Genomic DNA, 1,153,433 nt, shown 5'->3' on the forward strand with positions numbered 1-1,153,433 from the left:
TTTGTTTAGACGCCAACAGACTGAAATGGAGGCCATGAGGGAGGCTAAGTAGCTATGAGCCATCAGCACAATCAAAGTTGGCTAGGGGTTCAGGTGAAGGCTAGGAATGGTCGACTGTGACTGTGCATCAACAACTAGACAGAGCGCAAGGGGTTGACTGGAGCATTTCCTCCTGTAAGGCATAGGTCTCACACCAGGTGAAGTGAGTAATGTAGAAAGTGATGGAAGACGTAGGAAAGCTTGGACTTCACTTGCAAGTTGGCGCTGCACGTAACAAAAGACAAGCAGAAGTGTAGTGAAGCTCATTCACTATTATCTTTCCCCTGTCAGCAAATTATTTGGGGTCCATGGATTCCCCAAACCACCATGCACTGCCTTGGTCCCCGATGTCGACCTCTGAACTCGTCCCATCGTGTCTGTTTCCATACACGTTGGGAGAGAGGAAACTGATGTCAATACACAAGAATGTGTAATCCCATTCCTCGCGGCCTCACGTCCTCTGTGAGAAAACAATATTGTCCGTGAGGTCACAGCTTAGGAATCCCAGAGGCTAAGGCGGTGAAAATTATGACATATTTTAATTAAATCTTTCACTTTGCGAATTGGCAGTTGGAAATCCCATGTTATGGCTTTTTATCTCTCTCTCTCCCCCCCAATCTCCCAGTTGGTTTTTATCTGTTATTTCTCTTTTTTTTCCTTTTTGTTTTCATTCTGTGGAAGCCTTTGAGGTGTCAGTTTAACAACTTAAGCTCTTTCGCTTCACGTCACAGCCTGACGAAGCCTACGTTTGAAATGCAAGGCAATCAAAATAAAAGCACAATTACCAATCAAGTGATCAAAACAGAACGGCTTAAGTAGACTTTGAAGTATTAATCCAAAGAAGTGAGTGAAAAATTCCCAGAGAGTGATGTGGGCTGGCTAAATACATGCTGCTGTGGAGTAGAGCACTATGACCACACAGGTGTGAAATACAACCAACTCTGTTCTCTGCTTCACCATGAGAGCAACCAAAGTCTGGTCTGACTGGGTCTTTTTCGTGGACAACTCACAAGTGTGGCAACACATAAGCACGCGCATGTCCATAAGCTGAGCCCAGGAGCACTATGTAAAAAGATGTGTCAGGGTCACGGTTGGTTTCCATGAGACCAAGGCCTCCAGGCAGCAGTGTATGTATAAGCTAGTGAGGGAGTAGGTGTGTAAGTGAGTGAACAGCTGAGTGACATTGAGACAGTGAGAGGGAAACAGTGAGAGAAGGCAGTGCCCTCACAGGCCAGTAGATGTCCCTCCATGTTTATAGAGGGAGAGGTGGATTAGTTACCTGACCACTGAGTACAGACTACTCTGTTCTTCGTCTCGTGCATCTGCTCAGATCTGTCTGTTTATCACCTCCTCACAGGTAATACAGTACACACACATACACACACACACACACTCATGTGCTCACGCTTATCTACTTTGATATAAACGAATGGAACACATATCAACATGTGTGTTGCATATTGTTTAAATTCAACACTACCAGCGTGACATTAACATCAAAATATTTTAAAATCCATTTTAGCAGTCATGGCAGGAGAATATAAAACACTCCGTAAGACAAAAAGCTGTTTCATCCATGTCCACAGACTTCTAAACTAAATGGCCTCCAGGTCTTCACACCGATATTAAAAAGTGAAACGATGATTAAAAAGAGGCCCAGTCACGTCACTGGGCTAGCATAAGGGAGCCACATGAGGTTTAAAATGGGCAGATAGCCTGTGGCCTCTGACTGATAAGTGTGTGATGGTCCATTCCATTCTACAGGCCTCTTGGGACTCAGAGGCACTCCCACAAAGCAAACACTAAACACTAAGTCATATGCACATACATACAAAGCACAAAACACCTACATACACCATTGGAAAAACACTCATAAACATGCTCACATATATGCTATATAGAAAGGTGCACACACACACGCACCCTGCCACACTTGAGCAGCCACAGTCCTCGGTTCATAATTCTTCACATACTTGTTGAAACCGTACAGCTTCGGTGCCGTGACCAGCTGGTCCATTCAAGCATGTTAGTCATCTATGTTTCCAACCGCTGAAATTTTTACTGTGTTTCACAGACTTCATTGAATTTCAGACAGTAGGAAAACTAATCGTCAAATCCTGACTGAAAGGTTGCTTTGGTTAGTGACACACAAGTATCCCGCACCGTCTACCTATTAGTGCTATTCATTAATGAGACATTGGCGCTTACCTAACAGAGACAGAATCAAACAAACAACATGCAACTACAGTGAATCATGGCCACATAAACACATTAAAAGGCCTTTTCCACTTAATTGGCAAAAAAAAACACCTTCGCATAGGGGGGAAATTTATATTCAAGTGTAAACAAGAGTTAAAAAAGAAACACATGCACACACATGCATGGAGGGCATTGGAGCAAGATTATACAGCAAAGACTCAGCACAAGCAGCCTATGGGAAATCAAATCAATGTGATGAAGGGCTATGTACGATACTGGGATCATGTTCCAGCAATCATGTGACAATGATTGTTTCCTACAAACTACAGCCCACTAAAAATAAATATGCATGTAAGCCAAGTCAGTCACTATAAACGTCAACATACATGAATGTTGTAGAACTCAGAACCTATCAATAGTAAAGTCTGTCTTTACTGGTTAAGAAAAATACATTATATTTTCTTATTACAAATAATAAATCATTTGAGCTGCGACTCTGTTACTATTATTAAAATAATTGCATTTTACTCCTTAAATCTGAAATGAATACACTAAAACAATATGTTCCTGCAGAAGCCCAAACACCTCCCAACAAACACACACACACCGACTACAGTACATACACACACAACTGCCCGCCCCCCGCCCCTCCAGCTTCTTCACTCTGTCGATTACTTCCAGCATAACAAGATCTGGGGGCGCTCAGGTTCCAAGAGCTGGTCCCCTCTTGTATATTTTTGTGATGGGATACTAATTCATTCTCAGAGGCTCCGCATAGCAGTAGCATGACACCGACTCTTACATCTGGCATTGGACACTGAACTGGAAGCTGCGCCAACTTGCAGTAAAAGTTCCAGGCCAACAGGCAGGGAGCGAGTTAGAGGGAGCGAGTTAGAGGGAGTGAGCGAATGGGCTGTATTGTGTTGGGCTGCCTGCTTCCCCTCTGCCTACCACTTCCCCTGCACCATAATTTGCTCCTGGTGCTACAGAGGCTGATTTAGCCCAGTGGGATCTGGGACTTGATCCTGTTCTATTTGGCTCAGATGAAGATGAGCAGTTGGGGAGAGATGAGATGGGTGTTTTGGGAATGAGGTGGGGATTTTTTAGGGGGGTGGCTGCAGCTATTAAAAGTATATAGTCTGTGTGTGTGTGTGTGTGTGTGTGTGTGTGTGTGTGTGTGTGTGTGGTATGTAACTAAAAAAAAGTGGCTGCATGTGTGTGTTTTGTTCAGCTCCTGGACATGGGGAGTGTGATTTCATATGGTGCTTCAATCTGAAAGACAGAGATGGGCCTGTGTTTGATTCATCCTCGTGTCTTCCCTTCATCCTCCTCTCTCCTGCCTCTATCCACATGGAGGGGATCAGGCCTGACGACAACGGCCTGTGTTGAGTTACACGCTCCAGCTTTTGTTTGTGGAAAAAGCAGGAGGAGTGCACACCATGGTCAAAGTGATGTTAAATGTCCCGTTTAGGAACAACAGCAGCATATGGACAGACATAGCCCCTGAACGGAGCAAGGCAACATGCAGAGCGTCATGAGACGAAAACACTGTCTAAGGAAAAGCTTCAAAGCTTTCTGCATGGTCTGATGGCTCATTAACCACTTCAGAGCTTTCAACCACATTTTGTCTGAGAAATATGGCTGCTACAGGAATTATACTGACACACATTTTACATCACTGTGAGGCCTCAATATATCATTTCTAAATTAATTTGGATAGAAGAAAAAAATGAAATTTAGCTTTTTTAGTTGTATACTTATTTTGCCTGCTATATGATTAGAAATATAAAGTAGCTGCAGCACAAGAAAAAAAAAAGGGCCTTCAGCCATAAAAAGAGGACGACTTATTCTAAGTGAACAAATACATGAAGAGCAAAAATTACAATTTTTTAAAGAAAAAAAGCAACCCAGCATGTTTGGGTTTTTTTTGGGGATAAATCTAAAAAACAAAAAATGACCAAAAATCAAATAGTCAGAGACAGAATTGTCACTGCCCTCTCTGAGAGACCTCACTCACCAGGTAAAATTGCCCCAACCTCCCTGACAAGAACACTGCCCTCTTCTCCTTCGCCCTCTTTGTGTCCTCCAATTTCCCCGTAGTAGAGGGCGATAATGAGCTCTAAAATGCGGATAAACATGGGCAGCTGCTGATCAGTGATCGACAACTTCAGGCTCTCCACCATGGTCTGGATCTGAGGAAACATAGAGAATACAAGCATATGAGATGGTTTCAATTATGATTCTGGTGGACTCCTGCTTAATGTGGAGAAAAAAAAGAGAAGTGCTGCCCCTGTAACAACTGACATGGATTCCCCCCTGCCAAACTGGTGGATGCTGAGATTTACAAGTGGAAGACAAATTTCTTCTCCTGATAAATATGATTACCTATAGCTATAAATGATGGTCTGAATGATTTGAATACTGTATAGTATAAATACTGTATATAACAAGAAAGAAGAAGATATATCCCATAAAATAAAAACTGGATTAAAGAAATCAGATCCAAATGAAAACTGTGTTTATAGTATTTATCTACAGGAGATACAAAGCTTTTCATTGAGGCAGAGGGGTTATTATATATTTTGTATTTAAATAACAGAAGACACTGGAGTACAATAATGGGTGGCCTTAGCAATGCTATTGTGCAACATGCTGTAACAGATACATCTACTGTAACGAGGCAAAACCTGTTTGTGATTCCTACCTTGGGTTTCAGAGGTTAATTAAAATGCATCCGTAAAATAATTTACATTACTGTTTCCATCAGAAATAGTTTAAATCCGACTTCATAAACTAATCTCTCCCACATGAACAACCAATACAGCCACACACATAAACACACCAGTAGTCCAAAATCTGTTGCTTCCTGACATGAGATAGTTAACTAGACTCTAAAGTTGCTTCTTCCAAACTACCAGAACTAAATAAAGTACCTTTTTTTCAGATAGGCATACCAAAAATGATCTGAAATTAATGTCAAATCTTCTTAGGAACAACTTCAGTGAGAAACCAAATACTGTTGGTACTGAAGTCACACATCATATTCGTTGTATCATTATCCTGCATTTTAGTCCGGAAAGTAAAATCTTGCAAAAACAAACAGCTGTCTTCCATATATATCCAGAACAATGGACTGAAATTAGTCACTATCCTGCCATTGACTTGAGAACAGCTATCCTAACATAAGTACGTCACATGTTCCTCTAACAACTGTAAGCCGCTATGAAAAATTTAAGCTTCTCATTTGGATGATACCAAAAGGGCATCAGATCTACCCATATAAAGCCCTTTCTAAGTATTGAGCTGGGGAAGGACAATGACTGTTATGAAGTTATTGGTACAATTTGGAGCTGCTCACTTTGATGACAGATGGGATCTTGGAATTGATGTTGTCATAGGTAAAATGGAGACGTGTTCTGAAGGAGCATTTGTACAGCAGCGGGTCCTGGTAAAACTCGATCTTGCCACTAGCATTCCGCTTGTCCAAGCACACAGTACAGTCAGCAAAGTTGATCACTTTCCTTAGGACCAGCTCTGGAGCTACGCAGAGGAAAGAGAAAACAAATTGTATGTGGATTATTTTGCATTGAACACATAAGAGGTTGACCTACTGGTTTGACACTAATCAAACATGTTCACATAAACGTTTGCACACTGAGAAATGGAAGCCTACAGAGAGGTATCATTAAACACAAACCAATACAATCCTACAGACACTGAGTCTCACTAACAGAGAGCAGGCCCTGACAGTAAATCCTCATTATCTGTGATCCACAGAATCAGGGGAGATGATACTCAGCAGACATCACAGAGCTGTTGTGTAATGCAGCATTTACAAGAGGTACAACCAAGTGTGTGTGTGTGTGTGTGTGTGTGTGTGTGTGTGTTGGATGATCATCAGATTCTCAGTTTGTCACTGACTCACTCACTCTCCACCACCCCCCAACAGATAACTGATTACTGATTTTTTTTTTTTTTAAGTACTGATAAAAGGACTCATAATTCCCAGAATTGTTTAATTCTCAGTGCCAGTAACTACTGTCGTAACCACTGCTTGCTTTACTAGCTGGGGGGTTGTTGGGTCTCCCTCAATTAAAGAACCGGAAATTCCACAGTGATAACTAAAAATGATCGCTTCATGAATTCTCTGTTAATTTTGGTTTTGTGACTCCCTATACAGAAACACTTTTTGCTTCAAGGTTATGATGGTTGTGTAAGTTTTAAATAATTGTAATTCTTGCGCAGTAAACCAATAGTATTGCTGCAGTGAACAAATGCAGAGGGATTTTAAACATTTATTGTTTTTATGGAACATCTATAAAATTCAGGAAAACCCTAAGATGCCACGCTCCCTCTTGGCTCTGCACAACAAGTTGATTTTCAAAGGTGAGCTTAGGCACTACATACAGAACACAACAATGTGACAAACAGAGTTCCATGTAGTCTGTTGTTCTCCATGTTAAACACACCGGCCACTTTATTAGCTAGCAAGATGTACCTAATAAAGTGGCACCTGCTGCTGTAGTCCACCTGTTCCATAATCCTATATGTTGGACATTCAGAGATGCTCTTCTGCATACCTTGGTTGTAACGAATGGTTATTTGAGTTACTGCTGAACCAGTCTGGCCATTCTCTTCTGACCTCTGGCATCAACAAGGCATCAAGGCTCACTGGATATATTTTCTTCTTCGGACCATTCTCTGTAAACCCTTGAGATGGTTGTGTGTGAAAATCCCAGTAGATCCGCAGTTTGTGAAATTTCCCATTCTGATGCTCGCTATGAACTTCAGCAGGTCGTCCTGACTATGTCTACATGCCTGAATGCTTTGGGATGCTGCCATGTGATTGGCCTTAACAAGCAGTTGAACAGGTGTACATAAAGAAGTGGCTGGTGAGTGTATATTCTAGTCTATGTTCAGATCTAGTTGGAGTTGGATACTACTCTCCTAGAGACGGTTAAAAAGGAAATGTTATAGACTAGCAAGCAACTTACCAGTTCTGAGAAACATTTTGCAGCTAATAACTTCCAAAGATGATGAAAACAAGATAACTGAGATATTCCATTTTCAAAATATGCCCTTTGGCTTTACCAAAATGTTGAATGTACATTTTGTTTTTTTCAATAGGTTGTGGAATGAAATAAGATAATATAATTTATTTTTGATCTATTATTTATTTTAATGTATATATATTTACATATTATATATAATTTATTTATACATTTTTAAAAACTGAATTTTTTTTTAATTTTCAATTTGATTATTTTTACAGTGCAAGAAAATCTACTGTTTAAAAGAGAAGTTTGTTTGTTTTTTAAGTTCAATAAATGCATGATATTTCCAAAGTCAATGAGTAATCATGTTAATGTTAATGTCAATAATACTGATGTCATCATCGACCAAAATAATCGTGATTCTGTTATTTGTCATACTGAGCTGCCCTAGTTCTCAGGAATGAGCAATTCAACGTAACCTCCTTATTCTTTCCTAAATGTAATTAGTAAGTAATTACCTGTAGGAATTAACCAAAATAACACAACAAATGAACCCTGCAGCCATCAAAAGCAAGGGCCCAGAGGGATTGCACTTCCTACTGTTCTGTTTAAAAGTGGCAGGCTTATGTTTAAAATCCCCCACCACATTCATCTTTTCTTGTTTTAAATGTAAGCTCTTTTCTATATCAAAGCTGACTGTGCATTGGACCTACACATACTCCAACCGGGCTGGGGAGTCTGAATAAGAGACCATTCTGGCAGCTGTCACTGGGCATTTCCACAAAGAGCCATGTTTAAACTTGTCTGATATGTAAGTTTGACCTCAGTTTGAACTAACAAAATTAAACACTTACTGTAGTATATGGGTTCTTGTCTCAGTGGATTTACTAGTTAATCCCACTACCAAGGAATGTAAGCAGCCATTGCTCACCAGTGATGTCCATGAAGGCTCTCTCCCATATATCGTCCACAGTGTAGCACTCTGCCGAGGTAATGTTGACCGACAGCACAATGTCATCTTCCACGTACTTCAGGATCAGGTTGTTCACCACAATATTCACGTTGTTCACCACACGTCTGATCAGACTCTGCACGTAACCTACAAACACATGGGAAAACATATGAGAAACAACTTAAACTGCACAATTAATCCACATAAAAATATGCATACACAAAACATACCCTATAGACATCTCACAGGACGACATAGTAGCATAACAGCAGACATCTACTATCAGGAAACATGAACTTAGTGCTGAAACACCGTCATAGAGTCAAATCCAGAGCTGCATTCCCCAAAAGTCTAGTCTACAGCTCTACTACACAACTGACCCAAGCCATCCTCATTGGCTCGTAAATAAAAGGAGGTCCTGACATGTTATTCTTTGCCTCAAGTCTATCCATTGGACATGTTAAGTGAAAGAAGCTAAATATCCATAAGAAAACATTTTTACTCCTCACCGTGCCTGAGCAGCACTACAAATCCTGAGTGAATTTATGAATCTCTGAAGAGCTCTCCCTTCAGATGCAAAGTCCTGTTTAACCCAAAACTATGCACATGCTGCCTTAAACATATCCCTCCCCAGACCGTTAACCCACTGAGGAGCCTGCATGTTCACTTAAACATACACAAGATTCATTGGATTAGCATACACATGACTTCACACATACAAAATACAGAACTTTATACATATTTATAGAAGACAAAGTATTTGACAATGATGAGAAGAATTAAAAAAAACAACCAAATGGGCGTCCTGTGTGAAAACACTCAATACAGATTAATTTTACAGTATGTTGGCTGGACAAGTTTATGTCATCACTCACTTTCAAAGTTTTACTGCATTATGTGATATGAATAGAATGAGACAGACACTTCTGTGATGGAATATAGAAAGGTGGGGGCAGGCAGCTTTGTGGTGAAGAGGCGGAGGGATGTAGCAACCCAGAGCTAGCAGGAGAGAAAGAGCGGTCCGATAGATTGGGTTTCAGCAAAGCTGGGGGAGCCATCCTGCAGTGTTAGCAGTACCTCCTAATGGCCACAGTGACGCCCAGAAACAGAAGCTTCGCAGGAAAAACATACATGCTAAGGTCATTACTCAACGAAGTAAGAAAGAACTTAAAATATTACAGACAGGGGAGTTTCGACCATAAAATATGAAAATATACAGCAATAAATCCTCCTAACCACAGGACCAATGGCATTATTCATTCCTCCCATGTACTGTTAAACACAGTCACTACAAGTTAAAACATATAAACCTTTAATGCTTTTCCCTTATTTTCCAAACCAAATGTTTGTCTTCCTGTATCTACATGCCTGGCCCAGGGCAGAACAGAACCGATAATTAGGCAGAAGTAAATGGTTCTGTTGATGAAAATATTTATGAATTGGTTAACTGTTCTGCCACTTGTACACAGGCCCGACTATGCATTAGCATAATCCAATTGACAAAATTCTCATGAGTTAGCTGCCTGACCAAACAGAGTGGCAGGAAGAGAGGATGACATAATATAAACTCAACACATAAACGCAACGTGTGTTCGTGACATTTGTGCGTGGCCTTGCATGCATGCATGTGCTTGTCGGACTTTGAGTGTGTGCCTTGCTGCTGTCTTGCGTGCATGAATGTGGCTGTGTGTGTGCGTGTGTATGTGTGTGTGTGCCTGTGGTTCTGGGGTCAGTCAGAAAGCTGCTGTCGCACCTGCAGCCTGGGCAGTAAAACCAGCACTTTACCTCCTGCTATTTCCCTCTCTGGATCTAATTTACCCGTGTCAGAGTGTCTCTCTTGCACTCTCTTACACTTGCTATACCTCTTTTTGCCTCGCACCAAGTCCAGGGCCCCAATCCGTCTCTCTGCGAGCCATCGCACTGCACTGAACTTCTGTAAACAATTGACACAGCCAGCACCTGTGCTGCAGCCCACAGGGAAGGAGCCCACTTAAAACTGTTCAACCATAAAATGACTGGAAAAACCAGCTCCTTTATGTGATCTCAGAACAGGCCAAGTACTCTCTTCTGTGCAATACAGGAAAGAAACACTATACTGTCCGTGCTCACCATTTCTCCTGTATATGGAAAGTATTAGCAGTTATCAGCCTTGCCAGTTATTAGCCTTAGAGAGAGAGATTGACAAGTCCATCACACAGTAAATGTACTGTAAGTTGGACCTGCTGTGTTATTCTAAAAATGTAATTATTACAGTTAGCAATGTAGCCAAGAGAATATATACAGTAGCTACTGTGGGACATATAGTTCACAAAATTCTATAAATCCCAATCCCATTTAATTTTATCTTTTATATGTAAAATAAAAAATACCAGGAACATAAACATAGTGGTACAAGGATCAAACTTCCACAACAGCAGGGTCAGGGTAATAGAAATACTGCAAAGCTATGTTATTATGTTCTATTACCACTTGATCATGTTAGCCAATCTATTAGCCCTAGCCTCTTATAGTAAAATGGTAGATTCACAGAACCCAATCATACATGGTACAGCAAGTCTCTAGAACAGAAGAAAGCTCCAGCTGGAGAAAGCTCCAGCCTTTACCAGTATGGGATATTCTCTATTCTTAAGTAGCATTTTCCAGTAATACCAGAACAGCTGCTGTATTTATCTTGTGAGCAAAGGCCCCAGTACCAGGACAGCAGTAGCACTGGGCCATGGATTTATCTCAGGAGTGTGTTTGCATTTCAGTCCATGCAAATCTCAATCTCCTCCAATCACACGCATACTTACACAACCATCCATGCATGCACAATTCTTGGACACACACAAAGCAACACAAGCACACTCACTTCTGACACATAAATGTAGGTGTGCACTAAGACAACAGTACATACACATGAATATAACACACAAACACAGCACAGTAAATGCAGGAATGAACACACACACATAGGCTCACTGAACTTAGCCCATATAATAATGTGTATTCTGTACTTTTGTGGCAGGGTGGGGAAACAACAAAACCTTCCAGACAGCAATTTTTATAATAAGAAAACAAAATCAAAATTTGGTGTGAGGATTATTATAGAGCAAAATAAGAACGTTAGGACTGAAATTTGGACCTCATATATGGCAACCCACCTCAATGTATTAGTTATATCAGGAAAACATAAGAAATGATCCCCAAATGATGTAGTGCTGCCAGTGGAAAAGGTTGATATAAAAACTGGTGAATAATTACATACAAGTTAACTGGGTAGAGGACAACATAAACATTAATATGATGCTTGCAGATGCTGTGTGCACACATTTTTCAAACAAACATCAAAAATAACAAGTTAACACGTGACTGACAAGATGGAATTTGTAAGAAAACTGCAAAGTGCAAAGACTTTTCATATTAAATGCACTTGCACTTCCAAAAATGAACATTTTTGTGGCTTTTTCAGAAAGATCAGCTTTGAAACTGCAAATCCTGAGTAGAACTTTGATCTAGCCAACTCACAGGTAGCAGGCTAAAGCTAGACTCAAAGAGAGACTTGCCACTATTAAATCTCTTTGAACTCATATAAAACAAAACACATTTTCAGTGTGAATAGGGCCAAAGCAGGATTCCCCTGGAACAGAGAAATGCGGTTCTCACAAACAGTGGCCACTGGTCCCCCACAAGCAGCAGTAAACATAATCACTCACAGAATCGCCCAAGGTGGAAGCACTTGGTCTTTGGTCTTTGTGTGGCTACCAATCCCATGGCATATGAATTAACATCACTATTTTCCACCACAGGGAGAACAGGGAGGATAAATTCATTCAGTATGTGAGAGCTTAGGGCCAAATGACTGGATAATTGCTGGTGGCTGCTTTTTAGTGTCGGCCGTGTTTTGTTTTGGTTGTTTTGAAGGGGAGAGAAGCAGACGCAACACAGAGGTTTATCGACGTAGATGATGACAAAGAGGCAACACTGGCCATTGCACTGCGATGGTCCCCCTGCTAACACACACACAAATATTCTGCCGCTCTCCTGCCACCAATCTACACACCTGTTTTTATCAATTCCTTTCGAGGCAGAAGCAACAAAGTGCAACAAATCTTCAAATTTGAAGTTTTTAATTTTTCTTATACATTACAGCCACACAGTGTACACTAAGCCTGTAGGCCTACATTAAAATAGTAAAGCATTTAAAATATTTTGACAGCTGAAATGCTTCACATTAAAAATATCTGAAATTATACACAACACAACATATCGCTTGGCTTAAATGTTTTCCTGTAATATTTATGCACTGTCTTAATATCAATATGATAATAGTTACATTTGCAAAATGAGTAAAGATTAGTTTCCCTCTGGATCTCCGGCGCCATGACACTTTGAACAAGCTCTTGACAGCCTCTCTTAAATTCCAGCTGAGAGCAAATCCATTAAGGCCCATATGCGTGCTGGGTAGGAATATTTCTGCCTTTGTAATCTTTAATGCTGGTATAAAGAGACATGCTGTGGGAAATAGTGGGGCTAGTGGCATTTTTTTCAGTATATTTAAGGACACACAATATGGGGAACATCACAGGGTAATGCAGATTATCTATATTTTCTAAGGCAGAAATGGAAATGCTATACAGGACAACAACATCTGTATCCATGCCAGTGGACAATAACAAGTCTTCAATAAGGAACTCACTAGACTAATGAATGAAAGTCTACAAACTTGCGTACGTGCCCTGCCATGAAATTCTGTGCTGTGTCCACACTTTTTAAAAACATCCTTTAACTACTTATAAGACTTGTGACAGGTTTGTTTTGTATCTTATTCTTAGGAAAACATCCTCCGTCTGAGTCATAGCAGGTTAGTTTTACCTCATCTACCTTTTAACCTCTACCTTTTAATTAGGAAGGCTGGGATTACAGCATTCATCTGTTTCCTTACTGTTATTGAGGTGCTGCAACCTTTGACCTCAGAGTTGTCTCTACAGCCTGTAATGGGTTGAAACAAGGTCCACTGCTGGAGCACTATGGGGTGTGCACACAAATTAACACTACATTACACTTAAAAACATACACACAGGCACTCACTGAGACACGCACACACATGCACACACCTGGGGGATCTGTTGGAGGCAGGCCCAAAGGGAGATGCTGGGGTGTGAGGCACCCTGCTTTAACAGCTGGGGAGAGATATTATCTCATAACATCAGGGCTGGAAATGGATCCTCCCCAGACACAACCAGCCAGAAGTGAAGGTTCATACATTCATGCATACTTGGGCTTCGGGAGTGAGCCTTATGGTTGGGTGTTAGACTGTGACCTAGCTCTTAGAGCTCAAGACCCCCATCTCTGTACTTTTTTTCTTGTTCATTTTTTTCTCTCTAAAAGCCATAACTGTTCTTTACATTTTAGTATGCCCTTTGCCACCTTTTTTCTTACCAGTTTCTCTGGATATGTTTTCTATTCCCCAAGAACTTTCCATTGCTTCAATTTTTTTCACAATGTGTCTGGGAGGTTGTTTGTTGAGGAACTCAATAAGATTACTGAAGTGTTGCATCCTTATACACTTTTACACACATTTTAATGAGATTCCAATTTTCTTTGGCAGCATAAACATAACGAAAAAAGTTTTCTAATCAATAAGTTTGATGTATTATTCTTTATTTCTTAAAGACAGTTACAAATTGACAAAACAATTCATAGATATTTTTAAAAGGCCATAATCTAGCTGCAATCAAACAAGGCCGTTCTTTGTGAGGTGCAGTAAAGTGCAGGAGTAAGGCAGGTATGGAATCCATGGCCCTGTAGGAGGCATTTGGTCAAGTGGCCTTGTTGATAAGAGCCATCACTGTGTGATTTATCACAGACACATCCCCCGCACTCTCTCTATCTGATTTACACTGGTTAAAAATGCAGTGCTGTGCAGCTCATCCCAAACACAATATTTCTCACAGTGTAAACAGGTATAGCCTTCATTTGAATCTGGCACTGAGCACTGCAGGCTTTGGGCAACAATAAGTCAGTAGATTTAAGTCCAATTATTTGGACTCTTTAGCATTCTGAGAGGCTTTAAGATATAACAAAATTTCTCTGTGGTGTAATAGGTCCTAATCTCTTCCTCATTCTGTGGCCCCATCCTCCCCCACAGAGCCTGCCCTGGTGGTCATTCTCTGAACAGGGAGGTGGAATAGCCCCAATGGCCCCAAGATCATCACTCACCTGGGGGCAGGTCCGGGTCGCTGGGGGCAGCCTGCTGAAGGCGGCGGGGCTTGGCCACGGCCTTGGAGCTGTCTGAGACACTGCGACTGGTGGAGCTAGAGCCGCTCTCGTGGTCATCCTGATGAAAAAACAAACAAGAATGTCTGTGAGGATAGGTAGTGAAATAAACAGAGGATATCTAAATGCCACAGTTCTGTAGAGTTCTGTGTAGAACCCTGTGAATGCCATTTTCAAGTATAATCAGATTAAAGTCATACTTCAATTTACTTTAGTGTACAGTAGTGGTATGAGAGTACAATAGAATGTGGTGGCCCTGGTGTTCGAAAGCTAATTATTTTTCTATTACCTTGTAGAACTTAAAATATGTGCAACAGGCCAGCACACATCTTCCTAATTAATGACTAAATAATCATGTAACTCTATGGGAAACAATGTTACCAGTCTTATCTAACTGCAACCTCTATCTGGTTATTTAGGGTAATCCAGTAATTGGTGTGCATGTAAGATGAGGATCTTTTCTCCTGCATGGCTGTGTGCACAATGAACAGAGGAGCGATTAGAGGGAGCATCGACTGCCTCCCCTCAAACGAAACCTTTCCACTAAACTGCCTCCCTTCCCCATTTAACAACCATCTCCATGGGCTCTACAAACAAACTCTGGTCCTTGGATGAGGGTGAAGGTCTCTCCTCCTCAACAGCACATGTCATCTGTGCTCAGAAACCAGCAGCATGTTAAGCCCAGGAATGTATATGTGTGTGTGTGTGTGTGTGTGTGTGTGTGTGTGTGTGTGTGTGTGTGTGTGTGTGTGTGTGTGTGTGTGTGTGTGTGTGTGTGTGTGTGAGTGTGTGTGTGTGTGTGTGTGTGTGTGGGTAAAAAGCAATGACGATGAGATGGGCATCCCCTTCAGAGTTGTTGGGAGATAAACAAAATATGCCAGGATTCAATGAGCCCAGATTTATTGGTTCAGCTTGTAGAGTGCCTCTGGTCCTTTGACTAAAACACGAGGTGCAGTTATAAAATGATAAGGAAAAGAGGACAAAACAGGACTGACAGCCGAGCTATTGCTAGATCTACTGCCAGAGTGGTTACAATTGAGCTTTGTCGATTCACAAATGCACAAAAAGAGCAATATAGCAATATATTTAAAGACTTTCCTAAAGCTTAAAGCAGAAAACTAATTCTATCGTATCTAATATCATCAAGTAACAAGCCCTGGAGAAGCTCTATTAACAAGATTGACTAAAAGAGATTGACTTTGTGGACTTGTAAAATTTCTACTAGCAGATTGTCACCTTCTCCAAAGAGTCTTTGGTGATTGTGTTTCCATGTTTTAACAGAGGCTTGCTGTCTTGTTCCCAAGTTTTTGGAGGGACTGGCACGTTTACAGCGTTTGAATCAAGAATTCATTATCTGAGCTTATAGAACTAAAATGTGTCAAATCTGTTTTTGCATCCAGAGGACAAATGTTTGTCAAATTTAGAATACAGCAAGGCCCAGCACTACAGTAAGAACCTATTCAACCATAAATGTTTAAATTGGAGAGTATAGGGGATAACACAATATTACATCAGAGCACAAAAGACATACTATGACCACCATAGCTAAAGTTCTACTCTTCTATAACTACTTTGTATAATTAAACAAATACCTCATATTCATATTCACAGTAGACACAAGCCTGTAACAGATGACGGTAGGGAGAAATGAAAGACAGAAAAGAAACCACATGTATTAGAACCATTCCAGAAACAGAGAAATCAGGAAAAAATAGTGGAGAGTTGACTGGATTAACCCCCAGTATGACATTGATTTGGGGTTACTACAGCACTATAACCTTTTCACATTCAGCCCAGGCAGTAAGTGAGTTAGACAATCTGGACAAAGAAAAGGGGGCAATCTCATGTGTTAAGCATTAAAACAGGGGATCATTGTGGCAGAGTGTCTCAGGAGTCACCCCTTATCCTGACGAATGTAAACAATGGAGGTGTCAAAACCAAATATATTTGGCTACTCCATGCCCACACACTTCTTTCACAGATACTCAAATGAGCAAATGAAAAGCCACAGCCACACCTTTCATGCAAGTTGCATGCTGCACACACTGTATATACACGTAGCCCACACAATTAACACACATTCCTACTTCTGACACTAATGACAATGAACCCTTTTCTCTCTCTGTGGTTGAGTAATGAAGATTAGGTTTTAAACATACTTTGCATAATTTGAGATGTGGACACACTGAGAGAGAAGTAAGTATCCCCCAGTGCGGTAACGTAAACACGCAATTGCCAAAAGAGACGAGAGAGGCTCTGGTAGAAATATTTACACTTTACTTCAGTAAGGGCCTTTGCGGTAGAGCTGCACTATGCAAGCCGTTTTCTCCCCATCAGTGAGTGGTGGGAATTGGTAAACATAAGGGGAAGAATAATAAATACTTCATCAAGGTTCCAAAGAATAGAGATTGACAAATAATAGGATGTGAATTTTGTTGCTTATTATTCACACTTCATTTGTTAACTTGTCTTCACTTCAAACGTTGCATCTGCAATATTTAGAGATATTACAACAAAAAAGGCTGTTTTTTTAGATGAGGTAAGTTTATAATGAGGTATGCTCACATGTTGATGGTTTTGGTTTACATCACAACTTACACTTCTTGAGCGCATTACAATTAGAAACAGTCCCCCTCCCCTGTAGACTCTCATATCTATACCTAAAGGAATGCCTAGCCCCGCAGGCCAAGAGTACATTGAGTTCAACAACTCAAACCACCACTAAAGAACAAGACTGCCAAATTTGGAAGTAGCGCAATTAAGCGCTCAATGTCACCGTGGGCAGTGAGCAATTCTCCAGAGGCAAAAAATGCCTTTTCAGAGGGAAGCCCTGGGACAAATGAAGGCAGCCTCAGCTGCTGCCGGGTAAACTGATCCCTCCAATGCCACGGCAGGGCACAGGACAAGAAGGCAGAGATGGAGGGATAGAGAAGGAGGGAAAGACAGAAGGACCAGGAAAAGGGTGGGGGGGTTGCTTCCCCTGCAGGCATGTCAACTCAGCTGTTGGCCAAAGATGACGGTAGCAAAAAGGAAAAGAGAGACAAGAGACAAAGAGATAAGTGGAAAAAAAACAGAGTGAGTGAAACTGAGACAGTGAAACCAAGAGTAGTTAAAAGAGAGCAAGAGTGAGAGACAACAACACCAAAAAGAAGCAGGTCCTAGCAGTGTGAGTGACAGGCAAGGGGGACCCCCTACTCAGAGGGTAAGTGGGCACCCACAGAGGGTTAGGGCACAGGAAGGCCAGGCCTGACCTCTGTCCCCCTGCAGACGTCTGGCTCAGTCAGGGACCAGGAGGCAGTGTGTTGAGCCTGTCTGGAGGGTCAACCCTCATCTGAGCTGCTCAACACATTAGCTGAACCCTGCCACCACCTCCAGCTATTAAAAACAGCACCTCTGCAGATACTGTCACAGTTGTCCTAGTACAAACAAACAAGCTATAACTCTCAGATAGCAGAAACCAGTGAAATCTTAACTGTTGTTAGAAATGTAATTTATATGTAAACTGTGATGTGAATGCATACTAAAAATATAGTATTTTTTGGTAAGTAGACTATTTCACAGCAAGTAGAAATTTGAGATGTGATGTGATGACACCTAATAGGATATATTAACTAAAGTTGCCAATTGCATGGATATGCTTAAGCAATCTGTTTGAATTGTTTCAAACACGAGTTTAACATACACTTTAATAATACACTTTAAATAAGTTTAGCCTAACATATTCATTACTCAGTGTAAAGCATAGGGGGAAAATAGAAAAGTGGTCTTGCTGCAATTTCTTGTCATTTAAGGCTTTCACTTTGACATATGTTGGCCTAAAACTAAATTGCCATAGTTTGCTTTTATTGCCCAATACATATTTCTTAAAAATAAAATATGACATTTTCTTTTTCTTTTTTGTTTTCTCTCCACAAATTACAAAGCGATTTTTCAATTTCAGTTGAACAGTGAAAAAAAATGTTGGCAGGGATTAGCAGTTGACTACCCTGCATGCCTGTAACTGCCAGATCTTTGAAACCCAAACATTTTTAAAACTGGTCAATTTCACACAGTTTCAGCAGATTAATGTGTGCATGCAGAAGACCATTGCTGGATAAACACGCTCTTTGTTATTGTTGTTTTTCCTCTGCAGGTTGCTGGCGAACTCATGCTGACATCAAAGCAGCAGGCCTGAAGATTGGAGGCCAGGCAGTGGAGGGCGAACGCCTATGGAGTGAGAAAATAAATGAAGGAAACCCAATAGCTCCTTATCTCAGACTGACCCCCCCCACCCCCACCCCTCCTTTAAATCACTCATATACACACACAAACACAGACACACTCACTGGGTCTGACAAGTAAAGGCCCTGTCCCTCATGTCATGGCCGACAGAGCACAATCCCTGGGGAGGCTCGCGCAATCAGACCTCTTCCCTCCTTTTACAAAAACACTTTCAGACAACACATTTTGCCATATGATAATATAAATAATAGTAAACCTATCTAACATTGGTAGCCAAGGCATAGTAGGAGCACTGTACATGTAATGGGTCTATGAACGATTTTCCAGAAAAAGACTAAAAACAATCAATGCTGACGTGATACACACCCTCAGTAGAGAGCACACCGGTCTGCTCTTGAAGCAGTGCTTCTGTTCTCAATGCTACTTGATGTCCTCTCCCCTCCTCATGTCATATTGCCCTGACAACTTTTGTTCCTTTACCTGTCCCTTTTCCTTCCCATTTATCTTGTTCATTTTGCTTTTGATTATTTTTTCTTATCTACAATCTACATCCCTTAATACAGTTGCTTTTAGTTTGTTGTCGTCATCTTCTTCATCCCTTCAGCCCTCCATAAGCAGATAGTCTAAAGCTTGTTTTAATAGTGATGACCCTGGTTCTCATAGAAATGGTTTCCAGCTGGCACCAAAAGGAATAAGACGTGAAAATGGGCTCACTGTGTTTCAAACATATAGTCACAGTTTGGGATGGTTCCAGTAATGTTATATGGTATGCAGCCATTGATGACGACCCCACTAGAATGTAAGCTGAAGAGAGTGGAGCTCATCGCAGTTGACTCAAATTACCTTTTCTTTCACGTCCCTTGGCTTCGAAACACATCCATCAGCTCAACTAAAAAATTAGCTGCTAATGGCTTTTTAATGAAACTGTAAGAAATGCAGAAAGCCATTACACCATGATTAAAGACAGTGGTTTCATTTTCTCCTCAAATGGAGGTAGACTACTAGAGCAGGCTGCCAGCCTGAACTGTAAGGACAGGAACTCACACTCTCACTTTCAAAGGACTTATTTATATGCAGAAATTATTTATATTGCTATAATACTTGTAATTTATATACAAATACCAACATGCACAACTACATCAAGTATGTGCACAAAATAACATTTTTTACATGCAACACCAGGCACACAAGTGTGTGTGCATAGTCTCACATACAGCCTAAATATAAAGACCTATACTGTGAAAACACAGCAGAGCCGTGCAGCTGGAATCCATGGCAGATTGGAGGGATTAGAGCCCGAAATGAGCCCAGATGAATATCACATCGTGTGACATTCTGAATAATTATCTCAATGAAAACAGCTCATTACAAAAATGTGGTCTCTCTCTGGCTCCCCTCTTTCTCCTCTCTTCAAGTAATTAAATCCACTACTGGGAAAGAAAATCCCCAGTTTCATATACTGCACTAATGAAATATTACAGTCCTCAAATGTACACAATGTGCTTCAGTACTTAAACTGAACTGGTGAAATCCTTAGCCTTGTTCTTCTGAGCAAAGTAGAAAGGCAGCGTGAGACAGTGTATGATCAGTGTAGCACAGGAAGTGCAACTTCAGTAGTTTCTGAAAAAGCTCTGCTTACAAAATATTTGAGCCAAAGGAAAACATTACCTTCAATATTTTGGAATGTGAAGTGCTTCAATGATAAATCCAGCAGTACATGATAAAATGCAACTAAAATGATAGTCTACAACTGGTATAAGAGAGCAAAGATGACCGATTTTGAATACAGTTCTGAAATACAGCTACATTGAATGTGCTGCTGCCTAATGTCAATGTCAGCTATGGTGATTCTCATAAAAGTATTTTCCAAGCCACTTTTCTTTTGTAAGACAACACAACAAAACTATTCAGCACATATTGCATATTAAACATCTGATTAATAATCAATCATCAGATTATATGATGGGGAGACAGTCCATAAATTTATACATCTCACCCTGGCTGAAATTTTATTTATAGTCAAATCCATGATCATTTATTTGTGTTTTTTAAAACCTTGATACTTACATAATTAATACCACAAGCATTTTTCATCCCTGCAAACTGTTAGAATGAAGCACAAGGCACATTTTCCAAGCAGAGGCCTTCTTTCTATCAAACGCGTTCAGAGTTTGTTAAAGAGGGGAGAGCAGGGACATGGAAAAGACCCAAACGCCAAAAAGAGAATGCACAATTACAAAACTATTTCACTCTACAGCAGGAGGAATCACAAGACAGCGCTGGTGATGTCATGCTAGAGGTTTCTGCCAAGAGTGCCTCCAATGTACCCAAGTCAAACTGGCTATGTTTAATATCTGCCTCCACCATGCCCAGAATAACAACAAAGACAAACAGAGATCCCAGTAATAGACTAGAGCCACAGGCAGCAACAAAAAAACTTCTGACTTCTAAGCATTTCATTTGGACATCTTCGGACAGCCGTTGCATGATCTTCACCTGAGAGGATTCAACTGGCTGCAGATGTACAGATTTTTTACTAAGAGACAAGAAAGAACAAGAACCTATTGCGTTCTGTGTACTGGTTTAAACCCCAAGCTTTTTTCTTTAGTCTTATCAGCAAACCTCAAGTAATATCAGCAGAAACCAATCTTGTGTTTACGGTACAGTAGCTGTTGCTGCTCCAGTTTAAGTGTGCATAATTCTCCATTAATCTTGTAAATCTCAAAGCCAGTGTATTCATGCATTAAATCGGTTTCTTTGTTACAAAATAGCTATTTTGGTTGTTATTTCCCCACAACAGTAAGCAGGTCAGCAGTAAGACATTTCAAAGCAGAGGGAGCGCTGAGGTCAGCGCTTTTTCATCCTCGCTAACAATGTTTGTTTTCCACAATTGTTGTTCAAACAAAAGACTTTAAGTCATAGTTACTCTAATCCCAAGACTTGATTAAAAGCCAAGAACAAGGAATTCAGACAGGCTAGTGACTCGTTCTGATGTAGGTGCCGTAATGGAATTTGGAACCAAGCTGAACAGCCTAGATCACTGCTGTCTCCGCTTTCCTTTCATTGGAGCCCATTCGAATTCTGGCAGTGACCTCTTGATGTTAACATACCATGTTCCTGCTGGTGACCTGCACTTTTGTATTATTGCACCTGACATACATAACTGTTGCTTCCCTGGTGAAAAGGAGAAAAAAATAAAGGAAAGGGACAGAGAAGGAGAATCAAAGAGAGCAAAGAGTGTGAAAAAAAGAGTGCGGGAAACAATGGTTACAGCACAAAAGACAGAGGAAAAAAGAAAAATAGGAGTGAGACAACAGGAAAGTTGGGTTGGGGGGGGAGAGAGAATGGGAAAGAGAGAGAAATTGTTCCTGATTTAGATCTGAGAGGCTCTGGTCCTTCAGATGTCTCCATCAGCTAACCACAAGCCCAGGCTAAGCATGTGAGGCATGCTGCTTACGCTGGCACAACTACCCCCTAATGCTAATAACTGCAATGTGTTAGCTACAATAAAAGACGCCACTGAGACACACACACATGCGCGCACACGCACACACATACACAAAGGCATGTGCAAAAAAAAATGCACACATCTTCCTTGAGTCCACTACGACACACGGGGGAATTCCCAGACGCTTTAATATAATTTGTTAATTTCTAATCCAAATCAGTCAGTTATATATCATGTAGTTCATCTATTCAAACAAACTGTTATTTTCAGACTTGATAAATACTTGGACATTAATTAACAATCTTTATAAATGATGATGAAAATCAGCATCCTAATATATTTCTATCTTCTTTTTATTTTGGCGAGTCACAAAAAAGTAGTGGTCCTAATTAAAACATAACCTGCCATTTATCTGTCGAATACTGAACCATCCCTGGTCCAAGTTTTGCAAATTATTACATACACAATATTAAGCACATTATACAAGACATAAGCACCCCTTGAAGGATGTAAGCACCAGCCTCCAAGAACAGCGCAAGCGGTGGCTAAGGCCACTCTGACAACTTAATTGCACATGTGAGGTGCAGCTGGAAGGCACGAACTGTAGAGGCCTAAGTGTTCTTGGAGAGTATCAATGTTCTGAAACCAGCAAGATAGAATAAATCAAACAGAGAGAAATGGGAGAGGACTTTCCGTCAGTGTTGAGAAATACCAAAGCCATATTGCAGGAGGTTTGAGCATGCAAGCGGAATGCAGCAGGCCTTATGTTTGCATAGCTTTTATACACGAGGTTCCAAAGCAACTGAGGTACTGTCAACATTCATCAGTTTACTTGAGAGATGGAAAACTGTCAACCTTACTTTGGAGAAAAATCATTTCAATTTTATCCATGTAACATCTTGAAGCTGTAACAGAGTCCTTGTCCGTGGTTCTCAGGTCACTTATTGTCTTCATCAGTGTAATGAAAGAAGACGTTTTTCATTTCTTAGCTTAAATTTGGATAACAAACCAAGGAAAAAAGAGGCCTGCTCCTGGCAAAATAGCCAGTGTGCAGTCCTGTTTTAAAATTTGAAAGGTTGAAAGTAAGATTTCAAAGGTTAAACTATAGTTTGAAAAATGTAAATGGGACATGAACATAAAAAATTAAAATATCTGTATTGTTTGCGTTCTAATAGACTGTACAGAAGAAGTAGACAGAGCCACCTTCATGTCACTCATCGGTTTGAAGAGCACGGTCATCGCCATCTGTGTTTTGGAGCCTGAAGTGACCATATTTGGACAAGAGAATGATGTTAGGAAAGAGGGTGCTCAGTTATCAGCTTACACTAGCACTAGCTTGCTAGCTTGATTACCAAGGTAAATTTGTAATTCAAAATACAGCCAATTCCCTAAAGTTTCAGTAAAACCGTACGCAGAACAAGATTTTAAGGGGACCAAAATATTACTATTAACTTTCATGAACGGAAAACACAAAGTTCTAAGATATAAAGACACAGTGCCCTGGGGTAGCAACCTGTCAATCATAAGGTCGTCACAGCCAAAAGTATACCCTACTTTATTATCCATTTCACACTTAATGGGACACAATTTACAAAATACTGTATTAAAGAAGACTTGACCTAGCGATTGAGACCATCAACGTAACGTAACGTAGCGTAGCGTAGCGTAGCGTAACGTAACGTAACGTAACGTAAGAAGTAGGGTCATTTTCTCATAGACTTCTATACAATCTGGCTTCATTTTGCTGGAATGGGAGTTCCCCACAGTAAACCATAAGATATAATGTAGGTTCACGCACTTTCACATTGGCTTGACTTTTGAGACCCTAAGTTTGCCCTTTGCTTTATACTCACATCTGTGGTATAATAAATTAAATTAACTTTAATTTCTGGACACAGACGCAGAATGAATGCAGAGTATGAACCCTTTGTTACTGCTGATGCCGGTTTCAGTTGTCTTCAGTTGTTGTTTAAATTACAGATCTTTCCCCAATTAAAATCTTTTTAGAAAAACCTGGCATGCAAAACTGAAAATGAATTGTGAATATGATTTTTTTTTCTTGTATTCCTTGATATCTCTGTGATGCTGTATGTCAACCAATCACCTTCCTAATGTCTCTACTCTCTGTTCTGTTGTCAACTGGAAATTATAACTGTCAAAAAGTTTTTGTGAAAGATGAGGAGCACAAACAGGTCAATTATAGCATGATAATTCTTATCATGTTGGTCATTTTGAACAACAATTTGACATCTGGCCAATGTCAAACCAGGGCGATCACACTCCTCCAAGATCTGTTGGTTTATTATCTTTTCAGCTAACATATGCCTTCTCCAAACAATCACCCTTTCTTACCTCCCCCTCCAGTGACATGTTGTGCAATTATTCATATTACATTCTTCTATTCTTACCCACACATTAAAGGCGCCCTACCGGCCAAGATAAAAGCAAACACTACTGATTCTGACACACTCTGGGGAAAGTGGAATCTAACTCATAGACCAACTAATGAAGTAGGTATTTTAGGGTGTTATGGATATAATCTAAAATCTATAGATAGAACTTAATTTAGTTTTTTAAACACATAATTTTTTAATTTTTTCAAGATTTATGCTCTGCCAAATAGCTGACTAGTACATACTGACTAGTTCCAAATGCATGATTTTCCTGGTTAAAAGGTCCTGCATTAAATGGCGTCATCATTTCTATAATAAGAGTGAAATTATTCATAGGTCAAAGGGGTGAGGGTCTGCTAAATGGAGCACACACTCACCATGAGACATAAAACACAGACCACCCACGGTTTGTGTAACATGGAGTCACACAAGCCAACCTTTTTCCACTGAGAAATTACACACAGAGCCACTCAGTTACTGTGTTACTCCTTTTTGTCACTTTCTGTCTCACGCATAGTAAAAAAATATACATCTCTATAAATATGATTAAAGCAATTACACAAAGAGGAATATAGTGAAAAATTACTAAAATGTGGTTGTGAGTCTGTGCTGCACTCAAAAAAATAGAATGAAATAAAATAAATGAAAGCCTGTTGTGTCGCACCCACACACAACACAAACACAAGAGCTTAAACGCAATTTAAGTGGTAAATGTGTCTCTTAATTTAATGCAATCTCTTCTTACAGTGTCTGTTTAGATTTAAGACTCATAAGGCATGTGGGTTTCCTAATTGCAGCACAATATCTTCCCAGAATTTTCGTCCAAAGAAAGCACTAATAAAGCAAACATTAGCCCTAATTGCAAGGTAATCGTTTCCCAGACGGCAATATCACCAGGAGCACCCACCAAGTAATAAGGTCCATTGAGGGATTGCTGTAGTCCGGATGGCCTGAGAGCAGGGATTAAATCGTGGAGCAGCAGCATCCTGCCCAGAGTGTATTGATCACCACTTGACTCACTGGATGCAGGAAGCCGTTGGGTTTAATTTTTCCCCCGACAGCTTTCCTGTGTCTGAGGACTGTCTGAGGAGCTAAAGTAACCTCATCCCACCAGGAACCCAAAACTCAATCAAACCTCAAAGCGTAACAGCGTAATGCTGTGGGTTGTGTAGCGTTTGCTGACTCACAGGCAATGGTGGTTGGGTGCAAGGCCTTCTGCTGGAATGACACACTTGTGCATTTGTCTTCTGCAGATGCTTTAAATCAGTTTGGAATGCCAAACAGAGACCAATGCAATGGGTCACTCTATGTTTAGAAATTGAATGAGGCGAGGGAAAATATGGCATAGTGAATTACAATAAAATGGTGTGTCATTAAATTATGTTTTGTTAGAAAACATTTATTTGGCTTGAAGACATACTCCATGATTACCATACCATCTTTTTTGTTCAGTTTGAAACATGGACCTACTCGAAGATTTCAGCACCATTACAACATGTGAGCCTTCCTTAGGTTGTCACCAAGTGGGTTGGCATGAGGCTAACAACGTACAGTGCATGTGACAAAGACAGTGGGCAGCCTAATCTCTGGTCTTCTCACTTGAAATATCTCCCAATCTTGCCAACATAACACACAACTGATATTGATATTGATATTACAGTTGCCAACTAAACAAATGCATTCAACCCATCAATATAGCAATACAAGAGACAGTTGTTTGAGGGCAAATGTGTAACTTTGTCATAAAACAAACAATGGATCTGGGCTTTCAGGAAAAGTTTACATGAAGGCCTGATAAACTATAAACAATCTAGAGGTTTCATCTCTATAGCCATGGAAATGCTGCCATTTTATGACAAAATACAAACATAAACTGGGACATATACACATTGATCCTTTTATAGCTGCTCCCCAGTACATATGCTCTGATGTTCAATATACTTCTATGTCTCTATAGTTTTCTTTGTCTCTCATCAGAACACTTGCTCTGGCTTCCAACCTGCCTGAGGAATCCACAGTGTGCCAACATTACTCCATCTTTTTATTATTTACAGTCAGAGATGGGTAATGTTACTGCTACGGGGGGTTGGATTCAAGGAAAATAGATTCTCCAAAGCTCCATGTCTGCACCCTCTGTCTCCTCAGTCCTGAAGACAAGGCCCCGCTGAGCTGATGATCAGACGGATTTATGGTGCAATCTCTGTAAGCCATTTGCTCCCTGCGAGCCGGAGAATCAAAGGCAAGATTTCCGGATGGCATTGGGACAGAGATTATCCAGTTTGTGCTATCTGATTGCAAACTTCCACAGGCTGTTTTCTTTTACTTGTTTAACTTTTTCCTTTGTGTTTTCTGACTTGTGAAAGATGAGTTGCACAGTCACAAACAGACAGATCTGTCAGAGAGAAGTGTATACAATGGAGGCTGGCAGTGGAGGTATATTTGATTGCACGTTTAATGTTTTACTAGATGGCACAAAGATGAAGAAGTTTAAAGTCCTCATGTTTTTTATTATCACTTTAGAACATGTTGACACTCCATCAACGAGAACTACATATCTCAATTTTAAACCAAAACGTAAAGCATAACTACAATAGACCACTACATCAGGCTTAACACAGACGCTGGTAACAGTCCATACATCCCAGGTTTCCCATTTAGTGGCTTGTGGATTCATCCCCTAAGTGGTTAGACCACATGTTAAAGCTGTGGCATCCACAGTAAAACTCCATGACAAGGTCACAATGTTTTAAAAACATTCTGTAATTGATTTTTATATTAAGAAGGCACACATCACATCTATAGATTTCTGTTTTAAATTTGGAAGCCAAAGTATCAATCCTTTGTCTTGTAGGTGGTAGATTTAGAAATGGAATCACAACTTGGGATTTTTAAGGAGTCTTCAAAAAGGGGTTCCCTAATTCACATGTATTACCCATTATTTAGGAGCAATGAGGTCTGGTGGTGTAAAGCCCTAAAAATGGTTTGGAAGGAATCTTACAGAAGAAAGGGCCTAGTTGGACCATATGCCAAACCAACAAGTCTCAGAGGCACCTCCCCAAATCATCTTGAGGCAATGCATCAATCAGAACCTCCACATCAGTGGCAAATGCACTCAGCGGCTATAAAACTCCCAGATCAAGCAGCAAGCTGAGCCAAAACCAGAAAGGCTCTCCTCGGTAAACCCAAGCCCTTATCTTTGTCTCGTAAAAAATAAAGAGTGGCTGAAAGTGTTATGATCCACTGTAACTGCTGTCCAGCCAGTTCCTCTCCATCTTTGGTGATCACACCTCATCTTCAACATCTGGAGCAGTTTACCAGGATGTCACAATGAAAAAAAATATGCCCGTAATTTTGCAACATTGCATCAATGTTAGTTGTTAGGTCTTTCATTAAGGCCTGAGATCAATCGTGCCAATTTCTGGTACTGCTACAACTAGCTACAAATACAAGAACAAAACTTCTAAAAACAGCCACACAATAAATTCTATCTGAGGCTTTATCCGTCTCCTCATTATCGGGAGAAGCTTGGAGGCAGTGATGTCTTAAATCAAATGCTTAGTATCACATCATAGACTAGCTCCAATTCACCATATTTGAGCTGCAAACCTTAACATGACAACCACCTAATGAAAAAAAATGAAATATACCAAACACAGAAAAACTGTCCTGGATGTGAATAGTTTGGTGTGAAGCTTGTAAAAGTAAAGATTGCTGCTAACTCCTTCCATAAGATTTCCATGGGGAAAAGAAGATACTGGATGGAGACCTTATGAGTTCTATTAATAACTCCAGGTTCCATAGGGGCTCTTTATATAGAATGACAGATTTTATTGTTTTATCCTGTGCAGCTCTTGACATTTTCAGATTGCTTTTTAATTTAGAACGGGCTCAGATCAAACAGTTCATCATATTAAGTTACTCAAGAGGGGCCACATTGAGTGTGTCTTTGCACAAGAAGAAAGAAGTTAAAATTGACTACTACAAAACCCTTTCATCCCCATGACCAATCTCCTGTTACATACATTGAGCTCTTAGGCATAGACCAGGGCTTAGTCTAATTTCACATAGAGATGTCCACACTAATTATTCAAGTCGTACATGAACTACAATGATTTACATTTTTTCACTTAGAAACTGAAACTGAATAGAAAAATATATGGACAGAAAATGCTACATGTTCATTATATTTGAAAAATAAAACAAAAGTGGTAGTGATTTAAAAACAGATTAGATGTGTACCAAAGAAAGCATGTACAGTGTATAAATCATCTTCAAATAATGCACTGTGTGACTTAAGGGCACAATAAGGCACGATTAAACCTAATATATTTTGTTTGTAAATGGCCCCATGTTTGTAAAATGAATGTCAAAAACAAGTTGACAACATTTTTTTCTATTACTCTACGTTCTGCACTACAAGTCCTCATTACATCTAATTTTAAGCAATTACACTGTCAGCAGGAGCTGTAATCTCAAACTGCTGCTAAACGCCCAAATTTCCACATTTGCTGGAAACTATAATTGTAAGCTGCTCTTGGTGCTTTGCAGATGGGCCCTATTGAGCAATCTGAATATCCCTAATATTACCCAGTTCCTCTCAAGGGGAAACAGGAACATTAAAAAGGTCCAAATAATTCCGGTCAAATTACACAACCCTTAATGAACTTCAAAAGACCTACGGATGTTTTTACAGGCCAGCAGTCAGGCTTTAACAGTAATTATGAAAACAAACCATATTAATGATATCATTTATCATTTCCACACTTTGGCCACATGAGGCCCACCACAAAGTTCCTGTCTCTATTGGACAAAAGAAACACTAGTAATGTACTGAATTTAAAATGCAAGATTTTCCACGCAAATATCAAATTTTTCAGTTCTTTTTAAAGTCCTGTGGGCCATCACCCAAATTACTTGAGGGCTTCAGGGAGAACTGTCATGGCCCAGGTTTTGCATACACCTATGCCAAACTCCCTGCATTCCTGCTGCAATCTGATTAAAACTGGACCAGGGCCTGACATGCATATAAACCTTATATCTTACCTCAAGTGAAATATAATCTCTTTTCTGTGAGACTAATGTGAAAAAGTCACATTTTTTTGTCACATTTATCAATTGTTTTCACAATTATCTCTCGCCACCACAAAGATGACATGGCAAATAATGCCTTCTTGCAATGTTGAAAGTGTAATAAAGTAATAAAGAGAAAAATAAAAATAAAGTCACCAAACTACACAAATCTAAAGCAAAGTGGCTGCATAATCTTGGTTTAAGAACACAGTAGTCAGCCTCCCACTCACATAGGAGAGAAGTGTAGTGGCTCATTTAAATTCCACATGTTAGAAGGACTTCTGCTGTAAATCTGGCTTTGCTCCAAATTATGTCTCATGGGTGTACATACCACTGAATAATTTGTCCAAACGTCATTTGCAATTCCCCCAAAATCTTTTCTTGACTAAGAAGCCTGTTACAAAACATCTGTAACAAATAGTTGTTTTGAGACTACATGCATTACACCAGTACCGGTACTGGTACATGACCTTAAGCTGTGTATGAAGCATAAAAAACAAGTTGAAATTTCCATCCAACTGAAACCTGATCGCAAGAGCAGTAGCCACCTGCATGGTATGATATTTACCATTAGTTCTGGGCAGCTCAAGCTCATGTGTTACAAATCTTTTTTGCCGCAGTCTATATAATTAGCTGTAATTGACTTCCCTTGAAATGTGTTTCTTCTGGGACATCTGGCCTTGAAACTTCAACCTTCCCATAAAGGCTCAGCGCAGAGCTACACTTTCAATTTTAAAACTACATGGGTGGCAAAGGTAGGACCAGGCTCTTCTGCAAAAAAAACTCTCCAAAAAATGGCATTCATATACCACGCTTAAAAAAAATCAAAAAACATATGACTGAGCTAAATATAGTAATGCAATTATTTCTCTTTATTACTGATAATTTACAAGGTCAACATCTAACTGCCATTGCTTAAATATGCCCTGGGGAGTTTTAGTGAAAACAAAAAAGTTTCTGGTTACATGGTCTTCTCACCGAAACTCATTTTATGTATTCTTGAGGTTTAATGAACGTTCTGAATGTATTTTCCTTCCTATAGAACATTTGCAAAACAGATTTTTAAACTGCATCGTTAACATCCATGTCTACTAAGTTGCAGTATTTTTCATCTCTGCCTTTGCTGCACAAAAGACACAAAACGGAGACCCAGTCATACAAAAAAATGCTCCAAAGCACTTCACCAGGTTTAAAATCCCACAGGATACATTTAATTAGCCAACATTATTAATGAGAAGCACTCTTCACTACTTAGAAACTAAATGAAACAGAGATCGACGTCATGCTGATGATGGAGAAGGCCAAGGACTAAATAGCACTGGTCAAGTTCAGTAAAGTCACCTCTAAATTTTGAGTTCCCTGAATATTTCTGGTCAGTGGTCAATGAAGCTGTCCTACTTTTTATGAGACAGATGTGGTGAGTGAGAGTACTGTGCTTTCCTGGAGGGAAATCATGTTGGCAAAGTAGAAGCAACCATTTTAAAATGACAAAAAGATGTAGAAAACAATAGCTAATATATGTTGTATGCTGAAAACCATCTGTTTAAAAAATAAAGGCAGATGCATCTTTCATAAATTGAAAATGCATTTGCAAACAGTTAATTCTGGTAGTATGGATGACAGCACACTTTCTTCCCCAAATTCTGCTGTGTGCTGCTCATTGCAGACTATGGTTAGAGCACTAGCTAATGAGTTCTTTCACAGAAGCTTTTGAAAATGTAGATTACGATCGAAATCACTGTTTCAAAAGGCACAAACTCGTAATTAGGCCTCATTGGGGAAGTGATTTACTTGCTTCTGGTTTCTATGACTGCTTTTCTATATTTTAATGAATCAGTAATAGAGTAATTAGGCAAGGAGGCTGCTGTAAAATAGTCCATTACAAATCCTACTAACTTATAGTAGTACCAGGACTGATATTCTCACTCTGATGCTGGTATGTAGGCTAATTGCCGGTCATCATGCAAGCTCATTACAGGTGTAAACCTTTAAATCAGAGCTGTCAGGCTAAACACAATGTGTCATATTGGGCCAAATGAGCACACTGTTGGATAAGCACCAAACTAAGCTGATGTATAGGGTGGCAGGAGCTGCGACATATAACTTGTAAAGTCAGATGGATGATTGTAGTGGATCTGTGAAACAGTCATTGTGGTTTTGTTTTACTAAACGATATTTAAACATGAACAATATCTAGATTACATGTAGGTTACTGATGCAAATATGTTTATAACTGTACATAAACCATTTAACAAAAATTTTGTAGGTTGCAGTTCCTCTTTATGTGTTTTTACACCAGGTCAGGATTATAGTGTGTCGTTGTAACAGTAACCTTCACCACAGGGTGAAGCCTGCCAAGGTCAAAAAGCTCAACATGTTTTTTTTAATTCTGCATTTGTTTATCTACAACAAAGGCTATTACAAAACTTCTCGGAAACACGGAAAATTAAATGGAATGAGAAAGCCTAACTTTGGCATGAGAACGAATTTCACATAAAAAAAAATCTGTCCAGCACTGTTTTGGCCCCATAGTGAAATCTAGGTTAACATGTTTCTCATAATAAAATGACTAACCTGGGCTCCATCCCTCAGCTTGAGGATGCACTCCATGGTGTTGATGGTGATGACTACAGGCTCCGAGCCCAGCTTGGTCCAGGGTACATGAATCCGCAGCTCGTGGATGTGACCACTCATGAATGTGAAGGGCAGCTTCAACTCCTATAATTACGCAAAGACAGATGAAGATGAAAACAACAAAAAGCTCTGAAACTATAGCTAGAATAATACTGTACTATAGTATTACATCTGCAATGCAGACAACATTGTAAGGACAAGGGGTGAATTGACTGCTGAGGCTTCAAGAACATTTGGAACATTCATCCATCCATGTTCTAAACTGATATTTGAAACTAATATTTGAAGACGAGAGGATAGTAAAAACAACAGCTACATATTACATAGTGGTCACGCTTTTAACAAAATCAGTCAGATTTTCTCAGAGGCATCACTGTATCACTGTTCTGCATCTTGAACTACTCTGTGTGAGAACAAGTCCCATGAAACCAGACTGCCTACGCACAAGCTTTACATGCCTCCACTGTAAATGTAAGCCAAAAAACGAATAAGCAAACATGTTTCTGAGGAAAAGCTGTCATATCTTCTTGATAACCCCCACAATGTTCCACTAAAAATTACTCTTTAAATCAAGAAGATGATTTCTAATTGCACATTTCAAAAGCGGTACTGTCCTGTCCAAATGAAAGGCAATAAAACAAAGGAAAAGGGAGGATGATTGCCAAGGTTTTGACATGGCGTTACACATCAAGATCCTAACACAATTCCCACTGTCGGTTGGCTTAAAGCTGTTTCCAATAAGAACTTTCATCAAAATCTCTGTTGGGTTAGGTAGTGTTTTGGTCTGCTCTTCAGAAGCAGTCAGAACCCACTCAAGAGAAAAGAAAATTCTTTTAACTTGAGGCAGATTGATCTAATCCAGACATTACAAGTGTAAAAGAGAACACTGTGTCAAAATAACACTGCTGAGAAAAAATCTGAGTAAATTTAAGTAACTCCTCCAATATAACAAAATGACAGTTAAGATACTGTGCCTGGCTAATAAGCATTGCTGCTTTTTTCTGTTTCTAGTCAAGGCAATAGACCATGACTACTGTATGTACATGCATAGCTGAGATGTTGACTGAATGGGAAAAAATAGTGGGGCACATGCTCATCCTCACACATTAAAACCTTTTTACTTTATTTTATGTTCTAATGCATAAGTGCTTCTTTTGTTGAGACCAAAACATTACTCATTTTAAAATGCTAAGAGATCCTAGCCATTAACAGCTTAACAGTATCTTGTACACACCTGGATGACAGATGTTTATGAACAAAAGCAACAAATAAAAGAGATACAAACTGCAAAATGAACAGAGCTATGAGCAAACACAACCTTAATCCTGTGCGGTAACAATTGAAAAGTAAAATGTAGGACAGTGATGTGAATAATATATGCTGGGAAGAGACATTTAGTATTAGAAAGCTGATTTGAATACATAGAGATACAGATAGCAATCTAAGGACCATTGACGGTATATGGATGGATGGTGTATGGATACAAAAACACTTATAACACAAATATTTCTGCCACAAGCAGCTCTAAGTACTAGCTAAACTATAATCCATCCAAAACATTACTGAACAAAACATTTTTCCCCACCTTTATTTTAGTCTGTTGAATTAGTTACTTGCTAGTAAATGTAAGACCACGTCTCTGGTAAACACAAGATTTTAAGTGGTGCATTTGCATGATTCCTTGATGAGAAACTCAGTTCTATAGGTCTGTCAATTAAATCAATTCAGCAATTGGTCGACAAAATCAGTGTTTCAACTGAGAATATCTTTATTCGAGGACAGCCCTACTTTATATATTTAGGGGAGAGTGTCACTGAGAGCAATGCTCTCTTTTTCAGAACAACCTGATCACATTAACAACATTTGCTGCATTCGCACTAAAGCATGTGGTGTGGTAAAAACACTGGTCTTCCCATTCATTCCCAGTCACAAAAAAAACAGCGGCCTGCAACGGACAAGATCAAACAGACGTAACTTTTGAAGAACAGCAACCCAACATCACGTTGTGGTGGCCAATCACGAAACCAGTAAGTCGGTGAGAGAGGATAGGAAACATAATTACCTCTGGCTGCTGTAGAACTGGGGGCTTAAAACAACATTGGTGCAAAGTTGTTTTTTTGGTGAAAAAAACTATGACAAGAACTAAAACCCTGCCGCTAATCCTCATATTGTCTGATTTGGTGTGAATGCAGCATAACACATTCACATCTGGAATCTAGTGAGAATAACCACGCTCTGATCTGCTAGCCATTGAGCAGCTCAACTGGAGCAGTTGGGATTAAGGGCCTTGCTCAGTTGTGGTAATGAGGGAGGAGCAAGCACCACTTTTCACTTTTTCCACCTAGATTTATCTTGCCGGTTCGGCGGATTGAACCAACAACCTTTTGGTCACATGCTCAAATGCAAGGTCTGTCATCCCAATAGAGAGGAAACGAAATGAGGCATTTTTGTAGATCAGCCCGGAAGCAGCATCTCCATGGGGTCTATTGAGAATTCGCCTATGGGATTCTTGCATTGGATTTTAGATCATTGCAGAAAATAAAATAAGGGAACACACGTTTCTGATGCTTACACGTTTTGTTCAGCAGGATAATCTTCACACACTTCACCACTTTTATGATGTTTAAAGTGTTTATGCAGCGGACAGAAGTAAAAAGCTATTGTTATGCTATAGTGAACTACACCACAGTCACGTGATTTGAACGTCACAGTCGTTATGCTTCAGACGGTCATGTAAAAACTTCAAAATTCACAAGTGGGGATATTTACTAATGTTTTTTATGTCATACAACAAAACGCGAACATCTCTTCAGCTCGAGTTAACCACAGAGCTTATTTTAGGCAACTAGACAGCAACCCATTCAAAATCCTCATGGAGTTTGAGAGGATAGACCCCTGGGTGCTAAAATGCTAACTTACTTCCTGGGTAAAGAACACATTACTGTGGCATCTTATAGGTCTTGTGTTGGACTTGTGAAGAGGTTAAGAAAGCGTGAGGACACACTCAATATGGAGTACCTGTTCCAGCACATCCAGCTTCAGGTCCAGTTTACTGAGCACTACATCTCCGCCCCAGAGAGACAGCTGCAAGTCAGACGGCTTCAGATTCTTGATGTACTTGTTCACATAGCTCATCAGGAGTGGTGTGACATAGGACTCCAACATCTTGTCCCTGTCCTGAACATGCATCAAACAAAACATTATTACGTCATTTAACACTGTGTTTTTTTGTGCATTACAGAATTCCTGCATTAAATCTCCTGCTGTGTTCCAATACCCATACTTCCCGTACTTACTATACTTAGTTTGAGTATGCAGGGTGTTCCGATTCTGATCGCGGCTTAAAGAAGTGTACCTAAAGGACCCGGATGTTGCCCTCATTACGCATAACAGTGTGTTCAGACCGGACGCGTAGCGAATATTCGCGTCGCGTTACTCGCGCGAATTGATACGCGGGAGAATTTAATTTAATTCGCGTCACTCGCGCGAGTAACGCGACGCGAATTTTCGCCCAAGAGACTATTTAGCGCCAAATAATTGCCTCCATTTCATTCTGTCATCAACCATGGCTGACATTACAAGCATAGCGTCCCTGTACCTGCTCTGCCGTCGTGTCTGGGTGAGTGACATCATCCGGAGGCGCACTCAGCACGGAGAGAGGACCGCAGAGTACTTCCACCTTTTTCCTGTCCCTCCTGCCGACCCACTCCTCCTTCCTGCCTCTTTTCTCCTCTCTCTCATGTATGTATCTCGGACACTGTCGTCCAGAATCTCAACGCTGATAGGCTGTCCCGACACAGCGTCACGCGAATATTTCGCCAAAGTTGAATTTATTGAACTCACGCGAATTCGCGTTGTTTCATTCGCGCCGCGAAATTCGCGTCAATCGCGGCATTCGTGTCGCGCGAAACCCGCGATTCGCGCCGCCGGCAAAAATTCGCGTCTATTCGCGTGTTTGCATTGACTTTGTATGTAATCTTGTCGCGCGAAATATTCGCTACGCGTCCGGTCTGAACGCACCGTAACGGTCAAAACGTTGAGGGTGGAACGATGTACACTATACGCACTTAACGGCCGCCATCTTGTCTACGTAGCGGAAGAGGCGGAGCCAGCCAGAGCCGCTCAGCTCGAAAAAAATGTTTGTAATGGAAGCCGAAACAACAGCGGAGCGGTAGGTTACGTTGCTGACGACGCCGGTGCATTCTCCACATTTGCTGCGTTAATGGAGCCATATTGTAGAAGTAAAGATTAAACAACACAAAGGGTAATTTTTTCGCCGTTCAAAACGGGAAGTTTTTCGCGGGTGACGTGTCGCGAGCGTAATTTCCGGTAAGTGCACCATGATTTGGAACACTCACCTGCTGAAATCTGCATACTTAGTAAGTGCGGATAGTGTACTGCGTTTAAGTGTACTCATGGAAGTATGGGTATTGGAACACAGCACATTATAACTCATTACTATATTTATTAAATACTAGTGCTTCTGAAGCCTAGACTAAAGAATAAACATTTTCACAGTAGACATTTGTACACGTTGTAGCATTACTGATGCTACATTCCCTTCTGCAGTCCTCCTGCATCCAAATGTACCAGCTCCAACACAGCGGTTCTGTGCATGTCGGCTCACTGGCAAGGCTTATTGGGACTCTGGAATAGAGTCTTAATCAGTGATATTAAGAACACCTGTTCTTTTCCTGCTGTGACAAGTCAAAACCTCTGTTTGGAAAATGGCTGTTGTTTAAATGGTTCTTATCTGCATGCTCAAGACAAACGGTGAAATTCCTTTTGTGGACACCCTTCAAAAACAGCTGAAGACCCACTTGTTTAGCCTTCATTTTCTTTCTTTATTTTTTAAAAATATTTTATTTAATCTTGTACTCTATGTATTTTCAACTATATTTCTGCGTTTTCATGTCTGTTGTTTTTTTGCTAAATATGAAGCACTTTGTGAAGTCTGCACTTAAAAGGTGCTATACAAATAAAATAATGAAAAAGTTAATTACTATTCCTAATTGTCATAACTATTACATGTGCATTTTAAAACTACCAAATTAAGTTGGTCGTGTAGAGCTGATATTTATTTTACCCTCAACCGAGACAGAATGAGAATTCTACTCGCATAGTTCGCAGGTCAAGGTTTTCACTCACTTTTTAAAAAATAAATGTCAATGTTTCTATTTTGAAGTGGCTTAATTTTAATATACGAGTGCCTGAATTAGCCTGCGTGCTAATGTGACTTTACTTGTTATGCATTCGACTAACTTTGAGGAGAAACGCCAGCAGTAACGTATTGAGAATCTCCATTAATCAATGCATCGCAATGCCACTATACATACAATGCTGCTTAGTAAGAAAAAAAATACTGCGTAGAAAGATAGTTTAACTTACTACGGAGTAGTCAGCAAGAGAGGTTAGCTATGCTCTCCTGTCATTCTAGCTATACATAGCAGAGCAAAGAAGCTAACTGCTGAGAAGAAGTCACCCTGACTTCGTTTGGCTGGTCATAACGTGTAGCCACGGGTGAAGATAGAAAAAGCCCTGCTTACTTGACTACCGCTTTTATCCTGTAGCTATGTCTTGAATTCGACGTTTAATACAACACATTCATCCTGTTAGCTGACGTTAGCCACATCGCTCCACGGCTTCAACACAAACGTCATCAGTAAACACTAACGCGGCTTCCGTATGTCCGGTGTTGCCTTTAAGTCCATTGGAAATTTTCCCTTCGCAGTTCAGTACACAGATATCCTACAAACAAACCCAAAATAAAATATAGCGACATGACACGCTAAGAATTTGTTGTAATGCGGGACTGTTTGAAATGTGATATTCAGAGGACATGACTTCGGAGATCAGTAAAAAGGAAATCCTTTACAAAGTCAAACAAATGTGTAGTGCATATGGTTCTCTTCCTCAGTCAGTCAATGCAACACCCGGCGGTGTAGAGCAAGTTGGTGCAAAATAAATAGCAGCACATATCTGTTAGGTCAAAATAACTTTGATCAATATTTTCAATCGTTGCGGGCTTGTGGCTTGTAGTCACATCGCCGACCACTCTGTGTTTTTATCTGTGATTTACGAGGAAGATGGGAAGGCATCATTTCACGTAAAATTCGTCACATCTTTCGCACGCCTCTAGTCCTTACATGGAAGCTCGCCTTCGTTGAGAGTAGATATTAAACTTATCAATGGGCTGCCACTAAATGGTGTTAATATGTAGGAAACTTTAACTTTAAATAATTAAATTCTTTTTTTTTTTAAGAAAGGGGTATGGCCTACATTCACGTCGGTTTAATATCAAGAACACATATTATTTTCAGATAGATTGAAACGGACACCTATAGAAAATTGAAAGTGATTAAGGGTGCTGTTGCACCCTTTGTATTTGGGTGACACTGAGTTCTTGTCTGGTTCTTATAAAGTGGGGCTGATCTAATCCTAAATATGAAATTAAGGGTCATATAATATAAACATGCATCTAGAGGTTCACTTAAATGTACAAATGTGTTGTTATTTGAATAATAAATAAATATAGCCCTGCGTAAATTAAAACACAGTGGCATATTCTATGAGCAGTGAATTATGTAAGTAAATAACAATCAAAACTAAATTATGTTTGTCCTACATCGTCTTTTGTTGTTTCAGCACCATGGATAACCTTGGAATCGTAAAAACCTGGCTTATTAGATAAATAGCCTATAATATCGGAGTGAACACGGGATCAGGTTCCACTTTACATTGCAATCAAAAATGTACACACCCGCAATATCTGCAGCCAATGGCTTTTTTTTATTTATCATTGTCAAATCTGTCTCTTTTAACACTTGTTTGTTTCTGCAGTTGTCAGTTGCTGCCAGCTGTTTTAATAGCTAGACAATATTAAAATGACTAGGCCTAATTAAAGCTTAAAAGTAAGTTGCATGCAGAAAACAAATACATCTAAATTACTGTAGCCTACATATAGTTTTAAAATCTATATATTCCTGTATTAGTGTGGGTTTCTTCCACAAAACTATTAATTCCAAGGAGATGTATTTATTTAATTATTTATTTTAAGGTTTTCCCAGATTGTGCCATTAGCTGCATTGTGGTTATGAGTGTCATATGAAGATCTTGTGCAGTGAGGCTGCAGGGCTCAGAGGCCTGTCACTGCAGCCTCTCCCCTGCCATTTAGATAAAGCTTCCTGAGTACACAGTCCACACAGGACGGTCAGCGATGAAGTTCACCATGTGACTGTCCATTGCATGCGACACCTAAGCGTGCACCCACCATGACTGACATTATCCTGAAGTAAGTTCAACCCGTGATGTACTGCAAAGAGACCAAAAAATATTTTAATATTATGTAATCTATCGAAGACTGAGTGTCATTCCGTTAATTCATCAACCTACATGCTACACAATATAGTGTCACTGTGGTTATAGTCAGTTGGCCCAACCTGTTATGCGTAAACTGTGCCGTACCTTGGGATGGACTTACAATGAAGAAGCAGCTCGTTCTGTTGTTGTTCCACTTAATGTGATCCTTTTGAACAGATAACATTTGTGCAACTTTCCCTGTAGGGCAGTTTTTTCCATTAAGGCCGATACATTTGTGTTAAAAATCAATCATCAATTTCTGGCTTCCTATTGGTCAGTCATTGTGTCAATAAATTGAAATAGGCACACACAAAAACGAATTCAGTAAAGCTAAAAGACTTGTACTTGTTTAAATGTACCAAAGTTAGTTCACTTGTGGGAGGATTTTTTCTTTTTTTTAATGAAATATCTTTATTATATACACATGTATGCTACATCACATTCAGCATTACACTGTGAGCTTATATTTAAACTTCAAACTCTTTCGTTTATTGACTTTGAATAAAATTGATTAAACTGCATTATACAAATATCAAATTATTTAATCACAAGATAATAGGTTACACGTTCATTTTATCATTCATTTTCCAAAATAATGATTTGCAAATTAAAGAAAAATGCTCATGTTTTACCTTTTTATTATTATTGTTATTACTATAATCATTATTACTATTATTATTATTATTATTACGTTTACATTTCTTTTCATATTTACATCGATTGCAGGTTTTCATTTTTGGTGATTAAGCATGATTTTTTCCCTAAGCATGATGATTAAGAAGCTCAGTTATTGTTATGTAAATGCTTGAGATGTTGCTTTTCCATTAAGAAAATAATGAGGAAAAGTCCAGAGTGCGTAATAAACTGGGCCTTAGTTAATGGCCTTTCAGCAGCAACGAGCGCCGTTTAAATCATCTGTTGTTACTGTAACCACTTGTTCCACATCCTGTTTTCGAGCCCATTAAATATAAATGTTATTTTTTCAAGCAATTAATTGCACTGTCAGGTGAAAATCTGTTTTTTGTACGAGTCTTCAGCAACTAATAATGACTGATGACAGACCTGAAGGCCAAGTAACACAGAGAGGCAGAGATAGGAGGCTTTCTTTGTATTCACCGAATTATAAAAATGTTATATTATATATCGTCTTATCCTGCCACAGGGCATAACTCTGATGGTTAATATTCAAGCGCATTTTGATCCGAACAGTGGCCGATGATCAAAGGTTATTTGGATGAAATCCAAACCTTGATTTTTTTGCATGCATTTACACAAACCTATCTGACATGGTGTTTAAGCATGGCGTCCCCGTGAACCTGCTTCTTATGATATTCTGAACAATAATTATACATTTAAACAATGATCAAACTGTAGCTCAAGTAGGCCCACATTTCAATTTGCACAATGGAATTGTAGGCTTATACGTATTCACAGTTAAGTGGAACTGATAAATTGTGAATATGCTCAATAAAAACTGGTGGCACGTTAATGCAAGTTTGAGATGTTAAAAAGCTTTTAAAAATAACTCCCCAAAAATTGGTTTCATTATTATTTATTTATTTATTTTGTAGAGTAAGTGATGAATTAATCAACCTTGATCATTCCCTCCTAGAAACGAATAATAATATTAATACTATGTTGACCGTATCAGCCGCGTCTCATGTCCTTGGGTAATATTGCTTTCTTTGTGCTGCTGACTCTCTTTGCCGCTTCGCAGTTTAGTCATGATATCAGAGGTGATGTAGATAAAGACATGATATGGCTGCTAATGAGCCTAATAGATAATACTAATCAGCCTCTGTTGACTATAAATAATGAATATAATACTGAATAATTCAGCTCAATAATTCTGAGACCTGACATGTAGGTGGCTAGACACTTCTTTGTAAAAATAATTGTGTATTTACCATTTTATAAAAAAAAAAAAAAAGAGGTTGTTTGTTTTACAAAATCAACTGTCAGTCAAAAAGAAGCAGATGATTGTGCATTTGAATGGCTTTCCTGTCTGACAGACCGATATCTACTAAGTGATATCTATAAAAAGGCCACTAAGCTCTGACTGCCTGCTGGCTGTAAACATATAGACTATTAATTTGATGGCCGTGGTAAATATTGCTTTGTATCTGGCATGGGGGATCATGAAATAAAGACAGAGAAAATGCACATGTATCATGGAAGTATTTATTTCTAAAATACAATTTAACATACTTTAAACTTATGACTGTTTTTGACAACTTTATCATTTCAAGGTCAGAAAGGAAAATAAAAAATAACATTATGTACATGGTCTTGATATTTACAGGTGGTATGAACGCTGGACATGGCCACGGCTCCGCTGTTGTCCCACTTGAGATGCAACCAAATCCCACTCTATAATGTGCGTCAGTAAACGTGTCCTGGTTTGGAGATTGTCTTTGAACAAATAACAGTCGCTGACTCGTGTTCCTGCGTTTTTGTCCATTGTTATTTTGTTAGTCTGTCCAGGCTAGTAGTCCTGATGTGGGCTGTGCGTCAAACTGTGCCGTCGCAAGTCACAGTTGCGCCGAAACACCTTTCCGCAGCGGCCACAGCTGTAGGGCTTGATGTCTGTATGGGTGAGAAGGTGAGTTTTCAGGTTACTTCTTTGATTAAAGGTTCTTCCGCATGTGGGGCATTTGTGGGGAGACTCCTGTTTAGATTTAAAGCAAGCAAAGGATTATTCCCTTTAATTGTATATAAATTATAGCTTTCATTCATCTAGATAAATCCACTACTGTGTCAGTTGTAATTCAAGGATTTACACAAATTTTCACATCAATTGAATGCGCATCTCTCACTCACATTTTGTTTTAATTTGGTAAATTGGCCATTTGTTTGACTGAGAGCCCCATGCATGCAGCAGACAGTGCATTACAGGTGAATTATGATCATAACGAATCTCATAAAATCATGGTGACTGTTAATATTTCCAGCTTACCTGCATATGTAAGGTTTTATGGACGGCTAGAGTTCGAGACTGACAGAATCCCTTCCCACATTCTTGACATTTGAATGGTTTTTCCTTGGAGTGGATGTATCTGTAAAACAGAAATAACACTTAATCAAACGTCTGCTCATGCATGGATTCGCTTGTAGCTGTTACAAACCCCAGAGTCACAGGGCGAAAAACCTCTACTGTGCAACTCGTGAGCGTCCAACTTAATGCGTAAAGTGCTTTAGCGCCCTCATGGAGAAAACACTGGGAACAGCCTGTATGTTGTAGCAACATTAAAAATATATTTCTGATTGCAAGTCCTGAATAGGTTACTTTAATAAATACACATATTTTTATTTATATCACGCGTAATATCAGGGATACTGCTGAGGATGTGAGACCCCCTCCTAACCCCGTGCGTAATTTGCAAAGTATGGTAAGAGTCTTTCTTACCTGTGGTCTCTGAGATGGTCTTGCCTTCTAAAGGCTTTGTGGCAAATATCACAGGTATAGGGCCGTTCGTCTGTGTGGGTCCTCTCGTGAATGAGGAGGTTGTAGGACTTGGTGAAATGCCTGCCGCAGAACTTGCAAATAAATTCCTTTTTAGTCTTGGATGGGAGCCTGCCCCGGGTGGGCTTTCTGTCCGGGGACAGCTTGCTCAGCTCGGAGATGGTTCCCCCTAGTCCCGATGCCAGCTTCGCCAGATCCGCAGCTTTCGGCGGGTCCTCCTGAGTGGCAGCAAGGGCCAGGTTGGCGAAGTCAAACCTCGGCCTGTCCTTGTGCAGCGAGGGGATGCCGTGCGCACCGGCGGCTTGTTTTGGATGGAAGAGCTGCGCTGCGGCTGTGAAGGGTAACGCCGGGAAGGAGATCCTGGGGTCTACTAGACCCATCTCTGTGATCGTCGACCTCAGTCCTTGGATGTGTGGGTAACCAAGAGTCCAGTGGTTCATGTGCATGGTTTGCACCGCGCTGAGGCCGTACAGTCCCTGCAGCTGGTCAGCGGGGAAAGTGTTGACGGCCTGCAGGAAGGAGTAGTTTGTGAGCTGTAGGGCCGGGTGCAGGGGGATCGGAGCGTGCAGGGCTTTGCTCCCCATCTCGGCTCAGACCTCTGCACAAGACACGGTGATAACCCTGGGGGGGATACAAAACGATGAGTGTTATAAATCTCACATTCTAATACAATTATGATCATAACTTAATGGTCATGTTACAGTAAAAACACCTGTTTGACCACTTTTTACTTGAAACACACTAGAATATTTGTATACACGTTTTATTATATTCTAACATGATAGAATTTATTTAATAAAAAATAAAAAATGAATTATTTTCCCTCAGAAATCTAAAGTGGGTAATTTGTGCTCAGATTAGGGCGCACATTAATGACTAACTTTAATAACTTGCACAAAGCGATTGAGCTGACTGGTTAAATAAATAGATGCAGCAGTATTTCCAGTAAAATCCTGTTTGTCATAAGCAAAGCCACAGAGAGAACATAAACATGTATTTTACGCATTAGCAAAAGCAAAAGTTTGTCCCTCAAAAACAGAGATGCGCTACAAAGCAATTTTATAAAACAAATCAGTCATCGAAACTGTAATTAAATTAAATGGGTGTGAAAGGCTCATATGGCACCGATTAACACTGTAAATTACATATCCAGATCAGTGCGAATAAAGCACTAAATCTCATACGAGGTAATTAGAGAAGACATATTGTTGTTTTTGACGCTTGTAGTTGGTGTTTCACAATGCAAAACAAGTGCTCTCTGTGTACAATTGTAGCTGTTTTAATTTTATTTTTTTGCAAGCAGAGATCAAATATGTGCATGAGTCAGAGAAAAAAACACAGAAATGCTGCCTATTATTACCCACAAGAAAGTTGCTTTAATCTCTGCTGGAAATGCATGTGCTTTTTATTTTCATGGCAGCCAGTTAATGTCACAGCCCTAATATTTAATTTTTAGATATATTTTATTTTAATGTTTTTGAATAAGGCGTGTTTCCCTTGGGCAAGGGAACATGTAAGCAAATAACCTCTGGACATTTTAATTAACTTTAAGTTAATTAATTTAACTTTGAGTTAGAGCAGGAGCTACCTATCTCCACAACAAATAAGGTGAACTGAGTGCAGGAACATTTGGAGGCCTGGATCAGTGTTTGTGGGGATGACAGCTTATGTTTCCCACAGAAAGAAACCCGTGTAAGTTCAACACTGGCAGTGAGCCAGCGGTGCGACGGCGAGCTGACCTTTAGATCTGAACAAGAATGAAAAAATAAAATATAAAAAATATGGATTATGAGATGTTTTTGATAGCTCAGACCAAGTCATACTTTATCATAATATGTCACAAGCCTGCCGAGGCTGAAACTTTCTGGAGATTAAGACATTATTCACACTTGAGGAGGGCTTGCAGAGTAAAAGTCGTGCTCGCTTGTTTCGGTCAGGTCGTTACATTTATTTCACAGATCTTCCTGCTTGGCTTTGACACAGCCTGGATAGGGTTAAATTTAAGTTTGCACAGGTGCAACACAAGTCACCATGCAGGCACTTGTTGTTCTATGGCCATATGCACAACTTTGGTCAACCTGTTTGACTCTCAATAACCTTTGGACTTCATTTACACTTTGACAGCAGCCTTGTCGTGTTCTTGTCAGTTTCCTTTTTCTCAGAAGGTTTTAACTTTCTATAAGTTGTGACAAGTCTTTACAAACGCCGCAGCTTGTTTCGGCTATGACCAGTGACCAGTGATGTCAAAACGTGTGTGAACTATGACCTCAAGCTGATGATCATCACGAAGCAATAATCACCTCTAGAAACAACATGAAATGTAAGTTTTCATGGGAAGTTGCGCCTTTCACTAACAGTTTGATCTCTTTAGCTCAAACAGTAAAAGTCAAATATTTTCTTTTCATAAAAACTTAACATGTTAGTGAAGTGGTGTTAGTTCCCTTCCTGCAGAAGACTGACATTATACCATGCCAGACAGAATCTTACCCCAATAAATAGCTGCCAAAGGTCCTGCGTTATGTCAGTAATCCACAGTAACTAGAGAGGCGACGAGCTCCAATAAAGCGCCGCTAAAAGTTTTCCAAGTTCCAAGTCCATGAAACTTTCATGTAGCCATGCAGTCAGCTGTGATGTCTCGGACTTTTTGCAGAGCTCTGACAAAGTTGTGAAAAAGTTGTGGAAAGAGGCGAAGAAGTTTGGAGGAGACACGGCAGCTGCGTGGGAGTCCCGTCCGGAGCTGGGGCTGGAAGTGTGCGTAATGCGCACCGGTCCTACTTTTCAGGGCTCCGGGGCTCCGGAGCGCTCAGCCCGCCCTCCGACACGCCTCCACCCCCCTCCTCTATCATTAACTCCAATGTTCCTCCTCTGTTTATTTGTGTTTGGATAGCAACTAGGGCTCCAGACCATAGTAGAGAAGCGTGTTCAGCTCACATGCCTCCTCTGACACCTCTCATATACCATATAGCCAAGGCTGATACCTTCTTTTGGAGACATGACTGGAAGCGCAGGAGGAAACCCTGATCGTTTTTTCCTCCAACTCCACACTTATGCTTTTGGATACTTGAGCAGCTTACAAGATTTTTTTTTAAACTATTGACTCCATTTGCGAAAATGGAGGGCACATGCAAGAGCCACCACATTAAATGGTTTTATTTCTTTGTGGTAAGATTAAAAAAATTCTGAGGTTTGAGACAGAAAAAAACACACACCCTGAGATCAGCAGCACAAAGTCAACACTTAACGTCACTTGTATTCTTCTGACAATGAGCTGCATCTTTTTTCCCTCTGTTCAGTTTGATATTTCTCATGAAATTGTATAAAAACACTTCAATAAAATTGTTGAATTACATCATAATAAAAACCTCTGACAGGTAGTCTGGAAAGTTTCACCCGAGTTATTTACAACTAGGCTTGTTACCACACAAGTCATCCCATATGTATTCTAAAAAATAATTTCCTTATATCTGATAAATTGTTTGAAATATAAAATTCTCTGTAATATGTCGAGGGATGTGTTCAGATCAGGCTTAATGAGGAAAACTGTTTAGTTCAGAAGCAGATTCAGTGTTCTTTCATCCTTACCACTGTCCAGTCCTTTCATTGAATTTATTGGAAGTGACAGTGTATATGAGATTAATTAGGCTGCTCTGTAATTTAACGGCGGTTTGTTTCTGGCCACAGATTTAGATGCAGAGTAATTAAGACTTCTGACAGCCCGAATCTAATAAAAAATAAAGTGCGCCTGTTTCTGCACAGTGTCTTTACGCACTATCAGGCTGCACTGCGACAACTTGTTCATGGACGGAGATGTTTGATTTGAAAAAAGTAAGTCACCGAAAAGTATTGAATATTTTCCCCCCAAATTATTAATAATATTTTGTAGTTTAAACGGACGATAGAGATCTGCTTTTATTTATTTATTCATTTATTTATTTTTTGTTCTAAGGATCATTATGACCCTTAGATTTGTAAAATTATTAAATATCACTATTATTTATTTATTTTTGTTATCGCTAATCATTTTATATTTTTTTTTACCATGCATGACAAAACAACAGGAGGAAAACTTCAGTTTTTAACATAAATATGCAGTTTATAAAGTTGAGTGCAGCAGCAGGACTGACAGGTCTTTGCAGTCCAGAGTTGGTCTGCAGCGCCGCCTATTGGGACTTTGACAAAATAACACACTGTTTCCTCCTCTACTCAAGTGATTGCGGCTCTGACAGAAGTCAGTCTGTTAGAGCAACTTTATATTTTCTGTCGCCATCGCGTAAAAAACAACTTTGATTAAAAAAAAATATCTACATCACTGTGAGGAATTCATTATTTTAAAACAATAAATATTTCAGATTAAACAGGCAATTCCAGTAGCTAGAAACATATATAACAATTATAGCCTATGTTTAATTACTGCAACGGATCTTTTGAGGTTCTGATGTATTCATCCAGATATTTAGATAAGAGTTAATAATCAGTTCACCGTGAGAGATAACAGCACGTGTTCATGTCTAAGGCATTAAGTCTATCCAAGAGCTCATACAGTGTGATTGTGTGCAGAAGAGTTTCTGCACCCAACACAACATGCTTGTGGTTTTCGTTCGGTTTCATATCACACAGGCCTCTATCTTCACTGTCAAAACACTGAGCATTGCGGACAGATTAGAAGACACATAAAACCTCACATTTTTACACGATAGACAATGACATTTTCTCAACATATCCCTTTCACAAAATGTATAACAATGTAAATTGCGTTTATTTTTGGTCGTTGGAAAAAAAACCCAAATGTGTTTAGATATCTCTTGGGCTTGTATAAAATATAATAATTAAATATCAATTTAGCAGCAATTTTAAGAGTTGCCATTAATTTAAATCTTGAAAATGGGTTAAATATTTTCTGCGAGACAAACCGACTTAATGGGTCAACCGAGGTTTTATTTACTTAGGCTATTTATTTTTTAATTTGACATTAAAGTTTAAAGCTGCTCAAAAATGATATCTGTATCATCCGGAAAAAATACAACATTTTAAGTATAATTATTATATAATAATAACTCATATTTCCCAGATTCATTGATATGAAAATTATTTTATTCTTGCATCTCTACATTTTATGCTGTCGTCATAATTACTCTATTACATACTGTTCCGACAGAGAATAGTGAAAATGGTGTTTTTTTAATGAATGTCTCTTTTTGTGCTTTTATTTTGTCATAATGTTCTTGCATCTGCTATAATATCACCGTTAAATACTTAAACATAACTCATAACACGTTTATAGCGAGCTGGGAACACAGTGGAGTTTGATGTTGTTTCACTGTTCCTGACAGGAACATACACAACATTGTGTATATGGCCTGTATATTACAGTTACACCGGTCTATGCTATAGGATTACCGTATTCTTTATAGTAGGGCTAATGCCAGAGCCAGTGAGTTAGTGTCTTGCCCTTTGGCCCTGCCCTGAGTCCCTTGCAGCCGCCATCATTCTCTATGATAATCTGACTCCCACAGAGTATCAGTGTTGCAGCTCAGTGCAGCTGCCAAGCCTGTAATGGCCGACACTCCTCTTCCAATAACACTGAGTGACAGAGCAGAAGACCAGCTCAGATTATTCATAAAGAACCATAGAGCTCCCATGGATTTGCACAAAAGATTAAAAATAAAAAAGTAGAGTAGAACATTTCCTGATAATAATTTTAATACAAAAAGGGCTATTGATATATCATATGACATGCCCTTGTCTGGTGTAATGAAAGTTCTAAAATCATTTTTTTTAGATGCCATTTTTAACTAATATTGTAACAAAATCTTATTCCCAGAATGCTGATAATGAGTTAAAAAATTGTGTTTTTGTCAGAAATGAAGGCAAAATTAATAGACCTAAAGATGAAGTATTTTTTTGTGTCCCAGTTCCAAATATGTAATTATGCCGTTCTGATATAACACAGGAATATAATATTCAGCTTCTTTTATTTATCTTGTCATATGGTGTCACCTTGCTTCTCCTTACCTCTGTTATACTCACATGTAGTCCTGACAGAGAGGCTGCTCTGGAGTCGGGCTGTTTGTCTCTGTGTTGCTGTGTCTCTGTGTGTGTTAACAGACAGGATGTCAGGTCCATACTGTCAGAGCAGTGGGGGTAAACCTGTCATTCTTACCTACCTGCTGCTGTGGTTTCAAAGCCCCCACATCCCCACCTACACTCTCACTCATCCTGTCCCAGCAGCAGCTCTCAGGATGGCTGGGTTTCACTCAAAGACCACCAGAGTCATATTTTCCTCCACATCACACTCTTTTACCTGAAATTGTGTATTTCTAGAAAATGGGTTTGTGCCTCTGCAAGCTTGTTGTTGTTCGAGAGTGAAACAAGAACATATAGCGTCTCTTCTGTTTTAAATGTTTGTCATGAATTAAGTCATGTGCTGCAGCTGCGTTTTTTAACGGTTTAAATAATCACTAAGCAAATTATTCAAGTCAAGTCAAGTTTAATTATGTAGCACATTTTATATGACAGAAGTGTGGTTCAAAATAAAAAGCAGAACTAAATTAGACAAAGATACATAACAAGAGCACATACTATAAAAACATAAATATAACGTATAAAACATATAATAATGTATTACAATAAGGAGGAAATTAGTAAAAAAAAAATTGTATTGTTATTATCAAGAAAAAGATAATAATACTAATATTGATTCTAAAAAAGGTTTTACCCATTTACCACACACCTATTACAGAAAATAGGAAAACTGTACAGCAGATATCTCTGTTTGGCAGATAATAATCACCAATAAGCAGCTATAATAAAAACACAATCAGGCTGTTTATTTTGTTTTCTAAAGTTGTCTTTTTACAGCCCTAGTTTGGTTTGGGTTTATTAGCCCTTATGTGGTGGCTGCCATCCAGTTTTGACAAGTTAATTTTAAGGCCGCTTTTTCATGCTGTCTAGGAAGGAATATTCAAGTAAAAAAATGTTAATTAAAATCACAAAATGATGTGAGGTGGATTTATCAGAAACATGCCATTCATCTCTGTGATTGTGCTGATTTTATGCTCCTAAAACTTTTTATAACAACAGAAACTGTTTTTTAAAGACATATTTGACGACAATTAACTGTATTTATAATCATCTTATTTTTCAAAGTTTTGAATTTAGAAATGCCTGAAAACCATTGCTGGCAACATGATATAGAGCTGTTTTTTGTCTGAATCTGACAAAGGAATAAAAAAAGAAATACAATTCACATTAATAACATGAAAATAAAAGAAGTAACATATATTTCCACCAGTTTAAATCTGCCACATGGTCCAGTTCATTACTAAACCAGATGAAGATGACATTCTGCAGAAGCTCTCTTTCCTGGACAGTGCAGCACACACTGTAGTTCAGCTGTGACTGCCACATGCTCTGTCTGCTTGCTTTGTTGTACAAGATTGCCCCCTATTGGTTTGCACTCAAACTACTATTGCAGCATTTCATGTTGTACCACCATACACTGTATCATTTAGTGATGAGTGCATTGTTGTCAGTTTTTTGTACTATAACAAAATTTTAGAATGGGATAATAAATATCTTTTATGAGCATGAAAACAGCACACGACATAAATTCAACTTCTGGGATTGAGATAAAGACTTTTTTTTCCTATTTGTTCTGTCATATTTGGTTCTGCATCTTTTCTTGAAATACGTACCGTTTTAACATTTCAACCATAACTTTAAAAATGGAGAAAAACTAGAATACAGACTGATCAAGTGTTTTTGCGAGCAGGAACAGCGGACTGGCAGTGTGGCGGGTATATACACTGCATTCCTCTGGTCTCCTGCATAATCTCTTCTCCATCTGCTGTCCATTGCCACTCTCTTCACTGGTCTCCTGCCATCTGTTTAACAGCGCTCGGCACCTTTGCGTGACCAAATGCCTTTGCTCCCTGCAACGTCATCCACTTTGCCAGAGAGGCATAGAGAAGAAAACCGCCATGATATCATGCTCCTTCAACCAATAAAACCCATCAGTTAATGCTGCTCAAGCCCAGCACCAAATCCCATTTGTCAGCAAATAGCTTCCTCTGGTTGTCTGTGCTGGCCAGGCGCTTCTGTAGAGCCCCCTGCCATTAACATGACATCTTTACTTATTTGTTGTCTGGTCTGATGGCAAGCAGACTGAAGAAGCAGCAAAAAGAAGGAGCAAAAGAGAAGGATCTGTGTATGATCATAAATGTGCCTCAAAAAATGTCTGATCCGACATCTGATCTCTGTTGAATTATCAGCTGGTTTAACTGATTGCTTGGTAGCCAAAAAATCAACACCATGTCTGTGTTTATATAAGTCCACATTCATTAGAGTTAACCTACCATTTAACGTCATTTTGTTTTTGAAATGCGGTAAAAATCCATGGGAAACTGGGATTTTAAGATTAGATTCTGTAAATAAAGGCCTTATTCTATAATTGTTTGCTGTGTCTGTTTGGTTTGTGTGGTGGTGTGTGATGGAACCACTGCAGAGATGGAGTGATGGGAGCAGGCAAAAAAGGGTAAAGAAGTGCTGGAATGGATGGATGGAAATATTCAAGAAGACAAATGGAAAAAGGAATAGATGGAAAGTAAGAAACAAAGATAGAGCTGAGGATTAGTGCAAACCATATCGCTTCCCAGCCCCTAACAACAGTGTGCATATATGTGTGTGTAGAATCTATGTGTAAAAAGCCAGCAGGAGAGCGAGGGTAGGTGAGCAGCTACAATATAGGCAGAGAGGGTCATATCAAACTGTCTTGAGCATGTTACCCCAGCTATAAGGTCACTGCATTTCTGCATTGTTATATGCGCTCGTCATGAAAAAGGTATTTTCTCAGAGCATGTTCTGAAGCTCTTCATGGCTCAGCTGTGACAGGCGTGACCTTTTTGTTGCCGGGCGGGGATTCTCTGGATTCAGCTGCTCTGCTGGTGTAAGGGTGGTGTGGTGCTTTTTAAAAGGTGCCTTATGCCTTATTGCCCTCCACACATTGCATCATGGCTGTTTTGCCTCTTTTCTCACTGAACTCTGACAGCTCAGTTTACTGGCTTAGCTCAGTTAAAGTTGACTATGAATCCAAGATTTTTTTTGTAATGTAAAACTTTTCCTACTATTGTGGATAATAATTCAGTTTTTTTTTATTTTTTTTTATTTGGAGGCTAGGTCACACAGTTACAGCACACATTGACACTTACTAAAGATCTGGTTCATTATTGATCGTCATTACTGATCTGATGCAAGCATGTACATAGAAAGAAGTTCATACTGGAGTACGGTGGTATATTGTTTTAAAACTTAAATTAATAATTCAAAATTCACTCACTCACAAATCAATAGAATGTGAGAAGCTATTACAGTTTGCCCGTGGCCATCAAACTATTTAATGCCTCCGTCAGAGTTTCAGACACCCTGAGTCAATAGATTTATTTCACCCATCAGCAGTCATGACCACATGATTCATAACTTTATACCTTTATTTATGAGAATTATCTGGAATTTCTGTAGAAACCATGCATGAGAATTCAACTTATCACATTTGTTGTTACATAAATACATATTTGTACATATCCCTATTGAGTTCAAATTATGTGTATATTTCCATATCTCTATTTTATTTGTAAATATACTTATTCTTACTTATACTGCAGCAACTGTAACAAGCAATTTCCCAACTGGGGATCAATAAAGTATTTCTGATTCTGAAGTCACAGAAACAAAAACAAAGCAAAAAGTAACCTACCACAAGTCAGACTTTGTACGGATTAAACAGATGAGCTAAAATGTGTTCATTCGTGAGCTTTACAGGTGCTGGTGGCAGGATTTTGTTACAGATTTTCCTACAGAGTCAGGATAGCTGATTCCCTATGTTTCCAATATATACACTAAGCTAAAACACTAGCTTTAAAGCATTGAATTTTATCTACTGACATCAGGGTCGAAGCTTACTCTCAGCTTGGTATCAATCTTCTCACATAGCTCTAAGAAAGACAGTTTAACAAAGTGTTGAACTGTTGCATTGACACTGCTCTGACACAGACTCACAAAAAATGCTCAGTAGTGTCCAGTGTTCTTTTGCTGTCTGTCTCCTTTGCTGCTGTTTCAGCCTGGATTCCACTGTCTATTACTACTTGTTATTGAAGTTGTGACTTTGTGGGCCCAGAGCTGCGGGTGCAACTGTACTGCCTGCACTCCCTACTGCTGATCAGCTCCTGCTGGTGAGGTGATGGACAGTAAAACTCTCCCAGCACCTGTTTCCTGGCCATGCTCATGTGCTGTTAATAGGCTGATGAGAGACATTAACAAAGTTACTGCAGCACACTGGAAGGATAAATCAACAGAGCGCTAGAGTGTCTCATCCAGTCTGTCAGAAGTGACATTTTTAAAAGGTCCCAGTGACTGCTGCATCCGTCCTGTACCTGGAGTGAGACGGAAAAATGGAAACAGAGCGGGGATGGAGTGATGAAAGCAAGGGATGGAGAGATTTAACAGAGCTTGTGTGGAGAAAGTGAAGGAGAGTTTGAATGATGGAGAGATGAAGAAATGGAGGAATGGCCGAATGGAAGGAGGGAAGTGTATTTTGAAGAAGCAGAGGAAAGATTGAGAGATGGAAGAATGGCTTTAAAGCGCTGTTGATCCAGACTACTTGTCATGATTCTGTGTAATCAGGCCTCCTTGAAACATTTCTGTGATGTTGTTGGATGTGGAATGAATAATGCAATAGACCCAGTCATTTTCCCACATCAACAGCAACAACAATAACGTTCATCCTGTGTGATTTCATATAATTTCTTTATTCCCCAGCCTTTCTCTCCCTTTGTGATGTGCCAGACGTATGCACATTACAAAGAGAGTCAGGAAATGGCTTTCCACTTAAAAAAAAAAAAGAGAGAGCAGATCTTGACACTGTTACAAGGAGGACCTTTGGCTGTGAAGGACCTTTGGGACAGTTACTCTGCAATCTTCTCAGATTCTGGAATACTTCTATTAAATTTACCCACAAAGCATTGTATTTCTTCACTGTGTTATCATTATTCTGCCAACAAGTCACTGAGATGTTATTAGCATAAAACACTGAAAAGGTGAATGCATTTCTCCATGCTATAAATATCCCTGTTGGCTTGAATCCAACCTTGTTGCTCCTCTCGTGTTCCTCACACTCTTTGAACTAAAATAACATCATTTTTTGAATGGAGTCTTGTGTAATAGATGGATTTATGCTCCACTGTGGTTTGAATTAATAGCTTGGTTGCCTGTATGGTTGCATTTAGTGTGCAGACACACGCATGCACGCACACAAAAAACCCTTTTAGGCAATTTCATAATGACACATACACACTCAGGCTAACTCACACACACACACACACACACACACACACTAAGTAAATGTTAATGTACACAGGTGCAGTCTTTAGGGAGGTTGTTTTTTCTCTCTCATCAGTCACTCGTAATCACTTCCCTTCCAGCCCAGTAAATCACCGTCTTTTACTGATGCATTTATAGGATGCATGTTCACAACTTGTAGCCAGGGAAAAGTTTGACCACCACCAGGAATACATTATAAGCTTCTGCATCCATACAGTTGCACAGTCAATACAGTCATACAGTCGACAGGAAATATTGTTTTATAAATGTCTACTTACTTTCTGAAACGTATTTGTGCTTTTAATAGGGTTTTAAGCTGTTTACGACATATGGGTGAGAGTGGAGTTATTGGTCAAGGGGGGGCTCCTGGGCGGCTGTGGATATTGGCAGGTTGCACGGCTTCACCAAACTGGTCCTGGGGAGGTCCAAATGACCTGTTTTATACCAACACTGGTGCTTTGTCGTAAAACCAGGGGGAAGTCGAGTCACAACTCGAGTATTTGTTTGAAGCGGATGGAAAAAGTCCCCCTGTGGCAAGACCGTGTGAGTGTTGTGTGCTGCTGTGTCTGATGGGAGTGGAAATGCGTAGAAAAACAGGCTACTTTGTCTTTACATAGACTTTAGATTGGTGCCCAGGTTCTGGTAAAATACTCCTAATACCACCGAGGCAAGAAAACCACATTCCCCTCTTACTCTTTTGGATGGAAACAGTCTCCTGTCACTGGTGTTTGAATGCTGTAATTGGACGTTAAGGGGCTTGCAGAGAGAGAGGTGTGATGTAGTGTTAGAACTGCTCACAAATCACATATTTCTCACCTCTGTGGAGGTTCAAATCCTGGCTCTGGCATTCTGCAGCCCTACCACTCCTATCGCTGCTGCCTTTAAAATTCACGCAGCACTGTCCTGAATAAGACAGGTGAAGAAAAGTGTCGGCATGGAATGGCGTGTCAGTAGATTTAATATTTCCTAAAAGCCTTGAATTTTACCTGTCACCGTAACAAAAAAATGTGTCTCTGCATGTGCAGTGTGCGTCAGAGTGATGGATGGTGTAAGTGTATTCCAGGATTATGTTCATGGAAGTTAAAGGGCCCTGGGGCTGGTCTGGGAAGCACATAATCTCAGTCAAAGTGCTAGGCTGGATGAACCAAGGCTTTATTATTAAACACCTTTGAGAGGCCTAAAGCTGGTGGAGGCCTCTGCACATCCAGCACTCTCTGGCGGCTCTCATCACACGTCCTTGCCATTTGGGCATGAAATTAAAATGCTTCTCAAGAATCCATTTACTACTAAGCATGAAATAGGAGCTGCATTATTATTCATTGATACCTTTTTAAAGGATAGTCTTTTAAATATGCTGTCATGTCGTTCCCTTGTGCTATCTGTCCAGTTTTATTTTTTGTTTCTTTTCATTAGTAATTTTTTTTATCTCTGAGAAGAGAGTATTAAAGAAAGGTAATAGTTTTGGCAATATGTTTCAGATTTGACGGCGCAAGTGAGAATTGGCTATAAATGATGTGGTATTGATTTCACATGTGGAGTACGACTACCAGGACTCAAGCAGGAGAGGAAGGGGAATGCAGTCTTTGGGGTGTCCATAGAGAGCTTCTTGGAGGCTCTAGGGGCCAGGGGCCTGGCTCCACAGCTCTAGGAGCTCTTAAATATACTATAAAAGTTCCAAAACCACAATTATTCTGACTTTTCAGATTTATAAATCTTTGCTAATGCTCATGGTGGATATATTACTGGTTTAAACTTGGAAATTGATTGCTGATCCCTCTGTCACAATGCACTTGGTAATTATAAATGGGCCTATAAAGACAACAGAATTTTTATAGGATCTGGCACAGAAGATTTAAAGTACATAGGGACTTGTACAGGTCAGTTTGAAAGTAATTGAAGGTAGTGCAGGCTTAATATTAAGATATAAAAAGACAGAAAACTGGGGGAAAAAATAGAAAACTAGAAAAGTCCACTCAGTAGAGTGCAGATCTCCACCAGGTGTTTGGAATCTCCAAGCAATGCATTGGAGTCGCACAACTGAAGGGTTCTGACCGATCAGCTTCGTGTGAGGAGCTGCTCACAGCTACGTGTGTGATGACACAAAACACAATAGCATCAGTTATATCAGAATTGGAGAATATTTCTTCATTAATAGAAGAGCAGAGAACAGCACAAAGGTGTGTCACAACGCTAGACAGGTGGTTCATCCAATCACCTGCCAGGTACATTTTGAGAGCTTCTGCCCTTTTCCAAACAGTTTCCAATGATGGCTTCTCAGATGGTTCTGTGTAACAAACCACCTGGCAGTGTCAGGTTAGCAGCAGGCAGCTTTTTTTTTTTAAATAAAAAACAAAAAAAAGATTCAATAAATCCCTTGTACACTGCTTGCCCAACCCTAAAGACAGACAAAGCTAACAAGTAGCTGGTGAACATTGTGGAGCATTTTCCAGCTAAAGAGCCAGATATAGCAAATATTGGACTCAGATTCACCTGGTGGCCAGAAACCTGATTCAACTGAATGCTGATGTTGCTTTGTATCCACTGGATGTGTAAATATGCAAGTGTTTGCTAATGACTTTGCCATGTCAACTAAAAAGGTGATGATATGTTGATATACAAAGTTTTTTTTCCTGCTGCCCCACATGGCCAAAACATCCATTAGACCCATTAGTTTGTGGACTCTGGTTCTAAAGGCTTGAGTTCAGCAACCTGCACATGCACAAAATGGATCGGGAACCAGAACGACACTATGTAAAAGCTAACATCAGTGCTAGCTACCAAGGGACAATCATCATCTATAAACACTAAACAACACCAAAATATTACAGGTAACTTTGAACTGAAAACACTCTGTGAGAGGGTCAAAGTTCAAAGATGAATCAATCAATCATAAGGTAGCCATGCCCTGAAGCATACCCCCTCCAATTTTTTATTTATTTTTATTTTTTTACTAAAGGAACCATCATTTACAAATGAACATCATGTTGTATTGAAAAATACTTGAAACTGGGAACATGAAGTTATTTGTTAGGTAAAAAAGAGACAGAGCTTTTTGCAACAAAAATCGCCCCCTGCTTACCAATAGAATCCAGGTTTAAGGCACATCTGCACTGGCTTCACTTTTGAGGCCTGGAGGTTGCCACTCTGCTTGCACATTAAAAAAAACTAAGACAATTTGACAAAATTACATTTTTATCCAAGTCTTGTCTTGATCCATCAGATCAGATCAGTATGCTGCTGAGATCTAAATAACACAGGGAAAGGTTTCTTAGGCTGTGTTCTCCCCTTAGAGAAACAGAACTTGTGATGTAGGCTTTTGCTGCAGAGTAGAAGTACAGCATCTTGTAACTTTGGCGTGATCCAGCTGGCCTGGACTGGGAAGCTGGAAATGTTTACCATGGTCCACATGGTTAATTTGTGTGTTTTTATTTAGCTGTGTGTATCTGGGACTTTTGGTTGGGGAGGTGGGGGGTTGGAATAAGGGGGGGTTCAGCAACAGTCAACAGATGCTGTCAAAGTGACCGCAGGGAGGAAGCAGAGACAAATGCTCCTCATTATAGCACTGACTGCAGCCCAGTGGCCCAGTAACCAGCAGAAACCAGCTCCATGTCTATGACTGTACAGCTGGAGATCAGCTGATCCTCACTGGCTTCACTTACAGTCAAGTCTCATTCACTTCTACTTTGCTTCAGCTGAAAAGGATACATTGTGGCAGTCACTGTTGTACCAAGACAGGAGAGATACTCAAATTAAATGCATGACGCAGAAGCATTTTTCAAGGCTACCACTGTAGCAGCTGTTGACTAATGATGACCCAACCCAAAGTAAGATTCCTATTATCATGTTTAAGCAATTTTTTCTCATGCAAGGATGCATTGACGGACAGGTCAGGGACACTCCCCTGTTGGATTTTGCTTACAGTGCAACGATTTAGACCACATCCGAGGCAGATGGATTTCAGTGGAATTCTGCATTGTCTGGACACTGCCCAGTTACATTGTTCATCTGAGAAACATAAAGACACGAAGGAAAATATGAACAGATTTAATTAAATGCAACCACATGAGATGCATAACTGAGATTTTCAGGCCAATCGTGGGTTACCAGAAATTCACTCTTTTAAGATCTTTATGATCACATCATCATCAAAATTGTAATGAAATGACAAGTGTAACTGCAGGCTTAGACTCAACTGGCTTAGGTGGTCTATTTGTCAGTTCAATTAATCATTTATCTTCTGATTAAAGGATCTGATGGTTGTGAGAATTTTAAAGGGGATATAAACGACATTCAAAACAGTAATACAGCAGAGTTTTACTGTGTAAAGTTATTGTGGAGTAATTGTTGCCTGACCCGAGGATTCAGTCACGCTCCCTCTGTGTGTGTTTTAATCCAAGTTTCTCTGTTCTGTTGACCTCAAACAACAACAAATTGTTGTGGTGGCCAACCTAGCCACATCCCTGTGTGTGTCCCACCCCTGCTGCTCTTATACGGCGCTTATTGCTGATAATGTCTTCTGACAGTGTGTTGTGTAAGCGTAACGTCCACTGGTTCCTCCTTTACTTTACATGACTATCTCTGTCCCCACTTGTTTTTGCTGTTTTTAGGAATTTTAACAGTGGTCTTAGCACTGCTAGCTACCAGCAGCCAGCTGAACCAGGACCATGTTGAGAGCCATGTGCAGGTAATATGCATGCCCTGAATTCTGGTAAAACCACTTTAACCCCTATGCAACAATTATGTGTTGAATAATTACATTAAAGTGTCTATTCTTTTATGCTCTTAGGCCCTTAAAGACATAAAAACACCAATTCTTATTTCCTCTGTCTTCATGTTTCCAGCTGGTTCCTGTTTGCTGTATGATAAATTGGGTGATATTATTTTTCATTATCTCAATTATCTTTTCACTCATACTGTGAGTGGTAGAAGTTCATTCATATGCTTTGTGTTACAGCACTGAGTGAGAAAAAACACATTTTTGTCCCAGCTCCTCACTGACTGAATTAACAGCACAGTGCAGCATGTCCATTGGGGTGATTTCATTGGGCTGTGAAACCAATGTGAGCAATGTTCCTGACCCCAATCAGGAGTCAGACAGCGGTACTGGGGTCACCAGGGGTTACTCCGGGCCCCACTGGATGGACAGGCAGGGAACTGTAAACCTGGAAAACCAGGAGCCTGAGCTCCATGTGTTTACCTCGCTGCTTTTACAAGTGATGTCACCACATTGTAAAAAAATACAGTTCTCGGCGGCCTCGTCCTTTTGTTACTATTTGAGAGAATAAACATGGGTTAAGTGCATGGAGAGAGATGGAAGCGGAGGACTCTGTGGCTGCAGGGTAGGGGGAAGCGGGCTCCTGTGGTGCATGGTGCGTCCAAGCCATTGAAGTGGGCTGTGGGGATCTGTAACTGTCCAGGTGCTGTGAGCTCGGGCCCAGCCTCTGCTGGCCAAACCCTACTCACTGGTAAAGAGGGAAGTCCTGCCTATAAATATTCTGCAATTCTGCCTCTGCAACAGCAACAAAAACACCAACTGTTGATGATCCTTGTGGGCCCCTCTTTGTGTGTCTACATGCATGTGTGAATCATAGTGTGTGTTTTCTCTCTTGAAGTGAAAGATACAGTGAATCACATCCTCAACTAAAGTTCTCATTTCGTCTCCTTTGGAATTCCATAAATATTCAACTTCCACTTTATATCCCTGCTTGCTTTCTTCCTCTTTACGATTCTGACTCTCACTAGTGGTATTGCAACAGAAATTCTCTCTACATAAGTCAAAGCAGTGATGTGTGGTATAAGTGTAGCCGTATGGATAAAGGCAATGAAACAGCTTGTGTTTTATGTGAGCTCTCCTCGCTCAGACAGCTGGGTGGTTGCTGGGGCTTTGTTAACCTACAGTGCCGGGGGTCCCGGTCTGGTGTAAGTCAAGCTAAGCAATTCCAGCCCAGCTGCAAAGGCAGGAATCGGACAAAATCTTATTCAGACAGAGAACACAAAGTTACCTCAGTCACCTCAGGAGCTTTCTGTAGAGTTTGCATTTTTTCTGCTTTGAATCACAGCTTTAAAATCTTCTGTTTGTGGCTCATTTCTCTGTAGCCCTGAAACCCAATCTCTCTGTTGACTCTGATAGATGATGTCACATACACCAACAAACCTGACCACTGGAATAATGTTGCAAGCCTTTTATGCCTCTCTGGTCATTTTTCTGATGAGACCTCCGCTGTCTTGCTGCATTGCTCCATCTCTTGGTTCAAGTGTGCTTGTATGGTTCCTTGGCTTGGACTTTTATTAGCTTTTCCCGAGCCTCAAAGAACTTGGCCCGGCCTGGTTCTCCCCGGCACTTTCCCACTAATGAAGTGCACATTCTGCCGGAGCGTTTGGCCAAGCCTGGTTCCTTGGCCATCCCTTAATGGGAATTTCCCTTTCTTCCCTGCATCCTTGCCTTCCCCGCTCTCTGCCTCTGCCACTCTGGTGTGCGTGACTCATGTCCTGAACAGCCAGCCATCAGCCAGGGGATGTTTGATTCATAAACCTTCTTACACTTGTTTGCCACTGTTGCACTGGTTGGCTAACTGGCTGGCTGACTTGTTAAAGGGCTAACTTATTGAAAGACTGGGTGGCTCAAAATGGGATAAATGTTTAGAGGCAGGGACACTGAGTGACATGGAGCAGCGAGAAACAGTTTTGTATGTAAGTGTATATGTGTATGTGCAGTTAACTTACTGTGACTGTGTTTAAGTCAAGAAAACATTCATCTTCACTGACACATTCAAGATTGATGCTGAAGTTGCAGACAGGCTGCCATTGCATTTTCCAAACTAGATCTCTGAATGCTGAAAATTAAACAGGCTTTGATGGATGAGATGATTTCAAACATGACTGCATGCTTCCACATGTTTTACAACTACAAAAATTAAGTCAGCACCTGTTGCTCCACAACTGCAAGCAAATTAAACTGCACTAACTGCTTTTTTATTCCATGAGGAGCCTCTCAGCATCTAATATTTTGGAGTGTCTTAATCACTGGAAAAATAATTCTTGTATGTTTTTGTTGCACAGCTCAATGAGGATGAGATAGTCTACATCCTCAAATCAACCTTGAAGGGCCTGTGCTATCTGCATTTTATGAGGAAAATCCACCGGGAGATGAAAGCTGGGAATATACTCTGTCACAGGGAAGGTCATGCGAAACTGGCTGGTTCTGGCCTGGCTGGACATATGACGGTGAGCTTCGATTCCACTGGGCCTTCCACTCTCTAAAAGTCAACATAATAAAAATCAGGTCTCCCTTGGAGGCTATGGCATATGATAATCATTTCTGTCCACAGTGGTTACAAAGCTATTAAGTTAACCTTTCTGCTGCAAAACAAAAAGCTGGGAGCAGTAGAATTTGGAAGTGTTTATTTCCACACAGTCTTTGCTTACATTTTACGTCCAAAGAATGCTGTTGGGCAGGCAGCTCTCGCGAAACTTTTACAGCCCCTCATGAGCCTTAATCTTGTCAGAATCTAGGTCTACCGTAAGAAAGCACTCCAGAGCTGCCAGAGAGACAATATGCAGAGGATAGAAAACAAGAAGCTAGACTCTTCAGGCTGTTCTGTTAATTCCCATTATGAGCGGTCGTCATGTTTCCAACAGAAGTTTGTGGTTTGGGCACTTGCTGCTTAGGACATTTAACTTTTCCCACACTGGCGTATCTTCACTGCTCATCTTAGTCGTCTTGTCTCTCCATTACGATTGGCTAGTGTTCCTCTTAGGGGGGTCAGAGAGCAGCTCTCGGCTCCCTGTGGGTGGTTAGTTAGTGGAGATCTCTTTGTGGGCGATGAACTGTGCCGTGCCTGAGGGAAGGAGATATACAGTACTGTGTGTGAGTTTAATGAGGAAACTAGAAAAATATGCAAATGAAAAAAAACACAGAACAATCCACAGCTACACATGCATATAAAACTGTGTGTGTGTGTAACAGTCCAAGCGAAGTGCACTCAGAGCTGCAATCCTTTAAACTCCACGCTGGCTGGCTTCCACCTTCCTGAAGTGTTCTTGAGCAAGTCATTGAATCCCTACCAACTCCAGGAGTGCTGCTCTGTGGCTGATCCTGACCTCTGACCTCCCTGTGGAGGAGGCCAGAAGATATGGGAATTCCCCTTTGGGGATAGTTTAAATGTACAAATGACTATTTTTAGAGACACAAATAATGAGAAAAAAAATGACAGAGAGAGAATGTTCAGAACAATCCATCTTCATCAGCACTCCTTTCACTGAATTAAAGGACATTTTATCCTCTAAAGACCTCTAAAGATGTTTCTAACCAGAGCTGATGACCAGTGCTTGGAGGTCCATCCTCTGGTTTAGAAGTGAACAGCTGCAAACAGGCAGGGCCTGCTGCTGCTGCTGGGTGGGTGGTCCGTAGTCTATAGAGCATAAGTGCCCCATTACTTACCTGGCTGCATTGTTTTACTTTTTGGACACTTAGCCATTTTTGCTAAGCACTTGATGATTTAAAGAGATCCATAAAAACTGCAGGACCGTGACCCTCAAAAACCTGTTGGCTGGGACTGAGGTGGACTGAGACATTGGGAACAAGGTGGAGCTACAATATAGGGAGGGTTTCAATTTAGTATGGCTGGAATATATATATAGTACAATAAACCATTTTAAACCTCAGGTTTAACATATGTAACACAGCAATAATTTGAAAAAGAAAAAGAGCATGGGGTGAGAGGGAGCTTGATTTTTTTTTTTTTGGTTCAATTTACAGCCAACAAATCTGCGAAATTCATCATGCGTTTCTCCGTCAAGGCTGTGAGGGAGGAGAGAGGGGCTGGATAAAAGTGTGTAATGGTGATGCGTTTTACGGGGTCATCCTTGTTCTTGTCCAGGCTCAACTGATCTATTTGGAGACCTTCTTCTCACAGTGCCGAACCTGTTTGATCTTGTTGCCTGTTCTTTGTACTGCAAGATGTCATGCATGAGCCCAAAAAAAAACGAGCAATAGCAGTTATATGTTTTGTGTAGAGAACTGAAGGGAACCCCTCCATTAATATATCCCAAGATGGTGTGTTCTTTATGTCTTTACACCCAAATCTTCCTTGCTGGAGGGAAAAGGCCACTAAAACAGCCTTAGTTTTTATTGAAACCAGTTCATATAATCCTTTAGGAGGGTAACCATGTGGCGGGTGGAGGAGAATGCTGCTGTACAAACCATAAGTCTGCCTTACACATTCCCTCCTTTCTTGCTGAACCCACAGCGTAGCTCTATAAAACCTGCGGTAGGAAACAAAAAAAATGTTTGCGCCAGTGCTTGGTCCTTCAATAGAATATGACATTTTTTAAAAGACATAATAGTTTTATATGTGTACATTTAGGAGTGCTAAATGGTCAGTGAGGATATGACCTGTAGCTTTTATAAGACTGGTTATCCTCGAAGAATGCAACAATGAGCATGAGCAATCACATCCCCATCAGACGAGCCAGCATGGGAAAAACTGTCTCACAAAGATACCATGAATAAGTTGAAGTGATAAACAAATGACGGTGATGGAGTTTAAATGTGGCCCTTCTTCATGTGGTCTGGGCGGTTATACTTGGGGCTTACTGTTCTCTTACATCCATATGCAATCACTGAAACACTCTCAGCATGAGCTTTTTTTTATTAGATCACATAAAGTAAACAGTCCCAGTGAGTGTTTTTGATAAATGCAATTTGCTGCTATGCTCCTTTCCAGGCTGCATCTTGTGTTCAGCCTGTTGTAAGTTAATTTGCCAGATCAACTGAAAAAACAGAGAAATCTAATGGAAAACACTGCCCTGGCATCCACACTGCATACCAGTGGTTGTCTAAAGAATGGGAGCCCTTTAATGTGGTGATTGCATGGTTTCAGTTTGAAATTTAGTTTCCGTAAAAAGAACGCGCTTTTCCGTTGTGTTTTTTCCCTATTTTATCCCTATTTCCTTTCCTTTGTTGCTTACGTTATCAGCTTTGTGCTTTTTCCAAGGTACTTACACAAAATCATCACTTGTGTGATATGAACTCTTCCTCAACCTACCTTTTTTTTGTTTGTTTTACCACATTTTGATTGTTTCTTCTCAAACCTTGGACAAGAGTGAGAGTGGTAACTCTAGTGGCTGCAGCTTGTTCTCATTGCATAGTCAGACGTAATTTTTTTCCCCCCCTGCATCCATCTGCACACATGTGTATGCACTGTGTGAGACTTCATTGGGAAAGTGCGGCTATGGTACCAGAACTTCCATAAATCCAGTAAACCTCCATGAATAAAGAGAGGGGAACTTTGAGATTCTGGGCAAAAGCAAGCGGTGTTGGAAAAATCAAAGGCGTAGAGCACCTGAGGGAGGTGTACAACCAGCCATAGTTTTCATTTATGGTTAGCTACGGCTGGTTAGGAACTGGGTTTGACACTACAGCAGTGGCATGCTTCCTCTGTGTCCTTTCCCACTGTGCTGCGGGCACTTCAAGACATTGGCTTGCCCCTGCAATGAGAAGTTATGGGTTCTCTTTCAAAACCATCTTTTGTGCTCTGAACTGCTTCTCACCTTTTTAGGAAGTTTCAATTGTTTCATTCCAGAGCACACCAGAGGGCTGTGATGGCTGCAGTTTTGGCTGCTGATTTCCTGTAGGCCTCCATTTCTGGCAGAGCTTTCTCCTCCAATACAGCCAGCATCTGCTACAGAGGAAAAAACACATCGAGCACTCAGCCAAACAAGAATCTAGCCTTCACACACACACACATACACATGAAGAAAAACACATTTACAAGACCCCCAGGCAGAGCTATTCCAATACAAGAGCATCATAAAGAACAAGGAAGTTGTGTTGACCCTAAACCTGATGTCCCGCTTCCTTACAGAAAGCATAACCTGCCATGTATAATTCAAACTGAGTTTAAACATTGCTGTCTTCCTTAATATAACCATCAAGTGCCCCTAATCATCATAATACCAAAATCATAAGTTGTCACTGTGAGGTATTGTGATGGATCTACAGGATGTCCAGCTTGTTCTGCGCAAGGTGAAATGATCATGTTATTATATTTTCTTTACCTAGTATTAAGATACACATGCTGACGTTCACAGGCACACACACACACACACACACACACACACACACACACACACACAAACACACAGCACATGTGCACAAATGTTACATTTCATCATATTCACCAACCCACTCCAATCGACATGGACACAGAAAGTAGGCTCCCATATTTTCTCTGGAGCAGGTTGAGGACTTGTGGTGTGGTGTAAATGTGGGTTATTGTTATTCAAGAGTACGTGCTGGAATATTGGGCGTATCGATTGCTTTTCGCCGCAGGCCTTCTTGGCCAGGCCACAAAAGCCTCTCGCTGCATGCTGCCAGTAGGCCCATTTCTGCTACACTTATTTTTAATACAAGTATTACATGACTTTGCTCTCTCAAGGTTTCAGAAGGGAGGAAATAGCAGATTGAATGTAAACAAGATTAGCTTCCCTCTTGCGCGGCACAGCCAGCTGCTGCTTCCACGCTCGGCCGTAAATCTGTCGGGGCCGCCTGCACTGTGTGGAGCTGTGGGCTGGAAAAAGAGATATCAACCCTGATTCTGTCGCTGTCTGGCAGGAGGTTAAGATGAGCTGCACGCCCATCAATGGCAATATAAATGACATATCAGTAGTCAGCATTCTAAAACTGACTCAAGAGATTTGAGGTTGAAACATTAGTGTGTGCACCATTATTAATTGCTTTCAAACATTATTTAAGCTGCTTTCTGTGCTGGCATTGCTGCAGGCATGTGGTATTGTATCTCCTGTACCCCCTCCGTCAGGCTGTGCCTCGTCCTTCTCTTCCTTTGGTCCTGCAGTTTACCGATGCAGGCCTTGCTCCTTTCTGCTCCCTCAGCCATCAAAAACTAAATATAGCAGATTTGTTTCTCTTTCAGAATATATTCCACCTGCCAAAATACACAGGCCCTGCTTTCTTAACCTTGCGCAGTGATCTGTGTATTTGGAGTGGAAATGCAGTGAAAGGAGAAGCCGTGGCGCTCAACATGGCTGGCTTAAAGGCGAAGTAATGACACTGTCTGCTTGTGTTTTTGGAAGCTGTGAAACCACAGCAGGGAGCTCCCCATAACTGCTTCATTGTAACTCCATGCTATTACTCACATCAGAGCGATATTGATATTGATTGCTGCTGGACTGCTTACCCTCCATCCTATGCTGCACTTACATAAGCAGTCCTCGCACTGGGTCCCCGCTCATGCTGTAGTGTCTCGTCTGTGATGGAAGCTTCTGGCTTCGCTCAATTGAAGGAGAATTACAGCAAAAATATTTTCTTTTAGAAAGTTAACATCAATAACATTGAAGTGGTATAGTTCATTGAGCTCATACGCATTTACCCTCATTTTTCTTCACAACACCCCTCTATAATCCATTTATCATAATACAAACTATGAAGTCATCTCTACATATGGAAGGGTAATGGTTTATTTCATATTTTTAGATTTGTAGATATTTCGAGAGAAAAATAGGAAAATGTAAAATACCATTTGTCTTGAATACATTTGTATGAGTAAATTCTCCTTTAAATACTCACTGTTCTCGTGCCATTTCAAATGCACCAAAACTAAAAATGACCACTAAACACTGCTTTTGTGTCTTAAAGAAGCAGCATTTTACTGTTAAGAACTGCTTTTGCTCCCTTACAAGATACTCCAGCAGTGTTGAGTAATATAGTACATGACTGTAAGCAGAAATCAAATAGCATCTCTTGCTTGGAGTGCAATCAAATGAAAATGTCTAACAGAATCTGCTTGATATTCTTAAGAAATGACTGCGTTGCTCCTTTCCAGATGCAGCAATGTGTTCTGAGAACTGTAATCAGCCATCAGTGTTTGTGTTTTGTGTCTTTACAACATGCAAGCAGACTCGAGTGGGGTTCATCAATGTAGGAATGTGACTGACTTCACCAGGCTTTCACAAAAGAACACTTCATCTTCACTTCAACACTTTAATCTTACACACACAAATAATGCCATCATGGCATCTGTTGTTGATCCTTACTTATCTGCCTCATTTTGTTCGCATTATTCGCAGGAAGTATATATCACTAAACTATGGAGCAATGATAACATATTTCATCACTTGTGCTGAAATGTGCGCATATTATCATATTAAATTCATATGAGTTTTCACATTAATACATGCTGAAACCACAGTTAAGCAGTTTTAGCCTTCCTAACAACATGGCAGCATCTGTTGGTCCACCATTCTGGCCCTGCCTGAAATATATTTTGTCTGTTGCATGACCTGCTATAAAATGTTGAACATTAATGGTAACCAGAGGATGAATCCTAAAAACCTTAGCTAGTTTTGCTCTAATGATATTAGTGGCTTTCAGTAAAATGTCTTAACAACTATTGGATGGTTTGTCATTAAATTCTGTGCATACATCCATGTCCCCCACAGGTAATTACATGTTTCGATCTTTTTCATATTGTGACACCAGTTTAATTGGTCCAATACTTTGGCAAATTCCTGAAAAACGAATTACATTCCCATTAGCCTCAGCAGTACTTTATACTTGTAAGTAGCAAATGATAGCATACTAATGCATTAAAGATGGTGACCATTATAGGCTGCTAAACATTAGCATGCTAATATAGTCATCAACTATGGGTCTGATGATGATTTTGCCTCTGAGAGGAGCCGACATTTCTGGAGTTGCGATATTGCTAGACTTCCTCTTCCGTTCGCTGTCATTACAGTTCTATTGTTTAGTTAAGTTAGCTAAGCTTCTAAAAAGCTAAATCATCATCAGACTAGTATATGGGTTCTGAGATTACATTTCAACTAATGCATTCCACTTCTTTTGCTCTTCACATCGACAGTTTACTTACAGTCATCCATTTTTGTATTCATATGCAGAATCTGTTTATGGAGATTATTGTAAGTGTGTTTGTAAGCTGACATTAGCATTTAGCTCAAAGCAGCTGCGCTGTGCAAGACAGCTTTACAAAACTGCTAGCATGGCTGTAGCCTTTAAAAAATATGTCTGCATGTGTCCGTAAATTAGTCAACCTGCAGCCAATAAAGAACTTGTGAAAAGTGGTTGACAGCCATGCAGATTTATGATGCACAGCCTGCTGTTCCAGTCATGGATTAGTACTTCATTCTGTTTACACCTGAGTTGAGTTATAAGATGAATACGCAGCTTTGATTAGAGAACAAAACCAGAGTCAAATTTCTGTCAGCAAACTGTTTTTATGCCTCTGCGCTGGCTTGGACTCAAGGAAGAACTGATTAGAATGTGGTGGTCAAAGGTCAAAGGTCAAGGTCACTGTTATCTAACAAAATATGTTTTTGGACATAACTCAAGATGTCATATACCATACCTATGACAAAATAAACTTGATATCTCTTATTAAAAGTACATTACCTACCTTTTATTCCTCACTACATATATTTTATGAGTGTGGACAGACATGGATGTAAACAGCAGTGTGACTGAAAAGGCATATAGCTGTGAGGTGGTAATTCTACTATACTGCTCTACTATAAAAACCGTACATGTACTGTATATGTTGAAATTCACAAAACAACATGAGCATTTGTTACACTCACACTCAATAACAATGATGTGCGATCATGTGCCACTGAAGGCTGCAAGTGTGCTGGTTTTCATTCTGACCAGCTGATTTCAATGATTAGTTTCTCTTCTTTCCCCTTCTCTAATCAGTAAAATCAGCTGAAGCCTTTGGTTGGAATTAAAGCCCGCATGACAACCTCTATGGCACACGATTGCCTTTTCTGCTCTGTAGTTGCATGAACAAATGCTGTGTGTGTTACATAAATGTCCTTTCTTAAGGGCAGAGGCAGAAAGGCAAGCATTTAATTGACGGGGGGATAACATGACTTCAAAGTGTGCCTAATGGACTTTAATTTATATGAAAATGTTATATATTTGTAACTTAAAACCAAAGCATAAACACAATCAAAGTAAATATCCAATATTATTTATATATTGAAGACAGCCTGATTGCATTCAGTGAGAGTTCCTGTAATAAAGTTACTCACGGCAGTGGCAGTACCCAGCACCCTCCCTCCCTTCTTCCCCTCTCCATAGTGTCTCTCCCTCCAGTCACCCTCTCTCATTCCCAGGCTCTGAATGTGGGTGTCCCGCCGGGAATTCAAGTAGCACATCGGGTCGGCCACTCAATACCCCCTGTTTAAAGGGATTCATTGCAGACTAATTGGGATAACATGGCTGGAAATGTTGACCTTGGTATTTCTAAACAAGGTTTCAATTAACTTGTAATAAGGCCAAGCAGCCAGGCCCTAGACGGATCCTCCACAAGCAGAAGGAAATGCGAAACATGCCCCAGTTGATGGTTGGCTTTTCTTAACTTTGATTAATCACCCGCAGAGTAAGCAAGTGGGACTGGTAAAATAATTAGAAGGGAAAACACCCTGTTCTTGCCCGCAGTAGCATTTAGAACAAAGATCGAGTTACTGGAAGATATGTCAAAATGTCTTCTGTTCCCCCATTATATACAAATAAAGCACATTTTTGTGCTTGCATAAAAAATTTAAATAAATCTAATGAAAACCAATACCTTCTAATCCCCCCTACACGCACATTTTTTGGAACCTAGTTCACAAGACTTCAGTTTTACATTTCTCTTATTTGCATAATGAAATCATGTTCATTTGAAGTGGGGGACTAAAGAATTTGAATTGTCTTTTTATGTCCTAACTATGTTTCTCCCACTGAGGATAACCTTATTCAAACCATGATTGTGTTTCTTTGAATGTCACAATGTGGTGTTTCCCCATCTTTGTGTAATACAATCAGAGAAAATACAGCTGGTGCCCTTTGTTGTCCAAGGTGTGACTGTAATAGAGAATAGTCCAAATACGTAGAACTGCAGATATGGTTTTAATAATGACGTGTCCCTTACAATCTGCCATTAATTTTTTAAACAAAAGCCTCCTTAAACCACATGCTAAACTGGCTCTGACTTACAGAACTGATACTTTGAGGAAGTTTATTATTTCACATTATATTGTGTACAGGCTCTTAGATCTCGGTGCCAGTAGCCCTGATCCAGCAGGCCTAAAAATGGCCTGCCAGAGTTTTAGATTTGGTACAGGAACTGAACTGAGCCACCTGATGAGAGACAGAGTGGAGTTCTGGCTAAAGATGGGCCTTTTCCCCGCTGCTGAATCAGCACTTCTTCTTTGCGCATCAGGTCATTTAGAGCCACAGGACACCAGCTGACCTGCGTTGAATTATCGTTAATTCGCAAGGCAATAATGGAGCGCATTTCTGTGGGCTGCTCCACTGACAGGAAGACATGAAAACGACGGGATGAGGAGATGGACTCGGCAGATTAAACTCAATGAAAGTAGACGGGGGAATTCTCCCTCCCTTTAATGTTGCTGTGGTATCACCAGGTTGACAGTTTTGTGTGTTTGGCTTCCTCTTCTTCTTCTTCTTCTTCTTCTTCTTCTTCTTCTTCTTCTTCTTCTTCTCTCCCTGCCCCCTCCTCAACTTCCTCCCTAATTCTTCTTTCCTGCTATTTCGAATGATCATGAGTCCAAAGAATGTCTTTCTGCAAGTGTTTAACACACTGGTCTTTGAAGCATGGTCCAAGTGGCTGCTTTGTCTGTGCTTTGTTGTTCTAAATGCTAGCTGTATTAAATCACCTCCCAGTCCCCGGCCTGTGTGCTTCATCTTCTCCAAAACCTCCATCTACATTCTCAGGGAGGAAGTCCTGTTCTGCACTGCTGGGGCTGTCGAGGGACTTGGCATATTTACACAGGTTTGTAATGCACTTCTAATAGCACCGTGACACTTTAAATACTGATTTTTGTTGCTTTTGGAGCAGTTTCCCTCAGCATATATCATCACACTGGAGACAGGAGCTGACGGAAAGAGAGCGGGTTTCTTCCTTGTCACTTTCAATAACTTTTTCCTTCTTCTCTCTTGTTTAATCTAAGCCTAAACACATGTTGCCAAAAAGGAGATGAAAGAAAAGAGCTGTAGATGACTTAAGGAGAGATGCTCTTGATGCTAAATAAATTGTCAGAGAAAAAAAAATCTAACTATACATAAGCATCTAGCCTGTCCATAGTACAAAAATATATATTACATTACATTATATTATAATACATTGACATCAACAGCAACCACAACCAGTGACCGTACAGCAGAGCGGGATGCAGAATGATTTTCTGTTTATACTGCATTTTGTGCTTTAAGCAGCCTTATGGCAGACGCGATAAAGGAATTTGCATAGCTGTTTGTCTTCCGAATCGGCACATAATACCGCCAACCTGAGGGCATGATTACAAATTCACTGCCAATCTAATTCACAATCTAAAATTAAACCAGTTGTGGATATGTGATTGTGCTTATACTACTTTATAGCCCACTTCTCATCCACAATTCAGGGGGATCTTTTTTTCCTCCATTACATATAGTTGACAGCCTTAGTCAAGATTTTACACGGTCGCCCATAAAGTTGGAAAAATGTTGTTTTCAGACACAAGCCTGTTAACTGTGGTTTCATTTTCATTGTGATATGTTAGGAAGAGATTGATTTATACATTTTTGAGAAAATACACTTTATCTGTCAATAATTTATCACATTGTCACAATAATTTCATGGAAAGGTAAGGTAAAAAAAATATATTATTACTTCTTTATGGGCAGCTGTACATTAAAATATCATATTTTTAATGAATATGATAAGCTTATTACATTTTTCTTTTAAAGATTAAACCTGTAGTTACTCTTACAAAAAACATTGTGTGTAGTTGGGGCCTATAAATTGCTATCATTAAACATTTCCTCTTTAAACCTTAGGATAATTTAATTTGATGTAAAGAATAAATGAATCCAAATTGTATCCATTGTATTTTCATTGTTGTATTGTTGTGCTTTACTTCAGTAAATGATCTCAATACTTCTCCCACTACTGCATGAAACACGCCCATACTTCAGTTTAACAGCACAATTAACTTTGCATTCATGGAAAGCACAGTGGCCTGTGTTTGCTTTTTATTCCCAAACATTTGCATTTGATTCTTTTTACAGACAGTCTTATAAAAGACTGTGAAATGATGGAAGGAGTACAGAGGACGTGCAGTAAACCGAGTAGAGGAAACACACCTTTCTTTTACAGCCGGGGCATAAACAGTAGTTTATGGTTGGAGTTTTACTGTCATATTGCATAAGCAGGCAGGCCCCCTGTAGGAAAGAGTTTTGGCTGAGGTAGATGAGGCAGAGTAAAGGTGCTTAAAAGCAACAAGGATTAGTTCACTCCTAATTTTTTTTTTAATTTGACTTCATCCACATTTAGTCTACTCAACTGCTCCCGTTATTTTCAGTTTTCTTGTAGATTTTTTTCCTGGATGCAGGAATGACTGATTGCATGTATTAAGGTGCTGATTTTGGCCATTCTCTGACTACATCTGATACATTATGGATGGAAAACAAGAAAGCTACCACAGCAGGTAACTATCTAAACTTTAAAGAGAGCTCTCCTCCAACTGCCAGTGGTGTGAGGAAAGATGAGCCGCTCTTATCAGCTCTCCCAGCTCACAGCCTTCACCTCTGCCTTATACAGACTGGTATCTGCCTTTTGTCAAATAGCTACCCTAATTTTATGGCTTTACCACCCTTTGTGTACGTCTCTTCACCTGTGATAGCGTTCAAAGGTGCATCCATCCAAAGATAACAGTTTACAGTAGTTAATTGGTGATTAAACGACTAGATGTCCTTGTAAAATGTCGCTACCTGTGTTATGGTGTTTTTGACAAAAGATTTTAAAGATGTAAAGAATTTCATTGGGTTTTAAAATGAAGTGTTTGCTTTAAGGGTGTTTATTGGCAATGATACAAAAACCTGTAAAGATAGTAGGCATGACATGATATATTGGACCACTTTAAAATGCACAGCATCAAGAAAAGTGGATATTTACGTATTTAATACTCAAGTCAAATCAAGATGTTACCTCTTAATATGAATTTTAGCCAGGTTAGCTGTATTTCATATTGAATGGGCAAGTATGAGAGTGCTGTCAATCTTTAAAACTGCCCTCCACCTGAAAACAACCATATAAGTCCTTCGTACAGCTTTTTTTTTTGTACGTTTATGTTTATAATTAGGTGGTGCCCTCTGAGGGCTGCAATTAGGACAGACGCCAAGGCGGAAGAGAGAAGAGGGAATTTAAAGGACGACAAGGTCCAGTTAGGGTTGGCGGGAGGGGTGGATGGGTAGACACACACCGGACTTTACCCAGGAGACTGGTGTTCGTGCCCCCAGTGAGACAAAAAGGCACTGTTGTTATTTTAAGTAATATAAACAGTCGCTCATAAAATTGGAATAAAATATTTCCTCTTTCCATGAAATGATTGTGACAATGTGATTTATTCTTGACAGATAAAGTCTATATCTTCTCAAAACTTCATTAATCAATCTCTTCCAAACATCACAATGAAAATGAAGCCACAGTTAACAGAAGATGGTGCCTGAAAACAAAATGATTCCAACTTTATGGGCAACCGTGTATATTCAACCCTGATTGGACGTTGTTAAAAATATTAATTAAATCAGAATGCATTAAACACAAAATCAGTGTATATTTAAAACAAACAAACATATAGAATCGATAGATATATGGTCTTTGTACAGTGTTCAATTAATGTATATTTTAAAAAAGGAAACTATTGCATGGTTTTAATTCAATTTTCAAAATATGTGCCAACTTTTTTTGAATCTGCATTATATATACATTTTTCAAAGCCTAACTATGTAGTTTATTTTCCTGAGCTTAACCAAGTACAAGGTCATTCATAAAGCTGGAATAAAATATATTTTACCTCTTTCCATTAAATGATGGGTGACAATGTGATTTGTTTATTATCACAGATAAAATGCTGTGTCAAAACTTTATTAATCAATCTCTTCCAAACATATCAAATGAAAATTAAACCACAATTAATGTCTGAAAAAATAGTGTCTGAAAAACAAAATTATTCCAACTTTATGGGCGACAGTGTAGTTTGTTGCCTAAACCTAACCAAACTGCGACAACATTAACAATGTGTTTAAAATGGCCGATACATTTAGATATGAAAACATATTGATCTCCTGCTACCAGTTTGGCCGCTGATTTAGGAACTGTTGTATGGTTTGGAGGACTTGTTACAATCTTCCCATCTGAGTCTCAACCAGAAACTATTCCTATTTAAAGTATAACTTTCTGTATCAAGTTCAGGGAACCTTGACTTTCTTTAAAATGGTACACCATGACATGACAGTTATCTGCTCGTCCGGCCTAAGTTTCTTCCCTGCTGTCATTTGCAGAGCCACTCAGATTTTACACCAGGAACTGGTCTGCCAATGTGAGATTTGCAGCCACCCCAGCCTCAGCCAAAGCTCTAAACCCATGTAATTACATTTTAAGCAGCGTTGGCTGGTTGAAATACCTCGAGTAATTAGTTTTGTTTTTCCACTCTTCCTATAATCTTCTCCTTTTGTGTGAGGGTTTGGACCATGAGCTGGAGGGAGAAACAGAACAAGTCGGTAGGTAATATGGAATGAATTAAAAAAATCTGACGTAGTTGGATGTAAGAATAGAATGACCCATTCCACTCCACCCCCCATCCACCCACACACACACGCACACACATTCACACAGACCACCTGAAATGTGTTTTGGGGGTTGTTTCCTTTGATTAGGAGTGTTATGGGAGTGCTGTACAAATACAAAAGCTGTCCAGACGGTTTTATAGTGTTTATTTGTGGTACCACCTGTGTTTCCATACAGAAGAATGAGCTTGTGACGGTGATGAAGAACATAGGGTGTAAAGAAAGTACAATCTGTGCTGTGCTGCAAGTTCCACTGGCCAGTTGAGAGCCAAAAACATGCCTATAAAGTGCATCTTAATCTGTTCCTGCTTTGTACAGACCAGCAAATCCTCAACTCAGCCTGACTTTTAATTTGTTAGAAATCTCCATGGCGCAGTTGTCACTGGGCTTTCAGAAGGTCCCTTAGACACCCCCCGCCCCTGCCTGTCCTCCTCCTTGCTTCTTCCTCTCTCCTCATCTATCTCTCTCTCTCTCCTTTCTCTGTCAAATATTTATAGCTGATGGCAGATAAGATTATTTCAGCCTCGAACCTCTCAGTGCCAGCTGCTGCAGACCTTTGCTCACAATAAAGCCTAAGATGCGTTCCAGGCAGGGGGAAGATTGTTTTATTTGGAGCTCATCCTAGGTCTCTATTGATAGGAGGGCGAGGTGCAGAAAAGCAGGACACCATTTGCTTTCATGGTTCAGCGCATCATCACAGGTTCTTATCTTGAAATGTTGGGAATTTCCTTCCTTTCATACTTTTTTTTTTTTTTTTTAGCACAGATCGAGCAGTGGTGCTGGGCTTCAACCCTGATGATGTTTTCAGTGTAAAACACACATTTTTTTGTGTTCGGTCATGAGCAAGTGCTGTTAGCACTCCCTTGCTTGCCAGTTCAGGGGTCTCACATATTGTAAGCCACACACATTCAAATTTTTTCTCAACTGTCAGAGATTTTGTGAAACATATGTGTGATGATTTGCTGAGTGTATATACAAGCTGACCACATTATATTAAAGATCATTCAAAAAAAGACATGATCGTTAATTCAACTCAGATGCTTTAAAATTCTTTGCTGTTTGTTATAAATGATTGACCATAACTCTAAACATCATTAAACTGGCTGACATTTGTCTATTTTGAAGATTCATGAAACAAGAAATCTTATTCTGGGTTTCGATATGAAGCTGAATACATTTGAAGTATTTCTACTTTATACATGTACGTTTGTCAGAGTGAATCCGTGTCAGTGTCTCTTTATCTAAGGCATAAATCACCATGATGAAATGCCAGGGCTAATCCAGCTGAACACACTGCAACCTGTCATAGTTGGACCAAGAATGGCCTCCTCGCCAGTCAGCTCATGAGTGGAAAATTAATCTTGTTTAATAAAATAGAACGCCATCTGGACTTTGCAGTCAAAATTGTTACAATATGTGAAAAAGTCATCCCAAAAAAGTTTTATTAACCTCAAGTAACCCTGGAATTTCTGTGGCTGCACAAACAGTTTGGAAGCACATACTGCAGTAGATGCATAGAAAAGAAAATGATAGCAGCATTTTATCAAGATGTCTTTCAGCTGTGAGCAACTGCAGTAAAACTTGAGAAACTTAAAGAAGGCCTGTGCATCTTCACCATGCACAGCACAGTCAGCATACTAGTTTCTAATCATATCTTCAATCATATCACACATCTATTTTAGTTGTCCTCAGCCAGAGTTCATTCAGATAATAACTGTATGTATCTGCAAGTTCAGAAGCAATATGAAGCAATACATGGGTGTTGGTGTTGTCAGTCTTATCAGATTTGCAGGGCTGTATGCCCAATGAGATGGCACATGGATGAGCACAACACAGTGCATTTTGTTTTAATCAATAACTGAAAAATAAGATGGAGGGAATACACGTTGTCCCATGTTCTCAAGGTTATCTGCTACATATCAGTTTTTTTGTTGACATGTTTGAGGGAAAACAACACCAGTGGAGCCCTCTAATGGGCTAATAAGCAAAAAATGGAAAATAAATAAACATGAGGTAGTTAGTGTTATCAGAGCTACTGTCTATTGATTTCTCAGAGTGACTTTGAACCTCTTTTTCACTCTGGCTTCCTGAATAAAGAACTCTTGCTCTCTCCATATCTTCAAAATAAAGTCTTTATCTGTTTAGCTTCAGTCTATTGCTTTATCAGTGCCATTAGATTAGTCCTAATGAAAGAAGCACTGTAATATTCCCCACACACACACATACACACATATTTTTTGTCACAATGAATTACATTTAAAAAAAATCATTGTTTTAGTCTTTTGCGGTTATTCTTGAACAGTATTTTCAAAGTGTAAGAAGACTGTGTTGATTTTTGCTGTATTGTATGTATTGCTGGATTCCCTATTTAAAGACAATCTTGGAAATTTATCTCAAACCAAAAGTTTTTAATTCAGCTTAAAATATGATATAGCATCGTGGTATGAATCCACAGAAGTTGCCTGTACTTAAAGAAACACATCTTTCCGTTATTGCACTGTGTCAATATAGATAGAGCATAATGTATATGTCTACTTCCTTAAAGAGAATTGCTCTATGTGTATACTTTTATGTTGATGGAGTTTATAATGTCCAAACAACTTCTCTTCCAGACTGGAGCCATCCATTTACCTTCACTGTCTGCCGTCTGTTGACTCTTCCTTTACTTCTCCACTCTCACCAGACGTGTGTGTGTGAGAGAAAAGAGCGTTTATGTTTGCATGTGCACATCTGCTTGTCTATGTGCATGTGGCTATATGTATTTGTGTCATTCCCCTATGTGTGTGTATGACAGAGATGAATATATGCGTTATTCTTTAGATGATAGGTCGCTGATCTCCAGCAGCTCATGGCATGATATCTGCCATTATGACCTTTCAAAGAGCACTGGTGGGAACATAAAAATTAACTGATTGTCAGCAGAGCAGGTTCTTTGTGTGAGCAGATGCTTGTGATAAGATAATGATAAGGCTGCTATCTGGCTTCCACATCGATAAGTTGACCACAACATATCATAGTCACCATCTAGCATGTGTCCGCTGTAGCCCGTGGTCCGATGCTGATGACAGAACAGCTAACAGGTCCATTAGAGCAATGAGGCCTGCAGGCAAACTGAGTGGGTTCAGAATATAAAGTGCACCTGTTTAACTACTCTGGGATGTAGCTGAAGCTATATAATATTGATTGTGATGTGATAAGGACAGGTTGTTGTATCAATAAACAGTCGCTCCCTAATCCTTTGCATGTCAATAACTGTTTTAAAAAGGTGAGTAGTTCTTTTTTTTACCGTTCGCTTTTACATCCATCCGTCATATATTATTCCAAAATCAATCTTTTATATAAACTGTGCTTTCAAAATGAGACTTTGTTTACATTATGGATCTATGTAAACATATATTGCCGCTCTTTGTTGTATCGTCTCCTTATCCTTGTCCCATCTCTGCCTGTGCCATCACTGACACGAACAGTGACTGCCCAGTACAAAGGTGAGTTGTTTATTGGTGCCATTCTCCATCTTCTGGAAGCCGCAGACTGCTACATAATGAAGGCATTACATATGATTTTTTTTTTAATCTATCCGAGGGTCCTGATAGCTGGCTACCAACCTTGTTTGGAAATCTCTTATTATCTTTTGAGATAAGGAGAAGAGAGCTGTGGGGCTCAAAGGGTATTAGAAGCAGAGCTCACTGACTGTCACACAGTATTTCCCTACTTTCTTACTTACTGTGACACTTTTGTTACTGATTATTATGTGGGGGGTTTCAAAGCAGAGAATAATTTGCAGATACTATATGTTTAATCTCCTATTTGGCTTATGACGTTATTTTTTACCTTCAGGCACCTTAATGTTTGACTTTATCCTGGCAATTAGTCTATGTGATCTTGGTGCAGCAGGTGTCAGACAACATGTAACTACAGCTAGTCATGTTAGCAACTCTGTTAGGTTTGACTTATGCACTGTGGCCCTTTGAACTGGCAAACGACAGTATAGTAACATGCCCATAATGGCCGTGCTATCATGCTTATGTTTATCAGGTTTAAACGGTTATTTCTTTACAATTATATTTTAATTTATCATTGGTGTAGGCCCAAAGCACTTTTGAATTTATTCTTCAATTGTAAAATTGTGTACCTTTATATACGGCATTACATTTTTTTTATATAGTCAACTAAAATGTGAATCATAGCTTATGAAAGTCTATGGCCCAGCACCTTAACCCCTATGTTTTGCCAACTTCAAGTCTAGTTTTGAGTCTCCCTTGCTAAGCTAGCTTTTGATTCTAAATCTCTTTCTTTGATGTCCCGCCTCGCATTTGCACTTGGGTCCTCGCTACATTCTGAAAAAATCATCATATGAATCAATCATAAAAAATCATTTGAATAAATGCTCATTATGACCTGTTTGTAATGTTGGTTGGACAATTTAGACTTAGTAGGCTGTTTATCATCCCTGTACGGCTCAAAATAAGGTTTGCGGACTCCATTCCGACATTTTTTCTCCTCTTTTGCCCAACAATGGCTCTTTTGTTAATAAAGTTTGCCGACCCCTGTGGTGGGTTGTGGGAGTTATCAGGATTCAGTATTCAGTAATCACCCTTCTAGGAACCTTCATATCTGTACCAATTTTAATGGCAATTCGTCCAAAAGTTTACTAAAAAGCAAATATCTCCAACTACTGGTGGCACTTAGAGCCCCTAAGTAAGGGGCTGACCAAAGTCAGAGAACCTCATTCTCTGGGGACCATACATTTCTTAGCAAAATCCCATTGCAGTCCATCCAGTACTTTAGCTCTTAGTGCTGGACTGACCACTGCCATTCCTATATTTCCATATCTTGGTCATGGCTGAAAAAATGATTTCTTAAAGAAATCCTAAATCAATACTTGAAGGACAAACCCCCCATTCATTCATGCAGTGATTATCATTTGCAGGTGGATTTAAAGTGGGATTCCAATACTTATTTTTCATTTCAGTATTTTTATGCTGCAATTACATTTTAAGGGAGTCAGCTTCACTTGTAATAGCATGGAGCAGGCGCTTAAATCATTCAACATCATACAGTATTTTTAATAGCCCCCATTTAACTTTTTACAGGGTGAAGCTTGAGCCCGGCTCGTGCCCGCTCAGCTAACAACCTCAGTCGCTCAGTTGTTGCAGAGTGTCAGTTCACTCTGAGCCTTCGTTGAGCCTCTGTTTGTGTTCTGGCTAGACATCGTCTATAATGAGCGCTGATTAGTTAACTTGTTTAAATGCCTCTGCTATTTCAGTCTCTGCCGCTCAGCCATCCATCCATCCAGGCTCAGCCCCGCCGCCCTCACCCACCCTCTCCACATGGGTGACATTCTTCAGAGGTGTCTGAGCCAGAGTTAGAGGCTACTACTGGGCCACAGGGAGCAGCCATGGAGTTCAAGTTCAAATTCATGTAACTTGTATTTTATGCAGGAAATAAAATGTGTTTAAAGTTGCATTTGCATTTTCGTGTAAAAAAAGAAAATGTTAGTTTTACTGTCTCTTTTTATTAATACATTCAGCTTGTTTCATTAATAGCTAGTTTGTCCGTCTTCTCTTCTTGTCCTCCCACCTTCTTTCTGTCCTAACACTCTACAGATGTGAAGAGGTGGTGTCGGGGCTCTCCAGTCACTATGCCTAACCCTCCTGAAGCCACCTACACCAACTGGACCTCACCCTCAGCCTGTTATTCTTTCCACTGGGGAGGTGAATAAATGTTAGAAGGGTGGGGAGGAGGGCCTGTCTTCAGTCTGTGCCTGTGATGCTGAGTGGTGTTTATTTGTCTACTCTCACCCCTTCTTTCCCCTTCCATCCAGCGGAACCAAAAATGCTAGCATCAGAGTGACCAAAGATTGGTCTCAGGTCCTCCAGATGACAATCTATTTTTGAAATGAGTGAACTGCTGTTCACCCAGAACTTGAGAAACAGGTCATGTGGAGGCTGCCTGGACTGAAGCTGCAGTTGTGACCCTGCAGCAGACTTTTTAAACACAGTGCCAAAGTACAGATGCTTCTCTAGCTCTTGTAGGATGTGTAACAGCATCCTCAAGGTGTCCAGTATCCACTGACAAGTGCACTTAATCTGATGAATCCAATATGTGGCAATCTGAGGTCAAGTTTTCAGCATTACAAGTAGCAGAGACCCTTATCTTCTTGGTTTCTCCCCTGTCTAGTTGTAATGTCTTTTAAGTAGGGCAAGTTTCTTAACTCAGTGTGTTTATATGTGCGTGTGCACTTGTGTTTGTGCCTCCGAGTGTGTTCTCTGACACACAGTGCTCTGCTGTGACCGCTGCAGCCCTTGTGTTTGTGTGCAGAATAAATAGGCTTTTATCTGATGGATGGAGGTACGTGTTGGCTAGTGCAGCGAGGTGGAGGGGGTGCCCGCCTCCAGAGAGGCTTTAAGCAGGCCAAAGATAAAGACTCAGAAGTGATGGGCTCTCTGTGATGCCCTTTTGTGGGAGGAAATTTAATGGAAGTGGCTACATTGGTAGCAGATGGAGCAGTTTCCTGGATCCCAGTCACGGTAGAAATATTAGACTGCCCCACACACACGCACACACACTCTCAAACACGCACACACTCCACCTCTTTAAATTTGTTCACCAGATTTACAGTACGATAGAGACGGAGGGATCGAACAGGGAAGTGTTTATTTGCTTGGGACCTCAGGCACCAAGGGTTATATTTTTCCGCACTTTCTTCTGTCTTCTCCTTGTCTCCTTCTCTGTTTCGTTTACCCGTGTGTGTGTGTGTGTGTGTGTGTGTGTGTGTGTGTGTGTCTCATGCCCTCCTGTCTGCTCTATTTATCTTTTTGGCAGCCTGTTTTCAGGATTCCCACAAACCCCCTGGACACTGGAGCTGACACATTTGGTGACTTGCTAAAGAAAAGTGCTGGTAAAAAATAGATTGCTTCTTGGCTTTTTAGGCTGAAGTGTGTGTGTGTGCAGATGCTCAAGTGTGCATCTCTGTGGAGTGTGTACATATGGACGAGAGTAAGAGAGTTGTAATTTGTCATCTATGAGTGTATGTGCGTGTGTGTGTGTGTGTGTGTGTGTGTGTGTATGTGTGTATGTGTGTAGGAGGATGTGTATGGGTATGTGAGAGGGGGCTGGCTGTGTGTGGGTGGTTCAGCTGAGGGTTGAGTGGTTGAGTGAGATGACAGTAATAAATTCATTCACTTTAGGGCCTGATGATTGCATCATCAATCACCTTTATTGATGATGTGTTTGACTCTCATACCTCTGAGCCCCTGTTGTTCCTTTGCAACAACCAGACACATCCTACACAATATCGGCTAACTGAGCAGTGAACATCTGTCAACTTCTGATGTATTTGGCCACATAAGAACAACTGATACCACACTGAGATATCCATTACCCCCCCTGGGGTCCTCTCTTTCAATCTGAATTAACTCTGAGGTTTCAAGTTGAGGGGTTGATCACAACACAGCTTACCCTGCCCAACGCCAGGAGCTGAAAATAAAGTCAGTGTTGTCAGTGGAAAAAAAGTTTCAATGAACTCACATGCAAATTGGATGTGCTGAAGGCAGCAACCATGGGGTTTGTGTAAGTCACGGTAGTGATAAGCACGGTGCAGTTTCCCCCTGCTGTGATGTCTTTGTTTACACTGAGGGAACGAACAACCAAGGCAACAAAATCCAATATTTTTCTGATGAGGATGATTAAGCGGCAGAAATTATTTGTGGTGTTTTTGATAAATATGAAATAATGGAGCAAACCCAAACAAAGACTGAGCAAAGAAGCTGATTTGCTCTGACAGTTTGTATGGTGTTTTGTTGATATTTGAAGTTCTTCTTGAAGTGCCTCGGTCCGGAATGTGAATTCCACTGTGTTCAGCACAGAAATGCAATTTAGGCCCAGTTGATTTTGGCTAATTAAGCCATACTCCTGAATGTTTTGATGTAAGTCAGTGATTAGAGGGCTTTGAGAGGGTTTTGAAATAAAAGCCAAACAGTTGTGCCCCTGTTCTCTTTGTAGTTATGTGTTGACTTTGGGTTCAGCTTTAGAAAAGGTGCATTTCACAGTTTAATTGAAGAACTTACACTGAAGTTCAGCAAGTCCATCAGACACTAATGAATCTCTGTTTTTAAAATGGATTATCCTGTTGTTTGTATTATATTTTTGTGTTTCATTGCAGCCTACATTTGTCTCTCAACAGAAGTGAGTCGGTTTATTCTTCATTGGTTGGAATGATACAAGATCCTTAGTTTAAGTCACAAGCAGGGCCAGAACATTCACCACATTTTTGGGAATTAAAACAATTTTGCACTTGCTTGGATTGAAAAACACCTGCCATGTGTGTGGAAAACTTCCATCTATGGTCAAAACATGACAGTTAGAGCAGGGTCCGTGTGATATACAGCACACACTTAGGGCAATTTCTTATCACATTTTAAAGGTGGGCCTCCATTTTATTGTTTGCTGCTTTCAGGCATTTGACCTACAGACATCAGCACTTCTCTCCCACTTGTTATCTCGCTTTCTCCCTCCTGATCCCTCATTCTTCCTCACTCCCTTACCTACCATTCAGTCTTTTTCTTCTCCCTTTACCAACCCCCTCTCCCATTCCTTCTACTTCTTCAGTGTTGGGAATGCCAAATGTGTAACCCTGTTGATGACCTCTCAGAGAGGTCATAAATTTAGTGATGAAAGATAGTAGGAGCAACACAGATAGAGAAATGAAGGATGGCAGCTCGGTGATCCATCAAATCCCTGCCCTTGTAAACACTTCCAACTGCCAATACCATTAAAAACTACGTCACTGGAAAAAGTCAGGAATTTGTTTAAATGAGAGCTGACAGCTTTCTCTTTAGTGGTGCTGATTTTTATGTTGTATGGCAACTTTATATCTATGATCAAATAATAACTTTTACTGTAACCTATGAGCAGACGTAAGTATTAAAACACCTAATTAAAAGAAAGTTGTTTTGTTACCTGTTAATGACTGAAAAGGAAGGGCACCTTCAAAGCGAATAAGCTTGTTGATGTTCTCTCCACTGATCCAGACAGATCTATTGCTGATGAACTCACTGGGCCAAGAATGATGTGTGTGTGTGTGTGTGTGTGTGTGTGTGTGTGTGTGTGTGTGTGTGTGTGAGAGAGTGTGTGTGAGAGAGTGTGAAATGCTGATATCTTTAGACGGTGTGAGAGTCTGAAAATGCAGACGGGCCTGTACGTAACACAGTGGCCGGCCTGCTGCGCACCACAGTCCAACCTTTTCAGCCCCTATACATCACAACCCAGCGTGTTCCATGTTTGCTCCCAGATAATGCTATCAGAGCTGATAACTGCCCCTGACCCCCCCTCCTCACTTCGACCCCCTGGCATCCCCCACATGCCGGGCCACTGGTTTTCCAACATCAGCTGGGATTTAGTGGGGTGAAGGAAATAGAGATGCCTTTCCCCCCTATCTGATCCCCATCCAGCCCACCCTTTAACCCCCCATGTCTGCCTGAGCTGCCCAGACTGCAGCCCTGATAGACCATAACATTTAAGCTCATCACTACCACACCCCGACTCAATCAGCCACTGTCGGCCAGCGAGAATCCCCAGGACACCCTCCATTTTCCCCTCCCCCGCTCTGTCTTGTTTTGATAGGTGCTGATGTCATTCCACACATTTTTTCACAAATTAGGGGGCTGAAATTACGGGGCCGCCTTGCCTCGCTTTGCCTCGCCATGTTATGCCAGCCCGACGGGAGCTTAATCCCCAATATCAAAGTTTGGCTGTTGGCTTGAGCGTTACGGGATATGGTGGCCTCTGTCCGAACCCATCCGCCCCCCTCAGCTGGTATTTGAAGTGACAGAAAGTTGAGTCTGAGTTCCAGCAGCAATGGGAGGGTGTAGTTTGTTACAAATCACCAAATGATAGAAAAGAGGGAGGGCGAGTCGAGGGCAAGGGAGTCTCAGGGATGTCAGTTCTGGTCGGCTGCTTTTATTCTGGGGAGAAGGGTATAATGATGGAAGATAATAAGATTACCAGGGGTTAGTGGAAGCTACAGTGGTGGTGAGGGTAAAAAGGAGCGAGGATGGGTAGCAGGGGGTGGATGTATCGTCATGGGGGAAAGCCCTTGGTTGCCTGGAAACTGGTTGGAAACATTTGTAAATATAGCCATCGTACATTCTAGATCTTACTGCTGTTAGCAGCCTATTTATGTGAATGGTATTCGCTGTGGGGAGCACTTCAACCATGGTGATGCAGATTGAAGAGTCAGAGAACAGGAAAGGTTTTCTTCTGTCATTTCATTTGGACATATTCTGATTACCAGAACTTTTGACTACTTTTTTTATTTCTCAGATAAAGTTTTGGTCGACCTCTAATAAATAGAACGATTAAAAAAGAAGTTCACAGCACATATGCAGACACACTTCTCAGGAAGACCAATGACTCTGGTCCCCTGAAAGCCTGTAATTGCGGTCATCTTCGATATTGACTTTGTCATTTTTACAGCTCCTCTAGATGGTTCTCATGAGCACCCTGCCAAGAGAGCCTCATTGGAGGCAATGCAGTTAATGGTTTCAGACATTTACTTTCTGTGCCCTGCTGCAATGTCAATGCCAGAACTGCCTGTGTGTATTGTGAGCCTGGCTGTGTGTGCGTGTGTATGTTGGAAATGGCTGCCTCAGTTATTATCAGGGTAATCCTGAAATTGGAGACAGTATTAGAGTTGGGCATGTCATTCAAGGGCGGGATTCCGCCTGTGTATTGACTACCGTCGCTTCCAATTAGACAAAACATTTCCTCAAAGCCTTGCAGATTGCAGGGACTAACACACTCCTTTTTGGATGTTCACCACAGACAAACAGGCCGTTACAGCCTAAATGAGATCTCTAGGTATTTCTAAGAATACAGCTTTGTCCTCCCTAACCTCCACACCTCCTCCCTGCTCTCTGCTTTTCCCCCCTTTCTCATCCTCACCTTTGGCCCTGGCTGTTGTTTTCCCATGAATCCTTGTGTAATAGGTGTGGATATTAGCCTGGTCAGCCCAGTGTCGGGTGACAGGGTGCTCAGCTTTGGGCTGTATGAGACTGCAGGCCTGTCACTGCGGCCCCTCTAGACGCTGCTGATGGAGTCATTTGTTTTTGCACATTAATTCAATTCTGTCCCCAGACCAGGGCCGGACACCTGCTTTCCATTGCGGTGTTGCGGAGAGAAAAGGTGGGGGCAAAGGGGATGGGGTGGGTAGAGGGCTTGCTGGGCCACCTGCCGATGTTATTACAGTAGAGCGGCATCCAGACGGTCACACATATGTGCACACCCACACACACTCTTACAGCGTTGGACAGTTATTCATATTCTTGTCTTCATGTTTCCGATAAATCACACAAAACTCTTCCTCAGATGACCTTGTTGTGTGTTCATGCTGTACTTAAAAATAATTACTGTTACATAATTCATTTGAGATATTCATTCATTCATTTCTGTGTGACTTTTTTTTAAACAAGCTGCCCAAACTCACACATGTTTAGTTAACCTTTTAATTCCTCATACTGCACTGTAACTCTGTGAAGTGGATGGATTTTACTCTACGAGCGCACTGTGGCGGTCTCACTCAGCACTCTGCCAGTTGTAGAAATTCCGTCAGTGATTTCCGCTGGTGGAGGTGAGGAGAGCTCTGGCTCTAACACTGTAACAGTCAGTCTATTGTTAGATCTGCTCACCCATGTGGAGCGTGATGGGCTGCGTGGGCTGCTCCAACCTTACAGTACACTGCCCCCCTGTGCTCAACACATCCCCGTGCCAGAAAAATATGACTGAAATCAGATCCATGGTCACCTACTGTTCACTGATTCACTGACTGTCTGACAATCATCACTGCAACCTCATATTTCCCTGGAGTAACTCGCTCTCACAAACCAAACCAAGCAACAGGCGTCTAAACATAAAACACTGTGTGCTTACAAATACACACAAAAGGGCACATGCACACACAAAAAGAGAAACACACGGATGCATTAACACACACATGCACACTCTGGAGTCACACAGGAATTACACATTAGCATCTATTACGATATGGATCTGCTCATCACCAGTAACCTGCAGCTAGAAATCCAATAGCCAGTCATATGATTGAAATCTGGCAGTGCTTAGCAGCTTGCTCCCTTGCTGCCTAGTATGTGTGAGTATGTGTGCATACTTTTGCACATGTGGAGCAGTGGATATATATCTGTGTTAAATATTACTATTAAGGTCCTGCACATGAAATGTCCTCAGGCGAGGCAGAGCAAAAGGTGTGAAATAGAAAGCTGTGTTTTTAATCAGGCCCTACAGAAGTGTAAAATGAAGACATTTATGGATCAAGTTTGAGGTTAAACATCCACAGTCCACATGATGTACTGTGGGGATAAAGTATTTCCAGGTTCCTCCGCTGCATTTGCATGTGTGAGGGAAGGCACAGATTTTTGTATACCTGTTGTATATGCCTGCAATCAACAGATACTTATACAGACAAGTAAACTGTGGTAAGCCAAGAGTTTTTTTCCCCATTGCAAAATACTCCACTATGTAGAGCTATTCAGCCCAGACTTTACATTAGGGGGCCCTAGCTCTATAATCAGTAGCATCAGTGAATTGTGTAGTTTCACAGTCAAGGACACTGTAATTGAAATGCACTCTGCCTGCCTGCCTCCCCATTCACTTTGAAGCTCCCCCAGTATATACCTTTCTCCTCTGACATAAGGTAAATAGGAAACTAAAAGCTGATGTAACGTGTTGCCTCCCCTGCAATCAGCCCACTTACTACTGGGACGAACCCAATCAATGCCTGCCTGTCGGCGTGCCTGCCTGCATGCCGCCCAGATGTAGCCTCTGTCTTAAGCCCCTGCTTGTTTAAGAAAGCCCTGTCCTGGAAGTAGGTTTTGCAAACCAATGCTTCCACTGGAAATGACCAATTAGGGGGTAATATGGACCTGGTTTCTTACGTGCCAGTTTGAATCGGTGTGCTGGCGCTATAATGTGATATGATCTGAGAGATACATGGATGGAAGTGGTTTGGAGTAGCATGAAATGGTCCCCCCCCCCCCTCCCTTCCCTTCCTCCCCCTCCCACACACACCCTGTTCTCTCTCCCTCTCCACCCTCCAGGAGTAAATTGGAGTACATAATTACTGCAATACCATGTGAACCTAATTGATTACTACTCCCCCTTGGCCATTGGCAGCAGATTGTGTGTCTGAACAAATCTTTAGTGACCACACATCCAGTTTAGGCAGTGCTGATCTGCCGAGGATGTAATTTCAGTACCTCTATTTCCTTTTTTCAAGAACATTCTTCCTTTCAGTTATCTACAATGCAGCAGATGCTGCGGCCTGTTGTCCAAATAAAGTTGAAGTCAAAACGCACAAAATTTAATTTGTGCTCAATTTAAGTCCATTTTTGAAACGGGTACAACACAATCAACCCATGAAAGATTCCAAACAAAAAAGTACAGATGATTGAGTTGCATATCTAAGAGTTTCTGTAACGAATCATGTTATTTGAAATATTCATAGAGGGTTCACCATTTCTGTGCTGCTATATTGCATGTCAAGGTGTATCTGTCTTTGTTCAGTTCATATGCATGGATGTGTGCGTGTGAGGGAAGTCAAAGTGGCAAGAGAAATGTGGTTTCATCTCCTGCCACTGGTCCTCATGAACTTGTCAGGCATCTGTTCAGACAGCCGTCCGGTCAAGACACAGGGCCCCCTGCACCCGGCCTTGAGCCCAGCGCTGGGGGAATCCGGCTGGTGGCGTGGGCAATGAGGCGAATCTCCCCCCTCCATCTCTCTTACACTTACACACACAGTCATGCACGCACACTAATACATGCATGATTTTACACAGGCACAAGTCTGTGCATACTGTATATACTCTCTCTCTCTCTCTCTCTCTCTCTCTCTCTCATACACACACACACACACACACACTACACATCAGAGACCTGTAGAGTAGCCTTAGCTGTTTTAATGGGCGGATGAATGCATGGGAGGTGTAGGATTTTATCATCCTCGGAGGTATCATAATAAAGAATTTTGAGTTTTGATGGATTGCTGCAGCTTCCTGTAACCAGCGAAAGGTTTGAATCTGTAGCCTAAAACAGTGACTGTTGTTACCATGACGATGACATCATCAGGCCTGTGCTCTCATCCTTGAAGAAGCGGTAAAAAGAGCTCCACTTTGTGAATCTCATCAACCCAGCTGCATGCAGCCCGGCCAACATTACCCACTCCATCCCAGAACAGAAGGGCTTTAGCTCATAGTTTAGCTCAACTCAGCCGTTTTTTTTTAGTCAGGACTGTTCCTCCCGACTCAGCACAGCCCCGGCCAGATTATCTCAGCTCAAGTCAGCTCAGCACAAAACAAACATGATCAGTTTAACTATTTCACTCGATCAAGAATTATCTGCTCATTAAAGCAAGACTATTTTCACAAAATTTCAGTCATTCTAGACCAGCTCAACTCATTAAACTCAAATTATTCATCACATTTCCAGTAAAGTCTACAATAGAGTACTATCACAATATGTTGTCCACGATAACAATGAAATCACTACACAGCAATTCTGCAATACTTGATACCTTGCAAGATATCTGTGTAACTGAAGAAGAAAAGTAATCCTAAAAAGTAGAAAAGAAAGTAATATGTATTCAGTCACAACTAATTTAACAACTGAGATGAAACAATGTACAACGGTCAAAGAGTCTTAGCTTAGTGCCTCCGTAACACACAAACACACTGACTGCTACTTGTCCACATGTGTCATCATTCCAGTAAAACAGCCACAGGGCAGAACAGTTCTGTAGTAAAATGTTTACTGGATGGATACAACAATGCCTTGATATAAGGTTTTCAATCAGTGTAAATTAAGTTTGAACTGTAAGTTCACCCTTGCCTATTCGAGAAGCACCATAAGTACATAACAATATATTAGAAATTTAGATATTTGTCAGCAGTGTATTGATAATGTATCCTAGGAGGAAGCGATGTGATAAATTCCAGTATCGATATTTTGTCCCACCTCTAGTTTACAATCTTGAATTTGGCACGGCAAAGTCTCCTCCCCAACTTATGTTTACAAGGGTGATCCTCACAACTCGACTGCCTTTACTGCCTGCCACTCTCAAATAGAACCAGACTCCAAGCAACAGCAAATAGTGCGAGCTGTTGCACAGTCAGAGTCTTTTCACACCCTGATTGAGTTTCCATTTGAAGTCAGATCCAAGCCGCCTAATGTCCTTTAAATGTTTTTTCCTAAACACAGCAGCAGTAGTCTTCACCTCGGAGCAACTTCAAACAGCTGTCGGCAGAACCTTGTTGTTGCACGTAGTCATGAGAGTAAAAATCCCCCTTCCCAGAGAGGACATTGTGATTGATGCTTGTGGCCATGCTGTATGAGAGAAACCGAGGCAACTCTGCCTTCATTCTCAAGTTAGCACAGAAAACGTTCCTCATGTCTGACCACAGCTGTCTGGACTAGGGTAGGCTTTAAATCTGTATTATAAGAAGAAATCGTGTGAATAAATGATGGCTAGAGAGATGAAATAGACAGGAAGAGACAGACAGGAAACAAGAAAGAGAGATGCGGCATGGTTGTTGCCAAAGGGACGGAAGAATTTGCATTAAATATGAGTGACAAAAGAGAAATACAGAAGACAAAATGAATTGCTGTGAGAGGATAAGACAAACCGGTACTATTTTATATGTGAGAGGGGAAGTTGAAATCCTCATTCATATGGAGAACAGACCTGCAAAAAACACAAACAGTAAGACACATGAGAACAAACCCAGAAAGCCAGACAGTTGGATTAAACGGCACAGAGACAGAGTGGGGATGCAGTTGTTACTCAGATGAGATGGAGTTGGCGACAGTGGTTAGAGATGATGACTTAAAGGAAAATGGACCCTGTAGAACCTTAAGAGTCAGCATAGATGCACAGAGGGAATGGACATGTCATGAACTTGTTTTGGAGGGAGAGCCAGGGGTCAGGACGGGCAGACACGGTTACACGTAGAGTCATGGAAAAGTCACTGCTGCCTTTCCACGGCCCATTGGACTTATGATGAAGTGATTCTAAATAGCTGTTTTATTCCTGTGGAAGTCATCAGCTTGTTCTGGACAAATGGGCGCTTCTAGCAGCTCAGACAGAGGAGGCACAACTGGGAGGCTCGGTCATTTCTTGCTCATGGCGCAACAATGTGTGCCTGGGGTTGGTTACATGAACTCTTTACTTGCAATTTCACTCACCACCACTAGATGTGAGTGTTGCACCAGCTGTTTTCCTAATTCCCCACTTCGGCTTTCCCTCTGCCCCTGGAGTTTGAGGTAGAGTGAGTTATGTCTTTTTTAGCCTTGTTGTCCTGGTACAAGGTGAGATACAGCAGATTCTGAAGTCAGTAGTGTGATTAAAACAACCATATTGCTGGACAACAAAATACACAAGAGAGAGACAGACAGAATGGAGAGTGGATGAGAAAGCAGAAAGTGTGCTACAATTATTGAATCATCACAGGGAAACAAGAAAAGAAAGAGAGAAAAAGAGTGAGAAAGTGCAAAGGTTGGAAACTTTCCATCCGTCTTCAAATTACTATGTTACTTTCTCTCAGTTCATGTCTCTTGGCCCAAAGCGACTGGCACTGTGTTTCCTGACAGCTACGTGTTAAGAGTTTCTATTAGATGTTAAATGTGAAGTCGGGCGTATTTGTTTGCACCATGTGTAAATGACCCATTTAGGCAATCAGTGTATCCTCACAAGTATCGGATAACTGTGACAACATGATTACTTCACCCACCACCTCTCTTTTAAGAAAACAAAAGTTACCTAATTTTTCAAAAATGCCACCCACATCTGCGCTGTCAAGTACACTGGCCCACATAATAAAAATTGTATGGTTCTGAGCACAATGACTTAATTGTCCTCTTTGACTGGGGAAAAAACTAATTTTCGACGATGAGAGACAGCATGACAAGCAGTAGAAGATGTTCTTTGACATTTGAAAGAGTTGTGTGAAAGCCTGGGGTGTGTTAAGGCTTGTTAGAAAGAACTGGAAGGCTTATTTATCCAGCAGAGCTCTCTGATAAGAAGGTGCCCTCCGGACAACAGCTTTATCAGTTTGTAAGAAATGGACAGTGACAAACTGCTGGAGGTTGACAGTGTGATTGGGTTTTTTTCAGAACTGTCTTGTCTGCCACTTTTACTGGGAAACAAATCGGTTTTCTCAACTACTCGACTGTTTCCTTTTGTAGTTTCCAAAAGCACAATTGATCGTTTTTATTTTGTAGTTTTTAACTGCACAATAGCTTTTCCCCCTGGGTTGATAAACGTCTAGAGAAGCTGATTACTGCAGAGAGATTCTGTAAGTAAGATGGTTTTCTACTTGTGTGTATGCAACCATGTGAATATGGCTTTAATTAAAGTAATTTCCCTGACTCTGTAATGAAGAGAACTTCTTCAGGCAAGCTGGGCTCTGTGGCAACCACTGAGAATGCCTTCTGCAAGCTCATCATGAACCATGTGGAGGAGTATGATGCCAAGTGGAACAGAAATATTAATCATCCCAGATTCTCCCCCCATCTCATTATTTTGGCCGGTGTAATGGAATAATTTGATTACATCCTTGGAATGTATTATATGTCCAAAAGGTGCCAATGAACATTAATGACAAAGGAAGAAGATCTCAGTCTTCAGTCATGTTTAGCATCTTTATGATGCTGTAGTGGTGCTTTTAGCTAAATAATTATGCTTACAATGACAATGCTACAGCTGAGGCTGAAGTGTGATTGATTCTGCAGTATTTAAGTCATAAAATGAAGTATTAGATTGTACCAAGGTTCATGTCCCCCCATCCAGTTTGTTCAGACATTTCTCTCAAAACCACAAAGGTCAACCTCATGATGTGATTATCAGGGAATTACCATAGTCTTACATCGATACATTGCCTTGGAACCATGCATGTCTGTAGAAATATGTGCCTATCCATCTTGTAAGGAAAAATTATGTAGAATTTGTCTTTTTTGCTATCTGGTGCCCCTACAGTTACATAATGCTATTTACTTCAACATTGCTGTTGTAAATATAAAAATCTGTACAAGTCCATTTGTTATGATTCCATTACTTACAATAAAAACCAGCAAGTCGACAACTTTGTTAACACAGCCAAACATCAAGTAAGCGCAGCAACACAAGACATAGCAAGACAGCAAATATTACTCTCTAGTCCAACAGTAATAAGGCCAGCTCAGTGTCTCTCTGCAGCCTTTTATTTTTTTGCCTGGCCACTGTCTTTTTTCTCAGTTTTCTTGTCGTCTGTTACATCCTCTTCAGTCTCTTGCTTCTGCCATAATGTCAGTAGAGGTTGTGAACTGGGGTTCTTTGCCATTTCTTTGCTCTGGTTCTGGCATGACAGTGGCAATGGTCCCCACGAGCATTAACTCCCTGACTTGGGACTGAAAACCTCCTCCCTCCGGTCCAAAGCTCCGGTGCTAGTGGTGTACACACCAACACTCCGCTCATGCTTTGAGCAGTGACACTATAGACACTATAGACACTATAGCATCAGAGAAACTGATGCACACAACAAAAGGACCGAGGAAGAGCAGCCAAAAAACACCAGAGGGAAAATCTGTAGAAACTAGGCACAGGAATGACAGATGCACCGTTCTCCCTATTACAACTCAACAATGTGTAACTTCAAAATGACTCTTTAAGTTATTATGATTCATCCTTTTGGACTTATGTACAAAATTTCAGGGAAATCCATCCCATAGTTGTTGAGTTATTTTTAGTCTTGATCAAAGTGTGGGCCTGGTCAACAGATCCACTGATTTTGTCATCCCTAAAAATATTTGCAGACCTACACTGAGACATGCAGCTAGCATGGTTAAAAAAAAGGACATCATATAAAAAGTATTATACAACACAATTTAAAGTCTCCTGCATTTCATCATCAGTCCGCTTAACTAAAAATATCCCTTCAAAGATAGTATTAATCATTTATGAGTAACATCGCAGGACACGAGCATACCTGCTGTGCTCCTCAGTCACTTAAGTCAGGTACATCTGTCCAGCACATGTCAGCCTGAATCTGCATCCTTCTCTGTGTCCATCCTTGGGGAGAGGAGGGAGTCTCCGGGATCAGGGGCCCATTACATCCAGGTGAGGGACTCTCAGGCCTTCATAAGCATCCCAGGACCCGTTAAAGCCACTCAGCTCTGCACTGCGCTGACACATACTAAAGCTCTGGGGCCTCTGAATGGATTACCAGCTGGACTGTTTACGGTTATGGGTTTTTCGCACACAGGCGGCCATGAGAATGAAGATTCTGTTTTATTGCAGATAGTTTGGGTTATGCTAGAGCTGTTTAATGTGTATTGTATTTCTTTGTTTTATTTCGGGGTTTCTCTGTTTATGTTCCAACAACGTTAAGTGCATTTTGAAAGTGTGGTTTGCTTGTTGCTAGAAGAGATGGTTTATTTGCAGTGGGTAAAATTAGATTGCACCCAAGTGAGAGAGCAAGGCGACACTGTTAGCAGTCATGTTGCTGACCATGCTGCAAATACAAACAACATTCCGTTTGGGATTTTTATCACTTTGTTGATTCCCTAAATCTAATTTACAAGCAGCCCCAAGGAGATGTTATTGTGAGTGCGTGTTATACTGAATGCCTGAGTGTGAATAAGACAGCAATTTGTGGATTTTGCACCTTGCGTGTAAGTGAGTGCTTTAGGTCTGTATGTGTTTATACAGGCAGAGTGTCTTTTTTTTCCTGATTTAGATGTGCATGAATGCAGCTGTATGTTCATTTGTGCTCAGGCTGAAGTGTCATCTCCTCTGCCGTTCCTCTGCCTGCTGCGGGTCTGAGTCACCGTTTGAGGAGCTTGTGCCAAATGGCTGAGGAAATATTGGTGATGTTCCTCCCAGAGCAATTTGGTGACCTGCCGAACTAACACCTTCTGCACAGAGTTGACTTACAGCCTCTGGCAACTCCCACACCACCCCGCCACCATTACACAGCAATCAGCAGGGCCTTACTTCAAAGTCATGTTACCTCCATCAGGTTGGCATGAGCCCAGGAAAATGACTCAGGGAAACAGAGATGGGTGGAAAGATAGTTGGAGAAGAGGGAAGGACAAAAAGAAGAGGGAGAGAAGAAGAGAAGGAGTAATTTGGTGTACATTTCTGACATCGTGGAAGCACACAGAGATGTAAATATAAAAGAAATAAATGGAAAACCACCTGTTTCTCACAGAAAAACAATCACAGTCTAGCTTGATGTACCAATCTTTGAAAACTATGATTCACCAGCCGTAATGATTGACTATGAAGGGCAATGAGCTGTCAGACCTCAATAGAAAAAGTCAAAGTTAAAGATAGTAAGTAGAAATGATTTATACACATACACCTTCTCTTATCAAAGACTATGATGTCAACAAAGTGCCAAATGGGCTCAGGGAAAGTACTTTATGAGTCCTCTCCAGTGCTGATATAAAAGCCAAGGTCAGAGACATTCTGGATGAAGGATGGCCCTATATGCTGCTGTTTCTTGAAAGAAAGACAGTGAAGACTGATTTATTGCAGAGAACTAATTTTTTTCTTTGTTATTTGCAGTAATCAGGGCCAGACTATAGTACTGAGGTAGTACAGGTAGTGCAAAGGAGTAAGAGTCAGTTATCAGCATAGATCACAGGTTAACATTAGCAATAAAAAGTTTAATTAGCACATTCAATTCTTATTATTCCTGTTGTAGCCTTAATTAAATGCTGACAAAAGCACATTGTAAAAGTGTCAATGTTCTAAGATGAAAACCCCCCAAAACTTCAAATGTTCACATGGCCATAGACATGCAATTACATGTTATTCCAGGCTGCATCACAGCAAGAGGTTCGACTCCGGATTGTGGTTCTTCTGTGTGGAGTTTGCATGTTCTCCCCGTGTCAGTGTTCTCACCGGGTACTCTGGCTTTCTCCCACAGTCCAAAAACATGCAGCTTAGGTTTAATTGGTGACTCTAAATTGCCCGTAGGTGTGAATGATAGCGTGATTGTCTGTCTCTATGTCTCTGTGTGTCAGCCCTGGTTAAGTTATTCCACTCTATAGCGTACTACTTTATGATCAATTTTACTCTAATGGAGCCACAATTTACAAAATGAACATCATGCTGTATTGAAGAACAATTCAATGCAATTGAGACCATAAACTAATTCGAAAAGTGTTTACTGAGGTAATACATCAAGTGGGAAGAGTACATTTTTTCATATAGGTTTCAAAAACAATAAGACTTATGTTTGCAACCAGTAAGGCCACCTCCTGCTGGCCATTTTAAAGTATACAAGTTTAAGACACCTGCACTCTGTCTTCACTTATCAGGCCCAGAAACAATGTCCACTTCTATTATACGATCTTTGGTTGCAAATCAGCATATGTGCTGTGCCAGGACAGAGCTTGACAGGTATACACAGTAACTCCTGAGGTGTGACGTTTAGGGAACAATCATTCATGCATTATGAGTTAATAAGGAACAATAATTTATGCATTATGACTTATTAAGGAACAATAATTTGTGTATTATGACTTATTAAGGACTCCGTCTTGGGATATTTCAAGACATTTCCTCTGCAATTTGTTTTCGCGGCACAAAAGAAGCTTTGAGCTGTCAGTTATTGTGATTTGTTTTCTACCCCCAGTGTGCCTACATCTTACCTGGAAAGTCCCAAGAGACAAGCATTTGCCTTTCTTGAACCTAGATGATCATAGATATGGAATACAAGCTGAGGCTTTAGCTCTGCAGAGCCACACTTGTAGGAAAATATACAAAGCCCTCTCTGTCATGCATGCACTGGAGTATAAGCTAATTCACTTTAACAATGGCTGTTGTGGTCATGGAAGACTTTAGAAAATGTGGCATTTAAGTCAGTTTTTCTTTCTCAGTCACACAGAGTTGCTGGGTGAAAACCCTGCATGCATCAACAAAATTGTTTGTTTCCAGAAGTCGAAATAGTTTATATAATGAGGTTGGCAGGGTCTTCACAGCCCATACGAGAACAAAAAAACAGGAGTTACAAGACTTTTACCTGACAGCCTTGAACAGATATCTCTTTACCTTGTTTAGACACACAAAGACACACACTGACTGCACTATTCACTTCGATCAACAGCTTCCCTTAAGGCTCCATGGGAGGCTTTGTGGCATTTCAGACTAAAGGTTTCTAACTGGAAGAAAACAACACTCCAGACAAATCAAGTCAGGAAACATACTGGTACATATATGTAGATACAAGGGAACAAGAGGTTAGGAAGTGCAGGTCGAAGCTAAGAAATAACAGCTAACGATGATGATGAGGTTTCTACAGTAAATACAGCAGCAGTGAAACTAGCAGGCCATTTAATATCTTTCATAACTTTCAAACTCAGCTTATCTTTTTCTGTTTTTTTGTTGTTTTCAAGACAGAGCAGATCTAATGCCAAAACGACAAGCAATAGCAAACAGCAAACATTAACAGAAGTTCATTTGTGATCTTTGTGTGTCTCTCAAATATGCCTATGCTCATATTAGAATCAGTACCTAGTATTTTAAAATACTTTCGTGAAATCCCTTTTTTAACTTAAGCTCTCTTTAGCTGGTCTTTTTCTTTTGGAGGTTGAGGCTACGTTTACATGATGACGGTCTGAACAGAAGACGCAAAAGCGGCGTTGCGTCTTCACTTTTCACTTTTCACTTTTTTTATTCCGCGTTTAGACGAGCGCTTTCTGGAGGAAATCTGCGTGCATACGGTGACGCAAAAGTGTGTGGAATTGGATTGTATGCATGCCAGGCGGCATCACTTAAAGCGATAAGAGCATCTTTGGGCATGTGGAAGTTTTCACACCACGTATTTTCATCAGCTACTGCTTCCACAAAGTTCTCCACCATCGACTAGATCTCCCAGGTCCAAAGCCGTCTGGCTCGCCTCCGACCAATCGGTGCATCCAAAATGTGATAGAGGTAATTACAGATCCTTCTCTGTTCACTAATACTATCTGTACATATCCTGTACATTTGGTGGAAAGACTCCTGTAAGTTTATTAGAGCTGCCAGAGCAGCTTGAAGGTCCAACGCATGGAAATAATCCCACATGTTTGTTTATTTCCCTGTACTGGAGTATGTATGTGACGTGAGCAGATCTGAGCAGAGTTTTGCGTCTTGTCAGTGTAGACGGACACGCTACGGCGGAGCGTATTCAACTTTTCCACTTTGGAAAGTGGTTTCAGATTTTTGCGTTTTTAAGCCCCAAAAACGGCGTCACCGTCTAAACGAAAGGCACTTCCGATAAAATATTTTGTAGTTTTTACCCGTAAACGTCCTCGTGTAAACGGGGCCTGAAGCAGACTCAACTTTTAGACTACAGAGTATGTATTGGTATCATATGAAACTAGAAGATCTAAGGAATTCATTTTTAGCAAGAGGAAAAACTGACACAATTGGTGTAATATTGTGGAGGATTTTTTTTTAACCTTTTCTATGCATCAAAGTGCAGCACCAAAATTGTTGCACCACTCCAAATTTTTCTGCAATAACAAAATTGAGCATGACAATGAACTTCATAAAGCCATACCATTATGTTCTAAACCCTAACACACCTTAATACTTGTAATGAATTTATGACTTGAACAACTGGACACGCAGGTGCATCTCAAATTAGTCTTCAGATTACCAGCTTTCATATGGTGTACACCACTTCTTTGTAGCATTGACCTGCTATCTCCCCCTTAAATCCACTGCTCCCAACCCCCAATTTGGTGGACAATTGGTATAAATGACAATGTCAAGTGCTGCTCAGTAGGCCATACTATACCCTGTAATTGATTATTTTTACCAGCAGTACTTACTGTACTACTTCACCATTGGGAAGTGTGACACAATCTAAAGTATAACCATTAAGTCAAATATAAAATTGAGTAGATGAGGTTGCATGGAGAACAGAGGAGAAGTGTGGGGGTGGGAGAGGGGGCATAACCAGAGGGAGCAATGCGGGGAGGGATCAGGAGATGGGAGAAGCGTGGGAGTCAGGGAGAGAACGAGTAGTGTAACTGGAATAGATATCGAGAGAGGCATCTGAGGTGAACAATAGGAAATAAAGTAGGCCAGGGTGGTGCAGGGATTAAGGTAGAACCAGGTGAGTCACTACTTCCTTCTCTAACCTCCTCTGCTGAAACAGCTACACTGTTGCCTCTTATACAGCAACCAGCTCATTGCAGGGCAGTTTGTTTCATGCAAACAAACACAACTAGACTTTAAAATTAGGTCAAACAGTAGGTTGGCTGTGGGAGGGGAGAAGGAGACTGTACTGTATATTCCCTTGAAAATAATCTGCTCCTTGAATGATATCCAGTCATGCTCTGGGGTACTCTGAGGTCATTATATATTTGGGTAGCTGACAATAAGCCAAACAGCTATTTTTAGTGTTCATTTTTAGTGACCCCAAGCTATTAAAAATCTGAATTTTCTCTGAGGAATATTCAGTTTACTCTCATTTTTTAGATACACCTACCATGTAAGACAGGAACTTTGTACTGTAGATTTGTCATGCTGCAAATATCCCACTCTTATACTACTTGTTCTTTGGTAAATATCTAAGACTGAACACATCATAGGAAACTATACTGTATGTCCATCTTTCTGAATCACCTCTCCACTGTAGTTCTGGTTCTAAGTTAGTAAGGCTGGCAGGGTTTGACAAGATCTTCTCTGAGTTGTAATTTGCATACTTATTATCCACCTTTGAGCGATAACATGTCTGGATATTTCTTGACATTTCCCACATCTGCTGTTGAATGAGTATTTTTTATTTGCTTTCCTATTATCTATTGTGTTGTGCATAAAAATATCAACTAAGAGCTTTATTCTCAGATGGTTGAACCAGTATGTGGAACTGACAATTAACAGACATGAGGCATTTTGTCCCATTGTAATCGTTCAGTCAAACAGAAACTGAACCTCTTAACCCTGTCTGCCAGCTGTATACTTGATAAAAGCTTTTGTAAAATGTGAAGCATTTTCAGGAAAAGCAAGGAGCTGTATATAAAGTTAAACCACACAGTAGCCTCTGTCATATGTGTGCTGCTGTAGTCAAACCTGCTATCTGACCACCCTGTGCAGGGAAGCAAGAGAATAGGTATGTATTATTAATATATTATTATACAGTACATTATATTAGTTAAGGTAAGTAAACACGCTTCAGGTGTTGGAATAATGTCTCTTTATTCTTATTCATACCACTATACACTCTATGAAAAACTAACTGAAAATCAGTCTAAATCCTTTTTGGTCTTAGAAATATCCACTGTAAATTCCTTACAGTCAACAGCTGCAAGCTGAGTGATCTGGACCTGTGGGGAGTTGTTTAGACTGTTATTGTACTTAACTGTATGACTGTTTTTCCTGAGTGATATCCCTCTGAGCTGGAAGGGTGTTCACACCCTCTTCCACATTATTGTTTAGCATATGACATTAAATGTCTTCTTCTGATGACATATTTCAACCAGTGATATGCCCAGGTCCAGAATTTTTTAATAGGTGTGTACAGAGTGGAGTGGTATGAGGTATTTGCATTCATCTACACACATCAGAATACCATTAGAAATATTAAATTGCACCATTTGAAAATAGGTGCCATATATTTACACTGCTACAACCTACATAAAATTTGCATAAAATGGCCATGTCTGTTAAAACCATACTCATGGTACCCACGAAACCCATTCTTAGTTAGATATCTTGAGGGACCCCTGTAAAAATGGCTCCACCAATCTTTTGGTGGTATGTAGCCATCTACCTTACAAGCTAGCATTTCATGGCCTTAGGTTATCTGTTTTCGTTTGATAGTGGTACCTTCACCACTCCTTCTCTTTCTATTCTTACAGTACCCGACAATGTCTTATATTCTTGTCTTTGAATTAAAATATAAAGAACCACCAAACATAACACAGTGGCACCTTACAAATGTAATATAAAGCTTCCAAACCTCCGAGTCCTCGATTACAAAATTCAATATATAAGCCAAAATAAGCCTGAAGTCCCACCTCTGATTGTGCAGATAACTGACCATAGGTTAGGATAATGGGGTGGCCAAACCGATTTCAGGGGTGGACCATGCCACTCCAGGCCGCTCCCTGGACATGCACCTGAATTCAGCAGTTCCAACTTTTTGGGAAATGGTGTGTTAAATGTGACAGGTGGAGAATTCCTGCAGACTCCTACCTGTTGGACACACCCCTCTGACTCAAAGCTAGTTTAATTGGCAACCAGACACACCTGGTGTGCATTTCCTCCCAGCATAGGGAAGATCTCAGTTGAGATCTCCCTCCTGTCCTGATTGTGCTGCAGCTCACTGTTTCTGCTGAGGTGTTGTTAATTTATTCATCCTCAAGGTAACTTTTGTTAATTTTACTTTGTTTCTACTTACCTTGTTTCTTGTTCAGTTTTCTTTGAGCATTACTAACGGCTGTTCTCACACTCAAGCCTTGAGAGAAGTGCTCGTCCAGGTGTTACCTGGACGAACCACCAGGTGGTTTTGTGATGCCCAAAGGTATTTCTTTTGATTTCTCTACTTTAGTTATCATCATTTTGATTTTTTTTGACTAATTTTGTTATTTGCTTTCATTGTAGGGCTGGTCCCTGCTGTTTTGCCTTACTAGTTTTGCCTATTTTGCTTGGTTATTTTGCTTTTGTAGAATTTTGTCTTAATTGAGTTTTCTTGTTTGACAGATTTACTTGAATTGTTAAACTTAACTTAATAAACTTGTTAATCTCTTGTCCTCATAACAGCTTCCTTATTTATTAGTACCTTTTCCAATAAAGCATTCTTATGAACTTGAAATTACGTCTCCTCATATTTACTACTTGCATGCTGTTTATTAACTCAAGGGTATTTCTAAAACATTTTCCTAGGGTATTGTGCCCTATTGAGGCCCCTTATGTCACATAAAGAAAGCTGTGGAGGAGGACGGCATGTGATATACATGAGGGAATAGCTGAAGTCTAATAAGTTGTGTTTTCATTTAATCAATTTCTACTAGTAATTAGTGTATACAGTAAGAGTTGAGCAGCTGACACACATACAATCCTTGAAGGTGCCATATCATTTATCATGTGGGAGGATCTGCCAAAAATGCCCATTTAATCAGCATCTTAGTTTCAGTATAGTTCCTGAAAGGTTCCCAGAACTGTACTGGAGAAATGGAGGTTAAATTCAGATTTGATACTAATTTCATGTGTTAAATTTTCATGAAGGAATTACAATGTTTCTCTAAGTAGTGTGATACCATATACATTTTTTGTCTCTTCCTCTTGTGTTCTGAATGCTCACTGTCTCCATCATTTTGTTTTGTAGTGAGTGGGCAGAGTGCAGCAGGGAGTGTGCGTGGGTTTTGGTGGGCAGTAGCTCTGTTGATGCTACTGTATACTGTAGACAGACATAAGGCCTGATAAAATGACCTGTAGCATTGCTTTTGTTGAGCGTGTTTGCCTCATCATGATCTATTCATAACAAATGATTACTCTTAGGGGAATATTAATTATCTCAGAAGACTGCACTGTTTTGGTAATGTAATTGCATTGCATTTGGAGCACGTCTAAGTTTCACCGTTTGTAATGCTTTATATGTAATTTTATTTTAATGGGCCAAGGTTTTTGTGTGTTGCACTTGCTGTGTTTTGATGTACTTATTTACTTTCTTGGCGAGAGTTAGAAAAGGTGATTTATAACACTCTCATGCTCAATAGTAAATCTGGCCCACATCCAGGACTATTATAGGTTGGTTAGGTTCAGGCCAACCATATAAGTAATTTGTTCTTATCGTCAAGTATGACCCACAGGAGGGTTTCCAAAATTGGCACCCTCACTGGTGGCGAGAGAAGCAACAGGTCCCCAATCCTCAACTGCAAAACTACTTCCCTCAGGTTAGGTATTAGGCATTAAAAAAGTAAAATAAATGCACATTAAGAGGAAGTGAGGTAGTTTGATAGCTGACATAACTACTGGAAATTAGGTTACATTGGTGATGTAAAACATGTCGCAAGTTAGGTTATGTCTTTGCCATCCTAGGGAAAAAAATATCCCCGTTTTTAAGTGGTTGGAATTTTGCAAGTAACCTAGTCTGTCTGTCTGAAGGTAACAAAAAAATTGCAGTGACTTCCTGAAGTCTCTGTTGATTGATTTGCCATCCAACAGTGACTACAGAATCCCAGGAATTTGTCAAGTTTCCCACTGCATTCAGTTTTGACTTAAGGATAAGCTACACTAACCAGCTGCCGACTGTTGCCTTGAGTTTGTGCCTCTCCATGTGTTTGTCAGTGTGTGTATATTGTTTAAGTTTGCTGCCTGCTGGCCTTTCTAGCTCTGCTCCCCACTGAGAAAAAGGTCCATCTCTGCTCTGAAGGCCTTCAGTCATGCCCCTCAGTGTGTGTGTGTGTGTGTGTGTGTGTGTGTGTGTGTGTGTGTGTGTGTCAGTAATAAATGGACTGAAGAGAGGAGAAGGAAAGAGTTCAAGCTGTTTCATGACAATGGTGTGATAGGTCACAGCCTCACTGGTAAATGTTGAAGGGTGGTGCGGTGAAAAAAACCTCCCTTTAACCAGTGGTGAGAAAAGTAACTTGTGGGTCTGATGAAAAACCACCATATGCTGTATTTTCCCTTGGTCCTGTGTGAGGTTTATTTAACTGGCTTAACTGGTGTTGAGTTTGGTGCAGCTGCTCTCTTTACTACCTATAAAAAGAGTTTATCAAATTACATGTAAAGACTCATTTACTGAAAACATTTTCTATGCTGTTGATAAAGAATGTTTGCTTCCGAACTCTAATTTCCTGTGCTTTATGTAAACATTTAGCAAAGCAGAGACGTCACTTGCAGCAGTGAGTCATTAATCACCCACCTGATGCTATTGAAAGTATTCTTTGAAATAAATGTGAAAGACAGTTACGGATCCTTTGATGTACTCAAAGTCTCCCTGGTAACAGAGAGAAAAAGATTCATGCATTCCATGAATTATACAGTATCTATAGTTTATTTGAATGTTTTTTTGTTAGCGGACACCAATCGGGTGCCTAACTAAACATCAAAGCTAAATGATAATAATCCATCTCACACACATTTTCCCTTTCTGCTCCAGTGGAGACATGCAGGTACAGTAGAAATGCATTTAGACACACTGGGTGTTATCTGGCTTATCCCTTTTTGTCAGTGTGCACCCAAGTGTCTCTATAATATGTATATGTGCATGTGTGTTTAAATGTTATGTGTAAGAGGATGAAATATCAGTACAAGAATGAAGAAATATGTGGAAACCTTAGAGGACATGTTTCTTGCATGACAGGATGCTCATCCAGTCAATACCATTCCCAGGGTGTGCTCTCAACCTGGGTAACATTACACAGACACTTATTATGTCAACACTGACAATGTTGAACATCTCTAATAATTCATATTTAATAAGACATAAAATAAACACATAAAAGCTATTTGAGTCATCATGCCTCAAGTCGAGTGACTAGTCATTAACGTCCAAGTCTAAATCAAGTCTCAAGTCATTTATTTTCTGTCAAGTCAAATTGCAAATCATCAAAACAGTAACTCTGTTTGACTTGAGTGTGAATCCACATGCTTGACTCTGAAGAGACACTGAAAAATTACTTCATCCTGTGTCCCCATAACTGTCTGTCCCTAGAGTTGTTTTCATTGCAACCTCTTCACCAGACGAGAACACTGATGTGACATGATTCTGAAAAACAAAAGTAATGTTTTTAAATACTCCTTATGGCAAACTTTAATTAGGTCTGTGTGAATGAAATTCTTATGAGCTGCACAGCCATCCTCCACCAGACCTTTACTCCCTTACTTTCTGCTTGGCTGCATGTCCTAATGGGTTGTTAATTGGAACTATTTAATCAGTAGAAAATTCTTCCAGAGTAATACCAATTTAAAAAAAGATTCTGCTATAGATGTTTTTTGGGGACATTAATGTAATTTTTCATTGCTTTTAGTGGCCCCAACAAAATTCCAATCACCTCCATTGTATTGGAATGGAAGCAGAATACAGTAATCTGATCAAGTAAAGCCAAAACCATCTTTTATCATCTCGAAAGTGAGAGCACTGTTAAGACTACAAATATCCTACAACAATGTTTTTTTCTCAGGGTCAGTCTCCTCAACATATTTATCTCTGTTTGGTAGCCAAGCTTTCACAGTGAATATCACAAAACTGTGACTGGACACAAGCTTTGGCAGCCAAATGGAATAAATGGACAAAATTAGAGCATGTGTGACTTTTAAGTACGTGCTGTGGTTGAAAGCTGCTTGATTACTTGGCAAAAGAGGAGGAACACAGGGACATCTCAGACTGTGGATAAGTATTGGCAGGTAATTGGTTTCTTTTTAAAGGATGTCCCTATAATTCTCCTCTCGTTCTTCTCCACAACAGTTCTAGTGAGCTCAGAGGACAAGCGTCAGGGCTCTTACCCCGGATCTCTTCATTATCTTTGGTCTGTTGTCAAGCACACACTCTTGTTCCTTCGGCCCACATTGAGCCTCTCACACCTCTCACAAGCTCATTAGCTGCACTATCATCTCATCTTCAAGAGAGAGGCAAAGAGAAACATTCGAGAAGATGAGGATGAGAAGAGGGATAGATAGAGAACAGGGGAACCTGTCAGAGAAGACAAATAAGTGTGAAGATGTTTAAGAAGTGAGGGAGGTTGTGAGGATGAGAGATGGGCTGAGCCGTGCAATAATTCAAACAAAGAAATTCTGTGAAAGGAGCTATAAATGTAAGGGAATGTCAGCCATAAAAGACAGTTCGTGAGGCAGCTGACAATTGATGCTGTCATTTATTTGCCGTGCCACCCACCACCCTATTTGCTTGTGTGTTTCAAGACACCGTGGCTTTACTGTACCCCTCTGATTTACACAAGACAAGACACTGTTCACACACACTTCTCATAAACTGAATTTATTGCAACACTTTTCATGTCAAACTAATTGTGGCAAAGAGTCCATTCTCATTTGCAATCAGTGGAGAAGAAGTCCCACCAGCCCTTCTGGCTGAAAGCCTACAGTAAGGCTATGGAAGAGGATCGTTTATTACCAATTACAGCTGCTGAGAGCAGCTCACAAGTAGTGACTCCCACCTGTGAGCGCCTGAATAAAGACAGATGAATAGGAGAGGCTAAAAATCTCACAAACATTATCTGTTCATCTGACATGAAGTTAGAATTGAATGAATTAAGTGATGTGTGCAGCCGTGGCACTATTGTGTAAGAGATTTTGTATAGAAGAGCTCGTGTGGGAGGTTAAATACAAGCCGTGCTCAGATTTAACCTTGAACCAAAATAATACATCTTATGCTGGTATCTTTGTCTTTTTCAAAGTGCTGATGCATCACATACAAGAGCTGAAGTATGCTGTAATCTCAATCGAGTGCATATGCAAAATGTGTGAGAGTGGGTATGTCATTCTAGTGCATACCTCTCATATGGTTGTTTTATTGAATTAGGCCTATGACACTTGGTGGATTCTGGTCTGTAGATTCCTATACCTCTCTGTACAGCCACTCTCTGCATTCCCCTAAGAGCATCTTAACACTGTGATCTTTCTCATTCAGTGGAACACGAAGGGGAGATTGTTGCTACCTTCACATTTTTTTTTTGAGAGGTGTGAGATTGAGTTGTGGTTGACCCACGGTTCACTCAAAGGCGTTATAAAACAGTTCCGTGGGTGGACAAACAAGGCCAGGCTGCCCAAGCCCTATCACAGAGTGGTCTTATGGTATTATGGGATTTTACTTAGATAAATCTTCTTATTCCGAGCTCAGCCCCCAAGGTGTCCCCAGCCTTGGTTGGCAAGACACTTCAAATGCTCATTGTCTGCACCGGCCTGAGGGAATTAATTGGGCTTTAGCATTTTGCAAACTTTATTATCTGATGAAATTGGAGGCAATCGTGGGATTTTGATGAAATATGAAATCATCATGGATGCATTGTTGATTTGAGGTGGTTCATTATAAAGCAGAGGTATAATGTACTAGAAATGGGAATGATGATGAAATTCTTACGGCTCCCACTATTGTTTTATTCCCTCTTTTATTCAACTTTGGTACCAATTTGATTGGCCACCATGAAACTAGCATGTAACAGCCCTATCTAAGTGTCATTGTTATTTTCAGAACAAAGCAGTTGTCGTTTTCATGCCCAGTGCTCATGTTTAAATACCAAATTAACTTGCACCCATCTGTATGCCCATGTTGGACTTAAAATGAGGTGTGGTCAGGTGTATTGGTTGGGGATGAAGTTATATCTGTAGGCACTATGGGTCTGGTTATAAGATTTTTTTTCCCCACTATCGCTAAAACATGTTTTTTTTTTTTAAAGCTTCCAGCCTTTTTCAGGACACAAAAACAAATCTTCAAACTACATTCACAAAACCTCTGACTCTTCTGGCAAAATCAAACAATTGCCTCAAAGCCAGTTTATCTTCGCTCAATACTAAACACTGATTTTAGATCATACATCATATACACAGACAGTCAATATACAAACAGTAAGCATTCATTACACACAACTAAAACATATAATAGTGTTGAGCATGTACTGTATGCATAAAAACATTTTTATTATGAATACAAAAGTTTTTCTGTAGCAGTTGTCATTAAAAAACTTATTTTCACAACAGAAAACACTGTACATTGTAAGAACTGCGAATGATAAAGTAATTGTGCTGAGGCAGAATCGTTCGCCGGGTCTTTGTGCTGGTCAGGCCAGAGGACTCGGTCCACATCACAGGCAGAGATCTCCCTTGTCAGGCAGCAGGGAAGGGAAAGCCCTCTGGTCTATGTGTAGTCTTTCTCCTCTGCCTCTCAGAATCACATTTATTTTTGGAATCAAAACTCAGCTCACCTGCACCTGGCATGCACTCTGACTGATATGTTGTAGTTAATTGGTATATTCACATCATTAAAAAGAAGCATTAATAGCTCTGAGTTGGTGTGCTTACATGATGATAGCTGTGTTGTAGTTGCATTCAGCCTCTGTAGTTTGCATTTACCATTTTACCAACATAAGTGCATCACTACATGTGTTTGTGTGAGTGAAAATGGGTCTAGAGTTTTGCCAAATGAGTGGTTTAATAAATGGGTTCAGGGCGCTGAGTATTTGGTTCAGAGAATGGGGTATAAATGGGGTACAAGGGGTAAAACACATACCCCTATATCCACGGGATAGGTTATGGGAGGGTGAAATAATACATCATTAATGAGGTAAATGGTAATTAAAATGTGAACAGCAGAGCAAAGCCGCAGAACTTCTGTTTATTGCTCTGCTACAGACACTGTGCAAAATGAAAACTTAGATTAACAAAAACATTGAATTGAAAACAGAACTGAACTTAAAGTTCAGTTCTGTTTTCTCTGTTAAGTTTATAACTAAAGTTTTTAGTTGCGATGTTACTGTCCCACAACATATTGTAACGTGTTAGGGGAGAGAGTAGGGAGTGTTTCCTAGAATGCTTTGCAGCACTGTGTTTTTACATGCAAATAGTGGTTTGGAAGCAATCCAAGTGTTAATGACATGTTAGGTTTGATACAAAGGTTACATTGATGTCACTGTTATTTATTGTCATTTTTGGGATATTTCAGAGAGCACCATTAGAGGAATGAATGTTACATTTTGTGACCCTCTGACTTTCTCGCTAATATGTGGTACAAAGTCAGCTGTGTGACTATATCATAATAAAATGACATACTGTAATATGTATACTGCAGAGATATTACTGTACTGTACTCATGAGCTACTCATACATCAATACAATGCTAAACTTAAAAAGCAACACAGTCCACATGGATGAGTAAGACTTGGAATAAAATGTCCATGTTGGTCTCTAAAATGGAGAAAGTTATTAATTCAAGTGGTTGGTTCATGCAAACTCAAATTCAGATAATGTTTGCACCAATCCCTACATCCCTGTTACAAACACAGGAGTACGCAGCAGTGCTTCTCCTCAGGTTGTGGTGAATTTCCTCACAGACAAATGGGGTTGTTAATGGGACAGGCATGAGGGAATCACTGACGTTGAGAAACAGATGTAATAAAAAATAATGACCACATGAAAAATGATTAGCTCTGAAATATTTGGCTTACATTATTAGTTTGTTCCCATTGAGCTAAACTAAGAGTCTGATATGCTTACGAGATTTGCACCTTTATTCGCTTCTCTTTTTGTATTCGTAGAGATAAAGTGCAGAATAGTCACACTACTGGCAAAACCAAGGCAAAACAAAAAAGACTATATAATACTGTGTGTACCCTTTATGAACACACCAAAAGGACTGCATTCTTTTCAAATCAATTCACAGTATGTCACAATAAAATGAATTTGAACAAATACAATTTGTTTAGGATATTCATCTATCTTATTATGAATATAATAATAATAATATAGAATAAAGGTATAAGTATAAATAATATAATAAAAGTACAACATCATCATAGTTGTGTTAGTAATATATCTAATATATCTTTGATTATACCGTGAACAACAATCACTGCCTCTCTGCTTCCTAATTGTTAGGCCCACTTCCCCATCAAGAAGCTGCATAAATATCAACAAGAAATAAGGATGGACACTTTGTGAGGTAATATTAATTTATATAAGCTTACAGTACTGCTTCTACTTTCTGAGATGCTGCTCAATGTAGACACCAGTTTAATCACATAACAGTAACTCTTAACAGTTGAGTGATTTGTCAAAGTTTGACAGGAGAGAATTTTGTTGTTTCATTTAATCCTCTCTTTTGATCAGCACATTATAGAAATTACCATAATTACCTATTTTTCCACCAACTAAACAGAGCTAAAGTCTTTTCTGTCCGTAACTGTTGCAGAGACACTAATTCACACCTAATGCATGCTAATACATGTAAATTTGACCTTAATTTGTCTATATTACACCAATTAGCTTCCCTTCATTGGCCCACTATCCATGTCAGATCAGACTTTAAGCTGTCCTTGATGACTTACAATATTATAAATGGACACGCCTCTTCATGCCTATCTTATCTTCTTAAATCTTATATTCCATCCAGTGCTCTCAGCTCTCAGGAAACAGGTAAAAGCGGCATATCCTTTTTTATTATCATGCCCTATTTCCTCTTGAATAACCTTAAAGGTCAGCGTGATTTATATTTTATTTGCTCTGGAGCAAATGGCTTCTATTTGTTTCTGAACACATATATGAGGCAGAGTGACTGAAGATAACAGTTTGAAGCAGCAGTAAGAAAATGTATGCAGCAGCATGGATGTACCTATCTGCTAATGCTGAATGTTCATTAAGTTCTCATCTTTGACAGCTGCTTAAAACAGTCTTTCTGAAAACCAAACCCTATGCATTTTTAATCAGGCACAAAATGGCCATGATTTGTACAATAAAAGCGAAAATCGACATCACAGTGTCTGAACGCAACTGAGGGTTTTGTGATGCAGTTGGATTTAGTTTACGTCATTGTAAGTCGGGCTGTTAAGTGCTTTTGTGTTTACCATTTTCTGTGTGGATGAAGGAGATATATCCTCCACACAGACAGCATCCAGCTCGCTGTTCATCTATCAAAGACTATAAAGCTGTATGAGCCTCATATAGCAACAGATTTAGCTCATTAGTCAGCTGGCATTATGCTGAAACACCACTGAAAACTTTTAATGCCTTGACAGATATAAAATATAACAGCTGACCACCTCACATCGGATTGCAGCTGATTGGGTGATTTCAAATGTCTCCTGAGTAACAGAAAAAACAACAGGGTGTTTCATTAATCATTCTGCATGTCAGTACTACAGGCTGCTGGTGTTTTGAAGACATTAGCTCACTAATAAAGCCTAAGAACTATTTGAATGCCTCAGGATACAATCAGAATCAAGACATTCTATTCATCCCGTGTACTGAAAAATACTGTAGGCATTACAGTGAGCAGACTGTATGTTTAATTCTGTAAATATACAATAACTTGTCATCTCCACACTCTTAATATCAACTTAATGAGCTGTCTTGTCCACAGCCTTCTCCTGTGCCTTTCTTGAATCTCCTCACATCCTTTCCTTTGGTGTACATCCAAAGCCATCCTTCATTTGAGTGTTGAATCATACTAAATTGGAAGCCAACCAACCGAGAGTTCACCAAATGGAGATGAATGCTCCAGAAAAATGTGATTTAAATCATTTTGGATATGGTCTGCGTGCTTTTGAAGCTAGGAAAATCTCTCCTCTAACTTATGTCTCTCTCATTCTGTTTCCTCTATATTTTATATGATATATTTCATGTTGTGAGATGTACAGTACGATAGAAGATGATGGACATGATCTATATTTATTTTATATAAGAAAAGAAGAGATAAAGCTAAAAAAAAAAAAATCATCCCAGCCAGCAGCGAAGTGGGAAGCTGTTTCCTAGGGAACGTATCAGATTGTAATGACTTCTCTTCCTGCGTATTGTGGGATGGTTGGATGTGTGTCATATATGCAGCTGCACTGATGGACAGACGTGTCTCATTACTTGAAAAAGGCTCTGAATTACTATTTTAATGTGATGAATGAAGACTAAATTGAAAATTCTCTGGTGACTGCCAGAGAATAATACACCATCATCAACTGATGGATAATCCCTGATGAAGGACAGGGCTAGAAATCATTTTTGGAATAGATTTCATCATGATCTCATGTGAAATTAAATCTTCATAAGTTACCGTATGGAGTTTAAAGCTATGGTCTCTCACAGTCTTATTTCTGTGTATTAGACTACTATTTTTCCTCTGCTGAAGGCCTCAGTATCTGGGGCATTGTATAACATATGAACACCTAATTCAAGGTTGAGGCTTTTTTTAAAACCATAAAAGTCAGAGGCGGCAGTTTTGGAGATGAGATGCCATAGTAAAAGAAAGTTTTCTCATTTTATGGATAGTGGATAGCTCACCTTCATGCTGGAAGTCGTTTTTCAGACCGGCTGAGCTTTGTGAGCACAGAGGAGACCTCTACCTCGGTGTGAAAAGGATTATACACACAACAGAAGAAGAAATAAGCACAGACACAATCATCTGCACCCAAAACATCATAACTGTCATGTTTTTGGGTTCTATGTTAAGCATTTTTTAGCCAATTCTTTCGGGAATACATCCAAGGGGAGAGGCAGTTGTTTGAAGACCAAGAAAAAGACACAAACAGAGAGACAAGCATGAATTTTAGGAGATAGTCCAACAGCAGCAACAGGCTGTTAAAACAGTTAACACAGCCAGGAAATCATGCTGGTTTCTTCAAACAACCTAATCACAAGAGAAAAAATAGTGATGGCTGTGTTCCCAGTAATCCTTTGGTAAGATACACATGAACACTAATGATAATAGTGTTTTTTGATGTGACAAGAAGATTTTATGGATTTGTATGCCTAATTTGACAAAGCTCCTAAGGGACATGTTCATAGTCGACCTAAGTGGGGGTTTTTTTACACACTCTGGCTGATTTATTGACATCTTCCTGACTTACCTGTTTTGTTGGAACTCATTGGATGAGGTAAGATATTGTAATAGACCTTTTTCCACAGCAGACATTTTGACATGACATTCCAGGAAAACCAAATGTGCAGCTTACAAATATATTTTATGCATTGGTAAAGGCTGCATTCCATTTAGGTTGGCCATTTCTAAGGCTATTGTGTGTGCTGATTCAGTGGTAAATCAGTAAGACAACATGTTTTATCTGCCATGACAAGTTAAACTGACAATTGTTGAGTCATGTCATGATTAACTCATGCACATGTCAACCTAGCTCCAGAACTGCAGAACTTGCAAGCTGGTTGGTTTTGCCGTTTTGGAAATATTGTATAATGATATGGTATTCACTTTTTTGTTGTAATGAGTAATTCAATGCATTAGTTTTGCAATGCAGATAATCAATTATTTAGTCATATTTTTTAAAATAATCAAAAAAATCCCCATGGATAGTGGGCCAAAAAGTCTAAGATGAATTTGCACTTTTTCTGTTTTTTATTTTATTTTTATTGCTCCATGGAGGATAATAGCTGAGTTGCAGTGGAAGGTATCCAATCCTAACATTGTGTCACTGCTGATGTGTAGTTCAGCTTGCAAGATGGCAGAGAAAAAAACGTAACCATGCATCACTCTAGCTGCATGTATACAAGCCTGTGTTTTATTGTTGTCATAGAGGCAGCTCCACCTAATATGCCTCACAGCTCATCATCTATCAGTTTCTATTTACCCTCATGTACTTAAAATAATTCATCTTTTTTCACTGAAGTAGAATTATTAAAGAAACTACATGTTAAGAAGTTGTTATGTGCATGACCATCTTGAATCATATATTTACTTGTAATCAAACATCATCAAGCTGTCAAATTGTCAAATTCTGACACAATGAAGTGCATAAATAAAGGTATTGTATCATCAGTCATGTGTTAATCTTAGTTTGAAGCATCCAATCAAAAGGCCTTTTTCACAAAGAGAAGTTCGACATTGAAAACACAGGTGTAAAAGACAAAATGATTCCCTTCAGCTTCTTCAGCTCTAGCGTCCTTGTATTGTGCAATCAGCCTCACTGTCACACAGTAGTGGCTTACTGGGACACTTGGGTAGAAGCATCATTGGTGTTATTACCAACACCTGTGGTTTTCCTATTCAAAATGTCTGCTGTGAAAAAGGGCCAACTGAAACACTCCCCAGGCCTCTGAGTGCCTGAGGAGAGGGAGACACAGACAGAGAAAGAGAGAGAGAGAACAGAAGGCCGTCAGGAGAGCTCTGTCAGAGTCAGATAAGACGTGTGTATAATCCTTCTGCTGTTAACCCGGCAGCCAGTCTGTCTGTCTGTCCTACAGTCTAAGTACACAGAGCAGCCAGTCAGTGAGTTGACCTTCTTGTACTTTAAAATATCTGCCTCACAGTCCTCAAAACATTGATTTGAATCCAGTCCAAAGACATGCAAGTCAGGGGGATTTAACTTAGTAAATTGCCCACAGATAAGAATTTTATCAGTCCGTCTACATGAGCAACAACTCCAGGATGTTTCTTGTTCTTTCATTGAATTCGTACTGTGGTAAACTTCAGCCTGTCAAGACCCAAATAAGGGATTTGTTCTGAAAAAAGAAAATGACACAGACTTCACACCTTTTGTTTTCGTATGATAATCTAGTTAAAGAAACATTTCCTCTAACAGCAGCAGATGCCAGCCTACAGGCACACTAGCCAGATGCAGAACATGCAGGAGTGCCAGCCAGCCATACACACACACACACACACACCTACCACAGCTTCTGCCAGCCCTTCAGTGAGCCAGCAAGAGCAGGGCATGCAGCGCTGGCCGGGAAACAGCGAGGTGTACCAGTCAGAGTTAGGTCGAGCAGCGGGCACGGATGGGCAGACACAGGCAAAGACAGGTTTTAATAGCATATTGATTCCACAGACCTCATCAAGCTGCCTCTCCACCAGTGCTTGTTTTCACTCTAATTTGTTTGGAAAAAAGGGATCAGAGAGTGACTCACCCAGACAGGCAGCCTTCACCGTCTGGGAAAAGAGAGCTGCCATCATTCAGCATCATTTCCCGTTCATTGCAACCCTCCATCCAGTCATTCTCTGCTTTCCCTAAAGGCTTAAACTCATGTCAAGATCAATATTACAGAGCTCTGCAATTACTGGATTTCCATTCTGCCATTCAACGCTGTAATACAGTTGTCAAAATTTGTGATTTCACTCACCCAGTCATACATTTTCCCCATTACAAATCATTTATTTATAAGTAAATGAAGATGCATTTTCAAACAATACTGTGATGACTCTCTATTCATTTCACTATTATGTCGCTATAAAATAGCAACCCTCCAAAAACAAACGTGGTCAATAATTAGGCCAGTGTCCTTTGTGCCTGAAATTGTCCTTTCACGCTCGTATTCCCGTTATCTGCTTCTCGAACCCTCAGGGAAAGAGGTTTCTCTACCTGACAATATTAAATCTTCTCAATTATATGGTTGGGCTGCTGCCGGCTGCTAGTCTTGGAGAGAGCCTATTGTTTTGATGAAAAATGTAATCAAGATACTGTCTCTCTCTCTCAGCAGTTAGCTGTTGGCACGTCCCTTCGGAGAAACTGTGAGAACAGAGAGGTGACTGATTAACTGCCTCTCTGCTCACGCTGACTCTGAGAGCCCAGCACACACAACCATATGCACACAAATGTACTGTATGTAAAGCCCCTGAGGCAAGCATACACTCCATTTTACACATTTAAACCTATTTTGGAACAAGCCACACAGCAACAGCTCTCACTTAAGTGACAAAAGTAACATCTTGCACTGATTATTTTTTTCTCAGCCTCGCTTCCAACACCTGCAAGTTCCAGATATATCTCAGTGGCAGGTCCTCTTAAGTGGTGCAGAAGTATTTTTAGAAGTTTCATTGGAAACATTCATCATTCACATCTTGTGTCAGGTGTTCCTCAATGGTTGACTGTAGATCTCTTAGGCAGTGATTGAAAAGTGTTAGCAGTTAAACATCTGTGTTCATCTAAATAGTTGCTATATCCTTGGCATGTGCTCCTCGCATACTAGCATACTTGCAGCGATTTAGTCTACAAGGCTTGGGGTATCTGTCAGGGATATACTGTACTTGGACTGAAATTCTCAGGACTTGGAGATATATAGGGCTTTAATGTTATAAATGAGCAGACCTATTCAGAAGTAATATCATCACTTACACGATTTTGGAGCAGTGTTAAGTCTGATTATGCCAAAGATCTTCAAGACACATCATTGTTTGTATAATGCAACCATTATTTTGTTGTGTACACTTTTTTAAATTGTATTTGTTTATTTTATTTTATTTTTTTGTTTACATATATGTATGTATATATATGTGCATATGTAAGATACCCAAGTTTTTTATTTATTTAATTGAAATATAGATATATATTTTTTAATATATGATATATATATATATATATATATATATATATATATATATATATATATAAAGATCTTCAAGACACTTTAGGATGTCTTGCTGACACTCGTCTCTTCAGTCTGTGTTGAGCACATCACCACTGTATACTGAATCAAAACAAGACCAATCCAGACAGGTTGAGATAAGCTGGTACACTGAGCTAGATACTTCAATATATAATCAACAAGTACAGTGAAGTCCCATGATAATGGAGAAAATGAAATATGTGTGTGTAACTTATAATAGGAGATAAAAATAAAGCATCTTATCATCAAAATCAAAGCAAAGATTTGGAAACAGAAACAAACAGCCTCCAAGGTATACAGGCCTATACTTTCTCAAAACCCCCAAACAAATGTACACTGTCTAATCTCACATCACAGCAAGCATCAGAGCAGTTCGCTCTCTATGTCTATGACTCCATCACATCAGTGATCTGCTGACAGCGGCCACAGCAACTACGCCCTTCCACCACAGGAAAGATATGTCAATTTGGTGCATTCATTTGTACCTAGCACTAATATTTTGAGTTTTAGCTTGTACCTTTTCTGCACTACTCATTTCTTTTTTATCTCCTGTCTTCTTTCTTTCCGCCATTTTCCAAAATTACGTTTGCACAGCATAAGCTGCTCTACTCTGCCTCTGATTGGCTTTCTCTGGTTCTGACTGAGATTCTTAGCCTAATCTCACTCTTTCCGCCTGAATCTCACTAACACAACCAACTGAGCCAATCAGATTTCAACAAAAAGCAAGCTCAGTCCAAATTGGGAGGGGGCGCTTTTATCCCTAAATACTAAAAGTTTTAGATTTAGTACTCCACTCTGTCTGCAGCTGTGAGGGCCATCTAGAAACTTTATGACCACCTGATACGGTCTGCAGTAGAGCAGCCATTCTGAAGACCTCCCAACTTCCTCATGCGCAACTTAATCATGGTATCTGGGATTTGCAGAAACGTACAACATTTTATTGTGGCAACTGGGTTGCAGTTGGTGTACTAGCCCCATAGCTACATATTTAACTGTGGTACACCCTATGAGCCAGTTGTTGCCTGAGAGAAGATTATGTTTTCCACACAGATTAAAGCAAAGATAATCAAGCCTTTTAATGTTGTAAAGCAAACTGCCTAAGGAGAAGAGGCATGCCTGCCTGTTTCTGATAAGTTAGACTCTTGTATGTGCATTATGTATGGTTACAGTTCTTCTGTGAAGCACCCCAAGTGTTCTAGGTAAAGCTTGTGTTTAAACACTCACTGCAAATACTGTACCTCCCTATACAAACAACTTTGCACTCACTGGCATGGACACACATGCATGTACAGATGTGGAAAAACACAGTACCACATACATCTCTATCACCATGATTAACCTTTTATTCTTCATCCACCCAAAGTCTGTTTGAAGTCAGTTTTACAATACTGTTTGTTTACTCCATTAGGACTGATTAGAAATGTCCTTTACTCCTCTCCACCTCCTGTTCCTCCTCTCATACAAATGGCTCTTGATGGTAAGTCATGCTTCATTTCACTGACTTTGCAGTTTCTTTGGCAGCTTGGTTTTTCCATCTGTGATGGAAATGACAAATAATAATAATAATAATAATAATAATAATAATAATAATAATAATAATAATAATAATGATAATAATTATAATAATAATTAAATGTCTAAATGTTTTTTTCTATCACAAAAGAGGACATATGGCCATGCTAATGTAAAATAATCAGTAATTTGGAATGGAGGTGTACCGACAATAAATGGGTGCATCTATCTGTTTATCTCTTTAAATCCTCTTCTTACTCTACTCCTTTGGCACACAATAAGGCAGGGTTTTTGGGTTATGGAACATGGTAATCATTTTTGAAAAACATTCAACAGTGTTAGTAATGTGAGTCTTCAGGCATTGGGCAGCTGTGACTCAGTTGGTAGAGTGGTTGCCCACTGATCAGAAGGTCCCTGACCATCACAGCCTACATGTTGAAGTATCCCTGGGCATGATACTGAACCCCAACACACATGCTCCCAATGCTGTGTTGTTGAATGAATTCCTGATGGTGACAGGTGAGACCATTTAGGATAGCCTCGGCCACCAATATGAATGTATGTGTTAATGGGTGAATGAGCGCAGTCTGTAGTGTTAAAGCACTTTGAGTGGTCACAAAGACTAGAGAATTAATTTAATTTAACTCTGAACCATGAATATGCTCTAAATGTGGTTTAAATCACCTTTAATAAGTAGCTCCTGAATAATACATTTTATTATAACTATTAAAACTAACAATATGTAGAAGAATAGGGTTTATAAAGTAGTTAATGATGAGTTATTCTTTTTGTGTACCCGAAATAAAGTGATAAATCATGAGAAGTTATGATATAGTACCTCGTTATTTCACGATTGGTCTTTATTATATCCACAAATAAACATGAGACAAACAAGTCATTTTCAGCTCATATAAAATCGAACAGTTGGTGGAAAACTCTCACTTGATTTCCCCGACATAGCTTACTGTGATCCGAGTTTGTGGAAAGGTGTTAGGCAACAAGTGGCTGATCCTGGAACTTCCTGCGTGATTCATCTGTAAGCTGTGAATGGCTGAGCAGGCAGACAGCTGAGACCACCAATCAATCTCCTAAAGCCCTTTCTGTAGATATCAGAGGAGCCCATTACAGTCTGGGAGCAGACATTCATCCAGCTGCAGACAGCGTGTCGATAGCCGTGACAGAGCAGTGACAGACTGTGCCATTTTTAGGTCGATAATGCTTTAGATCTGCATGGACTCCCAGTGATCAACCGCTCCACATTTCTTTCTTAATGAGCGTGTGTGTGTGTGTGTGTGTGTCTGTCTGTCTGTCTGTCTGTCTGTCTGTTACTCTGTCTCTGAGAGTCTTTTTCTGTGGTTGTGCTGTGTGAGTCCACAAATGATATGTGTGTCCCGCTATTATAAATTCTTAATTTCATTCTGCAGCCCTCAGAGACGAGTTAATACCTTTTCTGGCCCATGACCCCATTATATACCCCAAAATATTCTCATGGCCCCAGCATTAATGTGTTGCCAAGTTGTCATGTATATTTGAATATGGCATACTTCTGTGTCCCATTTTATTTTCAAAGGCAAAGTTTCGGAAATACTGGAAAACAATATTAACAACATGTTATTATATAAGTTTTAGAAATCTGGGCCTAGGGAAAGCCATACATCCTCTGAATGCTCTAGGTCTCTAGTTTGTGGTTGTAAAGATTCATGAGGCTGTCATTATCTTAGAGGTCACAACATGTCGTTTTAAACAGTGAGGTCAAGCTTCAGAAAATAGTCTCACTACAATGAAATGCTACTATGGGGACTAACATCTTCACACATTAAAACAATTGGGATCCTTAAATCCACAGGAGTCTAAGCTTCCCAGTCATACCTAATATATGCAATACCATGACTGTTTAGGGACCCCAGTACGCACTAATATTCAAAAACAATAGGCAAAAATAACACATTTGCATGAAAAACCTGCTTGGTTTTAGCCACAAACTGCATGGGATTAGCATAAAGTTAGTTTGTCCGCGAAGGGGAGATTTGTCGGTACCAGGCGGCAACATCATGGTCTGAGTAGTGAAACAAATGCATCCTTTCAAAAGTCCAGCAGGGGTCGACACCGTCAGCTGCTAAAGAAGTCCGGTCCTGTCTATCTCAGAACCTGGTCTCACAGGAAACCGTGAAATAGCCACGGATTCGCTTAACTCAAAATCCGTGGAATAGCCACGGAATCACTCAAATTTCCGTGAAACTGACACGGATTTCGCTACAATGCAAGTTAAAATGTTTTCCTATTGGTTTGTTCCAAGTCACGTGACTTTTAAGGTCCCAGCGTTCAGAACAAAAAACATGGCGGACAGTTCTCTTTGACTTTGTTTCTGCATAAAAATGGAATTTGATCACATTTCTAGTGAGAAATATATGTTTTATTTTCTAAATATTCACTCAGTGAATGTACATAATCACTTTGTATGTTGGAATAGCCACGGGATATGACTGTCATTAACTTGCATTGTAGCGAAATCCGTGTCAGTTTCATGGAAATTTGAGTGATTCCGTGGCTATTTCACGGATTCCTGTGACACCAGGTTGCTATCTCAATACAAAATGAGACGACTTGTCACTTGATTTATTACCTCTGTAAAATTCTCATTCGCTAGTTTCAAGTCTCCTTCAATACAATATGATGTTAACTGTGTAAAAAAAAATGGTCCCATTTAGAAGAAAATAGATGATAAAGCAGGATATGATTTAGGGTGTGGCTGACAGGTCGCTAACACAGTGTTTGCAATGTTCTTGGTTCTCAGGCAGGTCCACTTCTCACTCCTCCTCAGTTCACATATCTCTTCCGGTTTCAAAATACGGTGGGGCAAAAAAGTATTGAGGCAGCCACTGATTGTGCAAGTTCTCCTACTTAGAAAGATGAGAGATGTCTGTAATTTTCATCATAGGTACACTTCAACTATGAGAGACAGAATGAGAAAAAAATCCAGGAAATCACATTGTAGGACTTTTAAAGAATTTATTTGTAAATTATGGTGGAAAAAAAGTATTTGGTCAATAACAAAAGTTCAACTCAGTACTTTGTAACACAACCTTTGTTGGCAATGACAGGGGTCAAACGTTTCCTGTGAGTCTTCACCAGGTTTGCGCACACTGTAGCTGGTATTTTGGCCCATCCCTCAGATCTCCTCTAGAGCAGTGATGTTTTGGTGCTGTCGCTGGGCAACACGGACTTTCAACTCCCTCCACAGATTTTCTATGGGGTTGAGGTCTGGAGACTGGCTAGGCCACTCCAGGACCTTGAAATGCTTTTTATGGAGCCACTCCTTCATTGCCCAAGCGGTGTGTTTGGGATCATTGTCATGCTGGAAGACCCAGCCACGTTCCATCTTCACTGCTCTCACTGATGGAAGGAGGTTTTGGCTTAAAATTTCACGATACATGGCCCCGTTCATACTTCCCTTAACACGGATCAGTCATCCTGTCCCCTTTGCAGAAAAAAACAGCCCCAAAGCATGTTTCCACCCCCATGCTTCACAGTAGGTATGGTGTTCTTGGAATGCAACTCAGCATTCTTCTTCCTCCAAACACGACGAGTTGAGTTTTTACCCAAAAGTTCTATTTTGGTTTTATCTGACCACATGATATTCTCTCAATCCTCTTCTGGATCATCCATATGCTCTCTGGCAAACTTCAGACGGGCCTGGACATGTACTGGCTTCAGCAGGGGGACACACCTGGCACTGCAGGATTTGAGTCCCTCTTTGCATAGTGTGTTACTGATGGTAGTCTTTGTTACTTTGGTCCCAGCTCTCTGCAGGTCATTCATCAGGTCCCTCCGTGTAGTTCTGGGATTTTTGCTCACTGTTCTCATGATCATTTTGACCCCACGGGATCAGTGGTCTTGTATGTCTTCCATTTTCTTACAATTGCTCCCACAGTTGATTTATTCACACCAACCTGCTAGCCTATTGTAGATTCACTCTTCCCAGCCTGCTGCAGGTCTTCAATTTTCTTCCTGGTGTCCTTCAACAGCTCTTTGGTCTTGGCCATGGTTGAGTTTGGAGTCTGACTGTTTGAGGCTCTGGACAGGTGTCTTTTATACAGATAATGAGTTCAAACATGTGCCATTAATACAGGTAACGAGTGGAGGACAGAAGAGCTTCTTAAAGAAGAAGATACAGGTCTGTGAGAGCCATAAATCTTGCTTGTTTGTGGGTGACCAAATACTTATTTTCCACCATAATTCACAAATACATTTTACCCAAAACATCACTGCTCTAGAGGAGATCTGAGGAATGGGCCAAAATACCAGCTACAGTGTGCGCAAACCTGGTGAAGACTCACAGGAAAAGTTTGACCCCTGTCATTGCCAACAAAGGTTATGTTACAAAGTACTGAGTTGAACTTTTGTTATTGACCAAATACTTTTTTTCCACCATAATTTACAAATAAATTCTTTAAAAGTCCTACAATGTGATTTCCTGGATTTTTTTCTCATTCTGTCCCTCATAGTTGAAGTGCACCTATGATGAAAATTTCAGACATCTCTCATCTTTCTAAGTAGGAAGTTAACAATGTTCAGGGACAGCAGGGTAAAAGGAGGGTATGGGACATGGATTTAAGGGTAATGGGAGATGAGACATGTGGTAAGGGGCATAGGCGAACATCAGGTTTGCACCTGGTCCCCAAGACTGGTATGATGGTTGTCCAAGATGTTCATATGTGAGCATTTCTCGAGGTCTCTGTGCTCGAGCTGACCTCCTCACAGGTTGCACTTCCTTGTCGGACAGTTCCATTGCAGATTCATCAGTGTCCTGCTCTCTTGAATCAGCCTCCTCTGCAGCGTCATCAGGTCTGAGTTCTCCTTGCACTTCCTGAGCTGGTGGTGGATCCGCTGCCAGCTGGTCTGGTGTCTGTATTGGATCTGGGACAATAACAGGATCATGTTGTTGTTGTTTTTGAGCCATATCTGTTACCTGTCTCAGTGGATGAAACTCTGGGGCTATGGGTCTGAGCTCATCTGGTGGGTTAGACTGAGGACTTGCAGATCTGACTCTCCTCCTGCTATACACTGGAATCGTTCGAAGGCAATATGTGTATTCCTCCTCTTCCTCAGAGTGTTCAGACTCCTGTTCCACTGTCTCTCTGTTGTTTCTGTAACAGTCTGTCTGTCTTTGTCTCTTTTTAGGTGCGGGCTGACTCTGTGGGACTTCTAAGGGCAAACCATTGACAGGTAGCAGAATGTTGCGATGCAACACGCGGAGAGTGCGTTCTCCTGTTTCTGGTTGAACTCTGTAAACAGGTCCGTTCCCTATTTTTTCAACCACTCGATGAACCTTTTTCTCCCAATAAGCTCTGAGTTTGCCCGGACCGGCCCTCTCCGACAGATTCTTGATAAGCACACGATCTCCGGGCTGCAGTGTAATACCTTTAACATGCTGATCATAATACTTCTTTCCTTTAGCTGAACGCTTCCCACTGTTTTCTGAAGTAATTTTGTATGCTTCCTGCATGCGTGAAGCCCATTTCTGTGCATACTCTTGCATGGACCGTGGCTCCTCTTCAGGTTTCAAGTCAAAGAGCAGATCTACAGGTAAACGTGGAGCTCTGCCATAAAGAAGAAAAAATGGTGAATAACCAGTTCCCTCATGTCTTGTACAGTTGTACGCGTGGACAATGTGAGGTAGGTGATCCTTCCACTCTGTTTTTTTCTCCTCCTGCAGAGTGCGGAGCATCTGTAGAAGTGTCCTGTTCAGGCGCTCGACAGGATTCCCCTGCAGATGGTAGGGAGTCGTTCATGAGTGTGCTATGCCTGCGAGCTGCTGGAGCCTCTGAAAGGGACTGTTTTCAAACTCCCGGCCCTGATCATGATGTAGCTTTTCAGGGTACCCGAAGCGAGGGATAAAGTCATAGAAGATTTTCTCAGCTGCTGTCCTGCCAGATTTGTTTTTTGTGGCATAAGCTTGACCAAACCGAGTAAAGTGATCTACCAGGACTAAAATGTACTCATAACCGCCTTTACTCTGTTTGAGATGTAAATAATCAATTGAGATGAGCTCAAATGGGGTACTGGTTGTTATAGAACCCATAGGTGCTCTCTCTGGGATGTTTGGCTTTTTTTGTTTAATACACTGACACTGGCGAATGACATAATCTTCTATGTCTCGTTGCATAAAAGGCCAATAAAACCTTTCTCGTGCTAAATGTATGACTTTGTCAGCGCCCACATGTCCCATATCATCATGCAGGTGTTTTAACACAGTTGCCTTCAGTTTACTGGGTAGAACCAACTGTTTCCTCTGTCCTGTCTGTCTGTACAAAATCCCTTTGTCAAGTCTGAGTCTGCTCCATTCGTGTACCAGTCTGCATGTTTCTCGTTTGACTTTCCTGGCCGATATTTGATGGTGAAATGAAAGTCGGCTAACTCACCCACCCACCGATGTCCGACTGCGTTCAACCTGGCTGAGCTCAAAACATATGTAAGGGGGTTATTGTCTGTGTAGACTGTGAAAGTGGGGGCGTAATAGAGGTAATCTCTAAATTTATCACAGATTGCCCACTTCAACGCCAGGAACTCAAGCTTGCTAGAATGGAGATGGTAATTTTTCTCAGCTGGCGTGAGTGTTCTGGAGCCATAAGCAATAACCCGGAGCTTGTTTCCCTGCTGCTGATAGAGCACAGCACCCAGACCTTCGTTCGAGGCATCTGTGTGGAGAACAAAGGGTAAGTCATAGTCTGGATAAGCCAAAATGGGTGGACTGGTTAACATATCCACTAGGCGTGACACTACAGTACTGTGATCTGGTGTCCAATACACAGGTGTTTTGGATGAGAGCTGACTACTCTTAGCAGTTTTTGACTTAACTTTAGTGGCTCTCTGACTAGGCTCACTAGGACTCTCTATAAGCTGAAACAGGGGTCTTGCTATCCTAGAAAAGTCCTGTATGAATGTTCTGTAATAGCCTAAAAAACCTAAAAGGGCTCTGACCTCTCCCACATTCTTTGGCTCTTTCTCTTTCAAATGCTGAACTGCCTCAATGTCTTTAGGGTCAATCTGAACACCTTCACGAGTCACTAGGCGTCCTAAATACCTGACCTGGCTTTTGAACAGTTCACATTTTTTTGGACGTAATTTGATACCATGCGCTCGCAGGCGACAGAACACCCGTCTCAAGTCTTCAACATGGTCATGAAAAGTCTTGGAAAAACAGAGAACGTCATCCAAATATGGAGAACAGCACTCGTCCCTTAACCCGTCAAGAACTCCCTCCATACATCTTTGAAAAGCCGCGGGGGCATTTGTTAGACCAAATGGGAGGCGGGTCCACTCATAAAGCCCCCAGGGTGTGCTAAAGGCAGTCAGGTGTCTGGAGCTCTCATCGACAAAGCCTTGATGATACGCACTACCCTGGTCGAGTATGGAGAACCACGAGTACCCCCCCAGACTGTCTAGCAGATCTTGGATGCGTGGGAGAGGGTGGCGGTCGGGGATGGTTTTCCGATTCAAGCCTCTGAAATCAATACACAAACGTAAACTCTTGTCCTTCTTCCTAACACAGACGACTGGAGATGAGTAGGAAGAAGCAGACTTTCTGATCCAGCCCTGGTCGAGCAGATTTTGGACATAGTCCTTCACCTCTTTGTACAAGGGTTTAGGAACGGAGTTGTAGGACGTTTGCACTGGCGTTTCATCCTTCAGATGGATTTTCAGTTGCAGATTTGGGATGCACCCAATGTCACAATCATCTTTGGCGAAAACATCTGACTCCTCATACAACATGTCTCTGACAATGTTTTGTTCATGTTTCTCCAGGTGCGACACATCAACAGGGGGGTGCCATCTCTGTGTTGTTGCGTCCTCTGTCTTGTTTTTCTCACTTGTTCCTCTTTGTCTGTCTGTGCTAACCTGAGCTGAGGATGTATTAACTGTGTTAGGGGACATGGGTTCTAACCCACCTGGAAAACAGTTAACTGGTTTGATTTCTGTAACGTCCTCTAATGTTCCTAAAACTGTTCTCTTAGGGAGGTAGATGTCATGCTTAGTGGGGTTTTGAACAGGTATCTTAACAATTTTTGAGGACCCACTTGGAACATCAACTAAGGCCTGAAACAAATCCAATCCCTCAGGACAGTTACTCACGAAGTTGGGTTGGAAGAGTGTAACCCCACCCCCTGGCCATTCTCTGACTCTACATCTCACCTCACCAATCTGCCCTGCAGGAATAGTGAGACCCATCTTCCCTGTTCTCACACTGCACTCAACAGCTGTCTCACCTGGGGTCAACATCTGGCAAACAGAAACTAGGGCTTCTACAGCGCTGTCATTTATGCTTAATGTTTCTTTTAATAAAGCAGAAATATCAACCTCACTTCTCTGTTCTTTGATCATCTCAACTAAAACATTGCTGCCTAAGAGAGGACAGTTGAGACAGTTTTGGCTGATTAGCATTGGCACTTGAATGGTGACGTGTCCACAGTGTTTGTTACCGATTTGGAGTTCAACCTCTGCCCATCCATCAAAGGGAACATCTGTGCCATTTGCTGCAGAAATCACCAACGGCTCATCGAGAGGGAGGGATTCAAGTGGTTGGATTTGGACATGGGGGAGTGCTTCTTCCATCCAGCCTCTCCCCACCATCGTCACTTGAGCCCCTGAGTCGAGCAACATCTGGAGAGGAACACCATTAATAGCACACGACACCATACATCGCTTTCCTATGAGCTGTGCTAAGAGTTTCTTTGTTGGTGGTTGACATTGTGTTTTTATTGTTACAGGATTGGCTGCTTTAGACATGCTGGGTTGGGCTGATTCCTTAGCTGTCACGGTCACTGGCTGCCCCTCTCCAGTGACCTCATCCCGTTTCCCGATGTCCTCCTTTGAAGACAGCCGACTGCCCGATGTCCAGCTTGGCCACATACGAAGCAGTGAGGGCAACTCATCTTGCCCTGCTGAACACAGTTGCTGCATCTGCCGCGGGCTTCAGGTGGTGGTGGCAGTGGCTGGACTGTAGCTGAGTGTGTGTTCACAGGAGTGGCAGTGTCAGCAGGCCTCACCACTTGAGCCAGTTGTTTAGTCAGGGAGGACACCTGTGCAGTCAGTTCTTTAATAGCGGCACGGTTAGCCTGTAACTCTCTACTGTCAACTCTAGTCTGTTTAGTTGAGTCACTACAGTCAATCTGAGCTGGGCTCACAGTCACTGGTCGGTTTTTAGCTACTGTGCCAAGGCGTCTCAGTCTCTCTGTCTCCTCACTGGTGGACTTGGTGATTTGGTCCAAAAGAAAGTCATCACTAACCTGCAAGTCTGTGAGAAGAGGTTTGAGATCATAACGAACATGGTTATTTTTTTCATTCAGACCTTGATACAGAGTGTGGAGAAAGGTGCCCTGAACAAGCTTTTTGTCATAGCTAAACTCTGCCCCAGTTTGTTGTGACTCAAACAAAACACGCTGCTTTAAACCCATTGTTCTGTACAGAAATTGCTGAGGGCTCTCTTTGTCCTGTTGTTTAGCATTACTTAGCTCTTGATAAAGTTCAGTGCTGCTTTTGTCCCTGATATGTGCGCGGAGAAACCGCTTTAGCTCATCAACAGTTAAATCACTTTTGTTTGTTAACATTTCCCTGAATGTACCAGGTTTTAAGATTTTCATTACAGTGCGAATTACCTCAGACTCAGTGAACCCTTCCTGTATACCATCTTCAATTTGTTTACAAAGGTTACCGTAAGACATATCTGACCCAACATCTGAGATTTGTCCACCGTGTAACTTAAATTCTCTGCGTGGGAGCAGAGCTGCAAAATCATTCACCCTCAATACCTGATCTCCCATGGTGGATGACAGACTTACTCTACCATGGGGAGAACCATCAACGCCTGCTGTGAAAGCCCTGGTGACTGTGGAAGTGTCGAAGTTCCTCACCGGCAGCCCACTGTCTCTTCCTGACGATGCTGGGCGTGTATGAATGTCTCTGTTGTGTGAGGGGCTGGTAGTGTGTGCGTCTTTGTCCAGTGGTGGAGATGAAAGGGGATGGATGTCTTTGTTCATCTGCAAAGGCTGTGTGGGAATGTTGTGGTTGTGTGTGGTGGTAGTGGATTCTGTGACTGTGTCTTGATACTCAGAATGAGGTGAAGTGGATATCTGCTCCTGGTGTGGTGATGAATCCTCCACTGGCTGTCCCGTCTCCGGCACAGTCTGGCTAGCTTCACTTCCACCCGGGTCTGTGGCCAGCAGGTCATTCAGCAGGTCATTCAGGATAAGGAGTTGAGTCATACCTTCATCTTCCATAGCACTTCATTTCTCACTCCTGAGGTAGTCCACAATCAGGTCATACAGTTCTGGTTCACTCAAGTCTTTAATGTTGCGAGTTATGCTGCCATCGTCTATTGAACTCATGATTGCCAAGAGCTGGTCTGCACTCAAATATGAAAGACTCTTCTGGATCTTGAAGATCAGCATCTGCCGTGGGGAGACAGTGGCCATTTTGGCGTTACTCTGGTGACTTCCGCTCTCTGGATGACGCTCTGGAATGCAGCAGCCTTCCCTGAAGCTTTGGGCACCGTTTCACGTCGTCGCGACACTCACTTCACCAGGCAGGAACGCTAACGCATCCCGGATGAGCCCCCAAATGTTACCGGCGCCAGAGCTAGGGGTCTCTGGTCCGGCAGCATGAGCCACTCAGGCAGCAGGCACTGAGCGGCTGAGCTACGTTGTAGCTTACAGTTACTGTGGATCCAAACAGAAACACGAGAGTTGTTAGCTCATACTACTGCTGCTCAGCAGGTTTATTCTCTGCACATGCGCAGAGCAAAGCAGATCAGAAACTATTTGCCTGGACCCACTGGTCGTTAGAGCACCATCTACTGGCGCAAAGTGGTAATGCTTTTGCAAAACTGTTCATAAAGATTCAAATAAAAGTTCAGATATTAAAATGAAAAAGAGGGGGTGTCTGTTAACTGATAACTATAACTATATGTGGCTATTCCAAACCCACTACACAGACAGTGACATCACGATGACTACGTCTACTATTTATATGCAGTCTATGCTTGGTATGCAAATAATCAATTATGATTCAGATATCTTGAGGTCAGAGGTCGGGGAACCCCTCTTACAATGGCCATGTCAGTTTTAAATTTATTAAAATCTAGCCCAACTTTGGGGAAGATAGTGTTACAGCTCAACCGGCTGCAGCCTCTAAAAGATGTAAGTCAGCTGGGCCTTTAAGAGGTCAATGTTAGTCAGGACTTCCAATAGCAACCCTTCATTTGCTTGAAATATCAAAGTGAAAAAGTGAGTAGCTTAGTCACCAATAATAAGTCTGATCATAGAAAGAACCAAAGTCAAAGACAAAGTGGTTGTCAAGTGATTTCTATAGTGCAGAGTAAGAAGTCACAGCAGTGACAACCAAACAAAACGTGTGTCACCACAGCCTGCTGTCTGTGCTGAGCATTAGTGTTGCCAGTACGAGGCCTACAAACCTCAAAGCGACCCCACTCTGCAACTTCAGAAGTCTGGGGAGACGATGATAGCATCTATTTCTGTCAGTCTCACTGATACAACTTTAGGTTGTGTTATTATCATCCATGCCACGCTTTGGTGGTTCGACTCATTGGCCTGGATCTATTCTTAACACTTTCCTTACCTCTATCTAAAGAGCATGTGGAGTAGTTTTTAATTGTCTGTATTGATTATAGAGTGTGGATATTGTTTTTGTCTTGCATGCATGAAAGGAATCCAATTATTCCCATCAGGCCTTCAGCTGAAAATTAGCATTGACAGTGTGACTCAATGTGACCCATGTTAATGACTCCATTGTCTAGAGAAACTCTGCAGGTTGTTTATTTATTCATTTAGTTTTTTGGCCAGACTGACTTGATGGATAAATGTGTTTTCTTCTCTAACAACTCCCTGCCTGAAACTTATTCGGTAACTGTGAGTACTGATATCCATAAAAATCAGAGCATTTTTCCAAATATGTGTTGGGGGAGCAAATTTTTCTCAAAGCATCTCTTTTAAGCATTCCAGGTTGGCTTTGTGTCTAATTATCATGAATCAATCTAATTTCCTTTTTAATCACTGATTGTTGACAAGTAGCCCAATGAGAACCACTCCAAATAAGGTCCCTGCTGCATTGTTCGTCTCTTTTTTAATTCTTCACAAAGTTGAAATTACTGTCGGGCATTTAAGGGTATTTTGACCACACTATGAGATACTAAGCCGTGGTATAATATCGTAGACCAACAAGGCTTTTGCCGAGAGCCTTGAAAACCTTTATGACACACGATATGTTGCTTTTTTGCACAACATTTGAATTGTGAATACCTTTATCAGTATAATCACAGTTAAAGCTTTTAGAGTTTGAGGCTTAGGTGGAAAGAGAGAATAGTTGACAGAATAATCACCTCCAGCTCAATTACCTCTCCTCTAAAGCCCTGAAGCAACATCGGAGTTGTGACAGTAAGCCCCCCTGGCTTACTGTCACAATTTAACCAAAACGTGATCTTATGATTTAGAGAAACAGTTGCACTAACTTTAACACCAATCTGAGATGCTTTAGATCACAGCCCACAACGTACAGCATAATTACCAGTACAGTATGTCAGAGTTAATGACTGATGAGGTATCCATTATGGATGACAGGGAGGCCATTATTTCCTGATTATGGACACCTTAAAAGGCATTAACCCACTTATGCCAAGGTCAATTGCCAAAGCAAAAAAATAAAATATTCATTTATATTTCCATGCTTTTTGCAATCAAAATAAAATGTTTTTCATAAGCAACATCTCTGTTTCCCTGGTAACACCTAAGGGGTTTGACTGATGCCTGAAAAAATCATTCCCATCCCATTAGGTTCTCATGCAATGAAAACACTGTTCGGTACTCCAGTAAATAGGGTGAACCTTAGATACGACTTGACAACGGGAGATATTTCCAGTCTGCTCATCTCATAGAACCCTGTGGCTCTGCTGTAAGGCCGAGAGCTAATATTATTTTTTAACTACTGAGTACCTATTCTATTATTTACTGGGTATGGTTGACCATATGAGAGATAAGTGATAATGTATACTCTAGTTATCATTTAACTATGACCAGAAAACTGAGGAAACCCCTGTGTGTTTCAGGGAAGATGGAGTGATGACTTCTGCATCTCTTAATGAATTTGATTTGACTTCTTTCAATCAACCTCATTAACATAAAGCAGGCAAACTATGTTGTTCCTTTTTTATATATTTTAGGGTATTTAAAATAGCTACGGGGCACATCTGTGAATTACATTTGGAACAAAGATCCAGGGGACAATGTATATCTCTGACCCCCAGTACCTACATGTATTATTGGCACATACTGTTGTGGTACATCGTTAGTACTAGTAGTAGCAGTAGTAGTAAAAGATTACAGCGTTATCTATTCTGTCCATTGCATAGTGTAATCTAAAGTGTTACCTAATTTATTAGCCATCATCTCATTTCTAAGGTAATTATCTAGAGCGATAGTATGGCAGGTAATTTGACAGTGATAAAGTAATGGTAAAGAGTGATGCTTGCAACCTCTAAAGTTGCCACTACCTCTACAGGTTAATCACAACTCTATTTCTGAGAGCAAATTGTTGCATTGTAACTCCATTATTCTCATTATACAGAGCAAAATTGCTTATAATAGTTCTTTGTTTTGTCATCTGAACTTCTGTCGGTATTGAAGGATAATGTTACCTGTCAGATTTTAATTGCAGTTGTTGCTCCAGTCTGCAGAATCTATTTAATTCTTAATAGTTATTTCATGCATCACAGCACAATTACTGGTAAAAACATTGCAATTCAAACTCTCTGATTTCAAAGTAATTCAATCACTTTATAATGAATAGAGAAGAGAGAGATGAGAATCACATCTTAAATTGCTAATCAAAAGCAACCCTGGCAGCCTTAAAATGGTAATGTATCCTTTTCCATAGAAGGTGAGAGAAATAGCTTTATCATTCATTAAAATAGTGATGAAGAAACAAGCATAGAAAAGGTTTGGTTTATGACTAATGCTTATAATACGGTATATATCCTTCACTGCCATGCTTTCATCTGGTTATCCCTTCAACAGTGACATGGAGTAAATAAAGCGTGTCCACCACCCAACCTCCACACCTTTACTTTTCACTAAACTGTACATATCACTACCTCCTGTATTCGTACTGAATATCATCATATTCACCCCAAACATAAAGGCTGAAGCAGGATAGCTATATATCAACATTATTCACATTATTGAAATGTGTGTAACCAATAATATATTAACAAATATTGTACCTCTACCAAAGAGACATTATGGTACAGAATTAATCAACACAATCCTTTTAAATCATTATTATTTTGAATAATGCACAAATTTCTATTTTTCAATTTTTTTATGAGACCGTAATCATTTCAGTTGCAACCTCAACAACAAAAAAAGTTGCATTCCGCCAGAAATGAGTGTGAACAGATTACTTATTTCTCAATACTCTGCCTGAAGTTGTTTCACCTCTTTACTGCCAGAAGGAGAACATAACAGAAAAAATGAAATCAGACTCCAGACTCCTCTGAAAAGGATAATTAGGTGATGGTGATGTCATGCAACATGATGTGAGTTGTTTTTAATAGAACTTCTGAAACACTGTTGGAGACTTCCTGGGTGCAAAACACCTGCAAAAGAACAGAGAATTGTAGTATGTGACAAATACTATGGTGTGTCTAGAAAATAAAGCAATGTGGTATTTTCCTTGATCTCCCAGTGCCAGTAACATATAATACAGGCATTTATGCTCATTTTATTTATTTATTTCCTGCAAGACTGGTGTGAGTGGGATTTCTGTGATTGAGGATGAAAAAGAAAAATCAACCATCACTTGGGTTAAAAAAAAAAAGCTGGAAGGTTGAGAAGAAAAGAAAGGAAAAAATATTATCCATTGAGAACAGTGTTTGAAAAGAAGATAGACAGAATAACAGTGATCGAAGAATATCTTTGCTCCCTCTCTATCAGGTCTGAGGGGGGAGATGAGTCCTTTGTCTCCACCATATCAGCAGTGACAGAAAGTCATTAACTCCACACCCACTCAGACGTCATTTTCTTTGTTGTGTTTAGAGCCCAGTAGCACCACCAGACAGAAGCAAATAGATTCATGCCTCTGGATAAAAAAATGTGATTCATGGCTGACTGATGCTTTTTTTCCTGGCATCCACAACAGAGTGTGCTTTCTGAGGAAATATCAACCATCCATCACCATCTCCACAACTGTGAGAAGCTTAATTAATGGTGACCTTAGGAGTGAATGTGTGAGAGCCCTCTCTAGCACTCAAAAAGGGTCTGTGTTTGTGTGTGTGTGTGTGTGTGTGTGTGTGTGTGTGTGTGTGTGTGGGTGTGCCTGCGTGTGTGCCTGCGTGTTTTTGTGCGTGTGTGTGTGCCTGCGTGCGTGCGTGTGTGTGTGTGTGTGTGTGTGTGTGTGTGCGTGTGTGTGTGTGCGTGTGTGTGTGTGTGTGTGTGTGTGTTTTGAGTTCTGAGAAGCGTCGGTGAAAGAGTAATGAGCTCCTCCGATGCATCAGTCCCCAGTGGCTCTAATAGATACAGGGAAATCCAATCTTTTACGCAAGGAATATCGGTGTGACATTTGTCCAGACAGCAGTCGCCACCATCAGCTTCACAGAGGCGGCATTGCTTCCACCTGTGGTCGCATGGGAGAGCATCTTGGAAGTCCCCGTTTGGGTGGGTTGCCTAAAGGACCGCAAAGGTCCTGTTGTTGTGTCTTCACTCCACTGCACTCTCCATAAGCCCTGGCAGAGCCTGGGGTATAGGTGCATATTCGGTGCATCACTGCACACAGGGATGTGACTGGAATCCAGATAGGTTGTTAGGGGAGACACCTTATCGGAAAGCAGAACACGCATATTGAGACGTGTGCACACGGACGCCACAGCCGAACAGCGGCGGCCTCTGTGGAACACAACGGAGTCTCGCTTAGGTGTGTTTGCTCAATTGAAGTTGACATGCAGCCCTGACTAATAGATTAGAAGTGTCTGGGGTGAGCAAATCTCTGTGCCTCTTTCCCTCCATTGCTCCTTTTTCTTCCTCACCAGTGATTCTATTTGATGTGACAGAGCTTGGAAGTTGGCATTTCAAACTTAGAAGGGACCATGGACAATATTTTGTAGTAAAAGAATATGTCTGCTGCTCTACTGCACATTCACAGCGACACACCAGAAAATTGTGATACTGTATGTGGCATAGGTTTATCTGGATATTATACAGACATAATGTTTCTGAACATCTAATATAAAGCCACTTTAACATCTTTTAAACTCTTACAACCTCCATAAAAGATATAATGAGCACAATAACAATACACAGCACTTTTCCACTCTCACATTAGCAGATATTTTGGCCCACAGGAAGCTACAGTATAATGATCCATAATGGGAAGCCATCCATCTGTATTCTTCAGTTGTTTTCTCAGATTCACACCCCTGTTGTCTCAGTGTGATAATGATAAACAAGAGGCAACGTTTCCCAGCTGGTCCCTCTTTCATCTCGGGTTACTGAGTTACCAATATACCCATCAAAACACTCCCAGTGAGTGAATCCTATTGAATTGAGAATGTTCACTATTGTTCATAATGTTTCCATATCGTCACCCTGTTAAAATAATTGCCTAACTCATTTTTTCAAGTTTTGCAGGAAACACAAAAAACTTCACCAAAAGTGTAACATATGACATTCATTGATCATTTCACTCAAAAAGGAAAAATACAAAATAAAAAAAAAATAAAAATAAAGAAAGAAAAATAAATGTAAAAAAAGTAATAAAAAAAAGTAAAGAAGTAAAAAAGACAGTGGTGGAAGAAGTGTTCAGATCCTTTACTTCAGTAAAAGTACTAATACCACACTGTGAAATGACTCCACTCCGCTCATTTTAACTACCTAATAAACTTTTAAGTGTTTTAATTTATAAAAATGGGTAATCATTTTAAATGTATCATGTTTTTCATTTTAAATCTTGACCTGAAAAGTAAGTAAAGCTGTCAGCTAAATGTAGAGGAATAAAAAGTACAATATATGTCTCAAAATGTAGTGGAGTAGAAGTATAAAGTTACATAAAATATACATAAAAGTACCTCAAAATTGTACTTTAAGTCCAGTACTTGAGTAAATGTACATAGTTACTTTCCACCATTGCTACCTGCCTCTTCTAACTTATACATATCAGTTAAGAGTCCTCCTTCAGACACTGTATGAGGATTAAAGGGATAGTTTGTGCATTATTATACAAAACTTGGTACAATTATTGTCAATGCCCTCCTGAGGATAACCCTTTAAGTTTTTACTGATCGGCCCAAATTGGGCCGAAAAAAAACTCTATGCGAAAAAGGGCGTGGCCCATATCACGAGATTCAGCACAACTCAGTGAACGTGTGGATATAAGGTTTTTGAATGTGCGATAAAGTATGTTGGAGTTATTAGCCAAAACGCACTTTCCTTTATTATAGCGCCACCTAGTGGTGGAAATTCAGGATGACAATAGATTATAAAATTTTTCGCCAGGTGTGACTTATATTTAAAGTTTCATGAGTTTTGGGGTATGTTCAGGCAGTGAAAAATGCGATCATTTGGGAAGAAGAAAAAAAAAAATCATTCGAAATACAATAGGGACCTCGAAGGTTGTTGCCTGCTCGGGCCCTAATAAATATCATCATTGTTATACAATGGTGTAAAGATGCTTGTTCTCTCCTGTTTCAATACATTGGGTCGGAGTTTGTATCAAATGAGGAATCCCACATGACTGATGACCTCTGAAGCTTTCCTCAGTTTAAACTTTTAAAAGTTTTTTAGGCATAATCATAAGTATGAGAACATTTCCACTTGATAATTAGTAATTTAATAAATATCATTGTCCATTCAGATCATACTGTGACTCGTGAAATATTACATAAAAATTAGCTATGATGTAAAACACATGGGCCCACAGAGGCACTGAGCCTAAACAACACCAATAAAATACATTCATTTCAACAAAATGTTTATGTATATGTGTATGTATTATATAACATATTGTACAATACATCTACATTTAATGCTGCTATTCCTGATCACAAGTATTTCAGATGAAGTAATATCACACAAGCTTTTTGAACGTTCAGTTCACAAATATGAGACAAACTATTTCATTAAGGTGTTGTGGTGCTTAAGCCCGCGTTTAATCTGAAAAAGATTAAACACAGGCCATTCCTACTATGGTGCTAACATATACATATTGCAAATATTACATTACAGCTACAGGGAACTTTCATGTTGAGTGTTGAGTGTGTTGAGTGTGTTGAGTGTGCCCATGAGCACTAGATAGCTGTTAGAAAACCTCTCTGGTTGTGGTTCTTCCATGCCTCCCTTCCCTCCATCAGTTCCATAAAACAGCCTGGGCCTCCAGCTGTGTGTCAGTGTTGGCTCCCAGGAAGCGAGTGATGCAGCGGGGCGCAGTGGGGCGTAGCTTTGCTGCCGGCCGTGGAACTATCCACCTCCTGCCAGAGCTGCAGGTCAAAGGTGGCAGAAAAGCTGGATTTAGGACTGTCGCTGCCAGAGGCCCTGCTGGAGTCTGACCTAAAGGAGGTTCTGAAGAACCTGCATGATTTCACCTGATTTCATCAGAATCTACCCCAATGGCACCATGGCAGGCATTAAAGATAACGCTTATAACGCTGTAATGCTTATATAGGTCATATTCATCAATATGAAATTGAAAGTGTTTAATGACAATTAAAAGTCCCTTGTAGTTACTTTAAAGCTGCACCTATTTATAATTGTATTTAACATTACTAGTAGTGATGAATCCACAGAGAATTATCACCTGACTACAGTTCACTTTAGGTCTCCTGAGCATTTCAGCTTCTTTCCCTTTATTGCTTTGTTTTGCAGCTCGCTACACCCTCCCGCTCTCATTAGTGTGGTTTCTGGCCACAGCAGGTGGCTGTTTTAGCAAAAAAGCTCCAAAACCCACTGTACACATACTGTCCAGCTATTCAGATATTTCTAAAAGGTGAGTGAATATTGGACTTACACACAACAGGTGGCCAGAAACACTCTCCAAATGAATGCTAATGTTGCTGTGTGTCTGCTCAGTTTAAAAATGTGCTGAAATGTTTGTCATAACATATTTACAAGGTAATAATATATACACAATGTGTTTACAGCTTGTTGCAAACAATTACTGGTAAAATTCATATTGGCTTATAATTTAGGGTTGACAATTCACTATTGCCATCTGTTGATGAACACATTTACTCAAATTAATCTGCCTCAGGAAAACAGCAATAATTGACATTTATTTATTTAATCAAATGGTCAAATTATGAGTCTTTTGTCAGAATTAGCAAGCTGTCCAATTTTTAAGTTTGTAGGGGAAACTGCTGCTGCTGTTTAACAAGAGGGGCTGTCAATCATTCACACCATCAGAGTCACACAAGTTGACCAACATTTATCTGTAGAAGGGAAAAACAGGCACCTTCACCTTTATCTAAGCACATAAACCGCCTCCACCACAAGCTAACCCGAGATTAGCTAAAATAAAATAAAAACATCGGGTCAACCTGCAGCGCCAGAATGAAGCTCAGTTTGTTTCCATAATCAGCTTCATTTAGACAGTGTAGTCCCTCTGGAGTGGCTGCAGCACTTTGCACAGTATAATTCTAACACCAGGTGGATTTCAAAGGCAATTAACCACACCAGACAAGGTACAGCACTGCAATTATAACAAATTAGGCAATTATCTCCATTCCCCAATACTATAGGGGGATGAATGTAGCCTTTAGTATTTAGCGAGTTGATGATCCAAGAAGATCGATGGAGAAAACAGGGTGAGAGTGGGAGAGAAAAAAGGAAGTGAGGCGGCAGTTCTAAGAAACAGAAATAGACTCATTATGCTATTATATTCACACCATGTCTCACAATATGTTATCACAACCCCTGCTACTTTTAGAAAAGTAGTTTTCACCCAGAGCTTCTCACATATTGTGTGTTGTGCCCTGACACAGATGCACACATGACACATTCAACCAAAAAGTGAATTTTTCTTTTCATCCAAGATTTGTATTCTTGTCTTTTCTTCTCCACTAGAATAGAATGAAAACATATTTCTTGGTGCCTTTGGCCCTGACTGACGTAAATCATTTCACTGTTTTTTTTCTTTACCTGAAGTACAAGAATTGTATTATTGCCTCTGTGTATCTTGTAGAATTTTTTCATCTCGCTCGGCAGTGTCATGAGCCTTGTGGTTGAAAGTCCTCCACCTTCACTCATATTTATTGTATTATTGCTGCAGTTCCACATTTTCATTATTATTTTTTATCAAAGTACACACCTTGAGATATCAGGGTTTTTCAAAGTATTATTGACGTCATCACAAAGGGCTCAGGTGGACTGCCACTGAGGCTCTCAGACACTTTCTGTTCAAGCTTTACAAATCAAACTGTCTGAACCGCTGTCCTTGGCACATCCTAGAGGAAATTGATTCCGGGGGGGAAGTAATGACACACACCCACACACACACACAAACACAAGCATACACACGCGGTTTATACATGCAAATACATAGCCACAAAAACATGACAAACCGCCAGATAAGTGATCTGTATGCATCTCCACTCTTTCTTTCACTTTGAAGTTTGGAAAAGACTGATTGTGTCTGTCCTCTTGACTCAACCCTGCACCACCCGACCAGGCGTAATAATGGATCCAATCTGAGACTGTCTGAATCTGTGTATCACCTGTGGGAGTAGCAGTGTGTGAGAAATGCCCAAGGTTCAATTTACTCTGAGCTGTTCCTGCTCCTTGTGTGTGCTGGCCCAGTATCTTCCCTCTCAACTGAGCTACTGGCCAGGGGTTAAAGGGTAACTACATGTCGAGATGCTGTCTCATTGTCACCCCTTATGAAGTAGCCATTGCTTCATTATGTTTCCACCAGGAGCACTGGTTAAGAAAATAAATCAGTCACGCTCCGAGTGCAGAGGAGTACATGACTTATGAGTAGAAACATCTCTTTGAGCTAAAGAGGCATTAGACCTGATTCCCCAATATCTTTTTCTAAAGCCTATTCTTGAGTAGTCTAGATCAGATTTGTGTTTGTTTGTTTTTAAATTATAATTATTTTCAGAAGTGTTCATACTTCTGTTCTTGTAATGGTGAATCCCAGTGGTCTCTTCCTGTCTGAGGGCCAGGGGCAGATTTTTTTTTTTTAACAAGGCACCAGCAGCCAATGGTGGGATATCAGACATATCATAGACAGCTCTTGGCATGTAGGGCAGCCAATATGGCATAGCATCATTTGTACGTCGCTTTAGATAAAAGCGTCTGCTAAATGACATTGTAGCATCATGTTTTCTTCACCAAAAGGGCACTGTAGAGGATCCTATTATGTTTTATCTACCATAGGGGGATCCAAGAGGGTATTATTTCATTGTTTTCTCCATTTAATGGGTCAATTAGTTCAGTGCATCTTGGCCTTTCACCAGAAGAGTGCCATAAAGGGCACTCTATCATCATTTCTCCATTGAAAGGGAACCATAAAGCACATGCAAGTTTGTCTTGATTAATGTAGGTAAACGCCGATCCAATCCAAAGATAAGAAAAGCTGAGAGAATTCTAGAATGCCCAAACAAAAGTCTACAAAGGGTGGAGCGCTGGACTCCAATTGACTCAACAAAAAAAAAACTAATTCTGAAGTGGATGTACTTCTGCAGGAGGCAGGAAGTGAAGCCAATATGAGCTGTCATATTGAATTGGCTCAGTGAGGATATAAAATAAAACACAAAAAACAGGCCTATGGGTGCCAATCTTTTCTGTATATCTTCAGCTGTACTATCTAATATAAGTGAAAAAAGGACACAGTTAAACAGTTCAACTTCAAATAACAACACTGACATCTGGTTTGAGACATCTAAAGTTCAAAGTTTTGTTTGACCCATCCACCTCCCTGCCCACTTGTCCTGACCAGACCTTCATGTTACTTACATAATGTCGCTTACTGAGGGCTTCTTACATTAACGAGGACAGGTTTACATTACAGTCAATGGAAAGTCTAGTGTGTCTCATAAACACGCCGAATGGTGCTTTGTATGTCAGTATCAGATGCCTGATGCCAAGACAAAGTGTCAGTATCTGATGAGTTGGGAGTCTCTCTCTCTTTCCAAGACCATCTTTCAGACCAGGGTGATTTTATCATCATTGAAATTGTATAAGAATCCCTGCTCTGACTGTTTGGAAAGCATGACTGTGGCTGGATAGTCATGTGAATCCTGCTTATAAGCAGCTGAGAATATCCAGGCAGAGGAAGTTAACAAAAATGATTCTCCCTTCTTTTGCAAGAATTGTTCATCTACCCCTGTGAAAGGCACTAAAACCTGAACATTCCAACAATTCCAACAAACAAAATGGTTTTTGCTGGCCTGCTGGTCTCCCACAGTTGAAGTATCAAGCTCCATTTGGTAAAGTAAGGGTTACAAAAGCCTTCCTAAATGTAAAGTTCTGTGAAATCACCCAGGCATCTTACTTGCACATACGTAGCTTTAACTCAGCTCCTCTGCTTGCACTTAGAAAGTCCTGAAATATACAGGCTCCTATAATTAAAGTGTTTTGCGCTTACTGCCGCCTCTTTGCCATCCAAACAAAACTGCCAAAGTACACCATTATTCTTCTTGGCTGTTGAACACAAAAATGCATTTCCAGCCTTTTAGGCTATTTAAACAGGACTAGGTTGTTTTTTCTATATAAATCTTGGAGTTGATTTTCATAAAAGTCATTGGTAAAAGGTAGGATAGCGCTGGCTTAGTGTTGGATTGGGCCATTTTGTCCTATCAATTAAAGTGGGAACACTATTGTGATTAAGACCCAAAAACATCTGTCTCCCTGGATGAGTCACTTAATGGTAGCAGACAGAGTGCTGCATTAAAAGAAGGAGCGGTAATGGCCCCATTTGTCTGGAATTATTGTCCTTCACAGGTTCTTTGATGATCAGGTGCCTGTGGAGGATTTCTGGTGCAGGGCCGTTGTCAGATTTACCTGCTGAAGGTTTAATGCTGTGGTTTCAGTCTGAACCAGTATTTTATAAGATATATACTGTGGACTCAATGGGGGAATTGCAAATCTATGTGCCCCCATATGTTTTTTAAAGGGCCACAAACATGCCATTCACAATGCCCCCATTGTAGATAAAATCTGATCAAGTGCTCTCTAGGGTGACCATAAATGGAGAAAACATGATAAAATGCCCACTGAAAGAAAATAAAACATGATGAAGTGCCTTCTAAGATGGACTTAAAATTAAGAAGACGAGATGCAGAGCCATGAAGGCTGATACATGCAAAGACTGTACTGGCTGTACTATTAGTGCTTGACTGCATGCAGCTGCACTTTTTATTCTTTTTGTCCCTGCCCCTTTGCCTCTGTCCACCACTGATAAGACATTTAATGATTTGATACGTTGTGATTTCAGTACATTTGAAATAACACTGCCTTACATACACTGCAAAGAAAGGTGTGTCTAAAAACAAGATAAAAACACTAAATCTGAGGGAAATGATCTTGCTGCATGGACAGATAATTTCACTTGACAAGATTTCTTAAATTAAGATAATTAAATTTAGAAATAAGCATGTTGAACACTTAAAGAAATTAACTCTTAAAAAAAGATAAATTAAAGCTACAAGCAGCAATGAACTGGCCCGAGCAGAGTGCACTGCAAATTATTAGTTTCTTACCAAGATTAAAAAAAATTAGATTTAAAAGCGTTAGATAATCTATTTTGTTTTAAGAGTTAATTTCTTATTTTAAGTGTTCAACATGCTTATTTCTAGATTTAACAATCTTAATTTAAGAAATCTTGTAGCAAGATAATTTCCCTCAGATTTAGTGTTTTTATCTTGTTTTTAGACACACCTTTTTTGCAGTGTATAAGTATTGTTGCACAAAATGAGCCAAAGAATTACTGTCTTTACTCTAGCACCTTTAAACATTTGTGGTTTTGAATGAAATATCTTGACAGCTATACCTTCAAAACTGAAGGTGAAAATGAGACCAAACTGCACCTCACGTTCAGCACTAATTAGCAAATGATTAGCATACTAGCACACTAAATGAAGACATGACACCTGGTAAACATCAGCCTCACAGAGCCATTTGCATGGCTGTAGATTATTATTATGATGAAATTGAAATCGGAGATGGCTTTTATCCTTTCATCAAAAACTCCTTGTTTTCATTGTGGTTGTAAGTAAGTACTCTATCTGAAAAAAATATAAAAACGTCCATTAGCACAAAACTTTTAAGAATAATGCAATATGCCAGTATGCCATGATTGTTCTCCACAAGCCATATTAATCCAACAGCTTTGATTTAGATGTTGTAATGGTGACGTGAAGCAATATGATCAGCTATCCTTGTTCAGCATTACCTGCATTCTGCATTTGCATCAGATCTGAAGGTGATAATTAGCTCTGCCATGATCCATGTAATGAGAGATATTTTTAGAGATATTCACAGATCAGACATGGTGGGAAGATACAGAAAGGGGGGGAGAGAGAAAGAAACAAGCACACAGAAAAGATCCAATCTTCCCACACTGTTTAAAGCAAAGGGATAGTAGCAGATGGTAATGTGCAACAACACGGAACGCCTGCTTAGTAACAGAGTTTTGTATCACCAATACAGAGCAGACAGGAGATGATGCTTGCGCTGCCAGCTTCAATAAGTTCCCCATTAGACACGCTGTGTAGTATGTTTTTGTATAGATCGTCCGCACACACACACACAAAAGCACGTACACCATTTAGTGCTTATTTCTTGTCAGCTCTGCATTAATAAGCTCAGTTTTCTTGACACATTTTCAGCCTCTCTTCGTGATCTTCCTTTCTCTTCTTTGTCCAGAATGAATGGAAAAGGAAAGAAATAAACCCTGGCCCTTTTAACTGAAAATCTTTGATCAAAAGGAACTCTTGATTTAGTGATTAATCATTAAAATGAAACACCTGATTATAACGGACACTTCTAAAAGCTTTGATGATCACATTAGAGACACATTTTTTAAAAACTCCCCAATGTGCCTGTTTCTTTCTGCATGATGAGTCACAAATTTGGGCTTTAATGATCAAAAGAAATTCTTGGACTGGATGTAAGTCTTGCTGTTTACTGGTGTAAAGGGGGACAGCAGACGTTTTGCCACGGCCTTCCTCTAATGACCTGAGCTGCCATCTGTACTCTGTAGCTGTGTGCCAGACAGGCCCTGGGCCCTCCTTACATCTATCACCACAGTCCGAGGGTAATGACACAGGCGAGCCAAAGGAGGCAGTGGAGGGGCCAGACATCTCCATCTTACTCCTCAGAAGTCACAGTGACCTATACACGCACGCACACGCACGCACACACACACACACAGCCTTGACTTTTGGACTTGGATGGCATTGACCAAATCTACTAATCATGTTTCTCTTACGCCTCCGAGTAGATCTCAGTCTTCTTCCCGTTTCTATAATTACTTTCCTCTTCCTAAGATGGAAAAGATTGACTGTTTCAGTATGCCTCTGTTGATATGTATAAATGTCACCTGCTGTCACTGTGAACTCATTTACTGATTTTTCCATGCTAGTGTGCCGCTGCTTGGGGCTTTGAATTTGCTCCTAAGGGAAAATCTTTTAAAGGTTTAGGAGTAAACAAAAGGAGCCCGGTATAATTGGCCTCTGAGGGTAAATATTATTTCAAATGAGCTCCCCAGAAATACTTTGAAACAACAACATGCAATACATGAATTTCTCATTAGTATTTTTCAAGTGAGCATGACCTTGTTGCTGAAGTGCATTAAAATTACCCCTGTGCCACTCAGTTATTCTCCAATCATCCTATGAATAAATCAAACCTCAGTGTTCTAATACTGTTATGATTTTTATATGGACACCAAAGAGCTCTTTGGTTCACAGAGAATTTGGTTGGATTTTTACACCTAATACGTGTGGTGCAAAAGTGTTGTAAATTAATAAAGGCAACATGGAACTGATTTTATTTTGCCCGTGGGAGTCCTTTGGGAGGTCCTGTACCACAGGTGACATCCACCGGGCTGCTGTCTGTGGTTTTGTATGCTCAAACTAATTAGCTGTGAGTTGCAATATGTACGATACTTCTGCCTGTCTACACATATTAATCTGGAGCCAATGAATTTCAAATTATCCCTCGACTACTGGAGCAGATCAGTTTAAAGTCACTGAAATGTGCATAAATGTATAAATTATCTGTACTTGAGAAAAACAAAACATTTAAAATGATAAACCTGCTGCAGTGCTGTTATTTTCCCCAGCCGTAACTACCTTGATGAGAAGATTCAGCTCACAATAACAATGATCATCTGTTCAGGAATCACTCTGGCTTCAAAATAAAATGCTTCTTAAATTAAAAACTGAAAATCAATGCAGCTAACCGTACAGAAATATTAGATGACAAAAGAATTGACTTTCTAGAGCCGGTGTCTACTTGTTTCAAACGGTTCTTTATCCTTTAAACTAAAATCAATTCTACTTAATGAGTGCTCTCTGTTGTATATCCTACAACTGCATCGAGTCAGAGAGATGTTTATTGTGATGCTGACCAGAAGCAGAGAGAGGAGTGCAAAAACATTGCCCTGTCCCAGTGGAATAAGAAAGTGTGTTTTTATCTTTGGACTTAATAGAAAAAGGAAATATATGCAGGATGTCTCCACCATTCATCTTCTATGTTTACTGGCTGGAGACAAGAAGACAAATTACTTTAAGATTTAAATAAAGTGTAACACTGAAAAAAGAGAAGGCCTATATCTGTATAACAGGCAGTGGTCAACACCTGACATCTTATTTAAAGTGATTATACATAATCCCAAAGGTAAATGTAAGCACTTATGATACATAATGATAGATCTATAGTCTGCTCTTGCTGCAATATAATGTTGATTGTGGCTGTTGATTAATTGTGAAATACCTGACAATGTATTGGTTAATCTATAGAATAAAAACAAACAACTGTTTATTTTTAGACTGAGATAGGGATGGCAATGCCATAAATGCCACACACAAAAACAAAGTCTTCCTAAGAGATTTATTCAATATGTCATCTCTGAATGGTTGTTGCTATGCCTGCCAAACTGTTTTAGATATTGTGTCAGTCACTACTAAAAAATCCCTCTTTCCCCTTCAGGCTTATGTGTGTTATTTCAATCAGACCCTCGCTCTGCACATGAAAAACATGAGGAAGTGTGTTGTGTACTTCTGTTTAATACAGTTTGCATTAACCACACATCTGAAGTAATCTTGTTGCAACATAACAATTACACATCAACACTCTTTCAAAAGAGGTACAGCTGGAGTTACTGTCAGACATATTTGATCACAAGTACAGCTGGAGGAGGACTACAGTGTGACACCGTCTAGGACTGCAAACAACTACAGCATTCTCTGTCATTTTACGTTTATGTGGTCATATTTGGCCCATGTGGTGAAGGGCCATTATAATGCACAGTGAAATATCACACTCAGGCTGTCCTGTACATTTGCTTACTTTCTCATTGAGACCGACACATAGATTAACACATTATTGCACTGAGCTACAGAGAGGCAAACGGTCAGACATCAGTGGAAAGAAGTGGGCTTTTGATCCAGAGCTTTCAGCACTCTGGACAGCGCCTCATGCAGCCATAGTGAATGAAAAGTGTCACCCAACCTGACCGGGCGTCCTTGATAAAACAGTTTCAGTGTATTGATTCATTTAGACTGTGTTCACTGGGTGAACTCCGGCTCATGTTTGACAAACTCGCCATGAGGGATTTGACTTTGTGTGCGTAATAGTTCCTCAGGTTGACCGAGGGCACCTCCTTTATGCCCTCGTCAAAATCACAACTCCTCATTGCGATCTCCAGCTGTTTTTGTCTTTTGTAGAAGAGAGAGAATTTATTGAAAATGAGCGTAATCGGAAGCACAACTACTAATATCCCAGCCAGGATGCAAGCCGAGGCGGTCAGCTTGCCCGCTATGGACACAGGCACCACATCTCCGTACCCGACGGTGGTCATGCTGACTGTGGCCCACCACCAGCATGCAGGGATAGTGGAGAGATCCTCGCTGTCCTCTTTCTCCACCGTGTAGGCCATGACGGAGAAAAACGACACCCCGACGGCCAGGTACAGAAGCAGCAGGCCCACTTCTTTGTAGCTGTTCCTGAGGGTGGCCCCCAGGGAGCGCAGCCCAGTGGAGTGACGGGCAAGCTTCAAGATGCGGAAAATCCTCATCAGCCTCAGCACTTGTGCAACACGCCCCAGGTTGGCCAGCGCCGGGCTGCTCTCCACCACCAGGTTTATAAGAAGTGTCAGGTAAAACGGAAGTATGGACACCAGATCGATCATATTTAACGGGTGCTCGAAGAAATGCAGAAGATCCGGCGCCACCATGAACCTGGCGACCAGCTCCAGAGTGAACCATCCGATGCCAAAGTGCTCCACAGTCTCGAAACGTGGGTCCTCCGTGGGTTGCCCCTCACTGTCTAACAGGCTGAACTCGCTCATGCTGTTCATGCACATAGTGGCGATGGAGCCGAGCACCACCAGGATGGAGAGGATGCTGAGGATGCGGCTGGCCACGGAGTAGCCGGGGTTATCCAGCATTAACCAGACGCGCCTCCGTGCGCTCCCGAGCAGCTGCTTGTCAAACTTGGTAGCATCGCTGTAAAACTCCAACAGCTCGTCAAAAGATGAAGTGGTGCTCCCTTCGTCGCTTCTGTCCTCCCAATCATCCCGGTCCTGGTCCATCTTCCTGCAGTGGTAGGCGCTGCTGCAGCAGGAGTCAATAAAGAACTCGTTGATACCCCAGTACTCGATCTCCTGGCTGAAGGAGAAGATGCACAGCTCGGCCATGACGTGCAGCCTCCCGGTGTTGTAGAAATTCAACACGTAGGGGAAGAGAGCCGGGTTCCTGTCGAAGTAAAACTCTTTCTCTGTGTCGTCGTAGTCGTCGCACAGTTCCAGTATGGACTCTTTGGACTGACAGTGGAGTAAACGCGCGAGCCTCGTCTCGGGGAACCGGGAGAGAGTATCGGACTGGAGACGCTTCTTGAAGCCGCCCACGTTGATGCGGATGGCGGCGTTGTCATCCATGTGAGCCCCGCTGCCTGGTTTCCCCAGGGCCTGACCTGTCATGTCTGGAGAGGGGTACACACAAAGAGACGCACGGCGCACAGAAAGTGGGACAGACAAAATCACTTTGAGACAAAGAGGAAGAGAGAACACAAAGAGATTCGTGCACATTTGGAATGTATCGTTATCCTTTAAATGAATGCCGTTCTTTTTAAAAGTAAAAGACAAAATATCCATTTGTTACAACCACGTGTTTTCGTTTTCTCCAAAACGAAACAAAGAAAATAACATAAGGACTGCAGCTTGTGGCTTTCCCCCCTCTTTTTTTTTTTTTTAACAAAAGCGCATGTAAGAAGAAGGAACTTACTTTAAAGCGCTGCCAGTTCACTGAACCCCCCTACGAGAAGACTCTGCATTCCAACTCCGGTGATGACATATTGCAGTTTGTGGCCAAGTTGTAGCCCTATAATAAACACAGCGACCCCTGTCCCCCTGGGTCCAGACAGGCGCGTCTCTGTCAGGTGGATTTTCTCAGCTAAAGAGGAGGAAGTCTCTTCCAAAGGGAGTCGTAGCTATGTAAAATATGATGTTGGCTCCAGACAGAAATACATTTGCGATCCCTCCTCAAATAAAGGCTTGCAGCTGGTAGTCCTTACATCCTGCATCCGCCTGGGTTTACGCCTCCTTCTCTCACAGGTATCGGCTACATTTATAACGGTGAATTGTGGGAGCCATAGGAACTGATACACGCCCTGGCAGCCGCGTTTGGTTGTGCGAGGGAATTCCTCCTCTCTCTCTCTCTCTCTCTCTCTCTCTCTCTCTCTCTCTCTCTCTCTCTCTCTCTCTCTCTCTCTCTTATCTATCTGTTGCTGCGCAGCAACATGTAGCTCTCCCTCTGCACCGCCCTCCCGAAGTGATCTCAGCATCACGGGGCGAGGCGCAGGCAGCTCCGGGAGGAGAGGGAGCCACCAATGACACGACATCAGGTGGTAATAAACTGTGATGCGTTTCAGCTGGAACTGTAACATAACGCCTCCATGCCAGAAACTTTAGTTCCATAAGCCTCATATTACTGTGTTTTACAGTTATGGGAGGTTTTGCAGACACATTTCTGTAATATCAAATAAAAAGCTACTACCAGAGACAGCTCCATCAAAAATAAATAAATAAATAGAAGAATTAAGAAGAATTATAATGCTACTCTGTTGCATGATATTCCACTAATTGATTGTGATACTTAAATAAATTGGATGAATCCCCAGTTTGGGTCAAGCTCCAAAACTTCTGGATCCTACAATACCCATGATGCAACTCAGTTATGAACTCAGAATGTCATTATGGGGTATTGTCAAAAGGACATGTATACTGTTTCTATGGAATCTGTGTGTTGAATTGTTCTAGTCGTGAATCAGAAATAAGAATAAGCTACTTAATAAAATATATAATTACAGGCTCACCAGTCATTTTTGGGTTGATACAGTTTATTACACAGATTTAGTGCTATAGTTTAACTTTTTTGACCACTCGGGATTTGATAAAAATGGTCCTCGAAAATACCAAAATATTGAAATTTACAATGGTATTTGGTAAAATTTTGACATTCATTTCAATATTTCTGCAAAATTTCCATTTTCCACTTTTCTGTTCTGGAAACTGTTGAGAAACCCCGTTTTTTATACATAGGAATGTTGTCCACCATCTGAATGCTCCAGGTCTTTAGTTTGTGGTTATTCTCACTCCAATGAAATGCTAACATGGGGACAAACATCACCACACATACTGTTTTTAATCATTTGAACTCTATGGCTAAATTCACTGGGGTGCCCTTTAATATTCCCTACACAGTATAAGTCCTTGGAGAATGCCCCACAGGTTTTATAGTGGTGTCTTTGATGCACTAGTCACCAATACTACAGTTTTTGTAAAAGATTGTTACATGTGAGGAGGACAGATGCATTCATATAAAGGTTACAATTGATTGTTGTCTCTATGGTCATTGATCACACACATTCACTGTCATGCAGAGTGGATCAATAGAGTTTTGACATTCAGCCCACGCCGATGTCTCCTCACTGGAAATACTGTTTGCTAATTCTCAGTACTGAACCAGGATGCTGTTTGATTGAAGAAAAAAAAGTATGTGCTTTCAACACTGACCACCAGCATGTCCACCATTACCTGAATCTCCTTTTATCAATTCAGAGGCGACATCATTAAACAGCCGCGGCCTTGCAGAGCAGCCTTGCTTTTATTGATTAAGCGCTGAGGGTTTGTTTTACATGTCCCGATGTGTCTAATGAAGGCGATTGTGGCTTCAGACAAAATCTGCCTTATACAAATTCTTTTGGGTGCATGCTTGTTATTGTACCATCACTTAGCTCTTTGTCAGCAGGCATTTTGCACAAAAGAAAGGTATGGTGCTGAAAAATTCTTGATTTCACCCTAAATTAATTTATAGCAAGTCTAAGCTGTTGAGACAATACATTGGGAAAAAAGACATTGGAGTCCTCTTGATTTTTGCTGTTTGAGCATTTGAAAAATACACATGTGGCCAGTTTTTAAGTAGCCATGATAAAGGTTGTCACTATCACTTCATTCTGCTGAATGGGAAGACGGATGTGAAGGCTTTAATAGCTGCAACTGCTCCCTTAGGCTGTGCCACTGTCATCATCTCTTCTTTCCAGTGTCATTTACCGGCCACCGTGTTTAAGACACCAAGCTTTAGCTGCATTTGAAAACACATTTAGGATCATTGGAAGCAATTTCCAACTTGCTGTTGTATGCAGCACTTATTTGGAAGTATAACCAGGGGCTGCAGGCAGCACAAGCACTGTTTACTCCTGAATAGGATCTTTCACATATTGTTACTCCAAGGCAGCCAGCACATTAATATTTCATCACGTTTTTTTTCTCCTAACAACATGAGTTTAACATGAGCATGTAAGCCCATGAGATTGCCTGTACAGATTGGGTCTTTACAGCCCTATTCACTCACGCCATCTCTCCTTTCTTAATGCTTTTAGGGGTTTAATGAAAACTGAAACCTATGCTCTTCAGGTTCTCCCAATATGGTATTATAGATTATGTCACAGGCCTCTACAGATCCTCTACACCGTCACACAGCAGGTTTGGAGGATTTGTGAAGCTTAACAAGAGCCTTGAAAGCACACACAACCACTCTCTGCTGATTAGAATATTGTGAAATTACAGACTTTTTCTAATTAATGCCCCTCACTTGTGGGATCCTTCTGTGGCTGTGTGGGAATGTTGTGCAGTGATTATAATCCTATTTAGTCTATCATTATCCCCGTCCAGCAGGGTATTATTGAGTGCTTGCGTATCATCTTCTGTTCACTGAGATTCCTTGATGTTTGGGATCTGTATTATTCTGATTTCTCATCGTATTTCCTTTCAGTGTGTAGGAATGTAGACAAGAAGAAGCCTTCACTGTGGCATTTTTGGATGCCGTTCAGATGTCACAGCTCTTATTAGGATTACATTATTAGATGACAGCCGGCGTTTATCCTTTACCTGCTGGGAAATGTTCATTTTCCGTGCAGGATATCTGATTTAGGTGAATATAATGGGTGTCTTCTCGCTTTGCAGCCTTCATCAGTCTTGAATGGTATCTCTGACAGCACACACACACACACCTCCTCAGATTTCATTAGCGTGGGTGAAGAAGCTTGCTGTTTGTAACAACGAATGTCATCAGGACTTTGTTCAGGCTTACTGAAGCTGTTCGTTCTAAATTATTTGGGCTTACCAGACTATCATCTGCAGATTATTCACTGTCTGCTTTTCATTGAACCGGGCAGCTTTTGATTCATTCTTCTCCCACATGGTTGAGTTTAATGTGCTGCTTTGTGGAGGAGGAACTATTCCTCATAGCTTATTCCTGAACAATTCTCCTTAGATCTGCTGTCTTATTGATAACAGACCTTGATTTTCAAAGAAGTCTTCCTGTCTCACTTTAGTATGCAGTCGCCCATAAAGTTGGAATCCTTTTGTTTTCAGACACAATCCTCTGTAAATTGTGGTTTCATTTTCATTGAGATATGTTTGGAAGAGATTGATTAATAAAGTTTTGAGAAGAGAAACACTTTATTTGTCAAGAATGGATCACATTGTCATAATCATTTCATGGAAAGAGGAAAAAATATTTTATAAAAATATTTTAACTTTATGAGCGACAGTATATAATAAGCAAAACATACTAAGTGAAAGTAGTCATTCTGCTGATACACTGTCATGCATGACATTATGATATTGTCAGTTCTGATACTTCAGTGCAAGTTTAAGTACAACCCAGATTTTTTTTAAAAAGTTGGACTGCTGTGAAAAACGTAACAAAAAGACAGAATGCAATGATTTGTAAATCCTTTGTGACATACATTCAATTAAATACAATACAAACACAAGATATCTAACACTCCAATGGGAAAACCTTTTTTGGTAAATTTATAAACACTCATTCTGAATTTGATGCATTTTGTTTTTTCTTTATAGTTTGCACAGCATCCAAATTTATTGGAATCTAGGTTGCAGCATTTTACTGCAGTAGCTGATCTGGGTGGAGGTAGTTTTAACTGTATTTTATTATATTATATTGTATTGTATTGTATTGTATTGCAATATTCCTTTTATGATATTATGCTTATGTATTTAACTCATGAAAAAACCTCTCTAAAAATATATTAAATATCATTATATAAAGAAATATAATTAATATTTTAAAAAATATTGAATTCTTTGTTCATTTATGAACCCACCTACCAAGGGAAACGTCTCTTATATGGAGCTGCAATCAACTCAGACTTTTGAAACATGACAAAGGGCACCAAGAAGCTGCTTTTTTACTGAGGGGTTACAATCCAGATAATGTTGGGATAATGTTTTAAAACTAGTAGCTGTCGCATAATCAAGTGAAGTAGAATTTAATATGTCCCTTTGCAATGTAGTGAGTTGAAGCACTGAGTGACATAAAACGTATATTCTCAAGTGAAGTACCTCATACTGTGTTTAAGAGTACTTCAATAAATATAGGTAGTTACTTTCCACCATTGCAAACAACAATATAACATTCAAAACAATGAGTCTTAACTATTTTAACTTTTTCTACTCTGGTGCAATTTGATCATCTACTAACTTAAAGGATTATGTATTTAGAAGCTTGTTGCTCACAGGAAAATATCTCCTGCATTTTAAATCACCATCATTTACATTCTGCACACTCTCGGCAGGCTTTCATTCACAACTCATATCTTTTGATTGAGACCCTTTCAGAACCCCAGTATAAATGTAATCATGAAATACTGATGTGTCTCGGCCCCAACAGCTGAACAGCTGATAAAGGAAATAAAATGCTCTTAGTATTAATGTGATATATGGCACAAAATGTCTATCTGTGACTTTTAATCATAAAAAACAAACTATTGTGTTTGCCCTCGGTATATAATTAATTTTGAACAAAGTCATTTAGATTTTGAATTGACTGATGCATAAACTGAAGCTTTGGCGCCAATATATTTGAGTTAAGTTGATCTCCAGAGATCTTTTAAGATAATTTATAGCGGGTGTGTTGAGACTGAGATGTGGAGTAAAGGTTTCACTATGAAGAACTGCTCTGAGCTCTGAGGAGACCAATCAATTACAGAGTTTTTAATCATTCTAACAGTTTTAAGCCTTCATTTTCAAATTTCATATTCCATAATCAGAACCACACGGTCAAGAGGAGACAATCAATCAGCCCATTTATCCCCCTCAAAGAGTCAAGATTACTCTTTTTCAGACTTTTTCAGTGAGTGTGTATGAGTGTGATAGAGGAAGGGGTGGATAAAGGGTGGTTGGAGAGGACAGAATGAGACAGAGACAGAGGAGAAGAGAGAAAGTAGGAAGAGGATGTGGTTATCTCTCTCTCCTTCAAAGCCTGAGGTGCAAGTGAGAGTGTGTAGGAGTTTTTTGTGTCGACTAAATCTGCTGCTCCCTATCTTTTGCTCGGCTGCCTTTATCTTTCTCTCTCCTTCCTTTGCTTTCTTTCCCACTCCCTCGCTGTCTTTATGAGTCTTACCATTTTATATCCGCTCTTTTTCCTCTCTCCTGTGCTTTTTATTCCTCACTCATATCTCCCCACTTCAATCCTCCAACATTTGAGGGCAAGGTTCAACAATTTTCTTGACCCCATCTTTGACTGAAAACAATAGGATGTCATCTGAAGCAGTGCCAGGGGACTCCATGACCGCTGGGGGAAACGCCACAGCCCTCTATCCGTGACAAAAGCTGTCAGTCAAAGCTCACTCTGAGTCTCTGCCAGCACTGACGGATGATGCAGCACTCTCCAGAGAGATTTATGGAAAAATCTGAAATCTGTTTAGTCATGTTATTCCTACACATGAAATAAAATGTGGCTTCATTTGTCGCCCCTCTTCCCCTTCATGCCACATCAAATGGACCTTGATTATTATGGCAGAGAAAGCTGGCTGACTCAGGACAGAGTGCAGACATGGAAGAAGCAGGATGAATGTAGATGTAAATTGGAGAAGCTGAGGGAAAGAGTGTCAGTACAGTAATTAAACATATAACATATTAACATTTTATTTACCTGCTAGACATAATGGCCACTAATTGGCTCTGATGTCAAGCAATGGGGTGACTTAAATGCAGAGGCAGCTCCATGACAATAATTGTTACAATAAGATATTGTGCTAAAGCAAATGGACTGCATTGTATGGCTGCTGCAATGTATTTCTGTGCTTAAGCTTCATGTCGTGTTGCTAGTGAGTTGGAAGCTCAGAGGACACAGTGAATGTGACCTTCACGTCCACTGGTTAGTGTGAACACTCAGAACTTGCTTTGATTGACTGTCCTTTACCCTCTGGGGATGAAAGGACACCTCGCATTGAGACATCGCAGACCTCTCTTTTCACCTTCGTTTAAAAAAAAAATCTGAATCAATGTTGTTCCTCAGGGTTATTCAACTGCTACACAGTCTCAACAAATCTCTATATGTAGCGACTGTTAATGTTTCTTGTTGTGAATCCGATCAAACAACCATAAAGAGATATACAATGACTACGAAAAGGATGCAAATTAACTATAATATTATATAAATGCCACAAAGAGGTTTGGGATGACCACAGGCACAAAAACGAAGAGATATTAAAAATATATATTTTTTTAAACGGATACAGAATAATCACAAATAGATGTAAAATTACCACAAATGGATACAAAACAGCCACAAAATTACCACACAGAGATACAAAATGCCCATAAAGAGACAAAAACAACCACATGCAAACAGAACATAAAAACATACAAAATGTTCACAGAAATACAGAACAACCACAAAGAGGCTCAAAACGACCACAAAGAAACACACAGCAACCATAGAGATGCATAACCACAAGGAGACATAAAACAACCACAGAGACACCAAGCATCCACAAAGACACACAAAACAACCAATAAGAGATACAAAACGACCAGAAAGACACTCAAAAAAAAACAACCACATAGAAAATGACCAAAAAGTGACATAAAGCAACTACCGAGATACAAAGCATCCACAAAGACACACAAAATAACCACAGAGATAAAACAAAGAGGCAATATATTTGAGACGATTGAATCCCTATCAGTGATTATGTATTAATGAATTTATGTAGTTACATAAAGTTTGAAGATGTATGTCTGTGGGTGTGTGGATGTCAGCAAAGGCTGTTTATATTTGAAAGAAAGCAGATTCCCATCAGCACATGATCATTTTGTTTATGTTGAGCACAACAGAACAAACAAGCATTCATCATTCATCTATTCACAGAAATGAAGCCGGATCAGAGAGATCCAGTAGAAGACCACACAACAATGTATCTCGGTTCAGCCCTTCAACAGGGCCATACCCACAGCTGGACGCATGCTGAATGGAGATCAGACACTGTCCTCCTGATGTAGCTGGCCTCGTTTGCATCATCCCTTGTTATGATGATCCATTTTCTATCATCCTTTCAGCTGCTGATGAGCTTTTCAAGAGCAATGATGAGGAGTGGATGGTAATATATTTGCAGATTCATACACAATGAAACACCTGTTGTCTGAAGGTGAGAACAACATCAGCCTAACTCAGGGATGGGCAACTGGAGGCCCGCGGGCCACATACGGCCTGCATCCTCACTTGAAGTGGCCCTCAGTACAACTACAATGCAATTTGAGCATGAAATCTTAAAAGTGCAGTGTAAAAATGCATAAAATTACTTCTTGCAATTAATGTTGGTCTGCTGTTCTTGCACTGAAAAAAAAGAAATCACAGTAAGTGGTTATTTTTTATTTGCTTCAAACCTTTTATATTCCTATTTATACTGTTATACATGTATTTGAGCACGAACTATGTTAAGTTACTGCACTGTAAACATATTTAAAATTGCAGTTTCATCATATCTGGTTAAGTGCATATCTGGTAGTGTCGATGAAAAATTGTGGCCCCCTCCAGCATTTAAGTTGCCCATCCCTGGCCTAACTACGAGTGGGACATCACATGGCTCTGTTAAATCACATGTGTCAGGAAATTGTCAGTCAGATTTCTCCGTCATCCTGATTGTGCCCAGCAGGTGGCAACATGTTTAACACCAACCATATCACTGGTACACTAACCCAAGTGTGGAAGCCAACTGGTATCAGGCAAATAAATGTTCATAACGCGCTTATGTGATTATGTGCAGTGGAGGCCTCTTTTGATTTGTTCAGTGGTGGAATGAAACTAAGTACATTTACTCAAGTACTGTACCTAATTATTAGTTATTTGTACTTGAAATGTATGTAACTTTATATACTTCAACTCCACTGCATTAAGCTGACAGCTTTGGTTACTAGTTCCTTTCATATGTTTTTCATTAAACATGTAAACATATGATCCATTTTAAAATAATAATACATTTTTAGAAATTACACCACATAACAGAAAATAAAGTAGTGAAAATTAGCCCTTCCATGACCCAACAGTAAAATGCTGCTTATATGAATACATTTAAAAATAATAATATATTTGGAATACATATATAACAATCTGACTTTGTCCATTCTTCCCAACAAATACTTTTACTTTAGATGCTTTTGCACTTTTACTTAAGGGATCTGAATACTTCTTCCACCACTGCATGTGTTGCATGAAGTGCACCTGTTCTCATATGCTGCCTTAAAGTGCACCTCGTAATGTCGTACATCAGAGAAGTCACCAATTAATACAAACAAAATGGGTTTAGTTATGTGCTGGTGCCGTTGATTGAAGAGTTTTTATACAGCAGGCTACATATACTATAGTATTTTTATAATGACACAAATTAATAAACAACTGAAATGATCATAGCCTTTAAAATATAAAACACAGTGCGTCAGATATATTTATAATTACAACTAAATTGAACATGTGAATTTTCCCGACGGTACTTGAAGTGAGCACAAACTCCTGATCCGCCTCTCAACAATGAGGAACTTTTCCTACGAGTTTCCACTACAGTGACAGAGGCGTGGGATGCAGGGGATGGGATGAGGTGAAAGAACAGCGGACAAAGATGTGAACAGAGTGGGGTTTGTGATCTAGAAAAATATTTTTTCCTTATTATTTGATAAGGAAAACATGGCGAACTCAAGTTTTCAAAATGCGACTACTCGCATGACTTCCTTTCAGCCTCACAACGGTGAGATCATGGAAAATCCACTGCGGGTGAGTTTATTTAAGTTTTAAACTGTTCGCCCAGGTAAAGGGCAAAGAGTTTATAAAGGGTTAAGCATAAATGGTGTGATATGAGACAGTTATCTTGGCTACACCAGATAGTTGATTATTTCAGATATTGTAGGAGAGGTAAATAAATAATATGCCTATAAATGTGAATTAAAAATAAAAAAAACCCAGTAAGTCTACACATTGTATTTTCCCAAATGCCACTGAACAAGGACATTATTTTTGCCCATTTCTTTAGTTCAGTTATTACTGTATGTGTGATATAAATCCTGCTGAACCCGTTTCAGCTGTTCAGCTCCACTGCAACACTCACTATCAGACTGAAGAGATAAGAGAACAGCTTGGACGTTTCTCCTTTTTTAACTTTCAGGAACTTCCCTCTCTAAATTCAGTTTGGAGCAGGAAGTTTCACATGAATGTCCAGGAGGAGATTGAGTTAGTCTAAAAAAATTCTTGGAAGTCAAAATATAACCTCAGCCTCCAAAGCTCTTTGGGTAATGAGCACTCAGTGTGGATGAGGAAGCCAAACAGTGCAGAGATCTATCGAAGTTGGCACCTGTCACAACTATTCTCTAAAGTGATCATGACAAAGTCATTGTGTTGAAAGGCTTTTTTTTTTCTTGTGAACTTTAAACTGACTCCATGCATTAAGCTGAGTATGTACACATCTGTTTGTGTATGGCAAAATACAGTCTCTCTCTTCCACTGTGTGTGTGTGTGTGTGTGTGTGTGTGTGTGTGTGTGTGTGTGTGTGTGTTTGCTAATGTCCTGTTATGTGTGTGTCCGTCCTCTGCCCTCCTACTCGTATGCAGACGCACATTCTCCTCATGCTCATCTTCCCCTGTCAGTGTGTTTCTATCTTTCTGTCATGTTTCCTCTGTGTGACATTACCAACGGGGGGGCAGAGAGAGAGAGAGAGAGAGAGAGAGAGAGAGAGAGAGAGAAACAGAGGAGGAATGAGAGGCGTAAGTAATGAGTAATGGCCCATGGGTGGGTTGTGAGAGAATAGATCTACTGTAAGAGTCCTGAGCAGCTGGCTAATGGTCCCAGCTACCCACCATCCCAGGGAACATCCCGACATCCAGTGCACAATATCTGTCTGTCTAGCTCTTCAATGGCCTCCAAGAGTTGAAAATGTTTGCGCTGATGGACTGAGAATGTTGATGTTACCAAAGTACACTAAGATCTAGAGAGATCTTGTTGCTCGGCTTATCTGTTATGGGATGGGAACTCTGAACAGAAGTGCTCCACATGTGCCCAAGAGATAACAGGCTCAAGTGAAGCTCACCAATAGTTTGAGCATCTTAAAAGCTTATTGGTTTGAGGCTGTTTTTTGGTGCAAGTGGTTCAATTTGTGAAGAATTTCCTTCAAGAAAAGTTGTTTTACTAAAGAGTACATTGCCACTTCCCAAGTTAGGTAAAGTAGGTGAACTGATGGAACTTTACCCCCCTAAGCAGCAATAATTCTGCAACAAACTTGGCTTCATCATTGTATTTTGAAGATTTGCATGAGGAAAAGCTGGATGGAAACATCAAAATTCTATAGAACTTTTGAAAATACGCATAAAAGTGTTTACACTCTCTTGAGGTGTTTTTTTGTCTTTTTCATGGTTATACACAGCAAAGGATGGCTAAAAAAAATAAAATAAATATAAGTTTGAAGTTGCTACTGTCTTAGTCTTTTGTGGTAGCACAGTCTCTTTCGATGACCCCCTGACAGTACTTATTATCAAGCCAAAATAAATGTCTTGTACACAAGATATATGAAAATGTAATCGGCATTTTGCCACATGATTGGCCCTATATATTCTTGCTCCCAGAGCAATAGATAATTTTAAAGACCCCAATACCATTATTCTTCTTAGCCCTACTACTTTTTTGGTGCTTAGAATAGGAAAATTGTGATCTTTATCATCATCATCATCATCAAGCCAGAGACCAACTGCATGTTTTGTCTTGGTAGTAGGTCAATGATCTGGCCTTGATTACACTCAGCTTTTGTTAAGTCAGCGAGTAGTCTGAGGTAAAATTTTATCAAGGAGTGTCAGTGCTGTAAGGCCAATAATCTGCATATTTTCATATACTCTAACATTAAAACTGACCTAATTAAATAAGCATCCCAACATTAAAAGTCTATATCCAGCCTTCTTTTTTCGTTCCCTTCGTTGCCCATCTTTATGTCTGAGCTGAGCCTCTGCTTCTTCTGTACCCATCACCTCTGAGCAGAAACTGACGGGCTTCATCCAGAGATCAGCCCATTCCAGGGAGGGACAGATCCCCATTGTCAGGGGACACAAAGAGCCATGCTGTCTATCTGTCTCTCTGTCTTTTGGTCCTAGTGAAGAGGAGGAGGATCAGTGCTGTCAGTCCCTGCAGCAGCTTTAATTTAGCCTCTGCTGCTTTTAGTTTAGATTCAGGCAGGGAACTCAGACTTGCTGTTGCAGATGGGTTCAAAGTTTGGTGTTCTGTTCTGATGCAGTGATTACACTTTGTGCAACTTGAAAAATTGCTTGTCACTAGAGCTGAGTGTGTGGTTATGTGTGTTTGTATTCAGGGTCTGATGCTCATTCCAGTCCTATAATACACCAAACACTATTTTCACTTGTGCTTGACTTTTGTAAAGTTTGTACCTTCAGGGTGAAAAACTTCCAGTGAGAAATTACTAGAGACTCAAGTTGACTTTATCTTTGACATTTATTTAATAGAATTTACACAATACACTGACTGCAATTTGATTTAAAAGATACAAAGGCACAGTCATTCCACCACATGGCGTGAAACAGAAAAAGTGTAGTGAATGAAATTTGACACGAGTCCTTGATTGTGTCTTGCCTTGATGAATGTGCCGATGCAGTTCCCAGAGTTTCTGCTGACTTTGGCGTTTCTTGATACTCATATTCAAACTGGCTCGACTGCTGCAGTTGGACTTCTGTTTGACTTTGTGTCATCGTCATGACTTTTAAGTGCTGACTAAAATAACACTGGTATTTTTCTTTGATCAGTTGCCTGGTTTCCCCACAATCAGTATCAATGTCACGTTAAAGCATTCAGTTCTCTTTTCGCTGTTTCTTGTTAAAACTGGCCACAACATTTATATCTAACCATGCTGTTCGGAGTTTGTGTCATTGTGCGCCGTGTTGTTTGCCAGTGAAGCTGTCAGTTCTTTAGTGTCAATTGTTCTCTGGTGACATTTTGTGCAACTGAATCCCACTTTGTTGCAAATTAATTACATTTTGACATAGCTAAAAGCAAGCCGGAGTATAATTAGCCTTCTCATGTGGCTGGCCTGGAACTACCCTACAATTAAAGAGGACTTCATCAAACACACAAACTGGAGTGGTGAAGGAAAAGTCTACCCTAAAACATTTGGATAGTTGTCCAAATACTAATACTTGAAGGAGTAAAATACACTCAAATCTAAATATCAAAGGTAAAAGTGCCCCAGTCCATTCAGAGTGGGGTTTGAAACGAATGAAACAGCTTAAATGTAGCAGAGCTCCTGAGATGCAGAACAAAAACATGAGCACTAGAAAGAGGTCATTAAGTTAGACCCAGATAGATTCTCATTTACAGTTTATTACATAGGGAATGCTGTTGCCCCTTTGTGTTGCGAACAAAATTAAAAATAAATAAAGAAGACTTTTTTTAAAGGGACTAATCAGTGTCTATAACCTAAGACCAACAATCCCATTTCATTCACAATTTTTCACCTTTGACTTCTTGTCGTTGAAGGGTCAGTGAGGGTCTATACATCATACATAAAGTCTGTACATCATAAAAATCATGAAATTGACATCAGGTTTACACAAAACCCATAATCCTTGATATTAAATGTTGAAATTTAATATATCCACAATACCAGAATATTTGTGAATGGTGTGCTACAAGTGACCCACACTTTGTTCAGCATTTGTTTTCAGACAGGATAGAAATTCCTAGCCATGTTGTCTATATCATAGTATAGTCTGTAAGAAATGTTGATGCAAATTATAGCTTTTAAAGACAATGAAACACCTTTTCTGTATGGCACATAGTCATTTCAACTGTAAGTTACACATGACTGTACTGCAAGAGATTAAACAGGATTCAACCGTCAGCCTTTAGTGTTTGTACTGTAAATTGTAGACAGCCCATGTCATATCAACACAAAAAAGAAAAATATGAGACTGTTTTACAGTGCTGCATAGCACAAAAATACAAAATATAAACATAGGAAACAGCCCTGAGGCAGAACTGTACATGCAGCACTGTACAGACAATCACTGTGCAGTCTGACTGTGCAGGATGCATTTAGAAATAGAAAGTTATATAAAAATTATGATTGGCAGATTATGACAACCAGTTCAACCATTTTACATGTAATGACTCATGCAATTAATTGGGGGGGCTAAATCTGTTCATCACAGAACAAGGATAATGCATTCTGATCAACATGACAGAAGCAATTGATAATGTAGGAACAGCAGACAATTGTACATAATCATATGCATGAACATGCCAAAGCATCTGCAATTTGCTCAAAAGAATGAGAAATTAAAAAGTGACAAGATGATATGGAACAAGGTGGTTGAACAATTTGGCAACTTTTGAGAATTTTAGTTCTGATCTTAGATATGTCCCGAAGTGACAAAGACAAAAATAGCAACTAAGACTAAAGAAACTTTACTACAGTGGAATCATAAAGTATCAAGTTTAAATGCGTACATCAAGTACAAATACCTTTAAAATAGTTTGAGTAAATGTACTTTGTTTCTTTTCACCATTTCATAGAGGGAGTGGCCTTATTTTGAAATATTTCCGGTGCAGCTTCTGTACAGTGATGCTTGATAGTAGTAAAAATGCTTTGTAAATCTCTGTAAAACATTATAGTGGTAAGAACATGAGTACAGTACAACACAGGGAGCTTTGTGGTGTGAGGCCTCTTGCTTTCCTGCGGTAAAGTGTGTAATGTTTGCTAAGTAAGCTACCAGCCAAAGGCACTCCCAGTGTACCGGCCTCGCCTGCCTCGACTGCTTTGTTTGCACTTCCTGGGACAGGAAAACTCTCTCTGTTTATCTTCCTCTCACTCTCTCTCTCTCTCTCTATCTCGCTCTCTCTCTCTCAACCTCTTGTGTGGATTTGTCTCCCTCAGTGGGTAGAGCATTAGGCTGTCGCTGTCTTGGTCACATGCTTGGTTCCTGCTGTGACCACCCGTACTGCAAATGCATGTGCTTCCTCTCTCTCTCTCTCTCTCTCTCTCTCTCTCTCTCTCTCTCTCTCTCTCTCTCTCTCTCTCTCACTAACAACAAATTAAAAAAGAACACTTTCCTGTAATTAGATTGAATACGTTCGCTGGCGAACTTAATCGTACGTGAATGAATCCAATGAAAGGTGAGATGAATCCTTCCTCACACTTCAAATTGCTACATCTCCTGTGTCGAGTCTGTGGAATAAACTATCCTCCGGCTGTACATCCACCACTTTGTAGTCTTAACACACTGTTTCCCCCTCACACACACACACACACACACACACACACAACACCTCCTTCTGCCCCCTGGCCTCTCTCAGCATTAACCAGCAGCCTCCTCGTGGGCTCGGTAACAGCAAAGCAGTCGGCCACTTATACTTTGTCCTGTAAGCCTGACAAGGTTATTGATCTTGGTTTAGTGAACAGAGCACAGCTGGCCTGATGGATGACGCCGTCTGTCTGATCATGAATTACCGCAGAATGGTACTCATCTCTTATATAGTGCAGTCAGCCCACCACACGCTCTCTCTCTCTCTGTCTGCTTCAACATTTGAGGATGGAGTCTATCATTACACACCCACACACAGCAAACACACAATTTTTACCTTGATATGATATCAGTCCCCGAGGAATCTCATCATCGAGCCGCCCATCTGCTCACCTCCTCCTCCTCCTCCTCCTCCTCCTCCTCCTCCTCCTCCTCCTCCTCCTCCTCCTCCTCCTCCTCCTCCTCCTAAAGCCTGTTTACCTTCTATACGCTGCAAGCATCACACACATTCCCACATGTATGGAAACACACACACACACACACACACACACACACACACACACACACTGGAGTCAAAATCCTGTTTACCTCTGGTGTGTTACAGGTCAGTGGACTCATCAGACTTGGTGTCAAGGTGAGCAGAGGGTGAAGAGAAGATAGAGCCAGACTGTGAAATAGAGCAGTGTATGTGGTGGTTTTGAATTTAAAATGACCCAGAAATCCATTGGGCTTAAAATCTTTATCAGGCTGGTGAGGAGATGCTGAGTTGTGTTATGCAATAAAGAGAGTACAACACAAGTGGTTTTACTTTAAAGTGGGCTGTTGGGTGGAATTATGTGGTGTGGTGATCAGATAAGTCAGAACTAATTGAAAATGGGCTGTAGGTAAGTCTTTCATCATTTCTTCACTTCTACTTTGTGCTTTGAAGTGAGGATGGGACTTTTTCTTTCTTTCCTTCAGACCACAGATGGTAGTAGACATTGGTGTGTTACACCAGTACATTGTTGCTCAAAGTGCTTCCCGCAGACTAACTGGCATCCAAACATTTTGTGTGGCCCCTGAACATGACATGAAATGTATGCATTATCTTTTAATCTTCCACTCTCCATTCTGATTTCAATAGCTTGCACTATGCTGTCTTTTTATTGTTACTGCTACTATGACTATTACCATTAGTCCTATTAGTTCTATTATTGCTATTACTACCACTGTCATTTGACTTTATCTACCAGTACCACATCTACCTTCATTAGTCACAGACTTGACTGTTGGGTCAGTGCCATTACTGTTGCCATTGTTCATCTTGTTCTTCTCCATCTCTTCTGCAAGTTTTCCTGCAGTGACATCATCAGCTTAAAATTAAGTTCAGTCCAATTATGTCCAGTACTTTGGTGTATGACCTTCAAGTCTCCTCCAGCCTTAGCTGTACTTTGTGTTTAATGCTAATTAAGAAGTGTTGGCATGATAACAGGCTTAAAACATTATCTGCTCAACATCAGCACATTAACATTGTTAGCATGTCAGGGGGGCTTTTTATTGTTCTGACATCACATTGGTCAGACACATAGATATACTGGTCAGATGGTCCAAAACTATGAAAATACACACTGGAGTCCAATTACTGCCTACATGCTAGGTTAAGAAGATCCCTTCTTCAGTTTATTGGGTCCGTTGGACCAATGGGATGTCGGGAAAAGAAAGCATGGCATCAATTTTGGCATGCTGGCAGTAGCATTTAGCTCCAAGCAGTGTGCAAAAGTACGGTCTCACAGAGCTGTGAACTCTTAGTCTTGTCCAAAGGGAAATTCATTTTTGCAGCTGATCAAGGAACAATATACATGACCAGTCAAAAGTGCGGACACACCTTCTCATACAATGTTTTTTTGTTTGTTAGTTTTCAACATTGTAGATTAATACTAAAGACATACTATGAAAGACCAGATACAGAATTAAGCAGTAAAAAAAAGAAAAAGTGGTAAACAAACCAGAATGTTTTATATTTCAGATTCTTCACAGTATCCACCTTTTGCTTGATGACAGTTTAACACACTTCTGTTATTCTCTCTCTCTGTTATTCATGAGCTGCTCACCTGGATGGTTTTCAGTTAACAGGTGTGCCTGTTTCTTGCCTTCTTAATGTGTTTAAGACCATCAAAGCAAAAGGTTAGAGGCTACTTTGAAGAATGTAAAATATAAAACATTCTGGTATGTTTGACACATTTTTGTTCACTACATAATTCCATATGTCTTCCATTATAGTTCAGATTATTTTAAATATTAATCTACAATGTTGAAAATGATAATAATAAATAAATAAAATCCATTGAATAAGAAGGTGCGTCCAATCTTCTGACTGGTAGTGTATATACAGAATAGATATCACATGTAGGCAGATAAGTTCAGTAGCTGGAGGCCTTCAAGGTCTTTAGGAAATGGAAATGTTGATTTTAGTTGATCCTGAGCTGTAAACAAGTAGACATGTGGTGTTCTTGCAGTCTCTCCAGTGAAAATAAAAGATTGTTAATATACTCAAAGAGTCATGCAAGTGCACTACACAATATTATTTTACAATGTGTAAGTCTAAAGTAAGGAAGAAGTTTGTTAAAGTCTACACCAAACTCACAGTTAGCTCCTGTGATAAAGCATGGATGGAAGCAGGCTAAGACCCTGTCAGACTGTTGTTCTCATTAAAGGAAAGGTTACGAAACTGTTTTCAGTGGAAGCTAAACATCATCATTTTGTCTGGTGTTCCTTTGAATTCTTCACTGTAGTTTCTAAGGCTGACAGAAAGAACAGAGAGATACAGCTATTTTCCTTGTTCCGAGAATGGACTTTGGTCCTCGCTTAATGACTTTAGGAGTGAGCTACAATGACAGCTCCTTCCCCTCAGTGGTGAGAAAAGATGTTTCATATTTTCGCTGAGGATGTATAATAATGTAATCTGACAGAGTGCTAGACGAGCTCTGAATCGTGTGATAGTGATCAGCTGTTGTGTTTGGAGACCACAGGAATTAATTTACACCCCATTCATTCATGCTTTTGACCACAATGATGTTACCTCATTGTCAACAATATCAGTTGAACATTATTGACAATAACCCACTGCCCATCTTATCTTGCTGAATAGCTAATCCTGAGCATTGGCTCTCTCTCTCTTCTTTTTAATTTTTTTTTCTAGTCTTGCAGCCCTCTTTCCCATCTTTTTCTTAATATGCTGTTCTCCCACCTTCTCATTTTGCAGCTCCTCCACCTTCTTTTCCTTTGTTTTAATTCCCATTACTGTATATCCCCTCTCTCCTTTCTCCCTCTACCCTCCCTCTCTTTCATAATGCTCTTTCGAGGGATACATTCTTGGATGTGCTTGGCTGCTGGTACTTCTTCTACAGTGATTGAGTTTCTTTCTTTAGGTTTTCATCATTCACATCCCACCTCCACTACACGCTTTCATTTCTTTGTAAACTTTGTCCGCCCACAGTCACCGCTATGTTTATGACCTAAAATTAAATTTCCTCTTGGCAATAATTTTCCAAGCATATTGGGGGGGAGTATATTCTTGAAACACTTAAAGCGAATGGATCCCGTTTCTTCCTTCCATCACTTAAACACCAATTATCCATTCCTGCTGAGAGTTGGCTATAAAAGATGCCCAAGATTGCCAAAGAATCTCATGATACAAGACATTTTTGGAGGGCCTCATTTCTCAAGAGTTTTAAGTGCTTTATAGCCATGCTAGTGGTGGGGCTCTAGGAGTAGCTGTGTTCATCTTCTCCGGTTCTACTGAATGTTGAGATCCATTAACTTTCCATTTAGCACCATCATCAGGTCGGGGGGAAAAAAAGAAAGAAAATGGCAAAAGTGTCCTCTTGGGGGCTCCTCTGGTAGATTAAAACATTGTTTTAATTATGTGTACATTATGATGGTGAACATCAAAAATCAAACATACAGCTTCTTAGTATATATTCTCCTTGTATTATTTATTTATAATTAATAATCAGTCTTTCTTGTATTTTATGTCTAAATATTCCACAGTAATATTAACAGTAGACATATTTTTCGTAAAATTTTTCTTTTTTTATTCATTACATTTAGTGTACATTCATTCTTCTGTTATAGAAATAAATTAACAGACATATATTAACAGACAAATCTCAAAGTCTCCACAACCCTGGTATCCTGGCAACCGCCCTGGGGGTTAAGAATCACACTTTGAAAAACAGTGCTCTAAGGAGAATAGAATACATGATAAAATGTGCTCTATGGTGTCATTAAAATTAAGTTCACATGAATGCCTTATTGACTTTATTCCTCAATTAAATTAATTTAATCCACCTTAAAAGAGGTTCACCTAAAAAACTTTATCAATTTAAGTGTGCCCTGTATTTAGTATAGTTTCACTGCTTAACCCTACCATCAGACAGCCCTCAATGATGGGGAACTGAAACTATTTTATCCATATACTTTCCTTCATTTCACCTCGCAGAACACAGGAGTTGCAGGTTTTATAGACCAGGGCAACAATATATTTAATTCATTTCCAATAGGTAATACAACAAACTGAGATTAGTAGTTTCAAATGTTGAACTTGAGATGCTTATACATGCCTTTATCTCATCCCATATCGACTACTGTAACGCACTTTTCTCCTCACTTAGTATGTTCGATTTAAACCGTCTTCAGTTAATCCAAAATGCTGCCGTAAGACTACTCACCAGGGCAAACGATCTCACATCACCCCCAAACTCAAATCTTTTCACTGGCTCACTGTTGCATACAGGATCCAGTTTAAGATTCTCACTCCTACTTACCTACAGAGCATTGCACGATCTGGCCCCGGCATATGATACTGAGCTACTTCACCCATATCCCTTTGCTTGCTCCTTCAGAGCAAACACATTAAATGTATTGTCTGTCCCACGCACCCGCCCTAAGACTCGGGATGATCAAGCCTTTGAATCCATAGCACCCAAACTTTGTAACACTCTGCCTGCACCCTTATGGTCTGCGCTGTCTGTGGATTATTTTAAATGTCAGATTATGACATATCTGTTTAGAAAGGCATTTAGTTGACTGCATCTGGTCAACTAGACGTCTAGGTTTTTATTTGTGTTTTCCTGTTGTTTTGTGTTTTTCTGTCTTTGCCTCTATGCTGTTGTATGCCCTTGTAAAGCACTTGGTGACTTTTTGCCTGTGAAATGCGCTTTATAAATAAAATGTACTTACTTACACTGACTATGCATAAGTGCCTCATCCAACGCCACTTAAACAGCATCCTATCCCTTTTATACCTGTATATAGCAGTATTTGCTTAATTGGAGGCAGATTACTGTCACTTTCACCCTTAATCATTTCTACAGTAGCGTCGTTAAGAATTAGCTGGATAGGCTGTCCTACATGCTAGATGACTCTCTGTGTGCTGGTTCTCCACTGCCCTTTTTATGGTTTCTACACCTGCCTAATTCTACCACTGCTTAGCTGTACTCTGTCTTATTGTTAATTAGCAGGTGTTATATTAAGATGGTGAATATAGTCAACATTTAACATGCCAACAATCAGCTTTTTAGTATTGTCATTGTGTGCACGTTCGCATGACATTCGCCTGAGTACAGCCTCAGAGCTACGAGCATGCTGTAGACTCTTTGTCTTGTTGACATGCAGCTTTAATCTTGCCCACATTACTCCACCCACAATGCTCCCAACATTACAGGATATATTCAATTCCCAAAGTCTGTGTCAGGGTGTTTGTGTGAGCTGTTGCGCGAGGTGTCGTATATCGTGGAAGAGTGAAGGGGTTGAGGGAGTGTTTTTGCATATGTGTGTTAAATGTCTGTGTTGTGTCTGTTGATTTTTTACTGCATGTGATGTGTTTAAGATTTGAAAGTTTGATATCATGAAGCCCCTAGAAGCCTCTGTTCCACAGGAACGCACACACATTTGCACACTTTTCAACAAAGCACCAATGGAACGAGGGACTCTGTGGTTGTCATGGAAACGACAGATGTGACAGCTGCAGGGAAGACTTGCGAGGAGTATTATAGGGTGTTTGAAGTTGTAGTGTGACAAGTAATGTCTGTTTGTTGTTTGTTCCCACAGACCTATCTCCTGGGAATCATAATTGCCATGTGTGGGAATGTCCTCATCAGCATTTCACTCAACATACAGGTAGGAATCCAGCTGTACTGCAGAAACTCCGCACACTGACAGAACTTAATGCCTGTAAACACTCGTTTTTCTTCTCTCTAAGTACCTTTGTCCTGTCAGTTTGCTCTCCCTTTAGCAGAGTCTATGTGTTCGACATGTTCACAGCAGGCACTGTGCAGCAGACAGCAGAAACGTATTTATTTATACCAAAGGAGCCTATTTGAAATAGATATAAGACAAAATAGAAGAGAATGTTCAAACATCAGAGATGCATTTCATTTTAATGTTGTTATTAGAAATACAACTGCCCAGTTAAGTTATTAAGCTATTGTGACTCGACCTGATTGTAATACTTAATATGCTCCCTGATGTCTTATCAGCACTATTCAAGTTTAACAATTGTTTTTCACATGCATACTGTTAAATAATGAATCCAACTAATTCACAGAGTAAATATAATTAATTAACTACGAGCATAAACCCGAGCCCCTACCAGACTGATATTAAATATTACCAGCCTGACATGATTATTAATATTTTTTTCAATTAAGTGATTCAGATAGTAACAAAATGTCTGTTGCTCAACTTCACTGTGGTGATTTAATACACGTGCAGAAACTAGGTTATGTGTGGCAGCTGCAAGCAGGGTGCAAGACAGATTGAGAGGGTGTGACAGCTTTAACTAAATGTGAAAAAGTGCTGGAAAAGGCCGATAACCTTTATTTATTAGTCAGTGTAAGCTTGGATAGATAGAATTGTTAATGATTATGAAGTACACATTTGCGTTTGCCTTGTACAGCTTCCCACCTCATTGACTTGCTTAATTGGTGTCGTGCCTCTTCTAAGATGAAATGCTAATAAGCAGACGGTGTCATGGTGTGTTTAGAGCTGTGTTACAGCTGTTGTAATGCTGTATTATCTCTTCAATTTCACCATTTATTTCAAGTGTTATATATTCTGCTGTGTGAGGCTCTTTTTATACACTCCATGCTGTTAAGTTTTCTGCGTGGTGTATGTTTTAGTTTGTCTTGCGCAGCTCTCCAGTTACTAAATCTGCTTAATATGACTGATGCCACCGGCTCTTGTTCCCTGCTTTCCTGACAGAAATATGCCCACGTCCGTCAGTCTCAGCGTGGCTCCAAGCCCTACTACACCTCTGTGATGTGGTGGTGTGGAGTGCTTCTCATGGGTGTCGGGGAGCTGGGGAACTTTGCTGCCTACGGCTTTGCCCCAGCATCGCTCATAGCCCCGCTGGGCTGTGTGTCTGTCATAGGTAAGTGCAACCTTTTTTTCCTTCCTCATACATTATCCATGCATGAAGGCAGGGGAAAGGTTGCATCCCCAGGGTATAACAGGAAGCGTAGCCATGTGAAGTCATAAAAAGTCCTCTTTATGCCAAATGCGTACATTATATGTAGAAAGTCTGACAGGTTTTACTTTTGTGTGTGACATTGGGGGAAAACAACAAATGTAAATGCATTACAAATAGAGACCAGGGATTATTGTACAGTATAGATACTGCATGCTTCGTCCATACGAAGTCTCAGTATGAAATATAGATACTCCAAAAAAGAACGAATAAGGGGCCTCTTGCAGTTTCAACATTTCAGTTTTACTGTAAACCCATTATTAGGAACAGATGACATGTCAACAATAATAATCCATCTCAGTGTTATTGCAGATCACGTAGTGTAGAGAATTTTTTATCTAATCAAGGAGACTTTATGACAATATGGGACTTTAAGAAGACCTAAAGATCAGGGTTGGACCAAATACTCATATGAGTAACTGGTACAGATAATGTGCTTTTTATGAATATGTGTATCACCTGAATAAGAATAGATCGGAAAGCTTCATGAATCACAGATGGGGAAACGTATTTGCCTCCAAATCAGTTAAAAAATGTGTCGCAATCTGTACTGCGATGAAGGAAAATCCAAATTGGATTGGTTACGTGTTGGATCAGAAGCCTGATGGTAAATAGATTTCTTATAATTAATCTTAATCTAGCAAGTTCTGTTGAAAGGCTGAAAATACCAACGTCTTGTTAGTTTCCACCTACTTCTGGTTCAGGCCACACCCAATTCCAATGTGAACCCAGTCCATTTTGAATACAGATACCGCTAGAAGCTAAACACCTGTCTTGTCTGTCAAGTGTCTTGTGAAATCAGACTTCTGGTTCCCTGGAATTAAGTTGGAGACAATTTATCAAAAAAGTGCATGAAGTTATGGTAGTGGTTCCCAATTTTCGGGCTTGTGACCTCTAAATCAAAGCAAGGTCTTGTGATCCATTGCCACCAGTTAAATATGTCTACCAGATCACACATATTTAATTAACCGTTCTATTTACATAGAACATACATATTTTATTAACGATTAAAAGAACATCCTTAAAGCTTCAAACACAATTGAATATTATTCTCCAGAACAAAACATGTGAGCATCAGAAACCACAGAGTTTATTTTCTGCACTGATCCAAAATCCAATGCAAAAATCCCATACAAGGATTCTCAATTGACCCCATGGAGATGCTGCTTCAGGGTTGGCCTACAAAAATAAATAATTTTGTTTCATCTATTGACTGAAGTAAATAATTGGAAATCTTGCTTGTTATAGATGATATCAGAAAATATAAGCCTTTCCTGGGTAATGGTGTAAACTTGTATAGGACAGAATGTGTTTGCATGATGTTGAGTGCAAGTATTGACAACCAAATGCTTCATACTGCAACAATGCCTTTCTATGTGTATAAATATCAGTGTATCTCCTGGTTTATAGATATGAACCAAACAGATCTTAAAGGTTATGTACACAGCATTCATTACATGAATACAGCAGTAAACAAATATTTGCTATATAGTGGTGTAATGTCTGACCAAAGAATGCAGTCACACTCCCTATGTGTGTGTTACAATCCAAGCTTCTCTGTTCTTTGTTGTGGTTGCCAGTCCGTCTGCGCATGTATGTTAATGCATGTAAGTGCTGAGTGCGGTAAAAAGGGGCGTCTGTAAGCATCCCTATGTGAAGAATTTGGTTTGAGAACGAGAGCCATGTGGAGGCGAGCCCTGCTCGGACTCTGAACCACTGATATGCACTGAATGTCCTGTACAGTGGATTTAACAGCAGCTTGTTCAAACAGCAGGACATGAAAATGAACTGCATTAATGAAGTTCTGTATTTAGAGTAGTAGAGCTATTTTCATCCTGTGTATCACGACTACACACCTACCTTCGTTGGCGAGGCTGATAGGTCTTCACCTCATTCAGTGGAGTCCCTGACAAACAGAAACTTGCTTTCAAAAAGAAACTTCCATCTGTTGCTTTCAGCCTTACACAGCAGGTCAGTGTGTAGGTGCATGTTTATTTATTTTCCAATTCCTAGTTTATATCAAGCCCTGAACCCAGGAGATGAATATATACATTTACACCCTTTCAGATTTTATGGCTGATTCAGGAAGTCCAATTACTTCTGGCATTATAAAGCCAACAGCCCACTCCAGAAATGATCATTTTTACAGCCCACAGTGTGAACTAAAGCTGTCATGAACTAAGCCGGATTCATTAGCCAATCAAAACAAAGCCTGCCCGGTTGCTACAGCTAGCAGCTGCTCAGTGCAAACACTCTAAACACAGGTTAAATATTGAACAGGTTCACTTTTCTCCTCCCGCCACCCATCACTCAGCGCGCTGGAGGTGGTGGTGAGTCATGGATATAAATGACAGCTATTACCCCGACGCTTCAAACGATTTTCCTATATTCAAAAGTGGATGAATGGTTTGAATAAAGCACTAAGTGAAACCACAAATCTTGTTAAGAAGGCTGAACCTCTTGTTCATTGTTGTACTTGCTTCAATGAGTATGTCAGTGTGTTTGTCCAGCTGACATGATGACTTTTTGAATACTTTTCATTTTGCCACTTTAAAAATGTTTAACATGCCATATTGGTATAATTTCTTTTCAGCACAACCTCACGTATATGACTGGATAATAAAAAGACACAAAATTATCGAAATATGCTCAATTAATGTTGCAAATCTGAGCACAGGTTGCAAATATAATCCCTTATATAATAGATAAGATGCTAAAAAAAAAACAAAAAAAAACAGCTGTTGTTTTTTTTTATACTACATAAACTTGACCTTATCTCTGGTTTTACTTGGTCTATCATCATCAAACAAAAACTGGCATGGAGTTCAAGCCAGTACTTTAGAGGGAAGTTGACGCCAGGGCTCCACGTGACATCATGAAGAAGTAAGTAGTTTCGTGGACTCCAGAAGATTAAAGCCACAGGTATTACCAATTACTGTGCTCATTTCCATTTTACTATCATTATGATCTCTTTAAAAACAGTAATTGCTAGACACTAGTGTTGCATTGGATTGTGCATGAATAATATGCAGTTAAATGTGTCTTGAAGGAGCATCTTAAAGAATTAATGAAGGGAGAGTTGAAGAGGTGAAACAAGGGGAAATAAGGAAGATATCTGCTGCTGTGACAGAGTCTGTCCTCCTCAGTGCTAACAAGTGGAGCTGAGGGAAAAATGTGCAGGTTGCTGACTGCCATCGTGACTCCATTCTCACCTCACGCTGACTCACACTGCACACAAATGAGAACACACACACACACATACACACACAAATGCGTATGTAATTGTAGTGATGTGTAAAAACAGCCAGGTCTAGCTGGGTTTTTTTGACCAGAGATGCTTCTTAGGCTAACACACACACCTCCTGCAGCGCTGTTGTGCTGTTTTCCAAGAGTTGTGTGGAGGCTCAGAGGGGGGGACAGACAGCAGGAGGCCTTGGGTGAGTAAACAAGAAGGAGGCAAGTGGTTGGTTGGGTGGGTAGAGGAGAGGAGAGGAGAATGGAGGTGAGCGGATAGAAAAGAACGGGAAAGGAGAGGATAGAATAAGGATATAAATGAAATAAGACAACAGATATATACGGAGTGGAAAGCGGAGGCAGAGGAGGAAAGGGACGGGATTGGGAGAGCTGTTGATGCTGCTGTCATCCGCCTGTCCCTGCATGTCATACTGGCATGCTGACACTCCATGGAGAGCAATTACTACTGTCTCCATCCACAGAACCCACTGGTCTCTATTAGGAATGACAGCATCATTCCAGATGCTGTTGTGTTGGAGCAGAGCATCGGCTCTGTTCGTCAGATACCATGTTATCACATGCAAAAGAGAGGGGAGGCTGGAATGGTGGAAATAAACAGAAACCTGATTCACACACTGCATTATCATTGCTCACAGACCAACCTGCCCAGCACTGGATCATGGACTAAAATGTGTTGTAATCACTGTGTGAAGCAGTCAGTTTTTTAATTTTGTTGGTCTGTCTCATTCTCATGATTTCTCAAAAACGCCCTAAGGAAATGATTTCAAATTAAGAGATAATTTCTTCAGATTCACGACAAACATCCACATGGACTCAGTTGTATTGTGAATACAATATCACAGAAACATCTTGAATCTCTTCACATTTGGCACAAACATTCAATTGGAATCAAGGATAAAATCATCACATTTGGGGAATTTCTTCAAATTTGGCACAAATTGGACTCGAGGATGAGCCGATTGGATTTTGAAGGTCAGAGATTAAGGTTGATGTGACCTCACATAATATGTTTTCGGCCATAACTCAAAGTCCAAAGGGTAATTATGAGAACATTTCACACAAATGTCTAAAAGGATAAAATAACAATGTGATGACATGTTATATCCAAAAGGTCAAAGGTAAACTTCACTGTGATATGTTCAGCAAAAGAGTTTCTGGACACTTTTTAATGTCATTACTCAGGAATAGAAGGGGAGAGTGTGACTATATTTCACACTGAATTGGTGAACCTATCTTGGGTGCCCACCTTGAAACTGTGGTGACTATAAAAATATTCTGTAACACCAAGTTGAAGACGTGTGTGAAGAAATGTTTTCTTTGCAGCAACATCCATGTTTGAAGCAAGTGACAGCACTTTCATGTGTAGCTCTCTCATGGCTAGTTATGAGTCTTCACTGACATGGATGTAAACTGCATTGGCTGGTTTGCTGGCTGCAAGGCAGATTTCATAATCTCTAATATTACATTTCAAAACTCCTGAACAGCATTTATATTACAACATTCGTCTATTGTTCAAGAATTTCTGAAACATGGTCCTTTGTTTTCACAGGATTAGAGAGGCATTATGCACATACAATACAGTTGTTATGTTTGAGCTTCTCTAGGAGGTGTCAGCTAAACTTTCGCTGCTTTCATCCGTTCATGTCACATCCGTGTGGTGAAAGAATGTTTGACTTGGTGTGTTTTCCCAGAGGGAGGATCCCATTACTACACATCTGAGAGAGAGGACATAGAGGAGCAGTACCGAACTGATACACACACACACACACACACACACACACACACACACACACACAAACACACACCCATAAACACACAGGAGCAGTGACAGAACTGTGTACCCCAGAGGTTACCGTATTTCTCATTTTATCAAGCCGTGTGAATCTCACTTTGTGCAGAGTTGCTATGGTTACGTGTTAGATCCAGCTGGTCCCAGAGGCAAAGAAGGAGTCCTAAATGTATATGTGAACACACTTGCAATATGAAATATTAAACAACAGACTGTTTCATCAGAATACCAGCGAGAGACTTTAGAAACTTCCAATTTGACAGTAATGTCCCCGCGGCATCATCCATGCTTTGTTTCACACATTTCCTCTGAAACACACTCTCACAATGGTTTTTTTTATATAGTTAAAGACACTGAGCATTATTGAGAAATTTTGCTTTAATTGAACTTCAGCCTTTTTTTAATTTTTTGTTTATAGTAAAGCTTTTCATGGTTTGGGTTTATTAATGTTGCCTAAAATTGACCCTCAAGTGGAAGCATTTGCTAATAAAATGTCAACTGTGCTCTACAGTCAGTGTTTAACATCCATATTGTGTCATGGCACAACACCACAGTAATCCTTGCTGACACTCTGTGTCTCTGACATATTGAGCTGTTTATGCTCTGTAGCTAATCTCCTTATGATGGTGGCAAAGCCTGTACACAAACTCAAACTGCCTGTCTGCCTGTTTTTCAGCATTTTCCACCAATTTTTCCACTCGTTTTGTCTCTGTCTGCGTGCCATCACCTGCATGCCCGTCTGGCTGCCTGGCACTGACTCATTCACTGCAGTTGCGTCCAAAATCTCGCAGCAAACACAGCTGCCACAGCTGGCTCTGCTGAAATGTTAGTGGAATACATAACAATATAATGACAGAAAAGGAAGCAAAATAAGGTACTTAATAGAGTTGTTAAGTGTTGAGGACCTCCAACATGGCAACCATATTGTGTCAAGTAAACCGACCATCTCACTGTCACTTGCATGTCTATTTGCCTCCCTGTCAGTCTGTCCACTGCCAGTTTGTCTTCTAGTTTGTTTTTCTGTCTCAGGCAGTTAGTCCGCCTGTGTGGCCATCCATCTGTGTGTCTGCCTGTTTATCGGCATGTCTGTGTGTCTGCATGCATATCTGCCTGTCTCGCTATCCGTCTCCGTGACAGCCAAATGCTGTATGTTTATTCCTCTCCCTCGGTTCGGTGCATATCCTGTGGAAACATTAAGAGGACTAATCTGAGCCTTAGCTCATGTGAGACTGATTGCTTTTCAGCCTTGCAGTTTCTGACAATGATATTGATGAATGGGTTCATGAAAAATGTGGCATGGAATAGCATCTTGTCGTAATTTGATGCCGGTGTTATGAAGCCTTAATGAGTTCCATTTATCTAAAGTAAGCTGACAGATTTATCAGGCTGATCAATATAAACACGTCGAGCAATGTGTGTGTATCTATTTATGTAGACATGCACTGTACATATAGTGTACACCTGCATGACTGATTGTTTTGTGTCTATGTGTAAGTGCATATGATGTTTGTACAAAATATATATTCAGAAATTGAGGTGATATTCTCACATTGCATGTTGCACAGTAAAATCGAATTACTTCAATCCAATAAACGCATACGTGTATACAGTCAATCTGTTTGCTATACTATTAATGTAATTGATATTTTCATCAAGTCAATATTCAGTCAAGTATGTGACATTGTTTGTTATTAAACTGACTTCTTCCCTCAAAAAGTAAATCAATTCAGAATATGAGGTGGCTGAACACCAATTATGTTTTTATTGTCAAGGGACAGGCATTGATTGTTATCTTATTATGATAAACAACAGAGAGATTTTTTTTCAATCTACAATTTCAATTATTTGGTGTCTAGACCATGTTAAATGTGTCTGATTGCGTTTTTAAAACCATACAATTCTACAATATCATTTAGCAGAAGCTTTTATCCAATTTATCAAAGATGAAGTCAAAAGACAACACATGAGTAAGTTCAATGGTTAAATTTGAGTCCATGAGGATGTAATTGCTATCAGGTAGAAAGGACAGTACAACTAGTGCTTTTTTCACTATACAGTGTGATGTAAATCTGTAGTAGAGTTCAGATCATATTGTGGTAGACTGAACAGTAACTTTGGTGTGTTTTATTAGTGGTTAAACTAACAGGATTTTTTTTTCTCTTCCCAGCGAGCGCTATCATATCTGTGGTTTTCCTCAAGGAGACAGTGCGTGCCTCTGATATTGTTGGTAAGCAAACGCCCTGTCTGAATCATGAAGAAAATTCTCTTAGATTGCTGCTATGACTTGATAGGTAACATTTAGAGTTCAGCTCTATCAAAGTGATTGTGACAGAGGGAACATCTAGTTTATCTGAGATTCAAAATCGAACATTTCATCCACTAATTAACAATTCTAATCGTTGTGTGTTCCTGCAAGTGGAAAAAAAAGGCACAATCTGTCCAACAGAACTATCCTATTATGTTGTTCTATGAAAAGCTATTGTTTGTCATAACAATTTGGAGAGTCTGCTGCTAAATGACATGGTCGTGATGGTCGTCACAATGACTGTCATCACAATTGTTAGATTGGAAATTTATATCAGCACCACACAGCCCAGCATACTGTTGGTTTCCAGGGTAAATCATCAGCATTTTTTTTTCGAGTTTTGCTATTGTCTTGTAATTGCTGAGGGACATTATCAGCCACATATTGGAGACATTTAATTGTATGAATGTTTTATTTATAACAGGGGAAATCACTCAGAGCAAGCTCTGTGTTTCAGCAGTCCCCTAATTGAAAACGGTTATACAAACCAACAACAGATGTTAGAAATGAATAACGCTAAAAAAAAAAGATGAAAACTAATGGTGACCACTATGGTAGTGTTTTAGTGACAACTGTAAGTTTGCCAAGTCCAAGAGTATTCTAAAGGTCATTTGTTGATCAAGTAAGAAACTACATGCTGACTTTTCAAGTTTAGGTTAGGTTTTCTGTTATTGTTTATGAGAAAAATAATTGCCTACTGGACAGAATGTCTGCAGAATAAAGCGCGTATACTGACATCATCAATAATAAGGTGAATTTCACTGAGATAAAGGAGCTCTACCAGGTTAAGAAATTAATTTAATGACATCATCTCAGCCAAAGCTAGCAGAAAAGCAAACTTTATTTATATATTTATATATTTTTATATATTTTATATTAAGCCATTCAATTACTAAAAGGAGGGGCAATCTTCTTCTTTTAGGTCTTCGATGAAAAATCCATTAAGATGATGATTGATCTTTGAATGATCTGTATACAGTCAAAGCCAGACCACAGTGTAAGAATCATGTGCTTAATAATGTCTATATTTCTGTATAATAAATAGCATCAGTAATGTACAGCCTTATCACTGGAGTGGCCTTGTGACTGTACAGCCTTAGACAGATCAATATACTGAGTAGGAATAGCATCATATGTCCAGGTCTCATTAATCTGGCTGCCAGCAACCTTGAGTTTTTGCTGGGAAACCAAGACAGATGAGCGGGTTTAAGTTGGAGCCTGACATATATATTGGTTGACTGATATCATCGGCCGATATTGGCAAAGGCCTGTCGGTATCGGTGTATATGCTGTCCAATCTGTGCTGTTATGAACTTTTTTAAACAATATATAACGCAGAAAATGTTGATTGGTGTGATTTAGAAATTGTGTTAGTTAGTTGAACAGTATTGATGTTTATTTAGCCATTTATTTTATTCATTTTTACTCTTTATTTTCTGTTGTCATTTATAGAAATTGCTAACAATTTAATACATTGTTTGTAGAATTTACAGTAATTCATATCGAAATTTAATATTGAATAGTTTTGAAAAGTTTTATGTTTGAGAAAGTAGCCCTCCTTGATACATTTTGCAGAGTGGTGATCAATGCACATAAAACAGGTCTATTTTCATCCATCTTTATAAATAAATTACTTTATTGGCCACCATATTGGTTATCAATGAATTTCCCCTCTATGAAATCAGTATCAGCATCAGTCCCAAAAAACCCATAGAGGGTGGGCTTTAGTTTAAATCACTTTCCTCACTTTTCCTATGCACAGCTACATATTTGCATATATTTTAGAATATTGTTCCAATAGTGCAAGATAAAATTCTGTGCAACTCGTTTTGAAATCACATGAATTACAGGCAAAACCCTTTTACTACAATCTCACCCCTCTCTACTTTCTTTCTTTCATAGGTGGCACCCTGGCAATAACAGGAACCTATGTCCTGGTGACCTTTGCCCCCCACACTTCCACACACATCACAGCCCATTTGGTCCAGTACTACATCATCAGCTGGCAATTCCTGCTTTACCTTGTATGTAACCTTTTAAACTCTCCTGCCTGAGTATGTATAAGTAGGGCTCGGCCATTTGTCTGAAAATATATCTGACATTACTGTCTTCAAGACACTGTAGCATTCTCCATTTTAAAGCAAGAGTAAAAATATTGGTATCATATGAAATAAAATGACCTAGGGCATCATGTTGTTCTAACTAGAGTGTTTGCCATACAACTAACTGCAATAGGTCAATAATTACGTCAGGTTCTGATTCTTGCATGTGGTTAAAAAGGCTTTACCATATGGTATATAGACTATTGAACTACTATAAAACATACTAGATTGTGATATGTATCATTATCAAGACATGGAATGACCTACAGGTGCATCTCAATAAATTAGAATATCATGGAAGTCAATTTCCAGTAGTTCAAGTCAAATAGCCCCTCCAAGTATTAAGTGAATATAGATGAACATACAAAAAATTGGTCTTTTGTAATATTCATTTTTTTGGAGACACTGAATTTTAGGCCTTCATTAAATGTAAGCCATAATCATTATAATTAGAAGAAATTAAATAAATTATCATCATTCACACTGTGTGTAATGGATCTATATAATGTTTTATTTGCACTTCTTGAATTGAATTACTGACATGAATAAACTTTTCTATGATATTCTAATTTATTGAGATGCACCTGTATATCAGGATAGATTTTTTTGCCCATGTCGCCCTGCCCTGTGTGTAAGCATGTTCTTGTTTCCTTGGAGCTTCTGTTTGCATCTCCAAGTGGGTTTCTATATTGTATTTTTAGCAGCACACCGCTGAATTGTCCTCAAACATGTCACTGTATACATACCAGCTCCTGTCCTGCTGTTAGTTAGCTCAGCCAAAACTTAAACCTCCCTGTGGAGAGGAGCAAGAGGAGGACTACTCTTTAGGGTTTATTCTGGTATTGAATTTGTATTATTGTTCTGTAAAAGAGTTGAGTGCAGTTGATGAATAATGTGACCTAAGACAACGATGTAATTAATCCTTGCAAGATCTCCTGTTCTTTTTCTTAGACTAATATGGATTAGCTCAGTTTTATACGGCTGCTGTGTTTCATGCAGTCTGTGCAGTGGGGAGCAAATCCATTAAAACTAACATTGTCTATGTTTTTGTACTCAGTGCTGAAAAATATTGGCCCCACCTCATGGTGTGCAAGTGCATTAACACTCATATGCTCTCCTACTCCAATTTTGCCTTAGGCAGGGATGGCATCAACATAGCTGTTACCATAGTGACGGATCTGGCACAGAGCTGAAACAAAGTGTTTTTCTCAAAACCTACTGATCACAAAAATGTAAATGTTAACACTAGTCTCTGTTGAAAACACCTCAGATGTTTTTAAAAGAAGATTTCTCAGCAGAAGGTCATATCCTTCTGCTTTTCCATTGATGCCAGGACTCCCATGAGAGAGAAGGAGCACTGTGTTTTCCACTTTTCAGGTTAAACTTCTCTTGTAGAAATACACTGCTTTGTGTAATTCAAGAGTGAGTGAAGGGAAGCGCTATTTTGTGCTAGAAAAGTGTGACAATCTGTTATTCAGTATACTGCTAGTAGAAGTCTTGAACACAATTGCTGCATTTCTGATGTTAATATATTTCTTTTTATACAGTATTTACTTCTATAAACCATCATATATACAAAAAAAATAATTTATGAACCGCATCATTATCTTGTTGAGTCAGAGAGGTGTTGATTTAACTTGCACCGCTTGAATATTATCACACCAAAATCTCTCTCCAATTCCTAATTATAACCTTTACTGTTTGTGGAACAACCGATTATCTGCACATAATCCGTCAAATCAGGCTGAGATGAACCTAAAAGGATAACAGCCAGCAGCTCATCAGGGGTGCTAGCCAGTGGTATAACAGTGAATGCGTGCCCTTGGTAGCAGTGCCATCATTATTCAGGGCACAGCATTTCTCTCAACCATATTGCACATTCCGCTTTTGAATCTAGTCCTCCATGCTGAACACACTCACCTATTGGGTGAAAAACAATAGATAAATGTTTGTGCATATTGGAAAAATATAAATGGATGGACAGATGTTTTCGAATTGAGACAGTCCTGCTGCTTCTGTCTGCAGTGATGGATGATGTGTAAAAAGGGTTTGCTGTTTTCCATTTCTGGCAATGCATTGTGAATACTCATCAGCCTGCAGAGAAACAACCTCCAACTGTACGGGGTGAGCTAGGTGGTGATTAATCAGAGCAAAATGAAATATCTATCACTGTCTGCTCATTACTTCCAGAGGTCATACTATTGTCAAATTATTTCATCTGGAAGGACTCAGATCATTAAACAGTGTTGGTGTCATTCACAGTGTGGTAGTGTGAAACTACATGTAAGGCAAATGACCCATGGCTTCCTAAATCCTGAAATAAGTCCTCTATTTAACATTTATAGAGATATGGTTGGTTTTAAGAGACATTTAAAGGTCAGCTTGCCCTTTTTTCCTCAATTCTACTTTTGTACTTTTTTCTTATTCTCCATCCATTAGAGCTGTATGGTGTTATACCAGAGGTCCTTGAACAGAAGGACAGCCTTGGGCCCTACTCATTAAAGCCTAGCAATTCATTCCATTTTTCTGCCACGGTCATTTGTTTCAATTAAAGTGTGCTGCTCTTTGCCTCCATGTAACATAGATAAGATGGTCTGGAAATTTGAGAGCAATTCTGATTTTCATTTTCTGTGTAAGTTTTAGAAAATTTAAATGACTGATTTGTCTCACTCTCATTCTCTCTTTACAGTCATTAGAGGTCATCGTCTTTTGTATCCTGCTCTATCTTTACAAGAGGAGGAATGTGAAGCACATCGTCATTGTGATGCTGCTGGTGGCCCTGCTAGGTATGAACAAATGAAAGCTGTTTGATTGAGGCTAGAGGTTATGGATTAAACCATTTTAGGTAGTCGAAGGTTGCTTTGTTGCCTGGCTACCAAAAATGGACTCATGTTGTGTTATTTCAGCTGAGAAGAGCATGGCGGGAGAAAATATTTCACTAAAACTGACTTCACACCGCTAGCACAGCCTACAAATGAGCATGCACCGATGAGGAAGTGTTTTATAAGTGTACAACTAAATGCTGAAGGGATCTGTTGCTTTTGTGTTGCTGCAGCCTCTCTGACAGTCATCTCAGTCAAAGCTGTTTCAGGGATGATCACAGAGTCAATAAAAGGCCAGCTGCAGCTCATCTACCCCATCTTCTACGTCATGCTTGTCATCATGATCGCCTCCTGTGCCTTCCAGATCAAGTTAGTCAAAATTTTCTCGATCTTCTTCTGTGTACCTTCTTTTTTTATTGCTCAAATCCGTCACGCTTGCCACAAACTGGATGTAATTTTGACTTTCCAGTTCCCAAACAAACTGAGGAAAATAATATATTGAATGTGGTGACATGTGAGGCACCTACAGTATTATGATGGATGAACAGGTCGCTATGTAGTTCCTCTATAACCAAAGTCGATATATATTCTCAGCACATCTCACACCTTCTTTTCTCCATTCTCCATAGATTTCTCAATCAGGCAATGAAAATGTTTGATGCCACAGAGGTGGTTCCTATCAACTTTGTGTTTTTCACTGCAAGTGCCATTGTTGCAGGTATGTCAACCACAAAGCTGTCACTCTCTGCTGGGAAACTCTTACCCAGTGCCTTCTGTTTTCCTATTTAAATTATAAGACAAGTTTCAGTAATGCTTCATTTTGGTGCATAATTAGCAATTAACGTATTTAAAATTTATTTGACATTACCACTAAATTGTTCCAAATTAACCTCAAAATGTATATTATTTAATAATGATAATCTGTTATTTCCCAGTAAGAATGCAAGAAATAGCTGCAAATATATAATACTTTTCCTTGGAAATAAATTTGAAGTTAACTGATAGGCATTTTTTCAAAAGCTTTATTTCCAGGTTCACCCTTTCTTTGTAATTACATGATGTTTAGCAAGTAACTTTTTTGAAATTTCTAGGAAATTACAACAAAATAGCTGCATAATTATATTCTGTTTCCCAATAAGCAGCTGATAAGTTGTTTTATATAGTTCTACCAAGATAACTGATAATAATTAGGCTCACATGCAAAGTAAAGAGGAATTATATACCTTCGCAGTTAGTCCTACATTCTTTTACATGGACGTTATTGCACAAAGTATAGCTGAAGCTGATGGGAATGTAATTAGTTATGAAGGTATTTGGTCATAAAACAGTGCATAGGAGGCATGGGTAGGTTGACATCAGGTTATTAGGGACACTAGGTAAATTCAAAACAAATAAGATTTTATATATTGGGCTTTTTAAGAACTAGCAGCCAATCACAAAACATGTTATTGCATTGTTGCTACACATGTCCGTTACATGAAACAGTCATTTTGATTGGTCAGAGATATACGATCGGTGGAGCCAAGATTATGAAAAAAAAAAAAATGAAGCCACTGGTCTTAGAACTTGCATGGTAAGCCATATGGCATGTTGAGTATTGCAGCTAAAACAATGAGGTTATAACATCCAAATGCTTGTTGGATGTTGCTTTCTATTGACTGTTTATTTTACATTATACACGATACACTTCACTTTTAATGGGAAATCTTACTTCATACATTTAGCTAAATGTAAAAAAAAATGTTTCTATGATACCAGGTGATAAATCATCATCATGAGTCATTATATTATACTCTTTTTATTTCTTTCACTTAAAAAATATTGCAGATGAGTCTATCAGCCACATACTCAAAAAGCATTGGTCCATATCACACATTTAGTAAGGTTATATTAATGATTTAACCAATGAATGACTGAAGTGATAAATGTATTTATAATTTTAAAAACAAACATATAAAATACAAATACATACATTTGTTGATCAATTAAACTAAATGACTTGGTTTCCTTTTTTAACCATAAGTGGCGGTCCCATTTTACATGAACATGATGTCGAAGTGAGGTTGGACTTCTCAATATGTTTGATGGTCTAAAATATTTTGCTTGGCAACATATGTTTTATAGAACTATAGCAGAGACCCATTACAAGTTATAAAAGTAACAGTAAAATATGTAGTCACAATTTCAGGTGGTTTTCTTGGTAATCTACCAAATTACCTTCCTATCTTCCCTATGTTATAAGATTGACTGACCAACAGACTGACACTGCTATTCCTAAAGCCACGGAGCTAAAGTTAAACCAGTTATATTTTATGATTTTCACTAATCACAGCTACAATAGAGACAGTCTTAAATTAATACCATTTTAAGTAATTAATTTAATTTTCCAACCATTAGTTTGGTCACCTGAAAATGCAAAAATGTACCTACAGGAAAGCATCAGTTCAACATATATACTCCTGATCAAAATCCTAAGACCAGAGGGAAAATTACAAGTATTCGCATTTTGCGTTGGTAAAACATGAACAAGAAAAGTGGGGATACTCACTACTGAGCCCTTTTTTGACACTTTTAGTTCTGTTCTGGGTGATTTTTTGGGCTATGGTCTATGGTCTTTAGATCAGCTGATGAACAGCCTGTTTGAGTTTAAATGCAGTTTTCAACAAATTGTCTACTCTATTTTTTGTCTGTTGCTCCTGTTTATTCTTTTTGCATTTTAAAGCTCTACTTACAACCTGGTTATGTTCCACCAGCACAAATGCGATTACTTGTAATTTTTCCCCCGGTCTTAAGATTTTGTTCAGGGATTTATGAATTTACTGTAAAATTTACAGTAATTAATGAATACTTGGGTTTTTAAATCAGCTTCTTTTTTAAGGACATCATTTTTCTCTTATAATTTGAACCAAATGACATTGTTCTTTCCAGGAAAATTCTATAAAATTATTAGAAAATTATTCCTAAATTACAGACCCATGAAATAAAGATTCATGTCGTCAGAACTAGTAACCAATAGGCTTAGATTAGACAGCGTCAGAAAGTATTGCAACACTTTTGTTGGTTATGGTCTTTTGATTTGTTGGCACCATGAAAAAAAATGTTCCAACTCAAACTCAACTTTTTCTCTTATGCGCTTCAAAACCAACTATAGTGGAAATCAATTCATGACACAACACAGTGGAACATAATACACAGTCAAGATGATGATTCACTCCTGTATATGTGTACCACTTAGGAGTCCTTGTTCAGCAAAAGCCCCACAGTATTTATAGTCAGGTCAGGCCTTTATTATCCCGTCAGTAACAGTGGTCTTTGTTCATCTGAAAATATCACAACAGAGTTCCTATAAAGAACTTTTATCTTAAGGGACACAGACAACCTAAAACACTTTTATGATTTTAAACATGTTTGACAATTGACCTTACATTACTAAATCCATTATATTGCCTGTTATTCTTGTAGTAAATAAATTCCCTGACTGCTATAGTGACATAACGTCATTTCTAGCTATTTCCAGTGAAGTGTAGTAGCAGAAAATGTTCCAGCACTCCAAAACATCAACAGTAAACATCCACTTCTGGTGTCTTAGAACAAAAGAGCAACAGCCTTTTTCCACCATTTTGCACTGATGTAATGTAATCATACAGGGAGGCATCCATCATAGAGGAGGGAGAGCCACAAGGCAGGTGGTGATTTCAGTTACTCTCACCTTTTTTGAGAATCTCCTGTGCTGATATTGCTCTCTCCTCCTACACATATAACCTACTATTGACTGCATTGAACAACAAATTGCTGATATATTATATCTGGCAGCATAAAACATCTGGGGGTGGACTTCTTTAAGATTAGTTTTGTTCCACATTGAAGACAATTGTTGTTTTGGTTGGAAGTGGTCACAGCAGTAGATGTGTGCACAGAGAAAGTGAAGATACTGTTCTTTACCAACTTTCGCCCATTGAAGCAGTCAGTGTGAGATAATTGTTTTTTATTAGAGGTTTAATCAGTGATTCATCCAGAATTGTTTGGGTTGCTACTCATCTGTGAGAACTCCACTCTTCAGTTGATAATCAAACTCTTTTCTCCCATCATCACAGTGCAATGTGTGCTCAGGATTTTCAGGGCTATGTTTCACAAACAAAACACTTGAGATGATCTACATATTGTTATTCTATGAGAAGTGAATTGCATTTTAATGTGCTTTTTCATTTTGCAGGGATAGTATTTTACCAGGAATTTGAAGGCTTGGCTTTACTAAACATTTTTATGTTTCTTTTTGGGTAAGTATTGAATAAAAAACTTTCGTATTTGTAGCTTTAACATTTTTTTATTTACTGTAACATGGTATCCGTCCTCCCTGAAACTATTTTGCAGTTGTCTTCTGTCTTTCCTCGGAGTTTTCCTGATAGCCAGAAACAGGCCAAAAATAAAGCAACAGGACCGCAATTTTATCGCAATGAATAAGATTCCAGGTAAGTTTTTGATCATCTTTTAATCAACTCTGTTCACACAATACAGCATTTTACGTGCTTTGCATGAAGTTTGGTGTATTGACTTGCCAGCAGTGCCAGTTTGAATCTGCTGGCTGTGACCCTGGATTTATCTGACTGCTAATGTCTGCAGCCCTGGCAGCAGGGTCCATCTAATGAGCTCTGCTGTCCGTGTTCACAGGGAGAAGGCACACAGACAAAGTGCAGCCCGAGGCTAAGACTCTGACATACGGATCGCTGGCAGCCAAACTCATGTGCAACAGAGCTGGCCAAACAGACGATTCATAGGACCAGCTCCATCTGTTTGGACTGTAAATTTGGTGGATTTTGTGTGTGTGTGTGTGTGTGTGTGTGTGTGTGTGTGTGTGTGTGTGTGTGTGTGTGTGTGTGTGTGTGTGTGTGTGTGTGTGTGTGTGTTTCCTCTTGGGTATTTCTATAATATCTCTATTTATAGAAAGTGGTAGGCATTATTTCCAACCAGTGCCAGCTGAGCAGCAGTATTGGTGGCCATATTGGTCTTAGATATTTTGTTGAAAATGCCAAGTATCTCTCTCAATATCCTAGAAATCTCTCGAGTGAACAGTATTTGCAGCAGGGTTGTTATGAATAACTGATGAGGAAAAATTGACCTCAAGACCACAGTGCAACATCAAATGCCCTACTAGCAACAAAGTTTAATTAAAAACAAAAAGGTCCAGGAGGTCAGTGACAAATGGCTTCCAGTGTAACATATGTATTATGTAAATCAGTTGAATAAATTGTTTTTTGTGTGATAAGTTGTCAGTAAATAAAAACCAAATCTGATGTTTCAACAGTATGGAGGTTTGTCATAAGGCAAAATAAGTGCTCTACTGCCCTCTAATGGTGGGAGAAGCTCATTGATGAGCACCGAACTTTGTCCATGTGTCTTATTGACGTGGGTTTATATGAAATGACAGAGAACTAGTTCAGTAGGAGTTATATAAACTTCCTCGTGGCTGATGAGTTAAAGTACCTTTGACTCATCAAGCAGGTTTGATTAGTGTGTGAAATACTTGATCATGCTTCACTCTGAAACCCGTTTCCAAGCGTTAATGCCAAGTCTGCCTGCCCTTCTTTACCTTGGATAAACCTCAGACTAAATCCTCAGCTGCTACCAAACTTTAGTGTTGCCAAGCAACAAAACTCTTATCTGCCACCTACACATTATGGGATGTGTGGGAAACCAGTGTTCAAGCCAGTGTAACTATAAAAAGAATGCAAGTTAAAGTATCAGTTGTTCAACGCATTTACTTATAAGGGACAGGCCTAAATGCATATTTCACTGTTGGAGGTTAAATTACTGAGTGTGCTCTAACACAGACAGAGGATGGTGACAGTAATTGCCCACAAATAAAGTTGTGTCAAGTGCAGTATGGGTATTTTATTAGCTTATGTCCAAACAAACTCTTTTTAATGCAGTGGCATTTTTAAAACAAACTGACAGTTTTCTCAAATTTTAACCCATTCATTTGACTTAAAAAAAAAAAAATTAGAATGCCACTAACAAAAATGCTCCCAGCGTCATTAGCAGTTGATAAAAGAAATCTGTTTTTAACTGATCTATTCATGGAGCATCACTCTTACTAAGGCATCGGTATGAAAACATATGAAAACACAACCAGCCATTCTCAATTGAAATAATAAGGATGCCTCTTTCCACAATAAAATACACAACTAAGTGTTCTCGTTTCAGCACCGTCAGGTAGCCTGTAGTCACATCCCATGCATGCTATTAAGTCTGCAGCCAATATAGACTATCAAGGCACAGGAATCACTCGAAGAAGCTTAATGCAACTCGTTACATATAACTTCTGGCCCTTTGACGACAGGAATCTTTCTTCATTACCCAAGAATTCAGAGCTTTTTGAAAGTTAGGCAGATGTTTCCGTCAGACTTCGATATTGATTTTAGCAAAGCGGTAGTGCAGGGATGTGGGGTTGCGCAGCAGCAGTATTCCTCTGTGTTCCGTCGGCTGGTTGGAAAGGGTGTTAAGGAGACCGGCAACACTGACGAACCCCAGAGCCTCTCCGCAGCCGACAGACAGGGAGAAGTCGCCCTGAGTGACCCAGCCTAGAGTCACCCGGGTGCAGTGAGAAGTAACACTCGGCAGAGGATCTGGCCACAGCCCAATGATGAGGTCAGAGGAGGACTGGGGGGATGATTTGGGGTCTTCAGATGTGGTGGGGTTTGGTTCAGAGGTAGAGGGAAGGTCCGATGCAGCAGCTTTCTTGAGCTCCTTCTTTCGGCGTCTGATTCTACTTTTAAAGTGGTCTCTGTGCGGGGGCTCCTGGGGGCCACTGCTGCAGGGGTTTTTGCTCAGAAGCTTCAGGTCCTCTGCAGTTGGCACACACACCATGGTATGGAGCTCTGGGTTGCCTTTGGACAGTGTTAACAGACGCACCCACACCAGACTCATCCCATGTGATGTGAGAAACAATGTCATAGCTGAATTGTCAAGAGGTGGCACCTGCCCAACACGACACGGCCTTTGACCTTTGGACGTCGTGGGTTTGCACCAAGCAGAGAGCAACCTCAGTGACTTTCTGTTCCTAGGGAGAATAAAAACACACAATATCCATTATGTCATTCATATTGAAAAGAAAAGTTGCATTGGCCCCATTAAGCACCCTGAGAGACATAAAATTTGGTTGAAGCACATTTTTAATTCCTAATGCTGAAAACAAAAAGGCAGCCAATGGACAGTGAAAATCAATCCAATTTTGTTCTCATAAAGTCAGTCATTACTCAAAGCGTGTGTGATGGTTTTATGAGGATAGATGCAACTGTTCTCGTCTACTAATCTCCGTGATGTATTGCTGCAATTTAAGGCTGGATGTACTTTTGGTATTCTCATCAGGGACATTATGATGAAAGGGAGGTAGACTGGGAAACACCATGCATCAAGCCTGTCAAAAGCTGCGCTGGGATCTCTTGATAAAAAATAGCAAAGAAGTGATGATTGGAGCCCAAACCCCCCAAAACAGTGCACATTTCTGCTCAAGGGACCTTTAAAAGTCATCTGCGTTTATATTGTTAGAAGTGTGATTTAGACGTACAGAATGTTAAAAGTCTGAGGGGAGTTTGGTGTAAAATTGCAGTTGGTGTCAATACTGACAAGTTTATCTTCACAAAAAGACGAGGGGTGGAAAAAAAGAAAATATATCTTCAGTACATATCACAAACATGAATATAAATGAAGTAAAGACTAACATTTACCTCAGCACAGTGACGCGGCTCGGAGGCTTTGTTACAGTGATATCTCCATGTGATGTCATCTCCTCCTTCATCAGTGTGTCAGCCTCTGTTGTGGTTTGGGACTGGCGGTCTCCTTTTTTCTCCTCTCCTCTTTTCCTCGTGATGAGCTCCCACTCCTCAGCCAGCTGTTGCCACGGGCAACAGAATGGAGCCAGACAGCCATGTGTAATGTAATTGGTCCTTTTGGCGGGCGGACGCCTACAGAAGAGGGCAGAAGGTCAAACCCTTGTCAAACTGTTGGGGGCAAACCTGCCAATTTATGTAACAAATCATGACTGCTGCGCGGCGGATAGTAGTGGATGAGAAGCACGTAGCCTTATTACCAGCTCGTCTGCACGGTGGGAAAGATCTGCATAATGGAAATTAACTGGGGTCAGAGCTTTAGAGTGCTTTCCTCGACCAAAACCTCTAATCCACTGACATTCTCAACACTTACTTAGGCTGTAGGCTAGTGGATATTATCTTTTCCGAGCAGAGGATTGTACAGTTGTACAGTAACAGAACACTGCAAAGCATTTTATCTTCCAACATAGTCTCATTATCACCGTACTTTATGTTTATTCAGGGGCACAGATGGGATTTTTGAACTGGGGGGGGGGGACCAAAATTAAAATAACATTATACATAAAAATAAAAAGACATAAAATCTATTCACCTACGTTTAGCCAACTTCAGATAAGAGCAAATGGTTTTTATTGTTGTCAGACTACCTACTACTGAACATTACAAAACGATTATCTGCCAAATCTGGGAAAGTCAACAGGCAACAGGTGCAGGATAGCCTACTTACATTGTTTGTTTTATGAAAAAATGCTGAGATTGTTTTTTGTTTCATCATTTTCATCTGTCGTAGTCAGTCTGACTCTAATCACCGCTACCAGTTCCTCTTTAGGACCCTGGGGAGTGAGAGCCGTACCTTATGTGCGTTCAATATACACTGAACGGTGAGTGCTCCCATCGCTTCCCAGCCTGACAAATGTACAACAAAACACATAACTGTTTATGTGAGTGGCAGATAGCATGAATTTTAAGTCGGGCTGGTGAGATTCACCCGACTTTCCGAGTTGGAGATCCGACTTTGGAGGGGTTCTGATTAAAATTTTGACTCGGAGCTTGGAAATTCTGACATTTGTGTACACATTGAATTCACCATCAGCCGTAGCACACAAACACCGGACTCTCTATATACATATATATATATATATATATGTATAGGAGACATATCCAGACATTAGCAGTAACACAATGATGTGGCTCTAGAGCTTGTAGAAAAGCAAACAGGTTCGGAGTTAGTTCGCAAGTTGAACTAACTGCGAACCACATGAGCACTGGCCAGACTCTGGCTCTGAACCTCTGTATGTGCACTGCAATGTAAATTAGAGTAACTATCGGAGCATTAATCCTCTGTTATACCGGCGATGTTTGTTGCCTTATGTAGGAACAGTAGGGGGGACGGATTGGGATCACTATAATCTGGGGGGGTCATATCCCCCCGTCCCTAGATCCATCTGCGCCCATGTGTTTATTTAACTGAAAACACTTTCCCTCAGTCTTAAGGGTAAAGGGTAATTTTAGGTTTGCCAGTGGTTGATTAAAATATATTATTGAAACACATCCATAAAGTAAAATGGACCTTTTATATTCTGGGCAAGTTCTTGAGGTTCTGTTTTCTATCACCAGACTGACATGCTAGTTACATGCCAAAACTGTATCGCAAGATACACAAGAGCTTTGGCAGCACAACACGTCCCCACTGAAAACAGAGATAATAATAATAATCACACACAGCATTACTATTTTTGGTTCCTTTCCTGCTCAGTTTTCAGCTGACCTTTTAAACCTGCCCAGGAGCTCGGCCTCCTGTTCCTCCTGGAAACGAACGCCTGCAGGGCAGTCTGGGTAATCATGAGGAAAGTGTGGGGCTCCTTTATTCTGAGAGTGTTTCAGGCTCATGTTCAGCCCTCCGATGCGGACTCCTCTGTACACCTGGCAGAGGGAGAAACGAGGTAGATATAAGTAAACAGTGGATTTCAGGGAACTTGAAAAATAAAGCAAACCTGAGGGCTTCTGGTCTGCCTTTAAATTTCAAGGTACATTTAACATTTCACAGCGCTCATCAAAACAAAGTGGAACTGCCCCAATACATGGAGGCAAACAAATAATGAAAACATCTTTCACAGAACCTTTCATATTGACATCCACAGTATTATACACTGTATGCATGCAGCCTCAAAGCAAAGCCAGTGAATACCAGGAAACGAACACATTTTGTTTTTAATGAATCCATATCACCCACTTCACCCTTACTGCCAGGAATGAAAAGAATTGTAATTCAATCTTATTAAGCCACAGTCCATGCTACCTACCAGTGGGACCCAGAAGGCCATCCCCCATCCTTTAGGGAGCAGCAGGTCCCATCCAGCACCCCAGCAGCTCATCTCATGTCCCACCTGCTTGCCAGGCTGGTGAACCAGCAGAAGAGGGACTCTGCCCTGCAGGGGAGTGGGGCTCAGCCTGGAGCCTGGCACCAGCACCTCGCTCTTCATACGGTTCAACTCCTGCAAGCAAAGCAAAGAGAACGGCAGAGGTTGGAGCAATATATCCGTTTCCAGAAATAGCAATGCTAAAAGATCGAACAAAGCAATATGAAGCAAGAGTACAATAACGCTTATTGAGAAGAAGTGTTAGGACATATTTGCTAGTTAGAAAATGATAAAGTACCTGCACTGATATCTGGTTATCAGTGACGTTGTCCCTGACAGACTGATCCCATAGGTAACTCTGACAGCATCGTTCTGGTACTCCTCGCAACATCAGCTCCCTCCTCTTCTCCTCGTCCACCTCTGAAACACACAGCACACACATGGAACGCTCCTGTATGTCCCCAAAACTAATGTCAGGAGAGAGATATGAAGCTCTCTGCATCTATCTCATTACCCAACATCCATGTCAATGACAGTTTTATGCTACATTTTCATATTATAAATTCTAGGTGTGGGAATATCGAATATCATGAGTTACCCTGTGATTACAGCTCTACTAAATTCAATACACAGGCAAAAACAAAAATAGCCTCATTTACTGTGTATCACGGTGAATACTGAACATGAGATTTCAAATTTAAACAGGGTTAAAATGCAGCTTTGTCATAGAAAGAAAATATATTAAATGTTTCATGTACAATGTAAATGTTGGATTTTGCAATTTCTTTAAATGCATGTGAAGAAGTGAGACTGACTGATTTAGACCTTCAATAAAGAAATAATTATTTAATGATAAATTTGTTGTAATGGCACAGAGGTATATGGTCAAGTTTGGCTTTTCAGTGATGGACCCACAGATAAAGAAAAGGTTTTTCAGAAAAAAAAAAACATTGAAAAAAGGTTATTCACCATATAAATAATCGCTGTGCCTGTTACAGGTTTACTGTAAAACAACCTGTTGCAGGTTTTACGAAGCATCATTAACCAGGTAACGCAGTAATCTTAGTTCTTTAATTCCATTCACACTTTGGGTAAAATCATGCAGCTGCAAAGTTATTAAGTCCCAATGTATATAAGGTGGTGAGCAGCTGTTAAAAATTGCAAATGTAAATCTTGTGAAAATTAAACTAGAGACACCTCCTGCTGTTCTCCTAATCCTAAGAAAATGTGATGAAATGTGAGGAAGAGACATATCTTATAATAGGTTTTCATCATCTCCTGATTACATGTCACAGATTAGAAGAATAATCCTAGTTATTTTAAAACAAAGCCTTATTATCCTGCCTGTTGCAGCTGCTGATCAAGCTGCTGTTAAAAAACTAATGAAGAGCCAGAAATGTTGAATGTCTATGGTTGATTTTACATGTAAAATGCAAGATTATTTAATTATTAATTATTTATAAATGCGAGACTGCAGATGTGGTTGGTCCAATGGGTCGAATACAAGATGTGTTTGGAGGCGAAGCAATGACATCCTGTTCCTCTGCACTCTGCAATGAGGGGACAAATTGCAAACGTGCAAGCCAAAAACATAAAGGCCCTGGTTGAAATCATCCCCTTTTTTTCAGTATCTCTTCATAGTATGTGAATCAGCTGTTGCCCATCACTGAGGGTGTGTTTGGAGTACAGGGTCCTGCCAGGATTCGAACCTGGAACATCTGCATGGCCAAGCAGAGGCCCCCCGGAGCACAGAACCAGATGTGTACTCACTGAAACAACCTTGTGATCAGAAACAACAAACTGATTCTATCCTCAACTATGGATATGACGTATTTAATGGTTAGGCTTTAGCTGACTTATATTACATCCATCTGCAGGTCCACTTTAGGAAATTGAGGGTGTGAAATGACCAATGACAATCTTGGGTTGTTGTGTGTAAACTATCTCCCCATACTCCTCCACTGTATGTCTGGTAGGTCAGATTTTACCTTGTGGCTGCTTTACACAGGGTAAAGCTTTAACCTTCTTTGTTGGTAAAGTCAGCCTGGGATCATCTACAGTCAGACCCAGCACTGTGCCTGGGGGGAGCTCTCCAGTTGAATAGATGCCTGGATGAATAAAAGTCATTTTTAGATGAAAATGCATGAACCAGGATGCAAGCAGCAAGTACTAGGTGATGAAAAACGACAGAATTTTGATTCACCTCCACAGTAAAATAACAACAGACCTTTCAGTATGTTAAAGACGTCAGCCTGTTGTTGATGCACATTCATCTTGCTCTCGCTTTTGCAGTGCTCAGGCCACCAGAGAGAAGAGGGCTGGGATTTAGTCATTTCCTTAAAGAAATCAAAAACTCATAAAAACACAGTTCTTCAGAGTGACATGCCAGTGTATTTCAGAGGATTTCTGCTCCTCATATTGGTAACAACATAATTCTTACATCACAGTCTGTTGCTGGTTCCATAGTTTCTGCTAGAACAGAATGGGACTGTGGTCCAATCAGGCGATAGCGCACAATCTCCATTGTGAGGTCACTGCAAAAAGTGAAAAACAAAAATGTCAAACAAAACAAGAAAAAATTTGTCAAAGCCATTGTACTCAGTTTGCATCTTTAATAAATTCCCTCCTAACTACACTAACTTTATAACTATTCCATTTGAACTGGACTTCCAAGTAACTGGGGTGGTGGGAGCTCTGGTTCCATCTCCCAGGATTTTCTTGGCAGGAGGTCCACTGGCATCCTTCAACGCTCGCTTTCTCTTGGTTCCAGTTATCTGCTTGGCCTCAGGCTTTGGTTCTGGTTCTAGGGTAGGAACAACCTCAGCAGGTGTCGCCACAGGGGCAGCTGGAGGAAGTACAGCCTCACAACACTGGCACACAGTTTGTAACTCAGGAAGAAGGTCCTGCAAGGAGCACACAGTTACTGCAGTTAATAGTTGATAGTAGTGCTGACTTTGTCTTTCCTTTCACTCATCAGATCTACGAAATTATTTCACCACAAAATTAATTTCTGTTTTTCTGTCTGAATACTTGTCATTTGCCATCATGCACTAGTTAACAATAACCCATCAACCCCTGAAACCACCTGTACCTGTTTGATTGTGGGATGAGCCCAAACCCACAGCTGCCTGTGGGTTGAGCCCGGTGTACGGGGTCTCCAGAGGAAAGTGACAGGGCCCAGGGGCTGCGAGGGGTACTGTCCTGCTCTGTACACCACCACACTGCCCTGTCTCTGCCCCGATAGACACAGTGCTGCAGCAAATGTGGGACCTGGAAACATACACCACTTGCTTGTCATTCCAATTACTTAAACTAAAGTTTTATCATTAAAATCCAATCTGAACTTTGAACTTTCCAAACTTTGATCTAATTGTTCTAATTGATTACTTTGGATCAGATAGTGTGTTTCTTAACAGTGATTACCACTCAGAATTCACAGTCTAAGGATAAATGGAGATATTAAGTCCACATTCACAGTATTTTTAGTTGTGGTAGGGTGTATTCTCACCGGCCTCCTTGCTGGTCAGCTGTGACAGAGAAGCCAACAGCTTGTCTTCCTCTCCCTGTAGCTCTATGCAGCAGTGGTAAGAAAGGTCCTGAGTTGACACAACAAAAAAGCAGTACTTCATTTACTAGCAGACGAATACCGTTAATTACCATCTTAATTTTATCACAAAAAATGAAACAACACAAACACTGATTCTGTAATGTTACCTGTAGCAGGCAGTGGCTGCTCATCGCCCTGTAACAAGGCCGGTAGCATTTGTATGTAGGTCTTTCCCCGAGGCAGTAGCCCCACTTTTTAACCATGTGGAAGCGTTTGGCATGCCAAATATGCGTTTCCAGCCACATGTTCTTCCTCTGGCGACGGTTGAACTCCAGAAGCAGATTCCCATGCCGGCGGCGGGCCTTGCGACTCTTGCTCTTTGCCTGTTCCTTCTTCTTCTTTGAGCCGGCCTGGAGGCTCTTCTCCCGCTGGAGGAGGAAGGAAGCAGAAATGGTAAATGGACTGCACTTATAAAGCGCTTTTCTACTCTTTGTGACAGACAACGCTCATTCATCCATTCTCACACTACCCTAAACCGTGCCACCAGCCTCCATCGGAAAATAAATTAATATAGCGACACAGCATAGGGAACAATTCAGGGTTCAGTATCTTGCCCAAGGATACTTGTAGGCTGCCATGGGATCCGGGTCAGGGATCCAACCACTAACTTTCCGATCAGTGGTCAACCACTCTAACAACTGAGCTACAGTCAAATGCCACTGTACTCAGAGAAGGAGAGTCTGGCTGTGGAACATGAGACATAAAATGTTAAGTCAGACCTTAAGATGTTAAAAAGAAATATTCTGGTCCTTACCATTCTATTGGCCACATCTCTCAATCTGCAAGGGAGCCGCTTGGTGTTGTGGCTCATGGCTCGTCTCCTCATGTGTTTGGGAAGGGCTCCAAACACATGGCAGCTGCCTGTTGTCTTGGTGACAGCTTTCAGCATGGTCCTCACCTCTGCTGCCCTGGCACTGGCAAAAGCCCCAGCTGTGTAGGGATGGGAGTGGACAGGAGGGAGCCACTGATTATTATGATAATAATAATAACAACAATAATCTGACTGTGACACAGCAACTGCAGTATGCTAAATTGGACTAAACTTAATGTCTACTTTAAGGATGAGAGTAAAGACAACAGGTCTGCACCACACTAAAGCAATGGATTAAAACATACAAATCTGATCATTTTACTTGTCTTTTTCTAAAGCCTGCCCAGCAGGATAACAAATGGTGAAAAATAGATCCCAATAACAATTAGAGTGTCTCATTGGACAATCCCACACGATTATGAATTGACTACACATCAATCTTTCAAAACATAACACACCTATTTACAGTATGCATTACAGTCTGACTTTGTAAAATGAGGACAATGTCTTTACCAGTGATGTACTTGGGCATATCCTTGGCGTAGCCTCCACCATCTTTTTGGTGTCCACGGACCCATCCGCTCCGATGGCGAGGGTTCTTTGATCTTTCTGTATGTGAATGGAAGTCGGATGGACCCTCATCACCATGTCCACCTTAAGGTAGATCAATATTTAGTCATTTCAGGGCCATCACTGATGAAAATGAGAACAGTCCAAGGATGGATTACCAACCAGGCAAAACAGACCACTGCCCTGAGGCCACAGACAGGGGTGCTAGTCCCTACATTTGTGAATAAAGCATGAGAAAAACAGAAATGATAAGGGTGCTAAAGTGAGTCCTGCACTGTATATTTACATATTCCTGTGGTTCTGAGCCCTATGTCAAAATCTACATTTTATACCTTGAATATTCCCCTTGTTAATGTGATTACACAATACTAGCATATTACTAAACAAATGTGTATTTAAGTGGAGTTTTTTCTAAAGCTCTCAGGCAACTGACGGACATGTACTGAACCTGGAATAGATTTTTATTACAACTTAGATGCCCACGAAATTCACCTAGAACCCCTCTAATGAGTTAATTCGACTGTTAATGTTGCATCATTAACGTCATTATTCCCTTTAGATAACCCCTGCCTCTACAAGCAGGCTTGGAGAAGTTGAAGTCAGCAAAATTGGAGCTGACAGGGAGTGTGTCCTGTATATAATAGTGAGAGATAGTAAGAATTACAGAGACAACCAGATATTCAAATGCATGATGGTGTCACACCCTGGAAGAGGCGTATAGAGAAAGAACAACAGCAGACCATTACAGATAAGAAGGGATGGCGTAGTACCGGTGACAGGAGTGTCTCCTCCGTTCTGTGTGCTGCTCTCCACATTATGGGGAGAAGATGGATACTGAACACTGGCAGGCTGGTTTCTCATCTTCTTCTCCCGCATCTTCACTTTAGCTGAAGACATTTTCTATAGAAAACAGGAGGGCAGGTTTTAGACGCCAGCTGACAGACAGGAAAGCTGACACCTCAAAAATCTACATGACTTTCCAAAAATCGCTATTGCTAACATTAGCTAGCTAGCTGGATAGTTTACTTCACGTTATATCGACGTGTTCATTTAACAGAAACATAAACACAATATATATAATTAAAGCACAGAATGGTTACATAGCATGTGGTCACCTCCAGATTCCCCAGTCTTATTGTACGTCAGAAACCTTTGTTCAAAATATAGGCGTCCTCTCCTTTTCCAGTTTGCTACCATGTGAGTTTTCCTCACGCTGTTTGACGTAATGTTTGCTTCCGGATACGTGGTGTCCATGGGATTTGTAGTGTATCGGCGCAACTAAAAGTTATACTGCCAACCAACCGCAATTTTTCTTGAAACCAATTTCTCTTTTTCATTACTTGTAATAAATTGACCACACAATATTTCAATGATATGTCTGCACTCGTACAAACATGGGAAATAAAAAGCGTTTCTGCGCGTCTAAAACGTCATTTACAGTAAGGCAGCTCTCGTTACGTCATCCAATGCTCTTGCAGACTTTCTCCTTGCTAGCAGCTCTGTGGCCACAGCACTTTACCTGGTTTCATTCTGGTTTCATTACATTCATAATAAAAATGGCTGCATTGATCAGAAGGATTATCAGCACAACAAAAGCTCCTGCTGCTATCGGCCCGTACAGGTGAGGAGAGCGTTGAAGTTGGACCGAGGTGAAGCTGGCACGCAGTAACAGTCAAAATAACATTCATAGACCACATGTTAACAGTTTTATAATCAGGGTTGACAACTGGCTGAATTGAGACTTCATCTTGTGCACATTTTATTGGTTCATGTGTGTGTATTGTATTCATATTCATGTGAACTGTAGACTGTAAGTGCAGTTAAGTACACTTTTAAATACTTGTACTTGAGTATTTCCATAATATCTTAAATGTATTAACAGCTTTAGATTATAAATACAAAATAAAACTCATATGTTTGCTGACATTATGTGTTATTATAGATCAAACTACCCAGTAGTAGACTACATAAGTAATTAAAATTAGCTCCCCCTTGATAAGCAATAACTAAAATCCAATACCTGGCCTAGGTAGCTAATAATATAGGCCTCATAATTCTAAAACAGTGAGACTTAAGTTAATTAATGGTCATACTTTTGTACTTTACTAGAGTAATTTTAATGCAGTAGTCTGTTGATTTTTTTTAGATTTCTGTCGCTCACAACTTTCTGATACTGATCATGCATCTTTATGTTATATTGCATTGTGGAGAGAAGAGAGTTGTGACTATATATTCTCCTCAACATAATCAAACAGTTGTGTTTTAGGGTGCATTGGGAATTCCACCTTGTTTTCCAGTAGTGCTTGGAGGAGGTAGGGTAATCACTCAATGAAATGTGCTTGGGAGCAAAGTGCAAGTTTTTTGGATCGCTCTTTAAACTTTGAAAACCAATGAAAGGCTTACCTATTAAGATCAACAGCCAACTCTGCTCATAATTTAGTGTTAGAAGTTTCCTCAATGCACTTCTCTTCAATAAGTTTAGTGTGACTTTGCATTCATACATTTTTGTCAATTTTACAGCTTCTGCAGCTAGACTTGCAGTTGTAAAACTACATAAACTCTGGGAGGTGATAAGAGTAAAGCAACTGAAAGGATACTTAAATAATGAAAAATATAAACTACAACACTACATACAAATACAAAGACCTTTATTAGCCCAACTGTATGCATTTTCAGTACATTTGGAAATTAACAAAATGTCTGAAATTACTTAAATTTTTCACATTTTCTGAAAGACAGCCTTTGATCCCATATAGACGATATTGTGTGTGTGTGTGTGTGTGTGTGTGTGTGTGTGTGTGTGTGTGTTTGTCACAGTCAAGCAGTGGTGGTAGATCGGACCATGTACATCTCAGGACAGCTGGGGATGGATCCTGCCAGTGGACAGTTGGTGGAAGGGGGTGTTCAGGCTCAAACCAAACAGGTGACCCATGATAACAAAAATTCAGTCTCATTTCTCAGCTTGTCTCACAAATGACCAAATCAGAATAAATGACTACATTTGGAAATTCTCCTTCCCCAGGCTCTTGTGAATATGGGTGAAATCCTTAAAGCTGCTGGCTGTGGTTATGAGAATGGTGAGAAAAACTTTACTATCTGAAAAGCATTGCATTTTTTACTTGATCACTTTAAACTTAACATTTGTTTAATCTCAGGTCTTAACATACATTTTGTCATTGCTTCCCGCAGTTGTCAAAACCACAGTGCTCCTAGCTGACATGAATGACTTTACGAATGTCAACGATGTTTACAAGCAGTGTAAGTATCATCCATTCCTGCTGAGCCATGGTGTTAAACTTGCAATACAGACTTTTCCACTGGGTGTCAGCACAATCCAGGGAACCTGCGTTAACCAGGCACACATACTTGTTATTAAAGACGTCACTTTCACTTGATTGTCTTGAAGCTTCCTAAGTAATCACTACTTTTGTGCATAATGGCTTTACTCTTTACATGATTAATTAGTTACCTTTTTTGACTGCTCATCTATATTTATATAGCCTATTCATTCACTGTAAATGCTTTAACAATAAATTAAGCAATCTTAGGCTACTACTACTACAAACCTTATTTTGAAGAAGGGGGGAAACGTAATAAAAGCAGAATGCAATGATTTGCAAAAAAAATTTGCGACCTACATTCATTTGAATACTGTACAAAGTCTAATCTAATGCTCAAACTGGGATACTTTTGTATTTTTGTAAATATATAAACTCAATCTGTATTTTATGCATTCTGTATTAAGTTGTGTTTTATATTGCGGCCGAACATTTTTTAGAATGAGGGCTGTATGTTTGTCTGGCCACATCTTAATAATAACTGTCATCCTTGAATTTACCTCTTTATATTGTTATCGACATATGCCAAGAAAGTACACTCAGAGGTATGAAACAAATGTATAGAAACAAGCTAACCGGTGCAGGGACTGCTGACGTTTGCTGAGTCACTAAGCAGAGTGAAACCTGAGCTGCTGCTGCTGCGAGTGGTTTTAGCCTTAAAGCAAATGTTAGACAGCATGCCACAGCTGATCTTCCACAGATGCCCAAAAAGACCTTTAACTGTAATTACAGAGCCTGCATGGGGACCTACAAATATTCAATATATTTCAAATCATTACTTTTGTATTATAATATTAAGCTATATATATATATATATATATATATATATTGCAATTATAATATTAAGCAATATATATATACATATTATAATATTATGCAATATATATATATATATATATATATATATATATATATATATATATATACATATATATTGCATAATATTATAATACAAAAGTAATGATTTGGATTTTCTGTTGATAAGTTTGAGTTCCAATTCCAATTGCATTATAATCTTGTAAAATATATATTAATATGAGGGTAAATTGTACTTTGTTTGCAGAGGATGATCATTAGTTAAACTGTGACTTTCTCAAGATTTTTCATTAACTCTTACCTGACTCTCAACAGCAGTGAAATTCATACTCAGATCGTTTAGTAAAGCTGAAGTACTGATACCACAATGTGAAAACACTCTGCTGAAATATTACGTATGTGTACTTAAAGTAACAATAAGAAATACTTATCCTCTGTGTTGTCCCTTTTATAAACTTTTTGATTGCATTTTCCAGCTGATCCAGTAGGACTTTTTAAGAGTTTACTTAGCTTAAGAAGTTTTTCCTAAACATTTAAAATCACCACATCTGGAGATACATGGTTTTCACAAAAATGCCATGCTGTCTGATTTTTACCAAAGGAACAAATTGTGCCTCATGTTTGGAGTCCTTGGAGTATTTTCTGTTTTATTTAACAACAAGATGTTTAAATATGTGTTTAAATGTATATATATATATGCTCTCTAGTCTTCAGCACTAACTACCCAGCCAGAGCTGCCTACCAGGTTGCTGCTCTCCCCAGAGTAAGTATTGATGCATGTTTCCATTGATTCTGTAGTAGATTAAAACAAACTGAAATCTGTCATATGTGTTGTCGGTCTGTCTTTTTGTCTAGGGTGGGCTGGTTGAGATTGAAGCAGTTGCTGTATTGGGCCCTCTAACCAATGCTTCCTAAGAAGCACATCTATCAAAAAATAAAAACTGGAAACCCATGATCACTGAAAATAAAGTATGTGCCTTTTTTGTAGTGCAGTTAAGAGCTGATAAAACAAAAATCCTAATTTCTATTGTAGATATATTTGTAGAGCATAAAAACACTTAATGTTGTCCTTAACATTTGGTGGGTCGCCCTGCAGACTGACGGCAGTGAGGATCAGTACACTTTCCCTTCTCATTAACATTGATGAGACATGTTTGGAGACAACGCTGCCTTTCAAATTCCTCTCTGCTCACATTTCACTGACAATAGCTGAAATCTATCTAATCTGGTTAGCTCTTATTGAATTACACTTCCAGCTATGTTGTCACCTGACATGCTCATAGCAGTGTATCCTCTCTCAATGTGCCAGAGGATGAATGATCAAATATGCCTGAATAATAAATGTTTTTAATTTGCTTAAATGTCAATTTGTGTCCTTGACATGAAGAATATGTAGATCGTCACTTTGTGATATGTGTCTTGTTCTTCCTCCTTAATTAGTGCTTGTATTAGTTTTTGTATAATGCATATCCCTTGAAACCTTCAGGGTTGGAAAGGATTTATACACAGACAATATGAATCATGGGTATCATCATTTGGATTGTAGTATGAAAATATTGTTGCATTTATTTGACCTGACATTTAAACCAACTGAAATAGTTCCCAGAGAAATACTAACGCAAACCTTCATTCTTACTGTACACATCCTGAAAAACATGTGTTCATTGTCAATGCTTCATCAACTCTGGAGCCAAGGTTGTATAACTGGGATATGTTACCGCATGCCGTGGTAGGCTGGGAATCCACATGGTGTTATTCCAGCTGAACAACACATCAGCTGATTAAAATGATTAGCTCCTCCCGTCTAGTTTAAAGCAATTGATTAAATCTTCATTGTTCAATTTGCCCGCAAAGGATATACAGTCATGGAAAAAATGATTAGACCAGCCTTTTCTTCAATTTCTTGTTCTTGTTCATATCTAGCCATTTTCTATGATTTTCTTGATAATAACCAAATCATTATCAAGAAAACCATGGAAAATGGCTAGATATCAGCTCTTAAATTTAACTCATTTGAGCTATTTTCTTTATCATTATATTTGTCAAAACAAATGTACCTTTAGTAGTACCAGGCATTAAAATGAACAATGAAATTTTTTTCCATGACTGTACATTTAAACAAAAGAATATATTTTCTCCAGCTTCACACACTGCATTATGTGTACGGTACAGTATGGTAATGGGCAAGTTTAAGTGAGTGAAATAGAGAAGCTGATCACGCTCTCCTAAAAATGTATTTTAAATTATGCGTGGGCGAGCCAAGGCATGTTTAGTACACATAATGAATAACTTAAATCACCAGGCACTACTTTCAAATTTTGTGAGGGGGACAGGACTGAAAAAACATCATAGTGTAATGGATAGTTAATGTAGTTGTTTACCAGTAATTGTTCCTAAATCAACCTTCCTGAAACACTTGTTTATGTCTCACTTTAAAAAGTTGGGAGACTTTATGACTAAATGTCAGTCATGTACCTTTGGATTATGTAAGTGGCCTACTGTCATTCAGCAAGTTTTATGAAATATACAAGGGTATGAGAAGCTAAAATAGTCTTTAAACAAACATTAGTGAGTAAAACTTTATTCTGTACACTAGGTTAGCAGAATCATAAACAAAGTTCAGAAAAAGAATATATTACAGAGAAAGAAACAGATGAAAAAAGACATCAGACATCAAAACAGATTTTGTTCCCACAACATTCATCACACAATTCAAATCACTTTCTATTACCTTTACACTTAACATAGAATTTAGAACTAACGATAATTTAAAAATCAAGTTCTAGGTGATCTCTTACTGTGCTACACATGTAATGCACTCAAACCAAAACCAAGGTGCATATGACATCAGTGTTGCCTTATGAGGCCTTTTAGTTTACAGTTGGAAACACCTTTATTTTCAGGAGAAGAATATGAACATCTGCCAGCTACAGTGCAGCTGCACAGAATGGCTTCATGGAACAACAGGATGACATATCAATACTTTATCATCTGCATCCTCAACCTGGCAATGATTCATTAAGTCATTATTAATCTTTGTATCTGGTCATCTGCATGCATTTTTTTCTTTAAGCAAAGCAAAAAAATCTATTTTATTCAGGATTTTTTCTTTGAAATCAATAGTGATATCAAAAAGTATTTAAGGAATTTACAGTAGTGCTTATCAGTATAACACTGTACACTCTGTTACTCAACATTTAGTACGGTCATTCCTATTAGAACATCATTAGAAAGGCTGTAATCCAATGTGTAAATACCAAACAAATGTGGAATTATGGCAGAATTTAGACTTCATAAAGCCTAAAGATCAATCTGTGAAATGTGTTTTAAATAGGTGATAACAATTAAACAGTGTAAACTTAGCAAGTGTGTTGTTCATCTGTCCAGTTTGGTGTTTTTGCATAACTTTATTCACAGTTGTGTTTGGCTTTTATTCCTCATAAGCAGCTATTTTAAATAGTCAAGGATTTACTAAGCAAGCATCCTCCCCTAGTTCATCACACTGTCACAACAAGAGTTCTCAGATTTCACAAAATATTGCACCCTCTTGTTTCATCTAACCCGTCCTATGTGTTTTTATAGCATTTCCTTGCATAGGCCTGCATGTAGAGTATGTGGCTCCAGGCACTTAAGGTCTCAATAGAAAAAAAATGTATAAAGGTTTATATTTACAAACGTAGGAAAAATGACATGTTAAGGCACCATGCACATTAATGTATCTGGTGTACAGTTTGGTCAGCGCTGATGACAATACTGAAAATTGCATTTATTGCTTTGTCTTGTTTTTTTCTTCCAGTTTCCACACAATGGTAGCTTTGGGGGTTTTCTCATTTTGGTGTACCTCTTCTCTCTGAAAGAAGAAAGGGAATAGAGTTAGACAATCCAAAAACAGACTTCCACTATTTATATTCCGTGTTTTAATTACAGTACGTTTGTCAGAGTTAGCAAACATATAAACAATATTCAACTTTTTTTTAATGTTTTTCCAAAATTCACTCTACTCTGATATGGAAGCCCATGTCTGTCATTGTGATTTTAAAAAGCCTAAAAAAAGTAATTGAGCAACTTTCTCAAAATAATGACTTAGTATTTTTAACATAATGACATTGGAGGAACTTTCTGATGGTAATAAAAACATATTTCAAAATAATGACATAGTATCTTAAAATCAATATGTAAACAGTATCTCTAACTCATTATTTTGACAAAGTTTCTAATTGTAATGACTTACGGGATGTTTTTTTTTTAAAAAGGCAAAATTTTTACCTTTTCCTTTTACTGGTGAAAATGGGTTTCCATACCATCACCAACCACCACTAAACATTTTGGGTTTTTTTGCCCCCAAAAAGTGGTTTATAGGAACTGTACATTCACAGGAGAATATTCAGTACACTGTATACTGAATTGAACCTGCATCATTGTTGTTCGATTTTAGTGTGATCTGCAAGTGTGCACTTACTGACTCAGTCTTCCTTTTTGGCTGTTACACTCTCTGTACCCTCAGAGGCAGCAGTTGGAGTCACCACTGTACACACACAATGAGAAAAATCAATGATACGATACAAGCCATATTTGGGACATTTTGAGCTTGTTAAACACATGACTTTACCATGACGAAACTAAAGACATACTGTAACAAAACACCACAGGGAGAAAAGTGAAGAGCTAACATTCACTAGTCACATCTGGTTCTGCTGGTCTGGTGTACAACTGATTTACCTGGCTTCTGAGCACACACTATACTGTATAGTAATTGGTCTGGCATGCACACAGCCCACATAGCCTCCAGAGAAAAACTCTCATAAATGTTATGTAATATGTCTTTCACACCAGACCAGTATTCTACACGTGGTGCCTGGAGGGGCGTCTCTTCCCTAAAAGTACAGCATGTTCTCTGAGAGTCAAGACTGGGGTGCAGGAGGTACTGAAAACCACAAACTCTGTTCCTTAACAAGGCAACTGACCACTAGAGCTCCTGTGCATTTAATGAGTTAACACTTTACAATTTGCACAGATTTTAACTTGTTTCAGTAGTCATTACTTTCTAAATGAAGTCAGTAATTGTAGACAGTCTGTATACGTTGGGAATTTAACAGATTGTGGCTAAGAATGTAAAAAGTGCATCTGTGCCTGTATCTGTCTTATTAGCTTCACATAAATTGACATCACTACAGCATACTCATTCAATTAAACTGATGTAATAGGGTAAAGTTTATCAGTAATCACAAACACGAGATTACTGAAAGAAATTCTGAGCCCTGAAATTATTTTTATTATTTTCAATAAAGACTGGAATGCAGTCAGACCTGCATAGAGCATTTAAATTGTCTTACGTAATTCGAAGCAGCAGGGCATGATTATTCTGTAGTCAGTTCACAATAGAGTACAATGAGTGAGAGTTGCGTGACTGGATCTCTTGTGCTGACAACATGCTCCTCTTATAATCGACACACTCAAGACAGGCCTTCATTTCTCACTCAGTGTGTGTGGCTGCTTTCTGTTTCTCACACTGTTATCTGTTCGGCTTCACGGCCCAACAATATCCTGTTCATCCTGTCAGCTCCAACCAATCACAGGAGTACAGACAAGAACCTATGTGAGGGATTGTTGATTACAAGAACGGTTGAATGGTTCACTGAGTTTGGTGTTTTCAACCATATGTGTGTTGGATACCCGCTTGGTTACCAGTGGCAGCACCTCAAAGGGGATTGCCATACGTGTAACAAAAAGATAAACTAGCTTGTTTGACTGGTGAAGGAACATTAATTGTTTACCTGGATGTAAACAAAATCTTATCTATGTGCACATTACTGACTTTTTCCATCTTTGCTCACCTCTTTCTGCTTGTATGCACATGCTTAGTGCCTAATGCATGTTTGCATTCCCTGCTATGTCAGCCAGTGGCAACGCTACACTCTTTGACCTCCACCCAAAACCTGTCAGCCCTCCAATCTGTCAGTGGTGGTGGATCATGTCTTATCAAGCAGGTTAATACATGGTTTGACGTGTTAAAGTCAAAACTATCATGACAGTTTGTCAGGAAACAAGTCTGCCTTTAATCAAGTAAATCACTGAGCCATTCATTCCCTCAAGGCATAAATAACTCTCCTAAACAATGGCAGCTATCATTAGCTCTAATCTTTTAATGATCCTTCTAGACAAAATGTGACCATGCCACATTGCAGTGTGTCAATTAGCAGGTGTAGATTGGAAATGAAAATTAGTTTTAATTAGCTAGCTATATATTCTGTTGTGGAAAGTAAAAACTAAACAGTAACTAAAAAAAGGAGGAGTTGTTTTTTCTTATTTGACTGTGCAAAGACAATCATGTAAAATTAATATCAAGATAAGATAGAGAGCGATAATGAGGTTTTAGTCAGGGATTCATACCTTCAGCTGATGCTGGGGGTGCTTCAGCTGGGGTGGGCGCAACCACAGGAGCTACTGCCTCCTGGACCGGCTGAGCAGTCTGAGGCTCAAGTTGGGCCTCAACAGTGATAACTGGAGATAAAGGAGGCATCTCTGGAATAGTTGCTGCAGCAATCTTTATATCTATAAGAGCCTGTGCTGCCTCTATGGATGCTGATGATGCTGCTGAAGCCTCACTTTGTGCTGGTGCTGCAGCCTCACTTGGTGCTAATACTGGTGCTGCAGCCTCACCAGGGGGTGCTGGTGCTGCTGCTGGTGCTGCAGCCTCACTTGGTGCTGATACTGGTGCTGCAGCCTCACTTGGTGCTGCTACTGGTGCTGCAGCCTCACTTGCTGGTGCTGCAGCCTCACTTGGTGCTGCTGGTGCTGCTGGTGCTGCTGGTGCTGCTGGTGCTGCAGCCTCACTTGGTGCTGCTGGTGCTGCTGGTTCTGCAGCCTCACTTGGTGCTGCTGGTGCTGCAGCCTCACTTGGTGCTGCTGGTGCTGCAGCCTCACTTGGTGCGGCTACTGGTGCTGCAGCCTCACTTGCTGGTGCTGCAGCCTCACTTGGTGCGGCTACTGGTGCTGCAGCCTCACTTGCTGGTGCTGCAGCCTCACTTGGTGCTGCTGGTGCTGCAGCCTCACTTGGTGCTGCTACTGGTGCTGCAGCCTCACTTGGTGCTGCTACTGGTGCTGCAGCCTCACTTGGTGCTGCTACTGGTGCTGCAGCCTCACTTGCCGGTGCTGCAGACTCACTTGGTGCTGCTACTGGTGCTACAGCCTCACTTGCTGGTGCTGCAGCTTCACTTGCTGGTGCTGCAGCTTCACTTGCTGGTGCTGCAGCCTCACTTGGTGCTGCTACTGGTGCTGCAGCCTCACTTGGTGCTGCTACTGGTGCTGCAGCCTCACTTGGTGGTGGTGCTGCAGCCTCAATTGGTGCAGCTGCTGGTACTGAGGCCTCACTTGGTGCTGTTGAGGCAGCCACTGGTGCAGCATTGTCAGTTGGAGCTTCTGCCTCCACAGAAGCAGCCACTTCAGCAGGGGCCTCAGACGCTACAGCTGCAGCCTCTTCCACAATCACTGCTGGCTCAGATACAACAGGTTCAACAGCCGGGGTGGCGACTTCAGGAGAGGCCTCAGCTGGCTCAGGATTCACCTCCTCAACAGCAGCAGGGGCCTCTGCCTGCACAGCTACAACAGATTCAACAGCAGGGGCCTCCTCTGTAGCCTCAACAGGGGCTTTGACCTCAGAAGCGGCCTCAGCTACTACAGTTTCTACAGGGGTAGCTTCCTCCACAGGGGGCAACGCCTCCACAGCAGCCTCAGGTTCAGTAACGTCTTCGGCTGTAACAGCTGCCTCTGAAGCTGGCTCTGCAGGCGCAACAGGTTCTGGCTGAGGCTCAGGAGCAGCCAGAAGATCTTCCCCAGATCCAAGATCCTCCTGGGCCTCAAGGGCTACTAACACGGCCTCCGCCTCATCATCAGCTCCCGGTTGAAGATCATCTGGTAAGGCAGTCTGCACTGGCAACTGCATCTGATCCTCGATGGTTTGTGCATCTTCTGCGATGAAACCATTTCTGACGGCTGTAAATGCAGGGATGACAAGAGAAGCTTGATTAGTAATTGGCAAGCATATAACACTCTTCATTAGTGCTTTGTGTTGCCCTGTTAATCTCTAACAGTAACTACATAACAGAAGATTCCCTTATTTGATTGCGCTTGAAACAACTTTGGGGGTCCTTGAGCTAATCTATGCATTGAATGGGTTTGTTAATAAATTACCACAATTGTCATGACAAGGTATGCATGTTCCCATTTGTCTTTTTCTTAATGTGTACTTATAAACTGATTTCAATATGATAATCTGCTAAAAATAAAAACCAATATCTTAACTTGACATGCAAGGCAGGAGATAGGAAATAAGGCAATAAGCAGCACAGACTTTCATTTCCGTAGTTGGAAATGTGATTTATTCAAGCCTGTGTTTGTTTAAAGCCAAGAGGACACGCAAGTCACTCAAAAGAAAAGAAAATACATGTGACAGCGGCTTTTTTTGCCTTTGGGGAGAAACCCAACCTTCATTCTCATTTCCTAACCCCTGCTCTTATAACTGTGTGAACAAGCCATCAGCCCGTTGGTGAAAATACATTTGGAACAATAGTGGGCTTGGATACTTAAACTCAAATGTCAGGAACTGCAACGCACATCTCACTTACAGGAACCAAACCAAAGCTTTTAAAGTGTCTTATCACAGTTTCCCTCTGCAGCATTTCACAGCGAACATCTTTACAAAAACACTGGCTGGACTTTGTTCACAAATGAGACAAACCAGATGGGTGCAGATGGTTGAATGGCTGGATAGTTTGGACGCTGCAGCTTCCTGATTTTATTTGTCTGTCAGAAGTGGTAAAAAGAGCTGAGAGTGATGGGTGGAAAGGAATGTGTCGGCCTTGCAACTCAAATGAAAATGAGTCAGTGGAAAAACAAATTACATGGGATAGTTTGTAAGTGACGTGAAATACTACTAATAATATCACATTTGAGGTAAGAGTGAAGAATTCCAAAGTAAAAGGTGTTTTAGGTACAGCCGAGCCTATATATCAGAGGGCAGATATAACACTCACAGAAATATGTGTCGATATAAAATGCAGAAAATTATGCATTAGGGAAATGGTGTTGGCCATTTATGTCATTTTTATTTATTCTTAATTGAAATGGTCAGCATATGACTGATACTAAACATAGTACTGATGTTTATTCAGCTTTTTTTATTAGTCTTTATTTTTTTCAATTTTCAATGTAATTGTATTTATAATGCATACTAATTTTTTTATATTTTTGTTAAAGTTATTTGTTTCATAAAGAAGTCTTATGAGTAACTTTGCACAGTCATATTAATACAAAATCATTGCACAATCCACATAGAATGGCCCATTTTCATTGTAGTTAAATATATATATAATCACTATATTGGTCATCATAGCAGTAATCAGTTCATTTTTCTCCTCTAAAATCAGTTATCAGTCTCAAAAATCACATATTGGTTGAGCTCTAGTTTTCATGTGTTATTTTACAACCTTTCAATCATGATAATGGCGTTTGACTAAACACACTTTCCTTTTAAAGATTTCAAACATGTTCTCCATCAGTGTTTAGCTCTGTCGTCTGCACAGCAGGTGTACTGGTGTTGAAAAGTCTGTTTGGGTCGAGACAGAGACAGCCTCTCCAGGCATGGATGACCCGCATGTCAACATGAATTAACAGCCAAAGATGACAGAGATCCCAGTCAAAACAGTGCCATGGCTGGCCAAGAGCAGAGAGGGGAGGGAGGCAGATAAACTGGGGGGCCCCGGACAGGGGATGGGACCAGTGGTGGCTTGGATGGCATACAGCTGGTTTGTTAAACAGACTGTACACTGTATGATTTAAACCTCCACCCATTCAGCCACATTTAGAGAAGCCTGCCTGGGCAAATAGTACAATAACTGGTTCTCTTGCTGGGCTGATGTAAGAGCCTGGAAAGGGTCCCGAGCTTCTCCAGGTGACCGAAGCTGGCTGGCTGGAGAGACAATGCCCTGACACAAACATCACACAGTGACATAGTGGAAGATGGAAATGCTCTACATAAATACAGAGGAAATAAGCCAGGTGTATTCAAAAACTATAAGTCACATCTTTTCCTTATTCAAATCAAAATGTTAACTTGAGCTAAAAGTAATCCCATGCAAAAAAGGAACACTTTTCAACAAGGACAGTAACTGTGCTGTAATGTGTGTGTAGGGGGGAGATGGAGTGAGAACATACTGTACATGCAGCTGTGCCAGGCATGACATAGCCATGTGCCAGTGTTGATCCCATGAATTGACAATCATGGTCTGTGTCAGGCCTCTTGGTGGGCGTGTGCACATGACTGAACATACAATCCATATACAAAGCTAAACAAACCAAGAGCCACAAAGCACAAGAGCATGTTAAGATGCAAAACTCCCAGGCAGGGGAATGTCAGAGTAGCCTGAAAGCATTTAGGTCCTTTTCAAAAGGGCATCAATCTCCTAGCACCTCCTCTTTTTCCTTTCCAAGTCGGCATCCATTGTTTGTGTGTGCTGTGAATTTCATACACAAATGATAATCTAAGTGACTCAATTTTGGGAAACTCTTTGCAAGACACTTTAGAAGCATTAAGAAGTTGCACACTATCTTTTGGATCACACCAGAAAGGGTTTTTTGTGTAGGAGGTCACAAATCAGACCACTATAGAGTGACAGAAAACAGGTTAGGTTGCAACTCTTGCCTCAGGCTGCAGATAGACTGCTAAACACTCCCAGCTGGCTTTCACATAGTGCTACTGTTGGAGTTATATGAAGTACTAGCGAAGTTCTACCTACACACCTACGTGTAAATGCCCAATTAGCTTTGTGGAATGAGGTTTAAAACTAAACATGAACATACAAGTCTGCTCCCATTTCATTAAATCAATCATGCAATGTGTTTTTTGTCAAGACACTGTCAGTGGACATCAAGCTAGAAAAAGCTTACTAAAAATAAATGCCAACCACTTTTGGGTTCTGATGGAAAAATGTATAAGCATGAATATTTCTATCAATGAGATCCTGTGGTATGCTCTGCAGCAGAGTGGAGTGAGAAAGCACACGGTGTTCCAGCAGCGGTCACACACCCCTCAGCAGGACTTCAGTGGATGAAAGCAACTCACAGCAACTACTACACATATCTTGAGTAATTGTAGCAATCATATGTCGAGCTCATCATTTAAAAAACACAGAAAGATAAGAGATTTTAGACATTTAAGTTCTACATAGATAATAAGTACTTACCCACTGTATCTCCATTGCTCTCCTCTGGCTTTGTCCCAGGTCTTTTCTCTTGGTCAACAGTCTGTGAACTGGATGAGGAGCACCCCATTTTTGAAAAAAATGGTTGAGACAAATTTAGAAAACAGCTATTGTAGCCTATTATGTAAAGCAAACACAAGTTTCACTGCTCTCTGTTAGCAAAGACAGAGACTGTGTGAGTGAAAACATGGACTGATGTAGCTCTTCAGTTCCTAAGAGTAGCTGGGCACCATTATCTCCTTCAGTCTCTGTGTTTATGCATGGTCTGCTGCGTTCTTGCCCCAGATCTTTTGCGAGAATGCAGCTAAGCAGTGCAGGCACTACTGCTCAACGCTCCCTGAATGCCGCATGCTCACAGACACACTATTCATACGGCAGGGGGAGGAAAACGTGTGAATGAAGTGTGTGTCCTCCTCTTTTGAGGAGCTTCCCCTTTGGAAGAGATACACCACCTGGTGGTTTGGGGTTGCACATGTACAAAGTATGTATTCCTTTGAAATTGTTCCATTTTGTCATGTTTGTATTCAGTTATCCTGGTAACGTATCCCTGATTTTGAAAAAAAAAAAAAACATTCGAAGATACGCAAAGTGTAAAATGTTTATTTGTTACTGTACAAAGTTATTCATTTCAGGCGAGACACTACAGGCAAAAACATATTTTAATTTTCATGTACTGGTCAATTTTGAGTCTATTGTGCCTCCATAACATGTCTTCTTTCAGACAAGTGGAAAGAAAATATCCAAAATAAATATTAAGTTGTTTATTTAACCACACTTTGTCTATTTACGCCTGAAGATTTAACACAAACAAGGCCAAATCGAAGGGCTTTTGAGAGTATATTCTGATTTATGAAATAATAAAAACAGTTTTTCAAAATTAATATATGGCAACAAAACATTCATTTTCAACCAGGTTTTATCCAATGTTGTGTTCTGTTCAGGACACACACATTTATTCTACTAATGCTTCATTTACATATTAAACATAACATTTCAAAAATGTATTATACAAAAACTGATTGTTTAATTGTAAATTATCATCTGTGGAAGTTTTGTGGTGTCTGTCGTGTCTCGCCTTAATTTAGTATTACATAACAAAGAACCTTACAGACAAAAATACATTGAGCTGTATACATAAAGTGTATAAATAGGTTCAGTAGAAAGTATTGTATTTGCATATATAAATCAGTATAGCTTGTAGCGCAGGATTAAAGGCATCCTGGGAATGCTACACTTCAGTCTGGGGGAGGGAAGGTCTCAGCCTGTCATTTGTGCACAACTTGATTTTCGAGCGTCTCCAGCTTCTTTGACATGGCTTCAAGTAGGAACGTTAAGGAAAGATGCATCAAATGAAAAGACAACCTTCATAAGTATAGTATTTAGTATGAATTATGTTCTATGAATTCAGAGCAAAGTCATTCAAACAGAGAAACTACAGTTGAAGTTAGTATTATACATTCATATTACTACCCCTGCTAGGGAGTTTTTTTTTCTTGGTCTGTCTGCATAAAATAGCATGAGAAGCAAGAATTCACCAAATTTTGGAGTGGATCAAAATCCCGGGGTGCACAAATAATCTTTCACTTTTGTTAACATTATGAGATATGGCTATACCTTACTAGCTATAATCCATAACATGTTTGTCCCCTTTTTTGTGTTCATTGTCTGGCCAGACAGGTATAAATGTTTCCCCGTTTGTATCCCTGTCAGTCATCAGTCATCTCAGTATGTTCATTCTAAGTGCCTCTAACCCCTTTATGAGTTAGAAAGAGCTGCATTATTCTGCAGTGTAAATGTGTTCATGTTTGAGGTTAATATCTAATTTCTAATGCAGGGGTCTGCAACCTTTACTAACTAAAGAGCCATTGTTGGCCAGAAAAACAGAAAAAATGTCAGAATGGAGCCACAAACCTTATTTGGGCCTTACAATGAAGATAAAACAACCTACTTAGTCTAAATTAGCCTACCAATATTTCTAATAGGTCATAGGAGTATTTATTAATACGATTTTGTCAGAATGCAGCGAGGACCCAAGTGCAAATGAGAGGTTGGACACCAAAGAAATATCTCAGGAGATTAACAATTGTAGAGTACAAATTACTTTGGGCCTTCACCTGTGATGAATGAAAATTAAAATGTAAAGAATTAATTCATTTCATTCATTTATTTGTTTCATTTCATATAATTTCTTATTCACAGCCACAGGGCGCCACTGCCCATGGCCTGAAGAGCCACATTGCCTGCCCCTGGTCTAATGCATCCAATGTGCTTGGTTAGTCATCAGAATTATAACTTTTATTCACGTTTCTAAAATCATTTAAAAAATACACATAATTTAACTGTCCAAGATCAGTTAAAACTGAGATTACAAGTTGAACATGTTGAATCTTAACTGTTAGAAAAGGATATTGTTCTGCACCAGGTTCTTCAGCTTCTCAGTGACCTGGTTCTGAAACATTATAACGTTCTCACACTGGCACATGTTTTCATCTGATGGTTTGTCTGTGGGGAAAGAATACATAAGATGAGAAGATCTTTGAGTCCTTGGGTCGGTTTTGTTTCCATATCTCCTCTCTCTCTTAACCTTTTCCTCACCCTATCTGCTCTTATCGTTCCCTGCAGCTTTCTCTTCCTGTCTCTGCCTGTAGAAAATGTAGTAGATATGTGGAGTGCACATAGTTGCAGAGCAAACATGACTGATGAGCTATGTGATATGGATAATTGCACAGGGCTGCTGTCTATAAATAGAGTTGCTCAAATCAGTGATCAGCAGCAGCAGGTGGCAGTGATGCACCATTTTAATTCAAGAAGCAGTGCCATTAGTATCTGACTTCTTAGCAAATTGCTAGTTTAGGAAGTGTAAAGTACCTTTACATATCCTGGACTTGAGTTTCTTTGTAATTTCTCCCATTTGCTCAAAATCTTCAGCGTAGTAAAGATGTTTCTCATCAGGCTCAGAAGCTATTTCTCTCAGCTCTTGTTCAATGGCTTTGCCAACGCCCAATGCATATATAGTGACTCCTGAAAATGAAAGACAACAGGATAATTACATGAAATTCCTATTAGAAACAAACTGTAGTGCATCTGAATGGCAAGGCAAGCTTTTATATACCAGAGTTCTTTGCTTTCTCCGCCCATTCGGACACATCGTCCTGTGATCTTCCATCAGTAAACACAATGCTGACACGTGGGATGTTTGACCTGGCTCCTTCTTTAGCTGAAAAGCTGAACTCAAACATGTGACGTAAGGCTGAGCCAGTCATGGAGCCTCTCCCCATGTACTGCATTCGGGACACAGCCTGCTTGATGTTCTGCGCTGTGGTGTACTGGCTCAGGGTGAACTCTGTGCGCACCTTAGTTGAGTACTGAAGAAGGCCAACATGTGTGCCTGTCCTGGAAATGTCCAGCGAGTCCACAATGCCGTTTACAAACTGCTTGACCAGTTCAAAGTTGGCAGGACCCAGACTCTTAGAGCCATCAATTACAAAAACTAGATCCATGACTCCATCACCACAGTCTGGCTCTGTCAGAATCAGGGACAAAAGTGACATAGATTTTTTTTTTATCATATGTTTGGATGTGTACAGCAGTATGTAACCAGAATTAACAGAATTGCTATGACTTATAATAGCAATAAACACATCAAAAGTATGCAGAATATCTATATCATAATGCAGATGTATAAAAAAGTGTGTATTTAAGCTTTACTATGTCTGTCTGCAAGACAGCATGCAAACAGCTTTTAAAATGTTTGTTTTCTGGACAGAGTTCAGGACAATCAGTGCTATGCGTAATGCTGCTATTCCATAGCAGTATTTACCTAAAATAAACTGCTTTTGCTTTGTGATTTATTTGCAATAGACATATCATGATGCCAATGTGTAAAAAGTGTGAATTCATGCTTTTTCAAGTCTGTCCGCAAAACGATAATCAAACAGTTTTTAAAATGCTTGTCTTCTGAATGGAATTTCAGGATGATCAGAACTATGGTTTACAGGAGATGCTCAGTGCCTGGCAGAGATCTGCAGTTTACTGAGTGCATTTTCTAGTTGCATTGGAGAGGGTCTATATCAAATAAAGCTGAGATCATACTCTTGCAGCTCTTCCCATCTTCAGCCAGCACAAATCCTTCAAAACATCTGCAGATGTAGGAGTCAGTGGTGCTGACGCACTGGTGTTCACAGCCATGGTCCACTGTCTGACACAGATCCAGACCTGTGAGGTGAATTATACACAAACAAGGATTATGATGATGATGATGATGATGATGATGATGATGATGATGATGATGATGATGATGATGTGGTATATTTAAATATGGAAATCAAAATAGTCTTTATGTACATATAATATATTGTGAAAGCCACTATGTTGTTGGAGTAATTAAATGTACAATTTGTAATCATGCAGAAATGTGTTCTTAACTTCCCGTTGTTGTTGCTTTAAATCCTTTCTCTTTATCATCAACATTATGAGCACAAAGTTAAGTTTAACAAGAATCAGGCTACAAACATGAATAAAAGACTTATAACTACATGATGGAAAACATAAACACAGAATGTCCCCTTAATTCGAGGGGAGGGGAAAGAACATTTTGAGTGAGCGCTGGGATTAACATTGACCTTATAACGGGTTCAAAATTCATCCAAAATGATGTAACAAATAAACAGGGGACAAAAAGTCACTACAGCAGTTGAAAACATGCTGTTTACTTTGCCCCACAGAAATATTATTCTGTGTTTAGTTTACTGTCAAATATGTGAGTAAGACTAAATAAAGTCTGAGAAAGTTTTCTGAAATATTAATATGAATTAAAACATATAGAAATGAGTCATATCAACACAATGGTCTATCTCTGCAGGGAATTGTCCATTTATAGAAAGAGACAGAATTAGGGAATCATGACTGAAAATCAAGTATTTAAAAATAAAATATATCAGCAAGGAAGTAAAAGACAAAACAAAACAATGGACACTTACTTTTACATGTTTTCCCATCAGGCCTGAGTGTGTAGCCTTTTCTGCATTTACACACACAGGAGTCTGCTGTGCTCATAAACTCCTGCTCACACCCATGGGTGCCATCAGCACAGTGATCGATCTCTGGGTGACATAAAGAACACAGAACAGAGATAGAAGGATGGTTAACACAATCGATAAATATCAATTCATTACTGTAGAAAATACTAATTACTATCTGTGGCCACTTAAAGAAGTAATGTAGCCTGAAATCAGTGCTAAAAAACATATATTGTTTATCGTATGTTTTATTCTGTAATATTCCTTCAAGTCTGTGTTATCCACAGATGAGTGAACCTGGACTCACTTTGACATGTTTTTCCATCAGGTCGGAGTGTAAATCCATCTCTGCATTTACACACACAGGAATCTTCTGTGTTCATAAACTCCTGTTCACAGCCGTGTTTCCCATCAGCACAATGGTCTATCTCTGCAGGAAATAGTCAATTTATCAGTACAGACAGGATTGGGGAGTAATTTCTAACAAATGAAAAAATACTCTCAACTAAACTGTCGTCCTATGGAAGTCCTGAGTAGCAAATGAGAAAAACATTCGAGTGATATAAATAGTTCTTCTCCTGTGTTTATGACTTAAGAACAGGTTTTGTCAGGATAAGTCTTTTTTTTCCATTGGCAAATTGGAAATGAAAAGCTTTACCAGGATAAATTATCAAAGTTTTCTTTCTAAAAAACAGATGGGGAAAAAGTGCACCACTTCTTAGAGGTCCAGACTATACTTCGATATTGATGTGAACTAAAATACGAATAGCAAAAAAAAAAAGAAGACAGAAAAATAAACAAAATAAAACAGCAAAATAAAATAAAACTTGTTTTGGCTGTAAAAAACGTAGATAAAGGTTAAAATGTATATATAGAAATAGTAAAAACATACATAAAAGCAACAATAAATAAACACCTGGGCAAAGCATAGCAGGGACAAAACTGTTTTTGTGTCTTTTTGTTCTACACCTAGGGATTGTAAACCTACGCCAAGAGGGGAGGAGCTGAAACTCTGTGTGCAATGGATGGGAACTGTCATTTAAAATTGAACCAGTAATGCACTGTAATTGTTTTGTGTACAAGGTCTCCACGTTGAGCTGTGGCTCACCAATCAGTCTGCTAGACCACTTTACTATTTGGTTGACTGAGTTTTTATTTTTCAATGAGAGGTTGCCGTCGGTGTGTGCATTACAGGGGCCAGTCTATACCACCCCTATGAATTTCATTGCCTTAAGTGTTATAGTGTGGCCACGGTACCAAATATGAAATTAGACTGCCACTACAGTGCCACCTAGGGGCCGATCAATAAAAACTTAAAGGGTTATCCTCAGGAGGGCCCCACTGTGCTTCTGCGCATGCACGGTTTTTCCGCTTCTGCGCATGCGCATTGTCCAGAAGCGCAGAAAAAAATAAATAAATAAATAAATAAATAAAATAAAATCAAACAAAAAAAACAACATAAAAAATAAGAAAATTAAAATAAAAAATAAAAAAAATAAAAAATAAAATAAGAAATAAATAAAATAAAAAATAAAATAAAGAAAAAAAATTAATGTAAAAAAAAAGTATAAAAAAAGTAAACAAGTAGAAAAGACAGTGGTGGAAGTGTTCAGATCCTTTACTTCAGTAAAAGTACTAATACCACACTGTGAAATGACTCCACTCCACTCATTTTAACTACCTAATAAACTTTTAAGTGGTTTAATTTATAAAAATGGGTAATCATTTTAAATGTATCATGTTTTTCATTTTAAATCTTGACCTGAAAAGTAACTAAAGCTGTCAGCTAAATGTAGAGGAATAAAAAGTACAATATATGTCTCAAAATGCAGTGGAGTAGAAGTATGAAGTTACATAAAATGTACATAAAAGTACCTCAAAATTTTACTTTAAGTCCAGTACTTGAGTAAATGTACATAGTTACTTTCCACCATTGCTACCTGCCTCTTCTAACTTATACATATCAATTAGGAGTCCTCCTTCAGACACTGTATGAGAATTAAAGGGATAGTTTGTGCATTATTATACAAAACTTGGTACAATTGTCAATGCCCTCCTGAGGATAACCCTTTAAGGTTTTATTGATCGGCCCCTAGGTGGCACTGTGGTGGCAGTCTAATTTCATATTTGGTACCGTGGCCACACTATAACACTTAAGGCAATGAAATTCATAGGGGTGGTATAGACTGGCCCCTGTAACGCACACACCCCGACGGCAGCATGCCCCAACACGCGTGTACTGCAAGGGTCCGTTCAGTACTGCTTGCAGTCCTAGTTATTATTATTATTATTATTATTATTGTTGTTGTTGTTATTATTATTATTATATATAAAAGAAGCAATGCACACTTACTCTTGCATGTTTTCCGGTCAGGCCTGAGTTTGAAGCCTTTCCTGCATTTACACACACAGGAGTCTTCTGTATTCATAAACTCCTGCTCACACCCATGGGTGCCATCAGCACAGTGATCAATCTCTGCAAGAAATAGTTTGTTTATCAGGACAGGGAGGATTAGGGTGTAATTTCTTTAAAAAAAATAAAAAAAATCTGTTGAGTTCTGCTACTCTAACTATCGAAATTTCATGGACATATTATTTAATATTTACTGGGTGCATTTACTGTATGCTCCAAATGTTCCAAATAAACGTGAAACCAATAGCTATATTCCCTACCCTGTACAAACATCTGAAGTCAGTCTATCCAAGAGGCATCAATAATATCAGGTTTCTTCTGATACACATGTAAACAATGGATAAAAAATATAATATGTCCTCTGTAGAAATCCTCCATACAAAACAGACATCTACACTAGATTTGAATGCATGCAGAATTATGCATATTTTAAATTGATTACACATTATTAAAAGTGTTTCCTGTTCGAAATGTAAAAAGATAATCTAGAATTTAGTTTATTAAAATATTAACAAGGATGTAGAAAAACACAACAGACACTTACTTTTACATGTTTTCCCATCAGGTCTGAGTTTGTAGCCTTCTCTGCATTTACACACACAGGAGTCTGCTGTGCTTAAAAACTCGTGCTCACACCCATGGGTGCCATCAGCACAGTGATCAATCTCTGGGTGACATAAAGAACACAGAACAGAAATAGAAGCATTGTTAACACAGATAACAAACGCCAATTCATCCCTTTAGAAGAGACTAATTATCTGTGGTCACTTAAGGAAGGCCTAATGTAATCTGAAATCATTTTTAGTAGATTAATTCTACTGCTGGTACTGTAGCTGTGAGTACTAGCATATATATGAATAGTTATCACAAATGTTTTCTGTATCAGGCCTTTCAAGGACAAAAAAAGAGAAAACCATAATTCATTCATAAAAATTCAAAATCCACTCTGAAAAAGACCCTGCTAAAGGTGTAGATCTGTGAAAGCAAGACAGGAAAGATCAAACTATCGTTCTTGTTTTGATTCAGTGATGCTATGACACCCTGGATACACCTCCACATTTCAGCAGCTGCTCTTATGATTGCAAAAGCACACTTCCTTTAGGAAATCTCTCACATTTTACTTTCTGTTAACATCCACCAAAGGAGCAAAAGGGACGTTTTCCAACAGTGGGTGGACCTCAGTGGTTGGAAGAATACTGGCTCTCATTTGCAATGGTGGTCAATCAAAATGACTGTATATATGCTTTTATTCACCAAACAGATTATGGTGGTGTTGAATTGTATACTTAGTATGAATGATAATTTCAGTCACAAGACTGAATGCCACTGGGTAACATTTTTGTTAAGTAAGTTAGTCCTCTGAGTCCAGTGGAAGCACTGGTTAGCCAACTAATCCTGCATAAAGAGGACTTGGATTATACTGCACAAGTTGTGTGAGAGTTTGTTAATGGATGTTTTGATATAGTTTTGCTAGTGTTAAGCAAAGCCTCAATATACTTAAATTAATCTGGAATTTACTCTGCTTTTGGATTCTACCTTCACCATGGAGGCGTGCAAGAACAGTGAATTCAAGGAATCACTGGTTGAATAATTGATATGCAAATGATCATGAATTATTCTTCTAAGGTTATTGCCACACAGTGAAATAGATTAAAATCAGGTTGGCGCAAATGTGTTCACAGCCATGGCCACAGATATCTTCAGCTACAGAGTGGCAGTGGAATTTGTAGAATTCAATTCAATGTGGGAAAACAAATTGATTGTAATTTTGCAATCCTTTTACCACGTTGTCTCTGAGAAGTGGATGAAAACAGATAACTAATTTCAAAAAGAACAAATCAGATAAGAGAAAAGGAAATTCTTCACCTTTACATGTCTTGCCATCGGGGTTTAAAGTGAAGCCTTTCCTGCACTTGCACCTGTATGATGCAGGGCTGCTCACACAGATGTGCTGGCACTGATGGTCCACCACTTCACACATCTCTGAACCTAACACACACACAAACACACACACACAGATACTCAAACAAAAGGATACAAACACACATTTGTGCATAAATGCGATTGGATTAAAAATAGATGGGATCATCACCTCCACACAGTTTGGACTGGAACACAGAGATGAGGGTTTCTATCTGGCTGAAGTTGGCCACCAGGTGCACATGCTCAGAGTGTGGTTCACTCCCTATGGCCTTCAGAGTGTTCATGTCCACCCTGCCCACTCCGATAGCAAAGATCTGGATGCCAGCCTGCCTCGCCTCAGCCGCAATCTCCTCCACCGTGTCCTGAGGCCTCCCATCAGTCACAACCATAGCGATTCGTGGGATGTGCAGGTTTGCTGGTCGTGCTCCTTCTTCCTCAGTGAAGGCTGTTTCCATGGTGTACTGTATAGCCAGACCAGTCATTGTTCCTGTGGCGAGGTGCTCCATGTTCCTCACTGCCTGCTCTACCTCCGCCTTGGTGGTGTAGGTGCTGAGGGAGAACTCGGGCTGGACCACGCTGCCATACTGTAGTAGACCAACCCGAGTGGCTTCAGAGCCGACCTCAAGGAACTGAAGCAGGTTGATGATGAACGTCTTGACCTTCTCGTAGTCGTTGGGGCGAATGCTGCGGGAGCTGTCGATGACGAAGACGAAATCCAGAGGGATTGCTTTGCAAGTGTTCTCTGTGATCAAAGACATGGAGGTGATCAGGGGAACTCACAGCTCAGTTTGGGGGCAAAATCTCAACCAGATTTTGAAAAACTGTTAAATTTTGTATCTTAGATAGAAATAGATAAAAAAAAAAAAGCAGTTTGATAAACACACATTTTGCCACCAACTGGTCACTTACCCACTGGTTTGGTTTGGACTGTAGTCTCATTTCGACCTCTGACCGCCATGGGTCTGGGACGCCGTCTGTCCAGTCGCACTGCGTTGCAGCACAACAGGCAGAAGAAGCCGAGGGCAAGGGACCTCATACTGACAAGATGCGACAACTGCATCATTTTGAGAGAGGGGAAAGCACTCCCACAATGCAGTGCAAGCAAAGAACAAGCCTGCACGGAAGAGTAAAGACAGAGACAGAGAGAGGAAGGGAGGCAATAAGGCCAGAGGAAAATTGCTCATAGAAACTGTGTTTTTTTTTCAGCATTTTTTCATCATCCATCATCCAATATTTTGTTTTTGTTTTTTGCTTTTTTATAAATATATATATATATTTGTATAATCTGATAATTTGGCAAATTGAGAAAATCCAAGTATTTTATTTCATAAATTTGGGGAATTTGGATAAAATTTAGGGGTAATTAAAGGTTAAAAAAATGTTGTTGCAAAGTTTGAAAATGTGTTTTTATCTCCATAAAAGTATTCATGACTAAATAAACAACAATCATATTAAAGTTCTGGGGGGGGAAATAATGTTAGTTATCATCTTTTAGGTAGAGATTACTCAATATTCATAAAGTCTGCTAATCTGCCTCATGAGGACTCTTGATTCACTGGAAATATGTGGCATCGTGTTTTTTTCAGTAAGACCTCCTGCACTCAAGAGGAGCATAGATTCGGGAAAAAATCACACAAAAACACACAAAATACTTCTGTTCTAAAATGTTGTGTTCATAATGAGAAGCTGATCAAGAAGATCCGTTCACAGGGATCAGAAATGCAGGAATAATGTAATGGCCATTAAAAAATGGCCACATGGTGGCGCTATACACATCAAAAAAACGAATTCTTCCTATTCCCATGGTCTATTTTTACTCCAAATTCAACTGAAATGTGTTCATTTTTTGTAAAATATATGCCTGTAACTACAACCACAATTCCAAAGTTGGGTATTTGATAATTTGATAATCCTTCCAACTGACATATGGTCAGATGAAAACTGAACAAATACGGTATGTTTTATGTTAGAACTGAAACACACCGAATTTTGAATTCGACACATTCTGTTTTTATTTACATTTCACAAAGCATTCCAACATCTTTGTATATGAGACTGAACACATAAACTCTGTGGTGTAGGAAACAAATAGTGACTCTGTGTCCATAAGGTGACAAGAACTACATTTAAGTTAATGATGAGGAGTGATATAAATAGGGAGAACTTTCACCTCCTGCATGTTTGACCTCCTCAGCTTCAGATTTCACATTGCATAGGTTTTGTAGAGCCACAGGAAAGAGCAAATTTCAAATGGCATAGTCTTGTTGTAAATAACAATAATTATGTGTCAATTTATGTCCCTATTTCATTTTGGGTTTTGTTTCATGAGTTCAGGTTTTCCCACCTGCCATCATATGAAGTAGACAAAACTCTATGAATGAGCTTTTGGATGTTTTTCTACATAGGTGGTTTAAAGTGATTTAAGAGAGCTGAAAAGTCCCACAGACTGTTTCGCTATCCGGTCCCCTGGAGAGCTATTCATTACCTGTCATATTCGGACCGGATCTGCTGTCTGAAACCTGTCTGTGATCAGTGTAGAACCAGCAAATATATCCACATTTAAAAACAGAATGAGGTTGCATTGGACATATAGGACTAAGGCAACATGTAAGATGTTATAATTTCAGGATTTCTTAATGGAGTTCTGAATGTCTATCTCAGCTCTCATCAGGGTGACGACTCAGTCTGTTGGCAGCCCAGGCAGATGAGCAGTCACACACAGACATGTATATGATAGCAGCTGACCTGAGACCTGCAGGGGTCACATATCCATGTTGCATCCCACTGAGCTGTCGACCTCTGACCTCAGGTGTTTGATGTCTCTCTGCAGCAATTATCCATCAGTATGACAAAAATTGTACTACATAAGAGTGCCATAGGCCTCCATACTGTACCAGGGTATCACCTTATCTCACTGACTCACTGTCATATGTTTCATTTAATATATCCCCCATTTGGAAAGAGCATTTTCCAAAATATTAAGTCTGGTTATAATTTATTTGTGTTACTAGTACATCCGTGCCAATAAAAACTCAGAAACATGACTCCTTTAAATCATCTTATAAATATGAATGATAAATATGATACAATGATCTCATAACTGTATGTTTGACTGAAATGGTGGAACTCCATCACAGAGCAATCCCTCTCACGTTTCCTCATGAGTTAAAGCCAAGGCTGTGTGTTTACTATAAAACACAAAAACAGTGTGTACCGAGCTGTGTTTTTTGGGACCCTGATGTCTATTGCACATTCCCTGCCTTTGATGGCTTTTCATGATGCAGGTGCTGGAAACTATGATGTTGTCCAACCATAAGTAAACACAGAATACAGGTCGCAGTGGGTGATTCCATGATTTTTTTCTTACCATGTTTTTCAAAAAAGGTTTAAGGAAAAGTGCTAGTTATTCTAAAAGAAAAGAAGAATAAAAAAGAGATAGATTCCATGTATGCAAGTAGAGTCTGGACAGCTCCAGCAACTAATGCTATCAGGAAAATACATCAAAAACTACTTACTCTGTTATCAAAAGCAGCTACTTCTCTTCAACTCCTGCAATCAAAACTTCTCAATAAAAATCCCAACTACACACGAGTCAAGAGGAGTTCCAGAAGGAGGAATCAGTCAAGAGTAGCTCCAGACAGTAAACATGCATATATCCCAGCCTTAAGTCTTTTTGTATCTGTCCAGCCACTTGTATTGCTCTGCCCCTTACTCCATCCACTCTCTCTTTCTCTGTTTACTCCCCCTTTGAGTCCAACCATGGAGACGCCTCTTATTCGGCTCAGTCACTACCTCTACCTTTGGAGATTTCTGTAAGATTAGCTCTTTTGGCAAACACTACTGTTCTAGAAACTGCTCAGAAAATACATATATGAAAGCCATACATCCTCTGAATGCTCTAAGTCTGCAGTTTGTGGTTGTAAAGTTTCACAGCAAGTTATTTTATACAGCAATGTCAAGTTTAAATTATGAAACCCTACTACAGGGACGAATATTATCACACATGAATATAATAAGGATTCCAAGACTGTTTAGGGATCCCAATATGCAGAAATATTCCAATTTGATATTTAATATATATTCATTCATTATCCTTTACTTAACTTGAGTCATGGGTTGCTGTAGCCAATCCCAGCTGACACTGGGCGGTCAGCTCAGATTATCACAGGACTGACACATACAGACATTCATGCTCTCATTCACTCCTACGGACAATTTAGTCACCAACCTAAAGTGCATCTCATACTGAGGCAGCAGCAAACTGTTTCCGCCCCAAACTGCATGGGATTATCATAAAGTGGGCATGTATGTAAAGAGGAGACTCCAGATACCAATAGAACCAATTTTCATTCAGTTATCTTGAGGCCAGAGGTCAAGGGACCCTGTTGGAAATGACCATGCCGATTTGTCCCTCAGCCTAACTTTGGAGTGTTATTTCACACCTTTCATGACATATGAGATGGTTGGTACCAATGGATTCCCTAGCTCTTTTAGTTTCATTTCAACCCAGTATCTTCCCTACAGTGTTAAAACTGAGCCCACTGCAGCCTCTGAAAGACAGAAACTCGGCAGAGCCTACCGGCATGTAAGAAAAAAGACATTTATTAAAAAAATCGGAATATAAGGCTGGACTGTCAGAGTTTGAGGGCTTTCGAACATGTCTGGAGTCTGCCCTCCAAGAGAAAATTGTCCTGCAGTCTTACACGTCATAGCAACTGTGAAATAAGTGTTTTGTAATTTAACAAGTGATGCTTGGATAAACTCTCCACATCCGTCCTTGAGCAGCAGTTTATGGAAAGGACTGGTAAGTGGAGTCATCATGATTCTGACCACTCTGGGGGTACCTGCCTGCCGCACAATGAGCACCTTTATACAGTCACCTCTTACCAACAGTTTCCAGGGGCACATCTGCCCTTAAGGGTGAGCATACAGTGTCAGCAGAAACAATCAGAAAATATTTTTATAACTAGTTTTGTACCTTGCATTGAAAATAAATCACAAACATCTGTCAGTGAAATACATTTTTAATAGACAAATAAATGTCACATCTTTATTTTTCTTACAGCAGTAGCCCTCAGGTTTGCATTTTGTGTCCTTGCAAGACATTTTGTGTCCAGGAAGCAGCTTGCCATTAACTGCATCTGGTGGAGCAGGCTTGTGTGTTTACACAGACCAGAAGCTCCCATTGGTTTAATTGAAAAAACACATTCAGGGTCCATATTTATTGAGCTCCTGAACAAAGAGGCCCAATCTAGAGTCAATGCACTGGGGGCCCTCGACAACTCATTCAAAGTGACTTCAAAGAGCAAACTGATTCCAGATCAGTCCTACTTCTGTGCTGTCAAAATAGATAAATAGCAGCCCAAGACATTTCTCATCAACCAGTAGAAACACACAATTACATTTAAAAGTTATGAAGGTCAACCAGCACAACTCCTGATTCTTATAACACAAGACAATTTTGTTTGTAGCTGAATAAAACAGTAAAAGAAGATGATATGTTTGATATACACTAGGTTGCTCTTTGATCATGTCAGAATACAGGCAGATGCATTTCTTTGGGAAAACTTCCAGTCAAGGTGACATTTCACACATGGATCTATTAAGGGCACCCCATCAGAGAGAAAGTTATGAATAAAGGCAATCCAACCCTGATCACGAGCAGACACAAGACAAACAGGAAACAAAGCGACGACAGTTCACTCATTACTGTGGGCAGTAAGATCGTCATTTTTGCATTTGTGCATAAGATATTTATGACTATCAAAGGGAGGACACATAAAATACTTTTACAGCTACACACACAGCGTAAATAGAATTAATACAAATATATAGAATCTATCAAACTTTCTAGTGCCTTATTGCACCCAGGTTCAAATGCATTGAAATGCACATCATATCTGGAATTATAGAAACAGAAACAGAAGAGCTACAGTAAGAATATAACATCATCAATAAATAACAGGAAGGGATGAGAGGTCACGGTGGTGGTAGAGATGTGTGCATGTGCATATGTGTGTGAGATGATTCTGTATGTGTCAGTGCATGCATGGGTGTGATGTAATGTTTGTGTAGCTACAATATATCCATGAATATACTGTACACTGGAGAGGCAGTGTGGTGCATAAATCTTGCTGGGGGTTTATTAACAGCAGGGTCCAGTCAGCAGGATGCTGGGAATATTTTCATGCTGTAGCGGTGGTGTACGGCGGAGGAGCCTGTTTGGGAGGGACGCTGACGCTGTCATCATACGGCGGTAGCAGCACCTGCAGATAAAAGTAGGCTTTGGTTAGAATGAGTTGTTCTTTCCCTAGACTTTGCAAAAGTGCAGGTAAAATTCAAATCAACAGTTATTTACATAACAGAATTACAGTTGACAGTAAAAACTGTACTTTTGATAAGAGAGACAATCATTTTCTAATTGATAAGTTTATGTATGATTATGTAACATGTACAATAAAATAATGTAAGAGACAATCAAACTGGTGCATAGGAAGCACTTATGAAAACAACAGAATTGATCACAAAAATTGATTATTGAGATTCATATTTAAATTGTATCTCTTTATTCATCTTTCTTACGTTCTGAAATATCTTGCCTTGATTAATTGATCAAAAGAAAAATTTTCTGTAACAATTCTGGTAATGGGTTAAAAGTTTAAGTTGCTTTTTTACAGTCATGGAAAAAATTATTAGACCACCCTTGTTTTCTTCAATTTCTTGTTCATTTTAATGTCCGGTACAACTAAAGGTATATTTGTTTGGACAATTACAATGATAACAACAAGAACAGCGCATAAGAGTTTAATTTAAGAGCTCATATCTAGCCATTTTACATGGTTTTCTTGATAATGATTTTGGTTATTATTCGCTGTTCTTGTTGTTATCATTATAATTGTCCAAACAAATGTACCTTTAGTTGTACCAGGCATTAAAATGGACAAGAAATTGAAGAAAACGATGGTCTTATATTTTTTTCCATGACTTTATAAAAAATGCTGAACATTTACTGATCACAGCTCAAATATGTGTGAATATTTATTGACTTTCTTAGTTGTCGATTTTGGGGGTTTGGACTGTTGTTCAAACAGAACTAGATATTTAAATATAGACTTGGGTGGGAATTGTGGTGGGAATAGACATTTTATGGAGTAAAAGATGAATCGATTAACTGAGAAAATAATCAGGCAGGTAAGTCAGTATTGCAAAAAAAAAAAGTAGCCTTATTATTACTAATCTCATGTTTTGTGAGTTGATACTAAAGCAAATGATCAGTAGATCAGGTGTATTTTGATTCTAAGCTGTGGCTTTCTGCAAGGTGGCAGCCACTGGAACAGCTGTTTCTAACCAAAAATAAAATATAGTACATGAAGAGTGTCCTGAATAATGTGGGTGATGAATAAGATATAGGACACTATGCCATGTGGAGAAAAAAACATGTGCAGGTGTCGTTATCCAGATTTAGTTTTAAAGCTGTACACAGACTAAGTAGAGGGGGCAGATTTGCTCATTAATCTTCTGTAATACATCCTTCACACAGAAAGTAAGGGTGTTTCTCTGTAGGTTCACACTGCAAAAAGTAGAACATTATTTGAGCAAAATGTCATTCCACAACTTGTTCTTCTTACCACTTTTCTCCAATTTGCCATGATAAACTTGTCTAATCATTCACAAGAATGCCTTTCATTCCATCAGATGTGTGACTCTCTGCTCATCTTTTTCTCAGATAATCAACCAGGAAACAAAGCTGTGACTGCGTGGACTCAGAACATGTTATGTGTGACTCACCAGTCTGGTTTTGTTGTTGACACCATGGCTAACAGAAATGTAGACTTTCTTAATGGTTCATTGGACTTCATATACAACAACACCATGTGTTCGACCTGTGTGTCCCATGTTTAAACAATGAGCCACTGAGGGTTTCTGTCCATACAAACAGTGTTTCCTTGGTGAAGGTGAACCACTCTGATCGTTTAGGGATTACATGGACATTAAGTAATCAATAACCCTTGACAGTCTCGACTAGTGACTAGATCCTCCTACATGGATCAATGCCCCCTGTAGTGGCCTGACACAACAAAGACCCAGCCTAATTGTAATATATATTGTACCAACTAAAACCTCTACTCTTGGCGAGGTGGTGTGGAGCACCCTCACAAATGTTTTTTTGCCCTACCCTGCAGTTCCAAAACAATGCTGCACCTTTATATCCATGTCTTCTAAAGATCATCCACTGGTGAGAATTATGACTTTTTTACCCAGGATATGCAGCATCATCATGTATATAGCCATTACTTAAGCCTGTTTCAAGAGATTTTCATTTTAAAACAAATCAGGTGGAAACATTAAAAAGTCAGCTAGAGACCCAGTTTTTGATCAACCGACTCGTGGAGTTTTGGAATTAGCATTAGCTTATGATAGCTAGCTTTAGCTAATAAAATTTGTGAGCAACAGTTGTCATTTCAGCCATGGTCATTGGTCATTGGGTTAGAGTTAGAAACAAGAGGCAGCCTCTAGGTCTAAAACGTGAAACCAATGGTAAATGTCATAAACCTGCATTCTTTCTAATGGTCAGCAGGGGGCGACTTCACTGGTTGAAAAAAAAAGATGCCAGATTGTACAAAAAAATCCTACTTATTTCTTGATTTATTTTTTATATACACATTTTCCTAATTAGTTTGTGGTCTCAGTTGTTAGTTTCAAGACTTCTTCAATACAGCATAATGGCCATTTTGTAAAAGTATGGTCCATATGCCACCATTATCACAGTAAAGTGCTTATGTGCTGTGTAAGGCTGGAAAAATAGAGAGGCGTAGCAGCAGCTATTTAAAGGGAGAGGGGCTTAGAAACAGTAAGGTTCAGTCATTGCCTATATCAACCTCAGTCAGAAAAAATGTTGATCATTTTGTGCTATGAGGCATTTCAATAGTTACTTATTGTGCTTCTTTATTACAAAATAAAGCACCTGACTGATTGGGTGTGAAAGACTTTTCTGTATGTGCAGGAATTCGCCTCATACGGAACACATTAGTGGACCTTTGACCTAAACACTGTTTAACTGATCTATAGCCATGCAAGCTGCTAACCAAAAGCCACAGGCCTGCCTGTGGTCTGTTGGGAGCTCTAATTGAATATGACAGGCTCTAATTGAAAAAGCATACCTGCAGAGGTGACGCTAATGTTAGGAAATAAAGGGGCAAGCTGCTGTTTTTCTGGTACTTTCAGTAATGACGTCAGAGATCTGGCTCCTGTTCCTCTCTTTACAGTTCAGGTGTTTTATCCATCAGGAGTCTCTGTTTCTTTAAAGCCAGTAACATCATATAAAGCTGTCGAGTGTGGTGGATTGTTTTAAATTGTGTGGAATGTTACACTCAGAGGAATCTTAGGCTGTACACTGAGTCACAAAAAAACCATACTGCAAGGTCAGTAATAGAGCCAGCTATTGACAGCTCCTCATGTATTCATGCTGAAAAAGTTAGTCAAAACATGTCATTAGTGTTTCTGCAGCCTACTTTTTTTTCTCCATTCTGTCAAAGTATAAGTAGGTGTGTGGGCAGCAGGGTAACAGCAGTCAGGGGGATAGGCCTGAGCAACAGGACACCGACAGGAGACCCAGAAACACCCAGACTGAGCTCACTTTCTGTACGACTACTGTGCCTCTGCCACCATTGTAATGGCTTTGCCAGCATGGAGCCTCATCTCTCTGTCCAAGTCTGTCCTTTCATCCGTGCTAGCCTGTGTAAAACTACCTGCTATGACAGCCCAGCTTTATGCTTCCTTCCTCCCACAACATGATGACTTTACAGTTGCCAGACAGGCCTGAGCAGAGGAAACCTACGCAGGCAATGAAAACGTGACTTGTGGTCTGGATGGAATAAGAAAATCATTCTTCCTCAGGAGTTGTTTAGTTGACTTTGGATGTGGAAGAAAGCAGCAAATCAAGATCAGATATGGTTTTATGTTAGATCTCCAGATGACTATACAGATATAAAGGATAGTTTAATGGACTATGAATTTGGGAACATATTGCATACATACATATTGTTTTCCACATGTAATTTTCCCTTCTACATTTCATTAATATCTGCTGACTTGTAAATCATTTGCTAGTCAGACATTTGAATCTGTTGTGGAAATATTTATCTTACAGTTAACGCTGACTAAAGTATTTGTTTAGCTGTACACTGCACATGTAGTATTATCCGTCTGTATGTAACAGCTCATTGGGAAATGTTATTAACATTCACACAGGCGGTCTGACGGGAGAGGGGAGTTGTGTTTTTCTACTGTTTTTTTTTTCTGACATTCCAGAAAACTGAACAGCTAGACTCAGCCTGTCTCAATGCTCTTCCACCTTCTGTTTAGCAGATAATTATAATTGTTTTGTTGTTTTACTGTAAAAGGCTTTAGCACAACATAACTAACAAACTATTGAGAGACAGATTATCACATTGATGGTTTTGGTTGAAACTATGAAGTCTCATGGTATAATACAGATGAGAGTGACTTACCGTGGTGTCATTGGTCGTGACATAGAGCAGGATTTCAGAAGTACCCCTGCCACTCACATATCTGTAGCAGTTCCATACACAAGCTATCAGGTAGGCCTAATATCACAGAGTAAGAGAACAAAATCATGGATTAGAAACTTGAACTGCATAACATCAATATAATCTATTATCAAGCTAAATCCGAAATACTAGTTATGGTTATTGTAAGTAATAATTTATTTGATCACAGTTGTCTTAACTGCACTAGTGCCATGGCTCTATGGATAGCAATGTTAGTCTGTCCACCACTTTGGTCAAGACTCTGATATCTTAACAGCAAAGGCGGGACCAAGTCATTGTTTGCAAGTCACAAATAAGTCTCAAGTCTTTGCCCTCAAGTCAAGTCCCAAGTCCTACAGTTTGAGTTTCGAGTCCTTTTAGCAACAGAGTAATACTATTTCCAGGGATTATGTATGCTTTTAAAATCTGTATTTATTTATCAAAACTTATTTTTGCAAGAACATTCTACAAACACATTTGAAGAAAAAACAACAACAAAAGCATACTGCTCTATAACTAATTAACGAATACTGCAATTCATTTTTAGTTGATCACTTCAGAGTTTTTATACCCGAACTAAACTATCTTTGGTTTCATTTTTGCCAACTGGCGCCGTTTTTTTGACAATTCTTCTTCATTGGTTGTCCTGCAATTTGATTGGATGGATGCTGCCTAATCAAAATAACGTGGATGGAATTTGATTGGATGTTGTGCCGACAGCAAATGTCAGAAACACAAAGCGAGAGACGCACACACTTACACAAAGAGAGATAGAGCGGTCCTTAGTAACAGACTTTTTTGGGGGGGGAAAGTAGCAAGTCTTTTCAAGTCAAAAGGCTCAAGTGAAGTCACAAGTTATTAGTCCAAGTCGAGATGCAAGTCTCTTTACATTTTGTCATGTTGAGTCAAAAGTCATCAAACTCATGACTCGAGTCTGACTCAAGTCATGTGACTTGTGACTTTTTTCCACGAAAAATCTTATTTGACCAATAGTTTGATTTATGACCAATACCCAGAAAATCAATGGCATTCCCATCAGCCACAGCAGCATTTCATGTTTTGAAATAATTAGCACTCTGACGCACTAAAATAAGATTGAGAAAGTGGCAAATATTATAATCAAACTCTCAGCTGTGACTGTGAGCTTGTTAGCGTGCTGATGTAAACATATAGTTCAAAGCATATACAAACTCACAGGGTAATGTTTTACAGGACGGTCTTGTTACTGTATATGAAACCATCAAGTTTTTGAGTAGTATTATAGTTTTAGAAAACCAGCTTTTCTCATTATTATGTAATATAATTAGGTCATCTCATCCCCAGAGAAGCTGTAACATTCCTGTCCTATATTTTCTGCACACAGACAGTCACAGATGGCACAAGTATGTTATTCAAAGAAACTCTTACTAACACTGATAACTGACATAAAAAAGAGATAATATTCCATTCGTACACACTGTTTTTAGGTTCTATCTGAGGGTTGTACATCACTTCAGAGTAGCAAAAACAAGTTCCTGTTGTTCTCTGTCATCCAAAAATCATCTGGCTCTCAGCAGGGAGCCTGCTACTGGAACTCCCCGACCAAACACAACACCATCTGCTAAATCCATCCGCTCGCACAAACCAAAGCCAGACTGAACTCCCTCTCTCTCTGAGTTCTATAATAACCCAATTAAGAACCCACTTTAATGCTCTGACAGCTGAGTTATTTTAACATCCTCCACATGAATCTGCAGAGATCCATTTGCAGCAACAGAAACCGTTCAATTTAGCTCCCAGTCCACTGCAGACGACAGTGTGATAATGATGCTGATTGTGCGAAGCAAATTAATCCATCAGTCAGAAATGTCTTCTCAACTACTGATCCAAATACAGATTTAGGTAGAAGTAAGCATTTTCTAGTCTAAAAATCCTTTATTCGAGACAGTCCAAACCACAACTGCTACTGTTAAAAAAAGCCATTTGTAATCTCAAACTTAACATTATTACACAATACAAATGTTTGCTGCAGTCAGCAGAGCTGCATCATAACCACGATAATATCTGACAGCTTTACTGGATCTCATATACTTAAACAATACAAACCCCATACAATTTTAATAGAGCCTGACCAATACACGGTTGCCAATAAAGTTGGAATAATTTTGAATTGGTATCAAAAATCCCATAATGGTCAGGCCGATAAATGAACAAGACTGAGAGTCTATAGCCATGCCCTGTGAAGTCGTACTTAGACACAGTATAGTTTTGGGCTAAACGCCAATGTCAACATGCTAACAATGGTGATGCTAACATATAAATGTTTAGGTAATCTTTATTATGTTCATAATCTTAGTTTAGAGAGTTAGGCTGATGGGAGTGCCATTAGTTTTGCAGGTATTTGGTCATTAACCAAAGTCTCAGACAAATAAAATTTTGACCTGATGATGGTGCTAAAGGAAAAGTGGTATGTATTTTTTTTTTTAAATGGAAGTTTATTATTTAGGCATTTTTCATGCTTTATGAGACAGTGACAGAGAAAATGGAAGGAGACAGAGGTCATTTGAACCGCTGCAACAAGGACTCAGCCTTAGTAGTATGCACCCTACCAGTCATCCACCAGGACGCTCCAGCTATTACATTTATTTTAAAAAGCACATGAATAAATCATTGGAATTCATGGTAATTTATCTAAAATGTGTAGAGGTTTTTGACAACATCGTAGTGATGTGAGAGGAAAAGTCAAGGGATCATCAAAGTGAGTAGGATTTATCATCTGAGAACTATGAATGTGTGCACAAACTTTTGCACAAATCCAGTAAATGTAGATTATGAGATATTTCACCAGATAAGTGAAAACTTTTACTTAATGGTACTAAGTGAAAAGTCTGGGTATCATCACAGTCATTAGGATTCATCTCCTGGGTAACCTCTGCACCAAATGGAAATCCATCCAATACAACTTAGTCGACTTAGTGATTGACGTAGTAATTTGTCACTGTGATATTAAATCTTACCAGGAATCTGGGAAAGTTTACAGCAACAAAACAAACTTCTAATACAAAAAGTATTAGAAGCTCCCATTCTACTATCAGCATCAGAAATTATTTTTATCAGCCTATATCACAGACATGTTTAACGTTTCAGGGTGCATGTGTAAATCACAACATTTATGATGACAGACTTTCATTAAGTTGCTTCAGTTTCAGAGTCATGTTATTGTGCAAGCTGGCTCACTGTCACACTATCATTGCTTACATAGAACAGAGTCATTGTAAGTGTTACTCAAGATTTGTGCTTTTTTTTAAAAACTACAATACATCTGCTGTTAAAAAGGCCTATTGAACAGCATCTGCTGTGAGATGCATGACTGTTGCCAAAATCCTCCAAACATCATTTTAAAGGACATCCAGTGGGGCTCCTAAAATAAACAAAACACTTGTGGTGTACATAAAGTTGCATCTGGACAAACAGTTGCATCATACGCCTTTTTGTTGTAAGAAAATGTGTTGTGAAGATATGTAAATTTAGGTAAGAAAACATTACCTTGAAGGCAAGAATGGAGCCGATGAAGAGCAGCACGATAAGCACCAAGCAAACATTACTGAGAGCAGCAATCTCCTCTTTGTAGGGGAAGTTATCAGGCTGCCCGGGAGTCAGAAAAACAAAAACAGCAGAGATTATTTGTGGTTGAAGGAGCATCAGAAGTCTACAGCCAGTGTCGGTTCTAGACCAATTTTACTGTGGGGGCCAAGGAGGGGCCAGTGTTTAATCAGAGGGGCACATTAGCACATTAAAAAATGGCAAAGATGATATTTAAGCATTCAAAATCTTTATTTTAGCTTATTTAAACATCTCATTTAAGTATATTTGGAAGACACAAATACATTGATTTCAATAATGAGACTCACCAACAATAACAGTTATTTTTGTATGACAATACAATATATATATATATTGATAAGTATATATAATAATTTGTATAGTAATAATTAATATAGTAATTTGCATGCCTATACACATGTTGTGCTAACATCAGCATCGTGATGCTACAGCATCTATGCAAAATCAAGAAACTCAAGGCACAACAGATTTTGATGACTTTCTTGCTAAAACTGTTATTTTGTACAAAAGTTACCTTTATTTATATTGAATATTTTGCACGTTTATATTGCTCATTCATTAAACATGTTGATTTTGTGATTGTTTATTATTTTGAATATCTTGCAATTGTTAACTGCTTCTTAATTGGTCACATTTAAATATATATTTATATATACAAAGAGTGACTAAGAGATTTGTTATTAACTCTGCAGTGTGTGTGATTTGCTGGTTTTGGGGCCACAAACAAAATCTTGTATATGTCCACCAATATCCTAGCACCAGCCTTGCTTGTAAGAGGAAAACACTTGATGATTCTTACCAGTTGTTGCAGGTAATCTTGTATCGTGTTTGGGTAAACCACAATGCTGACAGCCACCAGGGTGTTGAGAGCAAAGTCAAATAATTGGTAGCAGAAAAATGGTATGATCCAGGCAGCACGCAGCTGAAACAGAGATATGTCTTTTAGGTATTTCAGAGAACAAGCTGAGTTCTTTAACAAGCATTGTGGACATAAATCAGGGCTTGAACTCAGCTGTGGGGTGCTTATAGTGTATTAAAATAATACATTTAAAAAAAACATAATCAGTGTATAGAGGACAGTATATAACAATGCATAACAGCATTGAGCAACTAAATTGTAATGGGTCATTGTTTTACCTTGTATGCCCCGTATGTTGCCATCCCACATATTAGTATCATCAGCAGAGAGATGGCTGAGGCAATGCACATGTCTGGAGCAGAGAGAGGTGTAGTCAGTGTAAGGTCACTTTGGTTGAGGCACATTTAATTCCAATCAAATTTCTGAAAATGTTCACAACATCATGTTCAGCAGATCTACAAAAAAACGAATTCTGGATAAATGACAAGCTGCATCTGTCAACCAGATAAGGAATTAACCTCTACTCTGGCATTCAGCCTTTCCTCATATCAACACAACACAACTAATCATTCTGTTACATAACCATAGTGCAGGGCAAATCCAAAAATACAGTACATGTGGCACTAGTGGGATAAAGGGTGAGTTCAATTCAACATGTCTCCGTGACCAAATAAAATGTGTTGTGCATCTTTTATAGACTGGCAGTGAATATGTTGTAGTTCTGAGTCACAGGATGAATCACATTTGCTCATAAAAGGACTTGAAAGAGTACAGAAAGGCAACAGACCTGAATCTAATTTAGGTCAGTGTAAAAAGTGCAGAAAAATTCAGATCTTTGAATAATCACAAAACAGTTCTAAATCTAAATCTAAAATGCCATCAACTAAATAATCTGTGGCAAGCTTCAAAAGCCAATTAAAAGCTGACAGTTTTAAACCTACACTGACCGCTGCAGATGGTGGAAACAAGCTGTGAGCACAACTCTGTCATACAGTATCATCTGCTTCTACTTCCCAAACATTTTGAACAAACCATTAGCACAAAAGACAAAAGACGATAAATTATTATTGAAAAAAAACATATCTTAAATGGATACATATAATATTATGACATTGTTATTAATAAATTAACTCTATTAAAGATTAGAATAATATGGTTCAGTAAAGAATACTAACTACTACGTCATAAACACAGCTATGTAGTATTAAATTATATATAACATCTAGCTTTAAGTAATGGATATTAAATGTAAAGTTCAAATAACATCTTCTAAATGGATCTATTTGGGAATTATTACTATTAAAAATATAGAATAATATGTTAGTAAGGGTTTATTAACTACTATGTAATGAATATAGCTATAGTGTATTAAACTATGTAGGAAATCTATCTTTAAGTAATGGATATTAAACATAAAGATGTAGAATGAAATTCTAAAATAGAACAATGTAGAATTTTTAAAATATCCTGATTTTGAAGCTTTACTATCTTTTATATTCTTGGTTTTATTTTTGTTTTCCTTTGGGGTTTTTTTTTTGCTTCACTATTCCCATTGGTAACTCTTTTAGTTTGTTTTTAAATTAAGTTGTATGTACTGTATATTATATGTTGGACCCCAGGAAGAATAGCTGCAGTTGTGCTGCAGCTAATGGGCATTCAAATAAAACAAAAAACAATAAACAATTTCCTTTTAAGTGACATGGCACACTTGTTAGCAAAAAGTTGCCTATTTACACATGCAGCAGATACAGCGCAACATTAGCTTTGATTTGGAGTTATCTGGCCACTAAATCAATATTCAGCTCTGTTTTTGGTTTCCACTAACCCCTAAGGGAAATATCTGTCTCTTTAGCTGTACAATGCACTATATTCTATTTCACTGGAAACAGCTTTGTGTTGCCACCAAAAACAACATGATGAGAGAAGCTAGAGATTAGCCTATATAAAGACTGGGCTGGCTTTGTAACAAAGATAAGGAAATCTGCCTACCAACACCTCTAAAGCTCACAAATTAACACGTTAAATCTGGACACCCTGGGCAGGTCACCAGACTATCACAGGGCCGACACACAGAGACAGACAACCATTCACTCCTATAGACAATTAGGAGTCCCCAATTAAACCTAAGCTGCATGTCTTTGGACTGTGGAAGGGAGCCTGGGGAGAACCCACATGCAAACTGCAAACACCCTCTTGCTATAATTGATAGTGCTAACAACTACACCAAAAATATTGCCATTTGTGAACTTTGAAAAGAGACACACTAGCTGTCCAGTCTTTATTCTAGCTAAGCTAAACTAATCACCTCCTAACTCCTGTACTTTACCCCCACAGACTATACAGTCTATGCTTTTACACACATTCTCATCTACCTTTGCATGAAAATATTTCCCAAAATGTCAAACTATTCATTTTTAAAAAGCTCAATTTGCTCATTGTCAACAACACAATAGCAGAGTAATATTTTAACACTGTTTATTGTCTGATGGGCTTACTTTTTTCTATCTCACACAGCTTAATGTCCTGTTCTATGTTCTGTTCTTCTAAGATTTAATGCCCAGACTGTCTGCTGTGCAGGCTCGGCTGCTGCACTGAATCATGTTTGAGCCAGTGCCACAAAAATAATGACTAGTGCCTCTGTCAACCAAAGCAAAGCATCAAAGACACACTGAGTTATACGGCTGAGAACACATCAAAAAGGTCTAGCATCACTTCTCGTTGATTATCTGATTATTATTCAGCAGAACTAGCAGCATATTTCTAAACCCAGATGGAGTGGCAGAAGGCTAAAACTTTAGAAAACAACCGTCACAACAACTCGTTGTATGTCAAACCTGAACATACAACAGTGTGAAATAACTGAGCAACATTATAGTGCTCTTGCTTCTAGGAGCAGAAGTCATTTTTCAGGCTGAGTGTGTTCCTATTGCAGGGGTGGCAGCCGCCTGCAGTAATGGATCATAGGACACCCTAATCCCTTGGAACTGGGACAATACAGTCATTCCCAATCAGAGGTTACCAGCGTTGTGGCCCATCTCCAGTCAGACTGTTCCAGTGCACACCTGGTGTGTTAAGAAGGCTTTTCAAATGCTCTGCACAGATGGACATTAGGCTTGCAAGTCTGTGGCTTTGAGTGTTTAATTTAAAAAGAAGTGCTGACCATCGTCTAGACAAATGTGTGAGGTCCTTCTAATAACATAATTAATCATTCTATTAGTCAGCTGACGTATTGAGGCTGTCACCCCACAAACAAGGATTAAGTCATCTGTCACAGTCTATTTTAGGAGATTTTTGGTTTTAGGTAAAACAGAATTACTACAGTATCCAGTGGAGGTTTCTTACAGAATGTAAACAACCTATTTTACCTCAGTAACAAAAACTGTCAGCATATTGTAATACAAATTTTGTGTTAAATATTCAGCTGAGGGTACTGTGAGACTACAGATGGGAAATTTACTGTTATGTACTGGCCTTCTGGGCTACTTACTGGCATCATCCATGACATCCAGGTCATTAGCCAACTCAGCGCTGGTCAGGTGGTACTGCTCAGGATCACTGAGCGCTGTGAGCAGGATCAGTAACACCACAGCATTGATGAGCTTAGGGACAGAGGACATATGGGTAGATAAAGGCAACAATACGGACAGACAGGTGAGGGGCAGTATGGGCAGGAGACAGCTGAACAGTGCTAAAGGACAGGTGCTGAAGGTATTTTCACATGTAAAGATTTAAACACATTCATGAGCTGCAGAGTAACAACACAATCCTTAAACCCAAATAAGAAGACCTTATTCATGAGGTAATGTAGCTATGTTAAATGACCTAAAGACAGAGACAAAAAAAGCTCAAAGTCCATGTACATACGCCTTTGTATTGGTTTGGCCCACACAGCTCATTATGCAGATGACTCATACATCCCCATTGATCAGGTGAATGTAATGGAAAATTCTCTGCAGTCAATAGGCCTGACACAAAACCTGCTACCTGAAGAGGCCAAGTGCTAATTTATTCATAGGAAGCAGAGAGAGGATTTTTCCACATGTGGTGTTTGGTTCAGCTAACCCTCTCGTGCTTAGAGAAGGTATCCCAAACTGAGAATTTATTAGCACAAAAAAAGGGTACATGCTGTATATTTTCATTTAGCAAAGGAAAAGGCTATTTCTAATCAGAAAGGTTCCCAATCTTAGGTCTAATGAATGATGTAAAGGAGGATAAATCCACTGAAAACTCATTATGACTATGTTCATTTTTTTAGAACCTTCTTTTTTAGGCCTCTAGAAGTCAAGTATACCTCAATAACTGACAGCATAATAAAACTATATATTTTAAAGTTTGCTGTGATGTGTTTAGAATAATTTAATCATTATCTATCAGTAAATACATTCGGTTTAATAATAGTGGAATACAATCTAAAACCTAGCATATTTACAAAATGCTGCACAAGTGTAAATGCTTTCTGATGAGGTCATGTTTTCCCTCATGGTATGGTTGTGGATGCCTACATGGAAGCAGTGAGTGACGGACGATAGGCGGTGCTCACCATGTACCAGACCCCGAGGATGATGGTTCCTGTGCGGACATGGCAGCACAGACAGCAGCTGGTGGAGAACCAGCGGTCCCACGGGGAGATCATCATCTTGTCCACTTGTCTGCTCACAACTGCACGAGCATTCACAAAAAATGTCGGTGTTTAAAAGAGGGAGAGAGAGAGTCCCGCTGTCCTATTAACGTCCGCCGAGAGAAGGAATGACTAACACGACTACAGCCTCCGACCTGTCCGTTACTTATCTCCGTGAGCGGCTTAACGGAACGGAGCGGGAAGCGTTAAGCCGTTTCAAAATAAAACAATAATTAGTGCTGACATGTTTTAGTCTGAAGTTGGCTTTAAGAGCATATTTTAGGTTTCAAGCAAATCGCCTTTCATTCTCCAAATTATGTAATACAGTTTATAGATGCCAGCTATACAATTGTTATGAATGAACTCTTCTTAAAACCCACCTCTTCTCTTTGGCTTTTGACACCAGAGTGTTGATTTAATATTATATTATGTATACATGCATATTTTATTTTGTGCGGGCAGTGCATTTTTATTTTATTTTTTATTGACGACTTCATCTTTTTTATTGTGCTTTTATTGTTAATCTTTTTGTGCAGCACTTTGGAAACCTTGTGTTTGCTAAAATTGTGCTATATAAATAAATTGGATTGGATTGAATAAATAAAGAACAGGCATTTATAGTCTAAAAGATGCCCTGAAATACATAGAAATCACCCATCAAAGTTTCTCAGAACAGGCCACATGACATCTTGATATTGCTTGTTTTTGTCAGCCCCCCCCCCCCCCCCCAAAAAAAAAAAAAAACACATTTACATTGCTATTACATTATAGCAATGACGTTATGTAAATCCTATAGCTCTAAAGAGATCCTCAGCAATAATTTATATTAACAGTTTGATTATACGCTTTATTTTGAAGAAAACTTTGCTTCCGGTCTTATTCTAGTCAACTTGGCGCAGCTTGATAACGGCAGTCACTAGTCCCCACGATGATAAACACAGGAGCGTGTGACCGACTAGATAGGATCAAATCCGATGACGTAACCCGTAATTTCCACAAAGTTGTAGAAGCTTAACTTCATTACTTTCAATCTACAAATTGCATGTGGTTTCATGGCATTGTTTCCTCCATCTGAAGAAAAATATGAACCACTTATTTACGCATCTCCCCCAGCATTCCGATATTTAAGTCCAAATTTTAAACCCAGTTACTTTTTTCCCTTTACAATTCAATTTGGTTGGAGGGTGAGTATTTATTTTTGCAACGGTTAGCCTGCAGGTCTGTTCTGATGGCATAAGTAATTTGCATATTGTATTTTTTATTTTATTTTCTAAATGGCAGCACAGAAAGAAGAACTGATATAAAGATGCCCAAATATAGAAAAACTGGCCTTTATTTAGTCTTTTTACATATGGCTTTAGCTTTTCTTTTATTACAAACAGGTTTTACAAAAGGTTCTGAAGATGTTCGCATCAACCACAGGTGGAAAATCATGAAGAGGCTGATCACACTGCAGTGGTACATCTACGAGCAAAGGCTTCCACACGGCTCTGGCCACAAAGCAGTCACAGATAGTAAAAACAGCGAGGAAACTGTTGTCTCGAAACAGCGCAGTAAAACATCAGACAAGGGACAAATCAGATGGACTGAGTCAATTGAAATGTAGTCACAGAGAAGAAGGCAAAATTACAGAGCAGCCATGATTCCCTTTTCTGCACTCAACGAGGCTCATGTCTCACTTACGTCACAAATGTTTACACCTTGTTGAGCCGTTGACATGAATTAACATTTGATGTCTCAGCTCTTTTTGACCAACAGCGCTTACTGTACCATCATGACTCACAAATGTAGGGGCAAAAAAAAAAAAAAAGACTGCAAAAGCAAAGGCCAGTTCAACATTATGGCCCAGTGTTGAGTGACCTGAAGCATGTCAACTGTTTTCATTCTCTACACAGTAAACTCCAGTCGTTAGCCACCACAACATCAAATTTCTAAACATGATCAGTATTTTCTACGTCTAATTACTACAATACAGCTCTTTCAATCAGTTATGTGATTCAGTGGAATTAGAAGACAGAATCAAGGGTATCAAATGCATACTTAAAAATCATTAACACCGCATTACATTAGATTGCACTGCATCTAAGTTCAGTTTTCAACAATCCGTTGACTGACACTCGACGTGTATAAAAGGTGTTTCATTTTCCAGACTGGTTTTAAGGTTTAAGTCCGTCTTGAAGACCTTAGTTCAAAGTTTTTGTCACAAAAGGTGTTGTTGCATAAACAGGATATGAAGTCTTTTGCATACAGAGGTCTGCAGGGTGGACTCATGTCTCTCTCCTCGCCTTCTTCTTCTTTGCCGGCTTAGGTGCTTGGCTCTCCTCAGGTTTTTCTGTAGTGACACAAAACAGGATTAGTCACAGAATTCTAAACATGATTCACATGGTTTTATACATTTCAAGCTTTTAAAAAAAACCATGAACAGGCCCTTTCAAGCCAGTCATCTCAACTATTTGGCCCACTGCTGAGAAAGGATTTAACTGACTTTTGTTCTTGTCATTGTTCTTTTAAATTGTCAATCTAATATGATGGTGTGCAGATTGTGATGCTCAGGAAATGATGATACAGACACAAGGCCAGGACACACAGTTTCCTGCCGTTAGGAAACTTGCATAAATCTGTCTCTGGTTCAGTTTGAATAATAAACAATTCACAACAACTCCAACTCCATTCTTGTGTCTCAAGCTGCTAATCAGACTGTAAACAATAATAAGTGAACGAAACCCCAGAAATAGTGACCGTTGCCCCCCGTGGCTAAATTGCCATCAGACCAACAGCTGATGGGTTCTGGGAATGACAACACATTAAACATGGGTTATTTAGGGGTCTCATGACAATAAGCAGCATGACTTAACAGGGAGAGATCCACGTGTTAAAGAAAAGAAGTAAAAGTATTTAGGAATCTTCAAGTAAGACATTACCACTTAACCCTTATAATCCCAGATGTCCCAAATAAAACAAATAATGTACTGGTAAATAACACAGCTGATCTTTGGGTTTTGTCTGAGCAAGCACAACTTTGCATATTAGACACAAGGTTTACAGAACCCATGTGGGAAAGTCTTACTATGAGCAAGAAAGCAAGCGGACCATCCACAGAAGCAGTGGATGGACATCATAATAGATGGCTGATATGGAAAACATTCTCGGAATTCCCAGTTCAATAAAAAATGAAGGATGTAAAGACTACAGATATACATATGCAAGATTATAGAAATGTATCGTTTTTCAGTACATAATATCCCCCATTTCCTAATTATTGCATTTCCCTGGTTGGGGGCTGGGAAGAGCATTTACACACCTGCCAAATGGCAATAATATTCTTCAAGCCTCAGTCACTTCCTCCACCTCGATACATCACTAACCAACACATCACTGAGCTATCAGCAACGAGGAGAGGCCACCGTTGTAATATTTCACAAAGGTTTATATGTGCTTACTTTGTTGTGTTGAAGCAGAAAGGTTGTTCTGCTTGGCAGTGGGCTCTCCCTCAGTTGGTTTCTGTGGCACTTGTGTGACAGGGGGTTTCTGGGATATGTTGTCCTTCACTGGTTGCTCCACTCTGATCTATAAGAAAAGGGAGACATGGTTAGTTTTCATAACCTCGGGAAGAGTAGACTGAATGAAGCTGTTAAATCTGGGTTCCAACCATTTCAGACAGGGAAATAAGCCAAACACCGTCAAGGTTCATTTCATAATAATGACCTGCTCACTATACATTATCCTTCATATACAGTGCATTCAGACGCCTTCAACCTTTTCACATTTTGCTATGTTTGTTTTGCCTTATGCCAAAATTGTTTCAATATTTTTTTCCCCTCATCAATCTGCAGAAACAGTTTTTTTATTTGTTTTTATATGTTTTTGCTAATTTGTTAAAAAAGGTTTGTATCCACTCTGGTTCTTTGAAAAAATCCTTTTGTCAGTTCTTCAGCTTGTAAAAACCTAGTTTTGGGTTATTTACCTTGTTGGTAGAGCATTTCACCACACAGCCCTGACCAAAAGGTAGTGGCCATACATTAGTCCAATATATAACATATTAAATGTGTGGTATACAGTCTCTTCTATTGTCTTGAGTGGAGAATTAAAGTTGGGAAGAAATGTGTATACATATTAGGCCAATACAATAACACAATAGTACAATAACATTTTTTAACCAAATCCAGCCTTTTCGGTCTTGTAACCTGTTTTTTTCTTTTCTTCTTCTTCTATTAAATTTGTGCATCTCCATTCACGTGTGTATGCAGCAGTGTTTGAATGCATCTTGTTGTGGGTCAGTGTCAGTATTCATTTTTCAAGCTTATTTGTGTACTATAAATGTGATCTGTTTATTTCTTACTGCTGTGCCTGCAAATGTGCTTGTGTGTTGTCGGATGGGTGGGGGAACTTAATGAAAAACCTATTTACTTATGGCATAAGAGCAACTGTAAAGCAGAAAAATGCTCTTTAGATGATTTGCTCTGGCGTAAGATATTTGCACCACTGACCTCTACAGCAGCTGCTTTGGCAGGCTGGATGACAGCAGCGTTTTCCTGAACAGGTGGCTGCTTCTTCACCGAGGCTGCAGGTGAAGCCTCCTTCTCTGGCTCCTCGCCCTTCGCAGCACACAAGTCAATTCAAAGTAAACTTTAAGGTAAAATGTCAAAGACTGTAATATGAATCGACTAACCATAAGACAGAAAGAATAAACTAGCTTCTTAGTTGTCATAGGAAAAACATCTTTCAGAAAAATGGCTAAGTCTTCCATAGTTATTATTGGTATTTAGCAATTCATTATTATTGAATTATACACGTTAGATGAACCCTGTAATATAGGTATCAAAGCCAACGGTACATCATACTACAGTCTAGTCTTCATAAGATATTATACACCAAAACTTACAAAACAATTGCTTGAGTCACAGCTATTTTTAATTGCTATTATCAATAGAAATTACCTGGCCAGCCGTTCCTCCCTCCTCAGCTGCCTTCTTCTTCTTTTTCTTCTTCTTTTTAGTTTTAGCTGCTCCATCTGCAGCAGTTTCACCCTTATCCTTCTCATCTTCATCATCATCCTGAAAGACACACATTGATAAAACATGAGGTGGTGGATGTATGCACTTGCAAACCTGAAATTTAAACTGAAAATATATTTAAAAATTGGTCAAAAAATAAAAATACAACCCTTCATGAACTTCTGAACTAGAACTGCAGAAACTTCCAGTGGGATAATTGGAGAATTTATGCAGAACTTATTGTAAAGTCACACAATCTTGAGAAGTGGTCTAACCTTTGAAATTAGCTGTGTGAGTTTACCATGGGTGTGCAGAATATTCTTGACAAAGAAAGGCTGTGTGCGTACTCAGTCTCTTGTGCTGGGTCACAGTCACTTACATCTACTGATTTTACGAATTAAAGTCTATTTACATGCCTTGAGGAGTACCGCCGCATATGTGAGGTAAAAGTTGTAGAAAGCCTTTTGGGGCTCCAGAGGGAGCTGAGTAAAATCTGAGTAATTAACTCATGCAATGCCACATGAGTCAGCGCTGCTTAGGCTCAAGACTACAAGTCTGAAGAGTTTTTTTTTTTTTTTTTTTTTAAATCTGAGGGGTTACTTTACCGGACCTCTGTGGCAAGCTCCATTTCAGTTTACTCTACTCTAAATGCCCTTTTATGCATCTTATATTACTTTGTCGGTTTTCGCTTTAAGGGACAGTTTCACAGACAGCTTCATGTAGGACGTTCCTACAGGACACTGCATGCAATAAGGTCTGCTGGTAATATTTAGCAACTGTATTATTTAATTGTTGCAACTTAAACATTCTGAAACCCACAAAAAATCTATATTGAAAAAGAGCTCTACAGTTAGAAGGAAAAATATGTATGTAATGTATTTTTTTTGTTTTTGGGGTGAACTGTGCCTTTAACCTGTATAATGACTCAAAGTAAAATTCTCACAATCTGGCGTCATCTGGTGGTGGTACAAAGAACTGCACTGCCAAACAGCAATGCATGCCACTGAACTTACATTTATGTTCATTATTATTCTAACAATTTAATTGTGTTACTCATGTCAGTCATGATATAAATTACACTTTTCTTATGCTACGACATGAAAAAAGGGATGCATTGAAGAATATTTAGTCCTCAGTGGTCTTGTCCAACACAACTAAAGATCACTCCTGTGTGGGTGTACCTGGGAGAGGTTGCAGTATTCTTAAATTAAGAACAAAATCATCATATAGGCTGTGTGTACTCTATTCGATTGTATTCCACTGTGTTGAGTCACTAATATGAGCAGCAGGGCCACTGTCAGGGGACAGAACCAGGACAGCTGCCCTGGGGCCTGCACCCAAAGGAGCCATTATTACTGGGTTGTTATTTCTAAAACTTCCCTGCAACTCCCGTAACGCTTAGTTTTGTCCCAAGCCTGGGCATACTTACAGCTGCTCCGATCAGGAGATTAACCTTGGCGGGTTCAGGGAGGGTCTGCTCCAGAGCAGGAGGCGGCTCAGGAGTGGGCTCTTCATAGTTGCCCCAGACTTCAGCGGGGGCATTCCAGTCAGAGCTTGGGTCGACTGAACTACCATCTGAGAAACACAAAGACCATCGGAATATATAAAATTGGGAAATGGGATGTCATGACTACAAAGTTACATGAAGGTTAAAAAGAGCAGTTAAAGGAAACTAAATATTATCCTTACTGATTCCAGACCATTCGTCGTCCACTCTGGGCTGGCTGAGCCAGGACAGGTCCCTCACAGGCTGAGGCTCTGCAGAGACACAAGAATAACGCCAACTGCCATACACACAGGGGATGTTTTTGAAAAACTGTGCCATCTAGGGCTGTGAGCAAAATGTAACCACCACTTCTCATATCACCAGTTAATTGTAAACTTACCAGCATGGGCAACACCAAGTCCAGTTAAAGACACCAGATTTGGCTCTGCTGTGGGCAACCCCCTGTCAATCACAGTCCATGAGTCTGAAACACATACATTTCACAGAGATGTTAGGTTGTGATGTCAATATGCAGCAATAAACTTTGACTTGTCCATCAGTGGATGAGAATGAACTAACCTTATAACTCCCTGGCATTGTACACATTTGGATAATTTTACTTTAAAAACAGCTAAGTTACTCTCTAAAAACTAGATTAAAAAAAAAAGTAACCAAAGAGAAGCTTTACACTATCTTTTTTCTTTTCTTTATTCTTTGACATGAACACAAAAAAGTCAGTAGAAAAATAATCAGTAAAATTGGTTAGAAAAGCAGCTTGTTGACACATGAGGTTGTAAGTAGAGTTTGTAAAAATGTAAATAGTTCAATATGTATAGCATGTGGACCCTGATCCCTGGTAATGCTGGTAGCATTTGGGGTTACTTGGAATAATGTTGTATTAAACTGATTACATTTCTTTCAAATTTTTCAAAAATAAATTAAAATTACTTTTTCTGAGTCATGACGTTTAAAGTGTGTTGTACTGCACAAAGGGGATTTTTGACTTCTTCCTACATCTAGTCAGCCGTTTCCATAGAGGTGCAACTAATTATGTAAACCGAGGGCACAAGAGGGTTAAAGTGCATAGTTCTGCAGAGGTGGTGAGTGAATGTTCATCACCATTCAATGTGTCATATGTAAACACTTCGCAAAGTCACAAAGGAGGACTAACCATGAACAAAAAATAAATAAATAAACAATAAAAAGTAGTTTTTCTGTATGTTAACAGAGTAATGATGAATGAGAATCATGTTGCAGTCAGATCTTTTTGTATAAATTCATACCTCCCTGCTTAACTTTAGGTAGATATTTGTTGACTGGGCTCGTTTACTCTTTTGATTTGCCCACTTGTCTTCAAATTGTAGATGAAGATCATGTGATGTAGATCACAAGACATGATCGAAAGTTCAAGCCCAGCAACTAAATGAGCCTTGACGTCAGATTGTTTACTTAACTTAATCTGAGGCCAATAATGAACTTTGAGTGCATAAGATCTAATTATACTGTTTTACAATTATTTTAAAATTTAGTTTTATTCCACAGTGATCAAGAAAATGTCTTGTGAATCAGTCATATCTGCAAATCCCTGATCTATTTATTAAGAATATTAGCATCAATACCCATCCACCTTACCAATCAGTGCATTGCTATCTGATACTGCAGCCAATATAAAGATAACAGCCATTACTGGCTTTATGGAATGGCATAAAGCTTTTTTAACACATGTTGGGTTCAGCAACTGAGCAGTTAAGTGATAAAACATTTTTACCATCAATCTCTGATCTCCATAGTGATGCCGTCTCTCTACTGGTTGTCCAGGGGTCTGTCTTCGGGGCAACAGTGAGAGCAGGAACCTTCACAGGCATTTCAGTCACAGCAGCAGCCACTGCGACCACCTCACCGCTGTTGACTAAAACCAAGAGAGAAACTTGATACTCAGCCAGAACACACACAGATCAGGTTGGTGACACATCTAATATGGGAGTTGGGCCATTAAATGATGAGATATCAGTGACTCTGGGTGTCTTTTTGAACTTGAAACTGGTCAATGGGTGAAGCGTTTTCTGCTGGTATTACCTTGAGATACAACAGCATCTACCTTCTCTGCCTTCACTTTAGTGGATTCTACTGAAAGAAAAAGAAAAAAGTCAATATGTCAGGTACACGATCCATGAGACCCTAATAATAGGGGAGCACACACAGACACTTGAGCTAAAACACTTTAGGGAAAACTCACTCTGGGAGTCAATTTAATTTCCCTAAAGCCTGTATTTATAGCCCGACCTGTCAACAAGAGACCAACCAATGGTAACAACAGCCTATACAGAACAACAGACAGAAACATCTCTCGAGGTGCTCTTTGTCCAAGAAGGCCTAGAGGTTTTTTGTGTTTTGTGTTCATGCACACATGTATATATGAAAATAAAAAACAGTTGCAAACTCATTCCTTCATTCTTATTTTGTAACTTCTCAAAAGACCCAAGTCACAGCCTCAATACAAATAAACACAGTTTTCCGAGTTATGTCTTTTAAGAGCCACCTTTTTTCTTCTTCTGGGTGGCAGGTGCAGGGGCTGCAGAGGCCTTTGGCTGCTCTGGGGGAGTGTTCACAGGTGTGTCCCCTCCTCCAGGACTGGCTGAGCCATCACTTGAACTCTTGTCCTTCTTGCGTTGCTCACGCTTCTCCTTGTTACTAACCTTGGTCTCCCATGTGCCTGAAAAAGTACCATTGAGTGCAGCATAGAATTAGTTGCAAAACACTGCAAGGTCTCAGTATTGGATTAGTGTGGAAATATGGTATGGTTTAAGCAGGATAAGGGAATAATGCAAAGACTGTTCAAATACATGTTAAGGTAGGTCTCATTCTAACATGTCGAGTACAAAATAAGTTATTGTTATAGACCCATTCAAAAGGCCTTTTCAAATAAGTGACAGTATACCCAGGTATTATTTAATTATTATGTGATTCATAATATTTCACCTTCTTCTGGTTCTTTACCATCTGCAGTCACTGTCTTGGTTTCCTTTACAGCCTGTTTGGCCTTCTTCTTGGACTTCTTTAACTAAAAGAGAAATAGTAGGCATGAAGTGGAAAAGAGAGATCCGAAATCATCTAGGATTTGGAGACTGGGGTTAATGAAACTGGGGAATGGCTGGAGATACTATACAGCACATATGATTTTACTTCCAAGAACAGCAACTGGGCACGTGGCCCCATGCTGACTGAACCATGGCCAGTCGAGCTCAAGCCACAGCTATTTATAAGTGAAACTACATCCACTGTCCGTTACTCTCTAAATATGTTACATGTCCTTTTTGTGAATACTATTTCCATCTCTTAGTGAATGCCCAATTACATCTTCTGACTCCTGCACCTTTAGGACCACATTTGTGTTTCTTTGTGGTATCCAGAGGGTGGTGCTTGATGAAAGGCTGCATCTTGTGCTGTTCAAAGCCAGGAGCCATGCTCCAGGATTATGCTGTATCTGCAAGTTAAAAACTGTAACCTAACACTGACAGCTGGTCTTCTTACATCATTGCAGGGTGACAGTGGGAAGGGTGGCGTATTCTCGACTGCTTTACATAGAAGAAGACTCAAAAATAATGATGCAACTTACAAGATATGGCAGGAAATTACAATCTTAACCTAAGCACATAAATACACGGGACAATTTATGTTGTTCAGGTCACATCACCATTGTGTGATGTTTGCATGTTGGTATATGTCTTTACAGCAAATTACCTCTGCCACCTTTTCCGTCTTGACTTCTGGTGGAGGCGTCTGGTGATGTGGCACTATCTCTTCCGACACTATGGCTTCTTCCTGTGCTTCAACAGCAGCTCTTCCATTTGGCTGGGCTTTCTGGAAAGCACATGTGACGAAAACGTATAGAGGACCATGACAATTTTCATTTCTAATACATTCAAGGAATCACTATGTAAAACCATCCCATGTTAGTATAACCAAGTCCGTCACTAGCCTGATGCTAGCTCGGGTTGTGGTCATGGCATCCGACTGTCACAGAGGTGCTAGCTTGACAGCTAGCCTTGCTAACGGTACGGCTATCACGCTAAGAAGGGCTGTAGACTGGTTTCATTTATGCCACGTACCTTTTCTGCCTTCTTCTTCTTTTTCTTGGGTTCCTCTGATTTACCAGGTTTATTCACACCCCGCTTTACTTCAATGCCGTCGTCCACGGTGCTTAAAGCGGGTGGTTTCTTGAAGAGAGAGCGGCAGGCTGAGGCCCACAGAGCGACCATCAGCACCAGTCCGGTACATGCCGCTAAGAGGATCACCCATGGCGGAATAAGCTCAGGCTGCAGCCCCAAGTCCACGCCGAGCTCGGAGCGCAGCAGCCCCAGACCTTTGGTCAACAGTTCATTCAGACGATTTGTGAGCAGCTTGAGCTGCTGAGAGGCCGCGTCCTGCCACTGCTCCATTTGTATTGTTTTTCCAACAACAGACCGATTAGTCACGCTTTGCTTGCCGCTAATAGTTGCGCTAGCCTGCAGTGCTAGCTAAAAATAACGGAACGACTTCGACATGATGGAAGACCATAAATTCATCCCCTCCTCCGCCGACACATCTGCCTAGCCGGACAGCCAGCTAGCTAGCTAAATCTTATTATTAAGACTGAGGTGACAAAGTAAGTTAGCTATCTAGCCAGCAAGCTAGCTGATATCATCGTAAGATAATATGCCTCCGTTAGCTGACCAACACAATGTGACCGCGAGCAAAGCAGCAGGTTCACCTCATATGGCTCCGTTTTGACTGGAGGAGAGGCGTTGCCTTCACGGTCACTTGTAATGTGGGGTTTCATGGTTGTAAATTACATCCACGTCACTGTAACATGACTAACCTCGTGATTTTATTTAAATAAGCTTTTTGGACGTAATCTCCTACAATACGCGATTAATCGCAGGAGATTACGTCCAAAAAGCTTAGTTAAATAAAATCCTTGTTTAAGAGTCAAGGATAGCTCTGTTAATTGACAGTTCTGTTATCACATTTGGTGACGTTTTATCGACAGAGTGCCTTAAATCTATCTATAATGTAGCATAACGTTTCGAGTGCCAAATATTCAAACTTTCCCTAAACCAATTAACCGGGTTGAAGAAATTCAATTTTTTGCAAAATCATTTGAATGCAACACATACGGGCCGTGAAAGCCCTAATGGGCGGAGCTAAGATTTCTCCCATGCTGATTGGCCTAAACATACAGTTCAAAAAAAATTCCATCCCACTAAAAAAAACCTTGTCTCAAGTATTTAATCAAACCGTACCACACACCAAGTTATTTTGTAAAAACTTGCTTTGTAAGTGCTTGTTTTATTGATAGTGCAAATCTACAAAACCGTCCTTGCTCATCAAATGTAGTGTATAACAGCATTCACACAAGGTAATTTAAATACCAATAATACAGTAGCTATAACCAAATGGGCTGGGAGTGTAGATGAAATGGCACTATCCAGTGTGAAGCACGTCACCAGTAAACAGCCTCCCAACACAATAATGTAACATGAATTCCCTTCGACCCCTGCCAAAGCACTGACAAAAAAAATCCAGACTAGACAACTTATTTGCATCCAAGTTTATTTTGAAATTCCCTACTCCCCCTGTACAAGAAAAAAAAGGACTTTCCACAAAGGCAGCAGTGAACTGTCAGTGATAGTACTTTTCTAGGGAAGGAAAAAACTTATAATCACAGTGTGTCTTCTTTTCTTCTTTTAAATACTTCTACTGCTGTCATCTTTGGCTGGGTTTCGGCAGACAGCTTTCTGTCAAACCACATTCCTGGGAAGCAAAAGTTTAAGCCAATAGAGCAGGGCTGTGGGCTTTACGTTTTACAGTGCCAATGCAGGAATGTTCTGGACTGTATACCTCTTCTTCATTAACACAAAAGAAAAAAAAAAACAATAAAAATTGAAATAAAAATAACAAGCCGTTTGTGTTCACAACACAAACAAATATTACCGCCTGGGGAGATAACGACAGTATGTCGAATTTCATAAAATTGTATAGACAAAAAATAAATCTACAAAAATGGAGCTAGGTAAATATTACACAACAGTAAACATGTTTTTATTTTTTTCCTTTTTTTTAAACTTCTGTCGAACCTCTACACAAAACCAAAATTCTTGGTCTTAATGGCTAGCAGGAGTTTCTGTTTGAGTATCTGTTTTGAAGAATAGAGTGGCACGTAGAGACGTGAAATGCAGGTATTGGCTGTGGGGAGGTGCTGGTCATCTGGAGGCCGGATGGTGATGGAGGGCATCGGCTGGAAGCCCTCCTCGCTGGCTGGCAGAGAAGGGCTGGAGGTCCAGAAGTACACCTGAGGACAGGGAAAATCATTTGTCACTATGGCCATTTATTTAAGAAAAAAATCTGTAATGTGTAAGTTTGTGTACTGGGATAAGTCAGGAAAATAATGGGCAACAAGAGATGTGCTTCAAACAAATTACAACCCCGACTCGTGTTGTGAGGTAGACTAAAAAGTAAATAAATAGTATGCTATTTTGGTCATTCTTTGTGACACATGCAATGGAAAACTGTACAAAGGCTTTAGTGTTCACTAGTGTCCACAGCACCTCTGTCACTTAAACTGTCATACAAACGTATCATTTACAGGAATACTTCACCTGCAAAATAACCATTTGTCCATCCATGGTTGTTTTGTGGGTTAAGTATTCCTTTAAACAATGCTGTGGCTCTGTACAAGCCCATACTCTATCACATGCATGCAACTTCATCTTAAGGTTGCAGCCCATAGAAGCAGTTTCAGGTAATTATCTCCCAATTCTTCAGCACTCGCAGAATAAATGTATCCAATAGTTGATGCACTGAACTGCTGAAAGCCCCGGTTCAAGGATAATGATCATTTTGAGATTAGACTTACCAGATCTTGCCTTTCAGTCATGCTCATCTTCTCCACTATGGACCAAAACCAGCGTTTAAACTGTAGTAGTTTGTCTGCATTTTCCCCTGTTGGATAAAGTACAAGTCTTTGCTTACTCTGTTGCAGAAAAAATGCACAACCGGAAATCTTTCATTTCTGAATTAATGCAGTAAATAGAGATAAGAGAGGAGAATGGTCAGATGTAAATGAGCGGCAAAAAAAGATTGAGAGTAGCATACCAGATTCATCATTGAAGGAGGTGAAGCTAATGAGCATCTGGACGTTGACTTCTCCACAGCCGTTAACCAGCAGCCTGAAGTCCTCTGCAGTCAGGTCCTCCAAGGCGTTCTTAGGAAGCACATCCAACAGACCTTTCCTCATTGCCTAAGAAAGACACAGACACATTTATAACTGTGTGAGTGAAGCTGAAACACTTGGAGACATGGAGTGACACACTGAACATCTGAGTATTTACTGGCAATTAAAGGAAAGTGACTTTTCAAAGTGTTTTACTTACATGGAGAGGCTGCTCGGCCACCACCAGCATTCTGTGCTCAGCATACTTCCTCACATACTCGTACACATTGAGAGGAGTTACTGGCATGTTGACCCCACCAGACAGAAGCTCCACCTGAACAAGGAACAACATGGCATCAACACACTTCATGGCACAATCATATTCCAGTTTTTAAATTCTGCTTTTAAAATCTGAACCTCAAGCTGTACATTTATTATATCAATGTTCTGTGATGCAAATAATGTATAGAACTGAAACAGAAAAAAACAGGCTAGAGTGTGGTCAAGAAAGGTAACTGAAAAATATGCCGGTATCAGTTAGTGTATTTGAATGTTGTGGGAGTCATGGTCCAGTGCAAGCAGAATACTCAGTACGTAGATTCATGCATGTAATGTGAAACCAGAGTTCACAAGCACAAGTTCCTCCCGGAAAACTTTGGCAACATATTCTGAGGTTAACACAAGCAGATTGACGTGCGAGTCAGCTACACTATGACGAGCACAAATGAAAGGCAGAAGCTGGAAGACTCGCCTGCAGGGTTTCAAATCAGCTACAACGCAGGAGAAAGGTATAAGACGAGGACGAGGATGAACGACAACATTGAACAAACTAATTTACATCTGACAGCATCACCCAGACGTGCCGACCACTGGATCACAAATGTTTGAGTACTTTGAATGTTTAAATCTTCAACATTTTCAACACCTCACTGGAGCTGTGTCGCGTCCCAGCGTGCTTCAAGGCGGCGACCATCATCCCAACCCCTGAAGAAGGCCAAGGCCTCGGGCCTGAACCACTACAGACCCGTCGCTCTGACCTCAGTGGCCATGAAGGTGATGGAACGCCTCGTCCTGGCCCATCTAAAGTCCATCACAGATCCTGCACTGGATCCCCTGCAGTTTGCCTACAGAGCCAATAGATCCACGGAGGACGCGGTGAACTTGGCTCTGCACTACGTCCTAGAACATCTGGACACTGCAGCGAACTACGCCAGGATTCTGTTTTTGGACTTCAGCTCGGCCTTTAACACAATCCTCCCTCACACCCTGGAGCGCCAGCTATCCCTGCTGCAGGTACCGGTCCCCACTCGAATGTGGATAACCGACTTCCTCACCAACAGGTCCCAGCGAGTGAAGCTGGGGTCGTGTACATCCAGCTCCAGGTCAACCAACACGGGTTCCTCACAGGGCTGCGTCCTTTCTCCTGCCCTGTTTACACTCTACACCAACAGCTGCACCTCTCTTCACCCCTCAGTCAAGCTCCTGAAGTTTGAAGTTTGTTTATAGCCTATTGGGACCTGTTGCCTTTAGGGAATGTGTTGAGTGTTGTACAGTATAACACATAAGTGTTTGAAACGTTTATCAAAGTTGCAAGTGGACAAACATCCTAGCTCAGTCCCCAAAAAGAGAATTTTGTCTGTATTTGACACATGCACTACTGTCTACTTAAAATACATGAAACAAAGCGTATCTTCATGCATTTGGGTTTATTTCTGCTGTAAAAAAACTTGCACCTGAACCATTACTCCCACACTAGGCTATGAACCAAAATGTGCTTCCTGTGTACTTTACACCCCTATGAAATGAAGCCAATTTTTTCAGTTTGCAAATTTCTACTAAACACCATGTTGACTTCATGATGTAGCCTTGTGCTGGGCCACAGTTTGAAATTGTACTTTTTAAAAAGCATTGTTCCTACATGTAGGTTCTTGCCAGCAGCACCAACACTGTCAGGGAATTGCACATTCCTCATTTTAATGCAGAGACATGAATAACTGTAATCCTTTACCTGTCCAGCCCCTTCCTCTTTGCAGAGGTCAATGGCGAAGGCAAGGTCCATGGCAGCAAATACTGCATCTGCTTCACCAGCCTGAGAATGGCGGATCAGCTGCCGCAGGCTCTCGTACATGACCGGGTCAAAGAATGCAAAGTCATGCCAGTTCACCTGTAGTGACAAAGATTAGTACATTTAATAACTTAATTCTGAAAAGAACCAACATCATGTAGCAGGGTACAAAAATATATTATTAAGACATATTTTCTCTTACCTTCCTTCCAAGCAGCACTTTGATGACATGTCTGTTCAACGTGATTGGACAGAGTTCATTCTGAAGCAGACATAACCCCAGTATTCTGTAGAGAAGATACAACATTTAACTCTTTGTTTCATACTTTTTTTTAAAGATGTGACTCATTTCTCCTCATGTAGTTCACTTCTGAAGATTTGAATCAAATTCAACTCCCTTTATATTTGACCAATAAAGAGGACAATTCATTACCTGCCAATGTTACGGAAGCAGTTCAGCCTGGCTTCTGTGTTCTTGCCGGGCCGAGGTGAGTAGAAGCCTCTTTTGCCAGGCTGGTAGAAGAGAGGAGCGTTGTCGTCCCCATCATCTGGGTCGTCCAGCTCCATGTCCACCACACTGCGGGTTGAACCATGACGCTTACGGTTCTCCTGCTGCTACAAAAACACAGAGGAGGCTGTTTAGAATGTTTGTATTGTACAGAGATGTTCATAGAATTGTCTATAGTGTTGCAGGAATGAGTCCTGAGACCCAGAGATGAGTTAGCATTTTTACACTTCTTCCTCAAAGTTACTGAGTTTTTTGAAAGGATTTTTGGTTAGCTGCCTAGAATAACACACAGCAACTTGCTAGTGCCTAAACTTGCCAATAAGCTATTCCAAAGCCACTATGTTTGTAATTGTTGCCCCTAAGTACCAAACATTTGTTTGCCACATAGCTTATTAAGCAATAATCCAAAAAGGCAATGGAAAAATCCTATTGGCTATATGTTGAGGGAAGATTCCTGCAACACTATGGAAGAGAAATATGAGTTGACGCAACCACATCTGATTATTTCCAACAGAAGTTAAATTAATAACTACAAGTTGGGACCATACAGAGAGGAAGCAGAAATGTTAGACTTACTTGTGCTTTCTCTGGAGCCTCCAACAGACCTAGGTCCAATATACTGTCAGCACCATTTTCCCTGGAGGAGACAGAGACCGAAGATTTAAAGTTAGTCTACAAAACTTCTCAATGCAAAAAAATTCTGCACTAATTTCATTTTGATATAATTTACAGTCTACTTGTATAGCACTTTAGTGTCACACACAGTAAGAGTAGGACAGTATGATTACCTTCCATGTGCAATCAGAAGCTCCATGGCCTCCTCCACCCTGGCTCTGAGGGAATCCTCACTAGCCAGCAGCAGCAGCAGCTGGGCAGGGGACAGCTCCAGCAACATGCCTGTGATTTTACTGGCAAACGCCTGAGAAGACAAAGGCAGAGCTGGTCTAAGTATGATGAAGGAAACCATTGTTTCAGTCAGACATATAGAGATGTAGTGGATTAGTCAACAGCTCTTTCACTCGTTTGAAAACTTAAATGGTTTGATGCCAGTCAGAAAAGTTGATGTACTCTCAAGAATCTCGATTCCAATTTATTACCGGTTGCATTGCATGAACTCGTGGGTAGAGCCTTTCCCCCAGGGCTTGTCTGTGTGCAGGCAGGGGGTCAGGCTCATCACTGGGATTTCCCTCTGACGAAGGCCTGAAAGGCCTGGTGTCTATGGACAGCTGTCTCCTTGAGTCTCTGTAGAGCACAGACACACAGATGTGTCTCAGTTTCACACAGCACAAACTTTTTGTTTATTGAAAACGGGGAAATCTATGTATCAAGTAGGATTTCACCTGTCTCGGTCTCTACGCGATCCTGCTCGAAGCCCTCCACTTCTCCTCTCCCTTTCTCGGTCTCTGTTCCTCAAGCGCTGCATTAGATCTATAGAAACAAACACAAATACACATTGAATAGAACAGGTTCACCTTTGAGTGTTCATTTATTTTTAAAAAATATTTGTACTCGTAATAACTGCTTTAAGCATCACAAAAGTACCATTGAATGCAACAGTGAATGAGTTCCATAATACAGTATAGTTTCTATGTATTGTCATACTTGAATTGTAATCGTGATGACACGTACTGCTGGCCTGCATGCCCTTGCTGACACTCTGAACACAGTCCAGATTGGGCAGCTTATCGTTGGAAAGGAGGGCCAGAGCGATGGCCGTGTAGAAGCTGCGGGCCACGCCGCTGCCCTCGCCCGGCTCGTCTTTGAAGGTGACCTTCACCCGGTGTACAGCCATAGGTGTGGTTGTACAGCGCCTGCCAAAGTGTGTATTTAGCTGACGCATGGTTTGCTGTATTAGCTGGTCTCGATCACGGTCCACCTCCAAGGCCAGGTCCCGAGACTGCAGATTCCTCAGTTTCTCCATCTCTCGACGGAACTTAGATTCCTTTACCTCAAAGCCGCCTAGCTCCGTGAGGATCTGAGGTAAACAATAGACAAAATCGTTATGACCCTGCCCATGAATGTCAAAAGCAACATCACCCCAAAAAGAGGCAATATTTTTCTTATATAAGCATTGAATCAAATAAGTGTTGCTAGTCTGCAGCACTATACTTTTTCAACTGATTGTTAGCTAAAAAGTATAGTATAGTTATGAGACCAACACAAGGCAAACACAGGTGTTATTTTTTGGTGTAAGAAAGAAAATTCCACTGGGATGCACATGTTCCTCACTCTACTGGGAGTGTATGTAATGGTAAGCAGGGCAATTTGTCCACATTAACTGATACATTACTAATTAAAGCTCATTGCAATTTCTATCAATCTATTTAAGTAAAAAAAAAAGTTTAGGAATGAAAAGTATTTATATGTGTATATAAAGAGGGATAATGTACTGTAAAGATAATTGCTATAAGTATTATTTAAATACATAAATAGAAATGTACCGATCCAGGCTCCGCTCCGACATCCTCCATGAAGACACGACCAAAGAGCTCCAGTGACAGACGCCAGCGGCCCAGCAGCATGTCATGTGAGATCATCATCCCCATGAAACTACAGTGAGGTCTGGACAGACACAAGGCATTTTATTAGCATATAAAATAAACAACTAAAATATTATAGATATTTTAATCTACTATAAAATTTAAAAACAACAGGAAAACTTGCTAACAAGCTTACCTAACAAAAATGTATTGCATTGAAATGTTTAAATATATAGACTTTCTGTCTCAGTATGCCCTTTCTGCAGTAGAGCAACCAGAGCCATGTCATCGGCATATTGAAATAAACTGAGATTAGCATAGTGTTTTACCTGAATGATGGTAGTGGAGGCCCGTCACTCTCAGTGAGGCCAATCTCCGCAAGTAGGCTGCTCTTCAGCTGGGCAGCGAGGTCATGGGGTGAAGGACCTGGTTTTGAAGCCTCCATCTCCTGCTCTGCTAGTGACTGGTTCTCAGTGCTCCGCTGGCCACTTTCCATACTCATCACATTCTTCAGGTTGGCCGAGTAAGACATCTTAGTGGGCAGGATCTGTTTTAATGGGATTCAGAGTCGTTTTTTAGCAATGTGAACGGATGCCTTTCATGGTGACAGTGTGATGATGAAAGAATGGAAATGTGGAAATGGGACACAGACCACAGGCTGTGTTCCAATATCCACACTTTAAATGAACCAAAATATCCATTATTTCTTGCTGTCTATTATCCCCAGTGCTCTCAAATACCACTGGAAGTAATGAGGAGGAAATAATGATCATTTCTATTTCAAAGTTATTTCATGGTGTTTGTTATGTGTGGATATTAGAACACAGCTGCCAGCGTGTTTGTCCACTGAAGAGGGGTGGTATACCTGAGAGGGGGAGGGTAGAGAGGAGCCCATGTTTACCTCCAGGCAGTTCCTGTACGTGCTTGCCTCGGCCAGGCCTTTGGTTGCCATGTAGGAGGAAGAGTACAAGCCCTGAGAGGGACGACCGAACAGATCCTCCTTCCTGGCATTAGGCTGTTAGACAAGAATAAAGGAATCTGTTATAAACTCTCGTAAACTTGTTATTGGTGCAGTATTTAATATGTTGTGGCTTAGTTATGTAATCTTACTGCAACTGCCCTTCAATATAAAACTTTACTTGACTGAGACATAGCAGCATTAATGGTAGTAGTAGTATGAGTTAACCCAAATACAGTCTACCGTGCATTAACAACAAGTTGAGAAGACGAACACAATACATATTTTTTCACCAATAAAAAACATTTCTATTGCCAGTGTTGCCAGGGCCATTGGCTCTGTTGTGAAAGAAATCAGTAGCATTGCAGGGAAAAGCGTGTAAAGGCTTGTCCATCTGATGGAAGACACTTTCACATGGCGAAAGCAAAACAATGATAAGCAATAAACAATGACTAGGTTGAGGATGTATTTGAACCTGCAAGAAAAATGCCTCTGCAGGTGATAACTAACCACCTGCAAAATATCTAATATCCCAACACAAATTCTTTTGTATGCAAATAAGCTGGAAATTGGATAAATCCAGAAATAAAGGGTTGAAATTGATAGGCAGTTCTCTGGATTAGTTAGAGATGCTGTAGTGTAAGACAAAATATCAGGAAATTTAATGCGAGCTTGGCTTAACGAGGCATAAGACAAAAGCCTTAAGCTGAAAAGGGTCCGTCTTTTCTGGCTGTCTTTTCCAAGCATTCTTGAAAAGGCACAAAACAGAAATGTTCCTGAAAGTAATGCATTGCACAATATGTCTAAGTGGCTAAAGGGACTGAATAGCAATTCTGACCTGCAGGAGGTGGGGCTGGTCTGCCAGTGGGATGGCCTCAGCCAGGGGAACATCGAAGGGGTTGGGTGGGATGCAACCCAGGAAGGTCATGGAGTCAGAGCGCCGGAAGAAGGGGTGGTTCTGACCCGTTTCTGCTGGGACTGGGTCCTCATCCTTGTCCTGCAGAGTTGAACCTGAGGAGAAGCAGAAATAACTCTGTCAGCACACATTGGAAATGACTAATCATTAATTTGACATTTATGACTCAATGAGTCGTTACATATAAGTTATCAGGCTTACTTTGATTGGTGTCCTCATCATTCTCGTGTTCAGAATCCTCATTGTCTAAACCCAGTTCCAAAATCTCTCGATTCCTGTAAATGGGAAGTGGATTGCAAATACTGTTAAACATAGTTCCATGTGGTCAAAGAAGTGTTTGCACTCACAAATATTGTTCTTCAGCTGGCTTTGTCTAACAAGACGATAGGCAAAAATCTATGAAAACAGGGTTTTGTTCTGGTGGCTTTCATATACAATTCTATGCAGATATTTTTACAAAGTAACCACAAATTCAAGAACTGGCAGATGCAAATATATAAACTGTGGGAGGTTTCCTATTATTGGTTGTAACCAAATACAGTTATGCTGCCGCAAAACTTAAATCTTTTACATTTTGAATACAGTCAGCATTTTCACTCATTTTCTTCATCTACCTCTTTCTGTCCATTTGTGGGGTGTCCAAAGTAGTCTGCTGATTCATGGCCTTAATCCAGTAGATAAGAGCCTGGAAAACGTAGGCCACATGTTTTAGTGAGCACACGTCAAGCACAGGAAGCACATCAGAGTGCTCGTCATTGTGGGATCGCATCAGTGATAAGGCGTAGTTCAGGAAGTCACCACGCGCTGACATCATGCCTTGGCGAGCTGTCAGCAGGGTAGCTGCTCTCCTGAAAGAATACCAAGAGACATACAAACCTTACTAATGCAGAAATGCAGGAAAATGGAGTTACCAATACAATATAAAAGTGTTGAATTTTTTTTTGCATGTAGAGAACGCTGAACTTATGTAGGGACTGTAAAGACTTTGATACTGTATTCATTGTTAATTTTTTACCTGCGTCCTTCAAGGGTGCGGAGGCTGGCCTCCTCCCGGGCTGTCATACGTTCCCTGCGAGCTGAGTGCTGAGAGGCATGGAGCGGGTGACTGGGGTGACCCGGGTCTCCAGCAGATGACAGAGCTGACCCATATCGCAGCTGAGCCTCAGTGGAATCCATGATCGACACCATCCAGTTCCAGGTGGGAATCAGCTTTTCTTCAACGTAGTTCTGGTCCAACAAATGAGAAACATTTCACTCTTATTCAACTCGACAAATCAGGTTGTTATTAAAAACATTATAATGATCAGACAGTTGTTGTCTACTGCCAAACATGATGGAAACAATGTAATACAACAACTTATTTAATAGGAATGGGAATTGGCAGGGATCCACTGAAACAATATTCTGATTCAAGGTGAATCATCTATTACAATTAAATACAAGTATTTTATAGTTTGGGATTTTTTTTTTTTTTTTTTAAATCTTTTCAGAAGAATTGAACAGTATTTCTTTTAAGTGTACAGTATAAGTTAAATTAAATGAACTATATAAAACTACACTTGGCTACACTTTAATAGAGCTTAAATGTTGGGATCTAGTTAAAAGTTATCTAGGAGAAAGGAATACCTGTCAAGATGCATAAATTGGAGTTTTACACAAAATTATTGTAGTCTGTCAGTTTAATGATGGTCATGGTACAACTCTGTTTTCAAAAAAGTTGGAAGATGCATAATAACAGAAGGCAATGATAAGCAAATCCTTTGCAATCTACATTTAATCAATTACATTACAAACAAAATTCTATTACTCAAACTTTGTAACGTAATTCTAAATCTGATGCATTCCGTTTTCATTTAGGTTTTTCACAACATTAAAGGGTTGTAAATGACAAGGTTCTAATATCACCATATCATGGCTGTCATTTTTATCTAAACATATGCAACATTTGTTTAGTGATTATTTCAGAAAATCTCACTATCTTGGTGCCTTGGCAGGGTAGTGGGGTATTTTGGCCAGCACACAATGGCATTGCATCTTACCTGCAGGTTGACTGCATCCTGGTAGGTGAGCTTTACAGCAGCAGGGTACTGTGAGTAGACTAGATGGCTGTACTTGGGAATCAGACTCATGAGGTCTGAGATCTGCCTGATGACGATGCTGTAGGCTCGCGCCAGGCTGCTGGCGGATGTCAGATAGCTACTGGAGTTGCTGGCCTCCAGAGCCGCCGCTGCAGCAGCAGCACTCGAGCTAATGGCACTGGAGCGACGCAAGTTGGTTGGGTCGATATATATCAGGCCTGTGGAGCTTGCTGTGAAAAAGGACAAAGATCGTAATGGGCACGATTAATATGCACCATTTCTGTGACAGTCATATGGAATCATTAAAAACATTTTACAATTAAATTCCACAAACAGACAAGGCTCCACTGACCAGCTGGTGTCGAAGAGCTGGGGGGAGCACTTCCTGTCGCCCTCTGACTGGGGGTGTTTCTAACAGCCCACTGCATTGAGCGAGGAGCCTGAGCTGCACTGTTGGCGTGTGAAGCACTAGTTGTCCTTTCAAGTGGCTCATCCAATAGGAACGTTTCCTGGTCGACATCGTCGCTCTGACTGCTGCTGCTGTCCGAGTCACTGGAGTCATTGGATTGGGAGTCATCCTCTGAAAAGAAGGCAGGGACACTGCTGGCACCTTTAGGGAGAAGGAGGATAAGGGGTGAAGAAAAAAGAAAAAAACAACAAGATTAATGGCTTTTGTGTCCACCTCACCTCCTTTTCATCAGATTTATCCAAGCAGGAGTGCGGGTTAGTGAATCACACCACTACAAGGCCAAACAACACTAATATGACAGTGAAAACACTGAGGCTTCAACTCAAAACAACAGCTGCACTTTCTGTTGATCAATTTACGAAAAATACTTCAATTTCTGCGTTTTTTTTTAAATTATTGGAAATTTAATTTGAGAGAAAGAACAGCGATGTCTCTCTCTATATATAATATATGAATATTCTCAGTGGAAATGAAACAACACCATCATTAGTACAAAATAGACATTTTAGATGACCAAGGAGAAAAAACATCACACCATTTGGAAAAGCTACAAGTTGATTAGTTTGTTATTTGGGTGAAAGAACAACAAGACTACACTTGTGATGAGTGACAGTATTAGTTAAAATGGCAGACACAATAACAGTGAAATGTGAGAAAGGGACGAACTGAAGGAACTCTCAGCAGGAAACTGTATGCACTTGGAAAATTCACTCTTGCCCTGACATCTGTATATGCATTGAAGTAAAGAGGAGCTCATACCAAAAATAGGAAATGCCAAGGACACCCTACTGCCTGCAAATGAAATAGATGGGGTATTCAGCCAGGGACCATTTTGTCTGCTGTATCATTAGCTCTCCAAACATAAATCCCCACAATTCAAAATGCTGACTGTTAAGCACCAATGATTTAGTCTGCTGAACCACTGAAATAGTCTGCAGATCAAGGAAAAAAGTACACCACAGTGCAGCAAGACAGAAATGCAAATTCTAAGTAGTAAGCAGTTGGAGCCTTACAAAGATTTGTAGGTCAAAGGAAAGGTGACCGCATTTCCACCAAAAACTCAAAAAAAGAAAAAAGAAAAAAAAGAACAGTGCTTAGAAACTGAGGAGAAAGTTTTATGAAGGAAGTTTAAAAGAAAATCTAAAATAAAAAGATTAAAAACAGCTGTTGACCAACCTGCTTCAGAGCCAGCAGTGGCTGCTGTGACGACACTCCTGCGGCCGCTCGCATTATCCTGATTGCTGTGGTTACTTTCACTGTCGCTCTCGGTCTCAGCTGCTGCCAGCAGATCCAGCTCCATGTCGCTTCCTAAAAGCAAACACAAACAGATGCTTCACTCACTGTTGGGTGGGGTTTTACATTCAAGTAATTATTTACTAAACATTATGAACAACTCCAGTGTCACTCATTCCCTTGTGTTCCTAGAAAAAGTCAGGCGTGTCTCACCATCCTCGTCGTGCTCGTCGTGCTGCCCTTCTGCCTCAGCATTTTCCTCTCCCTGTTCCTCTTGGTCGTCGTGATGATCTTCCTCACCGGCTACTCCCTCTACAACTTCAACCTAAAAAGACAAACAAAATGCATCCTAAGAGAAAACGTTGAGGCAAGACAGAGCTATTCCCATCTGTAAAATTACACAGTCAACCAACTAATAGAAAAAAATATATTATATTATATTAACCCAAATCTCAGTGACATCTTGCAGTTTAAATAACAGTGTTGGCTCTAGGTGGCATCATAAATCTTATTAAACTAGTCACAATATATATATACATATATAGATTCCCTTGAAGGCAAAGTTCATTATGGCCTTAATGACTTTATAATGAGGCTCCCTACCTCTTCCACATCTGCTGATACGATGTCATCCTGCTCCTCATCTCTTCCTCTGACAGGCTGAGACTGGCTGCTGCGCCGAGGCTGGGGGTTCCTGATGATATAAGAGGCAGCTGTCTGGCTGGAACTGGAAAACATGAAGCACAAGACCAAAAGTCATTATATTTGGTGAATAAGAAAAATCAACCTCCTTCTGATCCTTTGGGTTTCTTTTCTCCAAGTAAAAATCGAGTGAATGACTAAATGATTTTTAAAAATTCACATCATATCTCTGCTTTGGCACAACAACATGGAGCTCTGACCCGACAAACTGATACAATACATTTCAATCTTCCACAACAGAGTGAAACCAAATGCTACCAAGGAAGTCCACATGATAGAAAAATAAAGGCACTAAAACCAACTGACCTGCTCGACTGGTCAGGTGAGGGTCTTGGAGGCAGCGGTTCAACAGAGAAGAGTTCCTCGCTTCCTTGAACAGCGTCAATACTGGTGCTGGCCAAAGTAAAAGGGGCAGTAGGTCTTGCTATACCCATTCGCACGGGAACAATTAGCGACTCTGCTACATTACACAGCTCCTCCACAGCGTAGGGCAGTAGGGCTTGGAAAACCCGTCGACATTTCCCAATGGGCTGCGGGATGAAGTTGCTATGTGACAGAAAAATTGAGAAAAAGGCAGAATCAGCATTTGTTTGCATTTAGTGTCAAACTGATGTCATTGCATGGTAGAATTAAGCCGATGTACTGATGAAAACTTAAGGCTCTGTATTCTTACTTTTTCTTCTTGGATGAAGCCATCTCCACACTGAGGATGACAAAAACTCGGGCAACAGAGCGGAGGAACCGCCTGGTGACATTGACTGCCTCCTCTCTCCGGCCAGGAGTGTACTTGTTCTGTAGCTCCTTTACCAGTGTACCAAGTAAGGTGTCTATAAACTAATACATGAGAAAAAAAAGCCGATGAGCAAAATACTTACGTGCAAGAGTGTGTTAACAACAATAAAAACGGAAGAAAATGCATTACCACTGGTAATATTTAGTTGGTATAATTTGGTGTTTTCCAAAACAAGAATTGCTCCAAAGTTGATATTGTGTGTGTAACCTGATTAAGACAGACTAAGTGGACTTACAGTGATGTCAGGAGCACATTTGACAATGAGGCAGTGGGTGAAACAGTCAAGGCGAATGGTGCCACTCTGCTGATTCAAGTAGACCTGCTCTTCAGGCAGGAGGTGGGCAATTCTGCTGCTGGCACTAAGTCTAGGAAATGAAAAAAATTATTTAAAAAGATCTCAAAATGTTTGTGTGGCATTTTCATCTTTCAACTTCATATTACCAACCAAATTTTAATGCTTGGAGTGCCGTTTTGCTGTGATACTCACGGGTCTTTATTCTCCTGAGAGCCAAACATGATCATAGACTTGAGGGCATTCCAGTCCTGCAGGACCCTCTCCAGAGCCAGCTGAGCAAAGCGAGGAGGTTCTAAATCATGGTCTGGCATATCAGAGTCTGAAAGAGTGGAAAGATTAATAAGGTTTTAATATAGCACATGCCTTGATGAAATATTGGTGTTTTAAAAAGCTCTAGCTTATACCACAATTAGTACTAAAATATGTTAGCAAAAAAGGATTGTTGGTAAATGTGTATATCTTTAGTCTGCAATGATGGTTAAAGGTAGGTAATGTTTGAAGAGGATCCTGAACCTACCTTCTGCATTTGCAGCCTTGCGGTTCCGGTCCTCTCTGATGCGTGGTGGTCTGTACTGACAGTGCTCCACACTTTGCCTGGCAACAGTCTGCACCAGGAACAGTAAAATATGCTCTCCCCTGCAGATGAAAATAAATATCAGTCAGAAATATTAACTTCATCCTCACTTGCATAATATGGATTATTACCGGTGTTAAAATAATACAGTTAAACTGATTTAGCCAGTGTTTAATGTTATCTGGCAATTATAAGAAAAGACAGAATACTACTCTAGGTGAACTGGAGGTAAAGGCCAGTACAGAGAACACAGCGTTCTTACCTGCTGTTAGGTGTTGTGACCAGGTTGGTGGTTGTGAGCAACCTGTACAGGAGATCCAGGCGGGCAGCCTTCTGGCCGGCAATCAGCGTTTTACACTTACACTTCTCCCAACAGTCACAGTATGCAGTAGGAGAGGTCCTCTTCAGCCTTGGAAAGAACAGAAGCAAATTTATAATCATGCATACGGCCTGGTGTGGAATACAGATGATGGAAAAAATGGTAAAAAAGACTGAAACCTTGAAAGTGATTTAATAGGGCCAGGCCACACTCAAAACTAGGACTTACTTGCAGTCGTGTCCTTTGTGACACACCCTTGCACATTCAGTGCAGCAGCAGAGGGATTCGAGCAAACCACAGGTCCGACACTCGAAGATATCCTATAATGCAAAGTCATTGTGACAAAAAATATAATAATCTTCAGTTGAATGTTGGAACATTTCTATGAAAGAGCTTCACAAACACTGTCTACCACATTAGTTACTGGTGCAGTGGAAAATAGGAGCACTCCCTGAAGCTATGGAAGATGGCCTAGCAAGGAGTTGGCAGTGACTCAATAAACTCTTTATTGCTCTCTTTTTTTTAGGAGCTATCAGTTACATAACTGTCTTTTAAACATTAATATTATCAAAGAAAACTCACATCCTTAATAGATACTGATGAATGCTGCTTGAGAGTGGTCTTGCACTTTTCTTTTCTGATGAGTGCTTTTCCCTCTAAATGTTAGTGTAATGATATCATCTAGGGCTGACCTGGTTAATGTGCTCAGCTCCAGTCCAAGTGAAACTGCAGGTGTCGTTGCAGCAGAGAACATAGAGGGGCGAATCATCTGGGTTGGTCCCCGAGGGGCAAATCATTTCCATGAACACAGAATCTGCATCCTCCTTCTCTGCAATGCCCGGGTCACCCACAGTGTTAGGCATTTGAGGAATAAGAGGAAAATATGAAAACAGAGGAATGGCAGTTAGAACATGTAGTCGGCTGTTATAAGCAGGGTAGCTAAATAGGTCAGGATTCACATAACTTGTGGATAACTGCCAATGTTCCAGCTGTTAGCAACCCACTTACAATTACATCAGAATCACAAAAAGACTGTCATGCAAGCTTCACTGAGTATTTGTGCATAATACTAGGCAGGCATTTAAATACAGATTTAGAATCCCAATAGTCTCCCCTCAAATGACAAACTAGTTTACATCAGAAAGCAGGAAGATGACTTATTAACTTACCCTTGGCCATTTTCTGAGATGCCTCGAGGACAGTGATGGCTGCTGGGTAGGCTCTCCCACTGACTGCCAGCATGAATGGGGTCATTCCACGGGCATCCCTGTCAAACCACAGCAACAACAGAAACATGAAGGACAGATAGATAAAAGAAAGAAAGAATAGCATATACATCTGGACAATGAAAATGCATTCATTTTGTGTATTTTAAGCATTTTATAATCATGAAGAATCATACTTGGCAGAGAGTAGCTCCCGTAGATGTGGCCTCAGGACTACACTGTCACACATCAGCTTCAGGATAAGGTGGGCATTGGCCTTCCTGTCTTTAGATTCAACCACAGATGGCTCAGTGGATGGCCCTGCTCATGTGGACAGGACAATCCATTAGATGACAGACAACACATTTGAACAGGAAGTTTTAATACATGATTTACAGTATACAGCTGATTAGGGCTGTGAAGCGTTAGAATATTTCTTGTAAATGTTCATGGGAAGTTAATTTATATCTTTCTTAATTTATTTTAGGTAAAATAGACACATAAAAGCAATACTAGATATTTTGGCATGTTCTGCTTTTACATTTACCCATTTTATTGAATTGGGACCATGCATTTCTTTTACAAGTTCTTGTTGTTCATGCTATACTAATAATTTGCACACAGCCCACTTTTTCACTTTTTTCCAATTTTCAAATAACCTTGTTCATTAGTTACCTTGCATGCTTTCCAACTCATTTCACACTGCATGTATGACAAATTAATGGCCTTATTTGACAAATTAATGGATTTAGTCTGCTAACGATATAATACAAGGTTAGCTTGTATCTGCAAATTACTTGGTACATACAGCCTGAGCAGATGGACACTATAATTCCATGTATTCCCATTTGTTCCTCTCAATTTGCATAAATTCCCATTCATTTCTAAGAAAAGCTTCCACTTAGATGATTCCCAGAAGTTTGTATCCCTAAAGCTTATTGACTAATTTACACTTGTATTACAATGACCATGCATAATACAGTACAATCAGTTAATTAGTATGAAGTATGGAGTTCCTTCTAATTCCTCCTCTATGATGAAGGTGTCATGTACCTGGTATGGTGGAGGTGCTGGGTCCCTGGCTAGTCCCAGTGGAGGCAGTGGTGAGTGAACCAACAGCTGGTGCTAGAATGAAGTCAATGTCACCATCTGATGAGAAAATACAAAAACAGTTTTGTAGATTGCAGATCAGAATCAGAAGATTCAGTCACTGAAACAAATTAATGTTAGTTAAATTCAAAAGTGCAAACAACTGATGCAGTTGTGTAAGACCGCCCGAGGTTGCACTGGTGTGTGTGGGCTGTTACAAAGCACCAGTGAGAAGATGAAATACAAATTGAGGAATTCAGTTTTAAGGCTCAAATGCCAACACACAACATGGCAGTTTAAGCTCCTTTGAGTCAGAACTGTACATCTTCGGAAATCTTCCAAACCTTCTGGTTTGATGCTTACAAGGTGCATCTCAAATGAAGAAAAGGCTACATGGTACACATTACTTGGATTGCTGGAGGATGAAGTTTTTGGCTGGAATCATGCAGCGATACCTCCACTGTCTCATTTAAATTATTTTTTTCTGCAGCTATATTGTATGTCTGAAAAGGCTCTAAAGATCAGACAAAGATAAACTTAATTATACAATCTTGTACAGATGAACTAACCCGGGTCCATGGGTGGGGGGTCAGGGACCCAACTGGGTGGGGCAATGGGTGGTGACACAGGGTCCTGGTGGTCGCTGGATGACGGGCCAGACTCGTGACGGCCGAGCCCTGCTGCTCTGAGGGACCGTCGCATCATCTCCCTCAGACGAAGCCTGGTGAAAACACACAAAATCAAACAAGGTGCTGAAATTAAAGCCAACAGTATTGCTTATGCTGCTTTCATATGACATTGGATGCAAAAAGGTTCCTTTATAGGGAGCCTTGTGTACTCGAAATGACACCGCACATGTTCTGTGTCGTACAAAAACGAATAACTTGTTATTTACCCTCTGCTGCTGGAGGAGCCAGTCCTATTCCCAGAACTGTTGCTTGAAACCACAGAGATGGCATTGGCAATTGCCTCCACGGCAGATAGACGCTCTGCAAATGTGTTTCTCTCCGACCTTTCAGCTTCTGAAATGAAACAGCACAGTCACTTAGCATGGAGAAGTGTCTTGGGGAAATAGGCAATTAAACGGATACAGAGGCTGACTCCAAACTAGAACTGCATGTTGCGAAAAAAGTAATTTCCTTCCACCTTTTTTTAATCATTTTACATTTTGTAATAAAAGAAGAAGTCAGAGAAGACTGAGAGACATTAGAAAGAAACCCAAACTGGGTTGGGGCCTCTGTGTGGGCTGCAAAATATTTTCAAACTGAAGCTAGTGAGACGCTCGTCTAATGCGCTCAGTTTGTTGACAGATGAGCTAAATTGGAGGCTGTGGTGTGGCAAATAATGGAAAAGGCCATGAAGTTAAAAAGAAACTGCAACAAAAGCACTATTTCAACAAAAATGTATTGTGCGGTTTACATTAACCATGGTTGTCAATGAAGGTGACAACACATCACCCAAAGACACCCAGTGGAAAGCCAGTTTACTACTTCTGAAAAAAAGAAAGGCCTATCTTTGACTAACTTATTTAATAAATCCCTTTTATGGTTTTATGTTGACTTCTGGCACACCTTCACGATTTTAAAGAACGGTTTGTTTTTATAGTATGTATGTATTTGGGGGCACTCGCCTGTATAACAGGGGTGAGACACAGCTCATATGATATTATATTTTAACGGATGTAAAAATGTTGGCACAAGGTAGACCACTTGCTCTGGATGGCAGGCACCCGCCAACAGTCTTTGTGGCCAGCAGTATTTATTTCTTCTCCATTGTTGTAGTTGTTCAGCACTATGTGTGTTGGTTGATTTTTGTGGGATGAGCGGTTTAATTTTAATATTAGGGTTAGAGTATTAGTACTATGATACATTACCCAATATTATTTGGGATGTTTGTTTATGGGCCCTGGTCCTGGTCGTTCTAAATACAGTATAAACAGGTGGGACTCTAAGTAGAAAAGGTTGAGAACGCCTGCTCTGAAGCACCAGTTTACCTTCCTCCTCTTTGGTCTCCTTGTTACTAACAGGGAAGCAGACAGACACAGCAGCATGGAGGATGTTGCGGTTTCCATCACATCGATGATCCAGAAGTGCTCCCAGGGCCTGACTGCCCTGATCCAACAAAAAAGCCTGCTCAAGATTCACTAGGTACTGCCGACACGCCTCATAGTCACAACGCAGCACATGCTGCATCAGCGTCTGTTTCTGAAAGACACAAAGACGATGAGTGAGTACTGATTATGATCACTCATTTAGATGTTATTGATGTTTCACTGTGACTTTGGCAGCATTGCTTTTTGGTCTTCCAGACAGATTTATGGGTATAGAAACCACAACATTAAAACTAACTGAGAACTCAGATTTAAGGGCACAAAATATCACTATACAAATCTACTTGTTAATTTCTTACATTGTATTTATAAGATCATTTTTTACCTCGACAGCCATAATAATAATAGCAGCTTTCTTTTTAATTGTTGAGTTGGAGGGGAGATTGGCCAGAGAGTGCACCCCCATTCCCAGGCTGTTGATGGGTGGCAGATCCAACCAATCAGGATCGCGAATTCCACCCATGCAGTCTTTGGCCATGGGGTAGATTGTGCCATTTCCATCTCGAAGGATGATGGGAGATTCCTGGAATACAATTTTTTAAAACATTTAAGATTTGTATATAGTGGGGCAAATGTAAAAGAACATAACTTATTTGGGAGATTATCTTACCTGTCCTGCAGTAAAGATGGCCACATTGCGCTCACTCTGGCCCAGGAAGGCCAGGTTACTGGTGGGAAAGTTATTCTCCTGTTCGGCTTTGCCTGTGGCCAAGTCAAAGATGCAGTACCTTACCCAGTTACCGGTTTTCAGCACTGCGTGGACTCCTGGAAGAAGAGATATTTAAGGATTGGAAACAAACCTCGAGAAAAATTCTAAGTACAAAACAAAAATACTGATATAGTATGCTAATTTTATACAAAAGACTCACCTTTGGAGTCAACATTTACAGCCAGAATCTCCGCCTTTTCTGGGATACAGAGCTTTTTAGGTGTGCGCTGAAAACAATCGGGAACTTTAGGAGTCCCACCAGTTTTGACCACCTGTCAGGAAGAGATTCAAGAAGACAAAAAGCGAATATGAATGTCATGAAGAGAGACACTCACACCTACAGAGATGCATTAGTGTTTAGTTAGTTAATTAGTGTCCATACCTGCAGCTCATCTATTCGGAGGAGCCTACAGTCCTGCAACAGTGATGATGGATCTGAGTCAGTGGGAGCAGCAGTGCTTTGGTTGCTCATGCTGCTGGATGTCCCTGGAAACTTCACAGCAACATACGCGCCATCCACTTTCAGCACCTAGAACATAGTATGAAGGCAACAAGGTGTCAAATTGTGACAAACCTGGGACAAATGATTGATTGATTGAAGGATCTGAAAGTCAGCAAAGATAACTTATAATTCCAAGTAAAACATTTGCATATGCAGAGCTTCTGTGTATTGCCACATTTCAGATGCACCCACCTTTCCCACCGGGACATTTTTAACGTCCTCCACAAACACCACCTCCCTGAGAGGCCACTGCTCCTCATTCACCTTCTCTTCCTCTTTGGGAGCCGGGGTAGAACGCCTTCGCTCTGCAAGTAGGAGAGCATGGTAACTTTTAGCCCCTTGATCAAAGGACATTCAAATCATTTTTTATCATTGTATTGTAAATGCATTGTTCAGACAGCTTTTTAAGAGTAAAAGTCAAGCATATTCCAATGTACCTAAACCAATGGTTTACTGAACCATCTAAATCAGCAATCATTTATATTGACACTTTGCTTCTTTTACCAGCTGTTGATGTTGTTTAACTTTGACTGTATGCTTTGATCAACATTATTAATGTCTGCTAATTTCAGACAATAAACAAATAAGTTGAGACTGTATAATCTCAAATATTAAAACATTTTTGGTTTATATGAGTGACTGTGTAGATTAAGCACTTGTTTATGTTGAAATGCAAGACATTTTCAGGGAGTATAATTCAATTCAAGTACATTAACTTTGAAATTAACAATGGCTAAACATAAGCATATTCAAACTTTTCAAACTTGATACTCCTGATTGGGACAGTAAAATATACTCCTGACCAGGTGATAAAAACTAATGTGGAAAATGAATTATCAAAACTGATAGCTAGCTGTATGGTTTATGATGAGAGGACGTAAAAGGCAACCAAATAAACCACAGCATATACTGTTGGCTGGCCATATTCCTTCACAGGAAAACAGTCAGGGAAAAGAAATTGCTGATAAAAGCCTGCGCACCATCTGTTTCAAAGTCAAAGGACTAATGAGAGCACAGAGTGAGGAAGAAATTGGTTCTGTGCCTGGAAGATAGAGAGGAAAGGCAAGACTTGAGTGTTGTTCTGAGAGCTAGAGGTTAAGAGGGAGAGACAGCAAGAGAGAAGCTGACATACTGTAGGGCAGTGAGGCACTGCTAGCAATAGAAGAGGTATCACTGCAGGTAGATGCTGGGGAGGGAGGAGGACCCATCTCAGTCTTCACCAGCTCAGGCTTGCTTTCCGTCCTATGAATTAAGACCAAGAAAGTGAGTTTACTTATGTTGCATATTACATTCTATACCCACAGGGACTGAAGTATATGCCTTTTAATTGTGGTTAAATGTGTACTAAAATTAAATTATGGAAGATTTTTCACATGCAAATGGAAAATTAAAATGAAACTGACTTGATTTCCTGGGTCTTAGTGGTCTTCTCCATGTTCTTGAGGCTCTCTGGTGAGCGCAACTGGAACCTGCAACTGTCATTCATGTTCCAGACAGACTCCAACAGAACGCCCACTTTGGGAATCCCAGCACTGACAGAAAAGGCCACTGCACCGGCATGGTAGAGGGGGTTATTCCTCAAGCACACCTAAGGAAGGAACCAGTAAATTTATTTTAAACAAACTGCAGGGCTTATATTCAGCTCATACCAGGATTCCAAGTTATAAAACACATTTAAAACGGAAGGTCAGATTATAAAAGGAACTTGGTCTACCTCTGTCATATATGATAATAACGCTCAATAATGCTCAAACAAACAACATTTTAAACAATAAAATTGCAAAGTTCTCTCTTGCCTGTGTTCCCACGGTGATGTTTGGTATCGAGGAGATGCCAGCGCTGGACTTTGGCTTTTTGTTCTTGGCTCTGGCCTTTTCAAGCATCTTCTTCCGTTGACTAAAAGGCACAACACCCCTGCAGACAGATGCAAACAGAGAAGTGTCAGAACTTCACTGACCTTTCCTGACCTATACCATTCTCACATTGAATTAACATAGAAATCAATCTGGAATCATTGTTTAATGTCACGGTTTAATAAACACAACATTCTTTGTCCATCAATAACACTTTTGTAAACGGTTTTGCATAGACACTTTAAGAGGCAATGTTACTTTTTAAAACATTATTTTTATTCAGTGTAGTTTCATGAAAAAAAAATTCTTACCACCAGTAGAGGCTATTCTCCAGCTGTGCACACGTGTAGAGAGCACAGCAGTGCAGTGACACCATACGTTCCCCCTGCAGCTCAGGGAAGGCCTGAGCACTGTGCTCCAGCTTAGAGGCAACTGTGCTCAGTGTGTCGTCCACCCAGGTTGCCACCTATACCAAACACACACAAACTTGAGTTAATGAGGATGTCTGATGAGTAAATATAGAGACATTTCTTTAGCTATCACGTGGTCAAGTTCTGTTAGCATAAACAAAGTAGAGAACACACGTTCTTATGTCAGGAGGAGCAATCATCTACCTTGTTGGTCTCTGTAGCTACGGTGGCTCTGATGCTATTGGCAGACAATAAGGTGATCTTCTCATTGGCCAGGCCCAGGAAGGATACACGTGGGTGATGAACAGAGGGATTCTGATGGAACAAATGACAGACACATTAGTGATATTACTTCAACATGTAATTAAACTATCAGTATTATCTAGCCATTAAGCATGCAACAATACCAGATAGCTGCATATTGTATTTTGCTAAAAATATGCATAGGTTGAATTCTCCACCTGTGCATTCCTGTAGGGTTCAGGTTCACTCCACTTCCATTGATACAGCTCTCCTTTGGAGCTGACAGCCACCAGCTCTGAGAACATGGCTCCAATGCTCACAAACTTCACACCATCCTGGAGGAAAAGAAATTAGACATCTCAGCTTATGTCAGGTAAAACAAGACTTAACTTGATTCTCCTATGAATCGATTTACTACTAGTGGACACCAATCAAGTTGTAGAGACACCTCAAGATGATCAAAGGAAATAGAACAGACTGAAACGCCGCTTGCAGTGTCATAGTGCAGGTTTGTATTTCTTTCTTATAATAAACTTAAATCATGAGCTCCTTTTGTGCTCCTCCTACCTTGTCAGGCCACCACTGGAGCTCCTCTCCCAAGGAGACAGGGCTCTGGACCGGGATGCTCTTCTTGTCCAAGCTGGGCTCGCCCTCACGGCTGGTGGAGCCTCGCTCTGTGTCGAACGAGGCCCCATCCAGCCACCGGCGCTCGCGTAACCTCAATACAGACTCACGCTCACGCAACAGCTCTGAGTCGCGCTCTAAGGGAAGAAGGAGAACTGGTATGCAATAAGGTCACACCAGTGGGATAGAAGTAAGCCACTCTCTGGGAAAGACCCGTCAACATAGTTTTAAGAATAGAGAGAGAAAGAGATTCTTTAGAATCACTGGAATGTAAATCAAAATTGCAGTACTGAAGATTGAGTGGGTCTAAATTATACTGGTGGGTGAGTCAGTTTGCACGCTCATATGTTAAAATGCGAGGTAGAAGGGGAAGTGGATAGGCAGAAAGAAAGAAAGCATGCATATGGGCTAAAAGTGGGCTAGGTAGGTTTTTAGAATAGACTGCCTTAAAGGGTCCCTGTTAAGACAGGTGGGCCTAGCGGGCCTTTCTCAGAGAGCTCACAGTATGTACTACAGCCATGCAGCATACAACACCAAACATTTATAGCCTGTGACACCAAACACCCATATTACAAATCAAGCTGAACAGACTGAAGAGAAAATTCTCTGAACAAACAAGCTAAAACCATTTAATTTCAAAGTCATTTGTGTCAAACCTATACCAGATTAAGTATACATTTAGCAGAGGAAAATATTTTCTCATCTTATAATTGTTTCTTCTTTACAATTTCCCCACAGTTGTCAACAGTTGAAAACTGTTTAACCTGTTAGATCATTTTTGTCTTATTCAAATCTTAAGCTAAAGGCAATAGGTTTATTCTTACAATTTTTTCTCAAGACAATAATGACAACATTGCCTTGCTTTTCCAGCTTCTGTGCTGTATAACTTGTCTTTAATAAGCTATTAAAACTCCATCCCCACAACAAAAGCCATCACCACTGTTGCCACCAAAGCCTTTCTTCCACCCTGCCTTTCCTTTACTAGTCAGAAGTGAGTTGTTGAGTTACCTCTGGAGGATCCCAGGCGAGACAGTGAGGAGCGTCTAAAAGAGGGGTAGCCAAAGTAGCTGATGTCCTCAGAGAACATAGCATCGGCATCAATAATCACACTGGGATGAGCCGAGTGAATGTCAGCATCCAACAGGGACATCAGGTCCTCTGCACAGGACAGGCAGAAAAGAATACAATGTTTAAGAAAAAAAAAAAACATGTTTTCTATATATATGACAAATAATCAAATAATAGTCTAAACCATTACAATGACCATAATGAATTCATTCGAATACTGCATTGCTCTTCCCCACAAGCTGATTTGTATTATACTATGTTGAACTGCAGCTAAGCCTGAACTCCAATCTTCAACAGTGATGTCGTGAATAGAAATCATCTCTTGTTGAAAAAAACAATAACATCACTTGTTATTGTGTTGTCCTGTCTGCTTCCATGTTTTGTTTCTTTTTTTGGACAAACCTCCAGGGAGGTAGGACTCGCTGGCTGTGTCGTCTCCATCATCTCCATCTTCATCATCCCGGCTCAGTAGGTTGTTGACGGCGAGGTTGACATCCAGGTTGGTCCTCTGGAGTTCCCTAATTATCACACTCCTGGACTTCCCCTGAAGCACTACCTGGGCCTGGGGAAGTAGAGAACACATTTATTTTTACCCTCTTGTGACTGCAGATTAGCAAGGAAATGTGCAGTGTGAACTGTACAACTCGCTGTTTTGGAAAAAAAAAAACTGTATTCATGCTGAGAAGTTTGTACCTGAGTAATAAGCTCTTCAGGGATGACTGAAGCTGGTATGACTGGCTGAGGCTGGCTACCTAGCAGGCCTGATCCACGATCCCTCCCTGTACGGATCACCCTGGTCTGGCGACGGGAGTCGCGAGCTGCTGTTGATGACCTGCCAGACGTACCTCCACTTCCGCCTCCACCTCCGCCCCCTCCTCCTCCACTGCTGCCACCTCCAGCTCCACCTCCCCCTGCTCCTCCTCCACTTCCACCTCCTCCACTGCCTCCATTCACGCCAGAGCTCCAGCGACTCCTGTTACATACAGTGCAAGGCCATGGTCAGACACAACTGCCAAAGACATCATCTGACTAACAGAGCAGACTCAAAAGCACGCACACATCTAGGTACTGAGGGATAAAGCCTTTGTGACAGCGAAGATAGGACAGTCCAGACTAAGAAAGTTTTGCAGTGTTTACAGGAAGGAAGAGATTAACTGGTGGCAATTTCTCTAATGTACTCAGGTAAAGTAATAGAAAAAGGCTTTCATATAGTATAATGGCAGTATTTTGTACAGATTTTGGATATCATTTTATTTCAGTTCATCTTTAAACTGCAAGGGTGAAAGCTTAAAGGTTATTACACAACTTCAATATCTAGATCCACAACAACTATATTTTGAGGAGGAACTCAGTCCTCCAGTGGTCAACAAAAGCACTAAGCATCTGGACATTTAGCACAGTCGATGAACATAGCCATGCTTTTCCACGCCTGCCATTTGGTGGACAGTTATATCCATTACAGTTTATAGCACCCTAAAGTTCTCTCTTCTGAATGAAGAACCCTGTGGGGAATATACCCCTAACCCGCTGCAGCATCAGTGCTGTGCTCTAAACACAGAGCTTTCACCAGACCATTTGTCTTTGTCATCCCTGCCAGAACTTACCCAAGGGTGTTGCCTGCCAGTCTGCCAAGTGTGTCAGAGCCAGACAGGAACCAGGGCGGATCACTAGTCCTGCCTGGCCTGGAGCTCCTTCCTGTCCCTGAACCACTGCTCAACTTTGAACTGGAAACAAAAGATGGGAGATCAGTTACAAACCTACAGAAGTCCCACACAGGACCAAAATACTTTCTTTTATTACCTGGGTTAACAGAAACTAAATGTACCCAAGTTTTATTAAAATATACCCCTTGGTTCAGGATTCATTTTCTTTTAATATTATACTGTAAAAACAGGAGGGGGTATTTGGAGACTAGCAAGGCAACACCCTTGGGAATCAGAATTGGCTGCAACTCGTTCCTCGTTCAAGACTTTCCTTTTTTAAAAGTTCTTGGGGTTCTGGGGCTGCAACTGCTTTCTCCTATTTCAAGATTTCTTATAATAGAATGCTTTCTGAGTTCAACCAAAAGTAGTTAACTTCAATATTCTTAAGTGATGTGTTCTAAATAGGTTTGGTATAAATTGAATAAATAGTGTTTTGCTGTGGCAAGGGAACTAAATGATGAAAATTTTGCCAATGTTTTATAGAACAGTGATATTACTGTCCAACAAAATAATATAAATCACATTTAGTACAATATGGTAATGAAGGGCAATTGATTACAGGAAAAGGGATTCAAATTATTCAGATGCAATACAGAGAAAGAGCAAATTCAGACAGTCAACAAGCAACAAGCCAACACAACCTTTGCTACTTTTGTTACAATTCAAAATCACAGAGGACATAAGACCTTATTCGGTAAGCCGACAAACTTGCCAAAATAACCTGACACTCTTTTCCATAGGCTTCCCAGCAGCCCACAGTGGCGCTGACTAAAAAAGCCATTACAGTGTGAAACCATCTCATCTTCTTTTGCAAGTCTGCGGCAGGGAACAAAACATGTGTTCTGCAGAAAAGTTTGGAGCAGGGAGCTCCTCAGCCTTTTACAGCCTGATTCACATGTAGAGTTAGCAGCTAGAGGGGCCTTGGAAGCCCTGAAATCACTGTTGGATGTTGTTCTGCTGGCAGGATATCGACAACTATCAATGAGACATTCACCAAAAATACATACTCATAGCCAACACAAAAGAGAACAGCTAGTAAAAAGGGCTTTTTTTATTAAATAGCACACACTTGCACAGACATAAAGGCAACTAGCTTTAAGAGTTACACAGTTAAACAGTTTTGGTACTGTCTTGCTGTGGTTGTTTGGTGTGAAGTTTTTAATAAAAGCAGAAGTATATTTATATTTGAAAATCAAATATGTTCCTGCTACTTTGGGAGAGAACACTTTGAAAAGCAGTGCCTAGTAAGAATCACTTAATAGACGTCATAAACACAAACAAGCACCACAACACCAAAGCATCCCCTAGTCCAACTTTCTTAGATTGGACATGTGATGCATTCATATATACAATATATTTCACTCCTGATAGACAGAAATCTTTGTAGCATAAAACCAGAGAATTATTCTGCAAGTGAAACCATGTCCAACCGCTTCTTACTCTGCCAAAAGGGGCAAGAGCCGAATTCAAATCACAGCAACCACCATCAGTAAGCCTGAGCATCTTCAGTGTGTCTTTTACTAGACATCTCCACAAGCAATCTGTTTTCAAACTCAGTGCCAAAGCTAAAACAGTTTCCAGGACAGATCCCATCATAAAGAAGATTCTCACCCATCGCTGCCATCCGGTTTGCTGAGCTCCAGGCGATCGGGCTGGACAGCAAAGCTGATTCTGCACACGCGCCCATCCTAAAAGAGATGCATTAATGATTTTTAGTGTAACACATTTGGAAAATGAAAAATCTTAAGGTACAAAAAAATCATATTGTAATTTTAAGTGCAATTTATCAAATTGGGAATTGAAAACTATATCAGGCAAAACACAAAATAACATAACAAAGCCAAACACTCAACAATATTCTGTGTTTACATTTGTCTATAGTCTATATGGTCTAGATGCAAATTATTGTGCATATCAGTTCATTTATTTAAGAGGTGCTGTATACTGGAAGATATAATTATGTTGTGTTAGAAACCAAGCCCTATGCCATTGAATAAGACATTAAGATTAACATACTGTGTGTGATGTTTGTCATAACTGCAACTGCAAAGAATGAAGGCGCTGCATTTGACTTCACACTCATCCTGAACACACTTCCACCTGCATGCCCCAGTTTGCTGACATTTCTGTCAAAGCCTGAATAAACAAACTGAGGTCAATTACTCTATGCCTCTTCAGTGTGTCTATAGTGCTGTTCAAACTGGATTATCCTAATTGGGGTTTGCCTTGGATCCAGACAAATCTGCAAGGTCATGTTTTATTTGCTCTGGCAGATATGCCTGCCCCCCTTTTGGACAGAGTTCTAGCAACCTGAGAACTGAAGGGCCAATCACAACCATTTATCTAAATTGGATCGCGTTTGAGAGCATGAAGAGAAGCTCAGTTGAGGTATTCTCAAAAAACACCAGGCTTTGAATGAACTAGACAGTATATTTTCACCAAAAGTAGTTTAATTTACTTCACTTCAAGCTTTTCTTGAGCAGAAAGATATATTTGTCAAAAGCCTAATACGTTTGTTCACACACCATCATGACACACTATCACAGCTCATCTCTGCAGGCTGTAGTCTGTTTTCATTTTCCCATCGCTCAGCGCTAGGTCACGTTTCTTCGCCTTAAATGGCTGTAGGTCTATCCAATTGCATACAGAGGCATTTTGGTCTACGCCCATTGAAAATGGAAATCAAAAACAAACTGAGATGGTCCAGGCTCTTTTGCGATTTGGTCAGGGGATGTCAGGCTAAACTAGAGGAAAATTATCTAGAGTTGTGTAGCAGGTCATCTGATAACAGTAACCGAGATTGAATTGAAATCTTCATGTTATTGGTGGACAATATATAAATATAAAACATACACTCTAAAGCCCTAAGTGTTTCATTAATGCAAATTATGTAACGTCTTGAAGCATTACCTCAAGGAGAAATCCAGCATGGTTTGGACCAACAACACACTGTTTTAGGGTAGCCTGCTCCAGCAGACTAAGGTGTGGATGACTGCAGTGGAAAAGGAAAAAAAATTAACAAAAAGATGATAAAAAAGATTCTGTTTAAAGCGATTGATCAAATTAAACAAAGCAACATACAGTTACAATGTTGGCAAAAACTTACCTGTTATAGCTGTATTTGTTGAGTTTCTCTGAGACTTCTCGGAGCCTGTCAAGAAGGTAAAGACTATATTAATGCAAGTAAGACCCGGTGTCCCTTAGGAGGAATTTACATCGTTGAGTCTAAGTGGTTAGATCTTGCCTATCACTTCATGTATTTTTTCTTTGCTCATTAATGCCCCCCTATTTTGGCTCTTTGCAGCCATTTAAAAAAATAGCAAAAACTAAATTATTGACCAAAATACACAATCGCTTGGCTGTTGCAGACCAAACGGACTGAAATAATGCAGAGGAGATTGACAGGCGGAAATACAGAACATGTCAGTTTCTTCACCTGCTTGCTTTTTGTGGCTGAAAATAGAACTTTCTGCCTTAATTCTATTTTCCCCCATTGTAGCAATCCATAGACAGAACATAAACAACAGACGTGAAGGGACAGTTAACAAAAAAAAGAACTAGAGACAGAGCTGCAAAGCGAACAGGTGTTTCCTTGCTTCCCCCTGCTGATTTTGATGGAGAATCGTTCATAAATTCAAAATATATTTAGCGCTCTGCTCGCGCTATTCAACCAGACATTCAGCACCCCTTAATGGAATGATCCTTTGTTTCTGAATCACATTTTCCCACCTAGTCGACTATTCAGGGTCAAAAAACAATTACTGCAGTTTAAAAGGTACAGTTGGATTTGCCTGTTGTGATTTGAAACATTCAAACTTGCTCCCTTCTCCCTGGATCAACAACATCAGCCAACGAGTTTAGCGATCTTCAGTCCAGCTAGCTAATAGACATAGCATTTGTGTCCAGACAGGAAAATTTAGTGGCGCTTCCCAAGCTTCCAAAGGCACCGATTACAGTGTCAACCAGGTCATGACCAGAAATGTCCTGAACAGAAGTCCTACAGGAATCTTACTCATTCTGCCTTTAATGTGTGCAATTCAGAAATGCAACACTGGAGTCGAAGGTGCAGGAGTAAAAATGTATCCTCATCTGAGGGGATAACCTGAATTGTCTGAAGCATCTGAGGGAAAACTCGTCTCTTTCTGCCTTAAAGAGTGCCCAGGTCAGGCCCTCAGTCATTTGGACACAAAGGTACTTGAAGTTGTCCACCAGTTGTCTCAACATATAGTTCTGCAAAGTGTTTCTTCCAAATGTGGTCAATGCACACAGATATAGAGGTAGGGCACCTGTTGTGATACATTACCTATAACAAATTAAAAAGAAAGGATGTCAACAATTGCCAGCTGGCATTTAAGGATGGAAGGCAAGAAGAAAATAACTCATCCTCAGTGCTAAATGTAAATGCAGTGCAGTCCTGGCTTATGTATACAATGTAAACACATTTTACATGTTAATACCATATATAAACCTCAAATTACTATTGTAAATCCTGCTCACGAATGTTTGCACAAAACATAGACAAGCTATGAAAAATGTTGTCCACGTAGGCATACAACTCAAGCAGAATATCAATGTAAATGTGCCGTGCTTGTTCAATTTCCATTGTCCATTTATTTCCCCTGCTTGATGAAACATCCCCTTACACTGACAAACATAAAACAGTCTACAACTTCTAGACATTATACGAGATACAAATGATAAAGGTACAAAATCTCTTCACAATACAGAAGCACATTACAAGCCAATGGAGCAGTCCAAACACTACAGGAAGGTCAGAGAAAATTACTCACACAGCATTTAGGTCAGTCATTCACTAACATACCCATCAAAAAATGGTACCACTCTAGCACAGACAAAGTATAATAAAACATATTAACCATCTCACGACAGGGGAGTCACATTTGACATTCCACTGTGCTAAACTAATGGGTCTACAGAAGACCTCCGTTAGGTCAAGCAAATCACTGGTATTTGGGTGAGGTACTCTGACCGGATGTTCATGCCAGGCAAGAGCATCAAATGAGCCAAGCTGGACCAAGCCTTTTTTACTTCAGATAGAGGCGCTTATCTGCTTTGACAACTGCAAGTTCCTTCATGGGGAAGAGAGAGGAGGGGGCCTCCCAGCAACACATGGTGACTGCAGCATGCAATGGCATGCATGCCTGGGGATGAAACAGCCATGACCTCTTTAAGGGACCAATGGTCCATACCACCAAGATGTCTGAGTGGCTTTCTCAATAGGCAGCATAACCAGCAGAATAACTAAGCTGTCTTGCCAGTCAGACCAAAGCTGGTCCCCAGAGTCAGATAGCCCAGCCAACAAAAAGTGTTTAAGTACTCAGAGCCTATATCAAGTTTTTAATCTCAAGGTCATTCTAAAAAAAAAAAAAACCCAACCTCTTTGTCTTTAAGTAGAACAGCTCATTAATCAGTTCAATCTCAATGGATGATATAAATAGTTTATCATAAATCACATGTTCTGCCATAATACAGGTGGCACACTATTTCATGGACCAACTGCTAATGTCTAATGATGTCTTCAGTTTCGAAATATCCTAAAACAAGCCTAATTAAGCGCAGTGTGATGCCTGTCAGCAGCATGTAACTTCTAATAATGTGTTCAATTGAATAAAGTGTCCGACAATGCTCTATGTATTTGGTAACAGTAGATGATGACGCGAACATTGAATAATACAGCGCCGATCATACACACTTTATAAGCCTTGGCTTGTCCCCTCACTAAAGTAGATAACAAGATTAATGTGAATGCAGTACTGCTTACTGCAAATGAGACCCTAATCCGACGATGTTAGCATGTAAATTGTATCATTAGGCTTTCAAAAATACCCTGACACAAAAGACACTGGAACACAAATATTTGGCTTTGTCAAGAGCGTGGTAGCGAATTAGCTGGCTAGCATTAGCAGCTAGCTATCAGTTAGCTGACGTTAGCTACTTCATTGATCATGATTACCAACGAGACGCCCACAAAACAAACACTGACACATGTCAAAAGATTGTTTCTATGATTTAAAAACGAAAACTCGTATCTTTTCAACAGCGTTGCGTTTTACGACCCTTATTTCCCTCTCTTTTCCCCATCCCCCAACCCGCATTGTCTATCTCAACTTTGACTGTGAGCCAATCCTACCAGAGAATCAAGGAAACAGCCAGTTAGCGGGCTAGCACTAGCTAGCACTAGCTAGCACTGGACCCACTGTTTAGGTAGTAGCAGGCTAACGAGGATTGTTCAAGATGCCGGGCCTTGTTTCAACCCTGGGGGGTCATTTAAATAATTTAAACCCAACTTAACACGCATGACAATGTCAACGTCGTTCGTAAATACAATCTCGAATACTATATACCATACCCCGCACATAAATATTGATTTAAATTCTTATTTTCCACGGGCCGCAACAAAATACCTGTCATTGAGCTGATCCTCAGTCCCGGGCAACGGGTGAACCACGAAGTGTATAGATGTCATGGGGTCAATCCAAAATCACACAGAGACGTGTGAAAGATGTGGAAAATGTTTTTCTTTCGATTACTGTATATATATGGATTCATAGGAATCGTTTAATGGCGAAAAACCTCGAGTTTAGATCCCAGCCTCCTCACCCACATGCCGCCATCTTAACTCTACCAAGCTTCTTGTCTGTGTGTTGATTAGTGCACATGCAACCACTCCGCTGGTTGGAGCCCGAGCACAAACAGGAAATGTGTTAAATAAGACGGGATTGGCCCCAAGAAGAAAGGCAACACTACTCGAAGCATAAATACTACACTTTCACACGCTAATGTCTTTGTCCTCACACAGTTCAGCCAATGTATCTGACTTTATTTTTAAATTGTAAAATACCTGCAGTCATTTTCAGGTCCATTACTGTATCTGGCTTAATAACAAAACAAAGAAAGGGTTAAGTGTTGCTATGGTAGCCTATTCTACAAGCGAAAGCAATACAGAAAGCTAACACAATGGGATATCAAATACTGGATTGATCCTTTAGGGTTCTCAGGACTAAAGAAAAACGAGACAAAAACGCGCTTTTTTGCAGTAGCATTATGTTATTGTGTTATATTATAGTGTTTTACCATCATGGAGGAACCATCAGGTTCTCTATATGACATAATCAGTGATGTAATACATATCACTATATTACTACAGATCTAAATTCTGTAATTATTAAATAACTACTTTTAATCCATTTTAGAATTTAAAATAAAAAAAAAGTGATGAAGAGCATGATGATGGCTTTTGCTCAAAGAAGTATACAGTAAACACCTTTCTGATCAACCAAGGCCTAATATGATGTCACTAATTCTTAAGAGAATAAAGTGGTTATACTTGGCATACTGTCAGTATTACTCAGGGAATGGGAAAATTCATGTGGGACCTTCAATTTAATGTTGCTATTCTTGCACTGAAATCACATTTAAAACTGAACCAACTCTATAAAAGGGAGAGAACCGTAAGACTCTTCACCCTGAGCACCATTCCTTTTAAAACTTTGTTCGTGTTTAATAATCCCACATTGTTGAAGCTCTATAATGTCCAGGGAAAGCTGTGTTGCAAGCATGTTCCCCTAGTTCAGAAAAAGGAAAATAGACTCAAGGTTAATCTTGTTTAAAACTGATAAAAGAAAAGTGTTCTTTGATCAGTGCTTGATTCTTGCCGTGTGCCCTTGATGTATGATAGAGAGAGGAGGGTTTGGATAAAATCATTGCAAGGTTACAAGGTTTGTTTATTGTCTTTTTACGCCACAGGGTTGCACAACAAAATGTGAGAAAGCTACACATGAAAGAAAAACAAAACCTTTAGGATGTAGTACAGAGTACTGCAGGGATCAAACAATGATATGTGATTTCTCAAATAAACTGTATTGTTGTATTTCTCTGTGTGTTGTATTTTATGTATTTAATACATTAAACAAGTCTTTTCTTTAGTACAATAGACCTTAACAGAAATATCCTCACCTTGGTCAGCAAATTAAAAAGCAGAAAGGGAAGTGAACATTTGAACGTTAGTCATAATCAAAAGGACATAGCTAATCTTCTGTTGTTTTTTAATCTACAGCCTAATTCAACAAAAGCTTTTGTCTTTTTACACCAGCAGATGGCAGGGTTTACCTTTCACAATGAGATCCCAATCTTCCACAGAAGGCCACACAAAAGCAGAGAGTATTTCCGACATTGATTCTCGGATAAACACATGCATATGGACAGACTGTATATACAATATGTAGGTAGCTCTAACCCCTACAACTGTTTACGATGGCCATTTGTGGACAAATATTTCTGAGTTGAAATAAGATAAAGAAATGCCCTCGACAACTGGAACTGAAACTGAGAGGTTTCTTGCCCAAGGAGATGTCAGGATAATATGAAATGAAGCATGACACAGAGAACATTTTGACTGCCCCAAGTCAGGTTCCTTGTTAATCTGTCATGTACAGTTTCCATGTAGCCAAAGCAAAGTGAAATGTACCTATTCTAAACAAAATGACTCATCTATGAACTATTGTTTTATCCAAGCTGGCCTTTTATTCACCTCTAACTGAATAGATGTTTAGCAAAGAATCAGCTGTACATCTAGAATTGAACAGATCTCATATCAGCTGTAGGCATTAATAGATTTTTAGTAAACTATATTTTTGTTTTTGTTTTTTTACTTACAAAATTATTCAGTGTTGTATCCATTGTCAGTATAATGAACAACTGCCTTAGGATCTCTAATGATATCCAGGGTTAAATTAATGGATAGTACTCCAGATATCATTATTTGGTATTAAACAGAATTGATTTTTATATTTTATTTGATGATTTGATCCTAGTTCCTGCTGCAAATGCCACACATACACTCATGTAAGCAGCAGGGACAAAAGTTTTACAAAGTTTTGTTGTCTGTGTTTACTGAGTTCAACACACAGGTCAATGAAACCGGTTCCACTGCCCTGCAAAAAAACATCTAACCTTTTTTTAAAAGAGAAGTCAAACAAAACGGCAGAAATCTCCAGGGTTATTTTTAGCTTGCCGTGCACTGCGTTATCAAATGACCTCTGGTGTTGGTAAATATGGGTACAAACAGTCAGAGCCAAGACACAGCTATATCATCAAAGGAAGTGCAATGGGTTTGTAGCTTTAGAAAATGGGGTCATCATGGATAAAACATTACATCTATTCTGCTTAATAAGGTGATTGGGGAAGTGTTATAAAATTGATTTCAGTGTGTTGGCCCGACAAAGAGCAGAAGAGAGCCAAAGCTTAACCATCGCCACAGATTACAGAATTTATTGAACAATCTTTCAGTCATAGATCAGTGGACCAGCACCAGCTCCTGTCAGTCACGCCACAACCAGAAGTATAAGTTATTCCCAGTGAGGTAACACGATCACTGGCTTGTGAGTGAGGCTTTTAAATAACTCCTCTTAGTGCTGGCTGTGGCATAACTTTACAGGTCCATGGCAGGACTGACCATGAGGGGGTAACTCTGCCTGTGAACACGGTTAGCCCAGGCCTTTGGCACAAACCCTGTGCTCCAGTCACAGATGCTGCATGGCTTAAAGGGCATTATCCTGGCCTGCATGGGCATGAGGAATAAAGTTAAGTAATGAGCTGTTCCTGGCTGCTGTCTTCCAGAGGCCTTTACTTTTGGAGTGAGACAAAAGTCTGTTTCTGTAATAGCAAAAGGGAACAGAGAGTCCTTGTTTGCCTAGTCTCACTTGCTATTCAACACTGCTTGAAAATTGGCTGATATTGTACAGGAAGCCATGATGTCTGGGGCAATGCTGCCACTAGATTCTAACAAATCCATTTGTCCATTGCACAATGCAATGAGGATGTTGTAAAGTTCTGCTCAAAAGAGCGTGGCTAACTAGTTAACTCCGGCCAAGAATCTGGGTCTCCATTGCATCATGCTTATAAAACTAGGGCAACCTGATTGGCCAAAGACCAGTACCAGACATAGGAGGACCCATGAAAAAATGTGATCTTCCATGCCGTGACTGCCAACACTGCAATGTTAAGTGCTTGATAATCCAATTTATGCAAATGAAAGACTAAACCATGTTAGACCACAACCATTATCTCAGAGGTCATTTCATAATTTTGTTTTGCATAGCAAAATATAGTTATGCAATATGCAATTTAAAGCAGCACACAGCAATATTTTTAGAATGACAATATATTAACCCATAAGAACCTATGGTGACACCCATGTAACAAACACTTTAAATCTTCTAGAATCTCCCACATTCAGCTTTGTGCTTCACATTAACTCATTAAATCCCTAAGCGACACATACTCAACACCCTGGTGTGGTGACAGTCAAGACAAGAAGTGACTTCTCCAAAAATGAGAAATGTGAAAAAGTAGCTAATTTCAAAAAGCTTTTTTTTTTTATGAGGCTAAGTTAAAACCCATCTAACAATTCTAATCCGTTAATAGGGTGTCCTGTATTGCATTTAACTTGTTCTGACCATATTTCCTGAACAAATTAAAGTCACAATTTTGATATAGCCTGTGTTATGATGATGCAAACAAAAAGGCAAATGGGTTATTTGTTTTTAAAAAATCTAAAAAATATTTTTTTGTTAAACAGCAGTATTAATGTCACAATTTTGATATGTGTTGTGGAGATGCAAAGAAAGGGGCAAATTTGTGTCTCTGTAAGTAGAAAATGTGTCTTAAAATAAGAAATATCATAAACATAAATACCATAAACGCCCAATGTCACATCACAGATCTTCGACATTTAGGAGTAGATTTTTTTTTTAAAACATCATAAATGTGTTCTATGTGATCCACTTGGTCTGTGGTATATCCCCCATAATTTTCAGTTTGGGTTCTTATGGGTTAAAGAACTTTATGTAGTGTGAAAGGCATTGCTAGCAGTGATGAAGCCAAAAGGAGTAATCAACCCATTCTGAAGTTGATGGGCAGTAGAGCCTTTAAGTCTATCTTGGAGTTTGGATCAGAATATTAATGCCCTAAAAAAACAAGACAAATAAATGTTAATGTTGCTCTGTGTTTGTCAGAAGTGACAATCAACAATTGTTTGCACCTTTAAAAGTGATCAGAAGTTAATTTTGTGTTTTTAGCGTGATCTGCTGTCCCCAAGTGATTAAAGAAAATGAATGATTGCAGCTTTTATTTGAGTTTTTGGTGAGGTCTTGTCTTGAATAGAGCTAAAGTCATGTGATATTTTAATGAGTAAATCAGGTATATTAAAGTACATGAGGTAAAGGAGCACTTTAGTGTCGCAGCGGTATGAGTCAAGCCTTAAAAATGCTAGATCTGAGGTCATGACATCATCTGGGTTCTTTCCTCAGACATTAGAAAGTCCCCAGCAGAGTAGGAAAAGACATTATACAGCCATTCTCACTACCAAGTACTCTCCATGATGAATTACCTGTATGAGAACTGCTGGAGAGCCTTTTTAATGGCTACAGTAAAACAACAAAGAAAATGAAATCACACATATGTGTGAGTCAGTTCAACACAACATGTTACATACAGGCATATGAGGGATATGATGTAGATTTATAAGGATGCACAAAAGCTAAACAGTCAAGGAAATCGTTTTTACAAGTAATACATACATTTTTAATCACTTTTATAAATATTATATACTTTACAATAAATAAACATTTGACTGCTGAAACATGAGTTTGCAGTAATATATAAAAATGTGAAACTCTCCAAGTGTCTGAAAATGAAGGAAAGAAAGAATTACATTGCAAAAGGCAATTTATGATGGCCATATTGTTCTGACATTATTAAAACTGCCCTAAAACACTTTATATACAGAAAAAAGGAAAGTGCAAGAACTTTCCAAAAATATTTATTTTGTATTGTTCAGTTTATTTTTTGTTGGATTAAAAATTACAAAATATTTTTCATTTAAAAAGATAATCTATCTGCACAATTCTTTGTAAATATTAATTTAGAAATGTTTACATAATGAATAGTGGGTAAATTGTCAACATAAGAGGCACTTCCTCAAGACAGCAGAACACAAGTGTGAACAATGGTTTCAGATTAAATTTAGGGAACTGGATGCTGGAATCAGGGTGTCAAGATGTTAAATATTTTAAGAGATATGGATTTTTTAAAATAAGTAAAATAAACTATGTTATTTCACTTCCATTCTCTTCCAGCTACACATTCCTGGATATGCTTTTGAGGAACATCCCACAGTGCCAGACTCAGTCAAAGTTCTGTGTGTCTGTGTGTGTATTTCTCCATTGTGTGTCTACAGCCGGCCTTTTGTTCTGGTTCTCTGTGCTGTGAAGGAAGGTCTAGACAGCTGACACTTACCTAATCCACAGGGCTGCCTGAGGCCATCTCCTGTTGGCTGACCTCTTTCACCCACAAAGGACAAGAAACCTAATAATGGAAACAGCAATCAACTTAAAACAGGTGAAAATGTGAGGTCAATTTTGTCACTTGGAGTTAGTGGATCCCTCTTCCGTTTAACCAAATGAGAAATTGCATTCAGAGGAAATTATATATGAGCCACCTTCCTATTGCAACATGTTGAACCGTTTAGGCGAATATGATACTTTTTTTTAAAATCCCTTAAAAGATATCTATTTTGCTATTATGTTACATCACATTTTCTTCCTTATTTTTTTTTTCTTTTATTTGGTTGTTTTTGTGAATTCTGTATATTTTCCAAACATATACAGTTTATGATCAGTTTTATTATCAAGCCTATATTTTCAGAGAAGTTTCATATCAGTGAATGAATGGCCATTATACGTTTCGTGATATGATAATATCACAATATGTTGCCCACGATAATAATGGTATCATGATACAGCCATTCTGTGATTATCGATACATTGCAAGACAATAATTTACGAGACTCTCCTGATTCATAGCCTACAATATTGATGTTATCACGGTACATCAATTCTGCAATGCATGATACATTACTAGACAATACTCTGTGTAAAAAGGATGGGTTAAATGCGGAGGACAAATTCACTGCTGGCTGTTTCAGTGTGTGGGTGAAAAAACTTAATCTTATTCCTAATCTCGATGATACTATCACAATATGATGCCCATGTAAATGATGTTGTCATAACACGATTCTGTGATGCTTATTACTATGCGAAACACTAATCTATGATACTATCACAATATCTACAATGTCTTAACAGAAGAAGAAAAAATAGTAGGCCCACCCCTATCTAATGCCATTTACAGCCAAAACATTTTAACACTTTATAATATTTCTCGAGACAAGTTCTGGGAAATAAAGATTTTCTATTTAGTCAAATTCGCTACACACCAAACTTGAGAAGAACGGCTGTGCTGCCTGTACTTCAGATTTCAGTAATTAGATATTATAGTAATGTAGATACATTTGTGGAACAAATTAAGTATTCAAACTTTATTATGCGCTGAAAATATTAGATTAAATCTGATAAATAAATAAAGAACCCACATCTTGCTCACTGCTAAACACAGAGCATCTGTTTGTCAATGTTGTCTCTCAAGTCTGATTAGTCATAGAAGGTGTGTGTGTGTGTGTGTGTGTCTGTCTGTCTGCTTGGCCTGATGAGGGTGAAGTGACTCATCCAAGTGTGTTTGTGTGTGTGTGTGTGTGTGTGTATTGGGGGGGTGAAGTGAAGCGAGGTGTCGGCAGGAATGTTTTTCACACGCCCATGCTGTTGTGTACCATGCTGCTTCCACGGAGCCGTCAGCCCCCGATCACGCACCGAGTCTCTCTCTCATTGGTCGGGGCCTAACACACCTTTGCGTCCTATTGGGCGAGATGTTAAGCCAGGCCCTTCTCTTCCCCACCGTGTTTGAAACGATGAATGGAAACGCGGCTGACGAGAAAACTGGGAAACATTCTGGTTAGAGGTAGGCCTATTCACACCGAGACGAAAGGACGAGTAGGCTACTCAGCACTTAAACCGGGTTCCGGGTTAAACCGGGATCTTGAACACTTCACACAGACCCACATAAGTTGTAAGTAAATATGAATTTTATCTTATTGGACGAATAGTGCTTTATTTAAATTCTATAAAGACGTGATGTTCATGGGAGAAATAACGAAACTAATATATATATAGTATAACTAGTGTAATTGCTTTTGTTTGTTTCATGTTTAATGATGTTGTCAAGCCTTATTATGAGCAGTGTCAGTATCTAGGTCATAGGTCATGCATACTACCAGCTTCACCACTGATGGTCAGTGAGGAGAGATGATGTCTGTAGTGTGTGTGTGTGTGTGTGTGTGTGTGTGTGGTGGTCAGGCCAGGGAGGGGTGGTTAAGTGTTGTGTGACAGTTTGTATAAGCAGCACAGTTGGTCCTTTTGTCCCTCAGGGATGTAGGTGAAAGGGCCCCAGTGCTGAAGAGCAGCAGCTGATCATGCTCACTTCACATGATCCCTTGCATATTCTGTTTATGCTGATAAATTGCAAAACCAATAAGCTTTAAGACATTGATTGAAGACACATGGAGTGGACTGTGTGTGTGTCAGCTTATAATATGCACAGAATCTATTGTTAATTCTATGTAAGTCTTTGGGTCTGTAGACAAGTTCACTAAAAGACTATTTGTCATGTATTGAACATTTATCAAATAAAAGAGTAGTCCATACTCATATTTGCTCTTTTCTAACAGTTGCAACATGGAGGTTGAGGAGCTCTGCTCAGATATCCAGGGTGAATTCCAGCCTGCTCCTTTGGGTGCAGGTGACATGGAGGCTGTGGAGGCTCTGATGTCCATGACTAAACACTGGAAGACCAGGAGCTTCAAGCAGAGACACATCAGACCCTTGACTCCGTCCTCAGACTGCTCAGAGGATGATGCTGTCCCCTTTGGATCGTCTGTGTTACAGGGCTCTCCTTTGGTAAGTAATTTGTATGGGCTGAGAGTTGGAAAAAAAAAAGTTGGCTTAGAATTTGTAGAGTGGCCCATGCTCTGCTACTTAGATTTATTTGAAACTCGAATCTGTTCTAATCACTGCAGCACAATATTTATCCTATGCTACTTTGGGCATTAGCTTTATGGCAGTAGTACATTTTTAAACGGTAATATGAAGTTAACATATGTAGCACTATTAGAGAAAATTAAAATTTTAAGTGAAATGGTTTAGAACAAAATAAGGAAAAAGACTAATACGATTCCAATATACACACATAAACATTCACAATTATATATATAAAAAATATATACACATGTATACAATATAGATAGATATACATGCACACACAACTTAAAATTAAATAATAAGAAAGCTATATGAGTGGAGCTTTTAGGAGCGATATAAAGGGGAAATGTTATGCTCAATTTCAGGTTTATACTTGTATTTTGGGTTTCTATTAAAACATGTTCACATGCTTTATTGTTTGGAACACATTATTTTTGTCATACAGTCTGAATAAGAACAAGACAGATATATTGGCCTAGAGCAGACATATCGTTTACTATCAGTATCAGCATATATTTTGTCTGATATGCACCAATATTAAAACTTTTCTTTACAAATCATATAATGTAGAAGACAATGCTTGGGGGGATTTACAAATGGTGTCATCATCATCATCACATTTTTTGTCCAGCAGTGTGCTGGATTTACTATATTGCTTATGATATCAGTTATCAGTTCATATTTTTTTAACATTAACATTTTAAATCAGTATCTGCCTCAAAAATTGCATAGCGGTTGGGCACTAGTTGGAATATATCTGTATTCACCCACTGAGTGAAACGCTCAGTTTTAGGTCCTGTGTCTCCTGCTTTGATTGGTTAGTGTTACAGGGTCTTGTAAAAAAAAAAAAAAAAAAAAAAAAAAAAAATATATATATATATATATATATATATATATATATATATATATATATCGTTGTGATCACAACCTCAGAGAAGTCCTGGCAGCTTTTAAAGGCACATTTTCTGAATATGGGCTGTTTGCATATCTCCTTTGATCAAACATATTGATACTTACACAGTATTTGTACAGCACCTAGACCTGCTTTATAATGAAAAAAAGAAATCTCCCTTTCTTTTTTACAAAATGGGACCTTTTAAATTAAGATATCTGCTGAACAAGAAGTTTGTCCATTAAAAAAATTAATAACACTCCTTTTCTTTCAGTGTATGACACCGCCATACAGTCCACCCAACTTTGAGGCCACCCATTCACCCACAGCGCCAAACTTACATCAACCTTCAGCAGCTGGAAGTCCAAGCTGGCAGCCAACAGAAGAGACTCATATGCACACACACACTGCGGCTTCTCAGCAACAGTTCCAGTGCACCAGTGTAATTCGTCACACTTCAGATGGCCAGCCCGTCTCCTGTAATGTCCATCCTGTCTCCAGGGAAGATGGACCTACCCTTAATAAAAAAGACTTTAAAACAGTTTTTAGCTCTGAATTTGGGCTAAACAGTGGAGAGTCTGAGGGGAGTACTGTAGTACAGCCTGACTCTAATGCAGTCATGTCCCAGAAATCTGTTACTGTGACTTTGCCAAATGTGGTTGAAGCCAGCCAGACCCAGGTTAGTGCTTTGGGCCTGGATGATAAATCAAACGCACCTCAGGCTGTCTCCTCTGTCCCTTCTGCTGGCTTTGTCTCTCCTGTGCCCTTGTTCTGCCAGATTCTTCCTGTCTCTTCACCTTCCTCCACTGTCACAGCTCCTGGCAGTCAGAAGCAACACCTAATACCTATTCCGTCAGCAACCCCCACTGCACTGCAACAGCAGCACAAACAACAACAGGCACTACCACAAACACAAACACAAGCAGCTTCTCCTGCCCATGTCTTCCTCCTGGGGGATCAGGTGGCAAAGGGACCCTTAATGCTACTTGTCCCTCAGCCAGCTGTCCCTACGCTCTACGTCCAGCCAGCACTGGTGACCCCTGGTGGCACCAGGCTAGCAGCAATTGCCCCCGCGCCTGGTCGAGCCTTGTTGGAGCAAAGACAAAACCCACTGCAGCCAAAAGTGTCCCGTGTACGCAGTCATGTTTGTCCCAATGAGGACTGCAGCAAGACCTACTTCAAGAGCTCCCACCTCAAAGCCCACATGCGAACACACACAGGTAAGAGATGAAGGATTTGAATATAGGTTTTGACACCTAAAAAGTGTATTTTAATGATGATGAAACCAAAAACTGAATTAAAAAAAGTCTGAGTTTCAACCAAGTGTTGTCTCTCATCCAACAGGTGAGAAGCCCTTCAAATGCAAGTGGGAGGACTGCGAGAGGCGATTTGCTCGCTCCGACGAGCTGTCTCGCCACCGCCGTACCCACACTGGAGAGAAAAGGTTTGCCTGTCCCATGTGCCTCAGCCGCTTCATGCGCAGCGACCACCTTGCCAAGCACGCCCGACGGCACCTAGCAGAGAGGAAGACGCCCTGCTGGACGTTAAAGGTCACCCAGTCAGCTGACCTCGCTTCTTCCACAACACTCAGGCTTTCTTCAACAAACTTTCTTTGAGACTTCCTGATGAAAGTAAAAACTGTGAAATTGAATGTGAGACGTTGTGAGTCTCAAACAGTGCACAGAAGAGTCAGAGCCTGATTTTTACATGTCACCAGCCAGCTTGTGACAGTGGAACACTGCTGAAATGACATTTATGAAGCTGCATGTAAAGCCTTTGCTGCTTTTCTGTGCTGCTTTAAAAACGAGGTGATTACTGTTTACAATCAACTTCAAATTACTGCATCCCTGAGCATTTACACTGAAAATATCAAATGAAGTTACTATTCTGTAAGTCATTTTCATAACACTTACAATGTTATTAATGCTAAACATGTTTACTTTTCAGTTATATTTGACCAAAGAATGTTGAATATTATTGTTTATTGCCATACAAGGATCTATTTGTCATGAAAAGATTGCACAATTACTTTTTCTTGCAGGGAAAATAGAAGTCTTTATTAAAGGTATATTATACAAAATGAGATTTCCATTCCTTTTTTAATAATAGAGTAGGTCCAGGTGCTATATAAATATAATGAATTCATCAAAATGTTCCATCAATGGACCTGGAAACACTGACCAATCAGAGCAGAAAGGGCTTTTTCTGAGTTTCAGACAGAAGCTGTAATGTAAAAATCAAAGCATGTAAACATCTTATAATTGACATCCCAAAATACGGGTCAGAATCTTTCGAGCATATGTCCCCTTGAACGTGTCCAGATCTTTTCGTGTAGTGTCAGTCCTGCCTTTTCTACATATGACTAAGTCTTAACTCATGGTGTTCAATCGTTCCTGCATGGTTTTGACTTAAACTTTAGCTCCTCAAACCAAAGCCGTTTGTCTTTGATCACATTATCCAGGACGAGAAGAGATGCTATGAAACCATTTCTGAAAGGCGTTATCAATTTCTTTCAGTTATGTCTGTGCAATGGAAGTAGGGCTCCACTTAAAATATTAAGTTTGTTAATGATAGTGAAACACAAAGGGATTCACAGTCCAGTCAATGAGGCGTTTATTGCGGTTTATGTTTGACGAGCAAAGTTACATAAGTTATTAAATAATAATTCATGCCTTAAATACAGATTGCGGGACAATTTCAGATATTGTTTACACACTTTGCAAATGTACTTGCAGTTGGGAAATAAAATTCTTTAAACAGGCCTTCATTTTGCAAAAATGTTTTCAAATTTAATAGAAATAGTGATAGTGAAAGACCAACGGGGATCTAGCATTTTATCAAAAAGACCCCATTCCATGTCAGCTGATTCGTTATCCATTAACACTTCCCTTGTTCTATCTGCAGCACATGCGGTCTAATAAACCTGCACTGCTATGTCGTGGCATAGCAATTACCTGCCGGCCCTTCTCTAGTCTGGAAGTGAGCTACTCTGCACGTGAGAAAAACTCTGAAACACAGAACCATTAGCTTCTCAACCACACCAGAGCAGACTGCACCCATCATTTTCCAGGAGTGGATTTAATGGTGACACTGCACATTGATCACACTGGATTTATTTATGTCATCATACAGATGAATAAATACACCTTCATGCAAGCCTCCATTTCAAAACACTGAAAAGGACAACATATTATAAATGTGATAACAAAAATCAAGCTTTTATCACACAGAATAAACTATACAACCAATGAAAATCATAAATACTATTCTTGTAGGAAAGCACCCTACAATATCTCAGAACTGTGTTTCCATTTAAATATATTGATTCACTCAGGGATACATTTTATTTTTACAAGACTGGCAACAGCAATGAGGACACAGATAATACATTTGTCAAATATAATTATAACAATTATATGTCTACTGTATGAGTGAAGTGCCATGGGATGCCCAAAGTAAAGGGAAGAATGCATCTCTTTTAGGGGCCATCCATTTTGTTGCATATTAATTAACATCTACTTGGGTTTTGAGGATCTAATCAATTACTTTACTCTATATTGGGTTTTGTAAAATCAAGTCTGGACCCAACTATTTCAAGCTATATCTGCACAGTCAGTTCATTTCAGTTCATCCCAGTGGAATGTTGACCAGGGGAAGCTAGCAGCAGAAAATTAAAAGCCTTCTTCGTGTGATGATTGCTAAGCTGGGACAGAGAGAGCAGCCTCTGTTTGGCAGGAGTTGAGGAAATAAGGGACCAAAGAGAAGTTCTTCAGTGTGGCCTCATGAGTGCCACCAGTGTCCTGCATATCAAACCTGACAGAGAAAAAAAAAAGACATGAGTCAAAGACAGAATAAGCACATTTCTGCACGTTTATATTCCCGTTTTGAATCTAAAGACATACCAGTCTCTAGAGGAGATGACGTAGTATACAGGGGGTGGTGGTGAGTCAGTGGCGCTGCAGAGTGGCTGACCCATACTGTAGGCCCCAGCTTTGGTGAACATGAGCCAGTCTCCGATGTTGAGTTCAGGCAACAGACAGTGCTCCACTACCTGGTCCAAGTCATCCCCAGAGGGACCCCACAGGCTGCTGCTGAACACTGGAGCATCCAGGGATGTGTTCTGCTAACACACAGAGCAGATATTTAGTCATCAAATTCACAGCATTCTTCAACAACTGGAGATAAAATATAAAATAAAAGATAAACAGAGAGCTCTGCTTATTACAGGGATTAGGTTTTTTGGTGGCCAGATCTAAATGTCATAGCCAGTGAAGATCGGCCAAAGAAACCACTGCCCTTTTCACTGAAATTAACCTTGTTGCATGTAATCATCTTAATTAATCATCTACTCATGAATTATATTTGGTTTTCACATATTAAAATTCAGGATATCACGTTTATGTGTCCATTCTAACTTTTTGGTCCAATAAGTAAGTAAGTGAGTTTTAAGAAGATAATGTTCGAACTGATAAACTTTTGAGTTTGTAAATAAAGTTTGTACATTTTTTATCACATTTTAATTTGTCAACCTTCTGCAGAATACTGTAGAGAAGTGCTTGAAAGTGCTTGAATGTGACTTTATGTGTAGGAACCCTATTATTATGCCAAATATGTTTCTTATCAAAGAAAATGTTTATAAATATGGAGAAGCATAGAGGAACAAAGGGTTTGGTGTGGTTACATCTTGGACCACTCACCTTATGAACAGATGGAACAGGAATCAGCGTTTCACAGAGTTTGCTGGCAAATGAGCCATAAACTCCCTCATTCATGTAGTACTGGAACTCCGGCTCATCATTGGGAGATGGATCATCTGTTCAGAAAGATGGTACACTATTAGTCCTTCATATTCTTTCAGAGATTAATGGATTCAAATTTAAACTTGCTGTTTATATTTTGTTTTATATAACAGTTTGTGAATGACACATTTGCATAGTTCACTTTGAGTGGTTGACTTTACATGATATGATGCATTTTTTATACAATAGATACATTTTTTTCAGTTATATTGGCAATTCCTGGACATTCAAATGGCAGTCCCCATCATGGTCAACAGCGAAGGTGGAAAAAGTATTCAGAAGTATAAGTACTAATACCACACTGTGAAATTTCTCCACTACAAGTAAAAGTCCTGCATTCAAAACTTTGTTAAGTAAAAGTACAAAAGTACCAGCATTAAAATGTTAAAGTGTCAAAAGTAGTGGTTATGCATAATGGAGCCACTCAGATTGTTATATATATATTATAAATATACCGTAAATTATTTGGATTGATGCATTTATGTAAGCAGTGTTTTAATTTTTGTAGAGATAGGGGTCATTATAAAGACTTAATATACTTTTGAGGTTTAATAAAAAAATAAATGTCTAATCACTTTAAATTGATCATGTTTTTTTATTTTAAATCTTGACCTGAAAGGTAAATAAAGCTGGCAGCTGAGTGTAGTGGAGTAACAGGTACAATATTTGCCTCAAAATGTAGTGCAGTAGAAGTATAAAGTTACATAAAATAGAAATACTCAAGTAAAGTACTTGTAAGTACCTCAAAATTGTACTTAAGTACAGTACTTGAGAAAATGTGTTAATCAAAATGCACCATGTAGATTCAGCCTGGGAGTTAGGTAAAATGTTCAGACATACAGTCATATTCATATAAGCTATTAATATACTGTATACTGCAAGTAAATAATATAGTACTAACCATGGGCCTTGTCCTGGCGATCCCGTGCCACCACCTCCTTGGAGATGACGTTCACAGCCAGTGTGAAAGCAGAGGACACAAAGAAGCTGCCAGGCTCAGCAATGATGGAAACTCCAGTTGAAGGAGGGAAGTATAGGTCCACCATGGACATGACTGCATTATTGATCTGCAAAAGAGATGAAAGTGGTAAAAATCAGAAACCAGAATGGGTAGGGCTTTAAAAATCACATTTAAAAAGTTACTGTAATCAAGCTAATGTAATCATGCTGTCGGCCTCAAGGTGGTTTAAGTCGGCCTTTCACTACTGGAAATAGCACTGATTACAGTGTCTGACAACAAGATGTAATTGTATAAAATGCATATCATTGTACATTTTGAATATTGGCAATGATACACCATTAAAGATTATGTTTTTCTCCTTATTATTTTAAATATTGTTATTTAAATGGATTACAAGTGACACTGTGGTGATGCTTGTAGTGCACTTGTATTGTGCCAAAAAAATCCACTCTAAACAGATAAAAGGTGAAGTCAAATCAATATGACACATTTCTGCCCAGTGTGTTCTTAATTAGTATCCAGTAAAAAGCAGACAAGATACTGACCAGTTCCAGCTGGGTCTCAGAGCCGCTGAAACCCCCTCCGATGTCCAGGATTTTCATGTTGAAGCCAATTTCCTCCTGAGGCAGAGAAAGGCTTGTAAATGTGTGACCAAAGTAAGTGATTACAAAAGCACAGCAGAGTGATTCTGGAGCTGTCACATGTCTCCAAACATAATGGTGTATGATAGAAAGCAATGAAAATGCTAGCCAGTGCAACTAGCACCATATTTAACAACAATACTTAACGTGACTTACTCCCATATCGAAGACGCAACGGGCATCAGATATGGCATGAACATACACCTGGTCATCCTCACAGGAGCTGGAAATGTGAGACCTGTGGGTAGCACATTCGGAAAAGGGGGCAGTTAATGGTCAATCCTTGACACCTTCAAAATGAGTTACATTTTATCCTGTAGCACGTTAGACTAAATCATTTGTTAAAAAGAGAGCTGAGGAACTGCTGTGGTCCTTGTACATATCATTAGGTTTCTTCAAAGTGTTTCATAACCAGACAGGCATTTCTGCAGGCCTTACCTGACCCCAACCACCTGCACGCCCAACTCCTTAGCCCTTTCCAGAAGATGCCTGCAGTCCTTCAGAGAACAGCCAAATGCCATGGTCATCTCATTATCGTGGTTAGATGCTTCTGTTGAAACCTGTAGCAGCAGTCTGATTTGAAAACAAATCTGTGTTACTAGTTTGCCCATAAAAAAATGTCAAACACAAATAGAATGTGTAGCACATTAAATCCCCAAAAATCTGCAGCTCAGGAAAATAATTTATGAAGGTTGGCTTGACATTAAGTCCTTAACTTATTGACACTACCAACATGCCAGAAATGGGAAACTACATTTCATACTGCATATCAACTGAAATTCTGTAAAATGGGCAGTATCTAATGACACAAGGCAGTAACTTTTCACTGTTGAACAAGCTGCTTTTAAAGTCACATGATTACTGGCACTAGAACTCATGTTTATCAAGGACTTACTTGGCATTTGGGTGGCAGCGAGAAATCTTTCGAAGCTCTGCTTCATTATCACACACCAAGAGGTCAATGCCATTCTTAGCAGCGTGTTTAATCTGGGAGACTTGTTTGCACACACCGCTGTAGATGATATCTTCAGAGGGAATGCCATGGCTCTGGACCAGCTCAAGCTCAAACTGAAATACAAAACCGCCAAAGAGAACAGTATTCCATTAAAATACTGTATGTGGTTTTGTCAAAACCTACCAACATGGCAGGTTGGATATGGTGATTTTTTTAGATTAAGGAAATCACTTTATCAGAGCACATTTCACATTATTATACATAAGATATACACACATGTACTGCATGGTCAACCAATTCTTAAAATTAAGAGTAAGAAATAAAAAAATAGCTAAATAAACACCAGTGCTGTATGTTAAGTATCAGTAAATTGCTGACTGTTTAAAAACAGTTGTTTAAAAATAGATGTATGTCATCGTTGTTGAATTCATCCTACACATTGTTTTCTGCATTTAAACTTCTGCTTAAAAATAAATGTATTAATTAATTCAATATCCGTGCATATTGGAAAACATATGCTGATACTAAGAGATGAAAAGTCTGTGATAGGCCAATAACATCAGTCAACTGATAAAATGATCGGGCTCTAGACAAAATCTACAACAAACACTGAGGTACACTGGCCACTTGGTGGTGCCTCTATGTCTGTTATACAGATTGTGGACCTGGAGTTTTGTAAATCCAAATGAATGTACTAGAACTTGCTCTGGTAGAGAAAGGTGTGGCAGATAACAGAACAGAATTTGGTATGCTGTAAAATAAGGGTAAAAAACATATAAACACAGATTATTAATTAAGCAATTTTCTGCCCATACTAAGCCTTAACAGTGCATACTGCAGCTGTGATTATTTTTTTGTTGAAAACCCTGAACTGCCAGCAGTGACATAACAAGTTTGTGAGGTAATACCTTGTTGGTACAAATGAATCCAGTGCCAAGGGCGGCCAGAACTTCAATAACAGCTGGACTGCTGTTGCATCTGACCGCATAATAAGGTCGAATTTGGGCCATGTGAGTTCGCCAGCGAACATGCTGCCTGATTATAACTCCCAGGTCTGCTACAAAGAATGCATTTTTCTCAGTCTAAAGAAAAAGGAAACATACATAGGAATGAATAAAAAACAAACACACACACACTGCAAGATTTTGCAAAAGTTTGTCTGCATGCAACTTTAACACAGGTAATAACCAGGCCAATAAAATAAAATAAAATAACATAACAGGTGTCTGAGACAATTCTAAGACAGTTCATAGGTTTGTGCTAAATGTACACGTTGATGCAGTGAGACACCTTACCAGAGTTTGTTCATAAATGTGATTGTCGATCACGTCACAGAGGGCTGTGCCTCCCTCCAGCAGACTAACAGAATACTGTGGTTCATCAGTGATTCCTTTCATCCTCTCAACAGTTTTCTTCTAATCCAACACGCATAAAGAACACGGCTAGTCCAAAGTGGTCTTGCGCGCACCCTCTCGAGCCCCTGGGGTCCTAGACTTATGCAACAAACTGTACAAGAAAATGAGAAAAGCTTACATTAGACACAAAGTTTAAGAAACAAAACAATTCAATCATATTTAGATAATGCATATTCATTGATGTTGTCCAACTGGTCTCTAGTTTTTTCAGGAGCTGCAACCTAAACCTTTCTGATGAGATCCCCAATCAAACAAGTTATTTTCAGGGAGCATCCAATCAGAGCACAGAGCAGGCTCAACGTTACACGACAGCTTTGTGGAAGAGGCCTATTCTTCTAAAGAGCCGCTGTGAAAACAGAGTCTGGGGCACAGAGTTCATTTACTTTACCATCAATTACTCCCAACAATCACCATTAATCCCTGAGTTGGTGACCCGTGAAGGTTCTTTTTTGATGGCATTAAACAAGGTACAATACTGGCGGCGTTGATGTCACAACTTTACTTTCAGTATTGTAGCACAATACATCAGGGAGGCACAGCAGTCTGGACTGGACCAGATGTGACATGGCTACAGCTTTGGGAGGTTAAATAGGGAGATCAACAATGTGCCAGGATAGCTTGCTGTATTGCTGACAACTATGACAAGGCTACGGCTTAAAAAAAGGGCAGTATGCTTATTACTCCCCCAAACTCTGTGAAGTCTGATCAGTTGTATGTGAAGTCTGACCGGAATCATGGACAGACAATCGGATACAAACACATGAATTGACAGAGGGACACAGGTACATCTGTAATGCCTCCTCTATTTCACTTAAAGCCTTCACATCTTTGCAAACCTCTGCAGAATCACAGGTTAAAAAAGGTTGGGAGACAGCTCACCCTGTAATTTAATTAAAAATCAACCAAGACTTTATGTAACTTAAAAAATGCTTAACTACGTCACTCATTACATTTTCCTCTTGAAAGAAGTGATGATTTAAATGGGGTCATACACCTAGTAGTTAATAAATTATTTTCATATTACACTGCAGAAAAAACTACATTAAAATGTAGTCACTATTAGCAGGATGAATATCTATTACCAAATTATCATCTTACTTATTGCATTTGAATCTGAGCTAGAGAAAAACTGCTGCAGATTAAAGCAGCCTGGAACACATTGTCCTGTTATTTTAATAGTAGTGCTGAAAATAGATCTGATATGCAAAATCTAAAATAAGTACAGCTGGTTTGTGATTGATCCTGGCCATGCAGCTTACATCTTTTTCATATTTTTCACCTCTGTCAAGAGCTTCAGTGAAACAATCTGTCACAATGCATCAATACAACATGATGCAAAGCAAGTCAAGAAAACACAAAAAACAAGAGCAAACATGTTTTTAGATTGCACATTTTTTCGACTATAAAAATGAAAGACAATTCCTTTTTTTTTTTTAAATTTACACCCATTTTACTCACATGGATGAGTCCTGGGATGAACTCGTCCACTATCAGCTAGGATCCCAAGGTGGCTCGGCGTTGAAGTCAAATGGCTCTCGGTAAAGAGCTGCCCCTAGATCCTCTGGATAGTTGTTGTACACCTGCAAAAGTACAGATAAGGATAGGGTAAATGAAAATCAATTATGGAATATCTGTTTCCCAACTGACATCAGTCTATCTCAACATTTATGCAGTGTTTGGGCAAACAATCAAAACTTTACATTGGTAGAGAAACAAAATACTGAGTGCTAATGGGAAACGGAAGGATAGCATGTGAGATCCACATTGGTATGCTTATACAAACATGTTTATGGTTCACTTGATATGTGACACAAATTTCTGCAATTACTGTTTTTAATGTTTAAGTTGTTATTCTAGATAGTTTGGGCCATGGTCCGTAATATGGTGAATTGAACTGATGTAATATGGAATGAATAACGTCACCCTGTTAAAATAATCGTTTTTAAACTAATTTTTCAAGTTTTGAAGGAAACACAAAAAAAACTTCACCAAAAGTGTAAAATATGACATTTATTGATCATTTCACTCGAAAAGGGTGTAACAAAGGATGGCTATTGGCATAGCAATAACACTGTTGTGTGTAAATTATGTAACATAACAGAAATAAATTACTTAGGCAATTTTTTGAACATGCCTTTGTGACTTAAGCAAGATATGGTAACACTTTATTTCACTTTATTCACACTATATTTTGTCAATATTGTTCATGACACATCCCATGTCATGCTTCTGACACGCTCATGTCGCTTTTATGTAGACACCTTAGAGTAAAGTTTTACCAATATTAATGTCAACAATAAAACACTGATAAACTAAACTAATAAGTAAACAATCTATCTCTAGCTCTTCTTTGCTGGGTTTTTATCTGATGCTTATGAATGTGGCAAATTGTCAAAGAAGTGATGATCTTAAAGAGGTAAAATCACATGATCTGATCAACTGAGGATGTAGGCGATTTTACCATAGGTGGCCGGCGTCATGAGGAGATGATATAGGAAACACATTTTTTTTGACAAAAAATGACTTAGGCGATTATTTTAACAGTGTGACGATAAATGAATTCACACTTCTGCTAGCCAAATAGCGTTACCAAGCTGCCTGCCACCAATTTGAAACCACATTGAATGTTTCTGACGTGCAGTAAACTACCTAACTTGCTGTCTAAACAGGTCGTTCTGCATTTATTTGAAAGGGTAGCCTAAGCGGTTAGCGTTAGCTAAGCTAGCAAGCAACATACGACGTTATTTTAATTTTAGCTACAAAAAATACTTGTACACTTTTCCAGTAAACACGCAGCTAGCCATTCGCGTCTTTGGCCTCTTGTATCTAGCACAGGTGTCTTGTTGACAAGCTAACCCTCCGTTGCCCGGTTAATTAACAACATGCTAAGTAGCCAGCTAACAACGCTAGTTAACGTTACTTACGTCTGCTGAAAACCCAACAGAGGGGACAGAACGCTTCTTCTTTTTAGGCGGAATTTTTAAAGAGTGGTGGGGTTACTAAAAGAGAAAAAGATAAGTGCCATGGACGTGGTAGGTTAGATCGAGTTGTTGTCGTTCAGCGTTTTGTCGATCCAAGCTAGTAGGGATTATTTGTTTCGACCCAGCGGTAGGTAGCAGTGGAGGTTGAGTGTGTGCGGCCGGCCAGACAGACAGACAGACAGACAGCAGCGTCAAGCACCGTTACACCGACACGAACAGGAAGATATCCGGTTAAAATATCAAAATAAAATCCGGATTAAATAATTTACTAGAGCTTTGTTGTTTTTGTTTTTTATTTATACAAAGCATAAACGTAAAAATAAAAATGCATTTCCCCGAAAATATCGATCTGATTAAGTCATTTTTAGTATAGTTCATTAATTTAAAATAATTTAACAGTGACAAATTAAAAAACACACATTCCGGTCTGATTTTACTTCATTACGGGGAGTTTGACGCATTTTAAATGGGCGGAGTGTAAAGCTGTTAACCCTCTGGAGTCCATCTATTTATTGAAAATACACGTTTTATTTACAGTAATAACTTTATTTATATATGATATATAGGCAAGCTGAGAAAGCCAGTTGAAAATGCAACCATAGGAGCTTTCACAGTGTGTCATTTATGTTTTTAGACCAATTTTAGAATTTCTTTCTACAATGAAAACTACTATCATTTTTAATTTACATGCAAATAGACTGTTTTGTAGTTTTATTATTTATTATTTTTTCTGCTGTTTTTGTGTGTATAAATGGTTTTTAAAAATGGTACATTTCCATAGACACCTGTGTCTTTTGTTTGTATTTTCAGTATTTTCGGCAGCTTTTTCTTTAATTAAAATAAAATAAAAAATCTGACTGATAGCCAAGTTTGTGTCGAGAAAAAGGAGCCATGCATGTGATGTAAGGACAGACTAAAAGATGCTAAACAGAGACAGAAATGAATGCAAAGGAAGTTGACAAAGTTGAACCAAAATCTCCTGGACTTCAGAGGTTTAAAACCAAAGATCTCAGTTTTACACCACGATAACGGTTGACATGTGGAGCTTTTATTAATAAAGACTTATATTTCTACAATAATTAACCTAAACTAACTTGTTGAGCTACTACCAATAATAGCAATAATTTCACCAATATAATAATAATAATAATAATAATAATAATAATAATAATAATAATAAAAAGAAGAAGAATAATGGTATTTGTAATATCAATAATAACATGGATGATATATATATATAAAATAACCTGTAAATACTGTACGCTAAACAGGCCAATGTCAAATTTTCAAAATAATTACCTGTGTTACGTCTTCATTGTGTTTCCCATGTCTCAGTAATAAGGACAAAATGCTGTCCAGTAAAGTTTGCAGAATCTTCCTTTTAACTGTAGCCAAAATCAGCTGTTGCAAAACATCAGTTCCATGAGTTAGAAGTATATAGATGCATCCATTTTGCCCAAAGTTCAAGCTCAAACTGGATTTTCCTGCCCCTATGTTTTTGTTGTTGTGACTTTGAGGACTTGTGCTGCCTCTGAAAAGCAGGGTCGGGGCAGTGTTTTTTCCAAGAAGATAAATTTGCATGTCTCCCTCCTTAACACTGGAGGAGGAGGGTGCCATGGAAAGCTCCGCTACTGTTAGCTGAACAGAAGGGAAGTGTTTTCTCCGGGGCTGCTTTCACTCCATATCAATACTGACATCAAGTTGGGCTTTTAATGCATATTTGTAAATCATATCAATATAATTTATTTGCACATCCTTTAAAAATGGAAAATATATTTATCAGAATGTGTATTACATTTGCTTTTGAGTTTGTCTATGTTATAATTTTACACTGTATCCTGGATTTAAAGTTAATTTTCAGCTGGATCCTGTCCCTTTACTCTAGTTCAGGTCAATGTTACAGACATAGATAGGGGCATAGTGTACTTAGACTAGTGTCTAACAACAGCAACTATTTAATCACTTCACTTCTATTTGGTTTTCCAGGATAAAATAACCTTTTTGTTTCTATCCATCCACAAGTCAGGGCTAAGAACAAAGCAAGATCTCCTCAATCTTTACCATTCTGATTGACTCATGTCATTTAACAGTGCATGATGTGTTGTTTTTAAGCAACAGTTGTGTGACACAAAACTGTAAAATTCTTCAGAGTTTTAGATGAGCTTTGAGCACTCCTTAGGGAAAAAAATAAACAATAGCAGCATTTGTTTCACTAGTAAAACTATTGCTAAGAGTCCATTGTATAGACTGCAGAGGCAATGTCTTTTCCTCGAACTGCAACACAAAAGCTGTTCCGTGTTTTGTGCCTTTTCTCTCCGACACTAAATGAGACTATGTATATATAAGTCTAATCACACATAGCATCTAAAGTGGCTTCCAGTAAAACACGATGTTTGATTTCCATTGTTTGGATCATAATAGCCATCGCAGCCATTGGGTATGCAACAGCGAGACATGTGTACCACCCACTGTGAGGGCAAATACTCCAGTGGCTGCATTGTGCAGCAGGAATTCTTATTTGCAAACATTACAAACAGATTACGTCAACACACAGATTTAGAAAGACCCAGCATAGATGAACCCTGACTGACCAAAAGTCTCCAGTCAGAGAGGAATAAACGACATATTCCAATAATATAAGCATAAAAAAATAAAGCACATTCAACAAAATGTATTATCCTCTTTGTTTTAAGCGTGCAATTAATGTTTTAAACAAGAAATGTAAAAATAAATAAATAAATATTTAAACAGAATCAACCAGATAAGACATTTATAAGTGTACAATTCCTCTGCATATTTGAATAAGAAGTTATTTACTCATTATATGGACATGAGTAACTGGTCAAACCAACCATGAACTGGTCTTATGCAACAGACCCTAGTGTTAAGTCACTCAGTAGCTCTTTTTGCCAAAGAACGTTGCTAAGTAAAAGGAACTCCAAACAAACTCTTCCTCACACTGATCAGAATATTAAGCAGGGGATATAAAGCAACTGGCTGCAGGAATATAACAAATATGCAAAAGGTCATTAAAGGACCCGTCCCAAGAATGTTAGTGAACCTCTGATTTTATGATTTATAAAAATTCAGTACAATCTTTAACACACAAAAATGGATTGTAAAATGCCTCCATGTTTGGTTTTACAATATGCCACTGAAAAGGAAGCACCTGTCTCTGGGCTTTCCCAGGACATGTCAGTTTTAACAATATTATCAAAGTGGTGGAGAGATACAGCATGATATACTATGATGGTCAAACAATAACACAATCTAAAAAATGATGTACATTTCACCCAGGTTTCCTTTCTGTCATGACAGATTGCAGAATAAGCAATTACAATACTTCATGGCATAACTTTGTGTCAGTAGCTGAGTTTATTTTATGTGGTGAAATGTAAAATTATATTATTTCTAAGAAAATTACTGTGAAAACCTCATCCCTAAAACTCAATGTTGACACTACATGTTATTTTCTATTATGCTTTGAAAGATTTTCTGCATAACACCTACATAAATAAAGCCTATATACTTAATGTGCATTATACACATTTTAGCCCTCACATATACAAATATAGCCATTATGTAGACAACGTTTTTGTAAGTGAGCATGCTTGAATTTCTAGAAGCAGTCCAGGTGAACTCAATACAGGTACGGGGAAATGTAACAGGTGATGTGCATAGTGACACACTGTATACAAAGCAGTTAGAGAGACCTTCATTCTTGGAATGCACATGTGAGCCAACAACAAACTTGTGTTGTCTATCATTGTTTTAGTGCTAGAAGAAAAACAGGGAGAATTAACCAAAGCAATGGAGAAGAAGTGACAGCAGTACGGCTATTACCACTTTTTAAAGATTTGTTAGCTATTTTAATGCTGCTATTCCATTATGATAACTCCAGTACATATTCACTAACCATAAACACAACTGTGCAACAAATCTGTGATCCCATAAGTGTGAGAGGATGGTTTCCAGAGAGCTATGGGAGTCCATGCAAGGACACAATTTTGAATAGTATGCGTGAGAGGGGATAGCATTAAGCTTGTAAATAATTATTTTTCCATTCAGTGCTATTTATTGCTCAAACAACTCTTTTCTTTCTAATTGAGCATGAAGACGTCACACACCAGACTCTCCGCAGTAGTCTGGGCTCTCCAGACTGACTGATTATGCCGTGTGTGTGTGTCCTGATAACATCCCAGCAGACTGGCCTCTCGCCAGCTTTGGGCAAACTCAACCTGCCGTTTGATGTCCAGGGTTGGCTCCAGGCAGACCAACCATTGTGTCCCAAACAATGAACCCCAGACCCACTGAACTATAAACATGTCCCTTTGGGGGGCGTTTTCCTCAGATTCTGTGCAGGAGACACCCAAAGTCAGGAAACCTGACCCGGCTTTTCCAAATTTAGTACCTCAAATGCTGCTGACTTGGCATCCAAGATAGCCTGTGTATTTCTCTAATAAGGTAATAATGCACTTGGTATGTTGACTGACGCTTAAGTCTGGGGTGGAGTTGTTAAAACAGCTTGTAATTCAGGAAATTTGGTTACATTCCATATAAAAAATGGACTGTCTGTCCCATTCTCATAAATAAAGTCCATAGTTATGGCAGTAACTGATCTATGTACTGTTGCATAACATTCATACAACCTTAACTCAGATGTAGAAATTTGACTTAATTATTGAGATCCTCCTTTATCTGAATGACTTAGCCCCATGTGTTTGCAACTATGGTTTGCAAGCATCTGCCCTGCCATACTAAAGTGAACCTGAGCATCAAACTCACTCAAAACAGAACAAGTAATTATAAGTAGACTAAGAACAGGGCAAAGAAGGTTAAATAACACACTTAATAAGTGTGGAGAGAGGGAGACAGAAGTGGTAACATCGTGTCCTGGGTATGAAAGGGAGAGAGAAAGGATGAAGGTGGAGATGCAGAAGGTAAGCTATAGAGAAGAAAATTTCAAAAATATAATAGGTGGGAAATCTAGAGAAGTGTGTGTGTAAGAAGAAGAAGAAGAAGAAGAAGAAGAAGAAGAAGAAGAAGAAGAAGAAGAGAAAGAAGAAAGTCCCTCACAAGCATCAGAATCAGTCATTATTTCAGTGACTTGCCCTGCAGTACACACTGTCCACCAGCTGTGGTCGCTGCTGAGTTTCCTGTGTGAGAGGCCTTCCGTTTCCTCTGTAGATCAGCTGACTCTGATGCTGCTGTCAGGAGACCTCACCAACTGTACTGAATGGCAACTATGAAAACTACCAAGCCATAGAAACGCTTTTAACAGCTTTATTTTTCACTGTTAGCGGCCATATTTTGTATTTACAGGTGAGTGAAATTGTTAAACACTAGCAATCACCACCTGTGTTGTTGTTGTGAGCAAAGCTAAGTGGCTAACGGTAGCTAATCCCTGCTGAATGTTGCCTGACCTTAACTCTCATTTTGTTAGCTTTGGTTTGGAGCGTTTAGTTTTTATTTATGGCTCTGTAACGTTAGTTGGCAGTCCGGGAATGCAAATATGGAGTCTGTGCACAACTGAAGTCGACCTGTAATTTAATGTTTCAGTTTAACACTGAATAAGCTCTTGCTGCTAGTGTAGCAGGAGTTCATTAGCTTACTGAGTGGTAAACAGTCCCTGGATACTTGAAGACAACAGGAAAAACAGCTTTTTGGAAATAAGTTGTAGCTAGACACGACTGCTATTGATATAGACAGAGTCAGTGAATGTTAATTTGACTGTTTTAGCTGTATTGTAACACACTAAATTCAGTTTTGCTCTCAGTTTTCTCAAGCTGCAGTAGTGCTGTAACCATGACAGAGTTTTGGTTGATCTCTGCGCCGGGAGAGAAGACCTGCCAGCAAACATGGGACAAAATGATGGCAGCCACCACACGCACCAACAACCTCTCCACCAACCACAAGTTCAACATCCCAGACCTCAAGGTTAGCATAGATTTATGTTCTTCTCCTATTGTGACAGTTTCATACTTTTTGTCCAATGCTGAAGTACAGAGCCATTACTTTGTAGTTATTCATCTATAGACTCAAGTTGTTGAATGTGGACATACTTTTCTTACTTATTTTTTCATATATTTTTAAAAAGTAATTGTGGTTCTGCATGTAAAAATAGGCTGATATCAAAATTACTCACCTTATATATCCACTGTCAAGAATAAGCTGATTGAGTGTATGGGAAGCAGTCTCTACAAAGATCCGTTGCCTGCATGTTGAAGTGTTAGTTTGGTGAAGTTCTCGCCTACAGAGCAGCCCGGCTCATCTGGTTCGGTTCCTCTCTGTGCTGAAGGTGAAGCCACCCGCTGACCTTGCAGCCACATGGGCCTGTGATGTTCTCCTGGAACTGTTAGCAATGCATGAGTGGCTCTGGACAAAGAGGCGCCATCGTAAGCACAGCGGGCCCCCTGTGTGTCACTGTAGGCGGATTGAACCACAGATATCACTGTTAAAACACAACCCTGCTGACACCAGTTCAAAACGACACAAATCTCAGGACTGATGACTCAAAGGCCATAGTGTGCTGATGTTTTACTTTTTGCATTTTTTTTGTGTTCAAAAACAGGTGGGCACACTAGATGTCTTGGTCGGGCTGTCGGATGAACTGGCCAAATTAGACTCCTTTGTTGAAGGGTATGCTAACTGCTTTATTCTTTATATTGAACATTGTTATTCTCTGAGGAATTTCTGTTTTAGTGATGCAGTTGTGTTTTAAAGGGTCTGAAAAAATCTAACCTGTGCAACACTCCCGACTCTCTGATGTAGCCGGTTTACCATTCCCTAATCCCTTCCCCTGCCTTGTAACAATGAGGAATTTCACAGGGGCCTGAGGCTAGTGGGCCTCGCAGTCTAAACTTGGCAATTTACAGTTGGGTGACACATCAGCAGCTCTTTCTTGAGTCATATTTATACCCAATGACTTATGTGCCCTGAGTATGTTTGAGTGTAATTTAGTCTTTTGGAAATATTGACATCCAAAACTCACACACAGCCATTACTGCCTGAACCGGCTTTGCTTCCTCTGTAGATATTTCCAAGGCTGTGAGAAAGACCAGCTTTACAACACAGTTTCATTTGTTTGACAACACCCTGTCTGTAATCTAGTATCTTTTTTAAGCATTTTGTCCAGTATATCTGGAAAAAAAGGAATACCTAAACTGCATTTTTGCAGGTTTGCTGCTGATGCCATTATTTTCATTATTATTAATATCCCTACCAGTAAATCTGCCTTTCCATTCATGAAAATAAACAAGGTTTAGTCCTAGGACAAACTTCCTCAACTGTCTTTGTGGGTTATTTTCACGATGATGGTGCTACATAGGTCCGTCACGATGATTACAATATTAAGTTCTTGTATGATATATGGACATGACCATGATAATTTGTCACCAACACTTTGGCCAACATGATACCAGACAAACAGCATGGTTTTATCAACTATTATAAGACCTGGCTGCAGTGCCTAAGCTGAATGAACAGGAATAAAAAATACTGAGACATAATTTCTGTTCTTTTGTTAAATTTAGTGAGGATATTTTAATACATTTTTCATTCATTCATGTGTGAATATTCTTGAGAATGAAAAGTTAATTGCTCTTTGATTATATACCTATTATATTATCATAATATCAGTGGCAATAAATTGGTCTTAAAATTAGAAGAATATTGTTTATCACAATCATTTCGGGGACCAATATATCATCTAACAAAAATAGTTGTTGTGACGGGCCTAGCACTACAATAACTGTATAAAGTTTAAAATTCCACAACAATCAGTCATACATGTGAGCACTATCACCAAAATTAAGTGAACAAAGTTGTTCAGACGCTTGGGGCTGGCAGGAATTGTGAAGTCCATCATTTTTTCTTTTTCTTTTTCAAAAACTTTCGAACTGATCTCCTGGCTGACTCACTGCTGCACAACAGCTATATTTTTTTTAATCAAAGTTTTAGTTGGATTATTTGGAGTGGGTTACTTTGTTATTATATGAACAATAATAGTGTTTTATAGATCAAATGAAATAGGCAGATGTACTTCCTTATGAACTTTTTAGGCAGATGTGACTTGGCTCCCAGTCTTTCCCTGGCTTCACTACTGTAGACTCAGTTCTGCTTTGATGTGCTGCTGAACAGTGTGGTTAAAATCCTGACCTCTGCAAGTCTGCCATATTATAAATTACCATGTCAGGAAATTACCTTAACAGGAATGTGTGAAAGGTTTTGATGTGTGTGAATGTTTGTGTTAAATTTGGGGCATGAGGTTGTGGTGGTTGTGTGAGCATGTGCATGCAGTTTGCGTTGGCTTGGTGTGTTTTGATGTCTCCTGGCTGTTCACAGTGTGGTGAAGAAGGTTGCTCAGTACATGGCTGACGTGCTGGAAGACAGTCGAGACAAAGTACAGGAGAACCTGCTGGCCAACGGAGGTACAGTGATGATTACAACACAGTGTCTTTAGATTATTTTAGTTCCAAAAAAGCTCTGGGATAATGCAAAGCAAGGTTAACTGGGCAATAAAGATAATGACAAATTAAGGCACACCGATCTTGCAATATTTTTTACAATCCTTATAAAGTGCCAACTGAGTTCTATCTATCTCATTTTATAATCCCCCTTATAAAATTGTAGCATTATGTTTCTTCTGTCTAATTATAATCTGATAATAAGCGTATAATAGCCTGGTCTTTTGTTCTCTTTTTTTCCAGTTGATCTTATCACCTATATCACACGATTTCAATGGGACATGGCAAAATATCCCATTAAACAGTCGCTTAAAAACATCTCCGAAATCATCTCAAAAGTAGGTCTTTCAGTTAGTTATACACTTCTGCATGTATGTTTGTCAATATTAAAATATTTCAGCCTAATGGGCAGTGGTCGAGTGCTAATGTTGGAGTTTATTTTCCACTGGGCTCATCCAGCCTTTGTGTGCCTACAACCCCGATTCCAAAAAAAAATGCTGTGCAAACCTCAAGTAAACCAGAATGTGATAATTTGCTTTTTGCCTTTTCGACATAAACTCAATTGAAAACTGAACAAAGACAATATAATGTTTTCCCATATCAACCTCATGGATTTTTGCAAATATATGCTTATTCTGAATTTGATGTTGATGCCTCACATTCACACAAAAGACACATTCTTACAATAGCATGGCTTCAAAGAGTCACTGGACTGTCTGCAGTCCAAACGATACAATTGTTAACCTGGACTGTTGAGTATGAAGTTAAGTCGTATAAGGAAGTTAAGAATTTCACTTTCAATACTTTAACAATTGTGTCCTCAGTTCCTTAATGGTTACTTAGTGCTGTTAAAGAGAGAAGGTAATGTAACACAGTAGTAAATATGCCCCTGTCATGGCCATCTTTTCTGTGAACGTCTTGCAGGCATCACATTCAGAATAAGTGTATACTTACAATAAAAAATAAAGTTTATATATTATATATTTCAGAAATGATTTCGACTCTCTAGCATCCCAATTTTTGGGAAATTGGGGTTGTATATTACTTGGCTTAAAGAGCATGTTACTCTGTATTTTATTTGCTAGTCATGAATAATTTCTGCCACGTTTTTATCTTCTGCAGCAAGTAACTCAGATTGATAATGACTTAAAGAGCAGAGCATCCGCTTATAACAACCTGAAGGGAAACCTGCAGAACTTAGAGAGGAAGAATGCGTAAGTAATCCACGTGTACAAACATGCATGTCGAACAAAACATTTAGGCTGAAGAGTTTCCACAGGAAGTGAATTAACCACCCAGACCAGCCTTTTCCACTGTCATCAAAGTGCCTTTTAAAAAAAATATGTTAACTTCTCTGATCAATGACCATGTTTTCATAACCGTGTCAGCATGGACTAAAAAGTTACCGTGACTCTGAAATGCTTTGTCAACACTGGGCGCCTTCTCTATATCACATCCATGTGATTGTATATGTGCCACCAGGGGGAGCCTGCTGACCAGGAGTCTGGCTGACATTGTCAAGAAGGAAGACTTTGTACTTAACTCAGAGTACCTCATCACCCTGCTGGTGGTTGTACCAAAGTGAGTAATATATCACCATAAGTCAAGCCTTTCAAGCATGATTGAATGAGATAACTATGACAGCACAATTCAGGAGAATAAAAATGCTATCTTAGTATTTCCTCCTGTCCTTTTTTTGTCCTTACAGGACAGCGTACACTGACTGGCAGAAAACATATGAAACACTGGCTGAGATGGTGGTGCCTCGATCCTCCAAGTAAGTGATGTCATCATGTCAAGGAAAACAAACGTGGTCAAAGAAACATTGACAACAAGTATTTGGATTTTTAGTTAGTGATTTGTTTCCTAATATACAGTTTGTTTTAAACATCATTACAGCTTTATAACAAATACCTGTTTTTTCTTCCAGTCTGCTTTTTGAAGACAATGACAGTGGACTGTTCAGTGTCACTCTATTTATGAAAGCCATTGATGACTTCAAACACAAAGCCAGAGAGAACAAGTAAGAGTTGTTATACTGAGCTAACACACATTATTATTACACAGGAATGTATGAATCCCAAAATGAGTCTCCAGGAGAAAATTGGCTTGTTTCAAAAGGAGCCAGACTGCTGGGAAAATATAAATAGCTCTAACTAAATACATCAACTAGACAGGGATCACAGGGTTTATATCAGTATCTTGATACAAACAGAAATATTTATGATGAAATGAAGCTCATTCACATCTTATTTCCAGGTTCACAGTGAGGGACTTCCAGTACAATGAAGAGGAGATGAAGGCAGACAAAGAGGAGATGACAAGGCTCTCCACAGACAAGAAGAAGCAGTTTGTAAGTGATGGAACCATAAATATTTCAAAATTGGATTGAAGTTGGGTTATTTATTCTTGCAGATATTGGTAAGTATTTATTGTGCAGCTTTCTCTCGAGATTTCTTTTTAAATGTGTGGGTGCTAAAACCATCTCATTGATACAGTTCCATGCTGGCAGTCAGGTTCACAATGTCCTGATTGCAAGCATTCAACATCTTTGACAGACACCAAAACCAATTATTCTGTCTCTGCGGTGGTCATCTTGGGCGTTAAATGCCTTATAGTATTTTTATTTTTGAAGCCCAGGAAACAAATGGGACCATTTGCAACACACTAAAGATAGAATCTGATGCTGCACATGCTTATAACATGCTTTTTATCAGGTAAATTATGCTGTATCTCATTACCTTATCTCTTATTACTACAACTCGCCAGCAAAGCAAGACTAGAGTTAACCACTGTTTAACATTATACTTAGCTAATGTTAGACACAAGTCACAAGTCGTTCATAGTTGCCTGTTAAGAACTCTCCTGCTAGCTAAGTTAGCTGTTTGGCCAAGTAAAGCTTTTTGCATTAAATTGACGTAATCTTTTAGTTAAAATAACAATAGTTGAAATTACAACATAATTGGTTTCCATCCCATTGGAAATGATTGGTTGGTTTGCAGTCAAAAGTTTAAATTGGAGAATGTTAGCAGGCTATGGGTACTTGAAGGCCTTCTTCTGATCTCTTCAGCGCAATACACAAGTTGTTTGGTATGCCATATTCCATTATCTAGTGTATAAAGTGTGCATAAGTTTTATTCTTGCCAAGCATTTTCTACACTGCCGTTTATTTTATTTTTTTTAAAACAATCTACTTAAAATAATTTTGGTTTCAAACATATTTTGATTGTCAAAATGACCTTCTCATATGGTAATGTTTGTCAATTGGGTCAATTTCAAAGGTTTTCCAAGAGGTAAATTCCTGATTTAACACTTGGAGCAGCTTTAACCTATCCATTCTCAACAACTGAGGATTGATAGTTTAAAGCTGAAAATTATTACAATCCTGAACAATTATTAGTATTCATGTAAATTTAGTACATTTACAAAGTTGTTTTTAGGTTGTTTCTTATCTAACTGGATTGTTTTTGTATACTCTGCAATGTATAAGAGATATGGTGGCATTACCTTTAGCCATTTACAGAGCCTGAAACAGTTGGAAGGGGTGGTGCTGTGCAGCCAGCAGCAGTCTGGAAACTCTGACCACACATAAACCCACCGCATTAAAAATTGTTTTTTAAATGGTAATGCATAATGTGGGTTAGATGGAGGCAAAAGGAGAAATGCAGCTTTGTCTTTCTCTTCAAGACTTGTCTGCCAAATTTGGTTTTGATAAGAAATGGACATTTTATCTTGTTGATTGCACATTAATTCTTCTGTTATTTGGGCAAGGTTGTAAGACTGCCAAATCCATAAAAAGATAATCTACATCTTTTGTTTGCAGGGCCCACTTGTCCGATGGCTGAAAGTGAACTTCAGTGAAGCCTTCATCGCATGGATTCACATCAAAGCACTAAGGGTCTTTGTGGAATCTGTTTTAAGGTACTATGATCAGATATCTAGTCAGAATATCACCCATGCATATACTGTTTAAATGTATAAACTGAAGTGTCATTCGACAGTGCTTGTTTTGTTTTCAATGGTAGCAGTTAAAAAAAAACATTTTTAAAAATTGCTGAGCGTACTTCTGTAATGTGTTCCTGTAGATATGGGCTGCCGGTGAACTTTCAGGCCATGCTCCTGCAGCCAAGCAAGAAGACCATGAAGAAGCTGAGGGAGGTGCTCAATGAGCTGTACAAACATCTGGACAGCAGTGCAGCAGCGATCATTGATGTGAGTACTTTGATATCACTATTATTATTACTGTAGCTACTAGAAGGTGATAGCCTCAAGAAACACTTGTGGTAGCATTCTAAAAACTCAATGAATATGATTATCATGGCAAACTTACGATATTTACTATTTCCCTTTTCATTACATTTATTTGCCTGTGACAGTCAAAGTCAGTATAAAATGGTAAAGTATTATTAATTTTTTTTGTGTAGAAACTGAAAAAAAGCAAAAACTTTGACAATTAGTATGTAGTACAGCAGCATCAGTGTGGGACATACTGATGGAGTCTCTACTGTTGGCAGTTTCTGCTTCTCTTCCACTCTCGTGCCAGAGAATAACAGGTGCTCCTCCTTATGGATAAAGCAGGTTACTGCAGAAGAAGACAACTAACCTCTTAATTAACCTCGCTATGTACAATCTATGCTGTGAAATTGTAGTTATGCATCAGATAATGTTTTTTATTGAGCTATAATGTTGTTTAGGTTAATATTCAGGGTTTTTTTAAACCTTTTAGTTTGGCTGAATAAAAAAAGTTATATTTTTCTATAAGTTAAAACTTTAAAGTTCAAAGTTAATGTGGGGAAAGCCTGAGATTTAGGGATATATACTTTTATTTTGCACACTAAATGCTGTTGTGCTTTTCTCAGAACTTTTTAATGTGACCTTATGGGTGGTACTCTTTCTTTGAATTGGAAATGGCTGTTTATAACACTAACAACCAGAACTTTCTTTTTTTTTTCAGTCTGCGATGGACATCCCGGGCCTAAACCTGAGTCAACAAGAGTATTATCCTTACGTCTACTACAAGATCGATTGCAACCTGTTGGACTTTAAAGTTTAGCACTTTGCCCATTTTGTCTTTATGTTGTGTGCTAATTAAGTTAAGTTAGGTCTTTCCTGGTACAAGCCTCCCCCTCCTCCCCCACTGTCTGTCTCCTCACTGTCGCCTCTCCCCATCAGCTGCTTTAATGACAACGCTGCATGTTCATTCCTTGTGGTGAAAAGGCTCATCAACAAGCTTCTACCACTTTTATAACCAAGGGACAAAGAAAGAATTTTAATTATTGTTTCTGTTTACACTATTGTTCTTCTCAAGCGACACAGATAATTAGCTTGTTTTGATGTGAAATGGATCATATTGGAAAGTTGTATATTTACTGTGTCATTCCACATGTGCTGGTGTGTATCGATAGCTACATCTTTTTTTGTGATTTGTGTTTACATTTGGGCAATGCTATCACTGTACCCATGGCAGCCAGACATGGTAAGTGTTTCTGAGATTGTGGTCACCCTTGCAGACATTGTGTAACAAAGGTGTTATATGACTGTGTGTTGTTGTGTCATGTTGTGAATATTTGCTGTCAAATGAGAAATGTATGAGTATTGTGTAAGCCATTGATTGAATAAACATGATTGATGAATAAATCTTATCACGTGTGAATTTTTCAATCGATTAATAAACGACCACTGTATGTATATAATCAGATTTTATTTTGATTAAATGATTTAAAAATACTTCTTGAATCTGGCGTGGGTGTTCTATGATGATGTGCATGTGAGAGAAAGAGGCATGCAGGGAGTGTCTTTGTGCGTAGTAAAGAGAATGGTCCTCTGTGAAGCCTTGTGATGACTCATGATCATATGTAGAGCTACAAGCATTTTCAAGGACAGTTTCTCTTTAAGCAGAAATCATTTGTCCACATCGCTGCAGGAAAAAAATGTCCTCCACCTTAACATGGAAGACAGCTGGAGACACCAACAGCAGAGGGCACCAAACAGACACTCGCATATTTGCAAGTGTTGTGGTGAGTGCTCAACCTTACCTAACGCATAAAAAATACCAGTACTGTACTTATTCTACAAAATGCCCCTACCGGAGTTAGTCATTCATTCATTATTATTGATGCATTTACTTGTAAGAGGTCCTTTCATGTTGTGGCCGGTCGAGGTAGAGCCTCTATTAACTGTTTCATGCCCTGTATGGATTGATCATATCATTAATTGCATTTCACTGGAATTATTCCTTTATATGATCTTATTTCACAAATAAATTGATTATGTTCGGTAGATAAAATATGAATCTGAAAGTAACTAGTGACGACAGGTGTTCAATGAACCTACTAGGGAAAAAAATCCCTATATATGGCATTAAAACATAATGTGGAAATATAAAATACTATAAAATGGAAATACTCTCATAAAGTACAAATACCTCAAAACTATGAGTACGAGTAAATGTACCTAATTACTATTCCATCACATATAGAGTGTGAACTGTCTGTGTGTTGCATATTCCAAGACTGTAAAAATAGCATAAAGTCACACAAATATTTTAGCAGGGTAAACATCACTGTCTAACACCTGAACACTCAGAGGTGTTCATAATCCGTATGTTTAACCTACTGGATTAATCGTTGCATTGCTGTTCCTAAAGGCGTCAAAGAATGCCAATACTTGCAATAAAAATATAACAACATAGAAAACACGTCAGAATAAAATATAATACAAGGGTATATTGCACGAAAGAAAATACAATGCATGAATCACATGAATGAAGTAACAATTATCATAGGACATGCTACAAAAACTGTAAACAGATAAATAATAATAATAATAATAATATGTGGCAAAAAGAAGTAAAACTAGCAATAGGATGGAATTAATATTAATGCCTGCCGGAAAATGGATTTTGTAAAAAGCTCTGTCTTGCACACAGGTGTTTTCAGTTAACCTGATTAGAACTCTGCTCAGAGCCGATGGAAATGTCATGTCACCAATCTGAGCATGCCAACACCACTCCTACTGTGTTCTAATTAGAGGACTAGTAAACATAAATAATGAAATAGAACTTTATTGAAAAAAGGAAATGTTTGCACTCAATGCTCAATATACAGAGAACCAGAAATCATCCAGGAGACCCACTACGATGCTGGGCAGGGACATGACCCTGAGTTTAAACAGTAATCAGGGATATGCTCCATGTGAGCACAGTGTATGCTTATAGGCCGATAACCTCAGTTAATATTGTACTTTATTGGTGCAGATTTCCTGACAAAATTTGTGACAAATTGGACAACATAAGTGACAGTGAATTTCTGGATTTGGGGGCATCTGGGAATTGCTTAGTAAAACCCACCCATTATGTCTTTGCCATGCCTTTATTAATCTTATTTTGTTTGCTTATTGATATTAAAATATACTTTATTGTTCATCTATTATAAGTTAACTATAAATTAACTATGCTTTTTGCAACTACCGGATCTAAAGCGAGAACAATGCCTTATTAGGCTACTTGTTAATTAATGGTTATTAAGGACCTTATTATGAAGCGTTACCAAAATATATCTGAATTAACTACAGTGAATTTGATAAAGATAATATTGCATCAATTTCTGTTCACTCTTTTAGTCAATCCATCTCTCAAAAGGAAATAGACGCAGGTATTCTGTGTGTGTGTGTGTGTGTGTGTGTGTGTGCTTGAGGTGTTTGAGAGAGAGAGAGAGAGAGAGAGAGAGAGAGAGAGCGATCATGTGATGAAGGAGTGAGTGTGGCTTTCTGTGTTGGTTGTGATGTGAAACACACACACGGTGAACGCTACGATCACAAGAACCCCACACACCGATTTATGACTGCTGGTACCGAAACCTGAGCCAGTCGTCGGGCGTGCGGGGAAACAAGCACCGGTGCGCTGCTGGCTGCTGCCTCGGGGAGCAGGAGGAGAGCATCAATGCCTCCAGGTTCCCTCTCACATATCGGCCTGGAACTGCTCTTGTTATCGGGCCTCCTGCGCTGAGATAATGAAAGGATGGCCGAGCAGCGATGCGGGGACCACGGAGGGCTGACGGATGCTGCTGCGGCAGCGACTCACCGGGGTGAGCAGCAGCATCACAACACGATGAACACAACGGAGGAAGCGGGAGTGGAGACTCTCTCTTTGGAGGAGATACTGAGGCTTTATAGCCAGCCCATCAATGAGGAGCAAGCATGGGCGGTGTGTTACCAGTGCTGCAGGACGCTGGCACAGGCACATCGGAGCAGGAGAAGCTCTTGCGCCGCCGCCGGAGCATCATCATCGGCGGCTCTGAGGAGGATATCCGGACCTGAGGATGTGAGGATACAGAAAGACGGGTCTGTGAGGGTGGAACACCAAGGCTGTGAAGGTAAAATGTTATGTAAGACTGAGTGCGCCTAAAGCCACTCTGATCTAGGCCAGACCATTGCTTGCATTTCAAATAATTGGGCTGAGGTGTTGTGATTGTCCTTATGTAAAACACTTAAATAGGCCCAAGGAGCCTACCAAATCACAACAACACTTGTGTATAAACACCAATAGGAATGTAATAGGACATTTATAGTTGCACCATATAGCAATAATGTCACATAAATAAAAAAGTGCAGGCCTACACATATTTCCAGCTGCACGTGTGGAGGCTTGACACATGTTTTCCTGACCAGGTGCTTTATTTGTACCTCAGGATTTGCCTTTAATACACAGCAGGATGACAACAGCCAGATTCTCCTACTGCTCCATTACACATGACCTGATCACTCACAAACAAAGAGACCCCATGCTGTTCTCACATTCATGGTCCATCATCCTGTCAATGATTTTCACTATTCCTCCTCACTGAAGGCACGTGTGTGTGCATCATGTGGTGCCATCTCTTATTAAAAGCCTCTCAGCCTGTTTGCGCTTCATATCAGATTGGTGTGTTCATTCATCTGATTAAAGCATGTGATTACAAGCTGAAATGTGCATGGGCACCAATTACATCAAGGTGTGGGGTGATGCCTGTATAGAAATGATGGTGATGGTTCACCCCTGCAGGCACATGCTTTATATCTTTATGGTCTGATACAGCTGCTCATAGTTACCTGTAATGCAGCTGCCTCTATTGATTACAGCTGTAATTAATGAGGTGCTATAAAATGAAGAGTTAGAGCCCCGTTGGTGTGACAGTGCTTCTATTGCCAAGCTAAAAATATCCAAGGATGTGAGAGGAAACATTGGTGGCAGCTTAGAGTGCCAAAAGAGAAATCACTGCAATATTGTGAAAATATCCCATTAGGGGATTTACACTGCGTCTGTGAGGCTATGCAGGATGTTTAAATTGACTTTATTGTGCTTTATGGTAATTTGTGTCTCATATGGGAGAAGCCACAGTGTTTCTGTGGTATTTATCTAGGATACTTGTTACATAAAACCAAAACAAAACAGAAGACACTGCATGCCATGTGTGTTTCGACAGACAATGGGTGTGTCTATTAAAGATAACATGCACTTGATCATAACACATTACAGTGTCTTGTCAGACCGAGGCCTGACATGTTCAGTGTGTTCTGTAATCACATTTGCTGATACACAGAGTGCAGAGCGGGCTGAATAAATGCCATCTATCTATCTATCTCTGCGTGTAATGGACTATACCTGAGGGATGTGCTCTTAACTCAGCTTAAGTGTACACACACACACAAACACACACAAAAATGAACACTGCTCAGTCAACATTTTGGCCTTTGATTCGATAAACGGACCGCATGCCTTGTTAAATCACCTTATATGAGCGAATCTGAGAGGCACAGCTGTGATGATGATGCTGGTTGTGGCCTGTAGGTCTATATGCTTAGAATGAATGGGCTATTTTTAGGTGCATGGAAGCAACCACTGGAGAGGGGAGTCCAGCCTTTTATCCCTTGGTTATTCATGTAATACATTCATGTTATATCATGCAAAATGTTTTACGAATGTATCGACCTGTTGTAGTTATGCATTTTTGTGCATTTGTAGTTGCAATATAGTTGTTAATATTGCTTCAGTAATCATGTTGCTATTTCACAGATGAATACTTAACGCATATCCTTTACATTATGCACCAAATCTGCCATATATCATACACACATAATTTCATGACGTACACAGATAGGGTGGGACTAGAGATGGGATGATAAATTATTTTAATGTGGGATATGATAATAAACACTCAAAATAAGTCGTTTGTGGTGAATTTCCAATATCAGGATTATCATGAATGTTATCACTAGTGACTTGAAAAAAACTGTCTAGCTTGCTAACATACAAACCTATATTGATTTCCTGATTTATTTCAAATAGCCAACAATGTCATTGTGTGGTGCAGTCCCACTCTTTTTCTGGCTGTTGTCACCAGAACTGTTTTTCTGCTGCAATCCACAGCGACTTGACTGCAGATTCAATATAATGATGAAGGGGTTCATATATAATTTTGGCCATAGCCCATAAGTTGAAATCAAAAAGTTTTTTTTTATGTTTTTAGATGAAACACATCATCCTATACCGACTGTTTTTTAAACATTTATCCATTCATTTTAGCCGACTATCTAAATTGATCACTCTTTGCTTTTAGCTGTCTATTTGTGCTTCGTTGCTTATCGCAACCTGTAATGTTTGGTTAACACTGACTCGATATTTGGATGCCTTTTTAAAATTATTTTTCAATTAAGTTGGGATATCTCATATTCTTTCATTGAACCCCATGACAACTTTAGAAAAGCATCTCTTATTGGGAACAAAGACTGTAATAACATAGTGGACATCATTGTTATGTCACCCATTGGTTTGTGAAGCTTTGACTTCGGCAATTTGACCATCGCCATATTGGTTTATGGCCATTGCCATATTAGTTTTTTGCAATCAAAATGAACAGCCGACTCCTTAGAGTGTCAACTGACATTACCCTGTGAAAGCATCAAAGAGATTTTTTCATATACTTCAATACATTCATTCATACATTCATTCATTCATTCAGCCAAGCAGGGTACAACCTGGACAGGTTACCAGTCTATGGCAGGGCTTCTATACAAGCAGACTTCTTTTTTGTGTTTTTTGTTTTGTTTTAAGGCATATCCACTCCAGCTTCACTTTTCAGTTACTGCTATAAATGTCCTCAGTCTAAATAGTTTTTGGATTGTTTCGCAAGTGTTTTGATCAGTGCAACCAAATAGTGATAGTTTGCACTGCAGGGTAATTTGCTGTTCTAATTTGCCACTTATCTGTGGTGTTCAGCACAGGCTCTCTCTCTCTCTCTCTCACTCTCTCTCTCTCTCTCTCTCTCTCTCTCTCTCCCTCATGCACAAGCTCAATCAGACAAACACATTCATGTAAATAATTAGATAAATCTGTGGCAAAAGCTTTAAAGATTCAGGACATCTTAAACTCTCTTATTCTGCGGTTTATCTGGGGCACTAGATACTTTGTATTATATCCAACAAATCACACTGATAATTCTTCTCACCATACAGCAGTATGTTATTCAAACCTGCTGATGGAAGTTACGGTCGGGATGATGTCAGAGCTGTTGTGATGTTGCATTACTGCGTGTTGCAATACAAAACAGTCATTTGTTAAGAGGGCCATCTCTTAGCAGGCTGTTTGTTCATAAAGTAAGAGCTGGGCAGTTGTAGCCTGGAGACACATTTAAGTGGGTCTTCTTTTTGAAGGGAGTACATTCATGCAATGTGGCTTCCTGGGAAGAGTCTAGTCATCATTGGTCATATGCTGCCTAAACGTCTGAAGTAATTAGAAATGAAACAGAGGTTTTATTAAAACTGATCTAGTTTGCATAATGAGAGCAGAGAGTACTATCGCTTAAATGAGGTTAATGTGGAGGATATGTAATTGCTGATAAGTAAGCTACAAGGGTGCTAGACCACGTACTGAACCGAAGATTAGCAAAATATTATATAAATCCGAACATTCAAGATTCTACAATACAAAAAGATTTCCTTTAAACCTGCACTAGAAATGTGAGCATTTAAAGGATAAGGCGATGATGCTCTATAATATTCCTATAGTCAGTTACCCAGAACCAACCAGGAAATCAGCCTACTACAAGTACATTGTTGTCCAAAGACTATTGACTAGTGCATCAGTGAGCCACATAATTGCATTGGAGATAGACTGTTTGGCATTTTGGCATGTACCATCAGGGTTGGTTAGCAAGGTGCAAAAATAAGCAGGCAACTCCGTAGAGTATCTTTTATAACCAAACACTGAACCAGATATTTTTAAGCAACCAGTATGTTATAATTCATGTTGAATGAAATGAAAACACATTGTGAGAAGGGTCATTTCGTCATCTGTTCTATACAATCAGTGGAGTCTTCTAGTCATTAGAAAGAATGCAGGTATAAATCTGAATGCTACAAACAGCATACAGTTGGACTGTATTGTGTAGTGGACTAAGTTGTTGGCTTTTGGTCTTTTTGTGGGATTTGTAGGCAAACAGAAAACATAGAATAGCCTTATTCCTTAAAGCTGCACTGTGAAATGGGGAGTTTAACGTCTTGGACATGTTCTGTTCCTGATTAGATTTAGTTTTAAGGTTAAAAAAAAATGTGGAAAAAAATCTTTGAGCTGCCAGATTTATTTTTGATGAAGTGCTCACTCTTAGCTGTTTGTAGAGCTTCATCTCCTGTGACCTGAGATTTTCTATCAGTGACAAATGTATGACATCTGAAATTAGTCATCTCAGTTGCTCATCTGCAGTCTGTATTTCTAAATTTAGTAGCAGAGCAATGAATAAATGTAAGTGCCCAGTGATTGTGGTGGATCCTGAAACACAGAATCAAAAGTAATGCCTGCCCTTTAACATGGGTGACTGAGACCATCACATGGACTCATCTCTGTCAGTCACACAGTTTTTGCTCTGTAACTGTACAGTGTTACCTATATGACCACCATGCATATGTGTATATAAGCTGCTTTATACTTTGGCTTACATCTGCTTCTTATCACAACACTGTTTTCTTGTTTCCCTGCAGGTAAATACAGCCCTTGCACAACAACAGAGGTAAGTAACTCTACTGTAGTTCTATTGTACCTATTGTATTTCATCATCACATGCTTACAGAGGCTTGAACAATGTTGTGTATAAAAGTACCTGCGGTTCTTTTTATTTAAGTTTTTCTTACCGTACTTTGGAAATGTTTAATTCATATTTTTGATGTGCACCTCAGCAGCTGGATGGTAAAAATATAAAAACACATATTTAAGAAGAAAAAATTAGTTTGGGTTTAACTATAAACCTTGTTTGGAACGTTTTTGTTGATTACCTCAAAACCCTTACACAGTGCAGGCTGGGAAACTCCAGTGTTTTTGGAAAGGGACGAGTCAGTCAATTAACAAGATATTCATGAAGGGAAATATTTGATTGTGCAGGGAGAGATAATGGCATGTTTAACCACAATAACAGCATTATTTCCTTTTTAAATATTTACCTTCCACAGTTGTTACATTAGCTAGTTACAGTGAAAGATGGCAGCCAGCCACAACAACACAGATAGCATATTAGAGTGGGCACTCTGCAGGATTATTTCAAGTGCAAACAGTGTCAGATATTGCTATGGTTGAAACTGTCATAAGCCATGGTGTGTGATGTGTTAATCCTCATGCCTGCAATGCAGCTGCTGTGGGTCTCCTGCTGCTTAAACTAATACCTTTAATGAATGAAACACGTTCTAATGCTTTCTTTTTTAAAGGCAATTATTTTTGCTGCAAGCTTTAGACTCAGCATGACTGGGAAAACAACTTCAGAACAGCAAAACAAACAGTGGTCTCCACTGTCTCCAATGCAATTTATTGTCAGAGAGTGTGTGGCAGGCAGGACAATCATTGAATACCATAACATCTGTGCTAAAAATAATGATGTCATGAACCAATGAATAGAGGATAATACCTTAAAGAAAAAGTTCCATATTCTGAAAAATGTGCTCATTTCTTGCCGAGACAATTAGTTTAGCTTAGCATAAAGACTGGAAACAGGGGGAAACAGCAATTGACACATTGTCACATCACTCTTATTATTATCATCTCTATTTTACTTTGTGCAAGATTTGCATGATATATTAAATGTTGTGCTGACACTGTTTAAGATTGTGAAAATTCAAAGTTAAACATTCAACAAACCTGCAAACATGCACCTGACCGGATATTCTGCGTTTAGGAGACTGTTCAGTGGACATGTCCCCGGAGAGTCTTATCTTTATCCCCGCAGAGATTACTCACTCAGCAGAGAGCAAAGAGAGCAACAGCCCGGCAGAGAGGAGGCTCAGGCAGATACAATGCAGAGTCTGGTGTGGGGGTCTGCATGGTCTTGACGATGTGGCCTGATAGCTCCCTGGCTATGTTGGGGATGTTTTCATGTAGCCTGTTCTGATGTCATTGTCACATGGCTTTTGACAGGTGTTTAGGTGTAGTTTTGACCTTTGGAGAGAACCAGGATAACTGTCACTACCTGCTTCAAGTCTTTCTGCTAGGCTAAGCTAGTCATCTCCTGTCAAACTTCATACTTAACTGACAAACATCAGAGTGGTAGCCTCATATTCTCATCTACTTCGTAAGAAAGGAAACGACTAATCTCTTAACACAAGGCATTCAGGAGGGCCACAGTACAAGATAATGGCTTTTTTCTGCCAAGTACAACACAATAATACTGTCTTTTCAGCATACAAAATATTTTTATTTTGGCTTCTAGTTACACATTTTGAATTTGTTATGAAAAGACAAAAGTTGTAAGCATGTAAGACTATTCCGTGGCATATGTCCCAGCCTGCCTTCTCACAGCGTGGGTCTTCACCCAGTCATTTTCTCCACCAGCCCCAGAGCTCCCAGCTGGCTGCTTGGATTGACTGGTAGGACATTTGCGCAGCAAGGCTTCCTTTTCTATGACAGTTCTGGGAGCAGTTTCAGACCTAATTAAAGGGCTGCGTAAAATGCCCATCCTCCACACACTCACTCTGTACTGCCATTAACTGCTCTTAATTGTTGTGATAATAGCTTGTGAAAATCGGTCTTACAGCAAGGAGCTTCTCTGCTTCCGCGTTTTAGGCATATTTTGCTGGATCTTGGAGTTGGCTGCAGGGATGTTATTGGTGTCACTGTTAGCAGATTAATTTTTGTTTTGTTTTATGTCTCTGGTGTTTGACTGTGGATCTCTTCCAAGTTCATCAGTGTGCAGTAGTTTTCAAGGGGCTCTGGAGTTGGATTGCTGTGTCACAGGGCTTGTGATAACAGATGGATGTGCGCACACACAGACACTCACATAGACACACGCAGTTCACTATAGAAGCTGATAATGTGAAACCGTATTGACAAATCTCTGCTAAGCAGCTTTGCACTAGAAATGAGTTTTCACAATGCAGTGTGTTGCAGACTGGCTGACAAGACTACTGGCAAGTTGTTGGAGCCGTTAGACGCTTGACAGCGTTAAATCCTGCGGCAGAGGTATTCTGCTAGGATACAGTGTGGAATTAGCCCCAAGCTGGATGAACAGGAACACATGTGTAGTCATAGCTGACACACATTATCTGCACATGGCTTCAAACAGCGTGAACTCCAGCAAATGATGCGGCTGTGAATGTCAGATGATGCTGTTTTCTTCAGAGCCAGTGAACCAAGCTCCTGCAAGGCTCTTTGTTCAGTCATCAGTAATGCTAAGTTCACTGGAAATGGATGATATTTGTAAGCATTGTTGTATTCTATCACTCACACAATGTGACACATTAGTTTTTGCAAGGAATTTACTTGGTGACCCCTGTTGCCATGCCACCAAGACCCTCCTGGTCCTGTGATGCAGTATAACCTCAGAAATGAGTGGATTATGCTTCATCACATCCCCCTCTGTTAAAGTCTAACTGTGCATGGTCTGTGCTCTCCTAATGTCTCAGCTTTGAAGTCTAGGAAGGGATTAGAGTTCAACATCACATTCAGTGTTTAACGTAAACAGAAAAACTCAGTCAGGAATTATAAAAGTTGTTTGGCAGGAGTATCATTTGCTTTTATGCTTCCTATAGTATGTGTGTGTGCATGAAAAAAGAGAAATTGCAAACATAGAATGGAGGAGATGTAAAGGAAAAAGAAAAAAGAACAAAGGTGGAAAAAAATGTGCTCCGGCTCAAGTGTTTTCTCTGTGGGTTCCCTGTCTGCTAGACAATCCGAAGCAGCCGTGCTCAGTCATATGACAGTCAGAGGTCACAGCAGCAGAGTCAGGCGTAAGAATGTGAGACAGGAATCTCCTCAGTGTTTATTTGTGCCTGAGAGGAAATAACCCACACTTAACACTAATGCTATCAGTTATTAAGGGGACAGATTGATTTACACTATAATCACATTAGTAGGTTTGTTAGATAAAGAGTTTTGTATTCGCCATTCTTTTTTACGTGGTTCTGACAGTTTTATAAGACTTGATCTTATTAAATATGTCCAAACTGAAAGATGGCCCTAAAATATATTTGGATGGATTTTTATAGAATACAGTATACTTTTCTTTATCTGTAAGAAAGAATATTAGTTTTGGAGAACTGGAAGGCCATATATATTTCCCCAAGTCAAGCTTTGCAGTTACCACAGTTATTTTGCTGTGGTGATCTTTGCTGCCTCTATAAACACAAATATTTTGAGATCTTTACCACGATGAAACAAACATACTTACAACATACCTCAAGGTTTCCAATTCTTATGACTTTGGTGAACGTATTTTTAGCTACAGTAGTACTACCAGTGGGTCAAGGCTCTGTGATGTCAGGGTAGCAATGGGTGCACGTGTATGTTGGTTATAGTATCATCAGCAAAACCTTGTCTGAATAGAATATCAGAGCAATTACATTCTGTTAATAAACATGGCAGTTTCTGACTTATCTATACCTCTTACCTTACCTACCTTACCTTACCTATCTCTTTCTGCCATCTGTGCTGTCTAACTGACTGAAGTGCTCCGAGGTTGCATTTTATACTTTCTGCCGTGTAATTGCGGGTGGAAACCAGCGTTAAGATGCATTACCGCCACTGAGACTAAGGCTGCTGATCTGCTAGGTGGCTATAAAGGAAATACACAGAGAGGAAAAAAGTTTTGATGTTCACAACTTTTTACATCACCTTATTTAGGACTATGTTTTGTGCAGCCATAAAGAAAATGTGTTTAAGTCATTGTTTGAATTATTAAGACAGAGAAAAGTAGAAAAGATGTAAAGTGTCTCCTGGTGACGCAGATGAGTGAAGGCCCAATTCAAACCCTGGTTAGCTCTTAGCTGGTTTTTGCTCTTGCATCAAAATGAGATGTTACTTTTTCTAATAGTGTGGTTGTAAACACCTTTAATTACATTTAATTAGGGTTGTCACGATACTAAAATGTTCAACTCGATACCGATACTGAGGAAAATATTCGATACTCTATACCATTTTCGATACCACAAGGATAAAAACCAAGACCCCAAAATTTAACAGAAATATTTTTATTAACAAGAAAAATGCAACATGTAAAAATTAATGGAACCACAGGTTAAATATTTATAATAAAAAAACAGTTGTGCAAAAAGAAACTGCAACTATGATAACAAGCTTCAGATACTTGATATTTTTGAAAATGAGTATTGTATCCTTGGAAACAACGTTTTAGTATCGATACTTTTTTGAGTATCGATACTTTTGACAACCATACATTTAATACCTGCAAAACAAATGGCAATCCCATCAGCCACAGCTATACCTTGTGTTTAGTGCAAATGTTAGAATGCCAACATAACAGATGATGGGCAAGATGGGTGAACATGGTAACACTTATACTTAAACACCATGTTAGCCTTGCTATTGTGTTACGATGCTGACATTAGCATTTAGCTAAAGCCCTCAGTAGATCCTCACAGAGCTTCTAGCATAGCTGACTTTTTAAACATACTGCACAGATATTTTGTGCACTGTAGTCTTGTACTGGTGGCCACTGTGAAGCTTCAGTTCAGCAGTTGAGACTTCAGTGGTACTTCTAAGAAGTTGTTGAAGGATGTCCCATGAGAATCTGTCCAGTTGATCTTACTTTCCTCCTTTTGTGTTTTATCTTCATAGAAAAACAGTCATATTCCCTATGAGAATATGTCTTTAAAGGTGAAGCTTAATGGATACAATTAGCTTATTTTGACTTTTAGTTACAGTATGTCTTCGTTTATGGAGCTAGACTTAATGTGGGCTGTGCATGACTTATCTTTATGAAGCTGTGACTATGAGAGACTAAGCTACTCATTAGTGTCACAATTAGAAATCCAGGATGTATTCTTAAGATGGCAGCAGACGCACTGACCACTAGGTTTGGATTCCTGACTCTTATTGTCAAAAAGGTGCAATAAATAATACAGGATGTTTCGTTATAGAAGCTTTAAAGGACATTCATTTGTAGACAGGTAATTCATTTATGCAGTTTGTTTTTTTAAGGAAAATTTCACGTACCTCACTTTCTGTTTACTTTCATTTCCATGACCTAATTCCTGTGAACCCACTAATGAGTAAATATAAGTGTTTTAAATCCCCACATTGTTTCTACAATCCTTTAATTCTGACCAGTTTGTGCTGATCCTGGTAATCCTCTGCTGGTTGGCTAACAGTGATTGATGGAAGGCTCTTGCATATTTGCGAGCAGATCTCAGATCTCAGTTAGCATTTAATTAGCACAATTGGCTCTGGTGTTTAGTCTGCGAGAATCACACGAAGCTACATAACCAAAACTAATGAGATTCAGTCTGTAGCAGCTGGTGTCTTTGTCTGAGTCCATTAAAAATGCATGGCGGACCTTAATGTCCCATTACCAGATCCATAAACCACCAGCCTGTAGGTCACATGTGGTTCCCCCTGACCTTCCTCAGTCAGACGTGTCGTCATGAACTTGATTTTCCATCATTCTGTCATTCATACATGGATTTCAGTTTTCTTATCCCTATAAATACATTTTCAACACATTCCAAAGCTGTATTTCATCATGCGTATTGATAACAATGAGTTGATTAATTGATTGGGTAAGCTAGATAATTTTTTTTCAGTCTTTTTAGCAAGATTGAATTTCAAATTGCTTTTGGAATGGGGGGATTTTACACGGTTCCTGGTTGAATATCACTTTTAATTGAATATCTTTATTTTTATCTTTTATCTTTATTTCAAATGTTGGTTGGACTAAACAAAAAAAAAAACATCAACATTTTGGGAAATGCGCTTAGTTGAGTTAAATAAGGATATGAATAACACCAGTGTTGTCGTCACCTTGAGGTTGCTAGGAAACCAGAAGACACTTCAGGAAGTGTGTTCCTAGACCAGAAATACCCTGGTACATAACACAATGTAAATCCACTAATGCTTTTTTTTCTCTCCCACAGATTAAACTAAAGAGGTGTTAGTGACCTTTAGAGGCGTTGGCAGATTCTGTTACTTTTGGACAGAGCCAGGCTAGCTAAGATCTGCTGGTTCTTATTTCATATTTAGCTCATACTGTACAGACTAAATGTATGCTGTGGTACTGATTAAAGACTAAAATTTGAGCTGCTTTTTCTACATATTACCATTTTATGTAACTTTCTACTTTCTACAATTTTTACTCCACAACATCTGTCTGACAGCTTTGGTTACTTTTCAGATGACATTTTTTCATACTCTACCTGTAGTAAACACCATGTATCTCCTGATGTGCAGATTTGGAATGTAAATGTTTTGATAGACTGAAGGATGAATTGTTCCTCTATATTTTAAGAATATTCTCCTACTTCTTAAGCCAAATAAACTCTTTAAAATCCCTCTTGGAACAGCTCAAAATGTATTGTCACAAGGCTGAAAATAGAGCTGTTTTTCAGTCTTTTTAGAGATATGTTGTGTTTCTTCCGAACAACCACACTACAAACATATGATGATCTTATAGAAACTGATGTTAGACTGAGTTAAAGCACAACCTTAAAAATCTACAGCAGGAAAATACAACATACACATGAATTCAGCAGTAATATTAATCCAAAAACATTTAATTGAACATAAAAAATATACACAGATGATTGAAATTCTCACTGTAGGAAACTGTTAAACAGTGAACGCATCACAGCATACACCTGGCCATATCAACCCACAGGGTCCTATTACATCATTTGTAATAAACTGAACTAGAACAAAGGCTTGATCTTACATGTCACATTACATCCTGCTGGTGTTTAGTCCTTAGGTTATGTACTACAGTTGCTTTTGTAATCTGTAGTGAAATTCAACCTTGAATGAAGCAAAAACACCTGAACATAACATTCAGGTGTCCTGTTTTTACTTACATTGATTTGTTATGTAAAAACGTATCGTCCCTTGGGGATAATAGAAACCTAGACAAGAAGGTGGATGGTAGATGGACATTGGCTGAGGTGCCCTCAATGTGATATAGTGTTGTGTTTGTGTGTAACTGAGGAAGAATCTGAATTACAACTGCTATGTGAGAGTACCATTATATGTATCCTTTGCTGTCACAATCCTGTGTTTACCGATTTATGAATAGCATGAGAGATTAACTAAAATGGGGATTAAATTTGTGCTTTTGTTTCAACAAGATTTGGCTCTTAACCCAGCCTGTCTAATCATGAAGCCATTAGTCATTGATGCTAATGAAAAGTTCAGGTGAGGTTATGAGGTGGTTGCAGGACAGCAGTGATTCAGTGGCTTCGGGAAACAGCGTAAAAACATTTCCCTGCGTCACAATGGTTTTTATTTTGGCCTTTTTGCCAGCTCACCCGCTATCCGTGACAGGAATACTGAAATTTAAGCCAGGCTGTTTGATGTTGTTCCTGCCTGTGATGATGGCCACTGCTCCACTTTGCAGCACCGACAAATCTCCTTTGGTTGACATCTTCATCCTCTCCCCCCATTTTTGTTCTCCTTTTCCTTCTTCTTTCGTCTCTCGCCCTTCCTTCCTTCCATCCCATCATTCTGCTCGGTCGCCTGGAAGCCTGGGAACCAGTCAGGGAGATTTCTCAGTGGAACAGAGACATGTTTGCTTTAGCCTGCCTTTATGTCCAGATGCCTCACAGTCACGGGGAAAGTTTTTATTTCCTGCAATCAGTCATAGTTTACAGTTAATTATTTGTGAGGAATGTGTAAGAAATTACTCCATAAGACTGTTTACTTGAGTGACAGCTTGGGACAGTGTTATGATCTGGGGTTGCACTGAAGTATGCACAGTATGAGCTTGTGACAGGGAAACATTTTGGAACATGGGTCAAATAGTACCATCAATTTGTAAAGCGTAAAACAATATTTTTCTTGACTAATGTTAAACGGATGTTGGTGTACACCAAGTACCTGATGCTGGGTTAAACCAAACACCTATAGGATACAAGGAATGTGGCACACCTTGGCCTCTCAATGCCTTTAGTCTCTGTAAGGTCAGAAGTTTAATTTGTGTCTGCTTCTCCTGCTAAAGATAAAAAAACACATATGAGTGAAAAAAAGGAGAAGTGGAAAAAATGTCAAACCCATCTCCTCAAGCATTTCATTTATTTCATCCACTTGAGTGAGTCTTCTCTTGCAGATCAGATACTGTTACAGCCTCTGTCTGAATTCTTGAAGACGTGTTTTTTGATAAGCTGCAGATAAGAAACAGAAGCCTGAAAATCCACATACTCAAGTTATAAAACCATTTGCTGTTGGGCAGACCAGAACATTCCATATCTGTCACATTTTCTGCTACAGGGGTTCCATAAACTTTCCATGTAAAGGCACCAAATAGCATTAGCTTATGGCTGGAGCCCCACTTTTGCAAATTAAATACAAATAAAAAACACTAAAAAAACACACCAGTATACATTCCCTTAATTTCATTAATTTTTTATTTCAAAACTTTAATCATGCTATTATATAATATTTCTGTACAGTGTAGTCAATATAAAACATTTTTGGGAACATGAACATACAACTGTTAAAAAAGCACAAATACATTTTTGAGTAGATGGGAATAAACATTCAAACTTATGATGTGAGATTAATGACATTGTGACTGGCAGGCAATTAGAAGATGGACAAATAAGAGTATATATATATATATATATGTCCATACATATATATATATATATATATATATATATATATATATATATATATATATATATGTTATACATTATTTATTATTATCAACAATAATGTAACAATATTTCAATATTTTATACTGTCTGCGCTGAAGAGGGTTTATCATTTACAGCCCGAGATTACAGCAGGTCCCTGGAGGACTATGTTTGCTTGTGTAGCTTTTTGCATGGTGTGTGTGATGTGTGTATATGTATATATGTGTGTATGTGTATGCCTGCTTGCATGGTGTCATATATCAGTGAGTGTGGATCCGGGTGGAGCTTAGACAAAGAGGTGGCATTCAGCCATTCCCCCCTGAGGAAACCCAGCTCCTACACACTGATGGGGGAGGACAGGTTTCTCATATGACCCCTCCTCCATGAATGTCCATTGATCTGCTCTTGATCTTCATGTCTGCACACACACACACACACACACACAAACACACACACAGACATTTTCTGATTCTATCCCTCTTGATGTCTCACCTTTCTCCACCCTACTTGACCTCTCTGATCCATTCACTGACTCTCATCATCTCATTCACTTCTTTTTTTCCTGTCTCTAAATACATTTCTTGTCTTCTCCCTCCTTCCTGCATCCCATTTCCCCCTTTCTCCCATTTCTTTTCTGTCAGTGTTTTATATGCTGTCTCGCTCCCTCTCAGTCTTTTCTCGGTGCTCAGGGCTGCAGAATAATCCCCTGAGTGATTTCCCACTCTTGTCTTTTGTCTTGGCTTTGGCATTGCTGCCTTTATCCACCATGACTCTCCAATTCCAGGGCAGATTGAATGCTATAACTGAGCGTAGTGTCAAAGTCTCTCTGGTTCGTAGATTGGAGGCCCAAGAGCAAACACACACTGGAGATAAAGTAAGGTCTCAATACAGGCCTTTTTTTGGTCACAGGTAAAATTATGCAGATCTGGTCTTAGAATAACATAATTCTCGCAGGAATTCAGTTAGAGTGAGCCATGAACACTATAAAAGTTTACATTTCATTCTCCTTGGGCTAAGCCTGCCCCTGTACGAAAAAAAATGGACGTATCGACACCAATTCTATTGGCCAGCTACTATTAACAACAGCTGTTCATGATGTTTATTCTACACAATGTGTGAGTGTGTGTTGTCCTTACGGGCACGTAGCTAGGAGTTACCAAGTCTAAACATGACAGCTGAAAACCCGAACTTTGGCCTCGAACATCTATGAGAAAAAGATTAAAAAATCACCAGCAAAGTGGAAAGTCACATTTACTCTACACAGCATTATAATTATCCAAATATAACAGTAGCATCTTCTTACTTCAAAATCAAATCAAATCAATTAAAAATGACTTTATTTATCCCGAGGGGGAATTCAGTTAGTCTGGTAGAATCTGGAGGAATGAGACAGCCTGCACCAACCACAGGAATAGACAAAATATATAACTTTTTTAACATTTTTTTTCCTTCAATGGCAAACTGTATCCATAAATCAGAACACATTGTTTCCACCCTCCAGAAAGCCTTAGGTTTACTTGAAGTAATGTATGCAGCAATGAGCATTAACTTGAACTGGTGAAGATTAACGTAGTCATTACTTCACAATGAACAGTTTGTGATCTTTTTGCCAAAGTTTACTACAAGTCAGAGTCAATGGCTTCAAAGTCATTCATAGGTTATTGTTATGTGGTAATACTGTTAAAGGGATTGGTTGTATTACAGTAAAAGTAAAGATTGATGTGTGTTCAAGTGCAGTGGGAAACCTCAGACTTGTTTTGCGAGAAGCTAATGTGAGACACCACCAAACTCACATTTTCCATTTCCTTAAGTCCGCGTTGGCTTGTTGTTTGTCTTCTGGGTTTAATTTTCTTGACAGCATGGATGTGAAAATGCTGTTGACTCTGTCTCCCTGGATCTAAAAACACTAGTGTGGTACATACATGGTTATATTCACGCTAAAATAATGTAACTATGTATCACTTTTTGTGACAAACCCACAGAGAATTCACCCATTTCTTCACTTCCCCTCAGATCTACCAAGTTCTTCCATGCTTTTCAGCTGATTGTTTGGTTTCACGGCCTGAAACTTTAATGCTTGGGTTCACTCTCACCACTAATATCCATGTTTCCAGCCCAGCAAGGCGCTGTTTTCAGCAGAAACATAAACCCACTGTATGCTACATGCTCATCACAAAATGGCAACAGACAAGCTAATAACTAGCTAAGCTGCGAACAAAGTTGACAGTTAATTTGGCAACTGAAGAGCCAAATATTTCCCCCAGGAGTTGGTGTTGGTGACCAAAACAGAGCCAAAATTAAAGGACATTTTTGTCTTACATTCATCAGGTTGTCACAAAATCGACTCCAAATGAATGCTCATGTCACTCTGAGTTTACTAGATGTGTAAATTGGAAACAATTTGCTGTCATGCCACATCAATGTTGCGTTTACAGCTTAATTCACTGCCCTAAAGAGGCTAAAACATCTGTTAATGCAGATTTATGTCAACAAAGTATCAAAGGTCCATAAATCCATCTCAAAGCTTTTGGGTGTAAAACACTGCTGGGCTTGTTGGAAATGCTTATGTTGGTTGCTAAGCAAAACTAGTCCATTGTGTCAAATGTAGCCTTTGTGTAAACATGCTAATCTTTAAAATAAGCCATGCTCAGCACAACAACTTATTTGCATCAGGAATTATGTCAGATGTGTTACCTTTTTGATACTTAAATAATTAAAATTATACATTTTTTTTTTTTACTACATTGACTTTTTTTGTCACTGAAATGATTTCAAGCACTTATCTCCTGAATGCCCCAACCTTTAATGGCAATCTTTCGTTAGTATTGAAAAATATTGTGTGGTGTATGATTCAGGTCCTGATGTCCTCAAAGTCTCGTATGAGTCTGAAACAGTAAACAAACGGCAGATGAACTCTTACATGCTCATACCTTGGCTCTTGCCTCTTGATTCTTGGAATTCCTCCTCCTCCCTTTAAAAGACTGACTGTGGACATGTGTGATGTTATGATAGTGTCTCCTTTCATGCGTCAGTTAATCACAAGATCTACAATCAGTAATCTGCTCCCAGCGTCATCCTGTGAAAGGCCAGTGTGTGTATATTTGTGTGCGTGTATGAATGGTGGAGGGGGTCATGAGGTCACTATATTACAGCTGTTCAGCTCAGGCTTGGCTCACAAAAGAGGATCATATTGCATAACAAAGACATAAACTCATATTTGTTTTTATTACGTGGCAGATGAACAACAGAACAATGCAGTTAAACCATGTATTCGTCAGAAATGAATGTACTGTTTGCTTGATTTTTACATCCATTTTTATCATCAGACACCTGTTATTTCGCTGGAATTTACTTTCAATGTTTACAGCCTATGTGCATTGTAAGTTATTTTAATTTTTTGAAGTAACATAATATTCATAAATCAGAGAACATGCAGGCATCCAGGTTGTTATGGACTTTACAGATAAAGGTGACACAGAAATGAGTGTAAATATGAAAAAGTGACCAGATGTTGTGAAGTTAATTCTTGGTTCTCTCTCATTCTCTCTCAGGTGATTGAGTCTCTGGGCATCATGATCTACAAGGCTCTGGATTACGGGCTGAAGGAGAATGAGGAGAGGGAGCTCAGCCCTCCTCTGGAGCAGCTCATCGACCTCATGACCAACATGGCCGAGGCTGAGAGGGACGTCTGCCCCGATGAAGGCTATGAGGCCACAGAGGAAGAGGATGAGGCGGAGGATGACCCTGACAACATCGCCAGTGTCCACGGTTACAGAGATATCCTCAAGGTATGTCCAGTAGCTGACTTAGTGACTGTGGCTGTCTTGACTGTGTTTGATCAACCATTGGTGGTATTTATGCTTACGTTAACTAGAAAGTAGTATTGAATGATTGTTAAGAAATCTTTGTCACATCCTGTTTTGAGGCAGATTTTGTCGAGGAGAGGCTATCTTGCCAATAAGACACTAAATTAAAAGCTGCACTTGTAAATCATTTTATAGTCACGATCGATCAAACTCTGTTTAATATGAAAAGTGTGGCTCCGAGTGATTAACTCAGTTATCACCCAACTCTCTACAGAGCATTTTATTGTATTTTATTGTCTTCCATCTGGAAGTTTAATGCTTTGGTTCAGTCTTACAACTCTCATCCACCTGTTCTCCAGCAGCAGCATGCAGCTGTTTTCAGTGGAAAAGCTCTTGCTCAGCACCAAACTGCAGATAGACAAAGTAAGAGGCTAGCTGGTGATTTATTTCACTTTGCACAGAAACAAGTCAGTATAGTCAAGTTCAGACATTTTAGGAGACATCCCAGTAAACATAGGGACACATTTCTGAGTGGAGGGGGACTTTAAAGGCCCCACACTGTAAAAAGTGAGATTTCCATGTGTTTTTTGTTATAAAGCGGGCCTAGGTGCCATGTAAATACTGTGGAAGTATCAAAACATTCATTCCAAATGCACTGATGTCGGAGATCTGGAAATGCAGGCCAAAGAGAGCAGTTTTAAAGGGTGAATACAGGTATATTCAAACAGGCAGGATATTAGAAACAATGTATGTTTTAAACATCATGTAAACGCATTCTAGTAGAATCACAAAATTTATATTTTGTATTAACCTGAAAATGAGCATAACATGCCCCCTTTAAAATATTAGAAAATACATATGAACACAATACACATGATGTAGAATGGCTCCTATTAGAGTGATATATTCTTAGATAATTTGTATTATTATTTTATTTTTAGTGACAACTTGTAAGGATTTAATTGTTTATTGCTAGTCGAGGTGGAGTTAATTTGACCTATCTACTATTGGGTAGTCATTATATAACAATGCCTCATCTATTGCAATGTCATCATATGTTAATTTGAAACAATCTAGTAAGGTGTCAAAACTATTAAAGAGCTATTAACAGTGAAGTGGAAAAGAAGTATGAAGTTAATTAAAATGGAAATACAGTTCTTCAGTGAATATAATCCACTGATGGATTCCAGGAACAGATGCTATCAGCGAGGCTAACTGTTCAGGGAAAAAAGCTTGTGAGCAAATGAAAATGTTAAACATGGCTCCGAACGCAAAGATTACAACCACAGTGCAGTCTGGCTGCCAGCCTCATCCTTGCTGGGAGTTATGTATCTCTGCTGTCCAATGGAGCACAGAGTCACTGTGTCAGGCCTCACATGGCCTCACTTTCTTTACATAATGACCACATACCCAGTCACACACACTCCCACCAACACTGCTCTCCAAGGTATCTGAACAGTGGCAGCCTGGCTGCTGACGGGCTGTCGGTTCCAATTGTTGTCTCAGTATATTTCACCCTCAGACCATTCACTGTCTGTGCTCCCTCAGTTCACCTTTTGTCCTACTGTACTAACCCTAGCTGACAGAGAATACACTATCAACTGTTTTCAATTCACTGTCACATAAAAAGAACAATGACAGCATGTTCATTTAACCTGGATACAGCATTTTTGGTATTATTCACACACTTGTGATAGGATGTGGGTAGCAGAGCTTATGGAGTGATGGCTGTCTGTTATTTTCCCTGTTTAGTGATATTTTTTGTTAGTGCCATGCAGTCTGGACAAATGGTTGCTTTGAGCATGCCAAGAATTGGCCCAGGGTACCTTCTGTTCCTCAGAGAGAGACAAGGACGTATTCTCTCATCACTCTGTGTGTGTGTGTGTGTGTGTGCAGCAGCAGAATAGCTGACCTCAGGCATAGTTGTCTTGTCAATTGTGTTCAGCAGTCAATAACAGTTGTTTACAAATGTCTGCAAATGTCTGTATTTATTTTTTATGCTGAGATCCTGAGAAGTAAGGCTTCACAGTTTGACAGTGGTGGAAGAGTTCAGAAACTTTACTGAAGTAGAAGTAGCAGATCTTTACATGTTTGTAGCATCGCTGTCGTGGGGGAACCACTCATCTCTAAAATGTCAACATTTCATGAGCTCAGATAACAGCTCTGCTTTCATCTTTGTGACTATTTTCAGCTGATCTGAGGAGAATTAATTTACAAACCGTGTCGGAATACTTAAGATAGGAAATACATATTTCTCTGAAAATGAAGGGTATGAAAAATTGTAACATGAAACCATGCCTTTTTCTATGTAGTGGAGTAAAATCTGCATAATATATATTTGCTTGTGAGGTAAAACGTAGTGGTATAAAGATGCAAAAAAAACAAAAAAAACTGAAGTACAAATACCTCAAATTTATATTTAAGTAAAGTACTTAGCAGAGATGTGGACTCGAGTCACATGACTTGGACTCAAGTCAGACTCGAGTTATGAATTTGATGACTTTTGACTCAACTTGACAAAATGTAAAGAGACTTGCAACTCGACTTGGACTAATAACTTGTGACTTGTGACTTCACTTGGACTTGAGCCTTTCGACAAGACTTGCTACTTTCCCCAAAACCCAAAGATTAAAAAATATGTTACTAAGTACCACTCTATCTCTCTTTGAGACACACACACACACACACACACACACACACACACACACACACACACACCGCACACAGACAATATGAGACAAGACAGGGCAGAAACTGCTGTGGATAGTTATATGTTATACTATATTATGTGTAGTTATAGTGCAGTATGCTCTTGTTATGCACTTTTTTTTTTCCAAATGTGTTTGAAGAATGTTCTTGCAAAAAAAGTTTTGATGAATAAATACAGATTGTAAAAGCATACATGATCCTTGTAAATATTATTACTCTGTTGTTAAAATGACTTGAAATTCAAACTAGGGCTTGGGACTTGACTTGAGACTTGAGGGCAAAGACTTGAGACTTACTTGTGAGTTGCAAAACAATGACTTGGTCCCGCCTCTGGTACTTAGTTACATTCCATCACTGCAGTTTGACATCACCAGTCTCATATTCTTTGTCTCCAGCTTCTGAATGTGAATATTGTTTTCGATTGTAAACTGAATTTCTTGGGTTTTTAAAAATCATAAAATATCATAAAATCATCAGTTTTTGAAGCCTAATTAAGTTTCGAAAACATTATCCATCGAGAAACACTATCAAGAAAATAATTGGCAGATTGATCGATTATGTGAGTAATTGCTGCACCCCTCAATGTTGTCCCTTTTGTCTCATTCCTTAGATTCCTAACCCAGCGATCTATGTTGTTGCTGGAGAGGAGTTACCTCAGTTGACCAATAGTTGTCTAACCAGCTAGAATGCACATTATCATCATCCTTTAAGAAAGCTGTTCACAGATAGTGTCAATAAAGCATATAGGACCCCAAACATGACTGCCAGAGGGTGCTTTACATAACCTGAAATCCCTTCACTTCACTGAGAATGTGATAGTAATATAAAAATAACAAAGCTGTTGATTGCCATCGGATTTAGAAAATACATTGCACTTCGAAGATTCCTCAGTCACGTCTGTGTCATGTTTATAATTATTGCAGCTGTGAGAACTGTGTACTGAAAATGTCCCCTTCTCTCTCCCTTTGTAGCTGTGCACAGCTCATTTACCCAGTCTGTCAGACGCCCACAGTCACTACCAGGCAGTGTGTCGGGCTCTCTACACAGAAACCAAGGAGCTAAATACTTTTCTGGAGAAGATCAGGAGTGCCAAAGAGGTGGGTCCTTATCATCATCATCGTCATCACAGCTGTGGGCTTGTATGCTTATTTTCAGACACATTCATTGAAGTTTAAGACATCAGATATGTTTTAGTAACAAGTTATGCAGCACATATAGAAACATTTTGGGGTGAGATGAATGCATGAGCTATTGCTGATTTTAAAACAGCCTAAAATGACAGCATATGCCACACCCCTCTAAAGAAAGGTTACAGGATGATCACTGACCTTTACATAAAGGACACAGAAGGGATCTCTTTAAAATATTTAGCACTGTGACCTTAGAAACCCCATGCACCCAACCAATCAGTGTTAGTATTGTGGATTTGTTGCCACCCATGGTGATATGCGATTGGTCTACATATCAGAGCATGAAAGTCATGTTTGACTTGCCTGTTTCAGTAATAAGCTATCAATTAAGAGAAAAAGGGGGGAATTGTAGCATGTAATAGGCATGGACAAACAAAGACACGAAGACAGCAGTCAGACAGCCGTGTTTCCTGCGTGATAGAGCAGAGGCGGTCAGCTGATATAGAAAGGCATCCGTGTTAATGAGTGTGGATAAAGAAATGAATGGACACATCAGTGCACAGCCTATCTCCCTCAGGCTGTGACATAATACCCAATAACCCTGACCCATGTCTTTCAGAAACAGTTTATCATCATTTTTATGCATTAATCAATGCTTATAATGTGTAGGAACATGTGGACGAAAGCTGACACTCGCTTTAGATTGTTTACACCTAATAGAAACTCCAGTTTATGAAAAAAAATCTGGTTTGCATAAAACGACACACACAAAAATGAAAAAACAACATTCACTCTTTGACATCAATGAAAAACATCTTAACAATTATTAAATCACCCATAGATATGTATATCTAGATATAGACTGTAACTCCTCCTTTGCAGACTTTGTTGCTCTTTATACTCCATTACCTGACCTCCTTTTTGCTCCCGTCAATATAGCCATTGTAGGTCGCCGCCTAGCAATAAATGTATATGTGGGTCGTAATAAGCTGCAAGCTACAAATGGTCACTAGGGTCCTTTTTTCAGGAGGACAGTCTCGAAAAAATATCAATCTCAACTTTAATTTTTTATTTGTTGATTATTTTGATACCTAAAATGGAACAGAATGTATCCCTTTTTTCTTTTCTTCTATCCACTCGTACACTGTAATAAATAATGTAGACTTTATTTACTGTTTCATGGTCACTGTTTCATGGTCACATGACAGTGGATATGTTGTTTCAGAGAATTTATCAACCTGGCAAAAGTAAACAGAGTAAAAATCATTATTTTTATCATGAATGGGGTCAAACTGTTCACTAAACAATAGTGAATATAAGGTTAAAATACCAGTTATCAGCAGCTTTGATAAAAAAAAAAAACTGCCGTCAGTGTACGTCACTAGTGTTGTAATGTCCTAACATTCCAATGCAGTCACAGTGTGTTGATGACAGGCCATGCACACACTCCCCTCTGGCTGACAGGTTGAAGTGGGCCACTGTGAAGAAGGAGTGACATGTTTGTTGTCCGACATAGATGACAATATCTGGAGACATGCTGACTCTCATTCTGCTGAAAGCCCTGAGTTCAGCTTCTCACAGCTAATATTCAGAGAGGCATGATTCAAATAGTAATAATGTGTGAGACTCCTGTTGTAGTGATAAGAGGGTCTGTGAAGTAATATGTTTCCAACCTGTCCACATACCACAGAGGATTAATGCTCCTTCAGTGTAGTATTGGTATGCTGTCCGTCATGAGTCACGTGTCCATGTGGCTGGCAGGTGATTTTAATGAATCTCCTCAGTAATTAGCTAGCTTGCACAGTTGAATGGATGATAATCACTGCTTTCTACTCAATGAAAAGATTGACTAGTGACTTGGGGAAAATTAATATGAGTTCATAATATAATTCTATCATCACAAATACATTAGAGGCTTATTTTCATGTTCCCCAAGTTCACATTGAGGCTGTTCCTCTTATCACAAAGACATGTCTTGTGGCTGTTCAGGGTCTCATTTTTTTTGTTCTTCAACTCATTCATTACGATCAAGTGCAGGAGTCATTTTGGGCTTTGTTTTTTCCTCAGGAGCATTTTGGAGCTCAGCTGTGGGTTGGAACATTTCCCGCGAGGGCGTGTGTGTGTGTGTGTGTGTGTGTGTTTCACCTCAGGGTTCCTTCCTGCCATGCACTACTGCTGCTGCCCTTTTAGTGTGCGTAATGCATCTGAATGAATAGAGGGATTTGGTTGGTTACATAACTCGCTGTTAGGAGAGGGGACTTATTACAGGCTGGACAAGGCTGAGAAAGAAGCCTCAAAGAGAGGAAATAGGGGACTGTGCTCCTTTTTTACCTTTACAGTAAGGAAGTCATGTTTTCGGTCTGGTAATGACTTTAACTCGAGCACCACAATGACATTGACATTCATGGTTTTCATTTAATTTCCTAGAAAACTATAGGATGAATTATCACCACCAGCTTTACTTTGTGTTTAGCGCTAATTCGCAAAAACGTAATTAGCTACCTGCTAAACATCAGCATGTTAGTATTGTCATTACGAGCATTTGATCATTCTGATGTTAGCATTCACCTCAAAAGCACCACTGTACGTAATAACAGCGTCACCAAGCTCCTAGCATGGCTAACTCCATTACACTTTGTTTAAAGTATAATATTAAACAAGAACTTAAAAATGCAATAAACACAAGGAGGAAATTATAAAATATTTGTAGATTTGTTCCTGCCTTCTAATACTGGGGTGTCAAACTGATCCATGAAAGGGATGGTGTGGCTGCAGGTTTGTGTTCCAACCAGACAAAAGCACAACGGATACATAAATAAACTGTATCAGGACAGGTCTGCTGCCCCACAGGAGCATTTCCTAAATTAGTGCCCCTACCAGTGCCAGTAGATCAACACAGTTTCCCTCCTGAATGTAACAGTTACAGTTTAAAGCATGTCGTTGATGTTGCTGAACAGTCACAGTTTGGTTTGGGTTCAGCAAAAAAAACTACAAGGGGAAACAAAACTGCATAGTTATGCTTTGGAAAAGGTAGTTTTGCATTAAATAACTACTGCCAGACAGTTATTATATAGGTGGCATTGGTAAAACGATATGTAAAATATGACGTATCTACGCACTGAAGTTACATTACATATGTAACTTAAAATAACGTTGACTTTTGTTTTCACATGAATAACATGAAGATGAGATCATGTTATTTTGACCCATCCACCACCCCTGCCACCGCCCCTATTCCATATCCTCACTTCTACCTTGTTTTTACACTCAGTAACATGTTTTAATTAATATGGCCTGTAGAGGGCGTGGCCTAACATAAATATGGGTCGTAACAAGCTGCCGTGCATACATATGGTTGTATTTTGGAGAGGACATCTTGCAAGCAAATAGTACATGTGGCTAGGTTTGGTCGGATGGCTGAGAGTCATCAACCACTGAGCCCAACATCATGATATAAAAGCCCCCTGTCTCCGTCTTGACAATTGTGCTACTATAAGGCATACAGTTAGTGGTTTGCAGTTAAAGTCCGGTGGTTGGCTAATGCATAATTTTGCAGATTGGCTTTCATCATTGGTTGGTTTGGTGTTTATAAAAAACACCCTGACTTGCACACAATTAACAGCAAGGAAAAGCAGGTGACTATGTGACTACATATTAATTTCTGCATGGATGCATCCAGTCTGTTTCTGCCTGTGTTTATATAAGATTCTGCCTATGTGGCCATTTATGTATTATGTATGTATGTATGTGAGCTAGGCTATCCATACCCAGGGGTAAGATGGGCTCCGAGCAGCCCTCCCACCCCCACCTCAGTTTGGCAAAGCTGTGTCAACCCACATTAGAGCCATGCATATCTGTCTATCACTACCAGTCATGGCTGCCAAAGACTTTCTTTGTCTCTCCACTAAGACGCCTCCTGCTGCTACAGATTCATAGGAAAGCAGCCGAATTAGTGGTGATTCACAGAAACAACTCCGGCTCCTATTTGCTCATGCAAGTGCTTCTTGTCAGCTGTTGAGAGCCAAAAACGAATAACAAATAGAGTGGAATTACTGACTGGAAAAAATTAGGTTGCACATTCAGTTGGTAAGTGCCCTAATTATTCATGTGGACATACAGCAGTAGGACTGTTGGTTTTGTCCACACCAAGGTTGCTGTGCTTGTTTGAATTAAAATTATGTCTCAATCAAGTGCAGAGAGCACTGGCTAATCAAACCTTTTGAAATGGAAATATGTGGCTTTGATGTGATTGCATGACGCCCCACTCATACCAATGAGATAATGGTGTCTAAAAGCAAGTGAACTAATCTCTCTTTATGCTCTCCACTGGCTGGATTAGCAGTGTTTTAATTTGATAGGCTGTTATAAGCCATTAAGCACTGCATTTTGCCACATCATAACTATGCACAGCTACAGTATTTACAGTTATTCAGTGTCACAAGGTAATACTGAAGAACTGTAAACACTGTTGGTATGCAGAGTTATGATGCGGCAAAAATGCATTATGGTGCGAGTGATATTATGTAACTTCTACACTGAGCCTGCAGTCCGGTCGAGGCGGCCGTTCCCCTAGCAGGATGCTTGTGAATTGTAATTTCCTGGTGAGTTGAGGTCTTATGTCTGCCCTTAGCTGGACACACTCCCATAACTGTCTCATCAATCTTTCCTCTGCTGTGACGTGACAAGAACAATCTCACCACAAACACCAACCAGAGACAACATATTTCCTGTCTGCCAAATGCTTTCAAATGCCCACACACTTTTATATTTTGTTTCCTCCTCTCTCTCTCTCTCTCTCTCTCTCTCTCTCTCTCTCTCTCTCTCTCTCTCTCTCTCTTTATTGTACACACACACATTTCCATTGTCCTCAGCTGAACTTTGAAAGCAGCAGCAGAGGAATGTAAGTTAGTTCCTTGTTTCCCACAGATATGCTGCCAGTCAGGATATCTGTGTTTTACAACACTTTAATGGCCTCACGTTGTGCAGGTTCACAAATAGGTGTCAGGATGGAGGAGCTGGCTTTCTGTTCACTGCATAATAACAAGGGACTGTGCCAGTTTCATGTAGTGTGTCTTTTTACTTGTACCTTACATAAAATACATTTGTTTGAATGGTTTCCTTTTTTGAGGGCTGATACAAGTTTTTGAGCACATACTAGCGGCTCTGTCAGGCTTTATTGTACCAATGAAACTAGCTAAACAACAAATACCACGAGACAGCTAAAAGGCCAACTTTCATTCTTAGCCATCGTGGTTAAGTAAATATGGTTATGTAAAAATGGTAGTGGTTGGTAAGACAGTGGTAATTATGCTAACATGCAGAATGACAATGTTTTCTACGTTCACTGTCTTAGCCTAGCGCATATATCCTAACATTAACTAAAATGCATTTAGGCATTTTACACAGGCAACATTTTGAATGAACATGGTAGGAAAAGCTCAGGCTGTTCACTGTTCAAGTCAAGTGGGGTTTTTTTTTTACTTCAATTCCAGACTCTTTTCTTGGACACAACTTCAGATTTTTGGCCATAGCTTTCACCAAAAGTCCTAGCTGCTCTGTTGCTAGGGTCTTAGCTATGACTAGTTCACATGAAAAGCAGCCATTTTGACACGCAGACACCACAACTCCAGTATACTGAGCAACAAGAGAGGTTTCCCTGTTGGTGATAGGCCTAATCAGCATTATTGTGATGCTAACATACTACTGTTTTACAGGGAATGTTTACCAAGGTCACTTTCTTTATTTAACCATGCTAGCATTTGCTGACACAAGTACATACCAAGGTTATTATAGTTGAGGAAAACTAACGAAATAACGAAAACTAGAATTGAAAAAACATTTTCGTTAACTGAAATAAAAATAAAAACTATTTTTAAAAAAAAACAATAACTAACTGAAATTGTATTATGTGGTTACAAAACTAACTAAAATTATAGTGAAAATGTCCTTCGTTTTCGTCTTTGTCAACTTTTTCATACGTAAACCTTTTTGGTTGATATGAAATCTATTTTATCTATCTGGTTTTATGACTTAATAAACTTATTGGGGCTGAGATGGATAAGACAAAGGAAATAAAGGCAACATTTATTGTGACTTTTTGAATCTCACACCCAACAAATACTCCCTTACAAAAAAACTAAAACTAACACTAAAACTAATGAAAACTAAACTAAAACTAAGGATTTTCAAAAAAATATAAACTAATTAAAACTAACTGAATTTGAAAACAAAAATTCACAACAAAATTAAAACTAATGAAAAATCCCAAACTATTACAACCTTGGTACATAAGTATAGTCAAAGTGGTCAAGGTTATTACAATTCATTCTGTGGGGAACAGGAATGATGGTGCCAAACATCCAGTTGAGATAATTCTCTCTTAACCAACATTTCCATTTCATGATGATCTTTCATTTCATTGTCTATAAACAGTTATATATGTAGTCTTGTGAAGACACACTATTAATTTGATGACGGTGACTGGTGTTGCATCACGCATTAAAAACTACTGTTAGCTGTTTGTAAGTGTTATATTGAAACTGAATGGGACTTAGTTTCTCCATACTTAAAAAATCTAACACAAAAATGGGAGGCTAAACTAGAGAAACAGCTATGAGTTTGTTGGTTATTTTTCTCTTTTTTTAGCGTCTTCATTTCCCGATGTCTGACACTGTCTTTCTGATTCATTCTTTTATATTCAAACTCGGTCTCTTTCCCTTTCCACCAGAACCTCCGTAAGATGGAGGAAGGGTCATCGCAGGATCCTGGCAGAGACTTGAATGAGCTACAGAACGATGACTGGGTAGGCAACTCGACTCCTGCCCTCTGACCTCAAGCCTTACCAGATCATTTCTTTTGATCAAAGTCTAACTCGACACCCCCTCTTGGTTTCATTTCAAAGATTCTCCATTACTGCATGTTCATGTTGTGAATGCATGTTACGCTCTGAATAGGCAGTGATTAAAGAACTTCTTGAGATGGATAGAACCGCTCCCCTTGATGAACCGTCCTTATTCTGTGTACACAGAGAGGTCAGAGCCCAGATGATTGCTATTGTCCACATAAATTCACATTCAAATGGTCATGGTATTTTCTACTTCCCCTTTCCCATGCTGCCCTTTGCTTCCTCCGTCAGGCTCGATTCTGGGTTCAGGTGATGAGGGACCTGCGTGAAGGGGTCAAGCTGAAGAAGGTGCAGGAGCGCCAGTACAATCCTCTGCCCATAGAGTTCCAGCTCACCCCCTATGAGATGCTCATGGATGACATCAGGTCTAAACGCTACAAACTGCGCAAAGTCATGGTCAGTGTCCATAGAAACTGGTGTCTCATGCAAACCTCCTGCTTGCTGCACTTTTGCTGCACAATTGGTCCAATCCCATGAGAAATTGCTTGGAAGAGCTTGCAATACTGTTGCACAATAACTATAGATAACCAGTATCTATACCAATAACCAGTGTAGTGCTTAGTTCGAGGAGTATTGACAAGGCATGTGTGAGAGATTTGGTTGAATGAGGTGAAACGCAAGGAAGTGTAGTCTTTAGGAACCCATCTGCTATCGTCTGAGGATTTAGCTTTTTACTAGTACTAGGAAAAAATCTGCTTTAATATGCAGATATCTCTTTATAGAGATAAGCCAAAATGTTTTCCGGACAACAACCAGGAAAGACAAGGAAGAGAAATAACTTTGGATTCAGATATTAATGAACTTCTCCACTTTTAGGACCTCATGATTCAAACAAGGGCTATTTAAGTGTTCGGACTGAGAAGATGATGTACCTCAAAAAATTCATCCATTTATTTATAGACATCTTTTTTCCCAATGCAAGACTATGGAAAAGTCTTTTTGGGCCTCCAGGCATCATGTAATGTACCCTGAAGTTGTAAATCCACATTTTGACCACTATGTCAAAAAGGGTTCACAGCCTGCCGCTGTTACTGGGGGCTTCCATGGTCTCTAGGCTAAATTGTTAATCACTAAGAACATTTAGGTTTTGAGATTAGGTTTACCTTATTACTTCTTATTACTGTACCTTTTTTTGAGATCGAACTTTTCCATGTGATGCAGTCGTCACAGGGTGAGTATGGAAACAAGGCATTTCTGTCTGTACGTCTGTGTGTACCTTTTTCTTTTCTTTCTTCTGTTAGATAAATGGAGACATCCCACCCAGGTTAAAGAAGAGCGCTCATGAAGTCATCCTGGAGTTCATCAGGTCCAGACCACCTCTTAACCCTGTAAGTGCAATGGAAGAGCATGGATATATATCACAACCTATCCTTGTGCAGCCTGTGAAACAGACCAATCAACAAACACTCAGCACAGCAGTGGTTAAAAAACATCTTTTAGGCTTGTAGACCCTTGAACAAAGTGATATCTACCTGTGACCCCTTCTCATCTGCTACAACTTTATAAAGAATTAATCATCCCATTTTTAGCGGTTCAAATAAATGAGAATATCCAGTAATTCAAAAGAAAAAAGCCACTAGTCTGAAGGTCTACAATAATAAACATGTTTTTTTCTACTGTGTTTTTTGTTAATCATCTCCCAACCACCCAAACATAATGTTCTGTTGTTATTAAACTGAAGTAGGTGACACTATTTCTATTACAACCTCTATTCTGTTCTATTATTATATCAAAGTGTAAAAACTAAGAACTATAGTATATTGAAAACTACATTAAAACCAATTCCAGCCTCTTTGTAAAACATGAAGATTACACTTTCTAATTCAAGTTTCACTGCGCTGTGAACTCAGTAAAAAAAATGCTGTGTTCATCAGTTCTCTGTTGATATAAATCTTACTGAGAACTAGCAGGCGCTGTTTCAGCAGGGCGCACAACTCCAGGTAATGTGGTGAACAATCACAGGAGATATGAGGATCCTGCTGGATCTAGAACACTAACACTGTTTGTTAGTGTCAGTTGTTGTATTTCTCTGTACTTACGCTCTGTCACTATCTGTATTCAACCCACCATCCAACCGTGCTAGGTGTCAGCTCGTAAGCTGAAGCCACAGACTCAACCTCCTCCAACACTGCATGAACGGATCCTGGAGGAAATCAAAGCGGAGAGGAAACTTCGACCGGTGTCGCCTGGTGAGATCCGCAGGGGAATGCTGGGTAAGGAAACTCTCTTCATCCCGTCTTTATTTTATTTGTTGAACACACACATGCACACTCTCATACACATAAAAAACATACTTCGCTTTGAAATGTATTTTGCAAGCTGAAGTATGGAGTTTGCACCTGCTGGGACACAATCAGATGAGAAATGTGTAGTTGCTTCGTGTTTTAGTTCCTTTACACTTTACTACACTATTATTTATGCCTCTTCTTTTTGCTGCTGTAGCTAATGCTGCCTAACTTTTCATATTTCTGTTGCAACTAATGCCTTCTATTGTTTTGTTGACACGGTTTGCAATATAGTGGACATTTTATATGAATGCTAAGTGTCTGCAATTCCTTTAAAACTAATAATGCTAAAAAACAGTACAGTTTGTAAATGTTAGTAATCTCTAACCATTGGCTGTAGCTTATATGAAATCCTATTATCTCCCATCAGGGAAGTGGTTACACTTCAGTGATCTAAAACTAGACGATTAGAGTGCTATACCCCTGCATGTCTTGCCAAGTACAAACAGATCATATTGTTTAATATATAACATTAAGTCTTAACTTAATTTACCTCCTTGTCACAAGCAATAACTCTTGGATGCCATGACTATTTGTCTTTGCAGTGATTCGGCCACTTAGCATGTCTTTCAGTTTTGATGCGTCAGGTAAAGTCTACCTTGCTGCTTATCTTTCTGTTTCCCTTCTTGTTGTGGCTGCTCATCTGCTTTCCCAGCCTGCAGACACTGCACACACATCACACATTATATATCAGCACACTGCACACACATTTCATGTCATGCTTCAGTGGTTGGTGATGGTTGGCCGTGGTCTGTGGAGGTGAAACAAGGTGATGTGGGACACTGGTCAGCAGGAGGACACTGATAAGAACAAACTGATGAGAGACACAATGACGGCGGGATGGACACGCAGGATTTTTAATCACGGTGCAAACACACAGTAGAGCTGTCGTCAGGGCAGAGCAATTATCAAGGACACTGAGGTAATGTCCTTTGTATTTTTCTGAAGAGATTTTTGACTACTTTAAGCATTTAGTCCTTCATTCTAGAAGAAGTGAAATATGAAATTATTGAACAGTAACAATTAAATGCACATTTTAAAAATCCAAATTAAAAAACTGTAAAGACTTTTTGGCCATAATTAAATGCACATTTTAAAATCCAAATTAAAAAACTGTAAAGACTTTTTGGTCAGGATTGTCAACCAGGTGCACTCTACCACAGGTGGTATTACAGTTATTAGGGGCTGGCTCATCTAATTAAAAAACCCTTTCATTGTACATGCAATTAACATGTCCTTGCATGTCATATTCCCCCAGTCCTGTTTTACTTTTTCTTTTTTTAACCTAAAAAGAACAAATAATAGCTGATAGTTACTGTAACTGCAGTGTGGGCAAGGTTCATTACATGTACACTTCTCACTGGCTGCTGTATTTGACACAAGAAGGAATCCTAATTTCCCATTAACATCTGGCTGTCCTAAAGGGAAAGATTAAACTCTAAGCTGCCTGATTGGAACAGATGACACCGCTCACAGACTGACTGGGACATTTAAAGGGCTTTACTTCTTGTAAATGGTGTATGTGTTTGGATACTGAATGAACGGCCAGTGACGTTTTAAATGATCTAACATTATCTAGCCAAGTTTTATCCACAATGACATTGATTCTTTTTGTTTTTTTCTTATTTCTGCTGTGTACATCATGCTTATGTGAAATTCTGAAGGAAAAGTGGCGAAATGATGATGCAAATCATTCTTTGAGGACATCATATGGGTGTTAAGATCAATGATAGAACTGTCGCTGTCTTGTATGTACAGCTTATGCAGTCTGTCTTATCTATAGCTGCTGTCAAACAAATGGACAGGATTATATCACTCCTGAAAAATGGTCCCGGTTGCTGCTGTGAATCTCTAAAGACTCAGGAGAAGTGCCATTGCTAAATACATCATCAGTCAAAAATACTGCTGTAATGTGAATCTTAAATAGGAGTGTGTAGCCAGCCATCAGATCAAGGACGGAGAAGGAACAGCTGAAAGAGTCACTGCCACCTCTGTGCCTCCAAGAAGCATCAGCGTCATACAAAAGAGTCTTTCATGCACTCTGTGACTTTGCAGAATTTAATCAGGGTGCCGCCTCATGCTCTGCACAGCACTGGACAGCAGTGATCTCTCAAAAGTGGCATTTGTTGAGCTTTAAATGGATATCACTAACTTAATGAGACAGTTTGGATTGAGGTGATAAGGAAATACTGCTGAGCCAGGCAAATCTGAATAATGCTGTGCTCCACGTTCCCTCCAGCTGAAGCCAGTGTCCCTCATCACATCACAAGCTTTATCACCTCTGGCATACTCATTCATGCTGTCCAATTATGTGTGTGTTTACGAACTTCCCTCTGCAATGGATCTCATATGGAGTAGTGAGAAGTTCGATTCTCGCTCTGCTCTATATTTTATGGGGAAATGGAACACTGACATTTTAATGATCATGATTAAGTTTTTAATCTGCAACAAAAAAATGCTGTTTCAAGGAGACATACATTTCACAAGATATAAACAGGGCTCTTGATATATCATGCATATCTGGGTCTAGTGTGTTGGTGGCAAACAGAAGATGGTGAGTCCGACTGGGATGTTTATAATACATCAACAGTTTATGGAATAGCTTGACATCTTAAAAAATTTTGCTGCATTTCTTTCTTATCAATATCACTCTCATGTGTTTGCAGTAAATATAAAAAAAGCTGGGACGTGGTTAGCTTAACTTAGCTTAAAAAAACATTAGCTCATAGTTTTACAGGTAGTTTTCAGGGACTATTTCTTGGCAAAAAGCGGCACAGTCATTTCTTTAGAGAATTTATTAGTTATTGCACCAGGCAGATAAATAGTTTCAACATTTAACTCCATTTAAGTTGTTCTTTATTAATTTATTTTTCTGTACAGATGAATCACTTCCTGGCTAGCTTCATCCATAAAGCAAATACATGAGAGCGGTTGCAGTATGCATACAATTGGATCACGCTACTTTGTCCAAACATTGCACCATGAACTTTGAACCCTCTTGCTTACATGTAAGAAAAGCATGATGGCTTGTATATTGCAAAAAGTGACCAAATGCAGTATGAAGTCTAGTATTTTTGGAATTGCTTTTAACACACTATGTATCGGGACCAAGGTTATTATAGTTAATGGAAACTAACGAAATAACAAAAACTAGAATTGAAAAAACATTTTCGTTAACTGAAATAAAAATAAAAACTAGTTTTTTAAAAAAACAATAACTAACTGAAATTGTATTATGTGGTTACAAAACTAACTAAAACTAACTAAAATTATAGTGAAAATGTCCTTCGTTTTCGTCTTTGTCAACTTTTTCATACGTAAACCTTTTTGGTTGATATGAAATCTATTTTATCTATCTGGTTTTATGACTTAATAAACTTATTGGGGCTGAGATGGATAAGACAAAGGAAATAAAGGCAACATTTATTGTGACTTTTTGAATCTCACACCCAACAAATACTCCCTTACAAAAAACTAAAACTAACACTAAAACTAAAACTAATAAAAACTAAACTAAAACTAAGCATGTTCCAAAAAATAAAAACTAATTAAAACTAGCAAACTCACTCTAAAAACTCATTAAACTAACTGAATTTGAAAACAAAAATTGACAACGAAATTAAAACTAAAACTAATGAAAAACCCAAAACTATTATAACCTTGATTGGGACATACTAAAAGAAAATTTTGGCATGCTTAATAGTGTAGCAGAACAGACCCTAAATGTAAGGGTTTGATGTACTTTTTTTTAGAATCAAAGAGTAATAATCATACAGGAAAAAGTGGAAGAGAGATCAATGTCACCCTCAACAGTAACCTGAGGCTTTTAATAAAGTGGGTGCAAACATAACACATATACCTTGCATCTCAAGGATCACACTTTAAAGCTATATATATATGTTAATGCAACCATGTTTTATTTAAAGCAACACAGTGTTAGTTGAAAAGCATGAAGGTATGAACATGTAGAAAAAAATAACAAACTAGGTTGAGAGAGGTTGGGTCCACCACAAAAGTAAATTAAATGACACAATCATGCAATGAATACATAAATCATGATATAATATTGGGACCTAACAGCACATACATGCAAAATGAGGAATATTCTCCATCCTAATGAAGAAGGTGTCCTGTTTTAGGTTTTGGCAAAACTCGCAGTATGCCACAGGATTTGTTCCGTACTGGATTAGGTAAAGTATGAGCACTGCTGTGAATTTAAAGGCCTTGTTTACCCATAACCTAATGGCCTTGTCTGTCTGCCTCCCTGGCTGTAAACTAATATATCTCCTCTTATTAAATATATGATTACTTAAAGCAGGCCAAGACACAGACAGAGTGGACAATGATGGCTAATCATGGCTGGTTTGTTTGTGTTTGGAGAAGTCTGAGGCCTGGGGATGTGGTCTCATAAGTTGTTGAAAAGTTATTTCTAGTCCAGCAGCAGAACCAGAGCTCCTGTTGAGACCATGAGCTCATGTGGATGCTTTTCCCAGAACCAAGAGAAGAAACTGAAAGAAGAAAAGAGAGGTTTCAGGGCATGCATTGATGCTATCAGCGACAGCTCTTTATCTGTCTTTTACAGCATCCCTTGTCCTCTTTTCTCACACTCCCTCCCTCCCTTCCTCTAAAGCCCCTTTTCAGGTTTAATTTTTTGCTCTAACCATTTTGTACTCCTAGAAACCACAGCTAGCGTCAGGCAGCTTGTTAGGAGGTTGGTTATTTCTGTTGTTTTCTATCTTCGTACGTACTGACTTCTCTCTCAGAGCAGAATGACCCTGTGGCGCTTGATTTCAAGGATTCGGCTCCACTGAAAATAATAAAAAGAGTCATCCATGCTATGTGTGTAACACCAGCCTGCTCCTCTGCCTCCGCCCAGACCAACTTAACTCACCCTCCCTGATCTCTTTAAGTTTGTGCTGGATCTCAAACCTCAGTCCTCTGTATAGGATTCATTGCATCACCTTACCCTCCTATTAAACACACTTTGATTTGAAAACCCCTTTTTAAACAGTCACAAAAGAATAGCATCAGATGCGAGGAATCAAATGAGGAACTGTTTTGAGATTCATGTTATGTTCCCTCCTTCTGTCTGACTGACTCTCCTGTTTGTGGCTCTGTGCAGATGAGTTTAGTCCATACATGGGCAGGAGGACATCCAGCTCTCTGTCTCTGATCAATGGATCAGCATCTCCCAGGGTAGAACCCTCCGGATCTCAGTCTGTACCTCAGAGGAAGAGGCTCCTGAAGGCTCCCAGCCTCGCTGAACTCGACAGCTCTGACTCTGATGTCAGTATGAATTAGTGTGTCTGGGATGGGTTTTTAGAAATTACATCTGGCATGTGCAGAGCAAATAATGATAGAGTGTTTGTATATATTCCATACATTCACAGGATGAGGTTTTTGGGCGCAGATCGGCCAGCAGCTCCAGTGTGGCTACATCTATGATGGATGATACATCTCCAGAGTGTGCCCTGGGGAAGAAAAGTGAGTCAGGAATTATTTCCTACATCCCTGTTACAGCTCAGTCGCCTTCTCAGCTAAACCATACACCGACAGTGATTGATGAGTTTTAATCTTACAGCCTCGACAGCCATGCTTTCTCAGAGATTTTCCTTTCGTGTTGCTGATTGTAATCAGAAGTTCTTCCTTTTCTCTCTTTTACCTTACTTGACTTACTTCTCCTTCCTCTTTGAACACCAGCTCCACCTATGTTCCTGCCCATCTCTTCTACACCTCAGCCAGAGAGGCGTAAGACCCCACAGAGGAGACACTCCATTGAGAAAGAAACACCTACCAATGTCCGACTGTTTCAGCCGCCCTCCAAGCAGAACTCCAAGTCTCTAGTGAGTCAGACATCTTTTTACATACAGTATATGGGGGCTGTCGCAGTGAAAGATTTTCACAATGTGATAATACATCAAAAAAAATGCAAAAAAATATGCTTGTTTATCAAGCATTTTATCTCTTTTTGCCAAACACTGAAAATACAAGTTTGCGTAATAATGACAATTATTTGATGTTGAAAAGCTAACCAGATCAACTGATAAACACAAAAATTAAAAGGCCTAACACCCTGTCTTTAGCTAGCTAGTTAATGTATCACAGCGTTGCATCAGATATGTATGAATAGAATGGAATGAAACAGAAAAAAATGAAGAGGCGTTGGATTATTTAGACGATATATATTGTACAGTTGCTCACCGGCCGCTTTTTAAGTGTGTACCTAATTGCTGTAGCCCATCTGCTTCAAGGTTAGACGTGTTATTCAAAGATGGTCTTCTGCAGACCTTGGTGGAAACGAGTGGTTATTTGAATTGCTGTTGCCTTTCCATCATCTCCAACCAGTCTGGCCATTCTCCTCTGACCTCTGGCATCAACAAGGCTTTTTGGCTCTCTAGATAATTTCTCTTTTTTGGACCATTCTCTGTAAACCCTAGAGATGGATGTGTGTGAAAATCCTAGTAGTCGCAGTTTGTGAAACACTCAGACCAACAACCATGCCACGTTCAAAGTCACTTAAATCACCTTTCTTTCCCATTCTGATGCTCACTGTGGACTTCAGCAGCTCATCTTCACTATGTCTACATGCCACAATGTATTGAGATGCTGCCATGTGATTGGCTGATTAGAAATTTGCGTTAACAGTCAGTTAAACAGGCGTACATAATAAAGTGGCGGATGAGTGTATATGTGTAGTATTAATGTGATATCATTATTTGTTTCTTTTTTTTTTAAATATTACTGTTATTTTGAATACTGGAATAACACAGCTACTGTATATAATTAGTAGATAAATTGAACCATAAAAATAAATGTAGGTACGTTTTGAAAAGGCCATAGCAGTTTAATAACAAACAATAATCAGTGATAATCTGATGAAAAATCACATAATATGACAGTATTAAAGCATATACATTCATTAAAAATTATTAGACCATTGTTTTCTTCAATTTGTTGTTCATTTTAATGCCTGATACAACTAAAGAAATAGCTCAAAAGAGTTTAATTTAAGAGCCGATATCTAGCCAATTTCCGTGGTTTTCTTGATAATAACCAAAATCATTATCAAGAAAACCATGGTTGGCTGTCTGAGGACAGTGAAGCCTGGCAAAGTTTGAACCCAGCCTCATCCACAGATCCTGTCCAGTAACTTAATAACAAGATAAAAAGATGGAAAAATGAAAAAAGAAAGGGGGCAGGGCAGCGACTATCAAGGTCTTTACAGAGAAGCAAATAAGGGACTGAAGCTAAACACTCACTGTCAACTCTCGTCCTGTAATTTATGTGACGAATGTCTTCCTGGATTTCTTCCCTCTCTTGTTTCTATCACCAAACCTACTGTATATGCTCACTTTATTTCCTGGTGTGACTTCATCAAACTGCAGGAACCTTCTCTCGTTCAGGCTTCATATGGCCCCTGGATCCCCCTCCCCCTCCGCCCTTCTCCCTCCACTCTCCACCCTTTGCAGAGCTCCAACCCTATCGAGGCATTTGTGTTGGGGTTGATGAAGGCAGTTTTTGCTCTGTGCAGGGCCATTTACATCAGAGGACGAGAGTCAGCCAAGGTTTGCCAGTCTCCCTCGGTCCATCCTGGCATAATAACTGTAGCTGCCCATCCTCTAATTCTAATGCTTCCTGCTCCACTAGAACTCATTCTCCTAATTTAGAGCAGGCTGCTGCCATTTAGGACAAACTGCTTTGAATATGAGGTGTGATACCATAGCTAGTGAACAGTATCATTTTTTAACAATCATTCACTGCACTGCTTTAGATAATATTTTAACACTCAAAAACAAGTAGTTAGCTTCTGCTAAAATCCATTTAAATCTGTAGTAGTTTTGAACAAATGTGTTTTTCTTTGTTGGTGGTGGGAGACATGTATCATAAAATGTCAATTTAACCTCCACATTTTTGTTTTTTTGTGGGACAATGACAGAGATATGTAAAAGGATACAATTTCAAAAATCTCTTATGATATATATAAAAACGCCCTCTGATGCTTCTGGTTGGGTTATAAAGCAGCATGCTGTAGCTGCAGGAGTCATGAGATCAACAAGAATTGCAGTGCATCAATTGGTGCTACAGCAGTCAGAAAGTGACTCATGACTGTTAAAGAGGCTTTCAACAGGATGCCATATACAGCAGACAAACATATTAATAACATTTGTGCATTTTCAACCAAACATGAACTGAACCAGTTCAGAATACAAAACAACAATAAAATGACAAACACAAAGTCGGTTCTGTGTTCTCTACAGCTTTTGTTGTTTCTAAACTGACAAATCACACCACAACTGTACTGTAGAATACAGTGACTACAGTGCCTGCACAGTAGTCACTGCAGAGTTTTGTTCAAAGTGGCCTTGGATTTATCATCAGTCTTCACTTTGACCTCATCCTGGCTAATGGTCAGGTCGTCCTGCTCTGCACTGATAACAGGAGCGAAACAAGCTGGTGGAGTCTGCTTCTCTGGTGGGCTCCTCACTCACATCCTCACCATCCAGGGGTCATAGTAGCAGCAGCAGCAGCAGAGTCTTGGACTGGATGTAGGCTCCTGTGTTAGTTCAGCCGGGCTGGTTGTCAAACCCTCCTGGAAAGCAGTGATGACTGGAGGTTCAGCACCGGGTGTCACAGGAGGTTGTGACACCCAGCTGAGTCCGGCCTTGGAGATTCAGCAGGAAGGGTGAGAAGAAGTGGCGTTGGAGCAAGAGAAGGGTCTGGTGCAGAATCAGACTGCTGCACTGGTTCGGCCCGGTGATAACAAGAGCTTAACTAAAACTTTAAGTTAATATTGGTACAGTTCAGTCAGTATTTTTAGCTTATCATTTCAGCTGTGAATCAGGGTTGCCAGCCTTGGGTACCTGGCTGGAGTTAGATTTCATTACCACAGGCTAAATGCATTAATTATGTGCATATTTTAGCCTACATTCAAAGTACACATTTCAATTAGTTTATGCTCCAGATTATTTATCAGTTGTGATGTTAAAATTATTATTAGTTGTCAGTTGAGTATTAGCATTAACCAGTAAACAGATGCTTCACAACCGCTTTCATTCAATTATGTATGAGTACAGTTGGAAAAACGTGTATTTATAAATTTATTTATGGTAGCAGTTGAGGAATATAAATAACTACATTTACTAGTACAATTATAACCTACTAGTACAAATAAAGTACACTTTAACAGTACTTGTACTTGAGTATTTCCATTACAGCTTTAGTTACTTTAAAGATTCCAATTATCAATATGCTTGCTTATGTGTTATAATAGATTAAACTACCCAGTACTAGCCTGTATAGGTAATTAAAATGAGCTGCACCTTGATGAACACATTAATGCATCAATCATTAAAATCCAATAATAGGCCGGCTTAGCGTGATATATAGGCTATATCATTTATAATTCATCCATTACTTTTAGTTAACTGACGTCAACTGTTTTAGTGAAGTATTTTGACTGTTTCTTTATTTGCCTACTTTAAGTTAATTAACTTAACTGCTGGGTCAGTAGTTTTATTTAATTTAATTTAGAAATAAATTCCATTTCATCATTCATTTTAACTGCCTGTTTAAACTTCTGTGCCGGCTTGTTAACTGGTTTTCACATACACAAACATAACTGCAACATGTAGTGTTCAGGTGTTACAGTTGAATTATTACATGTATATATACTTTTAACTAAATCATAATTTCCATTTTATTTATTTTCAAGCTAGTTTAAATAAAATAATGAATCTTAAACGCAATGTACAGAAAATATAAAATTTAGGGTGGGGCCAATCATTGTTCAGTTTGTGAGGAGCTCTGCTGCCCTGGACTCTCGCTGCAATCATGTCGTCCCGTCATTCCAATTTACGCGTCATGAACCCTCTCTGAGTCTGCCTTTTTCTCCAGTGAACAAAGAGAACATTTTCATGACCCACATTTAGTCTGGACCCACACAGGCTGCTCTCAAATGTGCAGAGGGATGGCTGTTTGTGTGCTGAAAGACAAACACTGAGTCCTGTGTGTTGGATCTGCTGTCGCCAGGGTCACTAACTGTTCTCTCTCTGTCTCTCTCTGTGTGTGTGTGTGTATGTGTGTGTGTGTGTGTGTTGTTATAGGAGGAGTTCTGTTTCCCTGTGGAGTGTCTGTCTCTGACAGTGGAGGAGGTGATGCACATCAGACAGGTGCTGGTGAAGGCAGAGCTGGAGAAGTTCCAGCAGTACAAAGAGATCTACACCGCTATGAAGAAGGGAAAGGTAACGCATTTATGTACGACACATGCTGTCTGTATTATACATTCAGTAAAAACACAAGGTAGACACCCTTTATAATTATATTTACAACCATGGAAAAACATATAAGACCACCCTTGTTTTCTTCAGTATATTGTTCGTTTTTAATGCCTGATACAACTAAAGGTGCATTTGTTTGCACAAATATTATAATAACAACAAAAATAGCTCATAAGAGTTGAATCTAAGAGCTGTTATCTAGTCATTTTCCATGATTTTCTTGATAATGATTTTGGTTATTATCAAGAAAACCATGGAAAATGGCTAGATATCAGTTCTTAAATTGATTGATATGTGATATTTTTGTTGTTATTATATTTGGCCAAACAAATGTACCTTTAGTTGTACCAGGCATTAAAATGAACAAGAAATTGAAGAAAACAATGGTCTAAATGGTCTAATATTTTTTCCATGACTGTATATTGGGCTATAATAATCTTCACTCACTACATAGAAAAGAGCAAATGTTTTTCTTCCGCAGTTACATTTTGTCAAGTACTTGATGTTTGAATTGATTTATTTTTATTCTAACATGGCTCTTCATCTTTCATTGCAGCTTTGCTTCTGTTGTCGAACCAAAAGGTTTTCCTTTTTCACCTGGTCTTACATCTGCCAATTCTGCAAAAAGTAAAACATCTTACATAATTATGTTCATCTTTGCATTTTAAATGAAAACTATTGAGAAGAAAGTGTTACTATTTTCATCCATCACTTCCTCTGTTTGCTCTCTCTTTTCCCCTGGCAGGCCTGTGTGTTCACAGTGCTGCAAAAAGGTAAGTCGAATTGAATATTTCAATAAATCAAACAGCAGCATACAGTCTTACTTCCATGTGTTCTTATCAGTCAGCTGACAGGTGAACTTCAAAATAAGGGCATATACTGTTAAAGGTAATCCCTTGCCCTAACTACATGAAGAGCAGTTAAAACATCATTACAGTCATATTGTATTGCTAATGCTCTCATAAATACATTTTCTGACATTACAATGTTTTAAGATGCTTACAGAAGAAATATTGAAAATCCTTATGTTTAAAATGGCATGCAACACTGAATACATCTGAACACCTTACCTCTGAGTTGTTGGTGAGGACATGCTGTTTAAATGTCTGTCTTTAATTTTATGAGTATTATTTCTAAGTAGTCATCATGCTTCTTCTTATTTACATGCTTGTCTTCTCTCTAACAGATGCGGCTGCCATCCAAGCCTTATTCCAGCTTGCCCATCTACTCCATTGGCTCGACCAACACTCTCCCCAGGGAGAGGATACATGCAATGGCTGCCGTAGGACAGGCACTCTCTGTAGCTGGAGGGCCGGGGCCCTCATCAGCAGAAATGGCCATGACATCCCACACTCCGAAAGTAGAAACAACGGGAGCTTCTAAAGGAGCTGGAAAAGGAGCAGCTGCTGCTGCTAAATCAGAGAAGCCCTCCGGTAGCCCACAGCGCCACAGCATTCACAAGACCATGTCAAAGTAAGAGCTATGAGCACAATTTATCAGTCTGTCAGGAGGGCGTGTTATGTCCTAATGTAATACAAATGGTCCTGTAGAGAGTTTGTATGATGTTAGTACAGTGGCTCCTAAGATCCAAACACATACTGTAAAATAAACCACTAGGAGAGTATCAGCAATGCTACAAATACAAAAACATAAAAATAAGAGAAAAAGGCCTTCAATCATTGTAGTTTCTCCTGATATACTGTATGTTGTTGTATCTGTACTATAGTGCACTGTCACTGTGACATCTAGTGGCTGAAAAGTAACATGACCAGAGCTATTTTGATGAACTGACTGAAGATTGATGAAACTTGATTTTGAAAGATTTGATTATCTTTTTACTCAGCTGTAGGTGCTTATTAAAAAGTGTTGTGTATTAATGTTTACAGCGATAAACAAAAATAGAATTGACAGATTATGTCATTTCTGGGGCTCCATTGTAAAAGACTCATTGAAACTGTAATACTCATTACACAATGGGGGGAAGAATAGCGTGCTTTGCTATTCTTCCTAGCTTTAGCTGCTGTCTGTCAGCCCCAGCTGTAGCCTACACAGTCTAAGCTGTACTTAATTCGAATGCACTTGCATGCTAAATGTAAATGCTAGCAGGTTAGCACACATGTACCCTGTACAGTTGATATTTCAGTTAAAACCAAATTGCGAAAAAGTGCTGACAGACAGACTAAAGGCATAAGACTGACATCCCCTATTTAAGTGACCTCCTCTGCTAATTTCTGTTGTTTTGGTTCTGATATATGCAGTTCAGAGTTGGGTTGCATTTCCCTTATTTCTTCTTATTACTTTAGAGATGTGATATTTGCACATTTTCTTGTGTTTGGCACACATTTTTGTGTTTCGTCCATAGGGGTTAGGGATAATAAATTGTACTTTGATGGGAATTCTTAAAATGCCAGAATGATTCTTTGTGAACAGAATCTTTATTAACCAATTCAATCAGAGATATCTGCCCTTTGAGAGTGACACCTCCAGCTAATGCAGTGATGGTGAATTCAACATCAATATCTCTCTTGATAAACAGTGTACTTTTTACACTAAATAATATTTAAACCTTCCTGTTTTCAACAATCATTGCCATGAGAACCAGAAATGAGATTCAAGTCATGTAGCATTAATAGCTACCTTTGATATGTTAAATTAACACATGGTGCTGTACATTCAAAGCAAACTATTAAAAAGTAAGTAAATAAAAACAGAACTTCTCCAAGGCCAGATGCCCCGTCTTATAAAGTGAAAAATACTACTATACGTCATTAGGAAAATATGTTTTTTTTTTTTTTTTTTAATTAGGGTTATTTGATCCTTTATAAAATGTGTTCATGGCTAACAGCAAATTAGGTTACCCATGACAAAATACCTTGGATAGTTCCAACTATTTAAAAAATCCACAATAACAATAGTTTTTGTTGACTTGTTCATACCAAACTGTTTTCCTGTCACATGTAGGTTTTCGAAGCACGGCTCTTTAAAGTCACATGAAGAACTGGAGCTTCCCTCGGAGCTGACGGAGGACTGGGCCACCATGGAGGTGTGTGTGGACTGTAAGAAGTTCATACACGACATCATCGCCTCCAGCAAGCACAGCCTGTCACTGGCCACCAAGAGAGCTCGCCTAAAACGCAAGACCCAGTCCTTCTACCTGTCCTCCCCTAAAGGAAGGGAGGAGTACCGGCCCTCAGAACGAACAATCAAGGAGATCTAAAACTCTTTATTTCTCTTTATCTCTCTCTCTGGCTGCTTCCAGCTCCTACGGCACAATTATAAAGACTCAACACTGGATTTGATCTTACTGTTCATGTATACTTTTCAGACAGGTAAAGCTGTCAGAATGGCTGATATAAACCTCAGTGGTGGACAGTGTGGTGTTTGTTGCTGTGTCCTGATCATCGTGTACAGCTCCCTCAGAACAGCATACTGTAGATCTGCCAAGTTTTTTTGTTTTTTTTTACCATATCATAGATGATCCTTAAACCTCTGGCCACAGACTTTGAGCAAAGAAGCAAGAACTGTTGTGTTGACAAGTGTGTGAATACAGAAAGACTTCCCTCCCCTCTGATGACACAACAGCGTGGTCCAATCCAACTCACATCTAATAAGCACAAGACAGAAGACGGACTGATGTGTGTGTGTGTGTGTGACTTCCTCAGGCACTGGCACTACAGAAGACACGAGGCCTGCAGAGAGATCATATTGTAACTGAGAGTGTCACTCATGGAATATAAAACTGTACATTTTGTATGGGTTCTAATTTAGTTTTTTACATGTGTGTACAGTAAATGATTGTTCGATGTCACCCATTGTTTTAATTTTTATTTTCTGATGATGCTCAATGAGACTTTCCCCCACTTTCCCCTTTAATAAGCATACTTGAACGCATGCTTGCATTTTTCTTGAGGAATCATCAGTTTTTGCATCACATTTAAAACATTTTCACTGTTTTCATGCAGATTGAGTGCCAAATAATATCATCTGTCCAAACTATTCATCACCAAAATAAATAATTTCCTCCGATGTATGTTTATAGCGGTCTTGCAACAAAATAATTAGACAAACAGGGGCCGAGCCAGACTTACTAAAGCTGCTGAAAACGTGGTTTTAAATCAAAATCTCTCAAATTGAGTCAAGACTAAATAATTATCGAAGGGAGAAATGCTCAGCTAATCTGCTTCATCAGGACTATGTGGGTAAGATTTGATCAGATTTGACTGACAGTGGTCTGATACTGCAACAAATACAGTACTACACTTCCATAAAGTAAGGAGACTTAGAAAAGACAGATTATTAAAAGAATGGGGAAAATTTAAGTTTGTAGAGGCTGAGATATTTAATCCCTTTTGTGTGTTTCTCAGTGCCCATTGGTTCCAATATGGGTTAAGCTAAAACAGCATTTCCCATGATTCAAAATCCACAGCCCCAGTTGGTAGCACAGGCTTTCTGTTATAAATTTGAGTGACTCTCAAGTTCAATTTAAACTAACCCTGATGACATCATGAGGGGAACGACAGCAGATGCAGACTGAGTACTACTCCCCATGAACTGATCGTCATGTGTCAGATATGTGAAGTGACCCTTTAAGCAAACACTTCGAAAACTGTCGATGCAAACATTGCTAAATCCTGATTGGTGCAAAGAAGTATATGACATCTCTGCAAACAAGTGAGAGAACAAAAAGCCCAGAATTCTCACCTGTAAAACCAAAACTTTTCTAACTTTGACAGAAAATGTGTTTATGACAGACCCCATCGCTGATAGTAAGGAGTAGATACAAAAAAAGGGTTTTGAGGCCCTTAAAGCACATTTGTTAAATCTCTCAGATGTGCAGAGAAGCAGGAATATAAAATGTTTGACCTCCAATACCATGTGTATGATTAGTCTTGCCTTTAAAAAAATTTACATGAACTATCTCCATATTTTTGCATTTGCATTAAATGTACATTTGTGTTGATAGATGTATAGTATATATTTACTCATCTAATTTTCTTTACATTAAGTTCTTGACTTGTATTGTTTATGTGTAAGGAGTAGTCATAATAAAACACCTCATGTTTATGTTTTTGTACAGATGCACAGTTTATGAATTTAGCTCACTGCACAGGCAGCAAAAAATGACACACTTTCATGCTGTGCAGCACATACTGTAAGTCTTAATAACATGCCTTTATGGTTTACTTTCATCATTCAGAGTCTCATCGGTGGGAAGAAATACCTGACTTGTGGCCTGGATGTTTATTTTACTTTTCATCACATTCCTCATCTTCCTCCTTAAGATATTTCTGCCTTAAGAATTGCCTTTTATGATCACGCTCATATGTTGAACAGTCATCTACTGTAACTGTACATACTTTGTTTCTACTGGTTTGTTTGTAGATCAGTTGTGTTGCCTCAATGATATCTTGACAGTGAGACTGTTGTAGATCTGTGTCTCTGAGAGGGAAACTATTCCAGTACAGTGTGTTTAGGGGAGGAGTGAGAAGTCCACAGAAGAAACCTCACAGTTTGACAGCATCATGCATGTACTACGGTGTAGCTTGTACCCTCAGTCTGTATTACCTTTAAGATGTAACTCCCTGCAGAGAGTGCAACAAATGATGACTACAACAATAAACTATAATGCAATACCTGATCATAGTATCTACTTTGTTCTGTATTCAAACATTATGTGAAAACATGTTTTGTGTTTATCTTGGTGAAGAGATTGTGGTGGTGGTCAGATCCAAAATATCATAACCTGAGCCCAGTGGAGCTTCTAGATTATTCCTGTCTGCTAGCTACTGGAGACCCTTTCAGTAATGATAGTAATCTGACGGAGAAGCTGGCTGGTTGTCAATGATTTAGGTGGCAATGGATATTTGCAGGCAGTATCAAGTTGACATCCACAGGCTTGACACAGCAAACATGAAAAGCAGCCTTTAGACCACATTGGACACTGAAGACATTGAAACATCATTGACTAAAAAAATTATTTAAAAAAACTGCCAGAGTGAGATCACAAGCAATAATAGGCTAGGCTAGTGATGATACCAATACTTATAATAATACAGATAAATAAGCAGTAGGCCTAGCTGCAGTAGTCACGAGTTACGTTATGTAATAAATGCAGCTGGTTTTTTTTCTTCAATAAAGTTGCATGACAAAAAAAAGTATGTCGGCGTTACCATAGTGACATGTAAACGGTAAACTACCTATATGTTGTTTTTAGTGGCGAGCTGTCTTTGAAAAAAATAACTGCAAGCTTGTTTGTTTTTAGGATAAAGTATTATTCACCCAGAGTAAGAGTGTTACGGAGGGAAATGAAGTAAGTGGCTATTTATATTATCTTTTCTAACGATAGTTAGCTAGCACCAAGCTACAGTAAGCTAACAGGTATTGGGTAAGCGGCTCTGTCAGCTTCAGCTGATGCCATGGCGTCACAGTGTTAAAATAATCGCCTATGTCATTTTTTGTCAAAATTGTATTTTTTTTTGGCCTAAATCATCCACCTATGGTAAAATCGCCTACATCCTCAGTTGATCAGATCATGTGATTTTACCTCTTTAAGATTATCACTTCTTTGACAATTTGCCACATTCAGACTAATATTGGTAACACTTTACTCATAGGTGTCTACATAAGAGTGATATGAGCGTGTCATAAACATGACATGGGATGTGTCATGAACATTAATGACACTTTGAAGTAACATTAATGCTCATGATACTTGTCATGTCATGTTTCTGACAGGCTTGTGTGACTCTTATGTAGACACCTTCAAAATAAAGTGTTACCATATCTTTCTTAAGTCACAAAGGCATGCTCAAAAAATTGTCTAAGTCATTTATTTTTCTTAAGTTACATAATTTACATTCACACCTTTGTTACATCCTTTTTGACTGAAACGATCAATAAATATCATATGTTACACTTCTGGTGAAGTTTTTTATGTTTCCTGCAAAACTTGAGGCAATTATTTTAACAGGGTGATGATTGTAAACAGCTTCCTCTAAAATATCCAAGATCTGAGATTGGTTTTGCACTTGCACATTTCCCAGGTTTTGGGATAGTATCATGCCGAAAAAAATGTATGTACTTCTTCCTTAACCGTACATGTCTTCATTGGTATTTTTTGTAACAATATTTGTCGCTCCACAGGATGTCTTTATCCCGGATTCAGAGTTTAAGCCTGGCAGCAGTACTAAAGGACTGTTCAGACCAGTTGGACATAGTTGGATATACTTTGACAGTACAGATTGGCAGGGAGCAAAGCACTGCAGAGTCACAGGTTAGTCACATAGACTGTATAAAATAGGTTAGTCACCGTGCCTATCACCTGTTTGTTTTCACTGTCAGTGCCGGACTCAGGTTGACTAAGGGGCAGGGGCTCTGAAAGTTTTTCTAGCTTGTATCAGCCTATATAGCACTGTGTTGCGTCTTTTGAATTTAAAGGCCACCCAGGAGTTATTAGTATGTTTTTTATACTCAGAGGGCACCCTAGAAGATGCTGGGAAGGTGCCCTCGCTTTACAGGCACTAAAGAGGGCACTTCATCACATTTTCTCCACTCGAGCTCACCTTAGAACAGAGAGCAGCACCCTTTACTAACAAAAGATCCATTGTTGGCCAAAAAGAGAAAAAAATGTTGGAATGGACCCACAAACCTTATTTGTAGCCTTACAATGAAGATGAAACAGCCTACTAAGTATTAATTAGCCTAGCAGCATTACCAATAGGCCATATTAAGCATTTATTAATATGATTTTGTCAAAATGTAGGGAGAACCCAAGTGCAAATTTGGAGTCAAAAGCCTTGAAGTTGACAAAATGTAGAGCTTAAGGCGCCAGGGTGTAGACTTTCGTAAGCTATGATGAACATTTAAGTTGACTAAAATGTGAAAACATTTTTTTAATGCTTTATGTAAGCTATACATTTTTTTATTTTTTTTATTATTTTTACAATTGAAGAATACAAATAGCTTTGGGCCTACAAAAATGATAAATAAAAAAAATAATGTTAACAAATAACCTTTTTTTTTTCATATATTTTTTTTCTCACAGCCACAGAGAGCCAATAAAGATGGCCTGAAAAGCCACATGTGCCTCATGTTGCCTACCCCTGCCCTAGAATATACTGTACTTCTTCACATTTTCTCAACGAGAAGGGTACTCTCCATTTATGGGCACTTCATCACGTTTAAGGGCTTCCTGGGGGGCCCTTTTGTTTTTAACTAGATGTTTATTTCAAAGTTGCCTATTCATGTCAGTCATATAAAATGCACACATGTACGAAAACAAACAAAATATGGGTCATATAGCAAGTTAAATGAAAAAAACAACAATCTTACTGCAAGTCAGTCCATACATGTATCTCTTATGTTTAACCCAGTGTTTCCTACAAGGATCATAAGTGAATTGTAGGTCCCCTTCACTGCACCAATTCAACACCCATTATTTGTAAAATGCAACTGTCCAGTGCCTCTCCAGTGGAGAATTTGTGTCCTTAACCATTCTTGGCAGCTGTTGTATATCCAGTGGTCATTTGTTGTTAAAAACATCAGTCCGTAGTTGGAGTAGGGCTGTTATGCTGTCCATCAAATATACATTTTAACCTTTCGCTCCATGGTTGTACAGTAGGCTTTACATTTCTCCAGAACACCATAATCATTTTTTGGCAATCAGCAGAAATACACTGAGTAAAAGTCTTTTTGGAGTTTGTCTCCATCTGAATATCTCACCGGTATTTCAATTTGGGACAATCCCAGAAAATGTGGGTATGGTCTTCTATTTTTCCATACTCTCTTCCTGGTCCTCTTCCGGGTCCTGGGGGGCACTTTATCATGTTTTATCTGCCATAGGGGGCATCCAAGAGGGCACTTTTGCAGCTTTTTTTTCAAACACAGGAACACCAAGATGCATTTATCTTAATTGTATATTCAAAGTACATCCTATTCATGTATTTATGGAAAGTATGGAGAAACAAAATAATTCACTTGGTAACCATCTCTCCAAATTACCTTCAAATAATCTCTCTGTTTATATATATATATATTTTTTTAGGAGAAAGCCAGGCTGACCAAGCTAAGGAGAGACTGGTGAGTAGTGCAGACAAACAGACGAAAAAAACATTATCTGTAATTTTTTTCTGACTAGGTTTGTCTCTGTGTGTCTCTCTCTGCAGTCAGTACATCTCGCAACAGGTGTCCAAGCTGTATTTGGAGCTGGAGGAGAAGCAGAGTTTCAGTTCCCTGCTGCAGGTGGTAGAAGAAGAGGAGCAGAGGAGGGAGGAGGAGAACAAGAGAAGGTGCATCATTTTGAAACAATATTACCAATACTGATCTTAATCATAAGAATATGTTACTATAACAGTTATTTTTTTTACATAATCTAGTCATGATTCTTAAGAGAAAGGGAATATTAAAAAGGTTGGAAGAAGGGAAAGGGGAAGAAATAAATCTGTATTGTATTGTATCAGTAATGTATTTCTTCATCCAGAGAGGCAATGAGAGAGCTTGAGCAAAGGAAGCATACTGTAATGAGACTGGACGAGGAGATCATACAAAAAAATAAGAAACTGAAGGTAAGAAATTAAGAGCAGATCCCAAAATGTATCTATCTAATTATCTGCATGAATGGATGTTGAGCTGAGTGAGATTCTGTTAATTTGTTTGACATTTGTTTGTGAACAAAATCATGTCTGCAAGTCAGTGAAGAATCCAGGGTGTTCCATTACTTCCAGTTCTCCTCTCCCTCAGGACATGGACCAGCAGCTCAGAGACCTGGAGCAGCAGCTGACTGAGCAGTCATCACAGATAGCAAAAGAGAAGAAGCTTGAGGAGAAAACCATTGAGCGGGAGCTGCAGAAGACACAATTGGAGACCATGCAGACTGAGAAGCTGCTGGAGGACAAGCTGGAGGTGGGTCCGTTCATTTCAGTCCTGATCCTCCATCAGGGTGGTGACATGACCTTCGCCCTATCTCTCTCAGCATGGTCTAAAATGAGCAGATGAGCAGTGGTCTTACATTGTTCTCAGATTTTTTTCAATTTTTTTTATACCAAATCATGTTTTGTGTTATCAGCTTGTGCAGGTGAAGCTGAAGGAGGAGAAGAGAGTTCATGAGGAGTCAGAGAAATTCCTGCAAAATCGACACAAGGTTCGTACAATCACACCACTAGTAACAACAGACTGATATTATTACAATTATTATGAAATTGTGGCTTTTGGAGGCTCTTTCTCTGTCATTAGTTTAACTGCAGATGGAACACCTTCAGAAAATCCTAATGCTGCCGTGGTTTAAACTGTCACCTGTGGTTTAGTCTCTTTCTGTCTTTCAGAGGCTGTAGCAGGCTCGGTCTTAGGCACGCTACCACACCGGTATCATATGACATCACACACATCTGCAAACAAACTGAAGAGCTCAATCCAAAGCAATGGCCTTGGTGATTTATTAATTAATGTTACAGCATAAGATCACTACAGTACCTGCTAAGAGGATGTGTTTTAAATTTGTCAGTAGTGTTGGGCTTTATAAAGAAACTTCATCAAATGTCCAGTTTCTGTTTTTCAACACACAATTAAATGATCATCAGAACCTGCTAACCTGTTAGAGTAATCCGCTCAACTAAGCACAACCCTGTATGTTAAACATTAGTCACTTACTGTATAGCTCAGCTGAAACTGTAGTCAGCCATATTCTTGATGCACAGAAGCAGAACCTTGTGGTTTCCTTGCTGTTAGAGCTTGAATGCTGAGGTTTCAGCAGGTGCAGCACAAGCAGTGGAGAGAGTCAGAACAGGGGATGAGTGATAGAGAGGCTGTGTTAATTTGCCTCAAACAATAACACTGATCAACAACGTAAACTATTAGCTTACAAGTAAAAATCCATGTATAGCGATATTATTCTTTTACTGTGGTGTGTCTACTATCACTTCTCTCAGTTGAAGTCTCTTAATTTTCCATACTCCTGCTGACCACACTGCTAAATGTCAAGTCCTGTATTTATGTGGAGGGGATGATGGAGGGTTTTTCACAGCACCTACTCTGTCTTTTGTCTCTGTCATTAAAACTGTTGCTGTTGTTTTTGTCAGGAGTTGCAGCAGCTGCTGCAGCAGTGGCAGCAGAGCACAAAGCAGATGCTGCAGGAGAAGGAGCAGCAGCTCAACAGTGTCAGCTGCAAAAGAACTGTGAATTTGGACAGACTGACGGAAATGAGGAGGAAGGTGAGCCGCTCCTGGTGCTGAGCCCGACAGCTGCTGCACAGCTGCAGATGCTGAACAGGATGCACGGTCACTATTAGATGAACATTAATGAGAAGCTGAAATGTGTTCAGTTCAGGGAGATGGAGCAGGTGGTGATGGAGGACAGGGAGGAACAGGAGAAACTGCGTCAACAGCAGGCAGAGGTCAAAGCTGCTACCAAGGTAACAACATCCAATCAGAGCTCAGATCAATCTGTCAGATCAATCGGTCATGTTATTTAGTGTACTGATCCTTAATTCTGACCCTGGTCTGTGACCTTTGACCCTGCAGCTACAGGCCTGGTGGAGAGGCTGCATGGTCCGCCGGGGCCTCGGTAGTTTTAAAAAAGCAGAGGAAGGCAAGAAAGGGAAGAAGAAGAAGAAGGAAGGAAAGAAGAAGAAGAAATGAGTTTTCTCCTACACTCCTTTGAGACATTGAAACAATATATATAATTCAAAAACAATAAATGTTAATTGCTGTATCTTCTTTGTTCTTTATTTAAATTTGTAAAACGTGTTTTTGTCTTTTCAAACTCACAGTATGCAACAAAATTCCACAACAAAATCAAAAACGTATCTAATATTTAAGAAAAATAAGAAAAGTATTACACTGTGTGAAGGTAACATGGAGCATATCAACATCATATCATACATTAACATATCAGTATACACAATAGTAGCAATTCAAGGATATTTTATGTACAGTATGAATGCAAGAAGTCAAAATGACTTCCAGCAATGAACACTACTAAGTAGTCTACTGTTAATGACCATAGGCCATACATTGTAGCATAAGCCAACGTCTGTATCATGACATGATAAGCATTTCAGTAACATTCACAGTATCTGAATACTGTTTGTCTATACAAAATATAACAATTCATAAGCAGATCAAAGGAATCCTACAGCAAGTGGTCTTTCCTAAGTCAGCATATCCAACCACTGGAGACCAGAGATGAATCATCCTACAGTCACATCCATGTATGAAATTTATGTGATAAAATTTCCATCTGATCCCAACGGAAGACCCAGCATTGCAAAACAGGAAACCTCTTTACTGAAGAGATTTAAATAAGAAAAACATCTGACGTTTGTTTGTGCGTGTTAAAACTCTTACAACACTGTGACAACTGTGATGGTCATGTTTTAAAATCAGCAGTCACAAATGTCAGGACCAAGACCAGTTTCGAGTCATGTCAAAACCAAGGCATCAGTTTTATATACATATTTTTTAAACAGCTGTTTTTTCATTAATCCATTAGCAGTTCAGACACTAATTACTTCCTCATTTAGGTTATTTAATCTGGCAAAAACGCCAAATATTCTTCCTAAATGAGCATATTTGCTATTTTTATATGGTATTAGACTGAATATCCTTGGGTTTTAGACCAAACAGTTTTGAGTGTGTCAATATATGTGAACATTTTTCATAACACTGATATTTAATAAATAAAACAATGTATCATTTAGCTATAAAATAATCAACACATTCATTCAAAATATAAAAAATAAATAAATATGGCCCTAAAAAATAATGCCAAAGGAGTAAAAGAGCCAGACATACAGTCATTGAAAAAGTTATTTCACTCCCTCGCCCTTGATAATTGAAATAGAAAAAAACAAAGGTGGTTTAATATTTTTTTCATTGACTGTAGGTCTATAGCCAGTGGTGGCCAGACACTTATTCACTTATTGTGCAGAGCGGAGACCGAGAAAGAAGTGGTCTAGAGACTGAAAATGTTTCATTTCATTCTAAGTCTAAGTACCAAAGATGACAGTGTTGCTGGAGTGTGTAGTGTGCTTGTGTGTATGTATGTGCTCTGTGTGGCCAAAGCGTCACTCTTGTGGCTCTTCTGTTTCAGCTGAGTAGGTCTGCTCAGCGTACATGTAGTTGTTGTCTCCGATGATGACACAGTTCAGATGGGAGCTTTGGATGTTGATGCGTGGAGGCTCATCTGATGGAAGGGGAGAATAGAGAGGTGGAGGAGGAGGAGGAGGAGGAGGAGGAATAGAAGCTGAAGTCTGTGCTGCCCCCTGATGTCCACAGCTGCAGCTGCACCTCGTCTGATCTGTAGCACAGGAACAAATTACTAATTATTTTATGAGTACAACTTTGAGTGTTGTCTAATACAGCTACTACAAAAATATCAAAATCATGCAAACATGGCATAGTATAAACAAAAACTGAGAACTTATTGCTTTAAATTTCTAGAAATGTCTATAAAATAGATTTGACACCCACTGTGCATTCGGAGCTCAGGTTCCTGCATTAGAGGTTGACTTTCAGCCACAGCAGCAGGGTAGGTGTCGTTCCCAATGACGCAGTCGATCAAGGTAGAGTTGCTGATGTTCACAATCAAAATGGTGGACGGTGGATTCTGAAGGGCCGCTGTTTATGAGTGGGCCAGGGAGTGAAAGGGGAACAAGGAAGAGAAAATTGAGAATGGGAAGTTGTAGTTCCATGGTGATGTAAAAGGACAAATGCGTCACACTATCACAAAGTTCCTTTTTGTTCATGAATATGTGGAAATGCTTGTTGTGCTGACAGCAAAGAAAGTGATTTGAAGTTATTCTTTACGGCAAATGACCAGCTTAGAAAATGCAAACACCACAGATTTTTTGATTGAAAAAAAAATATATATATATATTGTTAAAACGAGAAAGAAATTAAACTTAAAAGTAGAACTCACCTTGTCTAGTTCTATCCTCTTTAGGTTGGTGATATTGACCTTTTTTAAGACAGATAGGGGTAAAGTCACATTTTTGCTTATGACAAGTTGTGTTTTGACATCCTTACTGTTGGCTTACAAGGCAGTACAAAAGTAATAAAGTAAGACTTTGTCATGTTTAAGAAACAAACAAAGACAGAGTGCATCTAAAGATACAGTCTGAACCATGACAAGACTGTGAGATATGAAATAATACACTGAATAATGATATCTGTGGTTGTCTTTATGAAAAATAATATTATTGACATTGACATTTTACCTGGGCAGCATGTGACCCTTTCACACAGCAGAGTTTGGAAGGAGCAGCAGAACAGCTGGCAGGCTCTTCTGTAGTTCTTCTCCGCCATCCTCTGCAGCACCTGGATCATTCTCTGTATGTTGTTGGAGGCTTTGAGAGCCATCGCCTAAAGGAGAGAAGCAGACAGAACTCCACTTAGCTTCAAATTCTCACATCTCATGACAGAGAGACACACCTGGGTGGTATGAGTGGGCTTTTTGTACAAACAATACTTGAAACTGCCAGTCCCCCAGTGCTTAGCTTTGTTTTTCTAGGTCACATGCACTTTCTCTTGCACACTGACAGTCGCTGAGACTGGGGATTTTTTTTTCTGTTCCATTAACGAGAAATATACGGAAATGGTGGTAGCCTATGATGGAGTTTTAATTTAATTTAATTTTCACTAGTTGATTTTTTTGTTATTATTTATCCATCTGTATTTATTAAAATACAATTTATATCTGTATTTTATTGTGCAATGTAGTCTTTATTCGCAAGATAATTGGTAGGAATGCAGCTAAAAGTCAGTCTATATATTGACGTCATACTAATGCTTCATTCGGATTTCCAGGAGTATTTATATTTAGTATTAATATATTTATTTTTAACTTTTTATACCAGTTTTAGGACATATTGCACTACAAAAGACATCAAACCTGAACAACCAACCAACATACTTTTAATTTAAAGCAACCACTGCATCTAACAGTCACACAAGCAACATCACGGAAGTAAAGATCGAAATATTTAGTTACGAGTCACAAGTTGTACTTATATCTCTTTCTCTCATGCACAATGAGAACATTTAACCAAATGACAAAGATTAGCTGTGCGGTAATATAGAAAGTTAATTAATATACTCTAGATGTTGCTGACAGCAGTGTTTACTTTGATGCACTTTGAAGTAGCCTATGAGCGCCCAGACCTGCCTCGTGCCGCATCAATTAGTATGGAAATATTACACTGGTATTAAATAGATTAAAACAAGTGAAAACAAGTAAAGCTATACGTCCCCACACTAAACTACACATACAACGTATACCCCAATAATAAAAGGAAAAAACACAACTAGCTATAAAAAGGACTTCAGATGGAAAACTATTTTAAAAAATCTTACCTGACTGATTGCTGTTTTTTCTTTCACTTTCTTTACATCGCTGTTATTTAAAGGTCTCAGAGCTAGAGGGTCAGCGTCGTCCATCATTCGTGTTGTAGGCTAGATATAATATAATCTTAAAAGCGACTAACAACGACTGATATACAGAATTTTTCGGAAAAGCCCCCAGTACATGCGCACTGTGACTTGGGATTTCCGTCTCCTCAGTGAAGCTTCTGGTAGAATCAGCGTGGGCTGAGCTGTGTGGGTGGCCCTGCCATATCATTGCACGACACTTACAGTTTCCTACATAATATCTGCACGAGACTTATCTTTGTGTGACTAAATATTGTATAGCATATTGCATTATTAGATTATATCATATATTATATATAATCATATACATCATATATTACCTCAAGCAATGGTTTTCTGTACTGGTGCCTTCACTGCACCTCGTATACTCCCAATTCCAAATTTTGGAACGTTGAAATACTGCACATTGTGTTAGAATTCATATAAATAAATTGCTGTAAGCGAAACTACATCAACACAGTACATGTTGTTTACTCTAAAACATACTGCACAGACATGTTTCGCTCTGAATCATCATAATGAAGATGAGGAAATGATGCAATCTACAAGCTGGGTGTGCAGCAGCTGTGCAGGTGTGCAACTAAGCTGTGCACAAAGCAGTGTTCATGAAATCTTTCAAATAAAAAAGTTTTGAAAAAATATGATAACTTAAAAAAAGAAGAAACTTCCTTAAGGAGAAAAACAGAACTTAAACATCTTCTTCAAATGTAATTGGTTCCAGGCAGAGCTGTTTTTTTAAAATTATTTTGTATAGAATCCAAGTCAAGTCTCAAATCAAAACATTTGGTAATGGTAATTATAATCATTGCAAGTTTAAGTTTATGGCACAATTTTGCATATTTTGAAGTTGCAGAAGGGAAATTGCCTTAAAGTGTCAAAAGGCCTGAAAAAATAGTTGTACAACAATAACTTTATCGTGACCCCAACACATTTATACTTCATCAAACAATACATTTAAAGACCATTTGAATAAAATATTTCATGAGATTGATTCATGAAGACACATACATATTAGCCAATGGGGCATTCACACATGGATGAGTGAACCAATCATTTTCCCGGAGTGGCAAGGGTTTTTCCCTGAGTGACAGTATGTAGAGGGCAAAAGAGGAGGAAATAAGAAGCAATATCAGCTGGTAAAAAATGTTTTTTTTTCTTAAAATGTGCCTCTTAAAAGAGGCATACTATAAACATGGTGTAATACATGGTATTCATTGGTAATGTCAAGAAAAAAACCGAACACTAAAAATGAGAAGTAAAAGTATCAACCCTTTGTTTATTGATATCTGCACATTATTATGCAGATTAGCCTGTTATATTGTATCATTATATTGTTTATTTTTTATTTTTTACAGATGTCATTTTTAATCATGCCACTTTATATAATGGTTTAACACAATTTTTTTCTTGTACTCCTCTGTAACCAGGTTTTTATAAACGTGTTACTTGTTTTCAACTTGTATTCAGTTTGTTAAATATATTGTATATTCAGGTAAGCCTACCCTGATTTATTATCTATTTTATTCTAAATGACCATGAAAATATTAGATCTTTTGTGATAAATCAACTGAGAAGTAGGCTTATTATCTTAAAGACTTCTATACAATCTGACTTATTTTTGCAACCAGTGGAGCTGCTGGCCACTAGAAAGAATGCAGTTTAAGGCACCTCTGCATTAGCTTCATTTTCAGATGTGAAGATTTCCCCTTGCCTGAGACCATAGTATGTATAAAGTATGGATGTAGTCCCTGTGATATCACCCAAAGGTTTCTGAAGAATCAAAGTGAAACTCAAAGTGAGTGGCTTCTGTGGCTTCACCACCGCCATCTTTGCGCATGTCTGACTCATTCTAACTTCCTGCTAATCTTAAAAAGAGGCAAAGAGGTGGAGTGGGTGGGATGAGCTGAGGCTGGCTGAATAAAGCTGCAGGCCACCTGTGAGGACAGCTGCCTGTCACTTGAAGCAGCTATGCCCTTGTGAACGCTATTACTTAATTATGTATTTAGTTATATTTTCTCTCGACTTGTCTGATTACCTGTTACTGTTGTCAGTTTTGTGGCTCGTTATATACCTACCACCAGTGGTGTAATGTAACTAAGTACATTTACTCAAGTACTGTACTTACGTACAATATTTCCATTTCATGTAACTTTATACTTCTACTCCACTGCATTTAAAGGGCAAATATTGTACTTTTTACTCCACTACATTTAGCTGACACCTTTATTTTAATTTCAGGTTGAGATTTAACATGAAAACCATGATCAATAAAAAAAAATAAAAAAATAAATGAAAGCACATAACCATATATTTAGTAGTTTAATACGTTTTGATAATTGGATAATATATTTAGAATATATAAAAACAAACTGCACAACGAGTACTTTTACATTTAATACTTTAAGTACATTTTGATCCTGATACTTTTATAGTTCTACTTAAGTAGGCTTTGCATGCAACACTTCCAGTGACTTGTGACTTCCAATTTTCCGACTGCTCCTGAACGCAGCATGATTACAGTGAAATAACCAGCAGGAGCAGTCAAGAGTGAAGCTCAGCAGAGAGCGAGCACAGCTTCCTGGATGGAAACAAAACGCAGGAGCAGAACAGACGCACACCAACACACACACAGGGCAGACAGGAGCGAGCAGGACGTTTAAACATGGTTTTAGCTTGTCTTTAAGACAGGTGTGTGTGTGAGAGGGGCGGGAACCGGGCGACAGTGGAATTAGGCGGTGACAGCAGAGGTTATTATAACAGCAGACTGTATCAACACATGTGCCTGTGTCACAGTAAGAGCACTGCGGCTGTGGATCTTGACTCAGGCTGCTCCTACACCCAGTGGTCCACAGGCAAGGTAGGTCCCCCCTCTTTCCTCTGCTTATCTAGTTTTTGTCTGCAGCACACAAACATCTATTACATACAACGTTTATAACATTTATGAAATATTACACCGTGAATGCGTCAGAGTTTTGACCTATACGAGATTACAACCTTGAGAGGGATGCAGATGTGTCAGATCTCATGTGTTGTCTGTTTAAGTGCACTGTAACAGATGAGACATTACACTGTTACTTTGTCATAAACAATACCATGCTTACCTAAGACAAATATGCAAGGATTATTAATTTAGGAGTGTACCTTTAAATCACTACAATCTAGTTCAATAGCCACATCACTGACTCTGTAATTCTAAAGTGCTGTACAGTACATGAAGGTTTGCATTTCCCACCCCGTCATTCTCCTCATACTGCTATTTCAACTTTATGTGCTCTTGTTTTAGGCTGCCTCCCAAAACACACAGGTTACTCAACTCGAAATCCACAACGACAGACAGGGAGTGATTGCAGCTGTATAAATGATGCCATATAAATTCTGCTACACACTCCCCAAGCACACAGTCCCAGCTGCCTCCTTCCAAACACAGTGGCAGCCCTGTGCAAAAAGCAGCAGCAGCTTTTCACCGGGCAGATCTGGTTTTCCGTTTCTGCCTCTCTGGTCAACAATGATGCTTTGATCCCCCTGTGGCTGGAATGCCATCTAGACCTTGATCCATGAGGACTGCTAATCACTGTATGGCCTAGCTCCACGCCTAAAAGGAACTGTTAGCACACAAGGGCGTTTTGATTAATGAATAGCTCTAACTTATTCTCAGCTTTAATTGCTTGCTCAGGGGTAGGGACTGCATTCACGGTGGGACTTAAAGGCTGATACTAATAGTGATGCATTTTGTATTGAAGCCTATGGTTGAGATGGATTTAGATTTAGTAATTCATGGTGGAAACACTTCTGAAACAGCATTCAAACTATGGTTTAGTCCTCAAAACCCTTCATGCAAACTTAAATGTGATCACTGTATTTAATTAGAATCATATCGATAGTGAAACAACTCCGATTTGTCTGTTATTCTGAGATAAAAACACTTACAGCAGCTTTATCTGCTGATAGATGGTTGCCAAGTTCTTCTAAACTTTGGAGTTGTTCAAGAATGAAAGGCTTCACACTGTTATTAAATACACATTGGAGTTTCCATGGAGCAAAGTTAGTTGACTAGAGACCTGTTATTTCCCCGTGTGAAACCATGGGGCTGCTTGTGTTCGGGCAGGACAGGACAGGCTGTGGGATGACGCCTGCAGACAGCTCAGCTCGCCTGTCTTAAAACAGTGCAGGAGTATACAAGTATACACCATGACTGTGCAGAAATACAAACGTGAGCCACTAAAAAAAACACTATCAGTCAACTGCACGTATGCTACCGCTTATCGATAGGACCAAATTTAGGTCACCAGTGGTGGTGGTAGTGGTGGCTCTATTGATTGAGCTGCCTCAAAGTTTCCTGTCAACTTTAACAGCCTGCTGAAATAGAGAGCACTGTGAGTGGGATAATGTGTGATTTCCACAGTCGCTCAGGCTGCAGAGTGTGTTTTTAACGCCACAGTTTCCTGTGTGACCCCGTTCTGTGTCCAACTACTGTTATCTACAGGATTAATCGCAAATCCCAGATTATGTGTTTATTATTTCTCATGCTTTTTGGGATTGGACAGGACCAAAGGCATGATTTTTGGGTTTGGTGACTTTTGGTTCCCTTTAACACCAGATTAGGCCTTTATTATCCCCAAACCTCTGTCTGCTGCCCCAAAATATGCAACCAATACATAATGTCTGTTAGCCCCAGGTGAAAGTCACACATGACATTCAGGCTTGATGCTGTAATTGAGGAGATGTTTTATAATATAGGTTTTTGTTTTTTTTCTGTCTGACACATAACTTTTTGCAGACATTCATGGAGCCAAGACGATAAATCCTAATATCTTTGGTTATTCCCTGATTTTTTCCTCCAAGGCCACCATGAGGTTGACATTGTGACTCAAGAAAACTTTGAACTTCTCAACTGAAAAGATTGCCATGAAATTTGATACACAAATTCCTGTATTGTAAACCTGTAGTGGTCTGTCTTCAGTGCTAATTAGCAAATGTTAGCATGCTTACATGCTAAAGTAAGATGGTGAATATGATGAAGATCATATCTTAATCTTAATATTTGCGATGTCATCATGAGCATGCCTGCAGGCTGATGTTAGCTCAGTGCACTGTTGTGCCTGTATAAGAACAGCCTCACAGAGCTCCTGGTATGGCTGAACACTAAGTCTCCTTAAATGGTTAGCTTCACATTAAAACATATATTTGACCCATTTTACTTTAGTTTTGTGCCAAAATACATTGTCAAAATTGTGTCATCTATCTGCATGAACTTGAACATCAGATACGTTTGAACTCCAAAAAACCCTGTTGCGAGGCTGTTTAAAGAGGTAAATAACATAGACTGCGATCATTAGTTAATCCCTTTATGGCACATATGCAATTGAGAACTGTACAAAGAAAATATATATGTATGAAATGTACAGATTGTAAACCTCCATTTGTAAATATACACTTATTCTGTGTTTGATGCACTGTTAATAGGGGCCACTGTGTTACATCACCTTTTCTTTCTTTTGAAAGTGAAATTCTCCATTCTTGCTTGATACATGACTTCAGTTGCTCAACAGTCCGAGTGCTCTGTTGCAATGTTTTGTGCTTTGTAATGTACCAGACATTTTCAATCGAAGACAGGTGCAGGCAGGCCAATCCAGTACCCACACTCATAACATACTGAATGAGAGTTTGCAATTTCTTGTTGAAATAAGCAGGGGCGTCCCTGGAAAAGACCATGTCTGGATTGCAGCATAATGTAGCATTCAAAATTGTCTTAACCTTTTAGCATTCATGATGTCATGGGCACTTACACGCTCCAATCCAATCACAGATGCTGGCTTTTGAACTTTGAATTGGTAAAATTCTGGATGGTCCTTTTTAGTGATGCATTGATCCAACTTTTTCAGTCCAGATACCGATTCTGATTTGTGGCTTTTGGTATCAGCCGATAGCAGTGTTTAATTAATAAGCTTTATGCCTCACTTTGTAAAAATGATTAGGACCACTCTTTTTAGTGTACAGCAACATCAGGTTTGACTTTAACATTGCTTTTTATAACTTTAGAAAACAAAATGTAAAACAAATACATAGAAATGTACTGATTTGTTACTTATTAAAATAATAAATCCAACAACATGGTTAAGAAAAATCTTCAAATTTAACAGGGATTACGATTCAATTGTAAATCTCTTAAATGCAGCAATGTGTTGCTCAAAACTTTGAATTAAAATGTCATTGTACAACAGAACCTGCATAAAATGAAAACAAAATGTAATTGTAAACAAAAGTGCAATAGTGATTTAAATTTAAATTAAATCCTCTATAAAAATATAGCGTTGCATCCCTAGACTCATTTCCCTCTTTAGTCCGGAGGACACGACATGCATGATTTTCCAAAACAATTTGAAATGTGGACTTGTCAGACCACGGTTCACTTTTCCATTTTGTGTCAGTCCATAGATGCGCTCAGGCCCAGAGAAGTCAGACGTGTTTCTGGATATTGTTGATATGGCTTTCACTTGGTGCAGGGTGGAGTTTTTACTTACGAACAACGTTTTTCTGAAATGTTTCCAAGCCAATGTAGTAATGTCCTTTACACAATCATGTCGATTGTGATTGCAGTGCTGCCTGAGGGTTGTGACAGTTTTCTGCCTTGCCCCTTATGTCCAGAGATTTGTCTGGACTCTCTGAATCTTTTAATGATGTTATGGATTGTAAATGACGAAGTTGTTCTTAAACTGTTTTTCACAAAGTGGTGAGCCACGCCCCATCCTTGCTTGTGAATAGCTGAGCCTTTCAAGGATTTTTCTTTTCAAACCCAATAATGATACTATTTCCTGTTACAAATTAAATGAAAAATGAACAGGGTTGTGAAATAAGGTTCCTGGATAAACTCTTGTTCCTCTATTTTATTTTTTCAAACTTCTATTCTGTTTTTCTGTTCCTTTCAATTTAGCTCAATGTTGACATTACCTGCTAAAAAAAATAGCTTCCAAGTGACTCCACAAGTATATATTTACCTTGTTTCTGAAATGGATTGACAATCAATTCTCCCTGTCAGAATGAATGAGGAGCTGGTCAATAACTGTAGACTGAGTAAACACAGACCTTGGACTTGGGTCTTAAAACTGACGCGCTGAGTAATCAATAATACTCTCGTAATTACACATAATTATGTTTTGCTTCATGTACCACGCAGCTTTGAACAGTGACTAATTCATCTCTCAGGTAACAAGACAATGACAATGTAATGCCTCAGGGAGAGGTGAAGTCATCACAGTTGGCGTACCAGATACCAGAAATGATGACAGCTCCAGAAACAGGTTGTCAGAGGGCCTGGCAGTGGTTGTGTGAACTATAGCAAAGACGAAGAGAAGTCCTAACAACTGCACTGGAGAGACAAATACATTTGTTCTGTTTTTGCTTTTAGAAACATGGAGGCTGTCGCTCCTCTCCGTCCCCAGCAGAAGGGCTAGGATCAGCCTGATTCCTCCCTCCCTGCCTGCATCACCCCCACCATGGCCAGCAGGAGTCCCACCCTGAGTCCGGAAGCCGGGGATTCGGCACCGGGGACCCCCGAGGCCGGCGCTAACCCCCAGTCGGATCCGGAGGCCTTCTGCAAGCTGTGCCTCAGCGAGCAGCCGTCTGCAGCCTCAAGGGAACTGCAGAGCTGCCACTGTGTATTCTGCACAGCGGTAAGAAAACAAAAACACCCGCTCACTCCAGACATTTACAATAGATACTGCTCATATCCACATGCTTGAGCAGTCCAGGGTTGTCTGAGGACACCACAACAAAACATGTTAGATGCTGTGGAAATGTGTGAACCTTTGTTATGAAAACAGAGTGGGGTGCCTCCAGGCTATATTTAGATGAAAAGCAAGTATCGAGCACTCATATTGCTCATACTTTTAGTCACCTTCTGTAGGCGGTGAAGATTTCACAAAAGTGATCCAACATCAAACTTTTGTTTGGGAAATTTAGGCAAATCTCTGAAGTTTAAATGACTTGGAATGGGATGCTCCTTTTTATTGCGGCACCACTTCCTGCTTTAAGACCTTAAAATAGATAATTTTATTGGCAAATCTTACATGTTACAGCTTTAGAGAAATGAAGTTGTTTCAACACAGGACTCGCTTTTCCTCACTTTTTTCTGTCTTGTTCTTGGAATTTTTAGTGATTTATCAAAGCTATTGGCATTTTTTTAACAACTTCTTAGAAGTCACAAAGATATCCTTTTAAAAAATTAAAAAATAATTATGAGAGGAGGGCTATCATTAGAATACAGAGAAGTATCATTTAAACCATAAGCCCAGAGGTCTACTACACTACTGTAGCCTGTCTGGTAAATCGAAACGGAGATGTTGGTGTTATGCCCTGACACAGAGAGGTTGCTAGATAGTGGCAGGTGGTAATCTCTGTCCGTCGGTAGCTAAGTTGTCACTGTTGGCATGCACAAGGTCACACACACACACACACACACACACACACACACACACACAAATACACAATGTCACTCACTGGAAACGACAGAGGAAAATAGATACTGTAAACCCTTCTTATCAGTTGAAGTCCATCTTAAAAACCCGAAATATCTCCTCCAGGCTGATTCAAGAGCACAGACTTTTGCTTGTGTTTTGATTTCTAGCTCAGTTTCTGTATGGACATTCTCGATGAGAAAGCACATGAGAAGCACAAGTTTGCACAGACAAATTTGGTCTAAAACCACATTGAATTCCTCAAAGATAGGTTTCTTTTTTCTACAGTAAAGTGACAGATAAATGTTTTTGTTTTCGGTTCCTCAAAAACTGTCTGCCTTTGCGCAACGTTTACATAGTTCCTCCTGTCCTTCCATATTTCATGGCTGAGGCAACATATGACTTTTGACGCGTGAATGCTGATAACAAGCTCATGTTTATGTACCATTTAGTTTGAACTGTTTGTGTTCATGTTGCCTGAACTCTCTGTACTTGCATTTGTCATGAGATTGTCATGTTTTGGTGCGTTGTATTATTTTCTCTTTTTTTTCTCAGTTGACAGTTAAGATAATATGAATATCACTTTCTACAAGGGCACAATTGTACAACTCTCCCTATTCCATTCAGTTTCCAGACTAATGTTGCTGTGTTGTTTCTCCCTCTCCAGTGTTTGGAGCAGTATGTTCAGCTGGCTATCATGGAGGGTGGGGGGGCACCCATCACCTGCCCAGATATGGCCTGCCAAAAGACTGGAGTGCTACTGGACCCTGAGGTATGCTCTGCTTTAAACCAATGATATGTAGGTCATGAGTGAAACCAAAAAAGCAACTCAGGACAATGTTGATGCAAACAGCTGTTTGAAAAATATATTTGAGTTTCTGCAGAGCTGAAGTTGCTGCATTTTTTTCAGTCCAGAGTTGCAACAAGCAAACTTCTAAAGAAAAGTGAAGTTGGATTTTCACCCTTGTGTTTTCAAATTTGTGTGGGCTGGATTAGTGCAAATTAAGTGTTGCGAAAATGTTGTTACTCAGCCTTAATGACATTTCTTGGGAATTCTTTTGAGTGTTATCAATCAAATGAAGTAATGTGAGTAGTCAGACAGAAAGTGAAACTGTGGGAGCTGTCACACAGAAGCTTAAACTGCTGATACGAAAACAAATGGAAATTCTGCTTCCCAGTTTTCATTTTCTTGTCATTTTCTCTTCATACCACTGAATTGAAATGCTATTGTGAGAAAATCCTCTTTAAGTAGTGCTCATTCGACTTCCATCTGCAGTAGAATTAATCTGATTGTTTGTTTTATATCACTTGTTAACCAGTAGGGAAATAAGGTCAGTGTGTTAATACTTACATTAGTCTGTCTGTCTTAAAAGATTGGAGGAAAAAATAAACCATTTTCTCAAGCTTGTTTGTCTCAAAGCTGTGGCTAATTGGCATTTCTTATTGAAAGCTAATGTTGGTTTAAGCAAACATATTCAGTATTTGCGGACATTTGCAACGTGATCAAACGTAGTTATCATCTCGCAGCTTCTACTGCAACATAAGTGGCAGGTGTGTAGATAAATGGCATTTTAATTGTTGCTTTGTTCTATTTTTTTATTTTAAAAATGTTGCAATCTAACCATTCTTTCTCTTAGTGGCTATCCACACTGTCTCAGAAATAATGCAGCAAATTGCAGTTGCTAGGTGATCAGTTGATCCCGGGTGATCTTTGGAGTATCAGATTTAAGCATTTATGCATTAGGGATTAACAAAGATACAGTCTTTCAAACATCTTGCATGCACATAAAATTCAGCGTCACAGCTCCGAGTGAAATAAAACCTGACTAAAGCCCCTCTCTGTTCTTTGTGATTGCAGGTAGCAAGCTTGGCCCCAGATGATCAAGTGGAGCTGTATCAGCGTCTGAAGTTTGAGAGAGGTAGGTATTGTTGCATTAGCATGTTGATAGCTTGGTGAAAGGCATTGGGCTATTTCAGGTCACACTTTAGCTGGTGTCATTACACTAAGCAGCCCCACACAGTGCTGAGCTTCACATGCCTGGGATAATGCGGGGCCTCCTGTTCTTTATTCTGTTCTGCTCTGGTCCACTTTTACCCAGGAGGTTACTGGAACTGGGCTTTACTACCTTCAGTTAAATCAAACATTACCAGCAGGAAAGTCAGTAACAAATGCTGCTATAAGTCCATGTTACTCTTCAGTAAGATTTAAAGTAATGAACGTTTCAGAGTATTGTATGACCTATATGTAGCTGATTGCACCATATGTTGTTGGAATGTTTGTGAAGACTGATTGTATATCTGCCTTGCACTGAACTGGTAATATAAAAGGAAAAACTGTTGAAAATGGTTTCTGTTGACATTTACAAATTGCAAGCTGTGATAAGGTCAGTTTGCCTTGTAGCTATTATGGTATTTTTCCAGTTGCACAGCAACAATACGATGTGAAGCCAATAATAGCTAATGTTTACTCTGGCCATAAATCAGAAGACTCATATTATTGGAAATATAAAGAAAGTGCAAAGTACAGACTGTTGCAACAATGTTTCCCTTTTGTTATGATTAACATTGACATGAGCTGGTGCAGGGTCAGCTCATGAAAGCGCCAGTTTTTATTTTGGTTCACATTTGTTTTTGTATCCTTCTGACTTCATAAGCTACTTAGAAGGTTATTTGCGTTCATAGATAACCAATTAGAAATGAAAACACTTGGTTTATGTGATGTTTTTAGCCCGACTAATCAGGGATGCCAATGTCAGCTGGTTGGTCAGTCAGTCAAACACTGGTGCCATGCCATTCAGATGTCCCATTGATCCAATGGCCCAATAGTCAAGTGAATTTTTTTTTAACCCTAACCAAGTCTTAACCAAACAATTTCTGATCCACAGCGTTTTAAGTTAATTATTTTTAAGGAAGCTTGTCAGCAGTCATTGGACTCCACTCGACTAATAGACTAATATATATATATGCATTGGACCAACGGGATGTAGGAACAATAACTAATCCCCAAATCAAGACTTAAGATATTGGGATGATTGCCATGGATCGGGTCCATTCACGTCCCCTTCAGGTCCCCTTCAGGTCCCCTTCAGGTCCCCTTCAGGTCCCCTTCAGGTTAAACTTGTAATAACTTTGTTGATCCTGTGACTTTACTTCTACAATGATCATACCTGCAGAATATTACCTGCTAAACATCTGCGAGTTAACATTCTTATTCTTCTGAGCATGTTTTTATCCAGTAACTAACTGACTTAATGTCAAAAGTAACCAAGGGAAGGTTGGAGTATTCTTTAGGGCTGCAGGATCAACAATCTGTTGACTTGATTTTCTCATCCAAAGCTCAAATAGATCCCATTTACAATGAAATAAAACAGAAAAAAAACATCAAATCCTCACATATGAGACTGTATCAGTCAGTAATACTTCTGATCTGGATCTGGATAGTATTGCTTGGTATAGGGAAAATAAACATCTACAGATACCTGAAATTTGCTTCAACAATGCACCATTACATCCCCCCTTATCTTTCTGCAGGAGTGAAGCTGGACCCCAGCAAAGCCTGGTGCCCGGTTCTTGAATGCCAGGCTGTGTGCAGTGTGCAGCCGAGCACTGAGGGCCAGCCCACCGCTGTGCCCTGCCCGACCTGTCACACCATCTTCTGCTCCGGGTGCAGAGGGCCCTGGCAGGACGGCCATACCTGCCCTGAGCGCCAGCCCATGATGGCGCCCTCACCCTCTCATGAAAGCAGGTCAGTGAGCTGGTCAACCGCCCACCGCCTGCAGCCACAGTCTGAGCTCCAATTTGAAAATAATACTGGATGAGTGTGTTAGTTTAGGACACTGAGGATCCTGCAAAAAAACACTGAATCCTGATTGCATTAATGGAATTTATTAAGTAATATTCATTATTTTAAGATATGGGACATACCTTTAACCTTCCAACTAATATAAAAGTACCTGGTGGTTATTGTGACAGGATATTAACATTAAATGGGTTATACAAGGGATGTGTAGTTCCTCATCTCCCAATAGAGGCCTTGAGCTGAATATACAGTAAACTTTATTTCAGGATTAATAGCTCAGTATTCCTCAGCAGTGCCCTCTGTGTAGTCCCTGTTGTACAGCTACATTATTGTGCTGCTCTGAGCTGTGGCTCTGCCAGACTGACTGATGTCATTGGGGAGTCACTGACTTATATTGGAATTCCATTGTCTCTGTGCCAAAGGGAGGAGGAGGGTGGGCACAGAGCCATGTAGTTCACTGTACAGAAGGAGCCTGTGCACTGCAGTGAAGCAGCGGTGTCTGCAGTGTGCTGTGTAGGATGGAGCAGGCATGAGGAGAGGGAGAAGGAGATCAAGTTTAAGTTTGATCATTACATACATTTGCTTCATTCTGCAGGTTCAGACATCAAACGCAATGTTCTTATACCAGGGCTATGGCCAGTACAAGTAATAAATCTACTGCAATAAGGAGTCTGACCAACCAACAAAAAAGTTTTATTTTCAAGTGTTTTTATATTTTGTTTATTAATTTTATAGATTTTATCTCACTACACAATGATCTAACTGTTGTCCTGCAGCCCTCTCTAAACTAGACTGATGATCATACTGGAATCTAATTCAGTTTTCATTTGATTAATCCAGAGATTTCTGAAAGCCTCCAATTTTCCATCACCTTATTGTATTTTGACAAATGTTCTTGTTTTTCATCCAGGTTTATGTTGTTCTTTGTTAGTTGAATCAATTTGCACATTCATTTGTGTTGTGACAGGTTAATTGAACATTTCACACCACAGTTACAACACAAGGAAGTAAACGCACCAACGCACTTGCAGCGTTGTCACATGCAGTGTTTAATTTAAAACATTTAAATATAACTAATGCGGGCGTCCCGGTGGCTCACACTGGTAGAGCGCTTACCACATGGCCGTGTGCTTGCTGCAGCGGACCCGGGTTTGAATCCTGAGGTCCCTTTGCTGCATGTCTTCCCCTCTGTCTCCCCCTTTCTATCTGTCTCTATCTAATAAAGCAGTAAAAATGCCAAAAAAATAATCTTTAAAAAAAAATATAACTAATGCAACACATTTTTAAATGTTTATATTTGGAGGCGCACTCTTTTTCTGTTTTATTCCCCTGTTTTGAATATGCTAAAAAGATGGTTGCTGGGGCTATCCAGTGGCTCACACTGGTAGAGTGCGTGCCATTAATGCTGAGTCCTTGATGCGGCGGACCCGGGTTCAAATCCGGCCTAAGGTTCTTTTGCCGCATGTCTTCTCCTCTGTCTCCCCCTTTATAAGCAGTAAAATGCCAAAAAGTAATCTTTAAAATTAAAAAAAAAAAGATGGTTGCCAATGGCAATCTGGAAACTGCTCATGTTGATCTTTGCACAGGCGGTGGAGACAAAATCAGAGCTAAAAGAAGAGTGAATATTGGCACCTGACTTCCTCTGATCACACTATTATTCCAAATTAATCCTTATGTTACTCTGTTTTTCTAGATATGTAACCAGACCTATTTTCCAACCAGTTAGACGTAACTTTATAAGTTTTTAGTATGTCAAGATTGTTGTGTACACAGGCTGTCCTGTCCCCAGGCGGCCGGACTAAATGAATGAATTCAGGTGTTAATAAAGATAATAAATATAATACATGCCAGAATCAGACCTGAGCAATTTGTTTAAACTGTAGAATGCAAACCCCATCAAGTTGTTGAGATCTTCAAACATGACATCTAGGTTTTCAGTTGAAACTATGGCCATGTGTTGTATGTACAGAATACTTTCCTCATACCTTTGAATCCCAAAATAATTAACCCAGTTTAAAGTGAGCACTGACCCTTAACTCTGAAGCTAAATAAAGAATTTACACTCTGCCTGGAGACTCTCATGGCTTCATACTCCAATGTGGCCCCACTAACTGCATATCTAAGTCTCTCCTGTGTCTTTCTCCTGATACACAGGGACCGCACCAACAGCGACTCTGACATGCCCATCAAACAGTGTCCTATGTGTGGTATCTACATCGAGAGAAATCAGGGCTGTGCACAGATGCTGTGTAAGAGCTGCAAACACACCTTCTGCTGGTACTGTCTGCAGAATCTGGATGTGAGTCTCCTATGCTATATAACCCAAACATTTGATGCGTGAATTTTAACACAAGTTAAAAAAATATCTCTACTGTCTAGCCATCGTTATTTACAGCCAAGCCTCACAACATCCTAGCCTCACTATCTTTAGTTTGTGTGTGAATGTCCCTGTTGGATAATACATTTTTGTCTTTACATTTTGTAATTACAGGGTGATATCTTCTTGAGACATTATGATAAGGGGCCGTGCAGAAACAAGCTGGGACACTCCAGGGCCTCGGTTATGTGGAACAGAACGCAGGTGATGTCACTGAGCAGACATACAGTATTAATTTCAGGGTTGTGATGATGCTGTTATTGTCTGAATGAATTAGCCTGTGGAGCCAATCATCCGTAAATGGTCAGTTATTCCGTGCATGGGTTTTATTTTAGTAAAACTGTGCCATCACCCTTCTGCCATTGGATGTTAAAGATTTTGGACTCCATCCCAGCTGCACTGTGTGGTTGTTAGATCAATTGGTCGCTGTTGGAATAATCACCAGAGAGGACATTACAGGAACCCATGCAGGACAATAAAGCTTCCACTCTGGCCCATTTCTTGCACACTTAGTTTAAAGTATAAAACAAAAGCTAAAAAAAGTTACAAGAACTAAAAAGAGTGCACATTCCCTTTGAATGGTAAATGGTAAACGGACTGCACTTGTATAGTGCTTTTATCCAAAGTGCTTTACACTAAAGACTACGCTCATTCACCCGTTCACACACACATTCATACTGGTGGCCGAGGCTACCCTAAAACGGTGCCACCTGCCACCATTGGGAATTCATTCACACACCGATGAACGCAGCATTGGTGGGCAATTTGGGGTTCAGTATCTTGCCCAAGGATACGTCGACATGTAGCCTGCCATGGACTGGGATCGAACCATCGACATTCCGATTAGTGGGCAACCACTCTACAAAGTGGGCCATAGCCTATAAAGTTAAAGCTCATTGTTAGTGTTTTGTTTTTCACCAGTGTACCCAAATAGTCCTTTATCAGACATTTAGCTGAACTAATCCCAGTGCTAATCTCAAATTCCTGCGTTGTAATGACGTTGTCCGTTCAACAAAACAATTGGCAGCCAAACCTACTTTTTTCCACTTCCCCTGCTCTGATGCCATAATCACATGATTAGTATCAAGTTTACAGTGAACCTTCTGATTGTGTTTCAGTGTGTCTACATTTGCATTTGAAGTTCCTCACAAAACGCCTCATGACAAACTTGGTTACACCCTTGCCTAACAGGTCCTTTAAGTTTTGCAAACTGTTTGTCTCAAATTCCTCCGCCATGGTAACTCCTCCTCAGCTGCCTGGAAACACTGCAGTTGTGACACTACACTTGAACTGTACTGTGTAAAATCATTTAGACTTGAAATTATTATGCTTTATACACTACATGGTCAAAAAAATTGTGGACACCCAGACCGTGGCTTTTAAGCTGCTGCTAACAGCACACTTTCAGCCACAAAAGCATTAGTGAAGGCAGACATTGATGTAAGGCGATAAGGCCCAGCTCACAGACACATTCCACTTCATTCCACAGGTGCTGGATGAGGTGAAGTCAGTGTTTTTGTGCAAGTCAGGTTCTTCCATACCTAACTTGGAAAACCATGTCCTTTGTGCACAGGGACATTGTCATGTTGAAGGAGAAAAAAACACACACTGTTCCACCTTGATTAACTGATTAACTTAAGTTAATAGTCATTTTACTGGTAACAAACAATAAAATGAGAATTAATAAAGTTAACCAGTTATTTGTAATACCATAAATATTTGTTAATGAATGAAAGAAATTGTAAAAGTTGAGAATTGTTTTGACGAATATAATCATTTGTTAACAAAAAGTAATAGTAATTTGACCCCAATAAATATTTTATTGGAATCTATAAAAGATTATTTGTGCAACGCTAATATCTTTCTAAATAATATTTATATTGCTTTACAAAGTAATGATTTACCATTTAAAAAATGATTAAAATCAATGGTTGCAACTTTATTACAGCCATCCTAATAGCTGGTTTACAAATCACTAACAAATACTGAATATATAATCTTAAAATGTGCACAACAATAAACTGTTGAAATAAAAATAAATTGTATCATTACTAATAATCAGATTAATTTAATAAATATCATTCAGTTGTTTGTTGACAGTAACAGTTTATTTTTAGCTATGGAGCCTAGTCCAAACCATAAAAAACATCCTTAGATGAAACACGTAGAAGCAGGTGGAGAGGGGAATACATGCACTTTCGGTGATATAATGTGATTGTCAGTGTGAAATACACATTTTTATTATCAAACGAATAGTATTATCTTGTAATTAGGTCACGGTCTAGGTAGACCAAGATTGATTTAAATGGTTCAAGATTAGGACTACATTACCCACGATCCAGCCAGCACCCTTCATAAACAAAATGTATTCTTTGTGTGATTTTTCCATCAGTATTTAATTCCCAGCATCTGTCATTGGTTTCAGCTGCACTTTTTTATACAATAAAGCAATATCTCCAATAACATAAAGCATAACAATATGAAATACATACATGTAGAGTCTGAAGGAGGCTGCCAGTCTTTTCAGTAACAGTCTTCTTTGTTGGACAATGATTAAAATTAAAATTGTAGCAATTTATCTGTGTTAAAATTCTGCATGTGCCACTTAGTATTTAATATAAGAACTGTTGGTGGAATTGTTGTCTATACTATAAAACAAGCTGTATCACAACACTGACATATTTGCATATCCAGCAGACTCAGAGATACATTAGCATTGATATGGCGTTGTGGTTCTGCCAATCTGATAAAAGTTAGTCAAATATCCACTGAGGGAACTAATTGTCTCTTTAGCTGCTGTCGTGCTTACTGTTTCATGCAGGGTAGGTACAGTGGGTATATATCATAACCTTTTCACTGAAAATAGCTGCCTGCAGCAGGAAACATGGCTGATGAGAGCAGTGAGACTGAACCAAAACCATAAAGTTTGGGGCCATAAAATAAAAGCACTTTGCTGGAAGATGCTAAAAATACTCTGTGGACACAACAGGAACTGTGGAGTGATATTTCTTCACTAAGAGTGACCCCATTTCACATTACACATAATAACCTTATCCAGTGTTAATATAAATACTGATTATTGTCGCTTTGATGGGGACATGTTCTGCTCATTTTCAGGTTCATACTTGTATTTTGGGTTTCTACTAGAACATGTTTACATGCTTTATCTTCAAAAAACACAATATTTTGCTCATACTGTCTGCAAATAGCTTTATTCACCATCTTTAAGCCCCACTCCCAAAAAAAGCCATCTATTCTGATAAGTCAGCCTGGGAAAAGTAATTTCTAATTGTAATGAGTGCATTCTAATGTGCCTGCATGTGGCATGGGAAGAGGAGCCGAATCTGAATGGCTTGTGGGTTCCTGTTGGATATGTTTTGTCAAGAACCCTCCAAAAAAACTGACTAGGTTTTCTTATTTGTTGCAGGCACTGGTAGGCACTCCAGATAGCTAAATGTTTATGAACAAGCACTGAAAAAAAGTTTCTCATGGTGTGTCCCCAGGTGGTGGGAATCCTTGTGGGGGTCAGCATCATCGTGCTGGTGACATCTCCGATCCTTCTGCTGGCCTCGCCCTGCATCCTGTGCTGCGTCTGCAAGCCCTGCAGTGGAAAGAAGAAAAAGAAGAAGAAGAAGAAGGACCTCAGCCAGCCAGACTCCTCCACATCATAGCAGCTCCCCCTGCTCATCAGCCCAGCCCAGGTTCACACCAATAATCTCATGAAGAGTGAAGTGCTGCATGGTGGGGGAAAAAATACATTTGGAGTAACAATGGAGTACTTTTTCATGACTCGACAGACTGGAAGCCATGACAGTGGTTTGGTTATATTGTTGAGATTGACAAGTGCAGACTTGCAACTTAAGGCTCGTTGAAAGAGCTGCTCAAAAAACACTCTTGAATTACAAGAGTATGTACTTTACATAGTTAAGTGTAAATATGAGGAGAATGAATGTATCTCACCTAGTTGTTTTCAGATGCACAACAGGTAATAGGGAGACGTTTTCTTGGACAGGGCTTTTGTTATCTCTTTCTCTCTCTTTTACACACACACACACACACACACACACACACACACACACACACACACACACACACTTACAGACACCCATACAGTTCAAAGTGCAACGCCACCCTCATGTGCCAAACGTCATGATGCCAAACCAGAGGTGTTAGGTGCTCAAGTGCCTCACTCAACAGTGCCTGGTGCTTGGTTGTATTTGTGTTGCCTTCCATTCTCTCTTTATCTTATGCAAAAATTTTAGCATTATTAAAATTGACAACTGTCAGGATCACAGGGTTATAAATCCCTAAACAATGCAAAACATTCTTTCATAATGGGAGAAGGCGTCATGTGTGCGCTGTATATTCTGTTCTGATAAGACAAATGATAGGGCTTCAGTGGTGCACAGAGAACTTTTCTTCTGCAAATGTTTGTTGTTTCCACCTGGCATACGTTCCAGACCAAAGGCTCTAAAGGATAATGTGTACTTTTCTAAAGTGTGTTAATGTATATTTATGGGTTATGTGTGTATGGTATTCTGTTATCATTTCTACATTTCTTTTGATGTTTCTGCATCAGATATTTTATAAAAGCGCCATTGTAATTTAAATAAACATAGTGTACTGAACATGCATCACATGGTATTGTGTTTACAAGTAAGATTTATCTTTTAATGCTTTTGTAACGGAGATCATGAGAGACTACACATAAGTTATGACAGGAGAAAAAATATGTAGTTGTTGTCACTGTGGTCAAAGAGGTGTTGCTGTAGGATTAGAGGTTTAAGCTGCAAACAAATTGAGTGTTGGAAGAGACTTTTTAAATTACTTGACCAATGTAAAACTTCTTATAATTGCTGTAAAAGCTAGAAGCATTCAGAGTTAGCTAATTTCAGCCTTTATGTCTGTAGCCTTGACCATGGAGACCCATGACTGTTTACATTACTGGGTAGTTAGTCAGCTAACGCTAAGCTAGCTCAACAGCTGTAGTTTAAGGTGCTATGCCACATTTGCCAGTGATTAAAAACAATGCATTTGCTGATAGTCTTTCAATATGACTGTTCTAAACATTTCCTAAGTTTAACGTCTTCCTGTTAATATAATACGATTATATAGCTGAGTAAGTGAGCGTGAGGTTGAATTTATATAACCTCAGCAAAAATACTTAAAATACCTAGAACTACCACTTTTGTTATACATTATTAGTGTCATTCAACTTAATAATGACATTAATACTAACAAGATCAAACTATTCCTAACTCGCTACAGCTTTTAAAAAAACTTCCACATCTTCTTAAGTTATCAGATTTATTAAACTTTTCAATGCCATTCATATTAATTCCACCTATTCCCACCCTTTCAAATATTCCTACTACTTAATCTTCTGACACATTCAGCATTGCAGTGTACAAATCCAGCATCCAGGATTCACACCGCAATTTGTTCTTAATTTACATTTACATTTAGTCATTTAGCAGACGCTTTTATTTATTATTGGTATGGTAATACCAATAATAAATAAATATAATTTATTTTTAATTTTTTATTAATTATTTCTTTCCCTGCGTTTCTGCGAACGCGCATGCGCAGAAGCGAAAAAGTCCGCGCATGCGCAGAAACGCAGGGAAAAAAATGAAATAAATAAGATAAAATAAAATAAAATAAAAATTAAAAAAAATTAATAAAAAAAAGTAAAGAAGTAAAAAAGACAGTGGTGGAAGAAGTGTTCAGATTCTTTACTTCAGTAAAAGTACTAACCATGAAACCATGAAAACTAATAATTAATAATACAAAGCAAAACTATTGCAGAATTGCCACTCTGGAGTTGCACGTTCTTCATCTGCAACTGTGTTGTAGACCCACAATGCAGCTGACACAACCTCACCACACGACCTCACATTTCCCAAAATTGTGACCCTGTTACATTTTACAATAAAACCTTACATACAGTGCAATACATTTTCACCAAACATTCTTCGTACCCTTTAGACACACCACCCATCAACCTCTTGAACACCTTATTTATTACATTTCCAACCACCTTCCAATGACTTCACAAACTTAAATGATCATGAACTTGTGTCTGAAACACACACAACAAGCACAAATATGTTTTGGAGCAACATATGCTGCCATCCAGACAATGGCTTTTCGAGTAAGGTCTGCTTATTATAGTAAGACAATACCAAGACACATTCTGCACATGTTACGACAGCATGGCTTCAAAGAATGTAAAAAGCTTTACTTAAGTACAACTTTAAGGTACTTGCACTTATGTCAAGTAAAGTTTTTATGTTACTTTATACTTATATAAAGATATAGTCTGCTACAATAGAGGCAAGTAATCCATTCTGTATAATCACTACTTTTGCTTGCGGTAGCCTTCTTATATATTTAATGCTAATACTTTTGTACTTGGATGCAGGATTTTCACTGACACCAAAGCCTTTCTACACTGCATTATATTACTACTTACTGAAGTAAAATATCTACTTCTTCCACCACTGAAAATGCATGATTGGTAGGTTGGTACATATACATTTACATACTGTATGCCCAACATGTAATGTCATACTGGCCATACACCAAAGTCGGTTGTTTTAACAAGTGATTTAGTGACACCCTGTGTTTAAACAGGGAACTGCATTCTTTATTTAGCAGGAAGGACAAGGAGTCGTGGACAAACTTGCACAGGAACTGCTGAAGTTGAGATCCAGAAATGGCAACACAGGAGGAATTCTTCGCTGGTAAATTATATTATTTCATGTGTTGTTTGCAATGTCTGCAGTGTGTATATGTGTGTGTGTGTTTGTGTGTTGTGGACATCTAGTGTCGGAATGTACTGCAGCGACTCGTGAACAATGCGAGCATTGATATGGGAAACTACAGTCACATCATTTAGTTTGCCCAAACACGTCTGTCTGTGCAGCAGATGACACTGGAAGAAACCCGTTTAGTAAGCCGTCTGTTGCAGTTCAGCTGACTGCATGCAGTCCAATGCATATAGGGTTCAAATAGTTGTCTTTATAATCTTAATGTGTGGAAAACAATTTGATACACTTACTACAGTGTGATATCCTGTGCTCTCATATATAACCACATTATATAACCAGTGTCACCTGACTTAAGGAGACCAGCATGCGTTTCATTGAATATTGTTCAACGTTTATTGTGCACACAGGCATTCCCAAGATCCCATACTTACCCAATGCTGGGCCTGGAGATGTCATGTGCTTCAAGCACTACAATGCAGAGGAGGTAGGTATGGGGAACACACGCACACACACACACACACACACACACACACACACACACACACACACTGATGATAACGATGATGTCATTATGATGTATACTGTATACCTGATATGTGTACAGTTGTGTGTATGCCAAATATAATTAGTGTTTTCTAAGGCTGCTGGTCAGAGATCAGTGTTTGTGTATGCAGGTGCTGATGGGGAGGAAGATGGAGGACTGGCTGAGGTTCTCAGTCTGCTACTGGCACTCCTTCTGTGGCACTGGTACTGTTACAACCCAACACTCATATTAGCCATCAAGCACTCTGTGGGGGCTTGGTAGTGACTAATATAGGGTTTCCTAATGAGTAATCTCTTGTAAACACACCAAAACACTGTTAAGTGTTTTTAAGATTCATATACAAAAATACAGTTTTATAGGTTTATTTATGTGTAGACTTGGACTATACATAGACATAGACTTACAATAAACAATAAACAAGACCCTGCCCTCTGGCTGTGGGCAAACAAAACTTGTTCCAAAACAAGAGTGGGGAGAAGGGGACAAGTTTGTGTGTTGTGTTTAAAGAAGTAAGTGATATTTCCTGCATGGAATATCCTTAATTGACGGCAATAAATGTAATCTGCTATCTTCACTTTTAGGAGCTGATCCTTTTGGGTCTCCGACCCTCCACAGGCCCTGGAATGAAGGAACTCCTATGGAATCAGCCAGGAAGCGACTCCGGGCTGCTTTTGAGTTTTTCACCAAGCTTGGTGTGAGGAAAATCACCTCAATTTCACAAAAAAAATCACAGTAACTCACAGTTGATTATATATTTTGTGTTTCCTTGTGTAAGCTCTGTTTGTTTTCACAGGTGAAATACTACACATTTCATGACAGGTAATTGAACATTTCTTTGTTTTTTTGATAGATAAGATAGAACTTTATTAATCCTTCAGGAAACTATTGTGCTAGAGATAGCCCAAGAATTACAGTAACATACAGTATATATAGGGTAAAAAAACATCTTCCATTTACACGTACAAGACAGTAAAAACTGTTAAAAAAAAAAAGTGTATAAGAAGTTATGCTAACTAGTGCCTAATGGAATAAAATGTAGCTTGTGAATAAATAAGAATAACAAGTAAAACTGTGCATGATACTAAAAAAGTATTAAAGAATAACACTACACATAGGTTTCAACTCATCTTTTAAAAAAAAAGTAAAATATAATTGGCCATAACACAAGACGTAATACACTACTTATGACATGAAATTTGACACAAATGTCTCAAAGGAAAAAATACTAAAGTGATTTAAAGTACTGTCCACTGTCAATGCTACACATGAGTCTGGGTAGACATGGATGTAAACTGCAACCTGACAGGCTGGAGGTGGCTTACAACAGCAAGGTGGTGATTCTAGATGAAATTCTATTTATTATCTTGGCTTGCGTAATCATACTACCTTTACTGTACATGTAGGTGGAAAATGGTTTAAAGAGATTATTCTACCATCTATCTAGTACCAGCAGGGTATATTTATGTGCAGATTGCCACAAATAATTAATGTAATAGTATTATAAGTAATGAAATCTTACAAGGACTAGTAGTTGATGTTTCTTGTGTACAGTATTCTGAACAATCTCTGTCCTTTGTTTACTGTAGAGATATGGCTCCTGAGGGCTCCACCCTGGAGGAGTCTAACAGGAATCTGGATGAAATTACAGACCTGGCTCTCCAGCTGCAGAACCAGACTGGAATCAAGGTGCTGTGGGTCACCTGCAACCTCTTTGCCAACCAAAGGTTAGTGTTAGAGAAAGAGGTTCTAGCTCATTTAGGTTGTAAACTTAAAAAAGCATCATGATTTACACATTTCATTCATGTGACAGGTACATGAATGGTGCATCCACCAACCCTGACTGTCATGTTCTGGCGTATGCTGGCGCTCAGGTTAAGAAGGGGCTTGATATTGCCAAGAAACTGGGTGCTGAAAATTTTGGTATGAGTGGCTTGATGTTGTGACTTTGTCTACATGATCAATATGAGGTTTCAATGCAGCAGTGTTGCTAAATCATTGCATATTTGTTTCCTCAGTGTTTTGGGGAGGAAGGGAAGGTTTCCTTTCGGTCCATAATACTGATGTTGCTGCTGAACTGAAGCACATGGCCAACTTCTTCAAAATGGCTGTCAGTAAGTGTGCACTTATTGGATATATTCAAGCGGCAACCTCCCGGTGTGAGCAGTGAGGCAAACTAGGAAGTGCCTTAAGCTGCATTCTACCAAAAATTCTAGCAGGGGGGCTGACGGCGGCGGCAGAAGCATCGGCCCATTAATTTAAATACAAAATGAAAAAACTTCTCACTTGATTTATTACCTCAGAATTTTTTTTAGGACAACACTATGTATAAGTTATTGTTTGTGTGTAAGGCTACTTGTTATTCTTCAAATGTATTTTGTCTCAATCACTAGTAAAAAATATTCGTCAAGACAATATGAGGTTGATAGTGTAAATAATGTTCCAATTTAGAAGAAAATAGAAAATAAAGAATCAAATGATTTGGGGCGTGGCTACCTTTTGAGAAGAGAAAAAAAAGCAATGCGTATCCACAGCAATAAAGTTACATATATTTTTAAAGGATGTTTACCGGTTTGGTCTCATAACTGTGACCCTTTCACTGTGTTTTCACTTAATGTTTATTTGAACGTTTTGTTCAGTAAAAATGTCTTGTTCAGCGTTTGGTTGGACTGACAGACACTCCAATGAGTCGCTGTTTATTTTTCTTAGGTAAATAACATTTTGTTTTTGTTTTTTGCTAGCCAAAATGAACACCCCAGTTAATGCTACAGTTAATGCTAACATTAATTAGCAGCGAGGGGTGTGTAGTCAGTGTCGTCAGATCCCTCTCACTACTCCACAATCCAAATATGGTCTGCTCTCCGTTTCCGGAAGCAAGACGGCAACACAAGATGGCGACGAGTGTAACGATGAACTCAATGCTTGAAACGGGCCACAAACCAATGGGTGACGTCACGGTCACTACATCCATTGTTTATACAGTCCATGGATATAATCAAAATCAGGGTTGTGTTTAGGACACACTTTGAGTTCCATGTCTTTGTATTTGTCACCAGAGTACAAAGAGAAGATTGGATTGAAGTGCCAGTTTCTTATTGAACCCAAGCCTAAGGAGCCCTGCAAACACCAGTATGACTATGGTAAGGTTTGCCAAAAACAATATGCTTTGACATTTTACAGTCTTAATGATGCATTGTATATGTCACTTTCTTCTACAGATGCCATGAGTGTTGTAGGATTCCTGAAGCATTATGGTCTGGAGAGTCACTTTAAGTTGAACATCGAGCCCAACCACACCACCCTGGCAGGACACTCATACGAACACGATGTTGTCATGGCCTCTGCGTAAGATATTTGTCTTAATAAAATGTTGTTGCATTACAATTTTGGCACATCCACAGCATCTTTAACACTGTGACAGTTTAACATATTGTATCATTCTTGCCTGCTGGTGAACAGGTTTGGCATGCTGGGTTCAGTGGACTCAAACACTGGCTCTCCTGACCTGGGGTGGGACACAGACCAGTTCCCCATGGACATCAAAAATACCACCCTGGTCATGAAGGTGAACTCATTAATTTGATTTGTAACAGGAGTTTATTGCCTATGATGTTTCATTTGGTTAAGCCAGTATTGATTGATACTTTGGCCACTTGGGGGCAGCAGAACAAGCTATAAAAGCAGGACTATTAAAACTGAATATGAAGTCGTTTTGGTGAACATGTCAGCAAACACGTTCCTGTTTAGAGAGACATAGAGCCGTGCTAACAATCATTTAGAGTCGTGTTTTTGTCCACATGGGGAATGTAAGTATTCACTCTCTGTTTGGTCTCCACAAACTCTTAGGAAATAAAATATAAATATAAAATATGTGACGTTATGTTCACGTTACTTTGTCTGTTTGCCATTATGTGATAAACGGGTACAGTACATTGGAATTACAGTGCCTTGCAAAAGTTTTCAGCCTGTTTGGTGTTTCTCCTGTTTCTTGCATTTCAATCTGTATTTTAATTAGATTGTTATTGAGATTTTATTTAATCGACCTATGCAAAATAGTCTGAATTCATAAAGTAAAATTAGTTCAGACAAAAACACCTGAAATGTGATGTGTGCATATGTATTCAACCTCTTTGTTATGAAGACCCTAAAAAAAATTACATTCTAATGAAGACCAAGGGACTCTCTAAGCGCAGATCGAAGACACTTTATAAAGCGCAAATCACCAGGAAGATGAACCTCTATTCCAGTCTTATTACAGGACATGTGCGACTAAGATTGCATAGGGGGACTTTATGTAACTAATTATGTGACTAATTGCTGGCCAGAAAGCCAAAAAATAAAAACAGCCAAAGAGGCTAAAAAGCTCTTAGGGGCAGAGGAGAACTGCAGAATATGTGATCCTGGTTTGCTCATCACTGGGAGAAAAATCAATTCAAAATATTTGATGCATTGTTAATATAAAATATTGAATAGTGCAGCTTTGAAGTATGTATTGCAGTACTACAGATCAGAACAGTGTCTATCTCCCCCAGACCATCATTGAACAAGGTGGTCTGCAGCCAGGAGGCCTGAACTTCGACGCTAAGGTGCGTAGGGAGTCCACAGACCTGGAGGACCTGTTCATCGCTCACATCGGAGCAATGGACAGCTTTGCAAGAGGACTCAGAAATGCTGTTCACATTATTGAGGATGGGCTCATCGCTGGTATGGTGAAGGTATGTGTGCAGATAATAGAAAATGACTGTTAAATAGTCTTTTATTTTCAGATACAGTGTTAATAGGAAACATCCTTCATTACGTTACGGCCTCTGACTGGTTATCTGTGATTCAAACAGGAGCGATACTCAAGCTTCAGTCATGGCCTTGGACAGAGAGTGGAAGATGGTTCGGCCTCTTTGGAGGAAATGGAGGTAAGACTATAGTTTATTTAGCTACTGATAAACTTAAAGCTTAACACTTTTTTACTGCTTCAAGTTATATCTGCCTATATCAAGTATAGGTTTAATAACAATATCATTGACATTTAGTCTAAATGTAATTCAGAGGGTTAAGAAAGGAACCACAGCTGGTTATAGTTTTAAATACTTAATAGGAATAGGAAAATAGTATTAATGAATAATTACAATTATATGGTTTTATCCCTGCTTAAAACTATAACCTACTGTTTAAAAAACTGATTAAAAGTGTGCACTTAGTGAGAGATGATGACCTCCACTAAATAAGGTTATGTCTTCTGTTTCTCAGGACTTCATCAAGCAGAACGGTGAGCCAAAAGTAACATCAGGGAAGCAAGAAAAATATGAATCCATCTTTAATCACTACATATAATAAAAGCATCACTCTCCTGTGTCTGCATATGACACTATGACCTCCGACCTTAGATAGAAGCTGTTCTGCTTTAGTAATGGCGATGAAACACATCAGTGTCAAACAGTATTAGAAAGGTAAAGCACTTTATTAATCTCACTGGGATTAAGAAATACATTTACTTGCAGTTTTTTCACACATTGAAAAATATTATGTTGAACAATGTAAGTAGAAATATTAACATGTCTGACAGAGTTATTCAATGTTACATTGAGGGGATCTTTATCAGTACTTGGTGCTACAATTTTGACAGATCATGTGGTTTTTAACACACGGAGATATTCATGTTAGCTGATGACCACTGATATTCACTTTGTAATTAAACACAGTTTCATAATGCAGTTGATGAGTGATCATGTTTATCTTTATACAACCCAGTCTACACCGATTCAATGTGATACAGACATCTATCTGTAGATGGATAGAGGAAGTATGAACACACAAAGAATACCTGTCTGTCATTCCTATATCTGCTATGTCTAGTTATATACCCCTCTATATATTATAATTCATTCCATGGCTTTTTATTTATGGATACATGATTTCTAATTGGCCCCAATTTGACTGTATGTTTCATTAATATAAGTCTAAGGATCCTGTGTAGCCTATTGATCCCTTATGAGAGTTAGTTTACTTGGATTTATGCTTATAATACATTTGTGAAGTTTTGTTTAATTACTTATTAAATTTGAAATAGATCTTTAGTTTTGGGTTGAGAAAGAAAATGACTGAGTGGGTTGCAATGTGTTTACAGGTTGTATTTTTTGTATGATAAATAATCTTGTACATACTTTCCTGGAAAACGCTGTTAATTACCATAATAGTACATTTTGACATTTTGAAATTCAACATTTTGTATCTTCCAAACAAACGCAATACCAATATCAATACGCACTGGAAAGAGCTCTCACTCTTTAACTTTTTTGGATACCATGGATGCTTCAAGTGTGTGACTAAGATGTGGGCTGTGGAGATATTCTGTTACAAACACTTTATTTACTGCATGCAACACTGCACACAATGCTGAAATGTAGATTTTTGTGATGTATCTAGGCTGCATGTTCTTTATTTTCTAGGGATTCACAACTTTAGTTGCCATGGTAACAGCTTGCCATCTTGAGGTGCAGCACAAAGCAGGTGTGATATTAAACAGCCAATTTCAAGGATCGTCCAGGTTTACAGCAGAGTGACTTGTCCTGTCAAACGTGAACGATCTCTGCAGCAGGTCCCCCTCTTCACTCAGCCTCTGTCTGTAAAATAAATGAAACGCGCACCTTTCCACTGACATCACATCATACTACCATCCTGCCAGCAGACTGTCCAATCAGTGGCCGAGGGGAGGCCCAGTGCCGGCGCGGCTGTGCAATCAGCGGATAGCGCGAGCTCTGCTCACCGTCACGTCACTCCTGATTGGAGGGTTGAAGTATGGAGGAGGCGGGATGTGAAACCACCGAATCCGAAGTAGTCCGTTTTTCTAATTATCATAAAATATTCAGCAGCATCCCTCCGACTGTCTGTGAACAAGTTATCATGAGTTACAAAGGTAACCTTTTGTTTTGGGCCGGCTGACTTTTTGGAGCACCTGAGAAAAACTAGTAACTGAGAAATTAATGGTAACTATTAATTGCGTGGTGACTTTCTGTCAGTCTAAAGAAAACCTGTTTCTCAGTGCTCGTGCTTTAACCATCTTATTTATTTTTTAATTTTATTTTTTTTTTAGAACTTTTTAATCCAAAAAGATGTGGGCTTTCCTGGGAATAGCCAGCTTCACATACCTTTACAAAAAATCCAACTCAGTCTTGACTTTCGCTCACAAAGAGCTTGTGATGGCCGCAGTCTTATTTCTTACAGTCGGGCTGCTGCTGTCGTATATCAGATATCAGAAGCTCAGAGTCTCTCAGGTATTTCATTGGCCTCTGAGCATCTTGTCTTTTTTACCTGTTATCAACAATTTCATCCCCGAAACAACAACACAGAGGAGAGAGCAAGCAGAGAACTGTAAAAAGGTAAGAAAACGCATGAGGATACATGTTAACCTAATCGTGTGAACAAAGGAGGACAAAGACATAAATTAGTGAAGAAAAAGCAATGTAATGTAAGCAAAGAATTAATATTCTTCTTATATTTTTCTTTCAGTTTATTTTTTTTTCTGTAAACATAATCAAAGGAACAAAAAAACTTGTTGTTATTCTCAAGTTTTATTGAAGGATTTCTGAATCAAAGACTAATGTGCTTTAATTATTATGTGTATTTGTATATCCAAAGACTACAACTGAAATCAGAGATACATAAGTAGTTATATGATGAAGAAGGGGAAAAAAACACTTTCCAATGTTTGCCTTGCAGCACGTTTCAGTTTGGACTTGACACTGTTTAATGAGACTCTCCACTTCATTCTTTCTAGAGCCGGAGAACAAGGAAAAGAGTAGATCTGGAGGCCTCAACCTCACAGAGTGCCTCAGCTAGTGGCCCGTCAGTGGCCCCAGAGCCAGATGTGGTGATCGTTGGGGCAGGGGTCCTGGGCTCAGCTATGGCAGCTGTCTTAGCCCAGGACGGGAGGAGGGTGACTGTGGTGGAGAGGGACCTGAAGGAGCCTGACAGGATAGTGGGAGAGCTGCTGCAGCCTGGAGGATACAGGGCGCTCAAAGAGCTGGGACTGGAAGGTTAGTGATAGAAGCTGCTACTGTCACTGACCTGCAAATATATTCTAAATGCATATATATAAGTGCACATATTCTAAATGTGCAAGTCATCAGGCACCTCTGCCTCAGAGTTATGGAGGATGAAAGCTGCTAAAATCAATAATAAAAAAAACCTTGATGAATAAATTAAAGTGTTCTTAAATCTACCAAAAATATTATTAAATATAAATGTAGCCATTAATAAATTGATCAAATGTGACATATATTGATGTTTTTACTATCTATACTATATTTACTATACTATATTTACTATTTACTATCCAATTTCATATATATTAAATACATATATATATATATATATATATATATATATATATATATATATATATATATGAAATTGGATAGTAAATAATACTTATTTCTTTACAAAATCAAATAAATAAAAAAATAAGCTATATGCATTTATTTATTGGTTTTTGTGTAGAATCTTCCCATTGCGTCGCTTACATAGTCAGCCGCCCTGTTGCATAATCATTTTTATTCATAGGTTAAAGTTCAGGCCTCCTGGCTTACTATGAGCAATGACCACACACACTATATGAACACACTAAAAGTAATTGTAAGTTTTCAGTTTATTTCACGAGAGGTTCCTGTATTTTTTGTTTTCTTGTTCTCTTCTCACTGGCATGTAGTAGGCAGGGCTCAGTTGGAAAAGAGGATGTCACATATTTCGGGGCACCAATCACAGTTAGCAATACTTGAATCAGAATCTGGTGACAGTGGTGTGGCTGTGTGCTTATGTTGCGAGGGCAGTCAATGAAATCTGACCCACACAGTCCTGATGAAAGAGACCAGACGAGTGTTAAAGTTAACATAAAATAATAACTTAATATTAAGTTAAGTTAATATTAAGATTTTTTTTCCTGAATTTTAACTTTGACTAATGCTTATTTAGTCCTAAATTAGACTTAAACTGAGACAGACTTTACTGTCATTCAAGTTATACATAGACAAATGCACATATGAACAAAATTTTGATGCATTGGCTCACAGTGATTGTATAGTGGAATGTAATGCTGCCACAGTGGGTAATGATGGCTTTCATTTGCAGCCATTAAACCATTGTACTTTATGGAAATAATTACTTCTCTGATATTTCACACAACCAGAATATCTATTTAATTATTCCTCATACATTCTAAAAATACCACTTCATTTTTCATGGGAACTATACTATGATTGTTTTTTTGTTTTTTTAAATCCCTGTCAATACTAGTATTCCTGTTACATAGAAACTTTTTTCAGTAATATTTATGCAGCATACCTTTTTCAAAATGTCCACCGTGCAGATGCATTTTGTTGGTAAAATTTTTAAAAAACGCTAGAAATCTAATCTAATCTAATTCGAACTTCTAGCATATATTACAAGGCATCTTTGGCCTGATGGATTTGTAGAAAAACTGTATAAAAGTGAAATACTTCTAGAATATTCTAGAATTTATATACTCACACATCCATATTGAACATGGAGTCATGTGTTTAAATGTTTTACTCAGTCATCATATCAGATTTGTGTGGTTACAGAATCACACGCACTGTATGTAAACAGTAGCAGACTGAGTGAATAATGAGCACTGTGAGACTAACCTGTTGCGTGTGTTTGCCCTCAGGTTCAGTGGAAGGTCTGGATGCCCATCTGGTGAATGGCTATGTGATCCATGACATGGAGAGCAGCACAGAGGTGGAGATCCCCTACCCCCAGGTGGAGAACAGCATCCACTGTGGACGCGCTTTCCATCACGGTCGATTCATCATGGGCCTGAGGAGAACTGCCCTGGCCCAGCCAAAGTGAGCAGACTCATAAAGACAGAGTCCATGTGCCAACTGACCAACTGGCTAATTGGATGACATTGTTTTTGACAGCAGTGAGGGTTAGAAGGAACAGGAGTGTAATTAAATGTCTGTTCTTGACATGTTGCTCATTTATCTTACCAAACTACATTGCCTAGTTTGTTTAAAGATTAACTCGTGAAACTAAGGGGTACTAGTTCGATCATGTGAATCTTTTATCTTTTATCTCTAACACCTGCAGGAATTGGCATCATATGGTGTTTTTCTGTCATTTCTGGCTACATTATGCTATAATATGTATCAACAGATGATAATTGGCCTATTTAAAGCATTTATAGGTAGGTAGAAAAATCGACATGTATGACTTTTACTTGAGAGGGTCATTTTTAGACATCCACAAATATGGTGTTTTTTCACTATTTTTGGACAAACTATACTACTACGTGTATCAACAGAGTATAATTGGGCAATTTCTAGCATTTTTAGTCATTTTAAATTTTGACCTTTTTTGACAAAAATCTACATACTATACCCCGAAAATGACTTTTTTTTCGGGGGTCATTTTTGGACATTACGTAATATGATGTGTTTTTTAAAGCTATTTTTGGACAAACTATACTACCACAAGCATCAACAAAGTATAATTGAGCCATTTCCTGCATTTGCAAAAAGTCATCTCACATGTTCAAACAAATAACTGGTCCAAACTGGCCTTCATAACACTCAAAGTCCAAATTAGATGTAAAGTAGTTTTGTTTTACCATATTTTATTTTTCAGGTAATTTAATAGTATGTATGTCAGATTTATTTTTAGATAGAGAACTATCACACAATTATCAGTGGTTAGTTAAACGTAATACTACGTTTTAAGAAAAGCAAATAATGGAGGTGGAGGTAAGGTGTCTAACTGCCTTATATCGCCCCCCAGTGTCACATTTGTAGAAGGCACCGTGACCAGTTTGCAGGAAGAGGACGGCTGTGTAACTGGAGTCCAGTACAAGGATAAAGAAACTGGAGACATCAAGGTGAGAAGAGGGAACTGCACATGTGGAACATTTTATTCTAGTTTTCAGTTCCATGCCAAGACTATTTAATGTGTGATGACTGTGTGAATCTGTGTCCTGCAGGAAATCCATGCAGCACTGACTGTTGTGGCTGATGGCTGTTTCTCCAAATTCAGAAAGAGTCTGGTCTCGGGGAAAGCTCAAACCTCCTCTCACTTTGTTGGATGCCTTATGAAGGTAAATACCACACAGTATCATCACTATTGTCACACTTCACTGAAATAACTGAAATGCCTTTATAAAGTGATTTATTGTTCTAGTATTTTTTTCAAGAGAACATACCAAACATTGTCTGGACTGATGAAAGGGACAGTTCACCCCAAAAACAAAAATACAGATTTTTTTTCTCTTTTATAAATACATTTATGGAAAAAATATTAGACCACCCTTGTTTTTTCTAATTTCTTGTTAATTTAAATGCCCGGTACAACTAAAGTTACATTTGTTTTGACAAATATAATGATAACAACAAAAATAGCTCATAAGAGTTTAATTTAATATCTGATATCTAGACATTTTCCATGGTTTTCATTTTGGTTCTTATCAAGAAACCCATAGGAAATGGCTAGATATCAGCTCTTAAATTAAACTCTTATGAGCTATTGTTATTATTGTTCTTATGGTCTAATATTTTTTTCCATGACTGTAGAACCTGTAGTGTGTCTTGTAGGCATCCATCAAATTGCGGCCCTAAATCATAAGCTGGCTCTCCAAACTGGCGTTTTTCTAAATAATTCCACAGTTTGTAGTGACTAGTGTCATGTAGGAACTATTTTCTTTCTAGTATAGTTCCTACATGAGACTGCCCACAACAACTTCAATGGATTATCTTGAGTAACCTGCTCATGATTTCTAGAAAGAGACACTGAGCACAACAAGCATAAAAGTTCCATTACATTCGAGAGAAGGCAGGCATCTCTACAGCTGCCATTTCCAACATTCGTTAACTCACTCCAAAATAACACATTTTGGCGTGAACTGTCCCTTTAGTAAAATAATGAGCAGATTAATCAATAAAGAAAATAATTGTAAATTGCAACCTTGAATTATAAAAAATCTGTAATAATATAAACTATAAATACTAACTAACATTTAAAGAATACATTTCAATTAAAATGTAATGCACAATTGATTTAGGAAATCAATAATGTGTGCAAACATTGCAAATGAACATAAAAATTGAGTATTCATTGAAACAATATGTTTTTTTAATCTAATAGCAGTGGTGCAGCATTTATTTTCTTCATTTAATCTTAATTTGAGTTATCACTGTGCTTCCCTGCAGGACTGTCCCCAGTTTAGAGCCAACCACGCTGAGCTGGTGCTGGCCAAGCCGAGCCCGGTGCTCATCTACCAGATCTCCTCCTCACACACCAGAATACTCGTGGACATCAGGGGGGAGATGCCTCGCAACCTCACAGAGTACATGGCTGAGAAGATTTACCCTCAGCTGCCAGGTAAAGGACATATTAGATGCAACTTCATTTTGAAAATGTCTCTGATCTGATTATTTCTAATAAAAATGGCCTTTGGCCTGAGTAGGAACCCCTGTAGTGTGATAAATGATCAAAGATTGGAATAACGGCAGTGATGCCAGATGTCGTGGTAGGAATATCCAGACTGCCGCCTGTGCTGTACGGCCAAGGAAGCTACAGCTGAAGGATTTGACATTCATGTTGTGCTCTGCTATTCAGCTGAAATATCAAAGTCACAATATCAAAGCAGCAGCTCTGGTAACCTTGACAGAGGTCCAGCTGAAATGGCGGAGTCAGTCACACTGATACATTGATAAACGTACATTCAGACACCAAAAGAAAAGGCTTTTTTCTTGTGCATGTGCCCAGCGTGCACCTTTGGGTTTTCATCCACAGAGCCAGCTGAGTGATCGACCGCCTGCACTCTCTCTCTCTCCCTTTTTCCTCCAGAGCATTTAAAGGAGCCTTTCATGGTGGCACTACAGAACGATCGACTCAGGTCCATGCCTGCCAGCTTCCTCCCTCCCTCCCCTGTCAACAAGCCAGGTACTGAAGTGTTATTGACTGCCGTGTTGTTAGAGATGGCCAGAGGATATCTATTGAACTGATTTCAGCTTGTGTACAATATATGTATGTGTTGGAAAGTAGTGCACTGCTTTGGTCATTACTGTAATATAAAAGAAATTAAAAAGCTTTCCCGGTTGTTGACTAATTTGCAATTAGTCTGTGTTTTAAATAAAAGCATGCTCTTCCCAAGGTTTTTGGAAAAGTTAATAGTGCATTGTTAATGGATACATTCAAAAATACCCTTTTTTTACCTGACATAGCAATACTTACATTTAACAGAATAGGCATTTATTACGAAATACTCCAAAGGTGTTTTATTTTTTCAATCCGACAATAAACTATTAGCTATTAGCTATTGTTTTTGTACCAAAAAAAGTCTCCCAGTGCCTCTAAATCCTACTAATTAAGACTTAAAAAATGGAAATGTAGAAATAACATATCATTAATGTTATGTGTCAGACTACTTTATGTCTTATTTTTTTATTTCAGTAACTCTCTGTTAGTCTGGGGACTTTTCATTGTTCTGATGCCCCAATAGTCTGAAAATACACACTGGAGTCCAGTGACTGCCGATGTGCTTCTTCAAAAAAAAAAATGTATTCCAACTTCATGAGCGACCGTGTATATAGGCTCCTAACCTATAATGATGCATAGTAATTTAGCCTTATAGTTGATTATATATTGTATTAATAATCTAAAAATGTAACTCAAGCTGTCATGGAAATACTCAAGTACAAGTACTTCAAAACTCCAGCCAAGTCCCAGAAGTTGGCACCCTGCTCTAAAACCATACAACCCCTGTTTCACTCTTTGTGCGGAGCTAATCTAACTGGCTGCTGATGGTAGCTTCATGTAAGTGTACAAGCATTAAGAGTGGAATTGATCTTCTCATTAGACAAGAAAGTGAGTGAGCATATTACACAGAACTACTCATTATAAAGTGAGTGTTTATTTGTATTTAAGTGTTGGACTGGAGATGGAACACCATGTAACACTCTGTTGGTGTAATAAGCGATAACAAACTTAAACACTCCCATAAGGTTTTAACTGTCAAAACATCTGAAATAAAAGCACTGAGAAACTCTAAAAGTCATCCTCCACATGTCATCTTGTTCGCTGTGTTTGGCACTAATTGGAGGAGTTTGTTGTTACAAAGTGCTGAGGCGAAAAAAAGAAGACAACTAGTGATGTATTTTGGATGAGAGACAAACAGGAGTGTGTCGTTTTGCAGGCGTGCTTCTCCTGGGCGATGCTTACAACATGAGGCATCCTCTGACGGGAGGAGGGATGAGTGTTGCTCTCAACGACGTTCGCATCTGGAGGAGTCTGCTAAAGAACATTCCAGATCTGTACGACGACACGGCCATGCTGCAGGTAAACACAGGGACTAGACCTACAACTAACTGTTCACCAAGCCCTAAAAGCATTCAAATTCAAAACTGCTTTTAAAACTCTTAAATGTATAAAATATGAAAAAATAAGGTCTGTGTACTGTGAGGGTCACTATATTTGGAGCTCTACTGCATCATTTGTCTTGTCCTGCCATTCCCTCTGCTGTAGGTGAGCCACTGCAGACCAGTGTGCAATATAACAGTGTTTTTTTTTTCTTCTTCTCAATAGGCAAAGAAAAAATTCCACTGGGAACGCAAGTCATCACATTCTTTCGTGGTGAATGTGTTGGCCCAGGCTCTGTATGAGCTGTTTGCAGCCACAGACAGTGAGTCTCTGCATCATGGAAAACAATGACATGGGAAACAGAAGTTATTATTTTGCATTGAATAAGTACAAAAGTCAAAATCTGCAATATATGTAAACACTTTATGGATATTTAGATTCTAACCATGTCCCTGTGCCTGCTTTGTGTTAACCAGATTCTCTTCATGAGCTGAGAAAAGCCTGCTTCCAGTACTTCAAGCTGGGTGGAGAGTGCATCGCCGGGCCTATTGGACTCCTCTCAGTGTAAGCATTTAATATGTTCGCCATGATAACATAGGATAGACAGGAATGATCTACTATGGAATGATGGAAAGCAGTATTGAGTTGTGAGAAGATTAATACAACCCTCATGTCTGTAGGGGAGACCGGGGTCAGGTGCAACACTTTTTACTCTGGTGTGAATTTCTTCTCATTAACACATTTTACATGAGTCATTCCTTCATCGGTTACCTATAATTTCTCAATTTAACAGTAAGTTATTAATCATCAAAGACAGTCTTACAGTAACCCCCATCACACAATTTCCAATGGGATTAACAAATTATAAAAAATATAATAATTTTAAAGTACAGACAACAAATGAGTTTTAAAATGGTATAATGGAACAACTATTTGTTTGAACCACAAATTGAACCTTTTTTTTCTAACTATCTGTAATGAGTAGTAAAATGAAGAAAGCCTTTATTATTTAGTCTTTATTAAAGCCATAGTTTCACAGCAGTTCATCCCCCCCGACCTGTTGACCAAAATGTTTTCTGCTATCTTAAACACTTCTTTAGCTAGCAACTGAATGCTATTATCTTCCTATCTTTAATGAGTGTTTGAAAGGCCTAATGGCCAACAGACCTGTATACAAAAAAATCACCAACATGAACAAATGGTGTCATGGTTTCCAAAAAATGGCCAGATAGAAATGTTTGATATCAACATGATGAAATGTTGATTTGGCTGTAATAAGCACTGTGACAACCAACCCCAGTCTCCCCTATTAAAGTGGAGCTAGCTAGCATAGCTTAGCATAAAGAATGGAAATGTAATTAGCTTGGCTATGTGTAAAATACACCCACAGCACCTCAGAAGTTCACACATCATGGCAACCTCCTATTGACGGAGTATTAGTTTGATCATATGAACTTTTATCTCTAACCCCTGCAGAAATTGGGAACACATGGTGTGTTTTTTTCTGGCCACATTATGCTCTAATATGTATAAACAGACTATAATTAACCAATGTAAAGCATTTTCAGACATTTTAAAATTTGCCCTTTTTTGACAAAAATCGACCCACTTTTTCTTGAGAGGGTCATTTTTGGACATCCCATAATATGGTGTTTTTTTTCAAAACTTTTGGACAAACTACTACTACATGTATCAACAGAGTATAATTGGGCCATTTCTAGCATTTTTAATCATTTTACAATTTGACCATTTTTGACAAAAACGGTCACGCTATAATAGTACTTTTTTTTCAGGGGGCAGTTTTGGACATCCCATAATATGGTGTTTTTTCGCTACTTTTTGACAAACTATACTACCACAAGCATCAACAGAGTGTAATTGGGCCATTTCCTGCATTTGCAAAAAGTCATCTCAGAGATGAAATGGAAACGTAGTTAGCTGTTATCTGTAAAATCCAGCTACCAGCACCTCAGAAGTTCACACATCATGGCAACCTCCTATAGACGAAAAGACTCCAGGAAGGTTTTGCTAAGGATAGCACAAAGCTCACTATTTAACATTCAATGGGTAAAAAATGCTACCTGTTTTTTGCTAAACTAAGCTAGTTGGCTTCTTTTGGCATACATGAGTGGTATCGATCTTCTCATCTCAGTCTTGGCAAGTGATCTGTATCTTGAAATATCAAACTATTCCTTTAAATACAAGACATTAAATGACATCTTCACTTTTACCAGGTTGACCCCCAAACCAATGACCCTTATTGGACACTTCTTTGCTGTTGCGCTGTACGCAATCTACTTCAACTTCAAGACTGAGTCATGGTGCACCAAACCCCGAGCTCTATTCAAGAGTGGAGCCATCCTGTACCGAGCCTGCACTGTCATGTTTCCGCTTATCTACTCTGAATTCAAGTACCTGGTGTACTGAGGATCTTTACATGTGGACACAGAAAAAACAAAACTCAAGGTCCTTACAGACACAGCTTTATTGGCAGCAAAAAAACCTGCAAATGTTGGTATTGTGTCTTTGTGTCTAAGTGTCTTCGTGCTGAAAAGGGCACTGTTGCTGGATTAAATGATTTTACTATTGAGGATTTAAAAAAAAAAAACTATGCTCTTGCCTTACTGAAGATGTCATTGTCCTAATGTCCTTCTTAATGCCTTTGTTCAATTTTGGCATTTAAACATGCCTGTGGAATTATTCCTGCCCATCAGAAATGCTATGTAGAACATAGCATCTGAACTGTGCAATAATGATTTTGCATTAGAGCCACTTTTCTGCTGTATATTTGACTTTGCTAATTTTTGGCTGTATTTAATATGGAAATCTTCATGTATCATTTTTAATCTGAAGCACTGATGATGGGATGACATAAAACAGCGAGCTGTCTTAATTATTATGATGTAATTAATAAAAAAATCCAGTATATTTTTTAGCCTGTTTTGCAGAGGGAAATATCTGCTGTTATTTGTCCAAATCACACACTGTAATAATCACTTCCTGCCTTCCTGATAATGTTGATCTTTACATAGTGTCATAAGGGAGTTTTTATAACACATTTTGGTTTCTACACTCAGTCTGAAACATGCTGACAAAACTATACTCCCAGAACTCAAGGATGATCCCTGCACTATTTTAGTCTTGCTGGATGTCAGTAAAAACCTGACACAGCATGCCTGGGGGAAGTTTGGGTTTGACGGGGGCCTGAGATCGAAGAAATGATGCTCATAACAGGACCAAGTCAGCGAATGATGCTCAGGTGATGTTTGTCCTGAGCTGACAGAGACGAGGAACTCCTGACATGTTGTTCACCACAGAGACCTGCACTGTTGTGTTTACCTGTGCCTGTGTTGGGCTTGATGAGCCGTTAAATAAATCATACATGACAGACAAGAATTGTTTTTCAGTTATCCTGTCTTATAAGAGCAAACTTCTTTGAATAATTTGTATAATTACCAAGTTTTCCCCCCTGATTTAATATCTGACAACATTGAAACGTATAATCCAGTTAGAGACAGTAAACCAAGTTTAACCCTTTTGGACGAGCACTAACAAATACGACCATTAGATGGCGCTCACTCACAAGTGAAAGATTTTTAACAGTTCAGCTCTCAGGATATGGATATGGTTCGAGTTACTCTGCTGTGCTTCAGCATTGAACTTTAGGATACATATATAATGGAATATGACAAATTGTTGAGATGCAAGAGTTTACAAAATTAGTTTGCTGTCAATTTTTTGCTGCGGCTTTTTATATCTGGGTTGGTTTCAACAAATCATAGAAGTAACATTGACATTAAAGAGGCTGTGATATTTTTCCCAAATTTAATTAAATGTAGCAGTCAGCCAGTGATCAGAGCAGGGTAAATATATATATCTTGAGGGCTTTTAAGTATTTGCTTGGCAAAAAAAAAAAAAAAATCTAAATAAATAAATCATATACGATGTCTTATTCTTTTCATATAAAATCCTTTCACAATATTTTTTACTCTACAGCCATACCAACTCTATGTTCATAGATTTGTTTTCCGTTATATGAAGTGATTATACTAACAGAGACTCAGTGGTGAATCATGTTGATGAGTTTGCACTCTGTATTTTTATTTGGAAAAATTAAGGTTCTTTCAACGTTACTTTCAAAGTAAAATCTGATCTTCCTTCAACTGACAGGGACTGTGGATGACCATAGGGGTAATGTTACAGTCAGGCTGTGTTTACGTGTTTCTGCTATTTAACTGGATTCTAGAGATGCCATATCCTGGTTTTTGGAGCGAACTGGCAAGAGATCTAGGCTCTTGTTTATTTTATTTTTTTATCTCAGTCCTGCATTGAAACTTTAAACCATGTTCAGTTAAAAGTAGCTAAGACAAAACAGATCATTTTCTAAACCTACCATATTGGAGGGTGGAATCACTTTTATGATGTGTGTATACAATAAAGTAATAAACTGATTAAATTCTAAAAGTCATTTGGAATTAATACACTTGCATTTAAATGGTGCAGTACAAAAGTAAACCCCCCCCAAAAACATGAATTTAATAAATGTGCTTTATGCTAGTGGTTTTTTATCACATTATAGCTCACAATCCATTTGTTTCCTGCTTAAACATTTAGAGTTTGCATCTCAATGTGTGCGTCACTGTTGCTTTAATTCAAAGAGAGCTGCTCACTTAAATAATTCATAGATGAGTAAACAGTGGCTCACTTAAGAATGAAATGAAATCGAGCCTACAGAGCAGCTGCAGTTTGATTGGCCTGACTCCTGCAAATAACAAACAGCTTAATTATAAATCGACAAATGTATTTAATTAATTTCTAGGTTTATGATAGCCTTTTAAAATGTATCAATTTATTTAAACACTTAAACACAACCATTTGTCAGGACCTGAGAGGATTTCAGCACCGATAAGGTAAAAACTGAAAAAAGAAACATCACAAATTCAGTCATATCCCAGGTTACAACAATTATTTCAGCTTTATTGTTATTTATACATCACTGATACATTGTATTCTGGTGAAATAATTGGAAGAATTATCCATATTATTCTTTGTGACTCTCCACAAGGACACAAATACTGGTGTGGAAGACCAGAAAGGGAGGGGAGAAAGCTCCTTGGGGGGAGGGTTACGTACTGCACTGTACACACTTCCTTTCACCCATCATCTGCCTGTCAGAGGTCAGTCTGTCTGCATACCTACCTGTACCTGTTGAGACTCACCTGACAGCCACACGAGGAGAGAAACCGAGCCCTGCTGCCACGTTTAGCCCCTTTAATCCCCCCCTCCACTTCCTACCTTAGAGTAATCCTCCTTTTTAGACACACAGAGCATTAGGGCATACCCTTATTGATATTGGTAGCAGCAAGCTTTCTACTAACAGTTAACATCTTAATGATCTAAACAAAAAAGTACTGTACAGCTACTGCTAAGAGAATATAAGAACCTGGCCTTGACGCTTTTACACCAGATTAAAGTGCTAGAAGCAACCCACCAATCCACACTTTTATATATATATTTATATAGCATTATATGTTTATTATATATATATATATATATATATATATATATATATATATATATGACAAATCTACTATTTGAACATTAATTTACAGGGTAATATACATTATATTGTAACAGCTGAAATATCAGCACAAATAGATCACTGTCACACTTAACAGCAAGAATATATATGATTATATAAACCCATATATAATCATATATACCAATATATAATTGTCATATATGCATGTAAAACAGTTAACCACGTCTCAGGCTTTTCAATTGATACCCAGAAAAGCAATTGTGTATCAAGACGTAAAAGCTTTACAAGTTTCTCTCTTGAAAGAGTGACAGGCGGCGGCAAAAGTGCCACGACCTGCGGGTATTTGAGGTCACAGGACAGTTATTTGCATATTCCACAAATCTATTGCAACACGTTACTGTCTACAAACAGTACAGCCAGCATCCTGCGAGAGGAGCTGGTGTTAGCTGGACTCACACGTACACCCACTGAACAGAACATTACGACGATGGGTGATCTGATTATAGCTATGTGCTTTCAGATGGTGTGCTATGACAGTGAACAACAGGAGGACTACAATACACAATACTCTATAGTTTAGCCTCAGAAGACAACCCAACACTGTACTGTAAAAAGACTAACCCCTGCTCCAGTGAATATTCTCTCCTCTGAGTTAAGTGTCATCGTATCCTGCTGCGGCTGAGTTTCGTATATTGTTGTTTTACCACAAATCACAACTTAAATGTGACACTCAACCATCACCTGAAGTAATGGAATGTGTTCAGCTTTTGTCTCGTTATTCTTTCCCTCTATGTGGGTCTCTCTCCGTCAAGGCTGACAGCACAGTGAGTAACATCCTACTGAATGAACAAAGTTCTAGGGGGTCTGAGAGGGTGCTGGGGGCTCCTTGAGGTTCTGTTAAGTTCAGATACATAATCTGGACCAGTAGGGCAGTTCTCTCTTCTCGCAGCAGTCCCAAACCTCAGCCGCCATCATCTTCACCACCTCTCAGGGGAGAGGAGTTCTGATAGTCCTTCCCTCATCAAGGCCTGACGGTCCCTTCCCTGCTTCCCTCTGCTCATCCCTCTGATACAACCTCATCGCCATCATTTTCACTGCTTTACACACTCCCCCTACTCTGCAAAGACGCTGCACAAGGCTTTAACAAGATACACACAAAGGTAATTTTTCACAAAGAAAAAAAAGCTCCGTAATAACTGCAGTAGTAACGCACAACAAGCATCCGATAGCTGGCTTCCGGCCTGGGGAGCCCTGGTGATGTGCAGTTAGGTTTGGGGCGTTGCCATTGTTCTAAAGGAGGAGGACTCCTCGCTTTGCCCTTTGCAGGACTTGTTTTTTTCCCTGTGGTGCACTGTTTTATTATTCGAAAGCCCAGATCTCTATGTCCTGAACATAGAAATCCTCCTTTTTTGAGAGCATAGGGTTCCCAAATGTCTTACAGGAGTGACTCCTGCCGTGGTAGAGGTCTCCGTCCAGCCACAGGCCAAACTCACCGCTACAGGAAAGGAGAACAAACAGTCGTAAGCACGGGAGCACAAACTATTTCTCCAGGAGGTTACGTTCTGTGAAGAATCTTTCTTGAGCACCCAACAGTTCGGGTTACCAACATTAATTATTTGCTAGAACTGATTTTTTTCATGAAATGCATCAAAACTGTGGGCTCACCTTCCTCCACCAAAAGCTAAGGAGTCCATATCTCCTTTGATGAAGAACATGTTGTCCCCTGTCCATTTGTACACCTGTCGCAGACACAATAAAGCACATATTAGAAGATATTGCATGACATGTTCAATGTTGACATAACCCATTATCCCGATGAGGACAGAACACACAACCTCATAGGAACCACCACAATTAAATCTGATAATTCAGTTACAGATATTGGACAGAATTGAAGGAAGTTTCTCATCACCAGATTGCTAAATGTGAAAATCAATAAGTTCTTTGACAGAGATTTTATTGCCATTAATAAGGAGAATGAAACCACTAAGTGGAGAATTGTTGGCATTTTTCCAATAACTCTTGTGGTAAAAGTTTGTGTTTGTGAAAAAATGAGACAATCTTGGTTGAAAATGGTGCAGTTAATGTGTTGCTTTCAGCCCATTCATCTAAGTGTCCATGGGCTGAATCCATTAAGCGTAAACACTTTCAACAAGAGAGCAGATTCAAGAAAACAAGTTACGAAACACTAAATGCCACAGAGTTGTGATGCTTTAAAGAACTTTTCAAATGGTTTCATGTATAAAAGAGTGTGTTTGGGGTCACATGCAATGAGAAATCATGTGACTGGCAAACATATTCCCAGTATGCATATTATATGGTGTATCACACTTGATACACTCAAGTCTCATTACTTAATTCTGCTATGTTATGTGAAATAATAATAAATTATACAGCTGGGTAAAGTCTGACTCTCCAATATGTTCACGCTTTGCCTAATTCAAGTCTCTTTAAAGCTTCTTTTTAGTTCTGTACAACAGCAGTGTTGGAAGTGTGTGTGTGTGTGTTCAGAAGCAGCTGATGTATGAAGAACAATATCTTTTAATGCACTAATGATTGATGTTTTGATGCCATGTGGGGACAACGGAGTAAGATGTAAATACATTCCTAAAATTTTATCACCTTTTAAAGAAATATGGTGAACGTGTTAGCAGGGAGCTTACTGACACAATCAACAGTTACAGAGCAATAATAGTATTAATTTGAGATCATAATGATATCATTTGCTACTAACACAAATCATTATAGTGTTGACTCCGCCATTCACTTGACATAGAACAAATTTTAAACTATATCTTTTTTTCGGGTCACAATTATCCTTTTAGCTCCATTTTTAGTCTCCATCAATCCCAGACGGATATATCCCATTATTTAGTAATATGTTCTCCAGCCAGTTGCTTGTTTTATGTTTGCCACTTAGTGCAGAGCAGTAAAACACTTTTAAACAGTTGTTAAAAGAAAAATCTTAATGATGAGTGAAAACATGCAAGTTGTTGTATCGAGCTGAGGGGAACTGAGGAGTTGATCCAAGTTCATATAAAGTGCTGATAAATCAATAACTTCAAACAGGAAGTTTGTGTACCTCAAACTCTGGATTGAAGGTGAAGAGGAAGGTTTCTCCTGTGCCATAAAAGCCATCGCTGACTTTAAAGGGCTCAGATGCCAACGCACCAAACACCTGGAGAAACAAAACACAAGATGGAACTGAGGTACAACTCTTACATCAATAGAAGTATTAAATTAGATTAGGATGACTGGTGCTATAACTCACTTCCAATATATTACAGTGTACTACTGCCATGTTGAGTTATTACCTGGCCATCGCTGTCCTTAATGACCATGAGCACTGGGGTGTCCTGGCCCTGCATGGCTCTGTACAGTGTCTTAATGCTCATGCCATGCTTTGTTGTGCCAAAGGCCAGCGTCCATGGGTACCCAATGGTCCTTGGTGGGAGATTCTTGGCGAGCTGTGGGGGGAAATAATAAAGAAAAAGGAAGGATGGAGGAAAAAAAAAAGAAAAAAAGGAAATGAAACACAGAAAGGCCACAGCCGCCAATGCTCAATTACATCTGTGGTGACCTTTTAACACCATCTGGCGTTTAAAGAAGAGTAACAGGGCTCCAAACACACACGGCCGTCTCAAGAGAAAGAGAGGTCCAGTACTCCCTGAGAGAGCCTGCTGCCCTGTTGCTGACAGCCTGAAGGATTAGCAGTGGCTGTGGTGCATGGGGAGATAAAGACAGCAAAGGCGCTGGAGGAGCAGTGCCGTGTATGCTTCATTTTAATGGACAGATAAAACAGACACTGACTGAAACATGGAATTAAAGTGACAACTTTTTACAGTATGCTGCTCCATTTTCTCTGTATGGAACAAGGGCCTTTAAACGTTCTCTTCGCTCTCCAATAATTCATCAGTCCCTTTGTTCTTTTTCTTGTTGGTTCAGCACATCCTCCAGTTGCGGAGCAGAAGCAGTCGTGTAATCAGCGGGCTGGAAACGAAGCCATGAGGAGATGAGCCTTGACTTGGCTCACCTCTGCTCTGCAGTGAGCCGCCCTGAGCCCAGAGCTACATCCTCAGGGTGATCAAAGGAAGCCGCACATTGGCAATCAATTGGTCAATATGCCAATTGGGACTCATTTAGAGCTGTGCAGGTGTGTCTGTGTGTACCAAGCTGCAATGCCTGCAAGGCATACACCACACCTCAAACAACATGAAAGGTTAGTGACTCAGAAATGTCGGTTTAATGACTTTCTCACAGGTCCTCGTTCCCTCTAGCTAGTGAGACTTCATGCAGATGCAGTCTTTAAATAAATTACTCACTATTCATTTGACATAATTCAGCAAAAGAAAGAAGAAGAAATAATGGTAGAAATGGAAAAGGTTTCTTTACAGCTGTAATCCTTAATTATACATACAGTACAAGTTGTCACCTCTGGCCATAATCCATACCTTATTGGTTTCTGTGTCTGATGTAAGGAGTCATCAGGTCCCCTATGTGCTAATGATTCTGTCTATAAATAATATTCTTCCTGCTTAATGTATTCCTCTGCCCACCTAACTACTGCTAGGTAGGCAGATGTACAGTGAAATGGTTATTACAGCAGTGAATACATGTATTACCCAAGTATGCGTTTGACCAATAATCCTGAAAGGGAGCTCCAGGAATGAATGACTTAGTTTGTATTTCAGTATTTTGAAAGTGAAATGACCAGCAAGTGTCTGTCTTTGCATATTATTTGCATTCAAGCTAACACACGGACCTTATTGTATAATATCCATTTCAAGGATAAGGTTAGTATACTTATAGTATATCACTATTGTTTTTTTGATTTATCAAATCAATGTAGCTCTATGGCACAGAGGAATATCATATATCCAGGGTTTGTACAACTTTTTAAGTTAAAGTTCATGCTCTTTTCAAGCACTTTAGAAGGTGAAACAAAAATGTCCAGCATTTATCATATCTCAAGCCACAGCAATCAATTTATATTGTCACTTTTTTCATTTTCCAAGCTGTTTTATATTAACATTGATAAAATATTTTAATGTAATGAGTCTGTACCTTCTCTATCTGGTCAGCCTCCAGGAGATCACTAGCTTCTCTGAGGTTGGGTTTGAATGTTTCTGGCTCCAGCTCTGTCTTGATGGATGTGCCATGTTTGGAGTTCACCTCTTCCTTGGTGGTGATCTATAAATAAATAAATAAATGTCAGATATGCATATACAATGACAAGCTTCCATAAAGCACAGATACTTGGATGGGTTCAATTACGGCTTTTTTTTGTCATAAACATACGGTTTTTGTTTTTACATTATTTTGACTACTCCTACATAGTGAGGCTATCTAGAGCAGTACCACAAACAAGTTGTAACCTACAACAGTATCAGGCTCAGATCATTTTTATACTGACTGAATAAGGCAACATGTTGTATTTGCAGTGATAAATAAAAACTCTCCAAAGCAAAATAGGTTTAACTAAACAACTCTAGGATAACATGAAGAAACTAGCTTCCATTTTAAACCCAACAGTGTTCCTGCCAAAATTATAAACGCAGCATTTGCTGGCAACACACTGATAATCCAACAATTTGATGATGACAGCTGAATCTTCCTGCCACTCTCCACTGCCAGACGACTAGGATTGGTTTGGCTGAACTAGGAGAGAGGGCACAGACACTGTCTGGGAGAGGAGAATGCAAAGTGAATAGGAAATCAACCCAATGAATAATTTGCACTCCACTGTTTGACATTTTCTCTGACCAACAGACTGTTTGGGTTATTTATCTTTCCTGATAACAGAGGCTGATTGTGGAGCGCTTCACCACTGGTGGCTAGGATGCTCTCATGTTACAGTCCTCATTCAAATAGGGCCTACCTGCATTGTCCTCAGAAAACATCATTCACCCAGTCAAGGGAGTCTTACTTCCACCCTCTCATCAACACACAATCTCTTTGTCCATCAGTATTCTATATATTCAGCTCAATTAAGCATCAAACACGGTATTCTGTTTAAGAATACGGGTGGAATTTACTATAGAAACACAATTTCTGTGTGTCCTATATAAATTCTACATATTATAAACTACCTTACAACCAGACTAATCTAGTGGGTTGAATCACTAAAAACACCATGACAACAAGTCCAAGACCGAAAGCCTGAAGCATGGAGATAAGGTTGCTGTCACATGACAACCTCCTCACACAGTTTTCTGTAATGAATTGATAAAAATTATTTTTATGCCTCAAAAGCCATTCCCAATTGATATTGTATAGCAAGTTTTGAATAGGTTTTGTGAGCCCAAACACTCATGAAACCCATTCAACCCATCATTTTTGTGTTTTTTGTATGCAACATCAGCCTCAGCTAAAGCTTTCTAAGGCCTTTGGACCATGTTGGTGTGGGCAGCAGCAGAGAGAGGGGGCAGACAGGGCTGGTCAGGGCACCTGGAGTCGTTTGCAGAGTGAGCGCAGATCTTCACTGTTTAGTGCATCAATCCGACGGTGGTACTCCGTCAGAGACACTACCTGGTAGTACAAAGACAGGAACAGGTGGAACATAAAACTCTACCAAATCTATTGCTGGCCATGGAAAGGAAAAGTTGAGTTTTGGAAGGTATTATGTGCACTAAGTAGTGCAATTTCAGTAGACTTAACACTAGTCTTTATACAAAGGCTTAAGGCCACTGAGTTTACTTTGGATAAAAGAAGGGGATGGGGCACTTCCGAGTACTCTGTCATTTTGCATGTTTGTGTAATATGTTTAATAACACCACCTTTAGATGCTCAGTCATACTCAAAGCTAACCTAGACCAAAGGATGGAAACAACACTGGTGCTGAAATCAATCTTTAGAACCATCAATCTTTCTTCTAGCTATCCCAAAATACACACAAAACAAAACAAATCTTGGGAGTCAAAAGACTTCAGAAAACCAAAAGATTTGGATGCTGGAACACACACAAAAAAAATAGCTGAGGTTTGAGTACTGCAGCAATACTTGCCAAGTCCATAAACATTAACCCACTCTCTGTTTGTCAGGAACAACAATCCACAAAACAGGCCAGACAGAACAACACAATGACCTACAAGCATGGCAACATTCCAACAAAGTTACACCCCACGCTACAAACTCCACTGAGAGCTGCTGCCTCTGTTCTGCCACTGAATAAACGTTGGCGTGTAATAGTCCACTGTGTCTCGGTACAGGAAAGATATTTAAAGCTTTGCACACAAGATAAACAAACCCACAAATACCACACACACAGAGTCGTATTAACTGGACCAGGTCTACATTTCAATAAGCACAGATGTCATAAGCTGGCTTTAATTACTTTTCCCCCTACAACTGAGATTATCTTTCACTCACGTTGTTGCCTTTGGTGTAAATAACTGTTTTGGTAACAGGCTGCCTCTTTACAGCACTCAATAATGTAGCAGAGAGTATACTACAGCCTTAATAAAACATACATCTGTGCCTCACTTCACCCCCAGCTGAAGGCACTTTAGTGCATTTGTCCCCTGAAAAGGGTAAGCTAGCAACATGCTAGCAAGTTGCAATCTGACTTTTCAATGTGAATCAAATGCCTTTTATTTGAAGAAATCAATGTCATGAAAAGGGTCAGCATTTCTAAGTGACTAGTGTCATACTGTACGAGTGTCGAACTACCAGTCACTTAACGAACTATAAACTCTGCATGGCACCTGGTAACTCTGAACATGTATGGTAATGTGGGGTTAAAGAAAAAACTAGACAACGAAAAAAGGAACTGCATCTTTCAAGGTTCATACACTTTTTCAGTGGTCAAATTGAAGCACTTTTCAAGGACTTTCAAGGTCCATTTTCAAGCTTTTCTGGACCTTACAACGGTTGAAAGTTGCATGTTTTAGATGAGTACTTACATGCTAAAATGGGTCATTTCACTCAACCATACCAACAGCGATGGTATTACGCTTTTAACAACCAAATGTACAGTTTGCTAATCTCAATATTCAATTTAGTATTTTTTTATTTAACATGTGATTAGCTATAGTCAGATTGCACGAGAAATACAGTAAGAATGTCAAGCACTTTATCCAAAATCCAAGCACTTTTCAAACCTTGAAAATACAACATTAAAATGTAAGCATTTTCAAGGATTTCAAGCATCCGTATGAACCCTGATCTTTCAACTGGCAACGAGCACTGGAAACTTTCAGACACCTTACAGAGCCGCACACATCGAACAACACGGTGCCAAGAGGACAGACAACAAATGAGAGCACTTCCCTGCCTGCCACATAGTGGTCAGATAGTGGCCACTTTGTTCAGCATCAGTCACTGACCTAGAGAAGACCGGCTAAAGGGCTAGCGGGCTAGTTAGCTTCGCTAGCGAGCTAGCATGGCTTGCTAACAACAACAACAGCAACATAACATACAGGAATATACATTGTTGGAGACAGCAAACATGAACTAGGCACAAGAAACATACACAGGAATACTTAGGGGTCAGCTGTTTCTCTTGGTCTTTCACCCTCCTAGAAAACATGTCTTGCTTTCTGAGCTGGAAAGTCTCATTACAGATCCTTTAAGTTCTCCCCGTGTAGCCCCCGAGACATGCAGACGGAGTTGGTATGCAGCCTGGCAGCCTGCTTGACTAAAATAGAAACATTTTTTTCCAATGGGGGTTCGACACCATATCATGTGTTTGACAGCGCTCAAATCCAATGACAACACGGGACGGGAGACAAACCGGCTCCTCATTGGTTAAAAAAACAAAACGATGACCCCGTCCCATAGCCGAGAGGATTTAAAGACACAGTACACCACTAGCCCACGAGTCTCTCGTTTCTATACATTTTGACCTGACAATATCCCAGGGTTGAAATACACGAGCAAACATAAAAAGTTTGAAATGAAATCACTCAAACAAATAAAAACTTAAATCAGCCCCAAGCTTGTCTTCTTTTTGTTGAAAAATATATTTGACAAAACTCTGTTCAAAGAACACATACATCTCCATGCAAAAACTCTGTTGCTTGAACTTCACGTTTGGACAACATAGACACAGGACAGACAAAAGCAGCAGGTTCATATTTACTTATTCAAATGTAATGGATCATGTTGGGACAAACAAATCAGCACACTTTGTTTCCTACATCATTCATTTACATTAAAATTTAAATCCAGGCCACTGCTGCCATCGTATCACTTTCTTCACTCAATGAATGCATCCTTTTCACTATCCACAGGCTTGTTAACGATCTCATTTGACCAAAAACCCATTGACAGTGTAGTGCTGCATCATGCAATAACAGTGCTGAAAACCTGGGTGACATCCCTCGTCTATGCTTCCTAGTTTTACTTCCACATTCTGTAAATATGCAGTTAAGTCACCTTGAAAAGTTTGTTTGGCGAGAAAGGAAGAGACTGAACTCACATCAGTACCACATGAGTTTGTGTGATTTCATAGCCCAAAAAACAATGTTTACATTCCCTGCATAAACAGAGCAACTCATAATGGTGTTAAGCCTTTTGCCATTCAGCAAAATAAGTTGCCAAATGCTGACCAACACTAGTGACACTCGCACAACGTGATGAAACTACAATACACTAACTGAGAAGAGTAAACAATTACACAAACATGCAAAACACTTTGGTTGGAAGTTTAGAGAAGCACATTTCCAAGCAAAGCAAGTGTTCACACAGCTTACATTACTTACATGTGATAGAAAAGTTCACACATAAAGTTACTCTAAAATCAAGAAATATGCAGTGGTACACAGAAGTGCAATATACTGAAGCAGAATACAAAACTGAAGCTTGACAAACTACACAATGCTGATGGATTACAAACCAAGATCAGCACAATACATTTGCACTATGCATTGCACAATGAAAGCAAATCAACACATTTATATAACATGTAACTCAACACACAACAAAAAACTTAACAATACACCACATAAGATTCTGGTTTCACAGGTTATGGATTAAACCATAGTGGAGAACTATACTTAATCCATGTCTGTGAGGCTTCAGACAACACAACAGGTGGACTTGAAGCAAGGTGAGGGAAAGGTTTTAGCTGTGTAGACCTTACCTCCCATTCCTTGACATTGAGGTCAGTGATGGGCTCATCTTCAGCCGTTTCTGACACCTCATTCTTCTTGACAACCATAAACCCAGGCTCTTGTCCCATCCCCCTGACACCCTCACCATACATGTCCGGGCTCCACTGCATGAAGAACACATACAGGTGGTCTGACCTGGGGTAAAGAATAAAAAAACACAGGGAAAACTATGAGAGAAGAGGCTGGGTTCTTCTTCATACCGTCATATATATGGTAATATACTATCCATGATTAGCTGCAATAAATAAATTAGTGAATTGCCATCTCATAAAACTCCCACAAGTTTTAAGAATTTCTCCATATCTAGTATGTTGAAGCATTATCAAACAGCTTTAATGGCAGTTAAGGAAGCATTTCAACATCAAGATATTTGACTTGTCTCCACTCTGTTTAAACCACTGAACTGATAAAGCTGCTCTGCCTGTGGGATAAAAATTAAGCGCTGAAAAACTGCACTTTGTAGAATGTCCACTTGAGGCCGGCTCCAAAAGCGAGTCAATCCTCAAAGACCCCCATGTTAAAATGCCAAACTTTACGACAGAAATAAACATGTACAAAAAACAGTTAACTATACGGGTGGTTAATTTTTAATGTAACTCCTGTTTAAATTATATTAAGTCTTAAAGTTATGCATAATCAAGGACATGGCTGCTTTAAGTTGTCGCTAGCCGCTGCATTCAGCCCACCTCAGCTTACCCACACTCCAACTTTTTGCACATTTTTGGATTAGTTGGGGGTTAGGAGGAATCAGGCACTTCCAGGATGCCGATGTCAAGAGCCACCACAATAAGTTTATTCAATTAGTTTTTTCAGAAATCTATGGCTGATGTCAAGCATATTTTATGTAGTCTATGGTATTTTGTGACAAAAGTGATCACTCTGTGTTAAAGTGTGGGTACATTTGGGAACAAATGGTCTTCTAATAACACATAGGTGAACCTGTTGAAACAACCTATAAACACAACAATCACATAATATTATATTGTGAAGTTCAGAGTCTTCAGAGTCTTATTTCTGGACATGAAAAAAATCAAAGTCTAATAATACTCCCTCTCCTTTTAGCTGTTTTGTTCTGCACCAACTCCTATGACAAAATATCTATCACTTTAGCTGCTGAATATTTCACTAATTCCAATAGCAAGTCACTACCTGTCTTGTGCAATTCACTACCTGTTTTGTGCAATTCACTACCTGTCAACCTTAATTAGAGCAGTGCGACTAAACCAAAACCTTTAAGTTGTGTGCCATAAAACAAAAACAATTTGGTAAAAGATGCTAAAACATTCCATAGAGGTGAGAGAAACTGCAAAGTTAGGTAACAATTCTCTACAAATGTGTTACTTTAAGCGATATCTGATACATTGTTAACATGGAAATATTAATTAAGGCAGCTTTAAAGTGACAGTGTACGGCTATTTTCCTTAAAACAAGGATTAGTAATAATTAGAAACATGTATGACACCTCCAGTAGCTCTTCAATACTGTGACTATCAATCCCGCCTCTCTGCTCTCCCTGTGTGAACGCCTTTTCATGACAACAATGAAACAGTTTAGGATAAAATAAGACAGTACGGCATAACTCATGGAAAGCTACAAACAGAAACAGAGCATAGTTTGTGTCACATCTGCTATGGCTGGTAGACATGAAAGAGCTGTGCAGACTCAGTAGGTTGAGCTGTATTCAGTGTCATGGTTGTGTATGGCTCATTCAATGCCTCCCTTTCTTCCCACATCATCGCCAGGACACTTAAAGACACATCATGCGGGTCGCCTCCCATCTAGGTCAAGCTACATAGTCTAGCAGCGTCGGAAGAAAGGGACTATGAGCTGCTGTGTTGTCAGTCCGAACAGCTTATGATCCCTCCTCCCACACACCTTAGCCTGCTCGCAGTGCCAAGAACGATATGTTGAAAATAATGAGTAGTAACATGTACGAGGCCTGTCTTTAAATACTAGCTTTGAGTCTGCAGTGCCCCCGGGCCATCATCCCCATGAGAGGCGTGCATGACAGCAAACTTGTTTTCCAGGTGGGTAATGCTGTAGCTAAGCAACCTGTGGATGAAAACAGCAAAACTAACAAGCAAGGCTTATAATGAAGTGAGGGGGATTTCAGTGTCATTACTGCACTTTATGGTACCATGACTAACTAAAAAAGGGCACGCCTGTTTGTTTGATTCAAATGTGATTAGCAACCTTAGAGAGCATCATGTGTGTTGCTGCTGTAAAAGTGTAGACACATGTTGTGACAGGCGTGGTTGCTTTGATAACTGATCAGATTCACCTCATGTTTATTATTTCCATTTTTGTCTCCTTGTCCTTAAAAGGATACAAAAGATAATGTACCACTGTGCTGGAGCCATATTTGGCTCTAATGGCTCTAAACTGACTTATTAAATTAAACTATTACTGCAATTGGGATTACATCTCCATATAAACATATTACGCAACTTTTTAATGTAATGTGCCCCTTCTCAGTGTGAAAAGCTATAATGTAATTATGACTACTGCTGTCTTGGCAAAAGTACATCCAGATGGAGTGATCCAACTTGGCAAAACACATATGCAAGCCAAGGCCATTTATTAGTTGATATAAAACATCACACATTTCAGTGTGGGTCAGCAAAAGTTCATGAACATCTTTGTGAGCAAAATACTTTCTGAGGATACAAAACCAGGAAAAACATGAGCTTTGGTAACATCCTTTTGTTGCATGGGTTGTGTGTGTGTGCCAGTGGAGGAATAATATGCACATGTCCGTTTCCCTGCAGAGTGAATGAATAATAAATAATTTTGCTGTCTGGCAGAGGCAGCACAGGGAGATGGGCAGAAGCCGCAGTGGGAGTCAGACCTGACAAAGAATGCATATTTGATTGGTTTCAAATATTAAAAGGAATGGAGGTGAGGTGCCATAGTAACTCAGCTGACTGTTGTGGTGAGGAATATGTATTTCACATTAGGACAAATCCCTGCAGATCTCTACATTAAAATCACAGTCTGCTGCACTGTACATGGACTAATCAGAGGCTACTATATCATTTATAGCACTGATCTGATGATTGTATTTAGGCTACCACCACAATGATTTGCCGGTATTTAAAGGTGTTGCAGGAGAAAACATGAAGCAAAAATATCTCGATTGCTTGCTGGAGGCTGACTGAAGCACATGGAGTTCATACATCTCCAAGTTAGCGGATCAGATTATGTATTTTTTTTTATGATGCTGTTTTTTTTCATGATTGACAGCTGTGATGGTCATGTGTCTGATTGGGACCGCAGTAATGCAGCTCCAGAATATTTTAGCTTTTTTTCTGGTGCAGTGGGAGGAAGTTGAGTGGTGTCATCCATCTGTATATACAGTCTATCTGTAGCAGAGTTACTGACCTCTCCTGTGGCACAGCAAACCAGTACTCGTGCTTCTTGCCCTGCTGGGCATACTGCTGCATGGAGGCGCTGGCGTTAGAAACAAACGTCTTCTTCATGGGCTTCCCCACCCGCAGACACAGGAACTTGTGAGTGGGGTGCTTCCGCCTCTCCCCAGACGCTGTACCTGAAAGAGAAAATCACAACATGGTCGCATAAGCATTAAAAATGTATTTTGTTGTGGCTTGATAGCTGTAATGTACAGTAAATTGGTTTAAATTATTTTTGAGAAATATGCTTATTTGCTTTCTTGGTCAGATTTAGACTAAATACAAGCTACAGCCAGCAGCTGGTTAGCTTAGCATACAGAATGGAAACAGGGGGAAACAGCTAGCCTGACTCTGGCTTTTACACTGAAGTCCAAATTAATAAGACATTACATAAATAAAGTTAATTAGTGAACCTTAGAAGTGTTGTTAGGCAGACTTTGCTAATATTTGACAGAACCAGGCTAGCTGTTTCCCATGTTTCCAGCCTTAACTTAACATGCTGTAGCTTTATATTTACTGTACTGACATGAGTGTGATATCAATCTGAACATCTAAATCCTGCAGAAAAGGGAAAAAAAACATATTTCCCAAAATATCAAACAATTCCTTAAAGAATCACGAGCATTGTATTCTGTATCAAATGTAATCTAGAAACAGAACACATCTTGTTGACTAACTGCATTCTCCCCCTAATAACATCTTTATTTATGTGACCTAGTTTTCCATATTTTATTTACTGGCTACTTCAGCTGGAATTAGTCATTTTGTGGCAGAAATAAATGGAGTCGTACACTATAATTGATTGTGGCACTGAGTCTTCTGACCCTGTTACATTATCAACGGCCTATTATAAGGTCACATCCCCAAAAAGCTGAATGAGATCACTGTATAACTGATGTTACACTGGCATATATTGTCACTTCCTGGTTGGGCAGCTCAATATAACGAGCAATAGTGATATGAATCTAGCAAAATAATATGAATCTAGTGAGAGATGCTTAGTGAGACAAATTCAATTTCCAAAATGCATTAATTCTGTATTAATGTAGCTTGTTTTTTTAGGTTGCTGCTGTTACTTGTGTGGGCTGTGCTAATGTGCACAGAATAATGGGCAGCCCTGCTGAGTTTCCCGTGAATTAGAACTGCTTTTGCACCCCGGCTCTCTGTGTGACAATAATTGCCTGGGAGAAAATGTGAATCTGTCTCTTACTGTCTTGGTCTTTTTCCTTTCGGGACAGAAATCTTTGTGTTATCACAACTACGTATCCAACTATGAACAAAAGTGAGTCAGTGACTGTCACAAAACAAGACCAAAATGATGGCAACCAGATATTAATTAAATGATGCTGCCATGGTTTAGTTGTAATAGCCAATTAGCTACTAATTGCATTGTATTTGCCAGCCATTTTCTCTAGCTCATCTTGCTATTTTTAGTAACTACCTCGCTTCCTGGCTGTCGATGCTTTCAATTTATTTCAGTAAAATAAGCATTATCTTGCTGGAGATAGGTAATCAGTTCGAGAATGGGCTGTTTTAACATTACCTGCTGCTGGGCTTCAAGGATACTCTACTTTTAAAGCATGCTACGGAAAAGTACTGAATTTACTTGAATTTATTTAAGTTATTCTGTCAGGAAATTAAACCTGCTGGAGAATGATGTGATGTAGAGCCTGACTAATTTATCAGACGACTGATATTATCGGCCAATACTGGCCTATCGCTGACATTATGGTATCTATGCATCAGTATTTGGGTATATTTTGTCAGATATGTGCCATTAAGAAAACTTTTATTTTCTAGCATGTAATGCTAGAAAATAATGGTTTGGATGATTCAGAAATGGTTTTAGCTAATTGTCTTTTTTTATTCTTATATCAGCAATTTCAGACAGACAGTCATTAGATAGCAACTTAGAGAACCTTGGGAAATGAGAAAAAAAGCCTGCTGTCAGGATAAATTTGAGGATTTCTTTCTGTCCTCTTCTGTTTGGTGTAGGACTGAGGTTTTTCTATTTATTTTGTGTATATGTTACTGTTATACTGTATTATTCAGGACCAAATGTTTGGCATAACCACATGTAACTAACTAACTATCCATAGTTGGCAGATTACAACATCCATATCCACTACTGGGATCTGTTAATCTTAAATATGGCAATGAACATAAACAAATGTTATTCTAGGCTTTAGGGAATTTAGTATTTGTCTAAATCGTCATGAAAGCATCCAGAGAAGGATGTCAGATATAAATAACCCTTCTCTGAATGCTGCCTCAGAAGGCGTTTTGATGTTGGGTTTCATCATCACTGTGTCTCCCCTTTGGGCATTAGGTGTGTTTGTGGCATTGTGGTGTTTGATAGGCTTTAGCTTATCGCCCAGAGGAGTAGCCCAGACCACCAGAACCAGATCAAAGAGCTGCATAAAGCCCTATAATGCCCGGCTAGCTTTGCCAAGCTGATATCAACAGAGAGGCTGCCATTTCCCTTCGTCTTTATATTCCAATTACTAGCACCAAGGCAGAGTGGAAACAGAAAGGTTATCAGGAACCAACATGAGAGAAGTGATTCTGAAGCAGCCAGAGAGGAGAGGAACTCACTTTGATAGTCTTCAGAGAAATATGGATTTAGGGTTGCTGCTAAAAAGACGGTGATGAGGGCATTCACCATCTGTAATGTCCTCCACCTTTTTTCACACAGTTTAAGATACATGTTTTCCAGCTGTTACTTAGTAAATGTGTTTACCCTCTGCAGAGTTCTGCGTGTCGTCTTCTTGCGTCTGCTCTACATTCTCCTTTTCCTCCTTGCCTTGTTGCATAGTGTCCGTTTTGGAGACGTCTGTCCCCTCGTTGGCTTCCCCCTGTGGACTGGCTGAGACAGAGGTGGCGTCTGTGGCACCAGGGGTGGCTGAGCTTTGGGACCCTGGGCGAGAGGTGCTGCTGCTGGGGCCCTGGGCCTGGCTAGTGCTGCTGCTGGTGGTAGTGGGTGTGCTTGGTGGCTTCTCTACACTCTGCTGCTTGGATCCCATGGGGGACTGGCTATCACTTTCTGTCTTAGTGTCTTGGGGATTGTCCTCTGCTTTTGCTGCAGCATGCTCCTCTGGTTGACTGACTGAACCGCGGGCACTGCCTGGGGCCTGGGATCCGGCACCAGTGGCCTCCACCTGGGTAATGGTTTGCACAGACTCTGTGGAAGCGCCTGAGGACTTGTCCAGGCGGAGGTCCTCATTAGACGCTTGCTCTTCCTCACGGATGGGGGACAGCTCTGACTCAGTGAAGACGTCTTCAGAGATGGAGCCCTCAGTGCTGCGTGGGGCCGTGCTGCCGCTGTCGTTGGCCCCCGCCTCCCTCAGGCGCTGCTCTGGCTCCTTCTGGGAAGGATGTCTCTCAGTTGGAAGAGGCTCCAGGTCACTGGAAACAAAGAGAAGCAATAAGACCCATGCAACTCCACCACTGAGAAAGGAAGATTTGAACATGTTGATATCTCTCTACATGGGCTGCTCTGCTCTAGCTCACACACAGAGATCAATGGAATGGAGGTGAAACAGACAGGAAAAGGAGAGCTACTGATGTCTTAGGTTCTATGAGTTCTATGAGTTTTTTTTACCATAATATAAAATTGGGTATAGAGAATTGAGGAATTTCACTGGTATTGATATCGACTACCCAATTTCTTGTGTGGTGACTTAAATATTTAAAACAAAGCTTTACTCATTTATGTATCAACAAAAAGGGTTACAGCTTATACATATCCTTGATCAACCAGTGAAATACAGAGAGCTGTCCTGACCATTGTCGAACACAATCATGTGTTACTGGTTTTGATTTAGGAACATGAACATATCTAGTGGTTAGAGGTAGGGATGCACCAATACTGAAACTGATATCAGGTTAGGGTTAGTGAATAGCTGGGTATCGGATCTATTCAATGTTTATCTACTATACACATTACTTCCTTGAATTGTAATTCCTTGTCAAATTTTGGTCAATTGGTTTGGTTTACACTTGAATTGAAATTCCTAAAACAAATTTCTTACCAAGTTGCTGGTGCATGCTTCATTATTTTAATAATAAACAACAATTCAGTGCATTTATATTTATGTATTTATTTGTTATATTTTGGTTAGATTAACTCTTATGAAATTGAACACATTTCACCCGGTCATTCCTGTTGCTGTATGGAAATAAACTCCTGCCTTGCCAGCAGCACAGGTTCTGACCATAGCACACACAGTGGGCACCAAAAACATCTGCATGGACAGGAGTGACGTCCCTACATGCATAAATACTAAAACATACATATTAAATTTGGATAACAGTATGTATTTGTTTTCCATCAATTATATACAAGTGATTGATCAATTATAAAATACTTTAGCTTTATTTAATTGCATGTACAACAAAACCCAGTTCTAACTGAACAATGGAACAAAACAGTGAGCCATGCAAAACAACACTATTCCCTGAAACCTCTAATGAAGTCGAAAGACAACAACATGCATTTAACCAGTACACAGAGTTACATTCTGTTGAGCACTTGTTGCTCAGCTGTGTGTTCAGACAGACAGAGAGAGAGACTGAGAGGTCAGCAGAGAGAGGAGACGCAGACAATGGACCACAGCTGAGAAAACAGCTGGGCCCGGCACAAAAAACAGCCATTTGCCAGCACAATAACTGCTCCAAGGGCAACGTTTAACCAGTTAAATACGAGCTGCTCAGATCCAACTACCACCAGAGGCAACACAAAAAGCATCCTAATACTAGACCATATTTACTAAAACTATTTCAATGGATTAAAAAAAAGAAAACACTCAGACAAATCTGTGGGAGGAAACACAAGTGAATCCTCTGAAGTGGCTGCTTCCTAGTGCATAAAGAGGTGAGCAATGAGAACGTAGGAGGGTGAAGGCATACTTCATTAAGCCCGGTGTAATTGCTGTTTCCTTTTTATTTTGGTGTGTGGGGGAAAAGAATTAAAGTGAAAACTGAAAATTGGTTGCTGATGCAATGTGACCGCGGGTGCAGCAGAGAATGACATTGATTATAGTGAGGTTGCTGCATTTCTGTGAGGGTGAGAGTGGGAGACAGGCATTCTGAACTAAATCATGGGGAAAGATATAAAGTCTAACTATAAGAATAGGAATGTATGTAGGAGTAAATTAAGAGTCAGAAGTCAGTGTGTATTGCTGTGTTTACTCTAAATAACTACATGTGTAGTCATCATAGAAGTCTTTCCCATACATACTCAACAACAAAGTATGTGTCAGTGTTTTTCCTTACTCAGGCACAGCCTCTCTGATCTTGGGGTCAGTGATCTCCTTGCAGATAGCAGCAGACTGTACTTCTTCCAGAGGACACATGATGCCGTACTCCTCGCACCCATGGGCCTGAACCAGTGGGTCCATCCGGTGAGGGTCAAACATGATGTTGTTGGGTGTCACCAGCAACACCCCGCTTACTGCACCCTGAACACATGAAAAGAGAGGGATGAGTGAGGAACAACAGGATTAATCAGAAATGCTTTAAGCTTGCCATGTTTATCTACCACCAAAAAGATAATCAAAAGCACCTCTGTCACATAAACAACTGGAAGCCAAATCAATCTGAGACCACAAATGTCCTAAATCAAGTACAAGTTATTGACTGCCAGCAGTGACCACTTCAGTGCTTTCATTTGGTACCTGCGAGTGAATCAGCGGTGGTTCAATACCATGGATCTGTGTGTGTTTGTCCAAGAGCAGAACAGTTGCTTGGACAGAGCAGTGTGTTGGTGCACACACATATAACACATACTGTACGTTTTCTTATTTTTGGGTTTTTAAAAAATCCAGGCCAAACAACAACACAATCAGATTAAGAACCAGTTCTCAGTCAAAAAACACAGATAAAGAAGATCTGAACACAACATTAAACTGTATCGAAGACCCGAAATTAGATAACTCAGTTTACAACTATATAAGGAGCAGCAGACTCCCTGGTTGTAGGCCATCTGAACATCATTAACTATAACCAGCTAAATTAAACTGCAGTCAGCAGGAGAGAGGCTTCTCTTCATGTGCTGGTCTACTGGGTTATTCCTATCTGCCCACACACATGTGCCCACAGTGTTTGCTTTACTCGCATTTGATCCTCTTTCCACCATAAAACAACAGCGACTAACTGGAATGCATCCGTTTATCAAGATTCAGTTGTAAAAGTTTTCCATGCTTTTAGGTAGAACAACTTTCCTTTCAACTGTCTGTTTATGTCTGCCTCAGTTAGTAGTCCTGCAACATGGCCAAAAAAAGAAAAATGATGATGGAAAAATTAATTTGAAAGTACCTTTTGGGTATAACATGTCATCACGTCATTATTTTATCTTACAAGACATTTGTGTTAAAGTTTGTCAGAATTAGCACAGAAATTATGAGTTATGGCCCAAACCATATATTGTGATCGATATCCAAAATCGGTTCAGCTCTGAGTCCAAGTGGAAGTAATCCCATCAAGGTTTTCCTGAGATACTGCCTTTGCGAGAATGGGATTGGCGGATGGACAGACGAACATCTCGACAACATAAGACCTGTCATCTGGCTGTCAAGTTAAACACTAAAAGTGTTTAATCACAGACAGCATTGTGTAGCAACTGGTTTCTGTTTAAGTGGAGTACATAATATTTTTGCGGTTATATTCATGTATTATTATGAAAGGATGTAAATGATTGAATATCAACAGGAGTACTTGATCTTTGATCACATTGATGGCTCACAACACTGAACAACAAACCAACAAAAACCCCAGCTTTAATATGGAATTTTATTTTAAGTGCAATACTTTTCTTTTAATTTTAATTCCACATTAACAGGCAAGCCTTTTGAAACATGAAGTGTGTCGAGTACCTGCAGCTGGCATCTGGGTTGTATGATTATATATTTAGTCTGATACAAATACCACAACTTCTTCTTTCTTTCTGTTTGCTATTTTCAGGATTTTGCTGCTCACAACAGCAGTTCAGAGCTGAGTATCTTTCATACTGTATCTTACCTTGTCACCAGTGATGTACTTGCAGTTGATCTTGAGGAACTTCTCAGTGAGGGCCTCTTCCTCCTCGGAGGTGGATGACACCACTCTGGACTGGCGCAGGGCAGTGAACACTGGAGGGAGAACACCTTCTGGTCTGGGGGGGCCATCAGAATCCTTGAGACAGGATGGGTGGGGTTGTGGACAGTGGTATGGACAACATTTGTTCGTACATACTTTTATATCACATATTAACTACTCTTGAGGCCGGACTAGTTCGTCCTTCGTCACAATAAACAGAAATGGGAACATTTTATAATGAAGAGTTAAGTGCAATTAAGTGATGAATCACAACTGACAAAGGCAAAACTGTAAAAGCTGTGTTCCACTTCATCCTCATGCCTACGCACAAATATCTATACGAATGAATCATGTATAAATATCTAAATAGCATTCAACCAAAGAGACTGAATAATAAGCACTGTCGAATAAGCATGGCTTGGTTCACTTGGTAATACATGGTGTAACTAATTTGTGTCTCATTTCATCAAACTAATGCGGTTGAGTCTCTAAATGTATTATCTATATATAAACAGATATTTTCTGCACAGCAGGACAATCAGGTTAAAAGAAACCCAATGACAAGCCAAATGAATGTGCCTCCTGTGTGCCTGAGCTTCACACGGGCAATTAGGAGAAAAACATTCATATGAGGAGATTTAATTATTGTGCTTTTAGCACAGCTTGATGTCTAGTTAGTGTTGTTTTGACTCAACATGCCTTCAGTAAGAGGCTGGTTCGGAAACTGTTGAATCAGGGCTAGACAGGTAGTTTTAAAGAAGGGGAGCATATTTGTAATTATATAAAAAATATGCTAAAACTCTTATTTCAAGTCTCTGTAGTAACAAACTTCACATCTTTAATAGTTTTATTAACTAAACATGCAATATGTAATTTTCTGCTGCTATGAAGTCTTTCAATCAAAACAATAACAGAAGACGGAGTGATGGCATCATTGGAGTTTCTCACGATTACAATTTCTTGAGTGTTCACTGTTCAGTTGGTTTTAACCAGGAGCTGAATTATCCGCAGAGGTCTCTTCCTCTCCAAAACAAATGTGTGACACTAAAAAAGTGAAAACCAAAAAAAGCAGTTTCACCTTAAAAATCAGTGTTTCTCTGATGCTGTTTAGCACGTCGGCAGAGGGGCTGAAGCTGAGCTGCTGCTTATGTACGATCAGCTTGTTCCTCTAATAAGTTATGATGTTGACAAGTGTTTTACTGGGAGCCCAAAGAGCCACAAACAAATGGGCCCGGTTGTTAAAAATGACCAAGATCTTGAAAGTGTATCATAAAAACTGAAGTCATGACAACCTCTGGCAGACAACCACAATGCTGAGGGTATGTGACCCAAATGAAATACGGCAAATAAGGACGAAGTCCTTGATCAAAATCACAGATTTCTCTTGGTCTGAAAATAGTTGGAAACATTTAGAATAGTGTTTGTATAAAATTCAAAACAATATATAACATTGGTTTCATCGTTTTTAGATATTTTAATGTGCAAATGTTACAAACTTTTATTGCCAGACGAACAAACTATTCTCAAATAAATTAGTTAATTTTAATTATTGTTACTATTTTGAAACTCTAAATAGTCTACTATAGCCACTTCGACACAATGGGCCTCCTGCACAGATTTGGCCATGTTGTGTCTCTTTGTAGTCTCTTTGAGGTCAGTTGTTTTACCTCTCTTTGTGGTTGTTTGATCGACTTTCGAACAAGAACAAGAGGTCCAGGGGCCCAGAGCATGCACACAGTAGATCCATTCAGTAAGTCACCCAGAATACTAACAAGCCAAATACCTACAGTATTGACAGTGCCAGCTAATACACATATCTAGGATGTTTGAAGTGTGTGTCAGTGTGTGTATTATTCCTCCATACAAATTTAGATTTGAATGTAAACTGAACACATCAACTAGAGAAACCATGCATCAAGCGACGAGTATCCTATTCATCTGTGGTCATATTGAACATGGAGTGCTGCAAAACACATAGTGTCTCCTTGAATAAAGATTCATCTACGGCTGATGTGAGAATGATAAAAAAACATAAATATTTGCCTTCATAATAGCCTGAAATTCACTACATGCTCCACAGCCAAGAAGGAACGTAAGTGATATCTCAGCCACATTGTTCTCATAAATGTTGACACATAGGGTAAAAGCAATTTTGTTACTGCTTTTTCATCTACTCCATGGTATCTGTGCAAACTGCGACTGATGGTGTGTCTGCTGGGCTGGAAACACGAGGTGTGGTGGGTGTTTTTTTTTTTATCAGAGACCTGATGCCATGCAATGTCTGAGCCACGGGGCGAGACTGGCTGAAGTCTGTCTGAATAACTATCCACAGGGACGACTGTCTGACTGGGAGACATTTTGTAGGACAGAGCTGAGTGTTGGTCTGATTGACTGAACAGTGCTCTGCAGGATGGACCCTCTGTGACACTGACTGACTGCTGAAGGAATCAGATCGGATGGAAAGATGAGAAGTGAGGGATGGGAGAAATAGGCAAAAGCAGAGACGAACGTGCAGCAGAAGCAAGTCAAAAGGGGGAGAAGTGCAAAGCTGCTGTGGAGAAATAAAAAAACAAGAAGATAAAGAGAGCTAAAGGCAATGAAAGAGAGTGATTGGAGAGAGGACAAAGAACAAAAGGGAAAAGAAGGACAGAGAGGAGTGTGTGGGAGTTATCATCGAGGGGGGATTTCGACCAGGAGAGGAGGGCGTCAAAAGCCAGTGGAGAAGTGCAGTGAAGAGCAGTGAAGAGCTTAGAGAAGAGAGCCTGAGCCCATAACAACTGTCTGCTGTCCTCCTGACACCCACCCCCACACCTCCCCCTCTCCGTCTCCCAGTGCAGTCGACAAACAGCCTGCAGCTACTGACCCACACTGACACATGCAGCCCAGACACTGGCAGCCAGGGAAGGCTGAGGGGGCCGGGCCAATCTGTTGCAGCCGAAACAAGCCTCTCTCGACGAGGAGGAGAAAGGACCTCAAAATGTAAAATGGAGATAAAGAAGAGGGGGATGAGGGCTGAGGATAAAGTTTCAAGAACATCCTTTAGAAAGAAGAGAGCAGGAGCCCTGATTAATTATACCTTTTTTCAGATGTGAGGCCCAGCTGTTAAAGACAAGGATTGTGGGTAGAAATTTGTCAGTTTAAACAAGCTCCTCATCCACTTAAACTGAACACACCTCATCTACACAACTGTACTTTATCCCTCCACTTCCAGGCAACTCACTTCCCAGTGACTCACTCAAGCTGGCGTTACTGTTCCGAGGTTAAATATGAAAAGTGGAGCAGTCTTTTCCACCTAAACAATAAAAGTTGAGTAGAGCAGACCTGGGACAAGAAACACACGCTTTCCACATGTGCAGCAAACACCTGGGTTGGAATGAGCAGCTACGGTGTCAAAACATGTCCTCCCTCAGAGAGATGCACAACAAACACTGTCTGCCATTCCCTCTTATTAAATCTGGCACATCTGAGAAATGGGTGTTATGTGTTGGAAATAAAATAAGCATCACATGTCCCACACAGTCCACATAAAAGAGGACTGAAGAGGCACTTTCTGTCTATCAGCTGTGAGCTGCTGCTCATAAGACAACACAGGGTGGTAGGTAGTGATTTTGTACGGTCTAATGACAAATGTTGACTTGCAAAGCAAAAAGAAAAAGGGATAGGATAATGACTGTCCAAAATATAGTGAAAAGAGTAAACAACAGTGAGATTAAGTTGGTTTCCTTAATTGGCTGCCAATAGTTGCATATTTTCAAAGCTGACAATCTGTCCTTTTATTCATCTTTGTATGTGATATTCTAGTTGAAAAAACAAAACACAACAAACTCATTTAATTTCACACACATGGTGCGCTGATCTCTGCTATATAAATATTTAATTTCCACTCTTGGTATTCTTCTTAGACAGAACCTGCACAGTCACGCTACATCAGCAAATCATCACCTGATCCAAAGCTCCAATCTTATCACACACAGACAAAGCTGCCAACTCCTCTCTCTTCCCCGTGGCTCCTCCATGGCTACCTGTGCTGCTACTCCTTCCTGCTACACGCTGCTGTTGGCTGCCTGTGCTGCTTTCTCTCTCCAGTGCCCCATCGCCATCACCAACCATCACCACTTTTTGAATGTTAGCATGAGGATGTTAATATTCAGCTCAAAGCTGTGCCTCAGAATTTTATATACTTTTCAGTTAACTATTTATTTTATTTTTTAATTCCTTCCTTATTATCATCATCTAATTGTTTTCTCTTTCTCCTTTTTTCCACTTAAAATAAATATTTATTTTTTTAAATAACTATAATCATTACTAGTATTATTATCATCATCATCATCATCATCATCATATTTATAATTTCTTTCCCCTAACAAACTAGCATATATTACAGACCATGTTTAAAAGTTTTCTCTCCTTTACCAGTTACAGTGGTTTCCCCCCCCAAGAGTAATTCAACAACACCTATTTAAGTCGTCTGTTATTGTTATTAATTGCTATTATTTAGAATTATTATGAATATTAATTAATCTTTTTAAAATTATATTTTTTAGATTGTTATGTTTGTTTTTTAGTTATTATTATTATTATTGCCCCCCCCCCCCCCATTCGTGTCATTGTGTCAGTAAAAAGTAAAAAAAGTAGAGTAAAAAAAAAAAATGATACAGAGAAATCCTGCACAGTGTATCTCCAAACTCAAATAAATAATGATAATTCTCCCCAAATCTTCAAAGAGTGAGCACTGAATTCCCTGAGAGGTGTTAATCAGACAATTTGACTCTATTTGCTACAGTTGCATCTATAGAGCTGAGAGATCAATAAAGTCTTACACTATGGAAAGTAAGACAGCATCACCCTGCCATAGCCACCTCGATATTTCAAGTGAATATTGCTTTTTCCGGCTGCTGCGTTCTTTTCACTCTTAAAATCCTCTAATATATGACCAGTGTTTGTCGCACACTGACCTCTATGGCCTCCAATATTTTCTCAGCTGCTGCTGAAGTGTGGTACTGTGAGGGAGGATGCTAAACTCACCCGTCTCTATATTATGCCCACATATTAACCTTAAACTTCAGACAGACTTTTTATTAAAACTGCTGAACTGTACGGTGAGGTGAGGTAAGGTAAGGTAAGGTAAGGTAAGGTAAGGTAAGGTAAGGAAAGATATGGTAAGGTAAGGTAAGGAAAGATATGGTAAGGTAAGGTAAGGAAAGATATGGTAAGGTAAGGTAAGGAAAGATATGGTAAGGTAAGGTAAGGAAAGATATGGTAAGGTAAGGTAAGGTGAGTTATGGTAAGGCAAGGCAAGGCAAGGCAAGGTAAGGTAAGGTGAGTTATGGTAAGGCAAGGCAAGGCAAGGCAAGGCAAGGCAAGGTAAGGTAAGGCAAGGTAAGGTAAGGTAAGGTAAGGTGAGGTGAGGTGAGGTGAGGTGAGGTGAGGTGAGGTAAGGTAAGGTAACAGAGCAAGCATTGAGGAGAGAATGGTGAAGAACTAATATAACCTCACTAAAATCATAATAAAAACAAACAGACTTTATTTGACATCATTTGAGGTGAACCAAGACTTATCAATGTCCTGAAGTGACAAGATTCCAGTCAGTCTTGGAAACAGGATTTTTTCAGTGCGTGTGACATCAAAGGAAGAGAAAGAGCATAGTGCAGCATAGTAGACTGGCTGCAGCACTGAAATCCAAAGATGAAAGAGCTGCTATGCTGGCCTCAGACTGTGAGTAACGGTTGTTGGGTGGGGGTGGAGGAGAGAGAGGGAGGAGGAAGGTTGGATGGAAGAGTATTGAAATGGAAGTACAGGAAGAAAAAAGATGAGGTGAGAAAAGGAGAGGAGGGGTGCTGGGAAAACTAAAGCCTGACAGGGCCACCAGGAGCTTGTCTCGAAGGGTTTTGTTGAGGTGGATAGAGCACATCATCATGGGAATCTACTCTACAGGAAGCTGTGAGGGAGGCTGACACTGATGGTGGGGACAGGAGATGGGTGTAACACTGTTAGATGACAGCTGTGGTGGGCCTGCAGAAATCAATATCCTTTTAGTTTCCAACCAATATTTCTCTGTTAAAAAAAGCTAAAAAAAAATAAAAAATAAAGGCTGTGGCTTCTGTGAAATATGGTTTCTGTCCAGACTATAGCGTGGTGAAGGACAGAGGGATATATTGTAAATATCAGAGATATTGTATCAATAAAAGACATAAAGAAATATAAAAAATACCTTAACATTTATTTAACAAATTTATTTTAAAATTAAAATGAGCAAAATTCCTTTAAAATGTTTTGCATATTAGTTGAATTTGTCTGTATGTAACACTAAAGGATTTCAGAGAGGAAGCCAGCAGGTGCCACCCAGCTTTGACCTTGTCAGTGACACATGGTGCAATCAAAAATCAATCCATAGCTCCACCTTGTGGGCATGGCTGTGTTCTGCAAGAGGGAGTACACAATTGTTTGGATTCATCAAATGTCAGTAGTTAGAGGTCCTCAGGTACAGTCTGCCCTGTTGTTAATATCACCTAAAATAACATCCTGCTGCCAGGCAGGCACTCTGATGAGTCCATATATCTGAATCTAGCAGGCTCAAAAACATAAAACATAAAACATAATTTGTATGCTTTAACCACAACATTGTAACAAAAACATAGGCTGTGATTATTTTGGTCAGCAATGAGATTACAATAATTTAATATGAAGACTTTGGAAAAATAATTAATTGAAAGTTTATTGAACAGTATTTAAAGAAAAAGGTATTGGGTTTTGGTTTTCTCAAACTTTAAATATAATCAGCCGAAAAACAAATAAGAAATATATGTAAAAATTAGATGAATAAATAATACGTACCTTTAATTAAAAACACAGTCCAAAAACATCGTTTACAAGGTTTAATTGGTGACTCTTAATTGCCCATAGGAGTGAATGAGAGCACAAAAGAGTGTCGGTCTCTATGTGTCTGCCCTGTGATAGTCTACTATATTCAACATATTTCAGTCAGTAACTAAGTGAAAATCAATACTGCAAAGGAAGGGCTGCCCCGGATTAATAACACAAGACAAAAAAACGGCCTTATTGCAAAACAGAAAGCAGCACAATAATTGTTTTTGCCTCGATTATCTTGTTTTCATAATTGTCAGATGCCAAAATTGTAATTGAAAATAAAATGTTAATAATAACCCAGCCATGCAACCTGTTCAGTTGAGTAGGATCGTAACACACATACCCATGTGGCACCACATATATAGGTAATCTAAACTGGTCCGACTTCCTCCTTTACTAATTTTAGATCACACCCAGCGGAAGAGAGGAAGGAAGGAAGGAAGGAGGGAGGCAAAAGAGGTGCCAAAAGAGGAAGAGACAGAGAAGGTCACAGTAGTAGCTGTGCCACCACGGTGAGTAAGCATGTGTGTGTGTGTGTCAGGATGAGCACGAGGAAGGTCTGGATAGGACAAAGAGGACGCGCTTGCCCACACAGATGACCAGAGCGCAAGTATGCCAACAAGCCAGTGGCTGCCAAATAATCCAACGACAGCAAGACCGCCAGCCGGAAAGTCAGCCAGCTACCCATGCACGCACACACGCATATACACACGTGCACACACATTGTCATCCAGACAGTCAGCCAATGAGCCATGCCTGCAAGATGTGTTACTTTTTGCTGCCAGTACCAGCAGGCCAGCAGGCAGACCGAGAGCACAAGGACACTTCAGAGCTGCCTTATCTGGCCTTTAGCTCCGTCACAGAAACACTGAAAAACATGGCTGGATGGTGAAAAACTTTTACCTTGTTGACTGAAGCGTGGGCAGTGTTGTATGAGCATATGATGGATTCATATTTTGCATTAGATATTCTATGGATTTTGATTTGAAACCTGTGTCAAATCTCCCCCCTTTTCTTTTACTTTCTTACAATGTTAAATGAATAGTATTGATTCAGAAGGAGACTTGTATGTTCATCATTTTCAGTAGTTTTCAACAACTACAGCAAAAATTTAACTTGCATAAAACTCATCTTTTTTCTTCAAGTAAAAAATGATGCCAAACAGCACCTGTCCAATTGTGAAGTCAATCCTGAGCACCCAAGTCTCCACGGTTGACTTAAAGATAAATATGTGAAACAACACATGAAGACATTTGGTGCCATACAGTAATACATACACAGATGCTTGGTAAATGCTGGTCAGAACTGTTCCAAGTTAAGGTGTTAAACAGGATAAAGTATTCCAACAGCAAAACTCCACAGCATCATATTGGAGGTGTCTGCACAATGTGATAAATTCCAGCTGCCATAAAACTGTACAACACCAGCACAATCTGAACATTTTTGCATATAATCTGCACTCTGAACATTCTCCACTTAATTTGCACTAAGTTGTATATAGTATATATAAAGGTCTCTTCTTAGATTGTTTTTTTATCTTATCCTAAAAATTATGTGAATTTTTGCAGCTGTAACAAAGGAATTTCCCCGCTGTGGGATTAATAAAGTCTAATCTAATCTAATCTAAATGCAATTCTGCTGCAGGCACTTTAAAGCGAGACTATGCAATGTTGAAGGAAAAACTAACTAATTCTTCCTTAAACAAACAAAGAGTTGAATACAAAAGGTATAAAATACACATTAAACTGAATGCCCCCAGGGGTTTAGCTGCTTCAGTGGTACTTGTTACTGATGCGACCAGTAGAATATGGTGGCAAATTTTAGCTAAGGGCCCTGTTCAGACCTTGCATTAGCATGCATCTTGGTCGATCTCATCACAAGTGGACTGCTCGAAGTGCTGGTGTCAATGCACTCAAAATGCATTGAGGACGCCTTAAGTTGTGGTTGCTTAGGCTACATTTGGAGGTGGTCTGCCCATAGTCTTTCAGCATTGTGTACACAAATGTGTCCTGGGCTACATGACGGACTGCTTACTCAACTGACCTCCCGCTTGGACCTGCAGGGTCTTACTGTGCTCTTCATGCTAACAGTCAAGCGCTCAGTGAGTGAATGTGATGCTCTCTATCCCTGTTTGCATAACTACTAATAATTACTTCATAGGCTATAGCAATGTATACATCCCTTTCTCTATATTCATGTCAGATTAGGTGCAGGATGTACATTACTGCCTGCTGCTGCTGTATTTCTCATGTCAGAGAATCCACTCAGATTGAATCTTGTGTTTTGGATGCTATCAGAATTATTACTATTAGTGCCCTTCATGTGTCTTTAGCACTGTTTATGTGCATATAGAGTGGGGAGGTGAGATCCAAATACAAGTTTGCTGACTTTTTCCACTGTGTTTACCCTTTTTAAATGCTTGTTAAATGTTTTAAAATGCATCTTTTGTGATCACAAGTGGAAAGTGCAAAGTGTAAACAACCACCAAAACACACTGAAATCCGGCCTTAACAACTTGCTGAGGCGGTCTGGGACTCGTTTAACCTCATATTTTTTGTGGTTTCTAATGTTTCCTGATGTGTCACCAACAAAGAAGTAAACAGAAAATATGTCATCAATGCAGGATGTGGTGGTTGCTTTGGTGACGGTGTGCCAAGGCTCTATAACTCACACCTTTTACGACAAGTTGGACAAAGTATTGTATTACCCTCAATTGTTTGAGCTATGGAAGGCGATGGTGGCTGGTGGATTCTGCTTAAAGCTATCTTCTAGTTATATGGACACTACCACTAACTACTCACCCGCGTAGCAGCCTGATTGGTTAAGGTTAGGCAATGACCTCAAGTTCCTCAGGTTAGGATAGCCCATTGATCAGGGCAAAAGACCTGAACAAATCAGGTAATGGTAACTCATGAGAGAATAGATACTTAGCCAATCCTAACCCAGGAATTCTATTCATGTCATTGACAGGAAAAGGAGTAGCATTCATAATAACACCGTGGCAAGAGTGTCAAAGTTATGATCATGTGCCCTTTAAACTGCAAATGGAAGTTACGTAGGCAGTAATGAAATTGTTCAAAGTGTTCAGCTGGCCATGCATGACAAATACAGGTGTGAAAAGCAGAGCATCTCTGCTGTTCATCTTTGTTCAAATCACTAAAACACATTTTGAAACTAAATGTAAACAGGGTCTATTGCTCTTCTACACATGTCCATACCAACCTGAATGATAACTCTTCATATAATTTGCGCACTTTTATTTTGAAAAGGGCTTCTCTTCACCATGTTAACTTTATTGTTCAGGGTTCATCATGTCCTGCATTCTTGAGTACTGGCTTTATTTTATGGAAAACTGAAGCAACTGTGTAAACAATAGCAGAGCTTCAATAAACAATAACATATAATTTCGGTTTTGACTGAAATGAATAGCCACACAAAACATTCTGCATGACTGCAGTGGCTATTTAAACATCTAATAGGTTTTCTGGTGCTAGATCTGACTCTTTTTATAACCAAACGTAAAAGAGAAGCATGTGAAAGTAGTTCCTCTCCAGACTCATTTTCATCAGGGTTATACTAGCTATTTGCTGCTTGCACTGCTGTAACTACACACCTCCAAGAACCATTTATTTAGATAATATCCTCATTGAGATGTATGTGCCGACCACAAAGATTGGTTTGTAATTAAAAGATGCCGGGGATTCTGGATGAAAAAAATTAAAGAAGCCAAGTGAGTTATAAGGTCCTTCGTAGCACCTGGATGCTGCTCACTTCTACAAGACTACCAAGTTTCCCACACAGGGAGAGAAAGAGATCGGAGTGTGCAGGCAGGCACACACAAACATGCAGAGTTGACAGATACAGACACACACTTTCACACACAGACAGAGAGACAGACAGAGAGACAGAGAGACAGACACACACACACACACACGCACACAAAACGCCTCCACAAACACATACAGAGTTGGCACATCGGGTGAGGTAATGTTCCCTCCCTTCTGCCTTCCAAGCACACTTCCTCTGCCTGGAATAATTGCTGCCTGGCTGCTTGTCTGGGAAAGCGAGCTGCTCTGTTCATTAGTTGCTCTAAATATCAGACACGGCATCACTTTTAAAGGCTTAATTTCACTGCAGTCACAGCCCCTCTCTCCCTAGTCCTCACCCGTCGAGAGCCGCAGAGTACGCTCCTGTTCTCGCAGGCATGACCTAAATAGATAAGCAGTAAACGAACGGGGCCCTTTATTTTGGCAACTGGGGAGAAATTAACGGACAGAGATGAGAGCAGACGAAAGGGGAGCCGTTGTGGTGGGAGGGTGTCTGTACTCAAGTGGAGCAGCAGTGACAGTGATGGCGATCGAAAAAGCTGTTTCCATTTTCTTTCAAAAGCCGCAAAACACCCCGTCCGTTTCCATGGAGACCAGCAAACAGTCTTATTTCTTAAGGGACCACTGGGCCTCCTGCGGTGCTTAGTGATTGGCTGATTCAGATGCTGCAGGCACAGTACCTGAGGGAGATGGTTTACACGGCAGGACAGGATGCGTACAGCTGACTGGATCAGACCTCAAGTCACTTTAGACAAAGACAACATGCCTCTTATCTCCAGCTTGGCTCCATGTCTTATGTGACACTAGTGAGGCTACGAAAAAGGTGATGTAAAGTAAAGCACATTGTCCATGCATCAGAGCTGGAATAAACCGAACACAGAACAACAAGGTTACACTCGATAAGTACCCTGGCTTATCTCCATACAATGTTTACATGCACACCGAATAAGTGATCACATAAACCAAGCACTGAGAGGTGGTCAGAAATACATCTGGCCACATGTGGAAATACCCTGTATTCACATATTTGTGAAAAGAAACTACAATGACTCAAATCAAAATTGCTGTCAGCAGTTGAGTGCTAATTACGAAGCAAGCATTTAGCTGAGATCGTTTTTCTAATAGCCCATATCACACATGCACTTTGTTCTGTAAAACCTCCAGCAATTTTACATGTCAGCTTCATAATTGAAGGGCCACAAGCTCTTTTTTTATTTCTATAGAGGTTACTCTCGTGAATATGAAGCAGACATATTAATGGATACAGCACAACAAGGTCATGGTGATTTTGGACATATAAATATATGAGTGCACTTTTAACTGAATGTTTTGTGCTGCCTTCTTAAGACAGAAAAATAATACATTTCATATTGAGGAATTAGAGCTGTCAATCAATTAAATTATTTTTCCTTTTAAGACTGTAGCTTGTAGTTTGGTCTGTTAAGAGGAGACTCTTGGGTATCTTCTGATATTTTAAGGTGAGAGGGATCTCTCTGAAAATGTCCATGGCCATCGCCAAAACTTATAATACCAATATACTCATTGTATCTTTATAACTCTTTATAACCCAGCTCACAACAGCCTGTTAAATCTTTCAATTATCAATATATTAAATATATAATACATAAAACATATTGTGTTAATTATGACAGCACTATTAGGAACAGAAGTAAATTAAATTAGTTAAAAAAGTTACTTTATTTAAAAAATGTTGTAAATGATCTAAATGTAGTATGTAGAGAGGAAGTGTACATATTTTTCATATTGTTTTTTTTTCTTGGTGTCATAAGACATTATTAGAGTTTTTTTCAGTTGTTAGTGTCATAAATCCATGTTTACAATAACTCATTTTTGCAAAACTGTAAATGCTATGTGAAGCCAGTTTACTCTTTATCTTTCGAAGCTTAGTTTGAACAGTATTGTTCAAGATGGTCTGGTTTTTACTCCACCGAGTGGAGAGAGTATGGCAATGAGCCTGGGGAAAGTGAACAATAGAAAAGTTTTTTTGACTAAAAAAGTTAATAAACATAAAAAATAAGTCTGTTGATTTACACATTGTTTGTTTGTCACCCGATCATGTTCCTATTGAGCCATAAATATAAAATAAGAAAACATCCTAGGAGGCAGACTGTATGCCTTACACTTCATTCATCATGATGCACAGTATTTCTATTGTATTGATATGTTTACATTTCCAATTGTGATGCGGATGTGATGTGATACTCCATGTAATTATAACATTGGTTCCTGTTCTAATGTGCCTTACCTCCTAATAAAAATATTATAGAAGAAAAAAAAAAGTCTGTTGGCTAATCATCTTGTTTGAATACTCAGTCTGGGAAAAACAAAGACAAACTACAGATCTCCATCAACAAGTCCAGGCTCTGAACTGTCCGACAGTCAGCTGTTGGTGAGTGTCTGTTGCATTAGTTTTTGCTGTGCGTCTGGCACTAGCTGGACTGTTGTTGGTGTTTTTTTCAACCGTTTGAGCATGTTGAGTCAGTGGTCACTTTTAATGGCTGTTGAGCTTAGGCAAATCTGTGCAACAAGGGGGAAGGGAAGTGAGGAAAGTAAGCTAACAACTGAAGTAAAGATGGTACAGACAGAAGGCTCTACATCTCATCTGATCATTCCAATGCATGAATATTTTCACAACCACATGGCCATCTGGAATGAAGTAATGTACGACCAACTGATCAGTGTAAAAATGGAGCCGGACGATGCTTTGTTACATGTACGTATCATGAAAACAGTTTGTATATCTGCAGTCCTAGAGCTTCTGGTTTCCCTTCTTGAATGACTAAGATAGATTGCCACCAACTGCCAGTATGTAGATTTATGCAGAACGTACGTGCTAGCTGGCCATTGGCTGATGTCTTTGCGGTGTAAGTGTAACTTTTTGAGTCAGACACAAGCGACCTAAAGCAATGCAGTGAGCTTTCGTCGCTGCAAGTTCTTTGATGTCGGTTAGGTGTGTCTTGGCATTTCAAACCAAGAGGATTAATTCTTATAATAAAAACCACAATGTTATAAGGCAGTAAACTATAGCTTATGGAAGTCTCTTATCATATATTTTTTTTGCAGTTCATTCTAGGGCTATTTTATTGATTAAAAATGAAATACTTTTATTATGTTGATTTGTTGGAAGTACGATGAGACCTTTGTAACCTGCGCTCCTACTGCCTTTGCATCAATGACCACAAAGGAAATAAATGTTAGACTTTATGCATTATAGTTTCATTTTTGCAGTTGTGTGATTTAATCTCCTCCTTCTCATGTCAACTAAACAACACTAAATCTCCAGTGCATGCTTACAACCAGTTTTTACTGTTGTGAAAGCACAATGGAGAGCATAAAGCTGTTCAATGACTTAATGTTCATGTGTGAAATGTACAGAAAAACTGTGAAGCAGCACATATGTCCTTGATCTTGACTATATGTGAAACACAGCACACATACACATCACTCCCTGTCCTTGTAAAAGACAAGGCAGGTTTATTATCTGACCTATCCTTGGAAATTATTGGCACCTCGTGTCTTTTCTGTCCTTGACAGGATGACACATCCTCTTGTATGTTCACCTTAAGGCTGACAATGAACAGAGCTCTAACAAGTGACAGCCGTAGTTGTGTGTGTGATGCAGTATGTATGATGTCGACAGAGAGGCTCAGTATGTATTCCTGCTGTTTGGTTATGTGTGTGTGCATGCTATAGGTACTATAAGTACTATACATGAGCCACTATGTTTGGGAATCTGGTGTCTATGGGTCTAAAGGATTCTCTTCCATGATCTAATATCTGCTTGTAGGGCCTAAAACTAAGACACACTGCTTATTGGTCCTACTGGTGGCTGAAGTGTATGGATAATATAGTTTAGTTAAAGTGTGTGATCAACATACCGTCACCTTCTCTAAATCAGCTTCTGAGGAGGTGGGAGACAGGGGGCTGATGGGACTGAGGGAAGGGGAGCTTCCGACACTGGAGACGTACTCGGGATCAGGAACGTACAGAACCTGCAAACAATATCCATGGCTGTATTTACACAGGCACTGCCTTTGTGCAAACACGCAGTGTACACCACACACACACACACACGCACACGCACACACATAGACAAAAAAAAAAAAAAGCACTTTTCTTCTCACACACACATATGCATACACACATAACCCACCCACAAGTTCCACAAGGCAAATGACAGAAAATTACATGAACAGTCTTGTGCTCTTGACAAGGGTAAACAGAGAAAGGGAAAGTGACATTTATGATGGAAAGTCAACGTGTCAGAATGTGCAGTAATGGGAGTGGTTAGAACACAGAGTGACTGTAGTCAATGTATTTCTTTTCCATGCTTAAAAACATTAATCAATGATGATTTATTAGGACAGCAACTACCAGTTAAACTCCTTATTATTATTTTTTATTATTTTCTTAATAATTTGATTAATCATTTTGTCCATAAAATGTCATAAAACAGTGAATTAAGTGCATAACCATTTCCAAAACACAAAAATATTAAGTTTAATAACAAAGAAGGCTAAAAAAAATCAGCACAATATTACATTGATCTTTTTATTGATCAGCTTGACCCAGTAAATTATGTAAGTGAATCAGCTATTAAAATTGTTTCAGGTTAATTTTCTATCGACTGACTAATTGATTATTTATCTGATTAAGTGTCTGCTGTATTTCTATATTGATGGAATGTGTGGATTAGTGTGTTGCAATAACGCATACTAACATATGTCTATTGCTCTCTACAGTAATGGTGAGTTTTTGTTTCATCGGTTGTGTAATGTAGTGACACATAAGGGGGAAGGCTTGCTGTTAAAGGGATAATTTGACCTTTTGGGAAATATACCTGTTCATTCTCTTGCTGAGATTCAGATGAGAAGATCAACAATAGTCTTATAGCAGCATACATACAGTCATGGAAAAAAAATATTAGACCATTGTTTTCTTCAATTTCTTGTTCATTTTAATGCCTGGTACAACTAAAGGTACATTTGTTTGGGTAAATATAATGACAACAACAAAAATAGCTCATAAGAGTTTAGTTTAAGAGCTGATATCTAGCCATTGATAATAATAGATAATAATAACCAAAGTCATTATCAAGAAAACCATGGAAAATGGCTAGATATCAGCTTTGAAATTAAACTCTTATGAGCTATTTTTGTCATTATATTTGTCCAAACAAATGTACCTTTAGTTGTACCAGGCATTAAATGAACAAGAAATTGAAGAAAACAAGGGTGGTCTAATATTTTTCTCCCATGACTATATAACACGTAATTTGTGGTCCGTTTAATCTGTACAGAAACCAAAGTGTTAAAACCACAAGCTGTGTTCACAGAGTATGGCTGTGAATCTCCAGCCAGATTTTATTGTAATTCAGAGGGTTATAAGGCAATTTCAAATGATTATCATTTCATCTTGATGCATTAAAATTTTCTGATATCTCTACATGGTCTAGCTTTAAAACTGGGCTTGCTACGGGCTCTTAAAGCAGTAATGTTTGTTGTAATGTAATTGTGGGGCCAGAGGGGGTCCAGGCTTAATATGACAGAGGCACTGCCTCTCCCACAGTTTTGGCTTATTGACTCTTCTGCATCAAAACAATCTTTCAAGAGAGAATTGCAATGCATCTAATCAACTCTGAGCTCTACCAGCTGTTTCCAGTCTTTATGCTAATAGCTTCATATTCAGCATACATTCATCAGAGTGGTGTTGATCTTCACATATAATTCTCAGCAAGAAAGCAAGTATTTCCAAAATGTTGAACTCATCTCTAAAGATAGGGCTACGGAAAATGTTAGCAGGTATGAAAGCCTTTAATTATGATAAAAAATGTATTGTTTAGATTGTACATTTTTGGCTTTTACCAGAAATTAAGACCTATAAAGTCACTCTAGGCACAGTTTTGGGGTTACATAAATGTGTTGCTTATGTTATGGTATAACTTCTGCTTGAGCCGTGGAAGGAGAGCGGAGCTGATGCTCCAGTAAGTGCTCTCCACACCCCGTTGTTTGGACGAAGCTCAACTCAGCATTGTTTGCCGAGAGCTGAGATGGGGGATGCCAACGGGTTTGGCGTATGTGTGTGTCTGGAATTTATGTTGAAGCCAAGAAATACAGAGACAAAATATCATTTTGGATGTTTGTCACTTTCCCCCATAAAAAAAAAACAAAATTGGAATTTGGATCTGTTGATGAAAAAAGAAAAGAACGATGAAAGCCAGAGAAGATGGCAGTGTTGTGTTTAGTGAATGTTTAGTGGGCTAAAGATGGGTAGTTTGCGTCATGTTGTCGGAACTAAAGCATCTTTTGGCGAATTCAAGCCTCACACATATTATTATACCTACAAAATAGGTCCTTTGCAATGAATTGCATCCTAATGGGACACATGACTCTGTAATTAGCAGGAAATTAAGTGGGGATGCAGATAGTAGGGATGTGAACAGTGAGTCAGCAAGTTCCTCAGAGAGAGTGGGAGGATAAACACATGCAGCATGTGGTGTTCCCAAAAAGACTTCTATGCCCAATTTTGCCACCTAGATTCCCATATAATATGCAGGAAATGTTTAGTGATTGTGGGATGAAGAAACCACTGAGAATGCATTATGAACTGTGAAAAGCAGCTCCTGCGAGATGGAGCGGTTCGTGAGAAGGTGTAGATATGAGGCTGCCAAGGGACGGTGATGAAGTGATGCAGCTGAATATATCAGTGAAGGCGTGCACGGCGGTTCACACCTGGCCAGGCACCACTGCTCTGGAGAACAGCTTGTTCAGCTGAACCAGTTCGTTGGGTGTGGTGTCAAACTTGAGCGCAATGCTGTTCAACGTGTCCCGCGATTCCACCTGGACCACAAAACAAGAGAGAGGACACAGCATCAAACTTGTGTTCCTGTTCAGGGTATTTCCATAAAAGCTGCACAGGGAAGACTTGAAGATGTGACACAGTTAATGGGAGACAGAGAAAAAAGTTGGAGAATAGAGCTGTGCAATTATTACGTTAATGTTTGATTTTGGGATGTTGTGCAAATGAAAGCTGTCAGCTGTTGACCAAGAACTTCCACAGGAGGCAATGTTGCTGGCAGAAATATGAACTTACATGAATGTCAGCAGCAGTCTTATGTTATCTTGAGAATGACTCATGTAGCTACGTCTAGGATGCATACTAAGATAAGGGTTTTAGCTGTGATTGATCATTTTCAATATTGATTCATCATTTAGTCTTTAAAGCACCAGATAATTGTGCAAAAAGCCATTCATAATATCCCACACCCCAAAATGATCTTCAAATTGATTGTTCACTAAACTCCTCCCCTGAATAATGATTGTTTAATCATAGCTTAGTAAGCCTGACGCAATAACTGTTTTATTAGAAGATATATTGTCAAAGAGATAATTGTGATAAACTATATTATATTCATTTTAAGACCATTTAATGGCACTGATATAATGAAGATATATTACCATGAAAATGCAAGGAGAGCCTTGTAAAGAGCAATACGCATTTAATTCTTAAGAATATATAGACATTGCATATGTAAAAAAATAAACATACAATATATGGACATGTCCTTGACTTTTGTTTTTGGTGACCTGAATAAGTCGATAATGTGATTATCATGCCAGGCCTACTAGCTTAGCATCTGTAACAAGCCACAGAAGATTTAGGTTTCGACCTCTCCAAAGCTATAAACTCAAAAGGAAAAGTGGATGGATTTAAACGTGTGTTGGTCTCTTAGCATGTGCAGCTAACTGGCTTAATGACTACAGTAGTGGCTGAGCGTTACTTCCTAGTCCAACCAAGATTTCATACTATTCTTTTGTGGGGTTAAAAGCAAAAGACTTTGTTAATGTCTAGCATATCCACTGTAGGGAAGTCAATCTTGGATGCTACTACAGGGTGGCCCATAAAGTTGGAATGATTTTGTTTTGTGGTTTCATTTTCATTGTGATATGTTTGGAAGAAATTGAATAATAAAGTTTTGAGAATAATTCACTTTATGTCAATAATAAATCACCTTGTCACAATCATTTCATGGAAAGTGGTAAAACATATTTTATTCCAACTTTATGAGTGACCATGTATATCAGAGTGAAGGCTAATGCTAGCAGCTTGTTCCTGGTCTTTGTTGTTGTTCAAATTCATCCCGTCAAGCCTTTTGTCTTGTACAGCAAGAAGGAAAATATACTTTTTTAGTACAAATCAAACCCCTATCTGGCTAGTACAAGTATGCAAGCTAAGCAGCTACATATTTTCATTGTTGTGCTAACCCTTACCATTATGCTAGCTCTACAATAGACTGCATCTAAAGTGGAGCCAAACAATCTTGATTGTATAGGTCATAAAACCTGCACCCTCCATGTTAGCAGATTGGACATGAGCCAAACTATAAAGTCAAATAGATTTTTCCCAAAGATGGTTTCTGTTATTTAAGGTATTTCTGACCATGCTGATGTCTGTTCATATGTGTCATTTTTCAAGTATGGCTTTAATTAGTTATTTGATTCTATAAATCTGAATGTAACGGCATGATTGACAGCTGTAATTGATTTACAATTTGTCGGGTTGGTGATGCGGGAATTCCATACCACAGCTCAACCAGCTAATCACTACTGGGCTGACTGGTTCCAAATGTCCAAGACTGCAGTGGTTGTATAGGAGATATTTTCAGTTTTGAACAGTGGGAGGAAGTGGAGACACATCATCCATCTTCATGTACAGTCTATCAGCCCTACAGTTAATTCCATTTGAAAAAGCACCTGATCCTGAACTATATCAAGGCTTGAAACAAGCAGAAGAGGAGGAAGTATTCCATGTTTTTTTTAGGATTAGCGTGTCATACAGGCTGCTGTTGTGGTGACATCCTGTGCTCAGCTGTTGCACCCTGCAGTTTCACACAGGTGCATTTGCTTGTCTCCACCAGTTAAAATCCATACAACAAAGATGTGCTCCACGTGTCTAAACTAGTTAAGCATATAACATGCCCAGTGGGAGTTTCTACCTTCCAAATAAGGATGACAACCATGTCAGAAAGTGCCTACGTATGTGAGAAACGTGGTATAAGTGAAAAAATCGGACTCAGGGGAGAGAACCCTTGAGAACCAGATAGACAGGGCTGACTCTGAGCCGTGTATAATTAGGACAGGATAATGGCACTGTGTGTTTTAGTGCAACAGTCATGGGACTGCCTCAGTGGTTCTCAGCATGTGTGTGTGCAGTTTTTCCTATGTGTGTGTGTGTGTGTGTGTGTGTGTGCAAACAGACCAATAAAAAACACCACAGAATGACAGCTTCTCCAAGTTCTATGCATGACAGATTGTTTCCAGGAGGATATTCTTGCACCAACAGACAGACAGAGACACACAGCACAGACAAGTAGTTGAGTAAAGGGAACCAAGACAGACAAGCTGGAACATTAATAACACAGGAGCGTGTGTCAGGTAGTCACACATGACATGATCAGGCTCATGGTCACATCAACACATATCAACATTGAGGGGAAGAAGCAGAAAATATAGAAACTCAGAAGCTGTAGCAATCAATAAATGTTTTCGGTGACGTGCACTACCTCAGGCTCCATAAACAGACTATTTTGTCTCCAGGTAGCAACGGAAAGTCATTTTGAGGTTATAAAGGGAAGTGACTGTATCTTTCACTGTATAACACAGGTGGTGGATAGCATTTTAACAAGATAGAATCCTAAGAAATCTAAGAAACAGAGAGATGAATTGTGCATCTATGGGCTAATATTTGGTTTGGACAAGCGCTTTTGAGAATTCATATTTCAAATATTTGAAATATACAAAGTGAACTTGATTAAGCAAGAACAACGGAGCCATGTGGCATCATCCCCAGAATCTGTGGCTCCGAGAGGAGAGCAAATCAAGCACTCATCAGCACAAATATCCAAAGAGTTTTATTTTGCCTGTTAGCTTGAGCATCTTCTGATGATGGGGTAGAGCAGGGCTTTGGGGACAGGGGCCAAGGCTGGGGACCGAGACATTGTAGCTGTGGACTGTCTTGGGGTGAAATGAGATCTTGCTGTGTCTGCTTTGCTCTTTAAGATGCATTCTAAAAAAAGATTTTCCTCCACAAGCAATTGACACCCCTTGAGTAATTCATGCAATCATGCGATTTGGGAAAATAATATTCACGCCAATCCCCAAATCCTAGCAGAATCATGACCACTAGTCATTAAAATTTGTAAAATCTCATGTGTATTGTATTTGGATCTGGTATTTGTATAAGCTCCTGTAGCATATTTGCCCATGCCTCTGATACTGAATATTGGTATAAGTTTAAATGAGTAACGTTCATGTTTATTTAATAAAAAATAAAAAAAATAAAATCCCAAAAATGCACACTAAAGCCCACTACAGGCTACCAGAGGAATTACAACAACATTGATACAACGATTCAGGGAAAACCCTCTTAGTGTAACCGAGCATAGTCATATGATAAAAGGCAAGCAAATCCTGGCTGAAATCCAGCAGAAACGGCTCATAAAAGACTAATCACCACTACAGTTCAGTGACAGTGATACTGCTGTGTCTCTTGCTTTAGCTGAAGAGGACAGCTCTTAACCTTTGGAGCTGAAATGTCTGAGATGCCGGTCGCTCAAAAAACTGAACTGTCCGCAAAGTGAAATCCAGAAGCAGCTGACAAAGTAATTGTCAGGCCATTGCTTTTGAGTTATTATTTCTTTCCGTCCCTTTTTTCTGGGATGGATTAGGAACTACCTAGGGTTGGATAAAACTGGGCTGAGAGTGTGTTAAGTGTTGTACAAAGACCCAGATTGCAGGCTACACTGGGTTTGGATGCCCTACCCTTTGGGGGAACACACTAATCAGATCTGAGGTCAGTCATGCAGCTGGGATACAGTCTCCATGACTCAGCAATGTAAGCAATTCTGAGTGGACAACAAAGAACAAGGCAGAGCAGGGATGCATTGTGCAGTATGGCTGTGCAGGGCAGTTTTACCTGCAGAGGTTTCACAGTGAGAGGAACTACAGTGCAGATGATGACGGGATGGCTGGAGGTAAAGCCGCGTAACTGGTTGCAGAGAGATGTCCCTGGATTAAAGTAAAGTGAGGACTAATGGCAAACTTTGAGACTTCCTTTATCCCTCAAACACAGCCACTGACAACCATACTATAAAATAGTCAAAACAAATTAACCATTATTAATTACTTTAGCAAATGACAAGTAAAAAAATACATAACAATCCACATATATGCCGCCTTTTAACCCAGTTGTCTATTTTTGCCCTGTTCTTAGACACATCACCTTGAAGGGTCAAAGTGGAGATCCACAATAACAGCAGTTTGTTGAGATGATTAAATTGTCCTGCTAGATTAAATGTTAATTTGATCAGTTTCTAGAAACAAATCAAATTAGAAGCCTTCCCTCATATTTCAAAATGCTATTTGATACCTTTATATCTTCACTACTTGTTCATCAGACCAGATTTAATTTAATAATTTGATCAAAGTTGAGATTAAGTTAAATGGGGGTTGCACAGCAACCGAGGCAGTGAAGACATGGACAAAGCTCGTGGCTGTCTGGTTTAGAAATGAACATAATTCATCAGAGGCAATTCCTCTCTGTGTGCAATATAGATAACGACATGTCTAATATGTAGTACACAAAGCCAAGTAATCAGCTCTTCCATTCAGTTATTTTGCATAGGTGAATACCATTGGGATGAATTTTTAAAGAGACAACCACAACTGTATTTTTAGCTACTATTCCACTGTATTTACGAAGGTCTAGTTAGTTTGTATAGTACCTGCTAGTTTGTAGTTAGCTACCTATTTTTAGCCAGCAAATTATAATTTATGCAGTGGTTACCAAGTTAAGATATTCTATATGTTCTATTCTATTCAACACAACAAGGTTACCATCAACAATTTATACAGTTCTGCCCATATAATTTAATTTCCTGAGTTTACATGAATGATAACATCTTAACACAGATTTAAGGAGCCTGGTTTCCTATTTCAATGGGGGGGCTAAATGTCTGATTTTACCAATAATTACTTAGTTTCTTCCAATAAATCATGAAATATTGTGTACTTTGGTTTAAGTATTCACCTATATATAATAATACTGTTGCAATATCCAAATCTGTGGGACCATCAGAGCCCTTAAATGGCTAAATAACAAGGCTACTGTTTCAAAATCAAGGAATACACTTATTAATCAGCGATCTCATGTAAGAAGTTGTGAATTTATAAATGAATTAAATCAGTAGGGGCAGTCCCCCCCAGATTAAGTTAATGTAGTTGAAAGTCAGAGATTACCGTTCGCCATAGTGACAAAAAAAAAAAAAAAAGACAGTAGAAGGATGTTGTGACGGGTATGTGTGTCAAACATCTCATAATTGAGTTGTTAACATCCACTCTTAGACATCTTATGACAGCATCAAGGTCCTTCATGAGTTGTCAACTCATCAGCTCTGTAAAGGGAGTCGTACTGTTCGTTCGTTGAAGCTGGCAGCATGTCAGCTTGATAAATTTCCTGTCCTCAAAGTCATAGAGATCAGACCTAAAGTCTCTGTGACTCTACAATGACACGCATTCACCATGTGCTTATAACATTGCCATTAAAAGCTGAATAACATTGACAAAGTATTGGCTTAGCATTTAAAAACCTGTTACTGTGGTGTGTAATAACTGGGTCAGTCAACACATCGTAAAAGTATTTACAACCCCCTGTTCAGCCTTTGTGTCCGTGTGATACCCTTGGTACATGACTGGCCTTTTAAGATTGAAAACTCAAAAGTCTTATTCTAAGAGTTAATAACGAGTATGGGTCATACAGTGTCAGAGCATTTCAACCAACTGACATAAGCACAGAGCATTGATTTTACCTAGGTACTATTTGCTAACGTCTCATCAATGGACTATTCATTTTTAGCTTCATATTGTAGCTCAGCTGAAAGCTAACCAATAGGCCAATCAGGCCTACAAGACATTTACAGCTGCTAAAGACACTGTTTTTTTTTTTTTTTTTTAAAGATTATTTTTTGGGCATTTTGTTGCTTTATTGATAGTGAGAGACAGAAAGGGGGTGACAGAGGGGAAGACACGCGGCAAAGGGAGCCCAGGCCGGACCCGAACCCGGCTCCGCCGCATACATGGTTAGCGCTCTACCGGTGTGAGCCACCGGGATGCCCCAAAGACACTGTTTTGAAATGTTTTTCTTTAGCATTCTGCAACATTAGGTCACATATTTGGCTTCTGCTGATGAAACCTCTGCCTTTTGCTTTTAAACTAGATATTTTACAGCGCAGCTTAACCGATGACAGATGCTGGCTCTTGTATTTGATAGCTAGTGTGGTAGTTCTTGTATCAGGAGCTCAGCCAATCAATATGGATAAAAATATCCGGTGTTCAATGAACTAAACATTGGCAAAGCCAGGTGGTGGGTTGATCTTGGAACTAAATGTGGTGTAATAATAGAAGGATTCAAGTTAGCTTTTTTAAGCTCAATGAATCACTTTATCTACATAGGCAAGCAATGTTAGCCACACAAGTACTGTAGCTCCGTACGTCTTTGAAGGCACCACTAAAATTATACATGTAACTGTACCAAACCTAAGAGATGCAGCCATTGATTGTACTGTAAGAGGAGCTATCTCTAACTCAATTAAGTGGCAGAGGACAGGGGACATGCAAATGTGACTCACTGATAAAGACACCGTTATTGACACTTTGACAGAAGAACGAGGGAGGGAAAGTGAAAGAGAGTAATCACAATCAGGATCATAGCCACTAATGACAGGTGCACCCTATCTTCTTATCCCGCGGATCAATATTAGCCATTATTCATCTCGATCTGGGGATGAATAATTAAGCTTCTTCCTGTTTGGGCCACAACTGTCCTTCTTAGCAGAGGGGTAGAGGAAGGCCATGACAGCCATCTTGAAAGTGAGTGACATCTAGCTAATGGTCACCTTGTTGAACAGGAGAGGACGCACAGATTCAACAAGGGCAGTCGGATGGACAGCCAAAGACTAATAGCTCCATTAAGGAGTCCACTGGCATCTTGGTAAGAACGTTAACCATGGAACATGAGAGCAAATCCATGAGTGCTCCTGCAAAAGGCCAACCAAGGAAATAAGATGCAGTCTCAGGGCCACGGCTTCTTGGTCAGATTATGAAGCAAGTGTTGGCTGATCCACAGTTTTATTCAGGACGTGTTTCTGCACCGGATAATTTTCTCAATGAACAATGAGAAGATGAGTCACACACAAAAAAAGACACTAGTAAAATTAGAAAACTGGAAAACAGTAAAAGAGAAACCATAATCAACATAATGAATCATCCCTGTCGTCACCAAACTGGAAATAAAACTCAACAGTGTGCGGTTTAATCACCCATAATGCCATGTCAAATCAGCTATCGCTCCTCATTTTATAATGAAGGATGAAGCCCAGCTTTAGCATGACAGTTGCCATGGTGACTTTGTCGCTACTACCCTAATGGCATGTCTATTGTGTGCAACTACACCCTTGCTGATCGTTTGCAGGCCTAAATTTAGAGCCTGTAGAAGTGACTGGGGAGAAAGTCACATCATTCTGTCCTTTTTAAGGGGGCACAAAAAAAGTTTGCCGTCTCACTTTCAAGCTCTGATGGATCCCTCCTTGTGCCAGGAGCTGACCTCCTGCCTCAGGCTTTGAAAGCCTTTTCCATTGATTTACCAACACATATACAGGAATATAACAACCCGCTAGAACCAGCAAAGCAAATAGATATTCACTGTGACTTAGAAATGCCAAAGCTTAAGCAATATTTGAGCCAGGGTTTTCTGGGAGAGGGTAAAAAGTACCCTTTATTTAGTTGTATTGCTTCGAGGGACCAACTGATAATGGGATTTTTTATAGGCTGACCAATACCAGTATATGAGGGGAAAAAATAATCAATAAATGATATGGCATTAGATATAATGTATTTTAGAGCTGGAATGAAAATAGACCTTTTCTATCTGGATTGTGCACTGATATGACTATGCAAAGATATTTAGAAGGCTGCTTTCTTAAAAAAATAACTCCAAAACAAAACACCAGTCGTGGCCGTGATATTTTGGCTTCACTTTTATACAGTGGGAGGAAGAGGAGACGCATTGTCCATTCTTTATATAGTGTATGATCAAAACCAGAGTGGAATTTCACTCTGTAAAACATCTTTGGCAGAGCATAGAGACTGACTCTGTGGTGCATGTTTACCAGAACAGCCTTTAGTGGCTTGGCTAAAAAAACAAAATAATGCTAATATAGCTTATGAAGTTTCAAAATGAGAAACCTGCTAACAGCAGCGATACTGCCCTTGGTTTTATGGGGGCAACAGGGAGGTTGTTTTGATGAGACATTTTATGTTTTAGAAAGATAATTGCCACAAGGGAAAGCTTTGGCTCAAACTCTAGCTAAAGGCTGATTTGACTGGAGAAGTCCCCTCACTCGTTAACACAATGTGTTTCAAATGAAACAGGTCATTAATCGACTATGGCCAGCAACAAATTCCCCAAAATAACTAAAACAATCCTTAATCTCTAGTTTTTTCCTTTGGTTAACTGTAAATAAGAATTGCCCCAACACATAGGTGGAGCATCAGCACCAGGAATACTGCTCATCTACCTACCCAGCTGTCTCCATCTTCTCCACATGCATTTCTCTCTATCTTTTCCTCCATCCCTTTCAACATCATCATCCACACATCCGTCCGATCCCATCATTTCTCTATCATCCTTTGACTTGTTCTCCTACTCTCAGACAGGGAGCTGTGAAAGAGCTGAAACAGTGGGATCTCCTCTCCAACCCAGCGGTGAATAATGCAATCAGAGTGACTGATTGTCAGGAGGGTGCGGAGTTAAGATTGCCACCGACGTGTGTGTCTCTCCGTGTTCGCATGCGCACACACCTGCCGGCTGGCGTATGACTCATCTAATGTCCACAAGTCCTCTAATGCCCACAGTGCTTCCTCGAAGCCCAGCAGAAAACCATTCAACCTGCAGACTGGTGACACTGAGACATCCTCTTGACATCTGGTGAAACTGTGAATCCTGTATGTCTGTAGACATCCATCCAATAAGATGTTGTGATATTTAACAGGGAAAGTGACAACTTCGACCTTTTGATACAGTAAAAGTAAGAGGGTCACTGTTTTTAGGGTTCATCCTCTGGGCACCATGAATGTCTGTTCAAAATGTAATCATCAATCATCCGATAGTTGCCTAAATATGCCCAAACTAAATACATTTTTTTACAACAATTTACAAGAACACAAACAGCTGATAATGTTAGCTGACTGATCATGTTGCTGGCCAGAATGACATCATGAATGCTGACAACCTCCTTCTTTGCTTCATGGCATACAAACTGGAATTGAGACAGTCTTTCCCCTAAAACTGCTCTCTAGTGTCACTATATGAAATGTAATGAGAGCTTTGCTGCCAGTTCTGCTGAGAACACTGCAATACACTGTGTGGGTAGAGAGGGTCAGGCCAAAAAATAAACATGACTCAACATTAAGGAATAATTCCAGTTTATTACAATGTAGATATTATCTTCGTAATTTTTTCCATGGTTGCTATTGGTTAGAAAAATGATCTGGCTGTATGCTAATATACAGGAAGGCAAAATGAATGTGAACAGTATTACCACCAAAATTGTCTGTTGTAAACATACATGACAGTTTAGAGACCAACTTTTTGGTTCAACCCACTATAATCACCAAAATTGTGGGCAGTTTTCCTATGACGTGAGGGATCTTTACTTGCATTTGCTTTTGATTTAACCCAAAAAAAGTGTGCCTAAACAGCAACTGTTTCACATCCCGTCTGTTCATCTGATTGCAACAATTTCTTGCGACTTCCTGATGTCTGATGTCTTCCTGTGAGCCAGCACCTCACCAGAATAGGTGTGAACTTTTCCAAAGTGGCAACCTCTGGGCCTGAAAAGTGAAGCCAATACTGAAGGCCTTAAACCTGCATTATATCTAATGGCCAGCAGGGGGCGACTCCACCAGTTTCAAAAAGAAGTCTGTTTGTTTAAAGGTCAATAGGAAACCTCAGTAAACATTCTCATAATGACTTTATGGTGTCAGTCGCTAGTTTCAAGCCTGCTATATTAAAGCATTATGCTCATTTTGTAAATTATTGTGCCATTTAGAGTAAAAAAACACAATAAAGCAGGACACATTTTGGCAACCTAAAAATTCGGGGTGCACCGATCGATCAGCTATCGGCTGATTCTTTTAAGTCAAACCAATCTTATCTAGCGATCGTATCTACCTCAATAATGACCCCCCACAGTGCTCCCAACTTTGTTGCTAAATTTAGCAACCTTTCAGACCCTCTTAGCGACTATTTTTCAAAAAAGTGACTGGAGACAAATCCAGCGACTCCTTCTTACTCTTCTTAACGAGCCGAAAACGAGCCGGAGGCCGGCTTGTTAAGAAGAGTTAGCGGCAGTTAGCTACTGTTAGCTCTGTAGCAGTACAGTGTGTATGTGCTGCTGCTGCAGGACGTGTTCACTTAGAGATCTCTATTTGTTTACAACAAGCACCGGACACTCTGTACATAGTTAGCGATGCTGGTTAATTCACGATCACTATGTTTATGATCAGCGGAGACTCTGTGCATAATTAGCCAATGCTAATTGCACCTGCTGACGTTGTGCACAGTTAACGACAGCGGAAACCATACGTCACCTCCGGATTCTCTAAATCCCTCTGGGGGCTAACTTGTCCCACCGTGGAAAACCCTCTCCTCTGTTTGTTTCTTCTTCTACAGTTTGGCATCTAGCCCCCCACACTGTATCATCAAATGCTACGCTGCCCCCGTGCAAAAGGCACCAGTAATACAACTTTTTTTTCTTCCGAGTATAATGAACTTTTTGCCTTTTTATGATTTAATGACTATTCGAATATTTGAAAATTGATTCAAAATAATAATTCAAAAATGCTGTACTATAACGAAACCAAAAACTCACTCAATACAGGACACTTCTATCTATCTATCATTCTATCTATGGTTGCAGTTCTTTTGTTAGTTTGTCCTGTAAATTGTTGCTATTTATTTTAAGTTCAATATTTTGTTAACTACCTCAGACATTGTGATTTCCTTTATTTGTTAAAGAAAAATACTGCTGTGTTATTGTTTTTCAATAAAATAAGATTCAAACATTGAAGGTGTATGCTGTGAGTTATAAAAAAATCGGTATCGGCCAAAATCGGAATCGGCAGGTCAGGCTTTTTAAAAATCGGTGATTGGTGATCGGCCAGAAAATTACAATCGTTGCACCGTACTAAAAATGTCTTGTTCAGTGTACAGTGGACTAAAACACACTCTAAGGAGTCAGCTGTTTATTTGAATAACAATTAAACAATTATCCTTTGCTAACCAACTAGCCTGCTAGCACTAGTATTATCTTATAACATTATTCTGGCTCCTGGTCCATTCTGTGTATGTGTTGGTTGCAAAAAAACAATATGGCAACAGCAATAGACTAGATGGCAACAGCTGAAATGCCAAACTAAAGGCTTCAAAACTGGAGTCTACCAACCAATGGGGCACTACATATATTTCATAGTGTAGGCTTTGCCCTCAGTTTCTAAAGCTATAAAACTAACAACCAAGCTGTAATAATCCATAATTTTCCTTTCAAACATATCCGCAGCTATTTGCATGTTCAGGCAAAATCCAAAATAGCATCACCAACTGGAGCATCTATGTCCATGGTGTGATAAAGGTGGCGTGTCTGGAGATAAATATGTCTGGCCTGTACTCGCTCAGTTCTTTATTTTGTTTGACTCTGACCGGCCATCCTCTCAGCTCAGTTAGTGGGGAGTGAAAGCCCACCGTGTGGCTCACCTCTGTGCTGCTCTTTGCCTCTCTCTGTCTGCATCTTTCTGTCTCCTCATCTATCTCTGTTGTTCCCACAGACTTCAAACACTTTTTTAATTGGTTGCGGGTCAGCCAATAGCTGGACTTGGCTGAATGGAGTGGCGTTATCAGTGTCTAGGCAGGGATGCAGCTGCTCAGGTTATTTCTCAATACAAAAAAAAAAAAAAAAAAGGCTCAGAAAAGAAGCCTGTGTGTGAGGTAGAGGGGTGAGAGGGGGGTGGGAGAGGGAACGGGAGATTGTATTGATAAGGAAACGTAAGAGGAAACCTCCTTTTTCCTGTGGACGCTGGGATAGATTAAAAACGTATCTGGAGAGAGAAATAAGGAAACATCGCAGGCCATCCGTGGGCACGTAAGATTAGTTTAAGATAACACCACTTCTCAATCACTGGGACAGAATGTGTCTCTCACAGTGTAGGGGTTTGGTCATATTGTCTTAAATAATCTCAGCGGCCCAAAAACCTCCTCTCTACGTGCCACTGCAGCATGTCAGGCTACAGGACACAATCATTGGCAGTGCTCGATCCATCCATCACACTAGCAGCAATAAGGGGGGGTAATAAGGAGGAAGGAGCAAGACAGAGTGATGGCTGACAAGAACAGGATTGGTATGCTGTGTGATTGAGATATAAAAACATTAAATTTCTTCCCATTTTTCTAAAACACCAGCATTTCTGTCCATCTTGCTGACTTGTTGTGGCCCTTATCAGGTCATATCACAGGTCATGACACTGCTTTGGCTCTGACAAATACTCTGTTGTAATGTTTAGGTTGTTCAAGCCCCAGCTAGATAAACAAGGGCCTTGTCAATCAGCAAGTCTTGGATGACTGACAGGTTGGGGAGGCGGTGGACGTGAAAGAGGTGTCTCTGTTGCTGAGGTGTTGGGGATTGGAAAACAGAGGCGATCACAGTGAAACCTACAGAAGCTCCTGGAGCAGGAGTTTGGGAGAAGAGAGTGGAATGTCAGTGAGAGACCACAAACCCTGTTGTCCCTCCCTCCCTTCCTTCCTTTCCTCTCTCCTCTCTCCATTCTCACTTCATCTCGTCCTCTCTCAGCAGACAGGCAGACAGCCGGAGCTGAGCCACAGCAATCCCACTCCTCACTGTTGCCACGGAGAGGGAGGCAAGGAAAAGCAGTCTGACTGCAGCTGGATTTGAGGGTCATTTGAAGAACACAACCAGGCAGAGCAGAGACAGACTCCATTTTCAGCTCACACCAGGGAACCAGAGCCCTCTCTCTCTCTCTCTCTCTCTCTCTCTTTCTTTCTCTCTCTCAATCGCCTCACCCCCCTCCCCTTCTCCTACACAACAGCTAAATCAATAGAAATGACAACGCAGTTGGAAGGTCATTCGCGAGCACAGCAAGCTCTGTGTTGGAATGCTCTCCGATAGGTGGAGCGGAGAACGAATGGAAAAACAAATACAAATCCTGCCAGCACTCCTGCCTGTGTCCTGGTCTGATCCAGCTGGAGGAAACGTACGGAGCTGCTACAATTCCTCTCCCCTTCCTATAGATCAACATGCAAAATGGAGCTGAGCGTTGTGCTGCTGCACAGGGACTCTTTAACAGAGGATACATTGTTTCCATAAGGTTTCTATCAGCTACCCTGCATGTCTCTGCACACGCACACTGTCCTCTTTATGTAAACACTTTGAGAATGAGGTACACGTGTTACACTGACAAAATCCACAAAATGCTTCTCCCCCTCACTAATGAGCTACCAAGCATGGTTGGACATGGTGCCTTCACAACACACAAACACAACAGCTACAGCTAGAATATTACTGGAGCTAGTCAGAGCTAGAGAAACCACCAGCAGCAGCAGCAGCAGCAGCAGACACACACAGAAGCAGCAGCACGGGAGCAGAAAAGCGTCAAAAACACATAACGACATTATCACAGAAAGAGTTGCGTGTGCGTTACTCACAGAATATTTAATGGTTCCTTTGGGTTTCTGGAACGACATGCGCCTCCCATCCTTCTTCTCTGGAGTCTTCTTCTGGCCGGTATCTGAAAGCAAGCGAGGCAAGGTACGCATTACATTCATGTTCCTCTCTCCCCAGCTTGTCACAAGCTGCCGTTTCCCAGCCCCGTGGGTAGACAGCTCATTCGTCAACAGTGAGCGAGCCAGCCAGCCAGCCAGCGATGTGAGCTGTGAGCGCCGGACCACTTTCTCTCCCTCTCTCTCTCTCTCTCTCTCTCCCTCTCGCTCTGCTTCTACCCTCCTGCCCTTGCTCTCCCTCTCTCACGCTGTCCTCCTCTCTCTCTCCCTTCTTCCTCCTCACCCACCGTACGGCGCAATGACAGCCGTTGCGAGCAGTTCACCTTGCCTTCTTCCCCCTGTTGTCTCTCACTGCAGAAAGAGATCAGACTGACCTCCATCAGGGCACCGCCGCTCTGGATGCGAGCCAGAGAGGAGACGAGGAATATGGATATGGTTGGGAAGTGGGGGGTGCTAACGCTGGAGATGGGAGAAGAAGGAAAGTGGGGGCTGAACCAGAGGGTGGATGGAGGAGGAGAAGAGAGGATTCAGTGCTACGTGGTGGTTGGGTAATGTGGGGAAGTGGCAACTGGAGGTGTAGGGTATTAGTAGCAGGTATCAAGAATTTTAGGAATATTCAGAATTTCATACTTTTGCAAGGGAAGGCACTAGAAGGTGCCAGAAGACAGAGGTGAAGATCCAGGATGGATGGGTGGGAGAACCAAGGCAGAAGACAGAGAATAAGAGAGAGATGGAGGAAGGTGACAGAAGACGATGGAGGAAGGCACATGAAGCAGTTGGGGGGCTGGGTGAGGTTGGAAGGAAGCATGGAGATGAAGTAGGTTGGATGGAATATTAAAACAAGTGGATGAAAGACAGAAGCAAAAGATAGGATGGGAGATGAAATAAACTGGAAGGGGCCTCTTGGGAATGGAAAAGATCGAGAAAAGGGGCTGACTTTGGTCTTTGACTTCTGGCTGAGAACAAGGAGCATCGGCAAATGGGCTCAAGGAATAGTGCACAAGGCGTGGATTAGAGTTAGTGCTGGGTGTGAGGGCCAAGAAAGGAGATGATTGGAGGAGATTACAGAGTTTGAGTGAAGGATTTATGTTGGACATGTGTTGACCCAGTGCCCTCAGATGCCTCCCTTAAAAGTCTTTCTTTTGTTAGTGTTGCACACGACTAATGAGTCTCTTTATCCGTGTCTCATCAGGCATCTCAGATAGCTCAAAACATGAGTCATACACCAGTGTTGCTATTTCTGGGGCTCAGGACTGCCTGGCAGAAAGTGAGAGGGGAGGGGAAATCAGATCTGCTTCAGGTGTAAATATCAGTCTAGTAAAGATGATACTGTTTATGTTTGCCATGACATTTAGGCTTAGGCTTGTAAATACATGGATTTACTACTGATGTTGTCAAACGAGACTAGATAGAAAGATGATTTTATGTGCAATTATATTATAAATTATTTTTACATTTTCTTTTCCTGATTTTAAAGGCTGCATATCAGTGCTGTTCCACTTTGAGATGGCTCTTTTAAACACATTTTTAATGCTGTAAAACTGTTCAGTTCCCATCCAGGACTCATGTTGGATGGAGTCCATATATACTTAGTCCGGTAGGTTCTGGTCTTACTCTCTTACATCTATGGTGTGTGTCGCTATGTGGTTTTCAACCTATACGGTTGATGCACATTAGGTCATGGACCCCCATTTGATAAGATTTTGGTTGTTAGACTAAGACCAGAATGCTATAGTTGTCAGCTATAGTTGAGGAGTTAACCGCCAAAGACTCTTACTCACACTGGGCTCACTTCTATACTGAATAAAATAGTGACAAAAAACCATTACCCATTTTTATGGGAAAGCCCTGGGACTCCCTGAAGGATCCCTGGGGGTCCTTGGGCCCCTGGTGGAGAACCACTGAATTAGAGCGTACTCCCTATCAGCTCTGATCATACAGTATGTCATAGTCACTGCAGGAGAAAAGATTTTCAGGAAACCAGTATGAAGATTGAAGCTGTGAAGTGAGTTGTTTTTTATTTGATTTGTAGATATCAAATTGGTTACAGAATGATTATCTTCTGTCTAGATATCTCACAGCTAGCTGCAGAATGTTTAATTTTTGGTACAGGAGATGAAAATTGGACTTTCAATTATTTCTGTGAATTAGTCTATGAAGCATATATAAAATAATTATCTTTGCAATTAGTTCCTATGACTTAACAATTGTTCTTCGGACATTATTATTATATTGCAGCTTGTTCATTAATAGCTAATCATGCTGCTGTCTGCGTTAGTGCTCTCTCTGTTCAGGTCGACTGCAGCTTAGATGGGGTCTAATTATCATCAGGTCTATTTGGATCCGGTTTAACTGTGCTCAGGCTCCTTTCTGAACATTTCTTTGTGTGCATTATCTTTGAATAGGGCCAATAATAATTTCCAGATTATTTGCAATTCATTCAATATTGAGGCATTCTCTCAAAATGACTTTAATATTAGATTAAGTCAACACTACCCAGCTACGGTAGTGCATAAAATAACCTGTAGCACTATAAAAAACTTGGGTAAGGATTTGTGATGAGAAACAACACAATGGCTGCACAAACTGTGGGCGTGTGCCAAATCAATTATTCAGTATCCAAATGAAAACCTTGGCAGGATGATTACTTTCAGTGGGACAATAGAAACTGGAGCTGTGGATTGTGGATGATTGCGTTTTAGTTGCTATTTAGAGGCAACACGTCATAACTGTGATTCCATGCTTTCCTGTTATGAAATATAATCCACTGTGTCTCTGTTTAATTGCAGGTCATACCAGTGCGGCAGACTGCATGCAACCTGACTCAGTTTGTAAACGGCGGAGGTGTTGATCGGCTTTGTTAGCTGCAGAATTGCAAAGAAAACAAAGATTTATGCATTGCTTTTCTTTTGTTGTAGCTTGACGTGCAGATACATGGCTGTAAATACTAAGCTTATGCAGGCTGAGCACAACCGGGGTTAACAGAAGATCAGGCTAAAATGTCTTCCACTCCCAAATAATAACAACTACGAAGCACAAGACAGACAGAAAGAAAGGGAATAACAGATATGCATTAGCAGCTGCAGGGGTGTTTGCACATGGTGAGCCACTGATTGGTCTAAAATTAAACCTCACCATGGATGGTGGCACAAGAAATGGGCATTTTATTCTCACTCCAGACACACAGCGGAGCTCAACACCGGGGCATCTTCAGTAACAAAGGCTCTGGTTTCATCCCACTCCACAGGAAATTCAGAGCATCTGTTGTCTCTAAATAAGCCCTGCTTCTATAGAAGGAAGCTACTTCTTAAGTCCACAAATCACACTGTGTTTCATGTTATCCATCCGCATCCAGTGCAGTATTGGAATTTTGATTTTCAGTCAAGCCTGTTTTTGCCGTCAATATACAAACGGATAGTATTTTAACTTTGCTTTTTCTTATCTCCGTTCAGTCTTTGTTTTTATACCACAACAGCAACACATTACACGTCATGCATTGAGACAGTATGATGTAACACACTCAAAATGGCAGAATCTGGAGATGCAGAGGCTGCACAGGAAAGGCGTGAAGAAATGGGCCTGTGGCCAATGCCAATCCAGATAAAATAAATGCAGTTATCTATGCTGAATAGCACAGTGGAAAAAAATTCTAACAGAGGGGAGCGGAGATTACCTAATTTGTTGTTCAACCAAGTAAAACAACAGTTGCCTCAGTATAGGCTGTTTTACTGTTGTCATTTCCCATAAAGGACATTTAACTTGGCTCATTAATGGGCTGAATTACAATTACACTGGGTCAGCTGTGAGAGAAGCTGTGTGACTCGCTCAGATGCTGAAAGAAGCTCCTGTGTGTCGGGAACAACAAAGGCTGCTTCTCACCCATCTGGGTTGTAAACAGTCACAAGAAGTCATGCCTAGCTGAACAACTTAGGAAAAAATGCGTGACAAAGGCTGTGACTGAGTCATGGCCCACCAAACTGCCTCATGGCAACACAATGGGGTGGTGTTAAAATTTTCTAAACTCGTTTGATATCAATTTAAACCAGACTTTCAGCCAGACTCATTGGTACACCAAATGTTGCCACGAGGTGTCACACTCAACTGAGTAGCCGCTCCTGAGTTGACATAATGTTGCTACTTCAGTCCACTTGGTGGTGATAAAAAAAATTAAAAAAAGTAAAAAAAAAACAGAAGAAGAAGCAGGCTCACCTCTTTCATCCAATAAATGTTCATACTGGCAGTTTTAGTTTTCTTTGAATCTTCTTGTCCCACTTATACTGATCTCCTTCATGCCGGCCTAAACTCGGCAGAAAATTGTGAGGGTCTGGCATGGCCTCTGTTAGTCCATTTGTAAACAAATAAATATGCAAATCATGTTGTGTTTGAGCCCTGCGATAGTCTGGCGCCCAATGTCAGCTGGGACTGGCTCCAGCCCACCACGACCCAAGTTCGGATTGAGGATAAATGAATGAATGAATGAATGAATGTTGTATTTGTGCATCAAATTGAAGGGAGACAGTCAAACGATTAGGGAAACAGTTTTTTTGAGGACAAAAAAATATAAGAAATCATAACTGCCGTTGATATACCTGTGTAGCCCGTCCACGTAAAGTCTATGTGTTGGAAACACTGTATACAATTTCAATACAGCGCTGCGATGCTATCGCCACAGGTTGCTGATGTAGGCTACTTTTTAATTTGCCATGGTGTGTCATAATTTGCACAAAATAAAGCTTGTAAAGCGGAATGGACCGGCAAAACAGGAAATTGACCCAACACAAAGACATGAGAACAGCAGGTATGACTGTGGGGTTTTGTCCTTGCTGGACCTCCACTTCAAATACTCCACAAAGTCCTGTAGTATGTTTGACTTGCACCTCTCTGCAGCTCTATGGTTTAATATGTACAAGTGGGGGTTTGTGACATGAAAGCTGTGATAAACCCCTGCTGAGTGACACTTCTCTGAAATAAAGCTACTTGAGGACAAAGGAAAATATTGAAATTGGTTATTACAAATGCTCTTCATAAGGAATATATATAGAATTCTAACAAGAGGTCCCCTCATAACTTTTCTCTCTCTGTTCTTACACATTCAAATAAAACACAAATTCAAAAGAATGCCTTCATCAACAAGTATGAGGCAGTTGTTCACTGGAGATTTGTTGAAAGTACATCACTATGAAAAGCCTGGGAAGACCAAAACAACAATATCTCTTTCATAGCTCCATTAATGGATGTCCTCAATGATTGAATTGTAACTACATAGGAAAAAAAGAAACACGTTCTCATTTAAAGACACAGGAACTTCTGGAACCTTTGGGAATTAATAAATCCAACATGGAATAAATTGAATCTGAATGATTTTAAACAAGAGCTTAACACAAATGCTGCTGTTGTATTTGACTCTCAAGACGTGCTGGTTCTGTACACGCGCAATCTGTTGAGTATGAATCATGGCTGCTAAATATATAGTTCCCCTCACTTTGTACACAGCTATGACAAACTGAAGCGGGCAGGGAATAGGAGAGTCAACAACTATCTGACTAACATTCCCTCATGGTCTGATAGAATACACAAGCAGCCAATTTCCCTGAGATCCCTTGTTTTCCCTGCCTGCTGGCTATATAGCCCTCCCCAGATGTTATTTTTAGAAAAGCTCTAAACAGTTGGGGAGGCAAGAGCTCTGCACCACAGCCACACTGAACAGGTGCTGTGCAGGACTAGTTAGAGAGCTGGAGACTTTCTTAAAAAAGTTTGTGAGGGGGGAGGAGGGAGGGAGAGAGGGATGGCATAGTCGGTGGCATGGCACTTTGTTGTATACAGGGGTTGGACACAATAGCAGAAAAACCTATGAAATATAATGCAATAGGACTGAAACACATACCATTTCTGTGTTTTGTGAAGCTTCAAATAGTTGGTGCTTGTTTAAGACTGTATCTGAGAATTGCTGATTAACTCCTGTGGTCATGTTTGAGGACATTTGTATCATATCGTTAATTTTAGCGCTAAAAAATTACTTGAAATATTGATAAGTTGATTGAAAATAATAGATTACTGTCCACAACATACAGTCATGGAAAGATTATTAGACCATTGTTTTCTTCAATTTCTTGTTCATTTTAATGCCCGGTACAACTAAAGGTGCATTTTTTTTAGATAAATATAATGATAACAAAAATAGCTCATAAGAGTTTAATTTAAGAGCTGATATCTAACCATTTTCCATGGTTTATAATAATGACCAAAATCATTAACAAGAAAACCAGTGGTTAGATGTTAGCTCTTAAATTAAACTTTTATGAGCTATTTTTGTTGTTATCAAATATTAAAATGAACAAGCAACCGAAGAAAACAAGGGTGGTCTAATTTTTTTTTTTACCATGACTGTAGAATTGGACTATTGTAGAAAGGTGCCAAATGGCAACTTTGGATGTGGATATTTGGTTGTGATAGAGTCGTTTTTATTTGTCAGGTATTTTAAGTACAACTCACCTTGACTATACTGACGATTATCTGTGTACTAGCCATGTGTTTTCACATTCCTCTTCTGTAAGGGGTAGATGTCTGTGCACTTAACTACAAAATAAGATTCAAACGTATGCCAGACAAGCACCTTAAAAGAAGAGACAATCAAAAGCCGTAAAAGAAACCTGAAACCTCAGGCACAGACAGAGGAGACCTGTCAGTACAGGGAGCGACAACATATGACAGAAAATGGCATAATAAATGTCATAGATGGAATTTTCATATAGAATATGATCTACTCCTTATACTATTTTAATTTTTTTGGTTTCAGGTTTGTCAAATAACAACACTAAGTCTACATGGGCACAGTGGTGATTAAGTTCAATTCTAATGTCAGTATGCTAACATGCTCACAATAACAATGATAACATGCTGTTGTTCACATTCTAGTGTGGTAGTACTGTATGCAACTGTAACATCTGTTCATAAGCACTGAACCCACTGAGCTGATGGTAATGTCATCAGCTATATTGGATAAATGAAACATTGCAGCTTCTCGAGATCTAAATCATTATAAACTACATTTACGTTTGTTCTCTGGAAAAAGTAAACATGCAATGTTGCTTAATTTTAAATCTTGTCCATCTTGTCCAGCTCCTTGTATGTAAAACTGCACTTTTTGTATCATGTTTGACTGTTACATGTCCTCAGTTGTGGGACATTAATACACATAAAGACAGTTTTGACTTTAACATCTATTGCCAATAAAGAAAACCACATCAACAGCCCCATGGCAGTTTATGATGCCTGTAATGGACAGAAATAACAGTCACATTTTGAAAACAGAATTGGCTTGTCTGCTAGTTTAATCTCAAATCCAATAAGAATATCAGGTAAATAGATAATAAGACTGTTTCACAACACAAAACAATATTACTTTGCCGTTTGCTTTTCTGGCCGGAAAGCACCATTTGTTGTAACACAGTAACCTGTGGCAACATCTTCCAATTATGAGTGGATGACACTTTAGTAGGAGGAGGTGGGGAGGAGGACAAGTGTCAGAAAGTGGATTTTAAAGCCAGTGATCCCTGCTCCTGATATGGTCATTTGGTGTTGATTGAAATCATGCAGCTACACTTATCTAAAGCCTTGCTGTAGTAAAAACTCAGCTACATACTGCTGCTTTAAGAAACACAAGAATACCCTAGCTAAAAAAACATTGTGAATGGTGTTATCCTGATTTGTAGGCCACGGTGTTGGGCTAAGAGGGACAGATGGAGAGTCGCGACTTCTGACTCGAAGTCAAGAGTGTGTGAGACCAGTGTTCAGTCAGTATAGGCAGTGGAATGCTTACTCAAATGAAACAGGAGTAAAAAGTGCTGACTATCACACAGTGCCAAACTGTGGCTTTAAAGCTAAGCTGGTGGTGCTGTTATCTTAACACCAAGTCGTTAGGTGGACATGACAACTTTATTACAGCAAAGAGAACTGCAGGTTTCAAGGGCTTCATGTATAAAAGGAAGGCATCTATTATGTATCGCAAGCTACAATACGTTATCTTATATCATAAGAAAAGCATTAATGAAGTTTGATTCAGAGAGCCAAGTTCACTATTGGTGTGTGTGTGTGTGTGTGTGTGTGTGTGTCCTGCTGGTGCCAGGGCCTGTATGAGGGTGCTGCAGAGAGCATGCTGTTTGACAGAGTAATCTCTCAAATGTTTGTTTGGCTGCAGAAACAAACAGTCCTCTAAAACCTGACCAATATGGGATTTTTGGGACCGATGTGTAAACTGATTTTAGAGGGGAAAAATTCACTGAGTACCGACAGGATGCTGGTATAGTGAATGTTTGAGCTGGACATGTACATACAATATATTATATTATAAATTGTGAATTAAGTCTAGAAATGAAAACAGAGAAAAAATAAAAAATAAAATAAAAGTAAAACAAATAGTTATATATATATATATATATATATATATATATATATATATATCAGTAATGTATGTTCAGTTTGCTGACCATTAAAAAAATAAGCTAACACCATCTCTAAATGAACACCCCCAAACAAATCACCCACCACATTTTTTCTGCATTATACGTTCTGTAAAAAAAGTTTCATATTGGTGCACATCCAACAAAATATGACAATACCAATAAATACCAATATGTCTGTAATAGGCCTCTATCAACCTATATTATCATTCAACCGATAAATCAGTCAGGCTCTACAGTCCTCATTTAATGACGGTGTATAATTTAACCAGATATTATTGACTCCAACAAATATAAAAAAGAGCATCAAAGGCTGATTGCTTAAGGAGTGGCAGCCACCTGGATAAAGCATACACAAGTTGCATTAGTCTTTAATGATCTGATCACATCCAATAAAGCGAGGCTGTTTTTCTAAAGACTTTTTAATACTTTGCATGTCTTCAACCTGCAGGAAAGTAATTACAAATATGGATCCTCTAATTACTCATTGTAAGTTGCTGGATGATAGAGGCAATGTATCATACTAACAACAGCAAATGTCAGCTTTCTTAATCAACAGTCCCGTTGTCTCGGAAGACTTATGAATACCATCGAATGGAGGAAAAGTGACAACAGCACTGTAACAAGAAGCAGGCCATTATTGCTGTGTAGCTGCACTATAGTGCTAGCATAAGCTGTAGTCTTTCCATTGTAATGAATATACAGTACATGGGTCTAGTGGAGCTGTCAACTTAAACACAGAGAACACGTTGTGACAGGCAACATCCCTTTGCCAACACTCTCAGTACCACTCAGCTCTATATTACACTGCCAGCCTCCGTGGACCAGCCTATACACCACTCAGCTTTTATAGGAAACTTTGCTGAACTGCAGTTTTGTATGTGAGTGTGTGTGTGTGTGTGTGTGTGTGTGTGTGTGTGGGCATGTCCACGCTAGAACAGGAGGCACTGGCTCTGCCCTGTCCTCTCATTAACACTCTACCCATGTCGGCTAATCACACTCCCGTTGTGTCTCTGGTAATGTGGCTAAATTCTTTACACTGCGAGATGATTTTCTGCCTCCACTCTCAACATTAAAAGGCAGGCAGTCATCTGTACAGAGGTGTGTTAATACAAACACACACTAGCTTCAATTAATATTCTGACAGCGTGTATATGACTGTTTCCATAGTGACGAACCAGGTGCAGACTTAAAAGGAAAAGGTGTCATTAAAAAATAAGAGTGGTAAACCTGTCTGCATTATACACGAGTAGTTTCAGCTTTCTGGAACATTGTTCCAAATCATATAGCACTTAAGCTGCCTCACTGTCAATCATGTTGATATATTAACCATAACCATGGTATTGACTAAATGACCGTAATTAACAATAATATGCATCACCAATATGAAGACTGAATCTTAAAACTGTAACTGGTCACAGTTGTTCTTAAAGGGTGAACCTGTAGTGACCGGACACTGTTCAAATCTCTGGTCTGTATTGTTTTTGTTACTGTTGGTACTGTAAGTATAGAGCAAAAACAACTAGCCAATTACCTGAATAGTTGTAGGACAGGAAAAAAAATCAGTAAGAATATGACCTGATTCAATGTTATTTAAATTTATTAAGAAATCTAATATTCTCGTTTTCAGATTCAAAAATGTAAAAAAAGGCTCTCCTTTGTTTCATGTTTTGGTAAAATATGAACAAAGCAAGTAATATGAAGAATTAACCTTGGGGCTAGGGTTCAGTGTTGAACCTTAATACATATTTGTATTGACTGAAATGTGTCCAGCTGGGTTTCCATTATCCTGTAATTGTAAAAAGGCTCGGGCCTTTTCCGACCTCAGATCATCATGCTCAGGTCATGTGCTTACAGAACGCTGCATCCCTGTGCCTTGGACTTATCAGGGCTTACTGCTCCCAGTGTGACTGGGAACCAGTGTCCTCAGTGTGTTATGTCGGCAACAGACCTGACTCATCTTGAAACATGAACCCCTTCTTGTTTCAATGCTTTGTGGGTGAGAATTTTTTCCGCATCAACGTTGTGTAATACTTATACGTTCATTTCAGAGATAGCATCACTGTGCATGTGAGTTTGTTGATGGGACATATATAATTTGGAATATAAGATAGGCAAAAGTAGCTACTTTTCAATACAAAATACTATAAATCTACATGCAATGAAGATGTCACTTTTACATAGCCCACCTATCAATTGTTCGTGAGCTCAACAAAAAACGGATTATATTTATCTGAAATTTCTCCAATTTGACTGTGAAATTGAAAACAGAAACCCTGGTCCAAAGCAAAGTATGAAAAATGGCCAAGTATTTGGGATCTGGCATTACATTTCTTAGCAAAACGTAAATTCCAGCCTCTCATTTAAATTAAAACATCAGTTTCAGAGTAGTGCTTGCTGGTGCAGAAAACATTTAATGATGCTCTGAGCTAAAAGCTAATGTTACCAAGCTAACATGCCCATTGTAACATGGTGATATTTAGCAGGTGTTTTAATTGTAGAATAATTGTTTTTGTAAATAGAGTCTGGTTTTTGGTGAGTGCTTTAGCTGCAGATTCTAAACAAAAGGATTTTTCTTTCAAACAATAAGGTTCATCTCTGTAGGGATTCTTTGTCTTACACATTGTTAGAATCATTACATTCAGTAAACCTTCACTTGCTAGTGAAGTTAAGAAGTGTGAGTAATTGAATAATGTGCTGTACTCTGCTAATGTTGCACAGATTTTTGCAACCATCTGAAAAACGTATATGTCCTTCCAACCTCTCTGGGTAATGTGAATCACTACCAGGCACAACGTTTTAACCACAACCTTGAAACCCACAAAGCAAACCTCAAAAAAAAGAAAGAAAATCTGACACGATTGCATTAGAGTCTATGGAGCAGAGCTGCACAGTTGTCGGACCCAGCCCAAGCTCATGCTACGACTATGACTGACACCACAATGATGAAGCAATATTCTGCATACCATTAACCACAGTTAGTTTCTCACCAACTCACACTGAAGCACTCTGATCCACACTTGATGCAGCTGTAAACAGGCGGCCCTGCAACCGCTCCAGACCTCCCATCCTCCTCCACATCTCTGCTGTCACATGCATTCAGACTCCAGGCTCACTAATCACACTGTGATTCCTCCAACCTTTGGCGTTAAGGTTATTGCACTTTGAGCAATATTTCTTTGCAAGTCAAAGTTGGGGGTGGGAGGGTCTGTGTGTGTGTGTGTGTGTGTGTGTGTGTGTGTGTTTGTTGGGGTGTAAAAGGGGACATGATAAATGGTATAGCTGAAGTATAACTCTGCATTGGATCAATGGCGATACATATACATAATGTACAGTTGCTGTAGCTTCCACAACAACTCTGATTCATCTCTGCCATGACAGTACTGCAACGCTGTGACCCAACTGATGTTTGATGATGTGCAAAAGGGCATTAACGACCAGTGTCCATTCATTATTATTACATTATCACTCTTAATTAATTAAACAATCTTTGGATTGCCTTAAGAGAAATCTCATGGTAGAAAGCAGATGGTAGAAAATGGAGCACAGTTGGTATGAGCACACTTGTGTCGTGCAATCAAAAGCACATCTTTATCAGTTTGCGTGGCCTTTTAGAGCCCTGGCACCCTGCATCTGAGCAGCAACACTAACCTCTCAGGTTACAGCTCCAATCAATAACAGGAGAAGTGATGAGCTCAGCTATGAGAAACACAAACTCTGCATTATCAGATCGTCTTATTGAGCCAAAAGCAAAGGGTCCTGTTCAGGAGTCAAGATTTGAATACAGTATAGGCCAAATGCAGGTACAGGGAGTGACACACACAAACACAGGGATAATAGGCATATATTTTCTTAGGGCACCACAGGAATGAGTTCCTAAACCTGAATGTAAATTAGCATTTTAGCTAGCTAGCTTTTTGTGGTCTAACCTCTCAAACTCCGTGAGGATTTTGAATAGATTTTTGGTTAGATGCCTGAAATAAGGTCTGTGGTTAACACAAGCTGAAGAGATGTTCAAGCTTTGTTGTACGACAAAATATGTTAGTAAATACCCCCACTTTTTACGCGTCCTTAAAAAGTTGGTTGCTAACAAGTGGCATAATGAGACTACAGTGGTTGTCAGGGACATTAAACGTCATCATGCTGGACACAGAAAGGAACTCTCTCACTAGTCTGCACTACAGCCTTAAGTCATGGTTTTCAGTGCTTTTGCAAACTCTTGTAGATTGTAAATTATGTTAATAAACAATATAATAGGCTACAGATTTGCTAGCTTCTCAAAACAGCTGGTTAAGTTGTCAGAGAGTGACTGAAGCATAACGGTTGTGATGGTCAAGTCATGTGACAGTGGTCTAGTTCACTATAGCATAACTTTAGCTCTTTGCTTTTGTCCTGCTAAACAAAACATGTAAGCATCAGAAACGTGTGTTTGCCACTGAGCTTATTACCTGCAGTGATCCTAAATCCAATGCAAAAATCCCATAGGAGAATTCTCAATAGACCCCATGGAGATGCTACTTCTGGGTTGCCTACAAAAATACATAATTTCATTTGCGCTCTATATAAAACATAAATAATAAGAGTGGCAATAAATCACTGACTAAGTGAGTAAGTACTTTTTTCTAAACAGTGGCTTCTATGGCCACATGTGGCAATTAGAGAATAATGGTAAATTCTGAGTTATACAGAGTATAACAGGGGCACAAGAACTCATAATGCTATGTCGATAATACTTTTGAATGTGAATGCAGTGCTTTTAAATGTAACTGAGCACTTTTATATTGCAGTATTGTTACTTGTACTCATGAAAACGATAAGCAGAGTGAGTAATGTATAATGCTCCTCAAAGTGCAACCACAGTCTGTAATGGCCAAACAGAAACAGAGGCTGCAGCACCAACACTGACAGCTTGCTTTCCATTTACTCAGACAGGTCTGCTGAGATTAAGTGGGAAAAAAAGAAGACAGCATCTCCTCAAATCCATCTGCATGACGAGCTATCAAACACAGTGAGACTTGACAACTTGATGAACCCTCTCCTCTTAGCAATGAAACTAAACTCATCTTACAAACAGGTTTAGTGCAAAATGTTTATCCTTTACAATACAGCAAACTTGGGAGAATAGGTAAAAAAAAAGAATGATAACTCAGTCGTGGTAGAGAGAGACATTTCTGCTCCCGGCTCTAATGGGTGGCAAGGAGTTAAAATATGAGTTTTAACCACAGGTAAAAATAAACCAGTGAGGAGTGCTTTATTTTAAACATTTACAGAATGGCCGCTGACGCCTCTGGGGGCCACTGCGCTGACTGTCCCATAGAGGCAAATGTGTGACTTTTAGTTGTATCCATAATATGTATAAAATTGACTTAACATGGTACCACTAAATCTCTGTACCGACTACTACATAGTCAGCACTGAAATCTCTGTTTGGAAGTCACAGCAGTTACTGGAAATATATATTTCCTTTGGAATGCACTTGTAGCTAACAATCAGCTAAATACTTAAACATGAAGCAATATTTCAAATCTACACAAATCTAGAAATTTATTACAGCAAACTGGCATTTATTTCTTTATGATAATGTTATTTCACCTGCAAAGGATAATGCTTACAGAAGAAAGCCACACACTGTACTTCACTGGCTACTGCTATTGTGTTATTTCAGTGATGTAAACAATCTTCACCATTGATCACATAAACCTGTTATAATGATTTCAGGCTGATATAAATCATTATTGTCATCATATAGTTTGTAAATGTATTTGAGGCTTATTTTACCAAGTGTTTACAAAATAAGCAGTTTAAAACTGCAGATAATGAGATGAGGTTTACAGTTCTGGTTTCACGATATACTGTGGTTTTAAATTATAAAAAGATCATACCATGCATGGCAAAATAAACGGTATTAAAACATGGTGACCTTTTACACATACTGCCACATAATATTTAATAATAATAAAGCATTTGTTCACACCAACAAAACAACTTGTTTTCATTCCTTATTGTAACTAATAATAACAATAATAATAATAATTGTGTGATACCATGACATTTTGTAGTACCACAAAACTGAGATTTCCTGGGAGTTATCATAGCATGAAAGTCTCATAACGTTGCAACCCTACAACCAACATCGCAGTTACATTTCAAGCCCCATTCAGTCATCAGCAATAAAAAATATGATGATGATCCATGCTCCAAATCAAAAATAACAAAAGCTGCAGTTTCTGACCAACTCATCCTAAATACACTAAATAAATAGCATGAAGCATAACACAAATGGAACAGGTACAACCTTATAACTTGACAACCTATGGGCACATTAGCACAGGACTAATCAATAAGTAAATATGTTAGTACAATACATTATCAATCATTGCAAAAACAAGTGATTTATATAAAAATAATTTAGCCTCATGCTTATCTTAAGTAGTTTAACTGCAGTGAGAATTAATGAGCTGCTGGTTCTAGTGAAGTGGAGGCCTTCTACTCTTTCTGCCCTGAGGACATACAGAAAACTGAGCTAATGGGACAATAGAGAATGGCACTAGTTGTCACACAGCAGTCATGCCACACTACATTTAGCTTGATTATGCCTTGTGAATTCTTTCACTGGCTTTTTGATAGGGCTGGGCAATATGGACCAAAAGTCAAATCCAGATATATTTAGGCTGAAAATTGATACATGATATATATCTCAATATTTTATAGCAAAGTGAGAGCAAATGTTCATTCAAAGCCAAATATGACATGTCACAGGTAGTTTTATTGTAACCGTTTATTTAAGTGAACAAACATACTGTATAACAACAGGAGTACCTTTTTTCCAAATCAAAGCTCCATAAAGCGCCAATCTTTTTCCGAAATAAATATATTTATATGAGAAAAGTAGCCTGGGTATTCCCATACTGCCTTGTGCGCTCGATTTCATTTCGAACCTGCAAATAGTCTGGCAACTATGGCCGATTCTTAGCCCTGTTTTAGGGATCCAATCACAGAACGGGGAGGGACGGCAAGACGATGACGCGTACTACTCGACACAGGAAAGCTTGTAGTTTTGTAGTTTTCTTACGAATCCAACATGGCTGCAGCAGACGCAAAGCTCTCTTCGGATCTAGCTGTAGACAGTGTTCTAGATAGTTTAGAGCCAAAGTTAGAATAGGAGAATAAGGCGTAAAAATAAATAATCTTGCAGAAAGCGAGAACTGGAGAAGCAAAGCAGCAAGCAACACTCTTTCACAGACACACAGACACACACACATCAACATGCTGCAGGAAAACAGAAGCAGAATTGAGCATTTTAGTCCCAAAGTAGAGATGGGTTAGTCTGGCTCGAATTTCTGTCGCTTTTCATACGTCATCTGGTATAACTGATACGATTGGCTAAGAGCTACGTACAGACGCTTATGATAGACATTCATAGCAGTCAAATAAACGGCTCTGGAGGATCGTAAACCACACCTCCTCTACGGAGAAATGAATAGCTCGTTGCCAGACTAGATCTCATTTGTGATATAGTCTGGCGTTAGCCAGGCTATGAGAAAAGAATAACAAACATTACAAAATAACTACATTTTACAAACCCTACTTTCTGAACAAGTGAGGCAACCCTGTATTGCTTAGTTAATATGTGATGAATGTGATGGATTAATCTTTTATAGACATAATGTGTGATCACTGGAAGCCGACTTGGTTAGACTTAGAACCCTGATCTCTGGTGTGGTAAACCTAGGCTTTACCAGTCTGTCATTGCCAGATCTTTCTCCCCAGGACTCTGTCAGCATGGGAGAATGATCTGCACCTATTATTGGTTTAGCTACAGGGAAAAAAATTACACTGGCTTTTTTTTGTATTTCTTTAAACCAATCACAATTTTCTTGGGCGGCGCTAAGCCCACAATGTAGCAACGGTGCTTTTGCAAAACAGATAGTGGAGACAGCAGAAGGGGAGGAGAATGCTACATGTCCAACAGTGGCCTCATATCCACAGTCTAGATCCAGTGAGTCAGATTAGTGCTTTACCAAGCAGTTTTTGTAGGTGTGTCATGTGTTCCGAAAACTCTTGGTTAGGAAAGTACATTTCTCACCACAGGAAAAGACTGTTCCCTGACATCCTGCTGGAGAGGGACAAAATCATCTGTACACTTAATAAAATGTCTCTTCACATTGGCACCTCACTGATCAGCATATAAAAGATGTGTGAAATCCTCCCACCCTGAATCAACAAAATGACAGAGCTGCTTTCCCCGTCATGATGAACAAAGCCACCAGAAGTAAAGTCCATCAGCTTTAAAAGGCTGAAGAAAAACTATGATCAAAAAGTCTGCAAGCGGCAAACCCAAATCCAAACTTCAAAACATCCCTTGAGAAAACTCCAGCTGACGTCATACTCATGCTCTTCTAAAGTCTTTGGTTTTATTTCTCTGATATGTTTAAGGGGGACATTACTACCACAGGTGTGGAATCCTTGAACAGGAGGGCTGCATGTTTCCAGAGGCTGGGTTTTCTTTTCAGCTGGAGTGATGAAGACGCATCAGATGCAGCTGAATCACTCCGAGCAGGTCTTAATTACCTTCCCTTAAAAGTCAAAAGTACTCAGCATTTGTGCCCGTCATCTGGCCTCTTTCACACATGTGCTGTTGAAAATATCATTTGCTGATCTCAGAATTGGCAATCACGACGTATAGTGCAACTCAGCTTATTAGTCACATGACTAATTTAAATCTTTTCAGGCTTATCACCCTGTTATACGTCTTGTCATCTGTCCTCGTCAGTTTCCTTCCTCGTCATACAGACCAAAATATGTTGCCAGAAAGCTCAGGCTCTCTGTCTCTATTTTCATCTGGATTTCTTTTTCGTTTCTACACTCACCTCCTGTGCGAGGGACAGATTGTCATCCTTTTGGTGACAAACTCCTTGGAGAAAGATTCAGTGTCAGTGCTGTCACTGATACTGTTGACTCTTGAAACACAGACCAGTTTGTGTGGACAAAGCATCCTTGAAAAGTCAGGGAACTGTCATTAGTTCAAACTCTGAACACGGCTCTCTAAGTGGTGTACAATGCTGTGGTCCGGTGGTCCCAATGGGACTCCTGCCACTTAAGTTCCCTTGACAGAGCCATAACAGATCCCAGGAGTGTCTCATAATGGCATGCAGGGCGAGTGACACGCTGATATAAACTGCTCAAGGACTTTTTGGAAATTAAGGTGATTAAAATCACCTATTACAGTGCTGAGAGCATCAGCAGATTGCACTTTCTGAATCATCCTGATAATTGCAGCAGAGTCGGTGTCAGCCTTTGGGTGAATGTGAACAGTGACAAATAAGTGAACAGCCCAGGGGACAGAGAGAACTTAGAGACGCAGAGAGGAGTTCAATGTCGAGAGGACAAACCTGTTCTTGCACTGCGGCTATTCATGAATGGGCACACAACCTGTTTATGTGATATTACGGCCACTTCCCTTGTAACAGTATGTGCAGAGTTAAGCTGGATCAGAAGTGCTTGTAAATATGACCAAATGTGTGTATTCTAGTACCCAACAAATCAATCCACAAAAGCTGTAAGCTGTATAATCAAGAGCGTAGGATTTGTTTCAACATTTGTTGGGACACATTAGGTGGAGGGGGGTCTCTTATCCTACCCAAAGAAACATTAACTGGCATTCGACTACCATGCCACTCAGACCTTGGGCTATCTTCAAAACAAGCCAGTGTTTAAGGCCCTGGGCTTCTAAGCCCAAGAACAAAATCCATTCATTTTTTTTAAGCAATGTACTGATATCCTAGGAGTATTGGCCCTTGCACAATAGTTTCACGCTGCACAGACCTTTGACTTTGCACATTTAAGTTGTATTTGTGGTAAATTAGGTCGGAGGATTTGGTTAAAAAAAGGAGAAGTTGACATCCAAACACTCTCGCTGTATTTCCAATTGTAGTGACTTATTATTAACTTGCACTTGCCTATCCCATGTGAAAACAACTACCTCTCAGACTATCCTCATTACTTTCTTCACAGATGTCAGCAATTGAATCAGACGAGAAGCAGAAACACTACTGTATCTGTTCAGCAGTGTCATCATGCCGAACATGCAAAGAAGAGTCATGAGCTGCTGATTATAGCTGAGACAAGATGGTTTGCAGGAACATGCGTGTCAATGCCTGCAGGTATGGCAATCTGTGTCTACACTAGATACTTTAAATCCTTATATGCTCTTGTGTCTCGGATTTTAATCGCTCCATTATGTCTGCACTTTTGCCTTCTCTCAGATAAACCTGCAGTCACTCTTTCCAAGACTGTTCCTCTCAGTCACTGCTGTATCTGCTGGCTAAACTAATACCTGAGATGTGTGTGATTTTAAGAGTGATTGCATAGAACAATCTGCATGTTGTAAATAATCAGGTTGCAGGTATGTCCAATCAGTTGAAACCAAGGCTGTATTTATAGTTCTGTCTTTTTTCTACCTTCCTTCCCCTGTCCAGATATAGCAACAACTTTATATTCCCACTGACCACCCGTGTGAACTTAAACTCTGACACGCATTCCCGATAAATCTGCAAAAGCTCAGGGCTGTCCCACTGTGAAATCGGAAAGGGCACTAAGGCTCCCTGCCAGACGTTTCAAACCAATTCTGCAAACTTTAAAGCAGCTTGAGGTACTTCCCAATGATTTATGATATTCTGAGGCTACAACTGGAAATTATCATTAAAAAAGGTCATTGAAAGTGCTGGTGGCCACAAGTTTACAAGCAAATACTATCTTGACTTCCTGTGGAGTTTTCATCTCACAAAATTACTGAAATTCAACGAATCAGTCTGAGATCAAAAGTCCACTTACTAGTTGGATCTTTCATCAAGGCTGAAATCAAGCATCAGAAAATGTGTCTATTTTGGTAGTTGTTAAAGTGGTTAAGCAAAAATCATTTACCTTGTCTCAGTTTAGTCTAAAAAAATGTCAGGTATGTGAATGGTCTCTGGCAAGTAAATTATTGAAAATACAAACAAACATACAAACTTTTTTTTTGGAAAGAGAGCAGGCTCAGTTTTATCAAACTGTGTTGAGCGTTCACTTTACTGGCCACAGAAATGCCTCTGCTTGTGTGTACAGTAATGTAATGTGTGGTAGCATTCCTCAAACAGCATTCATATGCCAGTAATTTACTTTCATATGAGCGAGGATCACACAGGTGACATCAGTGCCTGTTGTTCAGAGGTGCGACTGGGCCCTTCATCAGTGTTCAACTTGTCAAACAGTGCAGTGCCCACCCATGCTTCACCCAGTAGCTCTGTGCCCACCTCTGTCTCTCACATCATCCTCTCACTTCCACTACCTGACTGCATGTCTAGTTAGTCTCATTCTTTCCCCCTGAGCAGGGCAGTAGCCTGCAGACACAAGCCGCCCCCGCGGTCCACTCTGCTGCTGTTAAAAGAGGCACAGGGACTGCTAATGAACCCGACTGCCATCCGTGGCGTTTCAAGAGCAGCAGAGCATGCATCTGATTAATCTTTGTCCTAATTAGATCGAACAATTAACCTGCCTGCCACCTAGCTCTGGAGCCTGAAGACTCTGCATGAGCTGCAAACCCCTGTACATTAAACCAGAGCAGGGTGAGATTCTGCCCTCACACTGCAACTCTCTGTGTTTTCAGAACAACCAATTAATGGTAACTAATAGCGCAAAGCCTTCTGTGTGATATTTTGACGGTTCATGTGGCCGAGAGCTCAGATCGCGCTTTTGCTTTTCATTTCAATCGTGCTACATGTCTCAGCTTTTAATTCAAAGTTAGAGAAGGCACTGATGGGTTTCATAATAAATTATGTGCGAGAGGCAAAGCAGAAAGGGGGGAAAAATCCAATCTTCATTAGCATGGAGATACTCCCTGATGTAAAAAGCCTTGAGGACATGCCTGTTCACTCACTCACTGGATGGTTTAAGCATGCACTGCCTGCTGATCTGAAATATTTGGAATGCCTCAGTTGTTACAGGCAGTGTGTCCTCACCATAAACTGGACAGGCAGAGTGCAACCATGGAGAAATTAACTGATCTTAGTTCACATCAGTTCAGAACAAGGAAATCAGACAGGGAAGCAATCATAAACTACAACACACCATCCAGGAAGTCTTACTTAATGTGTGCAACAGCTGCAAATATTGCACAACCTTTGTGTCCCCATGTTCAGCCTAATGCATAGTCAAAATATGGCACACATGAATCTTCATTTGTATGTAATGTAGTTCACAAGTACCTACTGTAGAAAAAGGGGGAAAAGAGGGGGGTCTGGTGATGAACAGGCAGGGACCACGTGATTCATCTCAGCTTTGAGGGGAGGAATAAGGCACAAGGAAGCATTTTATCTATCTCTACTGTTGTTATTTACCTTCTTCTTCTTGCAGTACGGATATTTCACACCAATACATTGTAGTAACATTGGGTAATTAACACATCAAAGGCAACTATGTCAGCTGACGAGGCTGCAAGTGATCAAATCAACAGCCTGATGTGTTTAAGAGTTGCAAACTTTGCTCAGAAGTTGGTCGTCATATGCGAATATATGTCTAATTTTCCGGGTGAATTCCGCATTGTTTAAAAATATAGTCGTATTTAAATACAAGCAAATATTATTTGAAGGCTGTTACACAAATAGCGTGTTCGAGTGACAGGACAGCGGAAATAACTAAACTAAAAGTTGAAATTATACTCGCGTACACTACACTTTACTGATAGACCGTGACCGATATAGAGGCTGAGACTTGATGTTTATTTCTACATCGTAATATATGTTCTACAAGTTAAGAAAAGTTTCAAAGCAACGTGAAATGTTAAACTAAGCGATATTTTAAGTGGAATGTGGCACTACGCTCAGGATGAAAGCACCCAGTAGAGGGATTGGTTTATGTGGCAGGCTGGCGACGTCTCTAAATCAGATAACGGGGTTGAATGTTAGACTAACCTGCTTTAGAGTCGTCGGTGTTACAGTCCTGTGTTGTCCCAGCATGGTGCTGTTGATTTTGGTCGGTCTCCTGTCCGGGTCCAGACCACAGTCTGTGAGATATTGCGTCCCTGAGACCTCTGACAGCTTCGCTGCCCGTGATAGAAAATATGAAGTCCATAACGCTAACGTTACTGCTACAATTTAGCTAACAACAAGCTTTCAAAGTGTTATGAAGCCAGTATTCATTGCACAAAACGCAGTGTTGGCAGTCACACGCTCAAAGTCGTAGTGTGAAAAGCCTCCAACACGCCATACATTCCAAAACAGGAACTATTGTAAATACCCCGACAAGTGCAAACTTTTTGCCCCTAGTGGAGTCAAGCTGTGTAACGCAGTTTGTAGCAGCCTACTGCCCTATTGGCCTATATTTACAGTACCGACGAGTATATCGTCATCCTGTTAAAATAATCGCCTATTAATTTTTTTCAAGTTTTGCAGGAAACACAAAAAACTTCACCAAAAGTGTAACATATGACATTTATTGACCATTTCACTCAAAAAGGATGTTATTACTATGCCAATAACTGAAAAAGTGATTGGCATAGTAGTAACACTGTGTGTAAATTATGTAACTTAAGAGAAATAAATGACTTAGGCAACTTTTGAACATGCCTTTGTGACTTGAGCAAGATATGGTAACACTTTATTTTGAAGGTGTCTACATAAGAGTCACTCAAGCCTGTCAGAAACATGACATGACAAGTATCATGAGCATTAATGTTACTTCAAAGTGTCATTAATGTTCATGACACATCCCATATCATGTTTGACACCTAATTAAACGAAAATAAAGTGTTACCATATTTTGCTTAAATCACAAAGGCATGTTCAAAAAATTGCCTAAGTTACATTTTATTTTGATTTGGGCATAATAAATCTGCTTAAGTCACATACTTGACATAGGCCATTATCTTAAAGGGGAAAATCACATGATCTGATCAACTGACGATGTAGGCAATTTTTACCATAGGTGGCTGGCGTCATGAGGAGATGATTTAGGCAAAAAAAAAACAATTTTGACAAAAAATGACTTAGGCGATTATTTTAACAGTGTGACGATATGTCAAATACGGCAGCCTATTAAGTAGTGGAAGAAGTATTCAGTACCCTTGCTTAATTAAAAGTACTAAAAGCCATCCATTCAAAACAGACTTAAAGTACAAAAGTAGGTCTTACATTGAAATGTACTTAAAATATTGAAAGTAAAAGTCCTCATAATGCAGAATGGCCCCACTCAGATTATTCCAATAGTATTGTATTGTATTATTATTTTTGCATTTTACTGTTAAGATGGGGTGAATTTAATACTGTTATGTGGTTTAATTTGTACTCCTAAAATTTTCTGAAAAGTAACTAACTAAAGCTGTCAGCTAAATGTAGTGCAGTTAAAAGTACAATATATGCTTCTAAAATGTAGTGGAGTATAGGTATAAACTTACACATAAATGGAAATAATCAAGTAAAGTACAAGTACCTAAAAATGTTTTACATTCCACAACTGTTTCTTCTGGATTAAAAAAAATGGACAAATGTAGGAAAATTTTGTTTTAGCAAAAACTGAATAAGTGAAACTACGTATTATTATTAGTCTACTGCGTTGTTTGCAGGGCAACACAGTTTATAACAGAATTCCTTTTCAGTGGGTCCCAGAAAGGTTTTTTATTTTTTAAATTTACAAACTTCGTTATACAGGTAAATATTTGTAAGGCAACATTTTCACTTGAGCCTATGTTTTCTGACTGATTATATTTTATTACTTGGGGTCGACAAGGCCTCCATTAGGTTCCATATAATTTGAAAAGTACAATGAACTGCAGATTCAGTGCTGACTGAAGGCAGATCTCTAACGTGCGTTCCATTATCAATACTTCCACACCATTAAGTATGCCAGAAAAAGATTAAGTATGTCCCAATACAAAGTTTGTCAATGCAGAACGCCAGAAATATCAAAATGTCCTACTGCATTTGGTGACCCACACTACTTTGTGCAGCATATAGCCTATATGAGCCAGAGGGTCAAAGTTAAAGCCACAGTGTGTTGGCAAACAGTTACTGCATGCAATAGTACATACTTGGTAAGGACAGCTGCAGTAGATACGAGAAGTAAAAAGCAAAAATATGTGATTTGGAACAGAGCCTAATGATTATTATACAGATCATATGTATAAAAAAAATAACTTTTTACATATAAAAAAATACATGCATGCAACCCAGTTCAGCCTACAACGTCCAGGCTGTTACCAGGATGTTTCATAGCCATCAAGTGTGGGGCTTTATGGCACCCAAGATAATGACATCCATCTGACTCCCAACATAATAACATTCTAATAAATTGAGACTTTCACATTTGGAAGCCAAAGTACACTTCTATGCTCATATGTGACTCAAGGGAGCATAGTGAGAACTCTGAGACCTGTGACATATAAGTGGCTGCTTGTCTTGTGAGGGATAGAAGGATATGGCATTTGAAGTGCGTAAATGAATGTGGAAAAGTGAAAAAGCAACAGACCAGAACAGGGTGTAATAATTGGGCAGCAGACTCAGGTAGTGAACTGAAAAGCCTGTGATGCATTATTCATCTAAGGGCCGAGCAGTTGTGAACCAGGAGTCAGGGGTGTAAAGAAATCCTGTAATGTTTCAGATAAAATAGAGAAGTGATCAAAATGGTTTACATTTGTTCACTCATTCACATTAGAAAAATGGAAAAAGGGAAGCATTTCTTTTTTTAGCTGTAGTCTGACAGGTATCTGGTATCCGTGGTAGGTGGGCTGAGGTTTAAACAGCTGTTATAATTGAGTATATACAAACAATTTGAGACTGAGTCAGGGCCATATTCACTACAGAATGTGTTCCATCTGCTGGTCACATTTGGTAGTGCATGCTTTAGTGTAGGTGTAGGTGAAGAGCAGACGCAATCATGAAAAATATTAAGACAATGTCACAATGGAATCTTTTGCAAAAAATAAAGACATCGGTTTGATAATCCTAATACTTTTTTTTAAAAGTAAGGATGCCGTCTTCTCCCCAACCTGGTATTACCAAAATATGTCTTGAATCTGCTTTATGTACCCTGAATGCATCTTTAGTCTTTAATCAAACGAGTAGGACTTTCATTATCAATCCATCTGCAGGTAATTTTGTGGATTAATCAAGAAATTGTTCATATAAATATCTTTATAAAAAATAACTTGTATATACAAACTTTAAAAAATTAGAATTCAATGTGCACATAACCTGCAGTATGTGAATCAATCAAGCTGGTCTCATGCAAATAAACCATTTCAAAGCTTTTGTCAACAACTGACACTGATGTACGAACGAGACCCTTGATGGACATGGAGTCAGGGGATTTGATTTGGCCCTCTGTTCCTCTCTGACCTTGCACAGGGCCCTGCTGGTACACTTGGCACTTGGACAGTGTATTTAGACAGGTCTCAGACTGGCCCAGTGCCACCCCACAGGGCCTTGTAGCTGCGTGATATACTGCGTTGTTCTACAGCTGCCCAGAGCGGTCATCAAATCATCCATAACATCCTCAGAGGGAGGCTGACCAGCTTCCCCCGCTCTGCGTTTTAACCTCAAAGGCTGATAGACATACATTCTCGCAGTGCAGACTAAACCATAAAGCTGAATCTCGTTATAAAGGCCTATTTTCTCAGAGAAGCCCTCCACTCTCTAATTAAGCTTTAGTGTGACCAAAGAGGGGAAATAAAAGAATTCCCTCTGTGCTCATCCAACATGAGCCTCATTGCATGGAAATTATGCAACTTATTTGTTCTACTTAAGGCAGCATGCTTGATGTATTGTCTGTTTTCTGTATTTTATAGGTGATTAAAGAGACTTTGAAGCAAATTAGTTAACTGACATCCATTACGGTGTTATGTTCTTCTAAATTTTTGCAAATTACCATGCTTGTTTGTGGCTGATAGGTCATTATACAGTCTTCCTTTGATAATGGGTATTTATAATATCCTTTAAAGTGTGCATATGTTTACAAGCATGCACAGTTTATAACACATTTCCTATCATTCACTTCTTAATATGATCAGATCAGCACTTCTGAGTACAGTAATGCACTGGTGAGGAAATCATTCCGTTTAATGACTTTAAAGTGGTGAAGTCTTGTTATACAAGAACCCATATAAAAACCTCCTGGTGTCAGCAGCTGCCAGCAAAAGCCCTGAGAGGGTCTTGTGTGTGAGGCTTTGTCATCGTCTGAGAGCGAGGCACTGGGGAGCGAGTGTTAATCTCAGCAGTTTCCCATTGAGAGTCAGGTAGACTGCAGCCTAATCCTGAGAAGAGGAACGCTTTCATTACGGAACAACAAACACGAAGGCCACTGGGGAGCTGCCGCTTTACCCCTGTCAACGGATGGACGGACTACACAAGCGAGGTTACATAAGCAGAGAGCTGGAGCACACTGGTGTGAACACCAGCATGTGTGCGCTGGAATGGATGTATTAGCATGTGCACACACACATAATCTACACATATTTCCACACAATCACAATCTCCTCTTTTCTCCCAGACATTTCCCGTTTACAGTGGAAATCACTGTGACATAAATGCAGCAGGGAGTTCACTCATGCGACACAAATGCACCTGCTGGCAAACACAAACAAGCCTTTACAGTGTGTGGTAATTGGGAAGGCTCATTGAGATATGTAAGGCAAATGAGATGGCTTAAGATAGCTTTTCTCAGAAGTGACGGTTCTCACGTGGCATTTTCTCGGAGCATCTCTGGAGTGTAAATACAGAACATACAGCACACATTGTCCTGTATTTCACAAGTGTTCTGCTCTATTATCCCACAGCCTGTACAAGAGGCGTAAACAAGATGACGACCAATAAAGACAGTTAGCTGCTGGAGGAAGCTGGCAGAGGCATCTAGACAATGGATGCAATCACAGGTGTTTAACAGCCCTTGTCAGAAAATCCCACCCTCTCTGAGGCGTTCTCATTGGGGGAAGTGAAGCTTCGCCTCTCAAAAGCTGTCAACACTACAACAAATGAACATGTTTTTCACTCTGCCAGCAGGACCCAAATATTCACAAGAAGGAAACATGAATCAAATGTTGTGTTGCGCCTGTTAAGACCGTGGCAATGCCAAGCTGAATCACCAGATCATCTGCAGGAGTAGGCCTGTCTAATTACTCAACACTGTAGTTACACAAGTCTGACTGCTGTCACTCACATGTTGTTTACCATGTTTCTTTATTTTACATAAACACTGTACATATCTGCAGTTCTATCCTGCAGCCATGTGAGCTACAGTTACAAGAGTATACCAACAATGATAGAGTTTGGCCCGTTGCGTATACCCGTGATTTTAAGATTAATACCCTGATTCTAAAAAACAGTCATGCATGACCAAACTCCAGGCAAGCAGACAATGGAACAAAGTTCAGCAGCCTCTATGGTCCTTTTTGCAGAGGTGAAAAGACCGAAGAGGACATTGAAGGACGAAGCTAATAAAAGAAATGGAGAGAGTGACCGAGCAAGAGGCCACTGGACAATCCCAGACCAGCTATTACAGAACTTTGCTGAAAAAAGAGCTGAAAAGATGGACGTTGAAATTGTTGTAAGTAATATTAGCTGGCTTGTTACGTCTTGTGTTGTCTCTGTTGTTGCACTTGCTCGATGTTTCACCGCAAAGTTGTCAACTACTCTTTGAACATCAGTAATGTAATCAAAATGAATGCAAATGTACAGCTGTTTGTGTATTCAGTATGTACAAATTAAATGTAGATATTGTACTGTATAGTTTCCACAAAGATTCACCATATCTGTCCAGAACTGTTTTGGGTTCATGCGCTGACCCACCAAACACCTAAGAAAGGTCACCAGTTAAACATACAAAAGAGGGCTAAACAAATTTACACTCACAGCACACAGGTGATTTGGACTTTCCTATCACCTGATCTTTGGACTTTGGGAGAAAATGACGAGGGAAACCAATGAAGACATGGGAACAACAGGTGTGTCCTTGTGGATAAGAGACATACTGTACCATGTGATTACTTGACTCTGGACCTTTTCCTGTCTCAACATGTTTTCTGTCCCCATCTTCTGTCTCCAACTAGCCAATTATTAAGGCAGTATTCCAAAAATAACAAAATAGAGACAATTTACAAAAAACATCAAGAAAGGGTTTCACAACAGAAACTATCTCCATGACAACTAAGCAACTCCATCCACTGTGGAAGCTTGGTAAAAGCTTTGAGCACTACAAGTAATGTCAACCTTGTGTTGACAATTTGTTTTGTCAAGCTGCTGTTAAAGAGGAGGAAGAAGAAGAAGGTCAAGAATTAACCTTCAGGCTGAAAGTGTTTTTAAATAATGTGAAAATTGGCCTTTAAGCAGAACATAAAGGAAACGCACAGACCCAGACCAGGGCCTTGGCCTGTATAAAATTAAGTAAAGGTCATCAGTCAAGTCCAAGGCAGCCAATCCCAAGCCCAACTGTTGGTAAAAAATGTGCTTGTTATGCTACAGGGTCATAGATATTGTGTCAAAAGCTCAGGATTCATGGGTGGAACTAGCATTTATCTTCCGAAAGAACTAATACAACAATACTGACACAACAACGACATTATCCCGCCATGAGAAACACTAGGACCTAATCAAAAACATTATCACTTTAGAGACACTGTCCCAATTTTAGAAGATAAGCAGCTTGTCACAGTCAATCATGCTCTTTTATGCATCTGGGTTTTCCCCTCTAACTACTAATTCAGAAAACCCAGGCCAACAGTTTTCTTCACTTTGAGTCAGATTTGTGACCAAAGGAGCCAAATGACTCATCCAAAAAGTTGATCAGTTGTTGCTATGCGATGTAAAGTGACTATAGAATAAAGACCAAATGTGAATGCTGGATGAAAAAGTCTCCATACTCAGTTAATGTCAGAGTGTGGGAATGAGCCTCTGTGTTCTATCTAAACACCTTCATGTTAAGACTCATGAAAGAGACAGAAAACAAGGAGGTGATGGCTGAGGTGTTGTTTTGCCATCCAGTCTGACACTGACCCGCCGCCGCAACAATTCAACCCACTGTTATTGCCTGGGCTTCTCTCTCAGGACATTTCTACAGGGTGGCTAGTTGTGATCGATGACCGGTGGCGTCAGAGCGGGCTATCTTTCACCGCCACTTCCACTGCCCCCGCTCATGGTCATCTATCCTCTGTGGGTGTCTGCGCTGTCTGAGGCCGACCCGAGAGGCTGGGTGGCCCCGACGACTGATGATCACTGGCTTAGCAGGAAGAACACATCCGTCTGCTGAGCTGAGGGCTCTCTCCTTCAATCTTTTCACCTCCCTCTTCTTTCGTTATGAATGCATCTCATTTTATTCCCCTGCAAGTGTGCTGTTAATGTCAGGTACGGAAGGAGAGAGGAGGAAGGGAGGGGGGAGGAAAAACACTGTGGTGGCGGATAAGAAAGAAAGAGAGGGTGAGGGTGGAAGGGAAGAGGAAGGGACATACATCAGACATGCACCAGTGCTCTCTTCATACAGGGCAATTTATTAAAATAATAAAGCCCAGCCTTGCGCTGAAGGTTGAGCCCACAATAAACCTGACAGGGATACAGAAAGAGAGGCTATGAGACTGAGGCATCGTCGGGCAAATAAACAAAACAAATGCTCTGTCATGTCAGTGTCCACTTTATTATCTTTGCTGAACTCTTAAAAAGGAGTTAATTGATTTCTTTTAAACTCACACAGTCATATATTTCATCATTACCCTAAAAAGCCCCACATGAATCACTCAGCTTGAACAGAAACACAAAAGCACAAAGATTGCTCTCAGACTCTTCGCCTCCGCGGGCTTAGAATCAGACTGTGGACAGATACGGTGTTGCACTATGGGATAGGAGGAAATTAGAGCCAAATGGACATCTTAAATCCGACAAAGATGGTAAGAGGTTTTGCACGCACTCTATCTGCTGTAAAACTGTCCTCTCCCTGGACACTCTTCATTTATCACCTGACATAGCCCATTCCACAAGTATGCTAAATTGGATAATGAATCTCCCCCCCCCAGGAGATGCAGTAGATGAATAATTTGTTGGTTAAATTACGAGCAGGGGACGTATTGCATCATTTTAGGTGTGAGATGTTAGTGCAGTTAAATGGATGCAACCTTTTGGAGTCCATAGGAGTAACATGAACAAATTAGGAACCAATGAGGATGTAATTAAGTGTGCAAGACGGGAGTCATTAACACCAGTCACACTGACGCTGTTAATGAAACATGTTTAAGTGAAATATGGTGCCAAAGTATTGATACACAGGTCACATGTAGCTTTCTCTGTGGTATAACACACATTACTGCTCTTTTTGTTTGTCCTTTATAACAAATATGCTATAGGACCAAAATATGAATCAATACATTTATGTGGTGCTGAGAAAGAGCTCAATGTCTCATTTTCTTCCAATCTTACACAATAAGCATTATTATAGTATTTTATTACACAAGGGATGGCTGAAATGATGAGCAAGAGCTGACTGTGGGATTTTCTACAGACTTTGATATAATTGTACCTTTGCAATAACTTGCACACTTTTCAAAATGCTTTTTTTTTCATATATAGCCTAGAGTTGGAGTCAATAAAGTCCTTTAAAGGGCCAAGACAGATAGACAGGAAGTGAGAAAGCACACACAGGGCAAGCAAAAAAACAACAAAGAAACAAGAGAAAGTAGGAACACAATGCGAAACTACATCACATACTTTAACCCTCTGTATTCACATTTGTAACATTTAAAATTCTTCATTGAGCATTATTGTGTTTTGAAAGTAAAATAAAAGTAAAATAAACATTTTTCAAAATCACATTTTATTTATTTTGGGTTCAAAATGTTGATCCAGAAAGTCAAAGTGAAAAAGTAATGATCAGGTCATATAGGTGAGGTTGTTCTGAAAAAATTGAAACCAACATGGCAGAACAAAAAAAATTCAAAAGCCCAAAGTGTTAATTCTATAAAACAATGAAAATATTGAGAGCGCATGATAATTACTGAGCTTTCGTGGACAAAGCCAGGTTAGCCATTTCCTCCTGCTTCTAGTCTTTGGCTAAGCTAAGCTAACCACAATACAACCAGCTCTGCAGTCAACACAGAGACATGAAAATTATATAATTTCTCTCAACTTAGTCTAAAAAAAAAAGCAATTAGACAAATTTACAAAAATGCTCAACAATTCCTTTAAAAAAGCATTACTAACATTGCTATTTACCTAGAAACAGCTTCATAATATTTTAATGCATAATGGGTGCGTTTCCACTATAGTCGAATACCTGGAGAGAGGCGGGTCTCCCTCACCGAAATGCTCCTAAAATGAATGTGAGCCGTTTTTTGGCCCTGTCAAAGAGCAGCACCATTTTTATCCCGTGGAAAAAGCCTGGTTGCTGATTGGATAGACCGCTAAGCGGGATGTGACGTAGTATTCGACGCAACAACAACATGTGCCTTTTTAAAAGCCGGCAAAGTAACAAGTAGTCCATAATCATCGCCGCCATGTGCATGAACACAGCGACAAGGAACACTCGAAACTGTTGCTATGCGATTACGCGATGATGGAAAAACCGTACGTCACCTTTTTTTTATTTAATTGATCCGAAACAGCCAATTAATCACTATCTTGTTTTTATATATTAATAAAATGCATATTACGGAAGTAAAAATAGAAAGTCAGTGTGTATCACAATTACAAAATGTAATTATATTGTGACATCTTAAGGCTGTTACTGTAAGTGGTACTTCCTGTTTACATTCCAGCACTCAGTATATGTGTAAGTGCTTGGACAGACATGTGTCAATCATGAACATGGCAGATAAACGCCCACAGTCTGTACTGTCTGACCACAAGACTGATATCTTACCGGAGGCTCCACATACAGACTGTCTGAGCACTGAGGCCACGTAGTCATGACCCAGGCTCCCAGCATCCTTTGCACAGCACCAGTATGATTAATCTATTGTCATCCTAAATTCAATTATGTTTTGGGTCTCTACAAAATACAGTACAATAAAAATTACTGAGTGCTCCAGAATGGAAGGCATAAACAGATTTTAGATGAGGCAAAAGCAAAAACGAAGACGATACACTTACTCTAAATAACCCACTGGAATTTAACTGAACCAAATTAAATTTACCAATGACAAGAGCCATTTTTAAAGCCTGTTTTCATAACAAGTTTGTCCTTTAAAGCCTGCATGTACTCTAATACAGCTGTAGCATTAGTAATTCTTTGTGCAGCCAGAGTGGAAACAATAAGAAGATATTCTAAGCGGATGTATGTAGCTTCTGCTACTACGCTTCTTTGTGACAGTTTTCTAGCTCCCTGCCATCCAGTGAATGTCCAGAGCAATGACCCGTGTGGAGAAGACAGCGTACTGCACAGGCCGGTTAAATCCTGTCCTCCAGCTATTCTTCCTCTTGGATAAACTAGTGCATAGCAAACATGGCCCCGGAGCATGTACAATGGAAAGTCCTCCACATACTAATGAGAGCTAGAGGGGGATGAGGAGAGAGGGAAGCAGGGGGTCAAGGTGGATGTGGATGAGTCATATTTTATGGTCTGTTTGAAGCTGAACTTTAAACATTATGGCCTGGATCCGACTTTCCCATCTATTGTCATCATACACACCAATTAGGTAAAACCTACAAGGACAAAGGATGCTGCAAAAATGAACCCAAAAGCACTAAAAGCATGTTTCTTTCACTACAGTGATTGCTCACTCAGTAATGCCATGTACTGTACATATGTAAATTCAAAAGTTGAAATAATGTATTTTGACGACCCTTTTTGCTAATACATTTTTATTTGCTGAAATGTCATGTTCCATTAAGCCTTTCCTGCGTAATTTGGAAATGGAAAATCTGAAAATCATGGCCCTTTTTGTTGCATTATCCCCTGGAACATCCAACACTAAAAAAATAAATCATCTTTTGTAGATGTTTTGATAAACAAATGTGGTCAACGACAACTTAATGAATACATTTTGTTTGATGAGACTGTGTCACCCTGTGTTTTGCCAGATTAATGTTTTAATGTGAGCAGTAGCAAATGTTGGTTTCCTTTAATAATAACTTAACCCTCTGAACCCCCAAACCCACCCACTGGACTCAAAAGCATGTTGTTTTTATTACTAAAAAGACATCATTGCTTTCCAACAATGCTGGAATGAATGCTACGAATGCTTCCGTCAGAAAAGCTAAAGTTTAAAATTAACTAAAATAACTGTATTGTGTCACCAGAGGCATTTTTTTTTAGTTCTTCCAACCATCATTGTGCTGTTTCCATAGAGGTACAAGAGGTTTGCAGTAAAAAAACGAGACCACAGTCAGTAAAATCTGACAGGAGCAAAACATGAATGAAACTGGTTGGTGTTCAGAGGGTTAACGCAGCTCTGATACGGTGTAAAGAGAGCGGATAAAATTAAATTATAAACAGTAACACTGAATTAGATCCTGCATCACTTTCTGTAAATGTCTAATGTGTAGGTAAGCTGGCAATTGTGAAAGAATGGCGGACTCCTCCACTAACAATAAAAACTCTGTCACTGTCACACTGACAGATGGAGCAACAGTTTGTTTTGATAATAAACTTTATTAAGGATCCACATTAACACAACTTGTGACACTTAGGCAGAGGTCTGCATTTCAAATCTACACCACTGCAACTAATCAGTTTCCACTGACACTCCATGCTTCTGTAAATTCAATTAACAGTTATGTAAATATCATCCATAACTGTGTAATGGTTTATCTGCTCCTTAGAGACATTGACTAATTTACTCACTTCTGAGAATAAATACTGCTTTGCACTGGTTGACATTAAATAAACAGGGTTTCTTTTGTTTTTAGCGCAGCCCGCCTCAGTACTAACACATGTACATTATATAAAGGGCAAAATAGAGCTGTTTTTGAATAATAGGAGCCCATAAATTCATGAGTAAAAGGGAAACAAATATCTACAGTTTGGAGAAGTGGCAGATCTTATTTTCCCTCTACTGAAAAATGAATCAATAGCAGAGACCGGTGCTGCCGTTCGACAGTAGAAACTGCTTACTCTTCATTTGAGCTATATGTAATCAATCCTAGCCAGAGGATGGCTAGAGCCCTTTCCAAACTAAGTGGGGAAACAGTGGGATTACTAGCTCTGTGGCATTTATAAATTGAGCCCAACGAGAAGAGGGCCACCAAGAGACTCCCGGTCAACGTAATTACACCGGCAGGCCAATAAATCCGACCCACAGATCTTTTACAGTAGCACTGCAGTAAATTCAGCAGCAAGCCTCTTTCCTTACATTGCTCTCTTGCACTACAGAACAAAACATTTATGTTTTTTTTGCTGTCTGAAGTAAAAAAAAAAAAAACAGTAGCCCTGGTAGCCAGAAATCTCAATGGCCTTTGCTCCTGTCCAAGCTGTGAGTCATTGTAGAGATTTAGATATACACAGTGTTGACATTTACGTATGGCAGCATGTTGTATTATATTATTATAAATCTGCATTAAGTACCCTTGAAACAGGTGAATGTAAAGCGCCCTTGAAGTCCATCTAAAATGAATTCCTTTTGAAAACATGAAGGGCACGGGAGCAGCTTAAAAGCACAGAATTGATTTAAGGACTAAATTCGTCGTCTCTGGGGACATTTAGAAATGACAAATGTCAGACAAATATTAAAAGGAAGTTTGTGGTAGCGCGAACATCATACTGATCTTCATGACATTGAGGCAGCCAGAGGTTAAATTATTCTGTTGTCCCAGGTATGTTTGTGTCTTGCATGCAATGCACAACAAACACAAATCTTGACCTCTGCTGCAGTGGCGTCTCTAGACATTTTCAAATGGGGGGCCAGGCTGTACTACTGGGGCCACATGCTATTCCAGGCACACCAACTGGGAGAACTGCCAATGCTCTGCTGTCATTTCGTAGCAGCTACCTTGCTATATTTCTTTCAAGACAGTTAATAGCGGGAGCTGCAGCTCCTTATATTTTTGACACTGAGTTACAAGAAAAACCTCTATTTCTGAAAAATCCAGGCCTAAAAGGATATTCACCTTAATTCAGTCAAGAATCTTCCAGATGCAACCTGATTAGAGTGAGATTGATGGAGCCGGAGAGTAGCGTGTGCTTTTTCTCTGGGGGGAAAAATAAAAAACAAGGCCAGCATAAATCAATCAGCAAGCCTCTTTTAGGCTTTATAATACAGCTAACCATCTCAGGGAAGAAAAAAAAGCTTCAGAGTGGTGCTGTTTTTATTTTCATCACCATATATCTCCTATTGTGATTAAAAAAAAAAAAGGAAAGTTGTGGACAACACAACAGAGTGGTGATTAATTCAGTGGAGCAGCTAGTCTGGTCTGGATAAGAACCTGCAGGCAGCTCGGAGAATAATAAGCGCAGAGTTAAAAGTCAAAACCTGGAAAAACAGAGGTGACATTCTCTGCCTGTAACCAAGTTAGTGTCAAAGCTGCTCCATTGCTATCTGGGGATGACCAAAGCATACTATTAACCTTTGTGGAAATGGTTTGTGAGCCCTCCCGGGTTGCTGTGGAGTGCGTGTATGTACATAAGTGCATGCCTGCGCACCTCTATTATTTCAGTGCGGATTTCAAAGTGAGCTGAGAATGAGGACACATCCATAACACCTACAAGTAGGATGCTCCTGTTTGCCTGATGCACACTGGATGCAGCTCTATCAGACCTGCAGTGCTGTTGCACGCGCTACACAAGAGGCACCTGAATGAAACAGATTACAGCTTTTTGTTTAACAACAGTGAAAATCCAGACATATCAGATATCCCAATTAAGGTTTGCAAGAACAGTGTGATTTGGCCGCCTCTGGTGCTGTTTAGTGTGAATGCAGCCCTGGAGGCACGTTGTTGTCAGGCTTTTCTTATCAACGCGCTGTGTAGACTATGGTACCCTGTGGGCAGCACCACTTTCACAGGATTAACTGTGGAGGTTCTTGTACAATATTACCCAATCTGCCTTAACCCCCAGCGCATACACAGAATACTGAGTGTGGGGTACCAAGCACATGTGCTAACAATATTGTGAAGACTTGGAGCAAACCATGTATTACTTGTATGCATATTTAAGACGTCAAGCAATAATTTGGACAATAAATATGTGCTGGTATGATGGTCTGCAAAATTATTAAAAACTGGTGAAAATGTGCTAAATAATATGTTTCTGTGAAAGACAGGTGTCAAACACTGCACGTTGGTTTGGTTTATGCACATTTTGTGTAACACTAGCCTTATTTTTGTCATTGTTCAATGTGTTTGCATATGAATGAACATTTGGGTGTTCGGCTCAATTTCATGTGGGACCTGATTTGAATATTTAAACCAATTCCAAGCTGACACCTTCTGTGGATACACACCTGTGAAGCATGTTACTATACTGCTAGTGTAATGGAGCTTAAAAACAAAGGTAGACCTCCAGGTTTGATATGATTTGGCTTCAGATTTGCACAATTATCTAATATTATTTTATTGAATGGAGTTTTGATATGATTTCAAAAGGTGTGAATGACAAACTGTGACATCTAATTAGACCACAGGTCTTTTTAGACAATACTTAATCACAAATGGCCATCTTCCTTACAAATGTCACCCACTTTTATTTTACTGTCACACTGCACTTTCCAGCAAAAAATATAGAAATGGAACCTTTAACTCTGCATGTCACATAATCGTGGCTGTATTATAGGAACCAGATGCAAAAATGTCTCCTTTTGAATCCAGTGAGAATTATATACCTGTCACATATCACAAAAGGGTTTTCTGGCATCTAGGTTTACTTCGGTTCAGAATTTACATTGTGATGATGTCACAGATTTGGACATCAGTTTTCTCATCTTTACTAAGGTTTTACAAATATAAAACCTACATGGTTCAAAAATTAATAATAAAAAAGAATCATAAGTTACCTTGTTTGCATGTATATATGAATGGGGTCCGATACACAGCTCCATTTTGGATCCGGCTCCCAGTTGCAGTTCCGAAGCTAACAAATTAACATTAAACATTTGGCTTCTAAACCAAAATATACACAATTGAATGTCAATCCTAAAATGATCTAAAACCCAGCAGAGACAATAGGTTCCCCATGCATGTAACTGACTAAATGTAGGAATAGAAGGCCTGTAATAGCACTGTATTTCTGAAAAATTACAGATTAAACTTTTAGCTACACAATCAAGGATGCTCCAGCAATAATGTGATCTGTACATGGAGATAAATTGACCATCAGCAAGAAAAAATTGAGATTTTCCTGATGTGCAAGTTACATTAGTGTAGCTGCAGTGTATGTAACATAAACCCTTTACATTTTTCTTTAAAAAGATAGGTTACATGGTATCAAGTGTAATATAATATTTTTCTGGAGTTTTCCACACTAGGTCCACATGGTCACATTTTTTATTTCACTGATGTCGTCTTTGATTTTGATAATCGAAATTGAAATCTCATTCTGTTTGATTATCAGTTTAGAATTGAAATTGTGACATCCAACAACCTGGTTGGTGCTTGTACAGCAAGCCTCCTGCATGCTGCTGTTCATCAGTGGTTGCTATGAAGGGTAAGTACTGATCTCACAAATACATATGCAGCGTCAAACAGTGATGGAGACACAGAGGACGGGGAAAGCCAGAGACCTTAAGAAAGACAGGAAGACAGGGGTGAGGAGAAGATAGAGAAAGGCCGTGTGGGAGAACGCAAGAGTGAGAGCGGGTGGGGGAAATACCCTCCATTGGGTTTGTGGTGGGGCTAAGCTGCCTTCTGGTGCTACGTGACCAGCCTATACCGCCAAGGAAAGAGGGCTCGGGCTTATCTCAGCGCACACAAGCAGCTCTGCTGGCAAAGGCACCGTGGCATGGCTGTGGGTGCTGCTGTCAGTGCGTGACGAATAGTTCTTACTCTCTCTCTCTCCCTTCTCTCACTTTCACTGTTATTCTCCCTCATCCATTCATTCCATCCCATCCCTCCCTTCTCACTCATTCACTGTAGGATGTAAAGATTTGATACTGATGGGAACAATTCATAGTGAAGGTGGATCTCAATATAGACGTCTGGCCTCCTTTTCCTGACAGTCTGCATCCCACATGGTCTGGAATAACAGCATTGGAGTGAGTTAATAGGATATTCCCATTTGTCTGGTTTGAATGCTAAGCTTATGTCCAAAAGGATAAAGGCTTTGGTAAGTTCTGCTAAAACAATGTGTACCAGACTTTCTTCCAGACCAGAAATACCCCTTCTTAACTTATACAAGGAACTGTTTGAATGATTTACTACAAACACCTACAGAAATCCATTCTTCCAACCACAAATCCTGTAAGAAGTGATACATTTCTACAGTTTAAAAAAAATCAACATTTTTCAAACAGGTCATTACTAACAACTGAGATCCCCTATGCTGCCATCACAGCCACTAACATTAGTGATACAGGCAGACAGAAAACAAGACAAGGATGCCAGGATTTATTGATCAGAACTAGTCCTGACCACGTACTATCCAATAATTTTGGAAATCATGGCCACACTTGAAGGCAGAGTGAAATGCCTGCTGCCAATGATATGTTATATTATATTTGAAGAATTATAATAAGGCAGACAGTGTTTTTTTCTTCACTGTAGCTGTGTCTTTTGTTCACAGACAGGCCTGAGACAAGGCAGTGTGTTCTCACAATATGTGATCTTGTTTAGGATAGATACGCGCCTGTAACAACGCACACACACAAACATTTTGTATCACAACCTTAGACTTGAACAGCTGTTGGCCTGTCCATATCATAACTAACTGGCCAATAGGATTTGGTTTGCATGTAAGTCCAACTGCTGGAGAATAATGAAAATGTGAATTATTACAGAAATCGGTGCTCATTCTGACTGGGACCCTGCAAGAGCTGTGTCAGTCTGAGTCCAGCACTGCATAACTTTACTCGTGACCTAATAAAAGGCCTGTATTGAGAAAATACTCTGTTTTCTCTGGGCTTCCAATCTACGAAACTGAGAGACCTTTACCCATCGATCAGAGATGTAGTATTGTTAAAATATCACACAACAGGACAGTTCAAATTTCATGGCAATCCCTCGAATACAGCTGTTCAGTCCAGACCAAAGAAAAGTAGTGAACCGACCGACTGACACTGCCATCCATACGGCCGTGCTGCTAGCATGGCTAATAAGCTAGCTATTGTTGTATCTGCTAGCATACGCGAATAGAAGTACAAATACTGACTGAAGGAGTTAGTTTGATGGGGAACTCACTTCTACCTGCATCAAGAGGACACACTTTTACCTGCAACAAGAGAAACTGAAAGACTTTATCGTCTGAACTGAATGGAAAACATATGGATGTGAACAAGACGTAGATATGCTTGTAGTCGCTTGTTATATTGTTTAAGGGAGCAGGTCCTTAGATCCAGCTGTTGTCAAATAAAAACCTAGGCTGCTTGGAGATGCTATTTGTAGGCATGTTAACAACTGAGCAGGGGCTTTATAGAGGTCACATACATGTAATTCCCTGAGCTTACAGCTGCATCTTTACGGCTCTCTAGAGCTACAGTGAGACTGGTGTTTAATAGTGGGTAGAAAATGGCTGCAATTACTGAAAACATTGCACTTTTGTTTATAGACTTAGCGCAATGCTTCTGCTACATGCCGATGTCACTACAGTGGTTCTTTTATCATCAGTGGTCCGACTGTGTCACTCAGATCTTTTTAAAATTGTTGTTATTCATGGACTACAAGCTTAAATCTGATCACAGTCCAAGCCATCACAAGTAGATGTTGACAGTTAACAGGACAGCATGACTCTTCTACAGTGACAGTCACATGTCTTCAAACCTTCATCAGACTGGAATAATCTGATATTTATGCCCATCAACATAACAGGTCGGCCAGCAAGCAGAAATTCAATTAATCCAGATAATACTCTACCACAACAAGGTCAAATATGTAATTTTTATTTCCTTTGAAAATTGTCACAGATATGACCCATTTTCATAGAAAACAGGAAGATGTCTCACAGTGGTTTGTGTGTAATTGCCGCCCTTGGCTACAATGTGGATCTGTAAACACAAGAGACGTGCCACCTGAGACAATTACATCAAACACAAGAAGAGAGCAACACCGGTGTACTGCCCGCAGCGACGGCTATAACTGTCAACTGCCATAGTGATTAGCTCCTTATACAATATCATGCTGTGACTATACAGCTGCTGCTGAATACTAGAAATATGCTGTTTTCAAGGACAAGCACTCCAGCTATGGGTCCACATTCAAACAAAACACAAGTCTCTGAAGTAAGAAAGCAACAGGATGGCGACTTAACATCCAACCCTGACACTTCTTTCGATTTATTGAATAGCTGCTAATTTAATTCTGGCCACCGAGTCCCTTTCATGAAACTGCATATCAAGCAAAGCTTGCTGGGAGCCTGCAGCGAGTTAGCGTATTGCTCCCCCAGCACTGGTTCCTCCCCTCTTCGACCCTGCAGAGAAAATCCAATGAATAACTAACAGGGGAATAATCAGTCACATGGCGGCAGTGGCAGGGTCTGCCGCTCTCGGGGCGTTAGGGTACGCCAACATGTGTGGGTCCGTCTTGTTTATTAGCATTTCCTCTGTCAGGTGCTGTAGATACAATGCTGCGTTAGCAGAGTCAGACCACTGTTCCTGCCTGCCACGCATATACTCACTGAAGTAGCAATGCATGTTGAATAATTTCACACACACAAACACACTAGATATACATTATCTTGACAGAATATCATAAAAATATTTGTTTTGGAGATTGTTAATGAAAAAGTCCCAGATATTTACTTTAAGAAGCTCACACAGGTTGAACACTTCATAAAAATGCACTGTTAGTTTTAAAATGAATCTTATTTGTTTTGACAGCAGAGCTTCAGTACAACAGTCTGGTCATCCTTGTTTTGTATGGTTATGCATAAGTAGGAGTGTGTTTCTCCAGTGTGGAAATAAGTCCGACAAGAGAATAACGTGATGAAATGCCTCTTCAAGACCGCAGCCAAGGTTGGTGCCACAGTTTGTTGCAATCTGTTGGTGCTGTCCGTCTGTCCTTGAGACAGATTACCCTTCTGCCTGTACCCTGGGGTCAGACACACAGGAAATACATTAGAGGATAACAAGGTAGAGAGTGTGAAGATGGAGAGAGTGAGAGACAAGGTAGAGAGAGGGGAGAAAGAGGGAGGGAGCAAGGAAGGGGTTGGGGAAGAAAATGGCAGAAAGAGCAGAAAAAAACAGAATGGGGGGGGGGGGGGGGGGGGGGGGGGGGAGAGAAGCTGTGGAGGGATGTAAGAAGGCAAGAAGTGCAGCAGCTCTCCTCTTAGAAGCCATTATCTGCAGTGACATGCTGCGAAGGCTCTCCCTTTGCACCCATACAAAGACATCTGCAGGAGGGACAGAGGCATATCTGCTGCCTGCAAGAGCTTACCTAACATAGTCATAAACCGTTTCCATAGTTAACCTTAAGACATAGACAAACACATACAGAACTAAACCCACATGCACTGTATATAAACACAGAGAGCATGAGTCAGACTTGGAAAACAAAGAGATAGAAGAGTACTTCTACAGCGTGTATGCAATAAGCACATAGTGCTATGATTTTCAAAACTGCTCGTCGTAGGCAGGAACACCGTGAGTCATACTTAATGAGTCTACAGCTGTGGAGACATTCAGTTCAACTCCTGTTTGGCCTTTTTATTAGCGAGTAGAGCTCATTGAGCTCCAGAGTGGAGGCTACAGGCTGGCTACAATGATGTAAAGGTCAGACATGGCGGAGGGACTTTGAGGCTGCCAGACAGAGATGCTGGGAGCCTGGGGAGAGCTGGTGTCAAGTGTCACACCTTCAGAGGAAGCAGCGCTGCAGGCATCCAGTACATCACAGGCAATTTGGCCCTTTCCTTTTCTATCCTCTTTCTTCTATTCGCACACAAACAAGATACACATGTTCTTTGCTGAATGAATGACATCACTTGACCTGGCTTTCTTTCCTCTATTTTTTACTTTCTCCACAGGCTGTTTTTAGTCAATATTCATGGATTAAAAAAAAGTAATGCAATGTAATTCATAGCTAACTCACATTATAATGAGCCAGGAGGCCCCATTTGTGACAACCAACACAACTTTTTGATAAGAGCTGATGGGGACGTTGGAAGTACCTGACAGGCTGCTCAAACTTCCCATTAACTTTTTCCCCAAACTTTAAAACAAGCCCTCAAGTTTGGTGTGATCATAGCAGAAAGTGTTATACTGTGAGAGTGGAAATCACTTTCCTCTCCTTGCTTTAAAAAAAGGCTTAATGGCATAGTTTCTTACACTCTGTCGAACGCCCATTCAAAGTTTCTAAAGATCTGGGGCCTTTTATTGAACGTATCAAAGAGGAAGAGGTGTCAATCTGGGAACTAATTATATCACACTGTACTGTATTGAATTGAGATGTGCTTTGATCAGTTTGATATCAGGTTCCTGGCCTTCATCTTGGGCCTTCCTTGACTTCACTTGATGTTGGTTTCCATGGACTCTCATCTGACTGTCAATCAATACACTTGGACTTTTTAGTCATTAAAAGTAAAAAAGTAAAACTTCATAAATAAGATATACATAAAACATTTTTAAGCAATCTTCAAGTTGAGATGTTAGGCCAACTTATGGCCGATTGATATGAGGTCAGAGTACATATTTATGTTGGGTTTAGGAAAAACATTGCATAATAGTGCATTAAAAAGGACATAGCCACAGAGTCAACGATACCAAAATACTTTGAATTCAATGCCTAACAACAGCAAAAACACAAGCAATGCTAATCCATATGCATCAATGGCACATGTTTTTGGGTCATTTTAAAAATCAGGTTGTGTGTTGTTCATCTATTGTGCAAATGCAACTTTCTTAAAGGGTTCTCATTCGTTAGTAACATATCTTGGTGCAAGCTACTTCATCATTTTAAATAAAAAAAGTATGAGGACAAAACAACCGTTTCCCAAATGGGGGTGACATGTCCCCAGCACCCCCAGTGTTAATGGACTTCCCCTGTGAAGCCACAAGTCTGCATTATTTTATTTTTTTAAGTTAATGCAAACTTCTTTTTGTAGATATGTCACAATTTCCATCACCAATGTCACTGCATTCAGTAGTTGTTTTTTTTGCTGACATCAGCCTAAGCAACGACTGACACTGATCAGAGCATGTTTAAGATGCTGTTCCTCCTCATTTAAAGTTAAAATACATAACAATAATTGTGAAAATATGGCATGGTTCAATGCAAGTACACCATGAACATATCAATCACTGCTTCTCCTCAGAGGTGGGTTGGTGTCATCCTGGTAGGAGGCTCATTGGTCGGGTTATTAAAATGTCGGTGGTGAATGTGCCGTGTGCTTCTAATGACAGGTCTGTCTGAAGTCTGGCAGACAGCACAGCAAGCTGCCTGCCACATTATTACTATCCCATTAGAATAAATTAGCATGATCAGCTCTGTAGGAGCAGCCCGGCCTGGGTTTGACTATATAAAGATGCCACAGGGCTCCTCTTACTGGATCCCATCTAGATAGGAACTAGAGAGATGGGACAGTCACTAATCAATGTCTCATTATGTGATACTGCAGCGTAAATGACTGACAGATGCAGTATTTCTGTAGTTATATGGTGAAAAAGTCAGGCCTTGATGTGAATGTGGTTTATCAAGGCCAACGCTAGCCGGAGCAAATGATTAACTGCTATGACTCATGCTTTAGAGGCTTGTACAATTTGTAGTTAAAAGCCGTAAAAGCACAATAAGTCACAGTCACGTTTCATTTAATGGCTGAGTGACTGTGACTTCCGACCCCACGCTTTTAAAAAGAGCCCACAGTTGCCACTGAATGGATAATGGATGATAAGAGTGGGCTGAAATATCAACAGTCCTTCCACCTGTCCTGCTCGGCTTTTATCCCACAATTTCCTTTATTGATTATTGTCCACTGAACTGATGTGGACAACCGCAGATCAATCCGTTCTCCTGTCAATGCTGGCCTGAGGAGAAGAGTCGATACTTGATGACTCTGTACAAAGCTTATCAGAGTGTGACAGCGGCAGACACACAAGTGAAACGACACACCTTTACCAACTCCTGACTCTCTTCTTCTTTAGTAATGCTAATGTCCACCTATGACCCCATGTGACATGATCCTCCTGCAAAACCAGACGCTGCAGCAGAGTTTTAAGCTGCTGCACTGATTTACATAACTAATCACAGGCTGTATGCTCAAGGACATGCAGTTAAATTCAAACTGACCAAGAATTCTATTAAAAGAGCTGCAGCAGCGTCAAATTGAAAATAAGCTGATGGATCAGCATAAACTCACCTGAGATGCTTTAGGTAACAACTATCCATCATGATGCCACTTTTTCGCTTTTCGCTCATATTTAATGCAAAGTCGAAATGTATTTCAGACTTAAGCCATTTCTGCATTCATACAGTTTAAACTTGCACTTTGATTTTGTTAATTTAGGCCGGGGGGATAGCTCTCAATCAAACTCTCATGCAGACCACTAAACCAGATTTAGACTGCTCAAAAAGGTAAGTCAGGTTTCAGTTCCAATGGGACTTATTCATGATGGTGTAAAAGAAAAACAAACTGTCTTTTTCTGACAGGATTTATGTCATTTAAGCATGAATTCAAAACAATATCTACCATTTAATCCATCTGCTGATTAGAAGCAATCTGCATTAGCAATCAGAATAATTATGTAAGATCATTTGGTAACCATGGTAACATGTATGCACTTCAGCATGTGCTCTCATTAATCACAGGTCAACAGTGGCATTCTTGGTTAAAAAAGTTTAACTCAACTAATAATTTTTTTTTTTAAGAGTTTGTGAGAGAATATCAAGAAACACATTTGTAATTAGTAAGTGAACATGAAAGTAAATGAACCAGATACAGCAACATCAAACTAACATGGAAATCATGCCCATCATTGTCTCCTTACTGCATGACACAGTGAGCTAACTAATAAGCAAACAGTCAACACATCTCAAGAATGAATTGTGCTTATGCTCAGATTGGAACAGAAGAACATCTTTAAAAAAGTTTGTGGCATTGATCAACACTAGTGTACTTCCTGTTTGTTCTCAGGAAAAGTGTCTAGACCACATTTGAGTAGAAGTCAACTTCCTTTTTAAGCTGTGAAATATTAACAAAGGACAAGAACAGAAAACACAGAAGAAAAATGTTCTGCAATTATTTATTCATTTAATAACTGTAAAAGATTAAGGTAATTAGGTGGACGTCTAAATTAGGGCTGCTTGATTATGGAAACAATCATAATGCAGATTTTTTAGTCTTTTATGGAGATCACTCTTATCTGTATGAGAACAGTGAGAAGTATGGATTATTGCCATTTAACAAAATCTAACTTTAGTTCTGATAATAACTACAAACTGATGTGCACCTGCACAGAAGAGCACACAATCAATATACTGAGAGACCAGTGTTCATATAGAAACAGCAGGCGTGCAAAATAATTATGGTCTACTGTGTTCTGCACAATATTGCATTGCACCATGATGTGCGTATCCACCCCCACCTGCAGACATGAAGTGTTGTGGTTTCATGGGAACTTACCACACATGTGCTGTTGAAACCCGACAGCAACTGTATGAATGTAATGGCATTTATTCGAGAAAGGCTTTTATTTCTTTTTTTAAAGTTTCAATTATTTCCAATGAGAGTCAGCAGGTCAGTAATTTGTGAAAAGGGCGATGACGTGCTGAGAAGTCTCTTCTTACTAATGAAACCTATTAAGTAGCATAAAGTTTCTATATCTTCAGAGGAAACTTTTTGGTCCTTTCAAATGTCTGTGGCTAATCGGTTTGCCTGGCATGTGCATCCAATTCAAGATCAACACAATTCTTTAACATACTCAGGAGGCTAACAACAGACTTGGCTGTCAGCACACATTCCATGATTGCCATGTTTTCTTATCTTCATCACAATGCTGTGTGCAAGAACAAATGTATAAGAAAAAGAAGAAAACATGAATGCACAAGGCCCATTGTTCTCTACTCTGCAGGTGATAATAGGAGTCAGACAAAGAGGTATTCAAATGCCACTCACTTTGTTTTCATCATGCGGTAAACGATGTTGAGAATATATTTTTTACATCCTTTATTACTATACTGATTTCTCTCCCGCTTTATGTGCTCTGTTAATTCCTCTTTCTTACTGCTGACCATTTGTCTGAATTTTTTATTTTTTTATTTTTACATTTGTCATCATATCCATGGTACCTTGAGGCAGTACAGTATGTAAATGCTTTATGTAAACCAATTATTCTTAAAATACACGGTCATAATTTTGTTTTCAGACACAATCCTCTGTTAATTGTGATTTCATTTTCATTGTGTTATGTTTAGAAGAGATTGATTAATACAGTTTTGAGAAGATTTACACTTTATCTGTCAAGAATACATCACATTGTCACAATCATTTCATGGAAAATATTTTATTCCAACTTTATGGGCGACCTTGTATACATATTTTGTTATGGTATATGAAATATGTCATATATACATAATGTCTGTCTACTATTTACAACTTATCAATGAAAGAATATCATATAATTTTTTCAGACCCTAGCTGCCATTTTCAATTGCTGCAAAAATGCATGGAATTGAAAATTATTTTAATGGAGACATTTTCCTGAAATTCAGTGACAAATTGGGTGTCTTTACATCAAATCACATTGATTTGTGTCAATTTTGCTACTAGCTAATCACAATCTACTTTTCTTGTTTTAGAGTAGGCATTATTATCATTATTTCTCTAGCTGCTATCTCTGGCCTCGTCTTCCCCCTGTGTGGGCGTGTGTGTGTGTGTGTGTGTGTGTGTGTGTGTGTGTGTAAGTGACAGATGATGTACTGTACTGTACAGGCTAGTAATGCCGGAAAAAATAGAAAATCTCTTTAAAAATTGAATAATTTTGAATAATTTAATCGGTTATACAGTACAAGTTTGGACACACCTTCTCATTCAATGCGTTTCCTTTATTTTCATGACTATTTACATTGTAGATTCATCAAAACTATTAACGAACACATGTGGAATTATGTACTTAACAAAAAAGTGTAAAATAACTGAAAACATGTCTTATATTCTAGTAAGCAAAGGGTGGTTACTTTGAGGAATCTAAAATACAAGACATGTTTTCAGTTATTTCACACTTTTTTGTTAAGTACATAATTCCACATGTGTTCATTCATAGTTTTGCTGCCTTCAGTGAGAATCTACAATGTAAATAGTCATGAAAATAAAGAAAACGCATTGAATGAGAAGGTGTGTGTCCAAACTTTTGGCCTGTACTGTAGGTTCGGGTTCAGGTAGGAGGGCGTCTTGGTCCAGACCTGGACTACAGCCATACCATCAGTGATCTTAGGGTGGCACAAAAGGAATAGCAGGTAAACAGCGCGACAGTCCCAATATCAAAGACTCTAGTCACAGAAAGAAAGTCCTGCAGCAGTAACAGCAGTATGTTTGTGCTCCAAAAGGTGCACCAAAGGTGTCGCCACAAATATAAAAAGAATCAGTCAAAATAAAGATCTAGCAGATTACTTCAGCAGTTCAGCAGAGTCCTGCTTGCATACTTTTCCCCACACGCTGCCTCTTTCTAACCTTGACCCAAGCAGCATGATAACTGAATCACCTCAATGAAACGAACAGAGACGCACTGGATTTATGAGTTTGGAATTAGTTTAGCTCAAACTCATTTCATCATCTGTGAAAAGTCAGCTCCCTAAAGTGTACTTACACTCACAGTAGCAACCTATCCTCCGACACAGAAATAGACCGGCAGCAGACAGTTGCACTCCCCCCCCATCCCCAACCCAAAATAGGATTCATCACAGGAATAAATCTCATCACAGTCATGTAATTATAATTTGTAGGCAGGAAATGAATGAGAAGATGAGAAACGGGGAGAGCCAGCCGTGGATGTGACACTGTGAAGTTTGCTTAAGTAAGAAGTTCATGTCAACAGTTCAGGGAGTGCGGGAACTTTAAATATTGTCACACACACGCATAGGGAATAATAACAGGACCTTTCCCAGAAGCTCAGTAGCAACTCATAATGTAATAACAGCTGGATAATGTCAAAATTAGACAAAATCTAATTACATTTTCTACTAAATACACAGAAAATGCAGCCAATGCTTATTTTATTATGATTAGGTTTGATTCATGTGATATTTATTGTAGCCAAAAAATATGATTGCAGTATTTTATGGTTATTTTTATGTGATTTCTCTGACATTTGATGACATTAATAGCATGGAGTTAGGAGAAATGGAACTGTAACACAAGGTTGTTGGTTTGAATCCCTCAACCATAAAAAAGAATAATAAACTTTTAAAAAACTGAGCATTTTCCTGTTAGTTAGCTAAGATGTGTTTGATTTAACATTGACACAGAACATTGTGTCACTTACCTATGGTGTAGCCTCTCTTCAGCTCCCCACACCGGGGGCTGCGGCGCTGGGAGTTGGTAGTGTTGTTTTCCTGCACGGCGAGGACGGTTGTTGTCTTGGCAACAGGTGGTGAAGCCCTGTTAAGGGACGAAACCTTGTCGGGAAGAGTCGGGGAGAAACCTTGACTGGCAATATCCACCGACTGTGACTTCTTCTTCAGTCTGCAGGGGGGGCGAGCAAACCACAAAAGAACACGTTATTGTCATGTGGTTAAATCTATCATGTGTGTCACTGAAAATACACAGCCGGGAAATGTCCTGTGACCTTTCCCATTCAAGGGCAGACCGCTCAAAACATATTTGCATGTGAGGTTGTTGATGTCAACGTGCTGTGTCACAGATATGGAATCGTGCAAGACAATTTCTGCAGCGGCAAGGAAGTTGTGGGAAAGAATCAATAGGCTAATCACACTCTTGTTAAGGGTGAATTTATTAGCATCGCTCTGCTCACTCAGTACAGAGCCTTCTCTACAGTGAAAGGGGATAAAAAGGAGGGGGACAGCAGGAGTCCATAGTTAAGATCTTGCTCGAGACAAAATCTTAGTGCAGAATAAATGTTGGAGCAAATGTATGGTGCAGTGTTTCCCAAACCTCTCCTGGAGTACAACAAGTCCAACTCTTAAAGCGCTTGATAACAAGCTGATCATTCCAATCAGATGTGTTGGAGCATGGAGAGATCTAAAACATGCAGGACAAGTGGTACTCCAGGAGAGGTTTGGGAAACATTGGTAAAGTAGTCTGTGGTGGTGGAAATGTTGTGGAAATATATTTATGTTTCCATTTTTTCCCATCGAGACCAATGCTACTCTCTTTTCACCTGTATTAGCACTAAATCATTGGATTGTTTACATGTGATCCAGAATGCTGTGGCAAAGCTTTTTACCAGGTTGTCTTCAAGGCTCTCAGGTTACTCATATCTGGAATTCTTTACACTGGCTCCAGATCCAATTCAGACTCCATTCAAGATTCTTGTGTCAGTTTATTAGCTTTGTACTCCTGAAGACATGTAAACACATTTTAATGTATAAGATTGGTGGAGTTCCATCTTAAAAAGCATCTTAAAGTTATAATAAATTAATGAAATCAAATGCATAAGCATCAGAAATATGTGTTTGACACAAAGCTTATTTTCTACAATGATCCAAAATCCAGTACAAAAAAATCCTACAGGCGAATTCTCAATAGACCCCATGGCAATGCTACTTCTGGGTTGGTCTACAAAAATACTTCATTTGGTTTGCTGCCTATACCAGACATATCTTTGCGCATTGTGAGGTGGCAACGGGAGATGCCGACAGTGGAAACAGCTTCTTCTGTTCAGTGATGTCAGTTAAATGTTTGCGTCAGAATTTATTCGGTTTCGAAAACTTTTGTCAAATGTTTGTGTTTTTCCATCAAGCTTTTCTCATGCAAATCTTCAAAATGCACATAGAAATTGAAAAAACAGTGATGAAAACACAAGTGTAGTTAGTGGCGGACTCCACCGCTCGCACACTGGATTCAAATTGTTCAAGTTAACGTGATTTAGGCAGAGCAGTGCTTATGTAAAGTGTATCAGAGGTATAGTCCGGTCAAGCTAGGTCGAATCAAATCTGCCTACGACAATTCCTCAAAGCTCATTAAAAGGATGACGAGATCCTGCGTTTGGGTTTATAATTGAGTTCACTGGGCTAATCTGAACAGGTAATCCCAAAACACTCTGCTGCAGCAGAACTTACATATGTTCTCATACTCACATGTATACAGACACAAAGCACAGACACACGACCACACTGACACATCATAACAGAAAGAAAAAAAATATGATCATACTTGGGCGCACCAGTAAAAACATGGAGTAAAAAAAAGAGAAAAATGGCTCCTGAAACACTATCTATCTGTAGTCTGAAAAGTCCTGAAACAGCAATACTAGATTCCCAGCACTCTGCTCCCTCGCACACACTTTCAATCATTCCAGCAAAACTGCTGAAGCGAACAGAATCTTTCTGGCCATTTCACCCAAGTGCCCATCCCCTGATAGACCAAAGCAGCACACATGACATAGTGTCTAACCGGCTAATGAAAATGCATAATCTCCATGGAAATGCTGTCTATCATTGTGTGTGTGTGTGTTCTTTTGAAATCGAACGAACCCAAACAGCCAGTGGAGGAGGCAAACAGAGTAGGCTGAGCTGTGAATAAACACCAGAAGAAATGATGTTCTGCTTCACAGAAGTGCTCCCAAAAGTCCATTTAGTCTCAGGAAAACACACTCACTGACCATTTTTCTACAAATATATTCAGCAAAGCTAGAAACAAACCCTTAATGGACTAAATTCCCTTTTTTTTGTCACCTTAGTTTTATCTTTTCCTTACAGAAAAGCGTGTACCGGAAGTTTTCACAAAGCGAAAGAAAGGCAGACGAAGTTAGCTGGATGTGCCAGATTGTGCTAATGACTATTTTGAGGAAGCTGCCTGTTTATTTGGATGGCACATAATGAGGTTGGAGGATGAGTGAGAACTGATGTTAATGGCTGTGGAGGACGAGAGACAGACAGACAAAGACACACAGAAAGAGATAGAAAGAGAGAGGGTGTCAAGCTGTGTGAAGTCTATCTCCACTCCCTTAGGAGTTGGTACTAATTACTGTCTCATCAGTGGAGCAGAAGCCCCTCTTCTAGCTCTGTTTCACTGAGCTACAAGGCCAAACGGCATCAAAACGGAACGTGTGTGTGAGAAAGAGTTTGGAGTGTGTGTGTGTGTGTGTGTGTGTGTGTGTGTGTGTGTGCACGAGTGGGTGTGTGTGAAAGTCTTGTCAAATGAAAAGAAAACAACAGAATCAGTGTCTTTCATATGGAAAAAGTAAGAATTACATTGTGTGTGTGTGTGTGTGTAAACAGTATATGGATGTTCATTTGTGCCTGCATGTAGTTCATTCATGGCTTTTTATAGCATGACAGAGTTCAGTCGAATACCAATTTATTCATGGAGCACTTGTTAACAGATAGATGCAGTATAATCTGGAGTCATTCAGTCAGTCAGCCAGTTCCAAAACAAAATGAGACAATGCAGGCTAACCTTATTTGCTGTAGTGGTTGTCACATTGTTGCTTTGGGGAACCCTAATCCACAAAATTTAACAAATATTGATGTACAGTATACATTGAACCCAAGCAGGAACCTCCAGGCCTGAAAAGTGAAGACAATGCCTTAAACCTGCATTCTTTCTGATAGCCAGCAGGGGCAGACTCCACTGGTTGCAAAAAGAAGTTTGATTATATGTAAGTCAATACGACAATGACCCTACTTCCCACTAGATTTATTACATCATTTTCAGTCCCAACTATTCTTTAAAACAACATTTTGTAAATTATAGTCCCATTTAGAGTAAATTAGACTATCTAGCAGGGGATGCTTTAGGCTGTGGCTACCTTGTGATTAACTCAGGGCTTTCACCCTTTCAGTGTGTTTTCAAATGAATGTCTGACTATTGAGCTGCACCGTTCTCTGTTTCCTCAGGGTCAATTATCTCTTTTAAACCAAGGCAGTTCCAGGGCCGGTTCGGAGCCGGTGCCTAATCTTGAACCAGTTCCTCGCTTTTCGACAGGACGGGCCCTCAGCCAGGAAACAAACCACTTACTTCAGGGTCTTACATGACCAATAAGACCAACTAAAATGTGCATTATTCTTTTGATTTGATTTACGGGCTAGCATTAGCTTACAACAGCTTGTTGAACCAGCTGCAAACAAGCACCTGCACAGCCCAGCAAAAGAACTAGGTTCATGTTAGTTGAAAAGGGGTATATGGGGATTGACTCCGTTTTAGAGCCAGCCTCAAGTGGCCAGGCAAGGAACTGCAGTTTTTGGCACTTCTGCATTTGTTTCATTTTTAATCCCAGGAGGTTGCAGCACAAGCCAAATGTGAACTGTGATTTCCTCTACACAAATATGCATAAAACTACTTATCTGAAAAGAAGATGCTTGTTGTTACACTGTAAAGACGCAATGTGAAAAAGAAACATAACCTGTCAAAGTTCTTACTGTAACTACTGGGTCTTATCAGGCCAATGCTAACAGTTAAAGTGCTCATTGAAGGAAACTGGCTCTGACATGTGACAACCATCCCAGGCTCACTACTGTAACCTGATGTCAGGTCTAACAGCAGAGGATAGTGCTTGTTTTTCTCCTCACTGTCCCCAAACATTCCACCTTCAGCTCCCCACTGTTGAAGTTTTTGTCCAATAAAGCTTGTTTTATTTTTTCTTGCTGCAGTATATGTACTGTTGGGTCAGCATTTTCTTGTGCTTACAGGCTGCATGGTGCCAACATTCCCCACTGCCTCAGGCTCTGTACTCTGGTAACAGTGTCCTGGTCACAGGCTCTCACCGATCGCCTTTGTCGGCCCACGAGGGGACAGTGGTCGTGTTCACAAACAGTGTGTGTCTACTTCATCACAACAATGTGAAAATGGTGTGCTGTCATTTTTCAATTTCACATTTTTTACACTTTGAAGTCCATTTTTGTCCTGAGGACTCATTAGGAAGTTGTGACCCTGCTAAGAGCTGACTTGTGGTCAGCATAGTCACTTGCAATGTACATCCCAGCTGTTAATACAACATTATTGTGCTTAGGGAATCACAACTTGGTAATGTAACTCTGAGAGCTGTACTGCTTCATGCCAACTTAGCTACAGTCTTTAGCAGCTTCCGTTCCTCATTGCTGCTAATGGAGCAACATTTGGAGCAATAAGTATTATCATGTATCCAACTTAAGAACATGACTTTCTCAGTAGGTTTCCATTAACTTGTTAACTGCACTGTAATGTAATGATGACCAAGCCAAAAGAGGAACATTTTGAATTCAAACCTATTACACAGAACTACACAATTCCAAACATCATTATAGCGTGATTGGAAACTTCAGTGTCAAACTGTGCAAGGTAAATTACTCACAGTTGCAGTGTGATTAGTATGTGTGACATAAGAAATATAACACAAGGTATTTACAGCAGTGTGTACTGTATGTAGTGGACTCCCTGTAGTCCTGTATTAGGCTAAAAGTGTGAGGTGTTAGCAAGTGTTGAGTTTCACAACCTTACTGATAATCTGTGAGAACACCACGCCACAAACGCACCCTTCTTAACTGTGAAACCCAGAAAAAGGCCCTGGTGGGAAATTGCAGCAAGATTAAGAGGCTTTTCCTGTCACACCAATGAGGAACTGGCTGCTTGTGATGCCATTGGTTTAACGTTGGGGTGTGTGTTTTTTTCTTTCTGGGTAAATAGGCTTCGTCCTGAGCTGTGATTGCACCAATCTCCATCTCCCCTGCAAGCAAAGAGCTCATGAGCACCAGAGAGAAATGAGAGTTGCACGTCAACAAAGCCACCAGCTTTGACAGATTCCTATCTATGAGCAAATGCTTACACAAAGATGAATAGAGGAGAGGGAAAAATGAAGGCAAACAGACGCAGAGGCATTTTGTTTTCTACCCCGCTGTTGTGATTTGACCTGGGCCAGGAGGCAGTGGTATATTTGCAGCCCTGCCAAACTGGCATCACTAAGATTATCCGACTCTACTGGGATCCACGTGGTTTGGCAAAGGATGCATAAACAACAGGAAATTTGGGGCTAAGTCAAAACATGCTTATCGCTTCCCTACTAAGAGGGATTAGACCTAGAAAAAAGGGGACTGCGTTTGCATTGCCTTCCATTCCTCCTTTTTGCTTCGCTTCCCGTTGCTTGCCTTGCAGCTACAACATAACACATTTTTTTCAGGGAATTGGTGTTTACATATAGCAGCAGATAGGGTGCTGTGCTATATAAAGACTATACGGGAAGGCTGGGTTGACGTCACACTCCGTTACAGTGCTGGCAGCACAATGACCCGTCTGACAGTAATGATGCCTTAGAGTCCTGATACTGAATGCTGCTTATGTAACTCGTAAAAAAAGGGAGGGATAACCTTATCACATTCATTTATGGCAAAAGAGCCCAATTCTGTGAGAACACTTATGGGTGACAAAAATGTGCCCTTCAGGTAAAGAAACACAATCAGTGACTATTCAAGGATCTTGTATCTTCATCAAGCTCTTACAAGGTATTCAAGGTGGGCAGATAATGTTATTCTTGTACATTTTACATAAAACGCTTGAAGAAACTGCAGTGCCCTTAACCTTCATCAATGAATAACTTTATTTGAAAAATGAAACAAATGACTATGTGTCATGTGAAAGGAGTATTGCTCGTATTGACAAACCCATTCATCCTGCTGTTCTCCTCATGCAACCAGCTCGTTTTTTTTTACTATCTTAAAGATCTAACAGATAGCTTGTTTGCAACGACTAAAATGATGCATGTAATTCAGATGAAGGGCAGGAAGTGATAATTCCGTATAGTGCGCAAATAAGAAATAGAGAAAAGTGACTAAATGACTGGGCTGGATGCATGCCGCAGGTATCATCAGATCAAAAAATCATCAAGTGATATCCTCAATAGCTTTAATGGATTCCTTGACCCAGAAAATGTATATTTTGAGACCAAGATTGACCTTCTAATTGGCTTGGAAGATATATTGGTTCTCATATATTTTATATGGCTGCTATCTCCGATCCGCAATCTTGATGAAGTGGCTCCCATCAAAAATTTCAACTTTTGGTGATGGAGAGCATGTGGAAAAATTGTGGTGCTTTTGTCTGGCATGCCCCCTTTATTTAGCGAAGCCGCCTGACTATCACAGTAATACATTTTTTTATGAGCATTTTTTTACAATGATGACAAACTGACTGCGATCTAACCTAACTTTAAGTAATTCACACTGCTGCTCTGCATATTATTTAGCTATGGATTAGTCCCGTCATTGTACGTTCGTAAACAGTCACTCCGAGCACCGGAGCACTGTTGCAATAGTGTAGCTCCACACTCTCGGAGCAGCAGTGCCAAGCGCAGTAAACAGCTGTAATGGCAGCTAACTAATATAAGCTAGCATTAATTTGCAAAATCTCAACTGAGTGGCTGATGTTTCTTTAAAAAAACACAAATCACATAATTGTGATGGTCAAGGTGAAATAATAAGAAAAGAAGAGGATTGGTGCGATGGATGAAAAAGGATAAGCTTGTCCTTTATCTTCCACCACCTCCTTTCTGTAATGTTGACATGAAAAGTGACTGCGTGGTGTCTCTATTCATCCTTTTCTCACTGTGCCCTAGCTTTTCCTTTGAATTAATTAGTACTAAATGAAAATGAAATCCTATAAAATGTGTTATTGTCATTAAAAATGAAAATGAAAACAGTGGGTAATAATAAATTATGACAGAATTTTTACGACCCAGACGATGCAAAAGCATAATGCAACCTCTGACTCTGACTGGATGTGATCCAAAAAGGAAAGCAATTTTTTTCACAACTTCACTGATTTGCCCAGCGTGGAAGGGATCGTCACACAGCAGGCCAGATGAAAGACTACAAGAACCTATAGAGGATTGTAGTATTTTGTGTACGGTTGGATCCAGAACCAATACCAGATACCAAGATTTCCTGATAAACTTACTTTGAGGATTTTAAAGAAAAGTTACACATCTTAAAACCAATAAGATCTCCAAACTAAACGATAGAATGAGTGGTCTGTCAATACCATCCATAACAACCCATATAAGCGTTTAGCTGGTACAGAGCAAAGCAGAACATTCTCAAAATAGCAGCCAGGGCAGCACACATACACATAAGGCTTGCCGTTTCGTTGAATTTAGGCTACAAAACCACTGATAGGTTTAGGGCAAAAATCTTCCTGGTTAGGCATTTATTGAGGGAGACCACTCTCTCAACCCCGTTCTCCTGGGTGAAAGGGTTTGTTTGACCCATGCACCTCCCAGGGCGGGGGGAGGACAGTCTAAAATGTATGGGTCGAATTTAGCTGGGTCGTTTTTGAAGGGGAGAACAGTATGCTTAAAACACAAGCAGCCATGCCACTCTAAAAATGGACAGACTTCGATTTGATCTGTAAACCGATCAAAGAACAAGAAAGGAAGACTAAAAAACAACCTTGACAGTTCTAAGTAGTCGGTGCAACAGAAACATTTCATATGAATTTGGACAGCCAGCACTAGCCACCATTTATTTTGTTTTACAGCCTTAGTATAAATCAGTCATGAATTATAAAAACTAATAAGACATCCTCAACTCGGATGAAGATAAGTCATTAAGTTTACATACAACATGAGATGTTCTCTAATCCTGAGGGAGTAATCTCCAGAGTATCTGCTAATCATCTCTTGTCAACATCCTCTCATTTTCACACCATCCATCAGACTTGTATCAAATTACTATTTGAAATGGATTGCAGGGATTTCAGTTCCTGCTGTCTCGGAGGCAGGCAATCATAACAAAACAATTGGACAACTGTGGACTAGCTTAAGCTTAATAAAAGTGAGTCAGTGGCCGTCGAGGCTGTCAGACTGAAGCTGGGCTCTAATACTGACACACAAAGAGAACGAGAGGGCAACAACAACCTGTGGCCATGCATGTTAATGAAGCCCTCTGTTGCATCCGGAAGCCTAATGAAACGGGCTAGACCTCGCTGCTCTCTGCTCAGCTGTCGGACACCTCAGCATAATGATGTATGGAGCTGTACGCTGCATTACGCTCATCTGCCCTTGCTAAATGCCAGAGCAGCAATTCTGTGTCAAAGGGTTATGTGGCAGTTTTGACCAATGAGGCTTTAAACTTAGGCTGCCTTTAGATCGAAGTGGTGAGAGTCGCAGCTAAAGGCCAGCCACAAAGCATATAAAAAGTCAAATGAACTGAAAAATCAGAACGTGTGCTGAATTATTATTTCCTGTATCCTGGCTTTCGGGTGTGACCGTGTGGATTTTACTGGAAAACAACCAACCATTCAGAGTTTGAATGCACTGTTTGAAAGCATCTGTTAGACGTCAGTCCTACAGCCGGAGTTGAACAATGCAATCAAAAAGTGAAACCCACCTCCCATCTCCTGTATTAGTTACGTAACACATTAAAGAGCCTTCACATTGCTGAGGAGTGAGTCGCACTGTTTCCTCGCTGAGTGGGTGTCCATTGTGCATTCTCCCCTGAGCTGCATATCAGGTTTGATGTGATTTTTCATTCCTGACACATCTCCTGTTCAGCAAATGCTTGTTTTTTCCTGTTGTTTGAATTCTTTCAGAACCCCCCAACATTCTCTTTGACTTTTTTCATGTCTCGTTTTTTTGTTTCCCACCGGTGAAGGCAGACGGAGGCCGGCTCCCGTAGCCTGGGTGGATGGGAGAATAAAAAGATGAGAAGCTCTGTGTGTGTGTGTGTGTGTGTGTGTTTCCGTCTCTTCTGTTACACTGTAATAAGGAAGTGAGATCTACTATTGAAACTAGATGGAGCTGCAGCATGGAAGTAGGGAAACTCTGAGTGACCTTACGGCTGATTGAAGTAAAGCAGGGATGGTGTGCTGTATGGTGTGAACACTATTTACCATAATGTACTAGATGATGTTCCAACAATCAAAATACATTTACTTCAGTACTGTATTTAGGGATTTTGAGGTGCTTGTATATCATTTTAAATGCTACTTTATACATGTACACTACATCTCAGGGTTTTATTGTATGCTTTACTTCCCGACATTTACTGGGCAGCTATGGTTAGTACTAACTTAGCAAGCTAAAACCTATAATTACAAAACAAAATATGATTTAATACTTTTTCAGAATATTCAACAGAGTATAAAATGGTTAAAATAGCTCCACCTTGAGTTACTAAAACAGTAAAATGGTCACAACAGATCAGTTATTTCACCAAATTCCCCCAAACAACATATGGTAACGTTCAAATAAAGAAGCCTCTAACAGCTGGAATCATAATAAGGTGATGCTATTATAGAGCAACAAGTTCCACAATGAGAGGACAACCGGGTGGACATGATAAACACAGGAGAACGCCGTTTCTGTCCCATTTACTGCCATCATTGGTTTCTTCTAACTATGACCAATTATTATAATGATTAATGTCCCATAACTTTTACCAAATAGACATTTTTAATACAAACCTCATATTGTTTTGTTTGTTTAGCCAAAACAATTAGCTTCAAAAGCGTAGTCCACGAGTCTGGTGACGTCACCATGTCTATGTCCAACTTCTAAGGGGGCTTCATCTACATAACTGTTGAAGCCTAAGGTCAAAAATGTAAAATAAAGTTGAAAATATTTACATAGAAGCAGTCAAAACCCAATTTGTAAACCCAAATTTTTTATTTAAAAAAAAAAAAAATCTTTCAATCTTTCCGACCACACATACTTCTTGTGACCTGATCCCTAGGTTTGGAACCTTCTTGATAATAACCAAAATCATTATCAAGAAAACCATGGTAAATGGCTAGATATCAGCTCTTAAATTAAACTCTTATGAGCTATTTTTGTTGTTATTATTATATTTGTCCAAACAAATTTAGTTGTACCAGGCATTAAAATGAACAAGAAATTGAAGAAAACAATGCTCTAATCATTTTTTCCACAAAAAAGTAAAATAAAAAAATAAATATATATATGTATTATTTTTGCAGGACCTTTACTTAAAACTTTTATTTAAATGAAGGATCTGAATACCATAACAATAATCCACCCGAGCCAGTGTTTCGATTTAAAGTCTAGCCTGGCTGAGGGTTTAAATAAAATCCTGCAGACACTCAAACGTCTGCACACTTAAATCAACCCTTAACCGATCGCACACAGCATACACAAACGAAGACACCAGCACACATAATGCCTCGCAAACCAACCAGCCCTCAAGCTCCGTCTAATGATTCCTCCGTCACTTAGCAGCATCTGCCAACAATGTCGAACAGCTCCATTTTGATCAGAAAGCTGTCCATAAATCAACAGTTCGGCTCATAAGCACACAGCTGGGGGAAAGGCTGCTATTCATTTTCTAAAATGTATCAATATCACACAGAAACACCCCTCAGCCACGGCCTTTAACTTGACTAACAGAGGAATTATCTTAGCTGACACAAGGCAGGGAGGAAAAAGAGGAAAAAGAAAAAAAAATGACTGCTTCATCAAGTGTCTGGCTCTCACTCCGGGGCATGTTTTTCTCCTTCACTTTCTCTCTCTCTGTGTATCACTCAAGCAGCTATACAGACACATACAGACAAAAAAGCATGTACATTTGCTCTTTGTCCCCATCTTAGCAACAAACACAAACACACCCAGTCAGACTCAGCAGCTCAATCATACACAGCCTTCAGCGTTTGATTCAGTGAGTATCCGCGGGGCCTTGGGACTGTTACTGCGGTCCTCCACTGTCCTGCTCCTCCTCCTCCTTCTCCTCCTGGTTGCTAGCCTGAGTCCTGGTCTTGCGCTCTCATTTGCCGAGCGCCGGCATCAGGCAGCGACGTGATTGGTCAGCAGAAGTAGTGGATGCAACGTCATGCCACTGTGGCTTGTGGTGGTGCAGAAATCAGAGATGTGTTCTGAGTATTGGCAGTTTCCAGCAGTGTGTGGAGTATCATGTTAGATCATCACGGGTGGAAAAGAGCAGGAGGGGCGGGCGAGACGGCACAGATGAAAAGGAGAGTTTTAATTATCACAGTTATTGCCTTCCCACATTGCATTTAATTTGTTAGGAAGAACACGCAGAGATATCTCTGAGCAACAATAGTGCATTTCTTGAAAATGTAATAAGAGTTTCCCACCACCACCAACTGCAATTACAATTAATGTAATACTTGAGAATAGGAGTTGGTTTGTTACTGTAGAAATATAACTGATTAAATTGAAGAGAAAGATCCTGTGCTCACATTTCATACTGGATAAAAATTTTATTCAAAGGGGACCTCCAACGGTAATATTTGGAGTCGTATTTTTGGGTTTATACTTGTTTACATGCTTTAGTGAGAAAAATACTTTCTGCTTTTTCTACTACTGCCCATGGCTGCTACCAGCAAGATGTTTTTCAATACCACCCATAAGGACCCACAAGGAGAAAATAGCACACACGTCATTGTACATACACATACAGTTTGCGGTTGTGAAAAAGGCTGTAGTGTCCATGAAGTTAGGCTACAAAACCACTGATCTGTTAAGGGCAAAACACTTCTTGGTAAGGTGACATAAAACAGTAAATAAATGTACTTAAATGCTGGAAGTGAAGTAGTTACGAGGGTGACAGGAGCCACAGAAGTTACGTAAAAAATGTAAGTTGCATAAAAAAACCATGATTCACAAACCGCGAGCCACTGAAGTTACGTAAACGACGCAAAAAAGTTTACACAAACCACCTAACACAAACCCTGATCTCCTCGGTGAAAGTCTGCTGTTTGTTATGATCTGATTGCTCATGTTCATTTTCTTTTTTGGCATCTTTGTGCTGCCATCTCTGTATCATGGTCAATTCAGCTTCAACAGCCGCAAGAATGACTGCAATGTAGTATAGCTGCATTTCTACCGTGAAAAATCACCCATAAAGGCTTCTAAACCAAAAACAACACAACTGAACTTGTCAAGCAGGAATGTGATCTGTAATTGGGGAGAAATAAGCAACATGGCAACCAAGATTACAGGTTCTGCTGCCGTTAGCATGTAGCTAAATGAAGTAGCAATTGAGTGACTATAACAGCACTATATCAGCACTTTTTGCTGTGAAGAATCACCAATAAGAGCTATGAAACCAAAAACGGCACAATTGAACATGCTACGGCAGGAATGCGATCCAGAACATCAGGAGCCAAGATCACAGATGTCCCCGATATTAGCATGTTGCTATATGTAGCAGTGTATGTAATGCAAACACTGCAGTAACATTGAGCAAATGACCATATATAGAAATATATGAACATCCAATATTGTAACATTATGTACATGACAGAACATAAGAGAAGCATAATAACAATTAAATAACAGCTCAACATTTGAGATTTAAAAAAAAAAAAGTTATTTATGAGAATCCCCTAAAAAAATAATGTTGAAAGTCTTCTGGAAAGAATTTAATTTAATACTTAGTTTAATACTGATGTTAGTTAGTTTAGCTAGCTGAATCTTACAGCAGTTAACTGATTTCCATGTGAATGTCCCTGAAGAAAGGCTGAATATAAGCCAAAACGAATACAAATGATCTTATTCATTTTTGGAAACTTAACTCTTCATTTAGAATTGTATGCTTCTGTATATACGTATTATTGGAAGCGTACCAATTAAAGACTGTCTATATTATACTTGCAATTATTGTCAAATTGGTAAATTGTTAGTAAGCTCCTACAAAGCTTGAGTCAGGATGAGTTAACCCAGTTCACATTAGCATTAAAACTGGAGGTAGGGGAAGCTAGCCTGGCTTTTACATTTTAACAAATGATTGCATGTTTTGCTTCACCCATGAAAAAAATATAATAAAAAATATATATATTAAAAAAATACATTTTTAAAGTTATTGTAACCAGTTCTGGCAAGCCATTTCCCTGCCTCCAGTATTTTTGCTACAATAGGTTTAACATGTCCTAATCATAGTTCAGTACCTGAAGAAAATGATTTATAGCTTTCTTCTCATTTCACAAAAATGTATGGTTTTTAAAATTGTTAAATTTTATATTCCTTTAACGGGTAAAATGTCCAGTAAAGGCAGACATATGTCAGAAAACTTTAACAGAAACTTAGAAGAATAAATGGCTGAATAACTTTCTTTTTGTAGTTAATTGGTCTTTTTGGTTGTTATTAGGGAAAGTTTGAGACCAGTGTGGGCAGAGGGTTCAATGATTCATGGTGATCTTGTGATGGATGCCCTGTTTTTAAACACAGAATCAATAAAAAGTTTACAAAAACATTTGCTTCTCCCTTTCTCCTTTGTGTCTGTCTGAAAGACAGATTAACAAGACTCCCAGTGATATAAACATCCGACATCCGACCCAAAGCAGAGGTGGGTGTGAAACCACGCTCATTTGTTGAAGCACAAACCTTTGATTGGCAGCCCACTTTAATTAGCACTAAAAGTCCCAGTGCCAGACCCTCTCCTTCTCACACATGCACTATGTCCTTGAAAAAGCAACTCAAGTTTTTGGATCATTTTTCAGCTTTTTATTTTTTTTTTAACCTCTACAGTCTACAGCAAGTAGATACTTAAAATACAGATTTGTATGTGACTGAATAGTAATATTCAATAGTTTTCTTTCTGTCAACAAATCCCAATAAAAGCCCCAAAACCAATAGGAAATGAATCCTAACAAAAGGTACCTTTGTAGCGAAGGCCTGATCATATTCCTCCGAGCCACAGAGACTCATTGTTGTCCCAAAGATGTTTGTTCTTTACCAGAACCAACTGTCCTGTTCTTGTAAATTATTTAACCTTTTTTTTAAGTTGTGTATTTAGTAGTTTAGAGTTTATCCTTTACTTTTTCACCAAAATTAAAGGGTTAACCACAATGTCCTTGCTAGAGGCACTGAAGCTTGTGTGAATAGGCAGCTATTGAAGATGCCAAATGAAAGATATACAAGATTTTTAGTAAAATTTAGTTTTAGGTTATAAAAAAAGAACTAACATTATCAAAATAATGAGTAGTGACAGTGGTGATGTTATATCAAATACATCTATGTATTATTTTGCAGAGAGATCTAGTGAAATTAGCATGCTAACCTGCTAGATCCAACCTGTCCTGTCTTGTAATACCACTGTAGCATCCAGTCTGCTCTCAGAAGAAGTTGATGCAGGTATAATGTTAGCTATAAAGCAGTAAGCAGCTTAGTAAGCAGCTCTACCTCACAGACAAACTGATATTTTGCAAATAAGAGACTGTTGTAATGCTTAAGTCCCAGTAGTGGTAAACTTTATCTGGGTTTATCTGGGAGACTACTAGCTCTGCAGAGTGCACCGAGAACAACAGCCGGCAGAGAAGAGGCCCAGGAGCTGAAGTGAGGCAGTAGAGAGGGATCAATGCTAGGCTAAGAGCAGCCTCACATAAACCTACTGTGCAGCGTCCTTTCTGCCAAACCCGTTTTCTATCAACAATCTGGATGACATGTGACTATGTATTACCAACCATTGCACAGATAGCTGTGTTATGGTGACTTTGTTTAGACCAGACCAGGCTGCATGAAAACGCTTACGACTTACCTTAGCCCTGGAGCTAGCAGGCGGCATCCACTACATCTACCCCACACCCTGCTCCGCATCGCATCTGCCTGTGACTCTTCTCTTCTTATTATTTTATTTTGGAAAATTAGCTACACATTTTTGAGGACATAGCTAAGTTTATTGTGTATCTAATTGTACACAATTTTGAACAGTTTAATCGCTGCATTTAGTCAATCATGCAATGCCAGTAGTTACAAATTGCACCTTTAAAATCAAAAAAGTAAATCAATTCAAACATATTACAATCTAGAACAAAAGGTTCACACTGCTACATTTTTTGTTTTTAAAGATTCATATATTTTTTTTACTGTAGTATGGTGTTTATAGTAAATGTTCAACTGTCATACGATTCATGCACTGGTTGTCAGCCAGTGCTCTCATTTGCACATCTGTTCAGTGCAGGACAGAAAGCACAAGTGACTGGCTTGAGGCACCAACATCTGTAACTGCTGGTGTCACTGGCACCAGCTGATCAGGTCACACAAATCCTGAACGTTGTAAAGGGGAAATATTTTTATGTGTCAACTATAAATCAGGAAGCGAATTCATCGGATGAGCATTAATGTTCCGCACTTAAGCCTGTTTTACAGAGAGATGTGGCTGCAGTTACCTGGACTGACCCGGTAAAACATCTCACCCCGCTTCCTCTCTGTCATGAATTAACTCCTTCTATCTCCTCTATCCCCACTTTCTTCCCATCATTCTTTAGCCTCTCTCTCCCTCTCTCCCGCTGTACAGTTAGTTGGCAGGCTGATTGGCTCAAGCTGGTCAACCTGATGCCCTTCTGCAGCAGACACCGACAGCACTCGGCACATTCTGCAGCTCACTGACATTCACTCAGACATTAGCTTACTCAAGTGTTATACAATTAAACTGATGTAAAAGCTGAAATGAAGGGGGAATGGGTGTTGTCTTGTTTAATAAATCTAACACGGTAATCTGCAAGACGTTGTGTGTTCTCACAATCAACACAAACCAAACAGCACACTATGGTTCTTCTTTAACATTTAACAAAAAGTAGATAAGTAAAACATCAGTGTCTTTGGCAGTTACTTAACTTTTCAATGAGAAAAGATACAGGAGTGTCAGAGGGCAGATCTCTCAGAACAAGAACAAGACAACGGTGTTAGACGGTCTATAAAAGAAAGAATAATCCCTAAATAGAAAGTGACAGTTGAGATGGACATGGCAAATGAAGACAGAGCCTCTAGGAGATCTCTGGGCAGCTGTCAGTCACATCAAACTCACACCAAGTCTGCACAGAAACTTAGGATCTGAGTGAATGAAATGCTTTCTAGTTGAATTAAATAAATTGCTATTAACGATAAAATAGCAGTCTTTACATGTTTATCAAAGCATCAATGTCCTTCAAGGCTTTTCTCTAATTAGCCTGCCATTATTCACACAAGCAAAGATGAAGATAAACTGCTGTCTCATGTGAATCCATTTATTGTACATAATTATTAATAAAAAGCCATGCTTCCAATGGAATATAATCTTTTATACAACATAAGCTGCACAAAGCACCTTTGTATGCCTCCAGTAAAAGTGAGAAATAAATACTTGAACTGTTTAATGCTTGAAAGACTTCAGGTGGCATAATTACACTGATGTCGGATTGAAACCTGAAAGTCTTATTGCAGCTTCTGCTTTAAAGCAATCTTGCCACTGACCACACCAGACCCCAAAGTCGACTACTGGCCTGGGAATAAATGACAGGAAATCTGGTTTAAATGTGGGCGGGATCAATGGAAATTATTCACTGTCAATCAGTGCCTCCTGAAGGTGGAGCTTACTATAGCTTTGATGGATGGTGTTCCTGCACGCCCTCTTGTTCTAATCTACACGACAACAAGCCTCATCACCTCGGCTGTATTAGTTAACAGGCTGTAACATGGCTGAAAAGACACCATTAATGACTCCATTAAAACCAAAGATGTAAATGTAAAATGGACTGAATTTATACAGCAGCTTTATCCCAGGAGTGGTGTAAAGAGCTTTATAATGTGTCGCATTCACCCATGCACACATAAGAACACATCTACACACAGTAATGCATTAATAGGGACAGTTTCCATGCAGACTATGGACAAGAGAAAAGACTAAACTTCACTGGATCGGACATGAAGGTGTTGGGTTTCTGACAGGAGTATTTGATCACTGTAATGATAGCAAATGTTGCACTGAAAATGAGTATTGACAAGTATTTTGAATTATGTACAGTAAATGTAGCATTTCATAACAGCTAGAATTGTGAGCTTCAAATTGTTTTAAGTTCTATAGTGTTAAATGTGCACTGTAGAGCTGTCAGTTTACTTAAACATTTAAATTAAGACTGTCAATTTTTCAATCATGTGCAGTCCGAACCATTTCAAATTAACTTGTTTTTTTTAATGCAACCCACTACAACATACTGGTAAAACAATGGATATTCCATGTGATCAACACTAACAAATGTTTCAAGCAACATTGACCAATTTTCATAGGAATGAATTGGGCCCGCTGTATCCAGTTCTCTTTATACATACATGATGGTTTCTAACCAAGCACTATAAACCATCATGCACTGCACTGAAGGAAAAATGTCAGATGGATGAGAAGAGGGAGTATGGCATTTGCAACTGGTTATACAAATGTCTAGAGTCCCTGACATGTATAAATTATAAATCATGTGTGCATTACACCATTACGGCTCAAATTATAGTTAGTGACCCAACTCTCTAAAGTTAGCTAACCCTTTAAGCACTGTTAAGTTAAAATGCGATGCCCTACAAGTTCTATTGTATTTGTAAGCAGCGATATTACATTGAAACGTCACATATGCAACAGCAATTTATTTTAAGTTGCGTATTTATTTTAAAGAAATACATGCAGGTATTTATCATAAATGTTTTGGTCAGTCCACATTCTGGAACGTTTAAACTGTGCATGTTTTTTTCATTTTGCTTATGAGCTCACTATAAAGTCCTCTTCATAGAACTCCCTAGATAGTGAGCAGGGAGTAGTGAATGAGTGAATGATTTGGGACACAGCCAAACTATGCCTACCAACACTTTCAAAGATGTTGCTGAGCAACCTTTGGAGACTCCAAACCACCATCAAACCAAAACATGTAGTTTTTATTTTTTTTACGGTGTAAACAGACAATATCAACGTATAAAATATTAATATTTGTTCTTACTTGCTTTAACTTGATGTTTTGAAAAATGTGAATGCACAGACTGAAGAAAATTGGCGACTCACCGTGAACTAGCACACAGCAGTGATGCCTGACCAAATGAGACTACAGGTCATCATGTGACTTACAGTATGGTGTCAGGGTAGGCTGAGAGCGAGAGAGAGATAGATGAGTGATCTCTCCCACCGAGCAGCACTTAGTGAACAGCCTGTCTTGCTGCAAAAGCAGCCAACTAGCACCACGCAGGCAGCTACACTTGATATTCCCAGCACAGCTCAGCTCAAATGGGACATCTGTTAGCTTCCTGCAGCTCGGCCTCCATAAACCCACCTCCCTCACAATAAGGTATCATCAGAGGAATAGTGATGTACTGCCCAGCTGCTTCAATATTAATTAGCAGCACAAACTGATGAAATTCAGTTTAAGATAATATTTTGGTGTAGTCTTTAACTGCTGACTGTGCTCTTATAAAGGCGAATTAGGTTGTACAGCTGTAGCGTTTAAGTGTGTTGTTTTAAGGGGCAGGCAGGCCACCCTCCATGTGAATTTTTACTTGTTCAGGAAAACTAAGAGGTATGCAGATACAGCGGGATTAGAGGGTGAAAAACGCTCGGGTTGCAAATCGATCCAAAATCTATACGGAGTGAAACTTTGAGTGTTAGATTCTGCTGTCCTAAGGCTGCAACAAACTGTACATCTGGTGCTCCAGGAGGTCTGGAGTAGATGCTACTGACAGGTTTATCCAGTTCAACACCCTCTAATCTACTCCTCTGCTTCTGAGAAATCTTCAAATTGCTCCTCCTGTGCCAGTTGCCACACTGTTTCTCCTCACACATGCTGACGCTCAGCTCAATAAAAGGTTTTCAAATGGACGGTGCACTACAGCTGAAAATGTCAGTCCATCAAAAGAACAATTGTGACTGTGGTGGACAGGGCTCTTGAGAAGAAAGATCAAGCATTTAAATGCAAACATTACTATTTTCAAAGACTTGTGATTGCTTAGAATGACAGAGGTTGCAAGAGAGAGGCTCTTTTCTTTCCGTCATTCACTCAAATACTCTCTTTTAACCTCTCTTTTCTCCTGTAACTGCTTTGCACATCACTTGCAATCATAAACCAAGCTAAAAATGAACAATTTTCAGGCCTCAGTACATTTACCTCAACGTTATGTATCCATAAAATATGTATACATTTATTGACTATTCAAAAACAAATCAATTTCAGCAAAAAGGCAACCAAACATCCTTGACAGAAGTCATTACACAACCATTATCAGTAGAATGACTGGAAAATAGATGAGTGCAGAAACAATCAAAGAAAAAGAAATGCTTATAACTGTTCATGCTTTGAAGGAAAATCAAGAACTGCATTGTAAAGACATCTAAAAGTTGTGTTCATTACACCTCATTGACTAGCAACATAATTCTACTCTCCAGGTGTATCTATAGTACAAGGCCATTCATGTTGGGCTGCATACAAAGGATAAGCCGTTTCAGCTTCTGAGCCTACAGTAAACACTGGAGCTATGTGGGTCACCTGTTGGACAGATTACTGATCCTATGTGCGCACACACTCTGACACAGACTTTTAAAGTATGTACTACGTATCCATAACGCTGAGTCTCTTAAAGCGGCTGAAAAACAGTTAATATCTGCAATACATTATCCTAAGTCATACCCATCCACCAAAAAACTGAGCATACCTGCTGTGTATTTAGAGTTTAGATGTATTTATTTGTATTTTGAAACAGATACATTTTGAAGGACACTGTGGAATGTGGATGAGTTAGTATGACTGTACAGTTTACAGTGACTGTGTGTGATCTTGTTTTGATGCTTTGTGAGAGTGTTTGTTGTGGATCAAAGAAGGAGAAGTGTTTTCAACAGAGACAGAAATGATACAGACGTATACAGATGTAAATCATCAGATGTTACAATGGGGGAAACTGTGGGATATTGCAAACTCAGTTTATTTAATAGAGGTGTGAATCAGCACAGGCCCCACAATATGATTTTATACCGATACTTGAGTCACGATATGATATTTTTGCAATTTTATGCATTTTGCGATAGGGTGAGTATTGCGATACAATACATTGCGATTTAACTGTTTAACTGTATTTTGTGTCCACAACATTATGTACAATCAATAATTGTTTTGTCAAATAGAAAATTCTCAGTCTATTGATCTCACTTCAGTCTTTTTATTTCTCCACCATGAGAGTCAAACCCACAGACTGACCAACACTGCTCTGTATAGCTTCAATACGGCTGTGTCCGTTACATAACGTTGCAATGGAGTCACATAACTGGGTTCCAGTGTCTTTAGCATGTAGCTAAAACCATCGAAACTTTGCAGCATTATTTCAACAACTCCCACCATGATATTCTGATGAACTGGTGCCTATATATTCCTTAGATCTTCTAGTTTCATATGATACCAGTATACTCCTAAAAGGGAGGCCGCTGCAGCCTCTGGACAATAAAACCCCGGTGAAAAGTCTGACTAAGTAAATGCTAAATATCGATACCTTGTGGCCATGACGCGATACAATATTGCCACACAAAATATTGCGATACTATGCTGTATCCATTTTTCCCCCCACCTCTAATATTTAACAGTAATTTACATATGCAGTGCATTTTGTCACCAAGGCATATATCCAAAACTTCATTACTGTTACTTAAGCAAAAGCATTTGACACTATGTAACTCATGTTGTAGTGGAATGTGGATAATTCAGAAAGCTCTGCAGTACTTTAACTTGCTAACATAAAGCTAACATTAGCTTGCTAACAACCAGCTTGTCCTCTCTGGTAGACATAGAGTGCTAAAAGAATCATAATGATATGCTTAAATTTCATAGTTTTAGCTAGAAACTGGCACTTTGTTAGCGATTAAGCCGATGGCTGTGTATTGTGGCACTGATAGTGGTCCCACAGTGGGAGTGGGTTTCAGAGTTTGACGTGTGGTGCTCAGCTCTGTCTCTGTATTGCTCAGGGTTTCCTCTAGAGTCTAGAACATTTATGAGGCCAGGTGGCAATTGTCTTTTGACAGAATCAAGGAGTATCAGTTAATGGCAGTTTAGCTAAGGTTGTTAGGTACATACACGTGTATGGGTAAAGAAACCTGATCTCAGAACTGCTGTTTCCTCTAGAGTGTTGGCATTTTAACCTATAGTAATACCAAGCATATCAGTAGCATATTGGCTCTTTAGTCTTTATAAAGCACCTAATGCCTTGTTCTGCATGACGAGGCCATAACTAAGAGTTTCACCTCAATAATTTCCTAATTACTGCATTGATAGTCGGGAAAGAAGTCATTGTATATGAATTACAATCCTAATATGCTTTGCTCGCTAAAGGCTTCACAATAATAGTCATTCTCCCTTAATAACACTAAATAAATATACTATATTCTTCTGTAACAAAACACACAACTCAAGTGTTAATAGTGTCTAATATGTCTAAATTTAGTCTTCCTAACGCTGAATTGCTCCCAATTCTAAAGTGAGGTCTTTTGCAGTAATAAGCAACTAGTAAATGTAAAAATTACATTTGTAATTTGTTACCTCTCAAAGTCTGCCTTTTCATATTTTACCGTTTGTGGTTCAGAAATACTTTCAGGACACTGTTCATAGTTACCAACACTTCTGGTTGGGTCACTCACTGTTCTAAAGCTTTCTCACACAGTCTTGATTAACAAACTAAGTTAGCTCAGATAGTAAATGTACTATATTACTTAAAGTTTACTACTGTATAAACAGGGTTTTCCCTAGTGTATTGCAAGCCCAGTGGCCCACTGGACCCAAGCATCAGGGATTTTTAAAACATTTTAAACACAGCTTTTAAACTATACCTACAGTGGGCTGACTTGGTTGGAAACATACATTAATAGTCAACATGGGTACCTTAATATAAAGTGTTCCCTTAAGAAATAACAATATATCCTATTTAAATTCAACACCACATACAATAGTTAAGTCATGAAAACAACCAAAGAGTTGAATCGGTGCCACCTTGACACGTTCAACACAACTTTTATGTCATAAGATTCTCAGAGTAGTATTTTTTCTACAAGTTTCTCGCTTATTTAGTCCACTTGCTGCGGGATTTCCATTCAGGGTTAGGATTAAGGATTAGGTTTATCCTGGAGTAGAGGTCAAGGTTAAGCAGTTGTGATGAGGGTTATAGTAACAGGTTATAGATTATATCACAGTGTTGCCTTAGTGTGCATCTCTTTACACAACAGTGACCCTCTGGCTGATGAGCCACAGCTTCAAAGCCCATTGCACTGCAAAAGTTGTCAAAAGGCACGGTGACGCACAACTTTGAGTCCCCATGAATTAAACAGTGAGTGTTTCTCCTTCGCTGGCTGCTGCTGATGGCCGCTGGTTGCAGCAGCAGTGTGTTGGTGTGGAAAGCTGCAGCCACAGTACAGCGTAACTTCTGCTCCCCCCACATCACAACATAAAAAAAGCACAGTAAGCCTTTGGCCTGTCTTTGCTTTGTCCTTGTCGTGTTGACTCTCCCTCCTTCCCTTCCTTCCTCCCCACCCCACGCCACCATTGCCGAGCGAGCGCCAGTCTGCCCCAGCTGGGTTTTTAAATGCGGGGAGTCGAACACGGCGGGATGGAGCAGCAACTTCTCCCCGTTCTCTCGCTTTCTCGCTCTCCCTCGCTGTCTCTCTCCCTCTCCCCCCGGAGCATCTTCTGCACCACTGCTCTGCCACCATTAATTCATCAGTGCAAATCTCCTACAAACTTCCTAAACAAACAAGTGTGCTGACTTCTGCTCCTCAACACACACATATACATAGGTCATCCAAGTATAGACCTCCTCACATCCACTCCCAGAGTTGCTGTCTAACAGACTGAACCACGCTGTATTGATATCTGCTCTGTGACCTAGATGGAAACAGCCTGTCTTTGTGTTTGACCTAATAGCTGCTGACATAAATACTTGTTTTCTATTTCAGCGCCCTCCAAAAATGGAAGTGCAGATGTGAACCTGTTTAATGGTAAGTTGCTAATGAGTTTATCCACACTGTAATTTACATCTGTTTTGTTTACCTCACTCCACGGTGGAGCCCCTCAGGGAATGTGCACGAGAACACCAGTGCTATCAGCTCCATAGAAAAGAACTGGGTAAACAAATCTCATACTTGCGTGTACCGAGTTAATTTACAGTTGTAGATAACAATTGGGGAAGCTCCCACTGTTTGCTTTGCACATTAAAAAAAATAAAAAAAAGCTCCTACAAAAGCAAGATGAAAGAACAGAATACAAATTTAGAAGGAGAAAGCAACAACCTTCCTTAAAAAGGAAATGCTGGAGAAACTCACAGATAAAATGAGATGAAGTTGGATTTAAAACAATACCAGAACAATTGCTGGAACTTCTCTGACTTATATCAAGCATGATTAAGTAGATCAACTTGGTTGCAGACTTAAAATGTTTTAAACAAAAAAAATCCGGCCATTATTTACACCCCAAGAATTAACTAACATTAACAACAGAATCAGAAGAAGTGACAGAGTTAACTTTATGTGATGGATAACCATGTAACCAGCTAGCTAGCTAGCTAGCGAGTAACTGTACCGTCCAGTTTGCTGTCGGTGGTTTCTTAAATACAGAACTTAAATATAGATCCTTTAAATTAGGATATCATGGAGCTGTGACCAAGACATTGACTTCTGTAAGATGCACATGCATTTTACAGTACAATAAACTTGTCAGTGCTCTCTGGAAGACAAACTATTTTCTGTACTGCAATTTTTTGTCAGCCAACATATGCGCCAATATAATATTAAAAGTTGATATCAGCCTGGCACAGTGACGTCCAAGTGAAACAAAAAATAGTTTGCAGTCAAAAATCATTGCCAAAGATATTTTCACATTACTGAAAGAAAAAATACAGGAAAAAAAGTTATTTGGGAAATATCCAAAGTTCTCCTTTGGCCACCAAGCCATATGGATGAGCTATTTTGGGTGTTTGATTGACAGCTGAGCAGGTAGAGCACAGAGCAACAATGTAAACAAACTTTTGCTGGCTTACAAGCTAAGGAAAGACCGAAAGCTACACAATTTTGTAACTACAATAAGTCAATTCAACTGCTTTATGCAAATAAACAACTTTTCACTCGGTGTAGACTGGGGAACATCTGCATTCGTGTATGTGTGGACATGAAATTAAAAAAGCTAAGAGATCAAAAACAAACATAAAAAAGACATGCAATGCAATTTTGGGTCAATTTTAAAAAGTGTCACACAGCAAGGAGGATGTTTATGACCAAAGTTTAATATCTTATGCTTAAACTTTAGTTTTTCAGCTTGCGTAACCTTAACAGCTGGATATTTGTCAGAGTTTAATGTCTTTCGACGCGACTAAAGAGCTGACTGCACACACACGCAGAATGTTGTTGCTCTAGGGTTCAATGTTAATCACAACCGACAGGGAACAATGCAGCTGCCACATGCATGACTTTCAAGGTGTGACCCCCCTCGTACACACACATATACTGACATCTAAGAGCAACACACTGCGACATTTGACTCAGTTCTTATTAATTCATGTCTAATAATCAACGCAGAGAACACAGTTGCTGCATAATTCAGCTTTTTGAATTGTCTGTCTGTTCAATAAAACATGCAACAAATCTAACCAGCACAGATCCCTGTACACAAATACTGTAGTGTTTACCACATACAGCACATGTGCCCACAGTACAGTATCTCCCATCCGTTCAGGTGAAGCCCAGTTCTCATCAATCATTTCCCTCATTGGGAACAGATGGTGCCGTTAGGTAGAGGACAAGAAGTGAGGAATGGAAACATCACAACTAATGCTGGTTGTACGTGTGTGTATGTGTTTATGTGTTTATGAGTGTACATGTGTGTACGTGTGTGTGTGTGTGTGTGTGTGTGTATGTATCATCTAAGAGGCATATGTCATGTTTAAGGACATGTTCAACTGCACAGATTTAGTGTGGTGATCCCAGGCATCGTTGAGTATTTATGATCCCTGTGGACTTTACATATGCTAGCGTTAATATAACGTACAGCATTAACGACGCTAAAGTGATCCAGCTTCAGATGAATATGATTAAGCCACAGGAGTGTTACTGTACTTGTCAGTAGGTTGAGTGGCTGTAGATTCCTCTCACATGCCATGTTTAGCCTGCAGTTGTGTGTGAGTGTCCTGAATTCTGATGTTTTTCCCTTTAATGTGACACAGATTTGATTTGACATTCATATGTACACCATGCATCCTAAATCTTTTGCTAAATCCGATACACGTATGACCTGTGGCCATACGACTGGAGTCTAAACTGTCAGATTATGTGGTTTTCATGTTGCTCTCCATGGGAATGTGTCACATCTCTGTGTCTATCTGACTAGAAAATATAAATAGCAAGTGCAAGGACAATTAGAGTGCAATCTTAATTAGCATTAGCAGATTACTGTAAGAATTTTAGAGACGTGGCCATATATCCACCGCCTCTCCATATCCTCCTCGATCTTTCGACTCTCTATCTGGGCCACTAGTTTCCTGCTTACACTGTAAAGCCACTTTTTCTGATCAAAGTGGATTAAAGGAACAGGAGTGAAGATTAGAAACATGTCCTGGAGAGCTAATTTCACTTGCTCTGCCAAGGTCTGTGTCAATCGAGGCATCTGTGTTTACCTGTGGACATAGACCTACTTAATGCACCACCAGGGGACCAGGTCCTGGCTGAAACATTTAGACCTAGATCCAATAAGGCAGCAATAATAAGGATTTATAGTACATTTTATCTGGCAACTTGAGTTTTAAATTTAAAATTGTGGCGTTCAAGTCTTCAGTGAGTTTTTATATCTGTTTAAAATGGCCAAACTACAAAGAATGTGATTGAAGTAGTTGTGAGAAAAATGTACACCTGTTCCATTGCTGCTTAAAGTGGGGTTGTCTTCTCATCTCTGTGCAGTAATGAAGCACATACAAAAAAGGACCAACCCATGGTAGCTCCATTGATAGAACTTTAAAGCAACTAACATAAAATTAAAAGGTCAGTTTAGGGCAATCAAGGGGGGTGGTGGATGGGTCAACATTTTTACTGACATAGTTGCTATTGGACGCAATTACACCTTTTCAGTATCTGACTGGAATGTGCCACTTACTGCCTCTAGAGGTGGTTTTAACAATCAGGCAATCAATCAAGAACAACAACAACAATAACAATCAAGACATGAAGTAATAAGGCTTTGTTCAGACTGCAGGCAAATCCAACTTGTTTTATGAATCAGATCTTTTAGACTCTCGATACTGTTATTTGGAAGCAATCGGATTGTATTTGTGGGTGTCCACACATCACCAGCCTATCGGTTGCTGTGGAACAAAATAGGTGTTTGTTACTAAGTAGCTCCACTAGCATGAGCTTACTTGCTAACAAGCAAACTGCTAAATACATCAAATTTAACAACTTAATGTGTCAGCCGCAAACTTGTGTGTTGTTGGAGTGTATAAAAACACATTGCTATCCCCAGAGGGTTACAACTTTGTGTAGATCATTTTCTGTTACCACTGTAGCATGAGAGCATGGTGGAATTAACAAGCTAGCTAACTCGCCTAGTTAGAGAGCTTGCTAATTCGGCCACTAGCTAGCTAATTAATTCAATCGTTTTTGGTCTCATGAACAGTAAATTTATCAACACAGTTCTAAATGCTTTGTCAAGGCAGTTGCCTTGCAAAGCGTAGTATTGACTGGTGGCAACATTTGATGGTGGCTTACCAATTTTAGAATACACCAGGGGACGTTGGACTTTGATTGGGGTGACCAGAGTTTCAGGACTGAGATGCATCTGGAGAAACCCAGTTGGAATCAAACTTTCCTTCTGGATACAAAATAGATATGTCTAAGGTGGATTTGAGTTGACAGTCTGAATAGGATCTAGGTGTACAGGGGTCAGTGGTAGTCTTATGGGGCAGGCCATTTTGGTGAAAACGGGTTAGGCCTCTCCATTACAATGAAATCTGATATCTAACACAAAGAAAGCATCAAATAGAGAATTCACCACAGTGCTTCCTTTTTGATTACTGTGAAAAACTTAATGTCCAAACCTGACAGCTATCATCTGTTCCTCAATTTTATAACCACTATGGTCTTAAAAAGCCCTTTATTCCAAAATGTCCATTACTGCTCTCTGTTGCTGAAGCTTTACGATGATTCGGCCAGCCGGCCTTGATTTTGTGTGATCGTACAATAGCAGGGAAGTGATCTTGCAAGTGGATGATGTGTCTGTGAAAAGCTGGTGTGTAAAGTGACGCACAGCTCATTTCACTTCAGAAGGCTTGTCAATGCAGCCTAATGATGACTGTACCATCTGGTGTCAAAAATCAGAAGGCTATTTTCAAGTGGCCTATTAAGATGCTGTAGCTGAAAAATTACCTGTTACCTTGATGAATGCTTTGAAACCCGTCTCTGACAAACCAATTGTTTCCTCTACAATCCTGGTAAGCCTTTCAAATCTCTCCATTGTGCTCTCCTGGGAGGAAACGGCAGTTTTGTCGACTATGTCTTTTCATTCAGAAATAACCCCCCTTTTTTTCTCCAATCCCCTAACAAAATCGATTGAAAGTGGTTCCCAAACGACTATCAGAAAGGGTGTGGGGCTTGCTTGAAGACAGAAAATTATTGGTAAATCAAGTTTTCACCATAGTGCTTAAGGAATTTGCTATCAAAATGTTCAAAGCTCAAGCTGTGAGAGAAGCTCTTACCAGAAAAGCCTCTCCATTCGTTCTCCTTTGATTTACTTGCTAAAGAGCCCCAATACAACAAATAGGCTACTCCAGTATTTCCCTTACACAGTAGTCTCCATTTGCACAGAAAAATGTTTGATTATGCTTGTAGCTTTCTCTCATTATGCTTTCTCTTCCTTCACAACAAAGCTCAATTTAAAACAAAGCTACATTTTAGACACCATTAGGGAAAGAAATTGCTTTTGGGTAAAAAGGAGAATCCAATGAAAAGAGTTTGTACATACCCAGCAGCTCTCAGAACGGGTTCCATTGACTCTTGTGCAGAGGGGATAATGGAATCGATCCCTCAAACTGCTTAACTTAAGCATAGGGAAAGGCCTGTCATGTGACCATGTCCTCATTAGGAGAGTGGAGCACCTTGCTAATTTATTTACCCAATATAACCCAGACAAGCAGGGCTGCACAGACAGGAGGAGGAGGGAGAGGGAAAGGGAGGTGTGAGCTGGCCAAGCCGATTTGAGCCTGTTACTGATGCCTGAGCCAAGACCTGAGGGGTGGTACGAGGTGGGGGAGGGAATGTGTATGCGGGGAGGTACAGTAGATGGGATGACAGAGGACAAGATTGAGATGGACAGGACGGAGAGGAAAAGGATGGGGAAGCTGTCAGTAAGACAGAGACAGCAGGCTGGTAATGCAGAAGCAGCAAAAAAACAGAAGAGTGAAAAGGATCCAGGCTTGGTGGGTATAAGGGTGTGTTATGTACTGTGTTTTGCCTGGTCTTTGCTATGTATCCCGGGTGGCCAGGCTCCAAGGCCGTGTCACTTGGGTCTGTTCCAGGTGGTAAAAGCATAAGGGCTCCTGGTGGCGTGGATGTGCCACACTCAGCCATCTGGTGATGAGTCACTCTGTCTCTACTCTTGTTTGCTCTGACTGGGCATGAGATTGCAGGCCATCAACGTGTGTGTGTTTGTGTTTGTGTGTGTGTGTGTGTGTGTGTGTGTGTGTGTGTGTGTGTGTGTGTGTGTGTGTGGGTGTCGTCACTGCATTAGCACCCTCTTTATTATGATGGCAGGAGACATAATTACTAAAAGCCGAAAGTATACAGATTTCATCTGCGATATGATGATGAGAGAGACTTGGAAAACTCATTTAATTCAGCAAGGCTGTGACACAATAAATGTCATGCAAGAAAGTGCAAAGACAGTAATGACGAGCACGTACAGCATTCCAGCTAGCCACTTGGCTTAAAATGCATCCGTGTGCTGCAAATAAAATGTGAAAAGTATGGGAGACGGGCTAGAAGCCGTGCACACAGTAATCTCCCCAGTATTGTGCACGCCTGATAGCGGCATGCATCCTGCCTCCTAGATAGATGCAGCCAACAAACAGCCCTGTTGCTGTGTGACAGCTCCCCTCCTCCGGGCCAGAGCTGACCCAAATCTATGTTTTCTTTCTGCTCCGCTTTACCCACAATTCCACATCAGAGACTGGGACAGCGGGTACTCCACTCTCTCAAATCCCAGTACCATTGCTCATACCGATATCATGCTGGGGACACTGGTGAAGCAGCCATACTTCTACTGCCCCCTATCCTTCAACATGTAGCTTTACTTCACTCTACAAAACATTACAGTACACCAGAGATACTCAACTTACTTTCCCTGGGAGGGCACTTTTGCAAAGTGATGGGAGCCAATTAATAAACAAACATTAATCATATTTGTAAGATAAAATGAATAAACATTAAAAAGTCCATAACTAATTTTCCTTCTAAATTATTTATTTTCAAATTAACTGAGTCCTTTAATAAAAGTACAATTAAATTGGCAAATTGACACATATGACAGATAAATCTGATTTTTCACTACATTTATAAACTGCAACTGCATTTTAGTTGTAAATTCTTTGGTTTTATATCAACTTTGACTTCAAGAACTTGAGGACATTTGAATCTTGGTCCAGACCTTTGTTAAAAAGAACAACAGCAACAACATATTTTGGTGCTTTATGCACCCTGGGACCCAATTAACATTTACCACGGCCATAATCTTGCCTGCAGGCCATAAGTTGAGTATCACTGCAGTACATGCAGGATGCGGCACAACCCAGAATTTTTTCACTTCGAAGGTATATCTTAAATTTAAATAGAGTACAACAAAAATAACTGGAATTTGCATATTGTACGTAGAATTGCAACGAGATGTTAAACATCCGGGGAATAATGTTCAAGATCTCTTGCCAGATTGGTCATTCAGCTCTACCTCTCTGCCCATGTCTTTTAACACTGTATTATTACACCTGCGTATTTCTCATAGTGACATGTCTAAATGTCTTTTGTAAAGGAAGGCCTGTGGCTTGAGGCCATAGCAAAGGTGACATTCCTCTCTCAAGGGCACATACAGACATGCCATGCAGCCTTAACCCATGAAAAAAAATCATGAATAAATTCCCTTTAAAAAAAAAAGACTGTGCAGACAAAAAGAGCACAAACCCCACCCAAATACTCCCTATTGATTTTGTCATTTTACTGATCTGTAGCTTTCTGTTGCACTATTACATAAACCATTAAGAATGAAGAATCCCTTGTCCATCTGTCGAAAAACAAATCATATTAATGCAAGATGATCAGTGAGCCTAAATCAGTGCTCCTATTGTGACAGTATTTATAAGCCTGGGCAGTGAAAAGAGGCTGCCCCTGAGCGTGCTGTCCTATTACATTATACTGTAACTGAGAAGAAACTCATTCAACACTTTCTTGTGAAGAATTCAAAGCTTTTGAAAAGGAAGGATTCGGCACACGGGTCACACAATGTCAAAGTGGTGTTCTGTCCTGAAAAAAGCAGCCATACAAGCTGCAGAGTTACCATTTCTGTTAGCGCCACATCCATCTGTCATTGTCATGGAAACTCAATAGCACCTCTGGCGAGACAGAGATAGAGTTGCTGGCTGAGGCCTCACACAGTGAATCATAATTGGAGTGATATCTTTCACATTTAGCAAATTAACCAACGTGTCTCTGTCATTGTAATCTCATAGACGTGTAGCCAGTGTTTGCCAACTCCATAATATGCTGCTGCGCCTGAGCAGTATATGTTTAAGGTATAAAGAGCTCAATATTTTGAGAGTGAGTGTTAGATATGAAGGTCGATACAACCCTCATACCTCTCTGTTGAAGATGGAGCTATACGCTTAGCAAAGAGACTGATAACAAGAGCAAAAAGCTACCCTGGCTACGTCCAAAGATCAAGAAACATTTGCTCACGAGTACCTCTAAGGCCAGATATACTTGCTTTTTTAACCACACATTTTGTACAACTCACATACTTGCCTGTTCACAATCAACAAGTTCGCCAACATAAACCGCAGAAGAGGTTGTGTGTCAGAACCACAAATTACGGCACGTAGGTACATATCGCAGCTCGCGTTTATCGTGGCCAGCTCGCTACAATGGCGCGTTCTAAAAATAGCACACATGTATGGTCTGCGGTTGTACAAAAAAAGGCAGTTTCTGTGAATTTATGCTGTAAAACCACTGACCTTAGTCTTATAAAAGACAGTTTCAACAGTAAATAAATGTACGTAAATGCCGGAAATTAAGCCGTTACAAGGGTCACGTGACTGCTGCAATTTACGTAAAAAACGTAAAAACTCAAAAACGTAAGTTACTTGACCAACGTTACTCATGTAAAAAACGGTTTGCTTTTGTTTTCACGCAGGACGTGAACTCTGCTCGTTCGACCCATCCACCACGCCGGAATCTGCCCTTTTAAATTTCACTTGCTGTCAATCACTACTACGTCAGCAAGATGGTGGCGGCCGCATTACAGCGGACGGTGACATACGGAGACATAGTTTGTTTTTCGCTGCCTTTGCACGCGACCTATATTAACTTTTTTGATGGACGAACAGGCTGGATGCATGGATGGACGAACAGGCTGGATGCATGCTACTGGAGGATTCCAAGAGGTCAGATCGTACAAAACTATTTTGAGAATATAAATAACATGTAAATGTTAATGACAAAGTAGCACAAACACTACTCTAGGTCGGATAGAAGTAGGATATGCGAGGCAGCCATCACGTGCAAGCAAAGGGATGGCAGGTATTACTCTGGCATAATGCTAAGTACCCCTTATTTCTTTTGTTTGTTTAAAATCCAAAGTGTTAATATTTCCCAAAGTCTTGTAATCACCAAGAGGTTGCCAGTGTTTCTTAGAACATTACACATTCTCGCTTTCTGGTAAAAGACTGAGTAAAAGAGTGGGTATTCAATCTCAGACACCGCTTCAGTCTTACAGCTTTACATGTTGAGAACCCAATAATGTTCTGATAACACACAAAAAACTTGAATTATGGATTTCTAGCAATAAAAAAATATTTTAACACTTTATTATGCGCTGCTGTGATTATATCATTAGAAAATCTATTAGAACTGTCACAATAAATTCAAACAATGTTTCCCAATTCATGCCCCCATTTCTCCATTTCCCTTTCAGTCACATTCAATTAAAAAACACCAAAAGAAAATAATAAAAAGACATAAATCTTTCATATGAAATGTTGAAATGTATAAAATAACATCACGTGTTTACTTTAAACACAGTTTAAGCACAAATTATGTACTTTAATAATATGATTAATAGATTAAAATGTGCCTTACGCTCAGTCTTTGCCTCATTGTCGGCCATGTTTGCTGTAAAAGGGTCGGACATCCAATCAAACAAATGTGTGCAATTGGTTGGAGTCGAACAGTGATCATAGCACTAGAAATCCTAGAAAAGTTATGTCCATTTGAGTAGACAGGGACAGTTAAAAAGCATTTTTGAAATTAGATCGCTTTTATAAGTCACTTTTATTTGATTAACTATCATTAAAATGTAATTTTGCTCACAATTTCCCTACTGTACAGAGCAAACACCTGGTCATCTTAGGAGTGAAGTTAAGTATAGACGGTAAAAGCATACTTCTTTACAAATCAACTGTACTGTCTTTAAACTGGCCATCAGAATCCTGGTAAGAGAGTCATATGGCTCAGCAGTTTTTATGGCTGACTAAACCACAATGCTCTCCATCACTGTGAAACCCTGCCAGAGAGCTCCACTGAGCAGAATGAAGAGGTTGGGACAATCTCAGGTCTCCATCTTTGTGAGAAACGAAACTCTTACCTAGAAATATTTTGGGTAATGAAACTCCGCTTGGCCATCTGTATTCTCAGTTGAGCAGTGCATAATGATGTTTCTGAGCAGAGAGTGAAAAATGGCTGAGCACTGTAATGCCTTCCTGACAGACAAGCGCTGCAGAATACTGATCTTCCCGTGTGGTTGTAAATAACTTAGTGGAGTGAGTTGTAGAAAACCAAAACCATGTGAAGCAAAAGAAGATAATATTGGAACAAGTTGTGGATCAAAGAAAAGCATTTACTTTGCCAACCCTTAGTATGATGAAACAGTATGTAATTGATCAGTGGTGGATGACCAAAACGACAAACAGCCGTACTGTTTTCTGTGTGGACAGAGGGAGAAATACAAAAACAATCGCTCACTTTTGACTTCCTAAGAGTCAAAGTCCATCACTCAATCTATATCACATGCCAAACAAACTCTCTCTATCCATCCATTTTCTACATATCCTGCAGGGTGTTGGCTGGTGCACACTGGGCGAGTTCTTGACAATACAAAAAATTGATGAACTAGTAGCTGTATTGACTCTACTATGTCAATACTCATGCTTGCTCTTTAGGTTTTTGTTTTAAACTGACTCATTTTGGAGACAGGATCTTGTCACACAGTGTTCTACAGCTGTGAGAGAGACACCATATGTCACGCTGTATATCATAATGGATATAATGGTTGATATCCTGAATCAGCACGCAGCAGAGCATCTGTACACCAAAGAGCTGCTCAAAGCTTTGATCTACACAAGAAGTTGTGTCTTTATTTTTTGTTTTTGTAAGCTTATTTTTTTACTGTGTTTCTATAATTTACTGACCATTTTTTTCTGCATACATTTACGTTTAGGGCATTTAAACACAGTACAGGGAATTACATTTTACAGAAGGGTAAGCTTCATCTAGGGAGAGAGAAGTGCAGCAGAAAAGTAAAAGGTTATTTTCTCCCCTGGCCCTGAGCCAAATCTTTACATTAAGGTGAGGTGAAAGTGGCCGTAACACCCTTTACTGGACTCTTAAAATATCACCCTGAAAGAAAAAAAACTGTCTTATCCACTGTGCCTTAATAGATTTCTGTTATCCTTTCTATTGGGAACCATGTGACACTGCTTATAAGTTATTAAGACAAAAACATTGGAAAATGCACTCAAGACTGAATTGGCTTTTCAGATTGATCACTTGGGAAAAGCCTGGGCTTTGAATAAAATATCCTTATTATGGTAAGAATATGTATTGTGAGTTTTTTTTCTTTTCAGTAGGATAACCATTCATTTCAAATGTTTTTCCTGACTTACAGTTTAAAGTCTCAACTTGTTGCAATGATGAACAAGTGTACTCCAAGACACCTTGCGACACTATTTTTACTAACACTATTTTTTGAAGGTTTTTATCAATGTTTGGCATTCGCTCTCATTCATACATATGGGCAATTTGGAGTCACCAATTAAACTTAAGCTGCATGTTTTTTTGGACTGTGGGAGGAAGCCAGAGTACCTGGTGAGAACTCTGACACGGGGAGAACATGCAAACTCCTCACAGAAGAGCCACAGGCCGGAGTCAACATGACACAGGAAACATATATATATGACATCTGAGTTTTCCACACCACAGAAAAATGTGTTATTCAACACCCAGCCAAATTTGAGTCTAAAAAATATGAAAAATAGTGTAAAATGTAGTAGGCCTGGGCCGATAATCAATCAATCAATCAATTAATCGCACGATAAATTAAATGAACTCAATAATTTTGCCGGCCTCGATATATCGCCATGCGCATGCGTATTTGTTTTCCTCGTCTGTTGCCTCCAAGCAGGCTGGATGACAAGAGGGTTCACTCTGTGCTCGATCTCAGCACCTGGGCGCTTTTGTTCCATAGCAGAATGAGCGGAGTGAACCCTCCTGTCAGTCATCCAGTCTCTTTGTCTCTGTGGGGAAGGCTCGGCCGCTAGCATTGGCTACACACAGATTGCAGCAGGTGAGCCTCGTGCGGAGCAACGCGAGGAAAAAAGATGATTGCAAAGCCAAATGCCACAGCCCCGGTGTGGGAATATGTCAGTTTCAAACCGAATGAAAAAGGTGAGCCCATCAACACACAGACGAGCCTGTATGCCGAATTTGTTCAAAAGTGGTGGCAACAAAAAAAGCCACCACAACAAACTTAAATGCCCATCTAAAGCAGAACCACCCGACCCAGTTTTCCCAGCTGGGGAAAAAAACTGCACCTGGAGATGCAGAGCCTTCGTCCCGACAGTCAACACTGGTCGACAAAGTAAATATAAACGGTGTGTGCTCACAGAAAGTGGAGTTTGCTACATCGCAAAATAAATGCTGCCCTTTAAAAAAAAAAAAAAAAAAAAAAAATTGTTTGTTTTATTTATTTAGGATATTTAAACGTTCTTAAAAGTACAATTACAATGGTAAAAAACACTGAGAAATAAAAGTGTATTGTATTTGCAAGAGTCTGCTTTATTATTATATATTATCATGTTGACAATAATATCGTTTATCGGCAATAATTTGTGGGACAATATATCGTCCAGCAAAATTTGTTATCGTCCCAGGCCTAAAATGTAGTAGTATTCTGTGCTCTGAATGGGGGTGTGTCCGCTGAAGGTGGTGAAACCTAATATCTGATATCCTACTTCTCCGGTGACTTACTGCTGCTGTCACATCTGCTCTCCTGTCGACAAAAGCGGTGGACATTGTCTTCGGCACAAATGCCCTGGTGACCACCCATAGACAATAGCGGTTTAATGTTTAGGTTAATAAAATGCTCCAGAATTTGGACATATGTCGGATATCACTTCAGACATTGTAATCTTCTGTTGCTATGACCGCTGACACGAGTTAACGCTAGCTTCAGAAAACATTAGCAGCAAATATGCGTATATAGTGTTGGGGGTGTAGTTATGATAAGGAAGCTCCAGTGCATCATCGAGTCATGATTTTAGACACGCCCAAAAACACAGAAATGGAGAAAAACAGTTTAATGGTCTAACTCCAAATACATACATAGTTTTCAGCTAATATTTTGTAACTTGTAAAATATGTGTTGTTTTTATAACATGTTTGTATAACTGTTGGTACACATTTAAAAAAAAAAATCTCATCAGATTAAAAATAACACGGACAACATTTGTTAACTAAAGAGAACATCCAGTGTAAACATTAAAATAAATCCTCTGTTGGCAAATAGGAATGCAAAGAGCTTTATCTCCATCTCTCTGACTGTGATGTATTGAGTAAAGCCTGTGACAGGGGAGCAGTGGAGAATGGGCTTTTAATCAGAAAGGCCAAGGTCCGCAGAGGAGAAGGGGGGCTGACTGGGGGGAGCATTACATAAATAGTTTTATTCTGCATCAAAATTCATTATCAGACCAAACATTAATCTTGTCAGATTTATATTTAGAAAGGGCTTACATCATAATGGCAAACCAGGTTAATACTTTACACCATAGAAGTAGAAAATGTTTATATAAGCAACAGCCATTAAGTCAACACTTGCTAATGTTATACTGTTTATCTTCTGCATGCTGGTCTCTGTTGTTAACCAAAGGCAGTGGCACGGCTTATGGTTGCCCTAAGTCTCTAAAATTATTCTTATTTTAGTATCCAAAGAGAAACAATATATTTTGCATGCGTGACTTGTGATCTACCCATTTTAACCTTGACATTTCAATGGCCCACCAGCATGCCAAAAATATGTATTTTGCAAAAGACTCAATCTTAACACTGGAGAAGATATTGGTGTCATATGAAACTAGTCGACCTAAGGAATCCATTGGTTCTATGTTAAGATATCTTGTCAGGGAAGGGGCTTGATAACACTCGAAAGTCAGGTTGGCAACTGGCATTGACCTCTGACCTCAATAATGAAGATGGGTTCTATGGGTATCCATCAGTCCCCTTTAACGACATGGCCAATGTATGCTCATCCCAAACAGTACAAATGTGTTTTTTTGCACCTACTGTATTTAAATGGTAAATTGGTTGCATTTATTTAGCACTTTTCTAGTCTTTGCGACCACTCAAAGTACTTTATACTACAGATAGCGCTCATTCACTCATTCACAAATCCATACTGGTTGCCGAGGCTACCCTAAGTGGTGCCACCTGAGGAAATCATTCACACACACCGATGAACGCAGAATCGGGAGCAATTTGGGGTTCAGTATCTTGCCCAAGGATACATCGACATGTAGGCTGCCGCTGTCAGGGATCAAATCACTAACCCCTCAATCAATGGGGTCCCTTAATAGTCTTGGAATTGCATAAATTGGGCATGACTGCAAAGTTGAGACTGGATGAGTCAGTGAGCCCAAATATATCATGTGTCCCCCTAAATAACAAACGGTTACCCCCTCCAAACCACTTCCAAATGAACACACTGTGGCCACTTTGAGTTATGATACTGTAAATATCTTATGACTTTCATCTTCCACCAGTTCCTACATGAGAAATGTATGGCAGGATGCACTCATCCAAACACACTCATTAGAGATGGCAGTGTTCAACCAAGACTCATAAAAAGGACAAACGCACACATAGAGAACAAATGATGCAATGTCTCCATGGGCTGCAGCTGTCTGACAGCTTGGAATAAAGACATTTAGTTACAACACAGCTCTGTTCATCATATAAAGTACACATAAGAGACAATTCTGCATGTATCCCCGGGCTAATCTGGGGAAAACTGAATTGTTTTGACATTTATAGCAGACAGCCGATAACACACAGACATACTGATCTCAGGGGTGAAGAATCCGGTCTTTTCAAGAGACCGTTCTGAACATTTGTGGGGTAAAACATGTTTGTGTGCACATTTGTGAATCTTCTTTTACACACTCACATTCTGACTGGATTCCCTCTCACTCACACCTCGGAGCGGAGCTGATTTTCCAAACACACGCACACACCTCTGCGGGTGACTACTCACAGGTACACCAAGAGATGAATCTTCATTAGTGGCAGAAATCACTGAATAATTTATAGCTAATCAATTTGAGACACACACATGTGCACACGCGCACGTGCACACACACATGCACACACATTAAATTAGCATTTGCAGTGTTTCCTGCTGAGCTCCAGAGACTCGATACAGTTTCACCAGACGATTGACTTTAAAGACTGAATAAAGTATTACAATTTCCCATATCTTTTGCGGAAATGTTTTATTTATTTTGTTTTTAGAAGTTGGTCCCGAAAAAAAGACAATTTAACAGACCAAGGTTATTGTTTTTACATCACACACGAGCTACAACTATAGTTAATGTACTCATGCAACAGTCAAATGTATGTTTTACACGTAACATTAACTATAAACAGAGTTCAGTTGTATCAGTACTGACACCATGGGGTGAAAATTGAGAGCTAAAAAGCCTTGCATACTGTGAGTGAGGCAGTTTGTTGGTGTGGCTCCGACTGCGTCCTTCACCCATTTGATTCCGACGATTCCGACATAAACACTACCGACGTTTGCCCTGAGCACAGCAGCAGATCTCTCCTCTACCACTTAACCAGAAGCTAATTTAATTTATTTCAATAAAACCCTAAAACAAGCTTGAATGACTTGCACTATGTCTGACTGGCAACAGAGTCTACAAGAAAATATATTCTACCCCTGAGCTCGTACTCTTGAATTATGTATGCGACGAAGTGGATGCACCGTATTCTGCTACACTAAATGACCTTTCATGATAATTGTGGCCATGTGTCCTTGGGCTTTCAGCCTGGGAGTGGATATTATGCAACTGGGATGACTACACTGGACTATATGTTAGTTTCAAATGTCAAACATGTCAAGGATAACACCACCGGATAAAGAGTGTCCCTTTTGTTGCATCTTTTATGGAAACACACACAGTATGCTGAGATACCTCTGGCCTGCTAAATTAATTTGCAACATGACTCAACCCTATAAAGACTGCCTGGGATTCTGCTGCCTCCTAATGAAAACATTTTGATTACAATTATACACAAGGCTCTGGTAGTAATCACACGCATGTGTGTCTGAATTTTCTTTTATGCTTATCTTGTTTTCCATTTTACTTTTAGATGTCACTGCATTTGGTTCTTTTTTGTTTATGTATCTCTATAAATATCTTCTACCTATATACCGACAAATTGGTACACCTCTCTACATATGCGCTACATACCCATCTACCTATAACCATCTGCTTATATGCCTATAAATATATGATATAATATATGATTACCATGTACTTTTAGATGAATCTATCTGTCTACAGGCCAATCTACCCATTTATCTATGTACAATAACTAAATACCCATGGTAGCCTTCTGCCTATAAATCAATATACATACACATCCATGTATACGCATCTTTACATTTACAATTTAGCCAACAGTATGCCAGGCAGAAACACAGCTTATAGCTAAACCATTGGTGTAGAGTACCATAGGCTGCATGTGTCCATGACAATGCACACATCCACAGATACAATTCTGCAGTTCTCTGCAAATGGAAAGTATATCCAAGTCTCATCTTCCAGACAGGTGTAACTGGGACTTGCCTATTTGTCTGTTAACGATAATGATCGGTAAATGAGGGAAGATTTCCTGTTAGAAAACAAAGGTCTGCAACCATGTCAATAGAAGAGGTAAGAAGAGATGAGAAAAGTCACACGTTTAGCAGTGATTAATAAAGTCCAAAATCCAAATCCAAAAGGTAATACTTCTAGAACCTAACAACACCACATTTGAGAATATATACTCCTATGGCATTTAAATTTCCCATCAGCTAAACTTCTGATGTTATCCCAGGCCTTTGATAAAGAGCTGATGCAAGCCTAATACCACTGGCTTTGATAGCATCTCCTCTTGACAGTTTGACAGGTAAGGGTCATGACTGCTTGGGTCTTGCATGTTTCCACTACCTCTACGTGGCATTGAACTCATGATGACCTTGAGACGGATGGCGAGCAGCACATTACTATCAGTGAGACCAGGACCTACAATCACAAACTATCTCCCAGGACGACAGCTGTGCCTTTCCCGTTGATCTAATGAAACTTGATAGGATGTAAAGAGCATGTTCTACCGGCAGGCTTTCCCTTTACACCCTGCTTAAATATGTGTCAAACTGTTTTCAAAGTGTTTGATCAGTGAAAAATGTCAATCAACCACCACTGGGTAAAACTTGGAGCTTAACCAAGGTTAGCTAATACCTCCTGGAGCTATTTGAAAGTAAAGTTAGTTCTTTTTAATTAAATTATTTTATGTATGTGTGTTTGCATCAGCAGGGCCTCGTCCCTGAGATGCACTAAAAAAAAAGCTGAGATAGGCAAAAGTGTTACCTCTAATTAATATGGGAACTGCCCTCTGAACTTATCACAAACAAATACAGTATGTTGTCTTGTTTCGAGCAGTAACTGACAATCCCACTTCCTTTTCATGCAGACCAATTAGGCATACTTTTCAAAATAAAGCAGGTTTATGCATCATTTCAGTTGTCTCAAATCTTTATGAGCAAGAACTTCACAATGTACAAAATCCACATCCCAAAAATACTTGGACCAGACAGAGCACTGTAGAAACGCAACAATACAAGCTGTTGCAGGGAGTTTATTGGCTAAAAATAAGTGCTCAGGTTCTCAAACTATTTCCTACTGTCACATCAGGCAGGGCCAGCTGTGCCAGCAGTTGTCACATGTCACCTTCCATACAACCATATGGCAACAAAAGACAACCTCTGGACGGTTGGCTGCAGCTTGCTTCCATGCTGGGAGCAGTATAAAGTATTAATTGTTGATAGAATGTGTTCAGATGTAGACAATGTGCGCCAATTTGATTTTTCTGCTTTCTTTTTTTTTTAATCAACACATAATGCTGAAAACCATGGTGGGGATGATTTAGAAATGGTGTTTTCTATTTACTCTATATTTTTTATTTATTCTTTATTTAAATGGTCAGCAATTAAACATGAACATAAGCTTTAGTTATTGTACTTTATTGTATTGTAAGGTGATTCTAGAATTGGTTGACAATGTAATACAATATCGTGAATACAATGTTAAATATTATTTAATAAATAATGTTTAAGAAAGCAGTATTTGAGTCATATCTGTCCAAAATTGGTGCATGATCCACACAGAAAAGGTGTATTTTAATTCCAGGTCAAAAGTTCATCATATCAGCAATTAATGATTCCTTATTTTACCAACAGATTCTCTTGCTATTATTTGACACATTCTTTTTATGTGACATCAAACCAGGCTTAGTGTCCTCTGGATGGTATCACCCTGTGGACAAATGTCAAGGTCGTTTACAGCTATTACATAATATATTAACTTTACTTGAGAGTCAAATGCTTCTTTAACAGATATAAAAGCCTTGTTGGTTTCACTGCACTGCCTTTAGCGTCTGCTTCCTGCTCCCCTCACTGGGGTCAGAGAACACATCATTTATCAGGCCTTGTTAGAGCTACTGTCAGCAACACACTGTGTGTGTGATGATTATGAGGTGGCCATAGATCTGGAATGACCATATGGTCATACGAATGATGACAACCATGTCGTCATACATTTGTATACTTTTGCTCCTAAGAGCTGCGTTTGTTACTTGGTTCGATCCTTTGGTTTCAATGAAAGGAAATCTTCAATACTACAGCAGATAGTAATATTTCATACTATAATGTGCCTCTGACTTGAATCCCATGAAGCCCATAATCGCTTGACAGGTTAAAAAAAAAAATCACCAAAATCACACAATTTATCATAGCCAAAAAACTGTAAAACAGGAATTGCCATAAATATTCAGATTTCCAACAGCCTTTAAATGAATCATGTGTGACAAACATAATCAAATCTAAGCTTGAAATAGTGACATTTAATCAAAACCCCTTTTTTCTACATGTTTGTGTTTGCACTGACAAGATCATGTAAAAAATATATTAATTTCTGCTTGGTACAATGCCATGATTGACTGATGAGAAATGAGAAACATTCCGTGAAACTTGGACTGAAGTACAGGCTGTTTATGCAGATCAGTGAGGAGAGGACATAAAAGGTTGGAAGTCAAGGTTGTAAACATGTAAACCATTCAAAATGTTTCTTTACCCAATACTGGTAACATTTGTGGGGACCGAAAAATGTCTGCACAAAAGACATTTTTGAGTTCTCCCTCCTTCTAGCCATGATTGTTTCCTTAGAGGTGCAGGACCATATATCACTGTGAAAAACGAGGCAGAAGTGATTAAAATGTGACCGGAACAAAAAGACCATGAAGCGGCTTGGGGTTCAGCAGGTACAGCTGTAATTATGTCCCTTTTTCTCATGAATGTAGCCAGGTAGCTACTAAAGTAGTAGCTAGCAATGTGAGAAATGGTCTTCCCAATCTTAATCTGGCCTACAACTGTCTGACTGGTCGACTGTTTATTCTACCGACAGAAACAGGGTTGGGAACCAGGCAACCTGACCTCAACACCATTAAACAAACACCTTTGAGATTTATTGAAACATCAACTACAAGCCAGGCCTAATCACTCATCATAACTGGCTCACCTAACTAATGCACTAGTGGCTGATTGGGAGCAAATCCCTGTAACAGGTTCCAACGTCATTAGGAAAGCCTGAAACCAGAAGAATGGATGCAATTATATGGACCACAGTTTTGTAATGACATGTTGAGCAATTGCATACAGGTGTAGTCACAAACGGGTGTCCAAATATTTTGGTTATATAATGTGTATTATTATCTCATTACATATTGAACAACAGGATTGTTGCCATAACCAAAATGGAGAGAAAAAAGTAACAAGCAAGCAACAAACAGGCAGCACTTAATTAAAACTCTGAATAAGCTGCTAAACACTTGCTGCAGTAGAAAACAAATGACGCAAGAGAGAGAGAGAGAGAGAGAGAGAGAGAGAGAGAGAGAGAGAGAGAGAGAGAGAGAGAGAGAGAGGAGACTGAATACTATGAGTCATTTTCTGTTCCTCAAGAATAGCCTCTGTTTTGGACAGCTGATTAGTGAGATCCTGGACTGACCTCTCCATTTTCCAAGGATCATTAAAATGTAGGCATTGAGCCTTTTTCTCTGGATGGATGCAATCTGTAGTGTAGATCAATTCCTTGACCAAGAAGAGTAAAGCCCATTACAGCTGAGGGTCTGTGGGTATTCTAAGAAAGAGGAAGCAGTTTCATGGTCGCAATAATTGAGCATTCCTGCCGACACAGCATTGAATCTCACTCTCTGTTAACCTGTCAGATGTCAACATTAGCAAGTGCAGACAACGACTGTGCCTATGCAAGCTATCAGGCAAAGTGAATTGTAAAGCTACGCTGCCACACAGACAATTTAATTCCGGACTTAACTGCTGCTCGCCACCCAGTCATTGCTTTATATGTTTTTTTTAAATGGGATTTGTGTATTTCTCCGTGCCACATAGAGACTGTATCAGAAACAGGTGATTTGTATGGCAGGGCAGCAGGTCTCTGGGAGAGAGGATGTTCTCAGAAAAACACAGGAGGGACATCAAATATGGATGTCTCAATTTCACAAGCCAAGCAGAGTGAAAATGAATATATGATGCTGGCCTGCTCATGTCTGTCTCATAACCTCCTCCATCAGAAAGAATTGAAGCGTTTCTGATTCGGTTAGTGAATATTTACCTCCAGGGTATATTTGAGCAAAGATATAGAGTTTTTTTTTGTTTTACCTATGATATTCTGTATGTCATTATGTTGTAAAAGCACTATCCAGCATTTCTACAACTGACTGATAAGCCTGTTCCTGTTTTTAACTTTAAAAAGTGAAGCCAACACTGAAGTGCCTTGAGTCTGTATTCTATTTAATGAGCAGCAGGGGGCACCCCCACTGGTTGCTGAAAGAAGTCAGATTGTATGAAAGTCAAAATGAAATGACTGACTTTGCACTTGATACATCACTAACATTCTCCTAATGACTTGAAGTATTTTTCAGTATAGTACAATTACAAATATTTGTAAATTATGGTCCATCTCTTGTAAAAAACAAATAGAAAACAAAAACAAAACCCTGGTATTCTTGAGGGCAGGTCTAGCTTATGATTGACAAGTCCCTACTAGAGGTCGACCGGCCAATATCAGGCCAATATTTGCGTTTTTTACTTGTATCAGCAGTGCGTGTGTTCGCCAATCAGTTACCCCATTTCACTGAGCCAACACCAGGCAAGGCTCAGTGCAACATCTGCCATTTACTGGTGAGCATGGGTGCCGATACCAGAAAAAAGAAAAACACATCAAATATGTGGACTCATCTGAGGCGCCACCACCTCAAGGCCTATAACAACATACGTATAATTGCTATCCAACTTTTAATATGTTTTGTTTGTTTTGTTAATAAATGTTCCTTTTTTTGTTTAAATTGAGACTTGTGTAACATTTGTTATCATTGTGTCATTTTTATCATGTAAATGGAGAAAGAAAAATATTGGCAGCACATATCGGGGATCGGTTAAGACTGATGTCAAAATAATCGGTATCGGCCTTAAAAACCCTGTATCGGTCGACCACTAGTCCCTAACACAGTGCACTGTGTCTTGTTCAGTGTTCAGTTGGTCTAAAAGACAATCTAAGGAGTCTGTGTTTATTGTGAATGAAGATTACTCCTTGCTAACCAGTTCAACTAGCTAGCATTAGCATTAGCTCATACTTAGCTTATATATGGCATCATTCCGTCTCGCAACAGTATTGGTACGGCCATAAGATAAATATGGCAATGACCAAAATGCCAAACCAGTGGGTGATGTCATGATGACTACATCCTTTATTTTCATTCAGTCTGTGGTTCTTTGTCAGAATGTAGTTTTCAAATAAAACGTGAGAGATTTGCCATGTGACATTCTTAGTAATTTTTTAGACAATAGATTCTTCATTTCAGACAGAGGTAGGCAAAACCTGGCTCCTTTTTCAAGCTGGTGATTCAGTCAGATTTGCTGGGAGCAATAACAGATGTCATTAGCAGATTTGGCTAGTGACAACAAGCTAGCTTATTGGGCTAACATTAGCTTAATCAGATGATTGAAAATGCAGTCTCTGTCTCCGTAAAATGATCTTGTCTGTTGGAAATTGCACACTTCTACACTTCCAAAGCTTGAGAGGCCCATCCTGCATGGTCACAGTTTCTACGCTATGATTGGCAATTGCTGTTTTAAAAGAGCGGTTTAATCGAACCTTCAGCTGTACACCATTCTATTTTGTTATCACGAATCAGAATTTCTCTGTTTAATAGGGAAACCCTGGGTAATTCTTTGATTTCAGCTATTTTAAAGTAGTGTTGCTAATTTACTGTAAGGTGAGCAAGCGGTTGCTGCTGACTCTGTGACACATTTCCTCTTGCGTGTGAAGTGGTAAAGCTGGTGATGACAAGCCCCATCTCACCTCCCCAATTTAATTTAGCTGTGGCTGCTGGAGAACAACCTTCCCAACACTTAATCAGCGCTGCAAGACTGTAAACACATCACAGGCTGCAATCAGACTGCAGAGAGCTCACAGCTCAGGTCAGCAGAGTGAATTACATTTGATTACAATTAGATTTATAACCTTGCACCAGATAAATATACATATGCCAGCATACAATACACATGACTGTAATACAGATATAGACAGAACAGCAGTATACGTTTAAAGGATGGTGTCATTACAAAGTCAGAATTTGTGAAAATGGAGAGAAAAGCTATGAGAATCATTGCAGTGGATTTATTTTTTAAGTCATGAGACGAATGCACAGGAGAACAATGTGCAATTCACAAAGCACACATACAGTATAGAGCCGGGAATTTGTTCATAAGCAGCTCATGTTTGATAAAAGTCAAATGTTCCTCGCTCTGTTACTGTTCTGACAGATATAGAGCTTGCAAATAGCTTCTATTTTACAGAAATAAAGCTCACCGATTTGAAGATTAACTTTGACAACTGGGAAATGCAGGGGCACCTCTCCTATAACATGATTTATTAGAGGTATTTCATGCTTATTTACAGTGCACCACAGTATAGCATGCACCATGCACTTGATAACTTCAACAGCTAATGAGGAGCATCTTGATTACCCAAATTAAGTCAATCAAACTAATGGTGCTTTTAGAGGAGAGGTAAGTGAGACAGTGTAGCATTACTCAAAATTATTTTCTCTTTCAATTCATCATTCCTCACATTGATATAGCAATACTGTTTCATGCATTATGCTTAAAAATGGATGGAATCAGCTATGTAACAGGTTTCCTATAATTCCAATTTTTTCAATACTTGATTATATTTTGCCTTTATTTGTTGAATACTGATAAGAGTGAACACATTCACCACTTATTTTATTATTAATGACTTAGCTATAATTAATGACAGATGTATGGGTCATTAAACTTTATATCATGAACAGGAAATTGTGAACTAAACGGTTATTAATAGTTTCTAACTTTGGGAGTCATCTGAATGCTAACAGTAGTGTCCTTCAGTATATGAGTTATGGGAAACAATCATAAACGGGCCCTGAGCTCTAAGTCCCTTTATGTTTTAGCTTTATACGTTTTCTGTACCATCCCTTACATCATCTATTGCTAATCCCCTGCCTGTGCACAGCGCCTCATTAGAATGATTCTTCTGTGCAGCAGACTCACCTCTTGAGCATTCTCATAATGTCCACAGAGCACTCAGTTATTGAACTTTGTTCTTCGCTCTAATATAGTATTTCTTTCTATGTATGCCATGTGCATAGTGTTCTCTCCTTCTTTTATGATGAGTCACAGGCCCAACCTTAGGCAACAGAGCTCTGGAAAGGGGGAGGGATGTGATTTGAATTCAGCAGCAGTCAGGAGGAGATGGAGGGAAAAGGGCAGTTTATTTTAAGATGCTTCTGTACCACTGGGTACATTTGTCAGAAATCATTTAGAGACGCTCCAGTGGAACTTAGAAATAAAATTAATATACTGTATATGTGCATTTATGTATTTGTGGGTGAGTTTTATGCTTCGTCATCAAATAACACAATAGTAGAAATAGAAGCCCAGGTCTGCTGGTCTCCAATTAGTTGATTTAATGACAACAAAGCCTAAATGAGACATGTTTGATAATGCTACATTTTGAAGAAATTTTGAAACATTGTGTGAAACAGTTATTTCGATGAGAGTTCAATGAGAAAAATGAATACAACTCTAATAGCTACAAGGTAAACATAAAGTTAATGCCAGCATCTAGTTAGCCTAGCTTAACAGAAAAACTGTAAACAAGGGTAAACAGCCTGCCTGGCTCTGTCCAAAGGTAACACAATCCACCTACCAGCACTTGATCTCACACGTAAACCTTAATAATTTACAAGTTAGATCTTGTTTCTTATCTTATATGCATACAAAAACTATAGGGTAAAAATCAGGGCTGTCAATCGCTTAAATTATAGATTTATCGCATCAGAGCCTATCTTTAGATGTGTGATTAATGTATAATGGATTATCTGTTCACAAATGTATCTAAAAGGAAGATTTTTGTGTTCGATACTCTTAACATAGCAATGGACAAATATGCTTGTTTTGTGTAAATATATGTAGATTGAATATTGGAAATCAATTAAAGGGCTATGCACATTCAGAATTAAGTCAGACTTACTGGAGAATGAAATCAAATGCTGCCCGTGTGTTTTAGTTTGATCTTCTCTCTTCTTTGTTGACAAGAAACCATAACTAATTGATGTAGCTGGTTCGGCCACGGGGTCCTGTGTGTGTGTGTGTGTGTGTGTGTGTGTGTGTGTGTGTGTGTGTGTGTGCGTGCTCTGCACTGCTCTCATATGATGGTTACTGCCTTCCTGACCCACCCCACCCAAACCAGCCAGTTCATCCCAGGTTTCACTGTGACCCCGTTCCCAGCTTTTACCTTTCTTAGAACTGTTGGTGGCGTTAGCATAACCACTGGCTCAACCACCACCATGCCATGTGCAAGCAGTCAATATGCTCTGAATGTTGATACAGCCTCAACAGTTAGAGTGCTATGCACGTATTCATAGGGCTGGAGTTACGCCAAGTAACATATTTTCCCCACTGTCAGTCAAAACAATGAAGTAACTGTGATTGCTGAATTGAAATAGTAAATAGTATGTCTTCTGAAAATGCAACTTTCATAGTCAGTCCTTTGCTTCTTGTGCGGTCTTCATACAAGTAATGTATTTTGTCACAATGGTGGTTATTTATCTCGTTCTCCATGATGTTAATGACCCTAAACCTGCCCCAACATCTTGCTTATGGCAGGACTGCCTGCATTAGCTGTGCACCTGGCTCGTAAATTGTATTTAAGACTAGATGTACTATGGTCAAATTCTTGGCATCAAGGTAAATAAGTATATCTCCCAAATTAAAACTATTAAGTTTTGAGAACTCTTGACCAAACATACTATGGTATATTTCCTTGTTCTTGTTGTAAATTAACTGTGATCTTCATGGGCCTTAAATCACATGTACAGCACGTCTTTAAATATACTTTTCATACTTTTAATAAAAACACTTCCTTTCTCTGGGTAACAGAAGTGAATCTAGCCAAACTAAAGCACATGGTCCAATCTCTGTAGCCTTCCAGGCCACTCTAGTTGCAATACTTTAGAGTGGAAATAAAAAGGATATATAAAAAGGATAAATCAAAAGGAAGGAAAGAAAAAGCAGGCTACACAGTGGAGTAAGTGGAGCGAGCAGTGAGCTTGGTGCAGGAAGCTGGCGTGCTCTTGCCACCTTAGCCTTCCTATGAACCCTGTGTAAAATGAGTAGAACTGGCACCTTCTTCCCTCCGTGCTAATACCCACACTCACCATGAAAATGTGTCAATGCTGTGATTTCTCTACAACTCCTCTGCTGCATGTCAAACTCTTTTCAATTGGGAGAGAGGGTATTACAATAGGCCGTGTGTGGCTATCATGGCTGCAGTGTGTCAGCTTATGATGATGAAGCTGCTTCATTCATTACATTTTCAACCTATCTATGTTTCTTTGTACATGTGTGGGATCATGAGTCAAGGCTCCCAACACTGGTTCTTCCATAAAAAGAAGACACTGTAGTGGTTTTAATGTTTTAAGATATGAGCTTGAGTAATGACATTGAAAATTTACTATGCCATCTGTTGTAAAAAATCCCACAATGTCACACTGGGTTCCCTGTCAGTGAAGAAAAGCTTCTGGCTTTTAGTTTTTAATAGCGCTCTGAGACGACTACATCTCCTCTTCATACGTTACAATGATCTGTAAAGTCAAGCCCATAAGAAGATCTGCTAGAAACCACTACAGGCTGTGCATCCAATCAGAACAAAGTGTCTGATTATGTGACCAACAATAGCGTTATTATGGGGTTTTACCAGCTATTAACAAAGAACATTTCAAGATTCAAGACGCCAAACAAACTCAAAGTACTTGAGAATAGACTCATCTTAAAACACTCCTAAAAACCTTTTTAAATGAGCAAATGTTTTCGTACTACTTTAAGTTTTGGCTTGGAGTGACATTATTGTAAATAATAATAAAATATATTTTACATGTAATAGGCATCATCATGTGACTATGGGTATTTTCAACACACAGTTACTAAACAGTACACGTGCAGGAGACTCCAAATGTATCCAGTAGGTGCTACATACTATGTAAAAAACACATAATCACGTGTGGCTATTATAAATGCAACATATATACTTAACATCCATTTTAAATAGAACCTATGAATAACGCATGAATGGTAAGGACATTAAAAGCGTCATTGATGAACTGTACAGTGCATACTATATTTTAAGATTTCTATGTTTTATGTATATGTTGTCACTGTCTGGAGAAAATTGTGGTTAAAAAAATGGAATTGCTAATTTCATATATTGAGAAAAACATAATTCTTGCTAATAAAACATGAGATTTTCTGAAAATTGCATATTTTACAAATATGACCACATTTGTTTTCCCTTGTTCATTAAAAGTTTATATTAAATATACATATAATAAAAAAATTCAACTGTGACACAAGTCATTCCCCATATGTCACAAATCAGATGTTATATGTAATTATCCTTATTTGTATATTACATTTCTCAAGAAGTTCCCTGAATTTGTTTTGCATCCTGCTCTGTCCTTCAATGACTACTATAATGTAAAGTCCTTTTATTTGAATCACTTTGATTCTGGTCACCTAATCCATGTCTCTGTCCTTAGACGCTATTGTTGGTCGGGACACTTTCAGAAAAAGGGAGAAAAACAAATGGTATGCTTCATGTTTTAATGCTTCCTACCAGATAAGGATGAGCTCAGAGTGCATTCATCAACAAAGCAGAAGCCCTGCTACAATAAATTCAGCCACTGCACTTTTCCATGATCACAAAAATGTCACAGCAGTCAGCAAATTGAGTTAGATGCAGTGGCAGTGGGAGATAGCCGAACAAGCTGCATATCTGACTGAAATTCTGGCTGTTTGAAGCCGTTTTGTTTTTGTTGTATATATATAATTTTTTCTTAATCTATCGTTATATAAGATATGGACTACTTTGAGCAATGAGGATAAAAGCCCAAGCAAAGAAAGACTGCAGTTACAGAGGCAGACTATCTTTGAAATGGTGGCATTTTTCTTTTCTTTTCTCCTCTGGCAGTCTCCCCACAGTGAATTACCATGTTCAACAAACACATCCAACCACCCCGAGGTGCTTCTCTCTGGCTACCGCTGGCCCAATCTGTTTGCATACTGTACCGTCAGAGATAAAGACAGGAAGAGACAACAAGAAGAGAGAGATGCTGTTGGCATTACAAATAACTGTTAAGGTCTAATGTAGATAGAGAAATTAAAATAAACAGCCGTTTTGCTTCCAGTGCTGGAGATGGTTATTTGTACGGTCTTCCTGTGTTGTAATGACGCTGTTGATGTTTGTCTTGTTTCCCGCTGGTTGAGCAGCGTTTACCCTCTGGATGACATTGAGAACTGCTGCCGCTGCCCGTGTTTAAATGTGAGTAATGAAATAAAACGTTAATTTGAGTCTTTTTCAGCATTCACCCCAGGTCAGCGATCTCCTGGGGCACCAGCTGCTGCACCTACCCGAGGTGCAAACCATCCATCCAGCTGGAGGACGGGGAGTGAGAGGTAGCCAAGGGACGGAAATAATCAAAGGGAGAGAGAGAGAGGTCGTAATGAGGAGGTAGAGGGCCAAAGGGGAAGGTTGACTGTACTTGAATGCAACATGGGTATTTATGCTATGTCAGATGCTGCAGTATGATCACTGCATACTGGGGGATTATGGTTTTATTCTGCTTTCCAAGGTTTCTCTCTAAGGATACACCATTCTGGTTAAAATGAGATTAACCCTTTATCAGGAAAAGAACTATATTTGGTAAGTTCAGGTAATATTTCGAGAAAAAAGTTGCAAATTTACTAGATAAAAGTGGCAAATCTACAAGAAAAAAAGTGGGAAAAAGCAACTTTTCTCATTTGTTAAGACTTTTAGTTTTTATGCACATACGTTTGGGTATCTGGAGTGCCTTCCAACCCACAAAATGAAATAAAATAAACACTGTCAGTTTTTTTGAGGCGGCCTCAACATATCTGCACTCATCTGAGTATCTCCACGCATGGCTTTGAGGACTATATATTTTCCAATGGTGGATATGTTCCATATGTTTCTTGCAAACCAATCCGAGCAGAGGTTTTTGGGAAGGGGAGCTGAGCACTGAGCACTTCAGACAGAAGGTGAATACAGGTATATTCAGACAGACAGTGTTTTCTGAATATTAAAGCAGGTAAACACGTTCTAGTAGAAACCCAAAATACAAGCTTAAATGAGTATAATATGTCCCCTTTTTTGCAGTAGCATAAGCTTCGTCTTGAGAAGTGCAACAGAAAAGTAAAAGGTCGTTCTCTCCATGGTCCCTGAACCAAATCTTAACCTTAGCCTCGAGCATGTTCCAGGAAACATGCCAGTGATGGTAAGTGTGTTTGTTTTATATTTTACCCTCAGTTTCTTTTTAAACTTTCTTCTACCGAAGCCGTTTCCAGGGATTTTTTTGTACTCCTTTACTAACTTGCTGGTGAAGTGATTGGCTACTACTGCATGATGATGGGCTGCGTTTCTCCAAAAATCTCCCAAAAGTTTTTCACCGCAGGCCGCTGCATTTTTTTTTAAGCATCCCCCAAATGCACTAAATGAATGGGATTACTGGTCGCCCTGCCAGATCTCGTGTGAATGTGGCATTATTCCTGTGTAAACTTCAGGGAAACCTCTGTCTGAAGCCTCAGACTTTACATGATAAAGTCATTATTTATATGCATGTATGCATGTATGATTACATAGTTTGACTAGATTATAGACTATATGCCGTGGACTCAACATTATGCATTTTTAAGCACTTCAGCCTCAAATGCTGCTCGATGCTTGATTTAAGATTTTTGTCATTCACTACATTTTCCTCCCGTGTCTCCCACACATATTACATGCATTTACATCAATGTGCCATGCCCCTCTTCCTGTCCATCACATGCAGTAACACACACTTGTGATCTTCTGATGCAGTTTAGGGTGAAATTGGGATTACTTGGTTTGATGCAGTGGATTTCCCACTAACACACCAGAAATGTTAGAAAAGTTAGATTGCACAAGATTGTGATCTTAAGACTTATTATACCACACAACCCTATATGCATTCATTGAAACAACCAATGAAAGACATTCATATCAGCCCCAGGATATAAATACATATGAGCAGCAGAAATATTAAAATGATCAAACATACAAAGCCCATCAAGTGTTTATTCTGGGGTAAAGCTGTCACCAGTTCAGAACCATTTAACTGGAGAAAGCGGGCAGTTCTATAACCCCCGCCTCCCCCCTGTCACTCTATCTCTCATCTGGCCACAAGTGATGAAAGCACTAATCTAATCTAATCGAAAGCGCCACACACACACCCACTGCATATCTCACTTTGTGGATTAACAGAGCGAAGTGGGGAAAGGATGAAAAATAAAGTGAGTCAGATTAGAAATGATCACTTGGAAGCCTTCCGAATGATGGAAGAAGAAGAAAAAAAAAGTACAAAATTGTTAGGAAGCGTCCTATTCTGGGGAGTGGTGCAGCTCCGCGTGCTACCCCCAGCAGTGGTGAAAGCTCGCCTTTGAAGTTGGAAACGGAGCCTGGAACGTAATCCTGTAAAATATAGTTCTAAATAAAGCTGCATCAAAATTTCATTAGCGGGTGCCCACTGCAGGCTCACTTTCACCAATTTCACTAGGTGACATTCAACCTCTGCGGATACATATAGCTGGTTATTTGTTCTGCACCCCCAACATGCGGTGCTTTAGTTAAACAGCAACAGTAAAATAAAAAGTATGTCATTCTCTTAATGCACCAATTCACACATAAATACAGTATAAATGATTAGCCTGTGTTTTTATTATACGTCACGTGTATGTGTACATAAACCCTGCTCCGGGGTGTAGAGTGTTTATTGTTCGTGCAGCTGTCAAGCACAGAAAGGTCACAGCAACAACATGCAGTGCCGAACATGTGACCAGTGGACATGACTCGTTGAAAAACACTTCTGTTGTGTGTTGTTGTTTTTTTCCTTGCGGATTTATCGCCTCCAGCTAGAGGTGGACACCTCTGACAGACAGCTCATCAAAATGAGTGACAGGTGCTAGATTGGCAAACTGAGGGGGAGGAGGGTGGTACAAATATCTCACCATCAGCCTCAAAGAGGAACATGCATGTTAAATCCTAAAATAAAAAACAGTGACCTTTGTGCTGTTTTTTATGTTTATGTTATGTTGTTGTGGTTTATGAGGTGAGATGGATCCTCTGGGTGGAGCTACTCCTCATCCTATACCACTCACTTTGATTACCCAGTGCCAGAGAATGCCGGGTACATGTTGTGACAAACGTTCTGGGTGTAGTGGGAACAGCCCCTGATGATACAGATGCTGTAAACATCAACTGGATTCATCCACATGCCCTGCAATACCAAGATGTTAGCCCAGTTTTTTTTTTATTTGACAGCGAGCAACAACAACAACAACAAAAAGCTGCAAAACAGAGCAGCGACTTGTTGAATCTCAGAGGACTTTACTTGACATTTCTAGGCTAGATGGAAGGCTCAAAAACAGCTTTACAGATATGGAAACCACATTATTATATATATATATCTCATTACATGTGAAATATGAACACATAGCTAATTTTTAAAGCTGCACTAATCAGTGAATCAAATCTGTATGTGAAATGTAAAAGATGTCGCTCAAAGTAACAAACCCACACAAATGACCCAACATTGCCATTTCCCTTAGCTCTAGTAAACATTTTAGCATCTGTTAGCTAATTGTATTGGCTGCCTGGCCCAAAAAACTCTCATCAACTACAACAAGCAGCTTCTTTTAGCTGCTTAACTTCTGCTTAACACTTACAGTAACAGCAAGGTCAGCAACTAGCTGGTGAACATAGTGGGACGTTGGAAACCACTTACAGCTGGCCAGTAACACCACTCCCAATGAATGCTAATTTTATTCCATATCTGCTGGTTGCATAATGGTGTTAATATGTCAATGTTTTATTTTCATTATATATTCACATCCCGCCCAAAAAAGCCACTTCATAGGACTGTGATGCTAAATAAATAGCTACTTATTTTCAAGATATTTTTAACTTTAAGAAAATAAGCAATGAATTACATTGACAGCAAGCTAAGCTAAAAATAAACAACAAATGCTGCAAAAATGCAGTGTTAAATGCATTCAGCACATGGTCTTTGTCTTTATCTTGAAACATTAACAGTGTCCACTCAAGTCTGAGAGTAGTTGGACAACCATATTCATACAATCAACAGTCCTTTTTCCACACACGACCCCAACAAACACAACAGATGAAAATACGGAACATATTAGTGTGATATACTTGCATGGAGGTCACCATTTCACCACATTACAGTGAATATGTCAGAGCTGCTTTTTGGCAACCAATTTCATCAGCAGAGAAAGAGCACCAAGGACAAAAAACAGTCGGCAGAGTTGCTGGAGTGCACTCGAAACAGACCAACAAGGCCATGTGTTTTAGACAGCCACAACATACATCTGCTGTTGTCATGGTAGTGGTGTTTATCCCGCTTGTGATTAGATGAGACAATGTAGCACACAAGGCTAGGTTCTTAATAACAGATGTCATTTTGTCGGCCAAACTGATGGCGTTCAGTCCAGCGGCTGTAATGCCCAGCTGGTGATCTGCATGTCAGAGCACAGCAGAAGCGAGGATTTGATCACTGGCCACGGATTATTGGCCAATGCTCTGTTCAACTCCACAGCAAAACTCTTTAAATAGCATGAAAAATCAATAGAGTGGTAGAGTCAGTCAAATCAACTACCTTCAATCAATAATAGAAGTTAGACTGAACAATGCCTCCATCAAACAGAGAAACTGACTTGTGCAGTGAGAGCAGACAGGGCGGTGTGGAAAATATACTATATAACATATTTAATATCAACATTCTGAAAAGGTATATATATGTATGTATAGTGTGGGGCACAAACAAAACCTTTTCCTTTATATTTATCCAGTCTTCCTCTGCTTAGCACCATGAAGACAGTGGAATTAATGTGTCCCTTGACATTTGATACCTCCCACTTTTACAGTGTCAGCAGAAAGCCCTCTCCTCATCACTTTCTTGCAGAGTTTAGCAGTCCTCCAGCTCTATTACTGATGCTGTCACTTCCTATGTCCAAGACCTGCCGCATCGAAGTCTGCCTGATCAAAATGCTGCTGCCGTCTGCATTGTTAAACTAAGCAGTGGAGCTGCAGACTAACTTGGACATCTCTAGCCGTGAGACTGATTAGATCCACATTGTTCTTGCTAGCATAGTAGTCGCCTCTCTGGCTGCGTGCTCAGCAGTACCACACACTAGGAGAGAGGCTGCAACAGCACACACAGCTCATCCTATGTGGCCTGCATGCATTTATGATGTCATTAGGGTTTTTAGTGTGACCAAAGGCCAGCCCATTGACTTGTACTTCAATGTAGTGCCATACCGTATTGTTCATGACAATACCGGTGTATTTTTAATGTAATTATTAAAAATGCATATGACGATAATGGCAACATTCCTACATCATTAAGATACAAAAGTAACAGCATGAAATTTACTTAAAGTTACAAAAGTAAAAGTACTCGTTATCCAAAATTATTATAACAATTATACTGTCGTCAAAGGTAGGGCTTATTTTAACTACTTCATATACCGTTATGTGGTTTAATTTACAAAAATGTTTAATCATGTTTTTTATGTTAAATCTTGATGTGAAAAGTAACGAAAGCTTTACTTCAAGTAGTATTATGCTGTTATATGGTTTAATTTATAAAATGTCTAATCACTTTAAATGTATCACGTTTTTCATGTAAAATCTTGATGTGACAAGTAACTAAAGTTGGCAGTTAAATGTAATGGAGTAAAAGGTACAATATTTGCCTTTAAAATGTAGTGAAGTAGAAGTATAATGTTACATTAATGGAAATATGTGAGTTAAGTAAACATGTCTCAAAACTGAACTTAAGTAAAGTACTTGAGTAAATGTACTTAGTTACATTCCAACACTGACATTTTTATTATTATTTTTATTATTTTCTGATAACTCCATTTTGTACTGAAGAGTCAAGAGTCATTTTTTTTGTAATTTTAGCTGTTGAGATTTGCACTTCACGACAATATAGATCATTGATTTATATTTATTGTTTTAATTTTTATTTATACAGATTCAAAAATAATAATTTCTGTATTTTGTAGTATCTTCAAGAATATTGTCATTGTAAAAAATAACCTGAAATATTGTGATATTTATATCACTTCACTGTATGATTTACTACTACTTAGAAGTTTGTCACACAGGATGGATCTTATTGTGATGTGTTTTACATGAAACAATCATTAAGAGATCTTACTTCCACTTGAGAAAGATTCAAAGTCATTTACACAAGACAACACCTCTTGCTGCTGTCTGTCTGAGCCTCTTTTATGATGGATTACTCCTTGTTTGATTGTTGAACATCAGAGCTGAATGGGGAGCCTGGAGAGATGCACTTGCTCTTTTTTTAATGAGGGACCGACACAGAAACCTCATGACTACCTTTGACGTTTTCACATCGATTAAATTTGAACATTAACCTCCACTGACAGCACCTTGATTGACATCCCATCTACTGAGAGTCAGGCTCTGGTCATGTACTTTGAGTCTGTCTCGGTAGGACTAAGAATACAACATTTGGTATAATTATATATTGTATACAAATGTGTTTAATATTGTAGAATGCAAGGTGTCCTAGCTGCCTTTATACTGTCTGCTATCAAAAATGCCCCCCAAAATATATTTAAACAACAATGTTTTATATATTGCAGAACAAAAGCTACACAGCCAATAGTTTTTATTTGTGTTTGAGTTGAATATTTCCTGGTTAGGGAATGGCAGGATCGTAAGTCCAATCTTTTTTTAAAGATGAAGTAGAAAATACAGATAACCAAGAGGTTTGTTTACAACACTGACCACTAATGTTCGTCCTGCTCTGTCATTTTACCTTCTTCCCAGATCACACCAGTTAAGTTGGTGAGTTTAAAGTTATTATTACTGATAGAGATAAAAATGTCAAAATTACAATAAAAAACAAACAAAACAAACAAAACATCTGTAACTGTACTGACCTTCCCATCTTCAAAAAAAACTGACAAAAACTCACCAAAAAATTGCTTTGTGTGACTGCTTTAAGTTGTTTTGTGTTATATTTCCATGCTTTTTGTTGCTCCCACTACATTTATGTGTGAGTGTGTTTTTAAATTGTGTTATTTACTTGTAAAGTGTTTTTAGTACTCTGAAAAGTGCTCTAAAAAAGTATTATTATTATAAAACTAGAATGTAACTGTGGGACTGTCACACAGTAAATATAAAAGTTCAAGTAAAAGTTGTGCACTCCTTACAAAGATGGTTAAAATTCTTACTGGGGCTATTCAGGTGTCTTGGTATTTTATTATAATGGACACATGCCAGCTCCTCAGAAACTACTACTTTCTGTGGCCAAGTATAATTAAATGCAAAACCCCACTCATATTAGTATTCAGCTTAATCGATCAGCCCAACCTAATGTATATTACATTACAAACTCCTCAAAGTGCAGGAAAGATAATAGTCACAGCAACACTGTTGCAACACCCTTCAAGGTCAGTCCAAGGAGAGTCAGCGTGCGGTGTCGCTATGGCAGCCTGTTCATCATGATTGGATCAGCAGGCCTTTGCAGGGGGTTAACACATCCCAGCATGCACTCTACTCCCCAGACACCATTCTCTTTCCCTGCATACATAAGTAATCAAGTGCAAGGCCCCTTGATGTCGATCAACAGCTCAGAGCTACAGTCAGATATCCAATTACTCCTTATGAAGGTCAGGATAAGTGGGGGGTCAATGTCGGATCTGATATTTCGTTAAGGCTGTAATTACTAAGTTGCCATTAGAAGCTTAACTACCATGATGAATATGTGACATATTGATTGCTGTAGAGATGAGGGCAGAGGTGCAGGTACTTGCACACTATATCATCATCATAGGAGAGAATGCCAAGGACATGCTGAACATGTCATGGACAGAGTGTGTGGCATGACAGATAAAGATGTTCTTTATTGTTTGTGATGAGTCATCCAGTGACTGAGTGATAACCTATCAGCTACCACAGGAAGTCATCTTTCCACAATACATCACTATAAAGGGGCATCCCATAATGTACATTTAGCACATCCCAGTCAAGCTAAATTAGACATCCACTCAGATTTAATGTGGAAAAGCTGTGGAGAGACCTGGAGAGGTAGGGTCTACCATTTTGCCACTAATGAGTATAACTCATATAGCAGTAATTCCATTACAGCTCCCACTGAAAGCAATTACTAGTCCAGTTGTGACACCTTCATGCCATCTCTGCATGATCTTTGTCTGAGCTGCTGCTGGCTTGACAGTTATTTCCTGTCCCTGTCCCGATAGGTTCCAAAAACAGCTGGGAGGAACTACTTTGAATTGATGACCCTACATGGCTGACAACCAAGGACGGAAACCAAATTACTCTTTGTGACAGTCATCCAAGCAAACATCCCCACAGCCTGGGAAGATAATGCTGAGTGACTTAAACTGGAAACCTGGGGTTAAACTGAGGCCGTGTTGTGTATTAGAGCTGGAGTAACATGATGTCTGCATCATTTCAGGTGTAAACTGAACACGTATTGAAACAAAAATAACTTCTATTAAGCTGTATCCATGCAGATTGAATGTTGAATTTAAAGTTGCTACAAAAATCTGTACAATCAAGAATAACCTGTTTATTTACAATGTGTCCAGTGTTTTTATCTTTGGCTTTCAAATAACCACAATTTTACCTTCTTGGAAGTGAAAATGAAGGCAAGTGGTAATGTTATTACATTGGTTTAAGATCAAATGATGCACATGCCATTTCACAATGCAATGGAGGATTCTAACTGACAGTTCAGGTGGATTTACTTTTAGTTTCAGTAAAGTGGCATGAGTAAGAATTGGTGTTTTCTGTGATTTAATGCCCTGACAGTTTCAGAAGCAATTCACTTCTACATTGCTGTCATAAATATGAACAGCTTGACATGCGCTTTTGTTATGATTACATAAGTTATTAACTTTGCTCCCACAGCCAAATATCAAGCAAGTGCAGCAACAAAAAACAAAGCAAGCACAACAATATAATCCATTTGTACTTTACTCGGGCCTGAAAAGTGAGGCCAATACGAAAGTGTCTTAAACCTGCATTCTATATAATGACCAGCAGGGGGCAACTTCGCTGGTTCCAAATAGGAAGTCAGTTTGTATGCAAGTCAATAGGAAAATTACCCTACTTTAAACTTGATTAATTTCCTCAAAAAACATTCCTAGGGGCTACTTTATGATCAATAGGCCACTAACACAGTGTCTTTTTGGTAACATTTTCCTTTTATTTAGTGTTCGGTAAAAAGAAAAGTAAAAAGGTAAAAAGACACCCTAAGGAGTCGACTGTTAAGGTGGTGATGTTCAAAATGCTGAATGTGAGGCTTCAAAACTGTCCAAAAACCAATGAGTGATATCATGATGTCTTAGTCCACTATTTTTACAGCCCATGCAGCAGCTACATCCATGAAATATGACAACAGAAAAATGGAACAAGTGTAAATGAGACAGACACAGCAGTGTTTTATAATTCTTGTGATGATGGTAGAAAACACTGAAGCTTGGTACTTGCTGCTGACAAGACAAAACGATAGAATATTCACCCCTGGCAATGAAGAAATTAAATAACATTTAATTAAAACACCATGGTAAATCTTGATGGTTTGTTTGCCAAACTAGACCTTAAGGTTGGGGTTCTGATTGGTGTTTTTTTTACTTACATCTCTGTCGGGAAAACATTACAAATTTAATTGAATTTCCAAGACAATCATATCTCTGTTTTTTATGGAGTTGATTTATGCAAGCAGGCATAAGCAACTGTAGCCAGTAAGAGTTGTATATGTAACCCAAATTAAAGCTATGATGCATAACTTCATAAATGTTCTCATCCAGAATGAAAGACTCAGATTAACGACGCTCCAGTTACATTTTAATGAGCACATGTAGACAAATACAATCAAGCTGTGGATACGTGCACCCTCAGTTTATCCATAATAGTGAAGCAGTTCATCAGAGGAGAGAGCTCTAAAGAAAGTCAGAAGCACAAAGTGCAAATGCATTGGATTTATTATCCATGCCTCTGTTTCACAACTTCATTCCATTCAAATCAAAGCTAAACTGCTACGTTAAGACGTTTGACTGATTAAATTTTAATGAAAGATTTTTAATTTGGCTCTTGCATTGTACGCTAGTGTTGTTTGAGATGACTCGAGGGAACCCAAGAGGAAAGCCAATATTAAAAACCCACAGATAAAGCCACAACAGCACATAGCAATCTCTGACAGATACACAGATTTCCTCAGCCACTTCATGTTACGTTCAGCAGTTTAGCGAGAGAAAAATGCTTTGTTTCATATTCAGCAAAAATGTGAATGAGCTTTTGGAGTCTTTGAATTTCAAGATGGCAGCCTATTACAGTCATTTTCAGCGTATCCGTGTCACCGACTGTGCTGACACAGCTCCCTGAAGATGGAGAGCTGGCTTGGTTTAATCATCTTCTCACCCACTGTATGATGATCACACACACTGCGCAGAGACGGTGGATGGATGCGGCATTGTGACAGCACTTGGTCCCCATGGGATTATGATACCTTAACCTGCTCCTATACCTCACTTTCCCACAACTGAAACTACCCTAAACACATTTTTCCTTTTGACAGACAACAAATACCTAAATTAAACCTTATGTGGCTTGCATGTGAACCCATGTCCATCATATTGTATGCAGAGGAGCTTACCAATGCAGTGGCGAGTCCTTTTTGTCAATGGAAATAAGGATTTGAGAGGTGGGTGTCAGGGCTATTTCGCCGTGTGGCTCCTATATCATGGATTGTGCTGCTATCAATAAGAAGCCCTTTCACATACCTATCAGCTTAGCTACTGATAACAACTCAGTGTATGTGTGTGTGTATAGTAAATAGATGAGTACTTGAATGCACGAGGTCAAATATAAAGATTGGATATTGTAAGGATCAGTTGTAGAACTATAAAAAGCACCGGTACTGAAAAACATTTAAAAATAAAAATGAATTTCAGTACACAAGCTACAGAATGGGAAGAAAACACAAATACTTCCTCTCTACAGTATTCTTTGGCTGGGGACTAGAGACGGTGTGCTTTTATCTTTATAACTCTCACACAGAATTTACCTAGATTTCACATCAAGTCCTCAGTAGGTAATGTATAGTAGGTTTAGAGTCAGGGATACATCTAAATTGATTTATATTATTCTGAAATTGCTTCAACTGACTGAATAAACACAGCATCTACACACTCCGATACAGTAGGTGACAGTGGCTAGTCAGTGGTATTGAGTATTAATACAAAAACATGTATAATTTGGCATATTCTGTCAATTTCTTTTGAATTCTTGGGCAAAATGCTCTACATTAGCCACAGTTGTTCATGAAGCTCTGGATGTACTGACTGGAAAAAATAAATTGTGTTTGAGATGTCAATTACATTTGGTTAATACAGAGCTATGCAGTATTAAAATCATCCATCTTTGCTCACTACAGCTTAGCCATTCTGTGCATAAACTATACTTTAAGAACTTAAATAAAATCCAAAATGATTTGTTATCGTATTGGTGTCAGACATGAGAAGCAGGGAATTATCAGGTATCAGTAAATAAAAATCATATTGTACATCCCTAACAGATTTCAATATGTACAGAAATAAGGCGGATCATTTTTTATTGTTTGAAATGCTTACCACTGTAGTTGTTAGATAGTCAGCCAGGCATGGTAATATTTGCAGCTTACATATTAAATGCAGACCATTTAATCCAGTTCTTTCATGTTTGCTCTTGTATTTTTGGTTTTGGAAAGACTAAATAAAAGACATCACCCTAAAAACTCCTGCATTTCTCTTACTCTTGTTATCATGGTGACAATCTAATGCTTGACAGGCCTGCCATGGCTTGTTACAGTCGCTTAGCTACAGTATAATTGATCTATTACGCTATTTTATCAATGCATCACTTGCAGACACTGGATTTTCTCACCAGTTTGTATGAAAAGTTTGTCAAAATACATGTCAAATGTGCACATGTAAAGTATGGGCTATCCATATATTTGTCAGACTTTTGTTCAACACTTCCTGTTGGGAAAACTACAGTCATGCAATCTGCAATTTCTGCACAAGATCTCCAGGTTAGCTATATAGCTGAAGGCTATGAAAACACTATTAGCTCTTAAAGTAATAAGCTTGCACATTATATCCTTATGGATTCAAAATGCACTATTCTATTAGAATTTATGGAATTAATTATTTAAGAGAAATTCATATGTGTTTTCAATGGGTGAATAAACAGGCTGTTCTCAGCAATGTATGGTAAAGTATTATCAAACCCAAGCTGTTAACGGTTCACCTAAATGAAAAAAAACAACAACTAAAAGCATTTTGTTTTGATTCTCCTAACCTGCCTTACACATACTGGCAAGCAATGTGACCACTTCTAGCTTGCAGTCAACATCCAGAAAAGCCAAAGTGATGAATGATTTATGCAGGCTGTACGCTACCACGAGCCACATTAAAAATACAGAATGTACACACAACCAAGAAAGACTTGGAGCTGAGTTTCCTAAACTTCCTACTGAGGCTGTGTGAGAGTATTTACACTTCAGTTTAAAGGATTCTCTGGGGTCTAGCCATTTACAAATGTGGTAGCTGAAAATATAAACTGAAAAGTGTTTATGGGTAAAGATAAAGCATTTCAAATCATTCAGAGACTTTATATTAAAGGGTTAATACGTTTTTTTTTCTGTGCTGTGACCTGAAATTAATCATCACATTTCTCAACATCAATGTCTTTTCACATCCAAGTCATCAGTGGAACATATCTGAACAGAAATGTCAGCCATTATCAGCAGAAAGCCATTTTAAAAATGCCCTGAGATTTCTGTCTGGCTTTTTTTTGAGTGGATAAAAATAGATCAAAAGTGACATTGTGCTGACCTTTTGGTGCTGAACATCTTGGCAGCGTCTTCTTTCTCCTGCTCAGAGGCTTTGGGAGGTCGAGGTTTGATGTTGACTTTTCAAACCTGCAGGAAGCACATACGTGCACACACAAAGATGCACACACACATACATAAAAGCAAAGAAGACAGGGACAGGGGACAGAAAGAGATAACAGTGAGATTTGCAGCATCACAGTCAGGTTGCCCTCAAGTTGTTTGAATGCCTTGGCCGTGCTGACCTCACCAACCTCCATTAGCTGGCGTCCAACTGAGCGATTCAAATTGACTCGGCATGGCAGGAGGCAGTGAGCAGAGCATAACTCAGCCAACATGACACAAAGCATGGAGTCAAATGTTAGCTTTAATAATTATTTGCTTTTTTATTTTGCCACAACAGCACATTTAAAACAGAGCGGAATTAATTAGCACTGAAGCTCAACTGGGGCAACAAGAAACAATTAAAATGCAATTAAAAAGGTGAACTTTATATCTGCTTGTGTAGGCAAACATGCCACATGCAGGCTATTAAGTAGTACCATCTCTGAATGGTTAAATTCCCCAACTGGATGTCTCTCAACTTGTCTGTGCTATACCTACCACATTGTATAATGACTGGGAGTTAAGGTTATCAGAGACTGTGGAGGAGGAGCTGGAGTAAAAGAAGATAGGGTTCAATAATTAATGCCCAGGTCTATGCAGACCTCACTTCTCACCCTCTCTTGTCTGTAATGAGATGAGTGGAGGGCCAGAGGGAAGGAGGGAAGGAGAACGGGCTGATTAAAACGCCCAGCTCGGCCCCATCTACCTTCTTTCCCCCCTACATCAGTTGGAGGCACCAGCATGCACACACATCACACCCTCTCATTTGTAACACCTGGAGTGTGTTTCCTCACTCCTACACACTGGCAGGGAGCAGTGCAGAGCTGAATAAGCAGGTGTAAAGGTTAACAAAGTAGTGTGACACTAGAAACATCTGATAATTCATTCAGGTGACATGGAAACTGCGGATGTAGCCGCTTCTGTAAGTAATCAAGGGCAGTGCAGTAGCCAACTTGGCTACCTTCATTTACAGACGAACAGACAGACAGCCACAAAAAGGTGGCTTATTTAAAAGTTATTTCTTTATGTTGTATGTATGTATGGTTAAAAATGCAAAATTATAAATCATGAACCTTTCATCTTGCTGATTTAGATTGAATACATGAAGCTGCATAAACGTACTTTGGTCGGAAGATGGTGGTGTAATGTATTGCTGTAGGCCAATATGTCAGGAAACAATAGTAGAAGAGATTATGCAACAAAGAAAACAGAAGAAGAAAAGATTGAGCAAGAGATAAATTATAATAAAAAAAGAGGCTAATCGACAACCACTTCGGCCACCCCTGAGAGAAAATAAGTCTTCAGGAATTAGATTCAATTGGGCAACTTAAAACTGTTCTTTTGTGTCAGCTCGTCTTGACCCTCAGAGCGGAAACAGCCAATCAGTCACAAATTAAATGTTCACTATGTCCGAACTTATTTGCAAAATGCATTCCATCTCTAGTTTAGCGCATTTAATATTTGAGCATAAACACTTTTATGTGCATTTTTGGTGGAAGTTTGGTGTTTCCATCAAGCTTTTCTCATGCAAATCTTCAAAATGCGTGTCAAAATTTGTTGATGGACACACTATTACTGTAAGAAGCCAACAAAAATACACATCTCAGATGGGGGTAAAAGTTATTGTTCAAGGATGGCTTCACCACTGCACTAAACATTTTATCAAACTAAAGGTCAACAGCCATGTAGTAGCTAGCCAAATTACTTTAGCATGTTAGCAGGCTTACATTAGCTAAGGACACATAAAAGACCAGGCTGGTAGGAATAGCGTTCACTTTCAGGTACTTGGCCATAAATTACACAAATTAAATCTAATGTGAAACTGCTAACATCTGTTTACAGGTTTGACAGCCAATTAGCTGGTCATTTGCAGCACACTGAACAGCAGGTAAACATACCTGCAAAAGACAATTTAGTACATTTGCATGAGGGTTTAACCTTAAGTGGCGATCACACTACCATGTGGTAACTGTGTGGCAGAAAAGTTTTTGATCATGACGGTGGGTTGTGAAGCTGTTGCTGCTCATGTGAACATGCACAGGTTTTGATCTGCTGGGAAGAGCAGAACTTCAGGTGGTAACCACGTAATATCAGCGGCCACTTTTGACCGCAATTTACTTTTTGGGGGAACACCCTTGGAGGTAGGTTGCTGTCGTACAGTGTTAAGAAGCAGCTTTACTCTTCAATAATATTGTGAACAACACACTATTTACCAAATTCTACTTTATTTTTTCTCTTGTTCGCCTGCTGGGCATCAGCCTGACAGCTGCTGTCAATCAAACAACATTCTGAGGCAGAAATGTTTTCCCCCTCCCTTTAAATAATTTAAAAACTAGAATGAATTAAAAAAAAAAAAACACTATTATGCACAAAAGGATGATCAGTTCAATTGGACTTTAAAACCATTAAACGAAATGTCATCCTGGTGCTGGCACTAAAGGGACGTCAGGGATTCACCAAAGTTTTCCATCCTTGAGGGACCATGCATGTCTGCACAAAATGTCATGGCAATCCTTACAATAATTATAAGAAACACCAGTTTGCAAAATATTTAACTTGAAAGCAGTACATCACATTTAAACAAGTTCTGTTTTTTTTATCTGAAACATTTCACACTAGAATGGCAGCAGGGGGACATTAATGAGATGAGAAATACCTTGCCATAAAGGGCTGCAGGTACATGCACACTGACAGCCAATTATTATAAAATATTTCACTTCATTAAAAGAGAACTGTTTATCTAATCTGAGGGAAAATTCAGAGCCCAGGGAGTACAGAGAGATAATTTCAAAGAGTCGCATAATTTCCTTTTCCATTGCTGCTAAAATGTGACTCATCCTGCCATTCGTCACAGTGTTCCAGGGCTTTAAAATGATTACACAGAGTGCTTTACCAAAACCGGCACTCCCCTCAGAAAAATAATAACAAACCTTCAAGCTTTCAAGGGTCTATACTGAACCAAGACAAAAACTGAAAACGCATTTAGACATTATTTGGGATTATAACACCAGCTTCACCTGCCAGTGGGCTTAAAGTGAGCACAAACCAATAAGTTTCTTATTTAGGCAATATACTGTCAAATGAAAAGCAACAACACAGAGGAGAAAGGAGAGGGTACTATAGGAATAGAAGTACAAAACATGAACCAAGTTGCTGCATAGTCTTTTCTAGGTGTACCACATGAACTTAAGCACATCTATAAAAGTAGTGTGTGTGTGTGTGTGTGTGTGTGTGTGTGTGTGGATGTGTGTCTGGGGCATATCTCGCTGACCGTTAGTCAGACTGACCTAAGATTTTGTATGTGGCTTGCGCATGGCATGAAGGTGTGCATCCTCGATTTTGAAGATTTTTGATTTCATTTTTCAAAATAATGTTTACGTAGGACGTGTTGCGGCATTGCACTGTTTCTGATCGGACGCCTTTTAGGGGAGCTCCGCCCCATTGTGTGATAGACCTACACCTGGTCAGTAACACAATTCGCTCTGGATTTCCATACCTGACTCATCCCATCTGTAAATCTATTTAGCCTACCTATCTTTTGGACTTTTAAAGTGCACTACAAGGTTAGATTTTCCAATAATATTCTAATAGTTTCCAGCGAATATCAATGTTCAATGTGTATGTGCTGGAGGGTGTGCATACCTCATGAAAAGTAAGTGTTTTATCTACTTAATCTCCCACTATACGAATACATACTTCCCAAGGGCACTGCATTAGTTATATAAAACCACCATAGGGCAACATTTATTTGACACTTACTTTATGTTTTGATGTGCACTGACTTTTTAGTTCTAATATTCCACATGCTTACATGGAGGGGGTACGATTTATGCAGCCTGTTCTCCCTTCAAAAATGTCAATATAGGTTGCATGTACAGGCAGCTAAAAACAAGCTATATTTATGCATTTCACCATCTGCTGTAATGCGGTTAACGCCATCTTGCTGCTAAAGTAAACTAAAGTAGACCATTTTTAAGTTATGTGAATCACGCTTTTGAACGTGACTTATGTTTTTTTAACATAACTTTGGTCATGTGACCCTTGTAAGTACTTCATTTCCGGCATTTACGTACATTTATTTACTGTTTAAACTGTCTGCAATAACGCCTTACCAGGCGAACTGCGCCACAACCTCTTCTGTGGTTTATGTTGTACTGTACTGCAGCCAGCCACTAGGGGGCAATCAATGCATTTTGGCTTCACATTTTGGTCATGCTGTCGATGGATGCAAACTCCGACTTGTATGGAAACAGGCCTGAGGAACAAGGCATATCCATTACATCTGACCAAGGCTTTATTCTTTGTCGAGTGAAGGGAAGTCAAAGATAGTCTGGCTTTGTTAAACTCACTTCAAAGTACACCATGTAGATAAGTGCGAGGGTGTGGGTGGGGCTTATGAAATGCTGCAAGAACAAAAGCAGCAGCAGCAAGTGGATGAAGCACTTTCAGCAGTTTTCATGTGAGCAGTGCAATCTCAGGTTCTTTGTTTGACCCATCTTGAAGGCTTGGTTCCATTTTATGCAACCATGTTAAGTATTACAATAAACACACTATTGTTGTGTTCTGAATGCATTTAACCTGTCTTTTTCTTTTTTTTAGCAGATTTGGTATGGTTCATTTCATATTTAGAATCAGTTTTTAGATTACTTCCTGTTGTGCAGCTGGAATAAAAAGATAAACAAATTAACTGTCTGTTTGTGTTTGTGGAATTGAGTTAGCTGGGTGACAGTTACCAAGATTATTTGATTAGTTAAGCAGTGGATGACGAACAAGATGCTGAACTAGAACTATCTGGGGACTTTGTATGTATGATTCAGATGTTTTCTCGAAACGTTTCACACAGTAAATTGGCTGGAACACAGAAAACCTGTATGTTGCTTGAATCTACTCAGCTGGATCCCACAGTTACACCAACATACTACATCAAAATTCACATTTATTTTAGCCACTTGAAAGAGGAGCAAAAAAGAAAAAACAAGGAACCAAAAACAAGGGTCAAAATGACTCAGATGCTGACTCACACTGATCCGGGTTGTCAAAATATGCTCCAGTAGGAAATCTGCTGAGAAATTAACATAGCATGTTACAGAAAAGACAGATCTGTGTGGGACTAAAATCACTATCCTCTGAAATGAAGAGTGCATAATTATGTGCATGTGTGTCATTTAGTCTTCAATTCAATAAATATGTATGGCTTATCGGTCTTTCTGCATGGTCACCAAAGCATAAACCTACACCACAACAATGCACCAGTTGAGCCATGTGGTTCCTCCTGACATGAATGGACCTTGTCTTCTTCTATCTCTATGGCAAAAGAACCTTGTTTGAGGATGTTTTTACTGCCGAGCTTCATTAAGCCAGCCTTGTGTTTCAGCTTAATTGTCTCTGTGCGTGCAGAGCATCCTGACAAACACTATCAGCATCCAAGCATGTAATGGGTTGAGGCGAATCCTTCAGACAGACAGAGGGACAGCAGGTATCGCCGATGCTCTGGTGTGCACTTTTTCTGAAAGCTGCCGGCCGTAAAACCACAATGACACAGGGGTGATGTGTTTGGCCTAACATACACAGCTTTAAGTTGGGGGCTGACAGAGCTATTTCACACAAAACAAAGATGAGCTAAGCAGTGCACGTTAACACAACCAGCTGCAAACATATCAGGGCAAATACAATCCCAGCCGAGGCAAATGGAGTAAATTCTATCCACTGTATCACATCCATAGTGTTTTAAATGTAAATTTCAATTCTCCCTGATGCTGGCTTTATGAATGACGAGCAGAGAAGGTAAATAAAGATATCAGCTGTGCTGGTTCCTGGATGAAATCCAGAGTGTGAGCAGGAGAAGTGGAGTATTGATCAGAGGCAGGATTAGCTGGCCCAGCATGCAGCTAAATCAGTAACAGCCATGAAGAAGTGCAGAGGGAACAAAACAACAACACCAGCAATGTAGCACAAGACATACTGTATAGCTCAAGTATTTTAAAGCTTGGCTTGGCTGTTGTCTTTTCCAATACGCCTCAGAAACATAAAGAAAGAGCAGGAAAGACTGAATTCTGTCTTCTCTAACAGCCAAGATAGTATAAGCAATGCCCTTTTTGTCTAAATCAATTCCTATTGTTGGGTATTTTGACTGTTCTGATACTTGCTGTAGGCTTGAAGGGTGAACAGTTCACTGACATGCAACTGCACAAGATGTCTCAGTATAAAAATTTCTGAAGCAGCTTTAAAGTCCCCTTCCACTCAAAAATGCATTTATTTTTAGTTTTATGTCCCCTAAAATGTCTCAGATTGACGATTCTTACATTCCTATAAGTTGGAGATGTCTGTGCACTTCCCTACGTCTGGGATTCAGCTGTACGCCGAGCAAGCTAGATTAGGTACATCACTACTTCAAAAGCTAATCAAAAGCCATAGAAGAAACCTGAAACCTCCAACAAGATCTCTAACCCAAACAACAGAAAAAACAGTTTCTCAACACTGCCCATAACAATACAGACAAGCGTTCTTACATACACGTATGGTTTGCTGTTGTAAAAAAGGCTCCAGTTTCAGTGAATTTATGCTACAAACTCACTGACCTAGGTTTAGGGCAATAAACTTCCTAGTTAGCCGTTATAAAAGACAGTTTGAACAGTAAATAAATCTCACTAAATGCCTTGAAGTGTGTTATGTGGATGACGTGACTACCATAAAAAAAACATAGGTTACATAAAAACGTAAGTTACATAAAAACGTAAATTACATAAAAAACGGAAGTTACATAAAAAACGTGATTCACAAACCATGAAACCTAAGTTACAGAAAAAAGTAATTTGTTTTGTTTTCACCTCGGACATGAACCCCGTTCTTGTGGGGGAAAATCTGCCACTTGTTTGACACATCCACCTGCTCTCCCTCTTACCTGGAGTGTGACAGCCCCTATTTAAACTCCAAATCGGCATCAATTATTACTACTACATCAACAAGATGGTGGAGGAGCACATTCTATGTAACATAAATATGAGTTGTATTTTCCTGCCTGTACAAATGCCCTTTATTGGCGTTTTTGAGGGGAGACCTCTAACCCCAACACTACCGCTGCTATGCTCTGTGGCTGGCATGCAGTGCTCTTTCACAGGTTAACCTAGTATACAGGCAGTGATGGTGGGTGTGGCTTATTATTATTAGTTAGTATTTTTACATTAGGGATAGGAATAATTAATCAATGATCTATTAATAATAATAATAATAATAATAATAATAATACATTTTATTTAGCAGCGCCTTTCCGGTCACTCAAGGACACTTTACAAGTTAAAACAAGAGCAAACAGATAACAAAACAAAACAAAGACAAAAACAATTAAAAGTGCTAGTAAAAACATCATGACGTCTATAGTGAGAATGCTATCCTGAAAAGGTGGGTTTTGAGAGAGGATTTGAACTGAGGGAAGGAGTCAATGTTTCGGATGTCCGGTGGGAGTGAGTTCCAGAGTTTGGGAGCAGAGCGGCTGAAAGCTCTGCTCCCCATGGTGGTAAGCCAGGCAGGGGGGACAGTTAGGTGGATGGAAGAGGAGGATCTGAGGGAGCGGGTGGAGGTGGCAGTGTGAAGGAGGTCAAACAGGTAGGGAGGGGCAAGGTTGTGGATGGCTTTAAAGGTATGAAGAAGAATTTTGAAGTTGATCCGAAAGTTAATTGGAAGCCAGTGGAGTTGCTGTAGGATGGGGGTGATGTGGTGGAAAGAGGGGGTTTGGGAGATGATACGGGCAGCTGAGTTCTGGACCAGTTGGAGCTTATGGAGGGATTTCTGGGGGAGGCCGAAGAGGAGAGAATTACAATAATCGATAATGGTCGTTAAGAATTTGGTCGATCATGTGGAATTTTTAATCAATCTGTATATTTTTTACATTTCATCTATGAATGCATATCAGTATTCACTGAACTGAAACACGGCCAAGCGTTCAGTTCTGCGGCCATACGTGAAGAAGCCGATGAGCTGTGCATTAAGTTGGATAAAGCTACAGTTTGCATACTGAAAGTACAATTATAAAACACAGAGAAATACAAGAGTATTAATTTGAGCAAAACTAGCTTACTGTATCAAACCTTGCTAGCATGAATTACTAGGTTTAATTTAATCCAAAACTTATTTAAACACAAAACACATTAAAATATGCAAGATTACTGAGAAAACTAACCTCATGCCTCTTCGGAGGCTAAAACATAAAACATTGAACTCCTTGATGTTATCTTTACAGTATAATCTTACTTCAGTTTTACGACCAGGTCAGGTCTCTTTTCGTCCTTTCGAAATAAAAGCGTCCGTTATCAAAACAGGTTTTTGCATAGTACTGTATATATATATATATATATATATATATATCTTTTATTTTGCCCATGTATGCATGCAGGGATTAATCAGTTAAATTGATCGTTAACGCTATCGATGCTCGAGTTGGCAGGTTTCTTCCAAACGCCCATCCCTATTTTACATACCTTAAAATGGGGGGAGACTGTAATACAGAAGATATCCATGTTTCCTACCGTACAACACAGGGATTCAAAGTTAAAGATTCAGAGAAAAGAAACTAGTGAGTTTTTGGTGAATATTAAAATTTCAATATAGCCCAGTAGCTGCAGTGGCATTTTAATCTGCGCCCGGTTCGCTGCAGTGATATGACTCATCTTCCCTTCTGTTCTCCACTCCTGTCCCGCTGGTCGTCCCATTGTCTGCACCTCGCCATTGTTTACATCTCTCCCCCTCCTGTCCCTCATCACTCCTTTCTCCCCAATTCATTTCCTTGGCTGTATCTGGCGGTGCACACACAGAGCCTGATTGCAGTATGTTTCCTGAACTAATAGGGGTCATATTAGCCTGGCAGGAAACACAATGCCATTATGGAAATGCTCAGTCAATTACTGGGCAACGAATAAACACCCTCTCTGTTATTTTTGACTCTCATATTTGCGTTGGGCTAATGGTTGCGATGCATGGTTGTTATCTGCTCAGGGGCATCTTATCTGCGTCCCGGGGGAACTCAACAATATGCTCCAGGTCAGGTGTGTCACTATTGGATTGTTGGGTTGCCCTGGATGAGTGTTTCCCCTGCAAATAAAAACATCTAAATGTAAATTTTGCCAGCCACGTGGAGTGGAAAGGGATATTTGATTCATCTTGTTTGATTTCAGTGTCAAAACACTCAGCCTCAATTGTATTCACACTATCTTTATTGATATGTAATTCAGATGGAAGAATGATAGATTTAATTGTATGCTTTCAACAATTTATTTATGTTTAATCCTGGTTTGATTTAGACAGACAAGCTGAAAATATAATTCAATATAAAAAGCAGAATAACTTAAAAACATTAAAGGGTTCAAAGCAACAAATGGTTCAGTTTATTTCCTTATATTCCACCATCTAATAGAGCACCAGGAGGCTCATTCAAGCCTGAATCATAACAGCTATATATTTTATAGACAACATGCTTTGGGTAATATTATCTATGCTTATGGGAATGCTGCTGCAATGAGGTTAAAATATGGAAGACTATAAATGTTTCTTAAATTAGCATTTCCACTAAACAGAATAGGAGTTCAAGCTGGCTGAGTTCATTTAATATGTTTAATTAATCTTTTTGCTACGGTCCCATATTGAATTTAAATACAAGATAACAAGGTTACAGCATGCTTTAAAAGTGAGCTCACTCTAACACTAATGTCTTGAGAACATTGCTGAAAAATTCTTAGTAGAAACTATTGGATATGATGGGCTAAAGAATATTTTTACTGGCTTACAGTAAGAAATGAGCACACATAAGATGAATGTATATACAGAGAACACGTCTAAAATCCCAATTTTGCATGTTGTCTTTATGGAATTTGTGCAGAAGTAAAAAGGCTAAATTTGGATGACATATTGGAGTGAAATGTGGCAATGAAGTGAGATTACTCCTTATACATCCTAGATGACTTTATTTACTGTGCATTCTTGCCGATACAACTCTCATGTAGACTGAATTTGAAGCTAGACCCAGGAGACTATTAGCTTAGCTTTGCATTAAGACCGAAAATGGGGGAATCAACTAGTCTGGCTCACCTGCACCAGTCTTACCAGCACCTTAAAAGCTGATTGATTCACAATATTTACTAGTGTAATATCCAAATAACAGGAAGACACATGAAAGGCAAAATTTGAATCAAAATATCACAATGAATTAAGTACTGTAATGCTGCAGGATGCCCTGGCCTACAAATCTATTCTACAGACTTTGTTTGGTCGCTATTGTCCAGAAAAAAGAAAAAAACGCACACACCATGATCATTCATCATAGTCAGACATTTTTTAGAATTTTGCAGCCCTAATAAATACAGAAAAAACAACAATTCATGGTTTTACATTGAGTTAAGTGTGGTATTCTTCTAAATAGGTAGGTGGAATTTATTTTTTACTGTTGGCACTAACTGAATATTTAATGTCCAGACATGGAAGTGGTCAAAATCTTCTCATCTTGGCAAGAAAGCAAGTGCTGTAAAATTAACTTAATTTATTCCCCATTTAGATGAACCATGGCTCCACAAAAAGATATTCAACGGTCTAAATGTTGTCGCTACAAAATAAATATATCATCAAAATAATCAATAATGTTATTAGTTACCACTGCAACCCCAATCTGGTTATACCCTCCATGTAGCCTGACTCGCACTGCATTATTCTGAGTGTCGATTTGTATTTTATTGAAATACATTCGTCCCATTAATTTTTATTAGATTTATTTCATCATCATTTGTTGGTACTTTTAACAGAAAACTGTATATATACCCACATAACAAGATGATTACATTTTGTTTAATCACCCAATGATGAAATGTGAAACATTGTCCAGCTACTTAAAGTGGTTATATATGGAGGAAATGTCACTCTAGTGGTCTGTGACGTTGGTAAAACATTACACAACTACCTAACTACAGCAGAGCAGTTCTGACTGGTCCTACATTATCAATTGTGACAGCCCGATCTAACTATAACTCAGTCAAACAAACGTGTCCCAACCTACACTACATAGAATCCTAAAAAGTTTCCTCAAATCCTTCAAGCCCACATATGACACGCCATCTCCTGCACATTACATAAAAGCATGTCTGTACTGTAGCTCTATTAGGAGGCAGCGCAGTCAATGAATGGGTCGATGAAAAAATGAATCACTTGACATGAGGGCCTAGCAACAAAGTCATTCCTCACACCGAGGGAGCGATTCTCTTCTCTTGCTTGCGTGTACAGTATAACTTTATTCCATTCAGGAACTACACAGCCCCATGAGATTACATTATGCCAAGAAAACTACTGAGAATCTCTTCTTTACAGTTCACCGTTTACTCAAAATAAACCTCTGCCTGCCTGGGTTGATCTATTTCTGTCTGTGAGTGCTCTCTGTGCATGGAGGCTGCACATGATGATGACAATGGTGAGAGAAAAAAAAAAGAGAAAACCTCAGCTTTCCAGCAGAGTGGCTCATGGCAAGGTATGTACGGGAGCTAGAACACTGTCAGTTTGAGTTAAAGACATGTACACAGTCAGGTTTGGGGACTGCTGTCTGCTGAGTCACTTCACTGAGTGATATTAGGCTGACAGAGACAAATGCCCCTGGAGTATCAGTCAAAAATGACCCCGTCCCTTTGCTTTGATTCAATTAGCTTTCAAGCACTGTCCCAAAGTGGAACCAAAGGCAATGTTCGCTCAACTTAAGTGATGGGGCCAAATCAGATTTTAGTTTGCTGACAGCATCGCCTTCTTCCCATCAAGTTACGTGACGCCGATTTTGTGATATATGTCATCTGGCTGTCACATTATCACTCCATTCGCATGTGGGGAAATGTACTTAGAACTACCCTTAATTTACCCTGACAGCAATTTTGGTGATAAGTTCGGTCATTAAAGTAAAATGTTGCAGATTTAGCAGAAAACGTGTGCTTGTGCAGGACTGAAAAACAGTGGATCAGAGGAAATGAGTGCAGATTCATCACTCTCAAACAGATTTAATCACTTTATGAAACATCAACAAGTGCAACCACCATCCTCTCTCCATATAATCAGTGATTTGGGTTACATGTCCGGCCCTCTGTTGCATCATGGGCCAACTAGACTAAGAGGGAGCCAGAAGAAGAAGGCGGTTTGCTGCTATGCTCAAGAAACGAGGAGGAGGAGACATGGGCGGGTGTGGGTCACTAGGCTGGGTTCCTGTGGCTTAGCATGGCAAATCCTCTGTAATCCTCCAACCAGTCCCATGGCGCTGTTTACTGTATGTAGGTAAAGCTATTATGGACCCAGACCAAACCCGCCCCACTACTATGTAAGCTACATCCTACAACTGCTACAGCCAGTCCTCTACGATTGTTCACCTGTTCTTTTTTTAAAGAGAGCTGCTGAGGATGTTTATCCTCCGTAAATCTCTTTTGAGATTATCATCATTAGACGGCGGGATAACAGGGAGGGAGTCAGACAAAAGAGATGGAAATAACATAGAAGGGGTGAGAAAACAAATCATTCCTCAGGGTATTTATACCAGAGAGGGGGATGGAGGGGGGGCTGTTTTATGGCCTGCAGTCTAGCTGTGTGATCACAGTTTTCTTTTGTAAAATGATCATGGAGGACTGGAGCTTTCTCTGACTCAAGATCAGTACTACTACATGTAAACATCAGCACATAAAGCATCAAAGAGGCATGCAAATATCGTCCTGTCTGGGAATTTTTGGCGCATTTTTGTAAACAATGTCCCAAGCCGGTATGGACCCATAAAGAACATATTTCTTGGAAGCTTTAAAATTTATTTTCAGTTGGATTCCTGGAATCACATAACAACAGAAGGCAACAAATCACTATGTCACTGCCCTTGTCATTATCTAATTACTTTCTTGTGGATTTGAGACCCTCCCCTTCCTGCCTCCCTCTGGTTGTCTCTCTCCCTTATCTGCCAATGTTCTGTTACATCACACTTATGTTCTTCCAGAAATTCAACATTACCAAAAAAGTGCAGAATTACAAAATCTGAAATAAAACTGAATAAATACCTTCATATAGCACTTTAATTGCTGGCAGCAGGACTGAATAGAAATGCACATACATCTGCTTGGACATTTATTTCACTACATTCTAAATGAATACCAGTGAGTTTTTTAAAAAATGGGATCAATTCAGGAAGCACTGCAGTGATTTCTCGATTAATCCATAGACAGAAAATTAATTATGCACGATTTTGTTAAGCAATTACTTCAGTGATTTTAGAGCAAAAATTACAAAAAAAATATTTTTGTAGCTTTGGTTCTAATTCTCTTATTTCCAATTAGGACTGCTCCATTTTCACAAAAATCCAAATCAAATATTTTGGTCAATATTAAAGATTATGGTTATTTAACAAGAATATTCATTGACTTTGGAAACATCATGCATGTATTGAACTTTAAGCAGCCTTGGACCAACAACTCTTGTGTAAAATTACTTTTTGAGTCTGGTGGCTTTGAAGAGAGCAACATGCAATGCTGAGGACGGGGGCTGCAGCAAAATGTATTTTAGTCACCTTCATTTAAAAAAAAAAAAAAAAATCAATATCAGCTTAATTGTATGGCAGATTTAGAATATTTTCACCAGTTTACCTTGCCGTCACTGTCCTTTCTAACGGGGAAAGGAATCCGTTATATCGCTCTTTTTAAAGCCACTAGACTCCTTTGACAAAAACAGCTGTTTTAGTTTCTGTTTTGCCACCTTGTTTGGTATTACTGAGTGAGTTTTGGAGCCAAACTAATGTCACCAGAACTAAATTCTGTGCTGTGTTTTCCAAACAAAGATACTTTGTTTGTACTGATAGCATAATTTATTTATTTCCTTTTTAATTCTACAGATCTCTTGATAAGATGATTGTTCTGAATTCTTTTAAAAATCTGATATTGTGACAGCCATGATCTGGCAAATATTTTACGAAGGAATGAATAGACCGAGGATACGCATAGTGAGTTTTTGTGAGTGGCGCTGATTGTAAATGTAACTTTGATTTCAGCTCTTGAAGAACATTAAGCTACTTGTTATGCAAGTAGACTGTCTCTTTAAAAGGGGTGAAAGACATCCCATTTAGCTGTACCAGTAGGTTGGTAATTGCGCTATGCTCACTTATTTCTGTAATACTATATAATTTTATTGGATGGTAAAATAGCACAATAAGAAACTGTGCCACTACAAGTTTGTACGCAGCCTGAACAAAGTGCTTAACAGAGTCAAAACTTTGGCACAGGATCAGAAGAGAAGGTGATTTTGGTTGCAGACAAACCCTCTTTTAGAGATTTGTTTTCCAGATTAACGGTCTCAAGTGGCACTGCCAGGCATCATTTAGCCTCAAATCCGTCTTTCTTCTTTTTCACTGCAACGACTTCTATGAGTCTGGGTTTCTGGATTTGAACATGGATTAGCACCAACCAGTTACAAAGGCAGATTTAGGGCTCTGTCTGGACCAGTGGTGGTGGCTCCCTCTGGTCTGTTTGATTGAAGAGCTCTCAAAGAACCATTGGAGAACCATATGTATTACAAAGATGTACAATAACAATTGCTCACTTACTACATAGCCCTATTATAATACAGATAAGAAATAAAATGACTGAGAGGGGAAGTTCTTCAAGGATCAGTCATTTTAACATAAAACTGCAGCACTTAGTCACCATAGAAACACTTATACATGCATGGAACCACTAAAGGTTATATAGAACCCTAATTTAACATCATAATATGGAAGGTCAAAAAGCATCTGCTCAATGGAAAAGCAGTACAAAACCAACAGCAGCTGAATACTTATTTTCAACAGCACATGTTTTCAGGAAACATTCTGCCTGGCAAAGTCCCATCTGATGTTGGTAATTCAGTGTGTATTCTGAGAGATTCCCGGCTCTACCTGAGTGCTGCGTGTGTGTTTGCATTAATGAGCCTCGAGAGATGGAGGAGATAGTTGCAGCTGTTAAAACACCACATGACTTTAGAGCCTTTCACAGATGAATCGGAGTGATACTGAATTTTGTCGGGGCCACCTCGATAAACATCGAGCCTCATCCCTCACAGCTCCGGCTTATCATCAGCACCAAAACAAAGCATCAAAAGCATGAAAGCAAAGTTTGATATACTTGAAGTATATTTTATTAGACCTTATTAATTGAATTTGTTTCTTTTTCAAATGCCATGTATATAATCACTTCTGCTAAGTGAATATAGTTCAGTTTCATCAACATGAATCTCAATGCAGTAATCAATTGGTAACAGCAAGAAGTCACTGACGACGGCGGGGTGAAGGATTAATCAAAGCCAGCAGGACCATGCATAATTTCATCATGAGAATCATCATTCAAAGTGTGTGTGCATGTGTGTATGTGTGTCAGCGCTATCCTTTATAATAGAAGTGATGGCTCTTGTTTTCTCCAACATGATAGGTTCTCAACAAGTGGGTTTTTTCTGTCGTAGGATGAGGCTGAATTTCCATTTGATGACTAGCCCACAGGATGGTAAGGGGAAGTGCTCAGTATTTCAAATTAAACTATTGGAATTACAAGTGAAACAATTAGTCATTTAATTGATTGTTTGATTGACAGAAAATTAACTAGCAACAATAATTAAACACCTTTAAAGCATGCCATTTTGTCTAATTCCAGTTTCTCAGTGGTAACATTTTACAGACTGTCCTTATTTTATATAATAACATACTAAATATCTTTGTTTTTTTTCACTACACAACAAGCCATCTGAGTATGTAACCTTAGCCTGCCGGAACATACTAAAGCATTTTTTTCACTTTTTCCCCAATATTTTACAGACCAAATGATAAAGATCTACGTAGCAGATTAATTGACAGTGTTAATAATAATTATTATACCAATAATAATAACTACAGCTCCAGTTGGAGTAGCGTGAAGCTAGATATATTCCTTTGTATTGATTCATGGCAATGTTATTAGGAAAATTTTAAAATTAACAGAACTCTTGGTTGGTTGGTTCCTGTCTGATTTAGGACACCTAGTTTAATTGTGATTACTTTTGACTAATATTTAAATTGTGATATGATTCATGATATTGGGGAGAATTATCATTTTTCAATAATTCTTTTCATTGAGAAATATTCTAAAAAAGATCATGTGTGATCCTTTGTGATGATCTCAAGTATGGTATTTTTACACTAATTTTGCCTTTTAAAAATCTGTAACTTTGGTGTTGCACTAATCCATATTGCGATTCCTCAACATTTTTTGACTAATTGTGCAGCTCAAGTTGTAATGATGAAGAAAGTGCATGCTTCCTAACTAATATTAGTCAAGTAAAACAACACATGCCATGGCAATCATTCCATAACACATTTTCATCAGCATGTAACACCTGTCAACTCCTCCATCTCACTTTGCTCTTAGTCAACCTTGAACATCTCACCAACCTTGAACAAACTACAGAGCGCATCAGCAAAGCACAGAGTGTCTCTGGACAGTAATACAGCTCCACTGTCAGCTCCTCACCTGAACATGCTGACCCTGCTCCCACTGATATGTTTTACTAGGGTGTATAATAAGAGATTAAGGAGCCTGGACAATATACAGGCCCTGGAGGCAGCTCATTCTAGACCTTATGGGGCTATACCTTATTGCATTATGCAATGCTGTAATAGGCTTAGCTACATGCTACTCTGCAGGGGGGAGTTTTGGGCTGACTCTGATGACTCACTTCATTAAATCTCCCTTCCTTAGAGCTTTCTAGTTGCTGAGGACTGAACTTTCCACACCCCCACATTAACACTGACCTCAGATGGCATTTACAGTAGAGAAGGTAAACATTTTCTTCTTCCAGAGAGTTAATAAGTGAATATCATATTATACCCACATGTCTGAGTTTTAAATGAAAATATTTCAATGTATGTTGTATGTTTAGGTTTTTCTTTTATCTGTAAAATATTCCGTTAAAATCCATAGTGTCCTTATCTTTAATCTCTTCTATTACCTATAAATGTTTCTCTAATATTCATGCAGGGAATCCCATAGCTACTTTTCCTTCCGATAATTATCCAATAAGCCTCTAAAATATGCTGTAGAACAGAGGAATGGCTGGTGCACGTTAGTAGTAATTCTTAAGATAATACTTGCTGTCTCTTGATAGTAGTGAAACTACAATAAAACGACACAAATAGCACCCAATGACGCGTGTAGGAACAATTGCAGCGACCCTTCACCTGAATTTCACCTGAAGTGTCTAAACGCATCACAAGAACCAGCATCCAAACTGAACTGTTTTTAAACCATCCGGGCTCCTGAGCTGCACCAGCTGCACGGAAACACAACACTTTGCAAACATTAAACCTTTATAAGGAAACGACTTATCCGGCCATATCAAAATATAAGCCGGGTGAATCGTTTCGGAAACAACAGACACACCAGTACTTACTTTCAGAGGGACATGGCGCGAGCAGCCGCTGCTTCAGATGGTCGCAAACATATTCGGACACACGGTTTAGTATTAGAAGTGTTTTTTCATCAGGCGTGCTTCACCATCGCTGGGAATGTACACACGGGTAGACATGCGGAGTCATTTGACCTTCTCCCAATAGAAACTACCATCGCTGAGACGTAGGAGAGGGGAGGAGCGGACCATACCAAGCAGGCGTCCCGGCAAGGCGAGAGGGGGGAGGAGAGGAGAGGAGAGGAGAGGAGAGGAGAGGAGAGCTGTCATCCTGGGATGGACTGCAGCGATGACAATGATACAGTAGTTGCACTGAAGGATGGAAATAAATGGGGAACTAGTAGGTGGAAGTAGAGTGAAAAAGGAGGCTTTAGCAATTTTATTAGTCATTCAGTTCAGCTGTAGTGTCCCTTCATTCACTGGATCAGAGGCTTTTAATTTCATGCTGATGTATGATATATTTACTCTATGGGTTTATAAGTTTTGAATAAAGAACCGTCATATTGGAAATGTTTATGTGTAAGATGTTGGTACACTGTGAGAAATGTAAATAAAAACATAATATATCAAATTCAGAATTCAGTGTCTATTTAAAAACACAGAATTGTATCACTTTGAACCATAACCTCTTAAAACCCACCTGCTCGGTTAGGTTAAAGGGTAAGGGGGAAAAAAATAAATTTGGAGCAATTTATTTTATAACAGAAGAGCTGTAAGGCCATATTAAAATGTATGAGGCTTCATTTGAAAGGTCACATCTTTTAGTAAAACACAACTGAGTTGTAATTAGACCAGTTCAAAAAAACTAAAGTTTTGTGGTTTAACCCTTCCACTTCCCTTACCCACTGGTGGGCAGGTGGGTTATTAAGAGGTTAAATGTATACTCTTTCTACAGTTTTCAACTGAATATATGCCACAAGGGATTAGAAAATTATTTATTTATTTTTAGACAATGCCCGGTTGTTTTTGAATCAGGGTTGTCAGCCTATATTCATTTAACCCAGACCTGTATAGTATCCACAAAGCTTCTTGAGATATACTCTATACAAGAGGGACGTGGCCTATATGGCAGTATAGAATAAACATAAAGCCACATTAAAAATTTACAACATTCACATAAATGTGGCACATTAGCATTTGACCCACAATCTTATCTCAAATGGCAAAAAATCCCATATACATTTTATATTGTTATACTTGATGTTGTAGTATTTAAGTGAAGACAATTTTAGTTGCCTCTTTAATTTTAAAATGCAAATGGTGCATGCTCAATGTTCAAGGACACATACTGGACTAGTAAAAATTAAACAAGTTGGATTGTTACTTGTTTGAGTTTAACAACCATACCATAAATGTGTTACCATTAGGACAGTATTTCATGAATATGGCTCATAGTACGAAAATACAGTTTTGCAAAGATTATTCATCTTGATGATCTGGGCCTGTTCCATAAAATTACTGTAGTAAACAAGCCAGGCTGATTTTGGTTATTCTGACTAATTTTCTCAGTTCCATAAAGCAATTCAACTAGTTTCCAGGCATAATTTGCCAAAGTTACTGAGTTTGAACTATGTTGAATGTGCTTTATGGAACTAAATCAACTTAAAATGAGTCAGAACAAGCAATCTAAGCCTGAATAATTTGGTAAACTCACTTAAAGAAGAACTGATTTTATATTTTTCACTGATGAATTTGACTCTTAATTTTAAAGAAATAGTTAACAGGACTGACACATGCATGCAGTATCATCTCAGATCATAATGTTCAGGGGAGAAGTAATAGATTTTTCCCCTTGTTTGTTTTAACAAGCCCTTTACAGCAATTATTCGACTCACTGCACTTGTACTTTGGATTTTGTTCATTTCCTATTTGTAACATTTGTCGCCTCTGTGACTCTATGTGGGCCAGCTGGGGCTCAGGTGGCAGAGCAGTCGGGGGCGGGTGGTTCAGTCCCTTGGGCAAGGTACTGAGCGCCCGCAGCCTGATGTGAGTGTCAGTTTGAATGTCTAACCTTCCTGATGAGCAGGTGGCACCTTGGATGGCAGCCTCGGCCACCCGTGTAGGAACGTGTGTGTGTGAATGAGTGAATGCTGGCTTGTAGGGTAAAAGCATCTTGAGTCCAAATACAGTACTGCAAGCAAAGGAAGATTTACAAATAACAACATAGCTGTAAGTCCATTCAGGACTATTACAAAAATAAATGGCATTCTTCATGGTAAAAATTAAGAATTACAGCGATACGGTACAGTACAGTGATAGGCGACGTTATGTGCTATAGTAAGTAAAAGTTGCATTATTAACTAACTCTAAACCACTGACACAGTGTAAGTCCATTCAGGAATATAATCTGACAACAGTGGATAATGAAAGTAGCCACTGTCACTCACGTGCCCAACAGAGATGCCATAATATAATACTAATATATAGTCATACTCAGACACATACTGACTGAGTCACTGAACGGGCCCTCGCAGTACACGCGTGTCGGGGCATACTGCCGTTGGGGTGTGTGCATTACAGGGGCCAGTCTATACCACCCCTATGAATTTCATTGCCTTAAGTGTTATAGTGTGGCCACGGTACCAAATATGAAATGGTACCGTGGCCACACTGTAACACTTAAGGCAATGAAATTCATAGGGGTGGTATAGAATGGCCCCTGTAACGCACAGCCCGACGGCAATGTCTCATTGAAAAATAAAAACTCAGTCAACCAAATAGTAAAGTGGTCTAGCAGACTGATTGGTGAGCCACAGCTCAATGTGGAGACCTTGTACACAAAACAATTACAGCGCATTACTGGTTCAATTTTCAAGAGTTTCAGCTCCTCCCCTCTGGGCGTAGGTTTACAATCCCTAGGTGTAGAACAAAAAGACACAAAAACAGTTTTTTTTACTATTTCTATACATACATTTTAACCTTTATCTACGTTTTTGCAGCCTAAACATGTTTTATTTTATTTTGCTGTTTTATTTTGTTTATTTTTCTGTCTTCTTTTTTTTTTGCTATCCGTATTTTAGTTCACATCAATATCTAAGTATAGTCTGGACCTCTAAGAACTTTTAATAATTTTCAATTTAATTTTTTAATTTTTTATTTAACTTGCCATTTCTTAACTCCCACTGTCTTAAGTTGAATGATGTGTGATATGTGCCTCTTTTGTGTGTGTGTATGAGGACTCTATACTGTAAACAAAATCTACCTCTGTGTACAAATAAAGTAAATAACATAGATAAAAAGATTAAAAAAACCATGATAATGATAATGAATTTCATTGCCTTAAGTCTTATGGTCTGGGCACAGTGCCAAATATCAAATTAAACTGCCACCAGAGCGCCACCTAGGGGCCGATCAATAAAACCTTCAAGGGTTATCCTCAGGAGGGCATTGACAATAAGTATACCAAGTTTGGTGTTAATCCGACCAATCGATTTGGAGATATAAAATACTTCAATTTAAAGAGCGCCACCTAGTGGTCATCGGCCAAAAATTTTGCACAGAGCCTCAGGGGCTCATGGGGAAGTAGGATCTTGAGTTTCATGGATGACAATAGATGATAAAATATTTCGCCAGGTGTGACTTATATTTAAAGTTTCATGAGTTTTGGGGTATGTTCAGGCAGTGAAAAATGCGATCATTTGGGAAGAAGAAAAAAAAATCTTTTGAAATACAATAGGGCCCTAATAATATCCACTTGGCCAAATGTCACACTATGAGCTCATAGAAAGACTTTATGAACATAATGGATAAAAGGTAGCATCCTTGAATGTAGTTTGTATATCATATTATCACCATGAGCAACTTGTTTTACTCTATATTTTACAAAATAAAAGCAAAGTCATGGCCATCCTTGGGCTGTTGCTTTACATTCAATGTGTGGCCTTGTGAGCCTCGTATCAACCACTTGCTTACTTTTCAAAGGATTGCTCTCATGCACTATAAAGTTATGATTGTTGATGTAAAGGAGAAAACACAATATAGCACAAGCTGAGACCTCAAAACCATGCATTAAAAATGTTGCAGTTCATGCTTGCATTTATGTTGCATGTATGTGTTGTTGTCATGGTGCTGATGTACAGTTATGTTGGGCAGATGAGGCCCAAGGCCAAACGCCCCCCTTTCCACCACATGTCTCTGACAACACCAGGACTTCATGCCCACTGAGTTGGAAACTGTATTTCTCAAGTATAAATGAAGACTTGTTACTGTATTGATTGATGGTGCACTTCAGCAGCGAGGGGCTGAAATCGATGAGCGCCACATGGAGTCTGAAGACAGAGGCCCGAAGAGCGATGCCTGTGATGCCTACCCTCCTGAACACCCCAGAGCTCACTCATGAATAAATGAGGGAGACAGTGCATTTCCTGAGAAATAGCTTGCTTTGAGGAGTAAGGGCCTCCGTATACCTTTTCAAACTGAATCATCAGTAGAAAAGAAAAATGTTTATTAAGATATTAAATATTTTTCATCAAACAAATGCATGGTATGTTTTTCATGGAACAGAGAATTAATTCATCAGAAATTAGTTAAAGAGGCACTTCACTGCAGGAATAACATTAAGTGTGTATGTGTGTGTGTGTGTGTGTGTGTGTGTGTGTGTGTGTGTGTGTGTGTGTGTGTGTCACTGTAAACAGTCTTGTACAAATTAATTTGGCTTGAGACTAACTGAAAGGCAGTAAGAATTTCTCATCCGAGTGAGTCAGAGTGAAATTACTTGGAAGGCGATGCCTGTAATGTTAAATAAAGCTCAATGGGGTAGTTAAAATGAAAACTTAACATGACTTTGGGCCTCTTGCTGGGATATGATAGACCTACACCTTGATCTAAATAAATAGGACGGTGTGTCACTTGGCATTTGTGTTTGCAACAACATTTAAAAAACATTCTGTATTTTTTTTAATAAGCTGCTCCCATTGATTTACATTTTTTAGTGAAACTGTATAGCAATAAATTAACAAAAATATTTAATGCAGTTGATTAGTGATGAGCAAACCCAAATGGAATTGGTGATGAGGAGATGTTTGAAATTACATTTCACAGGTGTATCCATTCATTTTCAGTATACTCCAAGGAGGGTAAAAAGATTATAACTGGAGTTGTGATGTTGAAGGCCATGTTACCTTGGCCTTGTTACAATAAAATGGCTAGTTAACGGTCAGAGACTCTTTGGGTGCGATCTGCCTGACCAAGCGGCAACTTCCAGCCCAGGCGTGAAGAAAGTGAAGCCAATGCAGAAGTGCCTTAAAACTGCATTCTGTCTCATGGCCAGCAGGGGGCGATTCTACTAGATGCAAGAAGAAGTCTGTTTGTATGTAAGTCAACAGGAATATTACCCTAATTCTCATTTATAACCTCAGTTTATTTCAAATCTTTTATGGTCTCAGTCATTCATTTTAAGTCTTCTTCAATACAGCATGATGTTCACTTTGTAAATTATGAATCCATTAAGAGTAAAATAGATGTAATGCAGAGAGTGTGTAGTTCACTGTGCGTTTTTGTCTTAGAGCTTAGAAAGCCTTTGACAGTGTGTTTTGGGCTAATCAAAGTTAACTGCAACATTGATTGCTTAGTAATGTATTGTTCATTGTTTGGTTGGACTAAAAGACACTCTAAGGAGTCGGTTGATCATTTTTAATCACAATTGTCCCTTACTAATCTAGCTAGCTAACTAGCACTAGTGTTAGCTGATGACGTAGCGTCATTCTACATTGTCAATATTATATTTTATTAAGATGCAACTGTCAGCATGTTGCTTTGCAACCAAGTTGGCAGAAGTTTGTTGAGACTTCTGCTGTCAGTAATTTTCTTGTAACCCCGACTTGGAAATACATGTCGGTGGCTGACATGGGTGGTTTTTGCTTCACTCCACTGCAGGCATTTATGGTCATAAAGCGGACTGGGCATCATAAGCTATAATATATAATGTCAATAGTTTTGCCAAGGACCAAGGATAAAATTAAATGGTGCCAGATGAAAGTCAGTAGCCATCAAAACTATTACAGTTTATCCTGAGGGGCACATGAATATCTGTACAATATTTCTGGCAATCCATCGATATTGAGTTACTTTAGTAGAAATCACAAATATTGAGCTCATGGTGGCGCCAGAGGAAAAGTCAGGGGATCATCAAATTTATCGGCTGTGCTCTACAAATGTCTCGACTAAAGTTCATGGCAATCCATCAAATAGTTGTTGAGATATTTCAATCTGAACCAAAGTGATGGACTGACCACTGACATCCTCAGAGCCGTGCTGCAAGAGCTGCTAAAAACCACAGCTTCTGTTTAAAAGGAGATTTCCCTTTGAGATTGTGCATTGGAACATCATAGCACCATTCAGGCGGGTGGATTTAATAAAGCCAAGCCAACATATTGTGAGATATGAATGCCCCAGCTGAATTTGGTGATGGCCTTTGGCGATAAAGATAGCCCAGTGCGGAAATGTCACCCAGTTAAACCTGCTTTATGTGACAAAACAGATAAGACAAACAGGAAATGGCTTTTTATCCACCTGCCATGCTATCTCAATTACGGTTTGATTTCATGTACATATAGTAAAGTCTCCTGTGTGCCTGTCGATGCTTTGGTGTTATGTGATTTATTTAAGAAACCAATTTTCAGGGTTGGATATCAAGCAGAGAGCAAAAGTTAGGAGCATCACTTGGGAAAGAGCTGAAACTGGCCAGGGAGGTAGAGGCATGTGAGAAATGTCAAAATAATAGGTTATTATTTGCACTCAGACTCAGGCTCTGTTCTCCATTTTTCCTGGCTGTCCTATCCTATATCTGCTGTGTGGAAAAGGCGCCCTGTAACTAAGGATGAAATGCATTGTGTGCTGAATGTCAGTGCTGAGGGGGCGAAGCAACAACTTTAAAATGGCTGCTGCCTCCAGACATGGCACAAATGGCAAAGTTGGTGTCAAGGTGACCTGGCACCGAAGGAATGGCTTTTCATCTCTGAGCATCACGAGTGTGAAGATGCTACATGTGGCTTGCAGGCAGATGTTAGTTATGTGCAATGTCTAATTAGAATATCAGAGTGTACAAGGCAATAAAGTATAAAGAACATTCTCTTCTTGTTCCGTGGGCGCCAAAGGACACAGTGACATCATGTTAATCCCACACAAACAGGAACTACAACACTCTTTATTCAGAGCAGTTTAAAAACAAACCCGATCCCATATGGGTATTTATAGCAGTATTAAAGGGATTACACTGATACAAAAGGTGATTTTAATAAAACTACTGATTATATAGAGATCACTGTAAATACAGCAGGGCAGCAAATGCACTCTAAATCCCTATTGTAAAAATATTACAGATTTTTTCATCAGAATTGTTACAAGAAAATAAAGGGCATGTGTATTCCAAAAGAAAGCAATCATATGAAAGCATTACAGGTCATATCCCACAATGTCAGGGTTCAATCACTGCTGGATTCTGCTGGTTTGATTTAGAGCTTTGTCAACAATCAGAGATGTGTAAAGTCCCAGACCCTGCACCGGTAATCCAAGGGACAAACGACAAATACCAACCCTTTGCCCAGCAGTCAAGGGCATCATGCATCATCAGTGTTTTTTTTCCTGTTACTGTGGAGAATCCTGTTATTAAGTCCAGATCCTTGATGGAATGAGCTGTCTTTGATTTCCCAGAGGAGGCAGACTGTGTGTTTTGTTCAGACTGAGTGGCCACATAGAAGTCAAAGGGCGAGTGGCCGCTGTTTGACTGGCATTCACAAACTGTAGAGCGAAGCTACAGTTGTCTGATTAGACCGTCCTCCTCTCAATCCTAATTATGTGGAGCTGCAACAGAAGCAAGAGGCAGCGAAGGCCCTGCGTCATTAGCTTTAATCAACCCTGGATACCCTGAAACACAAACAACACACACACACACACACACACACACACACACACACACACACACACACACACACACACACACACACACACACACAGAGCCAGCCTGACAGTGAGTCAATACCTGACATTTATCATTTCGGTCCAGCCGGGCTTTTTAATTACTGCAATGAATTCCCTACATGGCTCCAGTCACCAGTCACCTGCTATCTAAACAGGGTTTATTGTTAAGGTTCTGCTTTGTCTAGACACTATTTAATGGATAAATCGTCAGGGTAGTATGCCTTTGTTTTGTCTTTGATAAATATTAGATATAAAATATAAAATAAAATATGTTACTTTATGGCTACTGGTCTCAAGATTCTGAATTTAAAAAAAAGTCTCATAGTCCCTTTCTGTTGACGTGCTTCTGTTGTTGCTGAAAACTTGAATATTTTCCTCAAACCATTAAGCTTTATTATCGGATGTCTCCCTGGTGTCTGAAATGTACAAGATGATTAGAGACATGGAGCACAGCCAAACTGCCGGCCCAATTCCCAACAAGTGCTGTGTGAAAGTCCATGTGAATGATGCAGGATGGGTGTCACAGTCCCTGAATGACGTAAACCAGCAGTCTTTGGCGAGCAACACGTGTATGACTGCATGAAAACAGCAATTTGCATATATTACTTGTCTTGGAAGCAGATGTCCTGAACCCATAAATGCGTTATTATACAACATGATGATTGTTTGATAGTTTGTTGGGAGAGGGGTAGAGGAAATATAATCACAGAACCAATATCTTCATTTATTTAGTTAAATTAAGAAGCAGTCTTAAGAATTAAAGAATTGAGAAGTATTCCATATGTTTAGTAATGGACTTCTAGTTTAAATTGGGCCACATTTCACTTGAGAGTAATATATATATATTTATATATATATATATACACACACACACACACACACACACACACACACACACACATATATATATATATATATATATATATTATTAAATGGTGATTATGACTATTTAATGTAAATCATTGCTATTGAGTGCAATAGACAATGATTGCTGAATATAGGATAGAAACAGTGACCCCTGCAGGCCAGTTTTATCTTGTATATGCTTCACAGAAAGAAGGGCAGGAGGGATGAATAAATGATTGATACATATTTTTGATTATATTAATCAGTAATTAAAATCACACAAAAATACCATGACATTACAAGTGTTATTTCTTTCCCTTCATTGAACAAATTGCACATGCCATACAATGCATTTGGACAATAAGAAAAAGAGCAAAACTCAGACAACAAATCAAAGGGCAAGACAAATAGGCAAAAATAAAGTAATAATGATAAAAAAAAAAAAAAAAATTAGACAAAAGACAAAATACTTGCTATGGCTTAGAGTTGTTATGCCCGATTTATTGGTACAAGAAGTTTACATGTACTGGTAAACGCTCAAAAAGTTAAAAGATATATGATATATGCCTTTTCCTCAAATTTTCTGTCACTGTCATTTAAATTTTTTGACCAATGCTAGGCAATAATTAAACAGTATGCCATTAAAAACTTCACAAAAAAGAAAGATTAATAGATAACTTCAAGGGAAACACTAAGAAAAGGTAAGATACGCACCGAGCTGAATGTGCTGTACGGATATGCAGAGGCTGGTGGCTACAATATTGCAACGCGCAAGGGAAAGTTTGTCTTTTCTCGGCTTCTGTACCTCCACCAGGAAGTTGTTACAAATACTATTTCATTCATTCTGTAGTTTGTTGTGTAGTATTACAACCCCTCGTTTCAAAATGCGGAGAAGAACCGAAGCTCAAGCATCAAACAATGAACCAGCCAATGCGGATAGAAAGGTAATGCTACCTTAACGAAAGGTGGGAGCTGATAGCTAACTTACTGTACATGTGACAGCTGATTTAGCTGTTTGCTAACATTAGCTGAAGAAGCTAATAGTAGACCTGTAAGCCAGTTCTTGTTCGTTTACATCCAAAACTGACATCAGAGTAACGCTACTACTGACGTTTTCCTGCTCTTATACTTTGTGTTGAGTGTTTACAGTTTACTCACTCCTAAACCTTCCCATATTTTATTTTTGAACAATTCTTTTGCAACATTGTTTTCAATTCGGCATTCATGACGAACAATAAAATAACATAAATATCGTCACCCTGTTAAAATAATAGCCTAACTCTTTTTTTCAAGTTTTTCAGGAAACACAAAAAACTTCACCAAAAATGTAACAGGTTTTAAAACCAGATCTTATTGCAGGGCATGAAAACTACAGATATTGCTAAAAGTATGTCATAAATGTAAAGTTGAAACATATACAGTAATGGAAAAATTATTAGACAAGTATTTTCTTCATTTTCCTGTTAATTTTAATTCCTGGTACAACTAAAAGGTACATTTATTTGGACAAATATAATGATAACAACAAAAATAGCTTGTAAGAGTTAAATTTAAGAGCTGATATCTATCAATTTTTTCATGGTTTTCTTGATAATAACCAAAATCATTATCATCAAAGGTGGTCTAGTAGTTTTTTTTTCCATGACTGTATATGTATAAGTAAATTATATGTTATTACAACTTTAGGATGCTAAAGTCAAGTTAATGTGTTACTTAACATTGCATTTCCTTCTCTACATAAATTAGGATCCGGATCAAAGATTGCACAGTCAAGCTGCAGCTGCAGGCTGGGGGTCTTACGGCTCTGTGCTCATGATCATTGGAAAGTGTTTACTTTTCATCATATTCATACCTCCATTCCTCAACTATGCATCACTACAGAGAGAAGGACAGATGCTCTTGCCTAAAGGTTCTCTTATCTACAACTAATGAAAACATTGCACCTTTCAATCTGATTTCATATTAACCTGCAAACAGTCTTCTGTGAAGTCTAACCTTTCTTTTTATTATTTTCCCCCTTACATCCAGATGGTCAGATTGTTGATGTTGGTTTGGGTCAAAAGATGCATCTTTTGTGTAAAGGACAAGGACAACCAGTTGGTAATAAATCATATGAACATATTCTATATTCTGCCATGATTGGTTTTCTTTGAAGTTATAAAACATGATCGGCATTGGCTGGTACATGGTTTCATATCTGTGTGGCTTGTTCGTGTCCTTTTACTAAGCTCACCTTAATCATTTTTCTCCCCCTAAAGTCATACTGGAGGCCCCAACAGGAATGTCTTCAGACGTTTGGCTGCATGTCCAGGAAAATGTCGCCACACTTACAATGGTGAGGAAATTACACAGTTACTTTAAATTTGATTGAATGGCTCCATTTTGAAAATGTATTTGCATTTATTTCCAAAATATGTGTATAGGTTATATAGGTTTTGTATTACTATGTTAAACAATTGGGCTCATCTGAACTCTGCAACACAGATTCCAAAAAGTTGGTATGCTGTGTAAAACAGAATATAATAATCCTTTTTGACATATTTTTCAAATGACAACTACAAAAAAACTAAATTAATGTATGACCTTATCAATGCCATATTTTTTTTAAATATATGCTAATTTTGTATTTGATATCTGTAACACAGTACAGTAAGGTTAGGGCAGCGGCAACAAATGACCTGGAAAGTAGAACACTCAAAAAAAAAACAGAAAATCAAACTGTTTAGTTTTATTTTGACATCTACAATCCATAATATCATTAAAAAAATTAAAATATCAGGGTCAGGCCTGAAAACCTGATGCCTATGACCTTTGATCCCTCAGGCAGAGCGGCATTAAAACATAATAGTATAAACGACATTACTACATGAGCTCAAAAACACTTTGCAAAATAGTTTTTGGTTAGCACAGTTATTTGCTGCAGTTTTACAAAAACAGTAAATCTGGCAAAAAACATAAATCAATAACATCCACCACCAACTTCTCTGGGCCTGAGCTCATCTGAGATAGACTGATGCAAAGTCAAAGAAGCGTGCTGTGGTCTGAAAAGTCCAATTTTCAAATTGTTCTTAAAATCATGGATGTTGTATCCTCTGGGCGAAAGAGGAAAAGCACCATCCAGATTGTTGTCGGCACAGTTGCCCATGATGCCCAAGTAATTTGTAACGGCACCATTAATGCTGAATACAGGTTTTGGAGCAACATATGCAACTTATTTTCCAGTCACGTCATTGCTTATTTCAGTCCAGACATGTCTCCCATTGAAGATGTGTGGTGCATTGTGCCTGTTGAGCAGCAAGAATGGGAAAGGATTTTGCTTTGAAAACTACAGAAATGCTGTAGTTCCTCAATGTGTTGTCAAAAGAAAAGATGATATAACACAGTGGTAAACATGCCCCCTGTCCCAACTGTTTATTGGAACGTGCTGCAGAGTGAATATTTACAATAAAGTAAAAATATATTTGCTTCGTGCAATTTAAAACAGGATAAGTAAATGATTGCACTCTGTTTTATTTACGTTTTTGACAGCACCCAACTTTTTTTGAATCGCTTGTAAATGTCAGATTATTACATGTCACACAGGGTAACATTGGTTTTGCCTTTGACCAAGGTAACCCACTGTGGTGAAGTTTGTGTAGACTTACTACTAATGCATCCATGTTGTTTGTTGTCAGGGTCATGTAGGGACAGTCCTTGCAGTGGCTCTGTCACGTCCTCTCCGTTCAACAAGGACTCAGTAAAGCAGAAAGTCGGGGCTGACAGCCTGCCCCATGTTGTTTGTCTGAAATGTGACCCAGATAAGGTCACAGGCTTGTTAGGGAAGGGCCTAGATACATCTGAACAACTACATCACATAAGCAGATTAAATAACAAACTTACACGGCACTGTTTACACCACAACTTGTTTTTCAGTGTTATTCAGCCGTCATGCATTTTTAAAGTACCATCACAGGGTGGGGTGGGGAGTCCTTATTGAGAGCACCTCTATGTGTATGTAGAGCATGGTGTTATCTAAAAACACTTGTAAACCTGTGGTGTCCCTGTTTATTACACTGCTCAGGTCTGTACCTATGACAGAATGGGACTGGGCTTCAGCAAGCGGCTGATGCAGAATGAAACCACAGGAACTGAGAAAGTTTGGGGGATGTCAACGACTGGACGGTCAGTATACTCCTTCAGTTAGATGTCATTTTGAGTCCATAACATAAAATTTGGGGTGACATTTTTCTGCTGTACACAAAGTCTACATTGTAAACATATTGTCACAGTATAATATCAGTTCTTTCATTGCCATTAAGTTGATTCTGAACAAATGAATGGGCTGTTTTACACCTGCAAGGCCATCTGTCTCGTTAAACTGCTGTATCAAAGTTTGTAAAATTAATTTCTAGACATTTTGAATGAGATGTAGGGCAAATACACAAAAGTGTAGTGTGGCATTTATTATGGGAAGCCAGCATCTACTCTGGAGCATTCTTCAGGTGACACAGGCTGTTTGTAACGGCTGTGCCAGTTTCAGGACGGTGTATAGATAGCAGGTGGCAGGGCAACAGCATATGTGACATAGAAGTGCGAAAGCTGTGAGCCTAAAGATTAATTTAGCAGCTCAGCACTGTGTGTTAAGTTTGTATTATTGTTTAATTATTTTACTACATGAGAAATCTGCATATTTTTTGCCCCAAAAACTCAATTTTTATTCAGATACCTTGAGGTCAGAGGTCAAAGGTGTGAAAATAGGTATGCCAGTTTTTCCCTTGCCAAAATTTAGCCCAACTTCGGAGAGTTATTTGACCTCCCTCCTGACAAGATATCAGAACATGGTTGACACAAATGGAGTTTCATATGATACCGATATCTCCATTAGCTTCAAAACAGAGCCTGCTGGAGCCTCTGAAAGATAGAAAGGTGGCTGAGGACACCAGCGTTCTCAAGGAGCTGAAGAGGTTTATTTATTACTTGTGACAAATGACAGAAAAGTGTTAAAAATTTCCATCACAATTTACCAGAGCCCTTAAAGATGTTGATATATGCATTGCTCTAGTCAGAGGAAGAGCAACAGTTGTTTTAAAGCCCAAAGGCTTCTAGTAGCAAAGAATTACCAAATGATTGGAATGCCTGTAAATATCTCAACCTCTGAATGAATTGCCATAAAACTGATGGCCCTCAGAGGATGAATTCTAACGACCTTGGTGCACCATTACTAAACCAAGTTGCTAGCATGGCTGTAGACTCTTTTTGCTTGATAATTGTCTAGGGCTGCAGATCTTAACCTTTGAGAAGCTGAAACCATTGATTCTTTGGAGCTTTTGCTTTTCACTTAGACGGATAATAATTTTTCTGTTGATCATTTAAGCATTTTTCTGTTGGTCTTTTTAAAGATATTTTTCTGCATTTTATAGCTTTATTGATAGTACAGATATTCAGAGTGAAAGGGGGAGACAGAGGGGAAGACATGCGGGAAAGGGCTCCGAGCCGTATTCGACCCCGGGCAGCCGGCTTGTGAGGACTGAGCCTCTGTGGTATGCGCTCTTCCAGGTGTGCCACCGGGGACACCCCAGGAAAAGTTACACTCTTAATTCCTGATTTTTAATTAGAACTATATTTGCTATTTAAAACACATGTATTAAGTGTAGGAAGGACCTGGCCTTCCCTGAGGTTTGCCTGACAATTGTGATAATTTGTACAGCCCTATAAATTACACTGTGTCAAGCTAAAAAGCAAACCTACAACTACACAGTACAGGAACACGCATCAAGTTCAGTTTTGTATTATTTACCACTGTGCAGTAAATATCCTCTGGGAATCAATATTTGCTTGATAAAATGGCTGTTTGGGACTTCTCCATCATGTTCTGGTCAGCACAGACTGATTTGTGCATGGACACCTCGTGCCTTCATATGCTGAACACACTGCTTGCCCTGCCTCACACTGGCATGGGATTGGGCTCTAATCTTCTTGCCTTTGACATCATAACGCATTTGTCGAGCCTTAAATCTCCCTAAGGGATGTGCGGGCGTGGTTCGCCGACGGTCAGCAGTCTAGTTTACCTTGGCATCTGGCCCAGAAAGCAGGCGGCCGCCCATTTGAGATGCAAGCCATCAATTTCCTAGAATTCAATATCTCAAGGAGTTTGATGACTACCTAACCTTAACCCTGGGAGTCTTGTGAAAACTCCTCATTTCAGTGTGACACCTCAGATTTGATTAATTAGCACAACAAACCCAGGACAGCAGATGGCTCTCAGAGAGGAGCTGCTGCATCTCATGAAATGATGATGCACCCTCTGATGATATAAGTTCGCTGGTGATTGTTTTTCCTGCGGGTTGCAAGGAAAAGGAGCCAGCAGTTCCCTCCTTCATGCAGTCATTTGGGTTTCAGCAATGCTGTTTATTTTGATTTTGTAACACTTCTTCCCCCACTTTGTTTTGTTGTGCTTTTTAGTAATGAAGCTAACAGATTAGAAATGAATGAGATTAATGATGAGACCTGCTATAGTCCCACCAATCTGAATAAATAAACCCCCTGGCCCAGTTTGTAGCGTGTCCTGGTTTTGTGCCAAGACAGATGAGTGTTGTTGTCTTCCAGGATGGTGGATGATCTGCACCGACTCCTGCAGGCTGCTGGGATAGCCAAGCCCTTCATCCTGGTGGGCTCAGAGCTTGGCACTCTCAACGGCAGGTTTTACAGCCACATTCATGATGTGTAAGTATTATATAACAAGATTTACAATTTTACGAGTAATTCATACTTAATAGTTGTATAATATCTCCTGTGGCTCTGAAGGTGCTTTGTTATTGTCTGTGTCTTATGAGTTTACCAACTTCATAAAAATGCAGTACTGAAATAATGAAATACCACTTTGATAATAAAATACTAGGTAATACTGGATGTAATCTTATATTATATTTTATTATTAGTATATTATATTTTATGGCATTTTTTTCAGGCACCAATAACGGTGTGTTCAGACCAGACGCGTAGCAAATTTTTGCGTCGCGTTACTCGCTCGAGTTGTTGAATTTACTCGCGATAAATATGCCGGCCGGCGAAAGCTGCTAATGCTAACTCGGTAGAGAAGTAGCTACAACAGATAGCTGAAATCACATTGTCACAACTTACCAGGCAGACCGGTGACCTCACTCACCCTACTCCAGGCAAGATCTTTATGGTTACGGTTGCGGTAGGAGGGTGATGATGTGTCAAAAAGCTCGGGAAGCCCACAGACCGCAACAATAAGTTTCTCCTCCATTTTTCCTGAATAGGCGGGTTCCCAGAATGCGTGACGTCACTGTCGTCCAGAATCTCAACGCTGATAGGCTGTCCCGACACAGCGTCACGCGAATATTTCGCCAAAGTTGAATTTATTGAACTCACGCAAATTCGCATTGGTTGCTCTAAAATCAGAAATGTTGCAATTAAAACTAAAATAGCGGACACAATTCAAAATCTTTTCTTTGGAAAGTGGTATACACTGCAACAACACAAAACATAGTCGCCAAATTCAGTTAAAGGGCCACTTCATCAATTTTCAGAATCTCTTTTATTGGCCACATATGTACACATACAAGGAAACACGTTCCTCTGACTGGGGGAATTCTTACTAAATATAAAGAAGTTAATAATATCTCTATAATAATAATAATAATAATAATATCATAATAATATTTGCATATTATATATTCTATTAGGCTTTATATATGACAATGTATAAATGAAATATTCCAACCAGGAGTTGAATGATCCACTACTCTGCTGACAGTGGCACTGATTTCCTTCCTTTTCAGTTTTTTTGCTGCCAAACAAAACCAGTTTGTTGCAGCTGTCGGACGTCAGTGTTTCACTTTCTTCGTCTGAGAAATTCCTCTTCTTTTGGTATTAAAACTTACCTACTAATTACTTTAAAACATTGTTTACCTCCTGCAACCAAAGAGCTGTGAAAACTTTAAGTTTGTGCTCCAAATTTAAAATATTCACTGAACTTGTTTGAGTGTATAGTTTTTATTTCATAAACCTTGGTCGCTGCGTATTTCTGTAAAATGTCTATTTCACTCCTGTTGTTATTTGTCAAGGTGCACTAATAAAGGTGAGTTTAAAAAAAAGCAAAAGGGGGCGTCCCGGTGGCTCACACTGGTAGAGCGCCTACCATTAAGGCTGAGTCCTTGCTGCGGCAGAGCCGGGTTCGAATCCGGCCTGAGCTCCCTTTGCCGCATGTCTTCCCCTCTGTCACCCCCTTTCTATCTGTCACTTTCAATAAAGCATGAAAAATACCCAAAAAATAATCTAAAAAAAAAAAAAAAAGCAAAAGAAAAATTCCTCATCTCCACCCTTCTCCACCTTGGAGTATCGGGCTCTGCCCTCTCTCTGCTCAAATCCTATCTTAAGGACCGCACCTTTCGTGTAACTTTGAGGGGTTCTGTTTCAGAACCCTGTCCTCTCACCACCGGGGTCCCTCAAGGCTCTGTCCTTGGTCCGCTCCTTTTCTCGGTATACACCAACTCCCTTGGCTCCCTCATCCACTCGCATGGCTTCTCCTATCATAGCTATGCCGATGACACCCAGCTAATCCTCTCATTTCCCCAGTCTGAAACACAGACAGCAGCACATATCTCTGCATGTCTGGCCGACATCTCCCAGTGGATGTCCTCACACCACCTCAAACTCAACCTGGGAAAGACTGAGCTACTTTACCTCCCAGGGAAGGGCTCCCCCACCACTGACCTCCACATCACTGTCCAGAACACAGTGGTTGTCTCCACAAAAACTGCCAAAAACCTTGGCGTGACTCTTGACAACCAACTGTCCCTCTCCACAAACATCACCGCCACCACCAGATCTTGCAGATTTTTGCTGCATGACATCAGGAGAATCCGCCCGTTTCTCACTCAGAAGGCAGCTCAGGTCCTGGTCCAGGCGCTTGTCATCTCACGCCTGGACTATTGCAACTCCCTCATGGCAGGTCTGACTGCCAAAGCAATCCGACCTCTACAACTCATCCAGAATGCAGCTGCTCGATTGGTCTTCAATCTTCCCAAATTTTCACACACAACACCCCTCCTCCGCTCCCTCCACTGGTCATAATTCATGACTTTGTTACTGTAAGAAATAAGTTACGGGACCTGCCAATAGTCTGGCAAAAATCCAGTGATTAGCTTTGATTGTTACACATGGAATACATGCAAGCAGACTGCTCTAAGAACGGTGATGTTAAAATTACAGCACGCAGATTTGCAGCTTTTACCAAATCATACCTCTTCCAAAGTGAGCCCAGCAACAATTTCTTGGGCTTTTCCATGAATTTTGCACGGCGGGTAAAGAGGCCACTGCAGGGCTGAAGCAGTGCGTTCACGTCTGAGTTGACTTTTGATCGTGCCAGCAACACAATAATCATCAATTCCACTAATTTACCAATAATTAAGGCCTTCAACTGAAGTAGTTTGCAATATGTGTTAAATAATCTTTGCAACAGCTATCAATTTGGTTGAGTGAGGGTTGTGGAGATTAAAAAGCTCCATGCCCAAGTGCACCTTTAATTATGTCAGCTGGCTACCAATTTTAAAACGATCCAATCACTAAGCGATTAATAACTTTGGCTACGGGAATCCGTCAAGAGATATCCTGGACGAGCTGCCAGTTATGGTTTAACTTACTCTTAAATCAGTCATGTCATTATTCACAGGTGGCAAAATAAAATGACTGATACAATCCAAAGATTCTGCTGTAGTGGTTTTGATTACTTTGGAGTAAACACAAATAATTCACCAGATTGGAAAAGGTGCTTTCAAAAGATCTTTGGGATAAAGTAGTGGAAAGGCAGAAGTTAGGAGAAGAATATAAAAACGATTTCAAAGGCTTTAACCATCTCTCTGAGTAGTGTTCAGAGAATTATTAAGAAGACGAGAGCATATGGCCCAACCAACACCTTGCCTAGATCGGGCTGTCCCTACCAACTGGATGACCGAGACAGCAGAATATTGATCAGGAAAGCTACTAAGAGGCCAACGACAACTTTGAAGGACTTTCAGATCTTTATGGCTGAGATTGGTCGGTCTGTACATGAAACAACAATCTCACAAGTTTTTCACAAAGCTGGCCTGTATGGCAGTGTGGCAAGAAAGTAAAAAGTGGCTCACTGAGTCTCGTTCGCACTTTGCTAAAAAGCACTTGGAAGATTCTGATGCCATGTGGCAAAAGGTTTTATGGTCAGATGAAACCAAGATTGAACTTTTTGGACAGAACTCAAAGCACTATGTTTGGCAAAAAGCAAACACAGCACACCATCCAGAACACCACATACTTACTGTGAACCATGGAGGTGGCAACATTATGTTGTGGGGGAGTTTCTCTTCAGGAGGGACTGGGCGATTGCTCAGGATTGAAGGCTGCTATATACACCCAAATTCTTGATTTAAACCTGGGGGCCTTTTGCTAGACCGCTGAAGGTGAGCAGGCCTCTCATTTTCCAGCAGGTAATGACCCTAAACACACACAGCTAAACGATAGAAAATCTATGGATGGACTTTAAGACAGCAGTCCATCTCAAACAACTGAGCAGGGAAGAATGGACACATTTTCTCCAGTCTGGGTGTGCAAAGACCGATCCATTAGTCTGATGACCTTGAATATGAAATCAGGGGATTGATCACTTTTACAAGTCTGTTATTCTAGTGTTTTCAGTTTTTATCAATTTTCTGAACTGTTGCCTTTTTTCTTTTGTTAGTTGAATGTTATAAAGAAAAAAAGTTCAAATGAAGCTGGAAAAAATATATTTGAGTTGTAATGGATAATGAAGTCTAACTTCAGGCTGTAAGACAGCAATCATCAACTGGTGGCCCACGGGCCACGTATGGCTCACCAAAACTTCCAGCCCTGTAGAACCTGATACTGTAATAAATTCCAGATAATGTAATAACGCCGATAATGTAATAAAAATCTGCACTTGAGTCCATTGAAAATGTAATAAAACCTGATAATGTAATAACTTCCCAATAATGTAATAAAATATAACATTAATGGGAGGTTATTACATTATCAGGTTAGCCTTCATTTCACAAGTTTTGATAATGTAATAATTCCCCAATATTGTAATAATCTAACAGCAGACCACCCATTACTTGGGTTCAAGTGGTGATACTGTGTAGGCAACACTCGCTCAAGAGCTCTAGCGCCACCAACAGGTCAAAGTTGAATGTTTATTAACTTTTGACCCGTTCATCCGTTTTTCACAAACGAGGTATCCATGACACACGGATGCATTCAACAGCTTCTTCAAATCTAAAGGTGCTTGGTGTTCTTTATTACATTATTGGTAAAAAAAAGTGTATTACATTATTGGGAAATGCACTTTATTACATTATCGGGAAGTTATTACATTATCAGGTTTTATTACATTTTCAATGGACTCAAGTGCAGATTTTTATTACATTATCTGGGTTATTACATTATCGGGAATTTATTACATTATCAGGTTCTACAAGGCCGGCCCACAAAATAATGAATTCAGAAAATGTGAGGAGGAAAAATATACCTTCTGGTATTCAGCATATTTACAATGCCGTTTCTGTAATTACAGTTTTCAACCATCTCCTCAGTGAACGGCCTCATTGGTGGAAGTCTAAAATCATTTTCTAGTTGGAGAATGTTGACACTGATATATGCAAATGAAAATAGTGTGAATTTAGTGAGAAAGGGAAAATATCAGTGATGGGCTGAAGTATATTATAACTTCTTGATTTGAACATCCGGCACCCATAGTGTGTGCTTAGAAAGAGTCTGGCCCTTAGACAAATGTAGTTGATGACCCCTGTTGTAAGACAAAAAAGTGACTTTCAAAGGGGTGTTAGTGTTTTCCTTTGTTGTTGGGGCATTTTGGGGTCCTCCCCCCCCATTTTTTAATATTAGTTTTAAAAAAATATGCAAATCTACATCATTTTGTACCTTTTATATTGCCATATCTGTGTACAAAAAGGTGGAAACACTAGAGCATATAGAAACAGCACCTAAAAAGCTGAAAGACAAGACGTCTATTGTGGGCCAACTACAACATCAGTAGTTTTGATGCTCTCCACATTGATCCTACATTCAATGGGTGGGGCCTAGGCCCTATAATGGTGGAGAAAACCCTGGTTAGCACGACTGCAATAGGTGACAGTAATAACAAACAAACTGTAAAATACAAGGAGCAATGGATTTCTAAATTTAAAGAAATTTATAGGATGAGGCTACAATTATTCTATATTTTTCTTAGATCCCATGGGAGCTTTAACAGACAATTGAAAACTACCATGACAAATATGAAAAGCGCTTTATAAATAAAACATTTGTTTTATAATACAGTGTTATTATAATTATTGTATTTATTATTAAAATAATAAGTGAACTTGTAAGTGTGTCTTTCCAGCAACAGGATGGTGTGTTTGTTATGCTAATGAAAGAACAAGTTAAACCATGATTAATACTTAATAGTTTTTTTTTTAACAATAATGTAGCTGTATGTGTCTTCTCATGTCTTAGAATATTAGACTTGACCTTCATGTTTTTAAAAAATCACTGCAAAATTAACTAAAAGGATCTTTAAACATGGCTTTATATGATGTCATATACTATAAGAAGTTGCAAGTATGGTTTGCAGTGCCTCGCAAAGTCACACTTAATAAAATATATTCCAGTGTCCATTCCCACAATCCCCCATAACTCAGTCATCTCAGACTGGACGGAGTGATTAACGTGACAAGTAGTCCGTACCAGGGATGAAAGATTTAGTATTTAATCAGGCACGATGTTGCTGCCGTAAAGGAGAAAATTAAGTAGTGGTGAGTGGATGACACCTTTCCAAATGAAAATATTGCCCCTGGATGTGGTCTACGTGCGGTGATCTGTCTGTGGGGACGGGGGACAGACGAATCTACAGGAAGACAGACGGGATGATACCATTCATCTCACACTCATTAGGCCTGGGCCGGGAGGGCGAAGTGCACAAGGGTAGTCAATGAGTCTTACTTCATCTGAGTGTGTCTGTGTGTGTCCTCTTTTTGTCCTCAGGCAAGTGTCAGACCTGGTGCTGATTGATCCTATTCCAGAGGACATCTTTGAGGACGAACAGTGGAAAGAGTACTGGTGAGTTTATAGCTGGTTTCAGCGGCGTAAGGAGGACAAAAGTATGGGGGGAAAAACGGGAGGAAGAGGATGAAAAAGGAAGAGGGAAGATGGAGAGATGTTAAAGAGGCAGAAACTAGGAATGGGATGTGAAAAAGCAGAGTGGAAAAGAAGATTGAGAAAAGAGGAGTGTGGAAAGGAGCAGGGAGGACGATAAGGAGCTCTGAAGGGCAGAGAGGAGCAGATAAAAAGCGAGACGCAGGGAAGAGAAGGAAAAAAGGGAAATGTATCAAGAAAGAGGATTAGGGTGAAGAGAGTGGAGGCTGAGGCGTTAGCATGTTTCACAAGTGAAGCTCCAAACTCTCCCCTTATTGGCTTTTATGGTGAGAATAGTTGATTATCTTTGCTGGGAGGGGCTCATTAGCATGATTAATTGGAGGCCAAAGAAACTCATTAGCCGATCGCACTCTTTTAGCATGAAACAGATGAGGGGAGAGCGAGGGTTGTGGCGGTGGTCGGGACTGAGTGACAGAAAGTGTAATAACACTGCTTTAATCCTCCAGGCGAGATATATGTCAAGTGGTAGTCATTGTCGCAGCATATATCTCATTATGCATTAATTATCATCCAGGGGGTTGGGCTTTTATTAATGATAACCATGAGTGCGAGTGGAGGAGGGATGTTGGTAGTAGTGTCAATTATGCAACACGAACAGTATCTGAGATTGTTTACAAGTACAGCATGTCATGCGTAATCCTTAAAAGGTATTCCACTACTGACGAGATATAATTAATCAGTTATATAATTTAGTAAAGCATGCTAAGCTTTTAGATGTAGCTGACAGCATAACAGCGTTGACTACATAATAAGCAAATCTCTGGGGTGCATCTGAAGTGTGTTTTTACAAGGCAGATCAAAGGGCTTTTTTTGTTGTTGCTCTAAACACATTTCATATTTTTATTGCAAATTAGCAGTATCTGTCATTTGAAGTTTATTTTCTTCTCTAATAAAATACATAAACAATGTGGAACTTTGTCACAACAGTCAGACAACAAAGAATATTAATTCTTACCAGTGGAATACAACATGTCGCTCTTCTAAACATTCATGTTTTACATTTGTCCATTAAATTATATTTAAAAAGTACAAAGGATTGAAAGAAATAGAAATAGAAACACAATTTTATTTTCAGGTTTCATAGCTCTTTTATGAACTGTAAAATTGGATTTGTAGCATTTTTTATGTGTTATTTTCGTATGAGGTTTCAAGCATTATGTTTTACATATAGTCACTTGATCAGTTGATTTTAGACACTATTTCAATTTCAAATTCAATTATATTATGTTGTATTGTACATTTGTCACATGATTACCAGCTATGGTGAATTTAGTGATGCTGTAATTCAGAGATTATTTGTGAAGTCTCACCAACTTTTAGTTTTTTTTCCAAAAGTTGTTTCAAATAATAAAATTGTCCATCTGCAAAAAATAGATTTAAGTGTTTGGCATTTGCATTTGTGTGCAAAATAAACAATAGTTCCTATAGGATTGCTGAGCGTGAAAGCAACTACATGGCTACAACTACATATATTAACAAAAGAGACATATGATATACATGTTATACAAAAGAGACATATTATATACATGTTTAGAAGCAACAAGATCTCTTCTGTCAATACCAACCATACCAAGCGCATGTCATTATACATACACTAGAGGTGGGGGAAAAAAACGATACAGCATAGTATCATGACATTTTGTGTGGCAATATTATATCCATTCATGGCCGCCAACTACCGATATTTTGTGTTTTCACACCAAGGCCATAGGAAGCTCAATCTTAAGAATATACTGGAGATACTGGTATCACATGAAGCTAAAGGATCTAAGGTATCTATAGGCACCATGTGCGTCAGGATATCGTGAAGTCGAAATAACGCTGCAAAGTTAGACTTTTTTATGTTTCATTTAAAACATTTCAGAGCAGTGAATCTTAAAGTTGAAGAAAGTTTGAGAAAATGCTGCAGTTGTTGTCATCCATACATGTTTGATATCAGTTCAGTTTGACTGAATACTTTGTTGGTCAGTCTGTGGGTTTGACTCTCCAGTGGAGAAATAAACAGACTTAAGTGAGATGAATCAACTGAAAGTTAAACAGTTAAATCGCAATATATTGTATCGCAATACTCACCATATCGCAAAATGCTTAAAATTGCAATAATATCGTACCGTGACTCGAGTATCGGGTTAAAATCGTACCGTGGGGCCTCTGCTGATTCACACCTCTTACATACACGTACAGTTTTCGGTTGTAAATAAAAAGGAGACAGTTTTGTTGAATTTAGCCACTGACCTAGGTTTAGGGCAAAAACTTCCTGGTAAGGTGTTATAGAAGACAGTTTAAAAAATCAACAAAAAATTATGTGAATGCTGGAAGTGATGTCGTTATGAAGATGACGTGACTACTACATAAACGTAAGGTTCTCTTGTAAGATAAAAGGCTGCAGTTTCATTGAATTTAGGCTATAAAACCACTGTGATGTAGTTACAAGGACAACGGGACTAATGGATGTGACATAGTAATGTAAAAACGTGATGCACAAAACGTGAGGCATGGAATTTCAGTGATGTTTAAATCACATCTTTTACTGTTCTTTTCACATGGGACATGAACCCTGTCCTCCTTGGTGAGAGTCCACGGTCTGTTTGATCCATCCACCACCTCTCCCACCTGCCCCGAGTGCACCTTCCGTGTTTTAAACTTGCCGTCATTCATAAGTATTACGACTCTACTTGTGGTCCACATGGTGTAGTGTATTTGTCTCTCATGTCACCTTGTTTGTTACGTCATTTCACCAATAAAAAATAAATATATAAAAAAAAGACACAACTGTCAACTCTCACCTTGGAAATAGGAACATACATTTTATAATTGTTTCGTACAAGTAAAAAAAAATGTTGAATGTTAAATGTTTAATAAATTACCAAATCTATTAAAATGTGTCAATTAAAAAAAAATTGGTTTTAATGACAGATCAAGGCTGATTCAGGGTTTTGCCCGTGCTCTTTCACTGCCCCTTTTTCTTCTTTGGTCAGTTCTTCGGTCAGTTATTTTCTTATTCTCCCTTTTCTCTTCCCTTTGATCTTTCTCTTTGATCCTATCCGGTAAAATAACATTTTCCAAAGACAATTCTCCTCCCGCTTTCTTTAAAGTGGCGAATGTATGACGCACTTTGATAGGAAAGTGTAAACATGCGCACTTCTGCTCTGTGTGCCTTAAATTGTTTCACCAATTTGGCTGCAAATCTGACCCAGGGACAGGCATTAGGAATAGCTACGTAGAAATAGCATATCTTCTTGTTGATGGTCTCATTTGCTTATGTAGGTCATATATGGAGGCATCAGTACTCAACTGAAACTGTTTCAAAACCAGTAAAAAAAAATCCCTTATGATAATGTGATTTAAAAGGAACACTACAAGTAACCTTCAATCATTTCATTTTTTAATCATATTAATTATCTCCAGGTATTGATCTCTATTTAATCAGTAGGTAGCTTAACCAACCATATATTTATCTATTTTAAGTATTAAGCCAATATTAATTACTCCTTTCATACCACTTTATATTCATTATCTTCTATTTCAGTTGATATTTCCCTCACAAGTTAAAAAAAAAACACATTTCTGCTCACAAAGTATATTCTGTGATGTCATCTAGAAATGCCAACTGAGAGTTCACATGTGCTCAGATATCACAGAAGGAAAGAATTATCAACTCAAATCAAGTAATCTCATTTTGGGCATGACTCCATGATTTGGTGCATCGGTAGTCTCGTCCACCAATATTAGCTCACAGCTTATATAAGCATGAGTCAAGCCTGATAAGAAATGGATCCCTTAAAATGGCCTAATTTGTACGTGACTCAAAGTGGAGCAGCACCATTTATCAGGGGTATGTGTCCAATTATCCTCTGATTAATAGGCATTCATTTCACTGAGTACATGACAGTGCAGCCACAATCCAATTATTCTGTGGAGAAGCAATGGAGAAATGAAATGAACCAAAGATTTACAATTACTTCATAAAAATATTTTTATCATCAGTGTCTTATTTCCATGGTGGAGTGAAAATAAAAACAGGAATGGAATGTACAGTATGAAAAGAAGAGATGCAGCATAAACAAATGGCATTCTTCTTTCTTTTCCCCTCTTATCCCCCTCTTTTTTTTTTAACTCTGCATGTAACCCCACCAGGGTTACATGTAGGAGTGCATTTCTCTTTCTTAGATGCAGGCTTGCGAGCTGCCGGAGGTCTGACAGTATTTGGTACATGAAATAAGTGTTGCAGAAGGGAGCAGGGCTGCACCTGAGCAGGATTGTAGGGAGACCGTATCAGCTTTGCACTGGGACCTGAGGATTTACACATCAAAGACTCACTCATTAACAGAGGCTCACTCTCAAAATTAGTTCTGTTAGATCTTACAAAATGAATCGCCACCATCTCCTGAGAATGGTATTTCTGCGTGCTTTGTGTGTCTGCGCGTGTCAGTGTGTGTGCAGGCATTTTCCCGTGTGTGTGCATTTGTTGTAAGGGGTCAGCTTTCTTATTTGGGATTTTCCTCCGCAGACGTCGCAGCATGTGTCTCATTTCCTTGCAGGCAGAGATAATGCTGCCTGATGAAAAATCAAGCAGTGGGTCTAGCATCAGAGATTAGGAGAAGCCCCAGTGTACGTCTGGACAAATTACATTCTGGATGAGAGCCATTGGTTTGACTCACTCAGCGCTGTCAGTCTTTGTTTCACCAGCTCAAGCTGTGGAAGCATTGCATCTTTCCTCTCGAACACAGTCCGGAATATTCCCTACATTTCAACATAAGTCCTTACTATATATGTACAGCATCCCTTTTGATTGCTTTCTTTGTCTCATTGCGTCTTGCAAAAGGATGCATAGGGATGACCAATACATCCATATGTAATTATAGTACGTCTCGTTCCAAAGCTGTGGCCGGAAATATACTGCTATACCAGCATTAGTGAGGTCAGCTATTGTTATCAGCCAAATTTTGAAGTTCCAGTTACATCCATATACTGTATATAAATAATGAATGTAGTCACCGCGACGTCCCCCATTGGTTTGTGGACTGCTTGTTCAAAGCATCGAGTTTGGCGTTACGGCTTTTGCCATCTTGCTTTACGTCTTACATTGTTGAAACTGGGAGAGACAATATTTTTACCGGGGAAGTGAGAGAAAGGGTTTATCTAAAGATAAACTGTTAGTGCTACAACAAAATGTCGGATACTTACCGGAAAACTGCTCCTTGACTCCTTGGAGTGTCTTTTAGTACAACCGAACGCGACATTTTTAGTAAACTTTAATGAACTGAAAACACACTGTGAAAGGGTCAAAGGTCTGACACGAAAACACGGCAAACAAGTCCATGGCTGTTAATATGTTCACAGTGCCGTGGACGCATTGTTTTGCTTCTCTCTGTGTTAGAGAACTGTCAATCACAAGGTAGCCACGCCCCAAATCATACCCTGCTTTATCATCTATTTTTATCTAAATGGGACCATTATTTACACAGTTACCATCATATTGACTTAAAGAAGACTTTAATCTAGCGATTGAGACCATAATATTGCCATGAGAATCTTTTCTGAGGTAATAAATCAAGTAGGAAGGCGTCTCATTTTGTATTGAGAAAGATGGGACCGGAGTTTCTTTGCAACTTCCATTGGAGCCCACTATTGGATTTTTGAGAGATTGGAGCCTTAAGGCACTTCGGCATTTGCTTCACTGCCCAGACCAGGAGCTTAGATGCCTGGTTACATGTTGAAAGCACACTTGTATCTTAAATGTTATTCTGTGCTGGAGCATTAAGATTCCTCTCAATGGGACAGGAAGCTCTGTTTTTAAAGTTTTTCTGAGGTCAGCTTGCAGTGCTTTGATAGCTTCTAACTAATGTCTGTGGAGTGTAATTTTATTATTTATGTGCCTGTTTGTACTTAAATCAGATATCATCAGCTTTATTACTGTTTACTGATCGCGTTCAGCTGTATTGGAGCTGTGTTAAATCACTGCTGATGTAAACTGAACTTCCTGCTGCTGCTTCACATTAAAAGATTTCCTAATGGCAGGGTTATCCTGTTGGCCTAAAGGCTAAAAGGATAGTCCGGATTTATTGAAGTGGAGTTGTATGAGGTACTTATACACAGTCCATGTATTACTTACAGTAGATAGTGGTTGGAACACCATCTACTGTAGGTATTACTCTGACTATGGATAAGTACCTCATACAACACCACAATAAAAAAGCAGCAGAACTGTCCCTTTAAGGTCTAGATGTTAACCCTGATGTTCCTATTTCTGGTTTCTCCTCTCTCTTCTATTATTTCTGTTATTATCAACGGGATACTTTAATTTTGAAGCAGCTATAGGACATGTATTGTGTTTGTTGTTAGGATTTTGTATTTCACAACACTAATTGGTCTACACAACAAGATATGGATGGATTATTTTGTGCTGTTTGGTCAGCAAGCCAGTCTTAAATACTGAAGGCTGGAATAATATATAGCAGAAACGGCTAACAGCAGGCTTTACTGTGGTTTGTGCAAACCAGCAGACCTGTAACATGTCATCTGAGGACATCGCCCTGAGCTTGAGGAAAATGTAAGGGATTGATTAGTCAACAAAGATTTGAAATAGATTGACCAATAACACTCAAACCCCTAATAACATATTTTGACAAGCTTCTGGCCATATAATGATTTTTTTTAAATAATTCTAATCAGACTCTGTGGACTCTGTATTGATGACCTTCACTGGTCAGAGATTCCAGCTGGACACAAAACAAATGCCATTTAACGTAACACAACTAATGGAATCACACTGATAATTCACTCATCAGTTGTTTAAAAGTACTGTAGCTGTGTCTCTGTGTGTGTGTGTGTGTGTGTGTGTGTGTGTGTGTGTGTGTGTGTGTGTGTGTGTGTGTGTGTGTGTGTGTGTGTGTGTGTGTGTGTGTGTGTGTGTGTGTCCCCTGTCTCTTTGCAGCCGAGTGTGTGTGAGTATAAAACTAATTTACCCCATGGGGAATATATTTGCTCAGAGAGCAGAAACAGTGGGGAATGCTCTCGTCTAATGGGATGGTCCTTCCAATTTAATGAATGCTGATTGATTGGCAAACTCTCCGTTTTAATGTACCATTACTGTGTTTAGTGCAACTCAGTCCTCACAGGAGCACCACTTGAAAGTCTCTTCATCCCTTTCCTCTGCATCCAACTTCTTTTTAGTGTTTTATTTTTGTTCATCATTTGAAGAATTTGAGTTTGATGCTGAGACACAAAGACTGTAGTTAGGGTCTTTTCCCTTCCGTTTTGTAGATGCCAGCGTGGATCTAGCTGTATATAAGTGGTGGAGCGTGTGAGGTGAATATCTCAGCGCTGTCCTAACAGCTGTGTCTGCAGGCCTGGATGGAAGCTTGATTGAGTTATGAGTCCTAAAATGAAAACGACACTTTCTATCCCATTCATCATCTTACCTGTCATTAATATGCTCAGCGGGGCCTACGCACAAACACACACAGAGTCATGACCGCATAAACATTTATGCACTTCCATTCGGTACGTCTGCAGGCAGTTACACGCGCAGCTTGCTGCAGTGTGCAGCAGATAGACATGTTTTGCAGCTCACCTGGAGCCTGCTCTGTATGACAGGCAGCGTATGACTGTCACTTTGACTGACGACCGTTCAGAGTCACACAACTGCTGCATTTGGTTTGATTTATAAGCCAGACAGGGTTTAATATGGGGGAACAGAAGAGTGTTTCTATCCCTCCTCACAGCACTTTGTTAGCGGATAGATTTACAGGCCTAACACAATCTCCTCTCCTCTCCTCTCCTCTCCTCTCCTCTCCTCTCCTCTCCTCTCCTACATTTTCTGATTCGGATGCTACAGTCGTTAATTTACCACCATAAGCGGCATTATATAATCTTGTAACATTTGCCCGCTCTCTTTCTCCTCCTCCTTGATTGGTAAACAGTAGCAGCAAGTGATGACATATCCAGTCTCCACCTCAGAGCCCCATCGCTTTCACCGTGAACTGCGTTCAATAACCCACTGAAGCACAGCCCGGCTCTAAACCCCTCCAGGGATCCTCTGCTGAGATTGGCAGCAATCACCCGGCCATGGGCTGGTGGATGGATGGATGGAGGGATGGAAAGAGGGAGGTAAAGGAAATAAAAAAGTAGAAAAAAAAAGTTCAGGAGAAGAGGCAGCCTAGCAGAAGCACAACACAGGGACTCACTTTAACTGATAAAAATGTGAAGAAAACAAGCTTTTTGGTGTAAAATGTCAAGAAATGTTTGAAAGAGACTTTATCTGACATGTAGAAAAGCTGTACATATGTACTAGTAGCAGTACAAACAAAAGATGCATATTACTGTAGTAGCGGCATTATACTTTATATGCATAGGTTCCTTACAGAAGGCTCCAACAGTGTGTGATTCATTATGCTTCACAGTGTGGTTCTGTAATGGCTCCCTGTGTGTTGGCCACTCCTGACTCAGCTGCCCCCCTCATTCCCTAGATCCTCCCTCCTCATCCAGACACTCCCTGACGAGCCAGGAATGCCAATTAATTGTAATTAGAACCACTGTAAGCGTAACTATTGCTGTTACGCTCCACTAATGAATCAAGGCTGCCGCGGTCCCTGTGTATTTACCCAAGTGTAATCTATCGTATTGATGCAGGGAGGGAGGCAGAGAGCAGGCAGGGGATGTAGGATCAGCCTGACAGCCGGCTGTGGTACAAGACTGACACCTTGTGTTCATTCTTGGTATTACAAATTGGAGCTGGAGTTAATAACCTTTAGATTTCAGTTGTCTGGCATTTGGGCAGTTCAGAGCCTCTGCTTATTCCCTGTTTAAAATGATTGTTAAAACTTTCAAAAATGTTGAGCTTTCCAGTAGCCTTAGTTACAGCTGTACATACAGTTAAGCCTTGGTGATATAGACCAAAATCTTCTATCCTGCTCATTTAATATCTGAATAACTATATAGCATGTTTTCTGGTAAATCAATAAATAAACTAAGCTTAATATATAGAAGGGTACTAGTTGATAATTGCATGTGATAATGGGTGATCAAAGTGATGTTAAAAAAAAACACACAAAATGAAAATGACACTCTCTCAAAAATATTGTACCTCAGAGTTTTGCACAAATTTGTTAGTTTAGATGATGGGATTACAGATCACGATAACTTAATATATTATTTCATTACAGTATGATGCCATTTAGGGCAGATACATGATTATATTTTATAATCACAAAGGACTAAGTACAGTATGGTTGCTCTCCTGTTTACAGTAGTAGTAGTGAAGTAACCTGGGTCCAGACCTCAAATTTTTTCTGCGATTATAATAGTTAACTGAAACGTAAAGGCAATTAAGTCTGATTATCAGACTAGTTACAAAGCAGATATGGTACTTAATTGGAATATATAATAATTATATTAGTTAGAATACATTTATCAATTGTCATTGAGCACTCTGCAATAGTAGAATCAGCATAGTTAATTCAACATAATGCAACTAGCAAGCATTTACTGTAAGAGCATGTTTCATTCTTCTTCTTGGCTTACACTAAAAAATGCAAAAATTGCCCTTTGTTATATATGATGCACGATTAACGACCCTCCTCAGAAAACTGGGGTCTTACAACCACAAAACTATATAAAAAAACAAAAAACAATTAAGCTTATTGTGATGGTATATAAACAAGCACAGCTAACAACTTAAACACATGGCTTAAAGAAAATTGCTTTGCATAATTTCATTTGGCTTTTACTTTCGTACTTGAAATGAGCAAATGAATATGCCATACAGCGGTGTGCGTCGTTATAAAACTGCCTGTATTTGACCGCCTGTTACTTCATACTGCAAAATACAGGAGCATTACTCTTCATACAATAACAGTGGTGTGATTTATACTGTAGGTCAAAGGCTAGTGTTAATTGGCTGCTTTATAAAGGTCAGATGAAAATGTGAAGTTTTACCTGACTTGCAAGAGTGTGTTTTACTGTGTCACAGATAAAGCCTGCATATAAAGGGAATATGGAAAAGTAAAACAGTATTAAATAAGTCTTATGCCTTTAAACAATGTTTTTCAGTGTCAAAACTACTGTAGTTACAGCGCCTGTTATTAGAAATTCAAACTTGTGTTTTTAACAAAGTAACACAAGATTTATTTACTTGTAAGCACAGACAAAACTACGTTTTCCATGAAGGATACTTGTGTCATCGTAATGTGGCTTTGTCCATATCACATTAAAAACTCCTGGACTCTCAACTACGTACTGTTGGGAAGTGAATTATTAGCACAGTTAAAACTGGAGTATGGGATTTTTACATATAAATGAACATGACGTACATTAAACATATTGCCATTTTACACATTGATGATTAAGCCTTTCGTCGCCAGGGAAAAGACTTTGTGTTTCACAGTTTATTGGAGTTGTGGTGTCTGGTCCAGTGTTGGGAGGGTTACTTTGTTTATTATTTACGTGTGTTTATTGCATTTTTATATGCTTCAAGTATTACAGTAACAACAAAGACAAGTAAGGTACAGTACAAAACATTCACAGGAAGACATCACCTTAGTATATGTTTCTACATTTCTAAAACAGACTATACATTGAGAACTTTAACAAGGCCCAAAATAAATACTACCCATATAGTCCTTGACAGTTCAAGAGAAAGAAAAAAAAGACAGCAAATGAAAGTACACAAAATGATGTTATCATCAGAAAGCAAGACAAACTTTAACCTTCTCCCCCTCTAGAAATTCCATAAAACGTCCCCACATTTGATCAAAAGTAGAATATTTGGAAGGGTTGCTTTTAAAATGTATTCCACAACAGATTACCTAACAGATGCCCTAAAATGTAATTTGTAACATATTCCATTAAATTACTCGAATTAATAAAGATATTTTAAATACTATGGATTACTACTGGAATGCTTCAAATTTCTTGCCAAACTCATTTGTCTGAGTCTTCTATATTCATGCCAGTGTCCTGGCTCTGTATCATGACAGCTGCACACAACAACCTAAAAGGCCTCTTGAAGAACAGAGACCCCCATCAAGGCTGTGCCCTTCCTTGCACTGTTATTTAAAATATTAAAAAAAATGCATGTCCCCCACATAATTTGAATTTGCTCCAAAATTCAATGGGTTCGCTGTGGTTTGCTCTCCACCCTTCACCTGCAGGCGTAGGTCATAAGCACGTGTCAACAGTGTTTGTGTAATTTCACTCACTGCCAAAGGGGGGAGACAAAACCTCCGCACCACAAGTTTAAAAATGTCAATGGGAATTTGAACATTTATTTTTTTTTCTTGAACAAAATTCAAAAGTTCCTCTTTCTCTTCAGGCCTCTAGTGAATGTATCAACTTACAGTGTTTTCATTGTAGTTTAGTTAACAGTTCACTATGGAGTTGATCAAATCACACACAAATACAAACATGTCAAACATAACACAATAAAGTCTTAGACTCTTTATTTACTTTGTGGTCCTTTATGTAAAAATCCAGGTGACTAGGCAACATCATACCAGCTTCAAACAACACAATCGGTACCTACATGTATATTTTCATCAATAAAATCCCTCACAGTAGCACTACTAGCACTAGCATACATTAACAGTGCCTAAGGCTAGTGGTAATGGCTTGGTTAGAAAGAAAGGCCACCTATATGCTGTCATGTAGTATTCCACACGTAAAGCATTGTTTTGTCTTGATTTCAACACTATGTTTAAATATGTTAAGACCATATTTTGCTGTGCAAAACTATTTGAGACTCAACTTAGATTCGATTACAACCTTTAGGGCTTATTGTTCCATCTTTGTTTAAATATTTTTTGCTGTGATGAATTTTAATTCTAACAAGTCACTAAGGATTCTTCTAAACATTGCCAAATTGTCCTGGCTGCATGACAGTTGGAGGCCTCATCATGTACCTGTCCACGTCCATATGCCGTCCTTTTTGTAATAGTGTCTAGAAGTCTTTGCAATAACCCGTTTTAAAAAAAAAATGTTCCTTTGGCGTAATAGTTAGCTGAGCCTCATGTAATAGTCTGTGTTTAAATGTTCTCTGTTCATTGTAATAGTTGGCAGAAGCTCGTGTAATAGTTCGTGTTTTGTGTGTGAGCAGGCTCTCAGGTAACAGAGGCCCTGCATATGAAATGAGATGGTAATGAGGAGGAGGAGGGGAGCCTTATCACTACAGGGCCAAATTCCAACAGTGAATTGCGCAGTTGTAACAAAAGTAACAGAGCGTCCATTCAGCCTGCACTAATCCAGATGGGAAAGTCAAACAGCAGAAAGTCCACGGCACAAACTCATTTCATCACTTTATTAATTTAGATATTGCCTCCTCGCTCCTGTGGGGAGGGAAAAAAAAGAGCCCCTCTGAAATGACCAACATCGGTGAGGCGTTTTGCTCTACATGGTTCCCCCACTTCGTCTCTTCCCGTTATCTGTTTAATTCATCCCGCCAATCTTGGCTGTCTTTACCCACTAAATTTCCCTTTGACACGCATGCCTTGCTTCGCATAATCCTCACTCCGGGGCAGAATTAAAAATGGAAAAAAGAGGAGGGAATAGGACAGGTGGCTGGAGAATCCTTGAAATAATGTTCAATGCCAGACCCAGGAATGATTTGACCAGATTCGAACTAGGGGGCTGATAGGGAAAGAGGTTTTTTTTCCCTCTTTATTTTTGGAATCAAGGGGTAGGGAAAGGGTGACAGGTGGAAAATGTGCAGAGACTGAGAAGTCCCTTAAGAGCCAGGTCGAAGAGTCAGTTCTAAATTGTAGTGCCAGAATGACTTCGGGGGAAAACTGTGGCAAGGAAGATGAAAATGTCAAAATGTCATTCTCCGGAGCTCTGATTTGAAAAGTTTTCTCTCTGTCGGCTGAAAATGAGAACAGTCGACTTGTTTCGTTCCCCCTTCTGCATGTTCCTATTATTGACCTGTGTGGACTGAATATGGCAGATATGTTATCTTTACACAGCCATTTGAAGCAGTTGAACCACCATCCTGTGTGTTTGTATCAGCTCTATCTGACCAATCAGTGCTCACATGCTTGGTCGGAGCACAGCTTAATATTTCAAGCTACAGTTCTCTAGGTAGCAGCGTGTCATATAAACAACAGGTGAAATTGGTTGTTTTACAGCTGAAACTGTGTGTTTGTGATTTAAGTTTGAAATGATCTATATACTGGAATGGCAGTGAAGCAGCACTGCACTACTGGCTTGTGCTGTGACACAAAATACTATACATACATAGAGTCTATACTCAGATGAAATCCCTCTTTTTCCCCACATTGCCTGCCTGTAAATCCACTGCCACTATCACATATAGGCAAAAGAGAGAAAAGAAAATCAATCTCAGACATAAAAACATCATGAATTTACTTCAATTCAATTTATTACACAGTATAGACAGTATATGTTAGAGCCCACCTGATATACCAGTCATTTCAGTATTGCCAAACTTAATAGAAAATAGAATATAATGCAGAAAAAAGTTGCATGGGTAATTTAGAAAAGGTGTCTCATAGTTTGTCCAGCAGAGCATGTTCCAACTTACAGTCTAGTAGCAAGCTGCACAGAGCATGCTCAGCCATGTCAACCCTATAGTGTCATTCAACACAGGACAAAAGCTTAAAGAAACTGTAGCAAAACATCAAGTAATGTATCAGCCATCTCACTAAGGGTGTATATATATAAATCAGCACAAAAATAACAGTTACCAACATAAGCCACCATGGTCTGAGCAGAGACTTTTCAAACACAAAAAACATTTGCATTTTTGAACAAAAATCGTCAAACTGAAACTTACTTACACTCCGACACAGTAACTATGACACAGTAGCTGGTGGTGGCTAGTCAGCGGTATTGAGTCTGTCTGATTTAACAGATATTTCAAGTCTTCCATCCCAATACAGGTCAATTCATATCTCAGTGATGATTTATATCACAATATTGTATCTTTTCTGTTAATTGAGTAAATAAAATTGATGGCATGACATACCCACATGGTCAATTGCTGACTATTTTCCAATTTAATGAATAACTTAAGTGCAAAAGTGACTTTTTAGAGAAAAATAATTTTAAAAAATGAAAAGAAATTTGGGTTTGTACATTATGTGCTTGTTTTAATTTTAAAAAAAATGGACAGCGTTATTTTTAAATCATATCATGCATTCCTAAAATTCCTCCAACAGTTGTTGAGACATTTCACTAAAATCCCCAAATTTCAACCACCTGGTGGCATTAACAGAACAGATCATCAATCATCAAAGTCAGCATGAAATATTCTGCCGATCCATTCAGTAGAAGTAGACACACTGTATCTGAGGCTGTGCCAAAGTGTTAGAACACTGCATTCAATAATCAAAAGGTAAAATAAGCATTATTTTCATTGCTGTAGCATCCAAGATGGTATTTTATAAAGGTGATTGATAGTTATTTGTCAGGTGTAATAATTTACTGTGGGATTGAATACAGCAGAGAGAGTCTGATTGGAAACAGGAGCACAGAGCTGTGAGTCTGGCCCAGATCAGGAGTAAGACTAAGACAGTGACGAGTGTTTCCCGGTGCAGGGGGGCTGATCTACACTGTGTTGGCTCCGTGTAGGGCCAGGCTGCGCAGCACGGCGATGGCGGCAGCAGGCGCACGGCACTATTGATTGGGCTCCACAGGCTGAGACCAGCCAATTCAGAGCACCAGTGAGCCGAGACCGATTGGGGCTCCTGAGTTACAAAATCCCACAGCTCTTCTTCTCTCATCTGCCAAAAAAAAGAGTATTTCTCATTCCCCAGGCAAATGTTTTTGAAGAGAAAGTTTGAGATTTTTGGGTTGAAAAGACTGCAGGAATTGTGTGACTTTGTTTAAGTCACTGTTATTGTTATCATAAAATCAATCTTGTTGTTGCAGAGCCACTCAGAACTTTTCAAACTAAAACTGACTGGGTCTTATGTTTAAAGATCACCTACCTTAAGACTATTGGAAAACCTGTGATAGAACTCTGGCATTGATGCTGCCACATAAAAGCAGAGCCCATTCGGTGCAGGATTATTGAGACTGATACTGATTTTAGAGGGGAAAAGGTCACAGATAATTATTATGGCGACCAATATAATGATTCTATTTTTTAGCTTAAAAGAAATAGATATTTTCTGTGTCCTTTCCTATGTTGATTGTGTGTAATACCCTGTCCCTTTTCCTCAAGAGAGGCCTTTCACTAGGACACCATTGCAAATGAGAATTAAGTTTAAATAAAAAATAAATAAATAAAATAAAAGACTATGCAAAAGAAGGCTGCGTTTTTTAGCAATGGCATTATTAAAGGATATTTAACATTATTATACATTAATACACAATACAATGTATTATATTTTAGCCAATTCTTAAATGTGACTGATACATTTATTTTGACAATAAATAAAAATAAAATATATAGCTAAAAAAACATCACATTCTGTATGTTCAGTGTTAATAAATTGCTGACCATTTAAATAAAAATATATATAGCTAACTTTTATAATCACCCTAAGCATCGTTTTCTGCATTATATGATCTGATGTTACTGTGCCACCAAACATAACCAGCTACCAGCTGTGAAGCTGTGAAGCATTTAACCAGCTAAGGATCTAAATGGTGAACACAGAAAGGGGTAATAGACAGCTGGAGCAGCACTAAATCCTTCTTCTGTTTCTGTCATTGCAGGGTCTGAAATACGTCATGTACTGTATATCCTGTGTTTTTATTTTTATTTTTTGTATTATTTACTTATTTTGTAATTTTATTTTGATTATTTGTTTACTTTTTCTGATTTACTATTTGTAGAGCCCTGACCATGTATATTATTGATATCTTTCTCACAAGATATTGGTGCTTTTATTGAAAAAGTCAATAAAATAATAATAAAAAAATTGACAGAGCTGGTGGGCAGAAACTGGTCTCCAAATGAATAGTTGCTTATTAATAGGTGCTCTGTCTGCCTGATGTGTAAATAGGCAATGAATTGCTAACACGTTGGCTAGAACACTTTTTAAAGCTGGAATATGTCAATGTATTTAAAGACTTTTGTTGGCCTCCTGCTAAAGTTTAATGTGTGTGAATGTGTGTGTGTGTGTGTGTGTGTGTGTGTGTGTGTGTGTGTGTGTTTGTGTGTGTTTGTGTGTGTTTATTTGTTTAGGTATGGTAAGCTGCTGCCCTCACTCCAAACCAGGCAGTTTTCAGCAGCTACAGGGCTGAGCCGCATGCTGATCATCCTCGGGGTGATTGAACCGACTATTAATGGTGAAAATGTCTCAGAGGAGGTCATCCAGCGCCAGGTCAGCCTTATGCACACACACACACACACACACACACACACACTGACACACAGTACAATGTAGTATGCCACAAAGGCTGTGACATGGATTGTTCAGGAAATTAAAAGAAAAATCTGCAGAAATCTTTTTTAATTGATATTTTTTTAAATGTTAAAAGCAACACAGCAGGTCAAGGCAATTTAGAAGTGATAAAGGGACAAATATAACAAGTTGTCAGGTTAGAAAGATTCTATCATATCATATATGTTGAAATTTCTATAGTCTGAAGAGTATAAGCCTTTTGTTTTGTTCCTCTGCTCAGACAATTCCTGGACTTTCATTAACCTCATTTAGAATGTGAAGGAAAAATGGATATGTTTGAGGCATTTTAAATGAACTCCTCCCATCTTTCCTGTACAGCCACAGGATGGTGCTAGTGCGAGAATAATCATGTCTCCTCCTCAGCAGAGATACGAGTGGATGATGATTGCAGAGGCGTTTGTCTTCATATCGTCAGACACTGTGAATTTGGCATGATATGACACCAGACGTCATTTTAAAATAAATGAAAATTGAACCCGTTCCTGGAGCTGACATGACGCTGCAATTGCACTGTATCTTCTGACGCCTGCTATATTGTAAACTCAGCCTCTTGACAGGTCATACAGTCAGAGAGGAAACGGCTGTTAATATAAGCTACAAGCTTTTTGCTGTGTATTGCAGATGAAGTTTCTCTACACTCAGATCTGCTGTGAATCTGTTTTAAAAACACACATTCTACGGTGACACTCCTGCCTGTCATGAAGTCCTGTAGTCATTTCTTTGCTTGCTATGGAAAACATCTTAGGCTGAGGAGTAGTAATGGATTCTGGTGATGAACAACAACCAATATCTTTGGTTACATGGGATGGTGCTGTGTATAGACTGACACCTTATTACAGCAGGGAAACAAACACTCATGTTAGATGCATTAGGGACATAGAAAAAGAGAGATTATTGCAGGAGAGCTACTTTAGTAGCTGTTTATTGCTTTTAAACCATACTGTCCTACTTCACAGTCTTTTTATTTGTTGGAGAAACACCTTTATTGACCCTCTGTGAACACTTAGTGACATCTCTAACATCCATTCAGCAACACATTTTAGCTGCAGCTGTCTGTATGATGCGCTGACACCTGCCTCGGGATGAACACTTCGTTAAGACGCCTTGTTCTCTGCTGCCAGCCACCCACGATTTGATGGCAGTAGCGATGAGGGACCTATTTCAGCTTTTCAAGTATTACAGTTGTTGCCAAGGAGATAAGGACATCATTGTGCTTGAATTCTCCAAGGACAGAGAAAGGTTTTGTAGACAGGCTAGTGAAGGTTATAACATGCACACACACACTCACAAGCTCGCCAGACTCAATAGAGCATACAGTCCATTTCTCAAGGGCATGTTCTGTAACCGCCGCTTAATTAAACTGGAGCAGAATTGTTTGCTGCTATGTTAACGTCAATGAAGCTATCTGGTCTCATCACATGTGAGTGATGGATACAGTAAAGGGTGAATTCATCTCAGTTTGAGAATTCACATCTTTTCTGGTAGCGTGGTGAACTTTCCCTGCCCTGAGCTGGAGAATCAGAGCACTCACACTGAGATTTACAATGTCATATCAGTATTCTGTCTGGAGCTGCTTCAATGAATGAGCTGGACACTGACTTCAGTGCATTCAAATTGGTTTGTAGTTAATTTTCACATCTTTTCCAAATCATCTTGGAAATGCAAATTTTGGATGATACTAAGAAGTTAGAGTATTACGTCTCTCTTGGCAGTGGAAGACGCTCAGCAGTTCTGTCTCAGAGACTCAGTCAGAGTCATGGTGATTTTCACAATATGATAACGGTCTCAGGAAATATCACGGTTCCTCTATATCATTATATACGATATACCGCAATTGTTATTAGCCCTTTATCATCAGTAACAATTGCCCTTGAAGGAATGCAAACATTTTTTTTGTTAATTACATACCTGATTGTGATTGAAAATTTTAACCTCTTCATTATGTTAAAGGTACGGAAGCCCTGAAAGGCAAGGTAAAACATTTTTCGGGCATTGTTATACTGAAGTTTACCACATAAGAGATCTCGTACGTACGAGATAGACTTAGGGTTTTGGCCCCAAAAAATATTTTTTTCACCTTGCCTTTCAGGGCTTCTTATCTCATACATACAAGATAAACAAAGGAAAGTGAAAGTTCAGCAAAATGCAGCATAAACAAAATGTTTTACCTTATTAGTTAACTACAAATGTCTGTAAAACATAATGGGTCTGTGCATAGGTGCAGACTTGGGTTAAACAGTGTAAATATAAGGTCTGATGGAATCATATTGTGAAGAGACTGCGTGTTCCACATGGCTACTTAATATTTGCGTCGGATGGGTGACCCTGATCATGGGGTCTGCAGGCAGCTTAAACCTTCCTAATGTGTATACGATGCACCTGGATGCAAGAAATGCCATATGTAAAATAAATGTAACATCAAATAGCAAGTTAATTACACACCTGGGCATTGTTTGTACATTACAGCTGATGCGTTTGGACATGGCTGTTACACAGAAGGTCTGTGTGTTGTAACTGTAGCAGACTTCTGTTGTTTTCAGGTGATTTAAGGAGATAAACACGAGATCTACAGTACCAGTCAAAACAGCCTAATTAAGCCTAGAAGTTTATCTCGTACAAACGAGATACTAAAAAAAAAAAGGTTAGGTTTTTGCCAACAATTCCAGTAAAAAAATACATAAATTCACCTCGCCTTTGAGGGCTTCCATACTTCCGTAAAAAAGGTCTCCCTTTAAAAAAAAAATTTTTTTTGATAGTATAACTATCAAAATAAATAAAATAAAACAAATCACTCATATTTTGGATATTCTCAATATCTGTAATATTTCTATATTTTATTTGTATAAACCTATAGAAATATTTATTTATATACATTTATATAATTTATATTAATTTTTTTACTAATTAACTGCCTGGCACTTAGCTGCACTTAGCTTAGCTTAAAGTTAGTTGTCTCGCTGCCTTCTATTGTTTTTTGCAAGTAAAAAGCAATTGTTATTTACACATTATACAGCATTACATTGTGTATTGTTGACTAAATTAAAAAAAAGCATAAAGTAATACATACAAGTATCATGTATAACGTTCACTGGTTAAATAATTTAGCAAGCATGCATACAACAAAAACATTAAAAAAAAAGGAAAATCAGAGACCTCTGTTTTTGCAAATCAACTCTTCATATCCACTCAGATATTTTGCTGGTTATAATGTCTGAGCCTGACTCATATATCGTTGACTGATATTGGCTTATCACAGATATATCGGTATCTGTCGCTATTGCATATGCAGTATGTCTTGCCCTGATATACAGACTTTATTTATACAATACATATTGCAGAAAAAGATGCTTGGGGTCACTCAGAAATGGTCTTATCTATTTATTTTATTTTTATTCATTCTTTATTTAAATGGTCAGAAATTGACATTGAACATACATAACTGTTGTTTATTTAACTATTGTATTTATTCTTTATTTTCTCAATTCTTATTTCTAGAATTGGTTTAACAATGTTATACATATTACAACCACACACACACAATGATAATGATTTAAAATGTATTAATGCAAAATCAGTACAAGTTCCATTCCATAAAAATTAATTATGTCGGCCACCATATTGTTTATCTGTATATTTTTTTCCCCTCTAACATCTGTATCAATATTGTTCTCAACAATCCCATATCGCTTAGGCTCTCATATTGTGTTATTAAGCATGCTTAACATGTCTAGACTTCAGAGGCCTATTTGTGCTCAGACTAGATTTGAAATTGTGCCTTGTGTGGAAAGTGGTCGCTTCTATTCAGTCCCAGAGGAGGACAGAAAGTGTCACCTGTGTGATTTGGACGAGGTTGAGAATGAATACTGTCCTTTTTATCAGGGTATTTGAGTGAAGCTTTTCCTGAAAATGTCTGCCGGACATCCCGGTCTGTTTGATAGAACAGATGAACGTAGATTACAGTACATGTTGACATACAAGATATTTGACATAGTTCCGTTTTTATGTTTAAGTGTGTTATATGTTTAATGTGTTAGGTTTATATTTGATATAATGTGTTTGAAGCATGTACACAAACCCATGTGTATTGATTTTCTTTCTGTTTTCTATTGTCTCTAAAGTGCAGTGTCTTGTAAACCTTTTAATATATGAAAAATTCGACATTTCTTAATAGATTTATTTTCTCTATGTTGGTCTCTTCTAGAAATACCTACTCAGTAACCCTGCCCACCAAAGCAGTGCTGTGGATGAACATTACTTTATGAATGAAAGTGCAGCTCAAGTAAGGTACGGTAACACTTTCTTTCATCATTTTTTGGATGGGTTTGCAATTTGAATGTCTAATGTGGAAGTCAAATCTACCACTGAAATATGCAACATTCTTATTTAAATATGTTTGTTGTTGTTTTTAAAAGGGATATCACCAAGTTTAAGCCCCTCTCCAGCAGGACGTCAGTGAGTGTGATCACTGGCGAGTCCTTTGACGAGCAAATTCCAGAACATCTAAACCAGGTGAGAATGATTGCTGTAGCTGCACTCCAACTCCACGATGCATTATTAACTCTCGTACAGTGACAGCACAATACTGTAGTAACGGTTGGATAAAATCCATAATAAATAATATTTTCCCTGCACCAGATGGTAGCTAAGCTTCAAAAGAAGTTTCTGGAGGAGTCCTACCCATCAGCCAATCACATTCACATAAAAGGAGCAGACCGGCGAATGATCTACAAGAAGCCATCTGCCATCAGCCAGCACCTGAGGAAGCTAGTCAACCAACGACAAGGCACACAGCAGAGCGAGTGACCCATGGCCAACATGTAACAATACCACAGACATGGACAGGGTAATCACTGAATATGTTTTAAATATTCAATAAAATATTCAAGTTATCTTTTTACCTTTCCCTGCAGCAATCTGTAGAGACTGTGTACATGTCTGGTAAGGTTCATCAGGAAGTCAATTTTTGAACATATTTTTGCGCTGCTTCATTGGAGGCTTTTAAATTGAAAATAACTGGAGGGTATTCACTGTGATGAAATATTTGCTGTCTTAGATTCAGCAAATCTTATCTTTCAAGTTGTTATTTCAGTCTCTCTACCTGATTGGCCAGAGACAAAAATTAATACATTACTCCTTATCAATGTAAAGGCCACACACGTCACTGCCCAACCTGATATACGTTTTTCTTTTTTTTCCTTTTTTATCTCATTCAGTTCTGTCTTAATACTCTGCCTTGTTATAGCCACAGGGAAAGGTACATTAAGTTCCTCTCTCTCTGTTGCATCAGCTTCAGTCATTTGTTACCTGCATAAAATTGAGTTACATCAAAACCAGATGTAGACCTCTATCGAAGGTTGATTTGATTAATTCTATAATCTGCAAACAGATGAGTCTGGCCTGCAAAGGTAATTTTGGATTTTTGTAAATCCATCCTTATTTACTTTTGTGTCTATTTTTAACTGTACTGTGCTTTATAGCACATGAACTGTTTTGATGGGTATGCAGTAGGACTTTAGTCAACCAAAGAAGTCTTGGTCGACCAAAATGACACCTTCTCCTCAATCAATCGATTGGTTAATGGGAAAGAAATTGGCACGTCTCTATTATATTGTAGCCAGTGCTCTGAGTGCACTTTATCGGTAGCATTGTGTGTCAACCAAAGCGTTTTTTTCCTGAGACAAGCATATTTTTTATTAGTTTGCAATGGGAGCCCTGCATATTAACACTCACTAGAAACACCAGCAGCATGATGAGGTGCTGGGCATCTATTCTGTGCTGATCGCTGCACATTTGGTGTATATTTTTGGTTGCAGAGAATTGAAAAATGTTCAACTTTGGGTAAATGCTGCTCCTCGTCACCCAGCTGTTCAATTGCAGCGGAGGAGGGGCGGGACAAATACCACAAAGACCAACCCTCACACACAGCTGCACAACAACAACAATGGAGGAGAAATGAATACTGCTGGCCACAAAGACTGGCAGCGGGTCTGTCATCCCTACATGCTTCTGCCTTCCCTTCATCCAGAGCAAGTACTCTACCTTGTGCAGACATTTTTACTCATGTGGATACTCCGAATCATAGCAACCAGCTGAGCTGCATCTCTACAAAGCACCTTTTTGCTCCCAGCAGGGTGTTTTTCCAAAGACCGCATGGTGTTTTCAGCTGGACAGAAATGCTTTGGTGGACACACAGCCTTGTGGAAATGACACCAGTGGTTGTTTAACCATTGACAATTTGGCCAGACAAGTGCATATCAACCAACCAATCGACCAACCGATGGAGATGGTGTCAGCCTTAGTAAACACTAGTGTGAAAGAAAGAACAGACAGCATTGGTTTATCCTGAGGATTTAAGTTTAATTATGACACCACATCAAAATAAAAATTTCCAACAGATCTGGAATTTAATTCCATCCATATACATGCATAGCAACAACGTTTTAAGAAACATTTTCTCCCATAATCAGGACATTGGAATGATCATTTTACATCAGTATCCCCACTGACCTCCCACCCATCTTGTTCATCAGCAATAAACTTAATTCTTGTACAACTTCTTTTTTTCCCTATGGGGTTACAAATAATTATATGCACAGTCCCCATTTCATAATACTGCTTTCAGTAATGTTCCCTCATTTACAAAGTATTGCATTGAGAGCAAATTTCAAAAAGGGAGACCAAAGTGTATCATCAAACAGAAATACGAGTACTATACAAGAATGCTGCCATCCTCATGAAAACATCCACATCTGAGTTGAAGAAAAGAGACAGGGACAAACAGCCACATATGTATGCAAAGCCATGTGTATATGCCAAAATGTGAGATGCAGGGTTGTGCCTGGTTATCACCCCCAAATGGTGATTTTTTTAAGGCAAACAAGTCATTAGTAGCAATCTGCAAGTGACATTTTGGGCATATACATAAACTGGTACAGCAAATAAGAATACACAAGTGCCTCAGTAGCTATTTTTGTGTCTAAAATGCATCTCATTTTTGTATTGTCTATTTGTTTCATTGAGCCTACACTACAGTGTAAACAATATGTGTGCTACACAAGAATGACTATACAATAACATTACAAACAACTCTGATATAAATTTCATTTTGAATTTAAATTAAGATCACTACTCCTATTAATACTGATTGTAAAATAAATTAATGTGAAAGTGGCACCAATATTATTCTTGATTCATTTTTCTTTTCTTTTTCTTTTTTAACCAATGGTTTTGCATTTTTAAGTCTTAAAACGATGAAAGAAGAAGCTTCTCTTGATTGTCCACAAGCAGCGTTTAGCACTGCGTGATGCACTATTCCAGACACAACAGTGTACCAAAACAAAGGAGAAAAAAGGGGTAAAAGTCGGTGGGGCAAAGGTGTGGGGAGGGAGAAGAAGAATGCGTCTTATTCTTCTTAACTTATTTTACATGCTCTGCAGCATGTGATGAACAGTAAAACTTCTTATGGGTAATAAAGTTTGACAGGTTGTTGAACTGGATATCACAGAGGCGGCAGTACTTGCCACTTCCAGAGCCGTTCACGCCTTTGTTGGCTGGGGGTGCCGCCTCCTCGTTTGGAGACTTGGAGGAAGGCGACATGTTCTCGTTGGAGTCGGCCTGGTTCTCAGTGGCCCACGTAGGAGAGGGATTTGGAGGTTGGCCGTCTGGCTGGGGCTGATTCTCCTGCTGCGGTGGAGCAGTGCCTGAACGTTCCTCGGGCTTGTGCCCCCCGTTGACGATGACCATGCCCCTGTTCTTCGGCAGTAGGGGAAGGGGGTCCTTGCCAGGGTGGGGGCAGCCATTAGCAGCAGGCTGCTGGGCCTGCTCTCTGGTTGTTCCTGTCTCGCCTCCTCCTCCTGCGCCTCCTCCCCCATTAACGCTCTGCTCCTGTTCGCTGGCCTCTCCCTGCATCACTGGTCCGCCAGTCACATAATCGGTTGGCTTTATCCCAAAGTACGGCGATATTTGCTCTGGACCTTTCACCTTCTTTATTGCTCCGGGATAAAGGCAGTGGGGCAGAAACATATTCTTGTTCTCATCTTTTGATGGAATGAGCTGGGGCTCAGCAAAAGTCTTGAGTCCCTGCACTGGGCCCAGGTGAGGGGGGAACATGCCTCCATTCTGCACCATCACCTTCCCATTGCCATTCTTCTCACATTTGCCTGGGCTTTTATCGTACACGTCATCAGGGTTGTTATTGCCTTCGCTCTTCACATCTGGGAACATGGTCGTCTCCAGGCCGCCAGTCTCATTGTGTTGTTGTTGCTGCTGTTGTTGTGGCTGTTGTTGTTGAGCGGCGGCAGCAGCAGCAGCAGCAGCGGCGGCAGCGGCGGCTGTTGCAGGGCAAAAGTTCTGTTTGTGTGCCAGGTAGTTCTCCACTTTGTTAAAACTTATCTTGCACACTGCACATTCGTGATAGTCCAACAGTCTTTTAGGGGAGCTACATGTCTTGTCAGAGACTGGCGAACACTTTTTGCTGAGATCAATGGGGGCGTCCAGCTCCTGCTGCTCCACTGTATTGCATTTGGGAGCCAGAATAGGTTTAGTGACAGTCAGAGAGGCCTCCAGGTGTTTCGGTACCATACCAGGGAAGATGTCACAGCGTGGGTGGAAGCGGTCTGCTAGGCTCTCCACAGCTTCCTGGGATGTACAAGGGTTCATAGGAGGAAGTCCGAGGAAACCTGGCTGACCCATAGGGGGCCTCTGGTGGTCCTGGTCAGGGAGACACATCTCGTACATCTTCCTGCGCTTGCGGGCCCTAATGGTTCTCTGCATGGAGGGTACCTTGTTGCTGGACATGCGTTTCATGGGTGGGTCATGACGGGTGGCACAGTAGTACTGCTTGTGGACCATGTAGGTCTCGTGGCGGCTGAAGGTGATATTGCAGGCATCGCAGGTTGTCTTGTTTGGGTCATTGTCACTTTCCACCAAACCCGTACTGGGGCTTTTTCCTTCCATCTGCTTGCCGTTCAGCCTCTCCTCAGCCCCAGTTGGGGTCGAGACCTTTTTCACCTGTCCGGCTAGATCCTTATCAGGCCCTTTAGCCCCAGCGTTGATCATGTCCAACACATTGGAGTTCAGACAGGCGGACTGCATGAGGTGGTTGTCGGCCTCTGTTGGGTGGCAGCTGGTCAACATGCTAACAGAACTGTGACCGCTGTTGGGGCTTACCGCCTCTGGAACCTTATCTGAGAGAGCGGAGAAGTCAGGGGACTTTGCCATGTGTTGCCAGCGGCTGTTACAGTAGTGCTTTTTGTGGACCAAATAGTTGTCCAGGTTGCTGAAGGTGATATTGCATTCGAAACAGGTGGCCCCTTTGGGCATAAGAGGACTGTAGATGACAGGGGGGTAGCTGTTCCCTCCATGGCGCAGCCTCCGGTGAACTAGCTCTGACATTTTAGCCAGAATCTCAGAAGCCTGCGGGACTACTGAAATGTCTTGGGAGAAAGCAAACTGAGACAAGAAGGGGCCCATGGGAAATGTAGGCATGTTATGCTGCACAGGGGAGGAGGCCAGCCGGGGGCTGGAGGGCTCAGACTTGATCCTAGTGTAAGAAAAACTGGCTTTACTGCCTGGTTGGGCCTCTCCCTTCTGAACAGACAGCATGGGCTTCTTCTCAGCCTTGTCAGCCTCTCCGTCTGTGCTGGTCTCCTTGTTGAGGGCCCCTTTGGGACTTCCCAGCAGAGCATCCTTCCTGTTGGCCAGCTCAGCGCGGGCCTGCTGCTGCTGCTGCTGGAGGCTTTCCTCAGGCCCCCTGGGGGAATGCTCGGTGCCGTCGCCTTCCCTGTGAAGTTTGCTGCCGTGCCCATGTAAGTCCTGATGCTGTAAGAGTTCCCTGTGGCTCTGGAAGCTGATATGGCAGTGATTGCATCTGAAGGCCGCCTGTGACAGGTGAGACATGATGTGATGCTGGAATGTAATAAGAGAATCTGCCGTGTAGTTACAGATTGTGCATTTCAAGCTGGTGCCAGGAGGGAGGCTCTCTTCCATTTTGACACCTGTGAAGGAGATAAAAGGGAGAAATGCTCAGAATCTCGCCTCCCACTTCTCCTTTAGAGTTAACTGTAGAAACCATCAAACGCTCATGCATTATGCCAAGCTTATTCCCATCCACTAGATATTTTTTTGCTCAAGGATAAACTGTCAACTATGCTAGCTGACAGCAGGATATGTATATTTTTGAAAAGAAATGACAATCATTTTTCCAAACCTGTGTAAAACTTGGTCCCTGTGTTATTTTTTTAAAAACACTTTTCAGAGTCTCTTTCTTTTAACAATTGCCATCTTCAAAAAACATAATATACAACATCATTTTTAATCTGTTGTGTTAACAAGCTAGTTTCTGCACTCTTTGATCCATGACATTGTCACTCACCACTGTGTGAGGTGCTTAAGTGCATTTCCAGGGCCCTGGCTCCGGAGAAGCTCTTGTTGCACTGTGGGAAGGGGCACATACTGGGGGTCTGGTGGGGTCCGTTGTCGTTCTCCTCCACGACCGTCTCTGGCTCCCTCTGTCGCCCGCTGCAGTAGTACATGAGATGGGCCTGCAGGTTCCTCTCACTCCGAAACCAGATTCCACATGCCTTGCAAGGGAAGATGTCCTCTGTAAGGGACAAGGATGGGGACAAAGGGGACATGATATCAGGATATATACAGTACTTTTATATTTATGCACAAGTATGAAGATAAAGCGCTTTCACACATGCATACACACATACTCCTCTTCTCTACTTCTACAGTTCTGACTCTCAAAGCCTGTGTTAAAAGGCTTTTCCACCAAATCCTCAGCTGCTGCATATCGCTGTGTTGCTACCCCTGGGTTGGTGCCCTTTCTCAAGGGCAAACAAGAACACTGGACCATCTGCTTACAGAAGCCTCCCTGTTGAGCTGAACCCAGATAGCCCTCGCTAAGTAAACAAACACACTATTTGCATGAGGCGTGTATTTTGCAATTAACACATTAGTTCGAGCCTCAGTGTGTTTATGTGAACCCAAAACTTGAAGGTCGATGGCTCTTATCTCCAGTGCAGAGACTCATCTGGGTTAATCTACGCCCGGCGGAGACGACGCTCCTTGTTAAGCAGGTGACTGAGTGCAGGCTGTGGACTGGTGTGTGTGTGTGTGTGTGTGTGTGTGTGTGTGTGTGTGTGTGTGTGTGTGTCAGAGAGAGATCGAGAGAGAGAAAGAACAAGAGCATGCATGTGCGATTGTGCATGTCTAAACAAAAGCACTCCTCGTTCCAGCCCCATGTGCATGCGCTCTTGTTGGTGCACGGACACTCACTGTTGACGATGGCAGTGGGCAGGATGGAAGCCATCGCGGCCTGCTGCGGCAGGAGCTGGATGCTGTCCAGCAGCCTGGCTGGGTACATGCCCTCGCTCAGAGACATGTGGTTCACCGCCTGCAGACGCGAGTCAAAGTCCACAGCAAACGCCACCAGCTCCTCGCCCTCCATCATGTTCTTGGTGGTGGTGCACCATAGTTGGCCACCTGGACAAAACAGAGATAGAGGAGACATTTAAAAGCTTGCTGCGAGAGAGGAAAAGCTTTGCTGCGTGTACACATGAGTAATTCTGGATTTAAATGTCAGGGAATTATGCAACATAAGAAATTATATTTTTGTGCGCCTTGGATGGCATGCACAACATCTCAAAGACTCAGTATTTCACTGCCGTGTTGCATAACAGTCTGTAGAGTGGAATTTCCATGTGGCCCTTGCTGTGTTGAAAAATGACATTTAAACATGTCTTTTCAAAATCAGTGCCCACACTACTTTGGATAATGGACAGAAGATGCTGTCCACAGACTATTTTTTCTGTAGCTCCACCATTCAAGCAGTTAGATCTGTAGATTGAGACACTGCTTTTGAAAAGACATGCTGCTTTTTAACTTTATAAATGTCATTTTTCAATGTTTAGCGCTACAAATGGAATTCCATTCCACCTCAATTGTTTTGGTGCAAAAAAAATCTCAGAGACAGACATAAAAAAACCCCAGTTCAAACAAAATCAAAACTGTGCAACCAAAGGTGAGTATGTTTTTGTAAATTGGGTGAACAAACCCTTTAAAAGGTAATTTCTTTCTTTTTACTGTCACTCAAATGTCTTTTTTTTGGGGCGACTGGCGCTCATATGCAGAAGCAAGGCGAACCTCGGCTGGGGTAAACTGTAGCCTACAGTGCTGTTGTCAGCTAGAACACTGAGACAGGTCCTTCATATTATTAGATTGTTGTGTTTTGGGATTAAGCATTCCTCTGAAATCTTCTGAACATATTCATTAAGTCAGAGAAAGGGGGAGGGGGCAGGAGGAAGGAAGGAGGGAAGGGGGTAGAGTGAAGGTTTTAGCTTAGATAATATTTATCTCAGCACATGACAGGCTTTTCAGCTGCACTTCATTTTCCATTGAAGAGATTAAAGTTTTTAATATGACTATTTACAGAAATCTGGCTGGGGAGATAACAACAAACTATGATACGCTCCTGCTAAATGGCAGAATTAGGACATTGTTTCTGAGGAAAGCTGGACAATTAATTAAAGCACGCTGTTAGCTTTCAAAGATGTGCAAACATACCGACGGAGTGTCAGGCTGAGAGGGGACATGTGATTTGAGCCCTGGCTGATGTGGAATAAAGAGAGTCCTGAGGAGAGGTGTGAAGGCAGGGGGACGAAAGCCCCTACACATGTGGAACACTGATTACTCATGTTTACACAAAACCTATGAATCGCCAGGTTTAAAACCGCCCTGTAGACACGGTGAAGGTGCTCGGCTCTGTTTGAAAACAATCCAATTTTCTGTGGATATGCTAGATATAGAAAAAACTAGTGGATGAAAACAGAACCGCCATGACTTTATACCATTATGGCTTGCTTTATATATAAATCATTGCTAAGTTTCTCGAATGAATTGTCCCATTATTTTAATTCAAAATTGAATATTTCAGATTTCACATCGCTGTTTTGATTAAAACCTTTCTAGCCCTTCCTATCTGCTGCTGAAGCACTGAAAATTAGACCAGCACAAACGTGTCAAAGGAGTGAAATAGTATTAAAATATGCTATCTTTCAAAGTCCCATTTGTGTGCAGGCTTCCTCCCCGTGAGTGTGTGTGTGTGTGTGTGCCTGCGTGAGCGTGTGCATGTCAGCGCCACTTTAAAGAGCAGTGCCTATCTGTCGGCCAATCTGCTGTGACGAGACACACACTTCAGGCCGCTCCACTTCATCGTTTTGATTCTGTCATACCACACACTGCCTGGAGAGGCCCTTTGAATTTTTATCTCCTAATTAAAATAACAAAACTCCTCTCCACTGTCTGCCCAAGTTACCATCAAGGTAGATACAAACTGCCACTGACAATGGCGGGGAATATATCGCAGTCATAGCCACAAAAGTTTCTCTCCTCTGAATGGATCTTTTAGTTCAGACGCGCTCAGCTTACAAAGAGAATTATGAACTAGAACCCTGATGCTCAGATACAAATCAGTGTTTTTTTTATCAATCCAAATCAAAGATACTGTATGCTCTTCTCAGCTGAAATGAAGTAGATTATGAGGAGTATGATGGAAATGTTTTACTGCATTTTGACAGAGAATATGCACTCAGATTGGATTCCTTCAGCCAAGAATGCTACAGATCCATCTGTTGTGTGCTAGAATGCTGGAAGTGAGTTTTAGGACTGCATGTCCCAGTTTTTACTGAGCTACACAAAACACTGAGGCAGCACTTGTTACAGTCACTCAACCAAGACGAGGTAGTAAGATACATGTGTTCAGGCTGCAGGATTATTGCAGTTTAAACTACACGCATGTTGTCATCAGAATTACAAATCATAGTTGCTTCTTTCAGATTTGTGAAAGTACTTACCATAATTTTGTGCATTATGTTTCTATATATTTCTTTTTTTTTGTTTACCATTTGCTGAAATGCTAACTGATCCTAAGCAGCTTCAAGGCCAAATCTTCTTTGATATAAGTCATTTCTTATCTCGTTCACAATATTTATAATATTATAGCATGTTTTCTGGTAAATCTGTCTATATGAAATAATAACCACATGGTAAAGCCTATTTTTCATACTAATGTGTGAATTAGATACTTGACAAATGAAAGGTATTGAGTATTTTCTTATTTGATTTAGTGAAAAAAGAACATTTTTAAGTTGAATTATATATAGAAAAAATTAGAGCAAGATCGATATATACTGGCCTATCATAGATATGTCTGTATGTCCCATATGCACTGATGAAATCTTTGTTTACAGAACATGTAATGCAGAAAATGATGCCTGAGATGAAATGGTGTCATCATCATGTAATTTGTCCCGCAGAGCGCTGAACAAATAAAATGTTCTTTCCTCTATCACATACAGATGGGTGAAACATGACTGGGACTGCTCCAAAGATGGTGATGTAGTCAGCAGTGGTCATACATTGTTATACATCATTTGTACGACATATAATCATGTATAATGTTAAATATTCTTTAAGAAACTAGCCTTCTGAGTAATTTTTCGAATTGGTGCAAAATCCACATAGAAGAGGTCTACTTTTCTTCTAGCTTAGCCTTATTGGTAATTAAATGATTTTTTTCTCTATATAATTGTTATCTGCCTTTCAAATCCCAAACCTGTCAGACCCTAGAAAAAAAATGTATATGCATAAATCAGATTTTCAGAGAAATGTAAGTTTGCTTTGGTTCTTTTAATTAATGTACATGTGTATCACAATATCTTGATATACAATTTAATCATGATAAAATTCCATTGAAAGATAATAAATTATATTAAACTATCACCAAGCCCTATTTAGGTATCCATAACTTAAATATACAAATGTTGGATTAACTGTGCAGCCATAGCATATTCAAGTTTGCATAAAACAAGTGGAAGAACACATGCATACCTGCAGTACATGTATGCACTGACCAATGCATGCAAAGAAACATGTCATGTTCATGCCCATAATGGAGATGCAATGCATAGAAAACAGACAGCTAAGAGGCGTCAGGTGGGCAACAATTTTCCACGAAGGAGTGCTTTCTAGATCGGTCATGGCTGTTTCCCTCTGACAGCCTTTTCATGACAGGTGATTTAAATCATAGAAACAGGTGAGCCACCCATGGCAATGGCATGATCTGTATGAACAAGTGAGCAAGACGGGGAGGGTCACAAGTCAGAGCGAAAAACCGAACCCGTAAGTCATGAAACTGGGGGAAAGGCTGGGAAAAGTGCAGCTTGTGATTTGCACTTGTTTGCCTGCTAACTGTCTGCAGTGAGCTGCCTTTGTGCAGTGGCCAATGCAGTTGGAATGAAGGCTATTGTCTAAATCCTCCTGCAGAGCACCTGATAAAAGAATAAAGAACTATGACATATTCTAAAAACAATGGAGGAATTAAGGGGAGACAATAGGCCAGCTGCCTCATTAAAACAATCAAAAACGGCATCCTGTACGTAGTCCAGATAATTAAAAACCACTGCTTCCTACAGTCTCTCAATACCATATCCACCAGCTCACTGAGGCCCTGAGACTATGGCTCTGCTGGCTAAATGCCCTCTTCCTTCTCTTCCCTTTGATTAATGCTTTATTTGAACATGCAGTTGAAGATGAACATATGAAGGAATTCATGAAACAAAATTATAATGCAAACCCTTTCCTCCTATAAGTACTTATAAACTAATCAAATGTCTCAGGATGAATCACAGAGACTCGGGGCGCGTGTCGCCTCCCCTTTGCCTAAAGCCCCGAGAGATTTCAAAGTGCAGGCATCACAGGGCATTTTTTAATTTTCTCACTTTAAATGACTTTATAAGAAAATGGATGTGTACAGTATCTGTATATGTATGGGGGAGGCAGGGAGAATAGAGCATGAGATACTTGAGCAGGAATATTTATTTATATTTTTTTGGCTCCCTGCAAACCGCTACCAACCACCATATCTTAATGAAGCCGCAAACAAATCTCTCATGCCTCGTGCAAAAGCTGAGAGACAACAAAGCAGCAGAAATAACAGAAGGGCCCGGATAATTAAACTGGCCTGAAGACAGGTATTCAAATGTTGGTGTGTAAACAGCACAACTCTTTAATAGTTTAGCTGTAAAATGCGTAGTTAAGCACATCAGCACTTGCCTCTCCCATCTGTCCAAACACATTACCGTTGCAGAGGCCATTACAGCACTGGAGTACAGTCCCACTGCACCACAGCCACATATTATGGGAGGGGTTGAATGGGGTTTCTGGGAAAACTAACATTGGCCCACTGGCATTACCTGAATGCATCAAGGGGTCATGTATTTTAACCTTCTCAAACACAGGAGAAAAAAATGCTATAATATTTCAATTTTGAGATGTAAGAAATGTATAATTTGTTCCCCAAAAATATGATTTATTTATTCATTTGTAACATCCCTTGTAGTGGACAATCTTTTCCATGAAGCATATATTACAGTCCAGTACACTTACAATGCATGATTTAATTAACCTGTAGGAAATGTAATATTTAAGGTAATGTGCATGCTTTTAACAGGTTATAGAGTGTGTACATGTTCCTGCACAAGATAAATAATCTATGTTTGACTCTTCCTCAATCATTTTCAACAACGTCTTTTCTGCCTCCCTCAGTCATGTTTTTGAAAGATGGAAAATGGTTGAAAATGAAAGGAAGCAAGTTCCACTTTTAAAATGGGTTAAAATGTGTTTTTCAAAGGCATAAAAATAAAATGTTAATGTAATATATAATTAAGAAGAAAAAAAAAACATCCTTATTAAGAACAGAAACAGTATATCTTTATAAATTTGCAGATTTACTGTCATAAAATATGTTTGCTGCAATCCCCCCCCTCCCCCCCCCCCCCCCCAGTTTGAAAAGTGTTCTGTTGGTCACACCTCCATGTGCGTTACATCAGTAGAAAGCCCAGGATGTGCTTTGCACAGTGCATTAGGTCTCAAATAGACTGCACGCATGGTGTTCGAGATGAAGGCCTCAGTGTCCGCTCCCCCACAGTAGACATATGAATTGTCTCAGGAGGATAAATCGTTGTGCACTTTGAGAAATAGGGAAGAAGAGCATTTTATACATTTTAAAAAGCAAAAGCTTTAAATCTACATCACCAGATTCAGTGTGTAATTTTCCTTTGTCAAGCCTGGTGCTGATTTGTTCGTTTTTTTTCCTTGGCTTGGTAATTCTGCTCCTTTAAGTTGTCGTCTCCGTCTATTGGCTCTAACTGCTGGTCTTAATTGTGAAGTGAGGCCAGTGGTGCCTGAAGCCACAGAGAGGGTTGTAATTAAAGACCTCTACTCTTCTTGTCTTCAAATCAGCTCCAACTCCTCCTGGTCAAATGGGAACAAGCTCCTCACACCTACGAATATCAAGTAGCTGCATGTTGTTAAACACTACTTATGTTTTTTTTTCTGTGTGTGTTTTTTTAACGAAGCTTTATCATTTATTGGAGTACGTAAATGTCCAACTTCCCAGCCAACTTCCCCGGATCTTGTGAAAATATTTATCACAAATGTGCGGATGAATAATATCTGTATCTGCACCTGACAGCAGACGGTGCTGCGACAAACACTAAACAAATCTTCCTCATGAATACTGGTAAATATTTGGACTGTTTCTGGATCATCAGAGTTGAACACATTAGGATGACTCATGGCTGTCAACCTCGCCATCACAATCCCCAGCAAGCAAGCAAGCAAGCAGAGAGGAAAACGCTGAGTTGGACCCGAGCAGGGAACATCATTCACAGGGTCAAACAAGCTTACCATTATTGACGGTACACTAAACTAGAATTAGCTGACTCTACTATTATTTCACTAAGGCACTGACACAGATTGACTCTCTCCCGCTCTATCTCTCCTTCACTCCCTTCCACCTCCTCCTTCTCATGTTTGGAGTCGGCCACTAGGAGGCACTCTTCTCATGCTGAAGCTGCAGCCGGTGGATGTGTTGCTGCGATGATGCAGAGACGCCTCAGACATGGCAGAGCAGCATAGACGCCAGTCTGCCTATACATCCTTGCAGGTAGGTGCTAAAGATCTTACTCTCATGAGAAATGTATGTGGATCAAAAGGCATTCCTCTGGCTTTATTTAGATTTGATCTTTGCCTGTAAATTATGTAGTGAAAGCTTAAATGTGGGAGTAAAACGTTCTATTTTTTTGTTTTTGTTTATTTATCTTTTGTCTGTTTTGCTGCATATCTGTAAAGGCAGTAATCAAGCAATGCTTTTATCACTTTTCGACACATTTCATATTTCTAAAATTTTAAAATTGTAGCAGAACAAATCTCCTTTTTTTTTTTACACAGAGAAATAAATACTGTTCAGTAAATATGTGTTTACAGAGCCCTGACTTGCCTTGTCTTGCCTGACACCCCAAACCCCCAGATTTCCCTCCTTTTGCACTACAGCGTCCACACTAATTTTAGCATCAAGTGTTTTTGCAGATATAGCCAGTACCAAGAGCTCATGGATGGCCTCGAGCGAATGGCACGCGGGTCAGAATCCACAAATTAAAAAGTCCTCCCAGGGGAGCCTCATACACGCCGCTCTCTCTATAGTATACATTCACAGGCAACAAAGACATAAAAGCAGCACAGCACCGAACAATGTCATTCAACACACATTTATGAACTGTTTGAAGGCACGAAAACAGTTGGAGAAAAAAAGAAGAAAAAAAAAATCAAGCAACGATGTGATTCAGCAAACGTTTTTCTGAGTAAAAATTAAATGTTCCACTTTGAAATTAAAAGACGTTTCTCTGGGTAGTCTCTGGAGACTCGTGTAGCTTTTTCAATACAGTGAGAACGATACTGGCAGGAGGATGTTTGCCTGGTAATAGTGTTGTAATAATTTTCAGAGAGAGAAAAAGTAGAGATGTGAATTAGCAGCTGTTTTACTCTATTAGAGTGCAATGACAGAGCTTGAATATTTAGATTTCAATTTATTATACAAATTTGTAATTTTTCCACTCAAATTCATTAAATGGAATATTTATCACTCCAAACATCACCTGTTTTAATAGGATTTTTTTTAAACAAACTATTTGCACAGAAAAAACATAAATAATTTTCTTTTTAACATTTTTTATTTTTTTTATCCCAAAGAAATTAAATGTTTTCCAATAAACAGTAAATGGCTTTTGAGAGCAATTTACACTTTCTATATTGCAGGTAACGTGTGAGTTATTTGCTGTCAGTCTAAAACAATAACAGCCACAAATTCCTACAGTACAAAGCTGTTCTCCCTCATTAGCTGCCACACACAGTCAGCTCCTCCCTGTCCACAGTAAAGTGGAGTAGACTATTAAAGGAAAGCTGTGACTGGCTCCTCTCCTCTCCGCGCCGCACTGCTTTATTCTTTATTTGGACAGGTTTGTCCCATTGAGCACTCTATTAGCTATCCTTCTCTGCGGGTAGTGCTGCCTGTGTCCTGGTTGTGGCCAGTCGACATGTGTTTACTGCGGCCCCTGCTGCGGCGGCAGGCTGGTTGGGGGCCCGTCCTGACCAAGCCCCGCTAATGGGACCAGAAGACCCCTCGTGAAAGGCCGCGGCTGTGTTGAACACCGCAGCAGACCCTACCCCTCCCTCCCCTCCAGCTGCGGCCCCATGGCCCATGTCCCCCTACCCATCATGCCTCGGCGGGAGCAGGTGAACGGCGGAGGGCCAACGCCGGTGAGCTTGGTTTTCCTGGGAGAGCAGTGCGCCATCGCCACGCGCCTCAGTGGTTCCTCCAACATGGCTCCGGCCCTGCGCCACACGGGCTGGCTTGCCAGTCTGTGTGTCTGTGTGTTTTTAAGTGTGTGGGTGTATGTGTGTGTGTGTGTATGTGGGGGTGTATGGTGGATGCCAGCCCTAATGCAAATGCTTGCCGTTTAAAAAATGGGAGCCTCTCTCCTCCTCTGTCTCTCCTCTTTGGAAAGGTCTATTTTGGCCTTCTGGTGCTGGCAGTTAATTTTTTCCTCTCCAGAAGGACAGAGAGCCAGGGAGATGCACCTGTCAACCATTTTGAAATTCAACATTATTGATCTGGTCATGAGGAATGGAATTTATGCAGCTCTGTCTTTTTTCTCCACGATTATTCATTGATTTGTTGCTTAAAACATACACATTTCCCTTTTCTGCATAGTGTTTCTGTGCCTTATTTACAGGCATGCTAATTTGATGCTCACAGCACAGCAATACACAGAAAGAATACTGCCACACACACACACACCTTCTGCCACACACATACACACACACACACACACACACACACCAGTCACCGGTGCAACATCCCAGCATGCCCTCTGTCTCTGCACCCCTGTAATTCTACATATTGCTTAAAGTATGTGCTAATTAAATTTTCTGTCGGTTTGCAAGAGAAATAAATAATCTGCAGCTAAAAGGCCTAATTGCGTTTGTCACATTGTGTCTCGGTGGCTGGTGCATCGGGAGCACAGCCGCTGCCCTTGCTCATTGCCATTCTGTCGTCCTGGCAAGCCCCCGCGCTGCCCCAGGTATCACCACGCGGCCATCTGGAGCCGACATCTGTCTCTCTATTGATCACAAGGGTTTAGCACTTGATCAAACAGACTGCGACAGGAAATTGCTCTTTTCCCCACAGAAAAGGCCAATCGCCTGCGTGAGGGTAATAGAGTGGAACTGAGTTGCAGCACCAGCGCGGTGGGCAGGCGGGCACGGGCACAGCCAGGCAGGCAGGCAGCGGCACGGCGGTGTCAGCCGCTGTGGAGGTGGCAGGGATGGCACCAGTGCTAAAGTCCACTGCCATGTTACCGAGACCATGTTCCTAACCTTTCTACTGCAGCAACGCTTGTTTTACTACAGAAACACATTTTTATTCACAATCATGCAAATTTTGGAGTTTTCCACTCTGAGCACATCATCTGTGTATGCATGCACAAGATGAGACCATCACCTCTGATTAAAAAACTGTCATTTGAAGAGCAGAATTTATCTTTCAAGTCATTCAGGTAAATGTCTAAGCCAACAGCTGTCTCAAACTGTTAGAAAAGCTGGATTCAAGTGAAATATGCTACATGATAAGAACACCAGATGGTCGGAAATTAATGTATTTCTTCTGAAAAAAATAAAAATAAAATCTAAATACTTGCGCATTAACACCGGGGCTGCATTCTGATATTTGAGAAGGCCTTTCTGTCATTTTTTAGAATAATTAAAATGCACGACTGGGAAATTCACACCTTTAAAAATAATGTGTTTAATATGTAAGTGAGCACCCGGGTTCAATAGTGGGAAATCCCTGACAAGGCTGCAGTTGTCTCTTGCTCACTGGTATCCCCAGTGGAGTTCAACACACTATTAGTGCCTGAGGTGAACAGCTCCTGAATGTGTGTTACAGTATGTTAGCTGAGGCTGTGGTCCACATCTAAAATAGTTGTTTCTCTCTGCTCAGGCATGCTTTCCAGGCACTCACTGTAACACCATGTTTAGCAAGTATGGACAATTTGATACTGAAGGTGACATTTATTCAGCATTGTAGCAAATATTTAATTGTTCCTGCAGAGAGCGAGATATGTTTCCCCTTGCCTACAGTGCTGGGATTGTCCTTTGGAATATGATGCAAATTTGGGATGAAGCAACTAATTCCTTCCTTGCACCCCTGTACACCCCCCCCCCCCCCCCCCCCCCAATCCTCCGCCAGCCTCCATCCTCCCCAGACACGAGGATTCTGATTAATCGTGTGACCGCCCCTCGTTTTGCATTTTACACAATCTCACGGCGCCACGGTGAGATGTGTGAGGTGTTTCGCCACTTTTGGCAAGCTGAAAAGATGTAGCCCAAGGAAGAACAAGTCGAAAGTATGAGGGAAAAAAATATGACCAGGGGACGTGATAAAAAATTATCAGCCAGTGTGTTTTCCTGTTTGGTTTTAATCTACATTTAATTAAATTCTTATCTGCTGTGTGCTTATGGCTGCATTTGAATGGCGAGGCTGCATTCATTATGAATGGTAAAATTGAACTCAGTACATTGTGTGTGGCCCAATAAAGAAACAAGACTCTTATTGCAGTGCATGCACAAGCTCCGACAGACATGCGGAAAAAATAAGTCAATTAAGATCGGTCTTTAAATTACCGCTGTATCAAAACAAGGGGCGGGAGCATGCTCCATAATAGAATCCTGACAGGGGAGAGAGCACAGTTGACTGTTGTTAATATACATCCCATTTGATACAGCCAATTGTATTAGCCTGTTTATGGAATGCACAGAGTTGATGCACACTAGATTTACTAGTCTGTCATGATAGTTCATAATCGACACTGCTGGGGGAGAAAAAAAAGTTGACTTCAATGAATATAGAGGTCAAATGAAAAATGGCTGCAGCAGTATAATAAGAGTTCCTCATAAAGATTCCGGTGGTTTATCTGTGTGTTAGAGGTCAACAGCAAAGGTCAATGACAGAATATGTAGACAATATGTGGGCCAGAGCAGATACTGAAGAGTTAAATCCAAAGGAGTAGAGGAGAAAAAAAGATTCAGCTAGAAAACTGTAATACTATTGACAAAAGACACACAGCTTATAACGGGCGGGCGGCACTTCATAAGCTAAGAACAATATCCCATAGGCAGCACCCCGGAAAACGTCGAAAAAGGACCCTGAGCCGATACTACAAAGTTGGGCCCCGGCAAAATCCCTAAATCTTCCCGTTTGCTTATTCCGAGCAGCGTGGGGGGAGAGGGAAGCTCCCTGCTGCCTGCCCATGTTTACAGAGCCGTTCTCATCTCTAGGCCTTGCTCATCCACGGCACTGACACACGGTGTCGACATGATTAGGGGTCCGCCTTTGCATAGGGCTGCGTGTGTGTGCGGGGGGTGGAGGATCGGCAGATGAATGACTTTGGTGCATCGGAGAGGGATCACAGCAGATAATCGCTCCCGACTGCTGCGCCGGAGCTCTCAGATCTGGTCTTTAAAATAATGTTCGGAGTCAAGTCTCTCCAAAGCTTTTTTTTTTTTGCAGGTTATCTTCCCACATTTTATGTTTGCTGTTTAAATCTTAACAGGACACAAGCAGCAAGGGAGAGCAAATATGTCTGGAGTCGGAGGAACCGGAGTGGAAATGTCATTGCGAGGGGTTAAGATTAGCTGAAGCAGGGGCTGAGGAGATGAGACTCCTCTCTATTCGAATGGCTTTCAGTCGGCGAGCAAAACTTGGTATGTTAAATTTAACCTTGGGAGGCCGGATTCCTGCGAGAAGCACGGAGGGATAATGAATCTGACCTCTTGCTAAAACTGACATCATTCCGAGGCATTCACTCAAACACAAGACAAACACCAAATCTCCTTAAGTACATTTAAATAAAGACCACCACTAGCACACAGACAGTGGGGACACAGTACAACATAAATTCCAATATCATAAATACTGCTATCACACAAACAGAGGAGCCATAAAGTACGGCTGCCTGTGTCTGGGACTATAAACCTCTGGCGTTACTCATAGGGAATAAACACACATGCACAATTTACTGCACTAGATCCCCCTTTGTTTATCTTTTAAATAAGCACACTTTATCACCCTCCTGCATAAGCAAATTGCATGCAATGTGTGTTGTTTTAACATTTGATATGCTGTCCAGAAGATTCATTTCTCCCTACGAATTCAATTGTCTTTGCAATATCCTGCTGCCATAGGCATCAGGCCCCATCACCTGTTCGTTATCACTGGCCGTCCTGTTTGGGAGCTCTTGAAACGGTGCCATGGCATTGACTCTCAGTTAACAGCAGGTCTCTGAACTTCTCACGCTTGATGGCGGAGGCTGGAAAATTACGCTAACAACTAATTAACATCATAAAGAGCGTTTAAATGGACGGACGACACCTGCAACCTTCATTTGCACACGCTAACGTAGAATTACCTGTGTTTTTTATTTTTGCAGATAACGCATGCATTTTTTAACACCTTTTAGAATATTCATTTTCCCGTGGCTGGCTTTAGAATTGGCACCACTGTCCTTTTTACTATGTACTGTAAAAAAGCCACCAGGCCAAAATAATAATTGTCAAAACAGAGTGCTGGCAGAAATCCTAAAGCTGTTTTTCCCCCCCTTTCTATGAGTTTTATGCACCTTGAAAAAAGTGCACTGCTATATGCTGTGCCTGAAATAACACATTCCATTTCTAATTTCTATTTGAATATAAAATATTTCCAGGCGGCAGACATGGACCTCCAGTTACTGGTCCGAATAACAAAGTGCTGCCTGTCAGTCTGAGACACTTTGCTGGCTGGCTGAACTAAGCTGGTTTAGACTGACAAGTCTTCAACGGTGGCAGCTTCCACTGGCAGGCCTCTGGAGTCCTTTCTCACTCCGGCTCCCAGCCTCTCTCACTGCAGATGACCACAGTACAGTCAAGTATCCGTGTTCTTTGAAAGCGCTCTCTCTGTGTCTTTCCTTTAAAGGTCTGAAACAGCGGCTAACTTCCACAGGACGGTAATGCACTCACACCTCATTACAGAGCCACATTATGGACTACAGCAGTAATACGGCTTTAATCTTCTCCAAATCGTTATAAATGTCAAGCTGGGGCCAGGGACTTCCCAGTCTACTGCACCAATGGCTTAGCCTGCTATCCCCTCTTTTCCGTATTAGCTATAGCCAGAGAATTACATTCACTGCCAGATCCCCTGAAACTTTCAACCCTTTTGTTCCAACATTCAATGCACCATTAACATACGCTTTGAAATTGTCTCTCCCTCCCTCCCCAAAAAAGCCCCAAACAGCTAAATATGAAAACAGTTGATACCCCTACCCCGGCACATACACCCCTACCCCGCCCGTACCTCCCCCTTCTTTTCCTTAGCCTCTCCTAATGAGACGCAACATCCCTGTCTCTCCACTGAAGGATCCAGACTTTCTGTGTGATAGAGAGACTGCGGCTGTTTATTAATAATGAATTTGGATGTTTGCGTGTGGAATGTTATCAGCGCGCACACAATCCCACCAATAGTTTGCCCTGATGGGGTAGCTGGGTTCCTCATTAGCAGAACATATTTAATCCAGAAGTTTCTTATCAAATGTCACACCTGCATCTCTAAATGGCATTTTCACATTCATTCGCCTGTATTTGGGAGATGAGGCTCCAAGGTGCTTTGCAGAGATTAAGAAGGAGAGAGAGTGCAAGCTTATTTTATCATTTAGCGGGTCTGGAAGGAATCCAAGGAGTTTTTGTCTTGTTGTTGTAATTAGAAAGCCTTTTAAGTGATAACGCCTGCATAGGAATATGAATATGTAGCGATCAGGCCAGTCCCCCCCCCCCCCTCTCTCTCCTCATCTCTCTCTCTCTCTCTCTCTCTCTTTCTCTTCTCTCTCTCTTGGCTTTTTTAAATTGTTGAATGCTGAGTTTTTGTTCTATGTACAGCAAGGATTAACTCAGAAGCTTCAGAAGTTTAATGAAAGACTTGAAAGTACACACTTTTTCTTGTTTCTGACTGTGACAATATTTCTTTTTCCTGTGCGATGACATGTGTACAACTTTTGTCTTTATACCTACAGCATAAAGGACGGACTTCACTTTACTTAAGGACACATTTCAGCAGCAGTACTTGACAAAACAGAATGAACAGAAATAAAACAACTATTTTTTTTTTTACACCCATCCAGAATTAAAAGAACTGTTTAAATAAAATATTAGGCTGTTCTTTGCTCACCGAGCCCTCGCAGGAGCCTGATTCAAACCAGTGGCAAATTTAACATTTCCTGCAAAAAAAAGGTAAAATATTTACCATTTTCTGTTACAATATTCCTCTCCAGCTGTAGAAGTTGGAGCAGGTATGCAGTCCCCCCTCTCAGTACTGGCATTTAGTCGCTGTGTATATCCAGAAAAGCTGCTGCTAACCATCGGGCCAGAGATAAGTGCAAAACTGAGAAGTATTGATCCAGTAATAGTGGTTCACGCTTTGACTCTGACACCTTAACCCTGCAGACATAATGTCATAGCCTCTTATCCTTTCCTCTTAACACAACCTGCCTATCTCCCACAAGCTGTCACCTCTAGTAATACGCTTCTCAAAAGCTCCCCTAAATCACTGAAATCATTGCACTTTCAGACATTATTTATTTTCCCACCTCTTAAAAGTGAAGCATGATTTACAGTTTGGTAAAAGGTTGTGCCCCCCCTCCCCCTCCCCCTCTTCCTCCGATTCCCTCTAACACTTTCTGTCAAGGTAATTCCATTTCTACCATTGTAAAAGCTGCTACGTAGCAATTACTATGTTAGGTCTGTGTAATTGTGTTGGCTTACAGCGCATGATAAATACAGTGGAGCTAGACCCTGCATAGTGATCCCAGATGTATGCCGGTTTAGACGTTTTCATTAATTGAAAGCGTCACTGTGTAACAGTGCAGTATTACACTCTGGCAGGTATGAATGAAGTCTAATACAGCTTAATTACTCCGCAGCTAAATATGTATTGTAGGGATCTCTTATGTGGAGCTTTTTATCTGTTACAAATCACAAGTTTAAACCACTGGAGGGTGGGAGTGATAATTAGTGAGGATTTAGGCATCCAGAATTCTAATAGAAAAGCGCTTGAATGAATCCAAACATCTCCCTCACATACAAAAGGCTGCAAATGATATCAGACATTTTGCCCAAACTTTTTTTGATCGATGTGTTTCAAAAGGCTGCCACGAGAGCGTCTAGGCCATCGCTGAGGGTTGCCAAACGTTGACATTATATGCAAATTTTGTTTATTATCTTGCAGGCAGCACAGATCCTGCCGTGGTTGGGTTGGTGCAGCCCACAGCAACTTCCAAGCAAGGTTTATGCACAAGGGTTTCTAATTAGCTCTCTGAGGGCTGCAGTTAGTGCAGCACTTTTCACAACAGCCGTTGGGAAGTTGAACACTAACTTGGAGGGCTCCATATGTTGCCCAGGAGGCCTGGGAGACAGACTGATCCTGTGTGTTTCACATTAGGAGACACTATGTTCACTCCTGAGAGCAGTTTTTCATTCTTCAGTGGATGGAGAGAGAAAAAGTAGCCAAACCAATGAATGGTGTTCGTCATTAGTAATGTATCTTTGGGCTGCATTCATTTAAAATATATCCTTTTAAATAGGGAGGCCTTGATGCAAAAGAAATCAATTCAAAGATATTCAGGCAAACCATTAATACACAAAAGTGCGGTTTTGGAATCAACTTTAACCCTCATAAAAGCTTTAACTGAGAACTATTTCAATATTTATATAGTATTGTGTATTAATGGTGCAAACCGCTGAAAAGCCTCTAAAGTCACTTAACAAGAAAAAATGCTGTTTGAGCACAAGTACCAAAAATATTACTCAAGAAAGTTGGGACATCGTCTAAAACTTGAATAAAACAGAATTTTGTGAAATACATGGTCGACTGTTTCCATGAAATGATTGTGACAATGTGATTCATTGTTGACAGATAAAGTGTATATCTTCTCAAAACTAACCAATCTCTTCCAACGTATCACAAGGAAAATGAAACCACAATTAACAGAGGAATGTGTCTGAAAACAAAATTATTTCAACTTATGGGTGACCTTGTATATTCAACTGATATCTGTACAGACAGACACAAAATTTATAAACTTTTGTTCCTTGTAAATAAACACTTTTGAATTCTGAATTAGATGCATTCTATTTTTATTCATGTTTTACCCAATTTCCTAACTTTTTGGGAATCTGGGCCATAGATATAAGCACTCATATTTCAAATATTAAATGCTTTATAACTACAACAGCACATAGCACATAACAATTAATTTATAATGACTTTCAAGGTCAAATATAATACTTTGTCACTCACTGATATTGTTTTTGCAAGGTCAAGTTTATATGCCATTTCAATCATATTTATGATGCGTTACAGGGTTAGGATTAGCGTAACGTCCTATCTTAACTTTCTGATTATAATGCATTATAAAAGTATTATAATCTATTACAAGTATGAGACATATAATACATGTTGATTCTTGCCTACAAAAATCAAGAAGAGACCCTTGATTATGAAGTATTACAAATTAATACTTGAACTTATAAGTCAGTATAAAAGGCTTTATAATGTGTTACAATTACTGCTATGGAGCATTGTGAATATTTATGATATCTTACAACCATACGTGCTATAAGCAGATCATTATACATTATATAACACTGTGAGGCAGTAATCTGATTTGAGAAGGGTTTCATATTGACAGCTGACTCCGAATAATAACATAGTTGAGATTCCCTGCTGTCCATTTGAATGAGCAGCTACCTGAGCTCAGACATCAGTAATATCCATGTAGAGTCAGTGTCTCCTGTGCAGGCCCGAGCTAACCCTCCTCTCCAGGTGCTAACTGGGCTTTTATTTCAAAGCTCTGATGATCTCATATCTCCTTCAAAAGCTGATTTCCACAGAAGAAAACCCTGCTTCACCCTCCCTCTCTGCTCTGCTTCCTGAATTGCCATCTCAGTTTTCCTCCCTTTCTCTCTCAATCAGCATGCGTTCTGCTTTTGACCCCAGCGGCGCAAAAAAAAAAAAGACGATGTGCCTCATTAACTGAGGCATCACACTGGCTTTTTCAACTTATTGTCTCTCGCACCTTATCCGGCCCTTCATCTTAAACTTGGAATAAATTAGAGCGATAACGATCGCGCGTGTGCCATTAGTCACAAATGAAGTGGTTAACGCAAAAAAAGGGGGAAGATAAGGCTGAGATCTGATGCCGATTCATAAAAGGGAAGGCAGATTGTTGTAAAATGGCAGATAGACCGTGCAAATTGGGTGCCGACATCATGAGGCAATGTTATTACCAAATTAGCTTGTGCTTCTTTCCCGCCCATGCTGATCCCAACCCTGGGAGGAATGACAGAGAAAGGACACTATTGTGTGGTGCTTGCAGACATTATTCTTTGAACAAATACTCGAGATTATACAGGAGGCGCTGATGCTGCCTTTACCTCTAAGATGTATTTGCTTTGAATTCATACATTCGATTGTGACATTTTAAACAATTTCTCTATTGAGACTCAAGGCATTACAGGCCAAATGACAGTCCTGAGTAAATAGAAAATGGGAGGGAGGGGGGTCTTGATAAGAGAATACAGTGTTTGTTCAAGTTGAGTCTGCTGCTACTGTTGGCTAAGAAATGTCTTTTGTTCTCAGGTGAAGCTTGGTCGCTATCTAATATTTGGCCTTACAGATTAATACTTCTAATATTTGGTAGAATAATTTGTACCAAAAAGAGACTTTCAGAGGACAATGTTTTAGCTAAACTTGGAAAAGAGAATGAGGACAATAACCTAATTCAGTGCAGAGGACAATTATCATGTAAAAAAGCAACCGAGTGACACATCGCAGGCCGAGGTAGCATCGCTCCTTTCTGAAGAAGACAAACTGGTAGATTGAAGGTCTCTTGAATCCGGGCTGTCGCTGGGGGTAGGGGAGCTCTTGTAATTTGCAGAACTGAATCCATGGAGCGGGCATAAGGGAATAAGTTGGAAGGGGAAGAAGACAGAGAACAAACCTGGCAGGCACGTTGAGGCCATGCCAGTCCTGCCTGCGCCACGCGGTGTGGCAGGGGGGCAGTGCCAGGAAATGTGGCAAGAGGAGGAAAGATCAAACAACAAGGGCTGCAGATCTCCACCAATCTGCTCTGTATTAATGTCAGAGCCAAGGAGCAGCTGAACCAGACGTGATCCACAATGTGTGACAGCGATGCATGTGTGTGTGTGTGTGTGTGTGTGTGTGTGTGTGTGAGAGTGTGTCTATATGACCATTCGCCGCAAACTGGACCAAATTCATAATGGCCTGGTGGTATGAGAGACGACTCAAAACTGTCACAGAGTGAGAAACATTTTTCCAACTTGTCCTCGGAAACTTGAGGACAGCAAACACTCGAGAGTTTGCTCTCAGATTAACTTCTTCGCTGTTACATTTAAAGTCAAAGCAACAGTGCTTTGAATGCGAGGTTTCATTCTGCGGTATTTTCTCTGCACGTCAGACACACAGTAGCCCATGATGGAGTGGTGGGAACCTGATGCCTGTATCGACACGCCTCCCAGCTCCAGTGGGCTGCACACCCGGGCCTGCATCCTGCTCCAAAAACTTGTTCTGTATAGCCGCAATAAAGCAAGCAGACGGCAAATGAGCTCCACGCTGCCATCGCTCCCTCCCGGACAGATGGCAAAATTAGACAATATGCTTTCCAAAATTACACTGAAATCACATGGCCACGTGTCTGTCTGCCTGCCTCTCTGTCTGTCCGTCCGTCCTGCATGGCGTCCCGGGCCATCTTTGCTGGGGTGTGGCGCCTGGGCAGGGAGCGTCGCGGCATTGTTTGGGATGATGAGGAAGCCGGAGCCAGCCTCATTGCTGTTGATTGATATCGGAGCACTGCGATGGGATGTAGGGCCAGCAGGAGCATCGGTGGACGTGGGGAAGAGACGGGGAGGGGGGGTACATGGGCAGGGGGATTGTTGGGGGGGTAGCTAGGGAATGAGCCTGTTCTATTACACTGCATGATGAACAGCCTGCTATTTGGAGTGCATCTGCAGGAGCCAGTTTGTAGCACGGGGTCCTTAGAGAGATGTGGGAGGAGAGCAAATGTTTGAGGAGCGGACTCTGCAACTGCTGAATGTCCCAGCGCTCCATGTATTTTGGGAGTGACACAGAGCATCTTATAACAATATTAGCCTCTATCCCTCCTTGTCTTTTTGAATAGAATCTTGAACCCGGAGACTGATAATGGTATCTCCTACTGATACGGGAGTCTCTGCTGTGAACTGGGAAAGGTCTGCAGTTTTCAGGAAATCTCTGTTGAAAATCTTGTCTGAGGGAAATTACGTTATTCCTCTGCTTTATGCATTCTGAGATAGAATTGCAGAAGTTGGCAGCTTGACTATCTTGTCATGTGAATAATTTAGCAGAGGGGCCTTCCCCCTGCCCTAAAAAAAAAAAAAAAAAAGCCCCTTTCATAGTTACTGTACAAACAAAGTACTAACATAGCCACATTTGGAAGTATAGCCCAGAATATAGATCCATGAAAGACTTACTTTGTCTGTGAACTGAACAGAAAAAAGAACATGTGAAAATATAATGATGCAAATCAACTCTTTTCCCGCTTTAAATACATTACAACTCACCTCAAGCTCAGCTGCAATGATTAAAGTATCAATTTGAAAGTGAGAAATATCCTCTAATTAACTAAATAAACATAAACACAGCCATCACTGGGATGAAAGTGGAGCTGCAGATGGCAGGATAGTCTGATGCTGGACTGAGTCATGAGTATAGTAGCCAGGCAAAGTGAGTAAAAAATGAGGAAGTTACACAGTGGCGGAGAAGAGTTTCCGAAGAGACTAATGGTATATATTCAGTAGAATGATCACAACCACAGACTGCTCATTGCCTGCTTTGATTGGCCTCCCGGTCTGTCGCTTGGGAGAAACCTCAGTCCCCTCGGTGACGGCTCTGTCTCCGTCTTTGTGCCCCGTTCAAGCAATTACGCCCAGCTACATGTTTTCATATGGGAATGGATGAGGAAGGGGAGGGTGGCGGTAGCAGAGAGAGGGAAGGGGGGGGTGTCATGTGAAAAAGTCATTTTGGCGCTGCACTCTTCAGTTCCGGTCATGCTCTGTACCGACGCAAATTAAAACCTTCCCAGTAGCCTATGTAAATATGCTGCCTACTGTGCTGCGCTTTAATGAGCCATGATATGAAAGACATCTAAAACCAATGGAAAATAACTGGCCACTTAAAGGTGGGGTGCGTCTGACAGGTGACAGGTAGAGCCAGGTTTAAGACAGGGTTGGGTGTTTGGGGGGTGGGTGCTGGGTGTGCAGGATGATGGGGGCAGACCAGCTCTGGCATTCAGGAATAATCTAGAGCTGTGAGCTGCAAGCCAGGGGAGAGTAACCAGCTTTTTAGCCTCAGGCATTTCAAAGAATTCTGGGTGGCGGTGGTGGAGAGGGAAAAGGGGGAGCAGGTGGAGAGTGTGTGTGTGTGTGTGTGTGTGTGGGTACCTGTTATGTGCTCATTTTTAAGGGGGTGGGATGTTGTTAGGTGAGAAGTGAAAGGAGACAGTTACTATGTCTCCTGCCTTGAGACACAGCTCATTGTCACCAACTTAAAAAATGTACATAATTTCCCTCTGTGCTCACACACACACACACACACACACACACACACACACACACACACACACACACACAGCCCTCAATCCTCTAATAACCTGTCTTCTAAAAACCTTACAAGGATTACCTATCTGGAAATCTGCTTTGTATGCAGAATGTGATGGCGGAATGGAAATGAGCAACTGTTCAAGATGGCGCCTTCCAAAAAGGGAACCACATCTGCACAAACCGATTAATCCGAAACATTCAGAGGAATCTCAAGTCATTTACAATATCACAGAATCCATAATCAAGATTCACTGCCAGAGCCTGAGTCTGCAGCACAGAGTCAATGCCCAGTTCAATGAGGGCTGATGGAATGTATAATTTCATGACAGATGCACGCATTCACAGGGGAACACAAGGTCATTTTAACATTCACAGGCAAAAAATACAACAACTTACCCTAGAAAGGAAATGCACACCCAATTATTAACGGGCGAAAGGAGGCAATAGCAAATGAAATATGTAAAATGTTTGTTCACTGATAGCAGAGTATTCATAAAATGCAAATTTAGCATTATATACAAATATGTGTGCTGCTTTTAATAGCAACATATCTGTGTAGCTATTTAGAAACATGCCACCCTATGGATATAAATATGCGTCTCTAATTGGACAAATCCCAGTGTATGCATAACATTAATTAGGATGATCATGTTTATTGTAAAGATTATGAGCTTATTTGTAACAGGTGACTCACTGAGAAGACACATTAGAAACAAACCACTGTGGTCTTGGACTCATAGTGGGAGGAGACCAGTTTAATGTGTGGCAACTTGAACGCAATGCATTTCAAATGTGGAAATGGGGCGAACAGATATGTAGATTTGTAAAAAAAAAAAAAAATCTGTGGCATAGTTTGTTGGTTTGAACCTTGCCAAGCCATGCTAAATCCAGTCTTTAAAGGCACGCAGCGAGATATAAAGGTAGGAGCCGGCTGATAGGCTGGTGAGATCCATTGTTGTTGGGCCATCTGACAGTCTAACTCGTGAGGAAGAGGGAAACAGAGGAACAAGCCAGTGGGGTGCCTTATGAATTTAGACTAAGTTGAGATTCAACATTTGGCCAAAACACACTCTCTCCTGTGAACTGTCAACAAATGCAAACCAAACCCACCAAGAACCGTCCTGGTAAAAAAGCATTTTGCCAGTGGCTCTTTGTAATCTGTCGTGTGCTTTTACATGGGGGCCACTTTGACAGCACATGCCAGAATCGCTTATCTGGGGTTAATGAAAGTAACAATGTGCACAGGAATAAGTTACAGTAACACTGCTTTAATATGTGTTAATTCTTGTGAATGCTGAAATGTCGCACAACAGCTTTAAAGCTGTGATACTCACTATTTTTTGTATTCACACTGGAACATAAGATTATGTGCAGTGTGAAAGGAGTTGCTCATAGTGATGAAACTAAAGACAGTAATCATCCACTTCTTGCTCAGCTGCATTATGTTTTTAGCCTCTTTTTGCTTGTTGTTTTGCACGTTTTTTTTTTCTAGTTCAAAAAGAGTTAGAGGTGGTCCCTGATTAACTGGCTCAAGCAAACAGTTTTTTTTTTCAGGGTTTTTAAGGAGATTACTAATACAACATCATATTAATTTATCACTGGCTGTAACTGCCTCTAATAATTATAAGATACCTGCACTGTTTTACCTGCCTTCATGATTCTCAGTAATATGCTGCTAATAAGCTGGCAAAATGTAGATCTCCTGTTTTTGAAAATAATTTGAAAGAAAACTTTATTTTACGTAAACTGATCGGGCACTTTTATAAGACAGCATATCCTTTTTTATACAATCTATTTGCTTTATTAGTATTTCTGGGAGTCATGTTCCCAGATGTATTGTAATGAACCAATATCAAAAGGAGACTAAAAATAATCTCACCGCCTTCCGTGTTCCATATGATCACAGGATGCTTTGTATCCTTTTTTTGCTGTGGTGGCAAAGACATTTCCAGTGGAAACACTGTGGTAGTCCGGCCAAAAACAGACATTTATTTTCTTCCTCTTTGCCTGCACCTTTTCCAGTGCACCACGCTGTTTATGCAGCAGCTCCACGACATTAGTGTGATGGTGTAATGCCACAATTGCAGCTACAAATTTGCAGACTTGTTGGAAAAATAGTTTTCCATGAGGACTCCCTTCAGAAGTTTGTCAAGAGCTGGAGGCAAGTTCTCCATACGGGAAAAGCCCTGTTTTGGTATTATTTTCTATAGATTCTGCTCTACTTAAACTATTATTAGTTTGTTACTACTGATTTTCATTTATACAAGACAGAGCTAAATAGAGAGCAAACCAATGCATTTGGTGGCCAGAAACCTTGACTTGACGCAAAATGAATGCTACTGTTACACGCATCTGCTGAATATACACGGTCGCTCATAAAGTTGGAATAATTTTGCATTCAGACACAATCCTCTGTTAAGTGTGGTTTAATTTTCATTGTGATATGTTTGGAAGAGATTGAATAATAAAGTTTTGAGAAGATATAAACTTTATCTGTCAATAATAAACCACATTATTACAATCATTTCATGGAAAGAAGTAAAAAGGTAAAAGAGGCTACTTTATGAGCAACCGTGTATTGATCAGCAATTGTTTGCCAATAGCTTAACCCTAACAATTTAATGAACATGTTGTCTTATTCAGCTTGTTTTGCTGCTCAGTGGCCTGAAAGTTAAAGCTTTAAAAAGAAAACTGATTAGATATCAATGATTATTGGTTAAAAAAAAAGTGTGAATTTGCGACACTGAAGTAAAAAGTTGATAGTAGTTGAAGATGCTGAAACAGCTATCTGACCAGGTCTTTCTCCATTGTGCGGCCCCCCTGCCCTGATTGCAGAAAAGCTCTACAAAGAGCCATCTCTCACCCTGGCAACTTTGTGTGACCTTGTGGGGCTGAATAAGACTGTAAAATTGATTCAGCTCCTATAATAAAAGAGCATACACATTATCAGCATTCTAATTATAATTAATACAGGCAGCAGCGGCAGACCCATTATTTACGATGGAGGTCCATGGTAAGCAAACACAATAATAATCTGCTCCATATTTTTATTGATATGTTGATGAATGGCTCTCTTTCACACAAAACACCAATGGAATGTCTCAGTGGCCGATCATACAAGTGCTGATTATTTCACTGGCAGTTTCCTTCACCCCGCTCCCCTCCTGCCTCGCCGTTCCTTCAACCTCTTCTCTTCAGTCTTTCATTACCCCTTTGTTTGTATCACCTTAAGTCCCTGACTCCAAACCTCATTACAGAGAGCTGGATCAGGTGATAGAGTCAACTAACCTCCAGGAGGTGAATTACTGTCAGAAATAAACAGTCCAACAACAGCAACATCACACAAGCGTCCGCCTGTCCTGCAGACAGATACCCAGCACCTCATGCAAGAAGCACTCGCTCTGTAGGGGCTTGTACAAGGCAATTAACAAAAAAGTTGGGAGTAAAAACAGAATGCATCAAATTCAGAAAAAGTATATATATATGTGCTTTTTTTTTTATCAGTTTGAACATTAGATATCTGTCTTTGTGCTGTATTCAGATGAATGTAGGTCGCAAAAGATCTGCAAATCATTGCACTCTTTTATTATGTATTTCACTGTGTCCCAACTTTTTGGGAATTATGGTTGTATGAGTGATTTAGGAGAATTTGCCATATACACACATTTTCTCTTATTTGGAATTTTCTCTTGGGCACAAACACAATTAACGAGTGGTCCAGACGTGTTGTAGAAGTTGTGTTATTTCACTAATCTGTATATTTCATTACTTTGAAGCAATTTTGAATTTAAAAACACTGTATATATTATAAAATATGATAAACTTAAGAAGAAAAAAAAACAAATATGTATGAGACCCAAGTTTAAAGGGGAGCAGCCACATATATTTTAAAACATGTCTAATGTTAAAATCCGATGTTATTATTATTATTATTATTATTATGTGATTATTCAAAACTATACTGGTGTATACCTCAATTGGTTTTCTTCTAATTTAACTGGTACAGTGAAATGTTCTTTCAAAAAGTTCTTCAGTTACTCTCAGAAGCACTTTCTATACAAACCACTTTCTGAATAATAAAAGTAAAAAAATAATAATTTCAAAACCCAGAACACTGTGTAAAACGTAAATTAAAATAGAATGCATCAAATTTAGAATGAGTGCATCATTTCTTTTGTCTTTGTACTGTATTCAATGGAATGTAGGTCAAAAAGGATTTGCAAATCATTGCGTTCTGTTTGTATATAACATTTTTCACAGCGTCCCAACTTTTTGCAAAACTGGGTTGTAATTACATCTATTATTATTATTTGATTGTTTGTTGGCCTTGGTCTTCCCTGTAGTTGAAAAAAAGCTTTTATGTGAAGTTGAAATCATTCTTTTTTTCATTGGATTATATACTAGTTAGAGCATGTGGACTGCTGGCAGAGAATAAGAGAATATGACTGTATTAAAAAGTCTCTGAATATTCTCTATCCAATGAATATCTGGTTGAGCACAAAAGACCCCACTGCCTCACAGTCAAAGTGTGTAAAATAAAAAGACAGCAACCTTCATATCTAGGTTATCCTTTATAATTAGGTGTCTATGTAGCTTATGCCATTTCCCCTGTTTGATAATTGTAGTCCATCCCTCCTAATTTTGCACAGAGTCAGAAAAAAATGCTTATTTGTGCCTATCTTCCTTATTAATTCTCCTCACAAATCCTTGATTATTTTCCAATCCTTTCCTCTGATATCTCTGGCTCTGTTTGTCTGTTTCACTCACTCCTCCACTGAGCAGTCTGCCTTCCTTCTCAATCGCCTGTTTTGTTTCCCGTTTTAATGAACAGTTGGATTCTTTTATTTCTCTACAAGTGCTGGATTTGCCTTATCACCCCCCGTCCCTTTGAGGGTTGCCAATTGGTTTTATCCATGGATGTATCATTTCTTAGGCTTCCTCTTTTTTTCTCCACAAAGAGAAAGAACCACTCCGTCAACAAGCCTCTCCGGAGCCAGAGATTAAAAACCTCAACATCACCTACCTTCCAGCGCTACTCCCAACTGGTTTGTGTAAAACTCAATTAAACTTGTCCCCACTGAATTTCACATTACAGTACATTAAAAGGAAATTCTTCAAGCGTGATGACAAAGCTCAAACCTAGCTTCAGAGCCGCTATTTAGGAGCTTTCCTAAACGTTGTAGTCTTCGGGGTTTCAGCCTCGTGTCGATGCAAAAGGCGCTAAACACAAAGACAAAGAGAAGGTTTCTTTTGACTCGGGAGAAAAACAAACTTTATGATTTATTTATTTACAGACGTGCTGAAAGTCACAGCGTCTGCTTGATACGCTGCATACAAACAACAAGGTCTCAGTCTATCAATTAGCTCCCAACAAAAGGTAAAAAGCAGCCTTTTGATGATTAAAGGTAAACACTCTCAAAAGGACATAATGATAGTTGTCAACCGTGTGACATTAGCCATCTTTGTAAAATACAGATGTTAATCTTTTTGGGGGGGGGGGGGGGGTTGCTGATTTTTGATCTCAATTTCAGAGCCTCGGTGAGTCGATAACAAATTATTCAACCGCCTTCATACAATCTGTCTGGGTGAATAGGGAGTGCTCAGTCAAGCGTTGCACTGACGAAAAAAAACATCGCAGGTCGATGTGTGTGTTAACTTCATTCACATGTGATAATGTGCTTTCAACTACAAGATAGTGAACCTGAGATTCAAGAGGGGGAGGGGGGCTCCTTAAGATGTCGCCTCTTCATGAAGAGCATCGACTCTTTTGTAGTTTTCCTACTGAGTGGGAGAGAACAAGCGCAGCAGAGGGTTTTCCTACAAAGCAGAATAGGAAGGAGAAAAAGGAGGCTTGGCTTTGCTTCAGCCAGGTCGGCTTTACAAGAGGAGAATCTGGAGATACACTCCTCTACACCCCCCCTCCCCGTCACTCTTTCTGTTGTTCTCCCCCGTATAGCCATCCCTCCCCACAGCCCAAGAATTTAAGGGCAGCTTTGAACCCTCTGTGTTCTTCGACATTGTAAAAATGTGTGCACGCTCGCCCTCCCCCGTCAGCCACCCAAAGGTGTTTTTTGTGCTGAGATTAGTGGACGAGGTTCAGTCTGTGTTTTGGGCCAAACATGCCCATCCTTTGACACGAGGGCGGACTCCGACTCTGACTGGGCTACAGACCAAGATCACTCCCTCTTGTCTCCTCTGCTTCCTCCTCAATCCTCTCCAACACATGACATGTGTCACTGCCACAGATCTGCTCTGGAAGATACGACCAGTTGAAGGTCAGGGCAAATCCCCAAAGCAGAGAAAAGAGAGGAAAGAATCGCTTTTCTTTTTTTTTTTTTTTAACACTGATGGACTATTTAAAAAGTTCATTTTACTTAAATGCTTAGCATATTTCATGGTGCTATAATGTGAGCTCTATAATGTGAAATCTCCATTAGCCAAAGATGGGCGCAGCAGTAATGCAATGGATATGTCAATTTTCTTGTTCTGGAAAAAAGGAATTTTTGTCAGGATTTAAAACCCATGTAATATTCATATTTTCTATTTCACAGCACAATAGCCAGTGAGGAACTAAAGTGATTATACATAGCCAGAGTCAAACTCCAGGGCTGTTATCTATTATAGTTTAATAAATCAACAGAGAGAGAGCAGGGGGCACAAATACTCTGTAACCACATTGGAGTAATTTCCTGACTCAAATATGTTTGATGAGATAAAAAAAACGGGATAAGAAATATTTAAATAGAGGATTATTTTACACGGAACTACATGAAAAGATGAATCATCATGTATCTTCATGCATCAGCTTCTGTTGGAGGTCCTGAGCAACCAAACTTCAATTAACTCTCAAAATATTATTCAGTCCAAAAGCATTTCTGAGGCCAGGTTAGCTCAGACAGGAGGGGAAAAGGGGCCACCGTGTAATTATTTGGTACTTACAATGTCCTACACTTCAGATTTGTGAGGATGGCGAGCAGAAAATCTGTTTACTATGGAGCCGAGTTCCTCACTCTCTTCTGTGTGGATGGAGCCTTTGAATAATTCATAGTGAGAGCCATAGGCATATGCAATGGAAAAAGTGTCGAAGAATATCACACCAAAGATGGCATCCTCCATTATGTGCGCTGTACCCAGCGTGCCCACAGACCTCACATAATGTAATTGGATAAAAGTCAGATGCTGCATATTGAGGAGCTACATAAGGCGGCGATATTCTTCAGAGTCTCTCAAATGTGCTAATTGACTCAAAAGCAGCTACAGAGAAGGATTGCATGGCTTATTGTCTTCATATATTTATCTCCAACACCTCATTACTTTTTCGTGCAGTTACAAGAAATAAGTGGAATAAATTTACTTACTACAACTTGTGTTCAAAAAGCATGACCTCTCCCAAATAGAACAAGAGGGGGGAAAAAAACAACAAGTCTTAAATAAGAATGTCATTATTCTGATTTGGTCCAGCAAAGATGTTTTTGTTGTCACTTTACTTCTGTTGACAACTTGTCTCATTGCGATGTGACTGAATGAAACAATATGACATGTGCTTTACATATCAAAACTGCCAAGCCTTTCATTTAAAGACACTTCATCTTCACTGACAACATTTTTATTGACAGGTAAAGCCCAGGAGATTAGACAGGGTGCTCTAATTAGTCTCCTTCTCCACCGTCATATTTACACACCTGAAGCCCCTGAAAGGAAAGTGATCCAGACAAAACCAACCAGTTGTGGAAGAAGTATTCAGATCCTTTAATTAGTGAAAGTACTAATACTACTAATACTAATGCAGTGTGGGTGTATATACTGTAGTATAGTACACTATGCTATTATATCATGATACAACATTTACTCAGGAACACTTTGTATAATATCTGACAAAAAAACATATTTCGTATGATATTTTACGAAATATGAGAATTCTGTTTAAAAAAAACCTGTTAAAATCATAGACTGTATAAAGAATGGATGCCACTTCACCACTTCCCCGCTGTGTATAAACGTGAATCATAATAAAATATTACAAATATGGCACTAGTGACATCATTTGGAGCCAGTTTCTGCACAGTAATGGCAAAGAGTGGAGTTGTTGAGTTCCCACCAAAACACCTGCCTGACCCAATCAGAGCTGTCAGATGCGAGCTGTCAATCATGAAGGAAACATTGCAAATTGTCATATTTACATCATATATACAACCACAATTACAAAGAAGTTATGTTAAATGTATATTTAAAAAATGCAAATTCAGAATTCGGATTGATTATTTGAGGATTTGCATTTTGTATTTATTTACATTTTTTCACAGCCTTCCAACTTTTTTGGAATCTGGGTTGTATTAAGAGTCACTGATTCATTTTTTTGGATAACTGACTAATTAATAAATTCCAATGTCTACTTATTGTTAAGGCTAAACGGCTATATATTATATACGTAAATTACATCTTGGGTAGCTTTTTCTTTCTTTTTTACAATGCCTCATATTTAAAAAAAATGTTGTATGTTAAATCATAATTTGGAACAATATCCGTCAGCTGCATCTCAATGTGTTCTTAAACGCAGGGTGTATACCTAGTAGCATTCTGCCAGTGAAGCAAGCCCTCTAAAGAGGAAGAGGGGACGATGATGGATGCGGTGGCCATGTAACTGTAGAAAGGAGTTGGTGGGTAGGCTTGCTTAATTCCTGACATGAAATATTACCTGCAGCACTCGACAGAGCAGACCTGCTTGGATGGTGGCAGAGATAGCATCCATCCCTTCAGTATAAGAAACAAACAAACAAACAAAAGCTTCAAGACCCCTGACCCGACAAAGGAAATACAACTGATAAGTTAGTACCAATTTCCCCCTCTTCTCCTGCTTCTCTCTCTTTTCTTTGAATAGCATTTCTCTGCCTTTGGCCCCAGTTTCACCTTGCTACGCCTGTGCCCTTCTATTAAAGGTGGTAATGGCTGCCAACTTCCCTCAGGCCTTCTTTTTAATATTTGTCACTCATGAAAGAAAGAGGGGGGATAGGAAGATGATAAATCTTACTTTTGCCAGCTAAGGGCTTCTATCTCCCAAACAGAATAAAATCCAGTCCAAAACACTGCTGTGCGCATTAGGAAGCTGTGGGTTTAAGCCTTGTCCGCCATGATCAAACCAGGATTTATGAAGCATCATAACTCCCGACAACATCCAGCGGCTTATTAATTTTATATATTTCTGTCCATTGCCTGATATTCCCAGCCTTGACAGTCACTCAAGATAAGCCAAAAGCGTTCTGACAGGATGGAGTGTGTATATATTTTTCACTGTTCTGCCGCTTCCCTCCAGTTGAATAGGTTTAGTAGAAACCTTGAGACTGCTGTGGTGTGATTTGTCTCTGGTTTTTGTCTTCACTTGCAACCTTCCCATTTGTAAGGGCCCTTAAATCAGCCTTGTACTCTGCTGAGCCATGAGAACAGGCCAGACAGAGAGAGAGGGAGGGAAGGAGGGAGGAGGTGTATGTGTGTGCATGTATGTCTTAATATATGTTTATACACAGGGAGACAGAGACAGAAGGAGGGAGGGAGAGAAGGAGGTGATTGGCTCCACCAGAGTATCACACATGTGGTTGAATTTTAATCAAAACACTGACTAATCACCATTTACAGGCCGTCTATATAAAGGCCTGTTCTCTGATATGAGAGGGCAACATGCTGATAGGGTTTAATTTAACTAGAGTCTAGGTCGGAGGCTTGATTTAATGTGGCCCACAGGAAAACTGAGCAGGAGAGAGAGAGAGAGAGAGAGAGAGAGAAAGACAGAGAGAGAGAGAGAGAGAAGTGGTAGTTCTTTATGCAATGATCACATAAGTTCACATCAATAAAGCCCTAACCCATTACCAGAAACACTACATGAAAGAGGAGGGGCCCTCTGTGAGCACAGGCTGCTCCTCAGCAGAACGACAGAAGCGGCTCGAACTCTCCTGACGGCTGCTTCACTTCTCTGACAAGCTATGCAGAAGCAGTGAAGGGTCCTGACAGGCTGTTTCAAGATTACTCCCTTAACCTCTTGAACCCCGATTTCCTCTTAATTTCCCCCCTAAAGTAGCTTAAATGTTGGGAGAGTCATTTCTGAAGTGTATGGAAATATCACATATGTGTTCTGAATCTGCATGTTTAGACGCCTCTTTGAAGTTATATGATGCTCACACTGAGGGAAATATTCAAATTTTACACAGAGATGTGTTGGCTGCACAATTACATTGAACAGAACTATCAGGAATACATAGTTGTGCACCTGAAATGTTAGCGCATTTGAAAAGTGTTGAAATGGAATTGAATATATTTCACCAAGTATGTAACACTATATACATTAAATTATATGCAGTTCTTTGTTGTCGTGCATTGTGAATAAGGAATGGTGCAAAGCATTGGGGGACTTCTGTATTTTACACTTTCCCATTGATATGATGCCATGTTGAACAAATGTTTGCTCCAGAAGAATTTTATGTAGAATTATTCATCTTAAGCCTCAAATTTCATAAATAAAACTAAGGCAAATCTAAAATAGATTCTTAAATCTGACCCTGAAATCTTGATTGAATGGACTTTAAAGGAGCTGCACACAACATTAAGAACATTAATATAGCAATAGACAGCTACTTATAATGTAAAGATATAGTTATGGTGTCCTGAGAGGAGAATAAAGTCACGCTCCCTCTGTATGTGTTTTAATCTGAGCTTCTCTGTTCTTTGATGACATCATTTATGCTAGTACATTGTTGGGGAGGTGTAATGGCCTCCCGTCAGTTAGCTATCAGGACTGTATGTGTTGGTGCTAGCACCATTAGCCGTCACCACCGCAATATTAAGAGACAGCATGTGCAGACAATCTATTGGCTCTGAATTGCCAATACAGCTACTTTAAAGAATTAAGTTGAGAGAAATTTCAATTTCAAAATATATTTTATTTTTAGTATCAATATCTTATGAAGCCAGTCCTTTTGTAAAATGAGCAAAGCAAGGATCCTTATGGAGAAAACAAAGGTAGATTTTATCAATTTGTTTTTGGGTTGTCTAGGCCCTTTTTAGAGGTTCATGGCCGGAATCAAACCAGTAATGTTGCAGTTCATGGTCAACATATAAACCCTAGGCCATAATTGTGCCGCAAAACAATAGTTAGTAAAGCATATTAAAAACATTTGAACTTAAGATTTGTCCCTGTTGCTCTGGGGAATGTGACCTCAGAATGCTTTCTCTTTTCTTCACTTAACATTCACACACCTTTATACATTTACTCCAATATAAGTGAAAAACTGTTGGCCTCCAATGCTGCCAACCAAACACATCCAACAAAGAAGGTGGAGGTTATTTACCTTGTTCAAGGGAACACTGAGAGAATTAATCAGATAGCAATGCTCAGTCATTTCCACTAATGTCCCTTTAACCCAAACAGATCTCTAGCTGAGGTCAGAGCCATGTTTAAGTCACCACCCAGTCTCCTAAGAGCTCAACCCTCTGTTGCTGCTGTGACGTTGTACCCAGTGCATTTTTTTTCCACCTTCATTTCTCTTCCAGCTGCCTGCACTCTGGCTACGACCCCGACCAAGCTAACTAGCCACAGTGGCTATCACACCCAGCAGTGTCTGACTAAGACCCTAGCATGCACTAGCCAGCTACAGCCACAGTGACTGAAGCACGCAGCGGTGAGGAGGCAGGCAGGATGTAATCTCCAGGAGCTGTTGATACAGGGAAACACACAGGGTTTGGGTCAAAGGGATTAAAATGGTGGAGGTGCTGGTTGTAAGAAGGAGAGGGGCTGTGGAATAGTGACGGGAGCAGCGGGCGAGCCACCCCATAACAGAGAGGAGTGGGGAGATTACAGGGAAAATGGCGCAAGGGGGATTCCTGCAAGAAGAGGGGAAGAAGTGACTCCAAATGGCATCGGAACATAGCATTAGTAGCTACTATTCAACAGTATGCAGGCTTAGCGAGCTCAGGGCATCAGGAGAGGTGGTCATCTTTTCTGTGCTGGTCAGGTGGTGTTCGGTTTCTATAGGTGACAGGTGTAAGGAAAACACAGATATGGAATGGGAAAAATAAATCTTTACAGCTCCACTTGAAGACTTTGTCTCCACCGCTTAGTCACCCCTCTGTGACTGTGACTGTCTAAATATTGTCAATGCCAGAAAAGAAAAATCAAATCTTAAACAAATGAGGCCAACTCTACTGGGTAATATTGAGCGAGGGTGTCTGTCTGAGGTTTTAACTGAGCACTTCATGCCTATGCAAACCTCACATGGTTTGGATAGAGTTCCATCAACAAAACATGTCAATCACCTCTCCGTGAAAAAGAGAGAGATATGAGACTGAAACCTATCTCGCGCAGACCCAAATACTGTACTCACGGCTTCCATTTCACAGTCTGTGGGAGAGCGGAGTTCAAAAATCTTACATCAATTTTTTTTTTTCAATCCAGCTATCCAAGGGCTCAGATTCCAGTTACATTTCACATTGAATAGACTTGTGTTTCCAGCAGTCTAACCCTCTTCTAGTATGCTGGCTAGTGGAGCGATGACAGATTGGTTTCCACTCACTGCACGGGGGAGCACAATGGAGTGGCTTTGACAGAGTTAAGAGAAACAGTGCATCAATGCCCCCCCACCCCACCCATCTCTCTTTTTCTGTACACACACACCTCTCTTCCACTCTCTCTTCTTTCCCTTCTCTTTCTCTCTCTCTCTTCCCTGGGGCTTAGAGAATGGATGGCCCTGTCTGACCTGGACGACACTGATGTCTAGTCCTCCACACTACTGTACCTACAGCACGCCTGTCTGCTCGCTCGCAGCTCTGTCCACTCGCTCTCTCCAACACACACACAGGAAGCGCACACAAGGAACAGGGGCACCCATCTCTGTCACCCAGCGCCGACAGGCAGAGGTCAGCAGAGCTCAGGAACTAAAGCAACCCAGAGGAGGTCGGGCTTTGCTCATAAGCAGCCAGCAGCACTGTCATGGTGGCGATAAACATAAAGCTTAAATCTTAATAACCTTAAAAATGTAAACAAAAAACAATGATGTTACATAACTGTAACTTACCATAACTGAAATGGGAACAATAAGTTGTTATACTTAAATGATGAAACAGGTCATTGGCCTCTGAATGAACTCAAGTGTTTTTATGATCTGGAGCTCTGTTTGTAGTCCAGTATCCTGAAGAATTTCAGCCATATTTGATGATTTCGCACCTCACAGTTTACATCCATATCCAACAATCCGTTACACTGCTGCAAGTAGTGTGCCCTATATGCTGTAAGGCTATGGATGTTGCGGTGGACTTTCATGCAGGATACCAGAGTTTGCTACCTCCAACCAAGACCTTCCCTAATCCTGACAAGCTGTATCATTGATTTTGGTAAAACTGGATCATATTTTATGGAGAAACTGTTTTCTGTTTTTTCTTCAGACTATTGGTGATTTTCAGACTTTCCTGAAAAATGAAAAGTTTACATGTTGCTAAACTAAGGCTAACTGCTTCATTATCATTATCAACTGTATCTTTAATCAGATGGGTCAGTTAGCTGTGCTGGCAGCCTGAAACCACAGTCTTTATCCAAACAAGATTCTTTGGGTTCTTTGATGTTAACAATTTGCATCCTGAATCAACTGAAAAATTCCACCTTAATTGAAAATTCTTTTAAGAATGTCAATGAGATTCAAACACAGGATAAAACATGTTTTAGCCAGTCTTCTTGCAAGATTATTTACAACTCAACATGCATGTATCACATTTCCAAATTGCTACAACTACTACTTTAAAGCACATTGTTGAACCCACCTCATGCATCCATGTGTCCTTACCCATGGCATTGGACTTTAAGCAGGGTAGAATAGCTAAGATCCCTTGACGAGATAGCATGATAAAACAACCCACAGATAAGGTACTAATGCTAGAGGTGGCTTGCAGTTGTGTTCCTCCGTGCGCTGCAATGAGAAAAGAGAACCTGTGATATCACACTGATAGGGCGCTCTAAAGACTATGGGGGCCATGTGTTTTTTTTTTCCCACGCAGGTGGATGTACAATCAATAAAATGGATTAGCTGCAAAGGTATGTATAAAGGTTATCGCAGAGTTCTCCTGCATGAACACAGTGGCGACCCCACAAAACAATTTTGTAATGTGTCGAGCTATTTCTTCAGAGAAAATCTGATTATGTTTTGCCCAACCTAAAAATTGATTTGCAGGGGTATACATTATCAAAGGAAAATTGGTCCTGCTCCACCAGGCCCCATAAGGCTTGAATGGAATTGTTCTAACTCTATTCTCTAAGGTATAGAGGTATCATCCTAACAGTCAGTGTTGCATGTTTTTCTTCCACTGTCATGTCCCTTTTCCCTTCACCCTGGGCCTTTTTTATAGTGTGATCATCTCCTCTCCCCCTCGGTGCGTCAGAGTTTCACCTCGACTCAGTTTCACTTGTTTAGTTCCACTCGCTGCAGTCCTGTGTCAACCCTCAGAGAGACTTTAACCGTGTGGTTTTCCATCACGCTGACTGACGATCTAAACACCCCTCCACCCCAGTGATTCCTCTATCTTTCTCCCTCCATCTCTCTTGCTCACTCTCTCTGACACACACACACATGAACACACACACTATGACCCCCCTCAAGCCTGATAAAAAAGGCACCACCATCAACTCCCCCCTCTTCCAAAAAAAGCTGTGTGGATGTGCAGAAAGGCCCCTCTCTCCAGCTCTCAGCTTTTGTCTCTGATTATCCCTGCACACACACCCCTCCACGACCCCCTACATCCTCTCCCGCACACACTCTTCGTCTCAACCTGCTCCAGGATCTTGTGTGTATATATATGTGTGTGTGTGTGTGAGAGCGTGTGGGGGGGTTGACTCTGACCAATGGCATCCAACAGCAGGGCTTTATCCTGAAGCACACTGACAATGCTTTTCACACCTACTTACCACAGCAGAGATGGGGGCGGTGGGCTGCATCATACCCAGGCCTAAAAGCAGGCTAAGGGCTTTTAGAAGACACACATAGAATGGACTCTTTAATTACTGACTCAAGATCCCGCAGTAGATTAAAAACCTTGCAGCAGCTTATTTTCATATCCGCAGAATTTTTCAATGAATATAAAAACGGTCATTGATTATGCCGTTAAGGCAGGGAAGTTAAGAAGGGAAATATAAAGTACATATAATCACATTAACTTGCAGTGATTAATGTAATAAAATGTGATCTTTTTTACCCATCTGTATTGAACACATTCAATACTGAGGAGACATGCTCCAAATACTAAGAAGCAGCTCCTTAAAATCCACTTAAGCAGTTCTGTGTTTGAAGACATCTACAGAAGCAGTGCAGATAACTCATAGAACATTTTATACAGTGCAGACAGGGAGAGTGCATATGCATGGAGGAAAAACTGAGAAATAAAATCTGCTTTTGATGCCTGTGCACTATTTTGAGCGCAGGCAACTTGTGTGTCTTCCCCTCGCAATCAGCCTTCCTGCATGATCAATACAGAAGCATTTCTCATCATTGATTATACAATTATAGAGAAGTTAAATCTGTGACACGCTCTCATGTAGAAGCATTAACCAAATGCAGCCAGCAGTGGAGACTGAGAGGAGAGAAGAAGCTTCCTCTTCACTCACTGTTATTTTCTTCTTCCTCTTTTTTTTAAAAACCGTGGTGCTTAAAGCGAGCTCAGTGTAGTCCAGGTACTTCACTCAGATGATTATAATGCCACGAGGGTGCAATACATCACTCTTATTAGCCACACTGGAGCACAATGGTATCATAATTAATGGTCGCAGCAGGATTGAACGCTGCCCTGACATGGAAAAGTGGGCCTACTTAAGCTCTACAAGGCATTTAAATATGCAGAGTGAATGGCACAACCCAAACCCTCCTGCTCTAAGGACAGCCCACGCTCATTAGCCTGACACCTTCCGTGGCATTGATACAAGGACGACCAGCACACACTCACAACACAAATCACAAGCACATACTCCAAAAATGTGCATGCAGACCACAGCTACAAAATGTTGTGTGGTGATATATGAAAAGAACAATCTTGTCCCTCATCAGTGCCCATCACTTCTTTTACATTTTCTCCCTTGTATTGTTGCTTTTGTCTTAAGGCTTAGTCTACGCTGAATACAGATGGACATATATGTGTCAGCAGCCATTATTCAAATTTTCGGTAATGGCGTTTGGTCTGTTCGCAGTGAATGTGGGTGCTGTGGCAGAGTGTGGTGTCTGGTGCCTGTGCTATACTGTCTAGCACAGGGAAACTGCCTGCGCGGCGGGAGAACAATGCACATAAAAGGCTGTCGGAGGAAGCGTCTGGAGCTGACGTCTTTCACATGGCTCTGAATGGAGCAGCAGCAAAGTGTGTGTGTGTGTGTGTGTGTGTGTGTGTGTGAGTGCATATGCTTACGAGTGAGAGAGAAAGAAAAAATGGAGAGAAAACGCCCTCTTGTTTGTAGATAGAAACAGGAGAAAATAATAAGAGTGTTCCCCGTCTTGTGTACTGAAATGTGCATGATTGTATGTGCATGAATGCCTGTGCTCCTAAATACATGTGTGGGACGGTTAAGTCCTCTCAGATCGCCGTATGATTTGGATTTTGCTGTCCTTAACCCACCACACACTCCATTCCTCCTCCTCTCCTCTCCACAAAGCCAGCTTTACAACTTCTCCTCAATTGCTAATGTGGAAGCTTCAGCTACAAGACACGCTACTCAACAGCTGCCAAATGCCTAAACCAGCCACTCCTCTCCACCCAGCTCACTCCAGCCTGACCGTACCGAGTTATCGCGTGGCTCAGTGCAATCAATTATTGTTGCAGTGGAATCATTAATAATTTCCTAATGAAAACGATTCTGTTGATCTGTTGTCTTTTAATTAAACATAATTAGTCGGCTGCTCGGAGCTGTGGTGGGGACTCCTTTAGGGTACAATTTTGTTTTAATACACTGATAATGAAATTTTTACATTGTGTCAGTTGTTTAGTTATTATTCAGTCACACTATTTCGCTATGTTCCCAGATAACAGATAATAACCCTCGCACCTCCTATTCGCCGCAGTCATTTTAAAAGAGGAGGGTTGAAATGAACAATTAAATTTTGAACTGTAAGAGTCCTCTCCTCTCACTGTTTAATGCTGCGTGCTGGCAGGGAGCAGTGCAGGGAACAGTGCAGTTTTACGCTTTCATTTCTGCTGGGATAAAAACTCCAAATGTCTTTGGCAGTACATTGCAAATACATTTTTATTAAGAGTGCCATAGATACTACATCTGTCCAGGCAGGTCATGCTAGTTCATCTTATGCCTCTGAGGTCTACAGCTCTGGAGCAGTGGAAAGAGCAAATGAAGGCATAAAAAAGGATCTGATTGTGGAGACTTAGTGAATATGAAATAATACAAAGACACAGCGAGTTGGCTAATTCGGCACTGTCCGGGCTTATGTAAAACGGCCTAGTTACATTGGTCAATTTCTGCACGAACAATGGGCTAAGTTGCTCTGGAGACTTATTGGACATGCTGTATCTGAATGTGGTCTGGCTTAAGAGGCTTACAGTTGAAAAGTTTAGGTGACCTCTGAATAATGCCACATAATGTGGTCACATTGAGTGTGTATAGTTTCAATGGGCTCAGATATCAGGTAACAATGGGGTAAGCACAATGAAGGCTCACACTGAGAATGAATGGAGTCATATATTGTACTTTAGACCAAAAAAGAAGACACTTGTGTTTGACTGTACACTCAGATCCGACTGTGTTTGATTTCAGCAAATGAATGCTGTAGAGAGGTTCTATTCAAGGGGACTATTATACAGCAGATCAAATACAACCCATTTAGAAAAAATAACATTCTGTATTTTCAAAACTGCACAATGTATGATGCTGGTGGTATTCTATAGGTTTGTTATTGTAAAAAAAATCCAACAAATAAGGACAAAAATCAACTATGAATTGTGCCACAGAGCCCCATTGTTTCTTTCTGTTCCACACACACACACACACACACACACACACACACACACACACACACACATATATATATATTAATCCCTGATTAATAAATTCCTGTCTGAATAACATATGCTCAAAACTACAGTGAACAGCTGTTTTAGGAAATTATGTAGCATTTTTTAGAAATGTATTTATGTCCTATTTTTGATCTCTTTATGTCCTGCGTTTATTTATGTTTATTCCTGTATCATTTTAGTCACAGTGGCCTTGGTTTTACTGCAACAATTAAGTCCTTTGCCTATATTGGAACAGTACAATCACTGTTAATTCAATTCAAAAATATATATTGTAGTAGTCTATATGTACAACATTTTTGTATCAAGTTCCCACAAGTGCGATCAATATTAGAAAGAAATAGGGGCTTCACATGCTATACATATTACATAATATGTTTATATTTTTAAAACCTCTCCTGTCCTCTCCTCTCTGCTCTGTGTAAACAGCCTGCAGTTCAGTTGAATTTTAATATCATTTTTGACATGTTGCTCTCAGCTGAGTTGTGCTGTGATGCCCAGATTTTTTTTTAAATATAGGATCTTGTTAGTGCAAACTATTTATTTTTTAGAGACATTTTAAATGAGAAATGTAGAAAATAAAAGTTTTGATTAACTTCTTTTACTTTACAACCTCAGATTCTGATTATCTTCAGCATCAATCACTTCCATTTTCATTTTTATACATTTTATTTGACAGTTTCTGGCTATAATGAAAGCCTGTCCAACCCTCTGGTGGGCTGTGGGGTTCAAAGAGTTAAATTGGCTTAGGTCTGAGTGCCCCACACAGAGTAGGGAAGTTAGAAAGTTTTAAGGAAAGACAAATGTATTGTCGATATTGTTTAGAAAAACGTTTTGACAGTAAACGTATCACATGCTTGGTCACATTCCTAAATTTCTTACAATCAGGCAGGTTTGCAGCAATTGAACAAGCCTCCATTTGTAACATATTCACCTGGGAGATGGGGAAAAAAATCAAAATGGGGCCGAATTTCTTTTCTCCATGAAATCTACTTTCTAGCTGCATTGTTTATCAATCTGTTGTTTATCTTTACAGAAAATTCTCCACAGGTTTCTCTCTGTCTCTCTCTGTCTCTCTGGGTCCCTGTCTGTCACTCTCTCTCTCTCTCTCTCTCTCTCTCTCTCTCTCTCCCTCTCTCCTCAGTCTCCAGCGTTACTGTAACATATAATTACTCTGCAGACTTGCTGCCTGTTTCTATAACTTCAGGGGTTCAAAGAAACTGTCGGAGTGTGGAGGAGAGCATTGTGGGAGTTCCAGGTGGATTTCTCGATAATGAGTTAGCGCAGTAGTAGAGTTGAGAGTTTTAGTAATGGCTGGCTGCTAAGGCTCTTCCTGGGAGTTTAATGTAAAACAAACAGGGCCATGCTGACAGCCTGGGAAAAACAGATATTGCAGTTTTCCACCAACTCTTCAGGGCTCTTGCTGCCTCTCATTTAAACAGAAATTCAAAGAAGAATTTATATTCATGAAATTGCTCTGTGAATCCTAATTTAAGACATTTAAATTGCTCAAACATTACTCATAGTCTTTGACTTCAGTTTCTTAAATGTATAAAAATATTCCTGTCTTTCGTTTCATCTGGATTAAAATGATAAGGACAGAAAAACAGAACAGAAATAGTGAGGAAGACATAGTTTTGTTGGCAACAGGATTCCAGAAATAGGCAAAGAAATCTATATTTGACACTATAGGGTTGGCTTGTCTTGGTGCTGATGACCAGGAGCGCCCCGTGGGGGACCTGAATACACCACCCTGCTGCTTGTTACACACTCCAGTGCATGTATTATACATAACACACTGCGGGAATACAACTCTCAGAGGAATCATTTTTACTGAATCCTGTCCTCTCTGCCTCTCTACATATTTCTCCCACTTTCTGAATGACAAGTTTTGGAGGATAGAGGACGAGCAGCGGTGCAAAATGTAATGCAGAAATCATAGACAGAACACCCAACAGTAAGCTACAGCCACTCAAACCAATCAGCAGTCCTCACTTAGAGATACTCCCCCATAGATTCACACTGGCAAGCATCCAAAGTGAACTGCTACTATCTTTGCAGGCAGCCATAAAGAAAGCCGAGACCACTGAAAGGTAAGCCAAAGCATATTCTGCAAGCATACTGTGTATTGAGATATTCACTGTTTTCCATAAGTAACGCATCTCAGGGAGCAATGAAGCAGCCTACAGAGAAGAAACAGCAGAGGGGTGAAGATATAAACAATCTGGGCCTCAGCTTCTCTAGGTGGGAAGAAAGTTCCTGTAAGGAGCCTTTTTTCCGTTTAGTCGATCCAATGTCGACACGATAAACACAACTCCAGCGCAGCTTCAAAACGAAGCGAAAAAAGGCCAAATTCAAAAATTGAATTTGACAAAGATTTGATATTTTCAGCACGCTGACATTCAATTTCAATGTCACCTCCAGAGGGTGTGCACACACATGCAGATTGGAATATTTAAAAGAGGGCGATGAAGAAGAATGAGCGGTATAAATCAGTCTGGACGCAAGAGTCAAACGGCTGAACGGCATCAAACACTTCACCACTTTCTGAACTTACTCCCAGTCCACCTAAAAAAAATAAAAAAAGTCGCCAGGAGCAAAATGTGGAACAATTTTTGGATAGAGAGGCGAGGAACACGGACACCCAACCAATTTCTCCAAAGCTCTGTGGCAAAGTTGCTACAAAGCTGTTGGAGTCAAGTATGGAATTACACAGCCTGGATTTTTTGTACCTTGTCATATCACAGAGGTATAGATTTTTTTTATATTTATTGAAACATTTCAAAGTCAAAAGTTTTCATGATGAGAAAACTCAGTTTCTTGTGACATTATTGTTAATTAAATTCATACTTCCATCACTGAATATGCCCAAACTATATGAAAAAGAACAGAATCAAATAGCGTCTGATGTATTTTATGCTGGATTTTTTTCAGCTTAGTGATGTCTAAGACACAGTAACTACGAGGTGACAAGAGATATTTAACTTCTACTCCGAGATTTAAATTAATTCTTTGTATTCATTCTCTCTTTTATCATTTATCATCAGTTGGCAAGCGTGTGAAGATTCTTGTGGGGGGGATTTACTGTAATGAACTTATACAGTACAACACAGAACAACTCTCACAAGGGGGACGTCTGGAGATGTTATTGTGTTTAATTTAATAAGGTCAAACTAGAAGTGACAAACAAAGCGACTGTCGGTGATACACAGCTGAGGTGATGATGCTGCGTGTGATGCTATTTCGAGGATACATGTATGAAGAGCGGCGGAGGAGAATTCTCCAGAAAAAAAAGTGATAAATCCTGTTATTGCCCTCTTTTTTTGTTTCATACAGTCAGTCTCTGAGCAAAAAGATTAGAAGATTTTAAAGAAGTGCATAATCTTCTTTCACAGCTTATCAAAACTTTAATGATTTGGTGATAAAGAGCACAAAGTTAAGTAGCCGGTTAAGAGGATAACTCCCCAGTGCAGTCTAGTGATTAGTAGATGAGAATTGGGAGACTGAAAATCCGGGTTGCAAATCCCACTCCTGCCACTTATTCACTTTGAGGGAGAAGAAGCTCCATTTCAGCTTTGGGGGTATTGTCACGGGGTAATCATTTTTGAAAAGTGATAAATGGAGCCCCTTTTCCTTCACCCTTTGGAATCCAAAACACATCTTTATTTACGTATTTATTTTGCTGTGTCTCTCTGGTTAACACCCGTCAAGACCCAATTATAGCTGCAGAAGCCTTGTGCTTTCATGGGAAGTGAAGCTACAGACTGTAGTGTCAGAGCTGTATACAGTTTAAGCATCTTCTCAGACAATCTGCAACAAACCAGGCTCTCCACAGATCCATGTTGGGCTGTTTTTAATGAGGGTTCGCTTGGACACAATGCGGCAGATTGAGGAGTTTATCGTTATGACAGCGGGTCATTTGGGTTTTTGTGCTTTTAGGGTGAAGGCTGAATAAACAACATGGATTTTCTGACAGAAATGTTGTCCACTTATTTACATAAATCCATTTCTGGTGGGGCTTCTATGAATATGTCTGATTTATTAAAGATATACAGATAAAGCTCAGCTGAATTAGCGAGAGAACAAATGAAGCAAAATGGTAAGCCCATCTCCACTTGTGCTTTGCTCGCTATCTGCACCGAGATAGGGATTCACTTAGTATAAAAGAAAAAAAAGGGGCATTAATTACCTTGTGAAATCTAAAGACCATTAACTTTGTGTGTCAAGTGATGTTTCTCAGTTCCTAATCAGAGTTTTAGTGATATAAATTACTCTTTGGAGTAAAACAGATATGGTGTGTGTGTGTGTGTGTGTGTGTGTGTGTGTGTGTGTGTGTGTGTGTGTGTGTGTGTGTGTGTGTGTGTGTGTCCTTGCAGGCGCAATTATTTGTGTGTGTTTGTGACTTTGAGAAGCAAAAGGATAGCAAGAGAAAGAGAAAAAGTAAAAGAAGGACAGACGGAGAGAGAGACAGGCAGGAGTGGAGTGGATGGAGGATTGTCAGTGTCTTTGCGGCGGTGCTGTGGCGTGGTGTGTTGCGCTGCGGAGAGATAACAGGATGCCGGCGCTGCTTGCTTACCTTTGCTGTACACCACACAGTTGTTTTTGTTGTCTTCCGCTCCCTGCCAAGTCACATCCAGCAGCCACCTGGGGCCAGCGCTCAGCACCACCGGGACCGTGCTCTTCGTCTTCTGGACGGGGACAGATAACAAACACTAATCATTTGCTTATTTTGGTGATTAAAGAAACATTAATAACCACTGAGTTACGCTCTTCTGCTGCTCTGAATGGCCATAAACAGACAATTTCAGAAACTATACACCATGCAACTCAAGTCCAACCCAATCCCTTTTTTTTTAATTCTTTCTACAATGCTGAGAAGATTTGAGAATCAGGGCAGGTTTTGTGTGTATATGTGTGTGTGTGATGGCCTTCAGACAAAGGCTGTACAGTGGTTGGAGTGCTGACAAATGGGTGCAAGAGCCGGCTTTGTATCAAAAAGGAGGAATAATCATTCAGGATTGAACCCAATGATTCAGAATCAGATCTTTTAGATTAACAGGAACATCTAAGGTGTCTGGGAATTATGAAAAAAAAGAAAGAAAGAAAGAAAGGAAAAGGCTGGTGACTTTCAGAGGAGAAGGAAGCGAGTGTTCAGCGGTGAACTTTGGGCACATTGTGCCTCGCTATCGCCAGGATCTCACTATTTCCTGAAACAAGCAGGGAAGAATTTAAAGAATCAGTATCCATTTCAAAGGCCGATTGAGGTTAGAGTTTTTATAATATGCCGGAAAAATTATTCTGAATGTTGTAAGGTCATTTTTCTTCTCGGTCAGAGGTCAAGCGTGGAGTTTTATTTCTCGGAATGAAAAAATAAAACAGGGAGACAGAGTGCAACGTCCACACAATACACTCACATGGTGCAGTGTCACCACATTCGCTTGCTCTTATTCATCCTTATATGATTTTCTATTCTGTTTTATTTTGTTTTTCTTTTGAGTGTTGGCGGTGTTGAGTGTGTGTTGAGGGAGGGGGCTGGTAGAACGTCTCAGGCAGCTGGGTACAGTAGCCTATTACTCAAAGGCAAAATGTCAGTATTTCAAGGCCATTACTTTTGAACCCCGGGGCCCTCCTTCATTAGGATGTTACAGAAATAGTTTAGCTAAAAGAAAATGGGTTGGGGTGCAATCTCGACACTTCATTTCTTTTTCCATCTGAGGCAGGACACTGTCCATCTGCCTAATGCAACAGAAAAAAACACAAGTCCTCTCTCGTGCTTTTCACTTATTTCTCCCCCGCAAAAGGCAACAACCTTCAAGGATAAATGCAAATGTCACTTGAGCATGTTAAAGGTCTGAATTGGCACAGATATGCACAAGAGATGAGCACTGTGCTCCGGCAGTGCGCCTGCATGCCCCCTCCACCTCCTCCTCCTCCTTCTTCTCCAGCCACCCATTTCTCTTTCCATGAACTCTATCTACTCTAAGGCTGGAGGACAAACTGACTTTTTTTTTTTACAGAGCATTATTTACAAATAGCAAAGGCATCTCCGAAAGATGATAGCAATCTATTTGAATTTTGTCTGCAAATTAAGAATACAGGCACTAAATAAAGACAGATTCCGACGTATCTGTATATGTGTATATATAGCTGCACATTGGCAGGCGACACTGCCAAACTGATCAAACACAGACAGTAAATTGTGTCTGTTGATATTCTTATTCCTTCTCCTGGCATCTTCTTATCCCCGTCCTGGCAGCAGATGAGAGAGAGAGGACCTCTGTAATTTAAGTCATCCTCGATTTCACATTTCAAATTAGCCTCACAATAAAGTCTTCTATCTGGCTAACCTGAAAATCTCACACCCCTGTCAAAGGAGCAGAGCAGACCGGCCGATTGTTGCTAGGACGACTATCTGAAATGGGAATCAGATTAACCCTTCCTTAGATCTCCAGACTGGAGCCATCTCTTATTCAGCAGCGAAAGGCCTCTCTGCCGTCCCTCTGAGCCTCTGGGAATTCATGATATTCCAGCTGCTCTTAATGTAGCCAACAGGGACAAAACCCCACATTAACTAGACATCTTCCCACTGTTAGAAATGATTACACTATTGTTCCTTCGATAGAAACTTTAAATATTCTGACTATGCATAGTGTGTATTATTTTGATTAAATTGTCAATAACTATTTTCTTTGCTTCCTTTCTGTTGACAACAGAGCAGCAACAACCCATGACAGTTCCCCAGCGCAGATTTACATAATGCATCGATCGTGACAATGGTGGCCTATGTGCTTTGTAAGCATGCTGCATGTACCAGACGTCACACAGACAAAGAAATGCAACTGCAACACAACATATTTAGGATTAAGACACAAGCGGCATCAATGCAGGGAGGAGCGTCTGCAAATGCAAATGAAAACATTTGTACAACCGGATCAGTTGGCCTAAGTGGCTGAGGCCAGAAGAAATTCAGATTGACAGGCAGAAAATTTAGATTTCCCTGGAGCGAGGAGGCGAATGATGAACTGGTGTTAAAAAAAAACAACAACTCTTTTTTAAACAGAATAATCACACAAGCAGGGGATGTGACGTATGGAAGCTCTTTCCTGTTGATAAACAGGATACTGAGGGGTTTTGTTAAACGTGCTGACCCCTATTAGATAGGTAGATACGTCAGTTAAAAAAAATCTGTACATATGCAAATATATAAGTAGCTTATTCCAGTATTAATGTGGTGAAAAAAATACCACATTCTTAATAGATATTCAAATAGAGGGATATTAACAACAAGAAAATGTGTGTTTTGTTTATAGAGATACAGTATTTAATATCAGTTTACTGACTATCATCCCTGTCAGAGGCTGTAAAAACCTCCTGTGGCCTTCCTGTCTATGTAGTGTGTTATGGTTTATCCACCCTCTGCCTTCACTCCAGTGGTTTCAATACCCTGCCGCTATTTTTATTTTTTTCCTGAGCTCTGTTACCGTTCCTCGTGTAAGAGATACAGTGACCAAAACAGTGTAGTCAGCTAGGAAGTGATTACAAACTGATGCTCCAAATTCGCTATAAAATGAAAATCAATATTTCCACAAGTTGCTGCAACATAAAAGATAACCTTCATTGATTTTTCTAGACTTAGGCCTCTGTGATAAAATCTAATATAAATTTTCAGCCACACGGATTTGGATCAGAGCGGAGCAGAGGCTGAACGATAAGTTCCGTGCACATCTCTCAGAGTTGGATTTTTTTCCCTCCCCTTTCCCTCTTCCAAGGCAGGGCTGTACTATTTATAATTGGCCCTGTGTGAGCAAAAGCTTCTATCAGGAATCTGTTCTAATTTTTATTACTGAGAAGCTAAAGCCTGTTCCAGATAATTTGGAAATTTCAGGGGAATTGTGATAGAGCTGATGGCACAGCCGGACTGACTCCAGAAAGGAGCTAACCTGTAATAGCCTCTGTGGCTGCGCTGATTAAATGTTGCCATAGATGAAAGACCTGCCATCACCGCAATAAATTAACCAATCACACAAATCCCAAGTCGCTACTAATCCCTCCTTGATACCATGATCCTCTGATCAGCTGAAGGAGGTGAAGAAGAAAGTGGCTTGTGACACTCAGCCTTCCTCTAACTCCCTGCTTCCCTGTGTAAACAACAAGCTAATGATATCACCGCTGACCATTTCACCACCACTGGCTACTCTTAACCCGCTTCATGGTCAGGGCAGGTGAAATCGATACAAACCTTGGTGGGAATGATTATTTTCCTCATGGCTTTTTTTTTTTTCCTCCACCAAGGTCACTGACTGGCACTGTATCCGTCTTGATCCCACAGCTGCAGGATTTAGACAACTGAGAGATCAAAACCACTCTGTCTGAATATCTCAACACATTGGCTTTATACATCCTGCTTTCAACACCCACTCGGTATGAAGTACTGCCATTTTGAAACAAAAACACCAGTCAAATAATGGTATTAACATCTTTTGAATATTGCATGTTTTTCCTCCAATATAAAACTCGAATCCCTGATAAATACATTTAAGATTCTCCCCCCTACTTTACATTTGACCCTGTGTTAGCATCGCAAATAATTTTAAAGTGCCATGTCCTTTTCACACGATACTGGCGGTATAACAAAAAACAAGCTTATGTATGGGTTATGTCAAGTTTATATGTTCTCTGTTTCTAACATGGGAGTGAGGATAAAGGATTTGTACCTGTTTTACCAGTCAGTTTACAGCAGACAGCACACTCACACCTTGATAACGTCCATTGCAATTAGTTGTTCACTGCGATGAAACAAATTGCATGTGGTCAACTGGAAATTTCATTAAGGGAGATTTTCCTCTAGCCCTCGTTATCGCTCTGCGTATTAATATTTTCTTAGCCTCAAGGATGGATGGGTTGCAAGGGTCTTTTTTGTTGAATAAAACAGCCAACCTCACAGTCTGTGTTCTCCCACCGCTATCCATGCCAGGAAAAGCTGTGCATATGCTTAGTTAGGTGCTGCATGTTTTTCATTGCACCCTGAAATAAGATTCTCGGTCAACAGCCTACATAAAGTGAGAAATACCCTCATTTCTCAAGTCTGCTTTTGTGTCATTTCCTCCTCTTCTAAATGGCTATGGTTACATCTGCTGAAATGAAAAGATACCTACATAGTGCTTTCATTCCTTTTTCTCCCCCTCTCTCTAAGGCTATAGCATCTGCTATTGGGAGACTAAATAACAGAAATATGCAGGAATTGCACACTAATTCCCTTCAGAGATAGATCTTGGCTGGTGCCCTGTCATAAATCAGAGAATTTCGATATGAAATGAGGCAAGCTGCTCTAATCATTTCTGCATTTCAAATTGGATCACTGGCTCAATCGCTTGGCTTTTAAACTGCTTGCCTAAGAGCAAATGTGAGGTGGGAGATAATTCAGCTGAAATCTCTGCCTGCTCTGTGCAGCAGTTAGTTTACTGCTTGAGTGCAAGAGAATGCTTTTTTCTTCCCTTAGCCCATCTTTCTCTTTTCAACTTTGTTAAATTGACTTTTCATTTTAAAATCGATTAAATTGAGAGAGTCACTGCTGTTCCCGGAATCTTTAAAGGGACACCCATCACTGTGCGCATGTGCCTTTATTTGGCTGCTGCTATCATGGCGGCGCTATGGGGAATAAATATTTTCTCATTTAAATCACCTTTTATCCTGCTGACTGGACTGTAAGCATCAAAGTTCATGTGCTGCATTAGCTATTACTTATTTATCTCCATTGAAATGCTCACAGTGCTTGCATTTATATTGACGATGGGTGGCATTGCATGATGGCTGTATGTTCAGACAGAACGCAGTGGTAATGTGATTGGCTGCACACTGTTGATTAAGGAGCGATGCTAAATTATTAATCTAGAAATATTTATTTAAATGTTTGCGTTTATATTATTTTAGCTTATTTTAAAACTGAATGTGCTGCTTGCTAAATCAGGGAGCAGAAGAGAGAAGAATAGAGCTTGAGAAGGAGGGGGCTCCCGATCCTCTATACTCCATTCTTCAACACCTTCAGGCACATTGAGGTGCTCCAACTCTAAAGCCAAACAGTTTAGTGTAAGCTGTACCTGCCCTGAAGACAAGCAGCCCTGTCTCCTTTCCTTTACCATCCCCTCTTCTTCTATCATTTCTTTTCATATTTCTTTCCTTTAATTTATTTTACCATTCTTTTTTCTAAATTTCTTGCTTTCTCCTTACTATTCCTTTTTATTTCCCTTTCCTTCCTTTCTTTTCCCCTATATTTATTTTACTATTCCCTCCATTTACTGTCATTTCTTGCTATTCTCCCTCTTTCTTTTCCTTTATTTTACTACTCATTTTTTTCAACCCCTTTCTCCAGCCCTGCCTCCTTTCCTTTCCTTTCCTTTCATATTAATTTCCTTTCCTCTCTTTTTACTATTCCTTTCCTTTCCTTCTTTTCATTCTCCTATAAGTCTTTTACTCTTCCCTTCCATTCCGATAATTTATTTTGCTATTCCTTTGCTTTCCTTTGTTTCCTTTCCTATCTTGTTCTTTCCGATCATGTCCTTTGCTTTGACATGCTTCCCCTTCCTTCCTCTCTTTCCTATTCATTTTTCCCTTCCTTCCCTTTTTAATCCCTTCCTTCCCTCTCCTCCCATCCTCTTCCATCTCTTCTTTTCCTTCCCCTCCTCAGCCCTTCAGCATCATGCAACAATGTCCCCAACTTTCTTTGTAGTGTAGAGAATGTTTAATTCAGCTTCACACATAAATGCGTATGTACTTGTGTAACTATGTATAATGCGTATGTCCTGAGAACTATTTGAAGTTGTAAACAAGAGAAAGCTGAATTTGTAATGCATGTGCTCCAGGACTTAATCATATACACACGTGTATGTCTTGTGTTTGGCTTTGGTCAGGGGACAGAACATCCCTGTCGCTTCACTACTCACTGTTTGAATTACTCGAAATTTCCCATTTGAATTCAATTGGGAAGGACTTGTTTGATCTTTTGCATGTAAGTTAGGGCTGACTCCCCAAGCAGGGAGAAGCAGTGTGAGGGAACATAATAGGGAACCCGGAGCCAGTAATGTTCACCTGTATGGATATTACCATGGCCCCTGGGGGTCAAGGTGGCAGGTGGCATATTCTCTGGACAGAACCACTCTTTCTCTGTAGGGAATAAACATGCGGATGGGGGATTTCTTCAAAGAGGAAGAAAGGGAACTCAAGAGTCAATCAGTCAATGGGGTCACAACAAATCCCTGCTCTCATAACCACACATGGAAGACTAGGATCAGTCAGAGGCAGTAAATAAAGACAAACAATAAAATAGCAGGCATGATGCTTGAATAAAGCCCCTGACTTTAGATAAACCTCTGTGCCCCCCTTTAGGTATTGGATTTTAATATTCTTTTGAACTCCCCTCTCTTCTCTGGTGGAGTTATAAGTTTCACGATGCATGAGAAAAGCATCTACTGTATATGATTTTATATTTCCCTCTCAGTCTGTGCATTCAGAAAGTGAGCTCTCTCCATATCAAAGTGTACAGAATCATACTTACAATAAACACAGTGCAAAGAAGACAAATTAAAAAATCATTTGAGAGGAAAAACTAACAAACTGAACAAAGGTGTGCGTGATTTGCATACCACCTGATCATCTACATATTGCTGCAGTATTCAATAGTTTGATCCTTGGGTGCACTTCAGAGAAATGGGGTCTGGCTAAATCCACCGTAAAAGACCAACAATATTTACACCAAGTTAAGTAAATAAGATAAAGATGGTGAACTTGCCCCTCACTAAATGCATTAGACGTGAACTCTCTTATCAGAGTCTCAGCACACTGACTGTTAAAAGATGGGTTTCTCGAGCTGGAAATGGTCTTTGTTACCCAATTAGTTTGCTGACGACCCCGTGGTATAATATTCCTGCTTTGACAGCCTCATACACATCCATCTAATGAGGTGCTGCCGGACCACCAGGGAGCGAATGAACACTGTCCAGACCTTCATCTCCTCCAGCACCTATCAGCTTTCTTATCTTCAATGCTAACCTTTTTTTGTTTTGTTTTGTCAGAAGACTTGATTTTTCCTGCGTTCTTGTTCATATGTCTGGAGTCATTTTGACAGGGCTTTGTCTTTGGTAGGCCCCGAGCCAACTAGGCTGAGGATCAGAGGGCTAAGGCCAGGACAGGGGACAGCGAGGACTTATCAAGGTCTACCAGCAGGGGTTTGCCTCCCTGTAGGCTGGCTGTCCTTCTTTCTCTGAAGGAGGTGAAGCAAGTCTCTGTGCTTCTACACTTCCCTCACTAATGTGACAATGTGAAGAGAGGAGGGGAAATTGCTGAATTTCTCAGAGTGACAATGCTTATGTAGAAGCTCTTAGCTGTAAATAATATATGATTTTGGAGATGTCATAACATCTCATTTGCTCACTTACTTACCAGCAGCAACTCATGAAGAACTCAAAATTTAAACTTTAAAACCTCCTTAAAACTTCTGAATATTCTTTCCGCTTTTTATCTTTTATTTTTTATTTTTTAAAGGGGTAGGGATGGAGGACAGAGCCAGTCAACAGATGCCACATAGAAGTAATGCTCATCATCTGAAAACTGGGAACCTGAAGATTAATTAGAGATGCAGCTCAGCATTGTGTGTCAAGTTGTTACTTTCAAATCAGAAATAAAAATGAATACATTAATTAACAGTGAATTAATATAAATTGTGAAAGTGTACAAGCGCTGAGAACATTATGATGGGAGTATATATGAGACCTTTCCATGCTTCATTTTAGTCTCATACTGTATTTTGTTGCAGCAACAGATTTGGAAATAAATCTGACTCTTTTAGACCACTATAAAATTGATAGAAAAATCCATATTGCGATTTAGTTTAAAAAGCTTTTGACATTTGGGATATTTCTGATAGAAAAGCATTTTTGACTACTGGATGGCAACCACTTCTGTTCTGAAAAAACTGCTGAAAAACTCCTTATTATTGATATACCTTTCATTAAATGGTTACTATGGAGGCTAACATCATCACACATGAATAAAATTGGGTTCATTGAATCTGCAAGATTCTCGGCTTTCCAGTCATACCCAATTAATGCAATTCCAAGACTGTTTAGAGACCCTGGTATGCAGAAATATTCAACACAACAGATGGAAATAACACACTTGTACTGCATGGTTTTAAAGTGGACATGTCTACAAAGGGAGAATTTTGAGGACCCATAGAACCCTTTTTTATTCAGATATCTGGAGGTCAAGGGACCCCTTCGAAAATGGCAATGTCAGTTTTTCCCTCGCCAAAATTTAGACTAACTTTGGAGAGTTATTCAGGCCCCTCTCTGAAAAGAGAGCATGACCTAGTTGGTACCGAGGGATCCTAGGACTACTTGTTTCATATAATACCAATATTCTCTGTAGCACTTAGACCACTACAGCAGGTCAGCCGAATCTGGTGTAACTTTTAGTCCAGCAGCTTTATATTCTACAATCACAGCCATTAAAGAGATTGGTCAGCCATCTACAACTACAGCTAAACCCCGCTCTGAACTCACTTTGGCTGGAATACCAAGAGGACTATCAGGGGCTCGCAAATGGAAACAATCGAGGATTATCTGCAGCACTTTTCAAGAAAGTTGTTTCAACATATCACAAGTACAGCCATGACAGTGACAGATGGCAAAGCAGCTGGCACCACTCAACTTTGTTTCACTTTTCTTTCTCTTTGCTTCTTCTTCTTCCTCTTGCGCCTTTGCTGCAATAGAGGTCTGTTGTGTATTGAAGTGTTGGATAATCATTCATTTGGGAAGACATATTGCGTACTGTAAAACAAGACGATATGTGTGAAGCCAGGGAGTTGTGAGCTTGGCTATTGTTGCTTGTCAGACTAACATTCTGCACAGACTGAAACCTAGCTCTCCTTATTTGTTTGTAAGGTATATCGCCGCTAAAGAAGCATCTCCCCAAATCTGCTGCGAGCGAGCAGTCATTCAAATTCAGGAAACTCTTGAGATAAGTGTGTAAGTGATAGCGTGTGACTTGTTTAAGTGTTGTGCTATCCCAAATGGAACAGTTGTTCATGAATGTTAATGTTCATATCAAGCTGTTTGTGTGTGTTTCCGACGTACAGAAAACATAAGCATGCAGATACTACATCTCTTCAGTTTGACAGTTTGCTATCCACACTGTCGCTCCCTGATGGGCCACTGGCAGACAGCAAACACCCAGAGACTTGTGAGTGGGACAGGGACACCCAACTCAACCCTCTAGCCCTGCGGGTGTGAAGAGTGGACCCCCAGGACCTGGAGCCTCACTGGGGCTTTCAGTCATCACCCGTCTTGCTCTTCTGCTGCAGACCAATGACTGAAAACACTGCTGCCGGAAGACAGCTGCTTGTCTATCTATTACAGTAGAATGTCCGCATCTTCAGTGTCTGTGAGGATGGAGTAATCTCATTACAGCAGCATGAGCAATGTTGCCTTAGTTTCATCTTATCTACATCTACCTGCTATAGAAATAGAAACAGATAATAAATATATTACTGAATAAAGGCATTAAAGCTTATTTAACTTATCTCAGGAATGTAAATATTAGCTGTGTTTCATTGTAATTGCATTTTCACAATATAAATCTGTGTGCAATCTATCCGATTGCACACAGATAATTTGGATAGAAATCTGCTTCATTATTTTACAAAAAACAGGAGAAACATAGGTGCAAGAAGTACTCATCCTTTACTTTACTTTAAACTAGCAATAAAATAATTAAAATAAAATACTCAATGACATGATATATTTTTTTTTTTACTTCTGACTTTATTCATTAAAATTATAAGGTTTAAATGGGGCATAATGTGGTCCTTCTCATGCTCATACTTGTGCTTTGGGTTTCAATTAGAACATGTTTACATGATTTAATTTTCAAAAAAATGAATTATTTTTGTTAAACAATCTTTCTGAATAAACCTGCCCCCCCCAGAAAAAGGCCAGTCTGCTCTGATTGGTCACGTTCTATCAATATATAGCTAACCTTACAGGACTGTGTGCATTTCTCTAAGGATATTCCTACAGTATTTATGAAGCACCTAGACCTACTTTATCATCAAGAAATACATGCAGACCTTAGTTTTTATAATCTGAGACCTTTAGGTTTAATTTATATTATTACATTGGATTTTAAAAGTTCATAATTTGTTTTTTTAATTTCATATCTGCAAAGTATCCAGTAACAGTAGCTGTCTCATAAATATAAAAAGTGTGATATTTCCCCCTGAAATGTAGTACTGTAGAAGTATAAAGTAGCATAAAGGTGCCTTTAATTTGGGTGTGAAGGGAGTGAAATGAGATAGAAAAAAAATACTGTCAGTGTTTGATTTGTTTATCTTGTATTTTGAAGAGATAAAGAGAAAAGCTTTGATCCCTGTGATATGAGAAGAGGGATCTATGAAAAATCTGGTTTCAATTTAGAATATTGCGACTATCCCTCCCACCCATGGTTTAAGTTTCTTTTGCTGTCATTATAAGAAGAAAATAATGTATTCATAGATACGAATCCTACACTTACTGCTCAAAAATCATTACAACAGTGAACAGTGAATTATGCTTCAAATTGCCCCCATCTTTATATTTGTGTCGATCTAGTCACTGTATCCTTAACATGTAGAAACCATGCAGCCATTACAGTGAGCACAAAGCAAATCAGTGAGTCCTGCTCTGCTTATCAGGGGACCTGCCATATCAGTTTGGGTAGTTGTGTTGTGATGTAAGGACAGCAAAATGTCAGGTTCACTTGTAGATCAAGTCAACCATGCATTATCTCTCAAACAGTGGAGCTTGGCTGTGGCCATAATAGCTCTGACTAGCTGACTGACTGAGTGCTTCACGGCTAATACATGGAGCTGTGGGCGGCAATGAGTTCCAGCCATGCACACAGAACTTTGAAAGTGCCGGCTTGGGAAATAAATGTATATAGCAATAAAAAAACAATGGAAGAGTTCTTTTTTTTCTGCACTCCATTATCCGTCTGACTCACAAACAGACATCAATGTCATGTCGATGTGTGTTTAAAAGCCCAGATTTAAAGGGCTACTTCAATAGAATTGCTTAGATGTCTCCCCTCTTTTCATGTAAGAACATGAAAACCATCGATAATGCCATCGATAAATATATGGATGACACTGAGTAAGGGGAAGCAGGCCAGATAATTACCATTTTACCCATCTGAAGAGACCCCAGCCCTGATATTGGTTTAAACCCAAGAAATAATTGATGCATGCAATCACAAATTGGTTCTCCGCCTAAAATTTGGGCCCATTATTTCATTAGATGAAGCCACATTCTTTGTGCCAAAATTATTTGTGTGTCCAACACAGAAATTCAAATCCTGTTAGTCCTGATAATGTCTGGCGTTTTCTAACCATATCCGAGACAGTGTGACTTACAGATAGAAAGCACAGGCCACCTTTAAATGCAAACATAAATCAAAATGTTTGAAAATGATTTTTTTATTTTAATGGTTTGTTTGTTTGTTTATGTGCATGTGCATGCATATTTCAGAATGTGTATGTGTGTGTGTGTGTGTGTGTCATTTAGCAGCTATGCTACAGAGAGGCCCTATCCTGGGGTGCCTTCTTGCATATGTAATTGGATGTTACTGTAAATAATTGCCTGGGCATGTGCCAGTGTGATGATGGTGATGATTTGTGTGTGTGTCGGCTCATGTGTGACTGTATGTGTGTAGAACATGTGTGCATCGTTCTGTACATGTGTGTGTGTGTGTGTGTGTGTGTGTGTGTATGTGTGTATGTGTGTGTGTGCGAGCGCATCTGCCCCATCCGTACTCCACTCTCAAGTCCCACTGATTCTCCTTTCCAGCCATGTTGAATCCTCTTTTCCTTATCAGGCGAGCCCAGGCCTGCATCAGGCTCTCCTTGCTATGACAGAGGCTACAACAATAGGCCTGCGATACCGCTGCTTAGCGCTGCGTTTCGGAGGGGAAACCTGCCACGGGCGCAGATTAACTACAACACACACACACACAAAATAGATTGCAGCCTCCAAAACAAAACATTTTTCAGAATGCCTCCTCTTGATTAATGAAGCAATGACAAGAAGAAAAATATAATTTCTGAAACAGAAAAATCCGCCACCACTTGTTAAAGTTTAGGGGTAGCTAACAATAAACATATTGGAGGGAGAGGGTGGGCAAAAGGGGTTGAGATAAATGGCTTGAGTGATGGGCTGAATAATTTCTGGAGCATTTTTTGGTTGCACAGGCCCATATTCCTACCCTTGTACTAAATTACACAATAATCACACTCCATCGGTTGACAGCCTCTGCCTCTCTCTGTCCCAGGTGAAAATTAGGACAGTATCTTGACATTTTCGCTCTTCTGTAGTCTACAAGCTAAAGCTCTCTGTTCACAGCCAAAAACAGTCTGCACATGCACGCTGAGGCGCTCTCACATGCCCTCCCACACATACACAGACACACCGGTATGACCCAAAACACACACCTAAGTGCATCTACACACAAATACGCAGACACACTGTGCACATGGCCATTTAATAAGTCTGTTCTCATTCAAATTTTAGCAGAAAATATGGATTCTATACCCTCTGTTAGTGTGAGTCGATTTTAAAGAATCTTGCACTTGAAATCTTGTATCATAAATGACAGAATTAGACAAAAATCCTAACACAAGATCTTTTCACAAGTGTTTTCCTGAATATTCCATGTAACCTGAAGAGTTCACATAAAACTGATAAAAGTAATTTAAAAAAAACAATAAACCAACAGTAAATTGTTTACCTTTAAAATAATATTTATAACAATACTCATACATCATTTAGGAAAATATTAAAAAAATTAAGACAAACCAACAGCAGTTTGATTGATATGTACTGGACTGTACAACAACAACAAAAATCTGCGCTTGCAATTAAACTCTTCATATATATTCACAACATATAACACAGTATTATTATGCCTACGATGACTTTTGATTCAAAGGTAATACTGTGATATCATGCAAAGACTAGACTGGTTATTACCTTATTAGCCTACAGCGCTTATTGACTTTTATTATGCCCTTGCAACCGTCCAAACCACTGCCTTTGTTTCAAGACCCCTGTATGACAGAGAGATTACAGAAGTAGAATTGTTTTATCATAAACCTATATGCTCACAGCAAATTCAGCTCACATACAACAAGTATATTAAGATAGAGGACAAGATAATAAAATGCCTGCTAGATCTTAATCTGGAATTAAGCAAGTCTTATGCATTACAATTACCATGTAATTTGCACTAAAAGGCCCTGAAAACACATACAGACCACAATTGTATTGAATCCAGACTCATTACAGTGCACCTTGACTAAGCCCCAGTAATTAGCATTGGTAAGGCATTGTACAAGAGGCGGCAACACCCTCATCAACACACATTTACAACAGAGCTCTAAATCTGCTGCTCATTAATAGCTTGCCTCCCAATCAATTATTAACACCTACAATGGAAGCCAGGCTCACCGGGGCCAGGCCTCTTACTCCAGGCAAACCGTGGGCCACCTTCTCCTCCCGGTTCTGTCCAGCATAGGTAATTACCGCTTTTAAAGACACCTGCTACTCAATAGCTTCGACCCAGACTGTTAATTTAGCCCCTCGATTGCAGACATTTATGTCTGAGTGTCACTATTAATTTGCGTTAATTTGGAGAGTGTGAGGAAGCCGGGCGGAGGCGTTGTCGGCAGCCGGCTGAATGTGCTCGTCGCTCACCTGCGCCGGGGCTGCGGCTGTAATTGGAGTCTAATGGTCTGATTGATCAGTGAGAGAAGTGAGGGATGAGACGGCACTCTGGCAGCTCCATCAGTCAGACGGAGAGGAGAGGAGGAGGAAGAGGGACAGAGCAGAGAAAGCGGCTGACAACAGCAGCACAACTCTGGGTTTTTATTCTTCCTGCATTTTTTACACTATCTTATTTTTTTTGTCTTGCTGCCTCTTCTCTCCTGCTCACCTTTGCCTCACTTGCTACAAAATGCTCTAACCTGGCCCAGTTTCTTAATTTGCAGTTCAGACTCTGGTCTCTGTGTTTCAATCTAGGTGAAAGCTTTCTGTCTCTACACCATGTAAGCAGCCTTGGGTACATCTTGTCTTTTATTGTCTTAAAAAATATACAGAAACTAGTTCTGTATGGTATGATTGCTAACACCTCCAATGACACAAATATCCATAATTAATTATAAACATACTTATAATGGATTACAATCTGCTTATATCACTGCATATATATATATATATATATATATATATACACACACACTTTTATAATGAGTACAAGTATCATAATATTTCATAATAGCTGCTTATTTACACATTGTTTTGCATCGATCATAGTGTATCATAGTTGTTATAGATTATAATGTTTTTGCAATGCATTACATTATAAGTATGTTGATAATGCATTATAGACATGGTATTGCAAAAACAATGTCAGTGATTGACCAGCAGTTATGAAGTACAATGACTATGTTTACGAGTTTCTATAAATAATAATGATGATATGGTGTTCAAGCAGATTGTATTGCATTACAAGTATGTTTGCCATGTATTTTAGACATGGGCTTGCAAAAACAATGTCAGTGAGAGAGAAACCAGCAAATCAAAAAAAGTTGGGATGCTGTCTAAAACATAAATAACAACAGAATGCATTAAATTCAGTGTGTATTTACAAAAACAAAAGTTTATCAGTTTAAACATAAATTATAGTGTTTGTACAGTTTTCTTGTATGTCAAAAAAAAAGATTAGCATTTTATCGTTTTCTGTTTTATTTATATTTTAGACACTGTCCTAACTTTATTTTAATTGAGGTTGTATTAAGTATTACGACGCATTACATTATAATGCATTATAATTATTTATGAGTTCTTAGAACCATAATAATACAGTGCTATAAGCAGATCATAGTGCAATATATTTTAAGAATATTTTCAATGTATTATAGATGTGAGGTTCATAGAAAGTGTTTAATCCACATGTGATCTAAGAATGATAAAGAATGTATACAAATACCACAGTAAGGCCAGGCATATGAGCTGTCCAATACAGCGCAATGTGTGTTAACAGGTCTGTAACAGCAATAACTATAACTCCAGTGCCTCATGCCAAGCTGAGCCCCTGGGGTCTACAGACCTGCCACGGCCGACCCATCAGCTGTGAAATCTGCTTTCCTCTTTGATAAACGGTCGAGATGTGACCCTATCTCTGTCCTGCAGATGCCCAGATTTCCTGTCATGCTTTTTCCCCTCTGTTTTTTCCTGCTTCCTCTCTCCATCCCCCCCTCTTGCTCTCTTTTCATTCTTTCTTTTTCAAGCTTTATACCTCTCTTTCCAGGCCTGTCTGGACACCCACATGTAACGCTCCACTCGCTGTTCTTTCTCAGCATCATCCATCACTCCGGTCAGCTACTGAGGCCTGTCGTCCACCAGCAGCCAGCCCACATCAGCTCCCACGTCACAGCACATATAGCTAGGCCAGCTCCTGCTCCCATTTGCTGCCTCTAGGGACCAGTAACCCTTCCTTTCTATCCTTACCCACAGGACTACTCCCCAGCCAGACCCAGCATACTCTGCTCCTAAATGGCTCTGCTTGTGCCAAAGTGCTGCTCATGTCCAGTTTAATGCAAAAGCTGCTTAAATTCACTGTATTTTCATTATTTACTGTAAGCCACTTTAAGGAGTCATTACACTTTAGTCCCTCTCTGGGCTTGATGCCAAGGATTGAGAAAGGGACCTATGCACCGTACGTGGCGGCTCGACAAAAATAGCTTGACCTCTAAAAAGTAATATCTTAAATGACGTGTCTGGATGAAGGGATAAAATATGTTTGATTTCAAAGAGGGCATATCAATATCTCAGCAGCAGGTCATGTGTTTCAGGCATGAGAGAGGTGTCACTCCTGCCATATACCTGGCTGCCTTCGGGTAATTCATTCACCTCTATGGTTTCAAAAAATCTAAGAGAGTAAAAGGAGATTTAATAGTCTGTGGAGGTCACACTTCATAAGAATGACTGAGAGTGCCTCCTAGCTGAGGTAGAGACCCATGAAGCAATGAGCCTTTATTTCTACCTCAAACGCTTTCTACCGCCTTCTGACCCTGCTCTGCAGCACCGGCCGCCCTGACATGCATCAAAACTAGCCAGATTTTTTTTCTTCTTCTTTCTCTCCCCACACTCACATTTGTTATTTCAACTTTTCCCTCTTTCCCTCTCCAGGTGAGGCATCAGGGTTTGTTCCCGTCTTGATGTGTCAGTGTTTGAAGATTTGCACAACTCCCTCGCCTCCCACTGAAATAACTGAGATAAATGCAGCACCATATTACGGATGTTGCCAACGGCTGCATGTTTAACAAGGCAACAACTCAATAAGTGGAGGTAAGATTTTAAAAAAAGCAAAAAACTATGCTACTGTAAATGAGACGACTCCCCCGTGATGTGCAAAAAATACTGGAATTGACTGATATTTTCTGGCTTATTCTGCATCTAAATAACAAAGTAAAAAGTTACACTGAAAAGGAGGCTCAATAAAACAAAACATGCCAGCTGGGTTGACCTAGCCTTTAATGAGAGATAGTGAGAAGCTGCTAACAGCCAGTACCCCATTTGAGAGATGAAACTTAGGAGTGAAGGAGGGCAAGCAGCAAAGCATTGAGAGGGCCCCCAGGAGAATAGACACACATGAGATCCTTAAAGGCAATATGCCAAAGCTTCTTCCTCGGCTTTTAATTGCGAGGGAGGTTTGGCATATTCTGTAACCCCTCCACAGCCTATTACAGGTGATGACCAGCACCTGCACACTTAAAAAAAAAGAAAGAAAGAAAACCTGAGTCTGGAAAGTAGCAAATTCCTCAGAGGGCACTTAGTTAAGAATGAATCACTCTTGCCAAGAGCAACAATCAGTTTATGCATCTAGTCCAGCAGGTAGTTTGATGAATTTGTAAAGTTTGTATCTACAAAAAGCACACAAGCAACAAATAACTCCCAAAGATCATTTATATGACATCACTTGGTGAGTCTGCGGGTCATTTGAGGGACAGTTGAAGGTTGGTATTGGATGCCTTTCAGGGAAATTCATGCAGAGATTGCTGGAGAAATATATGGAGTGTGTTACTTTGGAAGGCAACTTGAGGTGTTGCTCTGTCAAATCACTTTTCCGCCCAAGGATAACTGACTTTACCCTGAGAGAAGCCATATTTCATGGCTATAATACCGCCTGAGTTATTGAAAGCCACTGATGACTTCAAAACCACGAGGGAAGCTTAGAAAACAGTCGAAACCGCTGCAAAAATGATTTAGTAAAGTTGTGCGTTTAAGGAATCTGGGAAAACGGGGGGAGGGCCTCTGAGTCCAAAATCCTCATGGACTATTCCTTATGTTTCTTAACAGGATGAATGCAAGCTTGGTTACAATTCTAATAAGAATTTCTTAATTAATCCAAATGCAGAATGAAATATCAAACCCGTGGAGGGCTTGTCACTCCACCAGAGCAGCAGGTCAACACATGCCTCTACTGGGATCTTTGAAACAAGAGATATAAAGCTGCTGTGTGCACGGGTGCACTGTAACATCAAAAATAATGGATTGTGACTTCATTCAATTGAAGCCTGGACTGAGCTCAAAATCCACCAATTAAAGTGTTTTGTAATAAAATATGCAGATTAAATGGTTAAAATGGATGCACTTCAAAAGCTTCTGTTGGGGGCCAGTTGGATCCCAGAAGGTCCACCTCAATAGGTTTGAATGTCATGGGAATTGCCATTAATATGGTCTTTAGATGTAGGACTTTCTGGTAATCATGTTTCCATGCTGCTAAATGCAAAGTTTGACCAAAAGTGATTTCACTATAGGTTTTAATGTTCTCTTAAGTCCAAACAACAAACACTTTTAATAAGGCATACTGTATAAAGTGGTTAAACGTTGTAATAGGTGATTCCATAATGGTTGATAAATCCAATATTTATATTTTATATATGTGAAGCAATCATTAATAAAGACGTCATGTGGCTCTCAGTTAGTGAAACGGTATTTGACTGGTTTTTAGCCTCCTCTACTGTAAAAGGGTTTTCTTTGTCTTTTTTAGTCATCATGTATAACCCACTAATGCTAGTTTGACCACTTGTGCTTCAGAGCATCCAAAGCAAAATCCATTTCTAAAAAACACTCTTCTTCGTGCGCAGTGATATGGTTTGCTGATGTAGTTTGGTAATAAGAAAATAGTTCTGAAAGGAAACTGCTCACATCAAGGTCTGTGGATTACCTTGTGACAGGTCATGACTATTAAATAAAAAATAGTTTTTTGGTGCTTTGAGCTCCACAAGCTGTGTGCCATATAGCTCTAATATGTTGGAGAGTACAAACCAAGCCTGAGATCCTTTAGAGGTGACTTTTTGGCGAGAGTCGAAGCTAAAGACAAGTGGTTATCATCTACTTTCTGTTCCACCCCAAACCTCTGGAGGATGTGCTGTCTGTCCTCTTACAGCTAATTTTATTTACTTCAGCTCCCTATTGTTTCCTTTATTTTTATCAAGTCATTTGCAATCTTTGTGTTTTTAGCCTGTTTTGTTTTGTTTGATTTATATTGCATAGTGGTACCCATATATTCAGAACGACACAGTAGTGGACTAAAACAAGGACATACCAGTGCGGTGCTGTCAGTGCTCATCTCGATCTTCCCCTCGAAGGGTCCCCATGTTGTCCCCACAGGGAGCTGCTGCCGGCTGTGGATCCGACGCTCGCCATCTTTAAGGAACGCATCCAGCTCTCCTAAAAACACACCAGAACCCAAAGCAGTCAGCCGCAGTGCTCTATATAGCACACAAGTTCCACATCAAATCACAGTGACGTTCATTCTTTGTCCTTTCCCCTCAAACCTACATGTGCTATCACATTATTGCCTCAAAGCCCCGCAGTAAACAGTGAAGGTTAAAGCCAAGCTTTTTCAAAATGGATAAGCAAATCAAGCGAGCATCCATCTGATGGTGTTCCTCAGACACATGGCGCGCTAACCTTACTTGAAAGGTGTCTTGTGTTGAGATAATCTCTGTGAGACAGTGCAGGCTCGCTGGCTGGCGAGAGCAGCTAGTGGCAGGCCTATTTCTGTTGCTCCAGGAAGACTGGGCCCTTGTTAGTGCTGTGTAGAGCTCCAGTTAATTAACAGTGAAACCGGATAGCACTGTTAGAACTACCGGTGCTCACCTCGCTGTCACCCCCCCACTATCATACGTCTTAGATTCAGTGTACTTTTTCGAGATGGTGATTAATCAAATAGTTATGATAAACCCCATGGCAGGCCGTGACATAGTTTACCAGAGAGGATGTTTCCCTGTGTGTATGTGTGTGGGTGTACTTGTACATCCAGCTTTGTGAGGACCAATGAGTTTTAGACTGAAAAAGTGGACCCAAACTAATTAATACATGGTGTAATTAAAGAACTCAAAGTCCTTTAAAGGTCAGTGGTTGTGAACTAGCCATATAAGTGCGTGGAGTGGGAGGTTGCAAACTGTTAAATCTATAGACATGCAATAAATACTGATAAAAACATTACATACAAGGTAAAATGTAGGGCCTGTACACACAGTACTTGTACATTCAGCTTTATGAGGACCAGTGTTTTAGACATTTTGGCAGGTCCTCTACTTCAAAAGTCTGGCTGATGGTACAGACTTGGTTTAAAGGTTTAGATTAGAATTAGGTTTGGGTTTGGGTTAGAGTAAGGGCTAGGTAAGGGAATTAGTTGTGATGGTTAATGTTAGAGTAAAGGGCTAGGGAATGCACCATGCCAGTGAGGGTCCTCAAAGGTATAGCAGTACAGGGATGTGACTTTCAAAGGGAAAGTTCTCAACTGGAAATTTCCGACTAGTTGCCTTGACAACCCTGAAAAGTCTTGTAAGAGGAACTGTAATGATTTAGACAACTATAGCTACAACTTATATCTTATTTTATAAAAGTTTTGGATAGAAGAAAGTCTTCAAACTCAAACAAAGGACATTTTATCAGAACTGAGTCTTTCATTTTGTGTGACCATTTGGTCATTGGACCAATCTCTTGAAGGTCAGATAGCCTCCAACAGAAAGATCGACACTTTAGCAGAAATCCAACCTGCCAACTATATATGATCTAACCAGGCAAAGAATCTTAATGTATTATTATTCAAACAAACTCTACATGAGTTGTTAACATTGTGTCGTTTAACCTATTTGTTCACACATGTGGCTAATAGGTATTCAGGGCATTCGGTTCATGTTGAATGGACTGAAGTGATCACTGAACTTTCTGATGCGCATGTGGTATAATGACCTATTCAGCCCTGTTCTACTGTGTAAATATCAGCCGTGTATCTGCCGCACGCTATTGTGTCCGTCTGTTGTGCTAATATGGAAATGTGCGCTTATGTGCTCCTTTGCATGCATAAACACGATCAAAACATCAGACTAGTGTTATTACCCGCTACAAATAACACCTTGCTGATCATACTGTACTTATTGGTGGTGGTCACTCCGGCAACAATAAAAAGCTTAATGTCAAACATAATAAAAAAATGTACTTGTTTGACCAAATCTCTAAAAAAAAAAATCTCTAAAACATTAAGTTATATTTTAGAGACAATACAGGCATAGTTTAAAAAGAAGCTCAAAAACAATATAATATCAAGACAGCTTTTTCTTCTTTCTTTCACTGTCTTCCCTCCTGTGTTCCTGCTGTTGCATGCTGTCTTCCTGGTGCTGCAGTGGAAGGTGGGTAAGCTCATTACAGAGAAATAATTAAACATTGGTGCACAGCTGGTCGTCATCACTGAGAGCAACAGCCACCGCTTGATGCATTCTGTTTGTCCTCAGATAAGACCCACGGCCTTTAACCGCTTGGATGCAAGTTCCTGTTTAGCCCCGCTTGACAAACAGCACAAGCCATTCCCAGCCAACGATTCTGATTCCTTTTCCTTTTCCTTTTCCCTTTACCCTTTCTTTCTTTTCTTTTTTTTGGGGGTGGGATGCTTGGAGTAAAAAGGGGGTAATGGGTAGTGTAGGTGCAAGAAGGGGGAGAAACAGGGGTACGATTCAATTTGTGCAGTTTGTGGTCCACCATGTTTAGGTGCCAGTTGTGTGCATCTCACACCAAATGTTGCCTGAGGACCTTGGCTCACAGATGGCTTGTCACATCTGTTGCAGATACTGGTGGAAGATCTCCACAAAAACACCCGTGGATGAATAATGAGTTCCCTTCATGCACTGTCTGTATGTTCTCTATGAGCATTTACAGGTTTAGTAATATTGCAAAAATATACTGACAGATGTGTTCTGTTATCAACTGGGCAACTGACAATTTTTATAATTATGGCTGCAAAATCTCTTGATGTCAAAGTGATAATTCAATTTCTCACAAGCCCCCAAATCCCAACTCTATTACAAATAAATTTTGTACAAATACAGAAGTCACAGTGTTTAACCCGTCAAACCGCAAACGACAGACTGAACCAAGAGGAAAGCTCATAATGGGTTATTAGGAGATTTAACAAACCCAGCGCCTGTGTTCTCTCTTCAACGTTCCTCATCATCCAATTCTCAAATGCCACACACTTGGCAAAACAGAGCTCATGATGTGGCTCAAGAGCTGTACCCCCTCCTCCAAATCCCAACCAACCCTTCTCCACCACCTTCACCCTCTACACCCCCTCAACCACCACCTACCCCCTACGCCCCACCCCTCCCTCGATAAGATCATCATCTGTCGCTAGACTCTAGGGTCTGTTCCTGCACTCCACAGATACTTGGCAGACCAATGAATGTCCCTTTGTGTGGAGAGATCCTCCTCAGATAGCACCCAAGATGCTCCACGCTGGCATCTGTTTGTTTTTAAAAAAAAATGTGTGTATGTGTGTCCTGTCTTTCTTTTCTGTAATGGTTTAGAGGAATAGGGAACCTCATCTTTCCCTTCAATGGCATACGACTGACTACTAATGAGTTTGTCTGTGGCAGGGTGCCAGACTGGTATGATTGAAAGACTAAATGGGTATGGACTGTTGACAGGCCCAGAACTACCACTTTCTACTTTTAAATAATATTATTAGTTAGAATTAATAGAGCCTGATTAATATGGGATTTTTTAGATTGATACCGATACTGATGCTGATTTTAGAGGGGAAAATTCACTTATTATTGTATTATTGATATGTCAGCTGATATAGTACATTTTTGGGCTGGAATGAACATATACCTTTTCTTTGAAAAGAAGATTGTGCACCGATTTTCAGCATATGTACTCAGAAGGCTGCAATCGTAATCCAAGCATCGTTTTCTGCATTATATATTTTGTAAAGTTTTCATATTGGCTCATATCAAACAACAAATGCTGACAACAACATAATAATATATGGTCATAATACATATAATATAACATACCCTTAACATGCAATTTTTTTTGGGGGGGGGGGGGTTAAGAAAAATCATCTTATTCATCACAGGTAGATTTTGTGTGTAAGGCTACAACATACAATCAAATGAGGTTTTTTGTCTTGTACATCATTTTTAACATATTTCCCCATAATTGTTTTCATAATTTGGTAACAATGAGATCGCCACTGGAATTTAAATCAAAGTCTTGTATATTTGAACTAAAACAACTAAAAGTGTTTGAGAATGACACATTTTAAAGGTAAAAAACACTACTCTTTCATTGCAATGCTATAATGTCCAAACAGGCTTGATTTAAGACTGCAACTGTAATATTCTTTCTGCTAATTCTTTGAAATGCAGTGATAGATTCACACTTCATTACGAATGGTTCTATTAATGCACATGAAGTGTAAGCCTGAATTTTCTTAATATAATTTCTGGCCCCGAGTAAGGTCTCTGCTAATGGTCAGAGATGACAAATGACATCATCAACCTTCTACTGCAGATTAACATTTGTTAAAGCAATGGATCTGTTCGAGCTATTTTCAACATGAATTTGACTTCTCTAACTAGTTCAAAGAACCAACTTCAAGGATAAGAAATTGCCCGCGGTAAAAAAAAAACCCTTAATTTCTGCTGCCCAAGCTTGTGGTTTACTTCACCTTTTTTCCAGTTATCTTAAGCATATTAACAGAGAAAGGGTGGATGTTGTAGGGAAACAAAGAACAACAACAGTAGACAAGAGTGGAAAAATATGCTTAAGCTTCACAAGGCAGATGATCCCTCTTGATATCAAGGCGTTTGAATCAAAGCAAATAAATGTCTGTGTTCAAAGTTCAATAACCTGTGCGTGGCAATTCACAGATGTCCTACTGAGTCCCAGTCATCTCCACTGACAGGCTGTGTTATAGAGCCAGCAAATGGGCTATAAATTAATATACCATGAGAGAGGCATATGGGGTGAAATGGAATGTTCTGTATCAGTTCAACAAAAGGTGCCACATCTTTAAAGCAGATATGTGATATGAAATTTTACAGCTGAAGGAGAAATGTCACAGTGCTTTGATAAGAGAGCGATGAACTTTCTCCCCCCCTACCCAAACCGCTATTATCAGGTCCTAGTGAGCAAAATGCATCATTTATAACCCACAGCCCACACTATTATCTCTGAGAAAGGCGCTTGTTTTAAAACAGCGGAAGACCCCCACCACCACCAGCAGCACCACCTCATCTCCTCCCACCCGCCTCAAACTCCCCCTACATGTGGCTGCTTCTGGCCCTGAACAGCAGGGAGAAAGTTGACCGTTTGCTGGAGAGCAAGTTTCCAGGCAACCACATTAGTTTGGCCACATGAGGAGAGAGGGGGGGGGGGGGTGTGGGGGAGAAGAGGGAGGGGTGATTTGGTAGCCGGATTCACCCCTTCAGGTCAGGCTTGTTTTCAGGCTGTGTAGGGCTTGGGGGGAAAGAGTTAAACAAGCCAAAGGGATTAGGGCCTTTTAGCTGTGACACTCCACACAGGCGGAGCAGGGGGGCTGAGGGGGCCCTTGGATGGAGGACTCCCACCCTGTTGAAAGACCCAACAGTGCTCACAAAGTATTGTTTCCAAACACACAGCTGGGAATACAGGTGTTTCAGCGCCATTGTCAGACAGGAACAATATGAGACACGTCACTAAAAACACAGATTATACTAATGTCTTGATAACAACAACAAATACAAAACAATGGGTAAAAAAGTTAGACATTTTGGGAATTGTGTTTATTCTCTTTCCAGTGGAGAGTTAGATTTGAATAGCAATACCAGTCTTGTATCTAACTACAGCTAGCAGCTGGTTAGCTCTGCTTAGCATAATGACTGGAAACAATAGGAAACAGCTAGCTTAGCCATACCTAAAGGTTACAAAGTCACCTCTAAAGATTCCTAATTAATAATTAACACAATGTTCAATCTGCATTTGGACTAATTCTTGTCTCTGAGCAGTAACTTGCTAAAGTCTTCACTTAACACTCCCATCATGACATAGCCCACCAAAAATTGGGAATTGTTGGTTTGTAACTTTAATTTCAATACATAATAAACATATGAAATCTAAGTAGTTTTGGTCTTAGTCAAATAATAAAATAGAAATAAATAGATTTCTTTAGTTGAGTGGTCATTTTAATGGTCGTGTGCTTTTTTAATGCTAAATGACTTGTTTTCCATGAAACTTATGAGCACAACATTTAAAGTGGGTCTTTTGCAGGGATCACTGCAATTTCTGCAGCTTTAAAGCTGCTAATAGGTGCTAACCCATAAACTGTATAAAACATGGACATGGTTCCTGTGACATCTCGATTGGTTTATGAAAAGACGAAATGGAACTGTGGTCCGGGTGTTGCCATTTTGGCAGTGGGCTAAGAGAGTGGTATCAATTCTCACATCTAACTTTCTGCCACAGAGCAAACACTGCTCCTTTAATGAAAAGGCAAACCTTATTTGCAGGTCTTCATCAGGACTGTGACAGGTCAGATGTACTACATGCCCATCCACCCAACCTCCTCACACTTTTTTGTGGGGAGGTTTTTTCCACATAGCCACATAACTGGCACCTGACTTCCTGTATTGGCCATCCACATTGGACGTTGGCAGTGGACAAAAATCATGAGGTGTGGAATCATCCAATATGGACATAATTCCTGGGAATGCAGGAGTCAGTGTTAATTGGGACCGAAAGCTAACCCAAGATCCTGCCATGTCTGTGACCTTCTTTGAACTGGAGCAGGTCAAATAATAAAGAACTCAAAAAGTTTAGCTTCACACACACACTAACTCACACACAAGAACTCTCTCCTGCAGTACATTACCAACACCGACAATGTTGTTTGGTGTCATTGAACAATTGAAATATACCAGCTGTGAAGCACTCCGTTTCATCAAAAGCCTGGCGAAGTTAGCAGCAGGCTCGCTGACAACAATCTCTGAGACATCCATCTTTAGAGAAGCACTGCAATTTCTATTGATAGCATGTAAAGGGAGACAGCAAAACCTAAAGAATGACTGTCCTCACAGCGAGATATCACCGTATCACCGACAACATCTAGAGGACACACACCACTCCTGCTGGAATCTGATTATTTTAAATGCTTTTCTTAAAATTTCAAAACCATCAAAAGGACATTCCTCTACCTGAGTGTCAGCATGAATGAGTAATTGATGGTATGTGTGTTGGGAATGCATGTATTTGAGACGGATGGATAACAAAGCTATAAGACTTCAGCTGCAAAAGGAAGTTGCTATATGTCTGTTCAGTCTTGTCATAAATAAGGTGTGCTCAACACAGAATGACATGAAATAGTTATATTTGTAAGGGAATATAGGTAGATATTGGTTTGAAAAATCACTATATGAAAGTGCTGTGAAATGTCTAGACAAACAACTTTTTTAGCAAGAAACACAAGTCTTGATATGCTGCAGTTAATTCAGGAAGAGACTATTTTTAAAGTGCTCCTGAATCTCCTCCCAAGTCAATTACCAGGCTGCAACTTCCCCTGGGTAACGGGGAATTCTGTTTTTTCCTGGGTGACCTAGTTGTCTTTTGTGAGTAGGTTTTAGCCGGAGCAGTTTGACAGTCAACAGATAAGATGGATTAAGCTTTTTTTTCATCCAGTTTTGATGTGAACAGCGTAAAAGCGGGTTAAATCATTGAGTTTCAGGAGTATTTTTAAATGCCTGGAGATAGTGCGATAAAGGAGCTAAACCTAAGACTTGGGCCGGGAAGGTCAAGGTCGCGGCTTTGGAGAGCAGCTACCCGGCGACGCGGGCCAGCTCTCGTCTCTCTCAGAGCGAGCTGAGCGCCGCAGCCGAGCCCACCTCTCATCACTCCCAGAAAAGATACACGAAAGGAGTGAAACAAAATCCAGCGAGAGCTCGACGGGCGGCATCAAAGAGCAGTGCACCCTTGCCTTGTGTGGGTGCCTGTGTGTGTGTTGGTGTAAGTAAGCATGTGTGTGTGTGTGTGTGGAGGGGGGTTGTTTAGTTCCTGCTTGCATTTGCGTGCATGCATGAATGAGATGTGTGTGTGTGTGTGTCTGCCTGTGTGTGTGTGTGTGTGTGTGTGTGTGTGCACTGTAAAATATCGTTCCTCCATGAGCAACTAGCTCCATAATTATGTTTTGATTATTTGCGAGTACTAAAATAAAACAGCAATTAATCTGTTGATGTAAGACAGAAAATAGAAGTACGACGCACATATTAAACAACCCAGTTTACAGAGCGATGGAACATTAAAACAAAATCACATTTTGAGAATATAATTTGTACAACACCCCCACCACCACCTCCACCTCCCCTTCCCGCCTCCCCCAAACCTGATCTGAGGCGTGCTTAACATGCGCATAGGAGCTGACAGCCGTACAATCACGTGACGCAGCTCAGCCAATCCTGCATTCATTTGAATTTTTAAGCCGCGCTGTGATGAAGCCACTTGAGCATAAGAAAAGGTGAAGAGGCGACTGGAAATAACAAACAAATCAGAATGATACACCGGGTCAAACGCTGCGTGTTACATGTTTGTTTATCACATGTCACATCTGGCCAACACTGAGAGGTTTTTGGTTTCGAAACATTTCTGAGGGGACATATTTAGACACATTTTGTGGACGTCTATTCCCCCACTGCTCCTCATGTCGGTGACAGGGGAGAGTAATCCTATACACAGGCTGCTATTGTGAAATGAGAAACTAGCCTCCTTCACTGCCAGAGACCAGATGCACCTCTCCCTCTCTCTCTCTCTCTCTGTCCTAATCTGTAAACGACTTAAAGGAGCCTTATCTCCGGGCTCTTCTGCTTCATTTCATGCTTGATTTACTTTAATTTGTCTGATAGGGCACAAGGATTTGGAAATGGCCCATCTTTCGGTGGAAAATGTTCTGATTTTTCTCCGGCATTGTTATGTGGAGGTTTTTGACTTTTCTCTCCCCCTCTCTCCCTCTCTCACTCCTCCTCTTTCCTCCATCTCCATCTCTTTCCCACTCTCCCTCTTCCTCTCTCTCTCTCTCTCCCTCCCTCTCTCTTTCTTTCTCCATCATCTCTCTTTTTTTTTCCTTCAGAGGGGGACGGGAGGGTGGATTGTGGAGGGGGGGTGGGGGGGATCTTGCTCCAGTGCAACAGTCTGTTTGAGTGCATTTAGATTCGAGCTAACACAGCAGAAACAAGTTTTCCATGAGGTGTGATTTTGTGATGGGCGACGGCGACACTGGAGTCGTGTTTGCCTTTCAGATCCACATTGGGCGCAGAGCAGCCGAGTGCTTCAAACCACAAAGATCTTATGTTTAAGTTAAGAGACGACTGGCCCTCCAGTTTAGCAAGTGGGTGAGCGGCTGGTGCTGATAAAGTTGCTCCACAATGAGGGACAGGGACAAGCGACATGTCTACAGATGCCTCGAGTTCTTTTTCTGCTGGCGGAACTCAAGTACTTGCATGGCTGTCTGGCTGCTCCCGTCACCAAGACATTTTCCCCACTTCTATTTAGTGACTGAATGACAGTAGAGGCAGTGAGCTATGATTAGAGAAGCCCATATCTTACCAGATCCTGAATAATCTCCATTCCCTCCCACCAATGAGCAAGGCACAGAGGCAGCACAGAAAGCCAGAGAAAAAGAGACAAGGAGAATGGGCAGAGCTGTCCTGTGTGTACAGATGTCATGTAGTTCCAGTGGCCTACTCCACACTCTTAGAGTGACCAATCAGAAGCAAAAAAAAAACCTAAAGTCATTCAACTTGAGTCAGTTTGACAGTGGTAATCATAATCAGAATGTATTTAACATTCAAATCTGTGAAGAATATAGATTAAAAAAAAGAGACCTCCCACGTAAAGTAAAGGTCTGTATCAAACAGCCAACCCCATGAACCCCAAAACCTGTGAGAAGATTTAAAAAGCGTGTTTTCTTTAAAGAAGCCCAAATTACACTATTTGTCAGGGACAGAATACTGTAAAGAAACAGGCATTATTCGTGAATTTTTGAATTTTTCTGTATTGATTATGGGTGATGAACGCTTCTGTTAGTGAAAGTAAGTTTAAAGTAGTGATATTTCACCAAATCACTTTAATCTATGTGTCCCATAATTACTTTTTTGCTAAAATTAAAGCATTAGCACTAACCAGATCTTGATAGAAAACATTAAATTCCGCTATTACTTCTAATTTTGTGAAATGTGGACTGAATTGCAGGCTTTTTACACAGAGCAGAGAGGAGAGGATATTAGAGGTTGGAAGTAGAAGTTGTATTTAGATAGTTTAATATTTTTCATATAGAGCCTCCATATGTTTAGCCAATATATTCTATTTAATTCCAGATTTTGTAAAATAAATGCATTTTTATTTTTAAATAACTTATTGCATTATAACTGTCTTAAAGTGCACAAAAGACAGACTATCCATCTAATCACCTTCTAGCCATGATTGTGCTGTTTCAGTAGAGGTGCAGAACCTATGTAGTGAAAATGAGAAAGGAGGCTTCAGTAAGTAAAATGTGACAGGAGCAAAAAAAAAAAAAAAAAAATCCAATAACTGCTTGGGGTGCAGTGGGTTAAAATAACTCTCTAACTGATATTAATGTTTGATTTCTATTTCCCACACAAACTGACATGAAACGTCACTAACCACACCTCCAAACACCATGTGCATTAATACACAGACACACACACACACACACACACACACACACACACACACACAAACACAGAGGAAGAAACAGGGAGACCATTGAAATTCATCTCACAGCCTGAATTTACTTAACTGCGGGTCTGTGCGCGGTGATAAACGGAGTGATGATCCGGCAACACGTCTTTATCCATGCTTTGCTTTAATTAACGGCGGCTTGTTTGTTGAAAAGATGATTAATATGCCAATGAAAATTGCATAATTGAATACCACAACACCCGCACAATCAGGGAGGAACATGCCATTTTTTATTAACTTTTTATTATCATTATTATAACTATTATTTGGTATTTTAATTCACTTGACAAGCGGGCCCCACCCCCCACCACCCCTAAACAGAAAAAAGAAGGAGGTGGAATTGGCGTGACCAGCGGGCCAAGCTGGGCCCAGCTGTTCATCACCAATGAGAGGCCTTCACAGGCAGGGGCACTGTTCCGATATCAATACCTATCAGTGTGAAGGCTGTACATGAGTGTGTGTGTGAGAGGGAAAGAGTAGGGGGTTGGGGTTTTGGGAGAGATATGGCTTGGATGGGACTGAGTGCATTCCTTTGGCCAACAGTCATGCATATGAAACTAAGCACTATCTGAAGCACTTGCATCCAGATTTTTGAGAAAAAAAGTAAATTTATGCATGAAAAAGAACTACAAACCAGAGTCACTCAAATATACTCTGTAGTTTTATTTAAAAAAGGCCAAAAGAAATGAAAATTTCCAAATGTGAGGAAGTTTCAGTTGAGCAATCCAGAGTTTACCCAGCATTATACCCCCTAGCAGCGCTTGCACGAGTGTCTCCATGTTAATGCTAAATACACACATCAAATATTCAACCAATTACAATGATACCTCTTAGAGAAACGTGTGCAGCTCCAGCGCCTCGGAGGGTAAGCATTGCAGAACAAACACATTCAGAGAGCTAAAGAAAGACGCGATGGGTGTCAAGTCCCTGGGGGCAGAAACATCACCACCAGCCGCGCTTTAAGTCAGCTTCACATTTAGCTCTTGGTTTTCTTCTCAATTCTTTGCACTTGTTAATGTGAAATAGTAATCAGAGTAAAAAGATGGCATTGTAAGTGGACACAAATTCAGCTGAAATGTGGACAAAATGGTTGGAAGTGAATTATCTTATTAAGGGCATTCTCAGTGTGCCACATCCCACATATTCGCACAAAACTAGAACCGAATATAGTGACATCTCCCTCAGATGATAAGAACAGTGATTGCATTTTGCCCTATTTTAGATTATATAACTAACAACCATGAAGTTCCTTCATAAAGCCTCTTAGTATAGCGGATCAGTGACTAAATTTGCATCAGGACGATGCAGCATAGGAGTACAGTGATTTGTCTAATCTCTTGTTGCATATTTCATCATTATAATCACACATTGTGAATTTGTGAAAAAATATGTGTGTGGCAGTGGGGGATGGTGTTTTCTCTGCACACAGGTGATGCACATAGTATAAAGCCTTCATCAGCAATCTCCTAAGAAATAAAATGTATTTGGAAAAAGGCGGACAATGTTTACACATAGCACTTTGATTGCAATTTAATTTTACATCACTCAGAGCCCAGAACTCACAGAGAAGCTGATGATGGACTTTCATCATCAGTATCAGCAATCTCAGTGTCATTCATGTTTTGTGAGACTTGTCTGAAGACTTTGAATAAACCCCTGGAGGAGCGAGATAAAACCTTCCTTTTCTGAGAGAGAATTGCCATGATGCACGTCCAAATTTCTTGATTACAAGACGAAGGGGGGAAAAAAAATAAAACCTTGAATGAAAGCCTGCGCTGAAAGTTTTCAGTTTGCTGATATAACAGTCAAGTGTGTCTATAAGTCTACTTAAAACGCTTAGGTATCAGTGGAGACAGCTGCGACACCCTCGTCTTATGATTCTGTCGAGACAGTACACTATCAAACCTTTCATACCGTTCCCAAGCTACATTTCCGGTGACAAAAGCTTTGCGAAAGCCTCCTGAAGGATTCATCTATATCCTAATATTTCCAATCCAATTTAACTGGAGCAGCCGGAGTGGTCTGAGCACTAGTTTACCAATCTTTGCTTTCCAAGACTCTGTGTGCTGAAGGCTTGAGGGGTTCAATCAATGGCGCTTTGATCTCGGCTGGAACCATAATTATTTAACATTGTTACAAGGATTTCTCTAATCCATCCTACCATTAAATCCCTTTTACACCCTCATCTTCTGCAGCCTAATCTGCATCTGGGTGCTCCGTTTGTCTCCCTCTCTCATTTCGGCTCGCCCCTCCTTCCTTGACGACACCCTGACTTTATAATGGACTTGGATGCTGAGTTAGAAAATGTCTTGTTTACTGAGAGCAACCTGACTGAACTGTGTTCAAATGGACTGTCGCTGTGAGAGACTTTAAAAGTTTCTCGCTGTATTTGTACTGGAGTTTAGGGTCAGTTTACTTTCAGTTTAGCTGGGGCTAAATGTTGAAAAGCTTCTGCAAATAAAATGCAAAAATATGAACATTAGGAATCTTTTCATTTTTGTATTTTTCCCTCTCAAACAAGAAGTTTCTTTAGATGAACTGAGGGAATTTCAAAGTTCAGGTGACTGATGCCCAAAAGGTTTAATCCCATCTGTTTATTTTGCTGATCACTTTGACTCCCAACAAAAAGGGCCCACTGTCCTTTTGCAAATATTTGCGCGTCTGTGTTTCACCATGATATAAATAGCAGCACGGGCAACCGCAAACATTTGTCGAGGCACCTGCCACAGTATCGTGGCCATCTGGTCCTCCAATTCTCCTAGCATGACATATGTGCATTAAACCTGAAATGGTTATTGTTTTTTCTTTGGAGACTGGAAGAAGACGGATCGGCCGCAGACCCTTCTGGGTTGGCTGGAGTCAAAAATGAGACTCGAGAGTTTTTACATCTGAGTGAAGCTGCGTTTTCAGCGTGTGCATGTTTGATGTCTTGAAAAAGGAAGAAGGGGGTGGATGAAAATGGATATCGTTTCTAGGGTGGTGGGGGTGGAGTGGGGGCTCTCTTTGCTTGTGCTCCGTCTGTGTCTGACCGTCAGGTAGATTCTCAGATGGCCACTCCTTCAGCTGACCCCTGCCTCGCCCTGGCCGGTGCCCAGCTGGCACCAGGGGCTGAGCAAGCTGGGCCACGCCGGCCGTCAGGGACAGCCAAGAGAAGAGATTTGTGGACAAGGTGATCACATGGCTTCTGTTACCTCTACCTTCTGTAACACTCATCTCCTTCTTTATCGCCTCCTTTGCTGTGTGCCTTATTTTATGTGTATTTGCTGTATTATCTTACATAGTGATGTCCCCACTACATATGATGCAAAGGCAGTAATTCAGAATGACTTAGTATTGGTGTTAAAGTTTAACCAATGTGAGAATTAGAATGTTAACACCTTGTCCTTAGTAATTATAAAATGTGAAAAAGCATCAGTGACAAAATTAGTCTGACAGAATTGTTTTCTATTGGGATTGCTTAACTGGCCACCAGCGATGCAGTGTTGTGCAGGGGACACAATGTGCAGTTTGAGCTTAACTTGAATGTTCTGTTTCTATTTACTACTGTGGCTCACTTTGACAAGGAATGGCTGATTTGTGAAGTTAAAATAAATAGTCATCTAATTTCACTATAAAAACCTAAATGACACTGGCTGCTGATTGGAGGGAGATCACCAGGGAGATGATCAAGTTATTAAGTGACCATCACTAATAACAACGTACTTGCTGTTTGCTATATGTCATTTCCAGTCGACATTACAATGTAAAATGTATTTTCTGTGTTAAAAATGTACAACTGTAGGAGGACAGCATGTCTCCAGTGTGATCTGTAGTCCACAGCTGATATGCACGCGGTTTGATCACGTAAAATTACAGAAGTTCTACCAAGTCACACAAATGTTGGCCTTTCACATTTCTGCAAACCTGACCCCTGCCTCAATTTCAACAGCACATCGGAAACATGTGATGATCGCTGATTTGAAAGCTTTAGAAATGACTGGTTAAGTTGTGAAACATTTTGTGATTGCCTGATGCTTTATGTCCTTTGTTATGTCCTGCTATATTTGTAATTCCTTTTCTCAGCTGTACTCGGGTTTCTATTGCAAAAGAAATCTTGATATTACTTGATTTAAATTAGCCAAGTCAGCTGTCAGTATCAGTTATTATATCATTGGTGGCCAAAAAAAGACTGGGATATTTGCAGTTTCTATATTTAAAGGCCAGAACACCTCTAATCCCGCTTGAGATATGTATTAGTTAATAGAAGTTTATAAAGCTTGAAAGATTAATGTATATATGACTAAATACCGCACTGAAACAAATGGTATCTTACAGGCTGAACACTTTTATTAGAAATGGCAGCGATCATAATTACAGCGCTCTTAACGAACCCTGGATTTTCATGACTTTCATAAGGGGGTGTAGTTTACATGAGCACACATTTAGATAAGGCTGAGAACAAGTTCATTAGCAGAGTTAGCTAGCTAACACACACCACTCCCAATTAGCCTTAAGGAGAGCGAGTGGGAGAGAATGAGAGAGACAGAGTCAGATTCCTATCACCACTAGTCCATGAAAATGAATAGAATAGCATGACACGCTATCTCCCAAATCAGCGGCTGATTGCGAAACATCCGTGACGAGAAATGAACACGAGACAGAAGATCAGTGGGCAGATTTGCTTAAGGACATACTTGTAGAGACGAGGGGAGAGAAAGGGAACTCGCTGGGTGTTCCACATCAGAGACCCAGCACTCTGCACAGCAGAGAGAAGAGGCAGCTATCAGATTAATAGTGAGTCATTCTGTACGCTTCTCTGCTGTTACAGACAGAAAGACAATCAGAGAACAGGGGGCAATCGCGGACAGCACTTGACATGAGTTACTAAAGTGGAGATGAAATGCAGGGACAAAAAAATGTTCAATTAAAGGATGTAGATTGTAAAGGCTTTTGTTGTTACTCAGCAAAAGGGAAACGGTATGGAGGTGCTTCAATAGAATCACCAAAGCAGGTGGGCATGTTCCGAGTTAGCCCACCTCATTAAAAGGCTTCACTCTCTTTTTATGTAACGGCCATTACACATCCTATTCAGATGCACACACGCAGTGATTAAAAATTATCTGTTGGTGATCATAATCACACCTGCTTAAACTTAAGCCAAAGAATAACAAAGAACTTTTGAATGCTGAACTATCTGAACATTTACAAAGAGATTAAAGGGTAGACAGTCTCCAACTAAATAAATTTGCTTTTAATCGCTTTGAACAGGAAGTCATGTCATTTCAACTGTTCCTATCTGATTGTCTGATTCCCCTCTTTATTCAAATTATAACATGCCCATCTGACTTTTCCAGCACAATGGGAAAAATTAAAAAGGGAAATGACCTTTCATGGCAGCCATGATGGGAGAGTGAATGGCATTATTATGCACCAAGATTAATTTCTGCCCACTCTGTGCTGCCCATTGAGAAAACAGAGGAGGGGCACGAATGCCTCAGTGTAACTCAGCTTATCAAAGAGATGTTGAGAAAGTTATTAGTGCTAACGTGTTGATTAGGAACAGAATTTTTTTTCACAATCCGGGGTTAATTGTATACGTATACTGTATGTATTAATTTATAACATAATTAATGTATTAGAGATTCTTTTAAGCAACATTACGTAACTGTTTAACGTATAACCTAAAAAAAGAGGTTCAAAATCATTGTGATGGGGTAAATTCCTACCTCTGCACCCCAAATTTCTGTTCCTGCTTGACTCTCAGTGATTTATGGAGTTTCCTGATGGTTAGAAAGTTTTCCCCCAAAGTAAAGCTAACCATGAACTGCTGTTTACTGTCAGCTAATTCAGTGAGTCATGCTCCTGAGACTGCTCGGAGCACTGGTAGAATGCTGGTGTTTACATCGCTAGCACGGTAGCTTTGGACCATGGGAGGGGGGAGGTTTTCCAGCCCAGGGTAGAGGAATGTCGTCAAGGAGTGTCGCCAGTGATATACCAGAATCAGAGCAGAGCAAGCAGGCAAGAGGACATTATGGAGGGAAATAAGAAGAGTATAGGGGAGAGTGACCGAGCAAGAGGCCGCTGGACCAAGTTGTCAACTTGCTAGTTTGATCATAGTTGATCATAAGTAATAGAATCATAACAAATGCATGTGTATAGCTGGTGAATGCATTCTGAAACTGTGGGGCGCTATATCGCAAAAAAGACCAATCCTATGTAATGTTGCTTTAAGTTGGATGCAGCCATGTGCTAAGTTCCATTTTTCAGTTTGTAGTACAGCAGAGATTAGGACACAGTACTGAAGTCTTCAAACTGGATGTCACTTGATAACTCGGAACCACTCGTGCTGTGGTTTAGTAAAACATTAAATGGGCATCATGTCTCACATCACCTCCTCTGCAGTTCAGCCATCCTCACTGTATGCAAGAGACACTTTACTCTCATAAAACTCAAGTCTCCCTCCTCTCTCTCTGCTGCCTGTCCAGCAGTGTGTTTCTGAGCCTCTAATTCTCATTCTGATGGCTAAGTAGAAGGGGGAAGGATAATTACAGTCAGTCATACATCTAGTCATGCTACATCCATCCTTCCTTTTCAAAGCAGTATTTTTAAGCTCAGCATTTTCCACCCAAAAGGGCCTTTTTCCGCATGTGATGCCTTCTTTTTGTCATGGCCCCCATAGTTCTGAGCTGACCCCCTCAGCCCTGTCTCCTGACTGATCACAGTGATGGTTTATTACTGTCGTCCCAGCGTTCTTATCTTTAGCCAGCAATGCTCATTTCCTTCCCCAGATTTAAATGCAAATGTGAAATTTAATGATAAATGCATTATCTGATAGGTGCGATAACACTGATTCACTGTCAGTATAAAATACACACCCCGGGGGGCTTCGAGCTAGCAAGCACAACTTGCCCAAATCCACTTTTTTTCTCCCTCCCTCTCTCTCGTCTTCTCTCTCTCTCTCTCTCTCTCTCTTTCTCTCGCTCTCTCTTTCTTTCTTTCTTCTTTTCTTTTCTTTTCTTTTTTTCTTTTTTTACAAATGCATGTACCTGCAATAAATTCTTGAGGTCATTTTATGCATTAAAAGGAATCATATTTTGTGTGTTCAGCAGTGTGGGTGCAGGCTATTGCTGAGCAGTAATTGCTGTGCAACTATCTTGTTCAATGTATTATCCATCACTTTGGTGTGGTTACTTTTAGGAAAAGGGCAAACCAAGATTTAAAAAAAAATGTGTCGTAAACTCTTTAAAAAAAAGAAGCCACATCTGCATTACATAATATGTTTCTTTATAAAAAATAAAAGATAAACCTGCAAGCAATTGTTGGTAATTTAATTTACATTCTGACTCATCGTCCATGTCGTTGCAAGACATACAAGACATGATTTTTTACTTTAGAACCAGAAGTGTCTGTAGATATTGTGGCGCTCCTTTTCTATTCAATAAAAAAATCAATACCTTACCTCAAACTGGCCAACATGTATTATTATACATTATAACTTTATCAGATTGCTCTAAGAGGCTATCTAGGAAAGTGATATGAAGTCTTTTTCTTACTTGGACCATCCCATTCATCGGGCCCCACGGCAGTATGCCTGGTCTTCTCGCCCTGCCCGTCCATCTCCGACTCTCCTGCTTCTCGGTTGCCATCTTCCTCTCCTGCAAGACAGAAAAAAAGTCTAATAAGGCACACAAGACAAAGTAAGAAGCACTCAATCCAAATTTAATGCACAGACACCTAATTCAATTAAGCACTGCATTATAGACTGTGCTGCAGTTCCAAAGGGTAGCTTTTTAGGACTTTGGATATTATCCCAGCAAAAATCATTTAGTTTTATAACCTTTTCCTGTAATATTTGAGATTCACAATCTGAAGTCGTGTGAACCATTGCCATTTTGACACAGCCTGTGTTTTTGTTAAAGTCCGACTGATACATTAGTTGACCAATATTATATCTAATAAGGATGCTTGGGGAGATTTAGAAATGGTGCTAATATTTTTTTAATTTACTTATTAAACAAAACAAAAATGTTTATTATTTTCAAAGTATTTGTTAACAAATCAGCCTTGTGAGTACCTTCATATAGTCATATGTGTGCAAATTGATGCACAGTCCACATAGAAAAGGTCTATTTTCATTCCCGCATTATCGTTTATCTGTGAATATTTTTGCTCTTAAATTGGTATTGGTCTCATAAAACCCATATTGTTCGGAATGTAGTTTTTCTGTTTTTTTAATTTGCTGTGAGCTCACCAGGTCCAGCTGCATACTTTTATGTAAAAGGAGTTCCCATGAGTGCTTGCAGGAACAGGAGGAAGCCCCATGGAACAGGAAGGAAAGCAATGTGTGGGAGAGAGGTGGCTATTTATTACCGTTTGATCTATTGTGGAGCGAGCTAGAATGTGTGTTATAGGATGTAGGGCTGATTTACAGTCTTGGGGCTCACACAGACCATGCTAAGGGATATTTGGGTATCTCTCTCCAGGATGTAAGTGCTTAAAGACCTTGTTAAACTAGACTCCACCTCCAAGTGTGCAGCAGTAACACTGACTGGAGCGCTTCTTGAGCGTTCTAAGATGCACTTACTGTAAAAAAAATAAATCTATTTTTGCATGTCTACAGTAAGCACAGTTTGTACTCAAAGTTTATAGGCACATAAATCAATGCTTAGTAGGTGCCCCTAGTGTGGTGCTCTGAATAAATCCAATGTGGCTGACACAGTGGTTGCACAGTGTCTCTCCAAACTCGGGCAAATCTGCTCGGGGCTTGTAGTGGTAGTTGATAGTTTGTGGACGAACATTTTTTCTCACTTTTGTCACCATATCGTTTTCATCCCTTTGATGTTTTAAACCTAATAGTGAACGGTCAAGGACAGGCCTGGATTACTACAATGGATTACTACACTTCATACACCCAACAAGGAAAAAAGGGATCGATGTGTTGATTTAAATGTGAATATATGACAAAGACAATATATCAGGACAATGTGGCTTGTGCAGCATACACATGTAGTAATAATCATACCAATCACCAAATATGATAGGATACATGTTGTTGTCATATGGTTGTTTACTACATCTGTATCTGATCCTCCCCCCCACTGCTTCCAAAAAGCATTTCAGAGTGTTAGTTATCACACTTCCAGTGACAACTGCCACGGGACACACACTACTTCACTCCAGAGCCGTCCGTCCTCAGTTAGGTTAATCTCCAGATCAAGCACACACACCATGCTTGTTTAGCTTTTTTTTGACATGGCTCACTTCAAAGAAGGTAGCAAATATTGCCAAAAGGATGTCAGCGTTCTGCCTCACACTAAAAGAGGAGATGTATACGAAGAAAAAAAGTGATACTGTAGGGAAGTCTGCAGAAATGTCCTACTTACAGTACATGAGGTCATTATGACCCAGTTTTGCTTATGCAAGTGTCTGCTTGGGCTGGCGATTTCTCCCCCCACCACTTCCCTTTCTCAGTATATTATCAGGGAGCCCACTCAACTAAATTCCCCCACTATTTATTGTTGGGCCTGGAGAACCTCTTTAGCATACTAGGCTCGTATTATGACGAGGATAACAAAGGCGTATATCAACAGTTCCTTCCAATGGAGCGGAGTTTAAAAAAAGCTGGCGAGATAACATTAAAGGCACTACCTTGATCTCAGGCGAACATGTTAAGCCCTGTAACGAAACGTATTGGAAGTGTTTAATTACAGCCCGGGAAATGAAGCTACAAGATGATTCCTTAATTAAGCAGTGATTAAGGATTTTCTGCCTTCTATCTAACACAGTTTGCAATGCATTTTAAACACAATCGCCCAGGCAACCTCACAGGGAACAATGTCACAGGGCTTTGATGAAGTTTCCTGCACAAATGTCACGAGGAAAAGCACAGCAGAGGAAGAAGTGCTGGAGCAGCACTCCTTTGCTTACAGTACGGTTTGATAAAAACCTGCAATACAATATGGAAACCCCATTTTTATGGTTTTAAACGACATATGAATTCTGACCTTTCTGATGTAGAAACGAATAGATTGAGGTGCTCCATTTCATTCGCATAGGTCCACGATAAGTAATAGAGACTCTGCCTTGTTTCATCATTTGAATTGAAACCCTCTGCTGTCTTATCAAGGGAGACAGATTGTCAATGATCATCCTCTACATTATCACTTAGATCATAATTTACATCTGGCTTAGGTTCCTTTCCCTGTGCAATCAAATGGGGATACTTAAGGTTGAGTGAGAGAAGGCTGGACGGAACAGAAGGGACGAGGGGGGGTGGGGGAGGCGAGGCGGCCTGCTGGGTGCAGGGTTGGCGGGCATGCAAGAGGAGCCAGTGAGCTGTTAAAATCAGCCCTATCGCTGCTCTATCAAAGGACAGCTCTCTAGCCAAATCGCAGTCACACGCAGCGCGCTACGCATTCAGGTCAATAAGCTTATAGGCGATTTACACAAACAATTCCTGGAGCAAGGTAGCAACAAAGTCATATTGGCTTTTTCTCTCCCTTTTAGCATTGTCTCTTCCAAGGAAGCCCTTGAAAATGTCAATCTCTCGCGTGCGACTTTAAGGAGCTCAGAGCACTCTAATCCTGACCACTGAGTCTACAGACAGGTCGCAATTTCTGCAAAATGGAGTATAAGTATTTTTAAGTCTTCATATGAGATTGCACAGTTCTATATGTTACTGAATTCTTTAACCCACAGCCACTTTTCTAAACCCATCACAATCTTGCTAGTATTGGAGCTGGCAATGATTTTTAAAATGTAATATTAGGGGTGATGCTTGCTATCCCCCCACCAGTGGTAGTGCTAGTCAGTTGATATTGCATATTTGGTTGTTGATGCAGATTATGCTGCAACAGATAAAGTCAATTCCAGGAAGCAACCTTTTTCACCAAAGTCAAGCATAGCTGTAAGACTCGTCTGCTATCTGAAAAATAGGGTTGAATTGCATGCAATTTGTGGCAGGCAGAGCACTCCAATGGAGGGAGGCTATTAGTGAAATGCCTTGCCACTGTCTCTTTAAATGCCAATAAATTCCCATCATTACAGAATCTGGCAGTTTTCCTCCCTGTCTGCAGCCTGGGTCTTTATCTCACTCTGCCTCAGTCTCTGAGCATGTAGATCTGGCCCAGTTAGATTGTCATACTTAACAAACATTAATGATTAATTTCCTCCACTGAGTCAAATGGGGCTAAAGGGATGACTCGATTCATCTTATCGCACCACAAATTAGCATTTCCCCATATTCTCCAGCATCAACTGTGCATTAAAATTCCACATTTACCATTCTGGGCACTGGCAGCTGTGGCGAAAGCGCCAAGGAGATCTTCCTCCTGTGTTGCTGGAGATTCTGATTACTTCTGTGTTACACAAAGAGTGGCATAATTAATTCTGCCACTTTCTGTTTGTTACTGTACATCTCTGCCCACTGCAAGTCAAATTACTCACGAGAGGTTATATGAAGGGTCAAGGTGGGTTTGTTATTTTCTATGTTAAGCTAAGGAGCTTTCAATCTTCACTTCCACTGTGATGAAATGTTCCTGCCTACATTATAATTTCTGTAATTTGAGGAGAACGGTGCAGAAGAGTGCAATATGTTCACATTAGTTGGGCTTGATGTATCCTGACACACAAACACTCACAACAGCATCAGAATCGCGTAGTTTGGGCTGAAAAAAAATCATGTTGTATTACCTCACACAAAAGTGTTTTACATCGAGGAAACAAGAAATGACATGTAAATTTACTGTCAGAGCTAACTAAGGAAGTCATTTGTCATCAGACGACACTTGGAACGCACAAAGAGAACAGCTTGTGGCAACACCCTGTGCTGAACTTCACAGATAGCCAACAATAAAAGAGGGGGTAAAACAGCAAGGTGAAATTTCACAATTTCTGTAAAAAAGATGCCACTCAGTGTAAATAAAAAAGGTATCTTTCTTTCAATTATGGAGCCAGGTGTGTCAATAGAGTATAAATCTTTGCTGCAGAGTCAACTGTGGACTCTTCACAAGCAGAGCTCCATAAATGTGAAATTGGCCGAGCAGGAGAGTTGTTTGAGGTAAGATTCTGTTTTAATCGCAGGAAAAGCCAAGGTTATTTCTTAAGATATGTGGCTGTTTTTCCTCACAGAGTCCTCAATAGGTAGGCAGAATGCCTCTAATTCCATGTATATTAAAGTAGTTCTTCCCTCTGGGGATCTACTATTCCACTATGCTGCTTCATTTCACACCCATGTATATTGTGCAGTAATATCAAGTTGAATGTCACTGCCATTCATTAATGGTAGATTACTTACAGGTGTAACTGTACAGGCTGTTCTAATCCACTGTTCACAGGTATACCAATTATATATAATCAAACTTTGACCTAGGAGACTTGTGTTCATGACCCATTTGAAACTAAAACCTAACAATGTTATTTTATGTGAACTGGCAAATTAACCTCTGTATGTAAATACATCATGGTCTATGTCACCTACACACCTGGTTCGGATGCTATCACTCTATTAAATGGGCGTTATCAGTGGTTATCATCCTCATAGGTATGGATTAGAATCAACCTGTTCCACCTTAGTATGTTGAGAATGTTGTTTTCAGCCAATTAAATAGACTGTTTTATTAATTTTTATTCATTGTTTATTTACGTTATTGTTAGGCAACAACTTCTAGTGCCTATAGTAATTAATACTGCAGCGATGGAGAATGTGATGTCATATAAGGTGCTCCATGCACTTATCTGAGGACAGTTTCCGTGCAAGAAATAAGGTTTGGGTGGCAGAAGGCTTCTTAAATACAGGATGTTCGAGTCTTGAGTTCCTGTTCTGTGTAAAACGATAGGTAACTTTTATAAGTGATTTTATATCACATAAGTATACTTTTTATAGCATGTAAGTTTCCCGACGTGCGTAAGGTATTTAATATATTTAGGCTGCTCTGAACATTTTTAAGTCATTTTTCAGCTATTTAGTACTTTTTATTTTCTAATCCCAAACAGTAGTTTTAGCGCCTAAGCCTAATGAAACTGATATGTATTAAATGTCCGGCCAATGAATGGGCTGAAAATGACCTTCTGTACATATGAATGACACTGATAACAACTGATAAAGGCCATTTCATGGGCTGACCTATATAACTGTGTCCAGTGGTTTTGTTGCCTTAACTTGACCAAGTCATTCCAAAATATCACACAAACTGTTATACACTGCATATGTGGTATCCTGTGATTGTTTAAGCCTACACTGGTTCCTTAATTACCTTCACCAAGTTTTTGTTTTGGTTTGTTTGTCTGTTTGTCAGCAGGAAAATACTAGGAATAATATAATAATAATAATATAGGAAAACTACCGGCCCAATATTTATGAGACTTAGTGGAACGGAGTAGCATGAGCCAAGAAAGTGCCATTCTAGTTCATAAAAATATTGCTTTGTTTATTCAAATAATGGGGCTGGGACCCCTAATGGTTGCAACATAATTATGAATATGCAACACTGGAAGGAGTCAGATGCAAAATGCAATGCAATGCAAAAATACTAGTAATAATAATAGTCTTTCATTCAGTGTACAGTATTATCATGATCAAAGTGACCCTTTCAAATACTGTATTAATTCATTTTACTAAATTAGTAGTTAATTTACCTAAATATTTTCTGATGAATTACTTAAGCATTTCACCTTTTCAGCCTCTGAAAATGTTTCATATAGAATAAGAAAAATAATATATAAGACACATGCAGCTAGTGATGAGGGTAGTAAGCAGATAATAGCTTGTGTTGAGGGGCACAAGCCTAAAAGGGCTCTGAGGCTTTGCAGGAAAATGTATTGTGAAATGTTTTTTCTTCTTCTTTTAAAATGCATTACACTCACTGTTTAGCATTAGTGGGATTTCTCATTTAGGTTGCAAATTCAAGGCTAACAGTGTGGTCTGTCATATCACCAGCATTTTACAAACCACTTCCATGAAAGCGCCAAAAACCATAGAGAGCCATGACACCATTAACTAAAAAGGTTATGGAGTCAACCATCACCCAATTTAGAGGTTCCCAAGCTTCAGACCAAGATGGGACGTCAAGGTGCTCCATGCACTTATCTGGGGAGTCCCTTTTCTGCAAGGGTAAGGCAAATGACTGAGTCTTTGGTGGCATTCAACTTCTTGACCTTTGCGCCTTTAAGCGGCTTTGCTACTTCACCGCACTCTGATCAAAGTTAATAAGTGCTTCATATGTTAATGAAAATTGGTACTCCTCTTTGTGTTCCTACAGCTTTTTAATACCTATTATAGACTGAAACTTTTAATGGAGGTTTTAGGTCCCCCTGACAAGCCCATTTCAGAGAGTGACTACACAGATACAAGGCTAAGCTAAGACCAGAGAGTCAATGCTCAGTGGAGGAACCTTACACGGGAGACCTTATTCTCCGGGAAGCAGCAGAAGATAAAGGCCATGGGATGAGTGGCTGCTTTAAAACCCACGTTCAAGTCCGCACAGGGCTAATTACAGCACGCCATCACATTTGAGAGGGTTTAGTTAATCAAGGGGGCTCTCTTTTTCCTCCTATAGTCGAGGAATAACACACTTAAACCATTTAATGCCGCCAGGATTGCGTCTTGTTTAATTCACGGCAGTTTCACATAAGTGGGGTAAATTTAAGCCACTCCGACATTAGTTTTAAATAGATCTAATTGAGGAAGGGATCATGGGGAAAATGGCTACACCTGATGATTGCGCACAACTTGCCACGAGGAAAAAAGAAATTTGGATAGCACATCATTTAGGTCTTAGGAGGCAATGGGAGACTTAGCTTCTGTAAGCTTAGATAGCAAAGTAATACAAAAAATCTGACTAGTAAGGCTTGTGTATGACAAGGAACAGATTACCAGTTTTTCATAGAAAGTGGTATTTGACATTTGGGATTGCTATTTAGTGTTGACTTTATTCATAAACATGGAAAGGAGATTTGAGGCCCAGTTGCTCACATGGTTTTATCCAAAACAATGTAAGTATCAAACAGCTCTGACAAGGTTCTTTGAAGATTTTCAGAAGTTGTACTTCTTTTTCTAGCTGTAGCCACCAGTGTGAACCGCACCATCTATTTCATAGCTACTGGGTTATTACAAGACCATACATTCCACTTTGAAGTTTGTGTAAGGACACATTACGATGGAGACAAAGGGTAAAGCAAACGAGGCGTTGCTGGTAATTGCAATTTCCGAACAATTGTGCCGTTCAACTTTTCCCGGAGAACAAAAGGAAAACATTATTGATACGATTACTGGGGCATAGCCTACCTGGAACATGAAAGATTTATTTTTCTTCAATAATGTAATCCCACGAGGCACATCAGTTTAGAAGTGTGAAGAAATAATTCTAAACAATTTTCCCTTTGAACGGAGAAAGAAGAGGCAGACATTCAAAGCATTGGTTCTTCATTAAAAAGTCAAATTTATGGCATCCGTGCGCCAGTAAGAGTGGGGACACCTGGGGTAGTGAAAGCCACGCGACCGGGGGGTAGGAAGAGGTGGGGGTGGGGGAGTTAGGTAGGGGGAGGGAGGCGGGACAAGTCTGTCATCTTCACACTGTAACCTGGAGCAGACCACAAATTAGCTCCTGTGATGGCAAGGTGTGACCGAAATGAAACAAACATACAAAGAAGCAATCTAATTGAATTGGAGTTCAAAGAGTGCTCGGGCGCATTTGGCGATGCCGAGGCGCTTTTATAGTGCTGGACCTCCGAGCAGTAGCAGGTGCTGCTGAGTGTTCACAGAGCTTTAGCGCCGGCTCAAAGGGAAGTGCTACGCTCTCCAGTGCATTGGTGTACCGTAGCACACCTTCACAGCACTATCACAGAGGGAGAGCCAGCGTTGCCGATGCCATCTCTCTCTCAGATCAAACCACTGCTCTTGGGTGGATTGCTGGGATCAAATATCAGAATGGATAGTTTCAACTCGAGGCAGTGATGTGGGAGAAATTGTCACACGGATACAAGTTCTGCCAGGTTTGATTTGAACATGTTGAGGAATGTTATTAGAAGCCATTAGCAGGAGTTTAACTTATTTTTGATGCTTGGCACAAGGGTGGCTTAACATATTGTCACACATTAAGCTATTAAAAGGAGCACGGTACGTGTGCTTGTGGAGAACAGCTCGGAATAAGTTAATAATGCTCACCTTTGTTGCAGAAGTACTCCATGTCTTCACAGCTCATATTCTCAGTCTCAAACTCGGCGGAGAAGTTCTCCTCCACCGAGAACTCGTCTTTGGCCAGGAGCTCATTCTCCTCGGAGACGCACTCCTCCTCCTCTTCCTCCAGGCCATCCTCCAGAGGACCTGAGGGAACATGCACACAGACACAGACACACACATACACACAAGGGAGATGTTCAGCAGTTTCATCACATCCTTCAGGCTCTCTCCAAAAAAAAAATCTTCCTCCTTTTGTTGAGATACCACAAATGTAGATGCAACTCAAGGCGCAGCGCTGTACTGTTTATACTTATTCATTATGGAGAAAAATAAGGCTGCGTCAATAAAGAATATTATTTTAACATAATATTTCACAAAGGTCCTTCCATTATAGCTATTGAAAAAGTCCTTTGAGACAGTGCACTTTCTGAAAAACAAGCTGACTTGCAGCCAAGGTGAGCGTTGATGTTAATCCGCTACCTGCAAAACAAAACCTCACACAGACGGAGGGAAGAAAAAAAAAGTTCCTTTCCAGACTTTTCATTCAGGCATCAGCATGGGAGGAGGAAAGAAAATACTTTTATTAATTTGTTAGCCTTATCACAGGGTACAATGTTGATTTTCCATTTACATTCCATGCCTCCGGGTAATACACCAGTGCAATCTTAAAGGAGACACTTTTCCGTGTGATTAATGTTTTCCCCCCTCTGTGCAATATTATTTCTTTAAATCTAAATGATTTCAGAGTTTTGCTTGTAGCTGTACATCTCTTTTGGTATTTGCATATTACCATTTTGCTTCAATCAAGGGCGTTGATGGAATTACTGTACTGCTACCTGAATTGTATTAGTTCTGAAAAACATCTCATCCGGCATTGAATGTTATTAAGATAATGCGCATCTTGCACACCTCTCCTTCCCTCCAAAACACATGAATTACCATAGCAAAGAAGTGATGGAACACTCCAAGTTTAAGGTTAGTTTATATTTGAAATAATACAAGAATCCTGCATCATATTTGTACAAAAAAAAAAAAAATCTCCTTCTCGAGGTGTGTTTAAAGGAATAATGATATCAAAAGTGCTGCTATCGCTTCCTACGAGATGTGGATGCTGTCTCTGTTTCTGCCTGTCACACATGAGCTATGTTGCAGCCTCTTGTGCATCATTCTGGAGCTCAAACAGAGTGCACTGATATCCTCTCGACACCTTTCAATGTGTCTGTTCTATTGTAGCGGGAGTGAGCCCCCTCAGCTTTAATAAAGCAATAATTTCAGTTCAGAAAGTGGGGCTGGTGTGCCTCTCCTGTTTCTCTTTCTTCCTGCACCGAGCCTCATAAAAGACCCCCCTGATGTCCACAAACTGCTTGCTCTTTTCATTAGTCTTATAAATTACTCCTTTGTAGAAGCCTACATCTGCAGGAGCCCCGGACATGAAAAGAATTAGCACACAGATCTCTAATAGACACTGTGGAGGCAGAGTGCTGCTTTTAAATTAGGATACAGTTTTATGATCTTATCTGATGCCTTCTGCTGATTCGCTGAGGAGTGAAGTGAGGCGTGAAGTGACTCGATGAGTCTACCATCGCTTAAGATGATACCGAGAGATAAATATCGCAGTATCAAGGGGAGATTGTATGACTGGCGTTAAAAGCTCCTGCCAAGGCAATTGAGGACAGTGTGAAAGAAAGCGAGGAAATACATTTCTATACACACACTCTGTACACATTCCATTACACAGCTGAATAAGAACTGTGTGTACAACTAAACGATTCTTCCTCTGTTGCCGGCAAATACAGCAGCACTATTGCACCATAGAAAATAGACCTACAGTGTTGCGCGATAATAAGGGTAAAGGGAGATTAAAGATAAACTTCATGGTCAATAAGACACAAAGATTAGGCAGATAAGATGAGATAGAAGTGAGGTTTAATAGACTCAGAATAAGGGCATCTCACTTCCCCACTCTAACAGATAGTAACTAAATGGAGCATTTTCAAACTGATAGAGATACTGGAGGCCTTGCTGAATATGGAAAAATGAAATACTCCACCCAGTCGGAGACATTAAAGGAGGTCTGATGGCTACTTCTTGGGCACTGCGTAGATTACCAAAGTTTGTGCGCATTCTCACATGTTTAGTTTATTATACAGTATTCATTGCATGGAGAGACCTGAAATTATTTCAGAGACAGCAATGATAAGAATAATGACTTTCTAAACGACTAGCACCACACTCCTAACTCATTTTCTGATAGTGGCGTTCCTGCTATATTTAGTTGTGTACTGTTTAAAATCCTGTCACATTCACTGTGTGACCCGCGCTTGTTGGTGCATTTCTATAGGGTCTGCTGACGAATTGGGCCAGAGGAATGTCTGCTGCCTCACCCTCTTATCAAGCCTCCTCTGGAGTTCAGATGGCCAATGACACCGCGGAGAGAGCGTCCGCATTTCACATCGCCACAGAAAACAACACAGTGTGCTTTAGAATGCTGCGCTCATTAAAACAGACACAGAAATCTGGAGGAAGCAGCGAATTTTACATGGGGTGATTTTGGAATTAAACACACAGCAGAGAAACAGTGTTTTGGAAACTTTTGGTAATATATGTGCTGTCTTTCATTTATTGTATCTGTCTTGTGCTTGTAATAGAATCTACAAATCCTGCTGTGCTCCATGTGGGTGTCTAAAACTATTACATTGTTCACATAAAAAAAAAGACACTATTAAATAGGAGCTCTTTTCCAGTTTGAAATATGAATTCAAGTTTGCAAAATATCAGTCAGTTACATTTTTAACAAAAATAGTGCCCATAAACAAAAAGATTATCAACCACAATTTGATAGCTGATCATTGTAAGGTGAATATATTTGGAGAAGATCTTACCCTCTGCTCTCAGCTGTCATTTATTTGCCCATAACTGAACAGTCAGTTTCAGATCAGAGATAGTCTCACAATGATTAGGGTATAATAAAAAATAAAAAAAACAAAAAAACAAATTAATTACACTATTTGCTGTGATTAATCACGAATAATCCCCCCCTCCCTTTTTTTTAAACAATGCTTGTAATAGTAGGATATCTTGAAGGAGGAGACTCTGTATAAAACACATTTTCATTCAAATATATTGAGGTCAGAGGTCAAGTGACCCCTTTGAAAATGGCTTAGCAATTATTCACTTATTTAACCCTCTTTATTGACAAGATATATTTCCTGACATATTATCAATGGATTCCTTAGGTAGGTTTTCTAGTTTGATATGATACCAATATGTACACTTTATTCTCTTTATCTTAAAAACTGTTCCTACTACATCCTGGAACATTTATTTATTTATTTATTTATAATCAGTTTTAAAACCTGACAATTGTGACAGCATTAATATGAATGTTACACAAAATCATGTTTCAACTTTTCTCTGATTTTTGCATTTTTACTTATGTAATTCTAGTTGCTTTAACATGTTCGAAAGGTTGGTAACCAAAACAATGAATCAATAAAAATGAAAAAAAAAAAAAAAAAATCATTACATTAATCAAGAGAATAATTATAGTCTCAGTCCTATAATACTGATTTTAACCTTTGCGTCTGACAGCTGTTCAAGTTGCTAATTCATGAGCTCTACTTTCTAGAGAAAGCCTTTGTGTGCTAAAAATCCTCCCAGCACAAAGACTCATATCTGCTCATTTTTAAGAGGATGTTTTAGGAAGCTGCACCCTGTCTGAACTTCCTCTCAATCAGGGTCAGTGTCCAGGTATCCCCGCACCCCCACAGCCCTGTCATCCACACCCTCCGCCCCTGAACTGTATCATCCACATTCATCAGACTCTTCCCCTGCCGACTAGAGAGAGAAATCTCAGCCCTGTTCAAACAGTCATGCAGCAGGAGCAGCAGGCAGGAGCAGCCAATGCTAATAGAGACATTGGTAGCTGAATGCAGGCTTGATCACAGTGGCTCTTTTGTTCATGGCATGGCCTCTGTCTGATAGGGATCGGCCATGCGGAGTGGAGCTCCGGAGAGGGATATGGTAATGCCCCCACTGAGTCTATAAAATGGGGTGATACTCTGAGACCATATGATGGACAGAGGATTAATGAGTCACAGAGGAAGGGGAGCAGGGAAGAGAGGAGTACGGACAGAGGTGGTGGAATGAGCATATCTTTCAGGAAAACACTCTGTACATGAGTCTGTGCCTCAGTGGACTAAAACAGAAAATGGAAAAAACACACAGATATGCCAACCTTGCCGAAACTCACACTTAAAAAAAAGAAGAGCGCTAAACAAATACGTGTGTGTATGTGTGTGTATGTGTGTGCAAAAAGTGTATGAGTGACTGCTAATTTCATGGCGTGCTTTTTCAGCCGTCCGCAATGTGGGGAGCTTGTGGCCGGGCTGTGATAGCGATACCTCACATTATCAGCAGGCTCCACAGTGTGATGTGTGGATCACAAACCCAGCCTCCTCTATAGCTCCCTAATTAGAGGTGAGGTAATTGAATCTGACAGAACAAAGCGGCAGATCTCTATAAGCATGGAAATCATTTTTGCTCCCACCTATACAGTTTTTCATCCAAAAGGTCCATTGAAAATGTGTCCAAGCTGGCCTGGGGATAAAACGTAGCACCTGAGACTAAACATGAATGCATAATGCAGCCCTAAAATCCAACAGGGCCACACGGCTCAACCTCTGCCAACTGCACTCCCTGTGACTGCTCCTTTGTGCCAACACTGATACTGGGCCTTCCTCACTTCCAGGTGAACACACACATACTCCGCAGGACTCTTCAAACTTCTGCGGGGGAGGAAGCAGAGACTTTGTCTCAAGTTGCAAGTATGCTGTGAGCCAGGTATAGGCCTTGGATACATACATTTATACACATGGAAGAAGAACTTGCTCTCCTTAGAGCAAAAAATAGAAAAAAGTATTTTGTCTCATCTTGCAGGATGAGTTGGAAAGGCTGAGAGAGAAGAGAAAGAGAAGGGGGAGAAAGCGGAGAGAGGCAAGGAGAGACTGGGGGCCATACTCTCTCCTCAGCTCTAATGACCTTTGGGAAGCAGAGGGCTCCCTCAGCCTTGGAGGAGACTTAGTGTATATGTTACAGGGCTCAAGCCTCTAATTTAATCCTTGATCACTGTAATGAAATAGATACCATTTGCGCAACTCTTAATAGCTTAATATGCTACAGGAACCCTCAAAGGAATTTTTCATTTCTAACATCTTTTTTTCATACTGCGTAAATGTTATAAAAAAAAGAAGCCTTTTCCCAAGTTGTACACTGTGATCAAACTAAATGTGGAGCTAATGCTGTAACACAAGTCAAAAGTAAATTACCATTTGTATATTGTCTGTGAATGGCTGCTTGTGTGTGTGTGTGTGTGTGTGTGTGTGTGTGCGTGCTGGGAGGAGCGCGGAACAGCTTCAGTGGAGACTGATGTGTTCTCAGAGCCGCAGTCTGTGACCAAGAATAAGCAATGGTATTGTTTAACTTGATTTTCCGGTTGCTAAGCAATGTAATTCTCGTGATTAGAAATGGCTGCCTTCCTAAATTCGGGCACTTACAATCAACAGTCAACAAACTGCTTGAAAACTCAGCACCAACGCTTGTCTGGAAATTGCGGTGAAAAGGAGGGGAGGGGGGTTCATCTGGGGGATGAATAAACGTATTCACATCTTGTAAAACACATGAACATACACACACTGTTCTGTAAGGCTGAGAGAGATGACAAGGCATCTAAATGCAGTCTGATGACATCATGCGTTTAAGATGGACCACTTAGTTTACATTACTGTACGTTTACGCTTCATGCAGCGAGACTGAGACACACCCATTGGCTGGGAAAACTGTCAATATCACCGTCTCTGCCCAGATGCAGAATACCGCTATTCCTCTAAAACAGAGATTATTTTTGTTCACAAATACTGCTAACATAATTCTAGTGGAGTATCTTATTCCAATCAGACACAACGTTGGATCCCAGCATGTTTGCGGAGTTGCTAAGTTCTGTGTTGTTGCGCCCAGTGTTTCTGTCTGGACTGTTGAAGGGGAATAACACGCTCTTACTTCTTTATCCAATGAATTGGAATTGGAATGGCATGAAAACATGCTGGCATTTGACTATGCCATTAAAATGCTGGAGGCACCTCTGAGCGTGCCCGAGGGCTTCAGCAGATGCCAGCCAGTTTCTCTGTGGAGTTAGCTGGGTCCTGCTTCACTCTACTGCCTCTACTTGCCTCTCTAGAGTTTACAGACACACACACACACACACACACACACACACACACACACACACACACACATCCAAGTGGACACTGGTACAACATTTAGTCCATAAAAGTCACAAAGCTTGTCCTCCAAGTAATATGGGCTTAGCTAATGCCTCTCTTGCAGGGTAACATTTGCTTTGCAGGGGCAACGAACAGATTAAAATGCTTTTAAAATGGCCAGTGTGCTGTATTTAAGCATCTTTCCTGTTACACACTAGCTTCTCCTGTGGCTGAATGATTTATTAGTGTCATTCTGTTACTTATAAGGAAATAAAAGTTAACCATGTGCCTGTACACTGGATGTGACAGCTGAAACAAAGCAGGTAAAATATGTGTGGTCTTAATTACTGGTTTATAAGCGAGCTTTTCACTAGAACGTTCACTTTTAATGAAGCCATTGAGTGAGGCTCCTCCAGGGAGCTATCATGGTTAAGTGGGGGCATCCATCTTCAGCCATTGGCTCGTCTGCAGACGAGTGGAGGCTCTGTCTACAGCACGCTCACCTCATATTGGCTCACTTTATCTCCACTAAGTAAAGTCTGTTGGAAGGTGCTAAAAGTGGCAAGAAAATACTTTTCTCCAGCAGCTCTGATGAGGATGAGAGAGTTTTCATCCAGTAGCAGCACCAGGCTCTTCACTGTGTCTTAAGTGCTTAATAAGATGCTACTGTTTAACCTGAAAAAGCATCACATTCATAACAATCAGTGGCCGGCGAGTCGGTGGGGGCTGGAATAGCAATATTGTGAAAGCAGCCTCTGCAACAATTAGCTTTTAGTCAAGCGTCATTTCAAAGAATTTAATGGGAAGCCTTCAGAAAAAGAAAAATGATTACTGTATCAAATAATGTAGATAAAACAATATTTTCCCATCAAGGAATTTCTATGAAATGGATATATCTAAGATGTCAATTTCATTCCAGTATTATGAAGGATGGGGGGTTCCTTTTGCAATAAATTCTTCATTAATTCAATTCTAATTTTCCTCTGGTTCCTATTTCTACTATTGATAGTTCCACTTCTTAATACCTCGGATAAGGGGGAGAAAATCATTGCAATAACTCAGTGGAGACTGTGAGCAGCAGATAGGATCTAAATATTACCAATGCCAAAAGAAGTGTGAAGTCTGATGAACATTTCAAAAGAACAATTCTTTATGGATCAGCTAAATCTTTTCCACTTTTTAATTAAAAGTAAAGAAAATAGAAGTTAATTATCCTGTAAAGATTAGCTGGTGGGCATCTTTCTGTAAATTAGTTCTAATTAAAAGGAAATTGTCAAATGACATTCAAAGCACTGTCCTTTAAAACACAGACCGAGATGGGCTTTTTTCCCTCCTCCCTCCCCCCCTCAGCCTCCCTCCTAATTCTTGATCTGGCCATGTGAAGCTTCTTGCTGGAAGATTAGGATTCTGCCAGTGCTTCACACAGCACACACACACGCACTGCTCCCAGGATAGCAGGCCTCTAGCACACTGTGAAATACTGCTGCATCAATGGGAGCTAGTGGCTGCTGGAGATAAATACTCCTCATTGATAAATGATTGCACTGATTAGCTGCCTGGGAATCAGGCTGATATTGGCTTTTTCATAATAAAATATCTGATATCGGTCATGTGCTCCACTACAGTGTGAAAATCTCTAGAAAATTATCAATTTTATTTATCGGTTTGACAGATTTGGTCATTAAAAATAAACAAATTCATTTTTTGTAACACATTTTCTATGATGCCCATATTTATAATGCATTATAATCAGCTTATAGCATTGTATAATTATAGTTAAATGCACTCATAAACACTCAAAATGCTTTATAACAATAATCAAAGCATTTTATAATGACTTATAAGGTCAAGTATCATAATACTTCATAATTGCTGGTCACATAAAGAGATTTTTGTAATATAGTCTATAGTAATAAATTATAATATTTTTTGTAATGCATTATGATCACAGTTTTAATGTATTATTGTGTGTTTACAGGGTTATGGTTAGGGGTTAATCCTAACCCTATGATGCATTATACGTTTATAATACATGTTATGTTTATGTGCTGTTTATGTTTCTCATGTTTATAAGAAATGGGCGTGCAAAAATTATGTCAGCGAGTGTCCAGCAATTATGAAATATTTTTACGTATTATTTATCACACATTAGAATTCACATAGATATTTTTGAGTGCTTATAACTATATTTATACTGTGCTATAGGCAGATTCTAATAAATGATGAATATGTTTATAATGCATTATAGACATGGGCTTCATAGAAAGTGTTACCAAAGTTTTACATATTATTGAATATTGATGATTTTATAGACATTTATAGACGATAAATGCCATACTATAAGAATAAAAATCTTGGGGAAAACTATGCCATACACTAGGTTTGCTTTAAGATATTAAACATAACAACAATATTTGAGCTTTGTTATCAATTACACCAATTCAAAAACATATTTCAGGACCACAACTAATGATTATTTTCATCATTGAGTAATCTGACAAAATATTTTCTTGATTTAACTTTTGTACAAAACAAGTTAAATCAAGAAAATAGTTCCGAGAGCTCTTAAAATTTCTTGTTTTGTACGACCAAAACCAAAAATGACTTTATTTACTATAATGAAGCTGGAACCAATGATTGATGTTTCCACTTGAGAAATCACTGAAATAAAGTCAACTTAACCAACTATGAAAATAGTTATTATTATTATTTTTTTAATCAATCAAATGACAGACTTATCATTTAATCTCTAATATCCTAAACAGCCATCATTATTAGACAAAGCCTCGCTTCCATGATACTTTCCTGCCAGGGAAACAAAAGAACACAAGCGTACTGTATGAACACACAGAGCACTTAAGCAAACCTCCACTATCATCACTTCACAAATAAATGATGAATCAGACTGCCTTCTTCTGTGTGTACTGTAGCTTTCATCTGATTTCATGTGGATTTCATCATTCATTGTCTCGCTCGGCTGTTGCTCTCATCCACCGCGCGTTGTATCAAACCAGATTCCAGCAGTATAAGTCGGACAGAAGAGAGAGGAAAACAGTGCTGAAGCCCCTCCATCTGCTCCGGCTAATGATGATGCTCTCCCTGGCCTGGAGCAGAACTGTGCGAGGGAGATTTACACCCATAATACCCCTGGGGCTGTGGAGCTGCACCGCGCTCCAAAACACCGTCACTCCATCACTTTCTATATGATAGCTGGCAGAGCAGGTAACAATGGACCAGCAACAATGTCTTTTTGTATTACTGACAAGTGCCTTATTTGGTTGACATAACCTGCCTCGGTGTCTGAGGAGTGGCACTAAGCACACAGGAAAATGGATGACAGCTACACCATTGAGACATTGTGCCGTTGTAACAATCATACCAGACTATGTTTTTAAAGAACACCCAGCAGTGTGTGTGATAGGAGGCAAGCAGCGACTGAGGGAGAGGTGGCTGTCTTCGCATTGCACTAATTGGAATGATGGCAGGAGGGAGAATCAGGCATCACAGTGAGTAAAGTGAACAGAGCTGCCTTTTTCCATTTACACAATTATAAAGGTTTATAAGTTGTAATTGCCCTTCAATTTGGGGAGCTTTAGACCCACTATAAAGCTCTGTGTGGGACTCGCCTTGACATCTATCTCCTAAAACAAGTGAGTTAAATGGCGAGAGGCAGAAAGAAAGACGATGTGTGTGTGTCAGAGAGAGACTCATGCAGGGGGAGATGTAGAGAGCTCCACTCCTCAGGGATTGAGTGTTCACACACAGTAAATGGAAGTGGCACAGCTCTGACCTTTGAGCCGCAGCATACGAGTAAAGTGAAGGCGCTGTCAAAATATTGCTTCAGAAATGACAATCCACCTCGCCAGTCCCAAGTCTTGACATGGCAGGCAAGTGGAGAGCCGTAACCTGCTGATCCCAACATTACAAATGAGGGGATTATCATGACAACAAACCGCAGCTCGACACACTGCATACCCTAAAGATATTCTGGCATTGCCCCCTTATTATCAGTAATGTCCCACACAGATAGCCGGCGAGGACTCAGAAAATATCGAAAGGAATAGTGCGTCAGAATCCCACATCAATTTTCAAATCAAGCTTTACAAAATAACCAGCATCAACTCTGCTGTTATGATATTACAGTTTCTGAACTTGGGATTTGGCAGTAGAGCTTCTTCTTCCCATCTTCATTTACAGCCATGTAATACTCAAGTCCACAGAGAATAACTCAATCGTAAAGAATACCAAAAAATCACAAGCAAATTACTAGTGCTCTGAGAGGAAGCTTGGGAGGAACAAAGACAGGCAGCCATAATTATATCTTGGCGTGTATAGCATGTCAATGGGCCACCTTCATTCTGGAGGGCATTCCCCTGGGCCCCTCAGGCATCAAAATGATGTCCAAATTATTTTGTGCTCTATTGCAGCATGGTGTGATTATCATATTTACTGGTGGTGCATTATGACAACACTGATGTTTACACCTGTCTCTGTGAGAAGGCAAGGTTTACACTCTGTAATTTAGCAAATGTACAGTATGCATATGAGCTTGTTGGCAGGGATTTAAATTAGGTCAGAAATGGAATACATCAATAGCAACCCATATGTGCATCTTTCTTTTTCTTTTTTCTCCCTCCCCTCCCCAGCCTTCTTTGCTCAGAAGCTTGGCGATGAAGCAGCTTGACGACTGCAGAAGTGTGATATGTGCAAATCACATTTGCAGATGAGCTTGAAACTCCCTTTTAATATTCAGATATCAGACATCCTGCACTGAGAAGCCCGCTAAGACGCGATTCGGGGGGAAAAAAGCAAGATCCGCGTCATTAAGGGAATCGTTAGAGGCTCGGTTTACATTTTACATATTTCACAAAAATGTACAACCAAGTAAAAACATCACCAGTTATCTGTGATAACAATGCAAATTTTTGTCAGAGAGCGCATGAAGATTCTGTCAAAATCCAAAGTCGCTCAGGTCTTTCTTTTCTTTTTTTTTTCTCTCTCTGGCTTAACACCCTCAGCTTATTGGCGCTTTGATTTCTTTCATATTTTTTCCCTGAGAAGTCACACAGGCTTGTGGAGTCAAAGACGGTGAAAGGTATGTTTGCCACGAGGCACGGGAACACGTGTCCCCATAGCCTGCCAATAGCTCATCAAACACACAGGCCTGTGGATGGATGCAAGCCCGGCTGGCGTTTAGGACGTCTAAACAGCATCCGCTCTGCCACACAAACCATTACTGACTCCTGTTTACTTGCTTCATTCAGAGCCACAAAGAACAGCCCCTGTTTCCTGACCATTTTCTGCACAAAAACGCACCGCGGTGACAACACCGACACCACAAGGTTGCACTTTGTGTTTATGTACCTGCTCCTATGTGCTGTACAGTACGCTAGCGCTCTCACAATAATGCTGCTTGCTTTACAGCCTCAACTTTTTCATTGGATGACAGAATGTAGCCTCTGCAATTTCCCCCTACCTCCTTCATTTCCCCGTGTCTTAGCCCTGCGCCAAATTTGTCTCTGTGCCATTTTAATTACAGCCAAGGCAATCTTTATGGTGGTATTCTGCGAGAACACCAATCTGCAAAAAAGGTGATAAGTAGAACCGCCACCCAGCTTTGGTATCAGTAATAAACAGACACTTAATTGAATAATTTGACCTAAGAGGCTGATCCTGGGAAGTAGCATGTTGGAAAAATTATTTTGAATATTGAAGACAGTTTAGTGTTTTGCATGACGCCTGCAGTCGGAGAACACACAGTGGATTTGGCTGGTTGCCCGCCCAACTCGCCAATGTGGGCCATGGTGAGTCTTTACGGAACAGATAAGTGAGCCTTTGGTATCCTGGAAGCACTCAGATGTGTGTGTTTTCAGGGCGCGGAGGAGGAGGGAGTGGGGGGGGTGGGGGGTGGGGGGGACACAACACATGTATGCACGAGTCTGTGTGCAGGCGTGTGTGTGCATGTGTCCGATATGTACGAGGAGGGGGTGGGGAGGGGGTGAGGAGTGTGAAGTGTGCCCACTCGAGGTCCATCCCCAGCTAGCAGCCACATGGGCACATCCCCCCTGCCCCAAACACACACACACACACACACACACACACACACAGCAGCTTTCCACAGAGCCTTAGAGACAATGACTCGCGGCCCCTTCCTGTTTAAGGATAGCTGTCAGAGGATGATGGCTCCGATTCAACACTGCAGCAGGTTTGCACAGAGCTCCCTGATAAAACGGAAAAAAGCAAAAGCCTCCACTCTCTCTCCTCTCCCTCTCTTCTCCTCTCCTCTCCTCTCTCTCGCTGTGTGTCTCTGTCTTTCCCTCACTCTCTCCATCACTCTCCCTCTCCCTCCACAGTTCAACACTGATTTGACTGCTAGCATAATTTTGCAGAGGAGACTATTTGCAGATGCAGCAGAGTTATCAATCCGAACAGACACACAATCCGGGTCCAATGTCACTTCTCCTCATTATGTTAATGGTTAATACATGCAAATGAAAACATTCCGGCAATTTGATTTCTTTGAAGATAGTTTGCATATTGTCTTAGCCATAATGATGGTACACTTTCTCCCCAGCTTCGATTTATGCAAGGCTAGTTAGTTCATTTTTATCAGCTCTGAGTTCATTTCTAGGGCTACTGGAATGTGTTTTCCCCTTCCCCTCACTATTTAACTAATTAGGATTCAGGTACCATAAGCAGATTTTTCACGCTATTGGTGTTTTTCTTAATTAAGAAACAAATGAATTCTCCCCAGCAAAATAGATGGAACAACGGGATAGGGTGCCAGGGGCCAGATGCGGCGCTTCTTAATTAGAAGTCACTCCATTGTCTGAGGTTTTTTAATGAAGCTCCAATCTAAATGGATATCAAAAAAGCTTCTAGTGAAGAAAAAAAACACACACACACACACCGGCCATTTAAAATAATAAGGAAATAAAGATAATGAAAGACAAAAGATATGTACTGGCAGCCCCGGCTCACACCTCCAGTTCAGTGCATGCAGTGCTCTCGTCACCTCTGGATGAGCCCTATTAAAACAGCTCGATCCCCTGCCTGCCCCTGCCTGCCTGCAGCCATGTCTAATGTTCTGCCAAGCCAACAGTGAAACACTCTCTTTTCAACTTCTCATCAAAGGTGGAAGTTTCATTACCCCATGGATGGTTATCAACTAACTATTACTGAAAACTGTTGCAGCTGTCAACTTCCTGTCTTGGTTTGAAAAACAGTGGAGGCTAGCAAAATCCATCCTTATCATATCAATGTCATTTGTGATAGGCATATGTTGTGTGCCGGGAAGGCCAACGCAAAAATTTCCAATTAGCTGGAACAAATTGTCACCTCAACACAATATGGAAGATAGAATTGGTGGTTTGCAATTAGATTTGAGCACCTGGGCTGTATATACGGTGTAAAACTAAAGAAACGGTGCAGATGGGACAAGAGAAAAGTTTGTTTTGAAGTTAATTTGCAGGGTTTTTTTGTTTTTTTTCTATGAAGCCCAATCATCTCGGTCAGCCTCGCTGATGCTGCTGTGCCGGTGACTGAAGGCGATAACATCGGGACTGTTTTTGACTGAAATAAAACCCGTAGCATGCCCATATGTGCTGCCAACCCCATCAGTTCTTCTTCAGACGGCATGGCTTAGGAGCTCCCAGAGGATGGGCCAGTGCCCACTGATACGGGGCCCAGCAACCGTCTTGTCCAGGCCAAGTATCCCTGCGCCCAGGGGCTGTGCCATCAATGCCATGACTTGTGCCAGACTGGATCCCACCCAGCAATCCATTTCAAAGGCTTTTTTTATGGATCAGGTATGCAGTGTGATTTTCCTTTCCCTTTGTAATGCGCCGTGTCAAAGGCGAGCTAGGCTGACTTTAAAGTCATAAACTAGTTTTTTCCGCCTTTCATTTGGGAAGGAGACATAATTGATTTCTGACTTTCCAAATGTCAAGTTGGAAGAGATGAGAAAAAGAGAGCAATGTCCTAAAAATCAATCGGCAATATGTGCATGTTGATTTGGATGCTATTTAGTGTTTGGGGCTTTTATTTATAAGTTGTTACTGTAATAAATAATGAGCAAATAGTGAAATATCTATCATCTAAATTATTCCCAGGGGAATTTGACTTTTATGGAGAGCACCTTATTGAACAGCTAAATACAGTATTTGTTGTCTAAATCTGCCAAAAAACATTAAAAGATCATCACTTCATAGTTTAGTCAAGCAGAATATTTGAGTGAAATACAATTTACTGATTAATTTCTCTGGGTTCATGGAGTGAAAACAGATTTTTTTTTTAAAGAAGTAACTTTCTTAATAAAAAGTCACAATTTTTAAACACCTCTATTTATCCACAAATTACCATAATCCTCTGGATGTTCACTCGTGTGCTCCCTCTCGTTTAGAGCATTACTTGTTTATTTATATCTGTGAATGAGATTAGAGGGGAAGATTACTTAGCCCAGACACATGAATAGCGATCAAAGACTGGAGGATAATGTAAGTCTTTCAGTGATTGCTCAGCTCTTTTCAAATCTACCGGTGGAGTATTAGAACAATACAAGTGGCTGTGCTCCATATAGTGTGACAACAATAATACAAAATCCTCAGGGAGTGAACCGCATGTAAACACTCCAGATCAACATACAGTACGCTGGCACAAAGTGTCCTCTAATGCAGCAAAAATTAGCTTTGATCCTGATGAGGCCACGGCAAAGTAGCAATCAGTTCAGCGAAATGACATCAATTGTCGGACATAAATGCGGTTTGAGGCACGTCTGCTCCTGTATCTGTACAAAGCAATGTGTTTTACAGCCCGCACTGTTTCTAGAAGCTCAACTGGGGGAACATCAGCCACGAGTAAACAAGCAACATTATGTCCTTCTGATTATTCTAAACAAAAATGTGGACACAAATATGACACTCTCATCCAGATGATTTATGAAGAACGCTATGACAGCTGAATTGTCTTTTATTCTGTCTGTCTGCGCTGCACACGTTTGGAGGAAGCACTGGTCCGGCCAATTATCGGTGGCAGGACAGAGAAACCTGTCACTGGGATATACATGACAAATGAAGAGGGACAGCGCAGCAAAACACCAACAAATGGATCTTAAAAATGCACACATGCATGCAATCACAACCAAAGAAAAGAAAGAGCTAACGGCATCAGGCTGCAGTTTTGACAAACAAACTTTGCAAGGAGAATGTATTTGTAGCTGCTAATGAAGGGACGGATCTTAGGACCAGTTGGCTAATTATTTATCCTGCTGGCTTTATGGCTCTCATTAATTTCCCCCCTCTCTCTCTTTACCTTCCATTGAAAGTCTGAAGTCAACCTGCATCTGGTGCTGATAACGCTGGGGTCTCAGCAGCCTCCCAGCCTCCCCTCTAACCCACCCACACACAACCCCACTAGAGAAAAGGAGCAGCTTTCATACACACCCACTGGATAATGCCATTAGAAATAGCACTCTGTGCTTCAAATCCACAAAGATGCGCTCGCTCAACTAGGAAAACATACAGTACAGTATACAGGGAATAGTTTGTCCTGCATCTCTTAATTTAGCAGACTCTATAGCAGGACTGTTGTATGCTACAGGGCAGAGCAGGTGCTGCAGAGAAGGAGCTTGTTGGAGAAAGAGCACAGGAGCAGAAGCATTAGAAGGGAACATTGAAATATGTATTGAATGAATTGTACTTTAGTGACTGAAATGCATGGTCAGATTCGTAGCCTTGTGTACTTGTTTCAATTGTAATTTTTGCTCTTGCTTTGTGTGATAATTAAAGGTAATAAAAGGACACTATCTGTAAAATTCTGCAAAAGTCTCTTCATGGCCCCCTATCTGAAAAAATATACATTATGCAGCCCTGACTCTGTAAATGGGAAGCAAACAGTACTCAGACCAAGCCACAGAATGATATTCTGATTGTGCTCATGGACATGGCATAGGAAAAGCTATGAGTGTATCAAGAGAAAGGCAGTGGGAGCGAGAGGGACTGTTACTGCTAACGCTCTGAAGGAGCACACGCAGGAGGTGTGTTTTTATTTAGGTGTTGAGTTTAATTTTCAACAATCAGAAATGCAGACCTGATGCCTCCTGTTACATTAAACTCACTGTGGGCTCGTTTTTACAGTTTTAAAGCTATAAATCATAAAAATAAGAAAATATTGAATTTCTTTGATAATTTATTTTACAATTGGAATGAAAAGGAATCTGTATATATAACAAAAATTGAGGCATATTTACATTTTTAAAACCACTTCTTAGACCCCCTCTTGTCCTCTCCTCTCTGCTCTTTGAAACAGCCAGCAGTTCTGCTGCAGTTTCGCTGAAATTTCACCTGACTGTTTCGACCAAATCATTCATGGCTTTAAGTTGCGTGATCTGGTTATTGTCAACAGTTCATTTTTTGCCAAAATTTTAAATGAGACATGTAGAATAAAGCAATTTTGATTGAATATCACTATTTTAGGCTTATATTTGTTTATTTATGCTGTACATTTGATGATTTTTTAAATTAAATTATGCCTTTCAAACATGCTAGCAAGTTGTGGGGTTCAGAGGGTTAAACACTGTAGAGAAGATAGACTTAATTTGGTAAGAATTTTTGTGTGAAAATGTGTTTATATTCTTTAAAAAAAGAGGTACAAAAAGTATACTGGCACTGGTATCGAACAATGATCCAACCCTATTAAAAAACAAATGTGAGGATAATTTTGTTTTAGAGAACTGGGCTGTCTGTGTTTGTCTGGCACTCCTAGCACCTTTCCCCTTTTCTTTCTCTCAGACCCTTTATCTGATGGTCTCCCTCTCTTCTACCCTCTGTCACTTTCTTTTGGTTTGGGGGAGCTGACTGAGATTGGCCCACTCTTGGTGCTTTGGTGAGATCACACCCCAGCAGGTCTGAGCTGAGGCTACTCCTGCACCCTCCACCCTCTCTGTCCAACTTCCCCATCACTGCCCACTTCCTCCACCTCCTCCTCCTCCACCCATAGCTGTCAGTCAAGTTCAACAATGAACGCCAACCCTGCACTTGCGAGGAGTTCATCGTCAATCCGCAGACGAACCAAACGCCCAATTTGAGCCATTTCTTCCAAGGAGTGAACTGATAGACTCCACACTGGTCACACTTTCAAACGCAACAGAGAGACACAGTGGGCGAGAATTGCTGAAAAGCAAATATTGTCGACTTCTGCTGACTTCAAACAGCAGTCAGATGGCAGAGACTACCTAGGCAGTAAAAAAGCTGCATTACACACAACACAAGAGAAAGGGCCTAAAGAACTCTTGGTGATTCCTTTCATGTTTGTCTTTACAGGGAACCCAGAGCATTCATTTCTCTTCTTCTATGCAAAGGAAAGTAAACATGGCACTCTCTGCAGGCTCATGAAATTGAACAGTTCTGAGCATCACGGCCAGTCCTTTCTTTTCTGTGTTTTAGAATTAGATGTGTTTGCTCGGCCACATTTTCTATATTTCTGAAAAAAAAAATGCTTCAAAGATGAATTTGCATTTAATTCATGATACATATTTCATGTGAAATCTGTCACTATTCATGTGCCATTCCAGTAAACTGCAAAGTTTCCAAAGTGAACTTTTGCTCACATGTTCAGGACAGTGAATCAGTACACACACATACACATGCAAACACAAAGTTAATGGGAAAAAAAGGAAACTTAACCCAGTTAAGTTCTGTTTCAGTCTCCACAATGCCCTGGTGATGCTCTCTTGCAGTCTTATTGGACTATCAGTGCTCAGGGGTCATGGGCCTGGCCAGTCAAGATAAAACAAACCCTGATGAAATGAACCATGTGGGAGCAGAGAGGACTGCTCTCTACTGATGGAAGAAACCCAGTCACTCTGAGAGGTGAGACTGTAACAGTGTCGTATTGACCTGAGTGACCCAGCTCACTGCTTGAACTCCTCCACACTCTATTTACAGAGGAGAGAGGATTTACTGATATACTGCAGGTGTTTGGCGGCCAAACCAAATAATCAACTGCAATTATGACTAGGTACATCTTAATATCAATTGTATTGATTTGTATAAATCTGATTTCCATGCCCATTTTAAATATCATATTTTAGCAATTGAATTAATAAATTAAATATAACCAGTTTTCCTCTCACCTGTAGTGCTGATTATCAATCTAGATTGTTTTGGTGTGAATGTTGGAGATATCAGCTGTAGAGATATCTGTCTTCCCTCAAATATAGCAGGACTACATGGCACCCATGGAACAAAAAAAATACATTTGAAGAACTCTACTTTCTAGAAATCTAGACAAGGTTACTCCAGACAATCCACAGACCGTCTTGTGAACAGTTTCATGTAAAACTTTACTCAAGAGGAAAAAGTTCCGACATGAAACTGCTCACAACAAGGTCTGTGGATTATTTTGAGTAACCAGGTCATGATTTCTGGAAAAGAGAAATATATATTTTTGGCACTTGGAGCTCCACTAGCTAAATGCCATATAGACCTAATTAGTTTCGACAGACATCTCTATGCCTGATATCTCAAAAACTGGGCCAGTAACCCCAAAACAACATAAAGTGATAAATGGCTCTACAGGTTAGGCCAGTTTGTAACTTGTTTTGAAAAGTGGTTTATAAATAAAGGTATAATTATTATTATTATTATTATTATTATTATTATTATTATTATTATTATTAATAATAACAATAATAATAATAATAATATTATTGTTGTTGTTGTTGTTGTTGTTGTTGTTGTTAGTAGTAGTAGTAGTAGTAGTAGTATTTGATATATGGATGGGGTGTTGCAATATTTATTATTAATTATGACCAGGATGTTTAAACATTACATTATTGATATAATGTTAATAATATACATATGATAATATTGTGTAAATTCTGTAAGTTTTATTCCATTCTTGCTTTGTTTTATTGTTACACACTTTCTCTCTCCATATCCCTATACTTGTACTTTAAATGTCAAAAAAAGATACATCACACAATAAATAAAGTTATGATGTTAAGATAAAATTTTAAATTTTCTATAGATAATGAGATGATTTTTTCATTATTTAGTTCTTTTGGCTACAATAATCATGTAGTAACAAATCTGATATTGTGATAGCCCTAAAAGGTCACTCAGTTACTATACAATATCATTTGTATACTTAACTGTATTTTGCTGCTATACTTTTGACTTGTACATGTCTTTGTTGTTGCATTACTGCTTTCAAATCTAAATTATTACGACACTTCTAACTCTGAGTGATAGAGGCATACATGAACACTGCCAATGTTAAATCAGGCTTTGTTACATGACAGATTTCTGTATTTCTGCTTTTGTACACTGATTGGAAGTTGGTGGGGCTCTGCTGGAAAAAGGTGACATCACACTGTTCTTTGCACTGATCATAATTCATCAATATTTGGATTCAAATCTGGGGCTGTTTGCTTATATTGCAAAATGTAACTGTAAATCAAATCAGCTGACGAGTGTTTAACTCCAAATAAATACAATGATGTTTTCTTCTGAACTTCTGATTGTTGACATGTTAAAGAGAAATGCTTTAACAAAAGGATCTGAACCTCATATCAGCAGCAGACCACATGAAAGAGCATAACCGTTTTATCAGTCTGACAGCTGTTCTCATCACTGATTTGATTGAGTGATTGATGAGCTAACTGATTGCCGCTTTGATGCAACCACTCATATATTTAGCATTCAGCAGCTACTGTACTCAGTACAAAAGAAAACCTGCATCTTCCCCGTCTCCAGCAGTGACATTTTAATATTCAGGCAGAAGTTAGAGACTGACAGAAAATGAGGGCAGTTTTCAATATTCCACGGCATTTGATTGAGCCGATGACACAAATCGTTATTTACCACTTTCAGATCAGAGACATCCACTGTATCGCTATCATTGAGCTGGTCAATATACATCACTTCCACCCAAAGGATTACACCTCTTATCTGAAATGATATTCAATAAAGTATGACCGCAGAAATACAGAGTGGAGTGTTCTTGCTTGGATCTGGCTTATGCTGTGAAAAAAAAACACTTTATTGGAATTAAGATCCAAGTCAAGATTACCTGAGGAAACAGCAGTTAGATTTCTGTTCCAGTGCCACGTCCTACACTTTATTCCCGGCTGCTTGGGGACTAGACCACAGTGTGCTGTTCCCCACAAGCCATGGGGGTGTAATAGGATGCCTTTATGAAATATATAGAGACTCCCCAGCACCTTCCACAGATCATAGCATGGGCTAGGACGTTTGGTGAGCAGGAGATTTTCTTTGTGTGTGTGTGTGTGTGTGTGTGTGTGTGAGGCAGAGGTGCTGTGTGTGTTTGACTAATATGGCCTTGCAATCCAAAAAGTCAGTGAGGCAACGGCAAAACTTTCCTCAGGTCCCTCTCTGATGCACCGTAATATCATCAAGGTGCATGGGATGATACCACTCAGTCATTTGTGCTGCCTAATTAGCTGCTGCAACTTCCCTCCCCACTGCTGTGCCATCTATTCAGAGCTCCTAGCAAAGCGACCATCATTAGCTTCAGTGGGATGAAGTTAACTCCACTGCTGCCAGTGTGTTACTGAATGTGGTCTGGAACAGTAGCAAGGTGGTTTTTCCTAAACACAGCCATCTTTTATAGTTAAACCGGACAGCTGTCATCAGATTTTCCCTATATGTGTTGTGTATAAAGTGGGTTTGTGGAATTTTCACCCAGATACTGAAATGACTGCCGTCGTTAGACATTCTCTTTTCATTTTCTGTGTTTTACTTTTCCCTGACATCAAATCCCACACACACGCACGCACGCTACCCACCCACCCAACCGCCTGCTCGCCCACCCTGGCCCTGCACTGTATAGCTTTTCTTTTCTTGTCGGGAATTTGATAAAGCCTTTAGTGAGCGTGGTTAGAGCACTTGGGCTGAGGATCTGATGAGAAGTGTGGGGTCTGTCACACACAAACACACACACACACACTATAAGTACATTCTAATTAGCTGATGTATGCAGGACCTCATCCACGTTGGAGGGGTATCAAAAAGCAATCAACGCCCCATCCCTGATGAGCTCAGAGAGACACAGAGATCCACATTGTCTATGGAAAGATGATGCGTGGCTGGGCCTCGATTCGGCTTTCCAAACCACCATAATGCCATGCAATCACAAGACATTATGCACAGATCAGAACCCCAAAGCCACAGGATAGAGAAAAAAAAAGTAAAAGGGAATATTGAGTTCATAATTCAAAAGCCTGATTATGATGGTCGCTCTTGTGAAAAGCTGCTGTGGAGAGCCAGAAGTGGGAGAATTGGCCTGCGAGTGCCACAAAATATGGTTATAAATGCAGAGGAGAGATGTGTTTAAAAAACTGTCATGATCAAGAGCAATACAGCTCAGATAGCAGAGAAATCAGCAGAGTTAAGATGACAACGGGTTGCCATGGAAAACTGAAAAAATTAAGTCAGCAGTGACTGTATGAGGAGAATTTATGAAAGTGATTCTTCTCAGCGGAGGGAAATCAAATAGAAATACAATATCAACCACAGCAGAAGTCTACGTTATCAGCATGAAATGGTGAAAAAAAATATCCTAAACATACGATCTAGGATTTTGTCACCCATTCATAATCTAATTTGACCCGAGGCCATACAGCCGATTCGTTTCAGTAAAGACCATAGGTGTTTTAGCTGCAGGCTCCAAAGGAGAGAGGCATGTGTGTCACACAAAGACCATCGGTTAGCGACGTACCGAAAGGGACTCTGTATCACCATCTTATCTTCAAAGGACTGGGCAGGGGCTCAGGGGAGCTGTGCCACCGTCTCGCCTCCACACAGACACACACAGAGGGGGGATTTGGACCTGCAAGCAGGAACCAGAGATCTCTCGGCCGGCACCCAGGCCTGGACCCTCCTCCAACTCGCCCGCGGAGAACAGGCAGGGTTCCTGCACACGCGGCACGACATCAGTGAGCTGATCCCCCCTCCTCCACCACCACCACCACCAGCACCACCACCGCCACCACACTCCTCCTCCTCTTCCCTCCTCCCCTGCAAACCCCCTCCACCGACTGCCTGCCCATTTGCTTCCTGGCCTCAGCTTGACGGAGGGGATGGGATCTGAACTCAACTTAGACACAGAGTTTCCACATTTCACAGATGGCTGGGAGAGGCTTTGCATGGAGGTGAGGAAACAGAGAGAGAGAGAAAAGAGAGAGAAAGAGAGAGAGAGGGAGCCTCATCGCCCGCCGCCGAAGCGGGGCCGATTTCACACCGCGGTAGTGTGCGCTAAAGCAGGCCGCCGTTAATCCACTCACTGAGGGGAAGGCCTGGAGCTATTCCGCCGCCCGACCGCCATCTCCCTCCACAAAGCCATAAATGGTGCATTATACAACTGGGCTTCAGAGACACTGCTGATATGCTGATAGGTGGCGGACAAAGACCAAAGCAACCACAGGAGCAGAGCCACATGCAGGACTGAGGGCCTTAGCGCAGTGCATGATCTCTCAAATGCTGTACTTGCTGAGGTGTGGACTGTTAGAGTGCTATATCTGCGCTTTTGATCGGGGTTAGTTCAACCTCTGGATTCGGCCTCGAGACAGAGATGGACATGCACTAACACTCCCTCTCCTTCTGCTGTCCAACAAAATAGCTTTTCTTTTTTTTCCCTTTCTCCCCACTGTGAATTCCTATCTGTAAAGTTACCAAAAGTCTTGAAGATGAGTCTTTGAACTTATGAAAGGCAATCATTTTGAATGAAAGGAGACAGGAAATATATAAACATGGGGGAATTTAAATAAATTGCCACAAAGAAAATCACGGAGAGGGCAGTGAATTATGTAACGATAAGAAAGCCACCAGCCTAAGCCACAAAATGAGATGTTTTACATGAAACGAACAGCGGTCTAGATTAGAGAGCCATCCTGTTTAGACATGAAGCCAATTGGGTTGATATCACATGTAGAGAAAATTTGAAAGATAAGTGGGAACTATGAGAATTGTTATAATCCAACTGTAACAAAAAGCTGAAGTATATTGGCTTTTCCCCCCAGAAGCACTGCACGATAAACATCTTTGATGAAAGAAGTTCATTACTTGTGCGCCGTGTAATGTAACATGCTGTATTATGAGTCTATGCCAACCTACAGTGAGGCAGTCTCTAAATGAAGCCTCAGGCATTTAATGGACATCATTAGGTGAAAACATATAAGAGATAATTATGGTAATTACAAATCCCTTTTATTCGCCCTGAGTCTTTGACAAGAAGGTTGTCATATCAGCCACTTCAAACAAACAAAGAGTTGTTGTCTCTTCCCCTAAATGATGTCCGGTTCCATTTGGATGGGGATTGTCTTCGGATTATCCTTTTTTATTGTTTGGTTAGTGGCTCTGAATGGAGGCTACATTTCTTTCAGTAAAAAACTTGATTAAAACAAGTGATTCACAATAGTAGTTGCATTTGCATAGGCACTTCATTACAAGTGAGACCTTGATCTTGAAAGCAACCCCATACAAAGCTAATGGACATGTCTGTTATGTCTATTAGAGATGGACCCTCAGAGGAACCTTCTATTTAATATCACAGACATCACTATGGGCACCCAAGGCCTGTCTTATTAAATTTCAGCTCCATAACAATAGCTAAAGGAACAAAATGACAAACACTGGCAATATTGCGGCTCGCTCTGACCAAAAAAAAATCTTCCAAGAGTTTGTTTTGGTTAACCCTAATCCAAGTGTTACTGTTATTTTGCCACATGGGGTCAAACGCAGAGCAAGCCTTGTCACTTCATCTTAGCGATACACGATCTGAGCAGCGGGAACAGATGAAATGTTGTATGGAACATCTTTATGGAGAGACTGAGAGGCAATCGTGAAAGACTTGGGTGTTTATTTACAATATGCATCCAATCATCCTTTGTCACAGTTCCATGTTTTCCGAAACCACAAAGAGACACTCGCTGGAGATTCCATTTTTGGCCTCTTTGCTATACAAACTCATAATATGGTGCCGTCTTATCAGATCCTGCTTACAATAACAGATTCACTTCGAGTCAAAGCTGTTGTTTAACTTATTCAATCCCATGGGAAAATTCAGTTCAAACAAGTCAGGAGACATCTGCCAGTCCACAGCAGCTGATGATGTCAACGGGTCCCTGCTAGTACCAGATTCCTCCAGCACTTTCAATCATTCCTTGTGAGATTACTGCAATAGGATATTACTGTACAAACTATGACCATGTGTCCTGCTGCCACAAAGCTTAGCAACATATTACAGTTTGTCAAAGCAAGCTATTGCGAGGGAGAGATAGATACAGAGAGGAGGAGAGAAGCCATTGACCTTTGTGTCCTTCATATTTGCCTAGCTTCCCCTCAACCCCAATCTTAAGAGTGAAATCATCTGATCCCAAACTAACTGTCAACTGGCTTGTGATGGTGGCAAAGCCAGCAGACATCAATCAATCAGATTTTCTCCTCGTCTATCAGAGGAGGCTTTTTTTCCTGTTTTGCCCGGGCTTATCATCTGACCCAGTTGTTATCCAGTTTTCTGAAGCTTAAAAAGCTTGATTATGGTCAAATGTATGTCTCGGAGATTCACAGGGACATTTTAGACCGAACCAGAAGAGGAAGAAAATATTATCACCGCAGAAATAAATGCAGGATGTAATGATTTTAAAATAAGGCTCTTAATTCTACACTTGTGGTGGAAATAAGGAGTTTGAGCCAGTTATCTTCGGTTTTCAGGAATGCGTGATTGCGTGAACCTAAGATAAAAATCCAATCTGATATCATAAGACAAAAAGGCATTTTAGTTGGCTACAGCACTTGCTCAATGTCAACAGTTTTTAGTAATTACTAGATAAGCATTCTCTGAAATACACAGAGAAAGAAAATTGGCTGATTCTGAAATAATAGCGGCTGCATTTCTCTCTGGATGTTTACTCTGTCACTTCACAAAGCCTGCTTTGAAATAATAAGAAGCAGGAGACGTGTACTTTGCAACACGTCACTCCTTTTCGTCACTGTCCAATATTGTACGCACTCTGTCTAATCTGATTTGCATAATTTACAGTAAATATAATCGATCATCATCAAAGTGTTCCAATTGCAGTATAGCTCCATTATGGCTATTTCTGTAGCGGTGTTCGCTGCTAATCACATGCAGGCAGATATGGCCTCTGATCACATGATGTGTAAGCTGTGCTGTCAACAGCTTTACCAGCTTTGCAATGGTGCAAATCAAAACACAGCCTCTTTAAAGTATTAACATATTTTGAAGTTTGTTTTATATTTTCAGCATATTTGACATAAATTGTTTATCTGTTTACAAAGCTTTGTCATTAGTGATTTTCCACCGAGGCCTTAAGATGCTATGTGTTTTGTGCCGTTCGTCTGGTGGAAAATGCTGATGTACAAATTGAACTGAAAAGCTTGTTACTTAATCCTCTGTTGCCACCTATCCCTTAACTATAGAGCTCCGCTGCATTTCATCCCAATGCAAAGTTGTGCATCGTGCTGCCCCCCACAAATACATCCTCAGTAATTCCTGCCAAGCCAGAGATTTACACTGAACAGCTATTAGGACGTCACTTCTGGTGTGCCAGCTTCTATCGTGCTCTGCTCACAAAATTATCCCCTTTCATTATCATCCATCAGGAAAAAAAAAAAAAATACTGAAACAATTTATGTTGCACAAGTGCAACTCGAGGTTTGGCCAATAATTTTACTGTATATTGCTGACAACATATTGTGACAATGGCTGCTGCAAACGTGACTCATATTTCCAAGGAGTCCCTTTCCTTTCTCTCGTCCAAGATTCAGTCAAAAGCCTAATATCAATTCTGACATATTCCATGAAAATGTTTTGATTAACTGTGGCTAATTAAATTGAAATAAACAAAAAGAATCTTAATACAGACATAAAAGTTGTTTACATCCCTGCAATGTGAGACTGACAGATTTTATTTCTTGAATATGGCAGAGGCGAGTTCCTATTGCAGGCGCAGAGCTGTTTCTCTTCTGGGCTATGGAGATGTCAAAGCATCACACAAATGTGATGAACCCAATATCCATATCCATGATACATCAAAACCTCGGCATGGCACAAAAATAACTGCAATACCTCAGGAGCAACCTCAGAAATCCCCTTAATTGAGCAATATCTTCATTCCTGATCCATGTGCATCACCAAGGTGAAAAGGGACTGTGCAAGTTAAATGAAAGAAGAATTCATGATGTGTGGCGGCCTCTCTTACTCACCCTGGCTATTTCCCCTCTTGGCAGGGGCCAAATAGAGAATGTTAAATGAGGCAATTGTGTCCCGGAGGCAAAAAGAGGAAGAAAAAAAAAAGCAGGCAGTGCCCCTGCTCTCTGCTCCAACCCTGAGGAGCATTCTGCAGCATGATGAGGTACATCCAAGCACCCAGGCCTGCCGCCACACAAATAGCTCACACCTAACTTCCCATGAGAAGAGGCTACTCCACTCTATACACATACACACTATTCATTAGTCAAATTCCTTAACAAGGTGGTGTTTTAGTGTACAAGCACAAAACAATGTGCAGGTTAAAAACAAAGTATGTGGAAATGTGTGGGAACAAAATTATTAATTAAATAATTTAGTGAGTTTCAGCTAAATCTCAATATGCTCAGACAAATAGCATAAATGTGATTTTTTTTTTGTCGAGGACAGTTGCGAAAAGTACATTTAGTCAATTAATATATTATTATTATTATTATTATTATTATTATTATTATTATTATTATATAGTATAATGTTTTTTTAATCTGTCCATTCGAATGGATGGAAAATCTGAACATGATAAACCACATTATAGTGAAAATTACAATAAATAGTTTAAAGAAACCTTTTTCTGTAATACAAACATGAGTAGACGGTTAACATATATCAATATAAAAGTGCTGCTTTAAAACACATTGCATATATAATTTGTATTATTACATTAAAAATGTAAAAATGAAATATTTTCTGGAGATGAGTCTCCTGAGTTGTATATTAACTGTATGATACATTATAAGCTGATTGTATTATTAGAAAATCAAATCCAAACAGTCAGAATAAATTATAAAGTCTTTCCTTATTTATTTCACTTCAGGTGGCATTAAGAGATCCTCCAGCCATTCCAATGGATAGATTTATTTTTTTTTAATCCTGAGTAAAAGCTATAAATCTTTTAAATTATATTCTGACATGTATAAGTAATACATGATCTCGTGTTTACTTTAAACACAGTTTAAACACAAATGGTGTACTTTAATAATATGAATAATACATTAAAATGTTCCCTGCGCTTCCTCTTTGGCTTACAGTCGGCCATGCTTCTTGAAAAGGGGGTGTGGCTATAATGCAGGCCACTTTAGATGATGTGGAGCACTGTGATTGGCTTTTAGACATCCAATTAAATAAGTATTTTTTAAATGTGTCAGATGACAGAAATCATAGATCCACACATAAAAAGTTATGTCCATAGGAATGGACAGGGGATGTGTCTAATTTTGATGTACTTTAAATTAATAATGCTCCTTTATACTTTTAATTAACTCTTTTTCAGAGGGAAATATTTTACGTTTTACTCCTCTACATTTATTTGACAGCTGTAGTTACCTTGCAGATTATGATTCCACACACAAAAGATTTGATAATCTTAAAGAAAACGACATAATAGAAGTAAAAAATTAGCACCACAAAAACCAACTACAATTAAAATGCTTTAAGATGATACATTTCAAAAGGGTTGGCAATTAATTTTCTGTAGATCTTACTGTTTCAGATCAACACAACTTTCCTTAATCACAATGTCACCAGCCTTATACACAGTAAGTACCAGGATGTTCTGTGTGTAGGCTAAGGCCTGTAGAAACACCAGGATGTAGAGCGTGATCTGTTAACATTCTGTGGTGGTGGCTGCAGGAAACTGATCTCCCCTGCAGTCCCACACTGTCAGCTATACAGACATACTCCACGGTGACACCTCTGATAATCAAAGCTTTGTCTGGGTCTTAAAAGGACGTACTTGAACAACAGCGAGACCAGAGGCCCTCTTTGCTGTAATGGCCTTTGGACATCAATATTTAAATCTTACATCTCTGTTGTGATTAGAATGCTGCCTTTCTCTGTTTTTTTCACCCCTCTCTCTCCTGAAACAACAAGGTGGGGGTGAAAAAAGGCTGAAATCAATGATCTTTGAGTCTAAACTAGATTCCTAAGCAGTTTGCCACTCTCAGCAGCAAGATAAGATAAACTCTCTTTGACCTAAGAGATGAAGTTGCCATGACGATCAGGGAGTCCACTTTCTCTATTGATATTTTGCTGATGTAACAACAAATGGAACTAGATCCTGCTCTTGATAATGGTGATTAATTAATACCAATATTGATCCCTACAAGCAAGAGACAAGGCTATTAACTTAAAGCAGGCTGAAAGTCAATTGTTACCTGGGGCTCAATGGGCATCATTGATATAAAATCTAAATAAACCGAGAGGAATACGGTCAGGGGCTGAAATAAAAAAAAAAGAACAGACAATACACAACCAGTAGAAGCAGTAAGTTTTTTTTGTTTTGATCTGCACTTATTTCTAAAATTAACATTTTGTTCACATCGGTGACAGTTACAGTGGCTGAATTAAAACACAATGGTGACAGCTTGCACCGGCGGTTATTGGAATAATAGCAGTGGAATTCAGGAAAGAGGAAGATAAAGAGGAAACTGCGTGAGGAAGTGACCTCCACCTTTGCAGCAACCCTGCCCACATTTCACACTGCTGTCCAGGCACTGCAGGCTACAGCGACAGAGAGGGCAGGATTAGGCACCGTCAGTCCATCGCCTGCCAACCCCGGCTCATCCAACACATCACACAGCACTGTTTTGAACAAAGGAAACAGCAGCTGCTATACATTCCTCTCCCTATAGCTGCAGAGCCTGTGACATAAGCAGTAATAGCAGCGTAGTAAAATACTTTCGCTCTACAAGAAACATTGTACTTTAGACACAATAGAAAAAACATTACAAGAAGATGACATTCATCTGCATTGTTGTTTTGTGTCAAAAGTGAGGAGGCAATTGGGGATCCTTCAGCTAAGACGAGGCAACGGCACAAGCTGTTATTGGCAGGGAACAGATGTTTGAGGGAAAGTTGGCATTCAACAACCATTCTTCTTCTGACAGAAATCAACAAGAGAAACACAAGAGACAAGTCGTGATTGTCACCCAATGAAAGAGAAACCCTTAAATATACAGGGAGGCTGGCATGCAAACATTTTTTGATTTTACACCCCCAAAACATCTGACTGCTGGAGTTGCCAGCGATTGTGGGCCAAGGGTGAAACGCAGCGTATACGACTTCCACAGCATCAGCACGCTTTTCCTTATATAAGAAAGCAAAGCTAAGTTGGAGTGAAAAAAAAATAGAAAAAAAATATGGACGAGAAGTCTGTTCCCTGCGAAGGAAAAAATGCATCAAGCTAACAGCTCCGATCTCGCCGCTAAAACACATAGACACATGCTCGTCGCACATACTGTACATGCACCAATGTATACACAAGCAAACACACACACATTCAGATACAGGATGTTGGCAGTCAATTCAGTAAACACTCCCCTTATCCCTTACTACTGTAATCTGCCTCTGATAAATGCCCCTCAAAGATAGAAATGTCACCTGATATGGTAAACAGTATGCTGACGTTATATAAAGTGGCCTTATGCTAAGGAGTTGTAGAGATTAACTGTAGAGCGGAGATGGAAAAAATAGTCTCTATGATAAAAAACAGACTTTTAGCTCTCGCAGAGAACCTTGTTTGGCTGTTGTTCTGTGCCAAACTGACTAGTTGAGAAAAACAGGGAGCTAATTTTAATAATCCCAGGGTTGTATGTGCATTTTATTAGATTTAAGGTAAGTTGGTGGTCAGTATAAATGTCACAAATAAACAACCACAAAACATTTTTCTCAAAGGTCTGAATATGAAATATATTAGTAAAAGAAAAACAATATTTACCAAAGCATCACTAGTCCCTGTTCCAACTTTATCCACAAGGTATTATGGGTAAAAATAAAAATAACAAAAAGGCATTACTGTACAGTGCAGTGGAGCAGCTTTACAGATGTAAGATCACTATCACATGAGTAGATTAGGCATTTGGACAGTATGACATAGTGGTAAGCTGTGGGGACTTGTGCACTTGCCGCTCGGGTGCTGCACAAAGTTACAGTAAAAGAGCAGTATAATCACTACAGTATGGTGCTGGATTCTGGTTGGACAATGTCGAGTAAAAGGAAGCAACATGAATTCTCAGACGGTCCATATGGTGAAGACAACAGTAAAGGGGAGAGCACTAAGTCAGTTTAATAAGCACATTTGACATTAGATGTCCGCCCATGGCCTCAGAGGGCCGCTTCAATATGTTCCCATAAACACTGGCGGAGGCACACTCCCTACATCATCCAGATTCCCCTTTACGCCGAGAAACTTTGGGGGGCAATTTTACAGAAAAATTACTCGGAGGGGCCTGGTTTCAATTCAGCCTGTTCATATCTTTCCTTCCTATTAAGCATCAAAATGTTCTCCTCTCAGTACGAATAGAGGTATGGACACCACCAGCAGCCGGGGAGAGGCGATGGGGGGAGGGAGGGGGGGAGGGAGGGAGGAGGTACAGGGAGGAAAAGGAGGGAGGGAGAAGAGAGGATAGAGGGAGCTTGGTGGAATTCACACATCATATTACAGCAGCTAATCGCAATCCGCAGAGCATCAGCGATATTTTCATCATTCCTGTCAAATTCTACTGACCCGCCTTGGAACGGCTAACAATCTGGGCAATTTATTGGCATATTGGCACGGGGTGATAAGGCTAAAAACAACAGCAGCTAGCAGCTGGCCCTGGGAGATGAGCTGATAACATTGATATGTGCTCCCACACAAAACACCTCCACCACTATCTCCTCTTTCTATCAAACTCTTATTACAATAAAAGTGTATGGGGTTTTTCATTTTCTTGGAAAAAGCAACAAGGGGAGGGGGATACAGAAAGGGGGGCAGGGATATATATTTATTTATATATATATAAAAAAAATCAGATGTAACGTTTCACAGAAAAAAAACAAGGGGGAAAATACATAATTTATCACTGTATTATCGGGATATCCAGGCAGCCTAATCAAGGAGCACTGAGTGACTATTTTTTGCCTTATCATCCAAAGTGGTGGAAACGGAGAAGGAATTATCAGCCAGCTGCAGATTGCTGGGCTGGAATTTTAATGGTAATAATCGGGTTTCTGATGGTATATCTTCTCTGCTTATCTTTCCCATTATCTGGCCTTATCTCCCCAGTCATCGGAGCAAATTAATGGTGCTCTTTCAGCATCGCCTTTTTATCACCGCTCAGAGAGCACCCAAGGGGAAAGAATAAGCAAAATATTAAAATACTGCATAAATCACAATTTTAGATAACGGTCCAATGTATGCAGGAGGAGGGGGGGGAACTGCGCCCAACAACCTTTTTGTCCTTTAGAATGACTGTCTGTGCTGACTTTCTGTGCAGTGCCTCCTCTGCCTTTTTTCCCAGAGTTCCCGGGGTAGAGAGAGAGAGCATCTAGGCTCCTCGTGACCTTTCTGTTTCTAACTGGAGCTTGATTATACAACTGCACACACCGGCCCCATATTAACAAGATCTTTACACACGACGTACTAATTCACACAAGGCCAGGTCACAAAGCGGAACACAAACGTTAAGACTTCCTTTGCTCGACAACAAAATTTGGATGCTACGATGGGATTGGTCCAAATATGAGTGGGCCTAAAACGTCATACGTCGTCGTGTTTCTTTGTTGATTAGAAGTGGTTGCGGGTTTGTGGTGGATGCCAGCATAAACCGAAATATGAAGTCAAAAACAAAAGAATGTTTCTGCAAAATAATTAATTTCATTTAGAGTTTGGGGACACTATGCTGTTTCAAACTGTTCTAAACTGAGAAATTAGTGCAAAAAGAATGTAAAAAAAACCAAAATATTTTTAATCATGCATCTTTCCCTATAGTGTAAAAAATAAAATGTTAAATTGGCTGATCTAAAAATGTTGTTGTTGTTGTTGTTAAATACTGTAATAAAATGCTCAGTTAATAATTTATGAAAATAATAATAAATCGTAATTTCTTTACCTGAAAGAGTAAGAAATAAATCCAGTCCAACAAGATTGCCATAAAAACTTACATAAATATTTAAGAGGTGAAACAATAATAATTACATGTAAAAACGTGATGCCACACAAATCTCTTGTGTCGCAGAATCTGTCTCACACAAATGTATTAAAAAGCTCTTGTATACCAACATGCACATGCCTTCATGAATTCATGCATGTGAGCTCACACACACATGCAAACATATACACCCACACATGGACACACACACGTACAATTTTTGCCTCAGTTATAATTCTCCATAATAACTCGAAGCACACATAAACAGTGTCATGATCCAAGAGAAATCAGCGGAAGTGGTTGGATATTTGATATTTTGACCCCAAAGTAACCACAGTCTGTTTTTAGCCTGTTACAGTAGCAGCCACAGCACACAGTGGACAAACTGAACACACACACACTGTACACACACTGTCAGCTGGATTTCAGATGTGAGTGTGTTTATGTCCAGGTGCTTGTGTGTGTGTGTTTGCAAATCCCCACAAATTTTAAAAATGAATCTATAAAATATCTTTAAAATCATTAAAATTCTGAAAAGTTGTTTAAAACCTTTCATAAAAATATATTCATTATGAGTAAAATTCAAGAATGTGAATATGACACACTTTTGAATTATTATACATCACAAGGTTGTACTTTAATAATATTGTTTGTGCCTTAAAAACAAACAGTATTCCTCTAAATTTCAGGTTAAATTTAAATTTAAATTTGACAATTAAACATGTACAAACTAGTTTGCTGTGACACAAAATAAACACTTTCCTTGTACAATTCAAATAAATCTAAATTAAAACATGCCATAACTTGCCACAGTTTTGCTCTATTAAAGTCATACCAGCAGGCACAGCTATAAACACTGCTCATCAATATTTATATGGTGTATGTGCTGTATTATGAAGTTTGAAAAAGTGTGTGTGTACACACACCTGCAGGTGAGTGTGGAAAAAAATGTGAGTGTATGTGTATGTGTGTGTGTGTGTGTGTGTGAGAGAGAGAGAGAGACAGACACACACACACACACACACACACACACACACGTGTCTATGTGCTACAAATAAAAACATTTAATAGCAATATAATTTAAAAACAAATCGGCCTTTTAGAGTAACCTCATGCTACAGATTGAACATCTATTACGGGCCTATACTGTAGAATTTCTGGTGATTAGTTAGCGTTAAAAGCTTTACTCTGCACCCCAGTCAAAGTGATGCACTGTCTCAGACACTATTTTGATGAAAACTAGAATAGTCACATGAAACAAACAAGAAAAATAAGTTGATTTTGCTACAACTTGGCAGCAGCGGTGAAACTTTTGAGCCAGCAGCACCGTGGGATTTGGATTGTAAATCATCTCTGCAGAAACACAACCTATCTGCGGAGGGAGACTGGAGCGTATGGACCGTGACAGGCAACACATGAGTGGCGATAGTTGAGCGCTGCTGAATCAGCTTCACTGTGGTCACTATCATTACAATATTCTGCAAAACTCTAATAAGCTTGGAGACGCGCTGTAGCGGCGACACCACATTAAAAGAAAAGAGAGAAAAACTTACGTTTGATCTGCCTGGGGTTGCTCTGCTTCCTTCGGGACATGCCTGCTGTGCGGCTGGTCAGTGAATCCAGGTGTAGTACTGACAGATCGATAGGTTCTGGTTCATCCAAGCAGCCGGGTTTTGGGTTTTTGTCTGGTGGAAATTGAGAAAGAAAAAGAAGAAGGGGGGCACCGGTACTTTTTACGCACAAGTCTATCGTTCCGTCTGTCTTTCCTTTATCTTTCTCGTTTCTCTGGCTCTGGCTCTGGCTTTCTCTCTCTCTCTCTCTCGCATACACACACATACACACACACACCCGAGAATACACACCCTCCCTCTCTCTCTCTCTCCCTCTCTCTCTCTCTCACTCTTTCTCAGCACCGTTCTCCGTGATGAGGCTGCGCTTCGCCGCGATCCGCACGGACTGACTGGGGAGGTGAAAGCGTTTCGCGCTTTTGTTTGAAGATAAGGTTTGTTCCTCCCCGGGTACCGTAGCCGCAGCTTGGTGAACTTCACTTGATCCACAATTACTTTAACTTCCAGTTATTAATTAGCGTCGGCCCTTAATTAGCGCCCGTGATTTTTGGGGGTAAATATAAACGGAGATTGAGACAAAACTGAGCAGCAGCCGGTGATCATCACAGTCACAATATACACAATAAAATCATTTGCGACCACTTTGTCTCAGATAAACTATTTTTTTCTTGCACCTGTTTTTTTAAAGAACCGATTTTCCATTAGTTTGGAGCTACTTTAAAATGATCTTTAATATTAATGTATTTTTTTGTTGTTGCAGAAATTAGAGATTTAGGGGGAACCCTCCACTATTGCACCAGGGTAATTTTATTCTGGTCATTTTACCAAATCTGCACCTTTATTAGTTAAACACTCCAGGATTAGCTCTATTGCATTTTTGCTACTCATTCCCCCATAATGCACTCTGAGAGTTAATCTAGATTAAGATGCCATGACCTCAGATGACTTCTGGCCAAAAGCAGTCTGGATTTAGTAAACACACTCAAAATATACGTTTAATTTTTTTAGTATAGAAAAAGCCTGGTGTATTCTCTTAATTTAAAAATGTTTGTAACCTTTTCTTGTAAATATATAAATGACCGCAGTGTATTTCCAAAAATGCCTCTGCATTTACTGTTTTGTTTATTTATCAATATTTGATAAACTGTCAATCAGAGCATTTTTCTCGCCTACAATTAGTCTGTATGGACAGGAAAAATATTCAGAATATTTAAAGAGAGAGGGAGAGAGAGAGGGGTGGGGGGAGGAAACGAGAGCTTCAAATCATTCAGATTTTGACTGCCATGTTCTGAATAGTTGCCCAAACTGGAAATCACTCTCTTCAATTAGCCAGTTGGACTGCCAAGGAAGACAAGCAAGTGGCCTGTGAAATTATCTTGTAACCCAATTCCACAACTTTGGAATGGAGTCTGAAACTACAGAATAATTTATGTGGCAGACGGGTCAGCGCTGGTTCACCTTGAGGAGAGCATCTGTCTTGCGAGGCTCCTTGGTTTGTCTCTTCCTGCATGTTTCCCCTCTCTCCCCATCCTCCGGTGGATAAAGTTTTTCCTTTCTTTCTTTTTTTCTTTCTTCCTTCAGCACATACAGCTTTGGTCATGATCCAAACACGGTGATGTCATGGGACAGTGGTAGTCATAAGCAGTGAATCATTTCAATATCTCAGCTTTGTCATGCTGTGCACACTCTGAGAGTTTGTGTTAAAAATTAGATAATGATGATCTATTCAAAACAAAGAAAAACAGTTAAATAGATAAATAAATAGTGATAAACGCTTGAGAATAAAAAAAAATAAAAATGTGTATTTTATTTTTCTATTTTCTGTACAAATTCGACATGATAAACTCTCTAAGAAACCACCAGTAAAATTACATTGCAACCTATTAGAAAGTTAAAATAAATCCATCCCACACACTTTATAAAATGACCATGCTAAACATCCATAAATAGTGTTTACTGGCCATATTAGAAACCCGGCACCAAAATCAATAATGATTTGTGGTAAGAGCAACAACATAGTGAGAGAGGAGAGTCAAATTGCCAGCTGAAGATTAATTTAACGCCACTCCTAAATCCTCTGAGACTGCAGCGTGGTTCTTCTCTGCTGTTCCTGAGCCCCAGTGGCTTGTTTGAAGCCGTCTTTGATTGACAGGTACAAATCTGCGAGAGGAAGAGAAAGCTTTTTTTCACTGCTCAGACCAGATGGTTGTGATAATTAACATGATACTGTTTCCATCGCAAGGGAAATCACTGACACAAGGTTGGTCATATTAATAGGTTAAGGTATACTGTATGCTGTGGAGATGCTGCACAGTGCACTCACATAATCTGATTATAGGGGTAAAGGTTGATTTAATGTGCTAAATCATTTGATTAGAACTGCCAAGTCACATTTGGGGAGTGCCATTCAGTGTCGGGGCGGTGGAGGTGGGCTGTCTGGTGGCTTCATCATGCTCATTCTTAAAGAAAATTCAGAACAAAAGGAGCTTCTACGGCTCATTGGCATGCCCAATAGTCTTGTGACTGAAGACACGTCAGCGTGTCATTCAGAGCCTGAAAATATTTTTGTGAGAGTGACATGTTGATATTAAATAATAGATCAACTTTTGTCGACTGATGTCATTATTTATTGACAGCTCTGTTAAAATCATGGATGATTTTTTCATTTTTAAGAAGATGGCGGCGTAGATTTAAAACAGGTTTTCTACAGTTCTACCAACATTATACAGTTAATTTATAAAAGGGAATTTCATCATTTTTGTCCATAAACATGTTGCTGTACCCTAATCAACTTGGTGGCATGGTGCCATCCTTGCACAGCCTTATGATTTATACCTTTTTTTAACGTTATATCTGATTCCGAGTTAGTATTGTTAAAACGTGAAACAAAAACAAAGTGAAAAATGTGGCCATCATTTACATTAAATTGAAAACAGTATAATGCAGTATATTTTATGTTTAAAGCTTTTATTTTTGCAAATATAAACTCAGAATTCTGAATTTGATGCATTCTGTTTTTATTTATATTTTACAGTGTTCCAACTTCTTTGGAGTGGGGGTTGTAGTAGTAAGGGACTGTAGAAAAATGATTTGAATGATGAGGCGACAGCTGATCCTTATGGTCTACTTTTTTTTATGGAAGACCTTTCATGGCATTATTAATATTTTATTTGGGCCCTCCCCTTGATGTAGAAAAATTGAAACACCCTCCCTCCAATATTTAAAAATATGATTCTATTGAATTCGTACAGCTGTTGATGCCATTAATATGTGAAATTAAATCTTCACATCACCAAATCATACAAAAAGGAGCAGTTACTAGAGTTATGAAAAACAAAACAAAATGAGTGTTATCTGTGTCATGTGTTAACTGAATATTGCAGCCATTCTTTATATTTTAAACAAGAGCTGTCACTGCAGTTTTGCATAACACACTTAACAAATAATTTACAATAAAAAAGAACCGCTTGTATTCTGTTTTACAAAACTGCTATTAGCATATTGATCCTAAATGATTTTGATCCTTATATATCCTTAAATAATTACATACACATTTATAACCTGTGGAACACAAAAAATCCTTTGTATTTTTTTTAAATACAAAGATTTCCTTTTTTTGAGAATAAAATGAAATCTAACTCAGGGATGAGAAACCGTCAAAAGAACCTCCTCTGCTCCCTTAAAATGAGTAGCATCTCCTTTGCAAAAAATATTAAATATCACACTTTCTGCGCCCCACTTCTCCTATTAATTTTCATACAGTCCCTAAATGACATGTGATTGCGTCGTAACAAAGTTTCAATACAACAATGACCCAACAGTTAAGCTTTAAATGATCTACTCGTGCAGTAACTTCACCAGATGTTCCCAGTTGTTAAATATAAAACGATGTTATCCCAGTATTGTGTTAATTTTATGACGATCCTAAATTGAATTATTGCCATAATAACAGCTGCAGTTTCTCGCACACTGTTAGAGCGAGCTGCTGTGCTGACTGACTAATGTCACAGGGAGTCTGGCATGACAAATTACTGGGTTGATTTTTTTAAAGGATCACACATGTCCAGTGGCGCTGGGAGTGACAGCCATCGGTTGGACAGGGACTCCATCCTTAAAGAGCAGCCTCAGCAGCTCAACTTGGACATCAGTGTTATGAGTTTGCCTGCTGTGGTGTCACCCTCTGGCTGTTGGGGATTGGTTTGTCTCCAGAGGATGTAAAGTCTAAAAGTGTGTGTGTGTGTGTGTGTGTGTGTGTGTGTGTGTGTGTGTGTGTGTGTGTGTGTGTGGAGTAGAGTGATGTGGGGTGCAGGGTGGCTGTGGCACATATATATATACATATATATATATATATATATATATATATAATATAACTGTATATGTCCTTAAATGTATATATACTGTGTAAGAGAGAGAGAGACTGGAGGGAAAGACAAATACATTTAGGAGCTGAGATAGAAAGTTGTTCAGTGTCAATGTAAAGCTGATCAGTTTTTATATTGTTTTTGCATAATCTCCCATAATTCTTTGTGATTTTCTATTCAAGTATGTGTCCTTGAATGCCCTGGATGTAGCACTGCATCCCAATGCTAACACCCTCAATAAAAGAAATCCTGCTTTACTCACAGCAATGAAAGCACCACTGCAAATAAAACACTACATTAATAAGATCCACGACTTTTAACTGCTATAATGTTGAGTTGCTGTTGTCTGTCCTGGGTAAGATGCTGGTGCTGGTTGAATGCTCCAGCTCACCAGCCCCCCATCACCACCACCACCACCACCCTCCCATCCATCCAGCCAGCAGCTCCAGCAGCAGTGAGCAAACAGATGTCTGAGAGAGTGCCCACTCCGCTGGCCGGGCTGCCAAAACCACCCGCGGCCCTGGAGGCCTCGGCGCCAGCTCTTTCCAGGGAGGCTTCACTCTCTCCGCACCAACCATCCAGTACCCTTCCTCCCCAACTCCTTCCCATCCCATCCGTTTACCAGAGAGATATATAAAATGCTTTGAAACAAAGCACAACAAGCATAAAACACATCAGCAAAAAAAGTCGGAAAAATAAAAGAAATCGCACGTCCCCAAAGCATTTTAAGATTACACCAGAACGTTAAAAGTCTATGCGAGTGATGGAAATATTAAAAGAGGGCGGGATGAACACACTATGCTCCTCCCATTGGGAGTGTGTAAATCTGTAAATAAAGGCTTTCTGCAGAGGAGGGGGAGGAGGAGGAGAGAACCACGGGCCAGTATATTCTTACTGCTAATCTCACTGTCTTTTTATGTGGTCAAAAGCTGAGATTGTGACACCTCCAGGGGATAACCAGTGAGCCTTTTATGGATTAAAATCATAAATATCCGTACTCATTTCAAGGGGTTCATTTCTTAAAATAATAATGTTGCATTATTAAGGAAGTAGAGAAATGGATCTGACAGTGGAAGGTGAGGGAATGCAGCCTGTAGAATGAATTCATCAATCAATGAGTTTCAGTGGCATTAGCACAAATTACCTTTTAATAGTCAATTTCTGAGATCCATGAACAAATAAGCTCTATTTCTGCTTTAAATTTGTAATTTTAATAATATCTTTATAATGTACATAATTACATAATTAATAATTAAAAGTCAGACAAAGGGAGTTGTTTCGTGTTTTTATGGTATGTTTTACTATTGTCAGCACAAAGTTGAGGTGTGAAGTGGATTTGATCTGAAGGATTGTAAAACGAGCATCAGATTATAGATATATGATAGTTAAATAAGTGTAAATATGTACTTCCTGCATACAACTGATTCCAAAAAAGTTGCAATGCTGTGATATACATTATTACATATCATAATACATATGGCAAATCCTTTGCGACCTATATTCAATAGAATACATTATAAAGACAAGATATCTAAAACTAAATGATATGCTAAAACTGGGACACTTGGTTTTTTTGTAAATAACATCAGCTGAATTTGATGCAATCTTTTTTATTTATTTATATTTTACTCGGTGTCATAACTTCTTTGGAATCAGAGTTGTACAATAAATGAATACATTTTTTAGGACCATGCTCAGTCTGCAAGGACTTGCCAAACAGATTCATAAAAACCTGATCCAGAGTGCTGCACATACATTTCCAAACAATACCAGCTTCAGACATTTACAAAAGTCTGCAGAGAAAATCTGAATATTAATTAGTTATTAGTAATTAATCTCGCTGCCTTTCTTTCTCGTTTTGAGGCAAAGTTAACCAGCAAACTTCAAACTTTGCTAACTTAAACACATTAATATTAAACAACTATTCCAAATTTTGATCATACAATTGCTCATAAAGTTGAAATAACATTTTTTTTTACCTCTTTCCATTAAATAATTGCGACTTTTTCATATCATCTAAATATATTTAGCTATATTTGTCTTTACCTATTTTGATTTTGAATGCTGAATCCAAACTTCAATATATATACAGATTATTAATCTTTATAGAGTTTATGATATCTATACTTTATCTATTTAATATCATTTCTACATCTATGGAACTTCCTTTATACCATCACAATTCAAGGTAAAGCAGCTGTTATAATCTTATAATTGTCTAACACTGGCTGTAAACCCATTAACATCAGTAAAAATAGACACTGCATTATAAGTGACACTGTAGCTGATCATGTCCATGTTTCAATATATCACTCTTTGCATGTAAGTCAAAGGTTTGTATGCCAAGTGTCCAAATAACATATTTTCTGCTGTATACATGAGCACCTCCTGTGTTTTGACATCCTGTGATTTAATGTTATTCATTTTTATGAGGTCAAGTAATTTATATTTGATATGTGTAGCTGATTTTTTCCCCCTTTTCCTATATGTGCATGAGTAACTGAGGAGCCACATCTAAACGCAGCATTATAATACAGTCTGTTGATGTATTTTATAAGTGTGTCTGCTGGTTTATTACATATGCAGAGGCATCAGTGCACAGCAAAATGGAAAAATGCATCAATATATTCAGAGAAAGGCAGGCCGTAGACAGCTCAGAAAATAAATCTACATCTGCCAGGCTCCATGCAAACAGCAGAGCCATCCTTAATGGTGAAACCATCGATGAAAACAGATAAAAATATTAAATATTCAGACATTCCTTTCACCCAGTATCAAAAGCGTCCAGATGTGAGAAGCTGAAGTTGTTATCATGAATCCAACGACAGGCATTGAAAGAAATTCCTCTGAATTTTCAACCATATAAAAGTATTTTATGGCATGCAAATAAATGGTAATTTTTGACTATGGAGAAAAAAACATGCCAATAAACCCTATCATTTGGGACTAAAACTCCACAAACAGGAGATACTTTCAATTTGCTTTGCCTGTCTCCCCGCGTTAGATGCTTGCGATTGCCGCGAAATTAATCCATTTAACAATCTGTGGCTTAAATTTGAGGATTTCCAGTTTTTTTAGAATATCAATAAGTTCCAATTGAAGAGAGGATTCTTTTGCAATTCAGGCATGTGCAGGCGATAACGGCAGAGTTGGCATGAAGAGAGGCAAAGATGGATTAATTATGCAGAGAACATGGAAATTCTGCTTATCATCGCTTAGCAAAGGAGCCCAGCTCACATAATCAGAAAACGAGGATGAAAAAAAATAACAATGCAATGGCACCTTCCAGCCCATCATCTTACAAGTTAGATTTTTCCTGTAATTAAAAAGTAACATACAATTATATTCATATCTCATATGCAGACTATGAGTGGGTGTATATTAAATAATTGCATTGGGATATATGGGTTGATGTAAAAAAAAAAAAAAAAAAAGAAAAGAAAAAGAAGTTTAAAAAAATCTTGTCTCACAGGGGGATAGCTCCCCTGGGTTGGATTGAACTACTTAGAAACTGAAAACTTAAATTATCTTCAGAAAGCAAACAAAGGCTAAAGAGAGAAGACAGAAGCGGCTATATATTTACTTACTTGTGTTTTTTGAAACATGCATTTGGTGCATTTTGCAAATAATAATGTCTATAGGCAGTTGTGGTAAATCCCCTCTGAGGATGTATGATATGAAACGATAATGCTGCATTTTGTTTCTCATTTCATGTCGTCTTCACAGTTATGCATTCCAGGATGTCGAGGAGCTGTGTTCAGCCTGCCAGTTCTGTGAGCAGCAGCTAATATGTGCTGGGCTTATGCTTGCATTTATTTTATTCCTAAAAGAGTAGCAGATTAAGCTGTTAATGTTGTATAGTTGGTTACAAACAGGCGAGAGGTTTAAGACCTCTTTTTCTGAAACATTCCTGGTAAAAATGTAAAAAAAAAAAAGCAATCTGCATTAAGGTCAAAGGTTAATGCTATAGTGGGCGTGATATAAGTTGTTTTAACAAGCTGTGAAATGTAAAAATGTTGCAGGCATTGTGAGTGGAATGACGGCTGCCTTTGTCATCACATGCTTCTACAGAAATTTGTGTAAGATCTGGCTAATGAGGGTTAAAAGCTCCTTGTGTCGGTTTATAATGTTGCATTTTGCATCTTCACAGTGCATAGTAAGAGCACTGAACATCATACATCACACCCAATTAGGAAACACACGATGGAAAACATACAAGGGGTGTCGTGTTGTATTTTGCGCTGTTGTTTCATTCAGGGGGCGAGTTTATTACAGTGAAACCCTGTCTCCTAAAAAATAAGATTCCCATACAACAAAACTGCAGCTCATTACGACATATATTTATATTTGTAGTGAGTGGCGCCCTCAAGTGGCCGTAGTAATTATAAAGTAGGTCAGGGCAAAAGTGACGCTACAGAGTTAAAGAGGGACGTGACAGTACGGAGTATAAAATACTAAGAGGTTCACTTAGGGTGAGTGGGAGGGTCAAACAAACACAAGACTTTCATCCAGCAGGCCAGCGTCCATGTCTCATGAGAAATCAAAAGTAAGCAATGTCATTTTAACGTAACTTAACTTCCACGTGTCACACTTTACGTTACCAACATAACTACTTTATTACCCTAACTGCAGAGAAGTAGTTTTGTTGCCTAAACCTAACCAAACTGCAACTGTTTCACAGCCTTAATTATGTGTTTAAAACCACAATCAGTCTCCTTCTGCACTAATTTTGGAAACGCTCCTGTGGGGCACATTTGAGGACACGAACAAACAACCTATGTGTTTGTATGGTCGGGAGGACTTGGTTTTAAGGTAAACATATTTCTCCCAGGTAAGGTCACAGTTTTAAACATGGTTAATTTTTGAATTGAAACAAAACGGCAGTAACACACCAAGCAGCTGCTACGCAATGTCTACAGAAGCTGCAGTGGTTAACCAATGTTACAATAATGGTGTGTGGTTTTGGCATTAAAAACTACTTGGTTAGGTTCAGTAAAATAGTGGTAAGTATGTTTGTTATGTATGTAAACTTACTGACATTTGATTTCACAAGGGACATGAACAATGGTCTCCTGGCTTAAAGTCCCGTGTTTGGCCTGTCCACCACAGCCTCCTCTCTCTCACAAAAGGTAATTCACAATGCAGTGTTGTGTGAAAACAAATTTTTGTACTATGTGCATAAAAGAAAGTAATTCAGACTCATTCCAGCTTGTCCTGTAATTTTTCTGCCACATGCCTTCAGTAAATTATGGACCTACTCAAGCATCATACCCCTTTCTGACTTTTTCAACTGACCCCAACAAGCAAATCCCCTGGAACTTCTCGAATCAGGCTTTTTATCCGAGATAGCTTTCCAGTTCACTTGCAGATTGCGGCAGCCTTTCAGACGGCGCACCTGTTGCTTGAGCCTTGATTTCGCTTTTTGATCAGAGGACCCTTTGACAAAAGAGGGAAAGAAGAGGCTGAAGAAAAGGGAGAGGCAAGAGAAAAGATCCTTATCGAATGCTCTCCACCGGACAATGAATTTTCCCCACCATTCAAATGTATCTGCAGAATGCTTGAGTGATTCATTACAGCAGATTCTGAAGTGTGACAATGGACCTCAGAAATGAGTGATGCTATCTTTTTGCTGATTTCATTTCCCTGATCCTTCTTATCCCCCTGGCCTGTGTACCTCTATTAATTAGAAAGTAGGGATTTCCACTCATCAACTGATGGGTTTCATGCTCTGCTCTGTCACAAATCTCCTGTCCACGCTATCTCTCTCCTTCCAACCCATGGCTGCTTTGGAATGTACATACTCCGCTCCGGCTTCAATCTCGGCTGCGAGTCAGGGTGGCTTTGGCGATTCATAAATATTTATAAACCGATTAAGAAAGAATAATAAAGTTATAAGACAGTGGTTGGTTACCCTTGAACAGTGCTGCGGATGACTTCCTAGGAGGGGAAATGTGATCTTTCTTACTGCTGCTCTTTTATTAGCATTCCTCACTGTTTTGAACATATTAGTTATTATTTCATCACTCACTTGACCTCATGAAACAATTATTAATAATAAATGGATAATGATTAGCTGCCATGTGGCCAGAAGACTCATGCATATGCAGCTAAAGTGCAGCAGAATGGTTTAGTAAAAGCAGGATGATGGTGTTAAATGATATTTAACTGTTGTATATTGTTGACACTGACCTCATTATTTTGGGCCCCTCAGATCTCACTGCTGAATAAAGAATATTATTATTATTATTATTATTGCAAACCAATTTTCCCCCCTTTTAATATTTGTGTTTTCCTTGAAGTAGTAACCCTGCGTTTGCACTGATATTAAGGAAACATGGAAATGACCATGAACAATTGTTATGACACCAACTAACTATTTTAATTACTTGATCAAAGTTAAATTACTCATTAGTTTTAATTACCTTTCTAACAGATACTTTTAAATTGGGCAATAGAGCATTTTCATTGCTGCCAACACGTTCCTGAAATAAGTTAAAGGAGGCATTCCTGCACAGTGAAAAGAGGAACATAATAAACATTATGCTCTACATATTCAGATATGTTTTTATCAAACAGAATATATTTGAATGAAAACCCCTTTGTAAGATATTGATTAGTCACAGGAATTTAGTTACATTTTTCATGCAGTAACTGTAACGCATTACAATTGCATTTATTTTCACTAATTTACGTAGCACCATAACCTGTGTCTAGATACTTCCGAACAATGCTATGCATGAAGGAATACTTATTATTTTAGTTGGTGTTGTTGTTGTTTTAAAAATCCCTAAAAGACAAAGCATGGACAGTATGTTATCCTTTGTAGTTTCTTACTTAAAAGGTCCAACTCTCTGTTGACCCTCCAAAATAATTGCTATAAAACACGAATGACAGAAATCCAAATATGTTATATTTAGCCATGTTTAACAGTGGTGTTAATCATAAGTCTCATCACCATACAATATTATAGCGATTCTTTGATATGAATGGTACGATTTTTGTTTATAAGCTGATAAGTAAACCACAGCCCCATTTCAGTAGGGATAATATATTATATCCTCATTTAACGGTGTTATATTTATATCAACTCACAAAAAAAATATATATGACTTGACAGTTCTATAACTTGGCTCTTCTATACACTGAAATGCAATGCAGTGTGTTCTTTTTAATTATTATTAATTAAAATAAATATAAAGTTAAAATAAATGCATATCTTAAAGATGATTATACGAATGTGATAAAAAATTTTTTTACTTTTGATAAAGGACCACATATCATTAAACCCCTAATGTTTCACAGCCAAAACAACAAACAAAACTGATTCATTTTCTGCAGTGGACCTGTAAAACATGTCATCTGTTCAAAATCAGATTTATAAGAAATTGGGCCTCCGGGATTCCAAACAAAACAAGGTTCATTTACAGCAGCTTGCATGTAATTTTAGAGGCCAATGTAGCTGTATTATTGTTTTCTCTCTTGATTATCATAACAGAGATGGCAATCACAACTGATTGCGACTGACTTGAGTGTGTGTAATCCCCGCAGTAGCTTATATCTAGAATGAAAGGAAATGTACTCCAGAGTATGATATACATTTCATTCCAGCTTGTTTTTAAGTAAGTGTTGGATAGTTAATTAGGATTTTGACAAATCTCTGAGCAGTAGTTATCTCTTACTACAAAACATCTCATAAAATACAAACAAGCATTCATGAGAGATGAAAAAAACAAAACTTCTCAGCTGCAAATTAAAAAAGCCTATATTTGCTATCAGAGCTCATGACACATTGTGTAGTTCCCAAAGCACCTCTTGCTTAGGTTTTTGGGGACAGTCTGACTCTTGAAAGTGCCATTAATTATTAATGATACCCAGCACAGCTGAAATGGCCAATTTCCCTGTTGTCTCTATGACTAGAAGGGTGCTTGAGGGCGAAGACCTGCAATTAGCTGTTATATGTGGGTGGCCATTCTAGACAGCATCAACTCTTGTAAGTAGCATGACTGCAGAGGAAAGGAGACTGAACCCCAAGACTAATTATCCTTTCCCTCTCCCTTAAATATGAAGACATTAAAGTTGATTAGTCTTTCTAATTAGGTTATGCTTTTTGATACCACTTGTGTTTTTTGCTTCTGGCTTTTATGTATGATAATCTCTTTTTTGCATACTTGCCTACAAAGTTATTCCATTGTAGTCAGACACACTGGCATCACAAAAGTGGAGACAGGAGCACGCTTGGGTTGAGTGTGTATTTCCATGCGCATGTGTGTCATAAATATCTTGAATATGGCTGTTTTTACCCACAAAACATTGTGCATTTGTGGAATATTTCAGCGTGTGATGTTTCTTTGGAACAAAAGGAACAGTAAGTCTTGTATTGAATCTGCAGAGAAATGAAACCACAAGAGCCACTTAACCCAAGATGCTGCTTTCAAATAACAACTAAATCTGATATGCCAACCCTTCTCCGCCTTTGCAACAGCACACAAGGACATGACTGGGCAGAAAAAGGAGAGTCCTCATCTGTAAGATTAGGTTTGGCAACTCTACTCCTCTCCTCTGGATGTCAGATCAGCAGAGTAAATTATATTGAGATCCTCTCAGAGATGACAGATGAAATCTGTCTCTTTGGGCTTGACGTGAAGCTGCAGGTGATACATGATATGTGATAAGGCGGTGATGTCACGGCCGCAGGTGGCTCCCCCCTCCCCCTCTCCACGTCCCCTCCACTTGTGTGGAAAATGGCAGCACTGTGAGCAGCTCACAGAGAACTTTTATCTCTCCCCATCTGTGTGGTCTCAAGCGCGATGATCTTGGACTCCAGCCATCTCAACCTTCATGCCATTTAAGAAAAAAAAGGGAGGAGGGGGAGGGGCAGCATGATGGAGAGCAAAGAGAGGGAGGAGAGGGAGGGGGTGAAGAAAGCTGTCTGATCCTGCTTTTAAGTTTTAGGGCAAGCAAGCAGCTGTTTGACATGTTTTTTGTTGTTAGAGATATGCATATATTTAAAAACACAATGGACTCTCTCATTTTCTGTCACTTTGACTTAAACTCTGTATTGTTTTTATATCTGTATATATTATCTAATCATCATTTCAAATTATTTGTACTATTTTGCTTATTTTTTAAAGTGATTTAACTTTCATATTTTTTTGGTTATTGTTTTTATAGCATTTAATGTTGTTATATATATATATATATATATATATATATATTTTAGGGACTTGATTTAAAAATAATGAATCTAATTAATTAGAGGCTTTGTAATTAATAAATTGAAACTAATCACATTTTGATCGCATATAAATATTTGACAGTGAGAAGTAATTTTTTTTCACATGGATTTTTAGTATACCATTGAATAATGACTGCAGCTTAAGCAACAAAAATATTGTTTATTTTTGTTCAAGTCCAACAGACCAGTGCAATTTTTGCCATTAAGTGTAGCAATAGCATATTTAGAAATATAGTTTCAGAAATTCAGGTAGCCTATAGGTAGGTAGACCTTCTGTAAACTAACAGTGTTTCCCAACCTCTTTTGTGCCACGGCACATATTTTACATTAGAAAAATTACACGGCATACCACCAAACAAAAATGTCACATGCACGATTCATTTGCAGACTATTTTTGTCGGACGACGGAGCACGGCGCATCAATTCGGCACAGAGCAGATCGTTCGGGGCAGGAAGTCGTGCACAGACAAAAAATAAAACATCAGGTATATTTTCAAAACAAAGTACCTCAGGTTAACGGCGGATCGTATTTCACAACTTGAAGACGTCATGATGGGCGGGGACAGACCCGAAGTCAACAGGTTAGAGGTTTTCACTCGTCTTTTCACCCCACTGACACCGCTCACTCCGGTGCTTGTTGTAAACAAACAGAGATAGCTAAGTGAACACCTCCTGCTGCAGCAGCACATACACACTGTACTGCTACAGAGCTAACTTTAGCTAACTGCCGCTAACGAGGTTGTTAACAAGCCGGCCGACCCCGTTAGCGCTCGTGAAGACGGAGTCGCTGGATTTGTCTCCAGTAATGAGGAGATGTTGATTCTCTTCCGGTTATATCACTTGATTACGCGTGAATTCGCTGATACACCGCTCTCTGTTGGAAGAGCATTTAATTGTTCTGCCTCTCACTTCACTGCTCACTTAGAGTACCAATCAGGTGAAATTGGATAATCTTCCACGGCACATATACACAAACTATAATACTTTGGTTTTTTAAGTAAAACTTTATAAAAAAAAAAATATATACAGTCTATGAGTAAAACACAATCCACGCTAGCTATCACACTAGCCGCTAGCTGCTATATGTTTTGCATTGAGGTGATACTTGAGGCTCCATGTGCTGTGGTGATATGCAAATTCCTTGTTGCATAGCAACACAACCATGCTCTTATCTGCGCTTCCATCCGTTCGTTTTCCCATCCACGGGGCCAACCAAAGCGGTCTCATCAACTTCTTCGTTCATGTTCACTGTGGTTTGTTGTTGTCTGAACTCATGAACGCTAGTTGGTGCTCCAGTATAATCGGTCCGTCTGAAACTCATCCAGTGAGAAACGTTCCGCAGTGCAAAAATAAGTGCGATTAAAATGTGTCAATTTATTTAACGCATTGATTTTTGTGTAATTAATTAATCTTAATTAACACGTTAAAGTCCCGTATGTATATATATATATATACATACATACATATATTGTATTATATGTGTCGATGATAAGTAAAAAGCTAGGTCTTCAGCCTCTTTTTGAAAATTGAGAGGAATTCAGCAGATCGTATGGAGTTTGGAAGTTCATTCCATCACCGAGCACTAGAGGAGATACTAACAATAATAATAATAATAACAACATAATATCAGAAGTTGTCCACCACCCCTCCTTGACAGTCCTAAGAGCACCTTTTCATGCTTTATACCTATTCCATTTTCGTGCTGCCCCCCTTTTTTTTTACATTCATCAACATTACTCTTACCTTGCTATTTCAACAGTTCATTGTGTGTTTTAACTGTTATCCAGGTGTCATGATTTTGATTCTATATTGAAATCAAAAGCAGGATCAGCGACTCTCCCGCTATTTATTTATTTTTGTTCAACAATTTGAGGAAGACACAGCGTAGCTTACCGTTAGCCTGCATCTGCACTTTCCCAGAACCTGTTACCACTGCCCAGTTGAAGATGACGGAGAAATAACAATAGAACTGAAAAGTCATCCTGCTTCCTTGAAGTCACAGGTGTAGCAACAGTTTGCCTTTCCGGTAAGTTATGCAACAATGAACACCAGAGTTTGTAGGCTACACTACATTATGCTAACAAGATATCCAGGTATGTCCGTGATTTTCCTGGTTTTAAGCTTGGTGTCCTGAGACCCAACTAATATATGTAAAACAGTAAAATAACCCAGTCTTCAACACTCACCATGAAATTGTTCTGTATTTTCCACACACTTGCATACATCCCAAGAAAAAAAGCAGCAACACTGCAGCTGCATTTTTTCCAGACACCATGGTTACTACCGAACTCTGCGGTTATGGAGAGAAAACAGAACTGGAAAATCCCTTTGCTTCCCGGAGTCACCGGTGAGGCAATACTCTTCTTGTGAGTTATTTAGGGGAGACCATATTTCTCTGATGTAATACTTGCAGAAATATTCAAACTAGCAACCAAAGAAAGGTTAAGGTCACAGTTATGAATAAATACATGGTAATTAGCTCTTTTTGTTTTTGTTTTTTGGGGTTTATAGTCTGTTCAACTGACTGGGAAAACTAGTTACTTTGATTACATTGTAAATAAATTACTTACATTTTAACCATATTTGACCAAATTTGTCGAACAAAAATGCTGCATTCACAGCACCCATGATAGGGTCCCGGTTTGGGTATCATACACTACCAGCAACACAACAAATATGGTAGGACAAATTAGCACGCATCATAAACAAAAAGGTTTGACTGGGAAAAGATCATCAACGCTGGCAACTCTTCCATTCTTCAGGATCTGGAGGCATTTTGCAGTTGAGAAAAATAACGCTGTTGTTACAAAGCCCTCTCCTGCAATCAAGTGGTTCTTCCACTTGACTGGTGAAATAAAATACGGTTATTACATATTTCCTTGATGGTCTAACAATTGCCTTGCAGTCAGTGCTGAAAAAACTCATGGCAGGTCATTGATCCGAAGAATTGTGAATCTATATTCTATAAATATTTCTCTGGTCAAATAATGACACATACAAAATACTGAGGCTACTGAGGACACCAATTTATAATCCTATTTATCCTGTTGATTTTCAGTTAAGTAAGTTGAGTTTAACTAATAAATTGAACCCCCTGGCAAGTGTTTAAAAGACGGTTAAAAACAGGGACAAACATATCTACATTTAAAGTCACAAGCCTAAAACCCCACTTCTAATGCAATGAAATGAGATATGAAGCACAAAAGCAGCAATCAAAAATGGTGTGTTGAAAAAAATAAAGTCAAGTTAGTTGGTTAATGGCTTCACCCAGTGCTGGAACAGAAGGGAGGGTGTTTTCTTGCCAAGCCTTCCTGAACAAACAGGTACGCCTGTAGTTTTTGATAGGGACATCTTCACACTGCAGACACTGAGTGGAGCTTGAAGGACTTATCATTTTGAAATGAGGGAAAATAAATATATGTTGCTTGTCAATAATTAGGAATGCCTTGCCTTTTGTTTCTATGCAGCAACTATGTATGTTGTTGTCAATGTGCCATTTTGGACTCAGCTGCACTTCAGAGATATAGAGGCTGGGCATGTTGTCTTCCCTGTGTTGTGATATTACAGCTTGGCACAGCTCTTTCATGTTAAAGGATAAACACTGGCTAACAGTATATCAGCTCTCAGGTTGTGTGTGTTTATACATAGAATAGCTTTTAATACGGGCTATAACATCAAAGATTGTTTTAAGGTTATTCCATACAGTAATGCTGAGAATTCAATTAATTTCTACGATTGTCTAAGCAAAATGAGACAGGAGGGCAGCGCTAAGGCACAACATTCTGCTAAATAGCTTTGAACTACAGATAGTTTCCATTAATTAAACTGGATTGCAAGTTGTTTAATCAATTTCAGAGCCCCAAACAGTGACAATCAACCGCCTGCAGTCAGTGTGTGTGCATGCGCATACGTGTGTGTGCATGTGTGGTCAAAAAAAGAGACGAAAACGAAAGCATTTGTCTGTTTGCAATGCTAGCAGTGGTGCCGGCGCATAGGGTCTCACTAATTAACCTCCACGTTGATAATGTGCTTAATTACTTTATATTGTGATTTAGTTTCTTCCTAGAGGTTATTCTCTCTTTCAGATTGCAGAAATAATCTTACATGCCTCAAAGGTGTTGAGCGGAGAATGCGATGGCCCCAGTGAAACGCCGGTGCAAGCAGGCATCTGTGGATAGACTTTGTGATTACCACCGCATTGACATCAATGGAAACCGTTTGACACCTGGCCCAGAGAGAGGGCAGCATCAGGCTGCAAGAGCTTTGATTAAATGAAAAAAAAAAAAAGACAAGCATAGTCGAGGGGGGAAAAACTTGATGTAATTTTGTCTGATCACCACACTGGCCCTGTGTCCTATCAGGCAGAGGACCTCTCATCACCTTTAAATTTCTCTGGGCTCATGAAAAGACCAGACACAGGTTTGATAAAAAATGAAAGAAAAAAAAACTATGGCAACACAAAATGGGGTGGAATGAGACTCTGATCCTCTGCCTTTTGATATCTGGTGGAGTCACTATGCAACAATTTACTTGTAGTACAATTTAAAGTGCTTTGAATTTGAATTTATGCAGCCTTGCAGAGAATGGATATAGTAACATGCTGAACTTTTTATTGAAATATTGAAAAAAGCTAATATGCTATATAAATGACATTGCATACAAATGTAAATGCATTGTGCCATATAAGAAGTTAAACAGCAACAAAGAATATGAGTTTGTATTATAATGGCAGTCTCCCAGCACTGAATGTAAAGGACATATTAGTTCAGTCCAGCGCGGGTTATTTATGGAACAATACCTTAGAAATGACCACAGTGCTGAAACTGGGGAAAATCAGCTAAATACACCTTCACTTGGTAATGACATGGGATTGTTCATAGATAACACCACACACCTGCATCTATCCCTCCCCGCACACACACACACACACACACACACACACACACACGCTCACCTCCCCCCTCTCTGTTTGTTTTGTTTTGGGCAGTGAGGATAACACCTGCCTCTCCCCAGTTAATGGTCTTTTTAATTCATGGCTCAAACCCATTTAAAGGCGAACCCTTTCACAATTTGCTTAATTTCTGATGTCATTTCCACCCTATAATTACTGTTCTCTCCCTCATATTTATCAGTCAATGTACCTGCAATGAAAATATAAGACCTTGACACCACTTTTGCAGAATCAAAATAGTATTTAATTTGATGTCTTTGGCCGTCAAACAACATTGTTCGAGGGACGTAATTAGGACAAATTTATCTTATTTTTCTTATTTTGGGGATATTGCCAAGACATGTGGGACCTTTATGATAAGAAGGGGGAAGAAAACGTTTGAACACCGCTGCCCAGTATCTCATGGTTATTGTGAATGGCTTTCAGTAAAATTAATGGTGTGGGGGAGATTGCAGTGTGGCCGTGGTAAAACAGGATGCAGATGTGGTTACAGGGCATCCAGGTAAGGAAGCAGTCGTTTCCTAAACACAGCGCGGACACACACACACACACACACACACGTGTGGTGTTAATGTAAGAGGCAAAAAAGGAATTTGGATCATTGTCATTGTGTGTTCCTATTACCCCCACCGTTCTTTCTTTAGTCATTTTTGCCCCTTGACCCCCTTGAACATGTATATTTATTTTGTTTTGTTTTAGTTTTTTAACACTCCCATGAGCTTTGTTTGCCTGATATCCAATCTGACTCTTTTATGAGCTTCAGAAAAGTCAATTTGCATTATATAATGTCCTTAAAATGGTCTCTACAAAGTTTGTATTGAAAATATTTTAAGATAATATAGGAAATAGGTATTTATAAAAGCATCCTATTATACTTATTAGAGCCTGACCCATATATCAGTCAGCTGTTAATATGAGCTGATATTGACCTATCACAGACATACTGGTTTCTATCTGTATTTTTTCCGACATAGGCCAATATTAAAACTTTTTCAACAGAACAAATAGTGCAGAAAATGATGCTTTGGGTGATGGTGACAGATATATATTTTATTTGCATCTATTCTTTATTTAAATTACCAGTAAATCTTTGATACTAAACATACAGTACTCATGTTTATTAAGCTATTTTAATTAATCTTTATTTTCTCTGTTTTCCTTTGTAAAATTGTTCAGTATAATGTATAATGTTTGATCATTTAAAATATTCTTTCATAATATAATTTGTTGGTGCGCAATCCACATAGAAAAGGTAAATGATGAAAAGGTAAATGAAAGGTAATGTTTTATTCCAAATCATTCATTTGCTACATTGGCCGCCCTATCGGCAATCGATGAATTTACCCCCTTTTTAAAATCGTAATCAGTCTCAAAAATCCCATATCTGTGAGGCTCTCAATACTTCTCACAACAGTGAATGACACCCACAGCCTCATCCTGTGGAAATAAAATGTGTACCCTTCTTTACTTCCACCACTTCATTGGACCACACTGATCTATATGCACATGGGGAGGAATATGTGTGAGACAACTGCTCCCAGCAGAGTGAAAAATTACTCCTGCGCCTGTGTACAGCCAGATTTTCTGTACACAACCTGCTATATGTTATGTTGTCAAGACTGATTTTTTTTTTCCGCGGCAAAGGAAAATTAATTGCAAAGAGGGACAAGAATTTGTTTTCATATTGGCTTGGTAGAGCTGAGTGCCAGAATGGAGGAGGACAGCTGTGGGGGAAGGCTGGCCGACCCGCTGCCTTCTGCCTCTCCCATGCCTAGCTGCACAGAGTCTGTGACAAAACAAGCCTCCAGGAATACTGGGCAAACACTGAGAGCCTCTCACTGGGATCCGCACTATTTCCTGAGAGCACCACAGCCAAAAAGCTCCACACTTCCAGTACTGTCTTCACTTCTTTTTCCTGCACTGAATTGTTCCGTGCGTATCATATTGCTATCAAAGATATGGAATAGTCATGATCATAAAATGCCTGTTCAGTCAGTGGCTCGCAAACATGAGCACGGCATCACTTGGAGAGGTGCTGAAATTGCAAACAAACATGTTCTTTTCACACGCTTAGACAACTCCCAACAAAAAAATAAGGTCAAGCACGTTGTAAGTGATTCCACCTCTTCTCAATCTGCGTGTGCTCTCACTGTACGAGGCTGCCGAGGCTCAGCCAGGAGAGATGAGGGAGATAGTGGAGGCTGAGGTAGGAACCATTTTCACACTGCCACAATTACAGGAACCGTCATTACATTGCTCACTCTTACTCAAATACAGATAGAAGCCCCAAAAAATTATGCGCAGGCTAGGAGGAGAAAGTGGCTCACTTCTGTTTGCTAAATTAATCGCTTCCTAAATGGCTCCAGGCCAGGCAAAGTTAACATTTGCAGTTTCAAAGGTTTTCAGCGCTTGCAATGAGCCATGAAATTACTGCATGCCGTCGAAAATGGCAGCTGATGAAAAGCCCAAGGAGCAGGTCCCACAGGCAGAGAGAGCTTGGAAGTGAAATCTTAAACACAAAGTCTCATTTCTGATTCGGATCATGGTGAAATTCAGAACCAAAAAACTCGAGAAGCCCATGTCCGAAAGCAGGACAGGTTGTGATGAGACAGATGACGAACAGCTGTTTGCGGCCCTGGCAGGCTGGAGCGGGCCCTCCGAGCAGGCGAGGTGAGCACGGAGGTTGGGTTGAAGGAGCGTAATGATGATGTCGAGGTGCTCAGCTGCAGCCAGAATGGACCGACCCAAATTAGGTTTGATTAAATCACAGGGGTGACGCTGCAGTTCTGCAGACATCATTAACATCAAAATGATTATGGCGGAGCAGTTTGGCTCAGCTGAACCCAGCCAGTTCACACCAACAGTGTGATACTGGAACACATTTACATATTGAATTAATTAAGCTGCATATACATCTGAAACATAGAGGAATTAATTGAGAATCCACTGCTGCTCTGTTTAGGTTTGCACCTGCAGTAACATGATGCATTCTCCAAAAAGAGACGTGACGTCTTTTACTCCTACAATAATCCAAACAAGCAAAGGATCACAGTTAGGAGTGTTATTTCCCTCCAAAAATAGATAGGATTGACAAGAAACAAATATCATCAGTCATCATCAAAATGTTTAGATCGTTTTTGCCAATTTCTTTTGACTTTTGATTCCAAATTCCTCTTTAGTTGGGTAAAATCATACCTTAGAGATGAACATTTCCTGAAAACTCCTACTGTGCTTGGGATCTCTCGCTCCTGCCTTGCCAGGAAGAAAAAAAAAAAAAACCTCCCCCACATATCAATCTGCAATCATAGAGCCTAGCGGACACTTTGGATTGCAGAAACTTTGACCTATTTTTCAATGTTGGAGTGACCAACCAATTTAGGAGCCAATTTGACTTTTTTTATTGAGCATGTGTGACATGAAATTAGATCCTCAGTTAGTTGATATCTGGAAGAGTTGGATGATAATCATTTGATGTTGCATGTGTATCTACGAAAAAAGTGATACCTCCTCTCACTCTAAAAATACTCACCTCGGAATTTTTCTCATTTAAGTCAGTTTCAAGCACTTGCATGTCAGCTGTAATGTGAATTAATTTTGAATTATTTGGTTAAAAACAGGGGGACACTCTTTGTGGAGACACCGCCTATTACTGCTAATAGAATTTTTGAGTATGTTTATCTTGCTGTTCATGTATTAATGACATTTAAATATGTTATGCCTCCACCATAAAACATTAAGTACTCTATTGTTAGGTCAAATTTGGAGTGAGAGAGAAGTGGTGGGTGTTTATAAATGAGAGCTTAATTAATTAAAGAATGCATTACATTTTAATGGTGAATTGTTAACTCTCGCTGTAGCCTCATTAATATGTGCCCCATGGGGATTCCAGTGCCATCATTTCACCAGCAACCTGCTGGCTGCAGGTCCTGTGGCTATTTTATGGTGCAGGAGATTGATAGTTGACAAAGCAATTAATCATATGGAGGAACGACCATTTCCTCAGTGTGTGAAGCAGGTGGAGGGATTGTTTAAATTTTCAACAGTGATGACCTAATGCTGTATATTATATCATTTTAATTAACAGAGGAACTAGTGATTTTTGAAAGACGCCGATCTTAAAGGGTCACATAACAAAAACAATATTTTCTTAATTATGCCCAGCATTACCGAGTCATGCAGATGCTTCATTTGATCAGGTTTTGAAATTTGGAGATGAATCAAAATTGAATTTGCAAATTCAACAACACTTTTTCTGTACATAAAGAGTAACAGTGTGCCGATATTGGTAATTTCATATCTTAATAATTTTATCTATCATCATATCATGTTTTGTGGTAACCCAATACATACATAGTCTATATGAAATAACTACATAATAAAGTCTATTTATGTCATGAGGACATTAGATCGATATTAAAATTTCCAAGTGAAATTATGAACAAATAAATATTTATCTATATAATATCTATCCACTGAATATGTTTACATTCATGCAACTGAACAGTGAGGTAAAGTGTGTTTTAACAACAAAGCTGTAATGTTTTACATTTTACAGATTAATATTCTGTCAAAATATTTCACATAAGATTTTCAGAGAAATTTGAGTTAGTATATGTTTGTTATTATCAATTTAGATGTGATTGTGTATCTCGATATATTCAAATTAATTACAATATAATTACATTCAAGGATGATAAATGATCATCCTGAATTATCACCCAGCTATACAGACATCATTGTTTCTGAACAGACATGTTGCTTCTTGCTTTTTTAATGTACTTTTTCAGGTTAAAATTGCATTAATCTCCATTTATTGGGGATGGGGGAAATAAAAACAAATATCTCAAGACAAAATATCCATGTAAGGAAGACAATATTTTCATATATATATATACATTTATTATTAACACACTGATGTGATCGTGCTAACATGTTGAAAATACATGTTGACTGAGCCAAGGGCTGAGGAAAAGTGTGCTGCTCTTAATCATAAATTGTCTGTTTAAGTGATTTTATAAATGGTCAGTTCACCTAAATTACAAAATAACACATTTTCTCACTGGCAATGAGCCATTGTTGGTTAACGTTTTTGTTTTTATTGTTGCTTCATTTTTTTATTATTTATTTTTAGGTTATGCGATTCAGCCTTCACCTGGATTCAATGAAAAAAATCCATAGCAACATGTCCCTCCAGAAAAAATGTCCCTGGAGAAATAGTCCTTATGATAACTGCTGAAACAAGATGCTTTATTTTAATGCTCTGAGCACCTCAATGACGATTCCATTGACCTCTTTTGTATTGGGGTAGAGGCTGGACCTCAAATTTTAAATGGTTTAATTATAGTTTACCGATCCATTCATCGATTTCTGAATTTGTATTTGTATACCACAGTCAAAGAACCTCTGCGGTGAAAATCTCACAATAAGAAAAATATGCCACAGACCATGTTTACTGGTCAAAGGACATTTATGATAATAGTATAATGGTAGCAAAAAAAACTTATTTTCAGGGTCAGTTCTTCCAAATTACAAAAAAAAAAAGTTACTTACGTCTTATGGCAAAGAATCCCTGTTTCCCCCCCCCCAAGTTTTATAATATCCATATCAGGCGCCACCTCGTCACCAAAAAAATGATGATCCACCCTCTGTGAGCAGTTGTTTATGTATTAGTTTGAGTGAACTGATATAGTATGTCATATATGTTTGACTCGTGAGAAGAAAATGACTCTACATAGCATAAATAGTTTAGTATTACAACACTGATACTGTGGGGAGAACCTCACAGCATGTGAAAACATGTTAACATGAACATAACAATGCCATGCTGACTGGCCAAAGGGCATACAAATCCCTGCACCACTTGAATAGTGTTGTTTAAAGCTTCTCCCTGAACCCAGTTGCTCTGAAGTCGCCATTTTCTCTCCTTTCACTCCTAATTACCATAGCCTCTCCAGAAAGTCCTCTGTTGCTCCATCTGTCCCCTCAGCCACTGACAGAGATGCTCTAATCACCTCGCATAGCAGGGCTCACATGGGAAAAGACTACACAACCACCATACTGTCTCAGATATAGAGCCGCTACTGGATGCCAATACCTCACAGGGGGTAAGCTATAAACACTGGCCACAGCCTTGTATGGGATATGTTCAGTGATGTGCGCTGAAATGGATCCATCTCATGTTACAGATCTCCCACACAGCCCGACAACACTAATGCCAAATGAGGTTTTGTATGAAGTATATATGACATATGCCGAGTGTGCCGACAGTCCATCAGTAGCTCACATCAAAATGACACTCATGGGATGAAGTTCTGTCTTTTGGAAGGAAACCGCAGGTTTACATTAAACTACATACTGTATGTGGGCATGGAATATCACAGCGGGAAGGCTTGGAAGGAAAAGTATTTTTTTTATGTTCAAGAGTATCGGAAAAATACATCTAATTGGGAGAGACGGAGAGAAAAGAGCAGCTTGTAATTGAAAAAAACTTTATTTTAAAACCCCGCATGTGTTCTAAAGCCATGCCTCCACAGATCCATGCATTATTTAATCTTACTCTGTATGCCCCGCAGCTTGATATCTCACCCTCCTTGTATTTGATTCTGTTATTCTCACCCAGGTTGACACCTCCTGACTTCTCATTTTTGCTTTACCCCCTTCTCGACGACTTTCATGTGTTCCTTTGTGGAGGCCCCTGCAAGTTTCCTCCAAAAACTTTTTCCTGAAGCAAAGAAAAGAGAAACTTTCCGGTTCTGCCAGAAAGCCTTCTCATCTTGGCGGAGGAGCAGCCGAGGGAACTCTCAAAATGATGACAGCCATCGTGAAAGGGCAGATAAGCCCGTGTGGCTTTGCCTCTGATTGTATGTTCATCTCATTCTGATCCGGCCGCGATTCTAAGCCCCTGTCTCGCAGTCCTCACTCTCCCAACAGTTGATCTTCTGCATGTCATTGAAATCGTCTTATAGCTGATCCAGGAGACAGGGGGAAAGTGGCTGTTTGTCACCCAACTTCAGTCTTGGCAGTGAAGACAAGTTCTGCTGCTTTTTTTTTTTCATTTTACAATGTGACTTACTGACCAGTTAGTTTTTATTCCACTCAACAGTAGATGGTAGAACACATACGCTGCATAGCAGGTTGATTCCTGATGAAAAAGTATATCCTGAAATATTTTCATATCAGATACTTTGTTATTATTATTATTATTATTATTATTATTTAGGTGTTGTCTTTTTTAATTCCCAGATAACTGGCCAATCAGACAATATGATGTCATGTCAACAGGAAGTGCTTTTGGGTTTTTTTAATCAGCATGTCATGTCATGTCATTAAGGATAATGAATGAATGAATAAATGTCATACATGGAGAAATTCATCATAAAAAAAGATAGCAATCACTCCAGTAGCCCAGAATGCAACTCTGAAGCAATACACATTGTGTTTGGAAAGGGCATCACACTCAAAACTGCTCTATGGCTTTGGCTTAAACAGAGCTCAGGTTGGAGTAGTGCAATTAAAAGTCATTTAGTCAGTGAAATGACCCAATAATGCTGGATACAAAGCAATATCTATTTGCTAATATTCATTCATAGAAGAAATGTTCACACAGAACAAATGTATTGTCAATTCATTTTGAGTGCATTGTATTTTCTCCTTGATTATATTTGTCTTTGACTAATCACAGATACGTTTCCAATCAAAATCCACGAGTTCATAGTTTATATATGTACGTAACTTTAGTCATGTAACAAAAATACTTATGTTAACCCAAACCATGATCTTTTCAGTTTCAGTTATGTTATCAGCCATTATCAGTTATCAACATGATCCATATGGGTTGGAAGGTGCCTGCTTTACCTAATATACACAGTTGCTCATAAAGTTGGAATAAAATATATTTTTTTACCTCTTTCCATGAAAAGATTGTGACAATGTGATTTATTCTTGAGTGATAAAGTGTATATCTTCTCACAACTTTATTCATCAATCTTTCAACCTTTTTAATGAAAATGAAACCACAATTAACAGAGGATTGTGTCTGAAAATAATGATTCCAAATTCATGGGAGGCCATGTATGTTAAGAAGGTGATTATTACACCAACCCAGTATATAAAGTTATGCAAGACTGTATTTTGCTACTAGTGCACTTGAAATGTGTGTTTACACCGGTCATGAGGCAAATTTATTATATTTATTATTTATGCAATTACTTACATAGTACATGTAAAGACGTGAGTAAGGGGCAAAATCAACAAGATCTGCAACCTAAACAACAGAATAGGTCGTGTGTCAGTACCACCCATTATGACACATGTATGTAATTGTGGCTCGCGGTACAGTGGAGCATTCTAAAAATAACACACACATCATCATAAATACACAGACAGTTGGGTGTGGAGCAAAAAAGTTCCTGGTAAGGCGGTATAAAAGACAATTTAAAAAGTAAATACATTTACGTAAATGCCGGAAGTGAAGTAGTTACGAGGGTTATCGGTAAGTGGCGTTCAAAAATTATTATTTCTGTTTTCACACGGGATGGTTTGTGGCAACTCAGTCACAGCTAAATCTGTTTATTTTGGTTACATACCGCTGTAGAATGTCTTACCGGCAGTAATCGGACGCAGTTCGTGGAGAAGGTGGTGATATTCATTGAGGTGTATGTCCCTTCGGGTGATATTATCTATCCAGACATGACATTGTTTGATTTTCGCTTCTGGGACTTCCACAAGAAGCAACTATAGTGCTAATTTCAGCCACAGTTGATAACGACTGCATTGTTTACACATAATGTGGTCCTATGGTCAAACTCACAAGGTTAAGTGAGGCAGAAACTGCCCTATATAAACATGCCAAACGAGGAAGAATATGTAACTTCTTTCTTCAAAAGCTCCACAGCCTTGCTTTAAGGTACGTTTTTGAAGGCTTTCAAGCATTCTGAGGAATGTAGTGAACAGTTCAATCCTGCAGAAGTAGATGAAGCAATATGACAACAAAAAAATATATATATCAATTAACAAAAAACACAGCTCAGTCAGTTGTTCGCCACTGAAATAAAGTGACCAGCACGGCTTGATGAGATCTAACAGTGCGAGAGTATCCAAGGGTTGAATTTATCTCTAAGGCAAGTGGAGCAAACAGGAGTCTGGAGGCAAGTTGAAGCTCCTGAGTTGGTGTAAAGTGATACAGTATAAAGAGAGCTGAAAGGTTTTTTCCACTTCAAAAGGCACTGCTCCTCCACCATGGTTATCAAGCTTAATATTTGATTTTAGTTGACCATTTTCCATTAAAAACATGATAGCCACTGTAAGAGTGACAGACCCAGGCAGTGGGAGCACATACCCCCACCCACCCACCCCACAGGGAGGTACGTACCCTGCTTACTAGAGTGTGCAGGCCGAACAGTTCCCTTCACTTAACTTGACATTTCCAGCTGCACTGTCTGCGGCGGGTCCTGTGTGGTGTCACATCTATAGCCCCTGCAGTATGCACTGCTGAACGCTGCGGGTCTTAAATGAGATCCCAACGGGAAAGCAGAGCTGTGGGTGGGGGTGTGTGTGGGGGGCATTATCTTAGCCGCTAATGAACAATTGTATAATTTCTATCAAAAGCAGTCATAAGACCTGCTCAGTCTTACCGTATCTCCTCTAAATACTGTCATGATAAAGGGACTGTTAAAAGAAGAGGGCTGGTGGAGGAGGTGGGGAGGAGGGGCTTGGAGCTGTCAAGAGGGGCCACTGTGGTCAGGAGGAGCGCTAAAAAGGAAAGTCTCTCTGCCTTTATCTGCCATTTCCTGCTCCCTTCCTGGCTACATTAATAATCTGTAAGAGCAGACAATCACGCACGGCCATGAGAGATAAAACACGGATGACAAAATATCAACTTCCTGCTACAAAACTCAAAGCCGTTATTAGAATATCAGGCACAGACGGTAATTAATTTCAACTTTAATTACTTCCACTGTTCCTGTAGATTAGATCACAGGTTTGAGATGGGTTATTAAAACAACTGGGGAAATCTGCAATATAAAAAAAAATGTTAATTTCTCCAACCCCGTCTCTTAACCTGCTTGTTGAGTGATGCAATTACATCTTTGTGGTGCAGACAAGGGTTGATATAATGTAGATGAAAGAGACACCCGATCACTTTGGGTGGAAGCTGGAAGGTTTTTACATTCAACACTTATAGTTAGCTAAATTGTGATGGTATCATCAGATCATGAGGTTATGATGACCTCATGTTTTCTATCTGTATCAATGACGGACAATAATCCACAAAATCTTCAGTGGAGAGAAGGTCGTAACCTGAAGACAACAGCAATGTTTCAGTAATGCAGTATGGGATGATTTTAACAGTATTTGGCCTCCATCTGTTTTTAAAAGAAGAAATAAATAATATTGTTTAAATTTGTTCTTTAAAGGCAATTTTGAATTTCTCCTAATTTTTTTCACTCAAAAACACCTTTTTTGAAAAATTATTAATTTATCCCTTCCACCGTGGGTTTTGCAATAAGATCTTCAACTTTAACGACAAACTGTTTGTCAATACCACCCATAACAACACATATGAGCATTTTGCGGTACAGAGCGTTCGAAAAATAGCACATACATCATTATACATACACATACGGTTCACGGGTTGTAAAAATGGCAGCAGTTTCTGTTAATTTAGCCTACAAAACCACTGACCTAGGTATAGGGCAAAAAAAAAAATCCTCATAAGGCATTATAAAAGGGAACGGTTGATAAATGTACATAAATGCCAGAAGTGAAATTGTTACGAGGGGCACGTGACTTCCGTATGTAAAAATTAAAACCTAAGTTATGTAAACACACATGATTCACAAACCGTGAGCCATGGAAGTTATGTAAAAACACATAAGTTAGAAAAGCAAAAAATATTTTACTTGTGTTTTCACACGTTCTCCTGAGTGAAAGTCCGTCGTTTGTTCGACCCATCCACCTCAGAGTTTGACATCAGCTATTTAAACTCCACACCACTGTCAATCATTACTACTACGTCAGCATGATGGCGGTGGGGACAGTCTGGTGTTTTTGATGGAAGACCAGTCACAGGTTTAGCTGTTCTTTTCTCATGTATTAAAGAAAGGAAAGAAAGAAACATATGCTGTGTCCAAAATCAGTTACTCATTCATGACTACCTTCTCACTATTTAGTGAGTTTTATATAGATGTAGAACATAAACCATATAGTGAGCTCATCTGCAAATTAAATTTGGACTCATTTTGTGCTGTTTGTTATTCTACCATTAATCATGTCAATGCTGTTGCACAATTAAAACACACCAGACAACCCAGTCACCAGGATAAATGTTGGCACTGTACATTTCTGCAAACCACATAAACATTTCTGAGCTGCTGTAACCCGTTGTCATTCCCTACGCATGACGTACTTACATATACAGTTTTAAACATGCAGGTAATATTGCTAATTGAAATTACTTGGTTATTTTTAGGAAACAAAACTACTTGGTTATGGTGAAGTAAATAAATAAATAATAACATGGTTTGGGTTACTTCCATTACCAACTACTGTATGCAGTTTCAGTAAAGGTTTTATTAAAAAGAAATTACTGGACGTAGTTAACGTAAAGCGTGACTTTAAAATGTGATGTATTTACGTCAGAAGTTAATTTACACTAAAAGTAATTTCACAGGGGACACAAACAAGACCCAAAAAAAATCAGTCTCCTTGGTAAAAGTCTGGTGTCTGTTTGACCATCTTCTCCCTCTGCAGACTGTAATACTCCATGATGGAATGTGGTTGGGGTGGATGATGGGTGTACAAAATCCAGTGTTTGTTTGCTCATCTGTTGTTAGGTTTAGAAAACAACAGATTTTGGTTGAGGTTGGGGAAAGTTTGGATTTTGCTTAAATGTTAATACATACATCACTGTAGACTTTTCCTGTGATATGTCAGACCAAGATTTTAAGTCCTGTGAGTGTCTAAACAAGTTAAATAATGATGTAGCCACTATAAGCAGGTATTGGATTTTGGAATACTTTAGCAGGAAACAAATATATGATGTTGTCAGACAACATTTAACTGATATGTTCAGTATCAACATTTTTGCAACTTGCCATATTAATTAATTAACAGCATTTCCTCAGTTCTTCTTCTTCATCTTCATGTTTAAGACCCACCTTCTAAAAACATATTAAGGTTTGAGTCCCCTTAATTCTTTAAAATTGTGGGTCAGTTTTTGACCTTTTTATTTTCATTTCGGCTACTAAATTCTATTTGAATTTCCTATAACTAGTTCAGTGCCCGTAGGAAGTATCAATTTGCCACACTACAACATCTGCAACTCCATAAAACACTTACTTTCATAAGGTACACACACCATCCAGCACATACACATTGAACATTGATATTCGCTGGAAACTATTTGAATATTATTGGAAAATCGAACCTTGTAGTGCACTTTAAAACTCCGAAAGATAGGTAGGCTAAACAGATTTACAGATGAGATGAGTCACCCCGGGATTCCACTGGGTGCGTAACGACTCCGAAAGGGGTCCGTCCGCAACAGCTGCGTATCTCCGCAGTCCGTCAACACCCACCGGATCCGTCTGTGTCGGAGCTGTTGCGGACAGCGTAGTCCCGAGGACGCACGAGATCTCGCAAATTCACGCCTAATCAATTGATATAACTGGAAGATAATCAACATCTCCTCGTTAATGACTGGAGACAAATCCAGCGACTCGGTCTTAACGAGCGCTAACGAGGTAGGCCGGCTTATTAACGAGAGCCTCTTGTTAACAAGCCTTAGTGATGTCTGTGTGTTTACAACAAGCACCGGAGTGAGCGGTGTCAGTGGGGTGAAAAGACGAGTGAAAACCTCTAACCTGTTGATTTCAGGTCTTCAAGTTATGAAATACGATCCGCCGTGAACCCGAGGTATTTTATTTTGAAAATATACCGGATGTTTTATTTTGTGTCTGTGCACGACTTCCTGTCCCGAACGATCTGTTCTGTGCTGAATTTATGCGGCGTGCTCCGACAAAAATAGAAGCTCTGCGCAAGTGTTGCGAGGGCTGTCGGATGGCCATCCGTCGTCGGACTCATTACGCAGCGGATCTGCAGTCGGTGGAATCTCACACATTGATTATAATGGGTGCGTAACGGCTCCGACGACGGATCTGCAGCCGTTACGCATCCAGTGGAATCCAGGGGTCAGGTGTGGAAATCCAGAGTGAATTGGGTTACTGACCAGGTGTAGGCCTATCACACAATGGGGCGGAGCTCCCCTAAAAGGCGTCTGATCGGAAACTGCGTGAATAATCATATTTTGAAAAATGAATTCAAAAATCTTCAAAATCAAGGATGCACACCTTTGTGCCATGTGCAAGCCACATACAAAATCTTAGGACAGTCTGACTAACAGTCAGCGAGATATGCCCTAGACACACATCCACACACACACACACATTTTTGCATTATAGATAGATTTTCTCCGGTCAACACAAATTATTTTAAAATGTCCTCTAATAATGAAGGTGTTCACTTTTGCATAAACAAGTAAGAAGAAATAAAGGAGTTACAAAAGCTTCTAATTATACACGGATTAAAACTGAAAAATTTAATATTTTCATCTCATGCATATACTGTATATCAACATGTATTAATATTAATCTTCAGACGATTTGACTACTGTACAGGTTTTCACAGGTCCCCTAAAAAACAATGAGACAGCTGCAGTTGTTCGGAATGCTGCTGCTCGAGTCCTAACTAAGACCAAGACAGGCATCCCTCCAGTGTTGAGGTCTTGGCATTCACATCCTGTCTATCAAAAAGTTGACTTCAAAATACTGCTGTTGGTTTATAAAGCTGAACCAGTGAATGGTTTAGGGCCAACACACAATTCTGATCTTCTGCTACATTGTGAACCATTTACACCTCTCAGGTCATCTCGGAGAGATCTGCTTTCTGTCCCTAACATAAAGCAGCATACTCTTGAGAAAACTCCAGGTCTGATGAGACTTAAAATCAAGGCTGAATATTTGTTAGTTTTCTTCTGCCTTTGATTAAATCAAATAACTTTTCATTTCTTACACTGCACTGTGACTTTTAATACTGTACATAGAAGATAGAACATATTCAGCATGCAGGCCTTTCTCTACACTTCTATACTGAATATTAAATTCAATCATATAATGCCTGTTCTTATATCTTCGCATTGCTTTCATGTGCTTGCTAGATCTGACTTCAAGATTCTACTTTTAACCTATAAAATATTACATGGACTTGCACCATCCTACTTATCACATCTAGTCACTCGTCATATATACCTGCTAGGGCTGTACAAATTGCAAAATGATGGTCTTCTGACTATTCCAAAAAAATAAATGAAACATCAGGAAATGATAGGGTTGATCTTCCTATCCAAATTTGAGAGCCTAGATCAGTTGAATCATTCAAAAGTAAAATTAAAACACATCTTTTGCATCAGCCTTTAACTTGTGTGTATTCTGTCAGTTCTGGGACTTTTTTGTATATTTTGCTAATGCTGCTCATTACTGTTTTTTATTGCATGTATTGTACATGTCAAATGTTCCAATTTTTCTAATGCATTGCATGCAGGGGCGTGGCCAGGGACTGGCCTGGGGTGAAAATCTTGGCCACTCCTTAAATATGGCAGACATTACTGTCTTTAGGGTGCCTTCAAGGAAAAGGGACTGAGAGAAAGTAAACAGCATGCAGCCAATAGGCAGTGTTCTCGCAACAGCTCCACAACTGCTTCATTTGCATCACATCAAAGTGAAAGTAGAATCTGAGAGCAACATATTGCACTTGTTTTTCTTCTTGCCCTGATACTCATGGATGCATTCAGTGATATGTTTAAATGTCCCTCTAATGGAGCATTCACAGTGTTATAAAGGGGCCATTCAGTAGCAATCCTCGTTTATCAACACAACTGTTTGACTTATGTGTACAGCAGATATGAGTGTGATTTCTGTGTAGTAAATAGGAAGCCGCATTCAGCAGCGTGCTTTAAAATCCAAGCCAGGCAGCCCAGTCTTGTTCTAATTGGACGACTCCATATCAGTTGATTCAATGCACACTTTTCTTCATCAATCAAAATAACATCAGACGCCCTTTCATACTTTGCAACCTATATGCAAATAATCTGCTCCGAATGGTAATATCATATGAGCAGACAGCGTATTTGCTGTGGGATTATAGAATGAAAAAAAAAGCATTGCAGATATGCCATTTCAAATTAAACGCAGAGCCTTTTTCTGCTATCTTTCTTTAGATAGTCTAATTAATTTACTTCAACTATAAATAAATATTTAGTTCCTTCCCAGTGCAGCACACAGGCCTATACTGATTTGGTGCATCAAGTCTTCATTATACAGTAGTGCTAAGGGGTATGTGGGAACGGCTAATCTTAAAATCCCTGCCACACAATAAACAGAGTGACAGAAAGGAAGGATGTATGAGATAAGTCGCCAGTAATGAAACTGGATGCCAAAAGGAGAGGACAGTATGTAATGAAGAGAGAGCAGAGGGGAATGTTTAAAATAAGTTCAAGAACAAAGATAAAGCCCAAGGATGATGTTATCTGCAGGATTGAAGAAAGCATTTCAGTAACAGAATGGTCACAATCACTTAATCAGCCTGACTCCACCCAGCACTGTCCCTGTCTTCCATCATATGCTATTTCCCCTGCTCCAAACAGTCCATTCTCACTGTGTGTGTGCGTGTGTGTGGGCAACGTGTGAGTAAAAGGGTTACGGAAAGTGTTGATGGCTCTGTCATAGTGGAGGGTGGCCTTGCATTATCAAAGCACAGCTCTTCAGTTAGTACATCTGAGTCTTGCTGAAAAGATGACCAGTCTGAAACATGAAACAATGCAGATTGAGAGGGAAGGATTTATAAATGTCTGTTTATGGTCACGACTGATTTAGTCACGTTTCAACTAAAACGAGGCAGATGAAGACAAACTCCATCCATCCACTTATTCTAATGATATGATGTGTAATCAAGTACTCAAGTACTGTACAATAATTATCGCATGGATTTATATTTAAATGAATGTCTGGTAAGTCACTGTTTATCACCAAATGGGGTAAAGTCAATGGTGACTGAAGGACTTCAGTAATCCATAGGCGGTATTATGAACTGGGTGTCTGTTGACCTAAGAGACCTGTGTCAGGGTTGTTATTTATTAGTTCACCTGTAAATTACTTGTAATAATAATAATATTAATAACTTTATTTATATAGCACCTTTTAAAAAAAGCAGTTTACAAAGTGCTTTGAAAGAGAGCAGTTAATCACAATGAGAATGATGCTATAAGGCTAAAAACAATTCTTACGTTAAAATAAAAACAATAAGAGACAGAGGAGGAACAATCACAAGACATTCTCAGATACACAGAAAACAAAAGGTCAAAGGAGTAAAAAAGTAAAAAGTGAAGAAGTAAAAAGGAGTGGTGAGATAGAAAGCATTACATAAAAGCAAGTAGATAAAAGTGGGTTTTAAGAAGTGATTTAAAAGAAGTTACTGACTTGCACCATATCTCCTCGGACAGCCTGTTTCAATGTCGGGGCGATCTGGTGGAGAAAACCCGGTCACCTCTTGTAACGGTCAGAAGGGCGCGACCCAAGGAACTAAGGACGTGGGTCGGCTTGTATGGAGTTAGTAATTGTGTTAAATAGCTAGGAGCCAGACCTAAAAGAGCTTTAAAGGGAGCCAGTGCAAAGAAGCTAAAATCGTGGTGATGTGATGTCGTCCAAAACCAGTAAGAAGCGGTGCTGCTGCGTTCTGAACCAGTTTGAGGCGAGAAAGGGATTTTTTGGATATGCCAGAGAGGAGGCAGTTGCAGTAATCTAAACGGGAGAATATGAGAGTATGAATGACTTTTTCCAGGTCAGAGGGAAACAACATGGGTTTGATTTCGGAGATGGAGCTTAAATGGAAAACACAGGACTGAACAACTTTTCTGATGTGTGTCAAAAGTAAGGCTTGAGTCGAATGTGACACCTAGATTTCTGGAGTAGCACTTTATGTTGGTGGATAGTGGACCAAGATGATTTTGGAATTGACTAATTGTGTATGGAGGACTGAACAGTATGATTTCAGTTATGGAGTTATTGAGGTGAAGGAAGTTTTGGGCCATCCAACGGTTGATATCCTAAGACAATCAAAAACAGCAGCAAGGCTTCCATGATCAGATGGTCTCAGGGGAAGGTATATCTGTGTGTCGTCTGCGTAGCAATGGAAGGACATATTATTGCACTGAATAATGTGTCCTAGAGGGTGCATATAAATTGAAAATAAAATCGAACTTTGCAGTACACCACAGGTAATGCGAGTTTTAGAGGAGGTAAAATTACCTATGGAGACCACAAAGGTTCTGTCTAAAAGATACGAATAAAACCAACCAAGTGCAGTCTCTGATGCCAACTCAGTTCTTAAGGCGGTCAATTAAAATGGCATGGTCAACAGTGTCAAAGGCTGCACTTAAATCTAAAAGAATAGCACTCTCCCCCCTGTCGGCTGCTAAAAAGAGGTCATTGGTTACTTTCAGGAGGGCAGTTTCTGTGCTGTGTTAGGCTCTAAAACCAGATTGAAAAGATGTTGTTTGACACACAAATGCTAAAAGTTGGGAAGAAACTACTTTTTCTAAAACTTAAGATAAAAACGGGAGTTTAGAAATAGGCCTAAAATTGTTAGTTCATGTGGGATATAATATAATTTAAAATGGATAGTGAAACATAGGGCTGCACGATTATGGCCCAAATGATAATCACAATTATTTTTTATCAATATTGTAATCACGATTATTAATCACGATTATTCATCATGTTAGGGAAAACGTGTATTTTTATTGCACTTCTTTTAAACAAACAATAGGAACAGTTTTTAGTGTGGGCTCAGAGTGTCCGGTGCTTGTTGTAAACAAACAGAGATCGCTAAGTGAACACCTCCTGCAGCAGAACCACATACACACTGTACTGCTACAGAACTAACTGTTAGCCTATTAGCAATTTGCAGACTGCACGCTAAGGGGTTAACATCCCCTTCAGCCCTGCAGCTGGAAAAGACTGCTGCAGGAACACTGTGCCGCTTCAACACGTTCTTACTCTCCTTAACGAGCCACCAGCCCCCCAGGCTCGTTCAACCAGTCGCATTTTGCGACCATAAAATGGTCGCTAAGGGGGTCTGAAAAGTCGCTAAATATAGCAACAAAGTTGCTAAGTTGGCAACACTGCTTCGCTGGCTTTCACAAATGGCGCGTGTTTTTCTGGCGTTGAGTACTACGTCACATCCTGCTTAGCGTTCTATCCAATCAGCAACCAGGCTTTTTTCAGGGGAGAAAAACGGCCCTGCCCCCTGGTGGTTGGTGGACTACTGGAGTAGAAAGTGCTTGGATGGAAATATCGCAGACGATCAGGTTAATTTAATTGTGGCGGCCAAAATCGTGATCACTATTAAAATTCAATTAATTGTGCAGCCCTAGTGAAACATGTTCAAAACTATTAAAATTATTAAATTATTAATATCTCTGCTAAAATAGAGTACACTGTCAGAAGGGGCGATTTGGTTCCTGATATCAGTGACTTTGTGATTAAAAAAGTTTAAAAACCTCTCACATGTCTCTTGTGATGGATCAGTAAAATGACAAGGGGTGTGATGATTGAATTAAGAACCTTAAATAAAACTTTGGGGTTAGAATGATTAATTAAAATTAAATTTGAAAATAATTATGTTTTTGCTTCTTTAACTGCTTTGTGGTAGTTTTTCATAGCTTCTTTCCAAATTGGGTTCCAGTTACCTCATGCAAGCGTAAACCTCTGGCCAATCCTACTCAGGGCGTATCTTGCGTAGAAAAGCAGTGGGATTCATATTGACGTGGAGCTAACACATGAACAGACTCACTCTTTAACTATGCTCGCATTGTAAGTAAACAGTGACTATGTCCCAAAAAAGAAGGACTTCAGATGATGAAACCTCAAAAACAAAAACCACACCTGCAATTACAGCTTAATAGAAAACAACTTTAACGACAGTTCTGAGATACTTGAGTATTTCAAAGTAATGTTACTGCATACTACTATTCCACTACATTTCAGAAGCCAATGTTGCACTCTTTACAATATTATATATTTAATTGTTTGACAGCTGGAGCTGCCTGTTACTTTAGTGATTAAGAATTGACATACAAAACATAGGAGCAGCTTAAATAATTTGATGTACTGTTACAGATTAGACTAATCAACAGTCTGTAGAGTAGAAAAATAAAATAAGCTCCACTCTGACCAACTACTACAGTAAATTTGTGCTCATGATGGCTTTGTGTTATTATAATTTCAGTCTGTAATCTAACATTTTAATAACATAAGGCCATTTTTATGGAGCATGGTGTTTTCTCTTCTGATTTAATTAAAGGCTAAAGGGAAATACTGGTGTATTGGTTTAATAGTTTAAAGGTTTTTGAACTCATTGCCATCTCTTTCAGATTTTAGTTTATTTTAAGTCTTGTGTAAATTTCGTTTAATTTTATGAACCGTACATAGTGCATATGTTGAAACTGGATAAAGGAAAATTAAGAAAGAACATAATAAAGAAAGATATGTTGAGTTTATAATTCATAAAGAAATTGGATACAGGTAATGAACTACTACGTGAACACAGATAAATAGCCGAGTTGTTAAAGTTAACTACGATAAATATTGTTCACACTCTTAAGTGGTTGGGGTTAGGTGGGACAAACTGGAGGAGGTGGTGGAGAGATGCACTGTCAAGATGTTCGAGTCCATCTTGAAATACTCGGATCATCTGCTACACAAAACCTTTAGACCAAAAAAACAGCATTGGACAGCTCCTCTCTCTCCTTTGCAGGACAGAGAGATACAAAAGATCCTTCACTCCTACAGCCATCAGGCTGTCTCATTCTAACAGAGCTAACAGACTAAAATAATAAATAAGATAAATAAAGTAATTTTGATTTTGATTTAGATTTGATTTTAAATGTTATACAACTCTCATAAGGACAATTTCTCTTCAGAATAAGTACTTTTATGATCTATGAAGTTAATTTTGCTCATAATATTTCAGTTTTTTTACCTAAGTTAAACTGATGTTTTCTAGTAAAACTCAGGTAAGAAGTTTCCAGTGCAAACTGATTTTACTCTTCATACATTAAATCAAACAAGGAATAGTATAGTATCTGGTGCTGATGTTATCAAGGTGTCACATATCCCAGCAGCAACTAATGCTGATACATTCTCTATTCTGCGGCTGAGACTCCGTCTAAACTTCCTCTCCATTCGCTGTGATCCACCGCTGTACTGTACAGCACCGTCTCCCCAACAAGCTTATTTCTAAAAGCTGCCGAAGCTCTACTCAAATCCTCTAGATCCCGGTCCCTGCTGGGGCCGGACTGCTGGCCAAACTGAGATCCTCAGACAAAGACTGGCCCGAAATTCCTCTTGATTTGGACGGGCACCCAGCTGCCGTGCTCTGCAAACACCATAACACCATCTCTGCGCTCATTTGCGAGGCCTTTAGCTGTTCATGAGTTTGCGATTAGCAGCGCTTTGGTTTGATGGCAGCTCACCAGTTGTAAAAGTCGGCGTGGACAGTGGCCCCCCTCTGAGAGTGGCTGGTAACTTGGCCTCTAATGCGCCGACCCCACATGTACCAGGCGAGGCCCAACCATGGCTGCAGGACCAGGCTCCAGTAATGCTGCTCAACAAGCATTCTGAAAGATAATGACACCACAGGCTGCACAAATGTTGAAAACCCATGTAAATATAGTGCCAGAATGGAAGATAAGACTGCAGTCATCCATCGCTGCTACCTGCATTATTTTATGAAATCATGGCATAAATCTTTTTCACATTCAAAACTGTTTTCAGGGCTGTTCTTTATTTTCTATTTCCTTTTTGTGTATAAATATTTTCCTTTTTTGAGTTGAACTTGAACTTGATCCATGGGTCATTGTTTGCGGATTTGTTACAACACAGAGAATCTTGAAAGGTGTAGTAGTAACTTCCAAGGCCACTGAATGCTCAGTTTTGTCTCATGCCCTATTTAATTAAATCTAACTTCCTTGTGAATTAAACCAGTGTTCTCAGTCCTGGCCCAGTCAGAAGGTTGCATGACTCCATTTACCATATCACAATGTTGTAATGGTGTTGATAGAAATAGAATAGAATTCAAATGTGCAGATTTGTTTTTTTTGGGGTTTTTTTTTACACTAAACTACCTGTGACAAATAATACAAGTGCATACCTGTAGTCTGGCACACAGAGAGAGACTAAAACCAAATGTAAACATAAATTTAGCATAGTTCAATTATACATTTATATTTAAAATATGTATAAAAATGTCAGAGCAGATATAACATAACTGAAGCTCACAGGAGGTAATACAAACACACAGGCTAAAAAGAAACTTTTATCAAAAGGGGAACTGGTTTACATATATGTGTGTGTGTGTGTGTGTGTGTGTGTGTGTGTGTGTGTGTGTGTGTGTGTGTGTGTGTGTGTGATTTTTAACATGATGTCAGTAGAAAAAAGCTAGTTGAACAGAAGTTATAATGTGTGTACTGCATACAACTTTTGTATTAAGCATTTTAAGCTCAACTAAACACATTTTTTTACCTCTTTACATGAAATGATTGTGACAATGTGATTTATTATTGACAGATAAAGTGTGCATCTTCTCAAAACTTTATTAATCAATCTCATAAACATATCACAATAGAATTGAAACCACAATTGACAGATGATTGTGTCTGAAAACAGAATTATTACAGCTGTATGGGCAACCATGTATTTAATGTGTTGTAATGTGTTATTTTGTAAATATACACTCTGCAATATGAATTTAATGCATTCTGTTTGTATTTACGTTTCACACAGCATCCCAACCTTTTTGAAATCAGGTTTTATCTATATGCATATGCCCAATACATATGTATATGCAAACAAACAAATACTGTATTATACATATATTTGTAATTCACACACATACACAATAATAGAAAAAACCTATAATTAGAAAATAAAAGGAAAATAGGGAATAGGGTAAGTAGTCTATATTACGACATTAGAATGTGTGCGTCCTTCTCATCTACATGCATTAACTAAGGAGTTGCCATGTTGTTTGCACACATTGTCAATAGTTTTGAATATTTTTAAGCATCATTGAGCATAAATGACTCAATACACAAACCAAATGATAGACAGTTTACATGTTTAGTGCAGTATGCGTCTTCTTGGAATAAGGACAGAAAAGGCTATAATGTTTTTTGGTATTTCAGTGGAGATCCTGTGAGATTTTCCAATCATTGCTGCAAGTGCTTAGCATTCAATTTGTTTTTCAAAAATCTCCATGAAAATAAAATATTAGTTGCCAGAAATTAGTCCTGGGTACCGTTTTCCTTCATCAGTCAAATTTAGAATCAGATAAAATTGCATATCAATTTCCATATGATCTTCACCATGCAAAGCATTGAGGCATTGCACATTTCCATAATGCCTGCTTTCAACTGAAGGAAGGGGCCCTGTGTTTGAGAAAGAAATAAGTGTTTGACAGAAAGATTGTAGGGTAAACTTGCAGAAGGTTGATGGTTGCTGTAACAGAGACAAAGAGAAAGAGATTTTAGAGTTCACTGGCTGGACAAACAGTTAATGTTTCTGTGCAGTGTGGGCCAGAGCACAGCATACGACAGTAGATCATGGTGTTTACAGCTAGTTAACAGCCCTGGACTCAGTCTGTCAGGCTTTGTGGAGGGATTGGAGGCCACCACCATCCAGCCAGACTCCAGGCTGTGTGCCTGAGGCTGGGCCCTCCAAAACCTGAACTCCAGTAGAGACAATAACGCCCACATACTTTGCACTGCTACAGCCATAAAGAAACAATTCAACTGACTGAGGGCTGCACACCTGCGAGTGTAGCTTTTTAACACCACGTATTGTGTAATTTTTCATCAAATATGTTAATGAAGTGTTAATAGCAGCACAGTTTGACACAGCATGTGTTGCTGTTAACAGGGAAAAAATAAAAAGTAACACTAAATATGTCCACATTTCACATATTTGTTGCTCTTGTGTACATTTCAGATGCTCTCAGTGCAGTTATATGCCATAGATACTGTATAAAGAGTTATGTGCTATTAGGATCCAAATTTCCTAATGTTTGGGCTGCTTGGGAAAAGGAGGCTGCTGATTATGTGAATGCTGCTTGATAGATCTTCAGAGCTGGGCCCAGTGGAATGTCTCCCCTCCTCTGTTTAAACAAAGCCTCAGATAAGATTTAAGGAGAATCCTTAAGGTGATCCAGCTGCCCTCCTCCAAGCTGCAGCAGGCACAGAGCCATAATGAAGACTGAGGGAAAAAGGCTCAGAGACCCACCTCCAGAAGGCAGGGCTGCAGATGAATACATTCCCTCTCGCATTTCCTTACAGCTTATCCTCTCCAGAAAAAAAAGAAACAGTCAAAGAGAGATGAGAGGAAGAGGGATGACTCTGTTTTAGTTTTGTCACACTCTTTACTATCGTTCCCCTGGTTTGTTTCAGAGTAGCCACTGCTGTTGTCCGCCGTTAATCACAAGTCCCTGTCATTTCACTGGCATTTTCTGTTTTGGATTTACATGTGAATTACTTAGAGAGCAAATCATTTATGTGTCACATTCATTCCTTACAGCACATTTTAATGATTACTCTGTGTTTGAATTTTCTCAATTATTCCTAGTCCCCCTTCTCTTCCCCCTCACTGTGGGCAGGAAAATGCATTTTGCCTTTTAATTGCATACAAAGCTCAAACTGAAAGAAAAAAAAATATGCCAACTGCCCAATTGCATAAAAAAAGCAGAGCATGCATATAAATGCATTTTGACATATGCGTGATTACATTACATCAAAAGAATGTTTAACATTTTGTCACATCAAGCTGTAATTAATGCAAAACATATTTGCAAGAACAACACATTTCAATAATAAAGAAAAAAAAAGTATGAAATCATCATTGGGCCTAATGCTGCATGTTGCTCAGGATAATCCAGAGAGAGGGAGAGAGAGAGAAGGGAGGGGGAGAGAGAGGGAGGAAATAATTAGCAGAGAGAAGCGATTGCACTAATGAGAGGAGAATTTGACTAGGATACTTTACTTGACCCCCAGTGTTCCTTGGCTGTCCAAGAAAAAAAGGCTGATTTATAATTATACTCTGCAATGCACCATGAAATTGTTATTGTGGAATACCTTTTTGAAAATGTTATCAAACAATTACTTTAATTTTTCCCCCTGGAAACTGTTGCACATGTCTACTAAAAATGAGATGGTGGAGCAGAGTCTCCTGCCTGTCATCCACTGCTGTTCATGCAGATGAGCTCGTTTTGTGTGTGTGTGTGTGTGTGTGTGTGTGTGTGTGTGTGTGTGTGTGTGTGTGTGTTTTTTTCTTCCCTTCCCCAGAGTCTCTGTTCCGAGGGATGCTGTGGCAAATAAAATAATACTCTGATAAAACTGAAATATTTTATGACAGAATGATAATCATTGCAAGCATACGTGCCACTGATATGGGGCTGTTGCGGTTGGGGGAGGAGAGGAAATAATCCTTTTTGTGGGCTTTAAAAAATGAATCTCAGTTGAATCACATCAGAGAAAAAAAACTCAAAGACAGTTCCAAGATGAGCCAACTCCAGGAGAAAATGACCTCCTCGTTTTGGTGATAAAGTTCTAGCCAAAATATGATATCAGCCTGCGACGTGACTCATTAGAAATGTGTGTATGGCGTGGAGGCAGCTCTCCCTATCTGCCAGTGCCTGGCTTGCCGACTGATAAGAAGCAAATGCAAATGTCCTGATAAGAACTGAATGCAAATATTTATGATATGATATTCCCTGGGAATTATGTGTGGATAAAACAAAGTGTTATTTCCCTGTAATTCTTTCAGGTTTGCCAAAATGTCCTTTTTTTGCTTTCAGAATTTGCATTTCTTCAAAATTGATTGGGCCTGCGTATTATGTTAAGCTATTTGTTTGCTGAGGATGGTAATTAGTTACTGTAATTACAGCGATGACAGTTGCTAAATTGTTTTTAAAGCATTACAGTGTGTCTGTGCCAGAAGATTGCAGTACTTATTTTAGGATTTAAGCATTTGCTGGAAACACTCCAACTCTAAGGCCAAAGTGGGAATTTTTTGAACTACAAAGCAGCCATTTTCTAAGCAAAGACATTTTTGAAAATGTCTGTTAATTTGCACTAATTGCTGGTTTGACTGTGTTGTGCAGTTTCTTCTCCGATCAGGGACTTGTTACTGATAGGATGTCTTGGGGGATCAAAATGGGCTTGAAATAGTTTTAATACATGTGTTTGTTAGCTTTGTACGCTCATTTAAGTCCGACTTTTAATGTTCTCTGTCACCCAAGAAACAAATTGTTGTTGAAGGCACATTTGTAATTGTGGTTCCCAGTGTAGCCTATACAGGCTTTCAAGTTTAGTAAACATTAATTAGCGTGGACACAGACAGTTGGGTGTTTTAGAGGGCGTTTCATGTACAGCATAAACAGCAAATGTCTGAATCACATGGATCAGGACTGCTGGAGCTGCGTGTGCATATTCCTAATGCAGAGAAACAAAAGCAGAGCAGAGCATATTCTAGACCATAATGATACATTATAAACGCAAGATATGTTTTGGTGAAATCAGAGTCTATAGAAATGAAGACACAACCTGCTATAACAACAAAACAACTATATTCACATTTAAATTGAAACCAGTGAATTCTTGCCATTTTTCTTTTTTTTTAAAGTCTTTAACGACTAATTAATGTGGATTAATTTTCTGTTGATTGTCTAATTGATTATTCAACTAATTGTTTCAGCTCTAAACTGCTCTCTATTATAGTGTAGCAGATTTTGCAAAATAAATTAGGATTCCCAACCTCTCTGACCATTCCTAATATTTTAATTGACATTGATGCAACAAACACAGACATTGAGGTAATTACTGTGTGTACTCAATGTCTCCTGAGCATAACAAACTAGTGATTCCACCATTTTGCAAATAAAACATACACTGGTCCCACTTCTTGAGGACCCCATGGGCAACAAGCCTAGTTTCCTTCTCAAGCATTATGCTATAAGTGCATAATTGGATTTACTATTAACATAATCGGACAGCGTGCGTGTTGACTTGGATATTCCCCTATGAGCTGCATTGCTCTTCTGAACATTATAGAAGGAGATGGTGAACGTACATCCTGGTCCCATGAGCTGCTTCTTGTTTGTCTGACTCCCGTCTGACTATTGGAGGAGGTTGTATACTTACAGTACAAGGGCTGAAAGTGAAGAAAACATTTTTTTTCTAATCGGAGAGAATTTTCCACAGCAGGGTCATAGACAGGGTTTTGGTAATGATCGCCAAAGCGCCAATTTGTCCATTCTGAAGATTGGATAGATAAGCATTAAAGGCATTATGAACATGAAAAGTACAGTATGAGGATGTGGAAATATATGCTATAATAAATATATGCAAAGGCACGAAAATCTATTATATATATGTATATATATATATATATATATATATATATATATATATATATATATATATTAATTAAATACACGGTCGGAATCATTTTGTTTTCAGACACAATCCTATGTTAATTGTGGTTTCATTTTGTTTGTGATATGTTTGGAAGAGATTGATAAAAAAAAGTTGTGAGAGGATTTACACTTTATCTGTCAATAATAAATCACAATCATTTCATGGAAAGAGGTAAAAAAAAATATTTTATTCCAACTTGGGCGATCAGGTATAATAATTAATCATGACATTTGATGTAATTTATTATGATGAATCACTTTTTTTCATCTTAAGACCGTAGCTTGTTATAAAAGATGCTTGTAAATAAAAGGCTTGTGGTACCAATAAAAAAATAAATAACAAATTTTCATTTTGGATATCTTCAGGTGAGAGCTACCGCTTCTTTAAAAATGGTCGTGTCAGTTTTTCCCTCACCAAACTTATTTAAACCACTTCATATTTTGACACGATGGATTCCAATAGACTCCTTAGCACCTGTAATTTCATGTCATACTATGTCTTCAAATGTTCGGGAGCATATATTTTTGCATTAACTGCATTCTTTATAATGCATTGAATATTGTGAATCCGTCGCAAAAATTAACTTGCACTAATAGATTCATATACAGATTGTCTCAGAAACAGAATGTGATCATTTGTTAATCCTTTGTGACACATATTCAATTAAAAACTGTGCAAAGACAGGATATTTAATGTTCAAGCTGCTAAACTTTTGCTTTTTTTAAAATATACACTGAATTTGATGCATTTGCATTTTACACAGCGTCCCCACCTTTTTGGAGTCTGGGTTGTATATAAATATATATTGTAGTCTCTGCAGTTTGAAAGAAAACTCTATCACCTCATTGCAAAGGTAAGAAACACACAAGAAAGCATTCGACCATGAACGAGGGGATTCAGTAACAGCATGAGGACTCTGTTTCTTATTGCCTGAAGCAAAATGGAAAGTCTACCTCAAAGATACAGATTTAAGAGGAGCACACAGAATAAAGCAAGAGAGGGCAAGTGCAGATAGAAACATACAAGTCAAGCAGCTGCGTAAGTGAACACAGCTCTATCAGGGAAATTTCTCGCTATTGGAGCAGAAATGTGGCCTTGGTTTGTGGGGTGAATTCCCATGTTGTCTTTCTGTTGCATAAATACCCACCACCCCATAAACCCAGCCTAAATACACACACACACACACACACACACACACACACACAGAAACACACACACACACACACACAGCATCCATATTAGATGCACCCGCTAGTTACTTCTTAATTAACACCTACTGCAGCCATAATAATAGAATCGCTTTCCCCCTTTCTGAAATCCCTTTGAAATTACGCAGGATTAAGGAAAGTTGGTTGCTAAATTGGTGTGTGCATCTGTAATTTAATTGCATCTGAGGCCATTAATTAATAAGGTGCCTCCTTTAATAGTTAATGTATAATTGCTATTAATTAACAGCCAGTCTTGATAAAGTGTCACCAAAATCAAACAAAAACAATTAGCTTTTTGAGGTAAGTGTCTTTTAAAAGCCTCATTATTAGTACTAGAGGTAATATACAGTAGTTAGAATGATAAAGAAGCCAGTGTAGATTTTAATTTGGATGGGGAGAGAGGGAAAAAAACACAGTTGACACCCATAAGGGAATTACCATGCAGTAATTATGGGATAAGCTCATTGTAACATGATAAATAATGCAGTGAATCTGTCCCCTCCAGTTAGGTTGTCTCCTCTATTTATTAGGATGGACTTTAATTCCACATCTTGTGTTGTACTGGAGCAAATTTAGTTGCATTTAGCTTCTCATCAGTGTGGTAAAGACTGAATGCAAATTCTAAGCATTGGCCTCATAGCATTTGGAGCAAAAGTGTATTTTTTCACTTGAGTTTGGACATTTGAAGATATGTGTCTCCTCTAAATTCTTTTTCATCAAGAGTTTGATTTAAGCAGCCGTGTGAAGTCCTTTTGTTTGAGTCTCCCTTGGTCGCAGTGTCACATGGAATAAATATAACAAGTAATAACTTAGACAACAGGTACAAGCGTGACCAATATTTTACATACTTGGTGTGACTAGCAGGGTTTGTGTTTGAACCAGTGTCACCCGAGGCGCATTCAGGGAGAAATAGCACCAAAACAATATGTTAGCTTTGTTCCTCTTATCTGGTATAAATCAATAGGTTGTGGTTTTAGCTAGAGATTTACAAGCAGAGTGGCCGTTGGTGCAAAATGAATTGGGTGCCAGGTTGAGAAGCATAAACATACATCTGGAGCATGGAACTTTAAACAAACCCGACTGTTATTTGCAGTGCCATATTACCATGAATACAAATGACAGCGTGACCTCAATTTTCTGCACTGTGTGAGAGAGTGGAGGAAAACCAATGGTTTAAGTGCTGTTCCATCCCAAAGTGCTTGTTTGGTCTCAGTTTCACTCCTATCACAAAGTCAACAATCATGCTGTTTAGTATTGAATTGGTAGAAATAATATTCAGGGTCCCTGTCCACAGGCAACTATTATAACAACCCATTTCCCCCTGCAATATGGTTTGTTGATATACATCCCCAACATACACACAGCATTGTGAGCCAGTTTTAGCCTTTATTTAATGAGGCATCAGCAACAGAAAAGAACCTGCAGTGTAACAAACACTTAGCCTAAGAAGTCATTTTCACCTTGGTTCACTGTAGAGGGAAGCTCCAATCCACTCACTAAACAATTACAGCATATTAGCTACTTGTCAGTCAGACCTTTTGGTGACGATACATCTCCATTTATTTCCTCTCTACATTTTCTCCCTGTGCTCACTCGCCTCCTCTGCTCTCCTCTCCCCAGACAGGCAGGGATGTGCGGAGAGTCCACAGGGAGCTGAGGAATATTTCACTCCGCCAGTGAGGCACCCGGTGGGAATAGGGGTTGAAACTGTGTGAGTATGTATCTCATTAGTTCAGTTATGTAATTTGGAGCACTGATAATCCTCCAGGACTGCCACGTTGCGCACCTCAGAAACAAGAGTCGGAGTCGTCAACATGCAGCCAAGTAAAGACTAAGCTGCTAATTGCTGGGAGTGCTAATGTGACTGGTAATGTAAGCTATAGTCCTCCATGGTATTAAGGGTAGACACATGGTACAGTTGGTGAATGAAATGCTAAAGTTCCAGGTAATCAATTCTGAAAGTGGAAGCAAAGAAATGCAAATGCAATGCAATGCAATGCAAATTACACATGTGCAATATATGTAATTTAGCATTTGTAATTAGCACAAACTGTATGAAAGAAGTGGATGTAGCCACTGTGACGTCACCCATTGCTTTGTGAACTACTGACTCTTACTCCCAACTCATCATATACTGACCTCTTGCGTAAGTACTGGACATGTCAGACTTGGCACATCAGTTTCCACTCGTTACATTATGTGCACGTGTCTTTTCAAAATAAACTTGTCAACAGGAAATGGTTAAGTTTAGAAACCAAAACCACATGTTTAGCATTAGGAAAAAAGAAGAGAGTTGGGCTTACAAACAATTACTTTTCACACTTAACTACTGGACATAGGTGATGTAGAACATGACATAGAACAAAGTACATCTACGCACAAAAGTCAATATACAGGTTAACTTAAAATAAGAAGTTTGGCATTTTGTCCATCACCATTTTGGTTGGAGAGGGATGGAGCTGGGGATGAAAAAGGAATGGATCTGACTGAGAACCCGAGGACACTATGCACTCCCGACTTGTCAGTCCCAAGACAGCCACACCCTAAAGCATACCCTGATTAATTAATATAACTTAATTAAATTACAAAATGAACATTGTGCTGTATTAAAGAAGACTTGATACTAACCATTGAGGCCACAAACCCATGAAGAAAATGTTTACTGAGGTAACAAACGAATGGAGAAGTAGGGTTATTTTCTCATAGACTTCTATACAATGGGACTTCTTTTTGCAACCAGTGGAGTTGCATCCTGTTGGCCATTAGAACCAATGCAGGTTTAAGGAACATTCCCCATTGGGTTTATTTTTTCCCACTCTTGGTACACGCACACTTACCTCAGCTGATTACTCTTCCTCTCATGACTATGTGAATGTAGACACTATTATGCTTGATTGGCATCTCCCTGATCCTCCTGTTAGTTCTGTTGCACCTTGGGGTGGGACAGGTTACACCTTTATCATTCTTTTATGTGTATATATTTTGGTGACCTCATCAAACTCCCATTACACTCCATCCAAGTTCACCATGAGCTGAGGGCTAATCAGCATGAATTGAAAACACCTGAGTGGGTGCTGGGGCCTTGAAATAAATAGTTCAGTCAGTCATCTTTAACCCTGTGCTACTTGATCCTGCTCTGGCACTCAGAGCTGCTGGTTTTCATGCTGGCCAGGTAATCAGTGAGTGTACAGCTGGAGTACTGGGTGAATGCAATTATGGATATGGAATCTGAGGAACCCTGCACAAATCATAAATCCAACATTTTAGCAAAATCTTGAACCTGATCTTTCATCCACTGTGAGTATAATTCTTATGTTTATAACATATTTCAAATAAAAATAAAAGAGTTTTTGTTTGTAGAAATATAAGACAACCTTATAGTTCCAGGAGTAACATCGCTGCTCAACATTGCAGGCACAGGAGTGAGTGGGAAAAGAAACCTTCTTGAAAAAAATGACAGAATGCGTATTAGACTTGGTTTACTCAGCAATATATCGTCTACAAGATCATGACTCTTGTCACATGTGGGTAATGGTGTGATTATCACTTGCCAGTGAACAATGTGTAAAAGCAAGTTATTGCAAGGGAACACATCAAGAAGTCTGAAATATCGGGATGCTTTTTATGAAGTCAGATTACTTTTCAAACAGTACTGGGCTGTAAGAGTAATTAGAGTAATGTATATTTTCAGCAATAGAACTTTAGAATAGAAAGACCTATTTTTTGATTATTTTACTCTGATCAACAACCTTGTGAGTAGACCTTTGAATGCTAAACATAACAGCTTAAAATTTAATATTTTCATCTTGGTTTTTTTTGTTACATAATGCTTGTAATGGCCAGTTTAATTTTTAATTTTCTAAAAATATCTCTGGGGGAGCAGAGTTGTGGAGGTTTGCAAAAAGCATGTGGTAAAAATGGTTTTAAACAAATATCTTTACTGTTCATAATTTAGTTAAATTCAAATATTAGCTGACATTTCACTTGACAACACAATAGAGTTGTGTGTGAAGTGTGTGTGTGTGTGTGTGTGTGTGTGTGTGTGTGTGTGTGTGTGTGTTCTATGCTATTGTCACATATTCATGTTGTGCTGCAGAATCTACAAATGATATACGCAAATTGTTTGCATCTTATGATAATTTCAGATTTGGATAAACAAACATGTAAACACATGTAAGCTAGATAATTAAAGCAAACAAGAGTATAGGTGGAAGAGCTTCTAAAAGAAATATGACTAGCAGGACAGTTTTGATTCATAAGAGGCCCAGAGAACATTACAGATATATGCTGTTCGTTTCAGTTGTGAGGGAGTTACATTTTTATTTATTGGACCTTTAAGCTGCAGCTAGGACAAATCACTGAGGTGAACACGGTTCACTGGCTGAGTAGGCGAAGACTCCAACACTTGACCCTCTTCTCGGGATCATCGCAGGGCCTCAACCTCAACCCAACCTGGAGCAGGGAGAGAGGAAGGGCAGAAAAAAGGTGTCAGTATCATGTAGTGTGACATGCCATGTCCAATAACAACGAACAACATAACATCATTTAACCTTTACAACACATGTATTGATCCATCTGGTTGTTATCACACTGCGATCACAGCTCAGGGCTCGGCTCAGCTCAGCTTCAGGGGGCCGTTTGAATCCACCCGGCAATATTACTGGGAGACAAAGAGATCCAGGCTTTCTGGTTTTTTTCAACCCTGTCCTTGGATCATCCTTTTCCCCAGACCACTTTGTCTGTGAAACAGTGGGAAGATGTGTCACTGGCTGTTTCCTTGCAATGACTAAATATACAATGGGTGGTATGAGATAGAATCTTGGCACAGTGGAGTAGAATGATTAAGAAAAAAAAACGCCCACACAATCCCCTTGATGATTTTCCAGTGATGCAATGAGAGTCTCCATACTCATTCTGAACATGTAAAGATGTGTTTTTTTATTTCTGGGAAGATATGATTCATAATAACTTAATCAAGTGGGGTGTTTTTGTCTTTATTAACATATTCCCATAATAGATACAGCTTCAAAGCGCATATTAATGAACATGCTCATTGATATTCACTCTCTTCACCTGTGTAAAAGAATCAAAGATGCATTGTGGATTTAAAGTAGAGCACAGAATACTTTGAAGAAGTACAGCATCATGATATAAGCTACAGTTGAGAGAAGTTGACTCCCTCCCTCAGGAGACTTGCACCCAGATGGATTCGCATACACCCAGATGGCCTGAGTTGACAGTCTGTTCTATCTAAAGCTGTTGCTCAACATTTCACCTTTTTTGAATATATCTTTCACTAGTAGGCTTGGAAATCTGAGGTCTACAAAACATAAATGAATGCTTTGTTGACACTTGTGTTCATGATCTTCTATTCATTATTCCAGAGGGTAATGGGAGAAAGAAGAAAGTATTCTGTTTCTTATGAAAGAAGAGAGTATTGGTAATAAAGAACGGTGACTTTAATTGTACCCGTACTGACAGCAGCAATAGTCTCAAGAAAAATAACATTGTCTTATAATAACCTCCCCCCAACAGCCATTGTGAAGTGTTGTGCAAAACATCCATTTCCAATTAGCCTATTAATTGGCTGATACAGTCATTATCAGCATCACACATACAATGTGTTTTAAGGTGCCTACTCCACCTACTAGTATGTGCAGATATTGTCATCAGTCACTGTTTTGTTACATTTCACTCTCAGTTTCATTAGTTTTCGATTTTGGATTAAATACCTCACGTTCCCCACATCTGGACACTTAAATTATATAAAAAATGAAACTTGCATGATGAAATTAAATAAATAAATAAATAATACCTTTTGTTTCCCATTTCATGTCTATCACAGGATACAAACTTGTGTCTCCTTGGTGGAAATCATGTATTTTAGGAGCCATCTATCACCTCAACCGTCATCTTTGCATGGACACTGGTGCTCCTTATAGGGTGCGTTCTCCTTAGTTCCTTACTTATTTACTCTGCCACTAAGGTTGCCATCTAACAATAATGTTAATATAGCAGTCCATTTAATGGGCTGACAACATCCTTCTCAACCTACTGGATGGTTGACCCTGCCCCTTCAAACCCATACCCATATAATAATGCTAATTAATTCACATGACTAAAGTTCGCATTGGGTTCACATTTTTTTAATTTGAAGTTCACTGTCCCAGAAAACTAACTGGTTCATGTTAATTTCTCTTTCTTTTCTTTTTTTAATGGAATGGTCTGCTCTGAGAAGGGTTGGTTGCTTCAACTGGACGTGTTGTTTTAAATTTGCTGCCAATATGGCAGACGTTCTGACTTGTTTTTTTGAGACCCAGCTGGCACAATTTGCATAGAATGTGAGAATTTTCTGTTGTAATCTGTATTAATTTGTTCATAAAAGTCCTTAGTTTAACTGGCTTCATCATGTGTAGTGTTTCACTTTGTGCCCCCTTCCGTGGTTCGGGTTAGTAATACGGTCTTATTAAGGTCGGGGAAAAAATATCAATTGGGAAATCGTCCTTCACATCACACGTTATGTAAATCTTTGGGTGCCGTAACTAGCAACGTAACGTATCAGTCTGAAAAAAAAAATCTCATGGAGCTAACGCTAGCTAGCTAAAATCTGTCAGCAACAGTTGTCAATTTAGCTGACAAATTTGATGGTCTCCAGCTTGAAATTGAAGAGTTGTGTGCCTATGTCTGAAGTAAAGGACCAATTGTTTTGGAAAGGAATAATAATTTTGAGTGGTAAATCTGCCATTATTATTGTACACTGCATATGAACAGAAAGCTTGACTGAAGTTACTAAGGGCGCTGGGGTTAAAGTGATAATGGTTGCAGTTGTGATTTTTATACTTTAGTAATGGCTTTATTCATCAGAACAAATACTAGAGGCAAGTGTTCACTGGCAAGAAAAATATGTCCAAGCAGCATCTTGTAGACGATAGTCAAACCTCTTCCAATTAATAAGAGAAAGAGACCAATGAGCATAAAAAGAGCACAATGACAGAGCCAGAGCCAGGATTATCAAATTTGCCGTGAACGCTGATAATAGATATGTATGCTAAGGAAAATGGTGCTTTAATAGAGTTTTTAACTGTAGATCTAGAATAGAAAATTGGACATACATTCTAATTGAATACCTGGTTGAAAATGCACCCAGCACACCGTTATAAATCATCTGGAATCAGTTTTCTCGAACTCCTCTCTCCCTCTCACCCACTTTACAAACACAGAGCAAGGCTTTTTCAGCCTCTGATAAGTGTTAATAAATTACCTGAATTTGAAAATTAATGGCTAGCCGCCTGCTTCAGGGAGATATCATTGTGTTTCATGAATATTTTGATTTTGTGATTAGATCAAAATGCTGTGAATTCCTAAACAGCCCCCATGCCCAAGCTCCACTGATCATAAACTCTTCCCTTCTTAAAAAAAAATCCATTCCATGCAAATGTGCTGATATGGAATAATTAGAATGAGTTTTGCCAGTATTTTTCTGCAGTAACATTTGCATGACTTTAGATCTCACCCGACTGATCTGCTCCAAGCTGAGGGAAAATGTATGTTTTTGTGCGGCTCCCCCCCAAAAATTTACCTTGCCAGGCGAGATAATGGCTTATATTGTGATGTTAAAGAGGCTTGTATTTACAAAAAGAAACAAAGGCGAGGCGGTTGCCAGTCCTGGAGGACATTGATTAGGCTCTTCCTGTCATTTCCTATTCACACACTGTATCAGTGGCATTCCAGCTCATCTGCTTTTGTGCGTGATAGGGATCAAATAGATTTCCACACATTGTCACAACATTTACAGGTGCGGGAATGTGACGAAGGGAAAGCATGAATAGCCGTGCAAACTTTGACTTAATAGCATATTCTTGCACTGTCTCCATTTCTAGTCTCTCAGTCTGCTTGCCTGGCTCTCTCTCACTCTCATACGCACATTATTACTGCTCAGAAAAATGAAAACACATGCCCACAATCATATACCAAGACACACATAGACAGACGGTATAAAATTAAATAATTTATCTCACATCTCTGCAGAAAAAAAAAACCCTCAACAGTTGTATTACGCTCCTGCCACAACCAAAGCATTATGTGCAGCATTCGTATTTTGTTTGGATACATTTTTTTTTTCTTCTCTTTTACTCTAGTGTTGGCACTTTTACGCTCCCTAGTTGGCACACAGGAATGTGTGTGGTGCAAGAAAACATATACTCTATGTGAAGTTGTGCGACTTCAGATCTTAGTTAGCCAAAGTGTGCTTTCAAACATAGAGGGATGCTGGTGGCTGTATGTGTTTGTGTGTTTGTGTGTTTGTGTGTGTGTGTGTGTGTATGTGCATGAACATGAGTGTGTGTGCCCAGCAGCTGCACGGGGCCCCAGGGACAGGCCTGTGTAGATTGGGTCTCCTCAACCCACAGCTCATTAGTGGAGAGTGAAAGGAATCCACACAGATGGCTGTCAACGTTCAAAAAAGTCGGCTGCGTGAGACATGTCAATTGAGGTTTAAGTTCCTTCTGCTCATTTCTGTGACATTGCAGTATTCAAGCAATATTTGTTTATTCTACCCAAAAAGTACAAAAACACAGAAGCCTGGTGACATCTGAAAATGTGTTTTCTAATGAGCGCTCAGACTACTGAACAGGAGCCTGCACTTGTCATTCATCACCACAAATTACTCGTTCTAACTTGACATGTTTTCAGTGCTACAGATGACGGGCTTGTCTGTTCTGCAAACACTGAGAATGGTCTGCGTTTAAACTGGAAATATGGCATCGAACAGTCCGGCAAGACGCCATGGAAAATCAATTAGATTGTTTACCTGTCAAAGTTGGAATGGAGGCCGCGCCACTGTAACGGTCGCTCATCATTTTCACTCCGGCACTGTCACCTGCTCTCCTCCTGTTATTCAATTAATGCAATTGAATACACTGTTGTGATATAGCACCGTTATACAGCAGGGGTTTATTTGACCGCACTCGCTCTTTTAATATGGTATACTGTAACCGTATGGAAACTTGAACTTCACAGAAGTAAAAGGTTTGAATTGGCAAGATAAAAGCCCTTGAAAATGTGAGATATTTTCTGCTCTGAACATGTGTCGGCAGGAAATACAAAATGCATAAAGGAAAAGGCTGTATACATTGACTCAAATATGCAATTGTTATTTACATTAACACTGCAAAGGCCGTGCTATTCTAACGTGTGTAGTCAAAGGCTGGACATACATTCTTATACGAATTGGCGTTTTAATGCATGTTCCGATTAGCTCTAGCAGTGCTGTAAAAACACTTACAGAGAAAGGAACATACATCAGTTGTAGGAAACTATTAGATCTCTTGCTAAAAAAAATCTCCAGCCGGCAGCTAAAGCTGCAGCAACTGTACAAATTTACAGCAGCTGTTTTTTTGACACGTCAGGTACGTCAACAACTTGTAGAACAAACTGTTTGCGGATTAGGGGAGGATGTTTTAAAAAAGTTGGTGAGGGGGAAGTTTACTTGCTCATTCACTGGAGTGTGGATTAAAAAGTTACTCTCGACCGGAGATGCTACTTTTCAGTAATTGTACATAACAGCAATCTGAACACCACTTGAGCTGACCTACTTATGGGGCTCAGAAACTTTTTATCCTGCAGCCAAGTCTAAAAATAACCCTGTGGCCAGTTTTAGATTCATCTCAATGGTAACCCTGACAGTTTTACAGAGTGCCAGTGACAGAGTCCTGTTAAGCAGCAGCAGTCTGCAACAGCTTAACGCTTGTTCGCCGCATCACTGGACTTTCCTTTCACCCCTTATGAAATCTCTACTTGGAAATTAGCGCGCAATTAAATGTCATAAGTTGCTCTGAACATGCATTTTCAGTACAATATCACCATTTTATGCAGCTGCAAGCTAAACAACTTGTAATACTCTACAACAAAATCACAGCAATGCAACTGTGAATGTGAAAATCTTTGCATTTCCTAGTTTAGCTACAGTTGCTTACTGAGCTTTGTGTGAGAGATCAATGTGAAGTAGCTCCCCTTTAATCATTTACTGTGAATGGCAGAAAAATGATTCTGTGAACACAAATTGGTTTCATGTCCAAGCGAAATCACATGGAGTTTTTGTGTTCTCTTTTCTTTCCCTCCTTTTTTTGTGTCATTGTGCAGACATTCTCTCTTGCTGTACGCATCGCTCCTTTAAGATGATTTGGAATTAGAGGCTTTTCATACAGCACATATTATGTAGCTTGGTGGGACTCCATTAGCCTGAATCAAAGAGGACAGCAGCCTGCGTGGAGCCACACAATAATGTGGCAGCCTGTGTTTCAGCAAATAAATAACAAATCCGCCGCTTACTGTACCAGCCAATGCAAACTAACTAATTAAAAGATGAAAGGGGGGACGTCTTCCCAGCAGTTTGATGATGCTTTTTTCGTAGAATTGTAACACTGGAGTCTTGAATACTTGGCCAAAATGAGTGTGACGCTAATAAGGATCTAGAGCAGTGTCGATTTGGGCGTACAAAGGGGGTGCCCGACCATAATCTGCTGCTGTTGGAGAGAGTGCAATTAGGGCCAAAATGTTGTCCCTGAGCTGACACTGGCCTCTGGGAAAGTGGCTTTTTTTTTTTTTTTTCGTTGAATCTATGGTCCCCTTTCCCTCACCACCTCCTCTCCTCCAGTATTCCTTCTCTCCTCTCGGAGCATCTTGGGAGCGTTGAGCTCAGACAGCGGGATTAGTCAAGGATCCATCTTGAGACGCAGATAATGTTTTTGCGCGCAGACTCCCCTGCTCTCCGCTGGCTTCTGCTTCACTGATTAGAACTCAAAACTCCACCAGAAATGGCTATTTGTTCTTAAGCTGTTTTTTCCCCCTCCCTTTGTTGAGCTGTTTTTGTCAGCCATCCCTCTAATTCAGCGCAATAACGAGTCACAAGTAGGTCAAGACAATGCTGCAGCCGGCAGTGTCTCGGTCTCAGAGCGGACTGACAGCAACATGGAAGAGCCACAGGGCTGTTTAAATATGCCCTCTGGTCTTTTGCTCTCGCTCTGTATAAATGGCTGAAAGTGGGTGGTGGTGCTCCAAGTTTTCTTCCTCCACAATGCAAACCAATTTCAGGGTTTGTTTGAGTAGCAGCGCCTTTACCTAACACGAACAACTTTTTTTTTTCCCCAAACACTCCGAGTAGCATAAGTTCAGTGCACAGTTCCCTTATGGCGTTGGAGAAACACACACCTTAACAGTTGTGCACTTGTAGTTGAGGGAGTGTGTGTGCGCTCACTGCCTCACCTGCCTGTCATTGTGAGTGACAGGGGAAGTGGGGGGCGTTCAGGAGCCCAGCAGCTGGCTTCACACCTGCACAATCGCACACGCACTTCCATTGGGGACCAGCGCGTTCCCTCCTTCTCTGTTAGCATGCAGTGACACTTTACAAATAATTTATTTGTTCACTCTTGTTTTGCCATTTCCTTCTGGCGATTTGTTGTTGAAATAATTTATATCCAAAACAGCAAAGATAGAAATATACTGGGGAGAAAAAAAGCTTCCACAGTCTCATATGACTTGTCTGTGCACCTCATTATGTGAAGTACTAAAGTAAAGCAGTAAAGATAAAGCGCACTACATACATTTAAAGAGGCAGGTTTTTGGCCTTACACTGACATCCCTGTTTAGTCTCCACTTAAACTTTCACAATTATTTAAATCAAGCAAGTTGACATTTAAATATTAATAGTCTCCACTTGCGCACATGAAACAATTACATGTTTTGTGTGATTGTCAAGAGGGGTGAAAAAGAGCCTCAGTTTCCGATGTTATACACACACACTTTCACAGCGCAGAGGCAGGGCCCGAGCAAATTTAATTTAGAGACATTCTCTCCTTCCCTCCACATCCTGGGCTTTTAAGACACTGAAGTGACTGTTCTTCGCCCGTGTAAAAGAACCCCATTATCAAAGCATTAAGATATGATTAAACTGACATTTTCTTAAGAAAACGAAAAGAGTTGGGAATAAAGGGAAGGAGAGAACTACATATTCCAGATCTTATCAGGCGGGAGGGAGGTGGGGAGGGGGTGTACATACTGATCTTTGAAGGAGCTTATTACAGAGCAAGCTAAGAAGACAAGCACAGTGGTGTACTGATCAGAGGTATGCAAGCCAAATGCACCTGCTAGATTTCACTATCATTCACAGAGTGTCAGTCAGTGTTGAGGCCCCTGACTGACGCTGGTGCAACCTGAACGCTTCTCAGGGCACACTGCAAAAAATATCCAGCTTAAGAAGCCACTTGGTCCAGCACTGAGTCTGGTAAAATACCTGATAAGAGTTTCCTATTAGGGTGAAATTATTTGACTATTTAACAATGTAGTTTTGAAGTATTGTCACTTTGAAGAAAACTGATAAATGCCAGTCGTGACTGTTAAATTATATCAATCTAAGCGCTTTTGATATATTGAGTTTTTACATCCTGGACAGTAAAGTTGTCTTTTATTTAATATCACTAATATTTTACAACATTTTTAATGAGGTTTTCTATAGGTGGATTTCTGATGGGTTCTGAAGGTCTTTACCCATTCGGGTTTTACATAAAGTTCATCAGTTTTGTTGAACAAAGTAGACTTTTTACTGTGACATTATTCACTTACTGAAGGCAGTTATATGAAATCAAGGGACAGAGCAACAATTTAAAGGACTACTTCACCTCCCAAATGATCATTTGTATACAGTTACTCACTGCATGTTGCCTTGAATCCATAAAGAAAGGTTTTCTAAACAACAGCAAAACTACATAAAAAATTATATCCATTAACCATATCCATTTAACCCAAGCCTCTTTTATCCAGTCCTATTTTCAGTACTTCCTGAATACAAACATTTTTGCTGAAACTACAGTTTAAAACCATTTGTGTGCTAGGTGATGTGAGGTGATAACCATAACTTGAGATACTAGTGCACATTAAAAATAACATTAAATAGAATATGACTTCTGCTAACGATAGCATGAACAGTTTAGGCCTACTGTGAAATAGCAAGCTAGCTTTCTATCCTCTAATCCTCAACTTTGACCTATCAAAATAATAAATAAATTAAAAAAAACATTTTATGACCTCCTCCAACCCATAAAATTATGTATATCATTTGTTCCTACAACATAATATGACCCACAGGAGTGTTTCCTAATCTAGCACCCCAACACATCAACACATCCTGATATATAAATGTAGCATTCACAGTTTTAAACATGTAGTTATCATTGTGAAACATTTGCAGTTTGGTTAGGTTTAGGAACCAAATGTACTTGTTTTGGTTTTGGATTGGTTTGGGTTAAAATTGCGTACTGTATTTAAGTACATTATGTAAGTAAACATATATGTGTATGTTTAAGTAACTCAACATGAGACAAAAACAGCGGTCTCCTGGGTCAAAGTCTTGTTTCTGTTTGACCCATCCATCATCCCGACCTGATCCCAACACAGGCTTTGTTACTCTTTATACTAAGCCACCTTACTTGTTTGTTGCTGCCTAACTATAAATATAATAAACTGCGTGAACAAACAATCTATAGGGTTGGTTTGGAGATGGAACCTCTCCTTTTTTTTAAGGTATGGCCATAAATACAATTAAAAAAAGAAAAACCAGTCAAACATGCCACCATGTAAATAATTTCCACACAGAACACACAGTGTCTTCATCAGCCTGATAGTGTCAAGAAAGATGTCAGAAACCAGTGAGCTCAACCTTTTCACTGCCAAAGCTGTCACTTTATATGAAGAAAAATGCATTTTAAAATCAAAACTAGACTAAATGATTTGTTGAGATGGATATTTTTTGCAGTGCTGACCAGGGAGTGGAAGCGGCACCCCCTTCTATTTGTCTTTCATCGTCCCCACAGACAAAATAAAGCCTACAGTAGATACGGGGCTTGGGGGTGGTGTGCATGAATGTCAGGATTTTCTTCTGAGGCTCCCAACTGAAGCGGAGGTATGCTCAGCATGTGATGTGAAATCTGTGTAATTTTTTGAAAGGCATCACATAATCAGGAGGAGTCAAAAGCTTTCTGGCAGTAATTGCCTTTTGGCCACAGACAGAATGTACAACACTTTGCAATCTTTCCCTGCAGAGATTTCTAACAAATAAAACCCGAGAATGAACTCAGTTCTGTGCTGCTGAAATCTGCAGTTGTCTCTCTGTATTTACATATTAACTGAGTCACTGTGTTGTGTTAAATCACAATTTAATTAATATGCTATCTACCATGCATCGTCCTCTTAAGTTGGTTTTAAAGTCCAGTTTGAAGCTAAGAAGAAAAAGGCTTTTAAAAGTTTTTATGGGTAAAGTCTTGAGTGGATTTGACTGGCTTGATAATGTTTTTAGATTTCACCATCTAAGAGGAGGTTGGAAATGGAATCTTTATATACTGTACATCTATCCGCTTGATGTGGAGCCAGCTGCCATGTTGCACGAGGAAAACAAGCAATATACTGTCAAAAGATCTGAACCAAGATATAACAGAGACATTTTGATTTATAGTCTGATCAGCTCTCTTCTGCGTGAGCCGCATGATACACTCTCACTCACTTTCCTTTAATTATCCCATCTTTTTCCTCTCTCAGAGCCCGCTTTTTTTTTTTATTATTTCTTTCAGACACGCTTTATTTCTCTCTTTTTCCTCATTGCTTTAACTTTTCTTTCCTGTACCACACCCCACCTCGTAAACCCAATGGATGCTCTCATCAGGGGTCTGGTTTGAGCTGTATCATCATCCAACCATTGGGACGGGCAGAAAGGAGGGAGGGGGGCTGAGGGAAAGACAGTAAGTAATCAAAAGGAATCAGTGAGCAACATAAAGCAAAAGCCCCCCTTTTCCTCCCAAGGCTCTCCTTTCTCCCTTGTTTCACAGTTTGGTGGGAAGGCAGGGGAGGTGAGGGGGAGGGGGAGGGGGGAGATAAAATAAATGTGCATCAGTGTGTTGAGTGGCACGATGTGTAGCGTTGTTGCTGATTTTCCACAGCTTCACTCAACACACTCCTGCTGAGTTAATAATTCTGACCTCTGCTTAATTAAAATAACAGACCATCCTCCACTGAGAAAAAAAAAGAAGCAGTTTGAGAATTATTCTAACTAATCGCTAATTAAGATTTAGCAAAAAACAACAAGAAACCTGTCAAGGAAGATGTATCTATTTTTAGAGTATATTCTGAGGAAAGGAGCAGCTGCGTGTGGACACTCAGTCTTAACCAAAGAGAAGTTCCTCTTGAGGGAGCAGTGTTACTGCTGCTCTAGTAAACTAAGAGAAATGTAGTCAAACTAGTGCACATGATGTCAATTAACACAAGTGTGGTGCAGAAACAAATCCCTTAAAACGACCAGCCCAACAAGAAAATAATCACATTTACAAGTGCTTATTTAGGATCTGAGGCTAAGGCAGCCTTTTTCTGAGCAGAGTCGTAGCATCGCTTCATTAATTGCTCATTTTGTAGTGTTGCTCTTTTGACCGAGTAAGGTGAACGGGGCCAGAAACACAGTCACAACAAAATGATTGTGCTGTAATAACTGCGTCTTCTCTCTAGTCTTGAATCTTGGCCCCTGCTGCCGTGAGAGGCTGTAATTCTGCAGCAAGGAGCGTTAAGAGGATATCATTATCATGTGTTTTCTGAGTAAGCTGCAGTTTTTGGTTAAATATAGTAGCATTTCTTTTTTTCTTTTTTTTTTGTTTCCTCTCCTTTTCAGTTTTGCATTAAAGCTGGGTCAAGCCGACCCCTCCCATGGCAATTCTTTTCAAACGGAGCTGCCAAAGCGCCTCCTCTGCCACAAATGTAGCCAATATCGATGCCATGCTCGAAAAACTGATTGAAAAGAGACTTACATGTTTCAAAGCATGCTGGGAGCTGGGGGCCAGGCGAAAGCCCAAAGTATTAAAGCTGAGATAGTCACCAGTATGCTATAAAAAGGCAACATATGCCCACAAGTCCGACAGTGCACCAATCAGTGCATGTTGTGATTCTGAAGATTTCTTTTTAAAAGAACATTTTTTTTTTTTGTTGCAATTTTTTTTGTTGTACTTTTATTTTGTAAAAATTAGTTTTATTAAGAAACAAAAATATACACACAATGAATACATGCTAAAACTTTCACTGTCTAAAAGATCAATTCGGGTCAGTTGCAAAGAAAAGGAATGTTATTCTTTCGTTTTAATCAAACTTTCATATTTTTCTAATGATCTTATTTAATAGTATGTGTCATTCCTTTCATTTTCCAAAGCCTCACAGGTAATTAGGTCACAGCACTGAAAACCTCTTTATTTCAAATAAAACAGGCTGTGAAGGACACAGCAGAGCTGGTGAAAGAGTAAAGGACATGACACTGCTGACTACGTTAATTAATGAAAGTGTGATTATATGAATTCCATTTTATTCTCTGATATTCAAATATCTCATCTGAAAGTATCAACAGCAGATTTGTGAAAAGAGACTTTTAATTAGTCTAAGCGAATGAGTAAGAAGTGTCTTGATTTTTTTTTCAGCTGATATCAGTAGTTTATCGGAAGATGATAAAGAAGAAACCCCCCTCCCCATTCATCCAAATCCCCAAAGAGTCCCATTGTTATCTCAATATACTGTTCGTCTCTAAATCTGAGAGCATAATAGAAATTCTGTGGTGAAGTGTGGAGTTGCGCACTACGTTTGCATATTTATTCAGCTGTCATATCTATCTGAGCAGATCATCAGAGGAGATAAACTAAAGAGATGAGGGAATAATGGCTCTCGCTGAGAGGCTGCCGAATGATACAAGCATATTCCTGAAAAACACCAGGAACTGGGTAAACAAAAATGTACTCTACAAAGCCATGCAATTCAAAATGAGCTGGTAATGATGGTGATGATGGTGATGATAATGATGATGAAGATGCTGTGAATAAAATTTGAATGATGGAAAGTTTTTAAGGAGTAGCAATGCAAACAAAGCACTGTTGCAAACTTTTTACTCTGTGACTGAAATAAGAGAAAATGTGGACATTTTTTTCTTTTAGAATTCCTAAACATGACACTGAAAGCATGGATTATTTACAATTTTATGACAAAAGGGGGGCATAAACGCTGACCTGCCTGCATGCAGTAAGCATTGTTAGAATTTACTCTTACATAGATGCAATGAGAATGCGTAAAGATGCTTTAAACCTTTGTGGAAATGTTCATGAAAAGAACACAGCCCCTGACATTTAGTGAAAGAAGCATCTAAGGTCATGCTGTTGATACCTCTTGTGAAAAACCAAATTGAACATCATCAGGGGAGCGAAGAGACACAGAAAATGTTCCCCTTGATTTGCATTAGATACATGCAAATATCACTTTTTAAACAGGATGCAGTGTATGTTGCACTTGTTGGAAACTGTAACCTTTTGTTTCGTCGCTGCAACACTTAATGGACGTTCATGTACAAGTGAGGGTATCACAGGGACCCTCGTGTCATCTATCCTTCAATGCATATGTACACACACTCAATGAGGACAGTATAGGACAGTTAATTGAACAATATCCAGGAAGTGACAAGAGGACGGCGAGTAGAAACTCTGCTCAATGGTGCCATCTAGTGCTGCGTCAGGGCGACCCGGAACAGTACAGTAAGAGCTCTCCCCTGCTGCTGCTGCTGAGGAAGTTTGGATAACAATTATCTGTTGTATTTGCATTAATGTGATTGCTTTGTCTGCAGACTCATCTGACTGCAATTATAAAGAGTAGCATTAAAACACTAATTAATTAACTCAATTGTGGGTAGATTGATTAATTCTAAACAAACATGAGATCGCAGCAAGCAAATGAGCTCTGGAGTGCCGATGCATCTGGGAGTGCTGCTGCAGAAGACATTTTGATTATCTGCAGACACATGTAGTTGCAAATCTTTTAATTAACACAAATAGATAGTGGGAGTGAGTCGGTTGTGCAACTATCCTGCTTGTTACTTGTAATCATAATTTGGTCAGTTTTTAAAAGGGTGTGAATGTGGGACTGTGGGTTTGAGACAGTGATCGAGAGGCAGCTCAATTATTCCAAAGTTGTGTTGTGCATGTGTGTGTGTGAGTGTACATATGAGGGATGTGTGCATGTACAGTGTGTGTGTGTGTGTGTGTGTGTGCGTGTGTGTGTGTGTGTGTGTGTGTGTGTGTGTGTGTGTGTGTGTGTGTAACAAAATGGGTCTTGACATCGAAAGTCATCACACAAAAAGAGATAATCAAATTATGATCAAAACAAAACAGATGGTCACATAAATCATCCATTCACATGTTGGACTGGCGCCTCTGTTGCAGAACAATGAATCACTGCCTATCAATGCTAGAATCAAAACATAAGGGCTGTTATGAATACAAAAAGCTTGTTATTATTACATCCCAACACGTATCACAATGTGGACACACGTCTCGGACATTTTGTTCAACTATTTTTGGGAAAAATCTGCAAAAACCTGAACCGGAATAATAAGGAAAATACAGTTTCAATACTGGTAAGAACAACATGGTAAAATGACGACTGTCACACACAATAAAGCAGGTTTTCATTTTGATTCTTGTGAGTCTTTTTTATCCTTTAGTTCAAAATTATTTACCCTGTATCAGAGATTTCTCCCAGATTTTGAGGAAAAAATATTTCCTTCTTTTCACTGTAAATACATGCACCTTCTGTATCCATAAAAATCCTGAACTCCTGAACTAGATTTAAAAGGGAGCAGTCAGTCAAAGCTCCCTTTCTCGGTGTGCTGTCAGCATCTGCACATGCAGAAAAGCCTAATCAGAGAGATACCAGTAAAGTGCATGTAATACTTTAGAGATTTAATGCAGTTTTTAATTGGATAGAGGCCCATTATTTTTCAATACAGAAGGGGCACTGAGGCACATAAAGCTCTTGAATATTTTTGCAAATCGTGTTCAACAGCATAATGATTAACCATGGCACTAAATTTGCCTCACAAAATGAAAAGCAAACTTCATGCAAGGCGTAATTTAATTGTTTCCCTTCACATTTTCTGCCTCCCATTGTTGGAAGCTTAACATTTTTAGAGTCTGCTTAACAGCTGCCTTGTGATGCTTGAGCTGCAACAATGTGACTGACAAATGTTTTGAAGTAGCTGCAGACTTCCTAGTGTCTTCGTAGGCAAAGTGTCAGGGAATCTTACATCACTTTGCGTTGCATTTGATGCCTTATTACACTCATATTTATTTTTCTAATTCTTGCTGCAAATTACCACTAAATACATTATTCAGTTGATGCCATTCATGACATTTATTAATGCTTCTACTATTTCAGATTTTTAGTTGACATAATTAATAACCTATTCCTTCTCTGTAACCATGCAAAATATTACATACAAATGTCTGAGATGTATTTAAAATAACACTAAAAACACCCTACTCTAATTTGCCTACATTTCCTTAAAAATATATCACCATAATATATCACACAAAAATCTTATTATGGGCTTTTTTTTGTCTATACCAACATGTTTCATACCGGTAATTGTGTTGAGCATTTTTCTGATTGTACAATCAAATATTTCAGTAGTCAGAACTGCAGGTCACATTTCCATTTCAACCTGAGGAGAACACTGCCATCTGGGCTGCAATTAGTGGTAATGCAATTCTGAACCATTCGTTTGTGTGCATGAATATTCAGAATCAGAGTCAGGACCCGAATCAGGTCATTGGCTTACACATAATGTACTTACATGCACTGCTGAAACAAACACACAGACGGATTAATTATTGGTAAACGGGTATAAAATGGAGGGAAAAAAGTAAAAACAGGAAAAAAGGCAACGAAATAGAGATTGACAATAAATATATGTACCAAAATAAATTTCGAAAGAAGATGCAGGTCTGATTGGGTACTGCAGTAGAGCAAAGAACACTGGGAAATAACTGTATGAATTTAACTAATTAAATATAGAGGTGTCTGTATGTAGCGCTATTTCACACAGAAGCACGCTGTCTACAGTCTGTATAGATAACCTGCACTGTGAATAAAAGTGGCATAACATTTGTACAATAAGGTCTGTTAAAAAAAAAGGTGATTCTCATTGACGATTATTTCTTGATTTGAATGTATAAAATCTCAGAACATGGGGAACAATGTTGATTAGTGTTTCCCAAAGCCCAGAATTATGTATTATTTTGTTCATTTTGTTCACAACACAAAGATATTCAGTGTACCATCAGGAAACAAGAAATATTATAATAATTATTGTAAATATAACATTGTACTGCACTTAAGAGGATGGAATCAGAGAATTTTTACTTTTTTTATTGCTTAGAACAATTAATTGATTATCAAAATTTTAAGTGATTAATTTAATAGTTGACAACTTGTTAATCTTTTCAGCTCTAAATAAGAGAACATTTTGTCATGTGACATGTGCACAGGTGGATATATATATATATATACATGACATATGGCATATATTTACATATCTAAAAAAATGAATGACTGTTATTGTTGAGAAGCTGTAGTAACACAATCCCATGGATGACTGAATTATCCATCAGTGTGCTGTGCCCTGTGGATGAACTGTTCTTGTCTGTGCCTGTTTGGTAGTATAGTCCCTTGTAGTGCATGCCAGGGAAGATCAAATGCATTTATCTGTGCTGTATTTCCCTGCCTGTTTCCTGATTCAACAAATGTACAGGTTGCTGTGTAGAACAATATCACCAGCTCCTGTTGCAGGTTTTCTGCCCAGCACAGGAAGTTCATCTTCAGCTGAGTTTTTGGTTTTTGATCATCTTCCACTTTAGGTGCTGAAAGATCCCAGAAAGCTGAAGTTCAGTCCAACTCCACTGTGCCAGGTGTTGATGGGGAGGCACGCCAGGGTCATCTCCTGAAATCTCTCCACAATTTGAGCATGTTCACATCCAGGTTGTTTCGATTGGAGCAGGAGGCCAGTTGTTGGATATCCATTTGTCAATAAGCATTTCATCAGGAGTTTGACAGAGGGGTCCCTGGAGAAGAAGTTGGTGGGTTAAAGTTAGAGGAGCATCAGGTTGCTGAGCTCATCTGCTGCTTCTTGTGTGTCAAGTCATCAGTTGGCACTGAGTGAGCTCTGCATGGATGTTGTGGTTGTTACTGGTTGTGCAGCAACCTATAAACCTCCAGGAATGCAGGTCATCTGGTTTTCCTAATAGCTCCATTTACCTGTAGTATTTATCAGTCTCAAATATTTTGGTGAGTGTCAGGAATATTTGCTTATAGATGCTCCCTTTCTGTGGATTATCTTGACTAACCGGGTCAAGATTTCTGGAAAATCATGGCGCTTTGAGCTCCAGAAATGAAATGCCATTAAGTAGGAATATAGTATAGTATATATACTATACCTTGATTGTTTGCTTTTATTCTTCCTGTACGTCGCTTTGGATAAAAGCGTCTGCTAAATGACTAAATGTAATATTTTTGTTTTTAGACACAATCATTTCCATTGTGATATGTTTGGAAGATATTGATTAATAAAGTTTTGAGAAGATAAACACTTTATCTGTCAAGAATAAATCACATTGTCACAATCATTTAATGGAAAGAGGAAAAAAAAAAAATTATTCTAACTTTATGTGCAACCGTTATATTTGAGAGAAGGCAGACATCTCCACATCCTATCTCCAACACTCTGCAAATCACATTAACACAATCTATGTTGATAAATAGCATTAATGGTAAGGAAAAAAATGCTGTCCACCTAACCATCGGTGTCCTTTGCCTGCTTGCACAGATGTGTGTTCCATGCATTAAAAAAAATTACAGTTCAGTTGAAGGGAAACTTTTTGTTTGACAAAAATCTGACAAGATTAGATCTAAATGCAGTCTAATTAGATAAGTGATGAAAAAGGAGAGACATGGCATTATTTTATTTCCTAGAAAGCCCTCCTCTGGTTTACAAAACAATTAAAACAGCTATTTAAAAAAAATGAGAAAATTACATATTCATAATCTGGGTTTTTCTCTTTTCAGATTTGTTATATCTCTAACACACATTTCCTGTAGCTGCAGTGTGATGTGTGAAGTTTAGCACAAGCACAGTAAACAAGCTTCTTTCTGCCTGAGCAGAGAGCACTGATAATCTGCCTGAGCATTATCTTATGTCACTTTTTGTGCATGCTATGCCCTTCTAATGCCAGAGTTTTACCTTGTCAACACTCGGAGCTGCGCTCACGGAATTTGAATGCAGTCGGAAAAAAGGAACTGACATCTGTGTTGGTTTGTAATGCTGGTAGAGGAAATAAAATGATAACAACAGCCTTCCTCTAAATCCAGCGGAATGGCAACTTTCCTCATTCAGCAACACAGAGACTTTTGAGGAGATGCCATTGCTGCCTCATTGGTTTTTCACTCCCTCTGATTACTCCTCTCATCTTATGTAAATCCTCTTAAGTCACATGTTATTGTTTATTGCAACTGTGAAGGTTAGGTGTTCCTAAGCCCTGTGCGTGCGCTTATCTCACCAGCGCATGCATCTTTGTCTCTCCAATGTGTCTTGTTTTCGTAATACACTAATGGATGAGAAAAGTTGTCTGGACTGATGCGGTGCCGACAACCAATCCACTGCAGTAAAATGCTAATCTCTCCCAGTGGCTAACAACTCTTCATGAAAGAGAGGCAGTTGCATGCTCCAGGGATATCACAGCATTATCAGAAGCCTGCTGAATTTGGGTATTTTTTTAGAAACAATTTACAAATATAGAATCACTTTTTTGACCAGTCAGCTTTCCCTCCTCTTAGAAGTTTGTCACTATACTAGGTGTTTATGGTCTCAGGTTTTCTGATTGACCAGCCCAAGATTCTCCTCAAGAGATGACCATAATGTGAAAAATGCACTATACTTGCAATATGTAGTTCTAGGCCTTTTTTAATAAATCAGTCAATTAATTGAAATAATGAAAGTGCATAAGGGTTTAGAATATTATGAAGTCCATCCCTATGCTCTATTCTGTCCCATAAGTTGTTGCAGCCGTTTTTGGGTTGATACAGTTTGTAACAAAGATTTAGGCCTATATTTTTGGATAATAAATGTCAAAAATTCCTCCAACGTATCACATAAAGATGCCAAGACCATGAAAAACAAAATAGCAAAATCCATACTGTGATTTGGTTTCAAACAGAGATGGAGATAGAGATTTCTATATTTTCAGTGGTAGGAGAGCGAGCTCTTTTTTTCTGAAAACTGCTGAGAACCCCCTTTATTGTCAGTATACCTAGGGAAGCTATACACTTTGTATGCCCTAGGGCTCTAGTTAAGACACAACATTTTATACAGTGAGGCCAAGTTTCAATAAATACTCTCACTGCAAAGACATGCTGCTATGAGCACTAACATCATCACACATGAATAACATTGAGCTAATTAAATCCATGAGAGTCTCAGCTTTCCAGCCATCCTCAATTCATGTAATTATAAGACTGTTTAGGGATCCCAGTATGCAGAAATATTCAATCAAATAGGGGAAAATAACACTTTTTACTGCATAAGAATAACTGTGCTTTTTGCCTTAAACTACATGATATTATAAAAATACCATGTAGCATTTACGTAAAGACAACCCTCATGAGCACCAATCAAACTAATTTCATTCAGATAGCTTGAGGTCAGAGGTCAAGGGACCCCTTTTAAAATGGTCATGTCAGTTTTTCCCTTGGTAAAATATAGCCTAACTTTGGAGTGTTTCCATACAAGACATCGTGACTCGTGATCAATGGTTTCTAGTTTCAAAGAGGAATATCTTCTCTGTCCACTACAACCTCTGAAAGAAAAGAAAATGACACAGCCTGCAGGTACTTCCATTGGTACTTCCATTGGAAGTACCTGCAACTTAAGAGACAATGTATATAATACAGTCACACATAAAGCATGGTTTAAGGTTAAAAGGCAATTCTTCTCAATTATAATATTCTATAATATTCAGTTTACATTCCACATTTTGACCTTTACAATAATTAGGAAAAAATGTGTTTGTCTGCTTAAGCTTCCTCTGATTATAAACACTGAAACACTGATCAGTCACAGTAACGTGACCTGAGGTCACTTTTGAACCGCTATAGACTTTGGAATGTCTATGATAAGGATACTGATACCAGGAGGGTTTCGTTCCAAAAGCTTATTAAAAATGTTTCATGTTCACACACATGATAGGTTTTGATTCTACTAATTAGGGCATGTTTTTAACCCTATATTCAGTAACATAAACATAACTAGGACTGCAAGCAGTACTGAACGGGCCCTCGCAGTACACGCGTGTCGGGGCATGCTGCCGTCGGGGTGTGTGAGTTACAGGGGCCAGTCTATACCACCCCTATGAATTTCATTGCCTTAAGTGTTATAGTGTGGCCACGGTACCTAATATGAAATTAGACTGCCACCACAGTGCCACCTAGGGGCCGATCAATAAAATCTTAAAGGGTTATCCTCAGGAGGGCATTGACAATAATTGTACCAAGTTTTGTATAATAATGCACAAACTATCCCTTTAATCCTCATACAGTTTCTGAAGGAGGACTCTTAACTGATATGTATAAGTTAGAAGAGGCGGGTAGCAATGGTGGAAAGTAACTATGTACATTTACTCAAGTACTGGACTTAAAGTAACATTTTTAGGTACTTTTATGTACATTCTCCAATCTACTCCACTACATTTTGAGACATATATTGTACTTTTTACTCCTCTACATTTAGCTGACAGCTTTAGTTACTTTTCAGGTCAAGATTTAAAATGAAAAACATGCTACATTTAAAATGATTACCCATTTTTATAAATTAAACCACTTAAAAGTTTATTAGGTAGTTAAAATGTAAAAAAATTTTTTAAATCTTTTTGAACTTTTTTTTTACATTTTTTTTTTATATTTATTTATTTATTTTTTCCGTTTCTGCGCATGCGCGTTTCCGTTTCGGAAAAAGCCGCGCATGCGCAGAAGCGAATTTTTAAAAAAAAAAATAATAAAAAAATAAAAAATTAAAAAATTAAAAAATTAAAACATTTAAAAAATTTAAAAAAATAAAAGTAAAGAAGTTAAAAAGACAGTGGAGAAGAAGTGCTCAGAACAGGAGAGAACCAGTCAAACAAAAAAAAAGAAAAAATCAGGGCCTAAATCATCTAATATATTTATTCTTCCAGTTTATATTGTAAGCATATTTATTAATAAATGTGTTTTTACATACAGAAATACATTCAACTTCCTTACAGGTCCATATAAATGCAAAGGCTTCTGATGGGAGTTTATCTGCCGTTAAATGTTCCTCTGATGACTTATTGACACGGGAACAACCAATCTGTGAATATCTTTCCAACTTTACCGAACACCAAAAGTTTACTTAATTCTCGTTATTTTAACTTTTTGCTCGAACTACAAAATGGGGAAAAAAATATCCTCCTCTGATTATTTTTTTCTCAATCCTCTTCCGTACAGCTGTGATTCATTATGAAGAAGAGGGCGGGTCGCTGTATTTGTATACCTTCCCATTGTAAGACGTGAAACAGGGCTGTCTGAGGACCCTTTACACTGCAGGAGTTGAATATTGTCCAATGCAGTGGACATCCCTATCTCACATGAACTTTGGAGCTGACCTACACAGGCGTTTAAGCTTTTGACCTCCACTTACTACACACAGATCTGCTCTGCTGTCTCTCAGTCTGCACAAACTCTGACTTCTCAGCTTGAACTGAATTTGAACATCGCCTCAGTTGCGCACAGCAGCAGCATGGCAGAGCCCAGCGGGATCTTGATAAAAGGAGGTAAAGTGGTGAATGAAGACTGCTCCGTGATCAGCGACGTCTACATTGAGAATGGAAAAATAGTTGAAGTTGGGCTGAATCTTCAGGTCCCAGGCGGGGTGCGAGTGATCGACGCCACCGACAAACTGGTGATCCCCGGCGGCATCGACACGCACACACACATGGAGCTAGCGTTCATGGGCACCAAGGCTGTGGACGACTTCCACATCGGAACCAAGGTGAACATGTTTGATTTCCACCAGAGAGAAAAGGATGCAAACATTTATGTGCGTCAAGGTAGACAGAGACAAACAGAATAGTAACGGAAGTGAAAGGTTCTTCCCTTCACATTAAGGTGCTGTGACGTTCACTTCCTTTTTTCCTTGCATTTCTATGCATTTATTAATGTAGGCTATATTGTTTTTCTTTTACGTCTCAAAGCCGAAACAGTTTACAGTAAGCAATAGTTGACCACTGTGAATAAAGTAGTAGCGGCAGCAGAAGTACTCTATTTTATCAGAATAATAATCCAGTTTAATACTTGCAAGAAAAAAATCATGATTTCAAAAATGTCACTTGATTAAGAGGTATTGGTACAAGGGTATCTGAATAATATATAATATGTTTATAATAATATAATATAATATAATATATATATATATATATATATATATATATATATAAATAATAATTTATAAGTATTATCATGCACATCTCTTTAGTGTTGCACCTGGTAAATGTGGTGCATTTTTTCTTGCATAATAATTTGTTTGTTGATTGTATTTTGTATTATCAGTGAATCTTCAACTGCAACTAATGTTATTAAATAGATGGAGTTGAATGCAAAAGCCTATTTTACCATGCACTGAATAGAAGAATTATTACTTAGTACTTAGAAAAAGTGCCTCAATATTGTACTGAAGTGCAGTGCCTGACTCTACCACTGCATGCTACAATAACCAGACTTTTGACTTGAGTAGCTGAGAAATTTAGCATAATATCCAATTCACTGTCACTGGTAGTAATTGTAAATGATTCTCCAAATCATATACAAACAGTTTGATGAGACTTTCAATTTTTAAATTCAGGATTAAATTTAACATTCAGTCTAAAATAGTTTAGATAATTGAGTCTTGATTTATAAAAATCAACAGGTGATTGGATTAATGCCCTGACAAATGCAATTTCCATTTTCAAGATAGGATAGGCTACATGCTGTCAAGTGTGATAAAACTAACATATTTTTATGGTACTACCACTCTAAGGCCATATGCTCAAATGTTAGATTCTGTTGATCGTGGTTTTTTTATTTATATCATTTAAACTGAAAGGTTACTTTGATTCATTTTAGAATTGAAATTACAACTGTATGACATTTAAATATACACTACAAGTGCAGGATTAATTTGTTCTATTTGTGTTTAATTTATAACTTTATTAAATTGATTATTGATTATTATGAGATTTTTGTGTTAAAGTAGTTTACTTATTTAATATGCTATCTTTGATTTGATGTTGCATGATGTTTTATTTTGAAGGACCATGAACAGAAGTTTATTTTGAACTTACCTGACTTTACTATATGGCAAAGGACAGGGTGCAGACAAAACATCTGGAAGATGTTGAAATATTTAAAAACAATTAAAAAAAAACCTTGTACATTACAGTTTAACAGGCTGTCATACAAGTGAGTGATCATGAATCAAACACCAATTAGCAGTGTGTGTCACATTGTATTAGTTGTATGACAATTGTACATTTTAAATTGAGTTGTCAGGACGACATGAAGCAGCTTACGGAAACAAAGAGGCCAGAGTGTTTGTGTCTGAGGACAAATAACATGAATAAATCTGCATGGACATAAGCAATAACATGACTTCAGTTGAATAACATTAGCTCTACTGTGAGATTTAGTTTTTGCTCAAAAGGAGCAGCACTGCTATATGTCATGATGTCACGCAGGGACACAAAATAAATATGTAGCAAAATATTATCACCACACCTAAATACAGGGTCAATAACAAGAGCATCTTCAATCAACACCTGCCGAAAACCCAACATTATGAGCTTCACATAGGTGGTGCATGTGTCTAAAGGCTACTTCAAGTCAATATTTAACTTGCATCTGTGTGGTAATGTGTGTGTTTCATCAGGCCGCTGTAGCAGGAGGGACCACAATGATCCTGGACTTTGTCATCCCCCAAAGGGGCACGTCCCTCCTGGAGGCCTACGACTGTTGGCGAAAGACAGCTGACCCCAAAGTTTGCTGCGACTACTCGCTGCATGTCGCTGTCACATGGTGGAGTGACAAGGTGAAAAAGCAAATCAGTGTTAATAATTCCAACAAAAAAAAACAAACAAACCGCATTCTCATATGTTTCCCCATCCTTTACGCTGTATATAACAATAGAGGTCACTCAGAGCTGTTTCTTCATGTGTGTCTCCACACTTTTTTCTTCTCCAGGTGAAAAAAGAGATGCAGACACTGACTGAAGAGAAGGGAATTAATTCCTTTAAGATGTTTATGGCCTATAAAGATGTGTTCATGCTTCAGGACACTGAGCTGTATGCTGCCTTCTCTCAGTGTAAGGAGATTGGAGCTATAGCTCAGGTGCATGCTGAGAATGGAGACCTGATTGCAGAGGTTAGTATGAGCTAATGAGATACTGTATTCTGTTTATTACCAACAGAAAATTATCGGAAAGTGACTGTAGGGAATGAACTGCTTATATAAACAAGCTTCTGTGATCATTTTTGTTATGATGGTTGTGATTTCCACTCTTACGACTTTTTATTGTCCAAATTATTTTAGTAAGGAGTATAACTATAATACTCTAGATACGAGCACTTTGCACTTTTAGTTTTTGCGTTAATAATTCAACTATCTAAAAGACAAATGGTACACATCAAATTCAGAATCCAAAATGTGTATATTTACAAAAAAAAAAATTTTTTTTAATAATATATGATTTCTTTGTGCAGATTTTAATTATATATATGACAAATAGCACATTATCACATTCTGTTTTATTTACATTTTAGACAATCCCCCAATTATTTGAAAAAGGGGTTGCAGTATGAGCTGTTTGTTTCCATTCTCACCTAAAGCAATATGGTTCTTATTGGTGGTTCTTATCCCTTACATGGACTGTGACCACTAAATTGACCAGTTATCAAATCTGAACAAAATCAGTCTTGATTTCCCTGCTGCTAGGGAAGAATACTGCCATCCTTTAATGAGGAAAGGACAGGTCAGTCAATGTGTAAACACACCACAGTCCAGAAACAATACTGACCATGGGTTAATGTTTAACACTGATAGTAGCTTAGTGTGTCATCATGCAAGTTCCAGTGTCATGGAGAATAAATATTGCGACAGTAATAGAGAAATTGCATTTTAGAATATCTGAATATTCTGAATGAAGGGACATCTGATCTTCACCCGTACATGTGATCATCTGTTGACTCAGTGGTTTTCCTGCATGTTCCAGATGGTTCAAGGTCCATTGACACTGTTTGTAACAGCAATGAGAGCAAAGTAAAGGTTAGTTAAGGAAAGCAACAGTCTGCCCAGTTTCCACTGCAGGAAAACATTAACCTGAAGAATTCAAGTGCTCACGCATACAATGAATTTGACTATTTGGTTTACGACCTTCGACTACCAAAGCAAAAAAAGAGTGAAACACACACAAAAATGTGAAAAGAACGAAGGGTAGGAATAATAAATTAATAGATTACTGGAGGTCAGTATGCATGCACAAGGTATGTTGCAACTACACTTAAGGTTGTTATGGCTGAAAAACTTAAGACTAATTAAACCAGTTGAATGTTTATTTTCAGTTGCACTTTTATATTGTTTTTATATTGAACATCTGTGAAACAAGAGGTAGTGTGAGGAGACAGTCTATGAGCATTTTTTTGTATCCTTCATTGCCATGAAGGGAGAGGGAGACATTTTCACAATCAAGTGTCCATTGTTGCACCATGCTGTTAAGTGTTCAGTAGAGAAGTGTCCTCTGGGGAAAGACTCTTACTGCTGGTTTCGGTGCACAAATCTCTGTAGCTCTGTCCAAGAGTCTGCTCTAGATGTGTACAAGTCCTGCAGGGTGGGAAGAGGGGCACCAGTCATTTTTCTAGCTGTCCTTACTGTACGCTGCAGTCTGTCCCTGTCCTGTTTTGTGGGCTGTTCTGAACCAGACCGTGATGGAAGTGCACAGGACAGATTAAATGACTAAAGCACCATTGAAATTAGATGTACTGTTCCATTTAGATGTTCTGACTCAAGGCCTCCTTTTTTTGTTCTGAATAATCAAAATGAACTATTTTTTCAGTTCTATTTTACAATTCATTTGGTTTTTCAAATGTCATGACAACATTTCACCACTAGGAAGCAGCAAATGTCAAAAAAGTGAAACATGGCTCTCTTGTGTTGGAACACATGATTAATACTGCCACTGGGAGGTGTGTTAAAGGCGTAGTAAGCATTAATTCTTATTGTTAACACAAATGTTCTGTTTAGTGTCCTTTGTGTCATCTTTGACAACTCAAAAACACACTTTGATACCCAATGCCTGTTCCTAACTTCATGAGAAAGGCTAATCAATGTGATTTTTAACTGATGAAATATAACAGCTATAGAAAATAATTTTATTAAATTATTTTGTTTGGGTTCTCAGACACCTCAGCTGTAAAACATGGTTAAACACAAAGGATTTTGATATTTCAGCCCTGCTCCTCCCACATCTCAAATACATTTAAAAAAAATTATTATTATTGTGTTTTTTACAACAGTTCATAATTGCTCTAGTAATGAGTTGGATTCTACCTAAGTCTTGGGTCTGACCCAAAACATTAGTTATGCCATTAGAAAGGATAACATACTTGTACTCAATATTTATTTGTCTGTGAATTTTTGGTCAGACAAACTTAATGCATTTTTGTCCATGTGTGTACATTATCATATAATATATGAAATAATCCTTTAATATGTACAAACAAACATGCAGCGTTGGGGTCTGTGGGACCCAGAACCATAAGGAATTAAAAAGAAACACAAGGGTTAACATGTTTTAAAGCACTGCTTTGACTTGTTGGATTGAGTTTTCACATGCTGTTTCCATTATTAGTTTAGTTTTCTGTGTTAGTTGTAGTGTGTTCCCTCTCTGCCAGGACAGATACTGTGCTGTTATATCCTTCCATCTCCTTTAACCTTTATGCTGTCTTTTTGTCTGCGTCCCCACTGGGACTCTGCAGGGGGCTAAGAAGATGCTGTCTATGGGCATCACGGGGCCAGAGGGCCATGAGCTGTGTCGGCCGGAGGAGGTGGAGGCCGAGGCCACCCAGCGAGCCATCACCATAGCCAGTGCTGTCAACTGCCCGCTCTATGTGGTCCATGTCATGAGCAAATCTGCTGCCAAGGTGGTTGCTAATGCACGCAGAGAGGGTGAGTGTGGGCCTGCTGCCACCTACTGTTGAAATAGGGCATGGTTGCGAGATGATGGCCCTGTATCGCCTTCTAGAGGGCCAGAGCCATATTAAGTCCTGGCATGCAATGTCTTCTCCATGTCTTTTTTAGTTATTCAGTCTCTTCACATGATTTTTCTTGTTATCACGGTGGAAAAGCCTTGAAACCAGTAATGTTATGATAAAGAGGAATCTATCTGCAGGGCATGTGGTGTATGGGGAGCCTATTGCAGCAGGATTGGGCACTGATGGTACTCACTACTGGCACAAAGAATGGGCTCATGCTGCCAGCTTCGTCATGGGTCCTCCCCTCAGACCTGACCCCAGCACCCCTGGGTACCTCATGGACCTACTGGCCAAGTAGGTGGAACTGAAAGTTTAGCAACCAAATTAGTGTGCTTTGTAATTTAACATGCATTGTTTGCAGCACTGGGTTTTTGTAAAACTATATAAGAGTGACAGAGGAAACTATAGCAGTGTAAAGCCATAATTAAACAATTATGGCTTTTAATATTTGTTTTGTATTTTATAATTTATTCCAGCTTCTATTCTGTCATTCATCCATAAATGTATTTGTCTATTGAATGTGCTAGTGATGATCTCAGTGTAACTGGGACGGACAACTGCACCTTCTCTGTGTGCCAGAAGGCCCTCGGCAAAGACGACTTCACCAAGATCCCAAACGGAGTGAACGGAGTGGAGGACAGGATGTCTGTCATCTGGGAGAAAGGAGTGGTACGTCCCAATAATATGAATGTACTTTACCTGGATTTGTTCAGCACTGAATGCTCTAGGTCTGTGTTTATAAAGTTTCATTTCGCTGTGATTATCCTAGAGGTCACAGCAGGTTATTTTATACAGTGAGGTAAGTTTTAATAAATGCTCTCACTACAATAAAATGGCTACTAACATTGTCATGCATCATTAACACTGAGCTCATTGAATCCACAAAAGGTATTGCTTTCAGTTATATTCAGTTTATGCAATTGAAAGTAAACATTGAAATTGTTTAGGGACCCCAGTATGCAGAAATATTCAAATACATTAGCCAAAAATAACACATTCATACGGCAGGCAAAAAAAAGGTGGTGTTGAGGTCAAAGGCAGTTTTTCCTTCACTGAAATGTGGCCCAAGTTTTGTGTTATTTAACTCCCTCACATGGTACCAATGGATTTCTTATGTCTGATGCCAGTATCTTCACTGTGTTGTTAAACTGAGCCAGTAATGTCAACCAGGATCACAGCGACTATGCAGCTTCCTGTCAAGATCCATGTAGTCACACAGTTTGCAGTGATGTGGCAGTGGGCTAAATAAAAAGGTGCATGAAATTGGGAAAATAGAAACACAACCACGAATGAAATTGAAAGTCCCTTTAGACATGTATCTTACATCAGCTCAATTCTTCTAACTGTGATGCATAGTCAAAGCTTATTACTCATCGTGTACGAAGGCCAAATTATTGGGTGAATACGCACCATTTAGGCACAGTGTCACTTCAAAGTACCAGGCTCCTACATGGGCCCCTTTACTGAAATCAAGTCGTGACGATCTGTCATGCCTTGGGGCCCCTGTATATACACTGACAATTGTACATGCTTAATCTCTTCAGGACCATGATCATTAAGTTTAATGTTTGACTAAGAATGTATATTCTCTTAAATGTGTTAACACTAAATATACTACTCTTTGTATTTAATTTGAACTGCAATACAATTATTAGTACGGAACCCCTGATTGGCAAGTGAGAAAAGTATATTCTGGTGATCTATTTTTAAAGACTGATGAAATCACGTTTTCTCCTATGTTTATGACTTAGAACAGGTGAAAAAAGGTTTCACTAGCGTAATGTTTAATCTTAAAAAAGTTTAAAAAGTAAAATGTTTTTCCATCTGCAAAAACAGTTGAATACAGTTGTAATACTAATTTGAGTCACCAGAGACTGAAGTGGATCAATACCCCATGTTTTATTGTGTGTTAGCAGCTTACTATATGTAACATTACTTTCATGTCTTCCTTTTGGCTAGAAATGTATTTCAATGCATTACTACATCCATATAACACACTATTTAGAGATCAGACTAGATCACCAGATTTTCTAACTTGCCCGCTACTGTATATTAGTATATAGTATAATAGTTTTTCTACAGTAGAAGCAGAAACTGTCAGGGCTGCAGAATGCTGCAGAAAGCCGGAGTTGCATTTTCTCACAGTTGTGGTGAAGAAGGTGTTTCAGCCGCCTGCCCCGAGGCCACTGGAAAGATTTACCACATTCCACAATGCTCACAAATCACACATTAGCTGATATTTGGGCAAAAAGTAGTTGCTTGCTGCTGCAGTCAAGTACTGACCTTTTGCCTGCTAATTCTGTATTTTGTTGCTGTCCACTGTGGCCCCTTCCTCAAAACCCACTTTTTTGTGCGTTTTCTCCCTCAGCACAGTGGCAAAATGGACGAGAATCGATTTGTAGCTGTCACCAGCAGCAACGCAGCAAAAATCTTCAACTTCTATCCGCAGAAAGGCCGTATCGCCAAGAACTCAGATGCTGATGTGGTTATATGGGACCCTAAGATGACAAGGTGAGGACCTCACTCCAGCTATGCACCAGTATGGGGGAAATATTTTGAAATTGAGCAGGGAAAGAAAGCTCTCAGACACTGTGTGTGCAAAATAGGTTTGACTCCTATGCACATTCTGAATGCAGTTCTACATGTCTTCCAGTGCTATGAGCATCTTCTGCAGATGCAGACTGCAAAGGGTGCTGCTGAAACATTGGGCAGACTTGAAAGCATGTCTCCAGGGTGTCAAGCATTGGGTTGAATAAGATAAAGTTCATAAAGTTTAGCAGTAAAGCATGCAAACTACAGATGCAGGCAGCTAAAAGGAGATGTGATGGATCTTTCATCTTGTGCCACCTCCACATTCACACTAACTCGCCACGTAAGCTGATTGTGCTCTATCCAGCAGTCGGGGTATGTCATCACTTATCTCCAGCCGCATATTATAGCATAACGCAATTTTTACATATGAATCATGCCCATCAGTCGGTAATAAAGAGTGCTGGAATGATTCATTATTTTCTGTGTTTGGTTATTTTTTCGGAAGGATTTTATCACACTGATGAGCACAGCATCAGTGGGATGATGCTGATGGGTCATGCTGAGGATCTTAAAGATGATGAATATTTCACGTGGGAGCTAAACCAATTTTCATAGTAGAGAACATGTAACATTAAAGCTGTAACCGGCTCAGAATATCATAAGGCTATATATATATATATATACACACACACACCGATAACAAAGTCCCAGATGTGTAGTGCAGGACAGTATGCTGTTCTGGAGCACATGCACAGAGGACAGTTTGCATTCCAGTAGCTTGTGTACTGTAGCACACTAAGTCTTATATAACTCAGAATGGCACTGCATTGCTCTGTTGGCTGCAGAATCTGGGCTGAGCCCCTCAGGGAAGCCACTAACCGCTGATATGAATTGAAGAAGAACACATTATACGCCGGTGTAATTTGCTGTAAATGAATTCACTGGTACCAATCTTGTATGAGACCTTCACTATTCCTAATATGAAGGAGTGTACAGTTATTAAATCCTCTCAGGCCCGTCATCCTCGGTCATCAGTTGTTAGTGTGTGTGCTGTCTTTACCATGTGTGCGTATCTGCAGATGTTATAATGCCTTTCAAGCATGACAGCACCTCATGTTTGATTGCTGTAGCTGTGAATTCATCTGTGAAACTTGGTAATTAATTGCCCTCAGCGCAAGTGTCACTTCATAACATCCGGGACCAGGGGCCACAAACAGTTGCATAACCACAAATGCCTAGGAAGTTCAGTCAATTGCCCTGTGTCTCGTAATTGGGTTCGTTGAATAATGAGGAAACATCTTGTTTTTGTCGGTGCACATGAGGCATGGTGTCTGGCTTTACAAATCAACAGGAAATGTGCATGTGTGAATGGGGGGGAACTAAAAAAAGAGATTCAGTGTGTTTCATTGAACCGGCTGAGTCAGACTCATTTCAGTGTTCCCTGCTGATTTGAGTCTTTTGACTCAGATATGATTTGTTTGACATCAGTCTGTTCTGTGCAGAGAATTTGATGATTTTAATATGAGGTGTAGTGAAAGAGATTTTCTATATCTTTCAGAAAGCCCTTAAGAAGGTGCATTAAGTTACTATTACTTCTAGTAACTGCATGTCAGAGTTAGGGAGAGAGAGGTGCAATACAAGCAAGAATATTAAATAATGGGTTTAACATAAATCTGAGTGCTTTCTGATAAATCATTTAATTCATTTTAATAATTAAAAACGCACAGTGGTATGACAATAAATGTGTTTCATTGTCATACAAATATTTAAATTTTCCAAAACAAAATTACATTCGATACAAACTGATATCACATTTTAGGCATTTAGTAGCCTCAAAGCAACCATTGACTGACGCAGCTGGGTGGAACAGTTAGGCCATGGTGATGCATTTAGTGGGCATTTAGGGTTTTTCCTTTTAAAGAACAATACATATAAGTGCAATGGAGTGACACAGACACACACATTCACATATGTTTGGCTGTCTTGAATGTCTTCCCCGAAACTCATTTCTTTTCAACACCCTCCCCCAGAGAGCGAGCATCACACAAGCAAAAGTTGTACATGATGCATTATATTGCTTATTGCTGCAGAGTAAGTGAGCTGCAGTAACTCGATGCTGTGTGTGAGTACATCTTGGCCTGATTCAATCAGTTTCAGATTAGAACAGAATGCAATAATATTTCCCAATAGGTTTCTTTTCTCAGCTTGGTATTCAAAAAGCATGCTGTGATTACCTCACTTATCATAAGTGTAGCATATGATAAAGACATTTAGTTCTAAAGTAATTTTCAATATAATGTTTTTGTGTCCTGGCAGGAAGATCTCAGCCAAGACCCACCACCAAGCTGTGGACTACAACATCTTTGAGGGCATGGAGTGCCACGGTGTCCCTGTCCTCACCATCTCCAGAGGGAAAGTGGTCTATGAGGATGGGCGGTTAAATGTGTCACCAGGGCATGGCAGATTCATCCACAGGAAACCCTTCACTGAATATGTTTACAAAAGAATCAATCAAAGGGATAAGGTCAGTCTAAACCCTCAAGTTTCATTAGTAAATAACAGTAAAAATGTAATAGTTGGTGTATCACATTTGCTTTCAGCCATTTTATTTGACTGCTAAAATTGACTGTGATTTAAAATACGAAACAAGAACAGACAATGAAACAACATATATTATCAATAGCATGTGCAATATTTATTCATATCATTTTTCATTAAAGCTGCAATAATCAGTATTTTTTTTTACCTTATAGGTATTTTATTATGGTCCGTTATGGTTATGTAATAATTTAGTCGCTCTCAGTCATGAGCCTATAAAGAATTCTCACCTAACATTTGTCCTCAGCTCTGCAGGGCATTTTAGCATCTCTCAGCTCATTGTTTTGGTTTTCCAGCCACAGCTCTACTGTTTTGGTACAGTCACACTGCTCTCATAGATTTTGAGCCACAGCAGGCAGTTGTTTTGAGTGAAATAATCCTTAAAACCCACACATTTACACATCCATCTGCCCAGCACAGTTACTGGTTAAATAGCTGGTTAACATAATGGAGCATTCAACTACTTAGAAGCCACACACTTTCATCAGGAGTAGGTGCTGCTTTTCAACTCCTTTGTTTAGATCAAATGGATGACAAATAAGTTGTTAACTTATCTATAAAGTAAGTCAGTGTTGTGATTGCAACTTGTTTCTGCTGCCCCCTAGTGTCCTTAAAAAAACAGTTATTGCAGATGTACACACAGGCAGGAAATAGTCTAGCACATAACATGCCGTAAAACGGTCATTTTTGCACTCATTCAAATTGTACAAAGGAGATATAACATAATTGGTGTGGTTTAGAAAGTAGTAACCATTCTTTTTCTCTTTTTTTTTTTTTTTAGCTTCAGACTGAGCCAGGCTAGCTGTTTCCCTGAAATCCAGTCTTTCAGCTAAACTAAGCTAAGCTAAGCTAACTGCATGCTAGGGACTGTGTCTATGTTCTTCATATGAAACAGCAATATTTTTCCCCTAAGTTAAATGTCAGTCTATATTTCCCAGGATCATTATGATAATTAAGAGGTGACAGACTAACTTCAAGAACATCATAAATTAAACATATAGGACACAGAGAGGTTGCTTATGTGTAAAGCACATTTCAGATTTCAAATTCAGATTTATGTTGAATTTTCAGCAACCAGATCCTGCACACAAAGGTCACTTACCCTTTGTCTCTGCTTTGTATTTTGCCGGCAGGTGGGGCAGCCTAAAGCTGTGATCAGAAAGCCCTATGAAGGCAAAGTCATTTCTCTATGAACAACCAACCCAGAACATGAAAGGCACTTGTACTCTCCAGCTGTGTGTCTCCAGTACAATCCAGAAGCAACCAAAGCCAAAACAAGTAAATGCTGTCTCAGGCTGATCTGAGTGACTTTTCTACAGTTTTGACATAAAGTCATACGTTCCTTATTCCGCTATTCAGATTACTGTGTGCAGTAAAGGGGGTGGTGTTGGTGTTAAGGTCAACTCTGATCAGTTAAGGTCAATGCTCTGTTGGCAGATAATACCTTTGTTATATTTGTTCAACTGTGCAAAGTTTCCAGGTCAGCTGAGCTCAGTACACAGGTTGGTAGAACTCACTGTGCTGCTGAAAATTATGTTTGCTCTTACATACATTACGCAATCAAGTTTCTGTAAGGAATGAAGACAGGGCTTATGCATGATTTCAGGATCGTTCATCACTATATTTGTGTTATAAAATAATTTTAAAAAACTGCTTTGGCTGTGAATCTGCCTGAATTCTTTCATGCGGCGTTTTTTCATTTTCTTAATTTTTTTTCTCCATTGGTAACAAAGCTGATGTTTCTCACCCAAAAGCATCCTTCCCTTTGATGAAATATTCATAAAAATGCACTGACAAGCGTGAAAGTATAAAGATTTACTTTGTTGACCCAGATTGACTCTGTATTTGCATATTCAGCCGGATTGCACATTATCATATGCACTCCATCTATGCCCATGTATGGACTGCATTCATTCCTTCTCGCGGTAAAAAAGGTCTGTGACTGTCACCGAGCGTCATGCGCCAGCTTCCTATTGGGCTGGCATGCTGGCGTGGTATTTTGCCACAGGGCCAGTTGAGACATAATGTGAGCTTATCAGGTTGCCGCACGGGTCAGTGGCAGCGTGTGAGTCACAGAAGGCCTACTCATCCTTGAGCTCTACCACTTCCTTCCTCTTGTCTCTGACAGTGGAAGGGGTGGTGTGGGATTGTACAGTCAGGACTGAGTATGCACTGCATTCTCTCTTCAGGCTTCTACAGATTAGAATTGGAGTTCATAGAGGTAAATAATTATGAAGAATACACTGAGAATTTTTTTATATTTATCCAAGATGTAAAAAACTGTAACGATTCATATTAAATATTGGATCCATGTAATTCCACTCAAATTAATGTAACTGGAATAGACCATTACCATTGCACACAGGTTCAGGTGTTTAATTGGTGGCCTTCCATCTGCATAATACATAGTTTTATCAAACGTTAGAGTTTAGAGATCGGGCTTGTAATCCGAGGGTTGCCACTCCGAGTGCCAGGACTGACAGGTCAAGTACGGAAGTGCCCACAAGCTGCCCACTGCTCCTAACTGGTGTGTTCACTGGTAAGTGAAAAAGGATGGGTTAAGTGCAGAGGTTGAATTTCCCCATTGTGGAACAAATAGGTGAATCTTAATCTTAATTGGGAAGGACTTCACCCGACATGCACATAGCATCACTCATAAAACTATATTTAACAATTTGAGAATAAGTAAAAATCACATTAAGACACCTAACACCTGAGAAACACCAAAGAAAAATCCATGCAGCAATTTGGTATCAAAATCAATGACATTTTTGAGATCTCTGAAAGAATTGCATTTTTCACTGATTGGACTGTGAGCAATCCTCTACCCCCTTGGAACCCACTGTTGTCATTATACATAGAAAAGCCACACTTCCCTCTATGTCCTAGGTCTGTAGTTTGTGATTTTAAAGGCTATGATTATCCTAGAGTTCACAATAGCTAATTTTATATAGTGAGGTCAAGTTTCAAAAAATGCTTTCACTACAATGAAATGCTACTATAGGGATTGATATCAACATGCATGAATAATATTTGGCTCATTGAATCCACAAGAGTCTTAGCTTTCCAGTCATACCCAATTTAGGGGACCCTTGGTATGCAGAAATATGCAAATGCAGTAGGTGAAATATAACACATTTGCACTGCATAAGAAAAAAAATTCACATCCTTCTTGACAAGATATAACATGTTTGGTACCAATGGATTAATTAGATCTTCTAGTTTCATATGACAGCCTGCTGCAGCCTCTGAAAGATGGAAAGTCTTCAGGGAGTTGAAGAGGACACCAATAATGGAACTATATATAAAATGAACAACAGCATTGTAGGTAAGCTGATGGAAAACTGATGAACTGAAGAACCTAAAATAAGATGTTCAGAAAGTAAGAAAAACAGAATCACAAGGTTATAAAAAGGGTAGCACTTGCGAACACCTGCGAGATGTTAATGAACAGGGACAGTGCGTTAGTGGAAAGAGGACAGTGCTGTTCACTGCACATGTAGGGGACATCTGTCTTAGATTATGTAAGCAAATATTACTGTTCTACACTCTGCAAGGAAGCATTACACATGGAGGTAAAATATAGATGCCTGCCTCTGTATTTAAGGTTATTGGAAGCTGTTTGGGGCTCTGTCTGTTATGTAAGACAAATACTGGGAATAACATCATGGATCAATAATTATAACTTAAAGTAGAAAGTAGTTGTTTATTTCAGTGCCTCCAAAAGCTTAAAACATTTATGGGATTTCATTTGCTGTTTATATTTTTGATTTGTTGGCATTGCTGTGGCCTCGATCCTAAATATATATTGTATTTCCTGTTATTTCATGGATTATGGTCACAGTTTGTGGTAGATTCATCACAGAATACTGTCAGCTGCTTTGTTTCATAATAAACATGATGTAATATGAATGTAATGTCTACTTTCTAAGTGCTCATTGAAGCTAAACTGAATTATAACCTCTTCATTTATAATCTGCAATTGGTTTGGTATTATTAATGTCAAAGTGTTCTCCTGTAGACCATTCTCCATGGTAACAATTATGGTCAATTCGCAGACTGATCAGTTATGTAATGTGATGTAACTCAATTTGGTGCTTAATGAATAACAATATGACAGTACAGGTAGAGATAAGTAATGAATCACAATGATTATTTATTGTTTTTATGTTCCATTAGTATAAAATGTTTATATATGTAATTTAAATAAATACATGTACACAATATCACAACAAGACAATCATTCAAACAACAGGTATTAAACAGTGTAATACACCCATAGTTCAGAGTTGGTATGAAAAATCTTTAGAGCTATTGAATTTGAAAACAGAATACCCATAATACAGTATAAATATAGAAAGTATAGTGAAATGCACTATATAAAAAATGTCTGTATATGGTACTGTGTTTATTAGATTTGCAGTAGTATACATCAGAGAGGGAGCATTAAAAAAACATAGAACGTGTTCGGATGGAAGATAAATATTATTTATGTATAAACATTAGAGGGCCTAATATTGAGCCTTGTGGGATGCTTTGGTCAACCATCTGCAACAACTCGAGCAGAATCATCCGTTTTTTTTAACCGGCTGTAAACAGAATCATCAAAAATAGTGGAAAGGCGCTTATTTAACAGAATATTACAATCAACAGTCTCAAAATGCTTTGAACAGAGTACAAACAGTGCATCTCAATGTTATCAGACCAGGTTTAAACCTGACTGCAGCAGCTGAGGGCATTATTTTCCTCCAGAGAGGAATATAGAGAGATGATTCTCAGACAGAGAGGATGGCTTGTGACTGCCTTTGTGCATTGACAATGAGGTTGTTTTTCTAGAGGTAAAAGTTGGATTACAAAGTGATGCTGTAATAACAGGTTAATTGAGGCGTAGAATCTGTTGTTCAAAGTTGTCCCCAACTGGAGACTGTGTGCTTTCTTATTCATAGAATAAAAATATCATGCAGTAGAATGAATCACTGTCTCACACAATACTTTGTGGATCCTCTTTGGGCCTGAAGAGCAGCGGGCACCAGAAATGTGTCTGAAAAGAGAAGCCAAATAATGACAAACTTAAAGAGGACCTGTTATTCTCATATTCAGATTCATACATTTTGGGTTTCTACTACTAGATGTTTACATGTTTTTAAAACACTTTATTGTTCTCGTACAGTCCATGACTGTCCATGACTGTATGAGAGGGGTCTTTTGCACCTGTGCTCCCAGCGTCTCTGTACGTCCAGACATCCGGAGCAGTCAGAGAAACGACTGTAACTGAGTTTAGCAGCACTTTCTTCTGTGGGAATTTACCAACAACACATTCTTAACAAAATCCTACACTATCGAAAATGTTCCAGCAGGAAAGTGATCCAAATGTGGGAGACTTCCGACAACCAAGACTACAAGTTTACTTGACGTTAGCATGTAGCTACATGATATAGATTAACATAGAAACCCGAGACAAACTGACATCTATTTGAGCTGAGGGTAGAAATTTTTTTGGGAAATTTCATTTTGTTTTACTTCTACACATTGCTGCATTATTTGACACTTTGGCCACATTAATATGAATATCAGACATTATATTTATTTCAGAAAAACAAGGAAAAGCATAATTGGTGCCCTTTCACTAGTGATATGAACTAATGCATACCTTAAAGTAAAGTGATGTGAGCCTGCAGTTGTTTCTCTCCCTCCTCTTTTTTAATCTCTTCCTCAGGATTTTGGCATGCAGGTATTCCACTCTCTTCTCCGCAGCTGTGGAGAAGAATCCCTCACAGACCATCAGCCTGAGCTGGGCCACTTTGGCGGCCATCAGAGCCATAATGAGCAGGGTGAGCAGGATTGCAGCCAAAGGAACTATGGAGGTATGGAGCAGCAGCTTGGGTTTAGGAAGACACTTCTTCTCAAACAGGGTCACAGAGTAGGAAAAGTCTTTTTGATGGTTTTCCTCAACAAGCGATATACCTATTAAAGTTGCAATGCCCTGTGAAGAATAATGAATGAATGAATATTTAGTGGCTGTCTGACTGGAACAAAAACTGTAAATGCAGAAAGGTATGTACTTACTTTGATGCTCATCAGCAGCGGGACATGGAATGGTTCCAGCTCTGATAACTTTACTGTTACAATATCGACAAAGCAGTACAACAAGGCGTCCACAGTTATGAATATCACCCATGTGACAACATGGGAGACAACTGGAACTCCAAATTTCAGCATAGCTCTCCCCTCTCTGGTGGTGGGACGGGCCGAGGGGATGGAGGTGTACAGCTTCTCTTCCTCTGCTGTGAGGGGGAGGACGTGGGGCTTTCCTTCCGTCTTCTGCTTCTCATCAAAACGAACAAATTTGCTGCTCATGAATCTGTTTTCATATTTCATGTCATTGCAGTATTTTTTTATATGCAGCGCTATAAACATCATGAGCACCAGGAAGCTGATGGCAGGAAACATCTTGTCGGTCACAGAGGAGACAGTATTCATAAGGGACTGAACATGCCTCACAGTGTCATTCAGCGTCTGCTCTGCCTCATTCAGTCTCCCCCTGAGTTTTTCTGATTCCAGTCTGGGTGTGATCTTGAGCTGGGGGTCTAAGTTCACCACCCCTAAATCTGTCACCCCCTTCAGCACGTTTCCTAACCACTTCAACATCTTAACGTAGTTACTGAATGGTCCAATGATGGCTGCTTTCTTGGCCTTTAGGTTGCAAATCATACTCCTGACCAGGCCTGTGAGGTTCTCCAATGTGTTGCGGATATTTCTAAGAACTACTAAACTGGTCCCGGCAGTCAGGAGCAGGTTGCGACTCTTCTTCATGAAAATAGAGATGACAAACAGAGTCCCTAAGCACCTGACTCTCTTTGATAAGAAGAGGGCAACTGTCAGTAGTATCCCAAAGCAGCCAGCAATCCCTCCAGCTACTGCTAGCTCATAGCTCAGGCTGAAGAGGAGGTACAGGAGGAGCAGGGAGCTGAGCAGGAGGCTGGAGAAGCTACAGGTGAGGAGGAGGAGGAGAGTTCTTTGAAAGCCATCCCTTTTACCAGTTGTGAAAACATCCAAAGCCAGAAAACCCATGTCCTCGAGGCTCTGTTTAATTACAGTCCATGAGAGTAACATCCTGGATACTGAAGAAGACGATGGGGGTAAACCCAATATGTATATTAATTAAATTAAATCACAAAGTACAAACCTGCTGTGTAGAGCTCGACATCTATTCTGATGCATGTTTTTTGTTTTTGCAGTCTCCTTAAATACAGCTAAAAAAGGGGAACTCCTCTGTGCCCTCAAACCTCAGTCATTTGTCATTTCTCAGTCATCCCTATCTTTTAACCAAAAGCAGAAGGAACTAACAAGCTCAGATTCTGACAGTGTGGGAAACTTTTTTGTTCTTCTGTATTTGTAGAGAATTGTAAATATGTATGCAATTAATGTAAGAATAGGTTCAAATTACTTGGTGTATACACCTGAAGATATTCCAATTGCAGCAAACCTGATAAAAACTCCAAATAACAGGGGCAGGTAATGGTGGAGAAGACTCTTCACAGCAATACTGTTATATTGAAAAGTTATTAAATTATAATATCGTCATCGGAGTTCAAGTCAACAGTGAAAATAACAACTTGATGTTGAGCGCTAATTTAACTTAAAGGAGTCATAGTCCGCTCATTTTCAGGTTCATACATATTTTGGTTTGCTACTAGAACATGTTTACATGCTTTTGTTAAAAAAACCAAAAGTTTGTCTTACACTGTCTGTCTGAATAAACCTATAATAACCTTCTGTCTGTACAGTTCAGTGTAGGTGCCTGTCTTTTTAAGCTCCCCCTCCTGAAAAGTCCTGTTGGGCATGTTGTATGTGGGGCATGAAGCCAAAAAAAAGTGTGATTTTAGTGTTTAATTCACATCTACAGAACAAGCACACTTTCTTTTAGCCTCACTTTCACATGAACGGAGGAGGAAAGAAAACTCTGGTTACGGATTAGTGATTAATAAACTCTACAGGCCACAAAGATTTCAATTGAATAATAACTATAGAAGTGTTACTGGGAAGTTGATGTACGTACCTAGGAAAAATTAACCGCTGATTTACAGAAATCTCTGTCCTAATGTAAGCCTATATGGAGAAGTCTTTTCGGGCCCCATGGCCTCACTTGATGATCTAGAAGTAGTAATTGCACCATTTAGCCACATTGTCAGCATTGCTTCAAACTCTGGCGCTGTTCCTGGGGGCTTGGTTTATGCATCGTCATTGCAGCTGGGGGATTACTGCAACAACATTTGAGCAGGAGCTAGCCTGGCCAGGCTAGCTCCTGGACACACACACAAAAATATGACGTAAAACCTTAGTGAAGCAAAACAAACAATGTTAAAAACATGTCATTTGTCAAGCTATATAAAGTGATAAGGTTTGTAAAACAAGGACCACATTTTTTTGGCCTTACTGGCCAGCTAAGTTTACTACTTAACTAACGTAGCATATTAGCTACAGTACAGGTTTGTATTGTTTGAACCGGTAACAATAAGCTTAGCTAGTCCGTCTTGTTAACCAGGTACCTAACTATGTGTTAGAAACAAGAGAGGTAAGCTTCATATCAGGATAGCTCTTATCTTACCTCCTGCCTTTCCACAAGTGAGCCTATAACACATATATCACAGGTCTGTCCTGACTGTGTCCATTCCAAGGCTTTCAAATGGTGACAATTTCTGATAAATGAGGCCATCAAACACTCACATCTAATTCATAAAAACAACTGTATCATCATTTGAATATGCTGGACCATATGGTCGGTTGTATAATGTCTGAAATTATGACCCTGATGATTTATCACGGTCTACAAATTCATAACATGGACTCTGCGTGACAAAGTGGGCCATTGAGTCCATGTGGGAATTAACCAGCTGGGGGACCAAAGATCCAATAGGGTGCGTCATGGGAATTGAAGGATCCAACGTTTTTATAGACTGACTCATACTATCATACAAGACTAATATTTTTTTCTTATGTATCTAACAAGCCGTGTGTGTGTGTGTGTGTGTGTGTGTGTGTGTGTGTGCGCGATCTTATCACAACCCAACTCTTGGCATCAGTGTAATATCAATTTTTTATTTTTAATTTGAAAAATAACTTACATAAATCTCTGTACTCAACCATACTTAACCAAGACATAGCCTTGGCATTAACACATTGCACCAAAAAGAGAAAATTAAAAGGCATTCAAAAGGATAAATAACATATGTCTTTGTCATCACGTGAGGCATTTTTCCTGTTCCAAAAGAGTCTATCAATCTATTCATGGTAGCTTGTTTATTCAAATTCTGACATCTAAAGGTATGTACAATGAAAATTAAAATGAAAATATATACTGTAGCTTGTTACAGCGACAAGGTTTTCTTGGACATTAAAACGTATTATTGTCATTATGGAAAAGGAATAATGCCTCAGTTAAATTTCATTCAGACATACTGCAACTATAAGATTCATATACTTCCCAGACATGAGAAGTATTTTATAATTACTAAAAATAGAAAATAAAAAATAAACTGGTCTTGGCTTTTAAATAAAACTAACAAAAATATAGTAAATTAATTTCATTTTCATTAAAACAAGAAAAAAAAATCTGTGGCAATATCCCTTGTTATTTGAACTTGTGATTAGCTCATCTTCACAAACAGTGCCTGTAAAATTGAACCACAGCAACATACATCTCTTGCATGTTTGCTGCCTCTTGATTAGGTATAGACCTCTTGCTGTACCAATACAGATTATTTTTGCATGTTCGTCAACAATACTGAAATAAAATACACTTGCAATCACAACTGTTTCGTCAACCTCCATTAAATATAAAATATTTTCCTTGTCACTTTTTTTTCTCAAAAACCTGAAAGAAAATATGACCTTGGGGGTGGAATGTTTTTGTTAAAACTTCAATAATTGGCCGCAGAAGACCAAGAACTAATTTGCTGTAGATTTCAATTTAAGGTGAGGGAGAAAAGTAATGAAGTTGACATGCACTGTACAAGAAACTGCAAAAATTCCAAATATCATCTTTATCAAAACATGCTGAGTTACTGTAAGGTGTGCCCAAGCCATGTTGCAGAAAATCCTTTTCAACATGCTTGTTAAACAAATCAAATCCAAAATAAAATACATACTGAAACAATACAGAACTGTAAAATAACCAACAGTCCTAAAATCTGGACAATATCAGGGGACTGAACAATGGTAGCAATGAATAGTACCCTGAAGTACCCTGGGACAAGGAAGAAAAAGAGAAACATGTACAATTTGCACATAATGTTCATCTTTATAAGGCATGAGCCTTTTACAATGAAATAAATAATTTACATTTATTTTCATTATCACTTTTTGTCACATAAACATTTTCTGTTAAATAGCTCCAAAAGTTTCCTTTAAGTTTCCCTTATCTGCATGTCTGCAAAACACAGACTCATGAATGGTCTAAAGAATGATAAACAATGTCTTTTTTTTAATCACGATGTTGCATTCACTCCCCTTGAAAACCATGCACTAGTGAAATTTATCTTTAAAAATAATATAAATTGTTGAAAATGGCTGATCTGTTTTATTTTTCTTCATCTTTTTTTTTTGCAAGTTGCAGCCTCAAGAAAATAATTTTCTTTTTCTTTTTTTTTAAATTCAGCTAAATTTGTGTCCATGCAAATGAACTAAAAGGGAAAAAAATATTGTTTTTTCTCATTTAATTTTCATACAATATATCAACAGAGAAAGAATGATGGTAGATTGTACATCTTTTCATGGGGTTTGGATCGTTACTGTATATTCTGGAGTGTTGATGGTAGCCACTTCAATATTGCCTCTGATTAACTTTGAAGTCTTTCTGGTGATTTACCAGTACAGTTTGATTCAGTACATAAACCTAGAGTATGTGTGGTATTTCTTTTGGGGTTTGGAGGAGTGTGGACACAAGCTGGGACACACCTCACCCAAAGTGATGGTCTCCAAAACTCCATCTACACAGCTAGGTCTGTTGGCGTGGCGTGACCAAGCATCTGGTAAGAAACACTGTCACCCCCTTCAGATACAAGTACATTGACATTAAAAAACAAAAAAACAAAAAACAAAAAACAAATGAAAAGGAAAAAGAAAAAAAGAAGAAAAAAAAGAAAGAAAAACATTTATTTTTCATTCGAAAAGGGCTTCTGAAGAACTTGTTTAGCGGTTCCCAGTACTGACCCCCATGGCTTCGAATTGGATGAAAACCTGGAACTGACGGATTCCTCGTGCTAAGGAGTTCATTCCAGCTTCCTCCAAACAACAACAACAACACCCGGCAATCCCCAGCCGCCAGGCGCTTGCAACACGCTTCGCCACGTGCACAATGTGTGCGACGTTTTTGCTCAAAACACAGAATCACGTTTGCACCCCTAGAAACAGGCTCAGAAGACACAACATCAAGCATGCAGTGTAACCGGGGGGCGTGACCTGTAATCGCAACACTGGCTGCTACAACAACGCTATCAGTCCACACGCTGCTATGATCGAGAGAAACTGTCCAGTGAGGATTGGGAAGCTCTTCGTGTCAGTGGGGCCAGAGTAGGGTCCACCAATGAGGAAGGAGGAAAGAGCTTAAACCAGCCAATCACCATGTTGGACAGGTCCAGCTCATCTAACAGTATCTGAACTGCTCCCATGAATGATTTATGGTCCATACGTCCATAGTCGCCCCAAACGATGACCTGCAGAGAAGAAAAATAAATAAATGAAAAGGATGAGACATGTTTAAACAGTGAGAAACTAAGTTGTTTTAGTGAGATTGATTTGAATTAATTGCTTACCTGTAAAACCTTCCCTCCTGGACTCTCCTCAAACGGCAGTTGCTGCTGGTAAAGAGGATCCAAGGTTTTTCTTGCTACTTTTGTTTTCTTTTTGGCTATGCAGACTCCATTTTCCAAAAGGTAGACCTTTACATATGGTGCTGAATAAGAGGAGAGGAGGAAAGAGGAGAGTCAAAAAAATGCTACAATATGCACAAACTCTTACTCTTATACCACACCCCAAAGAAAAATGCTTTTCCAAAACTACTGGCTTGATTTTATGAAACTTGGTGGCAGGGTGTAGCATTGGCCAAGGAATAAACAATTAAAGTTGGAGCAGATCTGAATCATGGGACTTTTGTTAAAATTGCGGGATAAGGCATTTGTGTTGCATTCATGTTGTTTTAAATTAGTTCCCGAATGAGGAAAGTTGGCTAAAATTTAGTGCACATTTCATGGCTCAGCTGCTCTGTTACTGGAAACATTTAAGCTATGTTGTTTAAATGCACTAAGCAATAAAATACAGGGGGGAATTGAGCAAACACATGTTCTTTGCAGCATCCAGTTTATAATTTAAAGCTTGTGAACAAACCAAAAATCTGAAAAAATAACTTTCTGCCATCTTTCTGATGCCTTGGCGGAGCTCCATTCTAGTTCATTATACATCAGCATTTACTTTGAATCGAATGAGAACTTAAATCACCTGGCAGTGCCTTGGAACCTGGTTTTCCTACAAGGCCACGGGCTCTGATGACCTCCACCTCCAGTGCTCCTTTCTTATCCACCATACCGATCTGGATGTCACCTGGGGACCAAAGATCATTTTTTAGCACACTGCTGACCTGGTATTTATCAGAATATATGATATAAGTTAGAAAACTGCAAGTTTATATATGTATTATGTAAAATAATGCATAACTAACAAGACCTATTCTACCAAACACCATGTTTATGTTCTGTATAGAACTTTCTGTAAAGAACTTTGTTCTCACCCATAGGTGGAGTAGCCAACGTCTGTCGTCCAACCAGCTGGGCGGGGCCGAGACCATCCAGGAAGTCACTGAACTGCGCATCTGAGGACAGCCTGACACCAGGGAAGATGAGACTGAAACAGAGGAAGACACACTGGTTACCACGGTGATGAAAGTTTTAGTTTTACTCATAGAAGACAAAGCTGAAGTTGAGCAAACTTGGGATATTTAAAGTCATGGGGATTAGGAAGACTGAAATCGAATATAAATCAGGTTTTGCGCTGTTTGCTGTGCATGTTCAAACTGCTGTCCTCAGAATATCAGTGTCCTTACTTTCCCTCGGAGCTGTAGCTGTTCATGCTTCCGTCTGTGGACTCCCGGCTGGCCTGCCGAGTCATCCTGCTCCTCATCTCCACCGCCAGGCCCGTCTCCGTACTCCTCTGGATCGTGCTGCGTAACTTCTTACCTCCCGCTTCTGCACGCACAATGACACACGCAAAGAAAAGAGAGGGACAGAGAGAGAGAGAGAAAGAGACTGTCAGTCAAAGACATTGCATCATTTTGTGACTCATGCAGCGAGTTGCACTCACACGGATTATAACTGACTTTCCAGTGCTTTCATCTGCTTATAGAAACATATTTCCAGAGGGAGAACAAAACACAAAGACTGCTCTGCGAATGGAAATCAATCTCTATACCATGACGTAAATATAGTGTACTCTGGCATGGATCAGGCAATTTTCCCTGTAACAATCAAACAAGGTTACTTTAACCAGCTCTACAGAGTTATGGCTCCGTGTATCTGTTGAACTGAACAACATGTACGGCCCTCCTCTGGTTAGAGGTCCTGACTGCCTACGGGGGTCTTGTGGGAGCCATAGTGAGTCCATGCTCCACCCATAAACAGCCAGCGTATGCCCCCCACATCCTAACTGATCCAAGACGACAGCTGACTCCAACCATTAGCTGCTCATCTCCACCCAGCCTGTATGACAGCCTGCGTGTGGTGCCACGTGACTGTGCCTGTGACAGACGTACACATACCTACACTTAAGTGTGAATGCGCCACCTGGCACACACCTGACAACCAGCACACACAGAGAAAAAAGCTAGCTACGTCTCCTTTAATGTGAGAACACAGCAGGTTATCACAACATATAGCAAAGATGCGTGGGAAGTAAAATGAGAAGCAGACTGGTTTTAAAAATCAGTGTGTCAGTATTCCATACTTAACTTGATATTTAGCCACTTAGCTCTGTAAAACTGGCATATCAGCCAGTTACACCTGAAATATATAAATAATATCTAAGTTTAAGCATGAAATTGTGAATGGCTATGATCAAAGACTAATCATCAAAAAATTATGAAAAAAATGTTCACATGTGTAATCAAATGCAAAATGAGGGCATCATGTTATTTCCCAGAGGTCAGATAATGACTACAAAGCCAGACAAATGTAATAACAGAGCTACCGTCACTTTATTTTTTGCAACCCCCAGGTGCAAAATCATGACAAACAAAAGTGCTATCCATGGACCTTATGTAATTTTCACTTAATCATTTCCCTCTTTGCATGGATGAATCACATCTAGACTGCAGCATTCCTAATCCAGCACCACCACGGGCCCCTTTGTGGCGCATGCTGTCTTCACTCTCCCTCCTCTTTCCTTCCCTGTCAAGTCATGAACGTACTGTAGCTGAAGAGAAGAGCGATGATCCTGTGTCCTATCTCACACAGGCACAAACACACATGGAGCCTTTCAGCCTTGAAATCTCAGTCATTCAGCCGGCCTCCGCCTCCTCTTCCTGCTCTTCACGCTTTACAATAGGAGACGGAGCCGCAGAGGTCGTCTCTGACGTCTGTAGCAAACCGCAGCTCACAGACCTCAGCCATTCAGCGGCCAGTCAGATGTTATCAATGACCATTAAAAACACAACATTTTCAAGCAGGGGAAATCGGTTTTACTGCTCCGTTGTGCAAATTAAGATATGCATATGTTATTATTAATACTGCTGATTAATAAGAAAGAACAAAATCACAGATATAACCCTTACAATACTTATTATCATGATCTTATACAATTATAACTTTACAAGAGCTGCTTTGACGAAAGGCTGATTTTTTCTCTTTCTACAAATTGAAATAAATTAATCCACGGACACATCATAATACAGACTTTAAAGATCATGACAAAAATGACAAAATTCTGTTCCCATGACTATGCACACATATGTATCTGCATAATAGACAAACATACACAAACCTGCACTTTATCTAGTGGCAGAGGAGATAAATGTGTGTATGACAGGAGCATTATTAACACTGGTTGGAGAATGTGGTGGCCAAGCACTTTTGTAAAGTATCTGGCAACATGAAGCAGCAGCGGCCTAAAAGTGAGACGGACTGGCTCACCACCAGAAGGTCACTGCCCTCAGATGTGGTCTTTGCCAGACAGGAAAAGACAATGACTAGTGGAGCTGCTCAATGGCCAACTGTGGAAGTGTGAGCACAAGTGTGTGTGAGGCTGTAGCTAAAAAAAGCCTGTGTGATCAGGCACAAATATGTAGATAAGTGAAGGTATAAAATAGTAAATCTTCTGCATTGCAAATCCATGACCTATTCTATTTCTCTGTAAATAAATCCCCTGCCACGAGAAAAGGAAATGATAACAGCATCCTGGGAGGCATAAATATAAAAATATACAGTAGGAGTCATCATTACTATTTACGAAATTCACAGGAACAGTCATAGAGCAATGTTGTAATCCACTAAACACTACCACCCACCAGATACTAAACAATGATTCAGTCAAGCTACTAAAGCATTTGTTTTCATTCATAGAGCCAGAAAACCATCAAGGGAACATGACATATTGACTAGCATGAGTGGAATATGTCAGCAGACTGGTTTCTATAAACATCCATGTTATCACCCCAACCGCTGGCAGTAGTATGTCGATTTTTACAATAAATTGATAGTCTGGATGATAGATTGACTGCAGGCATAGATATCGGCTTTCAGTTCTGAATGTTACACACAGCTCAAGCCTCACATTATTATCCTAACTGAACTACGCTGTCATTCTAATTAAACTAATCCCATCTCTGCCCCAGTTCTCCCCACGATCAATACCTCTGCATCTTCCCACTAATCCTAAATCATCCATCTCCCCTCTCTGTCATCCCTCAGTTTAAACAGCACTGCATGCCTCCAGCCGGCAGCTGCTGCTGCTGCTGGGACATTTCCCCAGATGTCATCTTACCTCCATCTTCCTCATCGAAGGAGTTCATGCAGGGGAAATAGACAGCCAGCGCTTCAAATGATGCAGACAGGCTCATCTTGCTCTGGGAGCGCTGGATACGCATCCCTGGAACCGGCGCAGAGGTATCGTGCCCCTGCCTGCCCATGGTGACCAGCGACCGTCCTTCTCAATGCGGTGAATCAAATGCACTAGACGTCAGCTTTGCCTTCTCTAGCTGATCTTGCTTGTAAAATGTTTAAAAATAAACTCAAATCTAATCTGTGTGATAAATTCCTAAGGCCAGTAGTATAATGCTGCAGGAGATCAGGTCTGTGCTATCATCTAGTCTGTCCCTAAATGCTCTGCAGACTGCATCTTAGGAAGAGCTTCAGTGAAATGTTGCCTCCGTAGCTGAGTCTTGCGCTGTCTGGGTCTGACGTTCCTACTGCACCTCTTTCTTCAGGGGGGAGGGGAGAGAGCTGCATCGCGCACCACCAATCAGAGAGCCAGGCTGCTCAAGCGCACCTCGGCTGGCTCTGCGGGTGAATGAGCTCTACCCAGAGATACTGAGCCCCCATCCCCACTTCGTTTCTCACCAGTTTTTTTAACATCTCCTTTTGTTGTTTCTTATCTCTTTACAATCCTTCTATTTATTTATTTTTGTGCTATTCATCACTGTTATTTTCCTTTTCTCCCCATCCCCTGTGTCACCATGCCTCTTTCTCCCCATCTTATCCACACAGGCCAGTGAAAACAAGCTGTCATTAGGTCTGCCAACAGCCCTGCGTCTCTATAAGAGGGCTTCAGCGACATGGCGTTTACTCAAAGTTCACGTGCCAAACTCTACTTTATTTTTTTCTCTCATCCAGAGCTACAATACCACAGCTGTGCTGTGCGCTGGCAGGAAAACACTGCAGGCTCTTTTCACAGTAGCTGAAATGTGAGTGTGAAGTGGATGAAAATATTCACGTGCTCAACCTGAAAACTTCATATGTCTCTGTGACATGTTGTGTTACGAGAAATGCAGTTCCCCCATTGATCAATTACAAACCACACGTTCAAACAATCAGACAAGCTCTATGTTTGGATTAGGGTCAAACCTATCCAAACAAACCTCTTGGTCACCCAAGGTCAGTCTACTTTAAACAATCCAGAGCAGAAAGACACAACAGTGATGCTGAGATAAAAGGTTTCTTCCCAGGTGGTCCCTGAAATACTAATAAATCTGCTACTGGCATGGTGTGTGAAGGGTAACACATGCAGCACATGTATGGCTTTAAACTAAACCAACTGTCACTACTGCAGACTGGTAAAAAAAAAAAAAAAAAACTGTACTGCTTTAACATATTGTTATTAGTGAACCAACTGTGACTCTTTTGTTCTGAACGTGGGTCTGGCAGAATAGGCACAGGACAAGACAATTACGGTGCTTCTTTGCACCATCATAAATATAGCACGCTCCCTGTAGTGTTATAGCTGAGGCAAAAGTTCCACCCTAAGAGACACTGCAACCTACTTCCACATAGAAGCCTCTTAATGCACGGCATCCATTTGCAGGTTTCATCTAGGTCAGCACAGCCCAAAACAACACTTCACTTTTGCAGCTAGGGGGACATTGAACAATCACACACAATTGCAATACAAACACTCAGATCATTCCTAATGGGCATGGCTACAGTCTTTCTTTATAAATTTAGGGCTCCTGCTGAATAACATTAACCTTCAGATTGTGTGAATCAGAAACACAGCTTATTTAAAGAAGAATTTCTATCTTGGAGAGAATAATGTGTATGTTGTAGGCTTTTTAACATAGCCTGTATAAAATAATGGATGTAGTCATCCATTGGTATGTGGACTCCAGTTTTCAAACCTCAAGGCTTTGCATTTTGTAGAGTACTGTGGTAGCAACTTGTAAATAATAAGGTAGCCCTGCACTAATCATACCCTGCTTTATCATCTTTCTGTATTTAAGAAGATTTGAAACTAGCCATTGAGACCATAAACTCATTAGGAGAGTGCTTACTAAGGTCATAAATTGAGTGAAAAGTAGGGTCATTTTCATATTGATTTTCACACAATCTGACTACAATCAGTGGAGTCACCCCCTGCTGACCATTATATGGAATACATGTTTTAGAAACTGTTGAATTGACTTCACTTGTCCTCCCCTAAACACCCCCTTTGGTTTTTAGGCATTCTAGCAATGTGACTCTATAGCCAAATCTGAGGGTAGGTTCATCATCACTGAAATATTTTGTTAACTACTGGGTGGACTGCCAATTTCCACTTACTTTAAATAGTACCATCATCTTGCCAAACTGTCCAGTACTTTGGATTATGAACAACCTAAATCAACATCTTCGGCAGTACTTTGTATTAAGTGATAATTATTGGATGTTTGGCATGTTGGCATGCTAAGCTATGATGTAAAAATTACATCTGTTCAGGCAATTTATCCTGTTCTCTTTATCAAACATTTAATATCAACTTCAAAATCCCTAAAACTTGATCATAACTTTATATTGTAAGTTTTTTGTCTACCATAAATAACAAACAATGAGGAGTTCTTCCCATATAGGAGTATAATACCTATTGTTTAGTTTAAGCCTCTCATGGTTCTCAAGTAACACAGTCCTCTGGCTGCTGGATGTGTCTTTATTATTGATGCTGTGAGGTAGTTCAAAGCCCAGATACAATATCAAGGATAATCCGTCACTGCATACTTGGCTACAGCTGATTCACTAGCTACTCACTCTGACAACACGTTCGGCACGTGTTGTTTGTTTCAACTTTAGCACCTTTTGTGCAGCTTATTCTTACCCATCCACCCACTGCATAGGGACAGAGATAGAGACGCAGTCACTACAACATTTTTCACTGTTACACGACACCTGGAGAAAAAAACATAAGGCTAGTCACAGTTTATGCATCTCCTTTTATTATAGAACGTGGATGTGTTTGCACCTTTAATGAAATCAACATGGGAACTATCTAACATTATCCACAAATTAAAATCCCACTTATTCAAGATTAGAGCTCTTCAAACAAGCTCAAAATTGTGCCTAAAGAAAAGTAAGAATCTAGGTCTCCATTATAGGCCACGACGGAACTCTGATTTCCCAACAATATGACCAGTACAGATTAAAGCACTTTGTGCAACATATCGAGTCTCACTCCAAACTATGACAAACCTACATGACAGTGACCACATGCCTGAAACTCACAAGCACCTCAGAGGGCAGGAATCTGAAGAACCCTGCCAATTCTACTACAACAACACGAGAGCGTAATATCCCAGAAGTCATAACGTAAGGTCTGTCTGGCAGGCGGTAGGGATCACAGGTGGAAGCCTTCGGAAGTCATTCTGATTGATGATCCCAGGCCAGGCCAAGCGTCAGAGAGGGACTCTGGCCCTACACACTGTAAACACAGCTTAATGGAGGGCTCCAACCCTGGCACTCATATGCACGGATGTTGGCAAACACACATATTTGAGCACTTAAATGCGCACACACCAGGACATGCACTAGTACAGACACAAATGAAGGCAAACACACTCTCTCTTCTCTCAGTTTACATTCCCTGCTGCCTACCTTGATCTAGGCCAGTCCTGCAGTCTGGAAGTGCAGCTTCCCTTCTTGCGTGTAGCTCAATTGTGACAAGCATTATGAAGGGAAGTAGCATGTATTACAAATTAAGGTATAAGATCACCTTTGAGCTTACTTCTGTTTCAATCTCTTTATAATTCATTAAAGCTTGATCATAGAGTTTTGGCCACTAAATGTAAACTAAACTTCATTATAATATATATTATATAATATGTTTTGTCCAACGTGTTAGCGAGTTACCTACCCAGCAGACATGGAGCAGCATTAGACTTAATTCGGAGTTGTGTTTGTGTCTATCTGAAGAATGTAAAAAGTCAATAATTTTCTTTTTTTGCTCTGGTTTGGTCTCCACAGATGGTTTGTTACTCAAAACACGTCATTAGAAACTTTTTGGAAAAGTGGACGCACTTTCCAAAAGTACTTGGCATGTGATTGGATGCATCCGTCTATCACTATCTATCCTAATAATAATATATAAGCCTTCAGTGCAGTTCTCTTCTCTCAATGAACAAATACTCTCCAGTCTGATAAAACTGATACTATTGTATCATCTACTATAACTTCTTAAGGAGCCACCATTGTAGTTTTGAATACAGTTGCCTCTCCCTGTTGACACACACACATATATATGGTCAATAAATAATCGGCCCATTATGTGAAATTTATATTATTTATTATTCCAATAATTGAAATCGTAACTGATAAATTCAGCCAAGACAGAAGATGACGTTATGTGTCTTTAAAGTTGTTTTACGATCGACCATAAACACAGTGAAGAAGAACTGAGAAGGACAACACAATTGCAATTTGCAATCATTGCCACAAAGATGAAAATACAAAGCTCCATCTGTTAACTTTAGCAACCAAATCATACAATTTATAGCATGTGATGACCAGCACTTTTCTATTGCTGAAAGCGGAGGATTTCTCCAGCTAACGTCACATTTGGAACCCTGGTATACTCTCTCATACTGCCGCTACATGTATCCCTATGTACCCTGTATGATTTGGTTTCAACAGTCTGATTGATCTGAAGAGTCAGAAGTGTTCGTTTCGGTTAGGTCAGACATTGCAACATCTTTCTCGCCTTTCTTACCCTCAGTTGTGCATAAACTACAAGTTATGAACTTATTTTGTAAATACACAAAAGGGAAATTGTCTAACTTATATAATCAGTGTCAGCCATGAGAAGCAGGCTGTTAAAATTCATATTGTGCAACCTCACTGACAAGAGGGTTTTTTGTGTGACCCTGTGAGCCTCATGTGATCTGCAAGTTTCCACCAACTCCAGAGAATAATAGAATATAAAATATTGTTATCCTTAACTTTCTAGATGTTCTGCATACAGCGATAGAGACATCTCCTGGCAGAAACACCTTTAAATCAGTTTAATATAAAAGCAGTTATAAATACAGCTTTAAATTAAGTAAACTCTGTTAATGTAATTGAAAGGTCAGAAAACATGAGTCACGTTTCATATGGAACAAAAGACTTCCACTGAAAAGGTTCACACCTTCAGTGGAAGGTGAGGTATAAGAGAAGCACATTTGAGTGCAGGAGGTGTAGCAGTTGGAACAGCCTCAGCCCTGGCTGCCTCGCTCTTCTCACTGGTGCAAACACTCGGAGTGCAACAGATGGAGGGATAAGGAGAGAGAGAAAGGGGATCCAAATACTGCCAAGCCCTTATATGTGTATAAGACAGATCCTGATAGAAACTACTGACATCACTCCAGCTGATTCTTCTGCCTTACAGTCACAACAAACCAGTGTGATATGTAAAAACTTCTCTTGCGTAGGAAAATGGCAACACAAACATGTCATTCTTGCATGATAACTTCTCATGCTAAAAGAGGAAATAAGTGTGTTTTTAACCACTTTTTGTTGTTTTGAGCAGCAGCATCATGCTCACACTTCATGACTCACCACAGTACTTTTTGCATGTCTCATCAGGCTTCCTCTTGGACTGACAGCCACAGAGTAGTGCTGTCAGCATTTAAGACAAAACAATCAAGGAAGTGATATTTTTAGCAGCAGGTTAAAATCTAAAAATGCAGGGTGGAAGTTCAATTTTAGTCCAGTTCAGAGGGAAGGAAAGCATGTACTGTTCTGAAATGTGGGACACAACTATATTTAAGTGTATTTTAAACTGTGTCCAAGTCAAAGACTCAAAGGAGACATATGGCTGTGGAGCATAAGCCACACTGCAGGCAGGAAACACAGAGCAGCTGGTGGAGCATGGCAGGGTTAAACATGAATCAACAGTCTTTAGGCTGAGCTTGTGGAGATAAATGCATATTATTCTTAAAGTGATATATTCCATGCGAAAATCTTTTTCATCTAGTCTGCTAATGAAAATAACAAAACATGTAAAGAGGATGTTGTGTGCTCTTAGCTGTGCATGAGTAAATCAGCTCACTCTTCATAGCAACAGCATCCTATAATGTTTTTTGTCATGTGGTAGGTATTTGTACCTCCACTCACATGGGCTCACGTGTCTACTTGATTTTCACAACTTACAATGTTACTGTACATGTGTACCCTGCAGGGTCAACATCAATAGATCAGCGTCAACATCAATAGATCAGGGTCAACATCAATAGGTCTTTGGATCTTTTTTCAATAGGTGTTTTCCTTGGATCACAGCTAAATTATGCTCATGCATAATCACCACAACGTCTTCAAAACAAGAACATTGGGTAATTTATTGGATAACTCAAAGTACACTGTCAGAGACGCTGCTCTCAGTGTGAAAACAATTTATTTAGTCCACCAACTCTGATATTCACATCACAGCTCGTGAATAAACATAAAGTCATCAGTTATTTGAACATGAGGATTTTAGTAGAACCACTACAGATAGAGACTGAAACTTAACAACTAACTGAGATTCTAATACAAATATGTCTGGGGAAAATAAATTGTCTTTATTATTTAAATACATTTGCTACTATCAAGCCTGACAGTAAAATATAACAGACATACCAAGGGCAAAAAAACCTAGCTCATACTTTACCTAACCTCACCCGATTTGAACTGCAATGTGTGAGATGCTACTCCATCTACATGATAGCAAAATGCAGCCCCAAACTGTCTTGAGTTTACCTGCAGGTGCACAGCATCTGGGACAAAATGTACAGTAACCAAAGACACAGAAACCCTACCCCTGTAATACTAGGCCATCTCTTTCATTTACATGACATACTGTATAGAGTAAATGAGTGCATCCAGTAGCATCCTACAGTGGGTTTTAAATGCAATCAGACCTTAGAACCAGGCATTATTGTTAATTGCCAGCAGTGTGAGTTTGAATCTCATACTGTGTTGATTTGTTGGGCTTTTTAAAGGCGGCAGTCTTACAGTTTCCCATTTATAGTTGCTGACACTTCTTTGTTTACTGTCTGATAGTGTATTCCTGCTGCTCTAACTCAACTTAATTTAGTCATATTCTTCATTACAACATTTAAACCTACACTACTTCTGCTCATGCACTCAAGGCTCACTCTGTCTTTCGCACGAATGTTGTGATGCACACTCTATTCAGTTTTTTTCTTAGCTGGTTTAGCTTAGCACTCTTCACATTCCCCCTGTTTCAAATGTTTAGCCACTCCATTCTACTGATAATGATGCATTTAAAGTTAACATTTGCTGTGTTGGAGGCGTGACTTGGTGAATTGGAAGTGCAGCTCTACAACATTGCCATTATCTGTTGTAGTTAGCCAGTACCCAGTAGCTGGTGTGGGCCGACCTAATGTAGCTCCTGTTACAGTAGCTGCTCCCTGCAGCTCCTGAGTGGTCGGAAAGCAGGGGAGGCTCTGTATAAGAGACTGCAAAATTCTTTGTAATTAATGGATTACCTTCAAAACAGATTCATTTTGATAGTAAGTTAGATTAAATTGTTTTAATATTGGCATAAGAAAAAACAATTGTTGGCTCCTTCTAGTGTTGATACACAATCTGATCACCATATGGCAGAAGCCTACAATGAATGGAACACAACACACACTTTAACAGAGATGGCAGATGAATCAGGCTATATCAAGAAAATGCCAAAATTCTGCTGTTGAAACGCTTGAAGAATTTGTAAGAGAGCATCTACCAAACAACTTAATCTCTGCACTGTTGAGTCACTACATGAGGAAACTATCATCGCAAATATTTTGTGCATGTAGGTTACTGGTCATCTTGGTGCGGTGTATTCTTGGTTTACTGCAGTGGCTTCACTGATAGAATTTGAAACGTATAAAAGCTCCGCTCCAAAAGTCTATTCACACATATTTAGGTCACTGCAGAGATGGCTCATCTGAGAGCTCAGGCTGATTAACAGTCACGAGTCCTCAACAGAATTGTTATAGAAGATATGTAGAGAGAAAAGTGGAGGAGAGGGAAATACAAAAAGGAAGAGATGCTACCAAGCTGTTGGAAGAAATGAAGGAGAGAAGACGAGGGGAAATGAGAAAGTGAGGAAAAAGACAGAGCGGCTATAATGACAGCAATGAGATACACACGTTGGTTAGTAGGAAATGAGTTAATAGAAGGAGGGGTTGGGGAGAAAGCAGTGGGTCACTGCTGTCCCTCAGCCTCGGTTGTACCTGTGCTGCTGTGTTCCTTTCATGCATCATCCTGAGAGAAGCATGTCTGCTCTGGCCCCCTAGGAGATTAATTAGCAGCCTCAGCCAGCGGAGGAGCTGCTGATATAGGCACCCAACTCAACTCACAAGATAAATTACCTTGGCTGAAAGCTCAAAGTTCAGCTATTTTACCACATACAAAACAGTCTGTCGGAGGTCCAAAACTACGTCAGTATCTGGTGTAGGTAAGAGAGCAGGGAGGCCGAAGCATTGTTCTCTTTTCTGTATACATATGGCTATACTGGGCATAGTCACTTAGGTGACACATTCCCCATCTCAGTAAACTTATATACATTTATCATTGAACACGGTGGACCTGGGATCGTACTGTGTATTTGAACTCTTAAGGTAAGAAGTAGCTGCACCAAATACATGTATCCATCAAGATAATAAGGTAGTGTGTCAAGGCTTAGAAAAATCTTAGCAAAACTTGTATTTTTTAGAAGTAAAAGTAGGACAGTGACTGCTGACATGTTACTTATAGAGCCAATGCTATGGAAACATGTGACACTTTTATTAATAAAATTTATTAATAAAAAAAAACAAAAAAAAAAAGTTGATTAATCCAAGGATGTGAAATGTCCTATTTAAATCCTTCGCTAACAGATAGATTTTCAGCTGAGGGAGGGACACATCTAGTCTAGATAGTGAGCTTCTTTCAGGGTCAGGTAGAGAAAAGTAGGACGTAAGAAGAGTCTCACTAGAATACTCGAGGTTGCACCCAGGGGAACAGGAAACTTTATGGTACTGACAATTTATTAAAACCCATACTCAAAATGCCCCCCACTGATTCCATCTTTTTCTCATCACTGGGGGCATGTTTTTGCCTATTAGGGCCCAATTTTTGTGTGTGTCCTGCACTGTTCAACCCCTAAGCCTGAATAGTCAATGGCTGGTGCTGATCTGTGAAGCGTGCTGTCCATTATGTTTCTGGGGCACTATCAGGAGTTCTTTATGGGTTAAAAGTACTGAAATAGATTACCAGGTAGAATAGTGCTGTGCTGTAAAGATGGTGAGAAAGAGAGAGAGCTCTCCCATCCCTTTTCCATCCTGCAATTCAAAATGCAAAAAGAAAGATCACCACATGCACACCACAAGCGCACAGTCATGTGATATACATTTCTAACTAGAGAGAGCAGTAACATAAAAGGGCTGAACTATTTGGAAGAAAATAATCATAATGAGTTTTTTTGGACTGACATTGATTAATGATTTGATTCGGTATTGGAGGGTGTAATCATCACTCGCTGTCATTGAAACATGTAATAAAATGATCATGGCTTGACTTTTTGCACGGATCTGTACCAAACAAAAGCTTTTTCTTTGGTCTGCAGAATACAATTTGTCGGCCATTTTCATCTAATTTTGTCTCTTACAAATATTGCGCCAATTTAGATAAAATTCAGATTAATTGTCTAGCCCGAGTTCCTAATCTATATTGATTATCATTTCTACTATAAACATTAAATAACATTTTGCAATGTTTTGTTAGATCGAATGTATATTTAATGCACTGATATATAAAATATTGAACAGAAATATAATATAATATATAAATAAAATTTAATTATTGATCATTAGTGTGTGTGTGTGTGTGTGTGTGTGTGTTAAAGCAGCAAACACAATAACGCACCACAGCCAATAATGATTCAAAATAAAACTGGACTAAAATGTGAACAGCAGGTCAATACAGTTAAATGCTGACATCATCTGCATCAGCATATATTTTTTTATGACAGCCTCCCCACTGAGAATATGTAGCACAGATAGTAAATGCAGTGGATTTAATAGACAGAGAAAACAGGCAGATTTTTCAGATGCCAATCAAAAGGAACATACACGAAGAAATGCGCAGATTAATGCATGGAGATGGATTTTCAATAAGCCTGCAGGATTTGATTGTTGCTGTGTGGTTTCAGCTGAGTCAGGCTGTGTAGCAGCAGTTTGACTGGGGCGTATTGGGAATAAAGCGGCTCTCTATTGAGCTTAAAACATAATGGAACCAGCATCCAGAGGACTGCTGACTGCTGGATGGGACAATTGAGCATAATAAATCAAATTGATGTTTCAGCTTGCTCATGATGACCAGTGTAACACCAATAAAGCCCCTAAGCAAGCACACACAGAGGCTTTGCATTATTTGATAATATACAATATAGTTTCTAAAATTTGGACTGTGAAACTTTGCTGTTGCTCAGCAACTACACTGTTATTAGTTTTAGGCAACATCTATTTTTTAAGTGATTAAAAAGTAAATAATTTCTTGCACATATGTAACACACTTTATTTCTCACAGGTGTGTTTCTGTGCTTTGCCCTCATAACCAGCTGCCTCATTAAACTCTATTTTGGGGGCTGTGATTAATTACAGTCATGTGAGCTCAATAATGAATCATTCTCAGTGAATCCAAGAAACATATAGAGTTTAACATGTTTGATGCTGAATGAACTACTCTCTCTTTGTCCAGTGTTTGCTCTGTACTGCCCCCTTACCCTCAGGCTCAGGTCCTGTCATGGAATTATGGCGATATGCACAAAGTAAGCTGTCATTGCAGTTAGCAAAATAAACAGTTGTGACATGATTCAGACATAGTGATATCTTTTTATTTCCTAAAAAATCAAGTGCCTCCCACTGAGGACTGAGAGGACAAAAACCAGCAGTTTGAATGTAGAGGTGCAAACTGTGTACACATACTCAAGGCCGGCCACCTGGGAGCACATCCATTCCATCTGACTAACCTGTGTTTGTCAAAGCAAGAGTCGTGCTGCTTGGCTGATCTGCCCTTCCCCCAACCTGCCCCCCTCCCCACCAACAGCACTAGGCAGTGCACACAAACTGTCGAGCAGTCTCTTAAAATCGCCCATCCTTTGAATGCACCGTTCAAGCAGGCGATGAGCCTCTCAGGATAACGCACAACAAAGTAGGGCGAAGAGGCAGCTTGGCAGTGTTTGTGCTAGTTCAGAACCAAATACAGACCTCAAATATAGAAAGGCAGATGTATACACACTCTCACAAGCTCCATCTGATGCACTTAGAAGCACTGAGTGAAATATTAATAGCTCTAGGAGATTCAGGCTGCACGGTTTTTGCTGTGTCTGCATGGGGGAAAGAGTGTGTAACTTTGTTCCTGCGATTGTGTGAAACTGTTCAAATGGGTATCTTAAAATAAAAATCGGAACAAATGTTGGTTGGTTTTTGTCTGTTCCCAAAAGTAGACTGCCTCAGAGTCATCCTTTTCAGCAACATAACCATCATCAATAGACATGGAGAACTGCTTCAGGAACAATTACTTGTCTTCCAGCAGCCATATTTAAATACGTAATTACATAGGTGAAAATTAATTAACACATTGAAGTTGTAGAAATAATCAACCCACAGATATAATGCAGCAGCACATGTGCCAAATCACGAGCCAGGGGGCGGTGCAGCCACGTGAGCACACCGCCTCACTTCACTCTCCCGCTCATCTCCCCTCACCATACATCCCTTTTTACAGCCATCTCGTCATACCTCTACCACACTATAAGCCACAGAGTGCTAATGGGTTGACTTGAGTATTGACCAATTCAAGGTTGAATATACGAGTAAAAGAAGTGACCGAATGCTTAGAGATGCTTGAAGGAACTGCGGCTGCGGAGGTGAAGTGGACCAATCAGCTGACTTCTCCGTGATCAGACCAGGCCCCAATCTGATGGAGGGACATCACTGCACGCCACCTGCTAGGCTGTTTTTCACGCTGTCTGACACCAGGCTCTCTCAATGGTTATTGAGCGTTTTTGCAACAACAAAAAAAGGGCATTGAAAACGAAATACACTGAAGAGGGGGAAAAAAGTAATAGCCCGATGTTCTGCAAACTCTTTTTCACATCAGGAAAATACATATTGTTGCATTCAGCTAAATGGTAATAGGTTTGAAAACACAACACACCCCTTTTTATCTACAACTCACATGTTCACACATTCTCACATGCACTCAGGAACAAACACAAACAAGTGCGTACAGCCACAGATTGAGGAAGTGTTTGACACTGGAAAATCACAGTCATCAGAGCGTCACGATATGAGAAAGGTGACAAAACGTGACCTGAGACAAGCAGCTGAAGTCAAGCAAAGCTGTTACCAAAACAGAATAAATCACTGGCATTATGCAAGAAAACACAGCTGCAGTGGCGTAATAAGGACGAAAGGGGAAAAAAGGGAGGTAGAAAGATAGAGAGAGGGAGTTCCAGGAGTGACCTAGAAGAAAGAGAGATAAGGGTGTGAGAAAAGTCATGATGTTGTTTTCATCTCCTGAAATTGACTGTGTGGAGTCCAAAGGGATAAAAAAGTGGGGAAAAGAAGAGCTGGAGAAGAGAGAGCAGTGGTGTTAGAACTCAACATTGAGCACAGAAATCAACAGAGAAACCCACAGAGACAGAAGACATATGAACATACATAGAGTACACTGGCTGGATGCCCTACCTGTTTGGCTGAGCTGAGAGGTGCTCCGGCTCTTGCGCGACATGCCAACCATGGCCTGCATTTTGGCACCAATGCTGGAGCGCCTCTTCTTGTCGTCGGTGCCTACCGTGCCAACCGCCGTGTCCGACTGGCTGCCGTCCGTCTTCTCCAGGTTACACATGTCGCCGCTGATGCTTGTGCTCTTGGTCATGTTCATCCCGCCCGACGAGCCCATCTGCCTGTTTTTCATTTTGGATGCAAAGTCACTGTCAGCCACCACCATTGACAGGGGGGGGCAGGCGAGGACAGAGAAGAGAGGACAGGACGGAGGAGAGAGGACAGGACGGAGGAGAGAGGACAGAACAAAGAAGTGAGGACAGGACGGAGGAGAGAGGACAGGAGAGAGGAGAGAGGACAGGACAGAGGAGAGAGGAGGCCAGTTGAGAGGGGTGTGAAAGCAGATGGAAGAGGAGACAGGAGCAGAGGATAGAAGAGGACAGGAGAGGGACAGGAAATGAGAAGGCGTGGGGTGGAAAGGAGAGAAGGACAGAGTTCAGGTACAGGAGTTCATGACTTACAGTATAGCTGAGTTTAGGGTTTAAAGTGGATTTACTTATCATTGTCAAAGACTGTTCATGCAGTGAAAGATTAGCTATTACATACTCTACTGTTTAGCTCCGTAAGTCTTTATTCAGCTATAATTAAAGTGTTTTTGTCATTTTTACCTTATATTGTATTATGTCAAACATAAAAATTGCTTAGTAAGTGACTATTAGAAACTAGAGAAGCCTTTTGGTGACATTTTCAAAGTTATTGGCCACTAGCAGTGTTTGTGATCTTCACAGGAGTGCTGCAGGATTCTTAAACACCATTAGCAGTTGGTGCACAGCATGTCATGTTTGTCTTGGTTTGTTTTTCAGCTCTTGATATTTACAGGAGTATTATGCTAGTTCTAGATTAGGGTGAGTTCACAAAGCATTGAACTGCACATTTGAATTTCCATTTTCTGAGCATTTTAAGGAGTTTGTGAGACTGACACTAGACAACCTCAGGCATCCATTGGCACCATGCCATTCTCTGGTGTTCCTTAAGATGTTCCTACCTCAATGTGGTATTTTGAAGTGTTTTTTTATTTAATTTTCTTTACATTTTTTTAATCCCTGAGTGGTCAAAAATGGATATGTTTTACATCAAGTATGTTTAACAGATGGGAATGGTCTTCATGTACTTCTATCAACATGTTCTAAACCCTTTAACAGTCTTGTAAATCACCTAACTAAACACAATGTTTCTAGATGTATGTCTAGCTGCATCTCAAATGTATTAGCTTTCAGATTATTTGAGTGTGTATGCATGAGTCATGCTATTTTTTAACCCCTATGCTCATTGACTGTAGTAACTTTAATTTATTTTTAACACTTTATTGTTCAGTGTTGTAAGTTTAAGTCTTCTACTTATTTTTTGTCATTTTTGTTTTTAATTTCTTGTCTGTGCTGTTTAATCTTCAAGCGGCAACCACCATGTCAGTGGAACACTGTGAAATCAGGACTGGATGCACTAAAAAAGACATTGCTCCATAGTGCTACTCATGTTCAAAAATTTAATTTTAAAGCTATCAGAACTCAATTATGTGTGTGTGTGTGTGTGTGTGTGTGTGTGTGATGTATTTGAAAGCTCCAGAACAGCTAGTACTGCAGCTAGCTGTGATTGTTGATTGACTGACATCTATTAAAAAGTTTTGTTTAAAAAAAAACTTTAACACAAATGCACCAGAGTTTAACAAGATAAAGATGACTAAAGCTGAGGACACACTACAAGATTTTTTGCAAGATTATACCCATAATTCCCAGTCTGGCAAAGTCTGCACCAGTCTGCAGTTGTTGGGGACAGTTAGCATGGCTAGTTGGCACAAGAATATGTTAGTCTGTGAGGGTTAAAGACACAAATCGCAGTCAATCAAACATGTTTAAATCTTTTTGAGCCGAATCTGGATTCAATCTGGTAGTGTGAACTGATTACCTACCCAACTGCAAACACGTGTTGCCAACAGCCAATGAAAAAGAGAAGGTGGGACACAGGAAATAGCGTCAGAACGCAACGGGAACAAGGTGCAATATCAGACCAGACTGCAAATATTGGATCCTCCACTACTTAACCTAAACCTGTTTTTCTTGCTTGATTTTTTTCTTTCCGAGTAGATAGCTGCGCAGACAACAGCAGCAGTGAGCTTACCATAAGATTAGATACAGTAAGATTGTCGCCCGTGTGTGTTTACAACTTTTTCTTCTTAAAATTACCGCCAACAACTGGTTTGTTTACCCTTTAAACTGTCCCCCTTGTGGGAGCTGGTGCAAGAGTTTGATGCGTTCAGTTTACTTTAGTTTAATGTAGTCTGTGATCCATTAGGTGCAGTTGTTAGATGTGTGATCCCCGGTCTTTCAGTCATCATACAAAAATCAGCTGAAACCAGTCATGTAGTGTTTACTCCTGACTCTTTTCAAAATTTGTAAAGACTGAAAGCTGTGTAGTGTGTGACCAGCTTTAGTGCAGTGGTCTCCAATCCTGCTCCTGGAGAGCTACTGCCCTGCATGTTTTATGTATCTCCCTACTCAAACACACCTGATTCAAATGATTGCAAAGCCAATGACGAGCTCCAGCTACTTGATGACGAGCAGATCATTTGAATCATGGATCAAACACATGCAGGGCAGTACTCTTCAAGAGCAGGGCTGACAACAACCACTGAGTGTCTATGTTTAAGTGTTGGTTAATTATTATTAAACTTAGAGATAACAGGAGATGCAAGTTCATGTTAGTTACAATAATCAAGCGCTCTCTTGTTTTCCTTTACGTGCACCTGGAGGTAGAAAGCTACCGTCATAATCAGACTGTCAGTACTTTTAAGTTAAACGGCACACAAAAAGAGAAGTTGTCCTTCATCAGCATTATTCTTTTGCTATTCCTGTTTGAAAGGAAATAGGCCAGTGTCCAAATGAGGGTTTTATTTTAGCTCAACTAGTAAAATTATCTTTAAGAGACAAATTACATTCTGTATCATAGGCTCTGCATTCTTAATGGGATGACTTACATGAAGCACCCTCAGGCTACTCTTCATTAATTAAAGTGTCTGACCTCCGCCATGTAACTGTCTTATAAAGGCAACTTATGGAGAGACACGCTGGCTAAAATGGGAGGAGAATCAATGCAGTTCGACAATTGACTCTATCAATTACTCCAATTAGGCTCCTTCAAACTCTGCTCTTTCATATATCAGACATTACTGTTCAACTCCATTGTATTAGAATTAAGAAAATGATCAGTATAATCGAGATTAAGATTACGTCTGACATTGCAATGGGATTCCAAGTGCAGGCAGCAATTATATTGCATTACCTTGACACTGAAGGTGAGTAATGCTTTTAATTTTAAATTAACCCTTGCTTGAGCCACTGCACTTTGCACGTTTAAATTCAAGAGGCGCTGGTCCCTGTGTTTGTAAGCTTTATGAAAGAGCGGCTCTTTTTCTCAAGGAGTTAGATCATAAATAATATTTGCCACTTAATCTTTCATGAGTGTACGAGAACTGAGAAATGATTGCTCATATTGAACACTACACACCGCCATATTTGAAAACTCCTGTCCTAAACACTACATTTTGGTTGTTTATACATCTTATTTTAGTTGCCAGTTGGTGGTGAGATAAGTCAGATGTGCTGTCAAAGAATAGAAACACCTTGTGCCTTAGCCTGCAGTATAAATACTTTGGTTTATGCCAGTTCTAATGCCAGTGGGTTCTGTTATGGATCAGCCTGTACTTTAAAACATAAATATTGAATGCTTATTGGGGGATTAGTGCCTTTGATCAGTTAATGCAGCCCAGAAGCTTTGAAGCAGACCTCAAGCAACAGGACTCCTGACAACAGCTGATGTGGTACAGGTGACATTCTAAAATATGCTCTTTCACTATCAGCACAGTGAGGCTGCATTTCATCCGCTCCACACAATGCTGCCTCTTCCATTACATCAAATATCAGCACAGTGGCAGCACTGAGGGGACTGGGCCATTGTTGCCTCTACAATTATTGCCCACCAAGGTTAAAATGGATGAGCAGAGACTATCCAAAACTTTCAAACGGAAATCCATGTTCCAGGATTTATTTAAAAAATAGTTAAATTGACAATAGATGCAAGGTGTTCATCTAATGTCACAAATGGGGTTCTGTTCTAAGTGGACACCCTGTACTTGTCAACATGTTTATGTCTGCTGTAGTACAATCCTTAACCTGTGTCCAGGAAGCAGAACAATAATAATGTTTCAAATGTTCATTTGTCGAACATGCTCTTCATCTACATGGAAATGTATTGGTCTAACTTGCAGGGTTGGGGAATAATGGAATATAGGTAACAGGTTTACATACAAAAATGAGTAACTGCATTATGTTACAGTTACAGTTTAAATTACTAGTATTCTGAATACAGTTGCTGTCTTTAGAAATAGATTACGAAGGGATTACTTTATTACCCCCACCTAGGAGGTTTTTAGTTTTGGTTTGTTTGTGAGATTCAGCCACTAGCTTTTTTTGAAATTTGCTCTAAAACTCAATTGAGGCACACATCTCCCATAAAAAGATTTTTTTTTTTAAACTGACAAATCAATTTTATAAGACAACACCTCAAGGGTCTATGTGGGTTTATTTAATGTCCTTCTGGGAAAAATGTCCCACTGGTCTAAATGGACAAATACTCAACATACAATAAGTAATTTGCCTAAATTAACTCAAATCTGATCAATTCTTCTGATGTTAAAGCACAAAATCTTCTTATTTCTTAATAGCATCACTAGGTATGTCACAGTGGTCTAAATGAACATGTTATTAACTAAACAGATCAATTCTACTGATTGCACATGGAACATGGTTATACTGATTTATGATAAACATAACTGTGCACCAGCATCTGCTCTTGTTCCTCTAACACCCCTTCTCATTACTGTGTCTCCAGCCTAACAGGTCTTGGTAATCCGGCCGGTCTCACTGTGTAAATGTGCCTGCTTGGAAAACTGGGACTCTCCGGGGATTTCTGATTTTCAGCCGCAGCCCAAAGAACATAGTGTTTCTCATCATGCAGATTGCTCACCATGCATTTTGATGTAGGCCAAGATGTTCCCAAGGCAAAACAGAAAACGGAAATGTCTTTGTCTTGTGAAAGTGTTGACACCGTGCTGTCCTTTAATGTAAGATAACAATAACACACAAGCTCTAGATAAAAAGATCAGTAATCTCTTTCACCTGGTTAATATTACTGGACAAAAAACGGCCCTTTAAAGTCATCAGTGAACAGTACATCGAGAGTAAATTGATTTTATGTATCATCAGATAAAAATAGACTTTGCATCGACACTAAAAGCTGCACTACTGCAAAAAGTGTTGTTGAAACGTGGTCACATTGAGAAATATGCAGTAGTGGAAGAAGTATTCGGATCCCTTACTTCAGTAAAAGTACTATTACCACATTGTGAAATCACTCCACTATAAGTAAAAGTCCTGCATTCAAAACTTACTTCAGTAAAAGTACAAAAGTATCAGCATCAGAATGTACTTAAAGTATCAAAAGTAAAAGTACTCGTTATGCAGAATGACCTCACTTAGATTGTTTTATATATTCTAAATATATTATTGGATCATTATTATGCATGCATTTATGTAAGCAGCATTTAACTGTTGTCAAGGTAGGGTTCATTTTAAATAATTGATGATATGATGTTTTGTGGTTTAATTTAAAAAAAAGTCAAATTACTTAAATGAATCATGTTTTTTTATGCTAAATCTTGACCTGAAAAATAACTTAAGTACAGCACTTAAGTGAATATACATTCCACCCCTGGAAATATGTTGCCAAGCAACATTCTATGTGTTTTAATTAATGGGAAGAATGTGATATGCTGTTTTGACAGCTGAATGCAGTATGTAAATGTAAAGTCATGCAAGGTGCATCCTGTCCTCGCAGACATATTCCCTAATCTTGTCGCCTTTCACAGAGAGGATCACTGCGTCTTTATCAGGTGAGGCAGAAAAACGTGTTGCCATGGAAACTGTGCCCCCGGCCAAGGCATTAGCATGCGTTCATGCCTGTCAACACAACTCCAAAGTTTTGTTGTTAGAGACCGGATTGATTAATTAAAGTCTAACGCTCATACTGAAATCTTATCATCAGCTGTAGAGTCAGATACAGGCCTCTGTCTCCCAATAGACAGGATGTTGTTGGACCAAAGGGTTAAAGTCAACATCCCTTCCTTCTTTTTAGTAGTGACCAGCTTGTCTTTACCCTCCCTCTCATGAATGAGCCATTACCTAGGCAACGGTATTGGATAAAAGAGACACGGAGGAGTAGAGGTGATGTGGGATTTAGAAGTGCTGATGGAAAGCTCCTTACATCCTGGAGACCACTGGACACAGCATGAGTTTAGAGCTGCGTGTGTGAGGATGTGGAAGCGTTCATGTCTGTACACACGGCCTTTTAATGTGTAGCATCTGTGTATTTACACTGTGACCTCAATACATAGGAGATGAGTCATAATTTAATGTAGCTAGTAGCCATGTTTCTGCAAAATCACACTGCTTCAGTGCTTTCACACACAGATAAGCAAAGAGTGAATGAAGCTTTTATCAATAGAGGCAGGTACCATTTACACAGCAACTTCCTGACTCCTCCAATGGTCTGTACATACAGTATTGATTATTTTCAATATTTGCATTATTGACCTTGAGGCTCCTATAGTGAGTCAGTCGTCTGTTTACTGTTTAACCTCATTGCACAGATATGATGATGTGATTTTCGTCACTGGCAGCGCTTACATAACAGCACATAGAAAATAGAAGTCCCTTTTTTATCCTAGTGCATACAGAACATATTGCACCGATAAGCTTATCATATGACAATAATATCAAAAAAATTTACCCACTCTTCTCCATTATCAGTCCTATTCTGTTTTATGGAAATTAGATTTATTTATGCTTTTAGACCGTAGCAGGATTCAAAATTGTCATTTGTTTGTAATTACAGCTGTTTCACTTTTTGTTATTCGGCACGCAGTAATGTTCAGTTTTAGTGCCATAAGGTAGCTGATGCTACCCTTTCTATAAAAGGGTATCATTTTTGGGTAAGTAGCATTTATTTAATTTTCATTAATTTGCAGAATATTTTCTTGATTGTTCAATTCATTATTTTGTCTATACAATGACCACCATGATTCCTCAGAGCCTGAAGCAATATATTTTGTTGCATTTGTTGTTAAACACAAATATATTCAGTTTTTATAAAGAAAAAAGAAAATAGTATTTATTTGAGGAGCTGGGACGAGAAAAATGAAGTTAGAATTTTTTGCACTGAAAATGTCTCAAATTATTGATGATAAAAATAGCCACTGATTCATTTTCTGTTGATTCACTAATGAATTAGCTGAATTGTTTCAGCTCCAATCTCCTCTATATGTCACTCAATGTTTCATTAAAGAGAATGAGACTGCAGCTGTTTTATAGTTGGAGCTGATAATGATGATATGAGTGCAAATTATATTCAGTGCATGCTCTCATTTCCTGACACAATGTGATTCACATAGCACACAAACAAATCATAAAGCAGGAGAACTCAGCACAAGTTCTTGATGGTGTAAACTATTGAAAGATCCAAACTTATAATAACTGAAAATAACTTTTACTGCTGCTTAGCAACCACAGGCTTTATTAATTTTCACAGGAGTGTGGCTTTCAGCTATTATTGCTGTGTCAAATTTTGATTAAAAATATGATTATTGTGACTGTGTTAATGTCAGTTTATGAGCTAAAAGTGCAGCACTAACATGAACATCTTAACCCCACCAGAGTAGAATGATACCTGTTATTATTATTAGTTCTCCTCTCATGTTTCCCAGAAAAGGAGAATGTGCAATGACTCACATGTGGTTAAAAGTAAGTATGTAATAGATTTATACTGTAGCTGTCATGAATGAATTGGGGTTGTGACACAGATAAGAGTTGTAAACATGTTAAAAACAAGACTCATCCAGCTCACTTTCAGTAAAGGAGGAGGACACTTTGAAATACTGGAAATTAACTTCAATACGTATTTGCTCAGGCAGGATTTTAATTGCGTTGATCATAGTTTCCTGTAGTCTTACTGAAAGTGAATGGATTGCTGGTTAACAGTCTAGGAATGAGGGCCATTGTGAAACACAGAGAGAAAGAAATGTTCATGGCATGACAAGGAGCAGCTGGAGGAATGTGGGAGGTGTGGGTTGACAAGTTGCAGGTGCGTAGCGACACTGTAGGTCTCAGACAGCATATGAAGAACACACATAGGCAGACTAAACACTGACACAACATCCCAGCACTGAGCAGCACAGACAACCAGTAAAGCAACTCAGACTGCAGCCTCAATAAACAACCCTGCACTGTCTCAGGATGAATCTGTATCTAAAAAACACTACAGGTACAGCATTATACCTGTGTAACTTTCAGTCGATTTTCTAACATGATGCACACGTGTGATGCCTTAGCTTAATCTGACTGTCCACACTGGTGCAGTATTAATCCCACATGAGAGGGTACAGCTTTTACCTTAATGTGTTTTCCCCTAAATCCAAGCAAAGGCTGAGCAGTGCTAATGTGGGCAAGAAGTTCTAACGTGGATCCTGCTGTGAATGTGATTTGAAAGTGAAGACATCTTATTAGCAAATGAAGCTAAACTGTCATCCTGCTGTGCGATTCAAAACTTGTTCTTGAATTTGCTCTTGACACACATGCTCCCCCGATACTCTTCAGAGATGAAACTGTGCTCTCTTGTGGCCACAGTAAACGTGTCATGTTAAATATAGCCTTAACATGTTACAGTTTGATGTATGCATCAACTCAAAAAGTGATTTTCATACATGTATTCAGTCATGTATGTGTGATTGTTTCCAATGAAATACAACTATATTTCTTCATGCCACACGGTGAAATATAATTAGTTAATTAAAATATCTCAGCTCAGTTCTACTCTTCAGAATGACAAACAAGTGAAAATCTATCTGACGTGACTCTGGCAGAAATTGCGTTCATGGAGGCTTAATGTATTTAAGCATTATTCATGTTACGTTTTGTTAGTTAATTAATGTTTTGTCATTTCATTTTAATGAAATAGTCACAAATAACATCAGCTCACATAACCTTAACCTGTTAACTTACCATTAGATGATCAAATTACCCATACAGCTACTGTAGCTAACATTATTTGGCAAAATGAATCGGTAGACAAAATAATTAAATATTGGCACGCAGTTAATGAAAATGATGCTGTGTGGTAGAAACATTTTTATCACTAAGAATAATTATGTGACATTTCATGAGTCCAATATCATTTAGTGTTTCCTGTGTTCCCCAGAAGTTAGAGCAACTAGAGGGGTTAAACGTTATGTGACACCATGGACACATGACCAAATGGAACGCACCGTAACCATGCATTTTAAATTACAGATTTGTCTGGGTTTTAACATTTTTGGAAACATTTGGGATAACGTAAGAACCCAACTCATAGATAACGTAGGTCTAGTAATTTCTAGAGACTATATCGCAGACATGTTACACATTATGCCTTGAAGATCAATACTTTCCACTGTTTTTGACCGTTTTTCGAGTTGGAAAATAATCTTTAATAAAACCTTTTGGTGCTAATGTGGATTAGTCTGAATAACCAGGATATTGTTATTAAAGAGGCATTGCAGATGTTGTGTTCATTTGGAAATCATGTGAGGACAAAGATCTTGCTTATCTATCTACGCCAGTTGATCTCACACTAACATTCACTTTTTTTTGTGATTTGACTAAATTGCTACTTAAAGATGGGATTGGCAATTTTCTGGAAAAGGCAAAAAACCCACCAGAATTTGAAAATATAGCCTTCTTCCTGTAGCTCTCCTCTCTCTGTCCAGGGCCCGCTACCCCCCACAGGTACTGATAACTGCCTATTTAGCCTACTAATCTGTTACAGCAGAAGCACCAGTATCAAGGAAAAATGTCCTAAATCTCCTACTGAAGTGTAAACAGGCCACATGGGTTACCAAACTGTTGTCAGCTCACTACTCTTATCAAGAGGGAATGCTATTCTACTTTAGGATTGGTACGGGTTAATAGGGCCACAGTTATCAAGATTAAAGGGCTGAGGATAGTAACCACACTCTGGTTTGCACATCATCAAATAAACGTGCAAAAGTCAGTGGGAACTACAGGTCTCTATATTGTTAGTAGGAGTCTACAGTTAGAGGCTGCCACATGTGTTACCTGAGGTCAGTCTCTGAGATACTCCTCTGGTGCAAGTCCTCTTCGTTCTCCACCAAATCCTCCTGATGCTCCTTGTCTGTGTCTACCTTCACCCCTGATCCCGTCCTCCCTCCCTGTGACCTCCCCTCTTTATTCGCCCTTCTGCCTTCTCCTCCTCCTCCCCCACCCGCCTCCTCCTCCTTTAGCACTTCTCCTAACTGCTCTTCCCCCTCTCGAGACTGGCTCCTTGATCGCAACTGGCTGAAGACACAGACAGAAGCAAGAGAGCAGCACATGCAAAGCAGAAAGAAAACATAGCATGAACATTGTCAACAACAACAAAAAGAAAGACAAACACAGAGAGACAGCGCAGCCGAGATCAAAAGCAGACTGATTCAAATTAACAGAAAACAGAAATGTAGACTTACAGGAAACCACCATGCAAATGAATTTGTTTTTTTGCTTTGATATGAGACGACACCTGAAGAGATGTGATGTATTTAATGTTGTGTGTGTTGCCAGATATGGACAACTTCCCCCAACAGCCTGAATGAGCAGAGTTCAACCATTTGGTTCCAGATCTTTCTAAAACGGAGCCAAACCTGAACTCATCATAGTGAGAAAATGACACATGGTGCTAGGCGGTGCATTTTCTTTGAGTTCAACCAGGTGCAAACTTTTTCAAAGCTGAAAACGTCTGGACTTGGCAACATATATGGAACGACAAGTTCACAGCTGAGGGGGATTTGTCCATTCCTGAAAACAGCTTGATGAGTTTAAAGAGAAAGATACTGTCCCCCAGGTGCGGGTATCAGCCTACCGGATTTTGCGGTTTCCTTGCGGCCTTTCTGATTGGACAGACATGTAGCTCGTGCTGCTGAACCGAGAGGCACTACTGGTTCTCGACACAGCGGACACGTCGCTTACATCGCTGTCCGATGACTTGGCCGACAGGTTATCTGAGCCCCGTGGATCTCTGCCAGAACGCTGTACAGAGGACAAAGACAATACAATATCATGGTGATGTCTTACAACACAAAAAGTCCAACAATTTTATGTCCATACTCTTCTCATACATGGTTATTCAGACACTGATTTAACGTAAATTGAGAGACTAACTTTAAGCGCAGTCAAAGCACTGCTTGCATGCCTTTAGCTTATAAGGACAAGCAGTCGTGATCAAGATAAGTTCTGCTGTAGAATTGGGTTGATGCATGTGAATAATGTCGACTTATTAGTTTCCCTCTCAGAGGAGTGCAGAAGAAAGAAAGAGCAGGGATGATACTGTTATATAAGGGTGTGCTTTTTGAAAGGCCAGAATGTATTTCAGTCAAATGCATCAGAGACAGTCATGTAGTAGAACAATAAGACTGAGGGGTTGAATCTTGCAGGTTTTCATAATGTGAGATAACAAATCTGAGAACACAGTATGTTCAGATCAAGAAGAAAAGTTCCTATTCCTATTAACAATATCAGCCTTTATCACCTTCTGAAAGTTTTGACAAGCCTGGCTCTACCTTTAACATGACCAGCAACACAAGTGAGAACGACAATGATTGGTCTGTTGAATTATTTTATGTTTATATGTCTGCTTTTCAGAGCACAACATGGGGTATTTTATTCTACATAACATTCATCTGATAGCAATGATTAAGTGACTTTGGAGTTCAAATATAGCCTCCTGTGTGTCATTTAGTCTGTGGCAGCTTTATCTTTGAATATGAACCATGTGAGTGTGGTGTAAACTAAAATGAAATCTTAAAACTATTTTGACACAGGGGCCTTCTTCAAAACAGGCCATAGTGATGAGGTACTAATACAGGAATATAAGTAGGTCTTTGGGGATGATGGGGGTCTGGGGTAATCCAGACTCACCAAAATGTTATACATTTTACAAAAAAGTTACAAGAAGATTTGTTTTGCACAATTATGGCTGTATAAAATAAGAGATAAGATAAGATAAGATAGAACATTAGTAATACCGAGGAAATTCTGGTTCCAGATTGCTCCAAGTTACAAAAACAGTAACAAAAACAACAACAATACATAACAAAATCATAATTTTTGATAAACCTGTTTTATTGATAGTATTATATTATCACTAACAGCTGACTCAACAGTTACATGGTAAATGCAATTAAAAGAGGATTGTATCTGAAAACGTAATTATTCCAACTTCATGCATGACCATATATATAGTATATATTTATATATATAATAGTGATTTAATAGCAATTGACACATCACAAGGATGCTAACATAACTTCATCTTGATGCTGATGTGTAAAAAAAAGTATAATTTTGTGCTTTAACAGGTCTGTCCTTAGTACAAAACAAATTTTAAAATGCTTTAAAATTGTTTTCTGAACAGAGTTTGGATCAATCAGAGCTCTCAATCTCATTTAATCTCAGTGCTCCGACCCCTGGAGGCAGATCGTGCCATAGAATGTGAAAACCAATGACAGATTTGGCTGTCTATCTTTACACTGAGGCTTCCTTAGAAGCTGATGTGCAATGACAATCTTGGCATCATCCTGGTTCAAGAAAATTTGTATAACTGGATGTGTATATAATATTGTGTGTGTATTTTTGTGGAGTGTTTATGTTAAGAGAACCTGAACTGAGTGTTACAGTTAGTGTTTTGTATTACACTGCGATTTTAAGAGCAAGCGCTCAGAAGTCTTGTTTAATAATAGCGAGAGCATTGTTTTGTCACTGGCACTTCCATGGAGGATAATGTTCAACAGAAAAGGACACCTCATAATTTAATCTGCTTTTTATAGACTTCCAGCAAACGAATTGGCTGCTCCAAATGCAATAGTTTTCATACCACAGACTTAAAAGGAAGGGTGGACAGAGAGCCTCTGTCTGTGCCCAGACTGCAGCGAGACAGCATAGGCCCGAGCTGAGGTCTCTAAACATGTTCAGGGCCTCTCCAGAATGGAGTAGTAAACACTTGACTCTGCACACACTCACTGTCACATTCCCAGAATCTACAGGAAAAAAGAGGCCTAAAGGCACAGTCCACCTAAATGATGAAATTTCCTCACTTACATCAGGTAGTATCGAGCCTGGCATACAATTTTTAATGTATATCTCAAAACAGAGAATGACATTTGAAAAGCACAACAGTATTATAATTTCCAGGAGTTTTATCCTAGTTACCCTGGACAGTCCACAGACATTGCTGTGAAAATTAGTATATATTATAAAAAAGTTATTTACTATCTTCAGTTAAAGAGATCTCCCAATAAAAACTGTCAAAATCTGTGAATTATCCAGTTACTAAAACATTGTTTACGAGAAGGTATGCTGCTGGGGTTTTTCATTAAAATGTCAAAGCAAAACACATTACTTACTACATGAGTAAGTGGGAATCCATATATATTTAGATGTTTGTGATTTGGATGAACATAACTATCTCAGTGGACTACAGCCTTGAACTGGGTAAAGTGTTTACCTGTTGGTGTGTTTGTGTGACTTACACTATGCAAACATCCATACACATGCGCATTATGATGTTGATATGTGCATGTGTACATGCTTGACTGCTTGCAAAGTGTGCCATATGGCCTATGCACGGTGCAACCATGCAAACGGTATTCTGTAGGTCCATATTTATTTCTGTGAATCTGAAGTACTGAAGCATGCATCCAGTATATCTGGACATGTTTGTACCTTGTGGTAGTCCTGCTCCAGTCTGGAGTCGGAGCCCGCTCCCTGCTTATACTTGTTCATCTTCAGTTTCATCTGCCGGGTCCTCTCCTCCATGTCCATACCTAAGCACAGAGACAGGGGGCTGTCAGGTGGACATAATGCAGTGAGGAAGGCCTGATGGAGGGACATACTGTTATGGTGAGAGACAAGCTTCGGCTGAGCTATGAGCCATGAGCTATGACGAGGACAGATCTAATGGGATAAAGCTGAATGGTCGGCCGTTTTAACATAAAAAAACAAACAAACACAAATACAAACAGAAATTACTGACTGGTACAGTAAGCTGCACAGCATATTAAATAGCTACAGTTGTAACCAATTAGCACAATTCCAGGCTCATTTAATGGTATGGAATATTTTGACCAATTTTTTTTTTTGACTGAATAATAATCACACAAAAAATCCCAGCTTTATTGTATAAAAGCTTTGGACACTTATACTACAGTAAACAAAATGCACAACCTCCAACAATGTCTGTGTCCCATGTAAGGACACATTTAACATCAATATCTAGATAAATGCCAATAATTTGATAGAAAATGTAATTCTGAAATGATCCAATTATTTGGCCAACACATCCCTCCCAGCTCAGACTGAAAGATTTGCAAAATCGTAGTTTTTTTTCTTCCACTTTTCACTGCCTTGCAAAGACATCATCCTGTTTGCCAAGCTCATCAATTGAAACACTGTGCTTTGTTTCATATTGCTGCAAGCGCAATCTGCTCTGACCAAACATCACGCCATAATCAATACAGAAGTTTAACCTTGTTCTGCTGGAGGTAATAATGCCACTGCGCATTTTATGTATCTAAATAGAACAATAAACAGCGAAATAATACCTTACAACAAATACTTTCTGCTGATCCTGCTACATGTGTCTTGCTCTGCAAAAACAGCCCCCGACAAATGATCTTTACTGCTGTACCTGCATCTCCATTCTCTCCACTTGCTCTCTGTCTCTACTTTTGTGTCATATGATTGCAATGGTAGTGAAGATGAATGCACATGTACAGCTGCCATGCGCACATACAGTATGCCTATGGCTTTACTTACATACACACACACGGACAAAGAAAAGCAGTAAAAGCTGAGAGCAAATCAATGATTGCATTTGTGAGGCAAAGTGACATTTTCTCATTAGAATGGAGTTAAATCTATCCCCTCTTAATTATTTACTGTTCCTACACTGCTCCTGTGACACCTCAAAACCCACACACGTCTGACATGGTTAAGTGTCCTCTAAATACAATGGGTCAAATTTATGTAAGGCTTACAAGGGAACTGCTTCTTATATCACTCCATGTCAGACGGCAACATCTATTTTAGTTTTCCTTGTAAAGTTACAGTGTGGGTTGAAAGTGTGGTGACTTTATTTTCCAGCTATTTGAATTGAAAGTGAAGGTTAAAGCTGCAGAGTTGAGCTTTTCTATAGGCTCAGCCAAATCAGATGATAAGTGTTTATAAACTGCTAGCTTTTTTAAATACAGAGCCACCCGATTTTAGAAGATAGAAAGTGATCAGAAAGATAGAGTTAAGTTAAGTTAAAATAATTGTTTGACAGTTTGGGATATACGCTTATTCAGTATATTGTCGAGAGTTTGATGAGAAGACTGAAATTGCTTGTATGTATGTATGTACGCTAAATTCAGTAGCTGGAGTCAACAACCAGTTAGCTTAGCACAAAAACAGCTAACCTGGTTCTGTCAAAGGTATATAAAACTTGCCTACATGTCCTAAATGTCAATGATTGTATCATTTCAAAGTAAATCTCATGACTAAAAACAGATGATAAAAAATTTGATTGAGTGTTTTTGTAAATTAGCTTGTACTTAAACATCAAAAAATCAGTTTAGCAAAATGATGAAAATGTGTGTCAGCAGGGAGAGTAATTCAAACATGGACAAGTTGTTCTGCCGTAGAGTGACAGCAAGTTTTTTTCTAGGTAAAAAGTCACACAGTGTCTCATGTCAAGACCTGGAGCAAAGAAAACCACAGTGGCATGACCATGACCATGATAGACACAGTTTATTCGCAGCAAAATAAAAAGAAATGACGAAGAAGCCGGAAGCATTTTCTACAGAACAATTACGAGCGCAAATGGCACAAGAGAATGAAGGCGAGCAAAGCTGGAGACGAGATGAGGGAAGGTGGGTGGGGGAGGGCAAGTCAGGAGGACGTACAGAGTGAATAAAAAGTTGAGAGGAGAAGAAGAGGAGGCTGAGTCAGAAAAGAAAGCGGAAGAAGAAGAAGAAGAAGAAGGGACACACCTGAGTTCGTCCAACCTGGTGAGTCCGTGTCTTCTGGGATCACATCACAGAATGGACAGACACAGACAGAGGAGAGGAAGATGGATGTGAGAGGATGCACGAAGGGTAAGGGGGGTAGACGGAGGAGAAGAGGGAGGAAGCAGGGAGGCGACCCCATCACCGGGATCAGAGAGTGTGCCGAGTTTGAAGGGCCAGAGTGAGGAGGGAGAGGATGGAGGGTCGGGAGGGACACAACACGACAACAATATGACACAACAACAACAAAACAACAAGAACAGAACACACAAACAAAATCATAGAGTACACCAAGAACACACAAACTCCACCATGGGCACAGTGAGTAGTCAAAATAGAGCAAGAGGGTGTGAAGCCAGGAGAGGCTGAGGTAGAGGCTAAGAGTTTGGTTATTAGAGATTAGAAAGGGGGAGGGGAGAGGTTGGGAAGGTGAGGTTCTGTGCTTTAAAGGAAAGAGAGCTGAAACAGTAAAGAGATGTTAATGTACCCGACCAGATAGAAACTGGAGACCTCTGAGGATAGACGGGGGAGAGGAGGGGCGGGGGGAGGAAAGGAGGGCAAAAGTGGATGTCACTTGAGTCTGCATGGGGCAACTGTGGGGAAACAGCCTGGAAAAATAACATAAAAGAAAGGAAAAAAAAACAAAAAACACAAACTGAAAGCACAGAGCAGCGAGCACACAAAAGGGAGAGCCGACTGCCTCGCAAGGTTTCAGCATAGACGTGGCAATTGTAACCTGAGTGCAATAGTGCACATTCAAATATATATATATATACACACACACACACACACACACACACATACAGGCAACAGCTACAGCATCAGTATCAAAAAAGGTTTGAATGCTTTCAGGCGCCTCTGTTGCTTCCGATTACATACTTTCTTGGTATTATTCATGTCCTCCTTTCCTTCCGCTGAGACCCCGGAATATTCTGAGGAGGATTTAGCTTCCCTTCTCTATCATATTCTCTGTGTGTGTTTTGATCCTGTGTAAGCAACCACTTGTGCATCCACGTGACCTCCGATTGCAGGTTCAACATCAGGGTCAGTTTGTAATCAGCAGCGTCATGCTGCCCTCTCTTTCCACCATTCTGTTACTCCTGTTCTCCAACCTTCCTGTCTAATCTCTGTCCAGGAGTCTGAACCAGACAAAACCAACAGTGACAGCTGGGAGGGCAAAAGAAGCCCACTCCAATCACACTTAATTTTCATACCACCTTACACAGAATTTGCATTTAGCTCAATTAGTACTCCATTAGGGTGAATAATGTAGTGTCACATGAATAAAAAGACAATTTGAGACAGCTGCCTCACCAGCTTTCATCTCTTTGTGGCAGCTAACATCATCTCATTACAGAGTCAAATGATAATCAAGAGAGCAAGTGATTTTTTATTCCTTACTTCGGCTGCATCATGTAGGTCATCAGGATAAGAGAATAATATATTAAGACAGAGACGCAAGTGAAAAAGTGAGTGTAGAAAAGTCTCATTTGGTTTGTGGGTTAATAACATCTCATATTTAACCCAGGAGCTTCCAAATGACAAATTATTCAAATACTACAGACACAACAGCAGGTTAATTATAGTATTGCAAACAATTACAAATAGTGATTCACAGAGAATCACAATAGCACACAATAAGAAGTAGATGTTCCCAAAAAATCTGTTTTACTTTATAAAGATACCTACATTGGCCTGACAAATGCTAAAAATGACCTAAACTGCCATGATACTAAATCCTGACACCGTAACAATTTCAGGTCTAGGTGATATATAAATACTGGTAAAGTATCAAAATGCACTATCCTCAGAGAAACACACACAGAAACTGTGCCTTTAAACAGGCCATTAGGACTTCTGTATGGTTGTGATGTCACAGCTATACTATATAAAGGTAGAACATGCTGCTTCTGTGGTGTTACATTCAATCCCCCTGCTGCCAAAGAAAGTGTCCGGATGCCAAGATGGTAGATCAGGAAATTTTGTAAACACTGACCAATCAGACTGCACCTTTTTGGGAGGCAGGTCTTATAGAGACGTGCACTAAAACGGAGCATTTCAGACAGAGGGTGAATACAGCTATATTCAGACAGACAGAAAGAGAAAAATAATGTGGGTTTTTTTAAACATTATAGCATGTAAAAATGTTCTAGTAGCCAAAATACAAGTATGGACTTGAAAATTGACATAATATATGTCCCCTCAAATGTTTATTTTGTAAATGATCAAAGCAGTCTTCATCCATGTTTTAAAATAAATATGTATTACTGATTTTATGTTACTTAGGTAAAGTAGTCTTTAGTTCCCAGTAAAAAAAACAAAATACAATGGATAATAGCAAACAAAAGATGAATCACTGTCTCTGTCGTATCCTACAAATATGCTTCCAGACTGAAATACTGTTCAGTTTCAGTACTGAGTGGTGAACAGGGCACGTATATATCTTTCTTCTTAGATGAATAACATGATTGAATTATTCTTTGTAACTTCTTTTAGTAAATACCTTCTAGAACGTGACACAGCTATAGTAGCACCAAACAGCACAGGGCCTTGAAATATCTCCCGCTGTTCCTCACATCATCCTTTCGTCATATTTCAGTCGTAGGCATTCTGACCCGTTGTCCAGAGACAACCACAGAATAAATGACTAGTGTGGGAACAGTGAACCCCCACAATCACTGTTCAGGAGCCTTCAGTGGCCTCAAGATAGCTTTGAGTGTTAAAGTACCAGCAGTGTGGTCAAGTTGGAACAGGATCTTCCAGGATCCATTAAGGTTAGGAAAAAATGAGCAAAGACAAAGGCAGCAAGAGAGAACAAGGGAGTTTACAGAGAGACAGGGGATGAAAAACAGAAAGGAGGGACTGAGAAAGTAACAGACTGGCTCAAAGTTCATTACAGCTGGGATCACAGGCACAGCACCAGCCTTACATACAACTCTATGACAACTCTCTCAGTTAAAACTACGCGGATGATGAAGACTCAAAGCTTTTTTAAAAACAAACAAACAAACAAACACATAAAACAGTAAATATACTCATAGAATCAGTAGTTGCAAACACAAGTATTTTTTTCTTGATTTAACATTGAACTGTGTCACTGTTTAAAATAAGCCACAGCTAAAGCACCCAGAGCAACATATCAGCCAGTGACATATGAAGTAAACATTAGGAGGCTTAATTCAAAGGGAGGTAAAGATGTGTTGCCATGGAAGCACATTAAGCCAGTACAGAAAACACAGCACCTTAAGGCGCCGCTGGTGTCATTACCTTGGCAACACATTTCATGTTTTCCTGCAGGATGACAGCATCTCATTAAACTTTAATTTGTTAAATTAAGTTAACTGTGTCAAGACACTCTTTTTCTTTGTTAAATGAGATGTGCTGTGTTTTATGAAATCGACCTCAATTCGCTGATGAGGAGATCAGACTGTCTACAGAAACATCAGCACCAGGCTGCACTGCAAACCCACAGCAAGAAGTGAGACACAAGAAGACAGAAGGACGCCATCCAGAGGCCGGCCTGGGCAACCTAATGTTAATCAGCACTTTGGATCATTCGGCCCATAGAAAATATATAAAGCGAGCCTTACTTGCATTATACTATCTATAAAACATGTAACATCCAGCTTCTACTGTATATTGTCCAGGCCTGACTTTGGTGAGGCTGTAATCTGGCTGATAAGAGTCCACGCAAAATGTGAAGGACAGTGCAGAAAAACTCTTCAATGACAGATCACTTTGGTAGAATATTGTTTAGATTTTAAAGGTGCATACTTCTATATGAGTTCATGAATGAATTAATGAAAAAGATCAATTTTCTTGCTCTGCAGTAAACAGTGTTCACATCTAGAATTTCATTCAGGGTAAAATTTCCTTTTAGGGCAGCTCTCAAAAACATACCTTAAGAGGACATATAAGAAAGCAGTTTCCTGAATTTTCTGATTGAATTTTACAAAGAAGCCTCTCAGAACTTTGAAACGGGGTTCTCTTTGCATCTTCCAGCACTATGCAGTTGAATAGGGTGCATCTCAAAATTGTATTTTTAGCACTTTAAATAGGTATGTGCGACAACATGAAGTATCATTGGTAACTTACTGGTAAACTACAGCTTGGTTGGTTTAAATGTTTTAAGGTGTGTTATTGTGACCCCTGGTCCGTCAATCAATCCTCTCTGAAGTAACAGTTGTCAGAGTAATACATGAGCAGATTCAGTGCTTTGCTCTAGTCGCTACAAATGGCAGATGATGGATACATTGACTTATTGAGTCCTCAAAGTTATGGTACAAACTTACTGCAAGTCTATAACGTATATTTTGCAGCACTAACTGCACAGTCAGGTGGTAGCATGTCCTTTTCTGTTTGTTGCTGTGAGTTGCTTACTGTTCATGGACTTGTGTGATTGATTGTGAAAAAAGTCCAATACTCTATCAAAGTGAAATATGGCTTTTAAAGTGTCAGAAATCCACACCCAGACCAACCAACCTGTGTCAGTGAGGGAGGGGTGTGGCTGTGTCCCTCCATCAGACAAAGAGCCATTCAGCCCTCGTTGCTGGTCCTCCCATGTCACCTCTACAGCAAGATACACAGGCATGTGCGCGCACACAAACACACACACACACACACACACACACACACACACACACACAAATACACATACATGCACACATTGGTTTGCACGCTACTCTTATCAAGATTATAAAAGGAAATTTCTGTTAGATCCTGTATAAGATGTGGGTAAAATATCTTAATCTGTTTCCTTTTAAAACAGAAATGTATAAATCATTATACATAGATATTTTCCAGTGATTACAGAGGCCAGTGTTAGGATTCGAGAGAAAGAAAAAGAGCTCTTTGCTACTTCAGCACTAAAATCATGGACAGCTCCTCATTAAAGATAATGAACTGTGCTCCATCTGCTGGCCAACAGAGGTAACAGTCTGTAAGGTTCTAAAACTAAGAAAAATAAACTCTCCAGTGCTTTTAAAGCAAAGTGAAATGCAAGGTATTCAGGAAATAATACATTTAATTATTATTTGTTAACATGCAATCATTTATCCTGTTTGGTTTTTTTTTGGCTGCAAATTGCTAAAGTTATGTATGACTAAAACTGTCAGTCTTAAAGGAGTACTGTACAGGGTGTCTATGTGTTCAATACTCCATGTCTAATTAAAATGATTGGCAATTTTCCTATCGAGAAAGAGAGCTCTTTCTTTGTGAGGTGAAGCTGAGCAGAATTAATTTCTATTAAAATAGACGGCAGATTTGGGCCATACTGGAGCCAGAGAAAGACAGAGCAACAGAGATCACAGTGACAGCACTCTTTACTTATTAACATCAGCTTCAGCTACACACAACTATCTAATCTGATCACTCCAAATCAACTCAATAGGAACTAACAACACTCACTTGTCTATAACATAGAGAAAATGTGGAAATAGGAAAACAGTTGTCTGTCTCTATGTGTCAGCCCTGTGATAGTCTGGTGACCTGTCCAGGGTGTACCTCGCCTCTCGCCCAATGTCAGCTGGGATCGGCTCCAGCCTCCAACCAACCCATGTTTGGATAAGCGGTTAAGTATAATCACTAAGTAAATGGAAATAAGACGGAAGAGCTACCAGGAGTAGTAAACTGTCGAGAATCACAGAAGCCAGTGGATGTCACACAAGAAGAACTTGTATTGACCGAGAAAGCTCACACTGCAAAGTCACGCAATCACACTGTTCAGAGGACTTGCCTTTCCTCCCATTTACCGCCGGGCCCTGGGGTTTGTCCTCACAGTCTGCTGCTAGTAGAGAGACAGATGGAGGCTCATGAAATGATGGAGCTCTGAAAACCTGCACTGCTACTGTAAGTCACATTAATATAACAACTCAGACTGTATGTGCTCTAACACAGATGCACATACATCCACAGATCCACGCACACAAACACACAGCTGTCCCGAGATAGATACTCGTAACCCACTTAACAAAAATGCTATGAATTTTTGGTTAATGATACTAAACTTCAACATTAATTTGTTATTATACTCACAATGCAACACATAGTAAAACCCTCATGCAGAATTTGTCCTGCAGAATATAACTCAGAGCAAAATGATCAAGGACAATTTAAAACAAGAATGTGGCTTTGTCAAAACCTTACACTGAATCCACAAAGTCAGTCAGCACTACAGCTATGGAAGTGTTGAGTAATAGCACCACACAGTCAAAGGACAGAATCACGCCACATAAACAGATGGAAAGTAGGAAGTGGAAACTGTGGGGAACTCCAGTTTCTGCCAACAGTCTGGCCATTCATTCAAGCCTGTGGATGAATGTAATGTACATCCACACATACTGTACGTACTATCAACCAAAAACAAAACGGGGTCCTAACTCATAACACAGCTTCTACTTATAATATGTCCATAATGAATATACATGAAATCATGTTTTTAACATCAAGCAGCATCACAAGGTTTAAATGCTGTTTCTGTAGTGATAAACACACCTGGGCGACCATTTTGGGGATCAGGTGCCCCGGGTTCCTCCCCTGTTCCCTCTTAGGAGTTGCCACACATAAACAAATAACATATAAAACAATTAGGTATGTGAAAGTAAGAGGTATGGCCAAACTTCAAATGCACAGCAGCAATACAAAATAATAGCAGGTTCATCAAAAGTCCAGCTCTTCTCTGTAATCAGCGAGGGGCAATAACATGGATCTCGTCCATGAAACGACACACACACACACACACACACACACACACACACACACATACATACACACACACACACACACACACACACACACACATTACATAAGCTGAGTGCCATACGGCTCAGTGGGAGCTACAGCAGAAGGTCAGATCAATACCTCCCCCCACTGCCCACACACTGCCACTGACTGTCCTGAAAGGTATGGTAGAGACAGAGACAGTAAAACAAAGAGAGAAAGAAGGAGAAAAAGACAAGTGAGGAAGGAGAAAAAAGTAGAAAGAGAGATTAGGGCAGGAATAAAGAGGAAAAGGCGACACAAAGAGGCGACAGAGAGGTCCAGACAGAGAGAGCTTCAGGGTGATAAAAAAGATGGCACGGATACAGAAGAAGGGCAGAACTGAGAGCAAAGGAGAGAGTAAGGAAGATGGAGAGAGAGAGAGACGGCCTTGTTGGCCGCTGTACAGAAGACAGGGAAAGCCCTCATGGACTGTGACAATGATGAAAGAGTTCTGCGAGTGCTTTGACAAGTTCTCCAGAACTGCTGGAGCTTTTTTACCCTCTCTCTGTCTTTGACCCAGTCAGTTCCTCCAATCACTGCAAAGCTACAACACTCTTTGTTTTCACAGCGTCTGATTCAAAGACACATTATCACTGCTTTCATCACGGTTCTTCTTACAGTACACGGCACAAGTTGCTACAACAGGTTACATTTGTTAAAGGAGTGCTGAGGAACAAATGTCACTTTGAAGATATCAGAAGGTTCAACTATTGTACCTTAATCACAGTTCAAAGCCTTAAGTATTAGCCCTTTTAACAGATACTGACAGGAAATCAATATATTAGCTTTGGTGAAGTATATCAGCAGCCCAAATAGTTCAAATAAATCATTACATTCCAGACAAGTACAACTCAAACATGGAAACAGGGAGGCTACATTTGAGCACAACACTGATACAATCAATAGTAGAATCCTGACAGGCCTACAGGTAAGTACAGGACAATGGCACAGGACATCCAAAGTGCACGTTAAACATAGCTGCAACAGAGGGAGGGTTCAAGGAGTGCCAGAGTAAGCCTCCAGTAAACCCAGCCACCCGCCATTGCAGACAGGGTTTTGGCCTTCAGAGTAAGGTGCAGCTCAACCAGCGCGCCCAGTCTGAAAGACTAAACCCATACATTCAGGTACAGACCTTCACAAGGCTCTGTTCCTTCGTCTCCATCTTCTGAGAGAGAAATGGAAAAGGAACCGAGTAGAGATGTTATGGATGGAAGGCAAAAAGTAAACACCAATAAAACATAAAACAACAATGAAAACTCCTTGCATATAAAATATGAGCTATAGCTTATACTCAAAGTTCCAAATAAAAAGTCCTTCAGTCAAAAGTGAAGTGTGAGTCAGCAAGTGCTGTGAAACAAGGGCTATTCCTCAGCCCCAATCAGCTGGGCAACCAAATAATAACTATATCATTATAAGGTACTGAGGAGAAACACACTATCGCATTAACACACGTCTGTACGTTTCCTTCACAGACCCTGTAATACACATAGAAAACGGCCAGATGACTTACTTCTTTCTTTCCCCGTGGGTGGAAGCTGTGGGAGTTGCCGTCCTCGTCTACTGGACATTGGGGTACTGGTGGGACTGGTCTGGACTGATCCACTACGAGGATGCGCCCTACATGACAAACAGTAGTGGACAATGAGGTGAGACACAAATTAGGTCTGATGGTGGATGCAGGGCCTGGCCGTGTCGCACCCACATCACAGTGTGAAAAAAGTAAAGAAATTGTCAAAGAAGGGAAAGCTTAAAGTTTGATTGCAGAAAATAAAAGTTAACATAAAAAGTAAAGCTACCTGCTATGATAGGAGACTCATACCAGTTTGATAATTTTGCATATATATCAGATAACGTATTGTTGTTTGTCACGTTCAGGCTCAATTGAAGATAATCAGTGTCAGTGTCAGCAATTGTGCCAATGTGCAACTGAGTGATCACTGTATTTGTTTGTGAGTTAAAGCTGAATTTTATGTGACAAAAACTATTAGTAGTTTTATAGCTCCATGTCAACAGTTAACAGCTTAACATAGTAACTTTTTAAAGAAGATTTCCTGATTATCTGAAAAGTGTCTTGGGTCTCCAAATATAAAACCAATGCACACAGCAATGACGTTTGGCACATGGCATGGGAGTGGAGGGATACATCAACTGTAGGGAGCTGCAATAAAAAAAAATGCCAGGTGTGAATCGCATGTACAGTCGACTCATCAAGCTGCAAGGAGAGAAGAGTTCAATGCAGAGACAGCAGACCAGTGCGACCATGCGTTCAGACTGTCCCCAAAAGACTTCAACTCAAACCAAAAGAACAGAACAGAATGCCATCACAGGATAAACGGCATAAGTTGATGTTAGTAATGACATAAAAGTAAAATGTTGGCCCATCACTGCTATACTCACGCAAGCGTATGAGCAGTGTGTTCCAAATTAAAAACATCAGCACACCATCTACAGTCTCAGGATTGTCGTGCCTGGAACATGTGTAAAGAAAATAGAGCACCGGTGCTTTTGGGGACAAAAAACAGAAAGTGGCTAGGTGGGTGGTGGGGTAGTCGTGAGGGGGAGGTGGGTGGGGTGAAGTGAGGGGAGGCAGGGAAGCAGGGTGTTGGGAGGGTGGGAGGTAGGTGACAGTGATGTGGTTTTTTCTGGTTCATTCTATGAGTTAGTCAGGCTAGGGGTGGGTGGGAGCTCATGGGACGGGGTCTGAACTGGTTGAGTTCTACAAAGGTTCTAGTAATGCAAACATTTAGCAAAAGTAGAGCTGCTCTGGGGGTAGAAATAATCCCATTGGTTGATTAAACCAGATTCTCAAAGAGTAGTTCTAGCTGGTAGCTAATCTTTTACATTAGCAAAGAAAAAAATAATTGACAAAACATTTGAATATAAATCTTAAAAAGAGCAATGGCTTTTTCTTTTCATTATTTTGTTACTAAAGCAGCAAGCTACCTAGCTAATGTAAAAAAATACTAAAATGAAGCTTTTGGGTAAACTAGGTAGCTAGCCTGATGACTAGGCTAATTAACTAGCCTAGATATTGTAAATAGTAAAACCTCTGGACATCTATATTGCATATTCCCTTTTAGCAGCATAATACTGCTTCAAATGCATTCACTGGGCTTAAAGTCTAATTTTGTTACTGTGTTTTTTCAGTCTAGTTATTGATGTTTTAAGCTAATGTTTAAATTATATCTCCCTCCAGAGCAGCTGTGCCTCAGGGAAATGATTGTACAACTAAAATCCGAGTCTGCTTCTGTGCTAAGATGGTTAGCGTCTCCGATCTGGGTCACACCTCGTCAAGGCAGGTGAGGGGGGGGCGGACCTCCCAGATGGCAGAGACGGCATGGACCTCATGAGCGAAGAGTCGTGGGGGCGTTCAGTGGAGCGCGAGCGGGATGTGGGGCGCTCTATAGTGGGCCGCTGGTCTGCAGATCGGGACCTGCTGTGATACTCGTGTCTATCCATGGCTCCGTGGTTCCTACAGAGGTTATTGAGAGATAGGCAGGCACTCAGTGGGGCCCCAGCAGGGCAGGGACAGTATGCTGGCAGGGTGGACAGTATAGAGGGCAAAGAAATTGGCTGCACCTTCAAAATTCCTCCAAAGTGCATGTGATTAAGTAACATACCTGTTTTTTTCCCCCTGTTTTAACCCATTTGCTACAAACCATATACTATGCTGTCTATTTTCGTTTGCCATGGTATACAGTGATAATGTTGCAACATGGTTTTCCCATTTTTTGTATTAAAAATTAACTTGTGTTCTTGTATTCGTTGCCATGGACAATGAAACACACCTCCATAGGCCAATTTTAAAATGTATATTAAAGGCATGCTATGCAGAAATGCTACGTTTGTTAACACAACATAGTTCAACTCTAGTGAATGCAAACCCCCAAATCATTTTGGCACTGTAACCATGATTTTCATATCTTCGTGCAGAAGGGGTGACACCTAGAGAGAGAGACCACGTTCTTCTAGTGGGTCATATATATTTAAAATTACCCTTCAACCTGATTTTGAAACTGGTCTGCCTGAATGTCTAAATGACTTGCATATACATTTGCAGTAAATTAACCAAAACAAGGGGGAAAAAATACAGGTATGTTCCTTTAAAAATGACAAAATGAAATTATTCAGCAACACTTGGAGAAAAGAAGGTACCACTTTAATGTTAAAATTGCTAGATGGATCCTGTGTGGTTTATGGTTCCTGTAGTGAATTAACAGTGAAGTCCTCAGGCTGTGCAGAACTAGCAGGGACCATGTGTCTTACTATACGTGGTGGGTGAGTGTTTATGTGCAGTCTAAAGTAGAGTGAAATGTGAGGGCAAATTGAAGTGTGTCTTTACATTGCATTTGGCTTGTTATCTGTTATTTTGTGAAAAATACCCAGCCATCATATGTATTTTTGGCACAGTGAGAATGAAGGCAAGTCTTGTTGATCTGAAGAGCTGGAGGAAAAAAGCAGGTGAGGTTTCTCAACTAGGAAACTAAATAACATTGCAGGAAAGGAAAAAAAAGAAGAAACATTTTCATAAAACTGCATCACACTGAACATATCAAAAACGTCACTTGGGCAAGGTTTACAGAGGTTTACAGCATGCAACTGTGAAACTGTAAAAGTCCTTAAAGTTTAAAATCGTAAATCTTAAACCTTTCGAAAGCTCCACAGCTTTTCATGTTTAATAAATTGAACAGAATTTAAATAAACCATCATACCATTTTTATTCTAAAGTGCAGGAGACATGTTGGTGTCTGCACAATACAAATAGGTGGAAGCTGTAGTAATGAGGCTAACAGACACCAAAAGATTTCTTCTAAATCAGGACTTTGTTGAATTTTTTTGAGAACAAGGAAGAAAACTTACTTCAGACTCATTTCAATAATTTGGATTTTAATTAATAGGTCAATCTTGTCACAGTCTTTTAGTGTCTGTATCCTTTTGCAATATGAAAAGTTGTCCAGTAGAGGAGATGTCTTTTTTTTGTTTCTAATAGCAAAACAAAGGCTCATCAATCAGTGACCTTAAGAAGTCTTGACCATTCTTTTTCTTCAGTCATTCACAGTGACGGTCAACATACCATTAGTAGATTCACAGTGTGAGGTTGTTAAGGCCAATGATTTATGGGTAATGAGAAGGTTATGTCTGTTACAAATCAAACATTTCATTAGGTGTAATTTGATGGATAGAGCCATGACATACACATACTGCACTTTGTAATAGCACTGCTCACTACATTTTCACTGGATTCAAACTGGAGTCCAAAATATTAGTTTTCTGTTCTTGGAAAAGCTGCTGTTTTGATGCGTACACGCTGCAGGCTTTGTCCCATTCAAGGTACACTCTGGGGCGATGCACTTAAACAACAGAACCATGAAAAACATTTTGTCATGTTCTTGGGGGAAATCACCTAAACTAAGACACTTGCCAATAGGCTCAAACTCCACTAATGCTCTCCGTTGCTCATCTCTGTCTCCTTTTCCTCTTCCTTTTGCCTTTTGCTTTTTTTGTTCTGCCCTCATTCCTTTTCAGTTCTCTGGGGGTCTTTTCCTCTGCCTATGTGCAGACAGAAACAACAACTGTATCTGTATGAAGAGAGAAGGGAAATCTATTCTTTTCCTCTGTGGATAACACTGAGATGCTAGCTCCTTTCCTTATTCTGTTGGTTCAGACAAAAAGAAAGGGAGAGAAAAGAAGACGGAGGGCTCTCGTTAATGGCTATCTAGGCTATAGGCTGAGCCTGAAGTCGAGCCAAGCTGGGCCTCAGGGAAACTTTGTGACACTTTAATAAAGTCAGTCAGGCTCTCAGGCTGGGTTCTGAGGACTCATCACTTTTTTCCTCCTGGAGAGGAGAGAAATGGCACACACGTCACGTTATTCCTGACTGAAAGCCAGATGGCAGCAGGCGAAAGATTGAAGACGGAGAAAAGTGGAGTCATTTACAGCGATTCTCTGGAGGGGGTGGGCGATGTAAGTTCTTTCTTTTTATTGGTGCACCAGGACGGTGGCGTGGGTCCTGGGGATGGATGGGTGTCAGCAGGCCTTTCTATGGGTGCTTGGAACAGCCTGGCAGCCCACTCTGGCCAGACACAAGGAGCCAAAGGGCAAACAGAGAATTTAAAAAGCTACTGTGCAGCCCAGATCAATGCATCAGTGATGCCATTGTATAGGTGAGCAATAAGTAGCTGCCAGTAGCATGTAAAAAGAGGACAACACTAAAATTCACACACACCACTGAGCAACATACTGCTGTTGGTATAATGTACATGGGTACATAAACAAGGACATCAACGAAGAGACAGTCAGGTTCTGGCCAGCACGTAACTCAACAACCAGTATACATAGAGCTGGCATCAGCAACACAAATAGCTCTGAGCCTCAACATACAGAGGCAGTTGTGTATTATTATTTAACAGCTACACAACTTCAGAGCTGTGATGACAATTTAACAAAAACCGATATCAGACAGGATATCATTTTCTGTCATCACATGTACCATAAATTAAAGACGGACGAGGGACAACTTGAGGAGACCACAAGATGACAGATGCACAGATGCAGCAGCAGTGCATGTCAATACCTCTCGTAGTCAAAGTCTGACGAGTAGGCGCCCTCAGAATAGGCGCGGGCCATCCTAGTGGAACGCAGTAACCTGACTGCTTCCTCTCGGCAGATTGGATACACGCGATGGTTGCGGCTGGCGAAAAAATATCAAAACTGGTCAGCATTTAAATGATTTTCCAGGAAAAGGGGAAGTAACATTAAACAAATAACCTGCAAATGGAGAAAAGTTGGAGTTCACCTTTTGTATTCACATTACAGACTTATTCCGCCTGAACACACAAACTAATCCCACAGATCCACAGTGAGTACATATAAAGTGAAGGCTAACATACACTGCTTTACTATGAATGAATCCACGTTTGCAGGAGAAACCACCTCTGCTGGACAAAACTTCACAACAATAAAACACTTATCCATTTTCAGTATTGCCATAGTCACTCTTTTGGTGGATAAGATGAAAAGACAAATGAGGAATTTGCTCATCAAGGAGCTCATGTGTTAAAAGTTGTTTTTTGGAGCAAAATGAGAAGAATGTTGGTATGAGAATGGCTGAGATGATGAAGAGAGAGAATAAGCAATGCTGATAATAGATGGATGAAGTGACTCACTTCCTCTATATTCTACTACTCAAAGGTAACACACATTTTGTATATATTTGATCTTTGTAGAAGAAATATATACTTAACACAACACCGATGGCACTGACAATGGCCAGGTCATATGAAGCAAGCCATGTTGTGCCACTTCCTCAATGCAGTGTAATCAAGTGAATACTGCAGTATGAGGCTTTTACAGTGATAACTTACAGTGAAAACATGCCACAATGTCAGTGCCATGTGTTCAACACCCAAATGGAAGAACTTTTCAATAAAATAAAGGTGTTGTGGGTTGGAGTTGAGGGGGTGTTGGGTTGGAAGGGTGCAGAGATGGGGCGTCATGCATGCTCAGGTAAAAGTCTACCTGGGGTCCTCATGAGGATCATCAATAGGCTGAGTATGTCTGGTTCGAGGTAGGGTGAGAAAATGGCTGCAACCACATGGAGGGAGGAGAGAAGACAGAGATGGATCTGAGATGGCGCCGAGGAAGAAGCGGAGGAGGAGGAGGAGGAGGAGGAAAGGAGAGAGAGAGAGAGAGAGAGAGAGAGAAGGGATTGGAGATAGACAGAATCATAGGCAGACAGATGGAGGGGTGAGAAAACCGAGGGAGAGAGAACGAGAGATTTCTCAAAGAAATAGGATGTAAAGAGACTGAGAAAGCTCATAGGAAAGGTTGATGTAACAGTTTCAAAGAGGAAAAACAAGCTAGGAAGATAAGAGGAGCTGAGAAATCGGATGTTGAGGAGATGTCTTCCTCAGCTTTACCACACAGACAGATGAAAGTGGTACACCCAACACACCAGCAGCATTCACGGAGGGAAGAACAGAACAGCACAGTCCAAACACCTAAACCTACTTGGTGACACTTCTACTGAATTATTAAACAACTTAAGACCATGCACATACATAACATTTCTTCTTTTACAGACACAACATTTCAAAAAGTAGGAGAATAAAGGGGAAAATACACACCTTTAAATTAGATAGCAGCATCACAAAAAGATATTTAAAAAAGCTATTTTTTTAATATTGTCGCAGTTCTGGTACAATTCCAAATTCCCCATGACTCATTTCCTGTGTCATTTTCAACTGTTTTCAATAAATAACTGGATGCTGTTAATTAAAGCAGCTGAAATACACTCAAGTGAGCACTGTCCCAGACAATTTAGATAAGTGCATTTTCTGCGTCTGACACTGATTTAGGCCAAGCCTCAGAAATATCAAATAAAGTTAATTGGACGAGGGGGGGAAGTAGCTGCGGTCTGGCAGTGCCAAGGCTATGATTGGACTCTTGGAGCTACATTCTCCAACCCTCACAGAAAAGAAGTGCTGATGGAGGATAACTGACCACTTCCCCTTGACCACCTTTCCATAAAGACAGTGAGACACATGCAAATAGTGTATGCTGTATGCAGCGCTGGCTCCAAATGTGTCCTGCATAATCTCAGCCTCCCAGATGTAAAATGGAAAACCCTAATTGTTAATTACTCGTCTTACGCAGTGCAGTCATTTCAAAATCATATGTTCATGTAGGATTTTAACTGTGACACAACTTTTCTGATTAATTCGTTTTGATCTTTAAGGATCATACTGTTTATTGGCTATTTACTGATTGCTATTTGTTTGTTTGTTCTCATGATACCATTACTCTTTTGGAGGTTTGAAATAATAATGTTTCTATAAATTATGAGAAGAAGATAGAGGAATCAAGTATTAGGAAATATCAAGGTACAGGGAATCCACATCATGGATGATTATGAGACAATGGGCCAATGGGTGAGAAGACAAACAAACTTAAAGTAGTAGTAGTCAGTTTTCGATCATTTTTAGTCATGTTGTGTCTTGTATACCTGTTGGGTCATTTAGTACCTCATTGTGGACATTTCATGGTTGTTTCAAATCTAAATTTAGTCATGTTTCGTCTTTGTGAGTGTTTTACGTTTACTCTAAGTAGTTTTGTATGCCTTTGTCATTATTTTGCATCTACTCTTAGTGATTTTGTATCTCTTTGTAGTAAACTGTGGGCCTCTTTGAGGTCATTTTGCTTCTCCCTGACATTGTTTTGCATCTATTTGTAGTTTTAGGATGGGTCATTTGTAGTTATGTATATGTTGTTTTGTCTATATTGTCTATATTCAGTCATTTAACATATCTTTGTCATCTTTGTGTATCTCTATAGTCATTTTGTGTTTCTTGTTAGTCATCTCTTTGAGATTATTTTGAGCTATTTTCAGTGACTATTTGGAACCCCGGAACCCCTGACCTCCTGGCCTGTGCCCAGTAATCCCATTCAGTTATCCATCCACGATCCACTTCACTGTATCAAGTTAAAAATATTCCAAACAATAAAATTCAGGGAATGGAGAAAGTTGCTCTTTAAACGCAGGAATATAAGAAAAATTGAAAGTACCCACACACAACATCAGCTCGAGGCAAAAGGCATCGTGCATAAGTGTATGCGTGCATAAACACCTCCCTGCATGTCTACTCATCAGCCCCCACTTGTGCTCGTCAGCATCTATTCATGCATGCCCGCATATGTACATGCATCTACTGCACACAAGTGTAAGCTGGAGTGTGTGTGTGTACCTGTCAGGTGAGTAGTTATCTTCGGACACACTGTGGTGGTCCACTCTAGAGGAGGAGCTGTACTGAGAAGGCCTAAGGTCAAAGGCTGGGTCCAGACTTCTGCTGTGTGACAGAAGTGGACTGGATCACCCCTCATATAGTTTACACACCACACGCTGCCGCCTACTGGCCAGGAGGGCACATTGCCTCAAGTTTATGGGAGGCATTCAGAGTTACCGCGAGAAAATACTGCATCCTACGAACAGCAGAGCTGATGTGGCATTTGATAGGCAGTACAATCCCTAATCCCTAAAAATCCCTAAGCATGGAAATTAAGGCATCCTCTTTCAACATATGTTTGCTCATAAAGGATATCAACAGGGTGTTAAAGACATATCACGTCATATCGAAAACAAAAAAAAAAAAAAACACAGTGTGCACCCAGAAATCAAGTCCAGTAGTGGACTGAGCCTTAGTTACCTGGAGGGTGGGGGAACGCTGGGAGAGCGCGACCGCGCCCGGTTAATATCAGCCGACCGAGAGCAGTGGTTAGACGACATCACCTGCTCAGGGACAGACAACGTGGAGCTCTGGAAGTCTCTGCCATTTGGCCGGTAATCTGTGAAGACAAGAATGGATGAAGGACGGGATTAAGAGAGAGAGGGTATTGTGTTTTTCAAATGGTTCTGTAATAATAATATTACACCAAGAATACTGCAGTAGTGGGCTTTAAATTACATTATTCATTAATTTTAACAAATGAATGAATGAATGAATTCTCTGTACCAATAAATCTGCAGAATTTGATCATAAAATGATGCAGATCCAGTTCAACCCCACCATGTAATAACTAAGAAGAATCCTAACTTTATAAAACTGCTAAATGCTAATCTGTACAGACACAGCTTTTCTTTTTTCATTATGCTCAGTCTCTCCGTTCTAAAAATGAGGGCCACGTTTCAATAGAGGTGGAATTCCTCTGCTGTGTTAACAGTGTGCATTAAACATGAAAATAGCCTTTAAAAAATCAGAAACATTATAATGAATTTTCTCTGCAAGACTGATTAGTCCATTGAACTTGAAAGAGTTCATTAACCAATAATCAGACATGGCTAGCAGCCATGGTTAAGGTCAATGCTTAGCACTATTAAAGTTGATTGATATTCAATAGAGTGTATAGCACATTAAAATGAGTTAAAGAAAACCCTGAATCAAAAGTTTTAAAAAAGAAGGGAAGGTGGGAGAAACTGGAGATAATGATAAAGAAATGTGGACCTTCTCTTTAAAAAGGTTTGACATATAGATATGATAAAACCTTTGTTTTATGGGAGGTAAATGTGCATTTTAGTTAAACAATCTATTAAAATATTTTACTCTAAACAATCCAACAAGCGATTAGCAAGTAGAGACAAGTCAAATTCTGATTAGTACATTGGCACATACTGTAGTTTTACCATTTTAAACAGATTTTAATAAACAATAGCCAAAAAGAATAGATAAACACTATATTTTTTATTATAATGCAGATTAAATTTAACAAAGACCACATCTGCCTTTTCTAAACACAGAGCCTCCTGCAGCAGAGCAATCACCTTCCATGTACAGCAATATTAAATCTATTCTTCCTCTTGACATGCCACTTCACACATAAGTACAGCCTGCCTCTTAAGCACATATAAAAAGGAGAACCTTTACTGACAATTAATAGGATTTAACAAGATAAGTGGGCTGCATCAGAGCGGACTGAGGGTCAAAGTGAGATTAAATGTACTGTACACATTTTTTGGGGGGACTTTTCGCTTATAAAATTCTACAGCATCAAAAGAGTCCAAAAAACAGGAATGATACTTTGGAAGGTATAATCAAATGTGCCTGCTGTACTGTATTGAACAGACTAATAGAGAGCTAGCATTTAGTGTATTGTATATTAAAATGAAAAGTAACAGTGTCAGTAGTTGAATGCAAAGACTGCAGGGTAAACTGAGCTGTGGTGGAGCTTGTGTAAAGAGGAGGGTGCGACCAGAGCTCAGCAGAGGGCTTTTCCCTCCACTGTGAATGAAGTGAAGGTGACTGGCATGGTGAGGCAGTGAGGGTCTGATGAGAATGTTAAAGAGGCTGAGGGGGATTTCCCTCAGCTACAGTATCATCAGCAAGCAGAGGCCGAGGCTCTGTCTGTTTGTCTGTCTAACAGGCAACTGAATCTATTCTCTTCTTTCTCCAAAGCATTTCTTCTTCTTGTCTCATGTCTTTCCCTCTCTTCTTCTCTGTGGTGTGTATCTGCTAATGAGGATGTGAAATTAGCTAAATCAACAGTGCAGGCAGCGGCCTCCATCATGCAACAGCTTTTTATGCAAACTATTTCTGTGGTCGTCAAGTGAAAGAAAAAAGTAAGGATGATTTTAGCTGAGGAAAATAGTAAAGATAATACCATCATTATATTTTGCATAAGAAAACAAAAAGCAAGACTACCTATTTCAGCATAACTTCCTTCGAGGTTGATATTTTATGTGGGCAATTTTCAAGTACTTTTCAGTCTCTTTCTGCCTTTTCTGGCTCTCTGGCTGGTAACAGCAGAGCAGAGCTTCTCCTTTTCTGATGTGCAGCGTGGGCGTGCTGCTGGAGCCTCAGTGAGTACAGCAGAACAGCAACTAGCAGTGCAGAGGCAGACAAAATCTCTGTGCTCCCTCACTGTGCTGCTGCTGCTGCTGCTGCTGCTGATGGGCTGCAGCATTTTACCCTGCTAATGTGATATATAACAGTATTGTAAGCTGCTCGGGCCTCTGAAGCATTTGACGGATGGCATGTAGAAGGTTCCATCTATTTTGGCTATGACAATGTTAGAGTAAATAACTTAAGTTGTTACAAAAACAAAAATCATATTATGTTTTTGCATTCAGGTGGTGCTCCATCAAGACGGCATCACTTTGATGCCAATGATGGATATCGATGATCGATGATCGCCAGTTTAGACTAAATTGAGGATTTTTGTTTGGATCTTTGTTATTTTGGGGGTGATGATGTTGTAGATGTACTTAATTTGAAACCCCTCCAAAGAAGCTTTGAATGTAATGAAAGAGAAACATTTAATACAACCCTAGCTCTTTGCAGCCCAGTCACCAGCAAAAACGTTTTTGATTATACATTGCTGTAAACTACTGGCATCCATCTGCAATGTTTGTGCCTGTAAAAAGTCCAGAAGTTACCCTGTTATTTTCACCTAACCTTAACCAAGTGTTTTCAAATAGTTTAAAACAGCAACCATCAAATTCTGTGGTCATATGTTTATGATGTTTTGCAGTCATCACATGTCTACAGCAGGTTTCAAGCTACAGCTGTCACACTGACAAGTTCACAGTCAACATATTTTTGTTTTAAAAATGTGGAGATTTTTCGGTATCTGTGGAACATTTATTCTGGCGACTGGGTTGCTCTAAGCCATTTTGTTTTCGGATTTCATGAATGTGTATTACAATTATTTAATTCACTTGCACTCATAACTCTTGTATGTTAGTAATATAATATATTACCTGTTATTACCCCAACACCATCTTCACAATCGTAGTCTGAGATCTCACTGTCACTTATCCTCTGGGATCCTAATATAAAGACACAGAGAGGAACATGGGAAAACACAGGAGAGACAAGAGGGTGCAGAATGGATTGAGGTGAGAAAGAGAGAGAGGGAAGAGGGGAAGAGGGACTTTTATTGTGTATTACGCCACTCTGGTCTGACTCTTACCTTTATTGGTTAAACTGAAGGTTCTAACAGAATCCAATAAGATGTAACCCCAATGTACTCACATCACCGTATTGCACAAATACAGTCCCCTAAGAGAGCGCTTTGGATAATGTGAAAATGTGCCTCAGCTGTAACAAATAATGCTGCATTTCACTGCTCCACTTCGACAAAAACAGCAGATCTCTCTTCATCTCAACTGTGGCACTTTTAAACGACACATTCAAGGGGGTGGGAGAAGTGATATGGCGTTACAGCTCTTTCTTCATCTTCTCCAGTATCCTTATCGCCCCTCCCTGTCCCCTCTCTTTAAAGTATGACCCCCCTCCCTGAAGCTCCCACCACCACCGCCTTCACCGTTCAGTCAACTTAAATCAACTGGACAAGTGTGCTTTATCAGAAATGACAAGTGCTGCACTCTGGCAGTGCCGCTCCCAACCTCTCATCTCAGTTGGCTGGAGACTTTTTACAGCTGTCAGCTCTTTCACCTCACACTTACACAAACGCCCAGAAAATCATCCTGGTGGGGGAAGCGAGCAAGCCTTAAGTGTCTTGTAGAAGCAGTACAGTGAAGCAGCCCTGCGTAACACGGACTACAGTACAGTGGTCTAAAACACGTTTACCAGTGTCTGGTCACAGAATGTAACAGTGGTGAGTGAAGAACCATAAAATGGTCTATTTTGGGTGTTTGGCTAGAGGAAGTATGAATAATTATGCAAATAGATAATTACAGCCTTATTTTTTTGTTTGTTTCCTTTACTAAATATACCACCACTGTTTTGGAAGTATAAAAATAGTAGGCAAAGTATCACACAGGCAACATTTAATGTATCCCATGGCAATTTCAAGAACACATCAACATTCAAGACACACAAACACAAGCAAAGTAAATTGGGCTTCAAAAGTTTTCCAAAAGCATTTTAAGCATTCTTGAAAGGGGAAATGTTGGGCAAAATAACTAAAGAAAATATGCATCACAGAGGAATAGCAAGTGGTCAAAATCAAAGTACATTGTGTCTGCCAGGACTGGCAGATAGCCTGTTCTTTTTTTTAATAACATCACATTTTGCAGGATATGGTTTTGGGTTGCAGGATTGGATTGTGAAATACTTCACAGGTGAATACAGAGAGGGAGAGACCACTGTGTCCTAAATCTCTGTTCCCCTGGAGCGTGCACATGTCGGATACCCTGAGTGGATTTCAAACGAGTGGTGTGAAATTTACACCAGCTCCCCTTATTGAACTCCATGCAAGGCAGAAGAAACGTGCACCCTTCGTAGAAAAAAGGGGATGGAGAATCAGGGCACAAGGATGCATGTTTACAGGGGACAGGAGAACACTCAGATGCTCCATAGAGCAGCACTGCCTGCGAGTGCAGGGGGCCTTTACCTGAGTTGTATGAATATGAGCCTTTGTCTGTGAAAGCAGAAGCAGTAAGGTTGATGTGACATGCATGATAAAACAAAATATGCATAAACTACAATGGCTGCCTATATAAAGTAAAGCAGGAAGAGACACCAGAAGTATATGAAGTATGTTTATGTGGAACCTTATTTGTAAGTTGTACTTTCTTATTAGAAACAAGTAAATTCATCAAGCCTAGATCTACTAAATTAAGAGATAGAGCTTGATCATTCATTTTACTGAAATAATTTCTAATCATGTAGAGGCCATGTAATCTTTAATTACATGGCCTCTACTTTATTTGTAACCATAGTGTTCTTTACATGCTACTTCTAACAACCATGCAGCAACAATGTCCACAGTCTAACAAACACTTTTTTAACAGTAACTTCACCTGAATGTTTTTGTGTGTAAAGGAGTTTACATTTTTATGGCCAATTTCTTAAATTGGGATTATGCTGGTAAGCTATCCCTGTAGGATCAGAATGATAGGGAGGAAGAGATTGAAACTATATCAAAATAAACTCTATATTTAATTAATTTAATGTGTACCCACATTTGTTTTAACTAATGTTGTTTTTGCTAGGTATGGCTCGACTCGACTCTACTCTCTCGACTCTTGACTATCTCCATTAGCAAAAGTTGTGGATAGTACCTGGGACCTGATACATTTTTTAGAATCACTAAAATCAAGCAACTATTAATAACACAGCAGGCCACGGACTGGTCAGTGAGAATTGTTACTCGCGTTACACCGGACATCCAGCACACATGCGCCATTTTCAAATAAAGATTTTAAATGGAAACCTGCTAAACTCACTGGACTATGTACACTATGCCCTACAATCAAAAACTGCAGACATGCATTGAAGAGGATGTCACAGTAAAACTACCTGGTACTAAAAGTTAGTCAAGTTGAGTTGAGCTGTAACAGGCAAAAACCCAAAATACAATGTCTTGGGTTTGGTTTTAGTAAAGTTATTTACTTAACTAAGTGACAAGCATATGGTTTGAAAATTTTAAGTGGCATCAAGCCTTTGTCACAATTTCTTTTCTGCTTTATCAAATAATTTCAAGACATTAATAAGAGGTGTGTTACGTGTCCGTGACAGACAAGTTACATACTCTGGAGCCGTCGTGTTGGACTCTCTCCATGGAGCTGCCTGCGCTGTGTGTTCGGGGAGGCACGTGGGAGCGGGATGGAGGACACATCGTGGGTTTGTAACTTGTACCAGTGTGGCTCGTCATCCAAAAGAGCTGTCTCCAGCTCAATAAGGATCTGCCAGAAGAAAAAGGCCACGGTCAAAAATTGTGTTCAAACAAACATAGTGGCAAAAGTTTGTGTCGTGTGTTTCTGGAATTACAAAAACAAACACTTGTGACACAATACTCATAGAGCTCTTACAGTCAGCGTCAATCCCAATCACTCTTGCCGAGGTGTGTTTATTTATTGTGACAGTTTTACACAGTAAATAAAAACATCAAAGCTCAATGTCCAAGTTGGACAAGGACTGTACCACCAAAACCTTGTAAGGGCCAAGGGCTTTATTAAGGGCAGTGAGTGTCCGTGATGCGTGTGGCTTGGTTTTCTTACCTCTCCCAGGAATTCGCTCTCCTCCTCCCTCACCCTGGCTTGGTCCCACAATGTGATCTCCAGCATGCGCTCCCGAAACTCCCGCCGGTGCACCGGCGAATACATAAAGGTCTGGTTCCATTTGGGCTCTAAGGATTTCTTTACCGTTTTTGTTCTCCTCTTGCTTTTGTCGCTGGAGGAACAATAATTCAAACTGTTTTTATTTACAACCATGATAGGAAAGAGCCACGAATACAACAGATCAATAGCACGACACAGCACATCACCGTGGCATGCTGATGATGAGAATGAAATGTCCACTGTCTACATTCTTCATCCGTGCAAAATTTGCACTGAACAACCAACAAAGCAATTAGACACATTCACATATATTTCTACTTCCATACGTTTCCTGATTCTAATGGCTAAAAAACAAAGACACATGTTCCAAGGTTCCCAAAAAATCCACACTAATACACAACCCATTGTAGAAATTGTATAATAACTCACAACTATTGTCCAATGTGTTCCTCAATGGAGTGAAGCGACGTGACATCAAATGAGAATGTAAAAAATGACTATGATAACTGTTTCTACTCTTACCTTCTATCAGGGAGGAAGTAGATTTTGACGTAAGGGTTCCTGGGCCGGCCATCTTCCCTGGGTGGCAGGTCTTTGGCGCCCAGGATGGTGACAATTAGTTGATGGCCCACTTTGTCATACCAGAGTTTTACCTGCAGGGGTAGAGCAGAAACAGCCTGCTGAGAGTCTGGTCAGGACCAACAGGAAGTAAAACACAGAGGGACAAATGCAGGAGAAGACAACTTCATCGAATCAGAAATAAAGTTATTACATGTGCATTTGTGTCTTCTGTCATTGAGACCCAACAGTTTTCCACTACGTTATGTCTTCTCCTGTATTTACCCTTCAGGGAAAAGGAGCAATATTTCTACCTGCTTAGATGATATCGAGTTACATGCTTGAGCTTAAAAGGAATGGTTTGGACATTGTGAAGTGGAGCTGTATGAGGTTCTTATCCATAGTCAATATGTTACCTACAGTAGGTGGCGGTCGGCATGCCCTCAGTCTGAAGAAGCAGGCAGGGAAACTAAGCAATGTACTGCTGTAGATGGGGGCAGAAGCAAAATGTATGTTCTTTTTGATTATATATTTTCACTGCTTTCAAAGCGACCAGTCCCATTTAACAAAAACTGTAATTTTACCCTGCAAAACACCCGAGTTACTTACTAAACGAGGGAGTGGTAGACCTGCAACTCCTGTGTTTTGCACAACCTGGTCTCACAGAAATCCGTGAAATAGCCACGGATTTCGCTTAACTCAAAATCCGTGGAATAGCCACGGAATCGCTCAAATTTCCGTGAAACTGACACGGATTTCGCTACAATGCAAGTTAATGACAGTCATATCCCGTGGCTATTGGTTTGTTCCAAGTCACGTGACTTTCAAGGTCCTGGCGGTCAGAACAAAAAACATGGCGGACAGTTCTCGCTCTCTCTCTCATTTTTAGTGAAAAATCAATATTTTGACTTAGTTTCTGCATAAAAATGGATTTTGATCACATTTGTAGCAAGAAATATATGTTTTATTTTCTAAATATTCACTCAGTGAATGTACATAATCACTTTGTATGTTGGAATAGCCACGGGATATGACTGTCATTAACTTGCATTGTAGCGAAATCCGTGTCAGTTTCACGGAAATTTGAGCGAATCCGTGGCTATTCCACGGATTTTGAGTTAAGCGAAATCCGTGGCTATTTCACGGATTTCTGTGAGATCATGTTGGTTTTGCAAGGTAAAATGACTGGGGTCGTGCCTAACAGCCACCTACTAACCCATAAGTACCTGATACAACCCCACCAAATATACCCAAACTATCCCTTTAAGTACCCAATAAAACATGGACTTACTGTATCAGTGTTAATATGGTATGAAAATGCAAAAAGTGTGAACATTAGATATTAAAATCTGAGTGATATTTTAGTCTCTATGATTAAAGAGACCCTCTTTTATTGAAAATAAGTGTTTTGTGCATGGTGCTATGCTTGTTACATATCTGTGGGGAGGTTTCCGTAAAGAGTGCAGTAAAATGTATGTGTTCATGTTCATCAAAACAGCTTCCCTTGCAGGGATGAATAAAGCTTATTGAATGGAGCTGAATGTCATTTCGACTGAAGTGAATTGAGGTGATATGCTAAAGGCAACATGCTCTAAAATTAACTGTGTGTCTACCAATGATGTTGTCTCCAATAATGTTCTCTCAGATATTCAATGGACATTGATATGGAGAAATCAATCATGCTGTTGCAAGAGAAATCGAAGACAGTTCACACTAAAAGGGAAGTATGGACTCCAAAAGAAGACACTTAGAAGAAAAGAACTCCAAGTAAGGCCTTACAGAAAGTAGATGAAATGAGAAATTAAAACTTCTAAGCTCTTGTCCATACTTCTTTAAAAATATGATTATGGAAAGGGTCTGCGCCATTTAAAACTACCAGCTGTACATGCAGCAACGCAAGAAAGTGCATTCAAGACAAGTCAATAGATTTCATGTAGGCAAAAACAGAGAGCAGAAGGCTTATAGGAAAACAAATTGTACCAAATTATCTCTATACTTGTGGCCCACCAAGAAAATATGAATATACTGCATTGTCAATAGAGTGGTCAAATATTTCAGAAATATCCATCATGGAATTGTAATGATTATATTATGAGTGATAAAATATGTGGTTTAAGAGTAAGCTAAATATAAATATAAAAAAGTAAGTGGCTTAACAATGTGTTATTCTAATAATGAATAAACTGAAACACACAAGCTTTTCCCAGAAAAGAATATACACAGACACACACACACACACACACACATAAAAACCCTACTAATTTACCTCCACTCAAACTCCATATCATGTGTTTAAACCCCTCTAAATTTGAAAAGTCACATCTGCATGCTCGATACATGGTATGCATAATAACCATAGACTTTATAAAAGAAGTAAACGTAGCCTGTGGCTCTGAAAAGTGAAGCCAGTGCAGAAGTGCCTTAACACTGCATTCAAGGGCCAGTAGGGGGTGACTCCAGTAGTTGCAAAATGAAATTTGATTGTATAGAAGTCTATGAGAAAATGATCATACTTCTCACTTGATTTTTTTTTTTACCTTGGTAAACATTAATGATTTAATTTGGTAAACTATGCTCTCATTTGGATTAAAATAGATGATAAAATAGGGTAAACTTTAGGGCATGGCTATCTTATCATTGACAAGTGGTCGTGGTAGTGACTTGTGGGAGGCTAGAGGCATAGATACATAGGTACATTTGAATAGCCATGAACTTGTTTTTGGGTCTTGTTTGTGTTTTCATCTTAGAACTTTGACTCTTACATGCTTTTTCAGGTCAATAAAACTAATTGTAACATTTTGATCACTTTTACAGTAAGTTCATTCAATTTCAAACCTGTTTTCACTAGCCAACATGAATTAAGGATGCACCTTGCTAACGTAGCTAGGTAGCTTGCGCTAGCATTAGCCGAAAACTTGACTAAACCCTTGTGTCCGAATGTGGTCACTCTTGGTTCCAAAAAAAACAGACATTGACGGCGAAAATGGCAAACATTCTTTTCTTTTATATAGTCTATGGTGATAATAATAATCACAATATTCTTGCATCAGATCCATATAAAGCTTTTTGAGGGTACATTACATTGTCAGCCAGATAAATATTCCAACATTTAACATTTAACCTTCAAGCTAACTGAATCAAGAATAAAATTCACACAAAGTGATTTTAGTGCGTGTTATTAAACAAAAACCACAGAAAAGACAGACTTATATTAAAGTTGACAGATTAAGAGAGACCTTGAAGCGAAGAAAAACTTTGATGCTTTCGCTCAGTTTGCAGTTTGCTATTTGGGAAGTTACAATTTGCTGTACAACTCTCATCTGGAATGGAAAATACAATTTGGTTTCCAACACAGGACGCTGAACTTGGTATCTTTTCACTGCAACATGAAACAGCAGACCCATCAACCATAAGCTGCTAATTAACATGTGTGTAGGGTTAGAGTTATCCAGGCCTGGGGTCATGTCACACTGAAGCAGAAAATGACCCAAGTCCTTTGTCCTGAGAAAAGTTCAGGGAGACACCCTCCTGCATTGCCAAATATCCAGAATGTCTGACACACGGTAGTGTGATTACTGGGGTCAAATCAGGCAATGGAAGAATGTCTCTTTAAGTGTTCAGATTAGTTGAGCATGCATAACCTAGGAATAATGAGGTGAATGGGTTAAAATGAGTAATAACTCTCATCATAACAGTGATACCAAGAAATCAAATTGGAGAAAATGGCACAATGCACTGCACTGAGGGAAACTTGAAGCTGCCATTTCCCCGCAAATGCATTTTCCAAAGTATGGAAACAGAAAAAAGGCCAGTAAACAGTCAATGAGCAAAGACCAAATAGAGATTGTGCCCTTCAGACAGGGCCCATTACCTGGACCCTAGGGGCAAAAGGCGTTGTTCTTCTACTAAGGCTTTGGCTCTGGATAAGCAAAATTAAACAGCAAAAAAAAAAAGAAAAGAAAAGAAAATGCAATAAAACCAAAACCCCACAAAACAACAACAGAAACTCACAATACACTCTAAACAACAACAGAAGTTTGTAGTTTCAGATGGCAATTTAGGCCAGTATTTCACTCACATTCTTTGCTTCTCTGCTTTTCTGAATACTTGTCCCTGAGCTTCTTTGCTCCGTTCTGCATAGGCCCTTTGTAATTATCAATGCCTCACGATTATATCTCTTTTTCTGTTCTGGACCTTTTCTCCTCTGCTTCTCAGCTTGCGTCACAGTGACGTTAAACCCTTGTTTGTGCCTAAACACATTTCAAAGACTGCTCCAAAAATATCATACTGACAGCTCTTTACTGTGTACAATTACTCATCAGGCACTGCGGATCTTACAAGGTTTATTCAATAAACTGAAGTGCTTCAGTCGCTTCATAGAAATGAAGAACAAAAGAACCATCTAGGCAAATTTGGGAGTTCACAGAATTCAGGTCTTTTTTTTCAGTTGTCTACCACAGTTGTAAAGGTATCAATGTGGCCAAATTATTCTACAGTCAACTACAGCAATTGGAGTCAGCCATTTTTCTGATAAAGGTTAAAATACTTTTTTTGTAAAAGGTCAAATTTTAAAGGGGACCTATTATGCTTTTCATTATTTTCTGTCATATATGTATTATGTAACAATGTCAGATGTTCATGTCAAAGACGGAAACAATTTCAATTAAGGTGCATAAATAGGTAAATGTATGTAAAAGTAATCCCAGGGAGCAAAAACAGGTTTCCAAACATTCAAAACCATTTTTTCTCCTCACTGTTCAAGCTGACGTCAGCTCATGATGGATTTCTATGCTCCAGGTGCTCCAGGCACAGTATCGCAGTACTTAAAATTATATACATTGCTTCATGTAGCTAGATTCTGACATTAGGGAAATATGTAATCTTAATTGCAGATGTTCTAAGTAATTTCCTATCACATAATGCTGGAATCTGTTCGATTATGCAAATTTTTTTTTTTTTTTTGGGGGGGGGGGGGGTTGTGCTGCTATAAAAAGTGCTGCTGCTAAACTTCATTACAGTCATTCCCTGGCTGAAATTACAGGTTCTAGTAGAAACCAAAAAAAAAGTATTAACCGACAATTGAGCATAATAGATTCCCTTTAAGATTGTGAAGACTGGCAGTGGTATCAGCCTTCAAACCTAATGTGAGTCAAATCCAACCATTTCTCATAAATATCGATGGTTTGAGAAAAACGTGTCCTGGAGGTGTTACCTAGATACCTAAAGCGATTTCCCTGCTGGACCCTAAATTTGAGAGTAGATTTATCTCTTGCGTTAATGCAGCCCTTTACCCATTTACCCCAGGAGGGTTTTTACACTAGATAATGGACAACACACACAGTAACACGATCTACCATCCTGTGCTGGGTTGGTAAAGGGCCAGCTGAACAAGCATTCTGAGAGAAGCTGTGTCTGGTAGCCCAAAGATCTGAACCAGGATTTAATTATACTTTGAGTTTCATTATAATGCACAATGTGAGTATAGTAGTACATTCCAAAATATAGTCGCATGAAATCTTACTCATAAGCTTCCACTATTCAGTCTCTCCAGAGGGTTTCAATTGTAGTCTGTATGCCATGCTGAGGTCACTTACTGAGAGCTGTCCTGACAGGTACTGGGGGGCGTCCCTCAGCATGCTGGGACTCATGGGGGACGTGACGGAGATGGACGGGCGATCCATCTTCTGAGACTCAAAAGAACTCGAACCTGACAGGGCAGAGAGGACACATTCAGGTCATTTAGTAGTGATTTTGGTCTTAGTTTGTGGTTTTAGTAACATAAAGAGATAAAAGGAGAAAGGGGGATGGTAGTAAGGAAGCTAGAAAGACATAGACAACAAGTGAGACAGAAAGAGGGCAAGAGAGCATGCCATGAGAAAGACAGAAATACAGAGAGGCAGAGTGACAGAAGCAACTCTCATAGACATTCCTTCACTTGATGTTTCTAGGTTGATTAATAAGATAAAATGGGGTAATGAAATAGAATAAAGATTTTGACAAGACTCACTTGATTCCAGTTGTGCATGTGTGCTGTCTGGTATCCTTGGAATATCTCTGAAAAAAAAAGAGAAAGGGTGTGAGTGTGTGAGACAGGAGAGAGGGAGGGGATGGAAAGGATCAATTTTAGCTAATGCTGACTGCACTGTGCTCTAATGACCGTAAGCACCGCATTAGTCTTCATTCACCCAGCAGCTCCCTCAGCAGCGCAAAGCAGGTCAGATATAGGAATTGGCAAAGCAAAGGTGCCGCTGTTTTTCCCACAATTTCGCTTTTCGAAAAACAATTGGAAGGAGAGAGTCCCACACGAGGCCCGAGCCGACAGAAGCTCAGCCGGAGGGAGAGAGGAACAAATGTTGAATAAACAAGACAGCGCCACCCAACCACACAACACATTCAGAAAGAACAGCTATAACCTTTCTTTAGTTTCCTGATTCAAGTCTCTATATTAGAGAGAGTTATATTCAAAGTTATTCCGAATAATGCGGGCTGTGCTGTGGCCTGGATGGGCTACAGACAAAAGAACGGTGACTGCTTTAGAGAAATAATATCAATAAAATGAGGCATAATTCCTGTTTAAATTGGTTTTAGTTTGGGACCTGCATGTTGTTCAATCAATGTTTACTGTAAGGGATTATTAATAATGTCACAGACACCCAGTTCTTTCATCAGTGTGCTTAATTACCATTGTGTGAGTTCACTCGGTGAAAGATAGGTTTAACAGTGATTTATTTAAATGAGAATTTTAAAAATGACTAAAAAGCATTTAAAAAAAACCCTAAAAATCTAAACCTGTATTTGTTGCCCCCGCAATAGCTACTTAAGAATTGAAGAATAACATTTAAATGGATCAATAAATTCATTTATTCCAACTGATCCCAGTATTCAAATGGTAACGGCATTTACAACCCTGATTCCAAAATAGTTGGGACACTGTGCAAAACGTGCATAAAAATAGAATGTGTGAAATTCAAAATTAGTGTATAAATTGAAATAAATAAATAAAAACTTTCCCAGTGTGCGCATTAGATATCTTGTCCTGTGTCCCCACTTTTTTTAAATCGGGGTTGTAGACTGTCTAGACAGGGCCTAGTCCTTACATTATGGGTTACATTACGTTATGGATTAAAACTAAACATTTTAAAACATAATTATACAAACAATAAACTATTCTGTACCTGATGTGTTTTTTGAAGAAATAACACAAATTTAATTCTAATTAATTATTCCTCATGCCTTACACCTCAGATACAGTCATTCAATGCCCCTTACTGCTAAATAACATCCCGCACCAACTGTCTTGTGCAGATTATAGTGTGTGTGACAGTGAATTTGAGCTCTCACCCTATAGGCCGTGAGACCACCAGCTCCACCTGTGGCTCAGGCTTAGATTCTAGAATGATATTGTAAACTTCTTTAAATGTGGCTCCTTGTAAAAGCTTCCCATTCCATTCCAGCACCTGGTCACCTGCAAAAAACACCAGAGACACTCAATGTCACAGAGGATATATGAATGTTATGCTAGTTTAGAAAATAATCTTGTCGACCAAATGAAATACAAACAAATCCACCAATGTTTCTGTGTAAAGGTGTGCATGTGCATGTGTGGTTAATACCTGGCCTGAGGTGTCCAACAGTGTCTGCTAGACTTCCTTTCCTCACTTTAGTGATAAAAGCACAAAGTCTACCAGATTCTGTCATCTTGCCTCCCACCACCTGCAGAAGCAGAGAGGTGATTGGATTAGCACTGGAATTCAAGTGTTTACCCAACTTGGGTTGTTAGTGTTATTATACCTGCAGCCTTAAGGAGCCATGCTAAGTCAGAACCTATGAAAATGTATTCCGTGCAGATTATTATTCCTCAAAGTTTCCTGTCGAGGTCATGGCTTTAGTGTTTAGCCACAAGGTACGAGTCCTCAATAAAAGCATTAAGGAGGGGGTCAGTGGTAAAAGTGCATCTCTGTTTTGTTTTTTTAAATGTTCAGGGCTCTGCTTTCTTCCCCAGAGACACACTCTGGTGCTGCTCTGTGGTTCTGTAACAGTGCAGGCCCGTGGGCTAGAGCTGTACTGTACAGTCCTGAGCTGCTGTACTCCACTCTGCTCAGCTTACATGGGCATCATACAAATAAAAATCCCTCTTAATGGCAGCTGAATGCCAACATACAAAGGAGCTTAGGGAAGTCTGCTAAATGAAATGGCTTTATGTAACAGGCGGGAGCCAGAGAAGAAGGCTCACAGAGGAAGAGGAGGAGAGAGAGAGAGAGAGAGAGAGAGAGAGAGAGAGAGAGAGAGAGAGATGGACAGTGAGGGCGAGGCTGGCAGCCTGACTGATGGACTGACTGGCTACACTGCCGAGTTGGCTGGCTGCTGCTGAGCGGACAGAAACGCACAGAGGCACTGAGCAGACACAAACATGCCATTTCAGGAGGCTCATTCAATCAGTAATGATTTTTCCCCATCTTGCTGCTCTCTGTTCTCTCTCTTCATGGCCCACCATGCTTCTTTAGACTGTGGCTGCTCAGCTTTTTTTTTTATTCTTTTTTTTTTTTTACCACTGTCCACCACCTACAGATTCATGCAACAGTGGAAAGGGAAAGCATCTACCACAAAAGATTTTTTTTATATTTTTTAAGTAATGTAGTGACTACACTGCAATAACAAACTGAGTCAAGATAAAAGTAAGCTAAACAGCGCTAAAAAGTAAAAAATAAAATGAAATACAAAGCAAGCATTGAATGTATATACCAAGGACAGTGTGATGGTAACATTCAAAACATAAACACATAAAGACAATATTTCAATTGTCAAATCTGAGCAGTGACGACACTGACAGGAGTCATTTCCTCTGAGCTGCTGAATGCAGTTCATTAAAGTAGTTCAATGTGAGTGAGTTCAGAAAATTATACAGCTCAATATAAAACGCTGCTCATTAATATTCATCAGGAACATAATCAAGTCTTTAATGAATATTAATACTGAGCAGCACTATGATGTAATCAATAATTGGAAGCCAAGGAGAAAATCAGCGAGCCAAACACACAAAAAAGAGGCTGCATAATTGTAGCTGAAAATTATTATATCATATTTTAAACTAATATCACTTGTCAGATTTCCCCACTGGTATGATGGTGTTATCAACTGAAGCCTATAACCAACATTTTTTGTGTCATATATGCTAAATGTGAATATTTTAACACGTTATTTTTTTAAGCATGGAGCAATGATGACGCTCGAGCAGAAAGCTTGATGTTTCAGTGTGGGTGTGGTTACATCGTACCTTCAGACACATACAGACAGGTTTATAGAATCATTATAGGCTCACCTTCAGACCAAGCAGAGCTCCTGAGTCTCGAGGCACACTTCCATCTTTCATGCGCTTGTTGAGTAAAATACGCCCTATTAGGCGATCCCCATCTTTGGACGGCTGCCACGTCACTGGGTGCTACAAGGTCAAAGCAACAACACACCTATTGTTTAACAACTCATCCACTTGAAGTTGATTACTTCAGACCAAAGCAGACAACTGTCCATAGTCAAAAGGGGGCATGGGGAAAGTATTTATTCACTCAGGGAAGAAAGTTCACACAAACACTGTTGCCTCATCAATTACATTTTTTTTGACAGCAACATGCTCAACTATTTACAGGGTTCGTACAGCTTTGCAAGAGCGAAATTTAACACTTTTCAAGCACTTTCAAGGTATCTAAACCAAAAACTTACACACTCAAATTCTTTATCTTTATATCTAGAATAAATTATTACTATACATGCAATTGCAACAAATGTTTATAAAATTAATTTATACCTACCAAAGCAATCAATGTGTCTGGACACTTTTTTTTTTTTTTACCAGCTGTTCATATTAATTTATGTTTTGATTTGATGCATAAGGGATCAACAGGCAACATATTTAGCTATAAATGACAAGTGACCACAATAAATAATTTGAAGAACAGTTAAAATGTTTGCATATAGCAGCAAGTACAGCAATTTCTGTATCTGTTCAAACACCAAAAAGGATCAAAAGAACAAAAGAAATATATTTGAAAATACATGAACAGTATAAATGTTTTGTGCTGATGGCAACTCATTCACATTTTGTACTTTCTCATTTAGGGTCGACTGTGTCAAGGTGTGAGACTTCATATATTTAAATGTTTACATAGGTGATTCTGTAAATGAAGCACCAGATTATGTTTAAACTAACTAATTTGTCCAGGAGTAAATCTGTATTCAAGCAAATTCCTAACCTCTAAAATATAATTGTTCAAATTAAGGATTTCCCAAATATTAAATACTTTGTACGAACCCTGTATTAAGATGTAATATTAAATTCCTTAGTTAATCATGAACAAAACTATTGATGAAAAATAACATCTAACACAGCAGTGTTAGGTGTTATTTCCAGAGCTTGTGTGAACCTGCCAGTGTGAGGGTGGAGTGAGCTTCATGCAGCGCCCCATGCAGAGTAAAGCAAGCAGCCCCAACACTCCTCAAACCAGCTCGTCAAACTGGAGCAGGAAGACCGGAGTCTCACTCCGGTGCTTCGCTACACACAAACATACAACCACCATCAAGTGTAGTAGTGAGGGGAACGCAGACAGCGAAAGGAGGGGAGGGAGGTTTCTCTATGATGTAAGAACAAATGAGGTAGACCATGAGGTGCCAGTTTGAAGATCAAAAAGGATGAAAAATAGACCGCACAGAATAAAGCCATGAGACACAGATAGGGTGAAGTCACAGACGCGCAGTGGAAGGGAAAAAAGAAAAACATATGTTTTCATTTTTTGTGCAAAACAAATCCAGTCTTCCCTGTTTTGTGTGTTCACAATCATTTGGGTTTTCTACAGAAGTGAGTGGAAAGTTGGGCAGGAGGCGGGTTCTGTCTGGACTGGGTGCTGTGGGGTAGGGCAGCAGAGTGAGAGGGACGGGCCTGAGTAAAGGTGTTCCTACGGCACTAAACAGGACCGCTGCAGAGCAAGAACACAACATACGGAGGAGAACGAGCATGCAACTAGGAGAGACCCACATTCCTGTGTGCCATGACAAACAGAGAGGTTGTGTGTCAATGCTCTTCTTTAACAACTACTGTAAGATGTGAAGTTTCTGTTTGGGGGGGGGAGCAAAACAGCAAGTACAAGTAGCAAGCAAAGAGGGTGCCCCCAAAAGACTTTTTCGGCAACACCGAGCAAAGGTGGAGCCAAAAGTAACCGAAAAACAAAAAGGAACGAAATCGCAAGAGAAATCAATTTATACAACGTCAAATAAAATCCAAAAAACAAACATCTCACCTATTTACACTCAGTGACAGAGAGCAAACAAAGACTGGATGGGTAGGTCATAAATAATAACAAAATGCAGGCTAGATTGTCTCAGTACCTTCTCACTATGGCTATGCTCCTCGTTTAGGGTAGTGCTACTGCACGTATCAACTCCCGAGTCTTTAACCTGCGGTTCACACCATGCCAAGTCCTCTTCAAATGAGTGTCCCCCAAAGCGCACCATTTTCTTTTGCCTCTCAGATAAGGTGTGTGTCGGCTCGGACATAAATGTCTGCTCAATAGTTTTTCTTTTTCCCCTTTGACTGTCCCCTACAGGTGTGGGATAAAAACAGAAAGAAAAACAGAAAAACAACATGCAAAGGTGTAAATAAAACGAAGGAAACATGAAATGACAAAAGACTCTGGGAGAAGGGGGGGATGGGGGGAGGAGAGAGACAGAGAGAGAGGGAGAGAGAGATGGGGGTTAAGGGATGGGAGGGAGGGAGGGAGGGGGGGGGGTCAAGGCAGGGCTCCACATGTCTCACCAAAGACATTGGGGAGGCCTCGCTGCTATGCCAAGACGCATGGTCCCACCAATGGCCATCCAAATCTCCTGTAAGGTGGGGGGAAAGGGCGCACACACACGAGAGAGGACAGCGAGAGGGACCGGTGAGGACACTACATCAACAACAGACAGTAACAGCCAGACAAACACACACAACAAGACATCCATTCATTATGCGCGCACAAACACACACACACTTCTCACATACTGCTCAAACTCCAAAGTTGGTCATCATGTGCAACTCTAAGATCCCTGTAGAGGAAAAAAAGATGCAGCGCAGGTAATAAGACAGAAAGGATCAATAATGGTTTGACCACCTCCACACTGTGCAGTGTGTACATTCCTTCCCCTTGTAAAGACAAATGCAACACAGACAAGACCAGAGACCACTTTCTCATTATAGTTCCCATTGTAGGTGTGAAATTCACAATTAACTTTGTGAAATTGTTTTTGAACTGCCCAACTTCTACTTTTCTATTGTGCTCTTCAACTGCTATTGTTCTTAAATGTCCTGCTCATAGTAAACAAAGGGAATGAGAGTGTGGATGAGGTTTAGGAGCATGAATCAACAGTATCAATGATACACAAAAAAAAGTATATGGGAAATGGGGACTTCATTTTGAGGAAACTCTACCAGGAAAATTGCTTCCATACAAAATCATTTGACATCTCAAACATAGTCTGATTTGATTAGGATTCATGTAATGTTTTATAGTGGAGATATCCCAACTCCCTGAAACAAAGACCACCTCAGCTGACATAACATGAACATTAAAACATTTTAATGAAATAAAAAATGTAACCTATCTAGAAAACTGCATATTTGTAATGGGCGTGGCTTTTGTTTGGGCCATCATTTACTACCTTAATTGACAACAAGACAAGATGCATTAAGAGCTGGGTTACAGCAATGGCTAAATTATTTACTGGGAGGAAGACTAAATTTCTGAAGACAAAGCCATTTGTTTTTTAACAGACAAAAAAATGAAATGTGAAATGTGCCATCTGGTGAGATAGTTAGCTAGCAAGATAACTCATGGGGAAAGGTACTTGTACTTTGAAAATTCTAGCAGCCAGTAGCCATGTTTCTATTAAAGTCTAATTTAATTTTGAAGCGAAATTTTGAAATGTTGTATTAAAGAAAATACGAATTAGGAACGTTTCCATCAACTGGTTTAGATCGAATAAACAAAGCTGCATAAATGGAAGATGGCGGTGTAATGTATTGCTGCTGGCTAAAGCGTCAGTAGACAGAAGAAGAAGAAGAAGAAGAAGAGATTGAGCAAGAGAGAAAAAATAACAAAAAAGAGTATGCTAATCTGACAACTTTGGCCACCCTCAGAGAAAATATGTTTCAGTAAATAGATTAAATTGGGAAATTTATAATTGTTCTTTCATGTAAGCTCGCCTTGACCTACAGAGTGGAAACAGCTGATTAGTCACAAGTTAAATGTTCGCTACATCAGAACAACATCAGATCTCCTGTTTAGAGCATTAACTATTTTTCAAAAAAGACAAAAAAACACCTCAAGCGAGCGTAAAAACGTTCTATCTTCAATCAATCTTTATATTGAAATTGTGCAAATTTTCCCAAATTCCCAACCTTAGCTTCCTTTTGAAAATGTTGAAATTGAAAAATTGAAAATAATTATTATAATGATAATAAACCTTTTTATTTACATCTTCATTTCCAGAGAACAACCTTTTAATGCTCTTTGATAGCTGCCTAAGTTGAAATCAGCAGACAACTCACATTTTGTTCAAACAAAGTTAGCATGCTGCTATCTTATCCTACAGTAGCTGCATCTGTAGGAGGGAGCAGGGTACATCTCTAATGTGTTTAACTGGGGATTCAGATTGCAGTGCCACACAGCCTTAACTGACCTCAATCTAAAGTGCACCAGGGAGAGCTTTTAAAGATGAGGCTCTGATTACAACTTCTGTAGTAGCACCAGTGGACACACAGCCTTGAGAAACACAGGCTGGGCAAGTGGCTGAAATGATATAACAGGACTGAGGTTTCTGGGACGATTCTTTTAACTTTTATTTTTCTCATCATTCCAGCTGAAGAGTTAGAGATGAATTGATGGTGGCCAGACCCTAAAGGGGGTGGGGTGTGTGTGTGTGTGTGTGTGTGTCTATCACAAACATCCAAAAAGTAAAGACACAAATATCAGCAGCGAGTATTTGTTCTGGTAGAAAGCTATGTATGCAAAACTAACCTGTTTTCCCAAGTGGATGCACATAAAGCACAGAGATGGAGAGTGCTTTCAATTTGATTAAGAGGCTTAAAACTCAGAGCTAATTAGAAAGAGTGAAAAATATTGAATCTGATGGTGGTGCTAAGATTCCCAATGTAGAGTAGTATGGAGGTAAAGAGGACTGAAGGGAGACATGATGTGAGTTGTCAGAGAGATACTGTTGAGAAACTGGTCATTTCTTTGTCCTGAGACCTTAGTGGTTATTATATCTCTCCAGTTATGAAGACACATTGGTCATTTAAATATTATTCACTTACACTGGCAAGTCAGACGATAATTCAGTAATGAATAAAGAAATGGTCCCCAATACAACTGCTCTTATTCAACCATATAAAATATGAGTTATGGTCAATTGCACAACTCAGGAATTCTTTGTGCTGACAGGTATTCAGCAGATCCCGGTCATCTATGTGCTGTTGTTGATATACTTGCGTGCTTGCACAAATGCATGCATATAGCTGTAGTGAACCTTAGGGCCGCAGGCACACAAAGGTCATCTGAAAACACTGCACTTGTGCAACCCCTGGGCTATATACATCACTTTCCCCACACTTCACTTCCCCTGCAAAGAGCTCCAGAACCTAATAGATGTATACAGGACAGGCCTCCTTCAAGCATTATCTGGCTGACGATTCAATCTCAGGGAAATCAGGGAACTCTGATGGAAAGGCATAAAAATAGCCTGCATATGCTTCTGGATGTAGAGGGGGAGGTGATGGGGGGGGGGGCTGGAGATTACAAGGGTAAAGAGGAAAGGATTTTCAATATAGAGAAAAGGCGCTGCATGGGAGAAGAATGCTGTGTAAAGATAGTGCTACTGTGAATAAATATAGCCACATCTTCACTCTTCTAACACAGCTGATGCACAAACACAGTACCTAACATTCGGAGAATGAAGGAAAAAAATCAGATTTATTAAAACTTCAGTTTTAGTGTCATCGCTTTTTCTTTTGTTACTCACTGTATAATGTTAATATGTATACACCAAAGTAATTGTTGATCTTGTTTACAACCTGACTGTTTTGCCATATTATCTACGATGGTGAGTACTTGTACCCCAGGGGATACCTCTCACCAGGGGGAAGGCCTAACATGGAAAAATTAAAAGTATAGAGTATATATACTCAACTAATTTGAAAAAAATATAAATTGTGATTTGATTAAAAGGATTTATCCACATAATAACATTAACGCCTGAACAAAGCCAGCTGAAGTTATGTAAAAGTGTGCTAGCACAAAATTTTAAACAGTTGGATAAAACGGCAGCTAGCTAATAACTAATGATTAATAGATGACATGCTCTTCCTCTTGAGCAACAGCTGCCCAATTTTGGCTACGAAAATAAAACTGAAGTTCTAAAAAACAGAATAATGCTTTAACAATGTCAAATTTGGTGTTAATTTCGGGATCTAGCTCTTGACATTATTTTGTCATTACATGACAAGAATGTTGCACTTCTTTCAGGTGATTTTGAAATGATCCATTATTAACTTTTGTGTTTGTGTTTCAACACAATTCTTATTAATATCAATAGCCAAATCTATACCAGCCAGAGTAAAACATCCAAAAGACATTTTTCAAACGTACACTTTGCTCCATCTTCTTTCTTCGTGACTAAGTTGCAAGGTCAACTCTAAGCCAAACAAATAAACTGTCCTTCTTCCTTCTTTCTCTGTGCTATCACTATCCATCCATCAGTCTAGGGGAGTGCTAAAACTACTTACTGTACACAGTTATGCACTGTGATAAAACATTATGGATGTCCCCAGACAGGCTTTGCCCTCTGCGGCCCTCTAACCAACAGCTGACAACAGTGATTACCCTCTTTGCCTCCCAGCTGCTATTCTGTCGGCAGCATAAACACCAGAGCCCAGATCAGCGTGGTAGGCACTCTCCATTGAACAAGTCACTTGCCTAATGTGGCCATGATAGTCCAAACAGCTTAAGGCCTGCATTTATGATCAGGGAGAGGGTGAAAAATATCATGCTAATCACCTTATGTTGAGACTTATTTGTCTGTTTTGGAGCTATAGAGTGACATAACCTTGAAATAAGGTTTGAAGCATCAAAATTTACCACCACCTGTGCCCGCTGTTCCACCCATCATACTCCTCCACCGCCCTCAGCCCCCTCTCCAGCCCACCCTTAATGTCTGTCAAAAATAATTTGAGTGGGCGCCAACATGGAGGTACGTCCAGCCTTTCCCCTTTCTTTCCCTGAAGCTTTATTAACAGTGGCACGCCACAATTGGGCACTGATCCCCGGCGAGGCACTGTGTGGTTTTTCAGGGAGCAGGAAACTCATCACGGCCATAAATTGTGAGCATCAGCAGTCTGCGCCCAGCCCTGCCGTTTCGCCCCGACTCCGAGGCCCCGCAAAGTGCTGATTCAGGGGGAAGGCAGAGAGCAGGCAGTGGCGGAGTTCACCACCAGCAGGCTCTCCATCACTTTGACAGCTCAATAAAAACCAGTGTAAACTATTAATTGGATCATTAATTATTGATGCTGTTTTTACTACAATTCAAGGGGCGAGAGCAGAAAAGAGGCAAGGGTGAAACTGTGTGTATGTTTAAACATAGTCACTATGCTGGGAAGGTGATACAGTGTCATGTTAAACTCCTGCTGGAGGCTGATTTTAAAAAATGAACTTATCTTCTAAAACAAAAGGCCTAACTTATACGCAGGAATACTACTGATTTGATATAAAAGGTTAAAATAATAGATTTTTTTTCTAATATCCAGCTTGAGAGCAAACACTACAAACCCAACAGATTTATTAAGGTGCAAAAACTGATCCCAAAAGCCATTAATGAGGATGTAAGTTAGGCTGTCACTACACAATGTCCACCTGCTGTAGTTAGCCAGCCAGCCTCTCCTTTTCTGTCTGTTCGGCACTATTATGAGACTGCATGTCAGGGGAATCAATAAAGAGGAAAATACAGGGAGAGGACCATCGCGATAAATCAGTCTCCAGCGCTCGCAGGCACGAGCCAGGCCCATTACAGCTGGCACAACCTCTCGCTCCTCTGGGCTCCTCCTCCCTTTGGTCTGCCCTCCTTCTCATCCCATCAGGCCCTACTCCTTCCTCAGTGCCCCTCCCTCAGGGGTGTCGGAGATTTGAGGGCATGACATGCACCCTGCTTAGCCCTGCTGTTGCACACCCATCTCTAGGCCCAGGCAAGTTGAATGTACAGCCCCCAAGACACTGACGAGCCACATATTTCTCATCTCTCTCCGGTTGTGGCCTCACATGCAATTACAATTGGTGTTCTTTGCTAAGCTGCTCTGGCTCTTTTTCTTCTTTTTTTTTGTCTTACTGAGAGTAAACGCTCTCTTCGGTTGTTAATCAAAGACTGCTTTGTTTGCATGTTATAGTATATGCAGGGAGATTACCTGATTAGACTAAAACGTGGGTGTAAATCACGACTGGTTTCCTTTTAGGAGCTTTAAAACAAACACCTGCGCAACCTGGTTCAGCTGAAATACATCTATGCCATTCCCACAGTCATGCTTAATTTGTTTAATTAGTAAACTCCATGTACTGCCAAATCTGACTGATGTTTCTTTATGGCTGTTAGAATGTCACATGTCCAAATCAGGGGCTGAGAGTTTGGATCCCCTCTCTGCTGTCTGTTACATAATTAAGTCTACTTGACAGAGTGCAAACAAGGACACTAATAAATGGTTCAGTAGAATTTTCTGAACCATTTATCAGACTCCCTGCATGCATCATATCGCAGCAGCCTTAATTATGTCATAAATTAATGAAACTGCCAATTATAACTAAATAAAGAGCAAAGATAGTGCCACATAATCAGCTGTCCGTGGAAGTTATGTAGCTATACTGGTTTGCTATACTTATTCAGGTCAATAGTTCAGCGATTGCCTTTGTTTTTCCTCTCTCTCCTACACAGGCTGACCTGCGGAGGAGGCAGACAGAAGCAGACAGAAACAACAGAAACTCTGACCCTCCAAACAACCTGCTTTTCTCCCTATTTTTGTTCCATGGCTACCTGGAAACCTGGAAACTCCCACATCAATAATGTAGCGCTAGTGCTGGGCTGCTTCCTTTAGTGAGGAGAACAGTTACATAACAGAGCAGACCAACTCAATTGCTCCCCTCTCATTTTGAGCATGTGGTAGCAAGTGCTTTGGTCTGGTGCTACTGACAAAAGAAAACAGTGCTACTATACTTTCCTCCTTTCTATCTTTTATCCCTCCATTTGTCAACTGCACGTCCTCGTTTCTTTGTGTTTAGTGCTTTTAACGTTTCTAAAGTAAAGGCCTCCCTAATTACAGGTTTGACAACAAAATCAATTTGCAATTACGACAACTGTCAACCAGGTGGAGCAGTCAAGAAGCTAAACAATTGCTTCTGATGTTGATTCTATGCAAAGTTGCATTTAATTCAGTCAGTCTGACTCTTTGCTTGCCAGTGCATGTTTATACACTTGGACACGAGCGCAAGTGTCTCCAAGCAGGTAGGACATTTGCCATGAGGAATCTGATGTCCATGTTTATTTTCTTGTCTTACCGAAGTGAGACAGCAGGACAGGACAGGCGGAGTCAATACAAAGCATAACACTTCAATTAGGTACACTGAAGTAAACTGGACCCACTGCGAGAAATAAATAACATTATTATTTTAAGGTTTAAACAGTTTTGGGGTAATGTCAGTTATTGAAATAAACCTGATTTTGAAAAATCAACAGAAAAATCAATGCAAACCCCTAAAACTACTGTTTTGTTTAATATGTTTTAACTCCAATCATCATTAGTTTATGCTCCCTTTCCCATTGGACTGAACCATAAGCCTATTGCCATATTTTGCGGCTGTACCGGGATTACATCATCAGCATGCAGAACTGTATGGAAGTCAAGGTACAGCATACTGCAAGAAAACTAAAATCACCCTATGCTCTTTTATTACCTTTCTTCTAATACCATCCATTCATTCATATGCAGCAGTGATGACATAAAACCACTCAATTAAATACACTGCAACTGTTATTAACTTAGCTCACCCTGTTTCAATAGAAGAATACACACTTCAGCCCTGTTCCTGTAACACTGCTCATTAGAATGGACTGATCATGTGAAACAGCCGTAGTAGGAAGTGGCAAAGTGTACCATAAGATGACAGCAGAAAGATGAAGGCTTTTAGAGCAGCAGCTTTACATTCATTCAAATCACAGCCACACACATAAACAGCCATCCACACAGAAACATATGTGGCTGTGTGCACAAGCCTCTTCCTCAAAGGCACTGGAGCTGTTAGAGTAGATTGATACATAACACACATAAAACATAACAGTGCTTTGCACATACGTAAGGCTCATTGTTTTCAATGTTTAAAGATGTTTAAGGAAAATTGCAAGATGTTATTGGAGAGTTTTAAACTAAGTAGAGTAAAGAAAGACCATTTTAGAAGTTTTCAGCTCAGGAAATAGAAAAATGGAAAAAACATTTACCTTCAAATCTTGTTCCCAAAGACTTGTTTCTTATCTATTTTTTTGCCAAGATTTTTCTGTCATTGGTTGTTTTCTTTATTTCATTGTTTATTAAAAACACCAATCAATTTAAAGATGCTCTTTTCTTGAAAATAATGAGCCTGACACATGCAAATACACATATAGACATAGAAACATAAAAAGCACATATAGAGACTGCAGACTGGGGAATCTGAAGGTTATATCTGAGTCAACAGCTGCAAGAATCAACATGAGACAGCATCAATTATTAAATTAGAATTAAATAAAATCTTTCTAACAACAACTTCATGTCAATATAATATTAGAAAAGGATGGCTTTATAATTGCAAGAAAAAGCATCTGCGTTTGTATAAAGTTCTACTAAATAAAGCTATCCAAAAACAGAGAAAATAGCAGAGACAGAGTAGAGTGTGAGATGGGTGGTGTGTGTGGCCCCTACCTTTCTCACTGACTGACTCACTCTCTATCTCCACGTCCTCACAGCTGGTGTACTCTGGTGTGGTGGCCAGCTCCTCCTCTGAGCTGCTCAGCGACACCTGCCGCATCTTTCCTCCCTTTTTGGTTTTGTGGGGCTTGGGGGGTGGCGGGCGCACTGACTCCGACTGGTCCGAGCTGAGAGAGTCATTCCTCAACATGCTGTCCATCTTCTCCCTCTTGGTTTTGCGAACAGCTGAACTGGGGTCCAAGTGGTGTTGCTGCCTCCGCATGGGGTCACCCAGGTCCCCTCTCCGCAGGTCCCCAGATCGGTCACCCAGCACAGGGCTACGGTGCGGCGTCGGGGGGCTGTGGTTGGAGGTTCTGTGGCCTCCGAGCCCAGGACCCATGGGCCCGGGGGAGGAGCGGTCGACAGAGTATGAGCGCTGTCCCACCATAGGCGGCCGGCGCTCGGTGAGATGCTGACGGGACAGCCGGATGGGGCCGGGGTCGTCCTGCTCTGTGTAGGCCAGGGAGACATCACTATGGCGCCGCTCGTGCCTCAGGCGGCCCACCTCAGCGTGCATCCTCATCTGCTCCTCGTAGGGCTGTGGCTTAACGGGGTACCGTGCCAGGTTGGGGTCACTGCGATACCGCGCCTGGAATTCCTCCTGGCGCTGCCGCTGCAGGTCATACTCGCTGGGTGGTCCATCTAGCTCCTGGTCCAGCGGGTATTCCTGGGAGTGCCAGCGTCCGGGCCCCCGCCGGTCCCGGTAACCCATCCGTGCCGCATCCACGTCTTGGTACATGTGTGGGCCCCGCGGAGCCCGCCGAGGGTCCCCATCTCCATAGTCAGACGGTGATCTGGGCATGCCGCCGTCCGTCGGGGCATACTGTGAGTGGTCGCCCCCCTCCCTTTGGTCGTATTTTTGGTTTGGATCCCTGGATGCAGATGGGCTTCGTTTCCTGTAGATCAAAGACAGGGGAACAAAGAAGTGGAATTTAGTGGGTTTACCACTTTGAACTGGATGTTGTCTGATTTTTTTAATATACAGTATATATCATGGTTTATCTCTGAGCCTGAAAAAAAACCTTTGTGTTTAAACAACTGAGCTTTGTGTGTGCATATTAATGTCCAATGGGCATACAGTGTGTCTGCCTGTGTGCAGGTTGTAATGTGAGGAATCAGTCAGACATTAGCCTCACAGTGCTTCATCACACATCACTGTGCAGCTTTGCTGAGGCTAAAGCCTTCAGTCTTTAGTCTAGAGCCATACACTTTACTTTGGCCTGCACTGTGTAGACCTCGGTCCTCTGTCACACTCATACACAGAAAGAGAGAAATGGGACTAAGCAGCCGGATGCGGCACCACTCCCTCTTCTCACTGCAATAGGCTCTACATGCTCTATAACATGGCTGAAAAGTGCTCTCCTTGTGCTGCACTTTGCATGCAAAATGTTACCTTTAGATTTTACAAGAAATATGTTTTCTTGAGCTGGACCGATTAAGCAGTATCACATGTAAATATACTAAAAAAAAAAACAGGTATCTGCATTCAACAAATATACACTCATGCAATGGAAAACCTGTTTGATTATTTATTTTGATTTAGAAGGTGCACAGCCTTCATACAGACAGTGTTGTATCCAATATTTGACTCTTTTTGTGCCACAGGCAATCTTTCATTTTCACTTTGATAGCATCTGATTACTTTGTTGATACAGGTGCTTAAATCATCATCATTTGCAATGCATTATAAACAACAGGATGACACAAGATTAACAACACAGCCTGTCTGGATATGACCTGTTTGTATTTCTAAATTAATAGAGTGTGTATGTGTGTATTTGTGTGTGTGCGTGTGTGCAAAGGCAGAGAGATGAGGAACCAGACAGTGTACTGAAGTAGTGCATTGATAAATGATTCAGAGTTTCACAGATTCTATCTGTGTACACAGTACAATGGACATGAAGGGATGTAGAGAGACAGTAAGAACGTATCTGAGCTCTGGTAGGTGCCTATTTATTGACCTAGCCACCTTTTTCTAAATAAATAAAGTACACACTTAGTGAGGGTGTAGACTAAAATCCCTTCTTAAAACGCATATTTCATACCTTTTGTTTCTTGGATAAAATGTTAATAAATCAAGATGTTATAATTTGGTAACTGTAACTGTTTGGAAAACTGTCAAATATATTCAATGTTCACACTCATAAGATGTTTTTTTTTGTAAATATACACTAATGTATTCTGCTTTAATCCCAATACCATCCAAACATTCGTAGATCGGAGTTGTACAATGGACCAATTTGTTACAAGACTTAAGAGAAGTAAATTCTTGAAACAAGTTAGACATTACATGAAAAATAACTTCCTCAGATGGATATTTTCAAGTATGGTTACAGTCAGGAGCCCCATATTTCTAAAATTAGCTATCAATCATTTTATCATTGTCCAAGTGTCAGAAAGGAAACCAGCCAGGAAGTGGGTGAAAAGTCTGGAGGAGGCTAACTGTGCATTAATGCATATATTCTTTTGTTGAGAATCAATTATTCATAAGCCACTTTTCTCCTACATTTCTCCCACTTTTCCTCCAAAATAATAATGACATTTGGGTGAGGAAAAAGCTCTGTGAACCATTCCTTTAATTTTGTACGTGACAACTTTCCATAAATTTCAAAGGGCTTCATAAATCACTGCTGCCAGCCTTGCTCAGTGGCCAAGGTAAGGACTCCTCACATGTGATTGGCTGATTCACTGAACCACAGAGGAGGTTTGGTCCCTGCCTACTGTATCACAGACCATTTGCTTTTGCCTGTGTAGAATGAATATACAGTGCAATAGATATCAGTGTTGTGTTGAGCCACGTGTAGAAGCGATGCGTTTTGTGTTCCATGTGCTGAATTTTTACGTTGAACACTGAATAATCTCACTAACGATCTCAAGTCAAGTGGCAGCTTTAAAGAGACACGGTGATGTATATATTCCATGAACTACTGAAAATATGGGCTGTTAGAGGAAAGCACACATAGAGCAATTGAGCATTACAAAATGTGCTTTCCACCATCACTAGTTCATAAAAGCAAGGTTTACTTAATAGCAGAAAGGACAACATAACTCCAGTTGCAGAAAATTCCCCAAATACCAGACAGCACAAGTATTACAGATATACATTTAATGGTTTACTGAATCAGTCAATGATGGCATTCAGTTATTTTGAAGCTGCACTATTCTGTTATAATTCTACTGTACTCTACCCACCTGGCACCAAGTGGCAAACAGACAAAATCAGCAACTAGCTGGTGAATATAATGGAGCCTTTAGCAGCTACAGAGACAGATATTTCCCATGGAGATGGTGGAGACCAAGACTGAGCTAAAAGGACAGTTAATATTGGACTTACGTCACCAAGTGGTTGAACCACTCCAGCTGAATGCTAATGTAGCTTCATGTCTATTGGATGACTAAATAAGCTAATCTGTTGACGATAATAAGTCAGTGTTGTGTTTATGGCTTGTTTTGCTGCCCCCACATGGCTAGAAAAAAAGTTATCAATGCTACTTTAAATGTTACATAGACAGATGGATTATCTCCACAAAAAACTATTAGATATATATTTTATCATCATAATTGAGTCAAATTATTTCTTGTCATGTGAAAGGCCAGCAACTACTACTGATTGTGATTAATATTAATAATATAAACATTAGCACAACTCTATGCATCTTTCAGTCAATTACCAATCTCTTTCAGGATACTTCTGCTGGAGGTAATAGGTAAGAACTGGTGAGTAGATTGTACTTCCTTCTATTATTTAGTATTTAGATTTGGCATTGTCAATTCCAATTGGTATAAGTAATGATATTATTATGTTAGAATAAGTAAAAAAATGACATAGGAAGTGCTGCCCTCTAAATGTAAGGATAGACATCTGAACAATCAAAGAAAATGCCACCACCTACTGCATTACTTCACCAACAGCGAATCCAGGACAGCAGATGGACAGTATTAGCCACAAACGGGTTGCATGCTGAGTGATTACTTGCAAATGCAGTACAAAAAAACATCTTAGTCCCAAAGACGCAGCGGAAACGCACACACTACAAAAACAAGACTAATGGCTAATGTGCACTTTAATGAACACATCCTTATTTACAACAAAGACGGAGAAAGACAAAAGGCCATTTGAAGTCTTTGTGGTGCAGCCAGCTCACACAAGTGACCTCTCCTTTCTGCTTCACATCAAAACAAATGCCTCCTATCACCTTAGCGCACAAACGCAGCCTCACTAGTGATTCAGACGCGGCTGGAGAAACACATGAGGGCTGCTGCATTATTCATGACCAGCTCCTGGACACTAACTGAGCTGCGCTCCATTCACAAATCCAAAGTGATGCATCAGCAGAAATTATATGCTGGAGTAGGGGACAGGCGCCGGGACTTGGATGGAAAAAATGCGGAGGGAGGGGGGTGAGGAATTGTGTGATGAGCATGAGAAACATCTTTTTATCATGGCTTGATGACGGTGGAGCTGTGTGCTATGTGTGTGGTCGCTTCTGCACGTCTCTGCATTTGTAGCTGTGTGTGTGTGTGTGTGTGTGTGTGTGTGTTTTATGTGTGCTGCACCGGCTGCCTAAGAAATGCTTCACTTTGGCTCTCAGCATGTCCTCAGGGCTTCAGGCTAATGTCTCCTCTGGGACGTTATCTTGAAATCCAACACCCTGAACACACACATGCACGTATAACATGCACATAGCAACTACAACAAACATTAACAAACTGCCCTTTGACGAGCTCTAACTCATCTTGACACAAGTATCACATTTCCCTGCTCCCGTTTAGCCTTGTATGTCCTTCCTGTCCAAACAGAGAAATGTCTATGGCAGCTAGCAAGTAAGCTAGCAACCACACTCTACTCCATCAGCATCTGCATCAAGATGCTAACGCTGTCGGCCCTATACCAGCCTTCAGTAAGTACAACAGAGCGGTGGCGCAGCACTAAATTTTCTACTGTGCATTATTCCCCTATTGCTCCAGCTGCCACTGCTACTGTAATAGCCTCTCTGCAGATACCTCTGAGCTCTCCACAGCTCTGCCATAACACACTCCGCTGATCGTACATTTGCATTCCATCCTCAGTGACACAGACAGAGATAGAGAGAGGAGAGGCAAAATGTAAAAAGAGAAAGGGGGGAGATCATCGACAATGCATATGAATTAGAAGAAATGTGAAAAAATAAAGCAGGGATGCTGCCAGTTAAGTGTGACCTACAGCTAAACATGCAGCTGGTGTGCATGGTGCATTCAGCCAAGCTTGTCAGGCTCAAGCGTGAAGTGGCAGGATGGGACACCATGGGATCATGATGCCTGTGATGCTGCACAGAAGCCTGGCTGCTGCAACGATTGAGTCACGAAGCACTCGGTGACGTACTCCCTCCATCATCTTCCCTCGTATAGCAAGATGTGATGTCACCGCAGACATGGCATTGAGCCGCAGCGCAGGCAGCGTGGTGTGCAGAAAATCGACGGGCAGTGAATTATCCTAGCAGGCCAACAATAGAGAGGCATGTTCACTGTCTGCACTGTGCAGTGTGGGAATACAGGCGAATGCTGCTGCACCATTCTGTACGTTCCTGCTGTGGGAATAACAGCAGCCCTCATTACTGCTGTTGTCCTATTCTGAGCTAACTATAGAAATCCTCTGCTGTGACAGTGAGGCCTCATTCAGTTGGCAACAAGGGCGGTGATGACAATAAGATTCAATTCAGAGAGGGTGACACTGGACTTACTGTATTACTGGCAGGAGGAGTTTTATGTCTAACATGGAGGAAAAAAATCATGCACCATATGGCACAGATAGTGTGGACATTCTTTTGGATCTAATGACTTTAATTTCTGATCATTGGGTGACATCCAAAGCATAGGAGTGTACAAAGGTGTCACAAAGTCAATTCTTAATCAAAAATTTGAATGATCAAAATCAAAACAGATCTACAAAATCTAAAATTTGACTATATGGCTTTAGGGTGGTACATTCCAGGAAAATATGGCAGTTGTATATAACACTTGATACCATCTAGCCTTTATGTTTAAAGAAAAAATCCAAAGCATCTCTGTGCTGTAAATCAAAAAAGACACAGGCCCGCTGTGTTAACATGGTTTCTATTTTTACTTTCAGCACTGCCTTATACACCTCCAGTGCTTCTAAATTCCAATATTATAATCATCTTTTTAAAGTACACTCTCCTTATCAAAAGCAGCATAATGTATCAAATCCATGGCTCACAAAAATCATGGGATTACACTATGGCCCCGAAAGATTAAAAAGTGCGACCCTAAAAGATTAGAAGTGACCCGACATGCTTGCCATGATAAAACCTTTAAATGCTGTTATTTTTTCGCAATACGACACAAAAACAAATTGGTGAAATTCCCCGATCCACTGTAGTGCAATGAGAAGTGGGTCTGTCTGTAGTGAAGTTGTCCCTTTGTCTCATCAGATGTGGTCCTGCTCTGACCTACTGACGGGATCTGATCAGAAGATCCACAGCCAAAACCCAGTCCCAGACTGCAAATGGACTAGATTGTATAAGTGTGTCAATTCTCTCACTCTATATGTGTGTGCAGCACTGCCTCAGCTATGATGAAAGGCCCAAGATCAAGCAGGAAGCCCCTGTGGTCACAAATCATTAACATTTGATGTGGATTTACGATAAAAAAAAAGGGGGGGGGTTATCACACCTACATTTACACAGTCGGAGCATCTGCAACACACATACAACTCAAAAGCCAATTTTCTTTCACATAAATACAAATTTATGATATGCTTGTGATGCACAATACTGGATAAAATAAAAATAAATAATTTGCTCAGCACTGGGGTTGTGATTATTCATGACATTATTCATCCGTATTTGGTATTAAAAAAATACAAGAAAAAGATTTTTTAATGCACCATAACATAACAAAATGTCTGAATATAGAAAACTGAAGTTATATTACAGTTGCAGGTTGCGTGTGTAGCAAAAATGCTCTAATTGCTATGTATGGTGCTGAGCAGCTAATCACAGTACAGTACATTCAAAACAAATCCCTGTGATTGGTCAAAAGGTTTACAGATTTAAAGCACCTAAGCAGCCACTTTTAATGCAAAGCATCGTGACTAAGCATAATTAATTGCGAAAGCGGCAAAATTGTGATTATTATTTGATCAATTTTGCCTCCCTATCTCATTCTGTTTCTTTCCTTTTACCCTCCTCTCATTCATTCTGTCAAGACAAAGTTAGCATTTGAAGGGGTTTTAAAAGCAAAAAAAGAGGGAGATAGAAAGTGAGTGAGAGAAAAAAAAATAAAAAATGCCTTTTTCTTGAATAATTCTATAGGTTGTGAATTATGTGGACTTTTGTCCCCACAACCATTGGCCAAGAATATATGTTGATATTTCATTTAAAACCAATATTTAAACAGATGCTGACAGTTTTATGCTGCATGCGTATGCAACTCGACAAATGTACACATTGACTAAATATGTATATGAAATTTGACAATTAACCCAGAAACCAGAAAAGCCTACTGCTGTTTAGATTTAAATGTACAACAGGGCCATCTCACGCATTGCAACCACAATAGAACAGGACATTACACATCCACTCAACCAGTACCTCACCCCGCTGCCTTCCGGTCGGAGGTACAGGACTATAAGGTGTAAAAAGGCTCGCCTTGGGAAAAGCCTGATCCCTCCGATCGCTGCTCTAAACAAAAGAGCACGATGAGCACTGAATGTTATGTTCATTTGCCATGTCATGTTTCTCTGTCATTTCCTTGTGTGATGTTACGGTTTGATCGTCTGTGGTATTTGTTCAAATTTACAATGCTGTGAAAATTAATTTCCTCCTCAGGGACAATAAAATCTAATCTAACTGTAAATGTTACAGCAAAATCCACAACCTGCTTCACATGCCTTACATAAATGCTTTGTAAAAGAATTAACATACATGACACCCTAGTTATGCAATTTAAATGTTGATAGGTTTATATTAACAATTTAAGCACACTGCATTATCATACATTCTACATCTAAACTGAAGTCTTAATGATGAGATGTAATCAGCCTTACTGAAAGTAAATGTCAGATCCTGGGCTGTGGCTCAGTTCAAATCTCTGCCTGGCTGCTCCACGCAAACACATGGCCTTCTGTGCACAAAAAAGCAGTCCAGTACAATCCACACTACCTAGTACCAGTGCTGGCTCACTGTCTACGACCAGGCCCTTGTTGTTTTTTCGGTCTTCTCTCCTCCAGCACTAAAAAAACGTCCTTGTTTTATTTCTAAAAGGCTACGGATGATCTGCAGAAAGCAGCAGTAAATGTAGTCTTGCAACAGCGCTCTTCGGACTGAGCGTGTGACACCAGCTCTGTCTGCTCTGCCTCTGCTGCTGCTGCTGCCGAAGAAACATGTTAAATAAGAAAGGCAAAAGCAATCAAGGTGAAAATGCAACGCTGCCCCCGTGGGGATTGTGCCACCTCTACTTTGCGGATAATGGAGAGAAGTCAAATGAGAACAAATGAGTGGCGCCGTGTTGCAGAGCTCTCCTCTTAGAGGGAATCTGGCCCACTAATGACAACAATACATCCTGGAATGGTCTCTATTGAAATGAGATAACCAGAAAGAAAGCAAGAGCAGAAGAAAAACAAGCTGAATGTGCGTGTCTCAACCAAGAGCAATCAGAGAAGAAGAGACGAGTGGAGGAAAAATGCCTCTAACGGTCCATTTACGAATGCAGCATCACGATCCCTTCCAGGACTGACTCAGCCGGCCACTCTGTATGTGGGACGTCCCTCAGCATAAAAGAAACACATCCCGTTCCCCTGTTACCTAGTAAAATCAAACTGGGTTAAAATCCTGCAGCAACCCGACAGTTTAGCTGTTATTCCTAATATCCAAATGATATTGTAGTCTCAGCATGACCTGCTTTGTTTCTGACCGTCTGCTGCGCCCACAGTGCCCCGCCACTCTGCTGGATGTGGATAGATGGCACAGTTTATGACCCTGCTGCAAAGGCTTCTGGGGGCCTGAAAGCAAGCTGACTTTTGGATTTAACACCATCATCATGTGATTGCTGTGATTGGCCGGAGGTCGAGCAGCGACCCCGTCCGACTTGCCGGCCACTCTGTCCTTTGCCTAAGAAAGGATTACATTCCTTGGTTGATTACTAGCTGACATCTATCACCAATCGCAGGCAGAGCAGGAGGTCTCACCTAATCTCGTTCAGCCTGAGGTCTTATGAGCCTTAAACTGAACAAATTACATGGTTTATGTTTTTTTTTTTTTTATCCAGAGTGGATTTTCAGGCATCAAATCAAATACAGATGAGGGAGAGAGAGCGACAGAGGAATAGAGGGAGGAAGAGAGAGATAGAGATTTCTACCCCATAATTTCTGTGCATTACAAAATGGATCAAAGACTTTTTTCCTGGTTCTGCACCATGATGACGTAGCTGCTTTTCAGTGACCTGGTTTGATAAGTCTACTCGGTGTATGTGGGTGGGTGTATTATGACTGACTGTATCTGGGTGTTGTTAAAGTCTTTCTTCTTGCCTTTTTCTCTTCACTCTTCTGCCTCAACACATTTCACATCTGTCACCATATTTCTGCAGTTGCTTTCCCGCCTTCGTTTCCTTCCTCCTTGTCTCAGCCCTCCCATGAGACGGGCTCTGAGTTGGTTTGAAGATACACTATAGAGTAGTTTTCTGTTTGTGATGGCAGTGGTGACAGCTGACTGACAGGAGCGTGGAATCAGGGAGGGCAGGTGGGCGATGGGTTGTTGACACAGCATTTCCCAGGACGGAGGTTGGAAGGAGGGGAAATGGTAAAGGACCTTTGTGGGTGTTTTATCACCACAGAGTCAAGAATGGGCCCAGGCTGCATGGGTCTATAAAGCTTTGAGTGAGGTGAGCATTTGACTATCACTCTGAGAGACAGGACAACAACAAAATGCTATTGCTTCTGCATTTTTACTTCTAACTGCAACTGCATTTCCCCGTGTCATATTTAAAAGTGGAAAAAGTCAGTTTGGTGTTCAGTACAGTTCTTGTTCAGTGTTTAAATAAAATCTCCCATGGTGCTGTTAAGTGGCTCTCCCGCTTCCCTTTTCAAGTACGCCGTGTCCTGTGAAGACTTTGCCCTGCACATCAGATCTTCTTAAGAGCTAACACTTGATGCTGACACTGTCCAGGTACATCTGCTCTTGATGAAGCATGGCAGTGATGTAAATGGATCAGGGCTGTAAGAGAAAAAATGGACCAGTAGCTTGCAGCAGAGCAGGTACATGCGGACTGGACTAGGAACTGCTGTACACATGGCAGAAGAAACACTTGGCCACAGGATAAAAAATCTAATTCTGTTTTCAACACATGACTTAAATTTCAAGAACCTGTTGTTTCATTGATTATATATTATTAACAAGTGATCACTATAGTCACCCCCACCAAGTCAACACTGTACAGAGCGCCAAGGTGCTCCCCAAAGTACCTTTGAGCGCCACACTGGAGATTTCTCTAAGTTAGTTGGAGCGCTGCTTTGCCACGTTTTGACCTGCCCGCATTTAGATCCACCTGTGCATCACAAGATCACTCAAAGAAGCTCTCGGAGCGAGGAGGAGGAGGAGCCGTGCAGGAGACAAAGGGAAGACAAAACCTTGTTGTGGCTGCTGAATTCCTTACAGACCCCCACAGGCATATATCAAAATTAAGCTTAGAAACTATAGTTTTAGCTTTAATTTTCCCTTTTTAAAAACCAATTGTAAATATTAATGGATGAAATGAAAAATCAGCATCATTAGAATTTTAAGATTATTCCCTTTAACTGTAAATAATTTCTACTTCTAATGCAAAACAGAATATGTCAATTATTTGTCGATTTATTTAAAAAAATAAAGTTTCTGATTGTTCAATGTCACCCAGATAAAGGGGCATTTCTTAATAAAAAATACAACAATAGCATTTCCAAGTTAGAAAACCCAACATTTCCCTGAATTAAAGTGACACATTGTTTGAAAACAGCTAATAAAAAGCTAAATTGTTGGCCAACAATAGTTGATGGGTTCTGAAATTGCATTGGCCAATGCATTCTGCCTGTTTACCTGCATGCAACGAAAGTCTGCTCAAACATCAATACTACTCAGACTACAAATGGAAACCATATTGCTTTGGATTCTCTGCTTTCATATGCAGATATCTGTTTATAGAGATAACTAAGTAGCTAAATTGTTGTATTTTGCAGCATCCCAGAAAAAGTGCAAAAACACTTAACTTTCCGCATTATTGGCAGTCATCAAACAGCTTCAGGTGTGCCACTAACCCTCTTTGGACTGGACTAGGACCAACCTGATTTGCATTTAGCCTGGGAAAACCAAGGTGGATTGTGATCAGATTTTTTGATCTGGCTGACGGAGAGGCTAAGTGTAAAAACAATTCTATTAAATCACATCTGGACTTTATCCTGAGACAAGACACTTGGTAAGACAAGTGTAAATGGGGCCAGCTTTAAGCCACACACACATATGCACACAGCCCGAAGCAGCACAGTTCCATTCACAGTAACAGATGACAACCACTCCTGTTTAGTCTCCTCTGCTCTGTGGAAAGTTTGAAGTGGACACGAAGTTGTGCAGCCTCACATCTATCAGCTCAGCTGACAGTGTCTGCAGATCTGCGAGTGTATTCACTAATTGGCTCCAAGAGCACAGACTCGCTCCTCCTGTCTAAGAGTAGACCAACTGGTGCCTTCTGTGTTCATGTTTATACTCTGTATGGTTAATACGTCTTCCACACTGCACAGCCTGTTAGGTCTCCTTTTTAAGAAGAGGCACCGCTAGCACTCTATGTAGGCCAAGCCCCAACAGAATATGCCATTAAGATTAGCTACAAGTCAGGACTGTTACGCTGCTGCTTGCTTCTCCCCTCCCTACAGAGAAAGGTTAGAGGAGCAGAGTATGTGTGGGTTTTTTTTTTTTTAATCATATTGTGAAGAACACAGATGCATAAAAAATGCACCTCACAGCTGGAATTTAATAAAGCAAACACCTCTGTTCAGCAGACACACAACCAGACAGTTCACTGGGGCAAATTTGGAGCGGCACAGGAGTAGTCTGTAATTACGCTTATTGACTTCAGCTTGAGTTGAGCGGAGCCGCAGTATAATACAGAGAATGGTTGCAGTGTGGGGTGGGGGTGTCCTCTGGAGAGCCTGTGAGTAATCAACACCTCAACACTGGTGGGTAATTAACATTTTTTAGTATCTGAACCTCTGAGAAGATACACGTGATTGGCGCTCATCTGTGACCAGACTACTGCTTCATCACCACATGAAAGAAATCATCATCTGAAGAAACCACATAACACCCTGTGTGACGACATGTGGGAAACAAAACTTGGCTTTTGACCTTCTATGAAAAAAAGGTAGCTTTTTTAAAAACATCTGTAAATGATAAAATGAATGATAACTGAATTCCATTTAGCTGCTTCAGTTTCAGGGTCCTGGTATTGTGCATGATAACCCACTGTCACATTATCATTGCTTACTGGGACCAGGGAATAGAACAGTGTCACAATGTCTGCTAGGAAAGGCATATCAGCAAGAAAGTCTTCAGTAGATGTTTGGAAAAGGCATGGTAGAGCATGTTTAATTTGTTATCCGGCCACTTGAAGGGAGTCAATCTTCATTGACCCCACATGATAAAATGTCCAACTTTACAGTGAAAATAGGTAAGTTTACAGCCTGGAACAAAAAACTTGGTCTTGTTCTTTTTAGCTGATCTTCCTCAACTTTCAGGGGGGTTTAATTTTTATATAACTCGCTCCCAAGATGGGGACAGCAGGAGCCTCGGCCTCACACACTTTGAGCTTCATTTCGGCTCTTCAGAAAAAACGTCTAAAACGACGAGACCTTTGCTAGATATTCTGTTGAATTGTGTACTTACATTATCCAACAATGTATAAACATACAGATGTGCTTAATTTTAATCAAGGTAATGGTCCATTACCATAAATGTGGTCGCCTGTCAGTGAAGTAACTTCCCCTTTGCACATGTGCAGTGCTGAGGTTGTCTTACATGTGGATTTTAAGATATCAGCGAAACAACCTGAGAAAACATTAGAAGCAGCTCAGTTTGCAGCATTTCTGGGACTTCCTGTGTCGAATAAACACTGTTTCACTATTTGTTTTGGAGAGGAAGAGACCTCTGCAGATAATTAATCTCCCAATAACCTCCTGATGGTTGTGGTCCAACCTAATGTCCCATAACATGCTGACATCACGATGTACTGACATAACACGGAGTTCACACTAAACATTAATCTGATGTGATGTGTAAAGCAGTTAGGCAAACCACTGAAAGGAAAACAAAAAAAGGGGGAAAAAATTAATTCAGAGAGTTTCAAAGAGTAATAAGTAACGTGTGTGTAGTGTTATTTTTATGCCAGACTCCACTCATGCATCATCCTGCTGTGCAATCACACACACAGGTCAAATTAAGGCATCATAAAATGAGTAAATGATAGCAGCAACTATTCACAGTTTCACACTAACATCCCCCACGCACAAACACATTAGAAAGACTTTCCAGATTAACATGATATCCACTGAGACTCCTGCCTGCTGCTGTGTTGTAGCATGTTGACTGCTCAGTGCTCATCAGTCATTGTTCATTTTTTTCAAAGCACTCAGTGTCGAGAACATATTGAGATTTGTCGAGCTATTCATAAACCCAGCAAATTCTATTGTAACCAAACACTGGGCTGTATTTCTGCACGAGGAAAAAATTGTCTTAAGAACTACGGTCGCCCAATCTCTTTCTTTCTCTGACATGTAATTGAACACACACACACACACACACACACACTCATACTCTCTCACACACACTCTCTCTTTCTCCACACACGAATTTCTTCTTGGTTCTGCTAAGTATGCATTTTTCATTCCAGTGAGCAAGCTGCATTTGAAATCAAAGGCAGTGACGCTGCGCGGCTGTCTGGCTACACAGAAAGTGAGGAGGTAATGAAAAAAGCTGAGGGGTGAGTCAGAGGATGCTTTAATAATCCTCGCTGCCCAAAATAACATTTCTGGACCTGGACGGACTGACGACCCTCCTGGCAAACCAGCAGCAATCCAGGCTGGTGCGGACTCCATTCCACCCCCCCTACATACACTTCCCTCCCCTCTCTCTCTCTTTTTCTCCCATCTCCTCTCGGTCTATTATTGTCAACAGATAAGACTGCAGCAGTACGGCACGACGCACCAGACAGCCGAGCCCTCCCCGTACCAAATATACGACAAGACTAAGCAGGGCCGGAGGGATGTGTGCTCAGGGGACAGACACGCCGCAGGAAGGGTGATCCAGTCAGAGGGAGGAGTGACTACGAGGTCCCTTCACAGGTGAGCAATGTTTCTTCGGTTATTGTCCAATCACTGGTGACAAATGGTGATGGGGTCCAGGCCAAATAGCTCTTCATGTTGGGTTCAAGGTTGGGCCTCCATTGTCCCATACAACACTTTAGCATGCCTGTCCACACAGTGTTCTGCCCTGTGCGAACAAATGGAGGGAGAAAATGAACCCGTCATCTAGTGTTACCAATGCCAATCTAATATTTCTGCACACCTCTGGACTCAATTGACATTGTTAAATTCTACCTAATCCTTCTCCTGCTCACAGTATTTAACTCTTTTTACGCAAAGAAAGCTACGCTCTGACAAAATTTGACATACAGTCACAAATTAATACACAGCAAAAGTCAGCTGCCTGCCTTTAATGGAGCTATGTGTCATCCAAAAAAAAAACAACACCATAATGTTACAGTAGATTTTCATTTCAATAAATGTCCGTTAATTTGCTATCTATTGCCGAATTAGTTAACACAATGGTTATTGAGCCCATGGTCCACTGAAGAAACCTTGCATTTGCAGTGTTACGAAGTGGGAGTCTGTAGAAAAACATTCACAGGGAAAAAAACATAAGCGACACACAGTTAGTGGCTGTGTTCAATCACCCAGCAGTGCTTAATGCACCAGAGAGGGTAGGTGGAGCTAACACAACAGACTCCCTCTTAAACTCATGTATGTGAAGCAGCATACTGTTTTTTCCGGTCTCTGCTACTGTTGCGAATTAGCAGTTACTGTGGCCAAGCAAACACAAGAGTGATGCCTATAGATGATGAAACTGCAAAAACATGTGCAAATCCAAAGAAAAAAAGAAACAAACTGCGAACTGACTGAAGTCACACGGGTGACATCCAAAAACACATCTACCATTTCCACATATCACCATAGGAGGCACCAAAGACAACAAAACAGAAAGTGGAGATTGAACTTTAAATAACAAGGGTTTATCGTCAGTTCAGGGGCTTGGAATAGGACATCTCCGACAACTCCACATAGTCACAGTTGGTCAGCTTGCTGACATTTGGCATGTCAGTATGCTAACATTGGCGCTAATTTCATTAATCAATTAATTAATTAAGCATTTATCCCCATATATAGCGACCTGTTCTCTGGTAAAGTAACGTTGGAGGACAAGGACATGGTTCAATATGAATATGTGATTAAGAAGAAGAAGAAGAAGAAGAGTACTTTATTAATCCCACAATGGGGAAATTCAACCTCTGCATTTAACCCATCCTTTTTTTTTTTACACACAAGTGAAGTTAACATATTATGTTGGATATAAACTGACCAACTGTAGCACTAGTGTCTGGCAGACCATCCGCATTTTAATGTTAGAGCTGTAACCCCTACAACACATCTTGTACACCAACTATACTACACACTACTACACTGTGCTTGGAGTTTTTCAAAAGTCCATTTGGTTGAAGCTATCCTGATACTGAGACTAACCAAGAGTGAGCCTACAGTAACTAGCATTGTTGAGTAAGAAACACATTGCTCAACCGCTTGATTTTAAAAGTCAACTGCTTGGAGAGTAAACTGATTTATTCTTGGAGAAAAAAAGTTTCAAGCAAGAAAGGTGACAGGAAGATACACATTATTAACCAAGAGTGCATTGCTGAGTTGAACACTGAAAACTGAACACTACTAAAATTCTAATTGGATGATATATAACTTGGTACAACTTTGATGCAGTAGTTGATGTGGTTCAGTTTACAAACACTACATGATGAACAGTGAAATATAATGCTGATAAAAAACTGTGACAAGCTTAAGTATTTTATGAGAGTGTTCATACTCTGTGGCAGAGAGAATACTGAATTTTAAGTGCTGCAATTACACAATGAAGTGAGAAAAAAAAAGGAAAACATGAGGGAGCCCACTTGACTGCAGCATTTCTATTTAAATGTGCCTTTGTTCCACAGCAGTACACACTGCATATTGCCTCTGGCATTCCAGCACGTTTATCACTGCAGCAGCTATTTTTAACACATCATTTATAAATTAACAATAATAATACAACTGATTATTGTAGTAAAAGCTGTGTGTGTGAGGTGGGCACGTCACACCTTTTCATACCGGTATAAAAACCAGGAAGTTGGCAAAAATTAGATGATTCAGTGTGGAAATGTCAGAATGTCAAGATCGAATGTAGTATATACCTTTCTTTGCTCCAAACGGGTCATCTGATTGGATGTTGCATGTCACAAACAGTGACCTAAATTGGAAGCACAGAGATTACTGGGGAAAGGAGGTATAATCACCACTCTCCAATTACATCCATAGGAAGAGAAGCCACTGCAGCCAAGTTACCCCGATGCATCTCTGTGGCTGGGTCCTGGGCATAATCAAATCAAGATGTATGCTACTTACAGTATTGCTTACTGATTGCCAAGCTTTACAAACTCTGATATGCACTGACTGCAAGTTAACTGACAGCAACTCTATCAGCTTTTATCTTTATCATGCATACAAAAGACCCACTGCATACAAAAGGAATTACTCAATGGTCTCATTTGGAACGATTCAAGTGTTGCTCTTTCTTCAACCGAGCAAAAGACATCATTCAAAACAGCAGCAAAAATTTACAAAAAGTTTGTTTTAGACAGTAACTTAGACCACACAGGTTTTGTCCTCCAACGTGCAGAATGATGGGAGATGTGTACAATGGGTCCACTGGAGCAACCACATTAAATGATCTCATTTTCTTGATCCTGTTCTGGGACTAGTTAGCAAAGATGTTGAAATATTTCTCCCAGTCAGTTACTTACTGAAAGTGCTATTCATTTCAGTGCATTTTTCAAATTAATAAACTGCTGTCCCCCCCCCCCCCCCCCCCCCCCCCCATCTTCTCCATTCCAGTTTTGTTGCCTTTCCCCACAAGTCTCTCTTAAGTTGAATTCAAACAGAACGGCTGCTAGGAGGTTTGCCTGGAGGCAGACAGGAAGCTGTGCATAATGGGAAGACGGTGCCTCACAAGCTCTTTTCTGAAACACTTTCCTTGTCTGAGAGATGTCACTACACACACACACACACACACACACACACACTGAGATCAAAGAAAGATTGTGCAGCTAAGTACAAGGGTTGAAGAGTTTGGGCTTGCCAACAAGGAAATAGATATGGAAGATACTTGTCAAAAAATTAAAAGAGGCTTCAATTACTTACTTTATAGAAGTTTTAGCACATAATGACATGTCAAAAAAGAGATATTTCTATTCTTTAATGACCAATTTAATCTTACTTTATTAAAGCTATAACCCAAAAAATACTGGTTTGGAAAATCCAATCATATTAATGATGCAGGATAAATGCATATAGCAGGAGTTCAACCTGCCAAGTAGACAAGAATGCATTAAAGATGCAATGTGTAGTTTTTGTTTTATTTTAAAAATGAACTAACATTATCAAGAGAGAAGTAGCCTAACACTTCGTCGTGTCCTGTCTTATAGTACCACTTGTGCTACGAGAAGGGACAGTGAGTCAAAGTAGCGTCTAGTCATCCCTCAGTCCAACATGAGAGGATAGAGGAGGAAGAAGCAGAGCTGTCCCAAGGGCTTGTCAATCACCCACTCCCAGAAAGAAAACCACATTTGGTGTGGAAGAGAAGAACTGATGTGAAAAAAAGCAAAACAAAAGTAAAAATTGGCATGGCTTTCAATGGCTGGAGACAAATGACAAAAAAACCCATTTCAAATGGTGTTGATATGTCGCTTTGATGTGGCTATTCGCTTGTATGGTCTTGCTAAAACACAGCGAAGCAAGCTAAAACATAAACTACAGGCCGGCACCACATGTGAAGATTATAAGATAGCAGCGGTATTTACCCGGCTCTGTGTTTCAGCAGTTTGGTTTAAACTTGCCCTGCTGTTAATAATTGGCTTTCTTTTTTTAAAACTGTAAATTAAGTCCAATAGTAGACTAACTGCAAAAATGTAAATCGAGTCACCATATGGGAATCACTTGGCATTACTGTTGTAAGATGGGACAAGATTGGAAGTTTGGAAAGTTTGCAACACTTTTGAGGACGTTGTAGGGTTTATAATGTGTCTTTTACTCACACAATTTGGGTCAGAGGAGGTGAACAGCTGTCCCCTATTAGTTCAGAGCATGTGGCTAGGTATTACACATTGCACCTTTAAAGCATTGGTACAGTACTTTAAAAAAATAATAATAATAATTTAAAACATCCATTCATATTCATAAATATTGTACATATTTCCATTTTCCCAATCAAACACAACTGCAGCACTACCCATTGGAGTTTATAACACATTTTTTAAATGCAATCTTTGTGACAAAATTCCATCTCTACTCTTTGGTGAAAAAGCCACTTGCTGTGTCTGTGTGCTCAGCAGAAAGACCTTTTCTACTGCGCTCAATGGCATTGACAAGCCAACGTCTCAATCAATGAATCCACGGTCAGACCTTTGCAGAGCGAGCCCCAGACCAAAGGGCTGTGTGGGTTAATTGTAATTGCATAGGACAGCGTCTGTAACACATGCCCTGAGCCAGGGAGCTGAACCAGCCGGAGGGGCCCTGGTCGGAGAAAACATTTCATCTACAACAGCGGTTAACTTCAACCTGGGACATGAGAAGATGGTTAACCTTGTTTTCATCAACTGAATTACTTTTATTTGTTTTATCCTTAGTATCCTAGATTTACAAGCATCACAGTATGTAGCAACCTACTGATCTGTATTATGTACGGATAGGGTTTTTAAATTATGTTTCATACAGATGGTGACAGTTACTGAGACCTTGGTTTACATTTTGATGTACCACTGCACCAGAATCCAGAAACAGCCTTCAAACTTTAGTTATTTGTATAAATGAGAGCAGAAGTGTGTTGAAGCAGACAAGAGAAGAGAAATGCTATACAATTCTGGAAGCAGGACTGTCAATGGTCTTCTAACAGGATCAAGAGAGACATATGAATAAATGGAAGGAAGACCGGCGAGTGAAAAAAGGAAAATCTTCAAAGTCAGCTTCTTTCCTCTTCCTAGCCACCCCTGGAGATCAGATCAACTACTATCCTAAAACCTAATGAACTAGTAAACACTGGGAATTAAATGAATATTACATGGGGTTTCATTAACGCCAGCCAGCAGACTCCAAAAATAATGAAGGCGAGAAGCGGAAGCGGGAGGAGACAGTTACTGGAGCTTCTTCTTCTCTGTGTTTACTCAGCATCTGCCTGCCAGAGAAGGAGGCTTTTGATCACTCCTCGGCTGGGTTCTCCTCTCCGCTGCGTGGCAGGAGAAGCCCAGGGAGGCCGCCGAGCACCGCCAGGGCCGGCTCATTTGCAACACAAATGAACTGAGCTAATTGTACACGTGCGAGGAGACGGGGGAGCCGCGCACACGGTGCAATGTTTGCAAAATATGGAAATAATTAATCTCATTGAGCTTGTGAAATACCATCAGTGTTGCAAAAGAGGATTTGAGCACGGGCTGGGGATGAGACGGATGATGATAGCAATGGGCTGGATAGACGCAGATGTTTAGATTAAGCTTTTTCATTATTGCTTTATCACACAGCTTCTTCAAGTGTATTTTTGGTAATTGAATAAATTAGAGCATGAAATAGATTTGGATTTGGGGCACAGCAACAGGATTACGTGTAAAGCAGTCTCTTTCCCATTCATGAAACAATGCGTGCAGATATTATGCTATCAGGTCAATTGTGCATTGGGTATGTGGTGTGGAAACATTCATAGGAGAATCACTAATTTACTAAAATAAATTCTTAGAGTATAATACCTGTACATACAGACACTTAAATAGTCTTACTAACTAACTAAACTAATGGTGGATTTTAAACAGATCCCATATACACAGAAATTACTTCATGTAAACTGACTTAATGACAGTATAGAGTGAAATGTTTGTTCAGTGTCGTCGTACTGCACTGAATAACAGGGATTTAGCTAATAAAGTCCACCTCTTGACCTTCCAAAGGTCTGACCTTATAAGCCTCTTTAATCAATAAATCAAATGTAAAACAAGAATGATGATGCTGTGAAGTACCTTTAGGAGCAGAGAGCCTTCGCTCTCAATTAGCAACTCCACTGACCATCAAGGCCAGAGGAGGATTTGTGGAATAACGTGTGATATACCCTCCAACACTAAGCTCCTACGCTCACGGTAAGCTACTACAGCAAAGGCGGGCAAATTTAACCCCTCTACAAACTGTTAAATTGTTACTGACATTGACAAATAGCATCACACATCAAGGCATATGGTTGAAAGCAAAGCACTATCCATGCGGCGTATGCAGTTTCTCTTCCCTCTCTTGGCTATTTAAAAACAAGATGACATCAGACATCTGTTTGGGAGCAGAAAAAGAGAGTCTTTTTTAAAGAGAAAAAAAAAGACCTCCTAGGGTCCTAGGCTTCAAACATATGAACATACAAGTGCCGCCACATGCAACCTCACAAAGAAAAACAAGGACACACACACACACACACACACACACACACACACACACAGAAGAGCTGAGTCTCACAATTATGCCACTCAGCAGCCTTCCCTTTAGTCCATCAGTAAAAGGACCTGGGGCTGAGTTGGAAGTGGCTCCCAATGCCAAAACTGAGTGTTACTGGTAGGACACTATGCCATACTGCCCAGATGTCAGCGCTCTCCACAAGGCAGTGTTTCTGTTGAAAAGTACACCATTTTTCCTTTGTTGCTCTGCGCCCCTTTCTGTCCCTTCGTCATCCTGTTTCACTGCTGAGAACGGGCTAGCCGGTTGAACCTATACATAATGTACATCTTACAGGAAGACGTCACCCGTGTCTCTGGCCATGGGACCATGCTGTAGCAACCTGTAACCAAACCTCTGCAAAGAGTATTTCACCTCCCTCTCTGGGCAGCAGCATTAGCAGCAATGGCAGTAGGCCTGGGGCTGGGGACATTAGCCTGATGCTTATCTGGCTACACAGCCCACTGCTAGCTACCAGTTCTCTCTCTCTCCCTCTCCCTCTCTCCGTTTCATTCTTCCTCTCTCCCTGTATGTCTGATGCTGAGATATGATTTGGTGAGAGCAGAGAGGAGTCGAGCATATCGATTCAGCCTCTACCGCTGTCTCTCTCGCGCTATTCATCCCCTTTTCCTCTATGCTGCTATCATTCCAACTCTCTCCACTTTATCTCTCTCTCTCTCTCTCTCTCTCCACTTCTTTTCTTTCTCTCTCCAGCGTGCAATCATAATAACCCCTCTCTTAGATGCCCAGGCAATAAACCAGGGCCTCCCTTCTTCCTGCGCACATCTCCCTTGGCGAGGACAAAACCAATAAAGGGCCGGCTTAATTACAGCTGCTGAGTGCCGCCAACACCCGGGTACAACACCATGGGGCTGAGGGTGGGCTGAGCGTGGGCGAGGTGTGACGCGATGTCAGGGGGGGAGGCGGAGGTTGTATAAGAACTACTGAGGATACAGTTTGAGGCTCAGTCAGACTCCCACACCTAAACCCTCAAGACGCTACTTTATAGTATTCACAGAGATGAAAAAAAGGAGGTGATGGTAGCCTAGAGGCTGGCTGGGAAGATGAGGGTAGGACTTGCATCCAGCAAGGCATTTAACTCCCAGTAGCTCTAGTGGAGGAGCCCTGTCAGCTTGATTTTGCATCTGCAAGACGTTAATGTGTAACTATCGGAATGTAAAGAAGGGAATTGCTGGAAAACAAAATATACACTCAGACTACATCCACACTAATACATTTTCCTTTTAAAAGGCATTACTTTTGCTATGCTAATGCCTAGAGTCCACACCAAGTGTAAACTTCTGGGGCTGAAAAATTGAACCAACCAACTAACTGCAATTCCTCAATTACCCACTTGATGTTGACTCTCACTGACCTGCATGTTAAAATGCCCAAGTTTACAGCAGAAATAAACATGTTTACAGTCTGGTACAAAAACATTTTGTGTTTTGAATTGCCCCCATCATGACCACAGTGAGAATGTCATTTTTATATAACTCACCCTTTTAATTTATATTATAGCTTAAAGTTATGCATAATTAAGGGTGTGACCGCACTGAGTGACAGGTGGGTGCCCTCACAGGTGGCTTACCGCTGCATTCAGCTTGCCCTATCACACCCCAGTCCACCTTATTGCCCTTTTTTGGATTAGCTGGGAGTTAGGAGTCAGTTCATTTCATCTCTTCACAAACCTATGGGTGACATTGCAGACACTAGGTCTATATTTTATACAGTATAGTCCTCACTACTTCCCTAAAACTGAGACTTTTGAAAACCATGTCACAGACACCCATGTGATTCATCACGCCCCTATCATGTGACCCTTTCCAGAGGAAAACAAAAATCAGCCTTGACCACCGGTGATTAATTCAACATGGATAACAAATCAAAGGCATTGCTGACCTTGTTGTTGATGTTGTCTGTATTGTGTAATGCTACTACAGCCAACATGTGCATGAAGCAAACTATTATTCAACCAATTTGCGATCATTCAGATTCAGTGGCATTATCAGCCCTACACTGTGTTTACACCATCATGCACATACCCAACCGACCCAGAATGGTTATGTGTTATGCGTTTCAGGCGTGTTCGTATGGAAAAGTGTGGACGTACTATCAGCCAACTTACCATGGATGCAGAAGGGGATAAACATAGAACAGATAAATGTTATATATACTTCAATGTGGTCAATGATATATCAAGGTGGTTATGGCTCTAAATCCACACAAATGTCCAGGACTGTGAAGCCAAGGGAAGGCCTGCTGAGGATCTATGTCCTTGTCCCCTGTTGTTTCTAGGTCTGTCGTCTGTCTCCTCCTCTCCTTCCTTCCTCCTCCTACCCCTTTCCTCTTATTTTTCCTCCTCTCCTTTCCCCCAGTTCTGTCACATCAACGTGAATCTGGGGCTCCAGGGGTTCAGAGTTCCACAAACTGCAGCTTGCTATGTCTGCCTCGACTACAGCTCTGTCACCATGGTGACTGATGCCTGGGTGTTCCCGTCTCCTCTTGGTACTTTCTGTCATCTTTTATATGTTTTCTTTCCTCGCTTTGTCTCTCCACTGAGCTCCTCTCACCTCATATTCACAATACTTGCTATCAATACAATACAGGTTGACAACAGGCTGAACAGGACTGATTTACACACAAAAAACACCTGCACCAAATCAGACATTACCAAAACAAATGCTCAGACATGTCCAAATGCTTTCCTGCCATGATAGTAGTCTTTTAGTATTTCTGATAATCACTTCAATCAATGCAATGTATAGCCAAAAGGAAATATATAAATTTTAAAGACTGTTATTCCATTAGGTTAGCTGCCTTTCAACAGCACAGTAGCTTGTTAAAAAAACTGGTTTGTTTGATTGCCCAAACTCTAGATGTCTGTTCTGTAATACTGCTCTGTTAAATAATAGTGATAGGATGCCCACTGCACTTACTAACACACATTGCTTAACAAACTCAACCTAGTCCTGGTACAGCTGCTTCAGATGCAATGCTGAAACTCAAATTAAAGATGCTGATTCAAGTCCTATCACAGAGGTTTCAAGTAATTTTCTTTGTACTGTATATGTATTCATATTCTTTCTGTAACTCAAAAATATCAGGTTTCATATGAATATACATTCGTCATTTTGAAGAGAATTTTCCTTAAACTCTAAGATCGTTGAAATGATACATGCTACAATAACATGCTGAAAACTGCAATGAACATGAGTTGTCCAAAAATGTTTTAACATGTTAAGATATGTCTCACAGGGGAGCAAAATTGTGTCTCCGGAGAAATCAGTCTTTTTTTTGCTACAAATTCCATCCCTTATTCCATGCTTTCATCCGTTTTAAAACAAAGCCCTGGTTTGATTAACTACCAGGGAGGATACATCATAATTTCTATTGATCAAACATTACACCTTATCACTATGGCAACCCCATCCTTGGAAGGGGCAAGGGAAGAGATGGGTGAGGGAGGAGGTAGAAAGCCGGGGTGTTCCACTTCGGAGGAACTTTGAGTGTAAAACTGACAGAAGTTGAAACAAGCACATATACGTGCAAAAATGCAGAAGTGCACAGCTGCAACTATGCTGTCACTGCAGGAGAACAATATATGAGACTGTGGGATGAAGTAAACAGCTGTGAGTAAGAGGATGACTCACTAAAATCACACCCAAGATTGTGCAGCCCGTTTAGAATCATTAAACAGCAGCAATATGGGTTTTATTTAATACACCGGATTTGAAACACTGTGTGTCTTTCAATACATTGCATCTATGCAGAAAATCAAATGCAGCTATTCATATCCCACTTATAGCATCACACAGTTTGTAAAAGGCTCATTTGGGAAAAGGCTCTATGATGTGTACCACAAACTCAATAACGTCCCCTCTATCGCTTCATACACCAGTCCAACAACAGACACACTTTGGTCTCAGACATTTCAGGGAAGCAAGCACAAAGAGCTGCCATAGAGATGGGGAGGGAGGAGGGTAAGTGGAAGGTGTGTGTATGTGTGTATTAGAGGAGGGGGGGGGGCAGGTTGCAGTTTAAATGTAGTGACCACTCAATTCAAAACCATTCAGGCCTTCTAAGAACAGATCCCCACACCCCATTAGGACCTCTCCTGACACACACATGCATAATACATGGAAGCTGGATCTAAAAGCATACAGCCCATTAGCAGGCCCGGCCTAGGCAAGAAAGAAACAGAGAGAGAGACTCGCACACAAACAGCTCTGATCGAATGGATGGCCAAGCTGGCTAGCACACAGTGCTGGTTTGCAGAGAGTTGTGTTGTCGTTGTTTTGTGAGTTATATGGTACTACTTACAGAGCCAGAAATGAGCGGACATAACGGCTGACACTGGCCTAAAGGTCCTGGAACAGTATTAAAAATATGGACACGCCTTCTACCACGTACTGGCAATACATATAACAATGTGAAAATTTTGCAGTCCACTCATCGACTACCATTCAGACTCTGATTCTACCAGAGGAATTTGCTGAGAAGAAAAAAAAAAGGGTAGCGATGGAAAATAAGTTCAATTTAATCAGTCAGATGTGATGATTGCTGGATCACAGTTTCCAGGCACAGAGCCCCCTGTTCAGCCCTTCCAGTGGCTGAGTGTTCTGGCCATGTAATGTGAGGTGGCAGAGAGCCCAGCAATGCTGTAAATTATTTCTGACGGTAGGGTGGGGGGGTACAAAAGGGAAAGACTTGCAGTCCCCGGAGACAGACAGTGCATGGTGTGGAGATATGGGGGCCTGCGCCTATATCGAGACATTAAAAGAGGCCTGCGTGTTCTCTCGGCCCTGCTGCTGCAGGAACGCTGAGTCTGTTTGCAAGTTTGAAGCCCTTCTGCAGTCTGCAAAATGTGTCTAACAGCCATGCCTGGCCAGATGACCAGGGGCCTCTCCATGGGGGAACGGAGCATTTAGCAGACTAATCATAATATGCTCCAATGCATCTAAGAGAGATCCAATCTCTCTCTCTCTCTCTCTCTCTCTACACCACGCAAGCGCTTCTTTTCCAGCAAATATAAAAAATACAGGAAGCATGTATGTTGCAGTAACACTGTAGCTAAAATCATAAAAAAAATTTAAATCATGGAAATTATTGCCAAAGAATAAGACTGCTTATGCTTGTTAATGGTTTTCTGATATTAAGACACTCTCTTATCAGATAATTTATACATGTTATGTTATGTCCGAAAACATAATGGCCCCTGTCTGAGTGTGTAGGTAGGTAGGTGTGTGTGTGTGTGTGTGTGTGTGTGTGTGTGTGTGTGTGTTTGGGGTGGTGTTTCTACTCTTTTCCAGCTCTGGACTCTTTTTTAAAAAATCACATTTACCCTCTTCACCCCCTCATGTTCTGCTCTCAGGCACAGCAGCAGCAGAGACAGAGGCAGTATAGAAACACATGCTGCAGCAGTATAGCGGTGCGCTGGGGCAAACGTGCACGCGCATACATACATACATACATACATATATGTGTGTGTGTGTGTGTGTGTGTGTGTGTGTATATCTATATATATATATATAGATATACACACACACACAATATACACACACACACACACACACACACATACATACACACATACATACATACATACATACATACACGGTCACACCTCGGCATGGTCACAGTCAACCTAAACGGTTCATTTTAGCCCCCACCCCCCAGCGGTACATGTGCGCGCACGCACGCGCACACAGCAAACCGCGGCAGCATCACTGATCGGCCCCATCATCCAGCCAGGAAATATCTGCAGCAGCAACAGTACTATACTGTAGGTTGTTATTACGCAGGCTGGCTGCCGATCGATAAACGCAACAACCCCCACTCCCCACCCACCCACCCCCAATACTCGTTTGACATACCAACGGGGAAGCCCTTCCACATAAATCAGGGCATTTCTTTACAAAGGAATCACTCACCCGATGTTGCTCAACGCCTGCTCGAACAGCTCCGTCTGCAAGATGTTCTGAGGCGCCGAGAAAGCCCCGTTGAAATGTGATAAAACCGAGCTACAGAACTGACGCAATGTCTCAAACTGCATTTTCCCCCTCCGTTTTCTTTTATCCTCAGTAAATGATCACCCTTTTCCCTTTCACCAACAATACATCCCAAAGCCTGCGCTCTCTCCGGACGCCCCCCTCCACACATATACCTCCTCAGTATTTTATTATTATCTCCCGGGGGCGCATTAAACGCAGAGAAGACGCCGATCAAGTTCCATATTTCTCCGGCCGCTCCTGGTAAAAAGTGTCCTTAAATGAGACGCATTCCGGGCGCGATCCGTCGGTCATAATGCTTCGGACTTGAAGCGAAGAAAATAAGGTAGTGCCGGTGCCGGTAACGAGCCTTTTCTTCTTCTCGCTGTGGCGAAAATCTCTTCTCGGCGTGCAGGAAAAGGCGAAGGAGCGCCCGAAGGAGAGAAGAAGCGGAGAAGCATCCTACACGGCAGCCAGCAGCAGCAGCAGCAGCAGCATCCCTTACCGGCGCATCAGCTGCTGCCTCACATTCAACTCATATTTCCCGTCGCTGAAGAGCACACACTCACGCTAACAGACGCACACACACGCACACACACTGATATGCAAGTGTGCGCACTCTTTGCTATATCTCTCCATCCTCTCTCGTGCATTCTTTGGGACGCGCACAGCAGCAGATAGACTACAGTAAAATACAGGGGGAAGGCGATGCTGTCGTCAGGTTTTTTTTCCTTTATATTCCATATGTGGCTTCAGAGCATCAGCTCCTCATCAGTAATAGTAGATGACAGCCCTAATACCTCTGAAAGGTTGAGTGTCTGCCTTAGAGGAGAGGGCACACATAAAAGGGGGGGTTTCCCGAGGGGTTACTTATTTTATTCTGTCAGCTGTTCTGCATGTAACTTTAAAGAGTCAAAATTATGAACAACTGCAGGTATTCTGTGGAACAGTAATAGGCTTATGATCGTGTTATCCTTGTGATCGTAATAGCTAACAGATCTTTATGCATAACTGCATGAAATGATTCTGTTAAAACATCATCAGTTACTATCCAGCCTCAAATAAAAGACATTATGACCAATTCCCCTTCACAGGTTCAGTGCAATCCTGCCAAAATTCAAAATTAGCACCTGGTAGAGCAAATGTTCAATCGAAGATACTAACAGTTACAAAGTTACATGAAATGATTAATCAATTTGAACCAATTTTTCTTACAGCTAAAAGGAACATTGTGAACAACACATGAGAAGGCTGTAAACAAATACAAATAAGAGCCGTGATTTTAATAATCTGGGTCCGTTTTTGTAGGTTCTGCCACCATATCAATAACATGTTATCAACAAAATGACTATGACTCTTTCACAGCTGACTTGTCATAGTATAAAAATCACAGGTTTCTCCTACAACAAGTGTTCCAGTAAACTATGAATTCAGCCATCATTAATTTAATTATTTCCACCTGTGCTTTTCTTATTGTGACTCAAAATGTTTACTATGAAAAATTGCTGAGATCTGCGACAAGCTGCTGAAACCAGCTTTATAACAGAGAACACAGGGCCATGACTAGGATGATACGTTTCAATTAGGTTCACAGACTAATCATATTATCTAAAAAAAACAAAAATCAAGTTAAACATTAGTGTTATTACTCCATCGGTCTGCTGTAAGATTTTGAAAATTACCTCACTAAATGCAGTTGTACAGACGTGCAGTTTTACAATGCAAAGGACAAAATTGACAATTCCGGTGTGTTCACTTTGAGTCTATGTAATTTAGTTAGAGTTAAACTGAGGATTTGTTTTTAATCTTTCTTACACTGGCTTCAAATGGATTCCTCTGATCACATTTTGTCAGTAAATGTTTATTAAAGGTACAATATGTAACTTTTCTGCATTAAAATGTCTAAAAAAGACTAAACCTATGTTATACATTTTGTTGAGTTGTGTATTTACATTATCTCAAATCTTTCCAACAATTTTAAACCCAGAGAAATCAGGAGGCAAGAGTGCCTTTTATTTGGTCACCTGTCAGTGGCATCATTTTTATACTATAATGAAGGATTTTAGTCTTCGGACATCTGGATCTTAAGTTATCAGAGAAACAAGCCGAGCAGTGGCAGCTCAACTCACATCCCCTTTGGGAGGTCCTGTGTCCAGCAAACAGCATCAGAGTAACACTCATTTTTACATGAAGCTGTTTTATTAGCAGTTTTAATCAGTTTTAGTTACCTAATCCTTTGTTTTGGAGAGGAGGAGATCTCTGCGGAAATTTCAGCTCCCAGTAAAAACCTCCTGAATGATAAACACTTAAGTCATGCTAACCAAGAGAAGCTGAGTGCAGTGCCGGGAATGGGGGTGAAGGCACCAACTCCCACGATCCCAAGCTAACTCACAAAATCACCAAACTTCATCATTTGTTATTGCTTTGATTTGATTCCTTTGACTTTTGGCAGCAGAAAATGTAATATTATGTGTTAAACTTCATGTCAGTGTGGATTATTTGGTGATATTACAAAAACATACTATAAGGCTATAAGGCAGAGTCAAATTACTGGCTGATAAACAATACATGCATAAGATGGGGCCTGTTTCAGCACATAGGGCTGAACTGAGCCAGACCAGGTTAGACTGAGCAAAGATTAACTGAACTGTGCAAAGCTGGACTGGATTGGGCTGGATGTTAAAGGGCCAGTCCACTCTCTACGTCTTGCAACATTTCTGTCAGGATCTGCTGCCCATCTGAATGTGTTTAAAAAATGCAGAATCTGAAGAAATTCAGGTGACTATGTTCCAATCCCAGTGTAATCATTGTTGTTTCGTCAGCCTCACCCAACACTGCAGCTGTCCCAGCGTATCTGTGTGTTCATTCAAATGACACCTCTGAGACTAAGATAAATTAGAAGCCTTCCCAAGTTATTTCTCCTTATAAATAGACTGTCAGCTTTTTCCCCTCCTTTCTTTAGCAGAACAGATCCAGGAGTTAATTTAAACATTCTTTAAGATTAATGAAAGTGGGTTTTGGTGCTTATGCAGTGGGAGTTCTATTTATGGACTCTCTGCTATCCATCATCAGCATTATCCCGTGCATTTTCAGACAGCCAGTTTCCTGTTGTGTCACTACGTATGTAGGCAATGCCAAAGCGTGAAACTCTCTCCGGTAGCATCTCCACCTCTCTAGCCATGCAATCAATTAATACACAGTGGCAAAGGTCTGGACTGGAACAGAAAGTGACTGGATGAATGAATGCTTGGAACAGTCTGATCTATAGTCTGATCTATAGTCAGCCTGATCATGCATTAAAACCACCTTAAAGCAGCCAGCCATTTGAGAAGAAGATGGATAATGTACTCAAGTTGCACTGAGACAAAATACTGTTATCACTCTTTAAGGTTTATAGTAGTGTAGCTTTGATTACAATTTGCACTTACAGATGACACTCTGCTCTTTATTGTGCTACTGTGCAGTGTGTATTCACCGTATAGAACCAATATGGATGAGGATAACAAGGATAGCACAGGAACACAATTTCACCAAGACAGGGGGAAAATAAACGTCGATTTTGGAGTTATAACAATGCTTCTGAGTATGTGTCATAGTTGCACAGTAGCTTCATTACACTGTGTGAAAGCACTGTATGTTCACTTATCCCCAACACTCACTGCTGGTTAATGGGCAGGTATGTGGAATAAATCCATCAAAACATCCATTTCGAGCAAAATATCAGGCAATTAAACCAAACATAGTTTTTTTCACAAGGAGCTATTCCATTTCTGTAGTTTCTGAGTGTATGAACAAGTAAACAAGGTTGTGATGGTAGAGAGAGGACACAGAACTAATGAGTTGTGTCTCCAAACATACTGCAGGCTAGGGTGTACATTTAGAAGGTGAGCAGAGAATAGGAACAGGGACATGGGCTGCTTTCCTGTTGCACCTCTTCAATGTACAAAATGTATGTGGGCATGTTCCCTTGCAGAGTTTTACTGCTGCTAGTATGACCTTAGTCATTTCACTTCACTAATCATGGGTTTCTCAGTTTTAGACAATCTCTTGGGAAGTATTAATAAGACTTAATTAGTTTGTCTAGGTCTAGTCTAGTCTAGTCTAGTCTAAGTATTGTCTAAGGATACTCTTAACAAATGTACGGTTACCTTACATCTAAGATGGAGCAAAAAAGTACATGAAAGAAGTTTTCTGAAATGGCTCTCTGTCTTTCTGCTGTAGAAATACATTTCTAGAGTGTGTCAATACTGACTATAAGCTTCTCTTCCTCCCTTTGGAAGTATAAAGAGGAAGGAGCCCCCATGTGGACATCCAAGTAACTACCTTGTTTGCCAGTAGTATCAAGAAACAGGCAACCGGATATAAGAGTCACAAACACAGCATGTCCCTGTTGTCAGTGTCAGAGACTGTGCTACTCTGAGGGGCATTTAGTGCATATGACAAACAGAACACAATGTTCTCCACTCAAATTCAACCTGCTCTTGCTTTTCCACTCCAATATCATCTAAATAATTCTCATTTTCCGAGCCTCGCAGTGCCAGAGCTGGCTTACCAACATTCCTGATGACAAAACATTTGTTTAAGACTTTAAAAAGGCAGTTTCTTTTCACAGTAAAGACATTTTTGGCAAACACCCTTTACCTTCCAGCACTTCATCCTGGCTGAGCCTGGCTCCAACCATGTTTGTTGATATGTGCTGTATGTGTGTGTGAAGAAGAAAGAGTGAGTGGGTGGATGACTGTTGTAGAACTGCTGAGTTAGTGCCAGATCCAGTATCTGTGTCTCTGTCTCCCTTATAGGCCTCATGGGCTCCAAGTACAAGCGACTTTTATATGGAACCTCGACTGGCTTGCTAGAAGACATGCTCTTATGCTAGCCTTGAATCACTGTTCTGCACTTCCTATACAATTTGTCATTGGTAATGCTAAAAGGCTCTTATGCAGTTACGCTCATGCACCGTCATGGTGGGATCATAAACGTTCTTTACACCTGTGATGTATAACTCCACACAATGATAAAAACTGCTCTGTTTGTCTTGTATAGAGCTTATATAGAACTGACCTGTCTATGGGTGAGTCGCCGGGTCCCGAGTACCTCCCGTTGTCGAGGGACGCCTGTCTGGGCAGGAGCCCGCTGTGAGGTCTGCTTCTATCTGACGCTGGTGTCAAGTCCCCTGAGGCTCCCTGGTAGGGGTACAGAGACGGGTCCTGCAGTTTGGCCTTCTTCCCCTGTGGCCCACCCTCAAACACGCCCCGCACCTGACCAGGCCCCGAGCTGTAGAACCACGCCCCCGATTTGGTGAGGATTTCTTGTTGTTTTCGGCACAAGTTGCATACCCACATAACCTGCAGGGGAGAGAAGGGGGATGTTAATATTTTGGAATGGTGATTGACAGGCAGAGGTTGTCTTATATAACCTATGATGAGCTGTAATGGAGTGATTTGGGTATTTGTTATGTAAAGCAGAAACATAACTGTGAGGCATATCGCTGTTGCTGGGTAAAAATCATTTTACATCCAAAATGTCAATTTTTCAGAAACTAGGTAGATCTAAAAAAAAAAAAAAAACTCAAAAGATTTTTTTTTTTTTTAGTTTTCACCCCACAGCAATATAAACAGTATTGACAATGCATGTTGATGAGGTGAGTGATGAAATATTTCACACATGCAGCAGCCTTTGATATCATTGAAAAATAAAATGTTTACTGTACATTTTGAGTCTGTGAGTCCAAATATTAGTCTATAAATCTCTCAGTACAGATAAAATGTGCTTCCCATATTGAAAAAATGTTCTTTAGAATATTTAGATCTTGTTCCTGGTTAGCAAACTGCAACAGTTCAGAGCCTACATGACTACCGATTGCAGAGACTTAATGAGGGTACAGTAAGTAGAGATAGTGCAATTGCAGTTGATGCGCTTTGGTAAGATAAATGGAAAAAATGGCAACATTTTCCTTGTGTTATAAGGGCTGGAGAGATGGAGGTTTTTACTGCTCTATGATGTTGTGCCTTTATCTGCTCTATACTGCAGTCCCAGCAGCCAGCTCACCACATTAGCCTCATAAATCCAGGAGCAGACAGGAGCCCTGATCACTACACACTCACATGTACACAGACAAACACACACACTGCATGGTAAAGCTTGTGGAGAAAACCTATATGATTTTCTTTGTATCAGCTAATACTGTACAATGAAACCTGAATCTCACTCAGGTCTGCTCCAGGTGACCACACCTGTCTCGTTAACACTGAGCAACCTAAAGTGATATCTAAGTGTGTCTGAGAAGACTGGGAGCTTGCCAAATGATTGACAGGCCAGACGGCCAGTGGGGCGGCCAAGAGCTGCTGCAGCCCCCCCAACCCCCAACACACTCCCTGCCTTTACAGTCCCAGTGCTGAGTCAGTGCATTACTGTTATTAGTGTGAGCGAACTCTGAATGCTGCCTCACCCACCATCAGTTGGTCTGTAGCTTGCTTTTTTTTCAGTAAGCCATGAATCAAATAAAAAATGACTGATATGTTATTTCTAGATTAACTGAACTCGTTTAAACTGTGCTGGTCTGTACAGTTACTGGCTGCAGCTGTTCAAAGGCTGGATTTGTGGCCATAGCCTAAACCACAACTGCTTATCTCAGTGGCTGGCTGGACCAGAAGTAAAGGGTGATGCGGAGTAGCAACTGCTGTGGAAAAAAACAACAAGTGATCACAGGCTTTGGCAACCTGTAGCACGCCATGTTAAGTCTTTGCACCAGCACACAGATAAAATTAACGAGAGGAAGACTAGAGATTCAGTCCCCAGCTGCTAGTGTGGCTGACTGAGTCATTACCAGTGTTCGTGGTTAGGAAGTCAGTGGGAGACCATGTCCTTGTCACTGAACTCGTGACTTACTGGTTGGTCAGGGCAGGGCACTTGTACAAAATCTGGGAGGGATTTCATAAATTTCCACAACATCACACCCTCCTTGTGAAGCTCCCAGCTGGCAGTTGTCTTTGTCCTCCTCAGACTAACAGCGTGAGATAGCACCAACAAGTACAGTGTGTTTGGTCGGCAGTAGATGTGATTTCAATATCTGTTTCAGTGTGGTGTGTGTGAGTGACAGGGAAGATAAGATTGGCATGTGGAATCAGTGTCCATATGTGCAAACATTTACAGATGAAGCACACAGAAAACTTTGATTGTGTTACATTATATTATACAGTCACGCTGCCATAACAGTACAGAAGAAAAAAGTAGGCAGTTACAATTCAACAAAAATTTCAATTGAGGTTTAAATCAGGATTGACACTAACTTAGCAGTTATAGGTAGATATTGCATGTTGTGAAAACATGTGAATTTGGCAACCAAATTTTTCAAATGTACTGCAAAAATTGTTGTGCAAAAAAACTTAACAATAATACTGCAGGCAGTGTGTACTGGCCTATGTGATATTGACACATGAGGCATTTATGACCAGCTATCAATGTTACAGATGGGCTATAACTGTGCTGACACACAATGGAAGCAGAGTCTACAAATTGTGCTTTATGTGTCCCAGAGGAGTGTAGCCAGTGAGGCCATGACTGCCTCTTTAACTGGGGTCATGGTGAGTTTTGCAGTGAACCATGAGTCATCAGCTAAGATCCGGGAGTCATCGTGGCCAGGTTTCCTGCTAATCAACCGCACATCACCTCCTATACCTGGAAGTTACATATTTACACATAGTTATAGTACATGTGTGAGAGCGCACAAACTGTATTTTGTGTAACGTACCTTAAAATGAAAGTAACTCTGAGGAATTTATCCTCTATTAGACTTGCGACTTTATGGTGACAATTCACTTCAATTTTAGATTTAAAAAAAATTTCAGCACTGAAGGCTATGCAATTGTGAGACTATGGAGTGTTGACTTGAAAAGATCAACAGACAATAGGTTTCATTCACATTTTCAAATTCTTCTTTAAAACAACTGCTACATGGTAATATGCCTAATGTAACTACCATATTTTTTATTTATCTATTTATTTGGGGGGGGAGTGTGTGTGTGTGTGTGTGTGTAGTTTTGGACCACACTGAGACCATGTGATCAAATTTCAAATCCAATCCTGCTTTTGATTTCTGATAATGGTAATTAAAACCTTATTTCAATCAATTTTGGATTTTGAATTGAAACCCTGACATCCCTACAGCTCACGTAAAAAAAAAGATTCATACTTGAGTGATTTTTCATTCAGCGAAATATTTCCCTATTCAGCAATGACAAAAGGATCAATCCAAACCTCATCCAATCTAGTATTGCCCCCACAGTCTAATCAATAATAGCCCTATTAGGAAAATAGCATACCTATTTTATTTTCACAAGAGCCCCTTCAGTTGAAGGAATGTTAACTTTGCCCTAAAAATAGTAATCATTAATAACAATGAAATGTATCATGCTTCACTCATAAAACAGATTATGTATCATCTGTGGTTAATTACTAAAAATCTCCCCTCTCTCTCTGAAATGGCCCAGTTCCTTCACAGAAAACTGCAGTCCATGACCCACATATTTACCCCTCCAAACGGCAATTAACATAAAGTCAGTTGCTGTGCACCTCTCTGGTCTGCCAATAATAATTAACCACATTCTCAGCCCTTGGACTGCACATGTCAAGCTCTTTTATCTCATCAGTGAATACTTAATAGCATATTAGTATTCAAAAAAGGACAAAAAAACAGGCCAACAAAAACGTGCATGGGTCCAGTAAATGTTGAGCACACTGAGCCTCAGACATCAATACTCGGATTTAATTTGCACTTTGGAACTGATTCAGAATAAAAATGGATGTTTATACAGTGTGTTATGCAGGAGGAGCAAAAGTAAGGGAAAATATCAATGCTGGGTTGAATGCTCATATGTACAAAACGTTACATGAACTGCAAAACAAAAACAGACTTGCTTCAAGCTTGATGACAGTGCATTTTGAGATCATCAAAGAGATTTGAAAGAGCTACGTGGGCCCAAAGGTTAAAGAGTTTGATCAACTGACATAGAAGCATGTGGAATACAAGGCTTTTCTTAGCAGGAAAAGCAGCATAAACCAAGGATGCAGCATGGATCCAACAACATCTAGGTTGAAATGGACTTTAATATTATATCATGCTATTCTAAATGACTGAACAAATCCCTCAGATATAAATAACCAAAATTCAAAGAAAAATCTAATCATGCTGTATCCCACCAGATATGTGACAGTAACAGAAACATGTTGTTTCATTCATTACACTTTTTTTCTGTCTTTAGTCACACTGGCAGATCCATCACACAGCATGGGGCTGCTAACAGTCCATCTAGGGAAGCAGGCCAAAGACAGTGTGAGCTCAATCCACACTGACAGGAAACTGCAACTGCAACCCCTCATTCCCTAATAGACCACAAAGACACAAAGACTCCACGACAGATGCATGTATGCACAATGGCACACACACACAGGTCAAGCAGCTGTAACAGCCAGAGGTATGTTCACTTTCACTGCAGCCATTCTGCCCAAGAAGACTCTCAAAATACACACGCACACACTTCCCTTCGGCTTAACTCTTCATGGCTGAGCGCAGGCAGGGGGTTGGGGGCTGCGGCCCTTGGGCAGGGCCATTTCTCCCTATGTTTGCACATTTCATAGTCATTGAACCTGAAGCTAAAAATAGAAAGCAAAAAAACTTAGCACTAGCACACGTTGCAAACACCAGGAAGATATATACTCTATTAAATGTGCTATAGGCTGTTTACTGAGGCACTGAATTAAGGGAAACAAACACCCAGTGCCATGGGATCAATAAATAATTTCCTTTCTAATACTTTCTCTTCAGACAGAGGGTGTTTTCAGTGATACCAGCAAATATAATCTTACAAAATATGTGTGTCTGCTAAGGAGAGTGAGAAAAGCAATAACAAAAAAAAACACCAGCCTTTGACGCCACAAACTATCTTTGACTGTAAACACTTATCTATTACGAAATGATGTGCACCATATAGCCTTGTCTCATAAAGATGTTGTGGTTTAGTATTTGAAAAACACCATCCTCTGTGGTGACTAGTCCTACCCTTTACAGTATATACAATACACATGTAGAAAATAATATGTGGCCGTCAGCAATGTACTTTCCATGTTCCGTTTGCCTGCTCCATTCAAAATTTTCCTGGGGGAGTCATACACTCACATGCGAGCCAGATAGATTTGCAGTAAGAGAGAGCACTGAGCTCTCTCTTGTGGCCATTAAACTGCACTACAACATTACTTAACAGAGGCTCCAGAGTGAATCAGCAGTATCCGTGCAGGCACATCACAGTGTGCTCAAATGAAAAGCCGGCTTTAATGTTAATTTAAATCAATGACATTTTTGCATTCATTCATTTTATATTCATTCAGTACATGTAAAATAAAAATGCAAAAATGAGACGCTTGATTCCATTAGAGGCTGTTTAAAATTAAGACAGGGCCGTACTGATGGCCGTGGCTCCCACATTCATTTTATTTGATTGTTAAAAGAAATGACGTGGGCATCCTGATTGAGCCCCTTGTTTCAATTTCATCTGGCATTACATTGAATTGTCTTTTTCACAGTTTCCTGTCAGCTAAAGGCAAAAATTACCAGAAAACTAAAACTAAAAAAGAAGTAAAGTACAAACTGGAGATGGCACATGCTGTAATATTGATGTGGAGGTAAATGACCTGTCATAGGTATCATATTGCTTTGGTGTTTCTCTCCTTCACCTGAACTGAGGTGAGCTGAACCACTCATTAAAGACTCATTGTTCGGGGAGTGGAGTGTTCCTCAGAACATCCCAGTCTGGACTGTGTCCAGTTTAAGTACACAGGTCAAGGATATCTAATGCACTCCGGAGCAAAGTGTAATGTGTTGCAATGACAGATATTTGAATGCATTTGTAGGTAAATGAAGAATATTATAATATTACTCGTATTTTCAGGAGCATGAGAACAACTACATGATCCTGCATAGATATTTTCTATGTTCTACATCATAGATGTATCTTGTAAAATAACTACATAAACATATTTTTTCTTTGCCCTGTGGCATTTTTGGGCAGTTCTCCAGAATAAAAAAGTTTAAATGGCATTTTTGGTGTGATTCATTTGGTGGCCAATGAGAATGAAATGGGAGCGCCTACATTCACATGCTCCAACGCTGACTGCACGTGGTGAATTACATTTTAATGAGCTTCTAATTTTAGTGTGCGCGCCAGTAATAATAATAGACTTGATGAATATTTATGTTCCTTGTTTGAAGTTCAGAGACATGAGGCAGAGGAGGGGAATACTGTAGAAACCCTGTGGTTTTTAAGGAGAAATAGCTGATGTCTGTCCGACTCACACATCCCCTCCAGCCACTCTCAGACCTAAATAATCGTGTTAGAAATTTTGAACAGACGTGAGGCGCGCTCACTGAAACCACATACGGTAAAATACTGCGAAGAAAACATGAAATTGTCATGTATGCTGTCGCTTCAAAAGGGCGTATGCGACTGAAACCTGTCAGGTTTCCAGAGAGGGATTACAGCAGCACACATTACACCAGAGTGCTGGAATGGACACATTTCTGACAAACAAAATGACCGGTGAAAAACGCGATGCAGCTGCAGCCTCATGCTTACGAAGCTTACCCATGGTGCCACTGAGGGAAAACACTGTGTCTGTGCGGAAAGATCGCCGTGTTTAAGTCCTTATAATGTGGCGACGACTGTCCGCAGCTCCTGGAAATGAAGAAAACAGCCGACCTTCAGCACCGCGGACAGCTCCAAGTCCACACAACAGGCTGCCTGCCTGCCTGCCGGACAGCGGCTGCTGGAAACACCGTGAAGGTTACACCAGGGACTCCGCTGACTACATCCGATCCAATAAAATCAACGCACGTCTTCTCTCTTTCTATCAACTAAGCAATTACAGCATCCGAAAGACATTAATTCATTTGAAGGAATAACGGATTCCAATCTTGAATCGTTACACCGGATCCGTCAAACAAACAATCCCAGGCTCAATGTCAGTAGGTCTCCAGGAAAGGAAAAAACATGTGAGCCGAGCAAATAACGCGTCAAATCACGTTGTGTTTCCCACCACCGCTGTATTAGTTCATCTGTGCTGTGCCGGAGTTGATGAGAGCTCATTACATATGCGGCGCGTCCCAGCTCTGCTCTCACAGTCCAATGGACAGGCAGAGCAACGCGGTTACGCAGAAAAACTGACTGGCACTGCTTTTTCTGTGCTGGCGTTAACAAATACGAGTCTGTGCTGTGACCACATACAAACACAACGCAGCTGTTCTCATTGCTATCGTTATGCGTTACTCTTCAAGTCATGAGATCACAGAATATGGACATAAACATGTCAGGAGCTACGCCGCGTTCATGTGCCATTTGAATAACTGGTTAAAACGTCTTGCAATGTATAACATGCCAGAAAATTCAAATAAAAAATAAAAAAAAATAGACAAAATGAGTCATACAATGACCATATCAATTCATTTTTTTGTAGAAAGCATTTTTTTAAGAAAGCTAATGGCCATCCTCTTTTCCCTATGTAGCATTGTGAAGCTAACAACGTTAGCACCCTTTAAAGGTCCTTCTACTGCCAGTTTGGGAAATGCAGAGTTGTGCATCTTTCTGTAAACACAAATATAATAAGAATATATTCATACCTTACACAAGCTCTGCAGCATAGATGTAAATGATGAGCATTATAAATGATATATAATTTCTTCAGTAATTTTCCATATTTTTTCAGCACAATATAACACATTTCTTTATTTTCTATAGGTTTTTTATTTGCACATGTTCATTGCTACATAAATAGTCAGTTCTCTTAACATTAGCATGCTAACACACTAGTTAGATATGATGAAGACATGTATAACACATTTTAGGAATTATGATGATAATGAGGCCTGTGATTTTTTTTATTCTCAAAATCAATATTTTTGGGAATATACTGTTAAACAGGTTATTGCAGCATATAGAATAAAGAGAGTCCATATGCTGTCTTCTGCTGATGATAATAATTTCTGCGGTGCTGTTCAGACCCACAAATCTCTTTAATTTACTACAGTATGCTGTTCACTAAAATGCTGTTAAAAACTGAAAGAGGGCCCTTTAAAGCACTGTAGTACTTCCTTTTTCTATTTTATAGCAGAAATGTTGAGGGGCCAAGAAGCACATGTAACGTTTTCAAGAGTTGCTTTAATCACAAATGACTTCCTCCCTGGAGACTGTTGATTCCTCAGGCCCTTTTGAAGCCACATCAGAGGAAATGGTGAGGAGCTCCACCGCTACAAGCAGGGATTCTGAACACTTCACCATTGACACACAGTTTATCTATATCAAAGGCATTTTATTTTTTACCCCCAAAATGTCACTCTGTACTTTGTTCTTCAAGTATATGCTGTAGAGGGTAAGCTACCTGGTAAAATCAATGATCAGTGATTGTTTTCGACACAGATATTTGATATCTATGATTCAGCTTGTTGTGATAAGGCTTAGTGGTTAATTGTGACTACATATCAAAAGGAATCGTAGATTCAGCTGAACATAATGTTATCTTATTGATCAGAGTTGGGTCAAAGCTTACATTCAGCTTACCAGCTTTTTAACTCTCAGTCCCTCTATATCATATTCCAGTGTGCCATACGTAGCTCTGCTACCTGTCCTAGACATAGAGACTTGTAAATATTCAATGGCGTTTCACAGAACAAGATCTCTCTCGCCACTGCTGTCACCATCTGTGAGAGAGGGAAAGAGTAGACGGATGGAAAAAGGGCAGATTTCACCACTGCCACCTCTTTCACTGACACACAAGCTTTTGGACAAGCTGCTTGGGTAAACCAAAATATGGTCCGTTGTTCGTGGCAGAGTAATCAAAGCTTCTGTCCATCTGAGACTACAATCATGACCATGAAAAACAATCAGCAATCAATATCACAACAGTCCTTGTGGACTACTGTGTATCACAAATCTAACACAATTTATGCCACGTGTAGCCTTCTGTGTTGGCTAATAATGTGCAGCTAGTATAAAACAACATTCACAGCCCATCAAACTACCTCCTTCTGCAATACAGCCATCTACACAAGTTCTACTAATAAATTACAAAACCGTTGATTATACATAAACACAGTAAAGCAACCCATGTTACCTGACATCAGGTCAAATGTGACCGACTCACAGATGTTTACTTGATTAACTTGCACTTCAGCTCAATGACGCCTCCTTCTCACATCCTCTTAATGACCTCCTAGTCAAAAGGCAGAACACTTTCTGTAAAAGAGACTGATCTAGCTCTGCTATGACAATGGCTGCAACAAGAGGTCCTTCCTGCCAAGTACAACCAGCCCCCATGTGTCAGAACAGGGTGGTGGACTAAGACTGATACATACACTCTGTACTCATACACCTCCCAACATCTTTCAATTATCTGATCGATAACTGCACTACAACTATATAGTATATTTCGCATTTATTTTTTGCACTACTTGCACTTTGTCCACTTCACACAGGTGTATTTGTACGTTAGATATGTATGCCACATATTTAAGCCATTTTCTTTATGTATTGAATAGGGTTTTTGATCATTAACTGTCTATTCTGCTCTAAGCTGCTGTAACTCTGAAATTCCCCACTGTGGTTAATAATATACATTTTCTCTCTGTCTCTCTATCTCTTAGAGAGCTGTAAAATAATCTTTTCATCTGGCAGTTAAAAAGAAAACCCTTGCCTTCGCTGGGCCCTGCTGACCCTGTTGGTCCCTAATAGCCCCTGTCAGCCCAGAGACACTGGACTCTATTACCAGATAAATAGTGAACAGACTGTGTATATGGCAGGATGACTAGTGAACCAACCCACCTCTTTTTACACACACATCACCTCTTCTGCTCATTTCCATGCTGGCTCACCATTTCTCTGACTGACGCTGTCATCTGAACTTCTGTATCCTGCCATAAACGCTTACTCTGCTCCCTTGCTGAAGACAAGTCTTTGTATAAGCAATTTCTTAGATTTTCGATTTATTCTGAAAGCATATCTGCAGAAATATTTGAAATATGGCAGTATTGTTGAGCACAGAGATAGTGGAGTGACTTCCCTGGACTGGGAGCAAGTGTTTACTCCTTCATTTTCCTTTGGGCTGTGCAGCTTAACTCAGTATAGACAACCATAGAGTGTTACTGAGGTCATTTTTGAGTAACACTCTATTAACATCAGCATCCACAGTTTATATGGAGAATTGACCTTGAGTGCCAGGAGGCCAAGGCACCACCAGGTAAATAGCTGGCAATGCCTCAGTGGCACATTCCGGGGCCTCTCCGCCAATGCCCTGACTGTCCATCGCCAGCCTGCTGCCACTGTTATTACTCAACACCATCTGTACAACAAGGTAACCGATCTCCCTGCTATTATCTCCTGGCGAACAATGGCAGCCTGTACAACTGGGGTCCTGGCAGTGGAGGGAGCAGCAGGGCAGAGGTCTCTCCCAGTGTCCCTGCTTCTCTGCTGGTACGTACTTCCCTCCATTGTGGCTTACAGACTGTTAAGTTACTAAACACAAGCAGGTAAGATTTAAGACAGCTATGGGAAATCTATGTTATACATAGACAAGGACAATGATATGACCCCTGCGAGGTGTTCATCTGGCTGTCTGTGTACCAACTAATTAAACAAATATAGCATCACACATACAGAGAATCCACAGGAGAATTCAATATTGCAATCAGTCATTATTGTTTTTCCTCTCTGATCTATATTGTTCTATACATCACATGTAGGACGACATGTTAGCATTGAATTTGGATAGTTCGGATTGGGTGTGGGCTTTCATATTGATCAAAACCCTTTCTACCAAAAGTGTGGTCAGATAAGATACTTCCCCCCAGCTGCTTGTTGAAATAAGTATTATTATCATTATTATTATTATTATTATTATTATTATTATTATCATTATTATTGTTATTATTATTATTATTATTATAAAGCAACAGCAGCAGCAAGACAGGGACATTACAATCTAAATATTTAAATATTTAAAGAAAGGTCCAATATAAATACAATGGAAATCCAGTAATTAAGTTTTGCACCTACAAACAGATTTAAACAATAAAATAAAATAAAAACATTTTTAAAAAACTGTGCAATGCTGGATGCCACAATTTCCACAATGCAACATGTCTTTCATTGTTAGCATAAACATTTTCATTCAACCGAGTAATACAGGCTTTCTGTTAAATATTTGTTTAAAAAAGTCTGAAGAACAAACCTATACAACCCAGATGACATCAGGGATTTTTTTTCACACTTTGTAAAGTTCTCTCTAGAGCTACAGCAGATATTAAACAACTGTTTTCACAGTCACAATAGAACTTCTTTTGACAGGTACATTTTACTTCATGAGGAGCTTGTTTTATTCCTTAAAGCTGGTTTATCTCTTTGTATTCCAATCCTAGGTGTCTTTTTTAACTTTTTTTTTTAAATGTCTACTTCAGAAGCACCATACCAAAGACACTTTACCCTCTTCAGAACAATATTTTTCAGCATAACATGGAAGACTCACAGACAAAGACTAATCAGGATTTTTCTTGCTTATTTCATGTCATTGTTGGCTGCTGTATGTGCATATATACAGTACATATCACAGCATTTCACAAACAATGTTTGTGTTCAGACACAGTCCCAAGACACGCAGAAAAATAATTTGCTAACCACTTTGTCCTCCTGTTGCAATTCCATGAGAGCAGGAATGCAGCAGAAAGAAAGAAAGAGGGAGACAGAGGGGGATGGGAAGGAAGGAAAGATAGGGAGAGAGAGATTGTGAGTGGCATTAGTAGGTCCTGGTAGTACTGTCACATACTCCAACAGCAAAGGATTGTATGGCATCACATAAAAACACTCAAACTCATGATTCAAATTTAAGCGGCCTAATACTAAAAGCTTTGGCTTAGTCTGTGGGGAGGATTTGACAGAGGTTAGTTAGGCACTGGAGTGCCACATCATACAAAAGCAGCAATAAGGTTCCTTTGTGGGAAAAGAAAAGGAGGAACAGTTCCCTCCAGTGGTGAAATAGAACAACTGTAAGTTACAGTAAACATGAATAAGAAATGTACAGCTGTGAATCAACATATAAGAGTGAACAGAACTAGAACACGGCATGCAGAGAGTCTCTGACTGGATGTTGATAATCTGAAAAACATTAGTTGCCATTAGAGACACTGTTGGCTCAATTCCCAGATTATGATTTCACTGCAACGTTTCATAACCTTGGATTTCAAATAGTAGCGTAGGGAGAAATCTGCCTGAGGGCGGGACATCTGTATGTGTGTGTGTGTATGTGTGTCCTTAGAAATAGAGAGTACCGAGCATACGAGCCACTGTTACCTTATTTGACCGCAGAGACACTCGTCCTCCGCACCGAGCACAGAATTTCGTTTGGCAATATGAACAGAGGTGGCCACAGCCATCGGCAAACTTGGTTTTGTGGCATATCCCGCAGGTTGGGGCTTCGCTCTTCTGGTCCTGAGTCTGCTTAGACTCCTCCCCCATCTTCTTAACCTGGTCCTTATACGATTCAAACTGCTGGTGCAACTTCCTGTAAGTGAAAGGGAAGGACAGAAATTAGGGAAAAGGAGATAAGGTTTGGTGGCCTATATAAAAGGTTTGGGGTCTGATTTATTTATTAATTGAATGCTTATTTGTATAGTGTAACCCTGAGTCCAAAAAATTGTGATATTGTCTAAAATAAAAATGAAACTGTGAAAATTTGCTACATTTGCTCTGACAAACATAACTATACATTCTAAATACCTGAAGTTGATGCATTTTCTGTTTATTTACATTTTGCAACTTCTTCGTATCAATAACATTGATGCAAGGACACAGTACATAACTACATAACCTAAAAAAAAATTTTTTTTTTTTTTTAAAGTGCTTTGGTTTACTTCAGATAGTTGAATAAAATGACTGCACACAAATCCATATAATGTATTGTTTTAGTTTTATCAATATTGGCATATAGGATATTTATTTTCTCTGTAACAGTCTAACTGGCATCCACATTAATATGTTTAAGGCTGGACAACAATCTTTCAACAACAATGTATTGTCAAGAATTTGGTTCATTAGTCCTGTTGTCAAAATCACACCTACACAATAAGATCCTATTATCAACTGTCTAACTGATATAACCTCTGACATGTGCAGTGTGTGAGATTTTGAAAGGAAAAGCAGACACCATGACCTCAGAAGCTTCAAAGCTGAGCTCCTCCTTTGATACCGCACCTCTCCCAAATCGAGGGAGGGGGGAGGGTATCAAATTTGCTTTGCAAGTTTAAGAACATCACTTAATTCCACTTTCTCAGGTTCCCCTGCGTTTAATGAATCATTTGCACCTGTGTTTCTATATCAGGACAGTCGTAAGGTGAGAAGGAGAACACCCTAGAGCTGCACTGTTAGATAATGATATTACCAACACACAATTAATATTTCTCAATTGTATTACTTATAGGAAATATAAGTAATGTCAGACAGAAAAGCCTCCTATCCAATAAGCATTTGTCAGTGCAGTGTCTATTGTGTTACTATTTGTGTCCTATAGATGGCCTCCTACTGATACATTACACCTGATCTTATACAGTAGATTCTTAACTCCTAACAAGTCCTGAGAGGCTACTGAAAAACCTGCATGGACTCTTCGCATGCATTTTGTATGACACATGTCAATTGAGCGTCTCCTTGGAAACTAAACACTGGGCTGACTTCATAATATAGCGATTAGAATTGGTTTCGCCCCACATATCCCCTGCAACATTCATTAGCACTTGTGAATTATTGAGCAACGCTATCCTTTTACCACATACAGCTCTGCGTTTGAGATAAATGCGCTTCCTTTACCCACAACCAGATCTTTAGAGCCCAAATGTAATGTCTGCACACCACCTGACGACTACCTGTGTGTGTGAGCGAGTCTCTGTGCCATCTAAACATTAGATAGAGTGCCATTGGCATGCCCCCCGTTGTACCCACGGAGGGATTAAAGGGCTAATTGTGTCACAGCCTTTGTGTGTTTACCAAGCGGAGATTAGTATGTAGCCTTGTTTAACAGATCCCACCAAATCTCATTTACTGACAGAGGGCCTGATAACAGAGTGATGAAGACTGTGATACAAGAGGTAAAGCCACTGTCTCGGAGGATCAAGGAAATAAGACTACAAACAATCTTGTTTTATTCTCACTTAATCTCCCCTTACACTCAAACGTTTACAGAGACATGAGCTCAATCCCGGGCCACTACATGAACTAAGGGCCCCTGCACTATTGACAGACAAGGTCAGTGAGAAGAGCTGCTAAAGATAACCAATGATTACCTCTCCCTTCCTCTGTATCAGTTTTCTAACACTCACTCACCTATTGGGGGCAAAAAAGGTTATAAAAAAAAACACTTTTAAAAAGCCATTTTCACAAGAGTTTTACAAGTTTGACTGCAGTCTGTAAAATGCACACTGTTACACAAGTTACCAAGAAAAACATGATGAAAAAAAATAAAGCCTAATTGTGGAGTGAGAGTAGATTTCAGTGGCAGCAAGCAGCTGGTACACAGCCCATTCCAGAGGGTTTGCTTATTCGGTCAAACACGGTCAAATGTAGGTGACACTGCTGACGAGTAATCATACGCTGCTCATTGTCCCATCCCATGCTAGCGTATCGGAGCTCTCTTACCTCTGGGCCGCACCAGAGCAGCTACACACAGCCAGTAACCTGAGCCTCTCTCTTGGACATATGACAGACCCAACAGCAAGGGTGAACTACAAGCTCTCTGCAAGCTCCTGGACTCTACTTCTGCCAAAAACTGTCTGAGCTCAATTTTAACTCCTCTATACTTAATACATAATGTTGGCACTGAAAGCATAGGCATGACATGTATTAACAAGCACACATGTGTCTGTATTAACAGCATCTATTAAAAGGCAAATTAGTAACTTCCTCCAATCTGGAACAACATAAACGTACAGTATCCGTTATGCTCACAGAGGATATAATGTATAAAAATCGTCTTTTATGTCTTGTTTAATCACGTTCATTCATATCATGTCTTGTTCATTCCCATGGCAGCTGTCTATGGTCAAGACAACATATTTTCTCTGGAAGTCACAACAATTAGAGAGGGTAAAGGGGATATAACACAAATGAAAGGGGATCAAATGGAATAGACTCCAGACTTCTCTGATTTTGCATATTGTTGGATAGTGTACATGAGTACAAAACACAACAATATATATAACATAGGCCTAGTCATTTTTAGACATTCTAATGTGGAAATATAGAATAGCCTACTTTTAAACTGAAGGAATTAAGCTTGTGTTTCTGTTTTAAGCAGTCACATCATATATAACAAGTTTTCCAGCTCTTGACTTAAAGCTAACATAACCCTAATTTATGGTAGCCGCTAAGAAGTCGTCACACTGTTAAAATAAGTCATTTTTTGCTAAAATTGTTTTTTTTGCCTAAATCATCTCCGCGTGACGCCGGCCACCTATGGTAAAATCGCCTACATCTTCAGTTGATCAGATCATGTGATTTTACCCCTTTAAGATCATCACTTCTTTGACAATTTGCCACATTCATAGGTATCAGATAAGAACCCATCAAAGAAGAGCTAGAGGGAGATTGTTTAGTTATCAGTTTAGTTTATCAGTGTTTTATTGTTGACACTAATATTGGTAACATGAGCGTGTCATAAACATGACGTGGGATGTGTCATGAACATTAATGACACTTTGAAGTAACATTAATGCTTATGATACTTGTCATGTCATGTTTCTGACAGGCTTGTGTCACTCTTATGCAGACACCTTCAAAATAAAGTGTTACCATATCTTGCTTAAGTCACAAAGGCATGTTCAAAAAATTGCCTAAGTCATTTATTTTTCTTAAGTTACATAATTCACACATAGTGTTATTAATATGCCAATAGCCATCCTTTGTTACATCCTTTTTGAGTGAAATGATCAATACATGTCATATGTTACACTTTTGGTGAAGTTTTTTGTGTTTCCTGCAAAACTTGCAAAAATAAGTTAGGCGATTATTTTAACAGGGTGATGAAGTGAAAGATCTCAATACTTAGCTCACAAAAGTGTTATGCTAACAAGCAAACTTGGCCAACAATTGTCTATTTTCACTTATCTAGTAGACAAAAACAAGATAACCATTTATTTAGAATTGAATGTCTGGTCCAATATTCATGCTTTCTTCTGCTCTGGCGCGGTCTCTACACACTTTTGAGAAAGAGGTCTGTTTAGCTCGCTAGCTACTCTACTTGCCAAGCTAGTTGCTAGCTTTGCGTAACGTTAGCTGCTTCTCGGTGCTGAGTCAGCTTTTCTGCAGCTGCTGCTGCGGCTGCTACTGAAAATAAGGACTTCACCATATAACGTTGCCTAAGGTTGTCTTTAAAATAACAACAAAATAAAGCTAAAAAAAAAAAAAAAAAAAAGGTTAAATGCCCAATAGTATTGCAGAGTAGGCTGTGGGCTTATGAGCATAAACTATTTTGATTCTGATTAGTTTTGCTTTGTATATTTTAGTACATCAAAACTTAAACCTACTCAAAGTTGCTTTTTAGGGCACATATTTTGACTTGTAAAAATAGGATAGGCACACAGCTGTAATTAATAACATTAACGACTCAATCCCCCTTCCTGTATATGTTCCAAAGCCCTGATATATTAATTAGTATGTTATTAGTTACACTTGAACTCCAATCATTATGAGTTAAAATGTCTCTAAAAGATTGACACCCAAACGTTTAAAGTGATATTGGGATCTTGAACACTATACCGTAGTGCATAGCCTACATTTTACAGAATTTGGACTTCGGCTCTTATAAAATAGTAGAAAAGAAAAACAAAGCACTATGTCCCAAATGAGACTGCTCGAAGAAACAGGTTGTTGTTGTCATATTACCCTTTGTCCCTATTTAACTGAAACTGCATTAAGTTTACCGACAAACAAATCATTCATTTTATCAATGACTTAACCTTATTTTACATTAGCCTATAGTTGTTGCCATTTAATTACAGATCAAAAATTAAATAAGAATTGCTTAATGTGGTATATAAAATATGTAATTAACTATATTTTAGTGCTATTTTTTCACTGCATAAAAATAAGTGTATTGGGGCAAAGTAACACACAAACATATTTGACACTATCTGTTGTTTTTCTTCTTGACTTTAGTATATTAGTTCTGGTACCAACTCACAAAGCAGTACATCATTTATGAGAGTAGAATCCATCATGGCACACCACTCCCTCACCACCACTTTCTCCTTGTATGCTTCAAGAAACCCACTGAGAAATTGTGTAACATTGTCTAATATCCACTAGGGTCAAACATACTGTGCGTCCAGCTGCTGGGATCACCACTGTATGTTTGTGCCTACTGGGAGGAGATCAGAAGGCGTCTGTACTATTACTTACGCGTCTGGCTCTGGCTCCTTGTCATTTTGGGACTTTTGCTGGGGCTGAAGGACGTTATTTACCAGCTCAGTGATCCCACTAAAGGGAAACCACCTGTTCAAATAAGCAAAGTGTGACTGGAACATCGCAATGAGTCATCATGGGAGAAAACAATCTGTCCTGAAAGGGGGTTTTCTAAGAAGTGAACAATAGCAGGGACATTCACTACAACCAGCGCAGAGAGAGAGAAGGCCGGGACACGGGCAGAGCGGCGATTGGTGGAACATTGACAACCAGACAGTGTCAGAAATATAGAGAGAAAGATCGGAGAAGGAAGATAGATGGTACAGACAGACTTACAGTCGAGGGAAGGAGAGAAGAAGCAGGAAAGCTCTACAGCCAATGGAAATGAGAGCTGCATCAAACGCTCAGCTGAGGGTAACAGGAGTGTCATTTATTCCAGCCTGGTGGTGCAGCAGGGGTCAGGTTATCAGACTGGTTAGCCCTACAGGTGAATTCAGTCAAAATGCAGCTACAGTACAGTAGAGAGCAGGGCAGGTGCATCTAGTCCACATTTGTGATTGAAGTACAAGGCTGCACAAGCCAATCAGAGTGCAGATGACACACTGGATGAGAATGGGCAGCCAGTTAGAGACCAGGGACAAGGGGGAGGGGTTGGGGGCCTGGCTATAACAAAGCTGGTAGAAAGGAAAAGCCATCGTCATTGATGTCATGGAAGTCAGCTGTTTAGTATCCAGCACAGAATTCAACAATGTGGTCAATGCACCTCTTTCAAAGCTTATAGAAATAAAATGCCACTGTGCAAACATTGTACTACAGCTGCTTTCCATGACATTAGTGACATTTCTTTCATTTTCCTCCCAGACAAAGAGGAGAAAGCCACATGAAGCACACAGCACCAACTGACAGGAAGAAGTGTCAAAGCCTAGAGCACTCTGGGTAATGCAGTTCACTTACTGTGCCGGCTGAGGCTTTGGTTCTTCTTTGATCCTAAAACATAAAAAAAATAAAAAGGTGTGCACAGCTCAGTGCATACAGAACACAAAGAGATGAGAAAAACAATCCAAAGGACACAAAATACTGATAGCACTAAAAATGTGTATGACATAAATGATATTATATGAATAATATTCAGGATATTATAGATGATGCTTTGATGAAAATGACAATGCAGTGATGACAATGGGTAATGAGGTAAACAACATGAAAATGAAATGAAAATAAATATTCAGAATGGTTTGAAAGATGGCGGAAAGTAAGTGTTTAACTTAAACTTAGAAAAAGACTGCTTCATGTGAGTAACACCCTCTCTCTGTGGCTTTCTACAACAAGAGCAAGTTTTTATTTAGCACTAAGGGAAATTCATAATTAATAGTGTCCCACACACCAAAAGTCCACCAATTCCTAGAAGCATAGCCGCACACAAATTCAGAATAACCAGCGAGTAAAGACGACTGAACTGCACACTGGGCTGCATCAGAATATGAGGCTGGCAGCAGGAGCTCGTTCTGTGTAAAGTTCAACCGAGCCGAGCAGCACATGCATGATTAGAGTCCATTATGACTGATAGAACCACCATTAACACCAATCTAAACAACTTGTCTGTTCACCTGAATTACAAAAGACACATTCTGACTTTTGTGGTGCTCTAAGCATTGAACATTTACATTTAAGTATTTTAAGTAGTTTCCATAAACAATGCTCCGTGTTGATAGTTTTAATTGGAACTACTTTATACAGAAGAAAAGGTTCCTATGGTAATTATTTCTGTTACTGTTGGACATTGTAAATAAGATTCCTAAAAATCCTGTCAGCATCAAAAGAAAAATTAAATTCACCTTCCATTTCTTACAACCTTTGCAAATAAAACCAAAACTAAACAAACAGACTATTTCAGAACCAAAAAGCCAGAAAATGGCAAATCTCTATGACTATTACTTACAACTCCTCTTAAAGCTAGGAAAGGCAATCAAAACAGCCCTCCTCAAGCCCTTCCCTCCGTTCCTGTGCTATTATGTGGCAGCAATAAACCCCCCCTGGGCTACACAGTGGTGCTATGCCACCTCACAACAAGGTTAGGGTTAGGGTCGCAGGTTCAAATCTGGCTTGTTGCTCCTCTGTGTGGACTTTGCATGTTCTCCAAACAGAAGGCTGCAGCGAAAGCCTTTGGCTACTGTTGTGGCAATAGCTACAGCCATGAGCCTTTCGCTATGGTTAGCAAAAGGCTAAACCATTAGCACCATTTCTCTCCATCTCTGAAATGCTTCACCAATATTGCCAGACTCTATTTCAAAACTCAGTTTTTGTACAGTTTCACCAGAGATGGCTAATAGAAACGCCTTCTTTCTCAAATGACGTCTCCTGAAATATAGAGAAATCTGTTTTTTCTCTCAGACCACTTGAATATGTTACGTTGTTTGTAAGCAGAAAGGACATTTTGGAATTTCTGCCCAATGATGCCAAAAAAAGAAAAGAAAAACTGCCTCCCCCAGCTTTAAGTAACCTAGACCTTCCCTCTGTATGACCACAATGGCTCAGAAACAAAACAGCCGAACATTCCTCATGTGGAATTAACTTGTAGAAGTTAACAGAATAACCAAGACAGCACACCCAGCACTCCAACGCACAGCAACACACAAACACGACTGTCTAGCATCTGTCTCCCATCTAACACTGAAGCTGCCACCTCTCCTGATATCCAGATATCACTATAAGCAAAGCAGAGACAAGTTGCAGCTGAGAACCACACGTCAGAACTTCACACACCTCATCATCGCTGATGTTAATTACATTGTCAGCTTTATATAGCTGTGTGAAAGGGAATGTGTTAATTACATTTTGTCTGTTTCTGACCAAAACACAGCAACATTTCCTAATGTCATTCTAGATTAGTGATCTGATACTTATTTTGATGTTTACATTTGCCAGCTCCAACATATCATCACCATGCTAACATCACTATTTATTGTTAAGAACATAGTGAAACATGCACATCGCACGGCCCACAGTGATGTCTGCAGGTTGCCAGTTTTGACCAGTAAACACTCTAAAACCCAAATATATTTCAATTGCAATGGCATAAACACACAGAAGCAGTAAATTAAACTAAGAGTATATCATTTTTCCTCCAGAACTTATTGTTGCTGGAAATGGAAAACCCCTGAAATATCTTTCAGAACATCTTTCCAGCTCTCCACTTAAAACACCCACTAGCTGCTCCATGTAGGGCTAATGTACATAAAACACCTAATAAGGGCATGATAATGAAGAATTCATTCACAAAATCTAATAGGATCAAATGAAATGTCTACTGAAAACCAAATTCCATCATGCAAAACTACTTCACATTAACACCAGTGTGTACACATGCAGAGCATCAGCCGTGAAGCCTCCCAACAGCCTACTTTAGTTAGAGGTAGAGCACACCACAGTGAGAAATCTGTCTGTCTGATCTGTGTCAGATGGGTGAGAGAACACACGAGAGAAGATATAGTCCTGTGTACCCATCAGTCTCGCTGCTCTGTTTTCCGATGAGCCAGTCCATATTTATCCCCTCGCTGTGTTCTCCCGATGACCTGCAGCACCGTTCTTTATTGATCCCATCAGCCTCGTCTCTGTGGTCGCATTACAAGCCTCATATTTATCTGATCGAGCCTGCTGCCTGCTTGCCTGCCTGCCTGGACGGCTGCCGGACAAAGTGCGTGTGTGAGTATCCGCCTATGTGTGCCCATATCCATGTGTGTACTGTACTCATACGTGTGCATATGTGAGTGTGAGCGCACGGTGTATTGTTTGACATGGAGCAGTAAAATGAGTGTAAAATGTCACAGGTGACGTATTCAGTATCCCAGCTGCTGAGGAGGCCTGGGGGGGGCGGATACTGTCTCTGTTTACCATCTCTTTAACCTGCACTCTGCTTCACGTGGATGCCCACAAACAAGAAACACACACTGGTACAGAGGTAGGAGAAGGATTGTGTTAACCATCTCCAAATCTCAATGCGCAATTCTCTCTTTTTTCAGTTTCAAAGTAGCAATTTAAAGTTTTAGTTAGTCACATGCTGTAGTTATTTTTAATCTCTGTTGTTATTTTGTTCTGTATTTGGGTTTCAACCCTCTTTGCTTCACTGGCTTTGCATGGAGAAGCATTCAGGTCTGACAATGACTGATGCTACACTGCTCTCTAGTGGACAGATGTGCTGCAGAAACTTCTAAGAACTAGATTCCTGGATTTCTATGAGGGTATGTGTAAGTACATTTTATGCCATATTGGTTCAATTTTTGTGCCATGTTTAATGGCATTTTGAAAATGAGATAGAAGAAGAGAAATAGGAATAAACTGAACTGCTATTCTTGAATGTGTGAGTAATTAAAAACAAAAAAAAACTTTTTTTATTTTAGTCATCTAAAAACCATGCTGGATGTCATTCTTTTTATCTACAAATGCAATAAACCAGCTAACAGGATGCAGCAGCAGAAAAATGTAATTAATCAATAAGTTAACGGACAGAGAATTTTAGCAGCAAATATTTTTGTTATTAACTAATCGTCCATCATTCAGCTTATTAATTGTGAATGTTTTCTGCTTTTTGCTGGTTGTTTGTGAATTGATTGGATTTTGGACTTGATTTGAGCCTCCACATTGTGTAGTGGGAAATTGTGATGGTAATTTATCGGAATTTCTGATGTTTTTAAACATAGCTACTGATCAACTATAACAAGAAAGTAATCTGCATATTATTTAATCAGGACAAAAATCAGTATCAAACTCAAGAAAGGAACCATTGAAGTAACTGCATAAAAGTTCAGGTGAAAACAGGTTTTAATCTGAGCATCTGAGGTTTTTGCCAGACTTTGTCAATTCAATATTAAAAAAACAACAAAAGTTGAAACTATAATCAGTCTATGAAGGATTTGCATAGCTGTCTGTCACCAGATAGGACAGTTTTAGTAATACACGCACCAGTTACCGCAGTAAACCCACAAAATATGGGTAATTAGCACAAGCAGCAGTTGCCACGAAGAAACGAACACCAAGGAGACGAAGAAACGACACTATAATACAAAAAGCACCAACAGGAATTGAGACAGATGACTTTGCTTTTTTCTTTGCTTTCCATGTTCTGGACTGTACACTTTAAACAGCTTGGACCAAAGATATCAGCAAAAGCATAACTCTACTTGGAGCTTGTGTATTGGCCCTTTAAAAATTGACTTAGAAGATAACACTCTACCCCGCAACCCCACAGGAAAAGCAAACCAAAATGTACATGCAGTGATACCAAAATACATGGTCTCCTTGTAAGTGCAAACAAGTCTGCAAGTCTCTTGCTGGGGATTTGATTCAGCTCAGATGGGAGTGAGATCCTTAGGAGAGCTGGTTTGATCCAGCACCTTCTGTACAGACAGCAGGACAATTACACAGCAGGCTGTCACGAGGACCTGAACATTTTAGTCAGATCCCAGAGATTTAATTAATCTGAGCCCTCTGAAGATATCGCCATGAATGAGCACAGGGGAGGGGAGGAGAGGATGCTTAAAATTAACCTGCCTCTAAACTGTGCAATCTCTGTCTCTCTTTCACCCCATAAACTACTTCTTTGCCACAGTTTTGTTAAGAAACATACACTGATATGACAGCTGCATCATGAGCCCTGAATCATTACATTCCCACACACTCAAGTTTGGCAATATGTCACATGCACCACAGCAGTTAATGTGCATCTAATAACTTCTGATGGGCAGCCGAAACAGAAGCCAGCCTTCCAAGGCCTGGCACAGACAATACAATCATTCATTCATACTGTAGTCAAAACATTTGGGCACTGATTGTCAAATCAACTGACAAATTATGAAAGCTTTAGTAAATGTGAGACATTTCATGAGACAGAATCGCCCTTTACTGGTACATTTAGTCTCACTGCTCTCATCAACACCTTTCCAGCAGCAGTTGGCACATGTTTACAGCAAAAAAGCTGGAATAAACCCACTGTGTGCTACCTGCCCAGCACCAAACAGACAGACAGACACAGTTAGCCACTGCTGGTTAACATAGTAGAGCATTTATCTGCTAAAGAGCCAGATATTTCACTCAGGTGTTGGTGGAGAGTAAAACAGACTTTAAAGGAGGGTGAATATTGGGCTCACAATCATGAGGTGCACAAAAGCATGACTAAAAAAATAATGCTAATGTTGTTTGTGTCTGCTGGATGTGTAAACTGTTTGCTAACATCTCCACCATGTCCACTTGAAAGTGATATCATGTCAATGTTGTGTTGACAGTTTGTTGCACTGCCCCCCAGTGGATAAAAAAATCACTCTTTGTAGGTTTAACCAGTGAATTGGCTTGAAAGTACATTTACTCAAGTATGCCATTTTGACATACTTGTTCTACTTGAGTAACTCTATGTTATGTTACTCTACTTGCACTCCACTACATCTCACAGGCAAGTACACTAACAGTTACTATGCTTAATAATGGTTTTATGATTATGATAGCACTAGGATATACTACTTATCTACCCAGTAATTTAAAGAGTACTAGTACATTTTGCTGATCATACATCCATATTTTTTTACTTTGCTACATTTTGAATTCAGGACTTATACTTTTAATGGAGTATTTTTAAACTGTGAAGGGCAACTAATAGTCAGCAGTTAACCTAACCTGGATGTGAGACAATACCCACGCTGACACAGGGAGAGCATGCACACACAGAAGGGCCCCAAGCAGGGTTCGAACCTGAACCAACCCTCTTGCTGTGAGGCAATAATGCTCACCATTGCACCAAAACCAACAATTTGTTTACCTGCCTCTTTGTATAATTTGCTGTGTACTATTTTTAGCCACAAATCAATACACATTTGGTGTGTTAGTGAGTATTTAAAGCACCATCGTGGCATTAAGGAGCAAAACTATTTCTAAAACTAATGAACTTTTATCAGTAAAGGATATTTAGGTAATAGTGCAGGAAGCAGCTTTGGGACACTACATTTTCCCTGTGCAACCTGGTGTATTAATATCTAATCAATGTCAAAAATGACATTAATTGTAACAATAACAGTGTGCATCTGTACATCTACCAGCAGGCCCACACACAGTATTCTCTGTCACGCTGAGCTTCCACACATGCCACCCAAAGCATAATTACTTTCCAATTACACCACCTTCCCTTCCCAAAGTGTGTCGGGCAGTCCCAGCCAGTCACTCCATGGTCTCTCTCTCTCTCTCTCTCTCTCTCTCTCTCTCTCTCTCTCTCTCTCTCATCGTGTCTCTGAGCAGACTGCAGCTCGGGACCTTTCTACTTCAGTCAGCCAGCTGTTGGTTGAACAGCTAAGAACAGTAGGGATGTGGTTAGCTGTACAGTAGCAGCATTCTCCTCAGGGAAAGCGTGACTTTTTACACATGACTACCATGAGTATGACAAAAGAAGCCCGAACACGGCTTCCAACTCAACCACTAAGTATATATTAGTTTATAGTGATCTACATGTGTCTGTGTATTCACTTACTCTGGATCCTTTGCACTCACAACTTTCTTGCAGGCTAGACAGCACATCCCAGCAGAGATGTTACAATGAAATGATACCCATGCCTCCTCAGATGATTATAAAGCATTATATTTGCATTCCACAATGCTTGACAGTTTAAACAGATAGTGAGGTGCAGCCTCATCTTGGCATCAACAGTATAGTAGAGAATCTGTGATAGGGGATCTCATGGCTAAGCAGTGACCCTGCAGGCCCTCTGAGTCCACTGCAGACTGAGTGATAATTAGATCATAAGGGAGTAATATGGCTCAGTGGGTAAATACCAACTACATACACCATTAACACTTTCCCAGCCAGTCAGTGCTGCCAGGAGAGGAGGTTAATGTCTGTCTGAAAACACTCAGAGGACAGTGACGTGCAGGGAAATCTCTCACTGGAGGCTGCTAAATTCTCTTCTTGCTTTGGCTGTAACACTATGATACACATTTTATGTTGGTGCATTATATTATGGTGTTTCACATACAGTATGATGATACTGTACATTATAATGTCACCTGCAATAATTATTTTCTATCTTTAGTTGCAAGAAAATGCATATGCATGTTATTTCTATGACCACGGTTCTTCAGAGAGCATCTTCTTTCCTAGCACCACACGATAATTCTACTCCTTAAAGAATTGTCACTAGCACTTATTGATGCACTAATAGCTCTTTTTGCACTATACCTTCATTGTTTACTTTTATTCTTCCTGTAAGTCGCTTTGGATAAAAGCGTCTGCTAAATGACTAAATGTAAATGTAACCACGGTCTTTTTAAGTATTACAACAAGCCCACATACCAACTGTGCAAAATTAAATAATATCTTACATTTTATATTACAATAATGTACAACATTAAATCTGCTTGACACAACTTTCAGTTATGGAGCACAGCAGTGTTTGTTGGTACGAGTTGGGGAAGGCTAGAACCACTCTGAAAATAAGTTATATTAACGTCCACTGCTGCTGTCATGTTTCAACAGCTTGTTTGCAGTGTTGGGGAAGTTACTTTGAAAGCATGTCTTGTGAGATACAAGTTACTCCACACTGGAAGAACTACAGCAGAGCTAACCTCTGGAAAAAAATATTCTTTTACAAAGTAGTTCAAACTACTAAAAAAAGATCAAATTGACATTAAACATGTGATACAAAAATATAATGAAATATAATGCAAAAGTCACTTGCCAGCAAAAAAGCGACACGATTTAATTTTATTGATTTAATAAAAAAGTGGACTCTTAAAAAGAGTTATTAACTTTTTTCACAGGTCATACATTAAATACAATTATAATATTCCAATAAAATAAAAAATAAAAAACGGGTGCTTTTTTTGTAATATTATTTTTATATTTTTTTCAATAAAAGAAGCTAAAGTTAAAAATAATAATAAAAAGAGGGTGCTGTTCTAGAAGGTCTGTTGTAGAGAAAAGTCACACAGCCAATCAAAAGTCTTCAGTGCCTGGAGCACATTGGACAATGTCAATCTGCCAGCTGTTAAAACTAAACAAAACTAAACAAAACTGTCATCATAAACAAAGCATTATTTTCTTTTACATGATCATTCAAAATCAGCAGAGAAACAGCTGTTCATACCAGTTTGTAGCTCTCACTCGTTGCCTTGTCGTGGTGAGACATGAGCCCCATCAGATTATTCTGGGGGGTCACAACTCAAAAAGGCTGAGAACCACTGTGTTAGGCTACTGGTCGGGTTTGGAACATCTGATTTGTGCAATCTTTATTACTATTTAGTTTTGTACGCATGAACTACACAGAGGTGAAAGGTCAAGTGTGTGTAAGAAAAACGGGGCAGGGTTTGTCAAAGGCGGTTTAGTTACAATAGAGAAGCAATGGTAAAATAAACATTAAAAATCCTTCTTTTCCTATTATTCCAACAAATGTTTTGTTATTTCAGTAGTTAATGACATTTAAATTGCAAAAAAAGTAATGTAACTACTTGTATCATTATACAAATATGAATGTAGTTGAACTACCAGCAAGCTGTAAAATTTAGTTTGACTAGTAGTTTGATTACATGTAGTTGACTACTCCCAGCAGTGCTTGTTTATGTTATAATATACAATTAATTTTATTTTACAGAATATCATTTATTTTCTACATTTGTGAGTCCAGTTTCATTCTGTTTGTGTCTTTTGTTTTGGGTTTTTTTTTCTTTGGTGACCATTTAGACTAATGTGTTATGTGCAGGTTGTATATAGCAGAACAAAACCAGAGACAACATATGTGCTGTGTACAATGTGTAAGAATATCCATTTTGTGTGTATTTGTATGGAAATGTCCAAAATGTGGAGACACTGAATACAGAAGAAAAATGTAATCACTGTAAAATCTAGGAGAAAGTCCAACACATTATATTCCTCCCAAAGCCCCATGACAATGTGTTAGTTTACTCCCCCAAACCACATAAGGAAAATCAACATGCACGGTGTATGACAGTGTCAGCATTACCCCTGAAGGATATATGAAACAGAAATCCCCCATTGTACCACCTCTACTGTACATTCCCCCGAAAATCTCCAAGAAAAGGAGTGTGTACTAAAAATAGCAGCTCATTTAAAGACAGCGCGATTAGGTCTTGAGACACCTGTTCATTCTACCTCTCTAATAAATGCCAGAAGACGTGCTACTTAACACTTTCTCTCCACCTCGGAGAGGATTAGGGGCAGGGGATAGAGTGCTGATAACTTCCTCTGGCACGGGGCGCTGGCACGGTGCGATAGGCAGTGCAGGAGGGACGACGAGAGGGCAAGCGCCTCAGTGTGGAGGGGTTGGCCAGCTACCACAGCTGGGCCTTAGAAAGCACAGATAGGATTGAATCTGCGGGGCACACTCATCAGAATAGGCAATCTAACAGCGCGCAAGCCAGACCTCCTGACCAAGGACTAATATTCAGATTGTCAAACAAGTGTTGGCAACAGCAGATTTTCTGAGCAACGGGGAAGTAGCTAATCTGCTGCCAAATATAACTAAAATCCATCTGTTTCCTTAGATTACCTGCCAGGATTCAATTGAGCTGCTCCATATCTCCCCTCCTGAGAGATTTCCAAGTGGCAAAGAGTCAGCTAATCACCCAGCAGCCCACACATTCACAAGTGTATTTCCATGCAAGGCTTACAGGAAACATATGTACAATATTCTTTTTAATACAGCTAGTTTATTGTGCAGTGGAAACTGCTCAACCTGCTCAACTCTATGAGCAACATTTAGTCAGAGGTAGTGATACACCATGTTTGTGTTCTTGCACATATGTGCTTGTTTGCTTTGGTAATGGTATGTGTATGGACGTGTCTGTCTCTGTATGTGAATGCTTGGTTGCTTCTCCTGTCAGCCCACTTTATTCATCCTGACACAGATACATTTTATTCAGGCTGTGATCAGCACTTTCTTGGCAGCTGACATTGTCCCATGCTAACGTCACAACTCCTCCCATACATGGCTCAACAGCTCCACTGGGAATACTGTAGAAACTCAGGCCTAACCCCAGCACGGCGAGGTCACCACCCTCTGCGGTAGCCTGATCTCTAGCTCCAGTAGCCAGAGAGAGGCGGCTGAATGCAGTTCCTCGTCCTTCTCTAAGCCCATACTATATACACAATGAAGCATCTCACCACTCCTCAAGCACCAATTCTGTCCAGTCTCACTATTTCATTATTATTTCCAGTCTCGTAGTCAGCAAAACCCTAGTTTCAGCCTTTCCTCCTTGTAACTTGAACATTTCAGTATAATCCAAAAAAAATAAAATAATAAGACTTGAAACAGCATCAGCAAAAAAAAAGGAGCTGAAAAAAAATCAGCTGATATTGGCCTATCCCGGACATGTTGTTATCTATTGGTATCTGTAAATATGTTAATGTCCAACATTATTAGGAAGTAATGGACAATGGGGAGGCCAAAAGTGTCCATGCTGCACCTATGGACACCTTAAAGGGCATTAACCTGCTAATAATAGCATGATCACTAGCAAAAGAAAAGAAACAAAGACTATTAATTTACATTTTCATGTATATTGCAATCAAAATCTGCCCCATTAAAAAAAAAAACCTTTTCCCAGCCCACATCTCCATTTCCGTGGTAGCACCTGAGGCTCCGACTAATGCCTGGAACAAGGACTACCATCCCAAGGTTCTAAGGTAATGAAAACGATGTACACTAATCCAGAAAATACCACCCCGATTCATAAAAATTGCGATATTGAGTAAAAGGTAAAGAAAAACAGAATGCAAAAAATTCATCATCATGTTGGTCGCAAAGAAAAACTTGATATAATTGAGCTTTGGAATGGTGATAATATACTATATATCACTATATCATAATGTTCTAAACAGTTTAAACATTTTAATTAATTGATTGATTATTTAACACATTTTTAATACAGATCTATGACTAGAACAACTTGTCATACTTAGCTGCATCTGAAATTAATCTTCAGGTTCCCAGCTTTCAGATGATGTACACCCTGTCCTATGTCCCGCTAAGATCCCCTGTCCACCCTAAAATGGGCCTATGGTGGAGAGAGGTGTATTGGAAGATGTGAAGAAAGTATCATATTGGTGCAAAATCAGTGCATAGCCAGTTCAGAAACGTACTGTTTGAGTCAATAGCACTATAAAGTGCTTTTTGGTGTCCTCATCATCGCTCAGTCATCATGAAAATGTAGCAAAATAATGAAACTCTGAGGTCTTATTATAAATGGCCAAACATTTACACACATATCAGTACAATGATAAGTCTCCTAAAATGTGTTTCCTTCATTTTCTACAGTTTTTTCCCATTGGAAGTATGTGATTTTGGCATGTCCCACACACTGCTCAGCTTACTACAGTGTGTGTTATTATTGTCCACAACAAGTTATTTGATAAAACGAGTCATTTTGATCATATATATTCTATTTCAGTTTATTGGTTATCATATTTGCAATCTGTGAATTTTTTTCCCGTCTAAAATCGGTATTGGTCTTAAAAATCCCATATCAGTCACATTCTAATCCTGATCGTACTATTCTCGTACTATTCTCTGCCACAATCTAAACCTCGCCTTCAACTTCCATCAGTGCCATCCTCAAACACACACCAAACCCTCTCCATGATGTTGTTGCTCCTGGCTGGAAGCAGTAGGTGGGCCGTACTGAAACTGCAGTCAGCTGTCTGTGTCTCACTCTGGGCTATAATAATAGCCCAGCCATGGCTAACAATAGAGAGGTAATAGATACCTAGCCTATTGTTGGCCCAGCCTGCTCTACTCCTTCCTGTCCCAATTCATCGCTATAGCACGTCACTATTAGCTTGCTTAACTAAGCTGCATACAGTGTACACAGGCAGACAAGCACAGGGGCAATCTGATATCACCTCACAGCAAACAGGTTACACCCATCACTTTGCTGAAATATTGCTGTAGATGCCATATGATGTTACACACCCTGGAATTGAGGTATCTGTTACCTCACAAAGTTATCATACTCTGCTTGGACTACATAAGACATCTCATAGAGGTTGTAAAAATCGGCCATATAAACAGATGTGACCACAATACTGTACGAGTGCAATTAACTTGAACTCGGTGTCTCTCAACATCTGTCCGATGGCACAAAGATCTGTTTGACTTTGACTGCTGTACAATCCCAAATCAAAGGATTCCCTTGCATTAGCCGCCTCTCTGCACAGATTTAAAGCCAACCAGCCAACCAACCATCCAAGCAGCCGCCCACTCGAGGATAAGGCGACCAGCTTCTACTCGCTGTCTACAGCAAACACCCCCCTCCACCTCCCTCTCATGGCCTGATGCCTGGTGACTTTAAATGCCTGCATTTCCTGCCTTGAGATACTACTTCAAATGATTGTATTTATGTTTTTACAAAGGAGGATTTCTGTCGTTCTGCGAAGCAACACCCCACCCTCCACCCTCTCTCCCTCCCCCCCTCGTTCCACTACTACACACATCCAGGACATCTCATCATCACCATGGCGATGGCGGCAGTATCTCAGTGGGACGAGTGATATTAAGGGATTAGTGGGAGATCCTCCATCAGACTTCGGTTGAGGAGCACGATCCCGGGATCACAACATCGCCTCTCTGTGTCTCACTCCTGATCAGAGTCAGATGACAGCAATGAAAAAAAAAAACAGGCCTCATCACTGTTGTTTTCATGGTAGATACTGTAGTACACGCAAGACTACACAAAACCGAGCAAGCGTGAATGCACTAACGCGTGCACACATACAGATACTGAATCTGTGGAATAATGCATTTGAAGCTCCCACAAAGCCACCTTCAGCCCTAGGCAGTGTGAGCAGCGGTCTACATGCTGTACAGTATGTCCTAGTGTAGGTTACATGGTAGTGCCTGTGTTGTGCTCAAACAGTAGGCTTATATAAGGGCCCGGCTGCATTAGTGACGTTATGATAACGGCTGCTCTTTATCCTCCCTTATTTGTGTCAGTCGGCTGCTTCTGTAATCTACCTACAGCAACATCTACTGTACATGTAAAGCACTGTAATGCTATTTAACATATAACCCCTGACCCCTCTCAGACCTTTAACAACAATAACCAATTCAAAGAGATAGGAGGATTATGATGGCACAAGACAGCATTAAAAACTGTGATATAAATGATGTGCAGGGCAAACAGGAAATATATTGTAATAAAAAACAACAGAACATTAAAAACAAGCAGTTTCACATTAAAAAGACGGCTCATGATATGAGCAGGGATTGCATAAGCAAATGTAAAGTTTTCCAACAGAATCACTGCACCAATCATTACATAATAATTTCTCCTGTCTAGTTGCCTCTCTATGGAGCTAATGTGTGTGAGTGTGTGGGTGTTTTCATTGAGAGTGTAGTATGTCTGTGTGCGTGTGTTGGACGAATACAGGGAGGCCACATTTGTTTATAGAAAGCACTGGATGGTTTTGAGTTTTTTTGGCCACACAAAGGCGTATTAGAAGGACCGGCCAGGCAGCATCCATGTGTTTGAGTCACCAGCTTGCACCTGCTCCAACCAGCTGAGTCTTGAATGAGCAGAACATGGACAGACACACAAATACACACAGGGAAGGAAAGATTAGAGCGCCCTGTGTAAACTACCGCTAGTAAATACACCAGCTCACACACAGAGCAAAGCATTTGGGGGGTGAGGACTATTAATGAGTCATTGTATTTCATGTTGCAGCGTCATTCTTTTCATTTTAACATTCATTTGGGTAAGCATCAGTTCTTACAGGATTTAAAGTAACCAACATTAGTATATCCAGTATACTTTTATGTTCACTCTCACTACAGGGTCAGAATCTGGGACAATATATCTTTACAATGGTCTGAGCTGTGTTGTGTCTCTTTTTAAGAATCTGCAACATGAAAGCTAGCTTTGGGTCTTAGTTTGCCAAAAATAGGACTTATTAAGGTGGCCCATATGAAATGTATGAGCTTGCATTCTGGGGTGAGTCGAACTTTACTTCAGTTGTGTCCTGGTCTACAAAACTTCTTAAGAACTTCTTCATTAGTGGCAGCAACATTTGTGCTAATGATGGGCTAATATTTAAGGATGTTAGTTTAGCTACTGCCAGCTTACTGAGATGCATACTAGCTGTGGTCTTTGCTTAAAGGTCCCAGATTATAAAAAGCAAGATTTCTATGTCTTTTTTTATGATAAAGCAAGTCTAGGTGCCATGTTAAAACTGGGAAAGTATCAAAACACTCAAACCACTGAGAAATTAACACATATTCAGGATCTGTGCCTTTAAACGAGCCATCAGGACTTCTACAAAGGCTGTCATGTCCCAGCTTTATCGTATAGGTAGAAAGTGCTGCTACAGTGCTATTACAGTCAATTCCCAGCTACAATGATTGTGCAGAGATGCCAAGAGCAAAGATGCAGAAGATCTGGAAAAACTAACAAATCAAAGCACCTTTCCAAGGTGTTGTAATTTTTTTTTAAAAGAAGAGAATATATATACACACACACACCTTGGAAACTAGGTGCCAGGAAGACAGGGAACCGGGAATCTTATCTTTGCATACAACTGCAGTGACATGAACCCAGAGATGGGGTAGAAAATTGATGGAGGGATAGATTATGAGCCTGAGTTTAAAAAAAAGTAAATCAAAAGAATAGTTCAATGTTTAGGGAAATATGCCGCGAGTTTGATAAAAACATGATTCAGCCTCAACTATCTACTATCTTCTTTTTTCTATATTCCAAACTATTAATCCACCCCATTAGCCAACATGTAAAATTGTTCCTTTAATTTGATCAACCTTAATGTTTATTACAACCGTGTAAGCAAATTCACATTCAAGCTTGGTAATTCTCCTTATGTAGTGAGTCTTGAAGCCTGACTCTCTTTGGTGCCTTACAAACTACCCTGCCACCATTCTGCTTAGTTTTTGACAAATTCTAATAAATTATTCACAAGTAGACCAACAAGTGACAACAGTTCTGCAAAGTTTTTATAGGATAGAGTTGCTTAATATTCTCTTATTACTAACTGTTGAAACAGGCTAATAAGTGAGCATGCAAACAACACTTAGTCACTTCACAACAAGTGTGTTAACTGATATCAGAAAACTGGGACGAGATTTGTGATAATAAATGGCAAACCAAGCTATGATAAATGTTAGTCATTTTCATCAAATCAAGTCTGGCTTTATTAAATGGTTCTGTCTTTATCAAATAATTTATTAGCATGAAATGGTTTCTTTACCAAAGCAAAAAATAAAAGGTTTTATCAGTCTCATTAGCTCTGTTTATGAACTAAATATAATGTCTCCTCATGAAGAGGTCTTGTGGTTGGAGTGTGTCCTGTAAGCTCTTAGCCTTGCTGCTTGGCTTTCCTGGACGCCTAAATGACCCCGGGCGTTGCTGCCTGTTTAGATGCCTGGCTGCTTGCCGGCCACTGCAGAAAGCTGAATGTCTCCACTATTAATAGTCCAACTAACAGCATGAGGGTTCTCACTCCTTGAGAGCAATCAGCTTGAGATGACCTGGTGCCACGTTCCACCTTTAGTACCTGGCCATTCAGCTGCCTTGTAACAGTCTCTCACTTTCTCTGTCCAGGTATCCTGCTCTCTGTCTCGCTTCCTCCCAGTACATGTGAACAGACTAAAATAGTAAAAGTTCCTAAAAAAATAGATTTTACGGTTATACAGCAGGGTTGACAGACCCTGATCACAGTTTTGTGACTGATTTAGCTGATTCACACATCATCTGCAGGGTAAAAAGATCATTTGGGCCAAGACATGTCTTTTTCTCTGACCTTTTCAGGGTTCAACAATCATAAAACAAACCCTGAGGGAATGTCACAGGGGAGAGAAAAGGCACCACACCTCACTAGCTATACTATCTACACTTACACAGCACCTGTCTCACAGCTTTCCCTTTGAAGATTGAAAAAAAAAAATCCATTCCTCTATTAGTGTACATGTGTGCTGAATTTGTCTCAACTTAGTATCACACAACCTCAGGATTTTCAAAGATACATTTAACATCAACGCTGCCAGCTACTCTATAGCAGGCACATATGTTCCTCCGAAGCACTGGGCTTCCCTCAGAGGGTCAGATGCTGTATATCTTCCTCTACATTGACTCGACTCAGGGTGGATGGGACGGGGGATGGGCAATAAAAGTGATAAAGTGGCCCCTTTTGCCTTCACATTTCTACGCTCTTTGCTCTCGTTGGCTGGGGCTACCTTTTGCATTTTCTATCCCCTTTTTCCTCTTTTTCCTTTTCATAAACTACTATTCAGCTCTATTGGCATTTCTGTCGCTTGTGTTGTGTTGCTTTCATTCAGACCATTCCTGCACAGCATGCTGAGAGGCTTATATAACAACAGGCCAGATGTTCTAGTACTGGAGCTGTGATCAGGTTCTGTTCTGACTCAGTCCAGCATCAGGAGTCGCTAATGCTGCAAACATATACATACTTTTTGACATGTGAGGAAATTAACACATTGCATCCTATTTGTTTTACATGCATGCTCGAGTACAATCACTGTACATCTCAATATAAAAAGCTATCTGCTTATGATTTTACCAATACAACATTAGCTGCTTAAATACAGTTCATTATGGAAAAGTTTCAGCAGCTTGAGGCACTGTTGTGTAACGATTTAACACATCCAGTGAAACAGCACAGTGTACACTTTATTATACATTACTAAAAATATATAACATCCCTTGTACTAGTTAACATAACCTACTTTTCATTCTAAAATATTTTCCTACTGTCGTGTTTTGCCAAGGGCATTTTAAATTGCGCAGCCAGGGGCAGGAAAATCCCTTCAAACTTTTCTTAAGGGATAAGAGCCCAGAAGAGAATAAAACCTATGCTGACGAATGCAGATGTTATTTAGAACAAAGCCCTGAGAGACAATAGGGCCCGATGCTGTGCTGTGCCACGCGAGAGAATAGCAGGCTATGGGAGATGGCAGGCTGATTGCTCTGTCAATGGGGACTGAGGCTGTCATATCAGCAACAAGACCTGATAGCATCTCCGACGTCAGTGTCTCTCCTCTCATTTTCCCTCTGATGTCCTCTTCTCCTTTCCTGTCCTCTCTTCTCCTCTCGCCCCCTCGTCCCTTCTCATTTCCTCTCCTCTCTCCTATGTTAACCTCTCAGCCTTAAATGTGTAAGGGACTCATCAGAATGTAGAAAATAAAGTTCAAACTACTTTTTTTTAAATCAACTAACCCATGCAACAACCAAAACCAACAATGAATTGATCCTGCTAACAAGTTTTGTCTGTGTAGTCTGTGCCATATAGCTCTACCGTTACCCAAAATAATTAAAAAAAATTTCCTTTCACATCTTGAACTTAAGCAGATTCTGATTTAGAGTAAATCACACATCAACTAAACTACTGACATAAATATTCTCGAGACAATCCTCTGATGAAAATAGTTCAAACAAATCCTCCTGTTTGAGTGACAGTGGTATTTTAAAGTTATACTATGCAGGATTTTCTTGATGGGAAAAAATAGACTGGTACAAAAGCAATCCCGCTCAATCATGACTTGTGAGCCGCTAGAATTGTGTAGCAATGTCTGTACCTGCAATGACCCTACACTTCTGCCTCTTTTTTCTTTTCAAATTCAATGTTTACTGGACATATCTAGGCCTCACCCTTTGGGCATTAAGCTACAAAAGTAGCAGACACAGCAGAAGAAAAATGCAAATATAGCAAGGCAAAGCAATCATTCACGTACAAAGCAGTGAATCTGGAGGTTTGCTTTCATTTTAGTCCAGCCAGGGAGGTGGGGGCAAGTTTAAATGTTTACAAACAGTAAGAGACAATTCCAGCACAGTATGCCTTTAAAGCTACATCAATCTGTACTTTTATATGAGCAGTTGGTCAAATGGCTATATGTAACATGTAAGAGGTTATTTGTAAAGTTGAACTCAGAGAATTATCACCTCATCCTATAATTCCACTATACATAAACTTACATAAGCATGCCATTATTACTTAATAACAGCTTTATACAACTGGCTTTATGGGTGTGATATGAATGCTAACACTGTTGAATGGCTGACTTTAACCCTGTGTAAAATGAACATATACATACGGAGGATAAATGCCATGGAACTTTGTTTTGTTATTGAAAGTTGCACATGCTCAGTACTGATTGGGCAGGATGAGCGAGTAACGTGTTGTAGTTTATCCTGTGTAGCATAAATTAGCTAATAAATGATATGATGATGTGATATTGGATTGGTAAATAGACTTGCATACTCTACCTATACCTGGTCCAGTATTTTAGGCTATATCAGCATTGAGGAGATATCCTGGCATCACAACTCTAATAACCCCAGCACCAAATGGCACAATAACAAAGTTATCAACTAGCTAGTGAACACTGTATAGCTTTTAGCCAAAGAAAACAACACATTTCTCAGTAGTTGGTACTAAAGTACTAAAACTTGCATATTTCAATTAACCAGACACACAAATTAAGGCTGTTGTTTCTCTGCAACATATGTAAGTACGCAACTGTATATATGTTTTTGTTTTTGTTTTGTTTTTTCAAATTATTTAGCAGTTGAGAGCCCCAAATAGGGCAGAAAGCATTGATAGTAACACAATGTTGGTTGTGGTGTTTTCATTCGATTTGATGGGAACAAGAAAAATAACCAAAGCTTGATCCCGTAAAAAGATAGTATCACTGTGATTCAGCCAAGGTAATCTGTAGCATAGTTAGCCTATGTTTCTACACAATCAGCCAACTGTGGAGCTATGAAATAGAAAAGCCAAATAAAGAGAGAAAAATGTCACATGAGGACTAGGATACAATAGGTTAATAGCTTAAGTGTAAAAAAGGGCAGATGGATAAGAGAGCAACAAAGGACCTCAGCACTGCAGTAATGCAACTTTACTCCCTCAATAGCACAGCTTATGAGCAACTTGTAAATATATTTTTCAATGTATTATATATCATTTTAATGACAGCAATTGTGTTCTAACCGGATGTCCTGTCCAGCTGCGCCGATCTACTTGACAACATGCCAACCTCCCATAACCAAAACACATTGTTACTTTAATTAGCATGATGATGTATTCATTTGGCGTGCGTTCTGCTTTATGGAGTCAAGACAGCATCCACTCTTACACTTTCTCTCCCTCTCTCCCTTGGGGAAAGTGATGGGGGATGGGAGTCTCTGGAACGCTCATGACAGAATCTGCTCTTTGCATGGGAAGGCAAGCGAGCATGGGTGAGTGAGCTAAGGGAACAAGAGGAAGGCAGAGAGAGAGAGAGAACGAGAGAGAGACAGAGAGAGAGAGGGGGAGAGAGAGTATACTGTATATTGTCCAGTGGGAAGCTTCTGAGCATTGCCTCGCCTCATTTCACAACCATAGGTCTCTCTCTCTCTCTCTCTCTCTCTCTCTCACTTTAAAAAAAAAACTACAACACACAACACAACATACTGTACACTATACTACCTTCCAAGTGTTATTTCTGTGGTTGTCTACATATTTTGTTTATCCATGGCAAAATGATTTTTCCAAATAATTGTTTTGGTCTTTTGGAGCTTTTTAATTCTTGTTTTTTTCACTTTGATTTTGGAAAATAATTTGCTCAACACAGGCTTTAGACATGTTTCTCTGCCTCTAGCCTCTAGCTCTTGCTTGCAGAACTGCCATGTGTTTTCTTTGGGTTGCCAGGTTTTCTCTGTCCACCAAATTGTGCTTACTTTATCTGGATTCATTTAAGGTCTTTCTCAGCCTGTTGTTGCTCACAGTACCCAGAAAATCCTACATATCAAGAGTAGAAAAACAGTGAAGTTTTGATGTTTAGGCCTCTTTAACATGTGTGTGCACTCTGCTGCTGCTACTCTCTCAGAGGGGCTGAGATCCTATATCCTCCAGGGACACAGGCCCTCTCTGCTCTGACCCCAGCTGGTACACTGAGCTCTCTAGCTCTATCAGATAAATGACCAGGACCGAGGGACGTTGTGTGAGTGTGCATGGCGGGGGGATGGGGGGGCTAACAGAAAAAGGAAATGGGATGTGATCAATCAAAGCTAATTCTAGGTCAATGCTCTTCATGTTGAATACATGCACACCAACCCCCTACACCTTTCATCATAGCTGTGTTACTTACTAACCAGCAACACATTTTTTTCCAAATCATTGTGGAGAGATCAGTTCCTAAAATATGTTAGCATCACTAAGTACCATCCCTAAATCTAAGTAACCCATTTAAGAGTCGTGTAAACAACTCAGTTACTCTACAGCTCCATTCATTATGACATGTCCAAATTAAATAATGAATATCTTGTTTAAGTGGATTGTTATTACTTCCCAGTGTACAGTGTAGTGTAAAAGTGTAAACAGGGATATTAGTGTAGGGCAATATGGCTGAAATTAAAGGATGCTAAACAAACTTAAAAATCAGTTGACTCGATACAAAGAGTAAAACTGAAAATTGTTGTATAGTGGCTCAACAGATTCCGAAAGCCTAAAAAATATATATCTGATGATGCCATCAGGGTAAGGTAAGCTTGGGTTTTGAAACTACAAATGTTTAACAGAAAGTAGTGCAGTATTGAATTGGATCATAAAACCCAGGTTTCGGATGATATCACAGTTTTGAATCACGGATCGGATCATTTTTCAGATCAGCAAAAAAGGAGGGGGAAGACGAATACAACTCATATACAGCTCATGATTCCTCTTTCTTTTTAGGGGGCGGGGGGCATCATCAACATAATAACAAGGATAATAATAATAGGGTAAGATTTGGATCAGATCACACTTTGACATCCCACCAATATTATTTCATTTTGAATGTATGTCAGGTATAAAAATCTTAAATATTACACTATTGCCCGTTACACCACTAACGTAAAGTTTACAATATATTACTTGAAACACGTGTTTACTAGGCATGGGAGGGTCTAGAAAGTTTCAATGAAATTGCCTTATGGGAATTGTAGGATATAGTGTTTTTGGAGTTGGATGTCATGGACAATAAGTCAGAATTTGTCCTCAGTGCTGCATTGATTTTGTTCATTCTTTCTTTTTGTCTCTTTCCCAATTTAGTGGAAGTGTTTTGGATATTTGCCAACTATTGGTTTAGCATTTCAATGCAGTAATGTCTCTCATAGCATCATCTTTATATGCACACAGTTATAGTAACTATTGATAGGTAATAATACGTAAGCATTAATTGAAAAAAAAAAGCAAAGTAAAACAGTAACAGTAAAAGCCTCTGGATAAACGTTATGTTTCCAGCTACAGAACACAGAGCAGCAACTCAGGGCATCCTCCGTCTTGAGCAATAAAAAATGGGGGTGCCCAAATAGATTGCAGAGCAGACACCTCAGAGCCCTGGAATAGCAGCCTCTCAGTGGGAGTCCCTCCTACAAGGCAGCCAGTATAATTAGCACTGTCAAAGGAGGTCCCTGAGCGAATGACACAGTCCCCCCAATTCATGAGTTGAACACTGTCACAAGGAAGAGGTGGAATAGGGATATTCACTGGGATGCTGTGGTCTTAGTAAGACAGCTAAATACAACAGTTTGGGCTTTAGTCCCTCATAGGTATGTGTTATCCTAATTGCCAAACTTCACCATCTTTCTGTGAAGCATTTATGTATGTACTTGAATAATACAGGTAACACTTCATGCAGCAAGAGAAATAGAAACAATAACAAAAGCGTTAGAGGGTAGAGGTATGAAAGAGAAAGTCAGAGTAAGGATGGAGAACATTACTACCTCCCTCCTGCCCTCCCCCCCCCCCCTCCCCTCCTCGCCACCAAGCAGAACCAGGAAGTAGCCCAAGAGGACTGGAGGAGTAGGGAGAAAGGAGAAGTGGAGCCCCAGGCGTTCTGTGGGTCACCCCATCATAGGCAGCTGATGCCTGCCTGTGGGATACAAAGTGTCTGGGTGGGTGGGGGCAGGGGTCCCATAACCATCATTGTTGTACTGCTCAGAGACTCACTGGTGCATGGAAAGCTACAGCACCAGCATCTTCAGTTTAATGGAACAAATACACCTGGAGCTTTGCTTAATGTAGTGACCCTGTACATGTTTTGTAGGTAGAAATGTACAAGCTATACTTCTATGACTGCAGCTTTCTGGGACAGAATTCTAAGAGGGAGCTATAGATACATAGAGCACCACCTTATGGACTTTAGGATATCGATTCTCAATGGTGCAGCACATTTTCTACATGCAGACATACATAGGCCTGCTAAGAATGTGCAGGCTAAGAGAGAGCAGCTAATTACATGCGAGTCAGCAACACTGGATTTCCATCCACGCTCTCTGTAGCACCTCCAGTGAGATGACAGCAAGTTGGCAAGCCCTGCAGCTGGAGGCTTCTCTCTCTCCCTCTCCATCCCTCCATCCTCCCAGGATTCCCTCTGTTAGATTACACACTTCGATGTTCAAACTGCCACTTTCCCAAAAAGCCATCCAAGCTGCTGTGGGATTGGACCGTGACTGCGACAGCAGCAGATGCACAGGCTATAGGGTTGGATGATGCAGTGTGGGTGTTTGTTTCCGACACTGCTGGAAATGCTACAAACCATCCAATGACAAGTTAATCCACTGCAGTTGTACCTATGCCAGGGCTGAGCATATTAATGCTGCTTTAGGATATGTTATGCTTGTGTGATTCATAGGTAAAGAAAGTGGGGATTTACTGTTATGATGACTCATGATGAGTCACCTTGTGCATATAGACAGAGCACAATAAATGATGTATGAAATAGTGGAAGACAACTTTACGAATAGGCCAAAAAGTGGTCAAGCGTCCTCCTGCACACTTTTTCAACCAATCAGAATCTCTGAAACACAACAAAATGGTGGCAGCCAGCCCTTAATATTTACTCTATGTCTTTTATCAGCTGTTAAAGATAAAACCCCAGGTAACCAAGGCATACAGGAAAGCAGCTATACTGGAAACACCATTCTTATGCAAATTGGCACACAAGCAAACAACATAAAACTTCTTTGACCTCCTGACTTCATGTTTAATTTCTTGTGTGGCCTGCAATAAGAGTTACCTAAGATTATGGTGAGACAGTCAGTCAGTCAGTCAGTCAGTCAGTCATGTCCCTTGCAAAAAAACAGCCTCTTCTGCCCATGCTCAGCCATGACAAGGCTTTGACATCACTGTCAGACTAAGAGTGACTAAAACTGACAATCCCCTTTACCTCAGAGAAAGAGAAATAGGAAAAACACTCAGCTATTGGGGAGGAGGGGGGGACAGTGAAAGAGGAGGGATGGCGGAAAAGGCCTGGATGATTCACACAGCACGCACCGCGACGGCTGAAGTAGCTGTGTCTTGGAGTACATGAGTCATGTTTATCATGCAGCAGCACTAGGTAGGGATTGCACAACTTTCACTCCATTAGAAATGCTGCCTTAGTGCAAATGTTTCCTGATGATGGAAAACAACAGCTCTAATGCCTCTAAAAAGCTCACAGTGATAGGGGCTCACATCTTTCACACTAATTTCACGAGCCATGCTGGGAGGCTGCAGCAGCAGGAATGCTGCCAGAGATCTCTTGCAGAAATTTGGATAGATCACTTGAAACATAGCCCAATATCTTTGCTACGTTCAAATAACATAGTAAAATGCCAAAACGACTTGTGAGCATGCAAGCATGAGCATCATTTCATTGAAGAGGGAAAACTACAAGAAAATCAACAGGATGGAAACATTTAAGGCAACCATGCTGAAATCCCTCTCTCTTCGTTAGCCTAGCTTTCCTAAGAAGGTCAAACCAAATTTTTAATTAACAATACATCAACTGAGTGTGTTTTTTATTGCCAGGGCAATACGATAGAGTGTAATATTCCACCATAAAGCAGAGTTATGGCTCACACAGTAAAGGTTAAAGCGATGATGGCGGGAACAGCCCGGTCCACCTTAAAAAGTAAAACCCTACAGTGGACAGCGCCGTGGTGCTGAAACAGCTCCGAGCGACATCTGTACACAAGAGGAGAGGGGAGGAGGGGGGCGACAGGATCTACCGAGACTTTAACGTTGAAATCACACACACCCCGCGTGCGCCATCGCCACAAAGGACACCTTAAATGATCTTTCCAGTGTCATATTGTGTAATCTCGGTGACGTTCGTGGGGAAAGGTTAAGCAATTTGGCGTGCTTTTTACGTGAAAATGGCGCCCGTTGCTGCTAACCCAGCCCATTATAGTACAGCTATAGCTACAACAAAGTGGGGGGAAAGAGGTTGGAGTGTATGCCGCATTATAAAATGATACTCAGCCACTGAAATAAAGTATATTAAAGGGGGAGTCAAGAGATGATACCCAGGCGAGGAGGAGACTGATCTCACCTTGTTCTTACAGGCTAGGAGGCGACTATTTATGCTCTAGCTTGGATGTCAAGAGGCAACATGATCCACCAGCATCTCACAGAGAGACAATTACAGAAATTCACACTGTAATAACAACCCACAAACACCCGGGGTTGTTCAGTACCGCCGGCAGCACCAACAACAGCCCCCACTATCTCACTATCGCTTTTTCTTACTTTAACATCGACTGTTCCTTCGCTTCCTCCTTCTTCTGTCGGTCCATGACACCGAGGATGATCTTCCTCTCATCCTCAGTGAGGTGGCTGAGGTCCGGCATCTCCGGCATGGCGCCGGCCGCTGAGGCAGCAGCAGGGCCAGGGCCGCCCCGGGGCCCGAGTGGAGCAGACATCTTTTACACACAGTGGCTAAAAAAACGAGAAAAGCACCGTCAACCAGCAGCATTCTGGGCGATAATTTATGTTACATTTCATGCCGTCAAATTTCAAATTGGCGGTCGGTTTTGCTGGAGGCACCGTGGCTTTACAGACGGCATGACATCTCGGTTAGGAGTATCATGCACATATTACACCGTGCTGCAGAAATAAGCGTCAAAATATTAATTAAAGGCTTCATCCTGATCTATTAAATGCTCATAGTGGGGTTATGAAATACGCTGCAGCCGAATGAATTGCCGGCAAACAGGGGATTTTCAAGCTGTTGCAGGTCAAATTTACACATGGACATTTCTGAAATAGAAAGGATTAGAAATTGATGCCCTTAAAAAAAGCAAGAGTGCACAGGCTGTAGGTTACAACCTTCAGGTATTCCAAACATCCATCCATCCAGGGCTTTTTAAAAAAGGCAGGGAAATACTGAAGATAAAAAGCTCTCTTGCCTTTTATTTTGCAGTCATGTTAAATCCTGTCTAACCCATCGCTGCCATCCTTTAGAAAGGTTTCACTCGCATGTTGGAATAAAAGATGCCCGGTCCGTCCTTGTTTGTTTTCGTTTGGAGTCCTTAACCCTCCTCTGTCACTCTGGTTAGCTCGCTTTCCTCCAGGTTGGTAATTCTTGGAGATTTCTTAAATGCACAAAAATGGATGCAATGAGAGTGAGAGAGAGGGGGAGTGAGAGGGGGGAGAGAGAGAGAGAGACAGAGCAAGAGAGAGAGTGAGAGAGAGGAGAAAAAATAGGAAGAGGAGGCGGAGCGATGGAAACACGTAGAAGAATAAAGCCGAGAGGACGCTGGATGTTCATTGACAGCAGGCAGACAGCTGCAGCAAAAACACGGAGTGGAGATGCTGTGTGTGCAGCTGGAGCAGCACTGTACCAGGAAGAGCATCATGCATATTTCATAACCATGACCACTGTGACAGGAGAAGATAGAATATGACTAGTGACGATGACTGTTTCTGCAGGTGTGGCAGGGGTTCCGATCAGTTTTTATGATTTGGTGCAAGCTGGTGTGAGTAATGTGATGATAAATGGAAGTAAATAAAGCTTAAGCAGTTACACAAAGCCAGACAGCTTCATTGATGAACTTCACTGTGAAAACAATATCTTCTTTACTCAATTGTCAACGTTTTTAAGCAAAAATGTACAGACTCTGGTCTCTCCAGTTTTAAATATTAGCTAATTTAAAATGAATATTTCAGGGTTTGGGACTTTAGTCAAACAGAATTAAACATTTTGAGAAATCACCAGGGGCTCTCCACTTTTCCTATTTCCTGACATTTTACAGACCAAATGATTGAATTAATAAACAGGACAAAAACCACTGGTAGGTTAATTGATCATGGACATGACTTTCATCTGCATGCCTATTTCAAACAACAGAAAGATGTCTTCGATTACACCTGAAAGTCTGTGTCAGCCTCCCTGCAAACCCTTTCTACTGGTATAATCCTGCAGTACTGGGGGGCTGCCATTTCAGGACCACAACCACTGTCCTGGGACTGCATATGTGCTCTAGTTTTTTCGCAAAAGCAATTCCATTTAGGGTCACAGCGGTTAGAGGTGCAGTATGCAAGTTTGGAAAAGATAGTTGATTGTTGCGAAATACTTGACCTTGATATGAGACTCACCGTCCCAAAGCATCCATGTTTGATGTCCTGGGAATGAGACTCCAGAATTGCATACTGCATCTTTAATGTTAGGGTTAGTTACTAAACAACCAGGGTACTAGGAATGCTGTCCTAACACTGCAACATCCGGTGCTGCAGGAACATGCTACTCCACTCAGGTGTCTTTAACAATATTGTTCTTCTCATATCTGACCCCTGACTGAAAGTCCCAATTCATGATCCCTGACCCATTCCCAAAGACAGCTCCCTCTCTCAGGCTGCAGTGTTGATAGGATTTACAGGACCGCATTAGGGGGATAGAGCCTCTACCTCATTAGGGCTGTAAATGAATTAGAACCATAGCTCTGACCTGCTGAAACAAGTCAAACAGAAGGGAACTTGAGTTTGAATTCTGAATTATTAAGATGCGGATTAGAGCAAAATAACTTAGTTTGGAAGATTTATTTTCTTTTAAACAGACTTTACTGTTAAATAGTATCTGCCTCATATATATAGTTTTTGAGTGGAAGAATGTTACCTAGCCTGTAGGAAATAAGATGTTCCAAAACTGAGGGGAAACAAAATTGAAGTTTTGCAAATAAGTAAACATCTGCCCTTACTCTTCTTCAGGTTGGTTATTTTAGAAATGTCAGGATTTAATATCCAGTAAAACAGCTAAAAAGTTTACTTTAAATCACCATATTAAGAAAAAAAGGGTGGGAACTATCCCTGCATGGATAAAACACTTTCCAAGTTTACTTACGGTGTCTGTATGCTTTAAATAAAAAGTTAAAATTAAAAATTAAAAGTTAAATCAATCAATCTTTGGACCTTACTGAAACATCTGGAGATCACTGCCATTTATGGAGTGATTGCCCAGGTGTATTGTAGAAAGAAAGTAAGGGTTTGAAGTTAACTCTCAGGGAGGCTGCATCATGGAGAGACTGTCCCACTCCATACATGATTTGTACATCTTTTAAAGTCCAAGCACTTTAAACACTTTCAAGGTATGTAAACCAAGCATTTCCAGATGCTCCAAGTCTCACATCTAAATTGTTACTATAAATTAAACAGCTGCTTATATTGTACATTTGCAGAACACAACAAATAAATGTGATGGAATCGTTTCATTTGAAATATCAAAATATTTTTCAGTTGCTTGAGTGATTGTATCAATGAAACACCAGATGAAGTTTGAAAATTAAGAATTTAAAGGGAATATATTCAAATTAAAGCATATTTCTAAGCTTGAAAACTTAAGTTAAAATGAAGCATTTTACAAACTTTCAAGACTGTTAACGAACCCAGTGTAAATCATTAGCCCAAATTTGTATTACTTATCAAGGTGAAACTACAGAGACAGACTTCTTGGAGGAGGATCATGGATTCATCCGGGACGAAGTGACGACAGCAAACTTTGACAGTCCATGGAGTGTGGCCAGTTGTAACAAAACACTTTTGCTTGGAGAAGTTGCTAAACGGCATGTCAATTAAAGCATACTGAAACCTTTATGGAATCTCTGGTATTTTTTTGAAACTTTATTATGCTGGTCTTAATTTCTTACATTGATGTTGATCCTGAAATAAAAAATACAAACTTGCTAAAAGCAAAATGTGGGATTAGTCAGTCGAATACAGAACTATTGGGAAAAGGAATCCTCCAACAACTGCTTATTGAAAAGAACAGCAGATCTTTGCTTTAGTGGCAGAAAGAGAATGCTCTACATTTTACAAAATGTATTTACAGTCTGTGTCCTTGTACTTCAAATGATGCAGAACTGGTCACGTGTCCTTGCACAACTGACAAATTCAAACTTTTCCCCCCAATCTTAGGTGAGATCAGTCTGCGTATGTCCCATGCGAGTGTGATCTTGGGCTCCACCTCATCTCTTGATGGCGGCTCTTTCGATCTTCCGTCGTCTTCTCCAACTCTGCCTATTTGACCACTGTCACAATGTGCTTCTCCTTCTCGGAGACCACAGGAACACTTCCTGGCTTGCTGTGCTTGCGGACATTGCTCTCCCTGAAAAACAAACAGAGGAAGAGCCGTGAACAACTCAATCTGTTGGTGAGAATATTCAGGAAGTGATGGCGATGGAGAGAGAGAGAGTGGAGCAAACAGAAAGGAGGAGGGAGGAAGAGACCGAATGAGACTATTGACCTAACACCTACGTCAGCAACAACACTAATGTACCCTGAAAATGATGCATAAAGCATAGATAGTAAATCACTCACTGTCCAAACACATGTCTGACGTGTCACAATACCGCCAGTAATTAGAAAAACAAGCCTCAGACTGAGCTATGAATCACTGGACGGCAGGGCAAACTGGGACAATCAATCCAGCATACAGGCTGTAAATGAGTATGTAAGGGCTATGGAGATCATGTCATAGGGGACAGTCACATCACTGAGATTTTCCATTAGGCTGCTGTGACTGTATAGGTCAGATCTACCCTGGCAGCAGCCCAAGTCACCATCACCTCTATGCAGACACAGAGGGGGTGTCATGCCATTCCTATGGATACATTAGCTAGCTCCATTCATATTCCAAAAGGAACAGAAAATAATGAACACATACTTCCTTCGGCGAGCCTCTTTCATAATCCTCAGCTCCCTGGTCTGGTGGTAGATGTTCTTGGGTAGATGTCTGTGACGAGAGATGCGTCTGATCTGCGGGTGGTGCTGGAACTTCTCCTTCAACTTCTGGCTGTAGTTGATTGCCTGCCTCTCTCTGGGGGCCAGCTGCAGGAGACAAGGGAGGATGTGTCGGTCAGATCAAATGTTGTTTTAGACAAGACGGCACCTTGTTCTTTAAGCTGAACTGAAGACATTTTCTCTTAAGGACTCCATACATTATCTGGAATTGCTCTTTTACAAATATAGCACACGACAGATGATTATCCATGTCGCATGCACATAATTGTAAAAGTTCCTGTACTTTTTCTGAGCATGTTAAAGACTTATTGTTGATGTTGATTTTCGACCAATCCCATGACAACTGTGAAAGCTATCGACTGATGTAGATCATGTGATGTGATTTAAGGCTCAAGAACAGCAACCAAACAGACCTTGTCGTGACATTATTTTGTCAACTACTTGCTCGAGTAATGAGGCCATGACTTAAACATGACTGCTGACCATTGTCATCGAAATATATATATATATATATATATATATATATACATATACACACACACACACACACACATCTATACACATATACATACACATACACACACAAATAAACATGTCTAATAGATCTAATAGATGGGTCCTCAGACTTCACACTTTGTAGATATATTGCTATCAGATCAACACGATCAAGGATACACATTCAGACAGATTCCCTCCATTTCAGTTAGGTTTAACCAACAAGATACAACATGTACTTGAGCTGTAAGATGGAAAGACACTGCTTTTTATAGATCTTGTATATTGTGTGAACTCGCACTACATGTTTTCATTGCTCACCCTGCCCAGATTGAGTGGTGCTCATACTGAAGTTAAGCCTGGAACCTCTGATCGGGTTTGCCAAGCGACAAGTTTATTCAAACATCATAACAATGATGACAAATAGAAAGAAAGGTGGCATTACTTTGTGCAATTTTATATAATTTTCTATTTCAATAAAAAGAAGAAAAAAGGTTAAATTTAGAGCTGCAGATGGCTGGAACATGCTGAAAATCTGGTCTGTCTGCTGTGCAGTAAAGTTCAGTTTTATAGCTCAGCAGTCGCAGCCAAGACTAGTTATAGCCACAACATGTGAAAATACTACTTCAATAATATTAAAACAGTCTACCTACAGTTTTGAAGAGATCTTTGGACAGCAGTCATGTGGGGAGAGTGGTGTCAATCTTCTCATCTAGCTATAAAAGATAGCCAACAAGCTTATTTCCCCAAATGTCGCTTCTAAGGGACAACAGTCCATCTCAAGTAAATATAGGTCTCATTTTCAGGCACTTGAATACGTGCTGAACCAGTACTGTTGATCTCTAGTGACGACCATCTCTTCATGGCTTCTGCTGGTGACACAAGTGTAATCGGATGTGTTTTCCTAAATGCCTTGATTCCAGTAATGATGAGTTTTCCCAGTAGACAATTATGAACGGGGCATTCGCTGCTGACCACAAGATGTCTTTTGCATTCAGCTCAGGTGGCGTTTTGTTAATTACCAACAGTTACGGTAGGCTGTCTTACATCATAAAATGTTGGCCAGTGGAGTAAGCAGTAACTTCCACTCGACAACGTGCTCATTCAAAACGGAATCAATGTCTGTAAAAAAGTGAAGACACCAGCTCAACAACATCCCTCCCCCTCTGTCTCTCTCATAAAAACCAGCAGCTACTCGGACTCATCTTGGCTCAGGCTGCCCTCCTCGAAGGCTTTTATTCTAATTGAAAGCAATGATTTGTCTCAGATTCAATTTGTTGGAGACGAGCGGTTATGTGCTGATCCTGTTGGATCAAACTTAATTCCCTGGATACACACATGGTTAGCTTGCTAAACACAGTTTGTATGATCTCGACAACATGGATATGATATCACAAGAGGATGAATGAGACTTGGCAGAGGCTGAAGTTCTATCAGTTAATCACATGGTTAAAAGTAAATGGCTCCGTTAGCCAGTTATGCTTTACATTCTTTGATGTTGCAGGGCACAAAAACAGGTACTAAGCTTGTGTTATAGTAGCAGCTAGCTGGAACAGCATTAGTCTGGATCCTCTCAATTCAATCTCGATTTTCCTAGGGGGGGGAAACACCTCTGGATGATGTACAAACCAGTAATTAAAGACGACCCTCAGCTTATCAGACCAACGAAATGTGAAAAAGCGATGAAAGTTGTGGCCATGCTTAGTCATCTTAAAGCAGGAAAAACAGGCTGCCTGGTCCCAAACTACAGCTAAACAGTACACTAAAATATGTTTCAATCTTGATCCATAGTTGGATTATTATATTAAACCCGCACACTATGAAATAAACCTTCCTGCATTTACTTTCTTGATCCCATCCCAGATACATCTGACCAAATAGCAGAGTGAAGGCATTTTGGTTTGCTTGGATTTTCTCTATGTGAAAAGAAACTGAACCACAGGTTACAACAAGTTGTTTTAAACCTAAAACTCCACTGATTTTGCACATCAATAAGACAACTTTGGTTGGGTCTTAAAGATACAAGTCTGAAAATGGAAAAAAAATCTGAAGGGGTGGAGCTGCACAAGAATGACACCCCAACCATCTCTGGTTCTACCGCTTATAGTTGGACTTTTCTTAAACTTCCTTTAATGTACCTGATGACATTACAGGACTAATGCTTTGACTGCTTGTGTGTCTTGCATCCACACAGAAGACATTTCAGCCACACCACTTGCCCGGCTCACATGTGCCTGAGGAAAGGATACACTTGTGTTTTCAATCAATACAGCTGTCTACAAAGGCTACATAATGGCTCGAGTTTCACTTGCACGCAAGTGTTTTTTTAGGCTTCAAGGCCGTTTTCTTCTGTTTTACATGTGTAACTACACTGACTGAGTATTGGGTTCTGACACGGGTGAGCAAACAGCAGTACTGTGGCTCAACACTTAAAGCGTACACACTGATGGAAAATTTAAGTAGTTGTTGCTGTGCTGCTTTCACTACATAGCTTGTGTATAGAGGTCTCTGACCACTTTTTGGTAATGTCAATATGTTCCCCTGCAATCAGTTTTACAAGTATCAGAACTAATAGAAACAATGGACAAATCTAAAAATAAGACCAAACTAAAAATAACCCACGCATCCTTGAATTGTGACTCATTCGTCAGACTGTAAATGCCTTAATATAGATCAGAGTGGCACATCTTCATTTGATCAATGGAGCAGACAAATCCAACAGTAACACAGCACATCACCGTTAATCGATCCAAACTTTTTAAAATATTTCAGGTTCATCAAGTAAAGGAAATAAATTTTACCCTATTAAAAATAAAAAGGAGCTTCAACATGTTTTAGCTCTTGGGGTATAATTTACACTGGAGTCAAAAGGTCACTGCGTACAAAGTTATGAGTGAAAGAACAGTGATGTGCAGCAGCTGATAGCGAAACTGGATCCTGACACAGACAAATCCTCTATTCAGCATTTCTTGATAATTAAAGACCCCTTCAGTACAACTTGATTGTTAATGCTTCATTATGTTCAGAGTGGCCCGCTTTAAGTGATTGGCCGATTTAAACTGCTGATAGGAGCAGCCCTTGTCTGATCTCTTTAAGTGCAAAGCTTGCGAATAAATCTTCTGTTACACAGTGACAGTAAAACAAGTGCCAAAAGCGGGCCAATTTTCCACTCTGAAGCTGCATTAAGAGAATAAGCAAGAGTGAATCCGATTAGGAATGAAAGATGGCTGTTGGAGATGGCACATGAAATGGCATTGATCTTTATTATTCAGCCATAACTGGGATTTGGGGCATTGGAACACTTCCCAGCATTTTTACAGGGGCTTTATTTGACAGTTGATTATAACATAACATTAGGGCCATCATTTCTGCTAAAAAAGCCTATATTATCTGAATACAATACATGTGGTACTCACCAAACAAGATATTAAAAGTCAGTGGAAATTTGTCTAGAAAAAACTGTCTTTTAGCTGAATCTGTTGTTGGTGATTTGTCAAACGAATGCACAAGCTTTTGAGTTTTTTTGGACGTCCACCTGCCACAAGAGCCACTGTGCCAATTGTACTTATTGAGAGTGATTCTATCCTAAGTCAGCATCCATCAGGGCATTTGGCAACAGTAGTGCTGTTGCTCCTGGCATAGTCACCCACTCTTACTCTGCTGAGGTGGGCCCGGGGCCACGGCTGTGTCGAAGAATGCAGCTACCTCATAAAACAACATCAGGTAAAACACTGGAGGGAGATACAGCATGCAGCGAGTCTGACAGCTACGGAAAATACAGATGTTGAATGGTGCACAGATCACCTCTTAATCTTCGGCTCACCAAGGAGCAGCAAATCAGCAGCAAGTTGCCTTAATTATGAAATCGATGAGAGCTAAAAATCTAAATGAAAGCAAGACAGATAAAGAGAAGACAAGGCGACTCACCACTCCTAGTTTCTCCGCTGCGTTGGCTTTCCACAGTCGGATGTTCATTTCATCAGAACCACTCAGGATGTACTTGCTGTCTGACGACCACTTTATGCAGATGACATGCTGCATGCGTTTGGTGTGGTACACTTCCCTAAATTCATGAAAAGACAAAATACACAATGCTTTCATCGGCTGATAGAAAAACAATAACAACAACATGCACTTACACATTCAACGTTACAATCACAGGATTACAAACACCCACACGGATCAGGAATACTATGGTGCTATAACACTCATCTTTAAGAATACGGTTTTAAATTGTGGCTCATAATGTAGGACAAGGATATTGTGATACAAGACTAGATTTCATCTTAGATTTTGGATATTGTAATATTGCATAAGGGAGGCCTTTTCTTGGTTTTAAAGGCTGCATTACAGTAAAAACAAAATGTAATTAAATGTACTTGTCTGAACTTACGAGACTGTATTCTATTATTTGCTTTTACTCACTTTGTCGTTATAGCCACATTACTGATTATTAATCAAAAACCTTATTGTGTAAATATTTTGTAAAAGCACAAATAGTGAACCCTATGAGATTGTCACAATATTACCAAGATAAACATAATGACAGTTCAAAGGACACCAATGCCAACTGTCAATAGGAAAAGTTGAAGTTTTCCTGACCTATCCATCAACCTTGTGGCTTTATAACGTCACTTCCTCAGTCCAAGTCAAAAGTCATAATGAACTTTTCACTGCAGATGTTTTGACATGTTATAGCTAGGCCTGTCCAATAAGATTTTTTTAGGACAATATATTTTCACAGAAACTATCACAATAAATTATAGTTTAGTTGATGTTGTTTTAGGACCATTTTATGCCACTGATATAAGAGCATAATAATCCAAGTACATCCTTTTCCACAGCAATGACATTTAAAACATTGCAATTGAAAAAAATCGTAGATATATAAAACATAAATAAATAAAATACAATCAAAACAAATAAAATAGACTCAGGCTGTTAAAAAAAATGTACTGAGATAAATATTATATTATTATAAATAATATATAAACAGCTGTTTGGGAGATTTTTTGGCAATACCCTCTGCCTGTCAAACACCTGCAGTATTACTAAAAAAGCACAAAAAGTCTGCGTTATAACGCGTCCACTATAAGAGTGGCGTATTGTAGTGTAGTGTAGTGAATGTGTGTGGAGTGAGTGGACGAGCAAGAAAGAGCCAGCGGGTGATTATGGTGAGAGCAAATGCAGAACCATGTCCAACTAAGGTTTTTGTTCCCGGCTGTGTAAACTGGGTGAGATGGTCATGTTTTAGAAGTACTCTCAGGTTCGTTGTATTGCCAGTTTGCGTTGCCACTGTTCTCATACAGGCTGGTAGACGTAACTGGGTTCTCCTCGCTCATTCGTCGAAATCCGAATGGTTCCGACAACACACCGGCTTTGGCCCCAATTCCATTTATTCCGCCGAACTTTCTGGAATTGTGCAGCCATCGGGAAACCCAGTTTTGAGCAACACACTCACTATGCTTCAGCTGGCTAGTGTCCGCACTGTGTGTGCATGACGTGTGTATGTAAGCCCCGCCTCCCACAGAGAGCAGTTGACTGACAGGAGAGGGACAGGAGAGGGACAGAATCGGCGCTACTGGCGAAAATGTTGTTGTTATGTACACAAACACGCATGTAAACAACAATTATTGAGTCCGGAGAAAAAAACTAGTAAGCCATTTCACATGCAAAATAGCAGGGCCATGGAAGTGGCTAATCTTAATTAAATGCATGATTAATTGGGCCCATCATTAAAGTTAGAGAAACACCTGTGCTCTATCAATGATAAAATGTGTTAAAATGTGTGCTGGAAAAAGGTTCTATACTGAATGAAAAGTACCATATAGTTAAGTTATAGTTCAGTCGAGCCCCAAGTGTTTTCAACTGTTCATGCTGGAACTGTGTGACCATCCGTACTGCCCAAATTGCACAGCAAATGAAAAACCAATCTAAACACTTCTGTTACGTAGCATTGCAACCTGCCCATTCTATATCATTGTCCAGCTACATGGCCCCTCTTACTGTACACAACTGGTTATTTGTTCTTGATGGTGACAAAAATACAAACTACACTGCATGTACCATTACATCATATAGTAACCAAACAATGTTTTTTGTGGCTGAAATTGAGATTTAACAAAGCAGTAAACTATCCATTTTCTATGTAATGTAGATAAAGTGGTGTAATGTGGTCCTAAGCAGAAGTCCCGCTCCTTCTGTGTGTGTTGTAATCTGAGCTTCTTTGTTCTTTGTTGTTGTAGCCAGTCCTGAGACATGTGCATGTTAGTGCATGCAAGTACCCAGTGTGCTAAAAAGTAATGGCAAGGGGTGTCCATAAGCATCCCTATGTGATGAGCTGGGGATGAGACCCACAGCCATGCAGAGGAAATCTCTGTTCAGACACTGAACCATAACTATGTTCTGAATGTCCTGCACAGCACATTTTATTCATCAATAAATTAAATCAACACGCTTTCATTATAAATACCTATAAAGTAAATATAATGAACATCACAGCCCACAAAAACTAAACGACTATCAACTACAAGTAATGCTTTGACTGCTTGTGCTGTGTTGGCTCATCCAAAAAAGCAGAAACCGTAATTAATTATGGACCAGTAATACAATCCCAGTAAACATAAAAAGGCAATGACAACTGCCGTTTTAGGTAAACTCACCTGCTGTAACCACCGTCTTTGGGGAAGATGCGGATTGTTTTGTCAAAACTGGCAGATACAAACTCCTTCCCAGTTGGAGAATAGTCAGCATCCAGCACTGCAGAGACGTGGTCCATGTGCACTGTGACTGGTTGGTCCAGGGACCTCATGTCATATGTATAGAGGCTGAAGACAAAAAACAAAACAACACAAAATGATCCCTGTTAGTAAAACTGTGTTTTAGTGGAAAGCACATCAGTAAAATAATAATGGGACCATGCATTATTTATTCACCCATCTGTTTTTAAAAGTGTACCGCTGCTACAGACCAGGGGCCTCATGTATCAACGCTGCATACGCACAAAAATATTGCGTACGCCGTTTTTCCCCACACACACCACATGTATGAAAAGTGAACTTGCCGTGAGAATGTGCGGTGGCACCGCAAACTTTTGTCTGCAGGAAACTACCGGTACTGTCTTTTATGCTCCATTTAAAATGTGTTTCACATCTAAACTCAACCTACACACAACTGGCAGTGTGTTTACAGTTTATAGCTCTGGGAAAATGGAGGAAAATGATGTTTTCCACCCTCAATAACCCCTTCTAAATATGGGGGGAGAGATCATTTTTATTATCCATTATTATATTTTATATTTCACCTGCTTACTGCTGCTTACTTGTGCAATAATAGTATGGTAAAGTCTGTATGTTTTTTAAGATTGTATATTTTCTTCAGTCTTTATATTTTTGCTATTTCAACTATTTTCATATACATCTATGCCGAATTTCCCTTCGGGGATGAATAAGGTATTTCAGATTCTGATTAATATGGATCGCAATGTAAACCTAGTGAAACAAATTTATACACAGATAACCTGTTTTAATCACTGTGTCAAAGTCCCGATCGCCAACTGTTTTGCCTTTGATTTAAAATGCAGATGTTAACGCTGCAGGGGCACAGCAATCCATGACCCACAGATCCCTCTCTCCGGAGCAAAAACGTGTGTGGGAAATCCTTTCACAATAAGTCAGGTGTGGTGCACATTTGATCCCGTATATGATGATTAATTGGGTGTGTGGCTTATAAACTGATGCGTAAAAATGATTTTGGTATGCATGACGCAAAGGCTGCTTAGTTGGCACAGGAGGACAGAGACAACGGTAGAGTTTAGAAGGAGTGTGTTTAGGGACACTTCTGCCATGGTGCGGGCTTCTGTACGGCTGCATTTACAGCCACAGCGACACCTTGTTGCTAATCCCAGAGCTCAGGCACCAAAAAGCACATGTTCCTGCCTCCACCTCGGAGATCACCACGTCCACCTCACATGTAAGATTGCCTCTGTGTACCAACTCTTGAACATGTAAACACAAAACCTCATTTAGTGACAACATAAAGACATGTGAATCACAACATCCTCAACTCACTTGTAGTCCTCATTTGCACATGTGAAGTAATAGGCCTCCATAGGGTTCCAGCATACTGTGTTGCTCCTCATCGTCATGATAACCTATAGATGAAAATGTAACAGTGGATATCCAATCATGTCACTGTGAAGAAATGGGAAAGGTGCTTTTCTGCAGCAACTAGGGTTGAGCACTGAGAAATTATTACAAAAGTCTGATGTCAAAGGAATCGTGAGGATTGTGTTAAAATGTTATTTTCCTCTCATCATTCTCATTCCCAGTTGTATTTTTTTCTACAAGACTCAATTAATGTTCTTTTTCATTTCCAATTGTTTTTTTTTTTTTTATTGACTGCCATTTCACAAGGTAAACAAGCAGAACTGTGTCTGTCTTGGTGAAGCTCATTCTCCTCTCATCTCCCAGACTGTGAGACAGATACAGCAGCTAGAGCTGAGCTTAGTTTCAGAAAGGATTATTATTTAAATTATTTTATTTTATTTATTTTTTTACTTTTTGGAGCATTGGCCTGATTGGGCAACGAGATAATATTATTCACTGGCCCATTGTATGTTGGACCCTGTCATTTGGTTTCAGTGTTACAGTACTGTGCAAAAGTATGTACAATTAAATCAAATTAAACTGTATAAATGACACATAACATACACTGTATGGAGTGAATTGTGAATATGAATAACTATGAATTGTGTAAAATGTTTTAAAAATACATTTTCTTTGAAATACGCATCTGAGCTGTTTTTTCCGCCTTAAAGGAATTGAAACCCAGAACTGATAAGAACCAGAGTCTATAAGCAGAATTGGAAACAAATGATGCTCAACCCGCACAGCAACTGAATGGCAGACCCTACCTTTTTAAGTGGTGCTGATTCTCTCATGTCATAGAGCACTATACTTCTGTCAGAGGCACAACTTGCAAGAAGTTCAGTCTGTGGAAAGACATAAAACGTCAACATTAAAGATGTCAGCAGGGTGGCAGATCTAAATAAGTCCCACAATAATCTCTATGATGTGAGTTTGGACATGGACAGATTGTTAAGTTTTCTTCTCCTGTCTGGTGAACACATGCTATCTTACCTCCACAGGGTTAAAGCGGACTGCGCTGAAGCTGTCAACACCCCAAGTGAAAGAGCGGATGGGGCTGCTCCTCTGCTCGTCCCAGATGTCCACCTGCTGGCCACATGTTGCAAACACAGCGTCTTTCTGGTGATGGTCTAATCCAGTGAAGACTGTCTGCAAGTGACAAAAATGTCATTATCAATGTCATGATCACCTAAAGAGCAGGGATTTTCCATTAAATTGATGTCACCACAAGTAGCAAATGCCCTGCTCGCACCTTGCCCAGAATAGTATTGAGTGGCTCCTCTTCTTCTCCATAACCTGGCGCCTCCATTTTCCATTGCTTTATTGTTTTGTCATCACCAACCTGTTACAGTCAGCATGCAGATATAGAAAACAGAAGCTGTATTAGAGAGCAGCTAATGAAAAGATTAATAATAAGGAAAATGTCATATTCTAAGAGGTTTTATATGAAGCAGTCACCGTAAAGAAGGATGTTCCACAATGGCGGACTACCATTCCACGAACAAAACCTTCATGTGCTTGAAGTGTGCGGACACATTCACGTTTAGTCAGATTCCACAATTTCACCTGTGGATCAAATAAAAAATGTCAAGAAAAAGTGCAGAACATATATAACATTGTGCATTAAATTTCACAAGTGTAACATATGATGTTACAAGCTGAGGTGATGGGTTTAGACTTTTGGCAGTTAGTTACCTCCCCATCGCAGGAGCCAGAGAGCAGGGTGGAGAGGCTCTTGGTGTGCTTGGCCATGCAGTTCACCCCATCTCTGTGTCCATCCAGAGAGGCAAGGAAAGGCTTGGCGAACACTCGCTCAAGCTTAGTGGCATTCAGAGCCCGGGTGTACTCTCTGCTCACCTCAAACGGATGGAGTGTTGGGTCATAGTTTCTAGGGACTAAAAACAGATAGTAGTCACTCCTTTATAAGCTTTAATGGCATTTCACTTGCATATGCAATGCTATTCTTGTTTTGTTTTTTGTTTTTCATGTGAGCAATTCACAGCAGTGGCAGCATTATAGCCACCTGGAGTAAAAATACATACAGTACATTGTATTGCACACAACTCTCTATGTGGCTTATGATTATATAGTGGTATTTATGTTTAGCATTGTTTCACAGCTCATCTGTTAAAATTGCGTAAGTATGTAGTCAACAGTGACAATCTTTTATAACAACTTGCACGCATATTTCTTTTTTTTCGTTATATATTTCCCACGTGACCTACAAATCTCATTTAGTGGCGTTAAATATGCGCTAATATTGAGGCAGTTAAAAACATGCACATATTTGAAATCCATCCCATGTAACGTCACATTTAAATACAACAGCCGTTTCTCCACAACTAATTACACTGTGTTTATTTCGTCACAGTGTACTATACCGTAAAATTACACTTTTGACTGGCATTATTTTAAAGACGATATCTGGCTTGTATTTGTTGAGGAAAAACTGGCTAGCATCAGCATTAGCAAGCTGTGATTAGCCTAACCGACTGTAAAGTTTAACACTTACCACGCTGAATATCTAGTGTTGTCTCCCGGACATAATCATCCGGGTTCCTCGAGAGGACTTTAACTTTCATTTGGAAACAGAATTAAAATAGACAAACGCTTGAAAATGTCGTTGAGTTTAAGTTAAAAAAGAAAATTATTAGCAAGCATGAGCCATGTGTTGATGAAGTAGATTCGTTTGACCGCGTTGCATTGTGGGATGTTTAGTCCTCCTGGTTGCGTCACTGACAAGTTATCAAGGTGCAATATTTACCACAGAAAGACCGGAAATAAACGGTTTAGTCTTCAAATCACTATCTTCACTTTTTGGGTCAAGTAAGTGTTAGGAGCTCCCATGTATAGGTATTATAAGATATGTTTAAAGTTTCTACCAAATACTGGATGAAGTAATTTATAATAAATATATATAATCATCAATACGGTACACAGAGTAAAATTAATATTGATGTTAACACATTAAACGTTATCAGATTAAGAATCAGCATTACTGGCCAAATGCACACATACTTGGCCATATTTGTTTTTTGTTCTTACAATGTACAACAAAGATAGACAAATGTAAAACATAAACTTTTTTTTTCTTTTTTTTTTTTTTTTTTAGCAATTATTAGCGTTCACAGTGGTTTGTTAGTTTACGTTATTAGCCAGCTAATGCTGCCTTCGATGCTAATGAAAGAAGAAATTATTAAACCCATAAAACGAATTGGCTGATTGAACAATGAAATTTTACTTATTCGATCCAAAAACAAAAAAAATGTTATTTTCTGTTTTTGGTTTTGAAACAAAAAATATATATAGAAATGAATTACGGATTACCCGATGATATCCAGACCAATATCGAATATGCATATATTAATCTACACGTTTAAAAGCAGTGTGTGTTTAAATTATGAAAATATATCCTTTTTAGTTACAATGGGTGCTTAGTTACAGGGATATTACACAGGGATTGCTGGGACTGTACTAAATGATAATAATAATAATAATAATAATAATAATAATAATAACGAAAGTAATGTGTCCATTATACCCACAGTCTATGATTATACCCTGGCGTTCGTCTAAAATGGTTTTATATTGAAGGTTACGGCCGGAAGCACTGCTCCTACAAATGGAGTTTTGACATTTACTTCATAGTAGCAAGGTCGAGCAGCAGTGCTGCTTGACATTAGATAGTGTTACTTACCTCTGCTTTGGAGCGCCACAGCATGCCAAAAACGTGGCTCAGTTGCTAATACGAGATAAAGATGGAGACGTTTGAATAAGTCATTACTGTCTTCAAAGCAGGGTCAATGAGTTGTCGTCTGAGTTCTATAGAGTAAGATTTTAGCATTACCTTACGAGGTGCTTAGCTAGCTGACAGGAGCTAATTTATTTAACTACAGGTAAACATGAGTTCACCTCCGAATCACGGTGACGTTAACGTCACGGACAAAGTGTCCAGCAAGCCCGTTTCTGCTGTCTCAATAGTCGGACATGTCCAGCAGGTCTTCAACCATGTAAAGATAGAGAACTTGGCCGCGGGACTGAGTGGAGGAGTGGTGTCAACACTGGTGCTTCACCCTCTGGATCTGGTTAAAATCAGGTTTGCAGGTACAGGATAACATCATACGTTATATACTTGATTAATGATTGTCTATCGTAATAATGTCTTCAAAATCATTTGCAATTATTTGTTGGAAGTTAGTATCTTCATAAACCAGTTGTTTCATTTTCTTGAATGTAACCATGTGTGCAGGACTCTGGCTTGAAATCTGATATGTGGTACAAGGATATGATGCAACTGCACCATGCTGCCATGTCCTAACTTAAGTCATTTTACATGTTGTTGCTGTGTTATGTTAAACTTGAACGCATGACTTAACTTTGGTCTCTAATGTTCTTTCAATATAGTAAGCGATGGATTGGAATTAAGGCCTAAGTACAGTGGCATACTACACTGTATGAAGAGTGTTTGGCAGCAGGAAGGACTCAGAGGACTCTACCAAGGAGTGACACCTAATATTTGGGGTGCTGGAGCATCTTGGGGTCTCTACTTCTTTTTGTACGTAAGCTATACCTGTTGGATCATATCTGCACCATGACCTTTTAAAATGATCATAACATGTTATTTGTTCCCTTACAGCTACAATGCAATCAAAGGATACACAAAAGAGGGCCGTCAGACAGAACTGAGTGCCACAGAGCACCTGGTGTCTGCAGCTGAAGCAGGTAAGTCCTGCATATACCTGAACACTGCTGCCCTCCTGACACATTTACATACTCAACAACCAGGTCAACGAGAACATCCGGTCAATACTGCCCCGAGCTGGCCTTAGCAAGCAGGAGGCAGATACAAATGAGTACACAAGCCCTTCTGTTCATTCCCACAGGGTTACATGAGTCCACTTCCTGCTGACCAAATAGAGTTAGGGGCAGGACATTAAATTCTGACAACCCTTTGTTTTTATTAGGAGCACATGGCTATTACTGGGTAGGAACAACTTTTGCCTGCAAAACAGCCAAATCTATATCATGCATTTTCCAGCAAAATGCTAGAAATGTTCTAAAATACACATGATATTACTGAACTGTCCTTATGTAAACAGTTTGGGCTGTGGCTATGAGGTGGTTGTCGGAGCATGTTCAGAATTGTCAGGTCCTCCAGCTTCCTCCCACAGTCCAAGAAGTTGCTTCTTAAACCTAAGCTGCATGTCCTTAGTGTGAAGACCAGCGTGAATGTTTGTCTCTGTGTCAGCCCTGTGAAAGTCTGGCGACCTGTCCAGGGTTTACCCCACCTCACGCCCAATGTCATCTGACCTGAGTTCAGATAAGCAGTTAAGGAGAATTAATGAATTTATATCCGGAGGGGCCAATTAAAGAAAAAACATTAATGAATTGGTTAGCACAATTTTGGGGGAAAATGTAATTGCAGTTGCAGCTGTGTTATGATTCACAATATTTAAGATTATGACCATTTTTTGACTGTATTCTAATTTTAATGAAAAATATATTAAAATGATCATGTTAGGATGTGAGGATCTGTACCTAACAGAGATTTTTTTTTCTTCAGTGCGAGTACAATTTGTGAACCACAATATTTCATTTAGAGTGGTGTTCTGACACAAATTTTGTCCTTGAATAGTTCATATTGCAATCTTTGTAAAATTACAATTAGTTATGCAACCAAATTAAAAATACATATCAGATAAAGTAAATAAACATGAAAGGCCCATAATCCATAATCACAGCCCTTTATTTTGATGCTTGTTCATGCAGTTCAGCAATTTATTAACATTCAAAATACAAAAAATAAAATCCCATTGTGAATCTACTGTGAGTCTTGTGTCTGGTATGTTCTGACCCACAGAACCACAGCTGAATGTATTGTTTATCATCCGATGCTCTGTGAACTCCGGTCACTGTGGACTGCAAAAACTTTTCTTGCATCATGCCTCTTTTCCCTTTTGTTGAGGAGAATTACTTTATCCAGTCTTGTAGGACTTGGATTTTAGATTTCAGCCAAAAATCCCTGCTTTGACTGTGCTGGCTGTGTGCTAACTATCGTGTGTATCTAACCACTAAATGTGCTTCACAGAGTCTCCATGTGGAAAACATCAGCCTCATTCTAACACTGCCTACTTATCTTCACTTAGGCATCCTGACGCTCACCCTAACCAACCCAATCTGGGTGACCAAGACCAGGCTAGTGCTCCAGTACAATACTGACCCGACTAGTAAACAATACAAGGGGATGGTCGATGCTCTGGTCAAGATCTACCGCCATGAAGGAATGCCAGGATTATACAAGGTTAAACATCAGTTTTTATTACAGTTTTTTATTACATGAAAGTATCTTTGTACTTCCATTTAATGTAGCAATAAATGAGATGCTTATATTACCCACTGACTGATAAGCTTTTTGTGTAACACTGGTACAGTACGGCTGAAGTTGCCCTTTATATAACAAGGCAGAAATGAAGTTTAGTTTTTGGTCCATTAATCACCACTAGAGGGCATCATCAGCCTGTATTAGCAGCAGGAGTAGAAAATGTACAACCCATGAAAAATAGTAATAACAGTCAGAGTTATGAAGCTTAATGTGAATTCTATTAGCCCGGCAGGATCATTTCTACCAAATGACTCACTGAAAATCTGGCAGCAAGTCTTTTAACTAGGCAGGGAGCTTCAGATACAATGAAGTGAGTGGGCTTTTATTGATCATGCATACTGAGGGTATATTTGTGTGACTGACAATGCCTGTACTTGTCATAGGGTTATGTTCCTGGTCTGTTTGGCACATCTCATGGAGCGCTGCAGTTCATGGCCTATGAAGAGCTCAAGAGAGACTACAACAAGTACAAGAAAGTGCCATCCGATACAAAGCTGGTGAGTCATTATCCCTGTGAGCCACAAACTGTTGGGAACCATGCCCTGTGTTTAATAAAAGCCAGGCATAAAAGCTTGTAACTTTTCAATTTAATAAGCCTGATCCCACAGTGACTAACTAGTGCTTGAAGAAGTGACTCATCAGTTTTCCAACTCTGCTGTGCTCACTTCTCTCTCCATCTGTTTATCTGTGCAAACAGAGTGCATTGGAATATATCACAATGGCAGCATTATCCAAAATATTTGCTGTGGTCACAACATACCCATATCAGGTGGTACGAGCTCGCCTGCAAGACCAGCATAATAGATACAATGGAGTTATTGATGTCGTCAGACGGACTTGGAGGTATGATAATGATCCAGTCACAAAAGTGGCCAAACATGCCATCCTACACTCTCAATTTGGCTGTTAAGTATTGACCAATTTGAGTCATTTTGTTTTCCTTTCTCTGCAGGAACGAAGGCGCCATCGGTTTCTACAAAGGCATCATCCCCAATGTGATTAGAGTCACTCCTGCCTGCTGCATCACCTTTGTAGTTTATGAGAATGTGTCTCGCTACCTTCTGGGAAAAAATTAAAATTGGACGTAAAAGCATGGCATGGACAGCTGTAAAGACTCTGAGCTCACACAGACACTTTGGTGCCATTCAGAGACACAGAGAGACTGAAACTGAACTCTCAGTGCAGTGTACATGTAAATGTCCTGATGTGAGAAGCATTCATTTGCACTAAAAATGAATGAAGTGATTGCCAAATAGAGCAATCAATGGTGGATTTTCAGATGCATGACAAACACTTTGACTTGTGGGGAAAATTATGATTCTCTACACACCAAAGTACATGTAGATGTGATGAAGTCAGCAATTTTATCAGAGGAGTTTGACACACATTTCATCATGCTGTAGTTATGTTTACATTCTATTTTTCTAGGCAGCAGAAAGGAAAGGTTGAAAAAGATGATTATTGACAACAAATTGGAGATCTTCTCAGGGTTCCAGTTGTGTGTGTGTGCGATATTAGTTTGTTTTAGTTTTAATTATTTATTTCATGTGAACAGACAGCAGCATTGAAGATGCTTTTTGTTAAAGCACACCAATACAGTAATCGCACAATTCATTTTTTTACCCTGGCAACAAATTGTAACTGCATTGCTTTGTAACATTTTAATATAAAATCAAAACTGCGTTATCTGCATTGTTGTGTTTGATATATGTGAATACATTACATGTATTACTCTGTGGTTACATTGATTTAAGTGCAGAGTATTTCGAAACTCTTAAACATAACAAGGAAAGTTGGACTTCTTTAAAAAAAAAAACTTTATTAACAGTAATAATGAATATAAACATAAGTCACACGAGTACATGGTTTAATTATTGTCATTGTCTTGTCACAATGGTTACCGTGTACAGTACCAACAGCACCCATGAGCAGAAAAGCTACAGTACAAAGTTCATTACTGGTTGACAGAATGACACAGTATTCTTGTTTATACGCCTGTCAGCTAGAATAGTATTTAACCAAAATTTAAAAAACAAACATTCAAGTTACCAGCAGTGATGCTGTGACGCCTCAGTAAACCATACCTGATTGTTTTGGAGGCCCAGATAACAATCTGTCATACTACCAGGACTGGTCCCTCCCTAACATGTAACATTTTCTTTATTTGGGGAGTTCCTCAATGATAATTCTGGACACTGAATTCCACCCTGTAGATGCGTCGCCTCTGGGATAGTCGGCACAGGTCCCAACCCACACAGCCACATCCACCAACCCTGCTTTGACACCCTCACACAGCCCTTCAACTGGAGAAGAAAAAGAAGACGGTGCAAATTAATTTCAGGCAACACCCAGACTGTCTCCAGAGACATAAAGTGTTAATTGTTCTGTTTTATGACAGTGATAAACTTTCCAAACTGGAAGGGTGTAGCTTAACAGATTGCTGACAAGGCTTTCCAACACCCAGTTAAAGTTAGAGTTAAAAAAAAACTAAAACATTTAAATGAGTAGCTAGACAGTATGGGAAATGCAACCATTGCTCTTACAGAGAATTGGATGAGGAAATTGATACCACTCTCACATCTGTTTAATGAATATACAGTCAGTAGCTGCTTAGTTAAGCTAAGCTTAGCACAAAGACTGGGAGTAGGGAACAGCTAGCTTAGGTTGGTCAAATCTAACAAAAATGGATGAAATGTATATAAAAAGGGCGAAGTCGCAAGCTTGTCTGTGGGATAAGGCAATGAAGACTGGGATTGACCTCCTTAAAGCGACCAAGTGAAAACTTGGCTAAGAAATACTCTAACACATACCCCCTGTAAACCACAATTTGAAGTTTTTTTACGCTTTAGGTTTTTGAAAGGACTAAACAAACTAGATATAATGCACTACTTTGTGAGCTTAAGATGCAATGCAAGGTGGATTCTGTTAAATTTTGGACAATAGCAAGGCTCTGTTTCCCCCTGCTTTTAGTCTTTATGCTATGCTAAGCTAAGCCAACCAGCTGCCAAGTTTATCAAAAGGTCATCTAAAACACTTCCAACTCTTACATTTCAGTTGAACTATCACTTTAAACCAAAGGCTGTATAAAATAAGAGCATGTAGCCTCCCGGTCTGAAAAGTGAAACCAATGCCTTAAACCTGCATTCCTTCTTATGGTCAGCAAGGAGTGACTCTATGGTTGCAAAAAGAAGTTTGATTGTATAGAAGTCTGTGGTGAAATAACCCAACTTCTCACTTAAAGTTTTACCTCAGTAAACATTTCCCCAAATGAGTTTATGGTCTTAATCACTAGTAATACAAATTGATGTTGATTTAGTAAATGATGGTCCCATTTAGAGTAAAATAGACGATAAAGAAGGGTATGCCTGCAGCCCTGTCAATTAAGATAGAGGCGTCGCAATGAACATCCCTGGTTCTCAGTACGTTTGTATAGCTGTGAACTTATTTCGGTGTTGTCTGTTTTAGCTCTTTGACTCTTTCACAGTGAATTTTCAGGTCATTAACGGAAACTGTAACAAATGATCATTTGAAAGTGTCTGGTTCAGTGTTAAGGGACAAGTTGGCTGTTCATATTAGTTTTTAGCATGGTTTCTGCAAGCCAAAATTAGCAGCTGGGATTGGCTCCAGCCCCCCACGACCAGAGTGTGGATAAGCGGTTAAGGATAATGAATAAAAATGAATTAATTTCACAGTTGAAGTGAATTAAGGATGCACCTTGCTAACTTAGCTAGCTAACATTAGCTGTCAACTTTACATGTGCTGTGCTAATTGTAAATGGCCCCGCCGGACTGGTAACAATCACATCCAGCCCTCAATTTTTCCCAGCTTCACCATCTTAAAAGCCTCAGACAGCACTGAAAAAAAATATTGTTGGTTGATTGCACAGCAAGCGACTCATACCTGAGGACGTTCTGTGGATGTTGATGGTTGAGTTGAGTTCAGGACTTCCTTGGTCTAAGTAGATGATGGACTCTATAGGCAGGGGTCCTGTGCACTCTGCTCCATTGAAGGTGAAGTACCACCTCTGGCAGCATGCGTTCTTACACTTGAGTCTAAGGGATCCACTGAAGAGGACTCTCAGGGCGCTGTCTGAACGCATCTTGGTAAACGTACAATCCTGCAGCACAGTTTAGGGAAGTTATGCCATGGTCATGCATCATGGTGGTTGTGTTACATTTTTGTTATTTTGTAAAAAGGATTGAAGCAACCACATTGGCATTAAGATACTTACAGCTACTTTGCCCAGGTCGATTCCATAATTGAGAGAATTCCAGGCACACTGCTTGTAGTTGGGCCTCCAGGGCTCCTCAAAGATCTCATTAATGCACTCGCCTTTCTCGCCTTTGAGCCCGTCACGGCCAGGGATGCCTGGCGTCCCTGGGATGCCATTGGTTCCAGGGTTACCCTCTCTGCCAGGGGTGCCTGCTGGCCCTTGCATGCAACTGCCATACTGGAAAAAAACAGGGAAAAGAGGAAGTAGTTGTTGAAGTTGACAATGAAAAAAAAGGCATGCAACAACATCAGCAAAGTCTATTGTTATCTAACTTCCTGTTTCATATTTTCTTTTTCTCCCTGGGGGATAAATCCCTATTTGGGCTGCATGCACCGTAGACACCTAAATACTGCCATTCACCCAACCATCACACATAAGAAGTAGATTATACCTTGTTTACAAGTCAGATAAACAAATACACTGCCACAGGGCTGAAATAAGTGTAAAAACAGATGTGATCCAAACCAGGGCAAAGCAATAGAACCAGCAACCATGAAGCGAGTGAATGACAGATTGTGTGTTAATGAGGAACTGAAGGCTTGGTGACAACCTAAATTAGTAGGTGTTCGGCCACACATCTATTGATGTGATTCATTGTCCAGCTGAATCTCCTGCTATGTTTAAACAGATGCCGCATCTTACTCAAGCTGACTCAAACACACACAGACGGGAGACAGAGACAGGGGAACTTGCCAAAACTGCCCCACCACATACAGAGATAGACACAATGAAGATCCAAATAGCTTTGCGTAATATGTTCTTCAAAGAGACATTTTGACCAACAGATTACAGTGTGCAGGTCAGCTCTTTAGGCTTTTTTTAGTAGGGGTTGGGTTTTAATTTTGGTTATGTGATTTGTAAGTATTACTCCCTCAGTCAGGACAGACATAAACTGACACGTGGATGTGCGTCCTCGCCCTTAAGCAAACATTGAAGCCAAAAGGATTTGGGTCTGGGTTTTTGTTGGGTCAGTGCTGCCCTTTTGCTCAGCATGCAGCTGTGGAGCAGTTATAGGGGCACATGGCCAAAAGGCATAAGGCAAAAAAAAGAAAAAAGTCCCTGGGCAGGAAAACAGAGAACAAAGAGCTTTTACTCCAGTTTCAACATCTTGTCTCGACTTGATTCCCCGAGGTGAAGCAGAAAAATGTATTTCATATTATTTGAATCTGGAAAATGGCTGTGGGGGAATTACAATATTCTAAAGTCAGCTGCTGCAAAACAGATGGTTAAGGGTCTGTTTTAACCATTAAGTGGCTTAGCTCCAGCAACCTGGAAATGTGAGGTCTGACATCATCTTAATGGGAAACTAGAATGTCTGCAATGAAACCAATAGATTGTGGTTTGGTATGCATGTGCTGTAATGGATCTGGAATTTGTCCTCAAGGAAAAGGGACACCTTGGCTAATAGGTGGCAAAATGTGAAAATACAGAGACCGTTATTATTCAACAAGGAATTTTCTGAGTGTTTTATTAAGGTTTGGATTTTTGGAGACATTTCAAAGCAGACTAATGAATGGAACCTCTGTCCACATAGCTCCACAGCTGACTCTTATATTAACTTCCAGTCTGCTGTTTCTGTAGTGGTGCTGCCTGCCTGCATGAATTACACTCCAGCTCTTCTGAATATTAGTAGCACACAGCCCATTACTGTAACTGAAGCATAAAGGCTGCATTCGCCCCGAAGTGCTGAAGAATCAGTAGTTTCTCATGCATTAGTCAACACCAAAGCAAGGACTGAAGCTCTCCTGGAACATGCACAGCAGGGGTATAATGCTTGGCTTGGATTCGCAGGATCTAGGGAGGATGCAAAATAGGATTTTATGATTACCATGTTGTTCAAAGAAGCAGATCTTCCTTCTCCAGAGTGTCTAGTGCAGTTGGGCTTTTCTGCATCATTTCCAGTGCACTAGATACAGATGGTAACATATGATGCTATTTATTATATCCTTCTACTTTGGTCTCAATTGTGGAATATGTTTTGGGAGATAATAGGTAACTAGTCGAGTTGTGCGGTTCTCAAAGCCGGGTATGCAGACTTCTAGGAGTCCCTGAAGGGAGGTCCTCAGAGTCCCAGCAAAATAAACACTAGTTTCACTTTCATTTGACTTCCAAGAGGTTGAAGAGAGAAATGTGTATCCACTTTGTTCCTTCACTCTACACCTACAGCATGTAGGGTTACGTAATGCTAGACAAAGATGGTCTATGATTGGGGTTGATGTGAATTAGATGCTGTGGACTTGTTGATCTGGTATAAGACATATTATAATGCATGTATCAACCTTAAAATATCAAACCAAATCATACAAATTTTTTTCAGCTTGTAAGGCAGTCAGAAAGATAACAAAGAGAGAGCCAGACCCCAACTTCCTGTTAGGGATTTTTTCTGTCCACTCAGTCTGATGGAGAGCAGCCAGACTTGGAATAATAACCAGCTGACCATACAAGAACTATAAAATAGCATTTCTCTTTGCTGCTGGGAACAGGTAATTTTGGAGACCACTTTGCAAAAAGTGGTGACCACAGTGAGCATACATGTGGATCATGTGGATGAATCAGCATGTTACTTCTTTTTCTTTTTAGGAAATCAGTTCTTTGAAGATACTTCTGACAACAGTGCATGCCACAAGAAAAATTAATCCCAGGTTGGCTTTGAGGAATTTAACATGCAAAGTACCGTATGAATGTTAATAGAGATGCAATAAAATACAACAAAGCGTGATAAGTGGCAATAAAGCCATTGAGCACATTTAAATAATAAAAAAAAAATTGTCGTTACGGGAGACACGAAAATGTGTCCAAAACGCATAAATCTCTCTTGGAATGGCACATATCTACTTAGGCTCAGCGGCCACATGGTTATCTGAGCTAATCTCTCTTACCTTATCTGCGTCAGGATCCTTTCGGTATCCTCTATTTCTCACCTTTTCCACGCCATAAAGCGGCAAAGCCAAGCACACAAGAAGCAGCAGGCGGGCAATGAGAGGAGACATCATTCATACACAGACAACGGACGACTGTGTGCGCTCTGGAGGGATCTGAGGCGACGGTTTAACTCCAACTCCAGACAGTTTAGTCCAGAGGAGGGCAGGACAAGAAGGAAGGAGCCAGTCAACTTACAGAAACGAACTCCAAGGGGGGAAAAGTCTCACAACATTTAAATGATTCATATGGGCTGTATAAGCCTTAAGAGTACAACATATGAAGCCGTTAATCCCTTTTTTGTCTGTGCACTCTTTGAATGGATCAGAAGTTAAAGAGCAGTTACTTATACACACATTTTTATTAAATTTTATTTTATTAAAATTAAATTGATACAAAATTCAGATGACAAGATAAGCTACATGAAACTGTAAAAAAAAAAAAAAAAAAAAGGCTCACAAAAAGAGCATTTCATTGACAACACTAAGTCTAGGTATGTTGTAAGAAAGACCCCCGTCCACATGCCACAATAAGAGCATAGAAGTACAACACAAATGGACTGACAAGGATTCCCTTTTAATCTGTGTTAATGGAATTGTGACTCCCAAATACTGTAAGGTTAAAACCTCAAAGGAAGAATCAATCCCTACACAGCAAAATGGAGAGTCCAGCATTACAGATGTTCAAATAAATCACAGAAGTTGTTCTGGAAGTATTTGAAGGAGGAATATATGGTCTGTAACCATGTTATAAATAACCCCTGAACAAATCCCCACATGTTTATGACTATTCAAACTTATAATTAGTGGTTTGTGCTTCCAATGACCAATAGTGCAAAGCCTGTTTGATTTTCCCCCCCCCCAATTTGATTCTAGATCTGAGTGTGCACTCAGACCAAGAACACAGGTCGACAGCACACATGCAAGACATCTGTAGATTCTTTGAAGTTCTTTGAAGATGAGGAACTACTCAAAGGAAGGCACATTCTTATAGAAAACTATAAAGCTATACTTTTATCCAATTTCACAGGATAGGTTTTTGAAGATGTGCGCAATAAATGTGTACAACAAAAACAAGTAGTAACACAAAACAAACAGTAGTCTTTGAAAGAAAATGTGAAAAACACATTGTCTAAAACAGTGGTTCTCAGCCCGTTTCTAGTGTCAAGGACCCATAAATGGATACACATATGGTCACCATCCCCCAATTGATATGGTTTGGCTTCAGGGACCTCTATCTGAAAAGACTTTGGTTGTTATGAATGGTTTAACACCAGGACTCTGTAGCGATTAAATGCAGGTAGCTGGGGAGATAACCATTAAGAAAGAAAAACCTATCATCAGAATAGCCACTCTTATTCAAAATAGACTCCCTATAGAAATAAAATAGTGGGAAAAAAATCCCCATTTTTGTGGGAACCCCATGTCACCTTGCTGAGAACCACTGGTCTAAAAAAAAAAATCAACTCTATCAAGTTTAAAAGTTTGCATTTTTTCAAAGGAACAATACAGTAGCACACTATGAATATTACAAGATGACATTCAAATAACTGTTTACCACAGGAGGACGTATAGGCATTACTTGTGTTGAATGTTTGGCAATATCATGACCATACTTAACATAACTCATTGTACTAGCGACTAGTCCAGTGAAAGACTTCATGACAAAAAAATAGAATATTTACATAAATATTACATTTGTTTTCTAGTACGCATTCTATGGCAATGAGATACAAATCTAAAAAAATAAAACAGTAGAGCTAAAGTATTTAATGCATGCTATCAAATGAAAGACCACTGGTAGTTGTACAAGTGGGTCACAGCTGTGCTGCAGAAACATTCAGGTATATAGTAAATGGCTAAAAGCTCAGTAAAGCTTAAAGACACAGCTGTAAAACTCAGACTCTGGTCCAAACATACCATATGAGAAATACTCGAGGTATGTTACAGTTTGCCGGCAATGAATACTCACTGGCTACAATATAAGCAGTACAATCCTAATCTGATGTATAAACTGTATATGACACAAATGGTAGCTATGATTTGAAGCAGATACATGAGACAGCATCACAAGTTGTCTGAGTTGGTTCAAGGCTGGACGGATGGAAGGACAGATATGTTTGGTGCAGGTCAGTTGTCTCAGCAGGTGCTGCCCTTTGTGTCCTTGCTCTCCTCGGGCACCTTGTGCACCAACTGGTGGGTGGAGTCTTGGATGCTACTGCTGTGCGATAAGTTTAAAGCCGGATGCTGCTGTCCACTATGGACGTGCCTTGTCTCTGACAGCTCACTCCTCGGAGTCATCCTAAAGCAGCCATGACACACAGGTTATCTGGGGTTATTTCTTGGACAGATGTAGTTTCATATAACAAAAAAAAAATGCCTAAATAGTGTTGAGATGCAACAGAAATGTTTATTATATCAACATGTAAAATGCTGAAAGTAGTGAAAGTGTTACATCTGTGCTTTTTATAAACAAAAGGGCACAACATGTAACACTTCTAGTAAAGATATTTCACATCTATCTCACTTACCTCCCATCTGGGACTCTGTGCATGCTCTCAGAGCGGCTGCTCATCTTACAGGAGCTCCCCCCTTTGCTACGTCTTTCTCCCCCTTCCCTCTCCCTCTCCCTCTCCCTCTCCCTCTCCCGCTCCGCCCTCCTGGAGCTTCGGCTGGAGGTGCCCCTGTCCAGGTGCTCCCTGGCTGAGGCCTCGGACAGAGAACCACGTCCATGGGGCTCGTGATTGCCCAGCGCAGAGGTTCTCGTATTGCTTGCGATGCCAGCGGTGGAGGCATTGGTGGGTGCAGCGCCGGTGCTCGTGCCCATGGACTTGGAGATGACCTTGAGCTTGTGGGAGCTCGGCTTGTAGTGTTTCTTCTTGTGCTGGACGCGGCTGTTGTGCTTGAGGAAGAACTCGCAGGACTCTTGGAGCACCCGGCGGCTCTCACTGATGGGACTGTGGATCAAAGAAGAGGGTACAGGGAAACCATTTATTTATTTGCCATGGAAAGTCAATTTGAACATTTAATAGGAAAAGTGAAATGGTCTTACTCTCTCTTGCGGGTCCTGTTGAAGAAGTAGGCCCACTCAGAGCATGTTTTTTTACTGCTAACCCAGAACACTGCAGATATTCCAACCACCAGCGTCATTAAGTATTTCACCAGAAACAGGGAGAGGTCTGGGCGGTCGTGCTCTGTTGTCTGGAACAAAGAGACATAAAGGAACCACAATTAACAATTATACCAATTTTTCACTTCACGACAAATCAAGCTTTTGAACTTTAAGGGTCAGATACTGGTATTTAATGAGGGACTGAGCTACTTAGGGTTTTCTCTTTTACATGATCCTTTTCACATGTTTTTCCTCTGTCTCCAAATCATTGTCACACTGTATGGCAGCACCCAATATCTTATGCATAACACTTTACATATTGGAGTAAAAGTGGTTTCTAAACGGACAGCCACTTTTAAATCAATATATCCATAGATGTCAGTACTCTGACCGTTGTTCCTATTTAGAGAATGCCATCTATTTGGGGCTTTTTTTTTTTCCATAATGGGCATTTATGGCAAAATGTCTTTCTGGGTCAGAAGGCAGCTTACAAAGAAATGATTTTATTTTTTGTATACATTATTATTTTCACCCTAATACTGTACTCAAAGTTGAATACCCTAATACTTTCCGAAAAATAGCCTTTTTGTGTGGCAATCTGAGAAATTGTCACATTTTTGTTAAATAACCACATCAAGAGCTTCATTTTAAGAAAAAGGTGGAGAATAAAACTTCTTCAACAGCTAATTGCATTTATATTTTTTTCATCATCTGAGCCTATTTTTTAAAACGAACAATTTTATGCCTTTTTTAAAAGATTTTTGGGGGTTTATTGCCTTTAATAGATGTGTACAGCCGAAGTAATACAGTAAAGGTGTGGAGAGAGAGGATGTTTGAGGCCTTTTGAACCTTATTTGGCAATCTACAAGTTTAGAATTTGAGTTCTTTTTTCCCCACACACTCACTAAAAAGTAGCCTAGTGCTGCCTTTTGGTCAACCATAACTAACCACAAACATACAGCATTGGACATTAGTGGACATAATTAACAAGACTGAGTTGAAAAGCCTTTTCCAACGTGTCCTTTAGCTTTAACTTGTTTGGACCCATTACATGTTCTGCAAATCAATAAGCTACACAACCTTGTAGGAGCAGGGGATGCTGTACTCTTGACACCGGTCGTTGATCCAGGTATTCTCCCAGGTGCTGCGGTGACTCTGTTCGTAGGTGTAGCAGGCTAACAGGGTGACCAGTGGGACCAGGTAGAGGCAGCTGAACACACCGATGCGGATCATGAACTTCTTCAGCTTCTCCTGGTTGCGCTCGTCATGCTGGATGACCTGCCGGACATGGTTGAGAGAAACGATGCCGGCCAGGATAAGGCAGAGACCGACTAGGACGCCCACACACAGAGGCGCCAGAACAAAGTAGCGCAGAGCGTCCAGGTCGTAGAGCCCCACGAAGCAAACGCCGCTGATGTTGTCCCCTTCAACCTTGTTCAGAGCCAGCAGCATGACGGTAAGTGCTCCGGGGATCCCCCAGGCAACAGAGTGGAACCACACCTAAAGACGGGAGGACACATGGATAATATGTTCAATAGTGTCCACCTTTTTCATGGCTCTTAACAACTCACATTTGTTCATTTAACATTTACATTTTTCATTATTTGATCCTTGCTGCTAACAGATGACTATAAAATCTTAAAATCCTTACAGCTTTCTTCTCTATGGCCTCACAGCTCCACTTGGGTCCAGCCGCCAGGAACCAGGTGATAGTGAGTATGACCCACCAGACGATCCCGGCAATGGAGAAGAAGTAGAGCAGCATGAAAAGCAGAGTGCAGCCTTTACTCTGAGAGCCCAGCACCACTGTGTCCACACTGGCAGGATGAGATGCTTTCATACAGGCTGCATTGTTCCCCAGCAGGAAACCGATGAAATATATGAGCGACACGAAGCTGTAGCAGACGGCGTAGAAGATTATGGGGCGCTCTGGGTAGCGGAAACGTTTGACGTCGATGAGGAAAGTCAGGAAGGTGAAGAGCGTGGCGCCCAGGCAGATGATGGAGCACACACCAATGAAATTCTTGGCAAATTCAATGTCGTGGGGTTTGAAGTACATGTTAGTGCACGGTGGAGCACAGTCCTGCGCGCCCAAGAAAGAAGATCCATGGCCTGGTTTGGTCTTCAGCTGCAGTGGGCACCAGAAGCCGAGGTCCCTCTTAGCTGATGAGAAGCTCATTGGGGTGGTAGCAGGAAGTGTTGAACCACCAGAATTGAAACATGAATCCAATCTAGTTGAAAAAACAAACAAAGAAATTACGTAATGGACTGACCAAGAACCAGTGGTTTTGCTCTTGTCGGTTGTTTGTAATTATAATTTTCTTACTTGTCACACTGTAGCTCAGGAGGCCAGGTGATACCAAAGACTCGGATATCCTCCTCGCAGTCAGACAGAACAGTCTCACACTCCTCTCTGCATGGATGAATCACTGTGTTCTCCTCGGTGCATGCTGGGATAAAGGCTTGGCACAGGAAGTAGTGGACGTCAAGAGAGCAGCGCAGGTTTGCCAAGGGCATGAACGGCTGGAGATAGACAAGATGCATTGAAAATTACTTTGGGAAGATGAGAGATGGTGATAAACGCTTGCTAAGTGTGCTCAAAGCAAGCACAGACGGTTTGAGTTTGAGCACCTTTAATCACTCAAAAAAAAGCATATACACTTTCGTAATCACTTCAATATAAAATTGTCTGTGGAAATATTAGATTTAAACATCGGTTTCAACCCTGAAAACATGACAACGTAGAGACAGTAGCAATCTATTGGAAATATATTTGAAGAAGCAACCCACAGCTGGAAGAAAGGGAAAATAAATAGCATTGTCACTGAATAAGTTACTCATAGTCATAAATAGGAATACGGGGGTGCAAGATGAATAACAGAGTATAAAAAAAGCATTTATATTATACGTTTATTTAGACATTGCCCCAATAATTTCCAGTATCTTGTGAAAAATTGTATGATGGCTCCCAAGTCGATTTTGCTTCATTTTAGGGGTTACAAACCAGTAAGGCTGGAAACCACTGCCCTATATAGGAGTATTAACTTCATTTTGTTGATCTGCAGTAATCTATAGCACCACACAAAGGGCCCCATTCACTGGCTGGGAACCATATTCTTCCGTTTCAACACACTGGTCAAAGCTTGAGGAGGGAGATGTGGGGGGTGTGGTATAGGTGGCAGGAAATGACTGCACGGATGTTTGGAAACACACAACGACAGGCCAGTGGGGCTGGAATGCATCGAGCTGTTGATAGGTTAGGCTGTTACTGAGCCACAGTATTAGTGCGTCTACAGCTCAAAATGCACGGATTTATCAGTGGCATACACAGCTTACACTGAAGATAACTTCATTCCAGTTAAACAAGTCCAGGTCATGTCCATGCTGATGCTTGTAAATCCATGGATTGGAAAAAATGTTTACTATTTAGGCTCCTTTATTATTGCATTACCCAAAATACTTTTTTAACTCAGAACTGCACTTAAACCACGAAGACGTTTTAGAGCACTCCGCACTCTTTGTTAAGCCTCATCATCCATTATCAGACCAACATGCATGGACCAACTTCTGTCAGCCCTAAATGCTAATATTTGTACTAAAAACACACACATACACTCCAACACAGTCCACTATTCAATGTTTCCTCTCCCCTTTTTTTCCTTAAATCCAGTCTGGCACTAGGCCCGTGTCTCTGGGGGCCTGGGCTTGCCCTCTCTGACAGTAAGCGCCCTTGTTTCTCTCCTGTGGAGGTCCTGGACTCCTTCTCAATGAGCTCCGCATTGCTCAACAATCTGACCTTTATTTGCTTTATAGCAAACTTACTGTAAAAACTGCCCTCATTTTAAAAACCTTCTACCAGGATCAGCAGTACAAGTCAAGCTGACTTGCTCTTTATGGCAAAATCCTCTGCGGATAATTTCATAGCAAAGTACTTTAAGGATTAACAGTTTGAAAAAAAAGACAGAAAATCACTTTTCAAACTTTTACTCAAACTTTTAAGACCCTCAAGTGTTCCCTGTCCGTTACACTATGTCAATTAGTCTTTGCATTCTCTTTGTACGCAACACTTAAAACTTTTCTATTTCAAAGGCTGGCAAACACTGGTGGAATCAGGGACCAAGGACGGAAAAAGGTTAACCCTCCTCCGGAAAATCCTACTGATATGCTGGACTGAGCCCATACTGAAGCAGAAGTCTGCTTGATTACAGCGTCAGGGCTTTGTGATAAATCACTGTATGCTTTCAAAGAGAGCTATGTATAGTATGTAATGTTGAACGAAGGCCAGAGAGTGTAAGCCTGTCACCTGGGAGACAAGACTGCAGAGGTAAGACCTTGTACAGGGGGGAAATGAGTGAGTGATTAACAGAAAGAATACTCATTGTGGTATGCACGGTAGGCTTTGTGTGAGACTGGGTGTGTCCCTCCCCTTCCTTCAGAAATCAAAGGCCCCCACAACAAAGTCGATGAAGTTGCCTGTGGCCAAGGTTGCTGTGAAATAAGAAGCCTTTACCTTTGCCAGATGCCACACAAAGGACTCCTTCAACAGATCACTGTTCACACTCAACACTCTGACACAAAATGTGTGTAACAAAACCCTGGGCTTCAGGAATGCCAGGACACTGGATGCAACTACTACAGAAAGTGAGTTAACTACTGAGGAGAGACACAAGACAACAATTGGTCTTCTAGAGACATGTTAGAAAAACAAGGCCAGTGTCTTGAGTCAATATTTTATTTGTCTTCACTTTTTGTGTAAAAAAAAAAAACCTAAGTGAATTATAATGATATTGTCACTAATGTGCATATTTTCCATTTTTTTCAGAACAGGCTAGAATATTTTGGACATATTTGTGTAAACAGCATGACTTCAGCCAGCATGACTTCAGACTTAAAGTCTGTGGGTGGGTGTTTCCCATGGCAACTGTTGACTGGCATCTGAGTGCAAAGTCAAATTCCATGATCATAGCCCTGTATAACCTATAAACAATGATACCTAATTAACAACGGCTCCTTTACACATTTAGACATCTAGAGGATCCATCCTGTTTGTAGTCTACTTGCAAGATGGAAGCTAGCAAGGTAGGCTAATTAGCTTACTCACAAGCAAGTTAGGCTAAACAGCATTACTTTTGGTTCCTGTTATTTACACTCCTGCTGTTTCATTGGCAGCTCCTCACACTCAGACTTGTGTCTGTCCGTTTTATAAAAAGGGGGTGTTTAGACACAGTTTGTTGTATCCACGTCATTGGTCCACTTGACCAGACAACAAGAGGCCCTGTAACCTCAGCACTCATACGATACAGGGTAATGCAAAAATGACAGTTATGTTTTGAGTGCTCAAGGTGAAGCAGCAGCTTCCAATGCTGGTTAGCTGGTGAATTTTCTGTTAGAATTGGAGCAATATTATGAACTATTTTAGTACCCATCCCCACAGATATCACCTATCAAATCTGATGCCATATTCAGTTTAATAAGTGGTCTGCAGGAAACAAAAGATCATGCCCCCCTAAAAGCACTAATGTAGAGGGCACTATTATAACCGAATAATTAAAAAAAATGTTTTTCTTCTTTTTGTTGATTACAATTTTGACGACTGGGGTGTTTTTGTATGATGTGAAACACTTTGTGTTATGTTTTATTTGTATGAAAAGTGCTACACAAATAAAATCTGATTGATTGATTGAAAATACTGACTTATCAAAAAGTTATTAAAAATACCTTGCACTAATTTAAGTGAAAAATTTGCTATCACCTGTGTCTCCTGTTTATAACGTTGTTAGTATATCTTCATTTTAGGGATAATCCTGGTTGTTTTATCATTAGACAATTGTGAGAAGAGACAAGTGTGCTTAACATCTCTCAGACCTGAGTGTAAGAATGTTCTTCTTTCTTCATCTACTTTTCTTAGTAAAGTAACCTTGATGTATAGCTCCAGGAAAAGCATTCCTTTCCCCCCATGAATAACCGACAATATAACCATGTGGCAATTATGTATATTATTTAAAACCCATATTTAGGTCAACTGAGAGTTCAAAGCAAGTGTACAGAGTGTTCAAAAACAAACAAAAAATCTAAATTAATTTAATAGAGAGTGCTCTGTATCAACCAGGCATGATCTGTGGACAAACTGTGGCTGGTGAATTGTGTGTGCCTGTTGATAACTATTACAAAATGGTAATTATCACTCAATCAATATGTCCTCCTGAAGGCTGATAGACACTGACATTTATACACTGGAGCCACTAACAGCACTAATCATAGCAATTATTTTGAGATGATATTCAATGTGGCTCCAATTATAAATTTTATTTACAAGCAGAGGAAGCTTTTTTCTCCATCAAAGGCCAATGTAATTATATAACTCTCCACGGAAACCCAGACTAATGAGATTCTTTTAAGGTGGGTCAGCAGCTGTGAAATCCCCTAAGTTTCCCCCCTTAAAGCACTTCAAGGCTGGGAAGAGCAACTTATTCCAAACTGTAAGACACTATCACAAATATATTAATATTCATTGTTTGAAGCTCAATAAACATTACCACCCCAAATTCAACCTCAAATATGTGGTGTGGAAACCTCCACTAGAATTTAAGATAAATGAGCAACAAGGACAACTCTGGCACATGCAGTATATCAACAAACTCATATATGCGATGTTATGAGGACTCACCTCCATATGACTAGCTGCCATATCTTGGTCGTAGTGCTCCATCATGTTGGGAAAGAAGGTCATGTTGTAGGGCATCCCAAAGCACCGATGTACTTTGATTGGCTCGCAGGTAAACAAGCTATGGGCACTGCTGCTTCCCACCCATATCAGTGCCAAGCACGCCCACAGTGGTCCTGGCATCGACATTGCGATTGGCTGATTGAGAAGGAGTAGGTGTGTGAGTGTCTTTTGTGTAACAGGTTTCTTTGAGGCTCAGTTGGAGGATATCTTGGCCCAAATGTTGAATTCCCCTGGCTCACGATGTCATCCACATTTCACTTCTCCTGGGGTCATCTCAGTGGAGCTGATGGGTGTAACAGCTGGTAAAACTTTGCCATCATTGGTCAGCATGTGCCTCTGGGTCACAGATAGGAATCCCACATCCCTGGAATAAAAAGTATTGAAATGCATACTTTTAGCTCCACAAAGACAAAAACTTATCTTATGAGGTTTGTTTTGGACCACAACCCATGTTTCATGAAGATTTCTCTTCAGGAACCTCAGCTAAGAAGGTTTTCGTAAGTGGTTATTACTGTATTTACGACAGAATTGCAGAGCAGAGACAGACTGAAGCCCTATCATCAAAGCAGTCTGTCACACAACCTCTCATTTTGCTACCATCTAAAGGGTCAAATTAAGCTAAGCAAATTAAAATCAAAATGAATTAAGCATTTCCCTTGGCACCCCTTGAGGTCCTCAGGCTCCAGACTATTTACAGACACATCAGACAGATGGAATTATGGGGACCAAAATCCAGTCAATCCCAGTGCTCACTCCAAGAGCATGCATTTACACTGGGTGGGGAATTCTAAAGATCCAGGCTAAATCAGTCGAATGAGTCTCAGCTTGTTGATACATATTAAACTTCACATTAAAGTGTCACTGTTTCACATCCACACACCTGCATAAGAAACTAAGAATGTTGTCTGACAGAATGTGGTACTTTTCCACTGAATACAAATAATCAGTAGGTTTTCATAGGGACCAGACAGGACTTGTATTGGATGTTAGTATTGGTAAATTCCGTATACTAACACATGCACGTGTGTTTAATAATAAGTAGGATTTTGAGTTTTGTTGTTTGTTTTTTTTAGATATGATATTTTAAAACTTAAGAAGCAAGTTGTTTATGTGGGTGCCTGGATTCCTGATGATTATCATATGTTGATAATATTACCGGTGGTAAAAGTTTATCTAAAGTTACCACATTACTGTGTATATGTTCGGACATTCAACAATCTTCATAGTGCAGTGAAGTCATAGGGCAATAAGGGTAAATCATTTCGGCTAGCATATTAGCAATGATTAAAGAGACATTAAAAGTTAGCAAAGCAAATGTTTGACACGTTACAGCAACAACACAATGTGAATGTGAAACACACACATGTACAGGTGAATTAAAACAACATGAATGAGTTCCAATCACATCTTTAAGATTTAGCATATCACCCAAGGTAAGTACTTTTAAGAGTGTGTCAGTCTATCCCGGGCAGGAAAGCCGTTTTCCCGTAAATTAGACGCCAAATGCGGTGAGAGAGTACAGTAAACATCCCTGCCTCGGTCGCTGCCATGGGACGGGGGCCCGAAACAACTTCGGCCCAAGAAAGTTAGCAAAACAACTATGAGGGTACAAAACACGAAACAACGAAACACGAGGACTTACCCCCAACTGCCCAGGAGTTCATCTAGCAGCTGACTACATGGAGGCTTGCTGGAGATATTCTGTGGGGAATTTGGTAGCGTGTTTCCTGCGACAAGATCCAGCACAGTCCCTCTGTCTTTTCTTGTCCGGTTGCTGCGAAGTGAAGTTGCATTCACGTGCATTTGGAAAATTTGACATTCGTTATCAACAGATACGAGCACTTAATAGACACGTTTGTCAAAAGTTACAAGATAGGTCCAGGAAGACGCTCTAATGAAAAATACTTATGAAATATAAATCAAATGTATTTAGACTTATGTATATCTACTTAGATAGGCCTACTTGTCTTTTACGCTTTTGAGAATTGACCTGGTATTAAGATTTTAACATTATAGTGAACTCATAGCTCATTTATGACAACAACAAAAAACATCTCAACAGATTATTAGCCTTTCTAAATGGAGACAGGGGCGCACTTAAATACACCGATAGCAGTAGAAGTGGGGATTGACGGGAGCACCTGAACGCTGCATGTATGCAGACAATGGACATGGAACAATGTAGGACAAAGTGCCAGGGAAACTGTTGGGGATTTTTGAAAACATCTGTGAAACTAAATTATACTACAGCATTTTGATTTCAGATTATATTTGAAAAAGTATTGGAAAAAAATATCTACCTTTTCTGTTAAACTTGATGGGCTTTCTTTTTTTTATATCAACAGGAGGTGCTGTCGATTTTTTTTTATAGAATATTGATACAAAAAGATTAACTGGCCGTGATGCTGCAGTTTTTGAAAATGCCGCTAGATGGAAGTCACAGAATTATCAGTTTGGTTCAGATGTGACTAGTAAAAGTTTAACAAACATAAAAACAAATAAGCCACAGCTAAATAATATTCTTTATTTAAAAAATACATAGGATAATTTAGGTACAGATTACGAGATTACTATTGAAATAACCAGGAGATATAAAAACCCTGAAGTGCATAGAGAACATCTCAATTGGAAACATCACTAACACTGTGAGTCTTATAAGATAAGAGATAAGATAAAATATGACTTTATTTATCCCGCAGTGGGGGAAATGTATTTGTCACAGCAGCTCAAGATACAGACACATAGATATAGAAGACAGACTAAGAATATGAAAAATAAGACATTTACATAGATTCTATACACATTCTATACATTTCTGCTATATGGCATTTATTATTAATATATATTTGTATTTGTATGGAGGCCTATAGGTTTGTATTCTTATATTAGACAGTCCAAGTCGAGTAGCTCGTTGTTATATTACAGATCGCTACTATTAATCAGACCGTTGTCTTACTGTACACCCTGTAGAAATCCTACGAGGACCCCTGGTGTCCCTACAGGCGCCTATAGTGTAGGCTACAGTAAACATAGGCCTACTGGCATTCACACAATTTGCCGTGTCCCAATTGTCCATCTGGAGGCGCTGTATCCCCTGTATGTCCATATTCATGTGACCGCCGTGTAGAGGCGGGGTTATAATGTAACAATTTAGGTGCTACAGTGTAACCAATAAAGTGTCCGCGATAACTGAGCGCATCTGCTCGCCGCTGCGCCTTTCTTTCCTCTCGTCGCGGATGTACAAGAGACCAAGCTCGGACATTAAATGACATTTGTAACGGAGGCGCCGCCAGATGGGACGGGACTGAATCATAACACATTCATATGAGGTGCGTATAAGCCTGTGGCATATTGAAACCAGAGGGAGCAGAATACAGTAAATTCCTGCCAAGCCGCAAGGTTGCTGTATAGAATTTGGCTTGGATTGTCTGAGTGCGCCATGTGATGGATGCAACAGGATTATTCTGCTCATTTTCGGAGGGGGTTGTTCTCCGTCCCCATAGTTTGTGGACCGAGGCGCTGGCCTGTTGCTAGGAGACCTTTTGACAGCTGGGAGCTTTTGGAAAGTGACAGTTAATGTATTAATGGTGCCTGCTCCTCTGGCAACCCAAACCTTCCTTCTTCTCCCCCAATCCAGTTCATTGTGCGCTGTTCGTGGGTAAATCCTAATTGCCTCTTGTGCGTAAAAGACAACATTTAACACTGTGGTCGTTTTCAGTCAGGAGATTACAGTGTTTTGCATGGAACAATGGCCTACTTGTTGTGATTATCAGATCCTAAATATAACCACCTTCCGGATATGTTTAATCTTTTCTGAGGCCAAAATGATGTCATTTACTCATTAAGTATCAATTAAGAATGAGAAAAAACAAGGTATTGGATATGTTGATGAACATAATGTAATTTGCAATCAAAACTTAATAAGCTGCCTATATGGAGATAAAGATAGACATCATCAAAAAGAGAGAGATATGGAATATTGGTCCTGATTTGCACATGTGGTGTGATTTTCAAATTTGATTTCAAGTAAATGTGCCTGATATTCATTCTTTATAAGAACCACACTTATTTAGGTAGGCTAAAGCTATGAAATTTGTTGGCCTGTTTTGGGGTTGGAGTCAGGACAAAAAGCTCCTTCTCTCCTTCATCAGTCAGTAGCAGTTGCCTGTGGCCATGTGTCTGAAGGTCACTCATGAGAAAATCGATAACTACATCTCGCTGAGGAAGACACTCAAGAGCAGCCAGTTGTACACACAGCCATGCTTATACACTTAAGGTGAACCGCATTCATACACAGGCACACTCTTGTAAAATAGCCATACTAGAGGACCAGGGATGACTTATTGTACAGTGACTGACTAGTATTGCAATAATTGTATCCAGAGCAGCTTGGATTTCCGTGCATTTGTGCTGACCTCTGTTTCCCTCTTCTGGGCATTATCTCACAAGAGACTCTGGGATATCAGATTCAGGTGTGTAGCACATTATGTCAAGGTTGTAGCTACACCAGAGGGACTTGGTGTAATTTGGACTCCCAGCTTGTTTTGAGAAGTGCTGAGCTTGTTTATTCCCTTCTCTGAAGTCCATCTGCCTGTGGCTGTCACAGCCACAGTCTGGTACATGAAAAGGCCTTGAAAGAACAGCTATAAGAATTGTCAAAGTCAAGGCAGCTGAGAGGAGGGACGAGTCAGTATTAGACCTGACACGCGGTTGCATCCCTTCACACATCGCAGAGGAGGTTGTCACAGTGCGGCTGGGTCGACTGGATGGACTGAGTAAAGCTGACGTGCTGTTCTGTCCTATCAGGCTGATGTATGTTCCCAGTGAGGAGACTACAGTCCTCAGGAGCCACATAGCACCTCCCCTCCACCTCCACCATCATCTCCTCTTCCTTTCTCTAGGGGCATGCCTTCTGAACCCAGCCTCAGGTAAGTGGCCTGGTCCATCCATCCATACTTTATACATGCATGCCCAAGTATCATGGCACAAAGATAAATATTCCTTAAGTTGCAGGTCGTGTACATCATGCAGAGAAATTAACCACTATTTCAGCAAAGTAGACAAAGAGCCATTTGTTAATGATACCGAAAGCCCTATTCTTGACACCGACCTGAGGGAGAGCTATGTAAGATCAATATTTTGCTCAATAAAGGTGTTCCCAGAGTGAATGGTCTTCTGGCTTTCTGTTTTTATCCAACTTAATGTTTGGACGTAATGGAGGACAGACAAGGGTAAACCCACATAAAGGAGAAGGCTCTATGTTCTATAAACCTGTCAAACCTGACAATGTGTTAGTCCTTTCCCAAGAACTGTCAATGCAGCCTGTCTAAAGCCCATTCATTCCTACTGAATGGACCTACTACTGATGTAAACCTTTAAAAATTGGTCACGAATATGGTAGCAAAATATCAGGAATATTCAAAGCTAAAACATTCACAGGGAATTTATGAATATTTACAGGAAATAACAGGAATAAATTGGAACAATGTTGCTATGGCTGTAAAACTAACTCTTTACCATTTAATAAACAGACAATATATCAATATATCTTTCAAATAAATCCATTAATTCGTCATACAGTGTGAAAGGGGCCGTGTTGAGTTAGTCAGCTAGCAAGTCAATTAATTGGGAAATTTAAGCCAACAATGTAGGCTGTGTGCAAACCTAGGTATTAAAGTAAATAAGTAATTTTATAAATTAAATGTTTAACAATGAAGAATGATTGTGAATAGAATAATTTCAACTTCTCAATTATCATACCCGCTCAAGCTACGAGCTACGAGCAACATGTTGTCAGCTAGCTAGCAAAAACTAGCAGAAAGTGAAGATTCTTTGCTTCAGGCTACTATCTGTTGGTTACTTGGAATAGCCTCAAAAATATTCACTCCAGTAATATAAATACACCCAATATGGCCTATGCTTTTTGAATTGAAATTCTGCAAACATTTTCAAGCTTAAATTCCCTTGAGAAATTTACAGAAATCTTCTGACCCCTTGTAACTCACAGATATATAGTCCAGGTTCTTTGTGATGACAAAACATGTTACGCAGTGCAATAGTGTGACTTACAGTCGTGGAAATAATGATAAGACCACCCTTGTTTTCTTCAATTTCTTGTTCATTTTAATGCCTGGTACAACTAAAGGTACATTTGTTTGGACAAATATAATGATAACAACAAAAATAGCTCATAAGAGTTTAATTTAAGACCTGATATCTAGCCATTTTCCATGGTTTTCTTCATAATGATTTTGTCCATCCATCCATTAACGTTAACCGCTTATCCGTAGTGGGGTTGCGGGGGGCTGGAGCCGATCCCAGCTGTCACTGGGCGAGAGGCGGGGTACACCCTGGACAGGTCGCCAGACTATCGCAGGGCTGACACATAGAGACAGAAAATCACGCTCTCATTCACACCTACGGGCAATTTAGAGTCACCAATTAAACCTAAGTGCATTTTTTGGGACTGTGGGAGGAAGCCGGAGTACACGAGGAGAACATGCAAACTCCACACAATTTAATTTTTTCCATGACTGTATTTATGTGTTTCTAAAAGTTTCTGGACAACAGTGGAGCTATTGAAAATGCTGTACACTGTGGCTTGAAAACAGAACTCCACCAATTTTTTTCTATTCAGCCTGTGAAAATAGTTGTATGATAGTTTCTGTGGCCCCGGAGGATAAAAACTGAGAAAAAATAATGATATTGGCTTGAGCTTGGACACCACAGTTATTTAACTAAAAATCCTGTGGTACAAAATAGTTGCATGCAAGGAGCGATAGTAAAGAGATGCTATTGTTGGCATTATGGGAAATCTTAGCAGCTGCTGCTGCTGCTTCAATTTTGACCATTTCTTTAGAAAAAAATCTGTCCCTTGTGAATCAACCAGTTTTCAAGTCAAGTCAAGTGCATGACTAAATCACTGGAGTAGCCCTTTAATTACGCATGATATATCATAGTCTACAGCTTTAAACTTATGAAAGTTATAAAATGACATTTTGATCTTTGTATTTTCATGTATTCATTATCATCAAAGACATCAAAGGCTTCCATTCTTCTTCAAATCCCGCATACAGCTTCTCTCTCTTTGAGTTCGCTAAATCCTGTAATTTTCCCACCGTCTTATCCAGCACGGCAATTTTGTGCCTTTCTCCCTGGGCTCTTCCCTCTGGCCGACTCTAACCAGCCAACAAACAGCCTGACTCATCATTCATCCTACCTCTGGCCCGTAGCGGGCACACACACACACACACACACACACACACACACACACACACACGCACGCACACACACACACACACACACACACACACACACACACCCATTATTTCCTCTGTCTTACACGCCATTGCCATGAAGGTGACAGAGCAAGCCCCCTGGCAGACAGCAGCATTTAGAGTGACGGCTGCAACTGTAAGTGGACAGAGATGGATTTGGATGGACGGAGTGCTGTGCTGGTGATGGATGGGTGAAAGCTGAGAGGGACTGAGGATGGGATCGAAAACAGGAAAACAGTCAGTCAGTCAGTCAGTCAATCAGTCAGTCAGTTCTGTATTTGTCTCATCCACCATCCAGAATCTGACTTGAGAACTATGAGACATGCTAATGGGCAAAAAGTGCTCTTTGTACCTGTGGGGACATATTAATTGACATTAATAAAGAATTTTGTGTAATTAGGAAAGTCTCACTTCTCTACACTGAATTTGATTTAACTGAATTAAACACCTTGTAGCCTACATAGGAATAAACAAATGTGCATCCACCTGTGCATGCATATTCACACATAGACACACACAAGCACACTAACTCTTGATTTGAGTTATAACCCATAGCTAAAGTATATGGCAAACAGTTTGTGAGTTAGGGGTAAAGGAGGCGAAATGACCAGTCCAGTGATGACTCCCACAATTGCCTAAAACAAACAGTCAGTAAATTACAACAGGGGTGTAACTAAGCATAAGGAGAGAGCTAACTCCACCATTAAAACAGGAGCTCTCTGCTCAGTGTAGAGTCAAGGGTCTATGGCAAATGTTTCATGACTTTGGCAATCCGCCTTTTTGTTACAGGCCACTCGAACTGTCACAACCTGTTTTTGCCAGTTGGCATGGACTGTTAATCAGCTGTCTTTGGCTCATGACCAACCTCTACACAAAATCTTGTGCAAGTCTGTGAATCCAGCAGAGCGACCTATAAAGCTGCTGGTTGCAGCTAAAAATGACTTGTATTAACCTTCTCCTACCTACTGTTCCCCATATGTGATGCTAGCATTAGGTACAACTCTGTTTGAGAAAGACTACTCTGTCATAAAAATATAAGAGTTACAATGAAGTCTTCAAATCTTAACAAGACTCGTGTAGAGCTAGCAGCTCTGTTAGGCTGACTTACTTGGACTCACCCAGTGGAAGCTAGATGCTAATGCTAGTATATCAACATGCTCATAACGACGATGCTAATGCTGGTGTTTGGCAGATAACCAATAGTGCCCATTTGAGGCTATTGTGTTAGCACCATATGTTTAATAGGCACAAGTGTGTTCTTTAGTAGTACACCCTGATTCCAAAAAAGTTGGGACACTGGAATATACAAATAATTATAGAACACATCAAATTTAGAGAGAGTGTACATATTTACTAAAAACAATTTCCCCGGTTTGAACATGATATATATTGTCTTTGTACTGTATTTAATTGAATGTACGTCGCAAAGGATTTGCATTATCATTGCATTGTGTTTTTATTACATTTTTCACATTATCCCCTCGCAACGATTTTGGAACCGGGTTATAGTAGTGATAGTAGTTGTTGTAAAATAGGATAAGTAGTAACTAATAAAAAATAAAGTGTTGACTCATCTATAAGTCCAACCCCATTTTAACAACATATATGTGTGTGTTTGTGTATGTGTGTAGCAGTAGGGAGATGCTGACAGGACAGAGGCTCTGTCAGTCAAAGTCCCACCAGGACTTGGTGCTCTCTGCCCTCAACCAGCAGAGGAAAGATGGCCTGCTGTGTGACGTCACCCTGGTCGCCGGTGAGCAGAAGTTCCACGCCCACAAAGCCGTCCTAGCAGCGTGCAGCGATTACTTCAGGGTGAGTCCTGGACAATATCACACACCCTGGAATTGAATATAAGTTTTACAAATAGGCGTTTGTAGCAGAACAGAAATAATATGTGGGTTTGTGATTGAACGCACACTTCCTTTGTGTTGTATGTGCAATGATAAGACTGATTTATAGGATTGGGCGCTAATCAAGCTGATGTTTGCCATCCCATAAAAAGCAGGCATCAGCCACGCAGTGTGGCCAGCTGCTGATGCGATAGAGGTGGCAGTAAGATGTCTTCAGGGCGGTTAAATTGCCACAAAACCTGTCCTACCCCACTAAATCCATTAGCATAGATTATTAATGGAGGGCTAATAATGGTCTAAATGCTGTTTCAGGGGCTCTGCCATGCTGCCAAGAGAGAAAGCCATTTTAAAACTTAATTTTAGACAAAATTGAAAATGGTCAGGTATGGTTGTACAGATGGTTCAAATTAGAACTTTAGTCAAGATTAAAAGTGCTATAGCAGAAGATCCCTCAACATCCCACCTGAATGGACCCTAGTGTTTGCTGGTCTCCAGCCGAGGCTTCAGTCTGGTTCAAGTTAAGCCCCAGAGGTAGCTGTAGGTAGACTCCGGCTGTCAGACAGCCAGACAGGAGATTCGCTGAGATGTGCCGCACAGGGAAAAGTGCACAGATGAGATTTGATTTAGGGACACTGAGCAGATCGGGAAGTAGAAATTAATCCCTCTTGAAAATGAGAGGCAGATTAAATATGTCCAAGTTGCCCAGGGATTACTCTTCCTGTGTTTGTGTGTGTTTAGGTTATTTTTACTTCTCTCTGCAGAGTTGAGGGTGGGCGAGTCACACTCCTCTCCTCCTTTTGTTCGTCCTCTTCGCTTTTGTTCTCCTTTTGTTGTTCGGCTCCGTTTTTGAACGCTGTTCTTTCAAGTCCCAGTTGAGCCGAACAGCACTGTTGTTCCAGCACCCGGATTATTAGATCAGCCTGCTACAGTAAGCAAGAAAACTCACTCGGCTTCCCTGCTCCTCTGAAGGGACTTAACAACATTATCATCAGTTTGTCATCTGACTCCACTGCTGGGTTTCATTTAGCTCATTTACTGAGGAGATGAAGGTGCCTTGTGTCGTGAATAGCGACTGTGTTCTCTCTCTCTCTCTGTCTCTTTCTTTCACACTCACACACACAGTGATTATAACACATTATCTAGCCCAGTGGACATGACTGATGGTAATGAAATACCTGACCAAGCGTGAGTTGTTTACCTGAGACTTGTCCTGAATGTGTCACCTGCCTCTTCCAATGCTGTCACATTACTAAGACGTCTGGACGGCTTGGGGAGTTTTGGCCAAATCAGTCTCACCAGCATCACACACCACCCTCAGCGAGAGCGCCCACACACATAAACACACACACACACATACAGAAATATTTTGTGCTAACCCTGCAGTCGGGACAGAATTCATATCAAAAGCTGTTATTGTCTCAAAGAAAAATTTCATGCTGCATGTACAACCTGCACTACACAGAACTAGCTTTAAGCACTTTATGAGGACAATGTTATTTTAAAATGGACTGTACAGTATTTTCAAACATATGGCTTGTAGCTGATCGTCCAATTGAGAATCAAATTTGGTGTACAATGGAAAGACATGCAGTACATTTAATGCCCCATCCCAAATTTTCCTTCCAGATATTTGGATATACAAAATCATATCTAAAATAATCATGGCCACTTGTTTTCTTTTAAAACAAAGGTGGGCCAGAGCAACACCAGTAGACATGCAGGATAACAGATCCCTTGGTTTTGCAAATTTTATCTCTATTCTCATGGTGTAAGGTTTTTATGAGGGTCCCCAGTTTGCACTCTCATGATAGGCCCTAGTGCACGCTGGTTACTAGTAATTCAGTACACACACATTTATTCTCATGAAGGGATTCATATGATGTTGAAGACCAGACGAGCCACCATGTTCTGAACCATCTGCAGGCTAGTAACCACCCAAATTAACTAATTTTGTGATTGGTATGATATCCTGCCAAATGTGACACGTCTCCAGCACTGTTTACAACACGTGTCTACAGCACAAAGTTGACATGTGACCAACACTGTTGTACTCTATGTGGTAAGGGAACAAAACCACAAACCACTATATTATGATAAGGGGAAGAGAACAGAGTAAGGCTTAAAAACACTACTTTGGGACATACTGTAACTTCCAACAATTGGGCATGAACACCAGTCTTCTGGTTGACAAAAATACCAAGAAATTCATTTCAATAGATTGTTTTTCATTGATTATGTAGAATAAGCATGCCATTTTGTCATAGAATGCTCCTGATTATCTTACAAAGAATGTGTTTTTTCAAAGACACATGACAGTTTTTACTTTAATGTGAGTTCTTTAAACATAGACACCTGTTTCCATCGTATATACATATACATCCCCCTGTATATTCTATAATGTAGAAACAGTCACGAATACACATGTTGCCTATAAAAACAGGGCCCTGTTTTCCTTACATGGAACTGAATTAGTTCATGTGATTGTTGATAATTTGACACAAGTCTGGATTTTTACGCTCTACAAAGTTGGCCTAAAAAAAGTTACGGAGCTGTCATCATAATACATCCTTCAGCTTAAACCTACAAAAGTGCAGACTTATTTGGCTCAGTCATGACCTAGACTTCCCAGGGTGAACCCCACACATTAACTCAAGTGACTCCTTCTCTTAAAGCCATTCAACATTTTACTCTTTAATGAAAAATGTTGAATGTTAAAAAATCTCATTAATGGAACCAGGAAACATGTTATTTAGCTTTTACAATATGTTGGGTATTTGTCATGTAAATACTCAAATGTATAGATGTAGTTCTATCATAAATACCTAGATAAGTGCAAGTTAATACGTGCATATACTTTAATTAAAACACTTTAGCCATACAATTGAGACGTACAATTATGTACTTTACAATAGAGTTCCAAGTTTCATTTCAGAAGTAGAATATTTTAAAGCTGATGGATGGATTTTTTTTATTTTTTTTATGAAGAACACAGAACAAACATGAAGTCCACTAACACCAGGCTTCTCATCAACTTTACAACTGAAAACACTAATTACCCACATCACTTACAATTTAACTTAATTCACTTGTAGTAACTAGTCATATAGCAACAACAAAGTGTGGGATCTGTGGTAACATTATGGAGCACAGTATCAAACACAACTACTGACACCACTCACAGTGCTGAACACAAATGTCATATCATCATATAATATGATCAGCACTCAAACCATGTTAACTGGATGAGAACAGGATAATTTCAGCCTGATAACAACATTTAGCCTGAATTAGTAAAGCCATGAAGAACATGGAAAATGCAACATTTTGATCCATCCACACACAAAATACACCCTGAACCCTTATAAACTTGGACAAATACTGTAAGCAGCTTCATTCAGAAACCACTGATATCGGCAGCGATCTTTAAAAAAACAGCGATATCAGGATTTATTTGACATACCTGCCTGTAAATATAGCCACAGGCCCTCAGAGAAAGAGTTATATTTCTCTCAGACAAGAAAGCAACCTCACTGAATGTTATAATATTTCACAGGGTGTGTTAGGGAGTTACAAGCCCTCTCTGTTATGATCACAACAGGCGGACACACATAAATCGAGCTGGCAGGTCAGGCTAACTGCAGCGCTGCATCCCCACTGCAGCATCATGTGAAAGGACTGCAGTGAGTGCGGCTCAATGTGTCTCTGCGCTCGATCTATATCCCAAGTCAGAGGAGCCATCCGTCATCAGCCCTCTGCTCCTCCACCAAGGTCAGGAGCATTCATGCTGGAGGCGACCAGCTCTGTGAATACTCTCAGGGTGCCCTCTGTTAATCTCTCTGTGCACACACACTAACACAGAAACAAACATGCATAAGCAATTTCTCAATCACATATACTGTCTTTTTTACTTTCTGCCTGATTCACACTTATGTACACACTGACCACAACTTAGCCACCACCACACCCCAGGTTTAGCCACAGGTCTTCTTGTGCTCAGTGGACCAGTGTATTTTTAATTAGCGCAGTGGTGAATCAACAAGGCCGAGCTCTGAGGAAAAATGCGCAGGCTTTAGTTAAAACTCAGCGTGGCCTAAGGTCGACCCTGTCTCACACTTCACCCCCACAATACAGAGGGGCCATTCGCCAGAGGTGGGGGTGCCTGGTTAAAGATCATGGGTGCTATGAATCAGGGAGGACCGGATGAGTTTTGGGAAGCTTGCATGTCGTTTTTGTGACAGAAAGAGACGCTACGCTGACTGGCCAGCCTGAGGGCCTTCCATGCTTCAAATGATGTTACACACCAGTCTCTGAGTAGAGATAGTGCGGAGTGACTGCGCTACAAACTGCTACTGTGATTAAAAAGATATGTGAAATTGCAAGTTAGCTAGATCACTATCCTGAGGCAAGGAAAGTGTGCAGAAAGAAATTGTCTACAGCAGCTGGATTTACTTTTCAAAAGCAATTTATTGTGTCTTACTATCGTACTGTTACAATCCAGTAGAAAAATATAAGCCATAATCTTAAAAGCTTCATAACCTTTTCATTTTTAATAAAAGCAAAATAGTACACAGAACAATATGATGACATGGCAATATAACTATAACAAAAAAGAGATAATAATGAATAATAAAATACATAATTGGCCAACAGGAAAAATAGGTCTGTAGATAAAATAATCAGACAAAATAAAAAATGAATAGGATCCCTTCAGTAATTCAAAAACATACACTTAGGAATCTGAATATACATATGACACATTTAGAGTTTTTATTTAATCCTGGAGCAACATATTTTTCCAAAATATACTGGCTTCAAAATGCATTTTTAGGAAATTTAGATTCAGATGACCTCAAGAATAGGCTTTGAATATTAAAGATTTGTCCAACAGAATAATTGTATTTATTATCTAGCAATAATTTTCATCCAGAAACCCAAACATAATGTTGAAAAAATATATAAGTTTAAAGTAGATATTGCATGATGATGATTGTTCCATGTTAAACGTGTTAAGTTGTTTATAAGTAGAGGTAATAGTCTAAGGTATTAGGATATTATATTCATCTTCCCAAATATTGGCTGATAAAACCGGCAGACCGAAAATCAGCTAGGCTCTAGCAATGATAAATTATTTTATTAATCTAATCGGATGCCTTGTAATATGTGCACATACTTTCTGACTGTATCCATTTTTAAAAAAGCTTTAAAAAGTTTTCAATTAAGCAACAGATTAAACGTAAAAATATTGCATATATGACCGTACATACAGCAAAATTGCCAGCATGAATAGGAAATGACTTGCACTATCAAGTATAATATATAAAACTAGAAAATTTCCTATGGGCAAATTCTGAAAGGGCCACAGGGGCTACTGCCGGTGTGTGTACACTATGATGAGATTCTTCAGAGATTTCAAACAATTAATACTAGTAATGTTATGATACTGTATTATATACAAGGAGCACACCAACAACAAGCAAGTATTTCAAGTATTTATTTATTTATACAGCAACCTATGCCCTTTAACCTCAAAATTGGTGTGTGTGTGTGTGTGTGTGTGTTTGTGTGTGAAGCATGTGTATCTGGAGGAGTGTGCGTGCGTGTATACCGGAACAGTGACAGCAGCCAGAGGTGGACAGACTGGAATTTCTGGCCTCGAACAGAAAGCATTTTTGGCAAAACCATAATACCTATCATTGATCCGACTTCACTTTGAGTGTCCTGAGTTCTTCCTGAACAGCTACATATGTTTTTTGTGAAGAAAAATAAAGAAATAGCTTTTTAAGAGCGATCTGAAAAACTGTTAAACATGCTTTTCTACAGAAATCTTCCTGCATTTTTAATATGTCACTGAGGCTGTTGGTGTGTGTTGGTGGCACATCTGTGCATCCAACTATAACTCAAACTATAACTCTGACAGCTTTACCAGAGGATTGTGAGTGAAAAGACAAATTTTCCTACGTTTCTATGTATAAATTATTTCTGTACAGTGGAATTTGGGGCCTGGAGCGCAGTTTTCAAATTTATTTTTGGGCAATTTTTTCTCTCCCTTTACACTCCGGCGATGATGTCACACCCTGTGACACGAAGATTCCATGCAATACACACCCATTATAATTTCAGAATTTCTCCAAAAATGATCATGGTCATTGAATAGGGATTGATAAAAAACTATATGACCTATCAAAACGTGGATTAATACACCGATACACAAGACTTGTGTCTAATGTTTAAAGTTTAAATGGAGTCTCTAGGTGAAATTATACCAGAGAAGTAGACGATTGAAAATCTCCAATTATTGTTCTTTTTCGCTCATTTTTTTCCGGCCGTCCCGTTCACTTCAATGCAAAGTTTTGGGCAGTTTTTCGTGACTTATGTCACGAAAAATTTGTATTCCGCAGAGAAAAGTAATAGCACACCGATACCGATCAAACTGCACGTTTTGATATATAATTTGTCCTGCAACTCGAATAGACTAGTAGCACGACAGAATTGTGTCCGGAAGAGGAAGAACAATAAATCCACAGTATAACAATATACAGTGCTCGGTGCGATTGCCCCGTGGCCCTAAAAAAATACAATTCCCTTTCTCAGAAATGTTTCCTGTCTCCCCATCCATTAAGAGTTTTGAGTTCAACCATGTCAATTGATTCTGTATGTCTTCTAGTGTGTCTGGGAGATGGTACTGGATCTCAACCAAGCCCAGTGAATCTTTAAAAAAGCTTTAAAACTGTGTTGTACCTCATAACTGAGTGAACAGAGCTGATCTTCATCGTGGCCACAGTTGACCCTCATCTCATTCTTCCCCTCCACTACTGCGCTCTGCTGATCAATGGCTCTGTCATCCCCTCATGGTGTGACACCAGTCAATAGCTTTGATTAGCAAGCAGCAAGCTGGACTCACGCTCAGCAGGGCCAGACTGCAGACGCTGCGTCCGCTGCTTTGATTTCACGTGGAGTGTGGCGTGCACATGTGTGTGCGTACGTGACAGAGGGAGAGAAAGACAGAGAGGCTGTATAACAGAAAGTACTGATTGTGCTATTTATTTCTGCTGACCTCCGGGGCCAAGGCAGGCCAATCAATTTAGGAGGTCTCTAGGATGTTGCGTCTGACAGGTTTTGATTAACAATGATGCTGTTTTGTCAGCACACGCACACACAGACAAAACCGATTTCCCAGTTTGTTAATGCTGTAACAACTTACAGATAATATGATCACTCTACAGAGTCAACATTGAAGGAGTGGAGAACAAAGCTGGATTGAACATTACCATAAGTGGCTGAGATTATTGGTCATTTTATTATTGCAGGGTGCCGTGGACTATTTTCTTTTTTTAACCAAAGACAGAACATATATATAAAAATATAAAATATCTCTGTGGTGGTGTTCCCTCAGCTAACCTCTATGTTTGTGTGTCATCAGGCTATGTTCAGCTTGTGCATGGTGGAGAGTGAGGCAGATGAAGTAACTCTGCAAGGAGTAACCAGCGTTGGACTGAAGCATGCTTTGGACTTCGCCTACACTGGACAGGTGAGTCTGAACAATAGCCACCACAGCTGAACAGCTGAACAGACACAGAATGCAGCCTCGCCTGAAGGAACATTTGTCAGTTAGGTGACAGAAAACAGGAGAAAAGACATCACAGGACTTCCCACACTGTTGTATTTGGAGGTGATAGATGGGAAGTACTGACTATTAGAAATAGATACCATGCATTCATTAGATGCAAACTTTAACATCAGTGTAAGTACAGATAAATGTGCAAATATAATTGAAGCAAATAGCAGATGCTTAAGCTGCTTAATCATGCCTGCATTGTATCCGTTTAGACTTCTATGTAGAACTAAATGGCATGAACCGCTCCAGCCAGAATCATTGTTTATCTGGTTTCAATAGTATTATACAGCCATAGCCACTGTTTAGCCACTATTTGCCGACCTTCTAATACACTCATTGAAAAAAATATTAGTCCACCCTTGTTTTTGTTACATAGTGCAAAAACAGAGGTTCAGGGTACAGAGTTAGAATAAAAAATCACCAGTCTTACTATTTCAAGTCAGTGTAGCATCCACATGATTTTAAAGCTTTTAGGGAAAATAGTCAGTCATGCTTTTTAAAAGTTTTGTTACATTGATTATTCATATTTGTCTCTTTTGAAAACATCGATGTTGTTTTATAGAAATTTTCATGACCATAATGTTTTTAGAGTCCATAAATGTGCTGATAATGTGAGGCATACAAATATCTGGGCCACATATCTAGGGCTGCTGTCCTTGTATACAGTCATGGAAAAAAAAAGATTTTGATTATTATCAAGAAAACCATGGAAAATGGCTTAATATCAGCTCTTAAATTAAACTATTATGAGCTATTTTTGTTGTTATCGTTATAATTGTCCAAACAAATGTACCTTTAGTTGTACCAGGCATTAAAATGAACAAGAAATTGAAGAAAACAAGGGTAGCCTAATATTTTTTTCCATGACTGTATGACCTGAATTTCTCTGAATAAGCGTCCCTGCTGGTAGCAGGAGATCAACACGCCTTCATCCCTAATAAAACAAGGAGAAAAATATATATAAAACTGGGTCAGCAATGGCACTACCATTGCTATCGCTCATGTTACGCCGAACTAATAGTAGCCTCTACATTGTAAGTATAATTAGCACTTCTATATCAAAATGATAGTAACAATCAGGTCAAATATTACTGAACATATATGCTATTCACATATCTTATAATAACAATTATACAGTGGGGCAAATCAACACAAATTCTCACTCCCAACTTGTCAGATATGGACGCACAAGAAACCCTTTAGTGTCAGTTTTCTGCCCATTCAATGCATTGTGGCTTTTCAAAATAAACTTCCTAGTTCATAGGAAACAGTTAAGTTTAGGCCACAAAACCACTTGATTGAGGTAAGGGAAAAAAGAACAACTTTACTTAACTACTAGACACAGTTACGCATGTTGATGTTAAATAACAACTCTGACTTTAGGTTTCACACGAGACATGAACACTGGTTGCTTGGGTCAAAGTCTAAGGTTTGTTTGATCCATCCACCTCCACTCCTGCACACCATACCAAATCTTTTTGCTATTTACTTCAATTCGTTGCTCGGAACATCTAATCATGGCATGGATTCAAAGGGTTCATTGTGTATTGGCAGTGAGACCTGGCTATCACATTACATTACTGATCTTCACTTCTAAATAAGTACGACCGTCCCTCACATATACTGATAACTACGGTGGCCGTCAGGGACAAACATCATCATCATATAAAATGCAGTTGAATATAAGCATAAAGTAGTAAAAACAAAATGGAAAAACTCAAGTGTGAGTAGTTCAGAATTACACTTATAATATTAGTAGTTACTTTTCACCATTGCCAAATATGTTACCAAAATAAATCAAAACAGGGCATTTGCAGATTACCAGTTTAATCTGAGCACCAGAAGCCTGTATGGCAGCATGCCTTTGGAAACAGTGTTATACAGGATTGTGCAGGTGCTGAATGAAATGTTACCATAAAGCAGCCCCTCCTCTGTCCTCTGTGCTCAAACTGCTGGACATTATTCTGGGCTTTTAATGAGAATTCAAGAAGGCACAGTATTACATTTCCATACTAAAGCAGTGAGATGGTCATGTGAGTGATGTCAGTGTCCTTACCTTCTCACCCCATCAATATGAATATGAAGAATAAGTGTGTGATCATTTCTAATAACTGTCCTTGACCTTTTTTAATGGCAGTGACGCTCGGTCCAACATGCAGCCTGTCGGCTTATGCCGTCCACTGAGAGGCCGGGAACTTTGTAATTACTCCTAATTTTATTTCCACTGTGGAAATGAGCAAAAAGCGAGTCGGTTAGGCGGTGTAAGTAGGTCAACAGCAGGCTTGCAAGCCGCCCTGCTTTGGCTGGCTCAGCCCCTGTCTGCCCAGAGGAGATGATAGCAGATGAGATGAGGGCAATATGCTTATCCCCACGCCGTAAATAATGACCTACTAAAAAATCCTTCAGCCACATGTCATAGGCCAGCAGGGTGAGTGAGGAGACATACTGCCACAGGATACTCACAGCCTGGAAGTCGTTTTGTAACACAGTGAGGAGACCAAAGCGGATATCTTGACCAATTCAACTGTTGGAACATTTATTACACACAGACACAACATTTTTCAGAACGTAAATCTTCTATTTTGTGAGCTCAAAGAGTGAAGGGAGCCCACATGGGTCAGATCGTGTGTAGAAGACATCTATATTCTGCCATTCTGCACCTCCTTTTTATTTTGTCTTCTACTCCGAGTGAAAACTCACAAGTAACAAATGCAATAAATGTCGGTTTACACAAGAGCTCACTATACTCCCACACTGAACCAGCAACGGTGTTATAAAACTGACTCCTGCTGCGTGAGGTTGAAGTGCTCTAACTGTAGTGGGCCTCTGGAGTGGAGAGGAGAGCAGGATATGAAGAGTTTTCACTAACAGTTATTACAGCTATTATTTTGGGTTGAATTTCATTGCTGCTGCTGCTGCTGTTGAATGCCAGGGTGTCGATTGAGTCAAAGAGGAAAAAATAATAATTGGGCGTTTATTGTTCTTGATCACATTTACCTTGACTTGTATTGGTCTAATAAAAGTAGCGGTGATGTTTGAAATAGCCGTGTTTTCCTCTTAATTAAAGAGAAATTTGATTTGCCTTCTGTTCTTATTGAGCATGAAGCCATGATATCTTGTCGCCAAGGTGGCGAGATAATGCTCCAAAATTAGTCAAAATTTTAGTGAGCGAAAAACTGTCATGGTCAAAAGGGTCCCTTGACCTCTGACCTCAAGACATCTGAGTGAAAATTGGGTATATGGGTATTCACAAGTCTCCTCTTTACAGTGATGCCCACTTTATATTGCATTTTTATACAATTCATTCCTTTATATACTGCAATATGATTCACTATTACTGCCTAAATGCACATCTGGTTAGATGCTATCTGCATTTCGTTGCTTTGTACTTGTGACATGTGCAATGAAAATAAAGTTGAATCTAATCTAATCTAATCTAATTTATGATAATCCCTGCAGGTTGAGGCAAAAACCATGCATTTTTTATGATCAGTACAAATGTGTTGTACAAATTTCTGTATACTAGGGTCCCAAAACAGCCTTGGAATTGATTCAATTGGGCATGACTTGAAAACTGAGACTTTTAAGAATTCAATGAGCCCAATTTTATTCATGTGTGTAGTGAGGCCAAGTGAGGAAACTTGACTTTACTGAATAAAATGACCTGCTGTGACCTCTAGGATAATCACAATTATTCATACATAATCACAGCAGGGATTTTTCTGTGATGTTTCTGTGGTGATACATAATTGAGTATGGGAATGGCCTTCATATTCTCATATCATAATGTTCTAAGCCCTCATAACCTAATCATTATTGATTAATTACTTGATTTTTTAAAATTACATATTTATGACTAGAACAACTTGACATTAAGTGTTCAGCTGCATCTAAATCTTCAGGTTCCCAGCAGTCAGATTATGTACACCACTTCTATGTGGCATCTCCTGTTGACCTGCTATCTCCCCCTTAAGATCCCACATCCCCAACCGCCTCTATAAAAGGGGGCGCAGTGTAAAGGGGTTAAGCTTGTGAAAGTCCATAGATTGTGCTGGTGGTTAACTGGCCCACTGCCCATGCCTGGCAGTAAGCCATACTGTGATAAATGTGCAGGAGCAGGTAATTGAAGAGAGGGGCGAAATACTTGCTGGGATTGTTTCAGGCTTTAGTTCCAGGCAACATATAAACAAATAGCTGGATGCTTGCCAATGAACTGTTTACATGAATGCTAAAGTGGCCAAATAATGTGTGTATTTATATGCAGCAGAGGATGTCATTAAGCACAAATGTTTACTAAAATGTTTTTCACATCAGTTATGTTAAATGGACAAACATGCACGTTCTACTCGTTTTTTGTTCTGTTGAGATGAAAAACGGAAGCTGCCTTTCCTGTTTTCACAAATCATAAATAATGAGAAGGCTTTAGCAAAAATGAATGCTATATAACAATATTCAGCCCACTACTGTATGAGCAGTGGTGAGAGGCGAGGGAGACGAATGATGAAGTCATTTTTCACACTTTCACTACTGATGCAGTCACGGCTCTGTGGCTATGTAGGGCAGTGCTGCTGAATGGATTATCAAACGCTTGTTCCTGCCCTTTAAAACCAAAATACATTTTATTTGGAGTAGGTGAGTCCAGTGTGCGAGAGGTAACACAAAGTCTGATAGTCTGATTGGGCTATTATTCCAGTGATTAATAGAATATGCGGCTCTGTTTGTGTGCTGGGAACAGACTCAGAAAAGGGCAGTTTACCCTCCACAAAGTACACAATACTTGGCTCTGCTCCCCAGAGGCGAGCTCTATGAATTGGCTGTATTACAGAGCTTTATGCTGCATATGGGTGGGTAATATGGAAGAGACAGAAGGAAGCTTTCAGCTGATCATTTCAGCTGCTGTTCAGCCAGCTCAACAGGAAGCATGTTGGCAGAATCAGTGCGGGAATAATTGCCGGAATATGTTATGTTGCTGGAAGGATGATAATGGTGAATGAAGCACATTGGTGGAGCAATGCTTATGCTGTGCAATCTGTCTCACTTTCCTTGTCTCTATTGCACCGTCGAAAAACATTTTAAAAACCAGGTGTAGACAAAGAATCATTATTGATTCATATGTGTGTGTGTGTGTGTATATATATATACATATATATATGTATATATATATATATATATGTATATATATGTATATATATATATATATATGTATATATATATATATATATATATATATATATATATATATATATATATACACTACCGGTCAAAAGTTTTAGAACACCCCAATTTTTCCAGTTTTTTATTGAAATTCAAGCAGTTCAAGTCAAATGAACAGCTTGAAAGGGTACAGAGGTAAGTGGTGAACTGCCAGATGTAAATAAATAAAGGTAAGCTTAACCAAAAATGAAAAATAATGTACATTTCAGAATCATTTTGTGTCTTTTTTTGGTAATTTTGTGTCTTTTGGTGTCTTTTTTTGTCATTTTGTGTCTTTTTTTAGTCCTTTAGTCCAACATAAAATGTGATTTTGAATCTTTTTTTTACTTTCAAAACACTATCATGCTCAATAAAGAATTTTAAATGTTGCAAATGTGCATTAATTTCAGAGTACACTGAGACATTAAACTGCATAATTTTCAATTAAACTCTGGAAAAGTTGGTGTGTTCAAAACGTTGGAATAAAATATTTTTTACCTCTTTCCTTGAAATGATTGTGACAATGTGATTTATTCATGACAGATAAAGTGTATATCTTCTCAATACTTTATTAATCAATCTCTTCCAATCATATCACAATGAAAATGAAACCACAATTAACAGAGGACTGAGTCTGAAAACAAAATGAAGAAAAGCTTCTCACATTTGAGAAGACAGAATCAGGTGATGCAGTTTTGCTTGCAAAAATGGAAATGATTAATTCACTTTCAAAACAGTTGCAGATTTTAAATGGAGTCTCTAGGTGAATATTACAACTTAAACCAGAAATCACAGTCACAAAAAAATGTGCCAGCAAACAGGAACAAATCACCTGCTTTTTTTCTCTTCTTCGTTCACAAGCCTGACAGACCACAACGATACCAGCTGCTGTTTGAGGCTATATTTGGGCATATTGGTGCTTTAAGCAGGTATAATGTTTGCGATGCTCCCCATATTACTAAACACATTTAAATGTTGACCTTATGATGGTGCTAGATTAAAAGTCAAGGGGATCCCCAAAGTCAGAAGACTTCATCTGGGGATCATGCATATCTGGACCATATCTCATGACAATACATAGAATGACATATTTCAGTCTGGCCTCAAGTGGTGAACCAACCGACTGATATCTCAACTGACTCCCTACATTTTTGAGAGAAATTATTCTCAACGATCTTGACTTGATGCCAGAAAATTGTTAAAAACAAAGGAAGCTTAGTGAAAGTTCAATAAGACTTTTTAGCCTCATTCATTCACTAATCTGTCTCCCTTTCTCACGCCGGCTCTCCCTAAGCTGATCAAATCATTGGTGTCAAACTTTGAAACTATTCTCCTGTCTGCTGCTGTGAGTTGTCATTTCAGTATGAACCCAACTCACCTCCACTCTCAGCCCCCAGGGACGGCAATGTCATTAAAACCAAAAAACCCTGACACTAAAATGCTGTAAAGTCAATGAGTTTGATAATGAACTGCAACCCAACTGCAGTGAAACTGAAACTGAGGTAGAAAAAAACCCCATTGACCTTGTTTGTCTCCTCTGAACAGATCCTGCTGGAGCCAGCGGTGATCCAGGACGTCCTGTCTGCAGGCAGCCACCTTCAGCTGCTGGAACTCCTCAGCCTCTGCTCACACTACCTCATCCAGGTACACACACACACACACACACACACTGTGAGTTGGAGACATTAAAGAGGAATCAGAGGAATAATCGCTTCACACTACAGAGTTCTCATCAGGTTAATAGAAATCCTGTAGTATCGTGGAGTTCTGAGAAGAGTGTTCCACTCATTTGATCGTGTCTGCAGGGAATATCAAGAAAATGTACAAATGGGCCACTCAGCTTGAAGTGGAATAGCTTTTATATGATGACTTATTCACACATTTCACAATCCAATTCTCAACTGCACCAGAAACCAGTAAGTACTCACCTTCAGACAAACAACAGAGCAGCATGGACCAGGATTTATGGTGTAACACGTCAAAGACCAGTATAAACAAGCAACCTCTGTCAGGCTGGATCAACATTACATTGCTCATTTTTATACATGTGTTTTTTGACTATCGACTGTCACTTGAGTAAAACATGTCTGTACAAATACAAGACAATCAAATAAATTCAGATAAGGCATCCAGATTTCTGGAACAATGCTGCTCATAAACCATAAAGTCGAAACGTCCAAAAACAGATCGTAACAGAGATAGTGGTATGGAAATGAACGTTGCTTATAATCCTCCCTTTCGAATTGCTGTACAAAAAACAGTGAAGACAAAATGATGCTTGTGCTGATAGCAGCTACAGTAACATCAACAAAGGAATCGTTTTGGGAAATACACTTATTGGTGCTTGGCTGGGTGCAGTCACTTTTTGAACTCGTTTTAAGTGTGAGAAGAGGTGCTGGAAGGTGGATTTTTTTTTTTTACCTTTAGACAGAGCCAGACAAGCTGGAGTGGTATCTTACTTCTTATCTGAATCTTGGCAAGCCAATGAGAAGCATCTTCCAAAGAATCAAGCTATTCCTTTAGGCTAGCATCATTGCAAAGATTGATGTTAAAAGTAATTAATGCACAAAAAAGGAAGAAAAAAAAACTCCAAAGAGAGGTTAAAGGTTAAAGTCAGCTAGAAAATAATGCCCTGCAGCAGGCACAGATTCATTGTGTTGCTCAAGGACACTCCAGTGGGGTGGATGCTTGTCATCTAAGGTGCCTGCGTCCAGCTCTCTTGAAGAACTAGGCCACCCTGCTGCTTGTTTTATGTATTTTATCACAGAGACTAAGATGGATTTGTTGGAACAGAGGCAAAGTCAGCCTACTGTCCTCTGGGTACGCAGTGAAAAGCTGCAGCAGATAAAGACAAATCAAGTTGTTGCAGAGCAGAAGCACTTGCAGGTGTTTGACACACTGTTTTCAATGGTTTCCATGGAATTCAGTGCATTTTAGAATAATATAATTACATACATACAAATACTCCACATTGCATCTGCTATTTCATCTTGTGCATTTGAATCCTTGCCACCAGACTATAATCTTTTTATTCAGTATTTTACCTTCCAAGTCTGCACAATGGACAACTTAGCTCAAAAGTGCCATCTGGTGGTTGCAACAGCTACTGCTTTGCAGTGACCAGACTGCACCTCATGATAAACAAAACAGCAAACTCTTATTGATTTTTTTGTTTGTTTATCTCTTCACCTGTTAACATCCTCTTTTTCAGAACACATGTCAGCTGACCTTCTAATTTGGTTTGTGTGCATAGTAGGCAGTAGGGCCCGACCAATAACATTGATTTCCCAATACACACTGATTGATTGATTGAAAATCAGATATATCAGGTCGCCATGACCATCCACCTCAGATATAATGGATACTGATGTGCAGAATTCAGTTAATTGAATATTGAATAACTGATCGATATTACACTTGCTGTGTGTAGAGCATAGACTGGTGTAGAGCTATAATTGCTGACTGGTATGCACGTGTGATAGCTGCTGTTGTTATCTGTGTAATCATCATTCTAATATTAGATTAAAGAGTGTTATTATATTTTAATGAAGAACTTTAATCATACTAAAACTATTTAAGAATAAAATATACACTTTTAGACAATTTTTCCTTCTGAAAAACAGTAGTTCTAGTAGTGAAATTAATGTTCAAAATATCAGTGTAAAATATCTATTATAAAGGCATGCTATGCAGGAATTGTTGCACTGTTTTTTAACACAACAATCAAACTTGGCCCCTCCTTCCCTGCTCAAGAAAAGTGAAAGCCAACCCCAGATTCACTCAAGTTTTGCAACAAGCTTTGTCTACTTGGTGTTTTGCCTCTCTATATTTGTGGTTTTTCAGCTCTGTGTCTGCTATTTTCATCCAACCCGTACTCTAAAGCAGTTGGGACACTGTGGAAAGCATAAATAAAAACAGAATGAGACACAGTCAGTATTCAAAAAGAGTGTATATTTTTTTTTAAATCATTTTGAACAATACATGTAGTGTTTTGTGTGTGAATATGTCAAAAGGATTAGCAAATGACAACTTCACAACTTTTGTAGCCTTATGCCAGAATAGCAACATCCAGAAACCACCTGAACATAGCAAAATGAAAAAAAAAGGAGGAAATGCAGGGTTTCAGACACCAACACACACTTCTGGGTTGTAAGTGATTAGTGACAGGGATGATTTTGTATGATTCTATACATTGTTTTTTTTCTAGGAAAGCGCTGCATAGTATACATACATAAAAACAGAGTGGTTGATCCATAAAGGCAGTATATTTTTTACAGACTAAGTACTAGCTGATGCATATTTGTACTGTATGTGTTAAAGGACAGCCAGAAGATGGCAGTCTAATTCTACTAGTCAGGTCTCCTTTTATTTTATTTACCCTTTTCCCGCCTCTCTCTCTCTCTCTCGCCCTTTAGTATCTGTAATGATATTTAACTATGAAATCGAAAACAGTTATAATAAAGATCTGTGTGTGGCCTATATATGTATATATGTATTTCAGGGATGAGTGTGTATGTATCAAAATAGCTAATATGACACATTCTTATAAAATGATGGTGAGCATAAAAGACAAACAAAACAAAATATTAAATAACAAAATTACGATTTATCACTTAATCATAAAAATTGGTTTATGTCATCTTTTGTTGTTTCTAGTACAGAGAAACCATTTATGGTTAATATGTGCATTAATTTTATATGTATATGTATTCATCCTGCAGGAACTGAGCAGTGTGAACTACCTGGAGCTGTACCGCGTGGCCGACCTGTTCCACCTCCCCGCCTTAGAGGAGGCTGTGGTGGGCTTCCTGGTGGAGCATCTGTCTGAGCTGAGCCAGAGCAGACAGGATGAGGCCCTGCAGCTGCCCTACCGCCTCCTCAGGGAGGTGCTGAAGAGCGACCGCCTCACCTCTCTGAGCGAGGAGGAGATATGGAAGGTACTGGAAGTGTGTGTGGTCATGCAACCCATGCAAATAGATGCATGGGATGCATGATTAAGGAGTTCAAGTGTAGTGTTATGGTAAGTAACAATAATCTAAGGTTATAAATGTAAACAAATTACATCTTGGTACCAAACTATTCTGTATATAACACACACACACACACACACACACTAATAAAGAACAACTTAAACACTGCCTCTCATACTGTTAATAATATTAACGACGATATGCAATATAAAGGACAGTTTTTGACCGTTTGAACATGATGGCACATATGTCAGTCCATGCATCCATGTAAGAGTGCATGCGTGTGTGTGCATGTGTCATGAACAGACAGGATTGTGGAGTGAAGCGGCAGTGCGGGGTGGAGACTTACTGTTTTGACTTTTCATTTGCACCAATCAGCCTCCCCCCTTCCGCCCTCCTCCTCTGTTCTCTCTCCCTTTCTGTCTTTCTCCCCTTCTCTTCTCTGATTAGGCCCACCGCGGCTCCATCAGGGCCCCAATCCCCCAGCTGTCACTCGGCCGCCCGTCTGATTGAAAACAATCAGGCCTCTGATGGCACAATTACCCTGACCCTTTAGCCAGCCGCCGCCGCCATAATCAGCCTCTGATTAGGCTGCTTTGGGCCTCCTTCACTTCGCCCAGAAGGTTAATTTGGGCATCAGACGGAAGCGAACGGCAAGCGGGGACCGTCGTCCGAAAGGGTGGGGGGTGAGGGGGTGTGCACGCCAATACCGGACCGATATAGCTTGGCAGTCAATCATCGTCACTCAGAGTTTTCTTAGAGTCTCTCACGCTCTGGAAATCACATTTTCTCTGGCTTTGTTTTTTTTCCCCCTCTCTTCTTTCTTGCCATCCTTTGCTCTGCCTTTCTGTAGCTTCCCCTCCTCCCCTTACCTCTCTCTCTCTCTCCCTCACTATATCTCACCCTCACTCTCTCTCCCTGTCTTTTGTGGTCTGACTCTCACCCATTCACACACATACACACACTCTCACACTTTCTCTTTCAGAGCGCAGGGGAAGGAGGGAGAAGGAGTTGATTTATTCTGTGCCCTGAGGAAGTTGCGTGATGCAGCGTGACCTTCACAGTCAGCTGCCGTAGTGCACACGCTCACACATACTCTCAGAAACACACACACGTACTGTCACTTCAGAGCAATGAGGAGAGAGGCGGGGTGAGCGATAGAGAGAGGGAGGTAGAGACAGGAGAGTGGCACAGATACCACAAAAAGACAACCCTGACTTGAATGTTTGTTGCATATTCACACCTCTAGAATGGATTGAAGGGGAAAGCTTTTCAGGACACATTGAGTATTTGTCTTTACATCATACACCAAATGCTGTGTTTTTATTATGGTGCGATATTGTGAATTTTCTCTGTGATCATCCTTTTCTGAAAACAATATGTTGCCAGTCTCCACTGCCCCAAAAACTTGTCTTTAATCTGTTTCACTAAGTGGTTTGTCTCTGCACGGATTACGTTAAAAACCACTTTGTTTTCCTGATAATGGTATCAGTGATCTCCAGTCATCTCGCCCACATTCACACCTCGTTGCAACTAAATAACCTTCCACAGCTCTCAAGTTCAATTAAATTCTCCGCAACCCAGTTCGCCTGCATTAAACAAAGGAAGGTGCCTGTGGATATTTACAGTCTCTATATTGAATGCTGCTGATTAATAAATATGTGTGTGTGTGTGTGTGTGTGTGTTGGCAAGTATGGATGCAGAGCTCTCTTGCCTCAGTCTTGCCATAATAGCCTATAGGTGTCTAGAATTTCTTTCTGATATTCCTGTTTTGTTTCACTCATTCCTCTCATCTTTCATTCTTTTCACACTGGCTTCATATTGTCTCTTGCTTCTTTTTACTTCCTTCTTGTACCCGTTAGTCCTTTCTCCATCTCTGTGTTTTTGACATCTTATCCTGCCCCCATCTTAACTTCCTCCTTTTCCCTGTCCCACTTTTTAAAGGGGCCAAATGAAGTGTTTTGGTAGATAGAAGTTTCAACTAAAAAAAGAAGCATCTAATAATATTTTTTTTCCAGAACCTCCTCTTGGCTCTAGAAAAACAATACTGATTTCAGTATACTGAACTCAGTTTATCAATAATTTATTTTTATTTTTTTTAAAGTGCAGATTTACACCAGCTGTTGAGATTCTCCTGCAGAGCTTTAACTGTCAAAAAACAAGTATTTAAAAAATGATTTGCTTGTCATCTTGCAGACAGACCTGAAGAAGCATGAATTCAGACTGTTTATACATCTGCATCCTTTTGATCATTCTATTTCAATTGAATCACAACATATTCTGTTTATTTTGGGTACATACTGCTGTGTTAGTTGCAGTCAGCATAGCCCTGCTCATCCTGAACTCCGTTCACAAGCAAGCTTTTTGAAACTTGTTAACTTCTTGTCTTGCAGAAAGATATGACAAAGCATAAATTCAGATTTTACACATCAGCTTCATGTTATAGTTATTTTGGCATCCTTTTGATCCATTTACTGTTACTGAGACACAGCAAAATCTTTTGTATGTGTTTAGTTCCACAACAGGTTTCACAACAGGTACAAAGCCACAGTGTAGTGGTTAATTCCGCCAAGTTTGATGACAGAAAGTAATGTTAATGGTTACATTATTTACAGTGGTGCGTCTCACATGAGTAACTTGAGTGAATCATTTTCTGTGATCCAAATTTGCAGTGCAACAAAAAGTTTCCGCGATGCACAGTGATGCATAAGCCAAATTGTGGCCAGCAACAAACTACACAAGGCTTGTATTAAGCTCAGCTGATTGCCACCAATGCCTTTGCAATGTAACTGAGGCAGTTGTTGTTACCTTGTGACCCCTCAGGCCGGAGGAGTGAAAATCGTAGGTCCAGTAGTATGCGACATTAGTGATTGGTGAATTTTCGTGCCACTCTGTATTTTAATGAAGACCTGATAAGCCACCTAATAAGAGGACCGGGCCCAGAGTGCAGTAATGAATTTGAGTTATTTTTTACTTTAAATCACACATTAATCTTTATATTCTTTTTGTGTAAGTAGAAACTAATGTTGATGCCGTCTATAACTCACACAGTTCTTCTTACTCATCCTGCCTCTAGTTGGTCGTTCTGTGGCTGGAACATGACTGTCGCTACCAGTACACTGAGGATCTACTCCAACACGTCCGCTATGGCCTGATGGACGTCCCAACACTGCACCACCTTGCCCGTAGCCACTCTCTGGTCCAGTCCAGCCCTACTGCTGCCGCCCTTGTGGAGGAGGCCCTGGACTACCACCACGCCACCTTCGCCCAGCCCCTCCGCCAGTCAGCCCGCACCAGGCCTCGCTTCCAGTCTCTCACCCTCTACATCGCTGGTGGGAGGAAGCGGGAGGTGAGCAGAGTCAGGGAGTTGCGGTACTTCAACCCAGCTGCACAGGAACATGTACGCGTTGCAGGTGGGTCGAACTGGAGCGAGCTGGCGCCCATGCCCACTGGGCGCAGCCACCACTGCGTGGCTGTAATGGGAAACTTTCTATTTGTTGTGGGTGGGGAGGTGGAGCACGCCACCGGGAGGACATGTGCTGTAAGGACTGCTTGTCGATACGACCCAAGGGGAAACTGTTGGACTGAGATCGCCCCCATGAAGGCCTGCAGAGAACACTTTGTCCTGGGTGTGCTGGGTCAGTACCTGTACGCAGTGGGGGGCAGGAATGAGCTGAGGCAGGTGCTGCCCTCTGTGGAGCGCTACTGTCCCAAGAGGAACAAATGGATGTTTGTCCAACCCTTCGACCGCTCACTGTCCTGCCACGCCGGCTGTGTGGCTGACAGCCTGCTCTGGGTCTCAGGTATACAGAGATAAGGAAGACAGACTCAAGATACTCAGACACTCTCACATATGCATTACATTCCCCTCGAGTTTACACCTTTATATACACATACAGGCACACACATTTGTACCAATGTGTTGCTCCTTTGTGTTACAGGTGGGGTGACAAACACAGCTCAGTACCAGAATCGATTGATGGTCTATGACCCAGAACAGGTAACCGATGAGATCTCTTTTATTGTATTAAACAAATAAGCTCTGTTGGGGGTCACAAGACTCCGAATTATATGTGTATATTGTATAGTAATATAAAAGGTATCACTCACTATGACAGACCATCATCAAACACTACAGCTTCCTCAGTTTTGGTTTTACAACCTGCCTGTCTCACTGCTCTCATTATCACTGTTTCCAACAGTCACAGAGCAGCTGTTTTTAAACCACTGTACGCACTACCTGCCCAGCTTCAAAAAACAAAGTTTTGTACTCCGTTAGCCACTAGTTGGTTTTATACATTTTAACAGCTAAAGAATAATATTAATAATGCCCCCAGGAGTTGGTGGAAACCAAAACAGAGCTAAAGGAGAGTAGACCCTGCAGGGTCTCTGCAGATACAGACACCGCAGCATACTTTGAGTGGATTATAGGTGGTGAATGAGAAGGATTATTTTAGTCAATACATTGATTTTTTTTTTTAAACACATTTGCCATACCAGTTTATAGAGTTGTGTGTGCAGATTATTGTGCTGCCACCAGGTGGCCAACTATTTTATTACTTTCAACACAGCCATCTGGTTTCATTCAGTTCTATAATAGGTCAAAACTCCAGCAACACTTTGTGACTAATGTGTTTTGGCATGTTGCCATACTCTGGGTCTGAAATAAGGAGAAGGACAACACTCCCCTTAAATTGTTTCATAATGCATTCACAGACAAAAAAACATACAAACTGGCAACAGTGTTACCAGTCATCAGGGTTTGCTACGAACGTGTTGGTCTGATGTTCTCAGTACTACTACGAGTGTTGCTATAGTTTTGACCCTTTAAGACTGCATTTCCTTCTCCATGCACCTTGCAAGTAGGTGACTTTATGCCAGAAACTCCCACGCTAATTCAGTTCTGTACAGTCAGTTGTCAGACTCGCTTCCTGCTGAGTTGCGTAACCCATCATGTTACAAACTACATAATGTACTTTATTCACTCATTTCCTTATTTAGTGTTACCAGTGTTATATCTATATTGTAAGTCACTGCTTTTACCGTTTACTGTGTACATAAAGCTGTTCACTGTACATATATCTATGCATCCATCCTGCTGGAATCACTATCGGATTCTCCTTTATTTCTCCACTGATCACTGTTTTGTTCTAAGGATATAGGTGTAAGGATATAGGGTATCCTATAGTGTTTGGAATGTAATATATATATATATATATATATATATATATATATATATATATATATAAAGATAGTCTAGACAGTTAATGTAAGGTCTGCATAATTTTTTCGGGCAGAATAATATTATTGTTAGAAGGTGACACAGTGCATACTTTTAGAAATCCCCCACTTAAACAACATCAATGCAACAATAATGACCTTTTTCAGAAAATGAATGCAGACATTATGTTCGCTGTGATGGATTACACAACAGGCAGGTGTCAAGAGTCTGCTAATTGATTTTCACACCATATGGAAATTAATGGAAACCAATGGCACTACAGTTTAGAATATGTTTCCATAGTGTAGTATTGTATTTGCGAACTATTCAAGATACAAAACCATAACTGCTACTGGTCCTTTAATGTAAATCATCCCAATATTCCCTGTTCAAGGTTACAACCTTTTATCTTAATTACAAAGTAAACACACACATATATACACCTCCATCTACTCTGGAGCAGTCTTCAGTGTATCATGGATGAGAATCAGTTTAATTAAATATCATTTCTGTATATGATTCTCACAGCTAACTGTTGTGGAATGTAGTAAGCTGCAGTTTCTGTTTGTGTATGTATATGTGCCAGCTGTTAAAGAGGGCTGGATCTTGATGAGGCTGTATATAGTATGGAGGTATGAGGTGTGTATGTGTGTAAGGTGCATATCCATATGGGTCCGTGTTTGTACATGTCGGCGTGGAAGCGAGGGAACGAAGAAGCGAGTGAAAGAGAGAGGGAGAGAGTCTCATTTGTATTCACCATGAATCTACATTCACCTGCCAGAGCAACAGCAACCCCCCACCCACTCTACCCTCAACAGATGGCCACCCGTCAGCTCCCAGCAGACGCACACACACACGCATACTCACTCTCATTCTCTGCCTCAATCAAACACACACACTGACACAAAATAAGCTTCGACACACTTAGTGAAATGAGCAGGGATCCTCGGTGTAAAATGGAGTGGCTCAAACATATGATTAGAAATAGGGAGGGAAGTCATTAGTACAAACCAGAGCTCCAGTGTCACGTTATTTATCTAGCACTGAGCATACATCAATTACCCATGCATGGATATGCTTAAATATTAATCTTCTTATTCATCCTCCTTTCATTCCCACCCTCTCTGTTTCTCCCTCCCTCCCTCTTCGTACTACATCTCACCTCCTTCTCATCTGCATCCAATCATTTTCTTCCTTCTTTCTTCCCTTCCATCTGCTTTTCCCCTAATCCATTCTCCACCACCTCCACCTCCACCTCCACCTCCTCTTCAGGACCAGTGGTTGGCCCGCAGTCCAATGTTGCAGAGGCGGGTTTACCACGTCATGGCGGCCGTGAGGAGGCAGCTCTACGTGCTAGGCGGCAACGACCTGGACTACAACAACGACCGCATCCTGGTGCGCCACATTGACTCCTACAACATGGACCTGGACCAATGGACACGCTGCTCCTTCAGCCTCCTCACGGGTAGGCAAAGTGAACAAACCACATATGTGACCATGCATACACTTTCAAATTTATGCTCTGGGGATGATAAATCTGTTGATAGTAACCAGTTGGCCAACCCTCTGCTCTGCCAGTGCTGCTATAGACAGAAACAGGTGGACATCACGCTATAAAGTGCTACAAAAATAGCTTGCTAGGTAAGACTTCTATGTAACGCAGTTATTTAAAAGCTGACATATGCTTCTTCACTTTCTTAATGAAAGTTAGATGAGAATGGTGATATCAGTGGCAGTTTATTATGTGATGAATGAGGTTTTGAGTAGCAGGTAATTAAAGAGATGGACATGGGAAATAAAATAATATATCACATAATAATGATTATTATTTTTATTGCAGCTCTTTAACTTTAGAACTTTAGAACATCGTTAGCTCTGGAACCAACCTTAAAGATATTTTAAAGCTTCTTTTAAAGCAATATTTTCATATGAGCACTGGATCAAATGTTTATTTGTCTGTGAGAGGTGTTAGTAGACAATAATCACCAGACTCTGCAACTCCCCTTAGCTTTGAAGTGTTGTATGAGGTACTTATCCACAGTCAGTGTATTACCTACAGTAGGTGGCGGCCAGCACGCCCCCAGTTTGAAGGAGCATGAGTACTGACACAGAAGTGAAGTGATGTACTGCTGTGGATGGGAACCGCAACAAAACTTATTGCAGTCACCTTTTAAAGGGCCCATCTGAAAAAAATCAATACCAGTTTAAGTGAAAGCTACATTTTCACCAGTTTACCTTCCTGTCAGACAGCCCTTTTCTCTTCAAAGCCACCAGACTCTGTTGACAAAAACATTTCTTTACATAGCACAAGGCTCCTTCTATGTTAGCAACATTTCATTCAAAATGTGATGCCTGTTATAGGGTAGTTGTTTATGTCGCCAGGTCACTGTCAATTCAATCTGATCAAACCACACACACATACACATACAAACATTAATTAACTGACTTTTTAAATGTTAAAATCTTAAAGTCCCCCTCCAATAAAAATCAAGTTTTTTAACATGTCCATATGGTGTTTTTTTAAATGCTTCAAGACATATCAGGGGAACATAAGCATTTCTGCCTTGGAATTTCAGTGCACAAATGACTATTTTGTTCTTGTTTTATGTGTGAAAACCATGGTAAACTAAATATTAATCGTGTCAGACTATTTTTATCAAAACATATCTGGAGGGGGACCTTAATACATAATACCTATTTTAACATACATAATACATTAAATGTGTTTTATTCAAGGTTTAACTTTTATGGTAACTAAGTCATGAATATCTCATGTTTACAGAGAAGTTTTCAGGGGCTTTAATGCTTATTAACCTCAAACACAGTATATTTTTAATTCCAGTAATGAACTGTATGTGGTACATAGGTTGAGTAAAGCTCTCTGCTTCTCCTCTCATTAAATAAAAACACAACACATACTGCCTCCCTGCTGGTTGTGAGTAGGCGGTAGTGTGATATACAATATAAACACATATATCCTGACTTTGGACCTGTGGGCATACCGGATCTATAGCCTCCATTCCACCTCCACCAGCCTGCACCTAGAGGCACAATCATCATCATACATATACTGTAGGATGTGGTCATATTCTCTTATTTTATGTAACAGTTGTCAATGAAGGCTGACATGGTTTAAAGTTCAGGTGACTTTACTATTCATCCCTCCCTCTCTACTCCCGTATGACTTTCCTCCTCCTCCTATGATATCTGTGAAAGTTTAAGACAAAGTCACAGGAAAGAGAACAGGAGCTCAATCTCGGCTCTCGCCCTTGCCCCATCTTTCTCCATTTATCTCCCTCTCTCTCTGCCTCCCGGGGGGACGTGGATGTGATATTGTCAGAATGCCCTCTGCTTGGCACAGTGAAGCATTGTGTCGGCTCTGTCCTCCCCAGGTCAAAATGAGTCCGGAGTAGCAGTCCATGATGACAGGATCTATGTGGTTGGAGGATACTCCATTTGGACCAACGAGCCCCTGGCATGCATTCAGGTGAGGGATGAGCTTTACAGATTTAGCCTGGTAACCTTTGTCACTCTTCAGTTTGTCAGATAAAGGGTCTTAATTTAGCTATTCTGTTGTCAATGATATTCACACAGTAAAGTGATACAGCAACACGGAAACTGTAAAATATAGAGCATAGATCTCTTATAATTAAACAATGGGATAGGGTCCAGAATCCAGATGAAGAGTAAATGTTTTAATAAGTAAACACTGAAAATATATGTAACAGGTCTCTGATGATGTCAAAAATCTTTCAAGCAATGTCAAAAATATTGTGTGATATTCAAATATTAACAGAATAGTTTGAACTTCAGGGTGATGAGTATATTTTTCTAATATGATTTTTCTTGCCTTGAGTATGCTCTGAAGCCCATTTCCACCAGTGTAATCAAACAAAAAGATCATGTAGGTCATTATAATAAGAAACACTGCCAAAATAAAGACTTATCTTGAAATAATGACTTAGTATCTCAAATAATGAGAAACTTTCTTAGAGTCACTATGATCAAAAATTGAAACATAATGAGAAGCTTTTTCAAAACAAAAAAATATCTTAAAATAATGAGAAACTTTTCCAATGTGTCACTCAGTATCTCAAAATAAAGTAGTATTCTCCAAAAAATGACTCTCAAAATAATGACGTACTTATCTCAAACTAAACTTTCTCAAAATTAGTTTGTAGCTTTTGTCACTATTTTTGAGATACTAAGTAGGGATGCTAATATAGTATATAGTATATATGCATCCCTACTTAGTATCTCAAAAATAAGCTACAAAACTCATTTTGTGTCTCTCTCTATATAAATAGATATATATATAAAAAAAAAAAAATATATATATATATATATATATATATATATATATATATATATATATAGATAGATAGATAGATAGATAGATAGATAGATAGATAGATAGTCCAATAACAAGATTATAGCCAATTCATTATTGGCTGATGTGTATGTTATTATTTTATATTCCAATACAATTGTAGCAGATAATTAGAAGCCAAACTGCTTTAATCAATTTAACAAGCACACCACTCACATACTTAGGTACAGTAGGGGGCAGTGCGCACCTTTAAAGTTGCTATGCAATCCACCAATAAATCTTTTTCTGTGAAAATGGGAAATTAAGCCTTGATAGACAAAAGTCCTATCCTTATAATGTATGAACCTTAGTAGTGCCACTGTTGTTTCCCTGACACATACTAAACACTACTTGTCACACAACCTGCTAAGTTATTTTCAAACTGATCTACTTGAGGGTATTTTATGAAAAACAAAAAAATAAACTAAACATTTCCTCTTCCCAGGTGCTGGATCTGAGCACAGAGGGGAAGGAGGAGGTTTTCTATGGGCCAACACTGCCATTCGCCTCCAACGGGATAGCAACCTGTTTCCTCCCTGCTCCTTACTTCACCTGCCCAAACCTACAGACTCTACAAGTACCCCATCACAGGATAGGTGCTGTTTAAACCGCTGATGAACAAAACGTCTGAAAACATGAACACATAACCAGAAAACGGAAGAGCCTCAACTCAACTCTGGACTGCCAGTATTTTATTTCAAACATGGCTGACAAAAAAATGTACCTGATCATAGCTATCTTTGTGGAACCTGCCATCTCTGTCACACGAGTGCACGGGGATTTCTCTAAGACCCAAATGTAATAACAATACTTTTCCTGAGCTACAAGAGCCATGTTATTCTGCAACCTCGTACAAAAAAACTCAAAAACAAGCAGCTGCTGTCACAATAATACAGCATATCTGTTGTATTTCCCCAAAGACTGAGAAAGTATTCATGATGTCCAGTGAAGCAAGTTAAGAAAAAAAAAAAAACTCGAGGGATTATAATTCCCAAAGAAGACAGGAACAAAATGCCAATCCCATTACCAATAAGTGACTTATGGGAAGCGGACATTACTTAATTGCTCAATTCACAGGAGTGCAAAGATACTGTCTATAGGGCTGTGTGAGCTTTACTAGCTTAATTCACTGTATTGCATTTCCATCTAACCTCTATAATCACTTTGGTGGCCTGAAAAAAATCGCAGGATGCTTTTCAAGATATAGAGGACAAAGCCTGTTTTCTCATTGACTCGCATGTACTTTAAAACTACTGACTGGGTTGACAAAAGCCTGAAACTGGAGCTCATCAGTGCATAAATAACCATGTCATTTTTTTAAATTCAAAAAAGGTAAAAATAACTTGATTTTTCTGCATCAGCAGTGACACGCTACTGTATGTGTGTGTGTGTGTTGTCGACCTGTGTAAGTGTGTGTGAGATTGCTCAGGACCTAAGACTGTTTGTTCAAAATGAATGTCTATCATCATTCAGAGAATATCTGGTGAATATTCTCCAAAAAGTGTGTATGATATTATAATAAATGTGCTGATTTACAAAACAAAATCTGCTTTGACCAAAAGAAAGATGTCTATCTGCAATTCCCTGTCCAAAATAACATGTGTCTGAAAGAATATATGGTGCATTTTCAGAATAAAGAAGCTACATAAATCCATGTGGGATGCATTTTATGAGAACTGTTAATAGGTAATGGTCTTTCTTTTGCTTCTCCAACCACCTCTGATAACGCTGGAGAAAAGGAATGCAGAAAGCCGCTCACATGAAGGGATGCATTGCAGTTTGATGAGGCTGGAAAATGACTAGCAATGACAGAAAATGGGACTTGGTGATTGTGGGAGACAGGAGTGAGACTTTATGTGATTAGGTGCAAACTAAAGCCGGATTGCAAGAGATTGCTGCGAGTTGGAAAGGCGAGAGAGGATTGGAACAAACAGTACTCCTCTCCTTTACTTTTTTTCCCTGCTACTGAACTCTTTGGGCTCGCCCACGACTGTCATCAAATCTGTAACTCAGAGTGCCAACCGAGTAGAGATAGATCCAGCACCTGATGGTATAAGCACAAATAGTCTGTGCTCACTTCAGCGCTCACATGCCTCACTATTCTCACTATAGAACTGAAATGAAAAGGTGAAGAAACCTATATGAGCACATTCATATTTATTGTTACTTTTATTTTCAATATATAGCATCAGAAAATGCAAAGATGCACCTTCATTACAATATATATACACATTATATACAACCTGGTGATATTATTCTTATAGTCCATGATTGGAACACATCAGGCTCAGGATTTTAGACATCTTTTAGTTGATGATAAGGCATTGTAAAGGCAATTTTATCCTTTATGTGATTTTCCACCATATTACAGCGTAAAAAGGCCACATTCACATGAGATCAGGAGGTATGTTAGTGTCACCAAAAGGGCTAATTTGTGTGACATCATGTAGTAAACTATAACAAACCAATGCAGCACAAGTAGACCTTATATTGTAGTTGATTACCTTCAGTGTTTTTTTTACAATCCTGACATTTCCAACCACACTTGAAGGCAGTTTTATTCATTACATAGCAGCTAGATAAGAAAAGATGGAGGGACTGAGCTTTATGTTGGAGCTTGTTGCAGAAAACATGCTAGTGAGGGTAGGTGCTTGTGTTTTTTTTTTTACCCTCATAGCTCTAAAAACTTTCTCGTACTGAAGTTGATTTCGGCCCACTTCACATGACAGAGACAAAAGCAGGGATTTTTCCTGTATTCTCACACCAACAGTATTGGCTGCCTTAATGTGATATTGGTCTCTAAAAGTTAAGTCTGTTTCAACTATTCTGCCCCTTTTTTTCCCAGCATCCCCTACGCAGTGAGCACTGAAGCCCAAACACACTACCCCCACTCAAATAAATAAAATTACTCGCTGCCCCGTCCAATCTAGTCTGAATGTGACCGAACTCAGCTAATGAAATGCATTAAACCCTCATATTTTGGATGATACCCTTGTGGGCAGCACTGTAATGCCCTTTTCTGATGACCAAATTAAGTTATTTGACACACAAAAAAAGGTTGACGATGGTATGGTATGACTAACAAGAAGTTCTTGGAGCTGCCGACAGGTCCTGGAGCTGGTTCTTGTTTTTGAAAAACTTTTCAGTCCACTTCCAGACTGGTTATTTCTGCCTGCCCACTCTCTCCAAGGAGGCTCAGCAACTTCTTATACGCACTCCTGTTACACAGAGAGATGGAGCAGTCACATTAGTGGACACACATTGAATAAAGCATACAAGTACAGAATAATACAGAATGTCTAGACTATTTAAAAATAGTTTAAGGTGATGAATGCTGTCTACATGGCTTCCACGATGTGATTCATGTGCCTGCTCACCTCAAGGCAATGTTCCTGCCCAGTCCTCGCTTGTGTTCAGTGTTTCTCAGACTGAGAGACAGGTTGGGAATGAGAGCTTGAACGACAGAGGGATCTAAAACAGCCACTGTCTCCAGGACACTGTATACCTGCCTGTCGTAGACTCCCTCATTTTCCTCCACAAACGACCTGGGAGCATTGGGATTACACCAACAGTAAAAACCATGAAGGATAAAATAGGCTTAAATGTAATATAGACAGTGTTACTCTGTGCCTACATCAGGGTTTGTGCATCCAACGGCACACAGCTCTAATACAGGTGCAGATTTTTATTGCTGCACATTATTGTCAATTACCGCAAGACAGCGATCATCTGGTCACACGGCCCCTCTGTAGATGCAGCAGCACATCGCTCCACCACAAGCTGTAAGGCATCTGTGCTCGTCTTCCTCACTGCACAGAAAAAACAAACACACACTGATGTCATTAGACAGCTCTTCAGTGTTACTATAAACACTAACTTGATTGTTTTTTCCTGTATAATTTGCCCCAAAGTGAGGATTGATGAAAACTGTAAGCATTAAGGACATGTTGGCAACCATCTCGCTGATATAAGTACTATGATGACAGCATTTATCGAGTTGGAGAAGTGAAGTTGCAGCAAATGCAGGTTGCCTGGTCAGATTTATTTTGGAGAACTTAGAGAACACTTAGTACAGCTTTGATCACTTTTTCTGCAATTAAAGCTGGAGTGCAGGACTTTTACATATAAATTAACTTCTTTTGCATTCAAGCCCTTGCCAAACGAGTTCACACGATGCTGATTAAGCCTATCGCGGTTTTCTCAGTATATTGGAGTTGAGATGTAAGTGGCAACATTCCCACACTGGATGCGGTTACATGAGCACAAAATGCCGTCAATCGATCTTACTTATTCACTTTTAGTTCTTCAAAGCTTATTCTGGCTCTCTGATTGGTTACATGGTATGTCAGTCTACCTGTATTACTTATTACACTGACAGATGGGAGAGACCACAGCAAGAAACATGGACGTAACATGGATGGAAGTTGTTCAGTGGCAACATAAATGACCCAGATATTCCGCATGCAGTTGTGTGGCTCCTCTTGGCTTTTTAAATGTTATCAGAACAAATGAACCAAATCCCGATCATGAACGAGTCATTTATGAAAGGGTGTTAAAAAAAAGGCATCCTTTGATCGTTTTTACTCGTCGTTTTTTTGGGCCCAATGACATCATGTGGATGTCACCCAGAGGACCAAAAAAACAGCAGTGGACGGCTCCTCTCTCTCCTTTGCAGGACGGAGAGTTACACCATCACTCCTACAGCCATCAGGCTGTCTCATTCTTCCGGAGACACAGGAGATGCAATTCCACCATTTGACCTCTAGGAAAATTAGCTTCAAAGCCTAGCGGTCTTCCTTAGGGCTTGCGACAGAGCAGCAGCTAGGACTATGGCGGGAGATATGACAACGTTTGTGTAACTACTCTCACTGCCAGAGGGGGGAGACAAAAGTTCTGCACTGCATCTTTAATCAAAATTGCAGTCATCAACGTGTTAAAGACAACTTCAGATTACTTGCTAAACCACAGTCCTTTTAGAAGCTCAAATGTAAAGGCATTAGGAGAAAGTTATTCCAGCCAGCAGTGGTTGGAACCAAAGTTGTAAGTGCCAGGAAAAACAGAGACCCTCTCTGGGGTGACACCATGACACAACTTCCTTTTTTTACACATGAGCAAGAAGAGTCGTGAGGCATTTATATTACTCAGAGAACTGTGGTTATGTAGGTAAGGATATTCTGAGGACCAATCACAGCCACACTAGGCAGTGAGCCAAAGGATGGCCTCTATATCAAAAATTGCTCACACCTAATGTAGAAAAACGACACTTCATAAACTCCAGATTCATTTGTATGTATATGCATGAGCATGATCTTACCGTGCGGTTCGTTGACGAGCATCACACAGCGCATTAGAGAGGGGAGGGGCAGAGTGAGGAGGGCGGGGTCTGAGTCACTGTTTCGTCTCAGAAGCTCCAATAAGAACATCAGGACAGCTGCCAGTCGAGGCGGAGGGGCGTAACCTTTAAACTGCAGGAAGCTCGCACTGCAAAATTATTAAGAGACAATTCCAATAGCTTTTATTTCTGAAGATTGCACATGCACTTTGGAAAAAATAATCAAATCAGGAATAATGTGGTCAGTCACTTGTGAGTCAAGTAAATGAATATGAAATATTAGCTACCAATTTGATTTGTTTCTTTAACTTCTTTAACCATTAAAACACATTGCATTTGTTGATTTGCTGGACAGTGATACAATTGATGTCAAAGTCAGTCAATATCCCAGTTCTTGAGACTTACCAGAGCACCTCCAGGATGGTCCTCCTCAGCGCTGCTCCTCTGGTGGTTGGGCTGACTTCACAGGCACTCAGAAGCACTGGGTGGTTGGCGATGACGCCCAAGGAAGGTGAAGCAGGAAGGAAATGGTCCAGATATCTGCGGGTAACAGAGCGGAGCTGCTGCTTCAGGGCACCCTGTGACTGAGACGCCACCGACAGACCCTGCAGAAGAATAAATTAATGAAAACATATGAAGGAATTACAGACATGAGCAATGAAAGGATTTTGATTTGGGTTTCAAGTCTTCTTCAGAACACTAAAACACCTTTAGGCCTGCTGCTGTGTGTCCCGATTGACATGTTTCAGTGTGTCCTAACCTGTAAATATAGAGGCAGGCTGTCCCGGAGTGCTTTGTCCTGCTGTGTGAGGTTGTGAGGAAGCAGCAGCCCGTCCACAATACGAAACAGCAGCTGCTGGGCTTTAGATGTGGCCAGCAGGGGGCTCCAGTGCCTCACTATGCAACCTGAATCAAAAGGCACAAAACACAGTCAGATACTTAACTGTAATGATTCCTTACCAATGCCCGGGACTTGGACCACACTGGAAAAATAAAAAAAACAAAGTGCTCCGGAAGTTTTGTCTACTGTGTATGAAGTATCTATGCTCTGCACCTACCAACAGCCCAGTAGGTCAGCTGCAGTCCCTCTTGGTTCTTGCTGACTAGAGAGGGTTTAATGTGTTTCATGATGTCACCAATGTAGTCCAGGGCTCTGGTCACCATGGCTGAACGCTCAGACAAAACCTGTAGTCCACTGTACACACCGCCTACAGCCTGACACCATGAGAAAGCAGAGGAGAAAATAAATCATGGAAATATTTGCATGTAAATACAGGCTGACAGTGTAGAGGCCACATATGACCGTGATACAGCATAAACTGAGGTAAAGGTTACATCTCAAGGACGTTAAAGTGTAAATTGTAGACATCCTATAAAAACTCCTGTGCGCATGTGTTACCTTGACAAACATTTCCAGGGCTGCGGTGGGCTCTGGCCTTGTGGCTGTGGGCTGCAGACCCACTCTCTGCAAAAGACTGTCCACCTCAGGAAGTCTCAGCACAAGCCGGGTCAGTTCACACAACTGCTCCTCCACAGCCCGGCCTGATACAATGTAGACACAAACAATGGGTATTTCAATAGTAGTGTATCCTTCATCTCTTATACAGGATTTTGGTGATCCATTTTAGAAATCCAAGTCTGATCTGAATTGTTCTCTGTCTTGTGTTTATGACTTGAGAATAGGTGGAGAAGTTATTTTTTCCCTCCAATTTATGAAAAAGGGTCAAAAAAGTGATTGTTATTTGGCAGGATTATTGTATTCTAGCTAAAAGAAAGATATTTCTTGCTAACGCACATACCTTTTGTTTAGAGTGCATGGAGAATTCAAAACTTTTTTTCATCTGCAAAAACTTTTTTGTAGTAGTCACAAACACAGGAGATATATACAGAGAAATAATTTAGATGAAACTTAGAAAATGGACTGGCAAGCCTCCCATGGCTTCCATACATACAAGTAAAGGGTAACAAGAAGTAAAATACTTTTTTTTTCACATAAATGTAACAGAATAGGTTCATTTCAAAGCAGAGTTAGTGTTATGAAGCTTTTGGATCTGCATTTGAGTACATGTCTAAAATTTGTTGTTGGTGAAAAAAATGGGCAGACTACTAATTAAGACCCTGGTAACAATTTTACATTTATTTTGCAGATAATTCCTGTCTTACCCAAACAGTTTTATCAAATCTCTAACCTTAACTGTTTGGGATATGTCTATAAATCTCACAATAAGAAAGAAATTCCATATTGTACCCCAGTAAATGCTGCCTTGTGTATGATGGATGGATGATGCTTATTAATTTATCACACTGTAGACCCATGGGTTACCTGTTCTGCTGTCAGACCCATCCAGGTTCTTGTGAAGGTGCTGCTGTAAAACACAGCGGAACCAGGCTCTTACTGACAGGCTTTGTGCCGAACCAGCACACTCACTGCTGAGCGAGGACACCAGCTCACTGGAAACGGCAAAGACAGAAATGGATTAACTGACCTTAACTGTTAATGAACATGAATATGTGAGTGTTCGTGGTAAACAAAGACGAAGGGGATAATTTAAGCCAAATACACTTAACATTGATGTCTATGTTAAAATTCACAATCTGATGCCTCTTTGTGCTGAGGTGGTCATATCTATATTTTCTAAGTGCTCATAACGTCTATGCAAAGTCACAAATCTTTACTTTAAAAAAAAAAAAAGCATAAATATTGAAATCCACTTGTGTCTGAAAAAACATAAATTTAATACATTTTTTACAAGAACAACACCATTACCTCATTTTATATATCAAATACTGCTAACAGCTTAAACTGTAGTGAACGGGGGCTTGGCAGACTGGTACTTCTAAACAATAAATACAAGCAGTGTCCTTGTTCTGGCTTTATATTCAGGTGAAGCACCTTAATATAACTTGGCACTGTCTGAAGAGGACCTCGGAGGTTGAAATAGTCACGTTGTTTTATACCCTTGAGTGCAATTTTGAAGATGCACTACATTTGGTATTCTGTATAGAGGCATGGGAGCAACTTCTTAATGCCTATTTTGATAATACCAAGGACGCTCACTGTCTAATGTATTAATTAGATGCCACCCAATTATACCTACAGGACTTGTTGAAAACAATTTTGTCAAGTGGTATCCATCATGATGAAACGTGACAGCTGACAGGTTCACAGGTGTACATCATCTCTGTCTGGATGATGTGATAAAACTGCTTTGTGATTGTAGTATAAAGTACAAAGGGTAGCTGTACCTGTTTTGCAGCAGATGGGGAAGGTAGCGAGTTACCAAAAGTGGGTGAACCATGTCGTCATAGCCAAAGCATTGCATGATGGACTGGACGGGATTGGGCTGGAGGTCCTGGGGGGCAGAGCTAGGCAGATCATAGGCCAGCAAGGTGAAGCCTGAGGAGGATGAGATTGTTTCATTTTTGTTAGAATTGATACATGCATGATTAAAGTGCAGTGTAAGAACTTATTCGTCTAATTTTACCAAGTTATCTTCCCTAAATCATCTTAGCCACCTCCCTAGCAAAAGTTCTTCTCTCTGCCAAACTGCCCTTCAAATTCTCTTCCTTCATGTAAAATACTGGCATTAACTCAAAATCATCAGTATCGGCCGTTACAAATCCATTTTGGTTGAACTCTTGTTCAAACTCTTTCCTGCTCCCCCTCACCCTGTCCTCCTGCAGCCCTTTCTTCTCTCCACTCAGTGGAGTCTCTTTTTTTCTCCCAGTGGGCGTTACTGACCTGCAGCAGCATCTGCCAGCTGTGCTGGAGGGGTTTGGGAGAGGCGTAGGCTGCGCAGGAAGGGGAAGAAGTGCGCCCAGAGTGCTGCTGCTACCGCTAGGTGGCGCTCTTTCACCACACTGGTGTTACCAGGAGCCCAAGCTGAGGTGGGAGCTGACTGGACACTGCGCTGGTGGACCCGTCTGGAAGGACACAGACACACATGCACACAGAGAGCAGATAAACAAATCTATCCGATACAAAACCCAAACATAGCGCTCCCTCCTGTGTACAACTCCGCCCTCGACTTTCTCAAATCCTTTTGCTCCCCCGTTTCAGTCTTTCACTCTTTCTTCATGTGTTTTTCCCTCTCTTCTCTCCTGGGGGATTACTGGGTGCGGCGGTGCGCTGTAGTGTGGAGCAGAGCAGGGTGGAGGTAGAGGTGGGGAAGGAGAGGAGGATATTATAGGCATAGAGTAGAGCCTAATGCTGATCCCCTGTACACAGACTATACTTTGGCTCTTCTGGCTCATCCCTGGCCCTGGCCCCAGCCGCTACAGCAGCCCCACAGTGGCTGGCATTAGCCCAGATAAGCAGCTGAAGGAGCTGTAATCTCATTTAGACTGGAGATGATCCTCCTGTCCCCCTCATTCGCCCGGATGGGGGTGTGGGGAAGCGGGGTTGAGGTGTGCTGGGGAAGGAGGAAAGGACATAGGAACTAGTAACCCCCCCGCTTCTATCCCATCCTCGAACATGCACTCTAGTCTGCTACTATGGTACACACACACACACACACACACACACACCTCAGCAGTGCCTTCCCTTCCAGCAAGGTTGCATCTAATCCAGAGAGAGCTGAGACAATCGATTAGAGTCTGAATTCATTAGCCTCGTTACTACTGCGGAATGGGCCTTTCACACCCATCAACCCTCATTGTACAAGACATCATCAGAGACCCCACTTAATCCTCCTCACTGCGGCTTCTTACAATGTGTACACACAAACACACACATACACACACTCAGCACCAACACACCATAGGGGACCCTGTTTAACCCTTCCCCCAGCTGCATCCAACATACAGACAAGTGAAATTAAAAAACATCGTCCTCATAGTGTCAGAAACACGTTGAAAATACTCCCATTCACAAGCTGAATCCATGTCCACTTTCTGCTAAATATTCTCCATTTATCTCTATCAAAAGGTGTAACTGTTGCTAAATGTCTCACAAGTAACCTCCCAGTAGTTGTCCTTGACTTTGAAAAAAAGGAAAGAATAAAGGCTCAATATCCGGTAAAAGGTCTTAATTCTCACAAAGGAAAACTCTTCACAGGGAGGCTTGCATTTTATCAAGCCAAGTAGATGGGGATTACTTGTTTGTACCCAAAACGGATCCAACATGGTGTGCCAATGCCAGCTCACCTCATCAAACAGTGACACCCTCATGCTCCCGCAGTAGAGGGTCATGGGAAGGAATAAAACTGAGGAATTATGCCTGAGACTGGCTTCTTGCCTCAGCACCATGGCAATGGCTATCAAGAGTGAATGTTCGGACCCTCCGCTGCCTCAGCCATTGGCAGAATAATTCTCTTAATGTGTGCAGATTCCACACGGCTCACAGTAGACATAATGATGCACAGGCTAAATTTGCCAGGCTACATAATTGCCCATTAATTGTGTCACAGAAAAGACATTAATCACAAAGAGATACTGAGAATTGCCAGGCCGAAGAATTATGTTTAATTTGGTGGGACGGATTGGAAAGAGAGAACATGGTATTTTTTTAGTTGGTTAAATGGGTCAGTGTGGTCCGGGCCGTAACACAGAGGGCCTCTGGGAGTTCTCTTCTTCTTCTCTCTTCTTGGCCATTAATGTGCAAATGTGTGCCCTCCAACCCCGAGATCTGAGATGGGAAGTTTGGGAATTAGCAAAGCTAACGAGATACCATGTTAGGAGCCCAGCATTGGAATAAGAGAGGAGTACACTAAGGTTAGTGTTTCCCATTTGGTGTGTGGGCAGGTGTGTAGGTTTGTGTGTGTGTGTGTGTGTGTGTGCAGGGTGGAGAGAGTGGAATGTATGCACAGGAGAATTAAAGTAATCATACACCTACAGAAATCAGAGATAAGGCTCTGTAACACTTAACTTTACAATGTCCTTATTCTAGTGTTTCAACTCGTTTATTAACCGACTGTAAGTATAAAGTGACAATAATACGTTTTGCTTTCTTAAGCCCCCAGTATATTATAAGTGTTTAACAAGTATTGAAGAGATTGCATGCATATTGAGAAATGCAGCAAAACTTGGAATATGTACAAGGTAGAAAAAAAACCCCAACTATATTACATTTGGCAAAACTTGTTAATATGTTAATATTTTCATATTAATAATGGATATCATGATAAAGAAGGTGACAGTGTTTTTAGCATTTCATTGCCATTGTCACCACATAGCATTTAGCATTTAAAGAGCCAAATACTTCCCTCAGAAGTTGGTGGAGACCAAAACAGAGCTTAAAGAATGAGTTTTGAGTTTATATTGACCAAGTAGCCAGACTAGGGTTTCAGCAATATATGGATTTCACGGTATGCTGTAGTATGAAAATTGACGGGACCATATTGTGTACATTTGCTATCTATAAGATTAGAAAAAAAATGTGATGTGACTTTTTCACATCGTTCCATTATAAAAATGGTTACAAGTTTAAATTATCATAAAGCAACTAAACATACTCTGTCTGTTTTTATTCTTTTAAGTGTAATTGTAACTGATAATAATAGTAATATTAATCGTGCAATACCATATACCATGATATTATCTGACATGGTTACTGCACATGACATTTGCCATGACTTTATAAGGTGATAAAATAGAATGTTGTGTTTATTGTTTGCTATGCTGCCCCCCAAATAAACCCAGAAAATTAATTAACAAAGCTTTATAATAGCTTTGCCAATTCTAGATCGACTTGTGATAAATCTAAGTTAGCTATTGTCCAAGCTGGCAATTATATTTTATCATATATGTGTATCAATTCAAAAAGTATAATATCACTTGCTTTTGGTAATTTTAAGCAAAAGTACTATTTCTGTACTATAACTGTAATTATTACGGATCATGAGAAACTTAAAGGTTGGCAAGCAAGCAGACACTCAACTTTTTAACACTAGATTTACTGAAAGTCTAAAGGGAAAGATCGTACATCATTCCTCACTCCACAGACTTGCAGTCTCACCTGATTTGAATCTACTCTCCCTTCTGTTCCCGCCTCGGCCTCCCCACATAAACAGACACTGTTTCAATTGCGACTCTCTGACCTTCAGCTGGGGTCGATCGTGTAATGAACACCCGTGTCCTACAGCTGAACCCGTCCTGACGCCCTACTGACCATAGTCTCTCTCAACGCGCTCACAGCGCTGCCGCCGTCCCCATGACGACAGAAGGGTCCATGGAGGGTCCCTTGGGTCTGTAACTCTACTCAGAGCTTCACCAGCACCTGGTGAGGGTGACATGGGGGCCACTAGGTCTGCTGAGACTAGCAGGGGCCTCAACGCAACACAGGGTCTTTACAGACGTTCATTCCTGCTGACAACACAATCCACCTATTGTCAGCATGAGAAGTGAGTGGACTCTGGGTGGGGAAGAGCAGAGAGATCACTCTCCTCTGCTGTAGCCACTTATCAGATTTTAATAGCTTAGCTTGGCCTTGGCCATAAAACATTTGTCTGAATGTATCCACTATCTGCAAGGGAGCAGCTATCAGTTAAATAAAAAGAATGAAAGTGAGTGATAAAAAGTTTTACCAAGATTCTTGGGTGAGTACTTTGTCTTACCTGAGCTGGGCGAGGACAATCTGCAGAAAGCCCAGGGCAGAATTTAGTTCCGACACACGGCAAGCAGGCAACAACCAATCAAACCCTTCGTTGAGCAGCTTTTCCTCTGATAGGTTGAGGCTGGTGCTTGTCTCGAACACCTCAGCTACACCCTCTAGGTATGAGCCGAGGGGCCCCCAGAGGGCAAGTTTGCGAGACATCTCTGTTGTCTTATTGTAGAACTCTTTGGCTGTGTCATTGAAAGAGGAAGCTAGCCAGCTAGCCTGTGCACCAACATCCAGACCCCTCTCCTAAAAAAAGTATATCAGATGACGTCAGAAAATCTTGAACCGGATGGAATTGTGTACATCAAACAAATCCTTTGTTCAGTGTCACGCCTGCAACAATATACTTCCAGATAAAATTTCTGATTGACAAACAATACCTGGAATAACAACAGCAGTGATAGCTGTCCCCTCCAGACCAGGGTGCGGTGCCCAGGGGGGCAGTTAGAGGGAAGGTAACCCAGCAGTTCACAGGCTCTGCTGGCTACATCCTCCAGCTCTACCTGCCTGGCCACCACCAAAAACAGCTGCAGGAAGTTCATGAGACCCGCCTCTGGTAGCTCCTGCATCTTCTTTGGGGAGAATTTGGAATAAATCCTGGAAACACATGAGCACAATAGAGAAGAAAAAGTGGTCAGAGACAGAGATGTGTTCAAGATTACAGTGCCTGCTCTTTACAATATCACTTAACCTGGGGCAACAACATGGTTAAAGTGTTGTGTAAAAAAATACTATTTGAATTGTTCTTTACTTTCACTGACCAACTCTTCTGAGGTGATTTGTTCTTCTGAAACCTCTGACTTTAAATGCTGACTAACTGAACTTTCCACCCCCACTGTGCATCCCACCACCTGCCTCCATCGCCCTCACAGCTCCAGGGGAGAGGCTGGGCGGCCTGGTCTGTGTGTGTGTGTGTGTGTGTGTGTGTCTGTGTGTGTGTGTATGTGGGTGAGAGAGAAAGAAAAAGCAAGAGAGGGAGTAAGCAGGATCTAACAGCGTGCTGGGTGAGAGAACCACCCAGCACGCTGTTAGATCCTGCGGGCACTGTGGAGAAATGCCTTTAAAGATCATGTTAAATGTCAGAGACACTCAGACACACAGCAGTAGGCGCTTGGTCCCTCTCTCTACAGCCAAACCAATTTACTGCAACACCAGAGAGAGATCAATAAAACCACACACACACATGCATTGCTACACATCCAGTTTGCTGTTTGCTCGCCTGGCAGGAAAACATACAAGGCTGGAGCCCCCCCCCTTCCTTTACACCCCACCTCCCAGACACAGATGCAGCCCACACAGGTGAGTAGAGCTGCTGTTTGGGTCAAAACACAAACAGCCAGCATCCCAAGACAAACTCAGTGTTAGAAGTATGACTGATATAAAGGAGTGGAGAAAAACGAGAGAGGAACTGAGAAAGACCAGGTTAACACTGAAATCATCTTAGTTACGCCCACAGAGGACTATAAAAGAAGAAGGTGGCCAAGCATGCAGTCAGGGTGTGAGAGGAGGGAGATTTAAATAGATGAATGGGTAATATGTAACAGGGATATAAGCAGCGCGCTGGGAGGCAGCAATGAGGATTTGCTGTGTTCTCCCAACCTGTCTGTCTGTTTGTTTATTCCGGACAGCTTTTTTTTCCGGAGGCGAGCAGATGCTCCTAACTCCCGGCGTTGGAGATCAACATGCTCGCAGTCGATCCCATTAATGCGGCCGGCGCGGGTGTCCCGCAGAGCCCGGCCAGGAGTAGGAACGCTGCCGAAATGTTGTAGTGATACAGTCGGCACGCCTCACGCCTCCTGACTGGGGAGGAGGTAGTGGTGAGGGAGGTGGAGGGGGAAGGGAGGGAGGGAGGGGGAATCTGGACCTGTCCCAGCCCAGTCTGGCTGTTGCCAGACTGCCTACCACCCACATCTCCCCGCTCCCCACCACCCAAGCTCCCCTCTCTATCCGTGTTGGAAACCAACACAGCTTCGTTAAGGCGAATTAACCGCCACGCTCGTTAGCTAATTAGCCCCCATGTCTGCAGTGCTACTGAGCACATTCCAGACAGAGGGAAGTCATTAGGCGGATTTATCTACGGCTGCCTCTCTCTGGCGCCCAGCCGGCCTGGGATATAAGATGGTCCAGCGCTCGGTTCTGATGTGCGCATTAGCTTCTGATCTTCTCTCTTCTTTCCTACTTTCCTTTACAAAGACACACACTCTCTCTCTCTCTTTCTCTCCATCCAATGGTCTCACACACTCATCACCAAGTCACTGCTCTAGGGAGCAGGTGCAGTGTGTATGTGTGTGTGTGTGTGTGTGTGTGTGTTGTGTGTATCCGTAGGAGGCTTCTTGGCCCTGGCCTGTGCTGAAGAGCAGGTGGTTGACTCCTGAGACACCTGCTCCACTGGGGGGCCTGAGTAAATATCAAAGACGCACTGGGAGACTGTGGTGCACCTGGCACGCACACAAACAAGACTGAAATGCATGATAGTGAGCAAACACACATGTTGTTTGTGTATTCATGCAATTATGCACCTATATCCACACACACAAATCCAAACAGCACACTAAACACATCACACATTAGAAGATCAAGGGGAAAAAGGAATGCTACAAAGCCTAGTCCTGATTAGTAATCATTTCTCGCAGCTTCTCTTCCATGTTTTTTCTTTTTATCTTCTCTTCCTCCAAAATACTATATATGCTGTATATGGAGTCAACTGCCTGGCTGTGAGACCTACTTTCCATGGTGGAAGTGAATGTGAAGGAACGAGAACTACAAAGCCTCCCAGCCTTCTATCCATACTTACCTTCCTTTGATCTGTCTCTGTGGGACTCCACCAGCCCTGTCCTGGGAGAGGCACAGGGCCAGCACTCGAAGGAAGATGTGGAAGGAGTTGGCTGAGCGGTACAGCTGGGTGTGTCCTGGAGAGTGGAGGGGAGAGGGGGAGCAGCAGCTGCGAGCCTGCTCCAACAGAGCCAGGGGCGTCTTGTATAGAGTGCCCATGCCTGACATCCCCAGCCAGGGTACAGTGAATGCAGCACTCTGGGATGGAGGGACACAATATGATGTATAATGTAAGTGTTCAGGCCTTGGCAATGACATATAGGAAAGTGTGCCAAATGTTTTGCCTCAACTGCAGCATGATGATGAAGAATTAGAAGTGTGTTTTAAAAAAAGCATTACATATGATGCAACTCATAATGACAAGCCTATAGATTGACTAAAATTACCTCTTACTTTCTTATGTATAGATAAAAATATGTGAATGACGACAAGTGCAACATCTTTTATCATCTGGTACACCATCAGCCTTTCATTTCCTTGTACTCTAAGTCGAGTCCTCACCAGATTCTTGCTGTAGTATTCCCAGAGGGTGGAGACAGCACTGGTGCTGGGTTCCCACAGCAGACAGAGACTGAGACAGCAGTGAACATGCATCCTGACCTGCTCCTCCGCGATACCTCCCTGTTATTTCACACAGACACATACACATGGAGTTCGATATACTGACAAAACTATATTTCTTTGATGAGGTAAAATTAGAAGGAGTGCTGACCTTGGGGTTACAAGTTAGCTTGAGCAACTGTTCCACAAAAGTCCAGTTATCCCCCAGATGTTTCTGTGACTGCAGGTAAGACAAGATGTAACATTTAAAAAAAATAACAAACAACACCAATTAAATTTTTTCTTTTAACATCATGACAAACCATTCTGAAGTAAATGCTGGCCATCCCAATTACAAAATTGCTGTTCTACAATAGAATTACATCGTAAGTAATGTGTGGTCACTGGTCGTCTCAATGTCTGTGTGTGTAAAAGAGTGCACTCTCTTGGATTCCTACATTGACAACTTCATCGGTTATCATTTAATGGCAGTTGTATTATTTCTACCATCCATTCCAATTTTTTTTTTTTTTTTAACCTTTCCTCATCTATTGTACAGCGCCCCCGGCACAGCAGGACACCTTTAAGTTAGATCCCTGCTGTAAATATGGGAATATTTAAAAAAAAAAAAAAAAGTAAGCGTGTCACCTGCATTCATATCTAAGACTAAAGTAGACATTGTCTGCTAGAGTGCCTGATCTTGATAATACAGAGACACTGTCATCATCTGTCTCACTTATTTCTATAAAAATGCCTATGTTTCCCCAACGTGTCTGGTTTTGGCACCATTCTTTAATAAAGTGTCAAGACAAATTAATTCTCGAGACTTATTTTAGAACTGCAGAAGCCTTTTGAAATGTCTTCAAAACTAAAACTGTGTGGAGAATTTTTGTCTTTACATTCCACTACCTAATTGAATTAGCACTTACATGCATTTCTAGTAAAAAAAAAAAATATTGCAGTGTAACATCTTAAGTTGTCAATATTTTGATTCTCAATCTCTTACCTCTGACTGGATAAAGCCGTTACGACTGTACTGCCCTAGCATTGCTACATGAGTGACCAGCCACCATGTGAATCCCAGAGGGTCCTTGCAGTGTGTGGGGAGGCCACTGAACTGCTCTGTTGCCGGCTTCCCTGAAACCACAGGCCTCAACAACGAGGTCATGTAGCTCCAGAAAGACTAGGGAAACAAAAGTTGGTTAATTTAGTATGGAGAGAGACATATATTATATATTATGTAACTGTGAACATGTCTGTAGTTTGTTACCTGTGTATGCAACACTTTATTCCTGTATTCCAGAAGGTGCATGAGCAGGACCCACAGCTCTTTGGTGCAGGAGCAAAGGTAGTGATTGCTGCTCAGTGCCTCTGTAGGCCTCACCTAGAAATCAACAGGATCCATTTAACATCCTTATACCTTAATTGTTTGCTTTTATTCTTCCTGTAAGTCGCTTTGGATAAAAGCATCTGCTAAATGACTAAATGTAAATCCTAAGCTCCAAACTGCAGCTCTGTTCTACATAAATGCATGGGGTCGATTGCTGACATGACGATATTAAAATTCATTTCTGATTTTGGAATACTATCAGCATGCAAAAACATGGTTAAATAGTATCATCATCCAGTATTAGTGCTATTTTCAAGGATTCACTCTAAAATGTTTTGTGGGAATGATGACTAGAGCCAAATTCATACTAGGTATGTGCTATCTGCAGCTTCCATCCATTTCTCCCAGGCAATAAATGTGGTAATGAACATATTTAATACCTGAATTCTTTTTAGCTAAAAAAAACAACAACGTACAGCTGGTACATCTCAACAGTAAAATGTAATGAGCTGTGGCCAGCCGCCCACCTTGCTGTATTTGCCTATGGCCAGACCAGTTAGGTCACACAGCAGACTGCACAGGTGCTCTTCAAACAGACTGGTATCGGTCAGGTTCTCTCCCGTCAGGTTCACAAACTGGTGGGCGTACACCACCTGGCCTAGAGAGAAGAACAGGTAAAATTACTAAAAGCCTTTTTCCATGATAATGACTCAGCTGCAAGTCAGGAGATTATGCCCACAGTGCTCGTTGCTAGTCACATAGCAGTTTGTGTAGAATCATTCTTGTTTGGAGAAAGAATATGATGTTTCTGTAGTATTTACATACAAAAATTCCACGCTTTAATGTTATTGAACAGGTTTTAGAGTGTTTCTGATGGATTGGATTACAACGGTAGAGGTATGGTGCCAAAAAAAAAAAGAAAGGGAACTCTTTAGAATTACCTACATTTATGCCGATTTATCTATAAAATGTAGTCTGATCTTCATCAAAGTCACTTTAATAGAGAAATTCACTTATCCAAATTATTATTATTTTTTTTTAAATAATCTTAATGTTAAAAATCCAAATAGGAAACGGTGTGTGAAGTGAACCCTTCACAAATTATCTCTGACAAAGCTGCTCCAAGACCCATCAATGAATTTAAATTGTAGTTAGTTCTTGGTTGTACCTTGTTTTGTACAAAATATAATAATTACAAGACTTATCTCCTTAGAAGCTGGTCTGATCCTTCCCTCTTTCAAACATGTTTTATGACTACTTCAGATGAAGCAGGGTGGAAAAGAAGATTTCATCTCAAATTGGCAACATAAATGTTCTATTATGTTAATAGGACAATGTTTTTAAAAAAAACTTAAAAACAAAACACTATGTTTTGCTGCAGAAACACCTTATACTTTGCAGACAGTAATAAAACAAGTGAATAGCCTTATGATCACCCTTAAAGTGAAGTATGGAGTAGGGCTCATCGTGATCTGCTTACATTTTTCTAAATAACCACCACTCATAGAGAAAACAATGCACTCATATGTATAAAACTATTTTTTGGAAGTATAAATTTCAGTTTAGCTCTCAAACATCATAATCAGCCTAGAAGTTGGAAGCTTGTACCCAAAAATGATCCAAAACACAGTGAAATATGAACAACAAAATGTCAAATATAAGGAAAGTGATTTTTCAGAGTGGTTAAGGTCATTTCTGGCCTTGAATAAATTAAGATTCTGTGACGTACCGAAGTGAGCTATTCATGATCAAGACCCTCCTGAAATATCTATATAACTTAACGGTTTTGTAAGGGGAAATACATAACATTAATGTCCAACATTACTCCTGGTCAAAGTGGAGATGTGATCAACACGCCTTTGAAAGTTGAAGAAAATAGTTCAATAAATAAACCAAAACATGCAATTGCTTTTATGTTACTTTAGTTCAGGCAGAAGTAGCATTCCATTATTGTGACTTTGAAGAATACCAGATCACATTTTATGACTAAATTATGCAACATTTCTGAAAAACCCAAGCTGTTCACTTATTTTTTATTGTCACTGGAGACAATCAGTCTCTAAACTACAACAAAACACAAGTCACACATCAACATTTCAATATCCGTAGCGTCCATTTCCTGTCTAAGCATTGCATTGAAAGGCCACATACCTTGCATCTTATGACCAAGTAGGTGAAGGATCTCCAGGACTGACCAATGGATGTCAAGATGAAGGTGTAACAAATGCCAAGAGGGAGGAAAAATCTGTTGGAGGAATACAGAGCACCAAGTTCAATTCATTTATAGGAAATCAACTGAAAATATTTTCTAATGTTATTGTAAGGTTCTGGGTGATGGGAACTCTTTTAGTAAGGATCTAAAAACCTGTGATCATGATTCATTCCCCAGGTTTATATTATTTATTTTGGTCTGTGAAACATTTATGCGATCTACACTTTTGTTGCACCGGTTTCAAAGCCTTATCTCCTTCACAACAGCACCTGATGTCTATGCGTCACACACACCTTTCCTGGGTTAGATATAGTGAAGGCACTCTGAACATTTGCAGGCAGGTCTTTGAGTCGTCCTATGAGTAGAGTGATGCCAAACAGCTCCTCCAGGAGAGCAGAGGGGAGCTGAGCCTCCAGCTCTTCATAGGGGTGTGAATGACCTGCATCCAGGGAACTGGAAGGCTCCAGGTATCTGAACAGACATAAAGAATGTGTATTAACAAACAAATGCAATAAAAGCAGCATTAAAACATATAGATCGTGTTGACAATAAATATGCAGTTACCTGTGCAAGAAGACTTTGACATACTGAAGAAATGAAACACACTGTTGTCTGAGGTCCTCTGCTTCATAGTGGAGGCTGCCTGCTTGACCTACAACACATGAGAGATATTGTGGGCAGTATTCATAATTCTTATGTAAAACATGCCCACTCTATCAGTTATCAGACATGACTCAAACACTAGAAGTGAGCTTAACAATCTCTTTATGGTAAACTAATTTGTTGAAACAGTTAGCCATAGTGAATTTGTTTGTGTGATCACTTTAAAAAAGCACACAATTACATCCATATGTATATTTGTATGCAATATTTGCTATTACAGATGATGGGACTGTGTCCCTGCTTAGACTGAGCCTTCTTTACTCCACCAATTTAGCATTGCACCTCTATAATAGTGTCATGCTCAGGATGGACAGTTTAAATTAAAAAAAAAACTATAAGGCCACTATAGACGGTAGCCTGGCAATTTAATAGCTGCAGGTTTGTGCAGGATGTCCTGTGTCATGCTAGCGACTGTTCTCACTAACCATTCAGTTTTTTGCAGTGTTTAACTCTACCTTCTAGTATCGGTACAGCTTGTTTGAAATCTCGACCGAGGTGGTGACAAATAAAGTAGCAGGTACTATACAAAACTTTTGCTGATATAAAACAAAGTGTTGAGATGCTTCTTGCAGGAAAATGTGGCATTATACTCAAACTTTTGACTTTTGGCCTTTAGCTAACAAGACATTGAGCAAAGTCATTCCTGTCTGCATCCAACCCACACTTCAGCCAACATGATTTAAAGTTCATAATTTGAGGTGTCTGAGGGAGCATTCATTTCCCTTTCTAGAGGTATGTGGATGCTAAACCCCAGTATCTGCATTTGATATTTAAAAACTAAACTACATTTGCATTTGTGCATTTCCTGTTTACACTACAGACATTGTCTGTTTATACTAAAATGTACATAAAAGCAACACTTAAGATGCCTTTTATTGTGAGCAAAAAATGGCTAAATGTGTCGACAAAATACTGACATAAAAACGAACGGTCTGGTAATTAGCTGGACTGTGGATTACATATTGCTCAAACTTACCAAAGTCATGTGAACCGGACTGCACCATGGACTCCAGCCTGTAAATCTTTTGTCTGAAATACAACAAAGACTTACTAAGACCAGTGACATTTATGTGAATGATTCGTGGTGGACAGTGTTTCAAAACAAATTAGTTCCCAAGGGAAAAAAAGCTGTTGCAACAAAAATGCATAAAATGTGTTTATTTTAACAGCAAACTTAACTGTAATCTGTTTCACATCTTGGCTTACCTGAGCAGACCAAATAGTAGCTTTGTCGACTCCACCAATGCTGTCTCTGTTACCCAGGGGAAACCAAAGATCTCCACTGTGTCTGTCTCATACTCTGCAGGGGCTGGGTCAAGACGCAGCAGCAGCCTACAGAGTGGATGAAGTCACAAGAGTTTAGACTTAATTTACTATGGTTTTCTGCTGCTGAGACTTCTGCTGCCACTCTACTGCAGTGGAGGTGACTGGAGTTTTATTTACTGTGATCCAGGCATCAAAAACTGACCTCTGAAAAAAATCAACAGCAGTGTATGTTTCCAGAAAAATGACCCAGTTACTCGGGATAATCAACAGATGTTGCTGTGGATTACATTTTTCACTGAGACAATTCCACTGGCACAAAATTGGTACAGTTAAAACTATTGGATTCCAAGTGGGAAAATCTGTTTTCCGTAATTATGCTGAACTGACAGACAGTGACTCTACCGTTTCAGGGAGCCTCTTGCAGTGTATCCCTCTGTAGAGAGTGCTCCAGTGGGGTCTTCCTTTGTTTCAGAGCAGCAGAAACATGGTGGTCGGGCTGGTGTCAGCTCACAGAGGCTATCTGCTGCGAAGGGAGAAACTGGTGGGGTGAGGGATTGGCTGAAGTCGTCTGCCATGCTGCCAGATCAGAAATCTGTAACACCTTTGATGACAAAAATATTATTATATTGAGACTGTTTCACAAAACATGGGTTACATGTTGCATCAGGTGTTGACAAAAGCAGCAGACACCCACATATTGTTGGGAGAAAATACACTTTAAAAATATAATATATATTGCCACCATGCTGAACATTGCAATAAAACACACACAACAATGTCAAATGTAGCTGTGTTACCTTAAGTATTATGTTTAATCAAACAGTTATTGAAGGTAAAAACATTATCAATTATGTTGAATGCATGTCAGTATAGCTAATAATTAGATCTTTATCTAAAGAATTCACCAAATGTATTCTTATTTTCTTAAAATTTGTATTTCTTTTTAATATTGTTATTACTATTAATAATACTTTATGATGTTGCTACCGTTTTTATTTTCTTGTTAATGGACCTGGTATGACTGCTTGCAAGAATACTATTATATAAATTATATGTTGTCTCAACCAATTTTCAATGTCATGACTTTAACAAAGTTGTAAAAAGATGATGAATCAAACAGATGCTGCTTTTATTCAGCAGCCAGCTGTCTATTTGAAATACTTCATGTTTTACTTGTACACATTAACCTTCAAAATCTGGCAATAGATGTTCAAAACTAGTGAGTAATGGTCGTATACTCGTAGACAACATAACAAGCTAGGTTAATCCACAATACAGCCCACGGGAGACGACTGTATCAAATGAAGTATGAGCAGTTATAGCAAAGGATAATTCTCTCTGCAATGTGTGTGTTTATATGTTTCCCAGTGAAGACGTCAGAACCTCGATTATGTAAACTGAAGTTAACTTCATAGTAACTTTAGCGTTCGTAACTTATCTGCTTATTGTGTAAATGCACACCTTCAATACACCAAAATAGCAGCATTTCGAACAGTGTAGCGAAACACAACAGCGCTTGCAGAAACACAAATGTAACTAAACTCTCACAAACCTTGTTTCGGCTTCTTAAATGATGTTATATTCCGTATATTTAAAGCAAAGTATGAGGATTACATTGCTGTCATGACACCGTTGTTTGGTTTTTCCGTCTCTCCCGCGCGTCCACTCCACGCATGCGCACAGTCGCCCCGCGCTCGCTGATTGGTCAGAAGTTTCACAGTGGGCGTGTCCCTTCCGTAGCGCCCTGCACACAGCAAGAGATGTCACTGCAACCTGCTTCCTTCATCGTGTTTCCATTTCTCCAGGTAGAGTAGACTGGTGCCCTGTTTATCTGTTAAGTTGTCACTTGTTTCAGCGTGTTTATTTCTCGAGAGAAAAGACTCAACTCAACTTTATTTGTAAAGCACTTTAAAACAACCACAGCCGCATCAAAGTGCTGTACATAAGCAAACCGAACAAGAACAATAAAATAAATGAAACAGGAATAAACACTAAAATAAATAGTTTCATGGCTTCAAAAAAAAAAACGATTTAAAAACAATAAATAAAAGCAAACCATAAAACTTACTTTACATCAAATATATATATTAAATATATCAGACATAGACCTTGAAAGAAATACAAGTAGAACACTGCTCAGTAGGTCTAAATGATCACCATTAAAACATCTTAAAACGTACACATTTTATGCTAATGTGAGGGCATTTTTGCACTGAACCAGAGCACCAGCTCCATGCCACGACTTTTCTACAGACATATCAAAGTTACTTCTTGTCCCCTTCAGTCTCACTGCAGGGGTCCCGCCCAAATTAATACAAAACAATACAGGGGTTTAAGTAGAATTTTATCCACGCTAACCCTAATTTCCATATGCAGATCTGTCTCTCCCAACAGTCCCTCTCGCCATCACACCATTTCTTGCATTCTAATGCATTCTCACATCTTTACAAAATCCCCCCTTCCGCCACACGCCGTGGATGTGCTCGTTTTGTCGACTTACAGTTCGTTATTTCTGCACGTTTGACTTGTCCATTGTGGGAATGCACGATAGATGCAGTGTTTTGCATGCTCTAATTTGCACGTTTTATCACCAGGAGTCAATGGAGACAATAAAAATGGACGCGTCGGGAGATTTGTTTCTTTACGATGCATCGAGCTCGCGCTCTGCTTTCAACAGGAGGCAGTCCGTCTGTGTGAAGGCTCTGTCGCCTGGAAGGAAAAGGTAAATGCTTTTTTTTCCTGTCACTACGCTACAAACCCATTCAATCCTTTCTTGACACCGTAGCAGGCTACATTGAGGGAGTGAGGTTTGAACCTGTTTCATCCCCCTCCCTCCCCTCGCCCTCAGATGTAGCCTCGTTTCCAGGCTGTGATGCACTGGACCAGGTTAAATTGTGGCTTTCACAGACAAGGAAATCTCCTTGTCTGTGAAAGCCACAATTCAAGTCTCAGGAATAAAAAAAAATGATGACTGGAAACATGATTTAGACCATTCTTTGGATGCACTTACAATAATCCACCCAATCCTTCTGTGTTATATTACCAAAAAAGAAAAATGATTTGATGCCCATAATGGACTCAGTTGGACTTTATTATGGTAAGGTAATAATCTTGTGTTGGGATTACTTGCAGCCTTTTGAGGGTCCTTGATAAACTTAATGAACTGTGTGAAGGAATACTGTTGCAAACATATTTGTTACTACAGATAGACTACTACAGAAGCAACATCTATTAAAATGTTGCCCCTCTTTAAAACGAAATAATATTTAAAAGGATACAGCCACAGAGGTGTTTCCCCATGTCTGACTGATTAGACCTCATACAGGATGTAATTTGGGTGGAGCTACACTGACAATAGACTTTTTCTCATGAGACCTTTTGACTTACACCTGTGCTTTTCCTACTGTCTCAAGTCAAAGGTCTCATTGGAATAAAAGTCTATTGTCAGCATAGCTCCACCCAACTACAACCTGCACATTTGGTTGATAACAATGGTTCTGTTACAATCATGTGCCCAGGTAAGCCATGTCAATGAGTCAGCATGCACACAACCAGGGCCTGGCACAACTAAAAAGAATGCAACCTTTTTTCTTCTTTTTTAAATCTTATGTTAACTGTCTTATGTTCAATTTGAATAAACAGAACAAAAATCCAAAAACATGTCCCTTCAATCCCCACTTAATAAACACAACATTAAATATGAATATTAAATAAGCAAGTTATTGTAGATGAGGGGATTTAAAAACAAACAAACATATGTATACATACATACAAGTAGCAAAGAAGATATATACACAAGTAGAAATATTTGCATGGGATTCATTTGTGTGTAACAATTAGCAGTGAAAATCACAGGTTTCATCACAATGCAATATTGGATACAGGCTCAGTGCTAAAAATCATATAGACATTTTAATAATTGATAAAAAATCTGAAGTCTGCAAATCAGTAATCTGAATGCCGCCATTGATAATATTATTAGTTACACCTGTGCCTTCTATTGAGCCCTGACACCAACAATAGGTAGTGAAAGTTTATTAAACGAGTCAAAAATATAAGTGAATACCGGTACTTAAATAAACAATACCGTTCAAACATATGTACATACATTTATATGTCTTACTTCAATCCAAGCAACGTGACCATTTTTTCTTGTCACATCTGTTCACAGAGATAAATGTGTTCATGTATGACCATAGCACTGATTGGTCCAGGGTGTATGTGTGTAACATCAGTGGAGGACAGAGTGGCTTACTAGCTTACCTGAAAGCACTGGTAGCTAAACACAGCTCTTTTAGCCCATTTGGTAAGCACACAAATGTTAAACAAGCACAGCCTGTATACACCTACACAGCTATAAGTGGATGTCTAATCTGTTCAAATAGCTAATCACATGTATGTGTATCACCTTTCTTTTGCCCCTAATCCCTGACTCACTAGAGGGCCATGGGTCATGGTCACCTACAGAACAGCTGCTGGCAGGGGTTTAATTACTTGTATCAACTTTTGCACATACGTATTGCGGAATTGCTGATGATTTATGATGCGTGTCATAATTATTTTTTACTGACAATAAACACAGTAAAAACAATCAAATGTATTGTCCTTAACGTGTTTATTGTATGGATTGATGAGACTGATACATTTTTTTCTGCTCTGGTGGGACAATAAAGCACTATTCTATTAGGAATGCTTTCAAGGCCTTATATATAGTCCCAATCAGGGTCAGAGGTATGACCCACCCTACTCCGGCTTTGATTTGCTAACACTAATATTCTTATCCTAACCTGAACCAGTGTCACTCCTCATGCCTAAACCTAACCCACATAAACCAACATAAGCAACAAGTTCTAGCCAGTCAGAGGCAGAGTAGTTATTCTGTTTAAACTATCCAGTGGATGGATTGAGGATGTGTTGCACACATTTGCAGGATATCACTACATTTCCAATTGTAGTGTAATTACAATAAACTGCCTTAAGGGCACCGACACACATATGCAAATGCATGTGAGTGACCATTACCTGCTGAGGCAATGTTCTTGCTGAATGTGGGCAATGCCAGATGTGACCCACACAGATATCAGTTGGCTGGTTTGTAGTCCATTTCACAGCCAATTGGGGTCAACTACAGACACCACACTTTGTTATTGGTGGAGGCAGGTCATAGGTGACCAAAGTTTACCTCGGCACGATGCGAAGATGTTTTATTTGCTTTATTTTCATTTGCTTGTACAATGGAAGTGAACGGGATGCAAATATTTGTTGGAAGGTTAAATGTGGCGATATGGGATCGTGCCCTTACGTGGATGCCTTCAAAGAGCCTACACTTACACTCTCTTTACATCACATGGACCATTGCATACTCGCGGATATGGTAAGCATAATTTGGACTTGACATTGAGACTTGGACTGCAGTGAAAGCATCTGTACTTCTTGCCCCCCTTGCCCTTGCAAGTTGCCCTGTGAGCAGTAATAAAATTACATTCCACTATTGCCAGACACTTAAAATAGTTTAAAAACAGCCATCTATAAGTTTAAGGTTGGAGTAATAATCTGGACGTTGTAATAATGTTATCCTATGACCGGTAGTTTGACCTCTGGAAATCCTGTACGATACAATTCCACCATTAACTCCCCCTCTTTAAGGAGTATAGTCAGAGGCATGTAATGACTTTGCATAATGAGTTACATTCTCTTTTTTTCATTGGGTCTGCTTTCTAAAAGATCTCCGCATTGTACAGGGGAGAGTGCTAGTCCCTTTTATCTCCAGAAAAAAAACCCTTGTGGCTACAGTTTGATCAATTAAACTCCTGAAAGCCCCCCCCCCCCCTTCTTTCATTCCTCTGCCTGAGAGGAATATAAAGTTATCAGTCTTCCCAAGCGATATGAGGACGGAAATAAGTAGTTTGTCTATAAAAATGTCCAGGTACTTTATCAGCGTCCCAGTAGGCCCTGAGGCCCTGACACTGTTCAATGTGGCTCTCCTGTACTCCAGTCTCATGTGCGCTCCCTTTCTTCCTCCCTCCCTCCCTGTCTACTCCATCTCTGCCCGAGGCCCGCTCCTTGCTGGGTGGGGTGTACGCTGCCGGCCCTGCACCTCCAGTGGGATTGACTGGGGCCCGAGCCCCAAGTGAGGTTATTGATTTCAATCAGTGGCTTGGGAGATTGGAGCTGAATGATGCTGCAGACTTTAAACGGTGGTCAGCCGCACTGTTTGTTGTTTGGGGGGAAATGCTGCAGGAGGAAGCACTTTGCTTTTGAAGGGAAGTCAGATAAACATACAAACAGAATTATATATAGAGTGAGAGATCTTAATCTTCTAGTTTGGTCTTCCACTGTATGTTAGTTGGACTTTTAGAGAGTAAAATAGTTCAAATAGAACAAATATAACAATTGCAGACAATAGATTTCACATTACATTTTTTTCACATTACACATTATATTACATTTTCACATTAACAATAATGTAGGGCTGCTATTAACCATTATTTTAATTTAGAGTCTGATATGGCAGCTGATATAGCGGATTTTTGAGCTAAAATAAAATGGATCTTTTTTATGTCGATGGTAAACGGATTTTGCACCAATATGACTATGTGAAGGTTTAGAAGACTGCTGTCTAAAACCAATTCCAGAAATGACAACTGAGAAATAATTAAAAAGTAAATAAATACACAAACATTAGTTCTGTATGTTCAGTGTCAGTCAATGATGATCATTTAAATAAAGAATAATTAAACTAAAATTAACACCTAACACTATTTTTAAATCACCCGAAACACCGTTATCTGCATTATATATTGTGTTAGACGTATACACCCATGCCAGTAGGTACCGCTTCAATAGGCCAATATATAATATATGACAACCAATATATCAGTCGGGCTGTTTTTTTTTATTGTAAATTAATCTGATGATTTCTCAAATAATTTATTTATTGGTTTTTTTTTTAATGTCACAGTTTCAAAAAGCCCAAGTCTTCATATTAAAATGACTTGTTTTGTATGACCACCAGCCTATAACCCTTAACTATTAAGTTTCGTATCATTGAAGACTAACAAAAAACAGCATTTGTTGACGTTTGAGAAGCTGGAACTACAGAAATTTGTCCATTATTTCGTAAAAAGGGGTTTAAAACAATTAAAAGATGTTGCTGATTAATTTTCTTTTTTTGATCGATTAATCAACTTATAGTTGCAGCTGTAAGTAGATGTATGGAGCACACGAGGGAACAACTGAAGTTACATGAGTCCTTTCAATACATTCAGTATAAACTAATGTATATATGAAAAAATATGTACCAATTTCATAGATCAGCAGTAAATGTTGGTTGCATAATCTGGGGGAAGGAGTGGGAGTAAGCAATTAATGTTCTTCAATACTGACTTTTTCCCATAGTGCACTGGCTGTTTTTCTTGTTGAGTAGCTGCTGAGAAGAGTGAGGTGACAACTTTTTGTTCCATCATCTTGCGCACGAAAGTGTAGGCATAAAGATAAGATAAAGTTCCTGTTTTGCTTAAAGAGGGAAGTTACTTCACACAATGAGAGCGCTGCTGTTTTCTGCTCTCAGAAGCATTTGCATCAAGGCCAGGAGATTAAACGTGTGGGTTGGGAACTGGAGAGAGTGCGTTGTCTCGCTCGGGGCCCCTGATGCCAGAGTTCTAGCTTTCATCGCACTGGGTGAAAGATTTCTCCTGGACGTTTCACTCTCTGTGGCTACAGGTGGGTGGTTCACATGCTGTAGGTGGCAGCCACTGTGGATTTCATGCAGAAGTACAGAGGAGGTGGCTGTGGGCAAATTGCTTCACAATTGCCAATGTTCAATACTCTGCGAAGAGATGCTGAATCCCACACTATATAAACTCATTTGTGCAGTTAGATGGTATTTGGAGTGTTATGGTAATTTTTAAAATCGTAGGTGTTTATCTAATATAGATATTTATGCTGTCAGTTTTTAGACTTCATTATGAAGAACCAATGGAGAGAAAGCGTATCCCATAGGATACTGAATACTACTTTATGACAGTTAATAAAATAAAAAGGATGTATTTCATGTAGTTGAAAATGAATGTGCAACTATTTTGATTCTTGCTGTTTTTGCTTGAAAAAAAACAAACATTTGGTTGTTCCAGGTTCTCAAATGTGACAATGTGCTGCTTTTCTTTGTCATTTATGACAGTACATTGAATATTTTTGGCTTTTTGACAGTTGCTTGGACAAACCCAGCTGTTTTTATTAGTCATATATTACATTTTTTAATATATATATATATATATATATATATATATATATATATATATATATAAATCAAACCTCAGCAAATACATTGAAAATGAAATGATTTATTATTATTATTTATATTAGTTGCAGCCCTACTGACATGCTCTGTTTTCACTCTGTGATGCTTATTTGCTTCAGTGTTATGGGCGGCTTTCATTTACACTGGTTTTACTCCTAAAATGCACTTTAACATCATTATGCAATGCAGACTGACAGTTTCCTAAAACATACATTACTGGCATGAATTTGTATAAAGTTTTTTAGTACATTTTTATCAACTTATTTAAAGACCAATCAGTCTCTTGTATCTTGTTTTTAAAGGCTCCATGTTCAGTGCAGTTGTGCTGCTGCTTGGCTGTCTGCTGCAGAGGAAACTAGTGACCACAGAGGGGCATCGTGGGACCAACCGCCATGTCTTTTATGCAGTGCAAATGGACGGAGGCATCAGAGCCGCCAGAGCTCTGGCCAAGCAGCACGGACTGGAGTTCATACAACAGGTCAGAGCATGTTTAAAACCCCTGTTGTTGCCCCCACACATGGACCTGGATTTTACATTTTCTAAATCCAGTTACTGAGGTTTTTTTTTTTTTTTTTGAAGAGCTGCCAAAGTGCTGACTTCTGTTTCCTATTTGAGGGATATCTGACTTTCATCAAATTACAGCAGCGTTTCTGAATATTTTATATCAGATCTGAGACACACAGAGTTGGCCGTCCACAGAGAGTGACACACATATAAAAAGACACATACATGCACCCAGAGAGGCACATATACACACACTTCTATCTAACAAAGCTTAGTAAGAAACTCCTATATGTGGAATAGGCTCCAGTTGAATGTCTTTGGAGATGATTGGGTCTTTACCTATTTGCCTTAGTTTTAATCTGTCATGCTGAAATCTTTCCATTTGTCAGAAGACTAGACGTGATTTATCCACATCAATACTTTAAAGGTTACTTTGGTTGTTGAGTCTGAAAGTGTGTCAGCTCCCTCAAAAAAAAAAAAAATGTTCTCGGCTGCAGTAAAAAATAAGGGCTGGGAGTGGGTCTTGGATAGGTGGAATATCGTAGTATTTTTTTATAAGATGGAGTTCAAAGAGGCTGTTCAAGGGCATAACATATTTTGAAATGAACTTCAATCTGATTCCCTTTTTATGGAAGATTTACAGTCAGGAAGATTTAAAAGGTAAGAGCTCTTATGAATTGACATCCATTCCTGCTGTGCTCAGTTACATTCAGGATTTTAAAAGTGATTCTATTTAACTTCTTTTTAAGGAATCAACACAGATTCTTAGGACAAAATGCCTGATTTAATCTGATTAAAAACATTGTGTAGCGGTCCATCTGGAAAATATCGGACCGAAGAGCACCCAAATACTGTAAGTGCTGGACTAAATTCAGGATCAGTTGGCACATGGACAGTCCCATTTTAAATAGGTAAAGCAAAAATATTGGATATCTTGACATTTTTAGATGATGTTTTCATAGTTCTGTTTATAATTTATTATAGATAGAGCCTTACAGATGATAATCCCACATTAGATCATACTTTCAGTATCAGAGTCCCCTTAAAAGTTTTTAGTTGCACTTCATTCATTTAAAGTGTAGTGTCTTTGGCGACATAGGTGCATTCCTCCATTGATCTTGCTCAAGACAGACAATCAAAAAACTGTGATTTAAAGTTATCGATAAGTGATACTGGAGGCGTGTGTGTGTTTTGACATTATTGATAAGAGTTGAGGATGTGTCCGCTGGCCTGGTGTGAGGCTGTGTGTGGCGCTGGCCCTGGGGAACGGGGACGCAAGCTCATTTCAACCTTGGCCTCGCTGCCTCTGCTGCTGTTGCTGCCGCTGCCGCCTGGATCATGAATAAAACATCTCTTTGACCTTTATCAGGAGTGTATTGGACAGTCCACCCCCGTCTCTGTCTTCCTCTCTGCCTGTCTCTCTCTCATTGTCCCTCATGTATGCACACAAACACCTCTGCCTCTTCCCGCATTGTTTTCTGCTCCTTTAGACACCATTGATAGTCCCCCGATGCAGTGGACACTTGGAATGACCAAAACAAAACCCATGTCCATGTATTTATGCATATATGCAGTGCTATGCAACATTTTTTGCAATGAGTGTAGTCTCGTTAGTCTATGTTCTGATTTTCTTTGTAAATTGGTGCAATAATCCTGCAGCATTATAGGAATCAGTGAATGGATGCTGTGGTGTGATTCTGTAGAAATTCATTGTCAAGCATATGTAGTAAGTGTGTTTGTGTGTTAATAAGGTCCAACCCAGCACCTCCATATCCCGAGGAGAGCCTCAGACAACCCCCACTTTGAAGATTCCCCCAAGGTCCAATCTGCTGACTGGCTTCTTTTACCTGTCTGTCGCCAACAGCTGATGCTAAATGTCACTGACACTAAATCGCCTTTGTTAAGTCAGACCTATTGTAAATATCCTAATATCAAGAAGAAGCAAGTGCTCCACAATTTGCTGTGATATGTATATATATTCTTAAAACATTGAAGTGGAATGAAAAATCTGACAATCCCAACGCCAGCTCAGGAGGATTGTGATGTCTGCTGGCATTCCAGTGGTAATGCCGCATGAGTGGAATGGGAATCAAATGTCTCCATGCTGGCACTCACACATATTGTTGGTCTCTTTGATTTAGTGTACAGCATCCAGGAAAATGTCATCTCGTCTCTCCATTGTGCAGGCTTGACATATCCATTTTGCGACTGTAAAATACAAAGAAAAACAAAGCAAAATACCCGAGATGATGTCTTTATGCCACATGGACTGATTCACCGTGATGCATTGCAGTTGCTTTTTTGCAGGTGCTTCTTTGGTAGCAGACACACTGAAGCCTCTTCTGTCAGTCTTTATGATTTTTAAATGTGTCGGAGAGATGGAGTTTATCTATCCGCATTTGTCTAACAACTCGCTCATTTAGAAATGTTTAAATATAGCTGTTAGTTTGTCAACATTCCTTTTAAATTGGAGTGAAATCAGCTCATTCCCAATGATGCAGTTAAATGAAATGAAAATTTAGATAAAGAAACAAACACAACAAATTCAGTGCAGTCAGGAAGCTCTTGCTTGTAATTATTACGGCTGTGTGGCAGTACTGATGTGGATTCAAAGATTACTGTCATACAATGGCGAGTCTCATCTCCAACCAAGGATGTGGTGGTTTAATGCAATCATTATGAGCTGGAGAGAAAGAGATGCTCTGACTAGGCAGTTAATGGCAGCCATTACAGGTGCAGGGGTTCCGCACACAATGACAAAGAAAAAAGAACCTGATCGCGATCTAAAATAGATGATTTTCTGTTTCACTTTATGCCTGCACAGAACAACAGCACAGCGACTTGATATTACACGCTGATTAAAAAAAAAAAAAGAAAAAAGTCTTGCAGGCTTACTTATAATACAGCCGACCCAGTTTTAAGTTACATCACATGATACTGCATTGTTTACAGGTATTATTTCTTGCTTACTTAAGACTTTGCAAATCCGATTAGAGGCAGATTAGGTCTATGTGTTGCATTGTTTTTGTTTTAGCTGAGATCACTGCTTTAAGAATTAAGTGGCTATGTGTGTATGTGTGTGTGCGTGCTGGGTTTTTGTCCTGAACTCTGACTTCAGGAAGTCCCTGATCTCCAACCAATGGTGAAAGGCCTCCCAGATTCCCCTTCTCTCCAGTGAGGTGGAATACTGCTGGCAGATTACCATATCATTACCATATCATTAGCATAACATTACTGCGGCACAGCTTGGCTCGCTGTCTGTGGACGTGCTATCAGCTCATCGAGAGATTCAATCCCCAATCCGCTCCGTGCCTCCCCCCCAAACCCCCCCCCCCCCCACACACACACACACACACTCCCCTCTCCTCCTGCCTCTGTACTCGCGAGGTGTGTTTTCCATCTGAGTAAAGCAGATGTAATTGAGGTAGAGCACTGGATTTATCGGCTAAATGAAATCACACAAATGCCTCACGATCAGCCGGGGCCGCTGTCGTACACATTCAGAGAGCTTCTTCTCTGAAACCTCGTCGCGCTGCACCCAATTCAGAATTTCTAATATCCTCTCAGAAATAGCCTCAGTCAGATGCTAAGCTATGTCAAGCCTTACTCTGGCTGGATTACTCCAGGCTGTTATGTTATGGCCAGGTGTGTGTGTGTTTGTGTGTGTCTGGCAAAAGGAAAAAGGCCAATGTGCCACCATCTCCTCCTCGCCCCTTCCTCTCCCTTTCCTGTAGCGTAGGGCACCCAGGGGCGCGAAAAGGGACACCAATCCTCTAATGGTTGGAAGAGAGGGCCCATTCCATTAGTCAGGGGGCCCAGAGTTCACCGCTGCTCCTCGGCGCGAGGAGGGTGGAGAGAAAGAAATGGAGGCAGGTGTTGGCCGGGGGCAACACAGAGGGCAACGCTGCACCAGCTGCATGCTGGGAAATGCAGCACTTTTCTTTTTCTCCCCCATCTCCGCTCCTTCTCTCCCTATTTCTATTTCCTCATGCAAGTACAGACACACACACACACACACACACACACACACAGTCAGACTTCCCCTCACACGTTTTTGTCCTCAATTTTAATTCATTCCAGTGAGCTTTTCTCCATTTTCCTTATCTCTTTCTCTCTCCCTCACACACTCATTCACTCACTCATTCACTCACGGCTATCTCCATCTCTTTCATTTTTGCTCTCTCTCTCTCTCTCTCTCTCTCCGCGTACCGCCTCTCCCCCTTCCCCTTACTCCATCCTCGCTCAGGCCTCACTCTCATTTGTAAATGGAGAGAGGACTTGACTGAGGAATATGTGGAGAAGATGTGGTTTCCCTCCCAGGTGGGAAACTCTGGCGGGAGATGAAGGTAGAGAAGAAGAAGAAGGAGAAGGAGGAGAGCAGAAATTATGCTACCACTCCCTCTCTTTCCCTTCCTCTCTCTCCCTGGGCTGAGATGATGTATGGCTGCAAAGGCCACATGTTGGCCGTGTGATGGATTAAAGCACTTTGTAGGAAAATTACTGAGAGCGCCTCAGCACACCCGAGTCTAGCCCTTAATAAAACTCTCTTCAATATTGAAATGGAGAGAGAGATAGGGAAAGCGGGAGAGATAAAAAAAAGATAAAGGAAGATGGTGGACGAGAGCAGCGAGTGCTAGTAGAAGCACACAAACACAATGCTCTTATAGGGAATATTGAGAAATATTGCAAAATTGCACGTTGTATAGCTTTACTGTTGGATTGTACTACTAGTTTTTATTTTGAGTAGGTTTATAAAAGAGAGAAATAAGTGAAAGTAAACCAGATTTTATGAAGTTGTTGTTTATTATGAGCTTTGTGGATGAACCTTTATGACCAGTTTGTCAGTTACGGCTGCTGTTGAGTGTATCTTCCGCTCCAGTTTCAGCGATTTCCATTTCTTATTCAAAGTAGAAAGCTAAGAAATGCTTAAAGACAACACAGAATACAGCCCAAACCTGTGTAACATGGCAGTGGACTTCAGTGCATGTCAGCTTTAATTTTCAAACAGCACATCACTGTGGATTGTTTTCATTCAGAAGGAGAATTATTTTTCACGGTTGAATAATTTTGAGTTTTTATGATTATTGCTGCAGCAAGTGCTTTTTATTTTGGTTGCCTATCTGTTAACTGAGTGGGACAGAAATGAGTTTAGAAGGCATGTAGCAACTTGGACTTTAACTGAGAAAGTGGGTGTAGAGTGCAGTAAGCCTGTTTATGTAATACTCAACTAATTCCCACATAAGTAATGACATCACATTGATGCATTAAAATGTTATTTTATTTTTTAACTTTAAGCACCTATTTGTTAACTAATGACATCATAAAAGCAAACATTAATCAAGAAGTTTTTCAATAATTAAAGGCTTTTTAAGCAAAAATGCAACAGATCTGCTGGTTGCAGGATTTGATTTCGGACTGGCACCAAAAACTAGACGTCACATTTGGCATTGAAAAAAAAATACTTTTTAGACATTTAACAGTCCTCAATATTGAAAATAATTGTTAATAATAATTCAGTGTTTATAAGGAATGTTCATCCAGAGTTTACTATATTGATTTACTATTGATTGGGCTACATGTACATGTAAGTACAAATATATTTTGGTATTTTATGTCCTGTAACCTAACCTTAATTTTGTTCAGTGAGTAGAATTCAGTTAAAGGGGAAACAATTATCTTGTTTTTTTTATTCTAACATTCTTGGAATTTTTTTCTATTATTTCTCTAGTTCGTTTTTTCTAATCAGTGGGGGTTTATCCTGTGTTTGTTTGGCTTTTTGGCTGTTATTAAAAATAATGCAGTTATTGGCTGAATGTAATACTAATGTATGGGTTTGGTAAAAACCTCTATGATCATCGGACTGTTGCTGTTTCTTGCCCCTTTGGGCTCGTTTTTAATGACTTGGTGGGTATATTGTTTTTAATAACATGATAGCCCAAACTACAAAAATAACATCCAAGTTGTAATAAAGTGTGATTTTACACTTAATATCTCAACACCAACTCTAAAACAGTTTTTTAAAATAGTTTGTCTTGAAGAAACCCACCAGACATATAGTGTATTTGTCACTTTAATATGGACTGTAGAAGCCTTCACGTCCCCCTCCCATCTCCTGCATTTCCTGCCAATACTGTAACCAACAAGGCTTAACTGCTCACCCCATTTAGCCCCTAGCATCCCCCTCTATCACCCAGCCCTCCTCCTATCTCTCCTTTCTGCTTCTCCATATTTGAGGCTGTGGAGGCCACAGCCCCTGTAGGGCTGTTAGTATACACACCAGCTGCTATTTTCTCCATAGGGTGGGCTGCCTCACGTGGCTCTCACACACTGCTTCAATGACTCTTGATGTCTGTGTTTGTTTTTGTTTATCCTTCATGCTTTTCCCTTCCATCCCTCCCTCCATCTCTGCTGCTCTCTCCTCTTTCTGTCTGTCTGTTGGAGGCCGTCAGCAGCAGCAGGGCATGCATCCTGTGGACGACTCAAAGTCCAACTCTGCTGAACTGCCATCAGATGCTGGAGTACAAATCCACCTTATTTGCTTTTTGAAGGCTACTACGGATACATACTGTTTATATTTTTTTGGAGTGAGGTTGGTGAAAGCTCATAGTTTGCAAAAATGCCAACATTTTTAGTTACAGAAGTCTCTAAATGAATTCATATTTGGCAAAGTGGAATAACGCCAGTAAACAGATGACACTGTTTGTCAACAATGACTGGCTATGTGTCTGGTCAGTTGTGTTTTAGTGTTAGTCCTTGTTAGTTGTTAGTTGTGTTTCTCAGAGTTTACACATTTCCCATAAACCCTGCTGCTTCCTTGCACAAAGATACAGCTCCAACAAAGATCCGTCCCAAATGTAACAGAAATGACACAAACATGAAGATGGTCAGTTTAAGAATATTAGACACAAACATAAACACTTTTATAGTTGATTTCGTAGATGACCATGTGGCTGAAATGAAGCACACTTTAAACACAACACTGACATATTATCAACATAAAGTTGTTATAGTGAACATACGGATTTAGCAGTAAGTGAGCAGAATTTAAATTTATCTGGAGTGCTGGATTTATCCAAAACTCACACTCCTTTTACTCTGTTTTGGTCTCCACCACCTCTGTAGGGAAATTCCTGTCTGTTTAGCTGTTAAGTGCTTCACTATGTTCATCAGTGGAATCATATCATGATAAAATCATATATGGGAGAAATATAATGTGTAATATTTCGAGGGATTATCATCAAAGCTTGCTGTTTTACATTACCACACAGTTCAGTGTGATACACAAACTGGACTCCAACTGGCAACTTTCCAGTCAGAAGAGTCTCCTATCTTTAAACTTCATTACCCAGAATGCAGTAGTGCAAACAGCTCAGGAATGCTGGAGAATAATATTGAACCATAATGATGGTTAAAAGAAATTGTGCGAAATATAGGATTTTCTAGATTGATTGACTGATTGATTGTTTCAGCATATTGTTCAACTCCTGTGTGCTTACACCCAATAATGCTGCCTATTGGACTACCCCAGTGCAGTTAAATCAAACTATTGTCTACTACTACTATAGTTTGTGTGTATGCATGTAAACATAGAGTATAGCTGGAAGTATTTAATTCACACAGGAGTATACAAAAAAGTCTTTATCATGTGGTTATTTCATATAGACTATTTAATTATACAAATGAACAAGAAACATGCTATATCATGATACAGAACATATCATAATTTATATATTTAATTCACTTTTATAATGGAAGATTGTGGCCATATTGCCTAGCCCTAATTTACAATTAATTTTGGTATCGTATGAAGGAAATATTTTGAAAGATGAACAGTCCGTGTCAGCTGTAAATAGTGCTAGACACACAGGCAACTTTTAACGTGGAGATGGACAGATTTGCCATCAGCAAAGATGATTTAAAAAGGTAAAAGGAGCTACCAACACTTGTCACAGATCTTCACAACGCTTCATATCAAGTCACATTTTAATCTCTTTTAGCAAACAAAAAAGAGAACTTAACAGAAAATAAAAGGACACAAATACACAAAGATAAACAAAATATATATATATATATAAAAAACAGACATTAAGGAACAAAAGATAGAACAAGCAGATCACAATACCTGCGGCTCTTGTTGAGCTTGTGTGTTTCACAGTGTCTTAAATCTGCTTTTTTCTTCAAGTGAGTTGTTTTGAATTGTGATGCTTGGGTCTTTCAATCATATGCTGTGCAGTATGATAATCTGATTCGACACTTGAAGAAGGAGCCAAGGCTTTTCTTATCCATGGGAAACCATAACAAACGGGTGAAGACTTGTAAAAAACGGACATGAAGAAAAATGTGGAATAAAAAAACTAAATCTAAAATAAATCACTGATGCATTGACTACACATAACAGAAATACAACCTAACACAATAAGGAAATATAGTTGTACTGGCAACCATTTTTTTATCAATAGCCTCCCGTGTTGTCATTAGGGCTGCAAAATTCTGGGAATTTTCAAAGTTGGAAACTTTCCATGGGAATAAATGCAAATTTATGGGAATAAACAGGAATAATCTGGGGATTTACAAAATTGATGGTTGGCCCTAAACAGGGATCTTAAATATAGTTGGGGAAAATATATTTTGCATAATCTTGACTAAAACAACTAGATTTCATGCAAGTACACTATATATATATATATATATTTAACTCAACATTCATGTTTTTGTTGCACAAAGTAATTGATTGTTCAATAAAATAATTAAAACCTAATAAAGTTCTACTGACAAACAAATCTGTTGAAATCCCAAGGTTTTTTTTATTTATAATATTTCCAAAATTCCCAGCTTAACTTGCCATGGAAACCCTGGTTGCCATAGAGTGCTTTAACAGTTAAATGAACATAAGACATTTGCCTCAATAATTATTCAATCCTGTTTCATGACACTTTTTTTTTGCAAATCAAGGCTTTTGATTGTTGAAATCTTTTCATCGTGTTTCAATGGCAAATAAAAATCGGGACATTGCCAAAGAGTTTAATTAGAGCTTTTAGTGTCCTTAGTTTGTCAAGTGTCGCAGCTGGAGAAGAAACCAACAGAGTTGTTCTGAACCTCTGAGTGGAGAGAAGCTCAAGGTTCAGTGTATTACAGGGATTTTAGCTCAGGTAGATTTTGTCTTGATTTATAATACTATATCTTTTGGGGATTACTGGTGGTCTTTGAAGAACATGTTGTGTTCTCTTAACCTTTAGCTCTTCTCATGTCTCAGACAACAAGGTATCCAGGAAAGTGTACAGTGTGCCACGGTGAATTTTATACTGTAGCTGCACTTGCTCCTGAGGCAGTACATTAGTTAGATGCTAAAACAAAATAAAAAGCCACTATGGGATAATTAATTCAGTTATTTAATTGGTGAATCTATTTTGTCTTCACTCTGACTTCCAACTCGCATAATTGCAAGTGATTTTTGGTTAGAGTCCAAGATTCTAGAGTCCAATATTTACCCCTTATGGGAGCTTTTTATCTGTTGTTATTCTGAGCAGTAGTAGGCAGGCCTGCAGCTGATCCAAGCCCTAGTTGTAAATGTATTCAATTTTTATTTCTTTGTCATAATATAATGAATGAGAACACCTTCCATTGCGGCAAGCACTTCAGAAAGTCTTTTATTTTTTATTTAAGACTTTTATTTTTATTTTTCCTGTTTTACTTAACATACAATGATATCAGGCACAAATCACCTTGTCTGAAGTTAGAGCATGTCATGGTTATAATTCTGTGGATACGCTGAATAGTAATCAGCTGTTCGTAGTGTTGCTTTGCAGCAAGAATGTCCTGTATTTGAATAATAGAATAGTGAAGCAGAGTTTGGCATTTTGGCCGTCTCCATGTTTTTTTATTTTATTTGCAACCAGCGCACAGAACCTATTGGGAGCCGGAGTGAAGGTGGTTCATTTTTAAAAGACCAAAATGTTTCTGTTGACTTTGAATTGAAAACACACTGTGAAAAGGTATAAGTTTAAAGACCAAAACACAGATCTTTATCTTCAGTTTTACTCTAAATGGGACCATCATTTAAGAAATCAACATCATGCTGTATTGAAGAAGATTTGAAACTAGTGATTGAGACAATAAACTCACTACGAAAATGTTTACTGAGGTAATAAAGCAAGTGAGAAGTAGTGTAATTTTCTCATTGACTTTCATACAAACTGACATCCTTGCTGGCCATTAAAAAGAATGCACATTTAAGGCACGTCCACATTTGTTTCACTGTTGGTTTGAATCCACTGGCTGCTGAGTTTGTATGTTGCTCCTATGTGTGTGGCTTCACGTCTACAGTCCTAATACATGCAGTTCAGGTTATTTGGAGAATCAAATTGCACATAAACACGACTAGCACATTATGTTAATGCAATTAGAACATTGTCTGTCTGCAATATTGTTTGGATTACAAATACAGAAAACCGACAGAGGTTATTTCCTCTCCCATGGGTGCTGAAAAGCCATGCATGCTGGTGGATAGATGGTAGTCTTTGCAGTCTTTTTATCCAAGGAAAGAAGGTAATATGAGGTGAGAATTGCTGTTTTATACAGCTACTTTTACAGTTCATGCACATGAGCTCAAATAAACCTCTGCAAACGTTCCTGATGTGAATAGATTCAAAATGCAGTTTCTCCCACTGGGAAGCAGACCATGTTAGTCTGAGTCCTCTTTCCATTCGGGTTTCACAGGAATTCTAAAAATCTTAACTTTCAATCGGCATAGGACAATACTTTGGATTTCTTCTTGTGGTAACACTTGTGTCCATATATTGCATTAAGGGATGTTTTTCTGCACCATTTCCTTTGTGCTATTGTTTTCTTTCGTTCCATCCATCAGTGGTGTGATCAGTGAGTGAGCTTACATTCTTATGTGAGAGCATCTGATATGATCATCCATTCTTTTATAGTTTTATTAATTGTTTTAACTCACTTTTTCCTTATTTTACAGAAAACATTTTGTAATAGTATTCTTCATCAAATGCCAGATACTTTCTTCAATATGCAAGTAAGACATGGTATAATAATAGCTGGTAAATTACACTTTAATCTAAAATATGTGACATTTCTTCAGTAAAATATATCTAAAAACATCTAGACCTATGTTTTATATGTTGAGTGACGTACTTACATTATTCCAAATGTTTCCAACAATATTCAAACTCAGAGTATTTCTGTAATTTTAAACAAGAACAATCCATTTCTGTCACCTGTCAGTGGTGTCATTCCCTTTACTTTATGTGTCAGCGCTGTGGTTGTCTGCCTGAAGTGGTCATAAATTGACTTTTGATTCAGTTTTAAGCCACATATTTATGATACACTTTTTAGATCTTGGTCGATTTGACATATTTCAACCGGACGAAACCTTTTAGTCATCAGACTTTTACGTCTTAAGTTATCAGAGTAACAAGCTGAGCAAAAGTTAATGGAAACTCACAGTAAAAACCTCCTGAACGATGAACACTAAAGGAATCCTAACCAGGAGAAACTAACGGCAATATTGTCATTGCTCCTTCTTTTGTAACTGTTTTGACTGAGAGACCCCTAGCAGCAGAAAATTCTATATTGCAGTTTGACATGACAGCCTTGGATTGAATTTACATTTAAGATATAAGTAAGTTGATATTCATATATCATTAACATCTGTCAGTACCCAGTATTTTTGATTTCCTGCAGTAACATAGTCAACCCACATATTATCCTTTTGAAACCCTCGCTTCAGTCTCCTTACAGCAGCAGTGCTGTTATGCTAATCCCCTCTTCATCAGCGCCGTGGACTAAGGTCATTCGATGGAGAGATTCAGTTAAGCAATCAAGACCTTGAGAGGAGCCTTTTCAATAGTCCTGTCTGTCAGCTTATACCTCTGTCTGGAGTCTGAAGGTCTAGCTGAATTGAGGTGTTGTCCTCAGTCCGTGAAGAGGGCGACAGGTCAGGGTGCTGTGTCTCCCTGCATTCCATATCAGTGTCACATATTCAGTCTCCTTATTGTGCTTTAAAAAACCTTTAAAAAAACTTTGAGATAGTTAATATTTCTCTAGACTTGGATCATCGGTAATCGGTACTAAACAAGTACCATGTGGGTGTTTTCTGAGACCATGTTTCAGATTTCTATTTTTTTCATAATTTTACTTAGGAAAGGACACACACAAATGGATTAGTATTTGGTGTGGAAAGCCCCATGTGGATTTTTATCAAGCTCTTTTTTTTTTTGCATGTTATTGCATAGATCAGCCCGTTTTGCAAAACATTTCATTCAATCTCTATCATGTTTAATGCAACATATGATGTCCCTGACCTCAACATTTTTTTATTATAACAATTTCCTGTAACAAGTTGCCTTATTCCGTCTTATTTGACATAATCTGCCATTATTCATGAATACATCATGAACCAAATCTAGATGACAAATGCATGCTTCAATTCCAGGTGATCTTAGTCTACAGTTGGCACCAGGGCTGCATGATCATTTTCAATATCTATGACCTAGCTGTGCAAGGATGATTTTGGCAAGATTTTGTGTCAGTCAGGGCCTTAATATTCTCAGACAGGTTTTAGGTGATCCAAACCACACAAAACACTTCACAATAGCATGGGTTTCAAACAAGATTCCATAGACTCTAGTCTTGAGGCCTTTGAATTCGGCATTTTGGCCGTTGCCATGTTGTTTTTGCAACCAGCGCATGTGCAGAACAGATTCGGAGCCAGAAGAACGCTTAATTATCAACTAAAGCAAACATTAGCCGGTGCACTTGCTTAGCAAAGGGCATCCATTATTCAAAATTAAGAATCAACTCCTTACAGTTTGTTTTAGTCTAACTGAACACTGGATGGCATTTTTAAGCCACCAGTTAACTTTGAACTGAAAACACACTGTGAAAGCCCAATCCTAAAGCATATCCTGCTCTGCCTATTTTACTCAAAATGGAACCATAATTTACTAAATAAAACAACATGCTGTATTGAAGAAGACTTGAAAGAAGTGACTGAAACCATAAACACATGAGGATAATGTTTATTGAGGTAATAAAAGTTAGAAGCAGGGCCATTTTCATATTGACAATCTGAGCTATGTTTTTGCAACAGTACATTGGAAAGAATGCAGGCACTTTGTGTTTGCTTCACTTTTCGGGCCTGGAGGTTTCTACTTGGTTTTGATCAATAACTAATATTTGATAGATGTTAACAGTTATCAGTCAGGCCACCTACAGTAGCACTCTGTTGGATCCAGTATCTTTACTGTTTATGGATCTATTACGTAATGATCTACCTCTGACTGCATCCAGCTAGGACATCCCAGTTCACATCAAGCTTACTTAGTTATATCGGGCAATGAATCAAGCATACAGTATCTGTCCGTGTGTCTGAGTGCGTCAGTGTGTGTGTTTGAAAACTCTCATGATTAGTGTTCTCAGCGACTGGCTGGCTGATGGGGTTGATTTGTCCGACAGTGCTGTGTGTCAGGCAGGCTCAGCGTCCACACTGGAGAACATGAGTGAAGGAGCGGATAATTGATAGTGACAAGGCGCTCCCAGCCTTAATTGCTGCTGGTGAATTAGATTACCTTTTCAAAGTGCCTTCATTAGCAGAGGGAGAGCCATACCAATGGTCCCATGATTGGCCTCATATTGTTTTGCTGTGAACCTGCTCTGGCAGGGCACAAGGATGTGTGTGTATGTTTGTGACGGTGTGTGTGTGCGTGTGTTTGTTTTGGATTGAAATTGCTCACTAATTTTCATGTACAGCTGTAGTTTGACTGTGTGTACATGTGTGTAGGTTATGCACATCCAGTGTCAATAATGTCAAGTTGTCAAAGTGACACATTTAGCAGGATGTGTTTCTCTGTTTTATGGGCCACTGACTGCTTTCACAGTTTTATAGGGTTGGTTGACACAAATAAAAAACAGATTGTGTCACTAAGCTTTAGTGATATCTAGCCAAATAGTTTGGATTTTATTTATCTACGTTTTGAGATGTGTGCCTCTACACTTTTGCTGCCACTCTAGTACAGTGGGACTGAATTAATTAAAATTGTGCAATTAAACGATTAAGCAGCAATCTGTCTTTTACAAAAAAAGGGAATACAGACTTATACTATCTTCCTAGAAAAACTTTCTACAGATGAAATAGTCTGAAGGCTAAAGGGCAGTCAAAGGCAGGGGATAAAAGATGCAGTTCTGACTCAGCAGATTGAGCAGTTTGTTAATTAATTGCAGTGTTGGTAGCTCATCCTGTCCCCGCCCTGTGGCTTGCATGGTTACCAATTGCCATTGGTACATGAGTGTGTTAGTGGTAATGGTTAATGAGAGCTTTGGATAAAATTGCTATATAATTGCCATACATTTACCTAGGGCTGGGCGATATATCGATATAAAAAATGTATCGATATATTTTTAAATGTGATATGGAATTAGACCATATCGCATATATTGATGTAGCTAAAAAGAAAATATTTAGTTATATATAAATGATGCCCTTCCTAGGGTTTGTCAAATTTTGTTATTTTGTAATGTTTGTTATTCTTTTCTCATATAAATATATTTATTTCAGAAATATTGGCCTATTTTATTTCATAGGCTTTTCATTTAAGATATTCTTTTATTTAAAAGTGCACTTTATGGAGCTTTGATTTAAAGGAAAAGGTACTATAAATGGTTTCAATAAAACTACTTGTGACATGTCATATTTGAATATCGTTATACTATATATAGATATATAGTATATCGATATTCAGCCTAAATATATCAGGATATGACTTTTGGTCCATATCACCCAGCCCTACATTTATCATCACTTAAAGAGCTTTATTATCTTGGCTGAACAAAAACTCTACAGCTAGCAAGGCGATTTACTAGAACTGTGCATTGACCTAAACTGGTCCTTTAATAAAAGGCTTGACTGGTACTGACAAATTTCAGACACAAAGACATCCTTAGATCCCAATTTATGTTTTTGCTGTAATTCATTATGGTCCATTAGCTTGCCAAGCTACTTGAAACACATGAAACAGAGAAAAAAAGGAAGGCTTTTCTTATTAAATAATAAAATAACCATACCTGAACCTGACTGGTGGGGTTCAGAACTTCACTGTGGAACTTACTACTTTAAGTCAACATTTGTCAATCTGTGGTGCTGAAAACAACAAGCATGCATAGTCAATGATATGGCGAGGACTTCCTACTGGTGGCAGCCGTCCCACAGGTATGTTGACAGGAGAGAGAGACCACTCAGCATAGCTCCATCTTCACTCACAGCCGCAGGATCAGAACCATGGAGAGCGCCACAGAGCACAGTGCCAATATTCTGTTGGTTTCCAAGAGTAACACAGACACTCTTTCTGGAGAGAAATTATGCTGTTGAGTAAAATGTATTTTTTTCACTGCTGTGTCCATTGCAAATGAAATTCTCTCTACATCCATTGTGTTAATAGGGAGGCAGACATTGTTGAGACAGATCTCTCAAAACCTGGAGAAATAGCACCAAAACTATCTATGCTAAATCTCATTGAAGGTCAATAAGAAATATACTAATCATAATTTCGGTTAAAGAGACCTTCTAGTCTTTAGATCTACATTTTTTGAAAATGCACAATATATATTGGGCCAAAAATGGGCAATTCATATTATTATGTATGATAGTGAAATTATAATGAATAAACCCAATAATACAAACCCAAACTGCCTTATTGACCTAACATAACTGTCCCCCAACTTTTTCCATTTCTTCATTCTACTATTTGCACTTTTGCTGTTGTGATTTTCTGCAGACTAAGCAGCCATAGGCTTTTTAGTTCAATAAAAGCCTTTATTTTAGTATTTAATACATGACTGATTTGCAGATGATGTCAAAGCATTTCATTTCAATTATTTGGCTAATTGCCCTTTAAAAGCCAAAGTATGTCTGTGAAGTATTTTGATGTTCTTTACTAGAAAAACATTAATGAACATTTGAAGAGTCAGAACTGTTGTTTGATTTTGTTGTGTTAACAATAGTGATGTCACTTAGATTTGGGTAGGTCAGAGCTATGAAATATGATATATTCATCTTTGCTCACTACATCTTAGCCTTTTCATACCCCTTCATGGTGTGCAAGAAACACCTTATGAACTTCTTTTTGAAAAAAACCCCTTAAATTACCGCCAGTATTAGCTAGAGAAGCAGGTAGTTACCGGTTATCGCATTGGCTGAAAAACATCCATATCTATAATCTTAATGTCTCATTGTGTCTTCAGTAGGATGCATGGTATCATGGCCAATACAGATTTATTAGGCTGATTGGATATTGGCCATGATGTGACATATTCACACATTACAATCTTTGTCAATGTAATCCAATTTTGTCTCTACACTTTCAGTTGTTGTTAGTGTAAGAATAAGTGACATAAGAATGCAAACTCTGTTTTTATTGCCAAAGCCATTTCATTAGAGATTTAATGAAAATGTATTATAATTAGTTCCATGACATTTCAGAATTGGGGGGAAAAGAGAGCCTTAGAACCTGATCACTACTCTGTTCACTACTGGCAGATTTGATTTGAGGTATTGAAATTGGTATTGCTAAAATCTGGATTAGTGCATCCATATTCTTGAGTATGTCTGTCTATTCAAAGTCCTATCCCTGCCCTGCCACAATCTTCAGTTATGAACTTTTTACAGTTTAGGTAAGTTTACTTTGAGGAGATCTCTATTTTTATAAAGGCATTTCAGCAAATACGAGTGCTTAAACCTAAACCAAGCATTCAAATATCAAGAGTGGGCCTTTCTTTTTCCTAATGCCTTGTGTTTTTTCCTTGAGAGATCAAAGGTCAAGGTTAGTTACAGCATCTGTGGGGCTGGTAGGGATTGCAAAGGGTATCTTGGTATTATAAAGGCTTGAAACCAGGGCTAAAAAAAATGGACACTAGCTGCATGTGGCGGCAGAAAGTTTTCAAGCATGTATCAGCCTATATGGCATACTGAAAGGCACTCTATCACGTCTCTACTGGAATGGCGCCCTAGATGCAATTTATCATGTTTTATCTGCCCCAGGGGCATCCAAGAGGCCATTTTTGCTGTGTTGTTTTGAACATAGGGGCACCAAACGGGGTGGTCGCCTCCTTGCCCTCCCTCTGAGTCCACCAGTGCTTGAAACCTTAATGCTCCAGTCAAAGAGAAGTTTCTATGACCCTGCTGCCAACACAAAAAATAAACACCCTAAAAGCTAAGAGAAGAGATAGAAGGGATTTTCAGAGAGCAAGCAGTGAAAGTAGAGAGGAGTTATCATTCCATGCAGAGACGGTGACATGAGCATCTTCTTAAAAACACTTTCTGCCCAAACCCAAAAGTCCAAAACCTTCCCTCTTCATCCCCTGCAGCACCAGTTTTAGCTCTAGCCATCCTTTTTCATCCCATTTCCATATCTGTCTCCAGTCACTGCTCCATCACCAGCCCGCAGTACCCCACCCCCCCATCCCAAAAACCCAATAGCATCCCCATCCCTGTCTCGGGCTTCATCCCTGCCCCAGCCAGCCTGCAGCTTCCCCGCTGAGTTAAATGGAGTGTGCCAGTGTCAGGGGAGTCGCGTGTGCTCAGTTCAGCTCAGCTCAGCTGGGCTGCCAGCGTTATAAACTTACTGTGTGATTATTGTCAGAGCGAGACTCCTCCACCCAGGAGGTCTGCGCTGATGGGTACTATGTCACCGGGTACAGCCAGCCATGGAGGGTTGGATGAGAGAGCAAAGGAGGGATAGAAATGGGGGTGAGAAAAGGACACGGGTAAGAAAGAGAAATAGTGTTGGTGGGGGTGAGGGAGAGCAGGGATTGAGGGAGAAAGGATAGAAAAAAGATGGAAGGGGAACAAGCAGGAGGGCAGCAAATCATCAAAGGAAGGAAAAATCCAAGCTGAGCAAGGAAAGACTGATGTATACCTATCTCAGCAGACAAAGACAAGGGAAGACACGCAGAGAGTGATATAAAGCGGTAGAAGCAGAGGAACAATGTGCCGTGAGAAGAAAGAGAGGCAGCAGGGAAATCAGCAGAGGAGAGAAAAAGAGGGAGAGACAGGGAGGGTGGGTAGAAAAGAAAGGCAAAGAGAGAAATTAGAGAGAAAATTTTCAAGCGAGTGATGTGTGCTGTGATTGTTTTCTCTCTCTCTCTCTTTCTCTCTCTCTGTCTCGCTCTAAACGGTCGGGATGTGGCCTGTATCTGCCGGCAAGAAGGAACTCAATTTGGGACAATTTACTCTGCAGTCTCAGCCCTGATGCACCTCAGGGACAGAGAATAGAGAGAATGAATGTGAAGGGAGATAGAATCAGCAAGCCATGCACACACACACACACACACACACACACACACACACACACACGATGTGCGCCTTGCACACAATTGCCGCCGAGTAGATTTCACTTAGTTAGTTCTAACTCTCCCAGGCGGTCAATACGATTTGAGTTTATAAGGCTTGGAAATGAAAAGCCCAGGATAAGGTTAGATAAACTGTGTGCTATTTGATTTCGGCCCACCTCTTGCAGGAAAAACCCACACAAGACAGATGGCCGGAGGGGATACGCTGATATCATGTTGTGCAAAGGGTCATATGGGTGATTAAGGCTGAATACGTTATGTGTTTTGACCCTCACACTGGTCTCACTGTAATGATGAAAACACTTGTATGATTGTCCGTGCATCTTTTGCATTCTTAGCATATTTGCAGGGCACAATGTTTTAACAAATTCTCAAATAAAAAGCACTCAACCAAGCAAATATTGAGTTCTGTAACCCTTTATGTCCTGAAAGTGTGGACTTTTCATATCCTGACCACAGTATTTGTTTTTACCCTGACAGGTTGGCAGCCTGGAGGCTCTGTACACCCTTAGAGACAGCAGGGGGCGCCCTGACAGAGCCACCTTGGAGAACAGACTTTTGACCGCAGTAGGGGTAAGTATTTTAACTTTTCCATTAAATAGGCACAGCAAAATACACGTTAGGATCTAGAGAGGGGATCAAGCTGCAGGTTCCCAAAAGAAGGCGCTCTGAGGTTGTTTTTTTTGGCCTGACTCGCACTGTCTGTGTAACACAGCGGGAAATGGATTTGTAACTACAGCAAATCAGAGCGTTCAGCTACTTAGACGTGACTGTTTGATACATTTAACACGGCCACGTCAAGGTGAATTCACACTCTGGCATTGGTTCTGATTTTACACAGCATGTATATGCAAATGGAAGTTCATTTGGCTGGCGTTGCCGTTTTAATCAGGGTCTAGTGTTGATTAGCGAGAAGGATGGAAAAAAAAAAAGCAGAGCCATGTGGTGAGTAATGGCTGAAAGTTGTTTGCTTGTGTAGCTTGTTTGCCTGTTCCATCCGATATCACTTTGTGCCCCCCCCCCCCTTCTCCCCTCCTCCTCCCTCGCCACCTTCAACAAGCCGTTCTGCATCACCCTCGGAGCGCACAATGCAGCCTCCTCACAGGGCTTTCGTTGCCGGGGAAACCGTCACCCACGGAGACATCCCATGACAGCACAGGGCGAGGGAGGAGGGACGGGGAGAAGGGGTCGGAGATGCAGCTTTGGCCCTGTCCATTCTCCGGGGTGCACCAGACCTCTGGCCCTTCCCCAACACATTGCCCCTTCAATGACACACACAAACAAAAAGCAACAGTGCATTTATACACACATCAAGACGCACATGCATGCTCCAAAACACGCAAGCAAGAGCAAGAGGGAAATGGACAGTAGAGAGTAGAAGAGAGAGACGATTCCCAACTTTCTGATTCAGAGTTATCATCTGAATCAGTGTGCGTGTGATTAATTGAAGTAATTTATGCACAATCTCCAGTGACTCCATGGATGGTTCATGATTTCATTAAACTGTAACTTTAATTACTTTTCTACCATCGTAACTTTAGGTGAAAATGAATTTGCACCCACAAAATGTCCCACATTTCGTAATGAGACTTAAATTTAATGGATTGCACAAATAATGTTTTGGGATAATGAACAATTGCATACTTAGCCATTGCATCTCCTTACCAGGCACTGTTGCATCCATAAATGCCTTGCATTGAAATCTGTTGGTTGGCTATGTTCTTTTATGTGCACTAATCATTTTTAGCATTGAGACAGAAAAAAACAAATCTCTATCACTAACTTGAAGCCAATAGAAAAACATTTGCATTTGTTAAAATAATGCATTTGTCCTTTAAATGATCTGACTAATTGAATGTGCTTGCAAAAACCGTCAATATTGTAAAAGGTATATGGAAGATGGTTGGTTGTATGTTGCCGAACACAATTACTGTGTGTTGGCCACAGTAGCTGGCTTGCTGCCAAAGCCTGAGCTATACTCCATCCACCCACCTCTGACCAGGCCTCTGTCTATACAGAGCTGCTGTGTGCTCAGTGCTTTCACTCTGCAAGAGCACTTTGCATTGCAGGGCAGGTGTGTTAGAGAGTTAATATTAGTTTAATGTGTCTTAAACTGCCTTCTGAAGTAAAAACAGTGACACTAGATAGAGTAACATGATAAAATTACAATCCAGGCATCACACATAAGGTGTTAGGTGAAGGAATTTCATTTGTTCTAAACGGCTCAGTTACTGGTGAAATTTTGTGCAGCAAAAGCATTATAAGATGATATTTCCATGCATGCATTATATATCCGTGGTACTATGGTTTTTTCATGGATCTCTAAAGTTTTAAATATAGTAAAAGTGTTGAACTCATGTCTTTGGAACATCAGTAGAGATGTTCAGGTTGCATCATATGCAGCCAGAATGAAAGGTCAGAAACCATTCCTGCCTCTGATTTTGACGTTCTGTTATCTACAACTCAAACAACTCAACATGCTTTTATTTAATCTGCCATCCAAATCACTTTCTAAATCTCACCACAAGAGAATGGATCTCCAAGTTACATGCTCTGAAGAGAAGGTCAAACATTGTCTTTCCTGAAGCTGATGTGCTGTTGAATGAAAAAATATTTCTCAAATGATTTCTCATCCACCACTTATTTTACAATAATACAGTGATATACCTCAATAAAACTAAAATTTGTTATTATAACTAGGGCTTTACAATTTGGGGAAAAAATAACTAATTGTGATTATTTTTGACTGATCTTGCAATTGTGATATGATAATATATTATCATTAATATTGAAGGAAATTATTATTTTCTCTTGAAAAAAAATCAGATCCTCACATCATTTTAAAATATTTTTGTATTTGTGTGTGTAGAATATGATTTATTAGCTGGGGCATCTTGACCGCAGCAGAATACCTAATTCATAATGTTATTTTGACACATATTTTGCTTTTAACAAATACTGCTCCTGGCATTTGGGTATTGCACTAGACCACACTGTGATTTTGATTACATTTTGATTAATTGTGTAGCCATAATTGTAACATCGGTTAACTAACTATTTAGCAGGCATGTTATTATACAACGGGTGTGTTGATAAAGAGTAACTTTAATGCTCAGAATATAAAACCAGGGGCCACAAGGGGGACATACATGTTTGTTGAAATAAATAAATATTCAAATAATAATTCCCTGTTGTCCTGACTGTAGACCAAAGCAGCTTCACAGAATGTTTATCCCAGCAACAGCATGACACACAAACTTTACTTTAAGTACTTTACTTGCTCTGTCCAAGCTGGTATGCACTGTTTATGGCTGTGTAATGACACCTGCCTGCTAAAGAAAACAAAATAAAAAAGACGAGTGACTTCTGCTTTGCGAGCTTGTCCCCCATACTTTGAAAAATCAATTTCCACTCAAGGTCTACTTAGTTACTTGTTTTCTTCAGTTGTTTTTTCAACTGTTTTTTCCAAAACTGATTTGGGGGAGTACTCATCCTTAACTGATATGGTGGCAGAAATAATACGTTTTTGAGCTGAAATGAAAATAGACCTTTTTTATGGGGATTGTGCACTGATTTTTCACCACTCTGAGAAAGTAGCTCACTGGGTCCCTTTGCAAACATAAAACTTTATTAAATATTTAACATTGTTAAGCATTACATGAACATTATTATAGTATTACACTATCAGCCAATTCAATAAATGATAATGGAGGAGATAAAACATAAAATGGAATAACATACATATATACATACAATAGCTAAATAAACATCATTACTGTTCACTGTCAGACAATTTCTGGCTAATCTAAAAAAGTCAGGGCAAGCGATGCTTTCTGCGTCATATATTGTGAAAAAAAAGTTTTTAGACAGACAATCTAATTATTGTTAAATTTTTCTTCTACTTCTTCAAAAGAAAAGAGCTCAGTGGACGCATGAAAATGATTGTCTTCTATAACAGAGGAATAATAAACACACTTAATAAATCAGTGCAATCTGCTGGAGTTAAAGCAGTCCATAGGAACAAGGCTCTGAGGCTCACATGTGGAGAGCTGTACTATAACAGCCTATAATTTACAACACACACACACACACACACACACACACACACACACACACACACACACAGAATGAAGGTCCATGGTGGTTTCTCAGAGGAGGAGGTAACCACCATGTAATCCCGGTCGATGCAGCCCTCTGTCAGCAAAGCAACAATCAGCTGTTGTATTAATTGCCCTGCTAATGACACAATTAGCATTGCTGTGGAAAAACAGCTCCACACAAATATGTGAGGGCTCAGAGACAACACACAGATAAGGCCACAACACGCCACATACACATTCACCCAGCTCACATACGTTCAGACTAAAAAGGCACAAAGCACTCAAACACGATCACAAGACATGCATACAAGAACCCATCCTCAAAGACCAGACAGCAGACAGTTCACACATACACACATATGGCTGCAGTCTGACGGGAGATAATAACATGCTAGTGTATCTCTCTTACTTTCTGTCTGTACGTTGTTTACTTCAGGCTCCACCTCCCCTCATTGACCCTCCTCCTAACTCTCCTAACTATCGTACCTCTTGCAGTTTCCTTCTCAAACACGCAGCCATGTCCCTGACTGAACTCTACACTGACCTTTTACAAAATGTTTCAGATACTTACCCCCTGCCAGCTCCTGACATACACTCACTGGTCCCTGCTGTTGTACTACACACTTCATACACACATACAGAAAACCACAGTGCAGAGTATGTCCTGGTCCTCTGACTTTTTTTCTTTGTTTTGATGCCTGTCTAGTTAGTCTAACTGCAGCTGTGTGGATGCGGCGACTTAATGTTACTGCCGCTCTAGCAACAACAAGGCTCTTAGCTCATAGGCTTGAAATATACTTGCTTCTAACTTTGTGTTCTCATGATGGCTGCTGATCGCATCCCATAGTCTGTTTGGAGCCAGGTGGCAACCTCCTGGTCAGGGCAGTGAAGCAAACCCGGAAGTGCCTTAAGCTTACCTTAATTTTTCAAAATTCTAACAGGGTTCGCCAATGGCAAAAGACGTCCGGTCCTATCTATCTCAATACAAAATGAGAAGCCTTCTGACTTGATTTATTACCTCAGAAAAAAATATTGTGGCAACATTATGGTCTCAATCACTAGATTCATGTCTTCTTCAAGACAATATGATGTTAATTGTGTAAATAATGTTCCCATTTTTAAAAAAATAATGAAAGTTAACTTGAACATTTTGTTCATTGAAAAATGTTGTGTTTGGTTATACTAAAAGACACTAAAAGGAGTTTATTTTTTAAGGTACACCCATACTCGTACTTCCCACATCCCTTTTTTTTAATATACAGTCTATGCTCAGAGCACTAGTTTTGCATGTTTTCAAAAAGTCATGATGCACATCTGAAAGATACAATATGCACATGATTGGTAGGTGCAATTTAGAGGCAGTAGGGATGTGGCATTGTCAGGCGTCAGTATAGATATGTCACCAGTGACAACAATGGTGGAAGTCTACAATGTTGTTCATTCTGCCATGATTTTAGAATGAATAATATAGAGACCTCCTTCAGAGTTGCTATGTTTATTGCAGAACTTTTCTGAGTTCTCTGGTTTGACATTAAGTGGAATCCTCTGGTAACTTGCATAGCATATCTCCCGACATGTGCAGCAGAACTGTTGTGAAGTTGTCATGATGTACATGCTCTGAACGATTCAACAAAGTTATGTAAGGGGAAGCTGTTTCTTCCTACTGAAGAACATCAACAGATCAACCAACTGAGTGATTACCTCCTGTAGCCAATCAGTGTTTACATACATCAGTAAGCAGATAGTATCTTTTGGCCAGTAAACATCAGTCTCTCCCACCAAACAGTTGGTGTCTATTGAATATTCACTGCTTTCTTTTCCCAGAATGCATTGAAAGCATCATGACAATGAATCATCCTCATAAGGGTCTAAAAATACCACCTTACTGCTCACTAGCTCTTATATAGTGAATGAGTGAACAAAGGGAGGATTTTAGACACAGCTTTAGTCCCCCACCTTTTATGTTTATAGATAAAACTTGCATGTACCTCATCAGCCAATCAGGATAGCCCAGGTTGTAAGTGTGACATAAAGATGTTCTGTTTTATTTTTCCTGAGGAGAGTAGGGTGGACTGACATGTAGCCATAAGACTGGAGCCTATAATGAACACCATGTCCTCCTACAAGGCAGGTGCTGAGAGCAGCCATTTCTCTTCATGTGGGAATTATGGGTTTTATGTTTTTGAGTAAATCTTGTACAATGGTTACACAGAAACAGGTAAGCTTTGATATTTCATAATAGGGCTTTTATAAGCAAAGGTGTTACTAATACCGTTTACTATGGCCTTTCTTTTTACACATGCCCTATTATGACATGACAGTTAACCGACATGTACAGTACCAGGAGCCTGAAACTGAAGAAAATTTAGCTATTAGTGTGTTTATTCTATTGAATAGAATAGAATTTAACCATAAAAGGAGAAGGATATTGCACTCATGTACTCTTCCACAAGGTGAAAAACAGCCCCCTATTTCTTTGGAAGCATATGGCCAGTAATTACAAATTTAGCTTTAAAAACCTTAAGAAGACTTTTTGCATCATCCAATTATCTCACAAACAATCATCACTAATTTGAATGTGATCATACTGCTTTTAACAGGAACCTCTAAAAAGTGGAGCTAACTCAGAACCTGCATTCTTTTGAATGGCCAGCAGGGGGTGACTCCATCAATTGCAAGAAGAAGTCCGACTGCATGAAAGTCAATAAGAAAAAGACCCTATTAGTCGCTTGATTTATTACCTCAGTAAACATTTTCCTAATGAGTTTATGGTCTCAATCACTAGTTTCAAGTCTTCTTCAATACAGCTTCATGTTCATTTAGTAAATGATGGCCTAATTTAGAGTAAAATGGACGATAAAGCACTGTTTGTTCACTGCTTGGTGTTAGGCTTTGTGTGTGTTTCAATGTTTGTTACAGAGAAGGAGATTCAACCCCTCTGAGACTAAAATTATTCACTGAAGGTTTATTGTCTTGAAATTGACATTGACTAGCCTAGATTGTGGTTATACTTTGAATGCACTTTGTTGTACTTTGAATGTACTTACTTTTAATGTTCAGTTTTAAATGTAATTCATACGTTTCATATATAAGACTGTTAAATTCAGCCGTGCAAACAAAACAGGTGGTGAGCTAGAAAGCATTATTAAATAAGCTAGTTTTACAGATGGGCTCTCTCTCTCCCTCCGTCCGTCTCTCTCTGTCTCTCTCTCTCTCTCTCTCTCTCTCTCTCTCTCTCTCTCTCCTTCACCCACTCTTCTATCCACACAGGGTAGAAAATACATTTGAATTTTCCCTCAGTGCTTCCTCACTGCTGATGCATTTGTGTGTTTTTTCTCTCTCCTTATTTTCTTTTTTTTTTTTGCTATTTTTTTTTAAAGACTCCAGTCACATCCGCAATCCCGCGGCCCTATAAGGAGCTTTCACGCTTTTTGGTTTGCTTTAGATGTTTAATACCCCCTCTCTTTTGTGTCAGGGAGCCGGAGAGGCGTTAAGAAGCGCTGATAAACCCCACTTAGATCCCTTCCTGGCCCGTCACCCCGGCCTGCCGGGCCGCTTTAGCAGGGAACTGATCTGTGACGGCCTGCCACTCAAACTGAGCACTTCTGAAGGCTGACACAATGGAGTGAGCAACACACCAGAGGGCCCGGGGGTGGGTGGGGAGGGAAGGAGGAGGGAGGGTGAGGCTGAGGAGGGAGACGAGGCCAAGAGGTGCCCTAAAAGAAGGCTAGAGGAGGGGCCAAAGTGTATCTCTGTCTTATCTTTCTCCTCTCTTTCAATGTAAGCAATTTCTCTCCCCTTACTCTTGCTGCTCGAAGAGCTCACACATTTTTTTTTTAACGTACCTCTGTGTTGGTTTCCCTGTTCATCTACTAGTCGGCGGTAACACACACAAAACCCCTCTCCTCTGTCTTTTTTTCTTTTTTGTGGTCGAGCTATCAGCCTGGCAGCTAGAGATGAGATTGAATGAAGAGGCAGAGAGTAGATGGGTGGAGGTGGTGGTAGTGGTGGGGGGTTGAGGTCCAGATAGGGATCAGCGGTGCATCAGGGTCTGGGTGCTGGTGGGTCATGTGGTTGTGTTCACTGCTGCGTGGCATCATGGGTCC

At 39.8% G+C, this 1,153,433-nt stretch overlaps 33 protein-coding genes and 2 long non-coding RNA genes across 67 annotated transcripts in view; 15 read left to right on the top strand and 20 right to left on the bottom strand.

Moving 5' to 3' along the window:
- LOC131976529 (intermembrane lipid transfer protein VPS13B-like) overlaps positions 1-37,802 on the bottom strand; it is a 353,761-nt gene extending 315,959 nt beyond the window's left edge. The window contains exons 1-7 of the mRNA XM_059339603.1: positions 37,597-37,802; positions 35,227-35,385; positions 32,149-32,292; positions 14,386-14,503; positions 8,164-8,331; positions 5,597-5,778; positions 4,256-4,430 (exon numbers count right to left, since the gene is read on the bottom strand). Of these exons, the coding sequence (XP_059195586.1) occupies positions 4,256-4,430; positions 5,597-5,778; positions 8,164-8,331; positions 14,386-14,503; positions 32,149-32,292; positions 35,227-35,373 (934 nt within the window). The 5' untranslated portion in view covers positions 35,374-35,385; positions 37,597-37,802. The remainder of the gene's footprint in view (positions 1-4,255; positions 4,431-5,596; positions 5,779-8,163; positions 8,332-14,385; positions 14,504-32,148; positions 32,293-35,226; positions 35,386-37,596) is intronic.
- Positions 37,803-41,760: 3,958 nt separating this feature from the next.
- Positions 41,761-45,767, bottom strand: osr2 (odd-skipped related transciption factor 2). Of its 2 annotated transcripts, none has more exons than XM_059339608.1 (4): positions 45,518-45,767; positions 42,974-43,651; positions 42,524-42,623; positions 41,761-42,153 (listed from the first exon to the last, which is right to left on the bottom strand). In XM_059339608.1, exons 2-4 carry the CDS (start codon positions 43,612-43,614, stop codon positions 42,079-42,081), a joined length of 816 nt encoding a protein of 271 aa, XP_059195591.1. In that variant the 5' UTR covers positions 43,615-43,651; positions 45,518-45,767; the 3' UTR covers positions 41,761-42,078. The 2 variants fall into 2 exon arrangements, with proteins under 2 accessions (XP_059195591.1, XP_059195592.1); XM_059339609.1 differs by having other exon boundaries at positions 41,761-42,235.
- A 55,554-nt stretch (positions 45,768-101,321) lies between these two features.
- On the top strand, positions 101,322-101,911 carry LOC131976538 (uncharacterized). The gene is made up of 3 exons (XR_009394807.1): positions 101,322-101,462; positions 101,554-101,620; positions 101,701-101,911. It is a non-coding gene; the product is annotated as an uncharacterized LOC131976538 (long non-coding RNA).
- A 42,938-nt stretch (positions 101,912-144,849) lies between these two features.
- Positions 144,850-147,514, bottom strand: LOC131976531 (potassium voltage-gated channel subfamily S member 2-like). Its single transcript, XM_059339606.1, has 2 exons — positions 147,104-147,514; positions 144,850-146,801 (listed from the first exon to the last, which is right to left on the bottom strand). Exon 2 carries the CDS (start codon positions 146,797-146,799, stop codon positions 145,360-145,362), a length of 1,440 nt encoding a protein of 479 aa, XP_059195589.1. The 5' UTR covers positions 146,800-146,801; positions 147,104-147,514; the 3' UTR covers positions 144,850-145,359.
- Positions 147,515-156,290: 8,776 nt separating this feature from the next.
- Positions 156,291-187,024, top strand: LOC131976534 (NIPA-like protein 2). The gene is made up of 11 exons (XM_059339607.1): positions 156,291-156,454; positions 168,061-168,129; positions 169,213-169,381; positions 176,689-176,748; positions 178,729-178,850; positions 181,618-181,714; positions 181,984-182,119; positions 182,380-182,468; positions 185,964-186,027; positions 186,122-186,219; positions 186,419-187,024. Exons 1-11 carry the CDS (start codon positions 156,368-156,370, stop codon positions 186,523-186,525), a joined length of 1,098 nt encoding a protein of 365 aa, XP_059195590.1. The 5' UTR covers positions 156,291-156,367; the 3' UTR covers positions 186,526-187,024.
- Positions 187,025-187,624: 600 nt separating this feature from the next.
- On the bottom strand, positions 187,625-198,253 carry pop1 (POP1 homolog, ribonuclease P/MRP subunit). Of its 2 annotated transcripts, none has more exons than XM_059339605.1 (16): positions 198,025-198,253; positions 197,695-197,824; positions 196,868-197,008; positions 196,298-196,473; positions 195,651-195,911; positions 195,445-195,532; positions 195,028-195,206; positions 194,577-194,839; positions 194,377-194,470; positions 194,164-194,272; positions 193,925-194,044; positions 192,235-192,356; positions 191,880-192,071; positions 191,345-191,499; positions 189,475-189,711; positions 187,625-188,807 (listed from the first exon to the last, which is right to left on the bottom strand). In XM_059339605.1, the coding sequence occupies exons 2-16, from the start codon at positions 197,819-197,821 to the stop codon at positions 188,147-188,149; spliced, it is 2,925 nt and encodes a 974-aa protein (XP_059195588.1). In that variant the 5' UTR covers positions 197,822-197,824; positions 198,025-198,253; the 3' UTR covers positions 187,625-188,146. The 2 variants fall into 2 exon arrangements, with proteins under 2 accessions (XP_059195588.1, XP_059195587.1); XM_059339604.1 differs by having other exon boundaries at positions 198,040-198,252.
- Positions 198,254-198,385: 132 nt separating this feature from the next.
- LOC131976536 (2-iminobutanoate/2-iminopropanoate deaminase-like) lies at positions 198,386-204,432 on the top strand. The gene is made up of 6 exons (XM_059339611.1): positions 198,386-198,545; positions 199,742-199,847; positions 199,947-200,001; positions 200,114-200,182; positions 201,786-201,841; positions 201,934-204,432. The coding sequence occupies exons 1-6, from the start codon at positions 198,391-198,393 to the stop codon at positions 201,991-201,993; spliced, it is 501 nt and encodes a 166-aa protein (XP_059195594.1). The 5' UTR covers positions 198,386-198,390; the 3' UTR covers positions 201,994-204,432.
- A 33-nt stretch (positions 204,433-204,465) lies between these two features.
- Positions 204,466-207,720, bottom strand: LOC131976537 (uncharacterized). Its single transcript, XR_009394806.1, has 3 exons — positions 207,469-207,720; positions 205,538-205,603; positions 204,466-204,928 (listed from the first exon to the last, which is right to left on the bottom strand). It is a non-coding gene; the product is annotated as an uncharacterized LOC131976537 (long non-coding RNA).
- A 96-nt stretch (positions 207,721-207,816) lies between these two features.
- Positions 207,817-212,752, bottom strand: LOC131976747 (skin secretory protein xP2-like). Its single transcript, XM_059339900.1, has 3 exons — positions 212,319-212,752; positions 207,983-209,070; positions 207,817-207,936 (listed from the first exon to the last, which is right to left on the bottom strand). Exons 1-3 carry the CDS (start codon positions 212,404-212,406, stop codon positions 207,817-207,819), a joined length of 1,296 nt encoding a protein of 431 aa, XP_059195883.1. The 5' UTR covers positions 212,407-212,752.
- Positions 212,753-213,024: 272 nt separating this feature from the next.
- On the bottom strand, positions 213,025-222,726 carry LOC131975601 (matrilin-2-like). Its single transcript, XM_059338274.1, has 12 exons — positions 222,600-222,726; positions 221,860-222,432; positions 221,634-221,756; positions 220,312-220,434; positions 219,708-219,830; positions 217,662-217,784; positions 217,316-217,438; positions 216,429-216,551; positions 215,449-215,859; positions 215,205-215,357; positions 214,746-214,826; positions 213,025-213,657 (listed from the first exon to the last, which is right to left on the bottom strand). Exons 1-12 carry the CDS (start codon positions 222,724-222,726, stop codon positions 213,602-213,604), a joined length of 2,139 nt encoding a protein of 712 aa, XP_059194257.1. The 3' UTR covers positions 213,025-213,601.
- Positions 222,727-226,758: 4,032 nt separating this feature from the next.
- Positions 226,759-241,498, bottom strand: LOC131975589 (lysosomal-associated transmembrane protein 4B-like). The gene is made up of 7 exons (XM_059338260.1): positions 241,243-241,498; positions 240,190-240,301; positions 236,981-237,054; positions 236,643-236,765; positions 235,766-235,864; positions 232,202-232,297; positions 226,759-227,956 (listed from the first exon to the last, which is right to left on the bottom strand). The coding sequence occupies exons 1-7, from the start codon at positions 241,336-241,338 to the stop codon at positions 227,876-227,878; spliced, it is 681 nt and encodes a 226-aa protein (XP_059194243.1). The 5' UTR covers positions 241,339-241,498; the 3' UTR covers positions 226,759-227,875.
- Positions 241,499-242,635: 1,137 nt separating this feature from the next.
- Positions 242,636-252,545, bottom strand: LOC131976621 (protein LYRIC-like). 2 transcript variants are annotated; one of them, XM_059339732.1, is made up of 13 exons: positions 251,910-252,545; positions 251,542-251,661; positions 250,780-250,861; positions 250,340-250,513; positions 249,877-249,924; positions 249,569-249,709; positions 248,201-248,284; positions 248,004-248,072; positions 247,744-247,889; positions 246,258-246,374; positions 245,808-245,915; positions 244,761-244,887; positions 242,636-243,652 (listed from the first exon to the last, which is right to left on the bottom strand). In XM_059339732.1, the coding sequence occupies exons 1-13, from the start codon at positions 252,237-252,239 to the stop codon at positions 243,588-243,590; spliced, it is 1,611 nt and encodes a 536-aa protein (XP_059195715.1). In that variant the 5' UTR covers positions 252,240-252,545; the 3' UTR covers positions 242,636-243,587. The 2 variants fall into 2 exon arrangements, with proteins under 2 accessions (XP_059195715.1, XP_059195714.1); XM_059339731.1 differs by having other exon boundaries at positions 249,877-249,927.
- Positions 252,546-253,375: 830 nt separating this feature from the next.
- On the bottom strand, positions 253,376-286,550 carry ubr5 (ubiquitin protein ligase E3 component n-recognin 5). 9 transcript variants are annotated; one of them, XM_059338979.1, is made up of 59 exons: positions 286,324-286,550; positions 283,005-283,049; positions 282,809-282,890; positions 281,510-281,586; positions 279,800-279,919; positions 278,889-279,168; positions 278,598-278,757; positions 278,136-278,285; positions 277,071-277,264; positions 276,722-276,838; positions 276,465-276,575; positions 276,162-276,316; positions 275,794-275,911; positions 275,401-275,585; positions 275,130-275,239; positions 274,190-274,302; positions 273,878-274,024; positions 273,656-273,767; positions 273,397-273,551; positions 273,112-273,309; positions 272,670-272,880; positions 271,572-271,698; positions 271,246-271,397; positions 270,641-270,736; positions 269,785-269,908; positions 269,552-269,649; positions 269,075-269,211; positions 268,611-268,702; positions 268,326-268,472; positions 268,007-268,125; positions 267,682-267,808; positions 267,430-267,559; positions 267,075-267,235; positions 266,708-266,947; positions 266,303-266,426; positions 265,913-266,024; positions 265,643-265,774; positions 265,226-265,258; positions 264,350-264,607; positions 263,959-264,227; positions 262,935-263,146; positions 262,534-262,767; positions 262,121-262,194; positions 261,842-262,014; positions 260,911-261,060; positions 260,375-260,592; positions 260,007-260,127; positions 259,168-259,540; positions 258,906-258,993; positions 258,663-258,807; positions 258,354-258,484; positions 258,142-258,202; positions 257,491-257,672; positions 257,260-257,344; positions 257,001-257,156; positions 255,213-255,326; positions 254,935-255,079; positions 254,696-254,781; positions 253,376-254,131 (listed from the first exon to the last, which is right to left on the bottom strand). In XM_059338979.1, the coding sequence occupies exons 1-59, from the start codon at positions 286,383-286,385 to the stop codon at positions 253,919-253,921; spliced, it is 8,541 nt and encodes a 2,846-aa protein (XP_059194962.1). In that variant the 5' UTR covers positions 286,386-286,550; the 3' UTR covers positions 253,376-253,918. The 9 variants fall into 9 exon arrangements, with proteins under 9 accessions (XP_059194962.1, XP_059194965.1, XP_059194963.1 ...); XM_059338982.1 differs by having other exon boundaries at positions 260,947-261,060; positions 277,071-277,282; XM_059338980.1 differs by having other exon boundaries at positions 259,195-259,540; positions 277,071-277,282.
- A 7,165-nt stretch (positions 286,551-293,715) lies between these two features.
- Positions 293,716-297,723, top strand: LOC131976387 (Krueppel-like factor 10). Of its 2 annotated transcripts, none has more exons than XM_059339406.1 (4): positions 293,716-293,881; positions 294,540-294,768; positions 296,016-296,961; positions 297,086-297,723. In XM_059339406.1, the coding sequence occupies exons 2-4, from the start codon at positions 294,547-294,549 to the stop codon at positions 297,355-297,357; spliced, it is 1,440 nt and encodes a 479-aa protein (XP_059195389.1). In that variant the 5' UTR covers positions 293,716-293,881; positions 294,540-294,546; the 3' UTR covers positions 297,358-297,723. The 2 variants fall into 2 exon arrangements, with proteins under 2 accessions (XP_059195389.1, XP_059195390.1); XM_059339407.1 differs by lacking the exon at positions 293,716-293,881 and adding an exon at positions 294,193-294,431.
- Positions 297,724-298,337: 614 nt separating this feature from the next.
- Positions 298,338-308,979, bottom strand: LOC131976388 (antizyme inhibitor 1-like). 2 transcript variants are annotated; one of them, XM_059339409.1, is made up of 12 exons: positions 308,793-308,979; positions 305,971-306,092; positions 304,393-304,603; positions 304,006-304,179; positions 303,038-303,210; positions 302,581-302,715; positions 302,299-302,380; positions 302,047-302,121; positions 301,442-301,607; positions 300,439-300,554; positions 299,644-299,861; positions 298,338-299,554 (listed from the first exon to the last, which is right to left on the bottom strand). In XM_059339409.1, the coding sequence occupies exons 3-12, from the start codon at positions 304,492-304,494 to the stop codon at positions 299,440-299,442; spliced, it is 1,356 nt and encodes a 451-aa protein (XP_059195392.1). In that variant the 5' UTR covers positions 304,495-304,603; positions 305,971-306,092; positions 308,793-308,979; the 3' UTR covers positions 298,338-299,439. The 2 variants fall into 2 exon arrangements, with proteins under 2 accessions (XP_059195392.1, XP_059195391.1); XM_059339408.1 differs by lacking the exon at positions 308,793-308,979 and adding an exon at positions 307,437-307,662.
- Positions 308,980-312,601: 3,622 nt separating this feature from the next.
- Positions 312,602-321,600, top strand: LOC131976686 (V-type proton ATPase subunit C 1-A-like). The gene is made up of 13 exons (XM_059339831.1): positions 312,602-312,815; positions 313,270-313,430; positions 314,065-314,132; positions 315,837-315,922; positions 316,202-316,296; positions 317,081-317,172; positions 317,441-317,539; positions 317,667-317,735; positions 317,889-317,981; positions 318,218-318,311; positions 319,782-319,879; positions 320,044-320,170; positions 320,913-321,600. Exons 2-13 carry the CDS (start codon positions 313,299-313,301, stop codon positions 321,009-321,011), a joined length of 1,152 nt encoding a protein of 383 aa, XP_059195814.1. The 5' UTR covers positions 312,602-312,815; positions 313,270-313,298; the 3' UTR covers positions 321,012-321,600.
- A 2,150-nt stretch (positions 321,601-323,750) lies between these two features.
- On the top strand, positions 323,751-370,793 carry spire1b (spire-type actin nucleation factor 1b). Of its 7 annotated transcripts, XM_059339267.1 has the most exons (19): positions 323,751-324,330; positions 328,970-328,998; positions 341,596-341,832; positions 345,531-345,656; positions 352,417-352,491; positions 352,643-352,720; positions 352,825-352,989; positions 353,835-353,921; positions 354,677-354,806; positions 359,018-359,068; positions 360,001-360,164; positions 360,269-360,362; positions 360,579-360,721; positions 362,348-362,443; positions 364,982-365,119; positions 365,712-365,782; positions 365,901-365,928; positions 366,342-366,628; positions 368,117-370,793. In XM_059339267.1, exons 1-19 carry the CDS (start codon positions 323,976-323,978, stop codon positions 368,370-368,372), a joined length of 2,610 nt encoding a protein of 869 aa, XP_059195250.1. In that variant the 5' UTR covers positions 323,751-323,975; the 3' UTR covers positions 368,373-370,793. The 7 variants fall into 7 exon arrangements, with proteins under 7 accessions (XP_059195250.1, XP_059195252.1, XP_059195251.1 ...); XM_059339269.1 differs by lacking the exons at positions 352,643-352,720; positions 359,018-359,068 and adding an exon at positions 355,424-355,465; XM_059339268.1 differs by lacking the exon at positions 352,643-352,720.
- Positions 370,794-371,085: 292 nt separating this feature from the next.
- Positions 371,086-376,794, top strand: iqcg (IQ motif containing G). Of its 2 annotated transcripts, none has more exons than XM_059339748.1 (11): positions 371,086-371,310; positions 371,418-371,465; positions 372,299-372,428; positions 374,199-374,233; positions 374,320-374,442; positions 374,634-374,718; positions 374,894-375,055; positions 375,219-375,293; positions 376,228-376,359; positions 376,470-376,559; positions 376,669-376,794. In XM_059339748.1, the coding sequence occupies exons 2-11, from the start codon at positions 371,461-371,463 to the stop codon at positions 376,783-376,785; spliced, it is 954 nt and encodes a 317-aa protein (XP_059195731.1). In that variant the 5' UTR covers positions 371,086-371,310; positions 371,418-371,460; the 3' UTR covers positions 376,786-376,794. The 2 variants fall into 2 exon arrangements, with proteins under 2 accessions (XP_059195731.1, XP_059195730.1); XM_059339747.1 differs by lacking the exon at positions 371,086-371,310 and adding an exon at positions 371,318-371,343.
- Positions 376,795-376,854: 60 nt separating this feature from the next.
- On the bottom strand, positions 376,855-380,675 carry LOC131976643 (uncharacterized). The gene is made up of 5 exons (XM_059339766.1): positions 380,500-380,675; positions 379,365-379,509; positions 379,067-379,105; positions 378,619-378,765; positions 376,855-378,445 (listed from the first exon to the last, which is right to left on the bottom strand). Exons 1-5 carry the CDS (start codon positions 380,584-380,586, stop codon positions 378,213-378,215), a joined length of 651 nt encoding a protein of 216 aa, XP_059195749.1. The 5' UTR covers positions 380,587-380,675; the 3' UTR covers positions 376,855-378,212.
- A 2,493-nt stretch (positions 380,676-383,168) lies between these two features.
- rnf144b (ring finger protein 144B) lies at positions 383,169-399,831 on the top strand. Its single transcript, XM_059340182.1, has 8 exons — positions 383,169-383,431; positions 387,980-388,244; positions 389,695-389,799; positions 390,886-390,946; positions 392,559-392,772; positions 394,981-395,125; positions 395,318-395,407; positions 398,707-399,831. Exons 2-8 carry the CDS (start codon positions 388,068-388,070, stop codon positions 398,872-398,874), a joined length of 960 nt encoding a protein of 319 aa, XP_059196165.1. The 5' UTR covers positions 383,169-383,431; positions 387,980-388,067; the 3' UTR covers positions 398,875-399,831.
- A 2,042-nt stretch (positions 399,832-401,873) lies between these two features.
- LOC131976702 (uncharacterized) lies at positions 401,874-408,743 on the top strand. Its single transcript, XM_059339850.1, has 14 exons — positions 401,874-401,949; positions 402,384-402,460; positions 402,651-402,723; positions 403,102-403,214; positions 403,314-403,339; positions 404,107-404,244; positions 404,331-404,440; positions 404,536-404,631; positions 405,574-405,657; positions 405,736-405,862; positions 405,977-406,082; positions 407,050-407,232; positions 407,353-407,427; positions 407,762-408,743. The coding sequence occupies exons 1-14, from the start codon at positions 401,922-401,924 to the stop codon at positions 407,843-407,845; spliced, it is 1,320 nt and encodes a 439-aa protein (XP_059195833.1). The 5' UTR covers positions 401,874-401,921; the 3' UTR covers positions 407,846-408,743.
- Positions 408,744-409,346: 603 nt separating this feature from the next.
- sqlea (squalene epoxidase a) lies at positions 409,347-421,268 on the top strand. Its single transcript, XM_059339848.1, has 11 exons — positions 409,347-409,890; positions 410,289-410,547; positions 412,197-412,374; positions 413,306-413,402; positions 413,505-413,618; positions 414,727-414,898; positions 415,367-415,462; positions 416,715-416,857; positions 417,104-417,200; positions 417,355-417,442; positions 419,113-421,268. Exons 1-11 carry the CDS (start codon positions 409,624-409,626, stop codon positions 419,303-419,305), a joined length of 1,704 nt encoding a protein of 567 aa, XP_059195831.1. The 5' UTR covers positions 409,347-409,623; the 3' UTR covers positions 419,306-421,268.
- A 1,335-nt stretch (positions 421,269-422,603) lies between these two features.
- On the bottom strand, positions 422,604-604,069 carry oxr1a (oxidation resistance 1a). Of its 4 annotated transcripts, XM_059338607.1 has the most exons (17): positions 603,952-604,069; positions 586,421-586,506; positions 522,585-522,784; positions 474,561-474,643; positions 460,463-460,570; positions 457,610-457,723; positions 442,960-443,112; positions 441,217-441,401; positions 438,683-439,347; positions 435,914-436,079; positions 432,502-432,667; positions 428,868-428,948; positions 427,485-427,610; positions 425,735-425,887; positions 425,503-425,598; positions 424,086-424,159; positions 422,604-423,915 (listed from the first exon to the last, which is right to left on the bottom strand). In XM_059338607.1, exons 2-17 carry the CDS (start codon positions 586,435-586,437, stop codon positions 423,780-423,782), a joined length of 2,523 nt encoding a protein of 840 aa, XP_059194590.1. In that variant the 5' UTR covers positions 586,438-586,506; positions 603,952-604,069; the 3' UTR covers positions 422,604-423,779. The 4 variants fall into 4 exon arrangements, with proteins under 4 accessions (XP_059194590.1, XP_059194589.1, XP_059194592.1 ...); XM_059338606.1 differs by lacking the exons at positions 586,421-586,506; positions 603,952-604,069 and adding an exon at positions 550,919-550,993; XM_059338609.1 differs by lacking the exons at positions 428,868-428,948; positions 586,421-586,506; positions 603,952-604,069 and adding an exon at positions 550,919-550,993.
- A 9,458-nt stretch (positions 604,070-613,527) lies between these two features.
- On the top strand, positions 613,528-657,098 carry si:dkey-122a22.2 (uncharacterized). 2 transcript variants are annotated; one of them, XM_059338732.1, is made up of 12 exons: positions 613,528-613,673; positions 614,476-614,638; positions 614,758-614,829; positions 614,988-615,064; positions 616,790-616,890; positions 619,315-619,431; positions 625,768-625,842; positions 642,086-642,224; positions 646,507-646,589; positions 646,718-646,814; positions 646,941-647,148; positions 656,666-657,098. In XM_059338732.1, exons 1-11 carry the CDS (start codon positions 613,614-613,616, stop codon positions 647,106-647,108), a joined length of 1,152 nt encoding a protein of 383 aa, XP_059194715.1. In that variant the 5' UTR covers positions 613,528-613,613; the 3' UTR covers positions 647,109-647,148; positions 656,666-657,098. The 2 variants fall into 2 exon arrangements, with proteins under 2 accessions (XP_059194715.1, XP_059194713.1); XM_059338730.1 differs by lacking the exon at positions 656,666-657,098 and having other exon boundaries at positions 646,941-647,260.
- zfpm2a (zinc finger protein, FOG family member 2a) lies at positions 648,637-777,140 on the bottom strand. The gene is made up of 8 exons (XM_059338729.1): positions 776,808-777,140; positions 742,782-742,940; positions 734,173-734,274; positions 716,172-716,296; positions 697,054-697,165; positions 653,586-653,792; positions 652,678-652,905; positions 648,637-652,300 (listed from the first exon to the last, which is right to left on the bottom strand). The coding sequence occupies exons 1-8, from the start codon at positions 777,088-777,090 to the stop codon at positions 649,722-649,724; spliced, it is 3,795 nt and encodes a 1,264-aa protein (XP_059194712.1). The 5' UTR covers positions 777,091-777,140; the 3' UTR covers positions 648,637-649,721.
- Positions 777,141-848,662: 71,522 nt separating this feature from the next.
- Positions 848,663-861,149, top strand: dpys (dihydropyrimidinase). The gene is made up of 9 exons (XM_059339333.1): positions 848,663-849,106; positions 851,021-851,179; positions 851,332-851,511; positions 854,121-854,310; positions 854,534-854,690; positions 854,924-855,065; positions 856,765-856,907; positions 859,245-859,452; positions 860,660-861,149. The coding sequence occupies exons 1-9, from the start codon at positions 848,855-848,857 to the stop codon at positions 860,717-860,719; spliced, it is 1,491 nt and encodes a 496-aa protein (XP_059195316.1). The 5' UTR covers positions 848,663-848,854; the 3' UTR covers positions 860,720-861,149.
- Positions 861,150-864,507: 3,358 nt separating this feature from the next.
- On the bottom strand, positions 864,508-866,597 carry LOC131976748 (dendritic cell-specific transmembrane protein). The gene is made up of 3 exons (XM_059339902.1): positions 865,593-866,597; positions 865,177-865,509; positions 864,508-864,567 (listed from the first exon to the last, which is right to left on the bottom strand). The coding sequence occupies exons 1-3, from the start codon at positions 866,595-866,597 to the stop codon at positions 864,508-864,510; spliced, it is 1,398 nt and encodes a 465-aa protein (XP_059195885.1).
- A 2,007-nt stretch (positions 866,598-868,604) lies between these two features.
- rims2a (regulating synaptic membrane exocytosis 2a) lies at positions 868,605-1,024,126 on the bottom strand. Of its 5 annotated transcripts, XM_059339740.1 has the most exons (35): positions 1,023,918-1,024,126; positions 1,023,259-1,023,447; positions 998,673-998,705; positions 997,716-997,808; positions 992,619-992,829; positions 991,947-991,958; positions 980,296-980,579; positions 948,349-949,289; positions 939,711-939,922; positions 937,654-937,773; positions 935,948-936,047; positions 935,676-935,799; positions 934,342-934,388; positions 933,929-934,041; positions 932,206-932,253; positions 928,299-928,429; positions 927,717-927,888; positions 927,248-927,401; positions 926,108-926,134; positions 924,510-924,578; positions 921,463-921,601; positions 921,004-921,105; positions 917,835-917,951; positions 914,547-914,732; positions 912,771-912,877; positions 912,393-912,425; positions 902,181-902,281; positions 899,323-899,489; positions 898,524-898,763; positions 888,229-888,473; positions 872,623-872,764; positions 872,311-872,423; positions 872,022-872,123; positions 871,340-871,479; positions 868,605-871,240 (listed from the first exon to the last, which is right to left on the bottom strand). In XM_059339740.1, exons 2-35 carry the CDS (start codon positions 1,023,429-1,023,431, stop codon positions 871,037-871,039), a joined length of 5,202 nt encoding a protein of 1,733 aa, XP_059195723.1. In that variant the 5' UTR covers positions 1,023,432-1,023,447; positions 1,023,918-1,024,126; the 3' UTR covers positions 868,605-871,036. The 5 variants fall into 5 exon arrangements, with proteins under 5 accessions (XP_059195723.1, XP_059195720.1, XP_059195724.1 ...); XM_059339737.1 differs by lacking the exons at positions 888,229-888,473; positions 898,524-898,763; positions 899,323-899,489; ... (10 more) ...; positions 1,023,259-1,023,447; positions 1,023,918-1,024,126 and adding exons at positions 940,138-940,205; positions 975,178-975,354; XM_059339741.1 differs by lacking the exons at positions 888,229-888,473; positions 898,524-898,763; positions 899,323-899,489; ... (10 more) ...; positions 1,023,259-1,023,447; positions 1,023,918-1,024,126 and adding an exon at positions 975,178-975,356.
- A 2,476-nt stretch (positions 1,024,127-1,026,602) lies between these two features.
- Positions 1,026,603-1,039,101, bottom strand: dcaf13 (ddb1 and cul4 associated factor 13). The gene is made up of 11 exons (XM_059340279.1): positions 1,038,898-1,039,101; positions 1,038,081-1,038,280; positions 1,037,844-1,037,951; positions 1,037,638-1,037,727; positions 1,037,379-1,037,534; positions 1,037,153-1,037,230; positions 1,036,308-1,036,390; positions 1,034,901-1,035,065; positions 1,032,166-1,032,301; positions 1,027,667-1,027,830; positions 1,026,603-1,027,108 (listed from the first exon to the last, which is right to left on the bottom strand). Exons 1-11 carry the CDS (start codon positions 1,038,965-1,038,967, stop codon positions 1,027,021-1,027,023), a joined length of 1,338 nt encoding a protein of 445 aa, XP_059196262.1. The 5' UTR covers positions 1,038,968-1,039,101; the 3' UTR covers positions 1,026,603-1,027,020.
- Positions 1,039,102-1,040,044: 943 nt separating this feature from the next.
- LOC131977033 (mitochondrial folate transporter/carrier-like) lies at positions 1,040,045-1,044,475 on the top strand. The gene is made up of 7 exons (XM_059340286.1): positions 1,040,045-1,040,489; positions 1,040,790-1,040,940; positions 1,041,022-1,041,107; positions 1,042,532-1,042,686; positions 1,043,151-1,043,264; positions 1,043,465-1,043,610; positions 1,043,720-1,044,475. The coding sequence occupies exons 1-7, from the start codon at positions 1,040,288-1,040,290 to the stop codon at positions 1,043,841-1,043,843; spliced, it is 978 nt and encodes a 325-aa protein (XP_059196269.1). The 5' UTR covers positions 1,040,045-1,040,287; the 3' UTR covers positions 1,043,844-1,044,475.
- Positions 1,044,476-1,044,569: 94 nt separating this feature from the next.
- Positions 1,044,570-1,050,233, bottom strand: LOC131977034 (collagen triple helix repeat-containing protein 1-like). Of its 3 annotated transcripts, none has more exons than XM_059340288.1 (5): positions 1,049,962-1,050,233; positions 1,048,869-1,048,946; positions 1,046,999-1,047,217; positions 1,046,668-1,046,884; positions 1,044,570-1,045,070 (listed from the first exon to the last, which is right to left on the bottom strand). In XM_059340288.1, exons 1-5 carry the CDS (start codon positions 1,050,031-1,050,033, stop codon positions 1,044,928-1,044,930), a joined length of 729 nt encoding a protein of 242 aa, XP_059196271.1. In that variant the 5' UTR covers positions 1,050,034-1,050,233; the 3' UTR covers positions 1,044,570-1,044,927. The 3 variants fall into 3 exon arrangements, with proteins under 3 accessions (XP_059196271.1, XP_059196270.1, XP_059196272.1); XM_059340287.1 differs by having other exon boundaries at positions 1,049,920-1,050,233; XM_059340289.1 differs by lacking the exon at positions 1,048,869-1,048,946.
- A 583-nt stretch (positions 1,050,234-1,050,816) lies between these two features.
- Positions 1,050,817-1,061,580, bottom strand: LOC131976657 (frizzled-6-like). The gene is made up of 8 exons (XM_059339786.1): positions 1,061,440-1,061,580; positions 1,059,738-1,060,161; positions 1,055,397-1,055,593; positions 1,054,722-1,055,301; positions 1,054,151-1,054,570; positions 1,053,011-1,053,159; positions 1,052,490-1,052,915; positions 1,050,817-1,052,260 (listed from the first exon to the last, which is right to left on the bottom strand). The coding sequence occupies exons 2-8, from the start codon at positions 1,059,921-1,059,923 to the stop codon at positions 1,052,098-1,052,100; spliced, it is 2,121 nt and encodes a 706-aa protein (XP_059195769.1). The 5' UTR covers positions 1,059,924-1,060,161; positions 1,061,440-1,061,580; the 3' UTR covers positions 1,050,817-1,052,097.
- Positions 1,061,581-1,062,943: 1,363 nt separating this feature from the next.
- klhl32 (kelch-like family member 32) lies at positions 1,062,944-1,097,934 on the top strand. Of its 3 annotated transcripts, none has more exons than XM_059339852.1 (11): positions 1,062,944-1,063,126; positions 1,064,604-1,064,725; positions 1,068,706-1,068,886; positions 1,076,345-1,076,452; positions 1,083,278-1,083,376; positions 1,086,454-1,086,669; positions 1,089,779-1,090,505; positions 1,090,644-1,090,702; positions 1,093,196-1,093,388; positions 1,095,316-1,095,410; positions 1,096,738-1,097,934. In XM_059339852.1, exons 2-11 carry the CDS (start codon positions 1,064,703-1,064,705, stop codon positions 1,096,897-1,096,899), a joined length of 1,863 nt encoding a protein of 620 aa, XP_059195835.1. In that variant the 5' UTR covers positions 1,062,944-1,063,126; positions 1,064,604-1,064,702; the 3' UTR covers positions 1,096,900-1,097,934. The 3 variants fall into 3 exon arrangements, with proteins under 3 accessions (XP_059195835.1, XP_059195836.1, XP_059195834.1); XM_059339853.1 differs by having other exon boundaries at positions 1,068,709-1,068,886; XM_059339851.1 differs by lacking the exons at positions 1,062,944-1,063,126; positions 1,064,604-1,064,725 and having other exon boundaries at positions 1,067,323-1,068,886.
- A 504-nt stretch (positions 1,097,935-1,098,438) lies between these two features.
- mms22l (MMS22-like, DNA repair protein) lies at positions 1,098,439-1,119,729 on the bottom strand. The gene is made up of 26 exons (XM_059338991.1): positions 1,119,617-1,119,729; positions 1,118,467-1,118,665; positions 1,118,005-1,118,130; positions 1,117,775-1,117,827; positions 1,116,700-1,116,787; positions 1,116,429-1,116,606; positions 1,116,075-1,116,168; positions 1,114,451-1,114,581; positions 1,113,864-1,113,977; positions 1,113,600-1,113,776; positions 1,112,766-1,112,834; positions 1,112,555-1,112,674; positions 1,112,016-1,112,251; positions 1,109,602-1,109,818; positions 1,109,178-1,109,467; positions 1,105,367-1,105,548; positions 1,104,871-1,105,021; positions 1,103,948-1,104,075; positions 1,103,024-1,103,166; positions 1,102,683-1,102,839; positions 1,102,385-1,102,530; positions 1,102,030-1,102,229; positions 1,101,607-1,101,773; positions 1,100,005-1,100,101; positions 1,099,670-1,099,837; positions 1,098,439-1,099,510 (listed from the first exon to the last, which is right to left on the bottom strand). Exons 2-26 carry the CDS (start codon positions 1,118,637-1,118,639, stop codon positions 1,099,435-1,099,437), a joined length of 3,681 nt encoding a protein of 1,226 aa, XP_059194974.1. The 5' UTR covers positions 1,118,640-1,118,665; positions 1,119,617-1,119,729; the 3' UTR covers positions 1,098,439-1,099,434.
- An 812-nt stretch (positions 1,119,730-1,120,541) lies between these two features.
- LOC131976749 (neuroendocrine convertase 2-like) overlaps positions 1,120,542-1,153,433 on the top strand; it is a 199,894-nt gene continuing 167,002 nt past the window's right edge. Inside the window, exons 1-3 of the mRNA XM_059339903.1 lie at positions 1,120,542-1,120,786; positions 1,126,666-1,126,841; positions 1,145,708-1,145,800. Coding sequence (XP_059195886.1) covers positions 1,126,671-1,126,841; positions 1,145,708-1,145,800 — 264 coding nt within the window. The 5' untranslated portion in view covers positions 1,120,542-1,120,786; positions 1,126,666-1,126,670. The remainder of the gene's footprint in view (positions 1,120,787-1,126,665; positions 1,126,842-1,145,707; positions 1,145,801-1,153,433) is intronic.

Source organism: Centropristis striata, chromosome 8 (assembly GCF_030273125.1).
Source record: "Centropristis striata isolate RG_2023a ecotype Rhode Island chromosome 8, C.striata_1.0, whole genome shotgun sequence".
Taxonomy (NCBI): Eukaryota; Metazoa; Chordata; class Actinopteri; order Perciformes; family Serranidae; genus Centropristis; species Centropristis striata.

What these genes read in the sequence shown, in the direction of transcription:
- osr2 (XM_059339609.1), bottom strand. Translation starts at nt 43,614, where the DNA reads ATGGGGAGCAAAGCCCTGCACGCTCCGATCCCCCTGCACCCGGCCCTA. An exon ending in GACCATCTCAGAGACCACAG is followed by an intron (nt 42,624 to 42,973) that starts GTAAGAAAGACT and finishes TCTGTTTTACAG; the next exon opens with ATACATCCACTCCAAGGAAA. An exon ending in ATAAAACCTTACATATGCAG is followed by an intron (nt 42,236 to 42,523) that starts GTAAGCTGGAAA and finishes AAATCTAAACAG; the next exon opens with GAGTCTCCCCACAAATGCCC.
- LOC131976531 (XM_059339606.1), bottom strand. Translation starts at nt 146,799, where the DNA reads ATGACAGGTCAGGCCCTGGGGAAACCAGGCAGCGGGGCTCACATGGAT.
- LOC131976534 (XM_059339607.1), top strand. Translation starts at nt 156,368, where the DNA reads ATGGCGAACTCAAGTTTTCAAAATGCGACTACTCGCATGACTTCCTTT. An exon ending in GGGCTGTGTGTCTGTCATAG is followed by an intron (nt 169,382 to 176,688) that starts GTAAGTGCAACC and finishes TTCTCTTCCCAG; the next exon opens with CGAGCGCTATCATATCTGTG. An exon ending in GGCAATTCCTGCTTTACCTT is followed by an intron (nt 178,851 to 181,617) that starts GTATGTAACCTT and finishes CTCTCTTTACAG; the next exon opens with TCATTAGAGGTCATCGTCTT.
- pop1 (XM_059339605.1), bottom strand. Translation starts at nt 197,821, where the DNA reads ATGTCTTCAGCTAAAGTGAAGATGCGGGAGAAGAAGATGAGAAACCAG. An exon ending in CTCATCCCACAATCAAACAG is followed by an intron (nt 194,840 to 195,027) that starts GTACAGGTGGTT and finishes TGCTCCTTGCAG; the next exon opens with GACCTTCTTCCTGAGTTACA. An exon ending in CGTCTTTAACATACTGAAAG is followed by an intron (nt 194,045 to 194,163) that starts GTCTGTTGTTAT and finishes TTATTCATCCAG; the next exon opens with GCATCTATTCAACTGGAGAG.
- LOC131976536 (XM_059339611.1), top strand. Translation starts at nt 198,391, where the DNA reads ATGCTCTTGCAGACTTTCTCCTTGCTAGCAGCTCTGTGGCCACAGCAC. An exon ending in CAACGATGTTTACAAGCAGT is followed by an intron (nt 200,183 to 201,785) that starts GTAAGTATCATC and finishes TATGCTCTCTAG; the next exon opens with TCTTCAGCACTAACTACCCA. An exon ending in AGGTTGCTGCTCTCCCCAGA is followed by an intron (nt 201,842 to 201,933) that starts GTAAGTATTGAT and finishes CTTTTTGTCTAG; the next exon opens with GGTGGGCTGGTTGAGATTGA.
- LOC131976747 (XM_059339900.1), bottom strand. Translation starts at nt 212,406, where the DNA reads ATGGGGTGCTCCTCATCCAGTTCACAGACTGTTGACCAAGAGAAAAGA. An exon ending in GAGCAATGGAGATACAGTGG is followed by an intron (nt 209,071 to 212,318) that starts GTAAGTACTTAT and finishes CTGCATTTACAG; the next exon opens with CCGTCAGAAATGGTTTCATC. An exon ending in GTGAGGCTGCAGCACCAGCA is followed by an intron (nt 207,937 to 207,982) that starts GCACCAAGTGAG and finishes GTGAGGCTGCAG; the next exon opens with AACCAGCAGCACCAGCAGCA.
- LOC131975601 (XM_059338274.1), bottom strand. Translation starts at nt 222,726, where the DNA reads ATGAGGTCCCTTGCCCTCGGCTTCTTCTGCCTGTTGTGCTGCAACGCA. An exon ending in CGATGGCAAGACATGTAAAG is followed by an intron (nt 220,435 to 221,633) that starts GTGAAGAATTTC and finishes TATGTCACCCAG; the next exon opens with AGATTGATCACTGTGCTGAT. An exon ending in GGAGAAAGCAAAGAACTCTG is followed by an intron (nt 215,358 to 215,448) that starts GTATATAAAAGC and finishes TTTCATTTTCAG; the next exon opens with GAGTCACTATATATGCATTG.
- LOC131975589 (XM_059338260.1), bottom strand. Translation starts at nt 241,338, where the DNA reads ATGATGATCTCCCCGTGGGACCGCTGGTTCTCCACCAGCTGCTGTCTG. An exon ending in TCCTCGGGGTCTGGTACATG is followed by an intron (nt 240,302 to 241,242) that starts GTGAGCACCGCC and finishes TCTGTCCCTAAG; the next exon opens with CTCATCAATGCTGTGGTGTT. An exon ending in CAACATACGGGGCATACAAG is followed by an intron (nt 236,766 to 236,980) that starts GTAAAACAATGA and finishes TCTCTGTTTCAG; the next exon opens with CTGCGTGCTGCCTGGATCAT.
- LOC131976621 (XM_059339731.1), bottom strand. Translation starts at nt 252,239, where the DNA reads ATGGAGCAGTGGCAGGACGCGGCCTCTCAGCAGCTCAAGCTGCTCACA. An exon ending in AGATGCTGTTGTATCTCAAG is followed by an intron (nt 249,710 to 249,876) that starts GTAATACCAGCA and finishes TCTTGGTTTTAG; the next exon opens with TCAACAGCGGTGAGGTGGTC. An exon ending in ACTTGGTGTTGCCCATGCTG is followed by an intron (nt 248,073 to 248,200) that starts GTAAGTTTACAA and finishes GTGTCTCTGCAG; the next exon opens with AGCCTCAGCCTGTGAGGGAC.
- ubr5 (XM_059338976.1), bottom strand. Translation starts at nt 286,385, where the DNA reads ATGACATCTATACACTTCGTGGTTCACCCGTTGCCCGGGACTGAGGAT. An exon ending in TCACCTGACCAGTCGAGCAG is followed by an intron (nt 266,427 to 266,707) that starts GTCAGTTGGTTT and finishes CATGTTTTCCAG; the next exon opens with TTCCAGCCAGACAGCTGCCT. An exon ending in TCGGAGCGGAGCCTGGATCG is followed by an intron (nt 259,541 to 260,006) that starts GTACATTTCTAT and finishes TGTTTACCTCAG; the next exon opens with ATCCTCACGGAGCTAGGCGG.
- LOC131976387 (XM_059339406.1), top strand. Translation starts at nt 294,547, where the DNA reads ATGGAGGTTGAGGAGCTCTGCTCAGATATCCAGGGTGAATTCCAGCCT. An exon ending in TGTTACAGGGCTCTCCTTTG is followed by an intron (nt 294,769 to 296,015) that starts GTAAGTAATTTG and finishes CTTTTCTTTCAG; the next exon opens with TGTATGACACCGCCATACAG. An exon ending in CCACATGCGAACACACACAG is followed by an intron (nt 296,962 to 297,085) that starts GTAAGAGATGAA and finishes CTCATCCAACAG; the next exon opens with GTGAGAAGCCCTTCAAATGC.
- LOC131976388 (XM_059339409.1), bottom strand. Translation starts at nt 304,494, where the DNA reads ATGAAAGGAATCACTGATGAACCACAGTATTCTGTTAGTCTGCTGGAG. An exon ending in CTGAGACCCAGCTGGAACTG is followed by an intron (nt 301,608 to 302,046) that starts GTCAGTATCTTG and finishes TCTCTTTTGCAG; the next exon opens with ATCAATAATGCAGTCATGTC. An exon ending in GTCATCTCCTCTAGAGACTG is followed by an intron (nt 299,555 to 299,643) that starts GTATGTCTTTAG and finishes TTTCTCTGTCAG; the next exon opens with GTTTGATATGCAGGACACTG.
- LOC131976686 (XM_059339831.1), top strand. Translation starts at nt 313,299, where the DNA reads ATGACAGAGTTTTGGTTGATCTCTGCGCCGGGAGAGAAGACCTGCCAG. An exon ending in CTGCTGGTGGTTGTACCAAA is followed by an intron (nt 317,540 to 317,666) that starts GTGAGTAATATA and finishes TTGTCCTTACAG; the next exon opens with GACAGCGTACACTGACTGGC. An exon ending in GTGGTGCCTCGATCCTCCAA is followed by an intron (nt 317,736 to 317,888) that starts GTAAGTGATGTC and finishes TTTTTCTTCCAG; the next exon opens with TCTGCTTTTTGAAGACAATG.
- spire1b (XM_059339267.1), top strand. Translation starts at nt 323,976, where the DNA reads ATGGCCGAGCAGCGATGCGGGGACCACGGAGGGCTGACGGATGCTGCT. An exon ending in CCAGACCACCTCTTAACCCT is followed by an intron (nt 353,922 to 354,676) that starts GTAAGTGCAATG and finishes CAACCGTGCTAG; the next exon opens with GTGTCAGCTCGTAAGCTGAA. An exon ending in ATCTGCCAATTCTGCAAAAA is followed by an intron (nt 365,783 to 365,900) that starts GTAAAACATCTT and finishes TTCCCCTGGCAG; the next exon opens with GCCTGTGTGTTCACAGTGCT.
- iqcg (XM_059339748.1), top strand. An exon ending in AAAGCACTGCAGAGTCACAG is followed by an intron (nt 372,429 to 374,198) that starts GTTAGTCACATA and finishes ATATTTTTTTAG; the next exon opens with GAGAAAGCCAGGCTGACCAA. An exon ending in AGGTCAAAGCTGCTACCAAG is followed by an intron (nt 376,560 to 376,668) that starts GTAACAACATCC and finishes TTGACCCTGCAG; the next exon opens with CTACAGGCCTGGTGGAGAGG.
- LOC131976643 (XM_059339766.1), bottom strand. Translation starts at nt 380,586, where the DNA reads ATGATGGACGACGCTGACCCTCTAGCTCTGAGACCTTTAAATAACAGC. An exon ending in AGAGGATAGAACTAGACAAG is followed by an intron (nt 378,766 to 379,066) that starts GTGAGTTCTACT and finishes ACTCATAAACAG; the next exon opens with CGGCCCTTCAGAATCCACCG. An exon ending in ACCTGAGCTCCGAATGCACA is followed by an intron (nt 378,446 to 378,618) that starts GTGGGTGTCAAA and finishes CCTGTGCTACAG; the next exon opens with ATCAGACGAGGTGCAGCTGC.
- rnf144b (XM_059340182.1), top strand. Translation starts at nt 388,068, where the DNA reads ATGGCCAGCAGGAGTCCCACCCTGAGTCCGGAAGCCGGGGATTCGGCA. An exon ending in GAGTGCTACTGGACCCTGAG is followed by an intron (nt 389,800 to 390,885) that starts GTATGCTCTGCT and finishes TTGTGATTGCAG; the next exon opens with GTAGCAAGCTTGGCCCCAGA. An exon ending in TTATGTGGAACAGAACGCAG is followed by an intron (nt 395,408 to 398,706) that starts GTGATGTCACTG and finishes GTGTGTCCCCAG; the next exon opens with GTGGTGGGAATCCTTGTGGG.
- LOC131976702 (XM_059339850.1), top strand. Translation starts at nt 401,922, where the DNA reads ATGGCAACACAGGAGGAATTCTTCGCTG. An exon ending in TACTACACATTTCATGACAG is followed by an intron (nt 403,340 to 404,106) that starts GTAATTGAACAT and finishes TGTTTACTGTAG; the next exon opens with AGATATGGCTCCTGAGGGCT. An exon ending in CTTCTTCAAAATGGCTGTCA is followed by an intron (nt 404,632 to 405,573) that starts GTAAGTGTGCAC and finishes ATTTGTCACCAG; the next exon opens with AGTACAAAGAGAAGATTGGA.
- sqlea (XM_059339848.1), top strand. Translation starts at nt 409,624, where the DNA reads ATGTGGGCTTTCCTGGGAATAGCCAGCTTCACATACCTTTACAAAAAA. An exon ending in ACTGCCCTGGCCCAGCCAAA is followed by an intron (nt 412,375 to 413,305) that starts GTGAGCAGACTC and finishes ATCGCCCCCCAG; the next exon opens with TGTCACATTTGTAGAAGGCA. An exon ending in ACGACACGGCCATGCTGCAG is followed by an intron (nt 416,858 to 417,103) that starts GTAAACACAGGG and finishes TCTTCTCAATAG; the next exon opens with GCAAAGAAAAAATTCCACTG.
- oxr1a (XM_059338606.1), bottom strand. Translation starts at nt 550,944, where the DNA reads ATGGAACCCGTTCTGAGAGCTGCTGG. An exon ending in GAGCAGTGGTGCCTGGCCAG is followed by an intron (nt 457,724 to 460,462) that starts GTGTGAACCGCC and finishes TATTGTTTGCAG; the next exon opens with GTTCTGTACGTTCCTGATCC. An exon ending in CACTCTGCAAACGACTCCAG is followed by an intron (nt 427,611 to 428,867) that starts GTGCCCTGACCA and finishes ATTTATTTATAG; the next exon opens with ATCACCACCAAGGAAGAGGT.
- si:dkey-122a22.2 (XM_059338732.1), top strand. Translation starts at nt 613,614, where the DNA reads ATGCGGAGAAGAACCGAAGCTCAAGCATCAAACAATGAACCAGCCAAT. An exon ending in GGGATGTCAACGACTGGACG is followed by an intron (nt 616,891 to 619,314) that starts GTCAGTATACTC and finishes GTTGTCTTCCAG; the next exon opens with GATGGTGGATGATCTGCACC. An exon ending in GAAAGTGCAGCTCAAGTAAG is followed by an intron (nt 646,590 to 646,717) that starts GTACGGTAACAC and finishes TGTTTTTAAAAG; the next exon opens with GGATATCACCAAGTTTAAGC.
- zfpm2a (XM_059338729.1), bottom strand. Translation starts at nt 777,090, where the DNA reads ATGTGTGTGTATGCGAGAGAGAGAGAGAGAGAAAGCCAGAGCCAGAGC. An exon ending in CTGTGTGGTGTACAGCAAAG is followed by an intron (nt 653,793 to 697,053) that starts GTAAGCAAGCAG and finishes TGTTTTGTCCAG; the next exon opens with GTGGCCAACTATGGTGCACC. An exon ending in GCCCACTGCCATCGTCAACA is followed by an intron (nt 652,906 to 653,585) that starts GTGAGTGTCCGT and finishes TGTCCCTTACAG; the next exon opens with AGGACATCTTCCCTTGCAAG.
- dpys (XM_059339333.1), top strand. Translation starts at nt 848,855, where the DNA reads ATGGCAGAGCCCAGCGGGATCTTGATAAAAGGAGGTAAAGTGGTGAAT. An exon ending in ACTTCCACATCGGAACCAAG is followed by an intron (nt 849,107 to 851,020) that starts GTGAACATGTTT and finishes GTGTTTCATCAG; the next exon opens with GCCGCTGTAGCAGGAGGGAC. An exon ending in TCACATGGTGGAGTGACAAG is followed by an intron (nt 851,180 to 851,331) that starts GTGAAAAAGCAA and finishes TTTCTTCTCCAG; the next exon opens with GTGAAAAAAGAGATGCAGAC.
- LOC131976748 (XM_059339902.1), bottom strand. Translation starts at nt 866,597, where the DNA reads ATGGGTTTTCTGGCTTTGGATGTTTTCACAACTGGTAAAAGGGATGGC. An exon ending in CGCTGCTGATGAGCATCAAA is followed by an intron (nt 865,510 to 865,592) that starts GTAAGTACATAC and finishes TATTCTTCACAG; the next exon opens with GGCATTGCAACTTTAATAGG. An exon ending in TCACATCACTTTACTTTAAG is followed by an intron (nt 864,568 to 865,176) that starts GTATGCATTAGT and finishes TTCTCTTTTCAG; the next exon opens with ACACATTTCTGGTGCCCGCT.
- rims2a (XM_059339740.1), bottom strand. Translation starts at nt 1,023,431, where the DNA reads ATGTCTGCTCCACTCGGGCCCCGGGGCGGCCCTGGCCCTGCTGCTGCC. An exon ending in AAGGAACAGTCGATGTTAAA is followed by an intron (nt 998,706 to 1,023,258) that starts GTAAGAAAAAGC and finishes TTTATGTTTTAG; the next exon opens with GATCAAAGAAGAACCAAAGC. An exon ending in CAGGAGGGAAGGTTTTACAG is followed by an intron (nt 871,241 to 871,339) that starts GTAAGCAATTAA and finishes TCTTCTCTGCAG; the next exon opens with GTCATCGTTTGGGGCGACTA.
- dcaf13 (XM_059340279.1), bottom strand. Translation starts at nt 1,038,967, where the DNA reads ATGAAAGTTAAAGTCCTCTCGAGGAACCCGGATGATTATGTCCGGGAG. An exon ending in TCAATACTATTCTGGGCAAG is followed by an intron (nt 1,037,535 to 1,037,637) that starts GTGCGAGCAGGG and finishes TGTCACTTGCAG; the next exon opens with ACAGTCTTCACTGGATTAGA. An exon ending in CAGCGGAGAAACTAGGAGTG is followed by an intron (nt 1,027,831 to 1,032,165) that starts GTGAGTCGCCTT and finishes TGTCTCCTGCAG; the next exon opens with CTGGCCCCCAGAGAGAGGCA.
- LOC131977033 (XM_059340286.1), top strand. Translation starts at nt 1,040,288, where the DNA reads ATGAGTTCACCTCCGAATCACGGTGACGTTAACGTCACGGACAAAGTG. An exon ending in GAATGCCAGGATTATACAAG is followed by an intron (nt 1,042,687 to 1,043,150) that starts GTTAAACATCAG and finishes TACTTGTCATAG; the next exon opens with GGTTATGTTCCTGGTCTGTT. An exon ending in TGCCATCCGATACAAAGCTG is followed by an intron (nt 1,043,265 to 1,043,464) that starts GTGAGTCATTAT and finishes CTGTGCAAACAG; the next exon opens with AGTGCATTGGAATATATCAC.
- LOC131977034 (XM_059340287.1), bottom strand. Translation starts at nt 1,050,033, where the DNA reads ATGATGTCTCCTCTCATTGCCCGCCTGCTGCTTCTTGTGTGCTTGGCT. An exon ending in AGGATCCTGACGCAGATAAG is followed by an intron (nt 1,048,947 to 1,049,919) that starts GTAAGAGAGATT and finishes ATCTGTATCTAG; the next exon opens with TGCACTGGAAATGATGCAGA. An exon ending in TCGACCTGGGCAAAGTAGCT is followed by an intron (nt 1,046,885 to 1,046,998) that starts GTAAGTATCTTA and finishes ACTGTGCTGCAG; the next exon opens with GATTGTACGTTTACCAAGAT.
- LOC131976657 (XM_059339786.1), bottom strand. Translation starts at nt 1,059,923, where the DNA reads ATGTCGATGCCAGGACCACTGTGGGCGTGCTTGGCACTGATATGGGTG. An exon ending in TGGCAGCTAGTCATATGGAG is followed by an intron (nt 1,055,594 to 1,059,737) that starts GTGAGTCCTCAT and finishes GTCTATCTCCAG; the next exon opens with CCGTTCATGCCCTTGGCAAA. An exon ending in GCATCCCCTGCTCCTACAAG is followed by an intron (nt 1,053,160 to 1,054,150) that starts GTTGTGTAGCTT and finishes TCTTTGTTCCAG; the next exon opens with ACAACAGAGCACGACCGCCC.
- klhl32 (XM_059339851.1), top strand. Translation starts at nt 1,068,680, where the DNA reads ATGTGTGTGTTTGTGTATGTGTGTAGCAGTAGGGAGATGCTGACAGGA. An exon ending in CGTGCAGCGATTACTTCAGG is followed by an intron (nt 1,068,887 to 1,076,344) that starts GTGAGTCCTGGA and finishes GTGTGTCATCAG; the next exon opens with GCTATGTTCAGCTTGTGCAT. An exon ending in CTCCTTCAGCCTCCTCACGG is followed by an intron (nt 1,093,389 to 1,095,315) that starts GTAGGCAAAGTG and finishes TGTCCTCCCCAG; the next exon opens with GTCAAAATGAGTCCGGAGTA.
- mms22l (XM_059338991.1), bottom strand. Translation starts at nt 1,118,639, where the DNA reads ATGGCAGACGACTTCAGCCAATCCCTCACCCCACCAGTTTCTCCCTTC. An exon ending in GCAAGAGGCTCCCTGAAACG is followed by an intron (nt 1,118,131 to 1,118,466) that starts GTAGAGTCACTG and finishes TCCACTCTGTAG; the next exon opens with GCTGCTGCTGCGTCTTGACC. An exon ending in TGGGTCTGACAGCAGAACAG is followed by an intron (nt 1,103,167 to 1,103,947) that starts GTAACCCATGGG and finishes ACATTGTATCAG; the next exon opens with GCCGGGCTGTGGAGGAGCAG.